Source organism: Myotis daubentonii, chromosome 16 (genome assembly GCF_963259705.1).
Source record: "Myotis daubentonii chromosome 16, mMyoDau2.1, whole genome shotgun sequence".
Lineage (NCBI taxonomy): Eukaryota > Metazoa > Chordata > Mammalia > Chiroptera > Vespertilionidae > Myotis > Myotis daubentonii.
This window is the reverse complement of record NC_081855.1, coordinates 34,796,307-35,895,154: the sequence shown is the minus strand read 5'-3', so window position 1 is coordinate 35,895,154 and position 1,098,848 is coordinate 34,796,307. Positions and strand designations below refer to the sequence as shown.

Sequence of the window (1,098,848 nt, the reverse complement as noted above, 5' to 3'; positions counted from 1 at the left end):
TTTTTAAATCTTGGTCTTTTCTAAGCAGTTTCTATGATTTTGATGCTCATGCTTTTCCCCAAAATTTCATCATTTCACATTAAATTATTTTACATCAGTATTTACAAAACTCAATATTAAAATGTTTCATTTGGCCCCTTGCTATAATAAAATATGAGATTGTATAATTGGAGTATCATTTATGCAAACTAAGTTAGATGCCATCATTTATATATGATTCATAGTAGTTGAAAAGATTTAAGGATATTAAATACTGATAGTTATTATTTTGTATCAAGTATTACCTAGGTATATTTTCTCTTTTATTTTCAAACTACCTTATGGTATTCATACTTTAATATTAACCATTCTTTCAACCATTGATCTCTCTTATGTGTTGTAAAAGGACACAAGTAACCTGCCTTGCCAGTCAGGACTTTATTGTATTATTTGTGGAACTGAACTATTACCTAAAGCAGAAGGAGGTAGGAAATATAAAAAATTACTTTGTGTCATCCGTAGTATAGGTTCACCTAAATTGCAATAAAGTAGATTGGTTTATTAATATTTTCATATTTTAGTCTTTAAAGTTGATTGTTAATATACATTGACTTTATTATCATTAGACTTGGAAACGTTCCAGTTCCAGCTGCTGACTTACTTTGATCAAGCTACTTAACTTTTTGGAATTTGTTTTCTCATTTTAAAATGGAGATAAATAATTTCATAAGAAATAAATTAAACTTTTTTATTTAAAATATATTTTATTGATTTTTTTTACAGAGTGGAAGGAAGAGGGATAGAGAATGAGAAACATCAAAGAGAGAGAAACCTCAATCAGCTGCCTCCTGCACCTCCCCCCCCCCCCCCCGACTGGGGATGTGCCCACAACCAAGGTATATGCCCTTGACCGGAATCGAACCTGGGACCCTTCAGTCCGCAGACCGATGCTCTATCCACTGAGCCAAACCAGTCAGGGCAGAAATAAATTAAACTTTATGAATACCAATGCAGTAGAGTATATTAAAGCTTTTTTAAACATCAGGCAAAGAGAAAGATAACAGAATTGGGGGTCAAAGGAATGAGTGTGAGCTTTGGCCCTACTATTTACAGACTGGCCTTGGTCATAGTATTTTACTTTATTGAGCTTTGGGTTTATTTTCTAGTGGGGAAAGGTGAGCACTACCTACCTAAGAAAATTATTGTGAGGATTAAATGAGATGATATACAATATATGAAAGTGCTCTATAAATTCTGAAGTACTGTGCAAATGTTAGTTGTTAGGAAACTAAAACAATAATCTACAGTAATTGTTATCTCAGCATTGCACCTTCAAATTTGGCTGAAAAACACTTAGAGCTTCTTCGGGAAAAAAGTTCTATGTAGTTACTCTTTTACTAGCAAGACTTAAGTATTGTGAAGACTTATTTTCTGGTTTGTTTGTTTTTTACATTTTAGTTTAGTATCTTAAAATATATATACATTGAAAACACACACACACACACACACACACACACAATGTTACCGAAGGAACACTAAAATCCATTGAGAACATTCTATGTAAAATCCATAGGGCAGATCAGGGATTTTTTTTTGGAGGAGGGGGTGTCTTTGCTGTTTGCTCTTATACTCCCAACACTATAATAACTGACTATGACTAAATAAATTGAATAGAGCATTCTATAAATGTATTTACTTTGTCATGACTTTGTCATGATACTTGGCTCTTGTAAATACCTTTTTCATTTGACCAGTTTCTAGACTCTAGTGACCTTTCTCTTTCCAAAAAGAAAGGAGAGACAGAAAGAGAGAAACATAGATGTGAGAGAAACACAATCTGTTTTGACCTGTATGTGCCTTGACTGGGTGGGGATGGAACCTGCAACCTTTTGGTGTTTGGGTTGATTCGCCAACCAACTGAGCCACACGGCCAGGGCAATTTTCTTTAAGTTTTACAGAAAAAAAACCCCAAAAACTTAAAAATATATTCTTGAGAGAATTCAGGATATGCTGTTTTTTCCTGGTGTTCCCATCCTCTGATCTCTTAGCCTCTCTACTCTGGATTCTTTACATATAAAGCAAGCAAAGCAAAGCAAGAACATAGCAGATACATCCATGGTGCTTTAGAGTGTGCCATGTAGTGTATTATAGAGCTTTTAAAGTCAACAATACAGGTGGTATTCTTATTTTATAAATGAGGAAAAGGGAACGTTATAATGAGAGCTCAAGCAAGGTCATGGAACTCTTTCCACCATTTTGATGTATTTTTGTACTTTTATATTTATTTTAGTTTACCTTTGCCAGAATCTCTTTATGAAAGGCATAGTCTTAGAATTCTGAAAGCAAGCCTCATTCTCTTATTTTTTTCCCAAAGGAGTACTTTCCAGAATCATAGTATCTAGATATATATAAAAGTCTAAGCGACCGTTATGACCAAATGATCAGAATGACCGGTCAACCAGTTGCTATGATGTGTACTGACCACCAGGGGGCAGATATTCAGTGCAGGAGCTTCCCCCTGGTGGTCAGTCTTCTCCCACAGGGGGAGCACTGGTCAGCCAGAAGCTGGGCTCACGGCTGGTGAGTGCAGCTGTAGTGGCAGGAGCCTCTCCAGACTCTGCGGCAGCGTTACCGAGCAGTGGCAGCAGGCACAGTGGGCCAGGATGAGTGTGAGTGGCGTAGTGCCAGCTTAGGCTCCTCCCTGGCCTGCCGCTTAGTGCACTGCTATATTCCCTGACGGGTCCCGGATTGCAAGAGGGCACAGGCCAGGCTGAGGGCCCCCCCCCCCCACGTGCATTAATCTGTGCACCAGGCCTCTAGTTTTTATATTAAACAATATAATATAATAAAAATATATTAACATTTATTGAGGAATATAAACTCAACAGTCCTAGAGCATAGTATACAGATCAAGGTCATTGATGGCAACACGCCACACTTTGTTTTTAATGTAATTTAGTTCATATTAAATTGATTTCTTAAGGCATTCTTAGAGAAAAGTACAATTTTAGATAACCAAGAAATTAACACATTAAGATACTAATTAAAAAGCCACTCAATTATATTCTTTGTAACTGCATCCAACTAGAGTTTATTATGAGAAGTGGTATCTGTTGGTGATACTAGGTTTTAATGACAGTATATTTACTTGTTTTATTGTTTCCACTATGTGTAATAATTCTCCATTGAGTTGTCTTCTGATTGACAAACATACCTACACAAATTAATTTTAATAAATTCCAGCAACCAGCAGTATATTTCTAGAAAATTAATATAATTGCTAGTATGATTTACTTTCCTTAAATCTCTTTCACCTTATTTCTTATAGGAGTTTTTAAAAAAGTTTTTTCCAAGAATGCTATGCTGATAAAAATCCAAAGAATCTTCCTAAATGTTAAATTAAGTTGCACAGAATCCCTTTGCCATTGCTTAACTGAGTCCGAGTACAGTTCAGAAGAAGAAAATTCATTTTATGTCACCGGGGACAGTGCTGCCCTTAACCATTTAAAAACCACATTAGTGGTTTATCAGACTTCAGTAAAGAATGAAGGTAAACTTATTTAATAGCTATATTTCTTTTTTGTCACTTTCTAAACCCCTTAAACGTAAATAAGGAACCTTTTTATTTTCGTGTGAATTCTCAAATGAAAAGCAGTTTTAAAAATTGCTCTTTAAAATATGTTCCACTGACTTAAGAATTGCAAAGGAAGAAAAATAAAACAGAATCTCAAATTTTGTTCAAAACAAAGAAATGTATAAATAAGAAAAGTCACATCAGGACAGATGAGGCATTGATCTATCTGTGTCTAATACTGACTCCAAAAAAGAAAAAAAAGAAAAACCACAAATCCAGGTCCCACGCATGCTTTGGCAGGCTTGACGTGGGTAAAGGATGGGCAGTAACTCGTGGGAGCAACCTCCAGGGTAGAAGCAACTGGGCTCTACCAGCTGTTCCTAAAAAACAGTGGGCTATGCTTAGAGACAAACCAATGACCCGTAAACACAAGTGTTTTTACCTTTGCATAAATATGTCTCAGGTTGCCTACTGCCCTTGTACTATTTCCCAGCTACTTTCAAGTCTGCTCATCACGTTCATTTTTATTCTACCAATACCTGTTTCCAATGTTGGGTAGAAAGGACTAGGCCAAACACTACTATTCTTTATCTCAGCCCTACACTCACCTAGAAATAAGCTCGTCTACTCTTCCTAGAAGCAGTAGGGACAAGGCGAAGCATATTACTTCTGTTCCAAAATGCTGACTTCAGATAACCCAGACACCCTATCATTTACCATTTTCAACGTCAGTGGATTCATCTAAACCCTTTTCTTCCCATTTAAAATCCGAGGGCAACAAGCTCTATGATAATATACATTCATTCAATACTAAATATAAAAGACCCTTAAAAATAAAACTTGGGATTTCTTTTTGTTGCTACCACCTCAAAGGTGGACCATTCAGGACAAGTCTGAATGTTTACTTTGGTTACAAATGTCTGCAGAAACATATGGTCAGATCATATGTTTCTAATAATGTTCACGTCAGTACTTTGCAGCTTTGACCAATTTCAATATTTTCTCTGGAATTGGAAATTCTTTCTTGTGGGAATGTACTCATTTATCAAAAAATGAATATGTGGTTGTTAAAATTTCTTGGCTTAGTGCAGTGTGGAAGATTGTAAGATAGTTTTGAGAATTACAACTTTGTATAGATTCATAGTCCTCTTTTACACAAATTCTTCCCATTTCAACTGCATACACTTAAGCTTGAAGTGAAAAGCTATGTTGTTAATTTTTTTTTCTGTGCTGCCTCCAACATCTCATTCTGAGTTTCCACTCATTTTTTTAGTGACTTCCAGGCACAAATAAAATTCAGTCACAAGAGAGGTTGGGGAGTGCAGTGTTTAAGAGAGGTTCTCTCTTGGTCTCTTGTCTCTTCTCTGCCATAACTGTACACCTTTGTTGTGTAGTACCATTAATTCCTACAGAAGGTAGCAAGTGCTCATTCAACACCTGGAACTCTCATTTCCTCCATGAAAACTTGGACTTTTACTCACTTTATACCAAAGGCAGTCCAACACAAAGAAGATTGTCCTTGCATATTTGAAATTTGTTCGGTGGATTGTTCAACTAAAGAATATGGAGAAACTTTTTGTCCTGAAACCAAATATATAATGGTGATATCTATTATTGTTATGAATGTACTGTAAAAGGAATGCTACTCCTGCAGATGTATTACCATGTGAAAGCTTGAGCAAAATTACTTTGCTATTTTAATTGTGGGAAATTACATTCTCATAGACTTGTATGATAAACAAATTTCTGTTTTAAACTTACTGGTGTTAAATTTATGAAAAGTCCCATTTCACAATTAATGTAGAACAATTTTATGATTGTAGAATATGGAGATTTATAGGGTTCTCAACTCTACATAGTTTTATTTGAAAACAAAGAATTACATTTTTCTCTTGAAAACAATTTTGATTCTGAGGAAGGCACCAAGCCAAAGGGACTGAAGCATGAGTTTTGGATTTGGACATTTTAAATCCCAGCCTTTTGCTTTCTGACTTTAATTTATACTCCCTGAAACTGTTTTCTCACCCATAAAATGAAGACAATAATAATTACCTCATAGCGTTGCTGTGAAAATAAAATAATGAATTTATATAATGGGCATTAATAAATGTAAGCTATTATTCTTTTTTAAACTTATTTTCTGTACTCTTCTATGTTAGACTAAAGATTGTAAAAGTTAAATATGTTAAAGTAATGGTTTTCAAAAATATTACCCAATCTTAACATCCACTCCACTTTCTGTTAGACCTTTATAAGTGAAATTGAGATGTTGAATCTGGTAGTTCAGGGTTTATGAAAGGCCTTTTTTAATTTTTTGTAGGCATGGAGACAGGTTTATCTTTAAATGCCATCTGGAATACGAAAGAATGTTCTTTAACCAGCTACTTACAGTGTAGAAATTGTATCAACCAGTCTCTACTCCCATGTCCTTTAATTGGTGCTGAAATAAGTGACCCTAGAAATATTGCTGAATCAAGGGTAAGTTTATATATGTTTGTTTTTGAAACTTAATTTGAAGCTTGCTTATGCATAACTATACCTATGTTATGATGAAGATATATGAAGTATTGCTATGCTGCACATAAATACATTAATAAGGCCCATTCTCTTTTTTAATAAAAAATATAAAGTATGATATACTATTAAAGATGAACTATTCCTAGATGTAGTGCTTTAGTAAATTGGACATTAAAGCCAAAGTAAAAAACCACTTGGTGTGGCTGCATAGCAAAATTAGATACATTAAGTTTCCACATTACAGTGAAATTACACTTTAGAAACTTGCACTATTATTTTGTCTTACCTCTTTGTGTGTTTTTTAATCTGCTCATTTAAGCCTAATCAGGATTAAATATACATTGGAGACATGACCCAAAGATTAGCCTTGTAAAATAAGGATCGGATTTCCACTCAATGTAAACTGCTAGTGCATATCCCTCAACCTAGTAGGTTCAAAGTTATCCTAATGATGTAAACAATTAGATTATAAATACAATTCCACCAGAGTATGGAAGTACTTTCAGCAAATATGTTCTATGAATAAGACTAGGCATGTTCTTAAAGAACTATGAGTTACTTTACTTTAAAAAACCTCAAATCCCAGGTAAATAAATGTATGTAGTAAGATTTTTAAAAAATTTTTCTTAGTGTAATATAGTGTGGCAGGTAAGAATGTAAACTCTACAGTGAGACCAATTGGATATCAAATTCTACTTCTGCCACTTTATTAGCTCCATAACCTAGAGCAAGTTACTTTTCTGTGCTTTAGTTTCCTTTTGTGCAAAACTGGGGAAGTAATAATACCTAACCAGTAGGGTTCTTATAAGGATTAAATGAGTTAATTCCTATAAACTACATAAAGTGCCTGGCATGATGCAAGAGCTCATGCAACAATCATATTGATAATAATGCTTTATTATTATTATTGATACTACTTTAAAAGTCTTTAGTTTTTAAAAAGTACAGGATCATTCATTATCTCAACATTAAATAACGTAAATAGAGGTTAGAACATTTATCTCTTTTAGTATTTAAAAAGTCTGATGATGGCTAGGCACATGAACAATTTAAACTATAATATTCCTGTTTGAGCATCATGAAATAATATCATAGTCCCTTAGCAACAAGAACTGCTCTACTGTTGTGGATTTTATAAGGTGAGTTTCAATACACATTCAGAGGAAATGCCATTTATAAGCATACAGTTAATTGAAGGCTCACAGGAAGAGTACTGTTCCTTTGTGGGCTGGCGAATTATGTCTTACAATGAATACTTCTCTGTGGGGAAAAAATAGAGCTTGTCTTTCTTCCAAGAAAGGTAAAATTGGCAGTATGGGAACATTGAAAAGCTCTGGAAGGGTTATATATTTTATTTTTTAAAATTTACTCTTCCCAATTGGAAATGTAATAAAAATTTTGTAACAAGATTTTGTTCCATTGTCTTGCCTGATAAGAAATTTAGACAGGAGGATAAGAATAACCTTATTTTGGCTGGGACAGCTGGGAATCAGCTTTCAAATATAACTTTCTCCTTCTTAGTTATGCCCATGTCCTATCCATCCATATCACACACTCTTACATTTGTTAGGAAATTGTTAGCTGAACATAAGCATCACCTAAGTTACTGAGAGATAACTTACTTTTCCTTCTCTTTTTTCAATCATACCTAACAGTAGCACACCAAAATTCAGATATTACTTGTTTAATATAGTGATCCTTTTGAAATAGTGAATTTATTTGGAAATCTAAAATCTGATCTGACTATACATGCAAATTTACTTTGGAAGGCAGCTATGCTCAACACTATACCACCAACGCAACCTTCAAATTTACTTTGAAAGTGAAGGATTAGTTCTGTTTCTGGCATTATGAAGGTGGTTTTTATAGCTATTGGTAGCAATCTTACTGATGAAAATAAGGTGTGCTTTAGAGATGTTAATGTTTTCATGCCAAATACATCATATGTAACTTAATTGCTTGTGAAAGATACATTTTTTCATATTTTATAACCACATAGAGTGAACAAACTACATTTTCTCTGGTTTATAGTTCTTAACATATTCCCTTTTCCTTTTATAGTATCTTTAAGCACACCTATTAAATATTAGTTTTTTTTAATTTTCTATAAATTTATTTTTCTTGTCTTATTTCTCTCATTTATGCCTATTTATAACCCTTCTCCCTGTTTTGCTACTTACTATTTATACCAAATTAGGGTTTGCTTATTAGTGTTCCTAAATGACTGCATCAATACAACTTACATTAATTACATTACTTCCTAAAAATATTTTGTGTTTTGTGGAAACCCAAAATATGGAAAACATTTGCATCCTATTTGGCAACTATTAAAAGAGAACATTGTGTAGATCCAAAACAAATCTTCCTCAATTAAGACAGCACTTCTGCCTAAGAACAAAGCATACCCTGGGATCAGTATGTCACTTCCATAATTATATATATAAAAGGTTAAGCAACCACCCGACCGGCGGGTAGGTGTGAGGCACACTGACACTCAACACAGGAGCTGCTGAGCTGTGGTGACTTGGCAGCAGCGGTTCTCTGGTGACGCACCCCAGAACCAGAGAGGAGGGAGCCCGATTCCTCACGGGGCTGCATAATTCCACCTTCAACCCGTGGGTTATGTTGTTGCTGGGGCATTGTCGGCCTCAAATCTGGTTTACTGCACACTTGTGTTTGCATTCCCCACTCTGGGGCTCCTCGGGGGGTGTCAGAGAGCCAGTTTCGGCTCAATCCCTGCAGGCCAGGCCAAGGGACCCCACCTGCCGGAGGGACCCCACTCACTCCACAGACACCCTTTGAGCGGCAGCGCTGCCCCAGGTGTGGCTGGCTGGGGAGGGACCATAGGAGGTTGGCTCCAGGGCGTGTCTGGCCCAGCACATCTCACCTAGTCCTACCCCACTGGCCACCTTCTAATTAATTTTCTTTGAATGAGTCTGTGCACTGGGTCACTAATACTGTACATCTATAAAGCATGATGAAGGATGAACTAAAAATCTCATATTGCACCCTAAGGTCGACAAGAGTAATGATTCAATAGAGAATTGGTAAAAACTTGCTTTCTTTCACATGTCTCATGATTTAAAAATGCTTTTTAGCTCGGCCAGGTGGCTCAGTTGGTGCTAGCGTCATCCCCTATACCAAAAAGTTTTGGGTTCTATTCCCAGTCAGGGCACATACCTAGGTTGTGAGTTCAATCCCTGATCAGGGCATGTGTGGGAGGCAACTGATTGATGTTTCTCTTCCTCTCTCTCTAAAATCAATAGTAATAATAATAATAATAACCCTATACAATAAAAGCCCAGCGACCGAATGGTGGAAGGACCAGAACAACCAGTCAACCAGTTGCTATGATATGCACTGACACCCAGGGGGCAGACACTCAATGCAGGAGCTGCCCCCTAGTGGTCAGTGTGCTACCACAATGGGAGCGCCACTTGGCTGATGGGGATGAGCGGCTGCTCCAGCTGGGAACCCTGGGCCGATGGGCAGGAACCTGGGCTGCGATCAGATCATCGCCTCCTCACCCTGGGCTCCTCCTCCTTCCTGCTGCCTCCTCCGGATGCTCGCAGGCTGTGCAGCGCTGCTGCCAGGTTCACAGAGCTGACCCTGGAGCCTAGGAGGCGGGTTCGTGGCCACCGCGGTACTGAGGCCTACTCTGTTGCCTCTCAGTGCTGTTGTCCCTGGGCCCGGCCCCAACTGGGTCCCCTGGAGAGGTGAGTGCTCCAGCTCCGCGGAAGACGACAGACCAGGGAGCAGCCACTCAGAGGGTGGGTCCACAGCGCTTGTCTGACCAGGATGAGTGGCGCTCCCACAGGGGCTGATCCCCGCAGGTCACACCTCCCACCAGTGCATGAATCCCGTGCACTGGGCCTCTAGTAATAAAAACATCCTTGGGTGAGGATAAAATGCTCTTTTAAAAAAATATACACTAAAATTATACACACACACACACACACACACACACACACACACACACACACTTTTATTGATTTCAGAGAGGAAGGGAGAGGGAGAGAGAGAAACATCAATGATGAGAATCATTGATTAGCTGCCTCCTGCATACCCCACACTATGGACTGAGCCAAAGCCAGGCATGTGCCCTGACCAGGAATGGAACTATGGCCTCCTAGTTCATAGGTTGATGCTCAACCACTGAGCCACACCAGCCGGGCAAAAATGCTCTTTTTAATAATTCATTCTTCACTCATTTCATTAAAGAAATTTTGTTTGTTGTTATCCTTAGAATTTATCTTTTTAAACTTCTAGATTCTTTAGAAGATATCTTGATACTGTTGAGAAACCATTCACACGGGTTTACTGATCTTTAGTGAAAGGATTAAGCAATTATACTTTATTATACATTGATCACCTAAAACTTAATGAGTATATAACTCTATGTTTAAGATGGCAACTCCTGATTTTTTGTAAGACAATATATCCTTATGACAAAAGCCATAATTATGATGACTTCTATCCAAGGAGGAATGAACTGAAATAATTAATATTCAAGATATTTTCACTTTTATGTATTTAAGAATGTGTCAGGCTATTTTGAATTTTTCATACAAGTTGGAAAAGTCCACTGAAATTTAGAAAATGTTTAGAACCTATGTGATGAAAATTATAAAACTTTTCTGAAAGATATTAAGATTTTCAGGTGGAGGGAAGAGTATGAGCATCCTCGTATTTTGGTATCCACAGGGAGTCCTGGGACCAATCTCTTGTGAATACGTACTGAGGAACAACTTAACTTTTTGGGTAGTCTAAAGTTATAGGGGAGTCTCCATCCCTAACCCCACATTGTTCAAGGGTTAACTGCACTTATATTTATACTTTCAAATTTATGTTGTTGGCATAGAATGTAAAAGAGAAAAATAGTGGCATTATATAATGGAAAAGGGATCAATCAAAGAAGAGGACATTACACTTATAAATATCTCTGCATCCAACATAGCACCTAAATACATAAAGCAAATATTAACAGACATAAAGGGAGAGATAGACAGTATTACAATGATAGTAGGGGAATTTAACATCCCATATACAACAATGAGAGACCATCCAGACAGAAAATCGACAAGGGAACGTTGGCCTTAACACATTATACCAGATGGACCTAATTGATGTTTACAGAACACTAGCCAAAAACAAAATACACATACTTTTCAAGTGCACATTGGAACATTCTCCAGGATAGATCACATGATAAAACAATTTTATTAATTTAAAAAGACATCATATCAAGCAACACTCCTGACCACAATGATATGAAACTAGAAATCAATTACAAGAAGAAAACTAGAAAGCAAACATGTACAGGCTAAACATGCTACTTACTAAACAACCAATGGGTTAATGAAGAAATCAAAGAGCAAATTCATAAACAGGCCAAACTAATTTATATTGTTTAAAGTCAGGTTAGCCCAACCGGTGTGGCTTTGTGGTTGAGTGTTGAACTATGAACCAGGAGTGTCACCGTTCAATTCCTGGTCAAGGCACATGCCAGGGTTGTGGGCTTGATCCCCCCCAATGGGGAGCATGTAGGAGGCAGCCAATCAATGATTCTCTCTCCTCATTGGTGTTTCTATCTCTCTCTCCATCTCCCTTCTTCTTGGAAATCAACATAAAAATAGTCAGGTTATTGGGCTGGCACGGAGGGATCTGGTGACTGAAGGGGCTTCCAGGATGCTGTTTCTTGATATTTAGTTTTTAAAAACCCAGTTATTGGTTAATGGGATGTGTTCGTTGTGAAAATTTAGGGAACTCTTATTTGTGTACTTTTCTATATGTATGCTATTCTTACATAAAGTATTTTTAAAGTACAGTTTGTTGTATCCTCATCTAACCTCTTTCATACTTTATTAATTCATGCTTACTTAGATAAGAAACAATGATCAAGCCTAATTGGATCTAAGGCATTTTAGGAATGTATGTAAAACAGAATCACTTCAAGTTACTCAGAAAGGGTCATTGGTGGAAAAACTTAAGCAGTGGAACTGCTAAATGTTCTATGGCATGATTTTATCACGTTTCCAGTGTTTGGAGATTAAACCAAATTGATTTAAAACTTCTCTAAAAATTAAATACATGTGACTCGTAAAGAAGGTTGGCCTATTATTTTCCTAACTGATCAGACAAGTCAGCTGCTAAAAGGTGACCTTTGTGTAATAGGGGTTTTGTGTTTTTTAAGAGGGATCCATGTTAACACATTTGATAAACTTTTTATCTTAATGCGCCTTTCTGGAATACCAGGCTGACCTCAATCTTAACAAAGCCTTAGTTGATGTTTGCAGGAGGTGCTTGGTCATTTTCTCAGCCTGTATGTTTATTATTGAATGTTAATCAGATTCATCACTAAAGATTTCATCTGCCACACAAATGCATAATTGGCTATGTCTGAGTGGTCACCTTTGTCTTGAGCAGATTGCTAAAACTGTATTAAGCATCATTAGACCAAATTATGACCTTATTAATTTGTCCTTTATTTGTTTTCTAACTGATTGGATCTTATTATTATGCAAGCACACAATGAAGTACAATCTTAGAAAAAGCTCATATGAATTCTTCTTAGTTCAAAACAGGTTTTTATATTGAAGAATGCATGTAATAATTGCTATTTATATTTATTAAACAGTTTCTTGTGTATGTTATAGAGCACCATTGAGAATCTATGTGTTAAAAGTGTATAGAAGTGAGAATTTTGTAAGCATTGCTCTTTTACTTGATATATTTTATCCACTTTTATTGATGAAATGATACAGAGGGGAAAATATTACATATATTAATTAAACTTACATGTTAGCTTTCCCTTGATAGAAATAAGCAGAAAATAATCATAAAAGTATAATTTTTAAACAACATGTTTATACATTCACATTTTCTCTACAACATATTTTCTTAGAATCCTATTTGCTGACCCACAGAATTTTATTTGTAAAATATTCATCTAAGATTTTTATTTTCCAAAAGATTTATAGGTGTGACATCTTTCTTGTTCAATTTCTATTATTATTGTGATTAAATAAATTTAATGGCTATGAGATGCATGGTATCAGCTGTCATGTGTAATCTAACAATTTCATCATAATTGGTTTAAGCAGAATGTGCTTCATACTGATCTCAGAATGTCTTTGATAATCTGTCTGCTCCTGGTATTGAGACTTGGCCACAAATGAAATTATTACAGCCTTAGAAATAAAATCCTCATCAGTTAAGGGTTAAGGTGGATTTAGCATTTTAATCTTGTTTAAAAGTTTTGAGTAGGTGGAATTAGGTAGTTGTCCTTGTTTTCTGACCAGTGAGTTTTAGAGGAAAGATATTTATTATTTTATATTTTATGAAGAAACTGAATTTTTCTAATTCATATTGCAAATTATATTAAGAATGAGTTAATGTCAAGCATTTTATAAATAATGTAATAATTATAGGATGTAATAATGATTTCTATTTAAGAGTGAAAATATTCACTTTAAAAAAATCCTCTAATACCTTTATTGTTTAACTATTCTCATTTAGATTTACAGTGCATCTGGGATTTTCCCAGCTTTGTGAGATATAATTGACAAGTAAAAGATGTATCAAAACAATATGATGTTTTGATATATTGTGAAATGATTACCACAATCTATCTAATTAATGTGTCAATCTCCTCATATAATAACCTTGTTTTATGTACGGTGACACGGTTAAGATCTACTCTTACAAATTTCAAGTATGTAATAAATTATTATTAACTATAGTCTCTATATTACACATTAGATCTCTGGAATTTATTTATCTCATAACTGAAAGTTTGTACCCTTTCACCAACACTTCCCTGGTAACCACTATTCTATTCTCTGGTTCAATGAGTTAGACTTCTTTAGATTCCACAATATAAATGAGATCATGCAGTATTTGTTTTTTGTGGCTGGCCTATTTCACTTAGCTTAGTGTGTCCTCCCTTAGGTTTATCCATGTTGTTGCAAATAATAGGATTTCTTTATTTTTAAGGCTAAATAATATTCCATTATATATTGGTAACAAAAGTACCTTTCTGATGAATGATGATAATGGGGGAAGCTATGCATGTCTGGGAGCAGGGAGTATATGGGAAATCTCTGTATTTTCCTCTCAATTTTTCTGCGAATCTAAAACTTTAAAAAGGTATTTAATAATAATAATTATTATTATTACAGCCAGCAAAATACTTAATTACAGTAAAAGATCAAATACTTTTACCTAAGAATAGGAACAAAATAAGAATATGCTCTAAACACTTCTATTCCGCCCTGTACTGGATGCCCTAGCTAGTGCAATGAAGGTGGGGGTGGGTGGGAGTGGGGACTAAGCATATATAGACTGTAAAGGAATAAGTAAAACTTTTTATTCACAGACAATATGATCACCTATGTAGAAAATCATAAAGAATCTACAAAAAAGCTACTAGAACTAATCAGTATGTTTAACAAGGTCTTACAATACAAGATCAAAAATTTATTGTTTTATGTTATTTAAATTATGTTTTACATAGAAGTTTCTCTTTCAGTTTTTGTCTGCTTGTGATGAATTCTTTTTATATTTAGTTGTCTGAAAACTTCTTTTACAATCATATTTGAAGGATATTTTCATTGGGTATAGAATTCTATGTTGGAATTATTTTCTATAACCACTTTGAAAATAATCTATTGTCTTCTTCAGTTGTTTTCATTGAAATGTCATATGTACTTTCTTTCGTCTGGCTACTTCTAAGATTTTTCTCTTTGTCTTTGGTTTTCAGCCCTTTTACTATGATGCTCCTCATATATTTTTCTTCGTGTTTATTGTTCGTGGCAGTATTTGCACATCTTGAATGTGTAAGTTTGGGAAAATTCTTAGGCATTATCTCTTCAAATATTTTCTGTCTTACTCTCCCTCTCCTCTTCTTCTGGGACTCCAAAAAGAGTTTCGGAACTTTTGTACCCAACCTATTACATGGTCACTGGAATAAATTGGCTCAAAGTGCCCTCATCTATGTTAACAGTTTTTGGAATATTATACTATAATTTTGTTCAATATTATAATTAAAATAATTTTTTACTTAAGAAGAACACCAAAATTTCTGAATAGCTTTCAAAAGAATAAGTATAATCTTTCTTTCCTTAATTTATACCTTCTTGTGAAGTAAATGGGTGTCTTGGTTTTAAAAAAATGAAAGCATCAATCTCAAATACTGTTTTGGTACTTACACTGTATTTTATAACATTAACTTCTATTCACCCATACTTATGGAAAAAGTCTGCATCCTTCATTTATTACTACCAGCCAGGGATATATGATTGTGGATGCATATTTTTGTTTCAGCTTTTGTTTGAGCAGCTTCCAAAACATCATCCTATAGGTTTTCAGAATCTGTGCCAAGTTCAGCTCAGATTAAGTTTCTTTGTTAGAATTGCTTTTTAAAGCATCTGGATCAGAAATCATATACTTCTGCTGCATAGCAAAGAAACATTTGGAAATCATCAGGGACATCATAATAGAGGATGATAGTATTGTATGTGGTTTCTCAGAGTAGGTAATGGCTACAACAAAAAATAATTTTATTAAGAATTTAGAAAATGCTTGGCTGATGTTATTAAAACATTTTAAGCAGCTGATAGCTTACTTTGAAAATAATATTATTCTACATATTATTGTACCTGAAGCTATCATAGGAAGACTTCAGTTGCTAATATAGTACATTGTGTCATTTTCATAAATGGGCCAGAATTTCAAAAGTAGTCTCAGAACTTTTATATCTATGAAGTAAACATAAACTATGGTTTTTAGGCTCTCCAATAGTTTATAAAATGATTGATAAATTTTGGAGAGATCTTTGATTATCCTGTATCCTATATAATAAAGAGCTAATATGCCAATTAGACCAAACAGCAGAATGACCTTCCAGATGAAGCTGGGGCTGGGAGGGCTGGCTGAGGCTGCGAGGGGCGCTGCGAGGGGCTGCGATGTATGAATTTCATACATCGGGCCTCTAGTATAGCCATAAGAAGGTATATTTAGGTTGCGGTCTGGAAATCCAAATGATTTAGTGGATAAGCTCAGACTGTGGAACCAGAGAAAGGAGTTCTTTTTCTAGTTGGAGAGTGACCTTTGTCTTGCTTCCTTCTGTGCTATTCTTAAAATTAGAAATATTTTTTTTCCTTTATGTTTACCTTCAAAGGATAATGTGAGCCTATGAAGTCATCAAGATACATCACAACCTAAACGAACCTTCTCATGGCTACATATAGTAAAATCAAATGATCACTCCAAATCTCATCAGTCATGAAATCATACCAATTATGACTAGTATGACTATTTTGGTACTAATTAAAGCATCTATAGTTCTTATTTTTGTGAATAAGGGTCCTTCATATTGGTAGAGCTATTTTTTCAAAATCCCTAATACATGGTGTTTTTTTCTCATCTCATTAGCAGCCATGGAAGTTACTGGAGGTAAGGTGGGCAGATCCTTCAGGGAGTAACACTTTTGCTTCTTTACAGCCTACCTTATCTCCACCTAAAAGACGTAGCTAAAATGTGATGTCTAAAATATGTGTAGCAATGAAGTTTTTATTGACTGATATAAATATGGATGGCTTTGTTCAGCTGAATACTGGTGGTAGGAGTTACTGGCGTATGTAATACATTATCTTATTACACTCATTTTATGGAAGCTGATCCTGATGGGACAGTGGAAGGAGAGCTTACTCCAGCTTTCTGGAAAAGCAATTAGTCCTCTTGCTTATGTAGCAACCATGCCTTGGATTGCATTGGTGTGCTGGCACCCTTTCTCCTTTTATTAAAACAAGAATGCAGCTGCTGACCAGAAGTGCAGCTCTACAAGTGGGGCTTTCATCGTGTTGGTAAGAGATTCATATCCAGGGTTGACATCATTTCAGTTATGGCCTTTTCATTATTAAAGTTTGGAATTTCAAGTTTGTTCATTAAAGATTTAAAGCTATAGGCTAAATGACCAAATTGAAATCTATGTATTTTCCTATACTCTGATAAGTGGATAAAGTGTGCTGGAAAATGTATTTTTCAGATTTTATCACCAGGTGAATTATTTTCATTGTAAAATGCATTTTATCATAAAGAAAAGGACACTTTCCCCCTTAGTCTTTAGCATTTCTTTTTTATAAATAACTCTCTACATCCCTCAGTTTCTAGTAAGTAAATTTAGCAAATGTTTTTAGAGTTATTGACTATTAAATGTTGGTAAAAATAGTGGCCAGGACTTTTACTTAGCCCTTGTGGCAACTTTACTGTGTACTTCATCTGTTTCTCATCAGTCTCTAAAATTGATAATTCTTTAAAACACGTGGCATTCACCAATGTTTACAAAGATTTTTTTTAAATTCAGTATAGTATTGTATATAAGGACTCTCTTAATTTGTAATTCAGTATTTTTCATGGGAGTGCATCTTTTTTTGCAAAACAAAAATTAGCAAAATACTTTTTATCCAGGGTTTTATATAAATTATTTTAAATTACATAATATTATATAGTTCACAAAACACTTTTGCAAAAACATTCATGAAACAGTTCCAACTACAACATATTTTGTATTTTTAAATTGCTAGTGTTTTAGGGTTTTGGCATTTTAGCTCTTTTTCATTGAATTGAAGTCTATTGGGCTTTCGTTTTGACCTCTATAAATATAATTGAAATAAAGACCATTGAATATATATATATATATATATATATATATATATATATATATATATATATATACATATATATATATATGTGTGTGTGTGTGTGTGTGTGCGTATATCCTATCTAATTAAAGAGAAAAATGGTAATTGGCGTACGACCGCTACCCTTCCCATTGGCTAATCAGGGCGATATGCAAATTAACTGCCAGCCAAGATGGCGGCTGGCAGCCAGGCAGCTTGAAACTAACATGAGGCTTGCTTGCTTCAGTGATGGAGGACTCCAACATTCCCCGCCTGCGGCTGCAGGCCTCTGAGCTGCAACTTTAAGCAACTATGTAACAAATATAGAAGCTAAACAAAACCCCAGAAACCTACTTTAGTCGCTGGGCTTCAGCCAGCAGGATCGCAACATTGTAAGCAAAGGCCTGAAACCTTTCAGCAGCGGAGGCCTACGAGCTGGAGCCAAGCCTCAAAGCTAAAGCTGGCCCAGAATAAAAAAGAAAAAAGAAAAGAAAAAAAGGAGCGGTTGGGAGCTTCAGTCACCCCCAGCGTGAAAACAGCCCTCAGCCCCTCACCCAGACTGGCCAGGCACCCCAGTGGGGACCCCCACCCTGAAGGGTGTGTGACCAGCTGCAAACAGCCATCATCCCTCACCCAGGCTGGCTAGGCACCCCACTGGGGACCCCCACCCTAAAGGATTTGTGACCAGCTGCAAACAGCCATCATCCCCTCACCCAGGCTGGCCAGGCACCCCAGTGGGGACCCCCACCCTGAAGGGTGTGTGACCAGCTGCAAACAGCCATCATCCCTCACCCAGGCTGGCTAGGCACCCCACTGGGGACCCCCACCCTAAAGGATTTGTGACCAGCTGCAAACAGCCATCATCCCCTCACCCAGGCTGGCCAGGCACCCCAGTGGGGACCCCCACCCTGATCCAGGACACCCTTCAGGGCAAACCAGCTGGCCCCCACCCGTGCACCAAGCCTATACCCTATATAGTAAAAGGGTAATATGCCTCCCAGCACCGGGATCAGCAGAGCTGCGAGGTCTCCCGGCACCGGGATCAGTGTGACGGGGCAGCGCCCAAACCCCCTGATTGTCCTGCGGCTCTGTGTGTGACAGGGGGTGGGGCCACAACCTCCCTATCTACCCTGCTCTGTTCGTGACAGGGGAAGGCGCCCCAACCCCCTGATCAGCCCTGCTCTGTGCCTGATAGGGGGGAGCACCCCAACCCCCTGATCACCCTCCGGCTCTGTGTGTGACAGGGTGCGGCGCCCCAACCCCCTGATCGGCCCTGCTCTGTGTGTGACAGGGTGCGGTGCCCCAACCCCCCCCCCCCCCCCACGGGCCCTGCTCTCTGTATGACGGGGTAGAGCCATAACCTCCCCATCGGCCCTGCCCTGAGTGTGAGAGTGGCGGCGCCCCAACCCCCTGATGGGCCCTGCTCTGTGCGTGATAGGGGGCAGCGCCCCAACCCCCTGATGGGCCCTGCTCTGTGAGTGACAGGGGGCAGTGCCCCAACCCCCGGATTGGCCCTGCTCTGTGCGTGACAGGGGGTGGCGCCACAACCTCCCCATCGACCCTGCCTTGAGTGTGACAGGGGATGGTGCCCCAACCCCCCAATCGGCCCTACCCTGAGCGTGACTGAGGGTGGCATCACAACCTCCTGATCGGCCCTGCTCTGTGCATGACAGGGGCGGCGCCCCAACTCCCCAATCGGCCCTGCTCTGAGCCCGACCAGGGGCTGCACCTAGGGATTGGGTCTGCCCTCTGCCACCTGGGAGCAGGCCTAAGCCAGCAGGTCGTTATCTCCTGAGGGGTCCCAGACTGCGAGAGGGCACAGGCCGGGCTGAGGGACCCCCCCTCCCCCCCGAGTGCACAAATTTTTGTGCACTGGGCCTCTAAAATATATATATATATATATATATATATATATATATATATATATATATATATGTATATGTATATGTATGTATGTATATGCACACACACACATATATATTCTATCAATTTTATTCAATTTTATTCTCATTCTCTGTGTTCTGCATATGTGTTAGTAGGTTGGGGTATTTTAAATTGATATTTGTTTTGTTATTTAAGATGCAAATATTTAGAAAAAGCAAGTCGAGTAATGGCTATGACATCACTGACATTTTCTTTAAAGGCTATTTAAATTTCGTGGTTACATATTGCAGGGGGCAGAGGAGAAATGAATTTAAATGTTTACAACTTCTAAGATAAAAGTGTTTGTTGCTATGTTCACACCAATTCTCTGACACCAATTGGGTGTCCTATAATTCAGTTCAGTTCAGGTTTAGAACAGGGTCCTTCACAAGAATTCCCCTACTTCAAATGCCAGTCACAAGTTTTGGGTGTCACCAAAACACTCACACTAACGTCTGGCAACTACAAATTCAGGTAGGATTTCCCACAACCTTCTCAGATTCATTAATTAACTAGAGTAACTCAGAACTCAGGAAAATGCTATACCTATAATGGCCATTATATTATAACTAGAGGCCTTGTGCATGAATTTGTGCATGGGTGGGGTCCCTTGGGGTGGCCTGCAGGGATTGGGCCCCAGCTCGTGCCCCCAGCCTCACAGCCCTGCAGCCCTGCAGCCCTGCCTGGCACCCCACCTTGGCCTGGCACTGCCCCCTCACCTGCTCCACCATCCTGCCTGTGGGGCGATCAATCGGGGTCAGGGCCCACACCCAGTTCCCTCAGTGCCTGGGAGCTGGGTGGTGGCTCCGCCCCCTGCCACCACTGCTGGCCACCATCTGCGGGGCGATCAGGCCCCTGCTCGCACCTACCATGGCCTAGCGCCGCCCGCTCACCTGCTCCACTATCCTGCCACAGTCCCACTCTCGTCATGGCCTGTTGGGGCCTGCAGCACCTCCACTGCCACCTGCTGCCAGTGCCATGTCGCCGATGCCCACCATGTTCCATGCCGTCCCCTGGTGGTCAGTGCACATCATAGCGAGCAGTCGAACGACTGCCTGAGGGGACAATTTGTATATTAGGCTTTTATTAATAGGATGGATTCAAATGAACAGTCAGATGAAGAGCTACATAGAGCAAGGTCTGGAAGGGTCCTGAGTGCAAGAGCATCTGTCCCTGTGGAGTCAGGGTGTGTTCACCAATCAGGAAGTGCCCCGGGCCTGGGTGTGCAGACAGTTTTGTTACACAGGCATGATTGATGAAATCATAGGACCCTGTGATTGAGCTCTCCAGCCTTTTTCCTTTCCCTGAAGGTTGGACTGCCCAAAGTTCCAACCTAATAATGTGATTGGTCTTTCTGGTGACTAGCCCTCATCCTGAAGCTATCTAGGGCCCAGTTTAGAGTCACCTCATTAGCATAAAAATGACACCCCTGTAACTCAGGAAATTACAAGGGTTTTGAAGATTTGTGCCATGGATCAGGGACAAAGGTAGATATAGTTTTAATTATAGTTGCCTATTATAATAGTTACTAGAGGCCCGTTGCAGGAAGATTCCTGCAAGAATAGGGCTTCGCTCCTGCCTCTGCCGCCTCGGCTCCCTCCCGCCTCCTGCATCCTCCCGCCGCCGCCCGCCGCCTCCTGTCGCCACCTACCGCCGCTCACCGCTGCCCACTGCTTCCCGCCTCCCGCCGCCTGCCGCTTCCAGCCGAAGCACCCCGTGCCCCTGCCTCCTGCCTTCGCCGCCTTGGCTCCATTCCTGTCTCCGCTGCTTCTACTTTGCTCCCTTCTGCAGTGCTTGGCTTCCTTCTACATTGTCTTCAGTCTTCACTCCCAGCCGGTGTAAGCAAATTAACCGCCATCTTGGTTGGGTTAATTTGCATATAGTTGCTCTGATTGGCTGGCGGATGTAGCGAAGGTACGGTCAATTAGCATCTTTGTCTTTTATTAGTGTAGATAATTACAAATACCTATCATTGAGATCAAAAGAAAAACCAAGTAGATATTTCAAAAGATAATTCTGATGGAATTTCACATGCAGAGTGGGAGTTGCAATGTTTTAAATTCTACATTTACATTTGAAGTAGGTGATTCTATGTCAAATAAATAACCAGTTATTATGTGCCGGGAGCCGGTCCATGCTTGCTGTTTCAAGGGACCTGGCATATATGGCATACTGTTCTTAATATGTTTGCTCACCTTCTTGGCACTATGTGTTTTAACCAAGGTCACCTCTCCGAGAAAGGTTGAATCCCCAGGTAAGGATTTTCCCCTGAAGTTAGGGAGGGAATAAAACCTCTTAACTAAGTGCCAGGCAGGTAATTAATCATTTTAACTATGAACAATCATGCTTAAGCTACATAATCTTTACTCCCTGGAATGGAGATAAGAAACGCCCTAACCTTTGGAATAGAGATTGATAGGATTGGAATCAACTGGTATAAATACAGATGCAACAAGACAACAAGAGACAGAATTCAGAACACAGAACCTACACAGAACGTTCTCTAGAGACAGAAGAACTTCGCTGGAGAGAACATGGCAAAAGATCCTGGACTGAACCTGACTACAGAAATTGGCAAGAGAACCTGACTAGAACCTGGTGACTGAACCTGGCTGGAGAACCTAGCGAGGAAACATGGCCACAGAACCTGGCTGGAGATCCGAAGCAGAACCTCTCTGGAGATCCAGACCAGAACTTGGCTGGAGATCCTGGCTGGAGATCCTGGCTAGGCTGCTGATCAACTGAACACTGTCTCCGTGTCCTTCCTTCTTCGCCGACTCCGTCTACGCCTTTGGGAACCCCTGGACCTGCTGGGGTTGGACCCCAGCATATGGCGCCTGAACAGGGACCCCTAGGTAAGCCCCACTCTCAGGATGGATAGGACTCCACCATAGGAAGAGGGTGGATAGTCTTCGCCGACTCCGTCCACACCTTTGGGGACCCCTGGACCCGCTGGGGTTGGACCCCAGCAATTATGGATATTTAAAAGAATCATGAAAATAACATTCTGAGTCCAGTTTTATATTTTAACACATTGTTTGCGGGTAGTTTTTATCACGCGCTAACAGGTGGCGCGGGCCATTTTTGCTAATTTTTTGCGCAAATGACAATGTTCAGTAAAATTACAATAACTTTAGTTTGTGTATTTATATGTTACCCGCATTCTACCGCTAGTCTATAAAAAACGTATTAATACGTGTCCTGCGCTCTACTACCAGTCAACGCTACCAGTCAACGTAAAACGTATAAATACATTTCCCGCATACAATGTGTTAAGAAACCTTAAACTTCACAAAGTAAATGCCAAACACCAGTTAGGGTACATGAAATATGCATGTTCTACCCACTGAAAATTGTTATTATTTATCATAAGTCAACTTGTATTTATGATATCCAGGTCATTGCAATTTTCTAAAGACCAACTACAGCCACACATTGTTAGTGCCAGAAACTCAGATCTGAATACTAACTTTCCATATGCCTCAACATGTTTATCAATAGTGTGATTCAAATCACTAAATATAATTTTCTGTGAAATATTTTGATGTTCAAATGATAGCATAGTATAATAATGATTGCATTACTAGTTCTTATTTGCCCTTTTGTTTGATATCACTTCCAATAGACACAATAGATTACATATCAATAATGAACAACAGTATTCAAACCTAATAGACACAGAAACTAAGCAGCTATACTGCTTTTATTTTTAGAAGGATGGGAATTAAATTTAGGTTTCTTACTGAGTTCCAGGTCTGTGTATCAATTGCCATAATAATTTACCTTCTTTATCCTAAAATAATCATAAATCACAAAAGATATGAGGATTTATAATCTAGAAATGACTGAGCATTATTAAAGCTAAGATAGAACTACTAACACCACCATGAAAAATCAATAATTATTTTTTAAATCCTCTTTTATCAGTAACAACCATCACTTTCTTCCAATGGAACCAACAAATGCAGCAAAACAAATTTACCAAGAAGGTAATAAAATTAAATGTTTTAAGTAGGGAATGTTACATTTGAGTGAAATCCTTGCTGTGTCCTGAGATAATGAAAACCAACCATTAGAAGAGAGGACCAGTGATTTTGGTGGAAAAAGTCAATTTAAGATAACCTAAAAAAAACTTGATTTAGTGTTCTAGATTTCTTTTAAAGCAATAAGATAGGAACAAAGTATACTCATGATTAATCAATTACATAAGATTATAATATATTTTATATATAATTTCATAAGAATGTTATATATTCAGTATTGTGTCTGTGTATATGTGTCTGTGCTTCCAAATATATATATATATATATATACTAGGGGCCCGGTGCACGAAATTCGTGCACTGCGTGTGTGTGTGTGGGAGGGGAGTGTCCCTCAGCCCAGCCTGCCCCCTCTCACATACTGGGAGCCCTCAGGCGTTGACCCCCATCACCCTCCAATCGCAGGATCGGCCCCTTGCCCAGGCCTGACGCCTCTGACAGAGGCGTCAGGCCTGGGCAGGGGACCCTCATTTCCCCCCATCACTGGTTCTGCCCCCAGCCCAGGCCTGATGCCTCGGCCAGAGGCGTAGACCCCCATCACGGGAGGGGACCCCCATCTCCCCCCGATCACTGGCTCTGGCCCCTGCCCAGGCCTGAGGCCTCATCACCCTCCGATCACCAATCACCGGATCGGCCCCTTGACCAGGCCTGAGGCCTCCAACAGAGGTGTCAGGCCTGGGCAGGGGACCCCCAGCTCCCCGCGGTTACAGGCTCCGCCCCTGCCCAGGCCTAACGCCTCTGGCCTAGGCGTCCGGCCCGGGCAGCAGGGACCCGCAGCTGCAGCGGCCCCGTGATCGTGGGCTCCGCTTTAGGCCCAGGCAAGGGACCCCTAGCTCCAGGGACTGCCAGCTTCAACTGTGCCCAGCTCCCATCGCTGGCTCCACCCCTACTTCCTGCTATCACTGGCCAGGGCGGAAAAGGCACCTGATTCTCCGATCATGGCTGGGGGGCAGAGCAAAGGCGGCCCCAGGGCCGCCTTTGCCCTGCCCCCCAGCTCTTAGCTCCCCCCTGGGTTTCCGATCACTGTCAGTGGCAGGGGGCTTCTTCCTGCTTTCCCTTTCGCCTCCCTGCATTGTGCCTACATATGCAAATTAACCGCCATCTTGTTGGCAGTTAACTGCCAATCTTAGTTGGCAGTTAATTTGCATATAGCCCTGATTAGCCAATGAAAAGGGTATCGTCGTACGCCAATTACCATTTTTCTGTTTTATTAGATAGGATATATCTTGGGAGGGGGAGGAAGAAGAAAAAGGAAAGATTGGGAGTAATAAATAGATGAAATGAAGGAGAAGTGAGACTCGGAATAAGTCATAAGCAGAAAAGGAAGGCACACTTAATCTAATACTAGTAAGATTGGTGTTGGGGTAAAAAGTACATCTAGTTTTTTTAACAGATAAACATTGCTAAGCTTTCATAATCAAGTATTTATTGAGTACATATTCTGTGCTTAACACTATGTGATAAAAGGAAAGAAGGGAAATTTAAGATATGGTCTCTACTTTCAAAGAATGTAAAATCCAATGGGAGTGACTGAGTTAACATACATAAGACAACTAGAGAAATAAGCTATATGGTGTGGAATGATTTAGTTTCTCAAAGGAGGTAAAATTTTCAAGTTTTAAATAAAGAGCATGCAGATTCCTTCTTTAAGTTTGATACAGTCATTCCTAAAATCAGGTCTTCTTTTTTTCCATTAGGGAAAAAAACTTGTTCGATAAATTATGATGATCACAATTCCTTTTACTGAGAAGCAAGTCTATTTTAATGCTATAACCTCACTCTTTTATGTTTTTCTAGAATGTAGCTGCTAAAGGTTTAAAACCATGTTTTTGAAACCTTTCCTGTTCCTGTTTCAAAAGCCAGCTAAAGTTAAGCTGACGTTTTGACTCCAACCCTGATATTAGGCTGGAAGTTCTCCTTCCTCTTTTGCCCCTCCCCTTTGTACATTAGATAATGAAAAAATATTAACAGAAAGTATCTATAGAAACACTTAAGTTATCAATGGGGATAAATTTGCAAGAAATAATTTTCTCAGTTTATTTCCATACTATTAAAATTATTTCAGAAAACATTATATTTAATATGAAGACTTTAAAATTAACATTCATTTGGTGAATGTCATTGCTAGTAAAATTGTATACATCAAGACTGTTTCACAATAGAGAAGTCATTTCTGGTCAGTGGGGCATAAATTGTGGCTTCAGATGCCAAAGTGTAATGAAATTAAATTTATGCCACTCTATTTTTGCTTTCTTTTCTATTGACTAATCATTAATCTACTATGTCACTTGAGTTTGCTTAACAGCTGGTGTTGATGAAAAGATACTGGTTTTAATATATATTAAGGGTGGTTATAATAAACCTAGTACAATATGCTGAAAATTTTTATGAGTCAATTAATAATGTACATGTGAACTTGTCAGAAAAAAATCACTGCCTTAGTGAAGGATAAAGTTGGGGGATAGTGGCTAAGATCAGAGTTTTTAGATTATTTTACCATTTATTTTTAATTCATTGGAAAGTAGCTATTTTTAAACTATATATGGATTACATTTGCATATTTTTAGTTAACTATTTTGCTTCATTAGATTAGTAAGTAAATCAAAGATACCGTACTAGGAAATTTTTTTCAATCTGATAGCTTCTAGATGTTAAGAAATATTGGGTATGATGATATTAATTTGCTGTTAACTAATGTCGTACAACATTGCTAAATGACAGTCCATCTGTCAAATTAACGTCATGACATCCTACTTGTTATTTTAATATGTTATAAAGATGAAATGTGTTTTTTAGATATGTTTTACATTTGTGCTAAGTAATGGAAAGTACAATATATTATGTGCCTATGCCCTGAGGAACATTTTTAACAAAAATAATTGAAGGTAATAAATCTTACCTCCTTTCCCTCTATATTGCCCCTGCCCCAGTATACTTTCTACATTATTGTATCTCCTATACATAGCAAGCTTTCTGGATAGAGACCCAGGCTGAGCACTATTGTGTGCATTATAGAAATAACCCATAATACCTGCCAAAAATTTGCTTTGCCCTGAAATGTTGATCTAATAAACACTCTCTATGATCGCTTTTATGGTGATTTGATCCCCTTTCCTAAGATTGAAATGTGCTCTTGAAAGATGTTGCTATTGAACATAAGACACGTTTTTCAAATAATTAGGAACATCTACAAGCTAATAAATCTCTCCTACAGTTTTAATTTGACTGTATACCTGGTAGGTGTTTTTGCTTAAGAGAGTGTGTGTGAGGGTGCATGATTTATAATGTGTTTGGGTTTTTTGTTTAAGTTGTCATAGGCAGCAGTGATAAAATTTGGTGCAGAGAAGTGATGCAATTCATATTTGATGTGTAACTTATTATTATCTTTAATCATGCCTTGATCTTGCCAACTTTCCCTGATGTGAATTTTTTAAAATTTGAAGATGATTCATTTTGAGACACGTTGTTCTAATAACTGGTGTTCCTCATAGTGCTTTGTTTTCATGTGCAAATAAATATATAGCACAGATGATTATTATACAATATCTTTTCAAAAATAATTACAGGGTTTTGTAACTTTTTGTGTAACATTATTCAGAGTATTTTAATGTATAAATGTGACAATATATTGGGAAAAGTGAATTCTTAAACTATTTTAAATGGAATACTTTTCAACAAGAAGTAATGATGTGAATGAAAACTAATCCAATATATATGAATGTAGCCCAGGCTTGCAATATTGGTTTATCCATTAATTTTCTTAGCCCAGGTGTTTGTTTAGTGGGAAGTCATCTCACAAAGTGATGATAGATGTATTTTACTCAGAGCTGGTTATACAAGTCCAACATCTTGTACTTTTCATGCTCAAAACTGTTTGGTTAAGAACCATTGCTTGTAAATGTTTAAAAATCACAATTTAAGAAAATTGTTTATGGTCTTTCAATAGAAAAAACACTTTATAGAAGCTTCCAATGAACCACTTAGACTATTTTAAAACTTAGGTTGGGGTGGATTTTATTAATAATTTCATTAAATTTTTATTGAATAACATTAGGACAGGTTTTTTTCAAAACAGAAACTTTTTACTGATTTTTAATACTTAAAATATACATTTGTTGTAAAAATCAATATAAAAATCTCAAAACTGGAAATTCTACCTATAGAACTTCTGTCTCCCTCTCAGACAAAACCATTGTTAATACTTTGCTGCATATCCTTCTAGGATTTTTATTTACAAAATATTTTTTTGTATTGCTATTTTTTCCCTTTATTTTATTTATTTTATTATTTTTTTCCCATCACCATTCATCCCTCGTATACCTTCTTCCACCTCCACCCCTCTCACCACATAGTCACCACACTATTGTTCATGTCCATGAGTTTTTTTCTCTTTTTTCCTCTCTTGCTCAGTGCGTTATAGTCCTCAAGACTGCACAAAACTCAGTGAAGGAAATATCCACCTCCCCCCCAAAATTAAAGTGATGTTAGGAAAGGAGATTGAATTTGGGATAGCCAAAGAAACATCAGATGTGAGGGAGGTGTCAAGAAGATAAGAGTCCACAGACCTTAAAAACACAAATGTCTGGTTAACCTTCTTCAAGGGTTTAAGAGGGTCTAAATCAGCGGTTCTCAACCTGTGGGTCGCGCACCCTTTGGGGGTCAAACAACCCTTTCATAGGGGTCGCCTAAGACCACCAGAAAACACATATATAATTACATACTGTTTTTGTGGTGAATCACTATGCTTTAATTATGTTCAATTTGTAACAATGAAAATACATCCTGCATATCAGATATTTACATTACGATTCATAACAGTAGCAAAATTACAGTTATGAAGTAGCATCGAAAATAATTTTCTGGTTGGGGGTCACCACAACATGAGGAACTGTATTAAAGGGTTGCGGCATTAGGAAGGTTGAGAACCACTGGCCTAAATGATAGAAACATAAAAAGCCTCTTCACCCAAGTTCCTGAGCTCTTACAGACTCTCAAGCTTAAAAAAGAATTTAAATTGTCAGGGGACATCCTTCTACAAAGGGGGGAGGGGGGATGAGCGAATAAATAAACTACAGTCGCGCATATTAATGGATTGGAGACCAACTACTTTTAACTATCTCTACTTAGGTTCCCCTTTAATCCTCTTAAAGACCTCTTAAAGATAATTCTCTTATCAGGAAAATGATTAGCTTCAGCTTCCCAATGACCTTTAAGTTTAGACAGTGTTTTCCCTTTTTCTTCTCTGCCCCACCAAACTCAATATTAAACCTTTTTCCTTCCTGCACAGTGTCCTCCCTCCCTTCTTTTCCATCCTTCACTGATTCAAGTAAGCAATGCTGTGAAATTTGAGGTTTGAACCATGTAGGATTTCTTAGGCATACTCAATAGAAAGGAATAGCTTTTAGACTGGGACTGCTATCTGCAACCAAATAACACCCAGGAATTTATGCATTTGATATTCTACTTAGTGAGCATGAGTGGGAACAGTATTGTTCCTCTAGTCCAGCCTTGGGCAAACTACGGCCCGGGGGCCGGATCCGGCCCGTTCGGCTGTTCTATCTGGCCCGCGGAGCCGAAAGAGCGGAGGGTTCTCTTGCTCTCCCCTCCGCTCCTTCACCAGCAGCAGTGTTAACATGGCAACGTTGGGAAACACGGCCGCAGCTCCTTCTTCTGAGTCCAGTTTAAGATACCCATTGTGGCCCTCGAGTCAAAAACTTTGCCCACCCCTGCTCTAGTCAGAGCTCAGCTAGTATGACTTCTAGAGAACAACTTCCATATAGAAATTCCTGGAGTCTTTAGAAAATTGGAATTGGTATTTAAGTAATGATTATGTCTTAGACCCTCTTTGAAGAAATAGCAATACTATCTGGACATAGTTGTGGAATATACAGTTATGAAGATGAATCTGGGTAAAAGGGGACCACTCTAATTAACCACTCTGAGATCCTTTAACAAATATCTTGTGGGCAGAACTAATATTATAGAACAACATCCTTTGTAGTTAAGACACTGTAGTTTTTTAATCTCCTATCCTATAATCGCCTATTAATGCAACACTTGGAAGTCATTTCAGATACTTTCTTTGGATTGCAGTTTCTCTTTCCCACCTATAAATGCCCTATTCATTTAACTAAATCTATTCTTGTCCTACCCAGCCAGCATGGCTCAGTGGCTGAGCATTGACCTATGAACCAGGAGGTCACAGTTTGATTCCGGGTTGGGGCACATGCCCGAGTTGCAGACTCGATCCTCAGTGTGGGGAGTGGAGGAGGCAGCTGATCAGTAATTCTCTCTCATCATTGATGTTTCTCTCTCTCTCTCTCTCTCTCTCTCTCTCTCTCTCTCTCCCCCTCCCTCCCTCTCCCTCCCTCCCTCCCTTTCTCCATCCCTCTCCTTTCCTCTCTGAAATCAATAAAAATATTTTTAAAATGAAATAAAACTATCTTTGCCCCTAATCTTTTTAAAATAAATATATTTTATTGATCTTTACATAGAAACATCAATTAGCTGCCTCCTGCACACCCCCTACTGGGGATCGAGCCCACAACCAAGGTACATGTCCTTGACCAGGATGGAACCCGGGACCCTTCAGTCCCAGGGCCCATGCTCTATCCACTGAGCTAAACTGGTTAGGGCTCCTTGTCTCTAATCTTGTCTCAGTCTGTTGCTTTACTGAGTTTCAGTCTAAATTAATTCCATTGTTAATCCCATTGTTTGTGCATTTTGTTGTTTTGCAATGACCTTTTTTTGGTCCCTACCATTTGACCATGCCACCTGCTTAATCTTAGTGCAATTTCAACTTGTCTGGATAAAGAAACTAATTTGGTATCTATTCATATTTGTAGGCAGATCTAAGAAAAAAGCCTACACTGGTTGATAACTTCTCACTGGTTTTGAAAGTCGTCATTATAATTAATCAAAGAACATTTTTAAAAAAGATGTAATGCCTGAAAAGCAATATGCTAGGCACTGGAGAGGAGGCCAATACAAAGAAAATCCATGGTTCTTGCTCTCAAGTAGCTTACTGTTTATTGAAGGAGAGGAAAATATAAACAATTAAGTTCAATATAAGTTTAAATAGGAAAATATGTCCCCCAAAATATATGATTGTACAGGGAGAAGAGGCCAGGTGAGAATAGGGAAGACTTACAAAGGAGTTAGAATAAAAATATATTAATAAGAATAAATGTTAATATAGAACTATGTACTAGGTACTGTTCTAAATGCTTTATATGTATTGACTAATTCTTAAAGCTATAAGTAGGTTTTTAATATATATCTGCAGAGGGAAGATCGTAAGTCAAAGCATAAAAGCCTAACTCATAAATTCTTTTTGGAACAAAAAGAATGGTTGAACTAATACTACCTAATTTTCATTGACCAGCAAAGGATCTATATTAGACTGAGTGAAGAAGTAGGCCACGTGACTGAATAAAGGTACCCAGAAACAAGATCTTTTACTAGGTGAATTCCCTATGCTACAAAAAGCTAGATTATGGAGGTACTTTACCTACTATAATGTCGACCTAGTCTTACTTTTCTTTTTATAAATTTCAATGAATAGTAAAGGACTTTTTTTCAATTCAAAGAAGATAAGTATTTTGAGGGTGTGCTGCTATGGACAATGTAAAATGAGGAGAAGTACAAGAGAAAGGAAGGGCTACCTTTCCAAGCCATGAGCACAGGAAGAAACCTTAAGTCCTTGGGTAGTGGCAACAGAAGCAGGAGGTTAGTATTTCATCACAGAAGGCAAGAGCATAATCTCCATTATACATTTAGAGACGACAAGACATGTAGACAATTTGTCTAATACTACTAAAGGAGTTGGTATTGAACAATGGATTAAATCTAATTTAGCTGATATATTTGACCAGATGCAGCTAGAATAACTTTTCAGGTAGCTAAATAAGCAGGAGATAGAATATATAGTTCTGTTAATTTTGGTTAATTTCAAACTACTGTATCATGCCTGTAATCAAGCAGGCTGTTATTTTAATACCAGGGCCAGCCCTTCCATTTATAATGCCATGAATTCCTGAGGTATATGAATTAAAGCTGGCCTCTTAACAGAGATCTCTTTGGGACCACTTATATGAAATGAATAATAGGGTTAAATTTTAAAAAATTAAATCTAGAGAGGTTTCCCATAAGTTATGTATAAGCCTTCATTAGGTACATTTTCCATTTTGAGTTCTGGTGGATAGGAGCCAATACGTTGCTGAAGCCACCACCACATACTACAATATACTGACTATGTAAATGCTTAGCACTTGAATCTTTCACATTTTTGGCTGGTTATAAAGCATCATCTTTCAAACCAAATGAGAATAATGAAAGAGAGAAAGCTTTTATAGGTAAAAACACCAATTTTAATAAGATGCTAAAATCACATAATGTTTTGACACCTAACCCCAGTTTCTGAGTGCATGAGAAGAAAATGTCTTTATCTTTGATGGCTTTGGAGAAGACTATGCATGTATTCTCCTTGGAGAATGGACATTTATTCTCCATTTTTGTTTTAAAAATCTTTTTTTAAAATATATTTTTAGCCTTAACCAGTTTGGCTCAGTGGATAGAGCGTCAGCCTGCGGACTGAAGGGTCCCAGGTTCGATTCCAGACAAGGGTATATACCTTGGTTGTGAGCACATCCCCAGTAGGGACTGTGCAGGAGGCAGCTGAATTGATGTTTCTCTCTCATCGATGTTTCTAACTCTCTATCCCTCTCCCTTCCTCTCTGTAAAAAATCAATAAAATATATTTAAAAATATTTTTTATTGATTTTAGAGAGGAAAGGAGAGGGAGAGAGAGATAGAAACCTCAGTGATGAGAGAGAATCATTGATCAACTGCCTCCTGTTATGCCCTACATTAGGGATTGAGTCTGCAATCTGGGCATATGCCCTGACCGAGAATCGAACTGTGACACCCTGGTTCATCGATTGATGCTCAACCACTGAGCCACACTGGTCAGGCTGTTTTTTAAAAATCTTTATACTTAAGCAATTTGGCAAAGAGACAGTATTAATGCCTACAATAGGTAAAAAGCCAATTCAGAAATACAGTAATATAAATTGGAAGAGACAGAAACCTGATGTGTCATTTCCCACATTGCTTTGCTGTTGCTTTCTCTGGAAAGTGATGCATTCATGATGTTCTTGGAAGGGTGATGAATTGAGATTGTGGTGAGATTCTGGATTTCAGTGGAATCATTCTCAGGATAGGGGGAAGCAGTCATTTTATAGACCCAGCAAGTTACCAGGACACAAACATGGGCATTTTCTTAGAGATCCAGGAGACAATAAGCAAGACATTTTTAAAAAGGGAGCAGTATCTTTGGATGCCAGTGGCCCCTGTCCAGTCCTTGTTTATATTCTTCTTCATTGGTTACATTAAAAGGAAAAACTTGATTCTATTAGAAAACAAAATCATAAGACATTCATAAATTCAGGCTTTCTAAACTGAGGAGGAAATACAATCTCTCTCTCTCTCTCTCTCTCTTTTTTTTTTTCTTCTGTTCTTGAAATTTCTGGCACCGTGTCTCATTTGGCAATTGGGACTAATTGGATTCTCTTCTTCATTACAATTAGAAAACTTTGTCCCATTTTGAAACATAAAATTTATGTCTATTTAGAGTTACTCTATTGCCACTATGAACCAATTTGCTGTCATTAGGTGTAAATCAAAATATATTTATGAATCATGTAATTTTGGTTCAAATAGAAATTCCATGACTAAAATTTAATTTCTCAAAAGATGATGCCAATTATTTCTCAGCTCTTAGAAGTCAAGAAATAGAAAATTCATTGTTTTTAATTTAAAAAATATATCTTTATTGATTTCAGAGAGGAAGAGAGAGGGAGAGAGAGATAGAAACATCAATGATGAAAGAGAATCATTGATCAGCTGCCTTCTACCCACTGGGGATCTAGCCCACAACCTGGGCATATGCCCTGACCAGGAATTGAACCGTGACCTCCTGGTCCCTAGTCAGTGCTCAATCACTGAGCGCACTGCAGCCAGGCATCAACAGCTACCAGAATAGGAACAAGGTGAAAAAGGAAGAAGAGAAGAAAATGATGACAGAGGCTTGTCCGAATCAAGTTTAGTAAGAAATATTATTTAACACTATAGGCCTTGTGCACCAGTGGGGTCCCTCAGCTTGGCCTGTGGCTCTCCAACATCCCCTGAGGGGTCCCAGATTGTGAGAGGGCACAGGCCAGGCCAAGGGACCCCACTGGTGCACAATTGGGGCCAGGGAGGGACTGAGGGAGGGCACCAGGGCATGTCTGGTCCATCTCGCCCAGTCCCGATTGGCTGGACCTAGCAGCAAGCTAACCTACCAGTCGAGTGTCTGCCCCCTGGTGGTCAGTGCACAACATAGCTAATGGTTGAACGGTCACTTAGACTTTTATATATAGACTAGAGGCCCAGTCCACGAAATTCATGCACTGGGGAGGGGGAGGGTGTCCCTCAGCCTAGCCTGTGCCCTCTTGTAGTCCAGAGCCCTTGGGGGATGTCCAGCTAACGGTTTAAGCAGGCCTAAGCCATCAGTTGGACATCCTTAGTGCTGCCACGGAGGCGGGAGAGGCTCCCACCACCGCCGCCGCTGTGCTCACCAGCTGTGAACCTGGCTTCTGGCTGAGCGGCACTCCCCTGGTGGTCAGTGCACATCATAGCGACCAGTCATTCCGCTGTTTGGTTGATTTGCATATAAGCCTTTTATTAAATAGGATGATTCCTTTTTCCCCCTCACTGGTAAATATGTACATTTTCTTCCAAAGAAACTTACTGTAATTCATATTTTTTATAAGACTCAACTGGAAATGTAGAACATTTGTTTACCAGATATAAATCCAAGAAACATCTTTTTTATATTTATTCTTTAAGACAAAGGAAATGATACAAATGGTATTCTAATTCCATATTTAGAAAAAAAACTTTTCAGAAGAAGGAAGTTATAGGTACCTGACGTTGCATATTTTTAGGATGCTGTAGAGTTTTTACTTAGGTTGCTTGTTCTTAATTCAAAGTAATAGTCCAAAAACGTATTTTTTAAATCACCTAGTGTGAATTTTAAATAGCAGATTTCTGCTTTTATAAATAAATCATTTTTATCAAGTTCATCTGTTCCTCTTCATATGGTATATCACAAGTGGGTTGCAGCTGGTGGCTTTACAAACTGGAATTTGGATTCTGATAACTCCAGTGAAAGATTCTTCTCCAATATCTGGGCTTCTTCATTGCTACAGACATTGAACATGGTTTTAGCACAATTGCTTAAAGCTCCTTCAATTAGAAATTGCAACATAGCTGTCATCAAACTTCTGTAATATGGGTAAGCCAAGCATCTGGCAGAATTCATATGTGCCATAGAGTAAATACCTATAATGAATTCTTGTCTTGAAGCAAGTACATTGCTTTTATAGCTGATGGAAAAATCAGAAGTGTTTCCATTTTCCTGGTTTTTAAATTGCACATACAATAAAGCGAATCTCAAAATAAAATGCTTTTTTTTTAAAAAAAAAATGCAAGTAGGAAATACAAAAAATAGCTTTATTTTCATCACAGTGAAACTTTAGCATTATATTTAAGACATGAAATATAAAAATCACAAGAGATTGATAGCTTTTGAGTAAGTTGTATAGTTGCTAAACAGAATGAATTTTGCTGTTTGGAAAGCCCACTTAAAATTCACTCTAGCCTGGCCAGTATGACTCAGTGGTTGAGGGTCGACCTCTGGACCAGGAGGTCGCAGTTTGATTCCCGATCAGGGCTTATGCCTGGGTTGTGGGCTCCATGCATAAGGCAGCCGATAGATGATTCTCTTTCATCGATGTTTCTCTCTCTCTCTCTCTCTTTCTCTCTCTCTCTCTCTCTCTCTCTCTCTCTCTCTCTCTCTCTCTGAAATCAATAAAAATATATCTTTTTTAAAAAACGTTTATTAAACTCTCTTGCAATCAAGCAAAGATACTGTTTTACTTCACTGAGTGGCTGCCTCCTGCATGCCCCCTAGTGGGGATTGAGCCTGCAACCCCAGCATGTGCCCTTGACCGGAATCAAATCCGCAGGCCAACACTCTATCCACTGAGCCAAACCAGCTAGGGCTTTAGTAAACCTTTTTTAAAAATCTCTGATCCACTTAGAAAGTAAGAGAAAAGAGGTTTTTAAAAGTCTGTTCTGGTTACCTAGGCAAAGCTTGTGATCACTATCCTAACAGAATAAATCATATAGAAAAACACATTAGCAAAGACTGAAGAGAGTAATAAGATAAAACAATATGCTCATCCACTGATAGCAGTGAGAAAGGCAATGTGTGTTTTTGCAATGTGGTTTTTATGCAATTGAATTGAACAAAAATTATACTAACTTATGAACACTAGGACTACCAGAGAGAGAGAGAATGGTGACCATCTGTAGCTAAGAAGTTTCTTCTTCATGTAATCATAGTGATGACATCATTCACAAGTGGCAGAACATAGTAAAGCATTTATCTTTTATTCTACAAGGTGGTATGTTTTATGTATAAACTATTTGGGGTAGTGTTTTTATTCTGAATTTAATTATGTGCTTTTAAAAATGGTTTTCTTATTTTTGCCTTGTTAGTACATCACTTAGAATCCTGCCTCTGGGTCTAACAAATTGCCTGATGCCAAAGTAGATACATGTACTTGTTCCCAAATTGATAACACATGCCAAGGTTTTCTGTATTGCCCTCAATAAACACACTTCTGGGGGTATTCTTAACCCTGATCTCAATGAGAACTCCAAATGTGTTCCCTCTCAGCAAGAAGATTAGTTTCCCTATACTTTCCCCCTATGGTTATGGCTTTAAAAATTAAATATACTTCACAGAAATAATATGTTCCTTTACATATAAAAATTATTTGCATATAATATAGGATTGAATGTAGTTGTGAAATAATATTAGAAGTTATCTAAAACAAAAGTTGAAAATTGTTGGCAATAAAATTCAATTTTAACCTAACAATCTATCTTAAGCCTTCCAAATACCTCGGATTATGCCTTTTCCTTTTTTCCAAAATGACTTCTTCAATGCCCCCCTCACATACTCTCAAATCAGTCTGAGATTTCAAGTTAAAGATTTTTGATTCTTTATGTTTGCTTCCTATATCTTTGTTTCAGAAACGTCTGTAAAAACATCAGGAAGATGCAAGCTTATATATAAACTGCAGTATATATTTAGAGTACATTGTCCATCCACCCATTCATTTTTTCATTCTCTCACTTGTCAAATATTTATTCAGTGCCTTCATTATTGTTCCTGGCATATTGTGTTAAGCATTGAGGCTACAAAATGGGATGAACTACCTTTTAGGAGTAATAAAATAGTAATGATAGCCTTAAACCTAATATTCAGCAAGATAAATGAGACTGTTATTTTTATTTTAAAAATATTTATTTCTAATGATTTTCTATACTTTTTTCTATTATTAATTTGAAACTATTGTTGCATTTATCTTTTGCTTACCTGTCTTCAATATACTTTAAGCTGAGTGACTTATGGTTTAAACATCACATCTTGCCAGAAAAAAAAATCGGTAAATGCATTTAAGTATTTTATGAGTTTCTAGTAACTCCTAATTGTCATTTTACTCTAATTGTTCCTTTAAAATAGTTTTAGATTCTCATTGTATGTTGGGGTCCTGGAGCGCTAGAAAAAAATGGAGGGAAATGGTCTCTGCCAGTAGATTGGAACTCGAATGTTATTTGTTTCGAGAGGATTATAGTTGGTATGAGCTCAAAGATCAGGAGACAGCACACACTGCAAAAACAAATATAATTATTAATAGGACACATAATAGAAGGTTTAACTGTATATACAACAGAAATGAGTAGTCGCTTTCTACCTTGGGAGGCGTTGGTTGTCTTCTTAAAGAGTGTCCTTGTTCAAATGTAAGCAAAGCCAGTGATCAAATGCTTTTCTAACTAGAGATTAGTTCAGGTGTTTACCTTTAACGGTCTTTTTACTCAGGGCACAAAAAATGGCATGTTAAAATGAAAAAAAACATTCTGTACACTGAGAGAAAATGCTGCTGCTAAATAGTAAGGTAATTCTTATTCAAACTAAATATGTCTCTTTTTTGTGTGTCAAATTGAGTCATCAGACTGCTCAGTATTATGCTTAAGCCAATAAAAGGAAGAAAGAATATTCAGAAGTAAAACATGCCCATACTTATACAGTTTCAAGTTAGAAATGGTTGGTTAATTATCTTATTAAGTTGCTACCCGCTACAATATTTAGTACTTTATTTCTGAAGTGCTGCACAAATATTAATGAATTGATTCCATAACACTTATTAAAGTCTGCTAGCATTGTCCCTGAGATTTCTAAGGCAAAGAAAAAAAAGATCATTTCAATAAATGTGCTTAGAGCTAGAGGAACCATAGCACGTTCATCATACCCTTAAGTAAGTCCTGTTTTAAAAGGAAAATATCTTGGACATGGTTATGTGTCAAAATAGACAATAACTGTTCCAGATCAGAGTAGAGAGGTAGAAAACTAGGCCTATAGTTGGCCTTAGAGCAAAGGGCTATTTTGCTCCTCAGGAACGGCAGGCATTACAACACCATGATTCTGTCTTACACACTAACTTCTTCAGTAGTTACTTTAAGACCAGGGAAGGTAATTGCCCTTCCTCAGCTAACTCTGAACACATATGGAACATACTACCCTTACAGTCAAAGGCAGTTTTAGTTACCTTAGCATGTAAGATGGTGCAGCCCTGCTTGACAAATTTTCCTGAAGCAAGAAGTAATAAAAAAAAAACACAAAAACTAGCCATTCCCCAGGAGCAGATCTTCAAAATTAGAAAAGTGCCTGGAAATTTGGAAGGAAAAAAGAGTTGGAGCAACACAGTACAGTTTTCTATATGAGCTCTCCCCCTTGCCATCACCTTTTAAAAAAATAAATTAACTCATCATGAGATTTCTAAATGCATTCTTCTAACATATGGTAAGGAGTGTAAACATACTGGACTTATTTTAGGGGAAGAAGTAACTTGATTGATTCAAACAGTACCTCGGAATTTATTTAGTAATGTCAGAAGTCACAACTTCTTTTTATCACTTCGGATTCACAAAATTGCATCAGAGGAAGATATATGCTTGAGTCTGATTGCTCCCAGACATGCATTTTTCCTCCATCAAGGATCTAAAAGAATACTAAAAAGCCAACTTGTATTTGTGTGGGTTTTCATGGCACTCATCCAGAGTGATTTCCCACTGAATGTTATGCCAAACCTGTGAAACTATCAGAATATGTCCTGACACCAGTAATTTTCTCTCGGGAGTCTAAAATTAGGGTCCTTCTGTTGATATAACTGTTCTCCAAATTTAACTAGCTATTTTGTATTGCTTTTGCCACTTGAGAGTAGGAGTGCTGAGTAGGCAAGTGTGGAAATGAACATATACAAAATTAAATAAATGTGAGTAATTGCTTAATAATAGGAGAGTTCTAATACTAGAGATCATGGTATTCTTAACTTTGAAATGAGCAACACAAAATTCAAAACACAGTTTAATTGCATGCAGAGAAAGTACACACTGGAATGAAGTCAAGTGCTGCCAAGGATTAAGTCTTCATTCTCTTTCATTAGGAAGAGTCCCACCCGTGCACATGGGCCACCATGCTCACAGGCAGCAGGAGACACTGTTGCACTGTTTTCTTCCCAACCTGAAAGGCCTAAGGATGAAACCAGAGATCATCTGCTTGTGAATATGGGGAAAATAACCCATTTTTACAGCATGGGTTTAATGTGATGTTGATGGTAAATGACATGATCACTGAAAACAGATGCCATATGGAGTCTCGTTGATTGATGCGCAAATCTCTGACAGCAGAAACCCAGGTTGTCAGTTTGCCTTCATGGTTGTCTTACTGAGATCTAGGCAGGAAGGGATCCTCTTCATTTCAAATGCTGGGACGTGAGTCACGCTGTCAGAAATAAAGGGTTCTTCTATCTGGCCTTATTTTCCCAAAGTGTAAGCAACAGGAGAATGTTTTTTAAAGGTGCTATCAGGAATTTTGAAATCCCCTTGAATAAATTGTCTTTCTTAAATGAAGAACATTTTCACAGAATAGTTCATTAGAAGCTCTTTTCTTGGTTGAAACAATGTTCTAGTCTCCTTAAAAGGATCGTTGCTATTACCTTTAAAGTGTTTGGTCTCCTTCCAGATTGATGTGTGAGAACTTTGGTTAACTTGGGATTTTGTGAAATGAGGAATTATGGCCCCTCATGCTTTTGTGTGAGTTTGGATGTGGTCCCAGTACAAAGAGAAAACAGGACTTTACCATGTGCAGTAAAAGGGGGACTGACTTGAATTAAGAGCCTCTCAGGAAGCAGCGAGAGGAGCCTCTGCACCTGAACTAAGTTTGGGAGACATGTGCCTTTTGGTTCTAATTGGTGCAGTCTGATCAAGCAAATCAAAGGAATGAAGTATTTATAAGCTCTGGAGTGAATGGTATTCTTTAGAATCTCAACAAACTATATATTATGTTAGATGTTAATCGTACGTGATTCTGTAGAGAAAAGCAGTTGGCAACAACATGAGAAATGCTGGTATTGGGTAATGTGATGTAGTGAAAAGGCATCTGAACCCAAAGCCTATAAATACTTCATTCCAATGGTAGATTCTAATTATATTTTCTGAATTGGTTTTTGACTGGTTGGCTCATTTTATATTTAATAATAACATCTATTAAAGATTTTTAACTATAAAAGCAATACATATTTTATTTAAAAATTAGATAATATGAGGAAAAACACTTATATTTCTACTACCCAAAGGCAACCAATATATTTTTCTATGCACAGGTTTTTATATTTTTAAAAATATATCACATATGAAATTTTATATTTTGCTTTTTAAACTTAACATTATATCACATTTTAATTTTTTTGTTTTTGTGTTAAATTACTATAAAATTTCTTTTATTAGCTATAATGATCATCATCAAATGAGTATCTTATGGTATTCTTAACCATTGCTTAATTGATGTGTATCACTTCTTATCATGATAAGTAATACTGCAATGAACATTTCCCTGCAAAGTTGTATTTCTGGATCTTGGTTAGACTAAAAACTTTTTAAAGGCTTGAGGTAGAAATTGTGAAATTGTTTTCCAGAATGGTTGTATCAATTTACATTCTCTCTAGCAGAGTGCGACAATATTCATTTCATGGCTCATTCAGGTGGCTGATTTTTAAAACTCTCTTGGGATTTCATGAGGCACAGTGGTATTTGGAAAGCGATGTGATTGCTGTTTGACCCTTTCCTTCACCCCCACCTCCAAACTCTCCATGTACAATATTCTTTATTATGAGATGAATTACAAAATCTCATCAACATATAATTTTTTAAACTGGGAACACCTAACAATTTTTATTTTCCCCAGATGACAGTAGTCTAATGAAGGAGAGGAGGAAAAGCCTTGGTTAGGGAATCGAGGCCCATTCTCTACTTTACTCCTTCACTCACACACTATGTGACCTTGCACAAATTGCTTAACTTCTTTGTGCCTCTATTTCTTCATCAAGGAGGGTAGTGGATTTAACCAGATTATCTCTAAAGTGCTTCTGACTCTAAGATTCTTTGATGATATCAAAACTATTTTTTCTAGGAAAGAATGACCCTTCTGACTCCTCCTCCTTTCAGAATCCAAATGGAAGGTGCCTGTTGTATTTATTTCTAGAAGCTTTCAGTGAATTTAAATCTATGTGGCTATATTGGGTTAACTTTCATGTTTCTATCCAGATTTACTTTAAAGAAATAGCACGACAAGAGCATAACTTTTGCTTGATCCTTTTGTCAGTTAAACAAAAACAGATGAAAGTTATAACAAAGAATCCTTTAAAAATATAAGTACATGTGCCCTAACCGGTTTGGCTCAGTGGATGGAGCATCAGCCTGCGGACTGAAAGGTCCCAGGTTCGATTCCGGTCAAGAGCATGTACCTGAGTTGCGGGCACATCCCCAGTAGGGGGTGTGCAGGAGGCAGCTGATCGATGTTTCTCTCTCATTGATGTTTCTAACTCTCTATCCGTCTCCCTTCCTCTCTGTAAAAAATCAATAAAATATATATTAAAAAAATAAAAATATAAGTACATGGCAGAATGTGCCAAATTATGCCCTAAGCTTTGTAGTGTAATGGTCACTGGTTTCAGTGGGAATTTCACACAAATCTTTGAGATAAGAATTTGGGGTTCATAACTATAGCACAGATCATATCCTCTACATGATAGCATCGCCTTATCTGAGCTGCTTCGAACACTTATTTTGCTTATTTCATTTTTGTATATACGCTTAAATATGATGCTAACATGGAAAAAACACATATATTATTTCCTAGCAGGATTTTTTTACAGAACTTTGGGTTATATTTTTTTTCAAATATATTTTATTGATTTTTTACAGAGAGGAAGGGAGAGGGATACAGAGTTAGAAACATCGATGAGAGAGAAACATCCATCAGCTGCCTCCTGCACACCCACTACTGGGGATGTGCCTGCAACCAAGGTACATGTCCTTGACTGGTATCGAACCTGGGACCTTTCAGTCCGCAGGCAGATGCTCTATCCACTGAGCTAAACCGGTCAGGGCTGGGTTACATTTTTAAAAAATAAGTTTTATTGAGGCACAATTCACATATCATAAAATTAACTCCCTTAAGGTATAATTTAGCGGTTTTTAGTATATGCAGAGTTGTACAGCCATCACCATAGATTGTATTTGAAAAACAAATGAAAGTGTATAGACAATATACCAGTTGCTTGCTCCTATTTAGTAGGTTTGATATTATGCATAGATTCTTTTTTCATTCAAGACCTTGTTCTGTTGTAAAATTTTTAATTGTTCAGAGTTAATAAAACTGTATTATGGGCACATTTTTGGTTTAATTAGAAATCTAGCCCAACTGGTGTGGCTCAGTGGTTGACCATTGACCCATGAACCAAGAGGTCACCAGTTTGATTCCCAGTCAGGGCACATCCCCAGGTTTCCAGCTTGATCCCCAGTGGGGGGTGTGCAGGAGGCAGCCAATCAATGATTCTCTCTCATCATTGATGTTTCTATCCCTGTCTCCCCCTCTGAAATCAATAAAAACATTTTAAAAATCCATCTACCAAATATTTGGTTTACAAAAATAGAAAAGCTAAAAGTGTGTGTGTTTGATGGTTTTGCAATACAATGAAAGCTGAATAAGAGGCTGAAGAATTCATATGTTTCTGAATTTATTTAAAATATTTGTCATTTAAAATATTTTCTTTTTCTTTTTCTTTTTTTTTATTGTTTTATTGCTTAAAGTATTACAAAGGGTATTACATATGTGTCCTTTCCCCCTCCCCGCCCTTGACAATCCCCTGGCCTCCCCTACCCCCCCCCCCCCATTTAAAATATTTTCTCCCTCTGTTCACTTAAAATTCACACAGATGATTATCTATCATGCCCAGACCAAAAATATCTGAAGGTGATTAGAGGGATAATAATTGTCTTTTCTCTTCAAGCTATGAAGAAACAAAAAGCTTATATTTTGAGAAAGCATAGGTATAATTCAAACTGATAAATAATTATAACTGAGACATATATGTTTTATCCCAAGTATTTCAGAAGATTGATTGTGGAAGCGTTAATTATATTTTTCTACTTAAGCCTTTATAATAAGCTTGCTAGTAATATTTTCTTAACTATTTTATAAACAAGCTGAATAACTTACTCCTGCACTGACTTTTTAGTAACTTTTACTACTGAAGATATAAAAACAAAACATTATCATTGTAAGTTTAGATAAAAACCTTTTCTTTTAAACTTTCCAAGATAGCATCTCATCTATTTTAAAAATAAATATATGTTTTTATTGATTTTTTTTAAGCCAGAGAGAGAGAGAGAAACATCATCGATTATCAGCTGCCACCTGTATGAGCCTGCAGCCTGGGCATGTGCCCTGACCTGGAATCGAACTGGTGATGCTCAATTGCTGAGCCACACCGGTTGGGCAGCATCTCATTTTTCTTCCCCAGTCTATCTCTTAGGAATTGTATGAGTTGTCATAAATTATTATCTCACTGTTCAGTTTGAGAAATTGATACCTATTTTACAGATGGGAAATTTGAAGTAAAAAAGCAGAGGCCTAACATTCTTGCTAGAACCTCAGTACAGATCTTAATGACAAGACCCTCTCCTCTAAGTGGTTATTACTTGAAATGACCTTGACTAAGTCATCTAACCTTTACATGTCTTTATTTTTCTCATCTGCCAAATGAGAGTAAAGGATGGTTTAGTTACATGGCAGCTTCTGATGACCAAAAGTAGTTGTATAACATCAAGTAATTGTATGTAATCTTTCCCTTGGAAAGATACCAACAAACTAATATTTTTTATATGACTTATACATTTTTTTATGATACCTCGATTCACATTTGGGAAACTTGTTGAACTCTTAATCTAAAATACACTGAAACACGATAAGAGTTTAAATAAGCTAACTCATATTAGGATATTTGAGAGAGATTATGAACACTGATTTTTATTTTGTTTTTAAGTAAGCACTGAGATATATGAGAAGTGAACTTAGCTTGAGGAAAATAAGATGGCTCATAATGAGACATAAGAAAAATTCATAAAAATATATGGTACAATTAGCTGAATCGAATTACTTTAGCTGAAAACAACCAAACTTGTTAACAAGGTAGAGACTAGAAGTAGAGAGCATGATATTCATCTTTATAAAACTGGGAATGTTCTGTGTTTTATAAATGTGATTTACATATTAGTGGGATGCTAACTACTAAGGCAGCATTGTTCTCTAGGAAAAAGATGGATGCCCTCTGCTGCCATCTTATTTCCCTCTGCTGTCAAAACCGGAGAGAAAAGGCAAAAGCCACGCAAGGTGGTCAGGGAGCGGAGCTGGGAAGGTCTGGAATCAGCACCCCCAAGGGTCTGCCTATATTTATAACTTCACTCTAAAGTGATTTCACATAATCATTAGCATATACACACATAATTTTTAAAAAATATTTCTAGTAGTAATACCATCTGAAAGAAATGTGTGCCGTAAAAATTCAGGAAAACTAGTATGGGATAGAAGTGTCTTATCTATGAGATTCCTCTTGAAGTGAAACTAAAATAGGTTCCTTCTTAACCAGAAGGAACTTCAGCCAAAAATTCTTTTGGAGCTAAAGAGTACCACCTTATTCAATTAAGCAGCCTAAAAGATTACTTAACGTGTGTGCTGTGGGCCTAGAATTGTTTTTCCGTTGTTTTAGTGAAGCAGAGAAAAATCCTGGCTGTAGGTGGCAGCATCACACTAATGTGTTCTTCCTAAAGCCTCCCAAGGCAGGTTTGTGGGAAAGATGTTAGGGGCTCTGGCTTCTGGAGGACTACAGTTGATTCACTAAAACACCAGCCACGGTTTTTCTTTGTTGAGGGTGAAAATTTTTCTTCACTCTGAAAGCATCCACTTCTAAATTCACTACATTCAGGCAGCTTTAAGCACGTTCCTTTCGTTGTGGCATCGGGGAGACACCATGAATGTGTACTTTATAAGAGGTTCTAAAAATACCAATCACAGGGCCTTTGAAAACACAGATTTGTCAGCATTTCACATTAATGGCCCTTTTATTTGTTTGTTTTCATTCCTGATTTATAGACAGCACCCCATTATAGAGGCAATATATCTTTATTTAAATAACTTTCAAGTTATTTATGACTGGCAATGACTTTGAGGTTGGGTGTTTTACTTTGTTTTATTTTTGTTAACAGGTTCATTCTGGTGCTAGTGATAACAATTAGAACCTAAAATAAAAGCAGTTTTATAGAATTCTCTGGATGTTTGCAATAATCTAGTTAATTGCATGAAAAACCTCACTTTTTCATGGAACGTCCTTTTTCACATCCAGCTATATTCTAACTTAAATTTTTAACAAAAGAAAAAAACGAGTAATCAGTAAGTGAGGGAAACTCACTATGTGACAGATACTATGTAAGGTCCTTTTATATTTCATTTAAGCCATGTTACAAACCCAGTTATTTTTATTTTGCACATGAAGAAGCAAGGGCCACAAGATTCAATGACTTGCCCAACTTTTCACAGCTGACAGTGGTGGGGGCAAGCTGCAATTCAGGTTTTTTATTCTAAGACTAGAAGCCCAGTGCACAAAATTTGTGCACGTGTAGGGTCCCTTTCGGCTGCCGGCCACTGGCCTGGGCCTCCCTTCCCTCCGGCTACCTGCTGCCGGCTGGTGCAGGCTGGCCAGGGGGTGGGGCCTTGGGCAGTTCCAGCCGGCCCCACCCCCTGGTCGAATTCCCAGTCAAGGTGACAATTTGCATATTAGACTTTTATTATATAGGATCAGTTTTTCAGAGCCATTCCAGCTGCTTCTCTGAAGAGAAAGAGACTGGTAGGTAGGACATGATAAATTTAAGACAGAAAAATGGGTATAATTTGCAAGCACTTGGAGTGGGTAGTGGATGGTTTTTAAAATTTGCTTTCTTTATTCAGTAAATATTTATTAAATGTTTGTTATGTACTAGACCCAGGATAAGAACTGAGGAAACACTGACACTGGCCCTTTTGTAGTGTTTAGGGGAAGCCAACAAACAGATAATTATAACACAGTATGCTCTATCATTGCATTTACTACATTGTATAATATGGTAATATGGGAACACAGAGAAGGCAAAACTCACTTGGTGTAGAGGGGAAGACCCTTCCTGAAGGAACTGACATTTCAGTTGTGTCTTATAGGCTACACCAGCCAACTGGAAGGCATAGAAGAGGAGTATTCCAAACAGAGGGGCAGCATGAACCAAAGCGTGGTATTTACATTAAATATTACCATTTAGCTCTAATACTAAAGCAAAAAATTTAGAAAATAATTGTGTTGAGTTCAAAGCAAAGAGACAGGGTCACTATTTTCTCATCAACCCTTAACTACAACCTAAAAAGATTAGTTTAATAATGCTAAATCTCAAGGACATTTAATTATATGACAAACTCAACCATTAAAATTATAGTGAAGAACCTGGGAGGGGAAGGAAAATAAGAAAACTGACCTTTATTGAATAGCATTCATGTTATCTCAGTACTTCACATTAACTCTGTGATATTAATAGTAATGGATCCATGTTAGGATAGCATTTAAAAACATTAAGGAACTTGCCCATAGCAAGCTGGGGAATGGTAGAGCCAGAATTGAGGCTCTAGTGACCATAAAACCTGTACTGTCTTTATGCCTTTGTAGGCGAGGAAAAGGTATCTTCTCCCCTGCCATCCCAAGTTCTCATCTGGGGCTCCTGTAACAAGGCAGATTAACAAGAGAAAATCATACAAGTCTATTTTATATAAATTTTATATGACATGGGAGCCTTCCTAAGGAAATGAAGACCCAAAGAAGTGATGAAATCCGAGTGATTTTATGATAGGTGTGATGAAGAGTGGACAGTTGTGGAAAGTGTGATCGTACAAAATTAATATACGCTGAGTGCAGTAAACTGGGGAAACTTAGTAAGGCCTGTTTATTCAAATTCCTCTCTGTGTCCCTCTGTCTTCAGAGATAAGGATGCTCCTTTCTTCCAAGTATGCAAAGGGCACTGCTCATGTGAGGGTCTTATGACCTGCTTCAAGGGAAGGTCAGAAAGTTCTTCCTGTACATGCTGTTTCTCAAATTCCTTCATCTTAAAATATTCAGTATGCCAGTGGGCCATATTTTGAGATAGTGTGATCTGAACCCTGTCACTTTCTTCCTTCATAGTAGTCAAAAGTTAAGCATCACAAAGACTATACACTGTAACTTCCTTATGACTTACTTGCCTACTCCTCATCATCTCATATATAGATTAAAAACTAACTTCCTAACTGCCTCAGCCTTACCACCAGCACTACTCTGCAAAGCACTTACGTTATTCTCCTGAACAGAACTAGTCACATCAGTTACTCAAAAAACCTTTACTGCCTTCCAATTGCCTTCATAATAAAGTTTACTTCTCTCTCTCTCTCTCTCTCTCTCTTTCTCTCTTTCTCTCTCTCTCTCATTAATAAAAATATTGTTAAAAATTGAATTTATTTCAGTATACTTTGAAGGCAAATTCATACTAAAAGTAATGAGCCTGTATCATTAAGAAAGCATGGTGACCCAGCCAGTGTGGCTCACTGATTGAGTGTCAACCTATGAACCAGGAGGTCAAGGTTCGATTCCCTGTCAGGACACATGCCCAGGTTGCAGGCTCGATTCCCAGTGTGGGCATGTAGGAGGCACCCCATCAGTGATGCTTTCTTATCATTGATGTTTCTATCTCTCTCTTCTTCTCCTTTCCTCTGAAATCAATAAAAATTTATTTTTTTTAAAAAAGACAGAAAGCATGGGGGCATAAGAATAGATATATAGATCAATGGAAAAGAATTGAATGTTCAAAAATAAACCCATATGTCCATGGTCAACTGAATTTTGATAAGAATGCCAAGACTAGGAAAATATAATCTCTTCAACAAATGGTAATGGGACAAGTGGATAGTCACATGCAAAAGAATGATGTTGGGCTCCTATCTCAAACCATATACAGAAATTAACTGAAAATGGATAATAGACCTAAATGTAAACTATAAAACTCTTAGAAGAAAAATTTAAGTGTCAATCTTTATGATCTTGGATTTGGCAATGGATTCTTAGATATGACACCAAAAGCCCAGGCAACAAAAGAAAGAATAGATCCATTGGACCTCACTGAGCTTAAAAATTTGTACATGAAAGGACACTATCAAGGTAATGAAAAGACAATCTAAAGAATTGGAGATAATATTTACAAATCATATATCTGATAAAGGTCTAGTATCCAGACTATATAAAGAATTGTTACAACTCAACAACAAAAATACAGACAATCCAATTAAAAAATGGGCAAAGGACTTGGATAGGCAATGGCCAAAAAGCACATGAAAAGGTGTTCAACATCGTTTATTATTAGGGAAATGCAAAACAAAAACCACAATGAAATATCACTTCACATCCACTAGGGTGGCTATAAATTTTGTTGTTAATCCTCACCCAAGGATATTGTTTCCATTGGGAAAAAAAAATTGTTTTTAAGAGAGTGGAAAGGAAGGGGAGAGACAAAGAGAAAGAAAGAAACATGGATGTGAGAAAGACACATCAATTGTTGCCTATCTTAGGTTCCCCAACTGGGGCAGGGGAGCCTGCACTAAGGTACGTGCCCTTGACCAGAATTGAACCCAGGACCCTTCAGTCCCAGGGCTGACACTCTATCCACTGAGCCAAACTGCCAGGGCTATAACAATTTTTAAAAAAGGAAAATAACAAATGTCGGTAAGGGTATAGAAAAATTGAAACCCTTGTGCATAGCTAATGTTAATACAAAATGGTGTAGTTGATGTGATAAGCAGTTTAGTGGTTCTTCAGAAAGTTATAGTATTACCATATGACCCAACAATTCCACTCCCACCTATACTTTCAAGAATTGAAAACATGTATTATTACAAAACATGTACTCTTACAAAATGTTCATAGCAACACTATTCATAATAGTAAAAAGGTGAAAATTCACTCATCAGTTGATCGATATTTGGGTCTCATTATGCTCTATATATTTTTCTGTTACAAATGATAATACAGAATAAAAGCTATAAGACATAAAGCATTCAAAGAAAATCATATTTAAAAGATACAGTAATGCCCTGGTTTGGCTCAATGGATAGGGCATTGGCCTGCAGTTTGATTTCGGTCAAGGGCACGTACCTCGGTTGCAGGCCCCTCCCTGGCCCGGGCCCTGGTTGGGGTGCATGCAGGAGGCTACCAATTGATATGTTTCTCTCACATTGATATTTCTCTCTCTCTTTCCCTCTCTCTTCCACTCTCTCTAAAAATCAATGGAAAAATATCCTCAGGTGAGGATTAAAAAAAAAAAGGTACAGTACCCCAAATTTTTTCTTTAATTACATTTCAATTTCTAGGGAACATTAGCCATATACGTAATACAAGCATTTTATAAAAATTAACACTATTGAGAAATGCAAGTAGATTCAAAATATCTAGATAATTTGGGAATAAAGCTATGTAGATAACCGTATAAAGTCAAAAGTATGGGCTTAATCATAATCATACTTAATGTCTACACATGGCTCTGTATGTTTATGTCTTTTTTAAAAAGTTATTAAATTTATTGGGGTGAAATTTACATTTTTATTTTTTTTATTATTTTTTTTTAATATATTTTATTGATTTTTTACAGAGAGGAAGGGAGAGAGATAGAGAGTTAGAAACATCGATGAGAGAGAAACACCGATCAGCTGCCTCCTGCACATCTCCTACTGGGGATGTGCCTGCAACCCAGGTACATGCCCTCGACCAGAATCGAACCTGGGACCTTTCAGTCCGCAAGCCGACGCTCTATCCACTGAGCCAAACCGGTTTCGGCTGAAATTTACATTTTTAGATGAGAACTTGCAACAGTTGTATACTTAACCTTCAACAGTTGTATACTCAACCATATTTGCTTTGAGACACTGATTTTATCAGGAGGTGAACTTTGCTGTTTGATGGTTTTATACATCATTCAGGCACCCCTACACTTCACCCTAGTCTGGCTACTTTTCATCTCTTGTGCACATGACAGAAGCAGCCTCTGCTTTGACTCAGGAAAGGTAGGTATTTGTTCTGGGCTGGAGTCCTTGATCCTCTCCTCTCCCACTCTGCCTCTTTTGTGCGCACGTTGTTAGCTACAAGAACTCAAAGATGGACAAGAGGTTTGGCTCCAATTAGTATCCTTTGGCACCTGAGCCATTAGGTTGACAATTCATTTACACATCTTTCTGAGTTACTCATGATTTGACTCAATGACAGTATTTTCCTGGGTGGTATTTTTTGTTGTTGAATTTTATGCTTAAATATGGGTTCTTATTTTTCTCTGTGAATCATTATGTCAACATAGGTGTGGTTGGTTAGGTAAACACAGAGGAGATAAATGAGCTAAAATGAACTTGTAAAAGCATTCTATTTTCAGTGCTTATGGTAATGACTTGCATATTTGCAATGTTTCTTTCTGGTTTCTTTTCACAGTGAGTATTGATTGAGTCTGAAAGTAAAAAAAAAAAAATTAAGAAATGGAGATAGATAGAGGTAGACAGGGAATGTTTCCCACCAAGAGCTCAAGCCATCTAAAAAAGTTGGCCTTGAGTAACAAAAATGCACATAAAACACTTAAAACAAAGATACCTAATAATTCTCTGGTAGAATTAGTCACCATAACTTTGTAATACCTTCCAACGTGTGCTTCTTCTTTGAACTTTCACTCGAAATGAAACCTGTGTTAATTAGCATGCAGTTTCCTGTCTTGGAGAGCAACATGTTTAAAAACCAGATAAAGAAGTCAATGTTTATGTTAATCTAGGGTATTTGAAACTTCTTTTATCTTTAAAATATTCAACTTTCCAGCTCTATAGAAAAATAGGTGTTTGTTAAGGTATTTTTAGCTTGTTTTTGCTTCATTTTCATTATTGGATTTCATAGAGACAATAGTTCCTAGTAATAACTGTTTGCAGTGAAAAGAAGTTCAAGGCAAATTGAAAATATTTTTTGAATGAGCTCAAACAATTTACAATTTATATAGAATACAGTTCTCTTTTACTCATAGGTAATATTGTTTGGTCATTGTTAACATGTTGGGTACAAGATCAATGATTTCTGCTTGATAATACCTTGCACTTTAAAGTGTATTTAGTGTTTATTATCTGGTTTTAATGTGGTGGAGTCATAATACATAAAAGGGAATATTCACTAGGCCCATCTTTTGGGTTACACCCATTAACACAAAAGTTGTAATGTTTTCCAAAATGCCTTCATTTAATTGCCAGTTATGCTGAACTTTTCACAAGTTGCATCAATGATGAGTCACTTCAATTAAAATCCACCAATGTGTACAGTAGAACAAAAGAGAGGGACAAAAGAAGTTTCAGTCCCTAGATAAAAGTAGAATTTTCAAAAGGTACAGAGAAATAACCTTTTGTCAACTTTCCATCCCATAGAAGAGCTGTAAGAAAGATACTACAGAGTCTAGTGCCCTGTAAACATTAATAGAAAACTAATATTTCAGCAGGTGTGTAAGTTGCTCTTTAAGTTGAACATGGTAATCCTTTGATCATGTCCCTGAAAAGTTTTTCTTTCCCAGATATGTTGCAGCAACTTTTCTTAAGGGTATAGCTTCCTTTTCTGGAAATTCTTGATATTATTATTAGTTTTTGTTTTTTTAAAAAACTTTCATCAAAGTAATTTGGAAATTTAATTATTGGCCATTCTGAGAATATGTTTTACTTTTAGAATTTCTCATATTTAGATGAATTAATCACTTCTGGTATTAGCTGTGTCACTCACTGATACTGGCTTTATTATAGTAAGAATTATACTTTCCTTTTAAGATCACGCTATATTAACATAATAAAGGTTCACTAATCAAGTATTTATAGTATGTCTACTGCATATTCAGGAATGAACTAGATACTGTTAGATAAATATAAGAAAAAGTTACTGTCTTCAGGGAAGTTACAGTCTAATTGAGGAAATGACATAAACATATTAATATAGTATGTGGAGGACTCAAGATATGGGTGATACCAGGTAAACTGTCAACAATTAGAGAAGTAATTTAAAAAAGCAAAACTATAAAATTGGTGCTATATTAACGTGCTTTGATAGTATCATTACTATAAAATGTTTTTACCAGTATCATTTTTTTCCAAGTTTTGTCAATACCCAATAGATGCAGCCTAAGGACAATCCTTTCCACCTCTGCTTCTCATACGCTAGTTCAGACCTGCTTCATATCTTGCCTTCTAGCCAGGTTTCCTGCCTCTCTCTAATCTTAACTTCTAAACCCATCATACATATTGCATCCACAACAGCCTGCCTACAACTTCCTGCTTAAAACTTCGTTGCCAACCAAATAAAGTCCGAGTTCTTTAATGTGCATGTAAGACCTCTGGCCCGTCATTGCTCAATATTATTTTCTACATCCCTCCATCTAGAATTTTATGCTCTGCTAATACTGATTTTTTTAAATTGTAACATATACACACATGCTATTTCATACATCTAGTGCATTTTTTCTCATTGTTTCCTCTATGTGGATTGTCCTTCCCGTGAATCTTTGGTTGGCTAATTCTTACTCATCTTTTAGGACCCCAATTGAGGCATCATTATCTCTTGAGGTCCTAGGTTGTACTTTAAAAAGTCCCTTTCTCACCTAGCTGGCATGGCTCAGTGGATTGAGCATCGTCCCATGCACCAAGAGGTTGCTGGTTCGATTCTCAGTATGGTATGTCTGGTTATGGGCTTGATTCCCCCTCCTGGGAATCAAGCCGAGATGTTAGAAACATCTTCTCTCCCTCTACCCCCCCCCCCTCAAAAATCAATAAAAATATTTAAAAATAAAATATTTTAAGTCCCTTTTTCCCTGACCACATAATGGTCTCTGCAAATCTCTATTCAGCATATTATATTGAAATCACTTCTGTTACATATAGAGCAATGTCATTTTATGCCACCAGTGCCTAACACTAAACTTAATGCATACATTTGTATGTTTTCTGGAGTAAACATAATAGTTTATGAGTTTAGTAGGTGTTTTTTTCTTATTTATAACTTTATTACTTTGTAGGTAATTGCCCTTAGGCAAATGAATTGCCTCTTTGAAATGGCTTTTTACATCTTTAAAATGAAGATAATAATTGCTAATATTTATTAAATATCAGCTATGTTACAGGTATTCTTCTAAGTACTTTGCATATGTACACATAATGCTATGAGGTAGATACTATTATCATCCCTATTTTGCAGATCAGAAAATTGAAGCTTTAGAAAAGAAATTTAACCATTTGGCATAGTTAGTAAGTGGGAAAGCAAGACTTCTAGCCTAAGCAGTCTGGTTCCAGAATCCATACTTTTAACAACACTATGCTGCATTACAGGAGCAAGGTTATTAGGAGGAGCCAGTGAGATGCCAGTGAGAACACTTTCAAAGCACAGAATTATGCAAATAATTATAACTACTGTTTGGGGCACTAGTATGTGTTGTGCATAGTGCAATTTACACATATTAACTTAATCCTAGATGCTATTGTAATCTCCACTGAAGATAAGACAATCAGGGCAAAGAAAAATTGTACAGTAGTAGATGGTAGCACCGGAATTCAAGCATAGCAGTCTGCATCTGCAGCCAGCATGCTTACCCACAATGCTATGCTGCCTCTCAAATATTAATTATTATAAATACAGTTTCTGTGTGTTCCCTGCAGGTGAATTTTGCCACATAAATCTTCGCACTTGCACTGCATGTATCTGAAACTATATGTTTTAAACAAAGTGGGTTTATTCCATTTGGCAGCAAAAGGAAGTGTTACATGAGGACTTTCAGAATTGGCACCTAGAAATATCGCGCTTGCCTCCTTAATGGGCATGTATTTAAAGATAGAATCACACATACAGTACATGTGCTTACACATATGTTGCAAGTAAAGGAAATCAATGAAAAAATCATGATGTAGAAAGCAGTGTCCAGTTTATTATTATCTAAGTCATACTTCCTTAAAAAGATACACCAGAGTTATATCCTCTTCTGAAGAATTATTGCATATGAAGTAGCCAGAGACTTTTAAAAAATAAAATCATCTGTTTTGTTGAAATGGGGAGATAAGAGCTCCAAACACCCTGACTTTGGTGGGTTTATATGAGAAAATAGAGTCATTTCATTTTAGTGCTTGTTTTTACCTTTTAATTTCCTTTTATAAAAGTTGTTTGACCTTTGTGGAACATGAGAAATGCAAAAGGACTGGAAAAAGTAGCCCAGTGTTTCCCCACATCTCTCTAGAACCATCTTCTCCAAAGGATCCCTAGACCAGACCACCTGCTTTAGTATAGCTCAGTCGTATTCTGATGGATAGGCTTATACCTTCCAACAACAGAAATGCTACATGAGAGACCATAGCCGCTATGGCATAATATGGGATGTTTACCCCACAGCCTGCTATGTGCTTAATATGAAGTTCCTTTTCACAGCTGTTTGTTTCTGCTGGACTGTATGTGTTAAAAATAATATAAGGTCAAATTCCATAGGAAAGCATGGTTCTGATTGACTTTCCAGTTCCAAACTCTGGACCCACGCCAGTAGGATCTGGGAACGTGTCAGGGATAGTATGCCTTACATTGCAGCACTCAAAAGCGACTACTTAGGTTGATTAACTCATGGTGAGGATAAGTTTGAAAAGATATTTGAACCTGGATAATTATTAAGCAGTCAGATAAAGCAAAAAAGTGAGTGAAATATATGCCACCTCTCTGGAAGGGAGATAAAAGAATGTACTGGGGAAAATGGAAATAAGTAAGTTAATGTACTGGAGCCATAGGGAGGAAAGTTAGCTCCATTGTATGCCTCATGCTGTTGAAAAATAGAAGTGAAAGTGTTTAAATGTGATTTGAGTTAGACTGAGAGTCCAAGCCTTAAATATATGTATATAGCTATATAATTTCTGGTGCGATTTATTATAGGCTTCCTATTTGCCCACATTCTCCACAATGTTTATATGAGCTCCCCTCCCTTTTATCTGCAAATTTATTTATCAGTTGTACTGAGATTAGACATATTACTTTGAATCCATTATTTGTTCAGAAAGTATGTGTCGACTACCTACTTTTGCATTGCCAAAATTTTATCAATATTAACTCATTTTTCTAAAATGTTAATAATAAAAATATTCACTACCATAATTTTTATAGCATTTTGCAGCCTACAAAACACTGTCACAATCACCATTTCTTTAAATTTTCCAAAATTTATGAAGCGGATATTATTATTAATCTCAACTTTTAAAAATATATTTTTTTTATTGATTTCAGAGAGGAAGGGAGAGAGACAGAGACAGAAACATCAATGATGAGAGAGAATCATTGATTGGCTGCCTCCTGCACACCCCACACTGGGGATTGAGCCCACAACCTGGGCATGTGCCCTGACTGGGAATTGAACTGTGACCTTCTGGTTCATAGGTCGACGCTCAACCACTGAGCCACTCTGGCTGGGCTAATGTCAACTTTTAAGGCCTTTCTTAGATTCTCAGCTAACTTTAATTAAGAATGCTTTTGTTTAATCATGTCAATTTATAGAATTTAGGATCTCTAAGGGACCTTAAAGATCTAGTCCCACTCCTTCCTCTTACAGATAAGTAAATGACAGGTGAAGTGACTTCTGGACAGGTGAAGTGACTTCTCTATCACATGTTCTTAATAAATGGCAGAGTCTAAACTGCCATAGAATCTTCTGAGTCCTACCTCAGTGTTGTAGCCACTATCTACGTTGTCTTTTTTTTTTTTTTTTTTGTCTAAGACAAAAAAGTGTGAGTATCCTAATTTTTGAGAAAGGGAATCAAATACATAGTGATGGAAGAAGATTTGACTTTGGGTGGTGGGTGCACAATGCAATATTCAGATGATGTATTATTAACTAAACACTTGAAACTATATAATTGTATTAACCAATGTCACTGTAATACATGTAATTGAAAAATTCTATCTATTCATTTTTGGGAAGTGTTATTTCTGACACAATTTTGTAAATCTCATTCTTGATATAGTCCTCTTTCTGGATTTGCATTCTCTTTTTCTCCTTCTACTATCTGAAGTGGAACTTATGCATACCTATCCTGTGTACAACAACTTTTTCTACTCAATTTCCTCTGTCTCTAGATTTTATCTGTCTAGTTTATTAACCCTGTTTTCTTTTCTTTTTCCCAAATCTAGTTTCTTGGCCTTTAGTTCTTGTTTCAATAATCAGTTAGTTGGGTAGTTTTACAGCATTTACCCAAAGGTCTGCTGAGAGACCTGGGTGATGTAATACATGGGTACTCTTCTTTTGCTGAGAGCTCAGTTTTAAACTGGAATGAATTCTTAGAGATAATTGGTCTAATTCATTGTTTTTCAGATGAGGAAAATGAGCTTTGGTGAAAAGAAATTTGCCTAATGTATATAGCTTGGCTCCAAATCCAGGATTCTAACCATGGTCTTTCTACTACTTGTATTGCTTGTTGAATAGAAATAAGATCTCTGAAGAAGGGCAAGGACATTGAAAGTACAGAGAAGAGAAAGCAAGGAGTTTATGCTAATGAGGTCCCCAAACTTGATAATCCTAGACTGGTTAAAAATTTAAACAATTTGAGGATTCCATTTATAAAAAGTCACCTTATTTGCAACTAAATCTGGAGAGGTCTTCTGAAGAGTCTAGCACACCTTATTTTTCTAATCTACTTTCTCAAATCATTAGAAGTATAATCATATTTTTCTCAAGGAAAATGATCTTTGTGTGACAACTCCTAGTACTTTATGCCATTTTGTCTTTAAATATAAACCCTATTATTTTTTCATGGCACTTTATAGGGAAATACTGGTAGTGTCTCAGCTGAAATTAGTTGAATTAGACATAGTGTGTAAACCCTTTATAATTTATTAAGATTTGAGCATAGAGGCTGATTTGGGTAAGATTTGGTTCTGTGAGACAGAGTCTTTGCATTGATTTAGGATACCTCAATTCAGACTGAAACTTTCCAGACTTGAGAGTGTTCACATTTTCATAGCTTAATTGTAAATCATCTTTCATTAGAAGATTTAAAGACAAGCTAAAGAACTAAATCTTTTCAGTCACCTTCCTAACTAGGAAAAGCCTTCATTTCAGAGGAGCCTTATGTTTCTTTCCAATGGGTTAGAACAAACAGTTTGATAATGTTCACATAGGACAAATACTATCACAAGGAAAACAACATTTTCCTCCAAGAGTTAAATGTAAAATTAGGTGTCATTATAGGGCATTTGGAAGACGTTTGAGAGCAGTCTAGCCCCAGCAGGCCAAACCGCTCAACTGTAATGGGCAGCAAATCAAAACCAGAGTGGTAGGCTTGTTGTTCTCCTATTTGTTTTGCTTCATTCTGCTTGATTATTTTGGCAAAGTTAAGCTGAAACGGCAGTGCTCTGAAGTTCTGTGAATTTAAGCTTTTAATTAGGTAAAAGCGTCCTTTGCAGCTCTTGCTGAGTGCTCATTTTGTGTTTGAATGCTTTACTCCCTACACTGGTGTGCTTTGAAAGTTGTACTCTGAGCTGACTCTCTCCAGCAGTCACGAAAACCCTCATGGATCTTTTCCGAGTTATTTCCGCTTGGATGTTGTTGCTCTATAGGTGCCTAATGCATTTGAACATCTCTGGGATTTTCTGTACATTTGCACTGTTAAAGAAAAACTAAATTCTGCTTAAAGTTAACTCCGATGAAAGATTTTCCATTTTAAATTACTTTTAAATTTAAAAAATTTAATTAGCACTGCCTGTAAACGGTAGATTTTTCTCAGAAGAAATTATTTTCTACTTTACTGTTTCACTAATATTTTCTCAAATGTTTAACTGATTTGCACATGGTTTTATGTCTGTGGTTTTAGCTAAAAATGGAAAATAGGAGAAAAATAATTATCAAAAAATGGTACAAGACTGGCTGTGTGGTTTTTTTTAAAGATAAAATTTAAAGTCTTTAAATTAATATATTTAATTTGGATTAAAAAAAAACACCTTTAAATAATACTCTCCATACTAGGACTTTAAAAGATTAAAGTCTGCCTTATAAAGAGTTTATTTAAACAATGTAAGGATCATGAGGGAAAATTGATCAGAATCAACTAGGTTAAGTGTATGTGCAGAAACAAAGGTCACTTTTAGTGGTTTTGGCGTAGTTAAGAGAAATCTCTAAATTGGCTTTCTTCTGAAATAGGAAATCTATTGCTTATGATTTAGTAACCACACTTAGAGGACACTCCTGGCTTTCCATTAGAATCTAGTCTGCTTTGTACCTGGAATATAACAGTTAACTACATTATAGAAAAAGCACCTTTATGAAAGTAAATCCTAAATTATTTGTGTCAAAAAAAATGGTAAGGATGTTTAAAGAAAAAAAAATTGCTACCCATAGACAATCTTATCACACTTACTTATGTGAAACAGGTGTCTGGACTGATTTGGGGGCTTTGGTTTTATTTTTGTCAGTGTTTAATTCCCTGCCATGCAGATGAACTTCTTGTGGAGGGATTAATGTGATTAAGTGGCAAAGCAACAAACAAGGTTGTCTGGTGTGCATCTTCCCTCTTTAGCTGACTAATCACCTTTGGATTCTGGGCTTTGACAATGAGTGAATCCCTTACACATTTATCAGTCTAAGCATTTGATCTGCACGTGACCGCATTAGTTAAAGGGGAAGTCTAAGATAAAAGTTACAATTTGGATTTAGAAAGACATTTTCTAACCCTAAATTGGAAATGGGTTTCTCAGCTGATGTAAGCATCTTTCCCCCTGCTTATGTTGACAATACAATCTGGCGCAAGTACTTCAGCTTCAGTGGGAAGCACAGCACTGCTGCCAAGATTGAAAGCCTCAAGAAAGATAAACTAGTCAAGATCATACCTTCTCATAGCAATGAGGTTACTTTGAATGCAGAATCTTTTTTTTCTGAGAAGCAAAATGTTCACAGTGAAGGCTTGAGGCTTATAGAAACTCCTTCTGATACCAGTACTATAGTCAGCATATCTCTCACTTGTCCTTGACTTGACACACAATTTGAGGGATTGGAGGTGATTAATAGCTTACTCTCTCTAGAGGGTGATGATTACCTCCCTGCAGGTACTATCATCCTAGCGTATTAGTGGTAGTAATGACTGGGATTTATGTAACACCGTCTTAAGGAAGATTGCAAAGTATTGTATGCTTATTATCTTTTCCCTTTGAGGTTCGTGCCAGAATTGTTATTTAGAACATTCTGGTGGGGAAACCGAAGCACTGTATGTAGGGGACTTGTCCTAGGTCCCAATGATAGGCAGCGACAGAAGCAAGGGTTAGACTCTTGATCTCCTGATTGCTAACCCATTATTTCTTCAACCCAATTGCTGCTTCCTCTTCATTTTCAAAATGAATAGGAACCATTAGCTTTCACATTTCACCCCGAGCATTGAAAACAACAAAATCTCCTGGCTGTATGAAAATACATTTGTGCACTAGCTTGAATTTGTATTTTAGCATATGGTTCTCTGCATATGGTTTGAGATTCCCTTTTAACAACAACAACAACAAAAATTATGACGGGATGACCTAACTATGAGTCCTCAAGCTGAGGCATGAGAGCTATTGAACTTTCTTTGTATAGAGCAGTGATGGTGAACCTTTTGAACTCGGCTTGTCAGCATTTTGAAAAACCCTAACTTAACTCTGGTGCTGTGTCACATATAGAAAAACAAAGAAAACCATAGTAAAACAAAGATTTATATTTTTGATATTTATTTTATATATTTAAAAGCCATTTAACAAAGAAAAATCAACCAAAAAAATGAGTTCGCGTGTCACCTCTGACACGCGTGTCATAGGTTCGCCATCACTGGTATAGAGTGACTAAATGCGCACGTTACCTGTTGGGAACTTGCGTACACGGTGCCAGTGATAGTGTGAGCCTCCTCTGCATTTGGGGTTTCTGTTTTTCTTGTTTCGAACTTCCGTAGGCTTTTCTCCCTCATCAATCCCTGTACCAAATAACATGCTCACATGTGACCATAGATGTTGACTGAAAACTCTTTGGTAATTCTATTGGATTTCTTATACAAAATGGGTTATACCTTTGGTACTGTATGCGTACAACCAAACCCTCTAACACCTAGTTTCTTTTGACTGCTTTTCTTGTGCTAAAAACACAATCTGATAAAGGGAAGAATTTGGTTTGACTCACATTTGGCTTGAAAACATGATGTTGATTAAGGACTCCACCTAGGCATGTTTTGTAGACAGTTAAATAACTCTCACTTTGAAGTGATTATTTATTGTGCTCTTTATAAAGAGAAGGAAAAGGAAGAGAAGGGAAATTTAGATATATTCAGCATTCATTTTGTACTGGTCTCTGTCATATACTTTTCATAAATGCTAACATATTCAAACCTCATAAAACCCCCATTTTAACACAGGAGAAAGTCAGAGAGGTTAAGTAACTTGAACAATAAACTAATAAATGGCAGAGCCCAAATTCAAACACTAGTGTGTCTGATATTTATTAGCCAAACTATACCTAGGGAAACCCTTGGGTCAGTATAATAGCTATCAATGAATATCGTGGAAATAATGGAACTAAGGCTCCCTTAAAGGGAAAGCTGTATAAAGAGCCATAACCATGCGTATACTAAATATAATCACAAAAGAAATCTTCCTTAACCCTATAGTTTGTGACATTTGAGAAAAGCTTCTCACCAAACAAATAAACAAATAACCCTTTAAAAGTAATTGAACTGTTTAAAAATCTTTTGAGATAACTGTAAGGAAACCTGAGGGAAAATGTGTATCCTACGCTCAGTTGCTTGGCAAACTCAAACATCTTTTGGATTCAGACTTTGTGGAGGAGTCAATTGTAGGAGAATCTGGTGCTTTCAGTCAACATAGCATTTAGGTAGATTACGTAAAGGAAAAATTATCTGGAAAAGGGAATATTTCTATTGACCAGTTTGCATTTCTAAGCCCTCCATCTCAGATGAGCTCTTTTTTCTAGAGGCAAAGGTTAGACAGAAAGAAGCACTCTCTTCCCTTTCTAAAAGGATTTGAGCATAGACTGGGAGAATTTGGAGTATAGTTTATTCCAACTTGTAGCATCAATGGATTTAAATTGCATAAACATTAAATTTGCTGTGTAATGTTTCTCAAAACCCCCCCACAAAAAACCACAGTAGTATTCAGGACGAATACAGGCTCAGGCCAGCAGATAGTACTAGAATGCGGGGCACCTGGAGGTGAAGAAGTATTCCAGGAGGTTGGAGGAGACCTGGATTCTACCCTACTAGCATTTCTGTTTAGGCTCCAGTAACACAACTAGCCTTGTGACTCTAAAAAGAATATCTGAACTCTGGGTTGGCTGTGGATTGCCGGTGCCTGGGTGACGTTTTACTGAATGTTTAATTCTAATGTTGAAGCTATTCATATTCTCAACAGTAGAGGTCCTCAGTACCATAGTTCTTCAACAAAGATGTTGAAAAATTATCCCATCCTTGAATTATTTGGCCTTCATGGCATTTGTGGAACTTAGTCATTTTATGGATACAATTGTCTATTAATAAATGAAAAAAATTTAGTCTTTATCTGATCTTGGCTTAAAATGTTACAGTCTTGTGTAATGCCACAATAATAAGTTAACTCAATAGTGGGATATCTGACATTGTCCTAACTCCTCTCAATTCCTTATTCTCCATAGCTAAGCAATCACTAAATCTTATCAGTTCTACCTCCTGTATATTGATTGTGCCATTTCCCATCTCTTTAGCCCCCATGGCCCTAGTTTAGGCCCTTAACTATTGTAACTGTCTTCTACCTAATCTATTTCCAATATTATCTCCTCCTAAACCATTCCCTGACTATTTTTAAAAATTACCTTTCTAAAATGCCATTTCTCTGCTTAATACTTTCAGTGGTTTATCATCATAACTCAATAAAGCCCAACTTTTTAAAAAAAATGTATTTTATTAATATTTTACAAGAAGGATAGAGAGTTAGAAACATTAATGAGAGAGAAACATCCATCAGCTGCCTCCTGCACACCTCCTACTGGGGATATGCCTGCAACCAAGGTACATGCCATTGACCGGAATTGAACCTGGGACCTTTCAGTCCACAGGCCAACACTCTATCCACTGAGCCAAACCAGTCAGGGCAAGCCCAACTTTTCTTAGCATAGCCTGCAAGTTCTTTTATAACCTTGTCTCTACCTCTTCAGCTTTATTGCTTCCTTCTCCCTTCACCACAGCCTTCAAATCTATGTTCCAATCTACACTGAACTAGAACTCTACATAGACACCAAACTATTTCAACCTTTCTGTTTTTAGATGCTGTTTTTCTTTCTGATATTACTATTAATTCTTTTGTCTTCCCTTGTTTGCCTGTCAAGCACTTAACTCTTTCTTCACAACCCAGATCTACTGTCTTCTGCTTCTTAAAACCTTTCCTGAACCCCAGGCAAGGTTAGCTATTACCCTCTTTGTGTCAATACTATACTGTGTATACTTTTCCACTAACATATTTCTAATATTAGATTAGATATTTCTTCTGCTAGACCCGTGCTCTGGGGGGAGAGGGGCAATTTTGCCTATCAGGGGACATTTAACAATGTTTGGAGATGTTTTGATTGTCACAGAAGGGTAGAAGCCCTAGTGGGTAGAAGCCAGAGATACTGCTAAACAGCCTATAACAAAGAATTATTCAGTCAGAAATGTCAATAATACCAAGGTTGAGGTTGATGGAGACTCAGATTTTGTGCCTGCCTGCTGGCTCTGTGGGGGAAGGGCTCAGTAAAAGAACAATGGCCTCTGCCAGCACTTCCGCCTGGGAGAAAGCTGCCCCTCCAGCTCTCAAACTGAAGCCAGACAATTCACTTCCTCCTCATATGTCCCTGTGCCTTTTGAGCTGCTGCCCCAGCGCTGGTGCTCAGCAAATGAGTTAAAATCCATGGACCAAACAGAAGAATCCTGGACTAGCCCCTTTCCATCTCCACCTCCCAGTCCAAGAAGAAAAGGACATCAACGATGTCTTTCTTTTCCAGGATCTCTTGGAAACTGAGGTTCTAGAAGAGAGAGCCTCTGAAGAATGTGTTTTTCCTCTTGACAGAAAGAGCCCCAGGATCCAGTGCTAAAAAGTGTCACATGTCAATGAAAGGCCTGGGAACCATGGCCTGTGAGAACCCCAATAAGATGAGAAAGTACAAGGAAATTGTCCTAGACCTGCTGGTGCATGGATTGTATGATCCTGTGAGTTCTGAAGGCACCTGCATGAGCAGGAAGACTATGACCATCATCCTGGGCAAGATCCAGGGGAAAGGTTTGGGCTCTTCATAGACATCACTCTTCAGACCAGGACTCTACTAGATGCCAACAATGACAGCCTGAGACACAGCCTTTGTCTCACTTGGGCAATTGGCTGCTTTTGCTGGGTGGAAATGGAAGAAAATTTTCACCAATCATATTAAGCAAACTCAAAATTCCCTTCTAATCCATTTACAGGATAGAAATCTCCAGGTTGCCAAGGCTTGCAAAACCACGTTTCGGGCCTGTTCTCCCTATCTGAGACAAAGGAGGGAACACAGCTTCCAGAGTGAAGAAGAGCAAAAGAACCTCAAGCTCTGCCCGCAGCGGAGCCACTATCACCCAGTGCTTCTGCAGTACTTCTACACAAATAAAATCCTGTAAACACAGAGCCGCAGGGAAATGCTTCCACATGAGCATTCTGCGGGAGCGGGAGCGCTGCTAGTTCCCCTCTTCAAGCTCTTCAGACGCTTCTGCTTTCCTCTGGTGACTGTGATAGAAAAGGGGATGTCGGAAGAACAACTGATGGCGAAAATAATACTGCAGAATAGTATAATTATGTCCAAAGTAAATCTAAATTGCTTTCCCTATGTCAATGTCTCCCCATACAAATTTGACGAGAAGGTATGTCCTTTCTTTAAAACATTTAAAGTCTATGTCGATTCAGTGCTTATTTCTCAGTTTTTTCCTTAAGTTCAATGCTGTCACTTATCTTTCAGTTTTAATTTTATTTTAATTTCTAAGCCATAGGAGAATAACTATTACCTTAAGTATTTAAAAAATTTGTTATTGATACTTTGTCATTTGCTACTGATTCCTTTTCTTGGTAAGACCTATTTAAAGTTGGTCAAAATACCAAGAAGGTTGGAGGGGTATCTTTAGCTTCTCATAATCATCAATAGTCATTGTCTCCAAGATCATTCCAAACAAGAATTAATAAAGAGAAAAAATCTATAAAGCATGTGTTGAAAAACCTCAGGGTGATGGTAACATATGGAATAATAAGAAGTAACATTTATTGAGAACATTTATAATTTATTGAGTGCTAAGTGCTGTGCAAGTATTATTTAATACAACAACCCTATGAGAAAGGTACTGTTATTATCCTCATTTTATAGATAGAAAACTAAGTCACAGGGAAATTAAAGTAACTTGCCCACGATGGCCCCAATAAACAATGGATCCAAAATTCAAACCCATATGATCTGATTTTTGGAGTCAACATTCAACCACCATGTGGCACTGCCTGTTATAGAATAATTGATTGATAGGTTAGAAATGTAAATAAATAAATAGTACCAAGGTTGAGAAACTATGCCAGACTATAAACTTGTGCCTTTTTTCACTTGGGATCCTCAGAACTTAGAATAGTTCCAGACAGAAATTAGGCACAAAATAAATACTGGTTCAGTGAATGAAAAATTCTGTAAGATTCTAAGATTCTTTGAGGAAATAGCCAGAGCTCAATTCAATCAAGTTGTAATTTGAAATTTATTTTAAAATTTCCTTCATAATGCATAGAAAGATGGGATTAAAATTGTGATCTGATTATACGCTACTTCCTTTTCCCAAAAAATTATAAGCCCCACTAGTGTGGCTCAGTGGTTGAGCGTCAACCTATGCACCAGGAGGTCATGGTTTGATTCCCCATGAGGGCACATGCCCAGGTTGCAGGCTGGATCCCCAGGAAGGGGGTTGCAGGAGGCAGCCAATTGATGATTATCTCTCATCATTGATGTTTCTGTCTCCCTCCCTCTCCTTTCCTCTCTGAAATCAATAAAAGCATATATTTTTAAAAAATTATAAAATGCAAGAAAACATATATTAAAAAGAAGGAAAGGTTAACCAGATTACACATTTTGAAGAATCTCTGAAAGAAAATGCAAAGGATAAGAGGAAATAATCCAAGAAATAATAGAAGAAAGTTTTCTAGATCTAGAGGAAAATACAAGCTTTCCGTTGAAAGGGCCTACATCAGAATACCAAGGGTAAGGTGAGGGAAAATAATCTACAAAGAAATAGATATCAAGTAGGCATTGTATGTTTCATTACTAAGGCTAGATGCCAAAAGATAATGAAAATATCTCAATTTAATCTTGGATTGCCAGACCCAACATGGTAAAGATGTCAGTTACCCTCAAATTGCCCAGAAGTTTAATGCAAACCCAGTCAAAATCCCACTAAGTATTTTCCATGGAAACTGACCAGCTGATTATCAATTGTTTATTGAAGAGAAATTGAATGAGACCACAAGGGAACTATTTGATATGTGAGGGGGGTATAGCCTCACCAGATATGAAAATATACTGTAAACCTATGATAATTAAGACATTGTGACTGACATTTGTGCAAGAATAGACAATTAGATTAAGGGAACAAATACAGAGCTCAGAAATTGAAGCATTCATCCAAAGAAACTTAATTTATGATAAAAATGGTATTTCAAATGCATGAGAAAATACTGCTGAGGTAATTACTGTCAATTTAGAAAAGTAAAATTAAAGAATATCACCATCTCACATAAAATACAAAACTAAATTCTAAATAGATTAAAAAGCTAAATATATAAAACATCACAAAAAGTATAAAAGATTATTCTAAATTTGGTCTGTTGAAGTCCTTCCTAAGCATGATGAAAATTTTAGAAGCCATAAAATAGATTGACAGTAAATAAAAAATTCTGTACAACTGAAATAATCAGTGGTTGAGCGTCAACCTATGCACAAAAGTAAGCTTTTATAAAATTGAACTGTGTACTCACCATATGTAAATTTTACCTCAGTTTTTTTATGAAAATGGAAAGAAAAATGGCAGGGAGAAAATATTTGCAACATATCTAATAAATAATGGGAACATTCAAAATACAAAGAGTAGTACAAAGCAATTAAAGAAATCATAGACCAAGAATAAAAAGGGCAATTGACAGAAAAATAAAAATGACCAATTAAGATTTGAAATGATGTTCAAATGCACGAGTAATCAGGAAAAGCAACAATGAGATACGGTCTTTTTGCTCATCTGATTGACTAAAATAAAGAAAAAGAGGTACTATCCACCACTGATGAATGTAAGCAATAGGCAGGCACTCACATGAATCATTGAGAACTGGTGGAGTTTGGAAGGTGATTTTAAGTTCTCATTAACCATTCTCATCAACCGATCACTTCAATTTCTTTTTATCCTAGATTAATATTTGTACCTGTATATGGTAAAATATGTATGAAGATGTTTATTGAAGCATTGTTTATAATAGCAAAAAACAAGAGAGAAATATAAATATTCATGGAGCTAAGTAGACTTTGGTTCTGTGGATTCATGAAATGCAATCTCATAAGAAAGATACATCAAACTCTTAATAGTAGTTACATCTTGAAAAAGGAGTAGAACTGGGGATAGTAAAAGGAAGAAAGAACTATTCAATATTTATGTTATCTATTTACATATCTTTATAAAAATAATGAGACTATGTTTCTTGTATAAATAATTTAAAATTTATATAAATGTTTGCAATGACGCTCTTATAAAAGCAACTATGTTTATTATAAAAAATTTAGAGACAGAAAATAAAATAAAGATTAGCCTGTAACCCCCAAAAAACACTATTAATATTTTTATATATACCTGACAATTTTTTATTCACATATATGCATTTAAAAAATAAAAATGCTATTTTATATTGTGATCATCTGCCCTAACATAAAAATATTTATGTGCACTATTCCTTTTAAAAGGATATATATTCCTTCATTTGTTCAATAAATACTAGGGGCAAAATGGTGAGTAGAAGTAAAATGTATTTAATCAATCTTCTGTTGTATTTTTAATTTTTCCCAATATTTCTCAGTGTTCTATAACAAAATTCTTATTGTGATTATTTCCCGAGACTAGAATCCTAAATTGCTAGAAGTGTTGTTGCTAGATCAAACATCATGTGCATTTTCTAGGTCTTTGATAGGTATTTCCAAAAGCCTTTCAGTAAACTATTATTTAATACCTACCAGTAGCACATGAGAGTACCAGTTTCCTAGTGCCCTGGCCAATTGTAATTTTTAAAAATATGAATTTGATAAGTAAAGTCTGGCATTCTGTTTTTACATAAACTTATCGATTCTTTGATTGTGAATAAATGAATATTAAAGATATTAACCCTTTGACAGTATGTTGCAAATACACATAAACATTTTAGCCCCAAGCCATAAAATGAGATTACATTTGATTGCCTTTAGAGGTCTCAGTAATATTAGTTGCTTAAAAATGCTATTAAGCATGTATTATGTATTGTGTATATGTGTTTGTATATGCAATACATCATATACAAAAAATAACATTACCATCTTGGCTTGTGATTGATTCGCAAATCTCGTTTAGAAAAATAACTATTTTCAATCAATTAATGATGTTTTAAAAATTAAAATATTTTCGGGAAAACTCCATTTTGGGGGAAAGCTTTCTCCATGAGAGATTAAAATCTGTCTTAGACTTTTACATGGATTAAGTTTTAAATTAGCATAGAAGAATAACAATATGAATCAATTTGATCAAAGAAAAAGTGTCACTAATTATTTAAACAAGACACTTATAACAGGGATTTAAAGGCAAAGAAGCGGATTTCCCTTGCATGTGGATCAAATCAGAAGTATCCCATAATTGACTCTTTACAAGACCCTGCTTCAGTATAATGGACTAGATATTAAAGCTCTAAGTATTTAAAGCTAGTTTCCGTCTTTCTCTAAATGGAGGCCCGCCACTAAGAGCTATTTTACAAGTCTGACACATTAGCTACATCACGGGGCAAGACACAGGCTCTGCTTCTAGGGTCCGGAATTTCAAGTGCTTTCAATAGTTAAATGGTGTGAAATGGGTAACATTGAACCTGTGAGAAGCAATGAGTGCCTAAAAAATAAATTCCAGATGGCAAGGTTGATGGAAAGGGATATAGATACTGTAATGGTTCTTTCAATGAATTAATTCCAAAAAGAGCTCATACTTCTTTTTTTTTTTTTTTAGCCAACTTACTATTTGTACATGACTTTGGGGTAGGGGACTAATTTTCTCCCTTCAATATATTATTTAATATTGTTTGGAAACAAAGGAGGTTTTGTAAACTATTGCTGTCAGATCAAACACAGCGGTAGAATAAGAGGAGTCATATAAGTATTTATAACTTTCTTAGAGCAGTAAAGTCAAAGGGTCAAATCAAGACCACAGCTCTCCCTTACAGGGTAATGCTAAACTAAATAGCTAACTGCTTCCTACTTCATTCCCATTACAGAATGGAGGTCTCGGTGCCTACCACTAGAGTACATTACTCAGGAAACATAATGTGTTTTAATGTATCTAGGTGTTTTGATCTTACAGCATTGTGAGTAGTTCACATACAAAATAACTCTGAAGAAGCATTATAGTGTAGTGAAAAGGGGTTTAATGTTGGACTAGATGTGGATTCAAATCCCAAATTTGCTACCTAGTTCAGATTACTTAATGCCGGGGCCTCAGTTTTCTCATTTATAAAACGGAGAAAATAATTATATTATTAGATGTGTTAGGAGGATTATGAAATTCAGGGTCTGAAAGCACTAAGAGTGGCTGAAAAATCATGGCTACTATTATTTTTTTAAAATATACTTTTATTGATTTCAGAGAGGAAGGGAGAGAGACAGAGAAATATCAATGATGAGAAACAATCATTGGTTGGCTGCCTCCTGCACGCCCCACATTGGGAATCGAGCCCACAACCAGGGCATGTGCCCTGACCAGGAATCCAACTGTGACCTGGTTCATAGGTTGATGCTCAATCACCGAGCCACGCTGGTCGGGCTCGTGACTATTATTATTCATAGCAAATGCTTGTTGAAATAATTTTCTTGTAATTTTTCTTCCCAGTAATAAAAATAAAAAACTAATTGGTACCAAAAAGAGGTCCTAGTTTGATACTCAAATACTGTCCATTCTTTCTCTTGTACAGAATGCAGAATTTTGGAAAATATATATTTGCTTCTGTCATCGAATATAAGGAATGGAATTGAGCCAAAGCAATACCCTGGGTTTTTTTAAGTTCTAGCTTCATATCTTACCAAACATAACTGCAAAAACCAGCAGCTCCAAGGGACTGCGGGCTTCCATTGGAGTGAGTCACCTTGGCCAGTGGAGAGGGACTCATGCAGCTCCTACTGCTCCATTTGGCAGTGACTACTCATAAGTGAAAGGTGCTGGAAGAGTCAGAATAGGGATCTGGCTCTGACTCTGAAGTTCTCCGTTTTGACTCTATTTTTATGGTTTCGATCTTGGCTATAGTAAACTCCAGATTGAATAGACGCCTCAAAGATACATCTGAGACCAGCGTTTAGCCTTAAGTAGCAGTCAGGTTGTCTGCAGATGCATTTTTTGAAATGGGGCATAGGAAGGGTGGGTGTTTCCCGCCCCCCCCCCAAAAAATGTCAGGCATCAAGCAGCCTCACAAATCATTTTTACGTGGCTTCCTGGAATTTTGTTTTTGGCAAATCCTTTAACAGGGGATTGACTCATTTGTGAATTTCTTCAAAGGAAGGATTTTGCAGGTAGCTCTTCATGAGGCCTGCCACCTCCTAGGATTTGGGAGAAAGAGAGTTTTAAAAGAGTAGAGATGTTTACTTTTGAGAAGTCATTGTTTGGTACCTGCAGCCATTAGCTCAGTAACTAAACTGCTGGCAACGTCTGGAGTAAAAGTATGTGTCTGTGTCGTCCTGTACTTCAGCCTTTATGGGTTTGAGATCTCAGAGCTGAGCTGGCGCCCGAAAACTGTGATGTTTCAGAATCTCATTAGCATTATTAGTAAATAGACATGGTTCCATGTTAACCTAAGAGTTGATTGTGGCTTATTTTATAATTATGAATTCTGTTGTATGATGTGTACCTTGAAAGCAAACCATTAAGACATTCTGAAATTATTTTTTGTCCCTTCATGTTGGCTTTAAAAAAAAAAAAAGTGTAATTTAGATGGCATGTGCCTCTATCTAAGTTAAAACATAAGCAAATCTACTTAGCCAAAAAGCCAAATTTATTCTCATTTTATTAGGCAGGTGGTGTACATATTAGATGATTTCCCTCTCGGGTTTTACATTTATTTCATGTGTTTTTCTCCAAAGAACAGGAGTTATTCTGTCAAACGTGGGGAGGTGAAACCTCGGTTAAGGGGATACTGCAAATTCTACCCTTTCAGCAGAAGTAATTTATAGTTTCATAATATTCCAGAGTTTCTCTTTGTCTTTTAGATGACAATTTATGACCAAGGTATTTTCATGTTTCCCTTTCTCCTTGCTACAAGCCTGAACAAATAAACAGTGTGCACAGAGGGTCTGTTCCCCCTTGCTATTTTCCAGGTATCGTTATTTTTTCTTCCCCTGAGCTCACGTGACGTAAGCTGGATTCCACATTGCATTATTTTAATCCAGAAGGCACATAATGTGAAACTTAACTAGTGAGAATGAGGTTTTGTGCGATTTTGCCTAATGCTATTCTTGAATGCAATTCAATTCTTACAATCCAATATTCTGAATATAGAAAAAAAGTTATTGGCCACCTAGAGAATATATTTATATCGTTGGTATACCTACAGAATGACTTTTTAGACATTTGACCTTGGGCTTTTAGAAATGTATTATGACATATACAAAGCCATGTAAAACAACCATGCAACAAACACCTCTACTACTGCCTAACTTAAGAAATGAAACCTTAGCAATAAAATCGAAGCCTCCTGTGTGCTTCCCTCCCCATTTGCATCCTCCTCCCAGTCCCTTAGAGGAGGGAATCTGGTGTTTATCATTTCCAGGCATTTCTGTATATTTTTAACACCCGTGTATGTGTCCCTAAACAATACATAGTTGTATGTTTATTTTAAAAACTCTATATAAGTGTTATCATACTATGTGTATTCTTAGGAAGCTTGCTTTTTCTCAACAGGTTCTGTGTCACTATCTCATCTGCACTTAGTATTATAACACTTTTTAATTTTTGTTAATCTGATAGATATGAAATATCTCATTTTCCTGATTTTTTAGGGAGGTTTAATATCTATTCGTTTATTGGCCATTCATGTTTGATCTTCTGTGAAATATATATCTTTTCTCTTTTAGGGGGACAGGGGAATTATTTTTCTTTTATATCATGAACACTTATTCTTTGTTGGTTCTGTATATTACGTCTCTTTTTCTAATTGATATCTAGCCTGTTCACCTTTTCTATGGGGTGTCATTTGATAAACCAAAATTTTAATATTTAAAATAGTCAAATTTATTAATCTTTTCTTTGTAATTTATGCTCTTTGTGTCTTAATTACTATCACTTTATAATAGATCTTGATTTTTGTTTGGACAGAACAAAAATCTGTCCTACCTTGTTTTTTAAATTATGCTCTTGGGTTTTGAAAGTATAGTTATTCCTGGCTTTTCTAATAGTGTGACTTTACTTTGAATATCAATTTCTACCATCTGATGATGTCAACAAATGGGCTAAATATATCTTTCCTGCCTCTGCTCCTCCCCTATCCCATTTCCATTTCAGCCTTTCTTCTGCCCTCTCTGGTTTTCAGCAACATATAAAATATTATGGTTATTTCTATAAGGATTGCCAAATAAATGAGTAGTTGCTCTATATGAAGCCAAGAAACATAAATTAAAAAATTTTAATGCTAAAAGGAATGAGATTACTGATTTAAACCTTTTCATAGATGATAAGATGGGAAATTTTTTTAAACTAAATTGAATTTCTCTAAGCAGTAAAAAAAACTAAGCCATGATCAAGATTTGGATTTAGACAGTTCTTCCTCTTACCAGCTACATTATTCAACCTCTCTAAACTTTGGTTTTCTCATCTGTAAAATTATTTCGCAGAGTTTTTGTAAGCATTAAGTGTTAAATATCCTGCATGATGAATGAAATATGGTAGACACCTAACAATATTATTCTTTCCCTACCTCCATCCTAACCCTTGCCCTTGATGGCAAGCACAATGCTATGGGAATACAATTTTAGAGGATTTGGTAATGGCTCAGCTGAACTTGAAGAATATGTGGCAGTTAGGGGTAGGGAAGGGCCAAGGAACATTCTAGGCCCAAGGAAAAGCATGTGTTTGGGAGAAGGTCATACTTCAGTGTCCATGTAGGCCACAGCTATCTTTTGATAATTAAGAAAGAAAATGACTTCTGAGGCTTCTCTGCAGGTTATATGCTTTGGTGATGAGTTAGAACAAAAGGGTTGACCCTCTCAATGAGTTTTAGACTTAAGTTTTTCATTAAACAATTCAATTGGCTGTGAGTATGTTAGAGCAAAGGTGGTATAGAATAGTGAATTGGAGGGACCCTGGGAGGTCATACGACCCTTTCAGGGGTCCATAAGGCAAAAGTATTTTTTAAACAAAACTAAACCATTATTTGCCTTTTTCACTATGTTGACATTTACACTGATGATTCAAAAGCAGTAATAGATAAAACTGTTGTTACAAACTTGTAATAGTAGTCATTGCATTCTTCACCAACACCCACTCACAGTGACGAGAAAAACAAAACACAACAGTGACAAATACAAACATCCAGTTTCATTTGAGAATATTATTGATGAAGCAGAAGAAAATATTAATTTTATTTAATCTCAACTGGTGAGTACAGGATGATTTTAACTGTCTGTGTAACAAATAGTAGCTAAAGTACTTTTGCTGTGTACCAAAGTACGATGGCTGTCTCAGGGAAAATTATTGTGCAGTTGTTTGAGTTGCAAGTTGAACTAGATCAGTGATGGCAAACCTATGACACGCGTGTCAGAGGTGACACGCAAACTCATTTTTTTGGTTGATTTTTCTTTGTTAAATGGCATTTAAATATATAAAATAAATATCAAAAATATAAATCTTTGTTTTACTATGGTTGCAAATATCAAAAAACTTCTATATGTGACACGGCACCAGAGTTAAGTTAGGGTTTTTCAAAATGCTGACACGCCGAGCTCGAAAGGTTCACCATCACTGAACTAGATGCTGCTTTTCACAAAACTTTATTTTTACTTGAAAAAATTACTGACAGACAAGTTATGGTTACTCAGATTTGGAAGGCATTTTCTCAATGAGAAAAAAGGGAGCCAAATACAGTATTTGTTGCCAGTGATTAAAGTCCAGTTTCCAAGTAAAAATAGAATTTTGGAAAACTTGAAGACATTTTTTTTATCATTTCAATAGTGATATTAACAAGTGTGATTTTTTTGACATTGTATAATGAAATGTGCCAACATTTGGAACTCAATTAATAAATATTTTCCAAATTACCAATGAATAATGGTAAAGAATCATTCATTGGTAAAATATCCATTCATAGTGCATAAGAGACCAATGGTTTTAACCTAACTAAGAAGTTTATTGATAAGATTTCAGATTCTCCCTTGCAACTAATATTTAAGAAACTACCACTTGTTAATTTTTGATGTATCATCAAAGAAAAATAGCTACAATTATCTCAAAGGTTATTTAAAACACTTATCCCTTTTTTACTATATGTCTGTATGATGCTGCTTTTTCTTCATATGCTTCAACTAAATAGTTTCAAAACAAGTCATATGAAGAAGCAGATACCAGAGTCTCTTGCTGTCTTCTATTAAACCAGACATTAAAGAGATTTGCAAAGATATAAAGCATTACCATTCTTCCTGCTATTTTTTGTTTTGTTTAGGAAAATAATAGTTAAGTATTATTCATATAAACATGTAATAGCTTATTTTAAAAATAATTTTTCTCAATTCTAATTTCTAGTACAGTAAACACTGATAGACATAACTCACATACATAATAATTCTTTGGGTTCCTCAATTATTTTTAAGAGTCTTAACACCAAAAAAATTTGAGAACTGCAGGTATAGAGGGAGAAGAAACTTTGGGATTTAAAGAATGAGGTAACAGACTTTGGAATAATCAAATTAGAATTAAAGGTGAGGGTTGAAGACAGTAGGTGTTCAAACTGTGAATTAGTATGGTTGATGGATTGTGTTGAATAAGAGTAGGACTCTGATGTAGTAAAGATAGCACAGTATTTTGTTTTTTTAAACTTACTGGAGTCAGAACTGATTTCTCCTAATTCCATCATTAAGCAACAGTTACTTCAAGTCAAGTAGCAAGAACTTACTTCCTTTTAGGGCTGCCAGATTTAGCAAGTAAAAATAATACAGGACACCCTGTTAAATTTGTAGTTCAGATAAACAATAAATAATTAGTATAAGTATATTTTAAATATTGCATGGAATTCAAATTTAACTGAGTGTCCTGTATTTCATCTAGCAGCCCTACTTCCTTTTTCAGGTCTTAATTTTCTCATTAGTAAAATGAAGATATAGACTAAATTCCTATATCTTCCCTTGTACTGATGCTGATCTTTGATGATAAAAATTAGGAATATATAGTGTGTTTGCATTCATGTATTGATATAAAATTGAAAAGGTTCTTTCTTGAGAAAGACTATCCTTTATTTTGAGATTGTTCTTCTATCTGACTAATTCATAACTTAGATACCTACCATCTTCAACCCCACTTCTAATTCTAATTTTATTATTCCAAATTCCATTACTTTCTTTCTTAGAGCCTAAAATTTCTTCTCCCTCTACACCAGGTGTTATCATTTTTTTGGGTCTCAGAGTGTTATAATACCCTCTTCCCCCTTTTTTTCCCATGAGATGACAGCTTTTGTTTTTCAAATGTCCTTTTTTTGGGAAACATGTATAGTTAATTCTTAAAATTGTTTTGAAATTTTACTTGTATATATATAGCATCCAAAACATTAGAAACCCCTGTACCAGATGGCATCTAAGTTTTCTCCCAGCTTTCACATTCTATGGACTTTGCCTTTACAAGTCAGGGGACATGAGAGGCACACAGACTCTTCCACCTGACATCCTACACTACTCAAACATAATTTCTTTTCTAAGCCACGTTTTCCTCAATATGTAATAGTGAGAGACTAATTCGTGCTCTCCTCTCCTGACTGTTAGTTACTGGGAGAATGAAGAAGTCATGCCTGGAAAGTGCTCTGAGCTCTTCAGAGAAGTATGTAGAAGGGGAGGAAAGGACCATTACCCTCTATTGGGAGCAATAGTTGAGTTTTCAGGATAACCTGAAAAGCTGAGAGTATATTTAAACTATTATTTTTGATTTGCACATCTTAAGTTTGCTCCTTAACAATATGTTTGCTATGATTTCAGGAATTTTGTGATCTTAGTTCAGTGTTGACATTTTACATCCATCCCAGGACTCTAGGTACTCTTTAAGGAATGCGTATTTAATGTAGTAGAGAGAAAAATCCAAAATCACAGTGAATCTCAGAGCCAAAAAGTTCAGCCTTTTGTATTGGCTTCCAATACTGGCCTTAAACAATATGACTCATTTTTCTGGAAACACCTGTCAACTTAAAACAAGCAAAAAGGACAAAGCCAGAATCCTCTTGAGTTACTGAATAGTTAGTCAGACATCATTTCTATTCTTCCAGATTTATCATTGCTTCTTTTTCTGTACAATTTCTTAGACTAGCCTTTCACCAAAAATAAAAGCTGGCCCTGCGTGACTCAGTTGGTTGGAGTGTCATCCCATACACCAAAAGGTTGTGGGTTTGATTCCAGATCAGGGCACATACCTAGGTTGCGGGTTTGATCCCTGGTCATGGCACGTACAGCAGACTACCAATCCATGTCATGTTTCTTTCATATCTCTCTCTCTCTCTCTCTCTCTCTCTCTCTCTCAATAAAAACATATCCTCAGGAGAGGATTTAAAAATAATAATAAAATAAAAGCTAAATACAATGCATTATGTAGAAAGAATTCTTAATCCAAAGCCCCAGAGATTACCTGACTTGATTATTACACATACTCTGTATTCACAACCAAAATAGACTTCTTTTTAAAGGGAATCCAATTTCCAATGGGTTTAACCTAGAAAAACAGCAAAAAGCTAATAAAAGTTCGGAGGCTGGTCCAAGGAAAGCATTGTGGCTGCTACACGTTTGGAGGCCTGACCCAGCGGAGAGGTTTGGAAGGGCTGCCAGTTTGTCTAGTGAATTTGCTGTTCTCCAGGATGTGGGGTGGGCACCTGGTAGACTCCTGGCAAATTCTTGTCCAGGAATAAATTATACTGATTGTGTTCCTGTATGAGCAAAACTTGGAATTATTGAGATGCTGGCGTTGTTAACAGACTTAATATTTGGAAAGAGAGTATTGGAGGATAAGTTGTTCTCCAGCTTCTTTCTACTCCCTCTTCACCACCAAATTAGGGTTGTGGCAAATTCATATTTTGTGGCACATCTGAGAACCAGTTTTTTTCAGAAAAACATACTTTAAATGCATAGAATAATGACTACCACTCCCCTATCTATTCTCTACCATGGTATCCCACACTAGGGGTTTTCAGGTATTTTACTCAAGAGGTATAAACTGCAATCACTATTCAAACTTGAGTTGATTTTTCTCTTGTCAGTATCTGGATAATCTCAGCAAGCATCAGATGGTGACAACATTTCTTTTTTATCTCTCATATTTATGAGATCTCTGAATCTGGTGCTCAAAGTTCTATTGTCAGGTTTAGCTCCTTCTGTGTACATATGTGTGGTATTTCATGGTAGACATTACATCTACATACAGTAGAGGGTTCTGATCAGGAATTCCTTCTTTTTCTGGGTTTCAACCTTGTTTTCCTCATTTTCAGCTGGATTGACTAAAGACAAGGAGGTCATACAAATTTGGCTGTTAAAACTATTAAAATAAGCCCTAGCTGGTTTGGCTCAGTGGATAGAGCATCAGCCTTCGGACTAAAGAGTCCCTGGTTCGATTCTGAGGGTCCCTGGTTCGATTCCTGTCAAGAGCACGTACCTCTGTTGTAGGCTCGATCCCCAGCCCTGATCAGGTGTGTGTGGGAGGCAATCAGTCAATGTGTCTCTCTCATATCCATGTTTCTCTGTCTCTCCCCCTCCCTTCTACTCTCTCAAAAAAAATAACAATAAACTATTAAATTGAGATTTTTTTTTTCTCTTTCTGGATTAGGACCTTGTATGTCCCAATATTTCTCTGAATTGCAAGTTTTTTTGGCTGCTTCTCCATATCTTAGAAAAATTGATTGCATACCCTCTAGGAGAGAAGTTCTGCCTAAGTAAGCATAATGAAAACAATTATGAAACATTATTATCTCCAAGGAGGAAAATAGGCATCAAGTATAAAATAGTAAGCATCACTATGTAAAAAAGTCTCATGGCAGATTGATTCTGCCATGAAATATCTAATTTCTAGTATATTATGCACCTGGGATCCTAACATCATGAGTGGGTTGGGAGAGCAAAAGCCAAAAAGAGAAGTTTGTGTGTAAGATGAACTCCGCCTGTTGGATTATGGTAGGCCTGAACCACTGAGAAGGCAAGGATTCCAGACCAGCTTCAGAGAACTTGCCTCTCTGCTGCCAGGATGAATCTATCAGACCTTTCACCTGGACCATAGGAAAAAAATCAACAACTATTATCATTAAAACAAAAACCACCTCATATTGAGAGCCTGCCAGGTGCCAGTAATTATGGATATGTTATTCTATTCTGCTAGAGACGGAATTGAATCTGTACAAATGGCCAATATGCACTTGAAAAGATGATCAACATCATTAGCCATCAGAGAAATGCAAATCAAAACCTCAATGGGATACTCCTTCACCTCAACTAGGGTAGCTAGAATTTAAAAAGTCAGATAATAACAAGTGTTGGATTGGTGAGCTATGTGGATAAATCAGAGCCCTCGTACACTGCTGATGAAATGTACACACTGGAAGTTTTTCAAACCATATGCTATTATATGACCCAGCAATTCTACTGCTAGGTATATGCCCAAGAGAAATGAAAACATATTCTACTACTAGGTATATACCCAAGAGAAATGAAAACATATGTCCACACAAAAACTTGTACTCCAATATTTATAATGTTATGCATAATAGCCAAAAGGCAGAAACAACCCAGATGTCTATTAACTGATGAATGGTTAAATTAAAATAATATATGCATACAATGGAATATTATTTGGCCATAAAAGGGTTAAAGTACTGATACATGCTACAGCATAGATGAAACTTAAAAACATTATGCTAAGGGAAAGAAACCAGTCATAAAACAGTATACTTTGTATGACTGCATTTATATGAAGTGTCCAGAAGAGGCAAATATATAGAGACAGAAAGCATTTAGAACTTGCCTATGGCTAGGGTGTGTGAGGGATGAAGGGGTGATAGACAAAGGATATCTGATGAAAATATTCTAAAATTGAGTATGGTAATGGTTCCACAATTTGTGAATATATTAAAAATCATTGAGTTGCACTCTTTAAATAAGTGAATTATATGCTTCAATTTCAAGGCCTGTGCTTCTTTACATTAAAAAAAATTATGACCAAAAGGTAAAGAGTTTAGTCAATGATGACAATGAGTGCGAGGAAGGGAAATGGAGAGGGTGGTTAAAATCCACAAACGTCTATTGAGAGCCTGCTGTATGTTTTGTGCTAGGCTTTGTAGGGGAAACAAAGATGAATTAGATATGATTTTCTTGTTCCTAAAGAGTTTACATCTAGGAGAAATTTGATAGAGTAAGTGTCCAAGCTACTTGGGCTGAAGAGATGGAGGGAGAAGAGAATATCTATCCTGGAGTTTCTTGGCAAACTTGTATATTTCACAAGATTAAAAACATTTAAACATACTAGCCCAACTGATTATGTTCCCAACACTGGGTGATAGGTGGCTCTTTTTTTCTTCTCTGGTCAGGTCCATCTAAACTTTTAGAGTTTAGACCCTCCAACAAATGCAAACATCTGTTTATATTACGTGATTCTTCTTTCCTCTCTTCCTTTTTTTCTTCATCATCTCGTGATGATCTCCCACATCTAAATGGAAGGCTCAGAGTAGAGTTCTTCCTGACCCTAATGATATCAGACCTATCTCCTAGGACAATCAGAGTTTACCCTTTGTAGCTCCAAATTGGCCACTGGTGGTGCACAAGGCTTCTGTAGCCTTTTTATTTATTTTTTTAATAGAGCCAGTAATGCTCTGGATGACTCTGCAGTTAACTCTGGTCTGACCCTGCAGCCCAGTGGTTTTATTATCTGTATGTTTGGCTCTGGGACCTCTAGCTATTGTCGTTATTGAGACTATTTGTGTCTCCAGGGAGCCTCGCCTAAATCCCTGGCTGTTATCTGGCCTGGGTATGTGTGTCTAAGAAGTGAGTGCATTCTTGTCTGAAGTCTGTCCTGACTGCCTCTGATAGCAGCCATTTCGGACCTGACTTTACTGGGTACTCAGATTGATATGATTAAGATTAATGAGGCTTCCTTCCAGTCATGAACCTTTTCAAGGATAAACTTGTAAATCCAATGAGTTCTGAAGATGACTAGTTACTACTTACCTTTCAACCTTTAGGGGATTTGAGGAATGATTTATAAGCACTCCTTTTCCCTCCAACAACATCATTAGAAAGATATCATTAAAGATATGCGGCTCACATTATTATTCACAGAGGATATATTTTTATTAATAATAATTCATAAATTATATTTATGTGTTTGTATGAACGCTACTAATGCGTGGTGGTTTAATAAAGTAATTGCCAAGAAGGCAGGAAAACACACACCCTAACTGAAAAGTGTACATTTCTCATGATCTTTTCTGAATTGGACTTTTTTTTCAAAACATCCACTGAAATGGCCACATCAGATCATCTGCAAGAAACATGAAAATTACAAAATTGCACTAATGTAAAGATAAAGTTGGGAAAGGTATAAGAGTCCTGATTACGGAATAGCCCTTAGGTTATTGTGTATCTGCTCCTTCTAGAGAGCTAAGTTTTCCAGGTAACTGGCTGCTTGCCATGTAAGTATACTTTTCCATTAGTTTAACCAGTGCAATTTCCCTGGCTTTTTAAACTTTTTAAGTTAATCTTCTTTTAATGACTCAGAGTCATGCCGATGAATGTGGAGGCAGCATGACAGTGGAAAAAACACAGGCTCTGAAGGCAGCAGACCTGTGTTTGAATACTGGCTCCTTTAATAGCTGTGTGACCTTGGGCAAGTTTTTGAGTTCCAATTTCTCACCCATAAAAGGGGATGGCAGAATCAAATGTAACAGTTATGATTTGAAGATTAAATGATATAATGCAGTGGTTTTTAAGACTCTTTCACCCAAAATTCTTTTTATAAATTAAATTTCATACAGAGCCCCATTGCGAACAAATAAAATGTTCTGAGTTTTTAAAATCATTGCATCTAGCACAAAGTCTGACACCTAGTAGGTACTATTTAAATGACAGCAGTTTAGTATTAGCATCACTTAATGTGAAGCTTTTATTCATATTTATGCTTTTATTCTTATATCTGCTTTTTAATGTGGTTTTCTGTATTCCATCAAGCTGGCATTTATCTCTTCTCACTGTAATCATTGTATTTGCTCACTGAAACCCTACTCCCATCTTTTAATTTGCTTCTCTTTTCTAATCTGCTCTGGATTTAGAAACCAAGCAACCATGACTTAAATACATGTAAGAGCAACCAAGTTCCACACGAGGGTTTTAGAGTATGTGTGTGAATAAAATATATGATCACAGATTCAAACTTTGAAATACAAGTGTTGGTTATCCAGACACCTTTTCAGAAAATAGTGTGGTACAGTGAAAGAACAGGAGTTTGGGAGTTAGACAAATATGAGTCTGAACCTTAACTCCTCTACTTGTTAGCTGTGTGACCTTGGGCAAGTTACTTGATCTCTCTGAACCTCAGATTTCTCATCTCTAAAATAGAGAAAATAAAATCTATGTTATAGAATGACAATGATTAAATGAAGAAATATATGTAAACTGTATAGTGGAGTCCTAGACACATAGTAGGTGATACATAAAGTTTTATTCTCTTTCTTTACTTTGCCCTTCATTTTTATTTTCTTCCTGATTTTTACTGTATTTCTGGATGATTGAGTTACTATCTCAGGTGAGATATATGCTCTCTCATGGTATACATTTTGGAATTTGTTTGGATAGTGGTAGTGGTGATACCATAGAAGACTGAGACCATGAGAAGCTGAGAGATGAAGTCTGACTATAATTTTCCACCCATGCAAGTAAAAAGGAAGAAAAATGCCAAGATGATAAGGCAATTATCATTAGAGCATCAAAAATCAATAATATAAACATTGGTAATATATTACATATAGTTGCAAGTGTGGTCATCCTTAATCAGCCACTATTCTGAGTGCTTATCTTATTGGCCAATTGTTGACAAAATCTTGATATATTTATAAGCTGGAATCCAGTTATTTCAAGTATCATCAAGAGTTAAGGGTTTTGTCTGTTTGGACTTCATAAAAACTTTTAAAAGGATCTTTTGATAGTGACTAAATATATATTCTAAATATATATTTTTATTGATTTCAGAGAGGAAGGGAGAGGGAGAGGAAGATAGAAACATCAATGATGAGAGAGAATCATTGATCAGCTGCCTCCTGCACGCCCCACACTGAGGATCGAGCCTGCAACCCCAGGCATGTGCCCTGACCGGGATTTGAGCTGTGACCTCCTGGTTCATAGGTCGATGCTCAACCACTGAGCCACACCGGCTGGGTTAAATCTATATTCTAGAATGAACTATTTTTTAATCAAATAGTTAACTTAAACATAAATCTGTAAACACATCCATGGTAAAACATAATACAATTCCGACGTTAAGCACTGGTGTGGTGGCTCTTTCCTGGTCCTGTTGATTGCCTGGTAGTACACCATCTACCCATCTTCTGGGTCCCATACTGTCTGATAGTCCTCACTGTTCTACCTTCTTCAAATGCTTTTAACTGATCACAGAGAGTTTTCAGCTTCCCCGTCTGCAGTTGCTTAAAATTGTCTTTAATTACAGTCGGTGGAACTGTATTCCATAGCACTAGAAAAACTGTTCCCCATCTGCCCCTGACAGAACCATTTAAGGTGTAACATAGGAAGGTTCTTTTTTTTTCACTGTGCACCCTGCAAAATGCATACCACAACCATGCACTTTCTGTCTTGTCCAGTTTTGATGCCTGCTGCTCTCACTCGCTTGTTTATATTCTCTCTGTCTCTGTTTCTTTTTTTAAGGAAGAAAACAGTTTTCAGGTTGGAGCAACCTGAGAAGTCTTCTCCACTGTGCAGGAGTAATATAGTTCCTGTGTTACACCATATCCTTTTTTCTGACTGTAGCAAACTGGAGTATTGTTGTTTAGTTATTTCAGGCCCATATCTATGTGGACATCAAATTTCTAAGCACATTTACTGAATTATGAAAAATTTCTTAGCTATTTTTTCTTTGTTTTTATGTTTTTTACTCTATTGTTTCCTAGTGAAATTCAGATCATGGACCAAAAGGTTTTGTAACACAATCACTGAGGAAAAGAAAATTACTAAAGCTAAAAATTGGGGAAAGTATAAAAGAAAGAGGAAGTAAATTAGACAACTCGATTTGATTCCATTTAAAAACTTCTATGTTCATTTGAACCTGGTTTGTACAAATTCCAAGGTACTTTTCTGGGATTCTTAGTGATAAAGAAATGAGTTAAGCTTTCTTTAAAAAGTGAGTCTTTTTAAAGGTATGAAATCAGTCTTTTAAATTAAAAATCCATAACCTGATGGGGTCTCCACCATCACCACCAGCCATTCCTTCTAGTTTCATGCAACCCATGGAATAGTGGGGGGGGGGGGGAAAAAAAGCTCCAAACTTAGTATCAGGACATGGTTCACTTACTAGCTATATAACGTTGGCCAAGTCACTTAACCTCTCTGAACCTCATTCTGTAAAATGGAGATAACCTACCTTATAGGGATAATCTGATTAAATTCTGAAACCATAAACTGTAAAGCACCATGCAAATAACATTTTATTTTGAAGTTATCAGTTTCCATTCTTGTCTTCCTCGGTTTCCCTCCAGTGCAATCCTCCCAGAGCCAGTCCCCTTAGTGCTAACCGTGCCTCTTGCTCCAGGGGAAAGAGGACTACCCTCACCCACTTTGCTTATATTACCTCACTTAATCTTCAAAACAGCCTGTGAGTAGGTACTGTGAAGATTTGAATCCAGGCAGTCTGACAAAGTCATCATTCTTAAAGCTGTGGTGATTTGAGGTACCTTTCAGGCAGCCCTCAATACCTGTCACTCTTGCTGCCACGAAGGGAAAAGATTCTGAAAGGTTTGCTTTCAGGAGAATTCAAACTCAGCACTAGCCAGAAGCCATTGGTCAATCCAAGGGAGAGCCCTGGATACCTCCGGAATGGTGCCCTTCTGCATCATGGGGAGGATTCATAGGTGGTGGTGGCTGGCCCTGGAAAGACAACAGTTCGATGCAGGACCTCTCAGGGCACTTGAGAGATCTGAGACTAGGAGGCCTGGTGGACAGCAGTCCAGGGCAGCACTAGAAAACTGTGAAACCAGTAAGGCTTCCAGGCTGGGCTCCGCAGCCAGTCCAGGCCTCACACTGAACATCTCCAGATGGGCCTATATCTGAGCTGCTTTTCCTAGCTGGGCCAGAGGGAGGCCTGGGAGATCTGAGAGGGACAAGAGGCCCCAAAGTGGAGAAAGCTAGACAGGAAGTTTCCTAGCACAGCAGTGGCCGGCAGCAGCAAGAGGAGAGCTCTGCCCCGACCAGCTTTCAGTGTTCTATGAAGTGCAAAGATTGTGTCAGCATTTCCATTTTAAACCTCTAATTTCATAGGCTTACAGCTTAAGTTATAAAAATTCACTCTTGCCTGAAGTTTGGCATCCAGTCTCTTAGCAGTTCTTAAGCTGTGTGCTCAAAAATGGAGACATTTCTAGTTTGATACATTTGGGGTACTTCTATAAACATCCCCAAAACTTCATGTGGTAAAGTGGTTGGTGTACATTGCAGCAAAAGCCTGCCTCTATAAATTTGCAGAAACTGTTTCGAAAAAGTAATATTGTTCCATCAGGAATATGGATTTCCTACACGCGAACTAGGGCAGTGGAAGTGAGTGGAGTCCAACGTTACTGCATATTCTGAGTAACATGTCGAGTGACCATCACTGTCACTCACCACCAGGGACTGGAGCTGTTCTCACCTTAAAAGACAGTTGAATTTCCAAGTGGAGGCAGCTTTGTAGAGGGTTGAAGTCAGATTTTTCCAAGTTATGTGACCTTGACCAATAGATATTTAAACCTCAGTTTTACTTTCCATTTAGGTTTGGTACAAACAGAAAACAGTGTAAGTCAACACAGCCTGACATATAATAGACTGACTTTATTGGTAGCAACTTACTGGTAACTCAGAGACATGAAAGTATCTATAGTAGTTAATAGTAAAAATTCTTCTAACCTCTTCACTTTAATATCCCCACTCATTCTACTCTTCCCGTAATACCTCTCACTGGCCACTAACTCTAGGAAAGACATTCAAAATATATGTAAAATTGAAAAATTACCTCCCAAGAAAAGACTCTCAAGAGTGACATGATAAATCCCAAATTTGAGAAATCAGAGAATTGGCAGCTGAGGGAGAGGAGCACTGACAGTAACTTGGGCATATGCCCCAGCTGAAGGAAGGGCAGAGCAGGAACTGGGCAGCCACCATCTAGGACAGTGATGGTGAACGTGTGACACGCGTGTCAGAGGTGACACGCAAACTCATTTTTTTGGTTGATTTTTCTTTGTTAAATGGCATTTAAATATATAAAATAAATATCAAAAATATAAATCTTTGTTTTACTATGGTTGCAAATATCAAAAAATTTCTATATGTGACACGGCACCAGAGTTAAGTTAGGGTTTTTCAAAATGCTGACACACTGAGCTCAAAAGGTTCGCCATCACTGATCAAGGACCTCCCCATCCCCGGCAGAAGGTTGCCCCTGGTTCCCCAACAGTCCAGGAGACTTGGGGAGTCAAGGCTTATCTCTGGGGAGAAAGGCCATGTCTGGCTGTGGCGCCTGGTTTGGGAGCAAGGAGAGGAATCCATGGCTCTGAGCCCCAACCCCACACTGCCAACACGATTTCTATCTCTAGAAACAAGGTTTCTTTCTATCAACAAAGGCATTTTCAGAAAAGTCTTTTTCATTAATGGAGGCACTACTGAAATGTTCATGGAACATTTAGGGGTCAGTCAAACCTGAAATTTAACTTTTACTTTTTAAATGTCAAAAGCAAACTGCAGATCTACCAACAGTTAACAATTTTACCTCTGCTGTCTAATCCTTTTATCCACTGTAAATTCCATTCCAAAGGGAGTCATTAAGGCAAAGGAAAAGTGTTTGATGAATACTAACTGATTAGGGAGGGGAAGTTAGTAAGGTTCCTATGAAAGCAAATGCATTTCTAAGCCTTTAATACTATTTCTTCCTTCAAAAATTTAAATTATACATTCAAAGGAATGCATATAAAGTATATATGAGGCAGAAGAATGAGATAAACACTTATGTACCAAAACACAGGCTAAGAATAAGAACACAGTCCCATACCACCAGGGACCTGCATGCTCCTTTCCCATTTCAAATTCTGCTCCCTCTTTCCTGAATGCTGTGTTTATTACTCCTTAACTTTTCTTTAGCGTGTGGCTCATCTATGTGAGTACATATCCCTAAACTCTGCTGCTCAGTTTTTTATTTGAGCTTTATAAAAATGGTGTCATACTGTATGTATTATTCTGCAACTTCTTTCATTCAATGCACTTGCAGTATTCACCCATGTCGATATACATGGCTAACTTCATTTTCACTGCTATGTAATAGTTCATTGACTGCACTCAACTGTATTTAACCCAGTGTTTTGCTATTGCACAGTTCTGCTTTGGACCCCAGGGACTATAGCAAGAATTTCTCTGGGGATTTATTTCTGCTGGGTCCTAGAGTTCACACATCTTCAATATCCCAAATAATGTCAAATTGTTTTCCAGCCACCAACAGTGTGTGTTTGTTCCAGTTGCCCCATATCCTTTCTAATTCTTGGTTTTATTTGACACTTTAACTTTTGGCAATTAGTGAATGTGAAATGTTATCTTTTTCTGATTCATTTCTCTGATTTCCAATAAGGTTAAGCATCTTTCATGTTTTTATCAGTCAATCATATCTATTCTTTTGTGAGGCACATGTTCAAGTCTCTTGCCCAGTTATCTTTGAAGTTGTTTGTCTGTTTCTTAGTCATTTTAGAAACTACCTATATGTACTATAGTCTTATCACTTGATGTGTTGCAAATATATTACTGACATGTCTCTTGTTATTTATGCTAAGTTTTAATATAGTTTGTCTTTGTTCTTTTCTTACATAATTGTTTCTCTGAGGAGGAAAAATAAGCTGAATTTAGTTCACCCTTAGTGAGTGGCTCCCCTAGGGCCTCTTGGACAGTACTGGTTGGGACGAATCTGGAGTTGATTCAGTTCATTTTACACTTTTCTTTTTCCGAAGCAGGAGTCTGTCTCTAGAGGCCCTCAAAAAGTACAGGCTTTTGTTGATAACTTTCACCTGTTCCAGGGGAATTCTGCTTAGTGTCAAACAGCCATTTGAATCTCAAAAATGTTTGTGTGTTTTTTTTGTCGTTTCTGAGAATCAGTAAGAAATTGTAAAAAGGAATGCTTACCCTTATTTAGGGTTCAAGTGGTATGGAAAGATGGAGCTAACAAGCCTGGTACCTGAACCAAGTTTTAATAATTATCCAACGTGTATGCTCTCTGGTCCTCAGTCTTCTTGTCTATTTATGAAGACACTTGTCTTTCTCCCTTGTGAGAATCAATAAGATGATACAGAACTCTCAACAAGTGAGGAAGAGTAGTCCTTTAACAGCAGTCAACCTCTCCAGCCCTTGGCCAAAAACTTTTCCTCTGCCACTCTCCCCAGACTCGCATCTGCACATTTGGCCTATGTAAAGACTGGTAGAAAAATAATTGTTGGCAAGAGCTTCTGATTTTAATACTCAGGAATATTAATACCATGTACTTAACCATCCCAACTCAACTTACCCATCATGCTCCATATATTTGTCAAATGAAAAGCCAATATTATTTTCACAGGCCCAGAATCTTAGGGAGGATCACTTTGGACAAAGGACAACTGGACATTCTGATTTTCATGTTGTTAATCACAAAGTTTCACTCACAAATGCCACAGACTTTCATTCATATTCTCTCTCTCTCTCTCTCTCTCTCTCTCTCTCTCTCTCTCTCTCTCTCTCTCTCTCACACACACACACACACACACACACACACACACACACACAAACACACACCCTCCTGCACAGATATTTCTTAGTTACTGTAATCTACTCAGAATAGCCACCTATGATCAGAATGAATCAGGAACTTGGTTAAAAGTTTCCAATTTCATCTTTTCTGCTCTTTGTCACAATTTAAGGAGCTTTCTACTTGATCAACTTTTCATCAATTGCCCTCGCCCTGACTAGCAACAGGATTTGTGATCTTGGTAGAGTGATGAGATGCCCTAGCATCTGTGCTGCTCATTCTTCCTTTAGTCAAATGTACTTTTTAGTAAACATACCAACCTCCTGGTCACCTAGGATCTCAGATCATTTTTGTCAGCCGTTCGTTCCTTTATTTTACAATCTTTCCTGCTTGATCAGTTGCACTTGTTCATTTATCACGTTCCCATTCTGAATTACTTCAACAAGTTCTTCATTCATTCATCTGATCAAAAAACATTGTGTTAAGTTTTACATTTAAAAACGTACTCTTAGCCCTGACCGGTTTGGCTCAGTGGATAGAGCATCGGCCTGCGGACTCGAAGGTCCCAGGTTCGATTCCGGTCAAGGGCATGTACCTTGGTTGCGGGCACATACCCAGTAGGAGGTGTGCAGGAGGCAGCTGATTGATGTTTCTCTCTCATCGATGTTTCTAACTCCCTATCCCTCTCCCTTCCTCTCTGTAAAAAAAAATCAATAAAATGTATTTTAAAAAATAAAAAATAAATAAAAAATGTACTCTTAATTTACTCTTGCAGAAATTAGTTATAGTTTTAGTAACTCGTAGCACATTTATCTGTTTTTCATTGGTATGCACATTACTTTTTATTATATATACATTCAGATACTTCTACCTCATTCACCTTTCATTAATATCAAAGCCCTCCCTTGATATAGTGATTTTCAATGTTTCTCAGCCCTCCCTTGATATAGTGATTTTCAGTGTTTCTCAGCCCTCCCTTGATATAGTGATTTTCAATATGAATCAGAACTCCAATAGTTCTTTGTATATACAACTCTATGGCATGTGTCTTACATTGCTTTGTGTCATAGTTATGATTTTACTTGTGTTATCTCCTCTTCTAACCTATTAGTGCAACCTAAGTGTCTTCCTGCCCCCTTTCAAAGATCGCTTGCTTCTGATATCCTTGAGGAAAGGGAATTGTGTTTCAGGGGTACAATCTTGAGTTGTCCTTCCTCCACGCTGCAGCTACCAGCCACACTGGCTCCAGGAGGGGCTGTGGAGAAGGTTTCATTTCTTTTTATTGCCCGCACCCTTCATTTCTTTCAACACCATCTATGCAAGGCTGTTATGGAAAGTATATTTCTATGGGAGTCACAGGAGAGCTAACAACATAGCACAGCAAACAACTTGGGATGTGAGCATCACCGTCCTGTGGTCTTCAGGCCATCCCTATTACAGAGAATTTTCCCCCAGAAAAAAAGAAACTTTCTTTTCTTCAGTTCTAGCTTACTGCCATCTTGTTAGGCCCTCTTTTCTCCATGGTCCTTCCTCATAACTCCAGATATCTCTACCCTGTGGTCCCACCCCATTTCTTTCACAGTGAGTCTTCTCCCTTTCTTCCACAGAGAAATTCAGTTCTCTCTTTGTCTAGCACATACAGGCTGTGCTTTTCTCAGCCAAAAAGTCCCATCAGACTGTCTAGGGCGGGGGGATAAAATGGATACATATGTAATACCCTTTGTAATACTTTAAGCAATAAAAAAAAATAAAAATAAAAAAATAAAACAACTTGAAGAAAAAAAAAAGTCCCATCAAAGTACTTTCCTATCTATCCTAAAAATCAATTTTTCAACTTTCCTATAGTAGTAGGCTATTGTTGTTTTTAATAGCAATTTTTTTTTTTACCACTACAAACATGAAGACCATACCTTATTTCATGTCATTCCTAGCGCCTTGCACATGAGAACTTCTAATTTTGCTATTCACTCTTTTGGCCTTGTGTAACAAAAACATCTGCGTTTCAATATATGCAATAAGGAAAGGGGAAGAAAAGGAAGGAGACAACATTCACCCCAAGGTTTCTAGCTTAGGTGACCAGGTAATTAGTAAATCATCAACTTCTGCTTAGGACTTGCAGGAGGAAGAGCTTTTATGGTGAGGAAAAGAGTTCAGTTTTGAATATGAAAAGTTTGAGGTATCCATAGGACATTAGGCAACAATACCCAGAAGGCAATAGAAATACAGATATTGATACTCAAGAGAGAAGTGATTTGTCTCTTGATTTCTGAATCATTAATGTATAAGGGCCCAAGTTAAGCTATAACAGAAGTCATGCAGAAATCAAAGGAAGAAAAACTATAAGCTGTATAGGAAAAACTTGTTTTGAAACATCAGTAAATGGTGGAATTAGACACTCCTCAAGAACCTTAGATAACATAATTATCATCCAGAGCTTATTATTAAATATGTTTAAGATAATTCAACACATAAAAAGGAGATCAGAAAAAAAGCAATATTTCAAAAAAGAGTCTAAACTGAATTGAAAAGGAATCAAATTGAATTTCAAGGAATGAAACATATTTGTTAAAAATGAGAGTTTTTACTGATTCTGTGAAAATGGAGCATCTTAGTTAAAAAATAAATAGCCCTACCTGGTTTGGCTCAGTGGATGGAGCATCGGCCTGCAGACTGAAGGGTCCCAGGTTCGATTCAGATCAAGGGCATGTACCCAGGTTGCAGGCTCAATCCCCATTGGAGGACATACAGGAGGCAGCCAATCAATGATTCTCTCTCCTCATTGATGTTTCTATCTCTCTCTCCCTCTTCTTTCCTCTCTGAAATCAATAAAAATATATTTAAAATAAAATAAAATCAATAACCCTGACCAGTTTTGCACAGTGGTCAGAGTGTGGACCCATGGAACCAAGGCTTGTAGGTTCAATTTCCAGTCAAGGGCATGTATCTGGGTTGCAGGTTTTGATCCCAGGCCCCAGTTCACTTGCACTTGTGTGCAGGAGACAACCAATTGATGTGCCTCTCTCACAACGATGTTTCTCTCCCTCTCTCTCTCACTCCCACTTTCCCTCCGTCCCTCCCTTCCACTCTCTCTAAAAACCAGTGGAAAAATATCTTCAAGTGAGGAAATAAATAAATAAAAGGTTTTAACCCTAGAATCATAAACATGACCCCTGATTATTATCCTTTCCAACTACAGGCATCAAGCAACCTTCCGTCTTTGGTTGTGACATGCTTCATGCCAGCAGACATGGGATAAGCAGGAAATGTTCTGAATGAGCTGGGCATTCCTATCAATTCATCTCTAGGACATTTGTCTCTCTTAAATGTTAAGTGCGGCATTTTTAGTGAAATGCCACCAGGAGAGTAAGGTTCAAAAATGACCCAGTGAAACAGAAATTCAGAGGGAACTTTTTGGTGGCCAAGCAGTTGGCCCGGGAGTTTTTTGGGGTGTGTGTGTGTGTGTGTGTGTGTGTGTGTGTGTGTGTGTTTTAATGCCAACTGAGCGAAATAAGCCTCATTTTGTTGCTTTAGGCTTAGGTTGTGTTGCAGGCCGGTGAGATAATTCTCCATATTTAATTTCCCCAAGTTGAATAGTTGAACCGGCACAGGTCTGGAGTCAGATCTGGATTTAAATTCTGGTTCCACCAGATAGTGCTGTATGTGGCCCAGCATGGGCCTCCCATCCGAAGGTGTCTCTCCCCTCCCACCTCCAGAACCCTTAACAAAGCCTGAGTACATGCCTGAATTGTGCTTTTGCCCATCTGAGTCCTAAGCACCCTCATGAAATAGTAACGGCAGCCATCTACAGTCACTGTGCCAGTCACCGCTCCAGAAGTCTTATGTACATTACTTCATTTCAACCCTCACCATAACCCAGAGATACCCATAAATATAGTTAACTGTCCCTACTGTATTTGCTCAAGGTCACATGCTATCAATTGTGCTGGAAATGAGATTTGAACTTAAGTCTATTCTAGGTTCTTTCCACGACACTAAGTTGCCGGACTTATGCTTTATTTCACTACTTAGTACCTTCAGCTTCCAACTGAACAACATGTTTTCATAAACTTTGAAGACTATCAAGTAAATGAAAGGGCTCGGCTGGTTTTCTTCCAGGTGGCTCTGTAGTCTTCATGAGACCATGTTTCTGTTGCAGGTCTGGCTGCTCCCCTCAGCTGTGCGCTGCTGCCCGCTCCTGTGTAAGCCCTCATCCAGGACAGGCTTTACTGATGCTGCGGCCGTTGGCGAGGATGGAAGAAACCGGTAAAAGATGGGGTCCTGGGGAGCCATCCCGGGTAGAGCTGGGTTTCTATGCACCAGCACATTTGTGGAGTTAACCAGTACAGGGACATGCTGTTCTTTGTGTAAACAAGGCAAAGCACACGTGTCTGAATGTAATTCCGACAGCATCGAGGTCATTTAGAGCTGGTGGAACTCTATTTGTCTTAGGAAATCTCGAAAACTTTTATAGGGAATTCGGAAAATATTTTCAGCCAGCAGGAAAGATAAAATCCCTGCACACAAAGTACAGGCATGGGCCCAGAGACTGAACAGACAGACTGCTGTAAAACTTCCCATTTAATAAGGCATTAAAATGCCATCGACCTGGACACATTAAAAAAAAAAAAAAAAGAGCTATGAAAACAAATACCATTCAAATAATTAGGATCTTATGCCTGAGGCCAGCCTTGATGCCAAGCAGGGACTTCCCTGCAGGATTCAGAGCTGAGCTGATCCCCAAAAGAAGGAACGGACTGAGACACAGACAGCTCTGCGCCCGGGACTTTGCCAGCCCTTCTCTGTCTCCTGCCCCTTCATGCGGAAGGCAGTGCGTTTGAAATGTCTCCCTCCCCGCCATCCTCTTGGGTGACTTGACAGTCCAGCAGCTCAAGTGGGGGTCCCGTGCATCCTCCGGGGATTTACCGACTTGCTTTGGGGAAGGGCTGCGAGTGCATTCCCTAAGGTGGCCGTGAGGTTAGGAGCTGGGGACGTGAGCCTTTCTTTTCCATAAAGGACTAGGAGGCGTTTGAAAGCCCACTCTATTTGGTAAATATGCTCCAAATTGGGGTGAGGGTTGGAGAGTAGGCATTTGTTTAAGAACGGAGCTGTGAGGGGAAAAAGATGTCTTTCACTAGCTCCTGCAAATACGGAAGCTGCTGTGGAGCTATTTCCGGCCGCCCAGGCTTCTGCATAGTTGAAGGCCAGGTGCACAGCAGCACATTTCATTGCCTGCCTCCCCCAAGGGCTCAGGCCCAGGAATTTGAAAAATAAAGGACTTGCCTTCTTATTATTTCTGGAGTGATTACTGGTTTGTTTGAGGTCACTGTGCAGAGTTGCCTGTTATGAAATGATGCTTAGCAGGTCTAACAGAATTTCAAATCAGATTATGTCTCTGGTACATAATCTGTATTTTTTTGCCTTTTTATTTCTCTTCTTTTAAATTTTCATATGAATTTGTATCACTTACCAGTAACTTTTCTTAAAGAAGTCTGTTGAGAAACCTGTGGCTATCTGAATATGTTTCCCATACTTTATTTCCTTTTCTTCCAATTAGAGGGTAATCACCAGCAAAATTTGAAAATGAGAGGGCGGAGAAAGGGAAAGAAAAAGAAAGGGAGAAAGGAAAAAGAATGAAAGAAACATAATTAAAGTCTATGCATTTTCTGGGGTTAATTTGAATTGGGCCAGTTGGTTTCATTTTGCAACACAAAAGAAAAATGCAGGCCTTAGGGCCTAAAACTTTCATTAAATTCAGCTTTGGTGAGTTCTAATAATACAGCGGTTTATTAAAAGCGTGAAAAATGTCATTGCCGAGGCCTTCCCTAAGCAGCCGCCTCACGTCTTGGGTATGACTCATGCTTCCTCCATGGCTGCCGGAGCTGTAAAGTTGTGGGCAGGATATTTAAGGTCCAGTGAACCAGCTTGTTGAATCTTTCTTGCCATTTGGCTGGGATCGTGTCCCAATTAGCCATCTTGCCATCCAGAGCAGTAGTAGCTGGACAGCAAAAGTGAGAGGAAGGCTGGTGCTTAGGGCTGTTGTAAATGATCAGTTCAAAAGAGTAGCGTAAAACGTAGGACTCAGTCCACGGCAGGAGTCTGCTGGAGGAAATGAAAGGATCAACAACCCGAGAGGAGCACTGTGGCCGATTGTTCCCGACCACAGCCACAGGCTTTTCTGTGTGTGCCGGAAATTGACCTCCGCAAAAGCTGAGGATGCAGGCAGGGCAAGGATAATGATAAGGCAGGTGATGATGCTAAATCACCCACCTCAGAGCTGATAGGATTGCTCAATATCTTGGCCACCATACCCCATTTTTAGTCTATAAAAAGCAGTGTTTTGTGAGAGTTTTTTGTTTTTTTCCATGAAAATGCAAAAATGAGCATGGGCTGGTACTAATTGGGCCAACAGGAGGTTTTAATTGCAATCCCTTTCATTTCTTACTAAGTATTTTGATGCAGAGCATCTCCTCTGGCCCAAGAACTGCGCCTCAGAGGTTGGCAACACAGATATTACTCATCCCTTTTTATAAATGAGGAAACCGAAGCCAAGAAAGACTGAGGGATTTGTCCAGCACCTCCAAGAAGCTAGTGGCAGAGTTGGGACTTTCAGCAGTAGATTAATTCCCACTATCACTGAGTTTGGCAGTGGGTTTTGGGTAAAGGAGTGGAAAACTCAGGCGGTCCCTTCCTGGAGGCACTGGTGAAGATGGCTGGCTTCTCTGTTGGAGGGATACCCTTTCCTAAGTGTCCTGAATCCTAGATGAGCCCCAAACCCCTGGAAATGTGAGGTGCTCAGAGGGCTGGATGGAGCAAGCAGGATTCTTCCCAGCATGGCCCTCCCGCCCCTGCTTGGCATTGTACACCTAACTGCACATAGATCTAGGCTTTGGCATCTGTTAAAGGAGGCTTAACTGTGAGACAGGAGAAGCAATAAAGTCCTGAAAAGCAATAAAAGGAATTTCCCAGGAAAAGAAGGCTCACATCTTTTAAGCATCTGAAATGAAACCTGTGCAGACTGGCATCTCATCTTGGGGGAGGGGGCAACTTGAAGTGAGCACTTTATTACCCCCAATTAACATGTGGAGAGACAGAGGCTCCCAGAGATTAGGAAGACTCTAATGGGTGTAGAGCGCCAGGCCCATTCTCTCTCCACTTCCTCACTGTGCTTCTCCATCCCAAGCTCTGGTAAACCATTGTGAGGAGGTCATGGGGAGCCCAGAGTCTCACAGTGAATTCTCTTTCATCCTGTAGTCTCCATGCCTTTTTATAATAATAATAATAATAACAACAACAACAACAACTATTATTATTATTTCAACTCCCTTCAGTGACAAGCTTTAAAGTACATACTCCCAATATACTACTTATTATCTATATATTTACTTATAAATTATACACACACACACACACACTAGTGTACTGGTATAGACTCAGATATTGGAAAAGGATGTGATTAAAATAAATAAAGAAGTTCTAATATTTCCTTTCATTACCCTACTTTGGAGAGAGTCCTGCTGTAGAGTCAGACAGAGTCCTCCTAGTACTAAGAAAGTCATGATTGCAGACATTGTTCTTGGAATCATAGACCTTTAGTGCTGCCAGGGGTATGAGGACCTGTAAGGAAGAAGGGAAAGGAGGCTCAGAAGCAGGGCAAGTCCCAGGACTAGCATGCGACGGGACTGGGACTAGGACCCGCATCTCCTCACATCCAGTCCCAAGCACTTTTCACTGCTCTATATTGATATCAAAAGAAGCCAAAAGCTCATTTTCATGGGCTAGAAAATTGCATTTGGGTCTCCAGTGTGATAGGCCAGAACTAATGCCTGCGCCTTCTTCACTGCTGTGTCTGGAGTAAATTCAGGTTCATCAACTGCCCTGAAGATACAGCCCTTGGCCGTTCAGTCTGGGCCACAGAGCATGTGGGCCAGGCCATTAGCACGTGGGGTCTAAGGAGAAGGCTGTGCTGTGCTATATTTGATCCTATTAAAAGCAGCTCACATAGTTTCCATCATTCCTAATGGAGCCACGTCATTTTACAGACCCAGCCCTTGCTTCAGGCACCCCAGCTAGGAATTCTTGGTGGTAAAGAAAAGTGGCTCCAGAACAAGCCTCGCCAGAGTCCTCCCAGGGAAGCACATGTGATCAGGAACTGGGGAGGCAAGGCTCTGCCGCCCATGCCAAGTGGGGCTGGGGGCATCCCCACAGCACTTTAAGCAGCTGTTTGGCTCGAACTATCCCAGCCTGATGGAGAGGATGAGACCTGATGCGGTGACAGCCCCTCCTTTGATCAGCCTGCCTCTCTGTGAGGGGGAGGGCCGTAGATAACCCAAGTTATGCCCCCGTTGTGGGTAGTTTCAGTTGGTGGAAGTGATTGTAACTCTAAGTGCCACAAATTATTCAGTAACTTATGTTTAGAGGAGTCCCCCAACTCTTTGGACCCAAATCTAAAGAAGGTTCCGAGTAGAGCATACCGAGGAGCTCATGGAGCTCAGTAGCTCATGGTCAGGTGGGCTGGTGAGGGGCTCGTCAGGCACCTGGTAGGGAGAGAGGTGCAGCTGGGAAGGGATGAAGGACTAAGGAGCACCATCACTTTCCAAGCATGCACCTCTCCTATGTGCTTGACATAGGGAATCCATGTTGGGGGGCTTTTTGTCTTTGGTTTGGTTTTTCTCTTCTTAAGAGAGAGACAAGGCTAGTCCTATCTTGTCTTAGGCTGAGTGGTCTCCGTGGAAGGGTTTGCGGGAGGGAACAATTTGGAATCCCTGAAAGAGAAAGAGATGTAGGGACATGGAGAGCAGACACTGGAAACGACCCTGATCTCGTATTCCTGCAGCTCATATGCTCCTAGGAAGCAGCTGGCTAAGACATCAGAGAGCTGATGAGCATCAGGCTCTGGATGTAGACCTATAGGGCAGGAGGGGCTCAGATCGCTTATCACTCGGGGGTATAGCAGAGGGCCCTGCTTCCTCAGCACACCCCTGGTGGCGTGGCAGCCACAGTAGAGGGCTCAGGCCATGCTCAGCTGAAAGCAGTCATGGGTGCAAGCAGCAGTTTACCCCAGCGGCCTCCTCAGGCAGTTCCTTGGCTCCACATGACTGAGCAGCCATAATAACCCCAGGAGTGCAACCTGAAGCTCCGCAGCCTCACACAGCTAACACTAGAGAGTGGGCAGCCCAGGACCAAGGTGCTACCAGGCCTGATGGGAGAGAGGAAAGGTGAACAGATATGTGCTGTTTAGGAGGTAGACTGTGTAATTTGGCACGTGGGCAGGTAGGGAGTGGAAGGAGTCAGCGCAGATGCTTGGGTGTCTGGTTTGAGCAAGGGGACAATAGTTGGTATTGCCATTCACCAGACAGAACGCAAGGGGAGGTTGGGAGGGGATGATGGTTTCAGGTTTAAATAGGGTGCACTGGAGATCCTGACATCTCCAGAGACGGTCTCAAGAGGGAAAGGAGGAGCTGAGGAAAGATACAGCATCACCCAGGGAGAGTAGCTAGTGGGAAGGGAAGGCTAAAGCCCCAGACCTTGAACCACAGCAGCATTACCGGAGGAAGAGGAGGCGTCTTGAGAGGGAGCACCTGAGTGTCAGGAGAAAACTAGTAGGGCAGTAGGGTGAGGAGGGTGAGCGGCCCAGAAGTCAGTCTCCTCTACTTGATGGGCAGCAGCCACCACTTCCCAGAGTTGCTGCCATAGCATTCGGGCACTGTTTCTTCCGCTCTTCTTTTATTTCAGGCACTTCTATAATCACAACTTCTTTTCCTTTTTCCTCTAAATCTTTTAGTTATAGAAGTAATACAGGCATATTATAATAAGTCAAACAAAACAGATGTATGAGGGAACTATCTAAAACAATTCCTCCTACATCTTCTCTGTGCCCCTAACACACACACACACACACACACACACACACACTCACAATCACACTCACAATCACACTCACAATCACACTCACAATCACACACACAAATACATGGTACAGGCTCACACATCACTCACACACATACAGACTCACACATCACACACATACACCACACAAATAAATATATGTGCACACACACACACAGAGAGAGCTTTTTGCTTTGTATTTTACATAAATGGGAGACCGTAAATATTACTCAGAAATTTTTTTACATAATATATAATGGATATATGTACTTATATATTTCAATCTCTTGTTGATTGCTATTTAATGATCTATTGTTTGGCTACACCAGTGTTTTTTTTTCTTTTCAAATATTCTTGAGTCCATACTCTTTTTTCACTTAGTTTTAAATCAATTCCCCATGTCATTAAATGCACTTTGTAAACATAATTTCAGTGATTATATCATATTCCAGAATATGAGTATATCATCATTTACTTAACCACAATTTACTTCCTGCCAATTTGGAGCTATTCAAAATAATACCACAATGAAGATTATAGAGCAGTAAGCTGTGTTCACATTGCTGGTTATTTTCTTTGGGATATGAACACTTTTAGAGCCTTTGTCCATGCTACCAAATTGCTTTTTCCAGAAAGACTATAGCAAGCTCAGCAATGATTGAGAGAGACTCCCTAAATGTTTGTTAATTTGCTAGATAAAAGTGATATTTAGATTATTAGTGAGGTTAAGTTTGTTCGGGTTGATCAACCATTTGTAATTCTTCTTCTAAAATGACCTGATAATGGCACCCATTGCTCTCCTCTTCTAAGTCCCCCTTCCTCCCTCCCCACCAGCCCTGCCCCAGCCCCAAGCCTCCTGCCCCAGAGGTTCATTCCCCGCCCTGGACTCCAAGGTGGCCCTCCCCCTCCTGGTTCTGCACCCTTTGCCTCTGCTCACAAGCCTCTCCCATTCCCTCCACAGCCTCATCGCTGGTCTCTCTCTCTGCTTCTGGGCCTGTGGGTGCCCCCTTGCTCTGCCTCCCTCACCCTCTGCACCAGAGAACCAGCTGGCTGCTTGGGTCCACCATCAGACAGGCCATTGCTGACCTGGAGCAAGCACAGCAGGGCCCAAGCAAATGGGGGGCTCCAGTCGGGGTCTAACCCACTGGGACTTGGCACAACTCTGTCTCATCTTTTCCTCTCCCCATTATTCTAACTCAGACTTTAATTTTCACAAATGATACAATTTGGTGGTTTGGGGTTTCTGCAGGAGAATGTCTGTGATCCTCAGAGCACGGGGCCTGTTTGCCCTTGTTAGGGAAGAGGGACTCTGGACGCTCTGCAGGCCCCGTCAGGCTGTGGTAATCAGCCGGGGCCGTTGGAGCTGCAGAGTGTAAACCTGGGCCTTCTTAGTGAGGCTTTGCAGAAATCCCACTGGAGAGTTTTCTGCCCCTGCCCTGTCTACTTTCTTTCATAATGATAAATGGCTGAAAAGAAAACTATCTAATCTCCCAACTGCTTGCTTTTTTTCTACTCTTTCTTCAAGGAGAGAAGGAAGAACACGGTCACATAAAACAGAGTCCTTCATCGCCTGCTTCTCAGGAGACAGTTCTTTCCCTTTTCATCCAGGGCCTGTTTCTGATCTGTGATGGGCTCGCATTGAAAGCTCCAGCCGGGCCCTCTCTAATCAGCTGCGACAGACGCTGCAGTTGCTTGGGTCGCCCATTGAAATTGAATTGATTACCTGGCCCCTTTGCCATTTTGTTCTGCACACAATTGCTTAATAGCTGTCACCTTGGCTTTCTGTCCCAGCCGGCTTAGGGCTGACTGGTTCCCATTACTGGGGATGGCCAGTGCAAGTTCACCACCTTTACAGGATGGCCCTGATTGATTCCGTATGCCTCCCAGACCTGAAACGGATTTGCATAGGAGGGAGGAGGGCCTTGGTGGGGGATAGAACAGAAATCTCTTGGCCTCGGGAACTGCCAGGTTTTGCTGTGGAGCTCACCATATTTGAATCATTACCGGGGCTTCTTGTCAGGGATCCGGCCTCTGCTGACATCGCTGCTAATGAATTTGTAAATTTTTAAAAATACAGAACAACCCAGCCTGTTCTAACCTTCGCTGTCGCCACCTGCTGCCTGGGTGGTGGCAGCAAACAGGATTCTCTGGCCTGAGCTGGTGCTGGTCTTAGAGAAGACAGTCCCACCCTCCCAGCCCCGCTGCTGCCTGCCAAGCAGGAGGACTGGGCCTCGGAGGGAGACATCTTTCAAGTGAAATCCTTTGCACTGGGAACTACTTCAATTAGACAGCAGGGGGAATGTTAACATGCCCTCCGGCCTTTTAAGTGGGTTTTAATTTTATGTTGTAAGATAAGACACTGTGAGGCCGGGGCTGCTGCTCCTCCAGCAGGCTCCATTAGTGGGGCCAGCCGGGGCCTCTTGACCCCCTGAGGCCTAGCAGAGGCTGGAAGTTGGTTTTGTTTTTTAACAATTTGTCAGCCTGACCCAGCTTCTCTCTTCATTCTCCCTTTTGTGATCCCAGGCTCCTCTGCTGTGGGAGAGCAGTTGGGTGGCTGAGCCTGGACCAGCCTTTCCCAGTGCCTGGCCCTGGGCTGGAGAACAGAGCCCTGGGGCTGCCTGCCGATGGCCTCACAGATGAATGTTCATCGTTCTTTTTTTATTTTTTTCCTGCCCAGGCAGGGCACAGCAGAAGCAGACCCTTTTCATGTGGCAGGTTTCTGGCCCGATGATGTATGGCCTGTTGGCGCTACTGAATAGTGCCCTTTGTTCCCGGGTATCCCATGTGCCCCCTTTTTATTGACTTGTTGATTCAGAGGGGCCGGAAAGTTCCACAAATCCCACTGCAGGCCTTGCTCCAGCCATACCCAGGTGGGGAAGACCAAGGACCTCCTGCTTCCCAGAAAGCTGGGAGGAAGCTGTGAGCTGCCTAAAGGCAAAACACCCCTGTAGAAGCAGCTTTCTTTACCTGGGACCCAGGCAACTGTGTGTCTGGTGTGAGTCTGGGAACCCACAGCCGGCTCCCAGCCCTCTGCCTGGATTCTAGAAGGTGCAGAGTATCCCAGGATGCAGTCTTCACCCAGAAAGAAAAGAGCAGAGCAGGTGTGAGTTAGGAAGAGCCCCCTTCCCTGTGCCCTGAACCAAGTTAAGTTTTCCTCTGTGATCAGCAAGCCCAAGGTGGGAACCAACAGCAAGGGAAGAAGGGGCCTGGCTTCCTCCTGTAGGAAGAAGTCCAGTCAGGGAGAAACCCTAGAGCCACAAGGGCAGGACTCTGAGGAAACAGAAGACAAGGTTGACTTTGTGCCCAGCCGGAAATCTCATCCTAATCCTGATGAGGACGGGATTGGAAAGGTACCAGCCTGCACTGGAGATGGTGGATGACAGTGAGCGGCTTTGGAGAAGGAGCCATGAGGGGTAGGGCAAGAGGCAGGGGGTGGTTAGGAGGGAAACCCAACAGCACTTCCGACACCAGCGTCTCTTCTAATCTAGTGGGATGACTCCGCACTGGATTTCATCTCCCTTTTCCCTTCCACCTGTGGCCAGGCTTCAGGGATCTGGCTGGGGAGTGGGCAAGTGGAGGGAGGGCTCCATTAGGCCTACTCGTACTCCTCTCTGGGTGCAGGTGGCTGGTGAGCTCGGAAAGCCTTCGTCTCCGATGGAAGCTGCTTTTCTGAAGCAGCTGCACAAACCCCACTAAGGATTCCCTACAGGGGAGACCACCTCCCCCAAACCACCAGGTTGTGTGTTGGCTACTAAAAGGGAACAGCCTCTTGGGCACTGCCTACCCTGCCCCTCTGGGGCCTCTGTGGGCCCTGGGACCCAGACCCATCATCTGAAGAGCAGCATGAAGTCCACGGTCCAGTGGCTCCATGGACCCTTCTCTCCACGCTGAGAGGCTCCATGGTACAAACGGTCAGTGGCACCAAGGGCTCCATCTGGCCCTTGAGAAAAAATGCGAACAGAAGGGAGGCAGAGACCATGGCTGAGCCAAGAAATGACAAGTCAGGAGTAAAGGGCATCCACACACTTCACAGTTGTAAAATGGCTTTATGTTCCGATATGCAAAATAAAATGTCCATGCTATATAACAAAACACTTGAGGTTCCATATCCCCTGTTAGCTAATGTGTCTGCTAATAAAATTTAATCTGTACTGTGTGTGTTTATATATATATATATATTTATTTATTTATTCATTTATTTATGTTTTTCTAAACCATTCTTAGTTTTTTTAACATCAAGTGTGTAATAAAAATTTAAATAGATGTCTTTCCAAATACCCCCTCCAACATTTCTTTTTTTTTAAAGTTTATTCATTTGTAAAGAGCAAAGCTGAATTTGACATGTGGCCTGCATTTGTGAGATATATATATATATATATATATTTCTTTCTTTATTTATATAATATATAAATAGCTATTCAGCATGCAAAGAGTTTAGAGATTTCCCAACTTGGATTACAGAGTTTGCACCAGCCGCGTGGATGGTCTGGTGATGTTCAATGCTAAAGAGCGGGGCTGAGGACTCGGACCCACCTCGCTGCAGAAGAATGGTCCTTGCTCCTCAGAGCGCACTAGCCGAATTTACTGGAAGAAGTGAATGTTTTCTCGATTCTCGTTTTTATTTCTGTTGGGCTTTCCTGCTCCAGAGGCACGGATTTTCTGGGAGCAGAACAGGCTCCGTAGATGCCTGGCAGCAGCCCCAGCGCAGTCTCCTGGGGACGCTGCCAGGTGAAGTGTGTTTCATAATTGCCAGCCACAGGATGCAGATGGGGCCTGAGAGGCTGAGTCTTGCACAACAGAGGGAGTGAGAGCTTGTGCCTTGGGGACCAAGGGGGAAGGGCTTTGCGCTTTATAAGAAAACCTGAATGATGACAGAGATGCCATAGGTTGCATTTTCCCTCCTCTTAAAGGAAAAAAAAAAGTTTTTTTCATACCCATCAGGTGGCACTTAGCACATGACCCTCTCTGAAGATCAGCCCTCATAGCTCAGGGATGAATCTCCAGGCCACTCACTGGGCAGCCAGCTCCACTAAGGGTGTGCTCTGTGGCTTAGCTGAGCCCACCTCTTGGGTCGGGTCATAGAACCTTCAGAAGCCAAGGGAGTGGGCCAGAGGTTCTCAGCCCCCCTTGCAAAGAGAAGGCCAGGACCACTAAGGTGTGCACAGAGCCCTCCCACCCCAGCGAAGAGAATCCTCCCCCACCTTTCCTGTCGGAGGGACCTCATCACCTGGCCCTGAGTAAGTCAAATATTATATTATAAAATCTCTGAATATTTCACATGAACTCCCCACTTCCATCCCACCCGTGGGCATGTTCAAGAGATGCCAGATAACAAAGGACAAAAAGCACATCCTAGACAGTTATGTTTTGTTCCTTGTCATGGCCTCAATTGTATGGCAGAAGATCAAGGCTCTCCAAATGCATGTGCACACACACACACACACATGCACACAGCCCACCCTTTAACTACTTTCCTGTGTTTCTTGGTAGTGCAGGCCACCCACAGAGGTCAGTGCTGGATCAACATGGTCCTGGGGCTGTCGAGGGACCTGGGAGTCATCCGTCAGTCCAGTTCTCCACAGTCCCCATTCCTGGGTGGTACTGTACGGAAGCTTCCCGGGATAGGGAGAAGCTCTGAGAGTAGAGAAACTCGTTGGCAGCGTTCAGGTGTGGAGAGGGTGGCTTCCTCTCACACACCGCGGGGAGGCCTCGCTCCCTCGGGAAGACGGAGGTGGGCCCGCGCTCTCGGCCCTGAGCCTGGGAGAGCTGATTGTAGACACTGAAGTGGGTGTTTCCTGGTGGCTGGGCGCCCTGAGCGGAGATAGTGGGCAGCCGAGGCATCATAGTGGTGGTGGTGAAGTGCGTGGGGAAGGACTGGTAAGGCACAGTCTCCATTGTCTGAACGCTGTAGCTCGTGTACGGAGAGACTGACGTCCACATGTTACAGCTCAGGGGGGGTGGGGGCAAGTCGTCCACCCCAGACACCCCGGCAATCTCAGGCCCTGAACCCGAGTACATACAGGCTTCTCTTGGGGTCACCTCGCTGCAGTAGGAGGGGCTCAGCATCTGTTGGTCGTAGGGAGGGGGCGAACGGAAGTAATGATCCTCCCCCACTGCAGAGGGGGCTTCCAGGTAGGAGCGCTTGCAGGGTAGGTCCAGGTGGCGGGCGTTGTCTGCTGGAAGACAAAGAAACCTTCAGGAAGAGCCATTCCCACCAGCCCATGGGTCAGAGCACCCCGGCTGGAGGCCAGGATAAGCCTACCTTTGTCATTCAGGGCCCACCCTTGTCCCATGTTGCCATGGCACTCCCAAAACCACTTTAATCAGCAACAGCTTTTATAAGGTGGCAGCAACCGAGAAATGGTGAGATTGTGGACCTTGCCCACAGGCACAGGGATACTCCATCACTGGGCACTGAGTTGTGTATTTAGCCAGGAGGCCCTCAGCTTTGATCCTTTGCCTTGACTCTCGGGGCTGGGAAGAGGCCTTAACGTGTGCTGGCATTCTTAAACTAGACCCACCCTGGCCAAGGAAAGTAGACACAATTGCCAGACCAAACCAGGCCCAGAGGCCACATCTGTGTGAATGAGCCAGGAAATACAAGCCACAGCGTTTCTGCCTCAATCCTCAGCTCCCAGGAAGGCCTTTAGGAAACCCAAGTTACCTGCAGGCATGTTCCTGCTGCTTTCAGAAGAGGAAATTGTCATTACACAGATTCCAAGATAACATTGTTTACAAAATTAAGAAATGGAGCTGATAATAAGCAAGTAAAAGGTGACGACTTTTGAGCCTAAGCTAATACTCTGGGAAAAGATAACCTCAACTGCCCAAACCATCCTCAACCATGAGGACTTGACTCTGGAGTGGCACGTCCCCTCCTGGAATCCAGGGTGACCCAGGCCCCAGGACTTGGGCAACAGCCCACTTGACAAACTTAGAACGCTTGTCCTGTGGCTTATCTTGGCTCACCTCCTCCTGTTTTCTCTAGAGATTCACTCTGGGAGTATGTGCACAGGGCAGGGTGGGCTGGGGAGTGGGCCGCCGCGTTTGAAGGCCTGCTCCCAACTCTGCCCCAGGTAGAGGCATCTTCCTTGATGAGGCACTTGCCCCTCTCTCTTACCCAGCTCTCTCCTTCACCCCTCACTCATCCCTCCTCTCCATCTTCTCTCCAGATTCCTCCTTTCTCTCGAACACACTAAGCTCTTGAACTTGGAAAGTGGCCCAGTCACTCTAGGTCAGTAGTGAGCAAACTGTTCTGTAAAGGGCCAGATAGTAAATATTTTAGGCTCTGTGGGCCATGTGGAATCTGTCGCCACTACAATAGTTCTATGAATAATGTTGTTTCATTCAACATCATTTCATTATAATGTTGATGAGGAAAAATAACCGATTCTGGGCCCGGGCCACTGTGTGGAGTTGGCAGGTTCTCCCCATGTCTGCGTGGGTTTTCTCTGGTACTCCGGTTTCCTCTCGCATCCCAAAGATGAGGACATGCGGTGAGTGGGCCTGTCTACGTTGTCCCTGTCTGAGTGAGAGTGGGTTTGCCTTGTGCTCTGAGCTGCCAGGACAGGCTCCAGCCACCTGCCACCCTGAACTGGAATAAGGTTGCAAAATCATTGTCTTTTAAAATTAATCTTTCCTAAATGTACATATAGTTCACATTTATTTCAATATTTAATGTTGAAGTGTTTGGCATCTTTATCTAGAAGTTTGATGGTGTTTTCATGACCAGAAATATGCTGTAGGAACTTAGCTCTTGTTTATATCAATTAGCCTATGGTAACGCTGGTTTTGTCATGCTTAGTGTTGCTTGAAGTCGCAGAGCCTGTGGACGATGTTAAGTCAGGACTTGCTGTTCGCAGCTCTGCTGTTGTCACATGAAAACAGCCACAGACAGCAGGTAAGTAAATGTGCATGGCTGTGCTCCAATACAGCTTTATTTATGGTGCTAACATTTGCGTTTCATATCATGAAATAGTCTTTTGATTTTTTTCAACTATTAAAAAATGTAAAAACCGTTTTGTATGGTTCACAGGCACAAATAAAAACAGGCAGCAGACCAAATTTAGTCCAAGGGCCACAGTTTGCCAACCCCTGGTCTAGGTCCTTAGATCTAATGGGACTGGTACCAGAGCTCTGCCCACTGGTCCCTACGAGATGGGTTAAGAGAACATTCTAGATTGCAAGCAAAAGTCCCCAAACTCATTTCCAAGAGAATTTCAGTGACCCCATGAAGTTTTCTGGCACAATAGCACTAATCGCCCCTCGTTTATAGATGAAGGAATCTATAGGTTTATAGATGAGACCTGGCACCAGACAGAGCACAGATGTGCTGGTTCTGGCTCAGGGCTCAGCACACACAGTGCTGTTGCCTGTGGTCCTGGCCCAAGTCTACATCCACAATAGCTCATCTCCATTCTCAAGAAGCCTTTGCAAGTCCTGGTGTGACGAGGCAGAGAGCCTGTAGCCCTAGAACGAGGTTGCCCCTGTTCTAGGATTGAGGTTGCTTTGATGAATGACAGCCCCAATCCAAAAAGCTCTGGACTGTGACCCCTCAGCCTCCGCCCCTGCTCAGAGGCAGAGTCCAGCAGGTTTCCTGCTGTCTGCTCACCCTGTGGAGGCTCTCAAAGCATTGGCTGCAAAGCAACAACACCTGGAGTTGGGGAGGGGTACCAATGTCTGGGGACACCAAGGCCATGAGCTATCTGTGAGGATTCTGAAGGTTGCATTAAAAGCAAGAACCAACATCCCTGCGCTGAGCCCAGCCATGGTTCCTAACCCTTCAGTTTGCTCTCCCATGTGTGCGTGTGTGTGCGCGTGCACATGCGCACAGGTGTGCATCTATGCATGCTCCCATGTGTAGTGGGGAGTGTGTGCAAGGTGAGCTGAACCCCTCCACTGACCCTCTAGGGCTTCCACACCAGCGAGAGCTACCTCGTCTTTTCAAGCAGTGATAGAAGAGGCTTGAATCCCTCTGGGCCGGGAAGGTGTTGAGGGGAAGGTCCTGTGGCTCGGCCCCAGCAAACTGCATGTGAGCCCCGTTCTCGTACTGGTAGTGCTGCAGCGCCTGGTGGGGGCCATGCAGGGGGCTGACATCGGGCTTCGCCGCCAGCTGGGTGGAGACGAGCCTCTGCCTCATGATGCTTTTGGAGATCACGGGGTATTCTTTGCTGGAGCGGCGGGGAGGACAGTCAGAGGGAGACAGGAAAGAGTAAAGGTACTTTGAGGGTTACCAAGTCCACGTACCTGAACCCAGGCTGCCCATCCCACCCCCTGGGAACCCCCACCTCTGCAGCCGGGCCACACGCAGGTCACTGTCGTCACTACCCCGGAATCCCTTGGCAAAAGGGTTGTTCTCAATTTTCAGCTGTGTGATCTGTCAGGAGAGGATACACAACAGAGGTGCTAGGGTAGAGGACTGGGCTGGCCTCGGCCCTCCTCCTGCCCCAGGCACATTCAGAATTCATGGCAGGGTTTGGGGAAGTTGCCCACCCAGCCCTGGGCCCAGTCCTGCTGGGTCCTCCTTGGCCTCACCCTGCACATCTTGTCACTGGCTCTTATCCACCCTACTCGCTATAGACCCTCCACATCTGTCTTCTGCTCTCACTGTGCTCCTGGCTCAGTCCCTCATCGTTCTCCCCCAGTGCCTGTGACAGCTTCCTGTCCCTGTCACCCCTGTCCAGTGCAACTGGCACATCAAGTTTCCAAGGACTGTTCTAGATGCAGATCTGCCTCTGTCACTCTCTGCCTAAAGTCCACCACAGCCGTGGTCCCTCTGCAGTGACCCTTGACCCCTCACCAGTCCATTGTACATGATGTGAGAAGCACGCTGAAGAGGGTAGCACAGGCAGAGGGGCCGGAAGCAGTTTGGTTGGGCTGGGGAGGGAGGGTAAGTGGTGGGAGGCAGCCTTCTGACTACAGCTGACAGGGCCCAGGGCTCTCCCTGCTATCCGTAGGCCCAGCCTTCGACCTTGGAATCCCACCAGGGTCCTAACATTGATGCCACAGGGCAAGCGCCACGCTCCAGTTTTTACAGTTGCCAACCTTGAACCCTAAATAGAGAGCATAATTACTTTGCACAGAGGTTTAGGAGTCTGGTCTCCCTTCCTGCTCGTTATGCCTCTCCCTGCACTGGGCCTGCCTCCACCTCACTGCCTCCGAAGCTGCACTTCCTGCCTGTGAAGGCCAACACAAATGCCGCATGGTGTCGGTGGTGGAGTGGTGGCAACTGCAGCTGTACCTTGTGATTCTGGTAGGAGGTCACGGAGATGAAGGACGTCTCTGGAAACACGTGGGTGCAGAAAGCTGTGTTTTTGGAGCCAAAAGCGTTGTTCTCATCAGCCTTCACGATGTGTAGCCGCGGCTGGTACTTGTGCATGGAGTTGAGGATGATCTGGAAGACAAGGGTCTCATTCTGAGCTCCAGGTCCCCACCCGCTGGCCCTTGGCCTCTTTCAGCTGGCCCTGGACTGGCTTTCATCTCCTAAAAGCCCAGGCGCCAGCGCCTGACTACAAGACTGAGCCCAGAAAGGTCCTGAAGTTCCCACGTGAAGAACGAGGCCCCTGGGCTCCTACTTGGCCTCTGTGCTCCAGCACCTATGCCTGGTCCCAGGACTTCCCTATGTTAGATGGCTTCACTGTGGCAACCGAGAACTTAGCAGTTTAAAGTCCTCAGGGAACTCGGCAGTGTGGTAGGTGGAATTCTGAGTTATAGACAAAAGTCCAGGTCGCCACTGTCTCACCGTCTGACCTCAGACAAGTAACTGGACGTCTCTGAGCCCCAGTTTTCATGTCTGTAAAATGGGATCATAATGCATAACTTACCTCCTTCAAGTGTTCCCCTATAGGCTGACTCTTCCCCTTGCTTCTCCTTTTCTCCTGCCTCTTCGCCTCCCTGCCCCCTCCCCCCCTCCCTCCCACTTATGTGTGACCAGCCTTCCCCAGTAATGCTCACTGTCGGGGCTCAGCCCCCTCCTCACATTTGTCAGCAACAAAAGCAACTTCCCAGCCTAGGAGTCTGTGGAATGGGGGAGGGAGGGAGCTGAAGAGAATGTTGCACTCTGACCTTTGTCATCTAGTGACTCCTTTGTTCATTCATTCTCAGCCTTCACAGAGGCCTGCTGGGGGTAGTTGGGAGACTCAGCTGTATCCTATCCTGAGACCTGCCTGAGGCTACTCACAGCTTAGAGGGAAGCTCCATCCCAGGCTTGGTACCAAGGTAGGAGACAAACAAAGTTCCTAAAATAAGCCAGAGGAGGCCAGGGGCCCGAGGTGCCTGGGGCTGGGGCGGTGGGTCGCCCTCATGGCCAAAGCTTATAAAAGACTAGGAGGCGTGGCCCTGGTGCCCGGGAGTAACACACAGTAGTGGCTGCTCCAAACCTGCTTCGTTGGACTGCGCCCCACGGTAGCGGCTGCATCATGTGCCATTAAAATGTATTTTTTTATCGTTGACATTTGCCAGACGCACTCCCCATTGGAGGCAAGACCAGGAATTTGGGGCATTTTATCAGCACTGCTGCTTTTGTTAACCCTTTGGCTCCTGTCTGGCTGGGCTAAGCTGGCCCTGGGTCCCAGTTCCCTTTCCTTTCTCTCCTTTCTCCCCACCTGGTGCTGAAGCTTAGTGAAAGGTTTCAGTTCTGAGTGACCAGAGCCTGGAGCAGGGCAGGGCCAGGCTCTCCCGTGGAAAGCGGGCAGAAGCCTTAGTCTGGGGAGGCTCTGCTCGGACCACACCCCAGGGACAGGGACAGCCCAGAGCACAGGTGCAGTGGAGGAGGTAGTTGGCCAGGAGCTGGGCTGTGGGCTCTGGCTCTCCCTGGGTTCCATGGTTTTGGCTGAGCAGCTCCGTCCAGCAGGAACTAGCTTTTCTGCCTCCTGCACCAGCCACTACCCCTTAGCCCTCAGGGACAGAGCTTCCCAAGCCCCAAACTAGGTCCTGCAGCTGGAGACCCGCTTCCCAACTGGGCCTGCCAGACAAGAAACACAGAGACTAACAACAGGCGGGAGTGGGGCGGGGCTTGATGGACACCCCTTTCCAGGGAAAGGCCCACTGGGGAGAGGAGCTGTACCTTGGGAAACACCTCCCAGTCCGTTAGTTCCTCTGTCACCCTGCATTATTCCCTCAAGCTGCAGGAGCTAACAAAGGAACTAAGTTCCCACAAGACCCAGCAACTGAATCCCTGGGAGGTGGTCTAGATGCCCCTAGGAATCCCTAGATACTTACCTCTGCATCTTTGCACATGCAGTCCCTGTGCTGTTTTTATCTTCCTTTCCCATTCTCTCTCACCTTCTAGGCCTAGCAACTCCTCTAGGAAGCCTTCCTAGATTACCAGGGCCTACTCTGAACTCCCAGTTCTGAAACTTCCCATGTATTTTCCCCATGGCTGTGGTACTTCTTCCTCCTCACTTCTTATTTCTTCCTGTCCCTTCAATTGAACTAAAAACTCCTCAAGAAAAGGGGCCACATCTTTATTCCTTTTGTACTTTCCCTCAAAACAGGAACTAGTAAGTATAAGGCAGGTTTACAGGCATGGGGAGACCTGGGTCATGGTCACAAACTCTCTATCCACTCCTCTCTTGTCTCTCTTTGTTCACTACAGACAAGCTGGCCTCTAAGGCATTTTTCAGGTCAAAAATGGTGATTAAACGTATGCATAGACAATCTTTCTGTGAGCACGCACATGCTCTCCGGCAACAGGACCACCCCTGGCCACTCGGCTCTCCTGGGGACGGGGCACAAGGGGAGGGCACAGGCATCTGCACATGAGGCTGTGCTGTCCCCTAGGGACACCTCAGGACCCATGGCAGCAGTCACAGGCTGTAACCATCAGCCAGAGCCTTGGGCATTGTCAACCCCCCTTTTCTCACGGTCCCCCTCCTCCAGGTCCAGTCAGTGGTGACCAAGTCCTGTGACTCCGGCTGTAAAACAAAAGCCTCCCCTTTCCCGCTGTGCAGCCCTGGTTCAGGCCCCACTGTCTCTCACAGGGTTCAGGGACAGCCTCCTCCTGGTCGCCGTCTACTTCTCTCCATTTCCCCTGGGACACATCCTGTCAGGCCACTCCCCTGCTCAGAACCTGATGGCCATTCCAAGAAGACCGTCCGTTGTTTGAGAGCATGGCCCTTTGTATTTCCTCCTCTTGCCTCCATGTTCCCACCACCTCACTCCTGCGAGCACTTAGTCATAATGTCACCTTTGATGGTTCCCTCTTGCCCCTTGGGATAAATGCCAAACTCCGTAGCCCATCGGACAAAGTCCTGGATTGTCAAACACACCTTCTAGGGAAGGGAACCAGACAGGCTGGCAGGGGAACCTGGAAAGAGAGAAACAGCCAGACCTGCAGGGGCAGGTAGACGCCAGTAGGGGTGTGCAATCCCAGCCTCAGAGAAGTGAAGAAGGGCCTGGAAGCTTCTATGGACCCCTGCTCACCAGCTGCAAGTCCTGAGCAAAGCTCTTCCCCTCTAGTCGTTGGGGTCCCCATCTATAAAGTGAGGCCTTCCACTAAATGGTCCCAAATATCCTCCTGACTCTGACAGTCTGGAACCTGGACAGGTGTCTGGAAGGAAGTCCCACCCATGGAACCAACACAAATATAAATTGGAGCCTCAGTCCCATCAGCCAGAGAGAATGTGAGACCAACGCGGTGACTCACACACCTGGCTTCACTCGGAAGTTCCTCAGGCGTCACATTGAACTACTTTGCCAGAGTCTCACATTTATATTTGTTGCCGAGGATAATGGGCCAAATGGGCCAGCCACGTCAACAAAGCCCACTACACGGCTGGTCTCGTCATCATCGCTGTTTTATGGAAATGGGATTCATTATGTCCTGGCTACGATTCAGAAGCCTGTTCTATTTTAACAACTGTGATAGCGCCAAACATCCATCTTCTCAAGAGATCACCGTAACATGCTCGGCCAGTGGGGCCCAGAATTATCTACGTTAGAAACACAGAACATTAGGGCGCGGGGAGGCAGACCTGGGATCTTTCGAGTCCAACCTCCTCGTTTTGCAGATGAGCACCAGGAGGCCTGTCGTGCGGGTGGGACTTGCCCAAGGACACCCGACGGATCCTGAGAAGAATCCAGATAGCCTCTGACACAGTACACGCTGCTCTTGGCAAGCTCAGTCGTTGCAATGGACCCTTGAGCAACACGGCACGAACTGCGTGGATCCACTAATACGCGGATTATTTTTCACTTGACTCATGTGGTTCAAATGGTATTGTTCAAGGGTCAACTCCAAGGTTGGGAATTGCTCTTGGGGCAGTAATCAGGGGCCCAGAAACTGCAATAATAGCCAATGTTCACTGAGCATATCCTGAGTGCCAGGCCTTGGGCCGAGTATCCTACACACATCATATAATTCATCTTTATAATCCCTGTAAAGTAGGCATTATTATCAGCCTCATTTTAACAGAGGCTCAGCTCAGGGAGGTGAAGGCAGCTGATGGCAGGCCAGAATTGGTGCTAATTTCCAAGCCTGAACCTGTACCTGTGCCTGGCTGATCTGGAGTTGTATGGGGCATCCATCTATATGTCCCAAAGCCCCCGGCAAGGGCTCATCACATTGTCAGGGCTCAGCAAATAGGGGAGGAAAAGGACAGCAATAGCTCTGGGCCCCCACTGGCAAGTTAACAGCCTAAGCCAGTGATGGCGAACCTATGACACGCGTGTCAGAGGTGACACGCAAACTCATTTTTTTGGTTGATTTTTCTTTGTTAAATGGCATTTACATATATAAAATACATATCAAAAATATAAGTCTTTGTTTTACTACGGTTGCAAATATCAAAAAATTTCTATACGTGACACGGCACCAGAGTTAAGTTTGGGAGCTCAAAAGGAGCCCTAAGCTTTGGGGGGACACCGGCCCCTGGTGGAGGAAGTGTCTTCTCTGTCTAAATAGCACCCCCTTCAGTGGGTCCACTCATTCACTTACTGCTGACCAGTATCCACCTTTTGCCAGACACAGTTTCAGGCACTAGGACATTATGGTGATTAAAAACCTCATGGTTTCCTGTCTAGTGGGCAGTCACACAGTCATCCAAAATCAAGCAGAAACTGGAAGAAAGTGGTGAGAAAATGCAGTGGAAGAAAGTTCGCATTGATAATAGTAACAAGATGAAATACAGAATGAGAAGGGTCTAGGACCTTAGAAAGAAAACGTGAATACACTTTTGGAGGACAAAAAAGCAGACTCCAACAAAGAGAAAGGCATTCCTACCAATGTCCTAAGTAAATTTATCATTTATAGTGATTCTCATAAAAATATAAGGAAAAGGGGAGGCCAAAGGAGGTAAAATATATGGTGACAAAAAGAAAGTAGACTTTGGGTGGGAAGCACACAATGGAGTATACAGATGCGGTATTATAAAGCTGTACACCAGAAACCTATATGATGTTGTTGACCCATGGTAGCCCAATAATCTAATTTAAATCAATCAATCAATAAAAATAAGTTTCATTCTTAACACTGCAAGCTTATCCTAAAGTTCATGTGAAAACAATACATGCGTCTAAGCCCAGGAAACTGAAGAAGAACAGCGAGGGGGAGAGCAGCCCTGCCAGGCACTGAAACCTGTTCTGAAGCCTCTGCAGTTAAGGCTCTGGCGCCTGAACAGTCGCAGACTCAGCTGGGGATTTCGACTCCTGAAATAAGCATCTAACGCAGGAGGAGAGAGCACTCGTCAGTTACTGGTGTCAGCACAACTGGATAGCTCTCTAGAAAATAATAAAAAAGTTGGATTCACACCTCCTATGAAATGCCAGAATAAATTCCAAAAGAATCAATGGTTTAAATGTAAAAATAAACCTATAAAACACTAAAAGAAAACAGAACAAAATTCCCTTGTAAGTGAGGAGTCGATATGGGCTTTCAATGACTCACACTGCAGAATGAGTAAGGAAAAGACCAATGCATTCAATGAAAAACTCCTGTGCAGGAATACCACCATAGCAAAACCCCAAGACCAGTGACAAACTGGGAAACATATATACAACTCATATCACAGATAGGAGCTAAGCCTTCCTAATTCATAAAAGTCCTAGAATTGATAAGTGATAAAAAAAAATCTAAGAGAAAAATAAGCAAAGGATAAAGACAGCAGTTCACGGAAGAGGAAATACATATAAAAAAATACTTAACCTCACTCATAATAAAGGAAATACAAATTAAAACTAAAATTGATATCTACATTTCACCCATCAGACTGGCAAAAACCCAAACCTTTTCTCTCCCACCGTGTTGGTGAGGCTACAGTGACGGCGGGAATATACATCAGTGTAACTCAATGGAGGGCAGAATTACAAATGACAAATCCAAATACCCTTTGAACAGGCACTTTATGGCACAGATATATAATGCCATATGCACAAGCTTAATCAAAAGAGCAAAAATATAGGAAAACATCTGAGTCCTATAAGGGCTGGCTACATAATTTATGGAACAATCACGGGATAAAATTCTATGCAGCTGTGAAAAAAGGAATAAGGATGCTCTAGATGAATGGAACCATCGCCATGACTTACTAGGTTGACAAAGCAAGGTGCAGAAAAGGGTTTGTAGTATGCTACCATTTGTGTCTAGAACAGGGGTGGGCAAACTTTTTGACTCGAGGGCCACAATGGGTTCTTAAACTGGACTCAGAAGAAGGAGCTGCGGCAGTGTTTCCCCGACGTTGCCATGTTAACACTGCTGCTGGGGAAGGTGGGGAAGGAGCGGAGGGGAGAGCAAGAGAACCCTCCGCTCTTTCGGCTCCGCGGGCCGGATAGAACAGCCGAACGGGCCGGATTCGGCCCGCGGGCCATAGTTTGCCCACATCTGGTCTAGAAGAAGGGATCTGAAATTCTGCATTCTGCTTGTCTATGCAAAAAGAAATGGTGAAAAGAATTAGTAACATTGGTTACCTGTGGCTGGGACTGGAAGAAACTAGATGGATGGGGACCCCATGGAAGAAGACATTTTGGTTTATTCATTGGTTTATTTTTAAAACCTGTGAATGTATTTCCTATTCAAAAACAAATGTGACAAATGAGTATAAAATTGTAACTGTGGGAAGTACTAGGGTAGAAAGGTGCTCAAAGTTCTGAAAGCCTATGAGGGGGACCCTGAACCGTCTCCCTGAAGAAGTGGCATTTGAGCTTGGATGCCAAGCTGGAGAGGGACTAACTAGGTGAAGAGGCTTGTGGCCGGAAGAGGAGGAGGAGGAGGAGGAGGAGGAGGAGGAGGAGGAGGAGGAGGAAGCACATTGAGGGGACTGTGCCCATGTTACTTTGTGGCCAAGGAGCTGCAGCCCACACCCCCAGCCCAGGATGAACTCAGCCTCTGGAACAGATTCAAAAATCAAATTCATGTCAGAAATCATAAACTGACCTTCCTCCTCAGGAATCCGGGAGACTTGAGACAAGAAAAGTAAGACTTATGTGCCAGTCATCTCCACGCCCCGCCGTGGGAAACAAACCCTACCCCAGTGAGGCCCTCAACTTCCCGAAGCATCTCTTTCCACCCACAGTCATTGGCCCATGGGCACAGGGTGGGGTGGCAGGTTGGAAGGCATGATGGGAAGCAGCCTGCACAGCCAGCAGACGTGAAGGTGACCTGGGGCTGTATGGAAGCAGCTCAGTGCTGCCCCAGCCCCTGATCCTTTCTGCCTGTGCTGCCGGCCCTGCCCGTGGCCTTGGGTTTTATTCCACAACCCAGGGGTCATACCCTAAACCTACCCCCTTGAGAACAAAGGACTTTCCCAGACTCAGCAAAAACCCACAAGGAGTTTTCAAGTCAGAACCCAGTCCTATCTTTTCAGAGCACATGGCCATGTGGTCTGAGGGGGTCCTTGTCCCAGAGCCCCTGCCTGTCATGCAGGACAAGCTGCCCACCCCCAGTCCTCCCCTGAGCCCTGGACCCTTCTCCTGGTGGAAGGCTGCAAATGGGAGGCAGCAGCTAGATAAAGTCCCTCAAGTGCTGTGAGAAAAGTTCGAAGTCCATTTGGCTGGAGACTGATACTTGAGGTCTGGAAGCTCCTGGGAATAACTGAACGTTTGGAGATGAGTTAGGCAGAAGGAAGGACTTGTTTGGGGCAAGCTCACAGTATGAGATGGCACTTTCCCAGGTTCCTGCACTGAGAAGCCAAGAAGGGTGACTTGGAGAGTTCATCACTACCATGGACACAGGCCAAGGAACAGAGAGCCCAGGTCCAGGCCCTGATATGTCTAGGAAGTTAACCCGTCCTCCTCCGCCTCTCCTGCATGGCCAAAGCCTGCTCCCTCCCCAGCGGTGCTCCAAATAGCTGAAGATGTGACAGCCTTGGGTACAGAAAAACGGGTGGAGAAGCCGAGAGAGCTGAACTGAAATCAGAAAGCAGGGTCCAGCACTGCTCCCAGCCCCTGAGACAATCACTGCATCTCCTGAGCCCCGCTCCCCCACAGGGGGTGTCATAACCAATACATTGAACATGCTGGGTAGGGGTTGGGGGAGAAGGAAGATGTGCTGCATCCCAACCCTCTGGAGAGAAAGCCGAGTTAGTGTGAGGACCATCCCTAACACCAAGGGGCAGGCATGGAAAGTGTAGCCAGGGGCACCCCCATCACTAGCCCATCAAGCAGCCCCACTGGCCCAGACACAAGACGATATGCAGGCTTAGTGCAAGCCCCTAGGGGCCTCAGTTGAGACACCAAAGAGGCAAGTCAGGCTGGGAAAACCTACTGCCGGGCTTGCAAGGCTCTGTCTGTCTCCCACTCTTAAAAAGCCCATCTTTTTGGCCACTTGACTCTCTCCCCTGCCATTTTCTGCAGAGTTGTCGGGGAGGTGGACGAGTCCTCCCAGGCATCCCTACAGCTGGGAGCCATCATGGCAAGCTATGCATCCAAAATTCTCACCAGAGCTTTGATCCCTGGGTCCCCTGGCCACTCACCCAAAGATTCAGCTCCTGCCAAGCTCTGTGCGAACCCCAAGGGTCTGTCCCCTGGGTCTGCAGTGTGTGCAGTTGTGGGCAGGGATGTGCATGTCGGCTAGGTTCCGTCTCCCACGCAGAAGCCCTCACTAACCTTCTGAGGTTGGTGCCACAGCCTGGCCAAGCAGAGGAGGCTGGGAGGAGCTGGCTGGGAACAAAGTCTTGGCCAGGACAGTGCTCAGGAAGACCTGGAAGGCCCCTTTCCCCTCAGTTGCAAGGCGCCCTGTGCCCTGTAAAGGGGTGTGTGTGTGTGTGTGTGTGTGTGTGTGGCTTGGCTGACCTTTCCCATTGGATCGCTGGCTTGTCTCTGCCGCCACGACAGGTTGGGGCTGCATGAGCACATGCCACTGTGCACACTGCACGTTTATGCCATGCACCCAACAGCACCTACTGGCCCTGCATGGGGCTGCTTGCAAAACAGATAAGTTGGGAGTCAATTACGTTAATTAAGCATTCTCCCAGTTGCCTGTTATGGATCACCAACTCAGAAAAGAGTGGAAGAGACTCTAAGAAAATCAGAGCTAAGAGCTGCTTGCTAGTTACATACCAGTCAATCGGAAACACAGCAATGTTGGCATTTTCCACGGGGAACTATGATTCACAGACTCCAGAAATTGAACTGAGGCATGAAAGAGGCACGTACCTGCCTGCATACCCCACTGCTGCTTCCCCCACCACCCTGCCACCTGAGCACTAGGTGGGCAGCCCAGTAACTGCATCTAGGAGCCTCTCATGCACCCGCATCACCCCACCCCACCCTGCACTCCCAGGGTAACCGTGGGTAGCCTAGAGGGGTAGGGCCTGTGCCCTGGCACATAATACCAGGTCCCCAGACTTTAGTTTGCCCCACGCACTTGAGCTAAAAATTTCCACATAAAAAGCTTTTTGTGGGCCTGCCAGGGCCAGATGGCGAAAGAATAAGCTTTAGCAGCCTGGATGGGGCGTCAACAGCAGCATCCGTAGGGCTTCAGAATCTCTTTCGAGAGCCAGGTCCCAGGCAAGGCCAGGAAGGAGTGGACAGGAGCCAAAGCAAGGCCTCCCCTTCCAGAGGGCAGGCAGCTGCCAGGCCAAGCAGACAGACACGCTAAAGAGAGGCTTGGACTCATCGTGACTCTTTCTCAAGGAAGTGGACTGTTTTATGCTCCAGCAAGGCCAAATCCGGGGAAACCGAAGCTGGGCGATCAGACCCATCATCGCCATCATTGTCGTCACAGCTGCCTTTTAGTTAGAGCCTCCTTGGTGTAAGTGCTTCATGCATATTCCCTTGTTTAATTCTCACGCCCATGCAAAGTGTGCATGGTCGTCTTCCCTTTCTAGACAAGGAAACTAAGGCTCCAAAAGGCTAAGACTCGCCCAAAGTCAACCAGCCAGTAAGCACTAGGGAAGGATGTGCAACTGTGGGGCTGGGACCTTGGCTCCTGCCACAACCTGGCCTGACAAGTGCCAAAGCCTGGAGCTGGATTCTCCCAGTCCCCACCCACCCATCCATCTGCAGCCAGCCCAGGACTCGCCCTCAGGGCCAGGGGTCCCTTCTTACGTGGCCGAAAGGGTCCAAGTGGTTGTTTGTCAGCTTCAGCTTCTGGAAGGAGACCAGTTGTCGCATCCAGTGGGCCCCAGTAGCCGGAGAATCCGGGTGGACGTAGAGCCTTCCTGGCATGGCGGGCTCAGCCTTCCCTGCCACCATCCTGCCAACAGAGCAACCGGCCACAGCAGGGGATTATCCTGGGGTCTGGGAAGCCCAGAGACCCTGTCCCCTCTGAGAGCAAATCCTCACAGACCTGAAGGGAAAAATCGATGCTGGTCCCATCACACTGACAATTTAGGACTTTGGGGGTAGCAGTGAAGCACAGAAGAGAGTGTGAAAGAGAAAGGGACATTACAGAGCAATGTCATTGTTTACTAGAAGGAATGGGGCGAAGCACAAATGTATTATAGGGTGATTTAGGCAGCACTTCTCTGTGTTATAGAGACCATTTTAAAATAAGTTACATTATTTGGAGGGAGCTTCTCAGAGGACCCAGACAACTTTCAGAGTTCTTGCCCCCCAAACAATGCTTGCCCCAAAGAAATTAATTGGTCTTGGTCCCCTCAGCCAGAGCCAGCTCTGAGTGCTAACACAGCCCAGAGAGAGAAGTAGAAACATACCCCTGGGCAGGACTGGCCACCCAATCCACTCAGCCTCTGCGGGCCCCACAGACAACCCACCAGGGAGCCCACATCCCAGGCTGCTGATTCATTCGATCCCTTGCTCTCTCCCTCACTCTCCTTGAGTGCTGTCCTGGGCTCTGGGGGCAGATAGGGCACTAAGGAGGTGGCCTCAGGAAATGGAGCCCAGTGTTTACCTGGCCCCAGCCTGGTTTTGCCCTTCAATCCAGCCCCTTGCCAAAGGGTGCCATCATCCAACCACCGGACCCACTGACTCTGGGTGGGGGACACACAATGTAGCCAGGCACAGAGGAAGTGAGTGGAGAAAAAGGGGATGCCACAGAGCAGGCAGCTGGACCCCACCAGAAAACGGCTCCCATCCTCCTCCCCATGCAGCAATGCCAGGGCCTAAATCAACCCTGGTGGGTGTTCACCTGTCACCCCACAGCATAGTCAGCAATCCTGTTTGTCCACAGCTGTGAGGAGAGCACAGACCCTGAAATCCACCAAACACTGCAGCTCATGTTCAGCCCCAGCCCCAGCCCTGCCGGCAGCAGGTGTTCAGACACCTGCCTACCCTGCAGCCTCTGCAGGCCCCGCTCCCCAGGCTGCAGATTGGGGCAGTCATTCAGACTAACTGGTGAGTTCCTGGAGCAAACATCAGGTGGCCATGGGTGTGATGAATGGAAAGAGCAGTGGAGGGAAGGCAGGTGATGTGAGGGTCCCAGTTCTTACCATTTGTTGTCACAGAACTTGTAGCGGTGGTCATCTGCAGGGACGATGTCAATCAGCAGGATATACTTGGTCTTGGGGTTCATGCCCGTGACCTTTACCTTGTAGCTGGGGAACATCCTCCTGGGAGAAGCCAAAGGGTGAGGCAGAGGTGTGGTCAGAGCACCAGGAGAGAGGGCACAGAGTGAGCAAGGGGGCAGAAGGCCTTAAGGGGCACTGCCTCTATAGCAAGAGGTCTTGGCATCGGTCAGAGCTGTGGGACCCTGTGTACGTCACTTCCCTCTCTGGCCTCAGCCTCCCCCTACACAATGAGAGGGATGCACTAGCCACTCCCTCTGAGCCCCTGCAGCTGTCAGTCTGTGTGTCTAGAAGGAGGGTTTATTTACATGGTTTCCCAAACTGAACCCCCACCCCTAGCCTAGTGGCTGTGAGCAGGTAAAGCATAGAGGCTCTGAGAGAGGATTTTGACACCAACCTGCCTGCCTTAATTCCCCTCCTGTCCTTCACCAGTCCGTGGACAGGTAAAATTCTGGGCTGCCGTTACAGGGAGCGAGAGCAGCAGAACTGGGTGTCTGTCAGCCGCTTCGTTAACCAAGGAGATGGCTCCCCTGCTCATGTCTCTGTGGAAACCCTCAGGCCTCAAACCAACTTGCAGGAGAACAGGAGATTCTGCTAGGCCTTCGGAGTCCTTCGGTGTTTAGCAGAGATGAACGCTTGGACTGGGCCTGCCCACATGAACTGGGTGCCTGGGAGGTCAGCCCAGGAGCCTCGGGAGAAGAGCATGGATTCCAGAGCCACTCTGCGTGGCTCTGCTCCCCACCCCCACAAGTGGGAGGCCTTGGACAGCTCGCTCGGCTCTCTCTGTGCCTTGGCTTCTTATCTCTAAGATGCGGATATTACTACATATCTCATAGGTTGCTGTGTGTATTAAATGAATCCATGCACCACAATTACCATGGACCCCACTGAGCTGCTCTCTCCACAGACCTGTGGAATGACCTACCTCTAAGAAAATAGATTCATCAAAAGAAGTTGTCCAGTCCCTGCAGCCCATGCTGAGGCTTTCCGGGACCCTGAGGCTCAGAGAACATTCTAGAGAAGTGCTTCCCCAGGCCCCTCAGCACATAGACACATACAACAGCATGCACACATACCTGCAGGGCACACCTCCCTCCCCGGTCGCCAGGTCCCTGACACTGGCCTTTCCCAGAGGGGCAGACAGTTGTCCTTAGACACCCCATCCCTCCTAGATGGCCTCTCACAAAAGTGTCCCCTGAGAGAGGCAGGACCCAAACCTAAATGAAGATATAAAGGGCCAAGTCCCCTGAGCCCGACCTGCCCACTCCAGGAAAGCCATCGGGTGGTCCTCTGCCTCCCACTAAGCTGAGAGAGAGTCAGGGGCCCTCAAGAGAAGCTGTCCTGGGAACCTCCGATTATTGGAGTCCCCCAGTTTGTCAACAGGGGTACCTGCTTACCTGGACAGGGCAAGGCTTCCATACGCTGCCAGACCCTACAGCAAGCCCACGTCAGGCCCTGAGGTGCAGGCGTCCACCCACTCCCCAGCCCAGCCAGGTCTGTGCCCCCTCTTGCTGGAGGAGAGGCGGGGGAAGGCTGCAGTGGGCCGGGATGGGACGTGTGTGACCGTGTGGATGCACCAGCGCATGTGGTGGCGTGCGAGGTGGAGTGCGCATGCGTGCATGTGTGCGTGCCTGGAGGCAGGAGGGAAGTTCTAGCTGCAAGTCTAGGGACTTATAAACCGTGTGGAAGAATTTGTCTCAGATGTCAATTGAAAGCATTTTCAAATGTCCACCCCACCCCCTCTCCTGGACGGGAAGTGAGAGGACTCAGGAACCCAATCCTGCTGCTCACTACCCCCCTGCCTGGCCTGGGGGCACAGCTGGAGCTGCACCACCCTCTTTCCTGGCCCAGCCTCTCCCCTGGTGGGCCTAAACCTGAGAGGGGGGCCGCAGCTGCCTCAGCTCCCCCTCCCTGGGCCAGGAGGGGGGAGCACACACCCTGTCCTTTCCAGGCACCATTTTATAAGTGCCATGGAAACAGCCACAAAATGGGGCAGCCCTGGCTGTGCTTGGCTGCTGGGTACCAGTGCCCTGCACGTGGCCTGTTTCTCCCGTTATCACCCCAGGGGCAACAGCAGAGGGCGGGCATGGCTTCCCCCAGGCCAAAGGGGGCTGGGAGATTATGGCTCGCTGTCACTTCTGCAGGCTTCATAGCCTGGGGTCCTGTCCTCCGCCTTCTGCTCCCCACTGTGTCCACCTCAGCAGTGCAGGGGCCAGGTGGCTGGCGTGCTTTTCTGATGGCCAGCAAAGAGCCCTCCAAGGCCCGGAGCCTGCATCCCATGATTTGCCTTCTGCTAGACACTGACTACAGACCAGATCCCTGACGCCGGTCACTCGCAGGAGGTTTTGCAGGAGGAGGGGCAAGGACAGAGTGAAGGTGTCACAGCCTCTGCCTCCCTGCCCGCCAAGCCCCCTCTCTCAGGAAGCAGGGAGGGAGATGGGACATCTGGTCTGAAGGGGGAGTTCTAAAGGCTCCTCGGCGAGCTCCCTTCCTTCAGGGAAACATATCTCCTCTCTGTCAGGTTCCGTGGTGAGGGCCCTGGGCCACGGAGGACACACTCGGGGGACCCCAGGCACAGCCACATCCCCTCTAGGGGGCTCTAGCAGGATGGTGGCTGCCCTGTGTGGGGAAAAGCTGAGTGTGACATGAGACACACTCCCCTCCTCCCCCCTCCATAGGCTCTGCCCAAGCTGAGGGCACCTGCCCTGGCTCCAGAAGCGGCTGAAGTTGGAGCCCAGAGGCTGGGCATGGGAGGATCCGCAGGTGGGCATCACTCAAGCCACGGAGGCCAGGCCGGGCTTGGGAGCCCGACTTTCCTCTGGGCTCACCCTGCACTGCGAAGGTGGCCCCACTGAAACCCATGAGCAGATGGCGTGATAGTGTTTCTGTGATTTGGGACATAAAATGTACCTGAAACTGACGCCTATGTCGGAAATGAACACCTCAGTGGGAAGGGGAGGGTGGGGCCACGAAGGGAGGTAATGACCGGGCAGCCAGCATCCCACCCAGCCCCGCCACCAGCGCTGGATGTCAAGACCTGGCTCGCTGGTCCCAGACACCTTGCGCCCTGCCCCCCGCAGCCCCGCGCTCCGCCAGCCCTCCCTCCTTTCCCCGCGCCCCACTAGCCCTCTCCCTGCCCTCTCGTCGCTCCCCACTGGCCCTTTCCCGGCGCCCCGCCAGCCATCTCCCCATCCTCTCCTCGCACCGTCAGCCCTCTCCCCGAGTCCTGCCCGCCGCCTCCCCGTCCTCCATCCTCTCCCCGCCCCTCCGCACCCTCTGCACGGCCCGCGAGCCTTCCCTCTGCCCAGGCGCCCTCCCCGCTCCCTCCTAGTTTGCCGCCACGGTCGGGCTCCCGGACCCCGCGGGAGCAGCGCTCCCAGCGCGCGGAAACGGCTCCGCCGGGGAATAAACAAGCCGCCCGCCCCGCCGGCCTGGGGAGGAGATGAAAGCCGGGCTCCTCCTCTGATCAAGAAACAGGCTCTGAAAGGGTGCGGGGCTGAGCCTTTATCTGCTTCATACTCGGAAATGGCTTTAGAATGAACTGCTAAGATAAGCTTCCTTGGACGGGCGCGGAGAAGCGGTCTGAGGGCATTTTGATTTTGGCAACACATCCTTAAGTGCAAACTCACTGCTGAGCGGGAACACGCAAGTTACAGCTGGGCTCAGAGCGCCGCCAATTCAAAGCACTGGCCCACCCGCCCCGCCAAGCCCGCAAGGGGGACAGGGAATAGCGACCTAAGGGACCCACCAATTCTCCCCACCCAGCGGGTCTCCAAGCCTCCACCCGCCGCAGCTCCGACTTCCTGGGGGTGGGGGGAGGACAACAGGGACCCCAGGAACAGCTCTAGGTGCTGTCCTTTAAATGTAGGTACAAAACCAAATCGGAGGGGTGAGAAGTGTGGAGAGAGAATCCCAGGGGGCGGGAGAAGTGGCGACTGCAGGCACAGGAGGGATTCTGGGGGCTGGGAGTGTTGTTTCTTTATCTGGGTGGTGGTTACACGGGTGTGCTCACTCTGTGCAAGTCTATAGAGCTGCACAATTAAGAACTGCTCACTTTTCTGCAGGAATGTTCCACTTCAATAAAATTGACATTAAAATTTATACACACACGCACACAGAGAGACCTGGAGCGCAGATTCTGAAAGGAACGGGCTGCAGGAAAAAAGGTCGGGGGTCCAGAGAAGACCTCACCAGTCTTTCTATCCCTAGTTTTGGGGGATCTTCAGGAAGAATTCGGGATATGCTGGGAAGAGGCCAGGGCCAGCAACCAAGGCTGAGTTTGGGGGCTGTTATAGGGCCAAATCTTTTGTAGCCAAATGATTTCTGAGAGCAATAACACAGCTACGTAATTTATTTCCACTTCACACACACACACACACACACACACACACACACACACACACACACAGAGTTTTCTAATTCACTCAGAGCATTTTTAAGAAATATTTTCCCTGAGGTGGGGGCAGGAGTGAGGGTGTGTGGAATGGATGCTGTTTGGGAAAGTCAGTTGCTTCTCTTAGATTCTTTTTTTAAAAGACATTTCCTTCTGATAGACTTTTGCTTTCAGAAAATACTTTAAAAAGAGATCAAAGCACTCTCTCCCCAGTCCACTTTCCCAGTGTCTTCAACCCTTACTTCTCTTATCACCCACGCCACTGAGCTCTGACGCTGTGTATACAGAGCGAGGGCAATTGGCTTTGAAGCCCCGGATTAAGCCAGGCCAAATCCTTGCCTCAGAATAACAAACAATACAGGTTCAACAGGAGTTCTCATCGGTAGTTCATTTTTCAAACGCAAATTCACTGTCACTAACACAAGCAACATTGAACTCAACAGGCTCTGAAGGCTGACAGTGGAGATTTATCTGGTGGCACAGCCGTGACCTAGGAGCAGCGCCGTCAGACGGTTAGGACGTTTTCATTTTGGGGAGGTTTATATTTAAATTTCTGTGGAGCTCACTTTTATCTGTGTTTGGGAGAAAAATGCAGTTTCTCACATGTGTCAAGCTTGGCAGGGATGTAGGGAGGCAGAGAAAGGGGTCTGCTCGCTGCAGTCCACAGCATGAACCTTTGGGTTGCGGGGCCTGGGAGGGACAGAGACTGGCTGGGGAGGCGTCTGGCCACATCTTATGCCTGAGCATTCAGAAATCAGAAACTGATGTATCACCCTGTGGTTGGCACCTTATTCACCAGGTTCAATCGTTCCAGAATTCAAACTCACTCCTGTGGCTTCAGACCTTCAAAGGCAGAGGGGAGAGAGGCTTGTGACTCAAGGACTCAAACTGACTTGAGAACATGCTGTTCCCTCTTCTCCAGGACCCACCCTTCCATCAACCAGTCAGCAATTACCCTGCCCCTAACCAGCCAGGCTCTCTAGGGCAGAGCAACAGCCCCCGTTCAAAACATTGAACTGGCCCCGTCAATAAGTAATCAAGGAAGTTTCTCAAAGTTGGGGTGGTACTATGTGCTTGACTTGTGGAGACCTGGTAACCGCCTAACTCTGCTTCTGTCTACAAGAGCCAAGTGCCTTCCTTTCTCTGGGATCGGGTTGTCCAACTCTAACAGTCTAGGACTCTATGAGTCGAGGTTTAGGAGAAGGGTCCAGGTCATCTGCTGAGAAATGGAAATGTTGATAGAGACACAAAGAAGAGAAGAGGGAGAGGCACCGGACAGGAGGTTGAAGAGCCACAAGCCCAAGCAAAGCAAGCTGCCTCCTGAGATTGCCCGTGGGAGGGAGGCATGGGGGGTGGGGGAGACATAGAGGCGGGGGAGGCAGGGATCAGAGCAGTGAAAGTGGCCTCTGAAGTCAGTGGGCAGCTATGCAGGAGGAAAAGAGCCTGTGAGAACTCTGGGGGAGGGGAAGGCCAGTGGCTTTCTTCAGGACTAGACCTGGTGCAAGGATAACTCTCTGCCAGAGAAAGGAAAGACTGTGATGAATCCATACTTGGCCAACATCATCACAACCATTTTTAAAATTATATCATCAGTCCCTGTGGCCCATCTCTAAGCCTCCACTATAATCAGGCACAAAACTTTGCCTGAAGCCAGTCACCTCTGAAAGTGTGTGTGTGTGTGTGTGTGTGTGTGTGTGTGTGTGTGTGTGTTGGGGGGAGGGAGGGAGGACCCAAGCAGATGCAGGAAACCCCACTGAGAAAAATCACAAACGCCTTTTGTTGGAAATGGCAGAGGCCAGGCATGCCCAAAGAACCCGCTGGCCATTTATTTTCTAGAGACAAGGTTATTTCTGCTGCCTAAAAATGGAAGTTCTGAATCTTTCTCTGTCTTCTTTCCTTCGGTCCACCACAGCAGTCACAAGAACTAAATTCCCCCCTCTTCACACCTGTAATCCACCCACAACTGACCATGCACCGCCCACACAATCCCAGGTTTGAGTCTCACACTTCCATAGATCTGCAGTCACCATCTCTGTTTTGCCTAGCACCACTGAGCCACGGGAAGTTCAGGCTTTGCCCAAGTGCACTCAGCTAGGAAAAGGCTTGTGACACCTGCCCCACCCCCCCACACTGACCTCAATGACCACTCCATGTGGAACCCTCAGCCAGACTCCCCTAATGCATCCTCCTTCCCCATCCCCCAAATGCAGCAAATTCAGGCCCTGACACCTAACTGCTCCCTCTCCTGATAGAGACCCTGAGTGGCCAAGCCACCTCCCTGACTTAAGCATGACCCCCACCCCCAACAAAACAAAGGAAACCTCACAAGGCCAGCCAGCACCCCTACGCTGCAAACCACCGCCTTTTGTTTCCTTTGAAGAGCCCAAGCAGTTCAACAGCTTTCTCCAAAGAGTAGGGGGGAAATGCTGAGTGGATACCAGACATTTCTCTTAACTATGGTTCACATTATTAGCATTTGTTACATTAATGTTATAACCAGCATTTATTGTGTGCTTACATGTGCAGGAGGTGTGCTGAGTGTTTTACATACAACTGTATGGAGACACACCTATTATTTTACAGCTGGAGATGAGGAGGGGCAGAGACCCTTGCCTGAGGGTTGCCCAGATGGAAGTAGCTGAGCTGCAACTGAAGCCCCTGCTGTCTGACTCCAGATTCCTGGCTCTGACACTTCACCATCTTAGTCTTCAGAAAACCCAGTTATGGGCCCACAGCCAGGCCAAGGGGCAGCTTCACACCTAACCTGTCCCCCAGCGATCACAATCAAGTGTGAGTATGTGGAGGAGTGGGGGTGGTGGTTCCTGAACCTGAACTTTCCAGCATCTCTGTCTAGGACCATCTCCCTTCACCTGGGAACCACTCTCTTGCTCTCCACCGCGGCCCCACCCAGACGCTGCCCCAGCCAATCTCTCCGTCAAGCCCATCTGCATCTTCCTCCTCTCACCCTCTCCTCCCGGTCCTCTCCCACAGACACCAGCACATTTTAAAGATGTTTCCACTTTATAAATCATCCCTCTCTGGCAGCCACCGAGAGCTGCTCCTCAAACAACACACACACAGGGCCCAATGTGCCTCCCCCTTGGCCAAGGAGGCGGCACTGGAAAGCCGCACCCGTGGGATGAGAGACTTGGGGTTCGTGCTGCCCCCATAACGTGATGGAAATAGGAAAACACAGTCCCTTTCCCTTCCCCCTTGGGGGCATCTCCAGGCGCCCCATCAATGCAATCCTGCAAAACCCTGCAGACCCCCAAAAGGAGGACAAAGCAGCTGCCCAGGGGCCAAAGCTGCTGGAGCCAGCCCCAGCCCCAGCCCCAGAGCAGCGACCTTATCACAGCCATTTACGGAGTGCTGCCCTCCGCCCCTCCTCCCGTGCTCCCTGCGGGTGGGGCGGGAAGCACTCTCCGGACTTGGGGCTAAGGCCAGAGCGGTGGGGGGACCTCGCCTCGTTCCCCTCCTCTCCCGCCCCCCCCCAGGCTGGAGACCCCGAAGGCTGCTAGGGTGCCCTGGGGGATACCCATTGCTCTATCCATCATCCCCTCCCCCAGAGTCGATTTCCCAGAGCTGACCTGCCCGCCTTGGTGATGATCATCTCCGTGCCCGCCTCGTGGAACTTCTTCCAGAGCTCCTTCTCATGCAGGCCCACCTTGATGTTCTCGATGGTCTAGGGAGGGGAGGGAGGGGACTGGCGTCGGCATGGCCCGCGGCTCGGGCAGAGCCCGCAGAAGGCAGAGCACAGGCCCAAGGAGCTATGCAGAAACACTGCCCGTCCGGGACCCACGCCTCAAGATGTCGTTTCACGAAATTATTTGTACGGTGGATGCATTGTTAAGAAATGGCATCAGTAGCGGAACCCCTCCTTCGGATCCGCGCCTGTGGATGGGCCGGCAGAGGACACGTGGATGACTCCACCTGCCCAGACAGCCGCAGCCCGGACCCCGGCGGGGCGCCTCCTCCGCCAGCCGCGCCCCTCGGACACTGCACGCAGACCCGCACCGGCGGGAGGCGCGCACAGACAGTCACTGTCGTCACCGTGTTGTCACCGTGACCCGCCCGGCGGAGTCCCCGCGGCGGCTCCCACACACACCCGCCGTCGGGCGCTCGGCCCGCCGGGTCCTAGGCTTTCACCCCCGACCCCTCAGGCTCCTCGGACTGGACACTTGGCCAAGGCTCCCCCCGCCGCCGCCGGGTTTCCCTCCCCTCGTCCCAGAGGGTCCCCGTGGGGCAGGACGGAAGGCAGAAGCCCCTGCCGGGGAGCGCCAACCGGCAGTCAGCGCAGGGCGCAGCCAGGCCCCGGGAAGCCAGTCCTGCCCGCAGTGGGGCGGACTGACACTGGAGGCCCGGCGGACGGGCCGCCGCGTGGCCGCTCCCCGACGGCGGGCGCGTCCCTACCTGCTCGGCGGCGGCGGCGGCGGTGTCGGCGCCGGGGCCCGGGGAGCGGACGAGCGCCGCTCCGCTGAGGTCCGAAGCGGCCAGCGCGGGCTCAGGGGCGGTGGCAGCGTTGGCCTCGCCGAGCGCTGGGCCCGGGGCCCGGAAGGCCTCCTCGCTCTCCGACAGGCCCTTATCCTGCAGCATCTCCTGCGGGCACAGCACACACCAGTCACATGCCCAGGTCCACACTGGCCAGAGGCCCGCAGCCCTCTCGAGCTGAGCGGGTCGGGGTGGAGGGTCTTGGACAGGGTGGGGAGGCCGCCCTGGCGCACGTGAACCCCGCCCCCTCCTGAGCTGGGGGAGGGGGAATTTGCCAGGGCAGGACCCTCGCCTCCTCCCTCTGGGTTCTGGGCCTGGAAGGGTCTGCGTGCCCAGGGTGTGGGGCTGTGCGGTGAGTAGGTCTGGGGGGAAGGACCGCCCTCTCGGCATTGCCCCAGCTGTACCCCCAGTCCCTCCCTCCCGCTGGGCTCCAGTGGAGCCTGCGGCCTGGGTCTTTTTCCCTGTTCCCTAATAACTGGAGTCCTGGGGCCAGGAGAGGGGAACAGGCCTGGAGGGCAGGACGCAGGCTCCTGGGGCTCCACACCTGCAGAAAGGCTGGGCAGCCTCTCCTGCCCCTGCTCACCCCTCCCCTCCACCCACTCTCAGACGGCAGTCAGGTAGAGCCTTCCTGAACCAAAGGCGTTTCCTCCTGCACATCCCCCCTCCCACAGTCACCGTATGTCACCCACGAAGCACACATCCTCACTCCCAGACACAGCCCCCAAGCAGCCACTCTCCTCAGTGAACTCAGCCAGGAGCCTCCCAGCCTTGCCCTCACGGTCACACTCCCCGGCTCACACTTTCAGCTCCAAGGGGCTCTGCTCTGGGGCCAGGGACCCAGACCCCTACCAGCTAAGGACCAGCCTTGGGGTGGGGTCCTGTCCAGGGCACAGCTGTCCTTCCCCAAGTGTCTGGGACTCTTCACCAGCCTGCCCATGTGCCTGCTGGTCCTGGGATATCAGGATGAGAGCCTAGCCGGCAAGGACCTGCCTGTCCTGCCTCCATGGTGGGGGCAACCCTGCATTAGCTTCGATTCTCCTTTTACCTCCCTGCTCTCCTCCCTTCTCTGGGTCTGGGCAAGTTCTGGGGGGCATTCTGTGTCTGGCTGCCTTTCTGTACGTATGTCTGTGGTGGAATGCTCCCCCTTTCTCCTCCTGCCGCTCCCCGTTTCCCCTGGATGGGGCATTCCAAGGCCCAGGCCCCTTGCCCCTCCTGTCCACTGGCCTCCCCATCCCAGGGCCTCAGCAGCAGCTTCCAGGACCTCACAAAGCAAATAAGCCAAGTGCAACCGAGGAGGTAAAGAGGGGCCCGGGCCAGTCGGGGCTGGGAAAAGCCCGTAAAGATAAGGCTGACAGCCCGGCTGGTCCTCAGGCCGCGGGCAGCAGGAAGCAAGGAGCACCCCGCATGGTCGGCGCCAGAACCCGCCTTGGGCCACGTGCGGGTCCAGGGCTTGGGCTTAGAAACGCAGGAGCCCCGGGCAAGGGGAACTGCATGGCCAGGGTAGTGGCTCGCTGGGGCACAAGACGCTGGTTTCAACTATATCTGGTGCCAGTTGGGATGGGCGCCCACGATCTGCTGGTCCAAGATGAGGCGGCCCCTAGGCCCTCTGCGGGACACTTGTCACACCGAAAGCCGGCAGCGGCTCACAGCGGCCTCTCTGCTGCCCAGAGGTGCCCAGCAGGTCCTCGGATGCCGATCGCCCCGACTGGGGACCAGGCGCTCTCCTCCTAGGGGCTCACCTCTGCCTTTCCTCTCGGTCAGGGAGACAAACTCCACAGCTCGCCTCACTGGAGCTCCCTCTAATTTCCTTTCCTTCCCGCCTGGCTGGCCCAGAGTGGCCATCCCCGTGGTCCCTGCGGCACAGCCGGGTCTGCATCCAGCTGGAGTCCGCGCCCGCTCGCCCCTCTCCCGGACCCTCTGCGGGCGGGCGCGGCGGGCGGCTCCGCATTCATCGCTTTCAGCCGCCTCGCTTTCCAAGAACAGCATTTTCTTTGCTCTCTAGATTACCGGTGGTATTGTTCTTGCACTGGGGGACTGTTGTATTTTAATGCTCTCTGTTATCAAAGTAGTCGTCGGCTCAGTTCAACAACATTAAGAACATTTATCCTAGCACATAAATTATTGGCTATTTTTTATCTTTAATACTATATGGTTCAAGTACTGGTCTGATTTATTAATTCATCATTATTAAGCCTGGGCCCTCTTGCTTTCCTGTCAGTGCCCATCATTCTAGGGCCTAGTGTTCCAATAGGTCTTGTCAACCGAGCATTGTTTTAATTTACCCTGTGCCTCTAAAATGTTTCCTCGGTCTCTGTGCTTTGTCACGTTTCAAAAACTTATTTACCATACTTGGAATATTATTGTTCTCAATATTCACCTTAATTTCCTTCGAATCCTTATAATACTTAATACTTGCTGTTTCTTGCCATTATTTGTTTTGTTCGGATTGTCCCTAATACTCCAGGTAGTCTTCATCACATTGTTACGATATCTGTTACCTTCTCATTATTGGCCATGCTACAGATCTTAATTTCCTAGTTATTTTTCATCACATCATTACTTGTTGCTATTTTGTCATAATTTGTAATGTTGCTGTAGCTCTTAATATTCTGGTTATTTTCATCACATTGGTACAATAGCTCTTACTATGCTACCATTATTTATAATGTTTTGGGACTATTAATACCCTGGTTGTAAATTGTCATATCACTCCAGCAATTCTACTTGCTGTCTTTATTTGTATTACCATAGCTCTTAAGATTTGGGTTAATATTCATTTTAATAATTCATTATAGTATCAGCAATAAATTATATGGTAGTATTCTGTCAATTCTACCAATATTACCATTTCCCTGCGTAGTATTTCTTAGTCACATTTTTCCTACATTTTTATCATTTTTACACTATTACCATTTCTTATACTATTGCTATTGATTTTAATACAGTGGTTCTCATCATATTGTTCCTATATTTGGAGTTACTTTGTCTGTGATCCTTTTACATTTGTGGGTACAATTTTCACTTGGTTCTGAAAGTGACTATTATTGTCTTGTCGTTTTAAAGCCCGAGTACTGCATTAGTTATGCTGCTTAGCCCGTTTCTTTGGTAATTGCTTGCTCACATTCTGATAATTCTTGATCATCGATCATTATCTACATATAATGCTCTTTGCTTTAATTTTGACGATATTCACCGTCAGTAGCTGGGCCTTCTTTCATGGCCTTTCCTATTCTGCAAACTTCAATTTCAAAGCTACCTCGGCTTAACCTGGTTCCCTTGGCGCTGGCTCTTCTATGCTCTTGGGTCCCTAGACACAATTTGTCTGGTTGCTTGGAGGAGAGGAAGGCTCACGCCCCAACCGCTGGGAGTCGGGCTGAGGCGGCAGCCAGATCTGGGGCACTTCTCGCTGCCCTCCTGTCACCTTAATCGTCCCCGAGGTTCTCACCCGGTCTCGTTACTCGCCCCCTTTCCAGCTTAGCCTCCCTGACCCTGCAGCCTAACCCTGGGCGCGGGGTAGCCCCAGTCCCGCACGCCTGGCTCACCCCCATCCCCGCCAGAACCCACACTCACCCTAACTGCGCTGCCGCATGCGGAGGCGCCTGCGGCCCGAGTCCCCTGCAGGCTCGGGTCCGAGGAACACTGGACAGCCGCCTCCGGATCGGGCCGCTGGGTCAGGATCCCTCTGCCCGCCGCGCCCTCGGGTCCCGTCACATCCCGGCTCTGGAGCGGACCCTTGATCTCCGAGGCTGCACTTTGGGGCCTCAGCTCCCTCCCCTCCCTCCCACCCTGCGGGGACGCCCCCCCCTCTGACGTCGCCGCTGTCAATCAGTCTGCGCCCGCCGCCCCCGGTGGCGGGGGCCTCAAGGGTCCCCTGGCTCCGCGGCCCCAGGACCCCAGCCCGGAGCGAGCCGCCCGCTCCCCCACCGCGCCGCCCGGTGCCCTCCCTGCGGCCCTAGGGCCCGCCGGCCGGGCCGGGCCGGGAGCCCGCATGGTTTAGATTAGAGGGGCGGGAAGAGCGGGCGAGAGGCCCGGCCACACCGCGCGGCTCGCACCGAGGCTCGACATCCAGGACGGCACGCCCCAGCGCCCGCGAGGCCCGCACCCGGGGCGCTCCGCCCGGGGCCTGCCGGGCCGGGGCCGCTTCCAGACCGCCGCCCTCCGCCGAGCCCGCCGCGGGCTCCGCGCCCGCACACACCCCGTCCGAGCCGGCTCCCCGCCGCGGGCGCCGGGTCTTCGCCAGCCGCTTCCCCGTCGCAGGGCCCGCGCGCCACGGCCCCGCGCTCCGGCCTCCGACCGTGCCCAGCACATTCTCACACCTGCGCGCGGGCCGCGCTCACTCCTGCCCTCGGGCACCGTCGCAAGGCCCGCACCGTCTCGTCTGAGCACAGCCCCTCTGCTCACCGGACCCTGCTCGTCGGGGGCCCCTCTGCTCACCGGACCCAGCTCATCGGGGGGGCCCCTCTGCTCACCGGACCCAGCTCATCGGGGGGGGGGGGGGGCCCTCTTCTCACCGGACCCTGCTCGCCCGGGGCCCCTCTTCTCACTGGACCCAGCTCATCGGGGCCCCTCTGCTCACCGGACCCTGCTCGTCGGGGGCCCTGCCGAGGAACAGGCGCTGTGACCGGCCTGGCGCTCTTGGAGTTGGCCGTGGAGGTCACCGGGTGAGGGCAGGGCCTGCTCTCCGACAGGGAGGAGGCCTGGAGCAGCGGTGCGGGCAGCGGGGAGGTGCCTCGCCAGCCTCTGAATCGGAGCCGGAGCCGAGGCCCGGACTCCAAGGTGCCAGGCTTGGCAGAGCCTCTTGGGGAAATTGTGGCGAGGACCAGGACTCTGCCAGCAGCTCCCGGAGATCCCAGAGCTGAAGAGGAAGCCCGGTGCCTGCTGCAGTTGAGGAAGCCCTGCTTGGAGCCAGCCAGCCTCTGGGCCTCAGAAAGCGAGGACCCTCCACTGCCAGACCTCCCCGCGCAGCCTCTGACTCCCACTGTCTCCACTCACCTCTATTTACCTCTGCCTGTCTGTCTGTCTGTACCTCCCACTATGTACCAGAGCAGGCAGACCCATGTGGACCTCAGCTCATGCCCAAGCCTCCCAGTCTGACACATGCCCAGAATGCTAGGTCCAGGGTAGGCCTGCCCACTATCCCAAAGGCCCAGAGTCCTCTGTCAAAGGGATCCCATTAGCCCCTGGCTTCTCAGCCGTGGCTGCATCCCTCCCTCTACTGGTGTCCGCAACCTTTCCAATCAGCCTCTGACCTCAAAATCAGATTGAAGAGGACAGGAGGGGGAAATTCCTTCCCTGGATGGGTCTGTCCCTTTTCTAATGCTAGGAAACAGGAAGCCAGCAACAGTGCCTCACAATGGCCCACTGCTCACGAATCCCTCTCCCCCAGCAGCCCCAGATCCTGCTACCCCACCTTCCCTTCATGACTTGTCTCACACGGAGTCCCAAACCAGGGAGGGGAAGTAAGAGCTAAGAGGGTGGAGAAGCGTAATCCTCCCTGCATCCCACCTCCTCCTGAAGTGGGAAAAGGGAAGGCCCTGGTGTTTCTGGAGGCGCCTGGGGAGTCATGTTTCCTGTGTTACAGAGAAGTGGATGACACGCCTCAGCTTCTGCTCCCAACCCCCCTCCCATGTCCTCTCCCACAGCCTGTAGGGAAATCCCTTGTAAATAAACAGTATACAGACTAATCAACCAACTACTGTGTTGGAATGATGAACAGGGAAGGCAGTGAAACTCCAGGTACCATGGGAAGACTAGAGTTGGGCCAGATTCTGGAAAGAATGTGTTGACAGTCATTGGAGGAAGTTCATCATGAGACCATCTAGTGCAGCTGTTTATTTTTTATTTTTTTAGTGCAGCTCTTTAAAGAAACAAAAGTGGAGCCTTTCTATATGCATAAGGCTTTCTGGAGACCCATGGACTCCTAGTCATGAACTCTGGACTCATAGTCCAAATCAATATCAACTTGTTCATGTTGACATGGAGAAATTGGATGGGGAGGGGACAGGCAAAGTTTTGGTGATGAAAAGGAAGGAGCAAACCAGCCAGCAAGCAAGTGAGAGAGAAAGGGAGGTCATGCACACACATTCTCCATTACTAGAACGGAATGCTTTATTTCCTTGATTCACAGACACACATTTTCCACATTTTGACATCTCTGAAAATGGGATAAATCTTAAAATCAAGGGTGTGTCATAGCTTAGTGTTTTTTCTTCTGAGTGGTACATAAAAAATAATAGAGTATCTGACCATTGATGAAGTACAGTATTTGCTGTTAAATGGCCTGTGGAAGAAAGAAAAATATTACTTATTTCCCAAAATTGTTTTAAGGCGTTCAAGGTACAAAAACTCTTCTCAACTAGGTGAGCAAATAGTTGACCATAACCAAGCATCTATCACACCAACGTGGCTTAGGGGAAAGCCCTCAGGTTCGGTGTCTGACTCACCTTGGTTTTGAAACCTGGCTCTAACTTCTGGCTCACCATTCAGCAGCTGTGTGACCTTGGGCAAGTCCCTTAACACTTCTATAAAATAAGGATAACCACACCAACCTACTAGCTTATAGTGAGGTTTGGCTAAATTAATGCATGCAAATGTCTGGCATATGGTATATAGTTCCCAAGTATTTTTAAAATTTATTTTATCACATCTCTTTCCTAAAAAGGCTTAGATGGTTTATAACCTAAATAAGCTAATAGCCAAGCCAGCATGGTTCAGTGGTTGAGCATTGACCTATGAACCAGGAGGTCATGGTTTGATTCCTGGTCAGGGCACATGCCCGGGTTGTGGGCTCTATCCCCAGTAGGGGGAAGGGGGGCGGTGCAGGAGGCAGCCAATCAATGATTCTCTCTCATCATTGATGTTTCTCTCTCTCCCCCTTCCTCTCTGGAATCAATAAAAAATATATTTTTAAATAACCTAATAAAAATACAAGTAGAAAGACAAAATAGAATCAAGCAAAAAGGAGAAAGAATATATGCTAACATTAAGTGTTGACAAAGTTGCTATTACTGAGAGCCATATCTGGCTTATCAACAGCAGGGCAAGTGGTAATTCTTTATTTCAGAAATATGAAGATGGTATTTCTTTGGTGAAGGGTTGGGGAACAAACTTTGTCCTGGCCCTAAATTTTTTTTTTAATATATTTTATTGATTTTTTTACAGAGAGGAAGGGAGAGGGATAGAGAGTTAGGAACATTGATGAAAGAGAAACATCGATCAGCTGCCTTCTGCATACCCCCCACTGGGGATGTGCCTGCAACCAAGGTACATGCCCTTGACTGGAATCGAACCTAGGACCCTTTAGTCCGCAGGCCGACGCTCTATCCACTGAGCCAAACCGGTCAGGGCCTGGCCCTAAATTTTAAAGTAGTTTATCATGTAAGTTTTTATTCTTAAATCTGTACAGTTAATTGTCATTTACAAAGTGGTTTCACAGCTACAATCTCATCTGGTGCAGTATTAATTCTATTTCATGGATTCATTTACCCAAAGAAATATTTATCAAGTGCTTACTATGTGCCAGATACATACATAAATAAGAGGAAAGGCCAACTAACCATTTCATTAGTTAGTCCATTGATTGGCTAACTAGTTACTAACTGCAAACTTGCTAATTAATCATCTAAATAATCAGTCCCAAAGGGAGCAGGGGCTACAGGGTAAGCTGGAGAATCCCCGTCAGTGCAGAAAGAGGGCTCTCTGAGAGCGGGGGTGGGGGGTGGGGTGGGGGGGGGAGGTTGTTGAAGATAACTACTTGAGCTGGCCCCATAGTGTAGTGAAAAACCATTACAACTTTTTTTTTTAACCTAGGTTTTTGGAACATGTGATAAATTCCAATGTCAAGCCACACCCCAAACCAACTGAGTCAGAATCTCTGAGAACAGGGCCAAGTTTGAGAACCACTGCTCTGTGCCAAACACGGAAATCCCATTTCCTGCTCTCCTGGCCTCCCTTGTAGCTAGGAACGGTCATGTGATCCCACGTTGGGCAATGAGGCCTCAATGGAAGGCTATAATGGAAGAAGGTTGGGGAATTTTTTGCTTTCTTGGTAAAGGGGAAGACACAGTCTTCTTTTCCCCTGTAGATGAGATCCTTGGCGTTCTCACCCTCTAGAGACCTTGAGGCAAGAAGGATGAAGGCCGATATGCTAAGGATATTGGAGCAAGAAGAGCCTGTGTTCCCACCGGCATCACTGAGCAGGTAAGCCAGTGCTGGCTTGCTTCTTGTAATGTCTGGGTCTCTGTTACTTACAGCCAGATACACTCCTGAGACATAGGTCCCGGCTTCGTGTTGAGAGGCCTTAGGTACCCCATAATGAAAGATACTTATCTGAGTGTCTGTACATGTCCATGTACATGCCTTCCCAAAGACGGGGAGCAAAATCCCTTCACATCCCCTTCCCAACCATGTTCTTCTGTGTGTGCTATGACCTAAGGCCAGGCATCCTTATTAAATAACTCCACACCTCGGGCCCTACCAAAAAGAAAGGATGGTTGAGGCAGCAGGAATGTCGCTGTCTCCTGTGGCTTTATTGTTACCCAGTAGCCCCCAATCTTTGTTCTGGGATTCCCCAGCCCCGTGGTCAGCAAACTGAGGCTCGCGAGCCACATGCGGCTCTTTGGCCCCTTGAGTGTGGCTCTTCCACAAAATACCACGTGCGGGCACGCGTACAGTGCGATTGAAACTTCGTGGCCCATGCGCAGAAGTCGGTTTTCGACCTGGGCGAGTCTATTTTGAAGAAGTACTGTTGATATTTGGCTCTGTTGACTAATGAGTTTGCGGACCACTGCCCCAGCCCATGCCCCATTGAAACTATCAAGTTCAGGACAACTGGGGTGGAGGCAGGAGTTGAGCTTGTTCTGGAATAGGAGGTTTGAGCAAGGGGGATGGGTAATAAGTGGCAGCAGCTGCTGCAGGTGCTTCCCTCATGCACAGATGCAGGTCTGTTTGCCTGACCTCTCACCCTGGCCTCCCAGGCCTTCTCCCACCGAGAGAATTAGGAACTTCCAGGAACTGAGGACGGGGCTGGCCTGATCCCTGACCTGGGTGAGGTAGGCTGGTCTGAGCCCCCTCAGGACTGAGGGTGAGGCCGTGAGTCACCAACCGCACAGGTGGGTCCCTGCTATGACTTTCATTTGAGGCACTACAGACACAGGAATGATCAGATCTGGGGTTTCCATAGTCAGGGCTAGGAATGGGTGGGTAGCCCTGCTGTTCTAGAATCCTTATCTGCAGGTGGATTATCTGCAGAAGATCAGACTTTCTGCCCCATTACATGACATGTTCCTCCAGTAAAACTTCTCTGAGACTGAGGATGGTATATCTGTGAGAGCCGAGCAAGGTTAAACAAAAAATTATAAGAGAGAAATTACTTAATTACCCAAATTTCTTTCTATTCTCCTCTTCCTTCCCTCCATTCTTCCTTAGCATGGATTATCAAAAACTGGCTTTTAATTTGGATCCTCACGGATTTTTTTGAATGAGTGACTAAAAACAATTAGAATTCAAGAATGAGAAAGTATCAGGAAGCCTTTGGAGTTTGAATCTAAACAAACCTGAATTCAGGTCCTCAGCAGGCTGTTTGCAGAGGGACCTACGCATGATCAGCTTTAAACCTCTATTTCCTCATCTATAAAATGAATTTAATAACGGCCACCTCAGAGGGTAGTAGAAAAGATAAAGTAATATCATTGATAAAAGTGCTTTAGGGGCTCAGAATAATAGCTAATATTTATTGAGTACCTACAATGTGTCTGGCAGGGTTCTAAGAGTTATACATTCCCTCATTTCAACCTTACCACCCCATCAGACGGGTGCTATCAAAATATCCATTTCACAGATGAAGAAATTGGGTAATTTGTCCAATGTCATCCAACCAGAAAATGAGGTCTGGATTTGAATCCAATTAGTTTGGCTCTTCAGTGCCCCTACTTTAAAATATACCGCTCTAGGGTCACTTAACCTAAGATGGTTTCATTTGTTAAACAAGGATAACAGTACCTCCCCCCCCAGGGTGGTGCTAAGGGTGTAAAATACTGCCTGACACACAGGAACACTGGGATTGTTATTGTAAACAGGACTTGCCCAAGGTCTCAGAAGAAGAAAAGAGGTCCTCCTGGACTTACTATTCTTATTGTTCCTTTTCTAAGAAAGAAAATACTAACCAGGAGTCCAAAGAATTAATCATCTCTCTCTTTAGGCTCCCAAAACAGAAACATAATACATGCTTTTAATTTTTTTCTAAATATATTTTTATTGATTTCAGAGAGGGAGGGAGAGGGAGATAGAGATAGAAACATCAATGATGAGAGAGAATCATTGACTGGCTGCTTCCTACACGCCCCACACTGGGGCTCCAGCTGCAACCCCGGCCTGTGGCCTGTCCGGGAATCGAACCTTGACCTCCTGGTTCACAGGTGATACTCAACCACTGAGCCACGCTGTCCAGGCAACATGGTACATCCTTTATGTCCCAAGCACTTCATGATCTGTTTCCTAATGACTTCCGCCAACCTGGCCACTGGAAAAGTGAGCAGGATCCATGGAAGCCGGGACACAAGGATGGTGGGATGGAGAGCATGCCACAGGCTCTACCACAAGCTTTCCATGTGCACAGACGGTGCTGATGGCACTGACCAGGCACAATGGGATGGACAAATGCGCGCTCATCGGGAATAAAATCCTCTATTGCTCCTCACCGCCAGGATCCATAAGCGCCCTCTTCTATCCGATGTTTGGGAAGTGCGTCCTAACGTCTAGCTTCAGCCCCTCTTGCAGCAGCGGGTCCTGTCTCTGTCTCTAAGCAACCAGAGCGAGACGTGCTGGGGCGCTTCAACTGGTCAGACCTCCAGGAAGAGTTTCCATTCCCTCATTCAGCCCCGATGCTGGTGGACGGAGCCGTCCAGGAAACCCTGGGCCCAGGAGCTGTGCCAACACTGGCACCGACGGGCACAGCCCCGCCTGTGCGGTCCTGGAAGGCAGGGCGGGCGCCGGGCTCCTCCAGGATGCCACAGGCCCCAGAAGGGAGGACAGGAAGGAGCCCTGCGCTTTCTGAAGTTCCTCCTTTGAACGCGGCCCTTTATTTATTGGGCTTCATTTAACCTCAGCCATGTCCTCCTGGGATCATTTATTTGGTAACTGCCACTCAGCCTGCTCTGGCATTAACCTCATAATCCTACCCATTTCCTCCAGGCTGGTTGGGGGTTTTCTGACTTCTTCCTGGGCAGGTCGGGGCTGCCTCCCGGTGCTGGTCCTGACTGAGGGGAGGCCCCCGGTCGGTGAGGGCCTGCCTGGAGGGCCATGGGGCTCCTTCTCCCACCCTGGCCCTTCCCGGGCGGCGAGAGGCGGTGGAAGCGCCTCCTTACTTACAGGTGAGGTAAGGCCGCGGCGTGCCCACCGCCACCACCGCCCGGAGCTTCCCCACTGGCTACTGAGGCTGTCCTTCAACTCAGGGAGTCTGGGCTTCACCAATCGCAGCTTGGCTCGGCCTGGAACCCCGCCCCCTCCGCCATCTTGTATCCGGGGCAGTGTGGGGCCCAATCGCTGACCAGGAGGGGAGGAGGGCGGGGCCGCGGCCGCAGCGCCTGCCCACGTGGCCGCCCGCCGGCCTTCCCGCCACCTGCGCGGCGGCCCCTGTCGCGCTGCAGCTGCAGCTCCCAGACGCCACCCCAGCCAGTCGCCAGGGGATTAGTGTCCGTCTGTCGGTTGGGACAGCCTCAGTGGGGGTCGCCCCGGCCCAGACGAGGGCCTCCCCTGCACCTTCCCCGGGACGACGCCCCCCAGAGCCCAGCGCGGGTTGTGTTGGGGGGTCCGTGGGCCCGGGGTGCCGCTCTCCCCCAGAGCTGATGTGTGGGGTGACGGGAGGCCCCGCCCCACCGAGCCCGAGCCACATGTGCCGGGAAGTTCATTTCCCCTTGTTCTGCAGACGGGGCGCGGGGATTGACCCCGGGCGCGACCCCGGTGTCAGGAGGCATTAATGATCTCCATACGGCAATAAGCAGGGGCCGGCTGCGGGCGTGGAGGTGCGCTGGCGGGGGCCGCCTTATTAGCCGCGGCGCGCCCGTGGGCCGGGCCGTCATTAGCGAGGCTGCGGCCGCCTCCCCTCCCCCAGCAGCCCCGGCTCCATGGCAACGAGGTCCGCGCTGGCGGCCCCTGGCCGGTCCTGCTCCCCGTGGGCCTCCTGGGGAGGTAGCCTGTTCCGGCGCGAGCTCAGCCTCTGGCCCTGCTAGCAGGACCCCTGACTCGGTCCTGGTAAAGTCTCGCTCAGAATCCTCCAGAGGCCAAGGCCCCGCATTCTGAGTCAGCTCACCATGCTGTCGGCAAGAACCAGGAACAAGGAGGCCTTCCTCGTCTCCGGCTTAAATCTCTCCTGGTTATTGGAGCCCCATTTCCCCCAGGAGCAAAGCGAATAAGTAAAATAGGGGGTCAGCAGCCTTGGGAAGGGGGGAGGGTGTAAGCAACTGCCTAGACCAGCGCTTCTCAACCTGTGGGTCGCGACCCCTTTGGGGGTCCAAGGACCCTTTGACAGGGTTCGCCTAAGACCATCGGAAAACACATACATAATGACATATTGTTTTGTGATTAATCACTATGCTTTAATTATGTTCAATTTGTAACAATGAAATTGGGGGTCACCACAACATGAGGAACTGTATTAAGGGGTCGCGGCATTAGAAAGGTTGAGAACCACTGGCCTAGACCCGTGGTCGGCAAATTGCGGCTCGCGAGCTACATGTGGCTCTTTGGCCCCTTGAGTGTGGCTCTTCCTAAGCCTTAGGAGTACCCTAATTAAGTTAATAACAATGTACCTACCTATATACTTTAAGTTTAAAAAATTTGGCTCAAAAGAAATTTTAATCGTTGTACTGTTGATATTTGGCTCTGTTGACTAATGAGTTTGCCGACCACTGGCCTAGACTATTAAAATCACAGTCTGATTTGTCGCATGTCTCTCTCCAGTTCCTCTCCATCAGGTTGGTTACTTGCTCAGGCACGGGCTTCAGTTTCCTTATCTGCACAGTCCATTTAAGGTTCTCTAAACATCACGCCGGGCACGGTGCTAAGCAGGAGGGGAGTGAAGCTGAGGAAAACCCAGGCCCTACTTTAGGGGAGCTCCCAGTGGAGTGGGGGAGACAGACTAATAAACAAATGCAATAATAACATGTGCTCTGGGCTCTAATCTAAGTCCATATTGAATGTAATGAGAGTACAGAAGAGGAATAAGCAACTCTTGCTGCCTTGTTGAGGACGGTTCTCCGAGGAGATGACAGATGATGTGAGTCTGTCTGTGAAAGATGAGTATGTATGGGATCCTGAGACAGGGGCTGTGGAAAGGGCACCGAAGGCACGTTTGAGGAGCAGTGGGGCTGCAGAGGTGGAAAACGAAGCTTCATGGAAAAGTAGAGTTTGGGAAGGGCCTTGTAAACCATGTCAGCAACTTGATCGTTCAGCCCTTGCAGAACGTGGAGCTCCACAGAGACAGCCCAGGGCAAGTGAGAGCCAGACCGGCACTGGACAACTCGGAGCCTTGCTGAGAAAAAATACCTAAATATGGGCAAAGGAGATCCTACGAAGCAGAAAGGCAAGATATCGTACACATTCTTTGTGCAAGCTTGCCAGGAAGAGCCAGGAGGAGGCACCCGATGCTTCAGTCTACTTCTCAGAGTTTTCCAAGAGGCGCTCAGAGAGGTGGAAGGCCGCGTCTGCCAAAGAGAAAGGAAAAGTTGAAGGCAAGGCAAGGGTGGACAAAGGCCCTGTGAAAGAGCATGAAAACCTATTTCCCTCCTAAAAGGGAAACAAAAAGGAAGCTCAAGGATCCCATTCTACCCGAGACCTCTTTTGCACGTACTGTTTTGTTCTGAGTATCAGCCAGCAATCAAAGGAGAACGTGTGGGCCCCTGCATTTGTGAAGTTGCAAAGGCGCTGGGCGCGCTGCTGCAGGTGACAAGCTGTCTTACAAACAGACGCTGCTGGCTGAAGGAGAAATACGAAATGGATATTGCTGCATACTGAGCTAAAGGAAAGCTGATGTGGCAAAAAAAGAAAAAAAAGGAGTTGTCAAGGCTGAAAAAAGCAAGAAAAGGAAGGAAAATAAGGGAGATGAAGAAGATGATAATGACTAAGTTGACTCTAGCACAGTTTTTATGTTTCTTGTCTATAAAACATTTAAGTCGTCTGCCTCCCCCCACCCCCCTCCTTCCCCCGTACACACACCTTAGTCCTTTTAAAGAAAAAAAATTTAAGGCTGTGTCTCAGAGAGATATCCAACTGGGGACATTCTTCATTGTTTTCTTTAATGAGTATGTATTGATCACTATTTTAAGAACAATAGAAATAGGAACAATAATGATACATAATAGCTAACCTTAAACATTTACCATATGCCAGTATGCTAAACACTTGAATAAATCCCCTAACTGAATGCAACAACATAACAGACACAATATCCACTCTTTAAAGAAATGATTTTATTTAGAATAGCTTTATAAAAATGTTGCAAAGATAGTACATAGACTTCCCATATAGCTCACTGTATTCCCCCTACTGTTAACATTTACACTAATATGGTGTATTTGTCACAACTAATGGATCAATATTGAAGCAATGTTATTAACTAAAGTCCATACATACTTCATTCAGATTTCCTTAGTTTTCACCTCATGTCCTTTTTCTGCCCCAGGATCCCATTCAGGTGATCACCTCACATTTATTTTTTAAAATATATTTGTATTGATATCAGAGAGGACGAGAGAGATAGAAACATCAATGATGAGAGAGAATCACTGATTGGCTGCCTCCTGCACACCCCCTACTGAGGGCTGAGCCCGAAACCTGGGCATGGGCCCCTGACAGGAATCCAACGCAGGACCCTTCAGTCCTCAGGCTGATGCTCTTTCCTCTGAGCCAAACCGGCCACGGCGATCACCTCACATTTTATCATCACGTCTCCTTAGGCTCCTTTTGACTGTGAGGGTTTCTCTGACTTTCCTTGTTTTTGATAACCTGGACAGTTTGAAGGAGCACTAGTCAGGTATTTTGTAGATTGTCCTTTGGGGTTTATCTGATGTTTTTCTCAGGACAAGATTGGGGTTACAGGTTTGGGGAAGGAAGGTCTCAGAGGTGAAGCACCCTTCTCATCACATCCCATCCAAGGTGCATATTATCAAGATGATCATATCAGTAATGATGCTGACCTTGACCAGCTGGCTGAGTAGTGTTTGCCAGGTTTCTACTGAGAAGCTACTCCTCTCCCCCGACCCGCTCCAAGCTGCGGAAGTTGGGAGGAAGTCACTGCCCACAGCCCACACTTGAGGAGTGGGGAGTTATACTCATCTCCCCGAGGGAGGAGTACCTTTTTGGAATTCTTCACAGTAGATTTATCTGTTCCTCACAATTTATTTATGAACTCAAGATTTATTTATATCATTACAACCTCATGGTTTTTTATTTTATACTCTGAGTTAATATCCAACACTGTGTTATTTTGTCACTCAACTTGTTCCACTTGTGGCCACTGGGTGCTCGTTCAGCTGGGTCCTGAGTCCCTTTGACATACGATGGTTACTATCCACCTTTTACAAATGGGGTGGAAAAACTGAAGTTGAGAGAAGAGGAACAACAGCCCAAGGATTTCACTGTTGGCAAATAGGGGCCCTGTCTAACTTCTGGGCAGTGGGTATAACCACTATACTCCTCTGCCTCCACAAAAAAAGTATACAAACACATACATATACATTTATATGTTTTTAGGAATTTAGGAGTTTGGATGAATTTTTTCTACTTACAAAACTTTTCTTAATCCATCATCTTTGGCTATGATTTTCTCTTCGTGCAACATCTAGTTTGTTCCCACTGTTCCTTGTTGTTAGATACCTAATTTTGTTCCAATAAATGATTTATTGTTAGACATTTCAGTGATTCCAAAATTTTGCTAATATACACAGTGCATGTCTGTGGCCATACCACCCTGAATGTGCCCAGTCTCGTCTGATCTATACACAACGTAGAGAAGAAATTATTAACGACAAAAGAACTAGAAATTTAAAGGTAGGTTTTAGAACACCTTGAAAAGATGGACACAAGTGCTTAAAGATACCTAAAGGATGCAAAAGCAAGTCATAAGGAGCTAAAAATATAAAGAAACATTAGCTGTGGGTGGAAGTGTTCCTGGCTTCACCACTGACTTCATAGAGCGTTCCTGCTGCAGCGCCTCCCCCGCACACCGGCTGGGCGCACTTTGAACCCCTCTGTCTGAGAGCTGCAGAAGAAAGCCATGTCCTCAAAGGCAGGCTCCACTCGCCCTCCAGCACCAGGGCCCGCCACTCCCCAGCCCTTCTCCTTGGTGCTCCAATCATGCCCGGCTGTTTGCACCATGGGTTACACACTCCGTTCTCTCAGCCACCGGGAAACTCCTCTATCCCCACACGCCGTGGGCCCGGTGGGTTGCTGCTGCCCGACCTTTGAGCCTTCCAAAATCCTGTCCCATCCTTCATCTCCCCTGACCCTCACAACAACCCTGCGAGGAAGACAGCTGGGCTCAGAAGAGGAACTGAGGAAACTGAGGCACCGAGGCAGCCCGGGCTAGAACCCAAGGGTCTCCCCCTAAACCCAGCGCTCCTCCCGGCCTCTGGCTGCAGCCGGTCTCTGCTCCGGACACTCTCCTGTGGGAGGTAACAACTCAAGACCGTGCCTGCCTCTCGCCCTTGTCTTCAAAGGCAGTTGTCTCCTTGCATCTGACAACAAAACAGGAAGCAGCAGATAGCAGAGGGCCCAAGCTTGCCCCCCTGACACCACGTGGAAGCCAACACCCAAGTAGGTAGGAGGGAAGCTGACAGGAGGGCTCACACTGGGTCCACAGGTGCTGCCCATGGAGCCTAGACCAGGTTCCTCACACTCGGCGCCCTTGACATTTGGGGCTGGATTATGCTTTGTTGAGGGAGGCGCGGGGGTAGTGCGGGGGTGGGGGTGGGGTGTCCTGTGCATTGTAGGATGCTTAGCATCCCTGTCCTCTGCCCACCCCAGCTTGTAAAAACAAAAAGTGTCTCCAAATTTGCCACATGTCCCCTGGGCATCAAAGTCACCCCGTTAGGACAGCGTCTGCCTCGATTGCATTCTTTTCCATAATATTCTATATGTACCCACTGTGACTTGATTTGTATACCTTTAAAGGACTTTTCACATCCATCAGTTACACATTCTTTTTCATCAGGCAGGGTGTTCTGATTTGGGATTTTAAAGTACGGTTGGTCGGTAGCCGTGGCATGTTCTCAAAGGGAGGGCCGTTATGTCTTGGGGTGGGGTGGGGGGGTGAGGGGAGGGAGAAGGCAGCTAAGGCCTGAGCTCTCGCCCTCTCCCCATCGTCCCTGCGTCCTGGGGAGGGGCCCAGCAGCTGGGGAGGGGTCTGGGGGCGGACACTGAGGTCTTGGGTGATCTCTCGCTGTGAATTAGACCTTTCCTGAGTGTTGTGTTCCTGCTGCCACCACACACCTTCTCTGTGGCTGGGGCTTTGCCCGTGGAAACAAGATGGTTGCCTGCAGAGTAGGAGGGCTCGTAGCCATGGTGACGCGTGGGGGGGGGGGGGGCCTGAGCAACAGAGGACTGAATCCCCCACCCTCTGCTGCCCTCATACCACCTTCCTAGCCTAGGGATAGGTTTACCAGGTTAGCATGAGTTCTCCAGCCAGAGGAGCAGAAAAACCAGCTCATCAAAGGACTTACATGTTGATCCAAGTTGCAGAATCGCTTTAATAAAACCTTTACCCTTCGGAGAGGTGGTGGGATTGGGGGAAGAGGGGCTGTTTTATTTTTGTTTTTCCCAGGATAAACCTAAAGGTCAGGAGCTTCTGAAGGAAGAGAGTGTTAATTAGATTGGGGGAATGTCTGTCCCAGGAAGGCTCTGGGAATGGAGGGGGACAGTTGATGGATTCTCCTTGGCCAGAGGCAGGTGCGTGGACAAATGATTCTTCAAACTCCCTTCTAGTTCTAAGTCCTCTGCGTAGCTTTGGACAGTGATTACCCCCATGCCTGTAATGGAGACCAGCCAAGCACTTTCTCTAAACTCACCTGATCTGAAAATGTACCTGCGGGTACTTGTTAGAAAGAAAGATTCCTCGGCCCTTTCAGTGATTCTGACTCAGTAGGTCAGGGACGAGTCCAGATGTTTTTAATACTTGTAACAAGCACCTCAGGCAAGTTTGGAAACACTGAGGAGGCGAATTCATATTCTCTGCTCTGGGTATATATTTTTTTCCATCCTGGCTCCTCTCTCTGAGAACTTGGCAAGCTCTGTTAGAGTCCTGGGCCTCCTGAGGCCGCAACCTGCATGATCCACCTCCTGGTGCCAACCAGATGCCTGCACGGAGTTGGCCTTCAATGCATATTTGTGGACTAAATAAATTCTCCAATAGGCCTCTCCACATGCAAGACACATACCTGGTTTTTTTCAAGCAGAGGATGCAGAATTTAGGGTCCAAAGCTTTATAGAATTTTCTTTTTCATTAACTTTATTGAGATCTAATGTATGTGCAATAAATTGCACACATTTAAAGTATTAATTGGATGAGTTCTGACAAATGTAAACAGTGGTGTAACCACAACCACCATCAAGATGCAGAGTATTTCCATCCGGCCCGAGAGTCCCCTCCTGTCCCTTTTCGGTGAATCTGCCCTCTACCCCAGCCCCAGGCAACTTCTTGTCTTCTTGTCACTATAGGTTGATTTGCACATGTAAATGCAACCGTTCAGTATGTATTCTGTTGTGTCTGCCTTCTTTCTTTCAGCATAGCAATTTTGCGATTCATCCATTTTGGTGAGTAGATCAGCACTTTTTATTGCTGAGTAGTATTCTGTTATATGGATATTACCACAATTTGTTTATTCCATTACCTGTGGATGGGCATTTAGATTGTTTCCAGATCTGACCATTGAAAATAAAGTCTCTATAAACATCTGTGAACAAGTCATTGGGTGGGCATATGTTTTAGTTCTCGGGGAATTGTCGAGGACCAGGGTAGAGGTGGCCAGGAGTGGAGAAATCAGCAAAACCTCTCCCTCATCTATTAAATCAATAAACCTTTATTAGGACGATGCTGTGCCAAGCCTACACTACACACTAAAAAAGCCAGACAAAAAGGGCTCTCATGACCCTTACGGTGTGGTCAGCACCATGGCAGGAGTGCCCTGTGCGGCGCGGCCAGCCCAGCCAGGAGGGAAGGGCCTCACACGTCTTCAGACCACATTCTACCACAAAGACTGCACTTGGGATGAAGCGTGTGAGGGAAAGTTTTTAAGGGCTGAGAGGGAAAGACTTGTGAACTAAATTATCATATTTCCCCCCACTTAACACTGAGGTAAATTTCCCTGAGAGCCGGGAGTCTCCACTGGGAGGAGAGAGAAGTGTGGACAGACCCATTCAAGGGAGAGTGAGCTTGGACAGGGCCTGTGGACAATCAGAAAGAAAGGTGTACTGTAATCCCTCCATATCCGCAGTTTTGCTTTCCATGGTTTCAGTTACCCACCGTCAATCATAGTCTGAAAATATTCAATGGAAAATTCAAGAAATGAACAATTCATAGGTTTTAAATTGTGCACCATTCCGAGTAGGGCCATGAAATCATACAAAATCCCCCTCCACACCCTTGCCAACACTTGATTTGTTTCTAATAAAATTCTAAACATCCTATTAGGTGTGAAGTGGTATCTAGTTGTGGTTTTGATTGGCATTTCCCCAATAACTAATAATGTTGAGCATATATTCAGGTGCGTATTGTTTATTGATATATCTTCTTTGGAGAAATGTCTATTCAAGGTTCTTTGCCCATTTTTTAATTAGGTTGTTTGTCTCTCTCCTGTTGAGTTGTAGGGGTGCCTTATATATTTTCGATACTAAACCCTTATCAGAACCCATGGTTCAATGGTTGAGCGTTGACCTATGAACCAGGAGGGCACTGGTTTGGTCAGGGCAAATGCCCAGGTTACTGACTCAATCCCCAGTGGGGAGCATGCAGGAGGCAGCCAATCAATGATGTTTGTCTCTCATTGATGTTTCTATCCCTCTCTCTTCCTCTCTAAAAATCAATAAAAACATATATATATATATATATATATATAATATATATATAATATATATAATATATATATTTTAAACTCATCAGATATGTGATTTGCAAATATTTTTCTGTTGTTTTTTTTTCACTCTCTTTTTTTTTTTTAACATATTTTATTGATTTTTTACAGAGAGGAAGGGAGAGGGATAGGGAGTCAGAAACATGGATGAGAGAGAAACATCAATCAGCTGCCTCCTGCACACTCCCCACTGGGGATGTGCCTGCAACCAAGGTACATGCCCTTGACCGGAACCGAACCCGGGTCCCCTGAGTCCGCAGGCCGATGCTCTATCCACTGAGCCAAACCGGTCAGGGCTTTTTTTCACTCTCTTGATGGTCTCTTTTGATGCACAAAGTATTTAATTTTCTGAAGTCTAATTTATTTTTTATTCAGTCTCTTGTGCTTTTGAAGTCATGTTTAAGAAACCAATGACAAATTTAAGGTCATGAAGATTTTCCTCTATGATTTCATCTAAGAGTTTTATAGTTTTAACTCTTACATTTAAATCTTTGATACATTTCGAGTTAATTTTTATGTATAATATAAGGTAAGAGTCTAACTCCATTTTTTTAAGGTGGATATCCAGTTTTCCCAGCACCACTTGTTGAAAAGACTGTTTTTCCCCCATTGAATGGTCTTGACACATTTGTGGGAAATCAATTCACCACAGATGTGAAGATTTATTTCTGGGCCCGGAGTCCTATTCCATTGGTCTATTCTAATACCAATACCACACTGTTTTGATTACTATAGTTTTGTAGTATGTTTTGAAATTAGGAAAAGTGAGTCTTGTTCTTTTTAAAAATTCTTTTTGGCTATTTATGGTTTTTTGAAATTCTATATAAATTTTAGGCTGGATTTTTACATTTTTGCGCCACCATTGACCCATCACTTTTAGTTATTGATTGATTTTAGAGAGAGAGAGAGAGAGAGGAGAGGAGGTAAAGAGAGAGATTGATTTGTTGTTCCACTTACTTATACATTCATTGGTTGATTCTTGTATGTGCCCTAACTGGGGAATCAAACCTGCGATCTTGGTGCATCGGGACCATGATCTAACCACTGAGCTACCTGGCCAGGGCGAGGACCCATCACTTTTGTTTTGAAAAGAAAATCAGTGTCACATGTTACCATGGAGAGAGGTTCTGGCTAAAGAGCAGACCTCATAGAACCAACCTGAGTCAACAGTGCTTTGTGGCTGCCAATAAGCAGGTGAAGTTGGGCAGGAGAGAGGCTCCTGTCTTCTGTGCTCTACCTACTGAGGCCCACGTTTTGTTTTTTTAGAGGGTCCTTGAGACCACAGATGCTCTTCCCAGGGACAGAATAATATATATATTGAGTAAACCTCATTAGGGGAGAGCGGTTGAGGAACTTGGGGAGATGACTGGGTGAGGATAGAGGAAGGGGATGCATAATAACTTCCAAATATTTGGTTGGCCCCACCCTCTCCCTTTCTCTCTTCTCTTCCACTTACAAAGCACAAGCTCTTCCCTAGATGCATGAAGACATATGCTCAGGAGCCGGACAAACTTCCCTGTTTCTAACCAGTGGTGATGTTTCCTGACCATTAGACCAGTTCAAATCTGGAACCAGCTACCTACCTGTGAGGTGGTGAGTTCGCAGCCAGGGGCAGTGTTCAAGCAGAGGCCAGGTGATGGATTGCTGAGTCAGTACAGCAACAGGAACCAAGGACCTCTGAGACTCTTCTGGTCATGGAGCGGGGCTTGTAAAAGATTGAGTCTGGGAGTGTGGCTACCCTCCTCCCAGGGCATCCTCTCTGTTACAGCTGCTGCCAGGGGAGCTGGAAATGACATGGCTATCACCAGGAATCTACTTCTTCAAGTGATGTTCCAATATCACTCTTTTTTAAAAATACATTTTTATTGATTTCAGAGAACAAGGAAGCGGGAGAGAGAGAGAAACATCAATGATGAGAGGGAATCACTAATTGGCTGCTTCCTGCACGCCCCCTACTGGGGATCGAGCCTGCAACCCGAGCATGTGCCCTTGCCCTTGACCAGAATCGAACCCGGGACATTCCAGTCCGCAATCCAATGCTCTAGCGCCAATGAGCCAAACCAGTTAGGGCTCGATATCACTCTTAAAGGAGTCCAGGTAATGTTCTGGGTAGAACTGACAGACATAGGTTTGAATCCCATCTGTGTCTCTAGCCCCAGTGAGTCACGTAATCTCCCCAAACCTCTGTTTCCTATTTTGTGAAATGGGAAAATTATACTGACTACAGCTGACCATATGCAATCTGTTCGCGTCTTCCTGGTTCTGGTAGCACCAACTCCCTCAGCTCTGTCCCAACCATCCTCTTGCTGCAGGGTGAGCATGTGACCTGCCCTGGCCAATTACGGTCCCCCCCGCCCCCCACTGCCCACTCCGTAGATATAAGACAGTCTCCCCAAGCATTTGCTCTACACACAAAGAGCAGGCATCTCTCTTCTCCTGGGATTGAGGGCTGGAAAGGCCATCTGGGCCTCTGCTGCCTTGGGCATCCTTCCTCCTGTGTGGGGAGAATGTGCCTGAGAGCCCAGCCAATACAGGGGTGTATGTGTGTGTGTGGGGGGGGGGTCAGGGTAGGGGCTGGAGCTAATGAGACACATGCCTGAAGTCCACTCCTGCTTTTATCAATTATGGGAGCAATAAATTCCCTTTTTTGGCTTAAGCTAATTTGAGTTGGGCTTCTGTCAGTAGGAACCACAAAAGCCCTTTCCAGTCTATCCTTCTGCAGGGCGATGTGTTGATTAAAAGAAATCATATTGCCCAGCACCTGGCACTTGGCAGGCGCGGTGAGAGACCAGCAAGCCCGGTTTTCTGGCGTAACCACATGGACAGCAGTGCAGAGTGGGGATGGACTGTCGTATGGGTCACGCGAGAAGGGAGCACGTGGTCCCAGCTGGGCCAATCAGAGTGTTTGTTTCCGGTTGTTCTGGGGAGCAGCAGGGTCGGTTCCCTTTCAGCTGGGTTTCTGTAAGCCACAGCTGCCTGCGGCCAAGCTCCCTGCCCCACGGGAAGCCCATCCGCGGGGGAGAGAGTGACCCAGCACCCAAAGAGCGGAAGTGAGAGGGAAGGCAGAGATTGAGAGAGCCGGGCATGTGTGCCCCTGGCTCCCAGCTGTCCGCTCTCTGCACTGCATGTGCCAAATGATCCAATGAACTGCTCTTTTTCTTTAGTTTCAGCTGGATTTCGGTGACTGGCCACTGACGGATTCCTGACCAATGTGCGCAGAGGCCGGCTGAGGTGAGTCCCCGAAAGACCACAAGGTCGCGATGCAACCGGGACAGTCTGCCCCTCCTCCCCGGTGTGGGAAAGACCCACCGTTCCTGTCAGGCCGGTTGGATTCCTGGTCAGGGCACATGTCTCTTCAGGTGAGAATTCTCACTCCAGCCCCTCTGCTTCTGGAGAAAGACAGATGAGCTCGGGAGAAAGGGGCACCATGAGAAGGAGCAAGCCCTGTCCGCTGCTTCCCTGGCCAGCCCTTCACTTTCTCCCGCCTCTGGAACCTGTGCTGGGCTCTCTGAACCTCAGCTTCCTGCCTGTCCATGGGGAGAAGGGGCAACTACCCTCAGCTTTGGCCGGGCTGATGGAGGCAGAGGAGGCAGGGCCCTGTGTGCTGGGGGAGGGGATTCTGAGCCTCTGACGTGATGCCCCGGGACCCCGCCCCTGGTGCTGAGGGAAGCTCCAAGCAAGGCACCGGGAGGAGGGGATGCAGTAAGTCAAATGGGTGCTCACCCAGCGTGGCCCTGAGGGAGGGAACCTGTGAAGGCAAGTGTCCCTCAGTGAGGTGGGGAAGGCTTAGAAAGCAGGCACTTCCGGAAAGACAGGTGCCCAGGGAGCCCTGGGCATTCAGGTGAGTGTGCAGGACCAGCGTGCAGGCCCTGAGGATGAGCCACACGGATGCCATCAAGCAGCCTGAGGCACAGGCTCAGCCAGGAGCAGGGCCCAGCCTCCATGTGAGCAAGGTCACAGCCAGGGTGGGGGGTCAGTGGGAGGGAAACGGGGACCCCTGTGCGTGGGGCACTGTCAGGGGCAGAGATGCAGCAAACCTAGTCTACTCCTGGGCCCTCAGGGGAGAAGAAAGCACAGCTGTTTGTGGTCTGACACACTGGTTCCTTAAACCTCACCACAACCTGGGGTAGATTGAGGAAACCAGCTCAGCTCAGAGAGGTAGAGCCACTTGCCCAAGGTGACCCAGCTGAGCAGCCTCAGAGCCAATCAGAAGTCAGGTCCAGGACCCCAGAAGCCCAGCTCAACTCTGCCCCCTGGAAAACTGAGCCAGGGAAGGAATTGTAAACTGGCCCCCTGGGCCCACAGGAAGCCACCTGAGCTCCCAGCTCCATCGCAGGGTTTGGCTCCATTGTTTACCCCCAAGGTGGTAGCTGAGGAGATGGGGGGGTTGGGGATGGTTCCCCCAGAAAGAGGCTGGACTAGTCCGGGATCCTGCCCCCACCACGTGGCCTGACAAGCTGCAGGTTTGGGGTCTGGGGCTCCAAGGAGACCCTGTAAAGAATCAGTTCCTCTCCTCCCCAGGCCTCCCCGGCCCTCCACCCCTGGGCCTGCCTTTCTCTCGGAGCTGCTGGGCCTGGGCACAGCTCACAACTTTTCCCACTTCCCCATACAACCCACATTTTGAAATGTCCTCTCACTTGGCCTTTGAAATGTCCTCTCATCTTTTCAAGTTCCCTCTCCATGAAGCCTTCCTCATCTTCAGGCAACGTTCTCTTCTGTGCATGGAGCACCTCCTCTGGCCAGAAGCCTGAACTCAGCAAGAGTCTCTGGTCCATGGGCCGGTGCCAGCAGAGAGGGACACACGGGACTGCAGGAGCCCAGGACCGGAGGGAGGAGGAGCCGGGGAAGGCGCCGAAGCACTCCTGCCTTGAGCCTTAGAAAGGAATGAGGCATTTAGAGAGACAGGAGAGGAGGGGCAGTGGCCATTCCAGGCAGAAGGAACACAGGGCTTTTCCTGTCTCGGAGGATGAACAGCCCAAAGCCTCCTGTGGACCTGCCACATTCTAAGCGCCGTTTGTGTGTGGGCAGCCCAAGAGGGGAGCTTCTTTGGGATCCCACGGAGCCCTGAGAGCAAGGGGCTTTGGGGGAGTGTAGGATGGGACGAGTGGGGTCTGTCCCGCGTTCAGTTCCTCCTCCTGGGTCAGCTGTCCCCCCTGAGTGTGAGCGGTCTGGACTCTGCTGTCCCCACTACTCTGTGGCAACCAGGGCGGCCACCTATCTCCTTGCCCTTTTTGGAATAAGGGGAGAGAGTTTATCTGAAAGGTGAGGACACTGAGGCTCAAGGGTCAAAGCCACAGAGCTAGAGGTGCCGCTGGGATCTGAACGCAGGTCTCCGGCTGTGCAGTCAGAGCTCTCACTCACTTCCCTCGGCTCCCTGCTGGTAGCAGGACCTAGCCATAAATTAGGACGCAGGCACAGACCAGGCCTGGATCTCCAGAGGCGGCCGCCAGGCAGGCTAGGAACCCCTGACCTGAAACAAGCCTGAGGCAGGAGGGGCAGGGGCTCCAGGTCCAGGTCCAGCGCAGGCCCCAGACTCCAGGGCTGGACAACTCCAGATCCCCACCTAGTGGTCAGAGGGAGTCCCTGCGGCAGCTCACCGGCAGCACTAATCCAGCTCACCTGCAAGCCCAGCCAGCAGGAAAGGCCTCCTCCGCGGGGCAGGGTTCTCAGGAAAGAGAGGAGGCCCGCCGGTGGGCATGTGCGCGGGCATGTGCGTGGGCATGTGCGCTGGGGCATGTGCGTGGGCATGTGCGCTGGGGCTCATTGCCCTCACGGTTTCTCTGCAGCAGTCCAGTCGCCTGTGGAGGCTCTGTCCTCCGCTGCAGACACCCCAACACGGGCCCTTTGGGCCACCGCCTAAACCTCCGTGTCTAGGCCAGGTTCCCCAGGCTCAGGGACTCGGCAGCCTGTCACCCCAGGTGACAGGGTCCCCTTGGCCTGCACCGGCCTCCAGCTCCAGTGGGCAGAGGAGAATTTGCCCTGTCCCAGAGGGCCCCCACGCCTCCTTCCCAGGGCTCCTCGAGGCTCCTCCAAATGGGCAAGACCGCAGGAGGGGCAGGAAACCAGCGTTTACTGAGCCAGGAACTCTTATAAACAACATCTCCTCTAATCCTCAAACAACCCCATGAGCTAGGGACTGTTAAGTATCTCCATTTTGAAGAAGCAGTGGGGGAGGGGTGAAGTAATGTTCCCAAGTCACACAGCCATTGAATACCGACTACAAAACAGTGCGGGGCGGGTGCCGTCCCTCAGAGGGGAAAAGACTGGGGGGGGGGGGTGTTCCTGGAGAAGGGGCCAATGAGCTGAGCTTTGAAGGAGGACAGCAAGAGATTCCAGACTGAGGGAAGAGTGTGCAGAGTATGAGAAGGCCCCAAAGCAAGGTCTGCAAGATTAACCTAAACACCTGAGTGGTGGGCAGCGGAGCCAGGTGAGGGAGGGTGGGCAGCGGAGCCAGGTGAGGGAGGGTGGGCAGCGGAGCCAGGTGAGGGAGGGTGGAGAGTGGAGCCAGGTGAGGGAGGGTGGGCAGCGGTGCCAGGTGAGGGAGGGTGGGCAGCGGTGCCAGGTGAGGGAGGGTGGAGAGTGGAGCCAGGTGAGGGAGGGTGGAGAGTGGAGCCAGGTGAGGGAGGGTGGGCAGCGGAGCCAGGTGAGGGAGGGTGGAGAGTGGAGCCAGGTGAGGGAGGGTGGGCAGCGGAGCCAGGTGAGGGAGGGTGGAGAGTGGAGCCAGGTGAGGGAGGGTGGGCAGTGGAGCCAGGTGAGGGAGGGTGGGCCTGGCTCCAAGAGCACGGGAAGCCTCTGGGAGGCTTTTAACAAGGCAGCAACAAGCCCATCTGACCCGCCTCTCGGGGAGGTCTTAGCCACAGGAAAGGTCCCCATGTGCTGGGAGGTTCCCATGGTCCTCGGTGGAGAGGGCTCCCCCTGGAGCTGGCAGAGGGGCAAGGTTGTTGCTCACGGCAGGGCTCAGTGGCAGCAAAGGCTGAGAGAGCAGAGGCCAGCAGAGCCCAGAGACATGCCTGGCACCCTGGAGAGCCGGGTTTGAGGGGTGGGAGCGCCTGGTGGGGGGTGGCCCTGAGTCCATTCAGGCTGCTAGAACAAAATGCCACCGACTGGGAACCGTATGGACAAGAGACATTTATTTCTCACAGCTCTGGAGGCTCGAAGTCCCAGCTCAGGGTGCCAACAGGGTGAGGACCCGCTTCCTTCCAGCTCAGAGGTGTCTCCTCGTATTCTCCCGTGGTTCAAAGAGAAAAGGTCCTCTTTATAACAGCTAAATCCCATGCAGAAGGGCTCTGTCCTCACAACCTATGCACCTCCCAAAGGTTCCACCTCCTAATAACATCACCTTGGGGGTTAGGTTTCAATATGAATTTTGCGGGGAGGGGCACACAAACATTCACACCCGAGCAACCTGGACGCTTCTCCTGCAGAGGCAAGTCCTCAAGCACGGTATCTGCCCTCCCGGGGCCTCAGTTCCGCAGGGGAGAGAGGAGGCCCCATTGGTTGGGTTCTCTGCAGCTGGTTCCACGTGGACTTGGAGCAGGGGCTCTGGCCCAGCGCCTGGGCAAACATATCGTGGAGGACTAGGTGTGGGCCCTGCTTCTGGAGGGAGCAATTCATTCGTTCATTCATTCAGCCAGCCAGCAAATGCTTTCCACGCCCTACCATGTGGTAAGCAGTTTTAGGTCTGGACACCCAACAAAAGCAAAACAGACACCAGCCCTACCTTGAGGGAGCCAGTGATCTCCTAGGAGACAGAGACCTTAAACAAACATATCTCCTCCCAGAGGAGACGTGGCAATGCAGAGGAGTGGGGTGGGAAAGGGCTTGGCCCCAGCAAACTGGGGACAGTGAGTGTGCATTTGAGTGTCTGATGTTTCTCTGAATTGTACTCGTGAATGTATGCGCGCTCGTCTGCATGTGTTTGTATGTGGTTAAGTGAGTGCGTCTGTATAAGGGGTGGTCTGTATATGTATATATTTGCGAGTCTTTGTGTGGGTGGGTGTTAATGTGCTATGTGTAAGTCTCCATGTGTGTGCATGCATGTATGTCTACGGGTGAATCTGTATGTGGAGGTCTGTGTGTAAGTGGGAGGATGACCTGCTGGGAGACTTGTTCAGAACGAACTGGTTTCTCAGAATGGGAGGTATCAATACTGAAACCAGCACTGCTGTGCACACTGGGACAGTGTGGGGGGCCAAAGCTGGAAGGGTGGGCCGCCCCTCTGAGAGGGGAGTAAGACCCAACGTTGGGGCAGGATGAAGGAACCGGCCAGCCAGGCCAGGGCTAAGCAAAACCCAGTCCCACAAGAGCCTGCCACAGGGGGCCGGGCCAATGCGGGTGGGACTAGGAAGCCCAGGGCTGTTCCGCAGGAACTCGAAGGGGTCCAGGAGAGCGGGCTTGGGGTCGCCAGGCCTTGGTGTGCTTTCATCTGCTGCGCAGCAACTGCGTATGGTGGGCCGGTCTGAGCCTTGGTTTGCTCCTCTGTACAATGGGGATAATCATACCCTGCCCAGTGCGGATAATCAGCAGCAAATGCCCGGCCTTAAGCCCAGAGCGGGTGTTCCACGGCTCCTCCGGTGGCTGAGGAGAAGGCGCCCAGGGGGCCAGAGGGTATCGTATTCTCTTTGGGATGGAAAGCATTAATGAGGAGAGCTAACATGATCTGCGCCTGAGCCTTGCACCGCCATGTGCCATCTCAGGTAACCCTTCAACACCCCGGCTATTGCTTTTCACAGCCCCTGGCAGGCCTTGCTGGGCTGACAAGACTTGAGGCGATCCTTCCCCTGGGCTCCCAGACTTGGGCTGGGTCAGGCTGCTTCTCCCATGGACACACCTCCCGGCCCTTCCAGAAGGGCCCCCTCCAGCCCCTCTGGCCTTTCCCAGCCCCGAGGCTGCCTCTCACCCAGCATCACTTCATCAGCTGACATTTGGCAGGAGCGGCCATGGGATTGTGAAAGACTCTTCCTTTATTTACTGGAAGCCTGGGCACTTCCCTTCCTGACTTCAGTGTCATGTCTGTGAGGGGGGATGGGCAACCAACACCTTGCCAGGGAGGGTTCAGTGAGAGCCCATATGTGAAAGTGCTCTCCACACCACAAAGCCTCCCACACAGGTAAGGGATGAGGTCTAGGGGGCACCTTCAATAAGGTGCCTGAATGTCCCCCATCAGTACCTCTTCTCTTTGGGAAGAAGTCTCACAATTCGTCAAGGCACCGTGATGCTGGCTGCCAAAGTCACCCTCCCCAGTCTGTGGCTCTCCTGCAGTTGGCTGGGGGTGGGGGTGGGGGGTGGCCAACACATCCCACCAGGAGTGGAGACCAGCCAGTGCCTAAGGGTTTCAGGACCTGGAATGGGATTTTCGAATTGTGAACTCGCCCTGGCCACCAGCCTGTCCCTTCCCCAAGAATCTCGGGGACAACAGCCTAGGTCTGTGGGTGCCTCCGCCTATCCTCCAGGCGTAGGTTCCTCAAACTTGAATGAAAGCAGAGCCCCTGCCTCTTACCTGAAGAAGTTGGGGCTGGGGATCACTGGCAACTGGACCAAGGCCGACTGCTCATTCACAGGTCAATTTTATTTTAGTCCAGACTACAGGGGGCCTCACAGCTCAGGGTGTTGGCACTGCAGGGCAGCACAAGGAGAAGGCAGGATTCTGGGGCCCAGAGAGGAAAGTCACATGTCCAGGGCTGCACAGCTAGAGCCACAGCTTGACCTGTACCTCTCCCCGGGGCTTCAGCAACTACTAAACGACCACAGGTGTGGTCCTACCCTGCGGTCCACACCGAAGGGGAAGGAGCTGGAAGCCTAGTGCTCAGAGGACACCTGGCTGGGTCCGCACACAAAGCTGGTGACGGCTGCAGTGGAGATGATGGGAGCTGGGTGGACCGGGCTGCTTTCTAGCTGCGCACCATTGGTCCACAGTGACGGAGATGATCTGCAAAAAGGCCACTGCTCATCTGGGAACCCTGAGGGTCAGCTGGCATCAGGCTTCCAAACCACGCCCCCAATCAAACTAGCAATCAGGCCCGGGCCTCACACCCCGGCTCCCCACTCAAACCTGACCCAGGTCTTGGGGTGGCTTGTAACCCAAGGGAGATTCGCATGCTCTCCCCATTCCCCACCACCTGCCCCTGGAGCAATGCAGACCCCAAGGCTCTCCAAGACTCTGGACCCTTGGTGGCCAACCGACCACAGGTGAGCAGCGCCCAGGGCTTGACCTTGGAGACCCGGTGGGGGAGGTGAGAAGCTCCTCAGCCTCCTATCGCAGCACCCCGCACCTCTGAGTGGGCCCTCAGGCCAGAGCAGTTCCTCTGGCGGGGATGGGGGTGTGTGTGTGTGTGGGGGGTGTTGCTCCAAGCCCACAGCGCGGCTTCTGAGAAGCCAGGAAGGCCGAATTAGGCACCCTGCCTCCCCCTCCATGAAAGGGATTGTGAGGACCCCAAGCCCAGCAGCAGGGCACAGAGAAAGCGCGCCTGACGGTGTTTGCAGCCGGGGCCCCTGGGGCCTCGAAGCTCAGGGCGTTGGCACCGCAGGGGAGCACAAGGAGAAGGAGCCTTGGGCGCTCCTGTCCACGTGTCTGCAGCCGGGTCCAGAGCCCCATTCGGGCCGGCGGAGGGCCTCCGTCCCTCGGCTGCCTGTGCGGTCCCTAGGCCTGGATCTACGTCAGTCTGTGGGTTTGTCTCTGTGCCCATCTGGCTGTGGGTCTCTCTGGCCACCTCCCGCTCTCCCTGGGCGGGCTGTCCGGCCGCCGGCCACCGCCCGCCCCTGGCCTGGAGCGCCATCTCGTGGGCATGTGAAGAGTTGCCGCGGCCCGCGGCCAGGCCAGCTGCAGGTTAGCTACTGGCCAGGAGCTGGGGAGGGTCCCGAGAGGAGGGCGGGGAAAACAGGGGCGGCCAGCGGCTGTGGGAGCCCGGTGATTGAGGGGTGGGTGAGGGGTGGGGCGAGTGATCTGCGCCTCCAGAGAGCCCAAAAGGAGCGCCAAGGGAAAATCAACGCATCCAGGGCGGGGTGACCGCTGCACTCCCCAGGGCGCCCCCCCCCCCGCCCTGTCCCTCCGGGGAGAGCCCAGAGAGCACCCAGAGCTCAGGATCCTTTCCCTTTGCCCCTTCCCCGGGCCGCGGGCCTCCCCTCTGCTGCCCAGTCCCTGGAGCACGGAGCGCTCAGCTCCTGGCTGGACCCTGCCTGCTCCAAACTTTGGGATCGAGGAGCGTGAAGGAGGTGACGGAGTGGGATTGGTTTGGGGGTACTTGCCAAAGGTGGGGAGGAGGGCAGGCTCAGAGTTTAAACCTTGGTCTCACAGAGACTGCGTCTCTCGAACCGTCCTAGGCCCGGGAAATTAGGACGGCTGGCTCGAGCTGGCTGTTCACCCGTGGGTGTCCCGGTGTCACCAAGCTACATGCGCCCTCTGGCTCACGGGATGTCCTGCGTGAGCGTTCGCATTACGCTGGGCAGATGGCCCCAGTTGTGGGCCCTTCCGTAGGACAGGGCCAGCTACTCGATTCCTCCGCCGCAGCATTTGTTTGCGGGGTGGAGGGTGGGAGAGGAAGGAATGTCTTCAAAGCTCGGGACACTCGGATTAACCGAAGGGGAAATGAGGTCCCCGAGGTCTCGAAATCCTGGCAGCCTAGCCGCTGGGGGGTCCCACGGAGCCCCTACACCCACACCCCTAGGCACAGGTCACATTCTGCACAGTATGGCTGGTGCACAGTCTATACGCACAATCCCCTCGGGCCGCACGGCCCGAAGCACGGCCCCACTGTGACACATCACACCCCCAACCGTCTCAGCGACCCCGTCACCCCAAACGCGCCCTCTGCGCAGGGCCTCGAGCTGGCGATTCTGCCGTCCAGGGCCCCGGGGCCAGGCCCTAACGGGTTAAGGAGGCCTCGGGGCACCGGAGCGGCGGGACGCGAGAAGCCTGGGCTAATTGGCAACCCCGGGAACAAAGAGGGCTGAAAGGGGTGGCTTAATTGGGCCAGGAAGCGGCCTGGCCTTTGTCTGGGGCTAGGCCCCGCCGGCCGCGCGGTTCCCGCACCGAACTCAGACTCGCAGCTGTGACCCAGCGGAGCGCTGCGGGAGCGACTCCAGGAGGCGGGGAAACGGGGAACAAGTCCGCAAACTGCGCGGGGCTGGGGGCCTCTGGGTTCTCCCGCAACGACGTCGCCCCGCCCCGGCAGCGCCCCTCCCGGGGCCCCGGTCGGTGCTTCCCCCTGGTGTCCGCACCGCGCTCCGCAGGCTGCTGTGAACCGCAGCCTCTCTCCACTCCTCGACGTGCAGCCGGCGAGAAACTCCTGGGAAGGCAAGCGCGCTCCTGCTGCTCTTTGAATCTTGGAAGCTTTTTTTTTTCCTTCCCCAAAGCCCCGTCGAATAAGTGCACTGTCGATGAGGGATTCTATTGGGCTGAGAAAGGGGTCTCAGGCCGTCCTTGGGCTGCCCCATTCGCTGTTCCGTCCGCCCCAAGGTCAGAGGCAGGGGCGCTGGAGCCCACTCTGGGGGCTGGGACAGACTTCAGCGCCCTCCACTCGTTCACTGGCCGGGGCCCTAGCAAGTTCAGCGTGGTCAGGGGCCGGCTCCCTCCCTGGAAAAGGCGGCATCGTCCTCTTTCCCGGCAAATGTGTTGGCCCAGGAAGATATCCTGGGAGCTGGGAGGCCTAGATACTGTCAGTTCCACCTCCACCTCCACCCTTTCTCCATATCACCGTCCCCGGTGTCCCTGGCGGGTTGAGGGCCAGTGCCCGCCGCCCTCCAAAGTCCCAAGGTGGACAGCCTGCTGGGCCAGGGCGTCCCAGATCCCTAAGGCTTAAAGAGGAGGGAACGGGGACTCTAGATGAAGAGATCAGACCGATGGTTGGCAGAGGGGGGAGGGCGGAGGACTGCGTGAACATGGTGAAGGGATTAAGAAGTACAAACTTGTAGGATGCGAAGTGCGGCATAGGGAAGGAATACAGTCAATACTGTTGTAACTACGGATGGTGCCAGGTGGATACTTGAAATATCGGGAAACCACTTTGTGAAGTATGATTGCCTAACCATTATGCTGTACACCTGAAACTAATAGAAAATCGTATTGAATGTAAAAAAAAAAGTCACAAAAATAAAGAAAAAAGAGGAGAGAACTGGGGGCTCAATGACGGAGAGACCATGGGGGCGGGGATTGAGGGAGAGACGGGCGGTCCAGCTCCGCCCCCTCCCGCTGTTGGTATCTGGGGCCGCAGAGACCGGTTGGCTGGGCGAAGAGCACAAGCGAAGAGCACAAGGTGCCGCCCTGGCCAGTTCTCGGGATGGGGGCAGGAGGCAGCTGTCCCTGCAGGAGTGTCTGGGGAAGGACCGGCCTCACGGAGACGGACACAGTGGGACTCGCAGAGAAGTTCCCCGCCAGGCCCATTGTTGTCCAGGGGAAACTGAGGCAGGAAAGGAATAGCCTATTGACCCACACGCCCCACACCGCCCAGAGGGTCAGAGAAGTTACACGGGACAACTGTCAGGCTAAACGTTGCCACTGGAGCCAACAGCCCTGGCACGGAATGTTTCTTTTTGAGGCTCAGGAGATGGAGGTGGAGAAGAGTTCTAGGGTCTGCGGTATTTGGGGGACCACGGCCAAACCTCTCCCCGGAGGAGAGAGAGGGACCCCCCCCCCCGCCTACCAGCCCCACCTGCCCAGAAGCGCTAAAAGGGGTTGCGGTCCCACTAGGGTGCCCCAGAGAGGGAGCCGGGAGGCCGCCGAGTGGGTGGGGCGCCGGACAGAGGCGAGCGGCCAGCAGAGGGAGCCCGGCCCCCGGCCTGGGACGCCGTGCGCGCTGGGAGCGCCGGGGGCTCCCGGCTCCAGGCGGCTCCGCGCGGCGCCCGCCAGCCCAGCCCCAGCCCCAGCCCCGCGCGTGGCCCGCGCCGGCGCCGCCCGGCTTCGCAGCTCCGCCCGCGCCCGGGCCCCGCTGCCGCCCCGGGGGTGCAGCTGCCGCCGAGCCGGGCGCCCAGCCTTTGGCCTCCGCCTCCAGCCCCTCCTGGCTCCCCAGACGCATCCCAGCCCCCGCGGACCACAGAGCGCACAGCGCCGCCGTTCACTTCGCATTGTAGCGTTTTATTGTTTTCTCGCGTTTTATTTTCTCTCGTTTTGTTTTTGTTGTTGTTGTTTCATCTCGCTCCGGAGAGAAAAGTGAAAACCTGAGGTGGAGCCCGCGGGTCAGGCGAGCAAAGCCGGGGCGGAGGGGCCGAGGGGCCGGGGGTGGGAGCTCTTCCGGGGGCGGGGCCTCCGGCCGCCGAGGACCCCCCAGCCCTGTACAACATAGATGCTCACGTCAAATGAGAAAAATTAAATGCTATGAGTTCATCTCTACATAGTATGTACACAGCAATGTACACCTTTGAATAAATTAATACCAATTTGCATATTCTGGGAATCTTAAAGCATATTTACACAAATTATCATTTATTTCATAAATATCTTTTTTTTCCCCTGGGGACTCAAGGCAGAGTGCCACTCCCTCCGCTGGCCCAGGGTGGCAGGGGCTCCTGGCTCTTGGGGGAAGGGGTGCAAGGACGAAAAGGAACGGCCCCTCCCAGCTCCCGTCTACACTGCCTTCCGTCTTCGGGCCCAGCACCCCGCAGCCCAGGTTTGCAGGCGGTCCGGGCAGGAGGCCAGGCCTCCGGGATTCCCTCGGAAGCTCCCACTCACCCCTGCACCCTCTGGCTCCTGAAGAGACCGCTGGGCTGGGGGTGAGGTCTCCCCACCGCGCAGGAGGACCCGGACAAGGGCCCCGACGATGCCACCTTGACACTGGAGCGAACCTGGACCGAGTCCAGGGCTCCACGGCGCCTGCGATCCCGGAGCGGGGCTCCCTGCGAGGGCCAGGGACGCGGCCCAGCCCCGCTGGCTGGGGGGGCTCTATTCCGGCTGCTGCAGCCGGGTTTGCTCCTTTCTTTAAATAAATACCCATTCTGTGCCGCGCAGGTCCCCAGCAGCAGGAGCAGGCAGCCCGGGAGGCCAGCGCGGCGGCGGCGGCGGCGGAGCGGCTGGGCGCCGTCACTTGGGCGACTCCCTGCCGGGGGAGAGGGCTCGCTGGCTCTCCAGCCCACTCACCAGTCTCTGGATGCTCTGCAGTTCACTGGCCGCCTCTTTGGCGGAGCCGCTGGGCGACAGGGCGCCGCGGGGCTGGGCCCCCACTTTGCGGAGAGCCAGCTCCGGCAGCGGGCTGGGCTCCCGGCTGCCGCCCGTCGCCTTGGAGCCCTCCGCCGCCAGCCCAGCGGCGAGGAGACTCGTGCTGGGCGGGATGGTGACCGGGATCTGGTAGGGGCTGAAGCGCAGGCGGGGCCGGGCACTGCCCAGAAAGGGGCTCCGGGAGAGGGAACCAGCGGCGGCGGCGGCAGCGGCGGCGGCGCTGGTGGCCGGTAGAGCGGAGGCGGCGGCCGCGGCGGCGGCCATGTAGGTGTAGGGGTAGGGGAAGAGGCCTCCGAAAGTGGGCATTGGGATTCCCTGGAAGAAAAGGAACAACACAGAGGTTAGGCATCCCGCCTGCGGTGTCTGAGGGTGAGCTGGGTGCTGGGGGTGGTGCTACAACGAGGACTCCTTCCCCACTGTCTCAGGACTAGAAGGCTGGAGCTCACATAACTATACCCCCAAGCAGCACAGTCAGGCATGAGCCTAGGCCCACGGCCAGACCCAGTTAGAAGGGGAGCTCACTTCAAGTTGACACAAAGGCCTAGCGCCCCGCTCTGTGCCAGTCGGCATAAGGGAAGGACATTCCAGGCCGCCGCACTGGCCTAGGCAAAGGCCGAGAGGGAGGAAACAGGGCAGGCGTGGGTCCAGGTGGCAAGCAGGCGGCTGTGGTTGTCTTGGGAAGTTCTGCTCACTTGGAACAGCGACCTCCCCAGCCCTGCTCTCTGCAGGTGCCCCTCAGGGTGGAAGAAGCACAGGCATGGGGGGAGGAGCTCTGTGAAGTCTCCCTCTGCCTGCCCACCTGCTCAGAGGTCTCCGCCTGGGCCCTGGGCCGGGAGGAGGGTACAGGTGCCAATCAGTTTATAAACTGGCCTGAATATCCCATAAAGAACTCCTGGCGGCACCTCAGTGGCAGCTGAGGAAGGAATGCAGTCTTTGCCTGTGGAAAGCACAGTAGCCAGGAAACCTTGGATAAACACCACCTGAGTCCACGAGGCCCGACTTTTGGATTATGTGACCTTTGAAATAATGGCTCCCTCCCCAGAGTCTGTGGGTACAGGGAGGAGGGTAGGGAGCGGACTGTGCTGGGCTGCTAGGGAGACACAGGCCTGGCTCAGGCGGGAAGAAAAAAAGAAGTAGCTTAGTCAGAAATGAAAAAATATCCTTCCTAGAAGGTCAAGCCCTACTGGGCACTCGGACCTGGCATTCCAAGTTGGGAGGAGGGAGGTTGGCATCAGCTCTCCTCACTTGGCTCTACCTGATGGCCAGGGGTGGGCTACCCTGGTTCGGGTACTTAACTCCTAGCCCTGTACCAAGGGATGCCTCCTGAGTGCTGGGTACTCTCACCCCGGCCTAGCACCTGTTGACCAGGCTGTGTGTAGAAGCCGTGATTTCCCCAGGACCTCTATGATGCCCGTGCTTGTCACCAGAATTTGGGGAGGACGCATTCACATACATGCAGAACCAAGGGTTCAGATCCCAACTCCAGGCCCTGAACTCTATTTTCCAGACGCTTCCTTGCCAGCTCAGAGCCCTAGGTATGTGATGTTAGTGCCTCAAGCACTCCCCCACCCCACTAAGCTGTTTAAAACCTATTTCAGCATGTCCTCCCCCACTTTAAAAAATATTTGCTTCTGAACCAAAGGAGCCTTCTCAGACCCGAACTCCTATTTTCCTTCCCGTTAGATATGATCTCAAGGGTTCAATTTGCCAGAAACCTCAGAGGGGAGAAAATGAATGAAGAGAATCCAAATCTTTCCACAGGGAATATTCCACCCAAGCAACCAAAGAGGCCGCACTCCTCATCGGATCTCCTTATTTTGCTGTTGGCCACAGTTTAATAAACTCTCCCCTGGGAGCTCAGAATTTCAACCTGGGCCTGGGGAACCGAGCTCCTCTTCCCCGAGATGTGTGGCTGGGGAGTTTGGAGACCCAAGATGGGATCAGGAACAGCCCTGTCCTTGGTCAGGTCAGAGGACTTCCTGGAGGCCTGGAAAACACACCTGGAGGTGGGTCGTTTGGTGGTCAATTGTCCAGAAAATATTGGACAATATTTTCCTACTCGCTTTGTCCAGCCACCTTGGCCTTTCAGGGACTGACAGGGAGCCAAGGGTCTTTGTTCCCAAGGAAAATGTCCGGAGGCCAAGAAAGTGGACTTTCCAAAAGCCAGGTGCAGCCCCAGTCTGTCAGAACAGGAAGAATCGAATGGGTGCTTCATTTTATTGTTATTATAGGGAAGGAAACTGGTCCAGAGAGGGTCAGGGACTTGCCCAAGGTCACACAGGAGTTGGAGGAACACCCTGGCCAGACCCTGGACCTATAGTCTTGGTATCCCTGAACTAGGTGTCCTAAAGAGTGTATATCAGGTCTTCCCAGGAGTCCTTGCCCACCACAGCACCCTCAAGCCCTATGCCCACCCCAGCCACCCACATTGCTTCTCCTCCCTCCATTGCGATGCTACCAGATCACAGGCCTTACCTGAGATGCCAGCATGTGCTGGGAGAGGTGGAATGGGAAGGGTGCGGCGGCGGTGCTTGCTGCACTGACCGTGGGGCCCAGCCCGCTTGCGTCCAGCCCGGTGGTGGCCCCTGGCCCGCCACTGCCACCACCTGCCACTGAGGCCAGCAGGTGACCCATACCCATGGCGGAGAAGGCTCCAGGGCCCATGGCGAACTGTCCCGGGTGCAGAAAGAGCGGCTGGCCAGCCCCCAGTGGCCCGAAAAACTGCTGCCCGTGCAGATGGCCGGAGAAAGCCAGTCCCGGGAGGTGGCCGGTGCTCAGGGGGGACGCACTGTCTGTCTGTACCACCAGCGGTGCCAGGCTGGGCTCCTTGCCCTCACCCGCCTCCTTGCGGCCCTCGTCCTTCCTCCTGGCTTCCGCCCGCTCCTTCTCTAGGCTCCGCAGACCAAAGGGGCTGTCCCCGCCACTCTCTGCCGGCTCCTTGCCCCTCTCTGGGCTGCGCCGCTCCCGGCTGCGCTCAGGTTCGGTCAAGCGAGGGGGGCTGCTGCCGTCCAGGGCCGGGCTGCGGCCCAGCGCAGGTCCCGCGCGCTCCTCGCTCAGCCTCTCGGGTTCTGGGTCGCTGTCTGCGGCGAACGACTTGTCCTCGGCTGCAGGGGACAGAGCACACGCGGGGTGACAGGGGCCGGGAACAGACAAAGTGGAGGGCTCTCCCGCGTCTGGGCGGGTCAGAGAGACTTGGAAAGCCTGCGTCTGGGAGAGCAAGTGGACGGCTTCTAGACCCTCGTCGGGCAAGGGGCAGGGGAAGGTCACCCAATCCAGGACCCCATGCACAGGGGAGGACCTGAGCCTGTACTTCCCTTTACTGCCAGAGTCACGGCGCTGGGAACCTAGACGGAGTCCAGCGGGATCTGGGGCTACAGGGACCGTTCTCCTGGGGGCGTCCAAACCCCAGACGCTTCCCTGGGCCTCAGGCTACCCTGACTCGGAGCAAAGAGCCAGCCTGCGCTCTGAGGAAACCCTCCCTGCCCCCTGCCCCCACCTCCGGTAAGCTCTACCGCCCGACCCTCACCTCGGGTCCGGTGCAGGCGGAGGGGACTCGGGGCCGCCCCCGGGGACGGCGGCGGTTCCCGTGCGGGGGGAGGGTCGCAGGACGAGGCGTCGGACTCGGCGCCGTCGCGCTCGGCCTTGCAGTGCTCTTCGTACAAGCGCAACGAGGGCAGCGTCAGCTGCTTCCTGGGGTGGGCAGAGGGAGCGGGTCAGAAGGAGCGCACCCACCCCCACGTCCTGCTCCTGCGCACCCACCGCGGACGGGGCCCACGCAGCCTCACCTTTTCTCCCTCCTGCCGTTCCCGGTGTCCCGGAAGCCCTTGGCAAACGGGTTGTTGTCGATCTTCAGCTGTGTGATCTGCGGGGACCGAGAGGGCGGTGCCAGGTCAGGCCGAGGCTCTTGCGGCCTGGCCTGGGGCGCCCGGAGGGCAGCGGCTCACAGGGGAGCCGGGGAGTGTCCACCTGATACCCTCCCGCCCGGGACCTGCAGCCCTGAGCCCAGAGGCGAGGTGTGGCGGGCTGGCGGGCCTCTCAGAAAGCGACAGGGTCTCTCCTCCTCCGAAGTATTCGAGGTAGAATCGCTCAACTTGCACACACAGGCCCAGAGCCGTGCGCACAGCGGAATGTGTCCCGGCTCGCTGACCGGCATGCAGGCCCCGGCGCGCACACGCCCGCACCTGAGCAGGCGCGCAGGCCGCGGAGCACGCGGGCCGTGGGTCCATATAAGACAAGTCACACTCACGGCCCCGCACACGCAAGCGCACACAGACACAGCAAGTGCCCGCAGAGCAAACAAGGAAACACTCGTCCACACGCCCCAAATGATGCACGCATGCCTGAGCGTACACATCGGTTCACAGGTTCACAAAGACAGGAGGACAGTCAGGACACTCGGACACTCTTGTGCACCGGGGAGTTAGACACACAGAACGGACCTAACGGGGTGGTGCTTTGCCCCTTTAGAAAGAGGGAATAGGAAAGCAGAAAGTGGGGCGGGGTGGGGGTGGGGGCCTTTGGCTTGAAGGAAACATCTCTAAGCACCTCCCAAGTGGTCCGGGGCCTGGACTGGCCCCAAGGTGGTGGCTGTGGGGGCTGTCACCTGTCCCGATCTCTGGCTACCCCGGGAGAGTGAAAACTGTGCCCCAGGTTCTTCGCCTTGAGAGCGCCTGGGCACATTGCCTAGGGCCGCTCTCTCTTCATTAAAATTCCCATCCGGGAGCCAAGAAAAAAACCAATGAAATGTAAAATTGTCAGCGGGGCCCAGTCTCTGCTAATTGCTAAGTAAACATCCCCACCCCAAGAGAGCGCCCAGCTGTTGCGAGCCCCAGGGAGCCTGTACCTACGTGCTGTGGACTCGGGAGGGAGCCTGGGGAGTTTCGGTGGGCACTGCGCTCACAGGCGACAGACTTGGCGCTGGGGAGTGGGCTGGGAGGGAGCGAGGCGGGTGCGGGGGGATGTAAGTGGAGTGTTGGAGCCTGTGTGGGGGCTTGGGTGCAGGGGCTGCCCGCCGCCCACCCGCACCTTGTCGTTCTGGTAGGCAGTGACGGCGATGAAGTCGGTCTCAGGGAACACGTAGGTGCGGAAGGTGCTGTAGGGCAGCTTCAGGATGTCGTTGGCTCTCACGATGTGGAAGCGCGGCTGGTACTTGTGCATGGAGTTCAGGATGGTCTGCGGGGAGGGTGCGGGTCAGCCGGCGGCCCCCAGCCTTCCGCGGAGCATTTCCACCCTCTGGGGACCCCCCTCTTTAAAGTTCTGTCTCTCACGCGGTTCTGCTCTCCCTACTCCCCCCTCACCTCTCTTTGCTATTTTTTCCTGTGTTTCCGCCCCCCTGCTCTTTTTTCTCGTTTATAATTCTTTTCAGTCTATTTTCTTTATCACAGTTTCTCTCTCCTTCGCTCTCCATTTGAAAACATTTACCCGAGGTGAAAACAGAAATGAAACAGCATAAAAACCCTTCACAACGCCACTCTTAACCCCTCTTCCTAGGCTCATTGCTAAGCCCTAGAAAACCCACGGAGAGAAGATTGGGAACGTCCAGGCCTCACCAGCTGCCCTAACTACGAATAGGCAGTGCCTCTGCCCCATGAACTCCCCCTCCATTAGCCACCAGGCTCAGGTGGAAGCAGAGAGAACCCCCAAACTCCCTCCTCCCGGTCTTCATCCGACAGTGGGGAGCGGGAAGGGGGTCTCAGGGAGGGCATGGAAGGCGCTGATTTAACTGTTAAATCTAGTTTGGGCGAGGAAAGGTGGAAAAAAGCTGAGGTCATGGGCAGGTCTTCCAAGCTCAACACCTAAAGACCAGAGGCTGCAGAACCGCACTTGCATCCCACTGGCCTCCAGGAAGGGCTTTTCGAAGGCCTGACCCAAGCCAGATTGTGAGCAGCCTGGAATTTACTCGCCCCCAACCTGCCATTCCCCAGGCTCACAGAGCAGAGCCTCTGGGCCCAGGCCCAGCCGGCAGAAACCACAGGGCAAGAGACCTGCAGGGGCACCCCCGGATTCTGCCAGCGCTCCCCTCTGGGGAAGGTGCCTGCCTCTCGCTGGAACCCTGGGCTGGGTGCTAGGTGCTGTCTCCAGACCCCCATCCCCAAGCCGGCCCCACACTCACGAAGCCGTGTTTGTCGGAGATGTTGTTCGTCAGCTTCAGCTTGTGAAAGGCCACGGGCTTGGCCATCCACTGCTCCCCTGTGGCCGGGCTGTCCGGGTGGATGTACATGCGTTTGGGCATCTCCGGGTCGGCCTTGCCGGCCACCATCCAGCGCGAGTTATGGAATTTGTACCGGCAATCGTCCGCGGCCACGATGTCCATCAGCAGGATGTACTTGGCCTTCTTGTCCAGACCGCTGACGCGCACCTTGAAGGGAGGGAACATCCGCCTGCGAGGAAGGGAAAGGGGAAGACGCCGTGGGACCCAGCTCTGTGTCCCTGGACTCACACACCGCGGCCTGGAGCCCCGCATCTGGGTTTCCCTCCGGTCGCTGTTCTGCCCCCTGACTGCTGCCTGGGAGACCCCACCTGTGGTTGTTACCCGTGGAAAATCCCATTTCTTGTTAGCCCCTAGGTTCGGGTCTGGGAACCCTCTTTCACCCTCATCTGAGAGGAAAGCCCATGTCCAGGCAAGAAATCCAGACCCTCTGAAAACACAGCCACTTCTCCCGCTTCTCCCTGGAGTCGTTCAGGGGGTGCCCACTTGGGACAGAAGCTCCCAGGAATGCATCCAGAGGGTGTTTGGGGAACTGGGTTTCAGTGCCCAACAAGGACCCTGACCCTGAAGTCCCGGGGAAGAGGGCAGCCGCGGCCTGGGCTGGGGCTGAGTGGAAGGGCGGAGGGGTTGGGGACTGCAGCTCCCTTTCGGCTTGAAGGCCTGGGGCCGTGTGTGTCCACAGCTCCTGGCTCCTAGGCCCCGAGGAGGCTCCTGGCCGGGTCAGGGCTGCCTGCGGCTGGGCTGGCTCCGCGGTCGCTGTCGGGACCCGAGCGGTCAGGTCTGGAGGAACCAGCGGGCCAGCCTGGATCTAGCAGGGTGCGGGTGCCATGCTGGGCTCCAGGATCGGAAGAAAGTCCGGGAGACGCCGGGTCTCCCCGAGCTCCAAGCCAGACTGGGAGGCAGGAGAGCAAGGCCGCGGGGCTAAGTTGCAGCCGAGACCTCCGAGACCCGCCGGGGCCGAGCCGCGCGCGGGCCTCCTCCGCCGTGGGACGCTGAAGGGTTGGAACTATTCTTTAGGAGCACGTTTTCGTTTTACTTCATTCGGGAGAATTCGATGTTTTAGTTCTTAAAATACCGCTCGGTGCCAAATGAGAAAAGTCACTTGGTTGTCTGTGGAGCTCCGCGTGGCGCCGGCCCGAGCCGGGAGCGCCGGGCGGCAGGCTCGGCGCAGGCGGGTGCTGTCGGGTCCCCCAGCCCGCCCGCCCGCGCGCCCCCCGGCCAGCGGGCCGCCCTACCTCCCGGACTTGGTGATGACCATCTCGGTGCCCAGCTTGTGGAACTGGTCCCACAGCTCTTTGGCTTCCAGCGTCACCTTGGGGTCGTCCTCCACCTCGTCCTCGGGCTCCAGGCTCTTAAGCGAGCGTAGATGCGCGGCGGGCGGGTGCGGGCCGAGTGCCGAGACGTGCAGCCCCGCCTCGGCCGCCGCTGCCGCCGCCGCCGCCGCCGCCGCCGCCCCCGCCAGGCCCGGGTCGGGCAGAGGCTTGGCCAGCGCGCCGGGCGGCAGTGCGAGCGCGGGGAAGAAGGAGGGCTGCGCTGCCGCCAGGAAGGCGGACATGGGGAAGTCGGCCGGCCGCGGCGCGTGGAACGGATGGTAAGCCATGGCGCTGGCCGCCAGCGCCGGCTCTCTCATCGGGACATCCGGCCCAGGCGCCGGGGGGCCGGGGCCGGGGGCGCGGGGCTCGGACCCCCGGCCCGGGCGGCGGCGCGCGAGTTGGAAGGGCGACCCGGGTGGCGAGCGCGGCGGCGGCTCCTCCCGCTCCCCGTCCGGCGCGCAGCGAGGGGCGCGGGGCTCTGAGCGCGGGGGTGGCGGGGGCTCTGCGCGGGGCTGGGCTGGGCTGGCCCGCTCCGGCGCCGGTGACCACGCGCGACTGGTTAGATCTTGTCGTGATCTCTGGGAAACTGTGACTATCTCACATGTCCTGCCCTGCTCGGATCCCCTGCGCTAACGAGCCAGGCCCCCCTTGATTGCTGATTTTACGCTTTTTGGACCAATTGTGGGTCTCCGGGGGCGGGGTTTTGACAGCTCAGGCCAAGCTCCGGCCGGGAGGGGGGGGCCGGGGAGAAGGTGTCGGAAGCCTCAGCAGTAAGAAAACATGTCAACAGAATAAAATATTAACCAATGACGGGCCAGCGGGCCCTGAGACCCCTCCCCCTGCCCCGGCCCCCACCCCGCGCCCGAGCCCGCGGCCGCCCGCGCCCGGACAGGGAGCGCGGCTGGCGGATCCGACCCTCCTCACGGGCTTGAGACGAGGGGCGCCCAGGTCTCAGGGCCCTGAGAAAGGACCCCCAGCCGCTCGCCGGCCCCAAGTGCAAAGCATTGACATGGCCCCGAGAGGAGAGAGGGCGCCCTCCGCCTGTGTGCGGCTGCCTGGACGCTCTGGCCCGCTCCACAGCTTGGCCTCCGACCCCGCTCCCGGCCGCGGCGCCGCCCGGGGCCCCTGCACTCCGGAGGGAGGCTGCGGGTGCTGGAAAGAGAGGCCGGTGGGCGGGCGAGGTCCCGGAGTGGAACCCAAGTGGCGGGAGCCGGTGAGTGGAGCCGTGGCAGAGCTGGTGGGGCCGGCGCGGGCGGGAGCGGGACGCGCGGCCTTGCCCTCCGGAAACGCGGGGACCCCTTAGCCCGCGCCTCCGGTCGCTGGAGGACTCAGGAGGAACTTGGAGTTTGGGCCAGCCCTGAACTTAGCAGGTCTGCGTCCCGACCCAGCCGTGGGCCCTCCGAGGGCGGGCGTTCTCGGGGCCAGGAAGGGAGCGCACCTTTCGCCCAGCACAAGGCGGCCAATCCCGGCCCCCGATTCTTGACCCGCAACCCAACTCATTTTCGCCGCATCCGGTACTGGAGACAAAAGTCTCCCTCATCCTCAACACAGGCATCCTCCATCCACTCTCCGCCACTTTCCCCCAAGTCCGGGAGTGCGGAGCAGTGGGGTCCGAATGTTGGCGCGCACCTGTGGTTGATCACTCCCCTCCGGGTGGCGGAACGCACGTGTTCAACCACAGGTGCGCGCCAACAGTCCGGTTTTCCGGCAGCCTCCGTGTTCCCCCACCCCGCGATGCGTGTGTGTGTGTGTGTGTGTGTGTGTGTGTGTGTGTGTGTGTGTGAGTGTGTTACGCCCTGTGTGATGGTGCCCTCTGTGCGCAGCGGGAGCAGCACCTTGAGGCGCGCTGCTAGAGAGTGAAGCGGCCACACACCTGCCTGGAATCACGCCTGGGCGCCGGCACTCAGACTGATTCCCGGTAAGGACGAGACGGACACCTGCCCGCACAACCAATGCAAGTGCGGGTGAGTGCGGCGGGCACAGGCCCAGTGCCCGCATGGTGGGCGCGTACAGCCCACACCCAGCAGTGTCCAGGCAGCCTGGCCCGTCATCTGCGCCGCACACCCAATCTCAGTGCACCTGGCTGGCTGCTGCGCACTTGGATCTGGGATGGAAAGCCCGCTCGCCCCTAGCATTTGGGTTCAGGACCGCCAGAGCTGTTGGACCTCCGCGACCGTTTTTCTGTTTTCCCAGCCGGCCCTGGTGCTCCCGGAACTCCCCTACCCAGCATTCAAAGGGGCGCCGCTCCCACACCCCTCACTTAGATCCTCTTTTCTGTCCAGAACGAATCTTCGACTCCGCGCTGTGCAGTCTACGCAGCCGGGGCAGGATCCGTTGCAGCTTTGAACAGGGAAAGCCCTGCCGGGTCCATCTTGGGCAGGATGTGGCCCCTCGGGAGGGGAAGTGTGTGCACAGGTTTTCGCCATCCGCGAGGTGACAGATAGTAGCCAAGGCAGCGGAGCTTGGCTGGGAACCCAGGGACGGGCCTGGAAACCCGTGAATCCATTTGCAAAGTCGTGTATGTGCAAGTACGTTCGTACTTGTAAGAATGTGTGTACACCTAGCGGTGTGCAATGTGGGTATTTTCCTGGGGAAGGTCCGTAGCTTGTCCGGGGTTCAAGGCCCAGAGAGTTTGGCCTGGATTATTTGCTCAAGAGACCCGGCGGCGAGAATGCAGCGGCTGCATTTGGGGACCAGGCCCCCACCTGGCCACAGGAACTGGACCACGGATTAGTCCTCCGGCGGCCGCAGGCTTTATCTGGGCCCTGGCTCCGCAGTCTGTCCTGTCCTGTCCCACCCTCCCGCAACGAACCGGACGTTTTGCTACAGCCACTCTCAAGAGTCTGAATCTACACCCTCCTCCCCTCGCCAAACTCTCCAGCTAGGACTGTCCTTGGCGCCTCGAAAAGCCGCGCTGGGGAGGCTCAGGCGGCCCCATGCGTGCAGCGCTTTGCGGCGCCCCCGCCCGCTCGGCCCCTCCCTCACCTGGGTCTACCCCTCTTCTCGGCCCCGGGAACTGGAGCCTCTGGGGGGGTCCCCAGGGCTGAGAGTGCGTGTCTCTTTAAGAGGCCCCGGGGGGCGCCTTGCGAGCCGCCCAGGGCTGGAGGGGGAGGGCACGGGCGGGGGCGGCTGGCGCCAGGCGGCCCAGGCTCCACAACAAAGCTCCGGCCCCTGTCACTTCGCATCGGCCGGGCCCCACAGACGGGCGGGGGACGCGCGCTCAGCAGCCCCTCCCTCCCCTAAGTCCTCCGGGCCGGCGTCGGGCGGGCGCGGGCTCCCGGCCTGGGTCCCTGCGCGCGCTCCGTGCGCCCTGCGCTCCTGGGCAGGCTGGTGCCGCGGTCCGAGCCCGGCTGGGCTTCCCGCCAGTCCTGGGCCCCTTCACCGTCTGTGAGGTCAAGGGCCACTGCTAGGACCTGCCCTAAGGACCCAGTCGCCGCCTGTGTCTTAATCTGTGCGACTGGGCGTGGATCTGCGAGCCCTGCCTGGATGGCTTGGGGGTGTCTGGTGGGGAGGAGCGGGGACCGGCTTCGGGGCTGGTGTGAGTGCGCAGTCGTGTAGGATTGTGCCCGGGCCAGGCTTGGGTGGTGGGGGTGGCCCCTGCGTGTCAGCACAGTGGAGTGCTGTCTGGGTCTCAGCGGGTTGTGAGTGTTTGGCTGTGGGCGGACACACAGAGTTGCTTCCCATCCCCGGTTTCGAGGCTGTATCCGCGCCTCCCCGAGCCTTGGCGCCAGCCAGCCCGGTTTAGCACCCGGCCTGGCTCCCCCGCGGCCCCGGGTCTGGCTGGGGTGGGGGCCCGAGGCCTCCTTGACCCCGGCCCGCAGCGGCCCGGCCTGTCCCGTCCACTTAGACAAATTGCAGCTGACAGGCGCGTAGTCTCCCTGGAGTCGCCGCCCGCCCGTCGCCTCCCTCCCGACCCAATTACCCGGTGCAGGGTTGGGCCAAGTGCCTGGGATGCGCGAGGGGGGGGGGGGGAGCAGGAGGCGCGACCTCTTCCCGGGTTAGTGCGTGGGCAGCCACGGCCTGCGTGTGCCAGGACCCGATCGTCCAGGCAGAGGTGAAGGCGAGGCCCTGCCCGGCCCAGGACAGGACAGACCTGGCCCTCGAGGGGTGTCGCTCTGCACCTGAGCTGGCCACCGAGGACATGTCCCCGCGGCACTTTGGGGATCTGAAGCCTCAGAGTGTTGGGGATCCCCTACCCCTGGGAGCTCCAGACCATTCGCTGCTCTGGGGTTGAGGCCCGTGGGTCCCAGATGTCGGGAGTCGGCAACAGTGAGGTGCACCTCTGTGAAGCTGCACGTGCATGGGCGTGAGGTCACGTGTCCGGGTGTCGGGTCCGGGTGTCCCGGACCGCGGCAGCGTGAGCAGGCCACGCTGCTTCGTGGCTGGAGAAAGGGGGCGCAGCGCAGGGAGGACCCTAGGACCAGCCCACCTGCCCGGAGAGAGGGCGGGCTGGTCTGCGCTGCGAGCTCCTCACCAGGCTCTTGATTCGCTTTTGGAAATGCTTTTGCTGGGAGCTGGGGGCCTGGATTCCCTGGGCAGCGTACCGCAATGTTGGCTGCCACTGCGCCGCATCCGCCCTCCCGCTCCCGCTGAAGAGCTACCTGGCCTGTCCCTCCCATTGGCCTCGGGGCCTCGAAACACCCTTTAGCCTTTTTGACCTACAGTTTCCTCTTTGCCTGCTTTGGCCTCGTTGCTCCTATCAGCAGGGCATGCGCCCCCTCCCCCTCCTTCACAGATGAAAACCCGAAGCCCAGCGGAGCAGTGATTTACCTGAGGCCACACAGCCACCAGTGGGAGACCCTGGGAGCTTAAAGGAGAGTGAGGTTGGCCCCGGCTAGTTTGGCTCGGTGCATAGAGCCCCCGGACTGAAGGGTCCTGCGTTTGATTCCCTTCCAGGGCACCTACCTAGATTGCAGGCTCAATCCCAGGCCCTGGTGGTGGTGGTGGTGGTGGTGGGGCCCTACGGGAGGCAGCCAATCCATGCGGTTCTCTGTCTCTCCCCTTCCCTTCCACTCCCTCTAAAAAATCAATGGAAATACCCTCAAGTGAGGATTAACAGCAACGACAAGCTAGGCTGGAATTCACTTCCTAGGTGCTGGTATCACTGCTGTCCCGGTAGCTACTCCTGCTCATACAGGAAGGCAGTCCTGAGACTCCAGGGCGCCACCCTCAGGCTGGGTTCTTGCTTTAAAGACCAGACATACAAGAAGGCTCTCCCCTTTGCCCTGGAGTTTCCAGCTCTAAACCGGCAGGAAGGAGGCTGCCTTCCCTATCACACAGGGACAAAGAGCAGCTTCAAAGTCAGTCAGGGGCCCCCCTGCCCGGGTGGCTCGGTTGGTTGGAGTACCCTCCTGCACACCGAAAGGTTGGTTTAGGTTTTGCCGAGCAGAGGGAGGAGGCTTGTACAGGAGGCAACTGATGTTTCTCTCCTCTCTCCAAAATCAATAAACATATCCTGGGCGGAGGAGCTGGAAGCTCTTCTCTTGGGGCTAGGGGCTGGGGGTGATTAGACTCAGAGTCTTGGATCTTGTGGGGGCACAGGTCAGCTCAGAGTGGGGCCCTCATGTGAGGCAGCAAGAGGCAGATAGGCACCAGCAGGTTAGCTGTGTGACTTGGTGACCTTGGGCAGGCCCTGGCCTTCTCTGGGGCCTAGGCTTCTTTGCAAAATGAGGACCAAATAGTGCTCTTGTAGGTACCTTCTAGTTAGAGTCTCTGAGCTGTGACAATCAGAGAAGTCGGCACCGAGAAGCCATTTCCAGTCCCAGAAGGCAGCTGCCTGCCTGCCTCCACTTGCTTCCTGGGGAGCTGGCAGTCGTGTTTGACAGATCGCGCGTGTGCACCCCACGTTGCCTCGGAACCCCTGGCTCTTTCTCAGGTCAATCCCAGACAGTGCCCTCTCTCCTTGAGCTGCCGCCCCCCCTTTCCCACCAGCCTCCTCAAAGGCCAGGAAGGTATTTTTTCCTCCATCACACTGAGAGAACGTCCATAGGAATTTGTCCGTTGAGCAGGTAGTGCTGTGAGAATCAGGGAGGTCACGTGGCTTCCTCAAGGTCACGGGGTCAGGCCACAATTAGATGCATGTTCTGATTGCCTCCTAGGTAATGCCACCTGGAGGTCTGCTGGGGCTGAGGCAGAGATTGCCTTAGGTGTTCTCTCCAGAGACGAGGAGGCTGCTGTTCCATGGCCAGTGGGCAGTAAGGTCCCCCACCCTGGAGCCCAGCTCTCACTTCCAGCTGATTACAGGCTGTGGCAGGGTCCATAACCTCCCCAATTAGTCAGGGGCCAGGCCCAAGGCCTCTCTGATAACCCGAGCTCCAGTGGCAGCCGCCATGGGGCCAGCTTATCTGGCCTCTCTTATCCTCCCCCTCCCCCCACATACTCAAAGAGTTGCCCTGGCTGTGAGCAGATGAATAACCAGATTGTCCTGCAAGCTCAGCCGGCAAGTCCAGCCCTACACCCACCACTTTCCCTGACTGGAGGAGGCCACAGCTGTTTTGCACCCCGTGGAGGGAAAGGGCTGAGCCAGGGAGGACTCCTGACTCCAAGTTCCCTGCAGGGTTGGAGAGCGCTCCTGGCTCTCCATCTTGGCCCCATCCATAGGGTGGGCCCTCAGGGGCTCACCCTTCCTAGAGCTCCGGACTCCCCCCTCCCCCTCCCGCCCAGGGATAGAATACACAGGTAGCCTCATGGCAGCCCCCCCCCCCCCTCACCCTTTTAACTGAAACACTGTTCTGGCTCTGGGTGGAGGCTGTGCCCAACACATCAATGTCTCAAAATGGGGAAAAGCTGCTGCCCCTTCGGCAGCCCCCGCTGGCTGTGCCCAAGCCCCTGACCTGCCCGTATGCTTCCTCTGCCATGTGATTTCTCACCCTGCAGGTTCCCAGGCAGAAGGGACTGGCTCCAGCCACCCTATGTAGGGCCAAGTACTCAGCTTCCAGAACCTAGTGTGATTCAGGTCCTCCTTCTCCTAACATGCCCAACTGATCTCTTCTTGGGTGCTAGGGTTGGAGAGGGTGCCTGTGAAGGGGGCAGGGGCTCCAGGAGTTGGATGGGAAGGCCTGCTTGTGGCTATTGCGTTAAACTTCACCCCAAACCACACCTGCTCATTAGGTTTCCTTCGATCCTCCCAGGCCTCTCTGGGGTCTAGAGAAGTGGGGACTAGGGCTAGTATTATCCTTTCTGCTCAGCACCCCTTTTTGCTCCCCTGCTCCTACCACAGACAGGGAGTGTCAGGCCTGTGATGGCCCCAGAACTCACTGGCTCTGCTACCAGGAAGGAAGGTTGGAGAATGGATTTAAGTCAGGACCCACCCAAATTCTAAGGCACACATTCTCCTCCCTATTCCCTCGATGCACATGTCAGGCCAGGGGTGTTGGGAGCAGGGACACAGGGTCAGGCCCGGGACTCTGCTTGGCGCTTGGCGAGGACCCTGCCCCCAGCAGCTCGGGCGGACACCAGTTGCAGCATGATTTATTGGAAAGACGTGCACTTTTGACAGGGTCTCAGGAACCACCGTTTCCTTCACCGAACAGTTCAGGACCAGTGTAAAAGGGCTTATAGACAAGAAAGACAAATCCTTCCCGTGAGCCAAAGGGAAGAGGAGGAGGGCTTCTCCTTCCTTTCTCCTTCCCTGATACTCTGGGCCTCCATTCACCCCATTCCAGAGGGAAATTGACCAAGGGAAGCTGGGCAGTGTGAGCCACAGCCAGGAGCGGGCTGGGGCTGGCGGTCAGGGTCGAAATGCCTGGCCTGGCCGTCCATCCTCTCCCCACCCAGGCCCCCCCCCCCCCCCTCCGCCAGGCTAGGAAATACAAAAGCGGATCCAATGCCGGACATCATGTGCAAACAGGAGGGGCGGCGCTTCTGCAGTCTCTTTCGGCCACAGCCCTGCTGACGGGGTCAGAGGGCACGAGGTGGTTTGGATAGGGGTCTCTTCTCCATCGGCCTCGGGGGGGGGGGGGCTGTTGTCACTAAGCTTGGGGAAGGTGGTTGGTGAAAGAGGAGCAGAGACTGAAGGGAAGAGTCCGAGGGGGGCTTCTCCTTCCTCCAGCAGGTGAGTGGGCCGGCCAGTCGGAAGCAGGTAGCTGGTACCTAGGAGAAGCTGGTAGGGAAGAGGCTGAGGGGCTGGCTCTCATTGGTGGGCAGCGGAGATCGGTAGCCATCAAAGTTTCTTGGGATGCTGCCGCTGGTAGAACCTGAGCTGTTACTCAGAGTCTCGATGCTTCCCTCTCGCTGAAGTTCTGCAAGACAAGGAGAGGGCCAGGCCCGGTCAGTGCGGTCTGGGGATGGGGTCGGGCTCACTCTGGGCTGGGCTGCTTGTCGGGAGGCGCCCAGCTGGGTCCATTTCCATCCTTCTGCAGGGGATGCCTGCATGCTCCCCAGATGGACAGGTGGCAGCTCGGGTCACAGGGAGGCTCTGCGGAGGAGGGAGGCTCAGCTCCCTTGGCTGGTGGGTTCCAGTTGTTCCCTTGTGGGACCCCTTTAGGCCAGAAGTATGACCACCCTGACGATTGGTCTGGACCACACCGCGGACGTGTGCCCACGCCGGCACACACACTCATGCACAGCCTGCATGCTCCCCCGACTCCAAGACTGGCTCCTGTCCTGGAGCTACAGGTCAGGCAGGAGGGGAGAAGCCAGGACAGGAGAACTGCGGCTTCCCCGCCTGGTCTGTCCCTACCTCTCCTCCCCTGCCCAGAGCTCCCACCTGGCTCAGCCACTCACTTGCTCATTCATTCTCGCCCACACAATCTGCCTGCTGGCCAGGCCCTGGTTCGTCTTTGGCAGGAGGCAAAGCCTGGTTTGAGAGGGACCTAGTCCAGTGGAGAAAGGATTTCTTTCTTCTTCTTAGCCCCCAGGTCTCCTGAGTCTCCCTGCCCCCAATGTCCATGCTCAGAGTCGACCTGGGAGGCAGGCAGGGTGGCTCCGCCCCCTCCTCTTCCTGGCCCCGCCTGGCACAGTCATGCTGCCATCTTGCACCTCATCAGCAGTGGGCACCTTACTGCCCAACCATCTCTTGACCCAAGACCGGTACCAGGGTAGTGGGCTGTGAACAGACTTTCTTGGGTGCTGAATGCGAGGAAAGAGGAGTTGCTGGGTGGCTTTTTGAAAGTGGCCGGTTCCTATCCCCTTTCAGTCCCTCAGTGGACTCTGAGATGTGGTCACACACATCCCTGGTTGGACTCTGAGAGCTGTGGTGACCTGTGACCTTTCCTTCTCCAGGGGACACCTGTCTTGGACTGAGGGAGCCTCGGGAGCTCAGGACTGCAACACAGTCATTTGAAACAGCAAGGTATGTTCGACTGTCCCCCTTGTCCCGGCTGGCGCGAGACCTTTATCTCCAGCCTGCGCCCACTCCCAGCCCCCCGCCGCCACACACATGCAGCACAGCTGGCTTTGGTTAGGAATGGGTCATGGCCTTTACCCCTGGGCTGGCCATTACCAGCCATCCAGGAACTAACCACTGATCCCCACTCGCTGCAGGCTGCCCCGAAAGCACTGAGGCTGCTCAGTAGCCGCAGCCGCAGGGTGGGGTGGGGGAGTCTGTGTGCCCCTCTTTCAGAGCAGGCACCTGGGCCCAGGTGTGAGGGGCCTTCAGGTTGCACCAGCCACATCTGGAAGGGTGTGGCCGGACACCAGACCCTCGGCAGACGGGGGCGTGGGAGGAGGGGAGTGTGGGTACAGGCAGTGGGCCTGACGATGGCCCCCGATCGCCAAGAGACACTGGCCGCCCTGGTGGGCCCACTCCTGGGATGAGTAAGAGCTATCCAGACCTGGACGGAAAACATGGTCACTCTGTGGGCTCTCTTCTTCCTGCCCCTTCTTCGGTCTCACCCCAATTGGGGAGTACAGGTCATTGTGCCAAGAGAGGGTGAGGACGGGAAAGCAGAGAATAGACCCTGGGGCTTCTATGTGGAAGCGTTGGACTCCAAGAAAGCGCACTCCATCCCCTGCTTTCCCACAAGCAAGCGGAGGAGCTGGTGAGAGATCTCTGAGGCCCCTGCCCTCATGCACAGCCATCCCGGCACTAGGGGGCGCTGACAGCAGGGCCAGGAGGGCAGGAGAGAGCACCGGCAGTCAGTAGCAAGAAAAGCAGGGGCTTCCTTAGGGTCTGGACACCAGGCCCAAGGAAGAAAGCCCCAGATGAAGGAGCAGGAAAGGCCACAAGGACAGGGAAGGTGGGCCCCTCTCCAGAGCTGGGGGACAGGCCCCACGCTCTCGATGCGAAGTGCTGACACCTCTGCACTGCTGAGGAGCCGGAGCCCGGGCCCAAGCGCGGCCCCCCATGGCCCCTTGGCACAGGCCCACAGCGCCCCCACCTGCAGCCTCGGGGGCCCCACCCCTCGAGTCCCAGCAGACGCACCTCGTCCTGCCGTGTGACGGTGCAGGGGCAGTGCTCCTGGAGCCCAGGTGTAGCCTGAGCTGCCTGGCTCAGGTGGTCTCTTCACCAGTTAGGCCTGGGCACGATGGGAGTGGGCAGGCTTCTCGCTCACCCCATGTCCCAGGGAGACCAGCCTCGCCCCTCCTCTCCATCTCCACTGCCAGTGCCTGGTGAGGCCTGCACTTCCCACCGGGATACCTTCCCCTTTGACCTCCTGACCTCTAGACCCCCTCTCCAACCCGCCAGCACACCAACGCCAGAGTCTGTCTACAGCACAAACCTCATCTTGCTCTTCCTCTGCTTAGAAACCTTCGACTCCTAACGGTACCCAGGATAAGGCCTAAACTCCGCAGCACTATAGATGGCTTTCCATGGCCTGCCCCAGACCTCACCTCACTAATGGTACTAAAGTGAGGAAATGAAGGAATGAACTTGAGAAGTTCTTAGAGCTCTCCAGGCTCCCTCAGCCCCCAGACCACCCGCTCATCCTCCAAAGCTGAGCACAGTGTCCACTGCCCTGTGAGCCCGCCCTGCTGCCCTGGCACAGCTGGCCAGGCCGCGCTGCACCGCGCACATCTGCTCAGGTGTGTCCCCATCCAGGTGGCGAGCCCCCGGGGCCTGTGCTGTGCCTTATCTCTGTATCCCTTGTGCCAACCACCGGGCCTAGAAAATAGCTGGTGTGCAGCAGGCATTTCTGGGGTGAATGAGTGATGTGGTAAGGGGAGAGGGCTTTTTCAGCGTGAACTGTTGGTGAAAGAACCAGGGTCTGGTGGGTTTGGCCGGTCCTGGCCTCTTTCCTACGTGCCGCCTTTAACCCCCAACACAGAGCAGTGAGCGCGTGTGGGAGTGGAGGAGGGGTGCACACACGCCCTCCCCCCGCCCCCTCGAGTCATCCCGGCCGCCCAGCCCTAGCAGCAAGCGGCAAATGGAAACGCGTGGCCTTACCTTCCTCCATCCCGAACACATGCTTTGTTACTGTTGGGTTGCTCACGGACGCTGGGCTGTTGGCATTGTTTTTTTTTTCCTTTTTTTTTCCCTTGTGAAAAGAAAAGCATTGAGGAATCTTTTTGGGGAAAGATATGGACAACGATTAAGAAGTACACGGGTCTGTGCAAGCAGGAGAGAGGGTGTTCGGAGGTGCGGACGGAGGTGTGGGTGTCACGCTGGGAGGAGGGTAAGCTGCGGCGGAATCCTGCAGCCGAGGACGGTGACATGCATGTGGCGGGGGCTGGGGACCAATCAGACGGGGTCTCAGGGATGGAACTGTTGTGACAGAGCCAAGACTCCCTTCAGCGTGGGAGTGGGGGAGAGGAGCCGCACACGGAGCACGAGGGGCCGCTGTGGGGTGGGGAAGGGCCCTGGCCCATGCAGTGCCGGACAGACGGCGCCCCATGCAGGTGGGCTGCCAGGAGAGGGAGAGGAGACAGGCTGCAGGGTTTTCAGAGAGGACTTCCAACGTGTTGACTCGGTGGCCCAGCTTCGACTGCATGCCCCACCCCCCCTCGCCCCCAGCCTCCCTCACTCCCAAGACCCCCAGGTCAGGCAGCTGTCCTGCAGCTGAACTGGGCTTGTGGAGAAAGCCCACCAGAAACCTGCCAGGGCTGCAGGAGGGGAACTAAGGGAGCCTCCCCGAACACCCCCCCCCCCCCCATAGTGGAAGCAGGCCGATTTGGGCGGTGGAAAGAGCGAGCTCGGAAAGAGGCTGCTCTGCAGCAGGCCTCGGAGCAACTGGCCGCCGACAGATCATCTTACTGTGGCCGCACGTCCTCCAGGAGCTCTGTGCACCTGGGGGGTGGGTGCTGTCTCCCCATCTTGCGGACGGCAACTCTAAGCAAGAGTAGGAAGTCACCTCTGGGTGCGCAATCCCATGGGAGAACCGCAGACTCCGAGGCGGAGATGCGACCGCCCCGGCATCACTCAGACTGGCTCCCATCCCCGCTGGCTCTTATTGGCAATGGGCCTGCTATGCCACGGGCCAGGGGGCCAGCCGCGGGATAGGGGAGAGTGGAAGGAGCACCTGTCAAGGAGGAGCCTTGGTGCTCAGGAAATAAGCAGAGGAACGAGAAAGCTCGAGCCTCATGCTGCCCACATGCGGAGCCTGGCAGAGCTCAGAGGTGTCAGAGAGGGCGCTGACCTCGTTAGGGAGAAGCAGCCCTGGTGACGGGGGCACAGACACCAAGGCCGACCACGGGAGGAGTAGCTCTCAGTCTGGCGGAGGACGTGGGAGCGCAAGGTCACCCCACTCCTGGGCTGGGCTGCTCCCTCACCATCACTCCTCCCTGCACCCCCAGCGGCACTGCGGCCCCTTTGCTAAGGCAGGAGCAACAGAACCGGCTCCCGGGGTGCTGGTCCCGTCTGCTTCCCTTGAGGTTCTCCCTGGGGTTGTCCTCTCCCCTGGGCACAGACCCTGCCCTCCCTCGAGGCCACCCTCCACCTGCAAGGCAAGGGCTTCTGGGGACAGACTGAATGGAGGCCTCTTCACGAGTCAGTCACCTCATAAGCACCAACGTCTCGGTTCCCCAGTTCCCTGGGAGGGGGCGGAACGCTGGGACACAGGGCCTACTGAGCCTGGCAGAGAGCTGGGTGCCCCAGTGGGCAGGACACCGCAGGGGAGGCTCAGAAGTGAAGTCGGACTTTGGGCTTGACCTCCAGGCCAGAGGGCAGTGGGGACAGATGGCCAGAGACCCTGAGGTCAGCCCCTCTGGCTTCTGGTGGTCGGGGGCATGGTGGAGGCCTGTTTCTGGGACCTGGCGGGGTCAGTGAGGGCAATGCTGTGTGTGTGTTCGGGAAGAGGGTCCCTGGGACGCCCGGCTCAGCCCAGGCCGCCCTGGCGCTTCCCTCTGGTGTGCTCCGCGGCCCCAGCCAGCCTGCTCTGTGCATTAGAGCCTCCCCGTGTTGCTCATTAACGGGATTAGCAGAGCACTTTTATTGGGCCCTGGCGGCAGCCACACCCCCCAGTCCCCAGCTAACCACCCAAGTGGCCTGGCGGGAGTCGGGTTAGACGTTGGGCCAGCCTTACCCTGCACCCACAGCCTGCCCACTTTCGGCAGCGCGAAGGGAGAATGCCGCCTCGCCAGAGGCCTGAGAAGGGGGGTGGGTGGGGGCGGCCCGGGTTAGGGAGGCAGTTTAGCAAAGGGGATAAAAGCACAAGCTCAGCCCCTGCCACCAGGGAGACCTGCAGCAGGTCCCTCCACATCTCTGTGCCTCAGTTTCCCGCACGCGAGGACACGCAGGTCTGTTTTCTCGAGCGGCGGTAAGACGCAAGTGAAATAACGCACGCAGACCGCACCCCAAAGCACAGCTTCCAGCCAGCAAACGTGAGTTCTGCGCCTGTTGCAATTGTACCAGTGATTGCGGTGACCCAGGGGACCCCAGGGTCCCGCTCCCCCTTCCTCCCCAGCAGGTGTCTCTGCCATCCAGCCCCCCACCAGCCTGCCCTCCACTGGACCTTGCGAAAGATTCCTTTTAATCAAGAAATGGCCCGCGGAGGAAGATGGCAGATATGTGTTTATAGCTTTCTGTTTCCCTCCTTGCCTTTTTGTAAACACCCTGTTCCAAGCTGGAAAATAAATTTCCAACCCTGTTGACGTGCATCGATTTTTCCCTCCTGCGTCCACCCCCTAGTCTTCCCCCGTCGTCGGCAGAGTCTGTGGTTAAACCCCTGGCTTGGGCCGGGCTCAGTGGTACCCCAGGGGAGCGGGTGTCCCCGGGGCCCAGAGCAGCCAGCTGAACTGCTCCATGTTGCCCAGTGTCTGGCTCAGGGAAGGTTTGCACACAGAAACAGTTCCAATCCCCTTCTGCTGTGAGGCTTCTTGGCCAGGGAGTGGGGTGGGGTGAGGGCGGGGAGGTTAGGGATTTTCAGCATCTTCCCTGGCTGGGCTCTATGGAAAGGAGACCAGGGGATCACAGGACTGCTGCAGGATCAGCAAATGGATCCAGATGGGGTCTGCCCCAAGCAAGGACTGGTCTGCAAGGGGCCTGCCAACAGGGCCTGGGACCCGCTGTGCAAACGGGGGCTGCGGAGAAAAGCCATGGCGGCTGGGCTGGAATGCATCCTGCCGGGCTCAGCAAAACAGGCAGCTTCCTGGGGCCGACCCCGGAAAGATGGCCCAGGGGCCAACTAGGAGGTGGACACAGTCCTGGCCTGGGGACTGCCACTCCCTCCTCAGTGTGGCTGAGGGAGGCAGAGGTGGGTGCAGGGAGACAGAAGGAGTTGGCTGAGAATGCTTCTAGAAACGCTGACAGCCCTGTCAGACCACACTCTGGGTGGGAGCCAACCTCAGCCCCAGGGCCCTTTTCAGGAGGTTAAAAGGGCAGCAGTTAAAGGAGGCAGCCTGCGGGGAGGCCTTGCTCTTCTCTCAGACACCCCCACCCCACCCTTCTCCACGCTCCCCCTGCAGGGTCACCTCCAGCTGCACGGAGGGCTCAGAGGATGGGGGCTGGTCCTCCAAGGACCTCCTGTCCCTGCAGCAGGGCTCCCGCCCGCTTCTCCGGCAGGCTTGGGGGACGCAGGAGGGCAGCTTCCCGCAGCTGAGGGGCTGAGGATGAAGAGGCTCCTCCACATTCAGATAACAGGGATCCCCTGTGGGGCTGGTGGGACCTGGGAGTAGATGAGAAGCAGGGCCACTCTGGCCTGGTTATCTCTGGGCTTAACACCTCTGTCTGAGCCCAGAGCCCAGGCCGGCCGACGCCACCCGCTTCTCCCCGCACGCAGCCTGGCCTCAGTGCCGCGGGCACGCCCCTTCCTGCCGGCCGGAGCCTCTTTCGGCCCACAGGGCTCCCACAAACATGCTTTCTTTCCTCCTTGCCCAGCTCTTGTTCCTGACCCCCACAGGCACGGAGACCCAGAACGTCACAGAATGAAGCCAAGACCACATGGCCTGCCCTGGCCCCCACCTGTCTTCCACTGGACCTGGCTGTGTGTGTGTTGGGGGTAGGAGCAGAGCAACTCACAGTCCAGCTCAATTCCTGCATAGCCTTTGACCAACTGACAGGCAGTGCCCACAGGTAGGGCATCAGTGGGAGGGGATACTGGCCTCGTTAGGAGCTGAAGGCGTTTCCCAGGTCCCTCCTACAACAGCTACGAAGTGACACCAGTCCCCAGCAGGGAAAGACTCGCACAGAAATGCTGCCATCCCCACTCCCAGGAGACCCACGTGACTCAGGTCCTCCCAGTCCTGGCTTCAGAGGAGAAGGGACAGGATCACCCACCGGACAGCCGGGACCAGCAGCCTGTGCAGTGACCTCTCGGGGCCCCTCTCTCAGGATGACTCCGTGTCCTGACCAAGACAGAGTGCGCCCTGTCACAGCACATTACGTGCGGGAGAGCAGAGGCTGCACAGGCCTGGCTGGCGTTTCCCTGGGTTTGAGGCAGTTGATAAGTCTGGCTGAAGCCATGCTTAAGATCAGACAGATCAGTGGTTCTCAACCTTCTGGCCCTTTCAATACAGTTCCTCATGTTGTGTCCCAACCATAAAATTATTTTCGTTGCTACTTCATCATTGTAATGTTGCTACTGTTATGAATCGTAATGTAAATATCTGATTTGCAGGATGGTCTTAGGCGACCCCTGTGAAAGGGTCGTTTGACCGCCAAAGGGGTCGTGACCCACAGGTTGAGAACCGCTGAGATGGATGCAGGAGCAGCCAGAAGGGGAAGGGCCTTGGCGGGAGGCAGGGGATTCACTGGAGCCCCCATTGGGCACAGACAGCGGTGCTGAATGACCTGGGCCTGTCACGTCACTTCTCATCTGCTTCCTCATTGGTCAGGCGGGAGGGGGCGGGGGCAGCCTGGCAGCCTCGTCGGGTGTGTGGGGCTCTGGGGAGAAGATGTGAAGGGGCTTTAGGAAGCAGAGCACGCAGGGCACACGTGTAGAGACCACTCTGGTGGTCGGGGCGTCCCGGTTACAAGGTGAGCTTTGCCACCTCTGGTGTGTCGGCAGCTGAGGCCCCCAGGGGAGTGCTCCCCACCCAGGAGGCCTGAATGCCCTTCCCAGCTCCACGCGCCCCTTCCTTGGCACCACACGCCCCTCGGAGGCAGATGCAAGGCTGGGCAGCCTGGCCCTGTGTTTGGTGAGAGGAAACGCCCGGCCAGGTGCTGCGGCATGACCTCTGTGTGTGTCTGCATGTGGGCGGGGTGGGTGCCGGCGAGGCCCCACCAACATGCCCACTCAGCATGGCTAAGAAGAGACAGGGCTTGGAAACTGTCCCGTGGAACCAGGTGTCTGGCAGCTGGCCCTGCCCCTCCCATTTCCCAAGTCCAGCCTCGAAGCTCCGACGACCCCACCCAGCTCCCAGGTGGGTCTTGCCGAGCTGCCTGAGGGCTGCGAGGCTGCGAGACAGGCACAGGGGCCTGCAGACCGCAGGAGACGCTGCGCCCCACGGGCCAGCGCACATCTGGTTCTCATTCGAATGTCCGCACGTAATTACATTCTCTGCGACGCAGCGGAAGAGTTTGGTAAGATGTGGCTTCCCCCACTTTCCATCAAGGTTAAGAAATCAAAGCCTCTCATTCCACCAGCCTCCCTGTCACCCGTCTGTCCTCCTCGGCAAAGGCCACGGCCGCACTCTGCTCTGTTTTCTAGAGCTGATGGCTGGGGCCCAGGGGAGACGCAGTCCCACTGTCCCACTGACCCACCTGAGAGGATTGACAGCTGAGGCCACCACTGCAGGCTCAGCACGGAGCAAGTTCGTGCACTGGAGACAGCGGCTGCACGGGCTCCCTTGGTGACACCCCAGTGTCCTCCTCCCACTGCCTGGATAGAGGCACCGCGTGCACCCTGCCAAGATGCCCTGTTGTCTTCCTCACAATAGGAAGCACGTGGTTCTAATTCTGGAGTCTCTGCAGCCCCTCCTGAGAAATGCAGCTTCCCACAGTCAGGGGGGCGAGCACCGCCCCCCAACCTCTGCCATCTCACCTTGCAGCCACCCCCCCCCCCCACCCCTGTTGGGCTCTGAACCAGGGACCGGGCAGCAGGGACCATGGGGCAGTCCCGGCAGGAGGCGGCCGGAGCCCCGCTCAACAGAACGGCCCCTAGACGGGCTGCTCTTTCCAGCTCCCACTCCCGGCTGAGTATCTTGTTTACGGCTTCTTTTTACTCCAGGATTTATGACTTTCATAGTAATGGGTTCCATTCTACTTCCTCTACGCCTACTTTTCTAATTACTGTAGTACAGGCTTTATGAGAGTTTCTTAATAAGTCAGGGTATTTTTCCTTTGGAAACAAACTGTCCTGCGAGTTAATGACTTAGAGTGGGTGTGGATGCTACCCAGAGACAAATGGGGGCTGGGGAGGGATGGCCAGGGTGGGGGTAGGGGAGAATCTTCTAGCCTAAACAGAGCTCTGCGGGGGTCCCTTTAAGAAGCCAGGCCAGCTCCAGGGCAGCCCCCGTGCTGCTCACGGCCTCCCTCCCACAGAGCCAGGGCGGAGAGCAGGCACACGCACTGGGCGTGAGCCCACCAGCTCTGACGTCGCCGATCCTCCGCTCCACAGAAAGCTCTTGGTGCATTTGGCTCCAAAGGGCAGGCGCTAGCTTAGTTGTGGATTTGATTTTTGGTGGCATCAGTGCCAGGCCCACGTGTGTGGTGCCTTCATACCAGTAAAGCAGGTTTTAAGGAAACAAACCCAGTTCCTGGTCCAGTCATCCTAGGCCAAGTCCAGCAAAGAGAATGGTGTGTGTGTGTGTGTGGGGGGGGGGGTGGGGTGGGGGGGGTGGGGAGAAGGGGAGGCGGTTTGAGGGGGGAAGGTCTCTGTTGCCCACGTTGGGGTCCCAGCCTGTGCCCTCGAACCCACGTTCTGTGTTGGGCAGAGAAGCACAGGCCCCAGGTAATGGCCGTGGTGCCGCCGGCCCGATGAGCAGGCGGGCGGATGCCGGCGGAGCCTTTGTGCTCCTGGGCAGACTGGCTGCCAGTGCCGGGGCCTATTCATTATTCAGCTCCACTCGCTCCGAGCGCCCTTCCATTTGCTCCTCCAGGAGGAATAACAAATCTAGAAATGCAATTCCACTTTGGTGTATTAAGATATTGATTCTCCTGCCGAGTGGAAGTGCATTTGCTCCGCAGCCCTCCCGCGGGCAGGAAGGGGTTAACCAAATGTTTATCACAAGGCTGGCTTCAGAGTTGAAAGTAATGTGATCAGTAATGAATTTTGTGTTACATTAGGTTGTATAAATGGACAGACAAGCGCAGACAACAAGTGGCCAGGAGTCGGGGCTAATCTAATGATGTAAAAATAGAGACAGCACCAATTATACGAGGGGCCAGCTCCAGGCTCCTGCAGGGACTGCAAATGAATAGGTACAAATCAAATTACTCACTAATAGACGCACTACAAGAGGGGCAGTCAATGGTAAATGCATTAGAGCCCAGTGACCTCTCTGCTCTGCACAGCAGAATCCGAAAATTTGACTTCCATCTCCAAAGTGGGGGGTGGGGAGCAAGATCCTCAAAGCAACTCTTGTTGGGTGAGGCCCAGCGACACTTCCCACCCCACGCCCGTCAGCCCCATCGCCGGACGGTGTCTCCTGCCTGAGCTGACCTCTCGCCCTCACGCCAAGGCCTCCTGACGCCTGAGCACCGGGGTCGGGGAGGCACCTCGCCAGGGACAGAAGGAGCAGCGGGACGAAGGCTTGCACGTGGGCAAAGACAGGAAGTTACATACCAACACACTTCACAGCCACGTGCCTCTCAGGGGTGCTGGTTTTTACTGCTACATCAAGGGCTGTGTCTGTATTGGAAATAAAATATTTCTTTAAATATCGGACCTTTAAGAGAGCAGCAAGCGCCGAGACCGAAGGTGATGGTGGTGGTGGGGGGGGCATCAGAATCCGGTTTGACCACGGAGAGCGTGGCAGGGGTGTTCGTGGTCTGTCCCAAGGCATAGCGCATGGAGGGGTCCACGTATTCTCACCGGGTTCAACTGCTGTCATCCCTCCCTCCCCTCCTCCTCCCACGCCTGCTGCCCGCGTGCCCACAGTTCCGCCTGCCACTGCACAGGGCGGGGAGCAGCGAGGATGTGGAGGCAGAGCCAGCATTTGGGCAGCCCCTCAGGTTTTCTCCCCCCTCTTGGGTGTAGAAGCCAGGCCTGAAGCTCAGAGGGGCTGAGTGGCCGGGCTGCTGAGAGGAGGCTCATGGAGATGCGCTCAAATGCGTGAACCGTACGCTCCTAGGCAGCTCAGCTCCTAGTGGCTCATGGGATGAATAAGGTATGAAACCAAAGAGTGCCAGCCCCTGCCCAGATGGAGGCGGGGGCGCTGGTAGGCTTAGCTTCCCCCACTGCCCCAGGCCTGTGCCAGCCACACCCATCCAAGTAGAGATGTGACGCCGGCCCTGGGAGGCCAGAGAGGATGGGCCGTGCCAGTCACGTGAGCACAGGGGCCGGAATGGAAAAAGTCATCCCAAACAAATGAAGCAACTGGATGTCGGTTCTCCCCAAACTCGATTAAGCCCTCGGAGGGGTGGAATCGCAAGCTATCGAGCTACACAAAATAAAACAGATGTGGGGAGGGTCACGGGAGGTGGGAGAAGCCTGGGGCTGGGGGACTCTGCCAGTAAATGTATAGATGTCTACTGCAGTGGCCTGCAGGTCCCTGGGGCAGGGCTGGGCAAGAAAGAGAGTGGACGGGAAGACATCGCCCAAGATCTGCTATGCATGCTTGGAAATGCCTCCTGTTCGATTCGACCGAACTGGTATGGCTTGGCCTCCTCTGTGCACCGTTCTCCTTGCTTTAAAGCTGAGGCCCTGGATTCCTAAGGGGTCAGAAGGTTGTGCCCAACTTTCATTTTCTGTGCGTACATGTGTCTTTCCTCTGCTACCAGCCATCTAATCTAGGGGGTGGTCCGCATACCTCACACGGTCTCTGAGGAGGCAGGGGGCAGAGGCAGGGGCACACATGAGCGATGGGTATTTACCCATCCATGACTGTGCGCAACTTTGTTCAGATCTCACCCTCACAGAAAGGTCAGTGGGTAAAGGTGAATTCCCTGGCAGAGGAGATCAGAGAGAAATCCTCCCTTTGTTAACCATTTACCTGCCTTCATGTCTCCGGAGGAGGGCCCTTATCTGGGGGTCCCACCGGCGCTCCCCACCCTTGTGTCCAGGCCTAGACATTTTCTACAGGAATCCCTGCTTCTGGGTTGGGGCAACCCCTGTAAAGGGGACCCTGAAGGCACCAGTGAAGTCACAGGGGCACATGCTCCTTGTGGACAGAAAGCAGCATGTTTTGGTTAAAGAGTTCAAAGTAGACTTTGGGCAACTACAAGATGTGCAGAGGAGAATGAGAGAGGGAGAGAGAGAGAGAGAGAGAGAGAGAGAGAGAGACCGCTATTGCCCGGGGCTAAGTGTCCACAGGAGGTGGTGCAGAAGCTCAGCGGAGACCGAGAGAGCATGTGGCTGCATGGCCAGAGAAAGCTTCCCAGAGGAGCTGAGGTTTGAGCTTGGTCTAAGCAGGAGACTGAGCAGAGGGGGCGGGAGCAGGCACTCCAGCAGAGCCAGGTGAGCAGGGCGGGCGCTGGGGTGATGGGGCCACGCTGACAGGTGAGGATGTCTGCGTGAAGGTGGTGGTGGGGAAATGTGAGTAAGGGTTCTTGTGGACGGGGAAGTGGGAGGTCGGGTGGGCGAGGACGGCCTGTGAGGGATTTGAAAGGAGCCTGGGCGGCAATATGTGGGCCTGGGCACCTGTGAGCAGGGAAATGGTCAGGGCGGCCCTACGAGTGAGCACCCCCTCCCTCCTGGGGACCCCCTCCTATTTTGAATAAAGGGTGGACGTGACTACTATGCCCTTCTGCCCAGGTGAGACTGATGGGATTTAAGAACTAGAAACTCTTCCTGGATTTCTCAGTTTAATCCAGTAGCTGGTAGTGAGGGTCTTACTGCCAATCTTTCACTGTGTCTTTTTGTGAACTGGAGACAGGAGTGTGTCCCCAGCAGTGATGATCTATCTGATCAGGGGACGTGGACGTGGCCAGCGTGGAGCAAAGCACAGAAGCCACGTGGGAGGAGGTGGCCATTGTTCTCCAGCTGAGAGGAGTAGAGGGGGTGACACGGACAAAGTGCTTAGCACAGTGGTACAGGGGCCGGGACGCCGCAGGTGCAATCGGTAAACATTTACCAGATGTGCTGGTTTCCCTGGCCCATGGAGCTAGAGCATAAAGTGAACCAAGGAAGGGAAAGGAGCCTCCCAAAGTCACAGGCTTCCCCTTCCTGGTGGGGACTTCGAGCCCCACGGGAAAGGACACAGAACAAGACCTTCTTCTCAGTGGCAGGAGCCGGGGGCTGGGAGCCACGCGGATCTCCAATCAGGCCTTTCCTACCCGTGAGAGTAGCTGGGACAGGCAGTCGGACACTGAACTGAGACACAAATAGCAACACCAACAATACCACCCACCACCCCCAGGAGCAGCTGCTCCCTTCCGCTCCGAGCGAGCGGGGTGCTTGGCCCATGGGTGGGGTGGGGTGGGGGGAGAGGGAGGGGACACTGGGCTCTGCGTCTGGTGCTCATGTTTCTCTGGGGCTCACGCTCTCCTCTCCACCCCCAGCCACTGTGGCATCTGTTACCAGCGAGTTTTTGCCGCCAAGTCCTGGAAGGAGCACGGGCTGTGGGCAGGGGGCCAATGGCTTTCTGCTTGGCCCGGCTCAGTCAGGTGGGGCCCTGAGGGCAGTGGCGAGAGGAGCCGAAACACAGCTCAGCACTTAGCCTCTTTGAGGGTGGGAACCGAGTCTTACTCCTTCCTGAGACGTCCGCCCCGGTGTGGTGCGGTGCGGTGCGGTGCGGAGGGAGTCGGCCTGCCTGCCGCAGCCACAGACAGAGGTGTGGGCCCACGAGGAGCTCACCGAGAGGAGAGGAGACACGGACAGTTCCCTGTGAAGGCCCCGCAGGAGAATTCCAGGGCCGATAGGTGAAGCGGAGACAGGGACCTAAGTGACTGGCTAAGTTGCTTGGATGACGGCGTTTGCCTGAGAGGAGGGGTGTGTACAAGATAAGAGAATGAATTCACTGCCCTGATGCCTGCCATTGTTGCCGTCTGGTCCTGTGGCACCTTGCGATGGGAAGGGGTGATGATAAGCCCCCCCCTGGAAGTGTCCTGGCAGGAAACTGTCCCGGCCCTCAGCCGGCGCAAGCAGGCGCTCCGCGGCCCATCAGAGGAGCTAGTCCAGAGGTGGGATAGGGGCCCACACACCGCGTGCGCATCTGGTCAACCCCGTAACGCTAGCTAACGTTTGTTGAGAGCTTAATTCCTACAGTCTGGAATTCCTACACACACACACACACACACACACACACACACACACACACACACACACACCGTGCTTTTAGCTTATCTTTTGCAGAACATAGGCAATCAACAGATATTTGTTAACCAACTTACTGAAATCTTGACCACTTAAACAACTGCGTATAATATTCAAAACGTGCTTTTACTGTGAAGGAGGAAAAAATTCACACCCTCTCAGTAAGTAAAAGACTTTTCTGACAAAACTTTGGAAGAGCTTTAGTCGAAAAGAACCTCACAGACTTTTCTGCTGAGGAACTAATGCACATAGAGGAAAACTCAGAGGATTTAGCAGAACAAACTCGAGTACTGGTTTCCCAACTGTAGATAGTGATTCATCAATGTACCCGTATTGTGAAATCAAGTTAGCTGTTTGTGACATCTCAATAAAATGAAATAAAATAGAAAGTACCAGAATGCATTGCTTATAACATTGTCTTGTGAAAGTTCTCTACATCTGGGGAGGGAAATAAATGTATTCATGACAGCAGGTAGGAGGCAAAGGTTGAGCCCACAGTGTGATCCCCACGAGGAACTGCCTCTGGGTTAGAAGAGAGTGTGTTAAAGCGACGGCAGACAGAAAAGACGAAGCCTAAAGGAGAACGAGCAGGGTTCCCAGGACTGCAGGAAGCCACGGCCACAGGGGAGAGACAGTCCTCCTTGACCTTGGGAACTGGCTTAGTGAGCTCCTAAGTCAACAGCAGCAAAAGGAGGCGGCCTGCAACACAGACACCCAGGAACACTGTAAACGGCTGACCAGGGCCCTGGGTGCGAGGTGTGGGGCTCTTGCTGTTGGACGTCAGAGAGAGAAGACAAAGGCAAGGTGTAGCTAAATAGCGATGGACGGAGTTAACGTCTAAAGAGAAAATGTACTGGATACGTATCCAGGTGTTTATTAAAATTTTTGGGGATATTCGGTTATATCTTTACCTAGACACAAAACAATTGGGAAAAGTCAATGTTTTGCTTATTTAAAAAATTCTACTTTTCTACAAAAGGCAATTTTGAAAGGAATGTCTGCTCAGCAGGAATTAGTCAAGCTATTTTGAGGGGGGTGAGAGGGAGAGGAGGGGGCTGCGGGAGCCGGCATTCCAGGCCCAGGGAGAGGTATGTGCAGAGGCCAGGCAGGTGGGGAGGACATGTGTGCTCGGAGACCCTCGGGGAGCTCGGCTTGGCCGGAGAGAGGGCAGCGGCTAGTCGCGAAGGCTTTGTACACAATGAGGTGGGTGAGCCCGGGAGGAGGACAGGGCAGGGGAGAGCAGTTCAAGCTGTGGATGCAGAGATGTCAGAGGGTGACTGTTTAGATCAGTGGTTCTCAACCTTCCTAATGCCGCAACCCTTTAATACAGTTCCTCATGTTGTGGTGACCCCCAATTTCATTGTTACAAATTGAACATAATTAAAGCATAGTGATTAATCACAAAAAAATATGTAATTATATATGTGTTTTCCGATGGTGTTAGGTGACCCCTGTGAAAGGGTCGTTCAACCCCCAAAGGGGTCGCGACCCACAGGTTGAGAACCGCTGGTCTAGATGGTACTGGAGACCAGGAGAGAGAGCCAACTGGGAGCTTACTTGGAAGTGATCAGTTTGTAAGATGGCATTAGCAGCTATAGTAGCAGTGGAGATGCTCTGTACTGACGGAGGGAAAAGAAAGAGGCCAAGAGAGGCCTCGAGAAATACACTGAGGCCGAAGATGAGGAAAACCCAGGGCAGGAATTGAGAAGTGGCCCGAGGCAGTCATCAAGCCAGGAGAGCGTGGGAAAGCAAGATCAAGGTCACGGGGCGTGTGCACAGGGCCGGCTGGTGCTGGGCTGCAGGGACTTGGTTGACAGCGTTGAGGTAAACCAGTGAGTGGCTGTGGCAGTTGGGTGATCTCGGGGCAGAAACAGGAGGAGAGAGGAAAGCTGTTGCAGGGACATTTAGGGTCTGAGTGCAGGAACTCAAGAGGTTTCTTCAATGCCGACCACCACTGAGCCATTTTCTGAGAGTGAGAGACACGATGGTGGGGAAGAGATTTGAGAGAGGAGAGTTCGAAATAGTGTCCATGAAGAAGGAAAGAGACTGATTTCAAAGTGATGGACTGAGCTATGTACCCCACTAAATAAACAGCACATTAAGTCCTACTATATAACTAGCAATTCTATGAAAAAAAAAAAAAAGTTAAAAAGAATATATAAGCTCTTAGAGGACCAGAGACCTGGGGAGTCAATAAGAGGATGAAAATAGACTGGGTGCCCCAGCAGCAAGCAGGGGCCGCCACGGGATGGCTAACGGCTAGGCCAGTGGTCGGCAAACTCATTAGTCAACAGAGCCAAATATCAACAGCACAATGATTGAAATTTCTTTTGAGAGCCAAAATTTTTAAACTTAAACTATATAGGTAGGTACATTGTTATTAACTTCATTAGGGTACTCCTAAGGCTTAGGAAGAGCCACACTCAAGGGGCCAAAGGGCTGCATGTGGCTCGCGAGCCGCAGTTTGCCGACCACGGGTCTTAGGCTGAATGGAGAATTCATTCCTTCAGCAGTGACTGCAGACCCACGAAGGGCTGGACCCTGTCCTAGGCACTGGTTTCTGCTGCAAACGACGCGTGCCACCTGAGACGAGGAGAAGCGGGTGGTAGGGACGTACCGGACTGCCAGGCTCACTGGACAGGGGAGGCCCATGTGCAGGGGCAGCAATCTGACCAGTCTGTGATTTTCCCTCAGCAACCGCAGTGAGAGCAGAGTTTGACCTCAATTTGGAATTCTGCTGAATGGGGACAAGGGAAGCGTAAACGGTGGTGGGGTGGGGGAGGTAATGACATTAGCAAGAAAGCAGTCCAGCCGGTTATTGTAGAGCCGGACTGGCAAGTCGCACATGTGACCTAATTAGACTCAGTGGTCAGCAGCCGTCACGGAGGCCAGAGCTCACACTGCCTCAGAGGGTGGACGTGTTTTGACGTGGACTTTCTCACAGCTGAACGTGCATCAAGGGCGTGTTAAATGCGGGTGCTGATCCAGCGGGGCGATGTGGGGTCTGGGATTCCGCATTTCTGATCAGCAACTGGGTGCAGATGGTGGGTGCTGCTGGGTCGTGGACCACGCTGAGTAGTAAGGTTTGGAAAGGCTCTGCTGTTCTGGGGGGGAGAGCCGAGTTGCACTATGGGACAGCTCACCGGCGGCGGGGTGCTGGGGTAATGAATAAACCAATAAGTTGATGTCACCTTCTCAGGAATTCTGCTAGAAGACTGACATGTTGATAGCTTGAAATTGGCCATAGAGTTTTTACATGACGGCAATCCCCAAATGTTACGAATCAGGGCTTTTCCCACTTCCCTGCAGAGAGCTGGGTGTTAAACCTCTACCAGCGAGTCACTAGCTAAACCTGTAGAAGAGCGAGCCATACTGGGCTGCAGGGTCAGGGGTCATGAGAGCATGCTCCATGCAACCTTGGTAAGAGGCCAGCAGGCCGGTGTCTGCACTAAAACCACCATCTCTGGTGCCTGACAGGTAAACACTGGCTGTCACCTATCTTATGCACCCCCCACAGAAGCAGGGTTATGGGCGGGGAGAGAGAGAGAAACTGAGAGAGGCTGCTACGGCCAAGGGTGACTTGCCAGAAATTCCCACCTCACACGGCACTGTATTTCCCCAGCTCTCTCTGGGCAGCAGGCTGACGGGCATGGGCGTGCTCGCTGCCCCGTCCAGGCAGGGCTGCCCCGCCGGCCATGCTTCGTCTGCAGTTCTAAACCGTGAAAGGTGATTCTCAGCAACGGCAGAGGGAACCAGGCTAACCTCCGTCCTCTCTGCTTTACTTGCTGGCCCTGCACGCCGCGGCAGTGTTTGGGAAATAAAGCACACCTTCCATGGCCCAAGAAGGCCCGACGGATCCCCTCCGTGGCCGCTGGGGGCGGGACATGCAGGCCCTCTGCCTTAAAAGGACGTCTCCTATTTTTTGACCCCTGGGTCATTCCGTTTTAATTTCCTCTCTCATTTCTTTTTTTAATTTCATGAACCTGCTTAAGGCCACAGAGTCTCCCCGGGGCCCCCAGCTGTCTGGCAGATGGCTCGCTGCCAGTTTGCTCAGTTACTGACTGTCTGCGCCAGGCTGAAGTCCCAGCCCCGAGCGCAGGCACCTCCGATCCGCTGGCTGGCTGGCTCTCAGGTGCTCCAAGGGGCTTCGGAGGAAGCCGACCCACAGCGGCTCCAGCCCCGGAAGGGCAGCTCCGGGAGTGACCCTGGGGACACCAGGCCCCGGTTTATGTGAACTGGGGCCAGCCAGGGCCCCAGAGATTCAGGGGAAAGGCTGTGCTCCGAGCGAGGTTCAGAAGGGGAAAGTGCTCCTGGCTTCGGCCAACTTTCCAGGAAAATGGGGTGAAAGCCCCAGCAAGAGCAGAGCTGCCCCTCACCTGTGGGCCCAGGTGCGAGAACAAGGCACGATGAGCAGCTGCCACAGCTGGGAGCTCTTGGTGGGGGGAGCCAGAGGGTGTGCACTTGTCTGGACCTGCACGAGGGAATGGACGTGACGTGGCGTGGCAGCGTCCTCCCCTTCTAGGGGCGAAGGGGCGTGGAAGGAGGCTGGGCCTCAGAGATGGCTGGCCGTCTGCCTGGCCTGAGCAGGTACTTGCTGCCTCTAGCTAAGCCGCTTCTCTCCCTCTCTTGCCTCCATCCTGTTCCTTTGCCAATCAGTATACAAGCACTATGGGCAGGACGATGCTAGCACTGTGGGGAGAGAGATGAGTGCGGAGTCTCTTTCCTCCTCGTGCGGGAACACAGGGACTAAACGGGAGGGGGAAGAAGAGCGGGAAAAGCTTAACTGCTGACCCCCAGTCCCCAAATGCCCCGGAGGATCCGCCGGGAAGTGAGACTGTGGGATAACGTTCCTCAGACGTTTCAAGCCCTGCCCACGTGCTTGGGCCCTCAACACCTCGCTGGTCCTGGTCCCTGCCCCAGGGTTGTCAGTTCCTCCCCTCTGGGATCCTCTCTCCAGGGAGCGTGGGGAGCAGGGACGGGGCAGTTCACAGTAAACGAAAGCAGGAGCGGGAGGACTGCGCGACCCTGTATGCGTTCCCGCTGAGCTCAGGAAGCTGGGAAGCAGCCTGTGGGGCAGTCTTTTTCAGGCATAAAGGCGGGGCTACGGCAGCCACGAACCGCACAGATACCCAGAATGAGGAGGTGCTTTGGACAAAGAGGGCAGCTGTCCTGTGACGGTGTGGAGATGGAGATCTTTCCTAAGTGCGTGCTCTCTGTGTGTGTGCACGTGCACGTGTGTGTGCGTGCATGTGTACACCTGCTTGCTGGGGCAGCGCTCACCCATCACCTAAGGATGTTTTCTGCCTGCTCTACAGATGCGGGAAGCCACCCCGGGCCTGTTGCTGGGCTCTCTCAGAGGCCAGACAAGGGCGAAAGGCAGCATAAGAGAAAACTGCCTGGCGGGCTCAAACCATCCCTGCCTGCTTCATGCCTGCTCCCCCCCTCCCCCCCACCTCCCGAGGTGGCAGGCCCCCCGATACCTGCCATTCTGGGAAGCCTCCAGCGAGGCAGGAGCAGGGGTGCGGCCTAAGCACTCAGTGCCGAAGGGCTGCTGAAAACCTCCGAGACGCCAACGTGGTCCCTTCCCCTGGAGAAGGTGCCCTTCTGGGAGCCACTTACAGAATACTATGTTCATGACAATTTTTTGTATGAATTATTCCACCGAGGACGGGTCCGTTCCACTGGGAACTCCCCTTTCCACAGGGTTTCCCATCCCCGGAAGCTTCCCCAGGGGCAGCAATCAGAGAGCTAACTGAAGAAACAAGCAGTTAAAACACACACACACCCTCTCCCGCCAAAGAAGCTCCACACCAGCAGGTGCCAGTCGTGACCAAGTCCGGCGAGGAGCGTGACGCCACGTTACCTGTTCCGGATCCCACCACGTCCCGGCTGGGCGACTCGGCCATGGCGTCGGCGAGCCGCTCCCGCAGGCCCTCCTCGGTGTGCTCCATGGAGGACATGTGCCGCAGCCCGAAGCCCTCGGGCCAGCTCCCGCACACCTCCAGCAGGGTCACGCTCCGGTCAAAGGTACCTGCAGCACACGGGACATGGCACATGAGTCCATGCTGGCAGAGCCCCTTCTATTTGTCTACCCACCACCAACTCCCTGCCCTGTCCAGGGGCCAGTTAGCTCTTCTCCAGGACAGACGAAGGAGAGAGCACTACAAACCACGAACGTGGGGCCTGGACAGGTAGCTGGGTTGATTAGAGCATCGACCTGATACAACAAGGTCTCAGGTTCGATCCCCAGTCAGGGCACATACAAGAACCAACCAATGAATGCATCAATAAGTGCATCAACAATGAGTCAATGCTTCTCTCTCAAAATTAATTAACACACACACACACACACACACACACACACACACACACACACACACCATGAATGTGTAGGACAGAAAGCAGCATCTATGCCACTGGTCAAAGTGTAGACCTCTAGGAAATGACCTCTATGATGTCGCTGGATGAGTGGTTTTTCAACTGTTTTCTGAGCAGCGACAGGGTCCTTTTGAAGTCTCCAGGAATGGCTTCAGGGACTAGGGGGTCCCACAGATCGGCCCTGATCGTTGGCCAGGCATAGGGACTAGGTCAAGGGCAGCGAACCTCCTTCCCAGGTTCAACCAAAACACCTCTACTTGTCTCTGTTTGATACAATACAGCTTCCCTTAAGATTCATTTAAAACAGGAGTTATAAAGTGTAAACTTAAACTTTCTAAACCACTATATCCCATACCACACCTCCTCATTTTACATTTGAACTTCAGAGAAGTTACGGCCCCAAATCCAACAGCACGTTTGTGGCCGACCTGGTTCAGGAACTCAGATCTCTGTTATTACCATGTAATAACGACATGCGGTGCCAGGTGGTCCTGGAAATATCAGGGGGAACACAGGGTAAAGGATATGATTGTCTTTATCACATGATCTTACTCATATATGGAATCTAATGATGAGAACAAAATAGATGCAGAGAAACAGAAGCCTGGAACAGACGGACAAATTTCAGAGGGAAGATGGGGGTGGGATGTGTGGTGGCGAGTGATTAACTGGGGAACTTATACACATATACACACAGCCCATGGACACAGACAGTGGAGTGATGAAGCGCGGAGGGGCAGGGGCGGGGTGGAGGGGGTCAGTGGGAAAAACAAACAAACAAAGGAGACATCTGTAATACTTTCAACAATAATGATAAATTAAAATAAAGATACCCTATATAATAAAAGCCTAATATGCAAATCGACTGAACAGCAGAACCGGCAGAATGACCGGTCGCTATGACTTGCACTGACCACCAGGGGGCAGACGCTCAACGCAGGAGCTGCCCTCTCCCGCAGGCCCCAGGCCAGCCAAGGCGGGTGCCAGCGGGCGCCCCCGTCCCCATTCCCCTGATGGTCACCCTGCAGAGGAAGGTGACCGGCAGTGGAGGTGGGGGGCAGGGCCGGTGAGCGGGTGGTGCCAGTGGGGGCCCCACAGATCAGCCCTGGTCACCGGCCAGGCATAGCGACCCTATCCGTGCACGAATTTCGTGCACCGGGCCTCTAGTAAATAAATAAATAAAAATAAAGTATATGATTGTCTAATCACTATGCTGTGTACCTGACACTAATACAAAATGCTACTGGATGTAAACTGTAATTGAGAAATATAAATAAAAGAACTGAGATCTCTGATGTTTGGGGAACTCATTCTGCTCCGTGGCCATCGCCTCCCAGCCGCCAAAGGCTGAGCACACCTGGGGCCCCTTTTGGGGGATGCCAGCAAGAGTTGGGTGACAGCACCTTCAGCAAAGACCTCCCCTTAATCTGAAGCTGCTCCCACATTCCAAAACGGTGCTCTGCCCAGGGCCAGGGTCAGCTTCTACACGCAAGCTCACTTCAGAGTCCCCATTTAAATTATTCTGCTTTATTATACGGCGAGTCTTCTGTGAAAGCTTATTTCATCCACTCTCTCTTGGAAAGAGATTACAGTCCTGCTCTGTTGCTTTAAGCACATGCCATTTCCCCAGCGATTAGGTAACTGAATCCACGGCATTTATTGGGCTCGGTTCCTGCCAGCACCAGGAAGATGGGGGGGAAATGCAAATGCCAATGTTCCCCGAGTTAAAAGTACACGCGACGCACACTCTTTATCAGGCCTTGCTGCTCCTCTTTGATCAGCCGTCAGAAACTATCTCCCCGCGGCAGCCGGGACTGGGCAGCGTCAGCGCACACTCCCTGCCAATGACAGGTGGTAATAGAGAGGGTGCGAGCCCTGGCCCCGGCAGGCGGCCCTGCCTCTGATAATGGCCGCAGCATTGAGGTGATAACCGTTCGTAAACACCCCGGCAGTCAGTGACTCCATACATCAGCAAAGAGGGCCAGATAGTCCCGAGCTCTCCTGCCCAGACAAAGGCCGCAGCCCGCCCGCTGGGATTTGTGTGTGTGGCAGGGGTCACCATTGGCTCCTGAATGTCATCAGCCACACTGGGCTTTGATTTATTTCTTGCCTAATTGTAGGGGAGATGCCTGATGCTGGGGGAGCTGGTAGCATCTGTGAATGCATCTCCCCAAGAAGAGACCCACCTGGGGAGTGGGTGTCCCGGGACCAGCTTCTCAGGTCGGACCACCGAGTGAGGAGTTGCCCTGTAGCACCTTCTCTGACCACCAGGTAGGGTCAGGACATGGGTCTGGGAGTGAGGCGCCAGGTGGTGGGGTACTCTGAGTGACAGCCCTCCAAGGGCCCGCCCTATGCCCAGCCCACAGCCAAGGCTCAGCCAGCATAGCAACCACCCAGAGGTGCCTGGTGCCCAAGGACACACAGGGACTGATGACATGAGTTTTCCCTTCCATGACCCACTCACTAAGCGAAGTGAGGCAAGTCCCTCTATCTCCTTTTCCCATCTCTGAAGTGGAGCTAATAACTCTTTGTCTCCAAGGAGGGAAGAGGTGAAGCAAGGTTCCTGCCAGGAGTTGATGCTCTCTACCGCCGCCCCACTCCTAGTTGCCAAGTTCAAGATCTGAAGCATCGTTGTTTCTCTGAAGGGTCTGCCTGGGAAATCATGCCTAGTGATTTCCAGAGGGGGGATCAACAATGAAATGTGGGCGCTCCTCCTCCCGGGACAGTCAGGGCTGAGGCGATGGCTTTCGTTTGGGCAGAGACGTCCCAGAGCCCGGGGAAGGGAAGGGAATGGCCTTTTCCCATCAATTCACAAGCCCAGGTGCCTGCTTCCAGGAAGGTGCTCGGTCAGTGTTGGTGCGCCCCGTGCTTAGAGGTCAGGGCAGGTAAGCTGACAGCAGGGCCAAGAAGAACATCCAAAGCCCAAGCAGTAAGCAAACAAGAAACTCCAGCAAGAGTTCTAGCGCGAGGGGTTCCCGTGAGAGGGTGGGTTCAGGTGGTGAAGGCCAGAGGAGTCTGCAAGAATTTTAAGAGAAAACGCAACGGCATGCAGGAGAGAAGCATCGTGAGCTGGCGGAGATGGAAGTGGGCCTGGACTTAAGTGCAGGCTCGAACACACATTAGCTGCGTGGCTCTGGGCAAGTTCCTTACCCTTCGGAGCCTCCGATTCCTCACCCATAAAACCGGCAAAACAACCCAATCCTGAAGGGAGGGCTGTTGTGGGGATTGCATTAGGGGAAGTGCCACACATGGCGAGGGCTCTGCACGTCCGTCCTGGTGCGCTCACTGTGCCTGAGTAATAACAGGTGTGAACAACTTTATGCCACTTGAAGCATCATCATCCATTTTCATGATCACAGTGACCCTGAGAGGTCATGCTGGCACCACCCTGGTTTCTGAAGCTCAGAGTGATGGGTGGCAAGCCCCGCGTCCCCACGTGGAAGGTCGGGAACACAGGCTCCTCCTCCTCAGCCGGAGCTTCTACCGCCGCTCCCTCAGCTGCACCTGCGGGGAGAACTGGTGGACGAGAAAGCGCCCGTCTCTCCTCACTTGTTCTGAGGACGCTGGTCCCATCCACCAACGCCTGTTAAAAGTCCCTCCCACTCCCACCGCCCACGATCCTTGGAGGGTCATGGCAACGTGGATGAGTCATTTTGTCTGGTGGACAACACACGGGAGAGAGAACACGGAGAGAAGACCCGTTCTCTCCTGGCATGGGCATGGACGGGAAGTTGTGGGTAGGAGGTTGGAGATACAAACAATGTTCCACAAAGGAGCACTCGATTGTCTCTACCGTCCGGAGAAGCCACAGAGGGGATGCAATTAGTGGCCCTGCTTCCGCGCTAGGAGTCCCAGCAGAGGCCTGCCATGCCCCTTCCTCGGCGTGCCTCCCACCCCTGCCAGTGCCAGCGAGGACAGCAAAGGAGCTCAGGGAGTCTGCCCGCCCTGGAGCGAGAGAAGGGCTGCAGGTGCGTGCGTGTCAGAGGGGCCGGGGTCGAGAGGCCAAGCCCTTGGAGGGTGAGGCCACCTCCCAGCTCTTAGGCAACTGCCTATCTCGCCAGTGTTGTCGGCACAGCCATCACTCAGCTGGCCAGTCCAGAGACGCTCCGTCAGATGGGCTGGCCCTTTGAGTCCCATTACGGGGGGAAGGGTCAGTTTCAAGGGGAGAAGACGCTTAATGCAGGCTGTTTGCGAAGCACAGAATACGCGTACTGAGAAGCAAAGATCTTTTGCTGAGGCCCCGCTCTGCTGTTTGCAAAGCCCTCTCACGTTTGTTATTTCAGTTAACTCGCACATTCATCAAATATTGATTAGTGTCCACTATGATATGAGTCAAGCACAGCACCGAGGGGTATGGAGATACAAAGGGAGCCAGAAAAACAATAACAATAAGGCTCACGGTCCTCTATGCACTCTGGGAAGCTGCAATTATTGCCATTTCCCAGATTTACGTGTTACTGAGGCTGAGAGAGGCGAGGTCGCACCAGGTCTCCGGTTCTGAGTGTAACCGTCTTTCCCCGATGCCTCCTGGAAAGCCTTGCCCTCACGGGCTGCCTCCCGCCTTGTGGAGCCTTGAGTGACGATCCAAGTTGTAAGGAGCACTCTTTCAGAAAGCCGGGTTGTACAAAAGGCCCTTTACCTTTTGGGGTAAAGCTGATGACAGCTATGAGCTTACCCCCAAATGACTGCATACATAAAATTACGTAAGCGATTCTGGGGTGCTCGGATCCCTCTGAAGTCTATCCCTGGGTCCCAGGTTAATTAGCTCAGTCCCCCGGCGTTACTCCCATTCTGCCTTAGGCTCGTGGTCTGCTCGCTAGCCTAGCTTAGACGCCCCTTGCGGGCCGCGTTCCCCATCGAACACCGTGCTTGCTCAGTCCATGCTATCTGTGGACTGATTCTGACCATCTGAGATGCTGACAGGGACTTAGGGTCAGTCCCCATTGAGTGTGGTCCCAGAGCCAAACCTCAGGGTCAGGACTGGGAGGAATGAGATGGAGATAGGCAGAGAAAGGAGAATTAAATAAGAGGAAGGAAGGGGATGATACCCGAGCAGAAAACAATGTCACAACATCATGCCACTGCCCTCGGTGCACTTATTTCAGATCCGCGATTCTGGGGATCGGAAGAACCCGGACAGTCTGCACAGAGCGCCAGTCTCGCACCGGTGAGCCTCCTGCATCCTGCTTCCCAGCGCGGCATCCTGCGTTGCACTCTCCCCGGAGGAGAAATGGGTCAGGTTATTGGGTTTCACACACCCGCTGAAGGCACGCTGTGACAGCTGGCAGGCTGGCAGCTGCCGGGCTGCGAGGGGGGCACGTGCCCTGCCTTTTGTATGCCACTGTGGAGGGGCACGGAAGCTCAGGCATGGCGGTGGCAGGCGGAAGATGGGATGTTCCTCTGAGCTGATAGTGTCTAATCACAGCCGGGCTATTTAGGAGACCGTGGCACGGCCTCCGTTTTGCATTAATTAGGTTCGGCCCAGGGATTTGGAGTTGATGAGAGCCTGTTGATCAAATTTCCAGCCACCAGGGAGGCCAGTAGCAAGAGCAAAACTTGTAATTAAACAAGGTTATTCAAGAGGTAAGCCCTTCTAGGTGAGAGCTCATGATAATAATGATGTCCACACTGCCAGCCAGTGTGGCTCATTGGTTGAGCATCAACCTATGACCTAGCAGGTCAGGGTTTGATTCCTGGTCAGGGCACATGCTCGAGTTGTAGGCTCAATCCCCAGTGGAGGGTGTGCAGGAGGCAGCCGATCAATGATTCTCTGTCGTCATTGATGTTTCTATCTCTCTCCCTCTCCCTTCCTCTCTGAAATCAATAAAAAAAATATTTTTTAAAAATAACAATGTCCACACTAACTAAGAAATGACCCCAGGCATGATGAAAGCAGCCGCTGGAGCACCTTTGTGCCCCCTCTCCAAACGGAGCTAGAGCCCGGTGCTGGGGTGGTGTGGTGAGGGGGGACAGGGGCTCCTTTCTCTACATGACACGTTGGTTCATAAAAGCACAGGCTGAGAAATGACATTTGCTTGGTTACTGGGTGTGGCTGCAGGAATATTTCACTACGTCAACATGCACTATATCACGACTAACAGAAAGTGGGTCACTGAGGGAGGGTGGGGAAATTTGAGGACCCCACATGTCCTTCTCGGTTCTTTAGGGTGTCTTGAGATGAACCCCGTATGCACGGACATGGGACAGAGCAAAGGGACCTAGAGCCCAGCAGCCGTTTATGACTCAGATTACCTAACGTTCACCCCACCTGTGACGTTGTACCGCGGTTGTCCTCTATTCATCCATGTGGCTCTGGGGTTTGGATTTCAGGGTGAGGTCATTTTGAAAGCATTTACTATTTTAGTTCAGAAGTAAGAGAAAGGAAAGGTACCAACAAAGAAGAAAATGCTAACGTTGGCAAGCCAGGAGATGCTGGTGTCCCAGATGTGGTGATGGTGTGCACATCTGTTCTCACAGGCCCTCGTGGTTCATCAGGGGTCCGTGAACAGACAGCCGTGTGCGGCCAACACATCGAAGGGTCCTGAGCCAGGGACGGGGAGCTCCACGGTAATGGAGACACCAAGAATTTCCGTGCAATTTAACATAGAGTAGTCATTTTGACACCTTCCACAACTCATGCTTTAAAGGTTAGAATGTAGATTGTAAATCAAGACATCTATGTGATAATTGGAATTCTCCCATTAACTTTTCTGGTGACCCTGGGTCTTAATTTCCCCACTTACCACATGGAGAAAAAACTATGGAGTTCAATTACATAGTTTCAATGTAATTTACAATAATACACGAACAGGGTAACAGTGAGTGTATCCTAGGGTAAAAATGTACCAAATCGCATTTCCTTATGAACCAGCTAACACAGTCAAGCAGTCACACCTTAAGAGTCTAAAACATTTTAAAAAACATAATTAAAGATACACGGTAAGCAAAAGACCTGGGTTCCAATGCCATCCCTGCCACCGTCTCATTGGATGACCTTGGGTAAGTCATTTAGCCTCTTTGGACCTTGCTTTTGTGACCTACTGCCGTGGGTTAAATGGTATCCCCCTAAGAGCTATGTCCATCCCAGGATGTGACCTTATTTGTGAGTAGGGTCTTTGCAGATGTAATTAAGGATCTCAAGACAAGAGCATCCTAGAGTTAGGGTGAGTCCTACATCCAGTGACTGGTATCCTCATGAGAGAAAGGAGGGGGCGATCCTAGACCCAGAGGGAGGAGGCCCCGTGAAGACAGAGGCAGCGGTTGGACTTATGCTGTGACCAGCGGTGGAACACCAGGAGCCACCAGAAGCTGGAAGAGGCACAAAGAATTCTCCCCTGGAGCCTGAGGAGGGAGCGTGTCCTTGCTGACGAAATCCTGGCCTCCAGAAATACGAGGGAAGAAATTTCTGTTGTGTTGAGTCACCAAGTTTGTGGTGATTTGTTATGGCAGCCACAGGAAAGTGACACACCTGCCTGTGAACCAGAGAAACGAGTGTTTGCCTTCTGGGGCTGCGTGAGCACCTGATAAGACGCACATGCAACAGGCACAGGGTCACACAAACACAGAGGGCTGCCTTGGGTTCCGCGCGCTCCTCGTAGGGGATGTAGGGTCCTGGGAAAGGACTAGAAAGTGAAGAAAGTGACTGGGGACACCTCTAGGCCAGATGACAAGCAGCTAGAGGAGCGATACATCAGCGCCTAGTCTGGGAGCTCCATCCCCAGAGCTGAGTGGTTCTGTGTCATCACACAGCAAGGGCCTTCACGGGGAGGCACAACATCTGAGGGGGCACGTGTCCCCCACTTCTCTGAGGACCCCTGCAGGGGGCACAGGAGAGCAGGGGGAGTGGCCTCTTAGCTCTGAGGTTGGGTCCCTTATATCCCCTGAGCTTCCTACATAGGGTGGGGGTAGGACATCTCAGCTCACTACATTCTTTAATGAATAAACAGAATCATACTCAACACAGGTAAGGATGACATGAGACAGGCTGCTGGTGACGGGAATATTACTGGGATAAACTATCTAAAGGGCGATCTGGCGATGTGCATTAAGAACGTTTGAAAAATGTGCCCACTCCTGACCTAGGAATGCCAGCCACTTCCAGCAATCTAGCCCAAGTATATAATCTAGGATGCCAGCAAACCTTCATGCATAGAGACGCTCCATGCAGCTTTAATACAGCCTTACAACAAGGTATTTGTTAATTATCTTTCTGGCAGTGGAATATTATGTAGCCATGAAAAATGATGTTTATAACAGAGGAAATTTTTAGAGAGAATGTGAAACTAAAAAAGCAAAACAAAATTGTACAGTTAGCATCGCCAAACTATGTGAAGGAAACATAGAAACCATTTTAAATGACTCACGACCAAAGGTTATTAACTACGGTTGCCTCTGGGTAGTTGGGTTATAGGGGACTCTTCTGTTTATTCCTTTCTATATGTTTCCTGAAACTTCTGTCATCAGCATAAAAGAAACAAACATTAAGAAAAAGCTGAGAGAGAAGAAGAAGAAGAAGAAAAGGCCCTGTGACAGACACCCTCATGCTGGGACCTGGACAGTAAGCCCCCGAGAAGCGTTGGAGGGGAGGGTCCGACTTCGCTGAGTTGCCTCCCGACAAGCCCTGCGCCTGCCTCAGCTGGGCCTACAGCTCGACTCTTTCCCCAGTGGCCCTGGCCGGCTGCACGCGATGTTGACTCATCCCTGTGTATGTCTGACTTATTTCCTCTTAATCACATCAGGAATGTGCACCAACTTGCGTGAAAAATGCCACAAAGAGTTCCACCTCTCTGCAAATGTCATACATCAGATCAGAAAGGGCCTGGGAGCAGCTCTGGAAGGAGTTGATTTTTAAATCAAGTCCCTTTGCCCGTCACCTTTGTCCCTGCCCTGCCCTGCCCCCTTCCGTACCACCACTGTCCTTTGGTTAAACCAGACACAGTTTCCTGGGGGACACCTCTCATGACTGTCAAGGAAGGTCTGAGCCCCCCGCACATCGTTAGGTCACTGAGCAGGGCCCCCCGCCTGCTGCCTGGGAGCCCGAGAGGTCGGTCAGCATTGCAGGTCCCAGGAGGAGAACTTCCACCGGCTCCACCTCAGCCAGGAGAGCCCCCCCAGCCAGGCCGACACTGGCATTTCCCAGACGGGATCCTGAGGCCCTCTCCTCCTCGGCTTTAAGCCTGGCGCAACCAAGATCTCGCCCCGTCCAAGAGGGAAGGCCACCGTCATTTTGCAGGATGCTCTGGCTGCTTCTGAGGGGGGAGAGAGAACGCACTTCCCGCGACAAGGCTCAGAGTACACCGCAAGACAAGCTGTGTCCTCGGAAAAGCTGCACCGCCGCGGACAGAAAAACTTCATGGAACAGTATCTCTCGAGACAAGCACGCACACAAACCGGGTTTCCTAGGATCGTGTCCAATTCCCAATAGTCACTCTCTGATCAGATCAGATATCAGGAAAGGCAAGAGAACTCACATTCGTTGAGTGTCTATTGTGTGCCAGGCATAGCCACTCTATGCGCATTACCTCACGGACACCCCCCTCCCCGGCCCCCCCGCAACAAGTCTATGAAGTTGGGGCTGATATTCCCATTTTACAGATCAAGAAACTGAGACAGAGAGAAGGAAAATTTTTTGTTCAGATGACGCTACCAAGGGTATTGTCAGGATTCTGGTTCTAGGTTCCTCTGGCTCCAAAGCCTATACTTTGCCCATTAAAATCCATGCTGAATTTTGATTTTGAAAATACGGCCAGAGTACCAGTAAGGGGGTCTTCAGCTCAGTCTTCCGATTCCAGGATTTTAAAGTGGTTCTTGCTGTTGGGCTGTAAGGGGATGGTGGGGGGCGGAGGGGAGGGGGACCAACCACAACCCTGTGTTTGTCTTACAAGAGTTTTCGGTGCTCAAAGAAGCCACATCGGAGGCTCTCGGAGGAGGCCTGCGCACTGCTCCACGCCTTTGCTACTCAAAGTGAAGGCCCCGCCCCAGAGTAACACATCAGAAGCTGCACTGGGTTTGGATCCCCAGGCATCTGTGTGCCACTGACACTGCCCACCCTGGCCCATCCCCCAAGCATTTCCAGCTGTTGGTCCCTTCGAGTACACCTGGCTCTAGCTACTCATTTAAAGACAAGGAAAGTGAAGCGGGGGGGAGGGGACAGACATGGGCTGTGACAGAGGCAGGAGCAGAGGAAACCTTGGTCTTGCCAGTCAGCTCCATTCCATCCAGTGACAATTCAACTGCCTCTCCCTCCCTCCTCCCTCCTCACCCCACAGCTCAACCCTCAAACCACCCTCAGCCGCCAGTTCCCTGGCCTCTCCCCTCGGATCCAGCCTTGTGCTAAGTGTTAACACAAGTTCTAGGGCCTGGGGTTAACACTCTATTAAGCAAACGGAGTTCGTACCTCCTGCTAACAGGCCAGGAGCCAATTGGGAGTATGGGGCACCTCGAGGCCTCGTCTGCAAATTGCGGAGGGCGGGCAGGACGTGGGTTGTCCGGCCTGGCTGCCTATAGGAGAATAGGTTCCCCTGGCTGGGGAATCCTAGCGTGCCTTGTAAAATGGCACTTCATTAGTAAGTGTGAAAATGCCCAAATAACTGTTAGTCTGGGGTCTCACCGTGCGCCAAGGTTGGCGCCTGTGCGTAAAGCAACTCCTAGAACGAGCCTGGACGGGGCCAGGACTCCCTTCACTTGTACTCCACTGGGGCCAATCAGGATGTTATTCATTTCCCTCGCTGAGAAGGAAGTTCAAAAAGGCCAGGAGCGCCTCCTCTACCCCGTCCCTGAGCAAGAAATGCCAATCCCTCCTACGAGGAGGAAGCAATATATTTTATGTCGGCTACACTCATGCAAGGGGCACGTTTACAGAGCCGGCCAGAACAAGCATGCGTGCGTGCGTGTGTGTGTGTGTGTGTGTGTGTATGTGTGTGTATATGTGTCTGTGTGTGCGCACGCAGAAACCTATCTTTTTATCTTTGGACCTAGGGTACATACTGGGTTAGAGGAAGATCAGAGTCATCCACATGGGGGCGGGGGGAGCCCAGGCGCCAAGGGGCCTCGAGGCGGGGCCCGGAGACCTCCTGTTACTGTGTCAGACAGACTCGGGCCTGTCATCCAACCTTGAGTTAGGGCTAACAGCTGAATGAAAGAATTAAGTTCTCATTGTGCTTCATTTGAGTTTTAGAAATGCCTTTAGGGTTGAGAAGCTACTAGATACAGCTTTCTCATGTCCCTCAGACTGTTGTCATTAACCCGTCTGGGCCTCCCTTTACAACAAAGAGGCCTGGCTATGAGCTCTACACTCCTCTAATGTAGGAAGTGTCCTCCTCCCTCTGACCACGCTCCCAAGGCCTTGCTTTGCTCCCTCTGCTCCTCAAATTTTGGTGCTTCTCAGGTTCTACTCTTAACCCTCTTCTCTACTTTCTCTGTTCAATTTGCCCGGGGGAGGTCACCCACACTCATAGTCACAACTACCACCTACATGCTACTGACTCTCCAAACTGCACTTCTAACTCCATTCTCTCCCGGCTCCAAATCCCTCTGTGTCAGACCACACGTCTTCACTTCATGTTCCTCGGCACCTCCAACTCAACATGCCCAGGACCCACCCATCACCCTACGGTCCCCCACCTAAGTGAATGGCAGCACTGGTTTCTCAGTGGCCCAGCCAGACTCCTCAGCCCCACGCCCAGCTCACCGGGAAGCCCTGTGGATTTTACTTCCTGCGCCTCTGTCCCTACTCTCCCTAGGCACTGGGCTTAGGCCCTCATCAGTTCTCACTGGGATTATTCCGACAGTCTATAAACTGGCCTTTCTGCCCCTTAACATAGCTTCTTGCCCTGTGGCTCAGCTGGTTGGAGCGTTGTCCCAAACACTAGGAAGTTGTGGGTTCGATTCCCGGTCAGAGCACATACCCAGGATGTGGATTTGATACTAGGTCTGGCACATACAGGAGGCAACCAACTGATGTTTCTCTCTCTCTCTCTCTCTCTCTCTCTCTCTCTCTCTCTCTCTCTCTCTTCCTTCCTCTCTCTCAAATCAATAAAAACATATCCTCTGAGGATTTTAAAAAATCATAAAAAAGAGAGAGAAGAGAGGCAACAAACTGAGGTTGTTTAACCTGCAGAAAACAACGATACAGCTGCAATTCCAGGATTCAAACATTTAAAGAGCAATTTTGTGGAACAGTAAATAGATGTGGTTTTTGGTTGTTTACTTGTTTGTTTTGTGGGACACCAGGACACAGGGAGAAGGAACTGCCACATTTCGGACCAACAAGACAAGAGGGGCCAGCTGACCCGACAAGTGCCTCCTGCAGCAGGACTCAGGCTCACACTCCTCCGCGAAGACCCCTGGAGCCACCTGGGCGGGGCGGTCCCTCGGTGGCACCCTCACCGCACCTGCACACCCTCTAATGGTGTGGAGGGGACTATGACACTGTGGTCTGTGTTAATGCCTTTTCCTCAACTTAGCACTCTGAGCATTTGGCCTCCTTTTTGTGTTCACAGAGTCTAAGAGAGGCAGTAGAGGAGATGGTTAAAGTCCCGGGCTTGACGGTCCCTTTTCTGTCACTTAATAGTTGCATCATGTTGAGCACATTAGGTAGCTCTCCTATAAAGTGGGAATAATACACAACATTCAGGCCGAGACAAACGTGTTCTGCATAGTGCCTGGCACGCAGTGAGCGCTTTAAGGCACCACTATTCCATTGACCCTCCCAACGACCCTGCTGTTTCAGAAAGAAGCTGAGGTGCAAAGAGACTTTGCATTAGGCCACCACGCAGGACCCTGGGGCCGGGATTTCAGACATCTCATAGCTTATTCCTTTCAGGCATCTGAAAAAAGTTTTGTCCCTGGTTTTTCAATCATGCTAAAGTGATCTGACAATAAAAGGAAGTACTTTCTTCTCCGGGGGAATACAAATGTTCTTTGTGAATTACATCACCTCTTCCAAAGGAATTATCTTATCCATCAGGAGAGAAGCTCAGAGCTCACAAAATCGGTCGAGCACCGTGCTCCCCACCCCGACACCCGGCTCCATAGACCTAAGTCAATCGCTTGGCTTCAGAGCGGGTTGTGGCCTTACATACACCACGGTCACCTTCTCCACGGCAACTGCCGAATGCGGAGAGGGCAAGATGCTCAGGGGCATGACCAAGCCAACACCCTCGGCCTTGTAATTCACTGACCTCCACACCCCAATGACTTTGACCTTCATTCCAGCAACTCACTCACCTGGATCTTGCAGTTGGCACTTCCAGTATTTTAAGCAAGAAATCCCACATTTTGATCATAAAACTTCCTATGTGTCTATTTCTCTCACTTCCTTATTCTTACCAAGGAAGCGCCTGGAGCCCTCCCTATCACCCCAATCCACTGGCTTCCTCCTGGTGACACCTTTTCACCATCCATCCTGGCGTTCAGGGCTCACGGATCCAATAACACCCTCACCACCACCCCCCTCCCTGCTCCTCCTGGTCTGCCCGCCACGCCTGCTTTGCCAGCCGCATCCAGAATGAGCCATCCGACCATCTGAAACCTCCGTCCTACTCCTGGGCTGCTGAGCCACACCGGAGAAAACCACACACTTATGACACATCAATCAGCCAGGCTTCCCTGCTCCTCGGCCTTTTCCCCCATTTGTTCCTCGTCAGTTCCCTCCTGCGTCCCCCCTCGTCTCAAACGCCCCACACCTGTCACAACTCTCACCCTCATTCTCAGCAGATGCCTGTCGACTAACTGCCTTTGGGATTTCCTTTGAGTTCTTTCTGTTAAAGATTCAGAACTCCATGCATCTTAAAGTGACCTCAGTGTAGGAGTGACAAGCAGAGGACACAGCCCCTGCAGAACCGCCAGCCAGCCGCCAGGCAGAGCGGGAGAGAAGTCTCCTCAGACACCAGGAACAGCATGGGGGTGTCGGCCGGGACCAGAGAACAGCTCTTGCTGCCTGTATTTTCCCACTGAAGATGTTCTGGGTTTTAAAAAAAAATTTTTTTTTATTTTGCCCTTGTCACTTCCACTCTCCATCACAGAGCTGGTGCCGTGTGAGGCTGAGTGGTATCCAAAGGTGGAAGGAAAAGATGATTATAACGGCCGAGTGAGCCCCTGCCCCCGGCGATGGGTTATAATCCAGATTACCCTGTGCCGCCTCCAGATGAGAAGGGACAGAGCAGTAACCATTCCCGTGAGATCACACATGTGTGTGTGCTTGCACGTGTGTGTGCTTGTATGTATGTGTGTGTGTATGTGTGTGTGCCTATTCCAGAGTCATCCCAGGAGCCAGAAAACACCTGTCCAAAGTGATAAACAAGGTGCTCCCGAGACACCACAACTCTCTGCCACGGGTGCCATGCAGGTCTCCAGGCTCACTCCCCCATGCCTACGCCATCACAGCACACTTCAGGGCACTGCTGGTCCGCCTGCTTCCGCTTCTAGAATGTGAGCCCCACCAGGGCAGGGAGACCGTCTGTCTGGTTCTCTGTGGGATCCCCACCTTCTCTAATGTCTCTACGGTGACCGGAGAGAATCGGGGTTTTAGATTTGGACAGAACACGAGTATCGATGCAGAGATGGAAGAAAGTCCTGGTGAAGGTGAGGCTGGGCCCAAGAGGGACTTCTCTCTCTCTCTCTCTCTCTCTCTCTCTCTCTCTCTCTGGGATACCCAGGGTTGAAGCTGTAGGTTTCACAATGCAATGGCTCCAACTCAGCACAGGGTCTTGGATGAAGGGGCCCATGTCTCTTATACAGCATCAGCAACTGGAAGGAGGCTGGCCCTTTAAGACCAAGAGGATTTAACGTCAGAGGATGATGCAGGCAGGTAAACTCGGGTTCCTCTGCGTGGCAATGGTTCATGTGTTCAGCTCCTACGAGACTCTCAGGCTCAGATCAGTGCTCCCTCGGGTTGGAGCTGGTGCTCGCCTGGCCTGCACCCTCAGCCTGCTCTCCAGCCTCCTGCTCTCTGATCTTATTACTGACACTTGCCTCTCTTAGCCCACCCAGGACCTCCTTGCCAAGCAGACTTCATCTGGCTAACGAGACCCAAGCCTGCATCTAGCCAGACCCCCAGTCCTTCTGGAATGAGCAGACTTAACTAACCTGGCACCAAACAAAGCCCTGGAAGAGAAAGGGGAGGGGAGGCAGGGCAAACAGAGAGGATGCCCCATGGAGGCCGCAGAGCTGAACTGAGCAGAGAACTCTGCCACAGATCTGCTTTCCTCGTTCCAGGCATAATGCCCAACTGGCACTGCTCTCCAAGGAATTAAGCTGCTTTTGACTGAGACTGAGGATAATCACAAGTTCCTAGAGGATAATATTGAGAAGGGAACTGCCAGGAGAGCTATCTGCTCACACTCAGACCTGGTGGAGGGACGGCAGTGGGATGTTTGGCACAAACCTCTGCACACATGCCCTCCACCAGGACGTCTCAGCTGGGCTACCCGGCAGAATCAGCGGGGAGCCTTTCAAATGTATGGAGGGGCAAGTCCTGGCCCAGATCATAATCTGAGTTTCTGCAGCATAAGGCTGGGACCTGGGCATCTGCATCTTTACAAAGCTCCCCAGGTGCCTCGGAGGCACTCCCTGCTGCCACAAACCAGGACCAGACCTCTGCTCCTGTCGAGGGCAGTGTGCCTGCCTCGGCCAACCTGTTGATAAAAGACCGTGGCAGAGCTGACGGGGGGCAGGGCAAGCAGAGAGAGGGCCCCACACCGTCCAGTTTGCTCAAACTGGTGCCAACCCTCCATGATTCGACCCACCCCAGTGCCTGGCATGCTAGGAAACTGGGATGAGGTGGCTAAGAAGAGGGTACTTTCTAGAGCAGTGGTTCTCAACCTCCCTAACGCCGTGACCCTTTAATGCAGCTCCTCATGTTGTGGTGACCCCCAACCATAAAATTATTTTTGTTGCTATTTCATAACTGTAATTTTGCTACTGTTATGAATCGTAATGGAAATATCTGATATGCAGGATGTATTTTCATTGTTACAAATTGAACATAATTAAAGCATAGTGATTAATCACAAAAACAATATGTAATTATATATGTGTTTTCGGATGGTCTTAGGCGACCCCTGTGAAAGGGTCATTGGACCCCCAAAGGGGTCGCGACCCAGAGGTTGAGAACTGCTGTCCTAGAGTGTGCAGGGATATTCTCATTTTCCTTTAGAAGAAAACCTCTTCCTGCGGTGCCTGGATGGGAAATCTCTAGCCCTCGCTGCAGTGTCACCTCTGTGTGCCCAGTGCTGTAACCGGTGACCAACACGTGCCTGCAGAGCGGGCAACTGAGAACACCTTGAGGCCTGGCCGTGCAAGCGACTGGCCCAGAGAGGAAGGGGCATGGGGAAACTCATCAGGACGTATTCGATTCAATTGATGGAATCAATTCCTTGCCCACACCCTTTCCCTTCGCTGTACCATCCTGGTGAAACCACAACCCCGTTCAGTCCAGTCCCCATGCAATTACTTGTAGCTATAAAAAAACCACACCCTGCTAACCAGTCTTGCTTTAAAGTTTCTGATGACTACCTCCACGTGGGCCTTGAACGCTGCCCTCTAATCATATTTCCTCAGTCTGCTCGCTCTCCCGTTCTCCTAGATGACGACTTCATATTTGCTCCTCTAGCCTCAGGCTCTCAATACCTTCGCCACCATTCTCATGTTCGGCTGAGGACTTATTACTTCCCCAAGTAAACGGAAGCGATGAGGAGGGGATTTAAAGTCCCACCGCCGCATCTGCCCACCCACCTGATTCTGAGTGCAGGCCTCTCCCTTCCCCCACCGAGGTCCATCCCTCCACCTATGCACTAGACCCCATACCCTCATGTCATCATTATGTTAGTCTTTATTCCATTAAAAGAAAGAAAGAAGCTCTTGACCCTACATCCTCCTCTAGCCCCCACCCCATGTCTCTCCTTCCCTTAAAACTCCTAGAAAGAGATGTCTACACTGGCTGCCTCTAATTTCCTCCCTCCCTTCCTCCCTTTCTCTCTTTGAACCCAATCAGGGTGGTGTCCCCACCTCTCCCCTGAAGCTGCTCTTCCAAAGTGGGTGAACTTCACATTCATCTCCTCACGGGGCTTCCAGGGTACCCCCCTCACCTGGCCTCGCCCTCACCTCTCTAGCTGCCACATCTCAGTTTCTTTTGCTGACACTTTTACTCAGCTCCTCAGCCTCTCGGTGTTGAGAACTCCAAGGTTACATGCAAAGCCATGGTCTAGTCAAGAAGGGATTAGTCAGTCTTCCCACTGCAGTCTTATGGCCTGGGGGCCCTCGCTCACAGGACCAAAACCTTTTCTTCCTTGTCTTGTCAGGGGGGCCTGGGGACAGAAGGAGAGGCGGACACTGGGGGCCAGAGGTATTCAGGCTGAGAGCTGCACAACATGACCGCCGACCATCAGCTTCTACCACCTCCACTGAACAACCTTCCCAGGTCATAAGCTGCCTCCTGAGTAATGAGTCCAAACGCACATGAGGAAATGGGGGAATCAGATGGGTTTCTCCAACTTTTTAAAAAAATCAAGATGCTAAGCTTTGGCTCACTGAGAAATAGAGAAGAGAGAGGATGTGACTGCCACGAAGGAGAGAAACAGGGTTCATTTTATCTGGAATTCCCGCCCCGCCCGCCCCTCCGTCCCTTGGTAAGGGCACTAGACAGGCTTCCCGTTTGAGGATTGATAAGGATTTGCCTTGGGACACTGAAAAAAACACACACACACACAAAAAACCACCAAAAACTTTTCTCAGCGTCACAGGGGAACATGTACTCTCCCTGGGAAATGGGAAAGGCATTACTCAGGGTGAGGGCAGGAGGACCTCCTCCCACACAGCCCTGCTCGGCCAGATCCCCCAGATCCCGTGGGGACCAGCCGCCTCCTGCCCCTGGGATGGGCCTTCTCCTGATGGCGGGGCTGCGCCTGCCGCACAGCTCCTAAGGCCCCTACCTCTACTCAGCAAACAAAGCCAGAAAAACATCTGCTACTCCTAACCCTCCGCTTCCCCAAAGAAATGATTAAAAAGTTAAAGAAACACTTCCATATGGAAGAATCCTATCCCAACAGGTCACCACAAAGATACTTCAAACACAATAAAACAGGAAGAGCTAAAAAAAGCAGAGAAGTTCACAGAACCCACACAATCTTTTACATAAGAAAAAAAAAAAAGAGCCACCCTGGTCTTACTCGGCCAGAACTTTACACAGTTCAGAACACCATTTGGCAGCTGAGTATGTCCTTAATCTGCTCAATTTGCTTATTATAGTAAAGGTTTAGAAGAATTTGAGAGTGGTGGCCAAAAATACTGCCATAATCTCTATCCCTAAAGTAAACTCAGAAAGTAAATTAACTTCTACTGAAATATTTCAAAGCTGGATGCCACACCCCCCACCCCGCCCCAGCACCCCATCCCGAGACCAGCCACAGTCACTTCAAATCAAAACCACTCGAGTGGAATTCAAACATTGATCGGACACCTAAAGTGAGCCGGGTCCGGTACTAGTCACCAGGACCCAAACGGAAGCGTGCCGTTCAACCTGCCTCTGAGGTGCTTACAGTAGGGAAGGGCTCGTAACTCAGAGCCCAGAGCTCCCATGGGAGGGACCAGGCAGCGAGTAGACACAGCACAGTGAAGAGCACAGCGCTGGTGACACACAGATCTGGCTGCTCACATCTTAGCCCTGCGGTAGCCGGGTGGCACTGGGCGAGGCCCCCACTGAGCCTCAGTTTCCTCACCGGTGAAATGGAACGCCCTTCCTGGCAGGGTTGGTCTGAGGATGAACAGAAACACACAGTGGCACTCCCGCCACCCATTGTGGATGCCAGGGAGGCGTTTCTTTCTCTAAAGCCCCAAGAAGTGCTGAAAGGCTTCAGCTAAGAACCCTGTGGATGCGCAAGGCCGGAGGGGAGGAACGGGACCAAACAATGACCTCTGAGGAGTGAGAGCAAGAAAGAAAAAGAAAATGGGAAATACTCGTTTTCTTTGGAGCTTAACACAAACAGAGGCAGTTCATACAGAGCTTGCAAATCACAGGCCCAGGGAAGCCTGCCAGGAGCGGGGCGGAAAGGTGACGGAGCACTTTGCTCCGAGGGGAAGGCCCGGGCAGGCGCTGGGCAGGGCTGAGCCCCTCCAGGAGGTTGCAAGCCGACTTCTTTGCTCTCTCCCTTGGGCCTTAAATTGCTTCCTGAGGGGAGGACCTGGCTAATGGTTTATTTACAACAGGAAGAAGTCATTACCTTGGAGAACTCGGACTCATAGACCTCGCCATTAGCCAGCAACACAGCTCTCTCCACCCATAACCCCCAAAGATATATGAACCAGCAGCTGCCCCCATGGAAGAAGGCGGGCTGCACTCTGCTCCTGCCCATCGGGGGTCAGGGGGTGGTAAACGCGGCACGAGAGGGGGCCTGGGCAGCGGCTCCAGGCTTTGAGGTGGGAAAGCGTTCACGTTATTTTTTGGTTCTGCCGCTGCCTTTTTCATGTGATGTTGGACCCTTGTCCGCTCTGGGCAAAATGGCCCGACACACTCATGCCCCAAATCTAGCTTCCCCCAAAGAATGCCATCGGTAACATGACAACAAACAGCAAACGGAGAGAGGAAAATCCTTGTGGGTGAGCGGAATGGAGCACCCGGGACAGCAGTGTGGGCAGCCAGGCTCAGAGTGACACCTCGCCCCTCCGAACGGGAAAGCCAGGGTCCCCGTTAGGGAAGAACTGGCAAGGGGGTGGGCATAGGTGAGTAAGCTTTCTAGAAAGACCCACAGAGGACGAGTCGGAAGCCCTCTATGGGGAGGAGGCTGACAAGGACAAGGAGAAAGACGCCTAAGGGAATGCAGGCTGTCTGATCTGATATTTAATATCCAAGGACTAAAGGCAGGAGAGGTGCAAAAAGCTTAATAGTATTTGTAGTTCAAATTAAAGTGTTCAAAGCTCCGTTATAGAGAGCAGGGTAATGTATGCAATGACATCTGGGACTGTAATCAGCAAAGCGCTTTCAAGAGCTGCCAAAGCAAACAGCCAAATAACAAATCCACTTTACAGATCATCAATCTGGCCCTGGACTTGCCAAGGTAAATAGTACAAGGCTGAAGTTTGCTTTGCAAACCAGGGAGCTGGGCGTCTAGCAAGGCCTTGATCCCGAGCAGCACCGGTGGGGCAGGGCCTCGGGGGCCTCCCTCAAGTCAGCAGAGCCGACAGGCCCTACATCGGAGCAGAAAGTGCAGAGGAAGCCAGCAGCACAGGCTCTGGGGGAATCTGTGCAGCCCCCTGCCGTTGCTGAAGGCGAGGTCTGAAGACAGTTGTCTACCTGGTAGGTGGCCACAGCTGCGAGGCTGGGCGGCGCCCACTCAGGTGCCCGCTCTGCAGCCCAGACTCTGCCAGACTGAAGTTTATGGATTTCTAAGAAGAAAACCCATCCAGAGTCGCTTTTTCTCCCTCTCTTCTAGTCACGACGAAAGGCTATGAATTCCCGATGCTAGAAAGGCAGAATGCAGCATCCGGAGACGGACCCCAGGCCAGGATGCTCTCCAGGACAGTAGGCTCACGGGGACCCTACTCTCTGCTGCTTCTGAGCCCGGAACAGCCCTGAAGGAGCCGTGGCAGAGGGCCGTCCCGCCGTCCTGGCTCAGTCTCTCAAATGGGAAAAGGGGCCAGACCTCTTGGTCAGATCCAGGAGACGTCAGCCTCACCAGCCCAGAAATACAGGCCATTTCTCTTCTCCACCCCAAACCGTCTTGTTGCAAGATGACTTAGTCCCTGAAGAGCAAGATCATGGAGATGTGTAATTACATATTTATTTATGCAATTATTTGTTTAATGTCTGTTTCCCTGCCCGTGACTGGGCTAATGGCTTCCTGATTGCCCGGGTCTCTCCATTATGGCATCCCCAGGGCCCACTGCCGTGTCGAGGCCACAAGAGGCCCCGCTGAGGGTTTGGTAGCTGAGAGGGAAAATGAATGAGAACCACCATGTACTGAGTACCCAGTGTGTGTGGGGATGCTCCGCCTGACACATTGCTTTGCTTGTTTTTCACTTTCAGTCATATTTTGAGTTGGTTTCAGGTGTACAGACAGCATAGTGGCTACACAATCACTTTCCATAGAGATCCCCCCAGATATTTGCAATACCCAACTGGCATCATGCATAGTTCCTGCAGTATTCTTATTACTTTAAATAACTTTTCATTTTTCAGTTACAGTTGACATGCAATATTATATTAGTCTCAGGTGTGCAACCCAGTGATTGGACGTTATTTAACTTATTAAGTGATCACCCCGATGAAGCCAGTACCCACCTGACACCATGCATAGTTATCACAATGTTACTGGCTGCATTCCCTGTGCTGTACTTTACATCCCCGGGACTATTGTGTAGCTACCAATTTGTACTTCTTCATCCCTTCATTTCCTTCTCCCAGCCCTCCAATCTGCCTCCCTCCGACAACCACCAGCCCACTCTCTGTTAGACACGTTGGTTAAACCTTAGTAAGAGCTTTGTGAGGTATTATTACTACCCCCGTTTTCCAGATGAGGAAACGGAGGTGCAGAAGGCCAATACTCCCTTAATTAAACTTCTTTCGATGCGCCAACATCAATTAACCGGCAATAACTCTGTCTGGGGGGACATGGCTGGGTGGATGGCCCCTACACCTTGCATCTTTGCATTTCTCACCATGTGGGGTTCAGCAAAGCAACTAAAGAAATACCTTTTGAATCACTGGCAAGGAATAGCAGTCTAATCTGTTTACATTATACCTGACTATGTTAAGGAGAGAGGGCAGAAACATCTGTTTGGGGTGAGAGGGGAAGAAGAGGTAGTCCCCCCAAATCAGGTGCTTAGACTGAGGACACGTTGTAAATCAGCTCTGGAAAGCAGGGCTCAGCGTGCAAGGGCAGAGGGGACGGCCCCCCTCTCCGCACCTGGGAGGAATTTGCTGCTCTGAGGGTTTTCATGGAAGAAGACTTGACTGAAACGGGGCCTCCTAAGGGAGGTTTGCCTATGTCGACATGATGAGAAAAAGAAATGGAGGAAGGCTACGAGGGAGGCGGCGATGTGCCCGAGGAAGAGCTCCTAGGCCTGTCCGAGGTACCCCTGGGTAACAACAGTGTGGGGGCCATGAGACCCTTGTGCTTGAGTGACAGAGGTCCTGCACTGGATGCCGGTTCAGTTCCGGTTCTCTCTACCCAGGAAGCCAGACTGCAGTTGAGGTCTCAGCCTCAGGTACGGGGCCAAGGCCCATACACAGGGCAGGCATGTACTGGGCGCTAGTAAATACCAGTTGCTGTTTTAATGAGCTGTCCTGTCCCTGTGACACTTCTTTTCCCCAAAATTACAATTCAAGATTCTTTGTAGCTCCTTTGCTCTGTTTGGCCATATTATGGGTAAAGCTTGAATACTTCCTGCATTACCCTCACAATAAAACTCTGTAAAAAGACCAAAGAACTCTGTAACACAGGCGTCGTCACCCCATTTTATGAAAAGGAAATTGAGGCTCAGAGGACTTATATAATTTCCCAAGGTCATCCAGGTCACCCTGCCTCTTACATGCTTTTCCGTGACTTCTAAGGAATGACCCCATGTTCTCCTTCCCTCAACAGCTTTCAATGAGACAGCCCTGACATGAGCAGGGAAGCACTTTGCTGATTTCCTACTGTACCATGATCATCTGTTTACACGTCTGTCTTCCTTGCTAGACTATGAACATCTGGAGGGCAGAGAAAGTCTCTGATTACCTTTCTGAATCTCTAGGGCTTGCGGCCCTAGCATCTGAATCTCGAGGGCTCATCAAATTGTATGTTGAGTTAACATTAAATGAATGAGTGAATGAGTGAGTGAATGAGTGCGGTATGCTGACCTCTTTTCTCAATCAGGGAATCCAAGGTCCACCAAGGTTCAGGGACTTGATAAAGCTGGATAGTGAATGGGCAAAGGGGGCTCTTGGGCTCAGGGAGGGAGTGAGGGCTGGCATCCACGGTGTGGTCTGCACAGGACTGGTGAGGACTGGGGCAGCGGAGTGTGGGCTGAGAGGAAGGCACGCTGTTGGTGACCCTGAGGCAGAGGCCCGCCTGGCTCACAAAATGCCTCGGCTTTGTCCTGGGTCCTGCTTGAGGGCATGGACAATGATTGCTGGTGAGAACTGGTGCCCGCTGCAGGTTCTGGGGGATCGGCCGCCGGGCACAAACCCCTTTGAAGATGGAGCTCTTCCAAGAGCAACAGCCATGGCAGTTGTGGCTGGTGGAGTCTCAGGGGCCAGCTGCTTCCTGTGCAGCAACGGAACCTGTTCCCATCACAGGGATTTCATGTCTACACTCTCACAGGCGTCCCACGTGCCAACCAAGGTCCAGAGGCAGACCGCGGTGGCACCGGGGAGATAGAAAGAGCCCCCAAAGGCTCCTGGATGGGGTCTGTGAAAGGGCTCGTGGGGCCACGAGGCTGCAGCAGTGGGCATTTGGGGAGGGCAGTGCTTCAGACAGAGAACTGACCTTGCAATCAATCAGGAAGCCCAGGGTCTCTCGGCCTCTTACTTGCAGAATGACTTCCCTGAGCCTTGGGGAGAACGATTCCTACTTCACAGGTGGCTGTGGGGATTAATAAAGTAATGGATCTGAAAGCACTTTGTAAAATTGCAACATATTCTGCACATGAGGTTTCTCTTTCTGCTGTCAGGCGGTTCCCCTCCTTGCAGGCTGCAGCCATAGAGCCATCAGCAGTCTAGTGGCCTTTCTAGGCAGCGGGGAGAGCATGGCCCCATCCTGCTGGGGGGGGGGGGTGGGAAGCTGGTCTCCAGGGGGTGAGGGGAAGGGAGGGAGAGAGGGGCTGCTGGTCGTCAGAGCAAGAAGTTCAAGGCTTAGAGGACTGCTTGCCCGAGGGCCACACGCTGCCTGGCTGACAGCTGGCACACCTCAGGCCTGTGAGCCTCTGCTCTGGTGAGTCACCGGCAGTAGCTCTTCAAAGAGCACCTTCTTCTCATGCTCCACTGAACCCCAAAGAGAAGCCCATTGGGGCGTCTTTCCACAGAGCCTTTCTAGAAAGAGAAAGAGGAGGCCCCCAAACAGCTGCCTTCTTCAGAGAGCCAGCCAAGGGCCCGGCTCCAGAGCCCGGCGGGCTGGGCGGCAACTCTCCGCACTTGTCTGAAGCGGCCTCGCCCTCCTCATGGGAGGTCGGGATGCACAGGCCAAACCAGACACACATATGGAGAAGATTAGCCCAACATGCAAAAGAGACAGACCAGCACAGGATGATACATGGAAAAGGCCCGTCTGGTCTACACCAAAAAAGCACACCACCCAAACCCATCACGGGCTCAACTGTGGGCAGATAAAGCTGTTGTCAGCCCTGCTTCGGGCCAACAGCACAGGCTGTACACCTGCTCTGCGCTGAGTGCACACCGGCAAGCCCACACCAGGTGGCAACAACGGAAGTGGCACCGAAATGTGTCCTTTGTTCATGGTTTTCTGGACAAGAATTCCTCTTTCACGTTTTGCTCCCTGGAAGTAGGACATAAGAAGGGTTTGGACCTTTTGTCTCTGCTTGAATAAGGAGAGAGGACCCCCACCCCCCTCCGCTTCTAAGGAAATGTCAGAAGCTCTGGTGGTCGAACCCTGTCAGAATCTGAGCCGGGGGACGTGAAACAAGCCAGCGGGGCGTGCCACATGCCTTCTAGAAGGGCCGTTTCTCTGAAGATCAGCAGGAACCTTTGGATACTGACCAGCCAAAGAACCCACCTCTCACTCTCAGCCTCCACCATCTCCATCCCTCCACCCCTTTGTCCTGAGGGTTCTCAGAGTTGCTACTGTCTCACCAACATTTCTCTTGCCTTTCAGAAAAGGTTGGAGGCTCCTGGAAGGCAGGACACAGTCTTATACGTTTATACAATAGTCTTATATACCCTTCCCAAGGTCATCCAGCTCTCCCTCATCTCCTACGTGCTTCTCCTACATCCAGCACCTGTAGTACATTGTCAACAACAAGCACGTGCTGAACAGCTACTATGTGCCTGGCACTGTGATAAGCACTCTGGACAGGACAACCGTGCACACTCCTAATCAAGAGATGGGCCTCTGGCTTCATCTGACCCATCAGGGAGACGGCAGAATTGTTTCACCTGACTGCAGGATGTCAAAGGTAGCAGATGTGGAGTCAACATCTTGACATCTCCAAGGAAACTCAACATGTCCATGCCTCCTCCAATGACTGGGAACTCCCAGGGAATGGAGTAAAGTAAGTCCGAAGGCTGGTGGCCCTCCTAACATCTCCTCTCTCACTCACTCACGCCTACTGATGCCATCACAAAGTCCTGTTGACTGTGCCTCCTAAATATCTGACCACCTCAGTTTGTTATTGATGCCAGCCTCGTCCAGGGCCTCGTCTTCTACTGGATTTCTGTAACAGTCTGTCCTCCAGAGTGATCTCTGCAAAACTCAAATATGACTAAAGTTCATCACGTGAGCAGCAAGGCCCCACAGCCTCACCCCAGGCCATTTTCCTCGGGCACTGAGCCCAGCCACACAAGCCCTCTATCACCTCGACTATCCCCCTCATCTCCCAGGTTCCTGCCCCCTTCGCTGACTTAACTCACCCCTTAGGGCTTAGCTTAAATGTGACTTCCTCAGGGAAACTGTCCCCAATTACCCCTTGCACACGCTCTCATACCACATGGACTATTTTCTTCGTAACACTTCACACAGTTTGTAATTGCGTTTTTTCATAAAATTATTTGATTAATGTTTTTCTTCCTCCCTAGGCCATAGACTTCACAAGCTCCATTGTGTCCAACGACAGGGCATTTAATAGCACACATACTAGCATTTAATAGGCATGTGATGGATGTTGACTTAATGCATGGTAGGTGCTCAGTAATGTATGAAAACACACATTTTCATTTTTCTTTTCCTGTCAAGGGTTCCTTGCTGAATATTTTCGCCAGGTTTAGTCAGATATCGCGAGTCTTTTGGTGGGAGAGGCATTCGGCACGACTGATTCCCAGAACACTGTCCCCAGGGACCACCCTCTACTGTTTATCTCACCACAGAGAGCAGCGGACATGGCAACTCTGCTTTGTGGAGTTGGCCCATCTCTCTCTTGCTAGTCGGGCCTGTTACTCCTGGAGTCCAGCCAGTCATTCTTTGAAAAAGAACCCCTGTCACTTTAAGATGTTAGTCCCTTGCTTGGGCCATATATCAACGTTCCTTGCTGCACTGGCCATGCTGCCTGCTGTTCAAATTTGTCCAATTAGACACAGCCCCACGGGGTGGAATTCAGTGTGAAATGTGCCTGCCACTGACCAAGAATGAACTGGGTGTAACTCGGCGGCTCAGCACAGCCTCGGGGAGAACCAGCAGGTCTTCTGGAGCCGGCTCGCCACCCCGAGGCACAGGGTCACCCTTCCCACCTGGGTGAGGCCTAAGCTGTGCAGGGCAGGGCGAGGCTGCCCCAGGACATGTGGGACGGAGGGAGGTCGGGTGTCAGCCCCGCAGAGGTGAACCGGACGGGCGCCGTCCGAAGGGCTGAGGGTTCTTGGCCAGGGTCTCTGTGGGGCACAGAAACCAGGGTCTCTGCTGCTCCCTAAATGCGACCACGACCGCGCGACACTGTCGGCTGTGCTTGGTCCACGAGAGAGAGTCACGCCTTCCAAAGCCTCCCAGCAGGAGCTGGTGGGTGGTGGGCAGAGGGGAGGGGAGGGGTGCTTCCAAAGCTCAGGCGAGGATTCTCTAACCAGGTCAGGGGACATGGTCGTGTTGACATTGGCTTATCTGTAAATTGTAAAGGAAGGTTGGTAGCTGATGGCAAGGTGCTCCGATGGGACCCTGGTGGAGATGGGTTTCCAGATAAAAATTTTTAACCAAAAAACTCTTTTGCAGTAACTCACTAGCCTATTTATTTATTTATTTATTTTTAAAATTCTCCTCAAGAAGCTCAAACATTTTTTCTGAAAACTCATGAAATTCTTAGAACAGCAGGCTTTTGAACAAGGAGAGACTTAGTTCAGGTAACTTTTTAACACACAGCCAACTCTGAGTCGGAGAATATATATGTAAATACGCTAGAGTCAGGATATACTGGGACTGAGATTATTTGTATATAGCATGTGTGATATAGTATAGGAAGGCATATATAAATAGATACATTTATTCTATTTAATCTCAATTTTAATTTTCTCTGCGTGATCAATTCACGGAGCAGCTATGGGCTTCACTTTCATCAATGCGTACAATGAAGGCGGTTGGGTATAAGTACTCCAGGTCCCTTTCATCTCTAGTTCATTCATTCACTCGCTCGTTCATGGAAACACTCACTGAGTACACAGTATGGGTCAGGCACGGGGGCTACAGAGACACAGGAAGGGCAAGTCCCGGCCTGAGAGGAGGGTGAGCCACAGAAAGGCCGTGTGCTAAGTGCTCTGGCAGAGGCTCCCCTGAGGGCCCTGGAACACAGGGAGGAGGTCCCGCTGAGCAAGGACGAGGGCTCCAGCTGGAAGCCAGTGTGAACCTGATGAAAAGCCCCCGAACACCTCAGACCCCAGCAGCTCCCATCTTGTCTCTTGTCCAAGCCTTGACAATGAGTTATCATTTCCCTCCAGGAAGAACGCACAGATGACCAGGGAAAAGGCAGCCTGGGAAAGAGGGGAAACAAAGAGCCAACTAACCCACACAGGGCCCCAGGGGCCCGAGGATGAGTGAGGGCCGCCTGCTTCTGCTGGATAGCTTAGGAGCAGCGGAGCCCGGCAGACAGGCCGCCAGCTTCCTGGGGATTCTGCACCGCAGTGATGAATGGTCTCTGAAGGAAGTGGGGTCTACGGAGGAAACAGAGACCCACTTTTTGACTGAGATGCCATATGGAGGAAGGAACTGGGGAGCCCGGTTACCAATTCTTTCCCCAAACTCGCCTCCCCTGCACACCCTCACATTTATAATTTTGAGAACATCTAAGGTGTTTCTGAAAGCACTTTTAGATGATCAACTAATTTTCTCTTCCGAACCAATTCTCCAAGGCAGGAAGGATTCGTTTTACCACTTCATTTGATAGAGTAGAAACCCTCAGGCAGTCAGGGCCATGCCTGTGACTACTGGGTTTCCAGGGAGTGTCAAGTTGAGACTGGAAGCCGGGGCTGGAACCGCCTTGGGCCGACTTCTCACTGCACTTCTTCCCATGTGGTAGTGGAGGGCTCCACAGACACTCATCTTCAACCAGGGAGATTGAAGAGGAAAAATAATCAGGGTGGGTTATCCATGAGTCCTCCCCCTGGGGAATTTTGGGCTCTAGACAAAAGTCTTCTCATCTTTAAAAGACTGGCTCCCTTTTGTGAAATGAACAATCTGGCCCGTGGTCATCAGCTGTCTAAAAGACTGTTGGGTTACAGCACATTTCCCCATGTGATGCTAAATCCATGTGACCATTATCCTTTTTCTTTTTCCTTGAAAAAAAAAAAAAAGAAAGAAAAAGGCACACCAACCGCGTAGCAGCTCAATCAGATTAATTGTGGTGCTTTCAAAAGGCATCAAAATAGCCACCACTCCCCTGCAAAGAAGGAAGGCGCCTTGTTTTCAGGAAAAAGATGTGAAGTCCTCACTCTAGGGCCTCAAACAGATATTCATCCCATGACAAATCCCCCCTTTCTCCCAGAGCCTCTTTCTTTCTTTCTTTCTTTCTTTTCTTTTTTTAAAAGAAAGACTTAAAAATATCAACACCAATAATGAGACAATATTCTCAGCTTACTTCTGGCCAAATTTTATTTTCAGCTTCAAGTAACTGGGAGTTCTTTATGGTCAAGGACAAAAAAACAAGAGGCTGGAAAAACCTCATTAAAAAAACGAACCAACACAACTCACTTGTTTGAAATGAAGTGGAGGCCGGAGGGCGGGGGAGGAGGAAGAGTGGGAGGCACAGCGAGGCCATGTTCTTGGCCAAGCCTCAAGCCTTAAGAAAGTTCCCAGCCGAACTGTGGCTGAGTTACAACCTCGTTCCTAAGAGGATGGCGGAAGGCTTGGAGGGATGGGTGTGACCTCAGCGGGCAGGCCTGGGTCCTCACCAAGAGTGACGGGAGAAAAGGATTCTTTCCGCCTTAAAAACGACTCAGTGTGGCAGCTCCTCTAAAACCTAGTCTTCCAGAGACTCGCACGTTCCCTGGAGTGAGCCCCTCACACGTGCCTCATTATAGGAGGAAAGGGCTGCCTGGCCAAAACCTCCTACCACCCTAGGCCCAACAGCCTCTTCCTGGGCCACGTGCCAACACTGCTTTTGCTCATGCATTTCTTCCTGGCCCAAGGGCCACAACCGAGCTCTTTGAAAATGGTCCCAAGCTCCTCAAGAAGCCAGAGGATGGACGGGCACCAGGGGATGAGGGTGGGGAGGAGGGCTGGGGTCCATCTGTTAGTCAGAGAGAACCAGCATCTTTCTTTCACCTTTATCTTCCGCTCTGTCCTTCCTTGGGTTAGGGACGTGTGGCCATTTAATTTCATGCCACATGGATCCAGAGGACTGGATGCTAGACAGAAACTGAGAGCCTACTTTAAACAAACGAGCAAAAAGTGGAAACTGGAGATACCACATTGTAGTTATGTTTGTAAAGCTCATTAGAAAAAAGCGCAGGAGGCCAAAAGACACTAGGTCAGGAATGCAGAAGACATGAGTTCTAGTCTCTGCTTTACTGCTTACGAATGTTTATAATATGGAAAAACCGTAAGTTCTCTGGGCCTCTTTGTGACAAGATCTGTAAAATGAACTAACATAATAATCCCTGCCTACATCACAGCATGCTTTCAAAATCATCTGAGACCACGTGTACGACAGCCCTTTGTAGATGCGAAAGCATTGTACACGGGTGATATATTATTATTATGACGGAAGAGCTTATTACACATGTTTCAGGCAGATTGAAGAAATCCTCATTGCCTATTGAGAAAACATCTGAAACATCCAAAGCAAATATTAGAAAAAGTCTAATTACACCCTCTGGGTCCTGTTGCTAAAGCAGGTAAATGTTTCCTGGCTATTTTGTCTAACTGAGGGCTAAACGAGATGCAGCACTGAACTAGAGAGGAAAGGGAAATAATTTTTGTCAATGTCAAAATGGCAAGCCATCAGAAATCTGTGGTTTAGGAAGAAGAAGAAGAAAACAAGATCTCTTAAGCAGCCTGAGATGGCCTGGCAAACTTTGGAATTTAATCTTGTGACATACTGTAACAACAACAGGCCTCTATAGCATAGCAAGCGAATTTGTAAGCATATGATCAATACATTTGACATGTTATTTAATTATAATCTCTAGTGACAGAGACAATATGAAAACCTAGCATCAACATTCTGACAGTGGAATAAACAAATAGACATAATTAATTATTCCTTATACGAATCCCAGCAGAATTGTAAATTATCAGGCCAGCCTGTAGATCTGAATTCTAAGGTTTCCTTAGTACGATAAGAGTTTGATGTAGGGGGTGTCACATCGCCAAGATGGTGCCTTTTTATTAGAATAAAAAGCTCTCTGTGGATTTCAGGTTCAAATGGCCAGCATGACCCAGGGTTCTCACATAATGGGAGTGTTCCCGGATCATGGCTAACGACAAGGATATGCGCACGGAAAAGAACGGCGGGGAGGGAGGTCAGCTGAGGCAGAGGCTGGAGGAGTTGAGAATAACTGGATCTTCGAGTCCTGGAAGCTCAGGCTTAGAGGCGAAAAGGCTTGGAGAGGTCTCCTACCCCCTCCCCATCACTTCACAGAGCAGGACCATGAGGATCGGAGAAGAGAATGGGCTGGCTCAGGGTCACATGGCTTCCTGCAGACCAGGTCCAAGCCCGCGTTTCCCGACAGACGGTAGGAAGCTCTTCCTCGGGCACATGAGCAACTGCTGAGGTGGTCGGCCAGGACACAGCCCGCATCGCGGTGGCTATTATCATACCAACAGCAGGAATGCACTCTCCAGCCAGGGCCCAGAGAAATTACAGTTAACGTTTAACATGACGGGGCCAACATCAAAGGCGCTGCAGCTGGACTCAAACATGGGAGACGAAACTGCTAACGCTCGCAGAAGCTGCAGGTGGACAGTGCTGGCTGGAAATAGCCCACGTCCTGAGAGCAGGAGTGGCCCCCAGAAACCCCACACCAGGCGGCTGCCCCACAGCAGGGCGGGGAGAAATATGAGAAATAACCTCTGGTCTGTTTGTGGTTCCGTGTGTTATTAAGCTGTCTGTCCCTTGCTAAGGCCACAGGACACTTGGATGTGGCCACGTTTGCACTTAGGGGAGGGGAGTGGGGTGTGGCCGCGGATGACGAGAGGGGAAGGGAGATGGTGCTGCACTGGGGTCTCAGGAAAGACTACAACCGCAGCAGAGGAAGAGAGATGTTGGCGTTCAGATGCCACCAAGGAGTAGAGATTGCACATCCTGGAGCCCGAGAAGGGAGGTTCCAATTAGAAAGTTACTCCTGGAAGCTCTACTCCTGCCTCAAATAGGGTACAGAATTCAGCGGCAGAAACCTTACTAACTGCTGGCCACAGCCATGTTCTTAAACAAAGGGCTGATCCCACCCGAGGGAATTTCTCCTGGGCATGCTTTATCGGGTTCTAGACCCTCCTTCCCATGTACTTGTGGAAGGACAGGAGCAGACGGCAGGACTGAGCTTGGCCGCTTCCTGCACTTCCCAGGACACCCGCAGCACCCGCGCTGCCTTCGCTGTCCCTTTGCCACTTGGTCTGACGGGTCAGGCCAGCAGAGCTGGCTTGGTCAGGGCGTTCCGGTCTCAGTCAGGGCCAGCTGGCATGCTCCCCCGGGCTGCTCCCGCCCCCAGACCTCACCCAGGTTCTTCAACAAGCCTGCCCTGGGGTGAGCGGAGGGAGGAGGGTCAGCGTCAGCCCCCTGTCCTCAACAGGCCACCCGGTGCCGGAAGCCGGTCCATCCTTGCTGCTTGACACAGTCGCTGCAGGAAAGAAACATCTGCACAGCATATGTTTCAAGGGACCTGGCGTATATAGCATACTGTTCTTAATATGTTTTAACCAAGGTTACCTCTCCGAGAAAGGTTGTTTCCCCAGGTAGGAATTTTTCCCTGAAGTCAGGGAGGGGATGCCTCTCCTAGAAAGGTTGTTTCCCCAGGTAGGAATTTTTCCCTGAAGTCAGGGAGGGGATGAAACTCCTTAACTAAGTGCCAGGAGGGTAGTTAATCACTACAAACAATCATGCTTAAGCTACATAATCTTTACTCCCTGGAATGGAGATAAGAAACGCCCTAACCTTTGTAATAGAAATTGACAGGATTAAAATCAACTGGTATAAATACGGATGTAACAAGACAATAAACAGCAGAACCTCTCTGGAGATCCAGACCAGAACTTGGCTGGAGATCCTGGCTAGAGATCCTGGCTAGGCTGCTGATCAACTGAACGCTGTCTCCGTGTCATTCCTTCTTCGCCGACTCCGTCCACACCTTTGGGGAACCCCTGGACCCGCTGGGGCAGGACCCCGGCAACCCGGCGGCTCCCACACTGGGCCGAACACCTAGGCTCTGTCCTACCTGAGGACAAGCCCACCACGCTGCGCACCGCCTCCTGCCTCGATCAGCTTCAGGTGTCGGGAAACACGGCCCTGCCTTACTCTCAGCCCCCGCTCTCCGGCCCCACCCAAGGGTCTGGGGGATTCCCAATGTGCCACTGAGGCCCCCTGCCAGCGGCCCCTCCTGCTGCTACTGCTCTACCAGCCCAGCCCTCTGCACAGGGCCTTTTCCTAGGGTCCCCATCACTCCATCAGGAGGGGGACCTCCCTGGTCCATGGCCCCAGCACCAGGAACTGTCTAGCTCATCAGGATGACCTCACCCAGGCCCACAAATAAACAGGTGCGTGAGAAGGGCTTTTTGCTGATAGCAAAAGGATCAGCAGGCGAATGAACGAAAGAATAAAAGCACACAGCCTACTGTTCAGGTGGTGCTGCTTTCACATTGCTATGACATTCTGCTCTATGTGGACCCCTGGGTGGGCTCTCTCACTGGCCCCTCGGCTTCGTCCTGAGCTGTGAGGGTGGCAGGAAGGCAGGGAGCAAAGGCTTCCTAAAAGCCTGGCACCAAAATGCACAAATCAATCAAATACCTGGGGGGAAACCACTAAGTACAATAGAAAGGGCATAACACACAAGTATATTAAACGCAGAGAGAAGACGCTATGCTTAGGAAGCCTGGAGGTTTTAGGGGAATAAAGCGGCAAAAGCCAGTTTTATTCGTGCTAAACCCACCGCAGAAGTTCCACGAGCCTCCCAGACCAACGGTATCACAGAGGCGGGTGCGGAAAAGGACTCTTGGTTCACCCAGGAGCGGCTGCACGAAGGCCTGGCAGTGGCTGGAGTTCGCTTCCTGCACAATCGATCGCATACATGAGGAATTCCTTAGGGGGAAACAGCTAAACATAATTTAAGTTGAAACTGTTAATTTAATAAACCTAAATGGCAGGAATTGTTGTATATTACCCAGAGGAATGGGGCAGGTGTTTGACTGAGAAGAGAAAGGGGCCACCCCCTTCAGGGTTTCTTTTCTGAGAATTGACCTTTTTATTCCCTCCCTCCCGCCCCCTTTTCCTTTCTCTTATCGGACAAGAAGTATATACAGCTCAATGATCGCACCTTCTGCCGCTCTAAGAACCTCAGGTTTTCCCTGAAAGTATGCCTCCCACTCAGCACGTATCTGCTCAGCACCTGCGATGGATTAGACACTATGTGAGCGTGAGGGACTCGCAGACGAGAAGATGAAGTCCTACTCCTGAAGTTCGGTGAGACAGAGAGACAGACAGGTGAGCAAGGCCGGCCGCCAGGGAACCTCTGAGCCTCCCAAGGGCTGACGGAGAGAGAAGGCGGCACAAAGGATTTGCCCCCTGAATGCCTCTTGAAGGAAAAGCGGGTGGCATCTGGTGGTGGAAGGGAAGAGGAGGTGAGGTGAGGAGGTGAGTGAGGGGACATCGAGGGGACTGGTATGAGCAGAGACAAAGGGCCTGAGACTGGTCAGAATCCAGGCCCACGTGAGGGAGAGTTGAGGGGTGAGGCTGGAGAGTGCTCAGGGTTGGGGAGAATCACTGAGGTCCCTGGCTCGTACCCCTGACTCTGTCGTTAACCTGCGACTCTGAGGAGAGAGCACAGCACCCAGGAGGAGGGTCAGACGGAGCCAGTCCGCAGGCCCACCCGGGCCTCAGAACAGGAGCGCGGAGGGCACGCCGCTGGAATGTCTGGGAGAGGATTAAAGGCGTTTTCTGAGCACACTGCTCCTCGGATGGGTGCAGAGCAGTTCCAGCATCGGACAAATACAGTTACTGCGAAGCGCACTCAAATCTGGAATTCCCTCTGGTGGCTGAAATCAACAATTTCTCACAAAGGAGACCGGGACTGGAGAGAGCGTTTTCTGCTCCCTGCGTACAATTTATTGGCCCCGAATATCAGGTTAGCAAGCTGAAATAATTAAACATCGGGCCAGCTGTTTGGGGCAATGAGGTCACATTTTTCATTTAGGAGACCACACAACAGAGAGGAGAGAACGGAGAGATAAGACCCGCGTTTTGATTTACTGAGTCTCCGCGGCAGATAAAGCCGGCGTTTTGGAATCCTTCAGGCAATTACTATTTCGGGCTTGGCAAGAACTCGAGTCTGAAAGTAACGATTGGGCCTATCTTGGCAGGACTCAAAGTCACTGTAAGTGGTAAGGTTGTCCCAGGCAGCGGGGAGAGGGCAAGCCAGTGGCGAGGGGAAGCCAGAACTCAGAGCCATGAGGGCTGCTGCAGGCTGGGAGCTCAGAGGAGGCCAAATCTGGTCCTCCCACCACATGTTCTTAGAGAGGGAATGCGGTCAGAGGGTGAGGGCCCAGGCCTGCTCGCTGGGATTCTGTGGTTCCCTTTCTGGCATCTGCTCTTGTCCGTTCTGTGGGCGCCGCTTACACCCCCTGCCTTTTAGTCTCCGTGCCTGTAACAGAGGAGGAGGGCTGAGCCTTCTTATGTTTGGGGGGAATGGAAAAAAGTGCCACGGGCAGCTTGCCAAATGGTGCTGGTTTTGTACGCGGGAGGGGGTGGGTGTGATGATAGGGACATCAGACGCCCTAAACTTCAATCTTCCCCCTGCCACTCCCCTAGGTGACAACGTGACTTTGGCCAAGTCACTTCCCCTGTCTGGGCCTCACTTTCCACAGCATCAAACCAGGGAGCTGGACCAGGCTAGAGGCTCTCCAAGGGTCCTGCCAGTTCTGACATGCTGCTCTTCTGAGACGACACAAGATAAGTCGCGGGGCGGAAGGCAAGCAAGTTTTTGTTTGAATGGGAAAGAGAAAAAGCCAGCGCCCTGCCCGCGGCGTCCCCCACAGGGTCCCGGAGCCAACACTAAGTATGGGGCGGGGAGAGCGGGGCGTCCGAGGAGACAGCAGGCCCGCGTGTGGTCACTGGCGACACCATATTGCAACGTCTCTTGCTCGAGCTGGTCCACTTAATTGGGAGCTTGTCTTTCCAGTTGTATATTTTTATCCTGTGCCCTGGAACCCACACCATGAGGTTTGGAGCCAAAGGCTGCTTCTTGTTTAATCGTTAACCGCCTTGGCCCTGCAGCTCGGCCCCGCGGAAGGCCCTGGTCCAGATGCTGCACCTCCGGGCGAGCGGGGCTCCGGGGAGGATGCGGAGCTGGACCGGGAGCCAAGCTCTGTCCTCCAGCGTTGGAAATAAATCCCCTCCGCCGTCTGGCCCACACAAATCCCAGTCCAGCCGGGCCTCTCCTGTGGGGTTATTCTGGTAACAGAATGCTCGCGATCAGCAATTCTTTTCTACTCTTACCCGCCCTCAGTGAGGAGCCAACGGGGCTATTCCTTGGGCTCCACTTTCTGCGTCTGAGATGCGGTTGAAAACTAATATTCCAGATGTTTCCTCACATTTTAAGTGGAACCACAGACGAAGCTTCCGGGAGGAAAGCAGCATGGCACAGTGGAAGGGCCCTCGACGGAGTCAGGCAGGCGTCTGCATTGTGGCTCTGCGCTTCTAGGCTGCATGGCCTCGAGCAAGTAATGACTCTCTGAACCTCGGTCTCCTCTCCGATGGAAACAACAGTTCTACACTGGGAACAACACGCCCACTACTCAGTGGCAACCTCCGCGAGGACCAAGTCTTTCTGATTTATTCCTCATTATGTGGTCCATGCCTCACACAGAGTAGGTTTCTTGATCAATCCACACGGAGTCCGTGATAAAAAAGACTCGGGATTTTGAGGAGACAGACGAGATTCCAGATGTGAAGTGCCTCGCATTGCACATAGCGCTTGGAAGTGCTTGCTTAGCCCAGCCGGCTTGGCTCAGTGGTTGAGCATCGACCTATGAACCAGGAGGTCACAGTTGATTCCCGGTCAGGGCACATGCCTGGATTGCGGGTTTGATTCCCAGTGTGGGATGTGCAGTAGGCAGCTGATCAATGATTCTCTGTCATCATTGGTGTTTCTATCTTTCTCTCCCTCTCCCTTCCTCTCTGAAATCCATATATATATATATATATATATATATATATATATATATATATATATATATATATATATATATATATATATGGTTGCTTACTTGTCGGCAGTGCTTGCAAACACACTTCTTCTACCTGAGCCATGTCGATGTTCAAAGGAGGATGCGAATCCTGCGTTATGCCCATTGAGGTAATGAAGAGAAAAGACAGGCACTGAGAAAGCTCTTTGACTTGGAATATTTTCCTAATAAATTCAGAGCTGACCCTCGAGCTCTCGCTGAAGCGCTCTCTCTGGCAACAGAAACAAAAGCCAATCCGAGACAAAGCCAGTGATGCCACTGGTGGCAGTAGGAGGTCCTTCGGCAATACCAATGGCTTCCTGGCCGTAGGGTCTTCCAAGGAGATTGACGAAACTAGACCCGGGCGTGGAAACCAGATTTTCAAGGGCCCTGGCACACTGGACTATTGTCCCAGGACAGAAACAACCCAGAACAAAATGATGAGTGGGATTTTCCTTGCACTGGCCACAATACATATGTTTGTTCAAGGGAAAAAAGTTGGAGCGAGAAGACGTGGACGTCTGCTGCTAAAGAAAAGCCCGTTTGTGCCAGCTACAGTGGGGAGATTGTTCGGGCAGTTCATCTTGAAAGTCCAATTACCCCGACAGCATGGCCAAGGTCAGTGTCATTTTGGGGTGTGCCAACACGCCAGCCTCTTAAGCAGCAGATGTGGATTGCACAGGGCATCTGCCTGTGGGAGACCTGGCATCCACGAGACTTGCTAGCCCACCTGGGCTGACACCCTCTTTCTCCTTATTCCCTTCCATGTCCTAGGACAGGCCTGCCTAATGGATACCTCCCCAGATATCCAGGAACCCTAAAGTATAGAATCCAGACCCACTGTTCTAAGGGGTGATTCAGGGAGAACACCTTTTTATGATGAACCAGGCCCCACAGTTAAGGAGCAGATCAAAAGATCCCCCTTTTTGATTCTAACAGAACTCCCAGAAACCACAAAGGTCTAGAGAAGGGCAGGTCTTACATGGCTGAGCTGGGAAGACACCTATTTGCCCCGACACTTTGACTTGAACATGTATCTTTTAAACACAGGAGGCCAAGTTCCCTTCCGCCCTATATTTCAGAAGGATTTAAGAGCAGCAATTTACCTACAAGTTCCTCAAGCAGCCTAGAAATTAGTACACGCCAAGTTCTTCAAACAGAGAATAATGTGTCCTAATATGGATTTAAAAAACAAATATCTAAAGTTTTTCCAAACCAAACAGCCTGACTAGAGATCCCAAATTTGGACTTTGAAGGATATAACTCTATCAGCCACAGTTAAGGTCCAATCTACTACAGAGAGTCTGTAATCTCTGATGGGGTTGGTTATAAAAATTTCTCAAAAGAAAGTTGATATTTATTTAAATCAATGTCATAAAATAAACTTCAATATATGTTGATATGTAGAGCAAGTTAGGCCCTCCATATAGTATGAGCTCAAATAAGAAAAAAAAAGGATATACATATATCACATTTATGTACATTCACACAAAATATGTGACAATAATAGCTAATACTTATATGGCATTTATGGCCAGGCAGTATTTTTTGTGTGGTGGGCAGGCAGTATGTTAAGTGTTCTGCAAACGTTAACTCATTGATCCTCACAACAACCCTAGGATGTAGGTAAACTACTTTATGGATGAAGAAACTGTGGCACAGAGAGGTTAAGCAACTTGCCCAAGGTCACATAGCTAGAAGAGGCAGAGTTGGGAATGGAAGGCGATATGGACTACTCTAGACTCCATGTTCTTATCTGCTGAGCTAAACTAACACCACTGATCTGGAAGATCCTCAGAAGCCATTTGGAACAAAGCCTTCCCTCTTCTTCATTCTACCTTCCACACGGGCTGACAGAATCGGAACCCTTTTTCTCTGACATTATTTGCCCCTAGAATGATCTGTTTAGACAGAATGAGATTTAGTTTTGGAGGGCAGGACATGGAGGCCTCTTCTTCCTCATGCCTCCTACACTCCTAATTTTGGGTTCACGGCTTAACTTAATGCCAGGGCTCAGGGGAAATATTGGTTTCTGGTGCAGCCCAGAGAGAGATTTGAGAGTTCTACAGTGCTCTCATCCAGATTATTCAGAAGACCCCTCAACATAGGGGCTGGTGGGTCAAAGGTATGGGAGCTCAGACAGAGCAGGGAGGAAGGGCTGGGAATCTGGAAGAAGAAGAAATATGATCTCTTTGACCCATTCACCTGGCAAACCCATGGCAATTCCCACAGATGACTGAGAACCAGAACTAGGTTCATTAACCTCTGAATTCTTATATTTATTACTAGAGGCCTGCTGCACAAAATTGGTGCACTGGAAGGGTCCCTCGGCCTGGCCGGCAATCAGGGCCAATCAGATTCCCCCACCTCCCTGCCTCCTCCTTCCCTCGCTCCCTCAGCACCCCGCCATTGCTGCTGGTCGCCCACCATGTTCCGTGCCACCCCCTGGTGGTCAGCGCATATCATAGTGAGCTATCGAACTCCTGGTTGAACTCCCAAGGGGACACTTGGCATATTAACCTTTTATATATTTAGATTATTAACCATATGGACTAGTTCCTGCCACATGACTGGGATATGGCTTCCTTATTCAGGTGGTAACTAAATGCTGTCGTTTTTCAAAGGAAAACTGCTTTAAGCATAAGTTTTCCCTTCATTTTATACCTTCAGCTCTAACCACCGATGTTCTTGTTCGCAGGTGTTCATGGCTACCTTTCCCAAATTCCCATTTGACTTCATGGGCTGCTTCTTACAAGGGGGTGTGGATTCCTGGGACGCTCCCCGTTTCCCCCTTACCATCTCCTTTCTCTTCAACCCATGAACCCCCAAACAAGCCACCACCTCCCCACAACGGTGGCTTCACGATCCAAAACCAGCTCTTGGAGGATCACCTCTCTCGCTCCACTCGCTGCTCAGAGAGCCTTACGAATGTCTTCTCTTGGGAGAGGGACGCCCTTGGGTAGAGGGGGAAATACCTTTCTGAGATGGAGCTGTTCTTTTCCAGGGAAAACGAACACATCAGAATATTCTCTCAGGATAGGATGAAGCTGGGAAGCAGAGGGAAAGCAAGGCAGGGCGGGGTCGGGGCCACACTGGCCACGCCAAAGCCCATCTGATACCCACTTCAGGTCCAGTTATACCCTCCAGGTGGCCCCAGGCTACCTCCCCTAACAAGGGCAATTTGGGGAGGGATGCTATAGAGTTTAGTCTTCCTGTGTTCTCATCTCCCCACACCAGTTTTCTCAAAACATTTCCCCTACCTCTCCGCACTCCCTCCTCACCCTGGAATGAATGAGGAGAAAAGAAAAAGATTCCATCTTGGAAAAAAAAAACAAAGAAATTTTTTTTGTTAATCCTCACCACAGGATGTTTGTTCCATTGGTTTTTAGAGAGACCGGAAGGGAGTGGGGAGAGAAAGGAAAACATTAACGTGTGAGAGACACATGCATTGGTCGCCTCCTGCATGCACCCAACTGGGCCCAGGATCAAACCTGCAACACAGGGACATGCCCTTGATCGGGAATCTAACCCAAAACCCTTTGGTGTGCAGGCTGGCACTCTAACCACTGAGCAACACCAGCCAGAGCTCCATCTTGAACATTTTGATGGATAGTTGCACATCAGTCACAAATTATCTAATTTCACTATAAGCATTCTCACACAGGCTAAGGTTCTCTTTTTCTCCTGTCGCTAAACTCAGGGCTGAAAGAAGCATGACTTCTTAGAGGGGGTGGGGATCAATCCTTGTTTTGGTTAGAAGCACGGACTCCACAAGGAAGCAGGATTCCATGCTGAGAACACTCAGAGGACGGGACGGGCAGGTCGTGGACATCCCTGGTGGGGGAGCCCACAAGGTGGGACAGAGGGGTCACCTCCAATACTCCCCCAACCCACTCAGGCTGCGGTACACAAACTTTCTAAGTATAATGTTGCCAGATTCCGGTGCATAAAAAAAGTAGCTGAAAAAAAAACTCCAACCATAAATAATGCCAAGTAATAAAGGAGGTGAATGTTTCTGTTATTAGATTCTTTCATTGTATAAATCTGTTTAATAAGCTGGCTAGGAATCACTGATAGAAAACAGACTTAGTGTGGTGTTACAGACCAACCCGTTCCAAAGGCCAGGATGGGGACTCAGGCCAAGTTATATTTTTCTGTTCTTAACCAATGCAACTTAAAATGTAATTGTTGTTTCCTTGTTCAAAAATGGAAAATGTCTTAGGAGGCTGTGTTTAGCGGGAGGAGAAGGCATGCTCCGTGTCACTGACCACTCTCCCCACCCCCTAATACTCATTTGAACTCACGGCGCTGTATTTATAGATGGTGCTGCCTTTTGTCTTACTCACTGAGAAGGGCTGGGGTCTGTGTATGACTCCTACTTTTTAGAGTCCTATTTCTCAACATTTATATGCGAGTGTTTAGAAAAATCCCTCCAAATATCCTCCTTTTGACCCAAGAGCCATGGCAACCACTTTGGCTAAAGAAATTCACTGAACACGAAAGGGAGTGGAGAGGGGGTGTGTGAGGGGATGGGGGGTGGACAGAGTGGAGGTCTCTGGGGTCACATTCATCCACTAACACTATGGTTTATAACGGCTTGTTGATGTTTTCCTGGGGTTGGTTCCTATCATCATGATGGGCTGTAAAATGAAATGCCATCAGCTAGCTGAGGGCTGGAGTGGAAATATTTACCAAATGGCATAAACAACAACACCGGGAGTCCCCACATCCTCAGCCACGCTCTCAGGGCTTGGCCACTGGTACCCACACTGTTGTTTATAGCACAGTGATGCATAAACTTCACTGCCTGGCCGGTCTAGTTCTGACCCTGGTTCCCAGGCCCCTTTTAAGGAGGCCCACACACAGCTAAATACATAAAGCAGACGGTAATTGGACAAGCTAGGTTCTTTTGTTGTTGTTGCTAATCCTCACCCGAGGATATTTTGCCCATTAATTTTGAGAGAGAGAGAGAGAGAGAGATAGAGATAGAGAGAGAGAGAGAGAAAGAATATGTGAGAGACACATCGATTGGCTGCCTCTTGCATGTGCCCCGACCTGGGTGGGAGAAGAACCTGCAACCCAGGTACATGACATGTCCTTGACCAGGAATTGAACCTGTGACCCTTCGGTGTGCAGGCCAGCGCTCTAACCACTGAGCCACATTTCACGGGGTGAATGAACTATGTTCTTTATCTGACCAAGTTAATTCATGTTTGGAAACTTTAAGTCTCAACAGCATAAAGGTACGTCATTTGGAGTTGTGCAGAGAACTGTGTGACATTGGATGCGTTGCTATACCCTGTACGTAGGTCACATACACGTGCCTAATAGAAGGTGTTCCAAAAATGAGTGAGAGTTGGAAGTGAATACTTTTAATTTGGTTATTTTCCAGCAAGTTGGCTATGAAGTCTTTTGTCAGGAACAGAATCCCTTCTAGAACACTGAAAAGGGGAAAAAGTAACTCAGCACAGGGCACGGGGACATGGAACTAGAGGCCTCTCTGTCGTTTCTGGGATTTATGTGGTCCCTTTGTTTCTGCGTACTCATTTTTTTTTGGACAAAATCCCACTGAGGGAGATTGGGATTATCGCTATTTTATCCGGGTCAATCCCAGACACAGAAGGTGATGCGTAAAGGGGACCATTTATTAATGAGGCCATGATGACTACAGTTAACAATACTGTATTATATATTTGAAAGTTGCTAAGAGGGTAGATCATACAAGGGAAAAATTGTAACTGGGTGAGGCGATGGATGTTAACTACTCTCGTTGTGGCCATCGCTTCCCAATATATGCATATATCAGATCGCTATGTTGTACGCCTTATGCTTACACAATATTATATGCCAGTTATATCATAATAGAACTGGAAAAAAATTATAAGGGGCCACTTACTATTGACCAGAGGCTAAAGGAAGTTAATTCAACATTCATTATACTTACAGCTTTGGGAAATGCAACCGGAGAAAGAAAGGACGGGTTAGTGTTCTCTGAGATGCCTCTCAAAGAACTTGGGTGAAATGCACATAAATGATAGTAAAAGTAGAGGGGGGAAGTGGGGAAAAATTACAGGTTGGATTTTTGTTCCCCCCAAAAGCAAATTTTCCTTCTGGGATCAGACCCAGAGGAATTAGGTGGCTGAGGTAGAGCACAGCCTACTCTTCGTGACCGTGGGATGGGAACCGACATTCAGGAAGTGCCAACCCAAGCCCCACCCTCGCTAGGGCCTGAGCTTCAGTCCGGCTCGTCTGAGTCAGTGGCTTATGGGGAAAGAAGTAAAACAACAACAACAACAACAACAACAACAACAACAAAAACCCCACAAGGACTCAGCAGAACGACCCTCTGATAAGCACTGTCAGCGTTGAGAGAGTCACCGGAGCTGAGCCACTGGCCTGGAGGCTCGAGTGCCACCCTGGCTTAAGGACCCAGAGCTGCTCCTAGAAGAGCTGATGCCAGGAAATGACCAATGACTAGATTCTTTCATTGTGTAACTGGTTAGAAATAACTGTTCTACTTAAGCCCAGGAAAAAGCTGAAATGCCACCAAGAGATGATTAAGACCTGGCCGAGTAGCTCAGTTCACTCAGTCTTTAGAGGGACAGGGCCTGTAATAATGGCCACCCTCTTAAGAAGAGCCACCTTTACCTGTTGCTTTTATCCTAACAAGAATAAAAACTTAGGAAATGGAGAGAACTTGAGGATATTAGGCAACTGAGGGACATGTGGGAAGCTCAATCCCCTATGGAAGTGTCTACCTGTATGAGGTACCTTGAGTGTGCACAGAGTTTTATGAAAGCCCAGAGGAGATGTAACCTACCAACCCACCTACGTATGTACTTCCCCCCATTCCCTTCCTCCTCCCATCCCTTTCTCCCGCCCTCCCTCCATCTATCCGCCTGACCTGTCTTCAGATGAGGCTTTCTAGAGGAAGCAACATACACGCTGAGTCTGCAGTATGACTAAGAAGACAAAAGGCAAAAGTGAGAGGGCCATTCCAGGCATAGAATGCTATGACTCATGGGAAACTATGAGAATCCTGGTGATGCTGAAGCATAAAAACCGAGGAAGGAAGTGGTCAGAACTGTGGATACAGAGGGAGGCTTTGGAGGCCACGCTCAGGAGCCTGGGCTTTCTGCCCTGGGCGAACGGGGAGCCTCTGGCAGGCGTCAGGCGGGCATGGCAGGGCCCCAGCTGCAGCGGCACCCGGCAGATAAGAGAAGACAGGAGGACCAGGTAATGAGGCACTGAACCAGGTGGTGGCAACAGGAATGAAAAGGAGAAAGGACTGGTTTGAGAACTTTCAGGTGGAAAAAAAAAAAAAGAGCAGGAATCGTTGCTCTGAGTGGAGGAGGCTGCGATGAGGATGACCCCCGTATTTCTAGTTTTGTTGGAATGGTGGTTGGTGGCGCAACAGGCTCCGACCAGAAAATGACAACAATAGCGCTGTGGGGAATGGAGCACGGTTAGGAGGGGTCAGGCTGGGAAAATTACGCCTACCCTCCACCCAGCGAGTTTTACTGAGCACCTACCCAGTGCCAGGCACAGAACCCGGTGCCGAGATCACCGAGATGACTTCCCAGCTCTGCCGTTCAGGAGGGAGTCGGAAAGGCCAGCAGAAAACCACAGCCTGGTGTGATAACAGAGGATGAAAACACCGATTTTGCCACAATCCATGCAGAGCCAGAGACAGGCGATGGAAGAGAGGGGGAGCACCTGGGCCCCCCTCCTGCGGGCCGGTCACTCCCCACTGTCCTCGCTCCCTTAGAAAGAAGCCAAGGACAGTAATGAGCAGTGACAGCAGGAAGAGAAAGCACCAACGTCCAATTAACAACAGGTGGTAAGGCTGTCAGTTCAAATCTCCATCTCGGAAGCCAAGCCGAGATGGGGCCGAATCCAGATCAGCATCCAAACGCCATCGAACCTACGGCACTAATTGCTGGGCGAAGCCCCTGCGTCCCCTCTCACCCACTGGGTGCGTCTCTGGCAGCACCCAGGCTCCAGGCTGCTGCTGTGTCCCACACAGGCCCTTGCTTACAGTCTCCCCCCACCCTCACGGAGGAGGGACTGCATTGTCCTAGGCCGTTCAGAAGATACCCACGGCCCGGGCCTCTGCAGCAGGGCGCAGCTCTGGCTCCATCTACATCCTCTTCATTTTGTCTCAATAAGATGACATTCAAATCTTACTTGAAAAATCAATACTAGCCCCAGCTTTGCTGTATCAGCAGAGCTGTTCACACAGGACGATGGCTGCGGTGCCAGCTCAGAGGTCCCGTTGCCAGGCCAGTCCTTGCCTTTAACGGCCAACATGAGGGCCCGGCTGGGGAGCTGAGGCGCTCACACACATCGGGCTTCCGCAGCCAGCCTTTGCCTTGAATATTCGAGGACCACAGAGGGTTACGCGGCACTGGAAGGGGTCTTGCAGATAGGGTTCTCTCCAAAGTCCTTTAAAAACACACACAGATCTTTACTGATTTCAGAGTGGAAGGGAGAGGGAGAAAGAATCCTCAATGATGAGAGAGAATCATTGATCGGCTGCCTCCTGCACGCCCCACATTGGGGATCCAGCCCACAACGTGGTCATGTGTCCGCCCTGCTCACAGGTCGACGCTCAACCACTGAGCCATCGCAGCCAGGCCCACCATGCTTTCTTTCTTTTTTTAAAAAAAAATTATTTTATTGATTTTTTTTACAGAGAGGAAGGGAGAAGGATAGAGAGTTAGAAACATCGATGAGAGAGAAACATCGACCAGCTGCCTCCTGCACGCTCCCTACTGGGGATGTGCCCACAACCAAGGTACATGCCCTTGACCGGAATTGAACCTGGGACCCTGGAGTCCGCAGGCTGATGCTCTATCCACTGAGCCAAATGGTTAGGGCCCACCATGCTTTCTTGAAGGAGAAGGGACCTTGAAGCCTGAAATCTGGGTATGTGCCCTAACCAGTGGCATCCTGGTTCAGAGGTCTACACTCAACCCCTGAGCCATGCTGGCTGGGCTCTCCCAAAGCCCTTAATGCAGAGATGAGCAACTTAGAAAGTGACCTAGATCCTGAGTCTATAGTCAGAATGATTCCATTTCACTGCCTTTCTATACAGAGTTTGAGCTACTACAGGATTCTCTTAGATAAAAAGATACCCAGGGCCCATAACTGATCCTACAAATAAAGAGTCGTATAAAGTATCTTTTCTGCCAAAGCTGGAAAAACACACACCATGAATTCTGGAACCCTGCCACTTACCAACGTAACCTAAAGTCTCTATATCTTAGCTTCCTTAGCATTACAAAGGGAGTAACAATGATATGGACTTTCTGAGTCCGCTGTGAGGATTAAATACGATAGCCTCAGGCTCTAAGGTAAAGAGACGGTTTAAAATTCATCTAAGCAAACTCTGCATCGTTATTTCCAGTTCTCAATTCACAATAAAGAGAATATTCCATTCCTCAAGAGTCTAACAGTGACCCCACTGAAAAAGAAGAAAAATTTGCATTTCATTATTGGAATGGTGTGGTTAGCATGTTGAAGATGCTATTCAATGGCACCAATTTTCACATTAAGTGGACATGAGTTATTGCTGAATACTCGAGGCTGTCTCTGGAGACTATGACATCATAGCCACAGAAATGGCCAAGTCAGATCCCATGGTATGTCTTGATGTCACATTAAGAGAAGATGAGAGGAGAAACGGCGAGTTACCCAGCAGAGAGGATGGGAGAAGCCTGGGAGTGGGCAGGGGGGAGTTCTGGCTCTTTCCCCTGGTGAGGCAAGAGTGGGGTGGGCAGCAGGCAGGAGCTGATCGAATGTGCAGAGAACCTCAGATTCTTCTGAGGATCAGCTGACAGAAATGACATTTCCCCAGCAAGACGTTGGGTGGTATTGCCATGGACAGGATGGTAATAAAGAGCCCAAAGTGGCTCCGGTGCACCTAATTCTAGGGATGATCTGGCTTCTTTTTCTTTTTTAAAATATATTTTATTGATTTTTTACAGAGAGGAAGGGAGAGGGATAGAGAGTTAGAAACATCGATGAGAGAGCAACATCGATCAGCTGCCTCCTGCACACCCCCTACTGGGATGTACCCACAACCAAGGTACATGCCCTTGACTAGAATCGAACCTGGGACCCTTGAGTCTGCAGGCTGACGCTCTATCCACTGAGCCAAACCGGTTAGGGCTTCTTTTTCATTTACCACTTAAAAATTCCTTATATGAAAATACGAAATTGCAACATACCAATGTGTGAGAGGGGTGGAAAGGGACCAGATTTTCCACACTGTCAAAAAGTCATTTCTTTCTGCTGAGAGGTTCTTTTAATTCTAATCCCGTTCAGAGGTTACTAACCAGGGATCCACATGTCCCCAAGGGACCCAGGGATAGAATTCAGGTTGTCCGTGGAGTTGGATGGAAAAAAATCCTACTGATATTTTCACTAACCTCTAACTGAAGTTTAGCACTTACATCAATTATGAATGTAGGCAACGGTCAGCAGTACCTGTGATTGTCACCTATGGAAATCAGCATTTTTATGACATATTACTATGTTGCAATTTACACCAGGGATTTAGAAACTTTCCATAAAGGGCCAGATGGCAAATATTTTGGCCTTTGAGGGCTAAACAATCTTAGTCCAATTATTTCACTCTGCTGCAAAAACATGAAGTAGTAAGCAGTATGGCCTAGAGTAGCGGTTCTCAACCTGTGGGTCAAGACCTCTTTGGTGGTCGAACAACCCTTTCACAGGGGTCGCCTAAGACCATCCTGCATATCAGATATTTACATTACAATTCATAACAGTAGCAACATTACAGTTATGAAGTAGCAATGAAAATAATTTTATGGTTGGGTCACAACATGAGGAACTGTATTTAAAGGGCCAGAAGGTTGAGAACCACTGAAGAGTGAGTATGGCCATGTTCCAATAAAACTTTATTTACAAAACAGTCTGTGGACTGCAGTTTGCTGACCCCTGGTGTATACACATTCTGACAGAAATTATAGTAATGATCAGGTCTGGTTATTTAATATGTGGAAAAAAATAAGTATGCATTATTACATATTTGTGGGCATAGGAAATATTTTAATAATTATGTTCTATACATTGAAAAATACTCTGAGAAGGGGTCCATAGGCTTTACCAGTTACCAATAGTTCATGGCAGGAAGATGACCCATCACAGATATATGTGTGTGTGTATATATATATGCTTGTTTACAAATGACTTATGGGCAGAGACTAGGAGTGATGGGGAAGAGAAACCTGGAGAGACAAAAATCGGAGTGGCAGAACATACTGTCAACTGAAGCCACTCAGATGCGAAATAGAAGACTTCCTGGGCTTTCTATGGCAGTTGATGGAAAAAAGGCATTCATCCTCCCCCCCCCCCCCCATTTACAGTGACTACTGCGTAAAGAGAGGTCCACTTTTGTAACTGTCTCCTCTCTGTTTATGATAGCACTCACTATTTCCATCTTGTCTTCCCACAGATCACTTTTGTAGCCCTCACCCGAGGACATACTTAGAGAGAGGAAGGGGACGTGAGCGCGAGAGAGAAACACCCATCCGTTGCCTCCCGTACGAGCCCCAACCAGGGATGGAACCCGCGATGGGGAATCGAACCCTCAACCTTTTGGTGTGCGGGATGATGCTCTATCCAAATGAGCTACCTAGCCAGGGCCCCACGCTATTACTTTTTGCTGCTACACACTTTCCCGAAGTGTTTACAGTGAAGATCTGTTACTTAGCACCATGGATTTATAGGCCCCAAATTGAAACTTGCCTTGCGGATGATTTCCTCCCCCAGATGCTCCCTGGACAATGCCTGCTGGGGCATTAGGGAGCAAGTTTTCTCTTTGCAATTTCTCTTTAGAAACCCGAAGCTGAAGGGATGGGGTGGAGGGTGGGGGGTGGGGGCGGGGAGGGGTTGAAGGGGAAGAAGGGACATGAGGAACAGGCATCTCTGTGCCTGGTCAAGGTCAAAGCTCGAAGAAAATATCCTTAGGGTCTCGGGACAGTGAAACCAACAGAGAAGATACATCTTTCTCGTGGAAGACAGGCTGCTTTGTCCGCTAAGTGTAAGCCCTACCTAGTTCTAATAATGCGACAGCAAAATATAATGTGAGAAGAAAGCACCTTCTGCTTAGTACTGTACTAAACAGCTCTGGGTTACATTTACAATTTTAATAAACTGATTTGTCAAAACTGTCAGAATCAAGGGAGATCATCTGGATACCAGATGAACAAAAATATCTGTAATTATAAGTTGTCCATTTTTCTCTTTCATCTTCTATATATGTATCTGTGAGCAGCTACATATTTTCATGCACGTACATACACATAAATTTTAAGTCATTTTTTTTAAAACCTGTCATAATAAAATTCAGGAGTGGAAAATACAGTTCTCGTGGGAGAGCAATGGGACTCGAAGGCTAAGCTGCACTCCCTGCCTCAGGACCAACATCTTTAGGCTGAACTCTTCTGTCAGAGCCAAAACATTTCAGTTTCATTACCACCTGGACGGTTCCCAATCCTCGCTGATCACTCACTTGCTGTGTGGCCACAGGCAAGTCACTAAGCCTCTCTGGATCTCTAATATCTCTGTGTGAAATAAATATCTTGATATGTGTTAACTGCCCCATATATGTGGTCCAAGTATTAAAGAGAGCCCCAAGCCCTCTGAAGAATGCTATGAAATTGCCATGATTTTGTCATGAATCAATGAATTCATTCAAATACATCTCCCAGGTTGAATCAGAATCCCGTCTTTTGCAAGGTAAGTGTTACATGATGATGCGTGACTACTTATAACTGGAAGGTAGCCTGCATTTCAGGACACTGAGCTCTGTTTCCATGCAAGGGGAGAGAGGGCTGACGGGAGAGAGAGATGGGAGAGGGGGAGTATAGCTGGAGACACAGAAATTGATGGAGTGTGAGTGCCACTTCAGAGGTTGTGGGACATTTCCTTTGGGGGGCCCTGGATCTGACCCCCTTTTGGGAGTAGCTTAGAAAGGCAGGGGGGCAGTCATCGTTATTCTCGGGGTAGAGAATTGGAGCTAGAATCTGAATACACCTGGAGGATGAAGATGCTAAAACGAGCCAGTGTTGGCATGGGCAGGACACTTGGGAGAGTTCCCACATACTAGACGTCAACGTCCTTTACATTTTGTTTTATTTTTATTGGCAGATCAATAAGGGATGCAGGCTCTGAATGAGGCTTGCTAGGAAGCTGACTTTTTGGGGGTGGTGGTGTGGATAGTTGATTTTTAAGCCTGACATTCTGAATGTACCCTGATGGGTTAAGGGCTGCCGTGAGTGTCTCTGTGGCAACCTTCCAGCCCTGCCACACGCCAGGCACCAACTGTGCTGGGAAGTACAATTTACTGAAGTATTTGCTGATGTCCAGGCCTGTGTCTTTGGGGATGGAGAAGAATCTGCCATTCTAAGCAAGACTTATGGCCTTTTCAAATCAGACATGGACACAGATACAGAATAACAGTGCTTGCAGGGACCCTAAAAACCTGTTAGGATACATTCCTTCACTTTTCAGGAGAAAGCAAAGGTCCAGAGAGGGTAAGTGACTTGCTGGAGGCTCCACCGTGAGCTCCTGAGGAAGCTGGAGGGTGTAGCCGTGTCAGTCTCCAGGCTGTTAACCTGCATGCAGACCATGGCACAATGCTAATCAGTGGTCCTTCTTCGATATTATTCTCTCTCGACTATTTAGAAGCAGTCCTTTAAAGAGATGAAACACTCCACTATACCGAAAAGTGGGAATATGTTACTAACAATGGATAGAATAAAATGTTCTTGAAAGCCTAGCCACTGAGCAGAAGTTACTTTCAGAAGGAACACAAACATCTGTGATTTTTCTAGACTCCCGATTTCATCTTCTCTGTCAGACTCGGCTGGCCCTGTTTTATCTCTGCCCATCAGCCACTGGGGACCTGCACCACACGGACCTTTCTAGCGAGAACACCTGGGCTCGGGTCCCTCTGTGGCCTTGCTCCTTCGCCTACCCCTACAGGGGCCTAGGTCTTTGCCGACTGCCACTTTAATCATTTGTTAATTTGCTTAAACATCTGGTCAAATTTTGGAAATAATCTCAACAGGAGGGTTTATGCTAATGTCGCTTGGATGTTGAGAGTTTCCACATGCCTCCTCTCTCCCCCTCCGGCGTGCACGTGTGCATACACACACACACACACACACACACGCACATACACACATACACACACACACGCACACACACACACGGACAAATGACCAAGGATCGCGAGATGGGCCAAGCTAAGAAAGAGAAAGTCAAGGGGTATGATGTTGGCCCCTCTCTAGGTTGTTCTTGGGGCTTCTAAACTGGACATGCTACAAAGTAAGCATACATTCTCCCCTCCTTCTTTCTCTAGGAATGGTACCACTTTCTACTCAGTTGCCCAACTGGTTGACTGACACGGCTACACCCTCCAGCTTCATCAGGAGCTCACGGTGGATAAGACCTTGAATAATATTCCCAGATGCCACCTTCTCTACTACATTCTGGACTCGCTATGCCCTTGACTCTCCCAGAGCCCCCGACCTTTCACATTCTCACCTCCTCTCATTCTTAACTACCACTGCCTTACTGCAGACATTCATCACTCATCATCAAGATGAATACAGTCAGTACGTGATGGTTTTCCTGGACCCAGCCTCACCCCCATTTCAATCCATTTTCCACACGGTAACTGAAGAGGTTTTTCTGAGACACATCTGACCATATCACCTTCTTAAAACTCCACAGAGCACCCCAAAGACTGCAGTCTCTACCATGACATGCAACGCCTCAAGATCAGCCTTCTGTCTCTCCCACCTCAGCTCCTATTTATGTGCCACATGCTGGCCTTTCTGAATGAAACGAAGCTCTGTTTGCGCTCTGACCTCTCTTGTCCATGGACTTTGTCCATGCTGTTCCCTCTTCCCTGCTGCCTGGCTGCTTCCCACTTGTCCTTCAAGACTTGGTTCAAGCAATCATTTCTCCAGGAAGGCTCCCATGGCACATGGTTGGTGCCTAAAGACATTTGTTGAATAAATGAATAAACCAAACAAAATGGTGGCAACAGCCCTAACTGGTTTGGCTCAGTGGATAGAGCATCGGCCTGCGGACTGAAGGGTCCCAGGTTCAATTCCAGTCAAGCGCATGTAACTTGGTTGCGGGCACATCCCCAGTAGGGGCTGTGGAGGAGGCAGCTGATTGATGTTTCTCTCTCATCGATGTTGCTAACTCTCTATCCCTCTCCCTTCCTCTCTGTAAAAATCAATAAAATATATTTTAAAAAATGGTGGGAACATGTTCCAGTGAACACATCTCTTTCTTACAGAAGCACAGCAAGGGGAAGGAAGGCATGTAGGCTGGGGAATGAGAACCTTGGCTGAAGGTGATGTCAGTGTTATGGCTTGGGCAGAAGCCCCCTGCTTTGGGTGCCTTTGTGAAAATCACCTTTTCAAAAGTGAGACTGAATCCAAGAGAAAAGTCTCTCCACAGAAGGCCTGAAGCTTGAACAATAACATAATTGCCTGCTTGGAACCATCAAGTCATAGTGATCATGCTGCTTAACTTCACTGATTCTACCAGCAACTGTCCTAGCAAATTGTCTTAAAGTCTAACTCAAAGTAACCACAAAAACTTGGAGAACTCAAATGGCCTCTGGGTCAAGTCTGTTTAATCTGATTGGATGAATGAGGGAGTGGTGGAGGGAGATATATTCTGCCTCATATGGTGACGATACACATTTAGATTAGGAGTCCCTGGGTATGGGGATGGGGGGTTGGGGGGGGGAGGGGGAAGAGAACCACACCTCATTTTCAGGGAAGAAAGTGAAACTTTTCATGACTCTCTTAGGCCCGTGCAGGAGCTGTTGGAGCAACCGTTACATTTAAAATTTGGAAATTTCAAATGGCAACAGACATCTCGATAAGACTGGTCTTGAACTGAGGGGTATCAGAAATAGACAGAAGAACCCTCACCTAGAAGCCACGCCCTCCACGCCCTCCGAGCCAGAGAGGCAGCTGCCGTCAGCCTCCGCGGTGCCTTGGGGAGAATGCTGGGCATTGCGGTTTCAGAGATAGAGGGTCTCTACTCCTTCCTCCCCGCAGGAGCCAGACTGCTCTCGGCCGAGCCTCCATCACCAACACCTCCTTGCCGCCATCACCTGCTCCTTATAAACCACTTCACTTGAGAATTCGGGTTTAGGAAGGAAGAAAGGGGTTTCTGGCGGGGCTGCCTCGTAATCCAGCACCATCACTCCAGATGTTTTGACTCACTGGAAGGGAGTTCCTTGTCTCGACTGTCCATCTCAGGCAGCTTATTAGGGAGCGTGCCCTCCAAAGGGTGAGAGATAAGTCTCAGGGGGGAGTGCATTCCCCTATCAAGACTTCATCACCCAGCAGGGGCTACTTAGAAGCCGGGCTTCTCAGCTTGTCTCCTCCACAAGGTGACACCAAGGCCTTGCTGTCAGCCGCAGTCTTGCGAAGTGATGTCATCCGCGGCTTTGGTCATGTGGGTGCAGGCAGTCTCCTTTTCTGAATTGCTGAGGTGCCTAGAAGCTGAACCGACGGCCACAGGTAGAGGCCCAGAGGAGCAGAGAGAATGGTCTTGGGGACAAAGGCCTCCAGAGTCAGGAGTGAACCAGAAGTCTCCAGAGAAGCTGCTTTATGGTGTTTGGAGAAGACAGTGTATCCATCCCCGAGCCCATCTGCACCAAATGCAGGCTGATCCCCCAACAACCTACTTCCCAGCAAAAGGAGTTGCTACGTCCAGTGGATCGCTTGGGTCCTGCAGCACGTCATGGGATTTACACGGATGACAATATGTGGTTCCTCAGATCACCTCACCAACAATGTGGTCTTTGCTCTTTTGTATTAGACTGTTGGGGATCCCTGGTCACCTGGCAAGTACATGAGGGTTGTGACTTGATGTCTCAGAAATGCTCAGTTTGGGCTGTGACAGAGCAAGAAAACTTTGTTCTGTTTTCTTCTATACGACGTCTCTGGGCCTTACTTTTCTCATCTTAAAAATCAGTCAAGAAGCTTAAACTAATGGTTAACTTTTTTCTCCATCTCAACATATCTGAGAGATACACATCTTTCCCAGTAAGAATGGGAATGCTTTTCAAATCGGAGTGGGGAAGGTCAGAAAGGAAAGAAGTGATCAGAATCTCCTGGGTTGGAAGAAGAAGGGATTTTTCTCAAATTATAAGTGCGATTTCCAGTCTAAAGGAGTTCTAATATCCCTCCTGCATAGGAAACTAGGGCACCCCCCCAATCTCGCACCCCTGAATTTCCTCTCTATTTGTTCTCCAGGGAGGTTGGGAACCTTCTCTTTCAAAGTGACAGCACTGACATCCTTTGCTAATCTAGGGAGGGCTCTGAGCTCGCTCACAGAAACTCTCCTGGTTGCCAGGTCTTAGCGGTAATCGGCGTTTTGTACTTTGAGAAATCTCTATCAGAAATAGTCTACAGATATCAAATACCGCATTTGTAAAAAATAACTCCCCATAAATGATTTTTTTTTTCTGGCGCAAATGATCACAGGTTATTGCTTAAGTTTCTATGACTTAATTGGAGATTTTTAATCACTGAGGGTTCAACTATGGAAATATTCTGTATGTACTGATGATGAAAAGCAGACATCCCCAGGCAAATTTTTTAAAATGAAATCCACATACTTTGTTACTTACATGACATCACGTAAGTGATGGTCTGCAAGGCTACAGTAACTCACTCCGCAGGCCCAAGCACTGGGCGCACGGTGAGGGGGCCCTCTGTATTCTCCCAACTCAGCTCCTCAGGATGCAGGAGCCACCCCCACCCCCTTTCAATCAAACTAGGGAGCTGTCCTTTTCTCTTTAATTCTCTGTAAACCTACCTGGGGAAAAAAAGAGAGAGAAAGAGAGAAAAAGAGAGAGAGAGAAATATAAGAACTGCTGCGAGAAGGTTCAGTGGCAAAGAAGGGAAGTGGGGGGTAGGTGGAGTTGGAACTCAACTAAAGAAAACAGGGGGTGATCCTAGAATCCTAGCCCCCCGAGGGGCGAGTGGGTGCCAAGTTCTGCGTTTCTCCTAAATGATCCCAGCAGCTGCAGCACGTTATATGTGGCAACTCTTTTAGGATCTGAAAGGGTTTTCAAAGTCGTGCTGGCAGCTGCCTCCTGTCGCCCCGCTGTATAATGATTGAACCGCTTGTTCCTTTTATAGAGTTGTTCTCTCCTAATAAAACACTAAATGCTGGTCCCAGCAACTGTTCCCGGATCACTGGATGCAATCCTCCCTCCCTCTTCCTCCTCACCCGACATGCCTTTTCTTTTCTGGTCACAATGGACCCCTGTGTAAGTTGCTACAGGAACAGTGACTTACTGCGGCCCAAGCAGGCACCCTGGCTGGAGACTGCAACACACACACACACACACAACCACCAACCCCACTCCAACCAAACCTGAACTCCACGTCCATTTCCAGCTATTTTAAGAGCTGCTACTTTAAATCTGGGCAAGCGTCCTGAACACATGAAAGCACGCACGGAGCACAGACGGCCATAAACGCAGAGCCGCGGCTCATTGTGTCAGGAGCCTCCCGCGGTGACACCTCCAAGCTGGTTGTCAGAATCAAAGCTGCGGCTTGTCAGCGTTTGGACCGGACGTTCGGCAAAACAAGCCGTTTGTGTTTTGTGCGTGTGGTTCCTCCCACCCCCCCGGCAGATCTGAACCCTACTTTAAAGGTGTGAACTCCTTCCAAGCTTCAGAATGCCGAGGGAAACACCACCATCCTGACCTAGGGACCGGCTGCAAAGGGCTCCCCGCTCCTCTCAGAGGTGGCCGTCCTGCTCCAGGCCGCGGTCTGGGATCCGCGGGAAGAAAGCGGTTCCCCTGCCCGGGGCGAGTGTGGCGGCGCTGAGACGTGGCCGCTGTTTTTCAAGGTGTCGTGCCTACGTTTTATTTAATCAGCATTTTTATATTTCCACTGAAGACTGTAAGCGTCCCGAGAGTGGGAGCCCAGGTTACTCAGCTTTCTGTCACCGGCAGCTAGTAACACGCCTGGAATGTAGCAGCCGTTCAGGAAATGTTTGCTGAACAAACAAATGAAGCCCTGAACACAAAATGGACTTGGCTTGGGGGAGGCTGGCTAACACGGGCAAACCGAAAAAAGAAAAAAAAGTGCCCCCTTGAGCACATGTGTTCCCAAGAGTTTGAAAGCTTTTGCTGGGCTTTTAATGAGAGAATCCTACCTTCTTAAAATAATTCTGGCTAAGTGATGGCCATTTGACAATAAATACTACTACTAATAAAAAAAAAAAAACACAGAAAAAAGCTTCAAGCTTTAATGGATAGTAAACAAATCAGAGGCACCCAAATTCTCTGGGCAGCTTTTCTTTATCTTAAGATCTCTCTGCAAGTATGAATAAAAATGCTATCGTTGGCGATTTAATATTTGAGCTCACATGGTTGTGTGTGTGTGTGTGTGTGTGTGTTTCACGGAGTGCTAAGCATTTTATTTAAACTGATGTGTTTATTTTTGTTATGAAAAATATTTAAAGAGCAGAGAAAATAAAGAATCTCGTCTACCCATCACCAGCTGTAACGATGATCAATTCTGAGACCCTTTTATTTCATCTGCATAAATTAGGTTTACACTTGAGTTTCGTGACAAACAGACTTTTGCCTAGAGCTCCCCAATTAGTTGATAATAACTGGCAACTTTTTAGTTTTGAGAAACCTCCCACTCGGAAGGTAGAAGTTTTGAGCCAATGTATGACATTGGCCATGGGTGCAGCTGCTTAAAATATGTCTTCATTAAAGTCAGATGAAGGAGATAAGCTCGGTCTCGGCCTCCAGTGGACACCGAGCTCGCATTTTTTCTCTTAAGTATAAAAGTGGAACTCCAGTCCCTCCCATGCCCCCTACACACACACACACACACACACACACACACACACACACACACACGCACATACACACACATGCACATATACACGCACATGCACATATACACACACGCACATATACACACACATGCACATATACACACACACAACACCCTCATCTCTGCACAATTCCGTGAAGAGTGTGTTCCTAGACCTTTCGGTCATTAGCACTCACACCTCCTGTTCCCAGGTCCTGCTCTCACTCTTTGAAGACGCCTGAGGGCAAAGGAACCGGGGCAAAATCAACGTTCTAACAAACTGATTGGACAGAACAGACCTTTATACATCTTTGCATTTTTATGGCTTAAGATGGTGCAAAAATGCTACTTACTCCCTAAACAGTTATTAGTCTCTGTAATGTAACACAGCAGATACTTTCTAAATCCTTTTAGCCTTCTCCCCCTTACTGGAAAGATCATCATTTTTTTTTTATTTTATTTCAAAGTGGATTTAATAAAGAAAAGGAGTGCTGTTAAAGTAATACGTGAGGCTTTGACATTAAGCAGTGCAACCCTGCGGAGTCGGCAAGAGCAAGGTCTCTAATCTCCAGTGATTTATAGAGGCTCTTCCTTCATCTCTGTACTTGGGGAGGGCCGAAAAGTTTAGAGACAGCCTGGCGTCCCTCTTACTCCACACCACTAACTCCTGCTGGCCAGTCTGCCTGCGGAAACTTTTAACCCTCTGGCTGCCAGCCGCCAGCACACCCATTAAAGCCGGTTTATTTGCTTTCGGAGGACAGAGCGGTTTCACATGGCAGTAATGCACATGGAGGTAAACATCATGTCTGATACCGGGGAATTGTAAGCAAAGTGCCAAATGAAGCTAAAAGCCAAACTGGGCTCCTGTGAATATGTTTGCAAATGGTCATGAGAGAAGCCCCTTTTCCAGAGCGAATGAGAATTTAGGGGGTGAGCGCCCCCACCTCGCACGTGGAGGGAGCCGGCTGAGTCATGGGGGCTGTATTCTCTCCTTTGTAAGGCTTAGTAAGCTCAGAAACATAGGTCAGAGTCCCAGAACGTGATTAGAAGGAGCAGACAACATTAAGACTCTGAAACAAGTTGTTCCAACGAGTGGACTAAGGGGTGGGAAGGAAGGGGCCCTTTTTCTGGGTCCTTCCCAAGAGGCCATGTGCACAGAGGGGGCAGTCAGGCCTGCGTGGCAACGGGTCCTTGGGGACCGCGAGGGACTGAAGGGTTGATGCTATGAAGCGGACACGGGTCCTTTTAAACCATTTATTGGTCAACAAATAAATACCGTGAGTGTATTTCCTCACCCTCTACCTCTATTCTCTAAAACAAAAATCTTTTGGTCCAAGGCTCCCTGGAGCACCGAGGTACCTGTAAGACCCCAGCCACCATCAAAAGACCTGGGCCTGAGCGGGACATGGTTCTCAGTACGGCCTCTCCCAGGCAGGCACACTGCTTCTCGAGAGGCCTGGCAGATGGGCAGTGCTCCCTGCTCGGTCTGTCTGCACTCAAGACTGTCGGGGAACATCTTTTTTTCTTTTTAATATATTTTTAAAATTAATTTCAGAGAGGAAGGAAGAGGGAGAGAGAGATAGAAACATCAATGATAAGAAAGAATCACTGATTGGCTGTCTCCTGCATGCCCCCTACTTGGGATTGAGCCTGCAACCTGGGCATATGCCCTTGACCGGAATTGAACCCGGGACCCTTCAGTCTGCAGGCCAACACTCTAGCTACTGAGCCAAACCAGCTACGGTTCAGGGAACTTGTTGGCCCTGTGGGAGGCCATATTGTGTGGGTGCCTCAGCATTGGCTCCTCTTCTCTGTAGGCCAGACAAGGACTCCTCCTCACCTACCAGGTGAAGGAGAGCTCAGAATCCAGGTCTTGGCCTGAACCCATTGTTTAAAAGATCAGAGCCCGCATTTGCCAACCAGGCCTGACAGGATCTGAAGTGGAAAGTACATGCTGGTCTAAAGCAAGGACAGTCTGTCGCGGAGATGGCCCTGGGACAAAGCCACTGCCCTCCACAGCCTCGGGCCCTGCCGCCTGGGCCACTCCTAGCACAGAGGGACCCAGAGCCCTGCTGGACGAGGCTTCTGGAATCGAGCACACAGGTCAGGCAGACTGACAACGATCAGCATCACTCCCTCCGGGGCTGCAGATGGCAAGTCGAGGCCACTAAATTCACAACTGACAGCAGCCACAGCCAACAGCAAAGACCTTACTCTTTCCCTAGCCACGGCCTCCCTGGATTGGATGGTGGGCCTTGGGAGGAACTGAGGCAGAGGCAGGAAGCAACTTGCTAAGAGCTCGCGGGCAGCTGGTGAGACGGTCAGCCCCGGAGCCCAGGGCTTCGGCCGCGCAGCCATGGCGGGGGCCTCGCCAGAGCGACACGGCGGTTCTGAGCTGGAGCCCTGCAGACGTCGGCCCCGAGCTCGAGTCCTGGTTCCTGTCTTTGGCGAGTTACTTGAAGTCCAAGCTTCAGTTCACTCTTCTTAAAACGGGAATAATAACTGCACCCACGTAGCGCTGTGAAGAGTCGACTGAGCGAGATCAAAAGCCCTTAGAACGAGCGGTACCTGGCACGCAGAGCGCACGGAACAAATGTTCTTCATTATTGTTGTTGTTGTTATTGCTGTGTTTCTTCAGAAATTCGTGCTGGTCCCACTCAAGGGAAAGGGCTAACAAGTACACGTTTTTGGAACAGCACGTGGCCCTCAAGCTGACTCCAAGCTGCTCCGAACCAGCGCGGAGTGGCAGACAGTGCTCCCCACGGCAGCCGCCACCATCTGCTTCCTTGTTGCTCCCACATTTGGTTGTAATTTAGCCGACGCGGGTCTGGGCCGCCACCAGACGGGGCTCTCCTGGGGGGTGGGGGTGGGGGGGAGTCCACCTCTTCCCAGTCACCTCCCCAGTTCCAGTGCCGGGCTCAGGAGGTGCGTGGCCCACAAGCGATTGCTGACTTAACAAGTGAGCGAATGAGGTTTAAAGGGCCCAGAAAGCGTTCTCTCCTTCCTTCTCTAGGCGGTAGCTGGTCTAACTATGCCGCCTTCTCGCTGAGCTGGCCCAGGGCAGCAGAGTTTAGATACCAAACATATTTACGGTCCCACCTTCCCTGAAGGTGACTTGCTCCGAGCGTCTCTCTCCCCAGGCTGTGAAGTGAGGATTTAACACATGCGCTTCCTCCCACAGCCTTCCCACAGACCGGGCAGGCGCTGCCGTGCTCTCTGTTAGTGTGAAAATCCCTATTCTGTCAGGTTACTTTCTCGGTCCCAGCACCAAGCAGCAGCGCTAATGTGAGGAAATCTGGAGACAGCCCTTCCAGGCCCAATTGTTGTGGATGGCCTGAGGGTCACAAACACTACGTCCCCTCCTCCTCTGGTGGCCCATTTACTAGGCGCACACTAACCAGAGGCCTTTCCACAGGCCAGACTTCCCAGCCCGGAGTCAGCGCCCATCAATAAACCCAACCACTGGCTGCTTCCCCTCATCATGATGCCTTTCAAATGCAGACCCAGAGGGTTTATGAGCAAGAAGAAATGTGTCACATCCCCCATCCAGGCTCACCGAGGGCCACTGGCACAGACCTTCCCTCCCAACGCAGCCAAGCAATCCCAGAGGAAGACCGTGCTTCGCAGTGGCCTGGTGACTCACCCCCGCACACTGGGAACTCTTTGGAGGAAACTTCCCACCAGTTGTTTCCTTTGATGAAACATTTCTGGTCAACGACTCACAAAGGTGCCACAATGTTCTGACAGCCAGAGCCTGGTGCTGGCATTAGGTCTCAGGTTGCACAAGGCACGCGCCAGTATTCACTTGATTTTTTTTTTTTTTTTAAACACAAGCTTCGCAAGTCTTGAAAATCAGAAAGTATGCGGTGGAGCGGTAGAATATAGAGGACTAAGCTGAGGTGCCCAAAGCAGGGTCCAGAAATGGGAAGGAAGAGGTCAGAATCCGCTCCTTACCTTCGGAAAGTGCGCATCCCCAGCTCCCAGCCCTCTCCGCCCCGATAAACAAGCCTTATCGGCCACCCACACCACTTCAGTTAGTAAAAGGGTTTAGGAATGTAAATCACACTGGAGTGAAGTGTGATCCTAATTTGCACTTAATCAAAGCCAATTAGAAGTACATTATTTACACAAAGCCCATGCATCTCAATTATGCCTAGCTGCAGCCTCAGACAGTTTGAATCCAGACCTTAATTCTGCTTAATTAGAGGAGTAAACATTTTCACTGAGTCAGTCCTCCCGTCAGGTCTAGAGCCTATGGGTAAACTGAACCAAACACGCAGAGCTCCTCGCTCCAGGGCCAAGAAAGTGTAACTCTCACTTGCTGGCAGAAAGCAGAGATAAGCACCATTCAGACCTGGGGGCTCCTCGCGACAAGCAGTCCTGGGTTCCCTCTTTTACACCTACTCAAGAGCATATTTGTTTCTCTCCCTTTTCCATATTTTAGCAAGATAAACCCCACCTCGCCGGATGGGAAAGCAAAGGACCCCAATTCAGTTCTCAGCTGTCATGTTTCATTTCTCTGGTTCACGTGGTCCCTGGTGTACTCGGGTGAAGGCGGTTTCAGGGTAGCTGGTTTGAGTCAGGAGGGAGCAGAAGAGGCCCCCAGGTCAGAGCTGGGCAGGGGACTGAGAACAGGGATTTAGGGGCAACAAGGCTTCCAGAGTCTGCAGACCAGAGAGCCAGGAGGGGCCTTGGTGACCACTGCTTGAGAATGTCACTCACCCACCCATTCAGTGACTAGGGACTGGGCACTAAGCTGGGCGCCAGGAAAGCTGCCGCTGCCCTTGCTGGAGAGGCCCCAGGTCACTGTGCTAGGCCTTGCCTTGCCGGCCTGGGCATGTCCCCTCTTCACTGTATTGGTGAGCAGGAGGGTAGGGCTCTCCCAGCAGAGACCCTGATGGCGCATCTGAAGGCTCCGCCTCTCCATGTTGACAACAATCAGCATGGCCTTATGGGAACCAATAAATGGCCAGGATCATGCAGCCTAAATAACATCCTCCAATGCTCAGCCAGAGGAAGAAAAGAAGAGCAGAGCAAAGCAGAGATCAGCATGGCTCAGATCATTACAGCAAAGGTAGAATGAAAGGGACTTCAGGTTCTAACTTAAATTATAGTTCCCAAGCTCTAATCACTGAAAATCAATTGACTTTTTAAGCTTCATTTTGGTATACATCCCCGCTAAACCCGCGTGGCCATCCCTTTGTCACGGCTACCTCCCCTGAAGGAGGGGCAGAGCGGGAGAATGAAACAAATGCAATATAAAGTACTTGGCATGAAGCGGTTGCTTAACAAATATCCGTGGGATCAATAGTAGGAAATCAAGACTCATTAGGTTCCTTGGTGTTCTCACAGCCAAGTGGTCCCATTTGTATTAAAAATAAGTAAATAAAATGGTAAAATCTCCGAAAGGACGAGGAAACACCATTGAACAGCCTAAAGGCCCAAATTGTTTTCAACACATAAAGGTACAAAACGAAGTGACATAACATCACAGCTTCTAGTATTACAACATCACGGTATTAGTTACATATAAGGTGCCATGGGCTGCTTTATTTTGAATTTTAAGGGGGGAAATTACAAATATATATATTTCCAACAGTTAAAATACATTTAATTACACACTCAAGATCTCTACATTTCACTTATGAAAAATTTACCTCAATAAAAAAGGTTTAAGGCCGTGGCTGGGTAGCTCAGTTGGTTAGAGCATCACCCCGATATGCCAAGGTTGTGGTTTCAATCCCCAGTAAGGGCACATAAAAGAAGCAACCAACAAATGCATCAATAGGTGGAACAACAAATTGATGTTTCTTTCTCTCTCTGTCTCTGTCTCTCTCACCCCTCTTTCCTCACGTTCTAAAAAATATCAATTTAAAAAGTAGCTTAAAAATCCACATTTTAGGTAGATCAAGGAATGATATCATTTGACCAACTCATTAAACCATAATGGAAACAAAAATAATAGTGTTCAATTCTTCTCAAACGGAGGTATAGAAACTTCTGGAAAGGCTTAGTTAGCAGTGGTCTGTGTTGACAGGCTTCCTCGCTTTGCATTTGAACCAGCTCTTTTATTAACAAGGACCAAACATTACTGTCTATAACTTGGTCATTTAACATTGCTGGGGGCCGTCCTAGGTCAGGCCAGGGAATTTTCCCTTGCCGACACAGGAAGTCACGGCTATCTCAGAGTAAACCAACTCTAGTTCCCAAAAGAATTTGCCTTTGAACTCTTTCAGCACAACCCCAATGAACTGGCTTCTCTGTCCTTGCATATTCACCGAATGCCCTCCCACTTTTCCCAACCATCCAACTCTTCGAAGTTACTCATTGGGACCCTTGCGGAGAACTTCTCACTAAAGGTACAGCTCCTCCTCTGCCCCCTCTCCAGCTCCCAACCAGGAGGCTCAGTAAAGACTTCACATTGGCAAGATATCCCCAAAGAAGCAAGAGAGGGAATTTCACATTTATGAGGTTAGCTTTTTTTAGAGACCAATTTTATTTCAAACCTGAGACCAATTAGGGAGAAGGATAATAAAAGCATGTATGTATAGTCAGATGCTCTAACCCTGAGGTGCAGCCCCAAGGAAAGCATATATGGATGTGTTCACCAAGAAATCATACCAAATAATTCTTTTACAATTTAAAAAGCACTTTCTCATATATTATTTGATTTGCTATTATTAGATATTCACAAGAATCTAAGAGGCAGGTACACAGTAACTGATATGTCTAGGTTAGAGTTAGTCAATGAGGTCTTCTGAATCAAAATTCAGTGTTTGAAACAGTCTAAATGGAAATAGTTGATTAGCCCACTAACCATAGAAAAATGAGGAAAGAACATGAACAGAGAGTTTAAACATGTGAAATTTAAATATGAGAAAAGATGCTCAAAGCCAGTCTAAGAGAAATGCAAATTAAGATGACAATGAAATATCACACTGGACCTATCTAATAGGCAAAAGTCTGAAAAATCTGTTATGATGATGTTTTGGAAAGGTATTGAGAAATAAGCACTGTCATATATTGTTGGTGGGAGTATAAATTAATATAGCAATTATTATGGAAAATCTGGCATCTATAATAATAAAAGTGTAATATGCTAATTAGACCACACATCCTTCCGGACGACCTTCTGGATGAAGCCAGGGCTGAGAGGGAAGCCTGGGTTCCAGGTGCCAGAGGGAAGCTGGTGCTGGCAGCTGGGGGAAGGAAGGCCTACTCTTGCACAAATTTCATGCATCGGGCCTCTAGTTAGATAATAAAATTACAAGTGCACATACCCTATAACTTGGGGATGTTACTGCTGAAAACTAATTGCACAGCTACAATTACACAAATGCTCAAAGATGTAGGAAGATATTTACTTCAGCATTGTTTATAATGACAAAAGTTTGAAAAGCACCTGACAAGAGTTTGAAAAACACCTGTGTCTAACAATAGAGGTTCTAAATAAATTATGGTAAAACCCTACAATGAAAAACTATGTTGTCTCTGAAAATAATAAAATTCCCTAAATACTAAAAAAAGGGAAATATCTCCAGGATATATCGACATATAATCAAACTAAGGTACAAAAGAACGTGCATAGAACGGTGTCCTTTTGATGTAAAGGAAAACGGATGTTTGTATGTACACAGAATATCCTCAGAATGACACACAGGAAACTGGTAACAGCATTACCTTTGGGGACAGACTAGGAGATGGGGTGGGAGACTTCTCACCGTATACCATTTTGTGCCCAATTTTCTGTTTTAACTGCATGGTATGGTAACACCTATTTAAAAAGCTGAAATACCCTGGGAATAAAAATAAAGTAGGCTGATGAGTTGAGACTTGCTGGAAAAAGGTCTCTGATCTGTTAAAAGTTCAGACATACCCATATGGCTTCACCCATGCTGCCCAAATGAGCAGGCATGTTTGAGGAGAGCTGGCAGAACCCTCAGCTCTGGCACTGCCCATGTAAACATGAATCTGTCATAAGAACATATCTGCAGGGGCCACTTCTTCCTAAGTGTACACACACACACACACACACACACACACACACACACGAGTACCAATCTTTCATGTGACAACACCTTTTGTTTGAAGTTACAAGAATCTTTTCTGTCCATCATTTCATCAAATCATAACGCATTCCAAGGAAAGTACTTTGAAAACTTAAGTTACCCTTCAATTGGCAGAGCTGTGACTCAAACCTAGGTACCCGAATTCCAAATTAGATATTCCTTCTACCATGCCAACTACTGCACATGGCCTTCCAAAGATAAGTCTGTGACGACTCTGTCCCCAGGCTGTGTTGATTAAGAGTAATAAGGTATGTATGTTCCCCATACAACTTCCTGGATTCAGTGGCATCTCAGAGCCTCCTGAACGTTAACAAACGCTAACCACCTTTCTCTGGATATACAGGGCGCTCGAGTGTAAAGTAGGCAGCGTAGACTATAAGAATTTTGATCCTTTACAGCTCAACTCTTCAATGAAATAGAGGCTTTCTTGAGTTCTGCTGACAGCGAGGAGAGAACCACCCCAGAGATGAACATTTAACAAAAAAGAAGTATTCATAACTAGGAGCCAAGCTCCTTAAAGAGTTAATGTAGAGAGAGACCGAGAAGGGGACAAAGGATGAGTCAAAGAAGGCCTAGCAAACTCCCATGGTCACACTCACCCAGCCAGCATGGAGCAGCCAAGCCCAGCGTGGCTTGTGGTTACCTGCCTGGCTTTTTTTTTTTTTTTTTTTTTTTTTTTTTTTTTTACTCAAGCAGAGGGATCAGTGCCACCTCACCATGGAGGCCCAATGGCTTGGCCCACTATTTTAAACGTGGTTTGTGGTCTATACCAAGATGGATTGAACAACTCTGTATCCTCCAAGGGACTGCGATAGAATGTAACATATGCTTATCCCAATGGCAAGGATGGGGATAAGTGAACAGACATTGGACCACATCAACATCAGGCCCAAATTTTTTTCTCAAAATATCCTCTGCGAGGCCCCAGGGAAAAGTTTGCAAAATACTCACAGTGGACAGTGGGTCTCTTAGCAACAACAGGCGAGGCAGGAGCTGCCATTCAAGAAGATCCCAAGTGACAAAGAATGGAACTCCCTATGGGTTCACAGATCTCCCCACAAAGGGAATCACTAACTGAGGAAAAGAAATGAGCAAAAGCTTCTATTCCGTTAAGTGTGCCAGTCCTACTTCGCCTCCCCTTTTTTTAAAAAAAACAACAGCTCTTTTGAGATATAGTTCTCTTAGCACACATTTCCCCCATTTAAAGGGTACAATTCAACAGTTTTTAGTATATTCATAGAGTGCGCAACCGGCACCACAACCTAATAAGAACATTTTAATTATCCCTGCACCTCGTAGCCATCACCTCCCAAACTTCCCATATCCCCCGCCCTGGGCAGCCACTCATCTACTTTCTGTACCTCTGGATTTGCCTCCTCTGAAAATCTCACATAAATGGAATCATACCATTTCTGGTCGTTTGTAACTTGCTTCTTTCAGTCACCAATGTTTTCAAGGTTCATCTATGTTGTAGCATGGATACGAACTTCATTCCTTTTTATGGCTAACATCCCATTGTACGGACATGCTACACTTTGTTTATCCATTCATCTATTGATGGTTACTGGTTGTTTCCATCTTTTAGCTATTGTGAAGGCTGCTGCAATGAACACTGGCATTCAAGAATCCGTTAGAGTCCCTGCTTTCAATTACTTTTGGGTATATATTGATAGACAGCTGTCTCCATTTCTAGAGTATGAATAGCTATTAATTATTATTTGGGATTAATGCTGTCATGACAGTTGTGTACAAGCTTTCGTGTGGACATGTTTTCATTTCTCTTGGGTATATACCTAGGTGTACAACTGCTGGATCATATTGTAACTCTGTATTTAACTATTTGAGGAACTGCCAGACAGTTTGTCAAAGGAGCTGCGCTATTTTATATTTCCAAAGGTAGTGTATGAGGATTCCAACTTCTCTACATCTCCATATTTACTATTATCTATCTTTTTGAATATAGCCATCCTGATGGGTGGAGAGTTGTATTTCCCTGATTGATAGTAACACTGAGTACCTTTTCATGTGATTATTGGCTATTTGTATATCTTCTTTGGGGAATTGTCTATTCAGATCCTTTGCCCATTTTAAAATGGGGTTAAATTTCCCATTTCATTATTGAGTGGCAATAGTTATTTATATAGTCTAGATACAAGTCAGAGATCAGATATATGATTTGCAAAATTTTTTTTCCATTCTGTCAGTTGTCTTTTAACTTTTGCAATATTGTCTTTAGAAGCACAAAAGATTTAAATTTTAATGATGTCCAGCTTCTCTATTTTTCATTTTGTGTTTTTAATATCACATCTAAGAAACCACTGCTGAATCGAAGATCACAAATATTTATACCTATGTTTTCTTCTAAAAGTGATATAGCTTTAGGTCTTATGTTTACATCTTTGATCCATTTGGAGTTAGGTTTTATACATGATATTCTTTTTCATGCTGACATATAACTGTCCCATCACCATTTGTTGAAAAGACTCTTTCCCCAAAGAATTGTCTTGGCATCCTTGTTGAAAATCAATTGACCATAAATGTGAAGGTTTATTTCTGGACTCTCAATTCTATTCCATTATCTATATATGTCTACCCGTATACCAGTACAGTGTCTTGATTATTGCAACTTAGGAAATTTTAAAATTGGGAAAATTGAAGCCTATAACTTTGTTCTTTTTCCCCCCAATATTGTTTTGGCTAATCTGCATACTTGGAACCTAGATATGAATTTTAGGAGCGTTTGTTCAATTTCTGCAGAGAAATTGGCTGGGATTTTATAAGGATTTTATTGAATAATGTAGATGAATTTGGGAGTGCTGTCATTTTAACAATATTATGTTTCAATCCATAATATGTCTTTCCATTTATTTCAATCTTCTGTAATTCCTTTCAACACTTTGTATTTTTCAGAGAATGAAATTTGCACTTCTTTTGTTAAATTTATTCCTAAATGTTTTTATTTTTTATGCTAATATAAATGGAATTGTTTCCTCAGTTAAAAATAAAAATTTTTTATTTGCGCATGACTACTGTATAGAAATACAAGTGATTTTTGTGTATTGTTCTTATATTCTGCATCGTTGGTGAATGAGTTGCCTTTTACAATTGTTCCTAAGGTTCTTTAAAAAAATTACTACTGTGGCGGCTTTGTACAGAATCAATTTAGCTAAAGTGGAACTACATTTCCCAACATGTCCTTCCCTGTAGGATTGTGAGTTAGGGTTGGCTAGAAGAAAAATGTATGTGAGAAGGTGGAAATGCAGCAGCAATCACCCTCTGATGGTTAAGTGCCAGGCCCATCACACTGTGGCAGCTTGTACCCACGGCTGCTCATCCTACCAGGCCTGCATACCCACCAGCTGCCCAGACATCATCCTTCCGATTCTCCGAGTCCTGGGCCGAGGGCACGGGCAGCTCTGCAGTGAGGAGTGCCAGCTCCTGCTGCAGGTCCCCATGTTATCCAGGCTGATCGCACTGAGAAACCGACATGGGTTCCAGTTTGCCTCGTGGGGTAGAGTTTGTCCTTTCCTTCTGCCCCTGAAAGGGAGCTGCTTTTCTCAACATCAGCCCTGATCTGTACAGTAGGTCCTCAGGTTACGTGGAAGATCCGTTCCTACGGTGCAACGAAATGCGATTTTCGCCGTAAGTCGGAACCCACCTACATAAGCACCTACGTCGCTCACATGGAGCACAGACAGAGCAGTAACGAAGTGAAACAGTAAAAAAAAAATTAAAAGAAAGATAATTCCTGACCTTTACTTGTGGTAAATAATAAAAAACATAAAGCACATATGTACATACGTCGAAATGAAGTAACTTTTTTAAAAAAATAAATAAATGGGAGATGGCGACGTAAACACAAAATGATGTACGTCAAGTCTGACATAACCCGAGGACTGTCTGTACTCAGGCCCAACTCGATACTCAGAGGCCACAGACTTCTTCAGCAGCTACCAAACCATAGAAGGTCACATAGAGGTCCAATCCCTATAATGAATCGCTCATTCAATACCAGTGGTTTTGCCTCTGGGATCAAAGCCTATGCTTCTTATGTTCTTCTAAATGATACCACTCTGGTGCGGGATGCTAATGGGGGAGACTGAACATCTGTCAAGGTGAGGGGTGTATGGGAGCTCTCTGTGGCATCCTTTCCATTTTTCTGTGGACCTAAAACGTCTCTAAAAAATTAAGTCTACAAAAATATAAACTTTTAAAAGGATAAATACTGTATGATTCCACTTATTTGAAATATCTAAAGTGATCAAACTCAGAAGCAGAAAGTAGAGTTTGGTTACCAGGGGGCTGGAGAGGGAGGGAGAAGGGGAGTTGTTGGTCAATGGCTACAAATTTCAATTTTGTAAGATGAAAAAGAAATCTAGAGATCTGTTGCACGGTCATATGCATGAAGCCAATAATACTGCACTGTGCGTTTAAAAATAGTTTAGGTGGTAAACTTTGTTTTATGTTGCTGTTGTTTTTACCAGAAAAAAATAATAATTTGAAATGGGTAAAGGGAAAGCAAAAGAAAACTAAAAAATGTGGCGGTGGTGGTGATATGGAAGGAGAGGGTAGACAGACAGATGACATTATCATTTACTCTATAATTTTAACTTCCCAACTGGAACAAGGATATGCCTCGAAGATAGACTCTCTGTCTTTCATGTCTGAAGAGTCAAGAGAATCTTTCATTAATGAAAGTACTGAATGAATAAATGAATGAATGAATAAATGCAGAACAGGCAGGGGAGGAACCAGTACAGGTGTGAACTGTCCCTAAGATCAAATATGACCTGGAATCCTGTATCTTCACTGAACGACAGAAGGTCTGTGGTCCGAGTGACATTATAAGTGAGTGACAGTTTCTCTCCCGGCACAAGATGTAGGACATGATGTTAAATATTCAAGAGATACATGACCTAGTTTTTTGGGGGCTGGGGGTGTTGGGTTTTCAGTGAGCTCCAAGCATCCATGGGCCTATATAGGACAGGTGCGTGGACAACAAGGGAACGAAACTAAGGGAGCAGAGTCTTTCACTCTGTGGTCATGTTTCAGGTCAAACCGTCCTTTCTTACACAGCCCTTCCTGGCTATGCTCTGGAAAATTCCATGTGTCACCTCCTTGCCACCACCCTCAAGTTCAGGGTCAGACTGAAAGCCTATGGGCATCTCATGCTTCTTGCCAAGGATAACACTTTTTTTTTGGCAACATGGCATTCATTCATTTATTCATTCATTCATTCATTCATTCACTCACTCACTCACTCATTAACCAGGGCTCAATGCTGGGAATTCAAAGATAAGTAAGTCATGGTCCCTACCATTATAGCTATTGGTAAGGACCCTGAGTATTTTGGAGGGATCAGTTAGTCTCTTGTTTAACTTTCTAAAGAAATAAAAGGCTTGATATTAGGACTTATTATCTTTTAAGTTACCAACCACTGTGGCAACTTTAAAAATTAACTTTAGAGTGGGGACAAGAGGGAAAAAAAACACCTTGTTTTGGGAATTCTGGCTTTAGCAAGAAAATATGGGGTGGCCCCATTTGGATGTATCTCTGGCCGGAGATAGCTAATCTCTGGCAGTGGATGATGTGCGTGTGTGAGGACACTGTTTATGCTAGCTTTTCTGCAATTTACAAATCGAAACAAATAATGGTGGAGACATTTGCAACTATGGAAAAAGGGTGTTTACAAAGTGGGAGAAAATAGACTAAATAGGCTTAGATTACAGAAAGTTTCTAACACGGCACGGCACGGGATGGGACCGGCTCCACAGCAGTACAAGGTGCAAAGGGCGATGAGTCACACTTATTGTAGCAATTAGATCATTTAACAGATTTCCTAAATATGTCAGTTTCTGAAAACAGCATCTACGTGCAAGGTCATCTTGGTAAACCCTGGGGACACTGGAGAGGGAAATTTTCCTAGGCCTCTTGTTTCACCTCTCCACCCTTAGATATAGCTTCTCAGATACCAGGTCTGGGTTTAGTGTTAAATCATTCAAGCTCGAGGTGCTGCTCACACTTTCCTTTGGAAACTAATTCTCCTTTCCCAGACCTTTCCTTAAATGGCATTGCTCACAGCGAGTTTCCTTGTGACAAGCATGAAGCATGCTAGAAAGACCTCTATTAAAAATCCACACACCAGTCATTTTCTTTGTCTACTAATGGGCCCAGGTCTCTCTCTCTCTCTCTCTCTCTCTCTCTCTCTCTCTCTCTCTCTCTCTCTCTCTCCCCCCTTCCATCCCTCTTTGTTTCTCTCTCTGTCTCCCTTCCTCCCACTCCCCGCTCATGATTTTTACTAGTAAAACTATTTATGTCTTTACCTATTGCATACCTTCTCTTCTTAGTGCTGAATATCATATCTGACTCCCTAAAGATTAGAGTAAAAATGAGGTCAAATCCCAAACTACAATCCTTCATTTGCTATTTTGGTTGTTACAGAAGTATTCATATGGAAAAAAAAAACCACAAAAAAACCCACGAACAAACATAAAATGGCTTGTTAATGATCAAAAGGGGCCTGTCTGCCTAGAATAGATATAATTTTAATGAAAGTGACGACAAGTTTCCCCCTGTTGAAACTGACCCTGACTCCAGCGCTTTCATATGGATTTCATAACTTTATAAAAACAATAATCAAACAGCAACTCATTAGAGAAGAGGAAGGGAAACAGTTTAGTCTCCATGAAAGGTGACACTGGGTTTTCAGAAAATAAAGACATTTGTCTTTTCGGGGGAAGGCGGGAGGATAACTATTCCCGAGCTCAGTTAGCAAGAGAAGGCTTCAGTTCGCAAGTGGGTATTACAAAAATAGAATAGCCAACGGTTTTTTTAGGATAAAGGTAGGGACCGTGATCATTTCCTCTTTCTCACTCAAAGCCCAAGATAGCTCTGCACACCCAACCACTGGGAAATACACGACTTGATGGGAAAAAGAGCGGTGATTTTGTGCAGTGAGAACCTGCAGTTCATTTCTTTATCAAATGAGCTTGTTGCCATAAGTTTAGGCATGAACTGGCAATCCTTGCTTAAAGTCAACATGAACTGAAGCCAAGACAAGATTGTAGAAACCAGGTCCACAGAAGCAGAAATTTAGTCTAGAATATTTTCCAAGGAAAATGTTGATTAGACCTTTTTCTTCCTTGTACAAGCGGGAAAGAATGGAACAACTATCTATTATTTATCAGGCACTATGCTATGTTATAAACAGTATCTCATTTAATCCTCAAAATATTCCAGTGAGGTTAACTCATGTTAAGTAACTTAGATAAGGTTCCATAGACAATTTTTAAAAAAGGAAGAATGGAACCCAGGGCTGCCTGCCTCCAAAGATTATACCATCCCTCTACAAGATAGTTTCTTTTTATCCTATTTCTAATATCTTTCATATTTTTAAAAAATATTTTTTATTGATTTTAGAGAGGAAAGGAGAGGTAGAGAGAGATAGAAACATCAATGATGAGAGAGAATCACTGATCATCTGCCTCCTGCACGGCCCCACTGGGAATTGAGCCCACAACCCAGGCATGTGCCCTGACCGGGAATCGAACCGTGATCTCCCGGTTCATAGGTGGATGCTCAATCACTGAGCCATGCAGGTCGGGCTCTTTCATATTTTTAGGACCTGACCATAATGTACTGCTTAGCTCTCATTTTGGTTCATATTTTTAAAAAATGTCTTCAAGCATATAAAAAACTAGTGACCTGGTGCATGGATTCGTGCACATTGAAAGGAAATTAATTAGAAGGTGGCCGGTGGGGTGGGACTGGGCAAGATGGGTCGGACATGCTCTGGAGCCAACCTCCCGCAGTTCCTCCCTGGGGTCTTTGGAGTGAGCGGGGTCCCTCCGGCAGGTAGGGTCCCTTGGCCTGGCCTGTGGGAATCAGGCCAAAACTGGCTCTCCGATATCCCCCAAGGGGTCCCAGAGTGCGAGAAGGCACTCTGTAAAGTTGCTGTTGTTCAGGGTGTGGCACGCAAACACAAATGTGCAATAAACCAGATTCGGGGCTACAGTGCCCCAGCAACAACATAACCCACAGCTGGAGGTGGAATCGTGTGGCCCCTCGGCAGCTCCTGCGTTGAGTGTCTGCCCCCTGGTGCTCACTGCACATCATAGCGACTGGCCGGACGGTCAGGTACTTAGCCGTATGTATATATTACAGCTGAAATCTCTGTGAACCTTTCCCGATCCCATTTCATCTTCCATCCTAGTATCACACTATTCTGATTCCTCCCCAACTGTTTTCTTCCTAAAATGTTCTTATTTTTAATTTTTTTATTGACTTGAGAGAGAGAGAGAGAGAGAGAGGAAGGGAAAGGGACTGAGATATAGAAACATCAATGAGAGAGAAACATTAATTGGCTGCCTCCTGTAAGCCCCTTCTGGGGATCGAGCCTGCAACCTGGGCATGTGCCCTGACTGGGAATCGAACCAGCAACCTCTTGGTTCAGGGGCAGATGTTCAACCACTGAGCCACACCGGCTGGGCCTAAGAAACCTTTAACATTTATGCTGCTGCATGTAGCTTTAGTTCTTGCATTTTTACTCTATATAATGAAGATACCATGATTTAAAAAAAAAATCAGTTCTTATGAACATTATTGTATGAGTCTCCTTTTGTACAAGTCAGAACTTTCCCAAGGATTACCTACCTAGGGGTGGACCTGTGGGATCCCAGAAATAATGATAATAACCGACACGTAAATAGTGCTTATTTTGTGCCAAACATTGTTTGAAGTAGCTTATACATATCAACTCATTTAATTTTCACAGTAACCTGATGAGGATTCTGTTCTTTTTTCAGATGAGAAGTAGTCCAGGGCTAGAATCTATGCAACTTTACTAAACATTGCATATTACCTTCCAAAATGTTCACACCAATTGATACATCTACCATCGGCGAGTTTCCACATCCTTGCCCACCCATGTGGTTAACATTTTAAAGTTTTGCTACCCTAAGATGAAGTCCTACACTTTTTCCTACGTGAATAACCATGGGTTCCAGCACAGTTTATCGACTAGTCCATCTTACAGTACTAATTTGCAATGCTGTCTCTAGCATATTTCAAGTTTCTACACACATGTGGACTCCGTTCCTCTGTTTGTCTATTTCTGTAACAATACCATTCTGCCTTATTATCGTTTATAATGCATTTTAATATCTGGCAGGACAGAAATTAAATAAGATTCTAATAAAAAGCATAATAGGCCTGTTGTACTCCAAAATTGTTCTTTGCTGTTTTTGACCCTTTGGTCTTTCCATGTGAAGTTCAAGATCACTTTGAACATTTTTATTGAAGAAACCTGTCCTGGATAGTCTCTGATTGCTCCTTCAGATCCGCTTTCCACTCTTCTCCACATTGCTCGCTCCCCAGGGTCTGTCCTCCAGATGGACAGCACCAACCGAGGGTCCCTTCATCCTGGCTCCAGCCAGTGAGTCAGCGGCAGGAGAATGAAGAGCAGAGGAAAGATAAGTCCAGATATTTTCCCCCTCGGCTGTCTCGCCAGCTGCTCTTCTACCAAAGGTCTGCCAGGAGGGCTCCTCCTAAACCACAGCCACAGCTCTCTCTCGGTTCCGACAGCTGTTCCAGCTGTTGCTGTTTCAGCCCAGGGATGCTGAAGGCTTCTTGCTATTGGTTTCTTAGTCTCCCTAAGCTTTGTCCGAACCTTTGTAAAGAGGCCCTTCATGAACTGTCTTCAGTAAATACTTTCCGCCAGACTGATGCAAAACCTGTTAGGATTCTGATTGAAATTTCATTTAATTTCTCGATTAATTTGAGGATAATTGACAACTTTTAATAGATTGGGTCTTCTGATCCATGAACGTGTCGCATCTACTTATTTGGGTCTTCTTTCATCCCTTCAATGTACTTTTATGACTTTTTTCTAAATGTTTCATATATCTTTTCTAAGCATGATTCCTGGCTTCTCTGTGCTTTTGGTTGTTATTGCAAATAGGAACTTTTCCCTAATTGGTTATTGCTGGCATGTAGGAACTCCATCAACTTCTGTATCCAGCAACCCTATTGAATTCTTTTTAATTCTAATAGTTTGTGGATTCTCCTGGGTTTTCTAGGTACCAAATCATATCATGTACAAATAGGTCAGCTATGCCTCTTTCTTTCCGGTTCATGTATCTCTCATCTCTTGTTCTTACTTCGTGGCACTGGCTCGTGCTTCTATACAATGTTGAAGAGAAGTGGTGTTGATGAGCTTCCTTATCTCATTTCTCTTAGCTTTCTCTTCACAAAGTGAAACCACTATAAATCCTAAATCTATGCCTCTCTGCTTCCATTTACCTTTAAATAAGAATATTCAAATCAAGGTGCTCAGGTGTCTCATGAGTCAAAAAAAAAAAAAAAGTCACATTACTACTCTGGGCCCTGGAGAGTGTGATGTAACCTTCTCATCTAGAAATGACCAGCCTCGACAGTCACGGCCTACATACACTGACACATCTTCCTCTGAGCTGTGAGCCTTGGCGTGGGGACACCCGATTTAAACAGTAAGGTCCAACCAATTCCTGCAGAAGCAACCATCACTGTCTTCTGCTGGAACTTTGGAGATGGGCACATCAAACATCACACGATTTACCATTTTAGCTTTTGAAACTGGGTGGTGGTGGGGGGGGGGGGGGCGGGACATGCCGAAAAGAAATAAACAGCTCCTTTTTGTTGTTGTTTTAATGAACGTAATAACAGAAGAGTAATGAGGTTGGAAAACAGATGTGGACCAAGGGAACGTGCGTGCTACAGTGTGGCCCACGCAATCTGGAGAGGAATGATAAAAAAAAACTTTACAAGCTGTTTTGAGTCTTGAATTAAAAGGAGTCATCAGGCGAGGCTGACTTATAAAGGGTCAGGGGGTGGCATCCTGCAGCAGAGAATAAGCAGAACTCCTTTCCCTTAACTGTCTGTCCCCTGCCCGGCGCAGGCTGGGAGGGGGCTTCCCCGGGCAGCAGCCGCTCTGGACATATTCTTGATTCAGTGTTTAATAACCGCCATCTAACCTCCTCTCCCTGTGCCCCTGCTCCCCGGGGAGGTACTTCCCTAATGGGTTGGCCCTTTTTAGTCTGGTTTTAGTCTCTGGCTCTTTATGTTCTGATGGGGCACCTCGGTCTCTTTCTATGACTTCCAGGCAAAATGTGTCAAATTAGATAAATGCGTTCGATGCCGGTTTGGGAGAGCTCTCCTTCTCTAAACGATTTCTTCCCACACCCTTTCCACCACGTCTGCCCTGTAGAGTCCATCAGAGTGTGTATAATAGAGTTGCAACCTGAGAGCATCTGAACCCTCAAATAGAAGTGGTTTTTAAAAAATCTTTGTTAATTCTCACCCGAGGATATTTTCCCACTGATTTTTAGACAGAGTGGAAGGGAGAGGGAGAGACAGAGAGAAACATCGATGTGAGAGAGCCACATTGATGGGTGGCCTCCCGCACACATGCCGACCAGGGCCTGGCCTCAAGCCTGCCCTTGACTGGAATCGAACCTGGGACTCCCTCAGTCCACAGGCTGACGCTCTAACCACTCCGCAACCCGGCTAGGGCAGAAGTGTGTTTTTTAAAACTTGAACAGTATGTGTAGAGTAGCGCCAGGTTAGGAGGTCCATGCAGCATATTAGTAAAAGGAAGATAAACCTTATCCTGTTTCCAAGGAGATGAACTGCACAGAGATAATGTCCCTGCTCCCGTGGGCATTGTCATTAATGGTGTTTTAGGGCAGAGCTGCCAGGCACTCTTCGGTTTCCCGAACTGTGCTAGCCTGGACAAAGCGGTACTGTGAGAACGCGGCTGCCGTTGTCTGACTCGGCCTCTGAAAGCTCTCACACTCAACTACTGAAGTCCAGCCAGCATCTAATTTTACCCGTGAGTTCCAGGAGAGAGAAAGCTGGTGGGAAGATTACAGAGTTCCTGAAGCTCTGACCTATAACAGGAAGAGAGTTGTCAGCCTTCATGTCTCTCACCCTAAATCCCAAGGAAAACAACAGTGGCCGGGCGTTTTATAACACGTTCCCATTGTAAAATTGCATATTTCAGAAACGTGCTGCCAGCTCCCTCCTTTTCCAGAGACCTCGTGTCAGTATAAACAGATGACCTTAAAATAAATATTTTTTTACTTCAGCTTTTCAATTCCAATGTGTCCGATGTACTCGGGCTTCTCTGGGTTTTCCTGTAAAACGGTGGAAATCGACCTTTTTCCAAATTGGCTAATGCGTCTAACACACTCGACTCTGATCCATGCATTAATGTCCTGGGGATTTCTGGTAACGTTTGTGTGAAATTCCACACAGTAATTTCAGTTTCAGGGCCATTTTGAGCTTTTGGTAAACAGTGGAAAAATAGGGCTGTGAGGTTAAGTCTTGGCTTTGGCATGCAGTAACGTGGGCAAGTTACTTAACTTCTCCACTACTTACCCGTAAATGGGTAAAATAGTGCCACCTTAAAGGGTTGTTGGGAGGATTAATGACAATCCATATTAAGCAACCTGCACAATGCTTAACTCACAGAGCAGTTCGATAAACAGTAGGTACCGCCAGTCCAACGTGATAGAGAGCAAACCCACAGTTCTATGCAGTACAGATGCCACACAGGGACACTCCTTAGGAAAAAGATGACCTCAGGTGTCCCTAAAAGTACTGGGAGGATCAGCCAGCAGGAGAGCAGAAGTGATAGCAAGTGTCTGATGTCCAGGGAGATCTCCAAAATGATTGTCGTAGGCCAGCCATGGACAGCTGCCCACTCTAAGGCTGGTGGCCTGGGAAAGAACAGGCAGCTGAAAGAGGGGAAAAACACCCAAGAACAACAAGAGAACCAGCTCCCGTGCGTGGAGAACTTAAAGGCTTCATTAAAATTCGTCTGCTGAACAACGTGCTTTCTGGTGTAGCAGTCCACACAGTAGCCAGTAACCTAAGAATGGACCAGCCCAGCTGGCGTGGCTCAGTGGTTGAGCGTCGACCTATGAACCAGGAGGTTACGGTTCAACTCCCGGTCAGGGCACATGCCCGGGTTGCGGGCTCCATCCCCAGTTCGGGGCGTGCAGGAGGCAGCCGATCAATGATTCTATCTCATCACTGATGTTTCTATCTCTCTCCCTCCCTCTCCCTTCCTCTCTGAAATCAATAAAAAAATATATATATTTTAAAAGACAAATCCATTTTAAAAAAAATGAATGGACCAGACTTCGGCAGCCTCAATTTCTCCCATGTTAAACAGACCATCTGATGTTCTCAACCTCTGTGGCTAGAAACTGACAAGTGCTATACTGTTAGAGTCAGAGCTGGACGCTAAACACACACCATGACGGAACACTGTCCATAACTCTGCGTTGTTATCTGGCTGAAGTTCAATGTTCTCAAATTCTATGTGCCCTTGAGAAGACGAGAGATCAACACTGATTATTAGTTCTGTGAGTTCTGCTTACTGTCCCCAGCCCCTTCCAAAATAAAAAAAAAAGTTAATAAAAAGTGAAGCTCGCACTATACTATTTACTATGCAACTACAAAGCACCAGGCACTACTGCTCATCTATCCCCATATACCACTCTTCTGCCGACTAGAGGGAAACATTTTAGAATGGCCTCAGATACTAGAAAGCTGGTTTAGTACCCAGTAGAGAATAACAAGTTTACTTCTGACATTCAAATAAGCTGTTTAGGAGAGAAGGGCAATGTATACTTAGACCCTTGGGCTTAAGAAGGAAACTCATGTTTTAATCAGAATGAAATAAGAATCCCCAGGAGCTCAAGGCTCACCACAACATCTGTCAGTTTAGAATGGATTCATGAAATTAAGAGGGACGGAGAAATCTTATCTAGGGGGAATTACAAATACAAATCCATATGCTGGAACGGGATGGAAGAGTCAGTTGTCAATATTTAGCTAGTGTTCTGTGTGTGCTTCCTCCACAGAGTAACACCTGGCTTTCCAAATAAGCTACAGCAGTCCCCATTGTATTAGATGAATCTACTAACATGATGATCAATAAATCCCCCGTTTATAAAATCATAGCATAAGGGGAGAGCATCCTCTTACTTCATCTATTTTTTATTACAATCGAGGGAAAGACTCTAACATTTATTAAGTACCTACTCAGCACCAGACAGTCTAAATGTCATTTCACTTAATCCATACAATGATACCATGAAGTAGATTTGATGCTCTACATTTTACAGAGGTTCAGAGGATAAAGTAACTTGTCTAGGGCCAAGAGCTAGAAAGGAAATGGCAGGCCCAGGATTCAAACCCAGATAAGTCTGCCTCTCAAATTTGTGTTCTGTTGACCATACCATGCAACCTCCCAGTAACCAGGTTACATATTACATTGTCTATGTAGAGGCAAGAAGTTACAACCCCTTCCCACCCTGAGTTTAAAGTCTGAGAAAACGATAATCAAGATACATAAATACAAACAACATAAGACAAAGCATGGCAAGTGCCATATGAGGGCAGTGATTATTGAAGATATAAACACTCCAAGAAAGACGATTTCTGATTGGAATGATCACAAAAGGCTCTGAGGAGGACTGGTCCTTGGTCTAACCCTTGAAGGTGGGTAGACATTCTATAGGCGACTAAAGAAGAGTGTATGAAGGGTCGCTGAGGACAGGAGGGCTCTTCAGAGGAAGGGGATAAAAATCTGAAGGTAGGGAGGTAGAAGCTTGCTCAAGAGATGACACATACGTAAATGTGGCCTGAGCAAAGGGTTCGTCTAAGGAAGTGGTGGGAGTTAAGGTAGAAAAGATTGGTTTGAACCAAAGTGAAAATGGGAAGGGGGACTTCATTATTATTCATGCCAGACGCTGTGCTGTGTCATTCCATTTAGAGTCATTAGACTCCTTGGAGGTGATCTGCTCATCATTTTTGTAGAAGAAGAAACAGGTAGAGTGAAGTCCTCACACTGACTGCAGAACAGTCATATTTGGAATGATTTGATTGTTCCCAAGCTCCCGGTTCCTCCCACTGCAGTGTTATCTTAAACAAGAAATTAATGAATTTAGATTTCTATTATTTGGAGGTGGCAACACATCATTATCATTTTTGAGGAGGAAAATATTTTGACATGATCAAACTATTTGCTATTTGGGGATAAATAAAGACTACTGGGTCACTGAAGTATTCCATTCAAAGGAAGGTAAAAAGTACTCTTGGAGGAATGACTGAGGACCTGGGTGAATGACAGAGTGCCGCCCTTGACTAGCAATGTGATTCTATCTCTAAGCCTTAGTGGGAAAAAGGTGATGACAATACTGACCTCACAGATTTAGGCTTAAAAGTATATGGTGTGGGTAGAAATGCTCCGAAAGTATAGAGCATAATGTGAAATTTTTAAAAATCCAAAATTCTTGATTTGATAGAGAAAATACCTCCAACAGAACCCGAGTTCACCCCTAGGAATTTCCCAGAGACATACTTATGTATAGAAACAAGGTCCACCCCTTGTTAGTTGCTCAAAGGCCATCTGCACTGGTTGGGGTTGAGGCTGAGGGAATTACTTTGGGTTCCTGTAGTGGGAGGTAAGGTCATGGGATATAAACAATCCTACAACCCGTAGGTCCCTTTTGAAGTGGTCATTTTTTTAATGTGGCTCTGTCTCTTGTTCACCTGTGAATCCTATTCATCCCTGTCTGGCCCAAGACTCAACGGTTTTAAAGGTAAGAAGTAGACATTAACCTTGGGTGTATACCACTCCGTGGACAAAGTCATTACATTTCTAAATATCAACAAAAAGAAACTGCTTCTTGGTTTTAAGAGGAAGGCTCGAGGACCCCATGTAGTCTAATCCAGCTCAGAGTCACTGTGAAGGCACTTTGAAACATACCACTTTCATGTTAAAAAGGAAGCCTCAATTGTGTAATGAGACACTAGCCAGTAGAGGTTGACTGTGGGTGGGAAATCTTTACTACCTGTAAAAAGTAAAGATCAAAGCCAGAAAATACATACGATATACTTGTAACCTGGAGTTTCAGAAAACAATTTCTCAGTTTGATCAGACCTACTTTTTCGGGGAAAAAGGATAACGTGCATCTCCCACCCCTAGCCTAGGAGCAAAGCTGCGTACAGTAACTTGGCGAGAAAACCATCAAGGCCTCGAACCTGCTTAGAGTCAAACCCCATCTACTTATTATTTTATTAGGTGTTACTAAACATCTGAACAAATTGCCAGGACTTTATACAAACAACTCAGCGAAAAGAAAGCTGTGGTAAGTAAGGTTCTCCACATGAGCAGCTCTGTCAGGAAACCTTTAATCCCCAAGCCCTACACACAGTATGGTCAAGCAAAAAAAAAAAAAAAAAAAAAAAAAAGTGATAAAAGTTTTCCAAAGAATAAGTTTCTAATAGGAAAGTTTCAATACATACACTGCACTTACGCCAACTACTGAGATGGAGGCAAAAAGCCAAGTCTACTCTGACGTCAGGGCTGTCATGAACACCACCCGGTACAAGGATTACATTTCCAGAGAAGGATGGGTGCACTTGTGGGTGCTGATGACATTTGAAAGACTCTGCCTATTGAAAATGTTGTCAAACTAAGTAGAAACATAGGAAAGTGGAGTGTGGAAACTAAAGAAAGTATAATCTGGGGGTGTTTTGGAGGCTGTAAGGGAAAGAAACCTGGGCACATTCACCAAAGCTCTCTTCTGACCTTGTCAGGTGACCTTGAGATGAGTAGCTACCTCTTGAGCTTTGATTTTACTCTTTGGAAAATTGGGAATGTGATTAGTTGAAAAGGGTATTTTTGACAAGCACCAGGGAAGGAGAAACTTCATTTTCATCCAACTCTGTGGTAGAGATGAGGATGGGGAATCTGTTCCAATCTCTGGTAGGCTCCAAACCAAGCAAAATCTGAAACTTCAATAAGTCATTGTGCTCTTGCTGTGACAATTACAGCTCTTTGAAAATCGACTTTAATGCCTTCAGAACAAATCTAGATTAATGAAGCCAAAGGGAGTCCCAAAGAGGAAGGTAAAAGAGAGAGTGGGAGGGCACAATAGGGCTGTTTCCATGTGCCCAGCCAATACCAGAGCTTCAAATCTTAAAAGAGAAAAGCTAGAAGGTTCTCCTGGAAGGTTGGAGTGGATTTATGGTTGATTTTTCTAGGTAAATAATGGCTTGATGCAGTTTTATTGTTGGTAAGCACACAAGGCCCTCCAGCAACCAAATACTATACTTATCTGCTATTTAAAGCAGTATAGCTAAATTTCCTCATCTCACCAACGACCTGCTCAACATTGTAGAAAAACAGGAAACTGATGTGATACCAAGGAAAAGGAGAGATAAAGAGCTCAAGGAAAAGACAACTGAGGCATAAACTAAGAAAGTAATTTTACTTTCTGAACCAGTGAGCCCGATAGTAAGCAGGGGAACGTGCTGGGCACAGTTTTTAGAGCAACCTGGAAGTCTTCTTTTGAGTAGTGTTATGGGAGGCCTCACAGGACCCTGCTGTGTGTGAAGCAGCACAGTAGCGCCCGACAGGGTTAAATCTGTTCAAGGTTTTAAATAAAAAAACAAACATCCACTTAACTTTTATAGGGGATTGTTCTCTAGTAATACCAACGGAAGGGGCGGGCTCTCTAGCATTTTCCTCAGGGTTGTCTCTATGCTGACTAAGGAATAAGGCCACAACTGGGGCTTTAGATGGGGTCGAAGTGGACCTGATGTTGAAGAAAGGATAAAGGATTTTGGTCTTGTGGGTATTATCCCAAGACTCTTCCTCCTCCAGTTTCCCTTCTCTAGATAAAGACAAGAGCTCCAGTCAATTCTGAAATTTAGGGAGGCAAGACAGAGACAAGCAAATCACTTTATCTTTCTGAGCCTCAGTTTTCCCACATGTAAGCTGAGAAGACTGAACTATAAGACATAATTACTCAATCATCTCTAAATCCCTTTCAACCAAAATTACATAATGAAGTTAGAAAAGCAACCCCTCCCCCCGAAACAGCACCAGCACACTCTAAACCTCTGGTCCTCGCGGGACCCTGATGGGAGGGCTTCATGAAGCGCTGGCCGAGAGGTATTTCTGACTCAGTATGCCCTTCATGACAGTCTACCCTATTAATGATAGAACAGACACCCCAGTCACCCAAGCCCAGGTGCCTGAGGAAGACTGGGGATACAACAACTGTAGAAACAATAGCAGTAATAATAATGACAACATAAACAACAGTAATAATGCCAAATAAGTGCTATCATTCATGATAATAATGGCTAACAGTATTGAGCCCTTCTTAAGGCACTGTAATTATTACATATATTTATTGATTCAGGCAATATTTATGAGGACTAAACACTGATATTCGCTCCATTTTGCAGACGAGGAAGCTAAGGCTCAGACACAGCACAGGAAGGCAAGTAGTAGGAGCAACTAGTATAGCAGTAAGTCACTGGCTAGCCAAAATCCAAGAGGGAGGGGTCCACAGGGCTCCCAGGCGGTACAGGACGCTAAGGACAGGATAGAGCTTCTAAGACAGAAGGCTTAGCCCACTGAGGTACAAAAGCCAGCGGGCTTAGTCGAATGAGAGCTAAGAGACTCGGATTCCACTACTGAGTCTGCCACTACTGTTGTGGGCTGGTCAGTTCCCTTGTCTATAAGCCAAGGGCAGAGGATGAGATAACCTTTAAGGCCTTTTTCAGCTCTGACATTCTCCATGAGGGGCCATGTTTCAGAAGGACTCAGCAACAGTTTGATTCCCAGGCTTTTTTTTTTTTTTTTTTAGTTCTTCATTTCTATTTTAAAAAATAGCATGTTCCCGTGGCCCTGGAATGCCTGCCTCCGGCCCCTTTGGAGCCCTGGGTTATGTGAAAGCAGCCGTGCCAAGCTGGCCCATGGGCGGGGCTGAGCCTTCCTGGCTGGCTTGTGACATGTTCCTGACGTACTGTGTGGTCAAGGAGCTGGAACTGGGGGGGCTGAACAAGGGCCAAGCCTTGCACTTCAGCTTCCTGACCTGGCAGCCATTCAGAGAGACCCTGCTAAGTGCTATTTCCTAAATACACTCTCTTTTCATAACAATCTTACCACATTGCTTTCCTTTACAAGCGCTCTTAAAAAAGGGAACTGGACTCCTTCTGGTTAATCTACACAGACTACATTTGGAAACCATCAGAAACTGAACTCTAAACAAAACGTTATTAATGTGTTGTAATCTGCCCTCTATGTTGCAGATGAAAAGAAAATGTTTTATAGTTTCAGAGCATACGTTTTAATTGCCTTTTAAGAGTGCATATACTTTTAGTACTTAGTGTTATAAAACTGTAGTATCTGTTTCTTGATAACTGTTGAGTGATCTCAGCTATTTTTATTAGTTTTCCCCCTTATCCTTTTCTCCCTTTTTCTCCTAAACTGCCACCCATGCAAAGTTCCTTTAGATCAGGCTTGATAGAGGGCTCACGTAGTTGAGATCTTCATTATAAATAGCTCCTTAGCAACCTCCGCCTCACTATAAAACACTTGTCCCTGAAAACGAGTTCTATAAACAAAGATGGAGTGGGTAGCTTTGTCTAATAATCCAATAGAGCTGGGAACCTAGCAGTCTAGCCTTTCCCCAGTTGCTATTGCTTTTTTATGGGGGCCAGATGACCTACCGAGATCTGATGCTCTTGCTACTTTTCTCAACTGTACAGCCCTGTCCCCAGAGATTAACATATCAGTCATCAACCCAGACATTTCGAGGGCAGAGTCTTGGACACACCAGGATCCGGCCTTTTCTTCAGCGAGGAATCCCACATTCGTTAGCATCAGGCCTGAAGTGAACTGAGGGATTGGACTCGCCCCAGCTTGTCACCAGCTGACAGATCCCTGGAAGGCCAGCTCACTTGATAGCATCTTCATGGGGCCGAAGCCTCCACTGTCTCACCTCCCAGTTGGCCAAACAGTGCTCAGCTCCACGACCAGTGAGATATGCCTGAATCACAGGCTCCCAGGAAATGAAATGTCCTTTCTGAGTTAAGGGTTTCTTGGGTGCAGGACCGGGGGTGAGGGTGTTTGGCCCTCTGAATGCCTGGCTAGGCGGAAACAGTAGAGTTGGTCTCTGAGTGGTCTAAGCATTAAGTATTCCCAGCGATGTGGAATACCACAGCAGCAGCCATAAATGATGAAAGCGTCCCAGGATTATCCATTGTAAGATAATGTTCAAAAACTGGATTCACAGACTCCTGTGACCAGAAGGGCCCATAGAGATGGTGTGGGTTCATCAGTTAATTTCAGGTGAGGAAACTGAAGCCGAGATGGGCAACAGCAGCCCAAGATCTTGTGGCCTAGGTGAGCTTAGCAGCCTGCTTTCTAGTTCTCCAGGGCTCTTCACCCCCCACTTCCATCGGGAAGGAAAGAAAGCATCCCTAAAAGGAACTCCCTTTAGTTGTCTGAAAATGGGAGCCTGAGCCCTTTAATTTCGGGTTCTTTTCAGAGATAGTCATCTTCCTTATCTCAAACATTAACTCAAATGTTTCTTGTGATGTCTCCAGTGTTTCCCTAATGCCTTCTTGACTCACTGGATATTATGGCTTGATACAGTACAGAGCAGTCCTCAGTTACAACCTTCATTCCTGAGGCGATTTTTTATATGGAAAACAAGCCTTGTTCTCAGTCCTCTTGCCATCAAAACTTGCACAATATATTGAGAATTCTTCCAATGTCTCAGCAGGCCCGACTTTCACAGTACATCGGCATTCACACTGTCTGAAGGAACACTTGTTCACAAATCTACTACTTTAAAGTGATCAAAACTTACATTTTAAGTTGGGTTGCCTCTCTTCCCCTCCCTTTTAATTCATAGAGGTGCTGAGGAAACAAAAGACCAAACTCAAGGAAAAGACCTTCCCCATAGGAAAGTGAGGCCATTTCCCTAGCCCTCCAATGGCTGCTATGAATTAGTAACTTATTTTTGGATCCTCTTCAAGCCTGCCTCATTCCATGTCTGATTCTTAATCCCTGGGGCAGGTGACATTTTAATACCCTAAAAAATCAGCTCAAAACAAAGCTTGAAAAAATTGGATCATCACATTTTTACATTCCCTCTTTTACATAAACCAGTTTGATGCAACAAGTCTTTCTTCCTTCTGACGGACCCCAGAGTAATGGGTGGTAATTATAAAAATACTAGAGGCCCGGTGCACACATTCATGCACCGGTGGGGTCCACCGGCCTGGCCTGCAGGGATCAGTGGACCTCCGCGTCGCCCCAGCCTGGCCTTATCCGCCAGCTCGTTGGGCTCCAGCCTGCTGTCTGCATCGATCCCGCACAGCACAGCACAAAGGAGTGCATGATAGGCAAGCGGCCAGGGAGGATCCTGAGCCCGGGCTGGACGCTATGCCGCCCACCGCTCAAGCTCGCAGGGGGAGTGTCCATGGGAGAGGCTTGTGCTGCCACAGCTGTGAGCCTGGCATCTGGCACCTATCTGTCAGCTGAGTGGTGCTCCGCTGTGGGAGTGCACTGACCACCAGGGGGCAGCTCCTGCATTGAGCATATGCCCCCTGGTGGTCAGTGTGTATTATAGCTACCGGCCAGTAGGCCGGTCACTTAGGCTTTTATATATATAGATTGGGCAGGGAACATCCTTGGAAAGAACTTCTACCCCCATTTTACAACCTCTTCTCAATAGTTCTCTTCTGAGATCCCCGGAACAGCATGAACAAAGCGTTTTCCCTTAGACAGATTAAGAGAAGGTTCTTCGATTCAGTAGTTTTGTATTAATTGCTCCTAAAGCAAATTGTTTCTTCAGCCAGAGACACAATTCTATGTTGGGATTCTAGACCTGGACCATTCTGCTGCTGAGATCGCTGTCCTTAAGATTTCAGCAGTAGAGTTTTTGGGTGTGTTTCGTGACCTTTTGTGCTAGCAAATAAGCCGTTGGAGGATTAAAATTAACTTTTCTCATCCTAGTTAAGGAGTGCTCTGCTCTGGAAACATTAGAGGGGGAAAAATACATGCCCCAGTTTTGAGCCAAATATCCAGTCTAGTAGTGCTGATAATTATTTCAACGTTCTTATTTAAAAATAATCTTTTTTTTTTTCAGGAGTAGTAGAGAAAGTAGGAAAATATACATTAATCTGAACAAATTCTTCTCTTAAACTCAAAGAAGATTAAAGTTTTAAGTGACAAGTGTTTGAGTGTATACTACTACTTTCTTTAAGAGTCTCATGCTCTACCGACTGAGCTAGCCGGGCATATACTGCTACTTTAAATTACTCCAAGTGGTTAAAGTATTAAAAGTGAACATACTGCTGCAAACTTCTTGATCTATAGATCTAAAGTAGTCACTCACTTTATCCTCTGTATCCTAATAGGGACTCAATAGAATATTCAATGAAGTCCTGGTATCATGTGTGTTAGGAGCCTTTGCATCAGGCTATCAGAATTGGTCATCTGCCACAAAGCCGGCTAGATAAATTCCCACAGTGACACACTCCTGGAATAGCCACTGAGGGACTCAGGTCACTACTACTTCATCCCTGCTGAGGAAGCACAAACCAGGCAAATTCTCACCACGTGGCCTTTGCCCTCTGATCTTATATCCTACCTGTCCTCCCTAGGCCCAAGGCTCTGTGGGAATCCATGCCAGGCTGGCATGAATTATCTTCATGAGTTGTTTTCTTTCAAAGGTCTTGGGGAATAGGCTATAACCACTGAAGGGGGGAGTAGTCCTTTAGATTTCCTTTTTTTTTCTTTTGAAAGTAGTATCAGCTATAACTAGAAAATCATTCCTTTATGTTTGGACAAGGAACATGGAGAGAAATTGTACTAAGTCATTCATTCCAACTCAAAAGCAAAAGCAAGCCTTTAAAGTGCTTCAACTCTCAGACTCAAATACAGCACCATCCATGATAGATACAAAGCAGTGCGATCAGAAGTTCCCTTGGCTGCCTTGATGGGGAAAGGATTCAAGAAGCACTCAGGAAGGCTGAAAGCTCTCCAAAAGGAAGCTAATTCCAAAGAGATTTCCAAGTCAACATCCAAACCAAAGAGATGTGGAAAATTTCAGAAAGGCACCCTAACAAAACATCCCAGTAAAGTACCCTCACTCCTTTTTGCAAACCCACAACTGGTAGGAGCAAAGTTCCAATGAGACAGCTTTTTAAAGCAGCAAGTTGCAACCACAAGTGTGGTTACTCTTCCAACATTATTTTCTTGGAGAAAATTAAATGGGTGGGTAGGGAAGCAAACCGAAGACGACTGTAGTTTAAAAGTTCTGAGGCCTGGGAGGTGAGATGCATGGGACCTGGAATGGGGGCCTCACAGTAGAGAGGAGAAATCTAACATTATTGCATAAGGTGGCTAAGATCTCTGGTTGCTCATCAGGCAGAGTGTATTGCTCTGTATTTGCAAAACTGCTCAATAAATTTTTACTGGCAAGGCAAAAGGAGAAACATCTGCTCTAGTCAAGAGCAGCTGTGGTCAGCAATAAGGCAGTTGGCACCAGGTCAATGCTTCTCTTGCTGGTAGGTGGTATTGTGGTCACCAGTAATTACTTTGGAGAATTTCATGGAGTCAAGGATAACTAAATGGACAAAGAACATTTTATTTTACTTTCTATCTTTAGCCCAAGAGCAAAAATTGTGACATGTTGTACAGAATTCAGAAGCCCAATGCAATCCATATTTTTCATGGAAGAACTTTATACCTCAAAGACTGGAAACCCTTTAATGTAAGTATTTCAGACAAGAATGACCTCTTCACTCATTACTTCTGATTGAACAGTTCCTGTAGATTGCATTAGTCTTTAAGTGTTTCCTTCTGAAAGATATATTATAGAATACTATAAAGAAAATGTGAAAATTATATTTAGCAAATCAATAAATGGTTCAAGTTTCTAAAAACCTCATCTTTGTCAAATTTGCATGGTATCTTTGAGTTGAATAACTCTACAATGAATAGAATTTGCAGTGTAAATAAAAGTCAGTTCAATGCACGCAGTTGTAATAATTTTTCACAGAGTGATGAATATCAGAAAGTAGCAGTTAAATTAATATACACTGTACTTAAAAAAATTAAACACTTGGGAAATAACCTTTTGAGCCACTGGAAAATGACAAAGTCAAAGACACATCAATCAAGTTAATTTCAGTACCAAAGCAATGCATTTTTCCCACTAGCAACTATATGGAAAAACAAATTAACCAAAATGGGTCTCCAAATGATGGGACAGCATCAGGCTCAAAGAGAACTTCATGATTGGTTGCCAATTAGGTTATTCTACACACTCCCACACCCACACGCAAAGGCAAAACTAGCCACATTCATTTTAAAAAAGAAAAAGGAAAATCTGTTACCATGAGAGAGGACTTGCAACAACAGCTATAATTCAGGTACAGAGGCCATGCCAGGTGAGCCATGTCCCAAATGTTACTGGATATGCTATCCCAACACATTCAGTCCACCCTCTGACCACTGGGATGCTTAGAACACCCTTAGAAGATTTTGGAAGTAGAGGAAGAGACCCAGGGACTAATTTCAATCTACAGGTTGTGGCAAAAGTAGGTTTATAATTGTTTGTGTAGAAAATAAATAATAATACAAGAATAAACTCTGTGTTTCGCATACTCACAAACTATAAACCTACTTTTGCCTCACCCTGTATTTTAACCCGATTCCTGATTCAACCAGGTCCAGAATGCTGCTGTAAACAGATTGGGTGTGGGGTCAGGAAAGGTATAGGGCTGTCCCAGCACAGAAAAGAATCCCTGGTCAATATGTGGGTGGCCCCCATCGGGGTCTCTGTGTCAGCCCTCTCAATCACTGTGGGACCTGGGGCAGATCACTCGAACCCTCAGAGCTTCATTTTTGCTCAAACGAAGAGGTGAAAGGAGGAGGCCTCCCAGCTTTAACACGACGTTGGTCCACAAAGATTAGGTCTCTAGACCCTAAAGAGCTGTCCCATTGGCTTCACAGCCCTCGTGACTGGGAATTGAGCCCAAAATCTTTCAGTATAAGGGACGATGCTCCAACCAACTGAGCCACACTGTTATTTTTTATGACATATTTTTGCTACCTTCAGGTTACTCACGCCTTTGCTCATGTTACTGCCATAGATTGAATTGACTTTCCTTAGGTTCTTTTTTTTTTTAAACCCACTGAAAGCCTCTTTGTCTTTTAAAGACACTACCTTCTAAAGAATTGGCAAAATAAATCCTAATATTGCCAATGATGGAATAGTTTGCACCCATTACATGAGATTATAAATGAAGTTCTCAAGAATCAGTTTGGAAGAAATTGGGGTTAGTTTGTAAAGGCAGTGATCACCACTATTCCTTCTGCTCAACAATGGTTCAAAACCAAACCAAACCAAACAACAACAACAAAAATACCGGGAGATTAATCCTTCTGAAAAAAAGTAGATTGATTGCTAGAAGAGAGGATATGAATTCGAATTCTCCCTTCAGCTTCCTGAATTCCAGGCTTCATGCATCTCATGAGACTGTAACTATAAGTTCTGCCACAGCTCTTTGCAATAATTTGCATCCAGTGATGTTCTTATAATTGGAGGAAGGATCTACACATCGCAGGCTAGTCAATGAGGAAGTTCTTGTCATGTTGAAAACATCAAATATAAACAGAGGAGGGCTGGGGTCTAAGCCTAGCAACAGCACCCAAATATAGATTGGATTTAAAATAGACATGAACGTTACTAAAACACCACTATCAATATTTTTCTGTGTTTTAAGATATAGTGATTTGTGAAAGGGCTAAGCAGGCCATATCTAAGGGTCTCTTTTAGGTCTAATTCGGATATTTGAACTGTCTTCCTCAAGTTCTTGGCTTCTTGCTGTGGGATAACAAGAGCCATTTGGGTCTTGGGTGTACTTAGCGCTGGGAAACCATTCCCCTTTAATTAAAACACACTCATCTCCTGAATCTTATTCCATTATTACGAGAGGGCGCAGGTTTCTTGGAAAATGTAAGCATTTATTCAACAAACATTGTTTTCAACACCTAGGTGTTAAATGCTGTTAGTAGGGAGAGAAAGTACAATTTTTGAACTGGTTTTCCCTAAGAACTATTCTTTTATTAGGCTTATTTACTTTCTTTTCTCTTCCATCATTAGCATAAAGAGATAGCTACATTGTTGTTATTGTTTTGCTGTGTGTGTGTGAAATCAAACCATGAGACAACAAGTAGAGAACAACAGAGCCCAAGGACATAGATGCAAGTGCTGGGTGATCAAACAGGCTGACCCACCAGCTTTGCCCATGCCTCCTATATGCCAACATACTAATCAGTAATAACAGCCAATTCTTCACTGACTTTCAGAGTCACTATCAAACCCCTAATGTCAAATCTATGAATTCACTGTATCGACTGTACTGAGGGTCCCCTAAAGACATCCTAATAGGATTGTAATTTCAGGTTGGGTTCATGAAGGGTGCGAGGTGGGGAGGAGGAGTGAGAGTGGAGCGAGAAGGAGCAGAAGGTTTCTCATGGCAAGTTTCCTTCATGCCCAAACAAAGGAAAATTCCCAAGGAAGAGTGGCATATTGAAATCTAATCACAAGCCGAACCTATTTTTGCCCTCGAATTCATCACAATCAGTTTAAGAATAACAACCCTCAGTGCCTTTTAAGAATGCTTCTTTTGGGGGAAAGTTTTAGTTAAGAAATACTTCAGCGTGTTTGGGGTTAATTTAGGAGAAAGGAGCCCTTTAGTCCTAGAGCTCAGTGGCATGAGTAAAAGAATTTGGTCTCCTAGATAAGATCTGTTGTGAACTTCTTAGGGCATGCGTGGTAAAACGGGTAAGTTTTAAATGAGCATCAGCTACAACTCATTCCTTTCAATATCGTGGTGCAGCAGAAAGAGTGTGGACTTTGGAGTCAGAGAAAACTGGGTTCAAAGCTTATCCCCTTCTCCTGGGCTGAATCCTCTCATCTGTGAAATAAAGACACAATTTTACCTGACAGGCTAGTTGTGGGGACCAGAAATTATCTTGTCCCCAGGGCAGGCATTTAGTACGTGGTAGCTCCTGCTATTATCATCAACATCATTACCATTATTATTTGAGGTGACATGGTTACAGTTCCCAAATATCCAAAAAATGGTCTTTAAAAAAATATTTTTTTATTGACTTCAGAGAGGAAAGCAGAGGGAGAGAGAGATAGAAACATTAATGATGACAGAGAATCATTGATCGGCTGCCTCTTGCAGGCACCCGCACTGGGGGTCAAACCCATAACCCAAGCATGTACTCTGACCAGAAATCGAACTGTGACCTCCTGGTCCATAGGTCAACACTTGCCGGGGTCCAGCCCCAGCAGGTCCAGGGGTCCCCAAAGGTGTAGACGGAGTCGGCAAAGAAGGAATGACACGGAGACAGCGTTCAGTTGATCAGCAGCCTAGCCAGGATCTCCAGCCAAGTTCTGGTCTCGATCTCCAGAGAGGCTCTGCTCAGGTCTCCAGTCAGGTTCAGTGTCCAGGTTCCAGTCAGGTTCTCCACCAATCTCTGTAGTCAGGTTCAGTCCAGGATCCCTTGCCATGTTCTCCCGCTAGGCTCTGTCTCTAGGCTCCGAGGCCAGTCCCTCTCCAGGATCCTCCGGCATGCTCTCTCCAGCGAAGTTCTTCTGTCTCTAGGCTCCGTGTAGGCTGTCTTCTTGATCCTGTTCTAAGTTCTGTCTTCTGAGTTCTGTCTCTTGCTGTCTCTAGATTCTGAGTTCTGAGTCTTTCTGTCTTGTTACAACTGTATTTATACCAGTTGATTTAATCCTATCAATCTCTATTACAAAGGTTAGGGCGTTTCTTATCTCCATTCCAGGGAGTAAAGATTATGTAGCTTAAGCATGATTGCTCATAGTTAAAGGGATTAATTACCCGCCTGGCACTTAGTTGAGGGGTTTTATTCCCTCCCTAACTTCAGGGGAAAATCCCTACCTGGGGATTCAACCTTTCTCGGAGAGGTGACCTTGGTTAAAACACAGCGCCAAGAAGGTGAGCAAACATATTAAGAACCGTATGCCATATATGCCAGGTCCCTTGAAACAGCAAGGATGGACCGGCTCCCGGCAAACACTCAACCACTGAGCCACACCAGCCAGGCCCAAAGATGCTTTTCCCTCCACCAAAATACCTGTCACCACGGCCATGTAATCGCCCCACAGGAATTACTGAATGTACTTTCCTCTTGCACATATTTAAAGCTCAGGTTGAAGACGGCGGCTTGTGAACTTCCAGCACAGCAGTTATGGCTTCACATACCTGAGTGTTCTTTTAAAAAAACATATTCACATTTAAAAGGTCAAGTTGTAAAGCCATTTGATTAAAATAGTAATAAAAGAGTAAACATTAACTCACAACTTCTCCTTTGGTCTTTACTATTCCAAGTAGTATCACCTCCAGAATACGTTGCACCTTAAGACATTTTAAGATTATCTTGATTAAAATCTTTAAGTTCTTAATTTTAAGTAGGGAAACCTAATCTCCAAAAGCCACGGTGAGTACTTTCAGCATGAGCTAGATCTTAACAGGAGCATGTTATCCTCTGCTACGCCGGAGACATTCATACAGTGAAACATGATCACCCAAAGTAAACGAAATTCCCTTTCTATATTAATTTTAGAGCCACTGACAAAATGCAAATAATTAACGCCAGGAAGGGAAAATGGCTCATCACGAGACCACCCTAGTTTCCAAAAGCACCATAAGTCATGGAAACTTATCTCTAGCATTTCAACAGTTTCCTCAAAGGTTTCGGAGCTCTCTGCTCAAGGCCTTGCAAACTGAATTAAAAGACAAAACAAACAAATAACCCCCCTTGAAGACATGTACAGCTACGTCAGTACTTCAAACCCAGGCTTCCCTCTTGGATACGGAACTATCGTTGATGGAAATGCCCTTCAAGCTGGTTTCTCCTCTCCAAACTCGCTAGGCAGAGAACCTGTTTGAACCCAAGCTAAATAATAATGGTGGTGCTAATGGATTCCCACTACCTGTAATATGACAGTCTGCTATTTTATTCACTCTTGCTTATGCTTTTCAAAAATAAGCTCACTAAATCAGCACCTACTTCCCCCCCTAAGAACTGTAAACCCAACCTATACGCCATGAATATGAAACATTGACACACAGACATGTTATATCGCTTCTATGGTTCAAAATATCCACTAATAAACTTAAAAACCTGAAGAAGCCAAGCACTTGGATTTCTTATGTGCTTGTCTGGACTATCTGCAATATCCATTTCGATCTTTGCTATTTCTAGCCACAGAGCTATCACAGGAGTTGGCCTCGGGGCCCGGAGAGGAAATCTGGCTTCCACCTCTGGGACGCACGTTCCAGTGCTTATGTCTGACTGACCCTGCCAATCACCCCTCCCAGAAGCCGCAAGCCTGGCTTACAATAACAGAGTATATCAAAGAAGACAGGAAGGAAAACAAGAGGGTGGCGGGGTCAGCAGAGGACAAGAGCACGGTGAAGATGCCCTGTGGAAACCGGGAAGTAGGGAGGCATCGACTAATGGCATCAAATGTGTTTCTCAGAAAAGGCAACGTCGTAAATGCATATCAGACCTGAGCTGCCAGTCAGCTCTGCTACCATAAAATCACGGTCGGAAGTGACTGGGAGAGCAGGTTGTCTCGTGATGACGGCACTGGTCAGGAAGAAATACTCGGGTTCCCATGAACTTATTAGGACCGTATGCTTTCACCAACTCAAGAGTGGTGATTGTTGCAGCTGTATATGGATCTCCAATATAAAGACCATTCATGTAAAGTAAGACTCTGCACTATAACCATCTAATTCAAGAACAGGGATATTCCATTAGAATCGAGTTTCCTGCCTCCATATAAAAATACGCCTAATTCATTCTGCATTATGATCATCAGCAAATTTAAAAGGCATAGTGAGTAGACCAGGAAAGTGGGAAAGAGCTGGGGAACTAGAGTCAGACTGGGTTTGAATCTTCACTCTGCCACTTAATGGGCTGTGTGATTCTGGGAAAGTTACTCAGTTTCTCTGAATCTCAGTTTTCTCAGAGAATAATCATGAGGACCTGACGTCCCAAGAGATGATGAACTTTCCACATATGTTAACTTATTATTATTAAAGGTAGCTATGTAAAAGCTAAAGAAAACTTGTCAATGGTTTCTTGATTTACCAATCAAGGCCACTCCCTTAGGCCTGGCAAACTTCTTTTCTACTACTTCCCTTCACATCCACTATGCAACTTTCCTGCCTCTGTTCCTTTATTTGTGCTGTTCCCGCTGCATAAAATCACTTCTAAAGCCACCTTAGAAGATTCAAGCCTACCTTCCTTCAAAGTTATTTCAATGACATCTTCTCCGATAAGCCTTTATGTATCTTCCCCATCCCCCTTCACAAAGTTACTGACAATACTGAGTAACTTTTTGATAACAATTTTATGCCATCTATTATACCCACTTGTACAGAAATAGAGTATCTAGCACAGGGCTTTGTCCACAGTAGCACTTAATAAAGACTGGTTAAAAGAATAAACGAATAGCCATTATTCACTCTCTAGAATAAGATCGGAGAAGATAAACAACTTGCTTTCGCCCTCCCACAGAACACTGGGAAAACGCCACGGCCTCCTTAACGCACGGCAGTGGGCATTTTCCTCTTTGCAACCAAGGAGTTAAAACTGAGTCCTGGGGAGATAAAAATCTCTGCTTTTACTGCTTAGTGTGGCTGCCTGACAAACGAAGACCCAGCTGCAATTGTAACATTCCAGGCTCGCAAGGCGCCAAGTTTTACTAACTATAGTTTACCGGTCCGACTGCTGCAGTCCAAATTCTTGTTTGGATAATCAGCCTTTGTTTGAATATGTTCAAAAACAGCACAGGCTAGCATTAGCCTCTGGGTATGTCATGTGAGCTGATTACCCTGTGGCTCCCAGTAGCAGAATCTCCTACACAAGAGGAGGATTATTTTCCTGGTATTACTGCTACGCTAACATATAATCAGACCCTTCCCTCAGTCTCCACATCTCCTCCACAGCCTCCCCCAACCTTCTTACTCCCGTCTTTCTTTTTTTCTTCTCTTTTTTCCTTTTTTAAAAATAATTCAAAAGTCTTCTTTCCAAGTTCAAACAAAGTTTAAAGGTGAAAAGGTCAAGAAAGTTTCATGGCTGAGGCTGTTTAGAAAGGGGTAGGACTGACTGGGGTCTCTAGCTCAGCCTCTGCTACAGGCTCGGAATTCTCATATTTCACTGTATTTCTGCAGCGCCCAATCGCCTTGACACAGTCTGTTTGGAATGAAATTAAGCCCTTGTTAATCATTTCTAACATAATAGCATAATAATAACTCTACCTGCCAAGCAATCATTTCATACACAGGCAACTCAAGTGGTTCATTTGTTTGTTTAAAAAAAAAAAAACACACCCCAAATTCTCAAAATTGTACATTTTAATTGAAGGACACTCATTTGGGATCTGTCCGCAAGCCTGCCTGCAAGTCATTTGGCTACAACTAGTCATGGGGGATTCTGGAAACTCGGTACCCATCCTGTTACCTGGGCCTTGTCTGGCTATTCTTCAAGAGCCTGAAGCAGTGAACACACTAATAGTGTTTAGGACAGGCCCTGGCCGGGTAGCTCAGTTGGTTAGAGAATCATCCTGATAAGCCAAGGTTGCAAGTTTGACCCCGGTCAGGGCCCATACAAGAATCAACCAATGAATGCGTAAGTGGAACAACAAATCTCTCTCTCTCTCTCTCTCTCTCTCTCTCTCTCTCTCTCTCTCTCAGCAATCAATAAATAAAAAATTTAAAGTGTTTAGGGCAGTGCCTGGCTGACAGAAAATGCTAAGCAGAATTTGCTATTATTCTTTTGGGGGGAGAAATCCTGACTTTAAGGTACACATCTAACAACCAGTGGGAACACTGCTGGCTGGGAGAGGCCACACATGGCCCAGAAAAGGCTGGAATGATTAGCTGCCCGTCATTGGGTTGGTGAAATAATGCAAACTGAGAAACTGAAGTGGGCACTCTGAACTGGTCTGGAATTGCAGGTGTAAATCGGTCCCCAGCAGCCCCTGCATGGCTAGAGGGAAGCCCACCAAAGGAGAAGGAAACCCCACTCCCTGGGAGGGAGAGCTGTTTATTTTGCAATTAACAACAGCAAAGGAACACTTTCTGAAATTTTTTCCTGGAAGGCTCAGAATTTAATCCTATGCAACAGTTTGGTATTGGATCTGCAAGGTATTAGCAGCGATGACAGGTAGGAATGAGAGGACTTCTGAGCTGGCTCCAGTTAGAGAGGGGGATGGAGGGAACCCAGAAACACATTTTTAGGGCCAAAATTCCAAACTGCAGTAATTTAGGATCTGAGAGAGGAGAAGGAAGAAGAGGGAACTGTATACTGGAGCTCAGTGGGAAATATTTAGGAAGTGAGGTCTAATGATGGCAGGTTCACCTTTTATCTGCTCCTCTGTGTTCTTGCTGGAGCAAAGGAAGGGAGTTTCTATTGTGCATTTCTACAACTTCTAACAGGCTAATGTTTAGACCTGTGCTTGTCTTTAACATCAATGAATTCTATCTTCTACTAACTAAAATCATACTGTAACTTAAGACCATTTCTTCCCTCCCTGATGTGGGTACTGAATGACAATAATAATAATAATAATAATAATAATAATAATAATAATAATATCCCGTACTGATTTTAATAAAGCTCAATTCAGATTAATTAGAATTGCAGAATGCCACAGCTGGAAGAGCTCTTCAAGAAAGATCAAATAAAGGAGAAGTGCCTCTGAGGCCAGAAGTGGGGCCAGAGAAGGATTTTCCCTGTAGCCTCCATTAATGAAACCTCTTCAACTTGTATCTGTTTTATATATTGGGATCCTGTTGGAGAGGAGGGTTGAAGAGGGAGGCCCTCAAAACCAAAGAGCTGGTCCAATCCTTTCATTTTCAAGTTGAAAAGCATGGGACAGGGAGGCTGGGACGCGCCCCAGGTCCGCAGCGAGGGGAGGGCAGGGCTAAGACAAGAATCCCTCTCCAGCCTGCCTGGCATCATCTTCAAACCATACCTGTTGCTCCACTTTTGAGGGGAGCCCTCCTTTTACTGTGTTTTGATCCCAAGTCTGCGACCTAGAAAGAAACCCTTCTTAGAAATATTTAACTAGCACAGTAAGTCAAGTTAACAGTCATTTTTAGATCTGGACATGGAACTAAGACAAGCCTGGTTGATGGCCATCTTTAGTGGTAAAATCACTTCTGCGAAAGCCATTAGCTACAGAGTGTTCTGGGAAGCTCGGATTATACAGCAAAACCTATAAAAGCCGAGGTCAGAACTTCTCCCCGGGGCTCAAAGGTGTGAAGCTTCCGAAATGAAACTCGGGCATTCAGAGCCTTCCCAATGAGCTCTAATCCTCATCACCTCTTCTTCCTGCTCCCTCAAAGGGTATTGCTAGATAATATGGAGAAAAACAAAGAAAAAGAAGTAGTTTCAGCCTCTTGCTAAGTGGTGTAGAAGTTTATCACACCCCAATTAGTCACACAGCTTAGGCCCAAGGGAGATCAGTGTAGCTACAGACCATTGCAAAGGAATGACTTGGTGGGGGCCTAAAACAAACACTGAAGCACATGGTTACATCTGGAAATATAGTCAATGGGGAAGCAAATTCCATGAAATTCCAAAACGATGCGGGCAACATAATTTTGTATCTTACAATAGCAGCTCAGACTCAGGCGAGCTGCGAGGCCTGCTAAATAGATGTAGGGCTGGAAAATCACAATAAAGGAAAGAATTACTTTAATAATGGTAATAACAATTATTTCCGCTACACAAGGGCTGAAGATGCTATATAAAATAAAGCAGCAATGGACAAGAGAGACAAAGACTGGGGATAAAGCAGGACTTGCAAAGAATCTCCCACCATGTTGCTTGTTTGGTTTGTTGTTTTCCTTTTAAGAAAGAGAAAATGGGTCCTGGAGCCTCAAGATGAAACTCAGGACTTAGGGTTTCTGGAGGTTTTCTTCACAAGCAAGAAGGTTCTCAGGGCAGCACTAGCACGCGGGCCTGGAAATGAGTTCCATTCAAGGGTCTGCAAGCTGCTGTAAATGCAACCAAGATTCCTAGCTGAGACTGCTTTTCTGTCCATAAAAGAAACCCCATCCCCTGCTAGATAATGGTTTTGAGGGAAATTAGACCCTTATTCACTCTTTTAACACTAGATTGCCCAAGGAAGTCATTTTGACTGCTTTTTAATTTCAATTAGGAAAACAATTATGTATATAAGGACACAATGTCTTAGAATTTTGTGACTTTTTGTACAACATATAAATGTGTTTATTAATAATTGTAGTTACCTCCCCCCTCCTTCATTTCCGGTATATATATATGTGTTATACCTATATTGCCCCAAAGCAGTCATTTTGACTGCTTGGGACATTTTAAATAATCAAATGACTCTTATTATTGAATTGAGTACATTTCTTATATGACCAGTTCGGCTCTGTATTGAAATAACAGTTTTCATTTTTTTTCGATTACCATCACATGATAACATACAAGTACATGATAAATTGTCGATACTTGATAAGTTGCAGTTGCTCAATAAGCTAAACTAGTACTTGTTATTCGAATCTTTATGCAGTGATACTTGTTCTAATAAGTTGTTTATTTTATTTCTTTTGCGCCCTAAATTCATGAAAGAAATGTCGAATAGAAGTGAGTTATTGGAAAAGCTAAGGAACATAAGTGAAGAGTGCTCCGATATTATTCTTTCACAATGCAGTCATTTTGACTGCTTTTGGGCAATATAGGTATATACTAAGTTTCAGTCTTTCTAGTTTTAAAACACTTTTATTTTATTTATTGATGCTAGCGCGAGGGGAAGGGAGAGAGAAACATCCAGTTGTTGTTCCACTTATTTATGCATGCATGCATTCATTGACTGCTGCATGTGCCCTGGCCAGGGCCAAACCCCCAGCCCCTGGTGCATCAGGGTGAGCTGCCCGGCCAGGGCCCTACTCACTCTTTTTTTGCCCAAATGTATCTAGTAATAAAACATTATTCCCAGTGTCTACAGTGACAATAAGACCTGCGTGCGAATCCAAAATTACTTGTTTCCAAGCTCTCTGGGAAACTAGGCCCGCTGTGCACGAATAACACAACCACTAACTTTGTGGACGATTTTTAAAACCACCTTCGTCCTTTTTTGAAGCTAGGACTCGCTGAACCCACATGGTTTTGTGTGATAGATCTGTAACTCAAGAAAGACATGGATAGGAACAGCTTTGCCACTTCCTGAGTTTCTAACCCTGAGCAAGTGCCTGAACGTGACAAAACTCTTTTCTTATCTGTAAAATGGGAACAGAAGAGAGCGATTAAAAAAATATGACCTCTACCGATGTTTGCTCTAGTGCAGTATTTCTGCGGGTATGTAGTGATGGGCCAGGGAAAGCTATTTTGCTTGAAAAATTTAGGGGAAAAGGTAAATTTGATAGACAAACGACATATATCCAAACAAACATACTGGTATACATGTGGAAGAACATAGAGTAGCAACACTAATTTTATGGTAAAATCCCAGCTTCAAGAAAAGCTGTTGTCTCTAGTACTGGGGGCTGGGCAAGGGGGACACATAAGCATCTCTCCTCTGCGCTGGAAGCCACTTAAAAGGAGGCGTTTTAGAAGCACAAGAATGTGGTTCGCCACTCGGGCTAGGGCTGCCTACAAGAAAAAGTGCTGCATTTCCATACAGAAGATTGGTCTGTGACTTAAAAGGTGGCAGCTTTCGTTCCTTAGGATAATATCCAGTGACTCTGGAAAAATACTGTACTTATTGGACCTTTTACTTTAGTGCTTTCAAATCCTTTGAACAGATACGATAAATTATGGTTTCCTGTGAAGGCAGCTTCTCTGGTTAAAGATTTCAATGTGTCTATAGTCTCCTCGATAATTTCTCAACACCACTGGGGCTTAACAGGATCTCACAGCAAGATGAGACGGGGTTGTCCTAACGCTGAGCCGGTTCAAGGCTTCGACTAGAGCCAAGGCCCACACACAGGAGGCAAACTGTCCAACACAAGGAAGGTCCTACTGCCCTTCCTACTGGGGGGACGGGGAACGGGGAGAAGCAAAAATATGCAGAAACGAGTGCAAAAACAGAGGCAAGCGCACTAAAAGGCAAAACTCCTTAGGGTAGAAAACCTGAAGGGAGAGAGAGAGAGAGAGAGAGAGAGAGAGAGAGAGAGACCGTGCACTTCGTTCCCTGGGAGCTCCCCGCAGAGGAGAGGGCGTTCGCATCCCTGCAGGCGCTCTTCTTCCCGCTCACGGACGTCTCTGCACACTCCCTTTCTGTGTTTGATCTCAGTGCAAATCTTACACAAAACTATGAGGAGAGCAAAAGAAAATCATTGTAGGAAACATAAACAGCAGAGAGAGTTCTGTTTCCCAGGAAAAAAAGTACAGTTTTCTGATTCTGAAAACCTCTTCTCAAAGGAACAGGCGCTTCCCTGAGTTTAGACCAGTGAGCTCCAGCCTGACCCACTGGGGTAGGGTAACTACAGGAACTTTGCCCGATTTCTTTCTTGGCTCCCTGCCCTTCTCTCAGCCATGTGACCTCAGGGCAGGGCAGGTCTCCCAGCCTCCAGGACCGGGCTCTACTCTACCTGCTTGCCTCACCTTATTCAATGGCAAACACAAATTCCTTCCAAAGCTAAAGCACTTTTCTTTCTCAAATCCCGCACAGTCCCTCCGGTTCCTCTGTCCTCAGTATAGTTTTTGTCTGAGGGACATGCTTAGGCTATAGTAGCATTAGTGACTACCCACGGGGGTCAAATTAATTCTCTTAATCTGGGATCCAGGGGTGGATATCTGAGGGGTCCTGGCTCCCCTGAAAGCATACGCAACTTTGTGTGCGTATAAGAAGTCTCTGCACTTATTTCTGGAGAGGAGTCATAAATTCCAGAGCAGCCTGTGACCCCAGAATATTAGGAACCACTAACTTAGCCTTTCTAGGTTTAGGTTTGGAACATGCACCCCTCTAGAACAGTCTGTGAGGGCTCATTCAGGTAATTCCTCTATCCAGAGATGAAATACTGGTCTAGCCAAAATCTAGTCATCCTAACAGAATAACATTGGCATAACAACAGGGTAACCATAACCTCTATAAAGGGGCTAAAAATAATGAGTGGGCTCCATTATATCATATGTAAAGAAACTAGATCCTCTGAACAATCACTAATAATTGAGCTCCCATCCTCCTTTGATGGTTGCACCCATTAAAACAGGAATAAATACTCCCTTCATCACCATCTTAGATCATGCTAAGGTCTTAGGTGGCAAAAGAAGCTGAGCAAGTAAACTGATTACATATATATATATATCAAGTACAAGCTACCTAAGTGTTTCTGGATTGTAGGGATAAAATGTCCTGGGCTTATTATTCCTCCTTGATCCAAAGAGATGTAAGGATCTGGCTTCAATTAGATACTTTAAGCTGGTAAAACTACATCCATAAAGACATACTTATAGATGAACTTAAAACTAAGATAATTAAGATGCTGATGAATTCCATTCTTTTTCTTCTCCTTTATCATCCATTTGCTATCTATTTGAAAGGGGGGGGGCTTTATTCCTTTGTGAACCAATGGTGGCAAAATTAAATAAATCACTGTAGAAGGATCCTCACAAATTGTTACTGATACAGTGAATTTGGGGGGAGGAAGTGTACAAGTTCATGACCTCTGACACCATGACCACTGGCTAAAACCAACACAAGTGTAAAAGGTAAACTTCAGAAGGAACTGGAATGAGATCAGTGCTGGGAATTCAGACAGCCACTCATTAAGTGGAAAAGGGTCACTATTATATTTAGCACAGAATCTGCGTTCTTCTAAGGTTGTTAGACTTGAATACAAAGGCAGTTTGGGCCAGGAAATAATAAAAGGGGTGATGAGTCTTATGTCTCACAAAAAAAAAAAAAAAAAAGCCAGAGTAAAGCTTACATGTGCCCCTGGATGGGCTTGCTACCAGTGATGGCTTTCATCCTATACCATCGCTAACTAATCTGTGGCTGACTGAGCACAAAATGTATTTGTATTAACTTCTTCTGACATGGCAAAAACACCTGTAAGGGGTAGCTATGGAGATCAGCATGGAATGGCTTTTGAGTTTAATTCTAAGGTTCTCTCTTTGGGTTCATAAAGCCACAGGCAGAAGAGTAGCGGGATGGGTTCTGCAGGTAGAACTGTGCAGCCAGGGTGTGGCTGAGCATTCGAAAGATGGCTTGTCTGAATGGAGGCGGGCTGGAAGTATGAAATATACAGCAGATCCTGAAGAATTAGCATGGGAAAGAGAATATAATGATGAAATTCATAATTTTTATATCGACTAAAACTTAAAATGGCATTTAGATGCACTGGGTTAAATAAAACACATTAAAATTCATTTTACCTGTTAGTTTTTATAGACCAGGAACCTGAAGAACAGAGATGATAAGAACAGACATGCTGAAGATCACAGAGGTAAGAAGTGGGTGAAAGTAAGATTCAACTCCCGACTAACCAGCTGACTCCAAAAATACAGGAAACACTGCAAAGTGCTAGTACTCAGAGCCCTACACTCTCGAGTCTAGCTTACTTTTCAAGTGTTCTCTCCTTGTCCCGCCTTGTCCCACAGGCAAACATGTACATAAAATAAGAAAATGCATAAACACGAAGAGAGACAGGCCCCAGGGCAGACAGGAGAAGGACTACCCGGGCAGCTTGCAAAACATCCAGGACCTGATTAGAGGCGTCTTCATAGAGTTTTTAATTGTTTTGAATATTTATTAAAAAACAAGCTAAAAGCAAAATTAATGTGTGTAGGAAATACATTCCCTAATCACCACCCACAGGTATGATTAAGGAAAGGGAGATATCATACTGGTTTTCTTCAAATTGAAGAATTAACCCACTGGATTTCGGAATAGGCAACCTTGGGGGGAGAAAGAGAGAGAGAGAGCGAGCGAGCGCTAGACATGTGTATACATAACAGAAATAGTAATATTGGCCCCTTTTAAGCAAGCACATAACTATGAGCTGGGCACTATGCTATAATACAATATCATATTTAATCCTCAACAATCTTATAAGTGGGTTATAATTCTCATAACAATTTTCATTTTATAAACGAGGACCCTGAGGCAGAGGGAGGTAAATCCACTCGCTCGTTAGTGATGTGGTTAGCTTTCTAGCTCCAGGCTTCACATATTTCACCATTATACTCTCCTCTAGGCCATATTCTGGTGGTTTTCCCCTTTATATTCTGTAGAACTCCTGCAGTTTTCTTTATTCAGTGCCTCACAGAAGACCCTAAACACAAGCACATCTAATAAAGCCTTTTTAAGAGTGGTCTTATTTGGGGTAACAGTTCCCATCGCAGCAGGCAGAGCAGCCTTAGGAAGGGGCCCCGCCGTAGGAAAGCCAACGGGAAATCGGCTGGGACCTTCCCAGGAATCCATCTCCGAGCGTGTCCCAGAGGTGTACCGGCGCTTTTTCTTCTCTAACCTTGATAATCAGACTTATCTCTTAATAGACAAAGTCATGCCTCTGCTGGTGACAAGAAGTTAAGAATCTTTAATCTCTGAAGGACAGATGATAGCCTTGCACTATCAGTTTGGATGGGGAAGAGGAGGCTGTGAAATGGCCTTAAGTGTCTGATAGGAGATTTTCTTAGGCAGCCTGAAAAAACACACACAAAAAACCCCCACAAACCTGTGGAGGGTGATAATGATAAAAACCAATTCTAAGTAGGTAGACCTTAAGTGAAGGCAGTCGCTCTCAGACTTCAGAAGGAAGTATTATTAGATCTCCTGTAAAAAGAGCCAAGTAGCCTACTGTTTCTATGTCCCTGAGAAGGGAGGTTGAGGGAGAGAAACAATGATAGCAGCTGATGTGTGCACTGATACTTCCAAACCCTGAGATGCTACACTTTTCTTTTTGTTTTATTAAGTTCATGGGGGTGATATTGGTTAATAACATTATATAAGTTTCAAGTGTATAATACATCACCTGTATATTGCATTGTGTGCTCACCACCCAAAGTCTAGTCTCCCTCCATCACCATGCATTTACCCCCTTCACCCTCTTCATCCTCCTGCTTCCCTCTGGTAACCACCCTTCTGTTGTTTATGTCTATGAGTTCGTTTGCTCACTTATTGCTTTCTGTCTTGTATCCCACATATGAATGAAATCATATGGTTTTAGTCCTTTTCTGTCTAACTTATTTCACTTAGCATGATATTCTCAAGATCTATCCAAGGTGTGGCAAATGGCAGGGTTTCATCCTTTCTTATGGCTGAGTAGTACTCCATTGTGTATATGTACCACATCTTTATCTAATCACCCATCAAAGGACCCTTAGGTCATTTCCATGTTTTGGTGAACTTTCTAAATGGCACACAGACATAGTTTCCTCGGGGGAGCCCTCCTGATTGGACTGGGTCCCTGCATCACACTAAAAACTTCAATGTGTTAGCCACCATTTCCCCCTTCCATTCTTACCAGCAGTTCCCTTTGGGTACCCTGATGACCTTGGACATAGATACGGTGCCACAGCTGAGAGGTCAATATAATTTCTTCTTTTTCCACTTCATTTCACTACCTTGTTGTCTTAGTAAAGAGAATTCTAGGAAGAGCAGATATCCACCCCATTGACCCTAAGAATTCAGGTTTTAAGTTACTAGCGGGGAATTCAATCACTTTGTTACACCTGAAACTCAAGTAAGAGAACCAAAGCACACGAATCAGCATTAATTCACTGTACTTTCAATCTGGAGATGTATTTCATAACAGCAGAGAAAACCCCAGGGTATCACACAGCCATCAAACACGGTCCTCACGTGTGGAAAGCCACTTTCCTCTTTTGTGTGCCTGCCGGCCATTAAATAAAACCCTGAAATGTGGGAAAGCTAGAAAACAGGGGCTCTGGGCATGGCGTTCTCCAAATAGCTTTCCTGCGACTCCACCAAATGAGAACACTTCAGTTTTAACGACACACCAGGAATTTTCTCGGAAAGGTTCTGGGAATGGCAGACTTATTCCTGGTTAGACCCTCTCTCTGGCCCTACCCCTCCCCCCCCCGCCCCCCACAAGGACTCATTTTTCCTGCCCCCAACAGGATGGGAAGAAAATGTCCTTAGGAGACCTTTCCTTTTTTATATTACACAATCTCATCTCTGGAATTCAAGTCCTAGGACTGCTCAGCCCAAATAAGAAGTGCTTGTCACCAGGAAGGAGCCCTCTAAACAAGCAGCAGCTGGATGGGAAAAGAGGGCATGTCAGCCCCAGCCGAAGCGGGGCTTTCTCACGGCAGCGATCTGCAACCCTCCAAGGAGCTACAGAGGCTGCCCATTAAAACCCTGTTAAAACACTTCTGATGTTGTCAGCAGCAGAGAGCTGAAATAGCACAGTGATCGCCGAGATGCTATCTGCCTCCAGCAATTCCAGGGCACTGTCAATACTATGAGCAAGGAGGTACAAGATAAGCAACAACCCAATTTCTGCATCAAAATTTCATAAACTCCCTGAGCTGGCAGCACCAGCCATGTGGGTACACAGCGACCAAACCAATGGGCCCCCTTGGGGAGAGGAAGGCCTTTATGTGGAGATCTGGCCCCAAAGTCCTGACCCTGTATACTGCTCAACTCTCTCCCTAGAAAATGTCCCAGACAGAAATTACTAGAACGGTCCTCGCCAGGGCACCACTGAGCACTACTTAAGGCATGGGATTTATGACTAAGGTTCCTTCTCAGAGGTTGTCTGTTCGGAGGGTAACTTGCTCCACCATCAGCTACCCACCTTTATTCCCCATGAAGGAGAGTCCAAAGCTATGGAATAGGAGCTCTAGAGCCTGCCTGATTTCGTACTTCCCTGCTCTGTTTCCGACTTCTTCTGAAAATGTTACTTACAGAGACCAGAATTTTAATTATTTCTTTGTTGGCAAATGTGAAGAAGACATTTTACAACTTTTTGGATTCAAGTGGCAAACAGCAGGTGATACAGGCTAACGCTAATATTTGAGAAGCACAGGTCCTTCTATCACTCCACCTAGCAGCTCCATTTGGCTCCCCCGACTCTAACACAGGGAGATAAGTGGGTAGCATCCAAGCTGGTACACGTCTGGGGGTGGAATGAGCACGGTTGAAAATTAAACTGGCACAAGTGCAGAGGGGACCGGGGCAAATCGGGCCCTGTGGTCAGGCTGCTCCGTCCCTGTCCCCGCAGCAAACTGAGGCCTGGAAAGTCATGTGTTGAGATAGGAAGTGAGTAAGTGGCTATTTCCTCACAGAACTCACAGCACGATGGAAAGGAGACGCTCAGCCCACCAGCTGGGCGTCCTGCTTGCCTACCAGCAAACACCAGGCTGCTTGACCCACAGTGATCATGAAGACAACCGTTCGGGCTGGGCCCTGACTCCTTAGGGGTGGGGCCACAACATTAGTAACAAAGAAACAGAATTTCCGGAGGATGAGGCCCAGAAATCAGGATTTTAAAAAGATTCCCAGGTGATTCTAATGTGCAGCCAAGGTTGAGAACCACTGCCCTAAAGGAAGGAAGCCTTAACAAGGTGACTACAATGCAGATGCAACTACTCATTGCAACCTTAGGTGCAGGGTCCTAGGAAATTTACCAGAAGCCAAGGGTATGCTGGTCTCGGGCCCTTTTGTCTGGCTCTAAGATCCTGGAGGACAGACAGAAGGGGGTTTGGGCATTTTCCACTTTCAAAGGAAAGAAGAGAAAAATTTAAGGGAACCCCCAAAAAGGGAAGAATTCAGACTACAGTCTTTCAGCTAGGGAAAGGCGTGTTACTTAACCCTTTGAAGGCTGCTACTCACTGTGACAGTGAGCTCCGAGCAGCCTAGGAGGGGCAGCAAGGAGGGGACTTCAGGTGAGAAAGTCAGGGCGGCCAGCTCCTGAGGTGCTCAGTTCAATTTCTCGCCACCCAACATGTATTATTTCTTCATTAACTGTCCCAGGGCCCCTGGTTCTGGCCGGATCAAGACCGCGACAGCTTAATTAGATGGTAAGCGCAGTGATGTTACGTGGAGAGCGAGTGGGAGAAGATCAGACAAGCCCGAGAATTCTGGCGGTAACCAGTGCACATGAATGCGTGGTGGCCAGTCACAGCAAAGCTCATTCAAAAGCACACAGGCCTCTCAGAGGAGCAATAAACTCAGCAACCAAAACTATTTTAGGGGAAGTTCTGACACTTTCCTTTGGTAATTTATTTTGTGCCTGGCATTAGGATTTTTTTTAAAAGTCATTTTGAGGAAGGGAGTGAAAAGGGCTAATGGAAGTATGAGACATTACATGATCAAGGAAAATATTTCTCAAGCAAATTGACAGGATAGAGGACTCTGCCCAATGCTGGCAGCTCTAAGGTAGCCAACCTGGGATAAAACCAAGGACTCCTGGAGTGTGCCCTGGTATTGGGAATGCCTTTCAATTATGTGTCCATTCACTGGCTCCAAATAACCATGACAGGGACAAAACCATTTCTGCTCTCAGTTCCTCTGCATCTTTTTTCAAGAAAGGTTTCCTATAATTTACATGACCCGGGCAAACCAAACTCAGCCACAGAAATGATTTCTGGCTCACAATATGCTTCCCAAATGCTTCCAACCCAGGGTAAGGGCTGGAAATCATTCCGGTGGGGAAGGCATCCATTCTTTTCAGGAACAGATCGAAGGATCTGGAATTCAGGTAAAGGAAAAACCTGCATGAGTGTGTGCTGAGATTCTTCGTGAACAAACAAACATTTAAATTCTGTATCTTGGTGGAACAGTGTCTTTGAAAATTATCTTACCTCATATAAAATCAACAAATATTTGCTGACTTGACTAATTCGTATGTATAATAACATATGCTATACTCCTAAACGCGTTTTAACTCAGTAACTCCTTTCTAAACCTTTTCTTTCTTTCTTTCTTTCTTTTTTCTTTTCTTTTTTTTTTTACTTTAAACTTCCATTTTGGTTAAAGCCAATTCTGGAAGAAGAAAGTCCCCCTTCCATGCTTGAGTTAAGGCAAATCTGATAAAATGGTGACCTAAATCCCAACAGCGGCATCTTCTATTGTAAATAAACACATACGCACGCCACCCTAATACACTCAGGTGTCAGGCTATGCTCAGTTTCTGGACATCCCACGATGCATGAAGGAATCTCCCTTTCTAGGTTAAAGTTTCATCGTAGGAAATGGGAATAGAAGATTCGCACTGTGCTGCCTCACATGAAACACTGCTATACCTCCAAGGGAAGGGGCATGGCTATCAGAGAGATCAGTATGACATTAAGAAATATAATCAGTAAGATATTCAGCAAACTGTTCTGGAATATAAGAGATCTACTCCTGAAGGAACCAACACATGATTATTTTTTAATATTGTAGAAAAGTGGACTTATATATGACCCTGAAAAGCAAAGAGATCAAACTAAGACAGAGGTTTTCAAATTGGGCCGTACACTGGAATCATCCGGAAGTCTGAAAAACACTGATGCCTGCACTCTGACCTCACCTATTCTGAGTGTGGCCTGGGTATAGGGATTCCAAGGTCCCCAAGAATTCTGACGTGAGGCCAGGGTGGAGGGAGACCATTACGCCAAGAGTTGTTGATGTTCACATCTGATAGAGCCTGGATGTCATGAACCGAGGGGTTAGCAAATCAATGAAGTGAATGTGAAAGACATGGACATGGGGAGAGGTTAATGGTAATCTTCCACATTTCTTTTAACTCTAACAACTTTAATGGGAGCTCAATTAGCTTTAAAAAGATGGGAAAATATGTCCTGTATTCGAGAGTCAGCAGCATAATGGACATTGGTTCCCGATCCATTCAGGGGCAGCACTGCACACATGTGTTGGGAGACTTCAATTCAAATGGTGTCCGCATGTCTCAAGTGATATACCAATAGAATTTCTACTAGAGGGGACCTGGACGGAGGTCAGGAATCGTAGTGTAGAGACAAAAAGTGTCAACGGACAGAGAGCTAGTTAGTAACAGAGACAGATAAGAATGCAGACCTGCAGATTCCCCATCCAGAGCAAGGAAAATCAACAAAGCAGGATGATGCCAATGACTCCTATAGTATTTTCACTGATGGGTTTCAGAAGGGATTGTTTCCCTCTCAAAACAGTAAAAGCACTAGACATAGAGGAAATGCATCCTTGTCCTCCACTCTCAAGAAGCTAGCTCCCTGAACTGAGAAAAAAAAAATCAAGCCAAGGAGTAGATTAAGAAAAACTATAATAGACTACATGTGAAATGAATCCTGGTTAGTTACATTCCCTGCTTATCTGCTCCAGCTAGCCAAAGAGATCCTGATTAGTTCTTTAAACGTTATGTAGTGAGTATAAGAGACATGTAGGCTATATTTCTTTCTCTTAGAGGGTAAGCCTGTGCATTAAATATATGCAAGTGATAAGGTTTATAAGAACAAACGTTACTGCAACATACATCTGTATGGTACACTCACAGCCAGAGAATGTCCTTTTGAATAGCCAGCTTTCAGAATTTCCAGGAAAGCCACTGTTAATTCTAAGGAATCATTCCAACAATGTATTCCTGCAGTTTAAGCTTTGAAAGCAGTCATCCTGTGAGGTTATGCAGGGTTGCTAGCCTACTCCAGCCATCATTCTCTTGCCTTTCACGTTAGGAAGCATTTGGCTGCCAGAGTACCCTACCCATCCCTCCGTACTACATCACTGCAGAACTTTCTGGGACAATTACAAAAACGCAGATGGCAGAGTTATCTCATTCAGTTCTCCCCTGCTTGTCTCGCTTAGAGTCGCTTATTAGGGGCTGCTATGGTTTGGTCTCATGATGTACTCAACCACACCCAGCATACTCAAAACTTGTGAATTCTAATCCAGTCTCTGGCACATGTGTATCTGTCTGTCTGTCCATTCATCATTAATCATGAGACTTTCAAAAACAATTTGATTAAAAAGAAAAGAAGATGTACATCTAAGATAGTTAAAGGTCAGAAAGAGAGATGAGCTATACAACTTAGAGGAGAGAATTCTCCCAGGAACCTGAAGTAAGGTGGTTATTGCACTACTTTTGCTTCAGTTTTCTTGTCAACTAGACAAATAACTAAATTCCCCTCATGCATTCCTTTTTTCACATAGAAAATGCTTGGCTCACAATTAAAACAAGGAAAGAAAACTCACACCTATTCACACACTGGACAGCTTGTTGGGCTCTGAGGAATGCAGGGAAAGTGCGACCCAGGTCCTAACTCAAAGAAGTCAACTAACTGGTGGGATTAAGTTCTAAAACATAAAAGCTTTTCCACACAATTTCATAAAATAGGTATTAACTAAATAAGGAATGAACTCTCAGGAAAGGAAGCGAAGACAAGAAGGACATAGTATTAATATAGGCAAAATCTCCCAAGAGAGCCCATAGAAACAATGCTAACCAAATGTGATTGCCTACAGTGGGAAATGCACAAAGGTCACATCATTTTTAAGTGTGATTTTCAAAAATAGGCTAAGAATAAAAATTGGAAACTAGCACTTGGTTACAGTTAAGGCTGGTGTAATCTCACTGCCTAAAAAATTAGCACACTGGCTTACTTCAGTGACTTGATTATATATATATATATATATATATATATATATATATATATATATATATATACTATATTTTATATACATATATGTTGTGCTTATATATTTATAATCATTTTTTCTATATTATTTACATATTTCCTGACTATATAAAAATAAAGTATGTATATGGATTTAAAAGCTTCATTCTATGCCTTGTCTCTTGCTTATATAGCAGACTTTAGGTAGCTCATTGAAGGTATAGACAAATTCTTTGCTACACACACAGACTTCAGGGGTTTATTATGTATGTCGTCTTATGTTAAAACAATTTCTGCTTCAAAAGGGATATCCTTCCAATGGAGCAGATCTCTTCACAGGTATGCTTGCTGCGGATATGCATCGTCTTTAAGGAACAGCAAGTTGAGGATATATACATTTTTCAAGTGTAGAATATTCCTATTGAGTTTTACAAATGGCAGAAAACAATGGTGTGCCAGTTCTTTCTAACATTAGCTGCTTTGTTCCTCCTCACAGGCTTATAGAAAAGATTATTTGCAACTCTTCACATCCTTACAAAATATTCAGATTCTTCAATGAAATGTGGTTCCCACATTGTGGATACACCCACACAGCAAAATGCAATAGTGAATGAAACAGATTATAGTTAGAGCTTTGACAATATTAACTTTATGTTAAGGCCCTGCTCTGGTGGGCAGCTTTCCCTCCAAATCTATGCCTGAAATTTTTTACCCAGCAAACGCACGCTAGACCTTCAGAGGAGCTGCTGAGTGGCAATTTGAGTCGGAGCATTTATGTGTGGGAACAGACTGGTTTAAGCACAATGGTGGTTCCCTGGCTGAAATGTCAGAGGCATCCTTTGATGGAGAAATGACCTGGATGCAAAGAAAAGATCCTGCGTCTAATGATGCATAATTCCTGCTAGACCAACGCACATCTGCAAAACCAGCCTCGGGAGAGCCTGCCTACCTTATGCGGCCACCTCTGCTGCTCTGGATAGTGTTCTTTTCAGCCAATAGCTCTTCCATGGGGCAACACTCACTTTAAATCAGCCTTCAAACAGCTATTCATCCACGGGAGGCCAACTCAAAGGGGCTCAAAAAATGTGTGGCAAGAGACATGCTGAAAGAGGTCAGAGGGACCCCGTGGGAGGGTGGCTCTCGAAGGGGCAGGAAAGTGTCTTGGACGTTTAAATCCTTGTTTGAAAAGTCTTCCAGTCAGTAAGGAAGCAAAACCCAGGAAGGATAGCCACTTGGACTATTATAAGAACGAACCAGACAATGACTACTGATTGCAGAGGGGAAAGTGAAGAGGAGCTGGTTCCAGCAAATTTGTTGTTGTTGTTGTTTTGAGGATGTTAACATCACTCCATTTCCTTTGAAGAAGTGAGAATACATCATTCATCTCACCCCCACCCTAAGGCCTTTTCTCCTTTCCTTCACCCAGGCCAGGACTCTGGCTCAGAGAAAGCTGTGGGCAGCGAGGACTCTCACTCACTTCATCATCTCGGTGGGGGTAGGCCAAGCTTGGCCTGAGATAGATGGAAGAGAGAAGCCTTTCAGTTCTGCTGAACGAGGCTCACGCATTCTTTCATTTCCCCAGGATAACCCACACCGACCGGCAAAACCAAAAATGCCCATGGAAAGTGCATTCCTTGCTTCTTTTGTGGCACTTCTCAGTGCAAGATGGGAAAATATGTTAGTACCTGAAAAAGTCCCTTCTCTTTCATTGCTCATTCACTGTTTAGGGAAACACTCTCATCCTATTTCACAGCTACCCCTGAAACTGCCTCTGCCACTATTAGGATGGCCACACAAGGAGAATCCCATGCTTGGCACCAAGTCACAGAATAATTTCAGTCCTAGGTCCTGATTAGAATTTAGCAAATCCGAGGCTTTCACTGTTATGTTACTCCTGGTCAGTAGGTAGGAACCAGGAAAGAAATTCAGAATCCTTATTTTTTAATGCTGGCCCTATCTTTCAAGACTTGACTCCTTTAGGAGTTCTGACTATCATTTAATAAACTGGAAAGGTAAATGGTTCCAAAGAAAGCCTTCGGAATTAAAAAGCCACTCAACCACCAAAACTACAAATTTCCTGCTTGTACAAGTTCAAATCCACTGGTGACGTTGCCTCCCAGGGATCAAATTCCTCCTCAGCCTGATGGGATGACATTAGCTTCCACGGCAATGACGTCATCATCATGTATCAGGTCAGCAGGTGCTAATACTCCTTACAAGATAGGGACCAATTGTAACCGCCCTCATACTCTATACCGTTTGTGAAACCTTCCTATATTTCCTCTGTGCAAGTGAGGAATCACCTCCCAAACCTGGGGAAGTTCATGTCTAGTTAAAGCATTCTCCAGACCCTCTTGCATAGGCGGGAGACTGGACCACATCCAGCCGGGTTTCTGCTCAGCCTCTTTAAGAAGCAGTGGCAGCAGCTCTCCTCCAAATGGTCCAGAGAAGCCACCTAAAAAGGGTGGGAGATCTTTGTAAATGGACAGGAAACAGAGAAGACGAATATTGGGCAGATGACAGATCCCTTAACTGGCCTTCAAGATACGAGCTGTTCTATTAAACATAGGGCCATTATGCGGGCCGGCCGTCCACTTTCAACCTCAGGGTGATTAAAATGCTGGCAGGAAATGAAAGCGCGCTATTGAAGGTCCTTCCCTGAGGTCCTAATTTCAAACCAAATTTTACAGCGCCACACAGGAACAAAGGGAGCCCAGTCTTCCAAGTCTTCTTTTTGTCACTTTGGACAAAGACACCCCCTCATACTCCTCAAAGAACAATGGTCTCTGTAGAGCCACAGCCACGCCAAGAATGGGCACAAACCATACAGAAACACATTTTAAAAATACATTTTACACTGCCCTTGACATTTCGGATAAATAGAAACCACTGCACTGAAATTCCAACTATTTCATCCCTTCCCTCCTCCCTTCGCCTTTATAATGAGAACTTTCCTCTCCTCTCAATCTACTTCATCTTTGACATTTTGGCCTCCGTGAATGGAGGACACAGTCAAGTAGCCAAATGAATTAATTATTCAGAGAATTGCATTTTATGAAAATAATCACCATCACGGAGACCAGGACTTGATTTTTGCCAGCGGAAGATGATGAGGATGCCCACCGATCTGTTTTTAATCGCAATGCGTCCCGAGCCATTCCGGCTCCACGGTCCGCCATGAGCAAGCCAGGGAAAATATGCTATCAGAACAGGGGGTTCTTTTTTCTTCACCCGTTGTTGTTTCGGGGTGGCCTTTTTTCCCCCTTCTTCTTCTTCTTCAGCAAAAACAGCTTTTATGTTTTTACTGAACCACTTCAGATTCACTCTTCCACACAGTGGATGTTTACTTGGACTTGGCAGGCTGAGAACAGCTGGCTGTTTCCTAACGAATGGAACATGAGACCATATGTTTCAACATTTAAGCAATTTTGAACCAGAGGTATAATTCTGAGTGTCCTTTGTTGAAACTGTACATTAAATACCCAAAGGATCTGAGCTCTATAAGAGAGATAGCCTCCAGCCCCCCTCCCCTTTTTAGCACTTTTCTCTTAGCAACAAAACCACTCCACACCACTTATATCATAGACCCGCACCACAAGTTTGCAGAAAGCACTGGGGAGCTGACGACGACTCTGCTTCAGGGGCAGCTATATTTTAAACAGGAAAAGACAGCTAAGCAGACTTTTTCCTTCTAATTCTGTTTGGGAACAAAATGTGTCTGAGGCCCTCTCTGGGGAGCATCCATAACATGGGTACCTGCTTTCGTCACAGAAGCACAGACCTAACAGGTTTATAAAAGGGGAGTCTCTGATTTTAGCCTTTAAGATAACCATGCGCCTTGTCTCTCCCTCTTCCATTCTATCTATCTATCTATCTATCTATCTATCTATCTATCTATCTATCCATCCATTTATTTATATTGATTTTAGAGAGAAACACTGATTTGTTGTTCTACACTCTGATACATTCATTGGTTGCTTTTCATATGTGCTCTCACCAGGGATCACACCCGCAACCTTGGCATATCAGGACCACACTCTAACCAACTCAGCAACCTGGACAGGGCCCTCTTCCTTTTTAGAACATCCACAAGTTAAGCTGTGTGGAGAGCGGCTACAGTGTTTGGATAGGTTCAAGCCTTGGACTAATGAGAGAGCACAGTCCTCTCATGGCCACGTGCAAGTCCCAGCTTGGAGGGCGAAACCTCCCAGCACAATTATAGCCAACAGCTATAGTTGTAAGCTTGAACCTATGGTCCGAACACATGGCCCCACGTGCCTGAGTGATGTGGGCTTGATAGAGTTCAGGTGCATGTAGCTGAGTAGGATTGAAACCCACAAGAATATTGTAAACATCTTGACCACACCCTTACTTTGCCTTGTGGAATCTGGCTATAAAATAAAAACACAGCTTGTAATCTGTGGCACTGTCGCTAGCTCTGCAACAGAGAGGCTCTCCATCAGAGAGGACAGCGTTCCACCCAGACCCAGCTTTCTTCTCTGGTCTGTCTTTTCTCAATCCTTCACCGCCTCCTCTCAGGGTCACCGAACCTGGCTGAGCTGGCGCGGCATATATGGCGCCCAATGGGGGGCTGAGTATGCCATGGCCCTGCCGGCTCGCCACAAAGCTGGGCTGATGAAATTCAAGTTAAACTCAAGCTGAGAAGAAATGTCCTAAACAAAAGCATTTTTCATGAAACGTACTATCTCAGCCCTCTAATGAAGCTATCACATTTCTTGGTCAGTTCTTCAATATTAATCTATATATATAACAGCCTAAGCAACTGTTACGACCTGGTCAACCAAATGACCGGTTGATTGGTTGCTATGACATGCACTGACCACCAGGAGGCAGACGCTCAATGCAGGAGCTGCCCCTGGTGGTCAGTGTTCTCCCACAGCCAACCTCCCACGGTCTCTCCCCCCGGCCGACTGGCCCTGATTGGCCCCAATGCGCCCTGATCGCCAGCCAGGCAGAGGGACCCCACCCATGTATGAATTCGTGCACTGGGCCTCTAGTCATTAATAATGTTAGAAAACAAAAGCATGGATTTAAAGTCAGGCTGAGTGAGAGCATTTAGCAACGTGTTAGAAAAGCGTCAAGAAGAAAATTCTCTTATTCCTGGGAGAAGAAGATAGCCCAACTTTAGAAGAAAATGAAATACAGTGAGAAGTACAGTATATACAGGGAGGCACTATACAACAGCTGAACACCAAGCACAGGCAAGTGGAATGGAAGCCACAGCCTCTGGGAGGCCAGAGGCCATGAAACCTCCCCATCTTAACCTTAGAGTTGAACTCCTACATTGAAGTCAATAGCTTTTTTTTTTTTTTTTGTCAATAGCTTTTTATATACCATTTCCTAAAATATTAAATGAGAGTCGTTTATTAAGATATAACGGGTAAGAATACAAAGACTATGCATCTATTGAGTACTTGGGTCAAACGAGGTACACTCCACAGGTCCTACAAAGCTTTGGCAACTTTAAATCAGCCATTTAAGGACTAACCAGACTGGGAAAGCATGCTAGGCAAGGGCCTAAAGAACATAAAGGGAGCATATTCTCTGATGAGTAGCCCTTTCCCCTGCCCCCTTCACTCTAGACCAATGGCAGGGTTGGAAGGCACTACATACAGCATGTGGTAGCAATCACAAAGACCAATTTGTTCTGAGCTTGTCAAGGTCAATGACATTATGGCTGAGGAGACCGTCTTGAGCACTGGAAGTCTGCAATAGTTCCTGAATATCACCCAGGAACACCTATGATGTTTGTTTGCCATTTCCTTCAGACTAGCTCTTTAACAGCTATCTTTCCCGCAGATTTGGAAATATGCAGAGATGGAAATACCTCATTCTGGTGGTCTTCTGTTGGTCAACAAATAAATGCTATTGATGTTGACAATGTGGGAGGCCCACCAGGAAGTCCAGCTGGATTTGTTGAAATAAAGCAATTTTTCCTTCCTAAAACACATTTTATCAGGAAACTGGTCTCTGGCTGTATCCCATTTAGAATAGACTCTGTCTGTAATGGTTCTAAAAGACAATGATACCTGTTTGTTTTGTTTTCTTTTGGTTTCAATCTTTTTTTTTTTTTTTTGACAGGTAGAAAGAGGAAAATAATACTTCTTGTATTTCCCAGACAGATAAGTTCCAAAGAATGACATTTTTTCTTAAGAGTCATATACTACTTCATAATTGTCAGAACTTCCTATTTAATTTCTTATTTTTAAAAAAATATATATATATTTTTATTTTTTAGACAGAAGAAGAGAGAGGGACTAGAGAGATAGAAACATCAATCGGCTGCCTCCTGCACGCCCTCCACTAGGGATTGAGCCCACAACCAGGCATGTGCCCCAACTGGGAATTGAACTGTGACCTCCTGGTTTATGAGCTTAACCATACTGGCCAGGCTAATTTCTTCTTAGTGTGAACCAAAAATTAGCCTTTGAAAGTTCCAAGGCATTTATTTTTCATTCTCAGCCAATGTAAAGACCTAACAATGCAATGGAAATCAGGTTGAAAGATAAAAGCCCTGGTACTGAGTATTCAAAGGTAATGACAGTCTAAAACTACTTCATGAAAGGGCCATAAACTCTGTTTTTAAGAAAGTTACAATGATGAAGCGACAACAAATTTTGTTATTTTTAACATGGGTATTTTAGTTTTAAAAGATTCCACTCAATGTTTCCCAAATTCAGCGTTTCACATAATGGTCAGGCTAATGTGAATGTGGGAAAAAAAGACAAATCCAAACATAGAATATTATTTTCAAAAACTAGAGAACTAAATGTAAAGGTCCAGTAAAATCTGATATCTAGATGCTTCTGACCTCATTCACATGACCTCTGTTCTATTTATAGAAATGCAGCAATTCCCATTTGAATATAGAGTAATACCTTGTAGGAGAGTTTGCTTGAGCACAAATAAACTTGGGGAAAGTGTTGACTTAAAAATAAAACACTGGGACAGGAGGGAGGGGTCTCTTTTCCCCCCCTCTGTGAAAATTCCCGGAAAAGTTGTAAACAAAGGCAGGTTTGGCTCAGACCCTGAGTGACTCTGGTGAGCTGAGGAGGATGAAGAGTATATCAAACCTCCCAGAGTGAGGAAATGTTTGTAAAACAGTTAGTAAATCACAGGCGGCCAAGGTCACCGTGCTGAACAACCCGAGGGACAGGCAGCCAAAGCCCCAGCTGTGAAAGAAGGGGGCCGGACGCTGTTCACAGCTTGAACCCCATTTGAATGATCTCTCAGTTCCACTCTCTGCCCTTTCCCCCGGGTCACTTCAGAGCTCCGATGGCTGGGCGTTTAATTAGCTCCTGGCCATGGGGCCCGGCTGACGGTGCCAAGGTGAGGATGCTGGGACCCGGAACACGTTCTCTGCAGAGTGATACTGACTGAGCCTTTGGTCCCAGGGACAAAGCTGAAAGTCCCAGCTGGAAAGAAAGAATCACACTCAACCTGAAAAAAAAAAAAAAGTTTACAGAGAAGAACAGAAGGCGGAGTATGTGGCTGAATGTTTCCATGAATTTTAAAATATCTTTTCAAGCCCTCTTTGATCACTGTCCTCCCTAACTATCGATGATACATCTGTTAATTATTCTTTTTGTGATTTTACACAGACGACAATGTGGAAACTGTTAAGTTCTTCCTAAACTCTCTCTTTTGTGCCCTGCTGTCCCCCAAAAGTCAGGAAGACAAAGAAAGAAAATAAAGTCGCAGCACGAATGAAGAACGGCAAAGGGAGAGGCAGGAAGGCGCACTCTGGAAGGTTCTTCCCGCCCACTCTGGGCAGAAGGCGCTTCTGACTGGATTGACATTTAGTTCTTTCTCTTCCTCAACCTTTACTCCAAAAAATGATTTTGTACAACTGCATATTCTTTCTCTACACCAAACCTAATCTGCCCACACAGAGACTGTGACTATGCACCTAAACTAGGCTATGAGTGAAGGGTAATTAGTAATGGCTTAAAAATGTTCTTAACGTGAGAAATATAGTAATAGATGAAAATGTTTATTTTTCAAATACTGAATGAAAGAAAAAAAAGGTGGAACAGACATAAGCATGTACCCACTGATGACAACCAATGAGTGATCAAAGATAGACAGTAAGGAGCTTATATTAAAAAAAAGGAAGAAAGAAAGAAAAAGAAGCCTTGAAATTGTATGAAAAACCCTTCCTTTTTAGACCTAGAAGGTAACCCCCCCCCCCCCAAAAAAAAAGGTTTTTGAAGGGCACAGGCATTCACAAACTTCTCCAGCAATCACATATAATTTACTGTGAGTCCTGGTTCACAACAGACGCCTCAGACCACCGTAGTCACAACGCTGGTACTATAAATATAAACTTACTCAGGGAAAATGCAGGGTCTTGATTGCCTAAATTGAAACAGGACAGATACATAAGACTCAGCTTCACTGTTGAAAGGCTACTGACTTAGTTTTAAGCTATTTAGGCTGTTTATTTCTACGAGTGATGCATTACTTTTATTCCCTTTGAATACTCAGACCATGTGAGAGCAACAGGAGATGTACTTTGGAGTTGTTTTTCTGGGTTGGCGTTGAGTCAGACACACTCTTAGCTCATCGCTCACACTTTTGTCATACTGGCAGGCCTACGGTGATGCCATACAATTCTCAGCTTTGCTTTGTAAAAAATTAACTTGGTCCATCCAAAGATCAAACAGGATTTGGGGCCCAATGCATTCTTATTCTAACTAATGGAGTAATTAGCCCCCAGACAGCCTAGAGCAGCAAAACAAGGAACATCAGAAGGAAAGTCAATTCTTTGTTGAGAGCTCCAGTTAATGCTTTGAGTAATGCTTCAGGGCAACTGAGAAAAGCCCGGGACTTCCAAGCCAGATCCGAGATCAGATCCTACCTCAGCCTCATTCTTGGTGTTAGAGAGAGCTCAAGTCATTTCAGATACCATCAGTTTCCTGATCTGCAAAATGGGGATAAAAATCACTACTACTAGGAGTGTTGACAGAACCAAATGTGACCCTTCTCTTAAGTACCTGAAATGACGTCTGACCCATAAAAAGCACACACACACACAATGTTAGCTACCACTCCCCTCCTTTCGGTGAAGTCTTTCTTTAAAAGTCATGGCTTTTTTGGGATTGAACCTGGGACACACATCATGAAGGGAGCCACACCATTCTCTCTCACCGTCAACCACAACTTGGCCAGAATTCTCTGGGGCTTCATGCCTCTCACTTCCTCTAGAACCACATATGCTAGAGTCTAAGTCAAAGGACTCCTTTAAGCCCCAAAGAAGAGCGTGTACTCCCCCCCCACCCCCCGCCACCACTACCACCCCCCCCCCCCCCCGCCTCAAATAAACGGACTTGCCTCAAACTTTGGATATTTAGGTATTTAAACATGTTGCTCACAGCTCATGTTCTCAGCTTAAGGAATTCCTCTTGGCTCCTTTCTCCAGTGGAAATGGATGGTTTCCACATTGCATTCTTTGCCCCCTTAGTCAGTTGGCAAGCCAGATAAAATAAAAATAAATTCAGAACAAACACACATACATACACATACTTAAGTGCTATTGTGAGTCAGACAAGTAGGTGATTACTTACTATGGGGTTGAAGCAGGATCATCGATCAAAGGCTTCCTTGTTCTAACTTTGCTACTAGTAGATATTTGAGGATATCAGGTAGTTTGTATTGGAGAAGAAATACTGATGTCATTGCTTGATTTTAGATTTGGGTTAAAATTTGTCTTAGTTTTGTGTTGTTGTTGTTTTTAAAAGCAAGATCTCATAATTTTAATAAAACTAAAAGACAACTGTCCTGGCCAGGTGGCTCAATTGGTTGGAGCATCGTCCTGTGCACCAAAAGGTTGCAGGTTCAATCCCTGATCCAAGCAGATATGGGAGGCAACCAATTGGTGATTCCCTCTCACATTGATGTTTCTCTCTCTCTCTCTCCCCCCCTTCCTTTCCCTCTAAAAATCAATAAAAACATATCCTCGGATGAGGATTTAAAAAAGAAAAAAGAATGAAAGAACTGAATAATGACTTATAAATTTTTTTTATTCTTATTTTTTACCATTTGTCCTCCTTTGCTGTCCGGTGATGGGTAAATTGAACTTCCTGAGTAAGAATCGAAGACATACTGTCCTGCTAAAAACAACGCAGAGCTTCTAACTTGGCTTGTGAGAGGTATTTATTTCCCTTTCTTCCTAATGGGGGTATTCTTCAGCTGACGTAGGGCTTTGGGAGAGGTATTTTAGGGAAAAAGTGCACTTTCCAATCCTACTTGGATTCCAGTACTGATTATTACGCTCAGGGAAGTTTCTTCATTGGAAAAATTAAAAGTTTGGTCTATGGGTGTGGCAAAGAAATAAAACCTGAATACTGGCTGAAACAGAAGCAAGAAAATAGCAAAAAATAGCAACAAAAAAAGAAAGAAAAAAATTAATATAATGAGAGAGCCAGCCAATCAGCCAAACAACTGAAGATATGTACCCTAGCCGAGAATCAAAAGAAATATGCTTCCCTTCTAAAGCCTCCCCAATAGGAATGGTTGGCTGCACAGGATCTGGATCCCGGAGGTGAACACCCCACACCAGCTCTGCCATTGAGTTTCTGCAAGTCGAGGGCCTTTTCTGAAGCTCAGGTTCCTCCACTGTGAAATAAAGATACTCTCTCTCCCATTAAGCTGACCTGGCTATAAAATGATAAATACGATGCTTTGTTAACAGTAAGTGCCACATGAGTGTTAGTTGTTACTATTATCAAATAGCACTCTAACCAGTAGGGCGAGAATAATAAGCTAACTAACTAATTGTATAAGTCAACAGTAAGTGTTGTGGTGTGTGTGTGTGTGTGTGTGTGTGTGTGTTTTGTTTGTTTCATTTTGTTTTTGTTTTTAAGAGGATAAGAAATGAAGGGGATCTACTTCAAACTGCCTTAAACAGGATGCTGGAGTTCGTTTTGTTAATTTTTTCCCCAAGCATGTTTCTATTTAAAATCATCTTTTTGCATGATTCTGGAAGACAGGGCAACTCTTATCTCGTCCAAAATTGGTGTTTCCAATTTCCTTACATAACAAGGCTTGAATGGTATGGAGGAAGTAGGCAAAAACGAAGTAACCAATAAAGATCAAAAAGCGAGAGACCTATAACCTATAAGGTTAAGAGGTTATGACCCTAGGGCCCTGAAGTAAGGTGGAAGTCTAGAAAGATGTTTCAGGTACTTTTAAGCCACTGACTTTACAGAGCCTTTTTTTTGAAAAGGAATAGAGATAGGATCTAATGTTTAGGATGACATTGCTGACATGAATACGCTTAGAAAGATCATAGGGACTCACTGAAATTAACCTGCTACTGTTGTTTGAGAAAGGAGCTATAGTATTAGTGATTCATTACTCTTTGCGTTTGCTGTTTAAAATCAAATTAGTCCACCCTGAAAGTATTTCTTTTGACTTGTTCATTGTAGTGATTCTCCTAGTCCTACACCTTTAGCAAAGCAGTCAGACCACAAATTAGAAGGAAAAGTAAATGTGAGATAACAACACTGAAACACACACACACACACACACGCACACACACACACACACACACACACACACACACACACACACCTAACTAAACAGCGGTGCCAACCACATCCTAAATTTGGTTATGATAGGTACCATTTGCAGATAAACTAAGAGGAAAGTTGAGGTCAGTACAGTGTCAAGATGTCACTAATAGAACACTACGTGTTGGTTTCCGCCTGGAATCTTACTAATTTTTGATAAGGAAGTAGTGGCAGTGTGGCAAGGAAAGAGTCAAGCTGGCTGGTGTCATATGCATTCTATAAAATAGAACAGATATAAACATATGTATTATGTGGTTGTACGTGCTATACACACGGCTAAAAGGAGAGGAAGTGGAAAGAAGAAATATCTTCTCGGTATATCAGAGCAAACCATATTGCATTATGGACTGGGAAAGTTTTTCAAAAATAAAAATAAGATACAGAGCTTTAACAAAATTCAGGAAGGACAGCCTCTACTGAATACTTTTTTTTTTTTCTTCTTACAAAGAATTACAAGATAGAGAAAATGTTTGCTTCAGTTACATATTATTAGTAATCAGACGATGGTAAAAGATATTAAAAGTCTTTGGAGCTTGTAAACATATATTAAAGGACATTAGTCATCAGGGCAGAATCAGTGATTCCTAAGTATCATTATCTTAAAAGCCCTAGAAACATGCACCTTTCAAACTTCCAATTATGTTAAACTAATCTGCATCCATCTAAGGAAACATTTAGAATCCCAGAGTCAGGAAATTAAACCACTAGTTCTTCAATTCTGAGCACACCTCTAAGCCTCTGTCTTGCTTTTATACTTAATGTTCAAAGATAAATCCTAAGAAAGTCTTTGAGAAAAACTGAACAGTGTATTCAAATCAAAGATATTAACCAAAAGTAAGTGCACCGAAACGAGAAAAGGGCCTGTACAAGAATAGGAGACAGCAGGAACCGCAGTGACAGCATGTCAGCAACACCTCTGTCATACCTGCACTGTCCTACAAACGTAACTGATCTAGTATGTAAATTAAGGTAAGAAAAAGTACCTGGACACAGACACTGTTGGGAGGCGGGTAATGCCGGGGAGGGGGGGGGGAGAGGGGGGAGGTCAATGGGGGAAAAAGGAGACATATGTACCACTATTTGTAATACTTTAAACAATAAAAAGAAAAGAAAAAGTACCTCCCCTCAGCTTGCAGGTATTATAAAGGAAAACGTTTCAATGAGTTAATGATATCAAAATCAGCATTTCCTGCACTTTAATTTCACATCCTCAAACATCTAATAGATGCTGATCATCTATGCAAGACTCAGTGTGTACAAGGGTGAATCAGACCTAGTTTTCTTGCCCTCAAAATGCTTAAAATCATAAATAAAGGGGATAGCGTCTTAACACAATTACCTTATCACTTTTCGATGGAAATATCCGACTAACTCATAATCTAGAAACCATCAGAATATCTATTAAAATGTTGATGCTTGAGCCACACTTGCTTTGATACTACAGGGACACAGTACAAAGTTAAGTGGGAGGTAAAGACAATCACAGGTCAGCAGATAGCGCAGGTCTCTATCCAGGTTGGCCTAGAGCTGTTCCTCCTCAGCACAGCGCCCCCTGCAGGTATGCAGCTGGGAAAGGCACACCTGAGTAGGAGCCCACAGACCCTCCAGCTGCATGTTCCACCTTTGTGATCACTACTCCAGCAGGAAGATTTGATCACTATAGACCCTTTTAGTTAGGACATTCTACATGGAAAGCTAAAATGTTTGTTTTCAGGCAAGTCGTTACCAGAAGGAAAATGCATTACTTCTGCGTCAGACCCGCACATCCTTTAAGACAATTCTCCATTTTGGCAGAAGACCCTAATGTAGGTCTCGTTATGGATTCCCAACATCATGAGCTCATCCTACACCTTTAAAAATGTACTCATTATGCCAGCATTCCCTTCCGCAAGCAGAAGGCCGGAGAGGAGGGAGGTGCTGCTTGCCATTCCATTTGGCTTCGGCAGAACTTTCCATTATTAGGAAGAGGCTGCACATTTCTAAATAATGAGAGCAAATTGTTCGTCATCTTGGTGGTGTCTTTTATTTCACTGTCACTCTGGAAGGGTTTGAAAGTCAGATACTCTCCACCTTTGGCTCTTGCTGCATCAACAGGTTATAAAAATAATACTTTGTCTCGTGGAATGCAACCTTGAGATGAACTCAGGAAAATGGTATTCGTTCTTCTGCTGGATATATTAGATGTGCAATAACGATGTATTATAAAGTAAATCAAGTTACAAATATGAACCCTATCCCTTGGATAAAGTTCTGGGTGCGCGCCAACACCACAATTATTATCTTCTCTAGCATTGAATGTTCCACATAAGTGTTTGGAAGATGTAAACAGGACATAAATCTGAGGCCGGTTCTTCAATCTGTCTACAAATAACCATGACATTACATATAAACTGTAGTTTAGAGCATATATGCTTTCTGTTTAAGCAGTTAAGAAGTGTATCAGACACTATGATAAACAGAAAAAAACGGAGCGTGAATACCGATAAATGGAAGCCTTCCGTCTCGGAAAGTCTTCGCTGATTTGATTAAGTTAGGTGAAAAACAGAGCAGTCATGCTCGTAGCCTTTCTTCCTTTTCCCTTTCCTCTCCTCCTTTCATTTCTAATGCGAATCGGAAGTCTATGTGGAGCAGTCTGGCTAGCCCCAGTGTAACCTCCCCATCTGGAAGGGGACTAACCAGCCTTGGGGCTACTTCCAACCCTTCCCAGCTGCTAGGTTGGGGTTTTTGTTTTTGTGGGCTCGAGAAAGCATATTTATATAAATGATTGCCATATCCTTTGCCAGCTGTTGACCCTGCTCTTGTCCCGGTTGGGGCATGGTTTTCATTTTTAGCGGCCGCAGACTGGAACTGACCCTGACAGAGTTAGCACGCTATGCAAACAGCTTTACGCGCTATTGCTGGGACAGTTCAGACAATGGAAGCACAGTGCAATCCAAGGGGCCGGTGTTTCCCTTTGGGCAAATGTCACAGAATCCAGAGCTGGAAGTATCAGTTGAAAAAATAAATTCTAAGATTTGCTGTGTTATGGAATAGCTTCTCTCAGACTGCAGTGATTCGGCTACATCAAGAATTGATCAGCAGCAACAAATAAGATGTCCCTTGTACATCTAAGAACCTGAAAAGTCCTCTAGATAGATCTGCAGAGGCCACTGTTTCTATAGTCATATGAGAGGTAAAAAGAAACTATATTTTCTGGTTTTTAATCTATGTACATATGCTTCTGATGTAAATGTCCATGAATAAAAAAAAAATTCATTCTTGGACCTTAGCAGATAAAAAAAAAATCAGTTTTGGGCTCTGACCATTGCTACAGCTTACGAATAATCATCCCTAGAGATCCAATCAGATCATTTATTATGCTCATTACCCACCAAAATAAATCTACGTTTTAATCAGTGGATAACCCTAGTCACAGTGAACTAGAAAGTTTGGAAATAATATTAGGGTGAGAACAGCTGGGGGACCCATAGAAGTGGGAAAAATAATACCTTAAGGACAAGTTAACCTGAACAACTAACATATTCAGCTAAATGGGAATAAGAAAATGGAATTTTTTAAAACTTTGCCATAAGCACAAATGTGGATGAATAAATTTAATTAAAAAGAAATTGATCATTAATGTTTAAAATGATACACCTAACAAAACCGAAGATTTGTGATATTTGATAATTCGCAGGGTCATTGGGTCATTGCCAACAGATTATTACTTAGAGTCTAATTGTAAAGGAAAAATAGCAAGATAACTTGTCAAAAAGAAGTTCTGTATTAGGTTCTCTCCTTCTTTCTTTAAGCCCACAGGCTGGCTGGCTATGGCAGATGGAGACTGCCATACATAACTATAACTAAAATGTGCACTTCATCTTAGAAGTCAGAATAGAATAGCTGACAAATAGAGAAGCTGGAAAATGAAAAGAAAAATTTCCTGACATAGGTATTTTCAGTCTTCGCAAAACAATCCAAAAGGAAATTTAGCCTATGAATTTAAGTGTCACGTACTTAGTGTATCTTTTTAAAACCCTCAGAAGCTTGAGATCTGGAATTGCTTTAAAGGCAGCTCAGAATTTCAATCAGCTTTAGCACAATGAAAATTTCAAGTGCAGGGGGAATTAAGAGATATGATCTATGAAGCTTCTATCAACTCTGATTAACTAATGACAAAATCTGTGACATTACATTCTTTCTCTCATTCAAATGTATTTGTAATAAGGAAGAAAAGAAAATGAAGCCATTTGTTGCTTATAGCATATCCTGACTGAAAATTTCATACCATTGGTACAAGCTAATGGCACAATCTCTAGACATATATATATCTTAAGCATAACATAATTAGATTTAAAAAATTCAATATTATATCCCTTGTCGTTTATATTTACTTTGATTATTGATATATTGAGGTTTATTTCTACCATCTTATTTTGCATGATCTGTTCTTCCCTGCCTTCTCTTGCACTGATAGTGTTCTATAATCACTTTTTTAAAACTATATGTTGGGGATCTATTTCTAATAATGATTTATTCTTAATTTTTATCATACTGTATGTAACAAAATATTTCCCTAAATTACTCAATATCACAATAATTATTCTAAATATGCTTTAATTGCAACTGAACATCCCTTCTTCCTTGTCATTATTGTCTGGGCTTTTAGTTCCATGTAAGTAATTTATTACATGAAAGGTACTACTAAATTATTATTATAACATTAAAAGTTAATTACCAACACCATTCTGTATCATGCACATCACTATTTCCCTCTGCATTGGCATTTTCATGGTGAAGTACATATTTAAAGGCTTTTGTTTTCAGCAAGAACAAGGCAGTGGTAAACTGTTACTGTTGTGTGAAAGTACTGAATTATAATTTTAGCTGGGTATAGAATTGTAATTTAAGAATTACTATTGCTCAGTACTTTGGGGTATTACTCTATTGTCTTCTGGTATTAATTAATGTCACCAAATAGAAGTCTACTACCTATCTGTGTAGGTAATATGTTTCTTAATTATTTCACATTTTTATCTCTCTGGGCTGCTGAGACCTACTAATACAGTTTAAAATTGTTACTGAGTTTTAAAATTTCAATGTCATTATTTTATTGCTAATATTCTGAAGTGATTCTTTTTCATAGGCACTTGTTCTTGTTTTGTTGCATTTCTTCTGGCTTTGTTTTATAATTTCTTGTTTTATAAAGCCATACCTTTATCCTTTTGAGGATCTGAAATATAAAGGTGTTGTGTGTGTTTTTCAGATTGTTCTATTATCTTCCTTTCATCTGCATGAATTCATGTCCTATTTGCTAACTATATTGTCTGTTTTCTTTGGTATTAATATATTACTTTATTTTACAAAGTCTGACATTTTATTTGTAGGCACATCTTAAGTGGGAGTTAGAGTGAATTCTTTGCACTTTCTCTATGATTGCACCACTCCCTGTCTTCCAGTTTAATGGTTGCCTCCGCAGAATCCCTGAAATTCCAGTCCAGAATCTGGTCTTCTATTGCACAATCAGGGGATCTAATTCTTGGTTATATGGGGGGAAATCCAAATCAGAAAACGAGTCATTAGATAGCTTAGCTCCATTGCTAACTGTCTCTGTCCTCCAAACTCCCTGGGCATGCAGTTTCACACAGGCCTTACTTAGCTCTTCGTAGAAGTCAGCAGCAGCTTTGATTAGTGTTCTTTTGAAGACACTCCTTGGCCCCAAACAGAGCATTCTGCAAAAGCCTAACTCCTGGCCACTGAGCCATCTTTCAGACACTAACAACCAGTGTCCACCTCTGGGCCCCTGCATTTCTGTCCCAATGTTGGCCCATGAAGAGGTCTGTCTTATTTTTGAGCTTTGCCACACCTTCTAAATTTTCTTTTCTGTCCTTCTCCTTTTGTTTTTCCAATGGTTTATCATCAAGGTATAGACTTATAACATCTTTACTGAAAGAGTTCCCCTAACCAACATTTTTGTGGTCTCTAAGTCATTCATCTCTTGATTTTCCTCTAAGTCAAAGGGTCTTATTTATTTCATGGATACCCTATATATGCAAGTCATGCTGAAAAGTTATTATGCTCAAATGACTTCTTTCTTCCTTTTTTAAAATCCTCACCCAAGGATATGTTTATTGACTTTGAGAGAGAGGAAGGAAAGGGGACAGAAAAAGGAGATAGAAACATCAATGTGAGAGAAACATAGATAGGTTGCCTTTTATATACCCCCCAACCAGGGATTGAACCCACAACCTACATATGTGCCCTGAGCAGGAATCAAACCCACAACCTTTGGTGTATGGGATGACTCTCTAACCAACTGAGCAACCTGGCCAGGGCTCAAATGATTTCTTATAATTTATAATTGTAATTAATTTCTCATATTCTTAATTATCCAAGTAATGAGTGGAAAGCACTCAAATTAAAATATATTCTCTTAAATGATCAAAAAAATAAAAATATTCAACATCAAAGAAATGCAAATTTAAAGCAAAAACCATCACTTTTGCATATTGGGTTGGCAAACAGAGTAAAGATAGAGTTAAGAGTAATGAAAAATAATTCTCTCACACTTACTAGTGAAAGGGCGAGTCGTCTCGGGGCCTGATCACGCTGCTGGCGGCCTCGGGCACCGACTCCCCAGCCCACGGCGGGAGCCCGGCGCAGGCTGCCACCCGCCCGCCGCCCCCGGACCGGACCCACCCGGCAGCAGCGGCGGCAGGGCGGGGCGCGTGCCCTCGCCGGAGGAGATGGAGGAGGAGGCGATCGCCGACGCCCCCGGGAACGAGACGGAGGACGTGGACATCCTGCCTGGGCTGGAACTGGTCGATCTACTGGACCCCCAGCAACCGGACTGGCCCCTGGAGCCCGGGCTCAGCTCGCCCTGGGGCGGGGCTAGGACTGCGCCCTCCATCTTGCCCTGGGTCCTCCATTTTTGGGGCAGCAGCCGCCATGTGCTCAGGAGAGTGCCTTCTTCCCGGAAGCCCAGGCCCCTGCTGGCCACGCCCAGGATTTCTTTAAACTAACCAATGACAATCAAGGGACGTGCGCGCCATAGAGATGACCCGACTCGCGCCTGGCCAATCGGCGGGGCCCACAGTCCCCTCTCCTGCCCTCACTCCACCCCCCTATAAAACCCCCAGTCCCATCAGGCCTCTCTCTCTCGGCCACTGGACTTTCCGCTGTGTCGGTGGGTCTGGTGAACGGGGAGCGCAAGCCGGCTTGCATAATAAAGGACTCTTTGCTTTTGCATCGGACTGACTGGCTCCCTGGGGGTCTTGGGAACCTTGAAATCTGGGCACAACAACTAGCATATGGCAGTGCAAACCTGACAATCATTTGGATAGTGATTTTGTCTAATATACAACCAAAAGCCATAAAAGAACAAATACTTAATGGATCAGCAATTCTACCTCTAGAAACTTATCCTGAGAAAATAATAACATAAATGTAGCAAAATGTACCAGAAATTCATTGCTCATGAAAGCAAAAACAAACAAACAAAAAACAATAGCAAGACAAACAAAACAAAGGAATAAAGAAAATATTCACTAACATGAGACTGTCAGGGTTCATCTCTTACAGTTCCCTGCCTAGGAATTTCTATTATGGCAATGCCAACCTCCTTAAGCTCCCTGTGACTATACCATGGCTTTTCTTTTCTTTTTTAATCCTCACCCAAGGATATTTTTAGAGAGAGTGGAAGGGCAGGAGGGGAGGGGAAAGGAGAGGAGAGGAGAGGAGAGGAGAGGAGAGGAGAGGAGAGGAGAGGAGAGGAGAGGAGAGGAGAGGAGAGGAGAGACATCCATGTAAGAGACACACATCAATTAGTTGCCTCCCACAGGCGCCCTGACCAGGGACAGGGGTCCAGCCTGCAACCAAGGTATGTGCTCTTGACCTAAATGGAACCCGTGACCCTTTAGTCCATGGGCCAATGTTCTAGCCACTGAGCCAAACCGCCAGGGCATACCATGACTTTTCTTGCCTCTCTACCTTCGCTTATGCTTTACTATCTACCTGGATTGCTACCAAATCAACACTCTCTTTAAATAGGCTCTACCTACCTCAAGTCCAAGCATGTGAGGGAACTTGGTAGCAAAGAGTATACCCTCGGAAGCTTGCTATTCTTCACAGTATAATATTGTTAGAAGTACAGTTGATTTTAATCTCTCAGTTATCATAGGTTTAAAATATTTGACATTTTTCTGTATATACTTACTTTCCTCTCCTTTTTTACCCATCAAGGTCCACACTGCACTGTGAGAAGCCTGCATGAAGGAACCTTTCCCTGTTTGTTGTACCTTGCATCCATCATGTAGTCATTATATGCTTTTTTACAGGTTAAGACCTACTTGCTAAGGTTATAGAAAGCAAGCAAGCAAATCACCAATAGCAATAAAACATTTTAAAGGCAAGTAAAATCTCTTTCTAGCAATGAAATGGGCCAAGATGTTAGAGAAACAACTTTGGTATAAAAGACCTAGCATCGACTTAGCTCCTAAGCAGGCTGTGGTTTATTCCACAATATAAACTCGGAATTGTGTGGAAATTCTCAGGAGGAAATTCCAGGGAGAGCAATTGTTAGACAATGACTAATGAAACGATATACCATAACAGGTGACTCTTTTTGTTGAAGAAGATATAGAAAAAAAGATCTCAGATATCAGGACACCAAATAAATAGATTCCTAAAGTTAAACAACAATAACAATGAAACTTGTTACTTTAGGGGCTGAACATGGTTTAATATCCAGAATAGCAATAAAATCATACCAGGGGAGAATGGGTCACAGAAATCCTAAAATTCTTCAATGCATTTGTTAGTTTGAGATGTAAACATGTGGAGGAAAAAAATCTCAAAAGTATAGAAAGAAGCATTGGTACACTGGGAAATGGATGTTAAAGATAAGACATTTTTTAATCTTAAAAATAGTTTACATTGCTTCATGGACTCAGAAAAGGGGCTAGAAAGAGATCTGGATAGAAAAAAAAAAAACACCTTTGTAAATTTTTAAATAAAATTCAGATCAGAAAGAAGAAATTCTTCTAAAATTGAGCAAGATTAATTTGGTGTGTTACACAAATAGGAGGAAATCTGCTAAAAAGAAAAAAAGGAAACAAAACTTAGCTGCTAATCTTAGGTTAATAGCAAATGACCCCATCCACTCTTAACCTCAAAGACTGACCTCTTGACCCACAGCCAGTGGCCCTGTTCAGAAACATGTTGCCACCAGAGTAAATAAAAAGAGAACATAACGTGCTGAAATTGTTACTGCTAATGACAAGTGACACACACTTTATACTGCCAATGAGCAAAGCCATCAATAAATAACCCTAAACATGTTTGCGAATACTTTAGCTTCCTGTCCTGTGTCTTTACATATTTATTTATTTATTATGGAAGAAGGAAAGTAAAATTATTATTCTCAGCTCTTGGGCATTTTAGAAGGAAATTTGTTAAAGTAAGGGAAAACCAGATGGGTAGATGTATTTGGTGATCAACGCTACTCAATAATTCATATCCACACTCTCATTCTCTGACATGATCTATACTAAAAGACAAAGGGCAAGAGAGAAGTTTCACGGACATGAGAATTCTGTGAAACCCATCATAGACATGAAGTCCAGAGACAGGAAACACTGAAATCCTGAGAGTCAGAATATTTTAAGTTCTTAAAATCTCTTCGTGAAGGGTCTATAGTGATGTCTCTGATCGAGCTTAAAGTCTTGGCTTTGGTGGGTGTTGGCAAGCTGATTCTATAAAAAAGACAATCACCATTATTCAAAAAATTAACATAGAAAGTGATATTAACCCAATATTCTTAGAAATTATATAACCTCCAATTGATAAAGAAGGTTTGCTTCAGTCACCCTCGCGCCAGTATATATTGTATAAAATATTTCTCGAAGGAAAGAGAAACTGGTAATATTGCTGGCCTTCAGAGAGAGGAATTGGGTGGCTGGGGCAAGTATAGAAGACTTTTCACTCTGTACCCTTTTGTATGTTTTCAATTGTGAACCTGTTAAAAATACAAATAAAAATTTAAAATCTTTAAGAAAGAAACGACATTTTTAAGAAAGAAAAGGTATGAATTACAAACAGGAAGTGAGTTAATTGGCATGTGTACACTAGTAAAAATAACGGTAAAATATAGGGACAGATAACTAATTTTAATAAAATAAACCTTAATACACAGGTTAGTCCATGGAATGTTAATGAATCCACATAAGATATAATAGAAATAAATGATAATTTAATGAAATAGAACAGGGACACTGCATTTTTCAAAATAGCTGGCAATTAAGTAGAAAAGTAAAATTATATTTCATCCTCCATCCTACTCCCACACCACTCTCCAAGTCAATGTACAGATGAAACCCAATTGTGTATACACAATTGTGAATTGTACATTTTCTTGTATCTTCTATTTTCTCATGATTAGGTATTTCCAACTTAAAGATGAAATGAAAAAAAAGAAGGCCGCTTTTTATCACAAACTTATAATTTGTAGGCAAATAAGAGCATATAAAATAATATAAGCCACAATTCTCCAAGATAAAATTATGTTTAACTAAAAAAAAAAAATAACCAGTTTCTCTCCATTTCTCACTCAAAATTTTTGTCTTTATAAAATGTTTTCTGCTTCAAAGCTGGTCAAGAGTAAAAGATGCTTTGACATGCTTTTAATTGATTCGTTTTACACTCAGAGGGAGGATAACAGTGAAATGTGAAAGGATTTTTTTCCTGTCTTGCACACATCTCTCATTTGTCTATCTTAATTCAATTAAAGGAAATAAGGACAGTTTGACCGATGAATGAACCATATTTTAACCAAGGACACTTCTATTTAAACTGGAGTGTATCAACCACTGTAATTGTCAGTTAGTTGCTTCCGATCTCTAACTTTCGTTTTGAGAGGTCACAGCATGGTCATGGAAGAGAAGAACATGGTAGAATATGGATAAGTGTTTAAGCCATTAGCCCATTAGCCATTCAAAGAAACATTTTAATTATTACTGGCTTAGATGGAAATACCCTCTTTTGTTGCATGAAAGGCCTACAGATTCACATACAATACAACTTGTTTTAATAGTTACAATGATAGGCACAAGTTTTATTATGCTGGTTTTCGTAAGAAGTTTTGTTGTTGTTTTAAATAGCTTTATAGGGGCATTACTTTACCTTCCATTAAACTTACCTATTTTAAGTGTGGTTCTGATGAAGTTTTTTGTTGTTGTAAATATATGTAGTATGGAACCCTCACCACAAACAAGATCTAGAACATTCCCATCACTCCCAAAAAGTCTGCTCATGAGCCTTGGAAGTCAATTCCTCTTCTCCAACTCCTGGCCCCCGGCAATCACTGATCTGCTTTCTCTCTCCATTGTTTTGCCTTTCCTAGAATTTCATGTAAATAGACCATGCACTATGTAGTGTTTTATGTCTGTCTTTTTTTGCTTAGCTGAGTACTTTTGTGATTCATCCATGTGGCTACGTGTATCAATCAGCAGTCCCTTTCCTTGTATGGCTAAGTAGGGATCTGACACAATTTTTTTTATACTTTCACCAACTAATGAACATTTGGTTTGTTTCAAGGTTTTGGCTATTATGAATTAAGCTACAATGAACATTCAAGTACAAGTCTTTGTATGAACATATATGCCGGAAGCCAATTCCAGCATGTCATAATTGCAAGGGTTTCATCGAAAGTTTGATGGAACTTGGGACTCAACAAGGGCTGAGTCACATATGTTATCGCCTGTTGGGAATGGCTAAAGGCATTTCCCCAAACCTGAAAAGGATGATTGCATGCGGCCAGACAGCTAAGGGCATCTTAATCTACATATTATTGCCTCCTACTGGCCAAACACCTGAACAGCCATAGGCAAATTCTTCCATTCTGACAATGGATTTTGTACCTAATCCTACCCTTTGAAGTGTATATCTCCACCTTGCCTTGGGACAATTTGGGTTAATACATAGCAAAGGGTCCTGAGACCAGGAGAACTTAGTTTCTTTAGCTAGGCTCCTCTGACCCCCAAATGCCTTTCAAAATTATGCTTTGTCTGTGGACTCTTTATTAAGTTACACACAGCCCTTCTCCAGATTGCTGAACCCTTCTAGATGCTGGAACAAGAACCCTGGCACGTACGTTTTCATTTCTCTTGGGTAAATACCTATGAGTGGAATGATGACGCCATATGGTAGATGTATGTTTAACTTTATAAGAAACCACCAAACTATTTTACAAAGTGGCTGTTGCATTTTGCATTTCCAGCAATAATGTGTAAGGGTCCGACAGTCTCTCCACATCCTCAACACTTGGTATTATTAGACATTTACATTTTAGCCACTGTTGTAGCGTACGGTATCATTTCTCTAATAATGAATGTCACAGCATCTTTTCATAGGCTTGTCAATTTTTATTTTTTGGTACTTATGTTCTATGAAGGCACTGTGAATACTGAATTAGTGAATACAGTGGGGCCTTGACTTACGAGTGTCCTGACTAACAAGTTTTTCGAGATACGAGCCGTCTCTCGGCCGATTTTTTGCTTTGAGTTGCGAGCTAAAATTCGGGTTACGAGCCAGCTTCAGATACCCCACTGCTAGTTGTCGCAGCGAATGTCACAGTGAACGCCACAACATCAGCCCAGCATTCAATACATTGTAATGGTGAAAATTGATTTGACATACGAGTAATTTGAGTTACGAGCTCAGTCACGGAACGAATTAAACTCGTAAGTCAAGGCCCCACTGTACTGAAATTTCCCAGGGGAAAAACAGAGTGAGGTTCCTTCAAGCCTCCGGTCACAACATTTTTGTCAAATAAAATGCAATTACATTATGTGGTTCATTTGCTAATGTCGCCTCAGCATTGAAAACTAGTCTCAAAAGTGTTGAAACCTGCTCATCCTCCTTTTTCTAACACTCAGCAGATATTTTTAGGATTCTTCTATGACCTCCTGATCTACAGAACCTGCCTTGATTGCAAATTTAGCATTTTCCATGCTGTGTTATCTTTTGAAATGTGCAAGCCAGCCAGCACTGGCCAAGAAGGGTACGACGTTTCCTGACTCGGGGTAACGTGACTGTAAAGTTCTTTGGTTTCAGCCGCACAACAATACTACAGTTTTATCAGTTGTCATCTCCTAAAATCCACGAATTCAGCCACTTTTCCATCTCCCTTTTGTCACACACTCTAGCATTTTCCAGAGCAGCCTCATGTACTGATGGTTGAATTTCCTCTTCCTTTTTCTGTATGCACCCTACTGTTGATCAATCAACATTGCACACTCACGGCCAACAGCATTCTAACGCATCCCTGAATGAAGCTTATGGAACTCTCACATTTTCTCCACGAGGCACATCCTAGCCTTCTTACACTTCGGAACACTAAACAGCACTTCAGCACTGTGCTTGGGGCCATTTTAAACAGCAAAATCACCAAGAAAAATGTGCAAAAACACACACTAAATAGATCACAAAAAGGACATTTGTTTATGAAAGCTGGAACAAGAAGACAGAGTGAGTGCTGCCTCGTTCAAAGGCAGTTGGGAGAGTCTGTGTCAGGCAACTGAAATTTTTTGCAGCTCCGTCCATGTCTGCACACGAAAGCACAGCAAGTATTGATTTGGGGTTACAAATAAATTTTAGTGAGTCAGTAATTCACAAATAGGGAGTATGGGAATAACAGGATCAACTGCTATACTCTGCAAAGATTTTCCTCCAGTCTGCGGCTTGCCTTTTCATTTTCATCATAGTGGTTTTCCAAGAGCAAACATTTAAATTTTTTTATTTGGTCTAATATATCAATAATTTTTATTGGTTCAAGGTTTTGAATTCTATCTAAAAAAATCTGTGCTTAATTTAAGAACAAAGAGATATGCTCCAATTTTTTTCTTTTTAATGCTTTACAGTTTTAGCTCACTCTTGAGATTTATGATGCCATTTAGAATTAATTTTTGTATGACTTTACCTGTGATTTCCCAGGGGTAAATTACTTTTTAATTATTATTAATCTCGGCAAACCTCATGTGGAGAAATAACAAGCATATGTTTATGGCATTTTTATGGGCTTGCTATTCAATATTTAGCTTGAAGAATCATATGAATCAAAATATATTATTTATCAACATAATTAAGTCAAAATATACCTATTCTGGACTACAGAGATAAGGAAAAACTTCTTATTTGTAACAACATATTGAAAACACATTTGTCTAAAAAAAACCACACTTAAGACCAGGTTTAGAACTTTGTGCTTATGAGTTCTTGACAGTGAATTTTCTTATCATGGACACCTTGGCAATTGACATGTGAAACAGCAAATTCTAAAAGAATATGTTTTTTTCTAAAAGCAAGAAACCATACATTTTAAAATGAAAGGGAATGTCTTCATGGAAAACTGTAATAGGAAAAAATTTTAAATTACATTCACTACTTGAGAAAAGGAGTAGGAGGACCTTGAAAGAGGGTTCTTCTATTAAGGAAACATTTCCTTCAACAAGTTACAACCAGTATGAACACACAGGAAAGGCCAGTTCATTAAAACAAAAACAAACAAAAAAACCTACCCTTTTAAAATGACACTGAAAGTAACGGTGGAGGTTGGTGTTCCGCACGGAGCCCACACATTCAAGCCAAGATAAAGGCCAAAATAGCTAAAATGAAAAGGGTCGACAGCCACAAAAACTCATAGACACAAACAACAGTATGGTGGTTATCAGAGGGAAAGGGGTAGCGGAGATAGCAAAGAGTAAAGGAGGTCAAATATATGGTGATGGAAGGAGATTTGACTTTGGGTGGTAAACACACAATGCAATATACAGATGATGTATCATAGAATTGTATATTTGAAACTTATATAATTTCATTAACCAATATCACCCCAATAAATATAATTTAAAAATGGTAATGACAAACTACTTAATAATAAAAAAAAATAGTTAAAGGAACAACATACTAATACATTCTATAACATGAATGAACCTCAAAAATATTATGCTATCAAGCCAGAATCAAAAGACTACATATTGTATGACTCCTTTTATATGAAACTTCTAGAACAGACAAATAATACAGAGAAACATAAATCAGGTGAATGACTGCCTAGGTTGGGGTGGAAGCAGATTTTCATTCTGAAAGATTATATGGGAAGCTAATTACTTGAGCAACACTCCTTTCCCTCTTAACCAGTGGTTCTCAACCTTGGCTGCACATTAGAATCACCTGGGAATCTTTTTAAAATCCTGATTTCTGGGCCTCATCCTCCGGAAATTCTGTTTCTTTGTTACTAATGTTGTGGCCCCACCCCATAACAAAGAAACAGAATTTCTGGAGGATGAGGCCCAGAAATCAGGATTTAAAAAAAAATTCCCAGGTGATTCTAATGTGCAGCTAAGGTTGAGAACCACTGTTCTAAATCATACCTCACTCTTCATACCCTTTTATTTCCTTTCTCTTTCTCAACTACCCCAAAACTTTTTTCAAAGTTTATGTTTCATTCATCTTTCCAGGCATCTCTTAACTCTATGGGTGGGTAGTCTATACCACAATGGTTCCCCCTTCACTGAGAAAAATAACATGACTTAAGTAACTCGTATCTCAGACTGGCAACAGTAAGATTGTCTTCACCAAATTCATACTGTAGCTCCCAGCTTTATCATCATCTGGCAACTCAGAAAGAAATACCAATTTGGTGATTTTTTTTTTTTTCCAAAGAGAAAAGAAATTACTCCAGGCCATTATAAGGAAATGATTGGAATATTTAAGCTTTTGGCTGTATTAGTATACAAAGATTGTTTCTGGGTGTACTGGTCAATGAATGGTTGAGTAAAGGTTAAAAGATATCATCACCTATAGCAATGTGGAGCATCTCACTTCTCTGAGTTGCTATCAGAGTCATCTCATAGCAACTCCATGCTTTTGTTCTGATGTCCTTTGAACCCCCCATTTGACTACTAAAGTGTTTCAGACCTCACCATATAAGCATGAGCTCAGGCCAGGATTAATCATCTCCTGTTCCTCCCAAGTCATGTAATTAATTACTTAAAATTTTATATCAAATTGCCAGGTGGTGTTGTTTTTTGCCAGGGACTGTTCCAACTGCTGGGAATTCAATGACAGAAGATACGGCCCAGCTTCATGGAGCTTATATTCTCTCCTTGGGCTCTAAATAGTCATCTTATGTACCCACCATTTCATTCTGTGCCTAAATAACAAAGCCTACTGCAGGCAAAGCCACCTGTGAGGTTGGACTGATGCTTTCTGTCCCACTGCACAGACACACGGCATGGAACAAATGCTCTCTGAATGATGAAGTACCAGCCAGCACTAACTACCAAGGCCCATCACTTGCTATAACAGTCTCCCTGTTCTTCAAGTGACCTGAACAAGTAACAACTTTCGCTCTCTGTCTCACATCCTATGACAACACAGGGTCAAATTTTAAGCCACATCAATTCTACCCAATGGCTCCTAATTTAACAGTATATTGGCTCAGTATTTATTTATTATTGCTTGTTGCATGAATAGTCTAATCTCTTCTTTGTGGCCATAATCATTTTCTTGGTTTATCTTTCAAAATTTTTAAAAAATAAAATAATAATATATCTTCTCAGGCTACTAATTGAAAAAGAAAAGAGGATATTACAAAGCTCTTGGGATTGATATAAAAATGAACCAGGGCTTCTCTGAGCTTTTAATCGATTCTTCACAACAAGTCACCTGCACGAAGGACTTGTGATGACTGGCAGAGCAGAGAGCGCTGAATCCAGTCTCAGACCCTAGAATATTCTCAATACTGAGAATTAATTCCATAGCAACTCTGTGCAAGTATAAACTTCATAGCAAATACAAAGGGCCCTCCATGATCTAGAACTGAATATCCTGCTCAAAGTATCTAAAGTTTTAGATGATGGATGCCACTAGGCTTGAAAAAAGTTGGAATATAAGAAAAGGACAGTGGTGTTTCAGCTGAAAACTTCCATAGGGACAGACATTCCCTCCTGCCCTCTGTAGCTCATAAGGGCGTCCCTGTGTCAATGATCTCACACAGTAGACAGACCCATTCTTTCTGCTTTTCTTTCTTGTAGAATGATTTGTCCCTAAAGCCAATGTTGGGCAAAATGCCACTAATACTGCCATAAAGCCCCCACCGTGCTGGGAGGGGGAGGCAAGAGAGAGAGGGTTAGGTGGTAATCAAGCTTACAGATTAAAGCTCCCTAAAGCTCCACGATGAGCACAGTCCTTGGTGTTTTTTAACTCTTCTGGTACTGAGGCCTCCTCCCCCACCCTCATGGCCCAGCACGCAAAGGCCTTTTCATCCATGGGCCTCCGAGGCTGGCCAGCTTTGACGGTACACTCCCAAGAACAGTACCTCCACTGGAGATTTCTTAGGTATCGACCTCAAGCGGGCAAAAGTTCCCCCTTTTCTATGTAACGATAAAACTATTCACGCTTGCAGACACTGACATTTTCCATCTATGTACTGACATCTGCGAGGGCCAGTGTTGTAGGCACTATATTATAGGTAGAAGGGGAAAAAAGCCTTTGTCTGTGACAATAGGAGGCTAGAATAAAGTTTAAACAACAACAAAAACCAAACCAAAACCAAAGCTATTTTAAGAACAATAACAAAAAGACCAAATTTGATTGTAATTTGATAGTTTATAGGAGAACCTTTTCTACTAATATATCCCCATGGAGGTGTTCTAAGGATTGATCTCTCCCGCCCCCCATACAGGGTGTTAGCCCTTGCCAGTATTGCTTTGTGGTTAGAGCATAGACCTGCGCACTGAAAGGTCTTAAGTTCAATTGCTGGTCAAAGGAACGTACCTGGGTTGCGGGTTCACTTCCAGGCCCAGTCGGGGCACGTGCAGGAGGAAACCAGTCTCTCACATTCATGTTTTTCTGTCTCTCTCTCCCCCTCCCTCCCTTCCACTCAGTCTATAACAGAAAAAAAAATCCCTTTGAGGATAAACAAAAACAAAACAAAAAACATGCTAATGTTAGGCTCGTTGGCCCATTTTACCAGTAATGCATCTCAGTCACTTAGTGCATTAAACCAAACCCAATGACTCCGTTCTCCAGCTTGAATTCCCCAACCCAAGCCCAGGGAAAACAGCCACATAATTTTTAGAATTTAACAACTACAGGGCTTCTAAAATGAGCTAATGCTCATGGTTTGCAAACCTCCAGCACCTTCACATAGGGTACATAAGTTTCATTCATTATTTCTAATTTTTGACATCTTGAAGGGCTATCCCTAGGTTGTTAAATTTGGGGGTAGTAATCCCTGAGGCATATTTATTTAATTTCAACTCATAAAAACTTCCCACCGCTATTTGACCAATTCTATTCCTTCACCCTCACAACTAACTTAAAAGTTATGTAAATTACCCAGATGAACAAAAACAATTTACGATTATAACATTGTTAAATGAATTAGATAACAATGACTACAGCTTCCCAATTATAGTTTGAGACAGATAAATTTATACTTTATTGATAGCTGGAGCAGAAAGCCCTAATCGCCAGCACAGTCTGGTTTCTGTAGGGTAATGACCCATCTCTATATTCACAACAACAATCTCATTCATCATAATTCACATTAAAAAAAAAGAAAGAAGAACTCTAGTCAAGCTAATGGAGGAAACGTGTGAAAAGTGATTGGCCGGGTAAAACTCTGTATGCAGCTGGAGGGCCCTAATTGATTATATTGTGCTGCAACTAAGCTTTCTGCCTAGTACAACAGATCTTTATCTAACTGCATTTCAATTGATTTTCACTGATAGTCTTCTTTCTTATGTCTAAGGCTTAAAGTACTAAACTAATAAAAGGATAAAAGACTTTGTAATACAGATTTCAAAATATAATGTCCAAGCAGGACTTCCATGAAATAAAATGGCAGACTGAGTGTGTATAACCCACCAAACATTAAGAGCCAGTTGTTATCAATTTGGGAGGTAAGTTAAAAAATGTTTAGGATTTGAGTCTGTATTTGAGAATCAAAAAGCAAAACACTAACCTAAACATCCAAAGACACACCTGTCTAATGTTTATTTTAGGATGTAGAAATGTTAAGATGAAAGATTATCCGTTTAGTAGCTATTTTACATGTTCTTATGTAATATGTCCATTCTATTCGTTGAGTACTGAGTCAAAATGCTCTGGATTTGGTTTTCTCATTCAATAGTGATGAGTTTGAAAACAAGACAGGTACAATGGCTAGATAATGTTTAACTTCCAGGTGAACAACCTATTGGATTACTTGGAACACTAAGCCAAAAATCTCAAAATAACATTACTGAACAGAGTTTATATAATAAGGGCATACACTGCCATCCTTGAGAATTCAACAGTTTAATTGGCATACAATAAACTGTGCATATTTTTAAGTGTTAAAATTTGATGTTTCGACATATGTACCCACCCGTGAAACCATCACCACAATCAAGACAATGGAACACATCCATCATTGCCAATGGTATCTTCAAGGCCCCTTTCTAATCCATCTCTCTTCTCAGTCCCCCTCTATATTTAGGAAACATTTCATTGGCTTCCTATTATCATAGATTTGTTAGTATTTTCTAGAATTTTATACAAATAAAACCATACAATCTGTATTTGTTTGGTCTGGTTCCTTTTGCTTAATTATTTTGAGATCCACCCATGTCATTGCATTTATCAAAAATTCATTCCTTTTTATTGCTGAGTCGTATACCATTTTATGGATGAACATCAATTTGTTTATCCATTTACTTGTCGATGAACATTGAGTTGTTTCCTGTTCTTGGCCACTACAAATATAGCCACAGATAAATTTTCATGTATCAGTCTTTGTACAGACACATGCTTTCATTCTTCTTGATTAAATACTTAGGAGTGGAGGATTAGGTTATATGGTAGGTATATATTTAATGTTTTAAGAAACTGGCAAGTTGTTTTATGATTCTATATTTCCAACAGTAGTGTATGAGGTCCTCAGGTGCTGTATATCCTTACCAAGACTTGGTATGGTCATTATTTTTAATATTAGAAAGCCTAGTATTAATTACCGTTAATGTTAACTTCAATTTCCACCGACTTCAATTTGCTTGGCCACTGCAATATTCAACTCCTGTAGCTTGGCCTTGAGGTCTGAGTTCATCTCAAGCTCCAGCAGAGCATGATGCACTCAAACTTGTCCAGCTTCTCACCTTTGGGCTTCACCATTTTGGTGCTTGAACTGAACATGGCCTTCTCCTTGGTGAGCACCGGCCTGGGGAGAGCTGCATCCCCAAATTTTGATATGTTATGTCTTAATTTTCATGTAGTTCAAAATAATTTTTATTTCTTCTTACATCCATGATTTATTTAGAAGTGTTTCCAAATACATATTTGGGCACTTTTCCAAATATCTGTGGTTATTGATTTCTAATTTAATTGCAGTGTAGTCAAATAACACATTTGATATTATTTAAATCTCTTAAAATTTAAAACCCCGAATACGGATTATCATAGTAAATATTTTGTGTGCACTTGAAATGAAGATAGTTCTGCAGGTGATGGGAGGTTTACATATATTTGTGTATATACTATAAATGTGTCCATTATAGTAAGTTGCTTATTAGTGTTATTCAAGCCTTCTATATCCTCGATGATTCTTTGTCTATTCTATCAATTTATTGAGAGAGGGATGTTGAATCTTAAACAATATTGTGTGTTTGCCTAATTCTGCTTGCAGTTCATTTTTTTGTTTCATATGTTTTGAAGCTCTGCAATCAGGCATATAAACACTTAGTTCTGATAGGTCCTCTTCACGAATTAACACCTTAACATTATGCATGATCCCTTATTCTGTATTAACATTCTTTTAAAGTCTACTTTGCCTATTAATGTCACCATTGCCACTTTTTCTGATTAGTGTTACCATAGAATATTGTCATTTCCATCTCTTTTATCCTATTTGTGTCTTTATATTTAAGTGGATTTCTTGTAGGCAGCATATAATTGAATCTTACTTTTCTATCCAATCTGACAATTTCGGTTTTTTAATTGGGTATTTAGGCCTTTTACATTTAATATGATTTTTATATGGTTGGGTTTCAATCTACCATCTTGCTATGTTTTCTATTTGTCTGTATGATTTTTGTTGCTTTTCTTTTTCTTCCCACTAACCTCTTTTGGATTAATTAAATATTATTAGGATTCCATTTCATCTAATTTGTTGGCTTACTAGCTATATAAATATCCTACGTAATAAATCCTATATAATAAAAGCCTAATATGCTAAGTGTTCGGTTGCCCGGTCATCTGTTCAACCAAGCAAAGCATAATATGCTAATGATATGATAAGGCCGCTCAACCGCTCGCTATGATGTGCACCGATCACCAGGGGGCAGACAGTTAACCAGTAGGTTAGCTTGTTGCTGGGGTCCAGCCGATTGGGACTGAGCGAGATGGGCCAGACACACCCTGGAGCCTTCCCAGGGTTCCTCCCCAGCTGATAAACCTCCCACATCCCTCCCTGGCCCCAATCATCCCTCCCTGGCCCCAATTCATGCTCTAGTGGGGTCCCTCAGCCTGGCCTGCACCCTCTTGCAATCCAGGACCCCTTGGAGGATATCGGAGAACTGGTTTCGGCCCGATCCCGCAGGCCAGGCCGAGGGACCCCACTAGAGCATGAATTCATGCACCGGGCCTCTAGTTTGTAATATTAGTGGTTGCTTTAGGGTTAATATCATATATCTGTAACTTATCAAAGTCTACCTTTAGGGAATATTACAACACTTCATATGTAGTGTAAAAAACTTACAACATTTTTTCTCTTTATCACTGGCTTTATGCAATTTGATGATGTACTTTGGGTCTTGCTTTTAAACTTTGTTAGTCAGTAGAGTCTAAAAGAAATTTTGCCTCACCATAGAGGCAAAACACTTCTGCGTGTTCTCTCCATTTGCCTGTAAATTTTAAGATTTTTCTACTTTGACTGGTGGGAACAGGAACTATTCCCAGACCTGAGTTCCACTGCGTTCCAATAATTGTTCCCTCTAATATTTTTGGATGACTCTTTCCCAGACCTTGGGTAGTTTTTCATGTGCTTATTGGTACTAAGCTGAAGGCTTGTAGTATATCCTTAGCAGAACTCTAGGGCGCTCTATCTGTGCAGCTCTCTCCTCTATGGCACGCTGCCCTGTGAATGCTAGACACCTTGGCCTCCCCAAACTCCAAGCTTCATCTATTCTGCTTAGAAAGACTGCTGTGCTCCACCTGGGTTCCCTCTTCAGACAATATGTACTGGCAATGAGCCAGGACAATTGCAGAACGCACTTCATTTGTTTCCCATCTCTCGGGATCACTGTCCTTAACTGCCTTATACCCAATAACTTAAAAACTATTGTATCATATAATTGCCCAGAGTATTTGTTTCAGGTGTAAGGGAATCTGGTGCCTGCATTCACTGAAGGCCTTGATTGTAAAACTCTAAGCATTAATTGGATATGGAGTACCCAATTAATGCTTAGAAAATGAATGTTAATTATTTGACCTTTAGTAAATCAACTTGTAGAAATCAAAAGGAAATAAAATCTATTTTAAATGAGATTAGTAGAAAATTGTTCAATATCTATGAATATTCTTTTAAAAATTCCAATTTATCATGTTATCACCAATACAACTGTCTGTTTCTCAAATGGTCTTTAACATCTGTATAATAAGTGAAAAAGTATATTAATTTTTATGATCCTGTGTTTATTTATGAAGGTTGATATTGAGAGACTCTAGAGTACACCGAGGAGACTTAAATAAAAGAATGTGGTCTCGTAGCACAGTTAAGATATCCATGTGCAAATTCCAAACTAATTTCTTATACTTCTGTGCAAAGGACTGGACACATAAGATTGTATCTTCACTCTAGATTTCATAAAAATTGTTATGTTTAAAGTAACTTACCATTTTGCTTCAAGTGAAATATTTTAAAAATCATCTAAAAGTAGGCTTATTAGCAATTTATGAGCCAAACAATGTTTAGTGTCTAAACATGGGAATGAAATGGGTAGTACAACTGTTGCAAAAACAGGTTTCTGGGTTGTAAGGTCTTAATTAAAATGCAATACATTCCAATTTTTAATAGTGTGTTAGTTGAGAGTACAATGAGAATCCCCACATACTGCCCCCTAAAACAGATGATGGTTTATATGATTAGGTTAAGAACAGACCCTCTACCTAATAAGCCTGTGGATGACAACATCTGTATGCACACATATAATCCTGAGGGGTGAGATTTTTCCATTCGGGGCACTAGGAAACTAGGCAACATGACCAGAAATTAGCTTATGCAATTCTAGATCTTTCAACATCATATATTACATGAGGACATTAACTGAAATAAACAAAAGTCATTCCAAAACCATACTATATTGTAATTAGGATATCAGTTATGATAGTGATATTTATAATGACTATATGCCCTCAGAAGAAGTTAATGAACGGAGGCTGACCTTGATCACTGACTCAGATCCTGCAGCACAGGGCAGTACCTGCTCCCTCTCCCACATCTGCCAACCTTTGCTACAACAGCAATAAATTTTCAGTCTTGATCTTTCAAGCATATCTTACATTTTTTGATCCATCATTAAGCCTCAAACTTGTGGCCTAATTAAATTACCGAGGAAAGACACTTTGGAATTCTAGACTTTGGCAGGAGAAAACTTAAAGATAAACACTTGAATAAGGTGAGAAAATTATGACTGAATCTCCATGCAGTCATTAATGATTCAATGTCACTGTTCAAAGCAAATTAAGTTGGATAGGATTGCCTTTTATATTTTTATACACAAAATGATGTCAAACTGTTTTTGTAGCATGGCGATTAAATGCTAAATACTAAATGTAGGAGAAGGGAGAAATAGAAAAGGCTCAAGGGACCAGACAGTTCCACATGATAGGTGTAAGCAGATATGGAATTCATATCAAGATCTTCCAGAGTGTAGACATTACAGAGGAAAACTTAAAGATATGGATGGCAAGATTTCATTTCTCTCTCAAAAATCTAAATGTTCACAGGTCAGGGAGAGAGTCTAGTGTAGGCAAGAGATTGTCAATGAAAAGATCTGAATTGGAAGTCTAGGTATGGCAACAGTTTTCTGTAGAAATTTAAGTCTGTATATTAATTTTGCCGAATTTTACCTTCTCTTAAGGTGGTAGGACTAGATAAAGACTCTTATCAATGTTATGGTTCTAAGACTGTGACTCGCCCTTCCCTAAACACAAAGCATTTTTCTATCCATACCATTAATTGTTCAATTGATAATATAAGACCTTGTGCTCTTTCTTCATCTTTTAAGTATTTCATAGGCATTCATGCCTCATCTTTCCCAAAGAAAACTTTTTGGATGAGAAAGGAACAAAGTTTTCTCATCTCCCACACAGCTAAGAACGCAGTAAGGATTCAATAAATCTCTACCTATTTCACAAAAGAAGAAAATGCTCAGAGAGCTGTAACCTAGCATTCTGAGGCCCTACCACAAATTGCCTTTTAGCTATAAGTTGTTGGAGGGAAGACTGATGAGGCTATCAGTTATATAAACTTCTTTATAGGACCAAAAAAAAAAAAAAAATGCCATGAAAGAATCCAAGCTTGTTGATAACCTGCCAAAAGGAACCCCTGGAAAGGTGTTTTGTTTTGCAAAGATGAAAAGGAACTGGAGGGGGGAGGGACCTCCTAAACTAGCAATAATGAGGGGGGAGACTTATCAAGAGACTCGGTTTCCTTTGTTCACTGAGAAGCTGAAGTAGCATTTATTTGCTTTGCTTTGGCTCTGTTCATGACCATCACAAAGAGTGAGGAGGTGTCACACAGTAGATAGACAGTATTTGGATTTACAGAACCTCAGTTTAACCGCCAGCTCCAACATGTGGTCATTAAGCTTGAAATCACCTAACATTGCTAAGCCCCAGTAAACTCATGGATAGAATTCTATATATTAAAAGCCTAATATGCTAAGTGTCTGACCATTCATTCGACCAGTCACTATGATGCACACTGACCACCAGGAGGCAGATGCTCTGGCCAGTAGGTTAGCTTGCTGCTGGGGTTCGGCTGATCAGGACTAGGCGAGACAGGCCGGACACACCCTGGACACCTCCTGCAGTCCCTACCTGGCCCCGATCATGCACTGGTGGGGTCCCTCAGCCTGGCCTGTGCCCTCTTGCAATCTGGGACCCCTCGGGGGATGTCGGAGAGCCAATTTCGGCCTGATCCCTGCAGACCAGGCAGAGGGACCCTAGTATAAAATAATTACTGCCGTGTTCTTTCGAGGATTGAGGCAATGTAAGTGAAGAGTTCTCTAAAAATTAGAATAATTTTTTTAATCACATTAAGTGCCCCCAAAAGTAGTGTGGTCAACTAAATAATGGTGGGCAGTAAGAGTAAGTTCTTTTCTGGTGGGCATCTGATTTCTTAGATGAGTTTGTTCTAACTTCTTTGGATCCCAGGGCTTGCTTTGGGAGAAAAGTTTCTAATTTAAGCACTCTGTGTCCTAATAGGGCTTCCTTTGGAACATAACAGATAACTATAGACACTATAAGGAGAAGAAAAGGCATCAAAAGGATTAAAAATCTGATGGGTGGAAACCTTCATTTATTCTCCCAGGCTCAGCACTCTGATTCTTGGACAGATGGCTCTATGGAGAACCAACAGGGGACCATCACCTTGCAATCTGAATGCCCATGGTAAGGTTTATGTGGGTCAGCAGTCTCAATACAGACCATGAAAGTGGTCCTAACGGGACGGAACATGTTGGGGTTAACAGAACATTCTTATTAATGAAGAGGTGTCACATCTATCATAGGTTGATACTAACAAATAAGGAACTAGAAAATAACGAAGCACGGTTAACACAAAAACTATACTGACCATAATTTGAAATTTCATTGATGATTTAGAAGACAGTTCAATATTGTGCCACTGGTTCAGAATCACTCTACACTTGATTCCATGGTACTTTTATTGCCTCCTTTAAGGGTTTTGGAAATCTCCCAATATTGATATCTATAATTATTTTTTTTAAAAAAAGCCACATCCTTATTATTAATTTCAGTGCCTAATAATATAGTTCCATCAATTAAATCTTCAGTTTACTTTAGTATTATCTGCTTGTTTCTTTGACTCCTAAATCAATGGAATATTATCACAATGGAATATTCTTAACCTATATTCCAGAAAGGACTCTGGAATGAAGCCTTTAATCTAAACTAAGTAAAGAGTCTGGGCAGCTCTCCATTGGATTAACATGTTCTATCTATTCCTTTAAACCTAAGATATCTTAGCCAAATGTTAGGATAAAAGAAACTATGCCATCTCCTGATAGTTGAGAAGAACCCATCCCCTAGATCCATGGTCAACAAACTGTGGCTCGCGAGCCACATGCAGCTCTTTGGCCCCTTGAGTGTGGCTCTTCCTAAGCCTTAGGAGTACCCTAATTAAGTTAATAACAATGTACCTACCTATATAGTTTAAGTTTAATTTAAAAAATTTGGCTCTCAAAAGAAATTTCAATCATTGTACTGTTGATATTTGGCTCTGTTGACTAATGAGTTTGCCGACCACTGCCCTAGATCAGTGGTTTTCAACCTTGGCTGCACATTAGAATCACCTGGGAATCTTTTTAAAATTCTGATTTCTGGACCTCATCCTCCAGAAATTCTGTTTCTTTGTTATGGGGTGAGGCCACAACATTAGTCACAAAGAAACAGAATTTCCGGAGGATGAGGCCCAGAAATCAGGATTTTAAAAAGATTCCTAGGTGATTCTAATGTGCAGCCAAGGTTGAGAACCACTGCCCTAGATTTTAATGTAGAAGAAATGCCTTATTCACTAATAGTTATCACGTGCACGGCAGTGTTTCACTCACATAATGGGAACAGCATCTACTCTGGTAAATATATTTAGATGTTGATTATTATATTGAACAATATAATGGTGTTCAACCAAAACTTGTTGAATGAATATGTACAGGATGATGCCTTGATCTTTCACAAAGTAAAACTAAATGTCCAGAACTACGGATAAAACTTAAACAAGGTATGTACTTACGTAATTTTTAAGGGGAAAAAAATGCTAGCCACAGGTTGGTTCTCTTGAATGTCCCAATAAGAAAAGGCAGGGACGTTAAGCGTGTAAGTAATACCCGGGTCTTTCTCATATTCCGCCAGGAGTGGCTCCTCAGGCTCCAGCCGTGGCTAGAGACACAGCTCCTCCCCACGGAGGCCACGAGGACATGGAATCGGATTCAGAGAGAGAGAAATACATCCCTGAACTGGTTTACTTATTATTTTTGTTTTCAACAACAAAAAGCTGAAAACTGCAAAAAGCTATCAGAGAAGTCTGCTCAAATAACTGCAGAGTCCAAAAAAACCAGTGAACCATACCAATAAGGTTTACTACTGGGATCCTCACAGTCCTGCTGCTGTACAGCAGCCTGCAGCATGGGAAACAGTAGTGAGGAATTCTGAAAGGACACTGCCAAATGAAATACGGTGTGTGTCTCTGTCCTTTCTCTACGGCCACATAATAGGATAAAATTCTCTTCCTGTGGAGGCAAAGGCAGGTGGAACATCTATTTGTGGGGAATCAAAAAGAAACCCAGCTGGACATTCCACTGAGAAGCTTCCCTCGTAAGATGATTCCCTACCGACCCCATCTCACGGAGCATCAGTATCTTCCTGGGGCTTCCCCTTTTCAGGGGACCCTACACACACACTCCTCCAAGAACGGTGGCTCCACACACATTGCAGCTGTTTACGTACCCAGGATGCTTTCCACTAAAAGAACTTCCATGTTGACTTAAGGGAAAATAAAAAAAAAGTGCAGGACTAGGATTATACACATAGTGAGTGTTTGGGATAATGACACCATCCACATACAGACCAAACTTTATATTTTATCCATCAAATTCTACAATCAGCCTGTGCATGTAAATCAGCTCTACATTTATCTGGCTATTAGACGCAAATTTAGGATGTCTTAGTAGAAGGAATCCAATTTAGTCAGAGTGTGAAACGTGTGTGCCTTTTACCCCTACGAGAGAGTAATGTAATCGAATTCTGTCCATCATAGCAGATCAGCGCTGCTCATCTTTGTCCGGCACTCAGGTCGGTAAAGGACAGGGAAGGCAGAACTGATCCTTTTTCTAGAACAAGCCACTAGTTAACTATCAGCTGAGGAGCATGAGTTCAACCAACCAGACAGTGACTCAGGCACCATGAAACTGGATTTGCGGAGGCTGGTGTGCATGCTGGGGGGAGGGGGAGACCACTCCCCTCGCCAGCAGCCACCCTTGCCCTCAGCTGACATCACCTTTCCAGATGGCTTGCTCAACCATTACTTAGATTGTTTCAAATTAAGACATCGTCTGTCTTTTCTCTTAGAAATGTGTACAACGAGGTGCAAAATGAAAGAAAAAAAAAAGACACGGTGTAATCACACGATCCATCAAATATGGCCTAAACCTATAGGCACACTCGATGCCGCGGCCTCCGTCTTTTAAAGATACATTGAAAAACACTGTGTTCTGTGATAATGAAATAAGGACAACTGCTTCACATTAAATGCAACAAGTAGACCTTGTAACATGACCAAAATCCATCCCAGGCTTCTAAATTCCAAGTGCACCAAATTCCTCTTTAACAGTATTCTATAAGAAATGCTTAACACTTTTCTTTTCCTCCACTTCCTGTAGTTATACATTTATAACAAAATGTGGACTCACTTGACGGCCAAACCAAAATGTTTCATTTTGCTCTGAGATTGCGACCCTTGCTGCTGAAATACAGTACACTAAAAATGAAATAAACGTTTCCATTTTAATGTGGTTCTAAGCTTCCGGCTGGGCAGCAGCCTAATTGAGACTTTTGATGTTAGCTTTTATAAGACATGCTCTCCCTCATCATCTGTAGAGTATTTTAACTAGAGATCTCTTTGCAGTCTTCCCAAAGTTGACAGAGGGGAGGAGGGCGGGGAGAGGGTGGGAGAAGGGAAGCCACTTTATCAAAGTCAGTGGAAATACAAGGTATTAATTATGGTAAATGAAGAAATATGGGCATTTGGTTACTTCTGTGGGTCAGAAATATTTTAATCTGTCGCTGCCAGCCAGCTGCCCCTCCCTGAACCCCGGTGCATTTATATCAGTCCCAGGAACACATCAAAGCTCCCCAAAGTGAGGAAAGCAGCCACCAGTAGGGCCTTTCCCATCCCCCACCTCAGGCACAATTGTAACTGGAGCGACCACCGCGTTATCCGCCACAATCAGTAACCAGCCCATGACCTTTTTTATTTCTATTTTTTAAAAATATTTGGGAGGCACAGAATTTAGACAAAATGGTAAGCACGTAGCCCGAAGCAATGATTTTTTTTTTAAGCCCCAGTAAACGGAAAGTAAAACTTTTGTGATATTTAGAAAACAAATGCTGTATAACTGCGGCAGTCAGAGCGGAGTTGGCTGCCACAGGCGCAGCTGACTTCCGAGCCTGGCTAAGCCGCGGTCCAGCAGCGGAGCTACAGGGAGGGGAAACATTAGCTGTCGGCCTCGATGCCTGAACGCGTTTTATTAAAACAACGCTTGGAAACTCTAGATATGAACAGTCAAGGAAGCCAATAGCAATTACATAAGTGCAACATATTCCCTATACGAGCGGGGTAGGGCCTTCTGCAAAGTCACTGAGTAACATTTTACAAACCCACTCTTTATAAAGTTTTTCTGATCAAGGAATCAGATAACTTGTTAAGAAGTCAAGCCACTCTAATGTGCAAGAAATGTGCAAAAAAGCAACAACACAAAAAAACAAAAACCAAACACACCCTGCTGTAGACATAAAAAGCAACTTTAAATGAACTGTATGTACTTCCCTGCACGTCATTTACATTTTTTTAATCTAGTAGAACAGAAAAATTTTGGACAAATGTATTTATAGATGATTCCATTTTCAATATGTGTTTTTATTTGAATCAAAGATAACTAACAATTTTTTCTTGTAACCTCAGTTGCAGGAAATTTTCAAAAGAATTAATTGAACCATGTATACTAATTTAATGAAACTTATCCTTTGCTTAGAATATACAGGCAAACAGAATTTATCTGTTCTAGATTGGGTTCTGAGAGATCTTACGGTAGATTTTTTAAAAAGGAATTAATCAGAAAAAGGCACAAATAAACCATGTTTGTTTTGAACCATACGTTACATTACAGATTAAAAAAAGGTGGGAGGGGGGGCATCTTTTAGGTCAAAATACAACAAACAAAGCACAATAACAAAGCTCCAGTGAAAAGACAAAGGCCCTCCCTTTGCCTGCCTCGGAAAAGAAATGAATGAAGCCAAGACCCTTTTCACTATTGTTGAGTCATTCCAACCTTACTCAAATGTTTGCACTTCAATATAGTTCTCCCTCCCCCTCAAGGATGCTGAAAATGCACAGGATTTCTGTACAAAGGTATTCGCCACAGAGCTGCCTGCACTTTTTCTAATCTTAATTCAACAAAAAGTCCACACATCAGGAGTCGGCCTACCAACTGTTCTAAGTCAGGAATAAAGGATTTAGACAAACATTCACCTGCAATCACCTCCCAATTTTCTTCCTCATTTCACATACTACTTCTTGTGATAAAAACGGAGTGATAAGAAATTTTACTTTTGTTGATAATTTGTTGTTGGAGGTAACAACAACCATCACAGGGAATTTGAAACTAAACCAAACGAAACCTCTCTAAGCTGACAGTGGGTACACCTTCTCTGATATTAAACCACAGCAACATCCAATTTGGAAAATAAGCCGAAGTAAACATATTGATTTTCTGTTCCTATGTGTAATTCTTATTGAGTAATCAAAGGCAAAAATAAATAAATAAATAAATCCTAGCTGAGACGGTGAAGACTATAACTCTATTCTTAGGCTTTAAAGGAGAAAATTTATGAACTCATATGGATTCATAAGTTTGTGCTTAAAATGAGAAAAATCATGGTTACATATATTTTGATTGGTTGATGTTAAAATTGTGTCAAGAAACTAGGCAAGCTGATATATAAATAACTTCCTCATAGATCTACAACATGGAAATATATTTCTGAAAATAAATCATAAATTTTATGTAAGATTGCTGAGCCTTTAGCATTTCAGTATTTGTTAACTTTTGCATTTGTTAGTATTTTTTAAGCGTATAAGACCTTCACTGTACACAAGTGTAGTCGGACTAGTCGGCTTCTTCACCAATTTCTAAACAGAATTCCTTTACGGGAGCTTCCGTGCTGCCTCATGCACGATCCCTTCCTTCCTCTAAGCAAATACCAGCCCCAGTCAGCTAGCTATTTGTGCAACTTGAATCTCATGGTTGAGACATGAGTATTGAACTTATTCAAGACTGGATGAAGATACCCTGATATTTGATGAAATAGTAATGCAATCTCTCTAATCTTGGTAACAGTTTCACTACCCAAATCACCAACACTTACAATAGCAACATGAATTCAGTAAAATACATCTTTAAAAGGTAGCAGCAGCCTTGCAGGTCTCACTTGATTTTTAAAATGACTCAGAGATGTAGCTTAACTACAGGAACGCAGCCGATGTTGGATGAAAACAAACACCAACCACAAGAAGTCATGCACGCATCCTGGCGCGCCTTCTAAAAAAGGGCCAAAAACTTGGCACAAAGGTCCAGGGAGATGAACACTACAAGAGATTTGATGGGTTGTGTAAAGAATAAGAAATCATCTCCCAGATGTTTGAAGAAGGAGAGAATAAATCTTTCAGTGAATGCAGAAAAAAATATCTGAGTATAAACAAAATATCCATGATTAAATAAAAGTTTAGGTGATTGAAATGGACTAACATTTTACAATATTAATGCTAATGGTTCATCACACTCTTGTTTGCATGTTTAACAGCTTCCATTAAAAAAAAAAAAAGACTTATATGCAGAAAGGAGAAGCAAAGGGAAAACTAACTCAAGTCATACATGGGAAGGATGGAGACAGGAGAAATATCAAATCAGCCAGAAATACACCATAGCAGTTTGCAATGTTGGGTCAGGAAATAAGGTAGTTAGAGAAAAGTTGCAATCTAAAGAGAAAACACTTTTAGGAAATGGCAAAATTAAAACAGAAGGAGATATGTAAAATAGATGAATGAAGACAAGGTCTTCCTGCACCAAGGGAGTTGTTTAGGAGAAACAGTGTCCGTTTGTGGCCAGCGATAATACTTTCCATTCAATAGAGTTTGCAGCTTGCTGATTCATATGATTGCAGGCTGGCGCCCTGCTGGCGAGCCTCTCCACTGAAATTAAATCCACTCTCTTCAGTTATAAATTATAATGCTCTATAAACAACACTCCCATTGGGAATGGGGGGAGAGGGGGGAGAGAGGGAGAGAGAGAGAGAGAGAGAGAGGAAGAGAAGGAGAGGGATGAGTGGGGGAAGAGAGAGGAGAGAGAGAGGAAAAGAAAGAGCTGGGGAGCGAGAGCGTTTCTGCACAGTTCACTCACTGTTTAATGTTCTGCTCTTCTGCAAGAAGCAGGGAGAGTAAGTCTTGCACAGATAGCACGCCTACACTGTTTGATGTAGAGCCCAGAAAGCAAAGTGGGATAGTAACGAGAGTCTATGAGGAAAAGCACTTAGAAATCAATGAGTATGCAAGAAGAGAAAAGATAAAATAGATTTTATACATGGATTCCTCCCCCCCCCCCAATACATTATTGAAGGTAGCTTTCGAGTCCCAAGGGAAAACCAAAATAAAATAAAATTCTTGATTCTAGTTAGATAAATTAGATCTACACATGTGCATCTTTTGATACCCAAATCAATCAAAAACAGTCCCCCTCCCAACCCCATGCATGGGAAAGCAAAGAAAACATAGGAAAGTAAAAATTCAAATAATCAGGTTACAATAGCTACAGACAGGAGTCTACAGCAAAAAGAAAGTTCAAGGATTTGATCACCCAAGCACCCAGAGATTAATCACATATTTTTTTGCTTTTTATGAATATCTATTTCAGAATTCAATGTTAAATTGATAGGAAAGTGGTACCTCAATTGTTTGACGTTGAAGAGGGTTTTCGTGTGTGTGTGTGTGTGTGTGTGTGTGTGTGTGTGTGTGTGTGTGTTAAAGGTGGTTTGAAAGGGGAGGAGAAAAAGCAAGTATTCAGTTTAGGCAATTAGCTCAATAACTCAGGAAACAGTCCGCCATCAAGTTGGTTTGTATGCACCAGTTTCAAGGTATTAACTTATACCCATATTTCAGGTTTCTTTTGTGTATCTGGATCTCTTTTAGGAGGGATTTATGCCCCAAAGCAGCATAGAAACAATGATTGTCAGCTGCTATTTAATATTCCAAAGACTCATATCCACAGGTTACTTATCAACCACAGAAGGACACAGTTCCCTATGAAAAAAACACCTTCGAAATGTCATACCAAGTGATGAACCTGGACAGAACGATGGAAGGGGAGGCAGAAGTTGGAAGGGAAGAGGCGGGGAGAGAGGAAAGCCCTGCAAACCTAGGTGGGAACGTGATTTAGGAGAGGCAGCAAACCTACAAAGCCGAGATGCATTCCAGGTGAGAACACGCCAGGGAAACAGAACCCTCCACACACACACACACACACACACACACACACACACACACACACACACACACACACTTGGATTTCTCTATCTCATTTGGGCAGACTGAATATTACTCTACTTTTCCTCCCAAAGTACCAAGATAAAACTCCAGCTTTCTACTGACGACACAGAATGAAGAGGAAAAAGAAAGGTGAACTGAGATTCCGGTTTTAGACCTGAAGTAATTTCACTGGGCTAAATTCCAAACCTTGGCGGGGGCGGGGGGGGGGGGGGGGGAGAAAGGACCTTAAAATTGAAACACTGACCCCAACTTTAACCAGAGCCACAGGTCTAGAAACAAGTCAGGTTTTACGCTCCTTTCTTTTTTTAATGTGTCTGGCTGACTGTCTCTCCCTTTGGTTGGGGTGCATACCAAGTAAATTAGGTGAATCTCAGCAAATGCTTTTCTTCCTTTGAATGCCTGGTGAGCTTGTTGGGAAAAGTCATTTAAGTCACTTAAAACAATCCCATGAAAAGTAAAACTCAATTCTGAAATAAGAGTGTAACTTAGAGCTTAAAAAATAAATTAAATAAAGGAAACATTAAAAGATAAATGGAGCAGGATGCTCTGTGGCTGAGGTAATCTGAGTGGAAAGGGAAGGAGGAGGGTCACGTTAATAAATGATTAAAAGGCCTTAACAAGAGCCTATCAGGTTGACCGGGAAAGCATTCTTCTCCTCGGCGCCTCTCCGAGACCACGTTTTTCACATTTGCTCTCGATGCTGATCAATATGGTTTTCATTTGCTGATTTCCATAATGCCATATGGGATCTGCCAGCCTGGCCTAATGAAGCTAGGAAGAGCTGGAGTCATTTGAACATTCTCGCCTGCATGACCGTCGCCAGCTCTCCAAATGCCTGTTATCTGAAAGCCAATATTTTTCTTTTGCTTATTGACAAATCCCAGAGGTGTTTGCCCCTAGACAGATGTAAAAACTCAGCCTTGGGTGGCAAATTTAAATTAAGATTCAAGCTAAATACTGCACTTTTTTGTAGGTAGTTTTCTCTTTTTTTTTGGGGGGGGGAGAGGGGGGGACACCACTCTTAACCTATAATTTAAGCTTGATTAAATAGAGAACGTAAGATTTAAGTGTGAATTATCCATTTCTGAACACAAAGGCTCACCTCTGTTGATAAAGCAGTAAATCACAAAGAATAAAGCACAAATACTTTACAATGCCACCAAAGCCTAAGGACATATTTATTGCCCCAATTCAAATTTTCCAATAAATATTTCAATTTAGTTGACCCACTCCTATTTGTCTCTGATGAGTTTCACCAAAATTCATATCAAACTGTATGCTTATTAATTTTTGCTTCTGTCAAAGTTTTTAATCCATGCTCTAGGATGGAGAATCATCTTTTATTATATGTAAGGTTCTTACACTTTTTTTTCTCATTGTGTAGTAAAATGAACTTGTTGAGGTCATCTTACACAAGTGAGCTATGCACACACCTTTCATGATGCCTGAAATGTATCGTTAAAAATTCTCTGTAGTGCTCATTGTCACTTTTCCAAACTCAAAAGTCAATTTCAAGGAAAAGTGCAGATAGAAACATATTCCCGAAATAAGTATTTTGTCTTTTGCAAGCCAAAAACAAACAAACAAGAAAAACAGTTGCATTAAATCAAAAAAGTATTTCAAATTTACATTTGGTGCCAGTATCTTCATTCACAAAAATTTCATTCCTTTTAACATAAAAAAATAAATATTCTAGTGAGTAATCCAAGTCATTTTAGATTCTCAAGAATATTATGGGGTGGTGAACACACAATTCAATATATATAGATAATGAATTATACCTGAAAACTCTATAATTTCATTTTATTAACCAATGTCACCCCAATAAATTCAATAAAAAAGTTTAAAAGAAAGCTCCTTGAGACAAGAGTGCCACATGTTTCATTTAACACCATTCCCAGCACCTAGATTAATTAACCACAAATAATTTTGTGGTCTGACAAATTTGAGTGCTGCTCAATAAATAGTACTACTCTTTCTCTTATTTCTTTCCTTTAACTTTGTTCAGCATTTACTTGAGAATAATTTCTGTTTATAGACGCTTTCCTATAAACAAAATGCAGATATATATCTATATGTTAGAAAAGAATCATTATTTTGTTGGTCTTGAAGATCAATAACACCTTGTATATGTTTTCCAAAAAAGATAAATGTGTTTTCCTAATGTATTTTTAAAGACTCATTTAGCTTAATCAGTCAATGAATTAAAAATACCTTAAAGAATAAAAAAGGATATTAAAATTGGTGGTAGCAATTTTGTTCCAGAACTATGAAAACAAAATCACAGAATTTTGCCAAGAAATCTCTCTGAGTTCTCCCAAAAAGGTGAATGTGTCATGGCTGAGTCAGTGCCCAAAGTTTTATAAGTAGTTATATCTCTAAATATTGTATATGCTCCAACCCTCATTTCACAATCTCCGCTTTGTTACATAAGTGTTCTTTATCCCTTTCCTTTTCCTTCCTTCCTTCCTTCCTTCCTTCCTTCCTTCCTTCCTTCCTTCCTTCCTTCCTTCCTTCTTTCTTTCCTTCTTCCCTCCCTTCCTCCCTCCCTCCTTCCCTCTCTCTGTCTCCCCCTCCCCAAATGGTCATGCAGCAAAGGCATGGCTGGCGCAAAACAAAATAAAACAAAAGAAAGGCAGTGGGACAACTATCTAAAGCAGCGGCTCTCAACCTGTGGGTCGCGACCCCTTTGGGGGTCAAACAACCCTTTCACAGGGGTCGCCTAAGACCATCGGAAAACACATATATAATTACATATTGTTTTTGTGATTAATCACTATGCTTTAATTATGTTCAATTTGTAACAATGAAATTGGGGGTCACCACAACATGAGGGACTGTATTAAAGGGTCACAGCATTAGGAAGGTTGAGAACCACTGGTCTAAAGGAAAGGAACTTCAAGAGAACCAAGTGGTCCTGGGGATGAACACCATGCTTACTTAGCCCTTTTGCATCTCTTCTCTTCAACAATGGATTGTGGCCTGTTTATTCTCCTTTCTCATAATTCCTTTATCAACAGTGAAAGGACACTAAAACTATGAGACCTTTAAACTGTCTAGTTTTAGAACATGGATTGTTCAATTTTGTTGTTGGTGGTGGGTGGTTGTTAGTTCCATTGGAAAACAGTAGCAGCTCTACCAACAAATGGGAAGCTAGAAGTTCAGACAGCACTGTGTTATACAGAATCTTAAAAATGCTGTTGAGTTCTGATATAAAAGTTAATAATGAGGTACAGAGTGAAGTCCAGGAAACACACACACACACAAGAAAACAATAAGCCAATACAAGGGTTCTAAGGGCAATGGTGGAGAGAACGCATTTCAGGAACCTTTCTCTGGGGCTCTGAGATTTTTGGCTTATGATAAAGGTAAAGAATGAAGAACATATCAGTCTATCTAAAAGTACCAAACTACTTTCTCTTATGAATTTCATATTAAGTAAATAGGAAATATCACATTATATTGGGCGGGGGTGGGGGGGGGGTGAGGTCAGATCTTTTAAGCACGTAGTCATCTGTTTCCCGCCAATATTCACAATAAAAACAATAACGTAGCAAGAAGACCGAAAGGGTCATCTTGCCTAGATATGAAGCAGGGAGAAAGACAGGAGTGATATTCTCAAAGTCTAGTGGAACTGGTAGCAGACTACCCTACAGGAGATTTAGCTGCTAACATTTTGCTTTACTTGAGCCATAATTACCACACCGAGAGACAGGTCAGATTGATACTCTCCTACACGATAACATGATGCTAACAACAGGTTAGCCAGAATAGCTGAAAAGAGTCTCACTCTCACTAAAGATGGACTCACAGTCAGAATAGACTTCTAACGTGAGCTCATGAGTGGGAAGGGCAGGAGAAACCCACTCCTATTTGCAGAAGCAACAGGAAGAGGAAGAGAGCTCCCTGTACTCTTGACAGAGAGGGGAGAAAACTACTCCAGTTCTTTTGAGATTTAGTGAGCTCAAGAAGATGAGAAAAATTATGAGTTACAACAACATGATAGAAGAAAAATTTTAACAGAAGGAAGAAGGAAAGACAGCACAAATAACAATGGTTCAATAATAAGAAGTTCTCTTACAGGAAAAAATAAATCTCTGGGAGGCTGTTTGTCGATCTTTGGGCTCAGGTGAGGCAACCTTACCTTTCACTGCTTTCTTTGTAGAGGGAGGTATGCTCACCAAACCAGAGGAAAACGAGCAGGCAGCTGCAAAATTGGGATCCTTGTTTTTTGGGGTTTTTTTTGGGGGGTTCTTTTAAAAAATATAACCACAGGATTTTATACTCTTCGTAATAAAATAAAACATGAAGCTTAGAACTGGGTCACTTGGCTCTTTCTCTTATCTCCTCCTAGTTTAAAATGCTTATCCTCTCTTATTAGCCGGCCCTCTCTGAGGTCTGCAATGGGGCTCCATGCTTTCAGACCTCAGCGCCATCCTCTTTGGAGATTTAGCCTTTCTTGAGAAAGTCAATTTGGTCTACCCACGACAGCGCCTCCTCTTCTTGTCATAACATCGCTTTCTGTGGGCATACAGGGAATCCCAGCCCGCAGGTACGGTCACTTTGTGGGGTTGGTGCTTGCCACACTTCTGCCAGAAAGTTCGGCAGGTCTTAGGAGCGATCACCATGTTTTCAGAGGCACGATCAGCAGGGACAGCTGTGGTCTACTGACATCACCACTGTATCCACAGCACTTGCTAGAGTGCCTGGAATCGACCAGTCCACCAAAATATGGATGCTGAGTGATGGATACCTTTAGAAGCAATGAGAGGATTTGCAAAAGTCCTTCACGTGTTTGTTTTTAAGTAGTAGTAAAATTTAAAAAGTAGGAGAGACAGGAAGAAGCAGTAGCAGTTGCGGTAGTAGCCATGGTCACATAGCCTTAAGGGACAGGTTGGGAGTGTAGGTGGAATCCAGTTGCTCGACGTGGCTACACAGAAACCTGTGGCTCAAGGGCCTTATCATCAGCAGAGATTTACTCTCCTTCCACGGGGCTCCGAGGGACTCTGAACTACAAATGTAGGTTTGAGCAGCGGTGGGAAACCAAGATCTTGAGCCATGGGAGGATTTATAGCCAAGGGTAGCAGGTGAGAAATGAAACGGTGAGGTAAGTACCTTATTAGGAAAGCGAAGGTCAGGACCAGGTCGGGATGGGTTAAGACAGAAGAGCCCTGTCACCAGCAGTCTGGCTGGTTCAAGACTTTCTCAACAGGCCTCAGTTTCCTTACCTCTGAAATACCAGTGACCACGTCTCATTATTGGAAGTGACACAAAGGAAAGCCAAGGGTAATCCGTAAGTGGGAGTCAATGAGGGACGCTGAGAAACAGGTCTGTTGAAGGCAGATATGGGATTACGTCCTTTATGTCTTGATCTATTTATTGGAAATGCTACTCGGGTAGCAGACTTTCTAGTACTAGAACAGGTAGGACTCTAACATGCATCTCGTATGATTGCTCCCACTTTCCAGTCCACGTGGGTGGTGGTTATTATTTTTAATGTATTCCTACTTCAATAAGTCATAAATAAGCTTACCTATTCAAATGACCACAATAAATGATGAGAAATAGCACAGCGACCCATAAGCAGCAAAGACCCAGAAGGCAACACTTAAAACATAAATTGCCAACAGCAAGCTGATCAGGTTTCATAAATCAGGGCAGCAATGGCCCTAAAGAGTGGGAATGAGAGCTCCAGTAATTGCAGCCTTCTGTCTGGGCGCATACTGTAAAAACAGCCGCAGTAAGCACTCCTCCTGACCAATCAATAGACTCCTATTAACCTCCTGGCCAATTACAGGATGATTGGCTAAGCAAACAAAGAATTATTGGCTGTTTAGCTGGGACTTTATTCAGGCCTCTCTCGTCCTCTGTTTCTCATTCTGTTCCTCCTCTCCTCCCCACCCCCTTTCCTGTTGGGGGGGGGGGGGGGAGGAACACATCTGCAAACACCTGATATTCATCTAAGTCTCTGCAGTTGTACAGTCTTGTTAAATTGTTACCACCTTTTCCACAAGCAGTTTTGGCAATTAACCTCATGGCCAGGGACTTCAAAGAAAACAACTGTTGAGTTTAACCTCTCCAAGCTACCATAGATTCTTTTATGATTTTTCCTGAAACACTTTCATCGAGAGAGAGAGAGAGAGAGAGAGAGAGAGAGAGAGAGAGAGAGAGAGAGAGAGAGAGAGAGAGGCAGACTGATAAAATTAATGTTTATTTTAATATTTGGTTAATTTATTAAGAAGACAAACGCTTCAGACATTTGCCTTCACGTGGTGGGCTCCCTTCTCAAAGCCTCTACCAAGTGAGGTTTTATTTTAATTTACATTCCCCACACATGTGTGCTCCTCGGCTCTTCCACAAATCCTACATTTGCTGGAATCCCAGGATTTGATACATTTGACCCTCTCTTGCCCCTGTTCACAAATCTCTCATATGTTTCTCAAAACTGTTTAAAAGTTCAGAATGAAAAATGCATGTAAAATTAATGCTAAGAACCAAAGTTGCCATTAAAAATCTATTTTCATTTTATATTTTTACCCGCATAGATACACTTCTTACATTAAAAGCAAGGCTAATCCCCCACTCTCAGGAGAATAAACTACTGGCAATAAAGATCAAAATATATGACTGAACAAGCAATACAATTCTTCTGGAGTAATCTTGTGGCCTACGTGTTTCAATGCAATTTATGCGATGTAACCAGCTTTTTACAGCTGTATATAATAATAACAACGGGCCCCATCGCACCAGCTGAAGGCGGGTTTGTGGAGGTGTGTTAACTTCTTCAGGCCACAGAGTTCATTTAGAATTTTAACAAAAAGTGATTAACTATTTAGGAGACCCTGAGAACTACTGGTTTCTCCTCTCTCGGGCAAGGTCAGGCCTTGTAAAATTGCCACTAATACTTTTGCCACTCTTAGTGAAACCTGAAGAACTATACAACCAACTCAGAGTATGTGTGCCGTTTTTCTGGAAGCACCAAGAGGTTGAAATAATAAATCTGCAGCAAAGGCAAGAGGGCTTTTGTTTGATATTTACAGCCACCAATACCTTCATGCTATAATTAATTCCCCCAAAGCCATAAATAACTGTTCTCTGGAAGATGAGAACTCTACAGTACAGTCTACCATTTGGTCATTTTGTTAAGGGCCCGGCTGTAACTGAACAGCAGTTTTCCGCCAAACTTCCCCCAGCACCACTCCCACCAGTCTAGGGCAGAGCCCAGGAGCATGGTGACACCATCGTTTTTGCAGTGAGACCGATCTGGAGTAGAATTCCACTGTTGCTACTTATGAGCTAGGTTGAAAGTGGGAAAGTAGAGTTGTACCTCCCTTATCGGGATACTGTGAGGATGAAATGGGGTTGAGTATATAATGTAAAAGTCACCAACGGTTTTTTAAAAAATATATTTTACTGATTTTTTACAGAGAGGAAGGGAGAGGGATAGAGAGTTAGAAACATCGATGAGAGAGAAACATGGATCAGCTGCCTCCTGCACACCCCCTACTGGGGATGAGCCCGCAACCCAGGTACATGCCCTTGACCAGAATCGAACCCGGGAACCCTTCAGTCCGCAGGCCGACACTCTATCCACCGAGCCAAACCGGTTAGGGCTCACCAACGTTTTTTATGTGGCTTGTACTGCTTTAAAAATCAGAAAATCGCCATAAAAATGTGAATTTCCTGTCCCTCTGGACTAAATGGAAGGTTTGCCAACGCCAAGCCCACATTTCTGCAGTGCCAACATGGCATGAAGTAGGGGCAGCCACCTTGTAAATGCAGGTAATTTGCTAGAGCCCCCACGTAACATGGGCATCGGCACATCTGAGTTCCTGAGTCCTCTCTGCATCATTTAAAAGAGAGTTTGGAACACTGTCTAGCACAAATGTGTGGTACCCAGTACTCAAGAAAAAGCAGTCATTATAAGAACTACTCCGCCAAATAAAATCAGTGGAAGGAGGTTCCATGTATATATCAATTAAACATTTTATGCAGCACAGACTGCATCAAGCTCTGGAAATTTTACAAAATTTTCCTAGTGTGTGTGTGTGTACACACATACATATTTGGAAGGTTCAGAGAACAACATATATAGGTATATGATTCCAAAACCTCCCAAATACCCCCACTGACCTAGAATTCCTAGCGCACTTACTTTTCATACTGCCTCTTCTGGAATTTAACACCTACCATTTCTTCTTGCTATTTGAATCCCCAACCAATGTGTAAGCTCCTCAAGTGTGCATTCCCAAAGCACTGTTGAGAATAAAAATACCTCTTTGACAAGAACCATATGATTTCAATCATATGTGGGATAGAAAACAGAAAGGAACAAACCAACAAAACAAATAAAGCTACAGACACAGACAATAGTATGTGGTTACCAGAGGGGAAGGGCTGGTGGGGGGCGGGGGGCGGTGCTGAGAGGGTGATGGGGGTCAAATATATGGTGACAGAATAAATCTCAGACTAGGAGTGGTGAGCACATGATGCAAATACAGATGATGATATACAGATAGAACTTTACACATAAGATGTATGTAATGTTATTAACAAATGTCACCCCAATAAATTAAACAAACAACTTACTTAGGATAAAGATGATTAAAAAAATACTTCTCATTTAGACAATTAGGGGATTGGCCAGCCTTAAGCAAGGAAACAGTTCAGTTATACTTAAGAAGAATACTTGTTGTTCTAGCTGGTTTGGCTCGGTGGACAGAGCGTCGGCCTGCAGACTGAAGGGTCCCAGGTTTGATTCCGGTCAAGGGCACATGCCCTGGTTGTGGGCTCGATCCCCAATGGGGGGCGTGCAGGAGGCAGCCAATCAATGATTCTCTCTCATCATTGATGTTTCTATCTCTCTCTCCCTCTTCCTTCCTCTCTGAAATCAATATATGTATATGTGTATGTGTGTGTATGTGTGTGTGTGTGTGTGTGTGTGTGTGTATTTTTAAAAAAGAATGCTTGAGAGGCAGAAGTCTGTTTTATCTACTTTGATATAAAAAACACCCATAATTAGGATGTTGTATACAACTAACTGTATGCATAAAGGTGTTTGCAATGTTTTTGTTTTCTTTAGTGAGTGAATGCTATCTTCTGAAATATTATTGAAAACACCAACTTTCATAACCAACTTCAGAGACAATTCAAAGACCTACTTCAATTCAGGGTAATCAGACATTCTGAGTTTGTGGGATCCAAATTCGGGACTTGATTATGTTATCACTCATAATCCCCATTCTTTTAGTGTGATGGTGTGGGTTACAGGGAAAGAAATCGAAAAACGTAGTCAGAGGAAGAGCAAAGCCTAGAATCCACATCTGCCTCTCTTGCTCAGGGTTCTGTCACTGTTACTTTAATTACAGTTCCCCGTTCAAAGCCATGAAAACAACCTACCCATTTGATTAGGTCATTTTAGACATGTGGGGGCGTGGGGAGCGGATAGAAATACACCTAAGAGGTCAGTCATTTTAAACAATCTATACTCGACAGCAATTTTCAGACTGACCCAAACTGGCACACCAAGTACATAGGGGACCTTGTGCTGGGGAACAGCAATGCGCCAGCTGTCTGTCTGGGTCGCCTGCACGGACAGCGATGAGCCCTCTGCAGAGGAGTCGAGGGGCTGCAGAGAAAAGGATAAAAATATGTCTCTCCCGAGAAGATAAAAGGCAACCTCAAATTCCAGGAGCATCTTAGAAGCAGCCAGGGAAGCTTTGGCAGCTTCTGCAATAAGTGGCCTGGGTTGAATTTGGGGAGGAAAGGGGGGGAAAATGAAATATGTCATGTACATGAAATTCGAATCAAACCTAAAACGTCCTCTGTCCACTCTTGTTAGGAAACAGAACTCTGCAGAGAGGAAAGCGATTTCTGGCCATCCTTATGGCCATATTGATCTTTTTGCTTCTTTTTAATTTTGATGTTCTTTGTCACCGTAAGTTTAAAAGGAAAGGGGGGAAGGAGGCATATTTGTGCTGAAGACTTAAGAACAAACTTTAAAAGTAACCTTCATTGACACAAGGGTCTGGTGCTATGCTGTACAGTTCAATGAACTCCCGCACAGATCAGCAAGATGGCTGGAAATGCCTCTCCCCGTCTGGTTTTCATCTCCCAAGTCTGTGTACTCAGTAGAGTGTGAAGAGAGCCTCTCTTCTCTTCAGAACATTCTCCCCACGGTCCTGCCCCAGCCCCCACTCCCTCTCCGCAGCCCCTGCAGCCGAGAACAGGAACTGGAGCAAATGCTTTTGTGAATTAAGAGATCTTGGGAGCGTAAATTTGGGCAGGCTGCTCCTTTCTGCGGGCCAGACCCCGCTGCTGCCCCAGGATGTGAACTGTCAGTTTGCATAGCTGGTGATGAGTTGCAGAACCATCAGCAAAGGTGAAGACGGCAGAAACAAGAGAGATTCAAGACTGGTGGAAATCATTTCACAGGGAAAATTTCAGCCATCAGTGGGAGGAAGCTTTGAAAAATGCTGCCATTTCCGAGTCAGAATGAAGGAAAAATTAAATTACTGCCGGTGAGGCGAGCCAAAGTTGCATCTCCCTCCAGGGAGAGTTTTGATAATGGTAAACATTTGACAGCTGGCCTGGAGTTGTTATCTTGTTCTAACAGTTGTTATGGTCTAAATGAATATTTCTGATAAGGGAACAGAGAGAAAAATTTAAGCACTTTGATATTTTTATGTTTTAAACCTTGTGGTAGGGAGGCAAACAGGTTTACAGCAATTTGTCACTGGGGGGCCTACTCTCAATGCTATAATGACCCCGGTCTGGAAATCTTACCGGTATTATTATTTCCGTTAATCTATATGAAATTATTCTTTGCTGTAAATTGACTTAGTAAGAAATGCTCTTGAACCTTTAGCTTCCTCAGCAACTGAAAAACAACCCCCCTCGTTGACCTGGAGAAGTTGAGAAGATACAGGGTTAATGCAAGCAAACGTGACAGCTCACAAGCATGCTGAGGATGGCTGTGTTGTGAAAGAGCGAGCTTTTTAGCTATGGGGGCTAAACCGTTAGCAAATTTTAATCTTCCACAGATTTTACTATCTTATGAAGAACACCGGGCCAAACATTTCCGAAAGGTAACGTAAATAAAGTAGCCAGCACTTTAAACTCAAAAAGGACCCCTTACTGGTGCCTGAGGATTTTGCGTCAGCAGAAGAGGGAGAGGTGCCTGGAGGGATGGTTCATGATGAAACACTTGCTCGATTCCTATATATAGCACGAGGAGATGAGCATGCGCTATTGTCTGGAGCGCTCAAGGTCTGCACAGGCACTGGCTCGAGGGTCCTGAGACACGCATGGAAGGCTCCGAAGAGATGGGAGGGAGAGTCCAGTTGCCTACTATGGATTTGCTGGTCCTGAGAATACTATATATATAAGCCTCTCTCAGTCTGCTTTTTTTACTGAATTTATTGAGGTGACATTGGTTAATTATATAAGTTTCAGGTATACAGTTCTAGAATACATCTGTATATTGTATTGTGTGTTCACCACTCAAAGTCACGTCTCCTTCCATCACCACGGATCCCTCCCTGCCCCCTCTCCCTCTGGTAATCACCATACTGTAGTCAGTGTCTAAGCGGTGTGTTGTGTTTTTTCTTTGCTTAGTCTCGTCCTCTTTTTCACCCAGTCCCCCTGCCCCTCTGACAGCTGTCAGTCTATTCTCTGCATCTATGAGTCTGTTTCTATTTTGTTTGTGAGTTTATTGTGTTCATTCAATTTCACATATAAGTGAAATCATATGGTAATTGTCTTTCTCTGACTGGCTTATTTCATGTAGCATAACACTCTCCAGGTCCATCTATATTGTCCCTAAAGGTAAGATTTCCTTCTTCTTCTTCTTCTTTTATGGCTGTGCAGTATTCCATTGTATAAATGTACCATAGCTTTTTTCATCCATTTAGTTTTAAAAAAAGAATAGCTACACTCCTCAATGTACTCTGTCCCTGACATTCTACTAGATGGGAATATACCAGTGACCAATCAGAAAACTGTATTCCCCTGGAATAAACAAAAACATAAAATATTTTCAAATTTTTTTTATAAAATTTGGGCTTTACACTTGCCTAAAATATAATTGGCCTAATGTCATGTGAACTCAGCATTCAGCACTGAGAAACAAATCCATTGAGCATCTGCTCAGTGCTACAGAGGATTCAGTCTAAATCCTCAAGCATCAGGAAGGAACACAGGCCCACCTGATGTGTAGGTGTCTTATCTTTCTGTCACTTCCATACTTAGAATGCATTTGCAAACATTATGCCCTAACCAAGGGAAAACTTTACCCAAAGTCTTTCCCTATTTTTCTTGAAAAAAAAAAAAAAAAAAAAGAAAATCAGAAAATCAACCTTTATTCCTGTATTTGTGGAAAGTAAGAGTTTCATTATTTCCCCCCCAGGGACCCTGCCCTGCCTTAATATGAAAGTATATAAATCGATATTAAAGTATGGTATTTTGAGAATGTTTCAAAGTAAGGTCAAACTGGTGTTAAAAAACCCTACTAGTGAAGGCTAAAATAACAGTCTGGCTGAACAGTCTTAAGTGCAGCTGACTCCAATTACTAAGGACATCCTAGCAATTTTTTTTTTTTTTTTTTTTTTTTTTTTTTTTTACTAACAAGAACAATGCAAGCCAAGTCTTTGAGTTGAAAACTAATGTCAAAGAGAAGTTACTCATAAGAGAAATGAGATAAATTATACTAATGCTGCAGCCATATCGGCAGCTGACAAGTAACTTCACCTTCAGCATTGGAAAAGTTGAGTTCTTTCCTGAGCAAATAATCAGAAAAGGAAATGAAGGATATTCTAAGAGAGAACAAATGCTAGGGAAAAAAATTCTTCTTTTGACTAAAACATCCAAGAGAATTTTGCATAAGAAAATATGTACATAAATGAATCATTGCAAAATCATGAAAATGGTGCTTCGAAATAAAAATGTAAAAGCATTTTGAAGAATTTTGAGCATTCACCAAAATAGAAAGAAAAATATAATAAAACCCAAGCATTCATCGCACAACCCAAGAACCATCAAACCATGGCCATCCTGCCCCTCCCACCTCCAGTTCCCTCCTCCTGCATTATTTTGAAGCAAATCCCAGGTATCAGCAAATCAGACAGTTCTTCCAACCATATTATTCCAAATGGATGGTCTCTTTCTGCCTTCACCGCTACCCACAAAATCAATGTTTTTGATGATTAACTCCCTGCTCCTTACCCTCATCTGGAGGCTGTTACTAGTACCGTTACTACCCAATGCACTACGTGAATTGAGTTAATAGAGACCCTCCCCAGATACATAGGACTTTATTTTACATGAGAGCTGATGACCTCCATATACCCGTCCATTCTTAAAATTCTATGACTCCTCTATGCAAACTTCTACTTGGGACCAGTATTCATTCATCCATTACCCAAACTGGGATCACATCATCCAGTATCAAGGAAGGGACATTGATTAAGGAAGTACAGTAAGTCCTCACTTAAAGTCATTGATAGGTTCTTGGAAACCGACTTTAAGCAAAATGACATCTAACCAAGCCAGTGTTTCCATAGGCTAACAGATATAAACAAGAACAAGTTCCTACCCACGAACACATGGGGAGCACGTACAAACTCCACACAGACATGGCCCCACTGAAGAATAGATGTTATTTTTTTCTCATCAACATTATAACCAAACGATGTAGAACAAAATTATGTTGAACGAAAAGATGTTATCCCAGGACCTGCAGGTAGTGGTTAAAGCATCAGCTTCAATCACACATTTCTGGTTTTAAATTTGGCTCTCCCAATTACTATGTGTCCTTGGATAAGTTACTTAACGTCTCTGTGTATCTGTCCCCTCATCTCTAAACATGGAATAATAACTACTGCACAGAACTCACAGATTAAATAATATGTAGAGTGAAATAATACGTTGAGAGTGCTTAGCCAAGAACCTTAAAATAAGTGGTTGCTCACTTATTAAATTAAGGAAGAGAGTCTTACATTGGTAAGTATCAGTAATGAGAAGGGGTATGTATATAATGAAAAGGATGACATGAGGGAGGAAATGGGGGTAAAAAAAATACTCCATTTTTATAAAATGTATCTTCCACCAACTTCTTTGAAGAAATTGTCTCAGTATTACTGTTTAATAGGAGCCTTCAATAAGCTCATAATCTAAAACGTAGGTGATTCAACCTGTTCATAATTGTCAGTTCTTAAAAAAAAAATCAGAGTGCCCTCAGTCATATGGATCTGTCTCTTGCTTCAACAGTGTTTGGACGGAACAGACTCAGGGACGCCCCTTCTTCCAGCCTCGGGCCACTCTCCAGTGTCTTATCCAGTCACCACCTTCAGAACCACCACCGAGACCAGCCAACACACTGGTGTTTTTTTTTCTCTACCCTAACTCCTTATTGCCGAACCATGAGCTCCCAAATTTGTCAGAATTATTCCATGGAGGTGGAGGCTGCCGTCAACCGCCTGGCCAGCCTGCACCGGCGGGCCTCCCACACCTACCTCTCTCTGGGCTTCTATTGCCACCGCGAGGATGTGGCTCTCGAGGGTATGGGCCGAGTGTCTCTTCAAGAATCAAAACCAGCGCAGTGGCCACATTTTCTTCCAGGACGTGCTAAAGCCTCCCCAAGATGAGTGGGCAAAACTCAGGACGCCATGGAAGCCGACTGCCCTGGGTTCTACCACGAAGACCCTCAGCTCCTTGACTTCCTGGAGAACCACTTCCGGGGTAAGCAGGTGAAACCCATCAAGAAGATGGGCGACACCTGACTCACCTCCCGAGGCTGCCGGTGGCCCCCTGGCTGGGCTGGGTATCTTTTTGAAAGGCTCACCCTCAAGCACAACTAGGAGCCTTTGGAGCCCAGAGGCTTTGAGGGGCCCCTCTGCATTCCCCTGGTGTCTGGCTTTTGCCTGAGCCTCTCCCCAAACTACTAGCCATTCTTTTAACCTCCGCCCTGAAGCCCTCTCCCATACATTGGACCAAGTGGAAACAATAAAGCAGAAAAAAAAAAATCAAATGTCTCATACACAAATGTAAAGGGCCTTGGTTGAAGAGTCTAATATTTATATACCAGTGTAAGGACTCGGGGTAGAGGGGGATGAACGCTCACTACTTGTCCCAATGAACCAGCCCCGTCCATTTGCCCAAGTGAACAAGACAAAGTAAAGTAAAGGGAAGGGATAGTGCCCATAATGAAAAGTGGCAGTGGCGGCAATGGGTCGTCGCTTGGCTTCATGCCTACACCATTTCAGTATTATACTTCGGGAAAAAAATCACTCAAATGAATAAAGGACATGGGGTGGCATGCTTTTTGCTTAACATTTGTCAGGACACTTGTCGATTAGGACAAAATGTACTTTAAATCATGCACTATCAAACCACTACATTACAGACTATAATGTGCCCAGGGTCATTCATAAGGAAAAGAACTGATATAAAAGTTTTATGCAAGAACTATATACCTACCTATCCATTTAAAAATCACAAACTAGAAGCTTTTCACTGATTTTTAATGAGTATTCTTTTCTCTTTCTTTTCATCCCAAAGTTATATAAAGGTTATGCTAAGATGGCCAAATGCTAGAGTTCTGTTTTTCCAGGAAAAGAAAGAAAGAATTAAGAAAGAAAGAAAGAAAGAAAGAAAGAAAGAAAGAAAGAAAGAAAGAAAGGAAGGAAGGAAGGAAGGAAGGAAGGAAGGAAGGAAGGAAGGAAGGAAGGAAGGAAGGAAGGAAGGAAGGAAGGAAGGAAGGAAGAAAGGGCAACTTTTATAAATCAAGTGTCTGCTGGAGTGATTACCTGGTAAATGTCTGATTGTGATGACCACTGCCCGGGGTTACTTTGCTTTTGCCTTTCCCTATTTATTCTATCTGCTGCTAGAAGAATCTTCCTAAACTCATCACTTACCGAAAACACTTCACTCCCCCCACCCCCACGCCCCCTGCACTTTTCTTTCCCAGTCTGGTCCTAACCACCCTAGAGAGTTTGGTCGTCCACAACTTCCCCTCACATATCCTTTCCTATATATTCAAAGCAGATTCCCATTTGTCCCCAAATTAGTCCAGTATGTGTGCCTTTATCTCTTGCCAACAAGAGTCCCTTTCCTCAATCTCTAACTATCAAAATCCTACCTCTTCCTCAAATTCCAGTTCAAATGTCATTTTTTCTACACAACATTTTCTGATCACCTCCGTTGGAACTAATCTTTCCCTCCTGCGTACTCTAAGGGGACTTGATCTGCCTTATACCACGGTCACTGGAGTTTTATTTTTATCACCAGAATCCGAAGGTTCAGAGGACCAGGGGGCATGCCTTTTTCCTTAATTGTACCCCTTAGAGCAGGGGTGAGGAATGTCCGGCCAGTGGGCTGTATATGATGACGAAATCATTTGGTCTGGCCCTGCCAAGGCATTAGGGGTGAGTTAATCAAATGTTTGACCAAATACAGCAGGCTATTTTTAAGTTGATAATTTTGTATGTCCCTCGAATGATATTATAAATATCCAAATGGCCCCTGGCAGAAAAAAGGTTCCCCAACCCTGCCTTAGAACATGGAGCATGGTAATATTGAGCTGAACTGTGCTGCATATTTGAGATCGAGGAAACCGTCAATAATAGCACTACATCTTTCTGGGTGAGTATTCCACATGGAAATCCTTTGAAGGACATTTCTTCATTAGCTCACCAACTCCTGGACATTCTGGTTTCTGCCATAGACAAAGCCTCCACTGAGCCCACCTGCTATCAGTGTACAAATAGAGCAGCCAATTCTCTCTCTCTTGACGGAGTAAAAAACTAAAGAAGACACATGTGCAAGGGGAAATACCAAAACCACAGTATGGAAACAGTATTTGTGAACCTCTTGCAGCCAGATCCCAAACACCTATAACTTCATCACACTTCCTTACAAGGAGCAAGGCAGGTCATGGGGAAGGGAAAAACATATCTTAAAAATTATTTTTTAAATCATCCAAATTGTTAGATTAGGTCATATGTAATACTGAGGAGAATAATGTCTAATCTGTATGAACGCATCTATTACTTCTTGGCCTTTGGGCTAAGACAAGTGAAGAATGCATCTATATTTTAAAACTTCAATCACTAGCAATTAATATAAGGTAAGTGCTGGGGCAAAGTAAATGTAAGTAAAAAGTCAGTGATAATTCTTGAAGACCCAAGAAAAAAATAAAGCTGATGTCTGTCTCCATTATAATTGAGTTGCTTTTTTTTTTTTGAGACCTAATAAATTTAATGAACAGATACAAGCAAAAGCATAAAATGGGTTTAACTATAACTTGCCAAAGATTAGAGCTAATTTAGGATGGCATTTGAGATGAAAATATATCAACTTAATGACATTTTTATTTTCTTTATCAAAATTAAAATATTATGGGTATAAAAAGAATATCCCAAAGCATTGAATCTTCTGAAAATACTTAGCAATCTACCCAGAGAAGAAAAATTTTGTTAGTTTACTGTTAAATTACTAAATGTAGTTGTCATTTGGACCAAGAGCAAAAAAAATTTTTTTTAGTAAAAAAAATTCGAGAATTTCAACAAAGCAAAAGTCTCTTACTCAACCAATAATTCTTAAATACCCCAAACAATCAACTACACCACATTTTCCACTTTATTCCTCAATGTCTCAACATTGCCCCTAAATGGATAATTTATTTTATCACTTAACACTCAAGTCAAGAGAAAAACACAAAATGGTTTGCTAGGTGTTCATAAATGTTAAAGTAACAATGCAATGTGAGTTTAACCCCCCATCCCCCATAGAGAAATTTTTTCTTCCTACCAATCACATAGCTGAGGTATACCAGTAACCTTTTAAATTGTACTGTGGAAGTAGATATTCCTACCCTTTCTATATGTACTCACCACAGGTAATTTATTCAATCTGAAACCAGGGTCTCTGACCCCTAATATATTTTCTGGGGTTAAGCTTAGGTTTGTGGTTTCCTCAAAGCTAAGATGTCTAAAGTTGTGCTATTTAAATGTCAATAAATTAAACGAATCAAAAATCCAGTTTCTCAGTTACATGAGTCACATGTCCAGTGCTCAATCGCTACATATGGCTATCATACCAGACATCACAGACCTTCCGCATTTCCATCACTGCAGAAAGTTCCCCTGCCCAGTACTGGTCAGAAGATGACCAGTCTTGGATTACATTTGCTTTAATGCCATTGCTCCAAGGCAAAGTGAAAGACAGAACTGGTAATGCCACCTGTCAATTTTCTTTTTGTTTTTTAGGCTAAATATTAGATTTTTATAATGTTTCAGAATAGATAGCCCACCACCTGAGGATCTAAGAACCTGGAAGAAAATAAAAAGTGGCCCCTTGGTAGACTCAAAGAAAACAAACCAACCCAAGCAGCTACAATGACAACAAAACAAAACCTAGCATAGTCCACAGGGCATGTAGGCAATTCTACTGATAAGAAACAGTGTTTAGGATTTTGAACAAAAACAATGCTCCTGCTATTTAGAAACTGCTCATATCTGCTCTGTAAACACATTGTCTTTGGTAGTTAAGTGCATTTTCACTTAACCTAGAAGTTAGAATTCTTGTGGCAAATATCTGGCTTGTGGAAGCAACATGGTCAAGTGATACAAAGACAGGCGTTGAAACCAGACAAGAGTAGAGACTTTTGAGCAAGTTACTGAATCTTTTCTGCATCTGCATTTACCAACAAAGAAAGAGTGAAAGATGAAGTCAACCTCCCAGGTCTGGAATCAGTATTAAATGAGATAATGTGTCTTTGGCATCAACAAGTATAGTACATGACACAATCAGTTGCTCTGGCAATTATTCTTGAACACCAAAAACCCCACAATAATAATGTCACTAATAATAGCTGTTAGTAAACCATGTCTTTTTATTAAAAACAGCCTTGTTGAGCTATAAATAGTACATCATACAAATCATCCATTTGAAGTGTACAATTCAAACGAATCAAGTCTTTTACTACGGAATTCAACATTTACTCAGTGTCTACTACGGGTTAGTGACTATGCAAGACACTAGGTCAGTGGTTCTCAAATGGGGACAATTTTGTCCACCAGGGGACATTTGACAATGTTGGCAGACTTTTTTTGATTGGCATGCCTGGGGAAAAGGGGTCACCTAGTATTTATTGGCTGGAAGTTGGAGATGCTGCTAAACATCTTACAATGAACAAGACAGCTCCCACAATGAAGAATTATCCAGTAAAAAACGCCAATAGTGATGAGGTTGAGAAACCCTGTACGAAGGATAAAAAGACGAACAAGAGACAATATCTGCCTTCCAAACGCTTACTGTCTAGTGAAGGAGTAGAAGGTGGGAACAGAGCACAGGGTGTTAGGGCTGCAGAGAAGGGAGGGGATGCTTAAGCCAAAATATTGGAAGACAAATGGGAATTTGTCAGGGATTCTCAGGATGGAAAGGAATTATTTTGTGTAAAGGGAATAACAGAGGAAAATACTTAGACGGGCAGAAAGCATGTCAGAGTGTAAGAAGTTCTAGTAGTTCAGAACGGTTAGTTCAGAATGGTTAGTTCAGAACGGTTAGTTCAGGATGGTTAGTTCAGAACGGTTAGTTCAGGATGGTTAGTTCAGAATGGTTAGTTCAGAACGGTTAGTTCAGAATGGTTAGTTCAGAACGGTTAGTTCAGAATGGTTAGTTCAGAACGGTTAGTTCAGGATGGTTAGTTCAGAACGGTTAGTTCAGAACGGTTAGTTCAGAATGGTTAGTTCAGAACGGTTAGTTCAGAACGGGTAGAGCTCAGGCTGTTTACCAGAGAGGAGTGGAGACGATGAAGCAGTCAGGTAGCAGGGGCCAGTCATAAAGGTTTTGTATGCTGTGCTGGGAAAGAGCTTGGACCTGATCTTATCGTCGGCGGTCAACAAAATTTTCTATAATGAGCCAGATAGGAAGCATCATTAGGCCATATGGTCTCTGTTACAAACTACTCAACACTGTGATCATAGCAAGAAAGCAGCCATGGACAATACATAAGTGAAGGAATGTGGTTGTAGTGCATTAAAATGTTATTTATGAACACTAAAACTTGAATTTCAATAATTTTCAGGTTTAATAAAATATTTTTCTTTTCTTTATTTTCTACCATGAAAATCATTGTTTCTTTTCATTTTTTGTTGCTGTTGTTGTTGTTGTTATTGTTAATCCTCACCCAAGGACATTTTTCCATTGATTTTTAGAGAAAGCAACCAAGGTACATGCCCTTGACAGGAACTGAACCTGCGACCCTTCAATTGACAAGTTGACATTCACTGAGCCAAACTGGCCAGGGTGTGAAAACCATTCATAACCTGTGGGCTGTCCGTAAACAGGAGGTGACAGTAGTTTGCCAAGTCCTGCTATAGCAAATACACGGGACTTCAAGGTGAGAAGATAGCAGGTCAGATACAAAACAGGGCATTTCTCTTGAGATCTCTGGAAGTACTGAGAATCTTCTAGCTATTCCTGCTAAAGAACAGATGAACTTGGGCCTAAATTTTGTCAATAGCTTGCTTGTAATATTTCCAATGAGATGGTATGCTAACTAAAGGAATAAAAATCACATTTCAGGCTACTATGGTGAAATGACACTAAGATAATCTGATTACTGCAGCAAAGTCATCCTTAAACTAGCTCCCCAGTATGTGTCCTTGAATTAAGCAAATTAGGGCTAAGTGACAAAAAGTACCAGTTATGAAGAAACAACTCCATATTTATAAGCATCTGTTATAATGAAGATAGTACCGAGTATCTCATAGTGTCAATATGAGAAGTTTGAAACAGGGTGCTTCACACACAGGTTAGTTGTTCTCACTGTCTCAGATAGTCCAAACTACTGGAAACTTCTTACCTGTAATGTGAAACTATTTTCAAGAGAGAAGTCTGAGAATATGAATTCAAATTTTAAAGACAAAAATATCACTTTTACTTATTTTAAAAAATGTTTTCTTCAAAAGATTGCATGAGAAAAACTTACAGATACTAATCTGGAGAAACATTTCTTGTTTCTTCATGATTCCAATTTTTTATTACTTTCAATAGCCACAGTGGTGTCCTATGATAACTAAAGCCCTTTGAAATCTAAACAACTCTCTTTTACGTCTTTGATGTGGCTGACTCTTTATGAATAACTATGAAATTTCTTTGGGACAATAAACATATGTCAAAAGGATTGTTTTGAGGATTAATTTATCTGTTTGTAATTTAGTTACACGGTGCCTGGTATACAGTATATACTCGATCAATGGTAGGTATTATTAACTTGAAATGCCAATACAATCACGACTTCAGTTTCTCTCTAAATGTCTCACCATAATAAAGTCCTCCCAACTTTATATAGTTTTCTACAATTTAAGAGCCAAAAGAACCTAGAAATTGCAGCTCTCACATTATATAAATGGACTGACAGACTGAAGACACACAGAAAGATAGTGGAGCGTGGTATAGAGAGTGAGGGCTCTGGAGTTGGACATGCCTGGTTTTGAGCCCTGGCTAACCAGCCTGTCAAATTCTGCCAAAACCTCAATTTCCTAATTTATAAAATAGGGATTAAATGAAATAACACTCATAAAGTACTGAGCACAGTGCCTAAGACTTTTTTTTTTTTTTTACAATTTCTGAGCGGCACTGTTTATTTTGCTGCTTGGAACCTAAGTGACAGTATGCCACTATAATTATGGGGTTTCATCTAAAGCTTTACTACACTGCAGGTACAGAAATACACGGACACATTTTGGAGAACTGACATTTTGCAAAAGGCAGCAAACATTTTAATTTATACATGAGAAAAGGAAGTGTTCCAAAGGGTATGCATTTCAAGTTATTGCAGATTATTTGTGAATTTCCCTAACATATATTTTTACATCAATAAATGTTCACTATTATTATTGACCTTAATCTTCCTACTATGAAATTATATGTCCTTTGTCAGTGTTTGTTCTGAACTTGACTCCTATCTAATTATACTAGCCATCCACACTGGACTGAAGCAGACTATTTAAAATACTTATTTTCAAAAATAAATAAATAAATAAATATATTTAATACTTATTTTCCAAATCAAGCAAACTCTCCTCTCACTTTCTGTGTGTAATTCCTTCAGCAGTATCTCCTTCAATCTCAAATTACTTCATAGCCATCCAATGCTTCAGTCCCTCCAACTCTGCTCCATGGATGCTGGGAGAAAATCATGCTAAATACGTCTATGAAATACTTTGTTAAATATTACATAGTAACAAAAAAAAGGTGGTGTTTTTACAGATTCCAGGCAGTTGTGGGCCAATGAACGTCACAGAAAGCAGCCTTCCAATTCATTTGCTTCAAAGGGCTAAGGAAATAGCCTATTTCCTTTTCCCTCTTGTCTATCTGGTTTCTCTGATGTGTTCCCAGATACTCAAAGAAAGATTCAGATATCCATGAAATCTTAATATGCCTGTCTGAAGCCAGGAAAAATAAAGAACCGCATGCCAATATTTAAGACCAGGACAAGTCCATCAGTACTTGAGGGGGAATTCTGTTCAGTCTTGGAAATTACTAAGAGTCATTCTTCCCCAGTTAACAGAGAAGTAATGTCAAATGGCTCAAATGTTCATGGAATTCTAATACGCTGGAGCACGATCCTAAAGTAATCCTACAAACTTGGCACTTAAGTCCAGCAGCCTAAATCTTCATCTGTTTCCAGATGAGCTGCAGCAATTTTTTGGCCTTTCCTACAGCCCCTGCTCTTGACATCAGTTAGCCTAGACTCAGCCCTTGACCTTTCCTTTAGAGTTGGAGAAGAGTTCAGAAGACCAAACCTCAATAGAAACAACCTCAATGTGAAAGGTTTCGCCCAAGTCTTCTCTCAATGAGTGCTCTTTAATCTTCCATGTTGTTGATCTTTAATCTCATATGTTCTTCAGAATGGGACAACTTCAAATTCTCCTGAATAGCTGAGAAGCATGACACTCATAATTTATTGCTGTTGTTGCTTTTGTTACTCATTTCTTTGTTTTTGTTTTGCCTTAAGTCAGAAGCAGAAATGCCAGAAAGGCCATAAGGATGACTTCTACCTTTGTATCAGCTTTGTTTTTCTGATTAGATGAGATTTAAAATTTCCCTTTGATTTTGGATATTTCATAAGGTTCTCTAAGTACACTGAGATCTTCTCTACAAGAATGAATCACTTGATTGGATCAGAAACTATTACCCGCTTCTGGAAATCAAACATTTCAGTAGGCCGAACGAATCAGGGGTGGCGGCATTTCCTGAACTTTGCTTGGGTTCTTTGATCTTTTCCTGTTAATCAATGTGGACCTGCTAAGGAGCTTCTATTGACAGAGTTCAAAGGGGTGGGCTCTCTCCTCTATTTCTAGTCTTTCCTTCTGTGCACCTTGCCTCCTCAGCACTGAACACACTATGGAGCACACTAACCAGGTAGATGCATGGAGCTTTGCTCTTGCTCACCAAATACTCCATAGCTTCCACATTACTTTATCCTTCTCCATCCCTAAGTGTTTTGGATGTGGTATTTTGATCCTACAATGTTGTTCAGAGACTCATTGCATGAGCCTGTCAGAAATCATCTATATCTTTAGCATTAATCCCAGCGTTAGGGAACCTTCTGAAAGAAGGTAGATTTTGGTGAGGCTTGAGCAGGGCTGTGGATTACAGCTCATGTAGCCACAGATGATGGGACTACTGCTTTGGCAGATGCCCAAAGACGCAGACCAAGCAATGGCGGGTATTTGCAGAGTTCCCACCTGAACTCAAGTGATGCTGGAATGGTGTCCTTAGTTATGGGCACATACACTTGGTTTGAAACTTTTGACCTAGTTGTGACTAAAATTATCAAGTGAATGGGAATTTGTTTTTTTCTACTGGCATTCTGTCTTGTAAAAACAAGAGGAAGGGAAAATGATTATAGGCACCTAACATCAAATTTAGTAAAAATCACTAAGGGGGGAGAGGGGAGGGGGGTGACCCAGAAGTGTGACTTAATGATCTGAGAAATTAGGCAAAAGTGTCAAGTCTGAAGAATTTAAAAATGGTTATAGGTCAAAGCATTAAAAACTTCTTTGGCGATGGAGTGGCTATAAGGGGAACCTGGTGAGGAATCTGCCAGGGGTTAATTGCAACCCTGCATGAAAAGCAGTTAACAAGTGAGAATTAGAACACCCAGGAGGAAAAGAAAAATGTTTCCAGTGCCATGAGAAATAAACAACAAAGGGGAAATATTTCCTTTGGCTACCACCACCTCCTTCTCAAAAGCTCCGAGGAGCTGCGGGAATGCCAAGCACTGGTTTTCTCTCAACTCCCTCTGAAACATTTGTCTTCATTACCACTCTTTTTAATCAGGGCTCCTTCATGAGTGTTTCTGCTCAGCCCCTAAGGGGCGGCTCTGGTCTGCGATAAATCAGAATCCACACCGCAAGTCACTAATCAGCACTCCCAGGGAAAGAAAAACAGAGAAGTGCAGACCACGATGCTGAAAAGGCCTGGGGCGCACAGGCCTGGAGGAAGAAAGGCCTTTATGTCGAAATAATAAGTTAGTGAAGGTGGAAGAGAACTCCAACGCTTAGGATTTATTTAAAAATCTCAAACACCAATTTTTCACACGTAACTGTAAGAGTCTGGGATAGAATTTTGTTTCCACAATGTAAGATAGATTATGAGTTTGCTTACTGAATAGTAATTTGTACCCTCCAGCTTACGGATTTCGACACCTAATTCAAAGCTTAGTAAGACCAAAGAAGAGCCACAGGAGATAAGTGAAAATAACAACAGCTTTGAAACAATCAAAGTCAGAAACTCTCCTTCTCACCTGTTGTTTCAGTGAAGTTATTAAGAAATAAATGCAGCCCTCATAGCTCAGTGGTTGAGCATCAATCTATGAACCAGGAGGTTGTGGTTCGATTCCTGGTCAGGGCGTATGCCTGGGTTGCGGGCTTGAGCCCCAGTGTGGGGCGTGAGGGAGACAGCCGATCCATGATTCTCCCTCATCATTGATGTTTCTATCTCTCTCTTCCTCTCTTCCTAGGTGATAGCAATAAAAATATATATTTTTTTAAAAGAAATAAAACGAAAAATTCCCGGTGAGAACTAATGTCTGTGATATGACTGTTACTTCACTTAAATGTAATCAGAGCCATAAACTTACAAATACTTTATATTTTTTCACTGGTAATGATCCTAGAATTACTCTAAGAAAAAGTTTAAATGGACTTTCTAAAAGTCAGCTTAGCTGGTTAGTAGCAGAGTTTACTCTAGAATCTAGGATTCCAAACAATCTTATACAACAAGAGATGTCACACGTGAGTCAAATACTAAAATGGCATCACTTACAGAAAGAGAACACAGAAAAGAGTGGGAGGAGTCAGGAAACGTGGGCTCCAGTACTATGTCCACCACTTACTGGTTTACCTTGGCTAAATCGCCTAACATTCTGAACCTTAATTTCTTCATCTGTAAAATGGGATTTACTAGTATATCTTTCCTGAATATATATTATAGGGCTGATGCAATTCCTCATACATTCAAAGTATTATTAAATTATTGTAAATAAGTTTTCTGAGAACATTAATAAGCTAACAGGGCTCAGGTAAAACACAGAAAAATCACTTTTCATAGGAAGATAGATCTAGATTATGGCAAAAAGTTCCAGGACTCTTGAATACGAGTGTAGATAGGAAATCGCCCTTTAGATAACACAATCGACCAGAGCCTGGCAAGCAGATTAACAAGCAGAGAGTTGAGTCCATGGCTTCCAAAATTGATGCTAACTTTTCTAATGACAAACCGAAAACCTATCTCCTATCCACCTGCCTGTGACAGAGGGTGCATGGCCTGGACTCGAGAAAGAAACCATGGGTGACACTTAGCCCAACACATGATGCTACACAGCAGTCAAAACAGCACTCCTGCCTGGGAGCCAAGACCTGCTGCGGTTTCAACTTTGTTGGCATTTTATTGGTTGTTGTCTGTAAAAGCTGATGGCGTGACAAGGACCTCATCCTCACAAAGAGGAGCCCCCCTCTGAGGCAAAGTCACATCTGCCCAAGAACACCAGATTCCTCCACTCCAGCTTTATTAAAATAAAACTGAAAGCATAACTAAAGAATGAGCACCCATCAAAGTGATGAACACTTCCTGAATCTAACAGCAGACAATGGCCTCCCACTTTTCCTGTTTCTACCAGAACCCTGATCTGACTCCGACCTCATGAAAAAAAACTCTCGTAAGACCCCAGGAGAAGCCTTTCTGGATGCTGAAGTGAGGAGCCAGGACCTGAACTGCCTGGAACCCGACTCAACTAACAAGGTCCATTTGACGCGAGTGTAGGTGCTCATAGAAGGGCTGCACAAGAAACATTGCAAGAATCGCGACTCGTCAATCAAAGTACTGAGACTCCCTGTTGCAGAATGGGATACCCTCAAAGGTCCTGGAAAACAGGAGTGATGTCATCAACGTAACATTTGGGGAAGAAGACGCTATGGGAGTCATACAGGACAAATGGGCGGTGAGGAGGAGAGGCAGGTCAGAGAGACTGATATTTGTGGGACCAATTTGCTGCAGTGCTCTAGGCCAGAGGTCATTCAAAATCAGTTTTGTGGTTATTCTGATAAATGGGGTTCCCTGGGTTGTATTGATTATTCTTTTGGATACAAGAGAATTAATGATAATAAAGGAAATTGTACCAGATCAGTTTCTCATAATTAATTGGGAAGATATTTTTTGAATTGCTGGATCTTAAGAAGCTCTATAAGTCAGAGAATTAGTAAGAGAAAAAGGTGTTTATAGTAAAATTTAGAATTAGCCATAGAAACTTAGTCAAGTTGAGTGTGAGTATTTCAGCTGTCCACCTAATACGTGATCAGAACAACTGGACGGATGCTATAAGAGCGTCATCCAAGTGCCCTGCCGGGACCTGCCAGCTGTCAGAGCCACAGAGCAGAGACGAGGCGACAATGCCGTGGCACACAATGCTGCCCTCACAAACAACAAACCGAGGAGCACTCTCGATAGAGAGAAAAGTCTTGGCAGGATTTGTCCCATGCAGGCATGGATGTAATTTAATGATTGGACGTGTCTGCCCTAGACACAAAAATGGCTTCCAGAGACCTTGAAGGGTGGCCCTACAAAAGAAATCAATCACCTTGTAGTTTCTAAATATGGGCACAGGAGTCCAAGGAGAAGTTCATGGGAGATCGAAAGGTGTCATTCCCAGGCTCTAAAGCTGAGGCTCAGCACCGCCCTGATCAGGACTTGCCCGTTTCCTCCGAGTCACACCCAGGAGCCGTGCGGCTCTTCTGCTCTGCTTCCCGCGGGCTTGGAAGAGACTCGTGGCCCTGGAAGTTGAGCGTCGAGTCTGGCTGCTATAAAGCAGCCCTTCTCAGGCATACCCCCACTCCTGACAAGCACCCACCCACTGGCAGGCCTGGGAGACACATGGCGACCAGAGCAAGTTGTCAAAACCTATCATTATAAAACGTCCATCTCCCAAAAGTACAACGTTTGCTCCATGCAGTGTTTTCCGCGGAAGACAGCTCCTGGGAGAGCTATAAAGAGGAGGCAGCACTGACGGGGACAGCTCTTGCAGTCTTTGCAAACCATCACCCTAAGCATGTAACGGTGAATCATGACGGTGGAATGTTTCACCAAGGAAAACCCAAAAAAACAATAACTAAATTCATTACTCATGCTCCTCTACGTCAAAGAGCCCCCTCATTTTTGGCATGCCTCTTTGGAGAGAGAAACCTGTGTGTATGTTACACAGCTTCCCTCCTTTAATTTCCTTTCTTATTCTCCACCCCCAGGTGCCTGGCCTACCGCTCCATGGCCTAGGCGACACATAAAGTTCACAGCTCTTTGCCTGATCTCATGATCCGCTATCAAAACAGCCCCTTCCTGTCTGGTTCTGTGATTGCATGAGTGCTTCCTTGGCTGGATCAGCTGCCAAATTAAGTCCCTTTGGTAGAGAACTGCCGAGCACTCAGTATAGCCCTGACTCCCTGCACCTTGGGCCTGACATCGGAAGTGACTTAGGAAGTACTCTAATAGTTACCAAATTTTTGGAAACTGATTTAACTTTTCTGAGCTAAACATGTGTTTAGGGGAGACTGCATCACTAATCATCACTTGACCTTGTGACAGACCAAAAGTTGCTGATTCTTTTTCTTAAAGGAGAGAGAGAGAGAGAGAGAGAGAGAGAGAGAGAGAGAGAGAGAGAGAAGGAGAGAACAACTTTTACCAACTAGCACAATGATGTAAATGCGAAATCATGCTGGGAAGTGACTGCAAATACGCTGATTTCCAGATGTTTGACAAGACAGTGCGGAAACACCAGAAAAAAAAGAAAGAAAGAAAAAAGAAAAACCGGTTAACAGTTTCTGTCACAAACTTTGCTGGGTAACTTGCTTTGTGGGGATTTTACAAAAGTGATTTAGAAGAGAAAGGAACTGAAGGTTTGCCTCTCACTTGTCGAATTCTAATCCATCAATTGTGGGTAAGGAGAACTCTGTCTCTGAAAACACAGAAAATTCCCCAACTCTATTCTCAGTGCCGTGATTTGCTTGAACATAGAGTTCCTGTTGCCCCAACCATTCCGTTAAATAAGCTCGCACACCAATCCAGTAAGATAGGAATCTCGAACAGAGCCGCGCACATCCCACGAAATACCCCCTCTGCACATCAGCCACAGATAAAATCTGATTGAAGTCAAAACACAATACAGCGCAGGCTGCGCTTGCTGCAGGGCTTCTTTTTTATGTACTCATCCTGGACTCACACTGTTCCCGGTGGAAGTCTTCCAGAAAAAACTAGATGTAGTTGTCAGATTTACAGTATCAAGGAATCTCTGAAATGAATGGGTTCTTTAAAAGAAAAGCCAAACTCTGGGTAATTACATTCAAATTCCTTAATCACATTTTCTGAGCTCAATGGGAATTGTGGTGTTTCTTTCCTGGATATCTTCTCCAGAGCCACACAAACACAGGACAGATTCATCTTTCAAATGATATGTAACGGAAGCCACCCCCTCCCCTTTGACAAAATGTGAGTTTCAAGTGTGTGCTTCGTAAGTTTTCTTTTGCTTGCAGAATAGGAGCAATGTGTGTATGTGTGTGTTTATATATATATCACTTTCCTCACTTGTAACCCCCACCTCCAAAAATATAACAAAACACATTTAGAGCATATCAGGAATATCTGCAAGAATATATTTTACCAAATGGTAGACATTATATAGTTTCGTAATATTTGCTTCTTCCTCACCTATGGGCATACAGGAGAGCCCAGTAGTGTCCAACAGAACCTTCTGTGACAATGGAAATGTTCTACATGTAGTTTTGTCCAATATGGTAGGCTTATAATGTGGCTAGTGCAACTGACAGACTGAATTGCTGATTTGTTGAATTTTCATTAGTTTAAATTTGGATAACCGAATGTGGCTAGTGGCTGTCATACTGAATGGCACAGTGCGTAGACATTGTTCATGAATCGTGATCAGTGGCCCGTGGGACCTCCGGTCATGATCACCTGTAATAATGCAATGGGGAAGCCTTACTGAACCTAGGTCCCTGCGCGGAGATAGCATGGAGAAGATGTCCCTGCAAAGGGACAATGATTTAGCCAGAAAAGTCATAAAATGTACAAAGAAGAAAATATAGCACGTACTGATCATTTGTGAAGACCTTATGGGTCAAATATTACCTGTGAAAATATCAAGAAGCTCTTGATTCACGTGTGCAGATGTTGGTGCAATAAGAGGGGGATATGACCCGGTTGGTGTGGCTCAGTGGTTAAGCATCGACCCATGAACCATGATGTCAGGGTTCAATTCCCCGTCAGGGTACATGCCCGGGTTGGGGGCTCGGTCCCCAGTAGAGGGCATGCAAGAGGCAGCCACTCAATTTTTCTCTCTCATTATTGATGTTTCTCTCTCTCTCTCTCTCTCTCTCTCTCTCTCTCTCTCTCTCTCTCTTCCTCCTCCTCCTCCTCCTCTTCTCTCTGAAGTCAATAAAAACATATGTTAAATAAAAAAAGAGGGGGATACAGCTGCTCAAGCAGACTAGAACTATGTTCTAGAGAAGTGCCTTAATACAATACTCAGTGCCTGTGAGCAAGGGTGGAAAACATAGGGCATTGTGCTATCTGCTTAGAAATCTAAGTCAAGAAGAAATCATGACATAATTTATGTTCTTGTTGCCTTTGGAAGACATTCCTGTGTTCAAAGCAGTAAAGATATGTTTGTTAGTAATATTTTTCCCACAGAGAGAAAAATCCCCTAGTCGTGAAAGAGTTAAAGGAGACCAAAATTAGACACAGTTCATGTTAAAGGTTAGAAGAATAATCAGTCATTTGAAAAACACTACATAAACATTTTTCCGGATGCAATTTTCAGTCCAAGGATACATTTCCCAGTAGAAATCAGCAGCTAAAAAGGAAATCATTTCGTCTCCATAAGTGCCAAATTGTATCCTGATTTTTCCTGGTCTGGCTCAACTTTCAAAACTAGTGGTTCAACTTCTGCAATCTTTCACCCAATGACTATGTAAACACATCTTTATAAGACAGACATAATCCTTGGGTGGGCCAATTTATGTTAGATTATGAAAATACTTAAAATACAAAATCGTATAATGATTGTTGTCCTGTGTGTGTGTGTGTGTGTATGTGTGTGTGTGTGTGTGTGTGTGTGTGTGTGTGTTTTCACTGAAAGGAAAGAAAAATCCAGTTACCACAGGCAGCCGTTCATGTGAAGATAATATGATACAAATACATTGCTTTCTCTAATCTTTGAAAATAAATATTACTGACAATTCAGTAAAGGCTTGCCTCCTATTTTGGCAAGGAGATATGTAAATGAAGAATCTGCAAGTATATTCCTGATGCATTCATGGCATATACCACACAACTGGAATGAATTCAACTACTCACACGAGGCCAGGAAAAATTCTCACCCTTGGAAGTACTTTGGATCTTTTGTATTCGGTCAGAGGTTATGGAAACATTAGTGTTAAGGATAAAGTAATCTTAAGTAAAAACCAAAGATTCATTCAGAATTTATTACTGCTGCGATTCATGTATATCTCACATTATTCAGAGCACAATTCAAGCAGAATCTCTCCAGCTAGGCAAAACCATAAATCTTAAATCTTCATAGAAAGGTAAACTCTGTTCTTTCACTTCTCCCTTGAAATTCTAGGGCTTTTATAGTCGACTCCAAAAATACATCAAGAAAAGCCTACCTTCAGCATTTAGCATGCACAGGGGGAAGAATTTAAACTTTTACTCCAATGGATAAAGTTATGTAAAAGAAGACATTTGGGCAGACTTTGGGGAGTGGGGAATAAATTATAGCTCTAAGCTCTGGAATAGTTTAGTTGAACGTTAGAGGCTTTTTACATCTGCGTCTATACATTCATGTCCTGGGAATAATGTATCTCCAAAACCATTCATAGAAAAATGTTGTAGAGCACTCACTCCTTCAGGAAGCAAACCTAAAGAGGCACAATCCACAGGCATTTCATCTCATCATAGGTTGTTGGGAATGACATCAAACATTCATAATTATATTCAGAAAAATGATTCTTAGCAATGTTGTTAAAAGTTATAAAAAAAGAACTGAAAGTAGCTTTAAGTCCACAAATTTCTTTTTGTTTATAGTATAAGACCATGAATACTTTTCTAAGGACTATATTAGTCCTTAATCCATGCTCCAGAGAAAACAATAAATATGTCACCAAAGCAGCATGAAAGACTACGGAAATGAACACGGCAGAAAGCACATTTTCTTTCATGTGATAGAAGAAGCTGATAAATGATATTCTTTTTAAACCCACAAAATTTTAACTGAGTGCAAGGATATATTGGGATTGTGTTTTCCTGTTCTAATGACTGGTTCTGCCCAAATCAGCATGAAGTATTTAATTAAATATTTTCATTTAAACTCTACTTTGAAAGACATAAAACTTTTACCCCGTTTTCCAAAATGAACAAATCTTTAATTCTTCTGAAAATATATACTTATATAGACACTGAAAACTAAAAATTAAAGGTTGATTATTTAAACCTAGCTTTTAAATGGAAATATTTTGCATTCCTTTTCGATTTAAAACACTCTCCAATGAAAGCCACCTTTATTTATAAGTGAAGAGAGAAGAGGGAATCTGTCTCCCTTCTTCCCACTCCTCACTTTGCCATTGTCACCTGTATCTATTTCCAGGAAGCCAATATTCATTAGGGTTAATCTGCCTACTAAATGAATAAACAAAGGATTTCTCTGTCACTAAGAGGCCAGGTGAGCCGATAGCATCTTCTAACACAGAAAATCATCTGTACCGTACAGCTCAGGAAATTACCTGCTGCAACCCCACACCTGGGATCATTTGGCAGGAGATCTCTAATGTTGAGTAATATATGGAAAATGGACTATTACCATTTTTTCAAAGGACTGAAAATCTCATATATTTTAGAACAGAACATTTTGATGTAATCAACTATATAACTCACAAGGAAAATTAGTGGGGGGAAAACTAAACCGAGAAAACCAACAAGAAACGTTCCCATGTTTACTCCCTAAAACAGGGGTGGGCAAACTTTTTGACTCGAGGGCCACAATGGGTTCTTAAACTGGACCGGAGGGCCGGAACAAAGCATGGATGGAGTGTTTGTGTGAACTAATATAAATTCAAAGTAAATATCATTACATAAAAGGGTACGGCCTTTTTTTTTTTTAATTTTATTCATTTCAAATGGGCCGGATCCGGCCCGCGGGCCGTAGTTTGCCCACGGCTGCCCTAAAATAACAATAGTAGATATAAGAAATAACACCAAAGTACCAACATGCAATGAAATAAGAACTGATACAACAATATTTCTATGGATCTCGAGATCTTAATATAACAGTTCTACAATAGAATGCAGTCAACAAACTAAACAAGAAAGAAATATGGTTATAATCCCTACCTTTATATACTGATAAAAATTCAGATCAAGTAAAGCTACAGGCCTTGGTGGTTCATCAAGACATCAGGAAAATAACCAATTATTTGTTAACTAGAGGCCTGGTGCACAAAATTTGTGCACGGGTAGGGTCCCTAGGCCTGGCCGGCAATCAGCACCAATCTGTGGGGCGACTGATGGGATGATCGGGGGGCTCCCACTGGCACCCACCTTGGCTGGCCTGGGGCCTGCAGGCTGGGGGCAGCTCCTGCATTGAGCACCTGCCACCTGGTGGTCAGTGTGCGTCACAGCGACCGGTCATTCCACCATTCCAACAATTTGCATATTAGGCTTTTATTATATAACATACATTAAATTGATAATATTGCCTCCCGGTGTTTCCCTGTGAGAAGCAGAATTATCAGTCTCACTTCCCTATAAAAATCATTTTCCAACTAAATAATCCAACAGGAAACCATTAATGGCAAATAAACACAAAATAAAAGTAAAAGAAATAAGGTCAAAGATATATGACCTCCCTCCAATTGTGGAGGAAAAAAGAAATATATCCTAGATGCTAGTTTTAAATAACATTTGAGCCTGAAAACCATGCAGTATAAGCAGATGGAAGAACTGGAGGGCTGATTTGACTAGGTACAGAAACAGCAGCAACAAAGCTCATTTACAAAACAAGAAACCAAAGTGATTAGGGATTATCACCTTCTCAAACTTAGGTTCAATCTTATAGGAGGGCCTAGATTGAAATGAGACTCGATCCATCAGTTTGTGCACCAATGAGAATCAACTGATGTGCCATTACATAGCTGCAACTGGTACTATATATTTTTTTATAAGTGTTTTTATTGACTTTTAGAGAGCGCAGGGAAGAGGAAGAATGGAGAGAGAGAGAGAGATAGAAACATTGGTGAGAGAAACATCCATCGGCCGCCTCCTGCATGTCCCCAACTGGGGATCAAGCCCACAACCCAGGCAGGTGCCCTGACTGGGAATCAAGTCAGTGACGACCTCTTTGTGCATAGATGGACACTCAACCACTGAGCCACACTGGCTGGGCTACTGGTGCTATTTTTATTCAACTTTTAATAATATATTTGCAGAGAAAAGAAGCCAAAGCACTAAGCAGAATAAATATCAATCTCTAGAGCAGTGGTTCTTAACCTTCTGGCCCTTTAAATACAGTTCCTCATGTTGTGACCCAACCATAAAATTATTTTCGTTGCTACTCCATAACTGTAATGTTGCTACTGTTATGAATCGTAATGTAAATATCTGATATGCAGGATGGTCTTAGGCGACCCCTGTGAAAGGGTCGTTCGACCACCAAAGGGGTCACGACCCACAGGTTGAGAACCGCTGCTCTAGGGGGACTAGAGACTGGAGAATAAAAAGACTTAAGAAGAGGGTTAGTCAATATCTGATAAGTGCCTACAGTTTGTCAAACCCACATGGAACAGGACTTGGTTTGTTCAGAGGAGATTAAAAAGAGGATACAGTCTTTGTATACAGTGTGTTATCTTTAGTATTATACTAGAGGCCCAATGCATGAAATTCATGCAAGAGTAGGCCTTCCTTCCCCCGGCTGCCGACACCAGCTTCCCTCTGGCACCTGGGACCCGGGCTTCCCTCGCAGCCCTGGCTTTGCCCAGAAAGATGTCTGGAAGGATGTCTGATCTAATTAGCATATTAGGCTTTTATTATTATAGATGTGAATTCTTAACTTCATAGGTCCCCTGGTGGTTTTATTTTATTTTATTGTTGACAGTATTACAGATGTCCCCCAATTTCCTTCTCCTTTACCCCCTTCCTCCCAAACCCTGCCCCACCAGGCCTTCACCACACTATTGTCTATGTTCATTGGTTATACACATATGCATATGAGTTCTTTGGTTAATCTCTTCCCATCTGCCCCTCTCCCCCGAGATATGTCCGTGCCTCCGTGCCTCTGGTCCTATTTTGAACATAAGTTGACTATGTTCCTTAGATTCCAGTTACAAGTGAGATCACATTTTTATAGTGAGTATGTCCATCTGGGAAACTGTCCACCTGGGGGAACGGTGCTATCAACGGGCAAGGAGTGAAAACGAGGGCCCCTGCCGCACCTACACTGCACCTAAGGAAATGCAGAGCAGAAGGAATGACTCAAAATGTGGGATCTTTCTGAGTTTTTATCTGTTGGGCCAGGTTTTCTGAGATCTGCCACTCAAGCCTAAATGAAAGTAAATGCACACAGTGTGCAAATCCCAATAGCCACCAGATTATACTGTTGTGCTGACAACAGATGCCAACGATAGGAAGGTCATGTACACATATTTCAGAATTTATTCTTGCTGAGAGGGTTTTTTAGTGTATGTGGGAAAACTCAGCGTGTCAGGTTAGGGAAATGTATACGATTTCCCTTTCAAGAGCCTACAAAAACATATGGGAGCAAGAGAATGTTTGTCCTGACCTGCCAAAAATCCTGGGGAGCTCATCTCAAATTCACATCCCATTCCTGGGGACTAACGCGCGCCGGGGCTGTACATTAGCAGATGTGTGAAAACGCACGTCTGCGGGAACTCCCTCGCGGCCTCCCATCTGAAGAGGTTCCTCTAGTGCTCCTCCGGCCAAAAGCGGGAATGATATTTCCAAGTGAAGTCGACCTTCATTTAAGCCGGTGTCTGGACAGAAAAATTCAACTGACGGGTGTGTTATTTGGCTCCGAACCAAGAGGAGCCCCGAGTGAAGGGTGGACAGATTTCGGGAGGCCTCTCGTGTTCCACTCCAGGCCTCAAATTGTATCAAAGACTCCGGGCCATGTTTCCTACTCATGGAACCATTTCCAGCCATCAAACCTTCCCATCTCGAGCACATCGCTGGAAGAGTCACGTGGATCCTTTCAGTGGTGATTAAAATGGGGGTGTGGGGTGTTTGTTCAATACTGTCCCCAGTTCACTATTGAGGTTGTGGCCAAAAAATATGCTGAAAACATTAAGGAAACCAAACTACCTTTTCATGCTTTTCTTTACAATTGCCTTTTGTATAGAGAAAGACTCATAGAGTCTTTCTGACAGCTGTAGGGGTGGGGGACTAGGGGTGTGTATATGGGGATTGAGCAAGAAAGGGAAAAACAGAAAAAACTCATGGACACAGACAACAGTGTGGCGACTGTTTCCTTATTCAGAAACATGATACCTTGTTCATTTATGAAAATAATCTCCATCACTCTAAATATTTTCACTGTTTTCTTTATGTCGGCTTTCCATAGTTCTCCTTAGGATCATTCCTAAGTATTTTATGTTTTCTGGTACTATCATGAGTGAAAATTTTTTTAAAGAATTAGATCGGCTAATTTGTTTTTACTGATTTATAGGTGTTTTACATATATATCTGATCAGTATAAGTTCTTTAAAAGTTGATGCTCTTGAATTTTCTATATTAAAAAATGATGATGTCTTCAAAAGACGATTCTGTCATTATAGCTCTTCTTTATGTTTTATATATTAGTTACTGCATTGTCTGGAATTGTCAGAGAAATTGCATAATCATGGTCATGGTATGACTGCCTTCATCCTGATTTTAGAAGGAATGTCAATAGGATTCCACCTTAGATAGAATGCTGGTGTTTGTTTAAGATAGCTATTGTCTGTTATTTAAAGAATGTATCTTTCTATTCCTATATCTCAGAATAATCTCATAAATAAATGCTGAATTTTAACTAATGCCCATTCAGCATCAACAGAGATTGTTATATTTTCTTATTGGACCTATTAATGTTATATATTACAACAATAGGTTTATTAATAAAAGATAAATCATATTTGGTCATGTGGAAGATTCTCCTACTGTTATGTTCAGTTTGATTGTTGGTATTTTGTTTAAGATTTATAAATCTAAATTCAAGTGTAAGATTGATGCATAGTTCTTTTTTGTATGTTACATTTCTCCGGGTTCAGTCATTTATTTTTAAAATCCCCTTTTATAGGGCATTAGAAAAATCCTGTCCTCAATAGGTGTTAAAAAGTTCCTGAATGCTAATGCCATTTATTATGAAATAGGAAAAGGCAAGAGGCCACAGCCTGCAAGCAAGAAGGTGAGATAATGGCTTCCACATCACTTACCTGTCAGCCTTGCTTAGTGTGAAGTGTTGTGTCTAGAGACACCTAACCAAGCAACCATTAAAAAATATATAGAATATTAAAGTAATGACAGACACAAGAACTGTCATCTTTTGGAAGATAATTTTAAAAACCATAATGCTTTTTTCGAGGGGGGGGGGCGGGGGGAATGTCAACAATAATAAGAAATAAGAAAGCCAGGCTAGGAAAAAACAAACACACAATATTCTTTTCAATTAGTAAGATCAGAATCCTGAGAAGTTAGTCCATGCTTTGATCAATGTTTTTAAGCATTTCAGAGCTCATGGAATCCTTAGGTTCAGTACTAGTTTGCAACAGATTCTGAGTTTGCAGAATATAGTGAGGGATTAAAAATGGTGGCAGAGTAAGTGGATGCTGCACGAACATGCTCCCAAGAACAAACTGGAATTCCAACTAAAATAGAGAAAAACTTCCTGAATATTCAACGGAAGACTCGCTGGAGAGAACCCTGATACCCCAGGACTGAAAGTGGAGACCGCATAGAACTGGCAGGAAGTGTGGAGGCACGGAAAGGCTGGCTGAGCTCCCAAAGACAGCAACTGAAGTTCTGGAGAGATTTCTCAGCTGTGGGGGTTTTCCACTGTGAACTCTGGGGTCTAATCCCCAACCTGAGCCCCCCAGCAGAGAGCACCACAACTGAGAAGGGTACCCACATAACATCTGGCTGTGAGAAGCAGCAGAGTTGCTGCCTGCCAGGAAGTGACCCCTGAAAATCCAAGCATCTTCTTAAAGGTCCAACACACCAACTTCCCTGTGGAACCACCCACCTTGCAGAAAAAGGGCAGAAGCCAGGACTGGGGACTCAGGGGTTAGTGCTCAGAAGGCAGAGACCCTCAGATTCCAGTGCCGAGTTATTCCCTCATGCAGTGGAGGACATCATTCCCAGGAAGACATTTGCCTTACCTAAGGGGAAGACATTGACCACCCTATTGGAAACACCTTGCTGTGAGGCCACTTATGAGACTAAAAATAACAATCAACCTCCAGGCAGAAGCAACTACCCCACCCTGTTGGGAAAAAAAGCAAAAACCTACTCACCACACCAGAGGACAATTGCCTGGGAAGAATTAAGTCAAAATCCTATCACTCTGTAGGTTGAGGGGAGGATCTCTGGAGGCTTTGTCTTTGCCTGATCTAATTAGTCGGCAACAGAGGTTGACACTGTCCTGCACTAGAGATTGCGAGGCATAGAGGATCTGCCTAAGACATAGTCACAAACTCAAAGAGAGAGACAAAATGAGGAGACAAAGAAACAACCCCCAAAAGAAAGAACTAGAGAATTCTCCAGAAGAGATAAATAAAGCAGAAATAAGAAATTTATCTGAAACAGAGTTCAGAGTAATGATGGTAAAGAACCTATATAGCAGTAGGTCTCAACCTTCCTAATGCTGCGACCCTTTAATACAGTTCCTCATGTTGTGGTGACCCCCAACCATAAAATTATTTTCGTTGCTACTTCATAACTATAATTTTGCTACTGTTATGAATTGTAATGTAAATATCTGATATGCAGGATGCATTTTCATTGTTACAAATTGAACATAATTAAAGCATAGTGATTAATCACAAAAACAATATGTAATTATATATGTTTTTTCGGATGGTCTTAGGCGACCCCTGTGAAAGGGTCCTTCGACCCCCCAAAGGGGTCGTGACCCACAGGTTGAGAACCGCTGCTATATAGTGACCTGGAAAAAGAAAATACTTTGGTCTTTGGGACAGGTTATTTTATGCAGTGTACTGCATCCCTAAGCAATAAAACTTCAATTGCAAGATATTCAGAACACAAAGGAACTCAAAGGAGGCAGTAATTCAAATCATCTACCATATCAGAGATGATACCAGATTTTTTTATTTTTCAAATCCTCACCAGAGGATACATTTTCATTAATTTTTAGAGAGAGAAGAAGGGAGGAAGAGTGGAAAAGAATCAATAATCTTTAAAAGAACAATAAAAATTACCCAATCAGAACAATATAGAGAAAATAGACTGAAATATTAACAGAATCTCAGAGATTTGTGGCATTATAAAAAAGGTCTAATATTGGCCTGGAAGGAGAGGGAAAAGGGGTGGGGCTTAAAATTTTTTTTTTCCAAATAATGGTTAAAACTATCCAAATTTTGCAAGAGACACAAATCTATACATTAAAGAAGCTGTGTGAACCCCCAAATGGGATACTCCCAAAAAACCCCATGACAAAATCTTGAAGGCAGATAGAGAAAAATGACACTTCAGCTACAGAGAAAAAATACTTCAAAAAGCATGGAAGCTAGAAGGAACTTACCCAATATTTTTTTGAGTATTGAAAGAAAAGAACTGTCAACCCCAAATCCTGTACCCAGAGAAAATATCTTTCAGAAATAAAAGGGAAATCAAGACGTTCTTAGATGAACAAAACTGAAAAGAATTTGTTGCCAGCAGACTGACTCTAAAAGAATGGCTACAGGAAGTTCTCCTAACAAAAGGAAAACAATAAAAGAAGGGACTTAGGAACTTTGATAATTCAAAAGAAAGTAAATGTAAACAAAACTTTAGGTAAACAGGTTTCCCTTCTTCTCTTGAGTTTTCTAACTTATGTTTATGATTTAAAGCAAAAACTGTAAATGTCAGTGATGTCGCTCGAAATGTTTATAGAGGAAATATTTAAGATAATTATAAGTAGGAAGGACAATGGAAAGAAAGACTTCCCTGAAATTGGTAAAATGACAACACCGAACTTTGATGTTATGAACAATGTAATACACCTAGAGCAACCATTCCTAACACTGTATACAATGGTATAATAGAAAAAAACTATAGATGTATCAACATGGCATTTTATAAAATGTTCAAGTAACCCATAGGAAGGCAAGGGGCAAAAAAACCACAAAGAAATAAAAAACATAGAGAATAGAAAATTCTTTAAAAAATGCCTGTCTTAAGACCTGACATGTAAATAATTATAGTCAAAAGTAAACGGTCTACAAACACCAAATAAAAGAGTGTGGCAGAGAGAATTAAAAACACGACTCTATTATATGTTGTCTATAAGAAAGTCATTTCAAACTTAGTAATATACACAGGTTGAAAGTAAAAAAGTTGGAAAAAGATCTTAAAAATCATTGAAAATAAGAAAACTCCTAAAGGTAATGGTAAATGGCTAATTAACATTTTTTCAATGTTCAAGTTCAAACGCAATCAAATAAATGTAAGTTAAACACTTTTTTTTTACATTTTAAAAATTGAAATATAATTGACATGGTGTTATATTAGTTTTAGATATACAACATAATAATTCAATATATGTATATATTGTGTGAAGTGATCACCACAATATGTCTAGTTAACATCCATCAGCACCTATAGTTACAAATATTTTTTATCATGATGAGGATTTGTAAGGCCTCTCTTAGCAACTTTCAAATATATAACACATACATTATTTTTAACTATAGTCACCATGCTGTACATTACATCCCCAGAACTGACTCATTTTAAAACTGGAAATTTATACTTTTGATCACCTTCACCCATTTCTCCTAATCGCCACTGGCAACCACCAGGCAGGCTGTTCTCTGTATCTATGAGTTCTTTTTCTCTTAAGATTCCAGTTATAAGTGAGATCAAATGGTATTTGTCTTTGTCTGACTTATTTTACTTGGCATAATGCCCTTAAGGTCTACCCATGTTGTCACAAGTGGCAGGATTTCCTTCCTTCTTTGGATGAATAATATTCATACCACATTTTCTTCACTCATCCATTGATGGACACTTAGGTTGTTTCCATGGCTTGGCTATTGAAGATAATGTTGCAATGAACAGGTAGGTGTAGCTATATTTTAATTGTTCTCTTTGGATCAATACCTCCAAGTGGAATTGTTGGATCATATGGTAGTTCTATTTTTAATTTTTTGAGGGACTTCTGTTTTCCACAATGTCCACACCAATTTACATTCCACAATTCCAATTTACAGTGCACTAAGGTTCCCTTTTCTCCACATCCTTGCCAACACTTTTTCTTTTTGATGACAGTAATTCTAACAGGTGTGAGGTGATGTTTCATTGTGGTTTTGATGTGCATTTCCCTGATGATTAGTGATGTTGAACACCTGTTCGTGTACCTGGTGGCCATTTGTACATCTTCTGTGGAAAATGTCTCTTTAGATCCTCTGCCCATTTTTTAATAGAATTGTTTCATATTGAGTTATATGCATTCTTTACATATTTTGGATATTAAATCCTTATCAGATATCTAATTTGCAAATGTTTTCTCCCATTCCATAGGTTACTTTTCCATTTGATGGTTTCTTTTGCTGTGCAGAAGTTTTTTATTTTGATGCAGTCCCACTTGTTTATTTTTGATTTTGTTGTTTTGGTATCAAATCCAAAATACCAGAGCCAAGATGAATGTCATGGAGCTTTTTGCCATGTTTTCTTCTAGGAATTTCATGGTTTCAAGACTTTAATTCATTTTGAGTTGATTTTTGTGTAGAATTTAAGATAGAGAGCCAATGATCCGAATACCTTTTATTGGAGAGGCTATCCTTTCCCCATTGTATACTCTTGGTTCCTTGTTGTAAATTAATTGACCACATATGTGTGGGTTTATTCCATCGACTTACTTTTCTACTGTATTTTTTTTATTACTGTAGCTCTGTAATATAGTTTGAAATTAGGAAGTACAGTGCCTCCAGCTTTGTTCTTCTTCCTCAATATTGCGTTGGCTATTCAAGGTCTTTTGTGGTTCCATATAAATTTTAGAATAGTTTGGTCTACTTCTGTGAAAAATGCCATTGGAATTTCGATAGGGATTGCATTAAATCAGTACATTGCCTTGGGTATTATGAACATTGTAACAATATTAAATTTTCTAAAACATGAGCACACAATGTCTTTCCATTTGTGTCTTCTTCAACTTCTTTCATCAATGCCTTAGATATTTCATTCTTTTTTATGTAACTATATATGGCATTGTTTCACTGATTTATCTTTCTGGTAATTCATTAGTGAATAGAAACACAACTGATTTTTGTATATTGACTTTACATTCTTCAGCTTAACTGAATTTGTTTACTAGTTCTAACAGTATTTTGGTGGAGTTTTTAAAGTCTTCTACACATATGTCATATGCAAATAATAACAGGTTTCTTTCTTTGTCCTTTCTGGTTTTGATGCCTATTATTTCTCTGTATTGACTAACTGCTCTGGCTAGGTCTTCCAGTACTATGTTGAATTAAAGTGGCAAGAGTGGGCATCCTTGTCTTGTTGGTGATATTGGAAGAAAATCCCATTGGGTCGGATGTTAGCTGTGGGCTTATCCAATATGGCCTTTATTATGTTGAGTTACGTTGCTTCTATGCCCACTTTGATGAGAGTTGTTGTTTTAAAAATCATAAGTGTATGCTGAATTTTGTCAAATGCTTTTTCTGCATCTATTGAGGTGGTCATGTAATTTTTATCCTTCATTTTGCTAACATGGTGTACCACATTGATTGATTTGCTGATGTTGAACCATCCTAGCATTCCTGGAATAAATCCCACTTAACCATGGTATGTGATCCTTTTCATGCATTATTGAATTTGCTTTGCTAGTATTTTATTGAGGATTTTTGCATCTGTGTTCATCAGGGACATTGACCCGTTAAGTTTCTTTTCTTGTAGTGTCCTTGTCTGATTTTGGCCTTGTAAGATTAATTTGGAAATGTTCACTCCTTTTCTATATTTTGTTAGAGTTTGAGAAGGACAGGTAATAATTCTTCTCTAAATGTTTGGAAACATATAAAACAAAAATTGTCATATAGTAAATTTATTCTTAATTAGCATGGCAAAAAAAAATAGAAACCAAAAAGCTTAATAGACCAGACAAATAAATGATTCAGAGAATATAATCATTAAAATATCTGTGTTTTGCCCTAACCGGTTTGGCTCAGTGGGTAGAGCGTCAGCCTGCGGACTGAAGGGTCCCGGGTTCAATTCCGGTCAAGGGCATGTACCTAGGTTGCGGGCACATCCCCAGTGGGGGGTGTGCAGGAGGCAGTTGATTGATGTTTCTCTCTCATCGATGTTTCTGGCTCTCTATCCCTCTCCCTTCCTCTCTGTGAAAAATCAATAAAATGTATATTTAAAAAATATATATATGTGTTTTGAAAGATATTTAATGACTAGAAGGAAATCTGCTGAGGCATTAAGAAGTTATATATCAAAATGTTAAAAGAATAATATGTGTGGAACAAAAGTAGTTTTTAAATTTTATTTATACATTTTTCTATTTTCAAAAATGTATAGAACAATCATACATATGTAAGCAGGACAAACTTTTAAATAAAACACCAATATGTGACAAATGAATTTAACCGAACTTCCCTTACTCCTTCTTTCCCCAAAAGGGACCAGTGCTGAAGCTCTTCTGCCTTCCTCTTTTCCTGTCTTTTCTCCCTAACACTGAGAGCAAGAAATCTAAGAATTCTCTAGGTTTTCCTCTGGAGTCAGCACATCCTGGCTTTCACGGGTCTGGTTTTCTAGCCGCACTCCACTTAACTTTTATTAAAAACCTCACAGATGAAACTAGGCTCCTCTGTGATCATTTGGTTTAAAGAAATTAAAGGTCTGAGCAGAACAAAGTCCAGGTCCTGGGGTAAACCACGTAGTGGAACACCGGGCGGGTGTGAGGCAGATTTTGCAAGTGCTATGCCCTGCGGCAGGGTAGTTTTCAATAAACATAAGTAGGAAATATTTAAATAGCACCCAATTTACTTTTTATTCTCATAAAGATGAAGGGATGAAAGAGAAGAGGTGCTGATATAGCTCCATTAAAAGCCACAGCTGAGGCAACAGCAGAGAGGCAACCCATGGAGGTTACCTGAAGTATGGATCACACAGCTTGTGATGATAAAAAATTTCACAACTTTCCCTCTTCTCAGCTCTGCCTAGATTTATGATAAGCTGGCACCCTATTGAAGGACATAACCTCCTTAGGCCAGGAAATCCTTACATTTCTTCAGTGGTTCCTTGTCTACCCATCAGAAGCTCACAGTAAGAGTTCTCTGCTTCAGGGCTGGGCACAGTTACTTTGATAAGCAAAACATAAGCTAAAAGTTTGAAGCATTATTTTTATGGAGAGGGCAAATATGTTTCACTTCGTTAAAGCATTAAGATACCTTGAGGGGGAAATGCTTAAAGTCCTTTAATTAAGGAGAACCAGGTAGGGCAAAGTGGAGAATCTCTCACAGGGTGTCAGGTAATGCCTGACTTGGCACCACAATCTCTCTATATAAAAGGCTAATATGCAAAGTGTCCCCTCGGGAGTTCAACCGGGAGTTCGATCGTTCCTTATGCTGACCACCAGGGGGTGGTGCAGAATGAAGGAAGTCCCCAGCCGACAACCAGCAGCTGGCAGCCGGGGAAGGGAGGCCCTGTCCGGCAGCCGGAAGGCCCCAATCGGCCCTGATCGCCTGCCAGGCCTAGGGACCCTACCCGTGCACAATTTTCATGCAACGGGCCTCTAGTAGAATATAAGTGAATGAGACTGTTCTTGGACCAAATAAATGATGGAGTGTGATAGTAAGTGTAGATTTGAAAAGCATAGATCTCAGTCTCCCAAGGTTGCCTGCATTTGTCCTATGTTTTACAAATGAAGCAGTCGAAAACAAGCCTGTGGTATTCTGTCCTTACTTCCATCTCGACTGAGAAGTTTCCTTAAAATAACAGAAGAAAAGTGTGTCTTGGTTACTCCTTGGTCAATAATTTGTCTCCTAGAAGCCTGGAATTATGTTTAGAGCTCTCAACATATCTGCCAACATGAGAGAGCTGGGGGGGGGGAGGGGTGTGGCGGGGCGGGGGGGAGAGGTGGAGTGGGAGGGAGGATATCAAGCCCACCCAACTCCTGGAAATTTTAAAGAAATGACAAAACTTTCCAAGAGAAATAGTCATTTTGGTAAATGAGACCATTTGTAACTTTAGAGGAGTTTTTTCTTTCCACCATATCATAAAAAAAGAAAAAAAAATCCACATGATGCTCTAATAGGCTATAAAGCTCTGGTTTAAAGAAGGGTCAACATAGCTAAAACCACTAATGTCAGACTTGAAGAAGGAAGAGTGGAGGGCAGGGACGCCCCAACACTTTCATGGTCCCAACAAAAAGTCTCACCCAGGCTAAAAACTATCTGCCCAATGGATGCCAAGGCCAAGTTTTACAGCCACAGTAAAACCTCCTGTGCATACAAGGAGTGTTATAGAAATAATGGCAGAGTCAGCATCCTTGGAAGAGAGAATTATCAAAACAGAAAGCCAGAGGCTGGGGTGTAGGGGTGGGGGCGGGCGGGGAGAAACAGAAACAGAAGACATGGAAACAGACACAGAGGGGAAAAGAGGGAGAGAGAGACAAGGACATAGCAAGACGGAGTCAAAACCCGATGGAAACAGCCAGTCCTGGCAAACATTTCTTCACCTTTTGTAGTCTGGGAAAACTGTATGTGCATGGAAAAACAAACTATTTTGAGGTTCTTCTTTTTTATGTAAGCTTCAAGATAGGTTCAAGAAGTTAATTCCATTCTTTAGTCCCCACTAAAAACCTTATGAAATGGTTAATTTCAGTTCCGTGTAGAAGTTGACATATTTCTCATTAAGCCACAGTGATGACTACCTTTCCTTTAAAGGACTGTCAGAGTGACCTTTACACACTACAAATGTACCCAAACAGCATCGGATCACAGATTTGGGAATCAATAGGGTCTTTAACCATCTTCTCTAACAAACTTACTGTAGCAATCTCCTGAGGATCAGGAATTGCCATACTGTCAAAATCTTAAGTGGGAGAACTGGGTGGTAGAGAAGGAGGAGATGGGATACTAATTGCTGGGATTTAGACCACTGCCTGAAATATCAGAATCTAAACTTTAGGAATATCCTCAAAGAAAATCACACATTAGTTAAGAATAGAAGATCTGGAATTAGATTGCCTGGACTCCAAGCTGGGACCAACCACTTTTCTATTTCCTCAATTATCAATGAGGACAATAGTATGGCCATTCTCAATAGGGTGGTCATGAGAAATAAACATAAAGAGAAAAAACAAAAAGTTTGAGATATAGTAAAAGCTATTAGTATAATGAAATAAAGTAACAGAGGAGAAACTATGATGGCGGCATAGGGAAACACCGAAATTGCTGCCTCCTACAACAACTTCAAAACACAATAAAAGGACAGAACGGACATCATCCAGAACTTACAGGAGGGCTGGCGGAGTGGAAATTCTACAGCTAGAAGGAAAGAGAAAAGCACATTGAGGGTCAGGAGCTGCGGAAGTAAAGTGCAAAGGTACGGAAGCTCCAGAGTGCGCGGAAAGGGGCTGGTACCTGAGGACGCGACTGTCTTTTTGAATCGGGAGTGAGTCACAAGCTCCCAACTACTCTGAACTCCGGTTCCGGGAAGTCTCTGGGGACCCAGGACTCATACGGGGAGAAACTGGACTGTCTGGCAGCGGGCAGAACTCGGAACTTGAGGGCAGCTTTCCCTCAGAGGTGCTTGCAGCAATTAAATTATCAGGACACTGAGACGCTCGCGGGCGGCCCCTTAGGGCAGGGCTGAGAATCCGCCATAGTTCCTTGCTCCGCCCTTTGATTTCCTGAGACCCCGCCCCACCCAGGCTGCGGCAGAGGCTTTTGCATATGAATGCCCTGGCCCTTTGCAACCTGGAAATTACCTAACAAACTGCAGCTGGGCCAGACAGACCCAGAACTTCCATGAGAAGGCCCAAGGCCCCACAGCAGCTTGCATTGCTTCACAGCTGGGCCTCATCAGGGCACCTCCAAACTCCAAAAAAGGAAAGGGAATCTGCAGTTCTCTTCATAGCTCCTGCTGGGTAACCTCCAAGAGCCAGTGTACCCAGTGGTCAGAGGGGAACCATCTGGATTACAACTCCTCAGATCCATAAGGGACACACCCAGGGGGCAGACTCAGTGAGCACCAAAGCCCCACTGAAGCAAGTCTTGCCCCAGAAGCGTGTCTTCAGCACAGAAGTTCTCCCACTGCAGACACAGCTGATTCTCACTGCCAAATGGCTTGGAGGTCAATTCCTCCCAGCGATATCAACAACAATCAAGGCATAACTACAACAAGACTGTGCACAAAGCCCACAAGGGGGTGCACCAAGAGTGTCCACCTCAGGTAACGGGGGAGGCTGAGCCACTGGGCCCTACAGGACACCTAGCACACAAAACCACTCTACCAACACAGGGAAGCATAAAAAATGCGGAGACAAAGAAACAGGTCACAAATGATAGAAATGGAGGAAAGCAAACGACTGGATATAGAGTTCAAAACCACGTTTATAAGGTTTTTCAAGAATTTTATGGAAACCGCCGATAAATTTAGTGAGACCCTCAAGAAATCTAGTGAGACCCTCGAGGATATGAAAAAGGACCAACTAGAAATTAAGCATACACTGACTGAAATAAAGAATAATATACAGAGATCCAACAGCAGACAAGAGGATCCCAAGAATCAAGTCAAAGATTTGAAATACGAAGAAACAAAAAAGACCCAACCGAAAAAGAAAAAAGAAAAAAGATTCCAAAAATATGAAGATAGTGTAAGGAGCCTCTGAGACAACTTCAAGTGTACCAACATCAGAATTATAGGGATACCAGAAGAAGAGAGAGGGCAAGATATTGAAAACCTATTTGAAGAAATAATGACAGAAAACTTCCCCTACCTGGTGAAAGAAATAGACTTACAAGGCCAGGAAGCGCAGAGAACCCCAAACAAAAGGAACCCAAAGAGGACCACACCAAGACACATCATAATTAAAATGCCAAGAGCAAAAGACAAAGAGAGAATCTTAAAAGCAGCAAGAGAAAGAAAGTCAGTTACCTACAAGGGAGTACCCATACGACTGTCAGCTGATTTCTCAACAGAAACTTTGCAGGCCAGAAGGGAGTGGCAAGAAATATTCAAAGTGATGAATACCAAGAACCTACAACCAAGATTACTTTACCCAGCAAAGCTATCATTCAGAATAGAAGGTCAGATAAAGAGCTTCACAGATAAGAAAAATCTAAAGGAATTCATTACCACCAAACCAGCATTATATGAAATGCTGAAAGGTATTCTTTAAGAAGAGGAAGAAGAAAAAGGAACTCTTACCATTTGCCACAGCATGGATGGAACTGGAGAGCGGATAAATACCACATGATCTCACTCATTTGTGGAATACAATGAACAACATAAACTGATGAACAAGGACTGATCCAGACACCGAGAGGCATTGATTGGACTGTTTGGCCTTGGAGGGAAGGTAGGGGAGGGTGGGGGTAAGGGGGAAAGATCAACCAAAGGACTTATATGCAAGCATATAAGCCTAACCAATGGACACGGACAACGGGGGGGGGGGGTGTGAGGGCATGAGCGGGGGGGGGGGTAGGGGGTAACGTGGGGATAAGGACACATATGTAATATCTTAATAAAAATATATTTTAAAAAAAAGAAATAAAGTAACAGAAAGGGAACTAACATTTAATAAGTTCTTATGTACCTGAACTGTGGTCAGAAGCTATATAAATATTTATTAATTTTCACAACATAGGAGACAGGTGTTTTTACACTTCTCAAGGACAAAGGGACTCAAGGTCATCCACCTGGTCAGCTATAGAAATAAAAATCAACCTACATTTGACCACAAGGTCTATGTACTTCTGCTACAACACCTGTCTGTTCTAAAAATGCATTCATCACATATATATTTCAATAAGGACCTATCTAAAAATGTTCATGACAAAGGAATTCATATGGCACTGTGTAAGTGGGAGGTAGTACAATGTACATGATTTCTCTGAGCCACGGGTCCTTATTCTGGAAAAAAGCAAAACGGAAATTAAACCAATACCTTTATCTCATAGGATTTTTGTGAAAACTATAGCGGATAATGCTTGTGAAATGCTTAGCAAAATACATTAAGCAATCAAATGCTACCAAAACTATTATTCATTATATGTAAAATTTAATATGCACACAGAAACGGAATGGGCTGCATATAGCACACGATTTAAGAAGAGATGTTAAATATTCTATTTTCTCTTAATTTTATATCTTCCCCAGAGTAGTCTAGCTGGGTTTCCGTCATAAGTAAAGAAGCACATAATTCAAAATTATATTAATTTATGTCATGATCACGGTCTCAAAGTAATTCAGTGTCAGCCAAGAACATCTAATGTGCATATAGCTATTTCTGTGAATGTTAATGATAGTATATTCATTGTGATTCTTTAGTAATTTTTTATTCTTAAAACCATGTTTTAACAAGTCAAAATATAGTGTTCATTTTTGAAAGCACAGTATTAAAGCAAACTACAGTGAAAGTGCCGGGGTCCAACCCCAGCAGGTCCAGGGGTCCCCAAAGGTGTGGACGTAGCCGGCGAAGAAAGAATGACACGGAGACAGCGTTCAGTTGATCAGCAGCCTAGCCAGGATCTCCAGCCAAGTTCTGGTCTCGATCTCCAGAGAGGTTCTGCTCAGGTTCTCCAGTCAGGTTCAGTCACCAGGTTCTAGTCAGGCTCTCCTGCCAATCTCCGCAGTCAGGTTCAGCCCAGGATCCCCTGCCATGCTCTCTCGCCAGGCTCCGCCTCCAGGCTCCGAGGCCAGTCCCTATCCAGGATCCTCCGGCATGCTCTCTCCAGCGAAGTTCTTCTGTATCTAGAGAACGTTCTGTGTAGGTTCTGTGCCTAGGCTCTGTCTCTCTTGGTCCTGTCTTCCAAGCCCTGTGTTCTCAGTTCTTTGTTCTAAGTTCTGTGTCTGAAGTTCTGTCTTGTTACATCTGTATTTATACCAGTTGATTCAATCCTATCAATCTCTATTACAAAGGTTAGGGCGTTTCTTATCTCCATTCCAGGGAGTAAAGATTATGTAGCTTAAGCATGATTGTTTGTAGTGATTAACTACCCGCCTGGCACTTAGTTAAGGAGTTTCATCCCCTCCCTGACTTCAGGGAAAAATTCCTACCTGGGGAAACAACCTTTTTCGGAGAGGTGACCTTGGTTAAAACACACAGCGCTAAGGGGAGCAAACATATTAAGAACCATATGCTATATATGCCAGGTCCCTTGAAACAGCAAGGATGGACCGGCTCCCGGCATGAAAGTTCCACCATCAATAGCAGGAACTGATAGAAATATCACCCAGAGCCTTTATTAGTATTTTTATCATAGCAACCAAACAAAAGGCAAAATTTAGTTGTCATGTTGCAGATGAAACAACAGAGGCATAAATGAGCCAGTTAGAGACCCCATAGGCCCTGGGCATTAATGGACAAGAAAATCAAAGCGAGAACATTTCTCTCTCAGGTATAATTTCATATCTGAACTCTGCGTTTTAGGTTTATTGACAACCCAGATCTTATTATTCAGAATTGGAGGTGGAGAGGCATCTCTGAGTAAACTATACAAAACAACAACAGTAATTTTAACATGTGAAACCCCAAGTCTGGGGGATGGGATTCGAACAGCTCTTACCAGTTTTGGAGCAGCTGAGAACTATAAAGAGTACTGCAGTGTACAAAGGTCCACTGGGAATACCCACTCCTGTTATGCCATGATAGAAGGTCAAGGTGTCAGGTCCATTTAGAACCAGGGCTTTTTTGGCTTCTATGCTTTAATCCATATTTTGAAAAAGCAATAATGAATATTTTAAAAGAAATATAATCACTGTCACCCTCTCCCAGCCCCCAAATATAAATTGTGAGTTTCAGACAGTGGTATCTCTTTAGTTTGCATTTTCTCACAAGCAGATGGAAAAGAAATGTGACCTTGGGCAATCACCATCCTTTAGTGAAAGCCCTTTTTCAGCTTGAGAAGACATTACCTGGTTGAGAGTGGCTTTCCTGCTGAAAATAAATGCATATTGCTTACAGGGTCAGAGTCTCCCTGTGAGCTGCAGAGATATCTAGGTGAGCCATGAAGGCAACAGTCTTCAATCATCAAAACCCCAGCAAAGAGGTTTTGTCAGCAGCCCCTTAAAATAGAGGAACCACTTTGAGAGCACTGGTGTTGTCTTTCGTGACTTCTATGATGCACACACATATTGATTATACGATATAAAGAATAAATAAGGATGGTTCCTACGTCAGATCACACCCTGCCACCTGCTGACTGTGAGAACAAAATCAAGGTAAGCTAGTATGGCCAAAAGGCTGTTCAATTTCCTGGAAAAAGTGAAGGTTTCACAGATTCATCTCTTTGCTCTGCCACCTATTAGCCACATGACAGTAGACAAGTTATTTAACATCCCTTAACCTCCGTTTCTTCATTTGTATAAACAAACAATAGTAACTTGCAATAGTAGCCTGTCAAATTCTGAAAAATTGTGTTAGATGTTAAACGGACAGATTCACTTCTGTTTGGCAAAGATGATACATCACATGTTCTAAAAGATGACAGTGAAAAAAAGGCTCCTCACCTCTGCTCCTTAGCCACTCAGTTCCCCTCTCAGGAGGCAACCACTACGTCTACTCAAATGCAAAAATTTGGTTTCAATATTCCATGCTGAAATGTTGAATTCATTAACATTTATTGAGTGCCTATTATGTGTCAGAACCATTCAAGGTGCTGTGGGGAGTACAAAGATGAGTTCACAGTCTAGAATGGGAAATGGTTCCCAACTAACTTTAATATGAGGTGATAAACACAACAGTAAAAGTTTAAGAACAGAGGGGAAAGTAATTAATTTAATCAATGGGGGTGTATAGGAATAAAGAGTAAAATTAGGAACAGGTTTCCAGGCAAATGAAAAGTTTCAGGCACCATACCTACATTCAGTCTCTCCGGCTTAGGCTCTCTGATTCAGGAACTGGGACCCTACTGGCTATAAAAATACTACTTAGAAGTATTCACTTGTGGTTAAAATTTTCGGACACTGGAGGGGTCAGCTTGATAAGAGAATGTCCAGGGATTACTGTGGATACTTTAAGTGCCCTCGTCAGAGAGAAACAGAAGGTAAAAGGATCTTTTCTCTTCCCGGTCATGCAAACATTCTTTATTTGAAAACTATATAAACTCCTCTAAAGAAGGGATTACTAACTGAGAGGTTATTAAAGTTTCAAGTGCAACTCTTGGCATTTCCTACAATCTTCACACTGAGCATTTACAGAATAACTGTAGTCTTTCCAACACCAAAGTATGACAGGTTTGAGACTCAAGATACGATGTGCCATTGGGGCTGCCTAGAGCAGCAGTTGCCAACCTTTCCGAGCTCAGGGATCACCAGTTGGCGACCACTGCTTAAACCAGCGGTTGCCAACCTTCTGGACCTCACGGATCACCAGTGGTCCGCAGACCACTGGTTGGTGACGACTGGCCTAGAGCATTAGTACAAGTCACTCAAGTGTGATGACATGACCAAAATGGCAGCATATCTTCAATAAAACTTTCTGGCTTCATGAAAGTTAGGTCACATCCCTCTATGTCAAAATCCTGGGCCCATGTCTAAGATGGACTAGGTTAAAAGACAGCCCCAAAGATCCATACAATGATACATCTGAAAGTTAGCCTAGTGTGACCAGACAAAAGCAAGTCCATTCCTTTCAGTGGAAGTTTGCCAGACTGGACCACAGATGCCAGAGAGCAGGAATTTGCCACAGTTGATGCTTTATAAAGATAAACCTTAAAACACAAATTTCCATGCTAGCCTAATGAGACCAAAGAACAATTGAGTTGAGGGTCATAATTCCTTTATTTTTATTATCTGGTTACATCAAAGCCATCAAAGATGAAAAACATACTACTTAAAAATAATAATACTTTTCTAAATTATCATAAAAGATCATTTGAAATGCTCTGCAAATAGTCCAACTTTTCACACAGTTTACCAAGGGCCCAAATAAAGGAATAGTGATCATAAACATAAGGGCAACCCTAAGAAAAGACTCTAGGTCAAGATTACATATTCTAGGTTTAAGTGATGCAATGGAGATAGAAAGATGCAACATTATTAAATTTTAATCACTTTATGGTATAAAGCCTTATTTTCATGAGAAATCAACAATGCAACAAATATTGATTATCTGCTGGCAGGCACCAATGCCAGGCATGTGGAATACAAAGACAGCCTTGTTCTCAGAGAGCCTCTATTACAGTGGTTCTCAACCTTCTGGCCCTTTAAATACAGTTCCTCATGTTGTGACCCAACCATAAAATTATTTTTGTTGCTACTTCATAACTGTAATGTTGCTACTGTTATGAATCGTAATGTAAATATCTGATATGCAGGATGGTCTTAGGGCAACCCCTATGAAAGGGTCGTTTGATGGCCAAAGGGGTCGCGACCCACAGGTTGAGAACCGCTGCTCTATTACAAGGTACTACTTTCCCCCTATTATCAAAACATCCTGCCCTCAGGGTAACCCAATAATAATGCCATCCAGAGGTCTCTTAAGCCAAGCAGTGACAGCACAATCAGGATCCACATCAACTGTCAAATCACTTTAGGCCTGCAGTTTTACTATTTTCAGGTGGCAAATTAATGTCCGTCAAAATATACATAAATGTAGTGGTAAAAATGTGACTTAAGAATTGCTACCTGTGTCATCTCCTTCTACTCACTCTTGCCCTAGAACAGGGGTGGGCAAACTTTTTGACTCAAGGGCTACAATGGGTTCTTAAACTGGACCGGAAGGCCGGAACAAAAGCATGGATGGAGTGTTTGTGTGAACTAATATAGATTCAAAGTAAACATCATTACATAAAAGGGTACGGTTTTTTTTTCTTCTTAGTTTTATTCATTTCAAACGGGCCGGATCCGGCCCACGGGCCGTAGTTTGCCCACGGCTGCCCTAGAACATAGATGCCATTGGTATCTGCTTACCCTATTTCTTTTCTCAGCATACATCTAGCTGCATGAAAAGATCAAACTCAAAATGTGTTATTATTCAAGCTGCACTTCAAATCCAGGTATTTGGATCAATGGAAAGAAATTCTATTTTGGTATTCAAAAAATCCCAAATCAGAAGCTGATAACATTCAAGCCACAACTTTCGCAGGATAGCATCAGAGGTGAGATGTAGACTTCAGCACCCCGCATCTTAAAGACACAACGTTCTAATCCTATAAGAATAGCCTATTCTGTGATTATGATGATAGCCTTCAAAATACTGCCAAGAATAGAAAGAGGTCTGACAAAGCCTCTATTTTTCTTCTGTCCATTCACAATGTAGCCCCAAAGTTCTGAAGATAAGCATTTTCTGTAACAACGAGCCACCTTTATAGCATCCAGATAATTATAGGTTCGGGCCATGAACTCTAGACCATATTGATTACATCTCTAAGCAAAAAGGACCCTCCAGCGATGTTCGTATCCACTCTAACAGGGGCAGCTTTTAAGTATCTGTGACACTAAGAATTTTCAGTCCTATCAATGCCACAAACGGGCAGCCAGTGACCAGTCAGGGCTGTCAGCTGTTGCCTGAAGCAGTAAGGACAAGCCGGGAATTCATCATACTGGAAATTCATCTGCCAGCCGCATTCACACATTTTCACCCCTTGAATAGTTGATTCTCTTCAACTCCCACGTACCTCATTTCAGCATACAGTGCTTTGAAATGAATATTTGATCAGGCAGGGTAAAAAGAGGTTTGACTTAACCGAGGTGTCACCATAATGCACTATAAGTAATTCTAAGTATCAGGAGCTAGGTGTCTTAGGTCCCACTCTTTGCATACTTCTGAAATGGACCTGTGATCCCAATTAAATATGATTAAATGAGATAAGCCATGTGAAAACACCTAGCACAGTGTTGGGCACCTAGATGTTTAGCAACAATATTGGTTTTCCATATCTTTTGGTTTTCTTTTCTTAAAATAAATATCCTGAAGATTTTTTTATGTAGAGAGATATATAGAGATATTTTTATTTTTTTTAATTGATTTCTGAGAGGAAGGGAGAGAGAGAGACGGAAACATCAATTATGAGAGAGAATCATTCGGCTGCCTCCTGCATACCCCCTACTGGGGATGGAGCTTGCAACCCATGCATGTGCCCTTAACTGGAATTGAACCCGGGACCCTTCAGTCCGCAGGTCGACACTCTATCCACTGAGCCAAACCAGCTAAGGCCCTGAAGATTCTTCATAGATCATCAGGAGATAGGGATCTCATACTGCCAGAGAAACTTAAAAATCACACTAATTTTGTCAAAGCTCCAAATCCTTACCCAAATATGAACCTAACAAAGAAAACAAAGGCTTGTGAAAATTGCTTCATGATTTTTAGATTTCAACAGTTTGACTCTGATATGCCTAGGTAAGGTTTTCGCAATGTTTATCCTACTTGGGGTACACTGACTTTGTTGAAACTCTGAGTTGATATCTTTAATTAATGTTGGAAATTCTCAGCCCTTCTTTTCTTTTGCCATGTTCTCTTCATCTTGTCATCCACGTGTAACAATTACACATGTTAGTTGCCGGGAGCCAGTCCATCCTTGCTGTTTCAAGGGACCTGGCATATATGGCATACGGTTCTTAATATGTTTGCTCACCTTCTTGGCGCTGTGTTTTAACCAAGGTCACCTCTCCGAGAAAGGCTGAATCCCCAGGTAGGGATTTTCCCCTGAAGTTAGGGAGGGAATAAAACCCCTCAACTAAGTGCCAGGCGGGTAATTAATCACTTTAACTACGAACAATCATGCTTAAACTACATAATCTTTTCTCCCTGGAATGGAGATAAGAAACACCCTAACCTTTGTAATAGAGATTGATAGGATTGAATCAACTGGTATAAATACAGTTGTAACAAGACAGAAACACTCAGAACTTAGAACACAGAATTCAGAAGACAGAACCTACATGGAGCCTGGAGACAGAAGAACTTCACTGGAGAGAACATGGCAATAGATCCTGGACTGAACCTGACTATAGAACATGACAAGAGAACCTGACTAGAACCTGGTGACTGAACCTGGCTGGAGATCTGAAGCAGAACCTCTCTGGAGATCCAGACCAGAACTTGGCTGGAGATCCGGGCTAGAGATCCTGGCTAGGCTGCTGATCAACTGAACGCTGTCTCCGTGTCATTCCTTCTTCGCCGACTCCGTCCTCACCTTTGGGGAACCCTGGACCCGCTGGGGCTGGACCCCGGCAGTTAGTTTAATATTAACCCTCACATTTCTCAAACCGAGTTCTATTTTATTTCATTATTTTCTTCTGCCTCTGCTTCAGCTTTGATAAATTTTGACTTGTTTTTTGAGTCTCTGATCCTTTTTCCTCTGCATTCAGTAAGCTGTTAAGCCCATTCACTGAGTTATTTCAGATATTATTTTTTCAGGTGTAGAATGTCAATTTGGTTCTTTTATAGATTTTGCCATATTTTCCTCATTCCTGTAAAGAAATATACTAATATAGGAGTTCTAATATAAGAATGATACAATATAAAAATGTAGGTTTTCATTATACATAATATACATATCAAACATACTATATCTAACATACTATTTAATAGTGAAATATTAAACACTTCCCTCTAAGATTAAGAAGATGATAAGAATGTTCAATGTTATTATTTCTAGTCAACATCACACTAGAAGTCTAAGCAACTATAAGGGGTAAAAGAAATAAAAGATATAAAGATCGGAAAGGAATAAAACCATCTTTATTTGCAGATAATATGGTTGCATAGTAGAAAATTCAAAGGAATATACCAGAATTAATACATGAATTTAGAAAGGCTTCTGGACACAAGTTCAATATGCAAAAAAATACTGTCTTCTATATACTATAAAAAACCAGAAAGATGAAGTAAAACACTATATTAGAATCAAAACACCAAATAATTGAAAGAAATTGTACAAAATGTGTTTCAGGCGTCTACATCAAAACTTAACAAATATTAGGAGAAATTAAAGGAGAATAAATAAATGGATAGCTATAAAAGGTTCATGCACTGGCATATTTAATTATGTCAATCCTTCCAAATTTGATTGACAAATTCAATGAAATTATAATCAAATATCATATAAATTTCTGTAGATATGAATATATTTCATATATATGTGTATGTGTGTGAGGGGGTATATATCAATGGTTTTCAAACATGTTTTTTAATCAGGATCCCTTTCTACTCTTAAAAACTTAAAGTTCCAAAGAGCTTTGGTTTATGTGCATTTTATCTATCAACATTGGCAACATTTGTTTCAACTCACTGAAAAACTCTTTCTGCATCAATATAAATGCCATTTTTACTTTTGGGGTAGAAAACTGTAATAGACAACAGGCAGATTCTCATATCAGCCTATGTATTCCATCTGTTGTGATATGTGGTTTTGGTGAAGTATGTGAGACAAGTTGACCTCCCTCAAAAATGTAACTGAGAAAGGGTGGAGCTAATTCAGATTCTGAACCTTTTCAGGTTCTGGGGCTATTTATCCTTAATATGACACATTAACAAGTTAGTTCCAATGATAGCTGAGACCATATCAATTAACTTTTGTCCTCTCTTACATTAAAATCCCTTTTCCTATCTTACCTTGGAATGAGTCCATTACCCAAACATAATTTTGTAAAATCATAAAGTTGGTCATTTGGAAAATATTGCAGATCTTCCAAATCCTCATTTATTTTACCGTAGGTTATAAGAATGTCACTTTAGTTCATATCAGCACCTATCTCATCAGAGATGCCTTTAAATACTAGAAACTTAGATGCCTTTAAATACTAGAAACTTGTAACGTAGACAGTGGTGGATACAGGTGAATACATGGTTTTCAAATTTATAACTTTCAATTAAAGACTGCAATTTTATCATTGTTAATAAACATGTCAGCTCTTTTCTTTGAAGTGTCTAGCTTACTTTATTTTTGAGAAAATGTCTGCCAAATACTCATGTCTGAATAAGGTTTGTCAGTTGTTCTTTGAAGTAAGATGGTTGTTAGGTTCAATCCACAACCATCATTCAATTGCATCTCCTCAGGACAACTATCTTGCAGTGTGATATACAGAATATTAAAAAGAAGTGCACAAGCAACAGAATTTAATATAATTAGTTTATTAAATTTTAAAAACTTTAATATAGTAAATGTCATAATTTTTATTGTGTCAAAGGCATTCCTAAGTAATTATAGTTTTTTTTTTTCTTTTACGTGTGAGTAGGCAGCATCAGCCACAGTATAGTTTGCTGACACTGTTTTTACTCTGCTAAGATTCCATCAGTTTTACCTACCGTTGCTACTGTACCATTGGTACTAAATGTCAACACAGTATTTCTAAAAAGGCAAATAATGACTTCATATTATTATAAAACTAGTTTTTGTGCTTGAAAGTGTCTTGGGAGCACACCAAGAACCACTCATATATATGTACATACACATGTGTATGGGAATGTGAAGAACCTACCACAGCCAAGATACACATGAAAAGCAAAAGTGGAGACATTAAACTGTCAGGTTTCAAAACTTACTAAAAAGCTACAGGAGTTAAAATAGTATGATAGTAGTGCAAAGACAGAACATAAATCAACAGAACAGAATAGAGAATCCAGAAAAAAATGATTTTTTTTAAGGCATCACTGAAACGCATTGGGGGAAAGGCATGGCTTTTTGATAAACGGTGCTGGAGCAACTGGATATCTGTATGGAAGAAAGCAACCCTTGATCCTGGTCTCATTTCAGAATAAAAGATAATTTGAAAAGGATCATAGATATAAATACAAAGGCCAAAACTATACAATTACTAGAGAAAAGCATCACTTTAAGACCGGGAGAAAGGGAAACTTCTTTTCTGTGCAAAACATAAAAGGAAAAAGCAATGGAAAAATTGTACTTCTGCTTGTCAAAAACAAGTGAAAAGGCAATAAAATGAAAGGAATTTTTTTCAAAATATCTGACAAAAGACCTGCATGCAGAATATTTAAAGAACACCTGAAATTCAATATGAACAGACCCAATAAAAATTATTGAAAGACTTCAAAAGGTCATTGCAAAAGAAGCCATTCAAATGACCAGTGGGTGTGCAGGGTGGGGTAAAAGTAGGTGTGCAGTTGTTCGTAGGGAAAATAATACAATAAGTAATAAGTAATAATAAAATAATAAACTGTGCTTTTAAATTCACAACTGCAAACCTATTTTTGCCCCATCCTGTATTCAAGGAGCTCAATACCAGTGTTCATCAGAGAAAGGCAAATTAAAATCACAGTTTATGTTCACCAGAATAGCTTGCTGTTAAGAATGAAAACTGGCATCATAATTTGGAATACTTTCTTGACAGTTCCTAAGGAAGCTAAACACAAGCCTACCTTTTGAGACAACAATTCCAGTCCTAGGTATACGCCTCAAAGATATGACTGCAAATGTCAAAAAAAGAAAAAAAGAAAGGACTTGTACAGGAAAGTTTAAAGCAACTTTATTCATAATAAGCCTGAAACGGAAAATAATATAGGATAATGGATACATACTAGTAAACTGTGTTATATTCATACTACACTGTAATATTTTAAAAAATGAGCCAGTGACACGTGTAACACCTGGATGAGTCTCAAAGCATTAAGTTGAGTAAAAGAAGCCAGACACAAATAAGTATGTACAGAATGATTTCATTGACATGAAGTTCAACACAGACAAAGCTAATCTGATGATGAAAGTCAGAGTGGTAATCTCTAAGTCAAAGGTAGTATTGACTGGAAAAGGCAGAAGGGAACTTCCTGGGAAGATAAAGATATTCTAATTTTGATCTGCGTGGTGATTAAATGGGTATAAAATGCAAGCTGTATGATGAAGATACATGCATGTTTGTTATATGTAAATTACGTCCTCATTTTCAAAAATTCTTCCAATGTGAGCCCTGGCCGGGTGGCTATTGGTCGGAGCATTGTCCACACACCAAAGGTTACAGGTTCCATCCCCGGCCAGGATGCGTACGGGAGGCAACCGATATCATATCATATGTCTCTCTCTCTCTCTCTCTCTCTCTCTCTCTCTCTCTCTCTCTCTCTCTCTCCCGCCCCAAGTCAGTGGAAAATATATTCTCAGGTGAAGATTTAAAAAATAAAAAATAAAATTCTTCAAAGGTGAGCCAAAGTGCAAACTTACTCATTTTTTTAAGCTGGAAGGGAATTTGGAAATAAGCTACTTTGATTCCTCATTTTATGGAAGAAAGACTTGGGTTTTGAAGCAATATGCCAAGTATGTAGTTACAGGCAGAGCTGAGACTAGAACCAACAATTCTTTCCACTACACTTAGCTTCCAAAACAAGACTTTTCCCAGGAACAATTATTTTCCCTTTGATTATTTGCTTTAGCTTTTCTCTGACAGATTTCAACAATATCCAGGGGAATGCCATGAGCTCTGGTTCCGCCGAGTTGCCCGGGTGAGGTCCCAGGCTGCTTTTTAATTGCTCTCGGGGCTTCCATATTCAATGGAAAGAGGCTCTTTTGTTTGTTTCTAAGTTTATAGATGACACCTAGACGCCCAAGCCTCTCAGGCTCTTGGACACAATTTAAAATAGTGTGGCACTAACAGTTTGACACTAATGTCACTAAGACAAATGGAATTCCCGGTTCAGACTTAAACAAATTCTAATACTGCCCCTAATATTGTCCCTCTGCCACCACAGTCTCAGGCAACAGACTACATAAACAGTCCAGCCTCGTATTAAAGATGTAGGAATAAGGGTACAAAAAGAGAAAAATTGGGTCTTTTAGCCAAAAAGCCCCATGTAAATATGTGGTGCCATGGTGTATCAACAGTGGGGAGAATGCCACCAATTCCCTCGGGAAGTGCTTAGGAGAGACTTAAAGTCGTGACAGGCTCCTGGTGCTTGCAATAGAGAAAGCAAAGGCACGGTTTTAGTGGACACAAAGATTTATTCAAAGAAGCAATGTGTCATCAAAAAAAAAAAAAAAAAAAACCATAACTTTCCCAACAGCTTCTTCTACTTCTGTTTACAGTTTCTTCATCTTCAAGTGGGGCAATCATTTGTTTCTTAATTGTGCTGAGCTAAATTTTTCCACACTGTTAACTTGCATTTCATCTTCTAACATCCTATAAATATTAGAAAGAAGAATAGAGGAATATTTAAATCAGAAGGAGAGAGATGTGGCCCAGCCCTATCCTGGTGGGCTTATCAGGTCTTTTCTCTATGTTCTTACTTTCTAAAACTTATTTTTTATTTGATACAGACCATAGGTGTTCATTAGAGTAGAGTTGAAATAATGCATAAACTTCCTCGTTTCTACTAAAATGCCAACCTTTATCTGTGAGTTTACTAGCTGTTTCAACTACAGATAGTAAGTATCCAGGTAAAATTACTGACCTCCTTTCCCCCTGTCCCAGGTACTGTTCACAAGTGAGGACTAAGCCTTCTTTTAATTCCACCCTCATCCATAATCCTCTTACGGATCCCACACCAGCTCTGAATACACAAGGTACAAGAATGCTTGCAGTTTTCGACACCTTATAATCACGAAGACTATCTGGAACTCGATTAAATGAATACCACATCATTTACTCAAAGAAATATTTCAGTATTTCTACAGAACTTAATGTCATTTATATCTGGAAGTTATTTTAGGCAATAATTTGAACATATCCCTGCCAAAAGGGGGGGGGGTATGAAACAAATTTTTGCACAGGAAACCTTAAATTCTTTTTACAGATACAGAAGAATGGCTAGGTACTTAAACATAACTTGTTGAAGGTTTCAGCAACAGTTCAAGGCCATGAATACAATGTCATGGCTTTTGTCACTCGGCTTCAGTTTTAGAGTCACGGAGCTCTGGCCTCACCCAGGTTGACTGGAGGAATGGTGTTCCTTAAAAATCTCTTTGCTCCTTACCACCAGCATCTCGTGTCTCTGAGGGCTCTAAGATAAAGTGGCTAAGTTTGTCTGCCTCAGGTTGGAATGGCGACTGTGGATACAATGCGATATAACCGTTAGGAATATTCTTCCCCCTGCTCGCCAATAAAGTCTGTATGGTGGAAGCATGTCTCTTGTGAGAACATCCCTCCAGCAGGGATTTCAGTCCTGAATAACCTCCTTGGTGCCTGCCCTATCGACTTTTCTAATAAGTATTATTTGTTTTATTGAAGGTCTGAGGCACTGAATGCCAAAAATGTAAAGCAGGGTGAAAGAACTATTATAAAAATCAATAAAATGAAACCAATTTGGATTTTTAAGTCTATCATTTTCTTCAATAAACAAATTATTTTGATACTGGCAAAATTGCATGCTGGAAAATTGTCTCCTGAATTAATTTCATAGAAGTTACTTAGATTCCTTCAGTTGCACAATGAACATAACATTTCTCTTGAGTCAAGAACAAGAACAAATACCAGGTCGGCACCTCTGTCCCTATGTATTGAAACGCTGGATGTGGCAGGAGATACCTTATGTAACCAAGTCTGCACTAAAGGGTAAGAACTCATTTTACTTATCTGTCACCATGTTTCTTCTGCTGTCACCTTCCTCAGGACTACACTTAAATGCTGCTCCCACCCCTTCTAACCACAATTTTCTCTATGGAATGCTTACTTTAGTAGAATTTGACAAAGATGTCTGCTCTTCATACAAGCCAGGAATAAGTCTGTTTTTTACTCTCAGTTGCTTTGATTTCTTTCTTGGTAAACACCAACGCCCATAGCAAAACTACAAATCAGGACAAACAGACTTCAGGTGAACTAGATCTTTCTAGGTCCTCTGTGTGGGTGACTCAAAAGCAACTAGAGTAATTATTAAGTTATCCAACGGGGACAGCCTACAAGGCTCAGAACAAGAGCATCCGTCACCAACGTGGCAACAAAGTTTCCACAGGACACTGAGAACTACCTGTCTGTTTTCGCGTCAGGGACCCTACACCTATGAAGGACACGTGTTATAAAGGACCAACAATGGAAGAAACTCTCAGGTACCTAACCAATAGGAATGTACAGAGAAATCCAATGGTAAGTAATCCAGGAGGTACTTTGTCTAGAAATACTGTCTATAACTCAGAGACAGTGATCTTAGTTAATTGGAAACACCAGAAAATGGAGCAGTTCCTTCAGATTCTGTTTGTTCTGGGTAGCTTGTGAGTAACAACAAGATCCTATCAAGTCCAATTCCAGAATGGTCTTCTCCTTAGTCAAGAAGGGAACACGTCACATTCATCTAAGTGCAAAACCTCAGGTAGGACAGTGTCTTCTGGATCACCAGGATCAGATGAAGCATGTTACGGAATAACACCACTCAGTTATAAATCTGCTGAGTCTAAATCAGACATATTTATATAGAGACCATGAGCAGCTGGTTCAGAGGTACCTAAAGGCTAGAGTTTACACTATGGCTCAGTCACCTAAGTTAACGTAAAACCGTATGTTTTAGGAACGTGTTCCATGGGAAGCAGTGACGCACAGATACACTAGATAATCAAGAAATTGTGGGGGGAAATATTTCTTAGCAAAAGTGCCACAACTATGATGATTGCTTTTAATTTCAACAGAATAACGTGACCAGCGTAATCCAGAATACATAGATATCTAAAACATAACACCCAGAACCAAGGTTGAAATAACATATTTTCACTTCGAAAATTGTCACATTAACAAAAGACTTAATCGCATAACAATGAAATTTTAAATTCTAAGCCTCTGAAAAGTGATTGTATGAAAAATAATTGTATCACCACCAGTTTAGACAGAAGGAGCAAAAGGTGTCATTAACATAGAGGGAGAGCTAAGAAACGTGCAACAGGAACAATGAAAAGGATAGTACATTTCGCCGTCCAAATTGCTTGAAGGTAATACAAAGCAGGGACGCATCATCAGAGGTGCCGCCACGCTGCTCAAGCAAAGGCAAACAAAATTCCAAAAAGCATATTCACAGCATGCAGCCAACTCGAACACAATTGGGGAAGCACTTGCTAGTTCAGGAGCAATTACAAAAATCATTAGACTCTTTTTAATAGGAGAATCAAAAACAGAATTTTCCCATAAACATTTCCAAAAATATCCAAACCATTTAGCCTCTATCATGTTAAATGTCAATAGAAAAGTAAATCTGTGGTCAGTGGTCCCATCAGATAAAGTAGATAAAGTTTCCCCAACAAAACATTATTCACTCATCTAAATAAAATAAAAAAAAAAGTGTGGAAAAAAGGAAGTAGAGAAGTAGAGAATTGGGGAGAGAGAGAATCATTCATAAAAGTCCAATTCCTCACCTATGGGGTTTCTTTAGCTCAGCTAGAGAAAGCACACACATGTCATTGCTTTGGCTCCTTCCAAAAATAAGCTATGATTGTCTGGAGTGAAAATAGTCCTAGAAAAGTAACAACAGAGCCTGGTCACCAAGAAGTCCTTTCTCTACTCACAAGATTGGTGCTTTTAGGCAGGAGCTCTGAGCTGTTAAACAACACCCCAGAAACTCTGGGGTGTCTCTGATGGAAATGTAAGTCAAGGGCAAAGACATCATTCCCGTATTCAAACATCGATTTTAAAACTCTTCTTGTGACAGAGTTAAGCAAAACCATGATTCTAACAGTTTACTGAAGTCTCTCTCTGTGGCATGAGATAACTTTATGAAGAACTAAAACGGAGATAGTGCTACATGACAAATATTTTATTACCTCAGACTACAGTGCTGAATAGGGCAACATTTAATAACATACATGGCAACTTCTTTAGTGACATGTACTTCACTTGGCTGCTTGCTAGTCACTTGACTCTAAAACAGTGATAATACAGCAGTTTAGGAATATTTTTAAAAGCCCAACAAAGTCTACTACTCTAATCTTGAATGAAAGACTTCAGGTTAAAATACATCACTTCCAGGATTCATAATTATAAGTGATAACCCCAGATGAGCAGGACCTGTTAGCATCTTCCCATGGACATAGCCAAGAAGATTTATCGCCTAAGTCACCTATCTCAACATCTCATTCAATGCACAGGAGCAATGATAGATGCATTCCTGTCCTCGTTTCCAGGAGACAGCCGTGACTGCCAAGTTAAATCAGAGAACAAGTATGGGTCCTCTAATATAAGAGTCTACATTAAACATGAAGGCAGAGCCCTGGATGTGCAATCGACAGACCCCCCAAAAATAAATCAGAAAGAGAAGAAAACGTACAAAACTTCAAAATCCACCCAGAGACCGTCAGAAACAGAAGCTATGGTCTTTGAAAAGTGACCTTCACAAATCAGTTTTGGGTTTTTTTTCCCCATTTTCTTTCACAGTTTAAGCCTCAATCAAATCAGCGGTCTCTGGGGATTTTAAAATTGCTGTAGATTAAAATCCTCTCGGACTCAACTGTCTCCCTAATGCCAAGTATTTAATAATTCTACTTGTAAGGGACGTTTTTGATGAAACCCTGCTGTGTGCTATCTTCAGATGCTCAGCAGCTGCTCCACAATATGAAGCACTGCTGTCCTTATTTTCTTTATCACTCCATCTGGAGATGAGAAAATTATTGCAAACAGTTTCTATATTTGGCAGAGCTGGCAGAAAAACAGCTTTACAATACTGATGCAGCAACTCTCACCTAACCGAGGCAGAGACCAACTTCCAGGTACTAATGATACATATTCCTGGCGTGGGCCCAAGGATAGGAAGTTAATAACTGTGATAGATAGACTATAGCTAAGTTAATGAATTTCTAAATTTTATGCTTTCAATAATGGAGCCGTTTAAGCCTCAGCATTTGGACTCTCTCCTTCCACAGATCAGGCACTTTGATACTCAACAGGTTGAGTAAATTGAATCCATATATTGTATTTACGTTCTCTGTCAAGGTTGCTTCTCCACATTTGAAAGATCAAAGGCAAAGCAGTCATCAACCCTGTAGCCTTCAATACTGTGCTCATTACATTTAATCAAGTGCCAACTCCACCGCATCATCCACCAACCTCAACAATATTTAAATACACGGCACTGTTCAGCAACAAATGTCGGCATAGTATTGTTTTAAAACGCACACACACACACACACACACACACACACACACACACACACACACACCCTCGAGGGCACAAGCATGTACGTCCTAAAGCAAAACTAAAAACAAAGCGAGAAAGGTAAAATATTATCATTCTTTACACTGTGCAAGAAAAAGAAATTAAAAAATGCACAGAACTACCCAAAAAACATTTTGGAGGTAGTTTTCTACCTGAGGCAGCATCAATCACGGTGGAAATTCCTCTTCGATCTGAGACTGGACGGGATGACCCTGGCATGCTGACTGGGTCAGAGCGGACCGGCTGGATCCTGCAATGCAATTTAATTTAATTCACATATGTTACTGGCATCAAAACTGTTGCTTGCTACATCAGACCTTAAATCAGGAATGCTGGCATAGCCCAATCCATTAAAGAACCATTCATTCTGAAGTAGGGCAAACAGAGGAGCTGTGGTCCCTAACTCTTGCACAAGGCACAGCAAAAATTTTCTACACTCCTGACCCCCCCCCTTCTCTTTGTATGTTATTTAATATATTTTAAGTAAGGGATTGGAAATTTGACATTAATCTAAAGAAATAAATTAAATAGATTGGGAGAGGAAACAAAATACTTCCTACAGGGACCTTTGGCTTCTGCAAGAGGCAAATATATGAAGAGTTCGGAGAATCCTCTTATTCAAGGAAAGTGCAGTCAATAGCAATGCTTCTAGAAAAGGCAGCAATACTAGATACACATTTTTTAAAAAAATATTTTATTGATTTTTACAGAGAGGAAGGGAGAGGGATAGAGAGTTAGAAACATCGATGAGAGAGAAACATCGATCAGCTGCCTCCTGCACACTCCCTACTGGGTATGTGCCCACAACCCAGGTACATGCCTTTGACCGAAATTGAACCTGGGACCCTTGAATCCCCAGCCTGACACTCTATCCACGGAGCCAAATTGGTTAGGGCTCGATACACATTTTTTAGTAACTGCCTTAAACCTCTCAGTGAAAGTTACTTTATATATGACAATAAGCACAGGACAGCAAAACTGTGTTGAAGGTGACTGCCAGTGGTTTAGCTAGGATCACTACTATCTGAGTTACCTCCATAAAATTATCAATTAGCATGAAAGAATCAATTAGAATCCCAGCAAAACTGCAATTTACTAAATACAATTTCAAATTGCTTATGAATGGCAAATGTATAAATAACAAGGGTCTATTTCTAGCTGTATTATCTTAATAACAAGCACATAAAAATGTCCGTATGACTAAAAAAATCCGAGCTTCCTAAGCAACTTAATAGAATAAAAACTTGCTATAAGAATATATGCCTGCATTTGGAACTTTGTTTATTCAATAAGTATTTACTGAATATTAGTCATATGTCATTATTATTCTAGGAATAAGCAGAAACAAAACATGAAATACAAGATCTATGTGTGGATATATGGTATAGCACATGGACATGTATGACTGAGGCAAAAGACAACTAACATGTCCAAATGAAGAAGGTAACAAAGGCTCCAAACTGAGAAGTAGAGGAATGAACGAATGGTCCGCAGCGGATGGAGAAGAGTTTGTCAAGGGGTAACAAGAATTGCACCTGCATACAGTAACAGGGTATGTATACATGCAGAAGAGCAAGAGGTGCCCATTAAGCACAGAACTAGGACAAGATAGCCCTTGGATTTGTGACTCAGCATGAGAAATGGAGGTGCCATGAGGAGCATGATTTGACTGAAGCATGGAGTTCAGAGTGGATACTGATGGAAGAGAAGAGGTTGATAATCACCATGGGACAGATTACACAAGCCTAAAATGCCAAGTATGAACTGCAGAAAAAGAGTTCATAGCTACTGAAAGCACAGTTTTAATGTGTATGTATCTGTTATACGAAAGAAATGGGAGGGAGATGAAGTGCAAATCCATTTGATCGAATACCAGAAGTTGGAATGTTGATATTAAACACTGATCACTTCTATCGTGGGCAGTGTGGTGTATGACCCAATATCCATTCACCCTAGCTTATTTTACCTAAGCCAAGGGAAAATGGTTAGGGCAGAGAAAAGAGGAAGAGTTTATTTGAAATTTCTGCAAAAGATGTTTTCTGATTCTTGAGAGAAACAAAAATATAGTCTATGGTCAGGTGAGGCAAAGTAAGCCCCTGCCTGGTCTCAAAAACTTATGTAGCCTAATAAGTTTCCTAATATTAATTCAATTTATAGTAGAGTTTCTAAATAATCCAGAGTTGGGAGTGAGGTGTGTATGGTGCTATGGATGAAACAAGAATGGTCAAGAATCGATGTGTTGAAGCTGGGTGACAAACACATGGGGTTTATTCTATTATTCTCTTTAGTGTTATACATGTTTATATGCTTAAAATCTATAATAATAAAAGGGTAATATGCTAATTAGACCAGATGTCATTCCGGACGAAGCCGGGGCCAGAGGGAAGCCCAGGTCCCAGGTGCCAGAGGGAAGCCAGTGCCGGCAGCTGGGGGAAGGAAGGCCTACTCCTGCACGAATTATGTGCATTGAGCCTCTAGTTTTTTCATAATAAGAAAAGAGAAAAATAAAAACTAACAGAGGTGATGGAAGTGTCCTGGCATTAAATAGTGGGGATGCTGAATTGCACAGTGAATTTTATGGATTTGTTTACTTTTTTTAATTTATTTTTTTGGCCTTTTCATTTATTGAATTTACTGGGGTGATATTGGTTAATAACATGATATAGGTTTCAGGTGTAAAACTAGCTAACCAATAGTGGGAGCTCTTTAGTGTGAAGAGAAGGAAAGTCCCTGAGGAAATTCTGGAAGTGTTTCAGGAAAGTGGCATTGGGAAATATAATTCGAAACACATTGTATCCAATGAGATCTCACATGAGATCCCCAACGATAAGGAATCACAAAATACAGAGCATGAATTCTGCAACAGGACGCTGTGCCCAAATGGAGAAATGTAAATGTTGCTGAAGATGCTCATTACAAATGAAAGTTCTAACCCAGTCAAATGACTCTGCTAGTTCTTACTTCTTACCTGAGACTGTTGAGATCAAGATCATCCGTATCAAAATCCATAAGGGGCTGTGGAGTATCACTGGGACCGTGAGACTGCAACACTGACGAACTGGACGATATGACTGTGGTCTGGCCTGAGGGGTGGATGGTTTTGAACTGGAACTGTGGGCCCATCCACAGACGCCTGTGGGGTCCAGTGTGCGTCACAATCTCTACCTGGAACAGATTAGGAATCATGATTTAAATGTGGTAGGACCTTTGAGAGACTTTCACAATCTGCCCCCACCTGTCCCTGAACACAAATATTCTCAAAGAAATTCATTTTGACCAAGTGAAGGAGGGCCAGGGCACCCACAATCAAAAGGTGAAGATAATCACAGCCTAAGCAGACATTCACTATCTCCTTCTTACAGGTTTTCACAAAAGTAAAAAAAAAAAATTCATTTTGTGCATATATATGTGTATATACACACACGTAAATATACACATACACCAGACCCACACATATACAAAACAAAAATCACATGAGAGTAAAAGGACCAGCCGCCTGTCTCACATGACTAGGGTCAACTCCCTAGGAACTACCTTTCTCATTCATTCTAGACAGTACTTACCACTCTGGGCATGCACTGGGTACTGCACCTATAAATCCACATTAAAAGTGAATCCTGCACTGAGGACCAAGCTCATGACAAGCTTGAAGTTATTCTTAAACTATCCAAGGGGGGAAAAACAGATATAAAATAATTTTCACCACCCAAAGCTCCATTTAAATATTATAATATTTATTAACTCCTCTCAAAATACCCCATACTCCACTTTTATATTTCTCAGCTACCACAAACAGTGACAGAGGTATTTTAAAGGCCACAAACAGTAAAACCAAAATGCTGTATGAATTTCATGCTTAGTCTATGGAAGGGGGCTGGGAATGCTGCCAATATTAAATGAAACTATTTAAAGAGAAAGCAGAGTAGAAGACACTGGGTAAAACTTGAAAACAAACGTAGTATGTAATTTTACAAATGAGCAATGTGAGTAAGACGCACATATGCAAATCTTTGGTGAAAGACTATTTCTCAATGTCTTCTAATTGCTACATCCATGTCTATGAACGCATTGATAGAACGGACTTCCCATATGCCTTCCTTTTGCCCTGAGTTCCTCTATATTTAATCACATGTCTCTGATTTCGGTGATTAATTCTTAACAAAACATAACTGAAAAGGTTCACAGAGTACAGCTCTGGGTTTGTAAGTTCTGAAGGGCAAAAAAAGCGTCATGCTCTTGGAACAATATTCACATCCCCGCTAATCACCAGGAGACAACCACTCAGATTTAGGACAGTGATTTCTGAGTTGAGTAGTTGTATTCAGCAATGGAAATTAGGCCACAGAGAAAGCATGCTGCGTGTTTTGAGCTCAAAACCATCAGTGTCACAGAGCCGAGAGGTAAACAGATGCCCGCGCAATTTCACAGAGGCGATGGCCAGATGTTCCTATTCACTCCCCTGTTGTGTGCGGGACAAACATATTGTATGGGATGTTCACACTGACAGCACACATTACCCCTTTTCCTAATTGAAAAGTTGAGGTGAAGGACAGTGATTTCTCTGCCAGCCGTCTTCTGTTTTTTGTTGTGTGTGTTTTTTGGTTTTTTTTTTCACTTTATTGTGTTATCCTCATGAAAGGATGTCCCTCTATCTGCCAGGAACTGAAACACTGACCCTCCTTCAACAAGCGTCCTGTGAGTATTTTAGGCGTGATGACATGTGTCACCTAGAAGCAATTTGTTTCTCCGGCGTCCAGATTCCAGTTAGCTTTTCGGGCAACCCTCCCTGTGAAAGCAGTAAACCGGCCGCCGGCCTCCGCAGAGGCACCTGTCTGATGAAAAGCCGCTGGATTGGTAACCGGAGACAGGTCGTTCGCTTCACCGAATGATGTCAGCTTTGAAGCAGACACAACAGGATTTGTAATGAAGTCATTTGTCATCTCATCATTTTGAGGGCTGCCCAAGTATCTTTTATTTCCAAGCCCTGAGATGGAGGCAGCTTCACCTGGCACGGGAGGAAAGGTCTGTAGAAGCTGCTGCAGGGCTACTGTAGAGACCGCTGGATGCAGCCCTGCATGAGCCGGGGAGAGGAAACCCAGTCGGCAAAACCAGGACTCGCAGATTCGAATGCTGAGCTTCCCCGACCAAAGTATGGGCCCGATTTTCAGAAAATGTTGGCCCCACAAAACAAATCCCAGGGAATGCTGAATGACTTCACTGTTTTCACAAGGGCAATTCTTACATTAATCCAAAGTGTCCATCTAAAACGCAAGGTCCTCAGGGATATAAACGTATTGTTTGAAAGATGTGTATTTTATGCCCTCTGCACGAAAGCTAATGCACACACACACAGAGGGCATAAAATAATAGGTGTTATATATTCCTGCAACAGTATTTAGGAAAAATTCTTAATATGGAAAGGCAACTGACTAGCTTATTAACAGTCCTAAATAAAAGGTCCCAGTTCTGTCCATTTTCCGCTAAGGAAAATACTTTTTAAAATTCAAGAATAGAAACACACAATGGATTCCTTTTTTTTTTTTTTCACTATAACAGGCCAAACATTTCAGAGTTTTACCTGAGAAAGCCATTCTTCATCTTCCTGTCCACTGTGGTCGGAAGCTAAACTGTCATAGGACCCATGCCGAGTAATGGGCCCAGGACTTCCAGGGGGAACCACTAGAAGAAAAAAGAAAACAAAGGAGTATAAGAGGTGTGTGCACGCATGGAATATCTGTACAGCCAAGCCTCCCGGCTGGCTGCTGCCTCCTCTCAAGGCAACAAAGTTTCAATTATAGAAGGTAAATAAACCCCAGATACCTGCTTCCAGTCGCCATGGCCACGGAGCTGGAGCGAATAAAAAAAAACAAAAACAAAAAAAAAGGAAAGGCTGGGAGCTTCGGTTACCAGGGGGCTTGGTCAGTCTGAAAACAGCCATCAGCCCCTCACCCAGGCTAGCCAGGCACCCCAGTGGGGACCCCCACCCTGAAGGGGGTTTGGGCAGCCTGAAAACTGCCCTCAGCCCCTCACCCAGGCTGGCCAAACCCCCATGGGGTGAGGGTCCCGACTGGGGGGCTTGACCAGCCTGAAAACAGCCATCAGCCCCTCACCCAGGCTGGCCAGGCACCCCAGTGGGACCCCCACCCTGATTCAGGACACCCTTCAGGGCAAACCAGTTGGCCCCCACCCGTGCACCAGGCCTCTATCCTATATAATAAAAGGGTGATATGTAAATTGACCCTAACAGCAGAACAACTGGGAATGACTGGTTGCTATGACACACACTGACCACCAGGGGGAAGATGCTCAATGCAGGAGCACTCCCACAGGGGAGCACTGCTCAGCCACAAGCCAGGCTGATGACTACCAGCACAGCAGAGATGGCGGGAGCCTCTCCTGCCTACTCAGCAGCACTAAGGATGTCCAACTGCAGCTTAGGTCTGCTCCCTGTTGGCAAGTGGACATCCCCCGAGGGCTGCTGGGCTGCCAGAGGGATGTCTGACTGCCAGCTTGGGCCCAAGCCCCCAAGGAGCGGGTCTAAGCCAGCAGGTGGACATCCTCCGAGGGGTCCCAGACTGCAAGAGGGCATAGGCCGGGCTGAGGGACCCCCCACCTAGTGTATATATATATAAAAGCCTCTAGTCCTATCTAATAAAAGAAACATGTTAATTAGCCGTACGTCCGCTACCCTTCCCATTGGCCAATCAGGGTGATATGCAAATTAACTGCCAGCCAAGATGGCGGCCGGCAGCCAGGCAGCTTGAAGTGAACATGAGGCTTGCTTGCTTCAGTGACTAAGGAACCAACGTTCCCCACCTGTGGCTGCCAGCCTCTGAGCTTGCAGTTTGAAACATTGTTACAAATATAGAAGCTAAACAAAACCCCAGAAACCTGCTTTCAGCCAGCCGGGATCTCAGAGCTGGAGTTGAAACAGTGTTTTGATTATAGAACCCAAACAAACGAGATACCTGCTTCAGCAGCGGAGGCCTAAGAGCTGGAGCCAAGCCTCAGAGCTAAAGCTGGCCCAGAATTAAAAAAAAAAAAAAAAAGGAAAAAAGGAGCAGTTGGGAGCTTCAGTCACCCGCCAGCCTGAAAACAGCCCTCAGCCCCTCACCCAGACTGGCCAAGCACCCCAGTGGGGACCCCCACCCTGAAGGGTGTATGACCAGCTGCAAACAGCCATCATCTCCTCATCCAGGCTGGCCAGGCACCCCAGTGGGGACCCCCCACCCTGATCCAGGACACCCTTCAGGGCAAACCAGCCGGCCCCCACCCGTGCACCAGGCCTCTATCTTATATAGTGAAAGGGTAATATGCCTCCCAGCACCGGGATCAGCAGAGCCGCGAGGCCTCCTGGCACCAGGATCAGCGTGACAGGGGGCAGCGCACAAACCTCCTGATCGCCCTGCGGCTCTGTGTGTGACAGGGGGCGGGGCTACAACCTCCCTATCCGCCCTGCTCTGTTCGTGACAGGGGAAGGCGCCCCAACCCCCTGATCAGCCCTGCTCTGTGCCTGATAGGGGGGAGCTCCCCAACCCCCTGATCGCCCCGCGGCTCTGTGTGTCACAGGCTGTGGTGCCCCAACCCCCTGATCGCCCTGCGGCTCTGTGTGTGACAGGGGGTGGGGCCACAACCCCCTGATGGGCCCTGCTCTGTGTGTGACAGGGTGCGATGCCCTAACCCCCCCGCCCCCCGGCCACGGGCCCTGCTGTGTGTGTGACAAGGTAGAGCCATAACCTCCCCATTGGCCCTGCCCTGAGTGTGACAGTGGCGGCGCCCCAACCCCCTGATCGGCCCTGCTCTGTGAGTGATGGAGGGCGACGCCCCAACCGCCCCCACGGGCCCTGCTCTGTGTGTGATGGGGTAGAGCCATAACCTCCACATCGGCCCTGCCCTGAGTGTGACAGGGTGTGGCGCCCCAATACCCTGATCCGTCCTGCTCTGTGTGTGACAGGGGGCGGTGCCCCAACTCCCCTATCGGCCCTACTCTGTGAGTGACAGGGGGGAGCTCTTCAACCCCCTGATCGGCCCTGCTCTGTGCGTGACAGGGGGGAGCTCCCCAACCTCCTGATCAACCCTGCTCTGTGCGTGACAGGGGGTGGTGCTGCAACCTCCCCATCGACCCTGCCTTGAGTGTGACAGGGGGCGGTGCCTCAACCCCCCAAACGGCCTTACCCTGAGCATGACTGAGGGTAGCATCGCAACCTCCTGATCCGCCCTGCTCCTTGCATGACAGGGGGCGGCGCCCCAACTCCCCAATCAGCTCTGCTCTGAGCCTGACCAGGGGCTGCACCTAGGGATTGGGCCTGCCCTCTGCCACCCGGGAGCAGGCCTAAGCCAGCAGGTCATTATCCCCCGAGGGGTCCCAGACTGCAAGAGGGCACAGGCCGGACTGAGGAACCCCCCCACCCCCCGAGTGCACAAATTTTTGTGCACCGGGCCTCTAGTGTATATATATATATAAAAGCCTAAGTGACCAAACGACCAAACTACCAGTTGACCAGTCGCTATAACACACACTGACCACCAGGGGACAAACGCTCAACACAGGAGCTGCCCCCTGGTGGTCAGTGTGCTCCCACAGCAGGAGCACCACTCAGCTGACTGACAGGCACCAGAAGCAGGGCTATTCTAAATAGATGTTTCAAATTAAGAATGCTTTGAAGCATTGAGAGGTATCACAATATAAAAAGAATACCAGTAGGTAGGATATTCTTTTTCTCAACATGACATAAATATCTTTCTTTCTCCCTCAGATTTCTATACATTTAAAAACTTCCCCAATCAGGTAGGAAGAACATTCCACCTTCACTACCTTGGGGAAACAATGATATACCAGGTTACAATGAAAAAAAAGTTCAAAACTTGACCCTGGGATAAGGAAAAAGGATTGAATGTATGACAAGAGCAAAATTTCCATGCTCTCTGGCCACTCAATTCTTAGGAAAGATATTTTAAAATTCTAACAAGAGTACCATAAACAGAATCAGGGGAAGGGGGGGAGAGTTCCAAAGAAGGGTAGAAATTTACAGAATCCCAGGAGTCTTAGGGTTGAACAGCTATCAAAAATAATATCTTAGGGTTCAAGGAAGTAGCAAGAGATTCCTCATGGTGCAGGAATATAAGAGGTGTGTGCACGCATGGAATATCTGTATAGCCAAGTCTCTAACAACCTCTCCAAGTTCCCCAGGAAACAGTTGAGAATATTAATATGTGTCCAAGAGTAATATGAACACATTCCAAAGAACTAACAGGCTTTGAAGTAGAAGCAAGGGTGAGTGCTGCAGAAGACTATACAGAGCAATACCCAATGGTCAGGTAGGGAACTGGGACGTCTCAGTGGTGACATCAAGGATAAAACGTCCCCAACTCTCCCAATCTCATTATCTTTGCACTATGTAAGATGCAATTTTGGAGAGGGTAATAATTGATTCATTGTTTTCCACATTTGTTAGAATAAAGGTGCAGAATGAACTTAAAAGAGTTTATTTATAGAAAAATGGACTATCTATCTTGCAAGTTTGAGTTTAATGAACATACATATATACACCCTCGACCTAAAGAAAAACATTATCCACTAGCCAGGTTGGCTCAGTGGATAGAGCACTGGCCCTCGAACTGAAGGGTCCCAGGTTCAATTCTGGTCAAGGGCACATACCTCAGTTGCAGGCTCAATCCCCAGCTCTGGTTGGGGTGGGTGCAGGAGGCAACCAATTGATGTGTCTCCATCACATCAATGTTTCGCTCTCCCCCTCCCACTCTCTCTAAAAACTCAATGGGAAAATATCCTCAGTGTGTGGATTCACAAAACAAAAAGGGAAGGAAGGAAGGCAGGAAGGCAGCAAGGAAGGAAGGGAGGGAGGGAGGGAGGGAGGGAGGGAGGGAAGGAGGGAGGGAGGAAAAAAGGAAGGAAGGAAGGAAGGAAGGAAGGAAGGAAGGAAGGAAGGAAGGAAGGAAGGAAGGAAGGAAGGCAGGCATAAAGCTGAGACAGGAAAAGTATGAAATTTTGAAACAAAAACATCTGCCATGTTCCATCCCTGCCTTTATCCCTACTAGTAAAATAATATAAAACAAGCCTATCCATCTAACTAAAAAGGATACCCTGTCAATTTATTTTAGAGAATATAACTTCAAAAGTACTGCCTCTACACGGGCATTTGATGAGTATAGATCAACATGCCAGGGCAGGATGGGCAGAACATTATGAGGTAACTGTGAGCCAGACTTTGTTTATATTGTGTCCTCAGGAAAGCAGATCATGCTACTAGTGAGTAAATAAAAGCTAAAAAAAATCACTACGTGTATTTTGCTGTCTTACAGTGATATATGTGGGAGGGGACATATACATGTGTTTCTATATATATTTTATGTTTATGTGCAAAGCAAACAAAAAGCAATGTGCTTCAGTGCCGACCTTTGCAAGTTAGTTCTGTTAATCCAAACCCCAAAGAATTCCAATTAAGCATAACTTAAGTAAAGAAATGAAGAAGAAAAATTGAATGGTCTTTTGATCGTGCTTCTAAGTCTGAATTCCACATAACAAAAACCTCAATATTCCAAAATGGAGAACATCAAATCATGATATCACTTCTCAAGTCTATAAATAGTTTCCATGAGTTCTCTGGTTTTGTATTGTTAGGTGTCTTCTGCACTATAAAGTAAGGATCGATAGGTATAGACTTTTAAAAAATTATCCACATAAAATATAGCATTTATGATTTAGAGGAAGCTAAAAGCATTGACTTAGATGCTGTTAAAACTATAGGTACAAAGTATTAAGTTGTTCAAATAATAATTGCTAAATTAAAGCATTAGAAACATTGTATTACCAGATACTGAACATGACTCTGAAGTCTCCTTTTTTAACATGGTTTAATGGAAGGGATATAGGTAATACTTGTAGGTTAGGATACGTAATTAGAACCAAAATTCCAACAATGAGTTACTACTAGTCCTGTGAGTTTTATGTGAGCTATAGCTCTTGGCTTTAGCTTCTGCTGAAAACCCTAGCCCTGGAGAAATTTTAACCTGTTGACATTTCAGAGGGTTTTCTCCAAAACAATAGCAGTACATCCTCAATTTCAAGGAATCAAATTCTTTCTAAATTACCCCAAATTTAACAGATGGCTCTCAGGAACCTAAGTTCATTTGCAACAAATCTAGTCTTCTGGTTAGAAAACTGGAGATAAATTTTTATCATCAGTATATGGAATATAACTTATATTAGGGCAGGTAATTACTTTTTCTTACTGTGTTCAACATGGTTTAGGTATTCAGGAAAAAATAATCTCCTAACTACAGAGTTTACAAGAGGGTACATAGGGTCTAGGTGTTCCATTAAGATGAAAGAATAAAAAAAATTATTTGCCCCCAGCACCATTTGCTTTTAAAGCAATGAAAGAAAAAAGACTTGACAATGCGTATCAAAGCTGAAACACTAACCACATATGGGTCATAAGCATCCTTTTTACATAAACTAACACAAAGCACAATATTGAACACAGGGTAGTGCTTATTTATGAAAACAAGTTAGGGGAAATCCATTTGGTTCTGTTCTGTTCTCCCATCCATTTCTTGAACACGCAGTAATAAATTCTCTTAGCTGGAGCTCTGGAAGCTTCGGAGGACATAGCTAATGAACTATAGGTTCTGCTGCTGGAGAATTCCATGCTCCCAAATTTAGGAGACATTGAAAAGCTGTACTACTCCTGGAAATGAACCTCAGTGCTATGGAATCAGGGAAATCTGCTTCACAAATAAGGAGGGAAATGCCGATCCAACTGCAATCTAGTTATATATAACCAATATGAGATTGTAGACCAATTATATTAAATAAAATAATTTTTTTTCAAAAAGCAAGTGGTATCTAGAGTTTTACGTGAGCTATAGCTCGTGGCTTTAGCTTCTGCGGAAAACCCTAAAATATGTTCATATGCTGAATATTTGGGCCCAGAGAGAAACTCAGAGATATTTAATATGAAGAAACAAAGATGGATCTATTTTGGAAAAGTGAGTGTGAGCTGGGTCTCCTGCTCTCTACCATCTCCCCACCAACCCTCCAAAAACAATAAAACCCTCACCATGCTGAAGTCTTTAGTGTAGACCTGAGAGGTGAATAATGTTGTGCCAGCATTACTCGGCCCTTTAGGTTATTTAGGGAAACATGTTGCCTTTTTCAAGCAACAGAAATTTGTGAGTTAGATGACATCATGCTGCCTTGAATGAAACAGCTCGGGCTCCAAGTTCACCCAAAGGCCAACAGTGATAAACTCTCATCCAAGGACAAACTTCAATATAGTTTTGGTACTTATTAAAAACAGCATTTATAAAGCAACCATACAATAAGAGAGAGGGCTCTATAGCAAACTCTGTTTCTGATCAGAAAGCACTCAGGACCTGAGAAAGAAATTCTGCTTTGGAATGCAGTTTCCTAGTACAGAAACTAAAATCTGCCTTTAAAAAGAAAGGCTCAAAAGGCCATCCAAAGGCAAAGTGGTCTCAGGCACTGCCAACGAACAAGCAGGTCACAAAAGGAGAACTACAACAACCAACAAACATATGTAAGAGCAGTAATCAGAGATTTACTCATTCAAAGTTATGCTTCCCTACTATCAAACTGACAAAATTTAAACCCTGGCCTTTAAAAAAATTTTTTTATGGTAAAAGTATATATATTTTTAAATCCTTATTGTTCAAAGTATTACATATGTCCCCCTGTTTCCCCCATTGGCCTCTTCTAATCAGCCTCCTCCTTCCTCTCCCCACCCTCTGCCCAGGTCTTCACTGTCCTACTGTCTGCATCCATGGGTTATGCATATATGCATACAAGTTATTTGGTTGATCTCGTCCCTTCCACTCACCCTCCCTCACCTTCCCTCTGAGATTGTGCAGTCTATTCTATGCTTCTACTTTCTGGGTTTATTTTGTTCAAGAGTTTATTTTGTTCATTAGATTCCACATATGAGTGAGATCATATGATACTTGTCTTTCTCTGATTGGCTTATCTTGCTTAGCATAATACTCTCCAGGTCCCTCCATGCTGTCTCAAAGGGTAAGAGATCCTTCTTTTTACTGCTGCATAGTATTCCAGGGGAGGAGAACCTTTTTTTTTTTTTTTTTTTTAAAGAGAAAGCTTTCAGGTAAAAACCCACTAACAACCTTAAGAAATAGGTAGCATTCTTATTCTTATTAAGGGCCTGACTCAATTTTACTGAATTCTAGAAAGAAGTTCTCTCTCTGATTTAGAAACGTTTCCACTTAAATGTAAGGAACTCACTGAACTTTATTAGCAGCCATATCCAGTACCAGTGCAAGAACATCTGAAGTGTTACCCTCCATAAAAGGGAAAAGCTTTCCCTATGCTATATATTAAACCGATCAATGGCCTTCCTTTCACCCTGACCGCGTGTTACCATGGATGTTCTCTAATTAATTAACAAAGTTTTCTAGCAGTCATTGTGCATCTCAGGTTTCACTTTCCTTTTATTCCACAATCCCAGAGTAACAGTCACAGGCAACATATAACTAGAACAATGCCATATCACTGCCTGTGAGATAACAGATTTCACTAAATAACAAACACTGGGTGCCTCTCTTCCTCGCCTGCTCTGCTTTCCCTTCCCTACCCCCCAAGTTCCATGTAAGATTCTCACTGAAGACATAAACTAAGGAGCTTTCACTTATTATTCCTGCTGCCCTAATGGTCATTGTACATTCAGCATCTGGACAAGTTATACCTGGAGGTAGTCTGGAAAGGGTTGTAATTTAGTTTGGCTCCTCATCACAACCCTAAATATGATAAAACACAATGGCTGCATGCTATAGGCCAGCGGTTCTCAACCTGTGGGTCGCCACCCCTTTGGGGGTCGAACAACCCTTTCACAGGAGTCACCTAAATACATCCTGCATATCAGATTTTTACATTACAATTCATAACAGTAGCAAAATTACAGTTATGAAGTAGCAATGAAAATAATTTTATGGTTGGGGGTCACCACAACATGAGGAACTGTATTAAAGGGTCATGGCATTAGGAAGGTTGAGAACCACTGCTATAGGCAAGATCAGCTACTCCACTAAAAATTTCAAACTGTCCCAATGTATTTCTAAGGACTGAACAGAGTGCAAGAATCCCTTGAAAACATTTTCAATGAAGGTCAAGTGGTGTTAATTTACCTGAAAAGATGTACACAATGCCTATTTGATGTTTGTTATATCAACTCAATTCATAATACAACTGCATTCTATAGACATTAAAACAATAGCAGGAAAGTGAAAGAAGTCCATCTTGCTATTTTAAACATATTTTTATTTATTTCAGAGAGGAAGAGAGAAGCGGAGAGAGATAGAAACATCAATGATGAGAGAGAATCATTGATCGGCTGCCTCTTGCACGCCTCCTCGGCATGCCCTGACCAGGAATCAAACCGTGACCTCCTGATTCACAGGTCGACGCTCAACCACTAAGCCACGCCAGCCGGGCCATTTTGCTATTTTACAGAATCATATTATCACTGTATAGTATCTTCCATGTAAGGTTATAAATAACAACTTTGTCCTACCACAGTTTATATAACCTACTCAAACAAAGAAGTCTAAATAAGAACAAACCCATTCTAATCAAAGCTCAACTGTAGTTACAGCAATGCCTTTTCAAAGGGCCTAAGGGTGACTGAGGACAGATGACTTATTTTCTAATAAGTAATCCTTGGGACCTTCTAATTGTGTATGCCATGTACCTGTTTAAAAATTAATATTTATTTTAAAAATTTGTGGAGACATCACAATGAAATTTGTATGGTGTAGTCAATCCAAGAAGTCAAAAAAGGAAAACAAAGAAATCAGATGCATATCAATGAATTAGAGGCCCAGTGCACAAAATTCGTGCATAGGTAGGGTCCCTAGGCCTGGCTGGTGATCAGGGCCGGCTGGGACCTTCCTTCCCCTGGCTGCTGGCTGCTGGCCAGGGCCTTCTTTCGTTCCACACCGCACCCTGGTGGTCAGCGCACGTCATAGCAAGCAATTGAACCCCCCCGAGGGGACAGTTTGCATATTAGCCTTCTATTATATAGGCTGATGGAAACCAATGCATGAAACAAAGTTACACTTACCGCATAATGAGTCAGGGACATTCCTCCTAATTTCTTAGGTTTAGTGATATTTTCTTTGGGTGGGGAGTTCTTCTATACACACTCACTCCATACATATCCATTTATCCTTGTTGCCATATTTACACACATGTACATATCAAATACAGGACCAGCTTTCAGCTCCAGTGCACATGGTAGTGTGTGTTCTTGTTGAGGGGAATGACTATGTGCTGGAAGCTAGAACTCTCCTAGTGCTGATTCTATGTAGAAATATGACCTGTAATCCTACAACAGTGGCAACTGTATTCTCACATTTCACCCTGTAGTTTAGATAAATTTTTTTTCAGGCATTTCATAACAGAATATCCTCTATCAGAGAGTAAGATGAGTAGAAGATATGCAGAACCTATTGTGAACTGATGTCTTAAAGGTAAGAAATCACTATTTGGATTCATTAAACTGCATCTGGTCAGTTATTGCAAACATTTTGTCCTTAATCCCCACATACACAGGTGAAAAGCAGAGTCTAAGGTACTCAGTTCAGCCTCCAGAATAAATCCTAACAACAAAATTAAACGAAGGGGAGGGAATTGTTCACAAGAGGAAAAACGGAAAATATTACTTTTTGCAAAGAGTTAATGCACTTCTCCCGGTCTCTGCCTATCTATTAGCTAGGTATGTCCTAAAAGAGTGCAGATCATTATACAGCAGGGAGAATTAAGGACAAAAGAGGCAGAGTTCTCTTGGCATGGAGAGTGAAAAGCTTTTAGACGTGGAGGACATCAACATTTTCAACCTATCCATAAGAACATAACTTAAAACCTTTCTTAAAAATAATTAAGGATACATGATAGGTACCATATAATAAAGAAACTAAACATTCAAAATTTACCTCTTACTAAATCAAAAAATTCATAAAACCAAGACCACATGGAAAAGAAAGAGAGAAAATAGCCCAGAACCAAAGATTTTCCAAGGCTTGCTCTCACCTCTTTGGATACACGATGTAAAGCTATTGGAAAGTTATCTCCACAAATCATTGCCACTGTGTTACCAATAAATTATGTAATGGCGTGACAATTACTTCTTTTTATGTCCTTGCCATTAGATGTATATTAAAGTATTCAAGTATAAAGATATAACAGTGGGTGGCTTTCTCATAACACTTTATCTACCTTACATTAAAGAAAGACAGAACTGGAAATGCCAAAGACCACGCTCTCAACCTGAAGAATCAACTGCCTCAATTCATCATATCTTTACCTACTAGGTTCATTATTTCCATTAAAATTTTCATATGAAACATTCAAGAGATGGTTTATCTCAGATATCAACTATATCATATCACTCATCCAGAGTTTCCATAATTTCTGTATCCTGATCAAAGACACCAAGTAAAGCTATCAAACAATAGAGAAAAATAATCTGATCAGAAGTTACAACACAAGGAAGTTACAGGCATTTCAGGAAGCTTTACGTTTACTTTCAAAACCAAAGCACTTTGGGCTCCTGGTTTGATTTCTTAGTTAAACAGTATTTGACATAACCATACAAGAACCACTGGCACCTGAAAGATAGCCTTGAAGACTAGCAGAGTGCCAAGAGAAGACAAAAAACAAAAACACTAGCCTCAGAATAGTCCTTATAAGTCTCAGCTCTGACCCAGACTTGACATGTAAGGGTGGCTCTGAAGCTCTTCATGTGGTCTTAAAATACAAAGAAAGCACAGTAGGAAAGGCAAGAAACTAATGGTACAAAGGCAATGAAGGCAATTCAGTGTTTCTTGTCTCTTGACCAAGTTCCACAAAATCACATGGTGAAGAGCCTCCTGTCATATGACAACAATAAGGAGAACAGATTCGAACTGTGGAGACAATCTATGGCATTCACCAAGCTCCCTTATGCCTCGGTCATTGGGTTGGGCACCTTCAGTAAGAAAGATCATGAGAGCCCGGCCAGCATGGCTCAGTTGAGTGTCGACCTAGGAACCACGAGGTCATGGTTCAATTCCTGGTCAAGGCTCCCCAATGTGGGGTGTGCAGGAGGCAGCCAATCAATGACTCTCATCATTGATGTTTCTCTCTCTTTCTCCCTCTCCCTTCCTTTATGAAATCAATAAAACATTTTTTAAAAGTCATGAGGAAAAAAAATTTCATAAAAGGAGAATTTCAGTGATGGTAAAAGGTAATACACCATCAAAACAAAAGTAAAGCTTTTGACTTAAATAATATAAGAATGCAAGACAGACAAATAGAGACGCAATTAAGAATTGAGCAGAAAGGCTGAACTACAAAGTTTCCCTGGTACTTTATACTTTTCTTAAACAATAACCAAATACGATTATGCAACCAGGAGAGCCTGAAACATATAACACGGCAAAAATTACTATTTTTTATTACTCAAAGGACAGTGACTCAGAGAAACCCTCCTACTAATGGCAAAGAGGTATAGGTACACATATAAGCAGCACTACCATAAAGTAGGGATTTTTCTTTTAACAAAATCCATATTTATATAATTATATTTCCTACGGTAGAGAGCAGTTATAATTAATGGATTTCCCTCCTTCTCCTAATGCACCCATTTGTCAATTCAAATACGAAATGTCCAATCAATTTTGATGTATTTAGTAAGCAATTCATCAAATGGTGCTATAATCCAGTTAAAATATTAATTCTTGTCATGGAGAGAGTTCTGACAACTATATGGTTTTCTATAATTGTTGTTTTTTTTTTTAAGATGACACCTCTGTGTATCAATACAGTGGGGCTTTGACTTACGAGTGTCCCGACTAACGAGTTTTTTGAGATACCAGCTGTCTCTCAGCCGGATTTTTTGCATTGAGTTGACAGAGTAATTTGAGTTAACGAGCTCTGTCTCAGAACGAATTAAACTCGTAAGTCAAGGTCCCACTGTATCTTAAAGTATGCAATTGTACATAGCAAAAACAATGTTCTACATTAAAGACACCTGGGTTCTACAGGTTTGACTATGAATTCATTACAATAAACTTTCTACATTAAAGACACCTGGGTTCTACAGTGTGACTATGAATTCATTATAATAAACAGGGGCCCTGGCTGGTGTGGCTCAGTTGTTTGGGGATCATTCCATGCACCAAAAGGTTGCTGGTTCGATTCCTGGTCAGGACACATGCCTAGGTTTTAGGCTCTATCCCCTGTAGGGGGCATGCAGGAGGCAACCAATAAATGTTTCCTTCTCACACTGATGTTTCTCTCTCTCATTATCTCTTCGAACCCATGTATGCCTCATATATTTTTAATAAAGTGACAAGCCAATGTTAATGGGACGCAAAATGCAAAATATGTAAGCTTCTAAGAGAGAAAAAGGGCTTTCCAAATTAAGTGTATGCATGTTAAACTTAAATAATACTTCATAAACATTTTCCCTATTCTCAAAGTTTCTTCATAAGAATTGCTAAAGAAGTGGCTCTCAGATTGTATCTATCCCAACAGACTTCAGGTAAATGATGGCTTCTATCAGTACTTCCCACAGGCACTGTGCTAAGGCCACACAATTAGCGACTGCTAGTCAAGACACTGTCCTTCAATTTAACTTTGTAAATACAGTTCAACCACTAATCACTATACCATCTCCAACTTTTCCCAAGCCTATCTACACATTGGGAGCTAGAGACAGAACCACAAGATGTGCTGAGCTTTCTGGTAGGTAGTCCAAATTTATATCACAGAAGAAATCTAGGTGATAGTAACCAAGAAAGGGTCAAATCCTTTCCCACACTTTCCAGTGGGAGATTTAATCACCACCAGTGTGGCCACAGCAGAGGACTAGAAGACAGGTTTTAATACATCAAAGGAAGCCTCCAGAGCCACCCGGGTATATTTGGCAACCACTTTCCATTCACTATACCCAAGTCTTTCTATATTTCTCTACCAGGAACTGCAAAAGCAGAGATGAAGGCAAATCCTTTCTAGAAAACAAAAATGCAAAAAATATATATATTTTTGAATTAGAAGAAAAAGAAATGAAAAGGGAACACTACATTCATCTCCCAGACATGAGGCTTCCTTTAGTGCCTTTATGACCCCTGCAAGAGCAAAGAAACAAATCTGCCAGAGTGATTTGGCACAAGGCTATGTATTTAAAAACCTGCAATGTGCATAGTCCTCCAGACTGCCAGACGTCCCATTGTTTCATATGTCTGCTGAGAAGTGCCCTATGTGTCAGAAAAGCACACTGAATATTTTTCAGTGACCTAGGGGGCAGAGGTCACTTATTATAAATGGATAATGAGACCTAATGCAGTGCTCTGAGTAGGGACAAAGAAAGGGTCTATCCACAGCCCCTGGTGGATTGGTCATTCAGGCTTTTATTTCCCCTGCACCCTTAATGGAGTCAAACAATTGACAGAAATTCTATAGAGAAGGCTGAAACTCAGAGAAACAACTATATTCTAAACTCCGATAGACAGATACAAACAAACAGTGACCCTGAAATGGCGCCAGAACTCCTGCTACCACTAACAGAGCAGACAGTTGTAGCATCCCCCCAAAAATTCCCATTTAGTCACTTGTTAGCAATTAACCTTATGGATAGAACTGAGGTACACCCAACCACAGGCTCCTGCCAACATCAGCCCATTATGGCTCTGCAGGTGAGCAGATAAAGGCCATTCTGCTTTAGCTCCTTATTTTTGGAGAAAAGGGCAAACAGATATCCCTGTAGCCTCCATCCCACATCTCCACTACCCAATTGACAGGCATCAGTGTCTTTATATAAGAACCTTAAACTCAAGTGGCATAGAGTGAATGACATCAGAAGCCAACGTATTCATGGACCAGAGGTTTTATGACCAATTGATTATTTTATTTAATCTATCAGAATCAATGTCCCATCCCAGTCAAAATTGCCCAGTCAATGACAATAAATACTAGTATCAATAAAAAAAGATGTATACTCAAAAGCAGGTCATAAAACAACCTAAAGAAACATTAAGCTACCAATATCACTAGAATTTTGTAAAATAAAGAAAAACATTTAGAAATACAAAACAAGCCATTATGTTTGTTTTATTTTAAAAACAATTAGGACAGGAAAGTGGTTTGGCATATAAATTGTTAGTTATTTTCCAAACAAAATACTAGTAGCAAATAATACTTTAAACAGTACTAAAACAAATGACAGAAAGGCAAAGATTTACTTCAGAATGGAGTATAGGTCATTATATTATAAAAATAAGGACTTTTGATGTGGAAACATCTCAACAATAAATCAGCAATGACAAAAAACCCAATGAGCTATTCCACAGTAGTGAAGATCTATGTAAAGATATGATTATCAATAAGAAGCATGTATCTCATAAACACAAAGGAAAAGAAGGGAAATGGGTAATCTAATCCAAACTTTTCAATCCGTCCCTCAAAAAGCTTGCAGATTGCTGATAGTACTTTCATTTAAACATATGATACCTTTTCATTGAAGAAGAAAACATATTTAAATGTTCCTCAAGTTATACAATTGGCTAAAGTCAGGGTCAATATATCTCTTGAAGAAAAATACCATTCATTTCACTGAAATCATTTTTCTATGGGAGGACATGTATCAGTTGATAAAATTAAACGTAAATAAGAAAAACTGAAATATAACTCAATCTGAAGTGGCTTCTGAACGACCTTAGATATGACCTGGAGAGAACAGCATGACACACCCAATGGCCAACAATGGACTATAAATACTCTTTAAATAAGTACTACGTTACAAGTTTCCTCTGCAAAAGAAAAACATTTCATTCTTCCCCTTCCACCCTTGCCCACTCTTGAGCAAATATTTATTATGGACAATGCAAGGAAATATTGTTGAGTACCTCCATCACACTTGGTACAAACCACAACAGAGATACAATCCAGGATGTTAGGTTAAATCTAATGTGACATTCAAAAGAGAGAACTCAGAAAACTGCTGCATATGTAATTGCTTTTCCAGGGCACTGACAATGGCCACGGTAGAGAAGACAAAATTTGTTTTTCCTTTTTGTATCAATGTGTTCAAAATGTATCACCATAGTGTTGTAAAACCAATAATACAACAGGATAGTAAAATATTTAAAATGACTCCACTCTAAACCTAAAAGTTTGACTTTATATTATAGAGGAAGACATTTGCTATTTCTGTTCTCATGTTTGTAGCTAGTAGGACAGCAGCACAAAATTTACTTGGGATTCAAGATCTCTACCGGCCGAGGTGGCTTAGTAGTTGAGTGTCGACCCATGAATCAGGAGATTACTGTTCAATTCCCAGTCACCGCACATGCCCAGATTGCGGGCTTGATCCTCAGTGTGCGGCATGTAGGAAGCACTAATAAATAACTTCTTCAATCTTTAAATTTTTCTATACCAATTAATTAATGCTATTATCACAATGTTTTATAGAACTCATATACATGTTCCTTATTTATATTTATTTTATGGAAATGAGTCAAAAGTAAAGTCAGCACAACTATTATAAGATCAAGATAATACATAGAATTTAAGCATTTGAAGTTTAAAAAGTAATTGTGATCATACACTTCCACTACTGGCCACATAAGAAAGACAGATTTATATTATCTCTTCAAATAATTAGCCCTAAGCAAAAGGCTGTTATGAACTTTGAATAACAGTAATTAAATAAGCATAGAAACATACAGATTAATGAGAATAAAACTAATATAATTTTCCCCAGTTTCCATCTTCAAGGCCCGTCCCCAGTAAGCAGGCCTCCCTTAGCCCAACCCACCAACCTTGTGGGGAACATGATATCAACTATGTGTCTTCAGTGTAACTGCCTAATAACAGGGTCCCGAAAATCCAATAGTCACTGCATACTGCTTAGAAGTTAAAATGTGTATTTTTGTTCAATCAAATATTAATAAATAGTAAGAGTCAAATATATTCCAATTAAATCTTTAGTGCATCCTAGGAATATAAAACAGTCCACCACTCAATAACACGATATTGAAAATGCCCATCATCCTTTAAAAAATCACTAGGCACATAAAGAAAGAGAAAAACACAACCCATACCAAGGAGAAAATCAATCAATAGAAAAAAGCAACCAAAAAAAGACTATATATATATATATCAGGGTGAAAAGAATTAGCACACATGGACTCTAAAACATCTATCATAAAATAAACGTTCCATATGTTCAAACATTGACATAATGAGGAAAGATAGAAAAAATATCCAAATGATACTTCTAGAAATGAAAAATATATCTGAAGTGAAAAAAATGAAACAATAAAAGAATTGATAAATTTAAATATGTATAAATACAAACTATATAAAATAAACATAGAGGGGAAAGACAATTTTTAAAACTGAACAATCAATCAGCGAGCTTGGAAAATATCAAGTGATCAACCAACATATAACTGGTGTCACAACAGGAGAGAGGGACTGACAGAAAAAATACTTGACGATATATTTGCATAAAAGTTTTCAAATTTAATGAAAACTATAAATCCACAGACCCAGGAATTTCTAAGATCCCAAGCAGAAGAAAACCACAGTACATCATGATTTAATTGATTTTTTTCTATTTTTCTATATTATTTATATTTTTTCTATTGTTTTTGTATTTTCCATTTCACTGATTTCCACTCTGACCTTTATTATTTCCTCCTTTGTACTTTAATATGCTCAAGTTTTTCTAGCTTCTGAATGTGAAAACTGAGGTAGTTAATTTCAGAACTTTCTCTTTTATAAAACAGGCATTTAGTCCTATTAATTTCCCCTTGAGTACAGAGTTAGGGACATCTCAGAAATCTTATACTTTTCTTTCAACTTTTCATTTTGAAATTATTATATTTGTAAGAAGCTGTACAAACAGTACAGAGAGGTCTTGTACCCCTTTTACCTGGTTTCTAAGCCCAGAAGCTGCCATTCTAAATCCATAGATCATATTCAGATTTCACCAGTTTTACAAATACAGTTGTATATGCATACATTCTGTTACAAAAGACGTGTGTGTATGTTTGTGCATAGTTCTATTCCATTTTTTCACTTGTTAATTTGTGTAATCCCTACTACAATCAAGATACAGAACTGTTCCCTCATCGCAACGACCCACCTCCCCGTTTATAGTCATAGTAACCTCCCTACTACTCTGGCTCTAAGATCTGATCGACGCTAATCTCTGTAATTGTGTCATTTTGAGAATGTTATATAAATGGAATCTTTTTCTCTTGGTGCTTTTAAGATTTTTAGTATGCAAGATTTGAGACTGGTTTTTTTTTTTTTTCATTTGGCATAATATCCATAATTCATCCAACTTGTTGCATGTACTTATACTTCAATCAACTTTTTTTTTTTTGCTGAATAGTATTTTAAGATATGTGCTCTTTTTTATTTTCATTCAGTTCAAAATAATTTCTAATTTGCCTTTTGATTTCTTATGTGAACCATGTATGACTTAGAAGTATGTTGTTTACTTTCTAAATATTTGTGGATTTTCCAGATCTGTTACCCATGTCTTATTTAATTCCTTTGTGGTCAGAGAATATGCTTTGTATGACTTGAAAGCTTTTAAATTTATTAAGACTTGTTTTATGGCCCAGAAGATGACCTACATTGGTCAGTGTTCCCTGTGCACTTGAAAATAATGTTTTCTACTGTTGTTGGGTGGAGTGTTCAGCTTAGTCTGATATTAATGTAGCAAGTCAGGGTGTAAAGTATGTTTCTCCTAAGCAGCATATAGTTGGAGCTTATATTTCTATCCAATTTGACAATCTCTGAATTTTTATTAGGCTGTTTAGATCATTCATAACTGAGTTTTTATAATGATCATTGATATACTTAGGGCCACATCAACTTGTTTATTTGTTCCCATTTTATTCCCTTTCTTGATGCAGACTGCTTTTGATTGCATTATGTATAGCTTTAATATCACAGTTTATTACCTTTAAGTGATGTTATACCACTCACAATACTATGAAAACCTACAATAGTAATGTCCCATTTCCCACTGGCCTTTATGCTACTGTTGTTATTGTGTTTGTATTACACATTCATACACACACACATACGTTGTAAAGTCCGTAATACATTTCTGTATATATAAATATGTACGTGTATATATACACACACATACATACATACATATATTTTTAAAACCACAATGTGCTGATACTATTTTTGTGTTCACAGTAAATTATATTTTAAAAAGACTTGAATAACTACCCAAAAAATACGTTATATGTTCTAACCATGTCCAGTGTTCTTCATTCTCTTCCATCTGCTGCCACTTTCCTTCTGCTTAAAGGACTTCCTCTAAGACTTCTTGTACAGCATGTCTGCTGCTGATAAATTCTTTAATCTTCTGTATATCTAAAGAAAGTATTTTATTTTGCCCTCATTTTGAAAGCTACGTCTTGAGAGGACAGAATTCTAAGCCCGCAGTTGTTTCCTTTCAGTGCTTAAGAGAAACCTGTCATTCTCGTCATCGTTCCTCACTGTGTAATGTCTTTCTTTTTGTTTTGTTTTTAACCACTGGCTGCTTTTAAGATTTTTCTCTTTCTAAATGACTTTGAGCAGCTTGGTAATTGTGCACTTTGGTATGGTTTTCTTCATGTTTCTTGTGTTTTGGGATTTATTGTTCTTCTTGGATATATCAGATTTAAAAATTTTTTGGCTATTTCTTCAGTCGCCCCATCATCCTGATTCAGGGACTCTCATTTCAAGTATATGTTATCCTATGGCTTTGTAACACTGTTTTTAATTTCTTTTTCTTTCTGTATTTCATTATGGATAATTTCTCTTGGTCTATCCTCAATTTTACTAATATTTTCTTCTGCAACTTCTAATTTATTCTCACTTTTATCCAATGCAACTTTCACATCTAAGTTTTCATATCTAGGACTTTGAGTCTTTTTAATATCTTGCACATCTCTAACTTTTTAAACATATGGAATACAGTTATGATGACTGTGTTAGTGTCATCATTCCTGACCCTGTATGAGCTCTAGGCACTCTGCCCTCTAAAATTCTCTGTGGTTGCTGTTTCCTTGGCTTTGGGTAGTTTCCCACAGCCATCGGTCCTATGTTAAATACTAGAAGAGGACCCTCTGCAGATGTTCAGAGTTCTCATTTTGTGCTGATATATCTATTCTCTCTAATAACCAGTCTGGCTAATTCTAGGTCAGGAATTAACAAATAGTAAATATTTAGGGCTTTGTGGATCATATGGTTTCTGCACTATTACTCAGCTCTGTGGTTATTATTTTAAAGTGACCACAGAAAACATATAAATGAAATCATGAAGTCACTGTGTTTCAGTAACACTTTTTTTTGCAATAATAGTTCATGGTAGTTTGCTAATAGACACTCTTCCTTGGTGTTGCTGGACTTTGTGCTGTCCACTCTTCATTCCACTTGGATTTCCCATCACTGAAGCATAGTCTAGAGCAGCGGTTCTCAACCTGTGGGTCGCGACCCCTTTGGGGGTCAAATGACCCTTTCACAGGGGTCACCTAAGACCATCGGGAAACACATATATAATTACAAATTGTTTTGTGATTAATCACTATGCTTTAATTATGTTCAATTTGTAACAATGAAATTGGGGGTCACCACAACATGAGGAACTGTACTAAAGGGTCGTGGCATTAGGGAGGTTGAGAACCACTGGTCTAGGGAATCCTTTAAGGCAATAAAATAAACCAAGGCAATTGTAGGGCTTGCCCCATTATTTCCCATCTCTCAAGGATCACTATCCTTTACTCCCTGATGTCCAATGATTCGAAAACAGTTGCTTTAAACTATATTCTGGTTTTTGTTGTTGTTTCAGGCAGGATGGTAAACTGATCCTTGTTATTCTGTCTTTGTGGGGAGCTACTATTGAAATGGAACCTCGAGAAATACTCCATGAAATCAAAGCACATTATTTTCACACACAAATCCAATTGAAACACATTGGTGAGAAGGATATCAGTTTTAAACATTTTCAATGTTCTTCATTCCTTTCCATCTGGTAGCAAAGGCTCTCCCCACCATTCCTACGATGCTTTTGAAGGCAGAGGAAGATAATTACATTCCCAATAAAACACAGGAAGGTTCTATCGATCCCAGTCACCTTTCTGTTGTGTATCAATGCTGTATTTGTGTTGAATGGCCTTTTGTTACTACTTAACAAAAAACCTCAGTAAGCTTAGGGAGGAACTTCTCATATACCCAAGGATTATTTTAGAAAGAAGTCTGACCTCCACCCCCAACAAAGCTACCTAATGTCAGCAACTTAAAAATATTGCTGCTGCCCAACTTCCTGAAAGAAAAGGAGGAAACTTTATTTCCCCCCATGAATATAACTTTACCCAAGTCAATTCAGGATGCCCCTTTCTAATTTACAATTGGGGAAGCTCTGGAGCAGACTTTTTATTTTTATTTTTATTTTTTTAATATATTTTATTGATTTTTTACAGAGAGGAAGGGAGAGAGATAGTCAGAAACATCGATCAGCTGCCTCCTGCACATCTCCCACTGGGGATGTGCCCGCAACCCAGGTACATGCCCTTGACTGGAATCGAACCTGGGACCTTTCAGTCCGCAGGCCGACGCTCTATCCACTGAGCCAAACCGGTTTCGGCTGGAGCAGACTTTTTAAAAAAAAGGTCATCTACTTTAGGATCATAGTTAAAAAGCCTATTTTAGAAAAGACATTAGAAAAAAACGATTAATCTCTGTATAATATTTTTATCAACTATTCCCAAGATTACTTATAACCAAGGAAAAAACATTTTTATAATAATTCCCAACTTTTACTTTTACTGAGTTATATAAAGACTAGAGGCCTGTTGCATGAAAAGATTTGTGCAATAGGCTTTCCCTTCCCCTGGCTGCCGGCACCAGCTTTCCTCCAGCACCTGGGACCTAGGCCTTCGCTCCGGCCAGAGCCGCCTTCAAGCCTTCGCTGCCCCACCCAGCCGCCCAGGGCTGGGTCGCACACAGGATGCCCAGATGGTGGCCAGGTGTGCCAGCCGATCGCTGCTGCACCACCGGGCCACCCCGGGTCGGGTCACACACGGGACGCCCGCCGCCCCAGGTCACAGATAGTGCCGGGAGCCGGTCCATCCTTGCTGTTTCAAGGGACCTGGCATATATGGCATACGGTTCTTAATATGTTTGCTCACCTTCTTGGCACTGTGTTTTAACTAAGGTCACCTCTCCGAGAAAGGTTGAATCCCCAGGTAGGGATTTTCCCCTGAAGTTAGGGAGGGAATAAAACCCCTCAACTAAGTGCCAGGCGGGTAATTAATCACTTTAACTATGAACAATCATGCTTAAGCTACATAATCTTTACTCCCTGGAATGGAGATAAGAAACGCCCTAACCTTTGGAATAGAGATTGATAGGATTGGAATCGACTGGTATAAATACAGATGCAACAAGACAGCAAGAGAGACAGAATTCAGAAGACAGAACCTACACAGAACCTACAGACAGAAGAACTTCGCTGGAGAGAACATGGCAAAAGATCCTGGACTGAACCTGACTACAGAAACATGGCAAGAGAACCTGACTAGAACCTGGTGACCGAACCTGGCTAGAGATCTCAGACAGAACCTGGCTGGAGAACCTAGCGAGAGAACATGGCTACAGAACCTGGCTGGAGACCCGAAGCAGAACCTCTCTGGAGATCCAGACCAGAACTTGGCTAGAGATCCTGGCTAAGCTGCTGATCAACTGAAAGCTGCCTCCGTGTCATTCCTTCTTCGCCGACTCCATCTACGCCTTTGGGGACCCCTGAACCCGCTGGGGCTGGACCCCGGCAAGATAGCAGGCCCAGATGGCAGCAGGGCAGGTGGGATGGCACTGTCCTGCCCCACTGCCCCAGGTGGCAAATAGCAGGCCCGGATGGCAGCGGTGAAGGCGGATTGGCGCTGCCCCACCCTGCCTGCAATATGCAAATTAGCTGCCATCTTTGTTGGTGGTTAATTTGCATATCATGATTAGCCAATGGGAGGCGTAGCGAAGGTATGGTCAATTACCATGTTTGTCCATTATTAGATAGGACTAGAGGCCTGGTGCACAAAAATTTGTGCACTGGTGGGGGGGGGTCCCTCAGCCTGGCCTGTGCCCTCTTGCAGTCTGGGACCCCTCAGGAGATAACGACCTACTGGCTTAGGCCTTCTCCCGGGTGGCAGAGGGCAAGCCCAATCCCTAGGTGCAGCCCCTGGTCAGACTCAGAGCAGGGCCGATTAGGGAGTTGGGGTGCCGCCCCCTGTTATGCACAAAGCAGGGCGGATCGGTAGGTTGTGATGCCACCCTCAGTCATGCTCAGGGTAGGGCCGATTGGGGGGTTGGGGCACCGCCCCCTGTCACACTCAAGGCAGGGTTGATGGGGAGGTTGCGGCGCCACCCCCTGTCACGCACAGAGCAGGGCCAATCAGGGGGTTGGGGTGCTGCCCCCTGTCACTCACAGAGCAGGGCCCATCAGGGGGGTTGGGGCTCCGTACCCTGTCACGCACAGAGCAGGGTCGATCAGGGGGTTGGGGAGTTCCCCCCTGTCACTCACAGAGTACGGCCGATAGGGGAGTTGAGGCACCGCCCCCTGTCACACACAGAGCAGGGCCCGTGGGGGACGGTTGGGGCACCGCCCTCTATCACCCACAGAGCAGGGCCAATCAGGGGGTTGGGGTGCCGCCACTGTCACACTCAGGGCAGGGCCGATGGGGAGGCTATGGCTCTACCCCATCACACACAGAGCAGGGCCCATGGGGGGGGGGGCACCGCACCGTCACACACACAGCAGGGCCGATCAGGGGGTTGGGGCACTGCACCCTGTCACACACAGAGCCACAGGGCGATCAGGGGGTTGGAGAGCTCCCCCCTATCAGGCACAGAGCAAGGCTGATCAGGGGGTTGGGGCACCTTCCCCTGTCACGAACAGAGCAGGGCGGATGGGGAGGTTGTGGCCCCACCCCCTGTCACACACAGAGCCGCAGGGCGATCAGGGGTTTTGGGTGCTGCCCCCTGTCACGCTGATCCCGGTGCCAGGAGGCCTCACGGCTCCGCTGATCCCAGTGCTGGGAGGCATATTACCCTTTTACTATATAGGATAGAGGCCTGGTGCACTGCACAGGTGGGGGCCGGCTGATTTGCGCTGAAGGGTGTCCTGGATCAGGGTGGGGGTCCCCACGGGGGTGCCTGGCCAGCCTGGATGAGGAGATGATGGCTGTTTGCAGCTGGTCACACACCATTCAGGGTGGGGGTCCCCACTGGGGTGCTTGGCCAGTCTGGGTGAGGGGCTGAAGTCTGTTTTCAGGCCGGCCGGTGACTGAAGCTTCCAACCGCTCCTTTTTTCCTTTTTTTTATTTTTATTCTGGGACAGCTTTAGCTCTGAGGCTTGGCTCCAGCCCTTAGGCCTCCGCTGCTGAAGCAGGTATCTGGTTTATTTGGTTTCTATAATCAAAACACTGTTTCAACTCCAGCTCTGAGATCCCGGCTGGCTGAAAGCAGGTTTCTGGGGTTTTGTTTAGCTTCTATATTTGTAACAATGTTTCAAACTGCAAGCTCAGAGGCCGGCAGCGGCAGGCGGGGAACATTGGAGTCCTCCGTCACTGAAGCAAACAAGCCTCATGTTCGCTTCAAGCTGCCTGGCTGCCGGCCGCCATCTTGGCTGGCAGTTAATTTGCATATCGCCCTGATTAGCCAATGGGAAGGGTAGCTGAGTAACACCAATTTGCATGTTTCTCTTTTATTAGTGTAGATTAGATTACCATCTTACATTCACTTGCACATATAAATTCATCAATATATTCAAACCATGTAATTTTGCTGATATTTGACTTTTTAAAAAAAACGTATTTAAATCAGCAATTCCTAAGGCTCAACCTACTAACAAAGAGTTCTCCCTGCCTCCATAGGGACCTCTGTATGGAGCACTCCAGTACAGCAGTCACCAACCGGTAAGCCACAGACCACTGGTGGTCCATGAGGTCCGAAAGGTTGACGACTGCTGGTTTACGGAAACCTTTGGAGCAGCAGTCACCAACCGGTGGCCTGTGAGGTTCGAAAGGTTGGCAACCGCAGCTCTAGTATGATTTAATGATACACCCCAAATCCTCAATTTTATACCATTCCATTCAATTAATATAGGTAAGGAAATGTGACCACAGTTACAAATACAAAATTTGGCCCTTTTACTTACCTCACTTTAAAGTTAGTAGTTAGTGTTTCAGGCAGGTTTTCCTTTCCCTCCCCACCAGTTGCCCTCCTGCCACACATACAGAAGTCTGTTTATCAACTAGCAGGGCATCTATTATGATTACAGGGCTGGAAGGGGAGTGGGGACTCCTTGCTCAACATCCGGCTCTCCTACTCTCGTCTCCCTGAGACCAAGTCTCTTTCCCATTTCCATTTACATCATTCTTTGTGGATGACTATTATTATCATTTCCGGAGTTTGCACAAGTCTGCTTCACCTGATCCACAGATCCAAATAGAACCAAAGAGAATGCTTGCAGCATTTGTGAAGTTAGCACTAGAATTTTACTCCAAATGGCTCTATTTGAAAATATTTGTAGTAATGTATTTATCAATGGTCTTCAAGTCAGGAAATAAGATGTGATTTTCAATATGACTAAGTAAAGCCAAAAATTTTCCAGCGTCAACTATGGTATCCTTGCATTTCAAGAGGCCACACTCTTCCACCTGGTTTCAGTAAGGAGCGTTTGGAGAGAAAGCAGGAAGGTAATAAGGAAGTCTTTTTAATGAGGTTCTACTTGCATGAAGGGTTCAAGAGATGGGCAGGGAAAAGCATTCTCTATAAACTGGCTCCAGCATTGCTTTTGCCAATTGTATGTCAGGCTGTACCTCTGACGCAGATGTCACGTTGTGCATATTTTATTTAATTGCTTCAATCGTGTCATATACTGGAATATTCTCAGTCAAATATCCTTTCTTTATGTAAGAAAACGAGACCTTAAAATCCAGATGAATTCTGTTTCTACACTCTCAATGTACAGAAGTAGTAAAAAATTACCTGTCGCTTAGGTATTTCAAGACCTATTATAGTAACCTACTATAGTAACACTATTCTAGTGTTACTATAGTAACCTATTATAGTAACACTATTATAGTGACCTATTATAGTAACACTTCAAAAGATAAGAAAAAGTGTATTAATGATGATCCATCAAGTGGACAATGGACATGGTCAAAATCAGGTGGCCAGAATAGCTATTTCATTATTAAGGCCCTAAAGTCTACTATTTGAAAATAAGGGTACTGTATTACAGTTTTTAAAGGACTTTAACATCACCTCATTGACCATAACAACTCCTTTACAACAGTAATTATTATTATTGATATTTTATACTTATCAAGTTATTGACAAATGGTTAGGAGCTGAAACCCAGGCCTTTTCATTCTTATCCCATTGCTAGTCCACCTCATATTCAAAAGGTAAATGCAAAATGCATTATATTATATATTTTAATTAGAAATCACAGAATCATCAGTGACTGCATTCTGTCAAATTATCTCTCATTCCTTTCTATCCCAACTCTGCTCTGGATCACAGATACGTCCTGACTTTTGTGTAATACAGCCTTAATTAAAGCCCTCTTCTCGCTCCAGGATCACTCAGCCTCTACCCTCCTCTGCTCCTCTGAACCTCCTATTATCAGACTGCCCGAGTGATCTTTCTAAAATGCAGTTCTGATGGTGTCACTCCAATGAGAACATCTGATGGCTTGCTATTGCCTACAGTGGTGGTTCTTAAAATATGCACTAAGGGATTTTTGTAGTTCCAAGAATTGGACAAAGGTGTTTAGAGCTGCTATAATCAAGTAATACCAAAAAATTTAATTTGCTGGAAGAAAAAAATTAAAGGATAAAGATAGATGCATTTTATTTTTTGCCCACATCTTTTTCTCCAAAATTTGAGACCTGCTTGGTCTACTGGACAGGTCTATCAAAAGAATAAAACAAACAAATTAATATTAATTCTGAAAGAGTCAACTGTACTTAACAATTATTTTCACCCATAATAAAGGGCAGAGGAAAATGCTCTTATTTTAATTAGATATTATATAAGTGACATGTTTTTTTCTAATGCATATGATAGAGTTAAATATATGCTTAGATAACCTAGGACCTAACAACTATCATGTACTCAGTTTTTGAACCAAAATACCACTTTACATAAACCCCTCCTGGTAAAGGCTTTGGCAACTTAAGTCACTGTTCTCATAGTTCACTGTTAACCAAATGCTTCACTGATGTGCCTGTCTGATTTTATATTCCTTTTTCATTAAACACCTACCTCCCGAGATAGACAGTGAATTCATTAAGGACAGAGCAACGTACTATTCACTTCAAATCACAAGTGCCTGGCACATAGAAATCACTCAATAAATGCATATTGGAAAAATCAGTGAGTTCAATTATATGAGAGCAAGACTGCCAACTATTTGTTGCAATTATAGTCTCATAACTTTAGAGCAAAGTCAATAAATTTTCTCTGTTTCAGTTTAATATGTAACACATTATAAACATCAAATAAAAAAGTTTTAGAAAATATTTTACCTCATGCTGTATAAATACAGCAAGTGAAATAATAAGTCAAATACAACAAAACTCCATTAAAAACACATCAATGTTGATTTTTAGGAAGTTTCTTAAAAACGTGCACTGCTCAGACCCATGAAGGGAAATTAAGGATCCAGTTACTTCTACAAAATTGAATTATAATTGTGAGGAATTTTTAATTCTATGACCATAAACTGGATAATAAATACAAATACTAAATTGTTTTTTTCATGCCCTGCCCCCCCATAAACAAGGCTGTTTCTATCTCAATGTACATTTTCTCAAGTAACAAAAGAACCCAGATCAATCTCTATAAATGTAAGGGTTTGGATATGAAAGTAGACGTACAAAACCAATGGAGTGCCATCGTTACTCCATTATCGCAAGTAAAATTCTACAAAAAGAAAAATCTGCCAACACGGTTTTCACGGTGAAAAAGTACTTAATTTTTTCATGTCAGAAACAGATACCAGCATCCTTTTGTTGTTGTTAACATCTTTGAGCCCACCAGATACTCCCTCCCAGCTTACACAATAGCATGTATCTCACGGCCAGGGAACAAGGACAGCAGAGGCTTACTTAACGCATGCTACGTCTTATGGTTTATATTTGTAGTAAGTATCTTATTGTCTCCATCTGACTGTTTATGGCTGATGAATGATGGACCAGTGGTAATATGCATGGTTGCATTAAAAGTCGGCATTTTAAGATGAAATCTCAAAATAACTGTAGGGAAAGAAAAACACAGGAACTACTTACGGCCAGCAAGCAGGAACTGATAATACTGTACAGCATCTGCAGCCAGGAGCAGAGGGTGGTTTGCATTAAATGGTGGCTGCAATTCATTCCATTGAGGAGTTCTAAGGAAACAGCAGAAGAATATTAATATTTAAGCTTAATAGATGGTATGTAAATCAACATCACTGTCACCACTTACAGACATTGATATAAACTCACACTATCTTTATAATCATTAAAATGAACTTGTTGGAGTGCTGAAACCTAAAACACAAGGCCATCTGCTTAAAAAAGAATAAAAAGGTGGCAGTGATTCATACTAATCACACAGAGCCAGTATCAGTTTAAAGCAGACCCCCCCCCCCTCCCCGGCATAGGACAGACAGGACATTCAAAATACTGGACAGAGAGGAAGTGTGGAATTCAAATGTCAAAACTAAGTAGTTCTAATTTTACCTAATTTCTGACAATTTTTAGAGCTCTCTATTCTCAGAATATGTGTGTATTTTCAAATAGAATAAAGCAGGGAAGACAATGGTGGAGAAAAATACAGTTATGTTCGTGGGTGACGTATTAAGAACAAATTAGCATCTGAGTTCCAAAATAAACCACTTATTTCAACAATGATGGTGCAGTAATTTTAATTAGATCTGCCTGCTCATGAATAACCTGATAAATAAGCTACTGATCAAATCAATCTAGTGCAGTAAAGTAGTAGTAAAGAATGCTGGAGCCTTGAAAAATCAATATAAGAGTATTTTAAAATGTCAAAAGGAAAGGGATCATTTTCATATCCATTTTTGTCTGTTTCCTTCCATACATGTCAGGACCAATTTTTTCTGTCTCTTCTATACCATTCATTGTACAATACACTGAAAAGGTTTTACTCTAGATTTAACTTCTCGATCCGTATTAGCTTATAAAGATTTTAGTGATTATGTACTTCTAACAAGGACTCTGATTCATTTCTTTAAAATATGTTTTTATTGATTTTAGAGAGAAAGGGAGAGGGAGAAAGAGATGGAAACATTCATGAGAGAAACATCAATTGGCTGCCTCCTTCTGGGGATCCTGAATCAAACCAGTTGAGCAACCTCTTGGTTCATGAGTCAACGCTTAAACATTAAGCCACACCAGCCAGGCAGGACTCTGATTCTTAATAAATACTTCTACAGTCTTAGCCTTTATATATTGGGGAATAACTGTAAAGGAAACCTTCCAATCTATTTATGTTCGTTTATTTCCCTTCAATGACTGCCTCAGTGCACTCTCTGTTTTCAGTGAGCATGAGACTGGAAATAAGGGGAAGCATGTGGAAAATTAAAAAGAAAAAACAAAACCCAAGTCTGAGAAGAGGTAACACAAAGATACAAAGAGAAAGGAGTTCAAAAGGACGTGTTCTCTGAGGCACATATGAAAGTCATCTGAAAATATATGACCACACAAATATTTGTACACCAATGCTCTTAGCAGCGTAATTCATGGCAGGTAAAAAGTCACATCACAGTGTGGGTCAACTGATGAATGGGTAAACAAAATGTGGTATATCCATGCAATGGAGTATTATTTGGCCATAAAAGGGAAAAAAGTTCTGATACATACTACAACTTAGCTGGACCTTGAAAACATTATGCTAAGTGAAAGCAGTCAGATGCAAAAAGGTTACATTTTGTCTGATTCCATTTATATTAAATGTCCTAAGTAGGTAAATCTATAGAGACAGAAAGTAAAATGAGTGACTGCTAATGGGTATCAAGTTTCCCTTGGGGTTAATGAAAACTGATTGTGGTGATAGATGGGTACATAACCTAGTGAAAATTTACTTTAAAGGGGTGAATTGTATTATGTGTAAATTATGTCTCAATTTCAAAAAGGAAAAAATTATCAATACATGCCACAACAGGGATGAATCAAAATAATTTTGCTGGAGGAAAGAAGCAAGACAAAAAAAGAATACACACTCTGATACCATGTATGTAAACTTCTAAAACTCATCAAGTAATCTACAGTGAGAAAGAGCAAATAGTGGTTGCCTGGTGCTCCATGGCAGAGGTAGGGATAAAGAGGAGCAGGAGGGAGAGATTAAAAAGAAGTATTAAACAACATTTGCAGGTGATGAATATATTTATAATGTTAATTATGGTGACGGTTTCCACAACTGTATCCCATGTCAAACCTTATCAAATTGTACACATTTAATATTTTATACCTCAATAAAACTGTTAAGAAAAAACTGGAAATTGGGTATTACTGAAAAAAAAAATTTATTTTTTCCAAACTTAACCAACTGTGTTTAATGCCGTGGAGTATAATTTCCTTGTAATGTATTCAAAGTATTATTTACAGAGTGATTCATTCGTTATAATAATTGCATGGAAGCTTGACTTTACGGCCCATGTGCTATAATCTGAGGGGACGGAAAAGGGAGTGCTTGGGAGGCAGACCCATCACAGTGTGGGTCCACGGACAAGGGCCTCTGGAGATGAGGGGTTTCAAGTTAGACTGTGGATACTTTCTCCAGAAGGGTTTATGCTTATCTTTGCAATGATGTCACAAGATAACCAGATAGTACACAATTTAAAACTTGGCCCCATTACCAGACCAGAATGTATATGTGCCCTATGAATTAATTTTTTTTTCCTAGTCCCTTTGTGCTGACACTCGTCCTGAACAGCTGAACCCACTGCCAAAGGGCAGAGCCAGGACCCAAAGAGCCGAGTCCCCAACCCACAGCCAAAACCAGTCCCGAAGAGCCTATTACTGAAATTTAAATAAATTTTTAAAGGGGGGTATATGTAATACTTTCAACAATAAAGATTAAACAATAATAAATAAATTTTTAAAATTTTTAAACAAGAGAAAGAAAGAAAAAGAAAACAGAAAGGTGGTATTACCTAACCAGAGTCCAGCTGGCTCGAGGTGATGTCATCATTTCCAGTGGGGTGTCATCGCTAATCTTGGGGGCAGTGCTGAGCGGCCGTGGCTCCATCATGTGCTCCACTAAGGTCCCGTAGCAGCTGATGATGTACAGAGATTCAACTACAACTTGTTTGGACTGATCTACAAACAAACAAAAAAAAGAACCTGGATGTTTGATAATGACCTAAAAGGAGCACAGCATAGTTTTTATAAGTTACTGAATTTCTAATCTCTTCTGAGGCTACTAAGAGAAAATAAAAAGGCAGGAATTTTGTTCACATGAATGGGTAAGGTATCTGCTCCTTGCCTAAAAGTTGTCTCTTACTAAGTATAAACTAAGGAATTTAAAAATGTCTACGCTATCTAAATATTTTTTAAATCTTAAGGAATGCACCTCAAGAATGATGTAAGTATACGTAAATTTCTAATACAGTGAAACAATATTTTTCAGTCTGGTATATTTGTCTGCAATATAATGTGTCCCACGTTATGAAAAAAGAATGCTATCAGGCGGGACAGGGACAGACTGACTGAAAAGGAACACTGCATGGACAAAGACTTAATAGTGGCACCAGATGTACCCACTCAAGTGCATGAGAGCCCTTTGTACACTGACATCAGCCCAACTTCTCATCCACTTTCCCTTTCACATTTCTGGATTCAAACAAACCAACAAGCAAAAAACTCACACATCCTCCTCCCCCAAATCCTCTTCCTTCTTTTCTCTCAGTTGGATCCCTGGCCTCCATGGTAAATGAAGAGGGAGGTCAGGTGCTGAATATGGACCTAATCAAACGACTTTAGAAGGAGGACACATGTCCTCAGTGCCAGAACAGGTTCAGTCCTCTATCTCGGGTTTTACAGTAAACCTAGGAGCATAGAAAACCACTCCTGAATGCTGGGTGGGTCACCTTATCTCTAGGCCAGAGGAATTCATTACAGCTGATTTGGGAAAATGGCTAATGACCAGTCAGTGGTACATAAAGCAGTAGCAAGTTAAAAGGGTAATTAGAACAGAAGGGAGAAGCATTTGAAATCGAGCTACACAGAGGGTTTTAACTAGCAACAAAAAGTCATTTCGATAGCATCAGTAAAGCTAAGGAGGTAACAAAAAAATAAAGATGGGATAAGGAAATGGAAGGCTTGCGTTCTGTGCTGTATCCTCTCCCACTCAGGTAAGGAACCTGCTGTGCGGGAGATCCTATTTCCCTGGAGAGGGTCACTGACAGGCGATAACCAGGGAAGGGGCTGACGTGTGATTGCCAGCATTAAGCGCAACGGAGAACCGTTTCGTTTAGCCAAGAACAATACAGCCCTTGGAACTCTTCAAAGCAGTGCCTCATAATAACAGCAATGTGACCTACTTCAATAGGACTCAAATGAGGGGGAAAGCTTATTCAAATGAAATTCGTGGCCCATCAATGTAGGGATTCTCCTCTACACAGAGTCAGTCAGCCATCACACAATAAATGGTAATCAATGTAAACATTTTAGGTGCTGATCCTGATGATCAAAAAAGGGATTTAAAAAAAAACAAAACTATATAAATTCGCTCTGGCCAGTGTATCCCAGTGGTTGGAGCGTTGGCCCGCATGCTGAAGGGTTGTGGGTTCGATTCTGGATAAAGGGCATATACCTGGTCAGGGCACATGTGGGAGGCAACCAACTGATATCTCTTCTCACATCTCTATCCTCTGTATGTCTCTATCTCTCTCCCTCCCCACCTCCCTCTCCCCTGCCACTCTCTCTAAAAAGCAATGGAAAAAAATATCCTCCATGAGGGTTGACAATAACAAAAAAACATTTTAATAACTGTATGAATTCAAAGGAGCAATGGTTACCATAAAATATGACCTTTATTTCTGAGTGGTAGCCTATTTTTTAACTTTTAGTTTATAATATGGCAAACTTGTTGTTGTTTTTTCCATCACCATTTATGGCCTCTATGCCCTCTTCCATTCTCCACCACCCAACCCCCACAATCACCACACCGTTGTCCATGTCCATGAGTTCTCTTTCTTTTTTCCTTTTTTGCTCAATCCCTCCACCACCATCCCAACAACCCTCCTGCCCACACCAGAGATGTCTGCCTGCTCTCAGACAGACATCTGATGTTTTTTAACATTAAAAAAACCCAATTTCAAACTCTGATACCATCACTTACTAACTAGTGCTTTTAGCTATTTAAACTCACAATCTTAAATTCACTTCATCTCTAAAACAGAGATAAGGAGAAAAGCTATGAATTTTCCTCAAGAAACAAATATTACCAAAGGCCCATTTAACCCTCAGTGAGATACCCACCTTTTTCTCTTTTCAGACCGGCGTTATTTGCAAACCATGACCTGGACGTCCCAAACACTGCAGCCACGCAAAATTCTCCGCCCATCGACTTGCTGGGAGAAATTTGTGGAGGTGGTTTAACTTTGCTTAAAAAAATAAAATGATAGCAAAAAAAAAAATTACCATGAGGAACTCACAGTCCTTGAGATAATGACATCTTTTCCTTAAAATTCCACCCCTAAGTATTCAACCGCCCCCTCAATGTGGACATGCATTTTGCCTTAATAACTGGTAGTGTGAGGCTGTGTTCTGCAGTAAGAGTAAAATTAGTTCAAAGTTCCAGAGCTTTATCAGATCAATAAAAATTAACTCCTTTCTGAAATACGTGCTGGGGAAATCCAAGTCACTTCTTTTCAGATGGGTAACAATTCCCTGGAGATTTCAGAGTGAAGCAACAAAACCACCATAAACATCTCAGGATAATAAAACAGTTTACCGTTTCATTTTGATAGATAAGATTTGGGGTGACAATTCAGTTGAATGGAGACAGCATGAGTGAAAATAATGAGGTGATACAGAATGAAACCCTGAAAGTGCTCTTAGCCACAGTGCTTCAAGGAAGTAGACAACGTGTGGGTCAATCTAATGATGTCATGCAATTATATTCGCTGATCTTCCAATCTGTTTTTTCTTCGTAGATGTGTGAAAATGATGTTTGTGTTTTTGTTCTGTTTTTCATGTGTCTGAGGACACATTACGTAACTGCTGCTACAACTCAGAACTGGCATTAAAAAGCACGCACTTTCCTATTTGCTTTCCCCAAATCAGCTTTCATACCAGCAACTTCTAGTACAGGGATGGGCAAACTTTTTGACTCGAGGGCCACAATGGGTTCTTAAACTGTACCGGAGGGCCGGAACAAAAGCATGGATGGAGTGTTTGTGTGAACTGATATAAATTCAAAGTAAACATCATTACATAAAAGGGTACGGTCTTTTTTTTTTTTTTTTTTTTTTTTTTGAGTTTTATTCATTTCAAACTGGCCGGATCCGGCCGCAGGCCGTAGTTTGCCCACGGCTGTAACCTTTTCTATTCTTTCAAATCCTTCTTTCCCTTCTTTTTTGATTTGTCAGAGGCTTCCCAAAGCTCATTAGCAATTTGCCAAACACCTTCAATAAGTGATGGTATTATTTTCTCTAATTCATAGACAATAGCCTCCCTGCACACTGGTCATGATCACAGCCTAGTTGGGGCACAGGAATAACAGAGCCCAATGTTCCTGCTTTGCTAGTCAGTCTCCAATACTGAGTAACATTCCTACCTTGTTTTGCTCACTGCCCTTTATCTCTTCATCTTTTAATAAAGTATGGTTGGATGTAGACAGATTGGTTTGGGGAGTCAGGAAAAAACCTGAATCTGAATCCCAATGCTACCACTTATTAGCTCTGTGACTTTGGGTTAAGTTATTTAACCACTCGGAGCTCAGACTCCTAGTATGTAAAAAAATTAAAAAATATAAAAGTAATGCCTACCTCATAGGGTTATTTTAAGGATTAGTATTTTTGTTCTCAAAGTGTGGTCCCTGACTAGTAGTGCCACCTTGGAACTTCGTAACATGCAAATATTCATTAGAACTATTGAATCAGAAATCCTGGGGGTTGAGCCTAACAATTTGTGGGATTTTTTTTTTTTTTGAGGAGCCCTCCAGGACATTTGGAGCATACTCAGATTTAAGAAACACTGTATCGGGAGAGATCAACCAAAGGATTTGTATGCATGCATATAAGCCTAACCAATGGACACAGACACCAGGGGGGTGAGGGTATGAGTGGGGGGTGGGAGGGGCAATAGGAGGATAAGGACACATATGTAATACTTTAATCAATAAAGAAAAATAAATAAATAAATAAGAAAGAAAGAAACACTATCAGGTAAAGTGCATAAAGCTCTAAGGGCAGTACTTTCCCATATCATAATTCTCAGCAATGTTAACTCTCTTCTATTTTTCTTTTAATTAGAGTTTGCATTTGTAATCTCAGTTTCCAGACCCTTATCACACCTGAAATAGTCTCACCCATTTTACCTCCCGAGCCCTCTGTTTTGACAACTTCCTGGTAGGGAGAGCACAAAGTTTAGATCAGAGGCCATTGTGGTTGGTCGTTTGGGTCCTTCCCTTGCTACCAGATCCAACATAACGCATATTCCATATATGGAAAGGTCTCTGCTCTCCATTGATATTTCTTAAGCGCTTTGTGTCATTGCCCATAAAGATCGAATTCACGCCTAAAATACAAGTGCCTGTCACAGTCAGACTTCCACTGAAGGTAATAATGATAGTTTTTTTTAAAGTTTCTGTGAGGAAATGAAATAGTTTCACAAGTGCGATAACCTTCACACAACCGCAATAAGCTACCAACAGAAAGGAAAGAGTCCGCTCCACCTGAACAAGAGTGCACCTTCCCAGGGAACGGCATCAGAATTGCTCTTTCTGGTGGAGATGCTCTCTGTTGCACTACATTACAATGTAAACCCTCCCGCAAAGCCTTTATTTCCATCACTGAACTACTATCATTGAGCTGTTAAGTTCCTGTAAGGAGCATCTTTTAAATTCCATTGGTCATTTAACCCTTAAGTATTTGGGGAGGTTGGAAAGGAGGAGGAGAGAGAAAAACACCATTGCAGAATTTTTCGAAAGGTGTTTCTAATTGTGTGACTATGTGATTTTTACTAGAATCACCATCAGGAAACAATAAGACTATAATGTATAAATAAGCTTCACAAGGAACTCAAAGCTCTTGGCAAATTACTGAATGTTATATTTGTTTTGTTTTTAATCATGTGGTAAGCAACAAGATAGAAAACAAGTGCGCATGCCACTTCTTAAGAGAGACTATGGCGGATCTAGAGTGTACATCCTAAAAAGACTTTAAAATAGTTGCTGCTGGACCAGAGAGCGACCTTTATAGCATAACAATAAAGAGTAGAAATATGAGAGGACATCGATTTACTCTTTGGCCATGCAAAAATATATTCTGTATGTTTATTAGTTTACAGTCTAATCAGCCAATATCAGAGGTAAAATCCCTTACATGTCTTTAATGCTGCAAATAACTCAGCTTCTGAACATACATCTAAAAAGCACCAACACAGAATCATTTTACATAAACTCATTATCTCCTACAGAGAATAAGCAATTATAATAAAAGTATGCATAATATTATGTAGTGATTTTTTTAAAATATATTTTTATTGATTTCAGAGAGGAAGGGAGAGGGAGAGAGAGACAGAAACATCAATGATGAGAGAGTCATTGATCAGCTGCCTCCTCCACGCCCTACATTGGGGATCGAGCCCACAACCCGGGCATGTACCCTTGACCAAAATGGAACCCAGGACTCTTCAGTCCACAGGCTGACGATGTATCCACTGAGCCAAATCAGCTAGGTCTGTAGTGATCATTTTTATTCCTAGTTTTCTTTTTCCTCAGATGGGCCCTTAATAAATTACATTAGTAAAAAAGTTTGTGTTCAATAAGTTTTCTTCCCTGAAAATAACTTGCTACCTCCTACATGACATAGTGCTGTGTGTAAGGCATGGAGCATACATGACGAACATAATCATAACAAGTTATTTCTACATCAACCTACATTTGGAAGGACTATGGTATTTAAGCAAAATAGAACATAAAATATGTGAATGTGTATATAAGACTTCCAGAAAAATACAAAGGGAAATAATTTAAAGGTTATTATTAATAAAGTATTTTCTGTGTACTATAACCAATGGGATAAAATTTTAATTTGACTGAATTTGCCCTTCATCCTAAGTTTTTTAAAAAAAATCCAATACCAGGAATGTGAGGTGAAGCAGAATTGAACCTTTCCGCAATAACCCAGAATCTTTCTATTGCAAACTACCCTTGTTAACAGAGATATAAAAGACTGAAAAACAGCCTTAGCCAGTTTGGTTCAGTGGATAGATCGTCAGCCTGTGGACTGAAAGGTCCCGGGTTTAGATTCCGGTAAAGGGCACACACCCGGGTTGCAGGCTCAATCCCCAGTAGGGGGCATGCAGGAGGCAGCCAATCGATCAAGGATTCTCTCTTATCATTAATCTTTCTATGTCTCTCTCCCTCTCCCTTCCTCTCTGAGATCAATAAAAATATATTTTAAAATAAATAAATTAAGTAAATAAAATAAAATAGAGAGTAAAGCACTGAAAAATGGCCCAACCAGCATGGTTGAGTGGTAGAGCATTGACCTATGAACCAGAAGGTCACAGTTCCATTCCTGGTTGGGGCTGCCCAGGTCCCAGGCTCAATCCCCAGTCAGCGGCATGCAGGAGGCAGCCAATCAATGATTCTCTCTCGTATTTGATGTTTCTCTCTCTCCCTCCCTCTTCTTTCCTCTCTGAAATCAATAAAAATATATTTAAAAAAAAAAACACTGAAAAATGATAAATATGTGAGAGAATTAAAAGTGAAAAGAGCTAGACTTGTAAATTGTGTTCACCTGTAGATTAGTGGCACAGCCATTTAGAAAAGTATTCCGATGCTAGCCCTTTTATTTCTTTTTCTCTCTAAACATCTCCCTTTATGCTCAAATCCCATCACAAAACATTTGCAAGTTTAAAAAGAATACCTCTGGGTGCTTGGAGGCCTCATCTCCTCTATTCATTATATTATTAAATTAATAATATGATATAAAAAATGAAATTCCCATGTATACGGGTGTCCAGAAATTCAATTGTGTTAATTATGGTTATAAATGGGAATGAGACATACTGACAGTGCAGATGGGCTCCTTCCTATTGAGAACTTGTGCTCTTTACTCCACTGAACCCATCATAAATGAACCCACGTTCCAAAAGAAAAACAAGTATTTGAGCAAAATGTAAAAGAAGAATGGAATGACCTCAACTTTCATCATCTCAGGCAAATAAGAATCATACTTACTAAACTTGACACAAGATAACAAAATCAAAAGTAAAATAAACATACAAAGAAACAAAAGAAATAAGGTGCTAAATTGAAACCCAGGAGTTTAACTTCTTGTTCATCCCTTCTGAGAGACTTAACTATCTAGTCGTAGAATGAGAGTCATTTTTACTGCCATCAGGAGTTCTGGGGACGTTAACATTACGACATCTTTAAAATTATTTACAAAGACTATTGAAGTTACCCAATTGGCGTTTACTGTATTATGTAATACAGTCAGATTAACATATTGAATTTCTCTTGCCTGTTTTTTCCCCTCCAACATTACTGCAAAGAGAAACAAAAACCCAGCAAGACTCTATCACTATCTGCTTTAAAATTACAGTAAAATGATGGCCATCTGGGTAATTTTATTGAGTCCTACAGAACAGGATATAAGTGAGTGATGTATCTGTGGATGGCATGAAAAGCAGCAATGTTGGGTGCCTTGTTTAGAAGGACACAGGCATGAAAAGAGCTAGGCGGAGATAGAAGCACCGTTTCTTTCCTTTTCTAAAACATAAGGGTACAGTCAGTATTTCAGTTTAAATGCTAGACACAACACTGATGGAAGAATTATAAGTGGTAAAATGTTTTCGTGTTAAAGAAGCAATTTTCATTGTATGCCTCACCGAGATTAAGCTTTGAAAAGGTATTTAGAAGTTTTCTCTCACTTTCAACTTTATTTTTCTAAAATAAGAACTAAAAGGTAAACTGAAAGTATTTTATTTTAAATATATTAATAATATATCTAAAATTATCCTATCACAAAGTGTTCTTAAAAAATCTCACAGGTTTATCTAAACTTTGCACATAAAAGATTCTCTTCATATAAATCTTTCCTTCCAAAAATAAAATTATATATTTATTTTATTTTTTATTTTTTTATTGTTTAAAGTATTATAAGTAGTAGTACATATGTCTCCTTTTTGTCCCCACTGACCTTCCCCTGGCCTACAGACTGTCAAAATTATATTTTTAATACTCTCAAAAGAACAAGGTAGTTTAAATAAACTATTTATATATAAATCAAATGAATAATCTCAGACAATGCTAATTAAAACTTTAATATAACTTACTATGTAACATTTAATTCTTCTTTAAAATTAACCTTATATCATACAAAAACAGGTTATGTGTAAGAGAGATATTCAAATGGACTACCTTTTCTCCACACTATTATATATGTAGTTTTTCTTTTGATTGGTAATTCAAAAATAGCAGTAGCTTAAACACAATATTACATGCACATTAGGAGCTCAATAAATACGTGTTACTTATTTGTAATATTGAAAGCAAAATTTATTTTCAAAAATTCACAATACAAATTATTGTATTAAAAAAGTATATCATATGTGTGATTATTTTACTTTATTTTTTACAGTCATTCAAACTCAAATATCCTAGGGTATACATAACCCTGAGAACGTATAAATAGCTACAATGTCGAAGATGGCCTACACAGTTAACTTTCCAACAAGTTTATTTTACTATCAAAGGGAAAGACATTATTTCAAACTGACTCATTTGAAACTGCATGCATTTAAACACTTCAACAAGTTTATCAAAGAATGAAAAATAAGTAGAAAATGTGACCTCACCAAAGCAAAATCATATTTAAATATAAATGTTGCAACTTGAAAGTAATAACAATTTTGTATAAAATTTATGTAACATTTTAAGAGGAACTGTAAAAAATTTCATATTCTTCCACAATACAAATATTACCCTACAAGTGGAAATACTATAAACATAATTATTTAGCATAATGTTCTATGTCAGAACAGTAAATAAAACATTCTCAAGTTGAATGCTAAATACCATGGAAAAAGTAGCAAAAACTGTTAAAACAAAGAAGCTCTTATAAACAACATGGAAGTTGTCAAATTTATATTCATTTTGCTGCCTTAATTTGAGGTTTCATTAAGATCTTAATGGGAAAAACATGCACCACTAGTAAAGGAACGCATTTGAAAGGAGGATCTTGTAGGCTAGCATAAGTGACTAAAAACGAGTTTCTTGTGAGCTAACGATGGCATCAAACAAACCACAAGGCAGTCTTCTAAAAGACAGGCAATGATTTAAAAGTCTACTATATTTCACATATCCCTTTCTTTAATCTGGCTCTTTTAATCTTGTTTCAACCTCAAATCATTTCTGGTTGACAAGTGCTTTTGCTTAAATTTGAGGAGCACATAAGCTGTTGAAGGAATGGACTTTTCTTATTTAACATACAACATTTGTTACTACGTCTTTACTTCTATGCTAAAACTTCAATCCTTATTAACATGCTAAAACTCTTTTCTTTGTACTTAGAATGAGACATTTATCTTAAGAGTGAATTTAATTCTAAGTTTAGCCTGCAAAGAAATTTTATCGTATGCTGAATCTGGCATTTAAAAATTGACTGTTCACTATAAGCTCCTAAGTAAGATTCATGTATCTTATTTGTTTTTGTTTTGTTTTTTAAGAAATCTGGTTAACAAAAAGAATAAAGATGGACTTTCATGGAATTTTTATTCATTTATGCCCTAAATATGTTTAGAATCCTTTCATGACCTGTGTCCTAATTTTGATACTACATTTCACAAAGAAAATTTTTATGTCTGCCACTCTATTCTTATATGATAATGAAATTTTTAAATGTTCCTATGGCATATGAATAGTAAAATTAGTTTGTGTCTAATTATACTGTACCCTTAAGGTGGTATTTGAGCTTCTTTTTGTCCAACAAGAGAAAAATTATTGTAAGTTTCTTTTCCTAGTATAGTGGGACAGTATAAACAACTCCTAGTAGCAGTTATGAGAACAATTTATTATATGTGCAGAATTCTTTTTAAGTATTCTGAGTAAATTTATAATACTGACATAACTTACATTGCCCAAAACTTCCTTTTGCCTCACTTACTCTGAAAAGCAACAACAACAAAAAAAATCTAATTTAAAGTTTTTTCAAAAATATTTTTCCTTTGAATAGAAAAGAAAATAATAGTAGCAACACATTCATTGAGCACTTTCTTGTCCTAAGCAATTTACATTGTTAGTTCATGTAATCCTCATAATGAACCTATGAGTTAGGTGCTACTGGTAACTCCATTAACAGATAAGGAAACCAAGAAACAGAAAAACCACCCAAGATCATATAGGTAGTGTATGAACTGAAGTGTACGACCTGAGATTTAAGATCTAGGAAGTCTGATTCCGAAGCCCTGACTTTTATCCATTATGTGAAACACACTATACCAGGTTCTAAATACATTTTATTTCACATCTTTATATAAAAGTACTCCATCTTCATCGTGTCTAACTACAAGACAAACCTGTAGTCTGTGCAGTTATGTAAGACTTTTCCAAAATAAATAAGTTATGATAAGTAGGTGCTATGAGCTCAAAATTACAAATTATTTAGGAGTTTCAATGTGAAACACAAATTTCCTCCTTAAACACCAAAATTATTCAAAACAGAAGTGACTCTTGTTCCTCTGGTACCACATGCAGTTAAAATTTATAGGGTATTTATAGTATACTTTAAATATATTCATATTTCAAAATATAATCAAGTCTTCCAAATGTTCAGCAGGATGTGTAGGGAGCTTCTATTACTACAGTGCTCAAAGCCTTAAACTGGTGTGTTAGCCTAGCTTATACACTAGCATTATGAGAGTGAATTCTTCTAATTTCTTTTTCTTTAATATTAAACTGTGATTTAAATTGACTTTTCAAGAAATGAAGTAAACTCCAGAAAACTGCTCTTTGAAAGCTTAAATATCAACATTCATGTCCCATCCACAAATTATTCAGTACTCCGGTGCGTCTATCTGTGCTCAGGCCATGCAACGGAAACAACAGTACAAAACAGTTATTTTCTGAGAGTACAACAAATGAATTAGGCATGCGGGACTGAACTGGGACTCACCATGGAGCTTTTATGGAAAAACACCCCGCTCCAAACAGATAAGGCCTTCGTGGAAAAGGGGGGAAAATGCACAAAAAAATTAGAGGAAAACTCATTTAACATTAACAAATACATGTATATCATACTGTTATAGAGTATGGTAAATCACTGAAGAAAATAGTAATCATTGGTAATTCTGCTGTAGATACTAATGAGCTTGATAGAACCAATAAAAATTATATATAACAAGTCCCTTCATTTTCATAGGGTTAGAGATTTCAAAATGTTCTATTTCTCCCCCTTTTCTGGAGCAACCCTATAGGGTTCCTACGTAAAATAAAATACAGTTCTGAGGCCCTTTAAAACAAAGTACAAGTTAAATGGAGTAATCGGATGGAGAAAAGAGTGGGATCAGTATAGCAACAGATGTGGGGTTGTGTGACACCAAATGTTTAAAACTAGCCAAAGATAACTCAATCAAAATTCTGCAAGCATTGTCTGCAGTTCACAGGTTGCAGTCTCAGAGCAAGAGCAAGGAAACACATATTTCTAAGCTGCTAATTTATAGCAAGTTGAACTGCATATTGCTGGTCAAAGGAACAAACACTAAGTACAAGTAGTATGACTTATTTTCATTTAGGGTCACATTCCAGGAAACTGGCCATTCTCTTAATAGTGATACAAGAGATTAGCTTCCTCTACCTGGCCGCCATTGGGTGAGGCTGGAATCAGGAAACTAAAGCCACAATTGCTTGCTTTAAATACAACTGGGGATACAAAGTCAGACTTCAGTGTTACACATATTTCTTCTTAATACTCTGTTCATAGTATTTAAGACGTGCTATGCACATTTGCACACAAAGAAGACCGAGTGATCTAATTATACCCGAAACAAAATGTTGCTATGATATCTGACATTTGGAAGGAATAACAAATTGAGAAGGAAAGCACACTATCAAAACTTGGTTATTTTCTTCTTCAACTATGGTGCGAGGGACTTTTCAAAAATCCTGCTAATTAGTATTAATCTCCCAGGGCACTGAGTATATCTGGCTCCAAACTGAAACTTGAGGATAATGTTTCACAACACTAGCTACCATTTTGAGGACTGAAGCACAGAAGCTAGGAACAAGGCAACAGAGGAGTAAGAGACACTAAGTAGAAGAAGGAGTGAGGTGAAAGAACTGATATTAAAAACGAGAAATAGAAGAAAAACTTTGCAGATGATGCCGATGCAGAGCATTTATCTCGTTTATCTAACATTTATCTCACAGTTAATGGTAAGACCACAACCAGAGATAAAGTACCATCATTCACATTTAAAACCATTGATTTCAAACTTTTTTTTAACTGTGACCCATAAAAATATATTTTCAGGTGCAAGCTGGTTTATTCATAGAAACACGCAAATTGAAACAATTTAATGAATGGGTTTGGGTTATAATCAACTTTACTTTTTAGGACTTAGTTATAACAAAGATTAATAAACATTCTAACAGGGCAGGTCTGGGTGGAGTCTGAGACTCTGCTTTTCTAACAAGCTCCTAGGTGATGCCAAAGCTGTGTGTTTGCAGACATGCATTTTATTGTATTCTATTTCATTAATGAAAAAAAATGAAAATTTCCTTTTCTGATTTCATGATCCACTAATTACATCAGAAACAAAATACTACTTGCAGCTCACCCTGCACCTTGACAAACAGTAATTTAAATAACTGAGATCACATGAAGATTCCAATCTCTCAATAACATAGAGATGCCATGCAGAAATGATCAGAAAATGCAAGGTTCAATACGTTTCCATATGCCCACATATACCTCCCAAGTGAAGAGGTTACTGTTGGTTCACAGTACCCTCTTCCTTTAATTTTCTTCATGCTGCAGAACATCTGAAATAATCAAATACTTCAAATGCTCCTGTGATCCGGAGCATTTAGGCATGAGTTGCTCTTTAGTGTATATTGTATCGATGCCGGGTATGCTCCCATCTCATTCCAAATACCAAACACTATAGCTCATTCACTGTAAAGAATCTGGTAGTTTTATCATAGTTCTTTATGACTTAAAAGGCTTCAAAATGACCCCCAAAACCAACCAAACAAAAATGAAACAAAACCTTAAAGTTTCTACATTTCAAAAGACCAGTTGATGTTCCCCACCTATAAAGCCAGGTTTAGGTGTCCCTTATATATAAACAGGGAACATATTTTTATCCTTCTTCAATCAAGTAAGGATAACACAGCTTAAGAAGAAATCAGAGGGCTGGGGAAACAGGGTGAAAACCTGCCTTAGAATGTACACTTGGCATGTTCCCAATCTATATTCAACCACTTCTTACCCACTCCTACAAACTGGACCTCTGCCACGAACATGTAAGAGAAGAGCCCCAAACCCCAAGGAATTAGAGTGACTGACGTAATTACTGAATTTGTATGGGTAGTGTCAGCTGTTCTTTTGAAATGTGCCTGCTTCATCTTCCCTCAATAGCAAAAGAATGAAAATATAAAGTCACAAAGGACAAGTCCATGGTCCAGCTGTCTTCACCTATGACTCTCTCCTTCCCCTCCCAAATCCCACAGTTGGAGTTTTATATGGGGGTGATTAGTAGGAAGTAGAGTGTGAGAGTGGGAGTCTATGTTGAATTAAAATTATCTACATGAATATATTCAACTCAATTTATCAAAGTCAGATATTAAGAATTTGTGTGTTTTTCAAACGCTATTAAGATTTAGCAGATTTAACAATCCTGCTATATAAAACCTGTTCTCTTCGCCATGAATATGTCCTTTTAAAGCTGAATTCTGACTGACAAACACTAGGACTGATCAAGAGACTAAATATCAAGACATATTTATGACAGACTTGTTGATTGTCCAGCGTGCAATGACTGGGCCATTGGTTCTCAAAGGGTTTCTTCTGGAGATACTCAGAAGACCAGAAGGAACTGTGCATCGATGCTCTTTAAGTCTTTAAACTCATGCATTTTGTTGAATTCCACATAGCACCACAAAAGCTCTGGTCTTGCTAGCAGAAAACAAGATAACTTGTGAAGGTTTCTTAAATGTAAGTAAAAAGGTTGATTTGAAATACTCTATAACCTGAATCTAGTGCTAAAAAGGTATTAGTAATGATTAGGCTCAATCATCTGCCGAGTTAACAAAATCATTGGAATCTAAGTTCTCTATGAAAACACTTTGAAAGTCCTATTTTATGACTGATCATACCCTATGAGAATTCAGGCACCATCACTTAACCAACATTAGAATGAGTATATATAAATATTAAACATACTGAACAGAGAAAAAGCAGAAGAAAAGCTATACGACACCATGAGTAAAACTGTAAAGCCATCTTCTCTAACAGTATCTTCTAGGAGCCTTAACAACCTTACTACATCCAGCATGCCCCCTGTTTAAGAGCAACTGAAATGGACACACATGCAAATAAATTAGTCCTTATGTCATTTTCCAGTGTTACTTTTACTTTTTCATTCATTTTAACTGCTCCCTACTAAAGAGACCTATGGCACTGTTGGCTCTCAAATTATTGATCTGTAGAGCAAACTGAAGGTAAACTGTCCAATTTGAGATAAATTCAATGAACAAATTTAAATTATAAACTCAAGCTTTTCATTAGAGAAAATTAGATAATGTTCAAATTCTGGCAAATATGGCAGAAAAGAAACTAGGACAGCATAAATAGGTTGTCAAATATCTGCAGGAAGTTATTTCTGACTTTGAATACAATATATAATATACTTTATCTCCCCCCCCCAACCCCCACCCTAAATCCATAGATTTATGGTAAAATGGGACAAATTATAGTGTGGCTTAAGTACTCTACTGATTTAGCACAAAAATTGAAAACTCAAACTGTGATAAGTATATTGCACATGTAAACAGATCCAGAGACAGAGAAACATCAATCAGATGCTCAAACCTCAGAGGGAAGATAGGGGAGGGTGGGGGTAAGGGGGAGAGATCAACAAAGAGACTTGTATGCATGCACATAAGCATAACCAATGGAAGCAGACAACAGAGGGTGAGGGTGAGGGCAAGATTGGGGGGGTGGGGGGGCAATGGGGAAATAACCACACATTTGTAATACATTGTGTAAAACTAAGCGGCACATTTGTATATCTAATCACACATTTGATATACCTTAATCAATAAAATTAATTAATTAAAATATATATATACATATATATTCTCTATCATCATTGATGTTTCTATCTCTCCCTCTTTCTTCCTCTCTGAAATCAATAAAAATATTTTAAAAAATAAAAAAATAACTAATACCTAGAGCAGACAAGGCTGGGAGGTGGAGAATTATCATGTGTTACTATACCAAATCTTTCCTATTAATTCTCAGAACTTTGCCTATGTGATTTGGGGCTCAGGACAAATTGTCTAGACAAGGTAGACCTAATGGAATTAGAAAAAGGAATAGGCCTTCTTCACGGCTTACTATATGCCAATGACATTTATTCACCTTCACAAGCTCTGATGGCAGATGTGGTCTACAAATTTCAACTAGAGCTAATCAAATACACACTATTAAATGCTGCCATTTCTAAATAAGCACAATCATCTACATTTCCTAGATGGACATTGCTCAGCACTGGCCTAGGGCTCAACAATGAGGCTGGAAATCAGGTATTGGCATCAAAGGCGTGATGGGAACTCATACACTGAGAGGTTGAAAGTTTGCCATCTATACCTAAATTCTTATTGTGCAGATGAAGAAACTGGCCTAAGACACACAGTTAACAGGTGGCAGAACTGAGAGGAAAAGCCAGGGCTGCAGACTCCTCAGTCCATTTTTTTCCACAACATTACCCCACCTACGCCTACAGGGTCAGGCCCAAGGTTCCTAATACCTACCTCAAACTGCTCACAAAAAAAGTGAATAGGGGAGGGGAAAAGTACCAGAAGCCAGTCTATCCTTGCTGCTTGACACAGTCGCTGCAGGGAAGAAACATCTGCACAGCATGTTTCAAGGGACCTAGCGTATATGGCATACTGTTCTTAATATGTTTGCTCCCCTTCTTAGTGCTATGTATTTTAACCAAGGTCACCTCTTCAAGAAAGGTTATTTCCCCAGGTGGGGATTTTTTCCCTGGAGTTAGGGATTAAAAGGACTAAGGAAGAGAATAAATCAGTGAAACCCCCTAGTGTTACAAAAATACCATGTACTACTTATGAAGAACTTGGACTAAGACTGTTGGCAATAAATTTGGGACTTGTTGGGCCCACATCCCCAGGGGTCTGCCCACCAGGAAAAGCACCAAAGCCTATACCCCTGGAGACCCACTGAAACAGGGCAGTCCCAGGGAAGGCAAGCAGGGAGGCTGGGAGGACATAACCTTTACTGGGTAGGATAATCTCCTTCAGTCACTTCCTTGTAGTTTATCAGCAGAGCAGTGACCTTGGAATAGCCCTTATAATGGAACACAGAGATTAACCTAGACAGGATTAAACTCAACAGAACTAGATTAACAAATGCCCTAACCTTTGGAATAGAATGGATAGGATTAAAATCAACAGGTATAAATACAGGACAGTAAATACCAAACCTGGCTGGAGAACCTGGCTAGAACCTGGCTAGAGAAGCTGGCTATGCTGATCAACTGAATGCTGTCTCCGTGTCATTCATTCTTAGCCAACTCCATCCACACCTTTGGGAACCCCTAGATCCGCTGGGGCTGGACCCCAAAAGAAAAGAGCTGGGAGCTGCTCCATTTAAGGAAAAGGAGACCAAATTATCTCATATTTACTTCACTAAAATTGGTCAGCTAGTTAAAAGCAAGGAAGTAAGTTCAGTCCCAAGTTCATTTCTATATTTCTTATTCCCATGAAATTATTCTGACCTCTTTTTGAAATTAACTCTTCTCTGCTTGTGCCCATAAAGTGATGTGTATATATTAATAATTTTAGATTTAATGCACATAAAATTAAGCATACTGAAAATGATTTAGTAAACTTTTACACAGATAGGAAGCATTAAAAAATTTTTACCACTTACATGATTCATTAACTCAACCAAATATCTACAAAACGCTGCTTAGTAAATCCCTACTATAAAAACTTAATGCTCCCAAACAAGGAGCAATCCGTTAGCACCTGGTTTCACTTTTAATAGATGTGGAGAACTATTCCTATTTACAAGTGATAAAAACGTTACAGAGGCCTTCAATGTGAGACTGATGAAATGGATTGTTTGACTTGAGTGATTGTTGAACCAAATGATTTCTAGCACTTCCCTTTGCCTTCATCGGTGTACACTGTAGTGGGGTGAAGCAGCAGCTGTTGCCAAAATAGGCCTCATTTCCTCCAAATGCCGCTTCAAGGTACAGAACATGAAGGTGTAAGTACATCTGTCTCTTGCCATTTTAGTTCTACTGGCCTCATGCATGTCTTGGAGAAAGACAGATGGTCCCTGACACTGCACAAGCTTTCAGGGATATATATTTCCAAAAATAAGAGAGCAGATGTGAAACTTGGTAAGTACACGGTTGATCCCCTGAAGGTTTGAATTGAGGCTGCCATCTCAATTTGGTTATTTAAATATAGGATCCTAGGCAATCCGTAGAAATCTTTGTGCTAGAAATATAACTGTTTATTTGCTCCATGTCTATGACATGGAACAATTTGTTCTATTGACATGGAACAAATAAATGTTGATCTAACCTAAGGAAGTATAATTTTACTAGATAAATTATCAGGTATATTAGAAGTAGTCATAGAACTCACATGTCTATAAATGAAAAGCACTGTGTTCTCTTTCTACATTATCCAAGTCAAATACTTCTTATTTATTTAATTTTTCAAATGCTAGGAAAGCCATTTCATAGAAGCATAGTTAAGAGGAAATTAACCAGGCCAGTGTGGCTTAGTTGGTTGAGCATCGTCCCATGCACCAAGAGGTTGCTGGTTCATCCATTCCATTCCTGGTAAGAGTACATGCCCAGGTTGCCAGCTCAACCCCCAGTTTGGGGCATGCAGGAGGCAGCCAATTGATGTTTCTATCTCTCTCCCTCTCAATTCCTCTCTCTCTAAAATATCAATAAGAGCATTTAAAAAAAAAAAAAAAAGAGTGAATTAGCCAGCTGGCATGGTGCAGTGGTTGACCATTGGCCAGAAGGTGATGGTTCAATTCCCGTTCAGGGCACATGCCAGGGTTGTGGGCTCCATCCCCAGTGTGGGGTGTGCAGAAGGCAGCCGATCAATGATTCTCTCTCATCACTGATGTTTCTCTTTCTCTCTCTCCCTCTCTCCCTCTCTCCATCAATATCTATCTCTCTCTCTCTCTCTCTCCCCCTCCCCATCTCTGAAATCAATAAAAACATATTCTTTTTTAAAAAGGAGTAAATTAGAATTTCCAGAATGAAAAGAGACCTGGAAAATGAAAAGTCCATTTGCTCATCACTCTGCTGACCCTAATGTGGCAATCAAAATTCTCAGTAACTATAACAAAGCTGAATTGGAAATAACGCAAATTAGCTAAGTGCAGTATTGAGAACTGGTCATAGTAAAAAAAATTTGAATAAAACTAAAATAAAATAGAGCCTTTCAAATCTAATGAGATGAAATATAATAATATAAAATACCTGGGATTTGTTTCAAATCTCTACATATGTCAAAAATGAAAATTCAGGAAACATATTCTGTTCTTGAAAACAAATATAACTTTTAGTAAGGCAAATACATCTATTTCCACGTAAATGCTAAATGTTTAAGTGATAAAACCACAAATTATATTCTAAAAATTTCTGACCAAATGTTCGGGTGAATTATAGTAAAAGTAAAAATTTTAAACTAAGTACTCATTGTAAAAGAAATATTAATTACTCTCTCTAAATGCTTTCATATAGGACATGCTAAAAATAATTCAAACACTTGGAGAACCAAGATGGCGGCATAGGTTAACGCTGGAGTTTGCTGCTTTGAACAACTACTTCAAAAGTGAAACCAAAAAACGGAAGGGACATCACCCAGAACCACAGGAACGCTGGCTGAGTGGAAGTCCTACAACTAGGAGGAAAGAGAAACGCACACGGACACTCAGAGGAGGCGCAGTGGTGAAGTCAAATTCTGAGGTGCGGAGTGCGCGGAGAGGGCTGGCGACGGAGGGCGCGGTTGTTGTTTTCAATCGGGAGGGAGTTGCAGACTCTGAGCACCAGATCCGGGCGAGTCTTTAGGGACCCACACTCAAACGGGAGAAGCGGGACTGTCTGGCTTCGGTCAGAGCGAGTGCAGCTTTCTCTCCGAGCTTTGCAGCGGGTGCTGGGACTCAGAGAGGCAGAGCCCCTGGGGACAGGACTGAGAGCCGCCATAACTGCTCTCTCCGGCCCACCCTGTTGATCCTGTGCGACCCGCCCCGCCCAAGCCCTGCACAGAGGCATTTGCCGGATAGCCTCAGGCAAAGGCTAGATTAGCACCTCCCTAGAGGACAGAAGTTCTCTCACTGCTGACACAGCTGCTTCTCATAGCCACTTGGCCTGGAGGTCAAACCCTCCCTGGGATTAGCTACAACAATCAAGATTTAACTATAAGACTGCGAACAAAGACCACTAGGGGGTGCACCAAGGAAGCATAACAAAATGCGGAGACAAAGAAACAGGACAAAATTGTCAAAGGAAGATATAGAGTTCAGAACCACACTTTTAAGGTCTCTCAAGAACTGTTTAGAAGCTGCCGATAAACTTAATGAGATCTACACGAAAACTAATAAGACCCTCGATCTTATATTGGGGAACCAACTAGAAAATAAGCATACACGGACTGAAATAACGAATATTATACAGACGCCCGACAGCAGACCGGAGGAGCGCAAGAATCAAGTCAATGATTTGAAATGCGAGGAAGCAAAAAACATCCAACCGGAAAAGCAAAATGAAAGAATCCAAAAATGCGAGGATAGTGTAAGGAGCCTCTGGGACAGCTTCAAGCGTACCAACATCAGAATTATAGGGGTGCCAGAAGATGAGAGAGAGCAAGATATTGAAAACCTATTTGAAGAAATAATGACAGAAAACTTCCCCCACCTGGTGAAAGAAATGGACTTACAGGTCCAAGAAGCACGGAGAACCCCAAACAAAAGGAATCCAAAGAGGACCACACCAAGACACATCATAATTAAAATGCCAAGAGCAAAAGATAAAGAGAGAATCTTAAAAACAGCAAGAGAAAGAAACTCAGTTACCTACAAAGGAATACCCATACGACTGTCAGCTGATTTCTCAACAGAAACTTTGCAGGCCAGAAGGGAGTGGCAAGAAATATTCAAAGTGATGAATACCAAGAACCTACAACCAAGATTACTTTATCTAGCAAAGCTATCATTCAGAATTAAAGGTCAGATAAAGAGCTTCACAGATAAGGAAAAGCTAAAGGAGTTCATCACCACCAAACCAGGATTATATGAAATGCTGAAAGGTATCCTTTAGGAGGAGGAAGAGGAAGAAAAAGGTAAAGATACAAATTATGAACAACAAATATGCATCTATCAACAAGTGAATCTAAGAATCAAGTGAATAAATAATCTGATGAACAGAATGAACTGTTGATTATAATAGAATCAGGGACATAGAAAGGGAATGGACTGACTATTCTTGGGGGGGAAAGGGGTGTGGGAGATGTGGGAAGAGACTGGACAAAAATCGTGCACCTATGGATGAGGACAGTGGGTGGGGAGTGAGGGCGGAGGGTGGGGCGGGAACTGGGAGGAGGGGAGTTATGGGGGGGGAAAAAAGAGGAACAAATGTAATAATCTGAACAATAAAGATTTAATTAAAAAAAAAAAAAAAAAAAATAATTCAAACACTTGGCAGAAATAGAAGGTTTCATAATAGAGATAAAAGGTCTAGTAAATAATAATGATACATGTATATTTAATTCATTAATAAATAATTATTAAATTAACTATAATAAAAGAGAGTCTAATATACATGCTCTAAAAATGTAGGATTTGTAACCAAGTTTTTAAAAAGAAAATGTTACTAGACTTATCTGGGTGATTATTTCATAAGTTATATAAACGCATAACTACTATGCTGTACACTTAAAAGTAATATAATACTGAATATCAACTGTAATTGAAAAATAAAAACATTTAAAATAAAAGAAAAGGAAACAGAATTAATCTAAGTTCATAAAGTATGGTTGCATAGGAAAAGACTAGATAACTCATAGTTTCTCCCTGATTAAGGACAGAGAGAGTGAAAAAGAGTGAGAGATTTTATCTGTTTTATGGAAAATTATAAATATATACAAAAGTAAGCTCACTTTCTACCCCTCCAACAACTATTTTGAATTAAATTCTAACATCATATGATTTCATACATAGAACTACAGTCACTATAGAGAAAGAAGCTTATTTGAAAGAGAGCTAACTCTTTGCATTATAAAATAGCATACCTATTAAGTTTTTAAAATAACAAACATAAACACTAGAAAAAAACTAAAATCAAGTTCAAGAACAACAATTTTGAACAGGAAAGACAGTCAAAAACTCCTAAGTAGAATTTGTACAATGCTGATTTTGAACCTACGTTTGCTGTATTTTTTCTTTTCCCCCCCCCTTCATATGCAACAAACTCAACTTTATTTCTGCACTGAGCAAAAGGATCATTTTATATACAAAAACCACTCTACTAGGGATAGGGTTAATTTCAGTGCTATGGTAAAATCTGGAGCTCAAAGGCCTGGTCCCTGAGAATGAGGAATTCCTCTCACAGAAATAACCTCTGCAAACACGTTATCACCTAGCAAACAGTATTAAGACAGCCAAATAATTAATCTAATCCTTTTGTTGGAAAGGCCCTGAAGAATATTTGAACACAAGAGAGGGTTTTCTCCTGATGAGCTGAATATAGAATTTTTAGGCAGTTGTTCCAAATTAGGTTAAAGCCCCAAACTGCTTATTGATGAAAATAGGTAATTTGCATATAGAAATATATACTTTCTGGTACAAATGAACTTCAAAATTATTACACAACTGAATACCTAATGATATCTTAGATACAGTATTTTATTTTCAGGAACGAAAAGTGATGATTTCTAGCAGGTAGGAATTTTATAGCTAAAATATGCACAAAGATATGAACTGAAGTGAATCATCAAGTCTTTGAGGATGTTAACAACCAATCTTGAGTTAAGCCCAAATCTTAGGACTCTGGCTTTTGAAAACTACCCTTTGCTCCACACTGTCCTAGCACTGATGACAGATTATTATATGTAAATTATACCTCAATATAGATGTGTGTTTTTAAGTATTAGAAACATGGTTGTCATCTAAAGTTCTCATCTTAGTAGGCAGGTGTGTCTGTCAAAATTTGGAAGTCATTATAAATCCAGATCATGTCCACAAAAGCAAGAAAATGAAACTGTACTTTCAGACAAAGCCACACGACAGCAAGTAGAAGACTAAGTAGCTAGATCTGGTTTTTATTAGCGAACACTCATTTTCACAACTTGTCACTGCTTTGCTTTTTCTCTGAATGTGTGTGTATAGGGTTGTGCACAAGTAAGTTTGTGCCTGTTCTATGCTTTGTACTTAACCTGCTGCCATTACGTATCATATGGACTGGAAATGAAAAACATAATCAAAACCACCCAAATAAAAAGTATGTTTTCTTTTATGCATTCAATACTCTAACACAGCTGTTAAAAAAGTGTCAAGCCTGAGGCCTTACCCTGTTCGTTTGGTGATGGTCCCCAATGTCATTGGCTGTTTGATTTGTGCAAGAGGCGTCAAAACCATCAAGCTGGGGAGAGGAGAGAGCCGAGGGTTGCCAGGGTTGTTGTTGGCAAAATTATTGTAGGAGTCTTGGCTGTTTAGTTTCCCTACAAAAAAATAAAAATAAAGAAAAACATCACCAAAGTAAGTTTTCTTTTCTCATAGGGTTTACACTAACTCCACTCATCACTTAAGAAAGATATCAAAGGCAGAATTCATTCTAAAAGAATCATGATTATAAAGATGGGAGGGTGGGGGAAAACAAAGAACACTGATTACACCAAGTGTGACTTGCTTAGAAATAGAGACTTTAGTCTTTGGGGATGGAGGAATAGAGGATACCCAACTAGATAGATGTTAAATGGTTATACCAATAACCAGTATGAAATTTAATCATGATGTTATGGTGCTATAAAGAAATAGAGTAGCTAACCGATTTGGCTCAGTGGATAGAGCATCGGTGCTGGGAGCCGGTCCATCCTTGCTGTTTCAAGGGACCTGGCATATATGGCATTCAGTTCTTAATATGTTTGCTCACCTTCTTGGCACTATGTGTTTTAACCAAGGTCACCTCTCCGAGAAAGGTTGAATCCCCAGGGAGGGATTTTCCCATGAAGTTAGGGAGGGAATAAAACCTCTTAACTAAGTGCCAGGCGGGTAATTAATCATTTTAACTACGAAGAATCATGCTTAAGCTACATAATCTTTATTCCCTGGAATGGAGATAAGAAACGCCCTAACCTTTGGAATAGAGATTGATAGGATTGGAATCAACTGGTATAAATACAGATGCAACAAGACAGCAAGAGAGACAGAATTCAGAAGACAGAACCTACACAGAACCTACAGACAGAAGAACTTCGCTGGAGAGAACATGGCAAAAGATCCTGGACTGAACCTGACTACAGAAACATGGCAAGAGAACCTGACTAGAACCTGGTGACCGAACCTGGCTAGAGATCTCAGACAGAACCTGGCTGGAGAACCTAGCGAGGGAACATGGCTACAGAACCTCGCTGGAGATCCGAAGCAGAACCTCTCTGGAGATCGAGACCAGAACTTGGCTGGAGATCCTGGCTAGGCTGCTGATCAACTGAACGCTGTCTCCGTGGCATTCCTTCTTCGCCGACTCCGTCTACGCCTTTGGGAACCCCTGGACCTGCTGGGGTTGGACCCCGGCACATCAGCCTGCGGACTGAAGGGTCCCAGGTTCGATTCCGGTCAAGGGCATGTACCTGGGCTGCGGGCACATCTCCAGTAGGGAGTGTGCGGGAGGCAGCTGATCGATGTTTCTCTCTCATCGATGTTTCTAACTCTCTATCTCTCTCCCTTCCTCTCTGTAAAAAATCAATAAAAAATTTTTTTAAAAAAGAAATAGAGTAATTTTTAAGGTATGAGATGAGATTTTTTTAAAAAAATATATAATAATGAAATGAAACAAATGAAAGCAGATGAAACAAAAATCTATAAAGTTTAAATGAAGTTTATCACAATCTTACAAATATGGGCTTAGGATTTTTTTTCTGTTTGTTTTTTAACCAGTGGACTCAAAATATTACCTATAGTATCTATTATTCCAATACTATGGTACATGAAGCCTTAAGCAAGGCAGGACCCATGATCTCTTTCATTTTTTTCCATTCACCTGGTATCCTGGCCTAATGACAAATTTTGAGCTACATTTTGTTGATCTGAAGTGTTATGGCAATTGTACTGCTTTCTCATCATAAATAGATATCACACACAGTCACTGAAAAGAAAGAGACCAGGTTATAAGAAGGGAACATGTTATATTCTGGAGAAGAACTACCTATTTGGACATTTATTATTTCTATATTATTTGTTATCACCTCCTTGCAGCCTACAACTACAAAATTCAAATAAGTTATAAAAGCTCATAGAAACAAGGGCATACAATATAAAGGCAGAAATTATTTTTACATTATCAAAGTCCTCTTTTAGATACAGGCAGATAGAATTATAAAAGTTAGATCATTTGCTATTCTAATTTCCATAATGCTTTGAAATGCTATCATGTTGGGAATTAGGTTCCTAAACAACTGATGACTTCCAAAATAGACATTGCATGAACCCCTGCCCAAGCATACTCAGAACTCGCTAAGATGACGTTTTTATTTTATTTTTCTTTTATTATTTTTTTAAAATATATTTTATTGATTTTTACAGAGAGGAAGGGAGAGGGACAGAGAGTTAGAAACATCAATCAGCTGCTTCCTGCACACTCCCCACTGGGGATGTGCCCGCAACCAAGGTACATGCCCCTGACCGGAATCGAACCTGGGACCCTTGAGTCCACAGGCCGATGCTCTATCCGCTGAGCCAAACCGGTTAGGGCAGATGACGTTTTTAAATGTCAAAGCTCTTACAACCCGTTTAGTCACCTTTTTCTAAGGAAGCATCCCTGTAACAATAAATAATAGTTCTTCAGAAGAACTATAGAAAGAAGAGAAAAACAAAAACAGAGAAAACGCATATTTAATTCCTTTCTTTCCAAAGACCGTTGGTGGTTGATGCCTTTCCTCAATGGCCCATGATACCTAACAATACTTGCTGCTTCCACCTGCACCTTGCCGTCATCTGCAAAAACCATCAGCCATGGTTCTGATAGGGATTGAAATGAATCTGTAGATCAGTTTAGCGAATATTGCCATCTTAACAATAACAAGTCTTTCAAGCCATGAACATGGGATGTCTTTCCATTTATTTAGGAATTTTTTAATTTCTCGGAACATTTTTTTGTAGGTTTCAGGCCACAAGTTTCACACTTCTTTGGTTAAATTTATTCCTATTTTACTCTTTGTTATGCAACTTATAAACAGAACTGTCTTTGTCATTTGCCTTTTCAGATTGTTCATTGCTAGTGTAGAGAAATACAGTTAATTTTTGCACCTGGATATTGTATGCTATAACCTTGTTTCTTAGCTCTACTGATTTCTTATGGAGTCTTTGGATTTCTATATACAGATCATGTCATCATCAAAGAAAAGAGTTTTACTTCTTCCTTTCCAGTCCTTCTACTTCTTTTACTGCTTCATAGTCCTGGTTAAAACTTCCAGTACAATGTTGAACAGAAGTGTCGAGCAGACTGATTGACTTGAGTTCATTTTTGTACATAGAGGGAGGTATGGGTTGAGGTTCATTGTGTTCATTGCCTTGATAATGGATGCCCATTTGTCTCATCACCATTTGATAAAATATTATCCTCTCTACACTAAATTGCCTTTTCACCTTTGTCAAAAATCAATTGCCCAGGTGTTTCATCTTGAAGGATGTTTGCTGGTTTCTGTTCTGAAAGAGCAGCACTTAATATCAGTCTTTGCAGGTAAACACTCATCATGATCTCTGCTATTCAAATTGATCATCACTGAGCCTGGTTGTGAAAAATATGGCAGAAAGGATATCTGCAGACGTGTCGTGATTATTTCTGGTATTACGTTTCTCATCGTTCATAACCTGATGGCCATTTATGACAGATACTGGGAGTCACAAGAAATCGCCATGATCCAACTAGAATTATCGAGGTGTTTCATTAACAAGGATCAAATTGATGCCTCACAAAAGGAGAAATCGTGGGATACCACCTCAGGATGATCTAAAATTAAACCTAGATGCCTTGGGGCCTTTTGGCCTATTTAAAAGTCTCTTGAGCATCTTCAAATAGAAATAAATTCAGGGTTCACACAACATACCGTACATACACACAGACACACACACACATACACACACACACACACACACAATCAATCAATCAATCAATTGCCCAGCCTGATCAGTGTGGCTCAGTGGTTCCCAGTCAGGGCACATGCCCGGGTTGCAGGCTCTATTACCATTGAGGGGTGTGCAGGAGACAGCCAATCAATGATTCTCTCTCATCATTGATGTTTCTATGTTTCTAGCTCTCTCTCCCTTTTCCTTCCTCTCTGCCCATATGTATGTAGGTCTATTTCTGGATTCTGTTTCATTGATCCATGTGCCTATCCTTTCATCAATATCTCATTTTCTTGATTACTGTAGTTAGTTATTCTTATAATTCATGCACATACACAAGTTTTAGAAAGAGTGGAAGAGAGAGGTAAAGACAGAGAGAAATATCAATGTGAGAGAAACACATTGAGTGGTTGCCTCCTGCACATGCCCTGACTAGGGCCTGGGCCAGGGAAGAGCTGTAACTAAGGTACATGCCCTGACCAGAACCCAACCCAGGGCCCTTTGCAGGCTGACGCTCTATCCACTGAGTCAAACCAGCGAGGGTGAGATCGCTGAACTTTATAGGTGGGCTATGTCGTCTAGAAAAATGAACTGATTCCTCGAGAAGCTCCAAATCTGTGGATCAGTTAGCCATGGCTTATCCCTCACTGGCTCACCAGGATAAAGGACAACCTCAGAATAGCATCAAAGGTACTTCAGACTTATCCCTCCCAGCCTGCTACTGTATTGTCAAGCAACACCCAAGTATTTATGGGATTTCACTCTTAGCGTCTGTGTTTATGATGTAGCCTCTGAAATCTAGCCCGGCTGAAAGAGTCAAGTAAGCCGGGGAGATTTCATTTATAAGAATAGAGGCCGTGTCTGTCTCCCACAGCAGTGCCCCTTATCCTAGGGGTATACATTCCAAGACCCCAGTGGATGCCTGAAACACAGACAGTACCAAACCCTACATACACTATATCTTTTCCTATACATACATACCAATGATAAAGCTTATCAATTAAGCATAGCTAATAAATAGACAATATGAAAATTATAAAAAAATATGACAATTATAACCATACATTGTAATAAAAGTTATTTGACAGTGGTCTCTCTCCCAAAATATTTTATTGTACTGCATGAAGAGCGCAGATATGCTGGGCCAAGTGATTACTATTCATGCCCAGGGAGGACGGAGCGGGATACTGTGAGATTTCAGCACACTGGTCAAAACAGCACACAGTTTGAAACTTACGAATTTTTTCTGGAATTTTTCATTTAATATCTTGGGACCGCAGTTGACTGCAGGTAAGAGAAGTCCCGGAAAGCAAAACTGCAGATAAGGGGGGGACTCTGTATTTTACATGTATGGCAAGTACTTAGTAAAAGCAGCTTTAAAGGAAGAATAAATGTGTTAATAAAATGGTGAGCAATGATAAGGTTCAGGAAGGCAAACTGAGAGAGAAAGCTAATCTTCCATTAGGTAGTTTCTGTGAAGAGGTAAAAAGTCAGAGAGAAAGGGATAAGTAAAGGGAACATTGATAAAAAATTATACAGGTAATGGGTGCAGAACATAGAGTTAAGGACTTTGTGGCTAAAAAGAAGATATTGACAAGATGAGATACTGTACCAGCAAAGGTTTCATTTAACTTTTACTCTTTTACTTTATACTTTTGAGCCTATTGGTATGAGGCCCGGTTCTAGTCCTGAATGAGTAAGTCCAAGGGACTCCTAAAGAGTTCGTAACATAATGAGAAAGATTATTTATAAACAAAAAATTTTAAATGGAAGAAAACATGCTAATAAAGATATCTCCAAAAGGTCTCAGAAACAAAAAGGAAGGAGACGTTTTTATTGTTGTTGTGGCAAAGGACAACTTAATAAGGTGTAGAAATCTTGAGCCTAGAGGAAAAAACTTGTATCATCTTTCCTTTACTTTTCTAATTGGAAATTAGGGGATGAGAGATATGTGGACAATTACATGAGGAATTAGGAAAATCAGGAAACTAGCTTAGATAAGAAATCTCATTAGCTGATGCATAATTTAAAAAATACATTAAAACACATAAAATTTAAAATGAAGTTCATACTCAATAAATCAAATACACAAAAATAGTATAACGATCTTTTCTTCTTATTGCTGTTACTCAGTCTTTGCCTAAAAATTATTTTGCATTATCTTTTGTGTCAGAGATTTTCTTTGAAAATGTGGCTAATATACACACACACACACACACACACACACACACACACACACCCATATCCAGGAAGTACAGGAAAATTTAGCCCTGTGAGGTACAGAAAAAGAATTAATTTTGGAGGGAACTCAAAGGACTTCAGAAGATAGCCAGATGCTAGAATCCATGGCCTTCACTTCTCTGCTTAGTCTCATGTTGACGAGGCTGGGAGCCTAGCCTTTGATAACTTTAAGAATAGATCTTCAGACACTTCCTATGGTTATAGCAAAGCTAAATTTCCAAGCCAGAATTTGTCTTTACTTTCTTAAAATAATGAGGTTCAGCAGGAAGAAACTTGTAGCATCCCAAGTCTTGCATGTGATGAAGTCTGTCCCTCTGTTTGTCCCTCCCTTTGTTCAACTTCCCCTTGGACAAAGAACAAGAGTAGCACCATTGCTTTGCTGCACCTCTCAGGCATATATTCACAGTAGTGACAATGAAATTAAATTTTTTTTAATATTTTATTGACTTTTTACAGAGAGGAAGGGAGAGGGATAGAGAGTCAGAAACATCGATGAGAGAGAAACATTGACCAGCTGCCTCCTGCACACACCCCACTGGGGATGTGCCCGCAACCAAGGTACATGCCCTTGACAGTAATCGAACCTGGGACCTTGCAGTCCGCAGGCTGACGCTCTATCCACTGAGCCAAACTGGTTACAGCGAAATTAAAAAATTTTGAGATCAGTAAAGAGTCACTACATAAATTCTAAATGTAACCTTTGCTAACCATTCTTTACTAGACATTTTTCCCCCATTGTATAAGTACATTGAAAATAGCAGAAGTTGGTTAATTGTAGTTTTAGCAGAGGGATTCATAAAACCTTAAAATAGATATTTCACACCCCATTATACTTTCAAATCCCAGCTGGGACAAGACCTGTGAGTGACAAATGCCATGAGAATGGATATTCTCACAGTATTTCTGGCACAGCCAGAGGAAGTCCCAAAAATCTCATGAGAAAATAAGCTCTTCTAAGACTCTCATCCCAGTTTCTTGGGCTTGCTCTCTACAGATAAACTTCCATAAGCCTTCGGGCTTTCAGGTCTTTATCCAAATCCACTAGAGCTTTGATCCTTCAGCGGTTTACCAGCCCCCAAGATAGACGGAGTCCCTTTGGGGGGCAAAAATTCCAAGTTCCAATATAATGGCTTCTTAATACACTAAAGCAGCAGTTCTATTTAGGAATAGGAAATCACTTAAAAGTCAGAATTTATAAAGCATCCCTTGATGTTTAAAGCTAAGATACTTTGTTTTAGTTTTAATTGTTTGTTTACATTATTATTGTTTTTAATGCTACAACAAAGCACTAAACCAGAACGGGTCACGTTCGGGTTTAACCACTGACTTTCTGTATTTACTTAAACAAGACTGCATTTTTGAAAAATGAAAACAGCCTCATGTGCTTTTCAAAAAGATTCTTCTACCTTTTAGATGAAGAATATCTACAGACACCTTATATAGTAGGGGGAAAGGAGCTCTCAACCCGCATATTAATACAGAGTGCCACCATCTGTGTGTGAGGTCGAACAGGGTATGGCCTGTTTACTAAAAGTTAGAGTAACTCCAAAATGCCATCGTCTCATTTACCTATTGTCCCAAAGTATGTTCTCCAAGACATTCTATACTGCAAAAACATGAAGGAAAATGGGTTAGGTTGAGGATAAAAGTAAAGAACGAGAATAACAATGGCCTTTGTTGCTGCACCGGAGGAACGGCTTGTCAGAGAGGCATATTCCCTAACCAGTCATCATTAACGGACTCACTTCCACAGGAAAAAAAAAAGACAGAGTCTGAAAACTCCGGACAAAAGAAATCCCTGCAGACAAAGTAAAAACAAATTAAAAGACCTATTATAAAACACAGATGCTACAAGGAAAATAAACTTTGTAAGATTTACTGAGCTTTGACAAACTTGAACATTTGTGGAAAAGACATCAGTAACAACTCCCAGGTACTGTGGCTGCGGAGCTAGCCTCCTCTCCATTTTATCTTCACCCTCTCGGCAGAAGCTGCAGGCTGGCATTCTAGGCTTCTGAATGCAGCGACGTGAGAACATGTGCAAGTGGCACACTGCCAGCTACAAGAAACCTCTGCAGCCAGCAAGATCCTGAGATTGTTGACCATTTCAGATTATGCTAAATATCAAAGGTAATATCAGTGTTTCTCTGTCCATGTTTGTGTTTCTTCTTAAATGCAAACAAGGGAAAAAATAAGACATAAATGTGATCATATGCCTCCTCTCCCTTCTTCCCCTTTAAAAATAATCTCTAGATGTAACAAAGTGAATAAAAGCAGTTACTGTAGCATTAAGCAAAGGCTCAGAGCTGTAGATCTGAAAGTAGCTTTAAAAAAGTATCCTATCAGTGAGAAAGATTAAACTTTTTGTTATAGATTTCTAGAGGCACAAGCTACAGATTGTTGCTAATGGGGGTCAAAGGAAGATTCTAGTAACACAAGGTGTAAGAAACTAAGAACTATAATGGAATAAAATAGAACAAATGACATGTTTGAAGGATAAAGGAGCATTGATTGTCCTTTGGGGTCATTAGGGATGTGAATAAATATAAATATAGACTCATCTGTAAAAAAGCAAAAGGACCCAGGCAGTGTTGACAGTGCCCTACAGGAGAGCAATGTTTTTAGGAGGTCTGCATAATCTTCTCACTTCTTTTATCCTTACCATGGACACTTTAGGTTCTCCAGTGCTCTGAAGGTTTACAGTAGCAACCTTCCCATGTTATATATTAGACGCCGACAACGGTATCACATTCTGTTCTCATCACCTTCCCAACACACTCATCCACAAAATCTGCCGCTGTTCTAGGAATCAAGCCTTCCAGTCAGTGCCCATGGGCTGCTACTATTTGAATTCCTACATTTTGAAATTGGATCAATGAGGCCCACTGAAAGCCAGTGTTGATACGCAACCTAGACTCCTGAGAAGACACTTCTGAAAGAAAAGTCCTACTCCCAGCTACCCCATTATTGTCCTCCTTCCAACAGTCCTACTCTAAGCCCTCTACATGGTATCTATTCCCTAAATATCTTTCCCACATAAAACCCCAGTTATGGGTTCATATGGGGCTTTTCTTGTGCTTTTTGCTTTTCAAAGTTTTGGTCTGCTTTTAACATATTGCTGTGGAACTGACTGGGATAAAAACCCAAAATATACTAACAAGTTTAACTAAGTCATTGAAAAGCTCCCAACTTCTTGACTCTGTGAAAAAGAGGACAGTGGTAGCTGCTTTTGAAACACTCAGTGGAAATCTGGGCTCTGAAAAGTTAAAAACACGGCTTAGCTCTTGCCTGCCATCTAATTTAACATTAAAGCTTTCTCAACTAAACAGTTGATAATTATTTAATCAAAACCAAATAAAACCCTTTCAGAAAATATAACAAGTACCCTGTGCAAATGGGCATTTCCTCAATGTGGGATATTTGGGGTTGGGATGGGAGTCTCTATTTCTCTCTTTTTCTAATTCCCCCCTCCCTTTTTCTGGATGAGAATGACTTCCCAGCTGCCGTTCCAGGACATTCACCCTCCTTTTTGACCTTTTCTCAGGCGTATTCCAGTATAATCTGTAATCTACTCAAGTAGGAAAAGGAAACAGCAGCGCCCTAGTGAGAAACAGTGCCTTCTGACCCACATACCAAATTGGGTGGAAGCAATGCTTGTTCACAGGAGCCAAGGAAGTAGAACATGCAATTAAAAGAAAATGAATAAAATATGTATATTTTGTAAAAGGCTATTAACACAACAACCAGACAGTTTAGGTGACAAAGCTCAAGATGGAAAGAGTTCAAGGACAATTCTGACTGGGCACTGTCTTGTTTCTCCCTGTAACTTTTGGGGGGGAGTGATGGATGGTGAAGTAAATATACTGCAAACCTTTATGCATTTCAAGCAAAAACACTTGTTGCTTTTTCATGTAAACAGTTTGTGGCACTATAGGTATTTTGGGGAGGGGTGGGAAAATAAAAAGATAAATCCCCCCAATTCAATCTGAAAAGAAGGAAGTAATCTTTTTGTGTGTGTAGTTTTGTTTGTTTTGTTTTTGTTTTTTTTGCAAGATAGAGATTGAGGTTGTTAATATTGTCATCACTACACAACATACAGACTAGCCTGCATGGAACTTTGCACTAGTGCTTACTAAATGTCAGCAGAGTTAAAATGTCATGTTCTAGAGAACTGACACTGCACTAATTATTAAATAATAATTAACATGTTTATGCAAATATTTATACGTATTTACATAAATACATACATTTTAAACAAATAATTTTCTAGGTGGTTTTCCTTTTCTAGTCTTAATACATTTTACCAGTTATTATCTTAATGTGCTCACGATTGTTATAGGCAAATTTGGATATTTTTCTTCCTTCTTTAAATTAAAATAAACTCAATACATTTATAAAGTTCATTCATAAAAAATTTAAAGTCAAAAAGAGGTAACTGCTCTTTAAACTATATGTAGACAGGACTATCTACACTACTCCAAAAAGAATTAGGAGACTTGGGATACAAAAAGAAGCCTAAAAAGGGAGATGAGAGCAAGAGGTAGGAACAATGTTTATAAAATGCTAAGAATAAAATTGGGGAAAGGGATGTATTAAAAAAATGTCCAAAAAGTTTCCGATATACAGGTGTATGGGGAACAGCAATGACATTCCCTGCAGGAAAATCTTTTGGCTACATTTCCTCTCCTTTGTATTTGGGGCACAATGTAGTCTTGATCACACAGCCAGCCCAAATTTATAAAATAAATGAGCAAAATCTCCCCCATACGTGGGAAGTTCATTGCCATAGTTTATTTTTCTTAGAGCACTCCAAGATGTGGGATCAAGGAAATTTGTAAGAACTGGTGCTCTTAATATTTAAGAAGTTTTAGCAGTTTTTAGTTCACTTTAAACATCAGGATTGTAGTTTGCCACTCTTTCAACAATTAAAAACAAAACAAAACCGTAAGTAGACTACATTTAACAACAGAAGGAGGACAAACTCTTTGTAATAAATGAGAAGAACATAAGATTTAGGGAGTTTTACTTTAAGCCTAAAGTTATTCCCAAACCTAACATAACATATTTAAGTACCCTCAAAATTTCCCTGTTCTCTGAAGGAGCTCAGAGTTTAGGGACGAAGTGCTCAGAAGAATTTTCACCTCAGTGAAAAATCCCCAGAATTAAAAGCCCCAAATCTAGCATCTCTTGGACCTCATTTGGGATTAAATGAGCTCCCCAAAGTATAAATAAATCCTCACTGAAATTCTGTTTTAAAAAGGCCCTACACCACATCTCCCATGTTTATCTCACAATGAATTTTGTATCATGTCAACAGAGCAAACAGGGCAAGCTGTGCAAGGAAAAAAAATAAAGAAACTTATCTTCATCACTCAACAACTTACAACTATTACTTATACTGTTAAACATATAAGATGTGGAAGAACTGAGAGCTGGTTCTGAAGAAAACAATCGGACCCTTTATAAGATAAAATTTTATACAAACTACAAGATTTAAGGTATAATATTTTTAGATTTGGAGGACTCAAATTTAATTTAATATTTGTAGAAATTTGTGTTTTCCAAATACATTAAGCATTGTATACTGAAGGGGGAAAAAATAAAGATGAAAGTCAAGAGTATTTTCTGTTGAATCACAGCTATCGTAGTGAAATGTAAGCAGCTTCACTAAAATGCTCTTCCCACAGCCTCCCTCCCCCTCCCCATGCTCCCCACCCCTCCCCACGGAAGCCTTCCTTCTTTTTACCCAGGACTGTTAAGGATATTTTCTGGCTCTCGTTCAGCATCATGACTCAGGTCATGAGAAGTGTCAAAGATGCATTTCCTTCAGATGGGAAAGAGCAGCAGATTTTTAACAACCGTACAACGATGGGAGTACAGCGCAGAAGGGCCACATCAGCAATTTGGACAGCAGGGGAGATAAAACCTTTCATCTTCACATATATTTATTTCCAGCTTTTAAATATCTTTCTACCAAAATATGCTTACACGTTCTGCTCTTGAAGAAAACAAGAAAGCCATACTCCATTTAGCTGCCTAAATCATCAAAAAATTTGTGAAGAATTGTTCACTAAAAAACAGAGAAAGAAATCAAAGCACATCATATAATATCAATAAATACTTAAGTCCTTGTTTCCTAAACTGATTTTCCAAAAGCAAAACCATGAGTTCACCAGTGTACATAGAAACTCCTTTGGTAGAAATCCGTGTGAGTGAGAACCACAGAGGAGCGCTGCCATGAGCAGTGGGCACCTGAAGTGTTGGTCCTGCTTCCCTATACTTCCTCTGCTGAGGCAGAAACACTTTCTCTTAACCTTTGCCAGAAAACCAAATTCATTTATCAGTGTTGTGGCTGCATATTTTATCTCGCCCATGATTTTATCAAATGTGTATACATTGCAATCCACCCCAAAATTAGACAAGAGTGAAATCTTATCAAACATTCCCTCAGCACGCCCTACGAGAGACAGTTCTGGAGCCTGCAGATGGAATGACCTGTCTCTCCTCAAACTTCCAACAACAACACCCACATTAACGGCACTCTATCCACTCGGAGACAGTTTTACTCTTGTGCCTCATTCTAGCTTCAATATCTCACCTGCAAAAACACATCCCCCAATGTGAATAACTTTTTCAATGAACCTTAAATCCTCTTCCTTTTCCTTTTCTCATCCTCCTCCAAATTCTACATGTCATTTTATGCTAAGAACCTATTATGGTGAGAACTATAACAGTTTCTATTTCTCAGTATATGTGACCCTGGCACAGCACGGACCCCACTTTCCTTACCCTTTTGTGGCTTACAAATCATAAGCCAACAGTCAGGTTTTTATTTCCTGCTCAGGTTTTACATTCACAACTATGTGTGGCAGTTACTCTCAAGTCTGATCACTTCTAAATCTGTTTGGGTCATTCAGACCCTGGTCATTATGTGTCCTAACGAAGAAGCCTATTTCTTATTCTCTGCTCCCTCTCATTTTTCTAAAATCAATTTTTTGGGGAAAAAATATTTCAGTGGAACCTAATTACAACTGTCCTCCCTGGAAAAGTAAGGCAATAGTAATATGCAACAGATAAACCAAATCCTCTTATTATTCTAATCACTAAACTAAAATGACTCTTTCAACACTAACTTCTAAGTTTAGTACCAGAAAGACTCCACCATCCCAAAACCATCCCAAACAGAGGATTCCTTTATGGGGAAACTGATCTGCCAAATTAAATACAAATTGTTTCGATTGGAGTACTCTAGTAAAATTGCCAGTTCCACCTGATAGACCAGGGGAACCTACAAGTTGGTATGACCTGCTCATGCTCAAAGAGCTTCCAATCAGTTCGGTAGTACAGGTTTGTTGATTAGGGGAATAAAAATAAAATCGTGAAATAAATGAACATATAATAAAATTTTAAAATAAGAATGATCAGCCGAGGATTCCTCAACATTCAGGTCAACATTTTGGTTTAATCAGTCTAACATTGGGCCTGGATATCAGTAGTTTTTAAAATCTACCTGAGTAAATTATAAATGTAATTGTGGACCATTGCTCTAATATGGAAGATAATGCTCCTAACCACAAAAAGTTTGAAAAAGAAGTCAGAGGAAATAGAGATAATACAAGGAGCAAAATATGCTTTAAAAATTATTACTCTCTCTTCAAAGAGATAAACTATAACGTGTCTGTCAAATAAGAAAAGAATGTGATAATTAAAGAAACATTAAGAGTAAAGAATATTAAATACATGTTGCTGAGATAAAAATGCAGTAAGAAGGTTAAAAGAACAAGTTGGGGACACTCTCATACAGTGAAACAAAACGACAAAGTGATAGAAAATAGAAAAGAAAGTTAGGGGTTCAATGTAGGAGATCCACTTCCAACTAACATGCTTCCCGAAAGGAGCAAAAGCATAAAGAAAACCAGCAAGGAAGACCCCATGCAGAGTTGACATAAGAGCCTCTGGGAATGACACCCGACAGGCTGTTTTTCATTATAAATTCGTGGAATTATTTCTCTTTTATAATAAGTGTGTACATTGCTTTGATGAAATTATATTAAATAGGTAAACAAAAACAATAAAATTCTAATAAATGTTAACAGAAAGGAGAAGCAGAGATTAACTATAAGCCCTTATAATGTCTCAATAGTGGAGCTTAATCACTCTGATCCCATAAAGTAGAGAATAGCAACATAGAGAATCAGGGAAAGGAATTTTTAGGACATGCAGACACCCTATACTTACTTAACTAAAAAAATTTGCCTCCGTTCAACTACCTAAATTTATTCATAGGACCTAGGTATCTGGATGGGGTACTAAAAATAGATATTAACTGATAGTAATATAGTTCAAAAGTCCAATTCTCTAAGAAGATTTTGAGAAATACATCATACAAAACATAGTAAGAAGGAAACTGGGTAACTATAACATAAGACATCACCATCCATAGTACACCAGGTTCATGCCAGGGTTACCATGATCAGATCAGAGGAAAGTTTAGAAAAGATCGCCCTCTAGAGGCATGTCTCATTAACCATTTAAAATCAAAACCCCCACATCCCTCTACTCAGTCTATGCTTTGCCAAAGTAAAAAAAAAAAATACAGAGAAACAAACAAAATATTTCATGAACAGTAAAAGGCAAAACAAGAAATTTCAGGTTAGCTTCACTTGCTAACTACCTTATGTGGCGTCTATTTTACGGGAAAACTTTCAGAGAGAAAAAAATGAGGCATTTTCTAAATGCAAGACAAAAAAAAATATTCCAATAGAGTTTAACCAGTTTTTATAGCACCAAATTGTAATCTATAATTTAGAGACAATATAAGAATTTTATAAAGATACTCCAGAGAGCCCTAACCGGTTTTGCTCAGTGGATAGAGAGTTGGCCTGCTGACTCAAGGGTCCCAGGTTCGATTCAGGTCAAGGGCATGTACCTTGGTTGCGGGCACATACCCAGTGGGGAGTGTGCAGGAGGCAGCTGATCAATGTTTCTCTCTCATCAATGTTTCTAACTCTCTATCCCTCTCCCTTCCTCTCTGCAAAAATCAATAAAATATATTTTTTTAAAAAAAGATACTCCAGAGATGATGTTATTTTTCTCAGAAACTATGCTATCGGCACTATCCTCTCAATTTTGCTATGAACCTAAAACTGCTCTATAAAATAGTCTATTGAAAATTGAGCTCTTTTTATTTAACAGATGGTTTTTTCAATTAGTCCTTCTTAAATGAAAGCATCTTGTTTCAGATCTCTCTTTTCAATCCACTTTCCCAAAGAAATCATCTGCTCTAAGAAACAATAGGAAGTAACATAAAAATATTTAAATATGCATGATTTTGTGTAGAGTACAGCATAATGTCATATCAACATTTTTTAAAGGATGATAAAAGAATTTATAAGAAAATAAATTCACTAGGAAAACTTTATTAGGCTTGAAAACAACCAATTAAAAACAAAACTTCATCTGAGCTAAAACAATCAAGTACATGTAACCAGTAAAAACCCAGGTACTAAACTAAGATAGCCTAACAGAAAGAGGTTTATCCATTTAACATGTATATACTATATATACTCTGTGTCATATGAGGCATAAAATTTAAAGCAGAGCTACAGTACACATGATTGATTTTTCTTGGCAAAAATTAAAACATACGAATGGAAACTTCAATCCACAAGTAAACAGAGATGTGGAAAGAGAAGTCAAGGAACATCACATTCTTATTGATTGTCTTAAGTAGGTGAAACTATATAAGGCTGAAATGTGTGGTTGCTTTGTATTTACAATTGTGATGTGGTCTGTATCAAGAAAACTACTGATCAACAAAAGTAAATTACAATAAACCATCAAATAAAGACTATAAACAGAGTTTCTGAGTGGTTAAAAAATAAAAATGCAGCACTCAGATGCTAAAAAGAAAAGTGATGCTACCAGCTATTTAAAAGCACTTTTACTAAAACATGGAGCTTCAAGTCCAAGAAGGTCTCAACTACTTCCATTTGGAAGAAACAGAATCTGGAATTCAAATGCCAGAAGTCATGACTCAAAGATAACTCCTCCCCTGAGGATCAATAAGTTAATGGGAAAGGAGACGCTTCCAGGAACTCTGGGGAACTGTAGAAATAAATCCAAAATCCCTCTGTTAAGTCAATGGAGACAGCAAGAAAAAACAAGTTCCTTAAAAGCCCTATCACAGAGTACATGCCATATTCTTGAATCTAAACTGGAAAACTAATTTGCAAAATAAAGGAATGCGAAGGCTCAAGAATAGGTGGAGTAATTGGAAAAACTACACTTCCTGATGTGTGAATTCTAAACGAGCAAAACATATGAAAAAGAAAAAAAATATATTATCTTCAGTTTTCAGTTTTGTGTTGGTGTCTCCATTTCAGAAACAATGTTAGAAGTCAACTTATCAATACTGAGTCTAAAATGCTTTAAAAAAAAAAAAAAAAAAAAAAAAGCAAGCCCTGGCTCAGTTGTTGGAGAATGGTCCCATACACCAAAAGGTTGCAGATTCGACTCCTAGTCAGGGGACATACCTAGATTGCTGGGTTCAATGCCCGGTTGGGGCTGGAATAGGAGGCAACCGATTGATGCTTTTGTATCTCTGTCTCCCTCTGTATCTCTCTAAAATCAATAAAAAACATATTGAGGAGTGAGAATTAAAATAATAAATAAAATTTGAAAAGGCTAAAATGTGTACATAATAAGGTCACAGTTACATTTTTCATTCATTCATCATTCAGTGAATAATTCATTTATTTGGTTTTCTGGATAAGAGGCACTATGCAAAAATATGAAAAAGTACTCAATCCTATATATATCCTCAATAAAAACAATATTGATAATGATACTAATCATAGCAGGTAACCATTTACAGAGTATTTGACATGTGCAAAACACTATTCAAAGTGCTTTAATGCTCACAGTAACTAAGGTAGGTAATATTACTTTCTACATTTTACAGAAAGAAAGTTAAGGCACAGGTACAACAACAGGTCCTAGTCACTCCCTTCACTCATATGTGACATAAAGTATACCAGAAATCCTGATGGCCCTACCCTCAAAATATAGCAAGAATCCGCCCTGGGTGGTTTGGCTCAGTGGATAGAGCGTTGGCCTGCGGGCTGAAGGGTCCCGGGTTCAATTCCAGTCAAAGGCACATGCCCCAGTTGCAGCTCAATCCCCAGTTGGGGGCATTCAGGAAGTAGCCAATCAATGATTCTCTCTCATCATTGATGTTTCTATCTCTCTCGCCCTCTCCCTTGGTCTCTGAAAGCAATAAAAATATATTTTTTAAAAAACAGATATATAGCAAAAACCCAATTACTACTGAGAATCTCCACTATAAACAACTCAGTCCATGCCTTGTCTTCTCTCACTTGGATTTTTGCAATACTCTCCTAACTGGTCTCACTGGGCTTCTACCCTTGTTAGATCTCCCTTCTGATTCTGCCAAAACACAGGCTTATCATGTCACTCTTATTCTCAAAACTCTCCACAGCTTCTCCATCTCTCAATCTAAGTAAAAGTCAAAGGTTGACCTCATCTGGACACATTTGCTCTCTGACCTCATCTTCTCCTATGTGCTCCTACTATTATGACCCCTTAACCCTAACCCTAACCCTAACCCTAACCTTTGAACACTCCAGGAACATTCCCAAACCAAGGATTTTACACTAGCCGTTCCTTCTGCCTAGAACATGTTCCCCAGACATCTGATTGACTTTCATTCATACTTCCATCACCTCTTTGTTGAAATGTTAGCAGCTCAGTCTGGTCTGCTGACAAATTCTAATCTCAAATTGCAATCCTCCCCAGGCATTCCCTATTCACCTTCAATTCTTTATTTTTCTCCTTAGCCCATAAAACTATCATCTTTCTTTCTTTTTTGGTTAATCCTCATTTTTTTCCCATTGATTTATTTTCTTAGGGAGAGTGGAAGAGAGAGGGAAAGACAGAGAGAAACACTGATGTGAGAGAAACACATCAATTGATTGCCACCTGCACGTGCCCCAACAGGGCCCGGGCTGGAGAGAAACCTGCAACCAAAGTATGTGCCCTTGACCAGAATCGAACCCAGGACCCTTTGGTCCACAGGCTGATACTCTATCCACTGAGCCAAACAGCTATGGCTATCTTTCTTTCTTTCTATTTATCAATCTTTCTATCCTCTTTTTTATTCATAGCACTCCACTAGAAAGTCAGCTCCGTGGGAAGAGAGACATGTTCCTCCTGTCCACTGCTATATTCTTAGAGCTCAGAAACAGTGCCTAGACATAGTAAACTCTAACTAATGGTTGATGAATAAATAAATGTATCTTAAAGATGTTAAAATGAACGGCAATGTTATCATGAATAAAAATCTCTTCATTCTGACAAGTAATTATTAAAATCTAAATTGTTTCATTGGGGGACAAGGGGTGTGGAGGGATTAAGCAAAAAAGAGAAAGAGCCCTGACTGGTTTGGCTCAGTGGCTAGGGCATTGGCCTGCTGACTCAAGAGTTCCAGGTTCGATTCCAGTAAGGGCATGTACCTTGGCTGCAGGCACATACCCAGTAGGGAGTGTGCAGGAGGCAGCTGATCGATGTTTCTCTCTCATCAATGTTTCTAACTCTCTATCCCTCTCCCTTCCTCTCTGTAAAAAAATCAATATTTTTTTTTTTTAAAAAAGAGAAAGAACTCATGGACAATAACAAGTGTGGTGATTGTGGGGGGTGAGAGGGATGGGTGGAGGTGGAAGAGGGTATGGGGGGATAAATGGTGATGGAAAACAATAAAACTTAAAAATAATCTAAAAAAGAAAAAATTGTTTTATTAGAAGAACTTCTAAAGATGTTTGGAAACTTGGCTCAAAGCCTTCGAGTCTACATTTGACCAAATACTACACAAGATACAAAGACACAAATACAAATAAGGCCCTGTCTTCATGGAAGTTGATCTAATAGACAGACAGGCATGTCCCCAAACAACCAACATGTAGCGATATAACAAAATATGTTCAGAGTGTCACTATGGAGGCTGCTACAGATGACACACATCCAGAGATGTTTAAGAGAGGCTAGGAGACAAAGTGATATTTTTAGCTAGAACACAATGAAGTAGGGTTTTAATAAGCATTCAAGAGGATAACAATTATTTCCAGTAGAGATAAGTATACAAATAGGAAAGGTGCCAAGAAAATTAATCCATGTAGCATATTCAGGGGAGGATACAGTAATCCAGGTGTGGTGGGACAACAGCTAGAAATAGGATGGGAGCCTCTCTAACCTTCTACAAGGATATTGAGATACTGAAAGATTTTGGGCAGAAAAGTGTAAAATAACCTTTATGATTAACAAAGGAAAGGTCTTATGATAGTAAAAGTGGCTGGGTAGGGGCTACTGAAACAGATGTGGTAAGAAAAAATGATTGAGTCCCAGCCAGTGTGTTTCCGTGGTTGAACATGGACCTGTGAGCCAGGTCACAGTTCAATTCCTAGTCAGGGCACATGCCTGGATTGCAGGCTCAATGAATGCCCAGTGTGGGGCATTCTCTCTCATCATTAATGTTTCTGTCCCTCTCCCTTTTCCTTCCTCTCTAAAAATCAATTATACATACATACATACATACATACACTGAATGGCCAGATTATTATGACTACCCCATCAGTACTTTGTTGGGCCACCTTTTGCCTTCAATACTGTGACGACTCTTCTTGGCATTGACTCCACGAGATGTTGAAAGGTGATGCGAGGAATCTGACACCATGCCTGATGAATAGCACTGTCCAGTTCTGTGAGATTTGATGGTTGTGAAACCAGCTGCCTGATGGCTCTTTTAACTTTGTCCCACAAATGCTCAACTGAATTGAGATCTGGTGATTGTGGGGGCCACCTAAGAAGGTAAAGTCTCCCTCATGTTCTTGAAAGCACTCCTGCACAATATGAGCACCCTGGCATGGCGCATTGTCTTGTTGGAAGAAGCCATCTCCATTGGGATACGCCATCAACATGATAGGATGAACTTGATCAACAACAATACTTAGGTATGTTATACTATTCAAACGTTTATAATGGTCTGGCCCTCTAGCAACTTCAGCGCGAAATTATAGCTAATTTGCCTACAAATGTCAGGTGGTCAATAATCTGGCCACTCAGTGTGTGTGTGTGTATGTGTGTGTGTGTGTAAGTATGTGTGTGTGTGTATATATATATACATATATACACACACACATATACACACACATATGTATGTATATATGTCTGTATTAAATAAAATAAAGTAAACCAATTATACTGAAGTATAGTTATCAATATAGTTAAACTGAATTTTGCTATAGAAGTAATAAATACCAAAATCAGTAATAGAATTACATAATATATAGTAATTTCAAAGCTATGATAAGTATAAACAATATTTCAAAATATCAGTAACTCAAAATGTTTCAAGATATCCAGTTCATGTATATTGTGATATAAAACATCTGCATTTTTATTGGTGACAATGTTGCAAGTACTACTAATATTACTATCTTGTGTTGTCTATATTCACAATGAAAGGAAACATTTTTGGTTAGAGAATAGTAAACATAATGTCATTTCTTTCATATCCATGTCCATGGATCTTAAGTTAAGAAACACTCACACAGACTAAGGTCAAAGAAATAAGAAAGAAAATGAAGGACATATTTAGAGAGAGTATATTTCAAATAAATAAACGTCCTCTGTTATGTAAAATAATGGCAAGTAGATAAAATAATCCTAACCTACACTGGACTGACTCCAGAGAGTAAAAAGGAAATATCCCTATATCAACTGTTATTTAACAGTTTCCTTTAGTTTGCTAAAAAGAGCACAAACAACGGTAATAGCACCAAGCATGATTCATTTTCAAGATGAATCCCTCCCTGTTCAAAGTTTACATTGTTTTTGACCAGCATCAGACTGTTTATCCACACAAACTGTAAATACATCCTTTTTAGAACTAACCAACAACAATGCCCATTTTGTTTTGACATGTGAAATACAAAGAGAACATGAAGAAAAATGACCATCACTCTAATGTTGGTGCTTTGAAAATAAGAAATACTACACAGAGTAATGGGGTGAAATTCCAACACAATAAAAATTTTAATAGGTGTTATCAGGAGGAAAATGCCTTCTGAAATTCCCTGCTTTCAAAAGAGAATGCTAAGTATAGCAATCTGTCAAACAGTCTATCATCTCCTCTCTTCTGGTAGCTTTAGGCAAATAATGAAGAGAGCTGTGCACAATAAAGCTGAGAGAAAATAGTATATTTTGACTCAGAAATCCAAGTATTGCTCTTCAACTACATGTTCTTTTACAAATGACAAATCCTTAATTGATTGGCACTTTGCACCCTTCAGCAAAAATATAATTTTAGGAATTTGTTCACAGTTATTTGATCCCTATCTTTTCCCTTGGACTAGATGATACACAGGGCAGAGATGACAATTTTTTGTGCATGAAATGCCCAAAACCCACAATGGAACCTGGTATGGGGTATGCTTACTACAGAAGGAAGAATAGGAAGGCAAATGAAGCTCAAAAGAATACTCTCTGGAGATGTATGAATGTAAGGAATGTAAACCTTATTTTTCCATCAATACATCTGGTCCTCTGGTCAATCTACCTACCCCACATGTACACTGAATCTCTTTCCATAAAATGTTTAGTAGAAATTAAGTAAAGAAAAATACTCAACACAAAGAGAAAGGTCCTCAAAGAACAGATACTGTCACCTAATTATATGGCAAAATATTTATGCCATAAAATGTAATTAATTATGTAAGTAAAATTCCTTACAAATGGCAAAAAATACAAATATCATATAGCTTTCAATTTATTTTAAAATTTGAAATACTTTTTTAAATGGCTGTTTTCATCCAGGACTGATTCTGAAAGATTTCTGACCTTGAGTCACTAATTAAGTTAACTACACATGAATAACTATTGCTATCTACACTAATAAAAGAGAAACATGGTAATTGGCGTACGACCGCTACCCTTTTCATTGGCTAATCAGCGAGATATGCAAATTAACTGTCAGCCAAGATGGCGGCCGGCAGCCAGGCAGCTTGAAACTAACATGAGGCTTGCTTGCCTCAGTGACGGAGGACTCCAACGGTCCCCGACTGCAGCTGCAGGCCTCTGAGCCTGCAGTTTAAGAAACTCTGTAACAAATACCACCGGGCTTCAGCCAGCAGGATGGCAACATTGTAAGCAAAGGCCAGAAACCTAAGAGCTGGAGCCAAGCCTCAAAGCTAAAGCTGTCCCAGAATAAAAAAAATTTAAAAAAAAGGAGCAGTTAGGAGCTTCAGTCACCCCCAGCCTGAAAACAGCCCTCAGCCCCTCACCTAGACTGGCCAGCACCCCAGTGGGGACCCCCACCCTGAAGGGTGTGTGACCAGCTGCAAACAGCCATCATCCCCTCACCCAGGCTGGCCAGGCACCCCAGTGGGGACCCCCACCCTGATCCAGGACACCCTTCAGGGCAAACCAGCCGGCCCCCACCCATGCACCAGGCCTCTACCCTATATAGTAAAAGAGTAATATGCCTCCCAGCATCGGGATCAGCGGAGCCATGAGGCCTCCCGGCACCAGGATCAGTGTGACAGGGGGCAGCGCCCAAACCCCCTGATCTCCCTGCGGCTCTGTGTGTGACAGGGGGCAGGGCCACAACCTCCCTATCCGCCCTGCTCTGTGAGTGACAGGGGGCAGCGCCCCAACCCCCGGATCGGCCCTGCTCTGTGCGAGACAGGGGGTGGCGCCGCAACCTCCCCATCGACCCTGCCTTGAGTGTGACAGGGGACGGTGCCCCAAGCCCCCAATTGGCCCTACCCTGAGCATGACTGAGGGTGGCATCACAACCTCCCAATCTCCCTTCTCTGTGCATGACAGGGGGCGGCGCCCCAACTCCCCAATCGGCCCTGCTCTGAGCCCAACCAGGGGCTGCACCTAGGGATTGGGCCTGCCCTCTGCCACCCGGGAGCAGGTCTAAGCCAGCAGGTCGTTATCTCCCGAGGGGTCCCAGACTGCGAGAGGGCACAGGCCGGGCTGAGGGACCCCCCCTCCCCCCCGAGTGCACAAATTTTTGTGCACTGGGCCTCTAGTAAAAATAATAAAGCCAAAACATAAAACATCATGTGAAGAGAAAACAGAAGTCCCAATTTTTTTGTTACAACCCAATTTCTCCCCAGGGTTCCATTTACCTGTGTTTTTCAGGTTCTCTTGAAACTTCCTACAGAAAATGCATTTCTAGGATTGCTTAAGTATTACAAAAGGATATGTATTTAAGAAGAAGTTAAAACAAATTAGGGTTAGAGTATAACTAAAAGAACTGAAAAGAGGTACTCTAATATTCATACATACATGTTTGTATCAGCACCATTAACAATAGCTAAAGGATGTAAATAACCCCAATGTCCATCAATAAATAAAAAATATAGTATATATATAAAAGAAATATTATTCAGCAATAAAAAGGAATGAAGTACTGATACATATTACAATGTGGTTGTACCTCAAAAATATTAAACCACAGGAAAAGAGCCAGAACAAAAGATCCACATATTGTATGCAATATGCAATACCCAGTTATATGCAATATCCAAAACAGATAAATCCAAAGAGATAGAAAGCAGATTGGTGGTGGCTAGCGACTGGGAAAGAGAGGAATGGGAGTAACTGTTTAATGAATATTCGATTTTCACCTGGGATAAAGAAAATGTTTTGGAACCAAGAAGAAGTGATGGTTTGCACAACTAAATTGTTAATATTTAAATGGTTATGTATGTTATATGAAGTTCAGATCAATTAAATAGTTTTATGTAGTAACCATTATCTCTCTACATAAAATTCCCTACTCTTAAAAACTTAAATCAGTCATGTGTCAAGGAGAATCTGTAATACTCTAGAAAAAGTGTCATCTAATGTCATCAAATATTTTCAGTCATTCTGGTGGGAATGAAAGGGTATAACCACTCTGGTGTTAACAACCAAGGTCAAAGTTTGCATACATTATAGCCCAGCATTTCCACTCAAAAATGAGAACATATTTATACCAGAAACCAAATAAAAAAATTTTCACTGCCTCATTATATGTAATAACCCCACACCGGAAACTCTCCACATATACATCAACAGTAAGTAGTTCAATTCCTGGTCAGTACACATGTCTGGGTTGTGTGCTTAATCCCCAGTAGAAGGCATGCATGAGGCAACCGACAGATGTTTCTATCACTCCCTCTCCCTTTCTCTCTCTCAAATCAATAAAAAGATATTTTAAAAAGAGAGAAAGAAATCAAGTAATCAAGTAAACCTATAAAGAACATGAATTAATCCCATGAACATGATCCTAAAGAAGCTGAATATAACAAAATATACTATTCTATTATTCCACTTATATGAAAGTGAACAATAGTATCTAAGGATACTTCCTTAGCAGAGAAATATTTTTTAAAAGTAAGAAAATGATTACCATTAAGTTAGATTCATGGTTTTCTTTTATGGAAAAGGAGCACAAAAGGGGCATTCTAGTAATGTTTCATTTATTGGTTGGGGTGATAATAACACAATTATTTGCTCTAAGACAAATTATCGAGCTGTACAGTTGTTGTTGTTTTTTCCTTTCCTGCAACGTACTGGTAGAAATCCCACAGAGATGGATTTTAAAATAAAAAACAAATGCTGCTCTAAAATACACATGACTCATGACCATTCTTCTCCAACAATGAATATGAATATAGTTAATGAACTATATATAGTGTTGTTGGCTTTGGTTAAAAATGAAGTTTTCTGGAAAAGATCTACAGACATGAGATTCAATCTCTAAATGTATGAATATAGTCTCAAACTTCAGATTCCATAAAAATAACACAAGGAAATCCTTACATACTGGAAAATTTAGTGAGGTAAAGTCACGTGATAAAGACTGCCATTACAATATTGGCTTCAATTAAATAAATTATTTAATAAATTAAGAATGTCCCGCCTTACCGGTTTGGCTCAGTGGATAGAGCACTGGCCTATGGACTGAAAGGTCCCAGGTTCGATTCCAGTCAAGGGCATGTACCTTGGTTGTGGGCACATCCCAAGTTTGGGGTGTGCAGGAGGCAGCTGATCAATGTTTCTCTCTCATCAATGTTTCTAACTCTCTATCCCTCTCCCTTCCTCTCTGTAAAAAATCAATAAAATATTTAAATTAAAAAAAAAAAAGGAATGGGAATGTCCCAAAATGAGCCTAAGACCTTGTCTTTGCATGAACATATTAGAAAAAATGGATTTGTTTTTGTCCTAGACCTTGAAAATTAAGGATAAAGAGAAGAAGGACTAAAGGGTTCAGTGGAGAGGGAGAGAGGGAGAGAGGGAGGGAGGGAGGGAGGGAGGGAGGGAGGGAGACAGAGACAGAGACAGAGAGAAAATTAGGTTTACCATGCAGAGGTGATCCAGAAGGGCTGCTTGAGAGACCCGGAACAGGGCTACAGCGACCTCCTTGCTTAGATGTCAGTTCCTGTTCAATCTCTTCCAGCCCAGCACTTTTCTGGAAACGGCTCATACGATTCACGACTCGTGGCGACATATGTGTTCTCACACAAGGCTGGCCACCATAAGGGTTGATTGGAAAAACATGGGACGTCCCCCGAAGAGTACTAACCACAACCCAGCGACAGTCATGGCTGAAGCAGATGTCTTGTACCTAGAAATGAGATATGGGAAAACAGAGACCTGACTGAAACTACTTACATTAAGAACATCACACACACATCACCAAATATGAATAGAAATACGTATCTCATTACCAAATATACCTAAGATCACGTTATAAATAAAATATTTTATTTTACAGATGAGTTTCATAATTAATAGTGATCAAAACTCCGTATCAGGGATTTGATAAGATTTAGAGTAGGAAATTCTATCCCTTGCTGCATAGAGTGGCAAGTCAATAAACAGGACATATCTAGTTTCACCCTACAGAGTTATAAGAAAAGACATATGGAAAAAAGAGAAAAGATATATGAGTCAGGTTTATTACTCTAAATGAATTTGCCTTCTAAAAAGCATAAACTGGTTAAAATAAAAATACACATCATATAATGTGAGGAAATTAACCCAATCATTCACTCAAAAAAAATTCGTTGGGTACCATGCTAATAAATACTAAGAACATAGAGGTAAATAAAAAATAATCCTTGGGTTCACGGCCTACCAAAAGGAAAAGACACATAAGAAACTTGTGAAAATATAATATGTAAAAGTGAAATAACTATCTTATGTATAAGGCACAGTGGTAACAAAAAGAAAAGAAATATATGAAATTGGTGAGACATGAAAAGGAGTTGGTGAAGGTGGATGTTAGAAGTGGCACAAAAAACATTATCTAAATAGCTATAGATTATGGAATTGCTCTTTGAAATAGGATATACTTACAAAGAAAGGAGAGAAGGACATTCCAATAGAGATATATCAGGTATATCACATATTCCATTTTAGACATAAAATGGAAATGACGGGCAACTAGTACAGTATGAAAGAAACAACGTGAGAGTCAGCAAGAGAGAGCAAGAGGTGCCTGGGTTTTAAGAAATAATGTAGTCAGGATTTCAATTTTGGAAGGATGATTCTGGGAGTCAAATATAAGGAAGCAGGTTTGCAGTGGGGACAAGGATAGCTGAAGGAAAACTAGGTAGAAGCTGACTTAATAGCTAGGGATCCAGGTGGGGTGCTCAGGAGAAAAGGCCTCAAAATACTGACAACCCAAATGCCCATCAGTGGATGGATTTATAAAAAGATGCAGTGTATACACCATGCAATATTAGTCAGCCTTGAGAAAGAGGAAATCCTGCCATTTATGATCAGAGAAAAGGTATGTACTGTGTTATATCACTTATATGTGAAATCTGCAAAAAAATAATCAAGGCTGTAAAAAACAGAGGGTAAAATGGTAGTTACCAGGGGATGGGTGATGAGGAGATAAGACTGATAGTACTTAAGGGAATAAAACTTGTAACAAGTAGTATATAAACCAGGGGTCTAATGCATAGTATAATGAATATAGACAATAACAGTGAACTATAATTATGTAATGTGATAAACATGGCTACAATGGCAATCATAATACAATATACAAATCTGCCCCGCCAGTGTGGCTCAGTGGTTGAGCATCAACCTATGAACCAGGAGGTCATGGTCCAATTCCAGGTCAATGCACATGCCCGGGTAGCAGGCTTCATCCCCAGTAGGGGGTGTGCAGGAGGCAGACAATCAATGATTCTCTCTCATCATTGATGTTTCTCTCTCTCTTCTTTCTCTCTACTTCCTCTCTGAAATCAATGAAAATACGTGTGTTTTATTAAAAGTAAATGTATCAAGGTAGCATGCTGCACACCACCCTAGTGAGAAAAAACAATGTACTGCAGTGATTAGCTGTTGTAACTACTCAACTCTGCTTTTCTAGTGTCAAAGTAGCCATAGAAAACATGTAAATCAATGACTGCAGCTATATTAAAAAACAAAACAAAACAAAAGCAACTTTATTAACAAAAACTTTCCACAGATCAAGGCTGGCCACAGAAAAGTTAGTCACTAATTTGCATAATTAAGTTAGCCAACTGAATTTACTAGTTTTATCTTGATACCAGATTAATGGTGGCAACTTGAACAAAATGCCTCCATTTACTTCTATACTTTTATATTTTAAAAAAAGCCAAGTAAGATTCTATACTGTTTTAAACATTTTTAAGCATATCCCTAAAAGGAGGACAAGTCACAGATACTTAAGATTTTCTACAATGACTTACTGATAAGAATTTTCAATATTATTTGGTACTAGAGGCCTGGTGCACAAAAATTTGTGCACTCGAGGGGAAGGGGGGGTCCCTCAGCCTGGCCTGCGCCCTCTCGCAGTCTGGAAGCCCTCGGGAGATAATGCCCTGCTGGCTTAGGCCTGCTCCCGGGTGGCAGAGGGCAGGCCCAACCCCTAGGTACAGCCCCTGGTTGGGCTCAGAGCAGGGCCAATTGGGGAGTTGGGGCGCCGCCCCCTGTCATGCACAGAGCAGGGCGGATCGGGAGGTTGCGATGCCACCCCCAGTCACGCTCAGGGTAGGGCCAATTGGGGGGTTGGGGCACCGCCCCCTGTCACACTCAAGGCAGGGTCGATGGGGAGGTTGTGGCGCCACCCCCTGTCACGCACAGAGCAGGGCCCATCAGGGGGGTTGGGGCTCTGTACCCTGTCATGCACAGAGCAGGGCCAATCCGGGGGTTGGGGCGCTGCCTCCTGTCACACAAAGAGCAGGGCCCGTGGGGCGGGGGGCGGGTTGGGGCGCCGCACCGTCATACACAGAGCCGCAGGACGATCAGAGGTTGGGGAGCTCCCCCGTATTAGGCACAGAGCAGGGCTGATCAGGAGGTTGGGGTGCCTTCTCCTGTCACAAACAGCAGGGTGGATAGGGAGGTTTCCTCTGTCACTGAAGCAAGCAAGCCTCATGTTAGTTTCAAGCTGCCTGGCTGCCGGCTGCCATCTTGGCTGGCAGCTAATTTGCATATCACCCTGATTAGCCAATGGGAAGGGTAGCGGTCGTAACCCAATTACCATGTTTCTCTTTTATTAGATAGGATTAGTTTCAGGTATACAGCATAATAGTTAGGCAACCATATACTTTAAAAAGTGTCCCCTACAATATTTCCAGTATCTACCTGGGATCATACAGTTATTATAATACTCCCTATGCTGTCATTTACATCCCCATGACTATTTTGTAACTACCTATTTGTATTTAATGCAGAGGGACAGATGAAAGAGGTGGAGGTATTAAGAAATAATTGAAAAATTAATAATAATAATGGTAATAATTTTCTACCATACAAAACAACTGTCAAACAGTGCTGGAGAAAAGACCCCAGACAATGTAAAAGTATGGTAGAATATAAAATGTCTGTGAGTGGAATTTTAACAGGAAAAATATATGCATGTACTTATACATATAGGAATATATTAGCTTCATTACAACAATATGAGCTAAGTAAAACTCTTCTAGCAATCAATGAAGCCAACTTTCTCATATATTAGATCTTCAAGTAAGCCCAAGTTCACATTAGAATCTTGACTAATATCCCAAAAATGCTCCACAAACCAATGCTATTCGTATTCATCAAAGTACAAGTCTCTAAAAGAACCTCGAGCCTTTTAAAAAGAAATTTTAGTCTGCTGTATCAAGACAAGATACTCCATTGCTAGACTATCACTAGACAAAAATACAAGGATAAACCCCAATTCAACCACATGTCTGTCCATTTCAATTTCTTTCAAAAGTAACATGTTAACCTTATAATGAAAGAATCTCTTGAGAGCTGATAAATGTAACTCCCAGGAATCCTATAATTATGAATAAACAGTCATTCCACAACTGTTTTAACTCTGTACTTGGCTTATGAAAACTTCCACCTAAACTGACTTATAGACAGCCAGAGAAAAGGAAATAGCAGGACAAAGTGTAAATAGCAGAGCAAGAGAAAAGAAACACAGTAACAGACAAATTTAATATCATAATATCGAATGCATTTAACACAAGCCAGAATCAAATATAGAAAAACATTTTAGGCTTATTGAGTAATTTATGTCCCATCACAGTGAAACTAAAGCATGTTATCTAAAACCTTTTTCCAAAACACTTATAATCAAGACCACTTCCTGATCTGTCAATGAAAAGGAGTTTCCCTCTTTCATTTTAAAAATACTTCTGATATGAGGTGGTGCTAACAATCAGTATCAAGGCAGGAAGACAGAATCCCACCTAAATGCTTACTTAGGAAACTGCTATTAGAGCACCGAGTCTGCTCCATGACCCTGAAGACACGTTAGGGGACATTAATGAGCAGAGAAGAGTTGCTACATACATTGACTGTCAGTAGACTAGAGCAAGTTTAATCCTTTGAATAACATTACAGAAGATAAGAGGTCACCAACCCATAAAATACAAAATGATATAACTGTTGGTATTATCAAACAAGTTGGGTGGTTTTTCATAGATCATTAAAAACAAGAAATCTCAGAGAGAAGGCGGGGGTGGGTGGGTGGATGGGAAGAGATCAACCAAAGAACTTGTATGCATATACAAATAACCCATGGATACAGACAATAGGGTGGTGAAGGTCTGGGGGGTGGGAGTGGGGACAGGAGTGGGCTAGAAGTGGTCAAAGGGGGAAAAGGGAGGCATATGTAATACTTTTAACAATAAAGATTTAAAATAAATACATAAATAGATTATACATAAGGGCAACCCAGTAGTAAGAAGATGGCATCCTCTGCATTATTTATACACCTAAATTTGAGAATATTTCTAGTTAAGATTTTCTCATCACAAAATAGGAGAGCTATAAGAGAGTTGTATCTCTGATTTAGCTCTGCATTACTAAATATCATGGCAAATAATATTGACCAAGTCAGGCAATATTATACTTTTTTTTGTAATATGGGTCTACTAGTGAGAAACATGAAATCCTTTTTTTAGAAGATAATATTTTGCTTATTTGGGACTCTAAGCTAGTAATCAAATAGATTCCAATGCTCATCTGAATTATCTGAATTTTTTTAAAATATCATTGATATAATAATCCAAAAGAACAACATTATATAGCAGACAAACACACACGGAACCATTTTGTCCACACATAAATTGTATAATTAACTCACAAAACAAATTAAATTCAAGTTACATATGAAACAAGAATATTTGAGCACTAGAATTATTTTTTGTGTGTTTTATTGTTTCTCTGTTATTTTGTTCTCTCTTTTGAGCACTAGAATTAAACGTCACTATATGTAAGCATCTAAGATGCAGAAATCAGCATCCTACAAGTCTCTACATACATCCAAAACCCAATTACCTGATGTCAGTGATAAAAATTTAGGGTTATTTTGACATCTAAAATCTAAAGGCAATCCATATTATAATTCAATAGCTATGGAGGGATGGAAGAGACATAACAGAGATATCTGCAATTTTAAAACACTTGGATAATGACTGTGGTACAGACTGTAATATGGAGCTAAAAAATATAATAAGGTGACCAGAAATAGCAGTTCCCCCAAATCCATATCAAACCTTAAGTCAGCAGTTCTCAACCTGTGGGTCGCAACCATGGGAAAATACATAGAGCATATCAGATGTTTACATTACGATTCATAACAGTAGCAAAATTACAGTTATGAAGTAGCAACGAAAATAATTTTATGGCTGGGGGTCACCACAACATGAGGAACTGTATTAAAGGGTGGCGGCATTAGGAAGGTTGAGAACCACTGCCTTAAGTGATTATAGAAAAGATTCTTTTTTTAAAAGAAATGAAATAACTCCTGAAACTAATATAACATTGAATGTAAACTATAATTTGAAAAATAAAAACATGAAGTAATAGCAATGACTGTCCAGGGTGTGAGCAGAGCAGAAGATCTAACTGGAGAGGGCAGGAGGAAACTTTCTGGGATGGTGAAAATGTTCAGTATCTTGACTGAGGTGATGATCATACAAATGTACTGAGTGGATGACAAATCAAACACCCATCTCCAAACTTCACTCCCTCACCTGACACCATCAAAATGTTTTCCCAGCCTCTCTTACAGTAAGTGTTGACATCACTGTAATCAGTCAGTCAAAAGCAGGATTCTGGAAAGTATCCACTTTCCCGATAAAAGGAATTAACATCACTGAAGCTACCCTTTCTCCCCACCTTACTGCCTGGAATTGAGAAATGATGTCCAGAGCAGTGGCAACACATGAGAGAAAGAGCAAAAATGTCACTGCTGAGCAATTGTACCAAAACCGGCAGCAGCCTTCTTGTAAAATCAGAAAAATAAACCGATTTTTTTAAAAGCATTGTTAAATGTGATTTTGCTTCTATAGCCAAAGACATGCCTAATGACTCAAATACCAACTACCTCAACCCTCTTAAAGAGAAAGAAAACACCAAAGCAGAAAGAACTTAGATAAAAATTCTCAAATCCCAGACTTCAAAAATACAACAAAAAGACAAAACAGACATCATCCAGAACCACAGGAAGGCTGGCTGAGTGGAAATTCTACAACTAGAAGGAAAGAGAAAAGCACACTGAGACTCAGAGGAGGTGCGGAAGTAAAGTGCAGAGGTACGGAGGCACATGCGGAAAGGGCTGGCAACAGAGGACGCCTGTGTCTTTTTCAATTGGGAGAGAGTCTCGGGCTCCCGATGGCCCTGACTCCAGTTCCAGGCGAGTCTCTGGGGACGCATGCCGGGAGCCAGTCCATCCTTGCTGTTTCAAGGGACCTGGCATATATGGCATACTGTTCTTAATATGTTTGCTCACCTTCTTGGCACTATGTGTTTTAACCAAGGTCACCTCTCTGAGAAAGGTTGTTTCCCCAGGTAGGGATTTTCCCCTGAAGTTAGGGAGGGAATAAAACCCCTTAACTAAAGTGCCAGGCGGGTAATTAATCACTTTGACTACGAACAATCATGCTTAAGCTACATAATCTTTACTTCCTGGAATGGAGATAAGAAACGCCCTAACCTTTGGAATAGAGATTGATAGGATTGGAATCAACTAGTATAAATACAGATGTAGAGAGACAGAACTTAGAAGACAGAACCAAGAGAGACAGAACCTAGGCACAGAACCTACACAGAACGTTCTCTAGAGACAGAAGAACTTCGCTGGAGAGAACATGGCAAAAGATCCTGGACAGAAACTGGCCTCAGAACCTAGAGACAGAACCTAGCGAGAGAACATGGCAAAAGATCCTGGCCTGAACCTGACTACAGAAATTGGCAAGAGAACCTGACTAGAACCTGGTGACTGAACCTGGCTGAAGAACCTGGACAGAACCTGGCTGGAGAACCTAGTGAGGGAACATGGCTACTGAACCTGGCTGGAGAACCTGGACACAGAACCTGGCTGGAGATCTGAAGCAGAACCTCTCTGGAGATCCAGACCAGAACTTGGCTGGAGATCCTGGCTGGAGATCCTGGCTAGGCTGCTGATCAACTGAACACTGTCTCCGTGTCCTTCCTTCTTCGTCGACTCCGTCTACACCTTTGGGGACCCCTGGACCCGCTGGGGCTGGACCCCAGCCTCTGGCGCCCGAACAGGGACCCCTGGGTAAGCGCCCAGCACTCGGGAAGGATCGGACTCCACCGTAGGAAGAAGGTGGATAGTCTTCGCTGACTCCGTCCACACCTTTGGGGACCCCTGGACCTGCTGGGGTTGGACCCCAGCAGACCCAGACTCATACAGTGAGAAATTGGACTGTCTGGCATCGGGCGGAACTCAAGGGCAGCTTTCTCTCAGATGTGCTTGCAGCGACTACCACGGGACACTGAGATGGGACACTGAGACCAAGGGCCTCTTAGGGTAGGACTGAGGATCAGGCATAGCTGTTTGCTCCCCCATGTTGATTCCCTGAGACCCTACCCCACCCAAGCTGTGCGCAGAGGCTTTTGCATATGAATGGGCCTGGCCCCTTGCAATCTAAAATTACCTAACAAACTGCAGCTGGGTCAGAGAGACCCAGAACATCCAAAAGAAGGCCCAAGGCCCCACAGCAGCTTGCATTGCTTTACAGCTGGGCCTCATCTGGGCACCTCCAAACCCCAAACAAGGAAGAGGAATCTGCAGACCTCTCTGTAGCTCATGCTGGGTAGCCTCAGGCAGAGGCTAAATTAGCACCTCCTTAAAGATCCAAGAGCCCGTGTACCCCGTGGTCAGATTGGAACCATCTAGATCACAACTCCTCAGATCTACAAGGGACACACTCAGGGGGCAGACTCAGTGAGCACTGAAGCCCCACTGAAGCAAGTCTTGCCCCAGAAAGGTGTCTTCAGCACAGGAGTTCTCCCACTGTAGACACAGCTGATTCTCACAGCCAATTGGCCTGGAGGTCAATTCCTCCCAGTGATACCAACAACAATCAAGGCTTAACTACAACAAGACTGTGCACACAGCCCACAAAGGGGTGCACCAAGAGTGTCCACATCAGGTAATTGGGGAGGCTGACCCACTGGGCCCTATAGGACACCTAGCACACAAAGCCACTCTACCAACACAGGGAAGCATAAAAAATGCGGAGACAAAGAAACAGATCACAAATGACAGAAATGGAGGAAAGCAAACTACTGGATATAGAGTTCAAAACCACGGTTATAAGGTTTTTCAAGAAATTTCTAGAAACTGCCGATAAATTTAGCGAGACCCTCGAGGATATGAAAAAGGACCAGCTAGAAATTAAGCATACACTGACTGAAATAAAGAATAATATACGGAGATCCAACAGCAGACAAGAGGATCCCAAGAATCAAGTCAAAGATTTGAAATACAAAGAAGCAAAAAATACCCAACTGGAAAAGCAAAAAGAAAAAAGAATCCAAAAATATCAAGATAGTGTAAGGAGCCTCTGGGACAACTTCAAGCGTACCAACATCCGAATTATAGGGGTGCCACAAGAAGAGAGAAAGCAAGATATTGAAAACCTATTTGAAGAAATAATGACAGAAAACTTCCCCTACGTGGTGAAAGAAATAGACTTACAAGGCCAGGAAGCGCAGAGAACCCCAAACAAAAGGAATCCAAAGAGGACTACACCAAGACACATCATAATTAAAATGCCAAGAGCAAAAGACAAAGAGAGAATCTTAAAAGCAGCAAGAGAAAAAAAGTCCACTACCTACAAGGGAGTACCCATACGACTGTCAGCTGATTTCTCAACAGAAACTTTGCAGGCCAGAAGGGAGTGGCAAGAAATATTCAAAGTGATGAATGCCAAAAACCTACAACCAAGATTACTTTATCCAGCAAAGCTATCATTCAGAATAGAAGGTCAGATAAAGAGCTTCACAGATAAGAAAAAGCTAAAGGAGTTCATCACCACCAAACCAGTATTATATGAAATGCTGAAAGGTATCCTTTAAGAAGAGGAAGAAGAAGAAAAAGGTAAAGATACAAATTATGAACAACACATCTATCAACAAGTGAATCTAAAAATCAAGTGAATAATCTGATGAACAGAATAAACTGGTGATTATAATAGAATCAGGGGCATAGAAAGGGAGTGGACTGGCTATTCTTGGGGGGAAAGAGGTGTGGGGGATGCGGGAAGAGACTGGACAAAAATCGTGCACCTATGGATGAGGACAGTGGGGGGGGGGCGGGGTGAGGGCGGAGGTTGGGGGTGGGAACCAGGTGGAGGGGAGCTATGGGGGGAGAAAAGAGGAACTGTAATAATCTGAACAATACAGATTTAATTTAAAAAAAAAAAAAAAAAAGAAGGTGCCTGCCATAGCAGGATGCTCACTGGAGGCTGGCAATGGTATCACTGCCCAAGTGCAAAAACAAATTTTTTAAAAAGCCAATTCTCCTGGCTGCCCCCATAGTATCTGCAGGCTAGCTTCCCCTGATACCAACATAGGGGATACTGTGACCACTGGCAGCTGTCAGGGGAACAATTGGCCTGCGCACAATAAGCGCATTAGTCCATGTGTTTACACCCAATGAGGTGTAAGCAGAGTCCACAGTGGGGAACAGAAGCTAAAGTTATGTTGTGGGAATACTATATGGTAGCTTATGTTGTGAAAATATAACTGGTATTAATGGCTTAACTGATTGTACTTACACACTTGTGCCATGTAGGCTGTGGGACAAGCACACAACTGACTTCTAGTTCCTTCCCATGTTATACAATAAAGTCCACAAAACCCAATGGGAAAAAGTTTAGGTGAAGACTTAATGGCTGAAGTACTCAGAAGTGCTATCCCAGTCCAACACCGCCACCTGCCTGATCCAGCAATCAAGTTCGCTTCCTTTTGTAGCAGGCAGCTACTGAACCACTGGCCCACGGAGGCTTCCTGATTTTCCAGACCCACACTCAGAGGGCTCAACTCAAATTTTGATCATGGACACAGTGGAAGGGCCCAACAGGGCTTGTTAGTCAAATGGGAATGGCTGTTCTAGAGTATGTTCCTGCCTGGCCCCAGCAGCATCTCATTTTTACAGTGACCGCATCACCCACTCCACTGCCGGGAGCAATGGCACTGGCTCCACAGGCCCCTTTCCACAGAGCTTCCTTTAAATGAGGAGTTCACTGATGGCTTGTATAAGATGAAAGGGGATGGTGACTACTGGCTGGGGCGCAGCTATACAACCCCAACAAAAACATGGGCAGGGGATGAGGGGTAATGTAGGGACTTAAACAACACAGGATAATGGAAAGCTGCCACCTCTGCTTTAATTGGGGGGTCACTATAACTGTGGGCCAACCATACCCATTTGTTTATGTATTGTCTTTGGATATATCTGTGCTAGGATGAATTTTATATTATGAGGATTACATCTCAATAAGGGTAATTAATGTTTTGGGAGGAAAACTAACAAAAATAAGGATCATGGGTTGCCACATTTAGCAAGTAAATATATAAAAAAATCCAGTAAAGCCAAAACCGGTTTGGCTCAGTGGATAGAGCGTCGGCCTGCGGACTGAAGGGTCCCAGGTTCGATTCCGGTCAGGGGCATGTGTCTGGGTTGCAGGCACGTCCCCAGTGGGGGATGTGCAGGAAGCAGCGGGTCGATGTTTCTCTCTCATCGATGTTTCTAACTCTCTATCTCTCTCCCTTCCTCTCTGTGGAAATCAATAAAATATATTTTTTTAAAAATCCAGTAAAATTTGTATTTCAGTAAAAGCATAAGCAGGCAATATTTGAGACATTTTCATACTAAATTTGCTTGTTTTCATCTGAACTGACCATCAAATACTATCAATTAATAATGCTAAAAAGCTAGATTCTATTCCCTTTGGGAAGGAAACATACGAGTGATATTTTGCAGGATCATTCTGATAAACTAAAAGTAACACTATAATCTGATGTGCAGATGTTTCAAAAGCAAGTTTACCATTTCAGAAATTAGCATGTTAAGTACAAAATGACTTGTGTCTGCTTGAGTAAGACATTATGGAAGCGGAGCAACAAAATATTTTAAGGTTTTACAACATATGACTTTACCGTTGAAAACTAGGAATACTTTTCTAACTACATATGTGCTTTATGAGGAAAATTACTGTCAGATGCAGAGGATATCCCAAGTCATAGATCACAAAACAACTTAATTCAACATAATTAGATCCACATACTTTGACTTTTTTTCCTGGCCTGATTAAAGTAGCCTCAGAGTTCTTGGAAGAATCCAGAACGACATGATTCTGAAGCACTCAAAGATGGACAGACAGATCACATGCCATATAGATTTTATCATCAGTGTTAAATTGTACATATCATTTCAAAATACGGTTTTCTGTAGAAGCTTATAAAATTAATTTTATGGTCATTAATTTGAATTTCCTTAGATCTTGATGTTTAGAAATTCCCAAGCTCCTAAATTACAAGCTGTGACATAGAACAAAATAATTTTAGTAATTTCTTTTTGGTTTTCCACTTAAATAGGAATAGCATTGAAAGTATCAAACATCTTTACCTATAAACATTTGTCCATGTGTAGGGCAGTGTGCTAAGGGTTAGAGATACAAAGAAGCTGAAGCATGATCTCTATTTCCAGGTGGATGTGTAGGTAAGTTAAATAATAAAATACGTTAACACAAGAGGTACCAAAAATAGGTGTAAATAAAAAACAAAACAACAACAACAAAAAACAGTGTAAGTGCTTAAAATATTCAAATTCTTTGAGGTGATAGCTGAGGTACAGCATACCAGTACCTAGTGAAGAATTATAAAACCAAAGTTAAGAAATAAACTCAGAGTACGTATGTGTCCAGCAGCAAAATGAAATATTAAATCATTACACAAAAGCTCATAGAGTAATTGAAAACTTCCATACAAAAGGAACAAAAACAAATAGTAACTAAACATGACAGAAAGCAAGTTCTTTGTGCCCGGAAGTAAGGACACTGTCGAAGAATAATGGAGACGTGTCAACAGGACACAGATGCCCAGCTAATCAGCTCCAACTAGCCAAATCTAGGGTATTTGGAGCATTAGAATAATTACTGAATGATATAACCTATTGGATAAAAGAAGAAGCTATTACACCAGATGATATATGTAAATAAAAGAGTACAAAGCTTGAGAGGAATGGAATATTTATATAGTTTAAAATTACTTTTTAACCTGCTCTCCATCCAGGGCACAGCACAGAGGCAATTGACTATAATGCCCATCTCCCAGTCTTCCCATGAAAGAGGCATATTTGTGGACTTTAAAAGCTGTTGGCTTTTGCCCTGACCGGTTTGGCTCAGTGGATAGAGCTTCGGCCTGCGGACTGAAGGGTCCCAGGTTCGATTCCGGTCAAGGGCATGTACCTTGGTTGCGGGCATGTCCCCGGTGGGAGATGTGCAGGAGGCAGCTGATCAATGTTTCTCTCTCATCGGTGTTTCTAAATTCTCTATCCCTCTCCCTTCTTCTCTTTAAAAAATCAATAAAATATATTTAAAAAATAAAAGCTGTTGGCTTTCAATAAAATCTTATTTTTTAAAAAAAACTGCTGCCTGAGGGCCCAGCTTTCAATCAACGTGCAGCTGGGTGTTGAATAAGAACTATACCACATGAAAAAAAGAAAGGATTGAAATTATATAACCATCTGATACAGAAAAATAATTTTTAAAATTTCAACATCCATAATAATAAAAACTCTCAACAAAATGGAAACATACTTCAGTATAACAAGGGCCATATATGATTAGTCCACAACTAATATCACACTCAATGGTGAAAATCTGAAAGCTTTTTCTCTACCATCAAGAACATGACAGCATTCCCACTCTTGCCTCTTTCAATAACCATAGCTCTGGGAGTCCTAGCCAGAGGAATCAGGCAAAACAAAGAAATTAAAAGGACCCAAATTGGAAAGGAAGAAGTAAAACTGTCTCTATTTGAAGATGATGTGCTATTATATGTAAAATAACCCTAACGACTCCACCAGAAAACTGTTTAGAATAAATTCAGTGAAGTTATGGGATACAAAATCAAACATAACAAAATCAGTTATGTTTCTATACACTAATAATGAACTATTAGAAAGAGAAATTTAAAAAACCAATCCTGAACATACCATGTTCTTGGATTGGTAGAATCAACATCATTAAAATGTCCATACTGCCCAAAGCAATCTATAAATTCAACGCACTTCCCATTAAAATACCAATGGCATATTTCACGGACCTAGAACGTACTCTCCAAAAATTCATCTGGAATAAAAAATGACCCCGAATAGCTGCAGCGATCCTGAGAAAGAACAAAGTAGGTGGGATCTCAATACCAGATATCAAGCTGTATTACAAAGCCACTATTCTCAAAACTGCCTGGAACTGGCACAATAACAGACATACAGATCAATGGAATAGAATAGAGAGCCCAGAACTTGGCCCGAACCAATATGCTCAATTAATATTTGACAAAGGAGGCAAGAACATACAATGGAGCCAAGATAGTCTCTTCAATAAATGGTGTTGGGAAAATTGGACAGATACATGCAAGAAAATGAAACTAGACCACCAACTTACACCATACACAAAAATAAACTCAAAATGGATAAAGGACTTAAATATACGATGGGAAACCATACAAATACTAGAAGAATCCGAAGGCAACAAAATCTCAGACATATGCCAAAGCAATTTCTTCACCGATACAGCTCCTAGAGCATTGGAAACTAAAGAGAAAATAAACAAATGGGACTACATCAAAATAAAAAGCTTCTGCACAGCAAAAGAAACCATCAACAAAACAAGAAAACGCACTGCATGGGAAAACATATTTGCCAATGACATATCTGATAAGGGCCTAATCTCCAAAATTTATAGGGAACTCATACAACTTAACAAAAGGAAGATAAACAATCCAATCAAAAAATGGGCAAAGGATCTAAATAGACACCTTTCAAAAGAGGACATTCAGAAAGCCAAGAGACATATGAAAACATGCTCAAAGTCACTAATCATCCGAGAGATGCAAATCAAAACAACAATGAGGTACCATCTCACACCTGTCAGACTGGCTATCATCAACAAATCAACAAACGACAAGTGCTGGAGAGGATGTGGAGAAAAAGGAACACTTGTGCACTGCTGGTGGGAATGCAGACTGGTGCAGCCACTATGGAAGACAGTATGGAGTTTCCTCAAAAAACTGAAAATGGAACTCCCATTTGACCCTGTGATCCCACTACTAGGAATATATCCCAGGAAACCAGAAACACCAATCAGAAAGGATATGTGCACCCCTATGTTCACAATTCACCATAGCTAAGATCTGGAAACAGCCTAAGTGCCCATCAGTACATGAATGGATTAGAAAACTGTGGTACATCTACACAATGGAATACTATGCTGCTGTAAAAAAGAAGGAACTCTTACCATTTGCAACAGCATGCATGGAACTGGAGAGCATTATGCTAAGTGAAATAAGCCAGTCAATGAAGGAAAAATACCACATGATCTCACTCATTTCTGGATAATAAAGACCATTATAAACTTATGAACAAAAATAGATACAGAGGCAGAGCTGCCTCGAACAGACTGTCAAACTACAGCAGGAAGGCCGGGGAGGGTGGGAGGGCAGGAGGGGGGTGGGTAAGAGATCAACCAAAGGACTTGTATGCATGCATATAAGCATAACCAATGGACATAAGACAGTGGGGGGGGGGGGTAGGGGAGGCCAGGGGATTGTCAAGGGCGGGGGGAAAAAAAGGAGACATATGTAATACTCTTTGTAATACTTTAAGCAATAAAAAACAAAACAAAACAAAAACAAAAAACCAAACCAATCCCACTTTCAATTGCATTGAAAAGATGCTGAATAGCTGAAGAAATTTTGAAGAAAAAAGAACAAAGTTGGAAGCATCACACATCCTAATTTCAAACTATATTATAAAGCTACAGTAATCAAAACAGCATGGTATTGACATAAAAACAAATCTATAATTATCTATACTAATAAATGGGTAATATGCTAATTAGGGCGGACATCTTTCGGACAAAGCTGCAGCAGCTGCGAGGGCCAAAGTGCAGCTGCAAAGGGCACAGGCTCAGGCAGCCATGGGCATCTGCAAAGGGCTGAGGTGCGGCTGCGAAGGGCCCAAGGTTGGGCAGCCACAGGGCAAAGGGCCGAGGCGGCTACGAAGGGCTCAGGCTCAGGCCAGCAGTGGCAGCAGCAGTGGGGTAATGGGGGTGGCGCCTTCCCAGATCTGCCAGGTCTCCTCCCACAGAGGGAGGCCAGACTGCGGCTTAGGGCGGGGGCAGAGGCAGTTAGTGGTGATCAGGCTGGCAAGGGAGCAAGTTAGGGGCGATCAGGCCGGCAGGCAGAGGCAGTTAGCCTAAACCGGCAGTCGGACCTCCCCCGAGGGGTCCCAGATTAGAAAGGGTGCAGGCCGGGCTGAGGGACACCCCACCTCTGTGCACAAATTTCGTGCACCAGGCCTCTAGCCCTATCTAATAAAAGAGAAACATGGTAATTGGCATACGACAGCTACCCTTCCCATTGGCTAATCAGGGTGATATGCAAATTAACTGCCAGCCAAGATGGCGGCCGGCAGCCAGGCAGCTTAAACTGAACATGAGGCTTGCTTGCTTCAGTGACGGAGGACTGCAACGTTCCCCGCCTGCCTTGCCGGCCTCTGAGCCTACAGTTTGAAACATAAGTTATAAATATAGAAGCTAAAGAAACCCCAGAAACCTGCTTTCAGCGAGCCGGGATCTCGGAGCTGGAGTTGATACAGAGTTCCGATTATAGAACCGAAACAAACCAGATACCTTCTTTCAGCAGCGGAGGCCTAAGAGCTGGAGCCTCAGAGCTAAAGCTGGCCCAGAATAAAAGAAAAAAAGGAGCGGTTGGGAGCTTCCGTCACCCGCCAGCCTGAAAACAGCCCTCAGCCCCTCAGCCAGACTGGCCAGGCACCCCAGTGGGGACCCCCACCCTGAAGGGTGTGTGACCAGCTGCAAACAGTCAACATCCCCTCACCCAGGCTGGCCAGGCACCCCAGTGGGGACCCCACCCTGATCCAGGACACCCTTCAGGGCAAATCAGCCGGCCCCCACCCATGCACCAGGCCTCTATTCTATATAGTTAAAGGGTAATATGCCTCCCAGCACTGGGATCAGCATGACAGGGGGCAGCGTCCAAACCCCCTGATTGCCCTGCGGCTCTGTGTGTGACAGGGGGCGGGGCCACAACCTCCCTATCCGCCCTGCTCTGTTCATGACAGGGGAAGGCGCCCCAACCCCCTGATCAGCCCTGCTCTGTGCCTGATAGGGGGGAGCTCTCCAACCCCTGATCACCCTGCGGCTCTGTGTGCGACAGGGTGCGGCGCCCCAACCCCCCCACCCCACGGGCCCTGCTCTGTGTGTGACGGGGTAGAGCCATAACCTCCCCATCGGCCCTGCCCTGAGTGTGAGAGTGGCGGCGCCCCACCCCCCTGATCGGCCCTGCTCTGTGGGTGATTGAGGGTGGCGCCCCAACCTGCCCCCTCCCCACGGGCCCTGCTCTGTGTGTGATGGGGTAGAGCCATAACCTCCCCATCGGCCCTGCCCTGAGTGTGACAGTGGCAGCGCCCAAACCCCCTGATTGGCCCTGCTCTGTGGGTGATAGAGGGCAGCACCCCAACCCCCTGATCCGCCCTGCTCTGTGTGTGACAGGGGGCAGTGCCCCAACTCCCCTATCGGCCCTACTCTGTGAGTGACAGGGGGGAGCTCCTCAACCCCCTGATGTGCCCTGCTCTGTGCGTGACAGGGGGGAGCTCCCCAACCCCCTGATCCACCCTGCTCTGTTGGTAACAGGGGGTGGCGCTGCAACCTCCCCATCGACCCTGCCTTGAGTGTGACAGGGGGCGGTGCCCCAACCCCCCCAATCAGCCCTATGCTGAGCGTGACTGAGGGTGGCATCACAACCTCCTGATCCGCCCTGCTCAGTGCATGACTGGGGGCGGCGCCCCAACTCCCCAATCAGCCCTGCTCTGAGCCCGACCAGGGGCTGCACCTAGGGATTGGGCCTGCCCTCTGCTACCCGGGAGCAGGCCTAAGCCAGCAGGTCGTTATCTCCCGAGGGGTCCCAGACTGCGAGAGGGCACAGGCCGGGCTGAGGGACCCCCCAACCCCAGTGCACAAATTTTTGTGCACTGGGCCTCTAGTCTAAAATAAAAGCGTAAATATGCTAATTAGACCAGACGTCCTTCCAGGCAAAGCTGGGGCTGCAAGGGAATCCTGGGTCCCAGGTGCCAGAGGGAAGCTGGTGCCGGCAGCTGGGGGAATGAAGGCCTACTCTTGCACAAATTTCGTGCATCGAGCCTCTAGTGCTATAATTAAAGCATAATGAGAAAAAAAAATTAAATATATTGTTGAAAAAGACTACAGCTAACATTTATACATTAGTTTAGAGTTCCTGTTACACATTATTTTAGAGTTCCTAGCCAATGCAATAAGGAAAATAGACCTGGAAAAAAGAACTATTATGATATTCAAAAAATTATGTTCTACTTATAAAATTGAAAAAATTACTGAAAACTATTTGACCTTACAATAGAGACTAGCAAATGAGAAAAAATATGCTATAAAATAAATAGCTTTGTCATACCACAGCAATAACTAATTTTAAAATATAATTTCTAGATGTAAAATTTCTATATTGTAAAGATGATTTCAAACTGTATTAAAATGTAATTTCAATGCAATTCAAATAAAAAAAACTCCAGAAGATTATTTATATAACTCAATAGGGTTACTCTAAACTACATCAATGAGAAAATGCCCAAGAATAGCTGAGAAAGCTTTTGAAAATGAACACTGAAAAGTATTGTTTTACTTTATATTAGAGAAATTTCTAAACATACACAAAGTATAGATTGCTATAATGAACTGCCAATATTGACCAACTTCAATAATTAACACTTTCAAATCTTGTTTAATCTATCTCTTAGTTTTGTTTTGCCAGAATATTTAAAAGTAGATTAGAGATATCATAATATTTTAGGACTTGGTGATATATGCCTAACAGATAAAGACTTAAAAAAAAAAAACTACCTCAGAAGACTAAAAATGGAACTCCCATTTGACCCAGTGATCCCACTACTAGGAATATATCCCAAGAAACCAGAAACGCCAATCAGAAAGGATATATGCACCCCTATGTTCATAGCAGCACAATTCACCATAGCTAAGATTTGGAAACAGCCTAGGTGCCCATCAGCAGATGAGTGGATTAGAAAACTGTGGTACATCTACACAATGGAATACTATGCTGCGGTAAAAAAAAAAAGGAACTCTTGCCTTTTGCAACAGCATGGATGGAACTGGAGAGCATTATGCTAAGTGAAATAAGCCAGTCAGAGAAAGATAAATACCACATGATCTCACTCATTTGTGGATTATAGAGAACAACATAGACTGATGAAAAGGGACAGACCCAAAGACTGAGAAACAGCGATCAGGCTATCAATCCCCAGAAGTAAAGTAGGGGAGGGCGGGGGTAAGGGGAAGAGATCAACCGAAGGACTTGTATACATGTATATAAGCCAAACCAATGGACATGGACAACAGGGGGATGGGAGCATGAGTTGTGTGTGGGGGGGAGGTTGGGGGTTAATGGGGGGGATGAGGACACATTTGTAATACCTTAACTAATAATAAAAGAAAAAAAAAGAAGAAAAAAAAAACTACAATTGCAGACCCAGCAAAACTAACTAATATCATATAATACCCAGCTCAAGGTCTATTCTCTCAACTATATGAAAAATATCTCTTCATATTTTGTTTAAATCAGGCTCTAGGTTTATACATTGCATTTAGTTCATATTTCTTAATACTTATAATCAATATAACCATTGCCTATTTTCTCATTTTTATCTAACATTCTCCTACTACTAGATTATTTTATAGCTAATTCTACACATCTTCAAATACTTTTGTATGCATCACAAGTAAATAAGCACATTAGATTCATTAACAATATCTACCAAGGCAAATGTTCAAATCTCACCATTTGTATGAAATACTACATATGTTTTATACTTAATTTGTATGAAATAGAATCAAACAAGGTCCACACTTTGTACTTAGATAATATTCTCTAAAATTACTTTTAAGCCCTGTCACGCTCCCACTTTTATTTTACCATGACAATTATCTGTTGTAAAAGCAGGTCACACTTGTAATCAAGAACTTCCCACATTTTTGCCCTAGCTAGTTTGGCTCAGTGGATAAAGCATCAGCCTGCAGACTGAAGAGTCCCAGGTTTGATTCTGGTCAAAGGCACATGCTCGGTCTGCGGGCTTGATCCCCAGTAGGGGGCAAGCAGGAGGCAGACAATCAATGATTCTCTCTCATCATTAATGTTTCTATCTCTCTCTTGCTCTCCCTTCCTTTCTGAAATAAAGGAATTTTTTTTTTAAAAAAGAACTTCCCACATTTTAGAGTTAGCTAGCTAGATTCTCATGGTATTGTTTAACTGGTTCCTCAATCTCTATGCTTTCCTAATTATTTCTAGGGGCTGAATTAGATTTAGGCTTAATACAGCATGCTGGGTAGAAATATATTCATAGATGATGCCTTATACATCCTATTGTGTCATATGGGGAAGCACATGATAACAGATGCTCCCCTATGGTAATGTTAAGGTATCAGCTAAAACCACAGACAATTATTGCCTAGGTGCATTTAACACAGTGATTCTTAAAATTCTAACTTTTCCCCCCAAAAGGAGGTATAACTGACATTCACCATTATTTTAGCTTCAGATATACAACATAATGATTGTGTGTGTGTGTGTGTGTGTGTGTGTGTGTATAAATGATCACCAGAATAAGTCTAAATTCTAACATTAAAAACTGGAATTCTTCAGTAGAGAAAAACAGTCCCTCATCAAATAGTTCATTATCTTATTACTAGAGGCCCAATGCACAGAAATTCGTGCAAGAGTAGGCCTTCCTTCCCCCAGCTGCCAGCACCGGCTTCCCTCCAGCACCCAGGACCCGGGCTGCTTCCTTCCTCTGGCCGCCCGCAGGCACCCAGGACCCGGACTGGTTTCCCTTGGGCCACCCACAGGTACCCAGGACCTGCCTGGCTTCCCTCCAGCTCCGGCTTCTTCAGGAAGGATGTCTGGAAGACTTCCAGTCTAATTAGCATATTACCCTTTTATTATTATAGATATTGATAGAAGAAATGTAAACGCTGGATACCTTCCCTTAGCATAATACCTAATACAAATGCTCAGTACAGGTATGGACGTGTGTGCATGTGTGTGTGCATGCTTGCATGCCCTCATGCATGGGTACACAGTGGAGTGCTGTTAAATGTTAAAAACTGGCTCCCTAAGGAAAAAAATTTACTCTTATAGTGTTTGCTGATTTCCATGATGGAAACACTCCCATTGTGGATGATTTCACATCAATGTAAGTCCCAGCTGGGGACAGAAGTGTATAACTGCTTCTAATTAGCCATACTGAACTGGCTCTGGTATACCACAGAATAATATCCTTATAGTCATATACACCAAAAACTCAATTATTTTGTGTATATGTGAATATGTGAATATGTGTGTGTTTATATGTACTATTATATGTCTGTTCATGTATATACATATGCATGTACATAGAATCAAAATTCCTAGAAAAAGGCCTGGAAATATGGATATCAATTGAATTACAGGGTTTGAATGCCGGGGTCCAACCCCAGCAGGTCCAGGGGTCCCCAAAGGTGTGGACGGAGTCGGCGAAGAAGGAATGACATGGAGACAGCGTTCAGTTGATCAGCAGCCTAGCCAGGATCTCTAGCCAGGATCTCCAGTGAAGTTCTGGTTAGGATCTCCAGCCAGGTTCTGTCCAGGTTCTCCAGCCAGGTTCAGTCACCAGGTTCTAGTCAGGTTCTCTTGCCAATTTCTGTAGTCAGGTTCAGTCCAGGATCTTTTGCCATGTTCTCTCCAGCGAAGGTCTTCTGTCTGTAGGTTCTGTGTAGGTTCTGTCTGTAGGTTCTCTCTTCTAAGTCCTGTGTTATAAGTCCTGTCTCTTGCTGTCTTGTTACATCTGTATTTATACCAGTTGATTCAATCCTATCAATCTCTATTACAAAGGTTAGGGCGTTTCTTATCTCCATTCCAGGGAGTAAAGATTATGTAGCTTAAGCATGATTGTTCACAGTTAAAGTGATTAATTACCCGCCTGGCACTTAGTTGAGGGGTTTTATTCCCTCCCTAACTTCAGGGGAAAATCCCTACCTGGGGAAACAACCTTTCTCAGAGAGGAGTCCTTGGTTAAAACACATAGTGCCAAGAAGGTGAGCAAACATTTTAAGAACAGTATGCCATATATGCCAGGTCCCTTGAAACAGCAAGCATGGACCGGCTCCCGGCATTTGAACATTCATTGAATTGTTCACCTACTGCTTATGTATTTATTGGATCAAAATAGAATAAATATTTTTTCTTATCTGAAACATTGTATTACCCAAGTATATTCTCACTAATATTAAGCTCCAATATGATATAACAACCAGCTAGATTAGACGTCATATTAAACAAAGAAAAACCGTCTGAAAATTATACAACTTACTTTGGCTTCAGTTTCACCCCTGTGAAGAGTGTATAGATGATGGACAGCACTTTGTGATGAGGACCAAGGATGAGTCAGAATTTGGAAGACATGAAAGTCATGGCCAAGGGTATCTGTTGTGACTAGAAGCATTCCTGTAGGACATACCAAAAAAAAAAGGGTAAAAATAAAAATGATTATGCATGTGAATGAAATATTTTCACAAAGTACTCATCATGCTTTAAAATATTTTCAAAGAAAAAATTACCAGTGATATATGATTTAAAAACCTTAAGGCCATGTCAGTATATAATAGTGAGAATACTTGTTTTATGATGTTACCACACGACTAGCAGTAAAGTTTTATATGTATGAATTTAGAGCATTCATAAGCATTTTAAAATAGGCAATTTAATCAACTGAATGTGAAAATCATTGGAACCTACTCCCAGCTTTTGCCATTTCTCAAACCTGAATGTTAAGCTAAATTTATCTACTAAAATAACTACTAATACCCTACTTAATTCACCAGTTTAAAACTTTTTCTCTACCCTGGCATATTTATTGAACTGCCTACAGCAGTGGTCGGCAAACTGTGGCTCGTGAGCCACATGCGGCTCTTTGGCCCCTTGAGTGTGGCCACAAAGTTTCAGTCATACTGTACATGCGTGCCCGCACGTAGTTTTTTGTGGAAGAGCCACACTCAAGGGGCCACAGTTTGCCGACCACTGGCCTACAGTATCACAGAAGTTTTTTATGTCTTCTCATCAAAATTCGATAGTTTATTTTACATTTAGGTCTATCATCCATTTGTAGTTAATTTTTGTACAAAGTGTGAGACAGCAGACAAATTAACTTTTTGCAAATGATGTGCAATTTTTCCAGCAAGATTTCTTGAAGAGACTATTCTTTATCCACTGAATTCTTTATCCTTTGTTATCCAATGTCAACATGCCAAAGGTCAACTGACCATATTTGTGTACATCTTCCTCTAAAAATGCTTTTTTTTTTTCAGGTTCTTTTTTTTTTCCCATCACCATAAAAGTACAATTCTATTTTATCTGTTTCTAAGTTTATACCTTTTTTATACTGTATGTTCTGCCAGGTCTAGAAGTTTTTATGCTGATTACATGGAATTTTCTTTACACACAATCATGCAGCATGTGAAGGGACATAATTTGCCGGGGTCCAACCCCAGCGGGTCCAGGGGTCCCCAAAGGTGTGGACGGAGTCGGCAAAGAAGGAAGGACACGGAGACAGCGTTCAGTTGATCAGCAGCCTAGCCAGGATCTCTAGCCCGGATCTCCAGCCAAGTTCTGGTCTGGATCTCCAGAGAGGTTCTGCTTCGGATCTCCAGCGAGGTTCTGTAGCCATGTTCCCTTGCTAGGTTCTCCAGCCAGGTTCTGTCCAGGCTCTCCAGTCAGGTTCAGTGTCCAGGTTCCAGTCAGGTTCTCCTGCCAATCTCTGTAGTCAGGTTCAGTCCAGGATCCCTGCCATGCTCTCTCGCCAGGCTCCGCCTCCAGGCTCCGAGGCCAGTCCCTGTCCAGGATCCTCCGGCATGCTCTCGCCAGCGAAGTTCTTCTGTCTCTAGAGAACGTTCTGTGTAGGTTCTGTGCCTAGGCTCTGTCTCTCTTGGTCCTGTCTTCCAAGCCCTGTGTCCTTAGTTCTGTGTTCTGAGTTCTGAGTGTTTCTGTCTTGTTACAACTGTATTTATACCAGTTGATTCAATCCTATCAATCTCTATTCCAAAGGTTAGGGCGTTTCTTATCTCCATTCCAGGGAGAAAAGATTATGTAGTTTAAGCATGATTGTTCGTAGTTAAAGGGATTAATTACCCGCCTGGCACTTAGTTGAGGGGTTTTATTCCCTCCCTAACTTCAGGGGAAAATCCCTACCTGGGGATTCAACCTTTCTCGGAGAGGTGACCTTGGTTAAAACACAGCGCCAAGAAGGTGAGCAAACATATTAAGAACCGTATGCCATATATGCCAGGTCCCTTGAAACAGCAAGGATGGACCGGCTCCCGGCAATAATTTGTTTTTTTTTCCAAACTCCATGCCTTTTCTTTCTCTCTCCTCACTACATTTTCTGGGGTAAACAGGTGTAGTGGGAAGCAATAATCAGGTGTTGTTTCCAGTTTTAGGAAAAAGCATTTAATCTTTAAGCACGATGCTAGTTTAGATTTTTTTATTAATGCCCTTTATCAACTTAGTGACATTCTTTTCTACTCATAATTTGTTGAGAATTTTTACAATGTTGGAAGACTTTTAAATCATTTTTTATTTGAATTTTGTTAAAGTTGTATGTACTTTATATATTTTAATTTTCTTCTGGTGTAAATTACTTTCTGTACCTCAAGGAAAGGGCCGTCAATATCTGTAGGGTCGGTGTTTAGTAAGGGGCACTTTTTCATTCAGATTATTAACAACTTGTGTCTTTTCTGTTTTTTCTGTCTTGATCAGTCTGGTTATTTTCGAGGAAACATATTTTGTTGTCATTGATTTCAAGGATTCCTCCTACTATCATAAAGTATATGATAACTTTCAGCAGCACTTCAAAATAATGAATTAAAACTTCCCACAAATGCTCTCTTTTTGGCACGAAATTCGACATTTTTAAGCGTAAAAATATCTATGATGTTAACACCTTCAGAAAATTTGACATATGAAGTTTTGAAGCTTGTCAATATAACAAAATAGTGTACATATGAAATCGCATATATATCAACATATGTGTAATTCCATTTATTGAAAAAAAATCCGCATTATTAACCGGTACACCTAGTAGCAGCCGATTGCCACATCATTAGTCTTGTACTAACTTGTTCGGTGTGAGCAACAGAAAATACTTCGCTTTTGGAGAACAAGACAAATAGGTTTATTTGTGTTACGCTTATTAACTTGTGCAGTTATTCAGTGTCTGGTTAAGTTAATGTTCAAGAAAAAAAATATTAATTTTTATTAAAATGTTCTATTATTTTATGTTAACGATTACTCATTTCAGCCCTTTGTATTCAGCATGTCTCTATTGAAATAAACCTAAGTTTCTATGAAAATTGAAGCTTTTGGTTTTTGTGTGTGGCCCATATCAACTTAAACCTTGTTTATGTGGCCCGTGTTAGCGTTTGAGTTTGACAGGCTTGACCTAGAGCAGCCGTGGGCAAACTACGGTCCGCGGGCCAGATCCGGCCCATTTGAAATGAATAAAACTGAAAAAAAAAAAAAAAAAAAAAAAGACCGTACCCTTTTATGTAATAATGTTTACTTTGAATTTATATTAGTTCACACAAACACTCCATCCATGCTTTTGTTCCAGCCCTCCGGTCCAGTTTAAGAACCCATTGTGGCCCTCGAGTCAAAAAGTTTGCCCACCCCTGACCTAGAGTGTTCTACAAATACCAATTAATTCAAGTTAATTGCTAATGTTATTTGGATCTTCAATATACTTACTGGTTGACTGCCTGCTTTCCTATTTTATTACTAAGTAGAAACTAACATCTCCAATTGTATCTGTGGATATGTTGGGGTTATTTCTCAGTTATACATATAAATTCCCTTAATTTTAGAGCTTTTATTTTTAGGTTCACACATATTTAGGATCGCTATAACTTCTTGTTCAATTACCTCTTTTATGATAATGTCCATTTTAATCCTGCTATTTCCCTTGTTCTGGGGTCTACTTTTTCTGACTTTGATACCAGCACTACAACTTTATTTTGATTGGTGTAAGCATGGTAAATATTTTCCCATTCTTTTACTTTTATAATCAATATAACTATTTAAAATGACTTTGTTTTAAATAACAATTGGAGTCTAGTTTTGGTGTATTGTTGCTTGTTTTAATTCAATCCCTGACTTTTAATTGTGCTTGTAAGTTCATACATATGTAAATTATTTGTAGGGTTGAATTTATATCTGCCATTTTATAATCGTTTGCTATTTTTATGAGTGTCTCTTTATGTCTGTTTATCTGCTTCTCCTTCCCTCTTTTGTATAATTTTGTTATTTATAATATCCAACTTTAATTTATCTATTGACCATTTGGTATATTTCTTTATTTTAACCTTTTCTTGATTGTTCCAGGGATTATAATAAACATATAGCTAAATTTGTGCTAGTCTATATTTTGTCCAGAATTTATATTTTTCTATGGGAGAAGTGGTTTATTAGCTTATTCTGCTTTACCAGAGATGTTATTACATTTCTTTACTGTTAAAACTTTTCCTTGTTGAAAGGAAAGATATGAAAGAATATTAAGCACCTATGGAAAGATACGGTAGGCATTTAAATGGAAAGGTGAAGTATATTTGAGTTTGCTCTTTATTTGGCTAATATACAGTATAGATCTACTCACTACATTGGATTTAAAAATAACATACTAGATGCTGGTGTACTGGTTATTTCCAGGAGAACACATTTTAAATATGAAAGGTGTTATTATTGAAATCTATTCAAATCTATAACAGTTTATATAACACTAGAGGCCCGGTGCACGAAATTCATGCATGGGGGGCAGGGAGGATATGTCCCTCAGCCCAGCCTGCACCCTCTCCAATCTGGGACCCCTCAAAAGATGTCCAACTGCCCATTTAGGGATGTCCGACTGCCCGGTGTGAGATTGTGCCTAAATGGGCAGTCAGACATCCCTCTCACAATTCAGGACTGCTGGCTCCCAACCGCTCACCTGCCTGCCTGCCTGCCTGCCTGCCTGATTGCCCCTAACAGCTTCTGCCTGCCAGCCTGATAACCCCCTAACCACTCTCCTTCCAGCCTGATCAACCTAACTGCTCTCCTGCCGGCCCGATTGCCCCCAACTGTCCTCCCCTGCTGGCCTAGTTGCCCCCAACTGCCCTCCCCTGCTGGCCTGGTCCCCCCACAAGTGCCCTCCCCCTGCTGGCCTGGACCCCTCAACTGCCCTCCCCTGTCGGCCTGGTTGCCCCCAACTTCCCTCCCCCTGCTGGCCTGGTCACCCCCAACTGCCCCCCCTGCTGGCCTGGTCACCCCCAACTGCCTTCCCCTGCTGGCCTGGTTGCCCCCAACTGCCCTCCCCCTGCTGGCCTGGTCGCCCCCAACTGCCTTCCCCTGCTGGCCTGGTCCCCCCCCAACTGCCCTCCCCTGCTGGCCTGGTCCCCCCTCAACTGCCCTTCCCTGCTTGCCTGGTCCCCCCCAACTGCCCTTCCCTGCAGGACTGATCTTCCCCAACTGCCTTCCCCTGCTGGCCATCTTGTGCCGAACATCTTTGACCAGATGGGGCGGCCATATTTGTGTGTTGGAGTGATGGTCAATTTGCATATTACTCTTTTATTAGATAGATTGCCTCCCACCCTGCACCTAACTATGGTCATAATGCCACTGACATACTTTACATTCTTATCATCTTGTTGATGTTATTCAAACAATAAATTGCTAAGATTGGGCATGAATGTTTTATTGTCCTTTTGTGGACAATATTTCTTCACGCCTATTTTTTGCTGAGTCATACTGTTTCTATTACCACAATTCCAATACTAGGTTTTAACTCTACTTTTCCACAACAAAGCTATTTCCTACACATGACAGCCTATTTCATGGAAACATCATTCTGACAGAAACTATAATGAACTTGCATTTATAACACAAATATATCACTCCCCTACTGAAGATAAACTTCATTTCTTTTAGAATCAAAGATCAATATTTTACTCAAAATAAGCATTCAAATGAACACTTTCAATATGCTCCTAGCTTTTGAAATTGATGTTAATATCTAACTTTCTAATATGTAAACAAATTCAAATTTTTAGAGAAATATCCCATTGAAAATTTATGCTTACTATCTTCTGTATATCCTATCTTAAACTTTTCTTTTTCCACTTCTCCACACAAATGTGGCTTCCATAATCCAGAAGGTAGCTTAATTTTTTTGACAAAATTTTAAATGATGGAGGAAAAATTGAAAGAGCAGAGAGGAAGGGAAGAAATAGCTTGTGTAGTACCACACAATCATGTGCTTTCTTTTAATTTATAATTTCCTCTGTTGCACACATTCTGCTGGGAGAAATGACATGCCTTTTTTTTCTTCTAGAAAACAAGTTACAAAGCAGATATACATAAAAGGAAAAACTTGTACAGAGTAGACTGTGGCTTGAGAACTATTTATGCAGCATCAGGAGACTAAACCAGACTAGCCTGGCCATAAACTAAACCTACGCCCCAAATGAGGTGCCAAGCCACAAAATGCATTTGCGTCATCTGGGAATACAAGGAAAAGAAGGACTTCTAATTATAGGGCCTGGAAGCGGAAGCCTAGTGTGATTAGCTGTTTAGGCGCTGTTGTATGTTTATCTGGAAGCTTCCTCTCCCTCACTCTCAGCCTCAAGTTTGATAGATGAGCGTTAGCATTAGAGGGTGGAAATTGAAGCTGCTGACGGTACATGGCGTTCTCCAAAACCTGAGACTGGAGCCTGAACATTAAGGCTTTTGCGGCCTCATAAGAACATAAGTCTTTTCAACTGGGCGTCAGCTGGTTAGCCCAAAAGGCAAAATTAAAGAGCAGCAGACCTCCACTGGACATATGCTATAAAAGCTTGGAAACATGAGTAGGTATGTCTTTTTGCCATATCCTATTTATAACACCTACCTAATTGTATGTTTCTTTATCACATGCACACATATGAACTGGAAGACAAATTACCAGCTATTCACACTCTCCTCCAAAAAGAGACATGAACACTGATAATCTTGGTCAAATAGAAATCTTTACAGGATTTCAGATTATATCACTCATAAAATAATTTTGTTTTGGTATTAATTCTTGTAAATTCAATACTTTCCCATCAATACCTGTGGAGATTGAAACTTCCAAATTATTTAAATTTTTAAAGCTACAAGTCATATTTGTAAACATAAAAGCAAAGAAACAGAATCCTAGTACTAGTCAAAGTCTATTAGGTCTTCAAATTACATAAAACCGCTATAATATCCTATCCTATTAAAGTCTGATTAATAAAACCTTTAAGATGAATAGGAATACTTAAAGCAATGGTCTCAAAGTCTCCCTATGGGTAGCATCAATTACCACAGTTTTTAAGCTGCTTAAAGATGCTATAATATACATTGTATTCTTCCACATTTGTGGCCCATAATATATATTAAGACTTTCTAATATTTATGCTTGATAATGCCATTAAAGGCACTGAAATAAACACTATCGAAGGAACAAAGGACATGATTCATTTGATCCCTTCCAAAAGTTGCACGTATCCAGAACCAAGATAAGTCACAACAAAAATCTCTGATGTGGCTCTTATTCATTTGTTCCATGTGGAAAAGTCTAAAATCAACAATTAGCTCATTTGTATTTATAACTTTTTAAGTCCACCCTCCTTCATTTTTAGGGAGACAGTTAAATGTCCTAACATCTTCATTTAAATAATTAATGTGTTTTCATTCTTTCATTTTGTATCAAGAAATTCTTTTTCTGAAAATATCTTTAGCTATAGTCAATGGGTTTTCATATTAAGTGTTCTATTATTTTCAACAGTCTGTTCATCCAATAGACATATAGGAAAGTGGTATGTATCCATATGTAATCTTATTTTTCCAAGTGGTTGACTATATTTGTCAAATACCAGAATATTTTAAAACTTTATTAACCTCTACTAATCCATCATTCATATACAATAAATGCACTCAAGGTAAGTGAACAGTTTCATGAGTCTGACAAGTATGTACACCTATAAAACTCTACCATATCAAGACAGAGAACATGTAAAAAAAATCCTTGTGTCCACTTGCAGTCCATCCCCTCCCCATTCCATGGCCCCAGGCAACCACTGATTGGCATTCTATCATTATGAATTAATATTGCCTGCTTTAGAATTCCACATAAATGTAATCACACAAAATTTTTCTAGCCCTATCTGCTGCAGATAGCATGAGTCCAATCATTGATTTATATCACTGAGCAGTTTCATTATACGGGTACATGAAAACTTATATATCCATTCAGCAATTATTTCCAGTTTGGGGTTATTGTGAATATGAAGATTTAGGTACAAGCTTCTGTGTGGACACTTGTTTTTCTTCTCTTAGGTAAAATGTTCAAGTGGAATTGCTGCGTCATATGTATGTTTAACTTCACAAGATACTGCAAAAATGTTTCTCCAAAGCAGCATGTAGCATAAGGTCCATAATCTCATCAATAGTGTATTGTTAGTCTTTTTAAATTGTAATCATTTCAGTGAGTATTTGGTTATCTCTCATAGTTTTATTATGCCGTATTTTCTTTTCTTTTCTTAATATATTTTATTGATTTTTCACAGAGAGGAAGGGAGAAGAATAGAGAGTTAGAAACATCGATGAGAGAGAAGCATTGATCAGCTGCCTCCTGCACACTCCCTAATGGGGATGTGCCCGCAACCAAGGTACATGCCCTTGACCAGAATCGAACCTGGGACCCTTGAGTCCGTAGGCCGACGCTCTATCCACTGAGTCAAACCAGTCAGGGCAATGCTGTATTTTCTTGGTGATTAAGTGATATTGATCAGTTTTGGTGTTATAGGTATATATGTCTACTTCACATTTGTATATACCATGTCACTCACAGCTTTTATTAGTTCCTTCAGATTTAATTGACCGCCTTTGCTAAATTAACTATGAGTACTGGGCAGTGAGGGATGGGAGGAAAGAGGGCACCTCCTTACTGATGGACACCCAGGACCAGGGCTGCCTTAGGACTTTCATCAGCTCTGGACATTCTTTGTCTTCACAGGACCCCTCTTCCATGAAAAATTATTTAAAATTACATTTTATGACTACAGTTGTTTGTTTTAATTGTATATTAAAGCATTCCTATAACCTAAAAGTTTATATACTTTTTTTGCTCTTAAAAGGGATGAAGCATTTTGGGGGGAACCTCCTAGTAAAGTACTGTGGGCCCCAGGCTTGATGAATCAAACCTGCAAGGTTCCCTCTGACTCTCATCCAGGTCTAATCCAACAGTGAACATAAAGCAAAGACAAGAAATCCCTCAGGTGCTAATTCACTGCACAAGTAAGACATACCCATCAGTTTACAAGATGACAAAACAAGAGAGTAACTACAGACCTAAAGAAACACCCACTTCTTGTGGGGGGTGGGGTGGAGGAGAAAAAGCAATAAGCTCTTCAAGCTGCCTTTGCAGTCTGAGTGATATAGTGTGACTGGCAGTGATACACCAGAACTGTTAGAGGGAAAATCTAAAGCCACATAACTCTGTTAATCTGCGAGGCATTATAGATATTCACAAAAATCAAGACCACCTGACCACCTGCTGTGATCAATGCAGGGCGGGGGGGGGGGGGAGAGAGAACTATGTGCATTAAAGAAAACTTAAACTTTCCTAATGATCAATCCAGGACCACCATCACCTTTCAATACACAGCATTTACGTAGCCAGAAAAATGTAAAGTCTCTTAAAGATACAGTCATGCACCCAAAGGGGTCCTTGTTTAATCTATTTGACTAGACAACCAACATTCATTTTTGTCTTATTAATGGATGAAAAAACAACTTCCCTGACAAGAAAGGGTAATTATTTAAAATGTAGATTTGTTGCAATTCACAGCTCTCAGCTACTCAGCTGGCAGAAATAACGCCTTTGGACAGCAGATCAATTATTTACCAAATTAAAGACAGCAGGTCTGTTTCAGAAATGTCAGGCTTACTGCAGAGTTGAGAATGTCTTTCATATGCTTCTAATATCTAATTTAGTTAATAAAATTAATTAATTTGATGTCAAAGGCAACATAATTAATAATATGGCAATCTAGTGAATTCAGTTACATAAATATAATGTAGCTTCTACAAGATAGATCACTCCCACAATTTAGGAAGAGAGACAATTCTTACTGGAACCACAATTAGATATAAATTGGTTTTACTCAACAAATGACTAATTACGTTGATTTAATGCCTTATCTCTGCCCTGCCATAGTATCTCCATAATTACAACAATAAAGAAAGAAACAATTAATGTAATTATTCAATACTAGAGGCCCGGTGCACGGATTCATGCACTGTGGGGTCCCTCAGCCTGGCCTGCAGGGATCGGGCCGAAACCAGCTCTCCAACATCCCCCAGGGGGTCCCGGATTGTGAGAGGGCCCAGGCCAGGCCAAGGGACCCCAGCATTGCATGATCGGAGCCAGGGAGGGACCACAGGAGGTGTCCAGGGCGTGTCTGGTCCATCTCCCCCAGTTCCAATCAGCCGGACCCCAGCAGCAAGCTAACCTACTGGCCCCTGGTGGTCAGTGCACATCATAGTGGCTAGTTGAATGGTTGAATGGTCAGAGGGACAATTACCATATTAGGGTTTTATAGAGAGAGATATAATTCCTCAATATCAACTACATGAAAATTGACAGGGTAAAAAAACCTCGGGGACAAAATAAAAGCTCATCTCTAGCAGAAAACATTTCAAAAGGATACTCTTGAGGGGTATCTATAATAATAAAAGGGTTATATGCTAATTAGACCAGACATCCTTCCGGACGAAGCTGGGGCCAGAGGGAAGCCCAGGTCCCAGATGCTGGAGGGGAACTGGTGCCGGCAACTGGGGGAAGGAAGACCTACGCTTGCACAATTTTTGTGCATTGGGCCTCTAGTAAATAAATAAAAAACTAGGATGAGAGAATTAAAAATAATTTAGACAGTTAATATTTATTGAGGTCTCAGTATACTGGCCTTCATTTTATTGGTGAGGAATTTAAAATACTGAGAGTGATCCAAGCAGATAAAGTAACTTGCTCAATTAAGTGGCAAGGTGAGGTGGGGGCAGCAGGGACGGGGGGGAGAATGACATTTTATGTAGGGTCAGGTAAATCTTCCTAAAATAATATTTAAAAATGGGACTCAAGAGGTAAATAAGAGTTAGCCAGGTCAAAAAGGATTCTAGGCAGAGGGAAAATGATGTAACATGTTTAAGGAGCTGAAAAATATCTACTATGGATAAATGTTGGAGGGAAAATGTAGACCTGGTTGAAACTGTCAGTCACTGTGCCAGACTTTCAGACAATACACTCAGAGAAATAAGGAAGTTGTTGAAAGATAGAAGTATCGTTAATATCTTACAAAATAACTGAATACCTTAAAGTGGAATTAAACACGTAGAATTAAGTATGATGCAACAATCACAGCTAAACAGAATAACCTAGAATTGGGCTGTGATCAAATAAGATGTTTTAAAAACAAAGAGTAACAATGATTCTCAAAAGTACTGTTATGGATTGAATGTTTGTGTAGCTCCAAAATTCACATATTGGAACTCTAAAAACCCAGTGTGGCAATACATGGAGATGAGGGCTCCTAGGAAATAATTAAGTGTGTATATATCAGGTCACAATGGAGAGGCTCTGACCTGATAGCCTTAGCATCTTACAGGAAGAGAGCCACCTCTTTCTTTCTCCCTGTTCCATTGCACCAAGGAAAGGCTATGCAAGCTCAGAGCCAGGTGGTGGCCATTTGCTAGAAACCAAATCATCCGGAACCTTGATCTTGAACTGTCCGAAAATAAATTTCTGTTGTTTAAGCCATCAAGTCTACAGTGTTTTGTTATGGCAGCCCAAGCTAATACATGTACAAAGGTTGTGGTGTAAACCAGTGTCCTAGAGAACATTTGACACACTTGAATGACCAGCGCAGAGACTTTTGATCTGAATTTGTAAAATCAAAAGAAGCTGTTGTTCTTGCCCTATGACAAAAACAAACTGATAAATAACAAAAATCAAAGCACTTAAAAAATCTATTTAAAAGTTCAGTATAAAAACACCGAAATAGGAGCAGCTGCTCTCACCTCAGACAATACAACCGGAAAGAGAGCAATCCACAATAGGTGAGGGTAAGAAGGTACCGAACTTTAGAAAAATTTCCAAAGGCTCCATTTAAGCTGACACTACAGATTAGAATTCTGCCCCCAAGAAAGTACAATTCTGTATGCAAGCAATCAAGAGGATTAAATTAATAATGCCAAAAGCTGTGAACATAGAAAGACAACTGACAATTGCTTGGGGGGGGGGGGGGAGGTGGTCCAACTAAAACATCATCTCTAGTTGAAATACTTATCAAAACTATGGGCAAAAATACAGATATTCCCAGACAGAAAATAGCTTAAAGAGGTCATCTTCATCAGAGAACCCAAAAATAACTCACAAAAGTGTGTACTTTATTGAGAAAAGTATAAAAGGAAGGATAGTATTTTGAAAAGAATGAAGAAAAGTTAACAGAGCCTCTGAGACCTGTGGGATACCATCAAGGAGATGAATCTATGAATCATGGAGTTCCAAAGGAAAGAAGAGGAAAACAAGAAGCAGAAAGAATGTTTTAAAAAATGACTGAAAAAAAGGAAGAAAAAGATAAGAAAAGAAAATAAACAGTGACTAAGAAGTCCCAAATTTGAATTAAAAAAAAATTTAAGTTAGTAAAATAATTCTTTATCTGCAAAGGTGGATACATATCAATATTAATATGTCAAAACCCACAGAATGTAAAACCACCAACAGTGAAACCTAACATAAACTAAAGACTTTGACTGATAATGATGTATCAGTATTGATTCATGATTATAACAAAACTACCACTGTGGTGTGGCATGTTGGTAGTATAGGAGGTTATGTGTGTGTGAGAGAGACTTTTCTGTACTTTCCATTTGTTTGCTGGAACCTAAAACTGCTTTTTAAAAAAAGTGTATTAATTTTATTTTAAAACTTCCCTAGAAATGGTATTCATTTTATATCTAAATAATTGAAAGCAACAAACTTACACCACCCATATTGAAGCTGTCCAGATCTAAGCATGGAGGCCTCTCTGGCACTTCTAACCAAATCATAAATGTTGCCATTAAAATATCTGTTTTAATTCAGGTCTCAGAGTCATAGCTAGTAAACAAGAATGGGAAGGAGAAATTGAAAAACAAACTGAATGCAGCTGCTCACAGCTCTATTTAATGGCATCCCTTAATTTCTTTTCTGAGTAGGTCCCATACAAGACTGAACCTCATGCCACTGACTCACACAACCTACTTTTTCCTCTTAATTCACTTTTAGAGTTATTTCATCATGTACATATTACATTGCTTTTAATGTGGACAACAGGTCTGGTTTGTTCTTGAATTTTGATGTCCAGTACATTTTAACAGCTCTGTCATCTAAAAATATGCTTCTCTAAAAAAGAAACTAATAAATTTATTTATATTCCTAGTATAGTACAGGTAAAGATTAGAGAAAGATTAGGTTTTAAAAAAAAAAAAAATATGTTTTTTGTTTTAATGAACTTCTCTAAATTTATAAACACTATGGTTGTTATTGCCCACCCTACAGTCCCTATGAAAAAACCTTTAACCAAATAGACTATTACAAGGGCAAAAGAGTTAAAACTTATTGGTATAAATTTAGAAGTATGAAAAAAATTAAAAATATGTATGGATACATGTAAAGAAAAACTGGAGAATGTCATTGGAGGATCTACAAGTTATATTTTGAAAAAGGCCAATTTAAATAAAAAATCATAAGTACTGTGTGAAGGACCACTTCATACAGTACTTATGTGTACAAAATACCAATTAATATATATTCAGAAGCTAACAAAAATAATTCAGCCAGAGAACAAAAAACTGCCTCATTTTATAACATAAGTAAATTTACAAAGAAATAATTATACAAAGGTTGATAGAAAATTCATCATAATGGAATAAATAACATCTACTAAGGCCGTGGTCGGCAAACTGCGGCTCGCGAGCCACATGCGGCTCTTTGGCCCCTTGAGTGTGGCTCTTCCTAAGCCTTAGGAGTACCCTAATTAAGTTAATAACAATGTACCTACCTATATAGTTTAAGTTTAAAAAATTTGGCTATCAAAAGAAATTTCAATCGTTGTACTGTTGATATTTGGCTCTGTTGACTAATGAGTTTGCCGACCACTGTACTAAGGTATCCATGCATTTACAAATGGCAACGCAGCTTCTCGACTCAAATAGTTCATATGTATGTATTTCTATCTTAATCTGGGAGGGTTGGCTAAAACAAGAAACATGATACAGAAACTTGACAAATAAAATGTTACCTAATGTTAGGAGCTAGATAATAGTTGGCAGCCATAGCCATTCTCTGGTAGGCAGCTTTTAAAACACACACACACACACACACACACACACACACACACACAAAGGCTTTCAAATCATTGAGAATTAAATATTTTATATACACACTTGTGCCATACTCAAGCAGTATCAGTCATATTCTGAATAGTAAAAATACTAAGAGCTGAACAGTAAATAACCAAGATAAATTGTAAGCAAATGTATGAAATCTCTGCCTACCAGCATCTATATTTTGCAGACCAATTTTGTGAGTGGTTGCTGAGTTATGAACCCTCCATTTAATTCAAATATTTAAACAGGTACAAAACATTTATAAAACGTTGCAGAAATGACGACGCATTGAAATATCTCTACCACATAAGAAATTGATCAGTTCTTGGTATAGATTCTGCTTCACAATTTATGTTGAACGTGCAATATATTTCTTGCCTCTTTCACTCAACTAATATTTCTTTATATGCCAGGCATTGAATCATTATTTCCTAGCTAATTATCTTTTAGGTTCCAGTTTAGAACTGAATTCCCCTTGAAGAATGTTGCCCAATAATCAAAGACCAAGTTAATAGTCATCTCATCTCCTAGCAGGCTCTCCTAACTCCACAAAGCATTCTCCTTCCTTAAGTCCCTATCACACCAGCAGACTCCATGGGTGTTGACTCTCTCTGAATCACCATGACTGAGCCAGGCAATGTGAATGGAGTCTCTAGTTAAAAGAAAGAGTTAGTTTCTAATGCGTTGGCTGAAAATCACGCCAAGGGTTACTCTTTTTGATAATGGACTCAAACATTTTTAGTGCCAGGAACTTTTTAACAATATGGTAAAGCCTAGAAACCTCTTTCAAAGACTAATATTTTTTAAAAGACAAAGTAAAATACTTAAAATATATTATTTTTATTCATAGATTAAAATATAGGCTTTACCATAATTTTGAACCATAAAAAATATTTAGAGAGTAACATAAAAAGAAATGTGCAATTGAGGCATACAAAGAGATGAAGGGAGTGCATATTAGTAAGTAAAAGAAGGCAATCTGAAATGACTACCTACTGTAAGACTCCAATCTATGGCATTCTGCAAAAACCGAAAGTATGGAAACGGTGGAAAAAATCAGTGGTTGTCGGGGTTCAAACAAAGCGGGGAGGAATGAACAGGCAGAGCAAAGGGGACTTTTAGGGAAGTAAAACTATATGGTGTAGTATTATACTGGTGGATACATGTCACTATATATTTGTCAAAACCCACAGATTATAAACCAAGAGTGAATCCAAATGTAAACTGGAACTCAGGCTAACTAGGCTAACAAATATTTAAAGATAAATCTTATCATAAAAACACAAATTAGGGAGTTCAAACAGAATTCAAAGGCAAATGCAGATCAAAGTTAGGAAACCATAGGAAAGAAACAATAGTTTTCTAGAGTTAATTGCTAGACAATGATAGGGATAACTACATTCTTTATGTTATATAATATGTTCTTACTATAAAAGAAAGTTATAGACAGGAAAAAATACAGCTTCCAGTGTCTGAAGCATTCTGACTAGGGTAATGTGAAATATACATTAATACAAAGGAGATCTGACATAACAGATGGCCTATCAAAATGAGTCATACTGGTTACTCCAAGTGGAGTGCTATAAGGAACATAACTTCCAGACTCTTTCTTCAAATTTAACTTAATTCCCACAACATTCAGAGCATTTCAATAAATCATTGTCTTCATTAATTAAATCAACCCTACTGATCAACAATCACTATAAAAATCTTCCTCTCTATCAAAAATGACTAATTAAGATATTAGAAGAAAGATTATTCAAAGTACTCTATATTATCCGCTTACCATCATTCTTTATTTGAGAAGAAAGGAAAGATGGATCTTTCCATCAAGTTTAACTAATAGGATCATTTCTGCAGAATAAAATAAAATGGCAGTCTCTTCAGACACATCAACCAAAGAAATAAGAACTAAAAGGACTGTAAATTTATGAAAACTATTTCAGCTCTGAAAGCAAGAAAACAATATTATTTATGAACAAAGTATTTTTAAAATTAATTCCACTGGAGTAGAATTCCGCCACTGGAAGTATTAAACCAATTCCTAACAATGAAAATTGGTAAATAAAGATAAAGAATTAAGCACTTAATCTCTGCCTTTTACATACAGGATAACTGTGGTTCACTACTGGTTGATGAACGAAAAAAAATTTTTTGATAGGATAGCAGATAATCAATGCAGAAAACACAATACAATTAGAAAAACCACCCTTATAATATAGCCTTCAATGTAACAAAACTATTGAGTAAAAAGTCGTTTCAGCAATGAGGCCAAAATAACACTCTGCAGATTACTTGCTGATCTCCACAAGAGGAACCTCTCTCTAATATGCAGACATTCGATGGGTCACTAACTTCTCCATGTGATCAAACACAGTATCATAAATTGCAAGACAACCTGATGATATATGTCTCTTGTTGGGATGAAATGTTGTAGACAGTAAAACTTAAGATGTTAAAAAAAAAATCCTTAGCTTGAATGTCATTTAAAAGCCTCTTTAGGAAATAAGGAAAACATTACTATAATGAAAAAAAAATATGACAAGTACAGAATTTGCATCAGATAACTGGTCTGGGCCCTGTAAAAAAGAAAAGGTGGACGTTATTAGTTGGATTAAGAGGACCTAGAGAGAGATGACAAAATGTAAGAAGTGAACTTTAATTAGAACTTAGTTTGAAGTAGCTGGAGAATTCACTTTTGAAACCATTGGGGTTTTGTTTTTTTTTTAATCCTCACCCAATGATATGTTTATTGTTTTTAGAGTGGGAAAGGGAGAGGGGAAGAGAGAGAGAAAAAAAGGAAAAGAGAGGGAGACAGAGAGACAGAGACAGAGAGAGAAACATGCACTGGTTGCCTCCCAAATGTTCCCTGACTAGGGGAACCTCAACCTTTTGGTGTATGGGATGACACTCCAACCAACTGAGCTACCCGGCCAGGGGAATTTTAAATTTGGTTTGGATATTAGATAATATAGTATGTTAGTTTTCTGAATATATAATTTTTTGTTATGTAGAAAGGGGTCTTTATTCTTAGGAAATGCATAGTTCATTTGTAACGGGTGAAATGTTATAATATACTAGGGGCCCGGTGCACGAAATTCGTGCACTGGGTGTGTGTGGGGGGGGGAGGAGTGTCCCTCAGCCCAGCCTGCCCCCTCTCACATACTGGGAGCCCTCAGGCGTTGACCCCCATCACCCTCCGATCGCCTGATCGGCCCCTTGCCCAGGCCTGACGCCTCCGCCAGAGGTGTCAGGCTTGGACAGGGGGCCCCCATCTCCCCCTGATCACTGGCTCTGGCCCCCGCCCAAGCCTGACGCCTCTGACCCAGGCTTCAGGCCTGGGCAAGGGGACCATCATATCCCCCCAATCCCCGGCTCCGCCCCCCACCCAGGCCTGATGCCTCGGCCAGAGGAGTTGACCCTCATCACCCTCCGATCACCAGTCACCGGATTGGCCCCTTGACCAGGCCAGAGGCCTCCGGCAGAGGTGTCAGGCCTGGGCAGGGGACCCCCAGCTCCCCGCAGTTGCAGGCTCCGCCCCTGCCCATGCCTAACGCCTCTGGCTGAGGCGTCCGGCCCGGGCAGCGGGGACCTGCAGCTGCAGCGGCCCCGCGATCATGGGCTCCGCTTTAGGCCCAGGCAAGGGACCCCTAGCTCCCGGGACTGCCAGCTTCGACCATGCCCAGCTCCCATCGCTGGCTCCACCCCTACTTCCTGCTATCACTGGCCAGGGCGGCAAAGGCGCCTGATTCCCCGATCATGGCTGGGGGGCAGGGCAAAGGCGGCCCCAGGGCCGTCTTTGCCCTGCCCCCCAGCTCTTAGCTCCCCCCTGGGTTTCTGATCACTGTCAGTGGCAGGGGGCTTCTTCCTGCTTTCCCTTTCGCCTCCCTGCATTGTGCCTACATATGCAAATTAACCGCCATCTTGTTGGCAGTTAACTGCCAATCTTAGTTGGCAGTTAACTGCCAATCATAGTTGGCAGTTAACTGCCAATCATAGTTGGCAGTTAACTGCCAATCATAGTTGGCAGTTAATTTGCATATAGCCCTGATTAACCAATGAAAAGGGTATCGTCGTATGCCAATTACCATTTTTCTCTTTTATTAGATAGGATGAAACTTACATTCAAGTGGTTCAGCAAAATACACATACATATATAATATATACATTAAAATGTGAACATTTGTTTAATCAAGGTAGTGATATGTGGGTCATTATTATATTAACCTTTATATCTGTTTTTATGTTTGAAACTTTTTACAATAAAAAGTTGGGGGGGGGGGGGGGATTGACAAAAGATAATAGGGCATTCCACATTGCTTTAACATCTCTCTTTACCAAATGCTTTAAGAAGAACCAGAAAAACAAAAACACCACAAGAAAAGGAGAAAAAATATAAGTAAACTAGTTTATAAAATGTGACATTAAAAAGAAACTTTAAGTTACAAAGAAAATTCCATTCACATACATTAATATGTTGACTGAAATACTGAAGTTCTTGGCTTAATTGTAATTCAGAAATTAATGCAACTCAACAACACTGTTTACCGACTGCTGCTTTCACCATGTTATTGTGAATAAAGCTAATGTTTACAGGGTATCTAAATTTTATTATAAATTCATTCATTTAATAACCAGTTACTGAAACTATTTACTTTTCTTATACACACTGGCACATAGAAGAAAAACGAGATTCGTGTTTTAGATATTCCATTTCCAAAAAAATCAAATTGGAAAGCCCATGATATAAATGGGGAGAAACAAACATACCACTTGTGTTAAAAGCCATACAGCACACTGGTTTTTCATGAGCCGGGAAGTGGGCCACAATACCATCACTGTCAGAATCCTCACTCAAAAGCACCTTTACAAAAATAAAGAGGCAAATGGAAGTTAACCTTTAATCACCAATTACTGAGTTTGAAGATATAAACAGTTACACCACAATGTCCATAACCAAATAACATGCTTCCATTATATTGTAAGATTATTCTTGCCACTAAAAAGTGAAAATACCACTTCACGAATGAGGAAAAGATATAATACAACCCCAGCAGATCAACCATATAAACGCTAAACAGTTGGTTAACTTGACTATAGGTGACAGAGACAATCATTTTAGTATCAGAAAGATGGTGAATAAAATTTTATACACCACCAATGTAAACATGAAAATATCTTTATTTATTAAAGGCTCAATGGATTTAAACAGCAAAAGTGACCCTAACCAGTTTGGCTCAGTGGATAGATTGTCAGCCTGTGGACTCAAGGGTCCCAGGTTCGATTCCAGTCCAGGGCATGTACCTTGGTTGGGGGCACAACCCTAGTAGGGAGTGTGCAGGAGGCAGCTGATCGATGTTTCTAACTCTCTATCCCTAGCCCTTCCTCTCTGTAAAAAAAATAAAAATAAAAATAAATAAAATAAATAAAAGGGAGGACAGTATTACTGAGAAAATCTTGTTGCTTTAAAAAATATTTATAATTATTTTAAAATGCACATTGCAACTTACCATTTATTGAACATCAATATATTTCCTGTCTTAAAATGTCTAAATCAAGTTAAAATTTTAGAATATTTTACAAGTAGGAGTGAAAATAAGATTATGCTCTGAACAAATAATAGAAAATAGAACATTTCAAGTTGAATGACACTAACCTAAAAGCTAACATTTCTATGAGTCCTATTTCCTAGTAAACAGCTTTAGTTGTTTCAAGTGTTAACAATGAATGTATCACAGGAAAAATAACTTTTGCAACTCCACAATCTACAGTTCATTTCCATATTCCAAACCTGAGAATTCCATTTTAAAATTATAAAAAGTTACTGAAGAATGGGAGAAGGCAGGGGAGAGGAGGTACGGTGACAAACATTTGAAAACATATGGCCTATTTTTATGCATTTTAGGAAATTAGCTTAATTTTTCTTTTAACATATTCCTACACTTACATATAATAAAGTAATGAGTTACATCTCTATTTCATTAGAGATAATAAGACATAACATTTCCTACTTTTATACGAGCACAAATCTGTCTGTCAACAAAAGCTAGATGTTTAACAGACGTACATTACACTCCCCACACTAGACAATTCTGAGAAGGGTCGTTACTACTCTTAGTAACTGTGGGTGGCCTTGGAGGTGAATTAATTAAGAATCAAAGAACAAAAGAAAGAAAACATTAAAGGATTCATATATTTAATTCCAATTTAAAAGGAGAACATCTGTATGTGTCCATCAACTTGAGCTAACCTAACTAAAACAGCTTTTTTTTAAATGCCATTACAGTCAACTGAAAACTTTGCTATCACTTCATTAAAAAGAGTCTTAAAACAAGAATATAAGTCTATAACATAGTTGTTTAACAACAAAATTAAGATGGGCAAAGTGGAGAATTATTATTATTCTGATTCCAATTAAAATATAATAAATTCAAAAATCTCAAAGAGTTTTTTCTTTTAATTGCAATAGGCTCCACTTTTTTTTAAAATGACAATTGATCTTACTATAGAAATTAGTGCATGAGTAGCTGACAAATGCAACTTTTCACAAATGTTGCTCTACTATCTCATTTTAGTAATTGGTATTAGATTATATTTTATAGTAATGATCACAAATTAAATGAATTTTAACATTACTTCCTTTCAGAAATGTATTTAAAATCTAAAACTATGATACAAAGAGATATTTATAAGTACATGAGGAAAAAAAACTAAACCCAATGGGTTTCTTATCAACTAGATTAAATGCCAGCATAAGGCATTTTTCCATGTTTAAATCATTTCTCCTGTTTCTGAACTTAGATTTTAAAAATCTATTTTATCTAAAGATATAGGGTTTTACAATTAGCTATTATCATATATGTATTCTAACATATACTTTGGGATTTCATGTATTCTTCATATTTAAGGAAATATCTATAATAAAATTTGATATTATTCACTTGTAACCATCAGAGGCAACCTTTTTTTAAATTCCCTGAAATATGTAAGATCCTTTTGATCTATGAGCAAATATCTGCCTGTGAAACACATATCCTATGAAAAGATAACAAGAGAATCTCATGGAACCTCAATTTTACCTTCAGGTTTGATGCACTTATAAAATTTGAAATAACAGGTTCTAACATATTATTCATCATTCTTTGGGGGGGAGTGGGAAGAATCTAACCTAAAATAACCTTGATTTCTAGAAATCCAAATTAACAACCTACAAGGCCAAGTACATTTTGGCTAATCCTGATCCCAAAGAATATTCCCAGTCAGCCAGCCCTCTGCAGAAAATGGATATTACATGCATCGCAAGTTCTTACCTGGCCCTCTCCAACTGTTTCCGTGTCTATTACGGTGATGATGCCTGGGACCAAAGGACTCCGCCTCGAATTACTATGGATGGCAACATCATCTTCTGTCACACCTGAAGGCAGCGTGCCTGTCAGCTGAGTCACCACTTTCCCAACTATTGTCAGGCCAGTTTTCAAAGTCTGTAAGATGAAAGGTAAAATTTATAAATAACTTCATATCAGAATTTTAATTCTGATATGAAGTTATTTGCATTTGTTAATTCTCCTACCCATTAAATTCTTTCTTCTCTTAGGAGCCTATATGTAGCAGTGAACTTCACAGAAAATCAGTCTGATTTTTCATGTGACTGTAAATTCAGTATCAGTTTGAGTGAATGGTATCAGTACAGCCCCAAAGTAATCATGGTGAGAATAAAGCCATAGGTAAATAACTAAAAAGCTTTGTTTCACATGAGAATACAATTATATTTTATAAAAATTATGTTCCCCTCTTCTTTATGTATATAACTTAAAACATGTGACACAGTAAGAAGTAGGATGATTTTCAGATACTACAAATCTAATTTTAAAACTATTTTTTAGCATGGAAATGACTGGGATGATCTGGTAGAATCCTTATGTGAAAAAAGATCATGCTTCCAAAGATAATCTATAATATGCTGTTATATAAGATTGTACATCAGGATCTGGCATGTGAAAAATAAAGTCTCCATCCAACATACTAATTACTAGATGAATGAAATATCATATAAAATTAGTAAAGAAGATTCTTTTCTCTCTGATAACAGAAATCAATTCAATATAATGCTTCTAAAATGCAATTTTAATTAAAAATAACTTAAGATGCTTTATAATTACATTTTAGTTCCACTTCATTCAAAGCAAATAGTCAAAAATAATGTGTGTGATTATTTTTTATTTTATGGGACTCTCATCTAATTAATCTCATATGCATTACCAAGCAATATAGTTAAGGTAATGTTTGGGGGCATTGTCTAAAAGGAAGAAAGCTAGAGCATAAAGAAAATTATGTATTTCATAAACACTGGAAAAACACGTAGTCATTAGAGACTAAATAAGTAATCTAGATTACATGGATATATCAAAAATTATGTATAAGACACACAACCAGAAATATTTTTCCAGTTCTCACATTGTGAGAAAAGTTCTTATTAAAATACTTCAAATTAATTTTTAATACGGTGACTTTCTCTTTAAAAAATAATTATGGGAAAATAAATGTGGATTTAAACTACAACTAGATTAAGTTTCAAAAAGGAAATGTATTTTCCAAAGAAATTTTCCATTAAAACACCATAGGATTAACACTAATACTTTATGCATTATTTTATTGTAGCTATGTTCTATGGAACCTTTACTATGAACTTGGGATTGGTTAAGGCTCTAAACCAGTGGTTCTCAACCTTCCTAATGTCACGACCCTTTAATACAGTTCCTCATGTTGTGGTGACCCCCAACCATAAAATTATTTTCGTTGCTACTTCATAACTGTAATTTTGCTACTGTAAACAATATGTAATTATATATGTGTTTTCCGATGATCTTAGGCGACCCCTGTGAAAGGATCGTTCGACCCCCAAAGGGGTCGCGACCCACGGGTTGAGAACCGCTGCTCTAAACATAACTGATCTCTATAGATTTCCTCAAACACCTCAGTTTAAGAGAAAACGGAGGCTTCAGAATTAAGCACAACACCTAGCCAATGACAAAGCCAGAACTTAAAACTAGGGCTATCTATCTCCTAAGCTTGAATTTAACCACTCTCCAATATTTCCTTATAATCTATTCCTGTTACTACTTGTGATCTCACACTTCATGAATTCAGAACACACACATATACTGGGGAGGGGTGAAGGAGGAAGATAATAACACTATATTTTAATAAATACTTAAATAAATGACCACTAAAGCCATTTGCTAAATTCAAGCAAAAAGATATAACTTACAGCTGACTGAAACCAGAAAAAAGCCACAAATCAATTTTAACTGTTTTGTTTAGTGCTAAAAACTCAAACTGCAGTGATTATAAAACACAGTAGCGTTCCTCAATTAGCTGCCAAACATTTGTTTCAATAATTCACAAGAAATGACTTACAAAGAGTCTGTTAGATTGTTAAGAAAGCCTCTGAAGGACCAACAAAATCAGGCGCCACGGTGTATTGATGTAGTAGCTAGCCAGGAAGCCTTATTAACCTCTGAGATGCTTCAGCTGATGTACTGACTCCATTAATGCTAATGGAGATGGTCCCACTTAAACGGAGCTACCCCTTTATCAAAGAAATGCCTTTCAGGTTTAAAGTCTTAGCTTGTATATCCTCCCCATTTGCCCTTGAGCTTATTATTTCATGCTCTTATGCCAATGAATAGGAACAAACTAAAACAACTAGAGCACACAGAAAGTGGGAAATAATGTACCAAAGCCAACCACAAGATAAACGGGAAAGTTCACACAAAAGAATTAGGAAAAAACTCAAGGATGGGGAGACCAGGGAAGCAGGGTAGTATATTTCTTAGGCAAGGGCTCATATTACATGAAAGAGTTACAGTATTTCTCATAAAAAAATAAATAATGACTACCAGTGGGGTCATGTTATTAAAATTTAACAGTCATCAAATCGGCACTTTGTATAATAAATGACAAGATAGTATTATCTATCATAGCTTACTAATAACTTCCAAATAAGGTCTAATGCAGGAAGTGAGAGAGGGGTGCTAGACGTTTTCTACATTAGTAAAGACCTTTGCTTCTAGAAGAAATTTGTTTCCATGTCTCATCGATGAGCAGTAGTGTCCAGAAGCAATATATAATATTATTTAATAATTTTCATATATCACATTTAGATACCTAAATCACCTCACTGTATAATTAGCCTTTTCACTAGATTTTTAGTAGAAAGGGTACATGCATACCTGATGATTTTCTCAAATACAACAAAGGCTAAGAAAAAAAATTAGGAATTAAAACAATAAACCTAACTAGGCCAAATAGATATGTTAATTTAGGTAGTGTCTTCACAATCTGGGGTATCTAAACTCAAAAGTTCATTATATATATATGAATAATTTTAAGAGTAATCACAGAACTATCTGCAAAAAAACTGAACTTAAGTTTTTAATGAATGTGAGATAATCCACTCTGACCAAAAATTCGAATCAGCATAGTACTCATTCCGTTCTGTTGCAGACAGATTTGCCAAAGGGTCACTAGGCATCTTTAACCTTTCTCATGCCGTATCAGTTGTCCTCCCTGTCCATTAGTGCTAATGGTACTGCTCTCACAAAACCTGTTAGTTGTCATTAAGAAGTTATCAGATAACGAGAAAATAGAGGCATTTTTATTAAATCAATTTACCATACTGGGGTTAAAACACATTAAAAGGAAAACTCAACTAGGACAGTTATAGAGTAACTAGAAAATGTGGGACAAGATTTTATAAATTTATCAAAATAATCCAATTTGAACAATTTCAAAATGAAGTTTTTCCTTTATCACCACCACAGAGAATTCATCACTATTATATTATTGAGAGACAAATAAATTATTTTCAAAATCAAAGGGAAAAATCTAAATGTATAAACCTTAATTTTAAGTGCTATTTGAGAACCCAGAAATTGAAAAAATAAAAAGAAAGAAAGAAGAGAAAAGAAAAGAAAAGAAAAGAAAAGAAAAGAAAAGAAAAGAAAAGAAAAGAAAAGAAAAGAAAAGGAAAGAAAAGGAAAGGAAAGAAAAGAAAAGGAGTATTGCTGCATAGGAGATCCAAGTACATATTCAACTAATATATTTACATTTAGAATTGCACAGTGAAAAAAGAGTAAAAATTTAAAAATTAATCCATCTATGGTTAGGTAACCTCTCTAAATCCACATCAGAAACTGTCAGAAAGAGAGAAATATTAATCTTTCTGAGAAAGTGATATAATGAAATGGTTGTGAATTTATTTTAAGATTAACATCTTCTTAAAGAGCATGTACTACATGACTTTTAAAATTATTTCCATGTTACATCTCAAAAAATATTACATAGAAATGAAAAAAACTGGTAAGAAATAAGAAATTTTTATTTTCTATTTTCAATGATAGTATAGGTAAATCAGGTTAATTCTCCCAAAGAAAACAAGTAGAAAAAATTGGGGGGGGGGGCGCGAGGGGGGTTGTTCAACTCTGCTTGAACAAATGGAGTATTTAACAAGAATGTGAAGAGTTCTTAGGTCAAAATCCAAGAGAACAAGGAAATATTTTAGGCCTAGATGCATTTGATGATTCTTGGGAGGGCTACTAAGAGACTGAGTGGTTTTTCGATAGACTTGGGGAACTATGTTCAAGGGGTCAATTGGGTGACCTTCCCTCCATGCCTTGGTTGGGAACCTGAGGGATACAGAATAGACAGAAGAGAGAACCAGTAGTAATGAGGGAGTCAGAGCTATTTCAGGTAAACATTATTTAAAACATTTAATTTCAATCCCTAAAATTGGATTAAAATTATCCAAGACTGACCATGTTGCAGAACTCTGATACCATATCAAATTTAAAATTGTTTCTAAAGATTTTTGAAATAAGATCTGGAAAACCATGAGTCAAGACATTATAAGTAAGGACCAGCTGAAAAAACAAAAATACACTGAAAACGAAACCAAATATTGGAGTTATCAGAAACATACTTAAAAATAAGGGTGTTTAAACAACTTGGTAATTTGAAAAAAATTGAATTCTAGAGGATCAGAAATTATCACTATCCACTAAAATATTTCATCAATGCATATATGTTTTTGTGCATGTATTAAAATAACCACTCCCCTTTTCCCTCTAATATTAATATTAAACTAACTGTGTATGATGCCAATTGGGTACTGATATATCAGGGGGATTACATTGTAAAGCATATGATTTTGTAACCAATATGCACCATGCAAATTCACATGGAATGCAAACTGTAATTTTTTAAATTATTTAATTAAAAATATTTTAAAAGAAATGTGACTTATGTTCATAGTTATATTTTTCCTTTATCTTATAAATTTACAAATAAGCATTAAAAACAGGCAAATGTGATTAACAAAAATTAAATATTACCACTTTATTCAAGTGCTACTGGAAGAATTTCATACATTGCCAGAGCTGACAATGGATGTCAATTAACATCACTTTCATTGGTGACCAAGGGTCTATTGGGAATTTACTGGAGGGTGTGATCATCAACGTAATTTTTACAGTTAAATGTGGAAGATCTGAGTGTATTTCTCACAGTTTGCAATATTGGAGCATAACAAGTAGGAAGTTCGAGCTTGTTCTTTTCAAAGCATATTTAGTCTAGTCTCATCCCAGCATGTCCACTTTTAGCTACAGTTAAACAGCTTACCAGTTACTGAATAAAGCAGGTCACTTTCCTTTCATGAAGGCACACAAAAACATAATTATAGCAAAGAAGAGCTGAAAAACTGTCCTACATCACATAACTGAAAATTATTCTACATGATAATACAATGAGCTATCCTGAGACAAGTGTATGACAGGTCAGTCTAAAAAGAACTGAATATTTGAGAAATTGACCTCTTGTAAACTAACTGAGTAACACTGATGCTACCTAATTACTCCGTCTGAGATTTCCCTTCCTTGAAAAAACCATCGTAATTCTGGCACAGCCAATGGAGAGAAGTAAGCAATTTTTTTAATGAAGATTCTGACATCTAAAATACAGAGTGCTGTAAGCATAAAAACATGCTAAAACACTTCATTGTAAGCATTTGTGATCAGTCTTGAAGTATTTTTGTATGTTTCACACGAAAACAGCGTGACCTTTGATTGCCTCCCTGTGGTTTGCTTTAAACTGTTGTTCTCTACTGAATAGTAGTGCTTTTTATTACATGCTGTCATTTAGGTTCACTATGTCACCCCTATTATTAGAATTGTTTTGTTGTATACTTCAGAATTCAAAAGGATAGTGATTATAAAAATACCTTATAATCAGCATAAAGTTTACGAGCCATCGTCAAAATTAACCCAAGCACACACACAGAAAGAAGTCATGTGACAAACATGCAAGGGGCAGCCTATGACTAAAAGGAACCTTAGAATGTGCCAGGGATCTGACTCGGGTTTTCTTAAAGAATACTACTTTTTTATGCCAACTAAAGATTCATAAATGTTAAAGGACGCAAAGGGATGTCAGTTTAGGTAGAATAATGCTAATCACACACGTCACTACTTAGGACGTGTACAGCTTCTTTCAAAAGTGGAATTAATTACATAACAGACTTTACTTTAGCTAACAGGCTTAAATATTTAAAATTGGGTAACTATAAACTCTATAATCATTACAATATAAAATAAAGTATTACTTATGAATTTTAAGAAATTAAATACCTAATCATTGAGCCATCAATTCTCATGAGACATGAAATAAGTCTGACTTACTTCTTAAGGTTATTACACTTGTGGATGAAAAGGGGAAGAGACCATCTCAATCCAATTCAGGGGAGAAACTTGATAATTACTCCAAATAATCACAACTCCCAGAGACTATTGGATACTCACTTTAGCAGCACTAATGACTGTGGCAGTATAAGACTGATTGTTGTCCCCACAGGCTCCACCACGGGACTGATGACATCGAATCAACTGGAAAAAGAGTGAGAGAGAAATCAGAAAGTCATTTCTATTAAACTGTTTAACTCTACAGGCTATTAGGACAGAGCTTATTTACCATGCATAATGATGGTGGTGGGTGGAAATGTTTGTACAAGTGTATTTCATACAAACAGCCAAAAGCCCTGCTCAGACACTTTTAGCCCTTTTTATAATCTACTGGTGCCATTCAGGCCGTTTCATGCTCAAATGCTTTTTTTAATTACAAGATGAATAGTTTTTAAGAATTCATAAACTCTAAAATGGTAGAATTTGGGCTCTGGCAGCCTTTCCACAAATAAAATTTAAAAACATAATCAAAGGACTTAGACATGACTTCCTAACATTAAATATTTAACATGCTAGCAAATTAGGGGTTTTGTCTTCTTAATTCCTACATAAAGATTGTAAAAGGAAACCTAAAAAAAACAGACAAAGATTGTGCCATATTTTCATTTTCAACTGTATCAGTGGAAAAGTGGCACAAATTACACATAAATCAACTATGACACATATAGTAGCTATCCACTTCAGAGGGCTTACTAGTTTTACCATTAGAATGAAAAAGACATGCCCCTATTCATGTCTGATGTAAATATATTGACCTGCCAATTTTCAGAGTAAATCACTAGTTTGACAGACATGATTCTCTCATGTGCTGAGCAATAACTGGTATTAAATTCTCCACTGGTCCTACATTTCCAAAATTTGGTGGGAGGGCGGGGGGGGAGAGAGAAACATATATATTTATACAGTATCATTAGCCAAATTCTTACATTTACATGTGTAATGAAATAACAATAACAGAGTGCTAGAACAGCTCCATGCTGTGATAGGAATTATTACAAGCCAATAGAATTCAAAAAGAACCTACCTCTCCAAACATAAAGAAACAAAAATGTTTTATATAATTTAAAACCAGGTCATTTGATAAAGATTAATATGTAAACCTTTTATTCTTTTAATCTAAAATCAAATTCTCCTTCTTCACTAACATTGTATGAAAAAACAATCCCTCAAAGCAATAACAATGTCTGTATATATAAAAGACTAAGTGATTGTCGGACCATCTGACCCTGTAACCATGCTACTGGCCAGTAGGTATGACGCACATTGACCACCAGGGGGCAGACACTCAATGCAGAAGCTGCCGAGCTGCAGTGACTTTGCAGCAGCGGTTCTGGGTTCTCGGGTGACACACCCCAGAACCAGAGAGAAGGGAGCCCAATTCCTTGCTGAGCCACAAGATTCCACCTTTGGCCATGGGTTATGTTGTTGCTGGGGCACTGTGGCCCCAAATCTGGTTTACTGCATACTTGTGTTTGCTTTCCAAACCCTGTAGGACAGCAACTCTCACACTCTGGGACCCCTTGGGGGATGTCAGAGAGCCGGTTTCAGCGTGATCCCTGCAGGCCAGGCTGAGGGACCCCACCTGCCGGAGGGACTCTGCGCAATCCACAGATGCCGGCGAGGGACCGGGAAGGTTGGCTCCAGGACATGTCAGGCCCATCTCACCCAGTCCCGCCCCACCGGCCACCTTCTAATTAATTTCCTTTCAATGTGCACGAATCCATGCACTGGGTCAGTAACTAGTATATATTATAATGAAATAGTTTTGAAGGTCTGATGTGAGATATCACACTGCCACACTGAATGATTGCTTAAGTAGATACAGTTCAAGGTCAATGGTGAGGAACTGTCCAAATGACAGGTGATCAACAGCAAATGTGGTTTAGTTAATAAAAAGAATCTATCTCACTCATTCACCCACTGCCTCACTCATTCATTCATTCATTCACAAACATTCAAAAGAATTAAGAAAATTATCCCTCTGCTGCCTCCTGCCTTAAATGGAAGGAGAGAGAGAGGACAATTGTTGGTGCCCAACTAAAACCAAAACCAAATCAAAGAAAACAAACTAGTAAGTTAAATAGTCATCATTGGTTGGTAATCACTTTGGAAAATTTGGGAGCGAGTGGTCCATTACCAATAATCCAAGAGTCCTGCCTTACCTTGTTTTCTGCATAAGCCAGCCAGCGGCTCCCAAGAGCAATAGGATTCATGTTGGGCCCTGGACAAGGATAGCAGCCTGGAAATTTTCAAATGGCAATATTTAGAAATTTCTTAATAAATTTTCTGTTGATGTACCATATTTTGATGCCATTAAAACATAACAAATGCTTTTTTTTTCAAGTTTCACATAAAATTACCATAATACTAGTCATGATTCTAATAACTAAATGAGGTTTTTTATTTTTTCCTCTACAGTTCCCCTTTCATTTTTTTACTTTATTCCAATAAGAAACCAATCTGGTAATCACTTTTCGCAAATATTGAGCCATTTATACAGTTATTCCTAGAACAAGAGAGAGAAGCTGAGGCAAATCATTTAAAGTGTGTAATTCTACAACTTCATATGTCAAGCAACAATGTTTGAAGAGGCCAGAGGAAGGATACAGCTGGTTCAGGAATTTAAGGGCAAAAGATAAAGAATACATACACCTAAAAGGAAAGAAAGATACGATGCACAATTGAGGGGGTGGGGGGAGACAACCACTTAAGTATGAGGCCAAAGAGAAGAAATCCACAAAGGGTGCCTCATTAGAAAGATGTCGGGGAACTATTTACATAATCGAGTCCAGCCAATAAAAAATAACAGAAAGGATTATTTTGTGGTTCTCTCCTTTCAACAAGAATAAATCACGAGAAACCAAGATGGGGGCATAGGTAAACACCGGAGTTTGCTGCCTCCAACAATCACTTGAAAAATACAACTAAAAGACAAAACAGACATCATCCAGAACCACAGGAAGGCTGACTGAGTGGAAATTCTACAACTAGAAGGAAAGAGAAAAGCATACCGAGACTCAGAGGAGGCGCAGTGCGGAAGTAAAATACTAAGGTACAGAGGCGCATGCTGAGCGGGCTTGTGGCTGAGGGCGCAGTTGTCGTTTTCAATCGGGAGGGAGTCTCAGGCTCTGAGCTCCTGTTCCGGGCAAGTCTCTGGGGACCCAGACTCATATGGGAGAAGCGGGACTGTGTGGCATCGGTCGGGACTGTGTGGCATCATTCGGAACTCAAGGGCAGCTTTCTCTCGGAGGGGCTTGCAGCGATTGCCGAGACACTGAGAAGTGGAGCCTATAAGAGCAACTGCTAGCCCCAGCCTGTTGATCCCGTGGGACCCGCCCCACCCAAGCCCTGCAGGGAGGCTTTTGCTGGATAGCCTACAGCAAAGGCTAGATTAGCACCTCCCTAGGGATCCAGGAGCCAGTATACCTAGAGGTCAGAGTGGGACCAACCAGTTTGCAGCTCCGTGGAACCATAAAGGACACACTCAGGGGGCAGACTCAGTGAGCACCAAAGCCCCATTGAAGCAAGTCTAGCCCCAGAGGGGTGTCTCCAGCACAGAAGTTCTCCCACTGCAGACACAGCTGATTCTCACAGCCAATTGGCCTGGAGGTCAATTCCTCCCAGTGATACCTACAACAATCAAGGCTTAACTACAACAAGACTGTGCACAAAGCCCACAAGGGGGTGCATCAAGAGTGTCCTCCTCACGTAATTGGGGAGGCTGAACCACTGGACCCTAGAGGACACACTTAGCACAGAAAACCACTTTATCAACACAGGGAAGCATAAAAAATGCAGAGACAAAGAAGAAGGACACAAATGACAGAAATGGAGGAAAGCAAACTACTGGATATAGAGTTCAAAACCACACTTTTAAGGTTTTTCAATAATTTTCTAGAAACTGCCAATAAACTTAATGAGACCTACAATAAATCTAATGAGACACTCGGGGTTGTGATAAAGGACCAACTAGAAATTAAGCATACACTGACTGAAATAACGAATATTATACAGACTCCCAACAGCAGACTAGAGGATCCCAAGAATCAAGTCAACGATTTGAAATACGAAGCAAAAAACACCCAACCAGAAAAGCAAAATGAAAAAAGAATCTGAAAATACGAAGATAGTGTAAGGAGCCTCTGGGACAGCTTCAAGCATACCAACATCCGAATTATAGGGGTGCCAGAAGATGAGAGAGAGCAAGATATTGAAAACCTATTTGAAGAAATAATGACAGAAAACTTCCCCTACCTGGTGAAAGAAACAGACTTACAAGTCCAGGAAGCGCAGAGAACCCCAAACAAAAGGAATCCAAAGAGGACCACACCAAGACACATCATAATTAAAATGCCAAGAGCAAAAGACAAAGAGAGAATCTTAAAAACAGCAAGAGAAAGTAAGTCAGTACCTACAAGGGAGTACCCATACGACTGTCAGCTGATTTCTCAACAGAAACTTTGCAGGCCAGAAGGGAATGACAAGAAATATTCAAAGTGATGAATGCCAAGAACCTACAACCAAGATTACTTTATCCAGCAAAGCTGTCATTCAGAATAGAAGGTCAGATAAAGAGCTTCACAGATAAGAAAAAGCTAAAGGAGTTCATCACCACCAAACCAGTATTATATGAAACGCTGAAAGGTATCCTTTAAGAAGAGGAAGAAGAAGAAAAAGGTAAAGATACAAATTATGAACAACAAATACACATCTATCAACAAGTGAATCTGAAAATCAAGTGAATAATCTGATGAACAGAATAAACTGGTGATTATAATAGAATCAGGGGCATAGAAAGGGAGTGGACTGACTATTCTTGGGGGGGAAAGGGGTGAAGGGGATGTGGGAAGAGACTAGACAAAAATCATGCACCTATGGATGAGGACAGTGGGTGGGGAGTGAGGGAGGAGGGTGGGGTGGGAACTGGGTGGAGGGGAGTTATGGGGGGAAAAAAGAGGAACAACTGTAATAATCTGAACAATAAAGATTTTTTTTAAAAAAATCACATATTCCTGGCAGTGGACAGCATCTATGCATAGAAACACCAATGAACTCTACTAACCAAGACACAAAATTTAGTCAAGTATGTGATGTCTGTCATCCTCGAGGCTCTCATCTCCCCTCCTGGCTGTGCCAATAAAGTATCTTGAGGCTATCACCCTCATCTGTCAACTACACAAAATAATATTCCACTGTCTCACAAAACTGCTTTTCATTTTTCAACTACAGTTTGCATTTAATATGATTCTGTATTGGTTTCACGTGTGCAGCATATTGGTTAGACAATCATATACTTCATAGATAGTTATCACAATATTATTGACTTTTATTTCCTATACTGTACTTTACATCCCCATGACTATTCTGTAACTACCAATCTCTACTTCTCAATCACTTCACCTTTTTCACCCAATCTACCAACCCCTCTCCCTTGTAGCAACCATCAAGTCTGTACTCTGTATCTATGAGTCTGTTTCAGTTTTCACAGAAATGCTTGAAAGGGACTAGTCGAAAGACTGCAGAACGAAAGAATGCAAAAGGCCTAACCTAAAGGACTCCTGGTTTATCATTCCAAAAGTACCTGGTTAATATTTTCACAAATGTTTTCCTCTTAAATGTACACTACAGGATCAAGCTAAGGTTATCTATTTCATAGTTTAAGTCTCAATTTGGAATCTAAATTTTTGCAATCATGAGGCAAACAAGATTTTATAACAATAACCTTTTCTTCCCATGGCAAAAATAAATAACCAAATTACATAAACATAGTATCAAAAAATAGCATTTCTACATTTCAAACTGCACTGCTCACATACACGCTACCTAGCAGAAAGTCCCAGTCTATGTTATCGATCCTAAAAGACACAGAGTAATCAATGCAAGATAGCTTATTCAAAAGCATACTTCTTAATAAAGAAAATTAATAAATTAAAGCATATTTATTAGGTAATGGCCAAAAAGTTATCTATATAGAAAATATTTTCAAATATTAAAATAGTGTGCTCAGCTAAGAGCCAGATATTTTAAAGCCAATTTTGATAGAGATGTTTTTTAAATGTATATTCCATGGTTCCCTGAATTCAGAGAGCCTTGCGAAAAGCAATAGCCATCATTTTGAAAGGTTGGTGTTGCTGTGTTCACAAACACTGGATAAACCCACACTGATGTTGCTTCCATTATACACTAGTTTTCATTTTACACCCTTCAACTGCCATCTATCTTTTTTTTTTTTTATTGATTTCAGAGAAGAAGGGAGAGGAAGAGAGAGATAGAAACATCAATGATGAGAGGGAATCATTGATCGGCTGCCTCCTGTACGATGGACTGAGCCCGCAACCCAGGCATGTGCCCTTGACCGGAATCGAACCTGGGACCCTTCGGTCCCCAGGCCAACGCTCTATCTGCTGAGCCAAACCGGCTAGGGCATATCTTGAGATTTTATTGTAAAAGAAGATTTAAAAATGTGTGTTGCTATATCCACTTAATGTTAATTATGGCTAAATATTATGGGAAAAAACATAGGACAAAGGCCCATTAAAATAGTGCAAAACAACCCACTCTAACAAATAGTATGTATCATTTAGATAAAAGATTTTATTTCTATACTCCCATTGAGTAAACTAATCCTACTCATACAAAAATGTGCTTTTATATATGTGCATGCTTATATTCCACAGACATTTTTAGAGCTAGAGAAAGGAGTATAGGTATGGTGCATAAGAAAGTTTCCCCCTTTTCAATGTCATTAAATAAATAAAGAATATTGAATTGTGGCATTATATAAGAGGTAGCGAATCTCCTGAAATTTAAGGTCAACATAATCTAACTCTCAATTCTAATAGCCATTTTGCCTCACTAGATCCTAATAAGTATATATTCTCCTTTCTAAAACAAAAGCATAGTATGGAAAAAATATAGTTAACAATTCATTTTACTTTTAGAGTCAAGGTTTTTAGAAACTCAGTGGACCTCAAGAGTTACAGCGTATTGGGATAAAAGCAAATTGTTTTTCTGCTCTTCAAAAACATTTTACAGCTGGAATCAGCAGAACATCAGCCACTCAGCACTATCCCAACTTTATAAGCATGACTCCTTTAAAGATTAACTGTTGCCTCCAGCTAAACTTTGAAAACAAGTGAAAGGGAAGGAAACCAAGCCACTATAATATTAGGACTAATTCTAACAAGTTTACAATGTTTGTGAACAAAGTAAAGAAGAACTAGATATTTTAAAACTTGGGTTTCTAAATTTAAATAAAGATAAAATTTAAGAAAAGCATAATAAATGAAGATTCTTCCATTATTAGAGTAATTAAAAAGGCAAAAGACATACAATTTAGAGGGCATCCTCCCAGAAGCTGGTCCTAATGGAGAGTTCGCCTGAACTCATTTTGAAAACCAGAGTTTAACCACTCTCTGTAACACTCTGCCTTATTTTTCTTGGTAAGAATAACTCAAAAGAGTTCAGACCTTTGTGGGGGCAGGGAGAATCTGATGTCTGCATTTATGGTCAATTGACTTTCAACAAGGATACAAAGGCAAGTCAATGAGGAAAGAATAATCTTTTCAACAAATGATGGGTCATCTGGATATCTATGTGCAAAAGAATTAAACTGAACCTTGACCTCACACAGCATACAAAAATTAACTGTAAATGAATCAAAGACATATAAGAACATATATACATAAATCATAGACACAGACCACAGTGTGGTGACTGCCAGAGGAGAGGGAAGGGTGGGCTGGGTGGAGATGGCAAAAGGGGTGGGGTTGGGATGGAGACATCTTCATTAATGTCAACAATAAAAATAAAGTTAAAAATGAAAAAGCTAAAAGTATTAACCTCTATAACAAAATATAGTGGTAAAGCTGCATAATCTTAGGTTAGGCAATGCTTTCTTAGATATGACACCAAAAATAAGTGATAAAAAAATAGATAAATCGAACTTCATCAAAATGAAAACTTTTGTGCCTCAAACGACACCACCAAAAAAGAGAAGACAATTCACAGAAGTGGAGTTTTGCAAAACATGTACCTGATAACTGACTACACCTAGAATATAAACAGAACTATGACAATGAGGAAAATACAACTCAGTACAAAATTTAACAAAGAAGATATAAGATGGCAAACGAGCCATGAAAAGATGCTCAACATCACTAGCCATCGGGGAAATGCAAATTAAAACTAGAATCAAATACCACTTCATGAGACCCTAATAGAATGGCTATAGTCAAAGAAACAATAACAATCGTCAGCGTCAATGTGGAGAAATTGGACCCTCAGACACTGCTGGTGGTGATGTAAAATGTTGCAATCACTCTGCCTGGCAGCTCTTCAAATAGAGAAGGATAAAATTACCATATGACCAAGCAATTTGACTCCTAGGTACATACCCAAGAGAAATGAAAATGCATGTCCACACAAATACTTATATCCAAAAGAAATGAAAAAATATTTCCCCATAAAAACCTTTCACTCAAAAAAGCATTATTCATAATAGCCTGAAAATGGAAACTAAAGGTCCATCAATTGATAAATAGACAAAATGTGTTATTAAACATACTATTATTCAGCAATAAAAAGAAATTAAGAATAACATTCCATCATCTGAACATACCAGTTTATCTGTCCACTCACCCACTAAAGAACAACCTGGTGGCTTCTACATTTTGGCAATGTGAATAAAGCTGCTATAAATACCATGGGCATGTTTTTTAAGTGGACATAAGTTTTCAACTCCTTTATATAAATGCCCATTGATAGATAAATGTCTCGTTTTATGAGAAACTATCAAACTGTCCATTAGAGTGGTTGTACTATTTTGCATTCCCAGAAGCAATATATGAGCTTTCTTATTGCTCTACATCTTTGCCAGCATTTGGTGCTATCAAATAGTCGGCATTTTGGCTTTGTCTAATAATGTGTTAGCATCTAATTGTTGTTGTTTTTGTTTAAATATGATTTAACTGATTTTTTTAAAGAGAAAAACTAAGGGAGAGAGATAGTGAGATACAAAGATCCATGAGAGAGAAACATCAATAGGCTGCCTCCTGCACGCCCCCATACTGGGGGATTGAGCCTGCAACCCACGCATGTGCCCTGCCCAGGAATCCAACCATTGACCCCCTGGTTCATGGGTCCATGCACAACCACTAAGCCACACCAGCCAGGCTGTTTAAATTTAAATTTCACTGATGAACTACCATTGAGAGAATATTTTCATATGCTTATTTGCCATCTGAATCTTCTTTTTTCTACTTAAGGTCTTTGAACCATTTTTTAATCAGTTTGTTTTCTTCCTGTTGAATTTTCAGAGTCTATGTATAGTCTGGATAACGGTCCTTTATTAGATGTATCTCCTACAAATATTTTCTCCCAGTCTGTGGCTGGTCATCTCATTCTATTGACAATGTATTTTACAGAGCAGAAGTTGTTAATTGCAATAAAGTCCACCTTATCAATTGTTTATTTCATGAATTGTGCCTTTGGTGTTGCATCTAAAAAGCCATCACCATACCCAAAGTCATCTAGGTTTACTCCTGTTATAATCTATACATTTATACTTTTGTGTATTGCACTTATAATTAATTTTAATTTTTATGAAGGATATAAGGTCTATATCTAGATTCAGTTTTTGGCACATGAACGTCCACTTGTCCCAGAACCTTTTGTTGAAGGTATCTTTGCTCCATTATACTACCTTTGCTTATTTGTCAAAGATCTATGTCTGTACTCTCTATTCTGTCCCACTGATACATCTGTCTATTCTTTTGCCAATGTCAACACCAAAATTGAACCCTAAGACAAACTACTGGCATTATATGTTTTATGGATTGGATAAATGTATGCTGACATATATCCATCATTGTAATATGATAGAGTATTTTCACTGCCCTACAAATTCTCTGTACCTATTTATCATTTCTGCCCTCTCCATTCCCCCAGCAGCCACTGATCTTTTAACTATCTCCATATCTTTACCCTTAGGCATCCATAGACTTTTCCTGAAACTATAGGTAAAATTTTATGTTTGGCTTTTCTTAACATTATCTCATAAGCATTTTACATATTTCCATGAAAGTATCATGAAAATAAAATAATTATACATGCTAATTTTAAAAAAGAAACATTATAAGAGTATTGCCATTATAAGGCTAAACAGGTGGGAATAATGTGCAGAGAATAAGAAAGCCTTAAGTGATTTCATTGCACATATTCGCTGAGTGTCCACTATGTATCAGGCACCAGGCTGTGAAAACACCATGGCAGCCTAATCCATTGTATATAAATGGGAAATCAAAAGAAGAGAGATAGATTTGACTTTTACCTTTAGCTGGACTGAGTTCTCACATTAACATTCCAAACCTTTCTTAGATAATTTACAAATTTGTCTCTAAACATTAAAGAAAAAATCTATTTCAAAAATTAAAAATAATTGTGCATTTTTAAGATCCTTTAAATTTATTCCTTACTTTTCTTATTCATCACGAACATACATGAAGAACACATCTTAATACTAAGAAATGACATTAGGACTATAAGGAATACATGTTCCTCCTCCAAGTAAAAATGGGGGCCAATGGAAAGAGTCACTTACTTACTATATAATCCTTTGCTCTCTCTCTGGAGAATTCCTATCTGCTTTTCAATTTAAGCACACTGGAAATGACTGCTAATGACACCTATCAGTCCTTGTCTTTTGTTTTCTTAATCATACATGGGTTTTAGATTTCCACATCAGACAGCTGCTCAGGGCCACCTTTTCTGTATAGCCAAAGACAAAGGTGTCTCCTTTCTCATCATACTGGCTGTGTTCCCTTTCCAGTTCTCTATCAGCTCTCTTTACCTGATCCTTCTCCCCTTTGGCACAAATTCCCAAGATGCTTTCTCTGATGGACACAGCTGTCTCTACTAATTTTACAGTCCTGATTCATACATAACTAAAGTACTCACAATTGTATTACACAAGAGCTTTTCAAAGTATTTTAGAAATTAAATGCTTGCATGATCAAAACGATAGCCTCATAGACAGATGGAACAGAACTGAGAATTGAGAAACAAACCTACATGTGTACGGGGAACCAATTTTCAACAAAGGAGCCAAAAACACACAATGGAGAAAACAAATAAACGGTGCTGCAAAAATGAGAAGGCCACGTGCAAAAGAATGAAACTAAAGTATCTGCCACCATACATAAAAATTAACTCAAAATGGATCAAGGACCTAAGTATTAGATCCCATGAAAAAATAAAACACATAGAAAAAAAACATAGGTAGTAAACTTTTGGATCTTGGTGTCACAGAGGACTTTATAAATTTGACTCCCAAAGGCAGGGAAGTTAAAACAAAAATATGAAAAGATGCTCAAATTTACTGGCTATAAGGGAATTGCAATTGAAAACCACAGTGAGATATCCCCTCACACCTGTCAGAATAGCTATTATGAAAAAGTCAACACACAACAAGTTGCCGAAGATGTGAAGAAAAGGGAACTCTCAGGCGCTATAGGTGGAAATGTAATTTGGTATAGCCACTATGAAAAATAGTATGGTGATTCCTCAAAATTTTTAAATCAGAACTACCATAACACCCAGCAATTCTACTTCTGGGCATTTATTCAAAGAAAATGAAAACACATTTGAAAACTATATGCATCCCTATGTTCACTGCAGTATTATTTATCACCACCAAGACATGGAAACAGCCTAGATATCCATGCTAATTTAAAAAAAAAAAAAAAAGATAAATGGATACAGAAACATGATACACACACACACACACACACACACACACACACACACAATGAAATATTACTTAGCCATTAAAAAGAATAAAATCTTACCATCTGTGACAACATGGATATTATGCTAAGTGAAATAGACAGAGACAGACAAAAACTACCATCTTACTAGACTACAGTAGAAAAAAAATTCTAACTCCAGACTTCCTTCAGAATCAATTCTTGCTAGAATTTTCATCCTTCTAGCCTGCCCTCAAATCTTAGTCTTGTCTATTACGTTTTTTAAAAAAATCCCTCTCCCTCCCTGCCGGGATCCAACCCCAGCAGGTCCAGGGGTTCCCAAAGGCGTAGACGGAGTCGGCGAAGAAGGAAGGACACGGAGACAGTGTTCAGTTGATCAGCAGCCTAGCCAGGATCTCCAGCCAAGTTCTGGTCTGGATCTCCAGCGAAGTTCTGGTTAGGATCTCCAGCCAGGTTCTGTCCAGGTTCTCCAGCCAGGTTCAGTAGCCATGTTCCCTCGCTAGGTTCTCCAGCCAGGTTCTGTCCAGGTACTCCAGCCAGGTTCAGTCACCAGGTTCTAGTCAGGTTCTCTTGCCAATTTCTGTAGTCAGGTTCAGTCCAGGATCTTTTGCCATGTTCTCTCGCTAGGTTCTGAGGCCAGTTTCTGTCCAGGATCTTTTGCCATGTTCTCTCCAGCGAAGTTCTTCTGTCTCTAGGTTCTGTGTAGGTTCTGTCTTCTAAGTTCTGTGTTGTTACATCTGTATTTATACCAGTTGATTCCAATCCTATCAATCTCTATTCCAAAGGTTAGGGCGTTTCTTATCTCCATTCCAGGGAGTAAAGATTATGTAGCTTAAGCATGATTGTTCGTAGTTAAAGTGATTAATTACCCGCCTGGCACTTAGTTAAGAGGTTTTATTCCCTCCCTAACTTCAGGAGAAAATCCCTACCTGGGGAAACAACCTTTCTCAGAGACCTTGGTTAAAACACATAGTGCCAAGAAGGTGAGCAAACATATTAAGAACAGTATGCCATATATGCCAGGTCCTTTGAAACAGCAAGGATGGACCGGCTCCCGGCACCTCCCTACCCATGTGTGTAGATTCTATGCTTATTTCTGCACTTCTAGGCAGTAGTAGAAGTCTGAGGATGTGGGGAAAAGGAGGAGGGAGAGAGTTGGGCTCACACATTTCACCCGGGTGTGAGCTAGAAGGGGTCAATGTGGGGGGAGAAAGAGACATCTGCAATATTTTCAACAATAAAGATAAAATTTCTTTAAATTCCTCATGTGTGATAATACAGTTACCTCATGTATGTTATGATAATTAATTAAGCAACTGCTTTAAAAGTACAACATAGCTACATGAGGAAAATATATAAGAAGAAACTGAAGCAATCTAGTACAAGGCTTGCTTAGTAATACGTGGAAAACGTATTGTGAGCTGAAAATTCACACCTTAAAATTATAGTACTAAATAAGACATCAACAGAAATATAGGAATATCCTAATAATTGAATCCCAGGAAATATCAAGTTGGTACATACTTGTGACAAAAAACTTTTTTGTGAAAGTACAGCTATCAAAGGCAGCAATTTTCTCCTGCAAGACTACGACGAGGATCCTAAAATTAGAAAGAAAAATATTTAAAAATATGAGTGTGAAAGTCTATTCTATAGAATCATAAATAAGTTAAATCATCTAGATGTAAACAAGTATCTATCTTTAAAACTTTAATAAAATCAAGCAGTTCTTATACAATTTAGGCTAGAAATATATGTCTCGTAAAAGGCAAAAATATAACCACAAAACCCTTAATAATTAAGATAGACATTAGTGGAATAAAAGTGACAGAGAACCAACTACATCTCAAAAAAATTTTTCCTCTGAACAAAATTTTGTCTCCGCTCATTATAAATCAAATAAATCTATGTTCATTAAGAATGTATGAGATCAATAAATTGCTGGCTATTTACTAAAAGTATTTTTCCACTTCTGGCTCAAAGTCATGAAATTGAACATAAAATGGATTTATCTAATTTGTCACTTAAAATTATTGCTGAATTCCCCAACAAAAAAGAAAAAAAAAACTCAGACAACTATTATGCAGGGTAAATGAGTCATTTCTGATTGACTCAATATATTAAAAGTTAATCAGACTCCATATGAACTATAGGTTCTCCCAGAGATTTACAAATGATTAGGAAAATAATTTAGTTACAAATTTTCTTAAACTGAAATTCCTAAAATAGATCCCAAATAAAGTTATATTACAAACTACATTTTAGAGCTGTTCCATGCAAAGACATTAACAGGCAAATTTCAAAGTTTTTGAAAATCTATTAATAAAGATTATAATGATTAGCAAGTATTTAACATACTCATTGTCTTTGAATAATTTGATATGTCATAGTATAATTACATTATCCCAACAAGGTATTCCTTCTATCTATAATAATAAACGTGTGATATGCTAATTACACTGGATGTCCTTCCTACTGATCTTCCCTTCCGGGTGAAGCCAGGGCTGCGAGGGAAGCCCACATCGTGAGCTGCCAGCGGCCAGAGGGAAGCCCAGGGCCAGGGTGCCAGAGGGAAGCCGGTGCCAACAGCCAGGGGAAGGAAGGCCTACTCTTGCACAAGTTTTGTGCATCAGGCCTCAAGTTTCCTATAATTTTGAGTTTGATATTACTGAAGTCGAAATCTGCATAACAATTAGACCTTCAATATGAATTGTATACTATCACTGAGTAGTTTTTCTTTGCCTATTTCTTACATTCAAATGCTTTTACATTAGTATCAAAGCCAATGTGTTCTTTATATTTATCGTGTATGTCTACCTTTCCTATTACATTCAACCATTCTGAGTCACTTTCTGAAATATTTCTTTAAAATCTAACCTGAATCTTTTATTATAAAATTTATTTTATGTTGAAACAGCACAAAATATTTAATTTTCCATGTTCTGTGTGTTTGCTTTTTAATGCAATGGAAGAACTATACTTTGCACCCATGACCTTGATCAAGACATTTATGATCGTAGGGCTTCAATTTGCTCAATTGTAAAAGTAAAGTATTGAGTAACAGAAGATTCTTAGGGTCCCTTTCTCCTTCAATGTTTTGTACTTAAAATAAAATTAATTCGTCATTATTACAAGGTCAGGCGGAAGTTCAACCCAGATCTGAAAATTTTCCTACAGAATTTAACAAAACAGATCTTAATGAAGGGAAACATTATCTCAATTGTAGTCTTAAGGAATAAGGGAAAAAAATCTTTTTTTGCATTCACAGTGCTAAAAGGAAAATACATTTCATAAACCAATAAACACAGAAGTACATACATAATAAATACTAAAAAGTTAAGTGACACATATAAAATCATTTCTCATAACCTTTGTATGTTTGCTCAGATACTTTCTATTCTTTTCCATTTCATTTTTAAAACACTGGTTACAATTCACTAAATTTAATTCAAAATTCAGTAATGAGTCAAGACTAAAAATTTGAAAACATTTGTTAAGAAATCTTAAGAGCTACTCCATTTAGCAGAATTCAAAAGGTGTTTCTGCAATTAAAAAAAGATCAAAGATAGTCAATTATATTAGCAGGGCTCCACATGCCCAGAAGATATGTTACTTTGTAAAAGAAATACATGAAAAAAAAAATGCTTACCGCTTATTGCAATGAAGATCATAGATAGGAGTTTTAAACTGAATGGACTTGACCATTTCCCCAGTACGAAGTGAATACAGATCAACACAACAGTAAGGTGGGCTAGTGCTAAAAAAATAAAATAAAAAAGACAAATGCCATTAGTTTTCACAAGGTAGGCTGGCCAGTAAACTCTATATTTTCTTGATGAAAAGGTGAAGAGCTTGAGAACTACAGATTGGTAGTTACAAAATAGTCATGGGAATGTAGAGTATAACAAAGGAAATATAGTCAATAATATTGTAATGTCTATGTACGGGGCTATGTGGGTACTAGAAATATCAGGGAAACACTTTGTAAAGTATATGAGTGTCTAGCTACTATGCCATACACCTGAAACCAATACAAAATAATATTGAATATAAATTATAAATGAAAAAAATGTTAATTAAAAAAAAATGTTAGTGAGAATGTGGAGAAAAGGGAACCCTTTTGCACTGTTGGTGGGAATGGGAACTGGTGCAGCCACTATGGAAAACAGTATGAAAGTTCCTCAGAAAATTTGTAATTTGTCCTAGCCTGTTTGGCTCAGTGGATAGAACATCAGCCTGCAGACTGAAGGGTCCCAGCTCAATTTCAGTCAAGGGCACATGCTTGGGTTGTGGGCTCCATCCCCAGTGCGCGGGGGGGGGGGGGGGGGGGGGAGGTGCAAGGAGGCAGCCAATCAATGAATCTCTCACATCATTGATGTTTCTATCTCTCTCCCTCTCCCTTCCTCTCTGAAATCAATAAAAAATTGTAATTTGTTATTCATAATAACAAAAACAGTTAAGTGCTGATCAATAAAGGAATGGATATATTGTGATATATTAATGTAATAGAATGCTTCTAGAATATTACTCAGCAATTTAAAAAAATAAACTATCCATACAACAGAGATGAACCTCAAACCATTATGAAGTAAAAAAAAGTCAAGACATAAAAGTTTACATACTGTGTGAGTCCCTTCCAATGAAAAACTAGAAAGGCAAAACTCTAATAGGAAGCATATCAGTGGTTGCCAGGGACCAGGGAAGGAGGAAAACTATATAGTATAAAGTGGCATGAGAAATTTTTGGGGGTGTGATAGAAATATTATTGTGTCGTGATTATATTGGGTATTCACACAACTGTATACAATTGGCAAAACTGGGTCGGGGAGGGGGAAATCTAGTAAAACTTCAACTTCAATCTCTAAAATTAACACACGGCAAAAACTCTTCTCTTAATGTTCCCAATAATTAAACTAATCTTCTGCTGAGAAGCAATGAGTTAATAATGAATGAAATTTAACATTTTGCCAGACCAGCTGGGAAGTAAAAAACAACTTGTCACCTTCAATTAGCAGCTCATTACAGCTACTGGTACATAGAAACTTGAATTCTGATCATTTCACTGACATCATACATTGTCACAACTGAGGTTGTTCCTGCAGAAAGCCTCCCATTGAGGTAGACAAAACTGCAATGAAGGCTGTTTAGAGTTGACTTAACAAGACTTGATAGAACTAAAAATTCTATTGGTATGTGCAAAACCCCGCTTACTAAGTGCCTAATAGAATAAAGATAACTCTTTAAAATAAGAGTTTTCAGAAAGTCACACATTCATAAAGGAGTCACACATTCTGTCAATAACACAACTGTGTACACGCTTGGCATATCCTTTTGTTCTCTACTTTCTTTTCAAAAGCCTTGACCATTTCCCTAGGACACAGTTCAAGACAATCTTAATTTTCCTCATGGGTAGGCTGATGAGAAAGCTCTCCATAACATCAGCAGTAAATGCAGACATGACATACAAGGCTTTTACTTTGTACTCTCATATATACTAAACAGTGACCCAGAAAATAAGACAATTAAAATTAGATATCAGCAGAATAAAAAAAGTAAAGAAAAACTAAAACAGCTTATGATCAACACTCTCAAATCAATTAAGCTTAACCAACTTATAGAAGACTCCACCCAACAAAAACAGAATACACGTTCTTCTGAAATGCCCACAATTATATTTAAGCACTAGAGGCCCAATGCATGAAATTCGTGCAAGAGGCTTGGCCCTTGCAGCCCTAGCTTTGTCCGGAAGGTCGTCCAGAAGGTTGTCCAGACAGTTGTCCAGAATGTCATCAGGATGGTCGTTCGGCTGTTCAGTCTAATTAGCATATTAGCTCTTTATTATATAGGATAGGATGGGCACTTGTGATCTATTCCATTATACCACACTCAAAAGTTACAAACTTTAAAAATCTATCTAGTTAAAAGTCTTCCTAAACCATATATCTTTGATCATTTATTCCAGTTTCAGAATCTATCAATGACACCCACCCTAGCTGGTTTGGCTCAGTGGATAAACCATCAGCCTGCAGACTGAAGGGTCCCAGGTTTGATTCCAGTCAAGGGCATATGCCTGGTTGCAGGCTCAATCCCCAGTTGGTGGTGTGCAGAAGAAAGCCAGTCACTGATTCTCTCTCATCACTGATGCTTCTCTCTCTCTCTCCCTTTCCCTTCCTCTCTGAATCAATAAAAATATATTTTTAAATGACACCCCATTGTCATAGAATAAATGTCAACTTTTTATCTAAGCAAATAAAACCCCTGTAATATGGACCAAATTGTTTTAAATATTTAGTGTACATTTTCTTCTTGTACTCTAGTTCATATATCATTAGTGACTTTTTTTTTAAATAAATGGTTTTATTGATATTAGAGAGAGAGGAAGAGAAAGGGACAGAGAGACAGAAACATCGATGAGAGAGGAACCTCGTCAATCAGCTGCCTCCTCTATGCCCTCACCAGGGACCAAGCCTACAACCCGGGCATGTGCCCTAAAAGGGAATCCAATCGTCAACCTCCTGGTTTCTGGGTCGATGCTCAACTGCTGAACCACACTGGCTGGGCCATTAGTGACTTTTTTACTCATGGTCCTCTATTCTACCCCCATCGCCAAACATCTCATGATTATCTCTCATCATTGATGTTTCTATTTCTCTCTCCCTCTCCCCTCCTCTCTGAAATCAATAAAAATATATATATATTTTTTAAAGTGGATTCTCTCCGAGTCAAGCCTACAGATAAAAACCCAATTAGGCTGATACTTTAAGAGCAGCCTTGTAAGACCATAAACTCAGGACCCAGTTTGTCCTTCTGCCATTGTACTAGTTCAAAATAACATCGGTTTTCCTTTTCACCTACTATATTTGAAAATTAAATTTCAGCATTGTAACTGAAGTTATAATTTACTGTTTATATTTTAATCTATCAAATTAATTTCTTTACATAAAGTAGTATATGGACAATTACATTAAACTAATACACTTTTACATAATTTTTTAAATATAAACTATTCTGAGACAAATCTCAGTGGGTGTCTATTTCTTCAGTTCTTCTGTAACACATTAACATTGTTAGTAACCTAACTTACGTTTTTAAGGCAATAGAGACAGTTTACAAAATAATAAAGCTGGAAAACTACTGAACATCAAATACTTTAAATCAAAAAAAGTTATTTTAATCTTCATAAGTTATATCAGTAATTTGTTCTTAATGAATTGAGGTTACACAGTTAAAAGGTTTGACCAAATATACATAACCACATCATTTGGTTGAGTGATCATCAGAATTCTCAACCCATTACTTCAGAATTGTTTTATATACAAATAATACTATACATGTTGTAAACATGGGAAAATATTCTGACAGTCTGTTTCAGATTTAACAATTAATACTTAAAGAAAAAGTCAACAATATGTGAGGTCAAGACAAATGAACCACTAAAAGGACTATGAATTAGAACTGAAATTAAGATTTTTAGGTATGTACAGCTAAGTATTGCTGTTGAAGTACATCTTTTCATGTTAGAATTAATAATCCCTTTCCTATGTCAAAAACTAGGTTATTAACTTCTAAAGAATGATAAATGACCCAGGTATCTTGAGCCTTTTGTGAAGAGTTAGTATAATGTTGAATACTTTAGCATTTTTTTTTTTTTATGTATAAAGAAATGATGGCCAAAACCGGTTTGGCTCAGTGGATAGAGCATCAGCCTGCGGACTGAAGGGTCCCAGGTTCGATTCCGGTCAAGGGCATGTACCTGGGTGGCGGGCACATCCCCAATAGGAGATGTGCAGGAGGCGGCTGATCGATGTTTCTCTCTCATCGATGTTTCTAACTCTCTATCTCTCTCCCTTCCTCTCTGTAAAAAAATCAATAAAATATATTTTTTTTAAAAAATGATGATGGACCTTAGGCTCTATTTTTTAAATCTAAATACTACCTAAAAACAGTATATTAGCTATTTTCTGTGCTTTATGGGGGGAAAGGAGTTACAAAGAATACAATATTAAACTCGTATACTCAAATTTATAAATATCTAAAATATTTAAATTTTGAATCTCAGAGTCTAATTTTAATTTTTATGATAATATGCTTTTTAAAAACCTATTTGAAATATGATTTTATTGATTTTTAGATAGAAAGGAAGGGGGAGTAAGAGAAAGATAAAACACCAATCAACTGCCTCCTGCATGCCCCCGTACTGGTGACGTAGCCCTCAACCTAGGCATGTTCCCTGACCCGGAATCGAACTGATGACCTCTTGGTGCATGAAATCATGCTCAATCCACTGAGCCACACCAGCTGGGTAATAATAATAACATGCTTTTTGCTTTATATTAATGTATTTTATTAGAATCATAGCCACTTTCTTATCCTGGACAATGTTTTCAAAATAGTTTTTTTTGTAATGAGCATCACCTTAAAGCAATGTGAAATATGGCTTTTATGATTTGAAAATTCTAAACATTAATACCGTTTTCCTTTACAAACACTTTTATTATTTTTATTCATGATATTTAACAGATTGAAACGAAATTAGGAAAAGCGGAACAAAGTATCTGAGAAAGTGACATTTTCCAAGAATGTGCATGTATAAGTGAAACACAAAATAGCAAAGACATCTTAAATCTACCACAAATTGCAAGAAGCATGGAAACACTTATTTTTAAATGGGAAAAACCTGCACAACCTTCAACATGTGTTACTGAATCTAATCCTTTAAATATAAGAGGAAAATTTTTGATAGAATTACATTATTTGTATTCTTATTCAGTTCCTAAAGAACAAAAGCCACTTGGTTGCATGTTTTATTAAGTAATTAAAAAGAAAATGGAAACTTAACCATATTAAAAGCTAAGTTTGTGATTATTGTACTTAATAATAACATTTTTCTTCAGCAAATTTCTGAAAAAACACCGGGTAATTAAACTTGCAACACTATCCCAAGTTACAAGAGTGGTAGTAGTGAAGCCTTTATTAAGGGAGGCAACCAGCAGGAAGAAGTAATATCTTCACATAAAAGTAGGGGGTAATGTTAGAATTGGGGGTCAAAACAGATATTCTTCAATAAGTATCCTCATTTCACATACTGCATAACAGGCAATCAAAGACATCCTGCATTCGATTTTTTTAAAAATAAGTTTCTGTTATTTGCAATGAAATACAAAGATGAGTTTGAAATACTCAGCCTTTAAGGGAGAATTCAGAATAATTAGGTATATGTTTTTTTAAACAAGGTAGAATATATGCCCTAGCTGGTTTGGATCAGTGGATAGAGCGTTGGCCTGAGGACTGAAGGGTCCCAGGTTCAATTCTGGTCAAGGGCACATGCCTGGGTTGCAGGCTCGATCCCCAGTGGGAGGTGTGCAGGAGGCAACTGATCAATGATTCTCTCTCATCATCGATGTTTCTCTCACTCTCCTCCTTTCCCTTCCTCTCTGAAATCAATAAAAATATATATTTTTTCTTAAAAGGATAGAATATAAAGTTATAATATAAGGGAATATGTTTAATATATCACAGTGAAAAGCAAAGGCAATGAAAATTCAAATTATGAAAGATATATTACAGGGCACAAGAAAAGTCTGCAGTTGACTTCATATATCCATATATGAATAACATCCTATATAATAAAGGCCTAATATGCTAAGTGTAGGGTCATCCGGTCAACAAATCAAAGTGTAATATGCTAATGATATGCTAAGGCTGCTCACCCACTTGCTGTGACGTGCAATGACCACCAGGGGGCAGATGCTCCTACCGGTAGATTAGCTTGCTGCTGGAATCTGGCCAATCCGGACTGAGCGAGACGGGCCGGACACGCCCTGGAGTCCTCCTGCGGTCTGTTCTCCTCCCCCCGCCCCCCTGCCTGGCCAACCTCCCGCATCCCTCCCCGGCCCCAATCATGCACCAGTGGTCCCTTGGCCTGACCTGCGCCCTCTCACAATCCAGGACCCCTCAGGGGATATCGGAGAGCCAGTTTCAGTCCAATAGTGAAGGCCAGGCCAAGGGACCCCATTGGTGCACAAATTCGTGCACTGGGCCTCTAGTTTGTTATATTAGTGGTTGCTTTAGTACAACACTTAAATTTTTAATAGGAAATTTGTCCCAGTAATACCATTTGACCCAGTAATTTGACCCAGTAATACCACTGCTAGGAATATATCCCAAGAAAACAGAAACACCAATCAGAAAGGATATATTGCACCCCTATGTACATAGGGGCACAATTTACAATTGCTAAGACTTGGAAACAGCCTAAGTGCCCATCTGTAGATGAATGGATTAGAAAACTGTGGTGCATCTACACAATGGAATACTATGCTGCGATAAAAAAGAAGAAATTCTTACCATCTGCAACAGCATGGATGAAACTGGAGAGCATTATTCTAACTGAAATAAGCCAGTCAATGAAAGAAAAATACCACATGCTCTCACTCATCCTATCTAATAAAAGAGTAACATGCAAAATGACCATTACTCCAAAACACAAGATGACCTCCCCCATGTGGTCACAAGATGGCCGGCAGGGGAGGGCAGTTGTGGGCGATCAGGCCAGCTGGGGAGGGCAGTTCGGAGGGACCAGGCCTGAAAGGGAGGGCAGTTGGGGGCAATCAGGCCTTCAGAGGAGGGCAGTTAGGGGGGACCAGGCCAGCAGGGGAGGGCAGTTAGGGGCAATCGGGCCAACAGGGGAGCAGTTAGGGGGTGATCAGGCTGGCAGGCAGAAGCAGTTAGGGGCAATCAGGCAGGCAGGCAGGTGAGTGGTTGGGAGCCAGCAGTCCTGGATTGTGAAAGGGATCCCAGATTGGAGAGGGTGCAGGCTGGGCTTAAGGACACACACCTCCCCTCCTCATGCACAAATTTCGTGCACCGGGCCTCTAGTTTATGGATAATAAAGAACATTATAAACTGATGAACAAAAATAGATACAGAAGCTGAGAAGCATCGAACAGACTGTCAAACAACAGCGGGAAGGCTGGGGAGGGTTGGGGGGCGGGGTAAGAGATCAACCGAAGGACTTGTATGCATGCATATAAGCATAACCAATGGATGCAAGACACTGGGAGGGGGGTGAGGGCATGTGCTGGGGTGTAGGGGAGGCTGAGGGAAAGTCAATTGGGGGAAAAAAAGAGACATATGTACTACTATTTGTAACACTTTAAACAATAAAAAAAAAATTTTTTTATTACATAGCAGAGATCAGCCAACTATGTCCCAAATCCAACCCCACTGCTAGTTTCATTGGAACATAGCCACACTCACTTTTTCTTTATTTTCTATGGCTGAGCTGAGTAGTTGCCACAGAAACCATATGGACAGCTAAGCTTAAAACATTTCATATAAGGCAAACAAAATTTCAATGACCTATAGGGTGGTTTTCCTAATGTAATGTGGCTATTTTATACTGTCCTTCTGAGGGATCTTATAGTATTTGCTTCAGGTGTTGTGGAGGAATTCAAGGTGAGCCTACTTCCTTAAAAACAGGAACTCTACAGTAAGACATCATGGGAGTAACTATTCTGATTTTTTACATTACCGCCATGGCATTACTTTGCCTCTCTTTTTTGGGAGCAATATATATGTCCTAGTTTTCTTCCCATTTTCTCAAGCTCTCATTTTATTCAGTTTCCTACCTATTCTCCCTCAGTGCCTTCCAATTTCTTCATCAACTGTGATGCATTTGTGAATTTTCCCCCATCTATTTCTTCCCATAGGTTTTGTCTCTCCTATTATATTCACCCTTTCTTCCCAGAGTTCTTCTATTTGTTTTGTTTTCTTCCTTCATAGGGAATAAATTATATAAAATTATTCTGAAATATTTGTTTACAATTATCAATTGATCAATAGCAACATTATTCTACTGATTGTTTTTCACTTACCAATAATATCTTGCAGAGTTAGGTTTTTCATTTGCCCATATCATGTACGTTTTCAAAGAAAAAGTTGTTCATAATATTGCTTATTACCTTTTAATGACCATAAGGTCTATAGTAATGGCCCTTCATTTATTCTTGATACTGGTAATTTGTGTCTTCTATTTTTATTAATCCTAATCTCACTAAAGGGTTATCACTTATATTAGCGTTTTCAAAAAAACTAGCTTTTGGCGTAACTGATTTTTCTCTGTTTTTTTTTCACTGATTTCCACTTATTATTTTCTACCACTCACTTATTTTAGATAAACTTTCTCATCTTTTTTGATTCATAAGGTGAAAAGCTTTAGATCTTTCTTCTTCTCAAATGAGAGGATTTAGTGCTTTAAACAAGCATTTTCTTATGAGTTCTGCTTGTCCCATAGTTTAATTTGCAAACTTTGTATAAATTTCCCAGAGATGTTTGCTATTGATTTCTAATTGCATTATGGTTATAAAAGATATTCTATTACATTATCACCAGCATATGATCAGTCTTGGTGAATGTTCCACAGGCATTTAAAACTATGTGGATATAATAGTTTGTAAATACCAGGTTAGTCAAATTGATATTATAGTCACATCTCCTATATTCTGACTAATATACTATCTATTCGTTCCACCTGTTTCTAAAAGAGGAATGTTAACCTCCAACTTTAATTCTTGATCTCTATTTCCCTCTCAGCTGTAATGTATTTTGAAAATTCATATATTTTGAAACATGTATCTGAAGACATTTTTAAAAAAAAAAAAAATTTGAACATACTCAGAATAGATGTTTTCCAGTCATCTCTCACGCAAAAATGTTAGGTGATCAGATCCATTACACATAAATAGGTATTCCTTTCTAATAGAGTCATATATAAGTGTAGAGGCATAGGAGAAAGAATCTAAGGCAATTCCAAATAAACTGGATTACAGTTCTAGTGACATAGGAGATAGAGTAATTTGCTAAAAATAAAGGACTTAAGCAAAGTTATGAATGTTTGGAACAGTTAGTTTGCCATCTTCTGTAACATCTATGATATACATATACCATAAAAATCTAATAGTTCAATTTTTCTGACATTTGCTAAAGTAAAATCCCCACTAGATAAAAAGAAAACATGTCCAATCATTTGAAAATGGAGCAAAATCTCCAAAATCTAGAAATCAAGTCTCATTTCCCAATAACACAAAGTTCAACTTTGTCAGCTTGTCAAATGTCTCTCCCAAATTAAAAATCCAGGGATCTGCCCCCTTACCCCAAATAAATAGATCAATATCAATAAGAATGCAAACATTTTAAACCTCTCAACTGGTTTTAATTATACCAATGAGGGAAAAGTGAAACATATTCTAATTACTTTTCTACAAAACCTGATCTAACATTAGTAGTATATAACTACATTGAGGTCATTATAACTAAAACCCTAACACATAAAAAAAGCATTTTATTTCAAAGCTATTAAAAGGACATAACTCTAAAAATAATATAGGACAGTTCATAACATGTTAATACATGTGTGATATTTGTAAATAACATTAATGATCCATATTAATAATGCCAACATTTCCAAGGGCAAAGACAATAGAATATGTTGAGTTTATTCTAACAAATAAAGAACTGTCCACTAAGTCTTTCAAAATACTTTCCATATTTTTTAAATAATTTGGAGAATTATATTCCTTAATGAAGGAATGCAAACAAAGCGACTAAACAAATCACATTAATGTCATCTTTACATTTCAGACTTACAAGCCCTAGAGGGCAGAGGCTATGTTTTGTTAACTGTTGAACAAATAATCAATCAAGAAGAATTAATCAATGTTAACTACTGGTTATCAATAAACTTCTCAATGATACTGCAATGGTGGATAGATGTTTTTATAAGCTTGTCCAAACTCATAAAATGTACACCACCAAGAGTTAAACCTAATGCAAACTATGGACTTCAGGTGACAATGACATGCACAATGATCCTATGACAGTTAAAACTTTATAAAAGAAAGCAATAAAATATCTTGGAAAAGTACTTCTATCAATAGCAACTTCAAATATTGAACATTTAATATTTAAGTTGCTGATATTCATTCAATAATTGATTAGAAACACGATATTTTTAAACACAGAAGAGAACAAAGATTGAAACGGCAACCTTGCCTTCAATGACATCAGGTTTCCAAAAAATCAAAAACAAACATATCTGTCTCTGTATTTATATGGCAAATACTATAATAAGCCAAGATTATTATAACCATTTATATTGTATTCTTTTAAATTAATGATTCAGAATATCAAAATATCGCTTTATAATTCCATATATAAAAAATGTTTCATTGATAATAGCAGACATGTTAATAAACTGTTCACTATTTTGTAATTTTGAAAAATGAATTTAATGAGTCTAAAGTCATATATCAGAGGGATACAAAGGATAGAGGCAAAAAGAAAAGTTAAAATTTTGCTTAATGACTAAGAAATACATCATGAAGTTCCCCTTAAAAAAATAGTTAATTTCCAGTCACTATATTAGAAAGGAACTATGAATAGTAAACAAATATATTTATTAAATTTATGTTGTTTTTAGTACAAGCAATAGCACTTCAACAAAACAATACAAAATCTTGTTTGGATTTACTTCATACCTGCTTACCTGTTATGATAAACAACGTATATACAGAAGCATTTTTCATACAACAGATACCTATAACCAAAGTTTAACTGAAAAACATGGGATACTTGAAATGAGAACACTAAAGTCTGGCCCAACTCACCAAAAGATGATAATTATACTAACTTCTGTTAAGCAAGCACAGAGGCCAAATACACTATACTGTGTAAAAACATGTGTTTTTATTATTGCAATGCTACCCTAAAACTTTATAAATGTGTAAAAAGATTGAGTATACATATGAAATCAATACAAACCAACTTATTAAACATGTCAAAGAAACCTACAGTTCATTATAGCACTTGAGACACACTGAGAAATGAAGAAATGCTAAAGTTAACAGCTTATATGAAATCTACTTCTCAAAATCAAGGAATATCAAAATGTACCACGAGAGAATTCAAAAAGAATATGTGTAAAAACGTATTACTTCTATTAATTCCCTTCTCAATACTTAAAATTACAACGGATAATCTGAGCTTTTTTTTTTTTTTTTTTTTTACAGGACACCTAAATATATGGTTCCAAATCAATTCCTCTAATTTGACTTATTAAAGTACCAAAAAAATCATTATTTGTACACCATAGAATGTTTGTTTGTAAGTTGGGAGGAATATTTATATTCATATTGGCTAAATGTTTTTACATTCCACAATATGATAAAGCCATGTCATGTCATTTCTTCGCCCATCCACCCCCCAGAAACTGAACTGTTCAGTCATCCAAGGTCACATTAGCCCCCTCCTCAGGACACAATGTGGGTTTTGGAAATTTAAAAAAGAGCTAAAAATATATACTGTTATAAACACATATTTGTTGTACAAATAATATCCATTTATATTTACATTTATATTTCTATTTATATCAATTTAGCTAAATCGTGTTATCAGGTGTAGAAATAAAGCAGATAAGATTTCAAATGAAGTATAAATTAAAATTGCAACAGTACCAAATGCCTAAAGATATAGATTTGGTTAAGACATAAGCAGTTTTTCATTTTAACAGTATTATTACCATAAAAGAATACTTTTCACGCAGTAGTTAGAAGAAAAATGTTTTTCTTATTTGGCTGCTCTTGTAAAGGTAAATGGGATTGGGGGGGGGGGGGATAAGCAAAAGTTGTGAAATGCATATATTACATCCAATGTGGAAAATCATTTTGAAACAATATACTAGAAGTGAAAATGTATAACTGCTTTCCTTTGATCAAAACTTTTTTAAAACATAATTTTGAAATGTGGCAATTTAAAGAAATAACCCTCCTTCACAATTCACAAATAAAACTAATTTATGAATGGTCATTGATGTAATGCAAAAGTATAACTACACAAAATGAAAAATACTAAGGTTATATTAGAGCAATCTGTAACCACAGCTAACCACCACAAGAGGTGAATTTCTGACACAACCTTATAATTTTAGATTTCATTATGAGGAATAAAAAAAAAACAACCTACTACTACCTTTACAAACTAAAGCTATTTCTACACAATACCTAAATAAAAGACTGCCAAAATAAATTTCTACCCAAATGAAACCATGATTTTATTTGCATTTCTAAAGAGTGTGATTACTGTTTTTTAAGAATTCTCTAAGAGGATTTAAGAAGATCAGTAAAGGGCTGGAGCTGAAGTTCTAAGTCAGAGCAGACTTTCATAGGAAATAAAGGCAGGCTAGCTGAAATCTGGGTTGCCTTAGAATATATAAAATGCAGTCACTGTGTTTATGCTACCAACAGTATAGAATCACTGATTCTAACAGCAAAGGATGAAAAGCAGGTGGTTATCACAAAAGTTATTCTATTTCAAAAATGTGTACAAGCCAGAAATGTTAAGACAGATAAACTGGAATGATGTAATGTTTCAGAGAAATGAAAGAGAACTGTCTCTCTAAGATTCTAGTCCCAGTCTAATGGACAGCTAAAAATGGAAACTGGAAATTCCCATTTCAACTTCCAGGATTAAGCAATTTAATAGTTATCAGTGTGACTCTACAAAGTGGTTCAACTTCATTTTAAAAAACATACTTTCAGATCCAAATTCTCCTTTAAAATGGACAGAATGCTTTTTCACACTTAAAAATAATTTCTTTACATTCTGAACCTAGATTTTAAAATAAAGAAGAAACTTAAAAAAAAAAAAAAAAAGCCCACCTCAGGCAAGCCTCAGTTCACTGGATCTATGTCACATTGATTTATAACAGTTATTTCTTTGGGGGGTAAAAAAGCACACACAGATGCAAACAATTACTCTATTTTTGTAGGCAACAAGTGAGGTGGGTGGTAACTGAGAAATTTTTTAAAAATCCTGTCACAATATTCTGCTTTTTCTTAAGAAACCCTCCTCACACAACAAACGTTTGCCACATCAGAGAATTTCCAGGGCCCGAAGCACCACTTTGATTCCAGACCGCTGCAGGCATTAGCAGGAGGTAATTAGGGTAAAAAGTTCAGCCACAGTTCCATGTCTAGAGTCCTGCCAGAAATAAATTTCCTCTCTCTTCACTAGTTTCTACTGTACCCTCCCTACGAATCATATTGAAAACACATTTATCTTTGTAGAGTTTGTTCCTCTTGTAATTAACGTTGTGGCGTTTACAGTGTTTAATAATTTGAACCGGCCCCAATCGCAGCCGTCTGGTCGTTAAAAGTGGAGGCGTGCATTATCATTTTCCCTCTGTTGCTGCTCCATTTGAGAAGCGACACACACACAAGTGTATGCTGCAGCTGTTTTCATCAAGCTCTCTGGTCACCAAAAAATGCTTTTATTTCCTTGTTTGAGAAAGGTGCAGGGACAAAACTGACCAACAGATGCATTCAGAATGTGTTCCAGGAAATGTTTCAAGGAAATGAAAGGGACTACTATGAAAACAAAATAAAATAGAAAATGTTGCTTTACACCATACAAATGTATTATATTTTATTGTTTCCAGAGAGAGAACTATGACGTGTTATATTTAAGTAAGTGATAAAACCTAAATATACCATTTTAAGCACTTACACATATTTTTAAAAATCTCCAAAAGTACACTCAAAATACTGTCTCTTGTTCTGTGCCCCTATCATCATTCCTCTCTACAAGAACATTCACCCACACCAGGAGGCTCTGATTAATATGCCAGTTATCTCACAATAACTATTTTAAACTTCTCTGGGTATTGTGCTTAAAAACAAGATGTTAATAAAATTACTTGAATGCTAAGAAAAAACCACTTGTTCTAACAAGGGGTTCTAACAAAGGATAAAATCAGTTAATACTAAAATACACATTCAAAACACAAACAACAAACAATACCACAAAAATAAAATCTTGCCTCTAGGATATTATGGTTGTGACACTACCTTTTTGAGACCAGAAAGCTTTTTTTTAAATATAATAACCTGTTCATAAACATAAAATAATATTCAAATCGTTCATAATTTTTTCAGGATTTTTAGCAAACTATAAGCCAAAGTTTATCTTTTCCAATTCTCCTCAAGTATTTGGTCCTCTGTAACCTAAGATATGACTAACAGCCTTACACATAAAAATAAACAAGGAAATTGTGGCCCTCTGTACCACCCTGCACAAATACAGAACCCAAAATCTTTTAGCATTAAAAACAAAAACAACAATTTCCTCTACCACTTCACTTAGCATGACCTTTCCCACAAAGTAACTACCCAGGACTTCCCATTTGTCCTTTTCCCCCTCACGATCTGGATGGCTTCATGGATTTCTGCCATCTTTCAGGGAAGTTTGCCAACTAGACTTGTGTAACAATATCATGTTATGTACCATTACAGTAGGATTTACATTTCTCAATCATAAAGAAATGCTATTTAAAGGTGTTCAATCATTGGAATAGTACTAGGAAGAGATACTATAACTAGCTGAAATATATTCAGCTCCCATAAATATTTCTTGAAAGAATGTAAAGCTCCTCTTAGAATAAAAGAAAAAAGAAACATTAAAATTAAGCATTCCTTGGGGATGGCAGCCTAGTAATCAATTATATTGACACTAGAGGCCCAGTGCACGAAATTTGTGCGGGGAGGGGGGAGTTCCCCAGCCTGGCCTGTGCCCTCTCACAGTGTGGGAGCCCCGAGATTGATATCCCCAAAGAGGTAGGTCCCGCCCACCCATCTGAGGCTCCTCGATGGATTGCCCCAAAGAGGTAGGCTGGAGCCGAGAGCCATGCAGAGCTGCCGGGACCCACCCCTGGTGTCGCCACGTGGAGCCGCGGGACCCTCCTCTGCACCGCACACACAGCGTCAAATCCTCGCCCACCCGTACGCGCCCACTGCGCACTCAGCCTCCTGGTGATGGATTGTTACGACGTGAGGGTGTGAGGGCATCACAGCGTCATGGTGTGATGACCACTTAGGCTTTTATTAGTATAGATAATCACTGACATAGTGATTAAAATATATTTAAGTATTAGTTAAAGCAAATAACCTTTCTCAATTCTTTGATTCAAGAAAATCATCAAGTCACAAAACGAGTGAGATTTAGCAAGAATTTATTCTGTCTAAATACCATATATCTACATCAACAAAATATTGTCCCCCCCCAAAAAACTGTGAAATAACACTTGATTTGGAAACTCTCATGCATCTCCATAATGAATTACTTCATTTTCATCATCGATTTGGTCCTTATTAGGATTATCACAACACAACTGATCTCTTTTCAAGACTTTTTCACTGCGCACATGCTCTGTCCACCAGAAACAGAGGAAGTCTGCCTGTACGGAATTCCACAGAGTCGGAATCTATGCAGATGTTCTTTCCCTTTTGGTTTTCCTTTAATTTGCAAATCTTGTAATCTAAGCCTGAAGCTGACTGAACCAACATTTAAACCAGTATAACAATATCAGCCAAAAACCCAATCTGTTTTCTATTTATATGTCAAGACTGCATCCTTTTGGTGGCTGAAAAAACTGTTGTTTTGAAATGATTACACAGAGAAACTGCAAGCCTGTTAGTAGTTTTATGTATGGGTTCTAGATGGAAAGCTTCACTTTTGAAAGGCCTTTAGTTTAAGATGCAGAGCAGAAGAAAATACAACTTTTGAATTCAAGACTCCCACCTTTATGTTTTTAACGGTATATTAAAGTCACCTTAAACAAAACAACAGCAAAGTATCTCTCAAAAATAAAGACCTCAGTGATACTCAGAGACACTTACTACATGAAAATGTGCTGCTTCTAGAGAGTGCCAGGAAGGGCAGAAGGGATGCATTAAAAAGGGCATGAGAAAATCATTGTGTGTGAGGGATATGCTCATTATCCTGATTGGAGTGATGGTTTCGTGGGCATATACAAATGTCAAAATGTATCACACTGCACACTTTAAGTGAAGTTTGTCATGTTTCAATTATACCACAATGAAAATATAAATATATAAATATAAAATGAGGTTCTTGGGGGGGAGGGGGAGATATAAATTAATTACCATTTTCCAATGACAGTAAAGGGCTCCTACTCATTAGAGATCCTACCAGGCCCCTTACTGGAGTAGGACGTGAAGCCTGACTAATTGTAGCACAAGTACTGGAGGTAAGTTTGACACAGCCATATTTCTCCAATAGTCACACGGGGTGGCTTTATATATACATAGGTATACATTTGTTCTTCACATGTATATGAAAAGAAGTCTTTGGTAACGAGTGCTCCCTGGCTACGCTTCATATCTTTCTGACCCAAATAACAGGAGGTGTACCTAATAAGGGCCTGACGCTTTACTAAATACTCTAAAGCGTTGCCGTATTTCACAGTAGTTATTTATGAGCACCACTTTACAAATAAGGAAACTGAACCTGAGAACTGTTAAATACTTATTTATATAGCTAACTATTCAGATCTAGGTCTGTGTGACTTCAAAATCTTTATTCTTTTCATTATTCTAGACCCGTGGTCAGCAAACTGCGGCTCGGGAGCCACATGTGGCTCTTTGGCCCCTTGAGTGTGGCTCTTCCTAAGCCTTAGGAGTACCCTAATTAAGTTAATAACAATGTACCTACCTATATAGTTTAAGTTTTAAAAACTTGGCTCTCAAAAGAAATTTCAATCGTTGTACTGTTGATATTTGGCTCTGCTGACTAATGAGTTTGCCGACCACTGTTCTAGACAATTCTATCCATGGGTTCAGGAATATCAATGAATGTTACAGAGTACCAACATTAGGTTAAATGCATATAGAAAAGAAAATTGTAGAACCCAAAATGAAAATCAGATCCATTAGCCATAAATATCACTATCAGATTTATCACTATTAGTTCCTATTAGATTTAAATACTACAAAAGCTGCCACTGAAAGCCCAGTGTGATCCAGAATATCTTAATGTCAAGATTTGAGTTGAAGGCTCACACACTATAGACTACTATCCTCTGGCAAGCTTTCCTTATTCAAATTTCTAGAAACACCTGTAAAATTTCCTAACTAATTGCTCAGGGTTATGGTTTCAATTCCAGTCAAGGGCACTACCTTGGTTGCAGGCTGGGTCCCCAGCCTGGTCAGGGTTTGTGCAGGAGGCAACCAATTGATATGTCTCTCTCACTTCGATGTTTCTCTTTCTCTCACCTCTCACCCTCTCTCAAAACAAACAAAAAAATACCACCTAAATGCTTTTACCAATGTGTGTGTATATTTATACATGGCTACCTAACTCTGAGTCTCCAAATATCTTTGAAAAACAATACGTATCAACAAGGAAAGCAAATGAAATCACCCCTGAATCAAACTGCAGCATAGACTAGAGAGAGAAAAACCAACAACTTTATTTATTTAGGAAGGAGAAGTTTAAATATTCAAAACTGGCAGAGCCTTCTCCTGAGCTGGCCCAGAGCTGAGCAGGGATTACTTGAAAAACAAGGGAGTAAGTACAACGGCCCTAGTCCTGGCAGAGCATAGAGAAATCACCTAGGATTTACTCTTAGAAGCAAGGGAGTGGGGAAATACTTTTTAAAAAATCTGAAATACTTTGGATCAAATTGTCAGCTACTAATTATTCAAAAGTCAGGGGATGAGAGGGAGCATGTGAAGGACCAGAGAAGCCTGCCAGGGGAATCACGTCAGACATGGGATGCATCCTCAGTTTAGTAGTAAAGAAAAGATAGAAGAAAGAGCTGAAGGTAAGGGTCTTATCAGAAAACCAGAGGAAGAACTGAAGCCACTGCCCAAAGGTACCATTTATTAAAGAAACCCTAGACTTCACTGTATCTGCAGAAAAGGCACACTCCTGCTAGGAAACCAGGTAAAGCATCCAAACCTCTCCAACCACAGCCCCTATCTCTATAAAACTGATTGTTAATGCTAACCAGAAAAATCATATTGAGCTTATTAAGAACAAAAATTGAGTAAAATAATTCACACAAAACTACTGGGAAACCAGAGTTTTTATCTTAAGGAAAATATCCCCCCCCCCCCAAAAAATCCCACAAAACAAAAAACTTTAACAGAATAGTACAACACAATTATTCAAACATGCATGCCTCACTTAGTAATTTTAATTTGTTCCTGAAAACTCTGCCACTAAATGGAAAGGCATTAGGTGGAAAATCATTTCCATTAACTTTTAATGGCAAAAACTATAATTAATTCTATCCCAATCCATACTTTCACAGAGAGAAAGAAATAAGTTTGTATAATATACATTAATTTTAAAGTAAATATAGATTATAGGTCACTACTAAAGTTAATCTACTTTCAGGTAGATATTCCACCTCAGAATCAGGCATGTTTGATGAGAATTATCTTTTCTTGACACTATGACAAAAAAAACAACAACATGACATAGCCATAAAAGATGAATCTTTGTATGAAAAAAGTAATATCTCCTGGTCTCAAGTATCATGACTACTTCTCATGACATGATGCAATTTCCTAGAATATACAACAAATTCAACAGAGTAAACTAACTCTAAAGAAAATATACTTTGTTTTATTTTATGTTTATTTTTAATCCTCTTTATAAGATCATTATTACACTTTTTCCTTTGCTTCACTTATATATGCACCATTTCTCCTCACCAATTTTTCAACCTTTTTGGCACTCACGAATCTCTTGCTCTCCAAATACACATACAAAGTTGGCAGGAATGTAAAATGGAACAACCACTATGAAAAACATATCAACATGTGGTTCAGCCATTCTACTCATAGGTGTTTATCCCAGAGAAAAGAAAGCATGTATATACAAAGACTTCAACATTATGTTCACAGCAGCATTCTTTGTGAAAGCCAAAACTTAGAAACAAGCATATCCACCAAGTGAATGGATAATCAACTTGTGGTATGCCCATATACCATATTGCTCAGCAATAAAAATGAATGAACTGTTCATAAATGCAACAAGGATGAACCTCAAAATAAATATAATGCATAACAAGGGAAAGTGTAAATTACATGATCAAATTTATATAAAATTCTAGAAAATAAAAACTAATCTAAAATTATGGAAAGTAGATCAGTAGTTATCTAAGGAAAAGGAGCCATTGGAAGGGGGGAATTATAAACAGACATGCAGAATCTTGGGGGGGTGATATATTCATTATCTTGCTTGTAGTGATGTTTTTATAGGTGTATACTTACATCAAACATAAAATTCTATACTTTAAATATACATAGTTTATTGTTTGTCAATTATAACTCAATAAAACTGCTAAATATTTAATTTTTCTGATTAAAATCCAATCTTGGAAATACAGCCACAGAGTTCATAGTTAAATAAAGGGTAAGAGATTCCTAACCAATTGAAATGAAGAAATGGTCTCACTCTTATAAGAACTTCCCACCACCAAATGGATACATAGTAGAAATCTCTGTGGTTAAATTACATGATCCTCAAGGTTCTTTCTACTTCCAATATTCTATGCTTCTCTATGTAAACATCACATCTCCAATCCATACATTGTGTGTAATATGATGATACTACATCATATGTTGAAATAACCATTCTTCTAGGTCTGTAGTCAACTGACTAATAATATTACTCTTTTGCAATTATTCATAATACCCAACAAGATCCTAACCACAAACAGCTACATTACTGGAACTGTTTAGTATACAATATACAAAGAGCTTTAGCTTCCTAAGAGAGTGTATATCCCTTAGTATATTGTCCATACTTCCTCTCCCTCCCTCAAATTGTTACACAAGGCACTGACTTAATCCCTGGATCAGTAGCACAGTAAACATTATCTCACTCCAAGACCTTACATAGCTTATCTGGAATGATTATGGAAGTACCTCTTACACACATACACAGATAGACACAAATACACACAAAAGTAAGAAAGAACACATCACTATCATGAATGCAATTACAGCCAGTATTATTTTTAAATTGCGGGCTAAAGCATAATATGTTCATAGCTAAAGGATAAAATATAAGGAAGAACTCAGATTACTTCCATAGCAACTCCCACTTCCTTGAAAAGGCACTATAAATTTATAAATATGAAAATGTATTACAAAAAATTTTTTGTATTTACCCAAGAATAATTTAAGAAGCAATGTTAATTGTAAATATAAGCAACTGACAATGTCTAAAGCACCAGGTACTCAATGAAGCATTTGCCAGGGAAATAGATGGCAAATGACATGTCCTATACCTCTCCAAAGGAGGAAGGAGGTCTTACTAGCTTTGCAGATGTCAACAACCTGGCTCAGTATATATGGTTCCTCAGATTTAGAACTTTTCTCAAAATCTGGAGACTGGAAAGTGAGGCAAAGGCCTGGATCCACAACTAACTGGGCCTGAACCTCCCTTAGCATCCGTTTCCTCGGGTATAAAATGAGGATAATACAATCTCTTTTGCAGGCTTGTTTCTGGATTAAATGATGTTACATAATGGAAAATATTTAACAGACCTAGTACATAGCAGGCATTGAACATTTGCCTTCCAGTCCCTGTGCTATATTAGCATAGTCAATAAATACATGCCTGATAAAAAAATAAAAAAAAGACTGAGTTAAAACATTTTTTTTTTTAATCCCAGGAATTGGGAAACAGATTCTAAAAGAATTCCCCTATAACTAGATTTCTCTACTATTACAGTCAACTTTAAAGTTACTGAAAAGTGTCTTGTGTATTTGACATCACCATCTGCCAACCTACTGCTAACACTTAGAATAACACTTAAAATATATACATACTCACAGATCGCTTGCTCAGATTAGAGAGAAAATTCTATTCACAATTGCAATATGACACTTACAAGAAACAGAACACAGTCCTCTATGAAAATGTCCTTCCGGTGACTGTAAACATTCTGACAAAGATGCTACATAATCAGTTCAGCAAATAAGTGAAAACAAAACGAGTATTTTCCAGCAGCCTTTTGCATTAGAGAGAAAGGTATAAACCAAGAGAAAAAATATAGAGAGCTTATATATATATACAGTAGTAACAAGATACCTTCCCCTAGGACTTAGAGGAATGCATGAAGTGACTTATGAATTCAAAAGTTTCTTTGCTGTGTTATTTATCAATTATCATTATTTAAAACAGCCCACCAAGTAATACAGACTTAGAGAAGTCTATTGCCAGAATGATTCCCCTTCTATGACATAAATTAAGGAGCAAAAATGGGAGAAAGAAAATGAATATCGCCCTAATTGGTTTGGCTCAGTGGATAGAGCGTCAGCCTGTGGACTGAAGGGTCCCAGGTTCAATTCCAGTCAAGGGCATGTACCTTGGTTGCGGGCACATCCCCAGTAGGGAGTGTGCAGGTAGGCATCTAATCGATGTTTCTCTCTCATTGATGTTTGTAACACTCTATCCCTCTCCCTCTCTCTCTGTAAAAAATCAATAAAATATATTTTTTAAAAGAAAATGAATATCTGCAATACATTTTTTCAAGTAGTTAAATGCTATTTTAATCAGGACTAGATTCATTGCTCCTGTGCAGATTAATTTTATTTGTCAACTTGGCAAAGCCACAATAACCAGATTTGGTCAAATATTATTCTATCATGTGAGTGGGGCTCATCCAATCAGTTGAAAGCTTTAATAATAAATTTTTTTAACACCTTCTTGGAGGAACAGGGAATTCTGCCTCCAGGCTAGGATTGCTATTCTTCTCCCAGATTTTGGGCTTAGCAGACTTGACAGTTATGTGAGCCAATTTCTTAGAATCTCTTACTCTCACTCTACACACACACACACACACCTACCTCTCACATCCCATTGGTTCTCTGGAGAACCCTAATATAACCCACATACCAACAAATTCATCATTCAGTAAATTATCTCATCACCAACTATATATCATCACCTTACCCTCACTATGCTAGCGTATCCTATGTAATAAAGAGCTAATGTGCTCATTAGACCAGATGGCAGAACGACCTTCCAGAATGACCAGTGGGTGGGGCCAGGGGGCCACGAGGCAGCCAGGGCTGTGAGGCAGCCAGGACTGCGATGGGCCAAGCCCCTTGCACGAATTTTGTGCATCCGGCCTCTAGTCTATATATATAAAAGTCTAACATGCTAAGTGTCCAACCGATCGGTCGACCACTCGACCAGTCACTATGACCACGAGGGGGCAGACACTCCAATAGGCAGGTTAGCTTGCTGCTGAGGTCCGGCTGGTCGAGACTGGGTGAGACGGGCCGGACACACCCTAGAGCCCTCCTGCAGTCCCTCCCTGGCCAGCCAACCCCATCAGCCCCAATCAGGACTGGGTGAAGTGGCTCTGATTGGCCCCGATAGCTGGCCAGGCGAGGGAACCCACCCGTGCACGAATTCATGCACCAGGCCTCTAGTTTTTTGATAAAGTGATTATCTCAATAAATGAATCCTACAGAAATAAAAACAATCTCCTTAATCTTACAGCTAGCAGAGTTGATAAGAAACAGAACATCTTTTAAAAACTACAAGCCAAACTCATCAGGTAGCTGAGTGTCTTCCACAAACATCTTTTAGAAGGGCTTCCACAGACCTTCCTGCACCTGAATTACAGAGGGCTAAATAAACATCAGGAAAAGTGAAATCAATTGAGTTTCCCGTTACCACAGTAGCTCATCCTCCTCTGTGGTTCCCATTCTCTTTCAGCTCCCTCATCAACACATCAGTTCCCTGGTAATTCTGCTGACTTGAATATGGTGTTGAGTTCCTCTAGAAAGTTTAGTATTTCACTTTTTCTATCTCTTCAACACCAGAATTTCCATTTGGTTTTTCTATAGTTTCTAACTCCCTATTGAGACCCCTATTTGTTGAATAATCATTATCATACTTTTTAATTCTAGACACATGGCTCATTTAGTTCTTAGAATATACTTATAACAGCTGCTTTAAAAATCCTTGTCTGTAGAATTTAACCATGGAGACAATCAGGAACAGCTTCTATTTCCTTGTTTCTTCAATATATCACATTTTCCGGTTTCTTGGCATGTGTCATAATTTTATGTTGAAAATTAAACATTTTATATAATATGGTATAACATCTCTGGCATCTGTCTTCCTACATAATGTGAAGTTTTACTTAAATCTTTATTTTAAAGTCTGGTTTCCTGGGGTTACCCATCTGTCCATGTTCCTTAGTATTAGCTGATGATTCAACAGAGAATTTGCTCGAATACTCTAAGTCAACATAGGCTGTCATCCTTTCCAAACGAATCTATGTGTGGATAGGGGAGCACATTCAACATTCAGAACATTTTCAAGTCTCCCGAGATTTTCATTCCCCCTGGACCCTTTCATGGATCCTCTGCACATACATGAAGCCACTGCCCTCACAAGTCATACACCCCCTAGACCAAACTGTACCATGGACAATGCTCCCTGGCTGGCAACCCCTGCAGCTCCAAGTTGAATGTGCATCTTCCAACAACAGCAGGGAAAGTGCCCTTCTCATGATCTTCCCTACTCTTGAAGAATCAATCAAATTAGAAGGAGGACGGATGGAGTGTGAGGAGATCAGGTCCAGGAATGAATGCTACAGATTCCCACTATTACCACTTAAACCACTGGTTGAGTTCCAGAACACTGAAATGGTTGTTTCTGCCTGTTTTGCAGATAACTTTAGTCCTAAATCATAAACTTCCATCATTCTTAAATGTATTTATACCAGTTTCTGTTCTATTGCTATAGCTTTATAACTACTTTGGAAGTCCTTACTCTTCTGTATGTATTGGCAAACCTCCCATTCTTTTAGATCCAGCACAAGCTGCAACTTCTTCATGAGGCCTTCTCTACTTAATCCACACACACACTGATCTCTACTTACACTGAATTCCTTTTATACATCATCCTATATAACAAAAGGGTAATAGGCAAATTGATCCTAATGGAATGACAGGGAATGACCAGTCGCTATGACATGCAATGACTGCCAGAAGGCAGACGCTCAACGCAGGAGCTGCCCCTGGTGGTCAGTGCACTTCCACAAGAGCTGGCTCATGGCTAACCAGCACAGCAGCAGTGGCGGGAGCCTCTCTCGCCTCCTCAGCAGCACTAAGGATGTCCGATTGCAGCTTAGGCCCACTCCCTGTGCTGCCAGAGGGATGTCTGACTGCCAGCTTAGGCCCGATTCCCTGGGGAGCGATCCTAAGCTGGCAGGTGGACATCCTCCGAGGCATCCCAGACTGCGAGAGGGCACAGGCCGGGCTGAGGGAGGCTCCTCCCCCCCACCCCCCGCCCCAGAGTGCACAGATTTTCATGCACTGGGCCTCTAGTTATTTCATAATTATTTTTTGTGTGCTATGCTTTTATTCCCAGCTATATCCTTAAGTATTTGGGACAAGGAATTGGGTTTTCATACTTTTGTATCTTTATCCATACCTGACATAGTGCTAAGTACACTGTAAATCTGTGCCAAGTTCAACCCCCAAATTTACACTTATAACACATGTAGGCAAACCATTTCCCTAAAAAAAAGCACAATTAAGACTCTAAAATCTAATCATGCTATACTATTAACACATTCTTCCCTTCTCCACTGCATCCATAATCTAAAGCGTATGCTGCGAGCTAAAAGCATGTGACAGGGACTCCCAGAATACCCGTTTTAATCATCTTTCTTACTAACAAAACTAGTATCATTTCCTAGCTTTCCTTGCAGTTAGGAGTTCAAATTGAGGAGATGTACTAACTGAAAATACAGTCGTCATCTTAAAATCATTGGGAAAATGAGTCATCAAAGTTTTCCCTCTGAAATCATAAATTTTTAATAAATGGTTCAAAGAATTTTTAAAATTTCCTTACCCAGAAGATCCAGTGCTCTTACAAACACCAAGAAGGGGCCTTTTCTCTGCAAAGCTGTCACACTTTTGAGTACCTGATAAGGAATATAAAATGTAAAAAAAAGATTTTGAGAAGTATTCTTACATAATGCCCATTATTTTCATGCTCAGAATATTTACAGCCAAAGAGATAGCAAACCATTCATTATAAATTGATATAATTTATATACTAGTTTCTAGAAAATGTATAAACCTGTAACTATTTTTTTAAATTAAATATATTTTCTTTTAATTGGCATAAACTTAAATCTTATACACATTCTCCAGGAGCTCAAAAAATCACCCCCAACTCTACCAACTAACTACCCAGGAATAGTATGATCTTGATGTCAAAACTAAATAAAGGTAAGTCAGGAAAAGGAAATTATAAAATTATAGGCCATTCTCAAAACACATAAATGCAAATATCCTTTAAAAATATTAAACTAAATATCAATGTATTAGAAAAAGTAAAATCTTATAACCAAGTTGGATTTACCCAATAGTAATAATTTTACATTATAAAACCAATTAACATATTCATCCCTATTGTTTCAGCAGATGCAGAAAAAGCATTCAATTAAATTATACAGGTAGTCAAGATAATAACAAAATAAGCAGCAAAAAATGTTCTTATCCCAATAATAATTATTTACAAAAGACCTACAAGTATCATTGATAATGCTTCAGAGCACTTCCATTAAAATCAGCAATAACACAAGGATGCCCAATGTAATTGCTCCCATTCAACCCTATACTGGATGTCCCAGACAGGATGATAATAATAAGTGAAATCAACAACGTTACAGGACATGAAACCAATATAATAGCAGCAACCAGCAGAAAAATGAAGTCATGAAATGCAAATGTATCTAAATCCAGGCAGGGGGGGAAGGAGGAGGAGGAGGAGATCTTGTCACATGGCTACACATGGATGAATCTTGAGAACATTATGCTAAGTGAAATAAGTGATAAAAAAGACAAATACTCTATTATTCCACTTATGTGAAGCTTGTAGTCAAACTCATAGAAAGAGAAAGTGAAAGGCTATTACCAGGACTGGGGTGGAGGGAGAAATTGATGAGGGCTGTTCAATGGGTACAAAGTGCAGTTTTATAAGCAGAAAAAGTTCTAGAGATCTGTGAATGTATTAGTACTACAAAACAGTACAGTTAAAATTTGTCGAGATGGTAAATTTTGTTAGGCAATTTTTACAATTTTACTACAAATTTTTGGAAAAGGTAGAAATGAGTTGTATGTGTGGTTAGATACTTACATACATACATACTTTGTTATATTAAGTGTGGAATGCATAAACTCAAAGATAAACAACAATTTCAAAATAGGGATATATTTCTTAGGGAATTAAGATGAAGATATTTGGGAGAGACAGGGAACTTTAACACTTTTTAAACAATATTTTCTGTCTCCTCAGTAATATTCCATTTCAATGGATCCCTCCAAAGATTAAAAGGTTTTAATACTGAGGAGGCACCTTAATGGTTACACATTTAGACTGTGACATGACATAATATAAATACTTTTAAATTGTAAATATAGTAGTTATACAAAGTAAGTTAGGGCAAGTTGTATCATCCCTTGGCAGACTCTATTATCAACACCAGAATATGATAAAGACCAAACTAAAAACATAATTAATGTTTATTAATAAAGTTCTTTATAACCATATGTAATACTCTTTGTAATACTTTAAGAAATAAAAATTATTAAAAAAATAAAAAAACAAAAAAATTTAAAAAAAAAGTTCTTTATAACTATTTAAACTTTTTAGGAACTACAGCAATCAGTGTTTAAGTCTTTAAAAATCATTAATAACTATGGATTGTATGCTGTTACCACTTCAAAACAAATCAGATTTCACAATTAACAATATGTCTTGAACGAAGCTTGAGTTAAAAAGTAACTGGTCCAAAGTCCACAATATTTATGTTCTAAATTAATTATGACTGAACTTCATCTCTATAAGCCCAGCTCTTCACTCCTACCTATTTCACCTCCACCTTTAACAATAGCTATTTTCCTTCTGCTTCCTGGTGTCGGCAAGGTCTTCACAGCTTGTACCTGTATTCAACACACCACTTTGACATGTTGACTAATGAAACATCATGGCCTTAAAATGCAAATAATACTGGCAAGAATGGTTTGATTGTTTTGGGTTTCTCAAACCTGAATTCAAGAACTCCATTGGTTTAGCTGACCTGATCAATTAGTACCACAAACTTTACTCGATAGAAGATCAGCCACCTAATAGAGAAGGGAGAGGAGAGGAAAAACTATACAGCAAAACCTTAACTCTGCTCTAAATAATCTAATTGAGGATAGTTTGAATAAATACAATTTTTAAAGTGTTAGCATAAAAATTCTATAATCTCATGAACACTGTAGCTATTAACCTGATTTTTCATGCAATATAAATAGTAGCATGTACTCTCCATGATGCCTAATGGAGTCATCACTCTCCCATACTGTAATCCTCCAAATTGTAGAGGATTAAGTTTTTATATATAAAATTGTGTTTATTTGCATGTACAATAGAGAGAATGACGTTACACACACCTGTTCTACAGCATTTAACAGAATGCAGCATGGTGATTGAAATAAAAACCAGCTAGCCAAATCCATCAAATATAAAAACTACTGCAATCCTGTTGCAAAGTCCTTTTGTTAAACTCCTTTTATGCTAAATCCTTTTAATTCTGTCCTGTAACACTAAAACATTTATAAAAAGCTTAAAATCCTAATAAATCGCACAATTAAAGTAATGAAAATGGGCTTGCCCACCAAGTCACAACTCCTCTCCCCCTCAAAAACATTCAAGACAGTTTGCATGTCAGAAAATGTTAAATAATACCCCTCACCATACATGCCATTGTAAACTCATTTAAACGAATGAGTTTAAGCTCATAAATCAGCCTTAAGGATTTCAAGATAGCAAATAGAAACCACTTCTATGAGGATCCAAAAGCAAATCCAGATGCAAATAAAAATCCAACTGATAATGAAATATTCTAACTCTGCTCTTTTGATGTTGTGGATGATGTCTTAAGTATAAATATTTTACACAGAAGCATGCTAATAGTAATAAATTCTAAATGCGAAAATCTTTTGCAGAAAGATTCTAATGAACAACTTAATGGATTTTATCCATAAACCATTTCCAAGTCTTCCATTTTTTATTTACTTGAAATAATTATTTTAGAAAATATTTAATTCTGTTTGTCTACATCCAGTTTTCCTCATTGAGTCTCTTAATCTGAGCTTAAAGTTGTAGTCATATATTACAGGTCTAAATTTTGGCTAAAAGATATGATTCTGTTGTCAATTTATAGTCAGATTTTTCCCACTAAAAATTTCTATTTTCTTACAAAATTTTCCATTGTGTACTATAAAGCAATCTCCATTATGAACTAGATAATCTTCATATAAGTCTCTTACCTAAGCAGAAGAATTTTTAAAGACAGGATATAGTGTGGAAAATAAGATGAGGCAGGAAAAATAGGAAAATAGATGCACACATTGCTGGTACCATCAACCAACCACAGGAAAGAGCAACAGGACGGAAATCTTACTGCCGTGAACAGTTTTACCTAAATATGATTACCAAAGACATCTTTGCCACTTGCCTGAAATAGCCAAAATATGTATATACATTTTAGCTTCCACAGTGACTTCAAATAGTTTAAAATATTAAATACAACATTTTTTCATTGTTGCTAGCTTTATTACCTTCCTCTGTATGTTAAAATATTCCGTATGTGAAGTATCCCTTAACATTTAACGGCACCATATTATTTCACTTTGATAATCAGGCTTCTTATGCTCTCTCACAGATGAGACTCATCAGGCTTTAAGGAGCACAAGATTACAAACCATCCATATGACAGAGGAGTAAACTGATAGTAAGAAAAGTTAAATAACTTGCCCAATAAATGCCACATGTGACCCTGAAAGACAGCCCAGAATTCTTCCCTCTGCTCACTTAAAAAAAAAAGTACTGTTATATAAAATCATGATCAACTTCTCCACTTACAAAAAAATATTGACAAAGGCTAATGTACTTAATTCCTTAAGCTTTAATTTTCTCATCTGCAAAGTAGGGATAAGTACCAATACCTCACCTAGAATTGTGAGAATTATAAAAAATAATAAATGCAATGGACTATAAGCAAGGTGCTGAAACAGAGAGAACTCAATAAACTTAATGCAATTATTTTGTTGCTGGCAACTGTAACATGATGAATCCATTCATCTTCTTTTCTGGTGAAGAAAAAATAAATACTGTTCACACCCTTGACTCTTTTCTTGCTCTTTCTTCCATGATGCCAGTATTCCTGCACCTTGCTCACCCACACGGAAATATGCCAGCACACACCTGCCTCAGGAATGCTGAACTTTCTCTTTTTTCTCCTGGGCATAAATACCCAGTTATGCCCTAGTCATCTATCTTCTCTACTTTTTTATATTTTTCAATCAGAAAGAGATTAAGCTACATCATGCTCTAGGTCCCTACCTGATTTATTTATTTTTTTTAAATATATTTTATTGATTTTTTACAGAGAGGAAGGGAAAGAGACAGAAAGTTAGAAACATCAATGAGAGAGAAACATCGAACAGCTGCCTCGTGCACATCTCCCACTAGGGACGCGCCCGCAACCAAGGCACATGCCCCTGACCGGAATCGAACCCGGGACCCTCCAGTCCGCAGGCCGACGCTCCATCCACTGAGCCAAACCGGTTTCGGCCTGATTTATTTTTTTTCAAAGCACTTAACAAAAAGAAGTTAAGTTAATCTCATATTATACACATTCTAGTCATTTGTCTCAGTGCATTCAAATGACTCAAACTCCATGACACAAAAAGACTTGTATGAGAATGTTCACAACAGATTTATTCATAATACCTCAAAACTATACTCAACCCAAATTCCACCAACAGAAAAATGAATAATTTAGTATATTAATAGAATGGAATACTCCTCCACAATAAAAAGGAAAGATACATTAACACACACAACATCATCAAGAACAGGGAAAACGGCCTAACCGGTTTGGCTCAGTGGACAGAGCATTGACCTGCGGTCTCAAGGGTCCCAGGTTTGATTCCAGTCAATGGCATGTACCTTGGTTGCGGGCACATCCCCAGTGGGGAGTGTGTGCAGGAGGCAGCTGATCGATGTTTCTCTCTCATCAATGTTTCTAACTCTCTATCCTTCTCCCTTCCTCTCTGTAAAAAATCAATAAAATATATTTAAAAAAAAAAACAAACAGGAAAAACTACTTCCTCTAAAGTAAAGAAATAAGATAGTACATGCCACTGGAGTAGATGATTTATAACCTAATTCTGAAGTTTAAGTGCCACATCTGTAAAATGGAGATTTTACCTAACTTGCACATAGCAAATGATTAATAAATGGTAGCTATTACAATAAAGTAAAATAAAATGAAGGCATTCTGGAGAACTGATGTAAAAAAATTAGTGAAATCACACAAATCTTTAACGATAAATTAAACATAGAAGTAACAATTATGAGCGGCTCTCAATGCTATAAGTTATTTGAAAGGATGTAGCACATAAACTGAAATAGAATTAAAATCTTCCCTCCTCAGCAGGAATTTCTGGACTGCTCAGAAAACTAGTACACATGAAATACGAAGAAAAGTAAACAATAGGCATTAGATTCTCTCTTGAAGCACCCAAAAAGTTCATAGAGATCATCTTTGCTTGGTTGATCAGAAAGTTTTCACAAAGAATGCCAAACTGGAATTAAGGTTTAAAGGATAAGAATATTTGGGTGAGAGGAAAAAAATAAAACATAAAGACAAGAAAATACAGCCCTGCCGGGTTGGCTCAGTGGTTGCATGTTAACCTATGAACCAGAAGGTCATGTTTCCATTCCCAGTTGGGGCACATTCCGGGGTTGTGGGCTCGATCCCCAGTAGGGGGCATGCAGGATGCAGCGGATCAATGATTCTCATCACTGAAGTTTCTATTTCTCTCTACCTTTTCCTTCCTCTCTGAAATCAATAAAAATATTAAAAAAAAAAGACAAGAAAATACAAATGTCTAGTACAACTGCAGAAGGGCATATTCAGTTGACTAACAGATTCTTGTATATGCCCTCACCTGTGATAGAACCTGAAACCTTGGCGAATTGGGACAACACTCCAACCAACTGAGCTACCTGGCTAGACAGCTCACTATAAACTTTTTTGTTGTTGTTGTTCCTAAGATTTATTCAAGAACTCATACAATGTGCCAGATAAATGAGTTTTAATCCTCATTTTCCTCCCCTTCTTCATTCTGCTTAATTAGGAAGTAAAGCAATTCCTAACTCTCTTGGCTATTAACAACTACGAGCAACAAATTATGTTGATTATTCTTCTTCAAATATTTCTTGGTGAGATATTTCAAATACCTTTTGGGAAAAGGCACCGTGAAGTTACACTGATCTTGCTCTTGCTTCTTTCAAGGTTACAACCCCTCTACTGAGATTATCAGCTTTTTCAATAACTTTTATTCTCTTCTAAAGAAATTGCTCAAAATTGGCAATTTCATCATCTACTGGATGGGTGCAGTTAAGGGTAAACTTTAGAATCTGCTTCTCTTTTTTTTTTTTCCAGCCTCCCTTTGCCACATCTTTTTCACAGGTGCCATGGTGGCAGCGGAGGCAGTAAAAGTTCACGGTACACATCTTAATTCTCATTTGTGATTTCCATTTCTGACCCAGTAAAAAACTCCATATTCTGTTTCCCTTGCTTGCATCTTTTTCGTCTCCACATAGGGCACTGAGTACAAAGAATTCGATCATTAATAATCCCTTGCTTCATTTCTCTTCAATGGTGTAGACCTCTTGTTTATATTTGAATCATATAATAAACACCTATGGACCCATCACCAAAGATGAGAAAACATGACCAACACTTTTCATTTACTTACATATTCATACATCATAAACCTGTCCCTACATTTTGTGCTTCTCACTCCTTTGCAGACACACAGTTGTATTGTTATTTTTCACATACATTTTATAATAAGGGTTTTCTTGTTGTTTCTGTTAAATATAAAGGTATATAAATTCTCTTGGGTTCAAATAAAATTCTCTCCATATTCCACCACAAGTGAAAATTCCAAACCCATACATTAAAGTAAACCCATATATACATAAAACGTGCAAGACGCAGTAACAGCAACAAATTGGAAAATTTCAATGAAACTAGGTTAAAAAGTAGGTGCCAAGAAGATAGTTCAAATGATAACAACTGAGGCCCAATCCTCTTGCTTTTAAGACTAAAAGAATCACAGGCAAAAGGGGAGAAAAAAACAAGATGCCATTCTATGAAAGGCAAGAATCATAGTAGTCCCTTGATGATAGTCAGAGGGGAGGGAAAGTTTAAGCCTTCTTTACCTATTCATGAGATCAAAAGAAATAAAGGAATCCCTTGGTGTTTTTATCATTTTCTTTTGCAAGTACATCTGGCACCAGACAGAAAACAGCACAATTAAAGCTATAATACCTCTTGAAATTCTTCTATAATGCTTGTACCTTTTAAAGGATCCGTGATTCAACTTCTCCAAAGTACATTAAATTTTAAACTACCCTTCAAAATCCATTACTAATTTATTTTTTTTATTTATAAAAATTCATATGAAACTACCCAAAACTTATAATTAAAGCACATTGTTGAACTTCTGCATCCAGCCATAATGGATGAACAGGGATTGGATTTACCCTCCTGCTAGAAAATGTAAGAAACAGATCAAATGTATGAAAAGACAGTTTCCAGACACAGAACAGCAGGTAGTATGGGACAGTGATCCTTGAGACAAGGGTAACAATTGATATGAGCCCTATGAATGCCTCAACGTACTTTTCATTTATTTAAGTATTGTCAATGGCTGCTTCTGCACTATAATGACAGAGGTGAATAGTTGTGACAGATGCCCACAAGCTTAAAATATCTCCACCTGGCCCTTTCAGAATATGTTTTCACACCCCTGCCTTAGACTAAAGGCTGTTCTAGACATACCAAACAAAAAGCCAAGTAATTTAAATGTACCCCAGAACAAAGACCAACAATATTTAAAGGAATACAAAACAGCAACCCTGAGCAACATTAAATTCACAATGTGTAGCACCCAAACAAATATTTCAAGCATGTAAGTACGCAATGCAATTTGACCTATATTAATGAGACAAATCAATCAACAGAACAGAGTGACATTTACACTGCTATGAAAAGCATACTTCTTTTATTCAAGAAGGTAGAGGAAAGTGCAAGCATGTTAACAAGACATTGGGGGGAAAAAGAACAAAAAACCAAGACATTGGAGATCTCTCCATATACATGCATGCACATGAGTACGTGCACAACTTCTAAAAATTGAAAATACAGTGTTTAAAATGAAAAATACATTGGATAGGTAAATGATATATTAGATTCTGCAGAAGAAAATTAGAAAACATGAAGAAGCAACTATAGAAACTACTGGAAACACAAATGGGGAAGAAGACTGGAAAAATATGGACATATATAATTAAATTTTAAAATGTCACCCCAATAAATTAAATTTTTTAAAATATTTTAATGAACATAATATTAGTGAGTTGTGAATCAGAATCAAGTGGGCTAAAATACATGTAAAGAAGGAAAAAGAAAAAGATATTTGAATATACACTGAGAAAGACACTGTCAAGAGAGTAAGACAAGCCAAGGCTGGGAAAAACTATTTCTAAATTATATATATAAATATATATATGATAAAAGTCTGTTGTCTAAAACATACAAAGAGGCCCTGGCCAGGTAGCTCAGTTGGTTAGAGTGTCAAACCCAAATGCCAAGGTTACAGGTTTGATTCCCAGTCAGGACATGTACAAGAAACAACCAATGAATACATAAATAAGTGAAACAAATATCTCCCTTCCATTTTCTAAGCATGTACTTGGTGAGGTTTTTTTTTTTTTTAAGGTATGATTTTGATAATTTCATGTATAATTTCAGGTGGCTGTTCTCATTTTTTTATTTGACAACCTAAGGGGAAAAAATAGACAGGTATTGCATGTTTTAAAAATTCTTGTTGCACACTTGTTTAAAAAAAAAATCACTGAGCTAGCAGAATGTCTAAAATCTCTAACACCGACAACAAAAAAATGAATCAATTGTACAAAGAAGACTTTATCATCCCAAATGATTTTGCTCCTGACAACAGAATGGCAAAATATATAAAGCAGATACTGAAAAAAGGTTACAAGAAGAATACACATTTGGGATATTTGAATAACTATCTATCTACATCCTATCTAATAAAAGAGAAACATGCAAAATGACCATAACCCCGACACCCTTCCCATTGGCTAATCAGCAGGATATGCAAATTAAGTGCCAACCAAGATGGTGGCCGGCAGCCAGGCAGCTGAAGCGAACAGGAGGCTTGCTTGCTCCAGTGACAGAGGAAGCCAATGTTCCCCGCCTGCCGCTGTCGGGCTCTGAGCTTGCACTCTAAGCAACTATGTTGCAATTATAGAACCTAAACAAGCTCCAGAGACCTGCTTTCAGCCAGCTTCAGCCTCAGAGCTTAGAGCTGCAGTGATGGCAACAGAGTTTCAATTATAGAATCCAAACAAACCTAGAAACCTGCTTTCAGCCAGCTTCGGCCTCAGAGCTTAGAGCTGCTGTGATGGCAACAGAGTTTCAATTATAGAAGCCAAAGAGACCCAGAACCTGCTTTCAGCCCTCAGACCTGGAGCCAGCTCTCAGCTCCAGTGACAGCTAGAGAAGGTAAATAAATCCCAGAATAAAAAAAAAAAAGGAAAGGCTGGGAGCTTAAGTTGCCCTCCAGCCTGAAAACGGCACTCAGGCCCTCACCCAGACTGGCCAGGCACGCCAGTGAGGACCCCCACCCTGAAGGGGGTATGACCAGCTGCAAACAGCCATCAGCCCATCATCCAGGCTGGCCAGGCACCCAAGTGGGACCCCCACCCTGATCCAGGACACTTTCAGGGCAAACCAGCCGGCCCCCACCCATGCACCAGGCCTCTATCCTATACTACAGGCAGGACGGGACAGCGCGAGCTGCCATCCGGGCCCCATGTGCAGCCCTGGGCAGTGGGACATAAGCCCCACCCCCAGCCAGGACCCCTGTACGCCACCTGAGCCCCCAGCCAGGACCCCCGTGCTGCCTAAGCCCCGCACTAAGCCCGCCCCCAGCTGGGACCCTATGACTATTGGAGAGCAGGAAAGTGCCGCTGGGCCCTGGGTCGCTGTGGTGATCCGGCCATCAGTAAGTAGAAAAGTGCGGCCTGTAGGCAGCCCCCAGCTGCACCTGATCCGGGAGCAGGAAAGCAAACCCTGAGGGCAGACCCAAACTTTCCAGGCCTGAGGGCAGCCCCCAGCTGGGCCTGATCTGGGAGCAGGAAAGCAAGCCTGGCCTGCGGGCAGCCCCAAACTTTCCCTGTTCCCTGGTCGCCATGGTGGTCCGGAAGCAGGAAAGCAAGCCTGGCCTGTGGGCAGCCCCAAGCTGGGCCTGATACAAGAGCAAGAAAGCCCGGCCTGCGGGCAGCCCCAAGCTGGGCCTGATACAAGAGCAAGAAAGCCCAGTCTGCAAGGAGCCCCCAGCTGGGCCTGCTCCCTGGTCGCCATGGGGATCCGGGAGCAGGAGAGCAAGCCCGGTATGCGGGCAGCTCCAAGCTGGGCCTGCTCCCCAGTTGCCATGGAGACCTGGGAGCGGGAAAGCCCGGCTTGCAAACAGCACCCCCATCCTGGCGGTGGCTCAAGGGAGAGTACTACATGCAGTGGAGGCCAGGAGCCTGAGAAATCAACACAGAGGGACTCCTGCTCCAAGCCTCCATGGTGTGGCTGGGGGCAGGCCCCCAGCAGACACAGACAACACACACACACACACACACACACACACACACACACACACACACTGCAGCCACAGCGGAGAAGCCAAGCCTTGCTGTGGTCATAGCGGAGAAGCCAAGCCTCGCTGCGGCCAGACCAACGGCCTGGGTCCCAGGTGCCGGAGAAAAACTGGTGCCAGCAGCCAGGGGAAGGAAGGCCTATTGCACAAATCTTCGTGCAATGGACCTCTAGTATATATATAAAACCCTAATATGCAAATAAACCGAATGGTGGAACAACCAAACAACCAGTCGCTATGACGTGTGCTGACCACCAGGGGGTGCACGCAGAACATAGCGGGCATCGGCAGCAAGCAGCAGAGCACAAAACATGGCAGGCGATGGCCACGGCAGTATGGTAAAGCAGGTGAACCGGGGTGCCAGACCAAGGCAGGGTGAGCCTCTGGTGGTTACTGAAAATTCTTTGCTCCTGTGTGCCATAGTCCCATCCAGCGCTCACACCCACTACCAGTGCTGGAGCCTCTCCTCACACCCACTGCCTTCCCCGATTGCTCATTGCCATCACTAGGTGCAAGCAGTGGCTGCTAGCCCCAACTGCCCCTCAGGGCTTCTCCACCTCCCCCTGCTCCTGAGGGGTGATCAAGGCCAGTAGTCACCACTCGCACCTCTGCTGGCGTTGACTCCAATCGCTCTCCTTCAGCGGGAGTGGTGGCGGCAGGAGCGGGGCTGTCGGCACAGGGCGCAGAGGATGGGCCAAGACCCACCCCTGTGTCCACCACAGCCTTGCGGCCCACAGTTCCTTTCAAGGTACACGAATTTGTGCACTGGGCCCCTCATATATATATATATATCTCCTATCTAATAAAAGAGAAAAATGGTAATTGGCGTACGACGATACCCTTTTCATTGGCTAATCAGGGCTATATGCAAATTAACTGCCAACTATGATTGGCAGTTAACTGCCAACTATGATTGGCAGTTAACTGCCAACTAAGATTGGCAGTTAACTTCCAACTAAGATTGGCAGTTAACTGCCAACAAGATGGCGGTTAATTTGCATATGTAGGCACAATGCAGGGAGGCAAAAGGGAAAGCAGGAAGAAGCCCCCTGCCACTGACAGTGATCAGAAACCCAGGGGGGAGCTAAGAGCTGGGGGGCAGGGCAAAGGCGGCCCTGGGGCCGCCTTTGCCCTGCCCCCCAGCCATGCTCGGAGAATCAGGCGCCTTTGCTGCCCTGGCCAGTGATAGCAGGAAGTAGGGGTGGAGCCAGCGATGGGAGCTGGGCACGGTCGAAGCTGGCAGTCCTGGGAGCTAGGGGTCCCTTGCCTGGGCCTAAAGCGGAGCCCACGATCGCGGGGCCGCTGCAGCTGCGGGTTCCCGCTGCCCGGGCCGGACACCTAGGCCAGAGGCGTTAGGCCTGGGCAGGGGCGGAGCCTGCAACCGCGGGGAGCTGGGGGTCCCCTGCCCAGGCCTGACACCTCTGCCAGAGGCCTCAGGCCTGGTCAAGGGGCCGATCCGGTGATTGGTGATCGGAGGGTGATGAGGGTCAACTCCTCTGGCCGAGGCATCAGGCCTGGGCGGCGGGCTGAGCCGGGGATTGGGGGGATATGATGGTCCCCTTGCCCAGGCCTGAAGCCTGGGTCAGAGGCGTCAGGCTTGGGCGGGGGATGGAGCAAGCGATCAGAGGGAGTTGGGGGTCCCCTGCCCAGGCATGATTCCTGGGCCAGAGGCCTCAGGCCTGGGCGGGGGCCAGAGCCAGTGATCGGGGGAAGATGGGGGTCCCCTGTCCAAGCCTGACACCTCTGGCGGAGGCGTCAGGCCTTGGCAAGGGGCCAATCCTGCGATTGGAGGGTGATGGGGGTCAACGCCTGAGGGCTCCCAGTATGTGAGAGGGGGCAGGCTGGGCTGAGGGACACTCCCCCCCGCCCACACACACACACACACACACACACACACACACACACACACCTAGTGCACGAATTTCGTGCACCGGGCCCCTAGTGTGTGTGTGTGTGTATATATATATATATATATATATGTGTATATATATATATATATATATATATATATATATATATATATATATATAACTAGTAGAATAAGCATAAAGACAACCTGTATGGATACAGAAGAATGGAACAAGATAAACCAGCTGTAGGCAAACTACGGCCGCGGGCTGGATCCGGCCCGTTTGAAATGAATAAAACTAAAAAAAAAAAAAAGACCGTACCCTTTTATGTAACGATGTTTACTTTGAATTTATATTAGTTCACACAAACACTCCATCCATGCTTTTGTTCCGGCCCTCCGGTCCAGTTTAAGAACCCATTGTGGCCCTCGAGTCAAAAAGTTTGCCCACCCCTGAGATAAACCATTTGCTGGGCCATAAAATAAAACAAAACACTTAACAGAACAGGAGTCTATATAAACTATGTCTTCTGATGACAATAAGATTAAATTAGAAATTAATAAAGAAAAGATATCAGGAAAAGCATTCGAAATTTAAAAAAAAAAAAAATATCCTTTTATTTTTTTTTATTTTATTTTTTTTAATATATTTTACTGATTTTTTACAGAGAGGAAGGGAGAGAGATAGAGAGTTAGAAACATCGATGAGAGAGAAACATCGATCAGCTGCCTCCTGCACATCTCCTACTGGGGATATGCCCGCAACCCAGGTACATGCCCTTGACCGGAATCAAACCTGGGACCCTTCAGTCCGCAGGCTGACGCTCTATCCACTGAGCCAAACCGGTTTCGGCCAAATATCCTTTTAAATAACCCATGAGTCATGAACAAAATCACAAGTTAACCAAAAAAAGTGTCTAAGTAAATATAAAAAAAAAAAATCACAAACTATAAAAGAAAAATATACAACTTGGAAACTAAAAATTTTAATGTAAAAACTTCTGAAAATTAAAAAGGTTTGTTTTTGAAAAGCCTAAATGTACTTTCTGTGGGAAGATGCTGATAATGGGGGAGGATTTGCAGGTGTACAGATAGAAGGGTATAAAGGAAATCTCGGTATCTTCTGCTCAATTTTGCTGTGAACCTAAAGCTGCTCACAGTTAACATTTTAAGGAATTGCCAAGCTGTTTTCCAGTGGCTGTTCTATATTACATTCTCATAAGTCATGTATGATAGTTCCAATTAGTCCACATCCTCACCAACACTTATTATCCCTCTTTTGTGTACAGCCATTTTAGTGGGTGTGAAGTGGACAAGGGGACTTTTTACAGTGATGGAAAGGCTTTCTATTTTGATTGTGTAGTAATAACATAACTGGATCCATCTGGCAAAACTCATCAAATTATATAAAGTAATGGCTTTCATTGTATGTAAAATTATTTCTCAATAAAGCTGAATGTTTTTAAAAGACTTCCTTAAAATAACTATGGCTTAGAAAATAATGAGTTTTCCCTTTCACACCTAGGAATGTGTTATGATAAATGAACACAGATTTCCAAGACCACATCTTGTCCAATTCACTAAGACACCCACATTCTTTTTTACAGTTCTACAGTAAAAAGCATTTAAACTGTACTGATAATAATCAGCATCTCCATTACAAGTCTGTTTATTTGGGTCACAATCATTAAGCTCACATGTAATTTAGTTGCTTCATGTTACACCTTTGTTTTTATCTGATTCAAGATATCCGTCACTAACCCTTTTGAAGTACTTTTAATAGTTTATAGAGAGTCCTGTTAAAGGGAAGCGACATTTCTTTTAAAGGGCTGATTTAATTTAGGGTGAACGTAACTTGAATAGACTGCAGCTGTCTTTGTGACATACCTTATCCTGACAGCTTAAAAATTTTTAATGTAGTTATGTAGGATAATGACTTCCCTATATAGTGTCCCCATATTGACTATTTTTAGTGCTCTTCACCTTTAGACTAAACAACCAAAGACTCCAAGTACAATGAAAACACTAGGGCAACTAAAGATATTTTAGACCTTCAAAATGGAAGAAAAGGTGGAAAAACAGAGCTGCTTTATACATATTTCAATGAATACACAACTGTTAGATTTCTGCAGAGACACTGCCTAGAAACACCTTGATTTGGTAAAAAGGGTTTCCCTATAATACTGGAAAAATCAAATACTGGGAGACAAGTGAGGCCTAAATGTTTAAGAGGCAAGCTTTAAACTTCAAATCCCAGATCCACCACTTACCAACTATGTGTCTTTATGCCAGTTACCTACCCTCTTTGAGCTCCAAGTCTCACCAATGAACTAGGGCAGTGGTCGGCAAACTGCGGCTCACGAGCCACATGCGGCTCTTTGGCCCCTTGAGTGTGGCTCTTCCACAAAATACCACATGCAGGCGCGCACGTACAGTGCAATTGAAACTTCGTGGCCCATGCGCAGAAGTCGGTATTTGCCGACCACGGGTCAGGTCTGGATGCTTGCCTCTCTCCATGTGCCCCACTGCCCTCTCTTTACACACAGACCCAGGAGCTGGAGATCTGTGCAGGCTGCCCAGTTACATGATGAAGACAGAAATTCTGGGGAGACTGTTCCACAACAGACTGGAAACAACAAGCACAGGTCTTGCCAAGCGAGAATAAAAATACCATGCTGAGGAATAACAAACAGCTCTCATAGCACAGCTGGTCTGCTTGAAGAGTTCATGGTTAACAGTTTAATAACATGCAAACACCACAGTCAAACAGCAGGAGTTCCCAAGATAGCAGAGAAACAGGAACCCACCCCAGAGGATGAGGATAGTAAAATGTTAAAACTCCGCCCATCCACATGGCCAAGGACAGGGAACAAATAAACCATGACATCCTGTTAGAGGGGGATTCACAGAGAAGGCAGACTCCTGGAATTAGAAAGAAAAGAAAAAATGCAAGATATAATAGATGAAGGCTAAGTACTGTACCAACTTTGTATAGTTAAGAAGCTGTGTATCTTCAAAATGATCTTGACAATAAAAATCTGACACTAAGACAACAAAAAAAGACAAACAAACCAAACAAGATGAACAGAACATATGTTCCCCAGTCATAATTTATGTAAGTACCACGCCTGGCCAAATTTTACAGAAACCTAAATTATCCCAAGTAGTAAAGGCACCAATCATAAAGACTACGTGTTATGAAAAAAACACACAAAGCAAACTGAGACGTAATTAGAGCAGACATAATTAAAACATTATGAAAGCCTAAATCTCACAGTTTGGCCATTTAAAATGTCAATAAGACGGTTCCCTCTTTGCAAGATACTGGTGGTGACTGTAAGCAATACATTTGGAAGGTTGCTAGTGTTTTGGCAGGAAAAAAAAAATTACCGCAGACCTTCTTGGAGAACCTAATCAAAATTTCTGATTTCATCTAGCTGAACAAATCAACTCTTACTTGAACATGCTAAAAAACACGTTTAAGTTGTGTAAAAAGGATGAAACCAGTAGTTGTACCTTAAAAAATATAAGGAAAACTTGGACACCTATTTGAAAATTGATCAAAAAAAATAAGCAAATGAAAAAAGGTTTAACAACTCTAAAGTTGTTCTACTCATGTTTGTTTCTAGAAAAATAATTTCAGCCATTCATATCATTAAAAACCAGAAACAATTAGTATTTTTTTTAAAATATATTTTATTGATTTTTTACAGAGAGGAAGGGAGAGAGATAGACAGTTAGAAACATCGATGAGAGAGAAACATCGATCGGCTGCCTCCTGCACATCTCCCACTGGGGATGTGCCCGCAACCCAGGCACATGCCCCTGACCGGAATCGAACCTGGGACCCTTCAGTCCGCAGGCCGACACTCCATCCACTGAGCCAAACCGGTTTCGGCAACAATTAGTATTTTTAACTGCATGGCTGGACTGTGTACAATATTACAAGCTTCAGAAAATAGTTGGCATTTATACTCCAGTAGGAAAAACTAGGGTGGATTTTAAGATTTCTTAAACTTTTAATATTGTTTGAGATGTGAAATTGCAAATTCCTTGGATAACAGAACAAAAAATCATAGCAGCTTTTCAGCAGTAAGTCACAATGAAATAATCTAGAAAAAAATAAGCCAAGTTGGCTACCCAGTGTTTTGGATGAGTACCGAAATCTGGCTCATAGATACTTGGGAATCCATCTATTCTCAGAATAAAGGCCCTAGCTTATAAGAATTTATTCTAAACTGTTCTTATATGGAGAAAGTTCAGATACTCAGTACATTGGACTCTTAAGAATAACAACTATGGTTGAATCTGCATTTCTCAAAAATCTAGTTCAGATTCAAGACCAAAGTGATCATCCTTCTGCATGAGTGCAAGCCTAATATAATTCCTCAAAGCGTTATAAGCTTAGTTAGAGTCACATAGACTAAAATTGGAACGATACAGAGAAGATTAGCATGGCCCCTGCACAAGGATGACACGCAAATTCGTGAAGCGTTCAAAAAAAAAAAAAAAAGTGTTACCCATGTGGTCACTAACAAATGATTTTAAAATTATTTTTACACAAAAGTATAGTTCTAGCCCTAGCCGCTTTGGCTCAGTGGATAAAGCATCGGCCTGCAGACTGAAGAGTCCCAGGTTCGATTCCGGTCAAGGGTACATGCCCGGGTTGCAGGATCAATCCCCAGTAGGGGAAGTGTAGGAGGCAGCCGATCAATGAGTCTCTCTCATTATTGATGCTTCTATCCCTCTCTCCTTCTCCCTACCTCTCTAAAATCAATGAAAATTTAAATTTAAATTTAAAAAAAATTAGTTCTAGTTTTCTTTTATAAAATACTGAATAAATTCACTTTGGGGGCATCATTCATATTCCACATACCACGCAAGGCATAGAATATGCTGCTGCTGTGATTCCAAATAAATACATTATATTAGAGGAAGGACCATAACATAAAACAAATTTAAAAATATATATATATGTGAATAAATAATTTCACATATTTCTTTCTAATATTTACAGCTTTTATTTTTCTTGCCTTATTATAATAGTTAGGGCCTGCATTCTTTGGTAAATAGAAGTTGTGATAGAAGCCATCCCAAACTAACAGGAAAGTATTTAATATATCACTATTGAGTATGATGTTGGCTTTAGATTTTTTCATGGATAATCTTTATCATACTGATGATGTTTCTTTCTATATCTAATTACCTGAAAGATTTCTTCTTTAATCATAAATGGCTATTAAAGTTTGTCAATAGTTTTTTCCCACTTCTATTGAGATGATCTTATAGTTTTCTTCTTCATTCTATTGATATGGTGAATTACACTGAATGATTTTCAAATGTTAACCAATGTTGTAGTCCTGGAATATCTGTTACTTGGTCCTGATGTGTAATTCTTTTCAGATATCACTGGATTCTATTTGGTAATAATTATATGTAAATTATACCAAGGAAAAAAGGAGAGGGAAAGGGAAATGGGGGGAAGGAGGGAGGGAGTGTGGGTATGAAAAGATGAGGCTAAAAGAATTACCAAGAAAAGAAAATCATGACAGCAGAGTAGAATTATTTAATAGAAGTATTAGTAATCCTCATTGAGACAATCTCTCAAAAGAACAAAAAACAAACTACCTTTTAATTAATCATTATAGGGGGTGTAAGTGTCAAATAATACAAATAACCAGAAAGAGAGAACCAAAAGAAAACAGAGGAAAATAAATTATCAAAAAAGCAATTTAAGAAATTTCCTCAAAATTATGTATAGTCTTTACATTTCACACTGAAGGAGCTCAGGACAATACATGAACCAAGAAACAAAACTGAAAATGAAAAGTTTCAGAATCCTGGATGCCACAGAGGAAAATAAGCCAATTACAAAGAAAAAGGTATCAACATGGCTTCAGATTCTTCAGCCATAACACTAGACCAATGCCTTCAAAATTCTGAAGTAACATTATTTAAAAACAAGTATTGTTAGCCTAAGTATCAACCAAGAATATGGAAGAATAAAGACATCTACAGACAAACAAGAGTTACCAGCCAGTGAGGCTCAGTTAATTGAGTGTTGGCCCATGCACCACTATGTCACTGGTTCAATTCCTGCTCAGGGCACATGCCCTGCTTGCAGACTACATTCCCAGTAGGAGGCATGTAGGAGGCAACCAATTGATGTTTTTCTCTCTTTCTCTCCCCCATCCTTTCCTCCCTCCTTCCCTCTCACTTCGTCCCTCTCTAAAAAAAAAAAATCAATAAAAACATATTTTAAAAAGATCTAACACAAATCCTTTTTTCAGGAAATTTCGTAAGGACTTTATTCCATCAAAATGAGCACATAAAGCAAAATGGACAAAAGGTACTCATTTTTCCATTATAAATCTTATGTGATCAGTTGCATTATAACTTTAATGAAGACAAATCTAAAAAAATTAACCAAATACAATAAAGGAAACATGTAATTTTTGCGAGTCATAATAGAACATTTAGCTACCAAGTACATGAAATTATATTTTAAATCTGGTATTTTTTAAAGTAAGCATATTACAGTAGATGGAAGAATCTTTTTTCAATCAAAGTAAATTAAACATATTCAAATTCTACTAGTAATGTTAACTTTTGTAGCTTTATACTCTCTCATGAAGTATCTGCCCAAAGCAAAAGTTGAAAAAGTTGAAGAACTGACATAGACAAAAGAGCTTCATAAACGAAATGAAGAAAAATTTGCCTCTGTCAATTACATACAAAAGAAACAGACTTAGCACAGTCCTTCAGTAATAAAGTTTTTCTTGATTCTAACCATCCAAAGAAAAAGCTGACTATTCAAAGAAATAAATAAATAATGTTCTTTGTCAAAAGATTTCACCAAAACATAAATACAACAGAAACTGGAGCAAGAGAGTGAGAGTGCAAAGGAGAGACAGAGAAAAAGAGAGCTGAAATCTATATATGCCATAAAATTCAAAAACAAGGAGAAAAATCTCCACGTGACTTCAGGATACTATTGTCTTACTACCTTTACCTTCTCATTTCAATTGAAATTTAATCACCACATTAACCCTAACATTACTACTCACATGGTTATTTTAATAAACATCATTCTCACCAATTTAGAGAATTAACTGTTTAAAGACGTATTAGGAGGAAGATTTCCCAACTTCTGGATAATTTTTAAAAACATAAATTAAATATTTTAATATCCTTTTTTAAAACATTTCATAGTATGCAAATAATATTAGTAGGATTGTTTTTAGTGCACATGCTAAAATGCTGAGTGAACACAGGCAAGTTAATGAGAAAATACAACCCTTAGGAAGTTCAGATCATTAAAGAGTCAGGAGTTACTTAGGCATCCAAATAGCAGATTTAATTTTAAAATGTACTTAATTCTGTAAAAAGTAAAAATAAAATATGATACTTAAATACAACATTAAGAAGTATTCATTATTAAAGCAGAGATCCAAGGTCAAAAGCCAGAAACTGTACTTCTGACATAGCTGGAAATGCAGAGAGCAGACTCCTCTCTAATCAAGATAATGATGAAAAACCAAGCTCTCCAAGGCAGGCAGTGTAACTGCGAAAAGGAGTAAAGACACAAGAACAACAGAGACTTGGGGAATACCCAGAGAAGAAAGCTAAACCAGAAACACAACAAAAGCGGCACAGTCAGCAAGGAAGGGACCTGGGAGGAGCGATGCCATGAAAACCAGGAGAGAAGAGGCATTCAAGAAAGAGCCAGCCAAGTCAGAAGCTAAATCAAGATCAAAGAGGATGAAGATAAATCAAAAACACAGCAGAAAGTGAATGGCCATATTGAATTGGTTAAGATTACCTATTTCCATCTCAACTGACGGGACTAAAAGTTTATCTTGGGGGGGAAGAGGAGAAGGGGTATAGACACTTGGGAGAAAACAGACTTTAGTTATCATTCTTGCTGTCTGTAGTCCAAGACCAATAAAAGAGAAATGTTCTGAATGATTTGTTTCTTCTTAAGGGCTACACTCACCAAACTGTGGAGCAGGCAAGATCCTAGCCGCCCGAATTGGGCCATTTCGAACAGAGAATAGCTCCTGTGCTTCCCCACTGATCTGCAAGAGAAGACAAAAAATTTTAGTAAATGAAAACACAGGTCCAGACATTAATATATGAAAACGAGATCTCCTGAATGTTATCATAACTTATTGTCTCATATGTAATACACACACACACTCATACACAATTATGGTTCATCACACACATTAAATATACCGTATCTTAAGTTATCATTAGTATTCCTAGAAAATTGTAAGAGCATGCACTTGATATGAATGGTAGAATATGTGGTCTGTCTGGAAGTCTATAATTTTTAATCTTTAATAAACTACTATAAATCAGCTCAGTTCCTGCATGACTGCTTTCCAAAGCAACTATGATTTTTTGAAAAGCAGATCTTAAACGTTGTAGTAAATTTCAAAAATACGTTGTAAAAGAGGAAAAGCAAAATATATTGTAAAGAACCCTGAAGTGAAATGTCAATGACCTAGTTACCAGTTATAGTTCTGCAACTAACTAGCTGTTAACCACCTTGAGTAAATCATTTGACCTCCATAAACATTTTTTATATTCTTTTTTCTTTCCTGAACATATTTTTAATAAAAACTGTATGTATTCAAGGAGTACAACAGGATGATTCGATATACATATACACAGTAAAATGATTGCAGCAGACATCTCCTCATAGTTACCTTTATTGTGTGATAAAATTTCAGAGCACCTGAAATCTACTGTTTAGCATTTTTCCAGTATGTAGTACAGTATTGTTAACTATAGTCATCACGACTAAACATTCCATCTCTGGACTTACCAACTTTGCATCCTTTGACTAACATCTCCCCATTTCCCCCACCTCCCATAAACCTATTCTTTTGCATTTATAAACTGAGAAGGTAAAGGTGCTAAAAGACAAAGATACTTCTAATTTCAATATTCTATGAATAAAAAATTAATATGTAAACTTCATTAAATGTTATTATTTTTGCTATACACATAACACTATATGAATGACCATTCATTTTGAGTCATATCAGACTTATTTCTCAGATATAGAGTATAGCAATCTATTAAAACAAAGGTAAAAGGGATATGCTAATACATGTGTCAAGTGTGAAAAAACAACTGTTTTTCAAAATTAGTGGCTCAAGAAAAAAGTTTGCTGCTAACTGAAATATTGAGTAGATTAAATGTGAATTAGTTAAGAAAGGCTTTCCAGACTACTTTAAGTGGTAATGTAGTTCCTTATACATTTTCATTTTCTTCCCCAATACATTTTCATAACTGTCAATTGTTTAATGGAATATATAATATCAGATAGGGAAAATGGCAAACATTATACAACTAGTTCTAAATACTCAAGAACTTTAAACAGATATAATAGTGATAAACATTCAATAGAGGAAACATGCTGATGGTATTTTTTTAAAAATAGGCCTGCCAGACAAGCAGTTTAAAATATCAACAGTGCATATATTATAAAATAAAAGGCTTATAACTCTTCCAATATTAAACTATAAATTTGTACAGCTGCCTTTTAGAGTAACTACTTTTTTAGATCTTTATCTTCTATCATAATTTAAGTGCAGCAACCTATAAATATTTTTGTTTCTTATAAATGTTAAATTATGGTAATGCCTAAAGAGCCATCATATTCATTTTGCTTATAAAACTTATTACAACTTATTTATTGACCACAATGACAAGTCCCTCTAATAGCACCTGGGATGCAGAGATATGAGGAATGCTTGGCTCTTCAGGCCAACTATGCAACAATAGCACCACCTATCACCAATTAAACACAAAGGCTATAAACTCAGCATAGCAAACTATAAGAATTTTCCTCTCTACAAATTCCTTTGTGAACACTAATTTTGTAAATGAAAGCCGTTGCCATTATAAACTGCAGCTCTTAAGTCTACATTTTATTATGAAATAAAATTTAAAATTTAGGAAAAGCCTTCAAAAGTCAATTTTGTTCAGCACCCAAAGCAGTAATTACACATTCTCTGAAATCTGAAAATCACACTCTCTTTCATTTTAAGCACACTTTGACTGAAAGGTGTATCACTAAAGTAATCCAATTATATTATAGATGCATTATTGGCTCTTTCCACCAAATGACAAGTCATTTACTTTTTGAAAATAAATTGTCTGCTGGGCAATGGATAAATAATATTCTTCTTCAATACATGTACTGTTTCTATTAACAAGGAAATAAAAAAAACTTGCTTTGAAATTATAGAGTAATGGAAACCACTTCTCACTATCATATATAAGGTTTGTACCTATAACAAATCATTGTATTCCAACACAAAATCTACTCTATACTATTATTTTCATATGCCACAAGTCTAGCACTTAACTTTTGGTTCTATCAAATAAAGCCCTAAAGTTAAAAAAAAAATCATATTTAACTGAGATGCTGTACTAAATTACACTAAACAATAAAGAATAAAACAAACCTGTCTTGGCATACTCACAATATAATAACCGTTTGTTACCACTGGATTAATACACAAGAACTTACTTTGATATAGAAAAACATTTTGAAATCTGAACACACAATGTTTTTCAAAGTAATAGCTTTTAAAAGAAACCTGAATGCTAGCTTCTACTCTAAACCCCTCTTTAAATGTACAGAAACAGGTAGAGAAAAAAACACATTAGGACTGATTATAAAATGCTTCCTCACATTCATTACCCATCCTTTATTGCCTCTAAATTAAGCTCCTAGAAGCTTTGTTTAATTATAAGATAAGGAAGAGGGGAAGAAACACTGTCCCTATTTATAGGTATTTGTGAATATGTTAAAGTCAAGATTGTCACAAGCATAATGCTAAAGTGTCCTAAGGGAGTCACAAATGTCAAACTTCCCAGAGAACTAACTCTTCAGTATGCGCAAATTCTATATCGGACTATTTCAGAACAGAGACAGCGCTAACAAAGCTAACAAACAGATAAGATGGGCACATTTTAGAAAGGACAGAGAGGATGGATATGTCCTTACAGGCACTGTTTTAGCTGCCATCTTCAATTGCCTCTAATGTTTTATACAGTATGTTCACTGGTAATTTTGCTCTCAAATAAATAAGTGTCAAAACTGATTACATTATTAAAGGCTTTCAAAATGATTTTTAGGTTTCTTAAAGAGAGCTCATTGAAAATGGCAAAGAATCTCCGAGATGAGGATTTTATAGATCCTGAATAAAATTACCAGGAGCTGTAAATTCACTTTTAAACCAACAATAATAAATGAATCCAAGGGTAGAACTACAAGGAAGGAGTGTACCGAGCAATGTTCCACCTTCCTGGCAACTGCGGTTACTTGGGGAAAGGAGGAAACCTCTCCAACAGCTCCTCATGGGTCTCTGCCTTTGTTCTTACTGGCATTTTAATTTCTGATGACAGACTTTTGTTGTTTGGAGCATAAACCGGACGTACCAGTTTGGAGGCACAATAAGGAGAACAAAGAATGATTTGTTCACACTGTAGGGGAAAAAAATCTTTTCCAACCATAGAAAATAGCTTTCGCATGGTGAAAATATGCAAATTACATACCAAACCAAAAAAGATGGGGGGAAAGTACAAGTTTAGAATCTCACAATTCAATCAAAGGCAAAAGGAAATTATAACAGCCGAGACAATAATACATACAGGGAAAGGCTATAAAAGTTGTGGGAGAGCTTTCTAAGTGCTTTTAGAGGATTCTAAAAGCAAATGAAGGTCATCTAGCCCTCAGAACCAAACTTGTTTCTGAAACCCTGATGACTTTTCAAACATATATGACTACCAAATAAAAAATTCATTAAAAAATCAAGGACAAAAACAACAAGGCTTTATAATGACAGAATTAGGACAAGAGTACATATTTACACCCTCCACTACTCTTTAGACCGGCGGTTCTCAACCTGTGAGTCGCGACCCCTTTGGCGGTCGAATGACCCTTTCACAGGGGTCGCCTAAGACCATCCTGCATATCAGATATTTACATTACGATTCATAACAGTAGCAACATTACAGTTATGAAGTAGCAACAAAAATAATTTTATGGTTGGGTCACAACATGAGAAACTGTATTTAAAGGGCCAGAAGGTTGAGAACCACTGCTTTAGACACTGGTCAAATGGGGAATTGTGGGCTACAAATGATTCTTTTTAGCAAACTTTCTTAAACAGACATACGGGGGGACAGGAGGAGAGAAGGGCTTTTGTACTATGATAATCCAGACGGAGAATTTTGTGGTTTCAAGGAAATGTCCCACTGAACGCAATTCAAATACCAACAAAATTATTTCAGATTAAAACAGAAAAAAAAAGATAACAGACAACAGCCCAGCCGCGGCCGCTCAGTGGTTGAGCATTGATCTATGAACCAGATTGCGGGCTAGATTACCAATGTGGGGCATGCAGGAGGCAGCCAATCTGACTCCCTCTCCCTTTCTCTCTGAAATCAATAAAAATATTAATATATATAAATAAATATATATGTGTGTATGTATATATGTATGTGTATATGTATATGTGTATGTGTATGTGTATATGTATATGTATATGGGTTCTGTCTGCTCCACATCTTCTCCAACAGGTAGTATTAACCATTCTGGTGGGTAGGAGTCACACTGTGGTTTTAATTTGCAGTTTCTTCATGACTAAGGAGACTGCTTTTAATTCTTATTGGAATTTAGTTATACTGTTTCATGAATGACTATTAAAGTCTCTTGCCAAATACAGTTGCCTGATTCTAAAAAATTATGGATTTAAATGGTTGTCCATGATGAAAAAAATGTATAAATCAGTCTCTGGAATAGCAATGCTGCCTCAAACTAAATGTAGAAACAGTCTTTATTATAGTAGTCCTCCATTAGGGCAAATGATGTAAGACGTTTGTCCTAACAGACTCTTGATTTCCAGAGATTTGTATAATAAACAGTACAGAATATGAATAAGATTCAAGAATTCATTACAGCAGCTCTAGAAAAAGGTAAAGCTTTTCATACTTAATTGAATTCCTATTTAATTCCAAATCCAGTCATGAGAAATCTTTCCACCCAACTAAGAAACAAATGGTTGGCATAAACCAAAATGCCATCCCTTGAGGTAAAAAACATAATGATTTGTAAAAATTCATACAAACATTCAAAGAAAACTCAGTCACTGCTAAAAAGAGGAAACATACAAATATCACTATGTTTCTCCTATAACTCATGTAGTTCAAACACAAAGCATAATGATTAGTAGTTCCTTTTCTTCATAGATACTTTAACAAGCTTTATTCTTTAAAAGAAAAAAATTATAGCAGGTATTGATTTACCTATTTTTCGAAATGGCTGTATCTGATTAGCAAATCATTTCTAGGCTGGAAATATGAATTAAAACACTAAGCCACCAGACATGAAAGACAATAGAAAAAGAACTCCTTATGTGTATCTTAAGCACATCCTGACTTTCAGTCAAAAATATTTTTCATGCCGAAACCGGTTTGGCTCAGTGGATAGAGCGTCGGCCTGCGGACTGAAGGGTCCCGGGTTCGATTCCGGTCAAGGGCATGTACCTGGGTTGCGGGCATATCCCCAGTAGGAGATGTGCAGGAGGCAGCTGATCGATGTTCCTCTCTCATCGATGTTTCTAACTCTCTATCTCTCTCCCTTCCTCTCTGTAAAAAATCAATAAAATATATAAAAAATATATATATATATTTTTCATGTCACCCCGGCTGGTGTAGCTCAGTTGGTTTGAGCATCGTTCAGTGGACCAAAAAGGTTGCAGGTTCGATTCCCTGTCAGGGCATGTATCTAGGTTGTGGGGGAGGGAACGCGTCAATATTTCACTCTCTCTCTCCCTTCCTCTCTCTCTAAAATCAATAAACATATTCTCAGGTTCTCTAGATAAGTAATGGTTCTGGTTCCACCTAGGAAGTCTAAAGAAGTAAAAGCAGTCAACAGGGAGGACCTCTGGAAGTTTTTTTATTTCCCCCCCAAAAATAATGACCTATGGCAACAATGCCAAATATGTACAACATGCCAGATCATCAGTTACAAATATCACACAGCAACAACATCAATGATTCTAACAGTTTGTAAATTTGACTTGTGTTTATTAACTATACAAATTTGCTAACTCTGGGTTTGGCTTTTAAAATAAGGGTGATGACATATCTATCTAACAAGGTAGCTGTGTTAAAGTGTGTATTTAAAATACGTAACACATACTTGGCACTCAAAAAAAAAAAAGTTAAATCAAGAAGATGCTTGTTAAATGAACTGATAAGTAAATGACTGAGTCTGTATTATTCCATCTCAATGATATTTAGTATAATTTGCCATTGCCCCATTGTTCTCAAAGCATGTTAATATTTAATGCCTGGAAATTTGTTAATACCATATCAGAAAACACACTTTGTTGCAACTCATCCTTGAACCCACCGATATATTCCTTACTATGATTTACTGCTCTTAAGGACTACTACTAGACGGTAAACAGCACCTCATCTGGACAGCAGTTTTTATCACACTTACCTTCACACTCCAGCCTCTCTCTTCCCTCTCTTACAAATATCCCACACTCATTCCAACCTTCATGTGTTAATATAATGTTTTTACCTGCAACAGGTTTTCTTACCAACAGTGATGTAAAAGCAGCCCACTTAAATAGACAAATGTAGAGTTATCAATCTTTCCTAGTTGTTTTACATGTACTAACCACACAAACACAACTGAAAAGAACTTCCTTAAAAAGATCATCATTTAGCCCTGGCCAATTTGCTCAGTGGTTAGAGTGCCTCTCACATTGATGTCTCTCTTTTTTTCTCTCTCTCCCCCTCTCTAAAATCAATAAATTTAAGAAAAAAGATCATTTATTAGTTTTAAAGTAGCACCAAATAAAATTTTTTCATTAAAGAGAAAAATGTCGACTGCAGACTTTAGTTATTAATAATGTATCAATAATGATTCAATTTTACAAATGTACCTCACTAGTATAAGATGTTAATAGGGCAAAATGGGGAAGGAAGGGTACATGAAATTTCTCTGTACTTTCCACTCAATTTTTAGGTAAAAAATAACTTTTAAAAATAATATATACAGGTGGGGTTAAAGAAAGTTTACAGATGTGAGTATGCAAAAGAGTTTATTCTTGTATTATTTATTAATTGTTGTATTATTTTCCTTACGAACTATAAAACTACTTTTGCCCCATGCTATATGTAAAATTTTTTAACATTTCCTGATACCACTGCCCCCCCAAAATAGGGTTAAAGGGTAAAAATATATGGAAGAGGGGGAATGAATAGACAATGAAGCCTTATACTAAGGAAGACAGTTCCTAAAGCAAAAGGACCTCACTTAGCCTATTTAAATATACAAGTATATCATTACCACTCTGCTGTTTCACGTGTACTAATCATACAGACAACACAACTGAACTAATGAAGTTCCTTAAAAAGACTTTTTCATTACTTTGTTTTAACTTAAAAAAATCACAAGAATAATTTTCTTAATTAGGGAGAAGAGATAAAAGTAAAAAAGAGAGATAGGGGAAGGGGTGGGGATATCATCTTATATTTACGTATTAAATTACTAAGCAACAAAAAGACCTCACCTATCTACATGAGTGGCAATCATAACTACAAAACAATCTCTAATAAGAGCTGATAGTCTCTCTCTAAAGTCACCTGTGAGCCAATTCAGTGATATATTTTGAGCTTAGACATAAATGACGAAAAATATTCCAAAAAATTGGCCAGAGAAGCATCAGAATCTCCTATTTATACACTGTATTCAAAACCATTTTTAAACTTGGGCCTTTTTTTTCTCGATAGAGAAAAGTCTCACTGCCAGGGGGTTATTTTCCATATTGCAGCACACAATTTCAAAAACTTAAGATAGCACAGTTTGAGGAAAGTATTCCTAACAGTAAAAAGTAATTATTTTTGAAAGCTCCCAAAATTAGGAGAAACAAGGGGACAGGGTTTTTGTTTTATTTTTGCTTACCTCACCACAAATGATCAGGTTAGAGTGTCAGTATCTCTATAACCTGCTCTGTATGCTGTCAAGAAGAAAAAAAGGGGCAAACCACAAAAACCACTTAAAACGCATGCTTGGTAGGGCTAACAACTTATACAACAGATGTTTGCTAACCACATAAAGCAGACGGCAACTCAGTCTATATTTTGGTCTTGACACTAAGTTCAAAATACAAAACTTGAGGCAAGAAGGAGTGAGTTTCAAGAACAATATGAAAAGCGCAGAACACAAATACTGAATGGAACTTGTAACCGCAGTTTCATACTCCCAAATTTTTGCACACAGAGAGGAGTATTTTAAGTCGACTTTAACCTTTCCCCTTCAGCCTGATTTTTGAAAAGAAGATCAAAGAAAAACAGTTTAAACTCACACGGTCCTCCAGTTATGCAACACAGATTTAGACATTACACTTCAAAACACCAGCCATTACTTCAGCACCACCAATCCAAATACCATTCCAAGCTTTGAAGCAGCCCTAATGGTATCTTCCATTTGCAAGTAACACTTCTGTAGTCAAAAGATCTTACTCAGGGTAGATGTTAATGCAAAACCACTCAGACTACACAGACACACACGCCTGGAGGCAGACTGGAAGGTGTTCAGAAGTCAATGTAACACCATTACAGAGAGTGTCAGCCTAGCAGCTGTCATAAACACTTCATAATCACTCTGAGACACAAACTGGATTCCCTTTAACTCGTTACTTTATTTTGTGCCGAATGTGTCCAGTTGAAAAGAGAGAGAAAACAGTGCTACAGATAAGCCAATTCTGGCTTATAGCCTTCTTCCACTTTTAGAAGACTGAGTTTGTCATATATTATTGGGATTCTAAATCTATCCTGATATGATCCATTGATTAAAGATAGTTTTGCAATAGATATCTAACCAATGAGGAACTGATGACATTAAGTGAAAAACCTAAGGTTTTTCATTTGTAAAATAGATGTACTAACTTGTAAGATTGACAAGATGATTAAAAATAAAACATAAAAAAGACTGACAACGGCTATGGCATGTAGTGGAGCAACTAGAACTATCTGATATTGCAGATAGAAGGGTATAATGCTACAATCTCTTTGGAAAACTCTAGGCAATTTCTAATCAAGTTAAATATATGCCTAAACTACAGCCCAGCATTCTACTCCTAGATACTTACTCAAAAATACAGTAGATATATCTAATATTATGTTCATAGGAGCTTTATTCACTGTAACCGAGAGCCAGAAACACAAATGCCCATCAAAAGAACAGCTAACCAGCCCTAATCGGATTGACTCAGTAGTAGATAGAGCCCACAGACTGGGGCACATATCTAGGTTTCAGGCTCGATCCCAGCCTTGGTCAGGGCTTGTGCAGCAGGTAACCAATTGATGTGTCTCTCTTACATCGATATTTCTCTCTGTGTGTCTCTCCCTCTACCTAGCACTCTGTCTAAAAATTACAGAGAGATGGGAAAATATCGGCAGATGAGGATTTGAAAAAAAAAAAAGAATAGGTAAACAAACTGTGATATATTCAATCAGTAAAATAAAACACAGTAATAAAAACAGAAATACAAACTACTACAACATGTAACAACATAGATACGTGTAAAAATTACAATGAGGCCCGGCCAGCATGACTCCGTGGTTGAGTGTGGACCTATGAACCAGGAGGTCACAGTTCGATTCTCGGTCAGAGCATATGCTCGGGTTGCAGGCTCATCTCCAGTGTGGGGCATGCAGGAGGCAGCCAATCAATGATTCTCTCTCATTACTGATGGTTTTTTTTCTCCCTCCCCCTTCCTCTCTAAAAACAATAAAATATATTTTTTTAAAATAAAATAACCAAAAAGGACACACAAATGAATACATAATGTGTATTCCACTATTTCCATGAAGTTCAATACAGGCAAAATTAATCTATGGTCAGAATAGTGATTACCTGACCTAAAAATAAGGGTGATACTGATTGGGGAACTTTCTGAGTAAGAATATTTTTCATTTATTTATATATGTGTACACCTATTCATAATACTTACGTAAACACACACACAGTTATCAAACTATAGACTTGAAATTTGTATATTTTATGGCATATTAAAACAATTTTTAAAAAGATACCTCATAAATAAACTATGATGAATCAGACAATGGAATATTATTCAGCACTAAAAAGAAATGAGCTATCATGCCCTACCCGGTTTGGCTCAGTGGATAGAGCATCGGCCTGCGGACTAAAGGGTCCCAGGTTCGATTCCAGTCAAGGGCACATGCCCGGGTTACAGGCTCAATCCCCAGTGGGGGGCGTGCAGGAGGCAGCCAATCAATGATTCTCTCTCATCATTGATGTTTCTCTCTCTCCCTCTTCCTTCCTCTCTGAAATCAATAAAAAATATATTTAAAAAAAAAAAAAGAAATGAGCTATCAAGCATGAAAAGACATGGTTGAGAAAGTTAATTGCATATTACTAGTGAAAGAAGTCAATCCGTATGATCTCAACCACATATACGACATATTGTAAAGGCAAAACTGTATAGATAGTAAAAAGATCAGTGGCTGCCAGAAATTGGGGGGAGGGAGTACAAAAAATTTTTAGAGCAGTGAGTAGGCAGAACACGGGATATTTAGGGCAATGCGACCCTTTACGATACCATAATGGTGGATACATGTCATTAAACATTTGTCAAAATACATAGAAAGGACAACACCAAAAGTGAACCCTAAAGTAAACCATGGACTTTGAGTGATAATGTGTCAGTGTAGGTTCATCCACTATATCAAATGTACCACTTCAATGTGGAATGTTGACAGTAGGGAGGCTGTGTGTTTGTGGAGGCAGGAGATATACAAGGGAACTCTCTGTACTTCCTGTACAAATTTGTTATAAGTCTAAAACTGTTCTAAAAAATAAATTCTATTTTTTTAAACAGTATCTACCAAAGAAGTTGAGCTGGTTAAATATAAGCCTAATTTTTTTATCTATAAAATGGGAATACCATTAACTAGTAAAAATGACAGAATAAACAATAGGCAATATGCCTAAAATAATGTATGGTATATTTTGATTATTTAAATTATAGATATTATTTATATTATTATGAAACTTCACTAGGCATAACAAGTGTCAAAACTTCCCCAGGCATCCCATCACTCCTCAAAGCTCTACAGCAATCTATTCATACCTCCAGCATAACGTTAATCTCATAGGCTATGGTATCTCAACCTCAGCGCCACTGACTTTTTGGGCTGGACAATTCTTTCTTGAGAGAGGTTGTCCTGTAACATTGTAAGATGCTTAACAGCATCTCTGTCTTTTACCCACTAGATGCCAGTAGCAACTCCAAATTGTTGACAACAAAATATATCTGCAGACATAGCCAGATGTCCCTGGGGGCAAAATCACTTCCATTTGAGAAGCACTGACACAAGACTGCAATTATGTAGTGACATTTTGCACAAGCGGGATATAATCTCCTTAAGGTCTTAAGTTACAATTGTATCTCCCAACACTTGGCATAAAACCTAAAGTTTCAGTGTTGCTGAGTGGAAAACTTATGTTGCTATCAATTACTGAAAACAGAGATTTTAGGAAGGGATAGACTGCAAATGGGATGGAATGACAGCAAACAACAAGAGATTACAAAGCTTAGTATGGATGTTTCTGAAATTGAGTCTCTAGCACACTTAGATGAAAATATCCAGCAAAAGGTTGAAATCCTAAAACAAATGTATTAAACATATATGCACATATATGTAATATATACAAACATATGCATATACAATATAGCTGGCACAAAAGATACATCAGACAATGTAGTTATAGCACAAGAAATACAAAGACCATTAAGACATGATCACACATCTCCCCTAAACTCCCAGCCTTTAAAACCCTCAAACCAAAGGACCCAGTACCTTCCCCTTCCCCCTCTTCTTCCCTCTCAGGATTGCATCTCCTAAACTCGTAAGGGTCCCCCCAAGACTTGCAACCAGGAGAGCAAAGGGCAGTGACAGCTCATCCAGGGCTAATCCCCAAACCTGTCCCCAAACTGCCCTTTTCTGACTCTCCAGTGAGCTGACAGCAGCTCCGCTTTGGTTCGCTTCTCACCCATGTTTCTAGAGAGCCAAAGTAGCCCCGCCTACTCTCCTGTTGCTTCTATCCTAGGCCCTTCCTTGTTTCACTGTCTCCAGCTTTAATAAATGCTCCCCCCAAAGTGGGGGTGCGGGGGGGCGGGAGACATCATCACAGTACTAGGGAGGCTTACAAAGAATTCTCCCAACTGCTCATGTAAAAATCAAGATTCCCACCCTAGCCGGTTTGGCTCAGTGGATAGAGCGTTGGCCTGTGGACTCAAGGGTCCCAGGTTCGATTCCAGTCAAGGGCACGTACCTTGGTTGCGGGCACTTCCCCAGTGGGGAGTGTGCAGGAGGCAGCTGATTGATGTTTCTCTCTCATTGATGTTTCTAACTCTCTATCCCTCTCCCTTCCTCTCTGTAAAAAAAATCAATAAAATATTTTTTTAAAAAAAATTCTCAATGGCATCTTTAAAAAAAAAAAAAATCAAGATTCCCAGAAAATACTACAACACATAGGCAAAGTGAATCAAAAATTAGGAATCAGAAATATTTCATTTAATTCACTTGGTCCTATGTCCAAAGTTTAAACGTTAAAATGAATATGAGCACAATTTAGAAAATAGTAATACTAGTTGAATTTCTTTTGAAAGTCTCCAGAAAACTAATGTTTTCTGTTATCTCACTCTTCTCAGAAAAATGAGACAACTGATTACTGACAATAAACTGTTTCCTGGTTTTAATATTGTACTAAGAGTTTACATAAGATGTCACCTCTGGGGAAACTTTGGGAGGGTATGCAGGACTTTAAATAATATTCTGTAACTTGCCATGAGTCCATAATTATTTCTAAATAAGAACATTTCAAAAGTCAATTCAAAAATAAACCAAAGAAAAATCAAAAACAGACACAGCAAAATCTACCTGTACACATATGGTGTTAACTGCAATTAAGTGGGGGAGGGGGAGAATGATTGTGGTGTTGCTGTTGTTGTTGTTGTTTTCAGGAAATGGTGCTGAATAAGTTGGGTGTCATTTTTTATTAATACTTTAAATTTTAAAAAAGCCTTGACTACTATCTCATACCATACATACAAAAAATTATTTCAAATGGATCATAAAGTTAAAATTAATAACAACAACCTTCTAACAGGAAACACAGGAAATTATCTTCATGTCCTTAGAACAAAAAAAAAAAATACACAAAGCATTAACAATAGATAAAACACTTAAAATCTGAACCTTATTTCTTTCATCATAAGACATTATTAGAAGGTAAAAATATAAGAATGCCTATAAAGGAGACTATTAAGACAAATGATAAAATCAGAAAATGGACTGTGGATTACATAATAGTATTATATCAAATTTAAATGTCCTGGTTTTGATAATAATGTTATGTGCTTATTTTTAGGAAATATATACTGAATTATTTATGGAGACGGGGGACATGATTTCAACAACTTTTAAGTGGTTCAGAAAAAAATCTGCACAAATGAAAAAAAACATCTGCACAAATTAAAGAATGATAAAGCAAATGAAGCAAAATCTCCATAATTCTAAATCTAGCTAATAGGTAACAGGAGTTCGTTATACTAGTAATAAAATTTTCAGATGGTTTGAAATTACTGTGAAATAAAAACCCCACCATGAGATACAAACACATACCCACCAGAATGATTAAAATTTAAGACACAATCCCAAAAGAGTGAGAACGTGGAGAAAATGAAACTTTCATACATACTGGTCAACCACTTTGGAAAACTCTTTGGCAATAACCTACTACAGTGAAACATACACCACAGTATGACACAGCAAATCCACTCCTTGGTCTATCTCCAAGAGAAATGGGTGTATATGTCCACGAAGAAACATACAAGAATGTTCACAACAGCTTTATTCAGATTACTCAAAAACTGGAAACAATAAATATTTTCTATTAGTTGTACAATGGATTTTTCAAAATGCGTTGTATCCATGATAAAATACAACACAACAAAAATAAGAACGCATTACTACTACACGCAATAACATGAGTCTCATAGCCATACTGCTAAGAGAAAGAAGCCAGACCCAAAAGAATACAGACTGTATTATCTACAACCATATTTTCTTAATGAAATTCAAGACTAGAAAAAACTAATCTCTGATGACAGAAGTCAGAGCAGTGATTACTCGGAGGCACCAGGAGGATAGTATCTACAGGGAAGTGGCCTGAGGGACTCTGCTGAGTTGCTAGAAACATTCTATATCTCAATTTGAGTGGTGTATAGAAGGTTACATCCAGTTATACAAATTCAATCTGTATCCTTAAGATCTGTGAACTTACACATTATATTCAATATATTCCATAACAAAAGAAAAAACTGCCTCCCACTGATTCTTAAGTCAGCTTATCTCCAAAGAATATTTGTTTTAGAGTAGAAAAACATAAAAAATATTTCATACAAGAAAGATTCCACTTTACAATGATAAATCCCATAAACTCATTTAAAGCAAATTCCCTATACTAAATCAAGAAAAGTCATACAATGCCACTATTAAAACATAAATTAAGGTTAGGGGACTATAAAGTAGGATTAAAGTTCAGATGCAAAACTTCTCTAAAGTGACAGCTTAAGAAACAAACTCTAGAAAAAAGTATTTTCCTCCACAAAAATGGGTGGATTCCAGAAGTTATTTCAATATTATTTTTCATTTCTACTTTTATGCACTTCATGACACCCAATGTTCTTCTACTGCAGATGACTAAAGAACCATCCATTAAGTCTATTTTCAGTAATAAGAAGCTGGAACAAACAAAATAAAGCCCTATTCTCAACAAAGGTCACTTTTCCACTGGGATTCATATTCAAACTTTTTCAGTTTGCCAGTTACCCAAATCACTGACTTTATATTGCTCCCAAAAGAAACCCATAAAATGGTTTCCTGGCTAGCAGTCTTAACATGGCAAGGTCAACTGGCACCCAACTTTTATAATTAATAGACCAACTGGTATTTACCTCAAATATGCCTTTGCATGTTTTCTCTAAAGCTCTTAGTGTAAAGGCTACATTAAAATCTTTAGGGTAAATATTTCCTTTCAAGGTTGAAACAGCTGCACTTCTCTTAGCTCAATGTGTTAGCGACACCTAGTGTTACATCCTTGATATAAATTCAAAGTTCCAAGAAAACACTCCAAATGCTAACTTATTGAATCTATCATACAGTTTCTACAATGCAACTGTTACCTTCTAGGTGATGTAATGAATACATTTTCAAGTTTTTTTAAATATATTAATAGTTTCCAAGGATGAAGAGAAAACTAAGTAGACAGTTAAACACAGCAAGAATATATATAAAAATATCGTAACTTTTACAAGGTACTATCTTGGGTTTCCCGTCTGTCAAAATTTTTAAATGAGAATATTTTATTACTTATAATACAGTACAATTTTTGCCTTATTGAATTGTTTTGATACAACTTCATTTTACTTATTGATTAGTAACTCAAAAATAAAAAGGGATATAAAATTACTGTTTTAAAGCATACAATGACTCAACTGCCTTATATAATTTTAACATAAGTCTAGTAATCAAATTCTATTTCTTCTAAAACTATGGCCACCTTACGTACCAGACAGCACTAGTCCCAGTTCAAGACTTGGAAACGTCTTTGACTCTTCTCTTCTGAATGTTTTATTAGTTATGATAATAACAAACTGAGTTAAGGTTCTCAACATCTCACATTTAGGTAATGCTGGAACTGACTCCAGAGTGGCTTTAACCTTTTCTTTCTCTTTATGCTTTATTCATGCTGTTGCCACTGCAAAATCAATCTTTATTAAATATGGATTTGGGAATGTATCTCTGTTACTCAAAGATTTTTAATGAGTTCATACTGGCTGAAAGATTAACATCCAACCCCTCAACCTGCACTTCAAATTTCCTCCTTGAAATTTTTACATCTCACTCCAAGTCCATGAAGAGAGGACAACCACTAAAATGTATGCTGATGATCACAGAGACGTTCTTTGTATTAAATAATACATGACTGCACAATGTCTAAAACATACTCGTTGTCATAAACAACTCCTCCTACAACTGGATCCCCTGTTGATAGTGCTTGTCAAACCATGTTATAAAGGCTCAATTATTTTTACTTATTTCCACTCTGACACAAACAGATACTTCTGTAAACTACAAACACATGTTTGGATGCTGTGCAACTGGCAAATCACTATAGGTTTCTAAAAGCTTATGCTCATATTCTTACTTACCTTGTTGCATACAGTAACAGACATTGCACTAACCAATTTAAAGCTAAATTCATTATCTTTCCACCCAAAGATATGCTCCTTATCATATCTTTCCTATTTTTCACAAGAGTCATCGCTGTCTCTCCCTGTTCAAAGTCTTCCAAGTGGTTTCTACAATTCAATCTTTTAATGGTCAAAAAAATTGTACAAAAGATTCCTAAAAGATATTCAAATGGCCAACAAATACCTGAAAAAGTGCTCAACCTCATTAGTCATCAGAGAAATCCTAACTAAAACTACAAGGTATCACCCATCAGAATGGCTAAAATTCAACAGATGAGCAACTGACTTTGGAAAGACATTGAGCAATTCACACATTGTTGGGGGAAATGTAAAATGCTACAAATGCTTTGGGAAAAGGTTTGGAAGTTTGTTACAAAATTAACCACACTGCTACCCTATGAAGTAGCAGTTCCACCTGTAGGTCCTTATCTAAAAGAAATGAACACCCATGTTTTACAAAAAGACTTGAAGAAAAATCTTCACAGCAGCTTTGTTCATAATAGGCAAAAGCTATCAAAAGGCCAACTACCCTTCATTAAGAGATGAGGTAAACTATGGTATATGGATATCTTGGACTACAACAGCAACCAAAGGAAACAAGCAACATGCATGCATGTCACAAACACTTTGCTGAGAGAAAGAAACCTTACACAAGAGTGCATACTGTATATTAACAGGAAGTTCTAAACCAAGAGAATCTAACGTATACTAGGAAATACTTAGAAGAGTGATTGCTTCTGGATGGGGTGGAAGAAAACTAATTGAGAATAGGCATGAGGGAAATTTCTCGAGTAGTAATCATGTTCTGTATCTTGAAGAGATTGGGTTATTTAGGTGTATGTTCTTGTCAATATTTACACATTGAGATTTGAATATTTGTGTATAAATTTTATCTAACAAAAACTAAACAAATATTGAACTCTAGTTAATAATATACACACAAAAGTACTTAAGGGGAAGTATGCTGATGTTTGGAATTTACTCTGAAATGTGTCAAATAAAATGGATGGATAAACAGAAAATTTACAAAATCACTGCCAGATTTTAAGATTACTTAAAATACAGCAGAGTAAAATTTTAATGGTACAATCTTAGTAGAGGGTATACATGCTTTCACTACAAAACGGTTTCAACTGTGGAGTATATTGAAAATTTTTAAAGTCCTTACAATGGTTGACAGAGCTCTATCTAGCCCACTACCATCTCTCAGACATCATCTCCTAGCATTCATAACCTTGCCCACCCAGCTATAGATAAATTGCCTCTTTGCTATTCTGGAATATAGAAAACACAATCCTTGCCGAAACCGGTTTGGCTCAGTGGATAGAGCGTCGGCCTGCGGACTGAAAGGTCCCAGGTTCGATTCCGGTCGAGGGCATGTACCTGGGTTGCGGGCACATCCCCAGTGGGAGTGTGGAGGAGGCAGCTGATCGATGTTTCTCTCTCATCGATGTTTCTAACTCTCTATCTCTCTCCCTTCTTCTCTGTGAAAAATCAATAAAATATATTAAAAAAAACAAAAACAAAAAAAAACACAATCCGAAAAAGAAAAAGTCAATTTTGAAAAAAGAGAAAACATAATACTACCACAGAGTACTGGCTTTGAATGTTCCTCTCTCAGATACCCCATAGGATGACTCTTTCACACTTCTGCGCAAGGGATCCCTGAGAGAGGTTTTCCCAGACCACCCTGAATAATATAGCACCATCAACCACCCACCATAACACTCACCACCATCTAGCATGGTACATGCTTGTTTATCATCTAGACTGCTCTCTGACCCACCTACCTAGAATGGCAAGTCCATCAAAAGAATGATTTTGTATACTCAGTTTTCCCAGCACCTTGATCAGGCTCTGACATGTGAAAGGCAATAAATCTTTGCTACATGAATGAATCAATAAATGAACAAAGTGAGTATGAATGGCATGGCTTTACGAGAATGCAATTTAACAATTCTATGAAGAACATTAGTATTTCTACATTTATTGATCTCTCTAAATTACATGATAATAAAGATATTTATATCAATATTCTTGAAGAAGAAAACAACTAGATCTTCCAGGTAGGCCCTGCGCATGGCTCCTGGCAACCGTAGTTCCACAGACTAATTCGCCAAAATGACTAACACAAAGGGAAAGGGGAGAGGCACCCACTATACATTCTCTAGGCCTTTTAGAAAACATGGAGTTGTTCCTTTGGCCACATACTTGCGAATCTACAAGAAAGGTGATATTGTGGACAGCAAGGGAATGGGCACTGTTCAAAAAGGAATGCCCACAACTGTTACCATGGCAAAACTGGAAGAGTCTACAATGTCACCCAGCATGCAGTGGGCATTGTTGTGAACAAGCTAGTTAGGGCAAGATTCTTGCCAAGAGAATTAAATGTGCGTATTGAGCATATTAAGCTCTCTAAGAGCAGAGGTAGCTTCCTGAAACGTGTGAAGGAAAATTATCAGAAAAAGGAGGAAGCCAAAGAAAAAGGTACCTGGGATCAACTGAAGCATCAGCCTGCTCCACCCAGAGAAGCATGCTTTGTGAGAACCAATGGAAAGGAGCCTGAGCTGCTGGAACCCATTCCCTATGAATTCATGGCATGATAAGTGGGAAAAAATAAAAAAGACTTTGGTGATGATGATGATGATGGAGGAGGAGGACGAGGAGGAGGAGGAGGAGGAGGACGAGGAGACGACAACTACTAAAAATCTAAATCAGCGTCCAACTACAGAGAAAAGGACACTTCACCTCAGAGCCTCTGACTTTACAATTTGCTGTTCCCTCCTACCCTGGCTAAATCTTAACTTTTGCACTGCTTAGTTATTATAATATTTTATTATTTCTTCACATTACAATTTAAGTTATATATATTTTTATTTAAATCCTTCTTTCATACTAGCTGTATTAGAGTAAAGACTGTGTCTATTTTGCTCAAAATACATTTTATCCCAGACCTGTGTTGAATAAATGAACACCTATTAAGTCCTCATAGTTCATAGCACCAAGTCAATCTATGTGTAAAACTAGGAGGAAAAAAATAAAAAATTTAAGTATGTTACTTTCAAATATCTGAAATACATACTAAGATAACAACAATAATAGAAATGAAGATGATAAGAAAGGAAGAATACAGAAATGCTGTTCTTTTCATATGAATCCCATAAAAGTATTTGGTTTTTAGTCCAGGTACATGTATAACTTTATTTTTTTAAATTAAAGATTTTAAAAAGAGTCTCTACTACATTACCAAAAGAAGCAATTACATTGTTAGACATAGATGCGAATAGGGCCTGTTTATCCAAGAACATCAGCATAAGAAATAATCATTTCTTGTATTACATCAGATATGTTGAAAGTAGGGGCCTGACAGCTTGGGAAAGCTAAGAGAACTGGTGGTTTCCTGCAGCCATCTCATCTACAAAGTGTGGGATTGGGAAACAGAAAAATTACTTCTGCATAGTTCTGCTTCTGAGCTAACTCTACTATATTCCTGAACATCATCTAAGCTTCGTTCATATTTGCGCACTTCTTATATAGGCAATCTTAAAAAATGTTTAACCACCCGGGCCAGTATGGCTCAGTGGTTGAGCGCCAACCTCTGAACCAGGAGGTCGAGGTTTGATTCCCAGTCAGGGTACATGCCCTGATTGTGGGCTTGATTCCCACTGTGGGGCAAGCAGGAGGCGCCCAATCAATGACTCTCTCTCTTCATTGATGTTTCTCTCTCTCCCTCTCCCTTCATCTCTAAAATCAATTTTTAAAAAATATTTAACCAAGATATGTTTATTTTCTTAATCTAAGACTCACGGGTGGAACAGTTACATAAAATCTACAGAAGAGAGAACCGTGCACAAAACTGAGGCAAAACTGTGCTTAGTTTGGACCAGGACTGACGTTCTGCTTACCTATACTTACTCAAAAGCTGGAGGAATCACCCTACCTGATATCAAATATACTACAAGGCTATAGTCATCAGAAAGAATGGTACTGGCATGAAAACAGATATATAGATCAATAATACAGGGGGCTGGATGAAAAAGGTGAAGGGATTAAAGAAAGAAAAAAAAACCTTCTTAGACACAGACAACAGTATGGTGATTACCAGAGGGAAAAAAGGGTGGGGGACGTAGAAGAGGGTAAAGGGGGGATAAATGGTGATGGAGGACTTGACTGGGGCTGCTAAACATACAATACAATATACAGATGATATATTATAGAATTGTACACCTGAAACCTATATAATTTTATTAACCAATGTCACCCCAATAAATTCAATAAAAATTTTAAAAAGGCAAATACGATTTATGGTCTGCAAAGATCCCTAAGAGCCAGGATTATTTCTAGCTTGACCAACATTAGCTCCCCACTGTCTAGCATATGGGAATACTTAAATAATTACTGAATAACTGACTAGTGATAAACAAGTTTCAGAAGGGTTTAGTTAGAGTAATGCATAACAGTCACAGTAGTCTATAAAAGATAAATATTTGAAGCTATATCATAACCTTTTACAATGAAAACTAAAACTGCCAAACTGTGCATGGTATATCTTCTGCAATCACATGTTGGAAGTAATGAAGTATAGCTCTTAGACCATGGACTCTGAATTTGAAGTCAGACAGAATTGAGTTTGAATTCCAACTCTGCCTCTTACAAGTTATGTGACCTTGCCACCTGTAAAACAGGGTAACTTCTACTTCACAGGGTACAGTATATGAGATAGTGTATATATAAAGCTCTTTGAACACAGTAAGAGCTCAATCAATGCATCAGAAGGAGCTTATTACCCGGACTGCTTCCTAATTTTTGAAACAGTTCTCACAGGGCTATACTACTGCAATAGTAAACAACTAGTCAAAAAAAAAAAAAAAACTAGTCAATAAAAATTTGAAACTGGACATAAAAACTACTTTAAAGAAGTAATTTAAATTACTCAGAAGACCTTAAGTTATTCAGAACTAAACACGAGTTACTTTTGTGAGTATTAAAAGTGATACCTCTAATTACAACCAAAACAAGTTGATAGCCTGAGTACCACCAAAGGAATGTGCTCAATCCAGTCAGCACTCCTAACCACACGAGGTTCAACCCTCTTGTTAAAACTTGAGCTTCCTCTTTGCCTTTAAGTCTGTCAACAAACTGTGTAATAGATGAAAAGGTAGTCTCTATTAATAAGAGTTGCATTTACAAAACCCTTTCCTCTGATCACAACATAGAAATAGTTCCCTGGGTAAAAAGAAAAAACCTATAAAAACCAATGCCAGATTTTAAGGCCTTTGTCCATGCCTTTGGCATGGTACTTAAATTATAGACCATGTTACAGGACCTTGAAAAATGTCAGCTACACATCCCAAAAGGCTAAAGAAAGAGGACACTAAGTCCATGCCATACCAACAGGAATCTTCTACCTCTGCAAAATAAAGCCAATCTTCAAAAACAAGAAATACAAAACCCCAAGTCCTAAATACCTAACAATATGATACATAATTATATGATCAGATGGAATACCAAAGTTCATCATAAGTGATCTATCGAAGAACAAATACATTTTACTTAAAATGTTAAAAAAATAATGAAGTCTAATATGCTGGTTTCTTCATTCTTACACTACTGACACCAAAATCCTGCACTCAAGAATATCCTGATTCCTATTAAATTTGCAGCAATATATGTTTATTTAAAAATATTTTAAGTAGTAACCATATTACCCAAAAGAACAACAACAACCAAAAAAGGCAGGGGAATTCTAGCTGAGACACACACACACACACACACACACACACACACACACACACGGGGCTTCTAATGAGTTTGGTGAATATATTTATTAAAGGTACAAATTAAAATTCTATTGGCCCCAAGCCTCCAACTGCAAAAGAACCACACAACAGAAGTCCCCTGTCTGCCCCCATCTACTGAGGAGATGCGGTACTTAGGTCATGCCATAAACCAGAATGTAAGTAAGTATAAGCTGCAGTATGCAATCCCGACTACACTTCACTGAGCTGTGATCCTACCAAGCCTTTTCCTCTTTTAGGACATTTTATTTTGGGTCATTCTAAAGTGGAATATGTAGGGTTTAAAAGGCAAACTGGGACCTGTTAGGCAATTTAAACATTTATCAAAATCAGAACTTACTCTACGCAGATACACACATATAAAGTAAGTTTTGTTCAAGGTCATGTATTACATTATTGTTTCTAATTTTAAAAAGGGACATTTATGTTTTTCAGTAATAGGGAACAAGTTACGTAAATTAAGGAAACCCAGGTAGCTTATATGCAGCTATAAAACTCAACGAAGCATCTCTCAGAACACTGACTTGATGAGGAAAAAACCTCAAGGTACAAACTAATATGCTCCTATCTGTTAGGAAAGAGCAGAGTGGGAAAAATATATTTATATATTTTTTGCATAAAATATAGCTATAAGGATACATAAGAAACTAGAAAATCTGGCTGCCTCAAGGTAGGGAAAATGGGAACTAAGAGTGGGAGTGGGGATGAAGTGAATGTTTAAACTAATTCTAAAACACTGATTTTTCTTAAGTGATTGCTAATTTTTAAAACAAGTCCTTTGTAAATCTGTTTAATCATTTATGAAATGGGAGGGAAAAATAATACCTACTTAGTAGAGTTACCATGACAAAATTGAGAGCTTGCATATAAAGTGATTCCCACAATTCCTAGTCCGCTTTTCAAAATCATTTACAGCATCTCTGGCCCTAATTCCTTGTACTTTGCATGGTGTTGCACACCTAACTGTATCTCAAGCAACTACTATCAAACAAAGAATGAGCTTTCTGAAAGTATCACCAGATTTCCCATCAGATAGCATTCTGCAAAAGTATTGTATTTTAGGAAGTCAACCATCTTCATACTTACAGGGATGCTCCAGACCTGTATTCCATCACTGTAGCCAATCATAATCAGCAAAGGCGGCTCATTCCCAGTGCTGTGTATTTCATGAAATTCCAGATTTCTTGATGTATCTACATTAGAATTAAATAACAGGAATTAAAAAGACACAATGTCAGTTAAGATAGCAACATATTTCTTTAATTCCATTTTAGTACTACAATTGTCTCACAATAAAAAATAAGTGCAGAAGTATTTGGAAGACCTCATTAAAGGAAGTGAACATCCCAGCCAGTGCAGCTCAGCAGTTGAGCAATGACCCAAGAACCAACAGGTTGCCGGTTCGATTACCAGTCAAAACACATGGCAGGGTTGTGGGCTATTCAGTTCACTGACAACCCTGCCTCCTCCTTTTAGACTCACCTTAGATACTCCTCCCATCTTAGGTTTTTATCAACCATCTCAGTAATTTCTATCAATAATCCTTCTTTGTGGGATCTTTGCATAGCATCCAAATAGTAAAGCCCTATTCCTAGATGAGCCCAACTACCCACTATCCTTGTATGTTCTTTGGCAGCCATATACTGACATAGAAACATCATTGTGAGAAAAAATTGGTACACTATAAATTAAATTACCTCCACAAGCTTCAACTGGATGCTCAAAACTGCACAACAAATTTATTGTTTCTAGAACTTAATTTATAATTTATTCAATGACTTTCTTAAACTTTGTCCCAGACCTGACTCTGCCTACTCTCTCCTCACTCCAATAATCTGTCTCATACTGCACAGGGAAACTACAAACTTCCTGTTGCCAAAGATCGGTTTGCATCTGTGGCAGCCTCCTCACCTTCCATCCTATTACAAATAGTTGTCTTTCCTGCTGTCGAAAGCAAACCCTCCATCTGTGCTTCGGGTCCCATCCTCCACCCCTTCTCAGGGGCCCTTTTTCCAATCATTCCTTTTCTGTTTCTTCGATTCCTTCCATGCTATTGGACAGTTTCAAGGAGCATTTACACATGCGGAAGTGTTCCCTATTTTTTCAAATAAACCAGTACCAGGGGATTTTAGATATAAATAATGTAGATAAAATTAAACTCTGAAATATAATTCAGAAAAGTATTTTCATGATCACAGTATAAGGAAAGATTTCTACACACACACACACACACACACACACACACACACACACACACACACCTCAGTGAGACAGGCCAGTAAGCCAAGAGAAGCAGAATAGGGAAACTAGTTAAATAGCATTTTGTAACCATCTAGTAAATCCTATCCTCCCTAAATAAGGGACACTTAAGAGTATATGATTTGCACTTGTCCTCCCCAACCAGAGGGTAAATAGCTTAAATCATCCGGCTCAGGGAGACAGATAGCAGAAATCCAATTAGTGCTATTTGCTAACCACACCCAAGGACAGATGAAGTTAAGAGAATAAATCTCATTTTGGTACATCAGCATAAAGCTGATGAATATTCTATCAACATCCTCCCTAAGACTTCCCCTAAACACGCAGCCTTTCAAACCCCTCAAAAGGAAGGTCAGAAGGTCCAGTGCATGCTCTCCCACCCAGCAGCACGCCTGTGCCTGTGCCTCCCCCACCTCCACCCCTGAACCTTCCCCCCTCTTCTTTCCCCACAGGCAGGCATCTCCTAAATTCTAAGGGACTCCATGAGGCTTGCAGCCAGGGCATCAATGGGTAGCAGCCACTAATCCCAGACAACCCCCCTGACCCTGTCCCCAAGGGACCCCTTTTCTCTGGCTTCTTAGTGAGCCAAAGAAGATTCGCCTAAGCTGATTTCCCCAGTCCGTTCTTATTTCCCTGTCTGCAGCTTTAATAAAAGTCCTCTAAAATTCACCTGGACTTGTGTTGTGAAATTTTTCCTGCAGAAAATCAAGAACCCACACACTGCCAGGTGTCCCTAGGCCCTAGACCAGTTCAGGGCCTGATCCCCTTTCCAGTAACATTAGCACAAAAGATTGGCAAATTCTACTGCATTATTTTTTACATTAAAATGAAGAACTTCTGTTAATCAGGAGCCACAGGATGGGAGAAGAGTCTTGCAACAAGCATAAGCCCACAAGGACTCATCCAGTACATGTAACAATTAAGAATCTATATGAAAGATAAGTCATTAGAAAAATAGGCAAGAGACATGAAACAGCACTTCAAAAAGAGGATATTCAAAAGATCAATAAAACATGAAAAGTGGCTGGACCTCATTTGCTGTAATCAATGAAATGCTAATTAAAACCACAATGACAAAACCAAGTGTTGAGAGGATGTGGAGCAAATGGATTGCGTATTCAATGCTGGTGAATTTAATTAGTACAACCACTTTGGAAAACAGTTTGACAACTTATTCAAGCTGAGGATACCACGCCCTTTGACAGCAGTTCCACTCTAGGTATACATGCTCATTAGAAGCATTAGCACACACACATACACTAAGAGACATACACAAGAATATCCATAGCAAGACTATTTGAAAAGAGCCAAAAGCTGCAATGAATGCAAAGGTCCATCAACAGAATCAACAAGCACAGTGTTATATTGATACAATTGAATACTTTTGAGCACAGAAAAAAGAATGAACTACCTTACTACCATACACCATAACATGAATGAACCTCACAGACATAATGAGCAAAATAAACCAGACACAAAAGACCTTACATTGAATAATTCTATCTATATGAAATTCAAAATAACCAGGAAATTCGTAATATTCTTTTTCTTACCCTATATGATGGTTACAGAGTTGTTGGGTTTGTAAAAATTTCACTGACCTATACTTTAATTTTGTGTTCTTTACCATGATGTTTGCACAATATAAAGGTTTGTAAAAATCATAAATAAAGTAACAATATCCTTCTCCCGGTATTTGATTTCATCACTCTCCTCTCCTAGAAGCTGAATTCCTCGATTGAGTTGTTTATAACCGTCATCTATTTTTGATTTTTTATTCACCCAAAAATACATTCCAAGATGGTTTCTGCCCCTAACACTCCTCCAAAGTGACTTTTGCTTTAGTCGCCAATCACCTCCAAGTTGTTGTTAAAGAGAAAACCATAGGCCCAAAATGGCATCCCTCATGCTGAAAGTCCCTGATACCAAACCTAAATTTAATACCTGACCTAACTGCAATTTCAACCTCTCCCAGAAACTTATCAGTCTGGAATTTTATGGTCAAGCACCAGTAAGGTTATCTGTTAAAAGAGGACCCTCTCCGTCCTCAATCTGTATAACAAAAACCATTCAGGCCCTGGCCAGTGTGGCTCATTTGGTTGAGCATCAGCCCATACACCAAAAAGAGTCCCTGGTTCAATTCCAGGTCAAGGCTTGTGCCGTTTCAGGCTCGATACTCAGTGTGGAGCATGCAGGAGGCAGCCGATCTCTCTCTCTCTCTCTTCCTCTCCCTTCTTCTCTCTCTAGCACAATAAAAATCTTTTTTTAAAAAAAATAACCGCCTCTATCTCTTTCCCCCAATGATGTTCAGCCCAAAAACAATCCTTTCTCTTTTTTTCTCCCTTGCTCCCTTTTTCCTAAAAGAAAACCTTCCATTTTGTACAAGCCCTTAGAACACCCTCCTGGTTGCCAGAAGGGGTGCTGCCCAATTCATGAATCACTTGTAACCCCCCCCCCCTAATGAATTTTAATGAATTTCTTGTAACCCCATACAGCTTCCCCTTTGATTCTGATGTGTAAAACTGCTTCCCGGCATTGTCATCAGTTTGACTCAAATAAACTCATAAAAATTCTCTACAGGTTTGAATGTTTCCCTTTTCTTCTCACAGTGAAACCTCCCCTACGTGATCCCATTGCTTCAGTTAGTGTCTCTTCAGCATGAGTTGTTGGGTATCTCAATAGTAGAGCAAATTCCACTCAAAGATCATTATTTTTCTCCCCAAATCTGATCTTCTAGGGTTCCCACTTTCGGTGAAAAAGCAACATCAGGAACCACCTTCTTCCTTCCTTCTAGCAATAAACCTCTCCCTAACCCTGTCTTCCTAAACAGCTCTCTTCTTACACCACCACCCTGTCCCAGCTCCATCTATTCCAAAAGCATAACTAACTTCCCATATCCACCACTGCCCAACAGTCACAGTGCTCTCTCTCTAAAACACAAATAATGACATACCTCCTCACCTCCATTCTCTACATTAGGGGCTTCCTGCTGCCCAAATATAAAGATCAAAACATAGCTTATGGTCAATAATGTTTTAATGCTGTTTTTTTTGTTTTGTTTTGTTTTGTTTTGTTTTGTTTTCTTAAAAAAAAAAAAGGGAGAGGGAGAGTTAGAAACATCAATGATGAGAGAGAATCACTGATTGGCTGCCTCCTGCACTCCCCACACTGGGGATCGAGCATATGCCCTGACCCGGATTCAAACTGTGACCTCCTGGTTCAACCGCTGAGCAACACCAGCCAGGCTTAATGCTGATTTTATAATAGAAACTCATTGACATAAAGTTAATAGCACATGATTCTATTTCCAGCAAAATTCAGAATTATAAGCTTATTTTCATAGGACATAATTAATTCTCTGTATATCTAACACTTAATGGTCATTTCTAATTTTCAGTGTGCTTTGGTATAGATACATCATCTAATCTGACACACATATACAATCCTGTTTTATATTCAGAACCAGAGCCAATTTCATTTTATCATTGACAAGTGAGGAAAATCTCAGGACTTTTTTTTTTAATAGCGCTTTTTATTTTATTTTTTCTGTTAATCCTCACCCGAGGACATTTTTCCATTGATATTTAAAGGTAGAAGGGAGGGGGAGAGACAAAGAGAGAAACATCAATGTGAGAGAGACACACAGATTGGTTGCCTGCCCTATGTACCCCAACCAGGGATGGGGACTGAGCCTGTAACCGAGGTACACGCCCTTTAATGGAATCGAACCCAGGACCCTTCAGTCCGAAGGCCGATGCTCTATCCACTGAACCAACCCAGCTAGGGCTCAGGACTCTTGATACACAATCTAGTCATCTTTCTACTATAGCTACCTCCTTAATCACAGGTTGTTAGGTTTAGAAGGGCTCCAAGGCCACATATAAAAACCCTGAGGTCATTATATGAGCAAAATCTCCTTTCTCTTAATTTAGATTATGGTTAGTCACTTGTGCTATTTTTCTTTCTCTGGGTGAAGATAAGCACATATCCCCTCCTTCTAAAGGGTGACCACCCTCAAGATAACACATAATCTTATTAACTGTCCTATGATCCACTCCTTGCTTTGTCCCCACCTTCAAGTAATCTTTCTTAATTTCAAATGCATTAAAGAAGCTGCAGAACTCTCTGGAGCATTTGAGATCTTGCTCCCCAGCTTATGTTGTTAGTTTGGCTCAAGTAAACTATTATACAAATTCTCTACAGGTTTGGATATTTCTTACATTGACACAAGCTATATGAGTAGGTTTCAACAAAAATCTCCTATGAAAACAGTATGCTGGTTCCTCAAAAAATTAAAAACAGAATTACCATATAAGCAAATAATCCCACTTATGAGTATATACTCAAAAAGAATTGAAGGCAGGCATTCAAAGCAATATCTGTACACCCATGTTCATAGCAGCATTATTCACAAAGCCTAAAGGTGTACATAACCCAAATGGAACATCAAAAGACAAAAAGAGAAGAAAATGTAGTACACACATACAAAGGAATATTACACAGCCCTAAAAAGAAAAGAAAAACCTACAGATGCTACAACATTAATGAATCTGAGGACATTATACTACATGAAATGAGCCAGTCACAAAAGACAAATACTATATAACACCACTTATGAGGAACTTAAGTAGTCAAATTCAGAGTCATAAATAGAACTGTGGTTGCCAGAGGCAAGTGGGAAGGAGAGAATGTGAAATTGTTGTTTAATGGGTATAAAATTTCAGTTTTACAAGATTAAGAGTTCTAGATATCAGCTGCATAACAAAGTGAATGTGCAGTAAGTCCTCCAACAATAAATTTCATTGAATATCATTTCTTATAATATTGATGAGATACTGTAGGAAATTAACTCTTGTTTATATCAATTGGCCTATGTTAAAACTGGTTTCCTTACACGTTGTTTCTCCATAGTTCTGAGAACTTATCCACAATGTTAACTGAGGACATACTGTACTTAAAGACTATTAAACCATACACTTAAAAATGGTTGAAAGAATACACTTCTATGTGCATTTTACCACAATTAATTTTTTTATTCCCTTAAATCAATCACTTGCAACTGAAGAAGGGGCTATTAAATATAAAAACTGGTACCTAAGTATAGTACTAGACTTCATATTAGAATTGGCCAAGTCAAGAAAGGTGATGGGATGCAAAGAGCTTCCCCCTCACAGATTAGAGACTTGACAGTTCTGGTTATACTGTAGCGAACCAGCTGGATAACCTAGTGTGCTCTGGGTCTCAAACCATATGAACACCTTTAGGGAATTTGATAGAAAAATATCAGGCCCCAGCTGCTTTGGCTCAGTGGATAGAGCAGGAGTCCTCAAACTTTATAAACAGGGGGCCAGTTCACTGTCCCTCAGACCGTTGGAGGGCCGGACTATAGTTTAAAAAAAAAAAAAACGATGAACAAACTCCTATGCACACTGCACGTACCTTATTTTGCAGTAAAAAAAAACAAAACGGGAACAAATACAATATTTGTATTTGCATGTGGCCCGCGGGCCGTAGTTTGAGGACCCCTGGGATAGAGCATCGGCCTATGGACTGAAGGGTCCCAGGTTCGATTCCAGTCAAGGGCACATGCCTGGGTTGCAGGCTTGATCCCCAGTATGGGGTATGCTGGAGGCAGCCTATCAATGATTCTCTCTCAATGATGTTTCTATCTCTCCCTCTCTCTTCCTCTCTGAAATCAATAAACCATATTTTTTTAAAAAATATATCAGGATATGAAATTGCTTTGGCTACTTCTTTTTCAGTATGGTACCTTAAGGAAAACAAGCTTAGGCATGAATCAGACTGTCTGGATGAGAAACAGAACAGTGATCATGATACAAAAGGCCCTTGTCCTACTCTCTAGGACCTCCAAAAGGAGTCATCTCTACCTAACAACAGCCAAAATTAAAGCATTGATTAGGAATGGAGACACCTAGGATGATGCAGGACTGGCTCCCCAACCCCCAACCATGATAAACCATATCAACTGGGATGCAGCCTGGAGGGAAGGGGCTACCTGGCAGCACTTTATAATTTTAAGCAAAAGAGCAGAGCTCCCAGGCAGGACTATTGGAAGAAACAGAAAGCAATCACCAAAGCAGAGTTCAATTCAAACACTGCATTATAGTTAGAAATAAAGAAGGAACAGGCCGAAACCGGTTTGGCTCAGTGGATGGAGCGTCGGCCTGCGGACTGAAGGGTCCCAGGTTCGATTCCGGTCCAGGGCATGTACCTGGGTTGCGGGCATATCCCCGGTGGGGGATGTGCAGGAGGCAGCTGATCGATGTTTCTAACTCTCTATCTCTCTCCCTTCCTCTCTGTAAAAAATCAATAAAATATATTTTAAAAAAAAAAAAAAAGAAGGAACAGGAAGGGCTTATGCTAATAAACAAAGAAATTTGAGCCATTAAAAGAAAATGTAAAATATAGTAAGCTTTCAAAAAGAGATACAGTAGGAAAAGTTTATAAATCATAAATAATCACCCCTACAAATGAATGTTTTGTTCTCCATAAAGAGGGCCCAAGAGGTTGTCATTATTTGAACGAACCAGCTGATAGAGAATCCAAAATTCAGAAGAAACCAATAGCAGAGGCAGTACTTAGCCTCTCTCATCCTGGACAGTAGCTTTTTTACTTTTTATTTCATGTTCTTTATTGATTTCAGAGAGAAAGGGAAAGGGAGAGATAGAAACATCAATGATGAGAGAGAACCATTGATCGAGTCCACAACTCGTGCATATGCCCCTGACCAGAATTGAACCCAGGACCCTTCAGTCCACAGTTCAACATTATCCACTGAGCCAAACCGACCAGGGCCTGGACAGTAGCTTTTAAAGGAAAATAAGGCACTACATTCTAAAAGTCTAGAGGAGACACAGATTCAAGAGTATGGTACCAATCAAGGTCCAACTAGGAAATTAAAACAAGTCAGTATATTTGTAACTGGGAATTTAATGCAACAACTGGTAGCTGAGAAGGAACGGTGAGGCAGCCTACGAGATTAGCAATAGCAGGAAGTCATTGCTACCCATAGCCTAGGAAGACACAGAGGAGTGCAGGGTGCGGAGGTGACCTGGTAAAAACTGGATTGCCAGCACAACTGCCCAAGGGAACCTAAAAACCACAGAGAAAATGCAGCCACTGACAGGGAGAAGGAGAGAGAAGAATAATACTCTTCCCTCTCTCCCATCCTCCCGTTCAGTTTCTCACCAGTGCCTCCACAATTCAGGCAGGTAACAGGCATGGTAGCCTGGGAAACAGACAGGGGGCGGCCGCCTCTCTCTTGGACTTAAAGTTTCAGGCTAAGCACTAGGCCCTATGTTACAACTGCTTTCAGACTTGTACAATACCATATTAGTTCTAATAAAGTTTCTGTAAAAATGTGGTTATGCTATTTTAAATTAAACACAAATTTATTTTGAAAACTAAAAAGTTACTAAAAGAGAAAGTAATCTGACTCAAGAATCAGGTCGCCCTGAAGCAAACATTGAATGCATAAGCCCCAAAAAGTTAAAACCATACCATTTAAATCTGCATTTTCAAATCTGACCCAGACTATTTTCTCCTTTTCTTCTGTTAGAGGTGTCCCACTGTAAGCCTGCACAGTAAACAGAAATGTTTGAATAAAAATATTTTACAGCTCTAATATTACTGATGTTCAAAACAAAGAGTAACTTAAAACCAACACTATCCCTCTACAATTTCACCAATCCTACCTTCATCTTGGAAACAGCACATTTTATAATATTTGTACTCCCAAAGAAAGTTATCCAGGAGTCTGAAAACCTTGTTCAAAAGAGAGTTTTTAAGCTACTAAAATACTGCAGAAGCCCTGACCAGTGGTTCAGTTGGTTGAAGCACTGTTCCATTACACCAAATGGTTGTGGGTTCATTCCCGTCAGGACATGTATGGGAGGCAACCAATCAATGTTTCTCTCTCACATTGTTGTTTCTCTCTCCTTCTCCCTCCTTTTCTCTTTAAAAAATCTATGAAAACATGTCCCTAAGTGAGGATTTTAAAAAATTTTTTTGAAAGGAATTGCAGAAACTTAGAATATAATAATCATAGTATATTAGGAAATAGCACTATAATTTAAAGGCGCTCAAAAAACTAAATCATTTCCTATATTGGCCAACAAATAAGAAGTCTTAAAAAAATAAAACTATTTAGTTTCCATGTATTTATGATCAGGCTATTTACACTCTACCCAAAATTTTCAAGAGTATTACTTTCTTACAGCATAGGAAATATAGTCAATAATACTGTAATAACTATGTATGTACTAGAATTATCGGGGACATCACTTCTTACATTATATAATTGTCTAACTACTAGTCTATACACCTGGAACTAATATAAAATAATACTGAATATCATCTGTAATTGAAAAATAAAATGTTTTTTAATGCCTGGGTTGCGGGCTCGATCCTGAATGGGGGGCATGCAGGAGGCAGCCAATCAATGATTCTCATCATTGATGTTTCTATCTCTTTCTCCCTCTCCCTTTCTCTCTGAAATCAGTAAAAACATATATATTTTTTAAAATGTACTCCTTGATATTATAAATAGAAATGATAGGATAGTACATCCACATGACCTTATTCCCTAAATCATAAAACAATTAAAAGCTTTATTTGCTTTTCTCTTGTAGGCTTAAAAATACAGCACAAAAACACAAAAATAAATTCACTTGTTTGTAGTCACACACGCAAAAAGAAATATTACTTTCTTCATGCATCCAGTTGGAGGGCAGTTTTGGGGGTGGAAAAAAAGTATTACTTTTTCAGTCTCTGATCTGGCCTCTACACTTAACCTATTAGCTAGTTTCTACAAGCCTGCAAGGGCCACAAAGATAAACATAAACTGCCCTGAAGTCATGGGAAAAGTGTCAAGGGTTCTCAACAGTAGTCAAAGGAAGTCATCTCTCCATAAAGCAAGTGTTTTTATTGTATGAATTTACAAATATTTAGAATGTCAACAAAAGAGCTGCAACATTTTCAATTATAAAGTGGTTCCCAGTTCAGAGAATTATTATTTAATATGGTATATCAAAAGCATACAAAAACTACCATCCCATAATTTGTGTTATACATGACCTGCTTAAAATTTCCATACCATTTAAATGTCCCTGTATTTACCATACAAAGGTAAAGGACACTGAAAATACTATTAAAAGACAGTTACTTTAATTGTAAATTTACTATACACAAAAAAATTCTTGATTTCAATTGTCTTTAAAAAAAAGTGAGATGTGAATAGGGCAGTTAATTTCCTTGAAGAGAAAAACCCACACTATAACCAACTTTATCTTCAACCATCTCACCCTTATCACCAGTTATCTTCTCATCCTTATCTTCTTCCTCTTCCTCCTTGGTCTCTTACCCTTATCATCCTTGAAAACTCTTTTTTAAAAATAACTTTTTATTTTGGAATAATTTTAGATTACTAAACAGTACAGAAAGTTCTCAAATACACCTTACCCAGATTCCTCTAATGTGAACTACCTAGTATAACTAAATCTTACCTTACCATGGTACATTCGTCAAAACTCTGAAGCTAACTGATGCTTTACTACTAATTAAGGCCCAGACCTCATGGGATTTCGCCAGTTTTTCCACTAATGTCTTTCTCTGCTCCAAGATCCAATCTAAGACATATTACATTTAGGACTTCTTTTTTCCCATCTCAGGCTCTTCTTAAATCTCGTAAAGCAGTAACATTTTATCAACATTTCCTTCAGTTTAGCAGAATTATCAAGTTGCTTATCACCTGTAGCATTATTCAACATTCTCCCTATTCCTTTGCAACATCAGAAGATGCTGTCCTTTGACTTCTGGGTGATATGCAGAAAACAAGGCTGAAAGAAGCCTTTCAGTATATGGGGATTCCAGAACTTCTTTGTTTTCCTCCTCAGGGAGAAATAAGATTTTCATAGAAAGGCTTGAATACTTTTGTTACGTCTTCAGGTTTTCCTCTATCCTTCCCAGACATGGTGTTCTCTATTAAGCATTCCTGAGAAAATTCTGTGAAGCTAACGGAAGCATCTGAGTATTGTTTCTTGTGTGCCTTCCAGCAGGTTTGCATGAAGAAGGTAGATGACATGATGTCATTTTGCCTCTCAAGATAATCTTTGCCCATGTTTAGTTATTTCATTCTCAGTGATGCAGACTCACCTAGTGCCCATACAGCTTTCACTGGCCGTTTTAATGGTGATTAACGGACTACCAAACTGATGCTTTTTTAGTCAGGGAATACTGGCATCACCACAAGAAAGCAGAAACCTTCCCCTTCAGTAATTCCACTAAACATTGCTTCCCAAAGCTAATGTTTCACACGAATCACCTGAGAATCTTACTACAGACACGAATTACTAGATGCCACCTCAATTCCACTGAGTCAAACTCTCTGGGAGAGGGGCCTGGAAATTACTATTTTCAATAAGCGTGTCAAGTGATACTTATGTTAAGTCTGGGCATCAGTGCCCTAGAGGTGATTCCAGGAGGGCAGCTCCCATTCTTCATCGCACCTGGACACAGAGGAGCTTACAAGGAGCTTACTTTCTCACAGGCTAAAGTAACAGGGCATACTCTGTGTAGCATAGAAATACTGCTCAATATGAAAGAGACGTAGATTTGTGCTCAGTATTTAGTTAACATAATACCTAGTTAATGAAATGTAAAGCATGTGTTGCTTGTCTCACTTCAGTCATGCATCATTTAACCAGGACAAGGGAAAGACTGTGGAAACAGAACCCAACTAGAGAGTCCCAAGTCCCATCCCTCAACTAGCATCTCACCTTGATTCCTCTTAGGAGAGCAAATTCTGAGGAATAATAATGGTGCCACAGTCAGCACAAAACTCAGGTACATCTAATAACACGTATAGTTTCTCACTACCAATATTCAGGATACTAAAACATCAAGTCTTTTTGAAGTTGATGATACTAGTATCAAGTTTAGGAAACAGTACATTTCAGAGGCTCCCTGGACAAAGGTAAAACCTACTGTCCCGGAAACCACAAACACTTACCTGTGGCACAACATCCTGTAGAAAAGTCACAACACTTTCCATGTAGGATTGCTCCCTGCAAAGGGGAGAATTGGATAAAATGTATCATGACAGCTTAAGACAAACATGGGAAAATTCTTTCTAAGCCCTTAGAAGGTCACTCATATTTTTTTAAAAGCCTAATTCACATTACCTGATAATTCTGCTAACCTTTCTCCTTTCATTGAATGTTATTAAATACAAATGAGATCTTAACCAATTCTAAACATGATCTCTTCTGAAAAGTCATGCTATCTTAACACATTGTATGCGGGAAACGTATGTACATGTTTTATGTTGACTGGTAAGTAGAGCGCGGGACACGTATTAATACGTTTTTTATAGACTAGTGGTAGAATGCGGGTAACGTATAATATGTTTATTTTTATACTTTTTTATTGCTCTAAAGGGATGCTAACATGCAGATATACAAATTCCAAAGGACAAAATTTGGGTCTCTAACACATACAATGGTGAATTATGTATGTACTTCCAGGTATAACGGTAATCAATCTATTCAACTGCAAAAATGGCCCACGCCACCTGTTAGTGCGCGATAAAAACTACCCGCAAACAATGTGTTAACTTGAGATAGGGAACTTCTAACTCATACTTGAAGGAGTGATGACAGAAGACTTGGCTGAAGCAGAACCTTCCCCTTGAGTCTGAGCAGACTGCCCGAATTCAGGGGTCCTCAAACTTTTTAAACAGGGGGCCAGTTCACTGTCCCTCAGACCGTTGGAGGGCCGGACTATAGTTTAAAAAAAACTATGAACAAATTCCTATGCACACTGCACATATCTTATTTTGAAGTAAAAAAACAAAACGGGAACAAATACAATATTTGTATTTGCATGTGGCCCGCGGGCCGTAGTTTGAGGACCCCTGCCCTAATTAGACCAAGAAAACCTGTTGCAGATGACTCAGTATATAGTGACCTTCACTTTAAATTGGTTATGAACCTAGTCCCTTACATGCATAGAGAAAAATGAATCCATATTTTTCTACAGCTAACTTTTGCCATATACAAGACATGGGAAAGTATTAAAACGCTCAAGGACACTAAAGTATTTTAAATGGGAAGTCAGCAAGTAGAGAAAAAAATTTCTTCAAAATACCAAATCAAATTCATTCCAGAGAGATGTGAAAAATTACATTTAGGGACATAATGAGATCCTAAATCCTATGTAAAAATATACCCTACATACCTACAGAGCTAATTAAGCAAAAACCCCAAAACATTTTGATTAGGCCTATCTCTCCAAACTCATTTTTCTGCCACTGCCTTAATTTGCTTTACTTCAGTCATATGCAACTTCAATTCCTAGATTATACCAAGCTCTTTTAATCAAGACCTTTACACTAGCTTTCTACCTAAAGTCCTTCCCATACTCTCAGCCTTCCCTTTCATATCTCCACCTAAACTGTTATTTCCTCAGAGAAGCCTTCCCTGATAGCCTTAAGTCATATTCCCCATTGTCATTCTCTATCATAGCACACTGCATTGAGCCAAGCCTGTAATGACTTTACCTTTACTTATTCACTGTTTCCCCCACTAGAATGTAAACTCTATTACAGAGAGGAATCCATCTCTCATATTTACCTATACCTTCAGAACCTATAAGCCAGTACTGAGGCATGGAGTTGATGCTCAAGCATTATTAAAAGAATACTGAATGAAGATATTTTTTAAACCACAAAAATTATGTATTGCATTATAAAAAGCAATAAATGTTGAATATAAAAGACAAACTGCCTGGATTTGATCCAGGTTCCCCTTCTTGGCTGTTACCAAAGAACAATTTACTTAATTTCTCTCTGCTGTGGTCTCTCCACCTGTAAAATGAAGAGTGAAATAGTACCTAACTCATAGCTAATAACATGCTTATTGCCACTGTCCATAGTTAACAAAGACATATAGCCTTGGGAAATGCAGGAGGAAAAAAAAAAGGAAGTTTTGTGGTAAAATATCATATTACCCACAGACTTTTGTTATTCTGAGAAGGCACTTTTTATGTAACATGCTAAACTTCCCAAGGGAAATAATCCAAAATGTTACAATTCCCTTATGAACATTTTAAAAAACAGAACTAGGAGGTCATGACAGTTCAATTCCTGGTCAGGGCATATGCACCAGTGGGGGGCTTGATCTCCAGTGGGGGGGGCGAGCAGAAGGCAGCCAACTGATGATTCTCTCTCATCATTGATGTTTCTATCTCTCTCTCCCTCTCCCTTCCTGAAATCAATAAAAATATTTTTTTTAAACGCAGAAAAGGAGTTTCAACTCCTTAGCCAGGTATTGAAAGGTCTTAATTGTCCACCTCACCCTATTTCATATAATGTCAACTTTCCTGTTTCATTCATGAAAATAGCTTGCCTTACCCACATCTTCTCACTCAATTCCCTTTGCCTAAAATGTACCCTTGATTCTAACTGCCCAAACACTATTCAGCCTTTGAAGTACACTATAAATGTTAGCTTCCTAACAAAACTTTTGAAATCTAAAATACTAAAATATTCACACAAAAATACTCTACATTCTCATGCTATTTTGCTAGCATCTTTTTTATTGATTATAGTGATCGCAAACATACATATCTTTTCCTTTTTTAAATATGTTTTTACTGATTTCAGAGAGAGGAAAGGAGAAGGAGAGAGAACCATCAATGATGCGAGAGAATCATGGATCAGCTGCCTCCTGTATGCCCACTACTGGGGACTGAGCCCGCAACCCCATCATGCCCCCTATTGGGAAATCCAACCATGATCACCAGCCGGTTCTAACATACATTTCTTAAAACCACATTAGATTATATGCTCCTAGAAAGTATACATAATAGCCCTGGCTGGGTGGCTCTGTTGGCTGGAGCATCATACTGTACACCAAAAAGGTTTGGGGTTCAATTCCCAGCCAGGGCACATACATAGGTTGAGGGCACCAATCCCGGCTGGGGTGAATATGGGAGGCAACTGATCAATGGTTCTCTCTCTATCTGTATCTCTCTTCCTCTCTCTCTCTTCCTCTCTTTCCCTTCCTCTTTCTTAAAAATCAATAAACATAAGGATTTTTTTAAGTAAGTATTCATATGCTTTGTCAAAGAAGGCTTAAAATGTAGAAATGCAGCCCTAGCCAGTTTGGCTTAGTGGATAAAGCATAGGCTCCCAGACTGAAGGGACTCGAGTCGAGGGAATGTACCTCAGTTTCAAGCTAGGTCCCTGGCCCTGGTTGGGGCAATGTGTGAGAGGCAACTAATCAATGTATCTCTCCCACATCGATGTTTCTTTCTTGTCTCTTCCCTTCCCTTCTACTCTCTCTAAAAATCAATGGGAAAATATCCTCAGGTGAGGATTAACAATAACAAAAATAAAAAAATATAGACATGTACTCTTTATGACATTGACTTTAAAACTTTCTGGCTGAGATCTTAGTGCAGTGATGGCGAACCTACGACAAGAGGTGACACGCGAATTCATTTTTTTGGTTGATTTTTCTTTGTTAAATGGCATTTAAATATATAAAATAAATATCAAAAAATTTCTGTATGTGACACGGCACCAGAGTTATATTAGGGTTTTTCAAAATGCTGACACGCCGAGCTCAAAAGGTTCGCCATCACTGTCTTAGTGTAAGAAATACATTTTACATCATAATCTAGTAAACAGCTATATCTCTGTATGTGCCATAAAACAATACTCTCAACTCTATTTTCTATTAATTCTATTTCTTTTTTGAATAATAGTCCTGATCCAACAAATTGTTTAATAACCCACTAATTGTTAAACCTGGACTATGAAAAAACATTACTCTTTAAGATTTACATAGTGCTTTTCATGTACTGTGTAAATATGCTGAATACATCAACTTAACCCTCCAATTATTCCTTTTATTTGACCTTGGCAATGGTATTTATCATCCTACAAAGCCAAAATTAAATACATTCTACAAAAGTAATCACTGTTCAAAAAGAAAACCTGAGTGTTACATCACTATTCTGAATAATCTTTCTTCGGCTTATTCTGAAATTTGCTTACGTGGCAGCCTGAGGGCGAACCACAACTCCACCAGTACAACGACTGGGTCTTCTCGGGGAATCTGTAGCCATAGCTTCATTCACAAAACCTGTTTCCAGAACAGAAAATTGAAAAAATCATTGTTGGGAGTAGGGAGAAAGGTTTATGGTTAATTACCAAGTGTTGTTTTTTTTTTATTTGAACCAAACCTCAGAACCACAAAACTAGCTAAGACTCTTGCTGGACCCTTTGATCTACTGTTAACATAAACTAGAAAAGTAAGAGAACCAGATCATGGATGGGAAGTCTAGTGCAGGATCGCTTTATAAAAACAAATGTGCTACCTATGTAAGCCAAAATTTAAAAATTTACTGAAATTTTATGTTGAGATAGTTAAAATACACATGGTACAATATTTCAAGACCAAATGGAACTGTAGGGTAATACCATCCAACTAAGGCTGTTGTAATCTGTAAGAAAGCGTATTGTAACTGTGGTAATGGATCATAACTAGACTTACTGTGGTGATTGTTTCACAATATATACAAATATCAAATCATTATGCTGTACACATGAAACTAAGACATGTCAATTATATCTTTAAAAAAAAGACTGGATGGCCCAACCAGTGGTTGAGCGCCAAACCAGGAGGTCACAGTTCAATTTCCGATCAGGCACATGTCCAGGTTTCCGGCTCCAGCCCCAGTAGGGGGCCTGCAGGAGGCAACTGATAGATGGTTCTCTTTCATCATTAATGTTTCTATCTCTCTCCCTCTCCCTTCCTCTCTGAAATCAATAAAAATATTTATTTAAAAAAAATAAAGATTAAAAAAAAGACTGCATGGTTATAATTAGCAAGATTTTTAAAAACAATTAACCCCCTGCTATTGGAATCTAATCACCAGAGTCTAAATAAGTAATAAAAACTTATGACATTAGAAGCCCTTTATCCTTTCCTCTCACATCACTGAATCCTCATCCCTAATAAGCATCTGAATCCTTAGGGAGGTTTTAAGAGCATGGAGCGTATTTGGTTAAGGTTTAAAGGAGGACTGACAGCAATATTAAATATCTCTTACAGGGCTCAGGAGAGCCCACAGCCTGGAACTAATTTTGAAAAGCCCCTAAAACCCTCACTTCTAAGTAGGTAGCATTCTATCACCTTATTTGACAACTTTGAAACTGATGAGTCCCATATGCTACAACCAAAACACCCTGTGCCCGAACCAGCCCAGGTACCCCTTCCTCAATGGGTGTCTTCACCTCCAGCCCCTCAGCCCTCTCATTTCCACACCACCCTTCATTTCCAAGCACAACCTCCCAAGAACTGTCCTATGAGGGCCCTGTCTCCTGAAGACGACCGTGGCCAGTGCCTCAGGCCCCACTCTCCTGAAAGACGCTCGTACCGCGCTACCCACTTCACCTCCAACGCTGTGCCACCGCTGCCCCCGGCCGCCCTCTGGCCCCTTGCCCTACGTCCCTCCCCTCCCCCTCCAATCTCCACAGCTCCCCCTCGCCGAATCCCTGCCAGTCAAGCCCCCTCCACTCACGCGGCTTGCCCCTCGTCCTCTCCAAGCCTCCCCAAAGACACAGCCCCGCCAGCCCTCTCACCGGCCGCCCGCCGGTAAACGCTGTTCTCCAGCTCAAGCCTCACTGTTTGGAGTCCCCTCGTGATTGACGGCTACCACTTCCTACCACGCCTCAGCGGAACTACCTTTCTAGCCAATCCCAGAAGCCAGCTGCCTGCGGCCGGGCACCGCCCTTAGATGTCAGCTTCGCCAACCAGCAAGTAGAAAAGAGGCGGACCCGCCTCCTGAAACTATCCAATCCGCTGGGGCTCGAGGAAAAACAAAACAGTATGTAAATTCGGGTAAAACCAAGGTGTCAAGTTCGGTTGCGAACGCCGGCCGGAGGAATTACGGACATGTGTATTTTCCATTGCAGACAGCACCTTCGTGGGCCTGTCAGAAAGCATCACGCCCCAGACTCCTGTGCACCTCACCTGAGCGCCTCAGGCTGGGAATCCGAGGACCCGGGGACTGGTCTGTTTACATGGAATTCTCGCGACAGCTGGTTAGAAGCTCAAAGCACGTGGACATGGCAGCTGCCAATCACTTTTAGTTGGCCACTCATCCATTCCGAACCCGCCTTCTGCCCCGCCCTTGCAAATGTGTTTATCTTCCGGGAAGCTAGGTTGGTGGAGGTTGGTGGAGGGTGGTGGGCAGCCCTGAAGCTGAGGAGGTGTTGATCTGAAGGAGAGCCGCGGCGCGTGATCTCCTCAGTTTAATCTAGGTTTATGGACCACACCTGACTCCTTCCTTCCCTCCTTCTGCCTCCCGTAAGGAAGATATCAAAATCTCGCCGGTGTTGTTTAGTTAGTTACATTTCTGTATAACAATGATAGCGTTTATTGACTTACTGAACAAACGCTCAGTAAATACAAAGGCTCTAAGAAGGAAGTGAATTTTGAGTAAGAACGAGAAAAATACTATGGTTTAAGCAAAGTGAAGTAGTATAGAAAACTAGTTAGGAGAGGTAAGCAATGGCCAGACGGACTATGGTTTTGTACAGGATTTATAAGGAGTTTCAATTTTATTTTAGAGTGAGAATCAATTGGAGGACTTTCAGCTAGGAAGTGTCATGCATGATTGTACTTACATTTCTAAACGATCATTTTACCTACTAAACAGAAAATAAACTTTTGCCAGGGAAGGGACAAGGGAAGCACTGGATCAAGCATGGAGGCTATTTCATTAGACCAGGTGGGAGAAGGGGTCTAGAAGTGAAACGCTGTGAATTTCAGAATATTTTGGAAAAGAGAACTGAAAGATCTTGATAATGCATTGCATGGGGAATAGAGGAAAAGAGAGAATCAAAGAAGATGCCTGTGTTTTGAGCTTGAGCAACTGAGTGATGACATGTACAGATAGGATGAACAATGGTAACGTTCCACATTTTGTTTTACATTTCAGATATTTTTTATTTCTTCAAATGTATTGTTTGTCAGGAGTGACTGAAATAAAAATATAATAGAGTCCATCATCATCATGGGAATGGCTTTAAAAGAAAACTCGTCAGAGGAATATTACTGCTTCCCATTGTCAACCAGTAAATAGTTGCAATTGAATTTCTTTGACTTGGTTTCATCCTTTGTAAACTGTAGAAAGAATATTATGTGCCTTGTAGGATTTTTATAGAAGTAAATAAATTTAAAATTCTTAGAACTGTTAGGTCGAAAGGGGGTCCAGGAGCTGATGCATGCCTCCGCCAGGCAGATGATGATGTAGATACTGGGCCCTTCCTAGAATCCGTAACAGGCCAGTGCACCAAGTAGATGGTGACGCAGAAACAGGTCCCGCCCTGGAATTCCTAACAGGTCAGCTACCAGACAGATGACGACACCTGGAAGCCGTGACGACCCCCGCGGCAGGAACTCCCACAGCTCATGCTGCACTGCCCTCACTGAACAGCTGTATGAAAAAATGCCCCTACTCCCTCTCGGCGCGACTGCACTGGCCCAAACCCAAGACCTGTGGACCTCGCCCGAGAGCGCAGAATAAATTCTCCTCCTTCAATCTGCCGGACTCTCTGACTCAGTTTCCTGCTCCGCGAACCTCACAAGAACCAGTTAGAAACTTCTCCAAATTAACTAATTACTAATTAACCAATGAACTAGTTCTAAGTCCTCCATTTTTTTCTCTGCAGAGATGGTGTGATTCTTTCATGAGCTTTCAAATAAAAAATAAAATGAATGGTAATCATTTTTTGAATATGAGTGCTTAGTACATATTGCCAGCTCATGAATAATTTCAAAGTTAAGGGACCTGGGGAAACTTTTCAACAATCTGTTCTTCTGACTGAGCAACCCCAGCTAGCAAATTCATCTTCAGCATAAAAGAGTTCAAGTCAGAGAGTTCTTTGTTATCCCAATTACTACAATGTCCACTATAATAAATCACTAATGACTAAAATTGCCTTTCCGCCGAAACCAGTTTGGCTCAGTGGACAGAGAGTTGGCCTGCGGACTGAGGGGTCCCAGGTTCGATTCCGGTCGAGGGCATGTACCTTGGTTGCGGGGACATCCCCAGTGGGGTGTGTGCAGGAGGCAGCTGATAGATGTTTCTCTCTCATCGATGTTTCTCTCTCATCGATGTTTCTGGCTCTCTATCTCTCTCCCTTCCTCTCTGTAAAAAATCAATAAAATATATTTTTTAAATAAATAAATAAATAAAATAAAATTGCCTTTCCTACAGTCCCCAGGGAATTGTCAAGGAACTGTTCATACATATGCAAACAAAATGTTAAGGTCACTTTACATTTTATTGTGTATTTGTTTAGATAGGATCAGGATTCCTTTTTTAACCTCAAGCAAACCATTGCCTCACTCTGGCCACCAAAAACACTTGGATAATAATCATATGATTTAAGCAGTGGTGAAATAATCTGATTTCACAAAGAACTATGGTGAACATTAATATGTTAACTTTCAGTCAAATAAAAGGAAAAACAGATTTTTTTGTTGTTGTTAATCCTCACCCAAGGATAGTTTTTTGATTTTTTAGAGAGAGGAAGAGAGAGGGAAAGACAGAGAGAAACATCAATGTAATAGAGACATATTGATTGGTTGCCTCCTGCACGAACCCTGACCAGGGCCTGGATCGAGGAGGAGCCTGCAACCAAGGTATGTTCCCTTAACTGGAATCGAACCTGGGACCCTTTGGTCTGCAGGTTGATGCTCTATCCACTGAGCCAAACCAGCTAGGGCAAGGAAAAACAGATTTTAAAAAAGGTGGCTATATAATGTATCATTCTACCCACAAAACCTTGAAATGAGACACTGCTAGGGCCAAAAAAAATAGAATATTGGGGACTAACTATGGTTATGGTAAATATTAATCATGCTCTGTGTTAACGTAAAAAAATGATTGAAACTTGTAAAGAATTTTTGTGAGTTTATTTGAGCCAAACTGTCGACATATGCCGGGAAGCAGAACCTCAACGGATTGAGATAGTGCTCCGGAGAATGGTGGGGTTATATCCGTATTTATACATTCCAATCAAAGGAGGAACATAGGTGGGTTACATGAAATTCATTGGTGATAGATTAAGGAGGTGGGATTAAGCGAAGCGGGGGAAACCTCTGGGATAGGATAAAAAGTAAAATGATGGACACATACTTAGGTGGGTGCAGGAACAATTAACATGATGATGAAGGAAATTGTTGTATCTGTCCTGGGACCCAGCACACCTGGTTGTGCCCCAGGGGCTCCAGATACAAGGAAGTCACAAGTTACTCAGACATTTTCAAGGGTATGTTATCATAGATGAAAAAGACAGGCTCAGTTACGGTAAAGGTTGACCTTGTCAGTGAAGATACTGGCCTAGGACGTAACTGCCCACCATAACTGCTTTTAGTTAAAGTCTAATTTCAGTCCATCCTTTGTGGTTATTTTAGGTCTCCGAGTCTGCAAAACTCCCATGCAGGCCTCTCCTGAGCTTGTCAGGTCAGCATGTGGCCCCTTTTGTCCATACATCCCCCTTTTGGTCATAAATCAATCCAAAGGATGCATTGATGACCAATCTTTTGGTTGGAATAATGGAATCCCATGTTGCTAGGAAGGCTCATTCCTAGGAAGTTTCAGTGTCAGCATGTTTTGCTGAACAGGTGGACCACTGGGGATAGGGCAAGACCATAACCTTAGATGGCATTTGGTCAAATTATTATTATTTAAAAAGCGAAGGTAAATGGGAGGCAGTCAGGTCCTATATGTCCTTGTTAAAAAAATAGTCTGGATCATTTCTAATTTTTGAGTCACCATGATCCGAGTCTTTTTGCTCTTTGTCAAGTTTTGTTTTTCTGCATCTAGTATAACATTTACATACCAGGAACAAAAGTAACAATACTAAACCAACATTGATAAGGAACAGAAAATGTCTAATACTAGACGAGGAAAAAAGTCTGAGGGTAACAAGCATCTCAGGCAACCGGAAAACCCTTTACATGTATCATCATAAATTTTTATTAAGCTAATTATATGTTTTCCTCCTTCATCCACTGTCACTTGTACCTTAAGATACGTTTGGCTAGATGAATTAAGACTCTACTATTTCATTCTCTAGAAGCTCTAATTTCTTTTGGCCAGTTAGTTTCCATAGAAATGATTTCATGGGGAGGATTAAGTTCAATTTCCCAATACATTGGCTTTTCAGTATCAATGTTATCAAAGGTTTTATGAACCTCAGGCAAAGTTATTCTGCCTATAATTTCAGTATTTACAACATATTCCAGTATTATTTAATGTAAACTTGGTGATATTACAGTAAAAATCACTTCCCTTTCCCATATACCAGATATTGTTATTTGTTGAGGTAGATACAATAGGCCGGGACTGGGTGAATTCAGTATTCCATATTGATTGGGGGCATAACTGTTCACCTTTCTGATTTTCACAATCAGACAGTGAGATAGATGGGTTCCCATTGTTTATCATTTTTAAATATTGCCCATCTACTTCCCATTGAAAGTATTCTAGTATTATTGAGGATGGTCCCTATGTTGGCCAGTTGAACTACTGGGAATTTAAGCTTAGGATCTAATCGAGGCACCTGGGCTATTAAGACACAACGTCTTAGATCGCATTTCCCATCTAAAATTTTCCAAATTCCTGGGGAACCATATGAGTCCCGTAAGTGTCTGGCCTGGGCTTAGGGTACAGGCACGTTCCCATTGTTGGGTTTGTGCATGAGTTTTTACAGTCTGTCCTGTCTGTTCTCCATGCTGCTTTCCACCCTTTACAACTAGACACACAACATAGGGGAATTTTCTGGGAGCTAGGTCTGCCTCAGGGGGCTCTGGCCAATAGCGGCTGGGTGGTTTGGATGGCCTTGCCAGCTTCTTCTGGCCTGCTCCTATCCTGCCTGCCTCTTCACTCCTGCTACTAAACCTTACTCTGTCCCTTCTTACACACGCAGAACCGGACCCAAGGCAGTGAGGTTTGAGCAATTTTTAAATTCCTTAACATACATTTTATTACTCATGTTGCAGGGAGGGACCGGGTTGGCTCCTCCTGAATAAAAGAACTAATCAAAATAAGGCTTATTTTCTAACTTCATTTGTCCTTGGGTGTGGACAACAAATGACACTAATCAGATTGACATAAACTATTTAACCTTTGTTTAGGGAGGCAAATGCAAATCATTTACTCCCAAGTGTCCTTGGTTTAGGGAAGATAGGATTTCTGCTCAGTTTCCCTATTCTACTTGTCCCAGCTTACTGGCCTATCATGCATTCAACTTTCTTTCAACATTTCTCTTCCTTCTCATCACATACACAACCTTCACAAATTTCACACTTTCAAATTAGCCTTCAAACCTTCTTTCTATGTCCTTCAAAAATGCATAACCATACCTCAGACCTTCCATTAAGTATTCTCTTTACCTTCCTCCATCATAGCAAAGCCATACTTTCCAGTTAGTTAGAACTCTTAGCCTTAATTTTTAGGTGACATGTAAATAATTAACATTCCTCAGATTAGCAATACATTCATTTTTTTTTTAAGAGACACAAACAGAAATTTCACTAGCTAAACAATTTTAAACAACAAAAACACATACTCAAACAATAAAGACAGATAACATGCCCCATTAAAAACTTTGAATCACCACGGCAAGCAATATCAGTTTGTGAGCATACAGGCCTTGTTGACGTTGTCTTGGGATAGCTGTCTGCCTCCGTGGTCAGCGACTTCTCGTCCTCGAAAGGCCTCAGCTGTTTCTCTTCCTTGAAAAGTCTCTTATCTCTGTTGCAGATGGAGATGGGTGTCAGAGATGGGAGTAGATGTCCATTCACAGTCAGGTGCCTTTTTCAAATGAGAAATGTGAATCCAGAGCTAACTCCTTTAAGTTTAGCTGGACATGGGTCAGTTAGTAATACCAGGTAAGGTCCTCTCCAACGAGGTTGGAGAGAGTCTTTTATTTGGTGTCTTTTCCAACACACCAAATCTCCTGGTGGTAAGCCATGATCTTTGAAATCTTCGTCGCCCGGGAGTGCACTGCGAAATGAATCTGTTACCAATTTGTTAATTCCTACAATGCAGAATGTCTGCTCTTTATTTTTCCTTATATTTGGGAAACAAAAGATTTAAAAGTCAACAATATTTTAAACAGTCATAAGAATAATTATCCTCAATTTATTTAGTCCCATAGTTATTTTTGTTTATCCTGATTATTTGCCAGTAGTTTTTGAATTCAGTTATTCCTTGAAGTTCTATAACTCTTCATCCAGTTCAAAAATATGACCTGCATACAAGCCTGCAATTTAGATTAAGTCAGAGTCCTTTTTATGGATTTTTTCCAAACATATAATATACCTACAAATGCATCAGAATAAAACTTTCCACGAATGACAAAATTTAAAAGTGGCATGGTTATAGATTTGATAAAAAAAACTTTGCTTTTCTATAATATAAATATGTAAGATTTTAAAATGAGGCACATGACTTATTGCAAGCAGTGTATTCAGCATTGAACATAATTCATAAACTCCCAATCTGTGAAAAGCAAATACCAGAGCATCACTGGCAGATGCCCCCACGGGGATCCTGACTCTTGGCTGCCCAGTCCCTGATGGGACACAGGCTACCCCCCCTGAGAGTTTCCTGTTTGAACTTGGCTCTGAATCTCTCCAAGTTCTTTCTGATGCAGATGCCTTAACAACCCAGTGACCCGTCCCTTACTCCTGACTGGAGCTCAGGCGCATGGTCTTTCCTGATTGGCTAATTCAAAGGGAGGGGTTAGCCTTTGCTGTTTCGAGATGGTGGCCCCCAGGGGAGCGGCAAGCCATGTGGCCATCAAGGCGGCTGTCAAGTCAGGCAGCCCAAAGTGGTGGCTGTCTACACTGTTCTTTGCAATTAAATTTAAACTGGTTTTTGTATTAAAAATTTCCGTTGAGATCACAGAGTTAATCCTCTTTTTTTAAAATCAGAACAAAAAGCAGCATATTTTGAATTCCTAATTATTTCAGAGAAAGCAAAAATTATTTTCTCTAAAATAAATTTCTACACTCTAAGCATCTAGCTACCACAACTACACAATTTCTCCCAATTCAATCTGAACCTTAAACTTTTAGCTGGCAAGTCAAATATTTAGCCTTTCTCAATCAGTAACATTTTTAAGAATAAACTTCAAAAATACAAGACACAATCAACCAACAGATTCAATTCTATCCTCTAGATTTCATACGAGGCACACTCAGATCAATATTATGTATTATGTCACTTCAAAATATCTAGACATAAGTTTTTATCATTTGATTCAGTAAACTCCAAGGTCCCAAGTTCCCAGCGGCTCTGGAAAACAATGTTTGAGGCTGGCAAACAGGCCTGGCCCAGCCCTTGACTTTAAAACGACCATTTTTTCTGTGGAAAGTCAAGAAGCAAACTTGTAGCTACATAGTTTCTTGCCGGTTGCTTGCCTGCGGGGAAATTTCAGAATTGGCCACGAGATCTCAGCCGCAGGGAAAAACTGTTTTCAGCTGACGAAAGTTTGGTCTAACCTGGACCATTCAGATGTAAATTGATCACATTCTTTAAGAATTTTCTAGAGAAATTCTTTGCTTAGAAAGCAACTAGCCCCTTTCTCCATTAGAAAGGGTGGCTAGCCTTTTTAATTAACAAAGGGCCAGTTTTTTTTACCGGGCTACTTAGATTTTTATAATTAATATATTTAAATAATTCTTGAGATTCAAATCCAATTATTATTTTAAGGCATTTACTTTGGCAAATTTTTGTAACAGAGACAATTCTATCAAATTTTCTTTTGGAGGTCTTAAAGTTAACTTGGAATAGACCTCATTAACATTTCAAAAAATCACTTTATTATGGAAAAATACCAATCTTTTTGCTAGAACCAGCCTGTATTCCTTTCCTGGGTAAAATTCACCATTTTTCTTAGGAAATAATCAGTCTTGGGTTTTATTCTGTACATTTGTAAAGATACTCCAGCTCAAAACTCTATCTAAATGTCCAAAATCGGATAATGCTCACATTAGTTCCAAGCCAGGTTTTCTCTTTACACATGAACAGAAATCCCAGACACATTTTTAAAATTTTGTAAAACTTTTCAATTACGAGGAGACTTTAAATTAGAATACTTGGGAGGAGGTGTCCACATTGGATCGCCATGTGCTCCCTTATTCCCTTCCCCACATCCTGCTTTGGGGAAGTTTCAGCAAATGACTCAAATGGTGTATTTTTCCCAAAGTCATGATTAATAGAAGACATTTTAAATTTCTTCCTATTTCACTACAACAAAGACACAAAAACATCAACACTTTTATATAGGCACACAGAACACACTAAAAGTTTACACCAGAGAATGTCCAGCATTAGAAACTACCAAAGCAGTGTCTTTTGTCCCTGGTTCAGGAACTTCCCCTCTCTAGAATTTCAGTATATTCCCAATGGCCTACTCAAAAAACAAACAAACAAACAATGGGCTAAAGGAAAAAAACAGGGTGTAGACATTAACTTCAGAATAGTTCTGAGACAGTCTCTAAAATTTTATTAATTTCCATCTTATTAGAATTAATTTTTTCTATGCTTTTCTCTAGAAGCTTCTAACTTCCAAATCAAGATATGCTTCCCATGTACTCATTCAGTTTAATTTCAGATCCAGCATTTTCTAATTTCTGCATGCAAAATATTAACATAGGTACCCCAAACAAACTGCATTTTAGCCATTTCTCAGTTAATATTTTCTAGCTAAATCTTCCCATTTCTGTACAGTACTTGCAAGTAAAGGCTTCCTATCAGGAGTATTAAATGAGGGCTGGGGTCACGGGAGCTTCTGGCCTTGGAGGCACAATTTCCCATGTTAATTTTCTTTATTTTTATTGAATATCTGTAGAGTCTGAGAAAATTTTCTAGGGGTGTTATGTAGTGGGTTGCAAAAATGTACTGCTTATGGGTTGAGCTCCATGAGGCTGTCACCCCTCATGTCGCAATTCAACCCTCTTACGTGTCTCGGTTTCTCTCCTGGCTGTCTAAAACACCCAGAAGGGCTTGGGGCGCTGGCTTACCAGGCCTTATGGGCGCTCCCCGGGATGAGCCAGTCAGTTAATTACAGTTGAGTTGGAATTTCCCTGTGGGGCTCCTGCACATCCTGAGGTATAACCTCTGACACCTCCACAAAGGTTCTTAGTTGCCTAAGAACACCCGAGAACTGGGCAGGAGGGAGGATGTGCCCCTTTATCTTCGGAGCTGAATGAGTTCAGCTCTCATTTATACAGCGAAGGTTTTCTTTTTTGTTCAGACTCTCAGAAAGCAAAACCAATTAACCGAAATCAAAACCAGCCACCCATTTTTTCCTCCAGTCCTGCCTTAGCCTGGTTCCATGAACCCTTAACCTGGGGTCTTTATCAACCCTGGTTCCACCTCGAGGATTTTAAAACAGCTCAAATAAAGTCCGACCTTCGACCAAAGGAAGGGAAGGTTCTGGATCCAAGAGACAACTCACCCAAGTTTACCTGGTACAGCAGGGAGCTGGCGGGGCTCAATGGGCCCCTTGCTGGATCCTAGCACCGTGTCCGAGTCCGCACGGTGGTCCCGGGTGAGCGTCTTTGGAATCCTGCCGACTACGCCAATTAATGTTAACATAAAAAAACGATTGAAACCTGTAAAGAATTTTTGTGAGTTTATTTGAGCCAAACTGTCGACATATGCCGGGAAGCAGAACCTCAATGGATTGAGATAGTGCTCCGGAGAATGGCGGGGTTACATCCGTATTTATACATGAAATTCATTGGTGACAGATTTAAGGAGGTGGGATTAAGTGAAGCGGGGAAACCTCTGGGATAGGATAAAAAGTAAAATGGTGGACACATACTTAGGTGGGTGCAGGAACAATTAACATGATGATGAAGGACATTGTTGTATCTGTCCTGGGACCCAGCACACCTGGTTGTGCCCCAGGGGCTCCAGATACAAGGAAGTCACAAGTTACTCAGACATTTCAAGAGTATGTTATCATAGATGAAAAAGACAGATAGGCTCAGTTACGGTAAAGGTTGACCTTGTCAGTGAAGATACTGGCCTAGGACGTAACTGCCCACCATAACTGCTTTTAGTTAAAGTTTAATTTCAGTCCATCCTTTGTGATTATTTTAGGTCTCTGAGTCTGCAAAACTGCCATGCAGGCCTCTCCTGAGCTTGTCAGGTCAGCATGTGGCCCCTTTCGTCCACACTCTGTTAACCATATTGACTTGTGTTGGTTAAAGAAAGGACATTCTGACCTGGCTGGGAATTGTAGGCCCCAGGACCTGAGAGTCAACCTTGGACCAGGGAGTCAACCTTGGACCTGGGAGTCAACCTTGGAATGGGGTCCATTCTCACTCAATTGCCTATTATGAGACGATTAACAGCATGCTGCCAAAACAATGGAGTCCCACCCCTGCCTCCTACTTCCCCATGCCTGTAATCCCTACTTCCCCAAGTAATCTTTGTCTTACCGTATATAAGCAGCTGGCTTATGGGGGGCTGCAGAGCAGATTTTTGTCAATGACCTGCTGCTCCCCCATACTGCTGGCAGTATTGGAATAAAGGCTCATATATGACTCAACCCTGTCTCTGCTTAATTGGCTCAAGTAGTGACAGGCACCATAGACCCATTGATTGTCCAGTTACAATACTGCTAATAAATCAACCAAAATTTTTAAAAAAGGTAAACGACAGACTGACATACCTCCATGTGGAGGCAGGAGGACAAAGAGAGATAAACCGAAGACCTTATATACTTATATGCATAGCCCAGGGACAAGGACAATAGGTTGGTGAAGACCTGTGGGGGGTAGAAAGGGGCTGGGTGGAGGGGATTAAAGGGGGTGAAAATGAGAGACCTCTGTAATACTGTCAACAATAATAAATATTTTAAAAAGTAAAGGGTGCCCTGGCTCAGTTGGTTGAGTGTCATCCTATGCACTGAGAGGTCACTGGTTCAATTCCCCGTGAGGGCACATGCCTAGACAGGGCCTGCAGGAGGCAGACAATCAATGTTTCTCTCTCCCTTCCTCTCTCTCTAAAAATAAAGCAATAAAAACATATCTAAAAAAAAAAAAAAAAAAAAAAAAGGTAAAGGTTAAAGTAGGACTGTCCCAGGCAAATTTTAAAGCATAGTTGCCCTTTGTCTCTCACACATCAATACTACTTTGTAACTGTTCTCTGTTGATGAATGTATCATTCTATTGTCTATGTAACTAAAATGTAAGCTCTTTAACGGAAGGGATTGTTTCATTTTTGTTCTCCATAATGCTCTATTCCCTAACAGGAAAAATTACATGTCAAAACCCAACAATTTATCCCGAAATATGGAACTGGTATTTATAATTAAATATTCCAGAAAGTAAAACTATTGACAAAGACCAAAAATTAGTTTCATCAACTCTTTTAATGATCTCCAGAACATATTCTAACTTTCCCATATATTACCTTCCCCATTTAACCCTGGATAAAGACTGCTTTAAAATCTGAAGTAACTTATGATGACAGGAGGGTTAGCTTTACAGTTGTATTATTATTTATTAATAATTATTTGCACACCCCTGTATTTAATCATCCAAATATCTGCAAGATAATGAAAATAACATCATTAATGTTACCCAAACAAACCTAGTATACAGCTTATGAATGCAATATTTTAAAAAACCTATATTCTTTCTACCCGTCTTCTGATTCCCTGATTGGATCCTCAGCTTCCCCTAGTCTGCTGTGTATTCCAATGTGTTCTTTATTGGTGCTATGTCATTATTTCTGCTTTCATAGTTACTATATCTCTTCTCACGCTGTTGAGCATTTTACCATCATTACTCTGAACTGTGTTCAGAGGTAAGATAAATTTCTTACCTCTATTTCATATCTCTTCTTCTGGAGAATTATTTTGTTCTTTCATTTGGAGGTTATTTCTTCGTCTCCTCATTTTGGCTGCCTGCTTGGGTTTGTGACTATGTATTAAGTAGATCTGCTATGTGGTCTCCACTTTTGGTCCTAGGGTATCAGGGTTCTCTCCAGCAAGTCTTCTGTTGATTATTCAGGCAGTTTTCCTATATTTTAGTTGTAATTTCAGTTTGTTCCTGGGAACATGTCCATGCAGCATCCACTTACTCTGCCGCCATTTTTAATCTCCAAAACCGTATTTTCAATTTGAGTTTCGAAATTTTGCTCTGTTTTGTCTTTATTAGTCAGTTGGAAGATGATCTTGAAGGTCTCCTATATCCTTTCTAGATTGTGATGGACAACCTCCAAGATGGCCAATAATGACACACACCTTTCAGTATTCATGGCATGTGGTTGCTTCTTTTTTAAAAAATATATTTCATTGATTTTTTTACATAGAGAAAGGGAGGATAGAGAGTTAGAAACATCAATCAGGTGCCTCCTGCACACCCCATACTGGGGATATGCCCGCAACCAAGGTACATGCCCTTGACCGGAATTGAACCTGGGACCTTTCAGTCCACAGGGCGACACTATCCTCTGATCCAAACCGGTTAGAGTATGTCGTTGCCTCTTGCATTTATCTGTGTGACTAATAAAATGCAGCTGAATTAACATGGTACTTCTGAGGTTAAGTTACAAAAGACATTGTGGTTTCTGCCTTGTTCATTTTTTTCCTTTTTTAGTGTTTTTATTGATTGCAGAGTGGAAGGGAGAGGGAGAGAAAGAAACATCGATGATGAGAGAGAATCCTCAATTGGCTGCCTCCTGCAAAACCTGGGCATGTGCCCTTATCAAGAATTGAATTGTGACCTCCTGGTTCATGGGTCAACTCTCAACCACTGAGCCACACCAGCAGGGCTCTACTTTGTTTCATATATATATATATATATATATATATATATATATATATATATATATATATAGAGAGAGAGAGAGAGAGAGAGAGAGAGAGAGAGAGAGAGAGAGAGAGATGTTTTGTCCTTTTTAATTGATTTCAGAGAGGAAGGTAGAGGGAGAGAGATAGAAACATCAGTGATGAGAGAGAATCACTGATTGGCTGCCTCCTGCATGTCCCCTACTGATGGTCAAGCCTGCAACCTAGGCATGTGCCTTTGACTGGAATCAAACCAGGGACCCTTCAGTCCACAGGCCAACGCTCTTTCCACTGAGCCAAACTGGCTAGGGTTATTGTTTTAAGCTACTAAATTTTGAGGTATTTTTATGCAATACGTAACTAAAATTTTTTTTCATAACTACCATATTTTAATCTTTAAGGCATGAGATAAATAGGTCAAGAACCTGTTCTACAAAATATTGAAAAATGAAGTTAATGGATATACTGTGAGAAGCCCTATGAAGGGGCGCATATGGCAAGGAACTGAGGCCACTTACCAACAAATTATCCAACCTGTGGATGGGGTTGTAGAAACCCTGATTTATAGCCACTTGATCAAAAGTATATGTGATTTGTAATTGGTATCTGAAGTGGATGCAGTCTTTTGAGACTGAGCTCTTAATTTGTGGGTTCCAATAACTCCAGGTAGATACAGAACTGAATTGAATTGTAGGACATCCAGTTGGTGTCTGCAGAAATTAGAGAATTACTTGGTGTAGGAAAACCCATACATCTTATGTCAGAGTATTCTGTGCATAAAGGAAGAAATAGTGTTTTCCTCTTAGTGGACATAGTTAAGTAGTGGCAAAGTGAAATATCCATAGACTAAACAGAATCCTATATAATAAAAGGCTAATATGCAAATCAACCGAATGGTGGAACAACCGGTTGCTATGACACCCACTGACCACCAGGGGGCAGATGCTCAATGCAGGAGCTGCCCTTGGTGGTCAGTGTGCTCCCACAGGAGGAGGGCTGCTCAGCCAGAAGCCGGGCTCACAGCTGGCAAGTGCAGTGGTGGTGGCGGGAGCCTCTCCCGCCTCTGCAGTAGCACTAAGATGTCTAACTGCCAGCTTAGGAGAGTGGGCCCAAGCTGTCAGTTGGACATCCCCAGAAGGACACCCTTCCCCCCACCCAAGTGCAGAAATTTCATGCACCGGGCCTCTAGTACTAAATAATGAGGCTCTATAATGTACTGCTATGGACACAATCTTCAAAAGATAAGATTAAGCAGTAAACACATAGTTTCAGTCTATGCATAGATTATCAGAGAGAATACACAAAAAAGGGGGGAAATACTGACAGCCTTGGGGACTGACTTGAGGTTTTTCCATTATGTACCATTTTATACATCATGAATTTTCCATCATGCAGATTTGTTACATAGGCAAATAAAATTTAATAAAAATAGAAACATTAAAACATTTGTGATTACATAACATCTTCAACTCCTTAAAGAATACATCTGAACATAGCCCAAGGAACACATACAGAAAAGAGCTAATTTTAGCATTTGCATTTATATGTGTCAAGGCAAAAATGTTTCCAGTATTAGATAACTACTAGTATGGCATATAATTAGACCCTATTGCACTAAAAATGTGATTTATGAAGGAATTAATGCTGTGGCATTTTTGCATTAAAGAGTACTTAATCCATTACTCTTGTCAAATGGAAATTTTAATTTCATATAGACAGGATTAGATTATTCTCTTTAAAACCACTGGCAGAAAAGGTAAATAGTAGCTGAATGGATTTTCTTTGCTTTTACTATACATTCAGATTTGTTGAATTTCTACTTTGGGCAGCTAACATGGTATTACAGATCTAATTTGTGGAAAAACCCTTCACAATAAATTGACTTAAAAAATGTTTCTAAGTTGCTATGTCTCTCTTGAAAGATCTAAAAACCAAACTATGATCCAAAAATTGTTTTATTTTTTTTAGAGGGATCAAACTCAGAACCTTGGCATATCGGGATGATGCTCTAACCAGTGAGTTATCCAGCTAGGGCCCAAAATACCTTTTTAAAAACTAGCCACAAATAATGTTTTCCCAGACCACTGGTCCTCAAATTATTTTTCTTATGGAAAACTGGTATGCTTCCAATTATGCAGTACCTAGCATATTATAGGTATACTAGGAGCCCAGTGCAGGAATTCATGCACCTTGAAAGGAATTGTGGGCCGCGAGGCTGCGGTGGGCACAGGAGCAGGTCTCAGCCCATCCTCTGCACCCCTGCCCGGCCCCTCCTGCAGTGGCCCCCAGTCCCGTCTACCTGCAGCCCCGCTCCCATGTGCTGACGGTGTCTGCCCTGCTCGCACCTGCTGCCGGAGCAGAGCGATTAGGGCCAGAGCCAGCAGTGGGTGCGAGTGGGGCAGTGCCAGCAGCAGGTGCGAGTGCCCGGCGGGATGGTGGCACGCGGGAGCAAAGAATTTTCAGTAACCACCAGAGGCTCGCCCTGATGACAGTGACAGGTGCACCGCCTTGGTCTGGTGCTCCTGCTCACCTGCTCCACCAACCCGCCGCAGCCGATACCCACCATGTTCTATGCATGCCCCATGGTGGTCAGTGCACATTATAGCGACCAGCTGTTCAGTTGTTCCGCCATTTGGTATATTTGCATATTAGAATTTTATATTATAATCAACTCTTCAATCTTTCAATGAGATGTTGTCCTAAATTAATAAATTTTAAAAATTCCTCATTGTATAACAATTCACCACACTAAAATGACATAGTGCTTTAGTATTAGTTCCTTTTAGTTTTTTTCTACATCACCAAAGTACAGTTTTATTCACTTTTAATTGCAATATGTCATCAAATGTTACAAGCCATAACTGACTTAACCATATTCTTACTGTTAAGATATTTTGCCTGTTTCAATGAACAATGCATTTATTTTAAGTTACTAAAAGCACGATATGGCACAACAGAAAGTTAATATATATCATTAAAACCAACAATAAAAATCCAGCAATATCACAAACAATTTACTGATTTATTAGCTGAACAAACATATCTATATAATTAATGAAATTGTATGATATATAAAATAATAATTTAAGAAATGTTGGGAATTAGCAGCACCATCCATTATTGAGATAGCAAGAAAAACTTCACACATATTTTATGCAAACACTAGAAGAGGGTAACTACTTGAAGACCTAATAATGCCACTGAGTGTTGGGGATAACTGAGAGGGGCATTTTATTTTTAGGGAAAGAAGCCTTCTATTCCAAAGATTTAGTGAGTATATATGATGATTTTTTTTTTTTTTTTTTTTAGAAAAATGCTACTGAAATAAAAGATAGTGCATAGTATTTTAATCAGGACACAGAGACTAAAAGTCAGCTACTTCTCTTCTATGAAAAATTTAGTTCTGAATTATGAAATTAGAAATAAAAAATAATTTTTAAAAGACAATAGTTGTCTCTAAGAAACATTAAGTGGAACACAGGTCACTATGAAAATACATCACTTTCCAGTTTGCTTAATAATTTACTTCAAAAAGTTGTATAGTTTCATCACAAGTGACTTAATAAGCATTTTTAAAAGTTTAAAACCTTTAGCCCTGTTGTTATATTTACTGTGTATCAGAGTACGAGACTGAGTTTGTGTGAAGGATAGAAATTTACACACATTTTACAGCAACATATACCCTAACAACTATAAAATTCACATTTATAATACAAGCAAGTACAAGGCCAGGATTAAACTGTTGAATTCCAAAAAGTCAAACCATTTTTATTTTGTCCTGTTTTTAGAAGTTCAACTTCGGCACCATCTTCAAGAGCCTTATATCCTAAATTTGGAAAAAAGCCATTTTTCAGATACAGTTCAGCAAACACAAACAGTTTTTCGGTGCTGGTGAAGTAAAGGATTTCCAATTTTCTTCTGGCCCCTAAGTCTGCGCCGCATGGTAAGTTTAACAGAGTTCTTTCGCTGTGAGGTTGTGGCGAGGCTTGCAGGCTGAGCACTATTACTTCGACTTAAACCATTTCGTTTATGCTTCTTCATAAGAGGGCCAGAATTGGATTCTTCTAATGTCCTTTTAAAATTTGCTGGAGGGGTTCTTTCAACTTCTTGGGCTTTCATTTGACCTGAAGTTGATGTCTTTAAATTTTTTTGGTCCATAATGGTGTTTGTTGAATTGGTAGGCACCAGGCCAACTGACAGGCTATTATTCAAAGAATCATGTATCCTTAATGTCAGGGCTTTAGTGCAGTTTTCTTCAAGTGGCTCTAGATCTTTTGAGGGGAAGACTGCAGCCTGGACATTCCCTCGAGCTACCTCAGCTGGGACTTCTAAGTAATTCTCTGAGAAGGCATTACTACGAACAAGGGCAGGTACATGGTCCTTAGTGTTCAGCCTTGACCAAGGGTCCTCCTCCATTGACTGAAAAACAAGAAAGTAAACCAAATAAGAAATCACTTATCCTAGAACTCAGCCTGACCCTTGGGAAGATGAAGGGTGTCATTAGAATAAATGACAAATTTGGCTTTTTCCTTCTTTCTATAGTCTAATTTCTGAATATTTAGTAGGGTGGAGAATGTAAAGCGCCAACATTAAAAGCAACTATGCCATAAGGAAACTCACATTGTTGCTTTGCACCCTACTGAGCATGGCTAGGGCTACTCTCCAAAAAATAAGTGAAGATCATGTAGAAGCTCTCATATATTGTTTTTTAGAAGCTCCACAGGTGATTCAGATATGTACCACTCCTTTAGCTGTACAGCTCTAGATATACATACACTCAGAATATCCGCCCATCTCCAGACAGATAAGAACATTCTTCCTATCAAACCCAATCTTCCACTATAATACCATATAAAATTGTCTTGCCCTAGCCTGTTTGGCTCAGTGGATAAGAGTGCTGGCCTGTGGACTGAAGGGTCCCAGGTTCAATTCCGGTCAAGGGCATGTACCTCGGTTGCAAGTTCGATCCCTGGCCCTGATCTGGGCACATGCGGAAGGCAACCAATTGATGTGTCTCTCTCACATCAATGATTCTCTCTCTGTGTCTCTCCAATCCCTTCTATTCTCTCGAAAAAATCACTGGAAAAATATCCTCGGGTGAGGGTTTATAAAATCATTTGTTTTACAGTTTCTCAAGAAATTTAAGCATAAATACTATCTCCCCCCCTCAAATATGTAACATTTCCCTCAATTGCTCCCTCTCTTCTCAAATAAATTATTAATATAATATATTCTTGCCCTAGCCGCTTTGGCTCAGTAGAGCGAGCATCGGCCTGCGGACTAAAAGGTCCCGGATTCAATTCCGGTCAAGGAGATGTGGCTCAGTTGCAGACTCGATCCCAACGAGCCAATAATGTGGCTCTCTCACATTATTGTTTCTCTCTCTGTGTCTCTTCCTCTCCCTTCTTCTCTAAAACCAATGGAAAAATATCCTTAAATAAGGATTAATAATATATATAGATAGATAGATATAGATATAGATATAGATATAGATATAGATATAGACATATATACTTTTTTCTAGGAAAATAAATTTTTTTATTGAACATACCTAGGGGATTAATATTTTCTGAAAATGCCAAGTAAACCCTTTTATAGAATGGTAAGTGAGAACATATTATCTGGTCTTCCTCTGGTATAAAATCCCCAAGGAGTAAACACCTTTCAAAAGAGTGCTATGTTAAAAAACATATCCATAAAAAGAATGTTCCCTTTAATGTTTCTATAATAAAAAAGAAAAGGGAAATTGAAGCCACCTAAAAGCATTTTAATCTAACCATAAACACGAACATGCTTTACTGGAAATTTTTTTTTTTTTTTACTTTAGGCCCAATGGAAACTGAAGATGAGAAACCCATGTTCCTAATTTGGTACTGTCCCAAATAGATTGCTTCTTCTAAGATTACTAGAGGCCTGGCGCACAAATTTGTGCACAGGTGGGGTCCCTCGGTCTGGCGGGCGATCGGGGCCATCTCACCCAGTCCGGCGGGGGAGGGACTGTGGGAGGTTGGCTGGCCACAGGAGGTTGGCTGTGGGAGCACACTGACCACCAGGGGGCAGCTCCTACATTAAGCGTCTGCCCCCTGGTGGTTAGTGTGCATCATAGCGACCGGTTGACCAGTCATTTGGTCGACCAGTCATAACCGTCACTTAGGCTTTTATATATATAGATACTTTTTCTTTTTTTAAAAAAATAATATATATATATATATATATATATATATATATATATATTTGTTTATTGATTTCAGAGAGGAAGGGAGTGGGAGAGAGAGAGAGAGAGATAGAAACATCAATGAAGAGAGAATCATCGATCGGCTGCCTCCTGCATGCCCCCACTGGGATTGAGCCCGCAACCCGGGCATGTGCCCTTGACCGGAACTGAACCCGGGACCCTTCAGTCCGCAGACCAACGCTCTGTCCACTGAGCCAAACCAGCTAGGGCAAGATACTTTTTCTTTCTGAGGTCATTGATTCATTTATTTTACACTGCACAGTTAATTGAAAGCTCAATACTTCTTATCTGTTTTAACACTCTAGATGATGGGCAGCAACCTTATTTCACAGTACCAGTATGGAGAAAGGATAACAAGACAGTTTTTGTTCTAGAATAGTATACAGTCAAACTGTATATTATATGACTTTCAATAATATCAAAAACAAAAGTTGTATGCGAGTTTATCCCTCTGAATTGGGTTGATTCCAATACCTATGCTGGTCACAAGCATGTTCTAGCTGACCACAGAAAACTGTATCTAGTCATAAGTAATTATTGAACAAGAGTTCATCCTGCTTAAATTATAGAAAAAGGATTTGCAACAAGACAGGGCAGCAGTGAGTTCTGTAGACAGAAGGCTTCCTACTACCAAATAATCACGTCACTAATTCAGTCACAAGAAAAATGTACTATTCAACACACTTATAAAACATATTGCTCTAGTTTGTATAACAATGTCAGATGTTAGATGGTATTCTTTTATAAAAGCAAACAGCAAAAACAATGGGACAATTTCAGAGTTAACACAATTTATAGGAATTTCTATTGTGCTGTGTCTTTTTTTTTTTTTTAAATATATATTTTATTGATTTTTTACAGAGAGGAAGGGAGAGAGATGAGAGTTAGAAACATCGATGAGAGAGAAACATCGATCAGCTGCCTCCTGCACATCTCCCACTGGGAGATGTGCCCGCAACCCAGGTACATGCCCTTGACCGGAATCGAACCTGGGACCCTTCAGTCCGCAGGCCGACGCTTCATCCACTGAGCCAAACCGGCTTCGGCAGTGCTGTGTCTTTAAATTCAGATTATTCCTTCTCTTTTTGTTGGCATTCTGTGGTAATACATTGCACCTCTTAGCACAGGCAACTGCGTCCACTACTTAGACTCAACCCAGATTTACTATTTTTAAAATATTGTTAATATTCTTCAGGGGCCATATCTAACCAACTTTCTATTAGGTGCTGTACACACATTTGGCATTCAGAATAATAAGTACGTGTTGGTGCAAAGATGGCTCACTGACAATAAGTTACATGACAAAGATTCATCAGGATCTTGAGACTAGTTCAAATCCAAAGTCTTATTATATAAGAAATCTGGAAACTGTTTTCAAGTAACACTAACCAAAGAAACTCTGTCTATTAAAACAACTTAAATACTATAGAACTATATACCTTGACTGGTGGTGTAGAACTTGGGGAAGGAGTCCGCAGGCTGGTTTCTTGACTATTATAGGAAGGGCTATCAGTTAGGTTCAGATAGAGCTCATCATCATTGGTGAAATTTCCCTGACTACCCACTCCTGGAGAGATGCAGATTACTATGGCACTGGTATTATCTGCTCGAAGCATGCGCTGCCTCCAGCGGCCTAGTGCTCGATTCACAAGCATTTTGGCACAAGATTGTCCATGCTCACCGCCCTATATTTAAAAGAAGGAGACAGAAGTCAACCACTCAAATTTAGTCACCACTACACATGTATCAAATTAAAAATTTGATGTTCAATATGACCTAAACTAAATTTTCAAAATTTCAAACATTATCCATAGATCCTAAAACTGTGTCAAAATCATACTATTCTAAATTTTCAAAAAATAATAAAATAAAGCTTATTCTGTGGTTAAATTTCACTTGTATTCTTATCTTTTTTGGTAGCAAGAAATGTGGGAAGAAAAGTTACATATAGTTATTAAGAAAAGTTATATAGAAGTTATCTGAAAAGCAAAGTAAACATCAAGTTATTATAGATAAACAATTCACAAATGAAATAAGTATGGCAAAAAAAAAATCACAAAAAAACTCATTGTAAAGGACCAATTTCCTCCTAAAATAAGAGCTTCTGAAAATCAAAGACAATGACCCAAAATAAAATTGTCAAAGAATATGAACAAAATTCAGAGTCAAGGAAATATAAATGACCCTTAAACATATATTTTAAAATGGTCAGTGTCATGCATAGGAGAAAAAAAGCAACACAATAAGTTGTTATGGTATAGATATAAAAACAAATCAACTAAGAGTAAAATTAAAAACTTAAATAACCTCATGTTATGCAAATAAATGTAGTTTGGAAGAAAACTTTCAGCGTCATACATGGATTCAATCATTGCTAAGTTTCAGAGAACAGAAATGAAAATGATGTGCTCCAGAACATAGGGCTACATTTCTTCAAAAGTACCCCTAGACATAACTGAATTATGAAAATGAGTGGAATTGGTTGAAAAGGAAATACATCATGAACTACAAATGGAAAAATATTTTAATGTTATTTTATGTAACCTAATAAAATATATTAACATACTCTAAGTACAAACATATTAATGTATTATAATATACTATAATGTATACTATATGATGTACTATCTAGTTCTTTAAGCATTACATATAAAATATTTATATTATCTATAATATACTATAAGTCATTTGGTTGTCATCTGTATCCATGAAGTATATATATTCAAACTGGATAAATAACTGGGTTGTGTTTTTTTATCCTTTCCTTGAAAAAAAAAAATAGGGAAACATCTTTACTTGGTGTTGTCTGATCTTAAGCATGTTACAGAATTTCGACACATGGCAAATGGCAAATAACTCTTCTCAGCTGCTTTGTTTAAAACCTTAATTAGCCTGGCCGGTGTTGCTCAGTGGTTGAGTATCAACCTATGAACCAGGAGGTCACGGTTAAATTCCCAGTCGGGCACATGCCCAGGTTTCGGGCTTGGTCCCCAGTAGGGTGCATGTAGGAGGCAGCTGATCAATGATTTTCTCTCTCATCATTTATGTTTCTATCTCTCTCTCTTTCTCTCTGAAATCAATAAAACTGTGTTTAAAAAATAAATAAGTAAAATCTTATTATCTTGCATCCCCAAGATAAGTATCATTTTGTAATGATTTTTTAAATACTGCCTTTGTTTCTCAATTTCTCATATGAAAAAACATGAACCTCACAAATGACAAAAGGCAGCATTAATTTCTAATTCATGTAACACATTCCCCAGTACATGTTTCATCATTGTCCAAACGGTAGCTCACCGAGAACTCCTTTACCTTTCACTTTCTCAGTATGCGTCTATATTTCCCTCCCAAGCAAAGCTCCATAAAAAAAAAAAAAAAAAAATCTGCCGAGAAACCGGTTTGGCTCAGTGGATAGAGCGTCGGCCTGCGGACTGAAAGGTCCCGGGTTCGATTCCGGTCAAGGGCATGTACCTGGGTTGCGGGCACATCCCCAGGAGATGTGCAGGAGGCAGCTGATCGATGTTTCTCTCTCATCGATGTTTCTAACTCTCTATCTCTCTCCCTTCCTCTCTGTAAAAAATCAATAAAATATATTTTTTTAAAAAATCTGTATAAGCTAATTCCCTCAGCTCACTGTTTCAGCTGATTATCTGAGCCCCACTAATATTGTGTCCTTTTTTATTTTATTTTTAAAATATTTTTTAATTGACTTCAGAGAGAGGAAGGGAGAAGGAGAGGTTTTGTTAGGGAGAAGCACTGATGAAAATGTTCTGGGATTAAATTGTGGTGATGGTTACACAAGTGAGAATATACTAACAATCACTAAATTATATGCTTTAAAACGGTAAATAAATGTTAGGGTGTGAAATATATCTCGATTTTAAAAAAAAAGAGAATTGGTGAGGTTTCAAAGGTCATTATGTTGAGGGCTATTCATAATGAAGTCAGTGGTTATGTCTTTTGCTACCTAGGTTTTATATATTTCCTGCCTCGTCCCACTAATGAGTTGCAAAAGCTATGTTTTGCTTACTTCTAAGCCAGGCCAATGCAAATATCTATTTAAAGTAAACAAAAAGCACCAGAACAATGTATACACAATAATATCAAATTACTGAGTCACTTCTCACCATCATGTATTTTTTCTCCTCTTGGTCCTGGCACATTGAGATGGCATCTTGAGGTGGAATCATATTCCAAAGCCCATCACTCCCCAAGATAATATACTTGTGCTTCTGGGGATCAAGAGTGTGAACACTTGTGTCTGGTTCAGGTGACACTACAAATTCACCACTGAAGAAATCATAGCTCCACAAATCACCTGAGAGCAGAAGCAGCAAGAAGTATTATTTCCAAAATAGTAGTATCACATCAACAGATTATAGGAGAAAATGTACATGTTCATTTCAATAGGCGCAGAAAAGTGTTTGATAACATTCAAAATCCACTCATGGTATTTTAAAAAAGCTTCCTAGCAAAATAGAGATTTAAGGTAACTACCTTAACCTGACAAAAATATGCCTTCTACCACCACTTCTCCTCCAATATTATACTGGAGATCCTTTCCAGGACAGTAAGATAATAAAAATAAATCAGATATATAAATCAAAAAGGAGAAAATAAAACTATCATTATTTGCAAATGATTTTATTTCTACATGGGAAACAAAAAAAATTAGATAAATTATCAGAATAGATACATTTAGCAAAGTTGTTAAATACAAACCCTATATATAAAAGTCAACTCTAGCCAAACCGGTTTGGCTCAGTGGATAGAGCGTCGGCCTGTGGACTGAAAGGTCCCAGGTTCGATTCCTGTCAAGGGTATGTACCTTGGTTGCGGGCACATCCCCAGTGGGAGGTGTGCAGGAGGCAGCTGGTCGATGTTTCTCTCTCATCGATGTTTCTAACTCTCTATCCCTCTCCCTTCCTCTCTGTAAAGAAAAAAAAGTCAACTGTAGCCCTGGCCAGTTTTCTCAGTGGTTAGAGCATTGGCCCATGGACCCAAAGGGTCACAGATTCGATTCCTGGTCAAGGTATGTACCTCGGTTGCAGGTTCGATCCCAGGCCCCGTCGGGGTGTGCGTGGGAAGCAACCAGTCGATGTCTCTCTCCTCCTTCCCTCTCCCTTCCACTCTCTCTCTAAAGATCAATGAAAAAAATATCCTTGGGTAAGGATTTTCTTAAAAAGTCAATTGTGTATTTCTACACAATAGCAAGAAATAGAAAACAGAAAATTTTAAACAATTCTGTTACAACATTGAACCAAATGTAAAGTAGTTAGAAATAAATTTGACAAAAGGTGTGATAGTCTTTTATGGAAAAGACTCTACAATTAGATTCCTTTTAGAAATGGAGAAATAAACTATATTCATAGAAAGGAAGACTTAATATTATAAAAATGTTAATTCTTCCAAAAATAACTTATAAAGTGAACGCACTAGTAATTCAAACCAGAATCCCAAAAGAATTTTTAAGGTTTTTTAAAACTGATTTTTAGAAAGAGGGAGAGAGAGAAACATCCATGTGAGATCAAATGAATAAGGATCAGAATTGAGCCTTGAACTAAAATAGGATCATAATGTCATTCCCATACATACTTAAAGGAGGGGCCTTGGGCCCTGTGGCGGATATTGTTGGTTACTTGCTCAATGGTCATTTCCCTTTTGTCCTCAGTAGGGATACTGGGGGAACACCAAAGGAGAAAGGCCTTTCTTCTGATTTCAGTATGTTCTCTGCTTACTCCTGTGACACATGGCACCCAGTTGTCTGTGCCCCTAATGAATTTCAGCACCCCACCTCCTCTGTCAGTAGCTTTCCATGGAGAGCTTTCCAGCAACTATTACCTCACCTACTGGTAATCCATTCTCAAAACTACAACCAAAAAAAAAAACAACAAAAAAAAACTACAACCAAAACCCATCTCTTAAAAACACAAATTTAAAATGGGTGGGGTGATGGCTGCACAACAATGTAAATGTACTCAATACCACTAAAACTCAATACAACTAAACTGCACATTCAAAATTGTTAAGACATTAAATTTTATGTTATATGTATTTTGCTATAATTTTAAAAACACAAAAATCTAGTAATATATTTCCCACTCCAACTCTGCAATAATTTACTCTTGTTCTTAAGATATCCAGACTATAAAAATGCATTATTTTTTCATTTTATCCATGACTCTTATTCCCTTATCTCTGTTCCAGCTACCCTGGCCTTCATTAGAGTCCCTTTTATTCACCATACTTCCCATATCACAGAGCTATTCACAAATTCCGCTCCTATGCCTAGAAAACACTTTCTTCCTCTTTAAAAAAAAATTATATATATATATATATATATATATATATATATATATATATATATATTTAATTTATTTCAGAGAGGAAGGGAGAGGGAGAGATAGATAGAAACATCAATGATGAGAGAGAATCATTGGCTGCCTACTTGCAAGCCCTCCACTGGGGACCAAGCCAGCAACCTGGGCATACACCCTGACCTGGAATCGAACCGTGACCTCCTAGTTCATATTCATAGGTTGACACTCAACCACTGAGCAACACTAACAGGGCTCTTCCTCTCTAAATTTCTAGTAATTCTTCAGGCCTCAGCTCAAACATCAGTCCTCTGACATATTCAGTTAGATAAAATACCCCCGTTTTAAATTTTCTTTAGCACATATGCAAGCACTTTTTTTTTTTACGAGCAATTTTCATAATTTTAAGTTCTTTTTGTAATCATTTGATGAATGCCTCTACCCTTCTTTAAACTGTGAGCTTCCATGAGGGCAAAGACTATGTGCTTGGTAAATACTGCCCTTAATAAAAATCTATAATAGTGTCAACAACTAACTAACTGGCTGGCTAACTAACTAAATAAATAAATGGCTCTCGCTGGTTTGGCTTAGTGAATAGAGCATCAGTTTGGGATGGAAGGTCTCCGGGTTCGATTCCAGTCAAGGGCACATGCCCGGGTTGCAGACTCGAACCCCAGTAGGGGGCATGGAGGAGTCAGCCAGCCAATCGATGATTCTCTCTCATCACTGATGTTTCTTTCTCTCTCTCTCTCTCTCTCTCTCTCTCTCTCTCTCTCTCTCTCTCCCCCACCCTCTCCCTCTCTGAAACCAATAAAAATATATTACAAAAAAAAGAATAAATGATGAGACTCACATGCAATTCCATGAGGCAGCCACTAGGAGGCACCTTTGCTTCATTTGTAGTAAATTATGTTCCTCATTAGTGCTAAAATGGTACCCATTTTTACAAGTAAAGTTTTCTTCCACAAATAAAAACAGAAAATAGCCATAAGTCATAATAATGGTGCTAAATACTATCATTTAATTTAGGCCAATAAGTATTATCATGAAACAAGTTAAAGAAAACTAAAATTTCTTTCTTAAAAATGTTCCCCAAGTGCCAGAATAAGGACTGAAAAATGTAACAAATCATTTTTGGCTTAAATATTCAAATGTAAAGGGTATTATTATTTTTTAGGAGAAAATGTGATAGAAAGTAAACTCAAGAGAAAAAACAGAAGCCATTTTTTCATAACTAAAACAATTTCATCTCTCCTATACAAGTCTTTTTATATAAAGATTCATTCATTTTCATGAATTTATTTACAAAGTTATATTCAAATGTTGTAGGACATTACTATAGCAATTACCATTTACCTCCTACATGAAGTTTTCACTGTTCTAGTAGATCTTTCCTATCAACTGTTATTATTCTTTCCCTTTTTAAAACAACAGCAGCAAATTCTCTCTTGACCCTATACTTTCTGCTCCAGCTAAAGCCTCATTTCTCTCTTTTCCTTCATAATAAAACTAGGAACAGTGTCTAAATTTGCTATTATCAAATTTTCCTCCTCTTGCTCTTTCTTGAACCAACTCCAATAATGACTAGAGTCTTACTATCCAACCAAAAGATAGCTTGTCAAAATCACCAAGGACCTCCACATTGCTACTAAACCCAATGGTCACTTCTTAGTCTCCCCTTACCTGAACTATCAACAGTATTTGAAATACTGACATATAACAGGTAAAAGTGACATATAACAAAATACCTTCTTGAGCCCCCCAGTGTGGCTCAAGTTGGTTGAACATCGACCCATGTACTAAGAGGTCGCCAGTTTGATTCCCAGTCAGGGCATATGCCTGGGTTGCAGGCTCAATCCCCGGTGGGGGCCGTGCAAGAGGCAGCTGACCGATGTTTCTCTCTCTCTCTCTCTCTCTCTCTCTCTCTCTCTCTCTCTCTCTCTCTCTCCCTCTCCTTCTCTCCCTCTCTAAAATCAATAAAAACATGTTTTTAGAAAATACCTTCTTGAAACACTTTCTTACTTAACTTTCAGGACATGCTCTCCTGAATTTCCTTCTATTTTACTTGCAGCTCTTTCTCAGTCTTGTTTTGCCTCGTTACTCCTTTCATACCCCCAACTCTTAACAGTGATAGTATCTCAGGGTTCAGTCACTGACTCTTTCCCCGTTTCTATCTACATTCAATCTCTTGATGACCTCCTTAAGTCACAGGCCTTTGAACATCATTATCTCTATGCTCTGGCTCCCAATTGATATCTCCAGCATAAACCTTACCTACGGTCAATTCCATAGCCAGAGCCAATTGGACATCACCATTTAACATCTGTTAAAGTACTGAATCCCTTATAACTGATGGTCCAGTCTTTGCTATATCGGTTAATGGCAACTTCCACCTTTTAAAATGCTCAGTTAAGGAGAAAATATCCTAAATCAATCCAATAATTTCAATAAAAAAATTTTAAAGACTTAAGTAATAAGGTCATTTTCATTTATTGTTCCTTCTGCTTAAATGATCTTGCCCAAGACACCGCCAGGTATTAATGCCTCATCTCTTTACTCAAATGTTATCTTTCTAAACTTCTGACAATCCCTTTTAAAATTGCACTCCCACCCCCACAACATTTCGTTTTATTTTTCACAGGAGTGGGAGGGAGTGGGAGAAACAGAGAAAAAGAAACACATCCATGTCAGAGACACATCGAATGGTTGCCTCCTGCACATGCCCAGAGGTCCGTGCCCTGACAGGTGCCAGGGATCGAGCCTGCAACCCTTCAGTATCAGGCCGATGCTCTATCCACTGAGCCAAACCAACTAGAGTCAATCTACATTCTTTTCATTTATTTTAGTGTATCATCTGTTTCCCCCTTCTAAAAATAGAGTAAATTCTAAATTCTACAGGTCCAGAAATTTTTTACTGTTTTGTTCATTGTGGGATCCCCAGAACCCAGAACTGAGACTAGAATGCTAGCAGGCATTTAATATTTGGTGAATGAATGAACAATCATGAAGTAGGGGTAACTGTGTGTTTTTAAAATGTGTGCACAACTTCTTTGATACTCTTTTTTTTAAAGAGGTAGACCTAATTCCCCTCCACTCAAGGGCGGGCTAGACTTAGTGACACAGTGCTACCAAATAAAATGAGGAAGTGTCGCTAATGACACTAGATCATAAAAACACACTGTAGCTGCTACTTCGCTCTCTCAGTGGAGTTATCAGCTTCATAAATTTACACTAATATAATACCTGCCTAATCTACTGTCCACCATCCACATTCCAAAAACTATCAGATGGCCTAATAGTGTCCTTTATAGGATCCAGCCTAGAATCAGGAATAGCATTTACTTGTAACATCTCTTGGGCCTCCTTTAATCTGGATTGAGCCACACTGGCCAGGCCTTAGCTTAACATTTTTCTATGCTACCCAGTACTACACTTAGACTGGAATGCTGGTACCTGTCACGATGTGGCCCACATGTGCCTTATTAACTACAACCTTTTGATAATTCCTAGAACATGCTAAGCTCTTTCCTAATTCAGGATCCATGCCTGAATATTCTTAAACAGGCTCTTCACAAGAATGCCTTTTTTCAAAAAATTATGGGGTTCAGGGAGCCTCCTGGTTGGTGAACACATGAAGATTTGGTAAAGAGTGGCGCCTGTAGAGGGTATGGAAGCTCTGTGCCCTTTTCCCATACCTTGCCCTATACCAGTGGTTGGCAAACTCATTAGTCAACAGAGCCAAATATCAACAGTACAACGATTGAAATTTCTTTTGAGAGCCAAATTTTTTAAACTTAAACTATATAGGTAGGTACATTGTTATTAACTTAATTAGGGTACTCCTAAGGCTTAGGAAGAGCCACACTCAAGGGGCCAAAGAGCCGCATGTGGCTCGCGAGCCGCAGTTTGCCGACCACGGCCCTATACCATCTATTTCATCTGGCTGTTCCTCAGTTATATTCCTTTATAATAAACCATGATCTGGTGAGAAAAACAACAAATAAAAAACCCCAAGCTCCTTCTCAGTCACTATATCTCAGCCAAAGTAACACTTCCTAAAGGAACATTTCCATCACACTATCTAAAATAGTTGTCCTCTTTTAAATTCTTCCTTATCACAGGACCCTGTTTCTTTCTCTCATTGCATTTTCTAACCTATAATTATTTCATTTACAAGTTACTTCTTTATTGCCTGTCTCTCCAACTACATAGTCTTGCCCCATGAGGGCAGACAGTGTATTTGTTATATCTCACCAAAACCTAACACAATGCCTGGCACCAAGTCAGTATCTAAGTATCTGTTAGAGAAAAGAGGGAGAGAAGGGGGAAAAGGATGTTTTCTAAGACTAAAAAAAATTTAAGAAAAAAAAAATTTTAGAATAAAATTTAACTAGCACATCCAAGATTAAAACTTTTATATCTACAATCTTCTAACTTTCCTTACAATACAAGGTGGGCCAGAAAGCAAGTATTTTTATTTTATCATGGACAATTTACTTTTCTACCTGAAAAAGAGCTTTGAAGCCCTAACTGGTTTGGCTCAGTGGATAGAGCGTCGGCCTGTGGAGTTCCATTCCGGTCAAGGGCATGTACCTTGGTTGCGGGCACATCCCCAGTAGGGGGCGTGCAGGAGGCAGCTGAACGATGTTTCTGTCTCATCGATGTTTCTGACTCTCTATCTCTCTCTCCCTTCCTTTCTGTAAAAAATCAATAAAAAATATTTTTAAAAACTGTTGCTTCAATGGCACAAAAGAAAGTCTTTTTTGCATCGAATTGTGACTGGAGATGAAAAGTGGATTTCTTTTGAGAATCCCAAACACACAAAATCAGGGGTTGATCCAGGTCAACTATCAACATCGACTGCAAGACCAAATTGCTTTGGAAAGACAATGCTCTGCATATGGTGGGATCAGGAAGGTGTGGTGTATTATGAGCTTCTAAAACCAGGTGAAACCGTTAATACTCATCGCTACTGACAACAAACAATCAATTTGAACCACGCTTTGATCGTGAAACGACCAGAATGGGCCAGAAGACACGACAAAGTAATTTTGCTTCATGATAACACACCATCACACACTTCAAAACCAGTTAAAGACACATTAAAAGATCTTGCCTGGGAAGTATTAACCCACCCGCCGTATTCACCAGATCTTGCTCCTTCAGATTACCACTAGTTCCAATTGATGGTACACACACTTTCTGAGCAGCACTTCAAAACGTACGAAGAAGTGGAAAATTGGGTCTCTGAATGGTTTGCCTCAAAACAAGAAAAGTTCTATTGGGACGGTATCCACAAATTACCTAAAAGATGGGGGAAATGTGTAGCTAGGGATGGACATTGAATAAAGCACTTTTGATGTTTCTCTTGAAATTATCCTGTTTTCTTTGATTACAAAATCCAAATTATTAACCAGTACACCTGGTAAATGGCATTGAAACTTATACATTAACCTTCCCCTCACTTAGGTGTTAATGAGGATTTAGAATCTTTTTTCACTTTGCTACGATATATTGTAGAATATCCAATATGATTTCACCAAATGTAAGCTGTACTTACCAAGTGCTCTTGCTACTGCCAGAAAAGGAATCTGGTCAATAACTGTGCTCCTTCTAACAGGTCCATTATGAGTGAGCCGAGGTCGTTTCCAAACTACACGATTCACCCCAGACTTGTTCATCACACTAAAAAACAGAGTTCACATAAATACTCTATATATTTAAAACATAACAACTAAGGTGGCTCTATATGTTAAATCACAAATAAAATCAGATTATATTATCACAAAATAATGACTTGTCTGTTTCAGATACAAAGATCCATAAGCCAAAGTTCCTGTTCAGAAAGGAAAAATAAAGTAGGGTAGGTTAAGAAGAGGAGAATCTGAAGATTACTAAAGCAGAATGGACTGGTAGTAATGGGAAGAAAAATGAGTAGCTATCATAAAAAAAAGGGGGGGGGGGTGGCAAGATAACTTGATAACTAAAAAAAAAAAATGAATGGGAGGAAGAAGAGGATATAAATGAGAGGAATTAAATAGTGATAAAAGAAATGACAAAGAAAAAGTTATATAGTTTTTGAGGGATTTGAGGGTACTCAGAAATTAATTTTTAATGTTTTTATTTAAGGAATTAATAGTAAATACCTCAATAGAAATATCTATGTAGTTAGATATTTCTATAGTCAGAAGTGTAAGATTAGACTTTGGAAACAGATCTGCAAAAATGTAGATTTCAGAGTTACAGAATAAGAAAAACCATCCTAGAAATTTGGCATAGGAGCAACAGAAATCTGTAATTAGTAACTCTAGGAGTTAGGATACTCTAGATTGCCTAAAACATGGAAATAAGTCTTGGAACAAAAAATGTTACTGAAAACAATAGAGATGGGAAAATAAACCAATAGAGATGGTTTCTCTACCCTGTGGCTATATTATTGAATTGGGAAGCTGACCCTTAAATCAATTTAATCATAATCTACCTGAATTTTTTAAAAAATAAATAGAAGACAAATGTTCGTCTGGAAGGTTAGAAAAGTTGGGGTGTGGAATGGCAAAGGGTATTTCCAAGAAACAATATTAGGTCCATTTGACAGACACATGCTAATCATAATGATTGATTCCCAAGGCTGTCAAAGACAGATGACTTGTTATTTTTCTCACTAACAAGTACTATAACATTCTGACATACGAGTCTCTTATTAGTTTACTATGTTGGCTTTGAGTAGCCTGACTCTTATTTCCCTAAACTTGATGAGCACTTAAACTAAACTGGCTTCAAGGTATGGAAAACTGAAGACAGGACAAATAATGGACACCACCTCCAAATAAATGTCACTATGAAATGCCTGCTGTACACCTCAGCAGCAGCCATTGGTTATCCTCTATGGTTTTTATATCTGTTCTAACTTCAAAGGGATAAAAATACTAGCGAGAGAAGAAATAAATGGGGGGAAAAGTCCTAAGAGAAGCAAAATAAAGGCATAAACCTTATAAATGAGAAAAGAACTATCTTCCTCTGACCAAAAAGAAAATCAAACAAACAAACCAAAAAAAACACCCATGAAATACAGAAGGAGAACCTCAATCTTCTTTTTAAAGTAGAAAACAAACTCATCTGATAAGGACAAACCAGGAGATTTCAGCAGCTGTATCATGTAACTTCTTGCAATTTTGGAAATGTTTACCCTGCACTGCCCAAATACAGTAGTAACAAGCTATGTGTACCCACTGAGCACTGCAAATGTGAAACTGAATTAATTCTATTTAATTTTGATTAATTTATACTTGAATTTAAACAGCCATATGTGGCTAGTGGCTACTATACCAGGCAGCACAGGGAAAGAATGAAGCAAGTACAGAATGATCAAAAAACAATGTCAACGTTAATATAGAAGAGAAATTCAAGAGAGTTGCTAATTTACTATCCCTTTTTAGTTTAATTCACAATTCTGAAAGCAACATTGTTCTAGGTCCTAACAAGAGTAAGAAAGAATATCAAAGGCAGTCATTTTATTATTTTATGCTTTCTTCAATGCTGAGACTCAAAAGCAAATCCAAAGAAAAAAAACACCTTAAAAAGGTAAAAAAAATTTAAAAAGCAAATAAGAGAATAAAGACTAAATCTATCATTCAAAAAAATCTATGAAACATGAGAATTACAGGAAAAGAGATACCTACATTCTGTCTCCCTAACACCTTAAGCCCTACTGGTCTTTCCTAAACCTGCTCCCTAAAAATAAGACTTAATACTTAAGTAATTACAGTAGCTACCAATTGCTTCCAATATAACTATACTAGCACCTCTCTTAACACTTAACATTAAAAAATATTATGGTCTCTATATTTCTGAGGAAGAAAAGGCAAAATAATGGTACTGATTAAAATGAAGTTTTAAATTTGGAATAAAAAAAAAAAAAGCAATGTTAGAAGAAATGCTGCTTTTATTGCACTCCTCACCATTACCCTGTACCATCGAAAGATAGACACAAAAGAACAGCCTGATATGCAGGGAGCTGACTGACAGCAACAGAAGGCTGGAAAAACAGAGCACTGGCCAGTTGCCTAGGGTGAGACAGAGGGAAAGGAGGAAATGACTTATAATAAAACAGCTCAATTTATGCAAAAAGACACCTGCTCCCAAATAGCAAAGAGCATCTGTCCAATTATCCAGATGGTATTTTAAGAGATATGACAAAAAAACATAAACTCTAAAAAAAACTTATGACAATCAAAGAAAATGTAATTTAACAGTTCAGATAGCAAGATAAAGAAATAGGCAAGAAAAATGTATTTTAAAAATTAATGAGAAGGGATTAGGCCTACCCATGTTACAAACTATAATAAAGCCTCAATATAAAAAGTAAGCCTGGCTGGCGTGGCTCAGTGGTTGAGCGTCCACCTATGAACCAGGAGGTCACGGTTCAACTCTGTCAGGGCACATGCCCGGGTTGCAAGCACAATCCTGTGTGGGGCGTGCAGGAGGTAGCAGATCAATGATTCTCTCTCATCATTGATATTTCTATCTCTATCTCTTTCTCCCTCTCTAAAATTAATAAAATATATGTTTTTAAAATTCTTACAACAGTTTATTTTTTTAAAAATAGCCCAGAAAAAACCCCAAATACATACATGAATTCAATTTGCAATTGCAAAGCCCACTTTGCATGACTACCAGCAGTATTATACAAAGTGTCATACAGACTGACCTTCACACTCAAAGGATCAAATATATTATAGCATGAAACCAGGCTCATTTAATTTTGTGGGATACAGAACAGGAAACAGTATGAGAGCAGGCAGCTTTTATCATGTTGTTTTCAGCAATGAGCCTTACAGAAATCCAGGAGCCATTCTGTAGCTTCCCATCCTCAAGTGAGTTTCATGTGCGTCAGGAATCAGTCATATATATATATGTTAATATATATATATTTTAATATATTTTTATTGATTTCAGAGAGGAAGGGAGAGGGAGAGATAGAGAGAAACATCAGTGATGAGAGAGAATCATTGATTGGCTGCCTCCTGCACACCCCACACCAGGGATTGAGCCCGGAACTCGGGCATGTGCCCTGACTGGGAATCGAACCATGACCTCCTGGTTCATAGGTCGATGCTCAACCACTGAGGCACACCAGCCGGGCTATATTTTTTAAATGATTTTTTGAGAGAGAGGAAGGGAGAGGGGGAGAGAGAGAAACATTGAAGTGAGAACAAAACATCGATTGGCTGCCTCCTGCACGCCCCTCATACTCCTCTTTGACCCAGCAATACCACTTCTAGGAAATGATCCTTCAAATAATACTTGCACTGTACAAAAAGATGCATGTGCAGGAGGCAGCCAATTTTTTGTTTTACTATAGTGTTGTAATAACAAAAAATTAGAAATATTCTTCAACAGACTAAATAAATGATAGTACTTCCATACATGGTATAATTTCTTATTTGATTGTATATGAATATCACTCTATTGAACAATAAACGGTAATATTAGTTTCTTGTAGGTGGAAGAGAACTGAGTGGCCTATGGGACAATAGTAGTTGAGAGACCTTCTATAGTACATCATTTTATTCTACCTAAAAAAGTATGTGTATGCATATATACATAAGCAAGTCATCATTCAGAAAATTTTTAACATTTAGTATATTTCTATCCTATTCTTATTTCTCAGCACAGTTGAGATTACACTATATCATTTTATATGCTGCTTATTCTGTTATCTATAGGCATTCTAATATTAAAAATACCTCATATACATGAGAATTCATTAGAATGCTCTCTCTTTACCTTTAATCATGCTTAAAATTTTTCATAATATAATTGATTTTTTAAAATCCTATATAATAAAAGCATAGTATGCAAATTGTCCCCTCGACTGGGCATTTGTCCGAGAGTTCGACCAGGGGGTGGGGCTGGCTGGGGGAAGGGAGGGAGTACCCAGCTGGCAGCCACTAGGGACCCTACCAGTATACAAATTTCGTGCAATGGGTCTCTAGTTTATCTATAAACATTAAATAGCTATATCATATTCATTGTTATTAGTATGTGTTATAATATGCTTAACCATTCTCCAGCTATTGGGCCTTCAAGTTTTTTCCAGCCATTAACAGTCATTAAACATTCCTGCAATCAATAACTCTTCATATATTTTGGTCCACATTTCAGATTTCTTCTTTAGAGTAGATTTCTGAAATTACTGCGTCTATAAACATTTTTTTCTCTCTTTTTAAAAAAATAAACATTTAAAGCTAGTGATAGGTATTATATTCTATACAGTTTGTACCAACTTAAAATCCTTCCCACAGGAGATCCACTTCAACAAAAATATTAAAGAGTACCTCTCCAGTTTTTTAATCTTTGCTAACCCAACAGAAGGAAAGAGTTTCATTTCAATAATGTTAAACATTTTTTCTCATGTTTACTACTCTTTTGTATTTTTGTTGTTCAAACTTCCTTTCCATTATCCAACTATCTGGGGGCGGGGAGGGTGTTTTTCTTACAGATGTTTTGAACTCCTTATAATTAAGAATGGTAATTATTTTTCTTAGTTTATTATTACTCTGAAAAAGACTTTTGATTTACTAAAAGCAAGAAAGAGAGGCTAGTAATAATATTATAAGGCTTTCGTTATAATTATTATTTAGAAAACATTTAACTTGCCTTAGGCCTTCAATTGTTACAAATAAGTATTGGAATAATTTTTTAGTTTTCTCATGCTATTTATTCCTCATTACTTCAGAATAATCTTACATTTTAGTTTGTATCATAAAAATATCATGTTGAAGTCAATTTCAGTTCATAGTTTATAAACCACACATCGAGACAGTAAGTTAAAATAGAGAAAAGAAAATAAGAAGAAAGGTTTACAGCACATGACTTAGAAATCAAAGAAAAAACTGAAGGTTAATTTTAACAAAATTCTATTCCTGAAATAAGATCAAACTGTTCTATTCTGGAACTCTAAGGGCTGTTCAGTTCAAATTATGAAGGTCATGCTGATCATTATTCATGTAAAAGGTCTTCAATAAATCCTTGCAAAAAATAAAACAATAAAAAAATAAATCCTTGCATATGTTGTTACTTGAATTCCACTAAAATATTTCCCTTTGGAGCCATTATCAGAAATAAAAGTCAATTCAAAGTAATGAGATAAATATGAATGCACATGGGTACTTTATCAGGCAAACTAAAAACATATAATACTGAGAAAAATCACTTCATGAAAAGGGAGAAATACGACAAACTGGTTAGTAAAGCAGAAACGGATTAAATAGACCAAGAGAGGAAAGACAAAACAGCATAATGATTACCTCCCACCAAGTCCTTCAATTCGTTCTCTTTCCTTGGGAAGTTCTGGCTTATGGTCCTGTGTTACTTCCACAGCTCTGACAAAATCATCCTTTGGGTCATCCTGAATTCCAAGAACCACGCCTGAGTCACCCACGTGAGCTACATACATCTTCATGCCCCGTATGATGACCACACTGGCCGTTGTCCCTGACGTGCTGGGAAGACCCGTCATAGTCTTTGGCCATTCTGCTGTAATACGAAATAAAATATTTTACTCTTCCAGGTAACTTATGTTTTATTCTAATACAGTTTATGTATCATATGCTGAGTTAGCATTATAAAATTTTAATTAGCATTGGGGAAAAAATTTTAAATATATATCTTTATTGATTTCAGAGAGGAAGGGAGAGGGAGAGAGAGATAGAAACATCAATGATGAGAATGATTGATCGACTGCCTTCTGCACACCCCCTACGAGGGATCAAGCCCACAACCCATGCATGTACCCTTGACAGGAATCGAATCCGTGACTCTTCAGTCCGCAGGCTGATACTCTATCCACTGAGCCAAACTGGCATGGCAGTATTGGGAAAATTTTTTAAAAAATATTTTGAAAGCTATTGAAGGACTTGAATTAATCCTTTCATCATTACAGAATGGGGCAAAAGTAGGTTTACAGTTGTATTAAGATAATACGTAATAACACAAGAACAAACTGTTTCATATACAACTGTAAAGCTACTTTTGCCCCCGTCCCCTGTATATCCAGGGAAAATGCTAACATAGCCCTAACAAGACTTTTGTGGAAAAGCTGTAAACCAGTAGACTAACAGAACACAATAGTGAGCACAAAAACAGACCCATGCATATTTTGAAACTTACAAACAATGGAGAAAGGATAGACATTTAATAACTGGAATCAGGACAAGAGAGAGAGAAAAAAACAACTTTGGGTTCCTGATGCCAAACACAAAAAATCAATTACAGGTACATTAAAGGCCTAACATGAAAAGAAAAACTAAAATGCTTAGAAAATATATAGGAAGGTATAGTCATGATCTTAGGGTAGGGAAGGATTTCCTAAAGACAAAAGAATGGACTAGCCATATAAAAAAAAATTACTGCGAAGTTGTACTACCATCAAATTTAAAAGTTTCTGTGTGTGTGTGTGGGGGGGGGGGAGGGTGGGAAGAGATTACCCGAAGAACTTTGAAGAGTCTTCTAAACCATTCTTGGGTTAGGTAAGTGGGAATTATATGTGTATAAATAGATTTAATAAAAGATCCCTATCTCCCCAAATCTTTTGTTTCCTCTATATCAGTGGTTCTCAACCTTCTGGCCCTTTAAATACAGTTTCTCATGTTGTGACCCAACCATAAAATTATTTTCGTTGCTACTTCATAACTGTAATGTTGCTACTGTTATGAATCATAATGTTAATATCTGATATGCAGGATGGTCTTAGGCGACCCCTGTGAAAGGGTCGTTCGACCGCCAAAGGGGTTGCGACCCACAGGTTGAGAACCTCTGCTCTATATCATTGTGTTTGTTTTCTAGACCTGCCTTAACAAATTACCAAAAATGTATTGTGTCACAGTTCTAGACGGCTAGAAGTCCAAAGTCAAGGTGGTGAGTGGCAGGTCCATTAGCTATATTCTACGTAAAAGCTCTGAGGGAGAATCATTCCTTGCCTCTTCCCCTTCACTGACAATTCCTGGTATTTACTCTCTTGTAGACTTCTCACTCTAGTCACATGGCTGTCTTTTCCCTATGTGTCTTCACATCATCTTCCCCTGTGTGTCCTTGTGTCCAAATTTCCTCTTTTTTTTTTTTTAAATCATCACCCGAGGAGGGCATGTTCATTAATTTTTAGAGAGAGGGAGAGAGAGAAACATCAATCAGTTGCCTCTTGTATGCGCCCCAACTGGGAACCAAACCTGCAACCTAGATATTTTGAACCTGTGACCTTTTGGTATATTGGCAGACACTAAAACCAAATGAGCCACACTGGCCAGGGCCAAAGTTCCTCTTTTTATAAGAACACCAGTCATACTGGATTAGGGCCCACCCTAATGACTTTATCTTAACTTTATAGATTACCACTGTAAAGACCCTATTCCTGCGTGAGCTGGTTTGGCTCAGTGGATAGGGCCTCAGCCCAAGGACTGAAGGGTCCCAGGTTCGATTCCAGTAGCCTGTAGGGGTACATGTGGGAGGCAACACAATCGAACTGTCTTTCTCACATCCATGTTTTTCTGTCTCTCCCCCTTCCTTCTACTCTCTGAAAATCAATGGAAAAATATCGAGTGAGAATTAAAAAAACAAACAAAAAAGACCATGTCCAAATAAGGTCCTATTGTGAGGTACTAGGTGTTAGGATTTCAACAAAACTTTTTTTGGAGGGACACAATTCAGTTCTTCTTCCTCTGTCCCCCAAATTCAGTTCTTAACAGTCATATCAAATTATTTGTTGTTTCTAAGAGTTATATGGGGTCTTAGGCCAGTGTTTGCCTAGGTGTTTGCATTAGTTGACCAGAAAAGTTTTAACCACAGTTCTAAACTAGTATGCTGACAGCAGACTATCTGCTTACTGTTTTCTTTATTGATGAATTCAGCCCTATCTCACCACTCCATACATGGGCTGTTTGCTTACCATCTAGAATATGAATGAGAGTCCTGATGCCTTCTACCTCTTATTGATTCCATGACTTACATTTTTCTGAGGGGCAATTGCCTGCAACCTACCCTTTGGAACTAGTTTTGTATTACAGGTCTTTGAAAATAACACAAACTGACTCAATCTACATTAAATAGGGAAAAGAACTTGGGAATTTATTGGAAGGACATTAGGTAGTTCACAGGTGTCAAATAGAGAGAAGGATACCTCTGAGGTTCTAGTGATAGAAACTGGTGGACACTCATTGAAAGGCTTTAGCCTCTGGGATGAATCAAATCCAATAGAAGGTGAATGGGTGCTGGACAAGTGTGCACTATTGTATACTAATAAAAGAGAAAAATGGTAATTGGCGTACAACCGATACCTTTTTCATTGGCTAATCAGTGAGATATGCAAATTAACTGCCAACTAAGATTGGCAGTTAACCGCCAAAAAAGATGGCGGCTAATTTGCATATTGCAGGCAGGATGGTACAGCGCCATCAGAGAGCGGGTTGGGTGTGTGAGTGCCAGCAGTCGCCCGAGACCTGATCCCGCCGGCAGACCCGGACGCGGGCCGGCGAGGCGGCTGCGGCATCCGCCCGCACTCACGCCGCCAACCCGCGAGAGCGGGTAGGGGGCGTGAGTGCCAGCGGTCGCCCGGGACCCGATCCGGCCGGCAAACCGGGACGCAAGCCAGCGGGGCGGCTGCGGCGTCTGCCTACACTCACGCCCTCAACCCGGGAGAGCGGGTTGGGGATGTGAGTGCCGGTGGTCGCCCGGGACCCGATCACGTGGGCTGGCAGGGTGACTCGCCCCCAACCCGCTCTCCCGCCCAGCAGGGGACCCTCATTTCCCCCCATCACTGGTTCTGCCCCCAGCCCAGGCCTGATGCCTCTGTCAGAGCCGTCAGGCCTGGGCTGGGGTCAACGCCTGAGGGCTCACAGTATGTGAGAGGGGGCAGGCTGGGCTGAGGGACACTCCCCCCCCCACACACACACACACACCCAGTGCACGAATTTCGTGCACCGGGCCCCTAGTCCTATCTAATAAAAGAGAAACATGGTAATTGGTGTACGACCACTACCCTTCCCATTGGCTAATCAGGGCAATATGCAAATTAAGTGTCAGCCAAGATGGCGGCCGGCAGCCAGGCAGCTTGAAACTAACATGAGGCTTGCTTGCTTCAGTGACGGAGGACTCCAACGTTCCCCGCCTGCCGCTGCAGGCCCCTGAGCTGCAAGCAGCTATGTAACAAACATAGAAGCTAAATAAAACCCCAGAAACCTGCCGGGCTTCAGCCAGCAGGATCGCAACATTGTAAGCAAAGGCCAGAAACCTACTTTCAGCAGTGGAGGCCTAAGAGCTGGAGCCAAGCCTCAAAGCTAAAGCTGGCCCAGAATAAAAAAAAGAAAAAGAAAAAAAGGAGCGGTTGGGAGCTTCAGTCACCCCCAGCCTGAAAACAGCCCTCAGCTCCTCACTCAGACTGGCCAGGCACCCCAGTGGGGACCCCCACCCTGAAGGGTGTGTGACCAGCTGCAAACAGCCATCATCCCCTCACCCAGGCTGGCCAGGCACCCCAGTGGGGACCCCCACCCTGATCCAGGACACCCTTCAGGGAAAACCAGCCGGCACCCACCCATGCACCAGGCCTCTACCCTATATAGTAAAAGGGTAATATGCCTCCCAGCACCGGGATCAGCGGAGCCGTGAGGCCTCCCGGCACCGGGATCAGCATGACAGGGTGCAGCGCTCAAACCCCCTGATCGCCCTGCGGCTCTGTGTGTGACAGGGTGCGGCGCCCCAACCCCCCCCCCCAACGGGCCCTGCTCTGTGTGTGACGGGGTAGAGCCATAACCTCCCCATCGGCCCTGCCCTGAGTGTGAGAGTGGCGGCACCCCAACCCCCTGATCGGCCCTGCTCTGTGCGTGACAGGGGGCTGCGCCCCAACCCCCTGATTGGCCCTGCTCTGTGCGTGACAGGGTAGAGCCCCAACCACCCTGATGGGCCCTGCTCTGTGAGTGACAGGGGGAAACGCCCCAACCCCCTGATTGGCCCTGCTCTGTGCATGACAGGGGTGGCGCCGCAACCTCCCCATCGGCCCTGCCCTGAGTGTGACAGGGTGCAGCACCCCAACCCCCTGATCCGCCCTGCTCTGTGTGTGACAGGGGGCAGTGCCCCAACTCCCCTATCGGCCCTACTCTGTGAGTGACAGGGGGGAGCTCCCCAACCCCCTAATCGGCCCTGCTCTGTGCGTGACAGGGGGTGGCGATGCAACCTCCCCATTGACCCTGCCTTGAGTGTGACGGGGGCGGTGCCCCAACCCCCCAATTGGCCCTACCCTGAGCGTGACTGAGGGTGGCATCGCAACCTCCCGATCCGCCCTGCTCTGTGCATGACAGGGGGCGGTGCCCCAATTCCCCAATCGGCCCTGCTCTGAGCCTGACCAGGGGCTGCACCTAGGGATTGGGCCTGCCCTCTGCCACCCAGGAGCAGGCCTAAGCCAGCAGGTCGTTATCTCCCGAGGGGTCCCAGACTGCGAGAGGGCACAGGCCGGGCTGAGGGACCGCCCCCCTTGCCCCCGCCCCGAGTGCACAAATTTTTGTGCACTGGGCCTCTAGTAATATCTATATAAGAAAAGCCTAAGTGACCGTTACAGCGGAACCACCAGTCACTGTGATGCGCACTGACCACCAGGGGGCAGATGCTCAACACAGGAGCTGCCCCCTAGTGGTCAGTGTGCTCTCACAAGGGGAGTGCCGCTCAGCCAGAAGCCAGGCTCACGGCTGGCGAGCGCAGCAGTGGTGGAGGTAGCCTCAGCGGCCTCCATGGCAGCACTAAGAAGCAGCGAGCTGAGTGTTAAGGAGCAGCGAACAGGCAGGCGGTAAGGAGCGAGGGGTCCCAGACTGCGAGAGGGATGTCTAACTGCCAGCTTAGGCCCGATTCCTGGAAGCAGGACTAAGCCGGCAGGTGGACATCCCCCGAGGGGTCCCGGACTGTGAGAGGGTACCCAGACTGCAAAAGGGTGCAGGCCAGGCTGAGAGAACCCCTGCAACTCCCAGTGCATGAATTTCTGCTGGGGTCCAACCCCAGCAGGTCCACGGGTCCCCAAAGGTGTGGACGGAGTTGGCGAAGAAGGAATGACACGGAGACAGCGTTCAGTTGATCAGCAGCCTAGCCAGGATCTCCAGCCAAGTTCTGGTCTGGATCTCCAGCCAAGTTCTGTTCAGGATCTCCAGCGAAGTTCTGGTTAGGATCTCCAGCCAGGTTCTGTGTCCATGTTCTCTTGCTAGGTTCTCCAGCCAGGTTCTCCAGGTTCCCCAGCCAGGTTCGGTCACCAGATTCTGTAGCCAGGTTCTTCAGCCAGGTTCTGGCTAGGTTCTCCAACCAAGTTCTATAGCCAGGTCCTGTCCAGGATCTTTTGCCAGGTTCTGTCTCTAGGTTCTGTGGCTAGTTTCTGTCCAGGATCTTTTGCCATGTTCTCTCGCTAGGTTCTGTGACCAGTTTCTGTCCAGGATCTTTTGCCATGTTCTCTCCAGCGAAGTTCTTCTGTCTCTAGGTTCTGTGTAGGTTCTGTGTCTAGGTTCTGTGTCCTGTTGTCTTGTTACATCTTAGCATAATGATTCCAATCCTATCAATCTCTATTCCAAAGGTTAGGGCGTTTCTTATCTCCATTCCAGGGAGTAAAGATTATGTAGCTTAAGCATGATTGTTTGTAGTTAAAGTGATTAATTACCGGCCTGGCACTTAGTTAAGGGGTTTTATTCCCTCCCTAACTTCAGGGGAAAATCCCTACCTGGGGAAACAACCTTTCTCAGAGAGGTGACCTTGGTTAAAACACATAGTGCCAAGAAGGTGAGCAAACATATTAAGAACAGTATGCCATATATGCCAGGTCCCTTGAAACAGCAAGGATGGACCGGCTCCCGGCAAATTTCATGCACCGGGCCTCTAGTTATAAATAAGGGCTCAAATAAAAGCAACATAGCCTTTTCTTTCATTTGGATTACTTCCTAAGAAAAAAATTCTCAAAAGGTGAATTATTTAGTTAAAGATAATCTTTTTTAAAAATAAATTTTATTGATTTTTACAGAAAGGAAGGGAGATAGAGAGTTAGAAACATTGATGAGAGAGAAACATTGATCAGCTACCTCCTGCACGCCCTCCCACTGGGGATCGAGCCCACAACCAAGGTACATGACCTTGACCTGAATTGAACCCAGGACTCTTCAGTCCACAGACTGATGCTCTATCCACTGAGCCAAACCGGTTAGGGCTAAAGATAATCTCTTGATGATTGTTAATAACATTTTCAAATTGCTTTCCTAAAGGCTTTTTTATATCTTCACTAGAAGCCCGTTGCACAAAGATTTGCGCAATAGGCCTTCCTTCCCCTGGCTGCAGGCACCGGTTTTCCTCTGGCACCCGGAACCCAGGCCTTTGGTCCGGCTGCAGCGAGGTTTGGCTTCTCCACTGGGGCTGCAGCAGAGAAGCCAAGCCCCTTCAGTCTTCACTCCGGCTGAAGCCTTCAGTCTTCACTCCGTGCCTGCGTATGCAAATTAACCGCCATCTTTGTTGGGTTAATTTGCATAGTCACACTGATTGGCTGGTGAGCGTAGCGGAGTGACACCAATTTGCATGTTTCTCTTGGTGTAGATACTTACTTTGGCATTAGAATTCTGTAAGAACTCTTAGCATAATGATTAGCAGTATGATATATTGACTGGGTTTGACTCCCAGGAATCTCCACTTATTACCTGTGTGATTTTGGGTAAAACTTTTGTGCCAGAGTATCCTCCTTTCTAAAATAGAGATAATGATAGTACCTACCTCCTGAGAGTTAAATGACGGTATGTTAATTGGTACATAAGTATCCCAAGTTTTAAATTTATCATGTTCTCTATTTAGAATAGTTTTACTTCATTCAAAAATGTTACATTTTTATGTTATAAAATGTATTAGGCCCTAGCCAGTTTGGCTCAGTGGATTGAGCATCGGCCTGCAGACTGAAGGGTTCTGGGTTCGGTTCCTGGTCAAGGGCACATACCCAGGTTGTGGGCTCAATCCCCAGTGGGGGGTGTGCAGAAGGCAGCCAATCAATGATTCTCTCTCTCATTGATGTTTCTACCTCTCTCCCCCCCTCCTTTCCTCTCTGAAATCAATAAAAATAAATTTTTTAAAAAATGTATTAGTCTTTGTTTTAATGACATGTATATTTTCTTACTATACTTTTCTTAAGTTAGAGTTCATATACTGATACTATCTTTTTAATATGCTCCTAGTTTTGTCATTTTTAAATAATTTAAGATTCAAATGTAAAGTAGGAAACAAGGAAGACTAAGTATGTCAAATTTTAAAGATGTCAATTACTTTATAACTAATATACTGCAGTTCCCATAAGAACTTCAACAGGGTTTGTTTTTTTTTTTTAATTTTGCAAGGTGCTTCAAAAGTTTATCTGGAAAAATACTTAAGATAATATTGAAATAATTGAGGCATACTTAAAATCGCTATTTAAGTACCATAAATAGATGAGTAGGATGAATCCAGAAATAGATCTGAGGCAAATGTAGCAAATGATAAAGGTGACATTTCAAATGAATAGGGAACACATTCAGTATTTTTAGATCTTTGCAGCATATCTCTTTGTACATAATGCTTTTGACCAAAATGTGGTTTAAATAATGTTAATATTGTGTCTTTGAATATCTTTTTATTTTTAGCTCTTTTTCTTTTATCCTTTCCATTTTGTTTTCGGTACTTTTTGCAAACAGCTGAAGTACTTGCATACTGTAGGTATTTGTTTTCTAAATGTGCTTAACCCCCCTTTACGGGAGATTACCTCACTTACCTCATTACCTTTATTGTGATAATAGGTTTTTTTATTTTAAATTCTTAACTGCAGAAAAAAGAATCTATACTAGCTTATTTACTAGTAAAAGGAACATGTTTTAGCCCTGCTGGTGTGGCTCAGTGGTTGAGCATCAACCCATGAACCAAGAAGTCCCTGGTTCGATTCCGTTACGGCACATGACTGGGTTGCGGGTTCGATCCCTGGTGTGGGGTGTGCAAGAGGCAGCTGATGACTGATGTGTCTCTCTCATCGATGTTTCTACCTCTCTATCCCTTTCCCTCCCTCACTCTCTCTCTAAAATCAACAAAAATGTGTGTGTTTTTTTTAAATTTTAGCAAAAGCTATACTTAACCCATAAAATAATTGAAGCTAGGCTAAGCTTCTCAGAATGATGTCTATAACCAAACTATAGAACTGGATGGGCTAGGGAACTGTCTGCTATGATCAATGACTACAAAATTGATGCCTTATTTTCTTTTAACTTAAACAAACTGTGAAATATAACATAGCACACATATTGAAAAGGCCATAAAACATAAGTATACACTTTAATGAATAATTATAAAATGAACACCATCTGGTTAAGACAAAATGCTAATTTGAAAGTATATATGCACCCCCATGTTCACTGCAGCATTATTTACAATAGCCAAGATATGGAAGCAACCCAACTCCCCATCAATGGACAAGTGAATTAAAAAGTTGGTGTATAAATATACAATGGAATACTATAAAGAATGAAGTCTTAGTTTGTGACAGCATGGATGAACCTAGAAGGTATTATGCTCAATGAAATAAGTCAGTCGGAGAAAGGCAAATACCATGATTTCACTGATATGTGAAATCTAAAGAACAAAATAAATGAACAAAAAAAATTAAAACAGAGTCAGACACAGAGAACAGACTGATGGTTGCCAGAGGGGAGGCGGGATTGGGATGCTGAGAGAAAAAGGTGAAGGGATTCAGAAGTACAAATTGGTAGTCATAAAATAGTCACGGGGATGTAAAGTACAGCATAAGGAATATAGTCAATAATCTAATCTAATAAAAGAGAAACATGCAAATTGACTGCACCTCCACTACGCCCAAGCCATCATACCCACCAGCCAATCAGAGCGACTATATGCAAACTGACCCAACCAAGATGGTGGCCGACAGCCATGGAGCTGGAGCAAGCAGGAGACTTGGTTGCCCCGGCGATGGAGTAAGCCAAGCTTCCTGCCTGCCCTGGCCGGCTGTGGCCTCTGCTCAAGGCAACAAAGTTTCAATTATAGAAGATATATAAATCCCAGATACCTGCTTCCTGCCAGCCTCTACTGGGAGCTTGGGTGGCTGGGGGCCGTGGCAGCCTGCAAACAGCCATCAGCCCCTCACCCAGGATGGCCACACCCTCATGGGGTGAGGGTTCCCACTGGGGGGCTTGGCCAGCCTGCAAACAGCCATCAGCCCCTCACCAAGGCTGGCCAGGAACTCCAGCGGGGACCCCCACCCTGAAGGGGGTGTGGCCAGTCTAAAAACAGCCCTCAGACTCTCACCCAGGCTGGCTAGGCACCCCAGCGGGACCCCCACCCTAATCCGAGACACCCTTCAGGGCAAACCAGCAGGCCCCCACCCATGCACCAGGCCTCTATCCTATATAATAAAAGGGTAATATGCAAATTGACCCTAATAGCAGAACAACTAGGAATAACTGGTCATTATGACACACACTGAACACCAGGGAGCAGATCAATGCAGGAGCTGCCCCCTGGTGGTCAGGACGCTCCCACAGGGGGAGCTCTGCTCAGCCACAAGCCAGGCTGACGGCTGCCAGTACAGCGGTGGTGGTGGGAGCCTCTCCTGCCTCCTCAGCAGTGCTAAGGATGTCCGGCTGCAGCTTAGGCCTGCTCCCCGCTGGCAAGTGGACATCCCCTGAAGGCTCCTGGGCTGCCAGAGGGATGTCTGATTGCCAGCTTAGGCCCAATCCCCTGGGCGAGGGGACCTAAGCCAGCAGGTGGTCATCCCCCAAGGAGTCCCAGACTGCGAGAGGGCACAGGCCGAGCTGAGGGACCCCCTCCGAGTGCACAAATTTTTGTGCACCGGGCCTCTAGTACTGTAATAACTAGGTATGGTGCCAGGTTGCAAGGAGGGGGCCATTTTGTAAAGCATATGATTGTCGAACCACTATACTGTACACCTGAAAGTAATACAAAATAATATTGAATGTCAACTGTAACTGAAAAATAAACGAAAAAAAAACTTTTCTGATGAAGCCAGCAATATTACCATATATGACATTTTGCTATTGTATAAAATGCACGAATATTTAGAAGATCTGCATAATTCAGAGACCCAATATTTTCCAACTGACTAATACATCATGTCACACAGGTAAATTTCATTTTGAATCTTACAAGAGAAAACAATGGATTTTAATGTAAAATGACAAAAAGTTCATTCGTAAGGTTTCAGATTCCATTTTGACTAACCTTAAGAAACTAGTATAGGATACCCATAATTATCTAAAAAAAATGAATAAACTATTTCTCCTTTCCCTAATATATATGTGTACTAGAGGCCCGGTGCACGAAATTTGTGCGGGGGGGGGGGGGGTCCCTTAGCCCAGCCTGCACTCTCTCCAATCTGGGACCCCTGGAGGGATGTCCGACTGCCCAGGCAGTCGGACATCTCTCTCACAATCCAGGACTGCTGGCTCCCAACCGCTTGTCTGCCTGCCAGCCTGTTCACCCCCATCCACTCCCCTTCCAGCCTGATTGATGCCTAACTGCTCTCCTGCTGGCCCGATTGCCCCTAACTGCCCTCCCCTGCCAGCCCGGTCACCCCTAACTACCCTCCCTTGCAGACCTGGTCACCCCTAACTATCCTCCCCTGCAGGCCTGGTCGCCTCTAACTGCCCTCCTCTGCTGGCCCAGTCACCCCTAACTGCCCTCCCTTGTCAGCCTGGTCGCCCCTAACTGCCCTCCCCTGCAGGCCTGGTCGCCCCCAACTGCCCTCCCCTGCAGGCCTAATATTACCACATATGACATTTTGCTATTGTATAAAATGCACAAATATTTAGAAGATCTGCATAATTGCCTCTAACTGCCCTCCCCTACTGGCCTGGTCACCCCTAACTGCCCTCCCCACAGGCCTGGTCCCCCTAACTGCCCTCCCCTGCAGGCCTGGTCCCCACAACTCCCCTTCCCTGCAGGCCTGGTCCCCCCCCAACTGCCCTCCCCTGCAGGCCTGGTCCCCACAACTCCCCTCCCCTGCAGGCCTGGTCCCCCCCCAACTGCCCTCCCCTGCAGGCCTGGTTCACCCCAATTTCCTTCTGCTGCAGGCCTGGTTCCCCCCAACTTCTCTCCCCTGCAGGCCTGGGTCCCCCCAACTTCCCTCCCCTGCAGGCCTGGGTCCCCCAAACTGCCCTCATACCCCCAAGTGCCCTCCCTTTCAGGACTGGTCCCTCCCAACTGCCCTCCCCTGGCAGCCATCTTGTGGTGGCCATCTTGTGTCCACATGGGGGCGGCCATCTTTGACCACATGGGGGTGGCCATCTTGTGTGTTGGAGCGATGGTCAATTTGCATATTACTGCTTTATTATATAGGATGAGGCTTCCTTTTCCTTTTTTAAAAAGAAATATATATATATATTTTATTTCAGAGAGGAAGAGAGAGGAAAAGAGGAACATAATGAGGGAGAATCATTGATCGACTGCCTCCTGCACACCCCCTACTGGGGATCAAGCCCGCAGCCCAGGCACGTGCCCTTGACTGGAATCGAATCTGGGACCCTTCAGTCCACAGGCTGATGCTCTATCCACTGAGCCAAACCAGCTAGGGAAGGCTTCCCTTTCTTTATATGCTTCAACTAGATAAGATAGTACAACAGACAGAATGCAGAAGTGGATATGAGAATATTTCAATATTTTTGGGGGGGGAAGGGTGATGATTCACTTAAAAATATATTAAGTTTATTTTTTTACTAGAGTAATAATTTTTTTAATTTCTCAATTTAAATTTCTCATATACTGTAGTAAATATGATCAATGTAGGCCACATAAAAGCTCTCTGGGATTCTCAATTACTTAAGAGTACAAAGGATTCTCAGAGCAAAAGTTTGCCACAACATGGATGAACCTAGAATGTATTATGTTCAGTGAAATAAGTCAGTCAGAGAAAGACAAATAACAAATTAAATAAACAAACAAAACTGAAACAGAGTCAGACACAGAGAACAGAATGATGGTTGCCAGAGGGGAGGGGAGTTGGGAGGCTGGGTGAAAAAGGTGAAGGAATTCAGAAGTACAAATTGTTATTACAAAATAGTCATGGGACTGTAAAGTACAGCATAGGGAATATAGTCAATAATCTATCTATATAAAAATCTAATCTGCAAAGTGTCCCCGCGGGAGTTCAACTGGGAGACCAGGAGTTCTATCATTCGCTATGACATGCACTGATCACCAGGGGGGCAGCGTGTAACGAAGGGAGGCCCCAGCTGGCAGCTGGGGAAGGAAGGCCCCAGAAGGCAGCCAGAGGCCCCGATGGGCCCTGATCGCCAGCCAGGCCTAGAGACCCTACCCATGCATGGATTTCATGCACCGGCCCTCTAGTACTGTAATAACAAGGTATAGTGCCAGGTTGGAAGGGGGGACCACTTTGTAAGGTATATGAGAACCACTGCTATAGCCCAATGGGTATTATAATAGTAGAAATAAAGGATGGATGTTTAATTTTAAAAGAAACAGAACTTTTCACAGAAGAAAGCATACTGACTTAGAGACTGAAGAGTGTATTTTTCAGTTTTTTGGGGAAGAGGGAGGGAATTCAATAAAATGGAATATTTCACTATACCCTGTGATAAAAGAGAAGTAGACTGTGATAAAAATGTGTACAAAAGATAAAACTGAATAGGGAGGGAGCCTGAAGTTGGATTGGAAAGGGCTTGGCCTGTACATTATAAAATGTAGTTTATTCTATAGAAAATAAGGACCCACCCATGAATTTGAGACTGAAGCACTTTTTTTCCCTAACCTGCATCTCCTGTGTGAAAACTTCCATAATACTCAGGATATTCTTTTTTTATTCAAGTTTTGGGGGTGGAGTACAAGGTTTAGCTGTGGCATGAAGCAAGCATGTACCTGGTACATAAGGCTCTGAAAGCTTGATTCAAAAGGTAAATGTACATCAATAAACATTCACATTCAACAGCATGGTCCCTGCTTTATTAAAAAATGTTCAAGTAACTGGGTTTATACTTTATCCTTTCAGTTCAAACATATGGCAAATTCATGCTGCTTCAAGTGTACTGCTATATAAACAGGACTTAAATAATTCTTTGTGTTTAATCTTCCGCTATCTTGTCTTGCTGTCCACTCCTGGTAGCACTGCAGACAACATAATGACATATTTCTGGAATATACTGCAGTGCTTTTAGCACTGCTCTGCCTACACAAAAACAAAACAAATCCATAATAGGGGCCTCTGGGATTCGAAGGGAAACGCCTCCAACAGGCGGACTGGTTGTTCTATGAGTCAATCAAATTATTCTTGGCAGAAAGCCAGGTAAATAGGAAACAGACTCAAAGAAGCTAATCTACAATTCTATGACTATACCTTTTTACAATGTTCTGTATCTGACCAATCTTTACACTCTTCTCTATGTCTCTGCCCTCTGCTAAAGATAAATTATGCTACCAAAAACAAGAGGATTTTTAAAATGACGTATTGTCTCTAAAAAAGATTCACGCCATTCATTCACAGCAATGTTAAAGCAACTATAACTCTGCATGATATAATACGTTGGGTGCAGAGACACTGGCTGCTTTAGAAAACATTTAACGCTTAGTTAAAACTACAACTAGATCGAATTTTTAGATATTAAGGTCTCTATTTCCTTTTAGCACAACGGTAAGTCCTCCTAATCTCTTGCTACTTTGACAGGCTATTACAACTTATCAGGACTTTTCAGTCGGAACTGAGGAGAACTACCTGGCAGCATACAACTAGCACCGGTAAGGCCAACTACCCACAAAACGTGTACTGAACTTTTTCAAAGCCCTGGCAGAATTTAACGTGGGGGCAGTTTAATATGTAACAATGCACCCCGCGCTTTTGTTTTTTCATAAGCAGTCCACGCATCAAGATCCTACAAGCAAAACCGAATTCCTTTCCAGCGACTGGATGATTACATCTTCGCCTTCCTAAAATAGCCAACAGTTTACTCCAACCACCCGCGACCTGGGGTCAATCTGGAGAACCGACACCATGAGCGGCGGCAACCGACAGGGACAAGTCCTTCATGAGCAAAGTAATGACAGACTCGAAAGGGGGGCCCTAGTTTTTGCCATCTCCCGCTCCCATCGCATGGCCCAGAGAGCAGCCCATCTTCAGTTGATCTTTTGGCCAAAATCTGGCGTCAGGTTTCCAACACGCTTTCGCCGGCTGCCACCTAAAGCGAAGTCGAGGAGGGAGGGGGGGGCGGCTTGCCAAGGATCCGCAGAGGGTGGAAACCGGGCGAGGAGCGGTTGCGGGGAAACGGCAATCCCTTCCCAAGGCCACTCTGTTTGCCCGGACTTCCACCCCGGAAAGTGCTATCAGACCAAGAGCCTTCATGTCCACCCATGTGCACTTTGCTCGGGGCCCGCGCGGGGCCGGGGCCCTAAAAGCCCCCGAACCGCCTGAAGAAGAGGCGGGCGCCCACACAAGCCAGGGAACTTACCCAGTTTCTTCCACATGGCGAGGTGACAGGCGAGGAAGCCCTTGCGGATGGCAGCGCAAACCTTCGCGGGCTCGGACGAGGTGAACCCCTTCTGCTTCTTGATGAAACCCCATAAGTGCTCCCGGGCAAACTGTGCCGCCTCCCGCCCGCCGTGCCCATCGCACACGGCAAAAAACGCCACCGAGGAGCGGCGGCGGCAGCAGCGGCCGGGAGCCGGCGAGGCCCCCGCGTCCGGGGCAGGGTCGCCAGCTTCTCGGGCCCCCACCGCTGGGCCTTTCGCCGAGACCTCGCCGCCCGGAAGAGCCGGCGGTGACGGCTGCGAGAACGACCGCCGAGGCGAGCGCTTTTCTTCAGGGGTCGGCTCGGGCTCCACCACGATCTGAGTAACGTCCTCCATGTACTTCCTCCCGCCCTGGTCGGAGAAGACGCTCACTCCCAGCGAGTACAGCCCCGCCATGGCCGGCCGCCCGGCCGGGGTCCCGCCGATACCGCGCAGTCCGCCGAATCCGGCGGCGGGAGAAGCCCTCCGCGGTCACCGGCCAACTATTGTTTACCTTCGACGCCGCCGAAAGGGGGAGGGGGCGGTCCCGGCGCGGGAGCGGGGGCGCGCGCTGTCGGGACTTGTCCGCGAGCGCTGGGCCGACAGGAGCCGAGGCGCTGCGCCTGCGCAGTGCGCCTCCTCCGCCCGCCCGCGCCCACCACACAAATCGGACGTTCTCCCCGGCTGTCGTCACTCGGCTCTCAGGGCCCGGCCAATCCGGGCTCGAGTTGGAGCGAACCCGGCCTCCGCCCCCAGCCTTTACTCCGCCCTTCAACGGCCGCGCTCTCCATTCCCAGCGCGGGCGCGGGGTTGCGCACTAGGCGCTTCGTTTACCCCTGGCAGTGGGCGCCTCCGCCCTCCCAACTTATCCGCGAAAGCCGGGCACTTGGGCAGTTTGGTCTGTCACCTTGTTGCTCCGTCCCCGGGATCGTCACCTTGTTGCCCTGTCCCCGGGATCGTAGTGCACCCTACTGACCTTGGCGTTCCGCCGCTCGCCTGGCGGGGGAGAGCCGTGTAGGCTCGGGTCTCCCACGAATCTAGGGAGAAAGCCCTTCCAGTCCTTGAAGTGAAATGGCGGGAAACCCCACTTGGTTAGATCGTTTGCGAACAGGCAGGGAAACGTGTGTCATTCTTGCCCGGGCCGGTGTGACTCGGTAGGTTAGGCGTCTCCCGGGCGCCAGGAGGTTGCGGGTTCCATTCTGGTCAAAGACTTGTGCCCGGGTTGCTGCCCCAGTGGGGGCGTGCAGGAGGCAGCCCATGATGTTGCGCTTTTACATCTACGTTTTTCTACCCCTGCCCCCCCCGCCCCTAAAAATCAACTGTTCCTTTTTTTTAAGTTTTTCTTAAACTTGATTTGGGTGGTGTGTCTGTAACTGGGACTTGAGGGAGGCAATCCTGTTTGTGTCCTGGTTAGAAAACTCAGGATATTTCTACCATCATATAGGGTGTCTATCCTATCTCCCTCTCTCCCTAAAAAATCACTAAAAACACATTTAGCCTTAGCCGGTTATTTTCAGTGAATAGCAGTGGTTCTCAACCTTCTGGCCCTTTAAATACAGTGCCTCATGTTGTGACCCAACCATAAAATTATTTTCGTTGCTACTTCATAACTGTAATGTTGCTACTGTTATGAAAAGTAAATATCTGATATGCAGGATGGTCTTAGGCGACCCCAGTGAAAGGGTCGTTCAACAGCCAAAGGGGTCGCGACCCACAGGTTGAGAACCACTGGAATAGAGCATTGGCCTGCTGACCAGAGGGTCCCAGGTTCGTTTCTGGTCAAGGCATGTACCTCGGTTGCAGGCTCCTCTCCACCCAGGCACTGGTCAGGGCACATGCAGGAGGCAGCCCATTAGTGATTCTCTTTCATCATAAATGTTCCTACCTCTCCCTCTCCCTTCCTCTCTGAAATCAATAACAATATATTTCTAAAAAATAAATAAAAATGTTCTCAAGGATATCTCCTACACCAAAATGAACTAGACCAGGTAGTTCCAGAGTGTAAAACTACTTGGAAAAAATCCCAGCTTCTTTTTGAAATATGATCCTAATCCTGTTATCAGAACCTAACAATTGTAACACTAGAAGGAAATCTTTAGATCATATTTTATAACTACAAATGCAAAAATTCTAAATGAAATAGGAGCAACTTTACCCAGTAGCCTCCATACAAGACTTGCAAGAGAGAACAGTTTGTGTTGTGTAGCTCTATATTATTCATCTTAACCAATTTACCCACCTTCCCTCCCCCTCTAGAGCTTACAGGAAGATAATTTCATCACTATAATCCTTTTCACTCAATCACAACCAGTAGCTCCAGGTCATCCATCATTTACCTGGTTAGCATCTCCATACCATCCTCTACTTTTATTACCCCAACCATCTTCAACATCTCATTCTGCACTTTAGATTTCAACATTTGTTTTCAGTCATTTCCCCTTTATTCTCACCTCTAAATGTTCTCATCAACTTCCTGTTCCAACTGAAAACTGGTTGATCACCTAGCAAAACCACCTCCCTAGCAACTTATCAAGTACAAAGAACATTTTCCCTCTCATAGGTATTCTTATCTTAGAACCTGCTCCTCATGTTGCTTCCAAATCATTTTTCTTCCTTCCTCCTTCAAAAACCCAAGCTCTTTTAAAGTTAATGCCAACTGGCGCTACCATAAGATTCTTGGTAATGCACTACAATAAGATCCCCTTCATTTGTTCATGGCTCACTGTCTTAATTTCTTCCACTATTGTCACTTCTCAGCCACTTTATTTTTCATACTAGAGGCCCGGTGCACGAAATTGGTGCAGGGGGTGAGGGGGGTAGTGTGTGGCCCTCAGCCCAGCCTGCACCCTCTCCAATTTGGGACCCCTCGAGGGATGTCCGACTGCCCATTTAGGCCTGATCCCAGTCGGACATCCCTCTTACAATCCAGGACTGCTGGCTCCCAACCGCTTGCCTGCCAGCCTGATTGACGCCAAACTGCTCCCCTGCTGGCCCGATTGCCCCTAACTGCCCTCCCCTGCAGGACTGGTCCCCCACGCAACTGCCCTCTCCTGTAAGCCTTGTTCCTCCCTACTGCCCTCCTCTGCCGGCCCAGTCACCCCTAACTGCCCTCCTCTGCTGGCCCGGTCCCCCCTAACTGCCCTCCCCTGCAGGACTGGTCCCCCCACACTTGCCTTCCCTGGCTGGCCTGATAGCCCATAACTGCCCTCCCCTTCCAGCCATCTTGTGTTTTGGGGTGATGGTCAATTTGCATATTACCTCTTTATTAGATAGGCTTTTCCACATTCTCCATCCAACACCCATCCTAGCTTCTCAGTTCCTCATCATGGTGAAGTGGCTTTGCTATTACTGTTAAAGACAATCCCTCCATTTGTGTTCTGGATCCTTTATCCTATCTCCTTCTTGTGAGCTTTGCTCCACCAATTACCCTTGCTCCTATTTCATCAATTTCTCTTGTTCTACTGGGTCATTTCCATCTGTGTACAACATATTCAAGTTTCTATTTTAACAAAAACTATAGAAAGTACCTTAACACCTATCCTATCCCATTTTTCTGCTCCCCTTAACAGGAAAAAATTTTCAAAGAGTTGGCTCTAGCCCTGACCGGTTTGGCTCAGTGGATAGAGCATCGGCCTGTGGACTGAAGGGTCCCAGGTTCGATTCTGGTCAAGGGCATGTACCTTGGTTGTGGGCACATCCTCAGTAGGGTGTGTACAGGAGGCAGCTGATCAATGTTTCTCTCTCATCGATGTTTCTAACTCTCTATCCCTCTCCCTTCCTCTCTGTAAAATATCAATAAAATATATTTTTTTAAAAAAGAGTTGGCTCTATCTGGAAGCTGCTTCCAATTCCTACCTCATAACTTCTCCTTAACCCAATCCAATCGAGAAACCATCCCCATCATGTCACTAAGACTGTTTTTATGATATAACCAGACCTCTCTGTTTCCAAATCTAATGATGACTTTCCTGTTTTTACTAACTTCTGTCCCAAATGAAGCAGGAAGTGGAACCATTGTTTCCTTCTTGAAACTTAATTGCAAGTTAAACCATTGCTTCTTTTTTTTCCTTTTTTAAAATATATTTTTATTGATTTTAGAGAGGAAGGGAGAAGAAGAGAGAGAAACATCAATGATAAGAGAGAATCATTGCTTGGCTGCCTCCTACACGCCCCTGACCAGGTGGGGATTGAGCCTGCAACCTGGGCATTTGCTGGCCTGGATAGGTCGATGCTCAACCACTGAACACACCGAGAAGAGATAACATCTATTTAGTGCTTCTTTCTTTCTTTCTTTTTTTATTGCTTCAAGTATTACAAAGGGTGTTACATATGTCTCCTTTTTCCCCAGCCCTTGACAATCCCCTGCCTCCCCTACCCCGCAGTGTCTTATGTCCATTGGTTATGCTTATATGCATGCATGTAAGTCCTTCGGTTGATCTCCTACCCCCCCTAAAGCCCCCCTACCCTCCCCGGCCTTCCCGCTGCAGTTAGACAGTCTGTTTGAGGCAGCTCTGCCTCTGTATCTATTTTTGTTCATAAGTTTATAATGGTCTTTATTATCCATGAATGAGTGAGATCATGTGGTATTTTTCCTTCATTGACTGGCTTATTTCACTTAAGTGCTTCTTTCTTGAAACTTCTCTTGATTTATGAGACCACACTATACTAGTTTTCTTCCTACTTCATTGACTGACCACCCCTTCTCATTTTCCCTGATTTTTCCCCACCATATATATACATATATATATATATAAATTGATTTCAGAGAGGGAGAGGGAGAGAGAGATGGAAACATCAATGATGAGAGAGAATCATTGATCGGCTGCCTCCTGCACACCCAATAACTGGGATCGAGCCTGCAACCCAGGCATGTGCCCTTGACTGGAATCAAATCTGGGACCCTTCAGTCTTCAGGCTGATGTTTTATCCACTGAGCCAAACCAGCTAGGGCCCCTGCTTGACTTTAGATTGTTGCGAGTACCCAGAGCTTTGTCATGAGCTCTTTTCTCTACCTACACACTCTCTGTAGGTAACACCATCCAGGACCATAGCTCTAAAAACTATCTGGGGATGGCTCCCAAATTTATATCTCTAGTCCTAAACTTTACCTGGATCCCAAATTCTATATGCAACTGGAGGACTTCACAGCTCCACACTGATGTCTGATGGACATTTCAATTTAACATGGTCAAAACAAACTCTTGATTTTGTAACTTATCCTGTTTAACAAAATGCTGAGTTACTTTTCAGAGATAACAGACCAAAACCCCATGTCTTGCAGCTGAAGCATGCCCATGACACATACACACATACATATCACATTTTTTTATTCATTCATCCATTGATATACACTTAGTATGTTACCTCATCCTGGCTATTATAAATAATGCTGTAATGAACTTGGTGGTGTATATAGCTTTTTCTTTTTAATATATTTTTATTGACTTCAGAGAGGAAGGAAGAGGGAGAGAGAGCTAGAAATATCAATGATGAGAGAGAATCATTGATCGGCTGCCTCCTGCACTCCCCCCACTGGGGATCGAGCTTCCAACCCAGGCATGTGCCCTTGACCAGAATCGAACCTGGGACCCTTCAGTCCGCAAGCCGACGCTCTATCCACTGAGCCAAACCAGCCAGGGTATGCATATAGCTTTTTGAGTTAGTGTTTTTGTTTTTTCTTCAGGAAATAAATACCCAGAGTTGGAATTGCTGAGTCATATGGTAGTTACTATTTGTATTTTTAAAATATATATTTATTAATTTCAGAGAGGGAGAGGGAGAGAGAGATAGAAACATCAGTGATGAGAGAGAATCATTGATCGGCTGCCTCCTGCACACCCCCTAACTGGGGATCGAGCCTGTTATAAGAGTTACCTATTCTTATCCATTGATTTGTTGAGTTGGGAATCATCTCTTGCTTTTAACTATCAAGTTCAAAATCTTCAAACATACAGTATAAGAATTAATTTTAGAAGCAAAATAAAAATGTAATGAATTTTCTATTGTTTCTTCCCATAGCTAGAAAATATCAGTAACATCTACTAAGTAGCAGTTCATTGTTCATCTACTAGAGCAACCCTGTGTATTTAGAACTTTGAGCTAATGTGTGTCAAAAGGTTAAATTCTGTAACCCTGTCTTCACTCTGACCCTGTTGTTTTTCCAACTCAGTGAGTATTTAACAAAATAATCAGTCTTATCTGGCTACCTCTGTCACATTTATTGTGTGCAAATGTAAACTGGTAAGAGACACAAAATTAGAATCACTGCTACCAGAGTCCGAAAGGTGTCAAACCTGTATATGTTCTTTTTTAAAAAAGTATATTTTTATTGATTTCAGAGAGGGAGAGGGAAAGATAGAAACATCGATGAAAGAGAATCATTGATTGGCTGCCTCCTGCATGCTCCCTACTGGGGATTGAGCCCACAAACCAGGCATGTGTCCTTGATCAGAATCAAACCTGGGACCCTTCCATCTGCAGGCTGACACTCTATCCACTGAACCAAACTGGCCAGGGCAATATATGTTCTTAATTAGCCATGGAAATTCAATCTGTTATGTTTTCAGCAGATAACTGGTTTTGGAGTCATTAATGTGGGAATAATATTTATACCTTTTCTCTTCAGATACTTGTAAACTTACCTTAGCCTTTTTTTCTAAAGAGATCTGGCCCACTCTTGAATTTATTGCTTTTCCTTAATGAAAAATTCCATTTTTTCTCATTTTCTGAAAAGTTAAATAACAGTTACTTGTTTAAATAATTGGGGGGAAAGCAGTTGTTTTTTCCCCTTGAATTACGGTGTACTTTTGTTTCCCTCAGCACTACTGTTTGCTATTTTTATGTTGGAGAAGGTGTTAAGCCGCAAATAGTGTGCCCTTCAGAAATAGAGATAAAATCATAGAAGACCTCCTTTAAGAAAGAAGCTAGTATAATGTAAACACTGCATATTTTTTTAGGTGCCAACAAGATAATGTTGGTTTCTCTGCTAGGGTAGAAGCATGTTATTTTAAAATGTTTGATTTTTGTATGTTTTTATTCATTTTTATTTCTAGAGAGAGAGAGAGGAAGGGAGAGGGAGAGAGAAAGAGAGAGAGAAACACTGATGTGAGAATGAATACGCTGCCTCCTGCATGCCCTCCATGGGGACCACGCCTGCAACCTGGACATGTGCCCTGACTAGAATCCAGCAAACTTTTGGTGTACTGGATGATGCCCAACCAGCTGAGCCACAGCAGCCAGGGTAGAGCATATTATTTTAGAACACTTCCTGCCTCCTCTGTGATGAGCTGTAAGGCATAACATTTTTTCTTTTCTTTTCACATTTTCTTCCTCCTTCCAGTCTGTGGGACTTGAGTGAACTTACTAGTAGAAGGGACTTCAGAATTGACTTTTAAAGGTGAACTATTTATTAAATCACCTATTTGAAGAGGGAAAGCTTGTATTTTTAAATGAGTATTGGCCAAATAACAAGAACACTTAATAACTTCATTTGTTCTTTAATCATTTTTCCCTCCAGAATAATCTCCTCAGAAAAATCCTGAGTTTCTGCACACACCCATCTCTCACATGTGCTTTAACAGAAAAATCTATTTTATTTTCTAGCTGTTTAACTTAGCACAAAATACTTAATACCTAAGTTGTAAAAAAAAAAAAAAATGTGTACTAGTATGGCCCTACGTGGTTTGGATCGGTGGCTAGAGCATCAACCTGTGGACTAAAGGGTCCTGGGTTCGATTCCAGTCAAAGACACATGCCTGGGTTGCGTGCTTAATCCTCAGTAGGGGTCATGCCAGAGGCAGCCAACTGATGATCTTATCATTGATGTTTCTCTCTCTCTCCCTCTCCCTTCCTCTCTGAAATCAATAAAAATATTTTTTAAAGTGTATGGAGAATATCTAGAATAGTGTTTACACATAATAAGCATTCAGATGGTATATCTTATTGTTGTTATTAATAATTTATTTCTATTAAGCTTCTTGATTTTTCTCAGTTTTATTTTTCACCTGACTCTCCTATAGTCTGGCCTCCATCATCCTTACCTTTCTAAACTATCCACTTCTTATCCCCTAATTACCAAAATTAATTCCAATTCTCTTGCTCATTGACTTCTCTGCTTAACTTATAGCTTTCACCACACATATACATTTGTACTTTAAACACTTTAATTTACATTAACATGTATTCATTTCCCAATCTTTTGATGTAGGGCAAGACCTTTGCTTTGAATATGAGTCAACTGTTTGGAGTTCAGCATCCCTCCTTTTTCCATAAACCACATCAACAGTATATCACCTATTTTTTTCAGTTTTGACTTCTTTAAAGTGGGTTAAGAATTTAAAATCATATGCACAGTGCTCTCAATGCATAATCCTCCTGGATTTTAAGACATACCCAATCCATCATCAATCTTTTACAGTAGTCTCACTCACATCCAATTAATAGTAGGTCTTTTTATTTCCATCGCTTTGCCTTTATTAAACCTTTCTAAAGCATTCAATTTAATTAAATTAAGAGAGAACTTTGACATTTTCCTTTATTCACAGTTTATGATGTTATGCAACATTTAATTAAATATGTAATTAAACAACAACTCCAACAAACAGGTTTGTGAACCAGCATTGACTCAACATGTGGGAGCAGTAGTATGTGAGGATGTTTCGGAGAATTGAAGTCTAGTCCCGAAGGTTCAGCATGCATTGGGCATCAGAGTGTCTTTTTTAGAGGCGATGGAGAGCACTAATTAGGTAATTTATTTAAGTGGTGTCTGGTAGAAAGAGCTTCTGTTGTGCAATTGTTCTTGGAAGTGCTTTAATGAAAAATGAGGTGAAGTCAAAGAATTTATGGGAAATGACTCTCTTTGTGATGAGAACAATATAGCTTATTCTGCCTACTTACATACAACAAACTAACATGAAATAAAATATGTTCTGATACTCTAGTGGACATTTTGTTTTTTTCCTGTCCATTATTCATTCACTGTTCATTTGGTAAAATGATACATTGGTTTTCTTCTGGTAAATCACTCCCTTTCTCCCTCACTCTGAAGCTATGTCATTGTGTAGAATCGGTCCCAAACCCAGCCCTAAGAGAGGACCCAGATTGGTGTAGGCCAGTCAACATATTCTATCTCTATGGCCTTAGTGATGGGCTCATTAATAAACTCATCTGATCAGAAGCTAATGACATATGAGGAGACGTTTGCTGGGGCTCCTGGGAGAAATAAAGCTTCTCCTAAGAACAGGTCTACTGAAAGAGACTCACCTCAGGACTTAGTACCTACAAATGTGAAGTTGGGACTACTGTAGCCATTCTGCTAGGAGAAAGGGAACCAGCCTAAAGATGAAGTTAACACTAAGAGGAAGAGTATTATGGAAGACAGGTCCTGGTGACATTATTTGAACTTTGAATCAAGTCATAACCATCCCTGGAAATTACCAACAGTCTTTTCAGTTTTCCTTTCTAATGAGACCACTTTGTCTTAGATTTTTCTTCACTTACAGCATAAATAATCTTTATTAACTATGTATGATGTCAAGTTGGTACTAGACTTACTGGAGTGATCACTTTGTAAGTTATATAAATGTCTAATCACTATGTTGTACACCTGAAACTAATATAATATTGTATATCAACTGTAATTGGTGGGGATTTGGGAAGATGCATCCAAGAAGTCTCATGGTCCCTATAGTACCCTAAGGTGTCATGAGGAGCAGCAGAAAAAGCAATCTCAGTGGATGCCAGGTCACACGAGTGATGTCTTATGACAATTTGCCCTTTTCACTGCTCAGGTTAAGTAAAGCTGTACATATGGGAGACTCTGTTGGGATCAGCCCATTGTAATCATTTGAAAGAACATTTAGTTTATTAAAATGAAATTTTCATTAACTTGGTGGAGTACTAAATGTAATTATACAAAATAGATTTATATTGCATGCAGACCTGAGTTTGTGTACTCATAACATCTGGATGTCTTTATTATCTCCAGGAAAATTTTTTGCAAAATATTAGGTAAGGTCGTATTATGTAAGCAAAAACTAGGACATATTAAAAAGGAATAAGTAGAAATCTCAGAACAACACTGAAACAGAATAATGCAGAATAGTTCAGAGTCCAAACAAACAGGACCAACCGTACTAGTTACAGGTCATTCCCAGTTCCCTATTGAGGAGGACTAGAAGATTTCTGTTTTTATCAATGAAGATTCTTGAGGGGGGGGGCGTGGTGGTAAGGGGGGAGTCATCCTAAACATCCTCTGCTCTTAGTTTTGCATTTCTTTCAATACGGTAAGTGTCTTTCTTTTGACCCAAGTGGAAAAAAATATTTAAAACACTTTTTGGAAATCACTATCTGAAAACAGAAGGCCAACAACTCATCTATAACTTTATAAATCCACTATAGTCGTCTTCCTGCTTTGAGGGTATAGCGCACACATAGCGAAAGAGACACAATCTCCTACTCAGATATCATTTCCTTCTCTAAGGCTCTGTAAAAAACACACTAGAGACATACGCTGTAAAGCCTATTGTGGGGAAAATCCCCCAAGCTCTCATTATCCCTTGAAGAGGTTGGCTTAGGTCAGGCACAGCTGGACATTCTTCAAATAGTGCTCCAGGGAAAGCCCTGCCACCAAGCTGCTCTATGTATTCACAGAGAAATGGGAGGAAATGGCCATATTAATCAACCAGAGTTTTCTAGTTTGAAGAATGGCCATGAATACCAGAGGAATATTCTGTGGGACAGTTGTCTAAAGGAGTTCAAACACCAGTGCTGGTATCTGTTAGTAACGTAGCCCTTCCTGCTCAACCAGCTCAGTCCTGCTGAGCCAGCTCTTTGCTTGGCTACTCAAAAGTAGAAGGAATTGCTTTAGTAATCCAGCAGATAAAGAAAGGGTTTGTCTCCTCTGACTTCTAAATCCAGGATTTAAAGTGAAGGCAATGATTAGAAAAAATGAGGCATTCATGGATGCAGATAGCATTGAAAATTGATTGGCAATGATTAGTATAGTGGAGATGGGGACAGGAAATAAAATGTGCCACTAGGAGAAGCAAGTCAGATCTATAAAAGGGGTTATCTTTGTGATAAAATCCCTGGTATTCTAGAAATGTTTGGTTATCAATCTCTTCATTTGTTCAGAACCAGGGCTTCCCAGATTAGTCTGTGAGCTAGGCACAGTTCCACCTGTGTCTTGCAGAACTGCCCCAGAAAAACAGGAGGAAACAAGATGAGTAAGCAAGTTTGGAAGGTATATTATTCAAGATTAAATCCAGAGGAAGGGCAAACATTAGGAGTGGTTGATTCGGTGATTCAGTGATGTCATGAGACCCATGTCTTTCTTCATCCAGAGTTTTAGGATGCCTGCCTGTAGCAATAAACATTGCATGTTTCCCACGGGTGGTAGGGGAAAAAAGAATGTCTTTCCATAGTTCTTTCTCAAACAAAGAACTTTTCTAAAAACCTTCAGCAAAGCTCTTAGTACTTATCAGAACTAGGACACATGGGATTACTTTCAGACCAGTGGTTCTCAACCATAAGCAATCCTGCATCCCCATCCCCACCTCACCCCCAAAAGACACTGGCAATATTTGGAGACATTTTTGGTTGTCACAACTTCGGAAGAGGTTGCTATTGGCATCTGGTGGGTAGAGGTCAGGGATGCTACGAAACATCCTACAATGCACAAGGCAGCCCCCACATCAAAGAATTATCCAGCCCAAAATGTCAAGAGTGTGGAGACTGGGGAACTCTATTTTACAAATAACAGTCCCACTCCTCTGAAGCCCTCTAGCTAGGTGTGGGAGGGGTAAATATCAGAGAAAGACTGATAATGAGTGGCCAGGGAGGTAGGAGAAGATGAAAAAATGTCTGTTCAAAAGCACGAGGAGAAGAATTTTAAGAAGTCAAACATGGTCAGTAGTGTCAAATGCTGTAAAGAGGTCATCATTTGGTTTATCCATAAAGGGGCTACTTATTACCTTTGCCCAAGAAGTTCCAGTAGAGTAGTAGGGACCACAAGAGACCCTGATTATAGTACTGTATAGGCAAGTCATTCAAGAAACTTGCCTATGAATGGAAAGTGAGAAAATGGAAGAAGAGAGAAAGCTAAAGAGTCAAGGGACTCTTTTACACAATGAAGAGACAGGATAATTTTTAAAATGCTGACAGGAAAGATCCAAAAGAGAGAGGGAAAAATGAGATGGTCCTTGAGAAGCGAATGCATGCAGAGCAATGTTTCTCAATTTTAATATGCCTGTGAATCACCTGGGGGATCTTGTCATCACCTGTGGTATTCTATTGAATGCATATTCTGATTCAGTAAGTTGGGGTGGGGCCTGAGATTCTCAAACTTAAGTGTGCATCAGACTCACCTGGTGGGCTTGTCCAAACAGAGGTTGCTGGGCCCCACTCCTAGAGTTTCTGATTCTGGGATACAGCACAAGAATTTACATTTCTTTTTCTTTCTTTCTTTCTTTTTTTTTTAAAACTACCTCTGTTACCTTTTCTTTCTTTTTTAAAAAAATATATTTTATTGATTTTTTACAGAGAGATAGGGAGAGGGATAGAGAGCTAGAAACATCGATGAGAGAGAAACATTGATCAGTGCCTCCTGCACACCTCCTGCTGGGGATGTGCCCGCAACCAAGGTACATACCCTTGACTGGAATCAAACCTGGGACCTTTCAGTCCGCAGGCCGACGCTCTATCCACTGAGCCAAACCAGTTAGGGCAAGAATTTGCATTTCTAACATGTTCTCAGGTGTAGCTGATGCTGCTAGTCCACTTAACACACTCTGAGAACCATTGATTTAGGATTTAAATGGAGAAAATCACCTTACAAGAAAGATAGCTTTACCACTGAGAAAATAAGGAAAAGGAAAAGATGGACAGGGTTGCAGGTAAGTTTGTAGGTTTGAGGCTGAGTAAATTGAAGAATTTACTGCCCATTGGCCTATATCTTCACTCTGAAGTAGGAGTGAAATCATCAGCTGAGAGGAAGGGAGGGGATGATGAGATAAGGAACTGTAAATATTAAGTGACGGCTTATTACCCTTCATAACACCATACAAAAAGTAAATTTGTTTTGTTACATTTGGAACATTTTACAATTAATTCATCCAGAGCATTTGACCAGGAAAGTATGTGGTGTGGTGAAAGAATTAAATTTTCCTTTGGTTGTTAACTAGAAACACTTGCTTTGGAAATTTCCAAGTCTGACTCTTGTTGACTATGTGCTTTGATGTAGAAATTTAGGAATTCAATTGGTTTTAAAAGGCAGAATGGCATAGAATTTATGAGTGGGTAGACTCTAGAATGAGAGGCTCTGGTTTCTAATCTTGCCTCACCACAAACCACTGTGAAAATTTGAGTGAATTTTTGCAGGAAGCCACCCATTGTCTTCACTATCAGAGAAGTGCAAACAAGGATCCTGGAACGCTGGTGAACCTTGAACCCATGGCAAGGGCCAGAGTTATGCATCGATTGTCTAGTCCAGACAAGGGGGGCTCAAGCTATTTCCTGATCAAATAGTCTGAGAGTAAATCCTTCTAATATTTACTGACCTTTAAGACAGTCTGTCTGTTACCGCAATCACCTGCCTAAGAGCTACATGTGTATCCAAAATTGAATAAAAGGTTGGCGAGGCCTGGGCACCAGTAGAAGTCCTTTCCCTTGAGTTGGGCTCGTCTGCCTGGCCCCCAATATTTCCAAATTATTTCTCGTTTCATCTCTTTCATTTGCGTGCAGCCCCTCTTCCAGGTCCTCAACCCTGAACCATGGGGGACGTGGGGAAACATTCACAAATTTTCTCTTACCTTTAGCTTCTGACCTGTACCAACAGAGTTGTTAGAAGAGTTAAATGAGATAATGTAGTAAGCACTTAGCACAGTGCTGTCATAGTATTTCACTTGTGACATACTGATTAAATTGATTCTAAAGCCACTCCATTTCATTCATAATTCTAGGTGACCATTTCTGTGAATTGCAAAAATACACATATACTCTTATTACTGTAATATACATATACTAGAGGCCTGGTGCACGAATTCCTGCACGGGTGGGGCCTGGCCAGCCCCACTCCCAACCAGGGTGGGGGTCTGATCGGGGGCAGGGCCAGCTGGAGGGAGGGGTCGTGGGAGGTTGGGGGGGGGCAATCAGGGACCCAATAGGGCTGGTTAGCTGCCACAGTGTGTGTCATAGCAACCAGTCGTTCCGTCATTCAGGTCGCTCGGCTTTTATATATATAGATTGTTATTACCTTTCAGCCCCATCACTGCCTCACTCCCTTCACTCTTTAGTTTGATCTCTGTGGTTTATCACCTCAACTACTCTCTCAGGAGCAGTCACCTCCCTCACATACCTCTGTCAACCTTAAAGTACCATCTCTAGAATAAATCCTGTGCTGTCTTCTTTGCCCCTATACCAAGGATAATGAGGAATGCTGTGAGGATGGAATGCTATGAGGATAAGTGTTGCTACAAATTTCTGGATCTGTAGGTCTGATAATACTCAAGACCTTATTCCTTGTCTTTGTATTTTTTAATAGATATTTTTATTGATTTCAGAGAGGAAGGGAGAGGGAGAGAGAGAGAAAAACATCAATGATGAGAGAGAATCATTGACTGGCTGCCTCCTGCATGCCCCCTCTGGAGACCAAGCCTGCAACTGAGATATGTGCCCTTGACTGGAATTGAACCCAGGACCCTTCAGTCCACAGGCCAACGCTCTAGTCACTGAGCCAAATCAGCTAGGGCTTATTCCTTGTCTTTGGTTGATTTGCTTTCTCTTCTCTAATATCATCCCAAGCTTTCCCCAATCACCTCAACCCACCTTAAATCCAGAGCTACTCACTCTGCAGCTCACTCTTGACTAGTTTCTCAACATACACATCTTTCAGTTTTGGTCATTTTTTTAAAAAAATATATCTTTTATTGATTTTTTACAGAGAGGAAGGAGAGAGCTAGAGAGTTAGAAACATCGATGAGAGTGAAACATCCATCAGCTGCCTCCTGCACACCCACTACTGGGGATGTGCCTGCAACCAAGGTACATGCCCTTGACCGGAATCGAACCTGGGACCCTTTAGTCCGGAGGCTGACGCTCTATCTACCGAGCCAAACCGGCTAGGGCAGTTTTGGTCATTTTATTTCTCCCAAATCTTTCACTTAATCCTTCCAAAAAATACATATTTCTTTTAATTTGCATCTGCAGAATGAAAGTGACTGAATCATAGAGAAGGGCTGAGAGAAGGGATAGAAAAAAAAGATCCACCCACCCATTCTCAGTTATTTGAGCTAACAATAATTTTTACTTAATGCTAGTTTGAATTGGATTTTTGTCATCACCAAAAAGTATCTTATATAGCTATCTCTTGTGTATGCTGTGTTTACATTTTTCTTCTACCTTGCATAAAAGTCACACACCCAACATTTTGCCTCAATTCATATCTGAGTAAGGCTGAGTCTATATCAGCAAACTACAGTCCATGGGTCATATCTGGCCAGCCACCTGTTTTGTTTTTACAGCCCACAAGCTAAGAATGTTTTTTACATTTTTAAGTGATGGTTATACAAGTACCTGCATAATAGCCTTGTCTGTGTCTCTTGGCCCACAAAGCCTAAAATGTTTCCCTTCTTGCCCTTTAAGGAAAAACCTTATTTAAACAGAGGTAATACTGACTAAAAATATTGTGCATTTATTATCCTTGGGTCCCTCACTATTGACTTGGCTGCTGTTGGAGTCCCTCATTATGTGGGTTTAAATAATCAGTTCAGGATTTCAGCATCCTGCACAGGGTTGGGAGGAAGTCAGAGTCATGGGTCAGCTTATCCAGAAGTTTGTCTTGAAGGTCTTTTCACTGTGTTTGCTCACATTGTCGCCACAGGTAACAGTTTTGCTGTCTGATTTTCTGTTTGGCCTGGCTGCTGCTTTTGGTATATGGCTTCCTTCCTCACTTTTATAAGTTGACTTGAAGGTAGTGGCCTCCTGGGGTCAGTTGCCTCTAAAAATAAGAAAAGTTCTCCCAGTGTTGAGGTGAGTTACCTGCTCTAAGGAGATGTATGGTCAGGAAAAGATTCCTCCACAGGTTTTTCTGTTTTCATGGCCTCCTTTTCTTTCCTAAACTCTGTGCAACTGCTTTCAGGAATCTGTAGCATCAAAGAGATTCCAAGTAGTAATGGTCCCATCCCTCATAAAAAAAACACAAACCAGCTTTTTCTAGGAGTTTTTATTTATCTTATTAGTAGTCAGTAGTAGGTATCTGCCAGGGTTTCCTTTACTTAGTTTTCATGATACAGCATTATTCTCTTAGAAATTATACATATATGGGTTTTAGCCTTTCATTATCTAGCAGGAATTCTTCTATGACTGTGGTATCTATGTCTTCCTTCCATCTTTTCATTACTGTTATATATTTTTATTATTGATGTTAATTTTCCTTTGATTATTTAAATCAGTTGTGTGGAGATAGATGACGAGGTGTATATTTCTTTCACCTACACTAAATCATTGGAGGATAACAAAAAAACTCACTAAAGGGTAGGGGAGTTTAGGGAATGCAGTCAATAATATTGCAGTAACTATGTAGGTGACGCCAGGTGGGTACTGGAAATATCGGGGGACCACTTTGTAAAGTATAGGATTGTCTAACCACTGTGCTGTACACCTGAAACTAATATAAAATAATATTGAATGTAAACTGTAATTGAAAAATAAAATTTAGCCTGGCCAGCATGGCTCAGTGGTTGAGCATTGACCTATGAACCAGGAGGTCAGGGTTCATGTCCAGTGGGGGCATATGCCTGGGTTTAAGGCTGGAACCTCAGTGTGGGGCATGTAGGAGACAGCTCATCAATGATTCTCTGTCATCATTGATATTTCTCTCTCTCTCCCTCTCTTTTCATCACTGAAATCAATTTGTAATAATAAAAGTATAATATGCTAATTAGACCGGACAGCCAAACGACCTTCTGGACATCCTCCTGAACGTCCTTCCGGATGACCTTCAGGACGAAGCCAAGGCCAGCTGCTGTGGCTGCAAGGGCCGAGCCCCTTGCACGAATTTCATGCATCAGGCCTCTAGTAAAAATATATTAAAAAAAAGAAAAAGAACATGTAAAGATCTTTACAAAAACTTATTATGTATAAAGCAATGTGCCAGGCACTAAATTTTTAAAATCTTCCAATGTTCAGCAATTGTTTTATATACAATTTTTCAAAATATCAACTGAAGTAACTACAAGAAGTATTCTGATAACTACATAAAGGTCTGAAGAATCTATGTTTATAAAGGACTTCAGTATTTTATTCAATATCTTTTAAATACTAGTTTTTCTGTTTAAAAAACTCATTAATGACAAAAAGTTTTTGTCAGACTACCCCCTGGGAAACCCAAAAAGGTACAGCAGTAAAGAGATGAAAGACTGCCCGGCTGGTGTGGCTCAGTGGTTGAGCATTGACCCATAAACCAGGAGGTTATGAGTCGATTCCTGGTTAGGGCTTGAACCCCAGTAGGGGGATGTGCAGGAGGCAGCCAATCAATGATTCTCTCTCATCATTGATGTTTCTAGTCCTCTCTCTGAAATCAATAAAAACATATTTTTTAAAAAAAGATATAAGCCCTGGCCGGTTTGGCTCAGTGGATAGAGCGTCGGCCTGCGGACTGAAGGGTCCCAGGTTTGATTCCGGTCGGGGGCATGTGCCTCGGTTGCGGGCGCATCCCCAGTGGGGGGTGTGCAGGAGGCAGCTGATCGATGTTTCTCTCTCATAGATGTTTCTAGCTCTCTATCCCTCTCCCTTCCTCTCTGTAAAAAAAAAAATCAATAAAATACATTTAAAAAAAAAAAGATATAAATGATGCCAGGTGAAAGATCCAGAGCTAAGTAGAAAGGATTAGCAACGCATCCCATTTAGCTCATGATGCTTTTCCCATTTCCACAGGTAGCAATGATGGATGTCAAGATGGATTAAAAAACAGAAAGTGAAGAATCTATTAGGATTTGGTCCAGCCAGGGCACTTGTACAGAGAACTTAACAGTGCTCAAGTTATCACCTTCCGTCCAGGGTGCTGCTATCAGTAAGCAGTTTTGTATTGCACAGCAAGCTAATGGGATGCTCTTGATGAATTATGTTCCAGTGACCTCTGGAACATTCATTTAAGAGACTCATACACCTTAAGATAACTGGGACATTCCACATCAGAATAAGTTTAAATCACAGTGTGATGAAGACTCACAGTCTGGCCTGAGTTTGACAGAAGCAGGACAAACTTTAAATACGCTGCTGCAGAGACACAGGGTATGTGAGAAGAACCGTGTTTCCGAAGGAGTGTGCTTGCCTAGAGATCAACTTCCAGAATGGCAGAGTGAAGACCGCAGTGACCTTGCCTTCCCACAAAAACATGAAAATACTGGCAAAACAATGACAGTCGACCATTTTGGACCTTTGGAAATTAACCAAAAAGCCACAGGACAAATTGAAAATCTATCCAAGAGAAACCACTGAACTTTGGTTAAAAAGTGGGATCTGTGATATTTTAACTTGTTGATGAAATGCTATTCCCACCCACCCTCCCACTCCACCCAGCTCAGTTTCGTGGTGGTCACAAAAAGCTAGCAGTCTCATGGCCAATGGGAAGGACTGACCTCTTGTGGAGCTCAGTTAAAAGCAACATCCTCAGAGCACAGTCAACATTTTGTCCAAACCTGTAGTTCTGGAAAAACTCTATTCTTAGGAAGTGGTGGCTATCTCTTTGATTTGACTCAGAACTCAGCTCAGCAGCAGGGGGAAAAGCCTTATTCCCAGTGCATTTTCAAACAATAACCGCCTATTGACAATATTGAAGTTGCCTAAGGCTGTGCTTTCAGTTGGGATTAGTGAAAACAAGCTGGGAATTTGAGTATCTTTTAGAGAACTGGATAACCACCAGCAGCTCCAGCATATTTCAGGGGATCTAAAAGGCTGTGTGAATGCAGGAGGCTGTGCACATTATGGATAGCATAACTTGTAATGAGTGTTTGTGCTGCTTCCTCTATCAGTGGTTCTCAACCTTCCTAATGCCGCGACCCTTTAATACAGTTCCTCATGTTGTGGTGACCCCCAACCATAAAATTATTTTCGTTGCTACTTCATAACTGTAATGTTGCTACTGTTATGAATCGTAATGTAAATATCTGATATGCAGGATGTATTTTCATTGTTCGCGACCCACAGGTGGAGAACCGCTGCCTGAATTCAAATGTGAAGTTCCTGGTTGGCAGAGAGGGAGAAATTTCCCTAAATCTAGGAGAGGGCAATAGGAGGGAAGAAAGAGAAAAGGGCTATAAAGGGCTGTCATGTGACTCAGTAAAGGTGGAGTTGCAGATAAAATGGAGTTTCAAATACTTGCATAAGTTTCAGGTAAATTTTCCTTCTAAAACCAAAAATTAGATTTCAGTTTTACTCTGACATTTCTCAAGAGAAGATTTCAAGGATCTTGTCTATAAGTGTTCTATGTCTGAGGTCAAGGAATGCTTCTTAACCTTTGTTTAAAAGATTTGAGGTCACCCTGGTTTTGCTCAGAGGATAGAGCTTTGGCCTGCGGACTGAAGGGTCCCAGGTTTGATTCCAGTCAAGGGCACATGCCCTAGTTGCGGGCTCAATCCCAGTAGGCAGCCAATCAATGATTCTCTTTCATCATTGATATTTCTATCTCTCTCCCTCTTTCCCCCTCTCCCTTCCTCTCTGAAATCAATAAAAATATATATATTTTTTAAAAAGACTTGAGGTCAAGGAATGCTTCTTACCTTTGTTTAAAAGATTTTCAGATATTTTCATTGCTACTCTTATGGATGTTGAGAAACAGTCAAGTTTTATACTCTTTGTGAATAATAAGGCACCTACTGAATTCTCATATCATATGAAGCATTTTTAATTTAGTGATTTTCCTGTTGGATATGAGTATTCTATGATGTTGGTGGGTGGGCATGCTAATTATTAACTTCCCATCATTACCTTGCACCTGAACCTTTATTCTGTATACGTTCCCAAAATATCTTACTATCATAATAGCTAATAACTTGCACAGTATGATAACATAAATTGGAACAAATATTTTCCTCTTAATAACTGTATTGTGATTAATTTGGAGGGAAGCAGAAAAGACAAGAGAAAAGAGAAAAAATTACTTTGGAGTCATTAATGGCCATTTTAGCTGTTTTGTATGGTGAGTGGAACCAAGTGGAGGTTTGGGCTCACGCTATTATCCTCAGTGATTTTCTTATATAACTCGTTATTATAATGGAAATCATACTAGTTCTGTCCACCAGGGGGCATTTCACAATAGAATGTAGAAAATTATGTTGCAAGATTCGCTCTTGCCTAATTAGGGAATGATGCAAAGTTATAAAGTTGACATCCAGTTTCAGAGAGGGTATTCCCTTTCTGAAGAAACCAGGCCCTTTGAGGACACTTGTTAGTAGAAAACAAAGATATTACATATTGTGAGGATGTAAGAGAGATTTCTGTGAAACTCCACAGTGAAACTCTAGTGTCATCCGGGTTCCAGGTCTTAGGATAGGATAGACTTGATGATCCTGATTTTCTGAGGCGAGCAGGCAGGTTTTGTTTGGTTAGGAGTACCTGAGCTTCCGCTTCTCTCTTAGGCATTAGTTCTAATGCCTTGATCCAAAACAGAGAATTTGCTTATTGCCTCACAGAAATCCTCACCTACCCTGAATGGACAGAAAAGTACCAAGTTACCTCTAGCGAATCAGCAAGAAAACAGACACACAAATCAACCTTATGCAGACTAGATGGGAGGTTTGTTTGTGGATCCTCCAGTACTGAAGTACTTATTGCTTTTACCTGCTTGGCATCTGTGCCATCACTTTCTTCAGGTAGCAGACTCATCCTCTAGGCAGAGAAAAGGCATGCCAATGATAGGCCAATCCTAACACCTCACCCACAGAGAGTAGGCCACCAGTGGTCATGGGCACGTAAAGATTCTAGTCCCCAAGAATTGCAATCTTGAATGGAGACATGTAGCAACAATTTAGAATGAAGATACCTTATGAAAACATCCTAAAGAGAAGTTCTGTGAAGTGCCTGGGCTGTTCTAGTATCTATTCTTTCCAATCTAGGTAGAGCAGTTAGACAAGAAATAAAAGGTACCGAAATTGGAAAGGAAGAATTAAAACTTTCTCTATTTGCAGATGGTATAATCTTATATGTAGAATTTCAGGATACAAAATAAACATGCAAAAATCAGTTGTATTTCCAGACCCTAGCTATGAACAATATAAAAAGGAAATTTAAAAAAACAATTCCAATTTAGTCATGGGGATGTATATACAGCATGTGATTATAGTCAATAATACTGTGTTCATATTTAAAAGTTGCTAAGAGAGTAAATATTTTTTAAAAGTATATTTTTATTGATTTCAGAGAGGGAGAGAGAGATAGAAACATCAATGATGAGAATCATTGATTGGCTGCCTCCTGCACACCCTCAACCAGGGATCAAGCCCAGAACTGGGGGAATGTGCCCTGTCTGGAATCAAACCGTGTCCTCCTGGTTCAAAGGTTGATGCTCAACCACTAACTCTGGCTGGGCAAGAGTAATTCTTTTTTAAAATTTATCTTTATTGTTGAAAGTAAAAGAATAAATCTTTTAAGTCCTCATCATAAGAAAAAAAATTGTAACTATGTACTAGTATAGGGATTTATTGTGGGGATCAATGTATACAAATATCAAATCATTATGCTGTATACCTGAAACTAATGTTATATATCAATTATACCTCAATAAAAATTGCTTGTATATATACACTCTTAATTAAAAGCAAGCTAGAGGGAAACTAAGATGGCAGCATAGATAAACACTGGGAAATTGCTGCCTCCCAGAACAACTTCAAAAAAACAACATAAAGACAAAACGGACATCATCCAGAACTACAGGAAAGCTGGCTGAGTGGAAATTCTACAACTAGAAGGAAAGAAAAGCACACTGAGAGCCAGAGGAGCTGCGGAAGTAAAGTGCAGAGGTACGGAGGCTCGCGCGAGCAGAAAGGGGCTGGCACCTGAGGACGCGGCTGTCTTTTTGAATCGGGAGGGAGTCACAAGCTCCCGACTGCTCTGAACTCCAGTTCCAGGAAGTCTCTGGGGACCCAGGACTCATACGGGGAGAAACTGGACTGTCTGGCAGTGGGCAGAACTCGGAACTTGAGGGTGGCTTTCCCTCAGAGGTGCTTGCAGCAATTACCAGGACACTGAGACGCGCAGCCCCTTAGGGCAGGGCTGAGAATCCGCCATAGCTGCTTGCTCCTCCCTTTGATTCCCTGAGACCCCGCCCCACCCAGGCTGCAGCAGAGGCTTTTGCATATGAATGCCCCGGCCCTTTGCAGTCTGAAAATTACCTAACAAACTGCAGCTGTGCCAGACAGACCCAGAACTTCCAAGAGAAGGCCCAAGGCCCCACAGTGGCTTGCATTGCTTCACAGCTGGGCTTCATCAGGGTACCTCCAAACTCCAAAAAAGTAAGGGGAATCTGCAGATCTCTCCATAGCTCCTGCTGGGTAGCCTCAGGCAGAGGCTAAATTAGCACCTCCTTAGATCCAAGAGCCAGTGTACCCAGTGGTCAGAGGGGGACCATCCAGATTACAACTCCTCAGACCCATAAGGGACACTCAGGGTGCAGACTCAGTGAGCACCAAAACCCCACTGAAGCAAGTCTTGCCCCAGAAGGGTGTCTTCAGCACAGAAGTTCTCCCACTGCAGACACAGCTGATTCTCACTGCCAATTGGCCTGGAGGTCAATTCCTCCCAGTGATCCTACAACAGTCAAGGCATAACTACAATAAGACTGTACAAAAAGCCCACAAGGGGGTACACCAAGAGTGTCCATCTCAGGTAACTGGGGAGGCTGAGCCACTGGGCCCTACAGGACACCTAGCACACAAAACCACTCTACCAACACAGGGAAGCATAAAAAATGCGGAGACAAAGAAACAGGTCACAAATGACAGAAATGGAGGAAAGCAAACGACTGGATATAGAGTTCAAGGCCACGTTTATAAGGTTTTTCAAGAATTTTATGGAAACCGCCGATAAATTTAGTGAGACCCTCGATAAATCTAGTGAGACTCTCGAGGATATGAAAAAGGACCAACTAAAATTAAGCATACACTGACTGAAATAAAGAACAATATACAGAGATCCAACAGCAGACAAGAGGATCCCAAGAATCAAGTCAAAGATTCGAAATACGAAGAAACAAAAAAGACCCAACCGAAAAAGAAAAAAGAAAAAAGATTCCAAAAATATGAAGATAGTGTAAGGAGCCTCTGGGACAACTTCAAGCGTACCAACATCAGAATTATAGGGGTGCCAGAAGAAGAGAGAGGGCAAGATATTGAAAACCTATTTGAAGAAATAATGATAGAAAACTTCCCCTACCTGGTGAAAGAAATAGACTTACAAGTCCAGGAAGCGCAGAGAACCCCAAACAAAAGGAACCCAAAGTGGACCACACCAAGACACATCATAATTAAAATGCCAAGAGCAAAAGACAAAGAGAGAATCTTAAAAGCAGCAAGAGAAAGACAGTCAGTTACCTACAAGGGAGTACCCATACGACTGTCAGCTGATTTCTCAACAGAAACCATGCAGGCCAGAAGAGAGTGGCAAAAAATATTCAAAGTGATGAATGCCAAGAACCTACAACCAAGATTACTTTATCCAGCAAAGCTATCATTCAGAATAGAAGGTCAGATAAAGAGCTTCACAGATAAGAAAACACTAAAGGAGTTCATCACCACCAAACCAGCATTATATGAAATGCTGAAAGGTATTCTTTAAGAAGAGGAAGAAGAAAAAGGAACTCTTACCATTTGTCACAGCATGGATGGAACTGGAGAGCGGATAAATACCACATGATCTCACTCATTTGTGGAATATAATGAACAACATAAACTGATGAACAAGGACTGATCCAGAGACGGAGAGGCATTGATTGGACTGTCGGGCCTTGGAGGGAAGGTAGGGGAGGGTGGGGGTAAGGGGGAAAGATCAACCAAAGGACTTATATGCAAGCATATTGGCCTAACCAATGGACACGGACAACGGGGGGGGGGGGGTGAGGGCATGAGCGGGGGGGGGGGGGCGGGGCGGGGGGGTAGAGGGTAACATGGGGATAAGGACACATATGTAATACCTTAATCAATAAAAAATATATTTAAAAAAAAAGCAAGCTAAAAAAAAAAAAGAGAAGAATTTCATTTATAATAGCAACAGAAAGAATAAACTACTTGGGAATACATTTAACCAAGGAGATGCATGACTTGTATATTGAAACTATAGAACATTGCTGGATGAAATTAGAGACGTAAATAAATGGAAAGTCATCCCATGTAAGATATCAGCACTACTCAAAGTGTTCTACTGATTCAGTGTGATTCCTAACAAAATCCCAATTTTCTTTTTGCAAAAATGGAAAAAAAAGTAAGTTTATTTTATCCATTCTAAATTTTCCAATATGATCACATTTAAAAACTATTTTTTAGATCACATAAGGAATCAGTGAAACACAAATGTTACTTAAAAATGACTTTATGGAAAACAGTATTAATATTTTCCTCAAAAATATTAAACATACAATTACCATATGATCCAGCAAGTCCACTTCTGGGTATATACCCACAAAAATTGAAAACAGGAACTTAAACAGATATTTGTACTCAGCAGCATCCTTCATTATAGCCCAAACTCGAAGCACCCCAAGCGTTCATCTAAAGGTGAATGAATAAACAAATGTGATATACCAGGTATGTGTGTATATATATGATTTGTTTATTCAATATGTGTGTGCAATAGAATATTATTCAAAAAGGAATTAAGTTCTGCCCTGGATGGTGTGGCTCAGTTGGTTGAACAGTGTCGCATACACAAAAAGGTTGCTGGTTTGATTCCTGGTTAGGACACATGCCCAGGTTGAGGGTTCAGTACGTGGTGGGGGTGTGTACGGGAGGCAACCAATCAATGTTTCTCTCTCACATCGATGTTTTTCTCTCTCTCTCCCTTCTATCTTTTTGTTTTTATTTTTTTTAGTTTTTCAAAATTTATTTAATAACCAATTTAAGTTAGATTTGGGTTGTTACAATGAAGTCTTTTTTTTCTTCTTTTTTTGGTGGTAACTTTACTTATTTATTTATTTAAATTTTGTTTTATTGCTTAAAGTATTACAAAGAGTAGTACATATGTCTCCTTTTTTTTTCCCCTTGACCTTTCCCCGGCCTCCTCTACCCAGTGTCTTGTGTCCATTGGTTATGCTTATATGCATATCTTTTCGTTTTTATAGTTAAATTGTTTAACCAGAGCAGTGTTACAATCCTAAATTAAAAGAGCCCCAATGTTTGCAACATGGCCTTGCTTCCATTCCGAACCTGCCTTTTTTATCTGTAAAAGGACAGCATTTCATTTAAAAGGACTTAAAATGGAGTGACTGATCTCATCACCCGTGGTTTTATGCAAACAATGAACTCCCTGAATGGATATTACTTCAGCATCGTCTCCCTTATATCTTAAAAAAAATATTTTTAAGCATATTTTAAAAAGAAATGAAGTTCTGATACATATAACAACATACATGAACCTTGAAAACATGCTAAGTGAAATAAGTCAGACACTAAAGGAAAAAATATTGTATGATTGTGTATGATTCCACTTATATGAGGTACCTAGAATAGTCATATTTATAGAAACTGAAAGTAGAATAGAGGTTGCCAGGGGTTGGGAGGGTGAGAGAATGGGGAGCTATTGCTTAATGAGTAAAGATTTTCTGTTTGGGATTATGAAAAGTTTTGGAAACAGTGGTGATGGTTGCACAATATAGTGATTATAATTAGTGCTGCTGAGTTGCATGCTTAAAAATGGTCAAAATGAGGAAAAAAGATAACTATTTTTTCCAAGATTTGTAAGCTACTTCAACATCTAATTTCTCTTTTGTCTCTTATCATGTAGCATTTTTTATTTTTAAATCCAAAGGAATTTAATGCAATACACCATCACTACTTTCCCCTTAAAGAATAGGAATCCTGAATGATCATTAGATAAGCCTTTATATTTGTGGATTTCAGAGATCCATAATGTCTATTCAGTAGATTTTATAAGGAAATGGCAGAGGGCAGACTAGGGGTTATCAGGACGTGAGGGAGGAGAGGGGCTCTTCAGAAAGAAAGGCTGTGCTCTTCTAAGTGAAAGGGACATATGAGAAAATTTTACTCATATATAACAGTATTAGAAAATAGGCGCCTATCAATTGTTACTATTTCAGGGAGGATGGCGGGGACCCCAAAAGATTTAACGAAGGAGAAGTCAAGTAGTAATCTTAGAGGTAGCTGGATCTCCCTTGAAAAAGCCAAAGTACAGGGAATTGGTGAAAGGCCTTGGCTGGGTTGCTCAATTGGTTAGAGCATCGTCCCAATATACCCAGGTTGTGGGTTCATCTCCTGCCAGGGCACACACAAGAAGCAACCAATGAATGCATAAACAAGTGGAACAACAAATCAATCTCTCAAAATCTCAATCTCTATCTCTCTCTCTCCATTAAAGACAATGCCACTGCAGCACCTCTTGTGAATGAATTGACCATCACTTCATCTTTTCATCACTCACTGAAATTTCTGAGTAGGAGCACTTGTTTGGCCTTGTGTTCTGGCTGCTGAGAAGGGGAAAGACGAAGGAAAGATTTGCCTCTTTGGTTTCTGTAGTGGGAGATGAGCTGCTACTGCTCGCCATGAAAGAGGTTGGATGATGAACGGGGGTTGTGGGGAGCTTACTTGTCTGGAATAACCATGACAAATTTTGTTTTTCTTTTTCTTTTTGCAAAGAGAGAAAAGTAATTCAGATGCTATTGTCTGCAAAGTGGAAGTTTATATGCAAGGTAAATTTTTCCTCTCAGGCCCTGGGAAGTTAATGTCACAACTTCTTATTGTGGACCTTATCCCAATTGAGTTTCTTTTTTTAAAAAAAGAAAAAATGTTTTTATTGATTTCAGAGAGAGGAATGGAGAGGGAGAGAGAGATAGAAATATCAATGATGAAAGAATCGTCAATTGGCTGCCTCCCACACAGGAAATCGAACTGTGACCTTTTAGTTCATGGGTCAATGTTCAACCACTGGAGCCACACCACACTTACCAATTGAGGTTTTTGTTTTTGTTTTTTTAAAAATATATTTCTTTATTGATTTCAGAGAAGAAGGGAGAAGGAGAGAGAGATAGAAATATCAATGATGAAAGAGAATCATCGATTGGCTGCCTCCTGCATGCCCCCCACTGGGGATCAAGCCTGCAACCCAGGCACGTGCCCTTGGCCAGAATCGAACCTGGGGCCCTTCACTCCGCAGGCTGACGCTCTATCCACTGAGCCACGCTGGGCAGGGTAGTTTTTTAAAAAATTTATTTATTAACTTGGGAGAGAGAAACATTGATTTGTTGTTCCACTTATTCATGCATTCATTGGTTGATTCTTGTATATATGTACCCTGGCGATTGAACCCACAGCCTTGGCATATGGGGACAATGCTCTAACCAACTGAGCTACCCAGCCAGGGCCTCCCAATTGAGTTTTAACTCAACAGGTGGTGTGCTCTGAGTATACGGAATGGACTGATAAGACTTATAGTAAATCTAAAACAAGCTCTTTCTGGTGAGAACCAAGATGGCGGCATAGGTTAACGCCGGAGTTTGCTGCTTTGAACAACTACTTCAAAAGTGAAACCAAAAAACGGAAGGGACATCACCCAGAACCACAGGAACGCTGGCTGAGTGGAAGTCCTACAACTAGGAGGAAAGAGAAACGCATACGGACACTCAGAGGAGGCGCAGTGCTGAAGTCAAATTCTGAGGTGCGGAGTGCGCGGAGCGGGCTGGCGGCGGAGGGCGCGGTTGTTGTTTTCAATCGGGAGGGAGTTACAGACTCTGAGCACCAGATCCGGGCGAGTCTTTAGGGACCCAGACTCAAACGGGAGAAGCGGGACTGCCTGGCTTCGGTCAGAGCGAGTGCAGCTTTCTCTCCGAGCTTTGCAGCGGGTGCTGGGACTCAGAGAGGCAGAGCCCCTTGGGACAGGACTGAGAGCCGCCATAACTGCTCTCTCCGGCCCACCCTGTTGATCCTGTGCGACCCGCCCCGCCCAAGCCCTGCACAGAGGCATTTGCCGGATAGCCTCAGGCAAAGGCATTTGCCGGATAGCCTCAAGCAAAGGCTAGATTAGCACCTCCCTAGAGGACAGAAGTTCTCTCACTGCTGACACAGCTGATCCTCATAGCCACTTGGCCTGGAGGTCAAAACCTCCCTGGAATTAGCTACAACAATCAAGATTTATCTATAAGACTGCGAACAAAGACCACTAGGGGGTGCACCAAGGAAGCATAACAAAATGCGGAGACAAAGAAACGGGACAAAATTGTCAATGGAAGAAATAGAGTTCAGAACCACACTTTTAAGGTCTCTCAAGAACTGTTTAGAAGCTGCCGATAAACTTAATGAGATCTACACAAAAACTAATAAGACCCTCGATCTTATATTGGGGAACCAACTAGAAATTAAGCACACACAGACTGAAATAACGAATATTATACAGACGCCCGACAGCAGACCAGAGGAGCGCAAGAATCAAGTCAATGATTTGAAATGCGAGGAAGCAAAAAACATCCAACCGGAAAAGCAAAATGAAAAAAGAATCCAAAAATGCGAGGATAGTGTAAGGAGCCTCTGGGACAGCTTCAAGCGTACCAACATCAGAATTATAGGGGTGCCAGAAGATGAGAGAGAGCAAGATATTGAAAACCTATTTGAAGAAATAATGACAGAAAACTTCCCCCACCTGGTGAAAGAAATGGACTTACAGGTCCAAGAAGCTCGGAGAACCCCAAACAAAAGGAATCCAAAGAGGACCACACCAAGACACATCATCATTAAAATGCCAAGAGCAAAAGACAAAGAGAGAATCTTAAAAGCAGCAAGAGAAAGAAACCGAGTTACCTACAAGGGAATACCCATACGACTGTCAGCTGATTTCTCAACAGAAACTTTGCAGGCCAGAAGGGAATGGCAAGAAATATTCAAAGTGATGAATACCAAGAACCTACAACCAAGATTACTTTATCCAGCAAAGCTATCATTCAGAATTGAAGGTCAGATAAAGAGCTTCACAGATAAGGAAAAGCTAAAGGAGTTCATCACCACCAAACCAGGATTATATGAAATGCTGAAAGGTATCCTTTAAGAAGAGGAAGAGGAAGAAAAAGGTAAAGATACAAATTATGAACAACAAATATGCATCTATCAACAAGTGAATCTAAGAATCAAGTGAATAAATAATCTGATGAACAGAATGAACTGTTGATTATAATAGAATCAGGGACATAGAAAGGGAATGGACTGACTATTCTTGGGGGGGAAAGGGGTGTGGGAGATGTGGGAAGAGACTGGACAAAAATCGTGCACCTATGGATGAGGACAGTGGGTGGGGAGTGAGGGCGGAGGGTGGGGCGGGAACTGGGAGGAGGGGAGTTATGGGGGGAAAAAAAAAAGGAACAAATGTAATAATCTGAACAATAAAGATTTAATTAAAAATAAAATAAAAACACAAGCTCTCAAATAGAGAAAAAAATAAAATAAAATAAAATAAAATAAAATAAAACAAGCTCTTTCTTGAACTCTCTTCACTGACCCCAACAATGCTCAAATTCTGCTATGTTGGTACCTAACCTGTGGATTTAGATTGCTTCAGATTATTGAAAATCACTATTTTTTAGGAAATGAAGTTTTGTGGAGTAGGGACTTATGGTGAAACATTTTTGTGTGTCCTAAAACTCAGGAAAAAAACTTTGTACAGTGGTAGTATTATAGTCAATGAGGTTTATTCAACATATGATTATTGCTAACTGAAAACTTTTCCCAATACTCCATCATGACGACTTGACATATAGTCAGCATTGGCAATTTTTGACAGTCTCAATAGAGACTGAATAAAAAAATAAAAGTAAAAATTCAGGAAAAGTACAGAATTGGTTTGGAATATTCTGGGAGGAGCTGGCAAGTCCACAGTGGGCCTAGTGGAAGACGAATAGAGCTGCAATTGTCAAAGAAAGAACCCTGACAATAAGCTGGCACCTCTCCAGTTAGAGCCCTCAGTAAGAATTGGGAAAGGAGAAATTTGGGGATTTTAATTCTTTGGGAGTAAGAAGGGGGAGATCTATTTTGGAAATAAATATCAATTTCTCTCCAAATATAAGGGAAAGAGACCATTCTATTAAATTTCAAATGTTATGATTTTAAAAAATAGCTGGCATAGTATTATTTGGGTGGTGTCATCCAATAAACAAGATTTGAAAATTTAATTGAGCAGGAAATAAGGTGTGAGATTTCATGTAGTATATAATGTGGCTGTTGGATAAAAAGTGAATGTTCTGCTTTGACCCATTTCAAAGCTTTAGAGACCAGTATGAAAGAGGCATTCATAGAGACCTTGAGGAGCTAGACTACTTGTCTTAGTTGCTTTAGGCCAGTGTCTGGGAGGCTGGCCCAGGATGTGTGGGCAGGACTAGTCTGACATTACCTTGATCTCCTCCCCTGGAACATCCAAAGGGTACACTGTGTTCCAGAAAAAAAAATGATACAAAATGATCAGCACAGAACAAATTCTGAAAAATTTTCCTACAGGACTGCAAGTCTGATGAGATACTAGAAAACATTAAAAGCACGAACTGAACAAGTAAAAATTTAAGCTACTTACTCATAGGCTAAATAAAAATCACCATAAATACAAATGACAAATTAGAAAAAATATATTTGCATCACTTGATAAAGGGTTGATATTCTTAATATATATTATTAGAAGTAAGTCATTCCCTGGGTTGGGGGGGACAAAAATATAAATAGGCAGCTCATAAAACAAAATAAACAAATAGCTAATAACATGAAAAGCTTTTCAACTTCACTAATAATTTAAAAGTACAGATAAATTCAGCAGTAAGAAAAAGTTTATACCTACTAGAGAGGCAGCAATATAAAAGATCAATTACACCCAATGAATTTCCACGTTATGGAAATTAAGCAATCACATCTTGTTGGTGAAAATGCAAATTGTACAGGTTTTTTTTTGGCATGGTTATATGACAATGCCCATCAACCTTTACAATGTGTATTCCTTTTAAAGCATCTAGTAGCTCTATTAGAAACGTACCTTACAGATGTATTCATACAAATAGAAAAAGATAAATGTACAAGGTTGTTCATTACAGAAATATAATGGGAATAAATACCTAAGTTCAACGTAAGTATCTAAACCAAAGGGAAACATTTACATAAAATGGTAAACATCTCTCTAATGGAAGACTCTGGAGCCATTAAAAATAATGAGATTGAGGTCTGGCCGGTGTGGCTCAGTGGTTGAGCATCGACCTATGAACCAGGAAGTCATGGTTCAATTCTAGGTTAGGGCACATGCCCAGGTTGTGAGCTCGATCCCCAGTAGTGAACATGCAAGAGGCAGATGATCAATGATTCTCATCACTGATGTTTCTATCTCTTTTTTCCTCTCTCCTCCTCTCTGAAATCAATAAAAATATATTTTTTAAAAAGAAAAATAATGAGATCAATATCATTTTACTGCATTATTGTTCAACTTAATAAATTATCGCCGAGACCGGTTTGGCTCAGTGGATAGAGCGTCGACCTGCGGACTGAAAGGTCCCAGGTTCGATTCCGGTCAAGGGCATGTACCTGGGTTGCGGGCACATCCCCAGTAGGAGATGTGCAGGAGGCAGCTGGTCGATGTTTCTCTCTCATCGATGTTTCTAACTCTCTATCTCTCTCCCTTCCTCTCTGTAAAAAATCAATAAAATATATTTAAAAAATAAATAAATTATCACAAAGTCCTTACACCCATTAACAGCCCAGAGCCCCCTAATGTATTCTCCTAGTCCTCTCCAGAGGTAACCACTTCCTGATTTCTATTTCTATAAGTTAGTGTTGCCTGTCTTGAACTTTAAATAAATGTAATCATTCAGTATATTTTCTATCCTGTCTGGCTTCTTTGGTCATGATTTTTGTGAGATATATTCACATTGAATGTTGCTACAGTTTGTTCATTTATGTTGCTATCTGGCATTTTTATTAAATATACAAAATTTACCCATTCTACAATTGGGTTGTTTCTAGTTTGGGGTTATTATGAATAAAGATCTGTGAATGCTTCATTTACATGTTTTTTTAGTTCACGTATGTCTTTATTTTGTTGGATATATATATCTAGGAGTAACACTATTGTGTTTCTATGTGTATATTGTTTTTGTAGATGCTGCCAAACAATTTCCAAAAATGATTAGGCCAATTTATATTCCCACCAGCAACAAGAGTTTCAGTTGCTTATATAAATGTACAGAAGTATATTTACTCTGCTTAACAATAATTACTTCTGTGGAGTGTGATGAGGGAAGAATGGAGGGCTATATAGCTTTTACATTTAAGTACTTAGTGTTTTTTTGTACAGTGGTAGTATCATAGCCAATGAGGTTTATTCAACATGCGATTATTGCTAACTGAAAACTTTTCCCAATACCCCATCACGATGACTTGACATATAGTTGGCACTGGCAATTTTTGACAGTCTCTATGAAGACTGAATAAAAAAATAAAAGTAGCCCTAACCGGTTTGGCTCAGTGGATAGAGCGTCAGTTTGGGGACTGAAAGGTCCCAGGTTCGATTCGGTCAAGGGCATGTACCTTGGTTGTGGGCACATCCCCAGTAGGAGGTCTGCAGGAGGCAGCTGATCAATGTTTCTCTCTCATCGATGTTTCTAACTCTCTATCCCTCTCCCTTCCTCTCTGTAAAAAAATCAATAATATTTAAAAAAAATAAAAGTAAAAATTCAATACAGAATTGGTTTGGAATATTCTGGGAGGAGTTGATGCCTCAGGTCCTCTCTTTGGTGTCCTTTCTACAGGGCAGCTTGAGTATCCTTACAACATGGTGGCTGGCTTCCCCCAGAATGAATGATTCAAGGAGAATGTCAAATGAAAGTTATGTCCTTGGAAGTAACATACCATCATTCCCACCATATTCTATTTGTTAGATGTGAGTCACAGTAGAGGAAGAGAGCTTCTCTTTTCCAATAGTTTCTATTTTCTTTGCCAGGTTAGGGAACTTTTCAGTCATTATTTCTTTTCTTTTCTTTTTTAAAATATATTTTATTGATTTTTTACAGAGAGGAAGGGAGAGGGATAGAGAGCCAGAAATATCGGTGAGAGAGAAACATCGATCAGCTGCCTCCTGCACATATCCCACAGGGGATGTGCCCGCAACCCAGGTACATGCCCCTGACCGGACTCGAACCCGGGACCCTTCAGTCCGTAGGCCGACGCTCTATCCACTGAGCCAAACCGGTTTCGGCCAGTCATTATTTCTTTAAATAGGTTCTCAATCCCTTGTTCTCTCTCTTCTTCCAGTTATCCCAATGATGCAAATGTTGTTATGCTCAATGTTGTCCCAGAGGTCCCTTACACTATCTTCATTTCTTTAATCCTTTCTTTTTTTTTTCCTGTTTTGTTTGGGTGTTTTCTGCTACCTTGCCTTCCAAATCACCAATTTAATCCTCTGTTTCATCTAATCTCCTGCTAATTGCTTCTAGTTATTATATTTTTATTGATTTCAGAGAGGAAGGGAGAGGGAGAGAGATAGAAGCATCAATGATGAGAGAGAATCATTGATCAGCTGCTTCCCGCATGCCCCCTACTAGGGATCAAGCCTGCAACCCTGGCATGTGCCCTTGAGTAGAATTGAACCCAGGATCCTTCAGCCTTCAGGCCAAAGTTCTATCCACTGAGCCAAACCAGCTAGGGTTCTAGTGCATTTTTAATTTTAGTTATTGGTCTTCATTTCTGACTGGTTCTTTTTTTATGGTTTTTATGTCTTTTTATGCTTACTAGCTCTTTGTTGAAGTTCTCACTAAGTTCCTTGAGCATCTTTATAACCAGTGTTCTGAACTCTCTCCCTTTCCCTTCCTTTCTGAAATTTATTTGTAAATTTTTATTTGCTAGAAATTTATTTCATTGTGAAGCAGCAAGTGTCAGATAAGTAAGGATAAGTGTTAAATAGAAAGTGGGAAGTGGGAAGTGCCGGGAGCCGGTCCATGCTTGCTGTTTCAAGGGACCTGGCATATATAGCATACGGTTCTTAATATGTTTGCTCACCTTCTTGGCGCTGTGTTTTAAGCAAGGTCACCTCTCCGAGAAAGGTTGAATCCCCAGGTAGGGATTTTCCCCTGAAGTTAGGGAGGGGATGAAACTCCTTAACTAAGTGCCAGGCGGGTAGTTAATCAATTTAACTACAAACAATCATGCTTAAGCTACATAATCTTTACTCCCTGGAATGGAGATAAGAAACGCCCTAACCTTTGTAATAGAGATTGACAGGATTAGAATCAACTGGTATAAATACAGATGCAACAAGACAACAACAGACAGAATTCAAAAGTCAGCAAGAGACAGAATTCAGAAGACAGAACTTCAGACACAGAACTGAGAACACAGGGCTTGGAAGACAGGACAAAGAGAGACAGAGCCTAGGCACAGAACCTACACAGAACGTTCTCTAGAGACAGAAGAACTTCGCTGGCGAGAGCATGCCGGAGGATCCTGGACAGGGACTGGCCTCGGAGCCTGGAGGCAGAGCCTGGCAAGAGATCAACTGAACACTGTCTCCATGCCCTTCCTTCTTCGCCGACTCCGTCCACACCTTTGGGGACCCCTGGACCCGCTGGGGTTGGACCCCGGCATCTGGCGCCCGAACAGGGTTCCCTTAGGTAAGCCCCCCCACACTCGGGATGGATAGGACTCCACCATAGGAAAAGGGTGGATAGTCTTCGCCTACTCCGTCCACACCTTTGGGAACCCCTGGAACAGGATTCCCTTAGGTAAGCTGCCCCATTGAGAACCTCCACACTCGGGACGGATCAGACTCCACCATAGGAAAAGGGTGGATAGTCTTCGCCGACTCCGTCCACACCTTTGGGAACCCCTGGAACAGGATTCCCTTAGGTAAGCCCCCCCCATTGAGAACCCCACACTCGGGACGGATAGGACTCCACCAGGGTGCTACAGACCCCCCTATAGAGGATAAGTAGGGTAAGAAGGTGGATAGTACAGAACTTAGATTGAGAAGATGTGCCATACTGAGTCCAAAGACAGAAGACTCTGTATTGATCCTTAGATTGAGAAGATGTGCCATACTGAGTCCAAAGAAAGAAGACTCTGTATTGATCTTTAGATTAAGAAGATGTGCCATACTGAGTCTAAAGAAAAAAGACTCTGTATTGATCTTTTAACATATATGCTTGCTAGCAGAGGAATTAAGGTTACTCCTAGTCAGACAGAACGTTTTATACAAGAAGTATGTCCATGCTTTTCTGAGGAAGGAAAGGTAAATGTAATGGCATGGGAGAAGGTAGGCCCAAGGAGCCTTATCCTTAACCCCACTGCAGCCTTTCTACCCTGGGAAAGTACAGGATTGGCAAGCTCTCCCTGGGATGATAGATCAGGACTCAGGTAATAGCGGAAAGCGCCAATCCTACTCTTAAAATGGATATAAGAGAGCATTTCAGGTTTTTCTTTTTAATGCTTGCTTTTAAAAAATAAAAAAGGGGGAATTTGCCGGGAGCCGGTCCATCCTTGCTGTTTCAAGGGACCTGGCATATATGGCATACGGTTCTTAATATGTTTGCTCACCTTCTTGGCGCTGTGTTTTAACCAAGGTCACCTCTCCGAGAAAGGTTGAATCCCAGGTAGGGATTTTCCCCTGAAGTTAGGGAGGGAATAAAACCCCTCAACTAAGTGCCAGGCGGGTAATTAATCCCTTTAACTACGAACAATCATGCTTAAACTACATAATCTTTTCTCCCTGGAATGGAGATAAGAAACGCCCTAACCTTTGTAATAGAGATTGATAGGATTGAATCAACTGGTATAAATACAGTTGTAACAAGACAGAAACACTCAGAGCTTAGAAGAGAATTCAGAAGACAGAACCTACACGGAGCCTAGAGACAGAAGAACTTCGCTGGAGAGAGCATGCCAGAGGATCCTGGAGAGGGACTGGCCTCGGAGCCTAGAGACAGAGCCTAGCGGGAGAACATGGCAAGGGATCCTGGACTGAACCTGACTACAGAGATTGGCAGGAGAACCTGACTGGAACCTGGACACTGAACCTGACTGGAGAGCCTGGACAGAACCTGGCTGGAGAACCTAGCGAGAGAACATGGACACAGAGCCTCTCTGGAGATCCAGACCAGAACTTGGCTGGAGATCCGGGCTAGAGATCCTGGCTAGGCTGCTGATCAACTGAATACTATCTCCGTGTCATTCCTTCTTCGCCGACTCCGTCCAAACCTTTGGGGACCCCTGGACCTGCTGGGGTTGGACCCCGGCAGGGAAGAGATACAGTATTGACTCTAAGTAGACTCTGATTAGTTAAGAATAGATATTATTAGCCTTAGAGAAAACACTGAAAAAATAATAGCTAAGAAGCTAGTAAAAAATAAAATATTAAAAATATTAGATTATTCCATTTAAATAAAATTCTAAAACAGACAAAAATAATAATACTAGAAATTACATCAGTTGCCTGAGATGGGGCAGTTGTGGAGATTGACTACATAGGGACACCATGGAACTTCTGGAGAAATGGGTAATGTACACCTTGATTGGGATGGTAAGTAATATAAATGTGTATATTTGTCAAAAGTTATCAACCTGTATACTTAACATGTATGACTTCTATTGTGTATAAGTTATGCCTTAGTACATACTTTTTTAAAGTATTGTGTCTTTGACCCAGTAAATACACTTGGTGACTTCAGCTTTGGGAGACATCTGTACTTTTTGCTTGCCAGACATCCCTGACCTCATCTTTTGGTAACACCACTTGATCCCCCCCCCCCCCAACTCTTAGGTAACAACCCCTTTCCTATTGTATGTAATCTTCGTGAATAGTCAATTATATTGCCTTGTCTTTCCTGGTCCAACCTCACCAATCAGACTCTCTATTCCTGGAATTTGAATCTTGAGTCACGTGGTCCACAGACCAAAATTGGTCCATGCTTATCATTGGTATACTTTTCTTCTTTTGAATCTTTTTTTTTTAAATATATTTTATTGATTTTTTACAGAGAGGAAGGGAGAGAGATAGAGAGTTAGAAACATCGATGAGAGAGAAACATCGATCAGCTGCCTCCTGCACATCTCCTACTGGGGATGTGCCCGCAACCCAGGTACATGCCTTTGACCGGAATCGAACCTGGGACCTTTCAGTCTGCAGGCCGACGCTCTATCCACTGAGCCAAACCGGTTTTGGCAGCCTTTTGAATCTTAAGATGTTCTTGACAGATTTTTGTCTCCATCCTTGAAGGTACTCTCTGATACATTGGAACTATCAGTCCCTGTGACAGGCTGTCAGCAGCCATTTCTGGGAGGTTGACTAAGGCTCTTAGGCACACAGAAATGATTCTGTTGTTCTGAGCAACTCAAAGCCCTTCATAGATGCTGGTTTCCCTCAGGTAATTAAAGACAGTCATTCTATTATTCCCATATCATGCTGGGGGGCCTGTGATGTTATCAAAGACCCATCTGCGTGGGCCTATCAGGCAGTTGTTCCCACTGTTCATTCGTACTGCCTTTCTGAACTCTACTTATGAAAGTAAACCCTCTGCACTCAGATGCTCCCAAATATATATATATTTTTCATTCCTACTTTAGGACCCATGCAGAGGGTGAAGGATAGTGGTAGTGAGGAGCAGGGTGTAAGGTACTTCCTCTATAATTACATTCCTATACTTTCTACTTTGGGCTTTCCCCCTTCTTCCTCCTTTCCAGGGAAACTGGCTGGTGTAAGGCATGGGGAAGCCTATTTATCAAATCTACAGTATTGTCTTTGCATAAATGTTCTTTCCGTTTCCCTTCAGGGCCTAGACTTTTGAAAAGCAAAAGCAAAGAAAAGGCTCCTTGTTTCCCTCTTCTGTGTTCTCTAACTTAAAACAAATGGGTATAGAACTATTCTATCTGCTGCCTCACTGGGGGGAAGGGTTACTATCCATATTTTAAAACTAGTATCTTACCACATAAACAAGATGTATATGTGGTAAGATAGACATCCTTATACTAGTACATGTCTATTTGAACTTGTGAAGAAACATCTATAAATGAAGTTGGCATTTGCAAAAAGACTGGCAAATGAAAGGGTATATTAACTATTGCTTCTTAGGACCACATGGGGGTGTTATGTATGTTTATGAAAACAGTAGAGATCAAGAAGAGGGGGAACATACCGGTAGATAGATAGCAGTCTGGATTAAATTTGGAGGCAGAATGCCACGTGTAGCAAGCAGGGTGAATTTAAAGGGGCCAAGACAAGATGGATAGTAACTACGAACATACTCAGGAAACTCTTAAGTTTTCTGCAAATATGGGTAATGGTACTAAGAGATGAGAATTGAGCCAGATTTTCTATGTGCATTGTTTCCCCAAGTGACAAGAACTTGTTGGCAAAGCCCTGCTCTGTTCTTTAATGGCTTAAAGTTACAGAACAGTCATTTTGTCTGTACGGTGTATGGTGCGATAGGCGTGCTTTAATGACTCTGCTTATGAGGTCCATCTAATTGATTGTTGGTCTGTGGTTGGGTGTTGAATATGTGGATTTTGACTTGGAGGCCTCTGAAAAAGACTCTTCAAATTTAGGACAAAAATCATTGTCTCCATTTTGATATTCTATGTTTAGGCAGTTCACTCTTATGAATAGTGTAGCAGAAAGTTAAGAAAATTGTCCAGGGGATTGTCAAGGGCGGGGAACAAAAAGGACACATATGTAATACCCTTTGTAATACTTTAAGCAATAAAACAATAAAAAAAGAAAAAGAAAACTGTCCACTACAGGTTATGAATTGTATCATTTTCATGAACAGATTCATATGCTTAGTATTACGTAGCCCAAAGAAGAAATAGGTTCAAAATGCATTCTAAAATGATGGGTTCCTGAAAACTTTAGGGGATTGGAATGGGGTGTTCTGGTGATCTATTATGGCATAACAAACCACCCCAACCTTAATAAATGAACTACCATTTTATTATGGCCCTGTGGGTCAGGAATTCAGACAGAGCAGAGCATGGATGCTTGTCTCAGCTTCATGATACACTTGGTCCCTCATCTGCCAACATCTTGGAGTTGGAATCATTGGAGGTCTCTTCACTGAAACAATTGGTACCTGAGGTGAGACTGTTGACCAGAGTGCTTATATATATTAGTAGTATATTAGTATATATAGTAGTATTTTAGTATATTAGTAGTCTCTTCATGTGGCTTGGGCTTTCTGAGAGCATGATGGTCTCAGGGTAATTTTTACATGGTGGCTCAGGAATCCAAGAGAGAGTATTCCAGAGAACACGGTGGACTCTACATGTCCTTTTCTGACCTAGCATCACTTCTCCTATACTCTATTTGTTGAAGTAGACACAATTCAACCAGATTCGAGAGGAAGGTACACCTTGATGAGGGGAGAAAATGCAATATAAAAATGGTCACAATGTGTATCACCTCTTAGGATTCTCAGAATTCTTTCTGGTCCCAGTTCATGTCTTATGGTGCTAGGCCTCCTGCTAAATTTGAGGCTAGCAGTAGTCAAGGCTTAAAAGGGGATCTGGTGGACTATAAGGATAACTTTGTGATACAAAGGACCTCTGTCTACCAAAATGCATAGGCGGCCCTGACCGTTTAGCAGGCCTCTTCCTTATATCCTTCTGCAGCTGGCAATGCAAAATTCTAGACCTCCAACACTCTGATCCTTTTACTTCTCTTATAATCCTATAAGGATTCCTATCATCTCTAAGATAAAGTCCAAGGCTATTAGCAGTACATTTAAGCTTCTTTATGATCTGGCTCTGACCACTAAAAACTCAGATGCTATGCTACCATCCAAAATCTGAAAGCCAGTATTTACATAATTACTGAGTTCATATCCAAGCTCTGCTGGGATTCATTAATTCCCTAGGGTACAAGGAAGTACATTTCTTCCTCAGCTGAGGGTGGTCCACAATAAAAATGGCCTAGTTTCCACTGGTTTCTCTGTTCAACCAGTTCTTGGGGTTCAAGCCTATAGTGTAACTCAGAATGGGTAGATAAAAGTTCTGCATATAACATAGCCATATTAAAAAAACTGTCATTGTTTACCTGAAATTAAAATGTAACTGGGCATTTGTATTTTTTAAAAATTGATTTCAGAGAGAGAGAGAGAGAGAGAGAGAGAGAGAAGAGAAGAGAAGAGAAGAGAAGAGAAGGGAAGGAGAGGGAGGGAGAGAGAGAGAGACATCAATTTATTGTTCCACTTATTTATGAGTTCATTGGTTGATTCTTGTAAGTGCCCTGACCCCGGATGGAATCCACAACCTTGGCCTATGGGGAAGACGCTCTAACCAACTGAGCTAGTTGGCCATGCACCATTATTTGTTAATTCCATAATCAGGCTAACCTTCCTACCAAAATCTTCTAAAGCAAGAGTTCTTTTTGTTAAAATTTGTTTAGAAAAGAAATTTTTTTTTTTAAGTCACGAAGCAGGGAGGCATGGAACAGACTGGCATATCTCAATGTGGGGTTGGTGGGACAAGAAGAGATAAACCAAAGAACTCATATATTTATATGCATAGCCCATGGACACGGGCAATAGGGTAGTGCAGACCTGGGGGGTGGGGGTAGGAAGGGGTTGGGAGAAGGGGGGCAAAGAGGGAGGAAATGGGAGATATCTGTAATACTATCAACAATACAAAATATATTTAAAAATGGGGTCGGGGGGAGTTCAAACAGTGCGAATGGTTATACAATGAAATTCAAATCTCCCTTCCATCCTGACCCCTTAGTTCCTGGACCAAAAGTTCTGACCTTGGCTTAGGGACCGGAGTCTAAGGAAGGGTTTCTAGGGTCATGTGAATGCTCTGAATGCATACTTTTCAATGTACTCATATTGTGCATTTTTGTGAGAAGAGGATCCAAACTTTTACCTGAGGCGCGAAAGGGTCAGAGTCTAAGGCAGGTTTTGCTGAAGGGAGACTGATGCGTGCGACTGACTAGGAACGTGCGGGTGAAAAAGCTGGAATAACTCATCCCAGTGCAAGAGCGCACGGCGTCCACCCGACTGCGGCCCCTGGAAAGGACGCTCCCTGTGGTATGATCGCGGCTCTGCTCTTTCCAAGTTTTCCGCCTGCCGCATTCCTGCCCTCCAGCGCGTCGGCGCGCGCTGACGTCATGACGGCGCAGACGCAGCCCCGCCCCTGCAGGATCCGCGCTAGGACGGAACCCGGGTTTCTCTCAAACCCGGAATGTGAGGCCTGGGCCCGTCGTCCCCAGGTCCCTGGCCCGCTCTTCCCCGGGCCCTCCGCCCGCCGCCGCTGCCCCCGACCTCGCCCCCGAGGAGCCAGGGCGGCCGTGCCCTTCTGCCGGGTGCCCGCGTGGCTGCCGCCGCCCCTCGGAATCGTCCGGGGCCGCCGAGGGGTTCGCTACGGAGGGAGGCGGGGGCCTTTGGGAGGAGGAGGCGGAGGCGGCGGAGGAGGAGGGAAGGAAGATGGCGGCCGTGGAACTAGAGTGGATCCCAGAGACTCTCTACAACACCGCCATCTCCGCCGTCGTGGACAACTACATCCGCTCCCGCCGGGACATCCGCTCCTTGCCCGAGAACATCCAGTTCGATGTTTACTACAAGGTACGGGCCCTGGGCCTGCTCTCCCCTCTCCTGCCGCAACCCGCGGGGCCGCACCCCCTTCCACGTCTGCGAACCCCCGCGGTAACCCCTTACCCCTCGGAGCAGGATGGCCTCCCGAGACATCTGGTGCGGTCTCGGGGCTGCCAGTGTAGAGACACCCGATCTCCACATTCTCGGTCTTTCCAGCTCTTGGGCCTTGATGGGTGTTTCTTCCAAAGGAGCCCCCGTTTTGGCGTCCCCTCCTATGCGGCGCCCCCGTGGGTAGGCCTTCGCGTGGACTTCCTCTGTTGCGTCCCTCCCCTCCTCTTCTAGCTTGTGTTTTCGGGATATTTTCTGCACCCTCTTCCCAATTAATGGTCATCATCAGCTGGACTTTTATGCTGTGCTTCCCCTCCCCCAGCCCCTCTCCCTTACCCCCTTCCTACTTTTTCCTCTCTCCTCCCTCCTGCCCAAGTATTTTTTTTTTTTTTTTTGCTTCGTGTTCCTTGGTTTCTCTTTTCTCATCCTCATTGAGAGGGAGTTGAGGAATTAACTGGAAACAGTCGTGTGCCTTATTCACCTGTTTTTTAAAGCTTTGGTTTATTCTTGGAGTTAAATTGGGAGTTTTATTAATAGGGGAGTGTTGATAAACTATTTGAAAGGAGAAAGGGGAAGGGATCTTTCCTAAACAAAAAGCTTTAGAATTTAAATTATGTTCATGTATTTGGAAGTTGCAATCTTGCAGCATTCCTAAATCGCTCCCCCTCAAAAATCTCAACAAAAAGTCTGCAAGTCACTCTCCAAGGAGTTTCAAGGGTAAGAGTCTTTAGACGTGGACAATTTTTGCAGTGTTTTTAGAGAGAGGAGAACTTTATGGACTTGGAGCCTCCCTTTTCCTCTCCTCCCCACATTTGAATGTGAACAGTGGAGTTATTATTCAGTTCTTGCCTTGAATTGGGGTGGAAAACACCTATTCTCCAGTAGACACCCATACAAAATTTGACCTAAAGTAGAGTATGATTTATTTCTTAGACCTTAAATATTTCCTCTTGCTTTGTAAGTTGGCTGGGACAGTGTAAACTGATATTTAACAGATGTGTATATTCTTGTAAATGCTTGGTGTTTTATGGCAGTTGTTTTATTGGGAAGATTGCCTGTTTTCTCCACCCCAGAATAATTTTTCAGAAAGCAGCTGACTTGCTGCATTCTACTAAAGCCAACTGCTTTACACCACTTCTAAAATTTCAAATGTTTTCCCCCCTAAATGTTTGGAGAAGATTCATTTTGCTCATTCATAGTATTATGGGGGAGGGGGAGACCTTTCTTCATTCCAAATCCCTTTGATATATTGACTATTATGTATATCTAAGGAAATAGTGTATATTTAAGATTCATAACTCCCAGGGAAGGATGAGTTAGAGTTGTCTTTCTCAACTGGGAAGCTTCAACGTTGTGTGTGTACTAACTCTGTCCATTTTATTAAGTCATATGCAATCATTTACTCTTTTAGAGAAAAATCATTGGAAATTTCATCAAAGTACATTTAGTAATTGGATTCCCTCAAAATACTTGGATATCTTCTAGTACCTTGCTTCTAATTGAAGTTTTTCATTTGAAGATTATTATTAGTGAGTATGAACAGATGATGCTTTTGCCACATTTTTTGTTTTGCGTAGTCCACAAAGTTTTAATAGTGCTTCTTGCCCTAGCTGGTTTGGCTTATTGGATAGAGCATCAGCCTGCAAACTGAAGGGTCCCTGGTTCCATTCCAGTCAAGGGCATATGCCCAGGTTGCAGGCTCGGTCCCCAGTAGCGGGTGTGCGGGAGGCAGGCGATCAATGATTCTCTCTCATCCTTGATGTTTCTCTGTCTCTCCCTCTCTGAAATCAATAAAAATATGTTTTTAAAAAATAGTGCTTCTTTCTGGGACACTTTTACCCCTTAATAGTTGTATATCTGTTGGGAGTATGGCACTGTGCTAAGGTGAAGGAAGGTATTTAACATGTACCTGGAACTGTGTTTTTACACGTTATCTTGTTTAATCCTCAAAGTAGGGTATAACCTTGTGTGAGGTGAGAAAGTTAAGTAGTTTAGTCAAGGTCTCATACCTAGTACGTATTTAGTTCCTCCAAGACCTTGCTTTCTTGCTTGGAAAGATTTTGCATCTTGAGGTAGATTGTTTTTATGAAAGACATTATAGAACTAATTTTTATTAGCTTTTTATAGAAATAGCTAGAGTGAAAGTCAATTCCTGGACTTCAATCTTTAATCGAATGGAAGTATAAGAATGGATTTTTAGCCCTGATCGGTTTGGCTCAGTGGATAGAGCATCGGCCTGGGGACTGAATGGTCCCGGGTTCGATTCTGGTCAAGGGCATGTACCTTGGTTGCAGGCACATCCCCAGTAGGGGGTGTGCAAGATGCAGCTAATCGGTGTTTCTCTCTCCTAGATGTTTCTGACTCTCTGTCCCTCTCCCTTCCTCTCTGTAAAAAATCAATAAAATATATATTTTTAAAAAAAGAATGAATTTTTATTTTAAACAGTGTATCAACACATAAATATGAATCTAAGCATTTTAATACATATAAGATAGTCATCTCATGCCCAATTTGTGAAAAATTTAAGGGTCTTACTGTTTATAGTTGCATTTTTTTCAGTTTAGAGCCAAGAAGAAAGTCATAATTAGATCCCTCTAGTAGTCCCAAGTTCCATCAATAGGCATAGTCATAGACAAAATTATAGTATTCGTGGAACCAAAAATTCCCTCATCACCCCCCCCCTCTTTTTTTAACCCTCACCTGAGGATATTTTTCCATTGATTTTTAGAGAGAGAGTGGAAGAGAGGGAAAGACAGAGAAATACTGATGTGAGAGAAACACATTGATGGGTTGCCTCCTGCATGAACCCTGGCAGGGCCTGCTCCAGGGAGGAGTCTACAACCTAGGTACATGCCCTTGATTGGAATCGAACCCAGGACCCTTTGGACGTGCTATGTACTGAACCAAACCAGCTATGGCCCCCATCCTTGATTGTTTTGGTCCAGTTTCACATAAAGCTTTAGGAGGTGGGATTGTGGGATGAATGGGAGGTGAAAAAGTAGGCATGCTGACTGCTCCTAAAATGGGCAGGGAGACGGGTGTTGAAATGTACAAAGAGTAAAATGTGAAGGGATTTTTTTTAATGGAAGACATTAAATATCTGTATTGGCTGACTGACAGAAACCAAAACAGTAAGAAGTTAAATAAATGTATCAGTAAGGCAAGAAATAAATTGTGGAGCAGAATCCATGAGCAAGAACATTAATTTGTGAGTCTTGCCCCTTCCTTCCCGTTGCATAAATTAAGGTATCAGTTATAAATTGGACTGGGGAAAGACCACTTCTTCCTTTAAAATCAGATGGAAAGAGTTAAGGACATAAAGTATCAACATAGGTAAATTTGTAACGAATGGTTGTCATGAATAAAGAGATATGATCATCTAATAGTAAGGATGAGTGCTGATTTTTATGTAGGAAAGCTAAACAAGTTGGAAATGGCTGCTGAGGTATATGGGAAGGGAAGTTCACTAAAATATGTTTTGGAGAAACCAAGATGGCTGCATAGGTAAACACCGGAAATTGCTGCCTCCCACAACAAATTCAAAAATACAACTAAAAGACAAAACGGACATCATCCAGAACCACCGGAAGGCTGGCTGAGTGGAAATTCTACAACTAGAAGGAAAGAGAAAAGCACACTGAGACTCAGAGGAGGTACGGAAGTGCAGAGGTATGGAGGAGCATGCGGCAGGGGCTGGAGACTGAGGATGTGGCTGTCTTTTTGAATTGGGAGGGAGTCACAAGCCTCCGACTGCTCTGAACTCCAGTTCTGGGTAAGTCTCTCGGGACCCAGACTCATACAGGGAGAGACTGGACTGTCTGGCAGCGGGCAGAATTCAGAACTCGAGGGCGGCTTTCACTTGGGCCGGGCAGGGGGGGGAGGTGTGTGTGCTTGCAGCGATTACTGGGACAATGAGACGCGGGGGCCCCTTAGGGCAGGGCTGAGGATCAGCCATAGCTGCTTGCTCCGCCCTCTTGATTCCCTGAGAACCCCGCACCCCCCCAAGCTGTGGCAGAGGCTTTTGCATATGAATGCACTGGCCCTTTGCAGTCTGAAAATTACCTAACAAGCTGCAGCTGGGCCAGACAGACCCAGAACTTCCAAGAGAAGGCCCAAGGCCCCACAGCAGCTTGCATTGCTTCACAGCTGGGCCTCATTTGGGCACCTCCAAACCCCAAACAAGGAAGGGGAATCTGCAGATCTCTCCATAGCTCCTGCTGGGTAGCCTCAGGCAGAGGCTAAATTAGCACCTCCTTAGATCCAAGAGCCAGTGTACCCAGTGGTCAGAGTGGGACCATCCAATTACAACTCTTCAGATCCATAAGGGACACGCTCAGGGGGCAGACTCAGTGAGCACCAAAACCCCACTGAAGCAAGTCTTGCCCCATAAGGGTGTCTCCAGCACAGAAGTTCTCCCACTGTAGACACAGCTGATTCTCACAGACAATTGGCCTGGAGGTCAATTCCTCCCAGTGATACCTACAACAATCAAGGCTTAACTACAACAAGACTGTGCACAAAGCCCACAAATGGGTGCACCAAGATTGTCCATCTCAGGTAATTGGGGAGGCTGAGCCACTGGGCCCTACAGGACACCTAGCACAGAAAGCCACTCTATCAACACAGGGAAGCATAAAAAATGCGGAGAAAAAGAAACAGGTCACAAATGACAGAAATGGAGGAAAGCAAACTACTGGATATAGAGTTTAAAACCACACTTTTAAGGTTTTTCAAGAACTTTCTAGAAACCACCAATAAATGTAGTGAGACCCTCAAGAAATCTAGTGAGATCCTCAAGGTTATGATAAACGACCAACTAGAAATTAAGCATACACTGACTGAAATGAAGGATATTATGCAGAGTTCCAACAGCTGACTAGAGGATTTCAAGAATCAAGTCAAAGATTTGAAATATGAAGATGCAAAAAACACCCAACCGATAAAGCAAAATGAAAAAAGAATCCAAAAATACGAAGATAGTGTAAGGAGCCTCTGGGACAGCTTCAAGCGTACCAACATCCGAATTATAGGGGTGCCAGAAGATGAGAGAGAGCAAGATATTGAAAACCTATTTGAAGAAATAATGACAGAAAACTTCCCCTACCTGGTGAAAGAAATAGACTTAAAAGTCCAGGAAGCACAGAGAACCCCAAACAAAAGGAATCCAAAGAGGACCACACTAAGACACATCATAATTAAAATGCCAAGAGCAAAAGACAAAGAGAGAATCTTAAAAGCAGCAAGAGAAAGAAAGTCAGTTACCTACAAGGGAGTACCCATACGACTGTCAGCTGATTTTTCAACAGAAACTGCAGGCCAGAAGGGAGTGGCAAGAAATATTCAAAGTGATGAATACCAAGAACCTACAACCAAGATTACTTTATCCAGCAAAGCTATCATTCAGAATAGAAGGTCAGATAAAGAGCTTCACAGATAAGGAAAAGCTAAAGGAGTTCATCACCACCAAACCAGTATTATATGAAATGCTGAAAGGTATCCTTTAAGAAGAGGAAGAAGAAGAAAAAGGTAAAGATACAAATTATGAACACCAAATACACATCTATCAACAAGTGAATCTAAAAATCAAGTGAATAAATAATCTGATGAACAGAATGAACTGGTGATTATAATAGAATCGGGGGCATTGAAAGGGAGTGGACTGACTATTCTTGGGGTGGGGGACAGGGGTTTGGGGGATGCGGGAAGAGACTGGACAAAAATTGTGCACCTATGGATGAGGACAGTGGGGGGGGGGGTGAGGGCGGAGGGAGTGGGAACCAGGTGGAGGGGAGCTATGGGGGGGAAAAAACAGGAACAACTGTAGTAATCTGAACAATAAAGATTTTAAAAAAAAAAGAGAGACCCCCCCAAAAAATATGTTTTAAAAAATTGATAGGTGGTAAAGATGGGTCAATGAAAGTAATACCCTACAAAGTCATGTATTTGAATCTAAATGGTTTTTACTCAAAGACACTAAACCATTCAGGTATAGAAAGTGGATGAGGTGAATAGAAGGAATTGTAAAACTGTAAACCAAGTAAAAGCAACTAGAATGGGGGGCTGGGTTCTTTAAAGAATGACGTGTATGATATTTCCTTTTCATTTTAACCACTGAATGGTATATTTTGTATCCTTTTCCAATTACAATATTTGCCATAGTTTTGGTTGGGTGAAGTGTTTTAGTAATTTGTTCTATTTATTGTTTTCAGTCTTAAACTTAATGATTTTTTAAAAATTATTGTAAGTCTCATGCTGAAAACCATACGAATTCATGTCTGATTTTGTATTAGAGTTATTTTTTCTTTTTCTGGGTATATTTCTGTTGTATAGCTATATAGTTGTTTCAACTAATTTGATTATTTAAAAATTGACTGGTAACAAATTGAAAAAAAATCTTGCAACATATTTTTTTTTAATATATTTTATTGATTTTTTACAGAGAGGAAGGGAGAGAGATAGAGAGTTAGAAACATCGATGAGAGAGAAACATCGATCAGCTGCCTCTTGCACATCTCCCACTGGGGATGTGCCCGCAACCCAGGCACATGCCCTTGACCGGAATCGAACCTGGGACCTTTCAGTCCGCAGGCCAACGCTCTATCCACTGAGCCAAACCGGTTTCGGCATCTTGCAACATATTTGACAGCTAAAGAACTCTTTATATATAAAGAGCTTTTAAGATTAATAAATTGAAAATGAAAACTTTATAAGGGAGGGGCACAGAAGAACATAAATAGCCTGCCATATCATGTATCTTTAAATAAATTTTTTAAAATATATTTTATTGCTTTTTTACAGAAAGGAAGGGAGAGGGATACTTAGAAACATTGATGAGAGGGAAATATCGATCAGATGCCTCCTGCACACTCCCTTCTGGGAATGTGCCCGCAACCAAGGTACATGCCCTTGACCGGAATCGAACCTGGGACCGTTTAGTCCGCAGCCCGATGCTCTATCCACTGAGCCAAACCAGTTAGGGCTGTAATTCACCATATTAATAGGACAGAGGAAAACTGTCTTAGTTTTCTCCCATTGAACTTAAGGAATACACATTGACATTCTAAATATACATCTACTCAAAAGGTAATTTAAATACACATACCTAAACAAAAATACTTAGTTGTAGACACTTAGAGCATTCTGATTAAAATCAGGACAATAATAAGATAACTTCCATTATCAATATTATTAAATTTTTTTAAGTAAGGGCTTTCAGACTTAGTTCTGGAACTATAAACTACATATTTAATAGTCTTGAAGTGCTAATAAATACAGTTAGAGTAAAGAAAAAGCCAGCAAAATCAACTGAAAAGCTATCGCAATGAGATATTCAGTGAGGGGGATGATTACACATTTGTAATTAAAATTAAATTTTTCTACATGCAGTATAGGAAAGAATATATGTTACTTAAAATAACAGAAAACATGAATAGAGTAAATCCTAAAAGGAGATGTACAGAAACCCAAAAGTCTTTAATAAATGTTGAAGAGAGATGTTGTTACTAGATTGGAAAATTTAGGGTTTTCTGACTATATATTCAATGTAGGCTTCATCAGAATTTCAAAAACTTGTTTTGGAACCAAGTTTAATAACTTGAAGATGTGTAATGGGGAAATAAGTTTTTAACTTCCATAACAAAGGATTAAAGTTTATGTAACATACTCAAAACTGCAAATAAGAAAAAAAAGGACTGAAAAGAAATGTGTCGTTTGCTGACAGTGATTATTCTCTTTTTTTAATCCTCACCCAAGGATATAATTTTTTAATTGATTTTTAATTTTAGAGAGAGAGGAAGGGAGAGAGAAACATCGATTGATCTGTTGCCTCCTATACGTGCCCTGACCAGGGATCAAACCTGCAACCTAGGTATGTGCCCTGACTGGGAATCAAACCCTCAACCTTTTTGTGTATGGAATGATGCTCCAACCAAGCCATCGGGCCACGGCAATAGTGATTTCTCTCTCTCTCTCTCTCTCTCTCTCTCTCTCTCTCTCTCTCTCTCTCTCTTTTGTTTTGTTCATTCTCACCAGAGGATATTTTTTCCATTGCTTTTCAGAGAGTGGAAGGGAAGGAAGGAGGAGAAGAGGGCGGGAGAGAGATAAAGATAGAAATATTGATATGAGAGAGATACATTAACTGGGTGCCTCCCGCACCCCCCCTTTGGTGTGCTGGCCAGAGCTCTAACCATTGGGAAACACTGGCCAGGGCAACAGTGATTTTTCTCTTCATGGTAAAATCAAATGAATACTTTTTTTTAATAAAATTTTTCTACATTTTTTAATTTTTCTAAAAATGTATATAATTCTGAAATGAGAGGAAACAAATGTTTTAAAGTTGATTAGTTAGAATATAGAATGTGTTTCTTATAACCATACTACCCTTTATTGTCTCATGGATATACTTCTAATTTTCACCACATTGGTAGTGAAGCTTTAAGAAAAGCTGAGAAATCTATTCAAATTTACAGATTACTTATGAGTTGGATATGGCTGGTTATCATTATTGGTTAGATCTTACATCTAACTAGATTTTTGTTTTAACCTTCCATTTATATCATGGTAGCATCTTCCACAATTAACACAATCATGCTATCTTGAAAATTAAACCATTAACACATCAAGTGAGCAATAGAGTTAAAGAATCTGGGTATTGGACATAAATTCATTCACATTACAATTGGAGGTGGGGGAAACTCTTATTTAATGGATGGTGGATCTAGTGGACAGCATATTTAAATTTACAGCATATTTAAACTTTAGTAAGTTAACTGTTTCTTGTGCTTTTTAATGAAATGAACATGTCCACTTAAACCTTTGGCTTGTTTGCCAATAAGCAAAGCAGTTTGCCCTGCAAGATATGAAAAATCATGTTGTTCAGTTGTATTGAAAAAGAAAAGTATGACAGAGTGTAAAGCAGCTGAGAAATTAAAATGCAAATGTTACTAAGCAAGAAATTTGCCCGGCTGGCGTGGCTCAGTGGGTGAGTGTTAACCTATGAACCAGGAGGTCACGGTTCGATTTCCAGTCAGGGCACATGCCCAGGTTATGGGCTCAATCCCCAGTGTGAGGCGTGCAGAAGGCAGCCAATCAATGATTCTCTCTTCAGAATTCAACAGAAATTTATCCTTGGAGTGAGCATTTTATTATGTTTCTAAAATACTCTACCTACCTCTACTGTATAATCTGTGAACATTGTTTTTCTACTCTGACAGATTCTAAAATTTTTGAGATGAAAGAACAATTCCTACTGACTTTGTATTACTGTGGTGACCTTGGTCATCACCATATCCCCAGTACCTAGCACAGTGCTTTACACAAATGTTCCTGATATTTATTAAGTTAATAAAAACAAATAAGTAGGATGTTCCTAGCTATAATATTTTGCCTTTGATGTGAAAATTACAGAGATAAAACAGGTTCAGTAAGATAAGAGTTTCATGTAATGAAAATGCCAGGGTACTTGGTAAAATACCTGATGTTAAAAATAGGAAACACTTGCTTTTCTCTATAACTTTAAGCAGCTATTATTTAAAATTTGTTCTTGATTTTTTTTTCATTTAGGAACTGGCACTTTATGTTCTTCATGACTCTAGCTTATTAAGTTTGCATTCAAATTTGTTCTCAGTTTATTGCATAAGCACTGTTCTATATAGAGTACTGTAGAGGTAGGGCAGAAGGCTGCCTAGTAAATATTTCTCATTAAGGTGCTTACAGTCTAATCTACTTGGGGAGACAGTAAGTAACTGTGAAATCAGGGTTTTTCTTTTAGTGTCAGATTCATCAGAAGAATTGGGGCAATTTCAATAAATAATGATAAACTCCAGAGTAGAGACTGTCTTGAATTATTTTTCCTTAGGTTCTGAGTTCCATCCAAAGTAGACATCTGCCCATTTTGATTATACATTCAGAAAATAATCAATGTATATTAAGCACTAGACGCTGTGATAGGTATTGGGAATATAGTGGTGACAACGGTCACCTCATAGAGTGCAGAGTGTATTGGAGTGACATGTTTAACAAATTATTGTTTAAGTGCATGTGTGCACTCATGTCTTGATGCTACTTACTATGGAGGAAAAATCATGAGAAAGTATAACAAGGAACAGAATTTAGATTGGGGAATTAAGTGACATCCTAGTTGAGACCTTTAGGATGAGTTACAAATTAACCAGGTAAAGAATCATGGTACCAGTGCTTTATGTGGAGGCAGCAGTATGTGTGCAAAAGTCATGAGGTGAGCTAAAGCTAAAAGAAAGCTAATGTGTCAAGAATGTAGGGGATAGGGAGAAAGAGTGGTAAAAGATGAGATTTGAAAGATAGGCAAGATCAGATACTTTCAGAGACTTAAAGGCCACATTAAATATTTTGGATTTTGTTCACTTTGAGGGTTCCACTGAAAGGTTTTAAAAGAAATGGCATGAAATAATTTACTTTTTTGAAAAGATCGTTTGGCTACTATGTGGACAATTGATTACAGGGCCAACAGGAGTAATGGAGAGTGCAGTTCTGCCAGACCTTTGCTGTAATCCAGATGAAAGATGAGGAGAGTGGAGATAAAAGATTTTATATACAAATCCTATACCATAGATGTACATTTTATTGAATATCATTCAGATTTTTAAAAAAACTTACGCATATGTAATGGTAGATATAGAATTTAGAAACAAAAGTGGAATTATATTGCCCTAACCAGTTTGGCTCAGTGGATAGAGCGTAGACCTGCGGACTGAAGGGTCCCAGGTTCGATTCCAGTTAAGGGCACATGCTCGGTCCCCAGTTGGGGGCATGCAGGAAGCAACCGGTCAATAATTCCCTCTCATCATTGGTGTTTCTCTCTCTCTCCCTCTTCCTTCCTCTCTGAAATCAATAAAAATATATTTTACAAAAAATGGAATTATATTACTCAAATTTTTCTGAAACTTGTTTTATGTATCATGGTAATTTTTTCTTGATAACAACCCCTTTTCATTTCTGAAGGTTTTGCTTTATAATGACTCAGAGGTAACAGTTTTAAACATGAGTGAGCCACACAACTTTCATAGATTGTGTATATGATCCTCCCTCCTCCCCTCCCTCCCTCCCTCCCTCCCTCCCTCCCTCCCTCCCTCCCTCCTTTCTTTCTTTCTTTCTTTCTTAAAAATGTATTTTTATTGATTCAGAGAGAAAGGGAGAGAGAGATTGAAACATCAATGATACAAGAGAATCATTAGTCGGCTGCCACCTGCACACCCCCCACTGGGGGTCCAGCCCGTAACCTGGGCATGTGCCCTTGACCAGAATTGAACCCGGGACCCTTTGGTTCGCAGACCTACGCTCTATTCACCGAGCGAAACTGGCTAGGGCTGGACTCAATTTCTTTTATATCTTTCTCTAAAGTTTTATAAATTTTTGTTTTGAGGAATTAGTCTAAATTATTTATATGCTAATTAGATGTTAAGACTAAGCTGTTCACTTTTTGCCTGTGATAATTTTGAATTGATTTGGAAAGGTTTTTATCCCCATCTTTATTTCTCTGGGTTTGGGGCTTTCCTGCATTGCCCTTGCAATAATTGCCTTCGGTTTTCTATAAGACGTTTTAATGTTTATTTAATATATACATAACTACATAACACTTTGTATTATTTAATCATGTACCTGATACTGTTTTACAAATACTAATTTTTTATTTTATTTTTCAACTACAGTTGACATTCAGTATTATATTAGTTTCAGGTGTACAGTGTAGTGGTTAGATAATCATATATTTTACAAAGTGATCCCCAATAATTCATATACCCACCAGGCACCATACATAATTATTATAATACTAGAGGGCTGGCGCATGGATTTGTGCACCAGTGGGGTCCCTTGGCCTGGCCTGCGGGGATCAGGCCGAAATTGGCTCTCGGACATCCCCCAAGGGGTTCTGGATTGCAAGAGGGCACAGGCCAGGCCGAGGGACCCCACCGAAGCATGATCAGGGCTGAGGAGGGACCTAGGGAGAGCTTCAGGGCATGTCCGGCCCATCTCGCCCAGTCCTGATCAGCCAGACCCCAGCAGCAAGCTAACCTACCAGTCGTAGTGTCTGCTCCCTGGTGGTCAGTGTGCATCATAGCAACTGGTTGAATGGTCAAACTGTTGGACACTTAGCATGTTAGGCTTTTATATATAGAGATTATTGACTATGTTTCCTATGCTGTACTTTACATCCCGATGACTATTTTGCAACTGCCAATTTGTACTACTTTTTAAATATATATATATTTTTATTGATTTCAGAGAGGAAGAGAGAGACAGAAACATCACTGATGATAGGGAATCATTGATCAGCTGCCTCCTGCACACCCCCCACTGGGGACTGAGCCTGCAACCCAGGCGTGTGCCCTTGACTGGAATCGAACCTGGGACCCTTCACTCCGCAGGCCAACGCTCTATGCATTGAGCCAAACCGGCTAGGACCAATTTGTACTTCTTAATCCTTTCACCTTTTTCACCCAGCCCCTCAACCTTCTTCCCCTCTGGAACCAATAGTTCTCTGCATCAATGAGTCTGTTTCTGTGTTGTTTATATATTTTGTTCTTTAGAGTCTACATATATCATATACATATAACTAATTTCTAACAATCAGATACAACTATTAAAATGCTTTTATATGAATTGTATAACTTTGTTTATTTAGTGTTACTTTTCTCTTAGCACAAGCATCTTTCCTGATATTACTATGTAATCATACCAACTTTGAGTAGTATTCATTAAATTCATCAAATTATATTCATAAGTATTCTTTTTAAAATATATATTTTATTGATTTTTTTACAGAGAGGGAGGGAGAAGGATAGAGAGTTAGAAATATCGATCAGCTGCCTCCTGCACACCCCCTACTGGGGATGTGCCCGCAACCAAGGTACATGCCCTTGACCGGAATCGAACCTGGGACCCTTGAGTCCGCAGGCCAACGCTCTATCCACTGAGCCAAACCGGTTAGGGCTTCATAAGTATTCTTAAAGTAGAGATTAAAATTAAATTAAAAAATTTTAATTATCTCCTTGTTGTTGTTTTTTTTATTTCAGCTTTACCAACAGGGACGCTTATGTCAACTGGGCAGTGAATTTTGTGAATTGGAAGTTTTTGCTAAAGTACTGAGAGCTCTGGATAAAAGGTAAACTTATTTTTTTTTTATATTGTGGTAAACTGTATATAAACTAAATTTTACTATAGTAACTATTTTTAAGTATGCAATTCAGTGGCATTAAGTACAGTCACATTGTTATGAAGCCATTAATACCACCATTGCTTTCAAAAAAGGGAGACCAAATTCATCTTCCACATTGTGGCTATTCACATGTAGTAGGAGCCACGTGTAGGTGTAGGTGACATGGCTTTTGATTGGACTTACTGTTCTCTTTAGTGTTCTTCCCTAAATTTGCTTTAAATGCCTTCTTTTTTTCCCCCAACCCACATTTCTAGGAAAACAAGAATATAGTTTTATAAAATACTGCTAATCTCTAATATGAAGTTGTGAAGTTATTTCATTTGTTCAGCAAATTCTTGTTTAATGCCCAGCATATATCATGTACTATTCTAGATGCTGGGGTTTCAGCAGTGAAAAAGATCTATGACATCTTTTCCTCATGGATTTTGTTTGTTTTGTTTTGTTTTATTTTGTTTTTGTTAATCCTCACTCGATATTTTTCCCATTGATTTTTTAGAGAGAGTGGAAGGGAAAGAGGGAGGGAGGGGAAGAGAGTGAAAGAGAGAAAGATCAATGTGAGAGAAATAACAGATTGGTTGCTTCCCTCTTTCACCCCCACTGGGGAATGAATCTGCAACCCAGGTATCTGCCATTGACCAAGAATTGAACATTAGACCTTTCAATGCTCGACCTATGCTATACCACTGAGCCACAATGGCTAGGGCTTCCTCATGGATTTTTTTATTTTAGAGAGGGATGATAGACTAAGTATATAATTCATATGGTTTCACTTTTTAAGGATAACGTTAAAATACAAACCTCTGTGTTAACTATGTAGATAAACTTCTTGGTTAGTTGATTAATTAAAATTAGTCTATAAAAAAATAATACAGGCCTAACCGGTTTGGCTCAGTGGATAGAGCATCTGCCTGCGGACTAAAGGGTCCCAGGTTCGATTCCAGTCAAGGGCATGTACCTTGGCCGCAGGCACATCCCCAGTTGGGGGGTGTGCAGGAGGCAGCTGATGTTTCTAACTCTCTATCCCTCTCCCTTCCTCTCTGTAAAAAAATCAATAAAATATATTAAAAATAATAATAATGTGCCCTGGCAGTTGTGGCTCAGTTGGTTGAGTGTAATACCATGCACCAAGAGGTTGCTGATTTGATTCCCGGTCTGACACATGCCCATGTTGCAGGCTTGATCCTCAGTAGAGGGCATGCAGAAGGCAGCTGATAGATGTTTCTCTCTATTGATGTTTCTCTCTCCCTCTCTCTTCCTCTTTCTCAATAAAAACATATTTTAAAATATAATTATAGATGAGAACTACATTTTGGTAAAAGAAGGCTATAGAAAAACTTTTATGTAATTTTTATTTATTTTGAGGGAGAAACATCAATTTGTTGTTCCACTTATTTATTTATTCATTGGTTGATTCTTGTATGGCACTGACTGAGGATTGAACCTGCAACTTTGGCATATCAGGACTACACTTACCAAGTGAGCTACTCAGTAGTTGTAGCCCGGCTGATGTGGTTCAGTGGTTGAGCATCATGATACCTATGAACCAGGAGGTCACAGTTCAATTCTCAGTCAGGACACATGCTCAGGTTGTGGGCTCAATCCCCAGTGGGGGGCATGCAGGAGGCAGTAATCAATGATTCTCTCTCATCATTGATGTTTCTATCTCCCTCTCACTTCCTCTCTGAAATTGATAAAAATATATTTTTAAAAAAGCATTCTCTAAAGTTTAGCTTTCTGGAATTTTAATGTTGATAGGCAATTTTAAACATGGCCATTCTAAAGACATAGTGGAATATTTCTCTTCCATCTCTCAGGTTATCTTTCACCAAGTCCAAATCCCTTGTTAAGTATTTAATATACAGGGTAGGGTAAGAGCAGGTTTACAGATGTTTGTATGGAAAATAATACAGTCCTATATAATAAAAGGCTAATATGCAAATCGACCCAATGGTGGAACGACTGGTCACTAGACATGCACTGACCACCAGGAGGCAGACGCTCAACATAGGAGCTGTCCCCTGGTGGTCAGTATGCTCCCACAGGGGGAGTTCCGCTCAGCCAGAAGCCGGGCTCACAGCTGGCAAGCACAGCAGCTGGAGCCTCTCCTGCCTTTGCGGCAGTGCTAAGGATGGCCGATTGCTGGCTTAGGCCTATCAGTTGGACATCCCCCGAGGGCTCCTGGACAGCAAGAGGCCGCAGGATGGGCTGAGGGGACTCCCCCCTCCCCCCCCCCCACCAGTGCACCAGGAATTTCATGCACCGGGCCTTTAGTAATTAATAAATAATACAAAAATAAACTATGTTTTGCGTACTCACAACTGTAAACCTACTTTTGCACCACCCTGTATTTGTGAAAATAAAAGCACATAGTTGACATTTTCCCCCTTTATGCAAAGCAGTGACTCCGTTATCTAGAACATTTTCATTACCGCACAAGAAATCCTATACCTATTAACAGTCACTTCCTATTTCCTTTTACTCCTAGTCTCTGGCCTATTGTTAATTATCTACTTTCTGTATCTGGATTTACCTATTGTACACATTTCATACAATATATAGTCTTTTGTGACTGGCTTTTTTTACTTCCTGTAATGTTTTCAAGGTTCATTCATGTTGTTACTTATATTGGTATTTTTTTCTATTTTTTAGTTGAATAAATTTCCATTATATGGATATATGGATTTGTTTATCTAACCATCTGCTGATGAACATTTCGGTTGTTTCCCCCTTTTGGCAATTATGAATAATGCTGCTATGAATTGAATGTTCCTGGACAAGATTTGGTGTGGACATGTTTTTAATTCTCTTGTATATAACTAGTTATAAACATACTAGGGGCCCAGTGCACGAAATTCGTGCACTGGATGTGTGTGCGGGGGGGGGGGGGGGAGTGTCCCTCAGCCCAGCCTACCCCCTCTCACATACTGGGAGCCCTCAGGTGTTGACCCCCATCACCCTCCAATCGCAGGATCGGCCCCTTGCCCAGGCCTGACGCCTCCGCCAGAGGTGTCAGGATTGGACAGGGGACCCCCATCTCCCCCTGATCACTGGCTCTGGCCCCCGCCCAGACCTGAGGCCTCTGGCCCAGGAATCATGCCTGGGCAGGGGACCCCCATCTCCCTCTGATCGCTTGCTCCACCCCCCGCCCAAGCCGGACGCCTCTGACCCAGGCTTCAGGCCTGGGCAAGGGGACCATCATATCCCCCCAATCCCCGGCTTCGCCCCCCACCCAGGCCTGATGCCTCGGCCAGAGGAGTTGACCCTCATCACCCTCCGATCACCAATCACCGGATCGGCCCCTTGACCAGGCCTGAGGCCTCTGGCAGAGGTGTCAGGCCTGGGCAGGGGACCCCCAGCTCCCCGTGGTTGCAGGCTCCGCCCCTGCCCATGCCTAACACCTCTGGCCTAGGCGTCCGGCCCAGGCAGCGGGGACCCGCAGTGGCAGCGGGGAGCGCCGCGATCGTGGGCTTCACTTTAGGCCCAGGCAAGGGACCCCTAGCTCCCGGGACTGCCAGCTTCGACTGTGCCCAGCTCCCATCGCTGGCTCCACCCCTACTTCCTGCTATCACTGGCCAGGGTGGCAAAGGCACCTGATTCTCCGATCATGGCTGGGGGGCAGGGCAAAGGCGGCCCCAGGGCCGCCTTTGCCCTGCCCCCCAGCTCTTAGCTCCCCCCTGGGTTTCCGATCACTGTCAGTGGCAGGGGGCTTCTTCCTGCTTTCCCTTTCGCCTCCCTGCATTGTGCCTACATATGCAAATTAACCGCCATCTTGTTGGCAGTTAACTGCCAATCATAGTTGGCAGTTAATTTGCATATAGCCCTGATTAGCCAATGAAAAGGGTATCGTCGTATGCCAATTACCATTTTTCCCTTTTATTAGATAGGATGACAGCCCTATGTTTAACTTTTTGAATAACCTATAAACTGTTTTCCACAGCAGCTATACCATTTTTCCTTTCTATCACCAATGTATGAGGGTTCTAATTTTTCTGTATCCTTGCCATTACTTTTTTTTTTCTTGGCATTACTCTATATATATATATATATATATATATATATATATATATATATATATATATAGACACACACACACACACACATACATATACACACACATATATGTATACATATACACACACATATATATGTATACATATATGTATACATATATATGTGTGTGTATATGTATGTGTGTGTGTGTGTGTGTGTCTATATATATATATATATATCCTATCTAATAAAAGAGAAAAATGGTAATTGGCGTACGACGATACCCTTTTCATTGGCTAATCAGGGCTATATGCAAATTAACTGCCAACTATGATTGGCAGTTAACTGCCAACAAGATGGCGGTTAATTTGCATATGTAGGCGCAATGCAGGGAGGCTAAAGGGAAAGCAGGAAGAAGCCCCCTGCCACTGACAGTAATCGGAAACCCAGGGGGGAGCTAAGAGCTGGGGGGCAGGGCACAGGCGGCCCTGGGGCCACCTTTTCCCTGCCCCCCAGCCATGATCAGAGAATCAGGCGCCTTTGCCGCCCTGGCCAGTGATAGCAGGAAGTAGGGGTGGAGCCAGCGATGGGAGCTGGGCACGGTCGAAGCTGGCATTCCCAGGAGCTAGGGGTCCCTTGCCTGGGCCTAAAGCGAAGCCCATGATCATGGGGCCGCTGCAGCTGCGGGTCCCCGCTGCCCGGGCCGGACGCTTCAGCCAGAGGCGTTAGGCCTGGGCAGGGGCGGAGCCTGCAACGGCGGGGAGCTGGGGGTCCCCTGCCCAGGCCTGACACCTCTGCCGGAGGCCTCAGGCCTGGTCAAGGGGCCGATCTGGTGATTGGTGATCGGAGGGTGATGAGGGTCAACTCCTCTGGCCGAGGCATCAGGCCTGGGTGGGGGGCGGAGCCGGGGATTGGGGGGATATGATGGTCCCCTTGCCCAGGCCTGAAGCCTGGGTCAGAGGCGTCAGGCTTGGGCGGGGGATGGAGCAAGCGATCAGAGGGAGATGGGGGTCCCCTGCCCAGGCATGATTCCTGGGCCAGAGGCCTCAGGCCTGGGCGGGGGCCAGAGCCAGTGATCGGGGGGAGATAGGGGTCCCCTGTCCAAGCCTGACACCTCTGGTGGAGGCGTCAGGCCTGGGCAAGGGGCCGATCAGGTGATCAGAGGGTGACGGGGGTCTACACCTCTGGCTGAGGCATCAGGCCTGGGCAAGGGGCCGATCCTGCGATTGGAGGGTGATGGGGGTCAACGCCTGAGGGCTCCCAGTATGTGAGAGGGGGCAGGCTGGGCTGAGGGACACTCCCCCCCCCCACACACACCCAGTGCACGAATTTCGTGCACCGGGCCCCTAGTGTGTGTGTATGTGTGTATATATATATATATGTATATATATATATATATATATATATATATATATATATATATATTGATTTCAGAGAGGAAGGGATATAGAGAGAGAGACATCAATGATGAGAGAGGATCATTCATCGGCTGCCTTCTGTAGGCCCCCTACTGGGGGTCGAGCCCACCACATGGGCATGTGCCCTTAACTGGAATTGAACCTGTGACTTCAGTCTGCAGGCCAACACTCTATCCACTGAGCCAAACCAGCCAGGGCTTAGCATTACTTTTAAACAAAATTATTATAGCCATTCTGGCAGATATGATGTGGTATATCATTATGATTTTGATTTGCTTTTCCATAATGACTAATGATCAACATCTTTTCTTGTGCTTATTAGCCATTTGTATATTTTGGAGAACTATTGAAATCCATTGCTCTTTTTAAAAAAATTAAATTTATTGGAGTGACATTGATTAATAAAATTATACAGTTTCCAAGTATACAATTCTATGACACATCATCTGTATATTACATTGTATGTTCACCATCCAGAGTCAAATCTTTCGTCACCATATATTTGACCTTTCCTTTATGCTTTGCTATTCCTCATCCCCCTTTCCTCTAGCAACCACCATACTTTTGTCTGAGTTTTTGTTTGTTTTTCTTATTCATTTGTTGCGTTCAGTTTTATATTCCACATATGAGTGAAATCATATGGTTCTTGGACTTTTTCTGTCTAACTTATTTTGCTTAGAATGATATTCTCAAGATCATCCATGTTGACATGAAGGCAATATTTCATTTTTTCTTATCATTGCTCATTTTGTAAATTGGGTTATCATTATATTAGAAACCAATTTGGTTTTTAAAACTGATGTTAAAAGTTAGTTTTATTCTTTGTTGCCATAAATTTACCCATACAGGATCACTGAGTGATTCACTGATTAAAGATACTAGGCTAAATTGTGAATTATGGCTTCATAATTCTTAAGGCAAAAAGCCTTTTTTCTTACTTCATCTTGGAAAATAATTATACAATTATTTTTAAAAGCAAGCTAGCACTTTCTGAAAAGACAAAGTACATTACCTTTATAAAATAACCTTTTCCTTCTCTTTCAGACATTTGCTTCATCATTGTTTCCAGGCTTTGATGGATCATGGTGTGAAAGTTGCTTCAGTCTTAGCCTACTCATTTAGCAGAAGGTGCTCCTATATAGCAGAATCAGATGCTGCAGTAAAGGAAAAAGCCATTCAAGTGGGCTTTGTTTTAGGTAAGTAATGGTAAAATAGAGGAGTGTTTTGTTCTGTGACATGACTCATAATTAAACCTGCTAACAATAAAGGATTCTCCCAGGTTAGTCCCAAAGTCTACATAAGGAGGTTGTGAGAAAAACATCAGAAAAAGTAGGTGTGATTTGTTGAACATTAACTTTGCACCAAGCACTATACTAGCCATTTAAGTGCTGTCTTTCTAAATCCTCATGACGTTCCAGTATTGGTATTAATAGCATTTTACAAATGAGGAAACGGACTAAAAAAATGTAAAGTAACTTGCCCAACTCACATAGCTAGTGGTAGTACTACGTTTAGTATGTACTAACTACATACTAGAATCCTGTGTCTAAATGATTTCCAGGCACATATCTTTCTACCATGTCATACAGCCACCAGCCTCTTTCACCAGCTTACTGTATGCAGGGTCATGGGACTTAATTCTTTTGGGACCTCAGTTTTTCCATCTCTAAAATGAGAGTAATTCTAAATATCTTCGTGGGAGTGTTATACTGACAACATAAACAGGATTTTGAGGTTTTGTATGCTATATATAGAGTATCCCAAATAATGTATGCATACACTTAGAATAATTATAAGGGCAATATTTATTAAAATACATTTCATTTTCAAAATTTAGCTGTCAGCTCTTAAAGTGTATACATTTTTTGAGGGACATCTTATATATAAAAAATATTGTTTAATGTTTGTATAACATGGTGTTCAGCAAATCTGAGGTAAGTGTTTCAGGCAAAATAAAATTTTAATGTATATTTATTGTTGAACGTATTGCAGATGTCCCTCCTTTTTCCCCCCATTGACCCCCTACCACAACCCCAGGCCTTCACCATTAGGCAATTATTAAAGCTGTTGCTACCTTTTTACTTTCTTTAAAAAAAAAATTTATATTTTGAAATGATTGTAGATTTACAGATAATATCAAAACCAGAAAGTTGACACTAGTTTAATACTGTTAACTAAACTATAGACTTTATTTAATTTTCACCAGTTTTTCTATTACATGCATGGTTGTGTGTGTGTGTGGTGTGTGTGTGTGTGTGTGTGTGTGGTATGTGTTTCTGTGCAGTTATAACTGTCATCAGGATACTGAGCTGTTCTATCACCACAGAATACCTTTCATTTTTAACTTCCCACATTAATATGTGCACGGTCGTCGTCCCCCTCCCCCCTCCCCTCACACACACATATTCATATACAGTGCACATACACTTTCTTTGCCAGCAAATTTTCATGGTCATTTCCTTCAATCTTAGAATAATTCTGTGTAGTGATTATAGACAGTTTACTGGAGGAACTTCAGAACATTCTTTTCTATGAAGAACCCTCAGCAATTTTCCTTCCATAGTCCTGTGGAATTTAAATTGCAACAAAGAATTATGACTAAAGAATGTCTCTAACAATAGAGCATTTGTGATCTTGATGAATGTTAAGGTTGACATTCCTTTAATCTTAGATGGTCATGTGGGAAAAACGTGTGGGAAAAATTTAATATCAAGGAATGTGAAAAGCAGGCAGGCTAGTATTCATTAAGGTCCTCTGTTATCTCCATAAACACTTTTAACAATATGGCCATTGAAGTGAGCCAGGTTGAAGAATTACCTTGGGAGAAGAGCCAAGTCCTAGCAAACTCATTTATATATGCCCGGCCTATGTGGCCATATGATCAGTTTTAATGTTAAAATGACCAAAACAGTGAAAAAACTTCATCCCAGAGCCTGGCCTGTGTTACTTAGTGGTTGAGCATCGACCTATGCACAAGGATGTTGCTGGTTCTAATCCCAGTCAGAGCACATGCCCATGTTTCGGGCTCGATCCTCAATAGGGGGCATGCAGATGTGCAGGAGGCAGCCAATCAATGATTGTCTCTCATCATTGATGTTTCTTTCTCTTGTTGAAATCAATAAAAAAATATATTTAAAAATAGAATCAACTACCACACTTAGGGCTTAGGGAACCAAGAGCTGGGGTTGGAATTATTAAAATTTAGAAGGTTGATAAGGTGCCTTAAGAGCTGGGATACTGCCAGGCTACAGGTGCCTCAGAGCACTGAGAAGTGGGGCCTATGGGTCTAGAACTTAGATCACTAGGAGCAGACCTAACTGACTGGTGCTGGTGTCTCTGACCTGAGTTCTGTGAATCTAATTCTGCAAGTATTAGAAAACTGTAACTACAACTGGCTTATTGGAATGAATTGCCATTACCAGAGTAAAGAGCATTACTCTGGGGTTTTGCTGTCAGCAGGGGCTTTGCTGACAGAAACTGGAAGCAGACAGGAAGGAGTGTCTCTTGTTCCTCCTCTACCACTCTAGTTGCTCCTTTTGACAGAGACTACGGGGATTCAGCTGGCAAATCTAGTTTCCAGTGTCATAAAACAGAATCTAAAAAGGTTTATTTGAATCTGAAAGACAATCCTATATAATAAAGAAGTAATATGCAATTTGACCATCACTCCAACATACAAGATGGCCGCCCCCATGTGGTCAAAGATGGCCGGTAGGGGAGGACACTTGGGGGGACCCAGGCCTGCAGGGGAGGGCAATTGGGGAGGGACCAGGCCTGCAGCGGAGGGCAGCTGCGGGGGGCCGGGGGGAAGGCCTGCAGGGGAGGGCAGTTGGGGGCAACCAGGCCTGCAGAGGAGGGCAGTTGGGGGCGACCAGGCCTGCAGGGGAGGGCAATTGGGGGCAACCAGGCCTGCAGGGGAGGGCAGTTAGGGGTGACCAGGACTGCAGGGGAGGGCAGTTGAGGGGAACCAGGCCTAAAGAGGAGAGCAGTTAGGGGCTACCAGGCTGGCAAGGGAGGGCAGTTAGGGGTGACTGGGCCTGCAGGGGAGGACAGTTGGTGGGGACCAGGCCAGCAGGGGAGGACAGTTAGGGGAGACCAGGCTGGCAGGGGAGGGCAATTAGGGGCAATCAGGCCGGCAGGGGAGCAGTTAGGCATCGATCAGGCTGGCAGACAGAAGCGGTTAGGGGCTGGCAGGCAGGCAGGCAGGTGAGCAGTTGGGAGCCAGCAGTCCTGGATTGTGATCAGGCCTAAACGGGCAGTCGGACATCCCTCAAGGGGTCCCAGATTGGAGAGGGTGCAGGCTGGGCTGAGGGACACCCCCAACCCACACCCCATGCACGAATTTCATGCACCGGGCCTCTAGTAGTTAATAACCAGCACTACACATCTGTGAGGATGGTGAGTAGAGGCTGCCGAGTATGAATATGTATAATAACCATGTTATTCAGTCACTTGGTGAGGGCCATAAAGTTTTCTTAAGCATACTTCTCTACAATTAAAATAATATTTGTTTGATTACATGTAGCTTTAATTAAACATCAAACATGGATATGAGTAAAATATATTATTTTCTTAACTCAGACACTTTGACACTGTTAAGACTATTGACACTATTTTTAAAAAATATTCTTATTGATTTCAGAGAGGAAGGGAGAAGGAGAGAGAGATAGAAACATCAATGATGAGAGAGAATCATCATGCCTCTGCACACCCCCTCCTGGGGATCAAGCCTGCAACCAGGACATATGCCCTTGACCGGAATTAAACTCGGGACCCTTCAGTTTTCAGGCTGATGCTCTATCCACTTAGCCAAACCAGCTAGGGCATCAAGTGATTTATTAAATTATCTAAGAGTTAACGGTTTTTCTTGTCCTTTAGGTGGCTTTCTTTCTGATGCAGGCTGGTACAGTGATGCTGAGAAAGTTTTTCTGTCCTGCCTTCAGTTATGTACTCTACATGATGAGATGCTTCATTGGTTTCGTGCAGTAGAATGTTGTGTGAGGTAAGTTGGAATAGATCCTACAATTACCTGCTCTCATGGTATTTAGTAGCTTTTATGGTTTTAACTCAGATTCTAAGCGTACATCACTATTTGAATTAACCTGTGACATGATTTTTATATGTTAGAGTTTCAATAGTCTGGCTTCCTGTCTCTCATCCCCAAAATATAGTTAACTTGCTATAGTTATTTTAGCTTAGATTTGAGTATTATGAACCAGACTGTCTGTATATATTTTTGCTTTGTCAGAGAACTTGTCTGTTCATTCATTCAACAAATATTTATTAAGTGCCTAGTATATACCAGGAGCTGTGCTAGGCATGGGATGCTAGGAAAAGAAATATACTTTTTTCTTGGGTGTTCTTATTTTTGTTTACCCTTGCTCTGTTTACACTTATAGAATCGTCCATGACAAGATTAGTATTTTACTTATACGTAACAGTTTTCTTCTTTTTTTAAAAAAAAATATATATTTTTTTATTGATTTCAGAGAGGAAGCGAGAGGGAGAGAGAGATAGAAACATCGATGATGAGAGAGAATCATTGATTGGCTGCCTCCTGGCACGCCCCACACTTGGGATCGAGCCCACAACCCAGGCATGTGCCCTTGGCCAGAATCGAACCCGGGACCCTTCAGTCCACAGGCCTACGCTCTATTCACTGAGCCAAACCGGCTAGGGCATAACAGTTTTCTTTAAATATATATTCTTTAAACATATGTCCTTAAAGGAAAAGCAAGCAAATGTAGAAGTAATTCTGCTTTTTACTCTCCTTATCTGTTCTGCACATATAACATTTAGTTTTAGCTCTTTTTATATAGGTTTTCTCTATGTTCCCCAATTTGACTTTTCTTCACAAGAATTTTTTAACAAAACTAAAGGGAAATAAAAATAAAGTTTAAAAAAATCATAGAAACTTGACTCCCTAAGTTACTTAAAGTCTGCTCAATTTACTGAATATATAGTCTTCTATTTTTATTGAATTTGAATATCTATAGACGCTTGAATATATTTGTAGCTTCTGCTCAGTTTTTGCTGTGAATATAAAACTGCTCTAAAAAGTAAAATCAATTTTAATTTTATTTATTTTTTATTGATTTTTTACAGAGAGGAAGGGCAAGGGATAGAGAGTTAGAAACATCGATGAGAGAGAAACATCGATCAGCTGCCTCCTGCACATCTCCTACTGGGGATGTGCCCACAACCCAGGTACATGCCCTTGACCGGAATCGAACCTGGGACCTTTCAGTCCGCAGGCTGACGCTCTATCCAGTGAGCCAAACCGGTTTCGGCATTTTTTTAAAAATAATAACAAAGTACTGTGCTTACATAGTAAGAGCCATATTTGAATGACCTTGAGAACTTAACTTGTCTTTTCATTAGGCTGAGTGTTGAGGCAAAATTAGATCCTCAGTTGGTTCAAAAGTTCCTGGGCCTTTACATCCTACTTAATGTAAGCCCAGATGGACACACAGATCCTGAAGAGTTTCTGCCCTTTTGTTTCAGTAGACAACCATCATGGACTGGAGAAATTACCAAGGTGTGCTTTTCTGGCATGAAATCTTTTGTTTTCTACCCCCACCATGTGCCAATTATTAAATAATTTCTAGAACCTTATTCTTAGGGGAAATGCCTATTGTGAAAGCTGGAAATGCAATTCTTGGTATTGTAGCAATGAGAGGTAACACTGTTCTTTTTATTCTATAAATTCACCTATGACTGGGTTTAACCTTATTTAACCATTTGAATAACTGTGAAATGTATATTTCCAATACCAAGTCTTTTTATTTCAAGGATTTATTTTTTTCTTGAATCGTTGTAATGCAGTGGTTCTCAACCTTCTGGCCCTTTAAATACAGTTCCTCATGTTGTGACCCAACCATAAAATTATTTTCGTTGCTACTTCATAACTGTAATGTTGCTACTGTTATGAATCGTAATGTAAATATCTGATATGCAGGATGGTCTTAGGCGACCCCTGTGAAAGGGTCATTCGACTGCCAAAGGGGTCGCGACCCACAGGTTGAGAACCGCTGGTTTAAAGTCTTGTCTAGAAATGTGGAGGATGGCAGACTGCCAGGATAACCAGCTGAATGATAACTATGTGTTTGAACGTGAGAGTGCTATATTTCTTGGAAGAGCTAGAGAACATTTGAAAGTGAGGCCTGTTAAAGTCCTGTTCTGCTTAAGGTAACTGATTCCATGCTTGAGTTTTACTTATCTACCAACTGGGTGAGGGCTTGTCTCACCTATCCTGGACTTGGGCTCATTTTTCCCAGAAGACTCGTGGAAGGTAATGATAGGTAAAAGTATTTCATGTTGATTTTTATTTTCTTCATTGTCTTCTAAGTTTTTTATAATGAGACTGCATTACTGTTAGATTTGGAACACAGAGAGTTTGAAGTTAGATGTAGATAGATTTAGTACAATGCTGAGTGCACAAAGCATGCAAAATATTTAGAGAATATAAGGAATCAAAGTTGGACAAGGTTAATCATGGGTAGCTTTCTGGGAAGAGCATATACTTCATGTTCATTAATAGATGCCAATTTGGACCAGACAGCTGTTTTCTAATGCTGCCTCATTTCTTGTATCTGGTTACTTTAACTCATTTGGGTGCTATATTGGTGATCTGTAAAGGTTATCAGGTCAACCATACTGGAAATATAAAAAATAGAGTCATGTTTTTGTACTTTGCAGGTTGCTTCATGTGCGAAATGGAAACTGTAAATATCATTTGGGTGAAGAAACATTTAAGTTAGCTCAGACATACATGGATAAACTCTCAAAACATGGCCAGCAAGCAAACAAAGCTGCACTCTATGGAGAACTGTGTGCCCTTCTGTTTGCAAAAAGTCACTATGATGAGGTGAGTATTTTGAAGTATATTTCATTGTGACTGGTAAATATTTCTAAAACAGAGGATAAATCATATATTTTTGTCTTAATAGATCTCATTTTCACATGTTAGGTTTACTTAAAGCAGTACACATTTATAATGAAATATTTTAAATCAGCTAAAAATTCTGTGAGATGGGTTTTCAATATAAATGTGTGATTTAGGGCTTGTTTTGTTTTTGTTTTTATTTTGATCAAATGTATTTCACCTAAGTTATTTTGATGGGCATGCTCTGCTAAATAGACCTTCAAGTAGATGCTTTTTATTGAATGTATAACTCTGGGTGAACTCTCATAATTTGAAGGCATTCATTTCAATGGGAAGCTAGATTTTATTTATACTTTATTGCATTGTTTTGCTCCTTCCCCTGCCTTATGAGAAAGATAGCTTCACACCTGGCTTTATAAAACTACTAAATTAATGCTTTAGGGGTAATGAATACATAGTTGAGAAGTGATCTGTTTATTAACTTGGTTACTTTATTTATGGAAGAATATCAGAATAATTTCATGCTGTCAGTTAGCTTTTATATTTTAAAATTATTCCTATCTTGATTTTTGCCCCATTAATATAAATATATATTCCATATTTAAAGGAAAATTGCAATTAGAAGTAAAACTAGAAAATTCTAGAGTAATTATAAAGTGGTATTAAGCAACTCCGATGCTCCTCTTGCTTGTAATCCTATATAATAAAAGGCTAATATGCAATTTGACTGAACGGCGGAACAACTGGTCGCTATGACGCACACTGTCCACCAGAGGGCAGACACTCAATGCAGGAGCTGCCCCCTGGTGGTCAGTGCGCTCCCACAGGGGGAGCACTGCTCATCCAGAAGCTGGGCTCATGGTTGGCAAGCACAGTGGTGGTGGCGGGAGCCTCTCCCGCCTCTGTAGCAGTGCTAAGGTTGTCCGACTGCCGGCTTAGGCCTGCTCCAGTGGAGGGGGGGGTGCCTAAGCCATCAGTTAGACATCCCCCGAGAGGGTGGACTGTGAGAGGGTACAGGCTGGGCTGAGGGAACCCGAATCCCCCTCCCCCAACCCCCCCCCCCCCAGAGTGCACAAATGTCATGCACCGGGCCTCTAGTATCTATATAAGAAGATACTGAACCCATTTATAAAAATCTAAAAATCTTATCAGCATGCCTGCAATTTCTCAGCTGGTTTATGTATACTCTTCTGATTATTTTTGATGCTGCACTCCTCTATCTGCTGAATTAGTTTTGTTGATGGATTGTTTTGCTGCCCCTGTGTGCAATGTCTGTTCCATAGCTTATCAATCAAGGCATAGAATTTGGACCCTTTCCAAGATTTTCATACACCTACAACCAATCCATTCACAGAAGGCCTTTGTGTGAATAGCCTAATTTACTGGAAATGAGAGAGGGGTAAATAATAACAGTTTAAGTATTAGAAGTGCCTATCTTAAAAGCTATTCAGGCCCTAACCGGTTTGGCTCAGTGGATGGAGCATCGGCCTGCGGACTGGAGGGTCCCGGGTTCGATTCCGGTCAGGGGCATGTGCCTTGGTTGTGGGCACCTCCCCAGTGGGGGGAGGGGGTGCAGGAGGCAGCTGATTGATGTTTCTCTCTCATCGATGTTTCTAACTCTCTATCCCTTTCCCTTCTTCTCTGTAAAAAAATCAATAAAATATATTAAAAAAAAAAAAAAGCTATTCAGGTGCCTCACCATTTTTTATATTTCTACATAGGAACTCAAGTCATCTCTGGTGCCTCTTTTATCATTTTTTTATCCTTATTTTTTATGCTGCCCTCTAGAACTACACTCTGTTCTTTCTGTTATCTAGAGTGATTTAAATCATGCCATTCTTTACTCCCATATTCAGCCACAGGCTCATCTTAATATAGCCAGTGGAACAAAGTACCTTTTATTTACCAGTTTCCATTTTCTTTATTAGGCAGTTACCATTTAATTGACTGTAATTTTTTTTTCTGTATTTTAATTGGGGTTTTATACTGTGCCTTATTCATGGTGTTTGCAGCTCTCAGCAGTTTCATGAGGAATGTTTATAGATGTTTCTTGGATAATTTTGATAGTTTTTTTTTTTTTTTTTAAACATATTTTATTGATTTTTTACAGAGAGGAAGGGAGAGAGATAGAGAGTTAGAAACATCGATGAGAGAGAAACATCGATCAGCTGCCTCCTGCACATCTCCCACTGGGGATATGCCCGCAACCCAGGTACATGCCCCCGACCGGAATCGAACCTGGGACCTTTCAGTCCGCAGGCCGACACTCTATCCACTGAGCCAAACCGGTTTCGGCGATAGTTTATTTTTTTTAATATAAATACATTTGTCAGTGATAACTATAGAAAAGTACACAATCTTGAGAATATAGTTACTAAGTCAGCAGATATGAATTATCACCATAGCCTGATATAAGTTACAGTAGGCTAGGCTCTACTGAGATAATAACCCTAAAATAGCAGTAGATTGGAACAATGCAAGTTTATTTTACGCTCATGCTACAGCCTATCTTGGGGATCTCTGTTGCTCTGCTTAACACTATGTCTGCATTTGCTCAAAATTCCATGTGATGAAGCAGTTTCTATCTAGAACAGCAGTTCTCAACCTGTGGGTCGCGACCCCCTTGGGGGTTAAATGACCCTTTCACAGGGGTCGCCTAAGACCATCAGAAAACACATATTGAATATATAATTACATATTGTTTTTGTGATTAATCACTATGCTTTAATTATGTTCAATTTGTAACAATGAAAATACATCCTGCATATCAGATATTTACATTACGATTCATAACAGTAGCAAAATTACAGTTATGAAGTAGCAACGAAAATAATTTCATGGTTGGGGGTCACCACAACATGAGCTGTATTAAAGGGTCACTGCATTAGGAAGGAAATTTTTTTATTTTTCATTTATTTACTAGTATTTGTTTGATTTTTTTTAAAAAATATATTTTATTGATTTTTTACAGAGAGGAAGGGAGAGAGATAGAGAGCTAGAAACATCGATGAGAGAGAAACATCGATCAGCTGCCTCCTGCACATCCCCCACTGGGGAAGTGCTTGCAACCCAGGTACATGCCCCTGACCGGAATCGAACCTGGGACCCTCCAGTCCGCAGGCCGACGCTCTATCCGCTGAGCCAAACTGGCTTTGGCAGTTTGTTTGATTTTTAATGATTTCCGAAATGGGAAGGGAGAGGGAGAGAGATAGAAACATCAGTGATGAGAGAGAATCATCGATCAGCTGCCTCCTACTGGGGATTGAACTCACAACCTGGGCATGTGCCTTGACTAGGAATCGAACTGTGACCTGCTGGTTCATAGGTCGATGCTCAACCAGTTTTCCACAACGGCCAGGCTCTTTTTATTTCTTTGAACTTACTGTCCAAAATAATTTATTTTGCTTTTTTTCCCTTCTCCCACTAAGTACTAGGAGAGGAGTGTCATTTTATGTTTTGTTCCTCACTAGATACCTAGATAGTAGCACACTGCCTGGTTAGTATCTAGGTATCTAGACTTTTCTGCACCTCAGTTTTCCATAGAAATGTTACATATTTCATGGGGTCGTTGTGTCAGTTAAATGTGTTAGTACACATAAAGTGTTTGGAACAATAGCTGGCATAAAGGAAGCAGTCAACTAAATAGGCAAGTAAGGCCAAAACCGGTTTGACTCAGTGGATAGAGCGTCGGCCTGCAGACTGAAAGGTCCCAGGCTCGATTCCGGTCAAGGGCATATACCTGGGTTGTGGGCACATCCCCAAGAAGAGATGTGCAGGAGACAGCTGATCGATGTTTCTTTCTCATCGATGTTTCTAACTATCTCTCTCCCTTCCTCTCTGTAAAAAATCAATAAAATATATTAAAAAATAAATAGGCAAGTAAGATATAAAATAGTACCAGCTCATAGACACAGATAATAGTATGGTGATTACTAGAGTGAAAGGGGGGTGGGAGGAGGTAGGGGCGGGTATAGCGGGGGATAAATGGTGATGAAAGACTTGACTTGGGGTGATGAACACACAATACAATATACAGATGGTGTATTACAGAACTGTACACCTGAAACCTATATAATTTTATTAACCAATGTTATCCCAATACATACAACAAAAAATAAAATATATGCGCCCCCCCCCCCCAAATTAAATAGTAAGCATTGCAGTAGGAGAAGGAAAGTACAGGAAACCTAGACTAGGACTGAAACTTGAGAGATAAGTTAGATGGGTTAAGAGGAAAGAGGAATGTATTCTAAGGCAGAGGGAATAGTATGTGCAAAGAGAAGAGATCATGGCTCTGATTTCCTGAATATGTCTTATATATCCAAAGAACTTAGCCTTAGAAAAAATTGTAAGTATAAGTATGTTGTGTGTTCTTCTTCAAGTACTTGAAAATTTGAAGAAAGAATATTTTTAAATTTTTAAAATTTTTTTTCTTTAGGCATACAAATGGTGCATTGAGGCAATGAAAGAAATCACAGCTGGCTTACCAGTCAAAGTTGTGGTGGATGTTTTAAGACAAGCTTCTAAGGTGAGTATAATGTTAAATTAATTAAAGGATTTAGCAAACTTTAAATTTGTATTAACTCACTTATTTAACAAATTAGGTATTGCCTACTCTGTGCACTAACAAAATCTATTTTCTAAGTTTACATTCTTCTCAGTTTTAGAAATCTGATTTCACAGAAAACTTGTGAAAATTTTTATTTTATTTTTTTAATATATTTTTTTTAAATATATTTTATTGATCTTTTACAGAGAGGAAGGGAGAGAGACAGAGAGCTAGAAACATCGACGAGAGAGAAACATCGATCAGCTGCCTCCCGCACATCTCCCACTGGGGATGTGCCCGCAACCCAGGCACATGCCCCCGACCGGAATCGAACCCGGGACCCTTCAGTCCGCAGGCCGACGCTCTATCCACTGAGCCAAACCGGTTTCGGCTTTTTAATATTTTTTTTATTGATTTTTTACAGAGAGGAAGGGAGAGGGATAGAGAGTCAGAAACATCGATGAGAGAGAAACATCGATCAGCTGCCTCCTGCACACCCCCTACTGGGGATGTGCCCGCAACCAAGGTACATGCCCTTGACCAGAATCGAACCCGGGACCCTTGAGTCCGCAGGCTGACGCTCTATCCACTGAGCCAAACCGGCTACGGCGAAAAATTTTATTTTTATAATCAGCTCTCTTAAGTACAGATTGAAATAGTATTTTGATGCTATTCTGCTTGAATTTGTTTTGTGTGTGTGTGTGTGTTTAACCTTTACAATAACCTGAACTCTTATGCCACAGCTGTATAGGCTTTGATTACTTTTCTCCTAAAGGTATTAAATCTTTTGGTCATAGTATTGTAGTCTCATAGTATGTCAGCTTTCTATAATTGACCTGGTGGGCAATACATATGTGATTTTTTTCCTTTAGTTTCTTTTTATTCTGTAAATAAATGCATTCACTCTTTGAGGCCAGTTAGTAATATCTAAAATTGCTGCTTTGAACCGGGAAACCCTGTGGGCCTGCACTTCACTCTTTCTTTCTCATTCACCATCTGTGGTGGAATCCCTGCCAAGATGCAGATTTTCATGAAAACCCAATCTATCACTCTCGAGGTTGAACCCTTGGATACAGTAGAAAATGTAAAGGCCAAGTTCCAGGGTAAGGAATTCCTACTGATCAGCAAAGACTGATCTTTGCTGGCAAGCAATTGGAAGACAGATGTACTTTGTCTGACTGCAGCATTTAAAAGAAGACCACTCTTCATCTTTTGTTGAGACTTGGTCGTGGTGCTAATAAGAAAAGGAAGAAATCTTTAACACCACTCCCAAGAAGAATAAGTATAAGAGAAAGATTAAGCTGGCTGTCCTGAAATACTACAAAGTGAATGCGAATGGCTAAATCAGTCGCCTTCATTGGGAATGCCCTTCACATGAATGTGGTGCTGGAGTTTTTATGGCTAGCCACTTTGACAGACACTATTGTGGCCAATGTTGTTTGATCTATTGCTTCAACAAACCAGAAGAAGACAAGTAATTGTATATGGGTTAATAAAAGATATAAACTAACAACAACAACAAAAATTGCTGCTTTGGTGCACTGAGGCTTTAAAAGCATTGATGTACATTTCAAATATGCTCTAGTCTATACTCATAGGTTTTTCAGTTTTGAATATTACATTTTGGTTGGTTTTACTGTCAATTAGAAGACAGATTCTAAAATTATAGATTTAGAAGAGTACAATTTCTGTGAAACGTATGTATATATTTTTATTGATTTTTAGAGAGAAAGACTTTGATTTGTTTCAGTTATTTATGCATTGATTGGTTTGTTATATGTGCCCTGAATGGGAATCAAACCCTCAACCTTGGCATTTGGGACAATGCTCTAACCAACTGAACTACCCGGCCAGGGCGTATATTTAATATAAAGACAATGAAATATATGTTCAAGATGTCTATTTCTGTATACAAATGATAGAGTTTTAAAACTACTGCCTATCCTCATGAATCAAAATATTTTAAGAAGTAAAAGGAAAACTAAAAATTCTTTGCATATAAAAATTGTCAGATGAAAATGATAAGATAGTTGTAAAGCTAGTCTAGAACTGGAATATAAATATGTACCCTAGAAAATAACATGGTGAGCCCTACCCACATCATTTTATTTTAGTAATAAGGAAGGATGGGAGTATACCAACTTTGTAAGGTAGCTTCGTTATAGCAGGTTTGTATTGGGCATGGCTATCAAAATTTTAATCTTTATAATTTTCCAGGATATATTTAGATCTGTGTATAATATAATTTTCAAGTTGGAAGGAAAAGAATTACAAATAGAACACTTCTACTTATGCTTGAAGGTGCTTTTTCTTTTTGACCGTTATAGTTTGAATATATAAATTATACTTATTTTAACACACTGAGAGTTGTTTAATAATTTTTTACTTTATCCTTAGGCTTGTGTTGTAAAACGTGAATTTAAGAAGGCAGAACAGTTAATTAAACATGCAGTGTATTTGGCACGGTAGGTGATTGTTATTAAAAATACCACTTCAAATTATCTGTCTCTACTTGATATCCTAATAGTTTCGTATCTTTTTATAGGGATCATTTTGGATCCAAACACCCAAAATATTCTGACACGCTGCTAGATTATGGGTTCTACCTACTCAATGTAGATAATATCTGTCAGTCTGTTGCAATTTATCAGGTATGTTAATAGTTATACTTTTTTTCTTTCAACCTAAATTGACTTGCTGACCTGTACTTGTTTTCAGTGTATAAACTACTCTCAAAAAATAACTTTCTGAGCCCCTCCTTAACTAGGCACACCATTAGTTGACTAATATCTAGAAAGCTTACAAGTTAATGTTTTAGGAATTAAAGAGAATCGTCTAGGAAAAGAGTTGTGGATTGTGGGCTCATATTAAAGAGCACTCTTCCATTTCATTTGTCCAGATTATGGCTTGTCCTTGTTGATTTAGGCAAGTCATAGCTGCTTTTGTAATAGCAAGGAGGGTCAATAGAGACAAAGCTATTTTAGGCCTTATCTGAATCTTTCTCAGGTAAATTATGTTTTTGCCATGGTTCTGGACAAGGTATCCTTCATTTTATAGTTCACTTCTGAGAAGACACATAGAAAAACACACTGATATGATTCTCAAGACATACGAATGGTTTTTTTTTTAAGCCGTTGCCTTTTGAGTCAGACTCAGTCTTCAGAAAATCAAGCCTCCTAGGTAACTTTTATGTTCTATTGTGATTTAAATGCAGCAAGGACTTTACTTAACTGATGGGATAAGTATATGGGATATATATTTAAATTACTAAGATGCTTAATTTAACTGAGTAGTGGTTTCTAAGGATTTACAGTATTATCAATTATTTTGATGACTTTTCAGGCAGCCCTTGACATTCGGCAGTCGGTGTTTGGTGGCAAAAATATCCATGTAGCAACAGCTCATGAAGACTTGGCTTATTCTTCTTATGTTCACCAATATAGTTCTGGGAAATTTGACAATGCACTGTAAGTTCCATGTTCCTTTTCATGAGGGATTATATGCTGTTGCTATTGTTTTGTTTTTCCTAATGCAGTAGTATTTAATGTACTTTGTGCATTAAATTTGTCTTCCTGGAGCTTTAATATGATGCCTAAAATGTCTTTGACATTTTAAAATCATACCAATTTAGAGGTTATGTGGTTTAATATAAATTATTTTCTCCAATAATTTTGCTTGTAATATAGTAGTAGCCTCAGGCTAAATTGCAAACTTAACCTAAAAACTTCTTGTTCAGAAGACACAGAAATACTGACTAAAACAATTATTTTTTAAAATGCATAAATGATCTTGCAAGAGAAGAAGGAAGTCTCCATGGGCCAATAATGCACTAAAATCCAAAAAGTTAAATAATCGACTAAAATCCAAACTATGGTATAACTGCTCTGGAGTAGTGGGAAAGCTTACACATTTCTGTAATCTTGGTTGAACAGCAGTCCTGGGTTTAAGAGACCAAGCATTTAGCCTACAGTAAGCTGTGAATTGGAAATGAAATCTTCACTTGAAGCCACCAGGATCAAGGCAACTACTCTGAGAAAGGATAGACTGGGAAAAAAATTTTGCCCACTTGCAAGAGAGATGACAAGGAAACTTGTCATGAATTCCTCAAAGGGATATTTATAGCTACAGACATATAGCACTCTTGTGTTTGGGCATCATGCATGCAGGAACCCTCAAATTGAGAAAGGCATTGAAACTACTAGTTCTCTTGGGATGCTTTTCAGGAGAAAATGTGAAACTCTTGGAAATAACCCTCAAACCAAACCATATAGATTTTCCATAGACTCAGCTCAACTCACCATTCCAAATTAAAAATAAGTAGAGCAACATTTCCTTACGAATGAGAGTCAGTAGATATAATGAACAGGATTAGGATCCTAAGAACGTTGCTTAACAGAACTTTTTGGTTGATATTATATAAAGTTAGTATTCTTAAATGATTAAAGATATAAATGGGTTGGCAAACTATGGCCTGCAGGCAAAATAAAGTTTTATTTGAACATAGCATTTTTCCTTCTCTTAAGTATCTTCTGACTGCTTTCACATTACAACAGCAGAGTTGAGTAGTTGGGACAGCATGTGTGGTCCACACAACCTAAAATCTTTACTATCTGGCCCTTTACAGAAAATAATTGCTGACCCTGATATAAAAGAAGGAATCAGTAATATTTTGGAGGGGAAACAAAAGAAATAAAAAGGCAGATTTAAAAACAAAACATCTGTCTGATACATGCTACAGAATGGATGAACCTTGAAAAATATGAACTAAGTGAAAGAAGCCAGTCACAAAGAACAACATTTGTATGATTATGTTTATATGAAATATCCAGAATAGGCAAATTTATAGAGACAGAAAGTAAAGGTGGTTGGTTGCATAGGGCTTTAAGGGGTTGAAGGAAAATGTAGGGTTACTGCTAATGGCACAGAGTTTCTTTTGGGGGTGATGAAAATATTCTGAAATTGATTGTGGTGCTGGGTACACAACTCTGTCAACATACTAAAAACTGTTGAGTTGTACACTTTAAATAAGTGAATTATGTGGTATGAATTATGTCTTAATATAAGAGCTGTTATAAAAAAGAAAATATAGCTAGATTTAGAAAATGCTAATTGACATTAAAACTCAGTAGATAAGTTAGCTGGTATATTAGACACAATTAAATAGACAGTGAGTTAGGAGACATTTAATGTAATGAAAATAATGATAACTTGGAAGATGGAGATAGAAAGCTTCAAGTTTTTTTAAGGAACTAACAGATAAGATAGACAAATAGCTTACCTTCTGCTTGATAAGATGGGCCATAAACAAATAACCAAACCTATCAGGTGAGGATGCATGTTGTGAAGAATAAAGTAAACTAGGAGTTTAGAGAGTAATTATAGATTATTTAGGGACTTTTGTATAGGCTAGAAAGGCTTTTCAATGAGGAGTGAGCCATGTAGATATTCAAGGGAAGAGTATTTCAGAGTCCTAGGTAAAAACATGATTTGCATATTCAGAAAACTGACTGGAAGTGTTGTTTTTGAAAATGGTGAAAGATGAGGTTAGCGAGGTAACCCAGTAAACGATCATTTTGAGTCTTGTAGGTAGTAATAACTTTATAGTTTATTCTGAGGGAGATGGGAATCCATTGGATGTTAAAAGTTCCAGTTCACAAGCAGATTGAAATTTAAACCAAAAAAAACCAAATAATTGTTCTATACTATAGATAGTGTTAGAAATTCTCAGTATTATAAATTGTGTTTTAAAAAAAATGCTTAAATCACTTTTAACTAAAAGGAAATACCAGAATATATTTATCTATCTGTATTGCTTATTTCTGTCTAAATGGTGGGCTCTGAAGGTTTAATTTGATGACTTGGTGTTGAAGAAAGAGAGAGGGAGGTAAGAAAGCCTGAAAGGGAAGCAGGGGTGGGGAAGAAATGCCAGAATATATCTATCTGTATTGCAGATTTCATGCAGAAAGAGCTATTGGTATCATTACCCACATCCTACCTGAAGATCATCTTCTTTTGGCTTCTTCAAAGAGGGTGAAAGGTACCCTTTGTAATTTAGTCTTCAGTATCTATCTGTCTGTCTGTCTGTCTGTATAGATTTCTTTAACTGTCAATTGTAATTGATGTCTAGTCTTTGATATTTTTTAATTGATGATAGATGGTACAAAATAAGGATATTTGTTTATTTCTTCAGGGGTAGTGCTTAGGATTAGACTGTATCTATATACTAGGATAGCAGATTCACTGTTTTAAAGTAATTTCCAGCCCTATCTGGCTTGGCTCAGTGAATAGAGCGTTGGCCTGTGGACCAAAGGGTCCCGGGTTCGATTCCAGTCAAGGGTATATACCTCAGTTTACTAATAGTTACAGGCTCCTCCCTGGCCTGGGCCCTGGTTAGGGCAGGTGCAGGAGGCAAGTAATCGATGTGTTTCTCTCATATCAATATTTCTCTCTGTCTCTCCCTTTCTCTTCCACTCTCTCTTTAAAAAAAAAAAATCAATGGAAAAATATCCTTAGGTGAGGATTAAAAACAACAAATAAATAAAGTAATTTCCAGCGATTCGTAATGAAAGGTTGTTTGCTTCTCTCATATAGCATTGTTATTAATAAGCGAGAATGTCTACCCCATCTCTTCCTCCATTTACATGCATTCATTCATGTATAACACAAAGGATTATTGCATAGTAACATGGATAGCAAACTCAAGCTGGGTTTTTCACATGCCTTCAGCTTTATAGTGCAGGATTCTTCAGCTGCATGTCACATTATCCTTAATATTTCAAGACTCCACCTTCTTTTTTTATTTTAACTTTTCCTATAATCACTACCAAGCATTTAAGGCATTTATTTTGCCAACATAATTAGGTCACCCATGTGGTAACTCCATGCATGTTGGATAAATTTTACCTTAATTCTGAAACGGGGGTTTTTTCCCCCCTCTTAGTTTGCATTTATTTTATTTTTAAACATTTAATATATATATATATATATATATATATATATATATATATATATATATATATATATATATATATTTCATACCGGCAATGTATAACATTCTAGTACAATAATTAATTCTGCAAATAATTTGAAACACCATTGTTTTTCTTACATTTGAATGACACCCCCCCCCCCCCAGTGGAGTGGAATACTTTCTTCTTACTAGTTTTAAACCATATCTACGTATATATGCATTTAATTTTAAATTATATGCTCAGATTAGCTCTGATAGATGGTTTGAAAGTACACTAATTTCATTGCTTTCTTATTCAGCACTTATTTTAGAGGAGATTGCAATCGACTGTCATAATAAAGAAACTGAACAGAGGCTGCTTCAAGAAGCTCATGATTTGCACCTTTCTTCACTCCAACTAGCTAAAAAAGCTTTTGGGGAATTCAATGTCCAGACTGCAAAACACTATGGAAACCTTGGAAGACTTTATCAGTCAATGAGAAAATTTAAGGTAGAAATGTGTTTTACTATATTTTTCTTTCTCTGAATAATCCAAAGTAATAAAGCATAATCTTAAATGATATATCTTCAGTAATCTTAAATAATAAAGTACACATTTATCTTACTCATACCATATTTCATTAAAATTGAGAAAATATATGGGGGAAGGGGATATATGCAATACTTTCTACAATAAAAATAACTGGAAAATTTTTTTTTTTTTATTTTTTTTAAATTAAATCTTTATTGTTCATATTATTACATTTGTTCCTTTTTTTTTCCCCCCCATAACTCCCCTCCTCCCAGTTCCCGCCCTACCCTCCGCCCTCACTCCCCACCCACTGTCCTCATCCATAGGTGCACGATTTTTGTCCAGTCTCTTCCCACATCTCCCACACCCCTTTCCCCCCCAAGAATAGTCAGTCCATTCCCTTTCTATGTCCCTGATTCTATTATAATCAACAGTTTATTCTGTTCATCAGATTATTTATTCACTTGATTCTTAGATTCACTTGTTGATAGATGCATATTTGTTGTTCATAATTTGTATCTTTACCTTTTTCTTCCTCTTGCTCTTCTTAAAGGATACCTTTCAGCATTTCATATAATCCTGGTTTGGTGGTGATGAACTCCTTTAGCTTTTCCTTATCTGTGAAGCTCTTTATCTGACCTTCAATTCTGAATGATAGCTTTGCTGGATAAAGTAATCTTGGTTGTAGGTTCTTGGTATTCATCACTTTGAATATTTCTTGCCACTCCCTTCTGGCCTGCAAAGTTTCTGTTGAGAAATCAGCTGACAGTCGTATGGGTATTCCCTTGTAGGTAACTGAGTTTCTTTCTCTTGCTGTTTTTAAGATTCTCTCTTTATCTTTTGCTCTTGGCATTTTAATTATGATGTGTCTTGGTGTGGTCCTCTTTGGATTCCTTTTGTTTGGGGTTCTCCGCGCTTCTTGGACCTGTAAGTCCATTTCTTTCACCAGGTGGGGGAAGTTTTCTGTCATTATTTCTTCAAATAGGTTTTCAATATCTTGCTCTCTCTCATCTTCTGGCACCCCTATAATTCTGATGTTGGTACGCTTGAAGCTGTCCCAGAGGCTCCTTACACTATCCTCGCATTTTTGGATTCTTTTTTCATTTTGCTTTTCCGGTTGGATGTTTTTTGCTTCCTCGCATTTCAAATCATTGACTTGATTCTTGCGCTCCTCTGGTCTGCTGTCGGGCGTCTGTATAATATTCGTTATTTCAGTCCGTGTGTGCTTAATTTCTAGTTGGTTCCCCAATATAAGATCGAGGGTCTTATTAGTTTTCGTGTAGAGCTCATTAAGTTTATTGGCAGCTTCTAAACAGTTCTTGAGAGACCTTAAAAGTGTGGTTCTGAACTCTATTTCTTCCATTGACAATTTTGTCCTGTTTCTTTGTCTCTGCATTTTGTTATGCTTCCTTGGTGCACCCCCTAGTGGTCTTTGTTCGCAGTCTTATAGATAAATCTTGATTGCTGTAGCTAATTCCAGGGAGGGTTTGACCTCCAGGCCAAGTGGCTATGAGATTCAGCTGTGTCAGCAGTGAGAGAACTTCTGTCCTCTAGGGAGGTGCTAATCTAGCCTTTGCCTGAGGCTATCCGGCAAATGCCTCTGTGCAGGGCTTGGGCGGGGCGGGTCGAACAGGATCAACAGTGTGGGCAGGAGAGAGCAGTTATGGCGGCTCTCAGTCCTGTCCCCAGGGGCTCTGCCTCTCTGAGTCCCAGCACCCGCTGCAAAGCTCGGAGAGAAAGCTGCACTCGCTCTGACCGAAGCCAGACAGTCCCGCTTCTTCCGCCTGAGTCTGGGTCCCTAAAGACTCGCCCGGATCTGGAGCTCAGAGTCTGCGACTCCCTCCCGATTGAAAACAACAACCGTGCCCTCCGCCGCCAGCCCGCTCCGCGCACTCCGCACCTCAGAATTTGACTTCAGCACTGCGCCTCCTCTGAGTGTCCGTATGCGTTTCTCTTTCCTCCTAGTTGTAGGACTTCCACTCAGCCAGCGCCCCTGTGGTTCTGGGTGATGTCCCTTCCGTTTTTTGGTTTCACTTTTGAAGTAGTTGTTCAAAGCAGCAAACTCCGGCGTTAACCTATGCCGCCATCTTGGTTCTCCCTGAATTTCTTTCTTCTAACTGGAAAATTTTTGAGAAAATAATCTAGTATAAAGCAACATAGTCAAAATATAAATGTTTCAAAAATCCAGATCTTGGAAAAATAAGAAATATATCAAACCCTAAAGGCTAATATGCATGTTATAGTTACTTAAAACATAGTTTTTAGGTAGGTTGAGTACAGCAAGTGGCAGAGCGCCTAGCACATAGTGGGTATGCAAGAAATGTCAGATATTGCAAGTATTTTTTTTTAATAAATCTTTATTATTCAGATTATTACACTTGTTCCTCTTTTTTCCCCCCATAACTCCCCTCCACCCGGTTCCCACCCCACCCTCTGCCCTTACCCCCTCCCCCCCACTGTTCTCATCCATAGGTGTATGATTTTTGTCCAGTCTCTTCCCACACCCCCTTCATCCATTCCCCCCCCCCCCCCCGAGAATTGTCAGTCCATTCCCTTTCTATGCTCCTGATTCTATTATATTCACCCGTTACTCTGTTCATCAGATTTTTTATTCACTTGATTTTTAGATTCACTTGTTGATAGACATTTATTTTTTACCTGAAACTCAATCTATTTATTCCTCAATTAACCTGAGTTTAATTTGTCATAATAAAAATTATCATAACTCCAAAAAATAAAATGTACTTCTGTATAGCCTAGCAGTTTGGCTCAGTGGCTAGAGCGTCAGTCTGCAGATTGAAGGGTCCTTGGTTCGATTCTGGTCAAGGGCATGTACCTCCGTTGCGGGCACATCCCCAGTGGGGGGTGTGCAGGAGGCAGCTGATTGATGTTTCTCTCTCATCGATGTTTCTAACTCTCTATATCCCTCTTCCTTCCTCTCTGTTAAAAAATCAATGAAATATATTTTTAAAAAAAATTTAACATGCTATCATGGAATTTTAAGCTTCACAAGGTTCAGTTAAGTTTTAGAGTATGTTAACTGAAAGAAATAATTTTCATTTTAGAATGCTTTAATGGTATTTTCTTCTAACTTTTTATTACTAGGACAAGTTTTCTCTGGTTATTTTTGGCATAGAACACTATTACTATCATTAGGTTATGTACAGAGCTTCCCCAAACTGTTAATGCTTCCCATAATTAACTTTTGGAATAGCGTAGTATATTCTCTGATCTGATTACCTTATGACATCCATAAAATATCTTGAGCATAGAAGAATCTTCCTCATTGCGTAAGAATTGTTGACATAAGGCAAAGCACACTCTAATGGTTTATATGGCTTAATTTTTTTTTTCCAGGAAGCTGAAGAAATGCATATCAAAGCAATTCAGATTAAAGAGCAACTTCTTGGTCAAGAAGATTATGAAGTTGCCCTTTCAGTGGGACATCTGGCTTCTTTATATAATTATGACATGAATCAGTATGAAAATGCTGAGAAGCTTTATTTACGGTCTATAGCCATTGGTATGTTATTTTATAATTATCTTGGTCAGTTGATTAGAGATCAACATATCTTATATATTGTATAAGGGAAGTGTTTTACCAAAATTTAAATAAGTTTAGAGCTTCCAAATTTTTCTTGAAACCTCCCAAAAATCATCTGGAACATTTTACTAAACATGATTTATTGATGTTGAAACCAGAATGAAGTATGACACAACGTTAATTATAGGCAAAAATAGTTATTTTAAAAATTAAAGTATTTATGTAATTATTACCCTCTTTGTTCTCTGGATTTGATGATAGATCAGGTTTGCCTGTTTTTTAACTTGGTATTAATGGAATCATCCTATCTAATAAAAGAGAAACATGGTAATTAGCGTACGACCGCTACCCTTCCCATTGGCTAATCAGGGCGATATGCAGATTAACTGCCAGCCAAGATGGCGGCCGGCAGCCAGGCAGCTTAAACTGAACATGAGGCTTGCTTGCCTCAGTGACGGAGGACTGCAACCTTCCCCGCCTGCCTTGCCGGCCTCTGAGCTTGCAGTTTGAAACATTGTAACAAATATAGAAGCTAAACAAAACCCCAGAAACCTGCTTTCAGCAGCCGGGATCTCAGAGCTGGAGTTGATACAGTGTCTCGATTATAGAACCCAAACAAACTAGATACCTGTTTTCAGCAGCAGAGGCCTCAGAGCTGGAGCCAGAGCTAAAGCTGGCCCAGAAAAAAAGAAAAAAAGGAGCAGTTGGGAGCTTCAGTCACCCGCCTGCCTGAAAACAGCCCTCAGCCCCTCACCCAGACTGGCCAGGCACCCCAGTGGGGACCCCCACCCTGAAGGGTGTGTGACCAGCTGCAAACAGCCATGATCCCCTCATCCAGGCTGGCCAGGCACCACAGTGAGGACCCCCACCCTGATCCAGGACACCCTTCAGGGCAAACCAGCCAGCCCCCACCCATGCACCAGGCCTCTATTCTATATAGTAAAAGGGTAATATGCCTCCCAACACCTGGATCAGTGGAGCCGCGAGGCCTCCCGGTATTGGGATCAGCGGAGCCATGAGGCCTCCCAACACCGGGATCAGCGGAGCCGAGAGGCCTTCCGGCACCAGCATCAGCGTGACAGGGGGCAGCGCCCAAACCCCCTGATCATCTTGCAGCTCTGTGTGTGACAGAGGGCGGGGCCACAACCTCCCTATCAGCCCTGCTCTGTTCGTGACAGAGGAAGGCGCCCCAACCCCCTGATCAGCCCTGCTCTGTGCCTGATGGGGGGAGCTCCCCAACCCCCTGATTGCCCTGCGGCTCTGTGTGTGACAGGCTGCGGCGCCCCAACCCCCTGATTGGCCCCGCTCTGTGGGTGATACAGGGCGGTGCCCCAACCCAGCCCCCCTGCGGGCCCTGCTCTGTGTGTGACAGGGTAGAGCCATAACCTCCCCATCGGCCCTGCCCTGAGTGTGACAGTGGCAGCGCCTCAACCCCCTGATTGGCCCTGCTGTGTGGGTGATAGAGGGCAGTGCCCCAACCCCCTGATCCGCCCTGCTCTGTGTGTGACAGGGGGCAGTGCCCCAACTCCCCTATCGGCCTTACTCTGTGAGTGACAGGGAGGAGCTCCTCAACCCCCTGATGGGCCCTGCTCTGTGCGTGACAGGGGGGAGCTCCCCAACCCCCTCATTGGCCCTGCTCTGTGCGTGACAGGGTACCAAGCCCCAACCCCCCTGATGGGCCCTGCTCTGTGAGTGACAGGGGGCAGCGCCTCAACCCCCTGATTGGCCCTGCTCTGTGCGTGACAGGGGGTGGCGTCACAACCTCCCCATCAACCCTGCCTTGAGTGTGACAGGGGGCAGTGCCCCAACCCCCCAATCAGCCCTACCCTGAGCGTGACTGAGGGTGGCATCGCAACCTCCCAATCCGCCCTGCTCTGTGCATGACAGGGGCCGGCACCCCAACTCCCTACTCAGCCCTGCTCTGAGCCCGACCAGGGGCTGTACCCAGGGATTGGGCTTGCCCTCTGCCACCCAGGAGCAGGCCTAAGCCAGCAGGTCGTTATCTCCCGAGGGGTCCCAGACTGTGAGTGGGCACAGGCCAGGCTGAGGGACCCCCCCAACCCCAGTGCACAAATTTTTGTGCACCGGGCCTCTAGTATAATATATATTTACTAGAGGCCCAGTGCACGAATTCGTGCACAGGTGGGGTCCCTCGGCCTGGCTGGTGATTGGGGCCCATTGGGGCCCATCTCATCTAGTCTCTGTCAGGTCTGATCGAGCAGACCAGCCAGGGGGAGGTTGGCTGTGGGAGCACACTGACCACCAGGGGACAGCTCCTGCATTGAGCGTCTGCCCCCTGGTGGTCAGTGCGCGTCATAGTGACTGGTTATAAAGTTCGCTTAGGCTTTTGTATATATAGATACATCTCTGGCTTCTTTTGGTGAACATGAATAATGAAAATCATCTGTGTTGTTCCAGATCACTATTGTCTGTTAATTTCCAGTGCTATAATAATATATTAGATAAGTATATAATTTGTTTATTCATTCTACTGTTAATGGCTTTTCAGAATATTTGGATTGTTTCCATTTCGGACTTATATATCAGAAAATAAGATACTGTGATCATCATTTAATGTTGTGCCTATTAGAACTCCATTTTTTTTTTTAATATATTTTTATTGATTTCAGAGAGGAAGGGAGAGAGAGATAGAAACAGCAATGATGAGAGAGAATCATCGATTGGCTGCCTCCTGCATGCCCCCTACTGGGGATCCAGCCTGCAACCCTGGCATGTGCCCTTGACTGGTATCAAACCCAGGACCCTTTAGTCTGCAGGCTGATGCTCTATCTACTGAGCCAAACCAGCTAGGGCAACTTCTCCATTTTTATATTGACTTCTCTGTCATTTTACTGGTTTATAGAAGTTTTTTTCATATAATGTGGATTTAACAAGTCCTTTGTTGGTTATATGTGTTGCAGATCACTCTACTGCTTGTTTTTTAATGACACCTTTCAAAGAACAGAAGTTTTAGATTTTAATGTAATCGAATATATTGGGGGTTTTTTTCTTTTTTGATTAACATCTTTTGTATTCTGTTTAAGAAATATTTCCTACCCCAAAGTCATGAAGATACTCATTTAGAAGATTATCTTCTGGAAACTTCATTTTACCTTTCACATTTAGATCTATAGTACTGAAGTTGATTTTGTTTTTATTGTGCGAGGTAGGGATCAAATTTTTTCCTTTCCTTCCCCCATGTGGATATACAGTTGACCCAGAACCATTTTTTTTTTTTTAAGGACTTTTTTTTAGAGAGGAAGGGAGAGAGAGACATTGATGTGAGAGAGATAGGTTGGTTGCCTCCAGTACACACTCTGACCGGGATCAAATCTAGGTTAGGGGGGTATCAAACCCACAACCTTTTTGGTGCACTGGACAGCACTCCAATGGACCACTTTTTCAAAAGATTGTCCTCTCTCCTCTGCTGTGCTACCTTTGTCAAATCATGTATCTCTGTATGTGTGGATTCCCCATTATCTGTAGTATTTTTACTTGCTCAGCCCTAAAATACACATAAAGTAGTTTTAGAATTGTTAACCTTTAGTACTATGAAAAACAAACCTCCTAATTTGAGTTCAATAATTTTTTAGTGTTTTTTTAGCATAATTAGAATATTTCAAAATTTACTTGGGTTATTATTCTTCCCCACCCCACCTAGTCAGTGTAAGTTACTCATTTTATACATAATTAGGTTCATTTGTTTATGTTTGTATAACATTTCCGCATCTTTATTTACTTTAATTTTTTTTGAGTATGTGAAATATTAATGTCCTAAAAGTTAGAACTATATATAGAAAGATATGTTCATAGATGTGTGATATCCCCCTAAATTTTTCTACCCACTTGCTATGAGTAACCTGTTTCATTATTTTCTCATTTACCCTTTCTGTGTATCTTTATGCACAAATATTCAGATACATAAATATTTTGTTTTCCCTTTCTTATACAAAGATAGCATACTATAAGTATTTTTGTACTTTGCTTTTCTTTTTAAACTTAACAATATCCCCTATAAGTTGCTTCATTTCAGTTCATAGAGAGCTAAGAGCTTCCTCCTTTGTGTACAGATGCATAATATAACATTGAGTGGATATACTATGGTTAGCTCATTTGTTTCCAGTATTTTGCAATCATAAAGCGTGCTACAGTGATTAGCCTTGTACATATGTATTTTTCTGTCGTTGAACATACTGCTATTATTCTTTGCTTTTAGATCTCTTCAAATCAGTCTTTCAAACTATGAAATTTTATTCTGTTGAAACCAACTGCTTTAGGCAGAAAAAATTTTGAAAGTCTTAGAGATAGCTTTTAGATAGGACTGGGTTGGTAAGCATGCTGCAAGAAATGAATTTATTCTTTTCAAGGGAATAAAACAAAGCCACCCTATTTAAAGAACTGAACTAGTGTTGTCTTGTAGAAACTGTTATTTCCTTATTTGAACTTGCTTTTTCTTTTCTCTTTGTGTGTTATTGTTTGTTTATTTGTTACTTTCAGGGAAGAAACTTTTTGGTGAAGGCTATAGTGGACTAGAATATGATTACCGAGGTCTCATTAAACTTTACAACTCCATTGGAAATTACGAGAAAGTGTTTGAATATCACAATATTCTGTCTAACTGGAACCGGTTGCGAGATCGACAGTATTCAGTGACCGATGCTCTTGAAGACGTCAATACCAGCCCCCAGTCCACTGAAGAAGTGGTGCAGTCCTTTCTGATTTCTCAGCATGCTGAGGGACCGAGCTGCTGAGGCATGACCTCAGTTAACTAATATACCTTTTCCCAGATTCCAGGGAATTCATACTGTGAAATCAAAACCATGTTGTTTTTTGGGGCTGGAATTTGCATTGAAACACTGGTCCAGTCCATTGACCCTATTTGGGTGATCCCTATCTTGCAGAGTGTCCGTAGGTATAAGCATATATTCAGTTATATTCCGCATGTACCGCATGTATAAGTAGTCTGGCCCATATTTTCAACTTAGTAGAACAAACAACAGGATTTTTTTTTCTTTTTAAATAATTTTGCAGAAAGCCTGAAAGGAAAAAAGAACCCCTAATAAAACTATTTAAGAGTTTAAGAGTTGCATTCTTATTATGTAAGGATGATTTTAACAACTTTTTAACATATAATTCTTCCTTATGGAGGTATTCAATACTGTACTGTAAAGAAATTTCATGGGGAAAATCTTTATATGCAGTATAGAAAATTAACAGAAGTACTAGTAGAAAAGGGACATCCTGACTTGGGTTTGGCCACCTGACCCAGAGAAGTGGATACAGCCACTCCAGAGCTCTATTACAAGGCAAGGGCTATCAGATTCATCTGTACTGGACCAGTGTTGATCTGTAAGTAATAGAAAAGCTAATAGGCCAGCAGTTTTAACTCTTGGTTTTTCTTTTCTTTTGGTACAAGAATGCAAGATGCTCTTACAACATTTGTTAGCAGGACCAGGATGATCTAAAAAGGACCAGCCTAATGTAGGAAGGGTTAAAGGGTTATTTGGACCAGAGGCTTTAGATTATTATTTTAGCCCCTGCATTTACCTTTATCAGTAGAATGATTTCACTTAGATGTATAATGAAAAGTGATAATGCAAAAATTATATTCATGTAATAGACACCAAACTTGGCAATTTAAGTGGCATAGCTTTAGTCAAGGTACACAAATGACAATGCCACAAGAAAGTCTATAATACCTGCTGCATCCATCCCCCTCATTTTAAATGTTACCCTAATAATCAGTGCGGTTGACAAGTATACTGGCTAAGAGTCATGAAATTTCTCTTGTCCGGATGAGAATTTTAGGTTACTATATGGTTTGTAGGGATTAATAGAAAAATGAATGCCCCAAATAAACATGTCTTAGAAATCTTTCATTTTTTATGGTAAAGATGGTACAGCTAGGTCATATTAGTGCACCTGGGTCATTTTATTTGAAATTCAAGAGTCAAATGGAAAAATTCCCTAATATGTTAATTTCACTAACTTGTTTTTTTCTGTTTATTGGGTTTTGACTTTTTTTATAAGTCAGGTTGTTTAATGTTGAGGTTAATATTCAAATTTGAGAAGTGTGACATGTAGCAATCCAAGCAACAAAAACGTCTTTTGCTGTTACCTCAGTTCTTATTATAGTGGCCTATTTGGTGCCTCTATAGTTAAGAATCAGGGTTTTCCCCCCTATTTTCAGGGGTCCATGACTTGGCTGTTAGAGATGTTATCCCTGGCTGACTGCCTGGGGTAGTCTATGGGTGAGTGGATGGGTGTTGAATTTTGGTTTTCTTTTAATATGCATGTTGGGGTGGGAGGTGGGGGGGGGGGTGAATATCTAAACTGTCACATTCAATACAGAAAAATTAATTGGAGATTTCAGATAAATTGATTTTAAACACTTTTTTGAACTTCCCAAATATAACCTTGTTTAAAACTGTTACTTGCAGTCTTGTTAGTTATGAGCCAGTATTTTTAAGTCCCCAGGAGGGGATTGATTGGGGGAGGTACCTAATGAGATTACGCAAGCCCAGATCCTAAGATTATATCTACATGATTTTAAAACCTAAGTTTATTCAATTGTTTTCTTTTTAATTTCTAAAGAAGTACATTAGCACACCTGCACCTCCCCCCTCCCAGTTAATTGCAATCTAATGCCAAGAGGCACCTCTTTAGTAATTACCAAATAGTCTGTGTGACCAAGGACTAACATTTTTAAGTTTACTCAGCTCTATCCTTATGGGCCTATATATTTAATACCTCCAAAGATATTTTCAGGATAGACTTTGTATACTTTTGTTGCTTATTTAGAGTCCTGTGGTATGTTTGTGGTATAGGAATGTCATGGTAAATTGTTTTTCAATAAATATTTTGAAACTTATGTTTCCATATGAAGTTTTTTTTTTAATCTATATTTTTGGGTTTTGTGCACATAGAACATTTCCTAGGATAAAATCAAGCAAATGACTTAAGGCCTCATTCAGTTTGAGCTTAATTTAGCTCATTATTCTGTGGTAAAGCAACTTGATACTAGGAGCCTAGGATCGCAGCATTATAATGTTAAGTGGCAGCCAGTTTTATATATAAAAAAAAATCATTATTGGCAGTTTTCCCTTATTATCACTACTTTAATTTTCTGTAAATCCAAGCGCTTTGATTTAATGCAAATACTCTAGATTGTGAAACGAGATTGTCATCTTCTGTTAGTGATATAACTTAATATGCTATTTATGGTTCTAATGAAGAATAATACCCTAATAATTTATAGTGTGGAATGTTTAGAATAAGTTAGAGAGGTAAATGTCACCATAATTTCTAGAATTTAAAAAAAAATATCTCCAAGGAAGAAAAGAAAATTTATCTCACAATAACCAATAGCTCTCACAAAATTTTCTCATGTGGTAGGATTGTGTGTAAGGAAGCCTAGATCAACTTAAAAGATTTTTCTGGAAGTTCAGCAAAGTAATGTTAAAAAGGGGCCTTTGGTCTCATCCTCTCTGACTTTCATTTCTCTTATCCAGTCTTTCCTAAAGTTTGGTGCTACTCAAGTTGGGTGCATCAGGGAGCTCTGTAACACTCATGTGCCACACAGGTGGTCTGTCACTTCTGCATCCAGTTTAATGGAGCCAGATGGTTTCTTAGACCATTATTCTTCTGGGTCCCTAAAGCTGACTTGGCTCAAAGCATTAGGACCCTTATTACCATATCAAAGTTTTGTCTCTGCTTAAGAATGAACTCACTGTTGCTTCATAGTAATCCCAATATGCTTTCATTTTTTAAAATAAAAATTGACAAAGACTTTTGCTCCTAGGCTGTTTGGGAAGCGTTCATAACATGGTGAAGATTGAGTACAGAGACTGCAACCTTATAAATAATAACTGTTGCCACTTGGCTGCTCCTTCTAATGCAAATACTCAACAGTAAACATGCCTAAAACATAATTGAAGCTTTTGGCCATACTTTTGAAAGAATTGTTTGCTAAGTAGCAGGTATAGTTAACTGTCAGTTGGTATTTATTCTTTCTCCAGAATGTGTAGCCTTGATGCTTCCAAACTGCTTGTTGTGTTTGTTTTTTCTTTTTTTTCTGAATAGCAAAGTTACTACTGGAAAAACTTATTTATAATTAGTGCAAATTTTTTAAGAGTTTCATTTTGCTTTAAAATTAACGTATATTTCATCTCTTGGCTTTGGTGAACCTCAGATCTTGCTAGGAAATTCTTTTTTTTTAAATCTGACATTTGGATTAATCTCCAGCTTGAACACTAATAGTTGTATTGTCCACAAATCTCAGGAATGTTTTAGGCAGAAAACTGGTTGTACCTTGTTGGTGATCTGAAGGAGTGTACTTTAGGATTTATTAAGTAATACCCTTCTTTAATTGCAGTCCTAGGTATCGATAGCATGAGTGGCCTTAGTGAGTTTGTTGAAGTGTACATTTTTTCAAAAGTAAAATTTAAGATTAAAAATATATACTATATATAGATATCTAGAAAACTTGGTTTGTGGTGCACAAGTTAAATGTTGGATCACTAAATAACTGTTGCAGGTACCATTTGTGTAACATTACTCATTTCTGTATATTCCTTTTATGGGAAGATATGTTGCCATGGTAACTAAAACTTTTCAGTTTAGTTCTACTTTTATGATGTGAATGAATGCTACATTTTATTAAATATTACCAGGTCAGTACTATTTTTATACTTTATTAAGCAACAGGGGATTTTAGTTTAACAGATTAAAAATAAAAAGCTCAATGAAATGATTAAAAGCAAATCACTAACAATTCTTTACATGAAAATCCCCACTAATAGTGCCACAATACTTTCTATAGAAATATCTAAGGTCATTGATAGATTTCTTTTTTGAGACAATTCTTCATTGTGTCATAATGACCTTTCATACCATCCTTATCACAAACTTGTAGTACCCATCATTATTTGTAACCATTAAACCATACTGAGTATGTTTGTAACCAGCATTGTGATATATTCTGTACTTGTATTGCTAAAAATGAATTATTGACCTAATAAATATAGTGTTCCTGCATTCATAGTGTGTTTCCAATTTAGTCTGAACACTTTTGATTAGAGCTTGGGATTTAAACATTGCAGACTGTTTTCATTTTAGAGAACAGTGCAAGAGAAGCTGTTGGGACCAGAACATAAGTGCTCTTGTTCAAGAAAAGAAAGATATGTGGCAGAGGAGGCACAAGGTAACAGTATTTGGAAATGGTGCCCATGAAAGTAGTTTGGAAAAGACAAAGCACAGTAATGCAGGGAACTTTAGACTTTACCAACGCAACTACACCATTCTTTTCCCTAGTCTTTTAACTTTAAAAGGCTAAAAAATGGGTGATGAGACCTGCTGAAATTCTGCTGACCTTCATAGTGCACAAAACTCTGGATTTGAGTTACAGTTTAGCTCTGCCTCTGACAGTAGGAATTGGAGATATGAGTCATAAGCTTCTTTGTGTTTCATTTCCTCATGAATGGTGGGATCAAATTCAGTCTTTCAAAAAAACAAAAACCAGCATGACACATCATTTATCTTAAGCACTCTTAAAACAGTTACAAGAAGTAAAATCAAATTTTTAAAAATAAAATCAATGTTTAGACAAAGTTCCACCTTCACTTGGAACAGCCAGCACTGTACAAATGTATTGAATTTGTACATTTTTCCTTTTACCCACTTGTGACTTATAACATGCTGTTCTTGTCTGGAATGTCATTTCCTGTGTAAAGTCTTATCTGTTCAGCTCAATGGACAAGAGAGCCATGCTTCCCTTAAGGCTTAAGTTTCCTCTTGGTACTTATCCGGTATTTTACTTAAAGCTTTGTTAAAGCCATTACCATATAATCACATAACTTACAGACTTAAGACTGTTTCCAGCTCATAAACTTTGGCAATTTGTGCGTTTATTTAACAAATTTAACAAAGTTTACCCTGTAACCGATACTATTCCAAGTGTTAGCAAATTATACCCACTTACGCACATTTCTACAGTTTGAAAATTCAAAGCAAATTACTCATTAGGATAGCTATTACAGCACATGATTGGTAGGAATATAAAATGATGCATGTGCTTTGGAAAATGGGTGTTTCCTAAAAAAACTAAAAATAGAATTACTGTGTGACCCAGCAATCCCTTGTCTAGGTAATATATCTAAAAGAATTAAAAGCAGGATTCAAACTGATACTCATACACCCATGTTCATAGCTTTCACAATAGCCAAAATATGGAAGCAACCCAAATGTCCATCAAAGGATAAATGGATTTTTAAAAAACGTGGTATATATTGCATACAGTGAAACATTATTCAGCCTTAAAAATAAAGGAAAGCCGACACATTCTACAACACAGATGAACCTTGATGGCATTATGTTAAGTGAAATACACCAGTCAAAAAAGGAAGGGGAAGAAGAGTAAATACTGTATGATTCCACTTATGTGAGGTGTGTAATTACGGTAGTCAAACTCCTAAAACAGAAAGTAGAATGGTGGTTGTCAGAGCTAGGAGGAGGGGGAAATGGGGAGTGGTTGCTTAATGGGTATAGAGTTTCAGTTTTGCAAGATGAAAAAGATATGGAGATCAGTTGCACAACAATGAATATACTAACACTACTGAACTGTACATTTACAAATAAGGTAAAGTTGAGTTACCACATTTTTAAAAAATTTCAGGGCAAAGGCTTTCGACTTGCATAAGCAGTTAAATCAGACATGATACATAGAGTTTGAAAAAATCTGATCACTTTTCAATGCTTGATAAACCTCAACTGTGATTTATTTCTGGATTAGAACATTGATGTAACATGCAGAAGTTGATTTAAATTCCGGCTCAGCACAGAATCAGGCTTTGTTTTTCAGTCTTGGTGTTATTTAAATACAAGGGCTGGGAATGGGGGGTAAAAGGTTTACAGTTGTGAGTACATGAAAGATTATTCTTGTATTTATTATCACTTTCCATACAACCAATTGTAAACCTGCTTTTGCCCCACTCTGTAGTTTATTTTTCTTTCCTGTTATTGGCTGTGACCCATTGCCAGTCCACATTCTGCATCTGTTATGTTGGTGTCAGAATAATCAAATTTCTGCCCTTGCTGGGTGGTTCAGCTGATTGGAGCATGGTCCCATACACCAAAAGGTGGCAGGTTTGATTTCTGGTCAGGGCACAAACTTAGGTTGCGGGTTCAATCCCTGGTGGGGGTGGGATGGGGTGGGGAGTACTGGAAGCAACTGCTCCATGTCTCTCCCCCTTTCCTCCCCTCCATCGCTTCCACTCTATCTAAAATCAATAGAAAAATACCCTCAAGTGAGGATTAACAAGAGAGAGAGAGAACAAACAATACCAGGAGAAGCAATAGATTGTGCTTTGTAGGTTACTTATCTTTTGTGGAAATGCTTTGGCCACATATTTGTGTTATTAGTGTGTGGGAAGTGTGCTGCTGTGAGGGTCATAGGTCTGAGTTTTAGTGCCACTTCTGATGTAGACACCCTATACAACTTTGGAGAAGTCACCTTTTTTCTTGGGCTTCTTTCCCCCCATCTGAACCAGGAGTTGGTTCGATTAAAAGCTCTATTTGGGTTTGTTCATTCTCTCATTTATTCATTTTTTCAATCAATCAATCATTCATTCTACAAATGTTTAAGTACCTACTACATGCTGGGTACTATTGTAATTGCTTGGGATATTGCAATGAAATAAAACAGATAAAAAGCTCTGCCCTATGGAACTTACATTTTAGTGGGAGACGACCATCAATAAATAAGAAATAAAATCAGTCCTAGCTGGTTTGCCTTAGTGGATAGAGAGTCAGTCTGCGGACTGAAGGGTCCCAGGTTCTATTCTGGTCAAGGATACATGCCCGGGTTGTGGGCTTGATCCCCAGTGGGGGGCGTGCAGGGGGCAGCCAATCAATGATTCTCATCATTGATTATTCTGTATCTCCCTCTCCCTTTCCTCTGAAATCAATAAAATATATTAAAATAAATAAAATCATAAACTAAATTATCTAATATTTGAGGGGTATAAGTGCTTTAGGAAAACAAAAACGGATATTTAGAGTGTGTGTGGGGGGGCGTGTTGGAATTTAAAACAGAAGGACAGGGTAGGCTGCACTGAACAAAGATTTGAGAGCAATTAAGGAGTTAGCAAGTGGGTATCTTGAGAAAGAAGATTCCAGACAGAGGAAACAGCCAGTGAAAAGGCCCTGAGGCAGGAGCATGCTTGACAAGTATGAGAATGCAAGGATGAGGGCAGAGAAGTAACACGATGGACAGTAGGAATAGACTGTATAAATGGCCTTATAGCACATGCTTTGGCTTTTAATCTACATGAGGTAAAGAGCTGTTGGAGAGGTTTGTTTCTTTCAATACTTTATTTGGGTTCACAGCAAAACTGAGCAGAAAGTACAGAAATTTCCTATATACTGCCATCCCCATGCATGCATAGCCTTCTCCACCGGAGTGGTACATTTGTTACACTTGATGAACCTACATTGACACATCATAATCACTCAGTGTTCATAGTTTATGTTAGGGTTCACTCTTGTTTGCACATTGTATGTGTTTGGACAAATGTACAATAACATGTATCTACCATTCTAGTATCATACAAGTGTGCTACTAGTATCCTGTGCTGTTGGAGGATTTTGAGTTGAGCAATGTCAAGTGATCTGCCCTTTTGGAATTCTGAGATCCCACTGAATTTAAGAGGTAAGGGTGCCAACGCCATGCCTCACCTATTGCCCATTTTGCCTTCAGGCCTCCTGATTGTCCCCAACGCCTATAGCTCCCCCACTTCCTCCTAGTCTCCATCTCCCTGCACACCCCTGCCTTGGTTGAAAGAGTAAGTAGAGACCCGTAATTCCTCTAGGTGGCAGTGCTGCCTCACACAGGGGACGCCTTCCTGGACCTTCCTACGTGAAATCTCTCAGGAGTAGAGAAAATCCGAGACCTCAATTATCAGGGACACACCCCTCCAGCCTGCTTGCCCTTGTCTCAGTGCAGGGATCACCCAAGGCAGGTTCAAGTGTGGCCAGTTGTTAAAAGCCAGAAGTATGTTGTTTTTCATGTGAAATGTACTGAATTCATATTGGTAAGTAATCCTTTTTTCAATGTTTTATAAACAAGTAGACACCATAAGTGGCAACTACAGCACATCAATGGTCTGAATGCAGCACACAGGCTGCTGATTTTTTTAAAATATATTTTATTGATTTTTTACAGAGAGGAAGGGGGACGGATAGAGAGTTAGAAGCATGGATGAGAGAGAAACATCCATCACCTGCCTCCTGCACACTCCCTACTGCGAATGTGCCCGCAACCAAGGTACATGCCCTTGACCGGAATTGAACCTGGGACCCTTCAGTCCACAGGCCGACGCTCTATCCGCTCAGCCAAACCACTCAGGGCCAGGCTGCTGATTTTTTGACCTCTGGTTTGAATCACCTTCCTGGTAAAGACTACTGTTGTTGTTTCTTCTTTGGTCTGCCTCTGACCTCTTTCACTTCCAGGCGTTCTGCTCACAGTCTCCAGAGCGTCTACCCAATCCCCAGGTCACAACAGCCCAATTTGGCTGCTTGACATCTCCCTTACCACTGTCCTCCCCGACCCCCCAAAGTTCCCCCACAAGGTTAAATCCAGGCGATTTGGGCAGGCTGCCAGACTTCTCACTCTCTGGCACCAGGCCCACTCCACTCCCCATGCTCGCCTCTGGCAAGCACACATCAGCTTGTTACTCCTGAGGCCTTGCCCAGGCCCCTGTATTCACCCCGATGTAATGTCTATTCACATGTGTCTCCCCACTAGACTGTGATGGTCCTTGACACAAGTCACCACTTCTGATTATCTGTTTATGTGCGGGGCACCTGCCACTCAAAAGGTGGCTGGCAAATGTTTTTAAATAAATTTAAAAAATGAATGATGCTTGTTAGCCAAGTAAAATATAGCTGTCTTAAGGATGCTTTATTTCCCATCCCGTTTATGCACAATTAAGACCCAAGCATCCTTTTGATAAAGACAAGTTTATTCTTTCCCCTCAGAGGTCCCCATCTCCCCAGGTGCAGAGGTCTGAAGACAGACATGTGCTCTGGGACCCAGGGCGAGCTGTCCCTCTGCTCCAGCCAGGTCTTCTTATGGGTTGGTCTCTGGGGTTTCTGGGGCTTCCTTAATCCTCTTTCTCTTGAGTTTTGGTGTTTGATGAAGTTTCCTTAAAGAACCTGAAGAAGGGAAGGTCAGAGACAGCTCTGATGACATTACAAATACTAAGAACTTCGGTCTGTAACATTTGGGGAGCAGTGGTAGAGATCTAAAGAAACGAAAATAAAATCTTACTTCCAACCTATGTCCCTTATTTTTTTTCTCACAGAAATCTGTCGGGTAGTTTACAGATGCGGGATCTCCCCTAGCCACAGAGTAAGGAAATGGCCTGCCCATTGCCTCATGAGAGAGAACCATCAATCAGCTGCCTCCTGCATGCCCTCCACTGGGGATCGAGCCCAAAACCTAGGCATGTGCCCTTGACCGGGAATCAAACCAACAACCTCTCAGGGCATGGGACGATGCTCAATCAACTGAGCCACACTGGCCAGGGCAAGACCCATGTTTCTTGACATCTGGCTACAGACTGATTCCTCCCCACTCCTCTCTCTGTTTCATGTTCCAGTTCCCAGTACTTTAGTGCTGGACTGTTTGCAAACACCATTGCCATTGTTTTACTTAAGAACTGACATAAACATGGTGCCAAAGAAACACCATGCATATTACCTTTAATTGCATAGATAAAACTCAGCTCATCATGGGGGGGGGTCCATCAGATAGTACCAGTATAGTATCTGTTTTCTTATGTAACACATACAGGAAGAACATAACCTTATCTCTAATGTCTCCTAGCTCCCTCCAAAAAAATTTTTAACATGAATTCATCTAGACTTTTGATCCAAAGTCCCGTTTATAGATAGAAGAGCAAGCTTAAAAGATGCCAAAAGAAAGAAACAAGAAAAAGTGGAACATTCTACTGAACAATAGCCTGAGCTCTTCAACAGGTCAGGGAGTAAGAAAGGGGTCTGTTAGGGTAAAAGAGAGTTATAGCCAGGTGGGATGCATGAAGTTTAGGAAACCAGTGCAAAAGACTTTTGGGAAATTTTAATATGGAGTATTGAATCCAACAAATAGATGAAGTGAAAATATTGACATGGAAGGTTGATAAGTTAACTGAAGAACACAAGTTCAAATCCAAAGTATATACATTATAGTCTTGGCCAGGTAGTCAGGTGGTTAGAGTGTTGTCCCAATACCCCAAGGTTTTGGGCCCCAGTCAGGCCACATACAAGAATCAACCAATGGCCTGGATGGCGTGGCTAGGTGGTTGGGCATGAACCTATGAATCAGGAGGTCACGGTTCCATTCCCTGTCAGGGCACATGCCCGAGTTGCGGGCTTGATCCCCACTGTGGGGCGTGCGGGAGGCAGCCAATCAGTGATTCTCTCTCATCACTGATGTTTCTATCTCTCACTTCCACTCCCTTCCTCTCAGAGATCAACAAAAAAGAAAAAGAATTAACCAAATAATGCATAAGTGGAACAACAAATTGATGTTTCTCTTTCTCAAAAAAAGAAAACCCCACAAAAAAAGGTATATACATAGTGATCTCATTTTGATTCAAATAGATGTTTTACATACATAAGACAAATTTGGTAAGTGCTAGCTGTGGTGATGACAATGTGCTGTTTATATTTTCTTATTTTTGCTTATCTGTATTATCTAACTTTCTATGTTATGTTTATGTTTATAGTAATAAAACATTATTTTGAGAATTGCATGAAAGTCAAACTTCTTAACCGACCATACAAGGGTTTTCCCTTGTTACCCATATCTTGCACATCTCCATCCTGCTCTGCTATCCACCTCTAAACCCAGACTGTCTGCTCATTGCCCCTCACCTCTGCACACACCTTTGTTTGCCCCTCTTTTCCTCTCTTCCCCACTTCCTCTCCTTATCCCTTTCTTTAAAGCCTGTCCCAAATTTACCTCCTCCAGACAGCCTGTCCTACCTTTGCCCTAAGGCCTCAGATTAGTCCTTGGTAAGAGGAGGATAATAATACCGAGCTCCTCGGGATGCTGTAAGGCCTAAGTGAAATTATGAGATACATAATTTCATCTGATTCATGGATTGCTTGGCCTAGATCATCTTAAGACAGACTGGTCTTCATTCCATTATAGGTTTCACTTCCCCAATTTTAACTGTAGGCACCGGGGCCGGGGCTCACACAGAGCCCAGGCAGGATTCTGGGTCTTAGTAGCTGCCTAACCCATGCTCACTGCACCTGACCTGCTCTCCCATTCGGTCCAGCTAGACTAGGGTACTAGGCCCCAAGGGTTGCTCATCTGCATTAGCCCCAGCTAGCCGGCCTTTAGAGGGAACACCTGGGTCCAACTTAGGACCATGCTCTGAGGTCCTAGGTTACCCTATTTGCCTCCACTTTCTCCCCCAGGAGCTAAATAAGAGCAGCTCACTGGCCCCAGAAGCCAGTTCCAGAAGGGTGAGGAGTGGGTGGCTCCAACATCTCTTTGCACCTCACTGCACAGAAGCGGTCTTCATAGGTTCCAACCATGGCTGGGGCTCCTCCCTATTCCCACAGCCTCTGTTCAGAGTCAGGCAGTGCAGTCATCACCGAGGCCAAAGCTACTGGGAAAGCCATTCTCTGGCCTTCTGGGAATGAGTGCCCTCCCTTAGCCCACACCCCACCCAACACCTACAGTGGGTGTCCTGCTACTAGGGCCCTTCCTGGGAGTCCCCCCTTATGGCCACTAGAAACAGATGGGAAAGTGCCTTCACTTAAATGTTAACTGAAAAATGCAGAATTCAAAATGGTAGGTATCATGAGAGGGGGAAATTACACAGAGCACGGAAGGAAACACACCAAAACAACAATAGTCATGGCCTCTGGGTGCTTCCCTCTTCTGATTGATACCTACCTGTGCATCTCATACTTTCTATAATGAGCATACCTGCCAGGAGGGGGAGGAAAAAGAGAGAAAACAAAGGGGAGAGAGGGAAGGAAAATGGACAGAAAAAGAAATGCAGGGATGAGAAGCAATGGAAAGGAGGGAAGTGGCAAGGGCCCTCCTCCAGGCACTCTCCAGACATCTAGTGAGCATCACCTCTCCTCACATGGATGCTGGATCTTGGCTCCACTAGCAGGGAGGCCTCGCCGCTGGGGGCCTGCATCTTGGATAGCCTCTCCTTCATGCCGCTGATGTTACTGTGCAGCCCCCAGGCGCTGCAGAGCTTGGGCAGATTGTCTTCCTGGTCAGCCAGCAAGCAGCTCTCCGGAGCGTCCAACGGGCAGAAGGCTGCCTGCAACGGGGACATAGTATTCAGAAGAGTGTGCAGAAGTGCGGGCCCGAGTTCCAGTGCCAGCCAAGCCCTCCTTGGGAAACTGCTGCGGTCTGGCTGCACCAAACATCTGCCTAGCCAGGAGGATGGATGCAGCACAGAAAGGGTCATGGAGACATGGAGGCCAGGCTGCCAACGGTCTGTTCCCGGGTGGTTCTTTACTTTGAGGTAGGTCCTCCATTTCTTTTTTTGAGTTACAGTGTTTTATGTGTTTGTCGTGAAGCAATTTTTTTTTTAAAAAAAGCCCTTTGCAAAATTAAAACTGAGAGCCTGAAAATATCTTTTGAAATTTGCCTCGCCGGTGAAACCCAGGGATCGCTAAAATGGCAGCTCCTGGTGTTCAGAGGAGCAATCACTGAACCGATCCACCCACTGGTGTTCAGAGGAAGAGCCGTTGACCCAGAGAGGAAGAGGGTTTGGTTGAAGCTGCACAGCTTGAAGGTACGCGGGGTGGGGGGCTCGGGTGGGGGGTGGGGGGAGAGGAGGGGTTGGGGGGATGGTGTTGGGTGGGGAGTTGGGCATGGTTGGTTAGAGCAGGGCTTCCCGCTGTGCCAGTTGCTTGAACCCTGCTCTTGGAACCCTACGTGCACACCGACCAGCCCCCAGCTGGCCCAGGAGGAGCTTTCCGGAGCCTCTCACCAGGAACTTGGTGTTCTGGTTGTTCTTGGTGTACTTGTAGAGCCTGAGAAGCTGCTTTGCCTCCAGCTCTGAGAAGAGGGAGACGAATCTCCAGAGCATCCTACAGGGAGAGACCTGAGGCTGAGGGAGGGAGAGCACAGCCCCTGTCCCTCCAGGACCCACCAGGGAAAAATGGGCCACGGGCTGTCTCCTGGGTTTTTGGTTGGGGGAATGGAGATATGGGGGTTTTCTAGACCTTGACTACCCCATGCTGGTGATGAGCACCCACACCACACGGAACCTGTGCAATCAGAGATCACTGTCCTGGGGGCAGGAGAGTTTTGTGTCCTCTGCGTGTGCAGCTGCGGCGAATCAATGCCGCCCCGAGTGGCTAGAGAACTCTGCTCTTCCCGCCCCACCTTCCCCATGCTCACTCCAGGATCCTGACTCTTTCACATCAAGATGAGGGACTGGGGGTCCTGACTGGGGTGTGGCTTGGAGTCTGGAGGGGGTGACCCAGGCGTGGGTGCAGGGGAAGGGCCAGGAGGGGGCCCTACTTCTTCCAGTGCTTCATCTCCCAGGCTCGGCAGTAGTGCTTCAGAAAGGTGTTGATGTGGTCGCCTAGGACCACAAGGCTCTGCTTCATATACTTTAGCTTCTTCTTCTGGGGAAGGTCCTGGGGCAGGGACAACTTTCGCAGGCACTTCTTTAATGGCCTTAGACATTCTTTACACTGAGGAGGCAACAAGGGAAGTGAGGGGCCATTCGAGAAAAGAAGAAAAGAAGAGGCAGATGGGCCACCCCAGTAACCAGAGGTCAGTCTAGCTGCAGCCCTCAGGACTGCACATGTTAAGTAAGGAGGCTCCAGTCAATGTCCTACCCCACTTCTTTCCCAAGAGTGTGACAAATCAGGCATGAGCTGTGGGTCTGAGGCCTGCCAATTTCTAGTCCAGGTTTCCTGATGTGTGGGGACCAGGGACCAGGTCCTGGGATGGCCCCTTACTCACAATTCTGAAGGTGCATTGGTCCAGGCCCTTGGCATGGCACACAAGTGAGTCTCCAGCGGGGATGGTGCTGGAACTCTTCTCCAAGCAGGGTCCGTCCATCACCTGGGGGGAGACAGGGCCGTGGTCTGCTGGGGGGGCTTTTGCTCCTGAGGGGCAGTGCTGGGCAACCACTGAGCCAAATGCTAGCCAAAGCCTTTCTCCATTTTCCCTATGACCTTTTCCTTGACCCAGCCCTGAGACAAGTGAGTCCTGGGCAAAGAAACCCATTTCTGAGAACCCCTGCTTAGAAAACCTAGAATGGCCCAGCCGGTGTGGCTCAATGATTGCGCATCGACCTATGAACCAGGAGATCACGGTTCGATTCCCGGTCAGGGCACATGCCCAGGTTGTGGGTTTGATCCCCAGTGTGGGGTGTGCGGGAGACAGCCGATCAATGCTTCTCTCCCATCCTCGATGTTCCTGTCTCTCTCTCTCCCTTTCTCTTCCTCTCTGAAATCAATAAAAACACTACATATATATATTTAAAAGAAAAAGAGCCCTGGCAGGTTTGGCTCAGGGATAGAGCGTTGACCTGTGGACTGAAGGGTCCCGGGTATGATTCCTGTCAAGGGAACATGACCGGGTTGCAGGGTTGGTCCCCAGTAGGGGGTGGCGAGTGCAGGAGGCAGCCAATTGATGATTTTCTCTCAACATTGATGTTTCTTTTTTCTTTTTTTAAAAATATATTTTATTGTTTCTTACAGAGAGGAAGGGAGAGGGATAGAGAGTTAGAAACATCAATGAGAGAGAAACATCAATCAGCTGCCTCCTGCACACCCCATACTGGGGATATGCCCGCAACCAAGGTACATGCCCTTGACCGGAATCGAACCTGGGACCTTTCAGTCCGCAGGCTGACGCTCTATCCACTGAGCCAAACTGGTCAGGGCTCAACATTGTTTCTATCTCTCCCTCTCCCTTCCTCTCTGAAATCAATAAAAAATATTTTTAAAATAAATAAATAAATAAAAGTGAATAAGAAAATAAGAGTTAACCTAAAATAAAATTTTAAAGAAAAAGAAAACCTAAAATGCCCAACTCATTTTCAAAAATAATAACTATAGCATAGTACAGTAGCTAACTTTTCAAAGCACTAGGTAAACATTAACTCATTTTATTCACTCACAAGTTCTGTGAGCTTAGATATCATCATCCCTCCCTGGTTACAGATAAGAGCACTAAGGCACCAGGGGAGTTAAGCAACTCCTTGGCGGAATGAGCAGGGATTCATTTACTCATTCCTTCAGTGAACATTTGTTGAATACCTAAGTCTCAGGCCCACCTCTTTCTGTCCCTAACCCTTAGAATCATGCCATGCTAATGGGCACTCAGAAAAAAAGTGTGATGGTGATGGTAATGGTAAGAAGGAATTTTCTGACAGAAAAAGTGGGGCAAAGAAATCTAATTAACACTAGATTGCCCAAGGAAGTCATTTTGACTGCTTTTTAATTTCAATTAGGAAAACAATTATGTATATAAGGACACAATGTCTTAGAATTTTGTGACTTTTTGTACAACATATAAATGCGTTTATTAATAATTGTAGTTACCTCCCCCCTCCTTCATTTCCGGTATATATATATGTGTTATACCTATATTGCCCAAAAGCAGTCATTTTGACTGCTTGGGAAATTTTAAATAATCAAATCACTCTTATTATTGAATTGAGTAAATTTCTTATATGACCAGTTCGGCTCTGTATTGAAATAACAGTTTTCATTTTTTTTTTTTTATTACCGTCACATGATAACATACAAGTACATGATAAATTGTCGATACTTGATAAGTTGCAGTTGCTCAATAAGCTAAACTAGTACTTGTTATTCGAATCTTTATGCAGTGATACTTGTTCTAATAAGTTGTTTATTTTATTTCTTTTGCGCCCTAAATTCATGAAAGAAATGTCGAATAGAAGTGAGTTATTGGAAAAGCTAAGGAACATAAGTGAAGAGTGCTCTGATATTATTCTTTCACAATGCAGTCATTTTGACTGCTTTGGGGCAATATAGGTATATACTAAGTTTCAGTCTTTCTAGTGTTAATGAAAATAAAGTGACTTGAAGGCAGAGCACAGAATTAGATGGACAGGGTGGAATTTGTACCTGACCTTTTAAAAACCTCTCAGAAAAGTGAGTATTAATTCCTGCCTGTGTTCAGGGGAACAAGGAAGATCCAGGCCCAGACCATTCTGAAGGGAGAGATCAGGGAAAGGGAGGTTAGTAGATGGAAAGGGTACAGGACCCAGGTTCCTCCAGGCCCCAGAGACAGGAGACTCTGGCTGATCAACATTATAAACTACACCCCACACAACCACACACACACACACACACACACACACACACACACACACACACACACACGAGATCCCTTGTGTCTTCATATCCAACAATCACCTTACCAGGAATCTTCCCATCATCTTGCCAGTAGTGTATGTCCTTGATCAACAATTTGAATGAATTAACCTTCTCTTGTTCTTTTGGTTTCTTGCTAACTCATGTACCTCACCAATTTTCCCTCTCCTCCTCCTACTTGAATTTCATAGTCTCCGTTTTCCAAAAACAGCCCTTCCAGGGCCCTCCCTCCCTCCCTCCCTCCCTCCCTCCCTCCCTCCCTCCCTCCCTCCCTCCCTCCCTCCCATCCCCAGCCCCACTTCACCTTCTCTAGCGGTTTGTCCTCTCCATCCCCTTGCCCATCTGAGGACTCCATCTCAGCAGGTGTGCCAGTGGGCTCCAGAGTGGCACTCCTTCTGTGCCCCCAGGCCCTGACCTACTTGCCCCTGTGACCTCAGTGTCTCAGGGAGTGGGCGGGCTGGCTCCAGAACCCCGGGCAAAACCATGGCAACTGCCAACACAGAGCCCTGTGCCCCTCCCCCGCCCACCCCTCATTCCTAGGGGTGGCCACCAGCCTTCTCCTTTAGCAGGGACCTGGACCAGGGAAGTGAGCACGATGTGCTGGCAAGACCAGGTGTGCTGGGTGCGCAGCTGGCCAGGGGAGGCCGGCACCCCTTTTCCCAAGAGGCTGTCAGATGCTGTTGATTTTGGAGTAATTTCCCTGCGTGTGTCCCATGCATGCCCCCTCAGGTACACCGCGGGCTTCCCGAGAGTGAGGACCAGGGTTTGTAACATTCCTTTCCGGATTCGGAACACAGGGCTAGTCTAGAAGGTGCCCTGAGAGAATGGAATACAGTAGCTCTCTATTGAGCTAGCGCTTCTCTTCCATGGGGGAGCCTCCGGGAAGTTAATAAGCGCTGGGTGCTGGTTGGGTGGTGGTGGTGGTGTTTTTAGGGGTGTGTACAAAAATGCTAGCCTCCGTACAATGTCTCAGTTAACCTCCACAGCACTCTTCCCTGGGATAAGGTGCCAGGAGCGACCCCATTTCGCAGAAGAGGAGCCCAGACGTAACTTGCCTCAAGCCCGCAGCCACTAGGTGGGGCGGCGGCGCTGTCAATCTGACTCCGGCCGCTCTGGTTTCCCCACCGCGCCGCCCTCGGGGTCTGGGTGAGCGTTTCCACGGGCCGCCTGGTCCGTGGGTCCTCGGGGCCTCCCTCGAGGACGTGACAACGGCGCCCCCGCGCGTCCTTCATCAGGGCGCACGGCGGGTTACTGAGACCGTTGCAGCGGTCGCTTTCTTACTTAACACGCATCTTCGTCTCGGAAACGCTGACCTCGGTCTCCTGGCCCCTGCCATCCTGTCCAAGGGGTCCAGGGTCCCGTGCTCCCCACCCAGTTTGGTCCCTTTCCTCCCCTTGCTTAGCGGGCACCGGGTGGGATCGCCACCGGCCAATGGAGCAGAAGTCAGGGCTCTCCCACGCCTTCCCTTCTCCATCTGACCGGGTACCCACACGTGATAGGGGCTTTGTGGCTCTTGACATGCAGGACAATGTGGCTTTGCCTACAAACTGGAAGGCCTGTTCTCTGAGCATTCATTCAGAATTATTTTGCAGCTATGAAGAAGGATCATTATATTGACAACGGTGAGGGGAAGGGGGCTCTCCCTTATACACTTTATTGGGATTGATAATTGGCAAACAATTTGCGTAGCAATGCAAACTGTTAAATGTTCATTCCCTTTGATCCATTTCCACAAATTAGTTCTAAGGAGAGACGATGTAGGAGGGCTGTTACAATGGTGACAATTTAGAAACAACGGAAGTGCCATCAATGTGTGTGTTGCGCGCCATTGAGTGGGCTCTGACTCTTGGCGACCCTGTGAATGAGAGGGATGTCTGCAGTGTTCTGTCCTCAAAAGCCCTGCTCAGTTCTTGCCTACGGCTCCTTGTATGGGTCAGTCTATCTCATATTTGGTTCTCCTCGTTTCCCACCCCCTTCAATTTTCCCAGCTCTATTGTCTCTTCCAAAGAACCCTGCCGTCTCATGATGTGCCCAAAGTAGGACAGCGTCAGTTTTGTCAGTTTTGCCTTCAGCCATATTTCAGGCTTCATTTGCTCTAGGAGCCACTTGTTCATCTTTCAGGCATTCGTGGTATCTGTAGAGCTCTCTCCCAGAGCCATATTTCAAATGAATCCCTTCTTTCCTATCTTCACTGTCCAACTTCCACCCCCATACACAGTATAACAGGGAATGCAATGTGTGGATGACCTTAACCTTGTTCTCCAGTGACATATCTTTGCTCTTGGCGGTCTTTCCTAATTCTTCCATTGCTACCCTTCTGAATCTTAGCCTTCTCTCAATTTCTTGACTGCAGTCTCCGTTTGAATTAATGACTGCACCAAGGTAAACAAAATCTTTAACAATTCCAGCGCTTCCTTTGTCTTTGTTAAAGTTGTGTATTTCTTCTGTAGTGATGATTTTGCTCGTCTTGATATTCAAATGCAGTCCTGGTTTGGCACTTTCTTCTATCACTTTCATCGGGAGTAATTTCAAATTATGGCTACTTTCTGGCAGTAAGATTGTGTCATTTGCATACCTTAAGTCATTGATATTTCTTGCAACAATTTGTACTCCTTCCTTGAGTCTAGCCCAGTTTTTCATATATATATTCTTTGTACAGATTAAACAAATAGGGAGATAAAATTGCATCTGTCTGACACCTTTTTCATTTTGTCTTTCCATATTTTGTCCTGATAGTGGCTTCCTGTCCATAGTACAGGTTATACATCAGGACAATCCAGTGCTGAGGCATGCCCATGTCTTTCGGAGCAACCTATAGCTTGTCATCATCCACACAAAGGCTTTACTGTAGTTTATAAAACATAGACTAAACTTCTTCTGAAATTCTTTGGAGCATTTCCGTATCCAACCAATGTTTGCAAATTTTTTGCATTATTTTTATTTTTCAATTACACTTTACTTTCAGTATTATTTTGTACTGGTTTCAGATGTACAACATAGTGATTAGACAATCATATACCTTACAAAGTGTTCCCCCCAATATTTCCAGTACCCATCTGGCACCATACATGGTTACTACAATATTATTGACTGTATTTTATATGCTGTACACTTTCCATCACTGTGACTATTCTGTAACTACCAGTTTGTACTTCTTAATCCCTTCACCCTTTTCACCCAGTCCCACCAACCCCTCCCCTCTAGCAGGCACCAGTCCACTCTGTGTGTCTGTGAGTCTGTTTCAATTCTGTTCATTTGTTTATTTTGTTCTTTAAATTCCACATATCAGTGCAGTCATATGATATTTGTCTTTCTCTGACTTATTGGGCTGAGCATGTTTGCAATTTGATCTCAAGGGCCTCTTTTCTGAATCCAACTTGAACTTCCGGCATTTCTTGTTCCATACAAGGTAGAAGCCTTTGTTGCATCACCCTTGAGCATCACTTTACTTGCATGGAAATTAGAGCAAATAGTTACTACACTCCTTGGCATCTCCTTTCTTGAAGATTGGGATGCATATTGAACATGTCTAGTCTGTAGGGCACTGTTTTGTTTTCCGTATTTGTTGATGTATTCTTGTTAGGATTTTGTCAGATTCAGTCTCTGTGGCTTGAAATAATTCTATTGCTATCCCATCTACTCCTGGTAATTTATTTCTTCCCAATACTTTCAGGGCAGAACCCATGCCCCAGGGGTCGTGACCCATAGGTGGAGAACCCATGCCCAAGGGGTTGTGATCCACAGGTTGAGAACCCATGCCCAAGGGGGTCACACTTAGCTTTCTAGAATTACAGGTCCTTCTTTAGAGGTATCTTCTTCAAAGATATCTGCCATCCTTTTGTCTTTTTTGTGTAAATTTTTGGTGTACTGTTCCCACCTTCCCTTTATTTTCTTCGAATTAGATAATGTGCTACCTTGTTGATCATTCCGCATTCTTAGTTTAGGTCTAAATTTCCCTTTTTTTCTTGAATCTTCTGGTAGAGATCGCTTGTCTTCCCTCTTTTGTTGCTCTCCTCCATCTCCTTACATTGACTATTGTAAGAGTTCTCTTTATCTCTACGCGATAGTCCTTGAAACACCGTGTTTAGAATTCTAACCCTGTCATCAATAGGAAAGGGTAAATAAACTGTGGTACCCATACTTAAAAACACTACTCTATTAAATATTAAAGTTAAAATTAATTTTAAAAAATACTTTACTATTGAAATACTGCTAGATATTAAAATACTACTCTATGCAGGTTTTTGGAGCTCGTTTTTATATACTTTCATTTGGCTAGTCTGTGTAGCAACTTCCAGCTGCCTCAGAGTGCACGAACGCCAATCTCAGTGAGACTGCTGTGTTCTCCCATGTTCTGAATCTATGACACAGAATATGCCTCTAGGCGGAAAGCCAGGGCAAGTGTATAACTCACCTCATTTGTTTTTCTTCTCTCAGTGATGTCAGTTCTGCCCTGTCTATTGCCAGTGTCTGAAAACAGTTGCTTTGTATGTTTTATCTAGGTTCCTAGTTGTTTATGGCAGGAGGGTAAATCCGGTGCCTTTTACTCCATAATGGTTAGAAACAACGTTCCTCCATTTCATGGCCATTTGATTAGCATAAGCCAGTGTTTGAAATACTAACCAATCTGACAAATGGAGTTTGGAAGCTTAAAAGTTCCTCAACCGAGGTGACTGCATTAAGATTAGTGTCAACTTTGGAAGCTTTTGTGGGCAGCTAACAAGCCTGTCCAGGTGACATCTCATACTCCAATTTCTTATACAAAATGATTATTTGACACATGTTTATTGAATAAGTGAATTGCTAAGTGAACATAAATAATTTATAAGTGTGTGTGTTTTTTTTAGGATCCAAAAGAATGACCAGACCGATTTGTTCTAGCCTAAGAATTTACTAACTCCTTGATCAATGAATCTTATGGCAAAGAAGTTGTCTAATCACACTCATCTTGAGAAACAAGGCTAATTCATCAAAGAAATGACTGTTTGCCATATGTATGGGTGGGCAAAGCTCACCAATGTTCTCACAGAGGAAAAATAACTCACAAAGTAGCAACACACTTCAGTTCATACTTTATTTTCTAATCCATAGTGTAAGTATAGGTTAGGTAATGCTTCTGGATCTAGATTGCCTGGGTTCAAATCCTGGTTCCATTAGTAACTAGTTATAGTTATATGACTTTGGGCAAGTTATTTAAATTTGTTGGACCTCAATTTTTCTTCATCTGTAAAATGGAGTTATTATTAACAGAGGGCTGTTGTAAAGATTAAATAATTTAATAATATATGTAAAAGAAAAAAATAATATATGTAAAAGGCCTTAAGCCAGTGTCTGACACATATAAGAGCTCAATAAGTGCTAGCAATTATTATTAAATTATTGAAGAGGATTTTCCTTGATTAAATATCTCATAAATGAACTTTATATATCTTTGGTATGGCTAATACTTACTTTTTAGGTGACAAGGGTTTCAGAATAATCAGCTTTGAATGAGTCAAACTGTTTATGTGATGGCCATGAATAAACATATTAAGTGGCTAGCATGTACCTTTTAGAGGTACTAACAGTTCCTAAATTGGGACTTTGCTAGTGATTATTCTTTGTTTGGGGACTGTGACACTGTGGCTAAAAAGACCTGTCTTCTATTTGAGTGTCCTTTTCAAATTGGAAACATGAGAAGGTTGTTTCTTGGCAGCCACTATTTTTAGAGTTTGTGTTCTGGGAGCACAATGATGGTGCTTCAAGGGAGCTAATGCCCGTCTCTTTTGTTAGAAGGAGGCTTGTGTGCATCCTTTTCCTACAATTTCTCTGAAAGCCAAGCCACACTTACAGATGCCTTTAGTATGGTGGGTACCACAAGACCATTGAAAAGCTCAGGCTCAGCACGGCCAAATCTCCCCTCTCGAAGAGGGAACTTGCCCAGGCCTGCTCTTGAGGGGAATGGGATGTGGAGAAATGTGGGCTGAAGCGTGGGAGGTGATGGTGTCTACTTGTAGACACCGGGCAAAGGAAGAACTAAAGGGTTTGCATTAACCCCCAAAAGTTATTAGGAAGGTCAAGTTAGGACTTGCCCCTGGAATTAAAATATCAAAATACTAATGATGTTCAGGACTTATTCTGTATGTATCACATTTTGGAAAACGTTTTATTTGGAAATAATTTCAAGCTTACAAAAAGTTGCAAAAATCTGAAGAGAGTACAAAGAATACTAGCATACCCTTCGCTCAGATTCACCTATTGTTAACATTTTGCTCAATTTGCTTTATTATTTGCATTCTCTCCCTCTCTTCTCTCTCCCTCCTTTCTCTCTCTCTCTCTCTCTCTCTCTCTCTCTCTCTCTCTCTCTCTCTCTCTCTCTCTCTCCCCCTAGCCTCAAATATAACAGTGCCATTTCTGTTACATTCCATTAATTGAAGTAATCACAGAGTTCTGCTTAAGCTCAAGAAGGGGGGAAAGAGTTTCCAGAAGAGAGTGTATATGTAAAAATACTTTTTCTCCTGAACCATTCATTTTATTTGTTATTAATCCTCACCCAAGGATGTTTTTCCATTGATTTTTAGAGAGAATGGAGTGGAAGGGAGGGGGAGAGACACAGAGAGAGAAACATCACTGGTTGCCTCCTGGGCCAGGAATGGAGCCTACAACTGAAGTACATGCCCTTGACCAGAATCAAACGCGAGACCCTTCAGTGTGTGGGCCAATGCTCTGTCCCGAGCCAAACTGGCTAGGGCTTTTCCTGAACCATTTAAAAGTAAGTTTTATAGATCTACGTCACTTGCTCCTAAATAACTCCAGTGTGTATTTATTAAGAACAGGTGCTAAAGAGAGTCTGCACTGAAGAAAACACATCCAAGAAACCTCAATCACCTAGACCTGATCTAGCTGATGAGATCCTAGATTCCAAGCTTGAACCTGATGTCATAATGGGGATTTTGGAGAAAGGGGTGAATGTACAAGCGTACCTCATTTTATTGTGTTTCGTTTTATTGAGCTTCACAGATGTTGCTTTTTTTTTTTTTTAACAATTGAATACAAAACCCTCTACCAGCAAAACGATTACAACTTGCTTTATTGTGGTCCTCATTTTATTGTGGTGATCTGGAACGGAGCCTGCAATATTTCAGAGGGCACACTGCTGCACAGCAATATTTCTAGGGATTATCCCCCCCCCCCCCCCCGCCCCTGTACTTGGGAAGAACTTTGTGACTGCTTCAATGACTAGGACACAGCGGAACTGACATTGTGTTACATCTAAGGCTGGGTCATAAAAAGCGACACATCTTGGCTGAAATCTATCTCTATCTCGATCTCGATCTCGATCTCTATCTCTATCTCTATCTCTATCTCTATCTCTATCTCTATCTCTATCTCTATCTCTATCTCTATCTCTTTTCTTTCTCTTTTTCTCTTTCCCTCCTCACCTTTGAAACCTGGCCACACGTTGTGAGGAAAAAGGAAGTGCATTACATGTGCAGTTGTTGCACCTGACAGTTCCAGCTGAGATCTCAGCCAACCATCAGCATCAATCGCCAGACTTGAGAGAGAGAGCCTGCAGAGGATTCCTAGCTGTGGAGCTGTTACAGCTCACACTAAACGGAATAGAGGTTAGTTATCTCCACTGAACTTTGCCCCAATGGCAGATTCATGTGCAAAATAAATGTTATAATTGCTTTACGCTACTAGTTTATTGGGGTCATTTCTCATGCAGTAATAATAACCAGAATCACATATAGTAGCTCAGGTACACTGACTTGTGTAAACAAAAATATATGTTCTACAATGTAATTCTAATTCCTGTTGTAGCACTTCAGAAGAATAATAAAGTTCAGACCAAGGAGGGATGGAATGTTGAGGATGGAGAAAACCCATGTATTAGTGTTTGTGGAATGCAAGGTTGGGTGCAGTTAGTAATTGCACACAGTGACCTATTAATTAGAATTTAACTCTTCTCACCTTTGTTTTTGTTCCATAGCCGCAGAAGATAGAAGATTTGGGTTAATTTAGCACCCCCCCTTTTTTTTTTTGGTAAAGGTTGTGTATGAATCTAGTACATAGTCTAAGCTACGAATGAAGAGTTTCTCTGAGTCAGGGGAATTTGAACTCTCTCCTTATGGATTTTCTGGTAACAACCTTTCTATCTATTGGCTACTCCCTTATATTGCTGCTTGAAATACTTTGGATGTCATTATTACTTACTAATTTACACAAAAGTATGGGCCTTAAAAATCTCTTCTGAGTGACATTCAGGCTAAATTTCATGCATAGGGAGAGATCTACTTTCAACCATTAATTGTCTTACTTTGGCCCAATTTATTCCTTTAGATCAAATTTTAAGGGTACATATTGTCCTCAGACAGAACCTTCTGTCAAGTATTGCTCACTGATAGCTCAAACAGGTCACAGCAAAGTAAAAATCTGGTAAAACCTACTAAGTTCTTAAAATCTACCTGAAAGCCTTTGTCAAATGTTTATAATTTTTACCAAGTGTTAAAAATTAGAACTATTATCTTGTTAGTTAATGGATTTTTTTTTTTCAGTTGTGTTAGTAGCTAGCTTTATTTTGTTGGTACCAAAGGCATTTCTGATGAGGCAAAGTTTCTTATCTCTTGAGTTCCACTTTATATCTCTGTGCCTTATTCACTTTTCTTTTTCCTTGGAATGCCCTCCCCACTTCTTTGCTTTCCTGCCTTACTGGCTTTATCTTCTCAGCCTTCTTGATAGTTCCCGACCTCTGAACTTTTAACGTTGGAAGCCCCAATCACCTTGGGAGTGGATGATGTTCTAGGACAGTGATTTTCAACCTTTTTCATCTCATGACACATGTAAACTAATTACTAAAATCCTGTGGCACACCAATATGTATGTATGTATACATATACATACATATATATATATACACACACACACATATACACACACATATGCATATATACTACTATACTAGTATACAGTATATATACTGTAATTTGCCAATCTGACAAAAATAAAAGGTATAATTTTGATTCATTTACACCAGATGGCTAAAACCAATAAATTAAAAATAAACACAGAACCCACCTCTAACAGCATACCATCTGCAAAGAGCCAAAGTCGTTAGGGAAGATTTGCCTCTATCCACCTCCTTCATTGCTGCAGTCACACTGTTACCAGACCTTGACTGCCAGGTTCTTGAATCTCCATGTCATAGAAATGTGCACTGAACTCAGTACAAGATCAAGTAGATAGAGTTTATTGAAAAGAGCTTGCACACAAGGGACTTGACCTTGTTGTTTCAGCGCCTAGGGCAAGTTTCCCTTGGGTAGCCACAAGGTTTGCTCTATCATCTTCAGATTTTGTCTTAAATATCACCTTTTTGCTGATTTCTGATCATCTTATTTTAAACATATTTTTGTTGATTTTAGAGGGGAAGGGAGAGGGAGAGAGAGAAACACCAATGATAAGAATCATTGATCAGCTGCCTCTTGCAGGCTTCTTATAGGGGATTGAGCCCGGAATCGAACCTGGTCATGTGCCCTGACCAGGAGTCAAACCTTGATCTCCTAGTTCATAGGTAGATGATCAACCACTGAGCCACACCGGCTGGGCTGATCATTGTATTTTAAATTGCAACCTTCATCTCAGCACTTCCTGTCTCCCTTCTCCTTAGAACTTGTTACTGACTTGCCACTATTTTATTTAGTTTACTCTTTCTTTTCCTACTAAAATGTAAATTTCATAAGAACAGAAATATTCCTTTGTTCAATTCTGTATGTTCAGTGCCTAGGATAGTAGGCACATTGAATTTGTTTGAAGGAGTGCATGAATGGCTGATTTCTTACTCATCTTTCAAAGTTCCCCATCCCCCAGGCTTCCCTCCTTTGCCTTCTTATTAGTTTGGTGTAATATCTCTCGCTACCCATGGTTTCCATAACATACAATATTTATCTTGATTATAGTACTTTCCAGAGACTTTTAAAAAATTTCATTGTTGTATTCCCTAGCACAGTCCCTTACACCTAGATAATGCTTAACAAATGTTAAAATGAACTATTTGCTGCATTTATACCAAATGTTGGGGCCGTGAGAAGATTTTAAATGGGCATAGGGATTTCTCAACTTCCTCTTTTTTTTTAATGAATTTCCTTCCTCTTTTAAAGAAACCCAGATTTGCTTTCACCCCACCCCCACCCCCACCCCCAGAGGGTCAGTAATTGACGTAACTGCCAAATATCTTTTGATCAAATGCTATTTTATAGCTTTCAAATCTAAACCTAGAATCACAATCACATACTAGCTTCACCTCCTACCTCCTTGTAAGACTAATGATTTACCCCATCCTCATTTCCACTGTATATCCTGATCATTTTTAATTATATCACCATTAAATACTTTTATGTAGGCAGGCACATCTCTGTATCAGGATTTTTGGATTATCAAACTTTATTTTTTAGAGCAATTTTAAGGTTCACAGCAAAATTGAGCAGAAGGTACAGAGATTTCTTATATAACTCATACATAGCCTCCCCCATTAAAGTAATAATTATTGATCAAAAGGAAGTCCACAGTCAAGAAAGGGAGAACAATTAGACAAACAGCAGACTGGTAGTTCAGTAAAAGGTGGAAAACAGAATAGAAAATTATATTAATAGCCAGGTGAGAAAAAACTCAGAGTGAACTAAACATAAAAACAGATTTGAGCTGGCAAGAGAATGTATAATTTAAGAGATAATACTAGAATATAAGAACTGGAAAAAACCTGATTGAGTTTGAATCTCTCATCTACTAGATGAAAAAAAATCAAAGTCGAAGGTGCAGAGCTAAAGTTAGCATTTCTCAAATGTCTAAGAAAGCATATTAAAACGATAAGTGAACTTTAGATGACAAAGCTTATTAAGAACCTAAAAACTGAAGCAAGCTATAACCTCTCTGTTCAGAGCTGGCTTTTATATTATTCTGTTTTAATTGCCGATTAGAATTCAGTAATGTACTTATTCTCAAACTTGTAGTTTCTATTTTTTCTAGAAAAGATTGGACTAAGAGTACAATACAATTGCCACAGTAGAAGGTATAAGGAGATTAGAGGACTAAAAAGAAGCTGCTAACAAGAAAAAGAAGCCACTGGTGGTACAGTCCATAAGACCTATTCCCTAACCTTTGTAAACTATTAATTTGAAAGGGACAGAAATACAACTTTATTGCAGTTGGGGTGGGAGAGGACAATATAGGAGTATTATAGAGAGAAAATATTTACTCACAGATTCAGTGGGTATTGTAAATTTTGTTTGCCAAGCTTGGATTGTGGAAAGAGGAAAAAGAGAACTTCTAAGACAGGTGTAAGTTAAAGGCTCTCACTCTGAATGTTTTACTTCTTTCCAATCATTAGTTTTAACTTAGGTATCTAGTAAGTTGGAAGCTTTTAGGGGGTGGGCCCTGTCGGAATTTTGCCAATTTTAGGCATATTTTCAAGAGTGATAAACAAGAGAAACATCTTTAATTACAGATTAGAGAATGACATAATTTTAGTCATTTTTTTTCAACTATTTTGTCCAGGTTTAAAATGAATTTTATGTCTAGAAAATCAGGGACTCAATTCTTTATTGTTAGGATTTGTAATAGATAAAGGGTAAATGACAAAAATCAGCTTAAATTGATATTATTAGCAAGGGTGAGGGGAAACTGGCTTTTTAAAAAGATATATTTTATTGGCTTTTTACAGAGAGGAAGGGAGAGGGATAGAGAGTTAGAAACATCGATGCGAGAGAAATATCGATCAGCTGCCTCCTGCACACCCCCTTCCGGGGATGTGCCGGCAACCAAGGTACATGCCCTTGACTGGAATCGAATCTGGGACCCTTCAGTCTGCAGGCCAATGCTCTATCCACTGAGCCGAACAGGTCAGGGATGGCTTTTTATTACGATGTAAATTGATCCAACTTTTTAGGCTGGCAAATTGACAATATCTATTAAAACTTAAAAGATACATACTCTGCAATTTTACTTCTGGAAATTCCATCTACAGATACACTTACATATGTAAAGAAGGATATGTGTATTAGGATGTTTATTGCAACATTATAATATTAAAACACTTGAAACAATCTAATGTTCATCAGTAAGTGGTTAATGATACATTAAATACCCAAAATTGGCATACTATGTATCCATTAAAAAGAATAAGGTAGGCTGAAACCGGTTTGGCTCAGTGGATAGAGCGTCGGCCTGCTCACTGAAGGGTCCCAGGTTCGATTCCGGTCAAGGGCATGTGCCTGGGTTGCGGGCATATCCCCAGTGGGAGATGTGCGGGAGGCAGCTGATCGATGTTTCTCTCTCATCGATGTTTCTAACTCTCTCTCTCCCTTCCTCTCTGTAAAAAATCAAAAAAAAAAAAAAAAAAGAATAAGGTAGATCTACATGCAGACATGAAAAACAATCCGAGATATACTATTGAGTGAAAAAAAACTGCATATCAGTATGTACACTATAAAAATGTGTGTAGAGCCCTAACTGGTTTGGCTCAGTGGATAGAGCGTCAACCTGTGGACTGAAAGGTCCCAGGTTCGATTCCGGTCAAGGGCATGTACCTTGGTTGCAGACACATGCCCAGTAGGGGTTGTGCAGGAGGCAGCTGATCGATGTTTCTCTCTCATCGATGTTTCTAACTCTCTGTCCCTCTCCCTTCCTCTCTGTAAAAAATCAATAAAATATATATTTTAAAAAATGTGTGTAGAAAGAAAGGGAATATAGATGCACACTTTAAATGCATGGAAAATATGGTGGGTATAGCACAGAAAACTGAAAGGATATATACCTTTAGGGCAGTGATGGCGAACCTATGACACGCATGTCAGAGGTGACACGCGAACTCATTTTTTGGTTGATTTTTCTTTGTTAAATGGCATTTAAATATATAAAATAAATATCAAAAATATAAGTCTTTGTTTTACTATGGTTGCAAATATAAAAAAATTTCTATATGTGACACGGTGCCAGAGTTAAGTTAGGGTTTTTCAAAATGCTGACACGCCAAGCTCAAAAGGTTCGCCATCACTGCTTTAGGGAGTGAGAGTAGGTAAAACAGAAAGCACCATCTTTTATTTTATATACATTTTTGTACTGATGGAAATTTTTTTAAATGACTATATTATTTTCATTAAAAATAGCTTAAAGTGCTTTAGAGTAAATAAAAAAGTAATTGATCATATTTTCATATGATGTCACTATAAGGTAACAAGTTCATAATGCTGGGAAATAAATTCTCTTATCATGTAGTCACATTTCATACAGTGTTGGCCTCACTTTGTAGCAATCAAGTTATACATAAATCAGCCCGGACAGTGTGCCTGTGTGGCTCAGTGGTTGAGCATCAACCCAGGAGCCAGGAGGTCGCAGTGTGATTCCCAGTCAGGGCACATGCCCCCATTGCAGGTTGCAGGCTTAATCCCCAGTAAGGGGTGTGCAGGAAGCATCTGATCAATGATTACCTCTCATCATTGAAGTTTCTCTCTCTCCTTCTCCCTTCCTTTCTGAAATCAATAAAAATATATTTTAAAAAGTTATACATAAATTAGGTGCTGTTCCACCCTTTCTATTATACTGACCTCTTTATCTATGGCCTAAGCTTCTTTTTTTTTTTAATATATTTTATTGATTTTTTACAGAGAGGAAGGGAGAGAGATAGAGAGTTAGAAACATCGATGAGAGAGAAACATCGATCAGCCGCCTCCTGCACATCTCCTACTGGGGATGTGCCTGCAACCCAGGTACATGCCCTTGACCAGAATCGAACCTGGGACCTTTCAGTCCGCAGGCCGATGCCAGGCCGATGCTCTATCCACTGAGCCAAACCGGTTTCGGCAGCCTAAGCTTCTTTGACAAGTAGTAAAACAACTCTGTCTTATTCCTTTGCCATTTCTCTGGGAGTACAAACTGAGGAACTGTCATTCAAATTGCCCAACTGGAAGTAGAAATTACATACCAATCTCTCATGCTTTAAATCTTTGTACAGGCAACTCTTTCACAGGCATGTAATTATAGTTAAAGCAATGATTCCCAAAGTATAGTCTTGTGCTTAAAGTCAGGTGGCTGGCCAACTCTTAAGTGGGTTAAGTGAAATATAATAAAACCAAATAAACTAAAGGATTACTAGTAGTCCTTTCAGTAGGACAAATTAAAGATTTTCTACATCATCAAATTTAAGTACTGTATCAATTTTAAGTTATAGAGGGATGTTTAACACTTGACTTGCCTGATACTGTGTAACATACACCAAAACAGGTTTTAATCCCAGCTTACCATTTAAAGTTCCCATCTGATATAACTATCTGCTTCACTGCCTTCAATAATAGGCTTACTTTAACTCAGACAAAGGAGAAATAGTATTTCCTAGTTTTCTATCTTAACCCACAATTTTGAGAAGTGTTTAGTCCATGGTAAACTCTGTGATGGGGTGAAACATTTTATGGTCCTGGGGAAAACCAGGCCTGAAACCAAGGAGAAACATTTTTACGTTTCTGTGGGTTAATACTGCTCTGAATTTTCACTATAAAATTTCTCATCTATTCTCTCCTGAGTATTTTACAATCATTTATTATTTCGTGAGATAGATTAACTTCAACTCTAGTCCCACCTTTCATGTGGGGCAAGAACTACAAAGAGATAAAACAATTTGCTTCCAATTCCTCTGTAAGTCAAGTGGGGAGAGCAGTCCTTTGTACCCCAGCTCTACCCTTTGTACAGCAAGGCCACCTTTAGGCCCTGATTATTCAGGACTGTCATTAGGCCTAGGGATGTGGCACTGGAACTCTCAAGGGTCTTTTCTCCCACAGCTGAGCCCTGAAGATTCACTTTCCATTCATTTTTTAAAATAGTTTTTTAATTGATTTCAGAGAGGAAGGTAGGGAGATACAAACATCAATGATGAGAGGATCATCCATCGGCTGCCTCCTGCACGCCCCCTACTGGGGATTGAGCCTGCAACCCAGGCAGGTGCCCTTGACCCGGAATCAAACCCAGGACCTTTCACTCCGCAGGCTGACGCGCTACCCACTGAGCCAAACCGGCCAGGGCCACTTCCCATTAGTGACTAACCGCAGGCTGAAGATGACTGAGTTGTTTGGTCTGGAGACTTGTCTATACCAAACTAATGACCTGGAAACGAAAGGCTTTTAAGTACATTCCCAACCCCCTTCGTCATGGCCTTTTACTAATGACGTTAACCCCAGGTCTTCAAAGGAACTGCCTCCGGCGAACGGAACGGGGAAGGGCAGCCTGTGACGAGGCCATGCTGGTCTGGTCCACCAGGAAAGGTAAGCAGAGAAGCAGCGTGACCGCCTTTCTCCAGCAGGCCTTTAGGAACAAAACACCCTCTGCTGGCTTTGAATGACCTACCTGGCACCTTGGGTCTAATCTAATCCCAATAGTTATTTTTCAAAGTTGTTTCCTTATCCAGAGGCTTTAGATGGTGACTTTCAGGATGAAGACAGAGGGAAGCAAACTGAATTGAGTTCAAAAGCCGGGAACGGAGTAATATTCCATCCCGTGCGTAGGCCACGGTTCATGTCTCTGCGGACACTTGGGTTGCGTCTACCTTGTGGCTATTGTGAATAGTGGCCTACAGACATGGGCGTTTAAATATGTCTCCCTGCTGTCAGTTCTTTTGGGTATAGAATCAAATGTAACTTGTGGATCACATGGTAAACTGGGAAATTCTGATGTCTGGCACAAACATGGAGGAGCTCTGAGGACCTTATTTTAAAGTGAAATAAACTAGCCACGAAAGAAGTAGACTATAGCCACGAAAGAAGACCTACACCACGAGTCCACTCATGAGGTACTTAAAAATGATGAAAACAGTAATTGTCAGGTACAGGTGGGGAAAAAGTAGGTTTACAATTATTTGTCTAGAAAATAATCACACAAGAATCAACTCTTGTTTCAAATACGCACAACTGCAAACGTACTGTGCCCCACTCTTTATATTTCGCAATTAAAAAATAACCTGCCCAGCCGGTGCGGCTCAGTGGTTGAGCGCCCACCTATGAACCAGGAGGTCACGGTTCGATTCCCCGTCAGCGCACACCCCCGGCTTGCGGGCTCGATCCAGTGAGGGGTGTGCAGCACCCAGCAGATGGAAGATTCTCATCACTGATGTTTCTCTCTCTCTCCCTTCCTCTCTGAATTCAATAAATATATATTAAAAAATAAATAAATACGTAAGTTTAAAGCAGGAACTCTGTTACGTGTGGTGACCCTCAGGTCTGGTGGGGAGCAACCCCGGAGAGAAGCCAGCGGAGCCCTTTGCAGAGCAGTTTCCGAGGAATCGAGGAACTAGCGGCGGGCTCAGGGCGGGCGGGGGCGCCGGCGGCCGGGAGGTGGGGCAGGGGACGCGCGGAAAAGGAAGGTCCGTGAACTCGGTCACAAGGTTCACTCTCCTCAGGGCTGAACCCGCGAGCAGCAAGGGCTCTTTCGCCACAGGAAACCTGTCTCCTTTTACAACCCCCTCGCCGTCAAAACTGCTCTGACGGGAGGGGTTCCTCGCCTGCTCGCTCCCGTCTCTCGGGAATCGCACCCCGCGGACCTCGGCTCCCTAAGATTCCATGTCTTTCCCAACATGGGCCTGGGACGAGGCCTGACCAACCGTCCACCGCCCAGGCCCCGCCTGTCCGGCGCCAGGACGTGTGGGCGGGAGGGACGGCCGCGAGCGCCCCGGAAGTCACCACCCCCGGGCCAGCGGAGGTCCCCGCCTCCCGGCTTCCGATTGGCCGGAAGGTGGGGATGACGCGTGACGCGCGGGGTCCGGCCCCGCCCCTACGCCCCTGCGAGCGGTTAGCGTGGGGCGGGGAGGAGTGTGTGGCCCTTGGCGGCCATTACCCGGAACTAACCCGGCCTCGGTGGGGCTGGCGGGTGGGGGTTGGGGGGAGGGAAGTGGGCGTGAGGAGGGAAGGGAAGGGAGGGGAGGAGAGACCAGAAGGGCGGAGTAGGAGGGAGGGGAAGGGGCGGGGTGGGAGCGGGTCACGTGATTCGGCATGGAGGCGGTGGCGGCGGCCGGGAGGAGCTGCCGGGGTAGAAGCCGCACTTGTTAGTGTCAGGGGAGGAGGGGTCCGGGGGACGCCGACACCGTCACCCAGGGACGCCGAGGAGAAGGCGGGAGTGGGGGTGGGGGCGAGACCAGGCTCCGACCCCCGGCCGAGGGGATGAAGGGAGCATGGGCGCCAAGGAGTCACGGATCGGATTCCTCAGCTACGAGGAGGCGCTGAGGAGAGGTGAGGGGGGAGGGGTCCGGACGAGCTGCCGGGAAGGCCGGCGACGGGCTGCCCAGGGGGTGGGCGACCGGGCACGGGGAGGGGAGGCTGAGGGCGTGGGGCACGGAGGCGGAAGGGTAGGGAGGCCCGCGGTGGGGAATGTGATGGGGGAGTCTAATGGGGGGCGCAGGGTTGAGGGACGGGGACTGTGTGGCAGGGGGCGAAGCTCTCCCGGAGGGAGCGGTGCCCGGCGCTGGCCGGGCAGTGCCCGTGCTCTCTGGTGTCGTCGTGACCCCGGATGGGTCCGGGGAAGCGCTCCTCTCCCCCCTGGCTTGGGTGGCACCGGCCCTTTCAACCCCCTCGTCTCCTACTGCCATTTTCTCACATCCCTCCTCCATAAACATTTCCAGCAGCATCCTCACCTCGCACCTAGCAGCCCTGACTGGGGGGGAGAGGGGAGGCGGCTGCACAGCCCTCTTCTCTGCCGGCGGGAGCCCCTTCCCTGTGTGGAGTGTCTGCCTTTTCCGAGGGCCTTGGCCGGTCTCCTGGGGGCTGTCACCATCCACACCCGCACCCTCTGAGCGGCTGACTTTGCTAAGAACGACCTGAAATTAAGTTGTGTTTGAGGTGAGATGAGCCTGGACAGCTGGTGTAGCCGCCAGACCTGGTCTTAGGTTTCATGTCCTCCGACGCTGGCCAGAGCCGTTGAGGGCCCTCGATCCGCCGGGCTCGCCCCCTCTCCCCAGAAGATGGCCTTCGGAAGCCCGGCGTTCTGACCCGGGGTGGTAGCTCCCCGTGGGGACCGGCCTGGCCGCCAGCGCCAGCCTGCTGCCGCCTCCCGGCTCCGGGGCACAGTGTGGCGTTAGCTGGCCCGGCCCCCGACCCCTTCCTCCGCCACCGCCGTCCGGCCGCGACCACCAAGGCGCACGCCAACGGCAAGTGCCCATTGCCCAGGTTATGGCTGGAAGGTGACTCAATTTTTTCGTGACTGGGATTTGAGTGTGTGTGTGTGTGTGTGTGTGTGCGCGCTCCTATTTATTTGTGACACTTAATGGATTTTCTTGGTAAGAGGTGATAAACATGAAGCGGGTTAGATGCTAAAGCATTACTTTTAACTGGTTTCCAACCCAAATAACCAGCCATGCTCCGGGTGACAGTTTTAATACCTAAGAGAAATTCGATTGAAAGGCATTCAAACCGAGAATTTAGTAGTGGACGCTTGTTAATATGCAGGAAGAAAAGGGGTAAGTTCAGTGGGTCACCACCTGAAAATAATGACAGAGTGTAGAGGTCTTGTGGACTGGCCAGAATTGCAAAAATATGCTTTTTACGTCTTTCCCTGCGGAACAGTATACTGATTGTTGTATGGACAGTCTCGCTTGAACTTTTTTTCCTTGCCTCAATATGAGAAATATTCCAAATTCTTGATGTGGTTCCAGCTCTGGTAGGCTAGTCATTTCCGGGATGCTGTTGAGCCTGACAGGTCTGGCCTCAATTAGGCAATGGCTTACATGGCGCGAAGGAGGACATCCTTCAAACTGATTTACGGCTTCAGGGTTCAGAAGTGTTTCGTTTCTTAAGTTGGAAGGTGATGTAGTTGGCATTTAGGAATTCTAAAATTAAACTTTTATCCATCTCTAGCCTGATTACTCTCATATCAAACTAAGGTTGTACCTTTGCATATAAACTAAATTAATAGTTGGTGCATTTTAAACTGATTTGACTGAAGGTCTTTGTTAGATTTGTTATGAGGTGTATACCTGTTGAATTTTAAAACATATAGTTGAAGAAGTAGTAAAATACTTGTTCAAATCTTATCTATTTGAATGGATTTATATATTATCAGTTTTGCTGCAGGGGAAAATTAAAGCAAAAGAGAGAAGCAAGTTGATAAAGTAACATTTCTAAATGTAAACAGGAGCTATTTTTTAAGTGGGTAATTCTTTTGAGCATATTATTTACTCTTGTAAATGTCAGACTTTAATATAGAATTTTTTTTAGTAAGGTTATAAAAAGAATTTATAAAGCTTTTGATAGAGCTAGAAATGGTTTGAGAACTTTTTGGGGGTACTTGAGTAATCTAAATAGGTACTAAAACCTCCATCCATTAATCTCACCTGCTTGTTTATATTGTATAAGGTGAATGGAGGGAGATGAGGAAGGTGGATTGGACAAACACAACGTGTGTTATATGAATCATTGTATAAGTAAAAAGCAAGCTTGATAAATTACTGAAATATCTATCCCCTTGGCTTTACTTAAAATTATTGAGCACAAAATAATGCTAACCATAATTAGGTAGTATTAAAATAATAGTTAAGTATATATTGCCTCATGCAAACTGGACTTGCAGGCAGTTTATCTTGGAGAATGGGGCCCTGGAAATGGAGTGTTATGTTCATAGCAGATAACACTTATTGGACCAAAGTGAAAGGGCAGTCTAGTGACTTCTTACTTATTTACATTTCAGAAGCTCTTGAGTTTAGGAAGATTGGTTTTGCCTACTAATTTGGCTAGCCTGTATGCCATCAGTTATATAAATAGTAATAGTTCCTGAAAGTATACCTTAACTTTTTTTTTTTTGAAGTGCTGTTGTTTTTTAAAAAATATATTTTTTATTGATTTCAGAGAGGAAGGGAGAGGGAGAGGGAGAAACATGAATGATGAGAGAGAATCATTGATTGGCTCCTTTTTTTTTTTTTTTTTTAAAGGGAGATGTATTAGTGGTGGCTTTTATTTTTGACTTGTATCTGTTTTTCTTGAATATCTGGGTAGAACACAAGCCTTCCCTTGAACGTTTGACTTGTTTTAGATTGCATGTATTTCCTAAAGTATACTGCAAGTAGTGGGTACTGAGAATCTTAGCAGGTATGTTCTTTATTTTTTCATTTTTAAGTTTGCACATGTGTGGTTTGTGTATTCCTAAATATTATTCTAAATGCTTGGAATATAGTATTAAAAAATTGAAAGGTAGCCCAGCTGGGTATAGTTCAGCGGTAGAGTGTCGACCTAGGAACCAAGAGGTCACCGGTTCGATTCCTGGTCAGGGCATATGCCCAGGTTGTGGGCTTGATCCCCAGTGGGGGGCGTGCAGGAGGCAGCCGATCAATGATTCTCATTGATGTTTCTATCTCTCTCTCCCTCTCCCTTCCTCTCTGAAATCAATAAAAATATGTTTTTTAAAAAATTGAAAGATGAATTACAGTTTCAGAGCATTTTAGAACTCCAAGAAACTTTAAAATCTTCAATTCTTTCTTTTTTCTGTTCCTCTCTCCTTTCATCTTTCTGGAAACAGAATTATAAGGGTTTATTTTCCTCCAAGAATTGCTGAATTAAAATTATTCTTAGTTTTTAAATTGTGGAAATAAACTACAGTGGATAATATATTCTAATCCCTTTCATTAAGTAGAATTTGGCACTTAGATTGGATTAAGTAGCTGGGTGAATGAGCTATAACGTCAAAAAGTTATGTTGTGGATTCATGTTTTTGAGTGTACCTTTGCTCATTAATTCTTCAAATTTTTACTGAGCACTACCTATGACTTAGGCACTGAAGGAACAAAGATTACCAAGACCCTCTTTCACTGTAGTATATTTACCTCAAAGTGTATGCAAGACTATCCATGGGAATAGGTGGGAATAAAATTTTAGAACTTCTACTTAAATTTCCATTTTGTATGTGTTTGGTAAGGTACATAATATTAAAAATAATAGAGTATATGTATATTTATATAATTTATAAACGATTAACATTTAATTTATTAAATGCGATGGTACAGTGGAAGAAAATGCTAGTGGAATGCAGTGTGTGTGTGGGTGTATTTGGTGGCCTGGAAGTGTCCTAACACTGTATATGCTCAATAACTGTGTTAAATAATTTACTTTTCTAGTGACTTAAAGGTTGTGTTTGCTAGTGGAATAATTAAGCATGTAATAGTTGAAGGTTCTGGTACTTTTCATTTTGCTTATCCATCAACCTTAATATACTCTAAAACATTGACTCCCCAACCAATATTTTATTTCCCAAATTTCATAGTATTAATATTAAAATTGTACTACTATTATACCACTTATGATGTGATGTTAGCTGGTTTAATGTAATACATCATTGTGTGATTGAAAGTTGAGTTCACAGTTGGTACTTTTTGGGGTGTACTCTCTTATTAAAGCGCTTATTTGCTTTCAACTGAATTTATTAAATTTACCAGTGAACTTTCCAGCATTAGTATGGAATTGTGTTGGTGTTTTTTTTTTAAAATTATCTTTATTGTTGGAAGTATTACAGATGTCCCCTTTGTGTTTTCTTTTCTCCCATTGACCTCTCCACCCTGATGCACCCCTCCCAGGCCTTCACCACTCTATTGTTTGTGTCCATGTGTTATGGAATTGTAAGTTTTGATTAAGCCTTCCCAAGTATACCTACCCAGCTGTTGTTATATATAAAGGAGAGAAATAGGTCAATTTTGAATTAGTCTGCTTATATATAGTCACTTAAATAGTTACAAAGGTGCTGTTCTTTATAATCTCCAGTTTGACACTACATAATGAGTATAAGTGATAAAGAGAAGATAAATATACCATTGAACCATGAATTTAGGGGGATGAGCAGAATGAGGTGTCACTTGATGATGAATGGCCTCCCCATTTACTAAATTGGACAGCTTTTCCCCCCCTTGTTTATTGTTTGTCTTTATGCTTGGTTAGTAAGACTTCACAATGAAAGCATTTAGGGCTACCTTACAGAAAGAGTTGGGAATGTGGTGACCAACCAGTAGCTAGGTGTTTTCTCAGGAGAAAGGGAAGATTTTTGGCACTTGATTATATGATTGGTCACAGGAAAAATTAGGGTAGTAATTTGCTGTGACTATAGAAAATCTGGTTATGGAGCACTAGAGATTAATGCTGAGAGTTTAGATTAGAAGCTTTAATGTTCAGTAGCTGCAGGGGCGGCAGGATTTTATTTATGAACTAGAGGCATGGTGCACAGATTTGTGCAGTGGTGGGGGCGTGGCCTGCAGAGATCGGCCCTCATTGGACTGCTGCTTATCCTAGTCAGCCAGGCGACTATGGACCTGCCCTCTGAGCGGCTACTCTCACTGTGAAAGAACACTGACCACTGACCACCAGGGGGCAGCTCCTGCATTGAGCGTCTGCCCTCTGGTGGTCAGTGCGCATCATAGCGACTGGTCGTTCTGGTTCTGCCATTCAGTCGTTGGACTTTTGTATATATATAGATTAAGAGTTGGTGGTTTGATAGTAGTACTGAGAAGACTAAGATGGAACTGACAGTGCTTTCATACTGTATCCTGAAAGAATGGCTTCTCTCTTCAGGGCTTGTTAATGTTTGCTTTTACCTTTTGGGCTTCATGATATTTGTGTTTAAATTGAGACCCTCTACCTCATTTTGTATGCCAGTAAGTTCTTTCATCTAATAATAAAGTGCTCTTGGAGGTCAGAGGTGGATAGTTAATTACTGACATAAAAACCTGATAAAACTAGCTTTTTGTTATTTACTGTTATAGTCAGAGACATCTATTAGAAGACCTATCAAAAGATGAAGGCCTTCCCTTTACAGTCCTCTTTATTGGGAATTTATTATTAATTAACATAAAGCTCTCCTTCTTTTAGGGAATTCCCAAGTTTGTAACTATCTTTTGAACAAGGTTCAGAAAAAATGATGTTATGAAACCTTGCTATAAGATGGTTCTTGGAATCTTGGTATTAGACTGCACTAAAAGCAAAAGAAACCTGGCTGGGCAGCTCAGTTGGTGAGAGCATTGTACCCATACACCAAGGTTGCGGGTTCGATCCTCCATCAGGGCACACAAGAATCAATCGATGAATGCATAAATAAGTGGACTAACAAATTGCTGTTTCTCTTTTCCTCTTTCTCTCTTCCTCTCTCTAAAAAATCAAGAAATAAAAATTTAATAAAAGCATGCCCAGCCGGAACGGCTGAGTGATTGAGCGTTGACCTATGGACCAAGAGGTCACTGGTTCAATTTCCGGTCAGGGCACATGCCCGGGTTGTGGGCTCGATCCCCAGTTGGGGGCATGCAGGAGGCAGCCAATCAATGATTCTTATCATTGATGTTTCTGTCTCTCCCTCTGAAATCAATAAAAATACACTTTTTAAAAAAAAGCATAACTGCTAAAGTGAGGTTTTTGCAGGAGGAAGTTTTCCAGCTTCTCTTTTGTTTCTATAAAGAAAGTGTCCTAGCATCTTACTTGCCCCTTATAAGGTTTGCTATGGTTTCTTGCCTTTTCTGAATGACTTGTGAGAGTCTAGAGAGATTCCATTCTGAAAGGACCCTTTTATCAAGGTAGGTCTCCCCTGCTCTGTCTTATGACAGTAAATGGCACCACTATTTCAGTTGCTAAAGCCAAAAATATAGAGACATCCTCACTTTTCTTTCATCATCTGACCTATCCATTTATCTCCAGTTTGAGTGTTACCCAGTCTTGTTTGTTATCCATTTCAAACTGTTAACTTCTCATCTTCACTGCCACTACTGTAGTCCCAGCTGCCATCATCTCTTGCTAAGATACCAAGCAGTGATTTCCTATTTTCACACAGTAGCCAGTGCTACCTTAAAGTCCAAGTCAGATTGTTTCATATTTTTTCCTTAGCCTTTTTCCCCCAACCCCCCTCCCCCCCCCCAAGCAAGGAGGGGCTATTTACAAATATTCACATGTCTGGCCCATTCTTTATACCTGAAGTCCCAGTGCTGATGGCCTCAGTGAGGCCTTCTTTTATCATCATATATGATGTTGTCTTCTGTCACTACTGCACTATTCTGTATAGTTTATAGCCTTTCTCATAATATGTAATTATGATGTTTATTGTCAGGCATGATACTGAATCCCCATTGCCAGGATAAGTACAGAGCCTGATGTATTTAGAGTGCTCAGTAAATATTGGATGGCTGGGTGAATGTATAAATGATGGAGAGAACATTTGTAGAATATTCATGTTTGTAAGGTTGTGGGTAAAAATGGACTGCTGACATGGATTAAGTATACTAAGCAGTGTATCCATCTCAAAATTTCTTTTAAAGTTTTTAAATGATAGTTAAAAATGTAAGAGCCTGAAATATGTAATTTTGTCTGTTTAGTTCTATTTAAAGTTGATACCCAATAATATAAATTCCTGAGTAGTCATGAGAGACTAGTATGGCAGTAAGTATTGTGCTTATTAACACTTGAGAATGCCTTTTGGTAATACGTAATATTTAATAACCTTGTGCATAGGTTTAATTTTATATAGCATCTTCATGTACTTTTCATCCATGATGACAAGTTTTATCCTATTGCCATATGTGAGGTTAGAGTTGGAAACTTATATGTTTAAAGTATTGTGCAGAGTTACTTTGGAAGCTAAGAATAAAATACACACATTCAGAGCCCTGTCTCATTGGTTCTAAATAACCTAGGTGATTTTAAACTAAAATTTTAAAATATCTTTAGTTTTTGGGTGTTTTTTTGTTTTGTTTTTTGTCTAAGATTCTTTCTTATACTCCATGGCTAATGCTTTATCCTGTCTTCTCAGTCTTTTAGTTTAATCTTTATTGCAGTGATATATAATTTATAATCAAGTGGTTAAATGGGACTTGTTATGAAAATAATAGTACTATTGTTATCCTCTCTCCTTCACCAGTATTCCTCTACTAATTGACTAATACTTTTAGCACTTTAAATTTATTAATTTGATCTTTACATTTATCGCCAGATAATATACTACTTTTCTTTCCATTTAAGGAGTATTTATTGAGTTTTTACTATAAAAGATGAGGATTTAGCCCTGGCCAGTGTTTCTCAGTGGTTAGAGCATTGGCCCACACCCTGAAGGGTCTCTGGTTTGATTCCTGGTCAAGGGCAATACCTGGGTTGCAGGTTTGATCTGGGTTGGGGAGCAAGTGGGAGGCAACCAGTTGATGTGTCTCCCTCACATCAATGTTTTTCTCTCTCTCTCTCTCTCCCCCGCCCCCCTCCTACTTCTCCCCCCTCCCACTTTCTCTAAAAATCAATGGAAAAAATATCCTCAGGTGAGGATTAGCAGCAACAACAACAACAAAATTCTTACATCTCTACTTGTTTGTCTACTCATTAGTTTCCAAGAGGCTCTCTGTTTTTACCAGTTACTTTTTAATAATCTGCATACTTGATCGCTGGTCATGTGAGTCTTAATTTAAGCCTCAGGGCAGGTTCATTGCAGTGATCATTTAAGAGACTATAAAACTCCATGTGTGTAGGGACATGTGCTATATCCCTAGCACAGTACCTGCCCATATATTAGCTATCCATTATATATTTGTTGAATGAGTGAATTGCATATCAAAACAATCTTTTCTAAAAACTAGATTGAACTTTTAGAGGAAACTTGATTTAGGATATGTGTGTGTGTGCTCATGTGTGTATGCCCTGAAGCTTAAAACTCAATATTTTTGTCTCTATGTTTAAATGCATCTTTTACGTTTAAAAAATGGTTAATTGTATTAAATATGTCATTATGATGGGCTCTGCTTTAAAGTTGGTTTTGGAATCTGTTAGCAGCTGTGGAGGGAAGGTGTGGTGGGTTTGTAAGAGTTGTTTCATTAATAAATTTGGTTTAGAGATTTAGTTTATGTAAGTATCCATAAATGAAATTTTTCAATATGTGGAGTTTTATAGATCAGAAGTTATTCTTTGTCAGATATGCTAACTTGAGAATACCTCTTTGCAGCTGATTATGAAAGGACAAAAATTGCTTATTTAAAAACCACTTTGTACTGTTTGGAGCACAGATACGTGTTTAGCATACGCTTGATGATCAAGAGAACCAGATGGTTGAAGTCATTACTGTCTTTTTATGATTGTGATTTGTTGCTTTTAAAAAAATCAATAGTTATATCTTATTTAGTTTTAAGACACACCTTTTAATTTCCATGTCTTCTCAATGTTTAAATAATATGCAGCTCACATATCAAACTCCCAATTTGCAAGTTTATGGGAATATGACTAAAGGTTACAATTATAGGTCTAAGAGAACTGCACTGCATGGCAGTTCTATATATGTTAGAATAATTTATCAGAAGAGAGATAATTGTTGGTTGCACTAGAATTTAGAAGGCTTTTGCTCATCTTATGTATTTGTTTAATTTTGAGAATTTAAAAATGTACCTAAGACATCTACCTCTCTTGTGATTCTGGCAGAGATAATAAGCTAAGCTGTTTATCTTATTATCCCGAGTTCCTATACCTGGAATAATAGATGTTTATGTATTTCCTTATGCAAGCAAGTGAAAACACTACAAGTAGATCAGAAGCAGTTACCTAATCTTCCTTGGCATTTTCTATTTCCCAAAAAGAAACCACTTTATATTCTTTTAGTTGATTTTGGTACTTGGTATAGCTTTTTCAGTTTTAGGCATAGCTGTTGACTTCTCACTTCTGAGCATGAGATTTTAGCCGCCTTCCCCATCCTTCCCCTTCAGCCACTTCCCTTTCTTCTTTCCTTATTACTTCATTTTACCATGATAGTTGTGGTTATATGCTAATTATGCTTAGATAAGCATTCAGTGTTTACCTTATCACCATGTACATATGATTCATAACTGAAGTTATGTAGTAAGCTATGATTATTTTTCTGCACATTTTGTTTAATTTAGAGCTAATAATTGTGGTTTTATTTGTGTTTGTTTAGTATTTTAAGTATTTAGCACTGACTCAACGTTATGCTATAACTTGCCCAAGTCTCTCAAGATGATCAGATGTCAGTTTCTTCTAATGTTTTCATGTAGCCTTTGGACCGGCTTTAAACTGGACTGTTTACTCTTTGAACCTGGTCCATAATTATGAACCTGGGAATTCCCTTCACCCTTATCTTGGGGATTCTCCTATACTAGATTTTTGTATCCTCTATTCCATATCTTCTGCTTTCTGAATTTTCTCTTGTTTTGGTGGATGATTTCCTCCAAGAATTTTTTGAGAAAAAGTTTATGTGAGGCAAATTATTTGAGATTTGTAAGCCTGCAAATATCTTAAATCTGTTCTCATACTTGATTGAAAGTTGGTTTGAGTTAGACTTCTAAGTGAGAAATCATTTTTCCTCAGAATTTAAAAAAGTTATGATTCATTTTTAGCCTGACTTTCCATGTAGATGTTTAGATATCCAGTGTCATTCTGATTCTTAGACTGTTTATACTTGTTTTTGTTTCTGGAAACTTCTCTAGTCTCATGTTTGCTAGTAAAAATGGGCTCTTATCTGAAGGCTTATGTCCTTCAGTTCTGGGACATTTTCTTTAATTATCTCATAGATGATTTCCTTTCAAAAATTTTTTTTTTTCCTTTGGAAACTCTTTTATTTGGATATTGGTCCTCCTGGACTGATCCTCTAATTTTCTTATCTTTTTCCATCTTTGTCTTCGTACTACTTTTGGGGAGATTTTTATTTTTTTATTTTTTATTGAATTTTTACAGAGAGGAAGGGAGAGAGATAGAGAGTTAGAAACATCGATGAGAGAGAAACATCAATCAGCTGCCTCCTGCACACTCCCCACTGGATATGTGCCCATAACCAAGGTACATGCCCTTGACCGGAATCCAGCCTGGGGCCCTTCAGTCCGCCGGCCGATGCTCTACCACTGAGCCAAACCAGTTAGGGCTGGGGAGATATTTTTAACCTTACTTTCCAATCTTTAAATTTCTCTTCCCTCTTTTATTTAAAAATGTTTAAGAGCTCTTAATTTTTTTCTTTATTGAAAATTAAAACATTTTTTTTCATGTGATAACTTCACATGTAAAATTTTACATATGGTAAAATACACAAATCTTAAGGGTATACCTCAATGAGATAAAAAATACATATACCTGTGTCAAGGTACATAACCTATGAAGCTATAATCTTAAGTATTAGTTTAGTGAATTTTGACAAGTGCTTTACACTTACGTTATCACCTAATTCAAGATATAGAATATTTCTATCACCCTGGAAAGAGCCTTCATTCCTCTTTCCAGATAATCATCCCCACCCACCAGAGGCATTTGACCTGATTTCTGTTACCATTAAAAAAGTATTTGTTTTGTTTGTTCTTGCATTTAATATAAATGGATTAATGAAGTATGTTTCCTTTTGCGGCTGGCTTTTATGCTCAATATGATGTGATATTCATCCATGATGTTGCTGAGTAGAATTCTACTATATGACTATAACACAATTATTTATCTACTAGAGGCCTGATGCACGAAATTCCTGCAAAGGGGCTGGGACCTCGCAACCCCGGCTTCGCTCAGAAGGTTGTCCGGAAGGTCCTTCTGCTGTTTGGTCTAATTAGCATATTAGCTTTTTATTATATAGGATTCTTCATTTGGACATTTGAGTTTCCTGGTTTTGGCTGTTATGAATAAAACTACTATAAACATTTTTATACAAGTCTTTCTGGACATATTCTTTCATATATCTTATATACCTAGGAGTGTAGTGCAATAGTTTGGTCATAGGGTAGGTATATGTTTAACTTCATTAGAAACCACCAAATAGTTTTCCAAAGTTGGTTAAGGTTATATAACTTTCATTTCCACCAGTTTCTGTTGCTCTACCTCCTCACCAGTGCTTGGTATTGAGTTTTTTTAATTTTAGACATTCAGATTGGTAGGAAGTAGTATCTTGGTGTATCTTGTGGGATGTTGGTCATTTGTATGTCCCTTAAGAGCCCTTTTTTTCTATGAATTTTGTTTACGGGCATCTCTGTGTGTGTGTGTTTATCTTTGTCATATCTTATCTCTTTGAGGACATTAATAATACATTTCTAAAAGTTTTTTTTCCTCCCTAAATAGACTGTTTACTAAAAAAATAAAAATAAAACAAAATTCCCTGTCAGCTTTTTGCTTCTTTTATATTAGGGGCTTTTCACAGGTGTCTAATAATTTTGTTCCTCTGCTCATAAAGCTGATTAGACATTCTGTGTTAGTGGTGCTTGTTGTGAGCATTTTCATTGTGGAAACTTCCTCACCCCCACCCCCAAGTCAGTATCTTTACCCAGAGAAGTCTCCTCAGGTCTTCTGTCTAGGTCAGTGATGGCGAACCTTTTGAGCTCGGCGTGCCAGCATTTTGAAAAACCCTAACTTAACTCTGGTGCCATGTCACATATAGAAATTTTTTGATATTTGCAACCATAGTAAAACAAAGACATATTTTTGATATTTATTTTATATATTTAAATGCCATTTAACAAAGAAAAATCAACCAAAAAAATGAGTTCGTGTGTCACTTCTGACACGCGTGTCATATAGGTTTGCCATCACTGGTCTAGAGGGTAAAAGTCTGCCAGACTCTGGAAGCTCAGAGGAGAGAGAGGTAAGATGTCTCTATATTCCCATGCATGTATTTAATACCTCTGTTTTTAGAATGGCTTAGTTAACCACACGTATGACTGGTGTTTAAGGATATTTTCTGGTGTTCAGAGAAGTGTGTCATGTCTTCCAGACAATAAACTTCTAGTCTTTGTCATGGTTTGGAAGTCTTGGTAAGCAGGCTGTGTGGAATGGGGTTGGAGATCTCTGGAATGTCATTGCTTCTTAAATAGCTTTGAGCCAATAGCATAATTGCTTTCTTTACTCCCATCCTCCAGAGGTACCCTGGCCACTAATTCTGAGCCTTTGTGGGATTCTGCCATATAAAAAACTCACCTTTTTCTATTGGCAGTTTAGGATTCAACTTTCTTACATCTACTAATTCCTTTAATATGTGTCTGCTTTCTAGCTTCAGATATTTTCTTAGTTTTATCTCCTGTTTTAATTTCTTTTGTCTTTGGGTTCATAAAACCTTTAAAGAAGAAAATAATCCCTTTATTGAGTTTTAGTGGGCTTTAAGAAGTGAGTAAAATTAAATGTTTCAACCCAGTGTTCTTTTACCAGAGCTCTGTATATTTTTTTGTCACACAGTATATCATACCATGTTTTTTTTTTACAAATTACTATATTTTCATAATTGTAATTTTTTTTGGTTTCTTGATACTCCATTGCCTGGATTACTTATAATCTATAATAATAAAAGCATAATATGCTAATTAGACCAGACAGCCAAATGACCTTCCGGACATCCTCCTGGACATCCTCCTGAACGACCTTCTGGATGAAGCCGGGGCTGCAAGGGCCTAGGCAAGCTGCTGCAACTGCAAGGGCTGAGACAAGCCACCGTGGCTGCGAGGGCTGAGCCCCTTGCACGAATTTTGTGCATCGGGGCTCTAGTTTACTTATAATTTGCTTTATTACTAGGTACATGTTTCTTTGAATTTTTCACTCACTACATTATGCTTAAGTGAACATATTTATTTGTTTCCACTAATTTTAGGATTCTTTCCTTGGAATAGATTTCCAGAACTGACAATCTTTTTTTTTTTTTTTTTTGATACTCAATATAATTATCTATTTTTACAGTAAACCCTTTTATTGTTTTTTTAATTTTATTTTTCAATTACAGTTTACACTCAATATTATTTTCTACTAGAGGCTCAGTGGATGAAATTTGTGCACAGGTAGGATCCCTAGCAGCTGGCCAGGTTGAGGCTGGCTGGGGGGAGGGGCCTCGTGTGGTAGGTTGGCCAGCCTCGCCCCCTAGTCGAACTCCCGGTTGAGGGGACAATTTGCATATTAGGTTTTATTATATAGGGTTGGTTTCAGGTGTACAGTATCGTGGTTAGACAATGATATACTTTACAAAGTGGTTCTCCTGATACTTTCAGTACCCACCTGGCACCATACATAGTTATTACAATATTACTGACTATATTTCCTGAGCTGTACTTTACATCCCCATGACTGTTTTGTAACTACCAATTTGTACTTCTTAATCCTTTCACCTTTTTCACCTACTTCCCCAATCTACCTCTCTTGTGGCAACCATCAGTCTGTTTTTTGTATCTGTGAGTCTGTTTCAATTTTGTTCGTTTATTTTGTGCTTTAGAGTAGCGTTCGCCAACCGGTGCTCTGTGGGCCACTGGTGATCCGTGAGGTCCGGAAGGTTGGCGACCACTGGTTTAAGGAAATCTTTGGAGCAGTGGTCGCCAACTGGTGGTCCGTGAGGTCTGAAATGTTGGCAACCGCTGCTTTAGAGTCCACATATAAGTGAAATCGTGTTATTTGTTTTTCTCTGACTGACTTATTTCACTGATCATAATACCTTCTAGGTACATCCATGCTGTAGAAATGACATTTGACTCAAATAATTTTCTGAAAGTAATATATGACTGTTGATTTTACTAAACATTTATTAAAAATTGTTATTAAAATATGCAAAAACAATTCTTTGTTAATTAAATAGTCTATGCCCTGATCGGTTTGGCTCAGTGGATGGAACGTCAGCCTGTGGACTGAAGGGTCCCAGGTTCGATTCCGGTGAGGGGCACGTGCCTTGGTTGCGGGCACATCCCCAGTACGGAGTATGCAGGAGGCAGCTGATCGATGTTTCTAACTCTCTGTCTCCCTCCCTTCCTCTCTATAAAAAAAATCAATAAAATACATTTTTAAAAATAAAAAATAAATAGTCTAAAATGGTAGCTTTTAGTTTGTATTTTTTGAATTAGTTTTCAAGGTAGAATCTCTCCTCTCCCTCCATTTTTGATAGTTGTATTTTCTCATTATTTGTCTTTTGGAGTTTTGTTCTTTTTTTTTTTTTCTTTCTTTCTTTAAAATATATTTTATTGATTTTTTACAGAGAGGAAGGGAGAGAGATAGAAACATCAATGAGAGAGAAACATCGATCAGCCGCCTCCTGCACATCACCTACTGGGGATGTGCCTTCAACCCAGGTACATGCCCTTGACTGGAAGGAATCGAACCCAGGACCTTTCAGTCTGCAGGCTGATGCTCTATCCACTGAGCCAAACCGGTTTTGGCGGGTGTTTTGTTCTTGTTTATCAATAATACTAGTTCTTAAAATTGTTTCTTTTTTTAAAATAAATTTTTATTGATTTCAGAGAAGAAGGGAGAGGGAGAGAGATATAGAAACATCAATGATGAGAGAGAATCACTGATGGGCTGCCTTCTGCGTGACCCTCACTAGGGATTGAGCCTGCAACCCAGGCATGTGCCTCAAACTAGAGTTGAACCCAGGACCCTTTAGTCCGCAGCCCCATGCTCTGTCCACTGAGCCAAACCAGCGAGGGCCATTCAAATTATTCCTTTAAAAAAAATAAATTTGTAGAACTCCTTATAATACAAGCCTTGAATATTAACCATCTGACAGATTTGCTACAAATATTTTCTTCAATTGGCTTACCATTTTATTTCTGTTTTTTGCAATTGTTTTTAATATGCATACACGTAAATTTTTATATAGTTAAATCTGTCACCTGTTGTGTGTTTTGTTCTGAAGTTCATTTTTACTCTTAACTTGTCTGTTTTTAAAATATATTTTTATTGCCGGAACCGGTTTGGCTCAGTGGATAGAGCATTGGCCTGCGGACTGAATGGTCCCAGGTTCGATTCCGGTCAAGGGCGTGTACCTGGGTTGCGGGCACATCCCCAGTGGGAGATGTGCAGGAGGCAGCTGATCGATGTTTCTCTCTCATCGATGTTTCTAACTCTCTATCTCTCTCCTTTCCTCTCTGCAAAAAATCAATAAAATATATTTAAAAAAATATATATATATATATATTTATTGATTTCAGAGAGGAAGGGAGAGGGAGAGAGATATAGAAACATCAGTGATGAGAGAGAATCATTGATCAGCTGCCTCCTGCACACTTCCTACTGGGGGTTGAGTCCGAAACCTGGGCATGTGCCCTTGACTGGAATTGAATCTAGGATCCTTCAGTCCACAGGCCTATGCTCTATCCACTGCACCAAACCAGCTAGGGCTTAACATGTCTTAAAAATAAATAGGTTTTAATTTATGATTACATATTTTTAGTATTTAACTTTCTGTTAGTCACCTGAGATTTATTTTGGAGTGTGGTGAAAGTTATGATCTAAATTATAAGATTTTTGTTTGTTTGTTTTTTCGTTAGTGTATGTGTGTGTTTTACTTTTAAGCAGCTATCTAATAGCCAGGGACTCATTTATATTCGCATTAAAAAAAATCTTTAAAAAATTAAATATGGCCCTGACAGGTTTGGCTCAGTGGATAGAGCGTTGGCCTGCGGACTGAAGGGTCCCAGGTTCGATTCCCGTCAAGGGCATGTACCTTGGTGCAGGCACATCCCAGTAGGGGGCGTGCAGGAGGCAGCTGATCGATGTTTCTCTCTCATCGATGCTTCTCTCTATTCCTCTCCCTTCCTCTCTGTAAAAAAATCAATAAAAAATATATTTTAAAAAATTGAATATTTGTACTAACTCCTATTTTGCCTCATATATTCTGTTCTAATTATTCTCCCATGTAGTCTTACATCAGAAACTTGTGTATTTCTCAGAAAAACTTGCATTTGTACTACATGAAGTCAAGACTTCCTTATTTTAAATTATTTTGTTCTGCTTTGGTTGTTTGGGAAGTGTTTGCACACTTTTGCTTTTTTTTAAAAAAAATATAGTTTATTGATGTTTTTACAGAGAGGAAGGGAGAGGGATAGAGAGTTAGAAACATCGATGAGAGAGAAACATCAATCAGCTGCCTCCCGCACACCTCCCACTGGGTGTGTGCCCGAAACCAAGGTACATGCCCTTGACCGGAATCAAACCTGGGACCCTTGAGTCCGCAGGCCAATGCTCTATCCATTGAGCAAAACCGGTTAGGGCCACACTTTTGCTTTTATGTAATAAAATTTTAGAATGTTGCCATCTTGAGGTTGTTTATAAAACCATGTATGATTATCAAAAACTGCTGACAACGATGAAGTGTTTACCAGATGTACCGGTTACTAATGCGGATTTTGTAATCAAAGAAAACATGATAATTTCAAGAGAAACCTCAAAAGTGCTTTATTCAAAGTAATGTCCATCGCCAGCTACACATTTCCCCCATCTTTCAGGTAATTTGTGGATTCCGTCCCAATAGAACTTTTCTTGTTTTGAGGCAAACCATTCAGAGACCCAATTTTCCACTTCGTACATTTTGAAGTGCTGCTCAGAAAGTGTGTGTGCCGTCAATCAGAACAAGTGGTCATCTGAAGGACCAATGTCTGGTGAATACAGCGGGCGGGTTAATACTTCCCAGGCAAGATCCTTTAACGTGCCTTTAACTGATTTTGAAGTGTGTAATGGTGTTTTATCATGAAGCAAAATTACTTTGCTGTGTCTTCTGGCCCGTTCTGGTCGTTTCACGATCAAAGCGTGGTTCAAATTGATTATTTGTTGTCGGTAGCGATCAGTATTAACTGTTACACCTGGTTTTAGAAGCTCATAATACACCACACCTTCCTGATCCCACCAAACCCAGAGCATTGTCTTCTTTCCGAAGCAATTTGGCCTTGCAGTCGATGTTGATGGTTGACCTGGATCAACCTCTGATTTTGTGCGTTTGGGATTCTCAAAAGAAATCCACTTTTCATCTTCAGTCACAATTCGATGCAAAAAAGACTTTCTTTCGTGCCGTTGAAGCAACATTTTACTGATGACTTTTCGGCTTTCCATTTGTCTTTCATCCAGTTGATGTGGCACCCATCTTCCTTCCTTTAAAATTTTTCCCATTGCTTGTAAATGATCGGAAATTGTTTGCTGAGCAACGTTTAATCTTTCTGCAAGTTGTTTTTGAGTTTGACATGCATCTTCATCCAATAATGCTTGTAATTGTTGGTCTTCAAACGTTTTCGGTTGACCTGGATGTTCTTTGTCTTTCACATCGAAATCACTTTTAAAGCATTTAAACCAGCATTCAAAAGTATCTTGAGATGGAGTATGTTCACCGTAAGCCTCCCAAAGTATACCATAGCTTTCAGCAGCACTTTTTTCAAAATAAAGTAATGAATTAAAACTTCCCGCAAATGGTCTTTTTTTGGCACAAAATTTGACATTTTTAACCGTAAAAATATCTGTGATGTTAACACCTTTAGCAAATTTGACATATGAAGTTTTGAAGCTTGCTGTCAATACAACAAAATAGCACACATATCAAATGCATATGTATCAACATATGTATAACTCCATCTTTGAAAAAAGTCCGCATTATTAACCGGTACACCTAGTATTATGTACAATAAGGAAAATTAACTTAGACTAATTTTTTTTCCCCATTGGTCTTTATAGAGAGAGAGTAGAAGAGAGGGAGAGGGGGAGAGAAAGAGAGACGTTGAAAAACATTGATGTGAGAGAGACACTAATTGCCTCCTGCACCTGCAACTCAGGTACGTGCCCTTGACTGTGCCCTTGATCGGGAATTGACCCGTGAGCCTTAGGTCCAAGGGCTGACACTCTAAGCACTGAGCCAAACTAGTCAGGGCACTCTTAGACTTATTTTATGTTTACTTTTTTGATGGCCAGATTCAGTTCTGGGTTTTAACAGTTTGTTGTTGTTGTTAATCCTCACCCAAGGATATTTTTCCCATTGATTTTTAGAGACAGTGTAAGATTGGGAGGGAGAGAATTGATGTGAGAGAGATACATCGATTGGTTGTCTCCCACTTATGCCTCCACCTGGTGGGGATGAAACCTGTAACCAAGGTGAGTGCCCTGGACTGGGAATCAAACTGACTTCCTGGTTCCTGGGTCAATGCTCAACCACAGAGCCACACCAGCTGGGCAAAAAGGGGGCTTGAGATTTTTTAATCCATTTTAATAATAGCAGTGTGTTTCTTGAGTGTGCTTGTGGAGGAAATATTCATTTCAGTTTTAAATGTCAGAGGACTAGAACTATTAAACACATGAATTTTTCATGTCATTTTGAAGCCTATCCTTTGTATAAGTTTGGATTCAAGGCCAAACTCTTTTTGATAGTTTTGTTCTAGTTTTCGCATATATTTACTCTGTGGTATATTATTTTTGGTATTTTAATAAAATTATATATAAAGTTACATTTGTAAAAATGTCCTCTCTGAATGAGTCCTTTTAGTAATTACTTTGTTTCCTAATGATTTTATAACCATTACCATGAAGTCAGAGTAGAATAATGAAAAAGTAATAAAATTTTTGTGTATAACTAGGACAAGAATTCCTTGGGGAAATATTGAGTGAATGATTACAGGAAGGTAATTCTTTAGTTACAGATTAATTGTCTTGAAAGTTAAATTCAGCTTTAAAATGCAGTCATTTTTAAAGACAAACTCATAAAGAAAGTAGATTAATTGAATTAATTAGAGCTTGATTGATAAGGTAAACTGGAAAACAATGAACTTAAAAAAAAATTTAAGCAAAATTAACTTTCACTTGTTGAAATAACATTTTTCTTCAAGCCATAGGCTGGTAATGCTGCTGTCTGTTTCTCTGAATGTTTAGAAGAACAGTAATGACTTTTCCCCTTATGCTTGTGGGTAAACTATTGCCATTTATGCCAATAGTTTTACAGTTAGGTACCTGTCTGAGAGTTGTGATCAAGAGTTTAGGATGATATATATATCATTGGTATTAGAAAATTTGAGATCAGGGAGCTGGTACGAAACAATATCTAAAATACTCATGAAAATTAAGTATTTATGGTATATGAATCATTTTTACAAAAATTTTAAGCTCTTAGATATTAATATAAATTTAATTTAAAAATTTCAGATTAAAACATCATTACCAGATTGGTAAACACTCTTGAGGAAATATAAAGCAAGAACTCATTTTGGGGTGCATTTGAGATCTTGCTCCTGGCATATGCAGTCAACTTGGCTCAAACTTTTATTAAAAACAAACAACTCAGTTGGTAAATGCCTGAATTTATCTTTTTTTATAAATATGCTTTTTAAATAGATTTTAGAGAGGAAGAGGGAAGGAGGGAGGGAAGGAGGGAAGGAGGGAGAGAGGGAGGGAGAGAGAAACATAAATGATGAGCCCTAACTGGTTTGGCTCAGTGGATCCAGTAGGGGGTGTGCAGGAGGCAGCTGATTGATGTTTTTCTCTCATTGACATTTCTAACTCCTATCCCTCTCCCTTCCTCTCTGTAAAAAAATCAATAAAATATATTAAAAAAAGAAACATAAATGATGAGAGAGAATCATTAATCGGCTGCCTCTTACACACCCCTACTGGGGATCGAGCCCACAACCCAGGCATGTGCTCTGATTGGGAATTGAGCTGTGACCACCTGGTTCATGGTTCGATGCTCAACCACTGAGCCACACCGGCAGGGCACATGTGAATTTCTTTATATAATTCAGAATTGTCCACATCTGACTCTTAATTTTTTCAAAATTGCTTTTTGTATTAGAAGGTGTAACATCTGAAGGTTTTTCAGATGTTATATGTTGTAACCATTAATAGTACTGGAAATGACATTTTTCCTGTCACTTGGTAGGTGTTGTGGTTGCCAACACATCAGTTTATTTTCAAAGTATTTCTTCATAATGACAGCAGCATTGAGAATAGAGACAGTATATGTGCTCTTTTTTTACCAGTTTTTCAAGAAGGATGTTTCTTTCAATTGTTTCCATCAGTATGGAAAGCAGAACTATTCCAAATTTAATTACTATGTTTTTTTTTTTATTAATGCTTTTTTTGTTTCCAAATTTCCATTAATTTGTTTTTTTCTCTAAGGTGATTTTTTTTTTAAGGTGATTTTTTTGGTAATGCCTTTTAACAAGGATCTTAGTGACACGTAAGAATAGGTGAATTCTCTCATACAACTGTAGGAAAAATTTCATGATTTCTTAATTGATATACAAGAAAATAAGTTTCAACCTGAATTATGGGCTTAGCTAGTACTAATAGTAGAATGTAGACGATTTCACTTTTAATTTTGAAATCATTTGATGAAGATATAAATCTGTGTTGTTATTTGTGGCTTTCTTTACAAATTGAAGCCTAAAATATAGACTTGGACTTTTACGTGGAAGATGAATCTCATTGGAGGATTGGACTTTTTTAAAATTTGCAAACTTATTCATAAATAATAAAGTTTCTGGAAAGGTAAGTTTAGGATATATTATGTTGTAAAAGACTGCTCTTAAAGTGAAATAGAATGGAGGTAATAAATGGTTTCAAATTCATGAATTTTACATGTGATTGACTTAGCAGGTTTTGGGCAATGATGGTAAAAGAGAAACCTCACTGGTTTCTTTCTTTTTTTTTTTTTTAAATATATTTTATTGATTTTTTACAGAGAGGAAGGGAGAGAGAGAGAGTCAGAAACAACGATGAGAGAGAAACATCGATCAGCCGCCTCCTGCACATCTCCTATTGGGGTTGTGCCCACAACCCAGGTACATGCCCTCGACCGGAATCGAACCTGGGACCTTTCAGTCCGCAGGCCGACACTCTATCCACTGAGCCAAACCAGTTTCGGCCTCACTGGTTTCTTTAGGGAACCTTAAAGTACTTGTGGATGAGGCAGCCTTTCGCCAAGCGCCCCACCCTCACCCCCCCAGCTTCCCAACCTCCCTCTCTCCATCTCCCTGAATACTTTCCCTCTTTGCTTTCTGTCTTTCCTCTCCTTCCTCTTCCAAACAGGGAGAAACAATACTGAAATGTATGTTATTCTTATTTCATAAGACTATTGTAAGAATCTTTTGAGATAGTGTCTGTGAAATTGCTTTTTAAAAAGTAAAATGCTAAGTTAGCTACAACATTTAATCTTATTTTGTTTAAGGTTAAAGGCAGTGATGATAACCTGTCATTACATTTTGGTTAGATATGGAAAGGGATTTAGGCTACTAGATGTCCTCAACTGATCCTCCTCACCCCAAGGAGAATACTTGGCAGCATATAATTTAATGTAGTTGAATGGATGAGTGCCATGTTGCTGATAGCTCAGAAGTTTATGAACCAGGAGAATGACTAATTTGTTTGCTGGAAACAAGTGAATGAATTTAGAAAACTTCTTGTCAATATATGTTGACTAGTCATTTTGTTATATTATGGAGAATTTTTTAAAAAGCTAATGAATACTTAAAGGCATTCTTTCTATGACATTTTTAAGACTCCTCTGTGGTATTTAAGTATACAACAGGTTTCCTATGGCCATAAACTAAGTGGAATCTTTTTGATTGATGTTCTTTTCTTATGGGCAGTTTTCAAGGACACATTCTTTCCAGAAATTATTTGAATTTGTTAACTATAGTTGGCATGTTTCAGAATGAGCTGTTATTCTTAGTAGAAGAAAACTTGTACAACTTGCATTTTTCTCCATTTGTATTCTAAGTTTATAAGTTGTTTGTTAATGGTTTATTCATTAACAAAATAGCTTTGTTGTCCAGCATACAGATTTCATTCATATTATTTTTTCTTCACATTTTTATGCTTGTTAATAAAAAAAACTAATAGGAAGGAGGAAGCGGAATTTTTCCTTAGACTACTTTAATATTTATGCAGTGCAGCAAAGCTCAGAGATCCTGGGGAACAGAAGTAGTGGCAGATGGTTCAACCTGATGCTCTGCAAAGTTAGGGAGGCTCGTTTTGATTACAGACACTAGCAGTCTGTGAAGTGAAGATATGGAGTCACGATCTATTTTACAGCCTGCACTAACCATGTGTGTTGTGGTAAAGCCAAGAGCAACTTTGTATGGACATAGTAGAAGAGATGAGTAGGTCTAGTACTGTTTCTAAATTGTGAGGCTCTGACCTATAACTTTTTCTGATTGCTGCCTATACATTTTTATATATTTCAAGTAGTCAAATTGTCTTTCTTATATTACCCTCTATAGATAGCCAGATCTCGTCCAGAGTGATCTCGTCTATTAATGTATTTAGTACTTAACTTTGCAATCTACTCATGCCAAATATAATGTAATCATCACTAGTCTGTTTTTTGCAATTTTCCTCTGTGTCATATTTGTAGATTTTTCTTTGTTTCTGTCATGGGATTTCTTCTGTATTACTTCTACTTTTATGTTCTGTTTATATTTTACCCTTTTTTCCCCTCATAGATATTTTGGAAACTTTGGAGGAATGGTTATTTTTGACATTACCTTCAAAAGGTATATTTCTATGTTTTAGTTTAGAGCCAGAACAAAATATTGTGAATGCTTAAAGGCATTTGTGAAAATGTCATTTTGGTAGACTTGTTCACTATCAAAGGTTAGATTTGTGTTATTGAGTGATTTAATGAGGTTAGAGAAACATATTGGATTAACTGAGCCATTGGAGCATGTTTTTTTAAACCTAAGAATAAGCCTAGTTTTAAAGTACTCTACCGATTTATTTCTCTATAGAAACAATGTTATAAATGACTAAAGGCCCGGTGCATGAAAATGGGGAGGGGGGTCCCTCAACCCAGCCTACTCCCTCTCACAGTCCAGGAGCCCTCAGGTGGGAGGCAACCTGGCCATCAGGGGAAGGCGACGTCCCCATCACACCTCTGCTGCTGCCATTTCCAGCAGCGCAAGCCTCAGCCGGCCCTGGTTACCTGAGCCTCGGGTGGCCCAGGCGGCTCGGGGACTGAGGGGACTGGGGAACTCTGGAGGCAGGCGCATGGCAAGGCCCCGGCTGGGCCGAGGGGATTGGGAGTCGCCATCTTGTGGCTGTGGGCGCCACCATCTTTGAGAGCGTGGCTGTCAATTAGCATATTCCCTCCTTATTGGCTTTGGGCGCCACTATCTTTGAGGGTGGGGCAGTCAATTAGCATATTCCCTCCTTATTGGCTGTGGACACCACCATCTTTGCGATGGTGAGAGGGTCTATTAGCATATCCCCTCTTTATTAGATAGGATTATTAGAGTCATAGGGAGCTGGCTTACAGAAATTTAACTCACCAGTTAGCTGAAATACTGTACATTTGCAATAAAAAAAGTAGTAGGCACAAAACTGGGAATACTAGATGACAATAAAACTGAAAAAGTCATTTAAAGATGTATGTAAATACCAATGTTTATAGATATGGAACACCCATCCCTGATGGCCAGTCACCCTTTTCAGATGCAGCCTTAGTGTGTTTATCAATTACGATTATACACTTAGAGGGATAAGAGTATCTTTAGGGAATTTTTGTTCATTTGTAAGGAGCTGGTGAGCTGTCAGTAAGTCAGATATTTGTATTATCTTGGACTGTTCCTATGTATCTGGCATAGGTTTATTAGTTTTTCATGTAGTAGAAGCTGCTCTTTTAAATCAGCCTTCTTTTGCTCAGTATAGTATTCAAGTTTCATCCATGTTGTTATGTGTATCAGTACCTTTTTCCTCTCTATTGGTGAATAATTTTCCATAATATTAATGTATCTTAATCTTTTTCTTCAGTTGTGCATGGACATTTGGGTCATTTCCAGTTTTTGGTTGTTATTAACTAGGGGCCCAGTGCATGAATTCGTGCATCTGGAAAGGAACTGTGGGCCATGCCCCTGCCCCCCCCCCCCATCTTGCCATGGCCCCTGATCTCCTGTCTGCCGGCAGCCCTGTTCCCGCTGCTCCCACGTGCTGTCGGCGCCAACCCCGCTCGCCCATGCTGACAGCACAGAGCAATTGGGACCGGCGCCAGCAGTGGGTGTGAGCAGTGGCTGCTGCCCTGATCACCTGTCAGGCACAGGGGGAGGTGAAAAAGCCCTGAGGAGCGATCAGGACAGGCAGCCGCCGCTTGCACCCACTGATGGCACTGAGCAATCAGGGCCGGTGCTGGGCACTGGCCGTAGGTGCGAGTGGCAGCTCCGGTGCCAGCAGCACGTGCAAGCGGGGCCAGTGCTGGCAGTAGGTGCAAGTGCCGGGGAAGACCACAGTGCCCGGGAGCAAAGAATTTTCAGTAATCACCAGAGGCTCACCCTGATGACAGCGACTGGCGTCTCACCTTAGTCTGGCGCCTCCGCTCACTTGCTCCACCATCCTGCTGCAGCCGATGCCCAACATGTTCTGTGCACGCCCCCTGGTGGTCAGTGCATGTCATTACGACCGGTTGTTTGGTTGTTCTGCTGTTTGGTCTATTTGCATATTAGGGTTTTATATATGTAGATATATATTTATTGATTTCAGAGAGGAAGGAAGAGGGAGATAGAAGCATCAATGATGAGAAAGAATCATTGATTGGCTGCCTCCTGCATGTCCCACACTAGGGATCGAGCTTGCAACTCTGGCATGTGCCCTGACCAGGAATCGAACCATAACCTCCTGGTTCATAGGTTGACGTTAACCACTAAACCACACTGGCCAGGCGGGATCATATCTTTTTACTTTTCTTAGATAAATACTTTAAGAGTGAAATTGCTAGGTTATAGAATATGTACTTGTTTAACTTAATAAGAAACTGCTAAACCTTTCCCACAGCAGATTTACCATTTTACATTCCCTCTTGCAATGAATAAGATTTTCAGTTTCTCTATATCCTTGTCAACATTTGGTGTTCTCAGCCTTTTTAATTTTAGGCACTTTAATAGTTATGATAGCCCTAGCTGGCTTGGCTCAGGGGATAGAGCATCAGCCTGCGGACTGAAAGGTCCCAGGTTTGATTCTGGCCAAGGGCACATGCCTGGGTTGCGGGCTCGATCCCCAGTCGGGGGCATGCAGGAGGCAACCAATCAATGATTCTCTCTCATTATTGATGTTTCTAACTCTCTCTGCTCCCTTCCTCTCTGAAATCAATAAAAATATTTTTTTAAAAATCGTTATGATATTGGTTTTAACTTGCATTTCCTTCATTACTAATGAAATTGAACACATTTTCTAATGTTTTCTTTCTTATGAAATCCCCATTTAAGTCTTTTTTCCATCTTCCAATTGGCTCTCTAGCTTTCTAATATATGCTTTAAAGGAAAATAAGAGATTCTAGTGTATAGAACAGATATTAAGCCAGTTTCAGAATTTCCAATTTTGTGCCACTTGATGAAAGATTACAGGTATGTGTGAGAGTTTAACCCTTCCACTTTGCTTTGCGCCTTCTTAGAGAAAAAACTCTTATGACACCCTTTAGCACTAGATATATACATTCTGAAACTCAGGTTGGGTAGTGTTCTCAACCAAGTCTCTAGTGGCAAAAAAACTTGGTGTCTGTAGGCTGTCTCTTGTCTGAGATATTCCATCTAGGATGCCTTTATTATCTACCTGAAGTGGCTTTGCGGTAGCTTTTGCTATAGGTGGCCTGCCAGAGACTTTTGGTAGGTAAATTCACTTTAGATCAGCTGCACCAAGCGCATTTATAAATTAATACCATTTGTGATGTCTTCGCTTCATTTGGTGCTTTTCTTCTGTTTGGGAATTCTTGCTCTACATTGGCAATGAAAAGCATGTTTCCCAGTGTTTACCTCAGTGGTTATCATCTGATTCAGATGTTAAATTTTCATTCATGCCTTTAGAACCAAACTGTTTAAACAGCAACTCCTAGCTTTCAGCAAAAATCTGAATGTATGACACTGCCATGGCTCTATGAGAGAGTGGATGAAAAAGGGGATCTGCGATCAATCTGGCTGAAAGTAACCTCACAGGGTGATCTGATTATAAATTCCTAGCTGGGCAAATGATGATGGATAGTCATGTCCCATGTCTATAAAAAGGTTGTATATGCAGTCACAATAAAATATTTTTTGCGGGGACCCATTCATATAGCGTTTATTACAATATATTTTAATAATTGTTCTATTTTTATTGTTGTTAACTCACTGTGCCTAATGTATAATCTGAGTTTCATCATAAGTATATGTGTAAGGGAAAAAAGTATATGTGAGTTCTGTACTATCCATGGTTTTAGGCATCCACTGGGGGTCTTGGACTGTATTTCCCAAAGATACTATACTTTTATTTTCCTTTCAAGGACTATGAGCTCTAATCTCTACATAGGACCCTGCAAAAGCAATTTTTTTTTTTTGCAAAAGCAATTTATTATTTTTTTTAAATATATTTTTTATTGATTTCAGAGAGGAAGGAAGAGGGAGAGAGAGAGATAGAAACATCAATGATGAGAGAGAATCATTGATTGGCCGCCTCCTGCACGCCCCCCACTGAGGATTGAGCCCGCAACCCGGGCATGTGCCCTTGACCGGAATCGAACCTGGGATCCTTCAGTCCGCAGGCCGATGCTCTATCCACTGAGCCAAACCGGGTAGGGCTGCAAAAGCAATTTAAATAAGCTTCTTTATCTACATTGGAAAGGAGGAGTTGGCCTCTTTATTGTCTGTACTATAGAAATTAGTTTGCTCAGGCTGCTAATCAAAATACCAAAAATCGTGTGGCTTAAAAAAGATTAATTTTTTCACAGTCTAGGAGCTGCAAAGTTCATCAAGGTTGTGGCAGGATTTAGTGATAGTTCTCTTCCTGGCTTGCAGATGGCCACCCTATCTCTGTACCTTCAAGTGCCTTTTCCTCTGTGTTAACTAAGAAACATTCAAACATGTGAAGAATTTTTGTGACTTTATTTGTGCCAAACTGTCAACAAATGCCGGGAAGCAGAATCTCAATGGGTTGAGATAATGCCTCAGAGAATGGCAGTTTTGCACCTTGTTTTATACATTAGGATCAAAGGAGAAGGTGTGTATAACATGAAATCCATTGGTGATAGCTTAGGGAGGTGGGAGAAAGTAAAGGTGGGGACCTCTGATATTGGATAAAAAGTAAAATGATAGACACATCTTTTATATAGGTGAGTACAGGATAATTAACAGTCAACAATTAACATGGTAACAATAACAATGAGGACTTATGGTCCCCCGCCCTGGTGCAGTGGTTGTGCTCTGAGGGGTGTGGAAAAAAGGGAGTTGCCCTGACTTTCCAGGATAGAGTCAAACCTCCAACTCTCCCATCTGAACAATTCAGTTCTGGACCAAGTTGTTCTCAGAGAAAATGTTTCAGTTGTCAACCAGAACTTCAGCTTTCGATCTGACAAAAAGCATCTCTTAGGCAACAAAGGAGAGAATGTTTTTGTTGGCAACAATTAGCACAATTTTAAAACATAAAGAGGCCATCCAGAGTGCTAATGTTGCTAAGGGTGTGAAAGTGCTCACAAGACATTACCGGCAATTGACTAGGTAGAAAAACTGTTGATTGGATAAGCATAAAGCAGCTGTGATAGCAGTTAGGCCGTGATAGCATTTTGGAGGCAGTGATAATATGAAAAAATCGTTTAAAGTTAGTAGGAAGTGGTTTGATAAATTTAAGAAAAAAAGTGTTTGTTTATAGATTAATCAGTACATTAAACATGTATATAAGAAATCATTTGAGGGTCTGGAACAGATTAATTCAATTTACATGATTTCTAATGTGGGAGGGAGGATGATTCGGTTTTCGAACAAATCACTTCTCCAACAGCCTTTGGAATGCATTAAGTTGAAGAACCGAGGTTCCATTGTATGTTAGCATAGATACAAAAAGACAATAATAAACAGGCTCAGTTAAGATAAAGATTGTCCTTTGTCAGGGAAGATACTGGCCTAGGACATGACTACCCATCATAAACTGCTTTTAGTTACACACACACACACACACACACACACAACCCCACATTTTTATTTCACACCATCCTTTGTGATTATTTTAGGATTCTGCGTTTGTAAGACTGCCTCAGAGGCCTCCCCTGAGCTTTTCAGGTTTCGTATGTGGCCCCTTTTTGTCTGTACCTGTGTGCCTAAAGGAAGAGCAAGAGAGTAAGCTTTTAAGCTCTGGTGTTTCTTATAATCTTAGCCAATCATGACTTCACCCTTATGACCTCATTTAACCTTAATTCCCAGCTTTAAATATAGTCGCACTGGGTGTTAGGGTTTCAACATATGAATTTTGAGAGATGTGTACATTCATTCAATCTATAACATTTTCCCTGTGGCCCTCCAAAATGAATGTCCTCATTGCATCAGAAACACATTCATTCTATCCCAACAGCCCCCAAAATTTTCATTCCAGCATCAACTCTGAAGTCTAAAGTCCATTGTCTATCATCTGAATCCAGATATGGGTAAGACAGGAGATACATTCATCCTGAGACAAAATTCCTCTCTAGCTGTGAACCTGTGAAACCCAGCCAAGTTAATGTGCTTCCAAAATATATTGGTGAGACAGAATAGGATAGTTATTTCAAAAGGGAGAAATCTGAAAGAAGAAAGAGATGACAGGTCCCACGCAAGCCCAGAACTTAGCATATCAAAGTCCATTAGATGTCTCAAAAATAACACTCTTTGGTTCAGTGCACTGCCCTCCAGGCCCACTAAGGAGGCAGTGTACCCCCATGGCTCTGTGGGGGCAGCCATGCCCCCAGGCACTGGGCCATGACCTTGCTCTTGAGGCACTGGGTGGTGGCATCCTGGTTCCCCATCCTCAAACCAAGGAGATCCCACCTTTTGAAACCAGTCCTGCCTCCTGGGCCTGTGGTAGGAGTGGCAGCCCTGCCATCTCTGAATCAGCTTTGCAGTTAAGCTTCCCTTTTTTTGAAGGATATCTCTTGTTTGTGCTAGGTAACTAGCTACCATCTGTAGAATCCTAGAAGTCTTGACCGCCCTTTTTTTTCCTATTTCCTTTAGTCCCAGCTGGAAGTGTTTCTGCTGATATAATACAGTCTTTATTCCTGGCTTCTGCTGAGGTGATTAAGTTGATGGCTCACATCCATACTAATCTTATCAAATAGTTTTTCAGCCACACCTTTAGTGTTCAGAATAAACTTTGTCTTTTTGTAGTATGAATAGGCTGAGCAGTTTCCAAATCTTCAAGTTCTGTGTCTCTTTCCTCTCTCATTTTACTAAAAGTAGTAAGGAGAAAACAATTCTTTGATACTTTGCTTAGAAATATCCTCAGTTAAATATTCAATTTAATCACGCAAAGGTTCAGCCCAGTCCTTAGCCACTTTTTAACAAGGATCTCCTCTTCTCCAGTTTCCAATAACATAGTCCTCATTTCTGTCTGAGATCTCCCCAGAATGGCTTTTGATGGCCATATTTCTACCAATAGGCTTTTCACAGCAATATAGGCCTTTTCTGGCATGCACCTCAAAACTCCAATCTATACCCATTACACAGTCCAAAGCCACATTCACATTTTTAGGTGTTGGTTATAGCAGCAACCATTTCTCAGTACCAAACTTGATATTAGCTTAGGCTGCCACACAAAATACCAAAGCCTGGGTGATTTAAACAACAAAACTTATTTCCTCACAGTTCTGGAAGCTAGCAAGTCTAAGATCAAGATTCTGTCAGAGTTTGGTTTCTGGTGAGAACTTTTGGCTTGAAGATGTTTGCTTTTTTCTGGATTCTTACATGGCCTTTATTTTCTTCTCTGTGCATGTGGAGAGGTAGAGATGGGGGACAGTGCAAGCTCTCTGGTGTTTCTTATATGGACACATGACTGTCAGCCCCACTCATATAACCTCATTTTTTCACAACTCCAAATGCAGCCACACTGGGAGGTAAGGCTTCACCATATGAATTTTGGGAGTGACACATTTAGTCCATATCAGACATGTAAATACAAAATATTCAAATTCTCCTATAGACTTTATCTTCATCAGTGACACAGATTACACCTTAGAACCAAGCAGAAATCTGGAAATCATCATAGATCCTTGTTTCTTTATTGTTCTTTCACAGCTAATTATCGAACCATTCAGTCAACGTTACTATCTCTTAAATCTGCCTTACTTTACCTCTGTTGTTTTTTTAAAAAAAGATTTTTATTGATTTCAGAGAGGAAGGGAAAGGGAGAGAGAGAAGCATCAATTATGAGAGAAGAATCATTGATCAGCTGCCTCCTGTATACTCCCTACTAGGGATTGAGCCTGCAACCCGGGCATGTGCCCTTGGCTGGAATTGAACCCAGAACCCTTCAGTCCGCAGTCTCTATTCACTGAAAAAGCTCTATCCCAGCTAGGGCTTTACCTCCGTTTTTAGTTTAGGCCTTCATCTCTTGTCTTAACTAATGCAGTAGTTGCTCAACCAATCTTTCTGCTGCCTATGTCTTTTCAACATAAAACCATGCATGTAAGTAAGCATAAACCTGATAACACTCAGGAATAGTGTAGTGTCTGTCCATATACTTGTACCTTCTTTCATCAGGATTGTTTCAATAACTTAAATTGAACAGAAAATAACTTAAATAATATACAGGGCTTTATGTTTCTCACACACAGATCTGAAGATAGGATATGCAGAGGTTATATGGCAATTCCATGGTAATCTAAGCTTTTCTGTCTTTTTATTGACTTTAGAGAGAGGGAAGGAGAGAGAAAGGAACATCAATTTGTTGTTCCAATTATTTATGCATCTATTGGTTGATTCTTGTATGTGCTCTGCCTGGGGTTTGAACTCATAACCTTAGTGTATAGGTACAACACTCTAACCAACTGAACTACCGGCCAGGGCTAATTTTTATTCTATTTTCCATCTTGCCCTAATTTTTATTTTTAAAGTTTTCAAAGTTTCACTTGTACAATTAAAACTTTTATGTTCTCCTTGTCTACATATTCACCAAGTGTTAGTCTGTTTATTTTGAATAAATAAAAAAGACTTTATTTTCAGTAAATATGGATTGTGGCAATATTTCAGTGTCTGATATTCTATTTTGAGCATAAACAATAACTTATTCAATTTATACTCTGTTGATGGACATTGTTTCCTTCTCATAAATGCTTTAAAAAGTTTATTGTACGTTTTCTGCCCTGGTCGGTGTGGCTCAGGGGTTAGAGTGTCGGCCCGTGCCCTGAAGGGTCGCAGGTTCAACGCTCCAGTTACAGCTTTGCTCCCCACCCCCTGTTGGGGGTGTGTGGCAGGCAACCAGTTGATGTGTCTCTCTCACATTGATGTTTCTCTCTCTCTGTCTCTCTTTCCCCATCTCCCCCCTATCTTTCTCCCTTCCACTCTCTCTGAAAAAATAATGGGAAAAAATATCCTCAGGTGAGGATTAACAAAAAACAAAAAAGCTTATTGTACATTTTCTTGTTATAAATGAATAACAAAACATTACAAAACAGTTTTTCAAATAATTTGTAACCAACAGTGTATGTGATTATTATTTTATACCTCAGTGATTGATTTACTTGTCTCCTCCACTAGACTGTGAGTATCCTAACTTGTTAATGAAGCCATTAATGAAAATTAGCCATCTTGAAGAAATAGGTATATTCCAGTAGCTAAAGTAATTTCTTCTCTATTACTGTAATTTATGAGATGAGTTTTGTTTTTCATTTTTATGTTCTAACAAGGAAAAAAGTATATTAGTGTATAGGGAATGTTAATATTATGAGTCCAATTTTTAATGAATTAAGCATCTAATTCACACTTTGGCTACTTATTCAAGCAATAGCTCTTATTGTATTATCATTGCTCAACATGTTGTTGAACCCATGACCTTTCCCTCCCTACCACAGACACTTATTGAATGATAGATAATGTATGTGCCAGGCACTCTTCAGTCTTTATCTTGCTGTTCCTTTCTGCTTTACTTGAGACTGTAGACCAGTCCCTTCTTCCTTTTGTTTGGAGACCACACTCCACTCTTGTTTTTCCTGTTGTAACTATTCCTATCAACTTTCTTTAAGTACTTTTTTCCATACACTCTAAGAATTGATCTCTTCCAGTTTCTTCCTATATTTGATGTGTCCTTACCAGAATGTATCATCTTTTCTTGATCACATCCTCATTTTCTTATATTCCCTTTCTACATGATAATGCTATCTTTCAAACTTCTCAATATAGAATCGGAGTATTATTATAGATTGCTTTTACTTTCAAGCAAGGTCCAAGTTCCACTGACTTTTCTTTCTAGATAATCCCCAGATTTAGCGCCTCCTTTTCTTCTTGAAGTAGCAGTCTACTTTTTGCTTCCAGGTTTGTTCAGTTCTCTACATTACTGGTAGAGTGAACTATCTGAATTTTATGTGTGTCCTGTTTTATGTTTGCCTGGAGTTTCTATCTGAATTGTATCTGACTGTATCCCTTCCTAATTATGACAGAACAGAATTTCTATCACTTCGTCAATGATTGTCTCTCTAAACTTATTATTTACTATTCCCTGCCTTGTTTATTTTATTATAGTACTATCAAGTCTCCATAAGTTCTATATGTATAGAAACAAACTGTTATCTCTGCTTGGTATGACCTTGTCCCCTTTGCTTGAATTAATCTTTAAAATATTATGTAATCATCTTTTCTGGCCAGAAGTCTTTCTTTTCTTCTAGCATGGACTAAAAATATCATTTCTGTGTCTCCTTTGTGATCATTGTACTGACTGCATAGCATTAAAGAGTGTTTATTTTTCTGTCTTTGTAGACAGAGATTGATTGTTCTATTCAATGAAAAAAGTCTTCAATGCCTAAAAGGAAGTAATGGCTCAGTAATCATTTTTTGATAGTATCTAAAAATTTTAGGTTGTTAGAATCATCTATTAATAGGTTACATTATCTGTAAATGATGACAGAAATTTAAGCGAAACTTGGGGTTATTTTTCACTTGGATAGGTGCACGCTTAAGGACTACAAACAATATAATTTTTATCTCAAAGGAATGAGTACATTGCTGCTGAAAACATATTAATGCCAGAATCTAATTCCATTTAATTTACCTGCTAATTTGAAATACTTGTTGCCTCTTCCTTGCCCCTGCTTGAAATTTGTGTATATAATCTGTTGTTTGAAAATAGTGGGTCAAGAATTTTCATATTTATTTTCTAGATTAGATTTGTAAATATTAGAATTATGTCTAAATATCTTTGGGTTTGTTTTACTTATCTGGGGAGAGAAGTAATATTTGCCAAATTTTATTAGGAACTGGGTTGAAAAAAATGAAGATTTCTTTTCTCTTCTGGTTTCTTATCCATCTTCTATTTCTGAATTGCAGTTACAGATGTAGAGCTGAAACGACTGAAAGATGCCTTCAAGAGGACCTGTGGACTCTCATATTACATGGGCCAGCACTGCTTTATCAAGGAAGTGCTTGGGGAAGGAGTGCCTCCAAAAGTTGCTGAGGTAATCTCTGTGTTCTAGGTGTTCCTTTGAGATAGTTACCCACCAGCCTGAATTTTTGTGGGGCCTCTTGGTCTTAACAAACTTAAATCCCCCTTTATTTTTCTTGCTGAGTAGGTAAGTTTTAGATGTCAATATGGCTATGTTCTTAGAGGCTAAATGGAAGTACTGCAGAGCTGCAATTCTGCTTCTTTTGTATTTCTGAGCTTTACTAGCCACTGATTATGATCATGAAACCATTTGTATGACTGGTGTCTCATTCTTGTAAACCTCATCACTCTGGCATATTTTTATGTTGGGGTTATGTTTTATAAATTTTGTGTTAAAACCTTTTCATATAAAAAAATTAAATTCTATAAAATTAAAAGTTGTAGATGAAACACTAGCTTTTTAGAACTTGTAAAGGCTTATTTAAATTCTACTGAAGTTTTTAGATAAAGATAAAATGTGCTAAGTTGATAAAAATATTCCCTTTCTAAAAATAATAAGTTTACTATTTTATAGGTAGTCACAGATATGCATATGTCATTCTTTTTTTTTAAAATTTTAATTAAATCTTTATTGTTCAGATTATTACATTGGTTCCTCTTTTTTCCCCACCATAACTCCCCTCCACCCAGTTCCTACCCCACCCTCCGTCCTCACTCCCCACCCACTGTCCTCATCCATAGGTGCACGATTATTGTCCAATCTCTTCCCGCACCCCCTACATCCCTTCCTCTCCCCCCCCGCCCCCAAGAATAGTCAGTCCATTCCCTTTCTATGTCCCTGATTCTATTACAATCACCAGTTCATACTGTTCATCAGATTATTTATTCACTTGGTTTTTAGATTCACTTGTTGATAGATGTGTATTTGTTGTTCATAATTTGTATCTTTACCTTTTTCTTCTTCTTCCTCTTCTTAAAGGATACCTTTCAGCATTTCATATAATACTGGTTTGGTGGTGATGAACTCCTTTAGCTTTTTCTTATCTGTGAAGCTCTTTATCTGGCCTTCACTTCCGAATGATAGCTTTGCTGGATAAAGTAATCTTGGTTGTAGGTTCTTGGTATTCATCACTTTGAATATTTCTTGCCACTCCCTTCTGGCCTGCAAAGTTTCTGTTGAGAAATCAGCTGACATTCGTATGGGTACTCCCTTGTAGGTAACTGATTTTCTTTCTCTTGCTGCTTTTAGGATTCTCTCTTTGTCTTTTGTTCTTGGCATTTTAATTATGATGTGTCTTGGTGTGGTCTTCTTTGGATTCCTTTTGTTTGGGGTTCTCTGCACTTCCTGGACTTGTGATTCTATTTCTTTCACCAGGTAGGGGAAGTTGTCTATTTCTTTCACCAGGTAGGGGAAGTTTTCTGTCATTATTTCTTCAAATAGATTTTCAATATCTTGTTCTCTCTCATCTTCTTGCACCCCTATAATTCGGATGTTGGTACGCCTGAAGCTGTCCCAGAGGCTCCTTACACTATCTTCGTATTTTTGGATTCTTTTTTCATTTTGCTTTTTCGGTTGGGTGTTTTTTGCTTCCTCGTATTTCAAATCTTTGAGTTGATTCTTGTGATCCTCTGGTCTGCTGTTGGGAGTCTGTATAATATTCTTTATTTCAGTCAGTGTATGCTTAATTTCTAGTTGGTTCTTTATCACAACATCGAGGGTTTCACTAGATTTCTTGAAGATCTCACTACATTTATCGGCAGTCTCACCAGTCTTCTTGAAGATCTCACTACATTTATTGGCGGTCTCACCAGTCTTTTCTCGGGCCTTATTAAATTTATCGGCGGCTTCTAGACAGTTCTTTAACACTAGAAAGACTGAAATTTAGTATATACCTATATTGCCCAAAAGCAGTCAAAATGACTGCATTGTGAAAGAATAATATCGGAGCACTCTTCACTTATGTTCCTTAGCTTTTCCAATAACTCACTTCTATTCAACATTTCTTTCATGAATTTAGGGCGCAAAAGAAATAAAATAAACAACTTATTAGAACAAGTATCACTGCATAAAGATTCGAATAACAAGTACTAGTTTAGCTTACTGAGCAACTGCAACTTATCAAGTATCGACAATTTATCATGTACTTGTATGTTATTATGTGACGGTAATCGAAAAAAAATGAAAACTGTTATTTCAATACAGAGCCGAACTGGTCATATAAGAAATTTACTCAGTTCAATAATAAGAGTCATTTGATTATTTAAAATTTCCCAAGCAGTCAAAATGACTGCTTTTGGGCAATATAGGTATAACACATATATATATACCAGAAATGAAGGAGGGGGGAGGTAACTACAATTATTAATAAACGCATTTATATGTTGTACAAAAAGTCACAAAATTCTAAGACATTGTGTCCTTATATACATAATTGTTTTTCTAATTGAAATTAAAAAGCAGTCAAAATGACTTCCATGGGCAATCTAGTGTTAAAGACCTTAAAAGTGTGGTTTTGAACTCTATATCCAGCAGTTTGCTTTCCTCCATTTCTGTCATTTGTGTCCTGTTTCTTTGACTCGGCATTTTTTAAGCTTCGCTGTGTCGATAGAGTGCCTTTCTGTGCTAAGTGTCCCAATTACCTGAGGTAGACACTCTTGGTGCACCCCCTTGTGGGCTTTGTGCACAGTCTTGTTGTAATTAAGCCTTTATTGTTGTAGTTATCACTGGGAGGAATTGACCTCCCGGCCAATTGGCTGTGAGAATCAGCTGTGTCTGCAGTGGGAGAACTTCTGTGCTGGAGACACCCCTCTGGGGCAAGACTTGCTTCAATGGGGCTTTGGTGCTCACTGAGTCTGCCCCCTGAGTATGTCTTTTATGGTTCCACGGAGCTGCAAACTGGATAGTCCCACTCTGACCTCTGGGCTTCCTGGCTCCTGGATCTCTAGGGAGGTGCTAATATAGCCTTTGCCTGAGGCTATCCAGCAAAAGCCTCCCTGCAGGACTTGGGCGGGGCGGGTCCCACGGGAGCAACAGGGCGGGGCTAGCAGTTATGGCTGCTCTCAGTCTTGCCCTCAGAGGCTCTGCTTCTCAGTGTTCCAGTAATCAGTGCAAGCCCTTTGGAGAGAAAGCTGCCCTAGGGTTCTGACCGATGCCAAACAGTCCCGCTTCTCCCGTATGAGTCTGGATCCCTAGAGACTCGCCTGGAACTGGAGCTCAGAGCCTGAGACTCCCTCCCAATTGAAAATGACAACCACGCCCTCAGCCGCCAGCCCGCTCCACATGCACTCCGCACCTTAGTATTTTACTCCCATACTGCACCTCCTCTGAGTCTCAGTATGCTTTTCTCTTTCCTTCTAGTTGTAGAATTTCCACTCAGCCAGCCTTCCTGTGGTTCTGGATGATGTCCATTCCGTCTTTTAGTTGTATTTTTGAAGTGGTTGTTCGAGGCAGCAATCTCCGGTGTTTACCTATGCCGCCATCTTGGTTTCTCCACATATGTCATTCTAAATGTACAAAGAGAATAAGATTAATAAAACAGGGAAAGTTATAATAGGAATTTTTTTTTATTTTTATTGATTTTTTATTTATTTTTATTTTATTGATTTTTTACAGAAAGGAAGGGAGAGAGATAGAGAGTTAGAAACATCAATCAGCTGCCTCCTGCACATCTCCCACTGGGGATGTGCCTGCAACCCAGGTACATGCCCTTGACCGGAATCGAACCTGGGACCTTTCAGTCCACAGGCTGAGGCTCTATCCACTGAGCCAAACCGGTTTCGGCTATTTTTATTGATTTCAGAGAGGAAGGGAGAGAGAGATAGAAATATCAATGATGAGAGAGTATCACCAATTGTCTGCCTCCTACACACCCCCACTGGGGGGGATCGAGCCCACACTCAGGCATATGCCCTTGGCCAGAATTGAACCTGGGACCCTTTAGTCTGCAGGCCAACGCTCTAGCCACTATAGCTAGGGCTATAATAGGAATTTTAAACTTGGTATATTACATAGAACCATAATTCACCATTCCTAATTTAATTAGAGACAGTTTCTATTCTGACCTGACTTGTGTGCTTTTGAATCTTGTGGTTTACATGATATAGAGATTACATTTTTGTGTGTGTATGTTTGTGTTTTGATTTTTTTTTTTTTTGGTGGCAATATATGTTGCATTAATTCTCTTATATGTATTGTGTAAAATTGTGTAGTTCTTGTTCTGTCATTATTTCAGATTTATGACAGTTAGCTTTTTCCTAATATGACTTACTGGGTTCTCTGTTTCAGTATGAATTCACCTATTGCTTCCATATGAATTCGCCTATTTATTGATGTAAGAGAGAGAGAAACGCTGATTTATTGTTCCACTTATTTATGCATTCATTGGTTGCTTCTTACATGTGCCCTGATGGAACATGCAGGGATGGAACCTGCAAGGTTGGCGTTATTGGGATAACCCTCTAACCAACTGAACTACCTGCCTAGGGCTGAAATCTTTCTTGATTACTGGAAATAAGTTTATATAATTTTGCGTTCTTTGTTGTTTACATCTTAGTTTGATATTTTCAATAGTGATTACTCTCCGAAAATTTACTATGTAGATGATATTGTTCTAGTGATGGTATTAAAGATATTTATAACCTCTTTTGTTTTATGATGAGTATTCTATTTGACCTTTTGATTTAATAAACATAAATTTAGCTGTTGACACAGTGTTTGTCACACACTGATACAAATAGTTGAGTTAGGTTTTGATTTTCCCATTTCTTATAGAGGTATATAGTGTTTACGTAATAGTTGAGTAGTATAATGTTTAGGTCAGTTATAAGCTACCAGTGGCTGTAAGTAAAAGCACCAACTGCTTGCCCTGAGCATGCTTGGCTCTTAGTTTGAAAGATAAGGTCAAATTAATCATGGTATTTTACTGTAGTTTGCCTAGGTGAGACAATTTTTGACTGTCATGGAAGTTCTCAGAAATGCCTTGCTTACTAAAACTTTTACATTTGAGAAATAGGAATGATATGCCACTATATCAAATTTTTCTCCATCTGAAAGGACTTCTAAACCTAAGAAAATAAGTCTTTATTTATTTTTAAAATATATTTCTTTATTGATTTCATATAGGAAGGGAGAAGGAGAGAAAGATAGAAACATCAATGACGTGAGAGAATCATTGATTGGTTGCCTCCTGCACACCCCCTACTGGGGATCGAGCCCACAACCCAGGCATGTGCCCTTGGTTGGAATTGAACCTGGGACCCTTCAGTCTGAAGTCTGATGCTCTATCCAAAGCGGCTAGGGCAGGATTATTTTTTATTTTTATTTTTTATTTTTTGCCTTTTTATTTTATTTTATTTTTTTTAATTAAATCTTTATTGTTCAGATTATTACATTTGTTCCTCTTTTTTTTCCCCCCCATAACTCCCCTCCTCCCAGTTCCCACCCCACCCTCCGCCCTCACTCCCCACCCACTGTCCTCATCCATAGGTGCACGATTTTTGTCCAGTCTCTTCCCACATCTCCCACACCCCTTTCCCCCCCAAGAATAGTCAGTCCATTCCCTTTCTATGTCCCTGATTCTATTATAATCAACAGTTCATTCTGTTCATCAGATTATTTATTCACTTGATTCTTAGATTCACTTGTTGATAGAAGCATATTTGTTGTTCATAATTTGTATCTTTACCTTTTTCTTCCTCTTCCTCTTCTTAAAGGATACCTTTCAGCATTTCATATAATCCTGGTTTGGTGGTGATGAACTCCTTTAGCTTTTCCTTATCTGTGAAGCTCTTTATCTGACCTTCAATTCTGACTGATAGCTTTGCTGGATAAAGTAATCTTGGTTGTAGGTTCTTGGTATTCATCACTTTGAATATTTCTTGCCACTCCCTTCTGGCCTGCAAAGTTTCTGTTGAGAAATCAGCTGACAGTCGTATGGGTATTCCCTTGTAGGTAACTGGGTTTCTTTCTCTTGCTGTTTTTAAGATTCTCTCTTTATCTTTTGCTCTTGGCATTTTAATTATGATGTGTCTTGGTGTGGTCCTCTTTGGATTCCTTTTGTTTGGGGTTCTCCGTGCTTCTTGGACCTGTAAGTCCATTTCTTTCACCAGGTGGGGGAAGTTTTCTGTCATTATTTCTTAAAATAGGTTTTCAATATCTTGCTCTCTCTCATCTTCTGGCACCCCTATAATTCTGATGTTGGTACGCTTGAAGCTGTCCCAGAGGCTCCTTACACTATCCTCGCATTTTTGGATTCTTTTTTCATTTTGCTTTTCCAGTTGGATGTTTTTTGCTTCCTCGCATTTCAAATCATTGACTTGATTCTTGCGCTCCTCTTGTCTGCTGTCGGGCGTCTGTATAATATTCGTTATTTCAGTCCGTGTGTGCTTAATTTCTAGTTGGTTCCCCAATATAAGATCGAGGGTCTTATTAGTTTTCGTGTAGAGCTCATTAAGTTTATCGGCAGCTTCTAAACAGTTCTTGAGAGACCTTAAAAGTGTGGTTCTGAACTCTATTTCTTCCATTGACAATTTTGTCCTGTTTCTTTGTCTCCGCATTTTGTTATGCTTCCTTGGTGCACCCCCTAGTGGTCTTTGTTCGCAGTCTTATAGATAAATCTTGATTGTTGTAGCTAATTCCAGGGAGGGTTTGACCTCCAGGCCAAGTGGCTATGAGAATCAGCTATGAGTGTCAGCAGTGAGAGAACTTCTGTCCTCTAGGGAGGTGCTAATCTAGCCTTTGCCTGAGGCTATCCGGCAAATGCCTCTGTGCAGGGCTTGGGCGGGGCGGGTCGCACAGGATCAACAGGGTGGGCCAGAGAGAGCAGTTATGGCGGCTCTCAGTCCTGTCCCCAGGGGCTCTGCCTCTCTGAGTCCCAGCACCCGCTGCAAAGCTCGGAGAGAAAGCTGCACTCGCTCTGACCGAAGCCAGACAGTCCCGCCTCTCCCGTTTGAGTCTGGGTCCCTAAAGACTCGCCCGGATCTGGTGCTCAGAGTCTGCGACTCCCTCCCGATTGAAAACAACAACCGCCGCCCTCCGCCGCCAGCCCGCTCCGCGCACTCTGCACCTCAGAATTTGACTTCACCACTGTGCCTCCTCTGAGTGGCCGTGTGCGTTTCTCTTTCCTCCTAGTTGTAGGACTTCCACTCAGCCAGTGTTCCTGTGGTTCTGGGTGATGTCCCTTCCGTTTTTTGGTTTCACTTTTGAAGTAGTTGTTCAAAGCAGCAAACTCCGGCGTTAACCTATGCCGCCATCTTGGTTCTCCCAGGATTATTTTTTAAATAATCTTTAGGAACCACATTAAGCCCACATGAGCCTATTTATTTGAAAGATAATAGAATGTTTACTTAATATTCTTGAATTCCAAAGAGATACTGCCTGAACTGTTTAATTATCATTAGTCATTAGGTCATTTCAGAGCATCATGCTATAATGGTCAAGGTTGTTATTTTTATCCTCCGATGAATAATTTCAGCTGAACCCAAAACTGGCAATAACATAGTTATCTCTATATATAAAGGACTAAATGACCGACCATCTGACTGGCTGATACATATGACTTGCACTGGCAATTTAAAAGTAAACATTGACTCACGCATGTGTGATACATACAGAGCTCTCACTGGCACCAATTGCACGTGTGCGTTTCGATCTGTCATTGTCGATTGTGAATTTGGTTGACACTTCTATTATAGAGAAAGGGTGAATAGCAATAATAAAATATTTCTTCTAATTAATTTCCTTTCAATGTGCACGAATCCGTGCACCAGGCCACTAGTATATAATAACATAGTTTGCAGATGTTACGAGAGGTACAGTTTGGTTATTTGAAACCAAACTTTCCCTCAGAGATACTATGTCACTGTGATAGACTTTGATTGTTGTTTATTAATATTATATGCTAGTTACTTTATTAGCTGCTTTGCAAGTATATCAGTTAGTACTTTGAACAACCACATGTATCTGGTTTATCTATTAATTGGGATATTAACTTTGAACACATAGATAAATTATATTTCCCTAATGAATTCACAAATTTTTATCTGACAACTTAAGTTATATGACATTTGTCATTATGAAAGTATTGATGTTACTATCATTTGATCAGTGAGGAAAAGATACTGAGGCTTAAGGAAGTTAGGTTACTTGCTCAAGTATTAAAGCTAATGAGCAAGTCCATGTATCCAAATCCATTTTAGCTACTGTTCTATGTTGCTTCCCACTGATGATGATAATAACTAACATTTATGGAGTTATTTGCCAGTTATCTGGAGCTATGATAAACATTTTATGTTATTTATCTCATGTAATTCTCACCACACCATGTGAAGTGTAGATGCTATTCTTATTAATCCTCATTTTCTGGCTTTAGAAATGGGGGTGGAACTAGAAGCCACAGAGGATTTTGGCACAGTATCATGATCCCAAATTTTTGTTGTCTCTACTGGAGCCCCCATAGGAAATCTGATACCTCCCAGAGATGGAATTCAGCAATTTGAATTGAGAAACTGGAACCTTCCCTTATAGGCATTTAAATAACTTCTTTTCCCCTGCTGCTCCCTAACCATAGTTAATATGCATACTGGTTAATCCCATGCTGTTCTCTAGATTGAATTAGATTAGTGAACAGTAGGAGAATACTTTATTCTTGTGTCATTACCATGCAGCATAAAATTCTCTTAACTTATGTAAAAAGGTTATAGCTTTGTTGCCTAAAATTTCCAAGCTCAATTCTGTTCTTCTATATTTATATAAACTAAATTGTTAAGAAACTCTAAATACATTACATTTAATCTTATTACCTTTAGCCAAGTGTGCGTCTTGATGAGTTTGATTCTGTATTGTTACCTATTTTATTAGCCATCCCTCCCAACTTTGTTATTTACAAAATTAATACATATGCCTTCTATATCATAACCCTACTCATTGATTTAAAATGCTTAGGACGAGGTGCTATTTGTAAGTAACAGTCGTACCTTGGCCATAATGTTGTGCTGGTTGGGGGTATGGAACCCTAGGAAGAGACAGGTGGTGTGGCAGTCTCAGAGGTGTATAAAGAGGAAGGAATCAGGGGAAGTTAGGCTGACTCCTGGGCATTTTTAAACAGAACCAAGATTGAAAGCACAGAATATACATGCTAAAATTCTGAGGATTAGGGAGATTAGGTTATCATTGGGTGGAAGTGAGGAAGATTCAACAAAGTAGATGTGATCAAGGCTCTCCAGTGCTACAAGCCGGCCTTTGCATGCTGAATATCTGGAAAAACTAAAGCTGGGTGGTTCTTCAACCCAGCTTTGTTTGTATAAAACATTTAACTTTGTGGTTGAAAGATGGATGTTTTGTATAGGACAGCAGAGACTGAACTAAATAATGTTTTTTTCTGGAGCTGAACACAACTAAGGCCTAGATATTATCTCTAGTCTGACTGAAACTCTGTCTCTAGTCAACAGACCTGAGTCTTTGTTCCTGAGATTATTTGATGCAGACCAGAATGTCATTGTCCCAAGGATTTAATGATTGAGGGAGTGAATGTGCAACGAAGAAGGCACGTGGGTCTGGTTGCTGGATGAGGCCAGTTTGAATCAAAAGGAAAGAAAGAAGAAAAGGTCATATTAAAGAAATGAAGTTTATGCATGGTTACACATTCAGTTAGAGAATGTCAGTCTTTCAAATCAAAATTATGTGTATACATTTTATAGAAGTTGAAGGAAGTTCTGTAATACCACAGAATCCTTATCACATTATTAGGGCTGTTAAAGGACCTTATCTTTCTGGACCTTGCTAAGGAATCCAAAGAAACAGAATAAATATTTACTGTGTGAGCCAGTGGTATATGTATTTGAGAATACATACAGTATATTCTTGGCTCAGTGCGATAACAAGGTGTTAAAGAGGAAGAAGGGGAAGAAACTTAATATAATTTCATTAAAGTTTACCAGGGGCCTTGTTTGGAGATGGAGACAAGATTTGTTTAAGGTGTTATCAGCCTCAGATTCCTCAACATCTAAGATTGGCTTTATCATTTTCTCCTAGGTGATTTACTGTTCTTTTGGTGGAACATCAAAGGGACTACACTTTAATAATTTAATAGTTGGACTTGTTCTTCTTACAAGAGGCAAAGATGAAGAGAAAGCAAAATGTAAGTACTTTTTTTTATCTCAATATGATAATATAGATGGGCACAGAACTATTTTACCTCATTTTTTTTATATTGATTTGAGAGAGAGAGAAATTGCTTTGTTGTTTCATTTACTTATGTATCCACTGGTTATTTCTTGTATGTGCCCTGACCAGGGAGCGAACCCACAAACTTGGGCATATCAGGATTATGCTGTAACCGAGTGAGCTAGCCAGTTAGGGCCTTACCTCAAATTTCTGAGGATAAGCAAAGGATTTAAAATTGATATTTATCTGAAGAAGATAACAAGTGTCCAAAAAGCACTTGAAAAAATGCTCAACAGCCCGGCCAGTGTGGGTCAGTGGTTGAGCACCGACTATGAACCAGGAGGTCATGGTTCCATTCCTGGTCAGGGCACATGCTCTGGTTGTAGGCTCCATCACCAGCTTGGGGCATGCAGGAGGCAGCCAGTCAATGATTCTCTTTCATCATTGATACTGATGTTTCTATCTCTCTCTCCCTCTCCCTTCCTTTCTGAAATCAATAAAAATATATATTTTTAAAAGAAAAATGCTCAACATTATTAGTTTTTAGGGAAATGTAATAAAAAATTACAATGACACAACAAGTCACACCCACGAGAATGGTTAAAATTAAAAAGTAACATAGCCCTGGCCAATATTTTCAGTGGTTAGAGCAGCCGTGGGCAAACTACGGCCCGCGGGCCGGATCCGGCCCGTTTGAAATGAATAAAACTAAAAAAAAAAAAAAGACCGTACCCTTTTATGTAATGATGTTTACTTTGAATTTATATTAGTTCACACAAACACTCCATCCATGCTTTTGTTCCGGCCCTCTGGTCCAGTTTAAGAACCCATTGTGGCCCTCGAGTCAAAAAGTTTGCCCACCCCTGGGTTAGAGCATCGGCCAGAGCATTGAGGGATTGCAGGTTCAATCTCTGGCTCCAGTTGGGGCACATTTGGGAGGCAACCAATCAATATGTCTCTTTCACATTGATGTTTCTCTCTCCCGTCTCCCTTCCTCTGTTTCCACTCTCTCTAAAAATTAAAGGAAAACTATCCTCTGGTGAGGATAACAAAGAAACACACTGAAGAAACATAATAATTAGTGTTAGTGAGGATGTGGGAAAATTGCAATCCTCATACATTGCTTATAGTGTAGCCACTTGAGAAAACAGTTGGGCAGTTCCTCAGACTTTTGTTAAAAATCAAGTTTTTGCCCTGGCCTGTTGTGGCTCGGCTGGGTGTAGTCCTACCGTTGCCGGTTGGATTCCCAGTCAGGGCACGTGCCCAGGTTGCAGGCTTGATTCCTGTTAGGGAGCATATAGGAGGCAGTCGATCAATGTTTTGCTCTCACATCGATGTGCTTTTTTTTCTCTCTCTCAAAAATCAATAAGAACAAAATTTTTAAAATCAAGTTATCATATGATCCAGCAATTCCCCTTCTAGTTACATACCCAAGAAAATTGAAAATGGATAGTTGACCCTGGAACAATGCAGGAATTAGGAGCACCAACTCCTGTACAGTTGAAAATTCAGATATAATTTTTGACCCATTCAAAACTTAGCTATCCCTTGGTATCTAGGAGGAATTGGTTTCAGGACCTCCTGGGAGTACCATAATCTGAAGATGCTCAAGGTGTCCTATATAAATTGGCATAGATCAATGCATACAGTCAGTCTTCTGTATCTGTAGGCTCCCAATTGTGAATTGAAAAACAGTAGAGGTGTTTATTGGGGGGGGGGAAAATCTGTGTATAAGTGGACCCCGATGGTTCAAATCTGTGTGGTTCAAGGGGCAACTGTATTCATTTTTTTAAAAAGTACACAAATGCTCATAGCAGCAGTGGTTGCAGTAATTCATACTCTAATTAACAATGTATAAGAGTTTCTGTTTTTTCCGCATTATTACTAACTCTTTGTATTGTCACACCTAAACATTTTTGCAAATTTGGTATGTTTAAAAGTATATCACATTGCTGGATGGGTTGTTTTTTTTAATCCTCACCCAAGGATATTTTTCCATTGATTTTTAGAGACTGCTACAGGGAGGGGAAAGAGACACAGAGAGAGAAACATTGATGTGAGAGAGACACATCGATTGGTTTACTCCCACAAGTGCCCTGACTAGGGCTGGGGATGCAGCATGCAACAGAGGTACCTGCCCTTGACTGGAATCAAACCCGGGACTCTTCATACTGTGGGCCGACACTCTATCCACTAAGCCAAACTGGTTAGGGCTCACATTTCTGTTTTAATTTGCATTGCTGAGTTGTTTTGAGGAATAAATAAATTTATGTGTTCATAAAGTACTTGGCACTAGTAATCACTGAGTAATTGTTACCTTTCTCTTTCCTCCCTACTTCCACCAAGGGGTATATTTGATCTGTGATAAGATTAATTTATTTTTCCTTTATCCTAGACATTTTTAGTCTTTTTGCAAGTGAATCCGGAAGCTATGTTACACGGGAAGAAATGGAAAGAATGCTCCATGTTGTGGATGGTAAAGTCCCAGATACACTCAGGAAATGTTTCTCAGAGGTATATTTAAAGATTTACATTTTATCCCTACCTATTGACTATGAGTATTAATTCTTAGTTTAGCTATGATGAATAAATACTTATGTGCAGCATATTCTTAACATTTTTTTTATTTAACAGTTGATGTTTTAACCATGTTTTGTGCTCAAAGATCCATAGTACTTATTTCTGCTACATATGTGAATCTGAAACCCAATTCTACTGTAAAGGCAGCTGTCTATAATGAAATACACTCCCATATTCTCACACCAACACACACATTCTCACACTGTGATCCTGCAGGAACCTGGGCATTGCTCGCATTGTAGTGCCAATTGCTTTTCATCATGGTCATATAGGTAAATCACTCATTTGCCTTATCCAGTCTTATATCTCTTTGACCCATCAGGGCCTGTTTTACTATTTATTTTATTACTCAGTTGATTTGCATTGTGAAATGTTTGGGTTTACAAAATTTATCATTTTTTCTCTTTTCATAATTTTTTTATTTTCATTGTATAAAAGTTAAACATTACAAAATGTGTATCTTTCAGAGAAAATTCCCATTTTTCTTTTCCGAGGTCTGCTAATATGGGAAAAGTTCCTAGAGATGGTGGAGTAAAAAAAAACCCTTTTAGAAGTTTCTGAATCTTTCCTGCAGCACTCATGCTGTATGATTTCTTATGGGTGGCTCTTTGACCCCTTTCATTTCACAGAAATGACAATCCTTCACTGCTCTTGGTTTTATTCAGGGAGTTTTTATTCAGTTTAGTTTAGTCACCTTCCTAACTATATAGACATTGGTTGTCAATACTGCAGGTATATATATCTCTTTGGACTCTTTATCTTAAGATTTTCACCACTCTGACTTTGAGCTTCCTCTGTGTTGATAGCACTTGGTGATTTCCCTTTCTTGCTTTTGAGCTTGGCAGTGCAGTTTTTGGTAGTGGTTATGGTGTTATATTTTACTCAGTATTTCTATGTATTTGGTGCAGAGGATTAGCCTCTTGCATTTTTGGTTCTGACATATTGACTGGAAGTTGCTGTGATAGTCTCTTAATATTTCAAGACAAACTGGCTAGCTATGTGTTTTTCCCCCCTCCAATAACAAACATTTGCTAGTCAGAAAAAATGTAATCTAACCTTTTCAGGCTGATTAATTGGATTTTTCCCCCCCAGAGATGTCAAATGTGTTAATACTCTGCTCATTTTGGGGAAAAATGTGTATGTTTTTTATTTTAATAAGGTTTATAAAGACATTCCCGTTTTATAGATGGGAATTAAATGTGGTTATCACCCAGTTCTCTAATTTAGGCACAAAAGCCGGTATATATATTAGATGATAATTAGTGCTATAGGAAAATATAAAATAGCCCTGGCCAGTTTGGCTTGGTGATTAGAGCATCAGCCCTTGGACCAAAGAGTTAAGGGGTTTGATTCCAGGTCAAGGGCAGGTACCTCAGTTGCAGGCTCTATCTCTGGCAACCAATCAATGTGGGAGGCAACCAGTCAATGTCTCTCCAACATAGATGTTTCTCTCTCTGTCTCTCCCTCCCTCCCTCCCTCCCTCCTTTCTTCCTTTCCCTTCTCCCCTTTCCTCCCTCCTTCCCCCTTCTCTTCCTTCTTCCCTCTCCCTCCTTTCCCCTCCCTTCCTCCTCTCTTCCTTCCACTCTCAAAAAAAAAAAAAAAAAAAAAGAATCAATGGAAAAATATCCTTGAGTGAGGAAAAAAAAAAGATTTAGGTGGTGATAAGGAGGAGGTAGCTGAGTGTCAGTATTTTGTATAGACTAGTTAGGAAAGGCTTGTTAGATAAAAAGACATTTGAACAAAAAATTTAAAGGAAGTGAGAAATAAAACCAGATATCTGGGGAAAGCACTTTCCACTAAGAGAATATAGCTGAGGCCCTGAAGTGGGAGTGTACTTGACATGATTAAGGAGCAACAAAGATGCCAATTTAGCTGGAATGTAGTGAGCAGGCTATATTGTAGGAAATGAAGTTGCAGAGGTTGGGGGAGGGGTGGGATAGAGTTAGGGGTACTATATATATGACCCTGTGTGAGTTCTTTGACTTCACCCTTAGTGAGATGGAAACCATTAGAGAATTTTGAGCAGACGACTACATGAGTTGTGTTTTTGTTTTTTTAAATATGATCATTTTAGCTTTTATCTGTAGAGTAGGCTGGACAGAGTCCAATTGAGGTATCTGAATGACCCAAGTAAGGGGTAATGGCCATTTAGATCATGTGTGGCAGGCAGTAAGGTGATAAGTTTTTAGATTTAGATTCTATATTTATTTTGAAGGTAGAGTTGACAGGATCTTTTCTTGTATTGATTATGGGCTGTGACAGAAAGAGAAGAGAATGACTAAGGTGTTTGGCCTGATTTAGTAAATGAGTTGCCATTAACTAAGATGGCTAAGACCACTAGAGAGGGAGGTTTGGGGCATAATTAAATTTGAGAATCATATTAGACATTCAAATGGAGTTGTCAGCTATCCTTTTTGACATAATAAGTTGGAGTTCAAGGGAAAGGATTTATTGGCTTATAAATAGAAAACAAAAGGATTTATTGGCTTATAGATAGAGATTGGCAAGATGAAGAGGAATCCAAAACAGGTGTCCAATGAGTATAGCCTGTGAGGAGACCCAAGAGTTAATAGTGTCCTGGAAGCCAAGTGATTAAAGTGTTTTAAGAGGAAGGAGTGTTTAAGTCAAATAAACTGAAAGGTTAATTGAGTTGACCTCTGATCACTGAGAAATGATCATTAGATTTGAAGGGTAGCTCATTGTTGTAGGTCCTGAGGAATAAAAAATCATTGGAGTTAGGTTACTAGAAGGAATGTGCTTATAAGAGGAAATTGTGATGGGGAGAGGCTTAAAACTGCACTTTTGGGAAGAGCAATGGTTATTTTAAGAAAATGATCATAAGACTTTGGTAGAAAATATCTGGGGTAGTGTTTTATGAAGGACACGAGCTTTGGAAGGGGGAAGATCAAAGAAATTAGAGGTCAAGGTATTACAACATTCATATGTAAGGCTATGAAAATCATTAGATACTTAATGGGTGATATAAACTCAACATTATAAATGGGCTAATTTTACCTGATTCAGCTATTTGATGTATTTACCTGCTGTAATTTCTGAGTAATGTATCTGATGATTGAGCTTTTCCAAGAATTGGTAATTTTCCAAATTACCAAGACTCGAGCTTTTCAAAGTACCATGTTTCAGTATCAGTTTTCTTAGAATAGGCTTATTTTTTAGATCTTCCATAATGTTTTGTGTGTTTTGCACTCCTAAAAAACCCCCCAAAACTAAAAAGAAGCACTATAGCTAAAAGATAATGGACCTAGCACCTAGATTTAAGAGACATGGAATGGGTCTCTACTTTTTCTGTCTTGGCTTTATTAGCCTTGATAAATGATGTTTGTTATAAAGGAAATCCACATAGGAGTAGTATTGTTTTTTTTTCTTACTGTATATATGTTTTAAAATAGAAATTCATATTTTTTGTTTGTTTGGTTTTTACTTATTTAATTTTTTTTGTTAATCCTAACTCAAGGATATTTTCCCATTGATTTTTTTGAGAGAGTAGAAGGGAGTGGGGGAGAGATAGAGAGAAAAACATCGATGTGAGAGAGACACATCTATTGGTTGTCTCGGGCACGCATCCCAATCAGGGCCAGGGAAACTGCAACCGAGGTATGCGCCCTTGACCAGAATCGAACCCGGGACCTTGAACCCAGGACCCTTCAGTCCACAGGCCAAGGGTCTATCCACCGAGCCAAACCCGATAGGGCTCCACCATATCTCTTTTAGGTTATAAGTTATTTGTATCCCTTAATATCTATTGAGTGTCATTCCTAATTGTATTTCCTGGGTGAGTTGGGTCTCCCTTTTTCTCACAGTAACATCTGGCCCTCACTCGACGTAAGTCCTGTTGTCTTCCAAAGAGATTGATTTGTATAGCCATGTGATGTTCTGTCCCAGCCTGGGTACTATTTTTCTCCAGAGATTTAACAAGGCAAAGAAGTCTTAGTAAGGAAAGAAAGCAAAGAAATAGAAATATACTTGTTTCTTTTTTGTATTCTAGTTGACTTGTGAATACTAGTACATGTTTTCATTGATGCCTTCTGGTTGAGGACTCTGGGAAAGTTGTTTTTTTAAAAAATATATATTTTATTGATTTTTTTACAGAGAGGAATGGAGAGGGATAGAGAGTTAGAAACATCGATCAGCTGCCTCCTGCACACCCCCTACTGGGGATGAGCCCACAACCAAGGTACATGCCCTTGACTGGAATCGAACCTGGGACCCTTCAGTCCACAGGGCGATGCTCTATCCGCTGAGCCAAACTAGCTAAGGCAGGGAAAGTTGTTTTTAATTTGCCAATGAAACTTAAAAGAGCACTTAAGTTTCATATGTGTTTAATTAAAATATGCTAATTTCTCAAATATATGCTAATTTAGATTGAGGTGCTAAATAAGAGGGATAAGTGAAAATTGGGTTTATTAAATATTAAAAGAAATGCAGTTTACTGATTTCAGGATATACCTTAGCAAATAAAATATGACTTATTAGTAGCAATGTACTACTTTCATGAATTGATGAAATATGTTGTAATTTACGTATAGATTTCGAGCAAATGGAAGTTCTGAAATACAGTTGTTTTTGAAAACACCTTGATTTCCAAGATTACAAGATAATTTATTTAGATAATTCTTCCTTTGTAGATTAATGTCAACTAATTGCAGATTTCAAGTTGTGCATGATCCAAGTAAAATACTTTAAATTTTGACTAAACTATGCTTTTTCTTTCCTAATCATAGGGTGAAAAGGTAAACTATGAAAAGTTTAGAAATTGGCTTCTTCTAAACAAAGAAGCTTTTACCTTTTCTCGTTGGCTACTGTCTGGAGGTGTATATGTGACCCTCACCGATGATAGTGATACTCCCACTTTCTACCAAACTCTGGCTGGAGTCACACATTGTAAGTAATGACATTTCATTGTTTCCTGTTCACTTTTTAATGCAATTGCCTATAAAGAAAAAATTTTTATTGTCAGTAGTTTTTTTTCCTTCTAGAGTGTAATAAAATGAAATGCTTTGCTGAAAGGGAAAACTCTTTTTTGTCTACTTTACGAGTATATTCCAAATGTGTGGGTTTTTTCCCCACAGCAAGCAATTCTTCAGCGCTCTACAAACACCATTTGAGAGTCCTGCAATTCATTTCAATTTTGACACTATCTACCTAGGGTTAGCATAGACACCACTAGGTTTAGGGCTCAGTGCCACAAGGCTGCCCCTCTGGTTGAGGACTCTGTCCCCCACTTCAGATACCAATCACAAGTCCAGGTTGTCACCGTACTTCTGACCAATCATCTGTAAATTAGAGGTTCCTATGAGTCCCTCCTTGGGTTTGATAATTTGCTAAAATAGCTCACAGGATTCAGGGAAATGGGTATGAGTACTGATTTATTATATAATACCGGATATGTGAAAGGATACAGATGAACAGCCAGATGAAGAGATACATAGGGTAAGATCTGAAAGAGAGCTTCTGTCCCTGTGGAGCTGGGATAAACTAGACCTGCTAGCATGTGGATGTGTTCATCAGTCTTGAAACTCTCTGAACCCCATACTTTGGGGATTTTTATGGAGGCTTCATTTCCAGGTCCTTTTCCTCTCCAGATTGGGGAGTGGGACTGAAAGTTACAGTTTCTAATTATGGCTTGGTCTTTCTGGTAATCAGCCCCCATCCAGGAACCCACCAAGAGTCACCTTATGCAGTAAAACAAAAGGCTTCTACTACCCAAGAAATTCCAAGGAATTTAAGAGCTCAGATGCTGCTGCTTTTGTCATGTGGTCTCCATTTTTCTACAGTTTGAATTAATTTTTCATTTGCATTTCTGCATACTTCACATTTTATTTTTAATTTTTCATTTATTTTTTAATATATTTTATTGATTTTTTTTTACAGAAAGGAAGGGAGAGGGATAGAGAGTTAGAAACATCAATGGGAGAGAAATATCGATCAGCTGCCTCCTGCACACCCCCCACTGGGGATGTGCCCGCAACCAAGGTACATGCCCTTGACCGGAATCGAACCTGGGACCCTTGAGTCAGCAGGCCGACGCTCCATCCACTGAGCCAAACCGGCCAGGGCATACTTCATATTTTAATTGAAGCAATTAAGATGCATTTTGCCTTACCTTAGAGCAGGGGTCCTCAAACTTTTTAAACAGGGGGCCAGTTCACTGTCCCTCAGACGGTTGGAGGGCCGGACTATAGTTTAAAAAAAAACTATAAACAAATTCCTATGCACACTGCATATATCTTATTTTGAAGTAAAAATACAAAACGGGAACAAATACAATATTTGTATTTGTATGTGGCCCGTGGGCCATAGTTTGAGGACCCCTGCCTTAGAGTCTTGGAAATGGCTTGGTTTCTCCTTAGAAGTTACAAGTCCCTTGAGTACAATACTCATGGTCTGTTTATCTTGGGGTTTTTCTTAGTGCAGTGGACTAAATGCATGTTATTGGCCTTAACTGTGTCAAAAAGTTTTCAGCCATTAAAAGTCTACATTGTAAATACTGATTTATACATTTGATTTTCCCAGCAGTGAGCAGTAGGTATATGTTATTTTAGGATTGTAGGGTTAAAGTTATACCAAAGAGAAGGACCAAGGTAATTATCATATTTGAATAAGTTTTAACAACTTCATAGTATGTGAGGGCTTTTATAGAGACATATCATGTTTTAGGGGGAAATTAATTATGATATTTTACAAATTTAATGAACTTCTAAAGGTCAAAAGTAAGTTCTAAGATCTTCCTTTCTAAACCTTTTGCTTAAATAAATGATGTGAGATACAGAAAACTGATTAGTATTAAATTAAGGCACATGGAAGGTCAGCTTCCATTAAATATAAGGGAATTATCTAATTATTTTATCTACTCCCGTAATGCACATATTGGCCATAGAAATAAGCCAATAATAGTGTGTGGTAAAAACCTGAAGAAATAATATGCTTTTAATTTTCTATTATTTATAAAATTAAATTAAAAAATTTAAAGTTCAAATTGCTGGCATCATAGTTGATTTTTGTCATATTCTTGTTTCTTATAAGAGAGCTACCTCAAAATTAAAAAAACTAATCAATGCCCTAGCCAGTTTGGCTCAGTAGATAGAGCATCATCCTGAGGACTGAAGGGTCCCGGGTTCAATTCCGGTCAAGGGCACATGCCCGGGTTGCAAGCTCGATCCTCTGTAGGGAGCATGCAAGAAGCAGCCAATCAGTGATTCTCTCTCATAATTAATGTTTCTATCTCTCTCTCCCTCATCTTTCTTCTCTGAAATCAATAAAAATAAATTTTAAAAAATTAATCAACTATAAGGCCGCTATAATATATTAGTAGTTACCAGCCTTTATTGAGCATCAGAATTATTTGGGAAGGGTATTTATTATAAGTTCAAGTTACTGATTCTAATATCAAAGATACTTATTCAGTGCGCCCTAGGACTCTACTTTCCTAGATTTCCAGGGTAATCTGATGTTCATGGACCCTGGACTACATTTTGAGAAATACTGATATGATGTTGAGTTCTTCAGACTTTGGGTGAACACTCTGGCCCTGCCACTTATTATTTATGTAACTCTGGGAAATTTATTTAATCTCTTTGAACTTTTTTTCTTCTCTGAAGAACAGGGCTAATGATACAACTTACCTCATAGGTGTGTTATAAGGAGTGAAGATGAGGAAAATTTTTTTCCTTATCCATATTGGGTTCATTGGCTGGGTCTTTTAAATTAGACTGAAAAAAGACAGATAGGAAGAAAATGAAAGTTTATTAACATCCTGCATGGCAGCATTCATTGATGTATAACTCCAAGGAGTGGTTAGAATTTGAGCTTATATATCATTCTAGCAAAAAAATACATACAATAATTTTGTAGAGAAGTGAGGAGAAAAAGAGAAAAGGGCTTTGAACTTCTATGGATGGCAAAATGTGGGAAGGCTAAAATATGGAGAAACTAATGACAGATAGGGTTGTTAATGAAGTTTGTTATACAGATTCCTTCCTCTGGTGATAAGGATCTAGGGTTGTCTCTGATGAGTAACTTCTGTTCTTCCTGGTAGAGGGGCAGGGAAGATACCTTTACAAATTAGGCAGATAGGGGAGGACAGAGAGCTTTTCTTGTATTTGCTTTTCAATTGCCCTCAACTCAAAATAATCCTTATGCCAAATAATCCTTTATGCCAAAGTGCCATATTTGGGGTGGCATATTGTGCTATCCTTTACGAGTACATGAAATGATACTTTTGGCTTTTACAGGACTCAGCTCTATGCCTGGTATAGAATAGGTGCTTTACAATGAATATGCATCCTCTTGTATTATTGAAAACATACCTGGCTTGTGAATATCAGTGAGTTTCACCCACTGTTTCCAGAAACTAATTGTTTTGGGAGCAGGCAATTTTCTAACAAAGGGCTATAGACCAGTGCAAAAATGAGCTCCTCCACATCTGTGGAAAGTTTTTCTTGCTAGTTGGTTTTCTTTTATAATTTATAAAAATAAGGAACCAAATAAACAAGTTCAGCAGAAACTCAATTTGCTACTAGCTTCAGCAAATCGCTACTGTCTTAGTGGGCCTTACTATTAGAGCATTTTCACAAAATCAGAATTACTGTTAAACATCTTATAGAAATTCTGACATGGGCAGGTTTACATTCTGATGAATTCTCAGTTTCTGTCTAAGCAATTCACTACTGGCATCTTTATAGGCTCTTCGACTCAAAGCATATATGCTACTTTATACTTTTCAAATAATATGTCAGGAAAGTGGAAACTTGTGATAAAAATAGAGACTGTTATTAACTAATTTATAAGTAGACAGAAAATATTTATTTTACAGCATCAATAACTATTTAAATTTGTGTAATGAGCCAAGTTATCCAGGAAACATAAAGGAATTATAATATTTCACTTGTAAGTAATATTTATATTAGAATGCAGATGCCTTTAATTACTTTCTCACATACAATTATAAAGTGAAATTTTTTTTTTTAAAATATATTTTATTGATATTTTACAGAGAGGAAGGGAGAGAGATAGAGAGTCAGAAACATCGATGAGAGAGAAACATCGATTAGCTGCCTCCTGCACACCCCCCACCGGAGATGTGCCCGCAACCCAGGTACATGCCCTTGACCGGAATCGAACCCGGGACCCCTCAGTCCGCAGGCCGACGCTCTATCCACTGAGCCAAACCGGCTTCGGCTATAAAGTGAAATTTGAAGTCACAGTCAGTTGAACATACTGCCATATTTAATAAAATTTTATTCTCTTTTATATAAATCACAAATGAAACTGAGGAGCTGTTTGTAGTCAATACAGTTAGAATAATTAACTGATTTGACTTATACAAAATTTTAGATTTTGTCATGGCAAGTACATTTTCAGAACTGCAAATTTCAAACTATTGTTACCTTACCTCTTATTTAAATTTAAGATATTGAATTAGAACTTTAGCCCAAAGTTCTAGTTTTTATGCTTGAATAGATCTTAACCAAATGTTTATCAAGATGGTTATATTTATCTCTCATAGTTTGCTATTTAAATACTTAAGATTAGTTTTATAAGAAATTATTTTGGTCAAGTATAAACAATGTTCTTAATGACAAATTAATTTTTAAAGCCATTTATAGTGAAGAGAGACATAGACAGTGTTTGCAATAATGCTGAACATATTTTTTAAAAATATTTTAAAATTGATTTCAGAGAGCAAGATAGAGGGAGAAAGATAGAAACATCAATGATTAGAGAGAATCATTGATTGGCTGCCTCCTGCCCACTCATTACTGGGGATCAAGCCTGCAACCCTGTCATATGCCCTGACCAGGAATCAAACTGTGATCTTCTATTTCATAGGTTGATGCTCTACCACTGAGCCACACCTGCCAGGCAGTGCTGAACATCTTGGTGATGATGTTCAGAGTCATGAGAACATATAGATAGAGCGTAAATGTGTTCTATATAACTAAATGTTTGAAATAGGTTGGAATAGCTGTTAATTCATTCTCTTTTTTTCATATCGGAGAGAATAGTCCAAGACTAAACCCTGGTCTTTTGGCTTTTTCTTGAAATACCCTTTCCCCATCTGTTTTTTTCACAGTTATTTAGCTCCACATAGTGTTAGAGTTTGGAGACACAGACTATAAACTCAAAATGTAATTCATTTTACATACTTAGATCAGTGTATCTATCCTCTACTACTGAACATTGCATAGTCCTAGCCAAAAACAATCTGGCAGCTCTCTTCTTGAGTTTGAAGGCTCCTCCTTTAGATGCTAACCTTTGAAATGCCTACATTCTGTCTAACTGCCTTCTAGTTCTAGGTTGAAATGTCTGTCATCTTTAACATTCTTTTTTTGTCACTCCCTGAAAAGTAAAGTTCTTTTTTGTTTTTTGTCTTTTATCTTGGGTCCATGATACAGGTCCTTGTATAAGTTATTCTTGTGTTTGAATTATAAGAGAACACACAGTTTTTTTTGTTTGTGTTTCTGTCCTGTTATTACCTGTCTTGCCTACAGACTTTTTGTAAATACTCTTTTGCCTCTGCAAGACCTCCAGGGCCTAGCTGCTCACATGCTCCCTAAAAACCCTGTGTCTGTTGCCTCATTGTACTTTCCACATTAGATTAAAATGACCAATTTTTACTTTTATTAGAATCTAAACATAGTTGTTTGTTCACAATCATATCTATAGTTTTTGTCAGACACATAATATTATACTTTTATTACATATTTGCAGAATATTAAATGATTTTTTCATTATAGTTCCTGTACTTCTCCTCCCTCCCTTCCCTCCTACTTCCCGCCCCCCGCCCACCCAATACTTTGCTCTGTGGAAGGTTCAAATTTACCACATGCAGATTGGGTACTTTCTAGAGGAAGCACTATACTCTGTACGTTATCTCATTTAATCCTTCATTTCATCTCCATTTTGAAAAGAGGCAGCCAAGACTGTGAGAAGTTAAAGAAATTTTCTCAAGATCAAATGACTAATAGGTGTCAAAGTTGGGATGTTTGAATCCCAGAGTGCATGCTTATTTCCATTTTAGGACCTGAAAACAGTTGATTGACACAGTTATTTTATTCTTTAATCTTTTATGAGTAGCTTGTAATTGCAGATAAAAGGATTTGGTCATGTGGCAGTTGTGGTGGTTGTGAGCCATCTTCTTCAGACTGCAGAGAATCTTGCAGATTCATTTTTCTAGTTTCTTTTTCCCTTGGGATACTCACAAATGATTATTTTTTATTTCTCTTCAATAATTAATTTCATTTGATCCAGGCAAGATCATTGAATGATTGTCCTTTACCTACAGTGAAATAAATAATAAAATAACTATGATTTTTAAGAACTATGTTTTAATAACTGAGAGTGAATTTTCCTTAATGTTGATCATCTTTTTCATACAATTTAGAAAGAGTTTTTGAAGTTTCCCTAAAATGTATCATAAGAGTCAATAAGCTTGCTACCTCAGTGATTCCTTGTAGTAATAGAATCTGGATTCTCAGGTAATTAATACAGTATTTTGGGCTAATTTTAGGGCCATATAACTAATTTTGATTATTTTTTCTTTTCATATCTAATTCAAATTTACATTGTCTCTATTTTAGCATTTATTATCTCAACTAAAAATATGTATATTATTGTATTCCCTTGCCACATTTTAGTTTGTAGTGTTAAAAACTTTGAATACAAAAAAGTACTTCAGTGATTCTTAGACCATAAGCCGCTAGTAGATCTGCATGTCCCTCCTTGTTCATCCTCTTGTCTTGTTGTAAATTATGTAAGGCTTACAGCCATTTTAATTACATCTTAGAAGGTCATTGCTTTTGAGAAGGTTGCATCCTCAAAAATGTTGAGGAACTTTGTGACTGTTTGAAAACACTTGGGTATTTTGCCTGGCTTTTTAAAAATTTAGAATAAAATTATGGCATTAAAGAGTTTTTTCTGCAGCTGGAGCCTCTGACAAGGTGGGACTTGAGTAGGATTGCCCATCGTGCAGGACAAGAACTATTTAGAATGTTAGGAATACTGTATGCTGCTATTGTGAACCAGAAAAAAAATATCTATAGATGGGTAATAAATTAATTTCTATATAGTTTATAAAGTATATGTTTTAGGTGTTGGTTTATGAATTGCAAATAGAACAACTACTGCAATTATTACCTCTTTAAGGGAAAATAAGGTTAGCTGCCTTCCCTCTTCTCAGAAGTGTTTAGCTGTCAATTCATTCAAAGTGTTTGAGTAATAATAATATAATACATATAATTTACTATAGTTTGTTTTTGGCAAATATTTAATTAATGAATTGCAGTCTGTAACCCCCAAATGAATAGTTAACGTGAGCTTAAAAGGAAGCTCTAAAGCATGTTTTTAATTGGTAACCAGGACCAATCCGATCATTATTTTCCTCTAAATATGTTCTACTTGTCTTTCCACATTTCTGCTTCAGTAAAGAAATTGTGTTTTTTAAGGAGATTAAGGTAAAAAAATTGGGATGCAATTGGTGTGATTATTCTGTGTTCTAATTTAGTGTATTATGTAAACATCAATCAGAAATACTTTAGTACCTTAAAAAGGGGGAAAGCACATATAAAATATAACTATGATTAGTGTATCTGTGGTTTTAAAAATATATACCTTCTGATGAATGAGGAAAGAAAAATGTTCATGTTTTCATGATGCTCCTATAACCTGTCACATCGTAAATCCTCTAACTCTGCTAGCATTATTGAGTTTGTTACTTATATCTTCTATCATACTCTTTTTCATTTACTTAATAAATATTGAATTTGTAAGTAGTAACCATATTGATAGGATGAATCAGACATAGATTCTGCTCTTAGAATGTTTATAGTAGAGAGAATATGTATATAGAATCTTTAAATCCCAGATAGAGATTGAAACTGATAAAAAATAAGTACAGATAAAAAAGGTGTGGGATACCAAAAAGAAATGTTTCAGTTGTTTATTCTGCATACTGGATTTAAACAGTCTACTAAATGGGCAATTGCAAAAGTAATTTTTTATTTTAAAATCTTTTTTATGTTAACTTGAATTTACTTTTCATGCTATTTTAGATATAATGTATTTGTGTTTCAGAATTTTGTTTTAGATAGATTATGTGTTTTTTTTAGCAATTAAATTGGGAAATTAAAATATATCCTTAAAAGTTATATTATTAGGATAAACTGCCCAGAAGAGGAGGCTGAGAGGTTTTATAATTTTGTTTGATATGACTCTTAGTGGAGGAATCAGACATCATTGATCTGGAGAAACGTTATTGGTTGCTGAAGGCTCAATCCCGGACTGGACGATTTGATTTAGAGACATTTGGCCCCTTGGTTTCACCACCTATTCGCCCATCTCTAAGTGAAGGTAGGAATTATTCTCTTTTCTTCAAGTGTTTTTTGGTAAACAGATTTGAGCCCATCTCTTATTACTAACCAATATATCTTAACTCTAAAGGCCATAATATTACAGGTTTGCAAGTTTCTTGCAAATAGCAGAGTTTAGTGGAAAAAAACTAAAATGGGAATTAAGATTGTAGTTTTGAGCATCCTGTTCTACCTATGTTACCTTGCATAAATTAGTTTGACCAAGTCAGTGGCTATGAAGCTGTACTCCAAAGAGGTACCTTAGTAGCTGGTGCCAGGGATTAGGGTGATGGCCACTGAATGGGCAGAGCTCCAGGTTTTTGCTTTGTTTTATTTGGGTATGTTTTTTGTTAATCCTCACATGAGGATACTTTTTTCATTGTTTTTCAGAGACTGGAAAGGAGGGAGGGAAGGCGAGTAGAGAGAGAGAGAGAGAGAGAGAGAGAGAGAGAGAGAGAGAGAAACATAGATTTAAGAGACACATCAACTGGTTGCCTCCTGCACACGCTCCAACTGGAGCCTGGGTGCGAACCCAGGTATGTGCCCTTGACCTGAATTGAACCCATGATCCTTCAGTGGGCAGGGCTGATACTGTAACCACTGAACCACATCAACCAGGACCAAGGTTTTTTTTAGCCCCATTTCTTCCTCAATTTGAGTGCCTCTACTTTTTTTTCTTTTACGTAAGAAGTTTCCATTGCTATATTCTCCCCCCACCCCAACTACCAAAAGAAATTAAGAAACTACTGGACCATCTCTGAGGTCCCTGCTGGCGCTAAACTTTCCATTGCTATGACTTTCTAAAAAATATATATGTTTTTATTGGAAGGGAGAAGGAGAGAGAGATAGAAACATCAATAGATTGGCTGCCTCCTGCATGCCCCCCACTAGGGATTGAGTCCACAATATGAGCACAAGCTCTGACCAGGAATGAAACTGGCAACCTGTTGGTGCATGGGTCGATGCTCAACCACTGAGCCACACCAGCCAGGCGTGCTATGACTTTTTTAAAACATTAGGGATACAAAGAGTAATTATAGGTGATATCACACAAAAACATATTTGGAATCTGAATATTTGGGTTCTGCTTCTTCTGATCTTTTTAAACTTCTTCCTTTTGGGAACCCCCTTCTGAGTTTTTAGTTTTCTACTCTTTAAACTGAGGGTATGGAATTACATTCTTGGAATATATAATCTGTATTCTTCAGATTTTTAGGGTACTTAAGAAGTACTTGTTAGGGGAGCCAGAACTGATAAGGCCCTGGACTTTCACCCACTTCAACAGTACAGCTGTGTTTTTACCTTTTCTGAGTTGGAGAATTTGATAAATCATTTTAAATCAAAATAATTTTATTTCTACCTTTTACAAAACATTTTAAAACCACAGGATTGGATTATAAATCCCTTTTCTTTCTGAAATTTAAATACTCATTTAAAAAAGACTAGAGGCCCGGTGCATGAAATTCATCATGGCGGTGTGTGTGTGTATCCCTAGCCCTGCCTGCACCCTCTCCAATCTGGATCCCTCTCACAATCCAGCACTGCTGGCTCCCAACCGCTTGCTTGCCTGCCTGCCTGCTTGCCTGCCTGCCTGCCTGCCTGCCTGATTGCTCCTAACCACTTCTGCCTGCCAGCCTGATTACCCCCTAACCATTCCCCTGCCAGCCTGATCGATGCTTAACTGCTCCCCTGTTGGCCCGATTGCCCCCAACTGCCTTCCCTTGCCAGCCTGGTCGCCCCTAACTGCCCACCCCTGCAGGCCTGGTCGCCCCTAACTGCTCTCCCCTGCCAGCCTGGTCGCCCCTAACTGCCCACCCCTGCAGGCCTGGTCGCCCCTAACTGCTCTCCCCTGCCAGCCTGGTCACCCCCAACTGCCCTCCCCTGCCAGCCTGGTCACCCCCAACTGCCCTCCCCCGCCAGCCTGGTCGCCCCCCAACTGCCCTCCCCTGCAGTCCTGGCCACCCCCAACTGCCCTCCCGTGCAGGCCTGATCGCCCCCAACTGCCTTCCCTTGCAGGCCTGGTCCCTCCCAACTGCCCTCTCCTGCTGGCCATCTTGTGGTGGCCATCTTTGACCACATGGGGGTGGCCATCTTATTTGTTAGAGTGATGGTCAATTTGCATATTACCTCTTTATTTTATAGGATTATGTAGTACAAAGAAGAGTGCAGTATAGAACTTCTCTTAATATAATGTGTTATTTTTCTTCGTGTCATGGAAGAGCTTTATAGGAGCTTATTAATAACAGCATGTTAAAATCAAAATAAATGAACAAGGAATCTAATGAACAAAATAAACTAATGAGTAAAATAGAACCAAAGGTATAAAAACATGGAACAGAATGAAGAATCTCAGAGGGCGGGAAGAGATTAACCGAAGAATTTATATGCATAAATGCATTACCTGTGGACATAGACAATAGGGTGGTGAAGGCCTGGGGCGGGGTGGGAACTGGGTAGAGGGGAAGAATACAGGGGGAGAAGGGAGAAATCTGTAATACTCTCAACTATAAAGATAAAAAGATAAAAATAATAGTATGTTATATCTTTGAGTGTGCAGTTAAACTTTTCCTTTTTTTGTTTTTTTTGTTAATCCTCACCTGAGGATATTTTTCCATTGATTTTTTGGGAGAGTGGAAGAGAGAGGGAATGACAGAGAGAAATATTGATGTGGGAGAAACACATTGATTGGTTGCCTCCTGCACAAGCCCTGACTAGGGCCTGAGCCGGGGAGGAGCCTGCAACTGAGGTACGTGCCCTTGACCATAATCGAACCTGGGACCCTTTGGTCTGCAGTCTGACACTCTATCCAATGTGTCAAACCGGCTAGGGCATCCTTTTACTTCTCAATCTTTCTAAATAATTTCTGATTTTGAATTAAATTTTATTTTGTATATTATAGCCATTTTAGTGGTTAAAATTGATACAAAATAGAGAGAGGCAGACATAACCAAACACTAAGTGATAGTAATGTATTTCTGCTAGGATCTTAAGTTTTAGTTATACTTATACCAAAAGAAAAAAAAAATAACTTCCTGAAACTACTGATAAACTCTTTTTAAAAAAATATTTGGCCAGTTTATGGGAGTCATGCCTGCTTTTATAAATATATTATTATAACAGTAGGAAGTTTGGTTGCTTTGGTTTATGGTGTCTTTTCCTATTTTATAGGTTTGTTTAATGCTTTTGATGAAAATCGTGACAATCACATAGATTTTAAGGAGATATCCTGTGGGTTATCAGCCTGTTGCAGGGGACCCCTGGCTGAAAGACAAAAATGTAAGTTAAACATTGTCACAAAATTTGCAAAGAATACAGTGACAAAATTAGTATTCATCTAAAATCGTCTGTGGACTAAGGCTTGAATTTTCATCACTTTGTCAGATTAGCATATAGCAGTCTCATGTTGATATTTTATTGAAGCCATTCTAAGGATTCAATCATCTATTCTTTGCACTGTGGAGTAGTTTGGTATCTTTGTGATTAATAACTAGTGGCCCTGGTGCACAGATTCGTGCACACTGAAAGGAAATTAATTAGAATTTCTGGGGCGGTACCGTGACTTGAATGGCATCTGTGGAGTGTAAGGGGAGGGCAGGAGGAGACAGATCTTCTGGCTCACAGCACTGGTTCCGGTGCAGGGACTGACTGATGCAGGTGGTCCCAGGAGGTGGCTAGCAGTGCAGGACTGGGTGTCACCACCGGCATCTGCAGAGTGAGTGGGGTCCCTCTGGCAGGTGGGGTCCCTTGGCCTGGCCTGTGGGGATTGGGCTGAAACCAGCTCTCTGACATCCCCCGAGAGGTCCCCGAGTGCAAGAGGGCACCCTGCAAAGTTGCTTTTGTACAGGGTGTGGAACACAAATGCAAGTGTGCAATAAACCAGATTCAGGACCAACAGTGCCCCAGGATCAACATAACCCACAGCGGAAGGTGGAATCGTGGAATCATGTGGCCCTGTGAGGAATCGGGCTCCCTCCTCTCTGGTTCTGGGGTGCATCACCCGAGAACCGCTGCTGCCAAGTCACCGCAGCTCCTGTGTTGAGTATCTTCCCCTTGGTGGTCAGTGTGTGTCATAGGTACTGGCTGGATGGTCGGACAGTCATACGGTCACATAGCCTTTTATATATATAGGTGGGGTTGAGTGTCCTGATGAATTTACAGTTCATGATAAAGAAACTATTTCAGCCATAATATATTTGAAAATGTTAAACATTTAAAAACTATTTTCTTTTTTTCCCCCCTAGAAAGTATTTTCTAGTAGTCTATATAGAGAATTCAGTGCCTTGCATAATTGGAAGTACAACTCATTTTCTATGACTTGTATAAATATTTTAATAGCAAAGTGAAATTTATGATCAAAACACAGTTTTATTAAATACTAAATTGGTCATTTAAATCTAGCTAAAATGTTATAGCATAATTCATAAGCATGTTACATATTAAATCTTAACCATAATTCACAAAATGCTGTTTACATTTAATTGGTACCTAATACTGATATATTTACTAAGATTATTATCTGTCTTTCTAAAATATAGATCATAAATGTTGTCTGTTTTGAGTGTGCTATTTGAATATTTTGACCTTCAGTAATATTATACAACTAGAGGCCCGGTGCACAAAAATTTGTGCACTCGGGGAGGGAGGGGGGGGTCCGTCAGCCCGGCCTGTGCCCTCTCCCAGTCTGGGACCCCTCGGGAGATAACGACCTGCTGGCTTAGACCTGCTGCCAGGTGGCAGAGGGCAGGCCCAATCCCTAGGTGCAGCCCCTGGTCGGGCTCAGAGCAGGGCCATTTGGGGAGTTGGGGCACCGCCCCATGTCATGCACAGAGCAGGGAGGATCAGGAGGTTGCAATGCCACCCTCAGTCACGCTCAGGGTAGGGCCGATTGGGGGGTTGGGGCACCGCCCCCTGTCACACTCAAGGCAGGGTCGATGGGGAGGTTGCGGCGCAACCCCCTGTCACGCACAGAGCAGGGCCAATCAGGGGGTTGGGGCGCTGGCCCCTGTCACTCACAGAGCAGAGCCCATCAGAGGGGTTGGGGCGCCGCCACTCTCACACTCAGGGCAGGGCCGAAGGGGAGGTTATGGCTCTACCCTGTCACACACAGAGCAGGACCCGTTGGGGGGGGCGGGGGGGGAGGGGGTTGGGGCACCACACCCTGTCACACACAGAGCAGGGCCGATCAGGGGGTTGGGGCACTGCACCCTGTCACACACAGAGCCGCAGAGCGATCAGGGGGTTGGGGAGCTCCCCCCTATCAGGCACAGAGCAGGGCTGATCAGGGGGTTGGGGCGCCTTCCCCTGTCCCGAACAGAGCAGGGCGGATAGGGAGGTTGTGGCCCCGCCCCCTGTCGCACACAGAGCCGCAGGGCGATCAGGGGGTTCAGGGGGTTTGGGCACTGCCCCCTGTCACACTGATGCCGGTGCCGGGAGGCCTCGCAGCTCCGCTGATCCCCGTGCACTGGGTGTGTGTGGGGGGGGAGTGTCCCTCAGCCCAGCCTGCCCCCTCTCACATACTGGGAGCCCTCAGGCGTTGACCCCCATCACCCTCCAATCGCAGGATCGGCCCCTTGCCCAGGCCTGATGCCTCTGGCCTAGGCGTTCGGCCTGGGCAGCGGGGACCCGCAGCTGCAGCGGCCCCGCGATCGTGGGCTTCGCTTTAGGCCCAGGCAAGGGACCCCTAGCTCCTGGGACTGCCAGCTTCGACCATGCCCAGCTCCCATCGCTGGCTCCACCCCTACTTCCTGCTCTCACTGGCCAGGGCAGAAAAGGCACCTGATTCTCCGATCATGGCTGGGGGGCAGGGCAAAGGCGGCCCCAGGGCCGCCTTTGCCCTGCCCCCCAGCTCTTAGCTCCCCCCTGGGTTTCCAATCACTGCCAGTGGCAGCGGGCTTCTTCCTGCTTTCCCTTTGGCCTCCCTGCATTGTGCCTGCATATGCAAATTAACCGCCATCTTGTTGGCAGTTAACTGCCATCTCAGTTGGCAGTTAATTTGCATATAGCCCTGATTAGCCAATGAAAAGGGTAGCTCGTACGCCAATTACCATTTTTCTCTTTTATTAGTGTTGATAATGCACTTTAACAGCATAATTATTTTGGGTGTGTATGAAATAGATTATTACTTAATATTAAAAACTTAGATTTCTTCCTTTTTTTCATGATGATATACCATTAGTTTGACCTGGATTTATGATAGACTAGAGGCCCCATGCATGAAATTTGTGCAAGGGGCTTGGCCCTCACAGCCCCTCACAGCCCTGACTTCATATGGAAGGATGTCTGGAAGGTCGTTCGGCTGTTCGGTCTAATTAGCATATTAGCTCTTTATTATATAGGATTATTTGTTCCCATTAAAGTGCTAATATTGCCCTAGTCAGTTTTGCTCAGTGAGTATAGCATCTGCCTGTGGACCAAAGGGTCACGGGTTTGATTCTGTCAAGGGCATGTACCTTGGTTTCAGACTCTATCCCCAGCCCTGGTTGAGGAGCGTGCGGGAGGCAGCCAATCAATGTGTCTCTCTCACATTGATGTTTCTCTCACTGTCTCTCCTCCTCCCTTCCACTCTAAAAATCAGTGGAAAAATATCCTCGGGTGAAGGTTAACAAAAAAATAAAGTGCTAATATTAAAAAGAGAGGCTGAAATTTTTGCTTCTCACTTGATCTTAATTATGGAGTTAAAAACTTTTTAAAATTCTTTGCTGATGAACCAATGAAAGTTAAAAAACTAGTGATTCATTTGGAGTTAATTAGCAAAGTACTTATATTTCTAATTCTTACAATCTATAATAATAAGAGGGTAATATGCTAATTAGACCAGACGTCATTCCGGACATTCTTCCTGATGAAGCCAGGGCCAGAGGGAAGCCAGCCGTGTCCCGGGTGCCAGGCAGCCAGGGGAAGGAAGGCCTCTTGCACAAATTTTTGTGCATCGGCCCTCTAGTATTATATATAAACTTCATTGAAGAGTTGAAATTCTTCTTTGGCAAAACTTTGAGTGTATATTAGTTTAATTGGAGAGGCAAAATGGAAGTAGACTATCTTAATACCAGCTTGTCATTGATTCTTAATGTAGATTGAATATTTTCATCATTAGAAGAATCAACTCTTCAGTGATCAGTTTTAAATATTAGAAATTAATTTAAGGGCTTGAATTACCTCCTTGAAACCTGTGAGGTATGGTAATATTTATTGGCCCCCTTTTTTGTTTTCAAATTTGAGAGAGACAGCCCTAACCAGTTTGGCTCAGTGGATAGAGCTTCGGCCTGCAGACTGAAGGGTCCCAGGTTTGATTCCGGTCAAGGGCATGTACCTTGGTTGCGGACACATCCCCAGTAGGGGGGTGTGCAGGAGGCAGCTGATTGATGTTTCTAACTCTCTATCTCTCTCCCTTCCTCTCTGTGAAAGATCAATAAAATATATTTTTAAAAAAATTTTGAGAGAGACAGATTAGTGAAGTGTGCAGTTAGTCCTACATGTTCAGGGGACTTTAATGACATATTTCTATGTCTGCTCTAGATGAGAACTTAATCCAGAATATATTTGTTTGAGAAATTCAGTAATTTTACTAGGGCAGCTTCTAGTGAAATGTATTGTACTTCTAAACATAAAACTAATTCCTCTTCATAAGAGTTTTTTTTTTTGTTTTAGTTTGCTTCAAGGTATTTGATGTTGACCGAGATGGAGTTCTCTCTAGGGTTGAACTGAGAGACATGGTGGTTGCACTTTTAGAGGTCTGGAAGGACAACCGCACTGATGAGATCCCAGTAAGTTCTGATTTTAAACATCTTATTGTATGTAACTTCCAATAGGAAAATGGAGTGGAGAATTTTTTTAAAGTCAGCGAATGAAAAGGATTTTTTATTACTGTTAGTTGCTGAATTATGCTACTCAAAATATTCATTGCTGAAGATGCAAAACTGGGTAGAGAATTTGCCTTAGAAAATTTAATAAGCTGTATAAAGTAAGAATGAAACTCCAGGATAATTATTGTAATTTTTAAAAGCAAATATAAAATTCTATTTATGGTAATAAAAAATACTTGGTCAAAATATAGTATATTTTGGCCACTGAATAATAAAAATGGTATCAACTCTTTCATAATTACTCCTTTGAATTTCTCTTTTTAAAGGAATTACATACTGATCTATCTGATATTGTAGAAGGCATATTGAGTGCACATGACACCACAAAGGTGAGTTTAGCCAGGACTAACTTATCCTTTTCTAAAAATATCATGTACCAAAAATTGGGATATATAGTATATAATATTTTAATCTGTTCTGGATCATCCGTACCAACTACTTATTTGGATCTGTGGTAACAGTACCTCCAGGTTGACTCTAAAGACAGTCCATTCCATGTGTTTTATGTATAAAAACATTTATTATAAGCTAGGCATTTTATAAAAATTAAGTAGACACAGTCCTTGTCAAAATAGTTTATAATTTTTATTTCTTCCATTTTAATAAGTTATGGTAAGGCTAACCTTATATTGAGCAAAAGAAGCCCCATAAAAAGAATATACTGTATGATTCCATTTATATGAAGTCAGGAACAGGGGCAAAACTAACAGATGATGGTAGGCATTAGAATAATGATTTTTTAATACTAATCTGGGTGGTCCATGTATTCCTAAAAGAGTTTGTTTTTTTGTTGTTGTTTTTTTAAATAGTACTGGTAAGGCCCTCTCAAGTTCTTGAATACTAGCCAAAATAAGCATGTACTTTATAAAGAATAAATCCTTTAATTTTTTAATTTAATAATATTTATTACTAAGACTATTATAATAGGTTTACTCCTATAGTTTGATTTATTGGGATATGTGTGTGTCCCTGTAAAACTGAAAATAAGCTACATATTGTGAGGCATATTTGAGTTAATTTGAGCCTTTCCACTCAAACACTGACGTACCAAGTAGCAGATTGGTTATAGAAGTTTAGATTTAAAAAGTAACATCAGTGTTTTTTTCTTTCTTCAATCATAATTCCAGAAGGAATCATCATAGTCTTATTAACTGGTGCTCAATAGAAAGTTAATAGAAATGAATTTTATAGGGCTTGAGCTTTGTTTGGCATTTCAGTCATCCTGCCTTCATTTACCTTTTTTTTTTTTTTTTTTTTTTTTTTTTTTTTTGCCAAAAACTATGGCATCTACTTCTATTTGGAGTGTATAGAAAACCTGGGAGAGTTAGAAAATGCCTTATGTACAGATATAATTGCTAACACTTTTTTTTCTGAGTGTTTAATAAGTATGTAGGTATTATTGCTGTCTATTTTTATGTAAGATAGAGTTGCTACTTCTGGCTCTGCTGTGAACATTAAAAAGATAATTTAGTTTTTCAACTCCATATAGCCATGTTAATGAATGGTTAGCGTTTGATTTGATTTTTTTATTATTGATTTTTTACAGAGAGGAAGGAAGAGGGATAGAGAGTTAGAAATGAGAGAGAAACATCGATCAGTTGCCTCCTGCACACCCCCTATTGGGGATGTGCCTGCAACCAAGGTATGTGCCCTTGACCAGAATCGAACCTGGGACCCTTCAGTCCCCAGGCCAACGCTCTATCCACTGAGCCAAACCAGTTAGGTCTAATTTTTCACTTTTTAATATTTTTTGTTGATTTTTTAGAGAGAGAGTAAGGGAGAAGGATAGAGAGATAGAAGCATTGATGAGAGAGAAACATCATTGATAGGTTGCCTCCTGTACACCCCCTACCTGTCATATGCCCCCACAGGGAATTGAACCAGTGACCTTTTGGTTCCTGGGTTGATTCTCAGCCACTGAGCCACACCAGCCAGGGTGGTTAGCATTTTAGAATGGAACTTGGACTTTCAACCAAAGCTATTAACCATACCCATTTGTGACTAGATTGTGCCTATATTACCCATTACTTTGTACCTTTAGATTGGTATTAACATACTTAATAGAAATTGTATCCTGAAAGTAAGTAATTATAGTGCTTTAAGATCTTTCCTTATTACATATGGTTATTTTATATTGAGAAGAGAATATATCAATATCATTAAATAATAAAAGCTAAAACATTTTTTAGCTAGGGTTATTAGGTAATTGTTGAATACATGAAATATGAAATATTTGGTTATATTTTTGCCAGATAAGAAAAAATATATATCATCTTCTACGTGGTATATGTAATTTTTGGTGCTCTTTGGCAACACAAAAATGTTGCTTTCCCAACTTATAAAAATGTAATGTTAAACTGCATTTTGGAGAAATGTAAAGTAGATATTAAATCTTTAAGAAGTCTGATAATATTGCTCTTTGTTACTAAGAAGGTCTTAGAATGTTGTTAGAATGAAAGGACTGGGTTATACTCAGACTCTTCGACCAGGAGTTAAACTGATCCAGTCAGCTTTAGTCAATGGAAAGAGCATCAATGCTGGAGGTCACAAGGTTGGGTTGGGATTTGAACTAGAAGTTTAATGCGAATTTGAATAAAGCATCAGATTTCTCCTTGAAGGTGAAGAGAAATGAACCCACTATGTTTTGACCTTAAAATTCTCTGAAATTGGCATTTCAAAAGTGAGAACTTTTTATTCTTCCAAAGAATTGTAATCCTCCCCACACTGAAGCCTAGAGATTGCAAGTCCTAAGGGAGGTGCTTGAAGGCATGCCTGGAAGTTGTTATTTTTGTACCACATTTCATTTCAGTTTCACAGTGTTAATTTAAGTGTGTTCTTTAGCGACATGTACTGTCGTTTTATAAAGGAAATAACCCAGTCCTCCAGTTTATACATCACATCCGGCATTCCCACACCACTTTTTCATGACCTATTAATATATTAGTCTCTGTGCTATAGTGGAATCTTAGGTTTTGCATCAAAAAAAAAAAAAAGAAAAAAAAAGAATACTCCATTTTCCTTACCCAGAGCTTTTTGTAGTTTTCCACAGGTAACCCTTGAAACAGAAGATACTGTTATTTTCCAGGTCTTGTTGAAACAAAATTGTTGATGATAGATTGTCCTCATTACCATTGACTGTTTCAACAGATTTTTGTTACTTTTGAACTTATTCTAGCTAGCTGGACTACTTGTCATATGAACACATAGAATCTATTTTATTTTAAATTTGTTTTTTAATTTAACTCAGATAGAGGAAGGGGGAGGGAAAGAGTCATCGAAACTTCATTGATGAGAGAGAATCATTGATTAGCAGCCTCCTTCATGTCCCCTACGAGGGATCGAGCCTTTAACCCTGGCATGTGCCCTCCTGGTTCCTGGGTCAATGCTCAGCCACTGAGCCACACGGGCCAGGCTAGAATCTACTTTAAATTATTGGTTTGTTTTCAGACAAATGACCAATATAAGTTTAATAAACCAGATTTTATTCAAATGCTATAAAAAATGACATTCTTAGCATGAGATCTTTTTAAATATTGTTTCTCTTTCAGATGGGCCATCTTACTCTAGAAGACTATCAGATCTGGAGTGTGAAAAATGTACTTGCCAATGAATTTTTGAATCTCCTTTTCCAGGTACGTTTAATGTAAATGACTGTTTCAAAGGGTAGTGGTAGCAGTAATTCTGTATATTTTCTATTATGTAGTAGTTAATGCAACTGGACTGCAAAACCACATATGATAAATAGAACTATATTATCCTAGACATGCTTGAAAGATGGTAAGATAGAGCATGAGTGCCTATTGAACCTTCTCAAAATCATGATGTGGGAGATAGGAAAGCAGAATATAGGTGGTTATTGTTTATTTATCTTATCATACCTCATGATAGAGAAGCAAGTAGACTTACAGAGAATCATAAAAGCCATCATAATTTACTTTTTCTTCGCTGTAATAGAAAGAAAAGGGCTTCACTTTTTTAAAAGCCCTTCCTAACAAGTGAGATAGTGTGAACAGAGAGTTGGATCATTAGTAGGCAACTATAATTTTTTCAAAGTATACAGTCTCTTTAGTTAGATTATCTTAGTTTCAAGGTGTCTCTTAATTTTTTTTAGTTTTTATTTATTTATATTTTTGTTCTTTATAAGGTCCAAGGAAGATTGAGGGACAAAGAGAGAAGAAAAGCTACCAGGAGTGAAAAGTCATAGAACTTGCTAGATTTTAACTATTTTCCTGAAGTAGTTCTCTTGCCCCAATTTATATAAATACTTTATGGTGTCCTGGCCAGTGTGCCTCAGTTGGTTGGGCATCGTTGCATGCACAGAAAGGTTGCCAGTTCAATTCCCAGTCAGGGCACATGCTTGGGTTGTGGGCTTGATCTCCTGTAGGGGGTCATGTAGGAGGCAGCCTATCAGTGTTTCACTCTCACATTGATGTTTCTCTCTCGTTCTCTCCCTTTCCCGTATTTTCTCTAAAAATCAATTAAAAAAAAGAATAGCTAAAATTTAAAGTTCAAATTTGCTCAAGTAACTCATTAATAGTTCATTAATTGAAAACTCTGCAGAGACTGTGAAAAATACAATCTAGTCATTAGCACCAGTCAATGAAGATTAATTTACCACTTTTTCTTTAGGTATGTCACATAGTTCTGGGATTAAGACCAGCTACTCCAGAAGAGGAAGGACAAATTATTAGGTAAGTTTGTAGTTTCAGTCTGTGTATTTTTCATTATATAGTTGAAATTTTTAACACCCAAAATATATCATTACTAAGTAATATTATGTCCCACTTTAATGTAATCATTGTTTTGTTTCTCCAAAACAATTACATATCGAGATATTTTTAAGTAATTTTCTAACCAATGTATTGTATTAATTTAGAAATCAAATTCCATTTCACATTAAAATTGCATTGGTACTAAATTTAATTTTTTGAAATAAGACATTTTATAAGTTAACAGATAGTGCCCAGCCAGCATGGCTCAGTGTTTGAGTGTCGACCTATGAACCAGGAGATCATGGTTCGATTTCTGGTCAGGGCAAATGCACAGGTTGCAGGCTGTTTCCCCAGTGTGGGGTGTGTAGGAGGCAGCCGATCATTGATTCTCTCTCATTATTGATGTTTCTATCTCTCTTTTCCTCTCCTTTCCTCTTTGAAATCAATTATATATATATATACTAGAGGCCCGGTGCACAAAAATTTGTGCACTCGGGGGGGGGAGAGGGGGGTCCCTCAGCCGGGCCTGTGCCCTCTCGCAGTCTGGGACCCATTGGGAGATAACGCCCTGCTGGCTTAGGCCTGCTCCCGGGTGGCAGAGGGCAGGCCCAATCCCTAGGTGCAGCCCCTGGTCGGGCTCAGAGCAGGGCCGATTGGGAGGTTGCGGCGCCACCCCCTGTCACGCACACAGCAGGGCCCATCAGGGGGGTTGGGGCTCCGTACCCTGTCACGCACAGAGCAGGGTCCATCAGGGGGTTGAGGAGCTCCCCCCTGTCACTCACAGAGTAGGGCCTATAGGGGAGTTGGGGCGCCACCCTCTATCACCCACGGAGCAGGGCCGATCAGGGGGTTGGGGCGCCACCACTCTCACATTCAGGGCAGGGCTGATGGGGAGGTTATGGCTCTACCCTGTCACACACAGAGCAGGGTCGATCAGGGGGTTTGGGTGCTGCCCCCTGTCACGCTGATCCCGGTGCCGGGAGGCCTCACAGCTCCGCTGATCCCGGTGCTGGGAGGCATATTACCTTTTTACTATATAGGATAGAGGCCTGGTGCACGGGTGGGGCTGGCTGGTTTGCCCTGAAGGGTGTCCTGGATCAGGGTGGGGTCCCCACTGGGGTGCCTGGCCAGTCTGGGTGAGGGGCTGAGGGCTGTTTTCAGGCTGGGGGTGACTGAAGCTCCCAACCTCTCCTTTTTTCCTTTTTTTTTTAAATTCTGGGCCAGCTTTAGCTTGAGGCTTGGCTCCAGCTCTTAGGCCTCCAGCTGAAAGTAGGTTTCTGGCCTTTGCTTACAATGTTGCAATCTGCTGGCTGAAGTCCAGCGGTATTTGTTACAATGTTTGAAACTGCCCGCTCAGAGGCCTGCAGCCGCAGGCGGGGAACGTTGGTTTCCTCCAATGATCCTCCGTCACTGAGGCAAGCAAGCCTCATGTTAGTTTCAAGCTGCCTGGCTGCCAGCCGCCATCTTGGCTGACAGTTAATTTGCATATCTCGCTGATTAGCCAATGAAAAGGGTAGCGGTCGTACGCCAATTACCATGTTTCTCTTTTATTAGTGTAGATGTATTTTAATATATATATTTCTTTATTGAGTTCAGAGAGGAAGGAAGAGGGAGAGAGAGATAGAAATATCAATGATGAGAGAGAATCCTTGATCGGCTGCCTCCTGCACGCTCCCTACTGAGGATCGAGCCCACAGCCATAGCATGTGCCCTTGGCCAGAATCGAACCTGGGACCCTTCAGTCTGCAGGCCGATGTTCTATCCACTAAGCCAAACTGACTAGGGCTAAAAATATATTTTTAAAAATTAAGATAACAGGTAGCAATTTTTTCTTACTACAAAATAGTTCACATTTATTGTAGAAAGATTAGAAAGTAGACCTAAGCAAAAAGAATAAAAAATGCCCACCATCTCTGTATTTAGATACTTTCGGTTGGCATTTTTATTTATTGAGGTATAATTGACAACTAAAATGATAAGATATTCAAAATGTACAATGTGATGATTTCATAAATGTACGTCTTATAAAAGGATTCTCCCCATTGAGTTAAGTAACACTTCTATTACCATCTTTAGCTTTTTTGGGGGGTTGGGGGAAGGACATTTAAGCTATACTCTCTTGCAAATTTCAATTATACAAGTGTTATCTACTATAGTCACTATATTATACATTAGATCCACAAACCTTATTCATCTTATAATGAAAGTTGGTACCCTTTTAGCAACCTCTTTCTATTTCCCCCAGCCCCAGCAACCATTTCTCTACTCTGTTTCTGATTTGACTTTTTTTTTTTTTTTTAAAGATTCCACACATAAGATGATACTGTGCAATATTTATCCTTTTCTGTTTGGCTTATTTCACTTAGCATAACACCCTCCAGCTTCATCCATGTTCTTGTAAATGACAGGATTTCCTTCTTGTTTAAGGCTGAATAATATTCCTGAGCGAGAGAGGTTTTCTTTATCCATTAATTTGTTGTCGAACACTTAGGTTGTTTCCATACCTTGGTTATTGTAAATAATATTGCAGTGGAAATGGGAGTACAGCTATCTTTTCAAGATAATGATTTTGTTTTATTTGGATATATACGCAGAAGTAGGACTGCTGGATCATATGGTAGTTCTATTTTTAATTTCTTGAGAAACCTCAATAATATTTTTCATAGTGGTTAGCCCAGTTTTCATTCCCATCAGGAGTGTACAAAGGTTTGTTTTTCTACACATCCTTACCAGAATTTGTTATACTTTGTTTTTTTGGTAATAGCCTAACAAATGTGAGGTGATATTGTGGTTTTGATTTGTATTTCCCTGATGATTAGTGATGTTGAGCACCTTCGCATGTTCCTGTTCACTATTTGTATGTCTTTTTTGTAAAAATATCCTTTGCCCATTTTTTAAATTGGGTTGTTTTTTGTTTGTTTTGCTATTGAGTTACATGAGTTCCTTGTATATTTTGCATATTAGCCCTTTATCAGTTATGTAGTTTGCAATATTTCTTCCCATTCATTAGGTTTCCTTTCCTTTTTGTTGATGGTTGCATGTTAGCACTTTTTACATTCATATAACCACATATGTTTATGCCTCTGATGGAATTTATAATTTTTTTTATAAAAAAAGAATATTCTGAAATATTGTTTTATTTTCTGCGTGCATTTTCAATGCATATCATATAAGTTATACTTTTACATATTAATAAAGGCTTCTTATAATTGAAATGATTAACTAATAGGTCCTATTCATCCCCTATTTATATTTCTTTAATGTATGTATATGGGAAAATTTAGTAATAAAGTATGTACATCTTTGGTTAAGGATTTACTTAGGCAAAATTACTTGAGGTAAAATACCTGAATTGGTTAGGCCTGCACATTTTTATATTTATAACTCAATTTTTAATACCTTGATTATTTTTCATTGCTTTAGAGCAGGGGTGGGGAACCTTTTTTCTGCCAAGGGCCATTTGGATATTTATAACATCACTAGAGGCCCGGTGCATGAATTCGTGCACGGGTAGAGTCCCTAGGCCTGGCCCACAATCAGGGTCGATCCATGGGGTGACCTGTGGGGTAGTCAGGGGCCCCTTCCTGCATCTGCATTGGCTGGCCTGGGGCCTGCGGGCTGGGGGCAACTCCTGCATTGAGTGTCTGCCCCCTGGCGGTCAGTGCATGTCATAGCAACCAATCATTCCACCCGTCATTCTGCTGTTTGGTCTATTTGCATATTAGGCTTCTATTATATAGGATTCTCAGGCTATACAAAATTATCATCTTAAAAATTAACCTGCTGTATTTGGTCAAACATTTAATTAACATACCCCTGATGCCTTGCCAGGGCCAGAAGAAATGATTTTGCTGGCCTTTAATGGCCCCGGGCCAGACTTTCCCCACTCCTGCTTTAGGGTTACCATTATAAAATGTTAATGTCTAGAAAGTTTCAGAAACAGGACTAAATCTCAACTAAACTTTGCCTTTAGAATAAACTCTCAATATATAGCTTATAACTCATATATTTCTTAAAAGCAGTGTGTACACAAATTTTTCAGTAGTTTTTTTTTTTTTGGCTTTGGACTACTTGATAAAAGAGTTTACTGAAGTAGAGTTGTTTGGAATACTTGAGAACAGGATTATATGGTCAAAATTTAAACAGGCAATGCCACCTGGCCTGTGTGGCTCAGTGGTTGAGCATCAACCCATGAACTAGGAGATCACAGTTCGATTCCCAGTCAGGGCATATGCCTGGGTTGTGGGCTTCATCCCCAGTAGGAGGATAGGGGGCAGAGGGCGGCCAATTGATTATTCTCTCTCATCATTGATGTTTCTCTCTCTCTCCTTCCCTCTCTCTGAAATCAATAAAAACATTTTTTTAAAAAAAAGGAAAAAAGATTTTATGAGGATATGGAGAAATTGGGACCTTCATACATTGCTGGTGGAAATGTAAAATGGTGTAGCCGTTGGGGAAAACAATTTGGTCATTCCTCAACATGGTATTACCACATAACTCAGCAGTTCCAATTTTAAGTATATAATTAAAACATTTGTAAACAGGATGTACATAGATGTTCATAACAGTGCTATTCAAAATAGCTAAAAGGTAGAAACAGTCCAAATAGCTACCAGTGAATGAATGGATAAACCAAATGTGGTTTATAGGTACCGTGGAATATTATTCAGCATAAAACAGAAAAATGTTGTGATACATGCTACAACATGAATGGACCTCACAAATGAAAGAAGCTAGTCATAGTAGGTCACATACTGTATGATTCCATTTGTATGAAATATCCAGAATATGTAAATCCATAGGTACAGAAAACAGATGGATGATTGTCAAGGGATCGGGGAAGGGAATAATAAGGGAAAACTGCTTAATGCATAACTGCTTCATTGGGGTGTATGAAAATGTTTGGGAGAAATTGACATAACATAAAGTGAACCATTTTAAAGCATACAATTCAGTGACATTTAGTACACCATTTCACATCCACTAGAACATTTATGATAGAAAAGGCAGACGCGTTGGTGAGAATCTGGAAAAACAAGAATAGAACCCTCATATGTTGCTAATGGAAATGTTAGGTGGTACTTTGCAAAAACACTTCACCAGTTTCAAATTATTAGATGTTAGATAGAGAAACAAAATGTGGTGTATATGTACTTTTAGAATATTATTCAGTAATAAAAAAGCACAAACTAAGGATACCTGCTATAATATAGATGAACCTCAAAAACATTATGCTAAATAAAAGAGGCCAGATATAAAAGACCTTTGTGTTATATCATTCCATTTATATGAAATGTTCACATAAAGGAAGTTTATAAGAGATAGTAAATAGACTAGTGGTTTTCTAGGTCTAAAGGTGGTAACACAGATTGACTAAAAATAGATATATTTTTGGGGTAATTGAAATATTCTAAAATTCTATTGTGGTGGTGATTGGTGATTGCACATGTCTGCAAATTTATCAAAATCATTGAGTTGTGTACTTAATCCAGGTAAATTGTATGATATGTAAAATATTCCTCAATAAAGCTGTTTTTAAAACATCATCAGGCCCTAGCTGGTTTGGCTCAATGGATAGAGTGTCAGCCTACGGACTGAAGGGTCCCAGGTTCGATTCCAGTGGGTACATGCCCAGGTTTCAGGCTCTATCCCAGGGGTGGGCAACCCCTGGCACACGTGCCAAACATGGCACGCCAGTAACTTTTGCTGGTGCATGAAACCCTCTCTTATAATCTTCCATTTACAATTTTTGTGAACATTTGAATGACTTAAATATTAAATTACAAGGAACTGGCAAGGCACTTGATGTTATGTTTGGTTACATAAAGGCTTTTGAAAAGAAACTGGAAGTCGCCGAAACCGGTTTGGCTCAGTGGATAGAGCGTCGGCCTGCGGACTGAAGGGTCCCAGGTTCGATTCCGGTCAAGGGCATGTACCTGAGTTGCGGGCACATCTCCCAGTGGGAGATGTGCAGGAGGCAGCTGATCGATGTTTCTTGCTCATCGATGTTTCTAACTCTCTATCTCTCTCCCTTCCTCTCTGTAAAAAATCAATAAAAATATATTTTAAAAAAAAAATCAGGGTTGGCACGCAGAAGAATTTTGAGTCAGAGATTTTGCTGGTTTTGGCATGCACTCACAAAAAGTTTGCCCACCCCTGCTCTATCCCCAGTAGGAGACATGTAGGAGGCAGCTGATCAGTGATCCTCTCTCATCATTGATGTTTCTCTCCCCTCCTCTCCCTTCCTCTCTGAAATCAATAAAAATTAAAAAATAAAAACATCATCAGTATGAGTGATACTTGACAGTGGTATTGTGACTCCCTGAAATTGGCTTATCAGTATTTCACTAATCGAAATTATAGTCATTTCCCAAGTATATCTATTTATTTCATGTTTTTCCCTTGTAAAAATTGCTAATGATAATTTGTGGGTGTGTGGTCATCTGTTTCACACACCATTTAATGTACTAAATTTCTTTTGTATGTGTAGAGGATGGTTAGAACGGGAGAGCAGGTATGGTCTGCAACCAGGACACAATTGGTTTATCATCTCCATGCAGTGGTGGCAGCAGTGGAAGGACTATGTCAAATATGTGAGTAAGATTTCTGTTCACCTACCTTTTTCATAGGATTTTCAATACTACAGACTTTGGGTGACTACTGACTAATAATAAAATGCTCCAACTTAAAGATTTGAAGGGTATAGAAATGATTTCCCATAAAATACTTGCTATGTACCAGGCTCTGTGCTTACAGATTTCCTCCCTGCAACAACTCTGTGAGGAAGGTAATATTGGTCATGAAGGTGCATGTATATACATCTTACATATCTCATTTAGTCCTCACAATCTCTGTGAGGAAGGTGGTATTATATCTATTTTACCTGTGAGGAACCTGAGACTGGGACTAGAGGTAACCTGAATTTCTTGCTCAGAGTGGAAGTTCTGGAATCAAATATAAGGACTGACTTTAAATCCAGGGGCATGTCAACCACATTATACTTCATTATTTCACCTTTTTTATCAAAAAGTTGAAGATTCCTGGGTGATTTTCTATTCAAGAGAGTTAATTTCAGAGGTAATATTAGAACCCAATTTCTAAACGATAACCTGACATTGTTCCAAACAGAGTTAAAGAAGAAATTATTAGTGAATATTCTGCTCTTATTTAAAACATGCAAGGGATTTTTTTTCCGGAAAACTGAAAACAGTAATTCCAGTAATCAAATTCTCCATTTTTGAGAGTCAGTTGATACATTTTGTTGACTCGTTGTCAGTTGCCAAATGATTACTAACCAAAAATCTAATAATTTTATTCATATTTTTCCTATATGCCCTTTTCTATCATTGTTTATCAGAAAATACTGGTAGATTGTTTACATTATTTTCCTTATCATTCTACCTGGTTCTTTTTTCCTTTTGCCGAGGTTAGTAGTTTGTTTTCACACATAAAATATGTTAATTGGAAAAGGTAGACTTTAAATGTCACTGAAGGAGTGAAAGTAGGCAAATGACTTCAAAGACCTTATAGATAATGATAGTGATTGTAGGTAGAAAATGAGAGTATTAGGTAACATGTCACAGTCTATTTTGAAATTATTTTTGTCTTTACGTTCTTACTTTGACCTTAGAATAAATGGTTATTAATGTCTTACTAGCTACAGACTCAAAGAATAACCTAGCTTTGTACTTGAGGTATTACTTTTTGCTTCTTGTAGGAACATGATAGAGGTTTTGCTCTTAGCAGCATATCTCTTATGAAACAGAAGTGCAGGTGGCTTAGTTGGTTGGGGCATCGTTCCATGTACTAAAGAGTTGTGTTTTTGATCCCTGGTTGGGGCATGTGTGAAAGGCAGCTGATATTCTCTCTCTCTCTCTCTCTCTCTCTCTCCCCCTCCCTCCTCCTCCCTCCCTCCCTCCACTTTCTCAAAAAAAAATCCTCAGATGAGGATTAACTAAAAAAAAAACCTGTAGTATACAGGGTGGGGCAAAAGTAGGTTTACAGTTCATATGGAAAATAATACAGTAATTAATAAATAATAAACTGTGCTTTGTGTACTCAACACTGTAGACCTACTTTGCCCCACCCTGTACATATGTGTAAAGCATAAAAAGAAATAGCATCATCACTGACAGAGAAGAAAGTGAATCCTGAAGTTTGATATATCATAAACCATTCATACAACTTAAAAGAAATCATAAAATTCTCAAAATAGAATTATATTCAAGTTCCACATAGGCTTTTTAGGAGTAATTGACTCACATAAAAATAAGGAAATTGTTCAACATGGGTGAAACTTTATCTATTTAGAGAACTATCTTTCTAAAAACACAGTCTTCTAGGATAATTTCTGATAGTTACAGACCAAGAAGTAAGTAAAAGCAAAAAGATCCTTTGATGTTTGGGGGGATGGGCAAGGCTTCCCAGAGCAACTGGAAATAACATAGTCAAAAAGTAGCCCATGACTACAATATATGACCATTATTGGTTTGTTCAACATACTGGTATAGAAGGAAAGTGATAACATTAGTTGTCTGAAAATGTTGATAATTGCACTGGAAGCCAAGAAGAATGGAAGCAATGACAAGAATTATAGGACAGAGAAGGGGAAAGAACAAAAAACCTGAGTAATGGTGTCAGTTTTAGGCAGTGCCAGACACTGAGAGCAGTAGATTCCTAGAATAGAAAAAAAAAGGCCAAAGACAGACCACTGTAGTTTGGTACATTGGAAAACAAGTGAAGAAAAGCACTATTCTCCAAGTCTACAGGGTGCATCATTCACTGTGCCATGTTAAAGGACATATGGTGCCCTAACCGGTTTGGCTCAATGGATAGAGAGTTGGCCTGCGGAATCAAGGGTCCCGGGTTTGATTTTGGTCAAGGGCATGTACCTTGGTTGTGGGCACACACCCAGTAGGGAGTGTGTAGGAGGCAGCTGATCGATGTTTCTCTCTTATCGATGTTTCTAACTCTCTATTCCTCTCTGTAAAAAATCAATAAAATATATTTTTTAAAAAGACATGGTATGCTCTGGCTAGTGTGACTTGGTTGGGTGTGTCTCATGCACCCAAAGTTGCCAGTTTGATTCCTGGGCAGGGCAGGCTTGATTCCTTCCCAGGTTGCAGGCTTCATACCCAGCAGGGGGCACTGATTGATGTTTCCCTCTCACACTGATGTTTCCCTTTCTCCCTTTCTCTCTCTCAAAAATAGATAAAAATGTTTTTTTAAATTTACCTCCTAATATCTGACTTCATGATTTTTAGGATGCTAGCCCTGTTGTGATTGAGCCATCATCTGTTCTGAATGGAGGAAAATATTCATTTGGAACAGTACATTCTATAGAGCAGAGTGAAGATAGAATTGGAGGAGGCAGCCTCAGTTATGTGAATACCACAGAAGAGAAATTTTCAGACAATATTTCTACTGCATCTGAAGCCTCAGAAACTGCTGGCAGTGGTAAGTCTGACTTGTTTCCCATGGGGTTTAGTCAGGGTCAGTTCTTAAAGGAGTATACTTTGTCAGAGTGTGCTTAGTAGAATATTGGGCATCAGGTTTCCAGTCACAGAAATAAGTTTTGAATGAAATGGTTATTTATGAGATTCTTGAAAATATTTTCACTGATTAAGCCACATTTCCCTGTATTGCTACTAAATTATTTTGTCAATAAGTTTAAAGTTGGTAAATAAAAATCTAAATTTCTTTCTTCGGGACTTTGTAACTATAAGCATACCTTTACTGGATTAAATACATTTTCATATCAAATTCTACATATATGTTAGACTGGAATCTGGGGGATTGTTTTAAATTTTGAGAAACAATTCATAATGCTTCCCATAATTCCCTTCGTCCCTTGATACCTAAAACTCAGTGGTTCTACTCTAAGTTGGGGCTCATGAGGAAGATGCTTTGGTGTTTTTATGCCTCAACTGAATTGAGTTGATCCCTATTATTCTGCTGACATAAAAGTAGGACTTTCAGTCTTATTCTGTTGTTATTTCATCTTTGAGATCTTTTTTTTTTTCTTCTTCTATTAAGGGAGTAGCCAAAATGGACAGAGCTAGCATTTTAGGAAACTGTTGAATTTACTGCTTCTCTTTCCCCATCTGACATTACAAAGATCAGTTAGCAGTCCTAGCTCTCTCTGGCCTTCACACCAAATTATTTCTTAAACCTTCTTTTAGATATATATATATTCTTATTAAAAAGAAAAAAATATATTTTTATTGATTTCAGAGAGGAAGGGAGAGGGAAATAGAGATAGAAACATCAGTGATGAGAGAGAATCATTGATTGGTTGCCTCCTGCACTCCCTACAATGGGGATCGAGCCTGCAACTGGGCATGTGCCCTGTATGGGAATTCAACTGTGACCTCCTGTTTCATATGTCGATGCTCAACCACTGAGACACGCAAGTCAATTGGGTTTAACCCTCCATTTGACATATACTCACTTTATAACCTGTGTTATTATAAGTTGAGCAGTGCCACACTTAGAAGGTTTAAAGTGACTAATGGCTAGAATGTTTACCTCAGATTAACATGTAGTTAGTTAAGAGTTAAAATTTCTTAAAATATCATTGAAGTTCAGCCCTAGCGGGTTTGGCTCCGCGAATAGAGCTTTTGCCTGTGGACTGAAGGGTCTCAGGTTCGATTCAGGTCAAGGGCACATGCCCGGGTTGTGGGCTCGATCCCCAGTGGGTGGCATACAGGAGGCAGCCGATTAATGATTCTCTTTCATCATTGATGTGTCTATCCCTGTCTCTCCCTCCCCCTTCCTCTCTGAAATCAATAAAAATATATTTTAAAAAAATATATCATTGAAGTTCACAACTCTAAGTTGTCATTAATCATTTTCCTGTGTGTATATTTCTATTGTAATGTTAATACCTTTCTTTCAAATAGATTCATTAGGGGACATTTTCTTACCCCCAGCATTCTTCTGTTGAAGTTGTTATTTTAGCTCCTTCCCTTTGGTTTAGACGTCTTTTTTTTTTTTAATCCTCACTAGAGGGTATTTTTCTATTGATTTTGAGAGAGTGGAATGGAGGGGGAGAGACAGAGAGAAAAACATTGATTGGTTGCTTCCCGCACACACTTTGATGGGGGCTTGGGGATTGAACCTGCAACTAAGGTACGTGACCTTGACCAAATCAAACCCAGGACCCTTCAGTCCTCAGGCCAATATTCTCTCCACTGAGCCAAACTGACTAGGCCTGGTTTAGACTTATCACCATCATCTTCCAAAAACATTTGGGATGTGTTTCCAGGTAGAAGAGAAGAATTATGGGAGTCTGTGGGAGAGCCCAGTTACTTGGCTATACTTTTTCCTTTCCTATTAGAGGACATATAATTCTTGTTGTAAATTATCAGATATTCTAGGAGGCTGTCCAAATGTTCATGTGGTAACAATTTTTAAAGTTTTTATTTCACCTAATATTATGTTAGGTATTGTCCAGAAAGAAATACATCTGTATTTCCTAGCTTCTGCAGATTTATCAGAATCGACTGTACTGACATGCCAAGAGAATAATAGCATTAACCTAAAACATGGACATTGAATTCATATCTTCAAGCCTATTTATGTATAATAACTAAAAATAGAGATTCCATCTATTTCCTTACAGGCTTTTTGTATTCAGCCACACCAGGAGCAGATATGTGCTTTGCTCGACAACACAACATTTTGGACAGTAACAACCAGTGTTTCCTAGGAGCCAATGGGAATATTTTGTTGCATCTCAATCCTCAGAAACCAGGGGCTATTGATAACCAGCCACTAGTAACTCAAGAGCCAGTAAAGGTAAGTAATTTGACAACTACTTAAAATCATTCTCTTTCAGATTGCTTATAAGTTTTATTCTAGAGGTTTTAGCACATAACAAAACACTCCCCCCAATGGGGATTGAGCCTGCAACCTGGGCATATGCCCTGACTGGGAATCCAGCTGTGACCTTCTGTTTCATAGGTTGATGCTCAACCACTGAGCCATGCCAGTCAATTGGGCTTAACCCTCCTTAGTGGTCATTTAATTAACCTGTTGTGGATGGAAATCTTTTTGCAAAGTATATTTTCATGAGAATATTTTATGATTTAGTACTTGCACAGAAGCAATGTAGTGATCCTTGGAAATATTCTCAGTCATAGAACAGCTACTATGAAAATGTAGTTTCACGTGCCTGTGGAATTTCCCCCCCAAAATAATATTTTATATTTTCTGAGAGAAATCTGCGAAAATAAGTCTTATTATTACCAAATGCTCTGATGATTTTTTTCAAATGATTTGCTTTTTGTGTTTCCTTTCTTAGTTTGTTTTGAAAGTTAAAAATAAAAATCTTATTTAGAACATGAAACTGAGTAGTGACGTGTGTTTATTCTTCTGTGTCTAGTCTACAAGAGACTGTAATATTAAAAATCAACATTTACATTTTATTCTTCTAAGGCTACATCATTAACACTGGAAGGTGGTCGATTAAAACGAACCCCACAGCTGATCCATGGAAGAGATTATGAAATGGTCCCAGAACCTGTATGGAGAGCACTTTATCATTGGTATGGAGCAAACCTGGCTCTTCCTAGACCTGTAAGTATAGCCAATAGTGCCTTATATAAGGAGCAATCATAGATGGGATCTTCTGTTACTTTTATAAACATCACTACAATTTAGTTCAGTGATGGCGAACCTACTACACGCGTATCAGAGGTGACACACGAACTCATTTTTTTTGGTTGATTTTTTCTTTGTTAAATGGCATTTAAATATATAAAATAAATATCAAAAATGTAAATCTTTGTGTTACTATGGTTGCAAATATCAAAAAATTTCTATGTGTGACACGGCACCAGAGTTAAGTTAGGGTTTTTCAAAATGCCGACACGCCGAGCTCAAAAGGTTTGCCATCACTGATTTAGTTCTTACTTATGGTAGTAGAGTACTCAATACCTGTTCAAATCAGTTGAACAAATTTTGGGTTTCTTCTCATTCATTCATTAATTTTTTCATACATTCATTGAGTGCTGTATTAGGCAACAACCATACAATGATGTGCCTATCGGAGTGGGTGGCTTTTATGGAGTGGAGGAAATAATCACTGGGCTAAATGAAGTCAGGACATAATTAGCTAGGCTATTAAATAAGTCATCCACATAGATGCAAACATTAGGATAATGCATGACATAGGCTGAAGCAGAAGTCTGAGAGCCAGTTCTTAAACTTATTAGTTTAGTAGGAGAAGTGGTGCATAATTTACTTCTGAAACTGCTTTTCCCATTAACTACAAAGGCATCCAGTGAGGGATCAGGTTTATTTTCTAGCTGTTGGTAGATTTTTGTGGTTAGTCTTCTGGAAGGATAATAGGAATTCAAAGCTAGCAAATGAATTCTGATTGGTGCCATTACTAGGATGAGTCCTTTAGAGCAGTGGTCGCCAACCTTTCAGACCTCACGAACCACCAGTGGTCAGCAAACCACCGGTTGGCGACCGCTGCTGCAAAGGTTTCCTTAAGCCAGCGGTCACCAACCTTTCGGACCTCACAACCACCAGTGGTCTGCGGACCATCAGTTGGCGACCACTGATTTAGAGCATAAGTAAAATTCTCTGAAGTAATTAAAGGACTTAGAGAATATAATACCAAATTTTAGTGATTTAACTATGCAGCATCATTTGTTGTGCTTATACAGGTAAACAGCAGGACTTGTTACCTTTACTCGCTACCCTCAGCAGGACTTGTAATATTCTTATACCAGGAAGGTTTTGCATAGATAAGATATAAGTTAATCACTTCCATTTACACAGTAGAACATAGATAGTAAATATTTATATGAACTTTTTTTATCCCCACTACTAACATAAGAAATAAAATTTTAAGTAAATGTATAGTACTCTTTATATGTATTCAACCAACAGAGTATTTTTAAATGATGTTGATAAGATTTTGTGAGAGTAGTACATTCATACATTTCTTGGAATATTGTAAATTACTACACTTTGGGTGGCAATATGACCAATTTAATTAATGGCATGAATACTTCCATACTTTTTGACATGTAACTTCAGTCCTAAGTATTTGCCCTTTAACACATTAAGCGCCTAGTCACCGGTGACTGACACTATACTTTCTGTCCGAAAGACAAAACAGGCTGGGCTCTTAACGTGTTAAAAGACCATCATTTATATATATAAAATATGTAAAAGTGAAAAGAGTTATGGTGTGAGGGTAGTAAATTGTAGATAATTAAGTTTTTAAAAATACATATATTTGTATTGAATTCAGAGAGGAAGAGAGAGGGAGAGATAGAAACATCAATGATGAAAAAAAATCAGTGATCAACTGCCTCTTGCATGCCCCCTACTGAGTATCAAGTCCGCTACCAATCCTCGACCTCCTGGTTTGGCTCAGTGGATAGAGCGTCGGCCTGCGGACTGAAGGGTCCCAGGTTCGATTCCGGCCAAGGGCATGTACCTTGGTTACGGGCACATCCCCAGTAGGGGGCGTGCAGGAGGCAGCTGATCCATGTTTCTCTCTCATGGATGTTTCTAACTCTTTATCCTTCTCCCTTCCTCTCTGTAAAAAATCAATAAAATATATTTAAAAAACAAAACAAACAAAAAAACTAAATCTCAGAAGTTAAATAAAAATTGCAAGTTTTGTTTCTTCTTTTACAGTAATCACTTTATATCTTTTAAAACAACAGGTGATCAAGAATAGCAAGACAGAAATCCCAGAGCTAGAATTATTTCCTCGATACCTTCTATTCCTGAGACAACAGCCTGCCACTCGAACACAGCAGTCTAACATCTGGGTGAATATGGGTATGATGAGCCTGAGAATGTTTCCTCAGCATTTACCAAGAGGTAACTTAAGAATGCAGCAAGAATATCGTGCATTTTCTTAAAAAAATAAAATAAAATAAAATTGCTCAAAGTCTGGTGCCACTGTACCAGTAAATCCTTTGTGGGGCTTAGATCTATGGTCATGCGCAAGACTAGATGAGGTAGAGGGAAAAATCTCAGCAGCAAACTGGGAAGGGTCGTTTTCTTTCCTGGTTTGTAAAATATACAACCATAATAAATAGAAATATATTTTACATACCTTCTTTGAGAACAAGCCATTGTAAATTATTTGCTTGACCTGATTTAAAGTCAACCAGTTAGTGATTTCTCTTTTCAACTACACTCAAATTTTTCGAAGTGATTTCTTTGGCAGTATCATGTTTGTTTGTTTTTAATATTTCTGGTGTATCTTGGGTTAGTTTTTTGCGGTTTTATTTTACTATATAAAACATGATACATTTTTCATGCTCAGTCTTAGGAATCTGTATCTTATGAGACACAGATAGCAAAGGATATATTTTGAAAATAAAGCCTATCAAAATGACAAATAAGTTCCAATTTTAATGTGTTATATATAAATAGTTCCCCTTTGATTTATCTATAAAGTTGTTTTATTTCATTTTTTAAAATATGATCTATTGATTTCAGAGAGAGGTAAGAAGAGGGAGAGAGGGATAGAAACATCAATGATGGGAGAAAATCATTGATCAGCTGCCTCCTGCATGCCTCCTCCTGGGGATTGAGCCCACAACCCGGCTATGTGCCCTAACCTGGAATTAAACTGTGACCTCCTGGTTCATGGGTCAATGCTCAACCATTGAACCACACTGCACAGGCAAAGTTAAGTTTTATTGATAGGCAGGACTCGCTCTGTGTTTTTGCTTTGCAAATATTCAAAATTGTTCTTCAGCAAAAATAATGAATTCATCCATTTACACAGAGCCTCAGACTTTGTGCTAACAATTCCACAATGTTATTAAAATTAATATAACCTGATATGCAAGAACTATCTATGAACTCAAACCAACTCTACCATCCCTCCTTTGAAATCAAGTAAGATTCATTTAAAGCCTTCCTTAAAGGTTATATTCAAATAATATATGGAGATTCTTACACATATATTTTGGTAAGAATTATAGCATAGCAGTGGCCTCTGCCTAACCAAACTTTGTCTTTGGGGAAAACATCAAAATCAAGGAACAGTGAAATAGAATTTCTAGGAAACTTTCTTGATTTAATTTTCCAAGAATAAAAGTATTTGCCTTGCCGAACCGGTTTGGCTCAGGGATAGAGCGTCGGCCTGCGGACTGAAGGGTCCCAGGTTCGATTCCGGTCAAGGGCATGTACCTTGGTTGCGGGCACATCCCCAGTAGGGGGCGTGCAGGAGGCAGCTGATCGATCTCTCTCATTGATTTTTCTAACTCATAAAAAAAGTATTTGCCTTGCTTTCATGGCACTCATAACACACACCTTTTTCAATTCTCCTTAAAAGATAACATGAGAGGCAAAATGTGTTAGTGCGCTTTAGTAAGTAGTCTTTGCAACTCTTGTGCTGATCCTAGATTTTTGCTGCTCTGTAAATACCACTAGATATGTTGATGCTATTCAAAAGCACAACGTTTTGTATAAGTGGCTGCATACTTAATGAGCTATGCTACAAAAACTGTCTAGAATTCAAATAAATTTCTTATGTTGCTTAGGACAATAGAAATTGACTTGGACACTACATTTTCAAATGCCTCTGAATCCTAGAACTAGGTAGCTATTATGCTCCAAATTTGTTCTTAATTTGAAATTTTATTCCTTACTAATTAGTTGTGAAATCAATCAGTAATCATTTTGAAGTTTATGAAAATATGCTTTCTTGCTGTAATCTTATAACTAATCCTCTGATGTATAATTAGAGAAATTTGCTCTTTTGTTTTATTTTAGTGATTGTCCTTTGCTTGCTTATAGTAAAAGATTTGCTTTGCTATGGGTTTAAAGTTGATCATGGTTGGGTTTTGCTCTGCTTTCTCATTACTCTATTTATTATAGCTGTTTACTAGACTCTTTTATTCCTTTTAAACCTTGCCACAGTTATAATGACTTAAACATAGCCTTTTTGACAGACATTGCTACAGAAGTCATTGTTTCTTAGATGATTTTTCAGCCTATTTTAGGTGAGTGAATTCTTTTTGGAGCTCTAAAAAAGCGGATGATGCCTATACACTTCTCTGCTTTACTTAGTAGGTGAAGACTCAAAGTGCATTTAATCAGAATAAAACTAAGTCACCATTGAATGTGTGGAAAACTACCTGGAATGTATAATTGTATCCTAGATGGGTTATATCTATATGTTAAGTTTATTTTATTTTGGGTTTCTCAATAAGCTATAACTTCCCATTCACAAAAGATGACCATTTTAAGCTGTAGCTTTGTCTCAACTTTTGTCTAAATAGTTTAACGCCGGTTTAGCAGGTTGTTTTAGCATTTTAGCAACCTATCTTTTATTTTTTTTATTATGTTTTTATTTTTTCCCCTTTATTGAATAAGATATTATAAATGTGTCCTTATCCCCCCACAACCTATCTTTGATTTCAATAATTTCTTATTTTATCCCCCTTCTGTATGAAGTATATGGTGAGACTTTGACATATTCTTCCTTCACTCTTCACTCTTTCCCCTTATTGCCCCTCTTTCTCTTTCTACCTAATGTCTTTCAGGAATTCAAGGTCATGTCTATTGCCATTTTATTTGGCAGACAGGTCATATGATTTTTACCCCCTTATGCCTTTTAATAGGGCTTTTTTTTTTTTTTTTTTTTTCGGTCCTAAGCAGCTTTTTTTTTTTTTTTTTTTTCCAAAAATGTCTCACAAAACAGCAGAATATATCTCTGAAGACAGGAGGAAAAATAATGCTAGCTCTGTGAATTGTCTCCTTTTCTCGTGTGAATCCATAAACTGCCACAGAGCGCTAGGAAACTTCTTGAAGCTGCGTTTGGTCATGTAGAATCTATGCCTACTTAGAATTTTAAGTAAAATCACATAATTGTATCAGTGTGTCAGGTATTTGAGCCACTTAATGACCAAGACTGATGGAGTTAATAATTCAAAGAGTTTATTTGAAGAAAGTGGATCAGGTGAAGCCAATTATGTATCTGTGAAATTCAAATCCAGTCTCATTTTATCTTCTCCATTTGTATGCTGAATTTTTCTTTTGCTATTGGGTGTGACCCAGCTGAGGGCCTATTGTTTGTTTATATTTACCACTCTTCTGGGATCTGAGAACTTCCAATTATTTGGGTCTTTGTGATTTTTTTGCCTCCTTTCAAAGTTAAGGCTTTGGACTCACTCTAAGATACTTGGGTCTCCTGTCTTCATCTTAAAGCTTATTAATTTATAAAATTATTAAACCTCTAATTCTCATTTTTCATCATTATTTTCTAAAATACTGTGGTCACCATTGCTAAAGGGGTGCTTTTATTTTTTTTACTTTTTAACATCAATCTTTTCCTTATTGTGATTACTATGACTATAGGAAACGTACCTTCTCCAAATGCACCATTAAAGCGGGTCTTAGCCTACACGGGCTGTTTTAGTAGAATGCAGACCATCAAGGAAATTCATGAATATCTATCTCAGAGGCTGCGCATCAAAGAGGAAGATATGCGCTTATGGCTATACAACAGTGAGGTAAGAGGTGTCTCAGAGTCATGAAAGCATATCCTTGCAACGATCAAGTGTTGAATCCATAGTTCATGAGCATAGGATTTTGTCTACTTAATTATGCTGAAAACCATTCCAAGGATCTCAGTGAAAACTTCATCTTTTATTTTATTACACACACACACACACACACACACACACATTTTAATATATTTTTATTGATTTTAGAGAGGAAGGAAGAGGGAGAGATAGAAACATCAATGATGAGAGAGAATTATCGATCGACTGCCTCCTGCATGCCCCCTACTGGGATTGAACCTGTAACTTGGGCACGTGCCCTTGACCTGAATCAAGCCTGGACTCTTCAGTCCACAGGATGATGCTCTATTCACATAGCCAAACTGACTAGGGCGAAAACTTCATCTTTTAAATTACTATATGCATACATGTAGTATGCATATAGTAATTTATGCATTAATACCACTTGATCATCATGGACAGTACCATCTTATAAGGATTATTATTATAAAGTGACAGAAAATACATTTTTTCAACTAAATAGAGTTTATTTTCTCCAAATTATAAGTTTAATTTCTATTTGTTTTGAAGTAACATGCTCATGTTCAAAAAATGCAAACAATACAAAAATATGTAGTTAATATTCTTCCTTACCATTCTCTGGTCCCTCCATTCTTTTCAGAGTTGGTGCTGTTAATTGCTTAATATGCATTGTGTTTTCAGATTATAATATGAAATTGGATTATAAGTAGTTTTAACCAATTCTCTATTCCCTAGTTCCTTCTTTTTTACATCCTCCTTTGGTCACCATTGAGAGGCAGTATAGTATAATAGTTAAAGAGCATGGGCTCCTGGAGCCAAACTGCCAGGGATTAAGCTTGTTATATAACTTGCTAGTTATATAACCAAGGGAAAGTCACTTAACTCTCTCTATCTCTATTTTCTCATGAGTAAATGGGGGAAATAATAGTATCTCCCTTAGGGAAGTTGTAAGAATTAAATGAATTAATTGTGTGAGCATTTTAGACATGGTGAACATAAACAAAAATGTATAATCCTACTACATGACATTTGGTTTCACATTTTTAGTTCCCAGTAAGTGGTCAAGTTCCATCTTGATTACAGGCACGTTTACTGAATTTCATACTAGGTTTGATGTGTGATGAGTCTTCTGGTTCCCCCCAAATTCTATATAATCTTGTTCTAGAGATAAAAAGTACATGTTTATGAAGTATACATTGGTTTTCCCTCATCTTACCAGCTAAATTGTAAGTATTTCTGAACAACTATAGTATGCCTAATATCTGTCACATAGGTTATGTGACTACAAGGGCATTTTTAATTGTTATTCATGTTTATTTCCATACTAGAGGTCCGATGCATGAAATTCGTGCACTCAGGGGGCAGTCCCTCGGCCCAGCCTGCGCCCTCTCGCAGTCCGGGAGCCCTCAGGGGATGTCCTGCGTACATCCTTAGCGCTGCTGTGGAGGTGGGAGCAGGAGCCCGGCTTCCGGCCGAGCGCACTGACCACCAGGGGGCAGCTCCTGCACTGAGCGTCTGCCCCCTGGTGGTCATAACAACTGGTCATTCTGCCATCCAGTCGATTTGCATATTAGCCTTTTATTATATAGGATTTGTTACAAGTTTATTCCATTAACAGAAACATTTTCTGTTCCATACACAGAATTACCTTACTCTTCTGGATGATGAAGATCATAGATTAGAATATTTGAAAATTCAAGATGAGCAGCACCTGGTAATTGAAGGTACAAGAAAGAAGCATGCATCTGTATTAGATTTTTAGGGGAACAATTTAAAGATTTAGTTACTAATAAACCATTTCATAATTTTTCTTAACTTTAATTTGGTCATTATATTTTTATTTCTTTTTTAAATTCTTTCTGTTTTGATCATTATATTCTTTATTAGCAGTGGTCCGCCGGACCACTGGTGGTCTATGAGATCTAAAAGGTGGGCGACTGCTGCTGTATAGTAAAGAATACGCATTCAACCCTTATATAATCCCACATACTATTTAGATTACTTTAAAAGAAAAGTATGCCTACATTAATTGTCTAGCAAAGGGTGGAAATAGTGGGTATTCAGTTATAAGTTTAAAAAGTGTCTTAAATTTTCAAGGTGCCTCTTGGAGTTTGAAGAAGGAGACTAATTTTCTTGCATAGTTAGTGGCATAGGCTTTCATTAGTCATCAACACTGGTCTCTCACCAACAGAGCTTCCTTGTACATTCACACATAGATTTATACACATCATTGAAAACTAATTGCCTTTGTATTAAAATGAATAGATTACTCTCACAGTTGTTGCTATTTAAGAAAGAACTACAATAGTTCTAATGTATTAACTTTAAGAGCTTTAATTACTTCTCTAAATGGTTGAGTATAATTTTACTTCAGGTAGGTAATTGAGGGAATAGCTTACTAATTAATTGTAACCAACTGACTATAAAGTCTCCAATATAGTCAGAATTGGTTTCAGAATCAAATACTAAAAATAACTTGATTTTTTTTAATAGTTTCGGATTTAGAAATAACATTTTTTTAACAGAAGTAGTTGAGCAGGTGTGATTTCAGTGGATAAGAAATTAACACATTCCTATCTGTCTTTCTAGTTCGAAACAAAGATATGAGTTGGCCTGAGGAAATGTCCTTTATAGCAAACAGTAGTAAAATAGACAGACACAAGGGTAAGTCTCTAGTATATTATTTTCAAATAGGTTATCTTAAATTTATCCCCCCCCCCCCCCAACAATTGAAGTATTAACAACTTTTGGCTTTCTAGTTCTTATTTTTCTTTTTCCTGATGTATCAAATTTCTGTCTAACCTTTCAATTACATAATTTATATCTGTATATTTTTGCAATGCAAATGAACATTTATTGAGCTCATACTAAATAAGAAATGGTTAAGGTATGTCCCTCCCCCAAACCGTGTCAACTTTTCTCCACTCAGCCTAGGATCAGTGCCTTGCTGTTTCTCTTAGGCTGAGAAATTCACACTATGTTTCACTAGTTTTGAAAGTAGTGAGTAGCATTGTGGTGGGCACTGCTAGCAAAACATTTGTTTCCTTTAAAACAAGCACTGAGATGAACTCGTTGCTTTCCATGGAGAAGCTGGACTCATCTGGTGTTCTAGTCATGCGCCCTTTGAATAATCACCAGTGACACTTGCTATGGCCTCAGTGACTTCTTTTAAAAGCTGGTGTTGTGCCTTCACTGGTTTGGCTCAGTGGATAGAGCGTCAGCCTGAGGATTGAAGGGTCCCAGGTTCGATTCCGGTCAAGGGCACATTCTGCAGGAGGCAGCCGATCAGTGATTCTCTCTCATCGTTAATATTTCTATCTTTCTCTCCCTCTCCTTTCCTCTCTGAAATCAATCAATAAATATATCCTATATAATAAAGGGGTAATATGCAAATTGACCCTAACAGCAGAACGACTGGGAATAACTGGTCACTATGACACACACTGACCACCAGGGGGCAGATGCTCAATGCAGGAGCTGCCCCCTGGTGGTCAGTGCGCTCCCACAGGGGGAGCTCTGCTCAGCCACAAGCCAGGCTGACAGCTGCCAGTACAACGGTGGTGGTGGGAGCCTCTCCCGCCTCCTTAGTAGTGCTAAGGATGTCTGACTGCAGCTTAGGCCTGCTCCCCACTGGCAAGTGGACATCCTCCGAGGGCTCCCGGGGTGCCAGAGGGATGTCTGACTGCCAGCTTAGGCCCAGTCCCCCGGGGAGCAGGCCTAAGCCAGCAGGTGGTCATCCCCTGAGGGGTCCCAGCCTGCGAGAGGGCACAGGCCGGGCTGAGGGATTCCCCACCCCCCCAAGTGCACAAATTTTTGTGCACCGGGCCTCTAGTGTGTGTGTGTGTGTGTGTGTGTGTGTGTGTGTGTGTGTGTGTGTGTGTGTGTTTAAAAGCTGGTGTTTAATTTCACATCAGTAAAGAAATCAAAATCCAAGATGCTATCCAAATACACATCAGTGGTCGAGTCTAGGGCAGTGGTTGACTCTTGGTCTGTATTAATGTCTAGGTCATTGATGTGTGGGAATGATGCAGGGAAAGTCACAGTCAAGATGAACCAGGTAAAGAAGATGAGGGCCTTCTTAATCATGGTGCAGGTAGTCATTAAGAGTTTCCAAATTCTGGAGGGATCAGGCAGGGAGAAAAATGTAAATATATTACTACCACTTATAAAGATATAATTTACAAAATTGCTGTAAGATGAACAAGTTTCCTTATATTTAAACTAGTCCCAGTGCACAAATCCAGCCTGGCCTGTGCCCTCACAATCTGGGACCCCTCAGGGGATGTCAGGTAGCTGGTTTCAGCCTGATCCAGACAGGAGGGAGCCCGATCCCCGCAGGCCTGATCTAGACAGGAGGAAGCCCAATCCTGTGCATTGAGTGTCTGTCCCCTGGTGGTCAATGCACCTCATAGTGACCGGTTGTTTGGTCGTTCGGTCGCTTAGGCTTTTATATATATAGATAACTTCTAAAAATTTCCACCGTTTTTGGAACTCTCTAACTTTTCCTTCTGCCTTTCCATTTTATCAAGGGTGTCTTAAGGGCCAGTATTTTTAATACCAGTATTTTTCCAACCCCAAATTTTTTCAACTCAAGACATGCACTGTTTGGCCAGTAATGATAGGATTTGTAGGAACTCGACCAATAAGCCTTTTATGACCTAGCTAGGGAAGCAAAATGCTTCCATAAAAAATGCAAAGCAAAGGATACAGCCCTCATAGGTCCAACAGTTCATTCTCAAAGATAGCCTAAGAAAAATCTAATTTGTGTGTGTGTGTGTGTGTGTGTGTGTTTACATATATATGTATATATATTTTTATTTCAGAGAGGAAGGGAGAGGGAGAGAGAGATATAGAAACATCAGTAATGAGAGAGAATCATTGATTGGCTGTCTCTTGCACATCCCACACGGTGTCAAGCTCGCAACCCAGGACCTCCTGGTTCATAGGTTGATGCTCAACCACTGAGCCGGGCTAATTTATATATTTTTAAAGACATAATACTAGGGGGTGGAGGAGGCCAAAGAGGGGGAACAGGACAGCTGTAATACTTTCAACAAAAGGATAAATTTTAAAATATAAAAATAAAGAGAATACTAGGAGAGAATTGTTTGAATTTTAAAAAAATAAAACAAACAGCTATAGCAATTATAGAGAATCATTGCTGCTTCTAGATGACAAATGAGCGTGGATTGTCAGGATTGCCAGTGACACTCCTCTACTTCAGCATTGCAAGACTAAATAGAGAAATATTAGCTTCATTTAGCTGATCTAAAAAGTCATAAAAATGTTGCATTGAATATAAGTAACTGGTCTATGACATTTTACTACAATTGGACTTCAGTTCTCATATTGTTTGTTCCAGTTCCCACAGAAAAGGGAGCCACAGGTCTGAGTAACCTGGGAAACACATGCTTCATGAATTCAAGCATCCAGTGTGTTAGTAACACACAGCCACTGACACAGTATTTTATCTCAGGGAGACATCTTTATGAACTGAACAGGTAATCTTTCTTGAGTTATTGGCCTCTTAACTTTTTATAATTATATGAACTCAGTATTACTTGAATTTCCTCTTTCTTTACCATGGTAAAGAAAAGTCTTACCTTATTTTCTCTATTTAGTATTAAATAAGGACCAGGGGATAAGTCTCTTATTTTAAAAAGATGTTTTGATGTGAGAAAACAGATAACTAGGCATTTTTATGCCCACATGATTTTTATTGATTAGAATCTTTGGCAACAAATTTTCCTTTCAAAACTTCTAGGACAAATCCCATTGGTATGAAGGGGCATATGGCTAAATGCTATGGGGATTTAGTACAGGAACTTTGGAGTGGAACTCAGAAGAATGTCGCCCCATTAAAGCTTCGGGTAAGCAGTTAAAATAACATAAATGTTTTTAACTCCTAAATTATTGTTTGCGTAATTATTTTTCTCTACATATTTTGTATGTTTGGCTTTTTTTATTTTAGTTTAATTCATGTTTTTGGATGATTCACATGGCATAAACTGGATATCATATTCTTTGCTTGTTTAAATATATGCAAAATACAGCTATAGAAAAAAATAAAAGTACAACTATAGATGTAGTGAGTGGGTAGGGAAAGATCTAAGGCACAATCTAAATTTGATATGTTGTTTCTTTTACTAATTCGTCAAATATCTTGCATATATATATATATATATATATATATTAAACCTTTCTTTGTTAATCTATCACTATTAGCAATATTCTAACTGCAAGATAGACCTCTGAGTCTAATTAATGATATTCAATACATCTTTAATATTATTGTGATAATAAGTTCTATTTGTAGAATTTTTTAAAGTAGCAGAAAGAAAGAATATAATTAATGGGTAAAATTTTATATTAATGTCATTTGTAGTGGATTTTAGTGAAGTTAGGATTGTTTTCATCTCTATTTTAAAACAAGGTAAAATCTTTTTAGATTAAAAATTAATAATTACAATAGCTAAAAATTTGACTACCACTTACCAGGCACTGTTCACATTTTATGTGTAGTAACTCATTTAATTTTCTATATGGCCCTATAATACAAAAGCGATATTATTATCCCCATTTTATGGCTGAGAAACTAAGGCTCAGAGCAGCCAAATATCCTGCTCAAGGTTGCAAGCTAGTTTGTAAGTCCTCACAGTTAAACATGAGTCTGTTCTGCCTCTAATAATAACAGGATGCAATAAGACCAGAAAAGTTATCTGTAAAAGAAAACTTATAAATAGTAACTCTTATTGTGAGCAAGTGCTATTTTAATATTTCTGCCTTATCTGTTTTAAATAACATCTGAGTATCTAAAGAACTGTTTGCTGAACTGGGATATAATATTGGCCAAAATACATTTTTTTCTTTTGGTCATTTGAGATTAAGATTAGAAAGCTTTCATGATTATCCAAAATATATTTGCTGAAATAGAGACAGATTAAATACCATACTATTTACCTTCTTATAATGCCTCTGGTTGAATTATGAGGCATGTTCATTCCAAATATTATGGGGTAGCAAATAATTTGTTTACTTCCAACTCTTATTTCTAGTGGACCATAGCAAAATATGCTCCCAGGTTTAATGGGTTCCAGCAACAAGACTCCCAAGAACTTCTGGCTTTTCTCTTGGATGGTCTTCACGAAGATCTCAACCGAGTCCATGAGAAGCCATATGTGGAACTGAAGGACAGCAATGGCCGGCCAGACTGGGAAGTGGCTGCAGAGGTTTGTCAGTTTTGAGTTTCTAATGTAAGCAATAGATTAAATGTTCTGGCCACAAATGCATGTTGCACAACTTAAATTCTGTGATCAGAATTTTACTATGAAAGTAAAGGAACTTTTATTTCTCTTCTTTGTTTTTGTGCAGTAATGCCAAAGCAAAGCAGCCTTAAATGAAAACAGAAAAATGTTGCCTTTTCACATTGTACACTTTTGGGAAAGGATATTTACTCAGTAACTTCAAGAATCTCCATAATTGCTAAAGTAATGTGTGCAGTGACCAATAGGCACATTTTATTTCCTTTTTAATGGACAAAGAACTCTAATAATCATCATTGTTACCATGATAAGAACAAAGAAAATAATAGGATTTTCCATCTGAATTTAATATTTTATAGTTTGAACAGAGAGAATCACATTTTTAATTTTATATCTGAATTATGTTTGTAGGGAGAAAGTTTTTATATTTTTAATGACTGTGAAGGATTATGTTCTTGACATTTAAATCTCATTTAACTGCTAGTAGTTTCTTTGAATTTGTGTAGAAATACTATTCTTTTGAATTTTCAAAAAAATTTTTTTTCTCTAATCTTTTTTCTTGATAGGCCTGGGACAACCATCTGAGAAGGAATAGATCAATTGTTGTAGATTTGTTTCATGGGCAATTAAGGTCCCAAGTCAAATGCAAGACATGTGGTCATATAAGTGTCCGATTTGACCCATTCAACTTTTTGTCTTTGCCGCTACCAATGGACAGTTATATGCACTTAGAAATAACAGGTAGGTTACAAAGTTCTGAAAAAATATTTACCTTATTCAAAACAGCCTGAATTTGTAAGTATGGTCATTTTGTTTATGCATTCTCATAAAAATTGATAACCTGTTATAATATAGCAATCTAATTTCAGACATGATTTAAGGTTTGAAAGACTTGGAACATGGGTTCATTTTTGTGCCTATTGACTCCTCTTTTAGTTTTAGGTATGCCAGAAACTCTCTTTAAAATCTTGCAAAACCACTCACACTTCCATATCAGCTGAGCATTCAAAAAAATAAGACTATTTTAATATAATCCCTAAGTATCATCTGTTACAGTGTTTGCATATAAAATTAAAATTCTAGATTGAAATGTTTATCATTTCCAAGTCATAGACACACACACACACACATTTTATTGATAATAGATCTTTTCTCATTACTAGTTATTAAGTTGGATGGCACTACCCCTGTACGTTATGGACTAAGACTGAATATGGATGAAAAGTACACAGGTTTAAAAAAACAGCTGAGTGATCTCTGTGGACTTAAATCAGAACAAATCCTTCTTGCAGAAGTACATGGTTCCAACATAAAGGTAATATTAACTATTCTTGTAGGAAACCCTTGATTCTATCCTTCAAAGAGCAGTTTTCTCCATTAATTATGATGTTAAGTGACTGAGCAAGATATTAAAACGCAACAGCTGAACAAAAAAATTTGTCAAGTCTTTTATACCATTCTCTGGAACATTTGAGATCTTGCTCCCCAACATATTTTGTCAGTTTGGCTTAAATAAGCTTATAAAAATTTCCCTCTCCCCCAAAAAATTTCCATCCCAGAAATTTAAAAGGGTTGTCTGCCAGAATAAAGGAGTAATAATCATGGTGGTATTTTTAAAAGAAGGGAATTATGTAAGCCAAGGCTGCCTATATAGAGTGACCTAGCTGTGTTACGACAGTATAGATGTCCTCCAGTGACTGCTGCTGCTGTGCTTGGCAGCTCTTCTGTATTACCAATGTCACTAGAATTTCCTAGGTTAAAGTATTTTATGTATTTATGAATGTATGTTTTTAGTATTTATTTATGAATATATATAATTGGCCTTTAACACACTAGGAATTTAGAGAGTAAAGATAAATTGACACAAACCACTTCCTCCTGAATACCAGCTGGAGAAACAAGCAATTTAATAAATATATTGCCAATTCTAAATTGAGTTCCTACCATTAGTATTACTTATATTTATCTTTGGGGTTTCTGAACAAACTCCCCCACCTTATTGACATTTTGTTCATGTGTAATGCAAAGGTGAGATCTCTCTGAGGGTGTTGGCTTTAGATGCCTGGAGTGACGGACAAAACTTAAAAACCAGTTATACACAACATACTTTCTTTCTGTGGAAAGGGATACATAATGATTTTTGTCATTGAGGTTAACTTATCAAGCTTTCACCTTTTAGTTAGTTGAGACATATTGTTCATTCATCTTGTTTATTTAGTGATAAAATCATCGAAGACATTCGCTTCAAATATATCACAGAGTTCATTTTCCATCGTATCTGAAACATCTCCTTTTACCTTGTCTCTTTTTCTATAGAATTTCCCCCAGGACAACCAAAAAGTACGACTCTCAGTGAGTGGGTATTTGTGCGCATTTGAAATTCCCATCCCTGGATCTCCAGTTTCAGCTTCTAGTCTAATACTGACAGGTATGGTAGAACTAGAGTTTCTTTTCATGATTTCAGCTTTAAATTCTGGGCTAAGAGTTAGCATCCTTTTTATATTTGTTTGGGCTGAGGACATTAGAGCAAAAGAATTTTGAGGCTGAAGGAAACCTTTGTGATAATTTGGCTCAAATTCATTTTATAGATGAGGAACCTGAAATTTAGAGAACCTAAGTAACTAAGTTAAGTAGATGAGTTATGAGTTAATTTACCACTGGAATTCAGATCTCTTTTTGCTCTTTTATCTAATACTAACATGGCAATAGCTGGTGTGAGAAGAGTATACTATAAGAAAACATGATAATTAATATGACTAAAAAGGAATTTGTTTATCAGATATTTGCATATAATTTAATATGGTCATCTAATGAGTCTTTTGGCCATTGATACAGTTTGTTTATTCTTTTTTATACTGTTGATAATTAGGTCCATTCCCCAATTATAAAGCACTTCTCTGGCACTAAATAGATAAGACTGATGGGTAAATGATTTAATAATGCTTTTTTGTTTAGGTCTTCACTGGCCAATAGAACTCTCTGCAGTGATGGAAATTTTCTGTAATCTTGACCATTAGTCAATACAGTATCCATTAGTCACATGGACTGTTGAGCCCTTGAAATGTGGCTAATGAGACTGAGGAAATGTATTTCATTTTAATTTAAAAAGCAACATCTGTTCCCATTTATAACAAATGTACCACTGGTGGCGGGATTATTAGGGGGGAGGCTATGCATGTGTAGAGGCAAGGGATATGTGGGAAATTTTTGTACCTTCTTTATTTTGCTATGAATCTAAAAACTGCTCTAAAAAATAAATTTTTTAAAAAATGAAATAATTAAAAGGAAAAGTCTCTATCTCTAGATAGAGACTGTCACACTTGACAGAACATTTTTAGAGGAATGGAGAAATGAATTTTTAGAGGAGAGGAAAAAGAAAACAAGTGCTAGAACTGTTTGGGTGCCACAACATGGTGCTAGCAAAGGTTTCTGCAAAAATTCGACTTACACTTTCCAGAAGTTAATCTTTCTTTGCCATTTAGTCTTAAATGTGAGTTATAGAAATAAAATCTGAAATTAAAATCTTCTGATCAATCTAGAATTATTATTTGAACTATAATTTCTCCTTGTCATTTGTTAAAAGAGACTACTATCAGTAGTTTAGATCCTCACAATATTTGAGAAAAAAGATGGAAGTTCCACAAGCTTATGGTGCTGTATGTATCTTTGAATTTGTAGATATCTCCTCTTCCCCATCCACAAATGGAATGTTAACCCTAACCACCAATGGGGACCTGCCCCGACCAATATTCATCCCCAATGGAATGCCAAACACTGTTGTGCCATGTGGAACTGAGAAGAGCTTCACAAATGGAATGGTGAATGGTCATATGCCATCTCTTCCTGACAATCCCTTTACAGGTTACATCATTGCAGTCCACCGAAAAATGGTGAGTTTGATGTTAGGCAAGTTACTGCTGGTCTTGCCAGTGTCATTTGTGAGGCAGCCATTTTCTGTCTTTGCACCATTTTCATTTTGTGCACTTTCAATGTGTTATGTATGCTATTGTAAGGGATCATAGCCTGTATATGAAATGATATTTCTCACTCATTTTTAAGCAGCAACAGGATGGTAGTACATACTATTTTCTTTTAACAGTGTGTGTCTCTTATATGTTCATGTAGGCAAGTACATCTTCTCTACCATATAAGTATGGATGTCTTTGGAGAAGGTTTTGTTTGTTTGCTTGGGGATGGAAGGGCACCAAAAATGTTCTTGGGCAAGATAAGTTGTTTCCTAGGACTGCTATAACAAATTACCACAAACTTGGTGGCTTAAAACAACAAATTTATTCTTTCACAGTTCTGGAAACCAGAAGTCCATAATCAAAGTCTCAACAGGGCTGTGCTCCCTTCACAGGCTTTAGGGGATAATACTTCAATACCTCTTCCAACTTCCTTTAGAAGGAAGGAAGATTTCATAATGGAAAGGAAGCAAGAGGGAGGCTTTTGGAGTGTTGGTTATATTCTGTTTGTTGACCTGACTCGTGGTTACACAGCTATTTGATTTTTGCTAATTCTTTGAAATGTACTCCCCCCTCCCCTTTGAATTAGTAACTCTTGACTAAAGTGAGTTTCTGACTATGTAGATGATGTTCTATGGACCATGTTTTAGACAGGATTGTGTAAGTGAACAGCCTATAGAATTACAGGATACATTTGTGACTTGAAATTGTCTTTAAGCACAGTTCCTACTGGTCCCATTAGCTAAAATAATTGGGTGATTCATGCATTTCCCCACCTCTTTTTTTTAAATATATTTTTTTATTGCTTTCAGAGAGGAAGTGAGAGAGAGAGAGAGAAAGAGAGAGAAACATCAATATCAATGATGAGAGTCATTGATTAGCTGCCTCCTGCATGTCCCCTACCAGGGACCTAGCCCGCAACCCAGGCATGTGTCCTTAACTGGAATTGAACCTGGGACCCTCCGATGCTCTATCCACTGAGCCAAACCGGCTAGGGCTTTTTTTTTGTTTTGTTTTTACCAAGTATTATCAGATCATATATTAAGAACTCTGAGCTCCGAGGGGTTTTGGATTGGAGAGGGTGCAGGCCGGGCTGAGGGACACCCCCTTCCCTCGTGCACGAATTTCATGCACTGGGCCTATAGTAATAATAATAATAATAATAATAATAATAATGATAATAATAATAACAATACCAACACATGAAATAGAGCTTTAAAATCATGTATTTAGCTAAGCTTAATTGAATAATTGCAAAATAAAATGCTTGAGAATCAGAAATAAAAGTCTTTTCAGGTCGAAACCAAGATGGCGGCATAGGTAAACACCGGAGATTGCCGCCTCGCACAACCACTTAAAAAATACAACTAAAAGATGGAACGGACATCACCCAGAACCACAGGAAGGCTGGCTGAAGGGAAATTCTACAACTAGAAGGAAAGAGAAAAGCATACCGAGACTCAGAGGAGGCACAGTGCGGAAAATACAAAGGTACAGAGACACAGCTGATTCTCACAGCCAGTTGGCCTGGAGGTCAAATCCCCCCCCCCTCCCCCAGTATTACCTACAACAATCAAGGCTTAACTACAACAAGACTGCACACAAAGACCACAAGGGGGTGCACCAAGAAAGCATAAAAAATGCGGAGACAAAGAAACAGGACAAAATTGACAGAAATGGAGTATATAGAGTTCAAAACCACACTTTTAAGGTCTCTCAAGAACTGCCTAGAAGCCACTGATAAACTTAGTAAGGCCTTCGAAAAGACTGGTGAGACCGCTGATAAATATAGTGAGATCCTCAAGAAATCTAATGAGACCCTCGATGTTGTGATAAAGAACCAACTAGAAATTAAGCATACACTGACTGAAATAAAGAATATTATACAGACTCCCAACAGCAGACCAGAGGAGCGCAAGAATCAGGTCAAAGATTTGAAATGCGAAGAAGCAAAAAACACCCAACCAGAAAAGCAAAATGAAAAAAGAATCCGAAAATACGAAGATAGTGTAAAGAGCCTCTGGGACAGCTTCAAGCGTACCAATATCCGAATTACAGGGGTGCCAGAAGATGAGAGAGAGCAAGATATTGAAAACCTATTTGAAGAAATAATGACAGAAAACTTCCCCTACCTGGTGAAAGAAATAGACTCACAAGTCCAGGAAGTGCAGAGAACCCCAAACAAAAGGAATCCAAAGAGGACCACACCAAGACACATCATAATTAAAATGCCAAGAGCAAAAGACAAAGAGAGAATCTTAAAAGCAGCAAGATAAGGAAACTCAGTTACCTACAAGGGAGTACCCATACGACTGTCAGCTGATTTCTCAACAGAAACTTTGCAGGCCAGAAGGGAGTGGCAAAAAATATTCAAAGTGGTGAATACCAAGAACCTACAACCAAGATTACTTTATCCAGCAAAGCTGTCATTCAGAATTGAAGGTCAGATAAAGAGCTTCACAGATAAGGAAAAGCTAAAGGAGTTCATCACCACCAAACCAGTATTATATGAAATGCTGAAAGGTATCCTTTAAGAAGAGGAAGAAGAAGAAAAAGGTAAAGATACAAATTATGAACAACAAATATGCTTCTATCAACAAGTGAATCTAAGAATCAAGTGAATAAATAATCTGATGAACAGAATGAACTGGTAATTATAATAGAATCAGAGACATAGAAAGGGAATGGACTGACTATTCTTGGAGGGGGGGAAGGGGTGTGGGAGATGTGGGAAGAGACTGGACAAAAATCGTGCACCTATGGATGAGGACGGTGGGGAGTGAGGGCGGAGGGTGGGGTGGGAACTGGGAGGAGGGGAGTTATGGGGGGGAAAAAAAGGAACAAATGTGCTGGGGTCCAACCCCAGCAGGTCCAGGGGTCCCCAAAGGTGTGGACGGAGTCGGCGAAGAAGGAAGGACACGGAGACAGTGTTCAGTTGATCAGCAGCCTAGCCAGGATCTCCAGCCAAGTTCTGGTCTCGATCTCCAGAGAGGTTCTGCTTCGGATCTCCAGCCAGGTTCTGTAGCCATGTTCCCTCGCTAGGTTCTCCAGCCAGGTTCTGTCCAGGTTCTCCAGCCAGGTTCAGTCACCAGGTTCTAGTCAGGTTCTCTTGCCAATTTCTGTAGTCAGGTTCAGTCCAGGATCTTTTGCCATGTTCTCTCCAGCGAAGTTCTTCTGTCTGTAGGTTCTGTGTAGGTTCTGTCTGTAGGTTCTCTCTTCTTAGTTCTGTCTCCTGAGTTCTGTGTTCCAAGCCCTGTGTTCTAAGTTCTATCTCTGAAGTTCTGTGTTCTGAATTCTGACTTCTGAGTTCTGTGTTCTAAGTTCTGAGTGTTTCTGTCTTGTTACAACGGTATTTATACCAGTTGATTCAATCCTATCAATCTCTATTACAAAGGTTAGGGCATTTCTTATCTCCATTCCAGGGAGAAAAGATTATGTAGTTTAAGCATGATTGTTCATAGTTAAAATGATTAATTACCCGCCTGGCACTTAGTTAAGGGGTTTTATTCCCTCCCTAACTTCAGGGGAAAATCCCTACCTGGGGAAACAACCTTTCTCAGAGGTGACCTTGGTTAAAACACATAGTGCCAAGAAGGTGAGCAAACATATTAAGAACCGTATGCCATATATGCCAGGTCCCTTGAAACAGCAAGGATGGACCGGCTCCTGGCACAAATGTAATAATCTGAACAATAAAGATTTAATTTAAAAAAAAAAAGTCTTTTCACTTGGAAACTAGCTAACCCTTAGTGAGTTTATAGGTTGTTGACTTAGCTTCTCTAACTACTACATAAAGGCCAACCAAAAGAATTAAATGTCTAAGTGCTTAGCAGCTTTTTAAAATAATCCTGAACTCCCAACAATCTATTATACTAAGTTCTTGTTTTATTAAGCAACCATTTCCAAGCTAATTCTGTGCAGTATCTTTATTAAGGAATTTCAGCTTAACATACTCAAAGCAAATATTTTTAAATTTTACCTTACTTTTAATTTGTCACATATTTAAAAAAATTAGCCCTAACTGGTTTGGCTCAGTGGATAGAGCGTTGGCCTGTGGACTGAAAGGTCCCAGGTTCAATTTCGGTCAAGGGCATGTACCTTGGTTGCGGGCACATCCCCAGTGGGGAGTGTTCAGGAGGCAGCTAATTGTTGTTTCTCTCTCATCGATGTTTCTAACTCTCTATCCCTCTCTCTTCCTCTCTGTAAAAAAAAAATGAATAAAATATTAAAAATATATATATCATAGCCATTCAGCTACTTATAGGAAGGTGGATAAATTGTTACAAAATTAAAATGACTGGTTTCATAAGTCTCCAAAGGTCTCCAGTTGTCAGCAGCTTATTTTCTGAAAATTTTATTTTGAGGGAGTATTGGTTTATTGCCATACTTTCTAGAGAAAGGGTTTTAATTGCTTAAAAGCCTTGAGCTACAAAACAATTACTAGTTTTTACATATGATTCAGTGTGTGTATGTGAAATGTTTATCAGAGAAAACTAGTTTGAAAATATTAAATGCTGAAAATCCAAGTTTGATAGATAGCCACTCTGAAATTGGCAGTACCTCAACCTTTCAGTGATTCCACTGTAAATTTGTCTTCATGTTAATAAAGAGTAGTAGTGACTAATTTGAAATTGATAGTAATGCATGTTATTGGTAGTTGTAGAACAAAAGGGAGGAATGAAAGGCCTCTCTTCTCAGTTCTCTCTTCTCTTGTTTATACTTATAGATGAGGACGGAACTATATTTCCTGTCATCTCAGAAGAATCGCCCCAGCCTCTTTGGAATGCCACTGATTGTTCCATGTACTGTGCATACCCGGAAAAAAGACCTGTATGATTCAGTTTGGATTCAAGTATCTCGATTAGCCAGCCCACTCCCACCTCAGGAAGCTAGTAACCACGCTCAGGATTGGTGAGTTCAGGGGATCAGCTTAGACCTGTGGTTTCCAAACTCCAGAAGAATGTATAGGAATTCTGTGCGACTTATAGGACCCATTTTATGTAGGTTTAAACACTCTTTGAAGAACCATCCAGGGAGTATATAATTCATCCTTTGGTTTCATCTTTTCAATAGGAGAGTATATACAGATTCCTTTCTTCACTAGACATTCTAGTGTCTAATAATCCTTTTATTCACTAATCCCTCCTGCTGCTTTAAATGCTTCAGGTAATATTCTTGACTTCTTTTCTGCAAAAATGGAGTATGAATTCACCAGGGAATTTGTATCATCTCAACCCTCTGAAAATCAGAATGGGAGCAATAGTGTGTATATCTATACGTGAATTCTGAAAAAGTCTCATGCCATAACAGTTGGATTGTTTCCATACCATGTAATTTTAATATGGAATAATGTCACAAGAAATTATTATATTTCATAAGAGTAATTAAAGAATAAACACCTTCTGTTTTCTTTCTATTCCTCCTACCACTGTTCTATTGGATTACTAAATGTATTTACTTCTAACAATCATTGGGATTGTAGTCCCTTATTTATATCTCAGTTGAATTGTAGATCATTTTCTTGCTATAATTGTGCAAGTGAGAGTTCTGCCTCTTTGTGAACTGAGTAAAGAAAGTAAAGAAGTCCTATTAGCTAAACAGGTATTTGTTATGGTTTTGGGTCTTTTGATGATTAGATAAGGCTTAAGGTAACAGTGAGTCCTTATCATGGCTTCATTACCATGAGCAGCCATGTAGTAGCCACTACCAGTTGCCAACTGAGCCATAAAGTATACTGCTCTTACATTATATTCCTTGCGTTGCTTCTTAGTAAGGATACATACATGTTTTTTTTAAAGTTGAGACCTCACAAGGCTACCTTATAGTTAAAAGATGTTACTCTAAAATTAATGTTACGTAGTTTATAGCTTTGAGTAGTTAAGACAAGGGAAAAGGGTTACCTAGCATGTACCACATCAGGGGTTCTGATTAAAGAAAGCTTCTAAATATATAGTCAACTTCTCTAAAAACCATTATGAGCCCTGGCCAATTTTCTCAGTGGTTAGAGCATTGGTCCTCTGGTTGTAGGGTGGAGGGTTTGATTCCTGGTCAAGGACACTTACTTGGGTTGCCATTTGATCCCTGGCTCTGAGTGGGGCGAATGTGGGAGGCAACCAATCAATGTGTCTCTCTTGCATCGTTTTTTTTCTCTCTCTCCCTCCCCTCCACTCTTCCTTTCACTCTTTCTAAAAACAACAAACAAAAAACATGACCTTTCAGCCTTCTGTGGTATGTCAATATTCTTGCCATGGAAAGATCTAATTATTTTAGTCTAATGTGAATTAAGTCTTCTGATAGGATTAGGGCTGAAGGATAATTGGCGTTTGTTTAGCTTATCCTTCCACATGGACTCTCTCAGAGACTTCTGGCAGTCTAGTATGTCTACACTTCTGTAAGCAGGGATACAGCATGGGAGTCCTGTGTGTGGGTGGTACAGGGCCCAGCTAATGGGTTAGGATAAGCAGCATGGAGCTGTAAATGTGAGCATGCTATTATGACAGATGCCCCTTCCGAGGATTATTTCATGGGAAGATGAAAAGGAGTTGAGAACTCAAATCAGAAATGTTTCTTACACTCTTTGGTTTATGTTCTGTTTCAGTGATGACAGTATGGGCTATCAATATCCATTCACTCTACGAGTTGTGCAGAAAGATGGGAACTCCTGTGCTTGGTGCCCATGGTATAGGTAAAGTAACCTTCTGCAAAAGAAAAATTTTAGTAGAATTGTAGCTCCAGATATTATACCTTTATAATAAGATTTCTCAGTTTTAGACTGAGAAGTTGAAATAAACTTGGGAATTGTTCATTCATCTCTTCCTTGTGAAGTCTGTATAAGTTTTACTCTTGAGACATCTGGTTTTTTAAACTCTATAGTTGCATCAAATTCATAGTTTATGATCAACATTCATTATTCTATGCCTTCTGCTCATTAATTAGAAATTAATATAGCAATTCTGAGCCCAGTAGAACATAGTCTACATACTAGACTTTGCTGGAAGTCTGTTTTAGTTTTTAGAAGATTGACCAGTATTACTCCAGGTTGGAAAATGCTAGAATACTGAAGTCAGCCTTCAGAAAACTGGAATAGACTTATCAAACTGAGTTTAAAATAGGCATTGGAACCATGGCTTTGTCATGGTCCCTTCCCCACTCCATACATTTTTATATACATTTATTTAATGTCCCACTTTACAAACAAGGAAATTGGGCATTGTTATACCAGATAAATTATCCTCAGAACATTAAATAACTGAATTTAGAGTGCCTTTAGTGGTGTACTCTCTCAAATATCCAATTCCCATAGTACTTCTTTGCTACAAAGTTCATATAGTTTATATGAATTAATAAATGGTTATCAAGTACTTTGAAAAGCCAAAGACTTGAAAAGTGATAAGCATGATTCCCTGAAATACTAATAATGATTAATATATATTCGTGCATTTATTAGTTTGGAGTAAGAAGCCCAGGACAAACTGTGAACCCAAGAAGGAATGTAGAAAGGGAGAAGAATATTTCTAATGAAATATTCTTCATCAGAAGAAAAATTTGATTCCTTCATAATTATTCCTTTCTTGGTATATCTTTTTTCTGCCTTTAGATTTTGCAGAGGCTGTAAAATAGATTGTGGGGAAGACAAAGCTTTCATTGGAAATGCCTATATTGCTGTAGATTGGGACCCCACGGCTCTTCACCTCCGCTATCAAACATCACAGGAAAGGGTAAGTACCCAGTGCCATCCCAAGGTGATGGTTTTTATATGTAAAATTTGTCGTGGGTTAACTATATTATACCATTTCTGTTGTAGACAATTTAAGTATAGCCAGAAAAACATTCATTGGCATTCTCTGTGGCACTTCATATATTGACATGATTACAAGGATGTTTCTGTTTTCCCACTTCTAGAGATAATTGTATTGGAGCTTTATTAAAAAAATTTTCCTTTATTGGTTTCAGATTTTGGATGGGAAAGAGAAAAAGAGAGAGAGAGAGAGAGTGAGAGAGAGAGAGAGAAACATCAGTTAGCTGCCTCCTGAATGAGCCCCAACTGGGGATCAAACCCACAAGCTGGGGCCGTAGCTGGTTTGGCTCACTGGATAGAGCATTGGCCTGGGGACTGAAGGGTCCCAGGTTCGATTCCAGTCAAGGGTATATACCTTGGTTGCAGGCACATCCCCAGTAGGGGGGTGTGCAGGAGGCAGCTGATCGATGTTTCTCTCTCATCTTTCTCTCTCATCGATGTTTCTAACTCTCTATCCCTCTCCCTTCCTCTCTGTAAAAAAATCAATAAAATATATTTAAAAAGACAAACAAACAAAAAAAACCCCACAAGCTGGGTATATGCCCTGACTGGGAATTGAGCCCACCACCTTTTGGTGTATGAAACGATGCTCCAACAAACTGAGTGACACCGACCAGGACTATATTAGAACTTTAAAGTTAAAAAATACTAATAAGTAAATCTTGTAACAAGATTTTAGGTGTAATTAAGAAGTTATATTCTCTAGCCATGACATACCAATCAGTAAATATCTCACTGCCTGTTTATTAATTACTAGAGGCCCAGTGCCAAAAATTTGTGTACTCGGTGGGGGGGGGGTCCCTCAGCCCGGCCTGTGCCCTCTTGCAGTCTGGAACCCCTCGGGGGATGACCACCTGCTGGCTTAGGCCCACTCCCTGGGGGGATTGGCCCTAAGCTGGCAGTCAGACATCCCTCTGGCAGCCCGGGAGCCCTCGGAGGATGTCCACTTGCCAGCAGGGAGCAGGCCTAAGCTGCAGTCAGACATCCTTAGCGCTACTGGCAGCCGATAGCCTGGCTTGTGGCTGAGCAGAGCTCCCCCTGTGGGAGTGCACTGACCACCAGGGGGCAGCTCCTGCATTGAGCATCTGCCCCCTGGTGGTCAGTGTGTGTCATAGTGACCAGTCATTCCCAGTCATTCTACTGTTAGGGTCAATTTACATATTACCCTTTTATTATATAGGAGTGCCTGGCCAGCCTCTTTGAGGGGCTAAGGGCCATTTTCAGGCTCACGACACCCCCTTCAGGGCGGGGGAGTCCTTCTGGGATGCCTGGCCAGTCTGGGTGAGTGGCTGATGGCAGTTTGTAGGCTGGCCAAGCCCCCCAGCAGGGACCCTCACCCCATGAGTGTGTGGCCAGCCTGGTGAGTGGATGATGGCTGTTTTCAGGCTGGCCACAGCCCCTTCAAAGGTGGGGGTCCCTTCTGGGGAGCCTGGCCAGCCTGGGTGAGGGGCTGATGGCTGTTTGCAGGCTGGCCACAGCCCCTTCAGGGTGGGGGGTCCTGCTGGGGTGCCTGGCCAGTCTGGGTGAGGGACTGAGGGCCGTTTTCAGGCTGGCCCTGAGGGTGTGGCTAGCCTAGGTGAAGGGCTGATGGCCGTTTGCAGGCTGGCCAAGCCTCCCAGCAGGAACCCTCACCCCATGAGGGTGTGGCTAGCCTGGGTGAGGGGCTGATGGCTCTTTGCAGGCTGGCCACAACCCCCAGCCACCCAAGCTCCCAGTGGAGGCTGGCTGGAAGCAGGTATCTGGGATTTATTTGTCTTCTATAATTGAAACTTTGTTGCCATGAGGGGAGGCCATAGCCAGCTCAGGGCAGGCAGGAAGCTTGGCTTCCTCCATCGCCTGGGCAATCAAGCCTCCTGCTTGCTCCAGCTTCCTGGCTGCCGGCCGCCATCTTGGTTGGGTTAATTTGCATATAGTCGCTCTGATTGGCTGGTGGGCCTGGCTTATGGCATAGTGAAGGTACAGTCAATTAGCATCTTTGTCTTTTATTAGTGTAGATTATTGAAACTGCAGCGTTTGATAACCAAAATTACTTAGCTCACATGCATTCCAGGGCTGTAGCTGCTACCTTTAATGGGTATAGTGAATAGAAAATTAGAAAAAATATTGAATGTTTCAGTGCTGGACAACTAAGATTACATCTCAATGGCTTTTACCTTGGGATTCCTCTACTGCCACTCTCTGGCTAGAGCAATTTTTAAATTTTGAAAATGTTACTTCAAAAAAGAATACTAAAACAAACAAACAAACAAATAAATGGAATTAAAAATAAAAAGAATATTGCCCTAGCCGGTTTGGCTCAGTGGATAGAGTGTTGGCCTGCCAACTGAAGGGTCCCAGGCTCGATTCTGGTCAAGGGCGCACATGCCTGGGTTGCAGCTCAATCCCCAGTAGGGGGTGTGCAGGAGGCAGCCGGTCAGTGATTCTCTCTCATCACTGATGTTTCTATCTCTCCCTCTCCCTTCCTCTCTGAAATTAATTTTTAAAAAAAGAATATGAACTCCATACCCAAATATGTTTGTCAAATGCTATTTGAAGGGTCAATTGAGCCCTGATTGGTTTGGCTCAGTGGATAGAGCGTCAGCCTACGGACTAAAGGGTCCCGGGTTCGATTCCAGTCAAGAGCACCAAAAACAAAACAAAACAAAAAAAAGGGTCAATTGAGTACGTAGCTTATGGGTAGAGATGAGAAGAATCTGATGGAGAGAAAAAAAAAGCAATAGAATCAAAGGAGTTTCTTAGTTACATGAAGAATTGTAGTGGCTTTTGCATTTATGTAGCTCTTGATGGAAATTTCCTTTACTGTTAGAGTGTTCCCTTTAGATAGGTGAGTAATAATAACTGACTTTTCTGTCTTTTTGTGCTATTGAAGAATGAGGAAACTACCAAATCTAGACCTAGTTCCCTATTTGGATCCCTCAATATGTCCCCACACACCCTGAGTCTCCTGGCAGCTCTCACTAGCCACGGAAGTGTATAACTTGTGGACACTTGCCCAATGAAAGATTGTTGAGCTAAAGGAAGTTGAGAAGTTGATCTGGTAGATCATGCTCACTGTAGCAAGGTAACTCAATAATCTCAGCCATGCTTCCTTTGAAGAGGGAAAATTTTAGCAAATGGTGAAGATTCCTGAATCTTTGTCAGCACAAAATCTGACAGGACATTATTGTGACAAGACACTCCTGTCAAAGATGAAAAGTGATTTGGCTCTGAAAATCTGTTTTTTAACAAGCTGAGTGTCAATTTGAAAAGCTCTGGAGGATATTCTGCTTATAGGAAAAAAGCCTAAGTGACCTGTTCAATCTCACCCTGTTTTCACTTTCAGGGATGCTCTTAGGACACCATGGAAACCAAATTACAATTGAGATATTTTGCCTTGTTAGAGAGAGGGGCCACATGACTCATTTTTTTCCTACGTAATATATCTTCCCACATGTGGTTTCTGTGTGTGCTTGGAGAGTCACATAGATAAAGGAAGATACCATGGTTTTAAATTGAGATTATTGCCCACATGTTTTATACTTTTTATTTTTTAAATTTTTATTGATTGATTGATTTGAAACAGAGAAAAGAAACATTGAGGTGCCTTGACTGGAGATCAAACCTGCAACCTTGGTATATTGGGATGATGATCTGACCAACTGAGCTACCCGGCCAGGGCCTCATATCTTTTATACTTTTTATTCCAGTGATTTCCCTTCTAGAGATTTAGCCTAGGAAAATACTCTGTAATTTGCTGATAAACCTTCATCATGGCATTTTTTAGTATAGTAAAAAATTAGAAACAACTTATATTTGTCCCACATTAGAGGAATGATTAAGTAAAGCATGGTATAGTAATTAGATAAAATTTTATACAGTTACTGAAAATGATGATTACCAGGAGTTTTTGCTGGCATATATGGGAAGATACTTATGATATGTTGTTTTCTTTTAAAAGCAAGGTAGAAAGTTGCATATACTGAAAAATCTCTTAAATATGAAAAAATACTATTTAGGAAAAGGACAAAAGAAAATCTGCCAATATTTTGACATGTTTGCCTTTGTATTAAGAATAAAAAGGTTTTCTGCCTTTCTACATTCTCCTCTGCTTTCCAAAATTTCTATGTGAATGTTTTCAGAAAAAAAGTAGAGAGGAAATTGTTTTGTTTTATTTTATTTTTATTTTATTGATTTTTTTTTACAGGGAGGAAGGGAGAGGGATAGAGAGTTAGAAACATCGATGAGAGAGAAACATCGATCAGCTGCCTCCTGCACACTCCCTACTGGGGATGTGCCTGCAACCAAGGTACATGCCCTTGACCGGAATCGAACCTGGGACCCTTGAGTCCACAGGCCGACGCTCTATCCACTGAGCCAAACTGGTTAGGGCTGTTATGTTTTATTTTTCCTCTCTCCATTTAGACCTCACATTTCTTAATAGAAAATTAAACTTAGGTAATTTCTTAGAGCTCCCTCTTTTCTAATCCTATATAATAAAAGGCTAATATGCAAATTGTCCCCTCTACTGGGAGTTGGACCAGGGGGTGGGGCCAGCTGGCCAACCGCCCGAGCCTCCTCCCCTCCCACCCCTTCCTGCCCCCCACTGGCCCGCCCAATCGGCCCCAATCAGGGCAGCCCGCCGAACCCCAGCTGTGAACGAATTCATGTACCAGGCCTTTAGTAGTTTTATCACGTATGAACACTGTTATTTTATTCCTTATGTTTTGTGTTAAGGATGAGTTTTCAAGCAACTTAGAAAAAAAAGGAAGAGGGTGCCAATAGTAATTTAGACTATTTGAATAATAGTAGAGAATCTGTCAATGGATCTCAAGAAGTAAAGGAAGGAAATCTCTGTGATTTAGAGAAATTTTGTTGATAAATAAAAATTATTGTCAGTCCACAAATATGTTTTTTTATTGGTCTTTCTCCCTGTCTCCATCTAGTTCTACAGCCTAGGTGTTCCATAGAAAATACAGTCAATAAAAATCAACATTCTTTACTAACTTACTGTAATTTGTGGTTGGCCATAAAGCATCCTTGCTAGAGAATGTTTAACTTGTTATAAGAAAAGAGACACTACTGTATTTGATACACCTCTTTTCCTACTCTGATTCCAACAGCCATAATTCAGTATGGGATTTTTTGTTTGTTAGGGGATTTTTGTTTGTTTTTTTATTTGTTTGTTTTTTAGAAGAATGTCAGTTTTTCCCTGAGATGTGAACAGCTCTAAAGTTGATAAGAGTTATTAGTATCAGAAAAGAAATCAGTGACCCCAGGTCAAGCTATATTTTCCTTTCTGGAAGAAAGGATTTTCCTCAAGTTCCCTTTTTTAAATGAATTCTTTTGAAATGGATGGTGTTACAATGCTAAAACCCTTAATTGCACGGTCAACCTCAACCTTGATTTTTTTTTTCTTGTTTTTTTTTTTAAATTTTGTTTTATTTCTTAAAGTATTACAAAGAGTATTACACATGTCTCCTTTTTTACCCCCCTTGACATTCCCCCGGCCTCCCCTACCCCCCAGTGTCTTGTGTCCATTGGTTATTTTTATATGCATGCATACAAACCCTTCAGTTGATCTCTTGCCCCCCCCCCCAACCCTCCCCAGGCTTCCCACTGTAGTTTGACAGTCTGTTCAATGCTGCTCTGCCTCTGTATCTATTTTTGTTCATCAGTTTATATTGGTCTTTATTATCTATAAATGAGTGCGATCATGTGGTATTTTTCTCGGCTTCCCAGGGGCCGTCGCAGCCTCGCAGGGGCCGTCTCAGCCTCACAGGGGCCATCCCAGCCTCACAGGGGCCGTTTCAACCTCACAGGGGCTGTCCCAGCCTCACAGGGGCCGTCTCAACCTCACCAGGGTCAACCTTGATAGTTTATAGAAGTATTTGGCAGCCTGTAATTCAGCCATCCTCTCATTTAGGAAAAAAGTCACCCCTGAAAAACTGTTGTAAACTGCATGTGTTGAGATGTGCCTGCTTGTAATTTAGGGAGCCCACTGCTCCCATTGTCAGTTTAGGAAGGGAAACCTGAGAGAAATTGCCTCAGGCAAAGAGAACCAATTCACCTTTGAAAGGGAGGTTTAATAACTGGAGTGATGAACATGTGTGTGACCTTTGCCAGAAAGAGAGGCATTCAGTTTTCGACTTGTATTCCAAACTCCACCCTGGAATTAAAAGGTCCCTGTGTGAAGTCTCGCAGTAGCTTTCATAGTCCTCACACTATGCCTCACCCACCATAGTTCTTAATTGCTTATTAAGTGACAGCCAAGTATTGGAGAAAGAAAAATTACTCCTTTTCTGTTGCATTTTAGGCCCCTACTTCTCTCCCTCCTCCTGATCACACACCACCTTCAACACACATCCTTACTGGTACATACCTACCCCCTTTGCTGTCTCTCCTTATACTTACCATCTTCTTGCTCCAAAGCCTAGGGTGTTGGTTAATGGAACCATGGAGGTTTGGAAGGTATTAGTGTCCTTCTCAACAAAACCGGGCTCTTTTTAGCCTACTGTTTCATTGCAGTCTCAGATAAAGAGGCTTTGTGAGGCAGGAGATAGATAATGACACACATGGTATTCTGAAAACTTTGTGTTACATGGTGTCAATATGCAACTGAGTTGTTTCCTTTGGGGTTTAACACTCTGATGTGTTGTATTCTCATGGTTAGCTTTTCTTACCTTTCTTATTTAATTCAGATCTCGCATCTATTTTCCAGTGATATTATTTCTCCTAGCCTCTGTAAAGCCTGCAACATACTAATAATGTTCTCTTTCTAGTTAAAAAATTAAAAGACTTAATCTGAACACTCCTGGTTTGAAGGCCAGCTCACATGTAAGCTGTTTTAGGATTTCAAAATTGTAAAATAAATAGGCAATTCCTTGTTTGTTTTTGTCATTTCTAACCATTCAGAAATTTTTCAAGAGCTATGGTCATATAAATAGAAATTTGGTCCAGGATATTATTGATGTGTTGTTTGTGAAAAAATGTACAGATACTGTATTTGCTCAAAGACTTTTAGTTTGGATTGTATTTTCTTTTTCTTCGTGTAGAATAAAATGAGTGTGAATCACATAGAGGATAATGCATAGCCAGGTGACCATTTTAAACTTGCTCCCTTCCCCACCCGCCTTCTCCCCCCATTCTTCCTATTCTCTCCACTTACAGGTTGTCGATGAGCATGAGAGTGTGGAACAGAGTCGGCGAGCACAAGCTGAGCCCATCAACCTGGACAACTGTCTACGTGCTTTCACCAGTGAGGAGGAGCTGGGAGAAAATGAGATGTACTACTGTTCCAAGTGTAAGACCCACTGCTTAGCAACCAAGAAGCTGGATCTCTGGAGGCTTCCCCCAGTCCTGGTACGTTACAGTCCTACCTCTGAGAGAGGTAGGCAAAAAGGAAAAAAGTCATGAACAAATAGTTTTTGTTATTTTTGAGAATAAAATCCTCCCCTCAGCAATGCTTAAAACACTTTTGCTGTGCAAGATTTTTATGTTGCACACAGAAATTAATTGTTCTACAGGTATTTGCTAGTTCTTGTTCCTAAAGAGCAGACCACTAAAAAGGAGAGAAAAGTAATATAAAACAGTAACTGCCATTCCACACAAGGTATAGGAAGGGTCAAAAGTAAAACCTGGTGAATTTGAACTGCAAAAGAAAATGAAAGCACTTCTGGCTCTAGGGAGAGAGCAAGCTTTAGGCTCATCGTTAGTGGATTGTAGAAGAGCAGCTGAGCCTGGAGCTTCAGGTTCCATTGTGCTCGATCACATGGCCACAGCACACATGTGCAGTGGGGGTTCATGTGTTCTTTTGAATTTTATTTACTTCTGCCTTCTCCCTTCATGGATTAGGAGACTCTCCTGTTGTTTGTCAGGTGAGTTTGAAGTGACAGTTTTTCCTATTCATTTAAGAAGGCCTTTTCCTTAAGAGTGGGATATCATAACAGGTGTAACTATAAGGCAGTGGTGTGTTTTAACCAGATCTTACCTGCATTTTTTCACTCAAGTTTTCCTACTACTCTGTAAAACTGTGAATGTAGGTGGTTGTTTTTATTTTATTAATCTAAAACAACTAGGGAAGAATTCACAAGTAATTAATAATTTTGGCTAGCTAGCTACAGGGATGGAGCTGAGGGAAGGGAAGAAGGCCAGAGCAGGCTTGGGGACAGGTAGGTAGGAAGGGGGATAGTGTTTTTTTTGTTTTGTTTTAATTGAGTTATCATTAACTCAGAATTAAATGCATAGATTTAAAATATCTAGTTTGATGAGTTCTGACAATTATACATATTCATATAACTATCACATAAAACATATCTTTTTGGAGTGAAGGCATTTATAAAAACTATGTTTTTGAGGTCTTTAAAAAATGAGCCCAACCAGCATAGCTCTGTGGTTGAGCGTCAACCTGTGAACCAGGAGGTCATGGTTCGATTCCCAGTCGGGACATATACATGGGTTGCGGGCTTGATCCCCAATGTGGGGCATGCAGGAGGAAGCCAGTTGATGAGTCTCACCATTGATGTCTCTCTCTCTCTCTTTCTCTCTCTCTCTCCCTCTCTTCCTCTCCCCCTCCCTCCCTCCTTCTCTGAAATCAATTAAAAATATATTTTAAAAAATAATAATGATGAGTGCCCTGGTTGGGTGGCTAAGTTGGTTGAGTGTCATCCCATACACCATAAGGTTGTGAGTTTGATTCCCGGTCAGGGTGCATTCAGAAGGCAACCAATCAACTCCTCTCTCTCTCTTTCTCTCTTTCTCTCTCTCTCTCTCTCTCTCTCTCTCTCTCTCTCTCTCTCTCTCCCCCCCTCTCCCCCCCTTTCCTTCCCTCCCCCCCCACCTCTCTCCCCCTTTCTCTCTAAAAATCAATAAAAACATACCCTTAGGTGAAGACTACAGATAAATAAATATGTTTTGTTGAGAGCTTGGTGGGCTTCTATGATATCCACACACTGGTGTGCCCCATTAGGAAGGAATTATCTTTATATTGACAGTAAATTGTTAAGCATTTAGGGTAGAGGTAGCCACCAAAGATTTGTGCACACATTACAGAGCTTAATAACACTGTATGAAACTGGAGGAATTCATTGCTCTTGAAAAGAAGACAAGCCAGAAAGTAGGGAGATTCTTATGCTCTTCAGGATTTCCTGGTAGCCATCAAAGGATATGGTGAGAAAGGAGAAATGTGCAGTCGGAGATTGGATAAATTTCATCTATTTCAAAAACTCCATTTTTCTTCTATGATATTGGAGAGAGGTACAGTTCAGTGTGGATCTCAAACTCAGAAAGCATAGGGGCCGAAACCGGTTTGGCTCAGTGGATAGAGCGTCGGCCTGCGGACTGAAGGGTCCCAGGTTCGATTCCGGTCAAGGGCATATACGTGGGTTGCGGGCACATCCCCAGTGGGAGGTGTACAGGAGGCAGCTGATCGATGTTTCTAACTCTCTATCTCTCTCCCTTCCTCTCTGTAAAAAACCAATAAAATATATTTAAAAAAAAAAAAAAAGCAGAGGGATACATGCAAATATAGGCTCCAAGGAAGTTGAAGAAATTGGGAAAGAGAGTTTCGGATATACAAAGGATATGAAATTAGGGAGATTACCATGGTAACCATATAGCTAAAGGGCAGTGGCCCTACTGATAACTGTGTTACATAATAAAATATATTTTTTTGAAAAAATGTTATGTTCTATATTCTTGAACATTCACATGTATTAGATCTATTTTGTATCTTTGGAACCCTCTAACCCTAGTGTTTTCTACCTTTTCTTCTCCAGATTATTCATCTTAAAAGATTTCAATTTGTAAATGGCCGATGGATAAAGTCACAGAAAATTGTTAAATTTCCTCGTGAAAGTTTTGACCCTAGTGCTTTTTTGGTACCAAGAAACCCGGCTCTCTGCCAGCGGAAACCACTCACACCCCAGGGGGATGACCTCTGTGAGACCAGGGTTCCGACAGGAGAGGTGAAGAAAATGGATGCCCTGAACTCCGCTGGGGAAGAGGATGTGCGCCTGAGCAAAAGCCCGTCCTCGCTCAGCGCAAACATCATCAGTAGCCCTAAAGGTGAAGAAGCCTAGGAACCTCCTGAAACCCAGATAGCACCCTGAGGGGGGCTCTCCCAGGACCCCTGTAGACTGCGTGTTTTCCTGTCCCTTCCACTCTAGAGCAACAGCTTCATGAGATGGAACAAACTTATCTAGAATCAGACCTATCTAGATTTGAACTATGTGACTTTTAGCAAGAGATATAGCCTCCCTGCATCTATTTTTTATGTAGAAAATGGAGATGATACTAAGTTCACAGAGTGTGAGGATTTAATGTCAGGTGTAAAGCATGAATGGTAGTTGTCATTCTTGTTCCCTTACGGCAGAGGTTCTCAAAGTGTGGTCCAGGAACCCCTATAGAGTTCCTGAGGGCCTGGAGGGTTAGAACTATTTTCATAAAAATAATAAGATACTATGTACCTTTTCACTGTCATTCTCTCACAAGTGTATGGTGAAGTCAGATCCAGCGTGCTGTGATAATATCGGTGAAATATGTGCTTGTATATTATTTTTTAGATTCCTCCATTTTAATTCCTAGGATGGTAAATATTGATAGATATAACCCATAAAAGAAACGTTCTAGAGGTCATCAGCAACTTTTAAGGGTATATAAGGAAGTGGGTGGAGCTGTGACCAAAAAGTTTAAGACTCACCACCTTACAGGTTTGTTGTGAGAGGAGAAGATAATAGAGTTTCCAATACCATGCTTAGCAATAGTAAGTGCTTAATAATTAGTGATTGTATTTTTAATCTAAGTTTACATACAAGACAGAGAAGAAAACACATTTGTAAAACTCCTTGGGGCCTTAGTCTAATAATATTGTTTTAAACTGAATCTGACCTAAATCACCTTTCTACTATTTTCTAAGTTCCTACATGGTAATTTACATTTTCTGGACATTGCTGCATTTTCAGGGCTTGGCATTGAGGAAGATAAGACTGTAACTTATTGACTACATAATAGGAACTAAAAAGTAGCCAGTCAGGACTCCCAGTCTTTATACCTTTATGTGTATACTTGTGAAGGTGGCTCCAAAATTACCATCTGGTGGCTAGCTTAATTTGTGGCATTTGGGTTTTATGAATCTTTCCTTCTCCCTTTGACAGGTTCACCTTCTTCATCAAGAAAAGGTGGAGCCAGCTGTCCCTCCAGCAAAAACAGCAGCCCTAACAGCAGCCCACGGACTTTAGGGAGGAGCAAAGGGAGGCTTCGACTACCCCAGATTGGCAGCAAAAATAAACTGACGAGTAGTAAGGAGAACTTGGATGCCAGCAAAGAGAATGGGACTGTGCATGTTTGTGAGCTGGCTGATGCTTTGAGCCAAGGGCACATGCTGGGGGGCAGCCAACCTGAGCTGGTTACCCCTCAGGATCACGAAGTAGCTTTGGCCAATGGATTTCTTTATGAACATGAGGCATATGGTAGTGTCTGTGGCAATGGCTACAGCAATGGTCAGCTTGAAAACCACAGTGAAGAAGACATCACCGATGACCAAAGAAAAGATATTCGTGTTAATCCTATTTATAATCTATATGCAATTTCGGTAAGTGGTTTATTGTATGGTTTTCAGAATGGTCTACATTTTTCAGTGATTTGTTCATCATTCATTCATTCATTCATTTTTTTCAGTGCTTGCTTATTTCCTAGGCATTGAGCTTGGTGATAAACAAAGTTAGCAGTAGGTATCTTGGCCTTCCAGATAAAACCCAAGATGCTCACAGAGTAAGTGGTTATAGTCATGTAATTATTATTACTGGAGTCACAGGTTTGAGTTATTCACAATTGTGTGCTCCCAAGGGATTTTTGCTTTCTAACAAATAATTGCAACTACAAAATATTTAGATTTGGGACTTTTGAATTTTGATTTTTGGAAAAAAGTTAGATGATTCCAAAACTTTCCTTCTTGACCACCTAAATGATTAGTGTTTTCCTGATCAGATCCTAGTAGTGTCCCTGACCAGTTCTATTAACTACTAACATACCTCCACTTTCTTCTCTTACAGTGCCATTCAGGAATTCTGGGCGGGGGCCATTACGTCACTTATGCCAAAAACCCAAACAGCAAGTGGTACTGTTACAATGACAGCAGCTGTAAGGTAGATATCCCTAATCTTTGAATAAAGGAAAACAAAAATGTCAACAATTCTCAGGGATATTTGTTTAAATAATGGACTTTCTCCTAAATGGAATAGATATTTCTGTTAGAAACCATATATAGATGCCTTTAGTATTTTTTGCTTGTTTGTTTTTTTGTTAATCCTTATCTGAGGATGTTTTTCCCATTGATTTTTTTTAGGGAGAGTGGGGGTAGGGAGAGAGAGAAAGAGAGAAACATCGAAGTGAGAGAGACACACGCAGATTGATTGCCTCCCACACATACCCCAACCAGGGCTGTGGTTCAAATCTGCAGCTCAGATACCTGTCCTTGACCGGGCATCAAACCTGTGACCCTTCGGTGCGTAGGCTGAGAAACACAGGCGAGGGCTAGATGCCTTTAGTATTAAAGGATCAAAAGTGATATGCAGAGGAGAGAATGAAAACATGAGTAATTGCCCAGCTGGTATGGCCCAGTGGTTGAGCGTCAACCCATGAATCAGGAGGTCACAGTTTGATTCCCAGTCAGGTCATGTGCCACTGTTGTGGGCTCAATACCCAGTAGGGGGCGTGCAAGAGACAGCCAATCAATGTTTCTATTTCTCTATTCCTCTCCCTTCCTCTGTCTCTAAAAATCAATAAAAACACATTAAAGAAAACACACATGAATAGTAAGGGGAAAAAAGTATTGTTTAATGATTAAAAGCTCTTGTCTTTTGAGCTATTAGAATTTGATGGGGGTGGGGGGGGGGATTGGTTATTCTTTTTAACGTGTCTGTAGTCAGGATATTTTCCCTAAAACAAACACTGAAAGTAATGAGACTTATTTGGGGGGCAGGTATGAGACAGCCAAAATGTGAAGCTAATTGGAAGCAAACATGTTTAGTAATTGAAGAGGCTTGGTCTTCACTTTCCTGGCAAGGATTAAGAGCCAGTAGAGTGGTGGCTTTTTTATTATTAAAGACTTTTCTTATCCCTTTAGGAACTTCACCCTGATGAAATTGACACCGACTCTGCCTACATTCTTTTCTATGAGCAGAAGGGGATAGACTATGCACAATTTCTGCCAAAGGTTGATGGCAAAAAGATGGCAGACACAAGCAGCATGGATGAAGACTTTGAGTCTGATTACAAAAAGTACTGTGTTTTACAGTAAGCTCCCACTCTGGCTGCTAGACAGTCTGGTGGTAAGGGAGATGACTCCCCGTAGCTAACATTTGGCAAAAGTGTCCCTGAAAGGCAAGCTAACTAAAGGTAGTTATTTTTATCCTGTGACCCTGAAGCACAAATAACAATCCTAATTAAAATAGCAGTTAGCATAACAGTAGTAATAGTTTTGTTTGAAAGTATCTCACACAAGTTCTCTGGTAGAGAACTTTCAGGCAGAGTCCACCATTAGCCTGTAAACAAAAGGGTTTGGCACCAGCCACCTGGGACCAAATAAGAACTAAATTGTGCTTGTCCAGATGTGAACAAATAGGTAGTGAGTATAGAGTTTACCAATAATTATAACAAAATACTAAGAATTTCCTTGGAGTCAAAGTAAAACAAAAAGTTATAGTGTTGTCTCGGGACGACATGACATGCTACCTCCTTTTTCCTAAAGTTTTATTCCACTATATTGACAAGATGGAGAAAGCAAGATCATGAAGGTGTGCAAAGGATTCTTATGGCATGGACACAGATTTTTCCACTTATTTTTTTAAAGCATTTTCCCAGTCTTTTTATGTCTTTTCTTGCTTTTTATTTTTGTTGTGTTTGTGTTTGAAACACAACCAGTCATGGTGGCAGAGCCATATATAGTAGTCAGTCAGCCTAAGAATCTCTTAAGGGCTGTGTGCCTTCTACCCAGGGCCTTGGTTGGAAGACTCTATACAGAAAAAGAAAGCATCCTGGGAATCCAGCTAAAATGGCCCTCTCAGATAGAGGCATCTTACTTTGGGGGATACTTTACGTGTCCTCAAAAATGTGCTCCACTCCTGCTGCTGAGTGTGGTGGGCAGTTGCCAATATTTGCACCATCTTCTCTTGCACGTGTTGCACAAAAAGCTTCTGAGAAGGAAATGGCATCAAAGCTAAATGGTATTTCACAATTAGTGATTATTTTTCTTTGTTTCTTTGTTTTGCACTTTAAAAAGGAGAGAGTACATACAAATGAACTTTTCAAGACTTGTTTATATTTGATGGCTATAAGGGCTATACATTAACTTGAATGGGGTGTTTTCCCCCATCATATTCAGTTTAAAAACAAAATACATCTCGTTTCTTGGTAAGTTGTCAATGAATGTGAAATCCTAGCCCCATGAGATTCAATCTGTTTTCAAACATTGATAGTGTGTATTTTTAATGAAATTTGTGGTTTTAAAAGTAAACTTCTATTTTGTTTGCATGTCCAGTTTGTTTTTTTGTTTTGTTTTGTTTTGGGGGTTTGTCTCTCTCTTTTTTTTTTTTTTTTACTTTCCCAGTAGTAGTCATCAAAAGTTTTGTTTCTTTGCTCACTTTATTTTTTCCTCTGATAATTCAAGACTGGAACAAAAATGTAAATGTTATTTATTTCAGGCAGCATCGTTTTTCATGTGTTGTTATAAAATATATATTCAAAGTAAATATTTCACTTTTTTTTCTTCAGTCTTTTTGTATTCATATGGACCCTGGAAGTTGGTTCTCATTAATTGTCAGATTCCATTTCCCATTCTTCCTCATAAATAGTAGGTACCAAAGTAATTCAGCATTTATGTTCTCATATCTGAGGCTAGTTATTATCCAGTTCTCAGAGCAGTTGGAAAGGTTGTCTTAAACGCCTTCCTAAGTTGAAACCCTATTCAGAGACTATAATTGCAAGTTGGAAGCAGTGGCCTAAATGGAATAATGGGATGAAGTCAGACAAAATACATACTTTATAGTTTCATGATTTTCCGTATATAAAATCTGTCCATTCCTACCTGGACAAGTCCCATGAAAAAAATGGAAGATTTTAAATAATTTCCTTACAGATGTTTTATTTAAACAGGTAGCACAATCTACTAATGTTGTTTGATCTATGTTTGTTATATTGGTTGTAATTAATTTTTTTAATTCATGACTAGCGGAAAATTTATTAAATTAACTATTAACTACATTCACCTTGTAAATTACTGTATAAAACTTGTTGACAATGCACTGACTTTAGAAATATGTTAATGTACATAGAGTGTAAATAAAATAGTGTTGATGTACTGAAATATGAACTGTATAAAAAAGTATTGGTAATTGTATATGGAGTGTATCTGTTTATCTGTAACTATTATCCAAACAAATTAAATACTGTGGCTGCATTTATGTGCTATTTTTCCTCTATATAAGTAAACACCAAAAAAAGTCCAATCCTTCAGCCTTTCTCTCTTTGACCTTGTTTTAACTCTCCTACTTGAATAATACCTGACTTAGAGAGTAGATACTTCATCTCTGAAAGAATGGAAACTGTGGTGGAGGTAGAGCAAGGTATCTACACTGTTTTAAATTTGGCTCACATCCCTGTTAGGAAATTATTTTGAAGATATGGAAGGGTGTTGGGAGAAGCATAGACAGCAGGTGAACTGAGAATTGATGGAGGAGGTCTTACAGTAGCTTCATGCAGATTAGGGGATAAGGTGAAGAAGAGTAAGACCTCTTATTTGTATAATGCCTTGAAATGATCCTGTTTGCAGGTAGTGCTGAGAAACCAGGAATGCCCCTGGTTGTCTCTGGAAGGTCTCCAAAGAGGCATTCGGCAGCATTGAGAAGGGTGGAAGATTTGGAGCTGTGGGTCCTTCAACCTCAGCCCCTGTTTGTTTACCTTTAAAATTAGAATACCTACCTCTCAGGCTTATATTAAGTAAATGAAGTATATAAATGTCTGGCACCGTTTCTTGGTAAGTTGTCAATGAATGTGAAGTCCTAGCCCCATGAGATTCACTCTGTTTTGCAGAGATTTATTTTTTTACTTGCTTGCTATACTGATGCTACCAAACGCTCTGCTCACATTCTCCAAAAATGGGAATACACATTAAAAATTTATAGAACGAAACATGTTGAATCAGCAGCAATGGTAGCTTGTTTAAAGAAACAAACAGAAAAGGGATCCAAAAAGTCATCAGAAAGCACATCTTCTAAGGTGTCATCCTGTGTCCCTGGCTTTTAAATGCAGCCTTGGAAAGGACCAGCTTGTGGAGATGGGTAAGCGTTTATTGCTTATTTCTGAATGGCCTTGTAAAGTGAGAGGGAGCGTCCATCTCCCAGCCTCTCTGGCTGAGGTGGCACTTCCCCACGGGATCTCCATCCCTTGGCGGCATTGCTCTCTATGGATTCCTTCATGGCAGACCCCATTGAATTGAAGTAGATTAATTGCCATATTTTCCCCAACTATTTTAAAGATGAAATACAGACTTTTACTAGGCCAGGGCCAGAATGTGTAGTTTAAGGACCAAAGATCCCAGTTTTCCTTAATAATGTACCAGCAGGTTTCTTAGTATTGAAATTACAGTAAAAAAAATGCACACACCTCTGTGATCAGAGACCCATACAAGACAGAGCAAGTAAAGTGGGCTGTCTGTAGGTTTACCAAACTTCCTGAACAATGGGAAGCAGGATAATAAATAAGAGTGAAAAGGCCTCAATCTCAGAGGCCTATAGGGACCAGGCTGGGAACTGAGTGTAAGAGAAGCAGGCCCAGCCATGGATGAGGATGGGGGCTAGCGGGGACTCTGGTGAGTTCTAGTCCACATCCATCTAAAGCAGCGGTTCTCAACCTGTGGGTCGAGACCCCTTTGGAGGTCGAACGACCCTTTCACAGGGGTCGCCTAAGACCATCCTGCATATCAGATATTACGATTCATAACAGTAGCAAAATTACAGTTATGAAGTAGCAACGAAAATAATTTTATGGTTAGGCCACAACATGAGGAACTGTATTTAAAGGACCAGAAGATTGAGAACCACTGAAAAGGCTCCACTTAATTGTTGCCATAGAGGAATGTGGACCCCAGTGTTACCAATGCTTTTTTTTTTTTTTTTTTGGTCCCCTTAAGAGAAGCCAGAAATCCAGCTATTAATACAAAATATCCAATTTAGAAATGTTGGCCATTAGTTTTTTTTAAAGGTTAAACATTGTACTGTCCAAATAAAATGTATCTGCAAACCAGATACTATAAGCCACCAGTTTATGCTGTCTGGTAAGTAGAAGTCAGATTCTAGTTCTGCTGTAACCTAAAACAAGTTCCTTAGACTCAGACTTCTCATGCCAATGAGAATACCACTTTGTTCCTAAAGGTTATAAGGAAAAGAGAATGTATGTGAATAGCCACAGAGCCTGACACCTATAAGGTATCAGTAGTATTCCTTCCTCAGGGAAACAACACAGGTTTAATAAAACAATACTGTTAAAATCAAATTCATTATCAGCCCAGAAGCCTTCAGCTACCGTGTGAGCACATTATAGGTACAGAGCTATGTGCTAGATTCTCTGGGAGCTGCAGTTTCCAACCTGGCAATTCATCTGTATCATAAACTGTGTTTGTTAAAGGTGCTGGTTCCAGGGTTCCACCCATCGTTACATTACACCTGCGTTCTGTGCCTATCCACACCCAGATTTATGAGCTCATCTTCCCAAGAATCTGCATTTTAATGAGTTCCTCAGGGGAGATCTTTGGTAGCCAGTTTGCATTTATAGAAACCACTGCTCCAGAAAATGAATCATTACTTCCATTCTAATTAGGGAAAGATGATAAGCATATGCATATGTGTAAGGAAGAGTTAACAGTAATTAACTAAAGCTCCCTAGATATAATTGTCTCTGATGAAGTGCTGACTGAGGACATTAGACAGTCGGCTGTTGACAGAATCCTTAGGGAAAACCAACGGGAAGGGAAGTGAGTGACACCATGCAGTGAGGTCAGGATTTTGTCAGAAGCAAGCAGAACCATCTAGCAGTCTAGGCTCATATATGTAAACGAGGCCTGCGGCCCAGCGGCTGCGAGTTTGACATGCTTGGACTCTAGACAAGGGAGCAGAGGTCTCGCCTTGCAGAGGCTGTGCAGGCCTGTTAGAGCTGCATTGAGGTGAGGTGGAGCATAGTAGAAGATAGCAAGCAGGCAGAAACCTGGTTATGAAGGCTTTTGAAGGTCAGACCAGTTAAAATAAGTGCTTCACATTGCCAAGTGTTTTGGTGTGGTTGTGAAACATTTTCATATGGCTTACTGAAGTACACCCTAATCTATGTAAGACCATTTTATTATAAACAAGTTTTTGTTTGCTATAACTTAACTTTCTCTCTTTCATACACACAATCCACTTTTGCTGAAATTTCTCTTGGTTGATATTGTGGCCTTACCACAAGCCCAAGAGAAACACAGATGGATACCAGGCTTAAAGTGCTCCAAGGTGATCAAGTAAGTGGACGGAAAACAAAAAAGGAATCAGGCCGGAGGTGGGATAAAAACTAGAAGGGCCTTGGAAAGGGATAAAGCATGCCAGAGAGAAGAGCCCCGTCCTGGGCGAGGTGGCCTAGAGAAGAGAGGAGAGGAGGCCCAGGAAGGTGAGTGGGCTTGGGAGCCGCAGGGAGGCGTCGGGGGAGGGAGAGCACTTCTTCAGTTCGCAGCAGGTCCTCTGCTGATCATGGCTAAATCGTAGTGCTCGCTGTGATTACAGATCCGGTGGGAAGAAGAGGACTTCCAAGCTGGGGATGAGGAGGGGGTCTTCCAGAAAGGATCAGGAGGTGCCTGTGGTCGCCAGAGGCTGCGATCGCCCCAATTTCGGGGCAGCCATGACACCACAGAAAGCAGTGGACTAGAAGTGTTGGGTCTACACCTTGCAGAATTGTATGACCTTGAGCAGGTCAGTTGTCTGCTGTGCACCTGAGGCCCCTCTGTGAATAATGAAGGGGTTGCATTAGGTCAGCTTTTATTTTGAAACAGCATTGGGACTGGATCCTTTCTTCCATCTACATTTTATCTGAAGGACCATTCCTAAAGCAGACAAGGTTGGAGTTGCTCAGGTTGAAGTAAGAGTTGAGGGCGGTGTGCTGCTTGATCAACCTATGAGGGCTCTCGCTCAAATGGCCACTCCAAGCATTCAGAAAGTCGGTCATGCAGTGCTGCTCCTGGCCCAGAGCTCTCGGACAATTGTTCCAGCAACAGCAGCGATTCCCTGTGGTCTGCTGGGAGTCACGTTGGCAGCAGAGGGAACCTTTCTGAACCCATTGTGCTGCTCTCAGTGCATCTAGATGGGGAAGAAAAGTCGGCCAACTACGGTGAAGGTCAGTCAGCCTCCCTCCCTGCAGACGCCACAGAAATACCTGGGCCTCTGCAGGGAGCCAGACTAGGGCCTGTGGCCTTCCGCTGTGCCAGCTGGAGAAAGTCACCGCTGCCACTCCCTGTTTGCAGAGCTCCCTGGGCTTGGAGCTGTAATAAACATCCTCTCACTATGGGAGGTAGGGGAAATGGAGAAGGGAGAGGTAATCACTCATATATCAAACAGTTCGTTGAGCACTGTCCCTGTAAGAACTGTTCAAACCTGTAGAAAAGTTTTATGAGTGTATTTGAACCAGAGGATATGCCTGGAAGCAAGATCTCAACAGACTGAGAAAAACGCTTCAGGCAATGACATTGCAATTTCATTTATGCATCTGGAATTAAGGAGGGTATGTAAGGAAGATTACATGAAGGTGGGAGAAAGCAAGGTGGGGATTGGATTACAGCAGCAATTTTCAACCTTTTTCATCTCATGGCACACATTAATCACTAAAATTCTGTGGCATGCCAAAAAAATGTGTGGTTTGGTTTTTTTTTGTTTGTTTTGCTAATCTGACCAAAAAAAGAGATATAATTTTTAAAAATATTTTTTTTATTGATTTCAGAGAGGACGGGAGAGAGAGAGAGAGAAACATCAATGATGAGAGAGAATTATTGATCGGCTGCCTCCTGCACGCTCCCCACTGGGTATCAAGCCCACAACCCGGGCATGTGCCCGAAATCGAACCTGGAACCCTTCAGTCCGCAGGCTGATGCTCTGTCCACTGAGCCAAACCGGCCAGATCCAAATAGATATAACTTTGATTCATTCACACCAGACGGCTATTGTGTTGGCTGTTGTCATTTTTTTATTTGATAATCTAAGGCAGTGGCTGGCAAACTGTGGCTCACGAGCCACATGCAGCTCTTTGGACCCTTAAGTGTGGCTCTTCCACAAAATACCCTGTGCGGGCACGCACGTACAGTGCAATTGAAACCTTGTGGCAGAAGTCGTTTTTCGGCCTGGGCGAGTCTATTTTGAAGAAGTGGCATTAGAAGAAGTGGGGGGGTGTCGGTCGGGCGACGGGAGACACGCGCAGGCGCAGGCGCAGGCTACTCATTCAAGAGTTGAAATGGAGAGGGAGTACGTAGATCTGCTGCATATCAAGGTACGTTGGTTGTCAAGAGGAAACATTTTGAAACGTCTCACTTCCTTATTAACAGAAATTAAAGCATTTCTCCTTGAGAAGGGTGTACACTATCCAGAACTAACGAACGATCAGTGGATCCAAAAATTTTATTTTATGGTAGACGTTACGTCTCATCTAAATCAGCTTAATGGTAAACTACAGGGGAAAGGAAACAGTTTTTTCAATGTTAGAAGAAATTATTCGAAAACAAATTATCTCTTTTTGCTCAAGCTTTTGAAAGAGAAACTTTGATTCACTTTCCAAGCCTGTTGAAACATCGCCAAGAAAATAATTCTGATATTGACATTTGCTATTTCAAAACAACACTTTTAAATATGAGGGAAGCTTTTCTCAACAGGTTTCAGGAATTCAGAAACAGCAAAGCGACGTTAGCCTTTGTAAAAAAAACCTCTCGATGCTACTGTAACAAAATTAAATTTTTCTCCCTTTAATATTGACATTGGCAACTTTGAAAAGCAATTGCTGGATTTAAAAAACAAAGAACTGTGGAACTCGAAATTTGAACGTCTCTGTGCTGATATAGAAATATTAGAGAAAAACAAATGTGAACAGCACAAGTGGTCTGCTTTGAAAGACCTGGAATAGTACTCCTGACTCATATAATCAACTGAAAAAAACTAGCATTTGCTGTTCTTTCCTTATTCGGGTCTACATATTTATGCGAACAATCATTTTCAAGCATGAACTTTATCAAGAGTAAAATGAGAAGTCGTCTTATTGATGAGAACCCAGAATCGTGCCTAAAATTAAAAACAACATACAAACCTGACTTACCCAAACTTTCCAAGGAGATGCAAGGCCATTGTTCACATTAGTGTTTGTCAGTCATTGTCATGATTTAATTTTATGGATATTGTAAGGTAAATTGTAAGGAATTTAATTTTATCAATAAATAATATCATTATTAAGTATGATATCAAGTTTTATTCAACATACCTATAGTGTAACTAAGACTTAAAACTTTAAAGTTTATTAAGTTAATTTTAGGGAACGTTGTGGAGTGAAAGAAGATGTAGTGTCAAGGATTGAGAAAGGTATGTTGAGATGGTTTGGACATATAGAGAGGATGAACGAAAGGAGATAGATGAAACAAGTATACAAGACGAGTGTGGATAGGAGAGTTGGAAGGGGTCGACCTCAGCGAACGTACCTCAATCAGATTGAGGACATTTTTAGCAAGGCCAGCTTAGGAGTACCCTAATTAAGTTAATAACAATGTACCTACCTATATAGTTTAAGTTTAAAAAATTTGGCTCTCAAAAGAAATTTCAATCATTGTACTGTTGATATTTGGCTCTGTGAACTACTGAGTTTGCCAACCACTGATCTAAGGGGAATGAGGTCAGTGCCCCTGGCTAAATCATCAGGTATTGCATGTTTTAAAAATGCTTGCGACACACGGATTGAAAACCACTGGATTACAGGATAGTTACGATTATGTGCTCTCGTGAGTGTGGTTACACTTCCGAAGGTCTGAAAAAGAGCTATTTCAAAAGCGTGTCACCTACCCCTGGCCCGGCGGCTCAGTTGAGCAATGTCCCAGGCACGGAAAGGTTGCCGGTTTGATTTCCCAGTCAGGGCACACACCCAGGTTGTGGGTTTGATCCCTGGTCAGTGTGTGTACATACGGAAGGCAACCGACAATTGTTTCTCATATCAATGTTTCTCTCCTCTCTAAAATCAATAAAAACATTCTTTAAGTGTGTTACCTAGATGCACAATAAACAATGGACAGTGCTTGCTTCAGGCAAAGATAAGCCTTTTACTAAACAAGTTTTAGGCCTGGGGCGTGACACTTCACCATGACCAGCCCGGTTAGGAATTTATGAATAGATCACCCTGTGAGGTTACTTTTAGTCAGATCTATTACAGCACCCCCTTTTCATCCACAGTACCTACTATGTGAAATAAAGGTTAGTCCTGTGCTTGGAACTGAAAGAAAAGTTGGAGAGGGCACTTAGACACTGAATGAACCTCTATTTGCCAGACCCATGGTGTGCATTTTTAAAAATATATTTTTATTAATTTCAGAGAGGGGGAAAAAGAAAAACATCAATGATGAGCGAGAATCATTGAACGGCTGTCTCCTGCACACCCCTCACTGGGGATTGAGCCCTCAGCCCAGGCATGTGTCCTGACTGGGAATCCAACCATGACCTCCTGGTTCATAGGTTGATGCTCAACCGCTGAGCCACGCTGGCCAGACCTGGCTATGCATGTCTCATTGATTGTGTACTGCTCACCTCAGCTCTTTGAGAGTGCATTATCATCTCTTTTTATGGATGAGGAAACAGATTCAGTAAGGTTAAGTCTCTTGCCCAAAGTATCACACCAGATACAGGTTGGATTCAAACCGGGGTTAATCTGGCTGCTTCTAGACCACCCCTTCCTTTCCCCTGAATCCACAGCTTAGCAACTCCTGTCAAGTTGGTCTATCACTGTGAGCCTCAGTGACTTGTTTGTGACGAGAGTCATGATAACCCTACTCCCTTGTAGTGTTATACGCACTGAATAAGAAAGTGAAGGTGGCCGAAACCGGTTTGGCTCGGTGGATAGAGCATCGGCCTGTGGACTGAAGGGTCCCGGGTTCGATTCCGGTCAAGGGCATGTACCTGGGTTGTGAGCACATCCCCAGTAGATGTGCAGGAGGCAGCTGATCAATGTTTCTCTCTCATCGATGTTTCTAACTCTCTATCTCTCTCCCTTCCTCTCTGTAAAAAATCAATAAAATATATAAAAAAAGAAAAAAAAAGTGAAGGTGAAACCCTTTACAGCTGATAATGCTGAAATCCTTTTACAACTGATAACACTTATGCAAATGCAAAGTATTGTGGCTAAGGAGAGGAAGTGGGTGTCCTGATAGCAGCCTCCTTGCCCTCCCTGGAAGATGAAACACTTGGGAGCGAATAGCCAAGGAGTGACTCCAGGGAGACGGACATCCTAGGTTTGCTCTCTTCTCTCTAGTGGCCCAGGGACTATAGGAGCTGGACCAAGGTAGGAAGGGAGTGTAGGAGGGGAGGTGGGCCCAGGGAGGGCGAGAGAGGGCTTCGTCAGGTCAAGGCCTTGCGCTCCAAACTGGACTTTGAAGTGTCTGATAGTATCTTTTCTTTCTCTTCCAGTTTTTGTTTTTTTTAATAGAATTTTATTGAGGATTTAGCAGGGATGTGGTAGTTTCAGAGGCAGGACGGCAGGACGGCAAAGACAAGGATTTAATGAGCTGTTCTTGGGAAGGCCGCCACCAGTCACTGCAGCCATGAGATTCCCTAGCTCCCCACTGGCCCCCTGCCAGACTGGGCTACCTGCGTTGTTTAACCCACCGAGGACAATGCCTAAAGCTGAGGCCTTTTCCTTCCTGGCCTTTCCTGGGAAGGGAGGGATAACAATTGAGTCTGACTGTTTATACCCAGGTGTTTGCGCCCAGAATCCCCGGCTCTAAACCAAATACCACATGTCCATCCGGCCGTCATGACAGGCCCCTCACACAGCAGGCAGACTCCTCAGTGGCCTTCCATTCGTTCCTGGCTGTGCTGAGACCAAAGGGGCAGCCCTTGTCTTCCCCCAGTCTTTCTTTATGAACCCAACTTTGGTTTTTCTCATCTCTCCTTTTTAAAATATATATTTATTTATATTGCTTTCAGAGAGGAAGGGAGAGAGGGAGGAAGAGAGAGAGAGAGAGAGAGAGAGAGAGAGAGAAACATCAATGATGAGAGAATATCATTGATTGGCTGCCCCCTGCATGCAATCCGGGCATGTGCCCTGACCGGGAATCAAACTGTGACCTCTCGGTTCTTGGGTCAACGCTCAACCACTGAACCATGCCAGCTGTGCTCATCTCTCCTTTTTGATGATAGTGGAAATGCCAGGCCTCAATCCAAAACTGATATATGTAAAGAGAGAGAGAGAGAGAGAGAAATGGAGAGGGGTGGGGAGAGAGAGAGAGAAAACACACCTAATTTGAAACTGGGGAAATAACCAGTATAAATATGGAGGAAAATCTAAACTCTCTAACTGACCTAAAAAGAAGTGCTGAAATCAGGGCCTGCTCCACTGCCCAGGTAACAGGCTTCTGGGGGTGGAACATGCCACGGCACCTGGCAAGGCCGTGGGTAGAACACTCCCTCTGTCACCCTGTTTGCATTGACAGTTCAACAAGGAAGCCCTCCCCTCATCTTAGAGCACAGGCCGGCCTCACCCCACTCCCTGAACTTAAGCTGTCACCAAATTCCACACGGCCCCACGGAGCCAGCTTCCTGCCAGCTGTGCTGCTCCGGCCACAGGCTCAGTGAAAGGTCACTCATTGTGATGACGCAGGTTCCATTGGATCATTTTTGTTTTTTTTTAAATATGTTTTTATTGATTTTAGAGGAAGAGAGAGAGAAAAAAAACAACACATTGATTGGTCACCTCCTATATGCACCCTGACCGGGGGTCAAACCTGTGACCCTTCAGTGCACGGGACATCGCTCCAACCAACCGAGCCACACCGGCCAGGGCATTGGATCTTACTCTTACCCCCGAGAAGTCTCCCTCTTCCTCTACAATGACGGCACCTTCGGAGAGTATCTCAAATGTGTTTTAAGTGAGTCCTTTCCGCTCCCAGGTGGTGTCTGCTGGGTGAGACCACCCAGTTTTCCGGGTACCCCTCATGCAACATCACCACTGCCCCCAGGCATCCCCTCACAGCCTGGGCTCCAGGGTCAGAGCTGCTCACTGGCCCTCATACTCCACTTACTGGAGTGTCCCCAAAGGAGTGTTAGTGTTTGGGTGAAATTGCTCTTTCCATCTTCATATGCCACTTCCATCTCCCTCTGACCCCACTGGGACCCCGAGGCGGACTGATAGACACCACACTCAACTCCAAGTCCCTCTTCCCTCGGACTCTGAAGCTTCCCTTGGACCCAGCATGTCACCCCGACCCCTTTCCCTTAAGAAAGGTGTCTCCCAGGAGGCTCCTGCTATGGCTCAACCCCGGCTGGACATGAACCCACAGCTTACACTGGAGTGAGACCCCAGTGTGACCTGTAACCTCATGGAGGTTGTCGCCAGCCAGGCCCAAGGACTGGGAGGCCAACTCTGAGGAGGACCCAGGATGCTGGGGAACAGCGGAAGCCGAGGATCAAGCACCTTGTACACCCAGGCCCACATGTGGAAACAGCTGTTCAAACTGTAACACAACCGAGTCGATTGTGTCAGTCACCGAAGGAAAGTCGGTGTAAATAGAACTCGGAAAACCAGGCTTGTCCATCAGGATTGCCCAATGGACAAAGTAAATATTTAGTTCCAGCCCTGGAATGGTGCCCGCTAATTCCGTGCTTCGCTATCATTTTTCCTTTTATTCATTCATCCTGCAAACATTTGCTGCCGCCTCCCCTCCGTGCGGCCCGTCCTGGCCTGGCACTTCCATACTCTGATGTGAACCTCAGGGGAAGGAGGAGCGGGGAGCAGAGACTGGGGAAGGCTTCACGAAGGAGTTACTTTTACGCTGGGTTTTGCATTGATTTTTTTTTTTTAAGAGAGAGTGGATGGGAGGGGGAGAGAGAGAGAGAGAGAGAGAGACATCAATGTGAGCCACATCAATCAGTTGCCTCCTGCATGAGTCCCAGTGGGATTGAACCTGTGGAATCGAACCCAGGACCCTTCAGTCCACTGAGCCAAACCGGCTAGAGCTTAAGCTGGGTTTGGGCTGATGTGTAGACTTTGTGAGAAGAGCCACAAGGCGGGTAAAGACAGGTCTAGGGAACAGCTCATGACCCCAGGGTCTGTGGGTGGCTCGGTGATTCCTGCAGCCAAGCTCCCTGTGGGCGAGGACTCCCTAGCAGCACTCAGACCAAGAGAAGCAGCGAGGACTGCAGGGCTGGCAGGCCACTCCCTGGCTGGCAAGGAGAATGCCTTTACCTTTCTTCTTCTTTATTTTTTTTAATATATTTTACTGATTTTTTACAGAAAGGAAGGGAGAGGGATAGAGAGTTAGAAACATTGATGAGAGAGAAACATCGATCAGCTGCCTCCTGCACACTCCCTACTGGGGATGTGCCTGCAACCAAGGTACATGCCCCCCGACCGGAATCGAACCCGGGACCCCCCAGTCCGCAGGCCGACGCTCAATCCACTGAGCCAAACCGGCTAGGGTGCCTTTACCTTTCTAAGCCTCCGTTTCCTTCAGGAAAATGGCCGAGGATGCTGATGATCAGAGGGTGGGCTTGAGTATCAAACTGTCTGGGCCCAAATCCTGCTCCCTGCTGGCCCTGGGCCCCTGATTCCTTTTCCTCATTGAACGTGGAGATAATAGAGACGCCCGCCTCCGAAGGATTGAGAGAGGAAGCATGTCCAGTAGTTTCACCTGAGTAAGCATCCGCTGCTCCTAAGGTACTGTTATGTGTGTAGAGTCGGGACCCGCAATGCCTGCCCCAGTTCTTCCAGTCCAGTATTGATTGAGGGCCTACTACGTGCTCGCTGCTGCTGCTGCTGCTGCTGCTGCTGCTGCTGCTGCTGCTGTCAGGGCACTGGTGCACCTGGTCCTGCACGTTGGCCTCCCTGAAATGTTCGTTAAGGAATGCCTCTGGGAGCAACACCCGGGGAAGGGGAAGCAGGACTGAGAAGGGGAGGAGAGAACCGCCGCGTAGGCCCTACAGAGCTCTGGGGCTGGAACGGCCCTTGGGAGTCCCAGTGGGTCAGTCATTGGCTGGGCCTCCACAGAAAGGAGTGTGACCCTGAGTGAGAGGTTTCCTCTCCCTGGGTCGACCCTCCACCACTGAGCCACGCCGGCCAGGCCAGGACAAGCCTTTCTTAAAGGGGGCGCTGAGCTCTGCCCCACAGTGTCCACCAGGAAAGCCACACATGAAGCCCCTGCTTCCTGAAGAGGCTGTGCCCTGGGAGCGTATGCTCTCAAGGTTGCTGTCAGATTAAAGGAGACCATGGGTGAAAGTGCCTTACAAAAAGGCCTGGCGCAACAGAGCGGGTCTGCAAACCATGACGACCAAAGGTAGCAAGACCTCAGGTGAGCAGAATGGGAGGAAGAGCATCTGGCTTGGACAGCACTTAGCTGCCCAGTGGTGTCTGGATCCTGTTCCTCCCGTACTCCCGGCCGTGACGTGGACAGGACTCCACCCTCGGGGTCCTGCACCTAGCCCAGCCGTGGGCAAACTATGGCCCGCGGGCCGGATCCGGCCCGTTTGAAATGAATAAAACTATTGAAATAAAAGACAGTGCCCTTTTATGTAATGATGTTTACTTTGAATTTATATTAGTTCACACAAACACTCGATCCATGCTTTTGTTCCGGCCCTCCGGTCCAGTTTAAGAACCCATTGTGGCCCTCGAGTCAAAATGTTTGCCCACCCCTGACCTAGCCAGTCTCTCCTGGGCTTGTCAATAAAACTCCTGCACGAGGAGCCTCCTCACTCCACCTGGGGCAGCAGCAGGGGCACCGGCTGAGGGGGCGTCCGCAAGAGGGGGCTGGATGATGGGTGGGAGCTGGGCTGCGGGGCAGTGGTCCTGGCACCTCCAGCTCAGAGAGGCAAGAGGCAGGCAGAACCAGGGAGGTGAGGGCATGAGGGGGGTATGGGGGGATAAGGACACATATATAATACCTTAATCAATAAAGAAATTATATATATGTGGCCGGCAGAGACCCAGGGAGCAAGAATAAGAGATTTCCTTGGCAATGGCCTCTCCCAAGTTGTTGGAAAATGGTATGAAATCTACAAGCAGAAGGCCTGCTCCAACACCCGCTCTGAGGTGTGCCGAGCTGCCTGCCCCACAGGAATCACCCATTCCAGAAGGGAAAAACCCAGTGCCCAGTTTGCTATCAGTTCCTGGAAGGTGTGGTCAGCTGGAGGGAGAGGGGGATGGCCAAGAGTGCAGTGGTGCAGTCTTGGCCCTGCTTTTGTTCACCTTTCTCTCTCGGTCTGTTTCCCTGAAGCAGGTGGGATAGGGGTAGGTCACCAAACCTAGCAAATACAATTACAGGACACCCAGTGGAATTTCAATTTCAGATAAACAAGTAATGTTTTAGTGTAAATGTGCGCCATGCAATTTTGGGGATATACTTACACTAAGAAAAAATGTGTTGTTCAGCCCCAGCCCATCCTGGGTCAGTTGGTTGAGTGTCATCCTGTGCACCGTAAGGTCAAGGTTAGATTCCCCGTCGGGGTGGGTCTGGGAGGCAACCAATCAATGTTTCTCACATCGATGCTTCTCTCTCTCTCTCCCTCTCTCTAAAGTCAATAAAAACATATTTTGGGGGGGGGCGATTGTTGTTTACCTGAAATTGAAGTTTTTCTGGTAACCCTAGGTGGGTGCAGACCATGTGCTAGGCAGGGGAAGGCTGCCACAAAGGCAGACAGGACAGGCCCACCCGCAGCCAGCCAGGGGCAGAGCAGTGACAGAGAGGGGGACACATCAGAGGGCACAGGGGGAATCCTGGGAATCCTGCAGCAGCTGGGCAGGGGCAGGGAAGGGCTGGAGGAAAGGAGAAAGGGGGCGGGTCCCAGCCTAACAGTCCCCGCAGCAGGAATGCAGAAAGGGCCCAGATTGTCTCAGCCCAACCCGACTCCAACCCTGACCCCACGCACCAAGACAGGGACTAGGGATATGAGAGCTCAGCTGGGCCCCTGGGCTCCTGTGCTGACAGGGACTATGGGTGTGAGAGCTCAGCTGGGCCCCTCGGCTCCTGTGCTGTCCTGGGTGACCTTAGGCAACTCTGGCAAAGGTCAGGCTGGGAGGCCTGCTCAGTGGACCGTTCTGCGCATGGGGTTGGCGTGCTGGAGGGGAGTGTCTGAGAGGCGAGGTGGGCTCCACGAGGGCCTTGCAGTTTCTCGTTTGCATAGGAGGACAGGCGTCTGCTACTCGCCTCAGAGGTGACCCGGTGTATCGCTCCTGGGATGCCCACCGCCACCCACGGTTCCCGGCCATCCCTGACAGGGGCCAGTTTCCCCCCATCTATAGGTCCTACCTATCCTTCAAAATGAATCGTAATGATAACTATAAATTACTGGACACATCCCGTGGGCCAGGCTTCTTGTTTCATCTTTACAGCAACATTATGAGGTAAACGCCAACATCGTCCCCACTTTACAGATGGGAAAACTGAGGCTCGGGTGAATTAAGTTAACAAAGCACCTCCCTAGCTAGTCAGCAGTGGGCGAGGACTCAAACCCAGGTCTGTGGGCTCAGGGGCCCCTGCTCCAGGAGTGTCCGTGCCTCTCACACAGCCTGGATTTCAAAGACCTGGTAGCGCCGTGCTCCGTGTCTGCCCTTTGGTCAGGACTCTTGGAGGAAGGGCACAGGTTGGGATTTCCCCCCCTGAATCCTCAGTCCCCGGTACAGAGGAAATAACAGTGTTTGTTGAAAGACTAAATCTTGTTCCAAAATGTACTCAGATCCCTTCCCTGTCCCCCGTCCCTCTTCCTGTCCGCCCAGGCCTTGCAGAAGCCAGCACTTGGACTATGGAGAGCCTCCTGCGTGTCCGCTCTGAGCTGGGCCAGGCCGCTGAGGAAGGAACTAGCCTGTAACTCCCTCTGTCCTGTAGCCTCCCCCCAAAGGAAGCCCCTCGCCAGGCAGGCGCCTGGGCCCCGGGACAAGTCCTTGGTCTCTAAAGGAGATAATGCCTTTGTCCCTTCTCGGATAAACAAACAGAGCCGGCTTGAAGTGTGTCCTGCAAGGTGCAGGAGCGGCGCCCCACCCATGGAGATAGGCCTGGCCTTCCTCCCAAGGTCACGGGCAGCGAGGCCCCGCACGGTGCAGAGGCCACGCTTAGCCCATTCTGCAGGGAAGCCGTGCCTCCACGTTCAGGGTGGGACACGGCTCTGCAGACCCCACCGTGCCCCTTGCCCCTGGGCCCTCTCTTTGAACAAGGCCATCGGCTTCCCTACGTCTGCCCGCCCGGAGCCCACACATAAGCACAAAGCCTCAGAGTCACGCCACACAGGGTACCAGTCACCCCCTGGAGCTTGTGCCTGCTGCTTTTACAGGTCCAGGTGTCTATGTGCACGCACCACCCCGCCACCCATGACCCTGAGCCCCTATACACCCTTCTACTCTTGCCCCTCCTACACTCCTCCCTCCCGCCCCTGCACGGTCAGATCTGAGCCACAGGAAGCAGGGCCAGCAAGTGTGCAAACCAAGAGCCAAGATTGGGGAAGTTTATTTTCCAAGAATCATCTAAACACACAGGGAGTATTTTCAGGCCCTGGCTCCCACCCAGATGCCAAATCTAAACAGGGGGTCAGAGGTCTGCCCGCTGGAGACACAGAGCAGCCAGTGGAGACAGGGTGGGACACGGCACTGCAGACCCCACCTGGCCCTTGGTCCAGAGGCCCGAATCCCTCAGATAACGGCCAAAGGAGGGAGCTGGCATGGGAGCCAAGCGCGGGAAGAGAAGTGACTGAGGGTGGGCCGGGCCCTCTTTATGAACAAGGGGCCGCTGATGGCCCCCTATGATCTCTGAGCGACTGTCAGGAGCCAGAGGGGTCGGCGAAGGGTGGCGGGCAGCACGGGGGGGGGGGGGGGGGGGTGTGATGTACTCAGAAGAGGCGGCTCTCAAGATCACACACCGTGAGAGGGACTGCCCATCAGTCTCAGCCTCCGGGGCGCAGGAGCCAGTTCCAGGGGGTGGCTGCCCACCGCTGGGTGACTGGCCAGGAGTGACCTTGCTGTGAGTGGTGTGCTGACGGCATCTGCTCCCGCCTCCAGGTGCAGGGAGGGCAGGTGGAATGCTGGGAGGAGGCCTGAACCCTGGGCCCCAGACAAGCTGTGCCCATTCTGGCCCCCACTGGCCAGGTTTATTATTGTTTATTATTGTGGGGTCAGGGGGATGGGGGAGGGCGGTGTGCCTTCTGCCCGGGGTTGGAGAGACCAAGGTTCCCCAGTCTCTTGCAAAGAGCTGGGACTTCCTGGTTCTGCTACCATGTTATTCACTGAATGTTGCCTTGAGGGCAGGGTAGGGATGGGAGGTGGGGTGTAGAAGGGGCAAAGGGGAGGTTCGGACTTCTGAGAGCCCTGAGCTGGAATGGGGGGCGGGGTTGGTGTGCCACTTAGATCTTAGATCCCCTGCAGGCAGCCGTGGGAACCAAAGAGAACAGGTTCAGTGTCCACATACCCCCCGCTGACACAGGCTGCCTGCTGTTGCCATGGTGATGCAATGGCACTCTCCTCCCGCCTGCCACCCACAGCTGTGTGGTCACCAGTGAAAGGAGGTGGGTGCTTATTCTTGGTCACGAAGAGGAAAAGGGAGGGGGAGCAGCCCTTTCTCCCTCTTCCCAGGCTTGGCTGGGGGTGGTCAGGGACTCTGCGGGGATCAGGGTCAGAGAGGGTTTGGAGGTCACCTCCTCCAACCAGCTCCCTCCCGCGACCCAGCTTCTTACTTCTCACTTCTCACACTGGGTAACGGGATCCCTGTGGGGAGCCCACCACCTCCAGACAGAGAGCCTGTTAGAGGTGTTGCCCACAGCACCCTGGCCCTGGCCCCGGGGGGAGGGGGGGGCGCAGGGGGTGGAGGCCTCTTCACCCAGCAGGCCTGCTCTTGTCCCCTTCCCCTGGGTCTCAAGGCGCAAGCTCCTCCCAAACCCGGCCCTGCCCTGAATGATGAGGTCTGAGAGCCTGGGGCCCTCAAACCCTGGCTCTGGAGGCCCTTATTTCCTTCTCCCTTGGCTTTCCAGGCCCCCCCCCCCCCACCTACCCCCTCCTAGCCTCCCTCCCTCCTCGGGTCCCAGAGGGAAAAATCATTAGAGACGCACTGGAGGGGTGGGGAGAGTGGTGGTAGGGGCTTCACTGACAACTCCCGAGTGCAAGGTCAGGGGCCCTTGGATCCACCTGTGACTCCCTCTCCTCTCCGTCCTTTTCTGACCCATCAGCTCCTGGGCTACCACAGCACCCCCACGTGCACCCCGTGCGCCTCACCCTGCAGCCCCAGCTCCACAAAGCAAAGACCCTCTGGCAGCTCCCGGTCTCTCCTGCCCAACACCAGCATCCCTAAAACAGCCTACTTTAAGGCCCCCCTACGTCGAGGCCCCCCCCCCCAGACAGCCTCTCCCTCTTGCACACACACCCCCCCCTCTCTTTTCTCCCTCCTCCTCCTCCTCCTCCTCCTCCTCCTCCTCCTCCTCCTCCTCCTCCTCCTCCTCCTCCGGCCTGAACACGGCGGGCTCCAGATGGGCTCCTCCCTGGCCTCCTTCAGGTCCCCCGGATGTCCCTCCCCATGAGGCCCTCCCTGCCCACCTTCCTGCCCCGCTTTCTCCAGAGCACGCAGTGCCTTCTGAGACATCGTACACCGTGTCTGTTTTATTGATGGGAACTCCAGGAGGGCAGGCGTTTTCGTCTGTCTCATTCCCTGCCACATCCCCAGTGTTCAGAACATAGACACTCAAGAAGTATTTCGGAAAATAAATGAACTCTTGTCGCCCACTGCGCCCAGCACAGAGGAGAGGGCGCTGGCTGGGGTCTCCGTGGGCTCTGCGTGGCCTCTGTGCTTTCACTGTGCTGGAGCTCCCGGGTGCCTTCGCATCTCTCCACGTGGGGTGTAGACAGGGAGTTCACACCCACGTGGTCCCTGCTCCGAAGGCATCTCCAGGGAACAGGGGTAGGTTGAGGGGAACGGGGCAGGGGTAGTTGTGGGAGCTCAAAACAGGCCTGAGAAAGGTTTCTCTAAAAATATATCTATATTTCTTTCAATCATCATCCAAGTCCAATCTGGGAGGCAGAGGAAGGGAGGCCCAAGCCCTCTGAGGGCAGAGGGCAGAGGTCAAGTGTCCCGAGGTGAGCCATCATCGAAGGAAGCCAGCCACCAGGCAGGTGAGTGTGGGGGCCAGCAGGGCGGGCAGCGGCAAGGGCAGCAGTCGGCCGGGGGCCTGGGACCTGAACACCGGGCGCTGCCCCCGGGGCTGCAGGGGCCTGACGTTGTCCGTCATCTTCTGTGTCTGCTCACTGTCATAGTACAGCTTCTCAGAGAATGCAAGGATCTGCAGAGGGACAGGGACGGGTGGAGCTGGTGTCCCTGCTGTGTGGCCCCAGGCCGGTCGCCTTGCCCCTCTGAGCCCTACCTCTCAGGTTTCCATGTGGATGAGAATGGGACGTAAAGTGCTGGGCACTGGTGGCGCTCAATTCCCATTAGCCTCCCTGAGCCGAGCGGACAGCTCTGAGGGCCCATGATCACAACTACTGTTGCCATAGAACAATGGTCCTGGGACTTGAGCATGCATGTCACCTGGGGGCTTACTGGACTGCCAGGCCGCACCCCCAGGCTTTCTGATTCAGCAAGGAGTGAGGCCTGAGAATTTGAATGTCCAGCAAGTCTCCAGATGATGGAGATGCCGTGGGCCCAGGGACCACTCTTTGAGAACCACTGTCTGGGAACAAAATACCAGGAGGGCAGGGACTGACTCACTGCTGTATCCCCAGAGGCTCGTGTGTTATAGGGGCTGGAGGACCGTCTGTGGAAGGAATGACCTGTTTTCCCACTGTGGCTACACTGACCCTCTCTCAGCTGCGCCTGACCGGCCGGGCCCTCCACGCAGGCGCCTCTCCCCAGGACACGAGCCCCCTGCCCTCAGCTGGCCGACTCCCACCTCCTTTCCAGGGTGCAGCCTTAGAAGCCTTTTTCTGACACCCCCACCGCAGCCTCTCCCCTCCAGCCCTTAACCCAGAGATGGGATGGCTGGGACCTTTCTTGTCTGTCTCCAGCAGGGAGTGTCTGTGCATTCAACCAGCAGGCCCTCAGCTCCCTGGGGTGCCCCACCTCAGCCCAGGGGACCTCTGGGGGGATCCAGAGAAATCATTTTGGGGAGCTGAGCACTGGAAGGCTGCACCCTCAGCCGGGCCCTGTGTACCTGGTCCACGTGGAGGTGAATGGGCTCCGCAAACACAGTCCAGACAACCTTCTCCTCGCAGCCCGGCGTGGTGAGCGAGCCCAGGTAGCGGTAGTAGTGCCTCAGTTTCTCCTGCTTAGGGAGCAGGTCAAACAGGCTGATGCTCTTCGTCATTGTGGTGCTCATCACTGGTGGGGTGGAGAAAGGGCGCTGTCAGTGGAGGGGAAAAGGGGGTTCTTGAGCCGCTGATCCCCCCTCACACACCTCCCTCTGAGAGCCCGGCCCCCCTTTGGAGAAACAAGTCCCCACCCCTCCCATCACCCCCAGGCTCCCCCTCCTGGACTTCCTGACTCACTGGGTTTGGGAATAGCAGACAAGGCCTCCACCAGCGGCTGGAAGCCCTCATTCTTGGATCCAGCCTGGAACGGGAGGGGAGGGAGCTTGAGAGGGGCTAGTGGGGAGCTGGTGGTGACCCCAATGTGTTCTCCTGGTCTGGGGGTGGGGAGGGCAGGCAGCTTCTGCATCTGAGACTCCGAGAGGCTCTGAGCTTCTCCCCACCCCGCCTCCCCGCCCCCGTGCCCCGGAGGGTGTACAAGTCACTGAGAAACAAGGGGCCTCCCCAGGCCCCTCCTGTTTGGCTCGAATCCCGGGTCTCTGGATCCTAAGAAGCAGCTCCTGGCGGACGGGCCCCACCTCCACCAGGAAGGCCAGCACTGCAATCTCGTCTTTGGGGTCCTGGGCCTCGTTCTTGTTCTCTTTCTCGTGGACTATGTGCATCTGGTGGGAGGTGAGAGAGAAGGAGAGGGAAACTGTGGGGGCTGGACCCCCTTCCCCAGCCAAGGCTCTACCCCAGGAGGGGTCACTCACCTCCATGGCAAAGCGATCCCCGTCCAGGCTGTGCTCCGAGCCTGCATCCAGCACCCTGGACCAGTGCAGGTGCAGCTGCTTGGCCCGGTATGGGGAGGCCAGGCCTCCTCCAGCGACTGTGGCCCCGTCCCCCAGCGACGCCATCACTGAAGGGCACAGGAGGGGCAGAGTCCTGTACTCACCTCCCCTAGCTTCTTCCAACCACTCTTCCCAGCTCCACCCAACCAAGACCTCAACTACGTCCCACCCTCTGTGGGCTTCAGGCCGGGACCTGGAGGGAGGGGACAGGATGGGTGGCACAGCCCTAGACGGTTCCCTGGCCCCCCTATCTGCCTCTCCCTCTGCACACCTCCCACTGCCCCAAACAGGAAACTCCGTGGGTCCCTCCCCTGCTCCAACCCCCCTCCGTGGTGGCCTGGCGTCCTCGGGGGAATAGCCACCTCCTCAGCCCTCGGTGACCTGCCCCCCGGCCCCTCCCAGCCTCACTCTGTCCTCTATGCACACAGAGCCACGTGCAGCTCCCAGGCTGTTTCACATCCACACCTTTGCACATGGTGTTCCTTCATTCCCAGAACACCCCCCCTCCCAGCCCCAGACTGACCTGATGACGTATTGCAAATACTTCTTTCCAAAGCCTGTCCTGCCCCCTCCCTCTCCTCGCCCTCCCTCCGAGCTTCCAGCTTCTCCTCAGCAAAGTGGACCTGGGCCTGTGTGCCCGCCTCGTCCTCAGGGAACCCAGGGGCCCCTGGACCAGTGCCCAGGCCTCCATCCTGCCCACCCGGGACCCACCTGAGTGCCCATTGTTTTGCAGAGTCCACTTCTGCTTCTTGTCATAGCCGGAGAAGGAGAAGGGTCCCAGGTTTTCATCCACCCGTGCCTTGGCGGTGACGATGTTGATGGGGGACTGGCGGTCCTTCTGGCATTGCCCACCCCACTGGTCCGGCGCTGAGCAGGGAGAGAAGGCGGGCTGACTCGGGGTGCCTGGCGCCAGGCTGTGGCCTCCTCTGCTCCTTGGAGGTTGGGACCAAGCACCCAGCTCACGTGTGGCAAGGCCTTGGGCGGGCAGTGATGTGGGGGCGGGCAGTGATATGGGACCGGGTGGGAACAGGGTGGCCAGTAGGTGGCTGTGAGGTCTGGGGGAGGGGACAGCCTCAGGCTGCTGGGCTGTGAGGGGAGAAATGTGGTGATTACCTGTGTGATGGAGTTCAAAGGGGGATGGGAGGGCTCTGGGCAGGTGAGGAGTGGGTCCCCTGGAAGGGCTGGAGGTGGGATGTGACCCAGGGAGGAGCCTGGTGCCTGAACCCTAGTGACCGTGGGCAGCCCTGTCCGCAGAGGCAGGACCAAAGCAGCGGCTGGAAGGCGGTTCGCGAGTTTGAGTAGAAAGTGCAAGTCTCCACTTTACTCGAAAGAGTCAAACGTCTCTCCATCTGCTGCTGCCAATGAAATCCCAGAGGACGCCCCCTCCGGATGACGGTGATGGGGGTGCCAGGGTAGGGCCCCTTGAGCTCAGGGGTGTATACCCGCATGCGTGTGTGCCTGTGTTCAGAGCTGATATGTGGCTGGCGGGGCACCCTTGTCCTTCGTCCTTCCCACCATCCTTGTGTCTCCAAGGCTCGCTGGACTTACCCACGCAGTTTTTGGAGTCCTTGGCTTGAACCGCGTAGCACCAGTGTGACTCTGGAGCAGAGAGAGGCAGGAGTGAGGCCTGTGCGCCTGTGTCCGTGCACCTGTGCAGCCACAGGCCCCTAGGAGCGCACGTGAACTGTGTGCACACAAGCCACACCAGGTGTGTGTGTGTGTGTGTGTGTGTGTGTGTGTGCGCGTGTGCGCGCACAGTGGGTCAGAGGCTGCAATCTCCCTGGAGTCAAAGCCCCCCTGGGGTTGGGGTGGCGGGTTCCTAGGAGAGGACACTTAAGAAGAAACTGTGGGTGGGGATGGGGCAAGAGTCAGTGCAAGAACGTGACTAATCTGCTGGTCATCCTTCCCCAAGACACGGGTTCTGGGGTTCTCCTTTCTCAGGCAGGCAGGGCTCCAAGGCCCCCAGGTTTCTCATCAGCCTCCCCCTCCCTCCTCCAACCCAAACCTGGAAGGGAGGTGAGAGGGGAGGAGGGGGATTAGGACAACAGAGCCAGTTTCTGGCTGCCTTCCCAGAGTTGACCAATGTGGGGGGGATGCCTCCAGGAGATTAGGCTGGCCCCTCCCTCTTCTGTTAGTAAGACCCATTCTTGGCTAAACGTTCACAGCCCCACAGCAAGGAAGACAGCCAAGCCTGTACCCCTGTCCCACCACCCCACACTCCTGAGTTTTGGGACCAGACAGACTCAGGTTCTCATCCCGGCTCTGCCTCAGGCTGGTAGAACCAGCATCTCTGCAGAAAGGCTGCACCACAAACATGCCACACAAATGCAAGATGTTGACAAGAGGGGAGACTGTGCAGGGGCAGAGGGAGCACACGGGAGCCCTCTGCTTTCTGCTCAGTTTTCTGTAACCCTAAACCTGCTCTAATTAAAGTCTATCGATATATATTTTTTTAAAGGCTGGACCAGCAGGGTGGACAAAGCATTTGATCTGGAGCTGGAGCTGGAATTCTGGCTGAGGAGCTGTGGGTTTAGGAGCAAGTCAATCTCTCTACGCCTAAGTTTTATCATCTGTAAAGTGGAACACCACCACCCACCTCACTGGGCTGGGAGGAGGACTAAATGAGATGGCAGGCGTGTTACAGGTAGCCTGGAACTCAGCCAAGTCCCTGTTGAGCCCTTCCCTTCCCTTGCCTCCCTCCCTCTGGCCTCTTGTAAGTGCACAGATGGCAAAAGCCGAGTTGGAAAGAATTCAGGGATGAGGAAATTCCTAAGAAAAGCACGGCTTCCCACTCAGCCTGAGCTCAGTCCTCTGAGCATCCCTCCATTCCCCCCACCTTCTTGCCTGGGCCGCCCCCCATCCAAACCCACCTTCTCTGGGGTCCCTGGAATGGGGACAGGGTGGGGAGGGAGCCAGGAGGAGGTCGGGGTCTCGCTAGGGAGTGGGAGGAAGAGTTTGAGGCCAGGAGTGAGCACTCACAGAAAGCTGGACACCCTCTTGCTCCAGGACCCTCAGAACCACTTTGGGTGTTCCAGTCCCTCAGCTCTGGGTCAGCCCGCCTCCTTCCCCGGCCCTCTTGGAGGGGGCCAGGCCCCTGCTGGGACAGCCGCTTCCAGAGGGACAGTCCCTGAGTGTCTTTCCCTGGACAGGGCTCTGCTGCCCCTGGAGTTGCTGCCTCTGGAACCCCCATATGGGTCAACTCTGCAAGGGCGAGCGGCCACTCCCATGCAGGCCCCTCTGTGGGTGGCAGAGCTCTGATGCTGGAGCGGACCCCTGGCTGCCTCTGGCTTAATCTCTCTCTGCGGGCGAGTTCACGGACTTCTGAGCCCTAAGTTCTTCCTCAGGCAGGAGTGAGTGTCCCAGGAGACGGTGAGTGGGAGGCCACCTGCCCCAGTGACGAGCTCCTTGTTACAATCCTCCTGTGTCTTCACCTCTCAGAGGTCCCGGAGGCAGAAGGGGCCTCCAAGGTCAAGTTGGACTGGAGGCTCATGGGAAAGCCACTCCAAGGGAAGCCTTCCTTAGACCAGAGTCCTGGGAGTCAGCTGTGAAGGGCGGAACCCCCTCTGAGCCTCCCCAGGGCCTCTTTGGTTCAGGCTAAGCTTTCTTAGGAATTTGCTCTTTCCTGCCAGCGACGGCTCCTGCGTTTGTAATGGTAACCTCTGATCCACTGTCTTAATCATAGAAACTTTTGACCTGCTTGGATGAATGCTCTTGTAACTACCCTCTTCAGGAGGCTGGAGCCAGGAAAACACAATGTTGATGGGGCCAAGGCCAGGGGTCAGGTCTGTCTGTGGGCCGAGGGTAGAGAGGTGGCTTTTAGGCAAGAGGTGGCAGGTCGCACACCCGCTCAGGTTCCTGTATTTGTTCACCGTTCACGAGAGGGCTGCCCTTGCTGAGGGTTACCCGCCTGTCTCGGCCCCCCCCCGCCCCCCGCCAAGAGGGCCCGGGAAGGAGGGGGGCTACCCTCACCTAGGTCTTGGCTCCAAGCTCCAGGTTCCCCCTACCCTACCTGCCCTAACCAGAAGCAGAGTGAGAGACTAACCACCATGCCAATCACCCAGCCACTGTCCCCCAGCCTTGACGTTCCACCTCTGACCCCCCCTTCTGTAGAGACAACTGAAGAACCTCCCTCCGATGGACCTTGGACACCCCACCCTCCCACTCTGGGGGGAGGAAGGGATCCTGAAAACCAGCTCAGCGAAACCCAAATGTGTCCTGGGCAAAGTCTCTGCAAGTCCTGGCCCGGAGGCTGAGACTGAGGGGCCCCCTATCCTCTCCCCTCCTCTCACGGCAGCAGATGCTCTGGGGACTCAGTGTGCAGCCCGGTCCTTCTCCGGCCTCAAGTTCCCTGAGGGATGGAATGGGTGCAGGAACGCAGGGCCCAGGCCTTAAAAGGAGCACCGGTTGTGTGAGGGGGCAGCTGAGGTCAGGCCCTGGTTGGCTGGCGCAGGCCAGTGGTAGAGCCATCCTAGCCATCATGCACCACACTGAGCACATACACCCACTGGCTTATGGGGACCCTTAAAACCACACGTGAAGTTAATTACTATCCTGCTTTGTAAATGAGAAAACGGAGAGTGACTTACCCGAGGCCACACAGCCACAGAACACCCGAATTAATTGCAAAACCTTTCTCTTTCTACTGAGCCTGTCTGCTTAATAGGTTTCAAAGGTCCAATTCTAAATAATAATGTTCAGCCCTGGCTGGTTTGGCTCAGCGGACAGAGCGTCGGCCTGCGGACTGCAGGGTCCCAGGTTCGATTCCAGCCAAGGGCACATGCCTGGGTTGTGGGCTCCATCCCCAGTGTGGGATGTGCAGGAGGCAGCCAATCAATGATTCTCTCTCTTCATTGATGTTTCTATCTCTCCCCTTCCCTTCATCTCTAAAATCAATAAAAGGAAATTAAAAAAATAAAATAAATAGAAATGTTCACGTCCTGCTGTGAAAGGGAGGAACACACTTACCCCTACCCGCCTCCTGGGGTCTTTCGGCTGTGGGATCACCAGATAGACTTGAGACAGATTAACAAGAGAAAATGACCAAGTTTAATCTCGTATGTACGTGTGGGAACCCCACATGCATGAGCGGTTCCGAGAAAGGGAAAATGAGGTCCATATGGCATTCTGGGCTAAGGATGAGGTAAGGCAGTTCACACCCAAAACATAAGAAGAGCGGGTGCTCAGTAGTTAGAAGTCTGCCCTGCCTCATAGCTAAGTCATAAAAGGTCAGTTCTGGTAATGACTCTTCTGATTGGCAAGGCCCCAATTTAAAGTCTTCCAGGGAGAGGTAACAGTTTCTCGATTGCCTTCAGCTCAAGATAAGTCACAGGCCCAAGTGGCACATCGCAGGGAGTCCTGCTCTGAACCCTTTCACTGCCTTTTTTCTCTTTCCTCCTCTCCTGAGAGTCGCTGCAAGATGCCCCTCAACCCGGCCCTCCTCCCCCAGGCCGCCAGGCTGTCCTGCGCCCCGTCCCGCACCCGCTCCCCCTGTGCAGAGGCTCCCTCGCCCCGCACTCCGCGCTCCGCTCCACGGGAGGAGCACCTGGCTTTGGAGAGGCGGTTTGGTCTTTGGAGAGGCGGTTTGGTCTTTGGAGAGGAGGTTTGGTCCGATGGGCACCCAGGACCGTGGTTAACTTTAGGGGGAGCTGAGCCGGGGACGCGCAGTGGGGGCTTCGGGAAGGGGGTGGGCCCCGGGAGGCGTAGAAAAGGTGCTTCCCGGTCCCTGCGCCCCGCCGCTGGAAGCGCCTTCAGTTCCTTATCAAATATTAACACATTTCTCCTGCCGCCTCCCAACTAGGAGAATAATTAAGAGCTTGGCCTCACCATTAATCTTTAAACGAAAATCACCCCGGCCGGAAAGACCGGCTCAACCGGGGACCTCGGGTCTCCGGGTGTCCCCAGCCGGGCTCCGGACACAGCGCGGGGAGGCGGGGAGGCGCGGGAAGGCGGCAGCCCCCGGGGACGAGGAACTCAGGGTCGGCGGCGGGGGTGCCAAGGCCCCGCCACACCCAGTGTGTTGCAGTAGCTCCGGGCGGAGAGGAAGGGTCAGCCCCCCAGCCCCCAGCCCCCGGGGCGCACAGCGACAAACGGGGGCACCAGGAGCCGCCTGCGACGCCGGAAAGGGCGAGAAGCAGCGGCGCGCGTCAAGGCGGCGGGAGAAGCATCCTCCCCACGGCCCCGCGCGCTCCTCTCGCCCGGGACCGCCGCGCACCCGCGGGCACACGCTTCCCCCGCACAGCACGTGGTCGTTCGTGTGCGCCCACGAGCTCGCTCACGCCCCGGCCGCCCGCAGTCGCCGTTCCCCGCGCACGCGCCGCCCGGGACGGACGCGCAACCGGCGCGCACCGGTGGCCGCGGGCGCAGCCTGGGCCGGAGCGCGGGGCTGGGGGCGCGGGCGGGCCACCCGAGGGCAGGGGCCGGAGCCCAGGCGTTCACCTGCGCGGGCCAAGGGCCGGGAGGCGGCGAGGGCCAGGAGCGCCAGCAGCAGCCGCATCCTGCGCGGGAGCAAAGACGCCGCCGAGCCGGGGGTCGCACGCCGAGGAGGCCGCCGTGGGTGCTGCGGCCATAAGGGCCGGGGTTTTATAGCGGAGCCGCGACGGGAGGGAGCCCCGATCCACGGGACGCGGGTAGCGGCTCCTCCCCCTGGCGGGGCCTCCCCTCCCCTTGTCCTGAAACCACCCACCCACCCCCCACCCCGCTCTAGGCAACAGGCACCCCCACCGATTCTGCGTCCTCTCCTCTCAGAGGAGCACCCTCCCCCCCCCCCTCAACCCCCTACCCGCCACACCCCGTTCCACACCATCCCTGGTTTGGGATCAGGGTAGCAGCATCGCAAGGTGCTTGAGCCACGCAAGGTGCCCGGATTCCTGACTTGGACCATTTTGGCGCGGCCCCGGAGCAGCGCTCTCGCCTCTGGAGAAGCCCGTGGGGACCTCGGGGTGCCTCTGGGGTCTCGGGGGCCTCAGGACGCCTAGGGTTGGGGCGGGCTGTGGAGGTAGCCTGGGAGGGAGGACAGAGTTGAGGATGCGCGTTGGTGTGCGCTGACTCCGGCGTCGCCACTCGGAGGGTTGCGTCTCTTTCCCAGGCAGTGGCCGCTGATCCTCTGTCCCATTTCGTTTTCTCTTTCCTCCCAGGCTGCTCCCTAAGAACTTAATTTCCAAGCAGAACAAAGACCCTTCTTTCAACAGAGTGAAGAGGCCCCTAAGTTACCGTGAGTGTCCATGTGATGCCCAGAGCAGGAGGGGGGCGAGGGGGCAGAATTGAGAAATGAATTGCAAAGGAGCTCCATGAGAGCGCAACCTGCGGGGTCAGGGCGGGGGGCCCGGGTCCTGTGGAGCCACCCGCCACCCCTGAGATGAGAGGGAAAGAAGAGATGGTGTCTGAATGGAGCCCTAGTTCTCTCCTGCGCCAGGATCTCCCGACGAGTTTAGGGAGAGACGAGCTCCCTTGAGGGAAGCCTAGCCTTTGGGGCGATGGGGCAGGGGTGGGGGCCGCAGGGAGGAAGCTGCCTCTCGATTCGGGAGGGTGCGGAGCTGTGCGTCCCCGCGGCAACGCCTCTGGTCTCCTTGGCGGCTCTGACAGCTCTCCTCTCTCCTCCTCTCACTGCGCATGGGGTGCGGGCCTCCGTGGCAGTTTGGGAATCTCAGACTTGGGTGAGGAAGAGGGATGGGGAGCCAGGCAGTGGGCCGGGGCCCCCCTCCATCAACAGGAAGCCCCCCATTTTCTGATCTAGGCCCTTTCCCTGCTGTTGTCAACTGCTCAGCCCCCACCAGCCATTGAACCTAGGCTCGGGACCTCTGAAAAGGGATTGCCTCCCCAAGAATACCTGGGGAAAGGGGCTTCCTTCTTGGGTAGAGCTTCCCCCCGCCCCCTCTCCTGGCCCAGGATCACTCAGCCCCAGGAGCACCTTTGATCTTACGGAGGCAGAGGCCCCCCCCCTCAGGCTCCAGGTTGGGGGGGTGGGGTGGGGGGGGCCTATTGTCCTCACTGCTTTAGACTTGAATCACCAGTCTGGTCCTGGGAGGGATTTCCCCAAGGGCCTTTTTGGGGAAGTGGATGGTTGTTCTCAGGGCTATAAATCCTTCAGGACCGTGGACGGGCAGGGAATGAGGTCTACCTCAGAGGGTCCAGTGACCCCAGGCCAGCCCCACCTGGCAGGAGAGAGACTTGGAAACATTTGTGGGGTTAAGGGACTGTTGATCAGCGACTCTCAATTCACTTCAAAACCCATTGCATTGGAGCCCCCAGGGGAGAGGAGTGTGGGAGGGGGAGCTGCTCCCTAGGTAATTATGCTCTTCTCAGGTCGGTGCACCCCTATTGTGTTTTGGGGCCAGCAAGATGGGGAAGGAGAGCCCGGCTGGAGTGGCTCAGTTGGTTGAGCATCATCCTGTACACCAAAAGGTTGCAGGTTTGATTCCTGGTCAGGGCACATACCTGGATTGTGATTTTTAAAAAATGCATTTTATTGATTTTTTTACAGAGAGGAAGGGAGAGGGATAGAGAGTTAGAAACATCGATGAGAGAGAAACACCGATCAGCTGCCTCCTGCACACCCCCTATTGGGGATGTGCTGGTAACCAAGGTACATGCCCTTGACCAGAATCGAACCTGGGACCCTTCAGTCAACATGCCAGCGCTCTATCCACTGAGCCAAACCGGTTAGGGCCTGGATTGCGATTTTTGATCCCTGGTTGGAGAATGTTCAGAAGGCAGCCGATTGATCTTTCTCTCTCCCTCCCTCCCTCTCTTTCTTCCTCCCTCCCTCTCTCCCTCTCCCCCTCTCCTCCACCCCCTTTTCTCTTAGGATATCTTGGATGAGGATTTAAAAAAAAAAGCTTGGGCAGGGGAGGAGGTAAAAGATGGGCATCACTACCCTGGCTGGGTAGCTCAGTTGGTTAGAGCCTCACACCGAGGTTGTGGGTTTAATCCCTGCTCTTCCTCTGACTCAGGGGCAACCTTGGGCAACCTTCCTACTCCTCTCTTTTTGCAACTTCCTCATCTCTAAGGTGGGGATGGCAATCTCTGCCCTTCTGACCTCTGCCAGTAAAGTTACTGGGCTCGCTGTGAGCCTGCCCCTCCCAGCCCACACTTCACAACCGTCCTGGTGTCTGGGTGTCACGCTGACCCGAGACAGATGCAGAGTTGAATCATAGTTCTCATCCTCTGAGGATCTGCACGTACAAGGCCCTTCCAGGAACAGGAGGGGGGCAGTGGGCAAGCCAGAAGGCTTGGCGGTCAGACAACTGTGGGGTCACATCTGGTCGCCTCCACTTGCTCTGATGTCAGCAGAGCCTCAGTTTCCCTCATCTGTAAAGTGAAAACCATACCCCTCACTTCCTCTTAGGTTACTGTGAGCATTCAGTGAGCTGAAGCCAGGTGGGACACATTAGTACACGTGACCATGACCTCTCAGTGGAGGTCCCTCCTCCTGGATTAAACCTGACCTGAGGCAGGTGTGGCTGTAACATCAGGTGGCTGGGGACATGGGGCTGAGTCCAGGGAGGGGCCCTGGCATCATGGTTCTTCCTAGATTCCAAGGCTTAGGGCGGGATGAGCAAGGCTGAAGGGCAAGAGGGAAGCCCCAACTGCAAGGGCCCTGAAAATGTGAGTTTCGGACTCAGCCCTTCCTGGGACTCTGATTGGCAGAGTGGGGCGGAGGCACCTATCTCAGCACTGCACTCGTGGTATCCACAGGTGAGAGGAAGGATTGAACATATCTCAAAACAGAAAACTACCTGCGTTCAAGGGGTGACATGGGCAGACAGAGTGTGTAGCAAAAACTTCTAATGGGCTTTGGCATGGCACCGCCCTGGTTCACATCCCAACCTGGACACTTACTCTTCAGTGTTCTGATCAGCAAAATGAGAACAAAGACACTTCCCCCCCATAGGTATGGTTAGGATTTAACTAGATGATGCTGGGTAAAGGGTCTGGTAGAGGGCGAGGCACTTAGAAAGCTCAATAAACCTCAGCTGTAATCACTGTGAGGGCAACAGTGGTATATGCCCGTGAATATTACAGGAGCCCAGGGCAGTGGCACCTCACCCAGCTGGAGGCCGGGAATCTAAGAAAGCTTCCTGGAGGAGGTGAGCTGAGTATTAGAAGACAAGTAGTTGTTAATCCCCAAAAGGAAGGGAAATCCAGGCAGAGGAAACAGAATGAGAAAAGGCGTGGAGGTGGGCTGGGTGGGTAGGAGCATCACGTGAGAGGGGAGAGTGCTGAGAGGAAACTGGAGAGGTATTTGGCACCAGATGGGTAGGATTTGTTAGTTGGGATTAGAAGGCTGGACTGATCTGTCCTTCGATAAGGGGTAGATATCAAGATCCTGATTTTATAGGCCAGGAAACAGACTCAGCCACTCAGCCCTAGAAAGGGACAGGGATCCTTGAGTTACAGAGAGGAAGCTGAGGCTCAGAGAGGGCAGTGACTCGCCCAAGTTGCCCAGCAAGGAGAGAACAGAGCTGGGATTTGAACCCTGGTCTCCCTCACCCCGATGTTCTTTCCATGCCATCTCATTCCCCGAAACACACCTTTCTTCCATGGGGACCCCCAGCCCCCAGCTCCCCTTGCTTTCTGCAGTCTCCTCTTATTAGTAGATAAGTAGGTTTGCAGAGACTGCAGCTTTTGCATCCCTGGATATTGAGATTAAACCCACATGTAATACAAGGTTTAACCAATAGCCTCAGCTCCACCACTCCCCAACCTGGATCTCTGCCATAGTCTAGCAGAGACAAGAAAGCTCCTTTCCTGCCAGCATCTGTGGAGGCTGCAGTCCCTCTCCCCCCACCTTCAAACCTACCTTCTTTCTCTGCACTGTGGAGAGAATCCCGCGGGAGCAAAAAGGGGGGGACAGAGAGAGTGCTGGGGGTCCTCATGGGGAAAGACAAGGGCTTCCTTTTTAGAGGGACTGGCAGGCACTTCTGCCCCTGAACATTTTGAAGTCATAACAGCAGGAACAAGCACGGAATAATCTGGCTCCGGAGAGGACATATGTTCTGTTCCTGCCCTGCAGAGCTCAGGAAAACTCCCCCATGGCTCTCCCGCCCCTCTCCGCGTCTCAGCCGCCAGAGCCCAGGCTGACAACAGCAGGAGGCTGAGATCTGACAGCACTTCCTTGCATTTTCCAAGTGTATTCATTTACGTTCTGGCTTTGTAGTGGAAGGACCTCTAAGGAGGGCGATGAGGGTGCAACCAGGTGGGGAGAAAAGGGAAGAGCCACGCAGGCAGCCTGGGGGGAAGGGGGGACAGTCCCTACTCCATGAATGCTGTGGCAACAACTTCTTTGTGGGTGTGCGGCATGTGAGCATGGCGAGGGGGTGGGGATGGGGAGAGGGGGGTGTTGTAGTTTCCTTTTCTCTGATTATCCAGATAATATCTACTCAATGTAGAATCTTTGGGAAGAAGCAAGGGGGAAGCGTGACCAATAACCTTGTCTTCTAAAGGCAACCATTTTATAATTTGACATAGTTTTAAGGGAAAAAAATCTTAAGAAAATAACCTTACTGCATCCGTTTCATTTTCCAGCCTTCCCTTTTAGTCTTTATCAACATGCAAAACACTATTGACATAGTGAACAACTTAGCGTCCTGCTTTTTAACTTTCACATTTTACTGTAAACATGAGTCCGTGTTACCTCACAGCCGCCACAAATGTCACCTTGCAGCTTCACAATGTACCGAGTGTTAAAAAAACAAAAATAGCCGAAGCCGGTTTGGCTCGGTGGATAGAGCGTCGGCCTGCGGACTGAAGGGTCCCAGGTTCGATTCCGGTCAAGGGCATGTACCTGGGTTGCAGGCACATCCCCAGTGGGAGATGTGCAGGAGGCAGCTGATCGATGTTTCTAACTCTCTATCTCCCTCCCTTCCTCTCTGTGAAAAATCAAAAAAATATATTTTAAAAAACACACACAAAATAAAAATAAATAAATAAATAAAAGACACCAAAAATTCAACTGAGTAAATCTGAAGCTCTAATGGGCTTTATTAAGCAATTCATGAATTGGGGTCTTAGAAAAAGTTCCCCTCCCCCAACCTTTCCCCTTTGGTAACCATCAGCTTGGTCTCTATTATCTGTAGATCTGTTTCTGTTGCGTGTGTGTTTTTTTAATATATTTTTATTGATTTCAGAGAGAGAGAGAAACATCAATGATGAGAATCATTGATTGGCTGCCTCCTGCATGCCCCACACTGGGGATCGAGCCCACAAACCGGGCATGTGCCCTTGACAGGAATTGAACCCAGGACCCTTCAGTCTGCAGGCTGACGCTCTATCCACCAAGCCAAACAGGCTAGGGCTGTTGTGGTTTTTTAAATTGATTTAATATTTTTTATATTCCACAGAAAAGTGAGATTGAACAGTATTTGTCTTTCTCTGTCGGACTTATTTCACTTAGCATAATACCCTTTAGGTTCACCCATGTGGTCACAAATGGCAAGTTTTCATTCTTTTTCATTGCTGAATAATATTTCATCCTGTATACTATCATGTCCATCTATTGATGGACACCTAGGTTGCTTCTATATCTTGGATATTATTAGCAATGCTGCAGTAAACAAAGTGGTACGTATATCTTTCCAAATTAATGTGTTTGTTTTCTTTGGATAAATACCCAGAAGAATAATTTCTGGGTTATGTGGAAGTTCTAGCTGTAAATTTTTGAGGAATCTCCATATTGTTTTTCATAGTAGCTGCACTAATTTACAATCCCACCAACAGTGTAGGAGTGTTCCTTTTTCTCCACATCCTTGCGAACACTTCCTACTTGTTGATTTATTGATGATAGCCATTCTGACAGGTGTGAGGTGATATCTCATTATGATTTTAATATTCATTTTCCAGATGATTAGTGATGTTGAGCATCCTTTCATTTGTCTGTTGGCCATCTGGATGTCCTCTTGGGAGAAATGTGTATTCAGATCCTCTGTCCATTTTTTAATTGCATTGTTTTTGGGGAGGGGTGTTTGCTGTTAAAATTGTATGAGTTATTTTTTAGATTTGAATATTAACCTCTTTGTTAGATGTATAATTTGAAAATATCTTCTCCCCTTCAGTAGGCTCTCTTTTCGTGTTGTTAATGGTTTCCTTTGCTGTGCAAAAACTTTTTAAATTAGTGTAGTCCCATTTGTTTATTTTTTCTTTTGTTTCCCTTGCTCAAGGAGATATATCCAAAAAGACAGTAATAAGAGCACCATCAGAGAGTTTCCTGCCTTTGTTTTTTCCTGTGAGTTCTATAGTTTCAAGTCTAACATTTATCTTTCATCCATTTTGAGTTTATTTTTGTATATTTCTTTTTTTGCATGTCTGTACAGTTTTGCCAACATCACTTATTAAAGAGACTGCCTTTACCCCACTGTATATATTTGCCTCCTTTGTCATGGATTAATTGACCATATAAACAAGGATTTATTTCTGGGCTCTCTATTCTGTTGATCTATGTATCTGTTTTTATGCCAGTACCATACTGTTTTAATTATTGTAGCTTTGTAGTATAGTTTGAAGTTAGGGAGCCTGATACCTCTCACTTTATTCTTTCTCAAGATTTCATTGGCTATCCAGGGTCTTTTGTGGTTTCATATAAATTGTAGGATTAGTTCTAATTCTGAGAAGAATGCTATTTTAATAGGGATTGCAGTGAATCTGTATATTACTTTAGGTGGTAAGGACATTCTAACAACATTAACTCTTCTAATCCATGAACAAGATTTATCCTTCCATTTGTTTATATCTTCTTAAATTTCTTACTTCAATGTCTTACAGTTTTCAGAGTACAGTTTACACCTTTTTGGCTAAATTTATCCATAGGTATTTTATACTTTTTGATGTGATTGTAAATGGGTTTGTTTTCTTAATTTCTTCTTCTGATTGTTATTGGTGAATAGAAATGCAATAGATTTCTGTAGATTGATTCTGTATCATCCTTCAACTTTACTGAAGTCATTTATTAGTTCTAATGATTGAGATTTTTTATCATAAGAGGATGTTGAATTTTTTCATATGCTTTTTTTCTGCATCTGTTGAAATGATCATATGGTTTTAGTCCTTTATTTTCTTAATGTAATATATCACATTGATTGATATATGGATGTTCAACCATCCTTGCATGCCTGGGATGAATCCCACTTGGACATAGTGTACAATCCCTTTAATTAATTGTTGAATCTGTTTTGCTAACATTTTGTTGATAATTTTTGCATCTATGTTCATCAAGGATATTAGCCTGAATTTTCTTTTTTTGTAATGTCTTATCTGGTTTTGGTGTCAGGGTAATGCTGGCATCATAAAATGAGTTTGGAAGTGTTCCTTCCTCTTCAATATTTGAAATACTTTAAGAAATATAAGTATTGCCTGTCTGGCATGGCCCAGTGGTTGAGCACTGACCTATGAACCATGAGGTCAGGTTCTATTCCTAGTCAAGGCACATGCGCCGGTTTTGGGCTTCATCCCCAGTGTGGGATATGCAGCCAGTCAATGATTCTCTCTCATCATTGATGTTTCTCTCTCTCTCTCTCTCTCTCTCTCCCTCCCTCTCCCTCTCTCTCTCTCTCTCTCTCTCTCCTTCTTTCTGAAATCAATCAATAAACATATATATTTAAAAAATAAATATAGGTATTAATTCTTCTTTAAGTGTTTTGTAGAATTCATCTGTGAAGCTATTTGGTCCTCAACTTTTATTTGTTGGGAGTTTTTTTATTACTGCTTTAATGTCACTGCTAGTAATTGGTGTTTTTAGATTTTTTATTTCTTTCTGATTCAATCTTGGAAGGTTATATACTTCTAAAAATCTATTCATTTATTTAGATTATCAAATTGGGGGATATAATTGCTCAGAAAATTTTTTAAAATTTCTGTGGTGTCAGGTGTAACTTCTATTTTTTTCATTTATGATTTTATTTATTAAAATCTCTTTTCCTTGATGAGTTTGTCTATTTTATTTATCTTTTCAAAGAACCAGCTTTCAGTTTTATTGATATTTTCTGTTGTTTTTTTATTTTGTTTATTTTCATTCTGATCTTAAAATTTTCTTCCTTCTGTTTAATTTGGGTTTTGTTTGTTCTTCTTTTTCTAATTCCTTTAGGTATAAAGTTGGATTATTTGGGATTTTTCTTTAGGTAGGTTTGTATAGCTCTGAACTTCCCTCTTAGAACTGCTTTTGCTGCATCCTATAAATTTTGAAAAGTTGTGTTTTTATTTTCATTTATTCAAGATAGTTTCTGATTTTTTGTTTGATTTCCTCTTTGATTCATTGGTTGTTTAGTCTCCACATATTTGTATTTTTTCATGCCATTATGATGAAAAGGATGCTTGATATGATTTCAATCTTCTTGAATTTATTGAGGCTAGTATGACCTAAATCAGGCATGTTAAACGAGTAACGTTGAAGATCTAATTGTCTTTATTCAGCAATTTATCTATTGGGTAGCACACCATCTAAGAACTAGAAGGGTACTGTGGGGGATTTTACAAAATGAAAGGTTGTTATAGGAAGAAGGATCAGGCAAGGGAGCTAGTAACAAAAGCAAAGAAAGGATTATTTTGAGGCCAGGACATCTTTTTCTTTTCAGTTGGAGGGAGCCTTCCTGGTGGTTGACCAGAAAATTCCAAACTGGTGCATTAAGATTACATTCCTGTGAGATGTTGACACTGCACTTAAATCAAGTATTAAATCTAGGTTTGGTTATAATGGGCTTTTAGCATGAGGGATGGCATTTTGGGCCTGTGATTTTCTCTTTAGCAGGCAATATCCCATCTGGCAAGTAGAGAGGCACTCCAAAGAGTTGTACAAAGTGGAATGTTTTTGTAAGCAGAAAGAGGTGGGATTAAGAGAGTGGATTATTTCAGGCAGGAGGTCTTATGCAGAAGTGTCTGATCAGGAAATTCCAGGCTGATTGGTTTAAAATTCTACTCCTGGAAAAGGCTGAAACTGAATTAGGTTAGTTATTAAATTTTGGTTTAATGATATGGCTTAGCAAAAGTGACTTCATTTGGCCTGTTTCTTTCTTTCTTTTTTTTTTTTTTGAACACCAAATTGTGTCATCAGCTCACTTTCCATGGAAAATAACGATGCAGGGAACATCTTCCCAGTGGAGGGGCAGGGCCACAGGCTGGGTAAGGAAACCAGGGTCCCAGTTTCTCTCCCCGGCTCCTCACAGAGCAGAACTATCATCAGCTCATGAAAATAGTTTGGAGGTGGGATAAGGATGAAGGCAAAAGATTTGGGAGGCACCACCCTTTAAGGGACCCTCCGAGGCCGTTTGGAGAATCTGAACCTGGAGTTCTAACTCTTTGCCTTCTGATGTTCCTGTAAAACAGGGAGTGTGTGTGTGTGTGTGTGGGGGGGGGGGGTGGTGGTGGTGGTGGTGGTGGTGGTGGTGGTGGTGGTGGTGGTGGAGTAACAGGGGTGTTTCTGTAGATTTGCAGGGTAGAGAGGTCACCGAAAGGGGACTGGGCCTAGAGCAGGTCTGCCTCAGGCCGGCCAGTAGTGTGTGGGTTCATGCAGGAAAGATTTCACAATATGAGTCCAGGTGATTTCGAGAGCATGTTTATTAAAGCTGGGAACAGTGAGACAAGGAAAGGCTTAGCGTAGAAGAAGCAACAAGAGAGCGCCTAGGCGGTTCTCAGCTTTGGCTCAACAGAAACGTTATAGGAAAGAAGTGGGCCATGCTGGGCTGCGTGGACTCACTGAGCAGTAAAAGTCACAGTGAAAGAAGTGAGCCACGGTGGCGCTGCCGTTAGCTCACTGAATAGTCAGAGAAAAAGGGGCCTTGGAGACAAGTTCAGGGGTCAGCCCAGGACGAGCTACCGCTGCCCATTGCTCCCTCAGTTGCAAGTCTCATGGGGACCCTTAAGAGTTTAGGAAAGAAAAGTAGAGATGCACAAATGAGAGGGAAGAAAGGCGTGGACATGCTCCAGAGAGAGCCCGAGCTGGGTCTTTTTCTTGAGGGTTCTTACCTGTTTTCTAAAGATAGGAATTTTAGGGGAGAGCTTCAATAGAATATTGCATCAGCTTTATGCTGAAGTGCCAAAATGAGATTTATTCCCCTGACTTCATCTGTCCTTGGGTGTGGCTGGCACACATGGCACTAACTTGATTTCTGTTATCTGTCTCCCTGAGTAGGGTGATTTGTGCTCTCTACCCTCCGTTGGGGAGAAGTGTAAACCATTTACTCTTCGTGTCCTTGGTTAGGGAAGATAAGATTTTGTGATTTACTACATGGCTATAAACTGCTTAGCTGTTCAACTTCCTGTCTCAGTTTCCCTTTTCCATTTGTCCTGGCTTACTAACCTGTCTCAGAGAGGGTGTGAGAAAAATGAGTGCCGGTGGGTGCCTCCTCCCAGGATTGTATTTGCACAATGGCGCCCTCTGCTGCCCCCGCTCTTCCAACAGTTGAGGGCCATTTACAGTTTGGAAGGTCTTCCTCCTGTCCATCCTTCCCTAGTCTTTCATTTGTGGGGAGGGCATCATTTAACGATAATAAAATAGCAAACAGAGAACTGGAAAGCAAATCTTTAGGTCCACTCTATCCCTGATACCCAGAACTTCAGCTCGCTCCCAGAGACTTTCCGATACTACTACCATAGGCAAGCTCTTTTAAGACCTGAACTCCTATCTCTTAGGTATCAGAGGGAAAATGGAGACAAGCCACTGAGAATGTGTCAGAAACTCCTCTAACGACCCCACCTTACCTACTTCTTTCAGGTGTCACCCCAGCTCCCCCCATGCCCTGGAGAAGGATGGGGGTGTCAGAGCTGCAGAAAGAGGCTGAGATTTGGCAAGTCTGCATAGATAGCTCACTTCCCTACTCCGTAGGCCCTGTGGGAGGGTGAGATCAAACGGCCCTGCCTCCTCCCTTATTCTGGCAAACCAGGAGGTGGGGGACAGTGGCTCTGCCATAGCAGGTAACCCCTAAGTTAACCTGAAGTGCAGTTCAAGTTTAATGAGCTTTAATGGATGGGTGGGCTTCATGGCTGTGGAACTCGTGAAGTGTCAGAGGGGCTGCACTTGGTTTAATATTCCGAAATGCTTAACGTTTTTTGAACCAAGGACCTAGCATTTTCCATTTTGTAGCGGATACGGGGTGAGGGTGGGTGCAGTCTCCTGGCTGGCTGTCCACCCTCCCAGGGCTGGCCCAGAAGCAGCCAGACAGTGGTGTTCCGGACAACAACCCGGGCCCAGCAGCCCCTTGTGGATCCCTGGGCTGGCTCAGGTTCTGCTTTTTCAGAGGAAATGCTCCCTTGCTAGCAACCCAGGGCACCACATTGCCCCCTCCCCAGCAGCCAGCTCTTTGGCATGTGGGCTGCTGAGGCCCTGTGGGCTGTGCACCTAGTCCAGCCCTGGCACTGTTGCCACGTGGGTCAGACTGGGCTGGGAGCCGTGCCTGGCAGTGCGGGACACTGGCAACTGGGCACTTGCTGCAGGCTCAGCTCACCTGGAACCTACTGGGTGGCAACTAGTATCTAGTCTCCCTCTGGGCTTCACACTGTGCCCCAGACTGAAGACAAGAAGGCAGGAGAAGGCTGCGGAAGAATGCTTAGGGGCAGAGCAGGAGCTGAGGAGCAGCAGGCCCCGCCGGGGCTCGGGGAAGCACACAGTGTGCCTTCCGGCTGCTCAGTGCCCTCTTTTCTGAATTGGGCCCTGCTGCAAGGCGCTGCACCTGGTTTCTCCGTGCTTCCCAGCGTCGCCACATTAGGATCACACTCATGTTCTTCTGCCTCAATCCCGGGTGCCCCAGTGGTGGGTTTCTTCTGGTTCGTATGTGGACACTCGGGCCGCCAATCTTTTGATCTGATGAGAGGGCTCCCACCTTGGCCTCCTTCCGGTGGCCCCTGCCGTGGCCCCTCAGGTTCCCTCATTCTGCCAGGCCTGCTGGATGGACTTGGATTCATGTTTTTCCCCAGTAACAGCATGGCACAGCTGTGGCTCAACTCCGTGATGAGAAGCTGAAGCAGCATTCTGGCTCATTGCCTGCAGGCCCAGCGGGTGAGGAGGCACCTGCTGCACTTCCTCAGGCCCCCACCTGTCCCCTGGGTCTGACTGGCAGTCCTTTCCTCGCCGGGTGGTATTCATGTGCTTGTGTCAGGCCAGCCAAAGGGTGGCATGTTGGCCCTAAGGTAGTAAGATCCCTCCTACTGTCCCCCCGCCCCCAGAAGGATTATGTTGTTGAGAACCCTGGAGTGGTTGTTTATTAATTACCATGGTAATCAGAGCTGTTTGGGTCTGACAGAAGGGACCTCCATTATCACCAGGTCCTGGATGAATGAAGTGGAGAACAAGGAACAGGGAGGAGGATGTTGGAGTGAATTGAACACCAGAAGTTTGTCTTTGGGGGTGCTAGTACTTTCCCATGCCTTCTCTGACCCTCTGTCTTCCCATATGCCTAATGGGTTTGCTAATATCCACGTTGCCTTTTGGGGTCACTATGATGCCCAGGGTGACACTAGTTATTAATCTGTTGCCATGGGGGCCACAGTATGGGGCTCACATGTTGGGGTGGAGTTAGACTTTTTCAACTGCTGGTGGACTGCCCACTCCTGCCCACACAGATGTGTTCCTTCAGCAGGCTGAGCCTCACTGCCTGTCTTCATTCATCCAGGTTGCACCAGCAGGCATCCTGGATCAGGAGAGGGGGCGGGCTTCAAGAGTCAAGCAACAGGACTCACTATCCACCCTTTTGCCTCCACTTGTACCTCATCCCGCTCCCAATCTGAGCTGAGGTTTGACTGATGCTGAGGAGATATGACTGGGCCCTGGGCTACCATAATGGTCACCCTTGGGGTTCTGGGGCAACAGGACATGGTAGGTCCAGTGTAGGCTTGGTCCCGGGCACCAATGCAGCCACCTGTCTGCTCCTTCTGGCATCCTACTGACCCCTCTTTTCTGGACTAGTTTCTGCCCTAGTAGTTCTACCCAGTTTCTTCATGCTGCCCAACATCACTGCCATCACGATTATGATAAATTCACTGGGCAACCATGTCATTTACTCCTTCAAGGGCAAGACTCTAGACTCCAAGTTGCAGAGCCCTTCACTGGGGACCCTGGATCTCCCCTGCCTGTCCGGACATTGGGTGAGGAGAGCAGTCGTGGGTATCCATGAAAATTGGTGGTCATCCAGAGAGGAGGCATCTTTACTGCAAGGAATGTGTATGAGAGGAGCCCAGGGATGGTCTTACCGCACCCCCACCCCCCTTCAGGTAGCTGGCCCTCCTGGTTTGGATGCAGGTGGGAAGGAGAATTGAGTTCCTGGAAAGTGAGGGGCTCTCCCCAGTTGTGCGGGGAACCATACAACTCATACGACAAGTGTGAAGAGGGCAGTGGAGATGCCTGTCGTGCGTGAAGGCCTACTGCTTCCAGAGTGGCGCACAGGAATTGAGTACTGTCCGCTTCCTGAGCCTCCAGGCCCCTGGACAAGCACTGGCATTCCTGGGTCTCCTCAGGAAAGCTCGGATCTCTGGGGGAATTCCAGTTTAAACCTGCGGAGGCAGACAAGCATCCGTGCAGATGAATAGGCCAGTCTGGACGATGCCGGGGTTAGGACTAGCAGCTGCAGGCTAGGACTGCCGTCTGTTCTCTGGCGGCAGGGCTCTGGGCGCTTCAGCACCGCGGGCTGGACAGCGCCTCCGGGGCAGGCGGGCGGCTCCTGCCAGAACTTCTTGGGGTGTCTGACCCGACAAAGAAGGGAAGGCTGTTAGAGATAGAGACGGTTTTTGGCCCCTAGAGGGCGAGCGCAGGTGGTGCGAGAATCCTTAACAGGTTGGATCCTTGTGGGGCCGGGAGGAGGCGCAGGGCTGCGTCTATGTGTAACACCCCGCCTCCCGATTCTGGCCGCTCAAGACCGGTCACAACCCGCCTGTTGGGACTTATCTGTGACCAGTACACGCCCCAAGACCTCTGGACCCAAAACCTCTTTTTAATTTTTATTTTAAAAAATATATTGTATTGATTTCAGCGAGGAAGGGAAAGGAGAGATAGAAACATCAATGATGAGAAAGAATCTTGATCGGCTGCCTCGTGCACACCCCCTACAGGGGACGGAGCCCAGGATCCGGTCCTGTGCCCTGACCAGGAATTGAACTGTGACCTCTTGGATCATAGGTCTACACTTAACCACTGAACCACACCACCAGGCTGGACCCAGAACCTTTAGAGCTGGGTCTTCCTAGCTTGGGGACCCCCATTCTGGGCCCCGCTCCACAGGGGGACCCTTCGAAGCTTCTAGGAGAATCTGGTTGGGAAGTCCTGATTCCTTTGATCTCTGTTTGTCCTAAGGAGATCTATGTGGACTTGCAAGTGGGAGAGAGTGTGAGGGAAAAAAAGTGTGGAGCTGTGGGTGGCAGGATGAGTGTGTTCATGAAACAACGGTGACCTACACTGTTTGTACTTTCCAGTTCTCCTGGGACTGTGGATAATGCAGTTATTCTCTATCCTTTTATTGTTTGGAAGTTCTCTTTGAAGTCTAACTGTAGGACAGACTGTCATTGTCTAGAGATGGGGAACAGAGACCATGTCACAACTATAAAATAACGTGCAGAGAGCTGGGAATCAGTTATTGGGACCACTCCACCAGAACCTCAGGCCTCCTTTTATTGACTCCCACCAGCAACCTGAACACCTGAACACGGGCGGGAAAACGGGAGGGGGGCAGATGAGAACATGGCAGTCGGTCACCTGAAATCCCCAACCTGGGGGGCAGGAATAGAGGTGTTAGAACTGCAGAGAGAAGCCGAGATTTAGCAAGGCAGCGCAAAGAGTCTGACCTTATCAACCCCTGGACTCTGATAAGGGCAACGCGTAGCCCATGTGGGCTGATTAGATTGATCCGCCCGCCCCATCATGGCATTGAGGGGAGGTGCAGGGCAGGGGCTCACGCCCTAGTTAGTAACTCAAAAGCTCCAGATTAAACTTTCTCAGACTAATGTAGGTGGCCTCCACCCTCTGGGGCTGACAGGGAGCGTGGGGCGGTAGTCACTGGGGAACTGCCCCTGGACAGCCAATTGCATTTGGAGTCCTCGCTAGCGTGGGCCTTGCTTTCGTCCAGACACACTTGCCCATTGGTCGTCTGCTTCCTCGCCGCGCTTTCGGCTCTTTCCCTGCCACTTGGCGAGGTGCGAGGTGCGAGGTGCGAGGTGCGAGGTGCGAGGTGCGAGGTGCGAGGTGCGAGGTGCGAGGTGCGAGGTGCGAGGTGCGAGGTGCGGCGGCCCAGGTCCGGACTTCACTCCTGCGGGCCTGCGAGGTGGGACAGCCTTGTCTTCTCCGTTAGGCCTGGAGCGAGCGCGGCAGCACCGGGGCCGATCGCTGCCTGGAGCGCCCTCTGGCGGTGATGGGCGTCAGGCCTGGGCGTCTCCGCGCGACTCGGGGTCTTAGGAGTTAGCCCCAGGATTGGCTTGGCTGAAATGCGCTGGACAGCGCCTGCCAAGGCCCGTAGCTCTGAAAACGATTGCGCCAGGTTATCACCTCGCCTCTCCATGTCGGCACTGCTCAGTCTGACGCTAAGGAGGCGCGAGACAGTTGCTAGGATGGGCACGGTGGAGGTCCAGGGGAGCCAGGTGCCACCATGGGCATCCGCGTCAGTGCGGACATTGCTGGGCCTGGAGTCAGACCTGTCATTCTTCTCGGAACTAGCCACTGCCCAGAGGAGTTGGGCTTGTCTTCCGTGGCTTCTTGATGTTCCTCAATTTCATCGCCATCACAGCTGATCCACCTTCTGTCCCGGGCATTGGAGCAGGAGGGGTGAGGCTGTCCATGGAAGCTGGGGGTCTCCCAGAGGGAAGGGAGGGCTGTTTTTTACTGCGTAGAATGTGCCTGGGAGGAATCCCAGGAATTTTATTTATTTATTTATTTATTTATTGCTGGAATCACCATTCCTCGACCCGAAGTTAGGGGATTCAGTGTGGTTTGGACGTGGGTGGGGTGGAGTTGAACCCCTAAAAATTGTGGAAACTTTTTGTGGCCTCAGCCTCCAAATACAATTCACAAGAAAAGTTTGGAGAGGGCAGTGGTGATGTCCATAATGGGCGAATTTCTACCGGTGCCAGACAGGGCACGGGATTCAAGGGTGGTGTGACAAGTCACTCACCTTCCCAGGTAAGCACAGACCTGCTGGGATACTTCTGATTGAAACCAGCGGTCGTCACAATTGTTGAGGAATACAAAGAACACTGCAGATTATTGGGTCATTGTGGATGCCTCTTGGATTTTGCCCGGGCACCTGGTTGGAGGCTGCAGGTAGGGACAGTAGTGCAGGGAGGCAGCCAGGGGGGAACCTGACGGTTCAGCACTGAGGACTGGACAGCGTCCTCCGGACAGCCTGGCACAGCCAAAGGATGGATGGATAGTCACTCACACCCAGGGCCAGCACAGCTCAGAGGCTGACGGCAGAAACCCGGGACTTGGGGCCTGGGACCTGTGCTCATGGGGTCTGGACTGGAGCTCCAGAAATGTTTTAGATATCATGGAAATAACTCTTTGTAGTACTTCAGATTATAAACCTTTTAATACATGGTCTCCTCTTTGCCCACAACAGATAAGGAATATAGGTCTGGATATCTAATAGATGAGGGAGCTCAGAGAGGATAATCCATGTTTCCAAGTCACACAGCCAGGGAGGGGTTTGAGCTAAGACTAGAATGGCTGCCTTGGTTGTTAGCAGATGCATTCCCACAGATTTTGAAAGTCATGGGGTACCCTTGTATTGGGATCCTGAGGGCTGATGAGCCAACAAAAGGGGGAAGCACTTAGGGTAAGGGCACCACTCACATGGGGCCATGCTCAGGGCTTTGAGGAGGAGGGGGGCTCCCAATAATGTGTGAATTTGTCTATTCCTAAAGCCTGAGGTGGCATTCAAGGCTCATCAGAGCTCACCTATTTGGACTCAGTAGGACAGGATTCCTACCTTTGGGCCAGAAGTCACTCTTCTCTTGCCTGGTTAATCTGCCCCACCCTGGGCTGGAACTAGGGTGAGGTGAGTGAGAAACCAAGGGTGCAAAATTTAAGGAGGCACTCACTCTCAGGATCATGCAAGTGCAGGCTAGTGTCAGCATGACTCTAAAACTGAGTATCTTCCTTCCCACCTCCCCCTCCTTCCTTCACTCTAAGCCAGGGGTGGGCAAACTTTTTGACTCGAGGGCCACAATGGGTTCTTAAACTGGACCGGAAGGCCGGAACAAAAGCATGGATGGTGTGTTTGTGTGAACTAATATAAATTCAAAGTAAACATCATTACATAAAATGGTACGGTCTTTTTTTTTTTTTTTTTTAGTTTTATTCATTTCAAACTGGCCGGATCTGACCCGCGGGCCATAGTTTGCCCACGGCTGCTCTAAGCCCTAAGCTCCCAGAGGCCAGAGACAACCTTTGATAATCCCTGGGTGTCCCAGGCCAGCATCTGCTCATAGCAGGACTCACAGTTAGATTCAATAAACGTTTGTCAGTGACCAAGCCTCATCTTTCTTTCCCGTGAGAAAAATGGCCTAGGCCAGTGGTCGGCAAACTGCAGCTCTTTGGCCCCTTGAGTGTGGCTCTTCCTAAGCCTTAGGAGTACCCTAATTAAGTTAATAACAATGACCTACCTGTATAGTTTAAGTTTAAAACATTTGGCTCTCAAAAGAAATTTCAATCATTGTACTGTTGATATTTGGCTCTGTTGACTAATGAGTTTGCCGACCACTGGCCTAGGCTGGGAAGGGCATGTGTGTGTCTCGTGATCTGACAGAGGTTTGACCAATGGCTGGACTTCTCGTTTACTAGAGATAAGCAAATGACATGTGCGGGGAGAACCCAAAGCCTGTGCAAGAGTCAGAAAGTCCACACCAGAAAAGGAAATGTGGGGCAACTGAACTGGAGAGTGCCGATGACTTGTTCCAAGTCCCCCTGCCGCGTATGGACGGACAGGGCTACTGACAAGTTCTTCCAGGATGTGACCCAGTCAGGGAAAACCTGATGCAGTTACTGGATGCACATCGAGTGTATCGACTTTCTACTGATTGGGCCTGGAACAGTAAGCAGGATCAATCTGTTGCTTTTGTCTGCCAGGAGATGCTGCGCGCTGATTGGCCCCGGTTAAGGAGACGGAAGAAACAGCGTGCACGTGGCACCCGCGGCCAGAGCCGCGCGCGGCGGGACCGGGAGACCATGGCGTCGCTCAGTGGTGGCACCGTCGTCTGTGTGATCTGCTTGGAGAAGCCTAAATACCGCTGCCCCGCCTGCCGCGTGCCCTAGTAAGCGCCGGACGTCCTGGGGGAGGCGGACGCGAGTGTCGGGCCGGGGGGGGGGGGCGGGGGGGGGCCGGGCTGGGACGCGGGAGGGTGCTCAGGCTTGAGCTGAAATGCCCTGTCGGTTCTGTTACAGCTGCTCGGTGACCTGCTTCCGGAAGCACAGAGGTAAGGCCCCGCGCCCCCGCCTCAGCCCGGGCCTCCCTCCTCGTGTGGGGCGGCTCCCACGTCCCGCCCGGGTCTCGGGGCTGTGCACCCCTCAGGCCCGCTCCCTCCGGGCCTCGTCGCGCCCGACCCTGTCGGATCTCTCGGGGACATCTCTCCTGTGAATGCTTCCCCGGATTTTCAACAGCCAGAACCTTTCTTCTGCTCTGTCTTTTCTTCCACGTGCTGTCCTTTTTTTGTGTCTTTTAAAGAGTGGGTCGTTTTTCGCCGGAAAAGGCAACCCAGCTATTTCATCTTTCTTTTCCTCATCATTCGGCCCAAGTTGCGCAGGCTAATGTTAACGAGAACGTTCTTCTCAATGATGTCTTGTTAGAAACAGTGAGGTAGGTCTTTTTACAATAAGGCGATATGTCCTTGGCTGTTAATGTTGTCAGGTGTACATTTTAACTGTCCCTCCAGCGCCTCTTCTCAGCCCTCGGGGGCCCTTTCCCACGACTTCATGATTGGCTGATTCATGTTAAAGTTACTCGTTTAGGTTCTTTAAAATGTATCTTTATCGTTCGTAGTATTATAGATGCCCCCCCCCCCCCTTTTTCTCATTAGTTGTTTGTTTCATCCCCTCTAGTCTCTGCTTTACAACAGTATGTTTCCTGCCTTTCTCTCCAACCCCACCCCCTGCCTTTTTTCTAATATCTCTGGAGTATTTCAAAAGAAACCTTCGCCTGGCCGGCGTGGTTGAGTGTGGACCTATGAACCAGGAGGTCACGGTTGGATTCCGTGGTTCAGTTCCTGGTCAAGGCACATGCGGGGGTTGCTGGTTCCCCAGTAGGGGGGCCTGCAGGAGGCCAATGATCAATGATTCTCTCTCATCACTGGTGTTTCTCTCTCTTCCTCTCTGAAACCAATAAAAATATATTTAAAAAAGTAAACCTTCAACTAAAGATAGACAGGAAAGAAGATAACTGTTTTGCTGGAAATAGGGCTGGAGAGCTGGGTTGGGAGCACTTCCCCTTCACCTTGCATCCCCGTGAGGCCCCTCTAAGAACCCCATCAGGAGCTCTTATCTGTGTGGCCCTGCTGCCGCTGGGGTGAGTTTTCTGAAATGCAAATTGGAGCAATTCACTCCCTTGTTGAAAAGGCCAGTTCTCTCTCCAGCACAGGTCAGTGGTTCTTAGCCTGGGTGTGGTTCTCCCAGGGAGATACCACTTCACAGTTTTTGTTGTTACAGTAGCTGAGGAGGAGTTGGTGTGGTGGTACTTCTGGTAATTGGTATTGATTCTAATAAACACCTTGTGGTGTGTGAGACTGACAGCATTAAAGACCTTTCCACCCTGAACGCAGTAGCACTCTTGCTGAGAAATACCTGTAACGGTCGGCCGCGTGTGGCATACTTTTGCTCCTGCTTCCTCCACTCGTGTTCCAGCCACCACCCGTCTGCTGGCATTTGCTCATCACCATCTCCTTGCACCTGACGCTATTTTAGGGGTTGGTGCTAGCCACACATCTTTCTTCTGCCAGAAATGGTCTTTGACCTGGCAATGCCTCCTCCTGCAAGACTCCTCTTGGTCTTATCTTCTGGCCCTTTGCATCTTATCCATCTCTCTAGCTGTCATCCCTAAGACTGAACTACTCCGGCTGGACCTGTGTATGCCCAATGGCACGAGCACATGCAAATTTGATAGCTGAAATTCCTGAGAAAATAGTTTGATGCTAATTGAAGTCAGTGTGCCACTTAAACATAATGAAAGCCCTGTGATACTAGGCAAGGCAAGGAGGGATCCGGGCAGGTCCTAGGGGTCCATAAGTTGTTTTGCCAGGTTCAGGGTTGCTTGTTTTTGCCACTTTCCCTTGATCTGATCTCTCACTTCCTCTGCATCCATCTCTACCCCGACCCACATCCCTTCCTCCATCCATACGCTTCCCACCTCGATGCTGGCGTGGTGGGGAGGTACAGCCTTGTCACTAAAGTGGAGGTGATGTTCTCCTGATGTTTGTGTGTCTTTCAGAGCAGTGCAATACCGAAACTCGTCTTGTTGAGGAAAAAATAGCAGCTTTTACTGCAAGAACTATAAAGCCCGAGGAAAACAAAGGTGGGTTAGTTGGCTTCAAATAAACAAACCTAGAAAGGAGTTTCGAATAGAATAAGTTGAAAGGAAAGAGGAGACGGGCTGGGGCAGGGAGCCAAGGACCATGTCTTCATTAGGGAGAAGCAGCTTCCTTAGTCCAGAGCAGGGGTCCTCAAACTACGGCCCGCCGAAAACATCCGGCCCGCTGAAAACATTTATCCGGCCCGCCGGGTGTTTTTGCCGCCGCTGTGTGCATAGGAATTTGTTCATAGTTGTTTTTTTTAAACTATAGTCCGGCCCTCCAACGGTCTGAGGGACAGTGAACTGGCCCCCTGTTTAAAAAGTTTGAGGACCCCTGGTCCAGAGCATCAGGAGTGGGGGCACTGTCCTTGCTGGTGATATAGAGCAGCCTAAAGGCATTGTTCAGGACAGGAATAATAGGGGCAAGGGGCAAGAGGGGGAAGACCGTGGGTGTGGTTTGGGGGTGAGGGAGCCTTCTGTAGTCAGGACTTCAGTCTCCCTTCATGGGTCTGGCTGGACCTGTCAGTTCACCTGAGCTGGGCCTAGGTGAGAGGCTGCCCTTGGCTCATGACACCTTGCTGCTGCTGCTGGAGGCTTCTCACAGGTTACAGTGGTAGAGAGCTGCCATCCCATCCTGCCAGCCAGCTGGCTACCTGGGGTCATGCATCATGCCTGCCTCTGAAAGCAGCCCCCTCTGATGCCACCAAAGGCATCTTGAACATTCACAGCAAGGAGGTGGCCCGGTTCTGCCCTTGGACAAACTTCCTTATTGGGTTCAGGCAATGCCAGCGATTTCTGCCCATGAGGAGATTGACGTTAGCAGGTTTTTATGGAGCACACCTAGTTTATTGGTCCATCTGAGAGCTGGAGCCATGGTGAGGAGAGAAGGAGGATAAGAATTGGAAAATCAGCCTCCAGCATAACGACCACAGGGAGACACATAGACTAAGCGTGTGAACACTAGGATGCATTTAAGTCACCAATGTTTCTTTCATTTTCCTTCCCTTTCCTAAAAGAGGAGTTTATACAAATGGGTTACTGTCATGTGTGTGCCTATACATTTTAAAAATCTATTTGAGTAGTTAAAATCTGGTACCTGGCCTTTCCTTAGAGCCATAAGTAGTTGATTGTGTTATATATTCCTTAGATGATGACGACGACTCTGTAGCTGATTTTCTCAATAGTGACGAGGAACAGGACAGAGTTTCTTTGCAGAATTTAAAGAATTTAGGTAAGTCTGTACTGTGCTTTTTGTCAACCATTGAGATAAATTTAATCTGTTGTATAGAATGTGGTTTTATTTATGATTTTAGAGAAAGAGGAAGGGAGAGAGAGAAAAAGAAACATCAATTTGTTTTTCCACTTATTTATGCATTCATTGGTTGCTTCTTGTACCCGCAGCCTTGGTGTATGTGAACAAAGCTCTAACTGAGCCACCTGGCCAGAGCCAGAATGTGATTTTTAAGGTTATTAAATACTTTAGCGTGGCATGCAGAGCCCTTCATCCAGCCACTCGGTTCTATTAACAACACAGGGTTTCCACACCTCCCAGCTTGTCTGTAAGGCCGTTTTCTTGGCTTGGGGTCACAGTGGCTTTGTGAGTTAGCAGAGTTCTTTTCCTCCTTCAAGGCTTTGTTCAAGTGTCCTGCCCTCAGTTAAAGTGTTCTTGACCTTTGACTGTCAGAATTAGACACTTTTTCATATTCCCATGGTGCCTTGTAATATACTACTCACCAGATTTTATGGTAATTTGTTTCACATTAGTCTGTAGGGGAGAAACCTACATTTATTTCCATGTTCCTAGTGCTCCATTTGCAGTCTAGCCATTAATGCATACTGGATAATCCCAGGACTTGATTTTTTAAATTTGTTTTTATTTTTTTAAAAATACCTTACTGGGTCTGAGGATATTTTTCCATTGATTTTTAGAGTGTGGAAGGGAGGGCGAAAGACAGAGAAATATCAGTGTGAGAGAGACATAGATTGGTTGCCACCTGCACTCGCCCTGATCAGGGTGGGGGATTGTGCCTGCAACTAAGGTGGGTGCCCTTAACCAAAATAGAACCTGAACTGTTCAGTCCTCGGGCTGACACTCTACCCATTGAGCCAAACCGGCTAAGGCTATCTTTATTGTTGAAAGTATTATATGTCCCCTTTTTTGGACTTGATTTTTAGAGGATGTGGGTGTTAATAATACCCAGTATTTTGTGGGATTGCTCATTCAGTCCCTAGAGCAGTTCTGTTACCTCTAATTCATGGGCCAGGGTACTTCCTACAGGTGGGCATTATTTTCATTCCCATTTCACAGTCTGCCTGACAGGTGGTGCTTTGCACCCGGTCCCATCGCAGTGGTTAGATAGAATGAGGTTGGAGCTAGCTGGGGATAGTTGTGAACAGTTCTGTCATCTGTAAAGCACCATGCAGGTGTTAGAGTCATTTCACTACCGACCGTGCTTCAGGCTGGATCAAGCACTTAAGCATCATTCACAAGCACTCCCTCTGGAGTTTGACATGCTTGATTCAGGGTATAACTCCTTGCCAATAAGCTAAGGCTGTTCTCTATATGTAGTCATGAAGTATTTAACTTGGAAATGATTTTATATGCTGATTTCACCTTGTTTATGTAAAGCACTGGGGTTAATTTGTGGGTTTAAAGGTTAAGGGGATACAATATTACATTTAAAGCACTTAGCTTTCAGCCATCTCCACCTGTTCCAGCTTCAACTCAGATTGGCTTTCTTTCCTTAATTTTTAAGGGGAGTCTGCAGCATTAAGAAGCTTACTGCTCAATCCACACCTTAGACAGTTGATGGTCAGCCTCGATCAGGGGGACGACAAGGCCAAGCTCATGAGAGCCTGCATGCAGGAGCCCTTGTTTGTGGAGTTTGCCGACTGCTGTTTAAGCATCGTGGAACCATCCCAGAATAAGGATCCTTAAAATGGATTATGGTGCTGCTTGCTCCTTCTCCTAGGAGACCAGCTAATGTGGGGCCCCAAGCAAGGGCAGTGTTTCCAGGACGAAGACCTGCTGATGTAGGGTAGGTCATGCGAGTCTTCACCTCCATTGCTGTGGGCTTAGGTGTCAGACAGATGGGGGCACTCAAGTGGCACACATTCAAATGGTTGTTTTTAGGTTATTTATTTTTGGTACAGTTAAGGTAGATATCATGAGATAATTTATCAAGTTTCACACTTGTTTGAGTGAAAACTTGCTCAGTGTTACTAAATAAAATTAAGGTGTGGTTCTGTGGTACGTTGCATTGTTCATCATCCTTGATTCATAATTTAATTGCTTCAAATTAAATAAATCAACAACATATTAAATAGTAAAGTTTTGTTCCTTTTAAAGGAACTAAACACAGAATTTCCCCAACCAAAATTTTAGAGCTGATCTCAAGCTGCTTGTTCTGTTTGTGGGGAATCAGAGTGGGGGGTACCCCACTGTAGCGACAGACAACTCTCAATCTTGTTTGATTGCAGTTGGCTCCTCGAATGTAGTTAAAATGTGGCCCTGCTGTTTCTTAATCTTGGTCTGGGAACTACTAACCCTGACACCTGTCAGTGTTGAGATGGAGGCTGGAGCCCCAGGCCCCACTGGTGATTGGCCGCACAGCCCTGGCCTGCAGGCGGGCAGGAGCCATCACTCTCACAGGCCTGGGAGTCACTGGGAGTAGTTTGGCAGCTATGTGTTGATTAAATGTCTTTGGCAAGGCAGCTGGCAGGAAAGGCATTGTAGAAACAAAGGCACCACAGGTTGCCCAGCCAGGTGAGGATAGAAGGTGAGAAGAGATCACACGTGGCCCAGCCTGTGTCTTTCCAGCAGAATCTGATTAAAGCCAGTAACACTGTCGGACGAAGGTTCAGGGCAGATGTCAGCATAGCGCAGCGGAGACTTTCTGCAGTGAAACTTGATCGAGCCCTGGGGAGAGAGAGATGTGGCTTAACCCCGGCTCCCAGGAGAGCCAGGGCCTAAAGGTACCTCACAGAGCAAATGCTAGGGATGCAGGGGAGTGTGGACAAGTAAGTGCTGGCATGAGAGTCACAGCAGTAGCAGGACTGAACTAACCAACATGTTTTTCAGTTGGTTAAGTGGCAAAGTCCAGAGCGGTATTAGAGTAGAAAAGTTCCCATCCCTGCAGTGTGAGGCAGATGAGGAACAGTAGAGCGCTCCCCTCCTAGAAGTGTCACCTGTCTCAGCCCTAAGACTGCTTAACGCCAGAAGGTCGAACAGATTTCGGTTTACACTGTGTGGTCATGGGAGATTTTACCCAGGTTCTGGCTTACAGTAATTCCTCTGGCAAGAAATTCAGTTTCCTTCCTTCTGCCTTGTTGATATCATGTAATCCTTGAGTGTTTGCCTGTTTTATATGCTGGCTGACTTTCCCCCTGGCTGCCCGTAATATAAAAACACAGGGCACTCGGACCAGTGACTCACCTGGTTGTCATTTCCTTAGCTGGAAAAGGAGAAAAACCAAGTAACATAATTTGGGGAAAACCTGGTGCCAAATCCAGTGCCACTGGAGTAAGCAAGCTGTCAGCACAACCCAAGTTTTTTGAAAGTGGGACTAACTAAAAGGTGACTCTAGAATAGTGGTCGCCAGCCTTTCAGACCTCATGGACCAGTGGTCCAAGGACTACGGGTTAGTGACTGCTGCTCCAAAGGTTTCCTTAAACCAGTGGTCGCCAACCTTTCGGACCTCACGGACCACCGGTTGGCGACGGCTGCTCCAGAACACTTAGAGGCAGTTTTTAAGAGGTGATGAAAAGGCTCTGGAAAAGTCGGAGTTGTAACTGCAACCAGTTGGGAAGCTTAGGCTCTGGTTTCCCCAGCAGGGTTAGGACGGCTCTTGTCCCAGCCTCAGACCTGCTCCCGCTGTGGATTCCTGGTCCTGGCCTCCTGCCTTCTACAGTGAGATGGGAGGGACCCAGAGCTGCTGTGGGCAAGACTGCCATCCATCCCATCACAGCTTACCTGAGGCAGTGCTCGGATGGACGTGACACCATCTTGCTCTTGTGCTGTCTGGACAGTGTAGCTACGGGGGCTGCTGTTGGGGAGCTGGAGGCAGGCCCAGACCACCAGTTTCCTCTGGAAGCCGTGCACACCCACGGCTGCGTTGGCCAGGACCAGTCCCAGGGGCCAGAGGCGGATTATTGCCCCCAGGAGCCAGCTCTGTGCCTGGGGCAGCGGGAAGGAGCTTGGGGAACCGGGAGCTTGAAATAAGTGTTTTTCTTCCACACCATCCAGTTCTTTAGAAGCAAGGAAGGCCATTCTGATCTTAAAAAGAGAACACCACTTTGTAGCTTTTGACTTATTAGCTCTCAATGGGAAATGGAAACCAAAACCCTCTTTAATAAGTCAGCTTAACAAGGCGAACTGAAGGGCCCCTGGCTGTGAACAGCTGGGTGCCTTCAACCAGACTGGCTCTGTGTGGCAGAACTTCATGCCCAAGGCAGGTGGGCCTAGGCCTTACACAGGCTACTTGAGCCGATAATTCCATGGTGTTAGCACGTTCCCAGTTGCTTATGCCACGCTTTACTGTCACAGCCACCCTGCAGTGTAGGTGGGGCGTGGCCATTTTGTGCATGAAGAACACAAGACCACCCACTTTGCAGTGGCAGGGCCAGCGTTCCAGCCCGGGTCTGTCTGGTACCAAAATATCCACAGGCAACCCTGACTTCTTGAGTCCGATACTCACTCTCCACTTCTGCCATGCGCGCTTGATGACTGTGGCAGCTGCGTGCAGCCTCTGGACTTGTTTCCGAGTTAACCAGGAGCGAATGGCTAGAGGGTTGCCCAGAAACAGGAAAGAGTACAGTGTTCATTACAGCTCTTGGTAACCTGGCTGTGCAGCAACACCAGAGCTGCCCTAAAAGTTTTAAATAGGTATTTTTTCAGTCCCTGGCTACCTGCACACTTCCCTCAGGTAAGGTACTAAAGTCAATACATGAATCAGAATTGGCCCTCACACGCCCACAGACTTGGAGGTGCCTGTACCTTGAAGGGACAGTTAGGAGCGGGGTCAGCTCCCACCCTTGGCTCAGTCTGGCATAATGTCCAGGGAATCAGGGGTCTGAATTGCCTGCATCTTTTTCTTTTCAGAGAGGAAGGGAGAGAGATAGAGAGTTAGAAACATCAATGAGAGAGAAACATCGATCAGCTGCCTCCTGCACATCTCCCACTGGGAATGTGCCCACAACCAAGGTACATGCCCTTGACCGGAATCGAACCTGGGACCTTTCAGTCCACAGGCCGACACTCTATAGTCCACAGGCCGACACTCTATCCATTGAGCCAAACTGGTTTCGGCTTGCCTGCATCTTTTAGAATTAGTTCTGTTTATTGGGAACCCAAATTTGCTTGCCTTGTGAATCCATGAGTGATATCACCAGACACCCACATGCTGGTAAAGGTAATAACTACTAAATGGTGGACTGACCATGACACTTTCTTATTGAAATTTCAGCATTTTTTTCTTTTTGGTATAATCATATTCAGGAAAAGGACTATTCCATAAAATATGAATACATTTGGATTCTAGAAAATGAAAATGTTTAAAGACACATAAAAGTCAGCTGTTACCTTACCAAACCACATAGTTCTACAGTGCTTTCTTATGCATAGTTTTCATGCTAATATGCACAGAAATGCACCTTACGAAGGTGGCATCACCCTGATGTATAGTTTGGCACCCAGGTTTGAACATCATATTGGAAGTGGTTTTCCATTAAGTTTAAAATCTTCAAAAAGATTTGTTAGCTATTTCATAAGGATGGTCCCTAATATAGCCATGTTTCCACCACTGTCCAATGTTTGGGTGGTTTCTAGTATTTTTATTTTTAAAAATGAGACTGCTGTTAACATGGTTCATACATTTCTTCCTTTGATGAATCAAATCTTGTCAGGTTTTTACCTTCTTTTTAAAAAAATATATTTTATTGATTTTTTACAGAGAGGAAGGGAGAGGGATAGAGAGTTAGAAACATTGATGAGAGAAACATCAATTCAGCTGCCTCCTGTATACTCCCCACTGGGGATGTGCCCGCAGCCAAGGTATATGCCCTTGACTGAAATCGAACCTGGGACCCTTAAGTCCGCAGGACGACACTCTATCCACTAAGCCAAACCAGTTAGGACAGGTTTTTACCTTCTTAAATTCATTAAAAGCCCTGGAGACCAGCAGAGTTGTAAAGGGAAAGATGGAGTAAACAGCTGTCTAGGTCTGGGAAAGGGAATTAAAGGGATTTTTAGCCTCCGCTACCTACATAGCACCCGTATTTGTGGTGTGACCTGCTTTCCACTCACTGAACTGGAAAGACGCTCTGGGTGAGGACGGGAGCGTGAACCCCAGTGCACCACAGGATGTGCCACCAATGCCTTGAGGCTGGGACACTGTCAGCTTTGGTGTGTGGGGATTCAAGGAACAGCATTCAAAGGAACATAGGGTCTGCAGTCACTGATGGCAGCTGCACTCAAGGCCATCTGTGGGCCTGGAACGAGGCTACGTGCCCAGGGCCCCAGTCCTACCTGCCTGGATGAGCACAGCAGCCTGCCTCTGCCTCTCCTGCCTGCGATGCCGGTGTCGCCTCCAGCCAGCCTGGATGCAGCGGGCACACTGCTCCAGCACCTGGGCACGCCTGCGTTCCAGGAGCTCCAGCTGGGAGAAGGGGCATCCACTGAGGTCCGCAGCCCACCCTCCCCCTATCCTGAGGAGAGCCCAGCCCGTCCTGCTGAGAGTACACAGCTGTTTCTGTGACCTCTGCTCCTCTGAAGCCAGCTTACCGTGGAGTCCGTCATGAACACCTTGGTCCTGCCACAGTGCACTGTGGCTGGTGTGGCCTCCACCGGGTCGCCAGATGTGGCTGCTGCGCCAGGCAGAGCGGGCAGAGTGCGGAGGATGCCCTGGAGCAGAGGCTGCAGCGTGGCCTCCGCGGCCGGTGGAGACCATTCTAAGGGTGGGAGACAGAAGTCCCATCAGTGCTTCGTCTAATACACACTTCTGTGGCCGTAAGAAGCTGGTTCTGGTCTCCCTAGCATTTTACAGGCCTCTTTTTTGTTCTTGTCTCTAGCCATTTTTACCTATTTTTTGGGGGGGAGAGACCAGGAGCAGCCCCTCTTATCCCTCAGGCCCCTGGCTGTTATGAAGAGTCTTGGAATCCCACTGTAGCTGTGCCCTGGACTGGCCTGCAGCCTCCACTCCTGTGGGTCCCTTTGGGCAAGTGACAAAGGACACTTGGTGCCCTGAACATGCTGAGGGCCAAACGGCATTAGGGCCACCCCCTCCACCCTAACAGCTCACTTCCTGCCATGGAAGGGCAAAGAGAAGACAGACTCTGGGCCTGCGGAGGCCATGGGGTCCCCCTGCCGACCTGCATCACAGGGCTGACTGCTGTGGAGGGAGGTTTACCTGCGGCTCTGAACACCTTTAGCTGCCCAGCGCCTCTCTGGAGACAGAGGCTGCCATAGAAGATACCGCAGACGAGAAGCAGCAGCAAAATCAACCAGAGCCCAGGAGACGTGGGCAAGAGACAGAGCAGAGCAGACCATGGAGAGAGGAGGAAGAGCGGTGGGGAGAAAGGTGAAAGGAAGGTGACAAACTGTGCCCAAGACAGAAAAACAAAGCAGAATTGTCCCAACTGGGTTTCCTGCCCCAAGGTAAGGCTGTGTAAGTGGGGGGAGTGGTTACCGCTGGGCTGGGATCCTACTGGGCGGAGCCTGGCACCTCTTTTCCTCCTGTGCTGGGGCCACAGCCTCAGGACAGCCACATGCCCACAATCCTCAAATCAGGGTCACAGGCCAGAACTTTCCCTTGAGATCAGAGTTTGGGGGGAGGACCCCAGCAGGCTCAACAGCTCCCCCAGACCGCCTTTCCCCACTGGCCAGGCAGAGCTCATTATTTTAATAATTATTTTAACTAATTTCTTCCTTTCCTTTCCCTCTACATCTCATCAAATGCTTGCCCAGTCTGACCAGTTTCTTCCCAATATTTCCTGTGTCCACATCTCTAGCTTCTCTCTACTCTCGCCAACTTAACAGCCCACCACGTGGCCCCACAATAGTCTCCAGGGAACATGAGGAGTGCCCCGTCCACCCAGAGAATAAAGTCCAGTTTCTGTGACTCGGCCCCAGCTGTCACCCCAGCCTCACCTCCCACCACTGTCTGCCCCTATATGCCAGTAACAGTAGACTGATGAACAAATGACTAACAAAGGGGCCCCACTCACCTGAGCGCCCTTCATTAAGAGACGGGCTCTGGGGGCCCCGGGCTGTGCGAGGATGGAGCTGCCTCAGTAACGCGTACCGTTCCACAAAGTTCTGGTGAGAGACCCTGGAAGCCAAAGTGGGTGGAAGAAGGGAATGAAGCAACTTCATCCGTGGGCACAGCGCTCAGGGTATGACGGGAGTAATTGCATTTAATCTGCTCAACAACCCAGCGAGGTGCTGCCCTGGCTGCACTGCATGGACGAGGCTGTAGCTCTGGAGAGATTATTTTAAGGGTCTGCTCTTCCTGGGCCCTTTCCTAGAGGACTTGCTGTCTGCCTCCTTCCAAGGGGCATGGAGGGCCCCCTCTGGACTAGACCACTCCTACCTCACACCCGTGCTTGGCTGCATCTCCACCCGTCCTCTGACCCACTCTACTCCCCTTCACAGCAACACTTCTCTAAACAGCTGGTGACATCTGATATCTGCACTTCCTCCTCTAGTTTGGCTTCTGCCTACAACACTGCACCATGTGGCTCCTGTCACAGCCATCAGCATGCCACTAAAATTGTTGCTGGTTTCTCGTCATCCCCCCTCTCAAAATGTGAGCTCTCCTCAGGACATGACCCCGATCTCTTCTATCCCCGATGGGGTTTCCTCCTTGTTTGTGGTGTTAAGACCCTCCAGTTCTTAGAGCTCTGCTGAGCCCGGGCCTGTCTCACAGCCATTTCAAACCTGACCCTCCCACCCTGCAACCTGTGCCTTCCTCAAACCATCTCGCCTCCAGGAATTACCCCCATCCACCCATTTGCCTCAGAGGGAAGCCTAGAAGCTGACCATCCTGCCTAATAACTCATGTTCAATCAATCCACAGTCCTCTTTCTATCACAAGCCACACCAATTTTACCCACTTCTCTCCAGTGTTCACTGCTGCCACCCTCATCGGGGACACCATCTCACTTATACACCTGCAACAGCCTTTCACTCCTCTTTTCCTGACACTACGTCCAACCTCCACATGGCAGCCATGGGATATGAGTGAGAGCACAGCACTCCCTCCTCAGAATGCCCGGCAGCTTCCACAGCACCCAGGGCAGGCTGTGAAGTCCTTCAGGTCTGGCCCCCATCCCTCCCTCCTCTCCTCCCAGTTCTCTGAGCTCCAGTCACTTAAGCACCTCTCAGTTCCTAACCTGTTCCCTAGTCTGGAATGCTCTCCTCCCCAAATCTTCGCAGAGGCCCGAGCTGCCTATGACCCATCCTGGACCAGCCCAAGGATACCCCTTCCCATTAGTCTACCTAATAGCATTTTTTGTTGCTTCCCTAGCATTGATTAACTTTATAGTTTTGTTCTTTTTTCCACAGGGATGTATGACCCAAGAGGGCAGACTCAACCTTCCTTATTCACTGATATATACTAGAAACAGTGCCTAGCACAAAATTGTGCACAGAAAGTAAACGGATAAATGACAAGCACAGTTCCTTGAGTTCAGGCTGACACCTATAGACCTGCCCTTTCCCTTCATCTCCATATCTGTCTCTTGGCTGGGCAGGCTCTTGTTGGGCCTGAGTCCCAGCTCTACCCTGACATTGGCCCTGCCCCTGCAGTGATGGGCCCACTCACCGGATGGGGAAGCCGGCGGCACTGATGTGGATGGTCTCCACAAGACCACAGGCCTCCAGCTGGCTCAGGACCTGCAAGGGTGGAGAGACAACGTGGTACGGGCAGCATGGGGCCAGCAGGGCAGACGGCATTCCCATGGTCCTGCCAGCGTGGACTGCAGGGTCTCCTGAGGCTCCATTGAGGGAGGTATACACTCTGGGGCTGGTGCAGGGAGAAATTAAGAAATACCTCCCTGCTAAAAGGGTCCTGGCGGCCCCAGGTCCCCTATGTGGTTCATGGCTGCTGGTACGGCTCTCACCATCCCCACAGTGCAGATGCTCTGCCTCACATGCAGCCCAGCCCCATTTGTTTTTATTTATTTTATTTTTGGCTAGGCAATCAAGTGAGTCAGCTGCAGGGCATGGGAGGTTGGTTATACTGTGAAGAGCCTTCTGGGATCTGAACCATGGTCTTGACCACAGAAGAGTGGTTCTGGCTATAACCCCCAAGGGTCACATCTACCAGTTGACTGTGGGACACTCCAGCATTGCCCAGTATTCACACCTCATCCACATCCCATGGAGCCCAGTATCCTGAGCAAAGAACAATTGCTGGCCCTTTTTGTGCAGATTAAAAATCTACAATGTAGCCGAGACTGGTTTGGCTCAGTGGATAGAGCGTCGGCCTGTGGACTGAAAGGTCCCAGGTTCGATTCCGGTCAGGGGCGTGTGCCTGGGTTGCGGGCATATCCCCAGTGGGAGATGTGCAGGAGGCGGCTGATCGATGTTTCTCTCTCATCGATGTTTCTGGCTCTCTATCTCTCTCCCTTCCTCTCTGTAAAAAATCAATAAAATATATTAAAAAAAAAATCTACTATGTAAGGCGAGACAGACTTCCAGCTAATTGCAAGAGAGCCATTCTGGGCAGCTCCAGTCTCATCTGGGCAGTGCTAGGTGAGAAGAGAGCATGAGGCGCCAGAGCCCTACTTCCTTCCTTAGCTAGGTCCCTGCAGTGCAGACCACACAACCATACACGACTGTCCTGCCAGCTATGGGGAGACAAGCCCCTCTCATGTCAGGCCCAGCCTGAGAGATCCCCTCTAGTCACTGCACTTGGAGTAGATGTCCTGCCCTTCACCCCTCCAGGGCCTTGGCCAGATAGGGCTCTCGGCGAAGCAGCTTTGGCTCGGTGTGAATTACCTCCTCCCGGAGGAAGGTCTGTGCCTGGCCCTTGCTGTTGGGCTTGATGCAGCGAATGTAGTGCGGCGTGGTGCTGTGCAGAACCTGCAGAAGCTGTTCCAGGGAGGCCTGCGGAGGGAGAGCGCGGTCAGGCAGAGGCTGGAGCTGCCTGGGGGCATCAGCTGGGCCCTGGTTAGAGACTGCAGCCAACACCTCAGCCCCAACACCAGGATCTTCCTGTGCCCTGGGATGGCTATTGGAGGCTCTGACTGTGTCCAAGCACTCCCATCCCTTGACATCCCACTGCTCCTCACATCTGCCTCCAGGGACCTTTCTTGACCTGTGACCCTCCAACTGGTTGGTCTCTCTGCATCGGGTGTCAGGGTCCCCCAAGCCCCACAATCTTCTTAGAAGAGAGCAATCAGAACCCCCAGCCATTCATTCAGGAAATAGCTGTTATTAAACCAAAGCCTATGACCCGGGCAGTCTGCTGCTGTCTCAGAGCCGAGTCTAACAAGCAGCACAGACACTGGACGGGCACCCTCGGTAGTATCTGAGGCTGGACAGGAAAGTGCTATTCAAACCTGGGCTCCCTGGGTACCTTCTCAAGGAGGAGGTGATACTGCAGAGCTTTGAAGGATGAGAAGGAATAAACTAAAAAGAGCCATGGAGGGTGGAGCTGAGGTGGCTGGGGTGAGAAGCAGAATGTGCTGAGAGACAGTAGAAAGTATAAGATACGGGAGGAGACAAACCTGCACTGGCCAAGGACAAAGTCTGAGCAGGAAGCTGAAGATCGGAATGGGCCAGGTCACAGGTGCATGTAACTATTGCTCTTCCACAGCCCCCATAAGCAGTGGGTGAGACCCCTGCGCCACCCACAGGCCCCTAGGCCAAGTGTATGTGTCTGATTCCTGTCTCTGTCTCCCACACAGGACTGTCAACTCGGTGTGAACCCGGACCATGTCTTCTTGACTCATCAATGCTCTCCGTAAACAGCACCAATCCTGGGAAGTGCTTGGCAAACATTTGAGACTGAGGAGAGACCCAAACATGTCATGTTAACACTACCAGACCCACCTTGAACCTGGACACCACCGTCAATACAGGGGTCCTGCTCTTGCCAGAAGGCTCCTCCTGGGACTTCTCTTCTGGGTCAGTAGGAAACAACACCTTGAGCAGGGGGTCCTCGGATTGCTGCAGGAGCCTGGTCAGCTCAGGGGGCACAGGGTCCTATTGGGAGAGGACGAGAACAGTGGGTGAGGGCAGGTGGTGTGTTACCCAGGGCTGTCCACAGGCCTGCCAGCCTGCTCACCCAGGCCCCAGAGGAGGGAGTTCCAGGGTAGGACAGGCCCTGAGTCCAGGAGACAAGCTGGTTGCCTATGAATCAGCAACCCAGTGTGACATGGGTCATTTCTGGGCTGGTCATGCCTGATGAGCAGACCTCAGGCAGATGGCCCCAGAGGTGACCTTGGGTTCTGGGAAGATACTCAGGAGGGAGACACACAATAGGAAGCTGCGTGTATGGGCAGCAATGACTCAGCGTGCCGTGTACCCAGGTCCCCAGGGGCCATGGCCCAGCCTCACCTTGTTCTTCTCCACCAGGCCTGCGGTGTGGTACCGCACCGGCCCCGCATAATGCACCACAATGAAGCTGGGCTCCCGGCTGAGCTTGTCGTGACCCAGGCAGGGGCTGCCTGCCAGGGCACTTTCAATGCGTGTCTGGAGTTGGGCTGCACTGCTTGGCCGGTTAAGGCGGCATTCCTACGTGGGGCGGGACAGGCAGACAGCCACAAAAGTGAGAGGGCTCCCCACACCCTTAGTCTCCACCCCATCGCCCCCATGGTAGCAGAGTTGTCACATAGGCAGTACAGTGACCCTGAGCGAAGGAGTACAGGGATTAGCAAACCCATTTGGCAGATGGGGAGACAGAGGCACAGAAAGGGCAGTGACGAGTCTTCGAGGCCCCAGAAAAGTCCAAAGCCCACCTCTGCTGCTCAGCACACTACTGATGCTCCCACCTCGTTTAAGAGGGAGCAGATGCTGATGGGGGTCCCCTCGATGAGGTCCAAACAGGTCTGGTTGTCCTGGTAGTTGACAAATGACCACTCCAGGCCCTCCAGTGCGTATTCCTCCTAGAAGGCAAGGTGAGGGGGCAGGAGGCAGCTAAGGGCTGAGGCCCAGAAGGCCATCCTATGGCTGGCCTCAGCAACACCAACTATTCCAGAATGGCATCAAGAACTAAAGGCTAGGTCCTGGGGGCCAGGAAGAGATAGAGGATCCAGGACGGCCCCACCCTGCCACACGCTCACCTGCTGAGCCCTTAGGTAGTGAGCCACAAAGTGCTGCTGCAGCTTCTCATTGGCATAGTTGATGCATAGCTGTTCCAGACTGTTGTCAGGGAATGACTCAAAGCCGTACACATCCAGCAGGCCTGTGGGGGGTGGGGCGGTGGTGAGGGGAGAACCCATGGGGCCGCTGCAGAGGCCGGGGGACTGTAGGGGCCCAGGGTGAAGCTTCATCCTTGGCAGCCTGGGGATGAGGCTGAGCGAGCATGACACCCACAGTGGGCAGAGCACCGTACCCCACCCCAGGGTGCCATCTTTACCTCATGCCCCCTCAGAACTTGCAAACAGGAAGAAAGGCCGAATGTGTGTGAGGGGCAACCCAGGGCACCAGGTCCTCTTCAAGGCTGAATCCTTAGGTCCTGGTAGGCCCCTCCTTGAGGGCACCAGGTCCCAGGGAACATTTCCTGCATCCAGCCGTTTGGAGGGCCTGGGTCTCACCAGCCCAGTTGGTGTCTAGAATTCCACATTCTGTGAACAAACTCACTGGTGCCTCTGAGCTCTACTGCCTCCCCTACCTGACATTCCTACCCAGGTTCCAGCAAGGTTATCTTTCACTCATCCCCACTACTCTCAGACAGGTGCCATCTGAGTCTGCCTGGTGAGCTATGGACGAGTCAGATGTGAGCATCCGGGAGTAGAGATGTCCTTGCCCAAACACTGGTGGACAGATGAGGGGGATGCAGGGAAGGGAAAGGAGCTGCCAGAGTTAGCACGGTGGGCCCAAAGCTGCCCTGGTCTTTTTTAGAAGGGGTGTTCCCAGCGGGGGGCCCCTGCTACCTATGAAAGTGGTCCAGGAGTCGGGGGCCGCATAGATGCTGCTGTTGATCACCGATACCAGCCAGTCGAACAGCCTGTTGGGGTTGGGGAAGAGGAGACTCTGGTGAGAGAGGGTCGAGCTGAATTTGAGGGGTGGCAGAGCTGCTCCTCCAGCCAGGGTGCCACACCCAGGAGGGCCCGAGTTCCCATAAGCACATGCACTCGTACATACACGTGTTCCGTCCCCTAATTTCAACATGCCACTTGACACCCTTACATGGCATCATGAAGGTTCTCAGAACCCAGGGTGAGAAAGCACCCTTAACCACATGACCAGAGGGTGGACATGCCCATATCACCCACTAGGAAAGGCCAGGACCCACCCGACCCTGTTCTGGGCTCCCACTTGCTGCTTGCTGGGTTGCCCTGCACTTTGGGCTGAGGTTCTGGCTCTACCACCATCTATCAAATTCCCCAGGTGCCTGGGGAAGTCTCAGGAGCTACTCCCTGCTGTCCCCAAGGATCTGGGGAGCAGGGAGGGAAGCCATCTGCTGTGTTTGGCAGCCCTCACCCTGGGCCTGGGCCTATTGCATGGCAGTGTCTGGTTCAACTCCAAAGAGGGGAGAACTTGGAGGCAGCAGGGGCCCAGAGTGCTCACCGTGCGTAGATCAGTTTGGCCAGACAGTCTCTGCGGGTGTCGCACTCGGCTAGGGAGCAGGGCTTCCGGAACACCTGCTGCTGCTTGCCCGCCCTGATGGTCCTGATCCTCAATGTCTCCACCAGTGGGTCCTCTGGGAGCCAGAGCAGCGAGGCCGATGTTCTGACAGAGCCTGGGAGGACAAACCTTCCATCCAAACAGCCCCCTTCACAAGGCAGTGAAGCCATTGTCGTGGAACCATCGCCCGCCCAAATGAACAGAGGAAACCTTGCTGGTAGGCGAAGAGACCTGCCAAAGGCAGAGGCAGGACATGAACCCAGGACTTCTGTGTCCCAGTCCACATTGCCACGTGTGGGACAAATTATAAACCCTCTGACCCTCGTTTGCTCATCTGTAAAATGGGGACAATGCTGCCTGCTTCAGAGATGGGGTGAGGAGTATCTTATCCAGGGCAGGACGCTACAGCTAATGTTTAATCAAATGTGAAATTCCAAATTTCACCCTCTGGCCTCTGACCCAATCCCACCGATACTGGCTCTTTTCTGGGCAGGACCGGCCTGCTCCCTGGGTGTGTGACCAAAGCCTGAGGCACAGCCCCCTGCCACCCTTGCTCTCACCCTTGGCATCGTCCATCAGCTGGCAGGGCTGGGCTTCATCCTCACAGTCAGCAAACCGGACGTTGCCGAGGTGCAGCAGTCCAGCCAGGATCTGAGGGGCAGGAGAAAGGAGACACACAGTGGGCACCTTGTAAGGGCTGGAGCCCAGCCTGAAGGCTTCTCTTCTGCTAAATATAATCACAAGAGAAGAATAATAGCAGCTCCCAGCTACTGCCCATTTGCTGCAGGACTCTATGAGACACGATTCTATGCATGATACATGCATCATCTTGGTTAATCTTTTCTTTTTTTAAAAAATATACTTTTATTGATTTCAGAGAGGAAGGGAGAGGGAGAGATAGAAACATCAATGATGAGAGAGAATCATTGATTGGCTGCCTCCTGCACGCCCCCTACTGGGGATCGAGCCCGCAACCTCAGGCATGTGCCCTTGACTGGACTCAAACCTGGGACCCTTTGGTCCACAGGCCGACGCTCTATCCACTGAGCCAAACCAGCTAGGGCTTGGTTAATCTTTTCAACATCAGAGAGGCGAGTGCTGCAACGATGTCCATGACAGAGATGAGAAGGGGACAGGTTAAATGAGAACCCGGGCAGTCTGACTACAGAAACCTCCCAGGGCAGCTGGTGGGGCCTCCAGGTCACCATGGTCTGTCCCTCTGCCTTCCCCTCTGGAGTAGACTGTAGAACACAGCTCCTGTTCCTCGTGGAGCAGGCTTCTATGGAGCTGGGCTTGGACTCCCTTTGGCCCTTTCCCAGCACAGCTGGGCTCTGATGGCCCAGCCTAGGGGAGGATCTGTGACCATGGTGTCTGTACAGTGGGGGCCCTCTTGCCTTTGCACTTGATGCATGTGGATGAGCCCCTAGGAGCTGTAGAAAGGAGGCTGCTGTGCCCGATGGGCAGTGTGGCTGGAACAGAGGGTCACGCCAACCCCCAGCCAGCACTCCTGTCTGGACACCCTACTATTGTCCACTCCTGCTGTCCCTCTGGCCAGGTGCTTGCCTGGCAGTGTCCACACTGGCCATGATCCCCTCCCTGCCTGAGGAGCCCCACCTGGAGATGGAGGTCACTTTCCACTGCACTGCCACCTCCCTGCAGTGGCTCCCGTCTCTGCTGCCAGCCTATCCTATCTACTCCCTCCCATTGCTCTGGTGGGTGAGGAGGTGAGGGAGCAGGAGGTAGTCAGTCGGCAAAGACAGATGGGAGGAGGGAGGCCAATAATGGGGATGAGGAGCCCAGTTCACCTGGGTCAGCATGTCCGGAGAGGAGGGGAGAGAAGGTGGGAATTGGACTTACTCCGTATGGTGCAAGTCTATCTGTATCAGTGGTGTCTGACCTTGGGCAGGTCACTTTACCTCTCTAGTCTTCTCAAGCATAAAGTAGGAATAACTCCCTATACACAGGCCTGTTGAAAAACTCAGTGAGCTAAAGGGTGTAAACATGATTTTAAAATTCCTACACACCAGAGCCCATTAGCTGCCCTGGGCAAACGTGGCAGCATGCTTTCCCTACTCTGACCACTGCAGTTAAAGCTGACCCAGGCTCCTTGCCCTGTGCGCTCTAACGCTCTCGGTGCTGTTTTATACACAGAACTATGTGCTCCACGCCCCTCCCACCCTGACACCGTGTCCAGGTTCAGGGGCACAGAGGAGCGGTCCACTTCTTGGAGACTGCAAGGCGGGCCCAAAGTCTCAGATTCTCAGGAAGACTCAGGTTCAGAGGAGGCTTCCAGTGACCTCTGTCAAATGTAAGTGCCAAGGCTTTCCTTCTGACCTTAAAGATGTTGTTCTGGGTGAGGGTGTCGATGCCAAGATGAAGCATGGCCTCTCTGGTCACCTCAAAACAATCCTCTGAAAAGAAACCCAAGTCACAGCCCAGTGTCAGGACCAGAGGCCAGCAGGGGCAGTGAGGGGTGAGAGGCAGGCTGTGAGCAGAGGGGGGTGGGTGCTGGGTAAGGCTCCCCCTACCTTCCAAGGTCCTCTCTGGGTTGGGCAGCCAGGAGAAGGCGGCTCCCTCGGGGAGGTGCCACCGGAGCCTCTCGTCTGCGCTGGCTCCTTTGCAGATCTGTGGGAGGGGACAGGTTGCTGAGCTGGGGGTGCGAGGGAAGCCCAGGCCTATATAGGCCTGGGTTCGAGATAAAAGGAGTGAGAGATGGCAGTGACATCACAAGACTGTAGAGCACCCAGGGTAGGCACGGGGCAAAAGCAGAGCAACCAGTTTTCATGTCTGCAACCCGGTGCCAAACACGCCTGAGGAGGCCTATGTTTGAGGAAGGCACAACTCCTCTCTGGGGAGGCCCCAGGCTCAACCTGAGAGCCGGGGACACACTATCCATGCTTTGGGGGACCACCCGTCTGATGAAAGAGGCACAGCTCTGGGGAAGTCCTCGTTCTGTTTGGAGGAAACAGTGCCATCCTAAGGAGAGTCCCCAGCACCGTCCGGTTTGATAGAGGAGGTAATACACATCCCACGCCAAACCAGCCCAGAAGCCTAGGTCCAGTGTGCGGCAGTGTTGCACAAAGTTTGCTAGAATAAGTGGTGGCACCACTGGAAGCCAATTAAAGAGGCAGGCAGGGGGCAGAAGGAGGGGCCAGGAGTCACAGGCCATCTCCACCCTGCATCTGGGCAGCTGTGGGCCCCACCTGGCACAGACCTGGTAGAAGATGTGGAAGTTCCTCTCATTGGTGGCCTGGCAGGCCACACGAGTTTTCTCTAGGAGGTAGGTCTGGACTGCAGCTCCAGTCATCTGATGGGCCCTGGCACAAGCAGACCAGAGCCCATTAGTTACCCATTCATCCCATAGGCATTTACTGTTTGCCAGACTGCAACCCCACTTCCCGACCAGGCTCTTCCACTTCGCCAATGGGGGTCATGAGGACGAGGGACTACTCAGCAGGCCCTTGAGTGCTACGGGACATTCCCCTGCACCCAGCTCAGGTGGGCAGAGCCAAGGCCTCTGTAAGTCATTATGCCCCATCCCAAGGCAGGAGCCGAAGCCCTGCAGGGTCAAGCTCAGGGTTGTGGCCACAGAAGTGGCTGTTTAACTGTAAGTCCCCAAGCAAGGGTAAAAGCCAGGAGGAACTGCCCCAGGTTCCCCAAGGCTGCAGCAGCTATAGTTCTCTAGATTCAAAGATCACCCTCAGGGTTCACTGATCCTAATAAACCTCATACACATGCATGCCAGGAGGAGCAGGGTTCTGCCCACAGGGGTGGCCCAGGCTAGAGACTACTCCAGCCACTTGCAGACTCCCTGCCCCCGTCCTCCCATCAGCCAGGGCAGTGGCGGCAGCAGCAATTACCTGTTCATTTGGAGCTGGATGAACTTCCCAAAGCGACTGCTGTTGTTATTCCTCAGCGTGCACGCATTCCCTACAGATCACACCTCTGTTTATACCGCTCCCCTATGTTTACAGAGTCCTCATGGGCCAATGTGGCTGCAGGTCTGCTGGGGCCATGTCTCTATCAAGTCATCTAAAGGCCCCTTTTTGGTTTCCATGTCACAGGGGACAGGACTAAGCAAGTGTGACTCGGGAGTTAGAAGGACTTCCTGGCAGTGAACTGAAATGAGCAAGCCTAGGCAGCCAGGGACTGTCTTCTTTGAAGGGAAAGAATAAAAAACAACAATCTGTCACTATTGAGTTAGACAGTAGGCACAACATCTAGAGTCCCAACATGGGCACTAACTGTTGTATATCCTTAGACCAGTTCCCCTCTCCTCTGAACCATCAGGATTTAGACCAGAGGAGCCTCAGGATCCTCTCCAGCACCAGTTACATCTGCTCGAGGGAGGAGATGGCTGAATGACAGCATCTCTGCTGGAAAGAGGCTCAGGGTACCTGGAGGAGATTGGGAGCCCAAGGCAGTGAATGATACACTCATCCTCCAACCCCCACAGAGAGGGTTTCACTTTCCTCTCCCTGGAAGGTGGCAAATCCCAGAGGACATGGGACAGAGGACACTGAGCTTACCAAAAGCTTCCATGACAGGGTTGGAGTTCAAGATGCGCTGCTCGATCCTCTCTGCAATCTTGTGGCTCTCCCAGGATGTAGGTGAGGCAGCCACCACAGCATAGAACTTCATCAGGCAACGGGAAGTCCATGTCTACGGCAGAAACAGCCTGTGGGAGCCCTGCCCAAGTTCCCTCCCACCTCTGAGCCTGCCTGAGGGAAAGGTGCCCACTAGCACCATCTCCTCCACCAAGCAAGGTGCTAACCGAATGGGTGAATGCTGAATTCAACTGTGTCCTTGGGCAAAGAACTTCCCCCGCTCTGTGAAATGGGGAGTGCTTGCTTCTAGCTCCAGAGGATGTATTTAAGAAAATGAAGGGGGTCTGGGGCAGAGATGGGACAACACACCCTGACCTGAGCAGGCTACTGTATCTTAAGTATGAACAGATATTTGAGGATCAATAACTATTTGGTAAACTTCCTTTACATGAATAACAAATATAAAAACAAATGAAGGAAAAGGAACTAGAAGGAAACAGTCAATGTAAGGAGCAGAAGGCAAGTAAAAATTATGAAATATTTTCAACAATAGGAGAAGATATTGAACCTATGAAAAGACCAAGATACTGGGGGGGAAATAATAGAGAACAAGAAAGTGTTTTTAGAATTAAAATTTTGAACAAAAATTCAAAAGAATTGAAAGTTATTAAAAACAGGAAAAACAAATTTTGGAAAGATAAAGTAGGAAATATCTTCCAGAAGACAGAACAAAATGTTAAGAGATGGAAGATTAGGTGAAAAAAAAAAAAAGACTATTAAACAAGTAATCAAACTTACTAATAGGAGCTCCAGAAAGAGAAAATGGAGGGGAGTAAATTATTAGATATACTACAAAAATATTTCCCTAAACAAAAAACATGAGTTTCCAAGTTAAAATACCCACACAAAGTATCCAGCATAGAAAGTAAAAAAAAAAAAAAAAAAAGACCATGCCAAGATATACCACTGCGAGTTTTAATACCTACAGCTTTTGGAAAGTAAAATCACAATTTATGGACTAGGACTTTCAAAAGCAACACTCAATATATAAGGAAAAACTTCTAAATTTGGAAAGAAAATTAATTCTAACCTGAAATTATAAAACCCAGCCAACATATCCAATTTAAGGCAATATAAACATTTTCAGATGTGCAACTCAAAAATGTGCGCTTCATTTACTGCCTTTTCCAGGAAGCTACTAGAGAATGTGCTCCGTAAATACAAAGCAGTAGAGGAGGAAGGGACGCCGTGGACTCCAGCAAGGGGGGTTTATCATGGACACAGCAATCTGACCCCCAGAGTGAGGCAGAGAGCCCCCAGGTAATAGCTGCATGGCAGTAGCCCCAAGCAGCCACCAGGCCAGATGGGAGCAGATCTGAGAACTCTGGAAAGGGCACCTCGAAGAGAAAAAAAAAAAAAAGAACCAGATGTACTTGCCAGTTGAACAAGCTGGAAAAGCTTTGGTGATAAGTTTGGTAATAATTTAATAGGCATGTAGAAACTAAACAAATAGAAAACTGGGGTAATCATATGAGGGAAAGTAAAAACTAGACAAGGACATATAATCATAGATTACATGGTTATAATATAAATACTGCCTATTAACTTAATTAGAAATCATGATAAAATTACATATGTGTTTGGGGGCAGGGAAATAAGACTAAATCCTCATCAAAGTAGGAAATGAAAAGATTAGGTCCAAAACTGAAAAAAGCAGTCACTAACAATATCATGCTGGTTAGAAACATGATAGAAACACCCAGATACACTGCTATAAGATGTGAAAGTAGCCAGGGGGGTTGAGAAATATGGGGCAGGGTTGTTGTTTTTCTTTGTAAGCCTTGCAGTATTGCCTGATTTTTGAACTATGCAACTATGCTATTTAAAAATAAGTCTACCAGGCCCGGCCCATGACCACAGCAGCTGCTCAGTAATGAGTTACTGAGCTCTGGTTGCATGAGTCTCCAGCCAGGTCCAGCTGCAGCTCCCCAGAGGGACAGTGGGCTTTGTCCAGGAGCTGGACATGTCATTGCACTGGCCACCTTGATATAACTGTCAAAGATCTCCTCCCCACCCAAGTCCAAGTCCTCATCCCTGCAGCTTACTGCCTTCATCTGCTTCCTTGTCTATCTTTCCCAGTGGACTAAGAGCTCCCTGAAAGCCAGTTGCATCTCTGTTCCTCCCCCTGCCACTCCTCAGCGGTGAGCCCAGGGCCTAGAATCTGGCAGATACTCAGTACTCAGCAATTCCCTCATATGTGAGTGTAGACAGGGGGGGTTTATGGTCCAAAGAATCCCTTGAGAAGTTTGGTGGAAAGGGAGGGGTGGTTGCATGAGGCTTGCCAGGAGGGTGAGGCCTGGACCAGTATCCTCCTCTGACCAGCTATACAACTCCTCACCCATTCTTGTGCAACATTTGGTCTCACCTATTGTGGTTCTGCTCCCCAGGGAGCCACGTGACTCACCAGGAGCTTCTGGCCCAAGGCACTGCCCTTGCCATCATGGACAACACAGAGGATGCAAGTGGGCTACTTCAATTACTTTCCCATAAGTAATCCCAGCTACCTTCAGTGTCTATGTGCACTGGTTCGTTTAACTCTCACAGAAGTCCCATGAGTTGCGTGTTGGTCCTCCTTTCCTTGCCATTTTATAGGTGAAAGAACAGGTTTACAGGATTGAAATATCTTTCTGATGTGCTCTGAACCACTATGCTGGAATCCCCAATAGCTATCTTTTGTTTCCATCTGTGTCAGAGATGGGAGAGACCTATGATGAGGAAAGGAAGGCCCAGGTCCTGGGCCCTAGGAGGAAAGTATCTCACCTAGAGTTACATCAGAGCTGGTGGAAGAGCCTGGACTAGAATCCTGTCTCTTGACTTCCTTTCCTGCCCACCACTACACACTGACTCCCTGGTAAAGCCAGCCTGTCCCGGAATGACGAGGCAGCAAACGGCTCCACAAGGAACGTCCCCCTCCCTCTCTGCCCATCCAGCCCGTCATGAAGTGGACAGGATGGGAAAGAGGCCCTCCTACCTTTCCAGCACCACTCTCTCCACTGACAACGATGGACTGGTTGACTGGCTCAGTCAGGCTCTTGACATTCCTGTAGGTCTGTTCACCCACGGTGAAGATGTGGGGCTTCAGTTTCTGAAACATCAAGGGGCAAAAGGTCATGTGAGGGAATGCATGTCTTCAAGGAATGCTGATCCAATGATGGCTGAGATGGGGAGCCTGCCAACAGCAGTGCCAAGAGGCTTCCTCTAGAAAAATCTCCTGGATGTAACAGTGTTAGGCCCAACTGTGGGACCCCCCTGGTGGCTTTACCCACTCATCTTCTCTCAGTCTGGAAGCAGAGCTAGCCTCAAATACTTTATCCCATTTTATCTTAAAAGTCTTACTCTGTTCTGTATTATTTTGTTACTGTACTTTGCAGTTTGCAAAGAATTTCCTTCAAGTTATTGCCTAAGAAGTCTGTATTAGATGGACAGCTAATCCCCTTTCATAGATGAGAAATCTGAGGTTCGGAGGGGCCAAATAACCTTCCCAAGGCCCCTCAGCAAGTAAGTGAAACCATCTGATTTGCATTCCGAGGCCACTGTTCTCCTTTCCATCACCAAACATTAATTGTCCCCAATGTGCCAGGTATCAAGGTGGGCACTGGGAAAGCAGAGGGCACCATGACATGGCTTTTGCCCTCGAGGAAGCAGATGGTCAGTGAGATATGGGCTCTCAGGACAGACTTCACATGATTCCACCCCACAATGATTGCTTACCCACAGCTTCCTGAAGGAGAAGGCACAGTTCTGGATGGTGTCAGAGCTGTCCCTCTCTCCATCAGCTTCTGCCCCAGCCACTTCTCACCTGGACTATTACCAAGTCTTCATCTGTGCTCCCTGCCTCCTGTCTCACCTTCCTCAGCGCAACTCCCCCAGCTTCAAGGTAATTCTCCCCCCAGTGGGCACCATTCAGTCAACCTCCACTCCTGGAAGCAGCTCTGTGGGCTCTCTGCCTGCTGTGATGACTCAGAACCTTCCTATTTATCTCAGCCTCTTCCTACCTCATCTACAGCCTCTCTCCCCAAGAGCCCCTTACTGCCAGCAAGTCTGCTCTTGCCTTTCCCTGAACACATGATGCACTTGAACACCAGCTAGTCTACTCCCTGCCTGCACTTCCCCCACCCCCATAAGAATGTATTCCTTTCAGTAGAGATGAACATGCGCTGAATTTTCTAGGGTAATCCTTAGCGCATTAATTTTATCTTCTTCCCGAACAGTGGTTTGTTAAATACACAAACATATCTTTGTAAATCCTTTCCTATTAATAAACTCATAAATAAGAAAAAAATACTTTGCCCTATGTCCCTAATTTTATGATCCAAACTCAGTTAAACAAGTATTTACCTCTCATTTTGCACCACTGTCATGTGTCCAAAATTCCTTGAGCTCCTAATGGGCAGGGCTGTGGCACCAGCATGGCCGGTGCATAGATGGATAAGGACAGGGACGCTGCAAAGAGGCCTAAGGGGAGGTAGGGGAGTCCTGAGGCCCAGGAAGTGGCGGAGTCTTACCTGGGGCTGAGGAGCAGCATGGTACTCTTTCATCAGATCTGGCGAGTAGAGCTGAGGGACAGGCTTGAAGGGGTTCAGAGCCACCAGGGTGCAGCCAGCATTGGTGTAGAATGTGTCTGCCATGTACCGGGCCTGCAAACACCTCAGGACTGAGGCAGAGGTGCTTTTAGCAAACTCTGGCTTAAATGTAGACACTAGCATACACAAACATCTGCCTAACAGCACTCCCTCTGCACTCAGCCAAGAGCCATTAGATTCCAGCAGCTCCCTGATGAATAGGTACAAGATCTAATTAAGATGAACGCCAAATCTGGAGCAAAGTCGGTGTTGGGGAGCCCAGATGCACTTGCCAGGCTGGTCTGAAGCAGCGTATCTGGCTCCAGGTCCGGAGTCCTGCCTGCCTTGTCTGGCCAGGGGAAGCTGTGCTGAATACCTACACCAAAGCGCCAAGCTCTCGGAGATGGCACTCTTGAGGGGGAGGCCCATACCTGTCTCCAGCGTCACAGGGTTCACCTTGGTGAGGTCATCCAGCAGGTGCAGCGGGGCCTCCTGGCCTAGGAACTCCTGCAGGTCTTCTCTGAGGGGTTTCCCACTGTGGGCATCAGGGCCTGAACTATGGCCATTCACCTGGAGGGTATAACAGGGCCAGGAGAGCTGTGACTCAGACCAGCTGGCAGCTGTGTAGGGGTAGGACTGTACAGTGGAGAGAGAATTGGCTTCCAGTATCATAGCCTGGTGGGTTCAAATTTCAGTCCTACCACTTATTAGGCCAGTGAGCCTGGGTAAGTGACTTAACCTCTCTGAGCCACAGGTGTTTTATTTTGTAAATAAAAGAAAATAAAGCCTGTTCACAGGGCTATTGGGAAAAACAAGAAGCAATATAAAGAGCACTTAGTCCTTGGCACATAGTGAATACTGGATAAATCAATAAATGCTATCCCGTCTCCTCTGCCATGAGCTCCGGCTTCCAGGCTGGCCAGCTACTAGCCTTATTGGGCCTGGCAGGGTTGGGGGCCACGGTGGGGGGCTGGTATAGGAGTATCACAAAGGAAAAGAACCATGTTTTGGGCTTTTTTTTTTTAACACGTTAAGCGCCAAGCCTGCTTTGTCTTCCTTTCCGTTTAGCCTGCGATATCCGATTTCACCGATATGCTGGCAGCACCAGTGAGTGACGGGTCCAGACGGAAAGTATAGCGTCAGTCACCGGTGACTGACATGGCACTTAACGTGTTAAAGAAACCATTCAATTTGAGATGAAAAATCAGCTGTGAGGTAGCTCCATGCCTTCATCACCTGCCTCTTGCGGCTAAATTAATCTTGGGGGTTAATTACACAACTAGTTTCCTGTGCCCTGGGTCTACTTAAGAGGCTCAGAAGTCGAGGGAACAGGCCCTTTCTCCTCCTCCCTTTCCCATGCATGATGCCAACATTTTCCACATGTTTCTTCTCCCCATTTCTCCTCTTTTCTCTCTGGGGGATGTAGGGAAGATGGGGTTGGGAGAAGACAGTAACCTGGCTGAAATCTGCTTTTGGAGGAAAGGGTCTGTGATATGACCTGTGTGGGTTTCCATGAGACTAGTGAGCCCTACAAGTTCAAATCCCTCAAGCCCAGGTGGCAGGTGTCATTTGAGAGGCCCAAAGACAAGTTTCTTTTTTCTAAAGATATTTTTTTATTGATTTCAGAGAGGAAGGGAGAGGGAGAGAGATAGAAACATCCACGATGAGAGAGGTTATTGATCAGCTGCCTCCTGCAACCCAGGGATGTGCCCTTGACCGGAATCGAACCCAAGACTCTGCAGTCCGCAGGCTGACGCTCTATTCTCTGAGCCAAACCTGCTCGGGCAACAAAGATGTTGCCTCTTCTCTGAACTTGGGCCCACCATGATGCACAAGGCAGCGTCTTGGCCTCCAGAGTAAGTGCTGAGGTCAGAGCATAGCTAGATCCCTGGAAATCCCTCTGCTTTGGGGCCATAGTAGCCTTTTCCGAGTGGCAGAGATCCAATAGCAACCCCCCGTGTGCCCTGTGATCCATTCATCAGAATCCTTCTCTATTTCCACAAGGGTCATCTCCCACACTTTTGCACAGACTGACCTCTTTGTTTGGACCGATTATTTTCCTTCTCTACTTGGCTAATTCTTACTTCTTCTTTTTTTTTTTTAATATTTTTTTAATTGATTTCAGAGAGGAAGGGAGAGGGAGAGAGAGAGATAGAAACATCAATGATGAGAGAGAATCATTGATCGGCTGCCTCCAGCACACCCCACATTGGAGATTGAGCCCGCAGCCTGAGCATGTGCCCTGACCAGGAATTGAACTGTGACCTCCTGGTTCACAGGTCGATGCTCAACCACTGAGCCACACTGGCCAGGCCCTACTTATTCTTTAAGGCCCAGCTTCAAGGAGACATCTTCAGGGACATCTCTCAGCTTCCCCTGTGCCTCAACAATTCCGGCTGGCAGTGACATCTCTCAGGACTTCCTCACTGGCTCAGGCTTGAAGGTCACCAAAGTGCCCTCAGGATTCCCTTAACCCAGTGGTTCTCAACCTTGGCTGCACATTAGAATCACCTGGGAATCTTTTTAAAATCCTGATTTCTGGGCCTCATCCTCCGGAAATTCTGTTTCTTTGTTATGGGGTGGGGCCACAACATTAGTAACAAAGAAACAGACTTTCCGGAGGATGAGGCCCAGAAATCAGGATTTTAAAGATTCCCAGGTGATTCTAATGTGCAGCCAAGGTTGAGAACCACTGCCTTAACCACACCAAGGAAAAGAGCTATCAGCTACAACAGGGGAGATTCAAATTAGGTATCAGGAAGAACTTAACAACAGGTGAAAGGCACTGGAATAACTTCCTGAAGTGAGAAAAGAAGACCTTTAAGGGGTCGTTTTCTTCCTTCCCGGACAGGGTAGTGAAACCACATTCAGACAAGTAAAAGATACAAAGGTGCTTCAGGTGCTTTGGGGCCTGGGTAATCTGAGGGTGAGGTTTTACCTGCTGGAGCATCCTGCTTCACTGTGGTCAGCCAGAGTTCTGGGTTACAGGCACAAGGAGTGCAATCCACCTGGTCATGAGGACACAGGCTTGGGCATGGGTCCAGCAAAGGGCTCAGTTCTGGAAGAATCTGAGGTGAGTCATTCCAGAGCCTATGGCACGAGAGAGAAGACAAGGGCCACACACAGGGGAAGGCTTCTTTAGGGTGACTCACTCCTGCTCCCTGCACCGAGCAGAGGAACCAAAATGAGAACCAGAGTGAGCCTGGGCGGAAAGGAAGTCTTCTGTCCCCGCCAAGTAGGGAGCAGGGAACTTTTACAAGAGCTCCTGGAGGCTCCCTGGGCTCTTCCGGGGCTGGTTTTACTACAGGGTGAGGGGCGGGGCTGCAAATCTGGGTCGGTGTGACGTGGAGGGTGAAGACACTCGGACACAGGGACATCTCCTGCTCTCTCCTCTCCGCTAGACAGAAATAGCCTTTCTTAGCATAGCCAGTAGTTGGTGGGGTGGGAGGCTAAAGTCAACCAGATACTCCAGGAAGAGAAATCAGAGCTCAGTCATTCACTGGTAAGTCACATCACCTTCCTGGTCCACTCTGATTCCTCATCTTGCAAATGGAGATAGTAAAATCTGCCTCCCAAGGAGTGGCTGTGAAGGTCAATGAGGTCGTGGATTGAAAGCAACCCACAAAACACAAATCTGAATGTGCACTCAGAGGGGAAACATTGTTAGTACAATTAACAAAATTTGGGGGCACTAATCAGGTGGAATATTCCAGTGTCAACTTTAAAATGAGAATTTCAGAGGATGGGAGCCCATCTGAGAGAGGGGTGTTGTGAGTTGGGCTTAGGCCAATTTCTGTAAAACTGTAAGTGACCCTCAGACGCAGAATTTCCCAGGCCGCACACTGCCCCAGCAAAGCATGATGAGGGGGGTCTGAAATGGATTAACCTTGGGGGGTAGTTTCTTTTTTTAAGAAAAAATTTTTTTTAAAAAAAATTGATTTCAGAGAGGAAGGGAGAGGGAGAGAGCGATAGAAACATCAATGATGAGAGAATCATTGATTGGCTTCCTCCTGCATGTGACACAATGGGGATGGAGCCCACAGCCCAACCCGGGCATGTGCCCTGACCAGGAATTGAACCGTGACTTCTTGGTTCATAGGTTGATGCTCAATTACTGAGCCACCCTGGCCAGGAGGGGAGACTTTCTTTTTTTTTCCTTCTTGTTTTTTTTAATTGGGTGGAGACTTTCTTAAGGTTCTGAATACATCTAGCCTTTGAAAGAACAGGAATAGGAACTTCCATGGGAACATTCAGGCAGAGAAGAGCATCTGGCCTGTTAGACACATTGCACATTCACCCTGGACACTGACTGTATCCCATCCAAAGGACAGCTACGCAGAGGCTCCAGAAACTCAAGGAGAACAAAACTCCCTCGACTGGAAGCTCATCTGAGAGGACCAGAGGCAGAGCACGAGAGGTTGTGGGTTAGAACCCAAAGCCCCTCAGATGCATATCACTAGAGCTCTCTAAGCTTTATTTCCTCCACAACCACTCCTTGCGAGGCAGATTTTACTATCTCCATTTGCAAGATGAGGAATCAGAGTGGACCAGGAAGGTGATGTGACTTAACAGTGAATGACTGAGCTCTGATTTCTCTTCCTGGAGTAGTATCTGGTTGACTTTAGCCTCCCACCCCACCAACTACTGGCTATGCTAAGAAAGGATATTTCTGTCTAGTGGAGAGGAGAGAGCAGGAGGCTTTTCTGTCTCCCAGTGTCTTCACCCTCCACATCACACTGACCCAGATTTGCAGCCCCACCCCTCACCCCTGTCGTGTGCAAAAAAGGAATACTAACACCCAGACCTCACAGTGTAGAGTTCAGGATCAAATGGGCTGCCGCTAGTGGAATCCGTGAGAGCTCTTTGCAAATGTTGGTTAGTATGTGCAATGTCAGCTCTCAGCCAGAGTTAAGTCAGGTTAGAGCGGTTTTCTCCAGTCCTCCCCGCTCTTGCTCCCACTCGGCTTCGTGGTTACCAGCCAAGCAGTTCTGGAAAGGGTGTGACCACTGCGGGCAGGAGGGAGCCGGTAATGAATAGATGAAACACCAAGTCAAGGCAAGGCAAGCGGCAACCTGATCACCAGCTCCTCCTCCTCCCCAGCCTCAGGTTCTCCTCGGCTCGGAGGGCAGAATAGAAAAGCCGGGTGAGGGTCCTGGTAACCTCGCCAGCCCCGCCCCGAGCTTCCCAGCGGGAACCGGGGCTCCCGATCCTGGCAAAGGGCCCGCCGGGCCCAGGCTGGGATGCCGCTCCTTAAGCACCTGGCACGGGGAGAGTATGTCCTTCCCGGGAAGGTGGATGTGACCCCAGCCAAGGGCGCGGCTGCCCCGACGCCTCCCGGGGCCAGCGCCCCCTCCCAGGTCCCTCTGGAGAGGAGCAGGGGCGGGGACCCACCCTGCCGACCCGGACCTCCCCCCAACCCCCACTGAGGGTCGCCCGCTGCTGGCAAGGTGGAAGGTGACCATGAAAGGTCCTTGTTCACAGAAGTTCCTGGTAAGGGCCAGGATCCAGGCTGCCTTCCCTTGGGGTACGAGAGGGTCAAAAGGGAACGGGAAAGGGCAGGGAAAAGGCGCTTTGGAAAGGGGAGATGTCCACTTCTGCCTCAGCGCTCCGGGGGCAAACCGGCCTCCCCGCCCCTTGGGGGTCACGGAGGGGCTTCAGACCGGGGCTGGGGTGGCACTCACCGATCCCACGGCCTGAGCGTGCGGCCCCGCCGGCCCGGCTGGAAAAGCGGGCGGGCCGGGTGGGGCGGCGGGAAGAGCCCGAGGAGCGGAGGGAAGAGGAGGGGCGGGGGCGAACCCGAGAGAAAGCCGAGACCGCGGGCTCGCACCGCCGCAGCCGCTCCGCTAAGTGGCCGGCCGGCGGCTGGCTCCTCCCCCGGGGCGGGGCGCGCACACGCGGCGCGGGGCGCACGTGGCCTGATCGCGATGCGGGGACCCGGAGCTGGGGGCTCCTCCTGGCACAGGACGTTTTGAGAGTCTGGGTATGACTGGAGTGAAGGGGAGGCTCGGGTCCAGGCGGGAGCGGCGCGGGAGGCAGGGCGTCCTGGTTTCAGGGCCCTCGCCGGGCTGGGAGGGGCCGCCACGGCCCAATGTTTGCCGGGGCCTGCGACCCATCACCCTGACGGGCCGCGCCGCGGTCTGAATGGTGGTGCGGCGCCCGGTGCGCCTTTTCCGCTCCGGCTCCTCGGACGGGCCGGCAACGGCCACGGCCCGGGCACCCCCTTGGCCGGGCACCCCATGCTGGAGCTGGCGAGGAAACCAGCACCACCCAGGACCGGATGCGCGCGGAATTCGCCGGCCCGGAAGCGCAATCTCCCCCACTCCCGTCGGCCGGAAGCGCGGCTCGGGAGGCGGAAGCTGCCCGTTCCGCCGCCTTGCCCCTCGGGGCCGGGGGAGGCCGGCGGCCTGACCCGCGTAGACAGTCTCCGGCGGCCTGACCCGCGTAGACAGTCTCCGTCCGGGGAGCACTGAGACCAACCGGAGCACCGAGCGCGGGAGGTATACGGTCCCGACGCGGTGGTGGAAAAGGACTTGTAGTTTTTTTCAATGTACTTCATTGATTTTTTACAAAGAGGAAGGGAAAGAGCCAGAAACATTGATGAGAGAGAAACATCGATCATCTGCCTCCTGCACACTCCCCACAGGGGCTGTGCCCGCAACCAAGGTACATGCCCTTGACCGGAATCGAACCTGGGACCCTTGAGTCTGCAGGCCGATGCTCTATCCGCTGAGCCAAACCGGCCAGGGCAGGACTTGTAGTTTTAAGCCAGCCGATCGGTTTGTTACCGGCTTAGGCCGTCATGAATTCATTTATTCTACATCGTTCTTGTTGGACCAACAAATGTGTTCGCATGCGCCACTTTTCAGACATTGCTGTGTGGCCGAGAGGTGTTTATAAAACAACCCCACTATGTGCTATACTATACAGCACCCCCCCCCCCCCCCCCTTAGCCTCCGTTCTGCCTAACGTATATCTAACGGGAAATTCGGCACCTGTAATTGTAAGGAGCAGCCTGGGGCTCAAGAGGCCACTGGGGGACTCGGACGTGTGTCCTGGAGGCTCTGAACAAAAACCAAGGCCCCAACTCCCAAATGTACTTAATGCCTTCTCTGTCCCCGCCCTTCCCCTCTGTCTGATCTAACTTATAGTCATTAGTTATGTGTACTCAATTTTCATTACATAATCTTCATGACAGACCATGTTTTGTAATAGGAATTTCTGTCCGACTGGGATTTTTTTTTTTTTTTTATCATCCCAAATGTACTTTTTTGTGAGTCTGCCTTATACTGAAAATAGCTAAAGCTTTTTAACCAATAATTTCATGCTATTAGTGTAACATTCGTATCCTCATGTATTAGTGTTAGGCTTCTTCCCACAATCCTTCGAAGAGGAAGTCACACGACAGACCTAGGTTCTACTCTGAAATTTAAGATAAAAGTAAGTCAGGTACATATATATGCCAATTGCACAAGAACACTGCTTTCCACAAATGCATTCCTTTGCTCTTTGTGAAAACAGGAAGAAGAAAAAATGTCTCAAAAGCAGATGAAGGAAGCTTTTGTTAGTAACCACAATGGAACCAGCGTGCTGGAAATTACCCAGGGCTTGTGCTTGCCTGTGCTCTGCATCCTGTGCAGAGGGCTCCTGATCGTTCTCTCACAGCACTTGTGGTCTTCACATACCTGGAGAACTCGATTCTTCATTGACTTTGTTTTCCTAATAGTTCCCATGGTGACCACTTTGACCATTTTGTCTTCCTTTGTATACCTTGAGCACCTTACTGTAATTATCTTTGGGGCAGGGCTATTCTATCAAATATACTGCCGGAGAACTTGCTATGTCAGAATGCCTGTCCAGAAAATACTTGAAAAATTCTTAAAAATTAGTCTAGAATCAGAATACATTCCAGCCATCTCCTGTTTCCGTGTAATTAACAGTGCCTTTACTGCTGTTGCCATTTTGGCTGTGGACTTCCCACTTTTCCCCAGAAGATTAGCCAAAACTGAGCTCTACGGGACAGGAGCAATGGATTTTGGAGTAGGAGGCTTCGTGTTTGGAACTGCGATGGTTTGTCCAGAGATTAGGAGAAAATGTATGGAAGGGTCCAGATTTGATCATTTTACAAAGTCATTGTACTCTGTTTGGCCATTAGTCTTCCTAGGAGTAGGACGATTAATCATTATAAAATCCATAGGCTATCAGGAACATTTAACTGAGTATGGAGTTCATTGGAACTTTTTCTTTACCTTAATAGTTGTGAAATTGATAACATCACTGCTTTTGATGTTTTTCCCACCTAATAAATCCTGGATTGTGGCCATTGGCATCACTGTATTATACCAGTTAGCCCTTGACTTGACCCCATTGAAAAGGTTTATTTTGTATGGCACTGATGGCAGTGGCACAAGGGTTGGTTTATTAAATGCCAACCGAGAAGGAATAATGTCTACCTTGGGGTATGTGGCAATACACATGGCTGGTGTGCAAACAGGGTCATATGTGCTTAAAAAAAGATCACATATCAAAGACTGGATAAAAGTAGCGTATTGTATTCTACTGTTAGCTATTAGCCTCTTTGTATCTCTTTACATAGTTCAGGTAAAGGTAGAAGCAGCATCTAGAAGAATGGCCAATTTAGCCTTTTGTATTTGGATAGTTGCTTCTAGCTTGATCCTTCTTAGTAGTTTATTACTGGGTGATATAATTTTGAGTTTTGCCAAATTTCTAATTCAAGGGGCTCTAGTACCATGTTCTTGGAAACTTATCCAGTCTCCTGCTACAAATAAAAAGCATTCAGAATCTCTAGTCTCTAAAGCTGAAAGACAGAAACCCAGTCTTTGTTTAATCACAGCTATCAACAGAAACCAGTTGATTTTTTTCTTGCTGTCAAATGTAACAACTGGCCTAATCAACCTGTTGGTAGATACATTGCACAGCAGTACCCTGTGGGCCTTCTTTGTGCTCAATCTTTATATGTTTATCAACTGTTTAATTATATATATGCTACACTTGCAAGATAAGACTATAAAATTTTGGTGATCAATCGGGGTTGGATGTGTGTGTGATGAGGAATTAATGAGAATAGTAAATGTGAAGAACACGGGCTTTTGGCAGTCTAGTGTTAACTATATTTTATTATAAAATTAAGAGTTTCAGTCCTTTTCTATAACAGTAGTGAGGCTTAATATTTTAATGTATCTCTACACTATGTAAAACAAACGAATGGAGAAGAAACAAGGCCTTATGGCTTGTTAGAATGTTAAATTTCAGTATTTTAAAGAAACTATTGTATTTATAGTTGTGACACTGGAAGATTGGAGGATGGGGAGGAAGTTTTTAATTTATATCACCTTATACCATCCGTATTTTTTATTGTATGTATTTTATAATCCTTACATTAAAACATAGTGTGAATTGTGGAATTGTCAACACTTATTTACTGCTCAATTTTTATATATATAAAAGGCTAAGTGTCCATCTGTCCAACTGGTAGCTATGATGTGCACTGACCACCAGGGGGCAGATGCTCAACGCAGGAGCTGCCATGATGTGCACTGGCCATCCTATATAATAAAAGCCTAATATACTATGTGTCTGACTGTTTGACCAGTCACTATGATGCGCACTGACCATCGGGGGAGACGCTCCGACCAGTAGGTTAGCTTGCTGCTGGGGTCTGGTTGATCAGGACTGGGCGAGACGGCCAGACATGCACTGGAGCCAACCTCCCATGGTCCCTCCCTGGCCTCTGAAATATTTCTAATTAATTTCCTTTCAATGTGCATGAATTCGTGCACCGGACCTATAATTTAAAAATAAACAGCACCACGGACCTAGCACTGACGAACCAATACTCGGCTTCCCCCAAGTGGGACACAGGCCCTGCCATCATCCCAGGAGCAACACCCCACCAAATCACAGCCAACGCTGCCAAGACCCCATGGCGCAAAATGCGGCCCACAGCCCAGCCCAGCCTGGAAATGGTGGCTGTGGGCACTGGGTAATGATGTCACATAGTACGTCTTCCTGTCCCTAGCGACTAGCATCCTCTTAGCTGAGGAACCCAACTTGCTTTATAGCCAGGTGCAAACATTTTACAGTTTAACCAAATGTTTGTAAAGCATTTTCCCGTGCCTCATCTCATTTGATCCTCACAAAAGTTGTAGAGTTGGTAGATAGGAGACTTGGTAGAATCCTATTTTCTTTTCATTAGCAATACGTGAATAGCGATGCTAAAATATTTTTTCTAATTCAGGCACTTAGTATATTAGGCTTATATAGGATGGCCAGTGCACATCATGGCAGCTCCTGCGTTGAGCATCTGTCCCCTGGTGGTCAGTGCATGTCATAGTTACCAGTTGGACAGACGGACAGCCTTTCAATGTGCATGAATCTGTGCACTGGGACACGAATCTTTTTTTTTTTTTTAAATATACTTTATTGATTTTTTACAGAGAACAAGGGAGAGAGATAGAGAGTTAGAAACATCGATGAGAGAGAAACATCGATCAGCTGCCTCCTGCACATCTCCCACTGGGGATGTGCCCGCAACCCAGGTACATGCCCTTGACCGGAATCGAACCTGGGACCTTTCAGTCCACAGGCCGACGCTCTATCCACTGAGCCAAACCGGTTTCGGCGGGACACGAATCTTTTATAAATACTAGTATGAGAAAGCAAGTGTTTAAAGTAAAATACTGTACTAATCTATATATATATACTAGAGGCCCGTTGCACGAAGATTTGCGCAATAGGCTTTCCTTCCCCTGGCTGCCGGCACCGGTTTTCCTCTGGCACCCAGGACCCAGGCCTTTGGTCCAGCCGCAGCAGTGAGGCTTGGCTTCTCCACTCCGGCTGCAGCGGAGAAGCCAAGCCTCTTCAGTCTTCAGTCATCTTCAGTCTTTGCTCTGCACCTGCATATGCAAATTAACCATCGTTGTTTGGTTAATTTGCATACTCATCCTTATTGGCTGGTGGGCATAGTGGAGTGACCCAAATTTGCATGTTTCTCTTTTATTAGTGTAGATAAAAGGCTAATATGCAAATTGTTCCCTCCGGAGTTCGACCAGGAGTTTGATCACTCACCATGATGTGTGTTGACCACCAGGAGGCGGTGTGGAACAAAGGAAGGTGGCAGCCGGGGAAGGCCCTGATCAGCCCTGATGGCAGGCCAGGCCTAGGGACCCTACCCATGTATGAATTTCGTGCACCAGGCCTCTAGTATACTATAAAGTCAGAAAACAGTTAAATGCTCCTCTAAGAATAGACAGACTTGTTTGATGTAATTAGCACAGACTGGGGATGGAACCTGCAACCTGGGTATGTGTCCTGATCAGGAATCAAACCTGTGACCCTTCAGTGCATGGGAGGACGCTCTAACCACTGCACCAGCCAGGGTGAGAGCTTGTCTTTTAAAAACTCTAAGCAGACCTTTGAAGCTGCTTTTTGAAACCTAAGATTTATAAAAAATGTTACTTTCCAATTCTAAATTAGAAATTAATTTTATTCCCTGATTTGTTAGCTATGACTACTGTACTAATTAGTTTACTTCAGTATGTTACTTACATTGATGATGGCTAATATAGTATTTATGTGTCATTTTACATTTGCTAACTACAATACATATTTGGAGGTAATTTTTTTTTTTAATTTTTTTTTAAAAATATATTTAATTGATTTTTCACAGAGAGGAAGGGAGAGAGATAGAGAGCCAGAAACACCAATGAGAAACATCGATCAGCTGCCTCCTGCACATCTCCCACCGGGGATGCGCCCGCAACCCAGGTACACGCCCTTGACCGGAATCGAACCTGGGACCCTTCAGTCCGCAGGCCGACGCTCTATCCACTGAGCCAAACCGGTTTTGGCTGGAGGTAATTTAATACTGAAAGGACTTTCACCCTCAAATCAGTACGTTGAATGGTTAAATAGCTATAAAAACAAAAATTATATTTTATTTTCAAAGATAAAGGAAGACTTGAAATTTAATATTATTGTATAAACTAAGCATTACTGGGAAAGGTGATTGATTTTCCTGCTATGTTGGTCACAGGACTAATCCCCCACAATTTATATGTTCAAACCCTTCAGAATAGGGCTGAGAGGCCCTCCAAATTCTCTCATTTAAAAAAAGGTACTTCAATGCCTGGCTGGTGTGGCTCAGAGGTTGGGTGTCAATCCACCCAGGAACCAAGAGAGGTTGCTGATTCAATTTCCAGGTAGGCATATGCCCAGGTGGTGGGCTCAATCCTTAGTAGGGGGCATGCAGGAGGCAGCTGATCTGTGATGTTTCTCTATTCCTTTCCCTTCTCTCTCTAAAAATAAATAAAAACATATATATATATGGTAATTTATTTAATGACTTAATGAGCATGTGGTCTAACTGGTCTGTTGCTGCTTGTAACTGCTCCTTCATGCATTTCTAGGTGGTAAATATCTCATAGTTTATGTCTCACAATTACAGATACTGAATCATAACAAAAGTGCAAAGTGTACCGTGTGTGTTTTTCACCTACAATTACGATATTCATGTGAGAAAAAACTGATGAAACAGCAGTCATAACAGGATTTAGTAAAAAATGACCATTCTGACTTGATTCTACTTTATAGAAGAGCAAAAGACCATTCCACAAAGATTTATTGAGCTCCAAAGTAACAGGTACAGGTAAGTGCCCGGGAAAGAACAGAAAATAAGACGAAGTCCCTGCCTTCAAGGGGCTTACATTTTAACTTGACATTTTCCCTTTAAGTAAATGTAAGTGGGGAAAATATCTCTACTTTTGGTAAACAGAATTACCACTGTTAGCTCATGAAAAAGAAAAATCAATTTACAGATTTGGACAACCATGGTAATTTATTATTTATTTTAAATATATTTTATTGAGTTTTTACAGAGAGGAAGGGAGAGGGATAGAGAGTCAGAAACATCGATGAGAGAGAAACATCGATCAGCTGCCTCCTGCACACCCCCCACTGGGGATGTGCCCACAACCAAGATACATGCCCTTGACTGGAATCGAACCTGGGACCTTTCAGTTCGCAGGCCGACGCTCTATCCACTGAGCCAAACCGGTCAGGGCAACCATGGTAATTTAAATAATATTCTGCTGTGGTAAAAAATAACATTTTACCACATAAAACATGATTAATATAACGACAATTACGACAGTTTTCAACTATCAATATTTGAGGCCAGAGAAGGGAGGAGAAAAGAAAAAAAGCATAAAATCTGGTCTAAGATTTCAGAAAGTGAGTCATTCCCATGACTTTAATTTCACACAATTATAAAGCAGATATCTATCATACATGTTTCAGTGGCTTTGTGTTTAGAAGATGACAACCAGTTTTATTTTTATTGAACATCAATGTTATACATCATACAAAAAATACTTTGCTCCTTAGTTTATGAAGATAAATAATAAGGAATAAATCTGTAGTCTTCTTTTAAACCCAGGAAGCTTGGAGAACAGTCATCTCATTTATGCCTGATTTTTATAGCTGGCTCTCACACATTGAGGACCTAAGAAGAAAAATAATGGCATTTTGCTGATAATTTATCATATCTCTTTCACTCCAAGTGTTCTTTATTAGGTACCAGCAATAATTGTTGATTGCTTTCTCCTTCTTGGCATTTCAGATCCTTCGACCTTGGCCTTCACAATGCCAATACTGAAATTTAAAAATAGGCAATGATAGGTTTTTTTTATATAGTAATCACTTATTTTGTCAATTAGAGATAAGCTCTGTAAAGGCAGATACTTAGTCATGAAGTATTTGCTGCAGCACTATAGGTTATAGCTGAAGATAGACTAACTGAAAATAAAAATGAGTGCTCTAAAACTAAGAAGATACATAGTTAAAACTTATAGAAATTGTTTTGCAATGAAATAACTTCCTAAATATTTTCCTTCAATATGATTTTGATATTTGTAGCACCCACCCTATCTCCTTACCTCTTTAAGAAAGCAACTTAGGTAGCAAATTATCCACCTTTTAAGTATTGAGTACCTATAGTATGTGAAACATTGCCCAAAGATAGTTAGCAGTGTGCTTAGTAGACCTAAATGACAATCAAAAGAAATTCAAACCAGGTAATCTCAGATGGAAAGAGATTGTTGTGATTTCCTTAGGTTTTATATTTGGATTTTAAATCCTTTTCTTATATTTAAATCTCCATTTAAATTCTCTGTTCTTTGCTAGTTACCAGTGTGTACTCAGTTACAAAAGTTATTAAAATTAGCACCTATTATCTTGAACATTTTCAATGTTCTTTTCTACCGTACTTCAAAGAAAGTTTAAAAGGTATACAGTTCTTATATGAATTGATAGTCTTTATAGGAGCACCTTTAGATCTTAAAAGCCACAGTATTCTTTTTAGGATTGTTTTTTACATAAAACAGAAGATTCTCTAAAGATGCCTTGGCTATGTGGCCTAACCTATCAGAAGCTGCATGCACATCCTAGTTACCCACTGGATTTTAGCTAACAACCACACTGCTTTGCTCTCCTGACATGACCAAAAGACATAAATAATTACTGGAAAATCACACTTTTGGGACTGAACAATGGTTCTTCCGGTTTATTATGTCACCTGCACTAACAGTGACCACACAATGTCAAAAGCCAACATGGCTAAGGATGCACTATGGGGTTTGTTGTGAATCTCCAAGACTGCATGTGATGACCAGAACGTTTTTTAAAGGTCAGTAACACAGCTCTATTCTCCCAGGAAATACAGATCTGTTGTCAGGATTAGTTGTAAGAGCAGCAAATGGCAAAACACCTGCCCACAATCATTGTGGCTTTGTAACAGGCCTTCCGGGTAGGCGGGTAGGCGCTGACTCCACGGTGGCGCGCTGCGCGTGGGCGAACCGTCCAGGGCAGGCGCCTCCGCTCCCCGGGAGAGGGCGAGGAGGGAGGGCCTTGGGCCGGTGCCGGTACTTTGCCCGAGGGAACTGGTGTCCGGTCTGCGTCCCCGAGTTAATATTAACCAACCCGAGAAGTTTCTCTGGCCAGGACACAAGCCGCTCTCACACAGCCGTCTGTTTGCCTCTGAGTTTAACAGCGACAACAACGTACTGTCAGCGCTCAGAGCTGGCGGGCTGCTGGGCGGGATCGCAGCGCAGCCCTTGGGAAGCAGTGAGGCGGCTGGCTCGTCTGGGGAAGCGACGTCCAGTACCTGGAAGCCCAGCCCAGAGTGTGTCTCTCCGCCCGCAGACGCTCGTCCCTCCTTCCGGATTTCGGAAGCCTCCGCTCCTGCCCACGCAGCCAGGTCCTCACGGGGCCTGACCCTCGGGTGGGCCCCGCGTCCGCTCGGCTCGGCTCCCTCCGCCCCTCGGCCCTGGGAGAGCGGCTCCCAGCCCGCGCGGCGGGGGCCAGAGCTTGAGGCCCACTCACGCCCTCCTGTTTCACATTTACTTGAGCAGCTAGACTCGCGGGAGGGCGCCGCGGGGCACCCCAACCCCGCCACCAGGGTTTTGAAATTGCAGAGCCGGCAGTGCCGGTCTCCAGTCTCGCGAGAGGAGGAGGAGCCCCGCCCGGCGTTCTCCGCCCCTCCTGGCCCCACCCTCCTCCAGTCCCCCGCCCTGCCTCCCCCACTCCCCGTGGCGCGAGCGGCTGATACCGGAGGGGAAACGGCATTCGGCGCCGCACTCCCGCCCAGGCTGGTCCTGACGCGGGCCTCTTCAGCCGGTAACGGGGAGCAAAGGTGGGGATCAGGGAGGCGACCACGAAAACGGTGAAGGTCAGAGCCCAGAGGCCTTTTCCGAGAACGGTGAGGAAAGGGTCTGAACCTTCCTCCTCGGACTCCGCAGAGCCGAGGCGGGGTCTACCCCTCCCAGGGGCGGGGTCGCACTGGACAACTGCAGCCCAGGGGACTGGCTGGGCGGGGCGCGCCAAGAGAGAAGGGAGATCGGGGTCAGCTATGGGCTCCCCGGCGGAGGGGAGCGGCCACTGGGTGGTGGTTCTGGAGCCAGGGCCCCGGTGACGGGCTGGGGAGGCACCGAGGCCGCAGAGTCCCTTCCGCCTCTCCTTTGGACCCTGACTGGAGGCCGGCCGGCCGCGGTGGGGGGTGGGGAGGGCCCGCGGCGCGAGGGGGCGGGTCCCGTCCGCGCTCGGCGCTGACTGGCTGAGCGCGTGTGGAATCGGGTGATGGGAAACGCAGCTCGCCTCTCCGGTCCCCTCCGGCTTTTCTCCCTGCCCCCCGTGGCGAATGTGCTGCGCGGCGGCGGGTGCTGAAGCTCGCGGCGTTTGGCTGTTGCAGGCAGGAGCTGGGAGGAGGCGCCGGCAGCAGGAGCAGCAGCGGCGGCAGCAGCTGGGAGGAGGTGGTGACGGTGGCAACGGCAGCGTCGGGGACGATGGCGCGACTGGTGGCCGTGTGCAGGGACGGGGAAGAGGAGTTCCCCTTCGAGAGGAGGCAGATTCCCCTCTACATAGACGACACCCTCACGGTGAGCGGGCCGGGTCGGGCTCTCCGCTCCCTGGCAGCTGTTTCCCTCCTCCCCCTCCCCCAGGCCGAGCGCTGCGCACTGGAGAAAGAGTGTGTTGCAACTCCTAGGCGAGGCCTTTTCTCCGGCAGGCCCCACCAACTAGCCTTTGCAGTGGGTCCCTCGGGAACCTCTGCGGGCCCCTAGCGCTCCGTACCCACCTGGAGCCCCTGTCCCCAGGCTCTCCTTCCTTTTTGAACCGTTTTCCTCTACCCTGTCCCTTTCGGAGACGCTGCTTTTGCCAACGCACGCGCCTCGGAGAGGGGTTGAAGGATCTTGGGCGCTTAGGGCCCATGCCTTCCAGAAACCACCTACCCTCGGGGAGGCTTAATTATCTGGCAGTGTCACAGCCACCCTGCTACCTATATATTGTCTATCTTAGTGCTGCAGCTCTCACTGCATAAGTATAAAGACTGAGGACACAGTGACATGCTCTTGCACAGTAAAAATTCCACTTAAGGGCTCTGATTTCCTTGTAAGTAGTGTTGTGCTTGTCTACTACATTAAAACTCTTAGAAATGATTTTACTGCTAGGCCATGACTCTTCAAAATGGGCTTTTTGGCATGGGTCTTTAGTTTTCTTTTCTTCTTTTTTTTTTTAAGGAAGCAAAATTATCGAAGGTGTAAAAAGCACAATAAAAAGCTGATTGTTCATCTTGAATGTCAAAACCCAGTTCTGGGTAGTTTTCTTTTTTAGATTTGGTGGTAGTACAGTATTACAGACCTTCTGCCCTGTGTTGCTGTAGTATTTCCTTTAAAAGGAAATGGCAGAAATTTGAATTGAACCTGAACAGGAAATGAGTGCAGTTGCTTGCCACTATTTCCTAAGAAATGAAATGAATCTATTCACAATATCTTCTGAAATCTATTCTGATAATGCCGAAGCCTATTTGCCTATTTTTATAAGTTGTAACTGGTCTCTTCATTTTCTTCTCTTTGGCTTTTTTGTTTTTCAAAGGCAGTTGATCTGTTTTGTTCCTGAATTTTTTTTAAAATGTCTATTTTTTTCAAATTTTATATAAAGTGCAAGTCATTGTAGAGATGCCACTCTATGCCCTTCTGTTTGCCAGTCTCAATTATTGAGACTTGAATGAGCTGCAGTATTTTAAAAAGGATTAGAAGAGCTATTGAATGACTTAATTTCTTAGAACATAAAAAAAAATTAAATTTATTGGGGTGACATTGGTTAATAGGATCATATAGGTTTCAAGTTGTTAGAAGTTTTTAAGAGAAAGCATCTATAATTACCTGAGATAATTTTTGTTTTCTTGGGAAAAGGTAGAATGATTTGGCCTGCTATGATTTAAATAGAATTTGTGTTGATGCATTAGAAATACTTGAATGCCTTGGTTATGATTTTTGCACTTTTTGCATTAAAAGTATATTGGACTTGTATTTTAAGCAGTTTAAAAAATTAGCACTCTGATTATATTAAAAGGTACATATCTCAATTTGAAAACACCTAATAAGAGTTCATTTGTCAATAATTTTCTTCTCTACTACCCCTCCAACACTTTTCTGGAGCACATAGTTTAGTATCAACCTTTTATGTTTATCCCAGAATGCCTTTGAAGTTTAAAAAATATCCTTTGGATTTGGACATAGATTACTATTGAGTGTATAATATAGTATAGAGGAAATCAACATAAATTTGAGTATTTACAAAAAAAAAAGGAGAGACTGATTTCTCTCCTTATGACCACATAACCACCTTTAATGCAGCATTGATATATCTGATATATAGCACATTAAAATAGACAACTTTGGGAGTGTTTTTATGCTCTCTGTACAATGAAACTAGTTTCCATAGAAAAACCTTGCACTGTGATGTATTATTGTACTTATTTCTTCAGAGAAGTTGTTTTCTACTGAACTTGAATTTTGCTTTTATTGCATTGTGAGCTTCTGACCAAGGCAAATACAATTTAGGATTACTTAATTAAAATATCTTAAAATAGCATTTTATTTAGGAAAAGGTGCAATTTTTCTTTGTTTTGGAAGGGTTTTTGTCAGTAGGGAATGAGTGGGACTATTGCTTTTGTCTTGAACTTCTGCAGACATTGAATGCTGATTAGTGAAAATTCTTGTCAACAATGCATTATATTTAGGGAAACAAATTTCTTTCAGAACTATTCTACCAATTCTACTTAAAGCAAACACCTGTTTGGGAAGAGGGAAGGTAGAGCAGAGGTTGATTCTCTGCACACTGGTCCATTGATAGTTTGACAGCAGTGTATCCCTGAAGTTAACATTTGGTTTGGTATTTGTTCCTAGGGTCCATAGGTAAGGCAGGAGAAAACATTGTGTTATCTTTATTTCTAGTAGTTTCAGAATCTTGTTAGCTCCTAGATGTTAAATCCAGGTACAGTCAGTTACAAATGTTTATCATTGTAACAGATGTTGAAATCTCTAGCCTTAGTTAAACTGGCTATTTTAAATTGTATTTGTAAAACGAAACTAGGTTTATATGTGAAGAAGTAGCCTCTTTTGTGATACTAGAGTCCTGATCCAGGAAATTTGTGCAAGAGTAGGCCTTCCTTCCCTCCAGCTGCCGGCACCCTGGACCTGGGCTTCCCTCTGGCTGCCAGCACCTGGGACTTGGTTCCCTTGCAGAAGGAGGTCCCACCCACCCACTGAAGCCTGCCAGTCAGTGGCCTGGGCCTGCCTCTGTGGGGCAATCATGGGGTGATGGCCTGGGTGATGGCTTGGCCCCCAACCAGTCACATTGCACCCGCCTCGGCTGGCCTCGTGCCAGTGGGTGTCATAGCATTGTTCGGCTGTTCGGTCGATTTGCATATTATGCTTTTATTATATAGGACTAGTGGCCCAGTGCACGAAATTCGTGTGTGTGTGTGTGTGTGTGTGTGTGTGTGTGTGTCCCCGTCCCTCAGCCCAACCTGCATCCTCTCCAATCTGGGGCCCCTTGGGGGATGTCCAACTGCCCGCCCCTGCTGGTCTGCTCGCTCCCAACTGACCCCCTGCCTCTGCCTCAGCCCCGCCACCATGGTTTTGTCCGGAAAGGATGTCTGGAAGGTCTCCCAGTCTAATTAGCATATTACCCTTTTATTAGTATAGATATATTTTTTTTAATATATTTTATTGATTTTTTACAGAGAGGAAGGGAGAGAGATAGTTAGAAACATCGATGAGAGAGAAACATCGATCAGCTGCCTCCTGCACATCTTCTACTGGGGATGTGCCTGCAACCCAGGTATATGCCCTTGACCGGAATCAAACCTGGGACCTTTCAGTCCGCAGGCCGACACTCTATCCACTGAGCCAAACCGGTTTCAGCATATTAGTATAGATGTTGTATCCACATGTAAAAGACACGTGTGGAAGCCCAGCCAGTGTGGCCCAGTGGTTGAGCATTGATCCATGTGCCAGGAGGTCATGGTTCCATTCTGGTTCGGGGCACATGCCTGGGTTTCGGGCATGTTTCTATCCCTCCCTTCCTCTCTCTTCCTCTCTGAAATCAGTAACACACACACACACACACACACACACACACTAAAAGATTTGTGGTAGTTTAGTGGGTTTGAAAACAAGTACAGTGCTGCTGTAGGTGTATTTGGGAAAATCCCAAGTAAGTAAGCTGTTGGAATATTTGGGAAAATGGCATGCTATATGGCCAAAATGCTGTTCAGTGTTACTAGAATTATAAAATAGCAGATGGATAGAAGATAATTATTTTATAGCAATCTGAAAAATTACAACTTTAAGTGAGTAGTTCTTTTAAAAATGAAGAGAGTGAAAATATATACTTCAGATAGACACACACAGAGATACAGGTTGAGATGTAGTCTCAACATTTTATATCTTGCCTTTTTTCACTAAATATTGAGAATGTTTTCTCTTGTTATTCTTAAACAACTTTAATGGCCATGTAATACTTCGTTGTGAGATCCCATAATTTAATCATTCTTTAGTGGACATAGAGGTGGTTCTAGTTTTTGCTGTAATTAATACTGTAAGAATATAAATAATGCATAAACCTTTGCATTAAATTTTTTCTCTCAGGCTTTTGAAAGTACAACTTTTGGATCAAAGGATAAGGACCTTTTATAAAGTTATTGATACATACTATCATATTGCTATAGCATTTCTGGAACGAGGTTTACCCTCCTAATTCAAACCAATCTAAGTGGATTAGAAACTCTGATAGGGTTTTTAATAGGACTTTAAAAAGATGATAAATGTTAGGCATATCCTCCTGGAAATTAGGTGCTTAGCGTTTGTTAAAAGTTTAGTATTTAGTGTTTTAACTCTTGATTAAATAATTTTACTAAGTATTACTAAAGGTAATGTTACAAATAGTTGTGAGGATGAAATAAAAAACTGAGGTGACAATGATTTTTATTTTTTTAAACCTCACTGAAGACATGCTTAGAGAGAGGAAGGTGTGGGGAGGGGAGACAGAGAGAGAAACATTAATGTGAGAGAAACATCGATCAGTTGCCATCTGTATGTTTCCCAACTGGAGATCAAACCCACAACCCAAATATGTGCCAGGAATGAAATTGGCAACCTTTCAGTGCATGGGACGACACTCAACCAACTGAGCCACTCAGGCTGGGCAACAATGATCTTCTATCCTATCTAATACTAGACAAACATGGTAATTGACCGTACCTTCGCTACACCTCCCATGGGCCAATCAGCATGATATGCAAATTAACTGCCAACAAAGATGGCGGCTAATTTGCATACTGCCGGCAAATCCTGCTGCACCGCCCCGCCTGGGGCTGGCGGCAGTGCAATCCCTAGCCGCTGGCCGCCCCAGCGCGAGATCCTGGCCTGCCGTGTGTGGGGCGGGAGCGTGATCTCCAGCTGCCGCCTGCCCCAAGGCGGGATCTGGGCCTGTGGTGTGCGGGGTGGGGCGGGCGGGGTGAGCGGCAGCAAGATCCCCAGCCGCCACCCGCCCCAGCCCGGGTTCGGGGCCTGTCATGTGTGGGGCATGCTGGGCGGGTGGCAGCACTATCTGAGCGGCCGCCCAACCCAGCTCGGGATCCGGGCCTGCCATCTGCAACCGGGGGAGACGGGGCAGACACCGCGGGATTGGGTGTGCCATCTGCCACCAGGAGAGCGGGCCTAAGCCAGCAGGTGGTTATTTCCCGAGGGGTCCCAGACTGTGAGAGGGCACAGGTTGGGCTGAGGGACCCCCCCCCCTCCAGTGCACAAATTTTTGTGCACTGGGCTTCTAGTATATATATAAAAGGCTAATACGCAAAGTGTCCCCTTGGGAGTTCAGTTGCTCCCTATGACGTGCGCTGACCGCTAGGGGGTGGCGCGGAACTAAGGAAGGCCCCAGCCGGCAGCTGGGGAGGGAGGGAGGGAAGGCAGGCAGGCAGGCAGGCAGGTAGGTTGGCCCCGATTGCTGGCCAGGCCTAGGGACCCTACCCGTGTGCACCGGGCCTCTTGTTTTTAATAAATACAAACTTAATATTGTTGATTAGAATTTATGAGAATGCTGTAAAAACCAGATTTATGATCAGGTGGAAACCAGGACAGATACTTAAGAGTGAAAGTGAGTAATGGATTCAATAAACTTTATAAAGCAATAATTTCAGGACCATGACTCGTTCTATTTTTGGCTAGGAGGGATAGGCAGCCTCATGGTGAAGCAGAACACTAATGATTCCTCTTTGAAGCCATGCTTAAAATACTTTGCATAACTGTCTTCCTTTAGGTAAGCTAGCATCTGAACATTTAAGTCAATCTGAAGTGGTTTTAAAGAATGGGGGGAAAAATAGTGCATCTATCCTCTTTGTGTCCCTTTCCCCCTTTTTCTTATTATCATCTCTCAATGTTAAGCATATAGTGCGTGATTGGCCAGAAAACTGCAAGGTAAAATATCCATTCTCCTAAATGTTTGAAAAGCAAGGACAGGGTATTTATTGTGAATGCAGAGTAAGTACAAGAGAAAATTTAGTAATATACATGCCAATGAAACCTAGAAAATATATGGTAATCAGGTCTATTTGCCCTGCCTGAGTTTCTCAGTTGGTTAAGCATTGTTCTGTGCACTGAAAGGTTGCCAGTTCAATTCCTGGTCAGGGCACTTTGCATATTTCTTAAATTGATAGCTTTGATCTTAAAATACTGTAGGTAATTTCCTTCCTTTCTTCTTTCCTTCCTCCTTCCTTCCCCTCTCTCCCTCTCTCTCTTTGGTTAATACTCACCTGGGGATATTTTTCTTCTTTTTTTAAAAAATTTAATTTAATTTTTTTATTGTCTAAAGTTCTACATATGTCTCCTTTTTCCCCAGTTGAACCCTCCCCCCCCTCCTCCCCCGCCAGCCATTCCCACCCCGGGCAAGCCCCCACCGCCCCAGTGTCTGTGTCCATTGGTTATACTAATATGCATGCATACAAGTCCTTTGGTTGCTCTCTAACCCCCCCAACTCCCCTGCCATTTGTCTTTGGATCTATTTTTTTTTTTATCAAATTATGTTGTTCATTATATCCCACATATGAGTGAGATCATGTGATATTTATCTTTCTCTGACTGGCTTATTTCACTTAGCATAATGCTCTCCAGTTCCATCCATGCTGTTGCAAATGGTAAAAGTTCCTTCTTTTTTATAGCGGCATAGTATTCCATTGTGTAGATGTACCACAGTTTTTTAATCCACTCATCTGCTGATGGGCACTTAGGTTGTTTCCAAATCTTAGCTATTGTAAATTGTGCTGCTATGAACATAGGGGTGCATATATCCTTTCTGATTGGTGTTCCTGGTTTCTTGGGATATAGTCCTAGGATATTTTTCCATTGAATTTTAGAAAGAGTGGAAGGGAGAGGGAGAGACAGAGAGAAACATCAATGTGAGAGAGACACATTGATTGGTTGCCTCATGCACACAACCTGAGCAGGCTGGGGAACCTACAGCTGAGGTACATGCCCTTGACCGGAATTGAACCCAGGACCCTTCAGTGCTAGGGCTGTAGGTAATTTTCTTAAAATATTTTTGTATGGTAGCAATTGATATGTGGTGATATGGTATATATTTGTATCAAGTAAAGAGAAAATGCAAATCAAGGTGTTAGTTGCTTAAATGGTAGATTTGGAGTGATTGGCAATGTTTGCTTAAGTGGCTTTAAAAGTTTATCTTATACTTCTTTTGTGACTTGACAGTTAAATTTATTTGTGTTTTGCCCAACTAGTGTGGTTCAGTGGTTCTGCATTGTACCTATGAACCAGGAGGTCACGGTTTGATTCCCAGTCAGGGCACATACTGGGTTGCGGGCTTGATCCCCAGTGTGGGGCGTTCAGGAGGCAGCTTATCAATTATTCTCTCCCATCATTGATGTTTCACTTTCCTCTTATGCCTTCCTCTCTGAAACCAACAAAAACATATTTAAAAAGAAAAAAAAGGTCTTATATATATGTTTTACACTTGTCTTAGTTATTCAGTTCTTAGTTTATTGTTAGAACAAGCATCTTTTAAGGCTCTTATTTCTAATATGGAGGGAAAAGAATGGTTACCTCCATTAAAGAAGCAGGTCTTTGTGTTGCTGGTTGAAGGGAGGTATCTCTTTAAGATCACTTTCAACTTGGTGGGTTTTTTTAGTGTTTTGTTTTTTGCCTCAAATGGGTCTCTTCTAAACCTGACTTCACTCTTTGGGTGTGTAGGAGTTTGTGGTCTTGTCATCTGGAAATAGAAGTTTGTTCTAGCACAGTATGTTTGATACCTTTTACAATGTTTTAATTAAGATATAAATGTGTTACTTTATTTCATTGTCTTGAAGGCAAACTTTTTTCCATATTTTTAACATCTCTGGAATTGGGTTGCTTCTTTCATTTGGTGATATCCTAGTTATAATAGCTACTAACTATGGTACTTCTTCATATCAGTGCTATTACAGCTCATTGAAATGTGTTAATTACTAATTCCCCATTATCTGATATCCTGAAATCTCCTTAAGCTTTTTTATATTTCTCTTCTTCTGGTAATGGAATTTTGATAATTGAATAAATACCTCAGTGTATCCTTTTTGTTCATAATTAGAGCAAACATTTACTATGTGCCAAGTACTGATCCGAGTTCTTCTCATTCATATATGATATATGTATCATATATATATGATTATTTCATTATGAGATTTACTGAATTCCATAGTTAAGAGGAATAACTAAAAATGTCAACGTATTTAATGTAAAATATCAGGTTAAATAATATTATAGGCCACCGCAATAAACACTTTAAAATATAATTTAATCCTCACAACTCACTATGTGAAAGATATTAAAATTTATTATGTAATCTCATTTTACAAACGAGGAAGCTAAAAATCAGACAGGTTAAGGTTAAGTAACTTGCCCAGAATTATGACATAGATTGTAAGCAACAGAACTGGGGTTTGAACTCATATCTGCCTGACTTCAGTGTTTTTGTGCCTAATGGCTATAACTCTTTCTGGCTTTAGAAACTTGTATAACTTGGATTTTTAAAAACAAACAAACAAACAAACAAACAATACCTTTTTTTGGCAGAGGGCAGGATGGCAGGTGGGGGAATCTGAGTTGCGGGGGGGTGTCTATTTCTGTCCTAAGAGTTTGTAAAATAATCTATAACGTGTTCAAAGAAGATAAAATAATTGATTTTTTATTCTTTTGCATATTAAGATGGTGATGGAATTTCCTGACAATGTGTTAAATCTTGATGGCCATCAAAATAATGGTGCACAACTAAAGCAGTTTATTCAGGTAATAGTTTTAAAACCCAGTCTTTTAAAGTGTGTGTGTGTGTGGGGGGGGGGGTGTTTTAAAGAGTCATTGAAAATTTTAGCTGTATTAATTTTGTTTTAGCTAGGGCTCTTTAGGTCTTAAGATTACATTGAAGTTGCTTTCTTTTATTATAACTACAGTGAATATATTTATGTACTTTTCATGTGAAAGAGATTAGGTTTTGGTGTGTTAACATTTTACATGTCTATATGGCTTTAATTTCACTAGGTCATCTTTCCTGTTTTTTAAAGATAAGGTATACAACTTTTCATTGAGAACTTGTTGATTTTCTTATATAGAAATTTTTATTCAAGTAAAAAAAAAATTAACCCTGTGTTGTGAGCTTTTTGATTATTTAATTCTTATGCAGTATTATCTACACTAATAAAAGAGAAAAATAGTAATTGGCATACGACGCTACCCTTTTCATTGGCTAATCAGGGCTATATGCAAATTAACTGCCAACTAAGATTGGCAGTTAACTGCCAACAAGATGGCGGTTAATTTGCATATGTAGGCACAATGCAGGGAGGCGAAAGGGAAAGCAGGAAGAAGCCCCCTGCCACTGACAGTGATCGGAAACCCAGGGGGGAGCTAAGAGCTGGGGGGCCGTCTTTGCCCTGCCCCCTAGCCATGATCGGAGAATCAGGTGCCTTTTCTGCCCTGGCCAGTGATAGCAGGAGGTAGGGGTGGAGCCAGCGATGGGAGCTGGGCACGGTCGAAGCTGGCAGTCCCAGGAGCTAGGGGTCCCTTGCCTGGGCCTAAAGCGAAGCCTACGATCGCGGGGCCGCTGCCACTGCAGGTCCCTGCTGCCCGGGCCGGATGCCTAGGCCAGAGGCGTTAGGCCTGGGCAGGGGCGGAGCCTGCAACCGCAGGGAGCTGGGAGTCCCCTGCCCAGGCCTGACACCTCTGCCGGAGGCCTCAGGCCTGGTCAAGGGGCCGATCCGGTGATTGGTGATCGGAGGGTGATGAGGGTCAACTCCTCTGGCCGAGGCATCAGGCCTGGGCGGGGGGTGGAGCTGGGGATTGGAGGGATATGATGGTCCCCTTGCCCAGGCCTGAAGCCTGGGTCAGAGGCGTCAGGCTTGGGCAGGGGGTGGAGCAAGCGATCAGAGGGAGATGGGGGTCCCCTGCCCAGGCATGATTCCTGGGCCAGAGGCCTCAGGCCTGGACGGGGACCAGAGCCAGTGATCGGGGGGAGATGGGGGTCCCTTGTCCAAGCCTGACACCTCTGGCGGAAGCGTCAGGCCTGGGCGAGGGTCCGATCAGGCGATCGGAGGGTGATGGGGGTCTATGCCTCTGGCCGAGGCATCAGGCCTGGGCAAGGGGCAGAGCCAGCAATTGGAGGGGTCTGGGGGTCCCCTGCCCAGGCCTGATGCCCCTGTCAGAGGCGTCAGGCCTGGGCAAGGGGCCGATCCTGCGATTGGAGGGTGATGGGGGTCAACGCCTGAGGGCTCCCAGTATGTGAGAGGGGGCAGGCTGGGCTGAGGGACAACCCCCCCCGCCACACCCAGTGCATGAATTTCATGCACCGGGCCCCTAGTACTTTATAATACACTATATATATTTAAGATAATGGAGGATAAATTGTTACTTTATTTCAGAATTCTGTTTCTGCCTTTGGAGTAAAATTTGAATGAATGGTTAATAGTAAATGTGAGAAAAATCCATTTTAGGTGTAAACTTACTTTTCCATCTGGTTTTTTTAGTAAAGCTGGAGGCATTACTTATAGTGTAACTATAACTCCATCCAGGTAGAAGTTATTTGCTAAAGGTTTGCCCATTTCTCTACAGCTGTAGTTCTCAGTCATTTTTCAACCTTGTCATAGCCAACAGATAACATTCATATGCACCAGCATATTAGTTACTCATTGCAGGTTCCTACATAGGTACGATAGGCGTTGTTCTTGCCCACTAATCCATAACACACCTATCCATACCTCCAGGTTAAGAATTGCTGTTCTACATGATCACCATCCTAACTTGACTCCTGTAGCTAAACATAGTGTGTTGTTAAAAGTTGAGAAGACATGGTAAAGCTGCACTGTCTTTTTTTCTCTTTTTTTTCAATTTAAAGCAAGAGTATTTAACTTAATACTTGAATAAACACTAAATTTCCAAATGCAGGCCTTCTTTTTGCTATGCTGGGGCACATCCTAAGCAGAGCTTTTTATAACCTAGTTTCTAGAAAGGGGAGTTTATGCAGCAAACAGTATCATATGGACAAGGCTGACCATTTTGCCTTTTTAAAAAATATGCTTTTATTGATTTTAGGGAAAGGGAGAGAGGGACAGAAGCATCAGTGATGGAGAATTATTAATCGACTGCATCCTGCATGTACCCTACTGGGGATTGAGCCCAAAACCTAGACATGTGCCCTGACCTGAAATTAAACCACGACCTCCTAATTCATGGGTAGATGCTCAACCATTGAGTCACACTAGCTAGGCTACTTTGCTTTTTTTTTTTTTTTTTTTTTTTAATATTTTATTGATTTTTCACAGAGAAGAAGGGAGAGGGACAGAGAGTCAGAAACATCGATGAGAGAGATCGATCAGCTGCCTCCTGCATACCCCCCACTGGGGATGTGCCCGCAACCAAGGTACACGCCCCTGACCGGAATCGAACCCGGGACCCTTCAGTCGGCAGGCCGATGCTTTATCCACTGAGCCAAACCGGTCCGGCTACTTTGCTTTTTTTGACTCAGTTGCAGATAGAGATGGCAAGCCTTGCCCAAGTTGTACTTAATGCACAAGGATAGAAACCAGAAGTAGTAGTAAAAGAGTAATTTTATGTGTTTATTAAGGATTCTTCATTTTTCTTTCAGCGACATAGTATGCTTAAACAACAAGATCTAAGTATTGCCATGGTGGTGACGTCACGTGAAGTGTTGAGTGCACTCTCTCAGCTTGTCCCGTGTGTTGGTTGTCGTCGCAGTGTGGAGCGCCTCTTTTCCCAGCTTGTAGAGTCTGGAAATCCTGCCCTTGAACCCCTGACAATAGGGCCCAAGGGAGTTTTATCTGTAACTCGAAGTTGTATGACTGATGCAAAGAAACTTTATACATTATTTTATGTACATGGGTAAGTATAATCAATTAGGAAAAAATGGGTTTGTTAAGTTTTTTAACTTGGTGACAGTGGTAGCTTTTATTCTAAATTTGGTTGGAGTAAATCTTGATTCCAAATCAGTAATTTTGAGTAACTTATATGTGTCAGTGACTATAAAATTTCTGTTTTCATATGGGGAGAGGCAGGCCATAAGCAAATACATAATTTGTCAGGTATGATATTGCAGAGAAAAATCAGGAAGATAGAGAATGAGTGGGTAGAATTAATACGGAGAATGGTTAGGGAAGGCCTCTTATAACATTGAATATAGACTTGCATGAGGTGAGTGAAACGTGGATATCTGGGGGAAGAGAAGGAGCTGCAAATGTAAAGGTTCAGAAGTTGAGGTTTCTTGACACGTTTGAAGAACAGCAAGGAAGCCATTGAACAGCTGGAGCCAGATGAATGAAGGGAATAGTAATAAAAGATGAGGTCAGAGGAGTAATAAAGGCCCAATTATGTAGTGCCATCTTGAGGCCTTTTTTATTCTGAGTGAGATGGGAAGATTTGGGAGGGTTTTGATTTGAAGTTTCCGTTACTTTGACTTCTGTGTTGAGAATAAATGGAAAGGATGGAGTAAAGGCAGAGAAACAGGCTGTTTAATAATCCATTAGAGAGATAACAGGTAATAAATGGTTGAATCCTGGTTGTATTTTTGAGGAATGAGCCAACAGGATTTTTGGATAGATTGGATGTGGGAGGAAGGTATCAGGGATGATTCTTAGAACAAATAGTTTCCATTTTCTGAGATGGATAAGACTGGAAGGAGCAATTTTGCAGAGCTCACTTTTGGACATGTTAAATTTGATGCAGATTTTACATGATAAGGGAGCCTTCATAAGGAAATAAGGACCCAAAGAAGTGGTTAGGCATGAGCATTTAAAAAAAATTGATTGATTTGAGAGAGAAAGAGAGAAACATTGATTTGTTGTTCCACTTATTTGTGCATTCTTTGGTTGATTCTGGTATGTGCCCTGACTGGGATTGAACCTGCAACGTTGGCATATCAGGACAATGCTCTAACCGAGCTACCTGGCCAGGGCTGGCTGTGTTAAGTTTGAGATATCAACTTGGCATCCAAGTCGAGTTCAGAGAGCTCTGACTGAGAGATGTAAATTTGTTTAACCAGCATACACACACACACACACACACACACACACACACACACACGTATATGTATAGGAACATACATATATGTGTATTTATACTTAAAATATAACTATAGTATTTAAATATATAGTATATAAATATATGGTATATTAGACACAGACACATACATATAAAATTTAAGACAATGATATGAGATTTGATCATCAAAAAGTGTATAAATAGGAACAGAGAAGAGGTCTGAAGACAAAACCCTGGGGCTTTCTTTTTAGAGGTGGTGGTAGAGACTTTGGATTTTTATTCTGTCTGAGAAATGCTTTGGGTGGTTTTTGAACAGAGAATAACATAATGTGATTGTAGTTTTGAAAAGATCATTCCAGCTGCTAAATGTGAAGCCTGAGAATGTAAAGGCAAAAAGACCATTTGGGAGGCCAGCTGTTACCATTGTCTGAGCTAGAGAGAAGTTGGGCAAGGGTGGTGGTGATGATGGAGGTGATGAGAAGTGGTTTGATTCTGGATATAAAGTTAGTTTCCAGGCTTTCCTGATTAGTTGGATGTAAGGTATGGATGTTAGCTCTACATATTCTGTATTTGCATAAAATTTCTGTTGATGGCTTCTCATCAAGGATAGTTAGTATATATTTAGATAATGTTTGGACAAGGGAAGGTGACTGAGAGGTAGCAATCAAATAAAATATTTCAGGTACACTGCTAGATAAAGTGCAGATGCAGGGGATGAATGAGACAGATGCAATCTGGGAGAAAGTATGTTGAATAGAGCAGGTCTCCTTTAACATTTTGACAGAATGGAATGGGAAGGCTAGTGTACAGACTCTTTTTGGTTAGAATTTATTTGATAAGAGATTTTCTAAGTAAGTGATGTGTTTATAATACTTTAAATATAGCAAAAGGTGGTAAATAGATATTTGGAAATTTTAAAGAAAAATAAATGTATTTAAACAATTTTCTATTTTAGAAAGAGAGGAGGGGGAGAGAGAGAGAGAGGAACATTGATTTGTTGTTTCATTTATTTATGCATTTATTGGTTGATTCTTGTGTGTGCCCTGACTAGGGATCAAACCCACAACCTTGGAGTATTGGGATGATGCTCTAACCAACTGCGCTACCTGGCCAGGGCAAGAAAAATAAATATTAATCAAACCTTTAATGGTTTATTTTTAATTAGGTCCAAACTAAATGACATGATAGATGCTATTCCAAAAAGTAAAAAGAACAAGAGATGTCAGTTGCACTCCTTAGATACGCACAAACCAAAACCTTTGGGGTAAGTAGAATTGAATATCAAGATACTTTGTCATTGTTAAGATTATAAATGTTGATTACGTTTAGTAAAAAGAAAACACTGAGTTTTATTTCTTTAATTGGTTATACATAACAAAAGTCAAAATATGTTTCCTGTTTATGTAGGCCTTTTTGATAATATACAAGTTCTCAATATAGATTTGATTTTTTTAAAAAGTTTATGTAAATGTTTCAGAGGAAAGAGGTGGAGATGTTTGTGGAAATTGATGTAGCCAATATTAAGTTTTTCAAAGTACTGATATCATTCTTTTATTTAATATTCATAATATATAAATTATTTTTCTTGTCTTTCTTATCCTAATAACTTATAAGGATTAAAAAAAAAAGGCTTGAATCAGTTATAGCAATATTTATGTAACTAATTTGCAGTTTTCTTCTTGGTTAGGTGATATAATGCCCAAGGCTGCTTCTGCCTTCATCTCCTAATACAATATCACAGTTGCCCCCTACAAAGTTGCTTGGGGTTGTAGGTGGTAAGGAGAAGCCATGGATTTTGAAGAGAGTTTGTAAGACGTAACTTCAGTTTTTGAAAGAATTGGATAATGTAAAAACTATACTTCTGAATTAATTTAAAAAACTAGCTTTGAATATCTCCTTAGTAGTATTGACATCATTGTTATATAAACATTTTCCTCCCTTGATAAAAAGACCTGGATGCCAAAGTGGTGTTAATAATCTATTAACAAGATTTTTTCTGTAATCAGAAACAAACATTTTTTAAAAATGTTATTATGAAAACTGTCAAACACATAGAAAAATAGACAACAAGGATTTCCTTCCCCCCAAATACCTTTACCCAGATTCAGCAGTAGTTATCAATATTTGCCACATTTGTTTTTCTTATCTACGTTTTTCTTTGCTGAAGCACTTAAAAACAAGTCAGGTATCATGTTGTTTTACTCCTGCACATTTCCACATGTATCTCTAAATATAAATATATTTTATTTCATAATGATAGTGCTATTATAACAGCTAACAAAATAAACTGTAATAATCCAATACCTAGTTTATAGTCAGATTTTTTACATCTGTCTCAAAAAGTGTCTTTTTACTTTGATTTGCTAGCATCAGGATCCAAACAAAAATCACACATTACATGATGTCTAAATGTGAGAGTACTGTGAATCCAGTAAATAAACTAAAGTGGTTATCTAAGGATAACTGTTATTTCACATAACTGATTTAACAATATCCTTAGAGAATTCCTGACTTTGTGAATGCAGAATTCAGTCTGATTTTCTCATTAGACAGTAACCTAGACTGACCTTTGGCTAAAGCTACAGAATAGAATGATATAATAAAAAGCCTGCCTTCTGTTTTGTTGTGCATATTCATTAAGGTACTAAAAAGCAACAGGTTACCCAACATCTTTTATATGTGTTCATTGCCACCTTCCTTCAAACACCAATTCTTCCACTTTTGCTCTGGATTACATCTCTCTTGTTCTCAGTGACTTTGTATTATTAGTTACTTTTATTAAGTTGACATACAGCTCTGTTTTCTATCCTTTAGCTTAAGACAAAACAAACTTCCACAGAGTTTATATCCCCTTTCACCTACAGCCCACCACATGGAATGCCAAGTGTTTTAGAAGGTTGTTTGCCAAGTTATGGAATAGTATGAATTGAGTTAGTTGATCTTATTCAGTTATTTCCACATGATATATGGAAAGCAGACCAGGGAGTACCGTCTGCTTAGCCAAGACTCCCTCTCTTCCACTTTGGATGGTCACTGCCATTGTATACTACTAGAGGCCCGGTGCATGAAATTCATGCATGGGTGGGGTCCCTGGGCCTGGCCGGCCATCAGGGCCAATCGGGGCCAGGCTAATCAGGGCTGGGCTGGAGAGGAGGTGATGGTCGCCACACGGGCATGGAAGGAACTGACGCTGGACGCCGACATTGCCATCGTTGGCGCTGTGCAGGTCCTCGCCTCCCCCCACTTCCCTTACTGACACGCCGCCATCGTGGCAGGCCTATTGCTCGCTGGGGGGAGGGACAGAGCATGGGCAGTTGGCCACTGGCCCCAAGCAGAGAGCTGACTCTTGGCCCCCCTGGGAAAGGGGCCGCATTCCCTGCCACCCACCCCCAGTTCCCCGTCCCAGCCCAGGGACTGGCCCCCCAATTGAGGCCTGCCGGCTGGGGGGAGAGACTGTGGGAGGTTGGCTGTGGGAGTGCACTGACCACCAGGAGGCAGCTCCTGTGTTGAGCGTCTGCCCCCTGGTGGTCATTGCATGTCATAGCAACCAGTCATTCCAGTGGTTCCGGTCACTTAGGCTTTTATATATATAGATGATTGTCCATTTATATATTTCCAATGTTTTCACCCCTCCCCTTTTCTGTTTAGACTTTATCCAGGGAAAGTATAATCCATTCAATTAGGTTTCAGCCTAACCAATTGCAACAATCCAATTTAGTCTTCCTGAGAGTTTTCTCATAACCATGCAGGTAAACCCATTTTTTTTGTCTGGGAGTGAGTTTGAGATTTGAAAGAAAGGTCTAGGCCAGAGTTATAGGCCTCTGGCTGATGATCAGAGGTTACCTTAGAGAATGAGATATAAAATCACCAAGAGGAAGAGTAGACTAAGAGGAAAGAACGCCGAGGATTCAATATAGTAGTAGAAAAGTCAGTAAGAAAACTTGAGAAAGAATGGCCAGAGAGTTAAGCTGACGACATTGGTGATCTTGATGAGCAGCTCTGTGATTGAGGGGAAGCAGAATCCAGATTGGAATGGGTAAAAAAGTGAATGCACTGTAAGGTTGTAATGGATTAAGCTGTGATTGGAAAGTATAGGAGTAGAACAAGGAAGTGGAAAGACTTTTTCAAAAAGTTTCATTTTGCAAGGAAGGATTGATATAAAAACATTTGGTCTAGAGAGATTATGGATAAAATCTTTATTTGAGCTGTAATCTTTTAAAAACCTTTTTTAAGAATAACGCGTTTACATATTTATAGAATAGTCATTCGGTAGCACTGATTTCATGAATGTTTTCCTCAATTATGAGAACTTGAGTTCAAGAGTTATTTAGTTTTAGGAGATTATGGATCACTCAAGCATAATTAGAAAAAGGAAATATGGGAGTTGAGAGAAGAAGGATGTCATATGGGAGGCAGAGCAGGAGTTGAGGTTATGTTTAAAAAATAAGGAGCACTGAACCTTGACCTGAGCCCTTATGAGAGGGAATAGGGAGCTGAATTATATGTATGGCCTTACATGGGCAGGTGGTTGAAAAATACCTACTTAGCTATATAGAGTAGGTTAAGTAAAGATTCTGAGGTTTTTTCATCTCAAGCACCCAAAGCAAGGACTGTAGTGAGGACCTGCAGAAGAACAGGGAGCCAGTTATTCAGAATTATGAAAAATTAAGACTATCATTGAATGGAATATACACATACATTTCTCTTGGAATGCATACTGCAGTTAAGCAAAATGCATGACAGCACCACATTGAAACCCGTGGAGGAGAGTCTAAGTTTAAGAAAAATTATTTGTATAGTACTTATTACTAATTTAGGCTGTTTAAAGTATCTTAGTATGCTATTTTTATTTTAGTAACTATAAAAATTTATTTACTATAATTAGATTAACCTGTGACTTTCCCAGCTTAAATGTGAAGGTAGATAAACATTTTGTTGCATGGACTAGCTACAAAATTACATTGAGTGGATCAAAACTTGTTATAATTTTCAATTTGTGGAATATTGATCTATGTTTATAGGTGAGAATATAAATTTTTTCAGGCCTTTTCACTTTAAAACATTCCAAGTACATTTACTCATAAAATGCTTAGTATATTAACCAGTTACTACCTTGATAAATGTAAATGTTAAATTGTATCAGGTAAACTTTAATAGCTGAGCAGGAGTTTTTATGTAAAGATATAAACACATGTTTAACATTTTAATATGGTTAAAAGGAATATACAGTGATATATACAAATTTTCAAACTCATTTAATATTTTAATGTATTAAAAAGTTCATGATTTTAATATAGACTATAGAAATTATTCCTTCAGATAATCTCAGTGTCACTAAGCTTTGTACTATACTGTACTACAGTGAAGGGAGCAGTAGCAGTGTCAGTTCAGAGAAGTTAAGTACAGATAAGAGAAGTAGTGAAGACCACAGGAAGGACAGCAAGTGTAGGATCATTTTGCATTATGGACCTTTCCAGGGAACAGCCAGGTAAAATCAAGCAATACTTTACTCTGCTTTTTTTTTTTTACCCTTATGTATTTCTCCTTCTTATTAATATTTTTTTCTTTCTGCAGAGGTTGTTGGATGGACGTATGGGAACTAATGTCCCAAGAATGCAGAGATGAAGTAGTTTTAATTGACTCTAGTTGTCTTTTAGAAACACTAGAAACATATCTGCGAAAACACAGGTAAGTGTAAAGGTCATGATCGTATAGTTGGAAGGTGTCTTAGCTGTCATCCAGAGTAGTCACCGACCTCCATGTAATAGTACTCCAGCCTTTCCATTAATACCTGGCCCTAGGCAGAGCTTACCGTTAAGGTAGACAATTCTTTTATGGGATGAATCTGTGTTAGCTTTCGTGTTTAGCCACCATCTCCTTTTTGAGGGGTAATTTTTATCTTAGTTCCCTGTCAGCCTTTCAAGAAGCAAAATGATTGAATTGAGTAAAGTGTACTTAATTTAGAAACTCTACTCTTTGTTTTTATAACAGAAGCATTTCATGATGTCATTTTCAAAATTAAAGTTAAATTAGCTGCTTTAATTTAGTAATATTTTGAACTTTTTCTATATTTTCTTCTATAATATTCTATAAATTTTTTGTCAAAACAAAAATAGAGTTGGAATTTCTGTGCTTCATGTACTATAAAAGTACAGATTTTTTAGAATGCTACTTAAGTGTCAATAACGTTTGGAAATTTGCAGGGAGGGGAGAAAGAGTGCAGTAGGAAAGGAAACTGGTGAGGGAGCTATTTAGAGATGGCGTTCTTGGGGGGAATTGATGTCATCTATATATATAAAAAGCCAGCGACCTTAACACTGTAATGACTGGTTGCTATGACGCCCACTGTGGCCCCGGCTGATGGGGGGGGGCGGCCGGGGCCGGCAGCCAATCTCCCGCGGCCCCTGATTGGCCTCTCCCACCTAGATTGAGGATGGGGCAGCCGGCCAACCTCCTGTAGCCCCTCACCTGGGCTGGCCCCGCCCCCGATGGGCCCCCACCATTCTGATCGGCCTGCGGCCCCTCCCCCCAGCCACCTCCGCCCAGATCGCCCCCCCAAATCAGGGGTGGGGCCAGCTGGCTACCTACCCACGGCCCCTCCCCCAGGCCGCTGGCCCCCTCTCGGCTCCCCCCACCCCATAGCCCTTCTCCACGGCCAGCCCCATCCCCTATCAGTCCCCACCACCCTGATAGGTGGCCCGTGGCCCCTCCCCACAGCTGGCCAGGCCCTGATCGGGCCCAATCGGGGTGGGGCCGGGGTGGGGCGGCCGGCCAACATCCTGCCATCTCCTCCTGACAGGCCCGGCCCAATCTGCTGATTGGGGCAGCGCTGGCCAGACCTCACCTGTGCACAAATTCATGCACTGGGCCTCTAGTATCTAATAAATTATGCCTCTTCCATTGTCAATGAAATTTTTCTCCCCTTTGTTTTCTTCTAGGAGTTTTATAGTTTCAGGTCTTAATGTTTAGGTTTTTAACCCATTTTGAGTTAATTTTTTAGTTTTACTTGTCAACGCTATTACCTCTGTTTACCAAGTGGGCTTAGAACTTCTAGTTTAACATGTACTCATTTCAGGAAACAGTTATTTACTATTGGGCCAGAAAGATGTGTGTATCAAACTAATGCATGGCAGCGTAAGGGTAAATACTATAGTAAGAAGAGTAAATCAAATCAGAGGAACACAGAGGAAGTTTGAATTCTCGTTATGGGAATTGCAGAAGGCTTCTTTTTACACACACACACACACACACACACACACACATAATATTTGATGATTTTTAAAGAGGAAGGAGAGCGAGAGAGAGAAACATTGATAGCGGAATGTTGCTCGTTCCCCACCGGGATCAAGCCCGTAACTTAGGCATATCCCCTGACTCGTAATCAAACCAGCAACCTTTTGGTGCATGGGATGACTCTCAACCAACTGTTAGCCACACTGACCAGGGCACAAAAGGGTTCTTTAAGAATGAACTTGAGTTAGGCAAATGGAGCTCTAGCTATACTCATGTAATATCTAAATTTGTATTTACCTTACATGTATGTGTTGTCCATTGTGTAAGGAGGCTTTTTAAAAACATGCTGTGCAGCCCTTGCCTGTTTTGCTCAGTGGTTAGAGCATTAGCCTGTGGACTGAAGGGTCACAGGTTTGATTCCAGTCAAGGGCATGTACCCCGGTTGCAGGCTCGATCTCCAGCCCTGGTTGAGGCACCAACCAATCGATGAGTATCTTTCACATCGATGTTTCTCTCTGTCTCTCCCCCTCCCTTCCACTCTAAAATTCAATGGGGGAAATATTCTCAGGTGAGGATTAATTTTTTAAAAATACTGTTAGGTCTGTGTCATTGTCTAGTACACTGTTATATCCCTCATGAAATAATTACACAGCCAGTTCTTAATTTTGAGGTTTTTCTTTTCAACAGGTTTTGCACTGATTGCAAAAATAAAGTCCTCCGAGCATACAATATCCTTATTGGTGAACTTGATTGCAGCAAAGAGAAGGGCTATTGTGCTGCACTTTATGAAGGTTTGCGGTGCTGTCCACATGAACGACACATACATGTTTGCTGTGAAACGGACTTCATTGCACATCTTTTGGGTCGTGCTGAGCCAGAGTTCGCAGGAGGGTATGAGTATGTAATTTGCTAGAATGGGCTATCTAGCGCTTTGCTTCATTTTATTACTGAAAGTTTATTTTCATCACCTTCTGCATCAGTACATATAATATGTATAAATTAAAGTGTGCCTGTAAAAATTTGCTTTCTTTAAAATATGCATTTCTTAATTTACTAAGTAAAAATAGGGAGAATGTGTTCTGTGGTGTTTGGTTCAGTCCTTTGCTCCTTGTTGCTTGAAGTAGGCAGACTTTTTTTTTGGCTTTCATTATTATAGATGATCATTTTCATTTGAAAATGATTAGAAGGGATAGTTTTCCTCCTTCATCCATGCATTTTCATATTTAAATGTTGTTTATAATGATGGTTTTTGCATAGGAAGTCAGGCCTTTGCAGCAGGGGGTTATGAAGTACTTTATTAATGTAATTCATGAACTGTGTATATTACTATTAAGTTATATAGGAACCTAAAATTTTATCTGTGGCTTTGTTGTGAAATATCAGGAAAAGTTGTTTATAGAATAAATGGAACCCATTTGTTTGTGTTTTGTGTATCAACTTTCATTTGAGTGCCTACGTTCTGTTAGGCATTTAGAATACAAATACTCTTTTATCTCTGAAGTTCTGTGAACACTTCCGAAGACTGGCTTAGAGGGCTTTTGCCCATGATTGAGTCACTTTGGCATTGCCTTTCTCCATTCACCCTCAAAAAAGAAACAAAGCCCAAATAGACATTGGCTGTAATTGGAAGGTTAGAGTAACTGTCATGCCTACCATGAGCTGGACACTTGTATGTGTGACTTCTCTGTGCCCCAAAACCATCTATTTAGGGCCAGTTCCTGAATTACCTTATTTTTAGCAATATTAGGACTGAGCTCTACCTGCATGTATATTTCTCATTTTTTATATACATGTGTGCTTGTGTGTTTATGCATTAATTGAATTTGAATGTATAACTGTCTTGTTGTTATTAGGTTAATAGGTAGGAAGATTGTGTTTAAAATCTGAACTTGCAGGTGTGTTATTCAGCTTTTACTGTTCCAATGGAAGGAGTTATGTATAATTTATTCTCCTTTATAGGCGAAGAGAAAGGCATGCTAAGACAATAGATATAGCTCAAGAAGAAGTTCTGACCTGCTTGGGAATTCATCTTTATGAAAGACTGCATCGGATATGGCAAAAACTACGAGCAGAAGAGCAGACGTGGCAGATGCTTTTTTATCTTGGTGTTGATGCTTTACGTAAGAGTTTTGAGGTAAGAACAATGGGCTACTTCAGTGTCCAAGGTTGCTTAAGTTATTGGACTGACTCTTAGTGTAAGCCATCAGGCTCACCTTGCCTCAGAGGGCTGTAATCCATTGATACAATGTCCTGTCTTTTAGGGGGTTAGGGAAGAAGTTTCCTGGGGAACTGGAATTTAGAAGAAGTTTGTGGGTTTTTCTTTGTTTTGCCTGCCTTGGCTTTGTAGATTTTCTCAGAGTAGAAAACTGAAGTTGGTTATTATTTAACAAGATGCTGCCATGAAGCATAACTAATGAAAAGTTAAAAGCAGCTCAAAAATAAGAAACAAAATTAGAAGCCTTTAATGAGACCCAGTATGCTTGCTGATGTCCAATAATATGAAGTAAATGCTGTCAAAATGCCATGATATAAGAACTACGTCTTAGTACACAAGGCTCTTTATAATGTTGGTATTGGGTTCAGTGCTTGTGATTTGGTAACCTTTTTTTCAGTTAAACACTATAGAACATACATTTTTGGCTAGTGAATATTTTGTTATAGTGTAGTACAGTGATGGCCAAACTTTTGAGCTCGGCGTGTCAGCATTTTGAAAAACCCTAACATAACTCTGGTGCCGTGTCACATATAGAAATTTTTTGATATTTGCAACCATAGTAAAACAAAGACTTATATTTTTGATATTTATTTTATATATTTAAATGCCATTTAACAAAGAAAAATCAACCAAAAAAATGAGTTCGCGTGTCACCTCTGACATGCGTGTCATAGGTTCGCCATCACTGGTGTAGGACATGATTATAATCCTTTCTTTGATTCACCAGTCCCTTCTGAAAATGGTATGAAAGCTACAAACGCTTTTTTCAGAAGCCTATCATGACCTTAAAGCACTGTTCTAGGCAGTCAGGAGATTTGTACTAGTTCTTGCTGAATAGATTTCTTACTCCTTTTCTCCTTGTATGTTCATGTCTTCAATAACTAGATCATCTAATGGGGTTAAATATTAAATAGTCTTCTTATTATGTGACCAAATGAATGCTTAATTTGCTGTGTTAAAATTCTGAAATAGGGAAAAAAAATTCAGAAATTAGAATATGCTGGTGTGTGTAAGTCTGCCTTTCCCATAGGGATTAGTTGTATATTCACTTCCTGTGTAGATTTTAAGACTGTCATCACTTAAGGTATTAATATTTGAAATTCTTTGTGGGGATTACTGACAGAATTGCAGCATGAAATAATCAGTTTCTGTGTTTGTGGTATCATTTAAAATTAACAAATGAGAATGTTCATGGAAAATAAAGGAAGTTTTGACCACAGTGATTCACTTTCAACTTTTGTTTTTGTAATAGATGACCGTGGAAAAAGTACAAGGGATTAGCCGATTGGAACAACTTTGTGAAGAATTTTCAGAGGAGGAACGAGTAAGAGAACTCAAGCAAGAAAAGAAACGCCAAAAACGGAAAAATAGACGAAAAAATAAATGTGTATGTGACATTCCTACTCCCCTCCAAACAGCAGAGGAAAAGGAAGTAAGCCAAGAGAAGGTAGTATTCCTTAATATTGACTCATGAATACATTGTATTGCTTTTTGCTAGATTTTGGCATTTTCACTATCCTTTTTCCAGAATGTGAGCTCCTGCCTTTTTTCCTGTTATAATCTGTATAAGCCACATTTTTTAGTCATGTGTTTGTTTTATAAAGATGGTTTTCTTTTTAATCCTCATCCGAGAATATTTTTTCATTGATTTTTAGAGAGAGTTGGAGAGGGAAAGACAGAGATATCGATGTGAGAGAAACACATCAATTGGTTGCCTACTGCATGAGCCCTGACCAGGACCCGAGCTGGGAGGAGCCTGCAATCGCGGTACATGCCCTTGACTGGAATCGAACCTGGGACCCTTTGGTCCACAGGCTGAGGCTCTATCAACTGAGTCAAACTGGCTATCTTTTCCCTGACCTTGGTATACTGTTAGATCAAAGTTAACTCCAGGAGGTCATGGTTTGATTCCCAGTCAGGGCATATGCCTGGATTGCAGGCTTGATCCCCAGTTTGGGGGGTGTGGGAGGCAGCTGATCAATGATTCTCTCATCATTTTCTATCTCTTTCTTCCTCTCTGAAATCAATAAAAATATATTTTTAAAAAAAGTTAACTCCGAACATGACCTAGAGCAGTTCTCAACTTTTTGGTCTTAGGACCTGTTTGCATTCTTAAAAATTAAGGTGCCCATAATCTTTTGTTTATGTAGATTGTATCTGTCAATATTACAGTATTAGAAATTGAAATGGAAAAATTTTAAATTATTGGTTCTTTTAAAAATAATTTCATTGTGTGTTAACATAAATAACATCTTTTTTTCTTTTTATCCTCACCCGAGGATGTATTTATTGATTTTAGAAGGAGAGGAAGGGATGCGGGGGAGAGAAACATCTATTGGTTGCCTCCCATATGCTCCCTGATTTGTTGGGATCAAACCCACAACCTGGGTGTGTGCCCTGACTGGGAATTGAACCTGTTATACCCTTTGGTGTATAGGTTGATGCTTCAATCAGCTGAGCCCCTTGGCCAGGGCTGAATAACATTTTTTTGAAAATTAACTATTTTCAAAAGAAAAGGTGAGATGGGTGGCATTATTTTATATTTTTGCAAATCTCTAATATTTGGCTTAAAGGAATCAATCAGGTGGATTCTCATATCTGCTTCTGCATTCATTCTGTTTTTCTCTTGCTGGTTGAAGCATATGAAGAAAATCTTGCACTTTGAATAGATCTTTTACTCATGCATGATTTTGCAACAGAATGCAAGGTTATTTGAAAGATACCGGTTCAGCCCAGTCGGTGTGACTTAGTGGTTAAGCTTCAACTTACACATAAGGAGGTAATGGTTCCATTCCCAATCTGCACATGCCTGGATTTTGGGCTTCATTCCCAGTAGGGGGCATTCAGGAGGCAGCTGATCAATGATTCTCATCATTGATGTTTCTCTCTCTTTCCCTCTCTCTCTCTGAAATCAATAAATTTTTTTTTTTTTTTTTAAAGAAAGATACTGGTTCACTGAGTATCTCCCCAGGTATTGACATTTCATTATATAATACCAGATAATCAATCACATTAAAACCACTGCTGATCTCATCAGAAAGATTTTTAAGTATTGGGAAGCTTCAAGCTCATTGTGCTTGCATATGCAAGTTTCAGAATTCTGGTTGAGTTTGAAAGTTTGGTGAATTTTATCATTGACAACAAATACTGTTCATTGTTTTCCTTGAAGTGATGGGCTGAGTTCATTTTTGTTTTTTAACTTGATTCATTTTTGATAAAATGTCTTTTAATATCCAAGGTTTGAGTAACCATACTTTGTCTTCATTCTTTCTTTCAAGTAAATTGATGATCCAGGAAAAATAGCAACTAATTTAGCTTTCAATTGAAACTGGCACAAGTATCTTCTCCTTGAGATAGTGATTATATTTTGGTGTTCAGCAAAAGTGCTTCAAGTGTACTTCCCATTTGTCACACAGGCTCTTAAAAAGACATTTACTGATGGGTTTATATTTAATAAAATTAATATTTTTATTGCTTCAAAGACATTTAGAAGTGAAATATCTGTCTCCTGAGAGTGCTTGACAAGTGAAGAAAACAGTGACTATTAGTACACTTTGGTTGCCACTGCCTTGATTTGTGTTGCTGAAGCCCCAGGAACTTTTTCCACTGTTGCTTTTGTATCATCAGTGTGTCAATACAGTGAAAGAGCAGATTACATCTTAGTATTACGATGAAAATAGTTTTCACCTAAGGAACCATTAACTCGACTTGCTTTTAGTTGGTTCAGAGTCTTGAAGTGAATTAATATTTTTTTGTGAGAGTAGTTTTTTTTATTGTTAGCCTCATAACTTATCTAATTAGTTAATGTAAGTGTAGCCATTATGGGGTAAACCTTTTTAAAACTTTCTTAATGCTGATCCTTAAAGGAAACAGACTTCATAGAAAACAGCTGTAAAGCCTGTGGCAGCACTGAAGATGGTAATAGTTGTGTAGAAGTAATTGTTACCAATGAAAATACATCATGTACCTGTCCTAGCAGTGGCAATCTTTTGGGGTCCCCTAAAATAAAGAAAGGTAAGTAAATACAGTTTCTTTTTAAAATTAACTCTTAAGTTTATTTTTTCCTTTTAAATGTAAGCTTTTAGAAATGCTGTAACCTAGAATTCAAGAATTGCTTTATAGTACCAAGAGTATCCTTTGGTCAGACACTTAATATTTCCTTTTTCTTTATGGTGTTTGATTTGTTAGTATTTGATAAAAACAAGAAATTGTAAATCCCTAATTGTGTTTTTATTAATTTACTTTCTACTTTTAATAAACCATTAATTTTGAAAATTTTCTATGGTCTTAAATAGTTCACATTTTGTCTTAACATATTTATTGGTATGTTAATTGTAACTGTCACCTAATTAATTCTCAGGCTTATCTCCACACTGTAATGGTAGTGATTGTGGATATTCATCTAGCATGGAAGGGAGTGAAACAGGTTCCCGGGAGGGTTCAGATGTTGCCTGCACTGAAGGCATTTGTAATCATGACGAACACGGTAGGTTCAGATTAAGCTTCCCAATTATTTCTGCTACATGGCTGATTTAAGCACATAAATAAGAGATTACTGATTTCTGCAGGTGATGACTCCTGTGTTCATCACTGTGAAGACAAAGAGGATGATGGTGATAGTTGTGTTGAATGTTGGGCAAATTCCGAAGAGAACAACACCAAAGGAAAAAATAAAAAGAAGAAAAAGAAAAGCAAGATGTTGAAATGTGATGAACATGTTAGTGTCATAACTTGCAATTCTGAAGCCTTTGCGGTTGAGGGAGGAATAGCCTCTTTTCCTTGGTGTGGCAAGTGTGCAGCTTAGCTGCTAGGATTTACTATTATTGTTTTTTAAAGAATGAGTATCTTATGCAGTTCCATTGGTTGCTTATCTTGTGATTTGGGTGTGTGTCTGATGTGGTCATCTGTCCAACAATCCATGAAAGTCATAAATCCAATTCATTCTTTTCATAATATTTTGAAAGCTTGCTTGATTATACTTTTCCATCTGTAAAATGAAGAAAAAGGTCCCTCTCAGATTAAGTTATCTTCTGTAATAATAAAATCGTAATATGCTAATTAGACCGGATAGCCGACACCTTCCGGATGAAGCCAGGGCTGCGATGGCTGAGCCCCTTGCATGAATTCCGTGCATTGGGCCTCTAGTGTGAAGATAAAATGAGATTATATTGCTGGGTTAGCATAGTGCCCAGTATGCAGTGTTTAATAAATTTCAGCTGCTGCTTTTATTCATTATTCTTTTTAGAAATTTAATGCACTATTGGGGCTTTTTGCTATTAATCACTGCCTTCTTACCTGGGAAATCTTTTTGCTATGGTTTTAGATCCAAAAGCTTGGAAGCTGTATTACAGATCCAGGAAATCGAGAGACCTCAGGAAATACCGTGCACACAGTGTTCCACCGTGACAAGACCAAAGATGCACATCCTGAAAGCTGTTGTAGCTCTGAAAAGGGTGGGCAGCCACTGCCTTGGTTTGAGCATAGAAAAAATGTACCACAGTTTGCAGAACCTACAGAAATGTCATTTGGTCCTGATTCCGGAAAAGGTGCCAAGAGCTTAGTTGAACTCCTTGTAAGTAAACCATGATGTCTTATTGTGGATAACTGATTGCCCATGGCTAGATGTGGGAGTGGACAGAATTTTTGAGGGTTTAACCCTTTGCGGTTGTATTAAATTTGGACATGGGTGCTGTACTGGTTGGAATTAATTTCCATTGAAAGAGCAGTGATACATAACATGCAAGATTATGAAGGATAAACAAGATTTATTAATTCTTTTTTGGAACTACGTCACTACTAGTAGAATCACTACAAACGTTATCACTTTCTACGTCAGAGTCAGTATTCAAGGTGCCAAAATAAAACTCTTCATCGTTACTTTCAGATTCGCAGTACACTTTCGGTAACTTTCTTTTTGCCATTTTGGAGTATTATTTTGAAATATCTTAACAAGCAAGAATGCCTAATTACAGTTAAACGTAATTTGTAAAGCTTTATTTGAAATTCTGCGAAGTATCTCCGAAGCTTGTCGATTTCTTCACTCTCAAAAGGCGACTGACTCGCCACCGTGTTTTGCATGGCGAGTGTGGAACGACCGTGTTTGTTTATATTGAGTTTCCATGTCTCCGATTTGTCGGGGCAATGTTTTGGTTCGTGACAAGGTCGCTTAGACACTTAAGAGCTTTCAGAGAAATTATGAACTGATACATGAATGAATAGAGTTAAGATTCGTACGGTTCCTTGCTGTGGTGGCTGAGAGCAGACATACGACCGGAACGGTAAAAAAGCTTTGGTGGCTGAGAGTAGACAAACGACCGCAAAGGGTTAAAGTTGGAAGTGGGGGAAATTAAGAGCATTATTTCATTATTGTTTTGGTGACTTCATTTTTGTTCTTCCACTCATGGTTTATGCAGCTACTCAGAAGTACATTTCCCTGCTCTCCTTTCTCTCAAAGGTAGAAGAAACTAGTTGGGAGATGAGGGTAGAGTTAGCATCATGTCTAGGAATCTGCCTCCTTCAAGAGGAGGGTTATTGTAAGGAAATTACCTTTCTGAGTGTCAATTTATATAGTAGCCACCCTTCCAGACCAGAATCTGAACAAAAGCCCATATTTTTAGGTTACTCCCTTTAGGTCATGCATGATAAAAGCATAACTGAACATGGAAAACCTTTTATAATTGATTCTAGTTCTTGATACTTGAAATGAGGTATATATACATGATTCCAAGTGATCTAGTGCATAGCTTGTGTGGGGCTTAGAGGAGGGGGAAGGAAGGAGAAGGGTGGTGTCTTTTCTATAGGATCTTAATGGAACCAAATGCTCTATAGAATACTAGTTTTTTCTTTTTCATAAGGTTATAAAGTTAGATGCTGTTGCTGTGTAACAAAGTTAATAAAGGTTATATTTTACTTAATTTGTAGAGATAAAGGTTTCAGCTTAGAATCAACTAGAGATAAGTCTGGTTATTTAAAATTTGGTAACTTAGCTGTAACCATCTCTAATTAGTCATTTTTTTTAAGGCAGAAAGAAGATATGTTGGTATCAGCTAGGCTCATTATAGGCTTCTAGGAAAAATGTTAGATCCAGAGTTTCAAACCAAATCAAACTGAGTTGAATTTTATTCTCATTTAGTACTTTCTAAGACAGAATAACATTATGCTTATTCTGTAAACATTCCAATTAAAGGTTTTATTTTACTGAATTGAAACTAAAACGCTAGACTGCTTTTTAATATTTAGCTGTCCTCCATCAGCATAACATTTTGCATTCTTTAAATCAAAGTCTTAATTATTCCTTTAATTTGCAGGATGAGTCTGAATGTACTTCAGATGAGGAAATCTTTATCTCACAAGATGAAATACAGTCATTTATGGCCAATAACCAGTCTTTCTACAGCAATAGAGAACAATACCGACAGCATCTGAAGGAGAAATTTAATAAATACTGCCGCTTAAATGATCACAAGAGGCCCATTTGTAGTGGCTGGTTGACAACGGCTGGAGCAAATTAAATAAATAAAATAGCTCTGTCTTTCAATGAAACACTCAAGATGACTACTGCGCCTTCTCTTTCAAAAAACCTCTTAATTTAGTGACTTACAGCAAAATTTTATCTTAAATCAATGTGATTCTTTCTTGTTTTGGGAGATGGTGGAGGTAACCTCATTAGTTTGTTCTTTCTTTAGGCTTGTGTCTCTAGTGGCTGCACAGGCCTGCCATATGATTTAAGCCATCTCTTTCATTAAATGTTTCTCTTCCTGTGAGACTTACTAAAGCAACTTAGTGGCAAAAAGTAATGTTGTACTTATACTTCTGTACAGAAATGACAATGAGCTGAATATATGGTTTTACAAAGTAGACATCCACTTGCGAAATGTTTGGATGTACTGTTAAAGCGCAATGTGCAAAATTTAAATAAAGAATATTTATTAATATGCACAGTAAAATTTGGTGTACATGTTTCTGCTTAATGTGTGGCACTATTTTAATATTTGCCACTTGTGGACTTGGTACTTGGCCAGTGTTGATGTTAGAGAGGATAAGAGCAAATGAGGATAGAGACAGATTGTTGACAAAATTCTTACTTTAGAATTGACAGCCGAGAAAAGCAGTTTCCAATCTTTTGTTTTTATATATTTATCTTTTAACACTGGCCAGCATCTAACTTCCTCATAAGACTTAATTGCCATTATTTAAAGTTTCCTTACACATAACACAAAGCACCTTAACTTCAGAGGTTCATATTGAACTAGAAGAATGAAAACAAAATTTGGCAGAATTTCAAGCAAGGATTGCCTGATTAAGTAATTATTCAGTGGGTAGAATTGGGATCAGAAGGCTGCACTGAGAGCTAAGCACATTGCGGTCTTCGTAAGTGCATGTTCTTACTTGGTTTTCAACAATAAAGTTACTATGGCATTACAGTTCACTGCTTTCACAAGCTGTCTGAATGCTGAAGGAGAGATTCCCCTAGGATTAGCATTTGGCTGCTATTTAAAAAGTTGAGTCAGTCGTTCAATAAACACATATGCTTAGAGCTTTGTTGTCTGCATGTTGATAATACTTGGTGGGCAGTATACAGGTGGGATTGCCAATACCTCTGTGCAATGGGGATGGAGTGAATTTTATGGTCTTTCTACTGCGTAATCAGATTTCTAATCAAATTTCAGTGGACAACATCAGAAGCCTAATGAGATTTAATTTTTTAGTTGGTGGCATTTCTTTGATCCACCTCTTGAGCTGTCTTTTCAAATCTTAGTGTTGTATAGGGATTGGGGCAGAGGTAAAATGAGTCATGATTCCTCTCTGATCCTGTTGCTTTCATCCTGGAATCCATAAAGATTGACCAAGGGCCTCCCACAGCCCTTGGCTTTGGTCCCAATCCCCTCTCCACCACCTGTTGCAGTCAAGTTTCCTCTTGAGATCCCTAAAAGCAAGAGCTGGTTTTGTGTTAATTTTTGCCCTGCTGGCCAGATACATGAGTGCTTGTTGAATGAATAAGCTAGCCACATGCTTATTCCATTGCTTGCATTAGAGGGATTCCAGTAGTTAGATGGATACATCTTTTCTTTGGAAGGATGGCTATATTAAGGATGCAGAAATGGCCCTAGCTGGTTTGGGCGTCAGCCTTCGGAGTGAAGGGTCCCAGGTTCGATTCCGGTTAAGGGTACATGCCTGGGTTGTGGGCTTGATCCCCAGTGGGGGGCGTGCAGGAGGCAGCCAGTCAATGGTTCTCTCTCAGCATTGATGTTTCTCTCCCTCTCTGAAATCAAATATATATATATATATATATTTAAAGAATGGAGAAGTGAGGCAGCTTTCAGTGCTTTGATGAAATATATCCTAAGTAGCAAAACCAACAACCCAGGAAGAGACAAAAGGGAGAATGGAGTGAAGGCACTTTAGGAGCACATCCTCTGTGGTCCAAACCACGCTTTACCCCTTTCTGTCTTAACTAAGTTTAGTTATCTCAAAAATGAAAGTATTAGTAAGTACTATCTCATAGGGCTGTTCTGCATATTAATATATTTAAAATGCTTAAAAGTGCATGTCACACCGTAAATGCCCAATAAAAGCTATTGGTTTCATCTACATATTTGCTGCAATGAGAGTGAGAAGGTCTAGGGCAGTTGGAAGTAGTCCATTGGGATAGAATCCCCCAGTGCACATGTACTTGGAGGTGTTTCCATTTTTAACCATCACTTCTTGGTTAGTAGGATTGAGAGTCCTTCCCAAGGTCACCCATCAGCCACCGGCTGGTTTCGAAGGGCGTTGGAGTCACCCTAAGTGCCCTGAATTTCTCTTCCTGGCCTTGGCCCAGGAACAGGAAGGACACTGAGCATGCGGCGAGGGTACGTACGTGCATCCTCGGGCCTGGAGCAAACTCCTGCCACACGTCGGCTTCCCTGCCCCAAGGGTAGAGCTCACCTGGGAAGCTGGACCACATAACCCCGGGACCCTCCAGCGCAGGCCCTCACCCATAGAACGGACAGTTCCCTGCGCCGGGGGCGAGGCGGGGCCGGAAGGGGCGGGGCCATGTCCGCGCGGCGTCGCGGGGGGCGGGACGGCCGGGCTGCTACGCCCTCCGGCGAGATGTGGCCGACAGTCGAGGAAAGGAGGGTGGAGTCCCGGCCACAGGCCGGCCAGGTTGGAGGCAGTTCCAGGCGCGGACTCGAGGCGGGCCGGGAGGCGGCGGCTGCCGTGGCGGTAGGGGAACGGCCGAGCCCCTGCGACCTGGGGCCGAGCTCCGCCGTCCAGGTGCCCAGCTCGCGCAGTGAGATGGCCCGGGGCGGCATGGAGCGGTGGCGCGACCGGCTCGCACTCGTGACGGGCGCCTCGGGGGGCATCGGCGCGGCGGTGGCCCGGGCCCTGGTCCAGCAGGGACTGAGGGTGGTGGGTTGTGCCCGCACCGTAGGCAACATAGAGGTAAGGCCTGGCTGCGGAGCGGGGTGCCCTGGGAGGCGTCGTTTTCGCCGGGGTCCGGTCCCGGTGGGGGAGGGGGAGTGCCCGGAGTCGGGCTGGGACGCTACCCTCACTTGCCTGCCACCCTCGGGCCATTTGCCCCGGGTTTAGGGACAAGGTGATGCCTAGTAGGGCAGGCCTCTGATATGCCCTCTTTTAAAGAGCCGTTTAAGGAACAGTCCCTACCCCACTGTACCAAACCCCTGGCATCTTTCTCCCTCCTACCTGCCTGCTCGGGTAGGCTCGGGAAAGGGGAACCAGAGATCCGGCTGGCCAGGCTGCCAGGGAGAAGGAAAGAAAGCTTTCTGGACTCAGTGGCTACGTTGGCTACTGGGTTGCTTTCTCTGGTCCCCAGACTTAGCCCACAAAGCCAAGGAAAGTGGCTGGTCAGCCAGATGAGCAGAAGCTAGAGGTTATGTTGGTGATCATTTTTTTTTTTTAACCCGAGTCTGAGGTTGGGGTTGAGGTCGGAGTGGTTTTTCTGAAAACAAACAAAAACAAACGGGCTAGTCCCCCCTCCACCCCCAAATCTGAGTCAGGTTAACCCCCTACCCAGTGGGCATAAAGGAATGACAGTGGGGTGTTCATAGATAGACCCTTCTCCACTTTGACTGTCCTAGGTGGGACTGAGGAGGTGAAATAGGCACTGAACATGCGAGCCCTGAGGGGGACAAAGCACTGGAAATGGAACTCGGGCTTCCTCTTAAAGTGGGGTTGGGAGCAGAGTTGTGAGCAGCAGGAGCTCAGAGACCAATGAAACGAAGTTGGCCATGTTGGAGCATGGGGGAAGAAGAGGAGAAATTTCCATCATGTTGCCTGGATTTGCCCAGCAAGATCACTCTCAGGGGCACGCTAGTGCTTAGCTGCAGGGCAGTATCTCCACCATTGCTCAGCGTCCCTGTGCAGGGCAGGGGTAAGGAAGCCTTGGGTGGGGGCAGAGGGAGAGGGTGTACCGGAAGGGTGGCTGTCCCCTCCCCTGCTGCTGCCCTAAGGTATATTTGATAGCCTCTCAGATAGTCCCAAGGTCACCTGGGTACACCATGGCCCGACTCTGCCCCTCCCTTTCTCCTGGAGCTCAGGAGCCTTGGAACCTAGAGGGTTAGGCCAGGGATAAGACCAGTGGATTCCCTAAGTCTAAAGCCACCCTTGTCTTCTCTTCCTGCTGCCCTGCCCTAAACTAGCCAGGAAAGGGAGTCCCTGAGCCCCAAGGGAATCTCCAAGCAGATCACTTAGCCCCAGGAGGACCGGTGGGGCCATGAAAGGACAGGGACAGGGAGAAATATATTTCCAGTCCCTCTATTCTGGCTTTCCTGTGGGGGCTTTGAGTCTGGAGGAGGAAGGGACAAGTTGCCTGCCAGGTGGGGAGAATTCTAGGTTACCTTGCCGACAATCTGCTTTTATTGATGGGTTGATTAATAGTGAAACAGAGCTTGAGTTCTGGCCTCCTAGAGAGAGAAACCCTGTTTCCTGAGGTGGTCATGAGTAGGTAAGATTGGGTGAAGGGCTTCTGAGTCCCAGACGACTATACCTTTTAAACTTGGAAAGTTAAAGCAGAAAAGAATTTCCTAGGTCACCTGATCCAGCCATTTATTCCCAGCTTGGTTTGGGGGGAGGGAGGCTGCAGGCCAAGGCAGCTGGCTAAGCTAGCTTTCCTGTAGGGCACCCCGTACCCTCTAGTCTTCTCCCTCCCGCACATGTACAGTCACCTTCATGAGACTCAGGTGCCCAGTCGCTGGCCTCCAAGGCCACATGGCTTGTTTCTCCCTGTTTCTGAATGTCAGCTTTCCTCACAGGGATCTCAGTGGCTCTGCTTTCTCAGGTCTTCCCCTTCCTCAGGGCTCTTCAGAGTGCTGAGGGCCCTGGCAGTACACAGGGGGTGCCAATGTCACTTGTCACCTGACTTGCCTCAGAGTTTCCAGAGAAACTTTGGGATGGAGGGTGGTGCACCATGGGACAGAGAAAGAATTTGTCCTAACTTCCTGACCCTGTATGTAGGGCGAAGGAAGATTGGCAAATGGGCTCGATCGAAAAAATACGTGTGCAATTTGCGGAGGGAGGGTGATAGTTCAGATATAAGCCCCTCTGGATGAGGTGATGGGGGAGAAGAGATGGAAGCCCTGGCATAACCAGCTCAGTGGCTCGTGGAACCGGCGGAAGTATGGGGCGGGGTGAGAGGTGCATCTTATGTAGGAGCAGAGAAGGTGTTCTATTGAGGGAGAGGAAGAAAAGAAAAACCACTCCATCCCCAGTCCCTGGCCCCCTTCTTAGAATTGAAGACTCCAGTTTATCTGTGAGGTTACTCCATTGATAATCTCAACTTTCCCCTCCCTCAATCAGGGAGCACTCTCATCCCCTGGACTTTGACCAAAGAAGACAAGCTTAGGGGATGGGCAGTCCCAACATCAGTGTGACCAAAAGGTGGCCACCAAAGGAGAGAATTCTATAATCGTTGACAGCAGAGGGAGGTTGTCTCTGGCAGGGGAGGTGTGGGAGTGAACAGCTCACCCCAGTTAGATCCCTGTTGGGTTTCATAGGAGCTGGCTGCCGAATGTAAGAGTGCAGGCTACCCCGGGACTTTGATCCCCTACAGATGTGACCTGTCAAATGAAGAGGACATCCTCTCTATGTTCTCGGCTATCCGCTCTCAGCACAGCGGTGTGGACATCTGCATCAACAATGCTGGCTTGGCCCGGCCTGACACCCTGCTCTCAGGCAGCACCAGCGGTTGGAAGGACATGTTCAATGTAAGGGCTGCAGACCTGGAGAGGGGGCTGGGAGGACGGCGGGGAGCCCAGAGGTGGTGAGCCAGAGCACTGCTCCGGATGGGACAATAGCAAGAGGGAGCTTTGGGTTCCTTCCTGGGGCACCTTGACTGTCCCCTTTCTTCTTTCCCTACCAGAGGGATAGTGAGTGGATGAATGGCCATTTCTTTTCCATTCTTTCCTTTGAGGCCCTGGGCATAGTTCTTAAAGTCTAGGCTGATTCCTTCTATCGGAAGAAAGCTCAGTAGGGGAGAGAGCTGCTGTTTACTGAATGTCCCCATATGTCAGCACTATGGGTGCTTGGGAACATGGTCTTATGGGAAGGAAAGGAGCAAAGAGACAGGAGACAATGTTCTTAACGAGCCCTGCCAGCAACAATGTGGCTTCAGGCAGGTAGTTACCCTTTCTGAGCTTCCATCTTGTCACATTTAATTGGGATGAACATACTTATACCATCAATATCTGGGGTCACTAACTCTAATGTCCCCTGTGGCCAGGTAGGCAATAAGAGAGTGAGGCAGGTCAGGTGGGGTCTGCAGTAAGTGAGAAAGCACCCGGCCATGTACAGGGGCAACTACTGCTAGCGTCCAGTGTCACTGCTGTGGGGCAATGTGGCCCAGTGTGGCCAAATCTTACGAGAGAAGTGGGGAGCCTGTGTTTTTATGTGACACTCTGTCCATCCCATTCACTGAAATCTCAATTCCACGAGGGCAAGGATTTTTGTGTGTTTTATTCTCTTACAGCCTCAGTTTGGAAACAATCAATAGATATTTTTTGAATGAATGAAACCTTCTAATACATGTTGGAAATGAATTTAAAATGCTTTAAAACTACGTGTGGCCTAAACACAGCCTGTAGGACATGGGTTTTCAACTTCTGGACTATATTATGGGGCAATATTGGATATGAAATTATTCTGAGAAGTTGAAAGCAGTGTGTAAATACAGTGTGTCTTTCCCCTCACAATTCTTTAAAAAAAAATTTATATATATATATATATAATATATATATATATACATATATATATATATATATATATCTCAACACTAATAAAAGAGAAAAATGGTAATTGGCATACGAGCTACCCTTTTCATTGGCTAATCAGGGCTATATGCAAATTAACTGCCAACTAAGATTGGCAGTTAACTGCCAACAAGATGGCGGCTAATTTGCATATGTAGGCACAATGCAGGGAGGCGAAAGGGAAAGCAGGAAGAAGCCCCTGCCACTGACAGTGATCGGAAACCCAGGGGGGAGCTAAGAGCTGGGGGGCAGGGCAAAGGCGGCCCGCCTTTGCCCTGCCCCCCAGCCATGATCAGAGAATCAGGTGCCTTTTCCACCCTGGCCAGTGATAGCAGGAAGTAGGGGTGGAGCCAGCGATGGGAGCTGGGCACGGTCGAAGGTGGCAGTCCCAGGACCTACGGGTCCCTTGCCTGGGCCTAAAGAGAAGCCCACGATCGTGGGGCCGCTGCAGCTTCGGGTCCCTGCTGCCCGGGCCAGATGCCTCAGCCAGAGGCGTCAGGCCTGGGCAAGGGGCCGATCCTGCGATTGGAGGATGATGGGGGTCAACGCCAGAGGGCTCCCAGTATGTGAGAGGGGGCAGGCTGGGCTGAGGGACACTCCCCCCCACACACACACCCAGTGCACGAATTTCGTGCACCGGGCCCCTAGTGTGTGTGTGTGTGTATATATATATATATATTGATTTCAGAGAGAGGAAGGGAGAAGGAGAGAGAGATAGAAACATCAATGATGAGAGAGAATCATTGACTGGCTGCTTCCTGCATGCCCCCCTCTGGGGATCGAGCCCACAACCTGGGCATGTGCCTTGACCAGGAATCGAACTGTGACCTGGTTTATGGGTCGATGTTCAACCACTGAGCCACAGCAGCCGGTCCCACACAATTCTTTTCATATCTGCTCACAGAAGCTTTAGCACCTAACAGGTGTTTGGGCCAGGAAATGAACAATGACATTTAAAACAATGAACAGTGAAAGTGAAGCACTCTCCTTGCCCTCACAGAGCCTTCTGGGAGATCTGAGTTGTGGCCCTCACCTGCAGTAGGTGGGTCTCTCAACCTGGATCTCAACTTGCCCCTCTATAAAGTGAGGGACTTACGTTAAATCCCTAAGGCCCCTTCCAGCTTGAACATTATGTAATTCTATTAGGGTCATCCTATGAGGCATCTTCTCCACTCCCATCCCTAACCCCCAGACCTAGGAGATTCACTTCCCTGACATCCAGGGACCTGTTTCTCCTACTCCTTCTGCCCTCAGGAGCTGAGTTCTCTGCCCCACAAACCCACACTGCTAAGAGGACCAGAAACAGGGCTGAGAGCCTCCTGTGTCCTTCTGCTGTGAATGCTGTGGCAGGTTCACGCCCAGGGTGTTCTGTCCTGATGCCTGGCTCTGACACCTGATAAGGACAAACATCTAATTTCCCGGCTGGTCCCGTCTCTTCTGGAGAGGCGAGACATGAGGACCTGTTGAAAGCTTTATCTCTGCTTGTCCTCCTGGGTAAAGCTAGGGGTGGGGCTGGGCCGGAGCTTTAGAGCAGAGACACTTCTTCAGGCCTCTGTTCCATGAAAGGTGGTGGGGATTTGGTGTCACCTCTGCCAGAGCGAGGAGGAGAGGGCAGAAGGCAGGAGGCCCCTTGGGAGGTCCCCTGCCTTCCATGACAAGTGGCCCACCCTCTTAAGAGTCTCTGTGCCTAGTTCTGTAGATGGAACAGAGGTTAAAGGAAGGAGGATCAGACCTTTTCTACTAGTAGTCTCAAGGGAGGGGACAGGAAAGGAGCAGAGAATAGCTGGGTAAGGTGGGGAGAGGGCATGGTGTGTTTGAGGAGAGAGATTTTTAAACCCATTTTAGGAAGGATTTGAGGCTGTTTAGGAGAGAGCAGGATCAGGGGCAATGTCCCAGAGAAGAGGGTATTTGGAGAAGAAAAGGAGATGGTTCCCTGAGGCAGAGATTCTACTATTTGGAGAGGAGACAGCCAAGATACAGAGGGTTCCTGGGTTGTGTATGGGACTTGGGGGGTTTCTATTCCTGTTCACAGGAACCTGAGGGTCACCCAGGGAGAGAAGCTGCCTCTGCTGTCAGCGGGGGCTGGCAGCTTTAGGGGGAGGGGCACCTCTAAGGCACAGTGCCCTGGGTCTGTTGTTGGTCTTTGGTAGGACCTAGGCACTGTTTTGGAATGCTTCCTGGGGGCTCTCTGTGGCTCCATCACCTGCTCAGATGGGCCCAAGCTAGAGACATCCCATTGCCCTCCCTGGCCTGCAGGTGAATGTGTTGGCCCTCAGCATCTGCACGCGGGAAGCCTACCAGTCCATGAAGGAGCGGAATGTGGATGATGGGCACATCATTAACATCAACAGGTGAGACAGGTGGCCGAGGGCTAGAGAGCAGATCACCACTCACCCTCCTAGCTGGGTGATCTGTTGCAGCTTATTTGACCTCTTTGGACCTGTTTCTTTGGTAAAGTAGGGATTTAATACTCAGTTAACACCCAATGGCATGATTATGGTGAGGGGAAGAATAGTGTATATCAAGTGCCAGCCCCTAGTTGGCCGGGATGGGTGGCTCAGCCCTTGTCTTTGCAGTGGAAGCCTAGGGGCTCTGCTGGCACTGATATTCTCCATTCCTTAGGCCCTGGAATGAACCCCACCTTGTGGTACAAAGAAAGACTACACAGTATCATTGGGGAGCCCCCACTCTGAGTGGGGAGACATGGCCTCTGCCCTCAGAGATCTCCCAAAAGAACCATATCAGTGAATGTGCAGGTGAAATTAAGAGATTTTTGACAGCCTGCGTGACCAAGAGAGGGGATTCTGTGGTCACTGTAGGGAAGACATCTAGAAGAGTAGGGTTTTCAGGAGCAGCTTGAATAACAGCTAGATTAGTGGTCCGCAAGGGTGGCCTCCAGAGTTCCCCTGTAGCATTGAGGTGGTGGGGTTGACTGGTACAGCAGGGGGCACTGCTGGTCTCTCGGGAGCATCACTGTCTTCTTTCCCCTTCCCTCCCTCTACCCAGCATGTCTGGCCACCGAGTGGTACCCCAGTCTGTGGCCCATTTCTATAGTGCTACCAAGTATGCCGTCACTGCACTGACAGAGGGACTGAGGCAAGAGCTTCGGGAGGCCCAGACCCACATCCGAGCCACGGTGAGGGTGTGGCCTGGCCCTGGTGGGGATGGGATAGGCACAGGCCCTCTCCACCCCCACACATGCTGCCCAGGGAGCCCATGTCCAGGGTGTGCTGCTTTAGAACCCCTGCGAGCATATTGGGCACAGAGCTCCTGGGCTCTGCTGCTACTTGCATGGCCCTGCTCAGTACTTGAGTGTCCCGTTTCACTGACTTGGAGGTAGGAGGGGGCTGGCCTGACTGGAACATGGCGGGTGAGACTGAGGGAAAGCAAGGGATTGTGGGAAACCAGGTGCACAGTGGCAGGAAACCAGGACTCTGGGCTCTGCCCTTGAAGGCAGAATGACCTTGGGCAACTTACTCAACCTCTCCAAGCCTCAGTCTTTGCATTTGTAAAACAGAGATGATAATCAGGTTATGAGGTTTTCTAAGAGAGAACATTTTGTCAAACATTTACCTGGCTTTTAGTAAGGTCTCTGTAAGTGGTAGATATCATTGTGATCATCACCAGTGGTAGCCTTGGAGCCAGGAGGCAGCTGCTGACATGGGACAGCCAACCTTGTGAAGCTGGGGCCCTGTGGCTTCCGTCCTTTCTCTCCAACCTCCTCAAAACCTGGCCTCTGATTGGGGTTGGGGTTGGGCAAAGCTCAGTTCCTGAGCAGGCCCTCTCTGTCGGCCCAGTGCATCTCTCCAGGATTGGTGGAGACACAATTCGCCTTCAAACTTCATGACAAGGACCCTGAGAAGGCAGCTGCCACCTATGAACACATAAAGGTGGGGCCTCCCTCATTCTAAGTGAAGGCAGAGGGAAGGGAACCTGTCCTTCTAGCCAGGCCGTTACTCCTCCTAGAGGGTTGGGGTGGGAATGTGGATGCTGGAGAGGACCTCAGTGGTGGGAGGGAACTTGGATCCATTGTGTCCTCATCTTAATCCCCCTTTTCCCTGGTGCTCAGTGTCTGAAACCTGAAGATGTGGCCCAGGCTATCATCTATGTCCTCAGCACCCCCCCACATGTCCAGGTAAGTCTGGCATTGGCTGTCCACCCCATGGAGAAGCCCAACCATCCCCAGAGGAGGAGAGCAGAGAGGCCTTAAAGAGGGTGGCAGCGTCCTGACTGCCTCAAGCCTTTGTGCCTTCTGCAGATCGGAGACATCCAGATGAGGCCCACGGAGCAGGTGACCTAGCTTCCTGTGGGGAGCGCCCCCTCCTCTCTTCACGGATCTTCACGGCTTGCTGCTGGCCTTTGGGTTGTAGGTGTTAATTTCTGGATTCCTGGACACCACTTCCTCTCTCCATCCCTCCCAGGGGTTTGAAAATGTTTGAGGTCTTTTCTATCTAGTCCAATTGTTTCCACCACAAATGTGAAAAGTGGGCTGGGGAGAGGAGGTGGTGTCCCTAATTACTTTACCTGTTAACTCACTCTTGGTCCCCTTCTTGGGCTCCTTGGCCTTTGTTTGCTGTCCTTGGTCTCTTCCCTTTGACTTGGGGAAGGACCTTGGCCAGAAGGGTGGCTTCCCCCTATCTTCTTACACTCCACCCCCTGTTGCTCAGGGATGAGGTGGCAGGGGGAACTCCTCATCTTTTATCTGAGTGGTTATGGAGGGCTCCAGCTTCCTCCTCTCCCTGCCCCCAATGCCCCCTCCATCCCTTCTCTCCTCCCCCTTCCCGCACCTAGTTCTCCAGTCCAGTGGGGGTCATCACTCTACTCTGATTGGCAGCACAATACCAGGGCCTACCTCCCAAGTGGATTTCAGTGTAATAATTAAAAAAGAAAAATTGCAACAACCGACCTTGGCTTTGTGAGTGTCTTTCAGTTCTTCCCCTTTCTTTGTGATCTGGGGTGGTGGTTTCTCAGAATTTCTTCCAGGTGAGTGGAAAGTGGGTGAATTTAGAGCCTCACTTCTGGAGTGTGGATTACCTTAGGGTAGCAGGTGTGGTTTTGGGTTGGGTCTTGAAAATTGGTAGAATTTGCCAGCCAGAAACGAAGACAAGATGTGCAAGGCTCAGAGGCCAGAAAGAGCATGCAGTGCTGTGGGAACAGCACAGAATTTAGTGCAGGAGTGAGATGGGGCTGAAAAGCCTGGATCCCGGGAGGTCTGAATGCTGAGCAAAGAGTTTGGCCATTACCTGTGGGCCAAGGGCATCAGTTGGCTTGTCAGCAGGTGCGGGACAGGCACCGAGCAGTGGCTTAGAGATTCAGCCGCCACAGGGTAGGAAGTGACTGCTGAGTCCTGCTAACGTGCTCAGGGTTTGAAAAGAGTAGAAAGGCAGAGGAGGGGCTGGATGCAGGAGAAACTTCTGAGGGAAAGCACCAGTATCCAATGGGAAGGGAAGCACCACGACTGACCTAGTTGAACACATCTCTGTAAAGTGTTTTTTGCTGGTGCCTGGGTGAATGCGACCCTCCAGCTTCCTGGGACCTCAAAGGGCGCAGAATGAAGTCAGTAGCAGGGTCAGCTCAGCGCTGATCGCTGCCGGCTGCCGGCTGCCGTGCGGTGGAGGTCGCTGCTCAGCCAGCCCTGCAGGCGGCGCTGTCGGGACGGCCTAGTGGGTGAGCATGCGCCATGCGTCCGGGCAGGAAGCGGGCTCGCGCGAACTCGGAAGCGGAGCACCCCGCGCGAGGTCGGGAACGGGGCGGTCGCGGTCCGGCTACCTGCCTCAGACAGTCTTACGGCCGGGAGTCTGGACTGTTCGTTTTTCTGTCTGAGGAGGCGGGATGGGTGCCACAGGCTCCGTCTGGAGCGACAGCTCTCGAGGACGTAGCTAAGGGCATCGACCATGGCGCTGCTTCGGGCCCTCAGGGGCGCGACCTGGCGTTTTCCCGGCCAACTTGCGCGTCAGTCCTCCCGCTCGGCGCGGCCCGGGGAGCGGCCCGGGGGAGAGGAGCTGAGCCGCCTGCTCCTGGATGACCTGGCGCCTGCCCCGCGCTCCACCGGGGGCCGGGAACTCCTGTTCGGCCTGTCCCCGTGCCTCCTGGCTCTGCGGGCCGCCCGCCGCCGCGTGGCCCGGCTCCTGCTCCAGGCCGGCAGGTCGGGGGTGCGGGGAGAGCGGGCAGAGCTGCTCCGGGCGGCCGAAGCGCGGGACATTCCGGTTCTGTGGCCCCGGCGGCAGAAGCTGGACGCCCTGTGCCGCCACCAGGTGCACCAGGGCGTCTGCATGGAGGTGAGCCCGCTGCGGCCCCGGCCCTGGACTGAGGCCGGGGAGGCGAGGCCCGGAGATGACCCCCAGCAGCTGTGGCTCGTCCTCGAGAGGCTCCAGGATCCCCGGAATTTCGGGGCCGTGCTGCGCTCCGCTCACTTCCTCGGAGTGGACCAGGTCATCACCAGCCGCAGAAACAGGCACGGACATTCGTTATTCCCCGTGTGTCCCAATTTCAAGGGGCAGCCGAGTTCCTCAGCACCTTGACCCTTTGGTGATCCCCTAGGCAGGTCTCCCGATCGCCAGAATTTTCATCTCTAACCCTTGGGGGCCGGGGGAGGGGAGGGCAGGGCAGGGCGCCGGGCTTGAGATGACGCAGCCTGACACGGGGCATGGGGTCACTTTGCAGCTGCCCGCTCACTCCGGTAGTCAGCAAGGCCAGCGCGGGGGCTATGGAGGTGATGGACATATTCTTCACCGATGACCTGGACGGCTTTTTACAGGTGAGGGCCGAGGGGTTGGGGTGGCGGGAAGGAGCAGAAATGAGCCACGCCCAACCTCTCAGGCCACTTCACCAGGAACTGGTGGAGGAAGGGGGAGAAGAGAGCATGTTGGCATTTCCTGTGCTTCTCTAAATCCCTTCGGGAAGAGGGAAGGTTCCCCGGGTTTTTAAAACCAGGAGGGGAACAGAATCTGAAGTTGGAGATGTCCTAGCCTCATTCCCTTTACTGCACTTCTCCAGGCACACCTTTTTGCCCTGCCCCAGGTCTGCCACGGGGCCTCAGTACCTGCTAAGTAGGTATGCAGTCAATGTGTCCCGAGTCCCTCCCTAGGAGCATAGCTTGCAAGGCTCTTTAAAAAAAACTTTATTGTTGAAAGTATTACATATGTCCCCCCCCCCCCCCCCCACTGACTCCTTCTAGTCTGTTTGAAAGGCTCTTTAATAAGGACTAGTCTATGCCTTTCCTCTCTTCCCTTTCACACACACAAAACAACCCCCACTACCACACAAAACCCCCCACAACATTTGGGGAGCAAACCTAAGTAAAGAAACCCCCCCGCTGTTCTCTTGCTGAACACAAGGGGGCAGTATTGCCCTGCACGTGGCTGTTCCACTGACCATTTCCAGGTCTCTTCCAAGTCTCAGTACTTCTTGGATCTCTCTCTCTCTCTCTCTCTCTCTCTCTCTCTCTCTCTCTCTATATATATATATATATATATATATATATATATATATATACATATATATATATATATATATATATATGTATATATATATATATAATTTATTTATCTATCTATCTATCATCTATCTATCTATCTATCTATCTATCTTTTCTTTTTCTTTTTGCCTCATCCACTCTCACGGCTTTAAGTAGCATCTATATTTGAACGCGTCCCAAATGTATAGCCTAACCTGGATCTTGCTCCTAAATCCCAGATTCACGTATCTAGTTACCTACTCAATAGCTCTGTTTTCAAACAACTAGCAGCACTGGTTTGAAAAAAGCAAGGTAAATAATAGTTGATGGGATTTTAGAAAGCTGCTCAATGCCCTCAACCCAGAATGATTCCAATATGAATAAATAAAAGCATCTCAAAGGGATTATAAAACAAAACAGCTTTCTTTTGCTGTCTAATCGGCATTTCAAACTGAACAGTTCCATAGCCCAGCCCCTGTTCCTTCTGGAGACCCAGCTCAATCGATGGCAGCTCCATCCTTTCAGTGGTTAGGTTAGAAACCTTGGCATCGCCCTTGATTTTTTTTCTGCTCTCACACCCATTCCCATTTGTCAGTGCATCCTTTTGGTTTTACCATAAAGTTATTTGCATATTCTCACCACTTCTCTCTCCACTGCTAAAACTCTGGTCCAAGCCACCATCGTCTCTTGCCTGTATTATTATTGTGAAACCTCCTACCTGATCTTGCTTCTGCTATTGGCTGTCAACCCAACAGGCAGAGAGATCCTGTTGCAACATAAGTCAGACCATGCGTTCAGAGTTTTTAAAAGCCTTTGCATTTCTCTCAGAGTATAAGCCAGAGTCCTTCCAGTGGCCTTGGAGGTTCTACCTTATGTAGCCCTCTGTTCCCTCTCCTGTCTCAATGGCTCCCTTCCCATGGCCACCTTGCTATTGTGCTGTTCCTCACACATAGCAGGTAAGCAGCCACCCCTCAGCCTTTGCATTTACTGATCACTGCCTAGAACAGTGGTTGGCAAACTGCGGCTCGCGAGCCACATGTGGCTCTTTGGCCCCTTGAGTGTGGCTCTTCCACAAAATACCACATGCGGGTGCTCATGTACAGTGTGATTGAAACTTTGTGGCCTATGCGCAGAAGTCAGTATTTTGTGGAAGAGCCACACTCAAGGGGCCAAAGAGTCGCATGTGGCTCGCGAGCCGCAGTTTGCCAACCACTGGCCTAGAAGATTCTTCCCCCTGATGTCTACATCGTGCTTCCTCATCGCCTTCTGATCTCCACTCAAAGTCATTTCAGTGAGGCCCTCCCTTCCATGAGGCTGGGATTTTGGTTGCTGTCACTGCCCTATCTCCAGTGCCTAGAACAGAGTCTTCCCATTCTAGGTGCTTATTAATTATTGACTGAATTGAATGGCTCACCAAGGTAATGCATACAGGGTGGGGCAAAAGTAGGTTTATAATTGTTCACATGGAAAATAATCCAATAATATTAACACAAGAATAAGCTGTTTCGAATGCTCACAACTGTAAACCTATATATATGGGCAAGGTTGGGGCTATTCCTTGGCCAAGGCTCTGATGAAGGTTTGGTGAGCTAGAATATGATTTCTTTCCCCTTTCAGGCCAAAGCCCGGCAGGGCTGGCTCGTGGCTGGCACGGTGGGCTGCCCAGGGCCTGAGATTTCTGGGTCCTCTGAGATCCCCATCACTAGTTGCTTGGAGTTCCTCTGGGACCAGCCTACTCTCCTAGTGCTGGGTAGGTAGATGTTCCTGCTTTTCTGTGCTCAGCTGTTCATTTCCTGAGTGCCTGCCTGTCCAGCTGTGGCATCCCTAATCTCTGCCCTTTCCCCCCTCCTGTGCTTTGCAGGGAATGAGGGCTCTGGCCTGTCCCCAGAGGTGCAAGCCTCCTGCCAGCTCCTCCTCACCATCCTGCCTGGCCGGCAGCTGCCTCCTGGACTGGAGTCCTTGAATGTTTCCGTGGCTGCAGGTGAGTCTTACTTCTTGTCCTCTGATCACACATGTGTAGCTGTTTCATCCTAAACAAGTTTCTCAATCATTCTCCATGTCCATTGCTTTCTGTGCCAAATGCAGAAAATACATCCTTTTGAGAATGAAATGAGGGAGTGCCTGGCATATGGTCCTTGCTCTTCTCAGTTCTCTTCCCCATATCATTCTGTCTGTCTTTGCAGGAATTCTTCTTCACTCCATTTGCAGCCAGAGGAAGGGTTTTCCTGAAGATGGGAAGAGAAGGAAACATCTCCGAGACCCCCAAGAACCCTCAGCCATGGCTGAAGGGCCCAGATTGCCTCAGCACCCAGGACTGTCCTCAGGATCAGAAAGAGAGAGGCAAGACGGGGGCTGACTTGAACTGTTCAAGATGTGTATGTGCTGGAGGGCAGGGGATAGGTGGCCCACGCATCCACATGGTGAAGTGTGTTGGAATCTGTTACTTGAGTGTGCACCAGGCTCTGTTCAGTAATCACTGTCTTGGGAAGCAGGGAGCTTTGCGGTGGAGACCGGAAGAAGTCCCGTTTCCTGTTTTGAGTTTGCAGTTGGAGATGGTAGCCTGTTAATTTCTAGGATGTGCTAGTGGAGAGGGTATGTTTCCTCCCAGGTCCTGCCTGGACATCAAGGGGAAGTCTAAACATCAGAAGGGAGTTGGGCAGCACAGTCCAGGGATTCTATTCCTTCGAACCAGTGTGAGAATGTAGAGGGAGCCAAGGGCTCTTTGTGGGCCAGACAGGTGCAAATCCAGGCTCACACCCTGCCGCACTGCGGGGCCTTGAGCACGGACTTCATCTTTATATGCCTCAGAGCCCTTGTTGGCACCTCCCTCTCAGGGCTGTTGTGAGGCTCAAATAAAACCTCAACTGGTGGGCCATTCTGTTCGATTCATCCATTAGGTGGCAGCCTTGCTCTTTAGTCCAGGGTCTTTTCGGGAAGCTCTTGCAGTCAGCTGGGGAGATCCCTGGCCGCGGCCTCCAAGAGGCAAGGGAAAGGTTAGCAAACACCTCCCACCCCACTGGCCCTCAAGTCCCCCTGATGGTGAGTCAGCAGTTAGTCCACCTACACGGAAGGAACCAATGAAGCCTGGCCTTTGATTCTGGGAGGTGGCGAGGATAGGGGTGCTGGTTGTCATTGGGACCGATTTGGTACTTGTCCCTCAGGGTCCCGCAGATGGAACAGAGGCCACAGGTGTAAGTAGTTTAGAATGGTCTGGGATGCACATTGGAACCACCTGACAAGCTTTAAGAATCAACTGACACTGGGACCGATCCCCAGAGTCTGATGTAGGTAGTTGGCTAGGGTGCAGCTGGGCATCAGGATTTGCAAAGCCTCCCCCTTCCCCACCACAGGCGTTATGTGCAGCCCAGGCTGAGAACCTGGAGCAGGGTTTGTCAGTCTCAGCGCTGTTAACATTCTGGGCTGGATAATTCTCTGTTGTGGGGACTGCTGTGCATTGTAGGATGTTTAGCAGCATCCCTGGCCTCTACCTACCAGATGCCAGTAGCAGCCCCCTTCCTCCAGTTGTGACAACCAAAAATCTCTCTAGACCTTGCCGTATGTCCCTGGAGGGTGGGTGGGGGAGTCACCCCTAGTTGAGAACCACTGCTCTGGAGTGTGGATCTGGAGGACAACAACCCTAAATTCAAATCCTGATTGCTGTGTGACCTGGGGCAAGTTCCTTACCTGCCTGGGCCCCAGTGCCCTCCTCGGTGAAAGGGGGTAACCCTGTCCTTCTGGATTGCTAGGAGGATTCAGAGGACACCAGGAACTCGGTGCCTCACGAAGAGTAGGTGCTCAGTAAATAGTACTGCCCTTTTTCTATGGACTGCATTTATCTTGGAATTCTAATGGTAATGACAATTTAGAAAGACATTTGAATTTGTTTAAAAAGGGCCTAGCCCTAGCTGGTTTGGCTCAGTGGATAGAGTGTTGGCTTGCAGACCAAAGGGTCCCAGGGTCGATTCCGGACAAGGGCACATACCTAGGGTTGTGGGCTCCATCCCCAGTAGGAGGCATGCAGGAGGCAGCCAATCAATGATTCTCTCTCATCATTGATGTTTCTATCTCTCCCTCTCTCTTCCTCTCTGAAATCAATAAAAATATATTAAGAAAAACGAAAAAAATAAAAAGGGCCTAAGTTTGCTTTAAAGTCAAAGTTGATCCTCTCAAGAAAAGAAGAAACCCCTTCATAAACTCCACAGATCACCACTTTATTGGCACTCTCCATCCTCCCTTGAACTGTCTGTCCCCATCTGGCACACAGGCTCTGACCTCCACTGGCACAAGTCAACCTTGGACATACTACCTGTTTCCTCCATCCCTGCTGTGCTCTTGGCCAAGAGCCTAGAGTGGCTTTGTACCTTGGCTGCTCTGTAGAGTCATGGGATCAGGGAAGGGGGTTAACTTTTAATATTCCAGATCCCAAAGGCACCAGACTGATGAAATCAGAATCTGTGGGGAGCAAGCCAGGTACACGCATTTCTTGCAGCTCCCCTGCTAGTGTGCAGACAGGTTTGAGAATCACTGTTCCTCCAGCTACCCGCTCATATCCAAGAAACCTCTACCAAATCATTCACACCGTGCTTTTGAGGGCATGTCTGGAAGCACATGCTAGGCAACCTTTCATCTGTCCCTAAAGTTTTTTAGAAGATGCTGGCTCTAGCCCTGGCTCCATGGCTTCTTACCTAGATGGCTTCTCAGTCTCCACACCTGTAAAATGGAAATGGCACCATCAGCACCTGCTCCAGCTGCCCCCTCCCCAGCAGAGATGTTGTAAAATAAGATGAGAGCATGTCAGTAAAACATGTTTTTGGCCAGTGTTGATCAGTAATTAGAGTGTTGGCCTGCTCACCCAAGGGTTTCAGGGAATATACCTGGGTTGTGGGTTCGCTCCCCACCCCCGGTTAGGGCACATGCAGGAGGCAACCAGTCAGTGTGCCTCTTGGACATCAGTGTTTCTCTCTCTCTCCCCCCCTCACCCTTCCACTCCCTCTGAAAAGCAGTGGGAAAAATACCTTAGGGTGAGGATTAACAACAAAAAAAGTGTTCTGTAAACTAAAGAACTATGCACCAAGGACTGGCACACAACAACAGTGTGATGGTTCACTTTATATGTCAACTTGACTGGGCCATAGTGCCCTGATATTTGGTCAAACGTTCTGAGTGTGTTTGTGAGGGTGACTTTGGGTGAGAATAACATTCAGATTGGTAGACTGAGTAAAACAGATTGCTCTTCCTAATGTGGGTGCACCTCATCCAATCAGTAGAAGGCCTAAATTGGACAAAAAGCCTGACCCATGAGTAGGAGAACTTCCTGGTTTTTTTTGGAACTGAAAACACGGGCTCTTCCGGAGTCTCGAGCCTGCTGGCCTTCAGATGGGAATGACATCATTGGCCTCCAGCATGAGACTCACCCTGCAAACTGGGGGTGCCAACCCCCATGATTACATGAGCCAATTCTCTATCCTACGTAATAAAAGGCTAATATGCAAATTGTCCCCTTGGGAGTTCGACCGGGTGTTTGACTGCTCGCTACGATGTGTGATGACCACCAGGGGGTGGTGCAGAATGAAGGAAGGTCACGCCAGCAGCCGGGGCAGGGAAGGCCCTGATTGGCCCTGATCACCAGCCAGGCCTAGGGACCCTACCCATGCACAAATTTTGTGCACTGGGCCTCTAGTAAATAGATAAGTGTGTGTGTCTTCTATTGGTTCTGTTTCTCTGAAGAACCCAGACTAACAGATTTGATGAAATAAACTCAGGTGTCCTGGAGTTCCTTCCATGTAGGGACCCAAGCCCAGCATGGAAACTAGAAGTTGGGGTTGTGGGTACTCAGGGTCCAGAGCCCCTAGTCTCGCCCATGGACTCCTCTGGTATCTGGAACCCTATCTGACCTGCTTGGAGCATGCTATTTATCAGCTTGCTGCGTCCCTGTGGTCTGGGCCATCTAGAGGGGTCACTGTCCTGG

The 1,098,848-nt window shown here is 42.7% G+C and overlaps 14 protein-coding genes, 1 long non-coding RNA gene, 3 other non-coding genes and 4 pseudogenes across 53 annotated transcripts; 14 read left to right on the top strand and 8 right to left on the bottom strand.

Annotated features, from left to right (window-relative positions):
- The first annotated feature begins 59,073 nt into the window (after window positions 1-59,073).
- Window positions 59,074-64,014, top strand: LOC132219305 (protein maestro-like; annotated as a pseudogene).
- Window positions 64,015-101,814: 37,800 nt separating this feature from the next.
- TBX4 (T-box transcription factor 4) lies at window positions 101,815-128,607 on the bottom strand. Of its 2 annotated transcripts, none has more exons than XM_059668263.1 (8): window positions 128,425-128,607; window positions 127,602-127,696; window positions 119,547-119,666; window positions 118,204-118,351; window positions 107,963-108,115; window positions 107,010-107,098; window positions 106,657-106,892; window positions 101,815-103,898 (listed from the first exon to the last, which is right to left on the bottom strand). In XM_059668263.1, the coding sequence occupies exons 1-8, from the start codon at window positions 128,605-128,607 to the stop codon at window positions 103,279-103,281; spliced, it is 1,644 nt and encodes a 547-aa protein (XP_059524246.1). In that variant the 3' UTR covers window positions 101,815-103,278. The 2 variants fall into 2 exon arrangements, with proteins under 2 accessions (XP_059524246.1, XP_059524247.1); XM_059668264.1 differs by having other exon boundaries at window positions 101,815-103,895.
- Window positions 128,608-162,669: 34,062 nt separating this feature from the next.
- On the bottom strand, window positions 162,670-171,927 carry TBX2 (T-box transcription factor 2). The gene is made up of 7 exons (XM_059669772.1): window positions 171,211-171,927; window positions 169,880-170,147; window positions 168,793-168,939; window positions 167,553-167,629; window positions 167,294-167,457; window positions 166,243-166,871; window positions 162,670-164,082 (listed from the first exon to the last, which is right to left on the bottom strand). The coding sequence occupies exons 1-7, from the start codon at window positions 171,603-171,605 to the stop codon at window positions 163,633-163,635; spliced, it is 2,130 nt and encodes a 709-aa protein (XP_059525755.1). The 5' UTR covers window positions 171,606-171,927; the 3' UTR covers window positions 162,670-163,632.
- Window positions 171,928-178,740: 6,813 nt separating this feature from the next.
- On the bottom strand, window positions 178,741-659,738 carry BCAS3 (BCAS3 microtubule associated cell migration factor). Of its 10 annotated transcripts, XM_059669762.1 has the most exons (27): window positions 659,616-659,738; window positions 658,087-658,174; window positions 654,037-654,091; window positions 650,529-650,604; window positions 641,835-641,941; window positions 618,552-618,633; window positions 597,749-597,821; window positions 572,646-572,753; window positions 570,521-570,597; window positions 559,394-559,470; window positions 557,292-557,375; window positions 550,749-550,919; window positions 548,209-548,302; window positions 529,298-529,431; window positions 507,166-507,430; window positions 481,721-481,871; window positions 470,047-470,091; window positions 461,177-461,301; window positions 458,848-459,013; window positions 455,975-456,075; window positions 428,157-428,257; window positions 425,547-425,743; window positions 422,731-422,828; window positions 199,822-199,989; window positions 190,329-190,394; window positions 182,615-182,705; window positions 178,741-179,528 (listed from the first exon to the last, which is right to left on the bottom strand). In XM_059669762.1, the coding sequence occupies exons 2-27, from the start codon at window positions 658,155-658,157 to the stop codon at window positions 179,492-179,494; spliced, it is 2,820 nt and encodes a 939-aa protein (XP_059525745.1). In that variant the 5' UTR covers window positions 658,158-658,174; window positions 659,616-659,738; the 3' UTR covers window positions 178,741-179,491. The 10 variants fall into 10 exon arrangements, with proteins under 10 accessions (XP_059525745.1, XP_059525744.1, XP_059525748.1 ...); XM_059669761.1 differs by lacking the exon at window positions 182,615-182,705; XM_059669765.1 differs by lacking the exon at window positions 190,329-190,394.
- On the bottom strand, window positions 603,411-604,440 carry LOC132217834 (large ribosomal subunit protein eL22-like; annotated as a pseudogene).
- Window positions 614,951-615,061, top strand: LOC132219397 (U6 spliceosomal RNA). The gene has a single exon (XR_009449415.1). It is a non-coding gene; the product is annotated as a U6 spliceosomal RNA (small nuclear RNA).
- LOC132217833 (large ribosomal subunit protein eL21-like) lies at window positions 637,007-637,589 on the top strand (annotated as a pseudogene).
- Window positions 659,739-660,056: 318 nt separating the features above from the next.
- On the top strand, window positions 660,057-661,905 carry LOC132218509 (uncharacterized). Its single transcript, XR_009449209.1, has 3 exons — window positions 660,057-660,403; window positions 661,038-661,395; window positions 661,454-661,905. It is a non-coding gene; the product is annotated as an uncharacterized LOC132218509 (long non-coding RNA).
- Window positions 661,906-676,156: 14,251 nt separating this feature from the next.
- PPM1D (protein phosphatase, Mg2+/Mn2+ dependent 1D) lies at window positions 676,157-712,685 on the bottom strand. 2 transcript variants are annotated; one of them, XM_059669752.1, is made up of 6 exons: window positions 711,978-712,683; window positions 696,789-697,017; window positions 691,040-691,164; window positions 683,290-683,480; window positions 680,602-680,847; window positions 676,157-677,346 (listed from the first exon to the last, which is right to left on the bottom strand). In XM_059669752.1, exons 1-6 carry the CDS (start codon window positions 712,432-712,434, stop codon window positions 676,789-676,791), a joined length of 1,806 nt encoding a protein of 601 aa, XP_059525735.1. In that variant the 5' UTR covers window positions 712,435-712,683; the 3' UTR covers window positions 676,157-676,788. The 2 variants fall into 2 exon arrangements, with proteins under 2 accessions (XP_059525735.1, XP_059525736.1); XM_059669753.1 differs by lacking the exon at window positions 680,602-680,847 and having other exon boundaries at window positions 711,978-712,685.
- A 29,185-nt stretch (window positions 712,686-741,870) lies between these two features.
- On the top strand, window positions 741,871-742,011 carry LOC132219501 (U4 spliceosomal RNA). Its single transcript, XR_009449497.1, has one exon. It is a non-coding gene; the product is annotated as a U4 spliceosomal RNA (small nuclear RNA).
- Window positions 742,012-744,528: 2,517 nt separating this feature from the next.
- On the top strand, window positions 744,529-744,669 carry LOC132219503 (U4 spliceosomal RNA). Its single transcript, XR_009449499.1, has one exon. It is a non-coding gene; the product is annotated as a U4 spliceosomal RNA (small nuclear RNA).
- Window positions 744,670-753,348: 8,679 nt separating this feature from the next.
- Window positions 753,349-804,961, top strand: APPBP2 (amyloid beta precursor protein binding protein 2). Its single transcript, XM_059669750.1, has 13 exons — window positions 753,349-753,784; window positions 766,912-767,000; window positions 773,507-773,658; window positions 777,341-777,464; window positions 780,161-780,329; window positions 784,786-784,875; window positions 787,294-787,361; window positions 787,442-787,547; window positions 788,239-788,363; window positions 790,848-790,933; window positions 792,166-792,356; window positions 795,735-795,900; window positions 800,419-804,961. Exons 1-13 carry the CDS (start codon window positions 753,647-753,649, stop codon window positions 800,670-800,672), a joined length of 1,758 nt encoding a protein of 585 aa, XP_059525733.1. The 5' UTR covers window positions 753,349-753,646; the 3' UTR covers window positions 800,673-804,961.
- LOC132218488 (ubiquitin-ribosomal protein eS31 fusion protein-like) lies at window positions 785,338-787,287 on the top strand (annotated as a pseudogene).
- A 5,036-nt stretch (window positions 804,962-809,997) lies between the features above and the next one.
- On the bottom strand, window positions 809,998-817,681 carry CHCT1 (CHD1 helical C-terminal domain containing 1). Its single transcript, XM_059668261.1, has 6 exons — window positions 817,631-817,681; window positions 814,937-815,038; window positions 814,487-814,662; window positions 813,951-814,050; window positions 813,077-813,272; window positions 809,998-810,132 (listed from the first exon to the last, which is right to left on the bottom strand). The coding sequence occupies exons 1-6, from the start codon at window positions 817,679-817,681 to the stop codon at window positions 810,047-810,049; spliced, it is 711 nt and encodes a 236-aa protein (XP_059524244.1). The 3' UTR covers window positions 809,998-810,046.
- A 16,643-nt stretch (window positions 817,682-834,324) lies between these two features.
- Window positions 834,325-959,978, top strand: USP32 (ubiquitin specific peptidase 32). Of its 6 annotated transcripts, none has more exons than XM_059669718.1 (34): window positions 834,325-834,566; window positions 868,250-868,377; window positions 878,335-878,440; window positions 880,862-880,980; window positions 885,789-885,948; window positions 894,283-894,414; window positions 897,582-897,689; window positions 902,061-902,176; window positions 902,542-902,604; window positions 905,824-905,907; window positions 906,905-906,966; window positions 913,478-913,580; window positions 916,251-916,443; window positions 918,626-918,786; window positions 919,426-919,566; window positions 921,678-921,837; window positions 925,336-925,490; window positions 927,166-927,247; window positions 928,113-928,187; window positions 930,886-931,024; window positions 931,288-931,393; window positions 932,579-932,752; window positions 933,352-933,526; window positions 933,949-934,100; window positions 935,102-935,213; window positions 936,464-936,675; window positions 941,477-941,661; window positions 943,349-943,435; window positions 944,348-944,468; window positions 951,695-951,886; window positions 954,301-954,589; window positions 955,678-956,114; window positions 956,575-956,667; window positions 957,648-959,978. In XM_059669718.1, the coding sequence occupies exons 1-34, from the start codon at window positions 834,509-834,511 to the stop codon at window positions 957,819-957,821; spliced, it is 4,854 nt and encodes a 1,617-aa protein (XP_059525701.1). In that variant the 5' UTR covers window positions 834,325-834,508; the 3' UTR covers window positions 957,822-959,978. The 6 variants fall into 6 exon arrangements, with proteins under 6 accessions (XP_059525701.1, XP_059525704.1, XP_059525702.1 ...); XM_059669721.1 differs by having other exon boundaries at window positions 834,326-834,566; window positions 918,698-918,786; XM_059669719.1 differs by having other exon boundaries at window positions 834,326-834,566; window positions 918,611-918,786; window positions 921,678-921,795.
- A 17,405-nt stretch (window positions 959,979-977,383) lies between these two features.
- On the bottom strand, window positions 977,384-986,435 carry CA4 (carbonic anhydrase 4). The gene is made up of 8 exons (XM_059669745.1): window positions 986,302-986,435; window positions 981,415-981,465; window positions 980,578-980,733; window positions 979,789-979,934; window positions 979,615-979,698; window positions 979,277-979,340; window positions 978,943-979,109; window positions 977,384-978,075 (listed from the first exon to the last, which is right to left on the bottom strand). The coding sequence occupies exons 1-8, from the start codon at window positions 986,357-986,359 to the stop codon at window positions 977,881-977,883; spliced, it is 921 nt and encodes a 306-aa protein (XP_059525728.1). The 5' UTR covers window positions 986,360-986,435; the 3' UTR covers window positions 977,384-977,880.
- Window positions 986,282-1,010,574, top strand: ZNHIT3 (zinc finger HIT-type containing 3). 2 transcript variants are annotated; one of them, XM_059669748.1, is made up of 7 exons: window positions 986,282-986,415; window positions 987,000-987,076; window positions 1,004,891-1,005,075; window positions 1,005,206-1,005,237; window positions 1,007,241-1,007,324; window positions 1,008,469-1,008,552; window positions 1,010,078-1,010,574. In XM_059669748.1, the coding sequence occupies exons 3-7, from the start codon at window positions 1,004,894-1,004,896 to the stop codon at window positions 1,010,257-1,010,259; spliced, it is 564 nt and encodes a 187-aa protein (XP_059525731.1). In that variant the 5' UTR covers window positions 986,282-986,415; window positions 987,000-987,076; window positions 1,004,891-1,004,893; the 3' UTR covers window positions 1,010,260-1,010,574. The 2 variants fall into 2 exon arrangements, with proteins under 2 accessions (XP_059525731.1, XP_059525729.1); XM_059669746.1 differs by having other exon boundaries at window positions 986,379-986,492.
- MYO19 (myosin XIX) lies at window positions 1,010,442-1,038,107 on the bottom strand. Of its 4 annotated transcripts, none has more exons than XM_059669723.1 (25): window positions 1,037,965-1,038,106; window positions 1,035,222-1,035,373; window positions 1,032,715-1,032,853; window positions 1,032,227-1,032,375; window positions 1,030,693-1,030,806; window positions 1,027,644-1,027,776; window positions 1,026,975-1,027,044; window positions 1,026,329-1,026,431; window positions 1,025,643-1,025,739; window positions 1,025,449-1,025,525; window positions 1,023,675-1,023,765; window positions 1,023,058-1,023,229; window positions 1,022,421-1,022,494; window positions 1,021,608-1,021,729; window positions 1,021,317-1,021,430; window positions 1,020,883-1,021,059; window positions 1,020,376-1,020,528; window positions 1,019,320-1,019,427; window positions 1,018,142-1,018,212; window positions 1,016,544-1,016,647; window positions 1,015,102-1,015,268; window positions 1,014,847-1,014,976; window positions 1,013,018-1,013,103; window positions 1,012,294-1,012,596; window positions 1,010,442-1,011,240 (listed from the first exon to the last, which is right to left on the bottom strand). In XM_059669723.1, exons 2-25 carry the CDS (start codon window positions 1,035,231-1,035,233, stop codon window positions 1,011,112-1,011,114), a joined length of 2,895 nt encoding a protein of 964 aa, XP_059525706.1. In that variant the 5' UTR covers window positions 1,035,234-1,035,373; window positions 1,037,965-1,038,106; the 3' UTR covers window positions 1,010,442-1,011,111. The 4 variants fall into 4 exon arrangements, 3 of the variants coding, with proteins under 3 accessions (XP_059525706.1, XP_059525707.1, XP_059525708.1); XM_059669724.1 differs by lacking the exon at window positions 1,037,965-1,038,106 and adding an exon at window positions 1,037,088-1,037,226; XR_009449206.1 differs by lacking the exons at window positions 1,010,442-1,011,240; window positions 1,014,847-1,014,976 and having other exon boundaries at window positions 1,012,456-1,012,596; window positions 1,037,965-1,038,107.
- Window positions 1,037,284-1,041,705, top strand: PIGW (phosphatidylinositol glycan anchor biosynthesis class W). 4 transcript variants are annotated; one of them, XM_059669736.1, is made up of 2 exons: window positions 1,037,284-1,037,773; window positions 1,039,802-1,041,705. In XM_059669736.1, exons 1-2 carry the CDS (start codon window positions 1,037,744-1,037,746, stop codon window positions 1,041,320-1,041,322), a joined length of 1,551 nt encoding a protein of 516 aa, XP_059525719.1. In that variant the 5' UTR covers window positions 1,037,284-1,037,743; the 3' UTR covers window positions 1,041,323-1,041,705. The 4 variants fall into 4 exon arrangements, with proteins under 4 accessions (XP_059525719.1, XP_059525718.1, XP_059525722.1 ...); XM_059669735.1 differs by lacking the exon at window positions 1,037,284-1,037,773 and adding an exon at window positions 1,038,152-1,038,263; XM_059669739.1 differs by lacking the exon at window positions 1,037,284-1,037,773 and adding an exon at window positions 1,038,165-1,038,780.
- Window positions 1,041,706-1,047,856: 6,151 nt separating this feature from the next.
- GGNBP2 (gametogenetin binding protein 2) lies at window positions 1,047,857-1,079,124 on the top strand. 10 transcript variants are annotated; one of them, XM_059669727.1, is made up of 15 exons: window positions 1,047,857-1,047,989; window positions 1,048,545-1,048,731; window positions 1,057,393-1,057,473; window positions 1,060,322-1,060,575; window positions 1,062,896-1,062,994; window positions 1,067,093-1,067,218; window positions 1,067,305-1,067,418; window positions 1,069,651-1,069,860; window positions 1,070,923-1,071,097; window positions 1,072,431-1,072,625; window positions 1,075,045-1,075,192; window positions 1,075,539-1,075,664; window positions 1,075,747-1,075,895; window positions 1,076,502-1,076,750; window positions 1,078,486-1,079,124. In XM_059669727.1, exons 2-15 carry the CDS (start codon window positions 1,048,639-1,048,641, stop codon window positions 1,078,687-1,078,689), a joined length of 2,223 nt encoding a protein of 740 aa, XP_059525710.1. In that variant the 5' UTR covers window positions 1,047,857-1,047,989; window positions 1,048,545-1,048,638; the 3' UTR covers window positions 1,078,690-1,079,124. The 10 variants fall into 10 exon arrangements, 9 of the variants coding, with proteins under 9 accessions (XP_059525710.1, XP_059525713.1, XP_059525715.1 ...); XR_009449208.1 differs by lacking the exon at window positions 1,078,486-1,079,124 and adding an exon at window positions 1,077,501-1,078,437 and having other exon boundaries at window positions 1,047,872-1,048,055; window positions 1,076,502-1,076,827; XM_059669730.1 differs by having other exon boundaries at window positions 1,047,872-1,048,055; window positions 1,072,431-1,072,610.
- A 2,137-nt stretch (window positions 1,079,125-1,081,261) lies between these two features.
- DHRS11 (dehydrogenase/reductase 11) lies at window positions 1,081,262-1,090,329 on the top strand. Of its 4 annotated transcripts, none has more exons than XM_059669741.1 (7): window positions 1,081,265-1,081,603; window positions 1,084,174-1,084,383; window positions 1,087,681-1,087,775; window positions 1,088,431-1,088,560; window positions 1,089,192-1,089,314; window positions 1,089,494-1,089,559; window positions 1,089,683-1,090,329. In XM_059669741.1, the coding sequence occupies exons 1-7, from the start codon at window positions 1,081,271-1,081,273 to the stop codon at window positions 1,089,722-1,089,724; spliced, it is 999 nt and encodes a 332-aa protein (XP_059525724.1). In that variant the 5' UTR covers window positions 1,081,265-1,081,270; the 3' UTR covers window positions 1,089,725-1,090,329. The 4 variants fall into 4 exon arrangements, with proteins under 4 accessions (XP_059525727.1, XP_059525724.1, XP_059525726.1 ...); XM_059669742.1 differs by having other exon boundaries at window positions 1,081,267-1,081,603; window positions 1,089,222-1,089,314; XM_059669744.1 differs by lacking the exon at window positions 1,084,174-1,084,383 and having other exon boundaries at window positions 1,081,262-1,081,603.
- A 771-nt stretch (window positions 1,090,330-1,091,100) lies between these two features.
- Window positions 1,091,101-1,097,652, top strand: MRM1 (mitochondrial rRNA methyltransferase 1). The gene is made up of 5 exons (XM_059669740.1): window positions 1,091,101-1,091,878; window positions 1,092,088-1,092,181; window positions 1,094,498-1,094,630; window positions 1,094,742-1,094,861; window positions 1,095,064-1,097,652. The coding sequence occupies exons 1-5, from the start codon at window positions 1,091,319-1,091,321 to the stop codon at window positions 1,095,234-1,095,236; spliced, it is 1,080 nt and encodes a 359-aa protein (XP_059525723.1). The 5' UTR covers window positions 1,091,101-1,091,318; the 3' UTR covers window positions 1,095,237-1,097,652.
- The last annotated feature ends 1,196 nt before the right edge of the window (window positions 1,097,653-1,098,848 follow it).

Excerpts from the sequence above, each read along its gene's own strand:
- TBX4 (XM_059668263.1), bottom strand. The coding sequence starts at position 128,607 with ATGCTGCAGGATAAGGGCCTGTCGGAGAGCGAGGAGGCCTTCCGGGCC. Across the intron at positions 118,352-119,546 it reads AAGTTCTGTGACAACAAATG|GATGGTGGCAGGGAAGGCTG; the intron begins GTAAGAACTGGG and ends CTCTGTTGGCAG. Across the intron at positions 108,116-118,203 it reads ACTTGGACCCTTTCGGCCAC|ATCATCCTCAACTCCATGCA; the intron begins GTAAGAAGGGAC and ends CTTGTCTTCCAG.
- TBX2 (XM_059669772.1), bottom strand. The coding sequence starts at position 171,605 with ATGAGAGAGCCGGCGCTGGCGGCCAGCGCCATGGCTTACCATCCGTTC. Across the intron at positions 170,148-171,210 it reads GTCATCACCAAGTCCGGGAG|GCGGATGTTCCCTCCCTTCA; the intron begins GTAGGGCGGCCC and ends CCTTCCTCGCAG. Across the intron at positions 164,083-166,242 it reads AGCACATGCTGGCATCTCAG|GGAATCCCAATGCCCACTTT; the intron begins GTAAGGCCTGTG and ends CTTTTCTTCCAG.
- BCAS3 (XM_059669761.1), bottom strand. The coding sequence starts at position 658,157 with ATGGCTACAGATTCCCCGAGAAGACCCAGTCGTTGTACTGGTGGAGTT. Across the intron at positions 572,754-597,748 it reads AAGAGCACTGGATCTTCTGG|CACTAGCCCACCTTACTGTT; the intron begins GTAAGGAAATTT and ends TTATTTTTTTAG. Across the intron at positions 199,990-422,730 it reads CGTGATTGATGCTGCCTCAG|GTACCTTTGACCGGAGCGTG; the intron begins GTAGAAAACTAC and ends CGTGTGCTGCAG.
- PPM1D (XM_059669752.1), bottom strand. The coding sequence starts at position 712,434 with ATGGCGGGGCTGTACTCGCTGGGAGTGAGCGTCTTCTCCGACCAGGGC. Across the intron at positions 697,018-711,977 it reads CGCCATGTGGAAGAAACTGG|CAGAATGGCCAAAGACTATG; the intron begins GTAAGTTCCCTG and ends TTCGTATTACAG. Across the intron at positions 691,165-696,788 it reads ATTGAAGGACTTGGTGGGAG|TGTGATGAACAAGTCTGGGG; the intron begins GTAATCATTATG and ends TCTGTTTTTTAG.
- APPBP2 (XM_059669750.1), top strand. The coding sequence starts at position 753,647 with ATGGCGGCCGTGGAACTAGAGTGGATCCCAGAGACTCTCTACAACACC. Across the intron at positions 777,465-780,160 it reads GCAGTAGAATGTTGTGTGAG|GTTGCTTCATGTGCGAAATG; the intron begins GTAAGTTGGAAT and ends TGTACTTTGCAG. Across the intron at positions 784,876-787,293 it reads TTTTAAGACAAGCTTCTAAG|GCTTGTGTTGTAAAACGTGA; the intron begins GTGAGTATAATG and ends CTTTATCCTTAG.
- CHCT1 (XM_059668261.1), bottom strand. The coding sequence starts at position 817,681 with ATGGAGTCCTCAGATGGGCAAGGGGATGGAGAGGACAAACCGCTAGAG. Across the intron at positions 813,273-813,950 it reads ACCAGAACACCAAGTTCCTG|GCAGCCTTCTGCCCGTTGGA; the intron begins GTGAGAGGCTCC and ends TCCCCGTTGCAG. Across the intron at positions 810,133-813,076 it reads CAGCATCCATGTGAGGAGAG|GTTCTTTAAGGAAACTTCAT; the intron begins GTGATGCTCACT and ends TCCCTTCTTCAG.
- USP32 (XM_059669717.1), top strand. The coding sequence starts at position 834,509 with ATGGGCGCCAAGGAGTCACGGATCGGATTCCTCAGCTACGAGGAGGCG. Across the intron at positions 902,177-902,541 it reads ACCGCACTGATGAGATCCCA|GAATTACATACTGATCTATC; the intron begins GTAAGTTCTGAT and ends CTCTTTTTAAAG. Across the intron at positions 916,444-918,610 it reads CTCAGAAACTGCTGGCAGTG|GCTTTTTGTATTCAGCCACA; the intron begins GTAAGTCTGACT and ends ATTTCCTTACAG.
- CA4 (XM_059669745.1), bottom strand. The coding sequence starts at position 986,359 with ATGCGGCTGCTGCTGGCGCTCCTGGCCCTCGCCGCCTCCCGGCCCTTG. Across the intron at positions 979,699-979,788 it reads GGGATCGCTTTGCCATGGAG|ATGCACATAGTCCACGAGAA; the intron begins GTGAGTGACCCC and ends ACCTCCCACCAG. Across the intron at positions 978,076-978,942 it reads TTCACCTCCACGTGGACCAG|ATCCTTGCATTCTCTGAGAA; the intron begins GTACACAGGGCC and ends GTCCCTCTGCAG.
- ZNHIT3 (XM_059669748.1), top strand. The coding sequence starts at position 1,004,894 with ATGCTGCGCGCTGATTGGCCCCGGTTAAGGAGACGGAAGAAACAGCGT. Across the intron at positions 1,005,076-1,005,205 it reads CCCGCCTGCCGCGTGCCCTA|CTGCTCGGTGACCTGCTTCC; the intron begins GTAAGCGCCGGA and ends GTTCTGTTACAG. Across the intron at positions 1,007,325-1,008,468 it reads AAAGCCCGAGGAAAACAAAG|ATGATGACGACGACTCTGTA; the intron begins GTGGGTTAGTTG and ends TATATTCCTTAG.
- MYO19 (XM_059669723.1), bottom strand. Across the intron at positions 1,030,807-1,032,226 it reads ATGCTGCTCCTCAGCCCCAG|AAACTGAAGCCCCACATCTT; the intron begins GTAAGACTCCGC and ends TTGATGTTTCAG. Across the intron at positions 1,027,045-1,027,643 it reads CCCTGTCATGGAAGCTTTTG|GGAATGCGTGCACGCTGAGG; the intron begins GTAAGCTCAGTG and ends TGTGATCTGTAG.
- PIGW (XM_059669736.1), top strand. The coding sequence starts at position 1,037,744 with ATGAAAGGTCCTTGTTCACAGAAGTTCCTG. Across the intron at positions 1,037,774-1,039,801 it reads CTTGTTCACAGAAGTTCCTG|GAAGAAGAAAAAATGTCTCA; the intron begins GTAAGGGCCAGG and ends TTGTGAAAACAG.
- GGNBP2 (XM_059669727.1), top strand. The coding sequence starts at position 1,048,639 with ATGGCGCGACTGGTGGCCGTGTGCAGGGACGGGGAAGAGGAGTTCCCC. Across the intron at positions 1,048,732-1,057,392 it reads ACATAGACGACACCCTCACG|ATGGTGATGGAATTTCCTGA; the intron begins GTGAGCGGGCCG and ends TTGCATATTAAG. Across the intron at positions 1,057,474-1,060,321 it reads AACTAAAGCAGTTTATTCAG|CGACATAGTATGCTTAAACA; the intron begins GTAATAGTTTTA and ends TTTTTCTTTCAG.
- DHRS11 (XM_059669741.1), top strand. The coding sequence starts at position 1,081,271 with ATGTGGCCGACAGTCGAGGAAAGGAGGGTGGAGTCCCGGCCACAGGCC. Across the intron at positions 1,081,604-1,084,173 it reads GCACCGTAGGCAACATAGAG|GAGCTGGCTGCCGAATGTAA; the intron begins GTAAGGCCTGGC and ends TGGGTTTCATAG. Across the intron at positions 1,089,315-1,089,493 it reads CCACCTATGAACACATAAAG|TGTCTGAAACCTGAAGATGT; the intron begins GTGGGGCCTCCC and ends CCTGGTGCTCAG.
- MRM1 (XM_059669740.1), top strand. The coding sequence starts at position 1,091,319 with ATGGCGCTGCTTCGGGCCCTCAGGGGCGCGACCTGGCGTTTTCCCGGC. Across the intron at positions 1,091,879-1,092,087 it reads ATCACCAGCCGCAGAAACAG|CTGCCCGCTCACTCCGGTAG; the intron begins GCACGGACATTC and ends GTCACTTTGCAG. Across the intron at positions 1,094,631-1,094,741 it reads GCCTACTCTCCTAGTGCTGG|GGAATGAGGGCTCTGGCCTG; the intron begins GTAGGTAGATGT and ends TGTGCTTTGCAG.